Here is a 1,112,861-nt window from a genome sequence, read left to right as displayed (position 1 = left end):
TCTTAATTGAGCTCGTTTTCACTTAGCTAATTTGGAAGACTTCAGCTTCGTAGAGGAGTTTCAGAGCAACTGTATCATAATCCTTTTTATCTATTTAAATGGGGAACAGTAAAATATGTTCAAGAAAATCGGATTTGTCATTTTAGAGATGCCCCCTTTCTGTTTCTTACACTTAATTTAAGTGTGTTGAATACGTTCAGGTCATAGAAAATCCCACATTCTGGGTTTGTCTCATTGTTCATGATTTGATTCAGGTTAAATGGCTTTTGCAAGGATACTACATAAGTGAGGTTACATATGTTCTAGTGCATCACATTAGGTTGTCCCTGTATTGGGATGTTAGGTTTGATTCTCTTTGATTAAGGTGGTGGCCCCCAGTTCTATCCAGTAAACTGTGGGTGGTACTATTGAGTATCTTGGTCTTCAGCCACCTTTTTACCCATTGGTTATAGCACCTGCTGATGATTTTTTGCCTAAATCCGTTATCTCATTAGGAGTCTTTTTTTTTTTTTTTGGAATGTTTGTTTATTTTTGAGAGAGAACACTCGAACACTCGAGGGTCACAAAGAGAGGGAGACAAAAGGATCCAAAGCTCTCTCCGCTGACAGCAGAGAGCCTGATGTGGGGTGGAGCTTTAATCACGAACTGTGAAATCACGACCTGAGCCAAAATCAGATGCTTAACCTACTGAGCCATCCAAGCGCCCCTCATTAGGAGTCTTAAGTGATAATTTTCTTATCCCATCATTCCTCCTGCATTTATTAGCCGGCATTCATCTATAAAAAGGAGTTCTCTTCCTTCTGCTCTTTTTGGGTAGTTGTTTTCACTGTGAATTTTTAGATTCAGAGTGTTACAATCTAATAACTCATTCTTTTTGATGCTCACATTGCCCTAGATTTCATGAGTGGGAGCCCTCTCAACCAACCATCCTTTTCTCTTTTTATTGAGATATAACTCACAACATAAAATTTACCACTTTAATTGTTTTTAATGTTTATTTTTGAGAGAGAGAGCGCAAGCAGGGAAGGAGTAGAGAGAGGGAGACACAGAATCTGAAGCAGGCTCCAGGCTCTGAGCTGTCAGCACAAAGCCCATCACGGGGCTCAAACCCACGAACTGCGAGATCATGACCTGAGCTGAACTTGGATGCTTAACTGACTGAGCTACCCAGGCGCCCCAGGCAAGTACAGTTTGGACAGATGAGGAACTGATTAAGAAGCAGAACCAGAAAGCAGCCCAAACTGGGGAACTTCATCCCTCTTGGGCCTCCTTCCTCTGTAAAAGTGGTATAAAATTTCTTTGCAGTCATTGTGAACAGTAGAGGAGGTACACGTGCACTTGGCATATGGTCGGTCTTCAATGTGATTGTTGGCCCTGAAGATACCTCTTGGAAACTCTGCATTGTTCCAGCAACTCCATTTGTACCTGTGGAGAATCTACCCATTCCATTTGTGGCATTTCACATTTTGTAGTTTAAATGTCTCATCTATAAAGAATACAGGTAGAAGGGATGGACAACCTGTAACCACTCACCTGGTGCAGTTCCCACGGGATGCCACATCTGACCCTGGATCCTGGAGGCAAGGACAGTGCTTGCTATTTACTACTGTATTTCTTACCCTGCAAGGCCTGCAGATAAGCCACAAGGATGCAAAGTGCCATCCTGATGCTCTGCCACTTGAGGCGCAGGTGGTGCGTTCTGACTGGGAGAAACAGCAGGCCTGTAGCAGTGTGGTTGAGAGCAGGAGGAAGGAAGAAGCCAAAACGCTCACCATGGATGGCCAGTGCTGGTACAAAGAGCCAGAACATAGCCGAGATGCAGCCCAGAAGTCTCCCTGGGCTCTGATTCTAAGGGGATCTTGCAGCGTGAGGAGAGGAGACACTGCCGAGGTAGCAGGGGTTTGAGAGGCCAGTAGAGGCGGGACTAGGGTTCTGTGTGGGAAGTTTGAGGTCACGAAGTCCCTTCCCCAACCTTGGGCAACATTTTAGCCAGGAGTTATCTAACCTTTCTAGTGTTTCCAATCTTAGGAAATTCTAATGTGGGTACAGTTAAAATCTTTTTCCAGTACTGTTAACATTTAACTTTGTGTTCGTTCCATCTTTTCATTAAGCAATTCAAATCACAAGACCATTAAGATATCTTCATATGTGAGGTTTTTCTAGAACATTTAATTGAACTTGTTTCTTGGATAGAACTGAATTTACATTTGTAAATGATCATCAGTCTTCTCTGTCTTCCCCCACCCTGCCTCCCCTCCAAACCCATCTCACCCAGTCAGCTTCTTGAAAGAACTCTTTAAAGTTCTAGAAAAGACAAGCAAGATGTGAACTGCAGATTGTAAGCATCTTAATTTTTGTTTGGGGAAGAACTCCCTTTAAAACTGTCCTTTTTTAAGGCAATGATTTAAAGAGTGGCAGTGCTTGTACATCTGCCAGAAGACTGTGGCATGTTACATCTGTCCTTGATATTTAAAATATTTGGCGCCATTTTACTGTGAATCCATTTTTGACTTACTCAGAATCAGCTAACAAATGCTAGCCTGGAATTAAACTTGGGAGTATATAGGAAACTAAACACTCTAGTTGTTTAGACTTTGTATACAAATAATACATACATGTTGAGAAGGTATTTCAGAAGTTCCAATTAATGTTAGGTGGCTTGCACCCTGAAAACCCATCTTAGAGGCATGTTCTCTCTCACAGCAGCACAGGAGGGAACAAACAGCAAGGATTTGCCCTGCACTGCCATAACTGCACAAGAATGCCGCTGGTTCTGGTGTAGGCTCTGCCCCTCACCGGGTAGCCTTGCTCTTGACATTCCTCTCTCCATTTGTAAAAGTTTAAATCTCGGTTTCCCAAGGTGTATTCTGGGCATATCAAATTTTAGGTGGTCAAATGGGATTAGAAGATTCAAGGTTAAACTAAATTAAATAGATTTTTTAAAATTATTTTTTGAACTCATGTATTTTTTTATTTTATTTACTTTCTTTAAAAAATGTTTTTTAATGTTTATTATTTGTTTTTGAGAGAGAGAGAGACGAACACAGCATGAGCAGGGGAGGGATAAAGAGAGAGGGTGACGCAGAATCTGAGGTGGGCTCCAGGCTCTGAACTGCCAGCACAGAGCCCGACGCGGGGCTTGAACCCACGAACCGTGAGATCACGACCTGAGCTGAAGTCAGACGCTTAACCAACTGAGCCACCAGGTGCCCCAACTTTTTTTTTTTAATGTTTATTTATATTAGAGAGCATGAGCCCAGGAGGGGACAGAGGATCCGAAGTGGGCTCTGCCCTGATAGCCAAGAGCCCAGTGTGGGGCTCGAACTCACAAACTGAACTGTGAGATCATGATGTGAGCCAAAGTTGGACACTTAACCGACTGAGCCACTCAGGCACCCCCACAAACTAATTATATTTTTAAAGTGTATTTATTTTGAGAAAGAGTGAGCATGTACATGTGAGCAGAGGAGGGGCAGAGAGAGAATCCCGAGCAGGATCCATGCTGTCAGCACTGAGCCCCCCACGGGGCTCAACATCATGACCTGAGCTGAAATTGAGTTGGGACACTTAACTGACTGAACCACCCAGACACCCCAATAGATTCTTGTTCCGATTTGTTTTATGGGTAACTGGGTAGATATAGCTCTTCAGAAGGGCTCAAGTGTTGGCTTTCCCAGCTAGCTGTGACTATGGACATCTTCCAGGTTCCACAGAATGCCCTTTGAAAACATTCACATGCAGGGCTACTAAGGCTCAGTCAAGATCCCTATTTTTATGACTTGGAATTTGGACTCTGGTGATATTTCTGTGTGGACTCTCAGTTTCCTTTCCCTTGCCCCACCTTCTCTTCCCTCTCACTTTCCCTGCTCCCAGGGAAATCAGCATTTGTAAATTGGTGGGTTTGCCATAATAGGAACACCCCCTGGGAAATTTTGCCCCCGGGAGTGGGTTTCTGTGACTCCCGTGGACGGCATGGTCACAGGCACAAAGGGCAATCCGGCACACATCTCGCTTCTGGCTCGAGTCCTCAAGGGAGGCATCACCAAACAGCCTCAAACCAGCCACTCTGCCAGATGGTTCTCACCCACGCTCAGAACCATAAGTATTTCTGGTACTGAGCTGAACCGGAACTGCTCTGACATAAAAGGAAAACTGTAGCCCACAGTCCGAGCCCTGACACATGGGCTGTCAGGTGGGCTTGTGTTTGAGTCCTGGCTCCAGAACTTAACAGTTGTGTAATTGTGGACAACTGAGACACGTGACCTCTCTGAATCTTAGCATCCTCATATCTCACAGGGAGGCTGGATGCATTGAGGTGAGTGCCTCTTGCAGTGCCAAGTGTGCAGATGGTCCTGAAACAGAACCAGCCCTGAACCGATTGTGTGAGAGAGAGACCTTAGTGCTGGAAATCACCACTTTCAAGATGGAGAAATAAACCCAGGTTGGGAAGTTACTCATCACCGTCACACAGGAAGGGAGCAGAGCTAGGACTGAGAATCCAGGTGTCCTTGCTTCTGTCTCGCTGCCTTCCTCTACCTAATCTGTACACTTTTCCCCAGCAGGGGCAGTGCTAAACACCGGCCTTAAATATGAAGAAATAAATTGCTAGTTTAGACACCAAGGAAGAGAGCTATTTTAGGGCAGACAAGCTTTCAACACACTATAAATTCCATCACCTGGGCAACTGCCTGGTTTCTTGGGCAAGGCAGCTCTCCGCCATCTGCATGTGTAGGCTTCCAAATACGTGGTTGAGGTTTGTGACTTCTTGGGGCCTCCCCCTGCCTCTCCTCAGCAACCATTGCCATCTTCCAAAGAATAGTGGGCATGATTGGGTGACAGGAGATATTGCTGATAATGTAAACAAGGTAGGTTCTGCCCCTCCAGGACTAACAGTCCTCTGGGAGCAACAGCTAAGGCAAGCAATGTGTCTAACACCACAGTCATCTTTGCTCAAAACAAACCCCCAAATCACTGGCACTTTTCCCCGTCCCCACTGATTTGGCCCTAAAGTCTTTTTTTTTTTTTTTTTTTTAGTTTATTTTGAGAGAGTGGGAGGGGCAGAGAGAGAGAGGAGGAGAGACTAAATCCGAAGCAGGCTCCTTGCCCCATGAACCATGAGGTCATGACCTGAGCCGAGATCAAGAGTTGACTGCTTAGCTGACTGAGCCACCCAGGCACCCCTGGCCCTAAAGTCTAGGTGGGCAGAGCATGGTAGGTGTCTGGGGCTGGGGTGGGAAGCTATGGTGACCCAAAGGTGGTTTCTGGAACCTGAGCAGGGTGAAGAGAATGTCCCTTTAGGTGGGGATGAGGGAATGGCCAGGTGTTAAACAAACAAACAAACAAACAAACAAACAAACAAAAACTCTTTTCAGGGTGAAGAGGGCATCTTAGGAGAAGGGCACAGGGCATCAGAGCCCAAGTGGTGTGAAGACAGCAAACCCATGGGAGGCTGGCCTGACTCAGGTATCCATCCAGAAGGAGGAAGGAGGGCATCGCATGGAGTGTCAGAACCTGAGCCCAGTGAAGTGAGTCTCTGTGTGAGACGAGGGGCCCATTATGGGGTCATATGGTAGGAGGGCACCTGTGGAGGGATTGGAGAGATGGAGATTGGAAAGTGGTTACATACAGGGGCATCGGTCATGTAAATTATTGTATGAAAGATGATAACCAGGCTTCTCACTGCCAGAGAAGGGAGTAACAAATAATGGGAAGAGTAACAAATAATGGAAATAGAAAACTAGAGTATTGGAATGGAGCTAGAGACATTAGGGTAAACTCGTGGTTTTCAACACACACACACACAGATGTGTGTATTTATATACATATGTATATTTCCTAGCTATCTGCACTGAGAGGGTCTGGGAGCACCAACAGCCCAAGTGAGCATACTTCATGCCTAGATTTTGGCTCCTAAGTACTATTCTCCAGTAAAGTAAATCAGGGCTCCTTGGAGAAATAGCTGATTCTAGAACTGGGGCAGGGGAAGTGTCAGCTTGGGAGATCTGTGCTGGAAAGCAAGAAAGAGCTCAAAGAATAGGGAGACATCAAAAAAAAAAAAAACACAAAAAAACAAAACCCACATTGATCAGCTTGCTAATCAATTCAAAGGCAATTTGAGCATTTAAAAAAATAATAATGGATTATAACTCATTAAAAGAATAGAAAATCATGAGTCTATATTTGATATAAAGTAATAAATTATACGTCAGAACTGGCATTCCATTTCTCATCAGCATTTCAATTTATATGATTTATTCAGTGGGTTATAATTCATTACAATCAATATTTATTTGGATTCTTAAATTGACTCAGGTGTGTTCATTACAAGGGGTAAAAAGAGTAACTTAATAGTGGAGAAGCCTGGTAGATACAAGCTTCAGCTACTATGAAAGTGAACATCATTAGTAATAGGACAAACCTCAATCATGTGCCTCCCGATAGGCTGTACTGAGAAGCATATAATTTCTAGGGTGCCAAAAATGTATGACCTGAATCTAATCCCAAGGAAACATCAGAGAAACTCAGATTGGAGGATATTTCTGCAAAATAATTGGCTGTAATCTTCCAAAGTGTGAAGGTCGTGAAAGTCAAGACAAGTCTGAGGAACTGTTCCAGTGTGAAGGAGACTAAAAAGATAATAAGGCAACACATGATCCTTACTGGGATCATTTAGCTACAAAGATGTAGGGACATTTGGCAAAACTTGAATGGGATCCAAAGATTAGATGGTAGTAATGTGTCCATAATTTCCTGGCTTTGATGGTTGTATTCTGCTAAAGGAGGAGAATGTCTCTGTAGGACGTATGCACTACTAAAGTATTTGGGTGTGATAGGATACTAGGTTGGCAGCTTACTTTCAAATAGTTCAGAGGAAAAGAAGTTCTTTTTACTGTACTTACAGGCTTTTTTGTTTGTAATTTTGAGATTGTTTCCAAGTAAATACATTGAATTAAAACAAACAGCCTTCAAGTCGGCCCATGTACACAGGCTAAAGATCAAAAGCTGTGTACCATTCAGGCCTCTGACAATAGCTCTTAAAACCTCTCCACCCCCATGACTTCTTTACTAAATATGTCCTTCCGCCACTACTTCATTCCCTCCTCTAATCTCCTGAGCTCCCAGACTCTGCCCTAGGCTTGTCCTACTATCATACTTTCCTGCCCTTTCTGACCACTTACCTAAGGCCTGTCCATCCTTTGAGGCTTAGCTCAGGTGCCCACGAATCCGGGGACCTCCAGTCCCCCCTTCAAGAATCAGACTCCCTGAACTCTTGGGATGTTTCTGGCTGCACCAGGGTTTCCTTGAATGGGTCTGGGGATCCCTAGGCATCCACAGATGTTCTCTTGGGGGCTCTGAGACCTTTTTTCTTTTAAAGGGTTGTATCCATTATTTAACGTAACGGAGACTGCTACCCATTTGATAGAGAAGATAAGACTGAATTATTTATCTGTACTTTTTGTTTTCACTCAAATCTGATCGGGTCAGTCCCCTGCTTAAAGAGCCCAGTTTAACTCTAATGGCTCACCTGAGTGCAGGGGCCTTCCCAATGTGTTCCCAACCTACCCTGCTCATCTATCCCTCCCCTTGCCCTTCACATACTCTTCAACCCTCCCTGTCTGAACACAAACTCAGGCTGCTCACCTTTTTATGAATCCCTTTCTGTCAGGCCTTTGCTCAGGCTAGCTCCTTGTTCCAGAATGCCTTGTCCTGCTTGTTCAGAATAATGACAACAATAATGAGTGAATATTTGCTGAGTGTCTACTTTGTCTCCATCACCATTCTAAACGCTTCACAATTGACAGACGGGGAAACAGCCCACAGATGTTAACATCTTTTCTGAGGTTACACAGCCAGTGACTATAGTTCTGTGTTCCCCCAATGGTTACTGGCATGCCTACCCCGCGTCTGGCCCTGGGCGAGACCCAGAGGACACAGCACAGATCATGGTCTGGAAGAGCTGCAGATGGGTGGGTAAACAGCGAGTTATACATCGTGTAGTACATACTTTGATGCAAGGGGCTGCGGAAGCCAGGGCAGGAGCATCTGACCCAGCCTGGGGGCTCAGGAAGATATTCCTGGATGAGTTGGCATCTAGCCTGAGCCCTACAGGATAACTAGGAGTTGGCCCTCTTCATTGTGCTATTTTGAGTGTTAAATGAGTTAATTTATGACAACCAAGTAGAGCCATGTCTGGTACATGGAATGCATTTTAAAAGTGCCTTCTCCTCCTCCTTGGCCTCAGAAAGGAATGGGTGTTCATATTGCAGGTTTGGGGGGCCAGCAAGTGGCATTATGAATTATGTTTTAGCCTCGTGGAATTCAGGACACCCAAGGGTAATATCTAGTGGGCAACTGGATCTAAGTGACTGGAGCTCAGGAGGATGGTCTCGAGTCATGGGAAAGGTGATGAAGCTAGTACCCTGAGAAACACTGAACTCCAGGGACCAAACCTATACAGATGACTGAAAAGTGCAGCCAGAGAGGTAGGAGGAAAGTCAGGAGAGCCTGGGACCATATAGGTCAGCCAATGAGACTGCTTCCAGAAGGTAGAACAGGTGGCAGCATCACATGCTAATGAGTGAATTCCTATTTCACCTTTAAGACCCACGTTAGCTCCTTGAAGCTTTCCCTGACCTCTCCTACTCCAGGCAATTGCACTGGCCTTGTTGTCCTATAGATATTTGCAGCAGCAGATTCCTGTCCACACCTTAGGCTTAAGCATCAGACCCTTCAGGAGGTCCTGAAAATCTACCCCTAGGGGCGCCTGGGTCGCTCAGTTGGTTAAGCGACTTTTAATTTCCGCTTGGGTCATGATCTCACAGTTTGTGGCTTCAAGCCCTGTGTGGGGCTCTGCGCTTACAGTGCAGAGCCTGCTTGGGATTCTCTCTCTTTCTCTCTCTCTCTCTCTCTCTGCTCCTCCCCTGCTCATGCTCTCTCTCTCTCTCTCTCTCAAAAAAAAAAAAAAAAAAATCTTCTTGAATGATTGCTGTGCTTACTGAAGTTTGTATATACCTCTGTGTTCTACAGAGAAAAAGCCCAGGGTAGGGTTCTCATTGGCTTAACTCACATCCCAGGCCCACCCTGGTAGGAGGGAACCATGACTGATCAATCTTGGGTCAAGTGCCTACTCTTCCTAGGTAAGCATCAGCAGGGAGGTGGGAGGTGGGTGTTGGATTAGAGAAGGAGCAGTCCAGAACAAGGTGGGGGTGCTGTCCTTAGAAGCAGGGGCATAGATGCTAGGCAGATGGAAGCAAGCATACCCACTCTGGTCCCACAATGGCTACCCCCACAATTCTTTTGTGAGAGACTCAAGGCTGCAGCATGTGGCCCAGTGGCCAGCACATGGAAGCGGGCCATCAGCAAATGTCTGGTTTATGTATGTTATCCCCTGGCTACCGCAGTGACTCTCCAAAGTTCCCAGGCTAGTTTAGTCAGCATCCAGCCTGGGATGACCACGGGTGCTGGAGGGAAGGCAGCACCCACGTTTCCTTACAGTCACACTTTCCACCTTCTCTAGCAAACCATTCCCCCTTCTCTGCCACGGGAAGAGAAGGTGGAGAGCAGCCAGGGAGAAGCAAGGCAGCTGCCGAGCAGGCAAATCTTTCCCCAAATCATCACGTGCCCGCAGGGTTTGGTGGCAGCAGGACCTGCAAACTGGCATCCCACGGAGGGTGGGATTCCACCGGAGTCTCCGGGAAGGGGCGCAGATGGATTGGCTTGAGTTGTCCTTGGTCATAGGAACTGAAGGAATGTCAAACTGGAAAATCCCAGCAAGCACTATTTTTAGAGAAGACTTGGAGAGCATTTTTCTGGCTGGAGTGACAAGTTTTTTCAGAAGCAGCAGTTAACTGCAGTTCAGGGCTGCAGCATCTGAACTGCTCCCGGCTGGAATTCGCCCAGGCCCAGCCCTCCCTCCAGGCATGTGGGAATGAATGCACAGCAGCACAGCGCAGCACAGCCAGAGGGGTCCGGTCACTACCCCCCACCCCTGCCTTGGGACAACAGGGGCATCTGCTTCTTTCAGACATAAAAATGGCGTGTTTATTTTTACATCTTTGAGTCTAATCCTTCAGACACAAGGAATTTGTATGGGTACTTTTCCTTGAAAGGCTGTTTAAAAGTGAAATTGTTTCAAACTAAGTTGTTAGTCTTGTGACATTAAACATAAGATTTTCTTGTGCATTTGGTTCATTTTGATATTAACACTGATCGGGCGCCTGGGTGGCTCAGTGGGTTAAGTGACTGGCTCTCGATTTCAGCTCAGGTCATGATCTTGCGGTTCATGGTTTTGAGCCCCACATCGGGCTCTGTGCTGACAGTGTAGAGCCTGCTTGGGATTCTCTGTTTCCCAATCTCTTTCTCTCTCTAAGTAAATAAACTTTAAAAAGGATGATATCAACATTGATAATTGTTCATGATAAACTTAATTTGTCTTCCCACTATATACTTCATGCTTGAGATGTTCTACTTCACCACCAATGTCTATATTTTTGTTTGAGGGAGAAGTCTGTAGGGATCCTGCTAATTACTGAGCTTATTAGAAGTAGATTAGATCTATTGCCTAATTGACATTACAGGAAAAACTATGCCCATCTGCAACACTCACAGAGATGCACTAGGGAGACCTCAGTAAGAAATGAAGTGAAATGTGAACCCCCCCCCCCCCCCCCCGCCCCTCAGCAACACTAGGCACTGCCTCCAGGTATAGAACACCAGGGACCACCATTTGGGAAGGTGTTTTGTTTGCTTCCAGTCCTTAATGGAATTTAGAACTAAAGTCCTTGTAGGACCAATGCTCTTGAGGTTAGAACTTTTTCCATGAGTCCATGGAATCATTGTGCTTGTGGAGGGGGGCTAGAGTGAGGAGGCCTCCAGACTTGGAGGTGGTTGCCCTTGGAGGGAACCAAGCCCAGAGCTAAATGAGAGGCTCAGGGGCTTGGGTGGGGCTGGGCCTGATCAAGGTGAGCCAGGGTAACCTGGGGAATAGCCCGTATCGAAAGATGCTATATACTCTGAGCAGCTCTTTCAGGATGAGTTCAGGGATTGAGATATGAATCAGCAATATGATTGTTGGCAGAGTCTATCCACTGGCAGCAATTAGTAAAGTAACATCTGGTTTATTCATCAGGCTCCCTGAGTCCGGTTGCCTTAAGTCAGCCTTGGATATGTGGACCAGGCCCTGAAACCCAGGGACCTGTCAGAAGGCTGCCTGCTTCTCTATCATTTATCATCTGCATTTTGATCTCAGCACTGATAGACACTTGGAGGCACAGCTACAGCCACAGACTCATGATGTATTACAATTTAAAACTGAGGAAGGTACCATAATACCAAGTTTTACCTACCATTACTATGTGGGATTCCTAACGACATCCTTTGGAAGTCTGTTTAACTTCTGTTAAAAACCAGAAGTAAAAATTTTGAGTCTGTCCCCAGAACTAAAAATAAACTAGGCTAGTGTCCAGGAACAGGGAACAGTTAATAAGTACTGGAGGAAGCCTCTAATCTTGCTTCCGCTCAATCCTTCTCCCTCATGAAGCCAGAGAGAGAGCTCTAAAAGTCAGGCCTCCTGGGCCACTCTCCCCTTTAATACTCTTCTGTTCAGAGTCCACCCTGTCGCATGGCCCACAAGACTGCACAGGGACCAGCCTGAGGCTTCCCTCCAGCTTCAGGTCTTGTCTGCCCTCCTCCTCCCTCTGAATTCTGCATTTGAGCCTCTTCTCTGGGCCTTTTCACATGTTGTTCCCTCTGCCTGGAACACTCTTCCAGCAACCCTTATCATCTCTTTGCTTAGCTAGCTGCCGTTCACATTTCAAATCTCAGCTGAAATTCTGATCCAGAGATTCAGTTAAATCCTTGCTGGAAATTCCCATAGCACCGTGAACAATACTCAGCACATGCTCCGCTATACTTACTGGTTTTAATACTTACTCTCCACGTCCTTGCTGGCAGGGACTCCATCTGCCTTGCTTGCCACTGACTCTCAAGTTCCTTTTTAAAAAATTGTCTTTAACTTAGCTTTTATTTTCATTTTTTTTTTTATTTTTTAAAATATTTTATTTTACTTTTTAAAGTAATCTCTAGGGGCGCCTGGGTGGCTCAGTCGGTTGAGCGGCCGACTTCGGCTCGGGTCATGATCTCACGGTCCGTGAGTTCGAGCCCCGCATTGGGCTCTGTGCTGACAGCTCAGAGCCTGGAGCCTGTTTCAGATTCTGTGTCTCCCTCTCTCTGACCCTCCCCCGTTCATAATCTGTCTCTCTCTGTCTCAAAAATAAATAAACGTTAAAAAAAAATTTTAAAGTAATCTCTATACCCAGCGTGGGGCTTGAACTCATGACCCCAAGATCAAGAGTCACATTCTCCACCGACTGAGCCAGCAAGGTACCCCAACTTAGCTTTTATTTTTGTTAAAGTTATATGTGCACACAGGGTTAAGAGAATCAAATAGTTCTATAAGGCCTATAACCCTCGTTAACTTTCCTGTTCCCCAGAGGCAACGCTTTGAAACTTTTAACATTTTTGTACTTTTCTTTATATTTTTAATTAACAAGCATATACTGCTACCTCTTGATTTTTCAGTTTTAAGCATCTACTGATCTCTCACAATAGATGATGGGTATTTAGAGCTCTTGCACACACTGCCCTTCTCATCACACCTGCACACATCCTGTCCCTCTATCCTTTCCTTTCTACAAGGGTTACTTACTTCTGGCTAGATCAGCATTCATTGTTTACATTATTATAGTTATGCAAATATTATTGACAACTGAGCCATGTGATTTACCATACTTCTTTTCTCTGCATCCTTTTATTTTTCCTGCAGTTAATAAATATATATGAATATTTGCTTAGTTCTCTATACGTTTATCCCTAACTGATCTCAAAACTCTCCCCAAACTATGTATCTTTCTGTCTGTATATTCAACACATTAATTTCATCTTGAAGAAGTGTCTCAAAGCCTCTGGCTCCTCCAGGCTGGGCTGGCTGACTCACAGCCCTGATGCAGAGGGGTCTCTGCCCCACTCACCCTGTGATCCTTACCACCTCTTCCTAGGCTGCACCCACCCTTTGCTAGATCCTGCATCCTTTGCTTCCTTGGTTTAAATCCTTGTTTTGATGGTGTCCTCCAGCAGTCTCCTAAGAAAAGGATAAAGGGAATCTCTGCATGTCTGAAAGAGACATCAATCATACCTGATTGATACTCCAGATGGAATCAGATTTCAAGGTGAGGATCATTTTTCCTCAGGATATGGAAGACTTTGCTTCATTTCCTTGTAGCGCCCAAAGTTGCTGTAGAAAAGTCTGATGCCTTTCTGATTCCTGATATTTTATAATGAAACCTGCTCTGTTCCTCTCTGGAGCTTTGAGCATCTTGTCCTTGCCGGTCCGATGTGCATGGGTGCAAGTCTGTGCTGGGCACTGTGCTGGGCGCTGGTGGGTCCTTTAAATCCAAAACTCATGTCCTATGGTTCAGAATAATGTTACTAAATTATTATTTTATGGTCTCTTCCCTCCAATTTTCTTGATTTTAATTCCATGCAAGTCTTACTATTCTATTATTCTCTCGGTCTATTCCTCTAATTTTCTTATCTTTTCTCTCATTTTCCATCTCTTTGTCTTTCGGCTCTACTTCCTGTAAGATTTCCTTTTCTTTAATTCTAATGAATTTTTAATTTTTTTTTTTTTTGCTTTCATATTAGTTAGCATTAGTTATTAGGACACACACACACACACACACACACACACACACACTTTTCAATATAGTAACCCTGTCCTCAACTGTGCCTCATGATCCCTAGCTAAGAGACTCTGTTTTATCTTCTCCAGAGAATAAAACTCCAGTCTTGGAGGATGGGCATGAGAAGAGATTCAGGGATCCAATTGCTTCTTAAAAAGACTTTCAATTGATTTTTTTCTTTTATTCCTTGCTTCCACCTCCACTTCTACATGTGCTTGGTGCTGCCCATCCCAGAACCTTTTGTTCTGTGATATAATGTAAGTTGCAGTTCAGCCTTTCCCTGTGCATTTTAGGGTTTAGCTTTCTTGGAGCTGCTAAGTCAGTTATCACTTGCCTAGTTGCTATTCTGATTCCAACTTTGTTGCCATTGTCTTCTTTACCATTCTTTGTTGCAGTGGTTTTATGCCCTAAAATCAATCAATCAATCAATCAATCAATCCCTGTAACTGTCATTTCACTGGGATTTTGGGAAACAACAGGGGCCAAGGCCTACATCCAACTTGCTGTCTTTACCTGGCAGTTTATCTCCAGTTCCTATTATATTTCTTAGCACATAGTAAGTGCCCAATACAGATTTGTTGGTTGAATTGAGTATTAGAAATAGTCTTTCCCATCTTTGGTAAGCCAAAGATGAAAACCCTTTAAATGGAAATCTTGTTAGTTATGATGTTTACTGCATCTCAGCTTGGAGTTCACCAATTATATTGTGAACTATCTAAATTATATATTAAGCAATATTGTGTGGTGTACAAAGTTGGAACCTGGGCTCCACTCACCACCAAACTGTGTGGCCTGGGACAAACTACTACCAATCGCCACACTTAGTCTGCCCTTCTGTAAAATGGGAATAATAATACTTTCTTCAAGTGTCTTCCTCAGTGCCTACAGCATGGGAAGCTCTCAATATTTGTGGTGTGTAAGAGTTCAATACCAAAGCGACAATTCTTAGAAGTCAGTGTTTTACTTAAGCTTAAAATTAGCCTTCACACTTGAATTGCAAATTGGTTCTTAATTAATGCCCGTCAGAGCAAAAATCTGTGTTTAACTTGACTTGATGATTAGATAGCGATTACAAAATCTTGTCAGCTGAGAGGCAACTACTGTTGCTTGTCGAGGGTCTACAATGTGCTAGCGCCCCTCCTCGGTCAGGCCGGTGGATGTAGAACTTAAACTGGGAATTATTCGTAAGTATTTACCGTGTATGTCTTGCAGACCCCGTGCTGAGCGACCCCTCACTCACTGTAGTTTCATTACCGCCGCACTCAGTCCCTGGCCTCTCTGTACTGGCTTGTTGCAAGGCGTCCAGGGCGGGAACCCAGACCCTTGGACTCCTCTCGCCAGACCCACCCTGGGCCAATCACGGTTGGCAGCAGGGTTCGCACAGCACATTTTGGTCTTCGCCGGTAAGTCTCCCAGCCTACCTGCAGAGAACCCCACTTCCTCCAGAAAAGAAACTAAGGTAGCGCCCTGGGAAAGCAACTCCGTGTCCTTTAAGTCCACTTAGACCCTCCCCTTAGCCCCCATTCCTCTCGGTCCCCGCGACCCCCGCCCCTCGCAGGCGGGGATGGCAGGGCTTGCAGAGAGCCTCCCGGACCCCTGCGCACAGGCAGGTGAGGGCGGGGTCCGAGGAGACGGCGTCCCGCCCCGCCCCGAGGCCCCGCCTCCCGAGGCCCCTAGGCGCGGGCGGCCGCCTCCGTCTCGCCCTAGCCGCGGAGCGCCGCCGAGCGGCTGGCGGGTGGGCACTCGCTCCGCCCCCTCCCGGCCCGCTCCGCCGGCTCCCGCCTCCTTCTCTCTCCTCCTGCTCCCGCCTCCCTCCCTTTCCGCTGCCGAGGCGGCGGGAGCCGATCCCAAGCTGACCGAATCGCGGCTGCAGCCGGGCGGCGGGCTCAGAGGAGGAGGAGGAGGCGGCGGCGGCGGCGGGGCGGGCCGCGGGCGGTCAGTCCGGCGGCGGCGGCGGCGATGCGGCGGCCCCGCTGAGCCGGCCAGCTCCGGGCGCCGGGGGCCGGCCGCGCGAGGCGGCCCGGGCCGGGCGGCAGCATGCGGAGCAGCGAGGAGCTGGACGGCTTCGAGGGCGAGGCCTCGAGCACCTCCATGATTTCGGGCGCCAGCAGCCCGTACCAGCCCACCACCGAGCCGGTGAGCCAGCGCCGCGGGCTGGCCGGCCTGCGCTGCGACCCCGACTACCTGCGCGGAGCGCTCGGCTGTCTCAAGGTCGCCCAAGTGGTAGGTGCCGGGCGGGGCCCCAGGTGCGGGCTGGCGGCCTAGCCGGGAGTCTTCCCTCCCCTCTCTCGCTTCGGGGGCTCAGGCCCGGCCGGCCGCCGCCGCGCACCCACTTCCCGGGGCCAGACCCCAGTTCCTCGCACCCCCTTCTTCTTCGCGGGGTCCTGGGCCGCCCTTCCACCTTCCTTGGGGACCCTGCCCTCTCCAGACTTGCAGCCTCAGCCGTGCGCCTCCTACCTGAACACCTGCCCCCGGGCCTACCTGTCCACTCCCGCCTTCGCTGTCGCGAGCCTTTTTCATTATTGGGCTTGGTGGTCCGCGGAGCCCGGCGCGAAGGTCATGCTGACCCCCGATTAACTACTGATCACAGCAATTTGTGGCAGGTTTTCGGGGCCCGCACAACCTACACCTCTCCTGAAGGCCCTTCTCTGTGTCTGCTTCCACTTCTGGGGACTGTGGCTTGGCTTCCTCCTCCGCACCTAGCAGAGTGCCGGGCTGAGGGCAGACGCTCAGTAAATGTTTGTTGAATGGAAGCATGTAGCCTAGATGCAGTGGGGGCGCCCAGATCTAACCCCCAAAATCTCCAGTTTATACCGCAGAGGTTTGAATCCGCCTACTTAACCTAGAAGACAGAACCAGCATCCCTGAATCCTCCGCCCCAGCACGGTGGCTGGCATTGCCCAATTGGTACCCAGAGTTAAATCATTCGAGGAGGACAGCCAGTTTTGGAGGCAACAGAGACAACTTTCTGTCGGACTTGTCGATAGTAGAGATCATTTCTCAGAATTGTTTTCAGCTTCCAGGGTATACAGGGCAGTGGCCTGGCACCTCTGCCCCTCTTTCATGGTTTTTGTAACAAGCCTCTCTGGGCAGTTGCCTGGCTCTCTTGTGGACAGAGCATGCTCCAAATTCAGAAGAAAACTGTGTCCCAATATTATACCCTGTCACAGGTAGGCCTTCCTCTGAGGCCCGGCAGCAAAACTTTATAGCCTTCTAGCCCGAGAAGCCATTTGCATGGAGCCGCAGTGTATGCACATTTTGTTTCTTCCAAGCATTGGGCTGGTGCTTACTTGAGTCCATAGATAAACGTCCCTTGGGAGTAATATAAAATGTGGACACCCTTTAAATAAAGGTCTCAGTGTTTGTAAATTGCAGAATCATAGACTATTTTCTCTCTGGTGAAAGGCTTGTTCTGCTGATTGCCAGGGGATATTTTTGAAGGGCTCTAAGGAAAGACAAATGGAATGGGTTATCCCTATCTAGAATTTTAAACTGACCTTATCTGGTAAGCTGGAATGTCCTCAGAGATGTGTTGGTTCTGTTGTTAGGCACTGGTGCTAGCAAAGAGAGTGGAGGAGGTGGGGGAGGGAGAGGGCTGGTGGTAGTGTCTAACTGCCTTTTAAAAGGCAGCTAGCCAATGTTTGAGTATAGCACAATCAGAAATGAGTAAAAAAGATCACGGTGAACTTGGACCCAGGTGGAAAATAGGGCCTTGTGAAGTACCTTGCTTTGTTTAGTCTGTGGACTTTTGAAAGTAAATAGAACTTGCCACTCCAAGGATCTGGTAAAAGAATGAAAATCAGTAGTTGTATAAAATGCTAATTGCCATCTCATTGCCGGAAGTTGGTCACCTAAGGCCAGAAATGGAAGCCAGTGGTATTTGTTACTGCCTTGTGGTAAGGTCCTGTTTTGTTGTAGAAATTTACTTTTCATCTGGAAAAATTTGGGGTCCCAGCCCCTAAAATCTCACCTAACTCTGCCATTTGTCTAATGTGTTGGATTTAAACAGCAAGAGGATGGGTGAGTGAAAAAAGGGACCTGTTTGGAGGTTATGGCAACTTGAAACGGTCTTCCATGTACGTGGCTTCTCAGCCCTGATGTAAGTCAGGGTTTTTAGGGGAGAAAAGCCCCCTCAAAGCTCCAGGAAGTTGAACTATAGATTTAAACAAGAAGTCATTATGAAGATATTTTTAAGATGTTACAAAGCTCAAAATCCCACTACAAATATGGATGTTACAATTCTTTTTTTTTTTTTTTTTTAATCTCACTTATTTTTGAGAGACAGAGCATGAGAAGGGGAGGGGCAGAGGGAGAGGGAGACACAGAATCCGAAGCAGGTTCCAGGCTCTGAGCTGTCAGTGCAGAGCCTGACACGGGGCTCAAACCCACAAACCTCGAGATCATGACCTGAGCTGAAGTCAGACATTTAACCAACTGAGCCACCCAGGTGCCCCTGGATGTTATAATTCTTATATTAGAGTTTATATTATGGTTAACTTACTGTTTTTGAGAAAAATTTGACTGTTTTTCATTTTAGTGTTTAATGGACTTTTTTTTTGTGGTTCGTGGCCTATTGCAACCTGTAGCCATCCTCGCTACTTTGCGTGTGGTCTCCAGAACAGCGGCATTGTCAGCATCAGAGAGCGTGTTAGAAATGCAGAATCAGGGGCACCTGGGTGGCTCAGTCGGTTAAGCGTCCGACTTCACTCAGGTCACAATCTCGCGGTCCGCGGGTTCGAGCCCCTGGGCTGATGGCTCAGAGCCTGGAGCCTGCTTCCGATTCTGTGTTCCCCTCTCTCTCTGCCCCTCCCCCGTTCATGCTGTGTCTCTCTCTGTCTCAAAAATAAATAAACGTTTAAAAAAAAAAAATTTAAAGAAATGCAGAATCAGGGGTGCCTGGAAGCTCAGTCGGTTAAGCGTCCGACTTTTGATTTTGGTTCAGGTCATGATCTATTGGCTTGTGACTTCAAGCCCCACACTGAGCTCTGTGCTGACAGCGCAAAGCCTGCTTGGGATGCTCTCTCTCTCCCTCTCTCTCTAACCCTCCCTCACGCTCTTGCACTTTCTCTCTCTCAAAATAGATAAATAAACTTAAAAAAAAAAAAAGAAAGAAATGCAGAATCGGAGGGCTTACCCTAGACCTTCTGAATCATAATTTGAAGTTTAACAGGATTCCCCCAGTGATTCACGTGCACATTCAAGTTTCAGATTTACCTTTCTATATCATTTTAGTGTTAAAGCCTCACACAGGTGCTAGCAATCAGTTCTCTATCAGAACCATTAATAGTCAACCTCAAGGCTGAGGTTTTTCTGTAAAACGAGCTTGTACCTCCTGAAAGGATTAAGAGAATGAGGTGACATGTAGAATTTAGCGCCTTGTGTGTTAGGCGCTTAGTTAGTGTGCAATAAAAGATAGCTATCATTGTTGCCAATTAATATTTCCTGGCTTTCAAGAAACTTGGTGAAATTGTCACCCCCAAATTACAATTATGTATTTGAATTAAAGACAGTTTGCTTCCTAGTGATTTAAAAGTTAAGTTGATATTTTAAATGGAATGCTTTTGATAGCAAAACTAATCTAAAATATGAAAATTAATCAGTGTATTTCCATAGATTAAATTTTTTAAAATGGAATTTATACCTATCCCTTAGTTGGGGAGAATGTCTCATGTGGTTATATAAAACAATAAAATGTACTTTTTGTGGGAGAAGAGTTGGTTTAAACTCTTGATTTAAATGCTTTCTTCCTTCTTGTGAATGTGGATCCTGTGAGTGCTTATTGGTTTTTAGCTCCTAGACATCATTTAATGAAATAGTTCATTTAGGTCTTTTGCTTTTTTCCATCAGCTTGATTGAAAGCAGAGTTTTGCTCTTGGGTTGGTGGAAGAGGGGAGTGGTGGTGGTTGGGGAAGGGCATATTGGCACATACACCATGATCTAGGACAGTGTAGAAGAGGACCGGTCTTGGATTGGCCAAGACTTTCTGAATAAAAACAACAGCAGGCATCATTTAGTGAGAGCTTACACTCTTGTTGCTACCCCCATTTTATGGATGAGGAAACCGAGGCACACAGGTTGTGACTTCTTCAAGGTCACACGGCTAGTGGGTAGTAGTGCTGGGGTTTGAACCCAAGCAGTCTGATTGGCAGTGTGCTCTTTACTGCCTCCTGAACACATCATTTTGAGTGCCACAGAGAGGGCGACTTTGATTCCAAGGACATTTCTCTGGTCTTTGGCTAGCCTGGTGATGATTTGGGTGACTCTTAGATACTTAAGTGAGACTTAAAAGGATTTCAGTTTCTCATTGGCCATTGTGGAGGTGTGCAGCTCCTCTGTGGTAGCCTGCCCCTCACCCAACAGACCTGTCCACTCACCTCAATGAGGAGATGGGGCTTCTCAAAAGTGCCAAGAGGAGATTCGGCATTTCAGTTCTAAAAAGACCTCTCTGGGGGCACCTGGGTGGTATCTAGGAGTTCCTTACACTATTCTTTCTACTTGTGCAAGTGTTAAAAATTTTTCATAATAAAAAGTTACAGAAAAAAATGGTTATGTGTTGGGGCACCTGGGTGGCTCAGTGGGTTAAACGTCCAGCTTCGGCTCGGGTCACAATCTCACGGTTGGTGAGTTCGAGTCCCATGCTGGGCTCTGTGCTGAAAGCTCAGGAGCCTTCTTCGGATTCTGTGTCTCCCTCTCTCTCCGTCCCTCACCTGCTTGCTTGTTCTGTCTCTGTTTTTCTCTCTCTCAAAAAAATGAATGAAACATTAAAAAAAAAAAAAAAAAAAAAGACCTCCCCAGAAACTCTTTTGCCTCAGATCCTTTTCTTCAGCCCCTCTCATGCCTGATTGACCTTCTGACATTGCATTGCCTGTGTTTAGGACTTTTTGTAACAAGCTGGGTGATAGAAGGTGTTTAAATTCAAATTTTAGCTCTGCTGAACTCGAAATCTCTTAACCCTATCCTTGTCTTGGCTTTCTCAGTAGTATAATGTGGGTAGAAATGACTGAGCATTTTAGGAATTGTAAGAACTAAGAGGTTAAGAGGCGCTTTCTTAGGTAACTCAAAGGCAAATGTGTGTATTTGCATTTCAGGGTTGAGTAATAACATATCTTTTATTTGATGGAAACCTTGTCAGTTTCTTATCTCCAGCCAGTAGGGCAAAGCTCCTCACCATTCCTGCTCTGTGGGGGATGTGACAGGGCATGTAGGTGAAGTAATAGGTTTCACTGCATTGGATTCTCAGATCTACCTTAAAGTGGCTCTTTGTAAAATGGTCATATTTTCACTTAGGGAATTATTGTTATCTTTGGGAATTGTCTTCCTGCTCAAAGACTTAAAATTAATTCTAACAGAAAAGCAAAGTTAATACCACTCTATGATGATGTTAGAAGTAGTAAAATTATCATCCCAGACCTCAGAAAACTGTATAGTACACATCCATTTTTACAACACCAACAAAGACAGTTCAAGAAAAGAATAGTACAGACCAATTGTTCTCATGAACAGGGGCACAAAAATCCTCAAAAAAATACCAGGAAATCAAATCCAGCGATATTATGTAAAAAGAATAGTACACCGGAACCAATTGTGATTTATCTCAGGTGTAAAAGACTGGTTCAGTTTTCCCAAATCAATAGATGTAATCCACCATATGAACAGCTGACTAAAAAAAACCCCACATGATTATGTCATTGGCTGCAGAAAAAACCTTTCACAGAATTCAACATCCATTCATGATAAATGCTGCCAGCAAACTAGGAAGAGAAGGGAACTTCTTCAGCCCAAAAAAGGGCATCTACCAAAAACGTACAGCTAACGTACTTAGTGGTGAAAATGAACGCTTTCCCCCTAAGGGGAACGAAGCAACAATCTCTACTCTCACCACTGATACTCAACATCGTACTGGAAGTGCTAGCCAGTGCAAGAAAAATAAATGGAAGGCATACAGATTGGAAAGAGAGAACAACTGTCCCCATTTGCAGATGGCATGATTGTCTATGCAGATAATCTCATGAGAATCTCTAGAAAAAGCTCCTAGAACTAATAAATGTGTTAGCACAGTTGTAAAATACAAGGTCAACACACAAAAAATCGGTATTTCTGTATCCTAGCAATAAAAGCAATACATCATTGGAAACAGGAAAAAACAAAACCAAAAAAATCCTATCAGTTACAGTAGCTCTGAAAGGAATGGAATACTTGGTATAAATCTAACAAAATATGCAGAGGATGGATCTGCCTGCTGAAAATTACAAAACACCGAAGAAAAATTAAAGACAACCTAAGTGGATTGACATACCATGTTCATGAATTGGAAGACTCAGTATAGTTATAATATTAATTGTCTACAAATTGATTGTGTTTAACACAATCCTAAAATCCCTGCAAAGTTTTTAATTTTTATTTATTATTTTTTTTATTAAAAAAAAATTTTTTTAATGTTTATTTATTTTTGAGACAGAGAGAGACAGAGCATGAACAGGGGAGGGGCAGAGAGAGAGAGGAAGACACAGAATCTGAAACAGGCTGCAGGCTCTGAGCGGTCAGCACAGAGCCCGACGCGGGGCTTGAACTCACAGACCGCGAGATCATGACCTGAGCCGAAGTTGGACGCTTAACCGACCGAGCCACCCAGGCGCCCCCCTGCAAAGTTTCTTAAGACAGAGACAAATGATTCTAAAGTGTATTTTTTTTAAGATTTTATTTTTTTTAATTAAAAAAATGCTTATTTATTTATTTTGATAGTGTGCATGAGCAGGGGAGGGGCAGAGAAAGATGAAGAGAGCGAATCCCAAGCAGAGCAGAGCTTGACATGGGGCCTGAACTCGCAGACTGGGAAATCATGACCTGAGCTGAAATCAAGAGTGGGACGCTTAACCAACAGAGCCGCCTAGGTGCCCCAAGGATTTTATTTTTTTAAGTAACCTCTACATCCATTATGGGGCTCAAACCCACAACTCCCAAATCAAAAGTAGCATGCTCTACTGACTGAGCCAGCCAGGTGCCCCTGATTCTGAAATTTATATGGAAAGTCAAGTTATCCAGGCAAAGGGATGGTGAAGGTTGGTGGGAGAGTGTTCAGGGAAGAGGGAACAACATAACATCAGGTCACCTTTGTTGGGGAGTAGGAAGATGGGGATGGGTTCTGGGAGTATGACACTTTTGGCCAGTTACTAGTTCACTTCATGCCACAAGCAGGTCTCTTCACTTATAAATTGGGGCTGGTGATAGTATTGCTTGCACTGATGAGCCTCCCATACAAAATCCTGAGCAAAGTGTCTCACATACAAAGTGTTACAAACCTGTGGGCACTATAGAATATCCCTGAAATGGTACAAGCTGGGAAACTGAGTGGTGGAGGGCCAGGTGGAAGGGAGACTTAGATTTAGTGTATGACTTTTTGTACTTTTTGAATTGTATGCTGCATGCAAATATCTTCTAGTAAAAAATTATTAAAATGTTACCTGTTAATTAGCTCTATCTTAACATACATTAGCCTGAAAGCAAATATACTGACCATAACCTTTAACCTTTTGCTTACTTTGTAATTTGGAGGGCCTTAGGGAGAATGATTTAGACAATATAGACCTCTTGAAGAAACTTAAAGTTTGAAAATGTTTTCAATACATTTTCCTGTAAAAAACAAGCATTCTGCAAGATTGCAAGCACTTAATTTATCTGTTTAATTTATTTGCTAAAGGTAACATTTCTTTCATTTGCAAGGAATTTACCCTAATTAAACAAATTTTTTTTAATGTTTATTCCTTGAGAGAGAGAGAGACAGAGCATGAGCAGGGGAGAGGCAGGGAGAGAGGGAGACACAGAATCCGAAGCAGGCTCCAGGCTCTGAACTGTCAGAACAGAGCCCGACACAGGGCTTGAACCTGACAAGTCGGAGGTGTAACTGACTGAGCCATCCAGGCGCTCCTACCCTAATTTTATTAGTTAATACGTTATTTGGGGTTGTAAAGTGCTATAGCATGGTGGCCATAGTTAGTACTATATTGCATATTTGAGAGTTGTAAGGGAGTAGGTCTTAAAAGGGCTCATCACAGGAAAATAAATTTTGTAGCTATGTATAGTGACACATATTAAGTAGAGTTATTGTGGTGATCATTTCCCAGTTATACAAATATTCAATCATGTACGTCTGAAGCTAATATAATATGTCCGTTATATCTCCGTTAGAAGAATTGTAACATACAGGAAATGAGGAAAAAAAAAATCTTAGTATGACAGATCAAATGAAAAGATCTTTGGAGTTTCTCTTTTCCAAAGGCTCAACAAGATGGTTTCCTTTTTTTTCCTTTTTTTTTCTTTGCTAATAAGAAGAATGCTTCAGTAAAAGTCTTTCACTCTTCTTTTGATTTGTGGCTATTTTTTGTTAAATTTCATGGAATGCTTTTACTAGATCAAAAGGCAGTATCATTAAATTTCTGAGCATTAAAAAAATGGTGGAATTGGTCAGCATGTCTCTACAATATGCCTGAAGGTCATAGTTTATTCCAGTTTCCAGTGCACTTACCCACAAGTACTTACCAGTGGGAACTGGTGAGCTCAGGAAGACCTTCTGACTCCTTCTGAGTCACGGGGCCAAATCAAATCTTCCTTGACAGCCCTGGAGGACCTTTTTTTTCTTAATTGGAGAGTGGAAAGAGCCTTTCCTGGGGCATGGCACTTGAGAAGGATGCTTAGAGGAGGGAAGACAGGGGTGTACGTGCACTGCCTGGTTCAGGATATTTCCCCCTCCTGGTAAAACGGATACCTACTCGGGTGCTCAAGAGAGTCATATTTCCAGTCTAGAGGTAGTTGTGGAAATACCTGAGCTACAGCGCATTGGTGGTCCACTGCATAAAGGGTCGAGGGATGTATGACAGCCAGGGCTGGGTATTTTGTATGGTGGTCCTGCTAGCTCCGTGCACTGTTGAAATAACCTGGAAATGCCAGCGTTCTGGCCTTCAACCCACAGCTGCTGTCACTGCCTCCTTATCCTTATTGCTGGAAGTAGCTTCAAATCCTTTTGTAGGGTGATGTCAGATTTCTTTGGAAAATCAAGTTGTTTGTTAGAGGACAGAGCTGTAGTCAAAGGCCTGTGACTGTGATCACAGATCCCAAACCTTCCCAGACAGTCCCAATTTCCTGTGCTGTCTCATCAGACTATGTGTAAGTACGTCCTAAGTTTTTTTTTTTCTTAATGATTTTACTTTAAATTATGAAATATTCCAAGCTTTGACATTATAGTGATTCACGTAACAAGTACCCACATACGGACAATGTGTCTTGATATTTTTGTTTGGAAAATAAGAGTATCCCCCAGGGGACAGGCTGTGTGTGCAAGAGAAGTAAAAAGCAGGGTGAGATGAGCTGGAATTTGGATTCATTAGCGAGGTGGGACTTCAGAGAGCCCAGGAGGAGGAAAGCTAGACCGGGAGAGAATAAGAGAATAAGGCACCCCCAGAGAAGGGGATGGCCTCAGCATCTCTTGTGGTGGCAAAAAGCCAACTTAAACTTTCAAAGGCTCCGTTCAAAGTGGTCCAGGCCTGAGAGCAGGCCTGCAGCTGGCTGAGGAAGGGACAGATGAGTGGAAGGATACAGAATTTAGAAGGCAGCACCTCCTTCGGGAGAAGATCTTGCTTTATTTGTAAGCAGTTTAACTTGATGGGGACGATTTTTGTGTGAAAAATTCTCACTTACAGGAGGGCCCAGTGTTCACCTCTGCCTCTCCTGTGTGGTCTTGTCTGCACACATTAGATAGTGGGGTCTGTCACTGGTTTTCAGAGTGAGGTCCCCTGGGAGCCCTAGAACTTACTAATGTAGAAATGGGGGATTGAGAGACCGAGGGACTAGGTATAATTGTATTTCAAAAAGAATACTATAACTGCATTAAATAGTAATCAGGCCAATTTCTTTTTTGATGAGAATTTTATGGTACAGATTATTTTATGTTGATCAGAAGCTTTGATTAACATTTTGGGTATCATACCCCTGCCTCAGAGTCTTTGCATTTGAGATATATTCTTGCACCCTCTGCTCCCTGCCCCCTCCCAAAAATATCATTTGGCTGTGTTCTTCAGCACTGTTGTTCTTCTGTTCTGTTTAAAAGAGACCTTCCGTGACCATGCTGTGTAAAGTAGGACACCCCTGTCCCCACTCTTTTTCCTCTCCCTCTGCTGAATTTTTCTTCATGGCTTTTACCACCTGACTAGACCATGAGACCAGAGGTGTTGTGTGTTAAGTTTCCTTCTATCCCCACGGTCTATAACAGTGCCTGGCGCATAGTAAGGCCCTGATCAACCAGTTGAGTATACATAACTGTTTAATAAAAGAAAAATAATGGAATATTGCTCAGTGTAGTTCATAAGGTCAGATTATTTGACAATATGGGATCCATAAGGGAACATAACCTGTATTGGTGTATTTACCAGTAAACTTCTGGACTCAGTTCTAAGTGGAAAATATTAGGAAGAAAGTATGGAAACAAAATACCACTGTAATTCTTTTTGCTTTTTTTAACTGTGAGTTTTAAAAGGGTATCTACTGCTACTAGGAAACAGAAGCATTTGCTTAGAAGGCAGATTTTTGTAAGAGAAGGGGAAACCATAAGAGGCCCTGCCAAGCTTTTTGCTTAGGAAAGTGTAAGATGAAAACTAGGGATTCTCTAATTATTAACGAAGTTGTCTGCTTCCTGATCAACATGTTGAGAGAGAGGGTTGCTCAGGGTCCACCGAGCCAGCTCTTTGGGAGCCCTTGGAGCACACACTCACACATGTACGTGTAAAGAAAAAGTTGCAACTAGGACTGAAGCTGAGGGTCCTAAGTGGTTGTCTTTATAAAGCTCTCTGATTAAAATAAAAGAACAGCAGTTCCGTGGGGCCCCGAGAAGGGAGGCTTTTATCTTCTTGAGGCTGGAGGGGGCTGTAGGAAATACTGAAGTCCAGAATTTTGTCTATGAGCGTTTCAAATGATTGGTTAAATTTGGGAATTATATGGGTTAATAAACATTTAAAATGTTTAGAGTTCAATCAGATGTGGATAGTTTTGGATGGCTCCTTTCTTACCACTACAATTTGATGACTGGCACTGTGGAAGCCTTCATTTTTGTGGTTTCCCATTTATTCCAGTGCAGCTATGAAAAACAATTTCAGTCTAAAAGATTTTTGTGCCAATAAAAAACAAAAAACAAAAAAACCAACCCAAACCCCAGGAACAATGATTCTCCCAGTGGTAGTTGCTTCTTTAGCTTGCCTGCTTTCTTTCAACCATTTTTGGTCCAAACCTTGTTCATGTGTATGCTTTGAGATTAAGAGTTGGCTGAATGACTGTAGAGTTAGATCAAGATCAGTAGCTAAATGTAAAATTTTAAATGTAGTCTTCCCTTTAAAAAAAAAACAACACAAAAAACCTATACTTTATATATGTTTGAATGCCTCGGCTGGGCCAGCTACTGCTATACATAAACAGGATAAGAATCCTTTTGCCTCCACTGGGCTCACAGTCCACTTGGGGAGTGAGGGTTTGGCATGCGATGGAAAAGCACTCAAATTGTTCTTATCCCCAGAGCGAGGGGATCTCATAGAGGACAGGTTGGCAAAGAAGCCTTTGTGGGAAACGAGCACTTTACATGTGGAGTGTTGAGTAGCCAGTGGCTGACATAAAGGTGTGGTGTGTCCTGTGGGAGAGGAATATACCAGGTGCTGGGAGTGGATAAGGAAGAGGGTTAAGCCCAGGCAAAAGTATGGAAGGGGAGGAGGGCACAGAGAGGGATGAGGAGGACCCTGTTGGAAAGGCCCTGATTTGTTAGGCCAATGAATTTGGATTTTCTGAAAGAGATGGGTAATGGTTGGTGCTGAGGCTCCTGGCAACTTGAAATGTGGCCAGTACAGATTGAGATGTACGTAAGTATAAAACACATGCTGGATTTTAAAGCTGTAATAAGAAAAGAAAGAATGTAAAATATCTCAATTTTTTTATATTGCGTGTTGAAATACTACTTTGGACATAATGGGATAAATACACTACTAAAATAATTCTGTTTCTTTTTACTTAAAAATCTGCCTATTAGAAAATGTAAACTCACTCCCGTGGTTCCCATATTTCTCTTGGCTATCGCTCAGTTAAAGCGGGTGAGGTATAGCTTTGAGAAGGGCCCTGCGCCATAGGAGACCTTGAGTAATTCAGGTGAGAAATGAAGACGCAGGTGGTCTTTTGGCAATGGGAGCGGAAAGAATGTGACAAGTGGGAATTATAGGTGGCAATTGCGTTTAAAATTTTTTTTAATGTTTTATTTATTAGAGAGAGAGAGAGAGAGAGAGACAGAGACAGAGTGCAAGCTGGGGAGGGGCACAGAGAGAGGGAGACACAGAATCCGAAGCAGGCTCCAGGCTCTGAGCTGTCAGCACAGACCCCGACGCGGGGCTCGAACTCACCAACCGTGAGATCACAACCTGAGCCGAAGTCGGACGCTTAACCGACTGGGCCACCCAGGCGCCCCACAATTATGTTTTATTATAGTCCCTGTTTTTTATTTTACGTTATATTCATCTCTCAGTCAAAAAACTGTTGAAGCTAACATTCACTGAACACTGATTGTGTGTCAGACTGCTAAGTGTTTTATGTGTGTTGTCTCATTTACCGCTCAGGGCAATCCTGTGAGGCAGGTGTTTTACAGATGAGGAAACAGCCTTTTTGATATCACTAATTTGCTCACGGTCCCCACTGCTAGTAGGTACAGAGCTATGCAGCCAACCTTCAGAGACCACACCGGGAACACTGCCCCCCTGCCCCTTGCGTGTGTGTTTCTATGACCATTAGGCAGTTTATGAGCTTTGTTCCATCGTCACTCGTCTTCCCCATCCTGCGGGGACTTAGTCCATTTCTGTTTTCCTTCTGCCAGCACTGCTCCTGGTCCTGGTAGGTCTGCTAGCCTGCAGAGCCCCTCTGGCTCCAGATTCTTCCACAATGAATGGGTCACATCTGTCAGAGTCTGGAGAGGTGTTGGTTTCATTAGAAAGGGGAGCCCCTCAGCCCTTCTCTTGGAGCTCCTTGTGTTACCACTGAAATTTAAGAATTTCTGAGATCAGAGCTAATGCAAGTCGTGAGGAAGCTGGAGACCATGTTTGCTGGTGGAGGGGGTGTAGAGAGATAAAAATTGAGGCTTGATTATCTCCTGTTTGCTTGAGCCAGCACCTCAAAGTATTTGGTGTTGGAAGAATTACTGATTCCTGGAACCTTTTTTTCCCTTTGTAGCACACCTGCCATAGAATATTGGCATCTGTTTGGACTTTAGCTTGTTTATGGGTATTATAAAATAATTTTTAAAGATAAAATCACGATTCTTATACAAATATAAAAGATTTTTATTAATTAATGCGGGAACCAGTAAGGTATTATAACCTGTTCAAAGGAAAATTCAAGGAGTTTGCACACAAAGACCATGTGTGTGCATGTTCGCACACGTGCACATCCACACACACACACACACACACACACCATGAAATGGTTTCGAATAGATGCCACTGTAGCTTTGAGGGGAATCACTTGTCTCTCCACTAGACATTTAATTTGCCTGTCTACAGACAAGAATCATTTGTGTTGCATATGGTTGCGTATCAGTTACATACAAGTTAACAGAGTTGCAGAATATCTCCAAGGTCACAAAATGCACACATCCCATAGGATCAGATAACTTGGAAAGTTATGTTCTAACAAGGCCCATTCTTCCATTGAAGATACTCAGTAACCCTTTTGGTCCATTTCAAAATCTTTCACAATTTTTTCTGAGATGGGGAATATCTGGGGAGGGGCCTGTGTGAGCTAGATTTTTATACAACTGATACATATCAGCGCCGCCCCCCCCCCCCCCCCCCCAAGTTTCATTTGTCCCTTTCTCTCTGTGTCCTCTGCTCCTCCAGCTCTGCTGTTGGCTTGCTGGAAGAGCATCTCTTATGGCCTCCTGCACCCCACCCTGGATTTCCCTGTTGTTTTCTTGGTTTTCCTTGGTCACTTTCTTCACAGAAATAGATCTTGATCCCCTACACTTAGGGCCATGCCCTTTAATCCTCAGCCTGGTCTTTAGGGACCTGAGTCAAGCCAGAATGGCAAGGACTGCAGGTAAGAGGATTACCTGCTGCCATAAGGGTTGGTGTGAGGTTGAATGGAAAGTGCCTAGCGTGGAGCTTGGCCGAGAGAAGCACCTGGTGAATGTTAGCCATTATCCTTCATGCTGATGTGTCCTGGCTCATCCAGGCAGGTTCTAGTTGAGTCACTCTCCCATTCAGGCTCTCTTCACCTGGATCTGCCACCTCATCCTGGCCGTAAGCTCCTTAGCTTCTTGTTCCTCCATCGTAACACACTGATGCCGCAAGGGCACAGCCAGAGGATTCCCCGGCAGTGAGTGGGCTGGCGTGAGACCGGGTCCTCTATACCTTTTCCCTGTTTGCTCTCCTCTACCCCTCTTCTTACTGGCCCTGCCATGCCCATCCTGGGTGTTCTTTGTTCTGATTGATGTCCTGTGTCCTGTGATGTCCTATGATGGAGCACTAGCTTACATTACATGTGTCCCTCACTCTCTGGACTCTCTGACTTTCTTTTTAAATGTATTTTTAATTAATTTATTTTAAAGTTGTATTTATTTAAGTAATCTCCACACCCAACATGGGACTCAAACTCTCAACCCGAGATCACAAATCTCACATTCCCTGATTGAGCCAGCCAGGCACCTCTGGACTCTGGCTTTCAGAACAGATTTGGGTATGCTTACAGTCTATTGTAATAAGTCTCTAAACACCTGTGAGGCAGAGCCCCAGTTTTCTTCTGTTTAGTGTTCATAGTGGTGAACACTTGGCTGCTTGGTGAGCACTTGCCAATTCATCCAAGTTCAGTTTGATATATTATCCAGGAAGAAAAGAAAAACAACTTATTAGTATTGAGGGTGTGTCTTCATCTGCCATACAAAATACCATATATTGGGTGGCTTAAACAATAGCAGTTTATTTCTCACAGTTCTGGAGGCTGGGCCAAGGTCAGGGTACCTGCAAGGTAACTTCATCCTGAGGTCTTTTCTCTTGGCTTGTAGGTGACAGCCGTCTTGCTCTGTGCTCACATGGTCTCTCTGTGCATGCATAGAGAGAGAAAGATTCCCCCCCCCCCCCCATTTTTTTAAAGTATATTTTTGAGAGAGGAGCATAGAGAGAGGGAGAGAGAGAGTCCCAAGCAGGATCCTCTCTATCAGTGCAGAGTCTGCTGGGGGGTTTGAACTCATGAACTGCGAGATTGTGACCTGAGCTGAAACCAAGAGTTGGATGTTTAACTCACTGAGCCACTCAGGCGTCCCTCTCTCTTCCCCTTCTTATAAGGGCACTGATCTCATCACGAGGTCTCCATCCTCCTGACTTCATCCAACCCTAATTATCTTCCAAGACCCCATCTCCAGATACCATCACATGTTAGGCTTTAACATATGCATTTGGGAGGAAGGGAGATATGCTTAAGTCCATAGCAAAACGAGAGCATCAAAACGAGAGCATGGTGTAAATCAATAGTGGAGGTTCAAGATGGCTCTAAACACCTTGAAATTCAGAAACTCAGAATTTTAGACTGGAAGGAATCCTGAAGCCAGTCATATGTGCCCCTCCTGTGTTTTACATGTAACAAACCTGACGCCTCGGGAACCTGTGGCTCACCTATGGCTACCCAGTTTGTCGGTTGCCCTGGAACCTGAGCCTAAGGCTGACATTCGTTCCCCATGACTTACCCATTGCTATGGTGGTGATGATTTGCTTCCTTTCTGTGAAGACAGTTGTGGAACAGCTCTCTGAATTCAGATCTTTCTTACCCTTTATATGATTATGGGAAGAGAGGATGAGTAGTAAATGTCCTCGGGCATTTTTTAGGTTAGTAGGTTAGTAAAGACTATATAGGACAAATCAAATCTTTGTGATGATCTGTTCATTTATTTATTTTTAAACTTTTTATTTTGTTTTAGACAGTGCTAGCCAGGGAGAAGGGCAGAGGGAGACAATCTTAAGCAGGCTCTAGACTCAGCGTGGAGCCCGATGTGGGGCTTGAACTCATGACCTTGATATCATGACCTGAGCTGAAATCAAGAGTTGGACACTCAACCAACTGAGCCACCCAGGAACTCCTGTGATATTCTGTTGAAAGTGCAGGTATTTAACCAGTCCTAGCAAACTGCCCAAGTGAATGTCCTGGGACGGGCAGCTGACTTGGAGCCCTAAAGTTTGAATTGTAACAAAACCCCTAATGTTGGTAGATACAGAGTTGCCTTTTAGTTCCTTAATTTCTCTGATGATAAATTGAGATCAGGATAATTTGCCAGCAAATTGGTCTATCTTCTTTTGGAATATGGTTTTGGAGCTGAAACTGGGAAAACAGACCCCCATTTGTCACAGGAGAATACATGCGCATGGCTTTATGCATGGCCTTGAAATATGTGATGGCAGTGGAGGGGTAGTCAGAGTTACTGGCATTGTGGTGCCGTGGTCAAGGTGATTCTGGTGAGGTAGTTGGAGAGACACTGCATACACCTCAACTTCACTAGATGCTTTGGAAAAGCTTCGACTGTTGGTCCGGGACTTTCGGGGGGGACTTAGGGGCTGCCAAGTTACCAGATGAGTGAAGCCCACAAAGAATGATGAATTGCCAGATTGAGGGAAGCCTGGGGGAGCCCAGTAGGGTCAGTAGTTTGTGGAACCCCTCCTCTATGTCTAGCTCCATGGAATTCTTTCTTTTTCATTTTTTTAATATTTCTTTATTTTTGAGAGAGAGAGAGAGAACGTGAGCAGGGAAGGGGCAGAACGAGAGGGAGACACAGAATCTGAAGCAGGCTCCAGGCTCTGAGCTGTCAGCACAGAGCCTGACACGGGGCTTGAACTTGAATTCACGGACCGCGAGATCATGACCTGAGCCGAAGTCAAACGTGGAACCAGCTGAGCCACCCAGGCGCCCCACTCCGCGGAATTCTGTAGGAGGCCTGCAGTTCTTTTTTCCCCCTTTTTTCCCCAGACTATAAAATCTACCATTGTGTCTCAGACCAGATCAATATAAATAAAAACAAAGTTAAAAAAAAAATTTTTTTTAAATTTTACCTGTTTGCAATAGTAAACTTCTTGATACTTAACACAGAGATCATTAAGACTTGCCAGATACAGGATTTAGCCAGATTGATCCAGCAATATTATTGTCACAGAGGAACAGAGAAAGTCCTCAACATCCTGCTCTAAATCTTTATTGTTCAGAGCTACTATATACAGTTGGGTAGGTTGTGTGTGCACAGTAGGTCTTGGAGGGTAAAGGAGGCTGACATTCAGCCTGCACACTCTGCTTGCCAACACACATGCCCTAGCACTGGGCAGTGTCCACTGGGAAGAAAGGTTGCCTGTTTCCAGTTCATCAGCCCTGGGGGTGAGAGTGTGTGTGTGTGTGTGTGTGTGTGTGTGTGTGTGCGCGCCATTTTTAATTTGCTATCCTCTTACCAAGCCAAGCCCCCATCCAGACCAGAATCTGTTTGTAACTGACACAAAGGTGCTATATGGAGCAGCTTATGTCTTGATTATTTAATTGGGAAACCTATTTGAGACATGGCTTAGGTGTGTTATTAAGCTAGATGGGAAAGTGTATTTTTAAAAATTTTATTTATTTTTTTGAGAGAGAGAGAGAGTGCATAGGCACATGAGTGAGCACAAGTGGGGGAGGGCTGGAGAGAAAGGGAGAGAGAGATCTCCCAAGTAGGCTCTGTGCTATCAGCGCGGGGCCCGACACGGGGCTTGAACCCACAAACCGTGAGATCGTGACCTGAGCCGAAATCAAGAGTTGGACGCTTAACTGATTGAGCCACCCAGGTGCTCCGAATATAAACTTTAAATTAAATCTTCCAGATACAGTATTTTAAGCAGATTTATTTTGAATTAATAATCATGTGCATGTGCAGGGCCTTCCAGCATCTTGTGTGGTCCTCTGTGAGGTATACACATGATGATATATTTGGTACTACATGACCGAATGAGTGAAGACAGATAAAAAAAAGTAATTAGCTGACTCATTTTGTCAAGAGCTCCCATATTGTTGAAATTAAAAACCTTCAATCCCGCTCAGAGCATCCGTCAGACAATTGATGGTGTGTGATTATAGTAGAGGTTGGTGCACATAACCCTATACAACTTTCACTCTAGGAGTTCTTGTTTAGATGTGTGCACCGAGGGGCCTTTGTGACCGGCTGGGTGGGCTTCCCCCAAGGCTGAGCCCATCCCTGCAGTGTCGGTCAGCTCGCAGTTGGCCAGGAATAAGCACATGGGTCCTTTTGGGTTTGCTGCAGGACCGGTAAACCAGGCCTTGGAGGGAACCCTGGGAGGGCCAAGCAACAGCGTTTGAGGGTTTTACTGGAGCTGAGTATACGGGACTCAGCTTTTCTTCCTAGCTGCCCAATCAAGGGCATCCCGTGGCTCCTGGGCCACAAAGGGCCATGTCCTCCTTTCATAGACTAGATTGTGACCCAATCGCATCTGAAAGAGGAGTGAGCTCTGCTTTGGCTGGCCCCATTCTAACCTGAGGCCTCCAAGTGCTTCATCCTCTGCCACCTGGGCCAGCTTGGGGACGGGTATCTGTCACTGGGCAAATCTGGCAGGGGCTATGAGCACTAACTTGGCCTGAGAACATGGGGGCCAAAGCATGGTGGGGCCCGGGGACCATGACCCCACTGTGGAGGGCAGCATGTGGCACTGTGTCTGTCTCACATAGCCAAACACCCAAAAGAATTCTGGGAGCAAGTCTGGTCAAGGACCTGAGTGGAAGTAGAAAACCATGGTGAAGGAAGGTAGTTGTCTTAATAAAATGTGAACACTCTTCTTGGTTGCTTCCAGGAAGAGAAAACTGGCTGACAAAAAATACTGCTTTAAAGTACACAGGCTGCAGGGAGGAGTGTTAAAAACAGTGCCGCCTAACTTGTTTGCAGTGAGAGGCACAATCTTGTGCCATAAGGAATGCCATACAAAGAGGCCCTGTGAACAAACCACACTTCACAGTTAAGTAGCTGCATTCAAGAGCAGGACAACGTTCAGACTTTGCAGTGTGTGCACTTAGGTATTTTCTGCAAGTGATCGCATAACCCAAAAAGCAGCTCTTAAAGGCCAGAAGAATCCTAAAAGAATGCTTAGGCAAAGTTGCAGTTGTGTCGTCTTCTCATAGAGAAATATATTATAAATATATTCTGATAGGTTATTTTATTTTTAACTAAAAAAAATTTTTTTTTTTAATTTTGTGAGAGAGAGCGCACATGCATGTGTGTGAGCGGGAGATGGGCAGAGAGAGAAAATCCCAAGCAGGCTCCACACTGTCAGCATGGAGCCCTTTCTGGGGGCTCGATTCCACGGACTGTGAGATCCTGACCTGAGTGGAAATCCAGAGTCGGACCTCAACCGACTGAGCTACCCAGGCACCCCAATAAATAAAATCTTAAAAAACAAAACAAAACAGGGGCACCAGGTGGTTCAGTCGGTTGAGCGTCTGTCTCTGGATTTCAGCTCAGGTCATGATTCCACGGTTGTGAGAGTGAGCCTCGAGTTAGGTTCTGTGCTAACAGAACCGTGGAGTCTACTTAAGTTTCTCCTTCTCCCTGTTTCTCTGCCCCTCCCCCTCCCATCTCTCTCTGTCTCCCTCTCTCAAATTAAAAAAAATAAAATGAAGATTTTATTTTCTTGATATTTATTTTTGAGAGAACACATGCATGCATGTCAGGGGGAGAGGGGCAAAGAGAGAGGGAGGTGAGAATCTGAAGCAGGCTCCAGGCTCTCAGCGCAAAGCCCGACGTGGGGCTTGAACCCACGAACCATGAGATCATGACCTGAGCTGAAGTCCAACACCCACCCAACTGAGCCACCCTGGCGCCCCAAGGTTTTATTTATTTATTTATTTATTTATTTATTTATTTATTTATATATTTTTAATTTTTTTTTTAACGTTTTATTTATTTTTGAGACAGAGAGAGACAGAGCATGAGCAGGGGAGGGTCAGAGAGAGAGGGAGACACAGAATCCGAAACAGGCTCCAGGCTCTGAGCTGTCAGCCCAGAGCCTGATGCGGGGCTCAAACTCACGGACTGCGAGATCATGACCTGAGCCGAAGTCGGACGCCCAACCGACTGAGCCACCCAGGCGCCCCAAGGTTTTATTTATTTTTAAGTAAACTCTATACCCAATGTGGGGCTTGAATTCACACCCCCAAGATCAAGAGTCACATGCTCTACTGACTGAGCCAGCCAGGTGCCCCAGTTCTGATAGGTTATTTAAAATGTTCATCCCAGGTCTGTCTGCTCTCTCTGCTGCTAACTCACTGACTGAAGTCGAATTTCAGAGAGCGTCTGATTGGCCTGATTACCACTGACTTTATTTGGGTGGAGCTTTCCCAGCTAGGCCAAATTAGAGCTGCCTGGCCAGCCTGTGGGCTGGATGCCCGTGGGCCAGGTGCCCACCCCTCTTGTGTACTCAGGGTCCTGAGCATGACACCCCTGTGCAAGGGTCAGCCTGGGGTCACTTCTCCTAGAGGAGGGGAGAGGGATGGAATAGTTAGCTCTCTGAGGCATCAGTGAGCACAGTGACCTTTTCCTATGAAACTGCTGTTACTCTCCATCACAAGCCTTTCTTCAACTCTACCTTCCTTCACACCTCTTCCGAATTTCCTGGTCTCCTCCTTGGTCTGCCTCCCTGCCTTTGTTCCATGTCAGGATCCATTCTGCCTGCTCACCAGCACTCACAGGCCTCCTTCCATCCAAACATCTTTGCCATTGGCTTGATTCCCTCCCCCTTCTTTATTGAGAGACACCAGAGAAGGTACCACTTTTCTTGAGAAACTTCTATATTCCTGGTCTTCTCCAGCCACCCATCTGGTAAAGTGTCTCTTGGGATCTGGTACTATGTGAGGCTTACAAAGCTCCTTTATGTCCAAGAGCACAGTCTTAAGTCATACGTAAATTGATCTGTAATACATATACCACATTTTCACTTGAAAACTGTTTTCGAAAATGGGAAAAACTTATTTTCTGATTATAAAGGTATTTTGTGTCTGTTGTTTAGAGATCAGACAACTATAGAAAAATGAAGAGAAAAAGTAAAAATCACCAGTACAGTTTTTTCAATGTCACAGAGAACTTCCATTAACGGGTATATATCGTTTTAGACTTTGTTCCTGTGTGCATGCTTGTAAAAATGGAGTATTATACATGCTATTCTGTAATTCGATTTTGGGTATATTTTTAACTCCAAAAAACACTCCATCTGAATATTAACACTGTGAACATTGAACATGTGAAAGTTGAACACTGTGCAAAAAAACAGCTAACATCTGAGCATTGCTTCATGATACTTTAGACTGTCTCTGATTGGCTGTGTCCAGTAGACTCTGGCTTGCTTTTGGTTGCCATTTGGAAATTGAACTGTTTCTTTTTTGAAATTTTTTTTTTTAGTGTTTATTTATTTTTGAGAGAGAGAGAGCACAAGCAGAGAGAGAGGGAGACACAGAATCTGAAGCAGTCTCCAGGCTCTGAGCTGTCAGCACAGAGCCCAATGCGCAGCTCGAACTCACGGACTGTGAGATCATGACCTGAGCTGAAGTAGGACACTTAACCTACTGAGCCACCCAGCCTCCCCGATCTATTTCTTTCTTTAGATTACTTTTGTTTCATGACTGAATTGGAAGAATTGAAGGCTTTTATTTTATATTTTGAGTCTGGAAAAACATCATTTAAAAGCTAATTTAGAATTTGTCATATTACGATTTTGAATTAAATCAGCAAGAAAAAAATTTAGGGAGTGCACACCATTTTCTTTCTTAGAACATAAGAAAACTGACAGAAGTTTGAGCTCTAGAGGTTTGGGCACATGCCAAGGATATTGGTGGTCTCCATGTGTTCTAGTTTTTCCAATTAAAATACAGTAAAATGGACTTTTTTTGTGTGTTACAGTTCTATGATTTTTTAACACATATACATTCATGTAACCACTACCACAATTAGGATACAGAACAGTTTCATCAGGCCACAAAACTTTCATTCTTCTTTGAAATCACACCCAACCCTTGACAGCCCGTCGCTATAGTTCTGTCTTTTCCAGAATGTAGAATGCCCTATATGTGGAATCACAGAATATGCAAACTTCCGAGACTTTCACTTGGTATAATGCATTTAAGATTCATTCATGTTGTGTTTTGTTCATAGTTCATCCTTTTTTCTTGCTGAACAGTTTTGCATTGTAGGTAGATTGCAACAGTTTCTTCATTGACCTGTTGAATGACGTTTGGGGTGTTTCCAAGTTTTAGTGATGATGAATGGAGCGCCTATAAACATTCATAGAGAGTTTTTCTGTGCACATAGATTTTTATTTCACTGAGATTAATACCTAGGAGTGGATTTGCTGATCATATTGTAAGTGTATGTTTAACTGTATAAGAAATGGCTACACTCTTTTCCAGAGGAACTGTCGTATTGCATTCTATTCTACTGGCAGTGTCTGAGTGTTGTAGTTGCTCTGTATCTGGGCCAGCACTTGGTATTGTCTTTTTTTGTTTGTGTTTTAATTTTTTTAACGTTTATTTTTGAGAGAGACAGAAACAGCGTGAGCAGGGGAGAGGCAGAAAGAGAGGGAGACACAATCTGAAGCAGGCTCCAGGCCCTGAGCTGTCAGCACAGAGCCCGACGCAGGGCTTGAACTCACGAACCACGAGATCATGACCTGAGCTGAAGTTGGACGCTTAAGTGACTGAGCCACCCAGGCGCCCCCTCCCCGCCTTTTTTTTTTTAAGCCATTGTAATAGGTGTGTGGTGACATCTCATCATGTTTTGTTGTTGTTTGCTCTCATTGTGGTTTTAATTTGCATGTCCCTAAGTGGCTAATGATGTCAAACATCTTGTGTTTATTTGCCATCCGTATATTTCTCTTTGGTGAAGAATCTGTTCAAGTCCTTTACTCATTTTTAATTGGACAATTTATTTTCTTACTGTTTGAATTTGGGGAGTTCTCTATATACTTTGGATATAAGACCTTTGTCAGATACATGACCTGCAAAAATTTTAGCTCATTCTGTGTCTTCTGGTCTTTTCACTCTCTTAACAAAGTCTTTTGTAGAACAAGTTTTTTAGTTTTGATGAAATTTAGCTTGTCAATTTTTTTCTCATGGATTGTGCTTCAGGTGTCATATCTAAGAATCTCAGGTCATGAAAATTTTTTCCCATGTTTTCATCTAGGAGTTATAGTTTCATATTTTACATTTAGATCTATAATCCATTTTGAGTTCATTTTTATATAAGGTGAAAAATTTAGGTTGATGTTTATATATATGCCTATTAACATGAAGCTGTTCCAATACTATTTGTTGAAAGGGCTATTCTTTCTCCATTGAATTGCCTTTCCACCTTTGTCAAAAATCATTTGACCATATTTATGTGTGTCTCTTTCTGGGCTCTTGGTTCAGTTCCATTGATCTCTGTGTCCATCCTTTCATCAATATTACACTGTCTTGATTACTGTAGCTTTATAGTAATTCTTCTTTAAAAAATTTTTTTCTTAACGTTTATTTATTTTTGAGAGAGAGATGGAGCAGGAGTCGGGGAGGGGATGATAGAGAGGGAGACATAGAATCTGAAGCAGGCTCCAGGCTCTGAGCTGTCAGCACAGAGCCCGATGCGGGGCTTGAACCCATGAGCTGTGAGATCATGACCTGAGCCAAAGTCAGACGCTCAGTTGGCTGAGCCACCCAGGTGCCCCGCTTTATAGTAATTCTTAAATCAAGTAGTCTGGATCCTCCACCTTAGTTCTTTTTTCAAAATTATTTTGACTATTTTAGTTCCTTTGATTTTTCCATATAAATTTTATAATCAACTTGTTTCTATAAAAAATCTTGTTGGGATTTTGAGATTGTGTTAAACCTACAGATCATTTTGTGGGGCATTGACATTGTAAGTATACCGAATCTTCCAATCCAGGAACACAGTATGACTGTCCACGTATTTAGGTCATCTCTGTTGGCTTTCTTCTGTGTTTTGTACTTTTCAGTGTGTGGATCCTCCACATATTTTGTTAGATTTATATGTAAGTGTTTTACTCTTTTCAGCTCTTGTAACTGATGTGGGTTTTTGTTGTTGTTTTAACTTTGGTTTCTGATGATTTATTGGTAGGATGTAGAAATAGGATTGATTTTTTGTGTGTTGGCCTTGTATCTTACAACTGTGCTAGCTCACTCAGTTGTAGGAGCGTCTTTAGAGATTCCCATGAGATTATCTGCATAGACAATCATGCCATCTGCAAATAGGGACAGTTGTTCTCTCTTTCCAATCTGTATGCCTTCCATTTATTTTTCTTGCACTGGCTAGCACTTCCAGTACGATGTTGAGTATCAGTGGTGAGAGTAGAGATTGTTGCTTCGTTCCCCTTAGGGGGAAAGCATTCATTTTCACCACTAAGTACGTTAGCTGTACGTTTTTGGTATATGCCCTTTTTTGGGTTGAAGAAGTTCCCTTCTCTTCCTAGTTTGCTGGCAGCATTTGTCACGAATGGATGTTGAATTCTGTGAAAGGTTTTTTTCTGCAGCCATTGACATAATCATGTGTTTTTTTGTTATTTAAGCTGTTAATATGATGGGATATATCTGTTGATTTTCGAAAGTTGAACCAGCCTTTTATTCCTGGATTAAATCATGATTGGTTGTGATCTACTATTCTTTTTACAAATTGCTGGATTTGATTTCCTAGTATTTTGTTGAGGAATTTTGTGTCTATGTTCATGAGGAATATAGATCTAGTTGTCTTTCCTTAACTGTCTTTGGTTGTGTTATCAATGCTGGCCTTATAAAATGGGTTGGAAAGTGTTCTTCCTCTTTTATTTTCTGAGAGATATTTTTATGGAGTTGGTATTATTTCTTTTTTTTAATATTTGCCAGTGAGACCATCTGGGTTTGGAGTTTTATTTTTTTAGAAAGATTTTAAACTACTAATCCAATTTATTTGATAGATCTAAGACTATTTAAGTTCTCTTTTACTTCCTGGGTAAGTTTTGGTAGTTTGTGGCTTTGTTTATTTACTTTTGAGAGAGAGAGAGAGAGAGAGAGACAGAGTGTGAGTGGGGGGAGGGGCAGAGAGAGAGAGAGAGAGAGAGGGAGACACAAAATCTGAAGCAGGCTCCAGGCTCCACGCTGTCAGCACAGAGCCCGGATGTGGGGCTCAAACTCACGAACCATGAGATCATGACCTGAGCCAAAGCCTGCTTTGGATTCTGTGTCTCCCTCTCTCTCTGCCCCTCCTCCCTCACTTGCACTCTGTCTCTCGCCCTCTCAAAAATAAATAAACATTAAAAAAATTAAAAGTGAATAAAATAAATTGTGATAAGATATACATAACGTGAAAGTTACTGTTATAACCTTTTTTTTTTTTTTTTTTTTTAAGTAGGCTTCACGCCCAGCATGGAGCCCAGTGCAGGGCTTGAACTCCCCCTTCTGAGATCAATACCTGTGCTGAGATGGAGAGTCAGGCGCTTAACTGACTGAGCCACCCAAGTGCCCTTGTTATAACCATTTTTAAAAGTACAGTTCAGTAGTGTTAAGTATATTCACATTATTGTACAACCAATCTCCAAAACTTTTTCATTTCACAAAACTGAAGTACTACACCCATTAAATATCTACCCATTTCCCTTTTCCTCTAGCTTCTGGAAGCCACCATTCTACTTTCTGTTCCTAGATATCTCCTGGAAATGGAATCATATAATATTTATCTTTGTGTGACTCACTTATTTCACGTGGCATAATGCCCTCAGGGTTCATCCATATTATAGCATATGTCAGAATTTCCTTCCCTTTTATGGCTGAGTAATATTCTGTTGTATGTATACACTACATTTTATTCATCCATTCATCTTCAGTGGATGCTTGGGTTGCTTCCACCTTTTTGCTATTGTGAATAATGCTGCTGTGAACATCGCTAGACAGTATTTCCTTCAGAATCTGCTTTTATTTATTTTTTTAAGTTTATTTATTTATTTTGAGACAGAGACAGAAAGAGCGAGTGGGGAAGGGTCAGAGAGAGGGACAGAGAGAGAATCCCAAGCAGTCTCTGCACTGTCTGCACGGAGTCCGATGTGGGGCTCCAACTCACACACCACAAGATCATGACCTGAGCCAAAACCAAGCGTCGGACACTTAACTGACTGAGCCACCTGGTACTCCCAGGCCCTGCTTTTAATTTTTTTGGGTATGTATGCAACAGTGGAATTTCTGGGTCATGTGGTAATTCTATTTAAAAATTTTTGAGGAACCACCATACTATTTTCCATAGTGGCTACACTGCTTTACATTCTCAGCAGTGCACAAGAGTTCCCTTTCTCCACATCCTCACCAACACTTGTTATTTTCTCTGTTTTTTGTTTTGTTTTGTTTTATTTTATTTGATAGTAGCCATTCTAATGGCTATGAGGTGATATCTCATTGTGGTTTTGTTTTGCATTTCTTTAATGACCAGTGATGCTGAGCCTCTTTTCATGTGCTTGGTGGCCATTTATATATCTTTGGAGAAATATGTCTATTTAAGCTCTTTGTCCATTTTTTAATCTGGTGGTTGTTGTTGTGAGATGTGGGAGTTCTTTATATGTTCCAGATATTAACCCCTTATCAGATACATAATTTGCAAATATTTTCTCCCATTCTGTAGGTTGTTTTTTTACTCTATTGTGTCTTCTGATGTACAGAAGCTTTAAATTTTGATGTAGTTTAGTTTATCTGTTTTTGCTTTTGTTATCATACCCAAGAAATCATTGCTAAATCCAGTGTCATGAAGCTTTTCCCCTAGGTTTTCTTCTGAGAGTTTTATTGTTTTAGGTCTTATATTTCAGTCTTTGATCCATCATTACTTCTATATTCTTGCTTTTTTTTTTTTTTCCTACTAGTTCTATCAGTTATGGAGAGAGGAATGTTGAAGGATTAAACTATATTTGTTCATTTCTTCTGTCAGTTTGATCAGTTTTTCTTTCATGTATTTTGAGGCTTTGTTATTGTATACACATTTAGGATCATTATGCCTTTTTAGCGAATTGAAGCTTTTATTGTTATATAATCTCCCTTTATATCCCTGGTAATTTTCCATGCTCTGATGTGTCCTTTTTCTGGTATTAATATAGCCATGCCAGCTTTCTTTTAGTGGTGTTTGTATGGTGTATCTTTTTTCCATTATTTTCCTTCTAACCTACCTATATATTTGAAGTGAGTTTCTTAAAGACAGCATACAGATAAGTCCTATATTTTTAATCCTTTCTGACAAAATCCATCTTTTTAAAAAATGTTTATTGGGGCGCCTGGGTGGCTCAGTCGGTTAAGCGGCCGACTTCGGCTCAAGTCATGATCTCGCGGTCCGTGAGTTCGAGCCCCGCATCAGGCTCTGTGCTGACAGCTCAGAGCCTGGAGCCTGTTTCAGATTCTGTGTCTCCCTCTCTCTCTGACCCTCCCCCGTTCATGCTCTGTCTCTGTCTGTCTCAAAAATAAATAAACATTAAAAAAAATTTTTTTTTTTAAGTTTATTTATTTTTTTTTTTATTTAAAAAAATTTTTTTTTTCAACGTTTTTTATTTATTTTTTTTGGGACAGAGAGAGACAGAGCATGAACGGGGGAGGGGCAGAGAAAGAGGGAGACACAGAATCGGAAACAGGCTCCAGGCTCCGAGCCATCAGCCCAGAGCCTGACGCGGGGCTCGAACTCACGGACCGCGAGATCGTGACCTGGCTGAAGTCGGACGCCCAACCGACTGCGCCACCCAGGCGCCCCTTTTAAGTTTATTTTTGAGAGAGAGGGAGAGAGTACTAGCAGGGGAGGTGCAAAGAGAGAGTTGGGGGGGACAGAGAATATAAAGTGGGCTCCACGCTGTCAGCACAGAGCCCGATGTGGGGCCTGGACGAACTGTGAGATCATAACCTGAGCCAAAGTCAGACACTCAACCGACTGAACCACCCAAGCACCCATGGCAATATCTATCTTTAATTGGTGTGCGTTTAGACTATTTACATCTCATGCTATTATTGTGTTTTGATTTAGGCCTACCATTTTATGATTTATTTTCTGTTTGTTCCTTTTGTGCTTTGTTCCTGGGTTTTTTCCCTTTCCTCTTTTCCTTTGGGTTTATTTGAGCATTTGCTAGTATACCATTATAATTGATCTGAAGAGTTTTCCCTGTATATGTCTTTTTGTAGTTTTTTAAAGTGTTTGCTCTAAGAATTATTTTATAACATTTTACAGTTTAATTATAGTTACCGTTTTACTTCTTCAGGTGAAGTATAGAAACTTTACCATCACATAGGTTTATTTACCTCTTTACCCTCCTTCCTCATTTTAGTTGTCATATACATTGCAATCCCATAAAACAATGTTAGAAATTTTGCTCTAAACCATCTTGCATATTTTAAAGAACTTAAGAGGAGAAGAATTATCTGTTGTATTTACCCAGATTTTTACCATTGCTGTTGTTCTTCTTTCATTCCTAATGTTGCAAGTTTCCCTCTGGGATCATTTCCATTCTAGCTGAAGATTTGAAATTTTAGCATTTCATTTAGAGCAGGTCTGCTGGCTGTGAATTCTTTTAATTTTCTTTTTTCTAAGAATGTCTTTATTTCACCTTTATTCATAATGGATAGTTTTGCTGGATATAGAATTCTGGGTTGTCAATTTGTTTCTCTGTACTTTAAAAATGTTATTCCCTTTCCTTCTGGCTTCCATGGTTTCTGATGATAAACCTGTATCATTCAAATCATTGTTTCACTATGTAGAATGCATCATTTTTTCTCTGGCTGTTTTTAGGACTTTTTTTCCCCCTTAGTTTTGAGCAGTTTGATTAGGATGCATCCAGGCACAGCCTTGTTTAATTTTTTGGTTAGGACTTGCTGAGCTTTTGAGTCTTTACATTTATCTTTTGTCAAATACAGGAAGTTGTCTGCCATTATCTCTTCAAAAACTTTTTTCTATTACATGTTTTTTTCTCCTTTTGGGACTCCAGTGACAGAAATAATAGACCTTTTGGTATTATCTCATAGGTCCCTGAGGCTCTGTGCATTATTTTTCTCTTTATTGTTCAGATGTGGTAATTTCTATTGATTTATCTTGAGGTTCATTGATTCTTTTACTTGGTCAGCTCCATTCTGCTTTTTAGTCCATTTATTGAGTTTTTTTATTTTGGATATTATATTTTATAGTTCTAACATTTCCATTTAGTTCCTCTTTGTATCTCAGTTTCTTTGCTGAGATTTTTGCCTTTATATTTGCTTCAGGAGTACTCATCCATCCTTTTCCCTTGGATTATTTTTACTGTAGCTGCTTTGTAATCTGAGAGTTCCAGCACTGTGCCATTTCAACACTAGCATCTATCGATTGTCTTTTCCCATGTGATTTGAGATTTTTCTTGTTCTTTATATGCCAAGTAATTTTGGATTATATCATGGACATTTGATTATTATGTTTTGAGACCCTGGTCTTGTTTAAATCCTGTGAAGAATGTTTATTTTTGTTTAGTTTGGTTTTAGAAGGCAGTCAGCCTGCTTGGATTCAGGTGGCAAGTTCTGACCAATCTTCTGTGGGGTTGAGGATTCAATGTCAGTTCTGTTTCAAAGCCTTTGTGGTGCTATTTTGATCTTTCCTTGTGTGTGCTACCCAAGGGCCAGTCTGTGGCTCAGCTGGTTAATCATCCCACTCTTGATTTTGGCTTAGGTCACGATCTCACAGTGCATGAGATCAAGCCCCGCTTCAGGCTCTGTGCAGGCAGCATAGAGCCTGCTTGGGATTCTCTCTCTTCCTCTCTCTCTGCCCCTCCCCTGCTCACACTATTTTTCTCTTAAAATAAATAAATAAATATTTAACAAAAAAGGGAGTCAGATGCTTAACTGACTGAGCCACCCAGACACCCCACTGTTGCCCTCCTCCTACAACTCAGTCCACACCTAAGGTCAAGCAGTGGGAAGACAGGGAAAGGAAAAAGAAGTGGGACTCACTCCTCTTGGAACTCTGCTTCCTCGGATTGTAAAAGGAGTCCCTTCCTCAGAGTTTCAGGCATCTGCAGGCTTCTGCTGCTGCAGCTGTGTCCACCACTTGAGTCTTGGCTCGGGTCTGGAGTATGAGAATGAAAGACAAAACAAATTAAAAAAAAATTTTTTTAATCTTTTTTAAAATTTTTATTTATTTATTTTGAGAGAGAGAGAGAGAGAGAGAGAGAGAGAGAGAGAGTGAGATCATGACCTGAGCCGAAATCAAGAGTTGGAAACCCACTCAACTGAGCCACCCAGGCGCCCCAGGACAAAAAATTTTTTATTATTTTTTTTATGTTTTATTTACTTATTTTTTATATTTGAGAGGGAGAGAAACAGCATGAGCAGGGGAGGGGCAGAGAGATGGAGACAGAATCTGAAGCAGGCTAGGCTCCAAGCTGTCAGCACAGAGCCCGACGCAGAGCTCGAACTCATAAGCAGTGAGATCATGACCTGAGCTGAAGTCAGATGCTTAACTGACTGGCCACCCAGGTACCCCGGACAAAAAAAAAATTCAGGAAAATAAAAAACAGGCTTTCCCCCCAGCGTCTATGGTATTCAGAATCCCCTTGGCCACCTCTCTAGCCAGAACTGGAGGGATTGGCTTGGAGCTCATTCTGTCCACACGTGGTTCCCTTTTCTGAATTTGAGGTTGCCTTGGGTCCAAGTTGGGCAATACTGGGAGGAAAAATAGGAAACTGACTGCTGGTTGGTTCAATGAACTCTGAATTCTGTCTTTTTCCCTTATCTGCCCACTACTGTTGAGTTTTTAGAGTCCTGAAGTAGCTGCTCCATGCCTTGTTTCCAGATTTTATAGCCACATTTAGTGCGAGAGGGTGCATTGTACTTCTTCCATTAACTAGAACTGGAATTCTCATGTTGTGATGTTTGGAAGCTTTCTAATTTGTTTTTATTTTCTATAGCAAATAGGCTATTCGCTTGCAGGCTACAGGGACCTTGGCCTGCTTAGACTAGAGATAAATCATAATGCTGTGGTGGTTTTGTTTGTTTTTTGTTTATTTTTGTTTTAGAAGTAAGAAAATGTTTAAAATATCACTCTGGATATTCCTGGCATGTGCAAAGAATCACAAAAACACACGTTTAAATGAGTTTGGTCTTAATATTTTTTCAAATGAATGAACAGACTTCAGCCTGTAGTTGTGAAAATGGAATGTCCCAGGTGAAAAAAGGTTTGTGACCACTCAGTTCAGTCCTATCACCAACATTTAAGTCTTTTACTTCATCCTTTATTGACATTTAGCTTCAGTGTGACTGACATCACCTAAAATCACCTAAATTTTCTGTTTTTTCATTTGACTGCTTTTATCAAGTCTGCTCTCCCCCTTGTTCCTGTAGCTGAATCTTTAATCTTAAGTGTGTGCCAGAGTCTACCTTATGGCATTAACCTGGCCCTCTATCCTGTTGGGATAATTTTGAAGCTTATCTTACATACGAACAATCCTGAGTCTCTTATCCACAAATATGGCAGTGGATAGGCCAGCCTTGCACGTTTTCTGCAAATAGAAACTTACATGGGCAGCAGCCATCCCCAAAGCCTTTCACCTGAACCTCTGTTCTAGGTTGACATGAAACATTAATGATCAGCCTTTGGATAGTGTCCAGTTACCTGTGGGTATGGTTTAATGGTCGTTATTAGATGCCTGTGCATTTCTAGTTGGTCAGTCAGTCTTAACCAGCTGTTTATGGAATACCTGCTCGGGGGGATAGAGCAGGGAACTAGATAGACATGATTCCTGAGACAGGTGCCACCATGCAGTAAGGTGCAGTGAACACAGGAACAAGTCACGTTGGAGGCATTTCCTCCTTCAGTCAGCAGGAGAAGCTAAGGCTATGGAGAAAATGAGACTAAGGGTAGCCTGCTTGGAGGACATCAAAAGGAAGCCTGGAGGGGGAGGGCTAAGATCAGGAAAAGCTTCCCAGAGGAACTTGTGTTTATCTTTTTATCTGCTTGTTTCAAAATTCCTTTTTTAAAAAATTGTTTTTAATGTTTATTTTTGAGAGAGAGACAGAGTATAAGTGGGGGAGGGGCAGAGGGAGAGAAGGAGACACAGACTCTAAAGCAAGCTCCAGGCTCCAAGCTGTCAGCACAGAGCCCGATGCGGGGCTCGAACCCATGGATCGGACCGTGAGATCATGACCTGAGCTGAAGTTGGACTCTTAACCGACTGAGCCACACAGGTACCCCTCAAAATTAGTTTTTAAAAAGATGTTTATTTTGAGAGAGAGAGAGAGAGAGCATGAGAGAGGGCAGGGGAGGGTCAGAGAGAGGGAGAGAAAGAATCCAAGTAGGTTCCGTGATGTCAGTGCAGAGCCCGCATGTGGGGCTTGATCCCATGATCCGTGAGATCATGACCTGATCTGAAACCTAGAGTCAGACGCTTAACTGACTGAGCCACCCTGGTGCTCCTCAAAATTACTTTTTATTTAAAAAATTTTTTTGGGGCGCCTGGGTGGCGCAGTCGGTTAAGCGTCCGACTTCAGCCAGGTCACGATCTCGCGGTCCGTGAGTTCGAGCCCCGCGTCAGGCTCTGGGCTGATGGCTCGGAGCCTGGAGCCTGTTTCCGATTCTGTGTCTCCCTCTCTCTCTGTCCCTCCCCTGTTCATGCTCTGTCTCTCTCTGTCCCAAAAATAAATAAAAAACATTGAAAAAAAAAAAAATTAAAAAATTTTTTTTAATGTTTATTTTTGAGAGAGAGAGCACAAGCAGGGGAGGGGCGGAGGGGGGGGGCGGGGCACAGAGGATCCGAAGCAGGCTCTGCACTGACAGCAGCGAGCCCAACGTGGGGCTCGAACTCATGGATTGTGAGATCATGACCTGAGCTGAAGTTGGATGCTCAACCAACTGAGCCACCCAGGCACCCCTCAAAATTACTTTTTAAAGAAATCATACAAGTACTGCTAATTTATTTTAGAAAAAAAGAGAAAGTAGTAGTACCTTAAAAGAAAAAAACAAATTTCCTGGAATCTTACTAATCAGAGATGAGCAGTATTCACGTGTGTATAACACTTCTGTGTGTGTGTTTATTATATATGTATGTATGGATGTGTGCACACACACACACATAAACACACACAAAATACAGGTTCCTTTATAACATGATTGCATACTTCTCTTTATCAATAGGCTTCACAGCGTTTTCTTGTTTTTCATTTTTATCTTAAATTTTTTTGAGTAAAGTTGACATACAGTGGTTTTCATTTTTATTTTTAATTTGAATACGACAAATTTCACTTTTTATGGTATACCGATCTGTGAATTTTGACAAATATGTAGTCATTTGTCTACCTCTACAATCAAAGTTCAGAATGGTTTCATCACCCCTCAGACTTGTCTCATGCTGCCATTTTCTTGTTAATCATTCCCTCTCCTTCTATCCAGTCTGTGGCAACCAGTATATCTTGTTTCTATCCCTATATTTGAGCCTTTTCCAGGATGTCACATAAGTAGAATCATACAGTGTTGTTGTCTTTGAGTCTGGCTTTTTTCACTTAGCATGATGCATTTGAAATATTCTTCTGTGTTGCTGTGTGTATCAGTAGTTTATCTTTTTTTTTTTTTTTTTTTTTTGGCTAAGTAATATTCCATTTTATGGACATACCACTAGTTGCTTATCCATTCATCCAAGGCCACTTAGATTGTTTCCGGTTTGGGGTGATTGTAAGCAGAGCTGTAGTAAACATTATGTAGAGGTATTTGTGTGATCATAATTTTCATTTCTCTAGGGCAGACACCTACGAGTGGGATTACTGGGCCATAGGGCATAAGTGTATGTTTAATTCTAAACTGATTTTTTTTTTTTTTTTTAATTTTTTTTTTCAACTTTTTTTATTTATTTTTGGGACAGAGAGAGACAGAGCATGAACGGGGGAGGGGCAGAGAGAGAGGGAGACACAGCATCGGAAACAGGCTCCAGGCTCCGAGCCATCAGCCCAGAGCCTGACGCGGGGCTCGAACTCACGGACTGCGAGATCGTGACCTGGCTGAAGTCGGACGCTTAACCGACTGCGCCATCCAGGCGCCCAGTGTATGTTTAATTCTATAAGAAACTGCCTCACCATTTCCAGAGTGGCTGTGTACCATTTTGTATTCTCACCAGCAGTGTGTGAGAGTTCTAGTGGCTTTGCATCCTTGCCATCACTGGGTATTGTCTCTTACTCTCTAAATTGTAGCCACTCTGGTGAGTATAAAGTGGTGTATCATTGTGATTTTAATTTGCATTTCTCTAATGGCTGATAATGTTGAGGATCTTTTCATGTGGCTGTTTGCCATCTATATGTCTTCTTTTGTGTGGTGTCTTCTACCCACTTTTTTTTTTTAAATTTTTTTTTTTCAACATTTTTTATTTATTTTTGGGACAGAGAGAGACAGAGCATGAACGGGGGAGGGGCAGAGAGAGAGGGAGACACAGAATCGGAAACAGGCTCCAGGCTCCGAGCCATCGGCCCAGAGCCTGACGCGGGGCTCGAACTCACGGACCGCGAGATCGTGACCTGGCTGAAGTCGGACGCTTAACCGACTGCGCCACCCAGGCGCCCCTTAAAAAATTTTTAATTTGAACTTTAATTAAAAAAATTTTTTTACATTTATTTATTTTTGAGAGACAGAGAAAGAGTGTGAACAGGGAAGGGGCAGAGAGAGAGGGAGACACAGAATCTGAAGCAGGCTCCAGGCTCTGAGCTGTCAGCACAGAGCCCATACGGGGCTCTAACCCATGAACCGTGAGATCATGACCTGAGCCAGAGTCAGACGCCCCACCAACTGAGCCACCCAGACTCCCCCAACTTTTTAAAGTTTATTTTGTGTGTGTGTGTGTGTGCGTGAGAGAGAGAGAGAGAGAGAGAGAGAGCGTGCATGTAGAGCATGAGAGGGAGGGAGAGACAGAGAGTGAGAGAGAGAATCCCAAGCAGGCTCTGCACTGTCAGCACGGAGCCTGATAAAGGGCTCAAACTCACAGACCTGAGCCAAAACCAAGAGCTGGACCTTAACCACTGAGCCACCTAGGGGCCCCCTCTTGTACCTACTTTTAAATTGGATTGTTTTCTTATTGTAAAGATTTGAGTGTTATTTGTATATTCTGGATGTAAGTCCTTCCAACATTCTTTTTAAATTTAGGTTTTTATTATGGAAACTTATAAACATTTACTAGTTGTATTAATCAGGGTTCTCCAGAGAAACAGACTAGTGGGATATAAAAAGAGATTTATTGTGAGAAATTGGCTCCCGTGGTTATGGAGGCAGAGAAGTCCCATGATCTGCTGTCTGCAAGCTGGAGATCCAGGAAAGCCGGTGGTGTAATTCAGTTGGAGGACTATGAGCCTAGCGCTGATGACATAAATTCCAACCCAAGGGCAGGAGAAGATGTGACTCAAGCAGTGAGGCAGGAAAAAAGGGGCAAATTCTTCCTTTCTCTCCCTTTTGTTCTATTCAGGCCCTCAGCCACCCTCACAGACAGACCCAGAAACAATGTTTACTTTGGGCACACTGTGGCCCACTCAAATTGACATAAAACTAACGTTCGTATTAGTACAGAGGATAGTGTTATGTATCCCTGTATACCCTTCACCCATCTTCAGTGGTCATCAACATTTTACTTATCTATCTATCTATCTATCTATCTGTCTATCTATTTAGAGGGTGGGAGGGGCAGAGAGAGAAGGAGAGAGAGAGCATCCCAAGCAGGTTCCGTGCTCAGTGCAGAGCCCGTCACAGGGCTTGATTGCACGACCTCTGGATCACCACCTAAGCCGATACCAAGAGTTGGACGCTTAACTGCTTAACTGACTGAGCCATCTAGGAGCCCCTTATTTTCTTCTTTATCAACTCCTCCCATTTTTCTGGCTGACATATTCTAAAGCTGGTCTCAGATATGATAGCATTTCAACTGTAACTACTTAGTATACATCTCTAACAGTTGAAGACTTTTTCCCCTAAATGACACATGCACAATATTATCACATCTAAATAATTAATAGTTCCTTAATATCATCTAAAATCTAGTATGTGTTTCTTTTTCTCCAGGGATCGCAAAAGTGCCTTTTAGGTTTGTTTGAGTCAGGATCTAAAGAAGATCTGCACGTTGCTTCTGCTTGATACGTTTCTTAGTCTCTCTCTCTCTCTCTTTTTTAATGCTTATTTATTTTGAGAGAGAGAGAGAGGGACAGAGAGTGAATCGGGGAAGGGCAGAGAGAGAGGGAGACACAGAATCTGAAGCAGGCTCCAGGCTCTGAGCTGTTAGCACAGAGCCAGATGTGGGGCTCGAACTCACGGACCGTGGGATCACGACCTGAGCCGAAGTCAGACACTTAACTGACTGAGCCACCCAGCGCCCCTCTTAGTGTCTCTTAGTCTGCAACAGCAGCCCCCCCTCCTTTTATGCTATTGATTGGTTGATGACATTAGGTAGTTTGTTGTGTAGCATTTCTCACATTTTGAATTTGGTTGATGGCCTCCTCTGTGTAATTTTAACATGCTTTTCTTTCTTTTTCTGATTTTAAGTTTACTTATTTTTGAGGGAGAGACAGAGAGAGTGAGTGGGGGAGGGACAGGGAGAGAGGGAGACAGAGAGAATCCCAGGCAGGGTCCACACTGTCAGTATAGAGCCCAACGTGGGGCTCAAACCTATGAACCATGAGACCATGACCTGGGCTGAAACCAAGAGTTGGACGCTCAACCAGCTGAGCCACCCAGGTGCCCCAACATGCTTTTCTAACTTCCATTTCCTGTACACTAGGGTTAGCTCTGGAGGCTCGATTTTAGGGGGTGGCAAGAAAGTTTTCTAGGTCCTGCTGTGTACAACCTATTGCATCGACATCAGAAAGCAATGTCTGATTGTCTCACTTTTAGTGATGCCAGGATTGACTGGTGGGTACAGGTGTTTTGAGCCTGATCCAGCTATTTAAAACTCCTCGTTGACCTTTTACTTAATAGCTTAACAGCCAATGATGATCATAACCTGGGTCAGTGGTTCTCCTTGGAAGTGGGAGATTTTGCCTCTCAGGGAACATGTGACAGTATTTGGAGACATTTTTGGTTGCCACCACAGGGGTGGGTTGAGTACTGGCACCTGGCGGGTAGAGGCCAGGGATGCTGCTAAACATCAGACGATGCACAGGACAACCCCCACAACAAAGAATTCTCCAGTCCGAAGTGTCAATAGTGCCAAGTTTGGGAAACTTTGTTCTGGAGTAGAGTATTGGTTTCAGAATTTTGAAAAGGTCTCCATGTGAACCAAGTATGTGAACCATTGGTTTTAGACCAAGAGCTACAGAAGTCTGAGTGAGGGGAGGGTAATTGAGCTGAAGCGCCATAGAAAGCTTTAGTGGAGGGTGACACAAATGGGGGTTAGAAGGATGATTTTGATAAGTTGGCAGAGGGAAAAAAATATATATATATATATATATATTGAATACAACCAAGTTAACATCTAGCTTTCAGGTGGGTTGAGAAACTGGCCCAGGTCCATTACCAACTGGTAATTTTCTAATTCTGTCAGTCCTTCTGCATTTACTAGCTGGAATTCTGGTAAGGAACTTTCCCTCATCACCCATTTGATTGCCTTCAAATACAGTTTGTACTGGAAAGGCAAGCAAGGTACCTGCTTGGTCTTTGTCCTTTACTTGTTTTCTAATAACAAGCTGATGCTTTAGCAACCCCCAAAGGTAAACAGTGGGGTTTCACTCCCTTGAAATGACCCGTTAAAAACTCATGGATTTTTCTATATTTAATAGATTTCAGTATTTTTGGTCATTTAAAAAGACCTTTGGTTTTGAAATAATTTCAGACTTACACAAAGGTTGCAAGGTTGGTACTGAATAATACATACTTTCTCCTGGATTCTCCAAATGTTAACTTTTTACCACATTTACTTTATCCTTTCTTTCTGTGTGTAGGTGTATGTGTGTATGTGTATATTTATATAATATTTTAACTCTTTTGAGTGTGTAGTGCATACTTGATGCCTATTTATCCTTCAATATGTCAATGTCTTTAAAGGTAAGACTGGTGTTGTTACAAAGGTGTTGTTACAAAACCGCAGGAAGATGATCAAAGTCAGGAAATTAACACTGATAAAATACTGAAGCTAAACTTTAGACCTTATTCATGTTTCTCTGGTTGTCTCAAGACTGCTCTATATAGTACAAGAAAATCCTGGGTCATGTATTGCGTTCAGTCGTCACGTCTTTTTAATTTCCTTGAATCTGGAATAGTTCCACAGCCTTTGTGTTTTGTGACATTGACATTTTAGAGGAATACAGGCCATTTATTTTGTAGAATGCCCCTCAATTTGAGTTTGACGTTTTCTCATGTTTAGATGCTGCTTATTTTGTGGTATTGTCAGGAATACCACAGAAATGATGGGGCATTTTTCTTAGTGCCTCATATCAGAGGCAAATGAGCTAGATTCGTTCCATTACTGGTAATCCGAACTTGGTTAAAGTGATATCTGCCAGGCTTCTCCACTGTCAAGTTACTATTTTTTCCTGTATAATTAGTAAGTATTTTTTGTGGGGAGATACTTTTAGAGCATGTAAATATCCTGTAGCTCCTCAAACTTTTCCTCATGAGTTTTAATATCCATTGATTCTTGCTCGAATTCAGTAGGTTATGATGGTTGCCAAATGGCGATTGTCTGAATCCATCATTCCTTCTGTATTTATTAGCTGGATTTCAACTGTAAGGAAGAGTTTTCTCTTCTCCCCTGTTTATTTATGTCAGTATGGGCTCATGGGTTCATGTTTTATTCACAGTCTTTTAATATTTAACTGTTATTATTTATTTTGGTGCTCAAATTGTCCCAGATTTGGCCAGTGGGAGCCCTTTGGAACTGTCTCCAATGTCCTTTAGACATGTTCCCTTCATCCTCAGACACAAGATATCCAGATTCCTCTTAGATTTCCCTACCTCAGCCCTTGAATTCTCCAAGGGAGCCCTGGTTCCTTTCACTGGAAAATAATAGTATTTAGAAACCAAGATTTGAATGTTATTCAAATATATACATTTATATATATTATCTGTTTTATCTATCTTTCTGTCTACCTATCTCCTGGTCTCTTAGGATATGCATTTCACTATTTTGACCCCAAATTAATCCAAGAGGAGGAAAAAAGCTCCTCTTGGACTGCTAGTTTCTCATTCAATGAGAAAAACAGTGCCCTTCTTGCCATTTGGTTAAGGTGTTTTTCAGAGATGCTACGGTGGGGAGGTGCCCAAGAGTTAAAGCAGAGAGATGAAGGAGAGGGGGCAGGTTTTACTTTTGAATCATGAGGGGTGGGAGGCTACTTCCTGGGATTTCAGCTTTATCCATGAAGCAAGGACATGAGAAAGGAAGGGAGGGGAAAGGCAACCCGAATGCCAGCAGCATTGTTAACCATCTTCACATGTGTGTGGTTTGAAGGCAGCTTGTCTCTTGTGTCCTCCACATCTACATGTGCGTTGTTTTTGCTCCATTACTACTTTAAATGGTCTGAAAATGTAGCTTTTTGGGCAGGGTGGCATTTGCAGGAAAATGTTGTGGGCATTTTTTTGGCAAGAAAGATGCTGACCGTCCTGTGGTTTTCTGAAGTCATGTGCAATTCTATCATCAAACCACATAATAAGATTTTCTAAACTTTTTTAAAAAACAAGATGTTTTGCACTTCATCGGGAATACTGTTATGGGCCGTGCGTAGTTGGACGTCTAAAAATAGACCTGTTTTGATCTAACGCTGTGGTATGCCATGGCCAGCCACTGTGTACAAGTGACCTGTGGGTTTAATGTGTGTGTGATCGAGCTCACTTATGCTATAAGTCTGATAATTTATGTTACAGGTGAGAGTCTTGTCAAAAAAAAAAAAAAAAAAGAAAAGAAAAAAAGAAAAGAAAAGAAAAGAAAAGAAAAAAAGAACTTGAAATGCAATCCCCTGAGTTCAACTCTTATGTGTATGGCTTTAGGATTTCAAAATGGCAAAATTATTTACACAGTAGACCCTGGCTTGGAAAATCTATCAGGAACACCTGTTGGGTTGGCCTTGTAACACCCTTGGCTCAGACCAGACCAGGCCGACAGCAGCTCGAGCCTCTGTCCTTCACAGAAAACAAAGCCTTCGGGGTTTGAAGCGGGCACTGCTCCGAATGTGGTACCCGCGGGGCATGGCTAACAGAGCTGGTGGAGGTGCTGGTCACCTTGCCCTGGTCTCCGGTTTTCTTCTTTCTGCCCTGAGTCCTTGGCAGCCTCCCTTCCCTCTTTTGTCTGTCTCTCCCTTTCTTCTCAACAATAAGGTACTTATTTGCCTCTGCCCCTTGGCTCCTTTGGTTAAACTAATTCTGCCTAAACAGTGCTCCCCGGCCAGCCTTGGTGGCTTTAGCGCCTGAGGGGGTCCTTGCCCTTCCTGAGCAGGTAGTTCTGTTTTAAATCTCCGCCTCTCTCAAATCCATAGCTCAAATCCCTTGACACCATTAGCTCCTTTGTTTGAGAACCACCCCCTTCCCCCAGATTTGCTCAGTGCTCGATTGTCTCAGGGGAGAGAGGAGGGAAATATTTTAAATCTACTTTCCTCAGGGGATGGCCTCCCTTGAGAGTGGCAACTCAGTGGGTTATTCTGTTTAGGCAAATTAAGATGTTACTGTAGTTAGATCCCTTTGAGAATGATCAAAGTTGTGTGCTTTGTCAGGGAGCCTTGTGGCACTGGTTGCCGGGTCTCCTACTGTGTTCCTTGAAGAGGAGTCATACAGTGTTGCTTTTTTCCAAGAGTGTGGGGAGGAACTAGACCCTGGTAAGTAAGTTCTATGTTAGACGTCTGGCCTAGGAGAACGAGGTCTGTGGAACCACACCTTTGGGGCCTGGGACCAATCTTCTGGCCACACGATGGAGATGCCACCTGCTTCCTGAGTGAGTATCAGACAGCGAATGGACCGTGCCCAGCACGGGGCCTGAGAGCATCCTTACCTTACAGATGCTCCTACATGCAAACCATTGTTATTCTGAGGTGGCTGGCAGCACATGGCCAGCCATTGGAGGCCCTCTGCAGAACACGCAGCGTGGCTTCTGGCCTGGCAGCTTCTGTTTTAAGGTGCTCTGTCATTTAAAAGCCTGTACATATGGAGAGCAGCTTACAACCCCTGGCCTCAGGATGCAGAAAGATGGCAGGGGAAAGGCCTCGTGCCCCTTCTGCGCTTCTAGCTCCGGCTCCCGTCTCAGCCTCCGCTGTGAGGTGGTTAAGAATGGAGCTGGTTCTGAGGCGTGGTCACTGCCTTGCACCTCTCCTGCCCTCTCTCGCTTCTCCCTTCTGCTCATCAGGAAGGCTTACAGCAGAAGCAGCGTCAGGTCTTTGAGGCTAAATACAAGCCATGTCTCATCTTTCAAATATTTTTTTCAGTTTTGCTGGGAAGAGGGACATTTGATCCGTTGATTCATTCATAAGATTTATTTATTTTTGAGAGAGAAAGAGAGAGACAGAGAGAGAGAGAGAGAGAGAGAGAGAGAGAGAGAGAGAGAGAGACAGCGTGTACGCCACGCCAGTTGCGGAGGGGCAGAGGGGGACAGAGGATCTGAAGCAATCATGACCTGAGCCGAAGTCAGATGCTTAACCGACTGAGCCACCCAGGCACCCCCAAAATACTGTTTTTTAAAGCACAACAGAAATAATTTCCCAGTGTAGAAACCAGGCTCATGATTTGGATGCTTCCTGGAACATTAGTTGAGAAGGCTATAAAGAGGCGTTCTGTTGTTTGGTCAGCGAAGTTTAGGACCGACTGTTAATGGGAGTATAAACATGAAAACTGAGGTACTTTGGTCAAGGACTGGGTTCTGTCCCTGCCCTCCACTTTACCCCCAACCAAGGGTCTCAGTTTGAAAGTGAGTCACCACCTCACACAAGCTTCCTCTCCTGCTTCTCCTCTGAGACCCCCTGAGTCCAGTTGCTCCTAGGAAGACTTCTCAAGACCTCTGCTGCTGCCCAAGCTCTCGGCGACTGTCAGTTTTCCAAACCTCAGCACTTCTCTGGGCACTGAGCCTTGGCACCTGGACAGTTACCTGTCTTTGTGTGTATAATGAGGTGTGTTGGCTGTGTTGGAACTGAGACCCTAATCCCAGCAAGCCTCTAGGTGCCACAGAGCAGTCAGGGTCACTGGAGAAGTTGTGTGGCCACATAGAAGCCACTGCCGATTCAGATTGTTGGAGATAGTCTTCATTTGGACAGTCATTTTGCATCTGGTGGTTTTGAGACTCCTTAAAACTATTTTTAAATATTGTGATTTTTGTTTGTATGTGTATCTTAAATTTTTGTGTGTGTGTTTATTTTATTTTTGAGAGAGAGAGAGAGAGTGAGCGAGCACAAGTCGGGGAGGGGCAGACAGAGAGGGAGACAGAATCGGAAGCAGGCTCCAGGCCCTGAGCTGTCAGCACAGATCCCGATGCGGGGCTCGAACCCACAAACTGTGAGATCATGACCTGACCCCAAGTCAGATGCTTCACCGACTTGTATGCATGTCTTTAAGTGAGTTTGATTAGATCCTTTGATAAACTAATAATCAAGGAAGGTTAAGATTTCGTCTGATCTTTGAAGATATCTTCATACCTATTAGGGTTACTCTTCCTTCATGGGGTCCCTGCCATCACATTAGAGTAAGGCCGGCCTTTTTATTACGTGCTGGTCTCCAGGTTGTTCTGTGCTCACTCCCTGCACTTATAGTGCAGTGGCTTCCAGGAGAGGGGTTGTGTGCTCTCAGGAAGGGTTTAGGAATGATGAAGTCTTCTGATAAAGAAATGGGACCAACATGGACTTGCAGAGTGACTTTCATTTTCCATTAGAGCTTTTTTTTTTTTTTTTTTTTTTTTTGGGACAGAGAGAGACATAGCATGAACGGGGGAGGGGCAGAGAGAGAGGGAGACACAGAACCGGAAACAGGCTCCAGGCTCCGAGCCATCAGCCCAGAGCCTGACGCGGGGCTCGAACTCACGGACCGCGAGATCGTGACCTGGCTGAAGTCGGACGCTTAACCGACTGCGCCACCCAGGCGCCCCCCATTAGAGCTTTTAATGTCGATTTTAAATATTCATGAATGGTTTCAAAACAAGTAAGGATCGATTCTTAGAGGTCACTAACATTTAACTCATAATAAGCCAGTGTGTTTCAGAAAGTGTTTATACATGGAATATTTAATTTTTTAAAATAAAAGTACACATCCTCATTGTGGAAATTCTGGAAAGTCAAAGAAGCCTACATGGGGTGCCTGGCTGGTTCCATTAGTGCAATGTGCAACTCTTGATCTTGGGGTTGTGAGTTCGAGCCCCATGTTGGGTGTAGAGATTACTTAATAAAATCTTTAAAAAAAAAATCTATCCACAGTCCTACCACATAGACGGATTCCTGAAATTCCAAATATTTTATGCTTTTGTTTTAAAAGTTTAAATACCATAGTCAATATCTCTATATCTTTACCTTGACAATCTGGTAAGAGTTTGTAAAACCATTTGGATCTGGTGTCTTTACGAGTGGTAACGGGCATCTGGGTGGCTTGGTTAAGCATCCAGCTTTGGCTCAGATCATGATCTTAAGGTTTGTGAGTTCAAGCCCCACATTCTGCTTGGGATTCTCCCTCTCCCTCACTCTGTCTGCCCTTCCCTCACTTGTGCGCATGCTCCCTCTCAAAATAAATAACCTTAAAAAAAAAAGAAAAGAAAAAGAGTGAATGACATATTCATCTAGTAAAATAAGCAGTTTTGTACTAGAGACCTAGAACATGTTGTGAAATTTCCTTCCTAGGAGTTCCCTTCCTAGTCCGTATGAGCTGGATTATGCTTCAGCAACAAACAAACTAAAATCTCAATGGCTTAACACAAGGGAGGTTTTCTTTTCACGAATAGTACACATCTCCCATGAGCCTTACTCAGAGGCCACCCCCTCCCGGAACACTGCTGGCTGCTGAGGCAGGGAGAGGGAGCGTCCCCACTGGCCATTGCCAGATCTCTCACCCATTCAAACTTTTGTTATTCAAACCAGAAGTAGTTGCTGGCTGTAAGTGGCTTGAGACTCATGTGACGTTGGAGGCCCACTTTTCCCACAGGAAAAATATATTAAATTAAAAATAGAAAGCTAGGTACAAGAATGAATATTTTTAATGAGAAACACAAAATTATGAATTTAAGAACTGTTTTCTTTCTCTTTTTAGGCCTCCACTAATATAGGTCATATTTGAATTTTTAGTATGATCAGTTTAATATTGAAAAAGTATACAGAATCAGAGTATACAAAAATGTAGGTGTACACTAGAACAATTTAAATTTTATTATTTTTTAAGATTTTCTTTTTAAATAATCTGTATGCCCAGTGTGGGGCTCAAACTCACAACCCCAAGATCAAGAATTGCAGCCTCCACCAACTGAGCCAGACAGGTGCCCCTAGCAACTCACATTTTAAATTGCCACTATTTTGTATTGAGCAGCACCATTACCTGTGCTGTTAGGCTGCTATGCTCTGTACATCCTCGTATGGATGAATGTGTGTAGCAGGTTGTCACTGGCACGTTGGCTTCTTCGGTCGGTTTCAATGCACTGGAGGCCATTTTGAGCGCCATTGTCTTTGGAGCTTTCCGACCACATCATTTCAGGGTTTGTCAGATAGCGTCTTACAAATTGGGATGCATGAATTGTCATCTTCCACACACGTTCTCATTCTTTGTAGCACTGCTGTAGGTTCCTGCCATACACCCTGGAATTCTGATCTATTTTATTTTATTTTAATTAATTAATTAATTAATTTGTTTGTTTCATCCAAGTTAGCATAGAGTGCAGTAATGATTTCTGGAGTAGATTCCAGTGTTTCATCCCCTTACCCACTGAGCCCATACCCCTCTCCCAAACCCCTGCAACCCTCAGTTTGTTCTCAGTATTTAAGAGTCTATGATGTTTTGTGTCTCTCCCTGTTTTTATATTATTTTTGCTTCCCTTTCCTTATGTTCATCTGTTTTGTCTCTTAAAGTCCTCATATGAGTGAAGTCAAATGATTTTTGTCTTTCTCTGACTGACTGACTTCACTTAGCACAATATCCTCCAGTTCCATCCACGTCGTTGCAAATGGCAGGATTTCATTCTTTTTGATTGCCGAGTAATACTCCATTGTATATATACACCACATCTTCTTTATCCATGCATCCATTGATGGACATTTGGGCTCTTTCCATACCTTGGCTATTGTCAGTAGTGCTGCTATAAACATTGGGGTGCATATGCTCGTTCGAAATAGCACACCTGTATCCCTTGGGTATATACCTAGTAGTGCAATATCTGGGTTATAGGGTAGTTCTATTTTTAACTTTCTGAGGAACCTCCTCAAACCACCAGTTTGCATTCCCTGATCAATTCTATTTCATGTGATTCCCACCAAAAAGGGAGAACATATGTATGTGCTTATAATTACATACTCTGCATTATTGAATATAATCTTGGTCTATCTTGTGAATTTTAGGGCCTGTTTCTTCTTCATGATGTCAGCTCAGAGTATATCTGGAAGCCATTCCTGCGGTGGGGGGATTTACAGTAACTATGTGTGGAAGTGACAACTGAACCCAAATGTAACCTGTCTCTCACTCAGCTTCCAATTAGCCAAATCCCCAGAATGCCCATTGATACTCCATTGCCACCTGGTGAGGAGTCATGATAGCAAGCTGGAGCGGCACTTGTGGAGTTCTGAGGCAGAAACTCCATCATCTTGAGAATAAATCTGCATGGGGAACATCTCACACCACAAGACTCCAACCCTACAGTGTGCCTGCAAGGGGGAGAATGGGATGTACTGGTGAACAGTGCCGTTGATTACTGTGGCCTCCAGAAAGGTCCAGACGCTGGACACTTCCACCAACAGTAACATGGGGTCCTGTGAAATCTTTAAAAGTTTGATTTATTTATTTATTTTTAAAGTTTATTTATTTGAGAGAGAGTGTGTGCCAGTTGGGGGAGGGGCAGAGAGAGAGGGGAGGAGAGAGAGAGAATCCCAAGCAGGCTCTGCACTGTCAGCACGGAACCCAATATGGGACTCGAACTCACTAACTGTGAGATCATGACGTGAACCAAAGCCAAGAGCCGGACGCTTAACTGACTGAGCCACCCAGGCGCCCCAAAATTTTGAAAAGTTTTAATAGTAACTTAATCAGTCAACATTTTTTCCCCTTCCTGCTTTTTGAGTTTGCCAGTCATAATTAGCTGCTGACAATCTTTTAGTATAAATTTGTTTGCCAACTATGAAAAAATACTCTTGGTCAGTTGGTAGGTGCTACATGGAAAGGGCCCTGTCAAGGACACACATGATCCCTCAATTAGCAAATACAAGGGCTGTTACTTATTTGCACCTTTTTGAACAACTCCGTACTATTTTACATTGTGATATTTGTCTACTGCAAAACAGTTATAAGTTGAATTACTTCTGACTCTTGGGTTGCCTTGAAGTTGTTGGCTTCCAGCATTAACTTTGAGTTCGTACTTTCTTCTTGTTGGTCAATAGGTAGGTTTTACTTTAGCAGTAGACTTCACTGTGCTGGAGGAAAATTTGACATTTGCTATGCCAAAAGGCAGGCAAAAAAGTGTACTGCTTATTCGAAACAATATTAGAAGCTGCTTAAATACCTATCAAAATGGGATTGATTAATGTATGTGTATAGCTGTGTGTGTGTGTATCTATCTGTATCTCTGTCTACCTATGAATACTCATGACACTGTGATTTATAGCAGGAAATAATATATTTGGTCTTCATCTCATTTCTGGCACAGAGCTCTTAAAACCCTTGAAGTTTCCCAAATGAGAGGTTTCTTTTGCTCTTCTTAACAACTCCCTTTCAACCACACCTGAGTTTGTGTTAACGAGAGGACTGTTGCGGAAGGCACCTAAGGATGGAGGCTGGTTGCCAGGCGAAGCGACCTTGTGATAGAGAGTTCAGCCCCACCCACCGGCCTATAGGAAGGGGCTGCAAACCGAGCTCTAAAAACTCTGAAGGCAAGAGTTGACAGCTTCCAGGCTGGTAAACCAAAATGCGTATGTACGTGCCAGGAGGGCCGTGCATTCCAAACTCTGCAGGACAGAGCTCCTGTGTTAGAGACGCTTTTGGACCTTGCCCTGTGTATCTCTCCATTTGCTGTTTAATTTTATCCTTTTGTAACTGGGGTGCAAGAGCACCTGGCTCCGGGGGTTCCAGACAGACTGGGTTCAGCCACTGGCTGCTGACAAAGTCCAAAGGCAGAGGTGAGTGGCGGGGAAAGAAAAAAGGAATTGATTTCAGGGAGGCGCGCCCTGGGAAGACCAGGAACGACGTCTCAAAGACATCTCCCACGTGCTGAAAATGCTTCCAGGTTTATAGAAGGAAAATGTGGGACAAAAGTCGGTGGGTACTTGCAGCTGGTCAGTAAAGGTCAGGTTGATCATTGTCTTGGGGTCGGCCCCACTGGCTCTTGATGGCTCTTGCTGGCTCAAGGCAGTGCCTGTTGCTTGAGGGGACAGTTTCGGTTTCCATCACAGGATGCTTTGCTCACAGGGTGTTTGGCCCAAGTTAAGAGATAAACTGGAAAGAAGAACTCAATCAGAACAGACTGAGGTCAGAATGGGGGCAGTCGAAATTCTCTTTCATTTGAATATCGTTTGTAATAGACTGTGATAAATGATAAACTTCGTATAAATCTAAAATATTCTCGGTGAGGCTTTCATGTCACTCTGCCTAACATTTCAAGCACCTTTGCCCTAGTTACACTGCACTCTCCTTCCCTTCTTGGATTTTTTCCCCCCTTTGCACTTAACACTGCCTCGTGTACTGTATTTTTAATTTAATTTTTAAAAGCTTCTCCTTCATTAGAATATGGGCTAGAGAGCAGAGATTGTTTGTTTTGTTCACTGCTGTATTGAGTGGCCTATTAGATTTGCATATTCTTGAAACCGTTTTTAATATTTAAGATTGTAGGTGTTACCTTCCCACACAAATATGGTTGAAGTTAGCATACCAGAAACATTTGTAACTCATCAGTACAGTGTGTTATTTCTTGCCCAGGATTACTAGATCCAATTACAGGGGGAAGAAAAAAGTTGAGGAGTTTCCCTTATATGAACTACTTCTTTGTGAACTGATTGCAAGTCAGGCATGAAATTCAGATGGAGAATTCAAGTCTCTGCTTCTGCAGAGAATTGTAACAAGAGCGATCAGGAGACACACAAAATGTGTGCTTAAAGACCCCCGTCTCAGCATGCTCTGACTTAAAATAGAAGCACAAACCATGTATTGATAGAAGTGTCTTTTATGATTGCTGTGTGGAAATATATTTTTTTTAATGTTTATTTTTATTTATTTTGAGAGAGAGAGAGAGAGGGCACAAGCGGGGCAGGAGGGGGTGGGAGCGAAGAGAGAGAATCCCAGGCAGGCTCTGGGCTGTCAGTGCGGAGCCCGACGTGGGGCTCGATTCCATGAACTGTGAGATCATGACCTGAGCCGAAATCAAGAGCCAGAGACTTTTAACTGAATGAGTCACCCAAGCACCCCAGTGTGGAAGTACTGATGTTGATAGTGGATAGAGTGGCGCCACCCTGTCCTGCCTTTCACGTGGAGATCCTGCCAAGCAAGTTAGCAATTGTGGGTGTGGGTTTTTCGTGGCTCCCGAGGCCCTGTTTGCTGGCAGCGTGCAAGTAACTGTGCTTTGGTGCCTCGGGAGGAAAGAGATGGGCTGGCCCCTCCCTGCCTTCAAAAAGCTCACGAGGCAGAGAGAGACATGATAGCAAGTTTAAAAAAGGATAGAATGCAATCACAGATGAACAAGCCTTCCCAGGAGAAGGGGCAATCAAATAATGCCTGGCAGGGAGAGAGACAATCTGGGAAGGCATGGGGAGGAGGTGGCATTGAGTCCCGCCCTGAAAGGCACATGTGGGACTCCAGTAGTCAGAGGTCACAGAGCAGCCCATGCCTTGGGGTTTTCCCAAAGTTTAATTATCTGGGGATCTTGTCAAACAACAGCAACAACATTCTGACTCTGTAGGTCAAGGAGGAGAGGCAGAGATTCTGCACTTCTTGGGCGCCTAGGTGGCTTAGTCAGTTAAGCGTCCGACTTCAGCTCAGGTCATGATCTCACGGTTCCTGAGTTCTAGGCTCGTGTTGGGCTCTGTGCCGACAGCTCAGAGCCTGGAGCCTGCTTCGCATTCTGTGTGTGTCTCTCTCTCTGCCTGTTGCCAGCTCTCTTTCTCTCAAAAATACATAAACATTAAAAAAAAAATTCTGCACTTCTGATGGGCTCTCTCGTGATGCAGCTGTTGGTGGCTCTAAGGACAAATATGGGACCACCGAGTCGCCTGCCTATACCTCCTGGACCTCTGAAGTGGGGGCTCGCCTCAGGTTCTGGCCCAGGCTCGACATGTGGAGGTCTGAGAAGTGCTCTGTTAGAGAAGCGGTAGAGTAGAGGCTGGGAGACTAAGACTGATCTTAGGTTTTAGGTTTTAGGTAAAAGACCACCTGACCTGTCCTGATCATTGGCCCATTAATTCAGCCATTGGAACCCCTCCTCTTCCTTCTCCTGAAATTAAAAAAAAAAATTTTTTTTTAAATATTTGTTTATTTTGGAGAGAGAGAGAGCGACACACACACACACACACACACACACACAATCCAAAGCAGGCTCCAGGCTCTGAGCTGTCAGTACAGAGCCCAACTTGGGGATTGAAATCAACTGTGAAATCCTGACCTGAGCCCAAGTCGGCTGCCCAACCTACTGAGCCATCCAGGCACCTGGTCCTGAAATCTTTTTTTTTTTTTTTTTAAGTTTTGATTTACTTATTTTGAGAGAGAGACAGAGAGAGTGAGTGACGGAGGGGCAGAGAGAGAGGGAGAGAGAGAATCCCAAGCAGACTCCGTGCTGTCTGCGCGAAGCCCGATTCAGGGCTCGAACACATTAACCATCAGATCATGACCTGAGCAGAAACCAAGAATCAGATGCTTCACTGAGCCACCCAGGCACTCCCCATCCTGAAATCTTTTAAAAGCTTACCTGGTAATTTCCACTGATACCTGTTTAACTATGAGCTCTGATCTCCGGGGACATATTGCTGGAATATCACTTTGGTTCTTCAGAAAGAAACCGATGCCATTACTGGTAAAATTTTCAATGTTTTTATAAGCTGCTGTTCCAACTTTTTCTGACCAAGTACAGTGGTAACTTGTATTTTTTTATTTTTTATTAAAAAAGTTTTTTAAAGTTTATTTATTTTGAGAGAGAAGGCAAGCAGAGAGAGGCAGAGAGAGAAGGAGGGAGAGAGAATCCCAAGTAGGCTCTGCACTGTCAGCACGGAGCCCAGTGTGGGGTTCAAACCCAGGAACTGTGAGATCATGACCTGAGCCAAAATCCGGAGTCAGACTCTTGCCTGTCTGAGCCACCCAGGCGCCCCTCCAGTGATAACTTTAAAATTTTTTTTTTCAACATTTTTAAATTTATTTTTGGGACAGAGAGAGACAGAGCATGAACGGGGGAGGGGCAGAGAGAGAGGGAGACCCAGAATCGGAAACAGGCTCCAGGCTCCGAGCCATCAGCCCAGAGCCCGACGCGGGGCTCAGACTCACGGACCGCGAGATCGTGACCTGGCTGAAGTCGGACGCTTAACCGACTGCGCCACCCAGGCGCCCCGAGTGATAACTTTTAAAAAACGTAGCTCATGAATTAATTAGGTAGGCCTCACTTTTAGGGGCTTGTAACTGGGAGAAGGAGGGATTATACTCGTCCCTGTCTTAAAGCCCTCAGGGGTGCCAGTCAGCCTGCGTGACCTCCGCTTGAACCACCAGGGTAGCTGCAGATGGCATAAACGGACACCATTTGGACCCTGCCCTCTCCGTGTTTGGCATAATTGTGGTGGGGACTATAAATTGGAAACGTGTGTAGGCAGAGTCCACTTACTGGTGGCAGAGGCAGAACTGAAAACATCACAGAGATGTTCCTTTCTGTTTCCTCACGAGGGCCACACCCGGACGGTGTCGGGGGGCTGTCGTGCGAGGTGTCCACATCAGGAATCCTATCCTCTATACCTGTTTCGTAAGAATGTCACAGGTTGTGTTCCTGACGGTGATGCTGTCGTCCCCAGAGGAAAACTCTGGCTGCATATGGTGGTGGTGGAGTTTTAGTTAAACGTGGCGGGCACATATGTCCACGGCCATGTACTAAATATACACATACATGTGTGTTTCCAATTTTCTTCCTAGATTTTGGCCCTGATTGCTTTCATCTGCATAGAGACCATCATGGAGTGTTCTCCGTGTGAAGGCCTCTACTTCTTTGAGTTTGTGAGCTGTAGTGCATTTGTGGTGACTGGAGTCTTGCTGATTCTGTTCAGTCTGAACCTTCACATGAGGATCCCCCAGATCAACTGGAACCTGACAGTGAGTATAGGTCACCGCTCTCTGACCCTGGGTGCCGCTCGGCTCCGAGGGAAATTTGGAACCTCTCCGTGTGCTGTTTGGTTCCAGTTCATTTTGATACTTAAATGTTTCATTGTAATTCAACTGTGAAATTTTAAATTTCTTTACTGGGTTGGATAAAACTATAAGGTAATTTGAATCTTCACTAATGGTAAAACCATCATAAAAATTATTTTGACCCCTTTAAAGATGTCATTTCAGTTTTATGATCCCCAGAGAAGATTGGTAATGTTGATATTTACAGAATCTGGAAAGAGAAAATGGAATTAATACCTTTATTTTTTTTTCACACTGGACCCAAAAGCCATTTACAAAAGTATTGATTCAGGAAGAATTGAAATTATGAATGAAAATGACCAATGAGTTGCAAAGCCTAGGATTATCATTAAATTCAAAGCAACTGGTAGGGCGCAGAGGGTCTGGTGGTTTGATCAGAGTCTTGAGTGGAAAAAGCATGCCCTCTCGACGGTTTGGGTTCTTAATGACGGGCTCACCCTCTGATCAGCATGGGAAGCTTAGGGCTGGTCCCTCCTGGGCCCCTGTTCCTTGACGTGTGTTACTTTTCCTTGCCCTGCTGAATGAGAAAGGAAACTTAATAATAGCACTTGGTTTTCTTGATGTTTCTTTGCAAACACTCATGTGCAAGAGCCCAAAGGAAATCGGTCAGAGACACAAGAAAGCACAGTCAGCTGCCTCCCCCTCTGTGCCTCCTGAGAAGCTGCAGGGTAGCAGGAGCAGGGAGGGTGCTGCAGACCGCCCACCCTTGTGTGAGCTCCTGTCTTGCTGCCTAGTGCTGGGTGTGTGCGACAGCATGGAAAGTGTGCCCCGGGTGCAGGAGCCAGGGAGGAGGTGCCCTTGCCTGGGAAGACCACCCCCATGGTGATCCTGTGGGGTACGGAGAGGAGCAGGTCTTCCTGGCAGAATACTCTGTGTGTTGTTCGAACTCCTAGGAGGGAATATAAAAGAAGAGCTGAACTAGAAAAGCTGATTTCAGTCGAAAACTCAGCTGGATTTGTCCTGGTTTTGTGACAGGTTTTAGCATCTCAGGTGGTTTTTATTTTTATTTTTTTAATGTTTGTTTATTTTTGAGAGAGACACAGTATGAGCAGGGGAGGGCCAGAGAGAGGGAGACACAGAATCCGAAGCAGGCTCCAGGCTCTGAGCTGTCAGCACTGAGCCCGACACGGGGATTGAACTCACAAACCGTGAGATCATGACGCGAGCCGAAGTCAGACGCTTAACCGACTGAGCCACCCAGGTGCCCCAGCGTCTCAAGTATTTTTAATTTAAAAAAAAATTTTTTTTTTTTAATGTTTATTTATTTTTGAGACAGAGAGAGACAGAGCATGAATGGGGGAGGGTCAGAGAGAGAGGGAGACACAGAATCCGAAGCAGGCTCCAGGCTCTGAGCCGTCAGCCCAGAGCCCGACGCGGGGCTCAGACCCACGGACTGTGAGATCATGACCTGAGCTGAAGTCGGACGCCCAACCGACTGAGCCACCCAGGCGCCCCTCAAGTATTTTTAAGATAAAGTTTGTGTTCTCCATTAAAAAATGTTCACAGAGTTGTGAGCATTTATCCATTTAAATTGACAGTGTAGTAGACAGAGAGCATAGGACAACCTCATTAGCCTCCTCCAACCAGAATGCAAAGTGCCAGAGGACCCGTTTGACAAAGAAGTGGCTGCCAGGAAGACCAGGGACTTTGAATTAGACATTTTTGGGTTCAAGTGCAAGGTGGTTCTTAAGGTCTGTGTGTGACTCTGGGCAGGTCACTTACAGCCGCATGTTGAAGGCTGCGATTGGTAAGGTGGAGGCGATAGTATTTTACAGGCTTGTTTTAAGAAGGAAATGAAACAATGTGTATAAGGGGACCTCAAGCCAGTGTGTGCTGCTGCCTGCATAAGAAGTATTTTTTTTTTTTTATAATTTAACTTTATTTTTTAAGATTTACATCCAAATTAGTATATAGTGAAGCAATGACTTCAGGAGTAAATTCCTTAATTCCTTACCCATTTAGCCCATCCCCCCTCCCATAACCCTGTATAAGAAGTATTAATATTATCACGAGTGAGAGTGGTTTTCTTTTTTTTTTTTAACTATTAACAAAAATTTTTAAATATTTGTTTATTTATTCATTTATTTAAAAAAATTTTTTTTTAACGTTTTATTCATTTTTGAGACAGAGAGAGACAGAGCATGAACGGGGGAGGGGCAGAGAGAGAGGGAGACACAGAATCGGAAGCAGGCTCCAGGCTCTGAGCCATCAGCCCAGAGCCCGACGCGGGGCTTGAACTCACGGACCGCGAGATCGTGACCTGAGCTGAAGTCGGCCGCTTAACTGACTGAGCCACCCAGGCGCCCCAATATTTGTTTATTTTTGAGAGAGAGAGCAAGCAAGTGGGTGAGTGACAGAGAGAGGGAGACACAGAATCCAAAGCAGGCTCCAGGCTCTGAGCTGTTAGCACAGAACCCAACGCAGGGCTTTAACTCACGAACTGTGAGATCATGACCTGAGCCGAAGTTGGACACTGAACTCACTGAGCCAGCCAGGTACCCCACGAGAGTTGTTTTCTATCAGCCACATCTTTCTCCTGCAGACTTCTGCCAGGATTGACTTTACTCCCTTAATTCAGTCTTATCTTCTGATTTGACAGCTGTGAATCTGTTAAAAGACTTCACACTGCAGCTTTATAACTAATTCATATTGGTCTTTATCCCCAGAAATACCTACTTAGTGAGCTTTCTGGAATTCATATTTTTTCTATTTTTTTTAAAGTTTACTTATTTTTTGAGAGAAAGGGCACAAGCAGGGAGAGGCAGAGAGACAGGGAGACAGAGAATCTCAAGCAGGCTCTGTGCTGTCAGCACAGAGCCCAACGCAGGGCTCGACCTCATGAACCGAGAGATCACGACCCGAGCCCAAATCAAGAGTTGGACACTTACGCAGCTGAGCCACTCAGGCATCCTGGATTTTCCCATTTTAATCATGAAGGGCTTTCTGCTTGGTGACTACCACATTATTCAGTTGTACTGAAGTGCCTCTTTTTCACTGGGAAGTTAACATACATCATTTTCTTCTGGACGGTGTTGGTGGAGCAAACACCTGAGTGAGTGATGTGGTCACTTGAGAATGCTTTCAATTTTTTGGGATCCTTTTTCCAGAATTTCCACACACACACACCCCCCCCATTTTTTTTAAGTTTATTTATTTTGAGGGAGAAAGAGAGGGAGGGAGGGAACCCCTAGCAGGCTCCACATCATCAGTGCAGAGCCCGACGTGGGGCTCAAACTCATGGAACCGTGAGATCATGACCTGAACCGAAACCAAGAGTTGGATGCCCAACCGCCTGAGCCACCCAGACGCGCCGAGAATTTCCACCCTTTTAGAGCAGATGAAGGTGTTTGCTTATCCAACAGAAGAGTATGTGAGTACATGAACTTGAGGAGGTAGTACTTACTGAGGAGAGCTCAGGTCATCTATTCTTTGGGAGGGGAGAAAAAGTGAGCTCTTCAGGGCTGGACACAGCTTATTGGGATTGGGTTTCCCAGTTGGAATCCCTACAGAGGGTTGGCCTTGGCTGTGTTGTGTTTTTCTAACAAGGCGGTAGGAGTTATTGTCATCAACAGAGCTTGCTAGTGAATGAAATAGGGCGTGATTAGTATAGATTTAGCAAAACGGTCGTTCAGGAGCCTACACTGACATAAAAATATTCATGAAAAATGGCACATAAGGAGGAGGTTGCAAAGTGTGTATTTTATACAAGCATTATTTGATGCAAGCAGAAAGATTCTGTTAGCTCTGGGTTTGTTTGTTTGTTTGTTGATGAATCTATGGGACTTACCACGTGGTATTTGTTTTTCTCTATATATTAGGGGCTCATATGCCTGTGCGTCCTGTGTTTACCTTGGTTAGTGTCCCAGGCCTCTGGCCCCACCCCTTCCTTCTCTTCTCTCATCCCTTTCCCACCAGTGAAAGCCCACTAGCGGCTCCCAGTCTCCCTAGCTGGTGCCACGAGCCCGTCAGGGCCTGCTCAGCCTAACTTCGTAACCAGCAGGGAGGTCTGCACGTGCTGTCTCTCCTTCCCTCCTCCCAATCTGTGTTTTCCCACCTTTCACTGTCAAATACAGATCATTCAGAAAAATTCATTAAAATGTACAGTTGAATGAAGAATGATAAAGACGGTGGAGTCACCGCTTGGGTCAAAAGGTAAATTTGACGTTCTTGAGAGTACTCTGCTCGTGATCTCTGGGGCCTCCATGTTCCTGGATCCCCAGGCTGTTCCTCAGTTCTCCCCTCACTGAACATGTTTTAAATACATATTTTTTTCATTTGAGAGAGACAGAAACAGTGCAAGTGGGGGAGGGGCAGAGAGAGAAGGAGAAAAAATCCCAAGCAGGCTCCATGCTGCCAGCACAGAGGCTGATGTACGGCTCCAACCCACGAAACCGCGAGATCGTGACCGAGAGTCAGACACCTAACTGACGGAGCCACCCAGGCGCCCGCCCATCTCCTCACTGAACATTTGAGCGGAATCTGCTACGGAACACTCTGTTCTTGCTGCTGTACTCTCCACTCTTGCCTGCCCTGATACTACCCTGTCCTGGCTTTTCTCCTTCCTCCTTGGTTTCCTTCTCAGTGCCTTAGCGGCCCTCGCGCATCCCACAGACCTCTCCGGATCAAAAACCCAGGTCGGTTGGGTGTTGAGTTGGGACAATCTGAGTCACCCAGAGGAGCCACCTGAAGAGCCCCAAGGACTTGGCCATGACTCATTGTGTGGGGTTTCTGACACAACTTTTTACACCATTAAATGTGTGTCTTTTTTTTTTTTTTCTGACACCAAATCTGTGTAGTTTTTCCAGACCGAGCGGTTCTCTAATTCTCTGACACTAACTAGGTGTCCAAAAACTCAACTCCATTCCGACACTAACGCCCACAGTTGACACAGATCCCCAGGCGAAGGGCTTAGTTCCTTGAGACTGCCCCCACTTCACACACCTGCCACAAATGGAGCTCCCAGGTCACCTGCACCAACTGCAGATTGGGGCGTTCTCACAGCTGCCCCCTCAGGTTCGTAGTTCTCTAGAGTAGCTTACAGAACTTGGGAAAAGTGCTTACTTATGATTACTGGTTTGTTGTAAAGGATACAACGCAGGAACAGCCACGTGGAAGAGATGTGTTATGTGGAGGGCAGGATCCAGAAGTCTCAACGTGCTGGAGCCTCTGTCCTCCTGGAGTTGGGGTACAGCACCCTCCCGGCCTGGGTGTGTGGTCGCCAGCTCGGAAGCTCCCTGAACCCTGTCATTCGGAGGTTTTTAGGGAGGTTTCGTTAGGTAGGCATGATTGGTTAAAATCATTGGTCGTTTGGAGGTTGAACCCAATCTCTAGCCCTTCTCCCCTCCCTGGAGGTTGGTGCAGGTGAGGCAGAAAGTTTTTCTGGTAACCACCTCCCATCCTGAAACTATCCAGGGGCTCCAGAGAGTCACCTCATTAGCACAAACTAATGGTTGTTTATGGTTGAGAGAGGCTCCTTATGAACCACAAAAGATACTCCCGTCACCCCAGAAAATGCCAAGGAACTGGGGACAAAGACCAAATACATATTTTTTTATTTACACTCATCCTTTCTGGTACTCCGTTTCTTTCCCCATTAAAGCAGAACAGAATAACACGTGTCCTACTTTATACATATTTTGGGTCATAATTAGGTTAGGATCTGTGAAGTTACACACACATGCGCGCGTGCACACACACACGCACACAGAGTTGGCACAACAGGGACTCCATGGAGAGTATTTGCCACTATCATCAGTATTAGGATTGTCCCCTTGATACTGGGGCCATTCGGGCACAAGTCCGTGCGTGGTATAGACTGAGTGGCTGTGAACTTGCTCTCTCATCCTTGTGTGGAACCGATGCCAGAGCCAGCCACGGAGCCCTGTGGTTCGGGAGCAATTGCAGTGACAGGCTGGGCCCCAACCTGTTCACAACTATCTCACCTGTTATCAGTCCGGCAAACATGAACCGGATACCTACTTTGTGCCAGGACTTGGAACTGAAAGCACACGGCAGGTGGATGCAAGCTGCTTGCCTGTGGACAGGTGTGCTCCATCAGATCCAGTTTGGTGGGTGGCCTGGCAGGACACAGGCAAGGAGGTGGTGGATTCCCTGGGCAGGAGCCTGGAGTCAGTCAGTCAGGGGGAGTTCAGAGAAAACGCTGGATTCCAGCTGGGCCTTGAGAGATGAGTGGGTGACTCCTGGGCACAGAGTGTGGAAGGGTGGGGCACGTTACAGGACGGCCCGTTCTCGGGGACTGGCTTGGGCTTGTAGACTCGGGGCCTCTGGGGCTGGAGACCGGGGAGGCAGGCAGGTGGTTCTCCTACTCAGCCCCCGCTGACCCTGTGGTTGCCATAGGGCACTTCTGGAACGGTTTTTCAAAGGCAGCTAGAAGGTTGTTTGTTTGTTTTTAAGAACTTAGTTTTTTACGTACAGTCTTCTGGTATTTAAATGTCGGCGTGTTCAAATTTGCTTTGAAAGCCGTGCAAGTCAAACCTGTCTGTGGGCCAGATATGGTCAATAGGTCTCGGGTTCGCACCCTCTAGGCCACACCCTGTCGATCTGTTCTTGGAGTTACAGGGGTTCACATCTGTACCTCCTGGTGTGTCACTGAAGAAGGGACCCAAGTGTGTGTGTATGTGAGGGTGGTTTTCATCCTTTTCATGAGCCTAGGTGGCTCATTTGGTTAAGCATCCTGACTTTGGCTCAGGTCATGATCTCGCAGTTCATGGGCTCGAGCCTGTTGTCGGGGGCTCTGTGCTGACAGCTCAGAGCCTAGAGCCTGCTTCTGATTCTGTCTCCCTCTCTCTCTGCCCCTCCCCCACTCGTTATCTCTGTCTCTGTCTCTCTCTCTCTCTCAAAAATAAACATTAAAAAAAAAAAGCATTAAAGAAAGTTAAACACCACTGTTGACTACTCCCCCCAAAGCCTGTTCTAAGGTCATGTCCATGTGTGCCCCCTAATGTGAAGGATGAACCTACAAGGCCTGATGTTTGTTTCATGGATGAGGAACTCACGTAGTTGATGCCGATGAACGTGCAGTATTCCACTTTTAAGCCTTTTAATAAAGCCGTGCAGGGGAATAAGTGTTTGTTACAGAAAAACGGGAAGATACAGATGAAGGAAAAAAAAAATCATGTGATGATCCAATACAAATGAAAACATATGTCTACACAAAAGCTTGTAAGTTCATAATAGCATTGTTTAAAACAACCGGAAAGTGGAAACAACTCATATGTCCAAAAACTGATGAAAAGATAAATAACATGTGGGGTACCTGTACAATGGAATACCATATAGTAAGAGAAGGGAATGAAGTGTTGATCTGTGCTCCATCCTGAATGAACCTTAGAAATCTTAAACTGAGTGGGAGAAGCCAATCCAAAGAGCACATAATATATAATTCTATTTATATGAAATGTCCAGAATAGGAAGATCCAAAGAGACAGAAAGCAGGTTAGTGGTTGCCTAGGATTAGGAGAGGGATGAAGAATTAACTGCTAATGAGTTTCTTTTTGGTGCTGAAAATGTTCTAAAATTAGATAATGGTAGGTGCGCCTGGGTGGCTCAGTTGGTTAAGTATCTGACTCTTGGTTTCAGCTCAGGTCATGATCTCATGGTTTGTGAGTTCGAGCCCCATGTCTGGCTCTGTGCTGACAGCATGGAGCCTGCTTGGGGTTCTCTCTCCTCTGTCTTTGTCCCTCCCCACCTCTCTCTCTCTCTCTCTCTCTCTCTCTCTTTCTCTCTCTCTCTCACCCTCTCTCAAATAAATAAACATTAAAAAAAATAAAATTAGATCATGGTAATTGAATTGCACATCTTAATTGGGTATATTATATGGCATATGATTTCTATCTCAATAAAGTTATTAAAAAGTCATACGTGATACAAACCATTGGGACAACCACTTGTAAAACTTGATATAAGCTTCCAGACTATGTAGACTATCTTTCACCTAGGCATGTATGTTGTGATATGTGTATGTGGGGGGGTGTGGAATGGAATCATTAGAATTATGCTTTTTCACTTAAACTATTTTAAGTATATTTCATGTTAAATATACAACTTCACCATTATTTTAATGACTGCATAGTGTTCCATTGTGGAGATACCATTTTATTTAACAACTCCTTTATTCTTGAGCATTTTGTTTGTTTCCAGTTTTTGAGGGGTTTTTTTGTTTTTGTTTTTTTGGGTTTTTGTTTTTTTTTTTTTTTTTTTTTTTTTTTTTTTTTTTTGCTATGTTAAGGATTATGACGAACATCCTTATACTGAGACCTTTGCACTAGTGTGATATTTAAGATGAATTTCCAAATGTGGAAATCATAGGCAACATGAACCTTTTTAAAACCTTTGATGCATGTAGGCCCTTGACCACATTTATATTTTTACACTGTCACCAATAATGTACATACTATTTGGTTTGATGTTTGGCCTCAGAATGTATCACAAAACTCCCCCCACTTCTGAATAGTGTTTGTTCTGGAAAGTACATTTTATATTCTTTATTCCTACGGCACCTTACCCAGACCTGAGCATTTTAACTGAATACTTTCTGGTTTGAATTTGTGAAAAACCTGCCCTTGCTTCACATTGGTCACAGCTGAAAACTGTTGTGCTGGCAGACGGTTTCTGAACAGAGTTTTGTAGTTGGCGCTTGCTTCGCTCTGTGAGCCCCTAGGGAAGCCCGCACCAGCAGTGTGCTGGGGTTCCTGCTGCATAGGCTCAGTACCTCTGTGATGAGAACGTTGCTTTTTTGCAACTTTGGAAAGAGATGACGGGGCACCTGGGTGGCTCATTTGGTCGAGCGTCCGACTCTTGATTTCAGCTCAGGTCATGATCCCAGGATTGTGGGATCAAGCCCCATGTTGGGCTCTGTGCTCTCATCACGGAACTTGATTGGGATTCTCTCTCTCTCTCCCTCTCTCTTCCCCTCCCCAACTCCGGCACACATACACACACGTCTGTGTGTGTGTGTGTGTGTGTGTGTGTGTGTGTGTGCGCGCGCGCACGCGTGTTAGCACACGCATTCTATGTCGCTCTCAAAATAAGTAAACATTTTTAAAAAAAGGAGATGGCCCTTGAGGACCCACCTGGTGTTGATGCACTAACAGTCCAACATTTCCCTTGGATTTTGCTTCCCTGTAGAGATTATATGGACTCTGGTATGACCCCGGCTGTCAGCATCCCATTGTCACATTGGCGATTACAGAAGCAGCAATTAATGTGCAGGGAACCGTAGCTGTGAGTGGCTCCACCTGACCCCTAGAATAACTCTGTGAGGTGGGGGTACTGTCCCCACATGAGACACAAGAAGCAAAATGGCTTGTCCCAAGTCATGGTGGGTAAGGACCCACGTCAGGCTGTGACACTTAATCGATGTGCTCCGTTTGTCTTCACAGCTGAGACAGGAGTTAAATCTTGGAAACATTGGGTACCTAACCTCATTTGCTTTGCAAAAAACTTAGGAGAAAATCCTCTAGGTTTTAGCCATAGAGACCCATGAAAGACCATGCATAAGAAAGAGCGTGAGGTCTGGCTAAGTGAGTTCTCTAGGTCTAAAAACCCATGCACTTGCCAAGTCACAAATGAATGGGGGGCGGGGTGGCGATGGAGGGCACTTGGCCAGTTACAGCACATTCTGGACTTCTGGGGAGTGCTGCCCATGCTGAGGTGATTTTAACTTAGTTTGAAAAGATGACAGTAGAACTCAAAATGGTAATTAACGTGCGTGTCCTTAATGGGTTAGCAGTTTGGGTTTCTGTAATAATTCATTAAGAAATGACAACGTGGTTGATTAAAATGTGGATTTTGCTGTGGTGACATATCAAGTAGCATCATCATAAGCTGGTATCATCTTTGCCTTCCTTTGTGGGACCAGTACCCCTGGGCCATTGAGACTAAAATATGGTGTCATCAGAGAGGCTGGGCCTTGTGCTGCTTTTAGGGCAAAGCAGGAAATCATTCTTTCCAAGTGACTTTATCTTCTTCTTTAGGATTTGGTCAACACTGGACTCAGCACTTTCTTTTTCTTTATTGCTTCGATTGTACTGGCTGCTTTAAACCACAAAACCGGAGCAGAAATTGCTGCCGTGGTAAGTGAACTCAGGCTGATTTGTGCACCCTGTGACTTGCTCTCCTCTGTCCCCTAGCCTGCGTCCTGCTCGTTCTTCCCTAGCTTTTTCTTTGCTAACGATGTTCTTACTGAGTCAGTGGAGGTCCCGGTTCCTTCAGTGCTATGGTCCTCAAAGTATGGTCCCCAGAAGAGCAGCCTCAGCATCACCGAGGAACTTGTTAGAAATGCCATTCCCAGGCTCCCCCAGAGCTACTGAATTAGAGATCCCCAGTAATAAGCCCTCCCGGTGCTTCAGGTGCATGCTCAAATTTGAGAATCACTGCTTTAGTCTGTTTCCAGAGCCCTGCGTGTCTGTTAGTGATGTTACTTTTAAGAGCCTTATCTGTCAATGTGTGGGGGAGAATCTTAACGAAGAAGTAGGCCTGACTCCATGTAGCAGTCAGGTGACATGTTTTTTGTTCTTTGAGGTGGAATGCCTTCGGGGGAGGGTGGGAGCCAGATAACCTTAAGACTTTCACGCTCTGTGTTTTGCATTTCTATATTGCTCTGTATTTATAATGAACATGTAGCACTTTTGCCATGGTGGGGGGCTGCTGGTTTGAAACGTTTGTAAAAAATATTAAGCCAGCTACTGTCCCTAGTGTCACTCAGTGGATTCATCAGTCCTTTCGAATCATTAAAATTGTACTGCTTTTTACTCCGGAGCTGACCACCTGGAGCTGCCCAGGGGCGAGGCAGCTGGACAGCAGACAGAGGCTGGGGGGCTGTGATTTGGAAAGTCAGGCATTATGACTTGATTAGGGGCTGACACCTGAGATCCTCATTTTCTGTCTATATGGTATTTTGGTCTACATTTTACTTTCTTACCTGGGACCAGTGGCCATGAAGGTGTTGTAAAAGAGGCACTTCTGTGATTGTTTGTTTTTTAACTTTTTTTAACGTTTATTTATTTTTGAGAGAGAACGTGCACAGGAGGGCCAGAAAGAGGGAGACAGAGGATCCGAAGCAGGCTCTGCGCAGTGAGCATAGAAGAGCCCGACACGGGGCTCAAACCCACAGTCCCTGAGATCACGACCTGAGCCAAAACCAAGAGTTGGCCGCTTAATCGACTGAGCCACCCAGGCCACCCCTGTTTGTTTGTTTTTAATAGATCCAAAATACTTTAAAAGAAGTCTTGGGCTGTCTTCAGGTGATGCAGAACTTTATGTGGGTCATGTTCACTGCGCACTTGGCCACAGTCAGCCAAATATCAGTGGGTCTGGGCACTGTGGGTACAGCTGGGACAGTTGCACACATCTCGAGTGAATGTGAGCTGCTCAGGGCAGATCCTGCCCTCACACCCGGTGCGCGGCTGACGTGTCTGAGGACTGACCGTGCCCGTGTTTTGCAGATATTTGGCTTCTTGGCAACCGCGGTATATGCAGTGAACACGTTCCTGGCGGTGCAGAAATGGAGAGTCAGCATCCACCAGCAGAGTGCCAGTGACTACATCCGAGCCCGCACGGAGTCCAGAGACGTGGACGGTCGCCCTGAGATCCAGCGCCTGGACACATGAGCACCTGCCATCCTCCTCCCTCTTGTCCCCGTGCCCATCCTTTCAGACAAGTTTTCTTTCCCTCATCATGTCAGATTTTCCCGTGATTAAGTTGAATTTTGTCCTCTTTGGTGAAAGTTCATCCTGGGAAAGGGTTTCCAGAGCCCCCGTTGGCAGGTATTTGAGGCAGGGAGCCGCCGCGCCCAGCTGTTCTGACCGAGGTGGGCGGCAGAGGCCTGCCGATCGGTCCAGCGTTGGGTGGCCGTGGTTGCCGCCGACCTTACCGGCTGCCGCATCTGCTTTAGGTCTTCGCTGTCCCCGAGCACAGGCTTCACATCTGACTCCGAGCCACCCTGTCATATATTTTTGTGACAGCTCAAGACTTTGGATTAATGGGGGCTGCTAGGAGGGGGTGGAAATCAAGGAATGAAGGTGTGGGGTTGGCAGCGATCATCGGGCAGCCCCCTCGCGAGCTCCAGGGCACCATTTAGTCTTGCTGCCCGGAGCCTCCCCTGCTCCTCGTCTTCCACTCCTGGGGCGTCGACACACCCAGCACAGGCCCAGAAAGCCACGCGTGACACTGAGGGTCTTGGTGATGGGGGCGCTGGTGGAGCTCTTTGCCGGGCCCAGACTTTACGGGGATGGGAAAAGCTGCTGCCCTCTTGGGGCCGTTCAGTGGGACTGCTGAAATGCGGGAAGGTCACCTTTTGGTTCCCACCCTGCTGAGAACTCACTCAATTAATTCTTCCTGAAATGCGTCACTTCCCTGAATCCCAGATTCTCCTCCGGGAACGTGGGGACCATCTTGTTTTCCAGTTTCAGACCCACCCTTACTGCTGAAGGAGGCTGAATTGCAGGCTTCCTGCAATTTTGCCTTCTCAGGTAAAAGCCACAAAAAAAACCCGCAAAAAACAAAACAAAACAAAACATTCCACCAACCAGAATGCCGGCACCTTTGCTGGCTTCATGGACCACAGGTGGGGACACACCTGTTTTAGGGATGTGTGTCAATTTTTAAATGCCTGAGGACAGTTCTAAAGTGATTCTGAGTAGGTTTGTCTAGGATTTGAAAATACTTGAATTTCCAGCACGACACACCCTTTCACTGATGTTCCAGAAGGCACGGGTTGTGGCTTTTGTGCCTCAGGGTCATGACTATGAACATCGACCTCGGAAGTTGCTGGGGAAAATTCTAGTTATGTAAGGTTTTGGATGGATTCTTGATAAAGTGAAGATGATTGTGGTGAATGTGTTACATGAACCCCTTTGAGGCTGTAGGTTTTTTTTTTGTTTGTTTTTGGTTTTGTTTTTTTTCCTCGTCGGGAAACTATAATTGTATCTTTCATGGAAAAATTGCCCGTAACTTGTTGGGTTTTCACTCTCTGAACTGTTTTGAATGTTTACAAACCTCCGTGTCCCCCTACTATTCTGTGTCTGGCTGTCACCAGGGAGGAAACCCGCCCTGCCCCGGTGGGGATGGGGGTGGGGGGCGGTAGCGGGTTTGCAGCCCGCGGAGGATCCCCAGGATCTTGTCTAGTAGTGAATGACTGCAGCTTTTGCCGCGTGCTGCGTGGGGAGAGAGCGAACACGAGTGTGTGCTCGGAGGTGGGGAGCAGAGCAGGCGCGAGAGGGTGTCATCCGTGCACCCGTGGCATCGCACGCCTCGCAGAAGAGCAGCGTCTCATTTCCCAGCGCAGGGACCACTGCTAGGCAGGAGGTTCTACGGGAAACGGTACCTTCCACGTCTGAAGGGTCGGGGCTAGGTGTCAGCCGCCTGAACCGACCGTCCGGAACTGGCCGAATTCTGCTGCGGTTCCTTGTCCGCGTCAGGGGCGGTGGGCTGTCGGTGCAGACCCCGCTGGCCCGGTGGTCACGCACCTCCCCTGCGCCCACACGGGTCCGATCGAGCCCCCTTCCCATGCGTGTTGTGAGGCGGCACCAGTCACGCCTCACAAACTTTGAACTTCTTATGTGTAGTGTCTTCTGAGGAGATGATGACATCTGGATTTTATCTGTTCATTTGTATGTATTTATTTTGCATTTGTCGACTGTGTCTGCATAGTCTGAAACGGGCTTCTCTCCCTCTGAGATTTCCACTTAGAAACAGGGCCACAAAGACCCAGCCTCGCATTGAGTGGGGCCCACGTGGAAGGACCACCCTGAGCTTTATCAGGAATCTGCTGGGAGTCATGTTACTTGGCCTCAGTAAAAAGCCGCCTTTGAAGTGAGATCAAGAAAAAGAATACCACTCGGGCAGGATTGTTGCCCGAGTTTTTCCAAGTGGCTGCAATAAAAGCAGTTTATCACCTGGTGGAAAAGGGCCTGTTGGCCTCCCGAGGATGTGTTGAAAGCTGCAAGTAGTGGTTCTGAAGCCATTGCAATTGTAAATGCTTATAGGTGATAAAAAGTGACGATCCCTTGTGCCACCGAGGGACGTAGTGGTCACTTTGCATCTTAGTGTTAGAATCTTCGGAATTATTTATGTCCCTGTAACTATTTAATATCCTTTGTGCCATGAGGCTCCACCATGGTTTCTGTAAATATATTTCTTTATATTTAATTAGCTCCCACCACAGCCAGAAGCAGCCAGCTCTCTTATTGGTGTGGCGCAGAGCCCGGGAGCAGACCTCCTCGCGCGGCAGCGCGGCGGGGGCAGTTCTGAGAGGAGAGTGTGGTTGTCTAGGGCGAATGTGACGACACTTGTTTTTCTTATGTTGCCTCTGTGTGCAAACAGGACAATCTAGATTTAGGGGGCGCTTAGCAGGACTTTAGTTTTGTTTTTGCAAGTTGAAGGAAGCCTATTTGTGCATGTAATGGTTCCAGTGTGGACCACATCCATTTGGTTTGGGGTATTTTAAGGCTGAGGCAATCTCAGTGTTTCTCAATTTTCTGGTAGGAGGATGCCGGCTTTCGTAGTTTGTGCCAAACTTGATGGGAACTGCAGTTGCTGTGTAGATTGGACTTTGTGCCTGGAGACCGTGTGGTGGCGACCTTCCAGCCTCCGGTGGAACCCCTGGTGCTTTTAGATAGATGCGCACCGACGTCTTCAGAGAAAGTTGATCTTGGCACTGATTTTGGTTGATGTGGTATTTTCTCCTTCGGATTCTCCTGTATGTTTCTCTACAGGGTTGAAGGCGTGGAGGGAGGGAGAGGTCTTTTTCTTTTCATACAGAAAGATTACAGTCATGGAGGCCGAAAGTCGCTCGTTGGTCCCATATAAAGCCAGGGAAGGACAAAGGTAGTCACAGATTAAAACCTTCTAGGACAAGTTTGATTCAAAGTATTTTATTTTAGATTTTTACTCTGTGCAGAAACACTCATCCCAGAGAGGTTACCTTTGCCCACAAAAAGGCAAGGATGTAGTGGCCTGTCCAGTCCCGGTCTTGGCGGCTGGAACTGAAAAGCCAGCGGGGACAGAGCCTGGCTGGTCACATGGGAGCCAGCGGGACCCACCGGCTCTGAGGGCTTGACTCGGGGGCGGACCACAGCCCCGGCCCTCAGGGCACCACGACTGTCCCCTGGCAGGGAGGCGCACGCCTGTGGGTAGGCATGAAGTGTATCCGACGTGTTAGATGGTGAGAGCTTTTGACTCCATTGAAAACATGTCTACTCTTTTAAAAAGTTTGCCACTTCCTCTGCCTTTCTTTGATGGTTTCTTAGCGATTCAGACTTGGGTTCAGCCACAGGCGGTCTCTTGAGGCGAGGAGGCACTCTTTTGTCTGCGCGTGTGTATGGATTCTTGCTTGCAACGAACGAGCCTAGAATAAGGCCTCCGTGTATTATGTCCTGTGTGCGGTCCAGGCTCACCTCGTCGTGCAGACAATCATGTGTTGTTTGGAAGAAACTCCTCACCTCTCCAAGTGTCTAAGAGGTGGCCCAAGTTCTAATCTCTGGCTGTGCAAGATTTTCTGTGAGTTCTCAGAACCAGCCCTAACGTAAGTAGTGTGTGGAGGCGATGTGTGGCCAATTTAGTGATTCTGGAAGGCAGTGATGACTTCAGTGGTTCCCACTGTGCCATCCGTGTTCAAAACCAGGCAACCGGGAAGTCATCCTGCTACTTCCCGACTGTCATTTTCTCCATATCTTGTTTACAGGAAAATAAGGACATTAAACAGGTAAGGGCAAAAAGCACTTTCTAGGTAAAGGCTACTGCCAGTTGATTCTCTCTAGGAAAATAAAAAGTTGTTCTCTGCCCCAAGGGACTGTCATTAGCTTTTGAGGTCCCCAGATACCTTTTTGGTTCCTAGTGAACTTTGCAGAACCCAGGACTTCTGTCTGCCTCAAATTTTTCTTACCTTATCAGCACCCACTCTCAGGACCAGCTGGGCAACAGACTGGAGAGTGGAGCAGGGGCAAGAATGAGAGGTGATAGGAGAGAGGGGCCCAGCACACCCAGACTGCGTGCCTCCGGGGAACTGGCCATCACCCTGCATGTGGTCACCGACCCAGGCCATTTTGAAAAAATGTGCTTGGTTAACTACCTTCCTTTTCTCTTGTCTTTGGAAAAGTGAGGGCTGAGGTTTGCATTCAGCCTGAGAGCCAAAGCTGGATGTTGGGACCAGTATGCCTTGGAGCTCTGGGTCGGCTCTTGAGGTCTGGACAGGGGACTCAGATTCTGGTTTGGGTCCACCTTAGAGAGGACGCAGACCTAACACAGGCCTCCTTGAGCTTTGTCACCTTTCCTGGCTTTTTATAAAATCTCGTGTTTCCTCCTCTCTCAGCAGATATTATTGAGATCATAAGAACTGTGTGGTTGAAAGGTTATTTGAAACATTTGACCCGGTCCATTGCTTTTATTTAGAAACTGTCCCTGATAGAAAATACCCTTAATCTCTGTTAGATCTAGAAGAATTTTCTTCTGAAAATGAATGTTCCATTTGACTTTCCTTCACACCAGTAAGTGGCATTAGTGGCATTTATACACTCTTAGGCTTGAAACAGAGGAATGGGGCCGATGTGTTCTTCCTTCTTTGGTCTAGATTATATTTCTGTCCCATTTCGGTGCAATTTCTGAACCTTGGGGATTTTTTTCCCCTCTCTGGTTTTTCTTATCCCATAAATGTAACAATAAAGAAAAAAGTTACCTACAAGCCCACTGAGGTTGAAGCAACAGCAACTTGCCTAAAATAAAGTTTAGCTTATAGATCCTTGAATAGTGCATCTTGTTCCTAGGGTCAGTTTGTTGTCCGCATTTTCATGCCAAGACTTTAATTAGGGTGACCTGCTTGCTCATCTAGACACCTTGGAGTGGCAGGTTTTCCTTGGGATGCATTGTACGCAGAGGCCAGAGAGCCTTCATTAAGGAGTTCATAGCCTGGACTCTAGTGGGCTGTCAGAACCTTTCTGGTTCCAATTTCCAGTAGGAACTGGTCTCAAATGACCTTAATCAGCTTTGTTGACGGGATCAGGGTGAGGTGAGGTTTCTTTTCATAATTGTGCCTCAGACCAGAGAAGGTAGGACACAGTTGATTCGGGTACTGGTTTGTATGGGACTCAGTCCAAAACTGTCACGTCGGAGTTGTCTCTGGAGAACGCTGCTGAACCCCAGTAGAAAGCATTTCCTGTTACCAGGAAATGAGGACAGTGTGGGGACCCGGTTGGTGCCTGGATCAAGCAGGGCCAGGTCTAACTGATGCCTGCCTCCTTCAGGGGGCCATTTTGCTTTCCTGCCTTTTCCAGAATTGACTTCACAAGTTTCCCTTTCTGCAGAAGTGAAGGAGGCAAAGAATCAGAGCTTGAAGGGAGAATTGGCTGGTCCAAAGGCTGGGGTTAGGCTGGCTCGTGGGGAAGGACGAGGGCAGGAGGCCCAGGTGGACCCCCAAGCTGGCCTAGACCTGCACGGGGGCTGACTGCTTCCAGCTCCTTCACTCTGTAACCCGTTTAAAAATGAGTTTTCAAATCCTGCCTCATGATGAAACTGACATATGTGGATAAAACCAATGCTTTTGTTAACTTGATTTTGATGTGGTTCCTTCTAAGAGAATGTAGGGATCGAAACTATTTGTATATGTTGAAATCTGTAGGGGTTCGGGAACCCGTGGCAAAAACACTTAACTATTTATTACAGGTATGACTGTATTTTTTTTCCCCCAAAGTAGGTAATTCTGTCTTTGTATATTTTAAGACAAATAATAATCACTTCACCTTCGGTGCCTTCTGTGTGTCAGTCACATAAACACTTGTCAATCATGGAACTGAAAAAAAGATGTACATTTAGTTAAACCAGATGACACTATTTTTGTAGCATGATGTTAGATCGTGTCCTTTTAATATTGCTTTTAGCAATGATGGCTTTGAGGTTTAGCCATTATCCCTTTAAACTTCGTTACGTATTTTAAAAAAGAGAAAAAACCACACCCACCTTGGCTCTTCCTGTCTCCTCTCTGCTGCTTTCTCCCCAATGACTTGTTTCTGCTTATTTCAACAGTCTGAGAGTAAGCGTATATTTCTGTGAAATAATTAATCAGTATAACTGCATTTGGCATTTTTAAACCACTTGTTCAGTACGGGAGAGCCACTGCTCGCCTCAAACGTTAAGAGGAAAGTGGTTCTGTAGAAAGGAAAAGCATGGAACATCCGTGGCGCTCTGATTTTCCCCTTTAGGTCTGACACAGTGAAGATCTCCCTTGCTGGCGGGCTGGTGAAGCAGAGGACCAGCTCGGGCCCACCTCCAGCCCTGCCTGGGAGAGAGGGGCTGCCCAAGGGGCCTCCACTGACTTTGGTTTGTGGACTCCCCCGGGGTGGGCTCAGTGGCCCTTTCTGGTTTTGCACTTGGACAAAATAGACTCCCTGCTATGAGGAGCTTGCTGACATTAGATAACGCTCTAGCTGCTCTGTTGGCTTTCCCACCCCTCCCATATCTATAGGACGCGAGTTCTGTGTGGTGAAGAAAATTCTTTGAGTAAACTAGCTGAGCCACTGCAAAATGAAGGAATGGATTTACTCAAATTGTAGCTTCTTTTTTGTCCTTTGGAAGGGCCAGAAGATGTCATTATTTTAACAAAGGAAATGAAATCAGATGGCTAATAGCTCCAATATGATTATTCATTGGTACTTGGCCGGGTGGCACTTTTGGGGGGCAATGTTAACTTAGTAACGATTACATTTTGCTTCTTAGAAGTTTTTTTCCTTTAATCGTTTAGGCACAGCTGTGGGGCATTCTGAGGTGATGCCCATTTGGCAAACATTGGTTTATGCTGTTGGTGGGTTTCCTGGCTTCTCAAACCCTGGCCTGTAGGTTTGACTCTATCCATTTGGAGTGGTGTTGGGGCCCCAAAGCCTTTGCTCCTGTGGGTTTGTCCCCGACAGCAGACAGAGCCTCACATTGCCCTCAGTTTTGCCCCTTTATTTCTTTTGAAGGACCTATTTTTCATGGTACTCGTCCTGATTGTTTTCATAGTGTTCAAATCTGTATTTTTGTATGTAGAGGGAAATAATTTTCTCAGCACTAATCGTTAATAAATATTGTATTAAATTGTCACGAAGGAGTTCTTGTTTAATAAATGGACATGCAAAAATGGCATTGTCTCCTCGCTCCGACTTCCCTCCCGTCTCTTCAAAGGCCGAGGACCTAGTTCCCCAAACAAGCTTGTGAGGTGGTGGCTGAACACAGCCCGCCTCCGTGGCACAGGCCGGGGTATGGGTGTTGACAGGCAGCCTGGCTGGCTGAGCTGGGCAGGCAAGGTCCCACCGTGTACCCCTCTCGGTTTCTGCACATCAGCTTTCGGATGTATTTTCAGAACGTGTGTCAAAGCTGGGGCAGGATACCTGGGCCAACTGCCGACCCGGCGCTCTCTCAGTCTTCAAGTGTGGGGTCCCTCGTGCGACCAGTTTCCAAACCATGAGAGGCCCAGGTTCTGGCTATCTCAGATATCTCTGGCTATCTCAGAGGTGCTGTGGGTGGTTATCCTGATAGATAAGTGAGAGGCCCTCTTCAAAGGGGCCATGATGGTTTGGGCAAGTTCCTGAACCTTCTGTCAGTTTCCTGGACAGTGAAACAGGATCGTGTGAAGACTAGATGAGAGCACAGGCGTCCGATGCTTAGGTGTGCCTGGTGTGGAGCAAATGTGCGTGTGCTATCGAAGCCTGGCGCTGTCGGGACTCACCGTGTATGTGCCCAGTCTGTGCTGAAGCGTGACCCTGGACCGCATGCTCTGGGGAGTGTGAGGGGTTTTCAAACACATACACTCCAAGCAGGTAGTCTGGTTTAATCCATTATGGCTTTTTTCACATGCAAGAGAAGAACAAAGGTTACAAATGCCCAAGACATGGGTCCACGTCTGGCTCATTCATGAGGCCTCTTGGGTCACAGGAAAGGCCATTTAAAGAAGCTACTGTTGTGTAAAAAAAAAAAAAAAATTACATACAGTTACAAAATCCCATTGAACATACATACACAGCACAGGTCCTCAGGCGAACAAAGAAGGCACATTTCACCTCTGGAGAGGTGGTCAGGAGACCTGCTCTGGGGTCGAGAAACACGTCATGCTGAGTGCCTGGGAGCCTCTCGCCTGCTGGCGGGCAAGAGGGTTTGGCTGGGCCCGCCCAGCTACCCAGGACGCTGTCAGTTACTTCACCGTTAGGTACCCTCGCTCCTTTGGACCTAGTAAGCTAATCTACAACCGGCATGTTGCCCAGAGAAGACGTGCTTTCCGAGGGCGTGAGGTGCCCGTTACGGACCCGATCTCTCCCAGATGAGAGCCAAGGTCAGTTTTCTCCCTGCTTTAAGAATGAAGAGGCAGGGGCGCCTGGGTGGTTCAGTTGGTTAATGGTCCGACTTGGGCTCAGGTCACGATTTCGAGGTTCATGAATTCGAGACCCTCATCGGGCTCTGTACTGACAGCTCAGAGCCTGGAGCCTGCTTTGGATTCTGTCTCCCTCCCTCTCTCTGCCCCTTCCCTGCTCATGCTCTGTCTTTCTCTCTCAAAAATAAACACTAAGAACAAAAACAAAAAGAAACGAAGAGGCAGCTGGTACTCCTTGAACAAAAGAATCTTAGAAGGATTATTCTCCACAAAGTGCCTGTTGTGAGCAAATGCAGACAAACCCCCCTGGGGCCCAGCAGGTTGGCCTTGTGGTGGTTTCTGCCCTACATCTACCCACCCCTCCCTCACCCCCTGCCAGCTTTGCAGCATGAAATGCCTCCCGTAACAAGGCTCCATCAGCTCTGTCCCCTTGTGCTGATTTTTGGCAGGGAGGTTACAAGGCTTAAGGTCTGCGGGGCAGAAATGAGAAGTGGCAGAATATTCACGAAGCCCCTGTGTATGGAGCGGTTGGACAGGGCTAAGCCAAGGGGTGCCGATTTGTATGCTGGGCTTGGGAACGTCACCTTGGGGCTGTGAGGAGGCTGGCTCCGTCAGCAACTCCCACTGCTGCTGAGGTCACAGCCTCTCTCCCAACACACACGGTCCCCTGACCACGTCCCGGCTCTCCTGGTTAGAAGGTGCAGCAGTCAAGGCCCATGAGGCTCGGGTTGCCAGGGCAGGGTAGGCCTTCAGTCAGAGTCAGAGTCGGAATTCTCTTCTGAAAGGAAAGGAAAGCAAAGAGGATGCTTGGTGGGAGCTTCCAGACCAGCGGTGCCTGGAAGCTGTTTCTGGGGAGATTGGCTGGGTTTCTGGATGTTGGCTGGAGCTCTGGACTCAGGCCCCTCCTGCAGCTGACTGTGATGGTGGTATCTACTTGGTGTGAAGGCCACCCTCACCCCAGCACCCGTGCCTGGGACCTGGGACAGGGACCTGGGACAGGCGGTTGCTGTCACCTCCAGGGCAAGGCCACGTGGAGGGGGTGGAGCCCGGATGCCTCTGCTCTAGGCTGTCCCCTGTCATCCTGGGCTATTCTCACTTGGGGTGTCAGGGAGGTATGTCTGCACCCCAAACCCAACCCTACTCTGCAATTCAGCAGGGCAAGGTGGGGACAGCTATTTTCTGGCCCAAGAAACTAAAATATACTAGAAAATCAGGAAGCCTCTTTTTAGCCACCTTATAGTTTCCATCCTCCTTGCCCCAATCCTAATTTTATATAGTAATCAGACACATTTTATAACGTTAAGGGCCTATCTATGAGGTGTAACTCCAAGGTTCCTAGAATCCCAATACTGAAGAGTACTCTATAGAGCCTTCTGGAACCTTCAGGAAGGAAAAGCACCTAAGCCATAAACCTCCCGCACCTCCCCCAGCAGTGCCAATTGCTATTTTCAGGGAGGGACCAATCTCTGTCCCTTAGAACCCCAGTCAGTCCTCATACTGTTCCTGGGTCATGGACAAGCTCAGAGAGCCTCCATAAACCTTAACTCCCTGTGCCAAGGGCTGGAATGGCATGACTTTGTGGTTTTGCTGTATTCATTCTAACACATAAGCTAGGAATAATTTTATAGCAAAAAAAATTACTATATATAACTATGTACCTTCAAATATTTAAAGCTCACAAAATATTCAAACACATGTCTTCACTGCTACTTCCTACTCGTCCACTAGAGTGGTTGTCTAGAAGCATCCATAACAGGCAGGCAACTGGTAAGCAGGTCACAAAGACCTAAGGAAAACATCTAGGAACATTTAACCTAGCTTTAGCCTTAGTATGGGATGGGACGAGATGTGCCTCATATATTTTTAGCAGAAGGGTGGGTTCTGCTGGCTCATAAGCCTGACTGAGCTTGTTTCGGTGCTGCAGGTAAGGAGGAGAGCTTGGTTCTCTGGTCCCTGAGCCACAGGCAGGTGAGACTGGGGTGGGGGGTGGGCAGGTGCATTGGTCCGAGCCGGTGGCAGCTCTGCAGCCCAGTGACTGGCTACCCCTGGGGGCTCATCAGCGAAGGTGTCACAGAAGAGGAGTGCCAGGCCTGCCCTCAGCTCACCATTCCTGCAAGGGCAGGGTCCCTGGAGAGCCAGCTGCATGAAGGAGCAGGAGAACCAGGCTGCGAAGACACTCTCGGCCTGTGGGGATGCTCCTCCTGGAGCCGCAAACTGGCTGGGTATCCCTCAGGGAGAGCAGGGTCCCCGGGGGTGATAAGCCACGTTCCCAGGTAAAAACCCACAGGGTGGCCACCCACCTTCTGCCTTGTCAGCTGTGTTCTCGTCTGTGGAGTCCCCTTGTTTGAGAAATTTGGCCACGTCATTAAAGATCAGATAGAAGTCAATTGCAAACACGATGGTGGCAAAGAAGCCAAACACCTGTGGGATAGGACACAAGGTGGATGGAGTCCGTCATCAGGAGCTGGGAGTCCCTGGTCCAAGAGCCTGGGAATGGGGGGGGGGGGGGCCGGCCCGAGAAGCTATCGCCTGGCTTTATCTGCTTGGAAAAGCAGCTCCGATTGGCAAGCACAGACCCCTCCCGGTACCGACAAGGAGGAAAATGAGCTGTTATCTTGGCTGGGCAAACAGCCTTCAAAACTCAGGGTGGATTTAATCTCCAATAAGAGGACTTTGGAATAGCTGAGATCCACGTGAAGCCCCGAGGGGCCTAAGCTGGGACAGACTGTGCCCCAGCCACGGAGTGTCCAAGGGGCATCTGGGGTGGGGTGAACCCAAGGGGGCGTTGCTGGGCAACCCCTTCCAGGGAGAGGGCGGCTACTCACCCCAGCTGCTTTGGAAGCCCCGTCCGAGTACTTGGCAACAGCTGTGATGGAGATGGCGAAGTAGATGAGGGCTGCTGTGACACAGCGCAGAAAGTCCTGGGGAGCGGTGGGCACAGTCATTGCCCTGGCCTCCCAGGAGTGGAGGACAGCACTGGGGAGGGGCAGCTGGGAGCCCGGGCAGGGGACAGGGGCTCAGAAGGGCACCAGGTGGCAGGAATGGGGCTGGAACCCACTGTTGGCCAGGGGATGATGGGCCCGGCAGCCTGGAAACACAGCTGGCCCCGCAGATCTGGCATCCTCGGGCTCTCTGATTGCACCTGGTCCTCGTCCCACCCCCATTCCTGCCCCTGCCTAGGTGCCCCTGCGGGCTTCGAGCAGCTGAGGCTGCCTTGTCCCCGGTCCAGCTGGCCATCCACTGCCCCGTGGACAACAGGCTGCACCTGCCCTGTGGCTTGGCCCACATGCAGGTCTCCCTGTTCCACAAGAAAGGGGAAGTTGGAAACCTGCTCATCTGCTCCCTGCTTGCTCTCCAACGGGGAGATCTGGCCCTGGGCTTCACTGTGCCACATACTTGCGGCAGATCCATTTATGCATCATGGTTTCTGCTCCCCTGTCTCTACAATGGGGACACAGGTTGTAGCCCATCAGGAAGTATATGGGATACGAAGTCAAGAGACCAGGGTTGAATGGCAGCCTTTCTGCCCCTTTTCAGTATATGTGCTGCCGAAGCGAGCACTTTCTGCCCCTTTTCAAACAGCAAGGTTTGAGGTGGGGCTCTGAGGCCTCCCAAGGTGACAAAAGGAGTTGCCAGATGGCTAAGGCCTGGGCAAGCCCCGCAAGCCCTCAGTTAACCTGCCTTGCCCGTTTGGAAATGGCTTGAATTCCTGCAGCGGAGGCTCATTCCGGCAGGCCCAGCTGGGAACACCAGCGCCACCTGGTGGCCAGGGGCCATGATTCCGGCTAAGGTTCCCTGCCTCAGGGAGGGGCACTGGAGGCCCTGGAGGTTAAGGCAACCTGCTCTGGGTCACGCGGCTGCTGAGTGGTGGGGCCTGGCTCCAACCTACGGCAAACAGCCCCTCCAGCACAGTGAAAGGTGAGGGCCGAAATGCAGTCAAACCCCTCCCTCCTGGGGCCCAGCCCTCACCATCATGGGCCAGCACAATCCCTGCCACTTGTCATTCAGCTGCATGGCATCAGCAAAGAGGAAGTAGAGGGCCAGCAGGAACTCCAGCAGGGGTGCCGCGAGGAAGGCGGATGCAGAGGATGCCACATAGCAGACAAAGGTGATGAACGACAGACCCTGGAGGTGAGGCAAGGGAAAGTCAGTGCCCTTGCACAACCCCTGGCCCAGTGCTCTGCAGTCAGGAACAGGGGAGGTGATCTGCCCACAGTCCCACAGCTGCCAGGATTAGAACCCTGTCGTGGGGCGCTGGCCCACACCCGCGCTGCCCCCTAAGCCCCTGGGCATGGCTCTGCATCTGGACCCTACACCAGCTCCCTGCCAGGACCCAGTCAGGAAGCCCCAGCTTCTCATGTGTGTCCAGCGCCAGCACTCCCCACCCCCACCCGGCCAGGCTGCCTCCTACAGCTGCTCACCCCACCCCCACCCCAGCGGGCTCTAAGGCAGAAACCACCCAACAGGGCACCCAGCTCAGATGGCGTCCAACAGGGCAAATCAAACCTAAGCAGTCACTAAGCAGGAACCAGTTTCAAAAAATTACCCCCAACTCCCCAAAATGTAAATGTTAGCTGAAAAAATATATAAATCTGGAGCTTTAGTTAATGATATGCACGCTGAAGTGTTCAGAGGTGAAATGTACTGATGCGGGCAAAGTATATTTTTACTTTGCATCAAAAACTAAATTCGCTTGGTGGACAGGTAAATGGGTAAGATATGTGATAAAGCAAGCATGGCGGTGGGTATATGGGCATTAACAGTAAAACCGTTCGGGTTTTTTAGAGATTTGCAAATTTTCATAAGAAGAAAAAAACATCCAGGAGGGAGTGTTGACCCTGACACTTGAGGCCCTGCTGCATCACCCCTCCAGCCTTTGTGAAAAGGGCACACTGCATTAAGGAGCAAGAATTGGAGTTCTCCGCAGCCCTGCACATGTGCTGTGGGTGGGAGCTGATGCGGGAAGATGCGGAGGCCCCTAGCTAGTTCTGCTAGTTCTGCAGACCATGTGGTGCGCTGCAGGGCAGACCACGCTGACTGATGGGGCTGTTGTTCCCCAGGCCAGTGCCCGCTGAGGTCTGTGGGATGTTCACAACCACCTATGCACAGGTGCTTGCTCACAGCCCACTTTACAGGTGAGAAAAGAGGTGCAGACAGGTGAAGTGACGTTTGCTCAGTGTCATGCAATAAAAAAGGCACCAGAATTTGAACCCAGGGCTGGCTGACCACACAGCTGTAGTTCTTGCCCCACGGTTGCTGGCCTTTATCTGTCCTGGTTTCTGTCACTATGGCTGGGCTGGGCACAGCATGCCCATGGTTGAGTAGCTTGGAGTGGGGCCTAGGGGCCCCGGAGGGACACCCAGATGCCACACAGGAAACACTGCGGCTGCTTCAGACAAATGCACTTCAGACAAATGAAGAGATCCCGGGGAGTCCCCAGGGCACAAGTCAGCCCTGAACATGGCCATGGAAGTAGCTAAGTTCAAGTGGAACAGATGGGAAATACAGGCATAGAGAGAGGTCTCCCAGGAAAGCAAGTCCATGGGACCCCGACCAAATTCTGTCCCCAGCTGTACTTCCTCAAGAGAGGGCTGTTCTTGTGTCTCTCCCCTTCTGTCCACCGCCCCCAAAGCCAGATTTTGGGGATCCCCCTCTCCATTCTTGTTTCCTCATTCCCTAATTCCTGGTGGCTACTTCCTTGCCTTTCCCGTCCATGTCAGTCTCCCTACTTGCTGGGGCCTGGAGGCAGCCGGAGGTGACCAGAGGGAGCCAAGAGGGACCAGAATGGCTCCCCTGTGTCTTCAGTGATCACCCCTAACCCTTCCTCCCCACTTCTTTATCTTCCTAGGTCTGGATTCCTGACACCCAGCTATGCGTCAAGGGCTTCCTCTATGAGGTGGGCTGAGTGGGTTGGGATTGGGGCCCCTCAGTGGCCTGTGGATTAAAGGCTTCTCTGCAAAAGAGGTTCCCATCAATTTCCAGGGCTGAACTGGCATCTGCCCGCTCAAAGTCTGCCTCCTGCTTGCTGAGTCAAGTGGCTGCGATGCGGGCCGGGGACATCTGCCCCGGGCAGTAGGAAGAAGTGTGGGGGCAGAAGCCTCCTTCCTCTGATCTCCACTCCCATCCTTGGTGTCACCCAGCCCTCAAGTGACCCACCTGTCAAATCCCCTATGCTCTGGCCTCAGCTTTCTTGTCTGCAAAGTGGGAGTAAGGATAGGGGCTGTCAAACTGCTGGGAAATCTAAGGTACAAGAGCTCCTCCCTACCTCGCCTCCTCTGTGCCCGGCCTCTTCCTCCCCGGTACTGCACGGAGGCCAGCACCAACCCCCCACCCCACACACTTGACTGCGCCGGAGTTTTCGGAGTGTCCCGAAGACAAAGGCCTGACGGGCAGGGGTGGGGGTTGCGAAAAGGAGGAAGGACTCGGAGGGGGCGGGGCGGCTGGATCCGAGCGAGGGAGGGGAGGAGGAGGATGAAGTCACCCCGCTGGGTTCCCGCCCCGGCCCCGTGCACCCGGGGGGAGGGGTCTGCCTGCGAGCCTCAGCCTCACCCAGTCCCGGGGGTCCCCTTCCCACTACCCGCTGTTCCCCGTCTCAGCTGGCAGGAGTCCACTCTGGCCTGTGCCCCGCAGCTCGAGGCCCGGCTGGCCCTCCCTGCGCCCAGGAAAGCGGGCAAGAGCGCAGAGAACTGACCCTGGCCCCCCCACACCCGAGCGTCGTGAAGCGCCGAAGGGGCCCAGTTCCTTCCGCGGTGCAGCCAGGGATGGCAGGAGGGTTTGCGGAGCGGAGCGGAGCGCCCGCGACGGAGGCCAGAAGATGCAGGGACGCAACCCGTCTCGGGGGCCCAGCGAGACCGGGGGCGCCCGGAGTCACACAGAGCTGGGTTGGGTTTCCAGTGGCCCGGCCGTCGCGTGGACGGGACCCGGCCCCAGGCTTCTCGACGGGTCCCCCATGTTGGTTTAGGGAGCCGGGAGGGCCTGGATTCAGACCCCATCTCGCCTCGGTCTCGCGCGCTGAGGGTCAGCGCCACCCGACGCCTGGGGAATGCACCCAGATCCGCCCGCTTTCCTCGGCTCCGAGGGGTTGGCGGGGCCGGGAGTCTCGACGGCTCCTCCGCGGACCCCGGCCCCAGCCCGGCCCCGCGTCGCACTCACCGACTCTGCCAGCAGGAGGCGGCCTTTGAGCGAGCAGAGGTAGGCGCGCGCCGGCAGGAGGGCGCGGAGCCCGGGCATCGCCGCGCCCGGCGGGGAGCGTCCGGCGCGCGCCGGGGCCGGGTCGGGGTCCGGGTCGGGTTCCTGGTCTGGGGGCCACATGGCGGCGGCGGCCGGGACCGAGGCGCGGCCCCGCTCCCTCACCCCGCGCCCGGGAGGGAAGCGGAAACCCAGACAGTGCGGAAGGAGAAAAAGGCGAGACCCGAGAGCGGGGAAGCATCCCCCCGCCGCCCCGCCCCCGCCCCGCCCCTCCCCTCCCCTCCTGCTCTGCCCCCTCCTCCCGTCCTCTCAGTCTCCCGCTCCCCCCGCCGTCCCGCTCCCTTCCGCTCCGCCCCCCCTCTTCTCCTACTTCTCTTGGCTCCCGGCTGCCCTTTCTGCGGTTCTTGGTACTGGGCTGGGGCCTCCATAGACGCCCGCACTCTCCCCTCACCCGCGAGACCTTCTTAATTGCCGTCCCTGAACACCCCGTCGGGGCTTCCATTCCCTGCTTCGGGCTGTGTACTCGCGCTGCGCCGTCTAGCTTCCTGCCCGCGTCACTGTTTGTGTCCGGGACCCAGAAACCGAAGCGCCCAAACTGCAAGACCTCTGTCTGGTCTCCCTGCGGCTTTGATCGCGCTGTCAGCTCTCCGACCTCACTCTCTCTTTCTCCCCTAGCCTGCCCTCCCATCCCTGGCCAGCCCATCTCCTGGGCCTCTGCATTGGCTGTCCTGGCCTGCCCTCTGCTCCCTCTCCCCGTTCATCCCTGGAGGACACCCAGATGGCGCCTGAGCCCCGGTGAAGGGCACTGCCATCCATCCTTCCACCCCAAGATCTGAGCCTGGGGCTGTCCTCGTTCTCCCTCACTGTCACCATCAGTCCGTGACCAAGGCCTGCACATCTTCATCTTCTAAAGCTTTGTTTCTGTTCACTTCTCACCGCCACCAAGGCCTCGACTACGTCCCAGAGTACTCCTAGGAGGGTGTCTTTAAGAGGCCTCTCTGCTTCCTTCCTTGGCAGCCAGAAGGATGCTTAAATCTTCAATCAGGATCACCTCCATTTCCCTTATCCCCCAAATCTTGGGAGTTTCCCATCTTGCTCAGAGTCTTGGTAAAGAGCCTAAAACCATTATCTCTTGCTGTCCTCTGCTCCTTGTCTCTCCCACTCATAGACTTCCTTACAGTTTCTTGAACAAGCCATGCTCCCTCCTACCACGGGGCCTTTGTACATGCTGACCCTGCTACCTGGAATGCTCTTCTCCATCTTGTTATATGATGAACTCTTTTTTATTCTGTGGTCATACTGTGGTTTCACTTCCTCAAAGAAGACTTTGCTGATCTCTCCCACCAGGTAAGAGGTATTCATTTGCTCATTTATTTATTAAACAGCAGTGCTAGAAAGATTTCATTTGCAGGATGCAAGGGAGCCTCAACTTATCTGGGGGGAGTGAGTGAACTAAATGTGTCCACAGATCCCTGAATAAAATAATTCCTGGTAATAGATGTCTGGCTGGTTATGGCTGATTCAGAGGGTTGCCAGGAGCCTGTGTAGAAGAAAGAACTAACAAAGGGCTAGGAGAGGAGACAGATTGTGGAGAACCAGGCCCTGGTGTTTGGATCTTACTCTAGATTGCCTGGAAAGAGGCCAGGCGAAGGTTAGAACAGAGGACAACCTGATATCAATCAGTGTTAATTAAATCACAGCTCAAAACTGTAACTCATTATTAAGAAGAAAACACCCCAATAACTTAAATGGGCCAAAGTTTTGAACAGATAATCCAACAGAGATATACGATGTCCAGTAAGCACAGGAAAAGATATTCAATATCATCAGACGTCTAGGAAGGCAAATTAAAGCCACAATGAGATACAATTTTATACCTATTAAAATGGCTTCGTAAAAGGGGCTGCTACTATTGCAGTGCTGGGGAGGCACCGTGGAGCAGCTGGAACTCTCCCTACACCCCTGATGGGGGTGGAAACGATTACCTCCACGTCGGAAGACAGTTTGACAGTTTCCTAAAATGTTAAACAGAGGCCAACCGTATGACTCAGGCATTTTACTTGTAGGTATTTACCCAACGTCAGTGCACAGGCTTGATCGTGAATGTTCACAGCAGCTGTCTTTTTCGTAGCTCAAACTGCACACCGCCTGGTGGTTCATTATAGCAGAGAGAATAAACTGGGGGGTATGCATACACTGGAATCCTTCTCAGCGAGAAAAAAGAATAATTCATTTTTTAAAAATATTAATTTATTTGGAGAGAGACAGAGACAGCAGAGGGGCAGAGAGGGAGGGAGAGAGCAAGAATCTCAAACAGGCTCAGTGCTGCCCACGAGGAGTCAGCTGCCAGCCAGGAGCCTAATGCACTGTTCAAACCCACGAAGCCTCCAGATCATGACCTATGCTAAAACTAGTAAGAGACTCTAAAGTGACTGAGCCACCCAGGCGCCCCAGAAGGAAGAAATCATTGACAAATGCAACAATATAGATGCATTTTGCAGATACTATGTTGAATGAAGGAAGCCAGGCTCAAAAGGGACATATTGCATGACTACATTTTTATGAATTTCTAGAACAGGTGAAACTAAGCTATCGTGACGGAAGTCACATCAGTAGGGGCAGGCGGAAGCTTTCTGGAGTGCTGGAAGTGTTTTTTATTTTGACTAGGGTGGTGACTACACAGGAACATACACTTGTCAAAGCATATCAAATGCACTTAAAATGGTTGCATTTTATGTCATGTAATTCACTTCTCACTTTACTGAAAGGGAACTCATACTCACACAAAATGTGGTGACTCACCCGGGTGGCTGAGAGAGTCCAGGGAGAGGGCAAGTAGAACCCGAGGGGTGCCCCTGCTTGAGGTGACTGGATGCCTGTGACCACTGTCCCTCCCACCATGGGCTGTGAGCTCCATGGGATCCAGTCATATAGCCCAGCGCAGAACCTATCACATAGGATGGCAGCAGGAAGTGTCTGCTCTGGAGTGAAGGAGGGTGGCGCTCTCTATTCCTTTTACATTCCTGTGTAAGGAATATTTTCTGTTTTTCTGATTTATTTTAGTCTTTGGGTTATAATTAAATACTATCATGCTTAATTTTGTTGGTTAAATTGTTTCATCGTTGGCCTTTATTAGCTCCTTCATGTGGGCTCCTGTGTACCCATCCCTCATCTTTTTTCCCTCATTTGCTTATTTTCTGACCCTAGAAGGTGCTTCAGGGTCATATTGTATTCTCCCCATTTCAGCCCTAGAGTCAGGGTTCCTCCAGGAAACTCAGGTTCTTTTATTGGAGAATGGTATTTAGAAACAAAACCCCCTGGGCAGTGTTGATTTGCATTTCTCTAGTTATGAGTGGATCAAGGGTTTTTTTTTGTTTTGTTTTTGCATATGTAACAGCCAGTTGCTTTTGCTCTTCCGAGAACTGCTTTTCACATCCTTTGTATGTTTTTCTATCGTCTGTTTAAAAAAATTGATGCATAAGAACGCCTATATTCAGGAGATTATGAAAGGAGATTTCCTTTTTCTGAAATGTGAGTTATGAATAGTTTTTCCTGGTTTGTCATTTGCCTTTTACTTGGCACTTTTGCCATACAGATTTTTCCTTCTAGAACCTGGTGTTTTTTTCCTTTAATCTAGGAATGTGATGACTGACAATAGCAGTTTTTTCTTTTTTTCTTTTTTCTTAATTTTTTTTTAAATTTTCATTTTTTGAGAGAGATAAGAGCACTCGAGCAGGCCCTGTGTGAGTGTGCGGGAGGGGGGAGGGGTGGTGGTGGGGAGGGGTGCTAGTGGGGAGGGGCAAAAGGAGAGGGAGGGAAATCTCAAGCAGGCTCCGTGCCTAGCACAGAGCCTGCCAGTGGGCTTGATCTCGTGACTCTGAGATCATGACCTGAGCCAAAATCAAGAGTGGGACGCTTGGGGCGCCTGGGTGGCTCAGTCGGTTAAGCGTCCGACTTCAGCTCAGGTCATGATCTCGCGGTCCGTGAGTTCGAGCCCCGCGTCGGGCTCTGTGCCGACAGCTCAGAGCCTGGAGCCTGCTTCCGATTCTGTGTCTCCCTCTCTCTCTGGCCCTCCCCCGTTCATGCTCTGTCTCTCTCTGTCTCAAAAATAAATAAATGTTAAAAAAAAAATTAAAAAAAAAAAAAAAAAAAGAGTGGGACGCTTAACCGACTGAGCCACCCAAGTGCTCCAATAGCAGTTTTCCTGACTCACTATCCTTACATTTGTGGGATGTACCTTTAATACCCATAGTGTTTTGCTCTTTTGATAAACCTCTGGTTTCATTTTGCTAGTATTTTATTTGGGATTTTTGCCTTTATTTTCATAAATAGAATTGACCGCTAGTTTTTATTTCATTGCATTTTATTTCTTGTGTGTTGTGTTGTGCTTTATTTAGGTCTTTCTTTTTTCCTAATGAAGGCATTTAAAGCTATAAATCTTTCTTTGAGGACCACTTAGGACACATCCCCAAAATATTGCTCTAATTTTTATTCACTTCTAATTAGCTTGTAGTTTCCATTTTAATGCCCTCTTTAATCCAAGAATAATTTAAAAGGGTATTTTAAAGTTTTTAGTTAGAGAAATGTTAGACTTTTCTGGTGAATTTCTAATTTTATTATTTATTTTATTTAGAGAATAGGTCTATATGTTCTCCTTTTTTGGAATTTGTTGAGATTTTGTGTCCTGATAGTCAAGTTTGGTAAATGTTCCATGTGTGTTTAAAAAGATTGAATAGTCTCTCCTAGTTGGGTACAAAACTTACCTATGTATCTACTATGTATCTTTTTAATTATGTAATTGAAACTCTCTGTATACTTACCCTTCTTTTGCTTGATGTATTGATTTACTGAAACAGATATATTAAAGCTCCTCACTAAAGTTTTCCATGTATTACTTTTCTTTGGATTTCTAATGTTTTCTTGTTTTTGTTTTTAAGTTATCATGTTGGATGAACAGGAGTTAACATATGTTTTGTTCAGTAGGATAGCAATTAAGAGCATAAGCCAAGTGTTTAAATCCCGGTTGTACGACTTTCTTCTCTGTCCTCAGTTTCTTCATTCACAAAATGGTGACAGTGACATTACTTAAGTCGTATGATTACTATTAAAAAATGTTTATATATTACATATATAATATATTAATATATATATAATATATATATAATATATATAATATATAAATATATATATAAATTTATCTATTATAAATTTAAAATTTATAAATTATTAATTTATGTATTATAATTTATGTATACAATTTAGATTTATTTATATATATATTTATTTATTTATTTAGACAGAGAGCAGGAATGTGTGTGTGTGAACAGGGCAGAGGGGCAGAGAAAGAATCTGAGGCAGACTCCATGCTCAGCACGGAGCCTGACGCAGAGCTAGATCCCACAGACCTGGGATCATGACCTGAGCCTAAATCAAGAGCTGGGACATTGAACCGACTGAACCATCCAGGCACCCCAGTCATATGATTATTGTAAGGATTAAATGAGATAATACATAAAAATATCTCAGAATAGTACCTGGCATTTATTTATTAACTATCATTTTGATATCTCTGTTTTCCCTAGTGAATGCTGTTAGCTTTTGATTCTATTTCATTTAATGTTAATTTCACCACACCTACTTTCTTTTTGTTGGCATTTGTATATCTTGTCTCTGCTTTTCTCATAGAACCATTTAACGCTAAAACTATCTCTCTACTACTTTTGTTTTATGTTACCAACTTTGATATGTTGTATTTTCATTTTTGTTCACTTCAAAATATTTTCTAATTTTTCCCAAGATGTTATCTTTGAACTGCAGATTATTTGGTGGTATATTGTTCAATTTTTAAACATTTGGAGATTTTCTAGTCCTCTTTCTGTTATTGATTTCCAGTTTAGTTTCCATTAATTCCATTATGCCAGAGAATATACTCTGTATGATTTTAATTCTTTTAAGTTTATGGAGATTTGTCTTATAATTCAGGATATGGGCATCTTGGTGAATGCTTGCTGTACACTTGAAAAGAATGTATTATTGAGTGAAGTGATCTATAAATGTCATTTAGATCCAGTTGATTTGTGGTATTTAGTTTTTCTGTATCCTTGCTGGTTTCCTGTGTACTTGTTCTATCAATTACTGGGAGAGAAAAGTTGACATCCTCAACAATATGTGTAGATTTGTCCATTTTTTTGTTCAGTTCTTTCAGTTTTTGCTTTATGCATTTTGAGGCTCTGTTATCAGGAAGATTTAGGATTGTTGTATTTTCATAAAGTGGATTTATCATTTTATCCTTATGTAGTGTCTCTTTTATCCCTGGTGATTTTGTTTTTTTGCTTTTTGCTTTGTATGACGCGAGTACAACCATTACAGTTTTCTTTTGATTGGTGTTCAAATGCAGTATCTATTTCCATTCTTTTATTTTTAATCTACCTGTACCATTATATTTAAAATGAGTTTCCTGGGGCACCTGGTGGTCAGTCGATTAAGTGTCTGACTCTTGATTTCAGTTTAGGTCAGGATCCCACAGTTTGTGAGTTTAAGCACCATGTCGGACTCTGCACTGACAGCCTGGAGCCTGCTTGGGATTCTCTCACTCCCTCTCTCTGTCCCTACCTGCCTGTCTCAAAAATAAATAAATAAGAACTTAAAAAAAGTAGAGTTTCCTGTAGATGGCATATGATTGAGTCTTTAAAAAAATTTATCTGACCATCTATTTTAATTGGTATGTTTAGACCATCTATATTTAATGTAATTATTTATATTTGGATTTAGGTCCACAATTTTGTTTTGTTTGTTCCTTCTTTATTTGTCCATTCTTTCCTGCCTTCTTTTGGATTAAATATTTTTTAGTCTTCTCTTATTACATCTGTTGAGCTTTTTACTTTCTTTGTACTGTTTTTTAGTGTTTTCTATAGGGATTAATATATACATGCTTAACTTTTCACAGTCTGCTTAGAATTAATATTTTACCACTTCAAATGCAATGCAGAAACTTGAACATCATATATGTCATTTTAACCTCCCCTCTTTATGTTGTGGCTGTCGCATGTATTACATGTACCTATACTGGAAATCCCATCAGATGATGTTAAGATTTTTGCTTGTGGGGTTTCTTGGGTGGCCCAGTTGGTTAAGCATCCGACTTTGGCTCATGTCATGATCTCACGGTTCATGGGTTCAAGCCCTGTGTTGGCCTCTGTGCTGACAGCTCAGAGCCTGGAGCCTGCTTTGGATTCTGTGTCTCCCTCTCTCTCTCTTCCCCTCCCCTGCTTACACTCTGTCTGTCTGTCTCTCTCTCAAAAATAAATAAACATTAAGACATTTAAAAAAGAAGATTTTTGCTTTCAAACATCAAACATATTTTAAAGAACTTGAGAAGAATATTCTATTTGTCCAGATATTTACTATTTCTTTTTTACCAGTTGTATATTGATATATATACATACAATAATAATTGACATATAAGTTTAAAGTGCACAACGTAAGAAGTTGATGTATGTGTATGGTTAAGTGACTAACACAGTAAGTTTAGTTAACATCCATCATCAAATATAGATACAAAAAAAGACAAAAGTGTTTTTTAAACTGTGATGAGAACTTTCAGGATTTAGTCTCTTATCAACTTTCAAATATGGCATACAGCGATATTAACTATAGTTATGTTGCACATTACATCTTTAATACTTTAACTGGAAGTTTGTACCTTTTGACTGCCTTCATCTAATTCTCTTTCCCTCCATCACTTGTCTTTGGTGACCACAAATCTGATCTCATTTTCTGAGTTTCATTTTTTTCTTTTTTCTTGTTTTAAATTCTGCATATAAGTGAGATCAGTATTCGTCTTTTTCTAATTTATTTCACTTAGCATAATGTCCTCTATCTTGCCACAAATGGCAGGTTTTCCTTCTTTTTAAAGGCTGAATAATATTCCATTGTGTGTGTATGTGTATATACATATATATGATATATATGTATATATGTATATATATATATATATATATATATATCATATATATATATACGTATATGCCATATTTTCTTTATCCATTTATCCATTGATGGACTCTTAGATTGTTTCCATGTATAAATAATGCTATAATAAACAGGGGCGTGCAGATATTTCTTCAACATAATTTTGTTTTCTTTGGACATATATCCAGGAGTGGGATTGCTGGATCATATGGTAGTTCTGTTTTTAATTTTTAAGATATTTACTATTTTTGTCGCTCATTCTTTATCTTTTAAGTTCCATGTTTCCTTCCGGTATAATTTCCCTACTGTCTAAAGAACTTCCTTTGCCGCTTCTTTCAGAGCAGATCTACTGGCAATGAATGTGTTCTTTCAGTCTTCCTTTTTTTGAGAATGTCTTTTTTTTTTTTTTTTGCCTTCATTGATGAAAGAAGGGTATTTTCACTGGATAAAGCATTCCGGTTTGATGGTTATTTTCCTTTAACACTTGAAAATTGTGCTACTTCTTTCTGGGCTCCATGGTCTCTGATGGCAAATCCTCATTCAAATTGTTGCATCATTTTCCTCTAGGTGCTCTCAATATTTTTTTCTTCATCTTCATTGTTGAGAAATTTGATTAGGATGTACCCGAGTATGATTTCTTTGCTTCTTCTGTTAGAAATTTACTGAATTTCTTGAATCTGTAAATTTGTGTCTTTTGCTTATTTGAGGAAGTTGTCGGCCATCATTTCTTCAAGAAGTTTTTGTGCCACACTCTCACCCCATACTTTGTGGGAATCCAGTGATACAAGTATTCTTTTGGTATTGTCTCTAAAGTTCTGGAGTCTCTGTTCTTCTTCTTCTTCTTCTTTTTTTTTTTTTCTTCAATCTTATTACTCTTTTTTTGTTGAAATTGGATACTTTCTTTTTAAATTTACTTTATTTAAACAATTATTTATATTTAAACAATTTATTTAAATTCAAGTTAATTAACATACAGTGTAGTGTTGGTTTCAGGAGTAGGAACCAGTGATTCATCACGTACATATAACATCCAGTGCTCATCCCTGCAAGTGCCCTCCTTAATGCCCATCACTCATTTAGCCTATCCCCCCACCCATCTCCCTCTAGCAACCCTGAGTTTGTTCTCTGTATCTAAGAGTCTGTTCTCTGTATCTAAGAGTCTGTTATGGTTTGCCTGTCTCTCTGTTTTTATCTTATTTTCCTTCCCTTCCCCTGTGTTCATCTGTTTTGTTTCTTAAATTCCACCTATGAATGAAATCATGTATTTGTCTTTCTCTGACTTATTTTGCTTAGCATAGTATACTCTACTTCCATCCATGTCATTGCAAATGGCAAGAGTTCATTCTTTTTGATCACTGAGTAGTATTCCATTGTATATATATACCACATCGTCTTTATCCATTTATCAGTTGATGGACATTTGGGCTCTTTCCATAATTTGGCTGTTGTTGAGAGTGCTGCTGTAAACATTGGGGTGCATGTGCCCCTGTGAATCAGCATTTTTGTATCCTTTGGGTAAATATCTAGTAGTACAATTGCTGGGTCATAGAACAGTTCTATTTTTAATTTTTTGAGGAACCACCATACTGTTTTCCAGAGTGGCTGCACCAGTTTGTATTCCTTGCAAAGGGGTTCCTGTTTCTCCACATCCTTGCCAACATCTGTTGTTTCATGTGTTGTAATTTTAGCCATTCTGACAGGTGTGAGGTGGTATCTCATTGTGGTTTTGATTTGTATTTCCCTGAGGATGAATGATGTTGAGCATCTTTTCATATGTCTGTTGGCCATTTGGATGTCTTCTTTGGAAAAGTATCTATTCATGTCTTCTGAGACTGGATAATTTCTTTTGATTTGTCTTCAAGTTCACGAACTCCTTTTTCTGTCATTTCCATTCTGTTATTAAGCACATCCAGTGAAATTTTTTATTTTGGTTATTGTATTCAGTTCTAAAATTTCCATCTGATTTTTAAAAATATTTTATATTTCTCCACTGAGACTTTCTATCATTCCAATTATTTCACTTATTCTTAGAGCATGGCTATAATATTCTCTTTAAAGTTTCTGTCTAATCATCTAACATTTGTTGTTATATTTAGGGTTGTTTATTCATTGTCTTTTCTCTCATGAAATTTTGAGATTTTTCTGTTTCTTTTAACATTTTTTTAAAATGTTTGAGAGAGTGAGAGCACATATGAGTCAGGGAGGGGCAGAGAGCAAGGGAGAGAGAGAATCCCAAGCAGATCCTGTGCTATTCAGCACAGAGCCCAACATGGGGCTTGATACCATGAACCACAAGATCATGACCTGAGCTGAAATCAAGAGTTGAATGCTTAACCAGCTGAGCCACCCAGGTGCCCCAGATATTTCTGTCTCTTAATATGTCAAGTAATTATTGTATTTTGGACATTTTGAATATTATGCTATGAACTCTGGATTTACTTAATTCCTATAGAGAACATTGGTTTTTAGTTGTTGTTTGTTTTTTTAAGCAGGCAATCAACTGGTTAGATTCAGGCCACAATATCCTACCTACCATTGGACTGTGACTCCAGTGGCAGTTCAGTTTTCAAAAACTTTGCAGTACTATTCTGGGGTAAATACCACTTGGTCATAGTATATAATAATTTTAATATGTTGTTAGAGTTGGTTTGCTAATATTTTGTCGAGGATTTTTACATCTACAGTCAATGAATGCTGGTATGTAGTTTTCTTGTGATGTCTTCTTCTAGCTTTGTTATTGGCCCCATATAATGACTTAGGAAGTGTTCCCTTGTCTTCTGGTTTTTGGAAGAGTTTGCGAAGGGTTGGTATTCATTCTGCTTTAAGTGTTTGGTAGAGGGGTGTCTGGATGGCTCAGTCTGAAACATTTAACAAAGTCAGTTAAACACCTGACTTTGGCTCAGGTCATGATCTCACAGTTCGTGAGTTTGAGCCCCGCATCAGGCTCTGCACCATCAGTGGGATTCTCTCCTTCTCTCTCTGTCCCTCCCCCACTTGTATACTCTCTCAAAAAAACTTTAAAAAGTATAAATTAAAAATGAATAAATGTTTGGTAGGATTCACCAGTGAAACTATCTGGTACTGGACTTCATTGGGAGGTTTTTGGTTACTATTTTGATCTTTTGTAGAGCTGTTGAGATTTTCTATTTCTTCTTGAATCACTTTAGGTAATTTGTATGTTTCTAGTTTGTCCATTTCATCTAGTTTGTTGGCATACAATTGTTATAATCTTGTATTCGTTTTTATTTTTCTATCATCATTAGTAATGTCTGCACTTTCAATTCTGGTTTTTGTTATGTGTTCTCTCCCTTTTTTTCTTCATCACTACCTAAAGATTTGTTGATCTTTTTTTTTGTTGATATTTTCAAAGAACCAACTTTTTGATTTCTTGATTCTATTATTTTTCTACTCTATGTTTTATTTATCTGTACCCTAATCTCTATTGTTTTCTTTTGCTAGTCTTTTTTTTTTTTTTTTTTTTTTTTGAGAGAGTATACCAGCTGGGGAGGGGCACAGAGAAAGGGAGAGAGAGAATCTTAAGGAGCCTCCACACCCAGCACAACCAGATGCCCCTGTCTGTTCTATTATTCAACCCTTCTGTTAAATTTTAAAATCTTTCTCATAATCTACTCCCTCCCACCTCCCAAGAACTGTTGTTAGCTTATTGTTGTCTTTACAGTCCCTTGTTTTAAGGACATGGTATCTTTACCCTGTAGTTAGGATTTTTCCGAATTTGCATTTTGGCCATTTCCATGGGTGATATGCCCCAGGTCATTCCTTACTCCTGGAAGATACTCACGATGTAGTTTTGGTCCAAAGAGGCATCTTCCTGAAGTCTGTGGTGACCACAACCCTGTCCCAGGTTCTCCTCAGTATGACAGGTGGCTGCATCAAGTCACGCTCCACCCCATTGCACGCCTTCTCTTTCTGGACATGGAAAACCTCTGCCTGCTTCAGAGAGCCGCTTCCAGGGATTGAGAGGAATGGCCACACAAAGGAGTTCAGCAAGGTCTACCCTTTTCTATTAGATTCTGAACACAGTCATGTTTCACTTACATTTTTAGATAAAATTTACATACTATGAAATACACAGGCGTTATGTATATAGTTGAATGTTTTGACACATGTATATACCTATGTGACCACTTCCCTAATGAAAATAAAGAACTTTCTCATGCCCCCCCCCCTTTTTTTTTTTTTTTAATTTTTTTTTTTTCAACGTTTATTTATTTTTGGGACAGAGAGAGACAGAGCATGAACGGGGGAAGGGGCAGAGAGAGAGGGAGACACAGAATCGGAAACAGGCTCCAGGCTCTGAGCCGTCAGCCCAGAGCCCGATGCGGGGCTCGAACTCACGGACTGCGAGATCGTGACCTGGTTGAAGTCGGACGCTTAACCGACTGCGCCACCCAGGCGCCCCTCCCCCCCCCTTTTTTTAAAGTTTATTTATTTTGAGAGAGCTCGAGTGTGAGCAGAGGAGGGGCAGAGAGAGAGACACAGAATCTGAAGCAGGCTCTGTGCTGACAGATGCAGGGCTTGAACCCACCAACTGCGAGATCATGACCTGGGCCAAAGTCGGATGCTTAACTGACTGAGCTACCCAGGCTCCCCCTCCTCGTGCCCCTTTATAATCAGTCCCCAAACTTCACCTCCTGAGGCAACCGCTGTATTTTTCCCTGTCCTTGAGCTTCATGGAAATGAATCATAGGATATGTCTTTTGAGTCTGCCTTCTTTCACTCAATATGTGAGAGTCATTATGAATCTTTTATTTTTATCATTATTACCGTGTTGTATTACTATCCTTTTTTATTGCTGAGTAGATTTCTTTTTTTTTTTTTTTTTAATTTTTTTTTTTCAACGTTTTTTATTTTTATTTTTGGGACAGAGAGAGACAGAGCATGAACGGGGGAGGGGCAGAGAGAGAGGGAGACACAGAATCGGAAACAGGCTCCAGGCTCTGAGCCGTCAGCCCAGAGCCTGACGCGGGGCTCGAACTCACGGACCGCGAGATCGTGACCTGGCTGAAGTCGGACGCTTAACCGACGGCGCCACCCAGGCGCCCCTGAGTAGATTTCTATCTTATGAACGTAGCACAGTTGGGTTTATCTCCTTTTGAAACTGTAGGCTCTTTTTTGTCTTTTGGCTACTATGAAAATTCTAATACACCATTCCTCCTGGCTCAATACCTAGGAGAGGAATTTGGGGTCACATGGCAGGATAGGGTGCATTTTTGAGTTTTGCTTACAATGTAACTCCCTGTAGTTGCTCCCACTTTCAGCAGGGTTGCCTCACCCTGCCTGGCCTGCAGGGGGTGCTGTGGGGGCTACAGAGGGAGTAATGACTGGAATGGTGGAGGCCCTATGGCTGGGCCATCCAAGTTTGGGCTCCGCCTGCTTCCCCACCTGACTGCCAGGCAGCAGCCTCTTTCCAGCCTCGCTTCATTCTCAGCAGCAGCCAAGTATGGGATCTCCTGGTAGAGGTGGGCCGTGCCACTTCAGGGGTTCCCTGTGGCACTTAGGACAAAGGCCCGAGCCACTAGCATGGCTCTCACGGCCCAGTTGACCCTCTCAGCCTGTCTCTCACATTGTTCCTGGCTAGGCTGGGGGGGGGGGGCACCCCATTACTCCCCACCCCCCATCTCTTCCAGCTCCTCATGCATCAGTGTGGGACCTTGCTTTCCTCTCATGAGGATGACCCTTCTCCTGCCTCGTGGTCGGTCTGTCCAGTGAGACTGGGGCCTTGACCGAGGCCTGTGAGTGGGAACTGTGGCTGTGGTGCCCAGCTGAGCCTAGCTCAGGGCTTATGCTCAGGTCCTTATTGAGGGAGACCCTGCAGGTCCCAGAGGGTTGGCTGGTCATCTCTGAGGGAACCTGAGTGCTCCCAGTTACTCCTGTGCCCAGGCTGACTGGCCCAGATGTGAGCCTGACTCTGGCTGATAGAGGCCCTGAGCCCTGAGGGGATGATACCACCCCTGTTGTCCTCTTCCCCAGTACACCTCAAATGAGAACCGGTGCTAAGCTACAAAGTAAAAGTAAGAGAGGCCAGTAACCTGTTTTTCTCATAGCGACTACCTGGATGCTTTTTAAAAATGTAAATATCAATGTGGGAGCACCTGGGTGGCTCAGTCGGTTAAGCACCTGACTCTTGAATTTGGTTCAGGTCATGAGCTCCGACCGGTGCAGAGCCTGCTTGGGACTCTCTCTCTTCCCTCTGCCCCTCCTCTACTCTCTCTCCCCAACCTCAAAAAAAAAAAAAAAAATTTAATGTGAATAAAATGTCCATTTTGTTTTCCAGTCTGTTGTTTTCCTCTGGCCCCTTTGGCTGGTCACTGTTGACAGCCTCTGTCACCCACGCTACGGGTACCCCAAACCTTGTGTGCCCTGTGGCCTACAGGCCTGAGAGGCCCATCTCTGGTCTTGCCCTCTGCACCAAAACTTTCAGTAACTTTTGTTGAATGAACAAAATAGTGTTTAGATCAACATTAAGCTTTAAAATCCATTTAAAGAGGAATTTCTTTTTCAAGCAAAGTTGGTTATTAGGATGGAAAAGAAAACCATTCTAGAGAGAAGACAATAAACTGGAAATATTTGTCGTAAAACGCACTGCCACTTTTGATAACAGGGGCCTCCTTTGCGTCATTTCTTGCCTCTCTTTACTTTTTCCTTTGGCTTTTGTGCTTTTTCTGGTGCCTTTTCTGATGCCTTTTCTGGTGGGTTTTCTGCTTCCTTTGGCTTTTCAACCTTTCGTTCATTTTTTGGAGGAAGCAGCACATTGGTTTTGAGCCTCTTGCCTTTGAAATGTTTTCTTTGAAGACACATATCCATTAAAGCAAACATTCCAGCCATACCAATAAGGATCTGGGGGAAAAAAGGATGCCCATTACTTTTGCTTTTCATACAGATGCTTTGCATTTCATTCCAAAGCTGGCATATTCCCTCCTTGTTTCTAATTCGTCTGCGGGTGCTGATTAACACGTCCTTTCCTCTTCCTAGACTTCTCAACCAGAGACATTCTGAGTTTGCCCCTCCTCCAGCTTCAGCCTCCCTCCACCCCTCTCCACCTGTGCCTGTCTCTTAAAACCCATGGTTAGCGGCCTGGGTGTGACCCTTTGCCTCAGGGATTGGGGCAGCTAGGAGGAGAAAGCCATTAGATTGGCTGGCTCCCTGGACATCATCTTTATTTAAGTGGTTTTTTCATTGGAAGCATTTACCACCTTTAGTTTTAAACTTTGCATGGGTCCCAAGATTTTGTGAAAAGAAGCCCTTTCCTTAAATCAGTGGAAAACACCCATTCTCCAAAAGAGGTGATTTCTTTTTTCTTTCTTTCTTTCTTTCTTTCTTTCTTTCTTTCTTTCTTTCTTTCTTTCTTTCTTTCCTTTTCTTTCTTTCTTTCTTTCTTTCTTTCTTTCTTTCTTTCTTTCTTTCTTTCTTTCTTTCTTTCTTTCTCTTTCTTTCTTTCTTTCTTTCTTTCTTTCTTTCTTTCTTTCTTTCTTTCTTTCTTTCTTTCTTTCTTTCTTTCTTTCTTTCTTTTAATGTTTATTTTTGAGAGTGAGAGTGGGGAAGGGGCAGAGAGAGAGGGAGACAGGATCCCAAATGGCCTCCGCACTGACAGCAGAGAGCCGACCCAGGGCTTGAACTCACAAACTGTAAGATCATGACCTGAGCCAAAATCAGGAGTTGGACGCTTCACTGACTGAGCTACCCAGGCGCCCCTAAAAGAGGTGATTTCTGAGCACATAAACTGCCCAACATGAAAGACTTACCACAGCAATAAAGTAGTGCAGTGGCATGGTTTGTCGACTTTTCACAGCTATGACCACGGCCCCCACAAGGAAAATAATGGCAAACAGGTCGTTGAGAAGGTCCTAGAAGCATGACAGATAGGCAAGTCAGCCTCAAACAGAGCCAAGACCCCCATCAACACCCAGCCTAGCATGGCTTCCTCCAAAGGGGATGGTTTCCAAACTTCTGACTGCTTTTAAAAGTATAGGTGGAGATAAATACACATGGGCTGCATGGACGTGCTGTGGTCCGCAGGGCTGAGCTCTTTGAGTTGAGATGCAAAGCCCAGGGTGTTTAACTGCCTTCATAGGCTCCCCTGCTGCTGCCTCTCACCTGAATTCACACAGTAGCTAGTTATGTTTTGATTTTTTTCCCTTGAATACTCATTTAAGTAACTGCACAACTATACAACTTAACGGTGAGTACAACCCCCCATCATCTTTATGCTCTCAGGACCAGCTCTCCTTTCTGGATCGAGGGTGGGCTGTGTTGCTGGCAGGAGGCTCTGTTGGATTCCGGCCACCCTAAGTTGGGAGCGCAGTGGCTGCCTTTTCAACCCCTGCCTTGCCCCTCCTGCTACTTCCTAGACACTCCCCTCTTTGTATCAGCAGCCTTCCTTCCCATCCCTTGTGGCCTCAGTCTTACCCTTGCCCTGTACACTTGTTTCCCTTACCTTACTGATAAGGTCCAGATGTTCCCAGTCCGCGCAGAAGGGCTACTTTCCCTGCAAGTACCACCTGCTGTCACTCCCTGGCATAGCCAGACTTAGAGTTGGGCAAAGCGTGGCCACAGAGAGCCGGCTTCCTCTCGCGTCACTCATGGGGTGATGCTAACCCAGAGCTGGTGCACCCTCTCGATCCTGTGGGCAGCAGCCAGCTCTGCAGCACTGCGTAAGGCCCACCCTTCCCCTTGGTTTCCATGATGCTATTTTCTGCAGGTTGACCTTCCCTGGCTACTTGTGTTGGGCATTTTCTTTTCCTTTTCAGTTTTTTGAATTTTAATATATTTCAAACATACAGAAAATACTAGAACACTCATCCCCACTCCCACCTCTGGCAGCCATGAACTATTGAGATTCAACAGATGTTAAGATCTTGCAAGATTTGCTTAGATCTCTTAAAAAAGAAAACAAAGCCAGAAGTAAAACTTTGTGGAGTAAGACACAGTGTCATCATTCCGGCCCTTTTATGCCTCTCACTCAGAGGCAACTACACACAGTGGAACTGATGGGTCCTTTTCCCAAGAGTGTATTAGTATTTTCTTCCATATTATATGTTCATAAATAGTATATACTATTTTGTGCATTTCACAAATTTAAATTTAAATAAAAGGTGTCTTCTATCATTGGCTTTTTAAACTTAAAGTTTGTGAGATTGATCAATTTTGAGAACACAGATTGAATTCATTAATTTTAACTGATGAAGTCTGTGAATAAACCAAACTAGAAACATTAGGTTGTTTCTACCTTTTAGGAAATTATTATTACAAACTCTGCTGCAACGAACACTCTGGTCTGTGTCTCCTATGCATATTTCCTCCTGGTGTGAATCAGTAATAGAAAATCTCCCACTGAAGAAAAGCTCAGAACCAGATGGCTTTACTGGTGATTTCTACCAAACATCTCGAGGAGAATTAACACCAATCCTCAAACTCTTCCAAAAAAATTGAAAAGGAGGGAGCCACTCCCAAACTCATTTTATGAAACCAGCATTTTCCTGATACCAAGACTAGCAAAGGACACTACTAGAAAAGAAAATTTCAGACCATCATCCCTGATGAACAGAAATGTAGAAAGCCTCAGTAAAATGCTAGCAAACTCTAAAGGCCTCATCTGTAAGCATAGTCATTCTGGGGGTTAGGATTTCAGCAAATGTACTTTGGGGGTACACATTCAGTCCATAACAATTCCATTAGTCTTTTTGTTGATCCCTGAGCTAGTACCAAAGCTTTATAGTAATTCTGATATCTTGTTGGGTGAGTCTATCCTTGTAAGACTTTTAGAATCACCTTGTAAACGTTCCTGGAAATTCCAGGAAGAACCTCTGTCAGATTGAAGTTCCATTTGATTTATTGATTACTATGGAATTAAATTGCCATCTTTTTTTTAAGTGTATTTATTTGAGAGAGAGGGAGAGAGCGCACGTGTGAGTGCATGAGCTGGGGAGGGGCAGAGATAGAGGGAAAGAGAGAGAATCCCAAGCTGGCTCTGCACTGTCAGCAGAGACTGACATGGGGCTTGATCTCACAAACCGTGAGATCATGACTTGAGCTGAGATCAAGAGTCAGATGCATAACCAATTGAGCCACCCAGGTGCCCCTTAAATTGTCATCTTTATGATAGTAACTCTTCAGACCTGTGAATATGGTGTATATTTCCACTTATGCAGACTTTTATGTCTGTTAATAAAATATAATCTCTACGTAAAGTCTTACACATCTTTGAATGGGTTTATTCTAAGACACCTTGTAGTTTCTGTTGCTGTTTTAAATGGTTTCTTTGAAAAGTCACATTTTCTCAGTGTTCATTGCTGGTATTCAGGAACAGTATTGTTTTGTCTCTGGTTAACTTTCATGGTAATTTCACTGTAGATTCTCATAGATGTAGATTCTCTATGTAAAGAATCTTATTATCTGTGAATAATGCTATTTTTTCAAACTCTTCCCAATTCATACACTTTTTGATTTTCTTGTTACATTGTACTAAGATCTCCAGCACAATGTACAGGCATGGGGATAGTAGGCATCTCCAGTGCTTCTAAAGTTTTACCATGAAATGCAATGTTTATCATAGGTTTGGGTAGATACCTATTACTAAGATAAGTTCTCTTTTAAACTAGTTTGCTGAGAGTTTTCTTCTTTATTAAAAAAATTTTTAATGTTTATTTTTAAGAGGGAGAGAGAGAGAGAGAGAGAGAGCGAGCAAGCATGAATGGGGCAGGGGCAGAGAGAGACACAGAATCCTAAGTAGGCTCCAGGCTCTGAGCTATCTGCACAAAGCCTGACTCGGGGCTTGAACCCATGAACCATAAGATCATGACCTGAGCCGAAGTTGGACACTCAACCGACTGAGCCACCCAGGTGCCCCTCTTTATTTTTTTTTTAGAGAGATAGAGAGGCAGAGGGAGAGAGAAAGTCTTAAGCAGGCTCCATGCCCAGTGCAGAGCCTGAGGTGGGGCTCAATCTCATGATGGTGAGATCATGACCTGAGCCAAAATCAAGAGTTGGACGCTTATTTGACTGAGCCACCCAGGTGCCCCTAGTTTGCTAAGAGTTTTCTTAAAATTAGTATTCCTGAAGTTCATGAGATGAACTAAATAGTTTTTCTGAAGTTCATGAGATGATGAAATAGTTTTCTCCTTTAGATGAGAGATGGCGAATTGTACCGATAGAATTTTGAAGATTAAATCATCTTTGTATTCCTGACACATACCCTGCTTGATCATGATGTATTGCTTGCTTATAGATTGCTTGATTCAGTTTGCCTGTATTTTATTGAGGATTTTTATAGCCATATTTAGGTAACCTAGGTGTATATACTTTACATTCCTTATAATATCTGGTTTTAATATCAAAAGCCTATTAGATAGTACAACATCTTATAAAGCCTTTAAGACAGAAAAGAAAAAAGGGACAGACCAATTAAACTGAATATAAAGTCTGGAAATAAACCCTGCATTTGGGATTTTAACATTTAACAGAAATGCCATTTAAAATCAGTGGGGAAAAATTATACTATTTAATGAATAAATTGAGTGATAGGGTATATCAACTGGATAGCCATCAGGATATAAAATTGGAGCCATGGTTCACACCATATACCAAAATGACTCCAAATGAATCAGAAGATTTAAATGTAAAAAGTGAAACAAGTGCCAGATGAAAACATGGATGAATTTTTTATAACCTGTTTTTCTATTTCTTTTTGAATCAATTTTTATGTGATATTTTTTGTAGGAAATTATTATCTAAATAAACTTTCCAATTTATTGGCATAAAAGTTCATATTTTGCCTGTAATCTTTAAAAATCTCCTGTTGGTATTTTTACTAATATTTTTCCTTGTTCGTTCTTTTTTTCCTTGGGGTCTATCTGCTTTAGTAGTCTTTTTGAAGAACTAGATATTTGGTTTTATTAGTCCTCACTATGGATCTTTGTTTCCTATTTCCTTAATTTTAACTCTTATCTTTGGCATTGCCTTCTTTTTAGTTCCATTTTTTTATTTTGTTTTGGTACCTTCTTGATACTGTTAATTTTCAGTCTTCTAATTATATAGATTTGAATTTGAATAGTTTAGGGACATTCTACAGATAGTATCTGTGAATACTACATAAACATGAAATCCTCATATGTTTGGGGAACACATTAGATTTCCCCCCAAATACTTGGGGATTGAGTTAAATTTTACTGATTGATTTTTAATTATATTATATTGAAGTTAGAGAATGGTCTGTATGGATATCAATTACTTGTTATTTATTTACATTTCCTTTGTGGTCTTATTGAGGATAATTTTTATGATTGTTGCAAATGTACTTGAAAGGAATATATAGCCTGTTCTGTTGGGTGTAGTGTTCAATATGTTCTGTGTATGTCATTAGATCAAGCTATCAATTGCTGAAGGAGGCATGTTAAAAACTCCCACTATGGTTGCTATTTGCCAGTTCTTTCTTATAACTTCTTTTAATTCCTTATAATTCATTTCTGTTTTTTATATTTGGGGGTTATATTGTTAGGTGCATACAAGTTTAGAATTGCTGTAAGTAGTGATCTTCTTCATATACTTAAAAAACACATACAGGGACGCCTGGGTGGCTCAGTCGGTTAAGCGTCCGACTTCAGCTCAGGTCATGATCTCGTGGTCTGTGGGTTCAAGCCCCGCGTTGGGCTCTGTGCTGACAACTCAGAGCCTGGAGCCTGCTTCGGATTCTGTGTCTCCCTCTCTCTCTGCCCCTCCCCTGTTCATTCTCTGCCTCTCTCTCTGTCAAAGGTAGATGAACATTAAAAACAAACAAACAAACAAACAACATAAACCACATACAATTGGCTTAATCTGGTATTAAAGCTATGCCAGCTTTCTTTTGGTTAGTATTTTCCTTTTATTATTTTTTTCCATCTCTCATAACTGTTCTCCACATGCCTTGTAATTTAGTATGTAGCTTGATTTTAAAAATCGATTCTTAGAGTCCTCTGTCTTTTAAATGAAGAATATATTCCATTCATATTTGTCATCTTCTCTGATATAGTATTTGGATCTATTTGTACCATTTAATTTTACTTTTTTCTATTTAACATATACCACACTTATTTCTTTTTATTTTTCCATTTTATTGAGTTAGCTCTCTTTATTCTCTTTTCACTCTTTCTCCTCAACAGGTTTGATTTTATATATCCTGGAATTCTATTCTTTAGTAGAATTCAGTATTAAGTTTTAATATATTAGTGTTAATATTATTGCCAAATCATTCCCCCCAAATCAAGAACTTTTCATTCTTTTTTTTAAATTTTTTTTTTTTAATTTTTTTTTTTTTTAACGTTTATTTATTTTTGAGACAGAGAGAGACAGAGCATGAATGGGGGAGGGTCAGAGAGAGGGAGACACAGAATTGAAACAGGCTCCGGGCTCTGAGCTGTCAGCACAGGGGCCCGATGCGGGGCTCGAACTCACGGACCGTGAGATCGTGACCTGAGCCGAAGTCGGCGCTCAACCGACTGAGCCACCCAGGCGCCCCAAGAACTTTTCATTCTTATCATATACAGTACTGTGGTCTTACGTGTTATTGTGTTGCTGTACCTTTAGTTCTACCTTGTTATAGTGTTCCCTCCCTCCCCTTGCAAAAAAACCCAAAAAACAAAAAACTGTTCATATATTTTTTAAAACCTCAATTCTGTCTTAGTGTTTATTTAGGTCAATCCACAAGGTCACTAGGCTCTTTGCTTACTGTTCCTTTTTCACCTTGCACACTTTTTTTGTTTTGTTTTGGTTTGGTTTGGTTTTGATTTGATTTACTTCTTCCTGAAGTACATCTTTTAGTAGTTCTTTCAGTGAGGGTCAGCAAAAAGAAATTGTTTCATTCTTTGTTTAAAAGTGTCTTTAGTTTACTCTTACCACCTCATTCATCCCTTTAAGGAAATTATTCTAGTGTTTTCTGGCCACTGTCACTGCTGTTGAAAAATATGAAGTTAGTCTAGTAGTTTGAGGATTTTGTTTTTGTTTTTGTTTTTGAGGTAAATTGGCTTTTCTCTTGGTTTGATTTTAAGTTTTCCTTTGTTTCTGGTGATCAGCAGTGCCCCCATGATGACATGCCTAGGTGTGGCTTTGACACTTCATGTCTTTCATTAAATCTGATATTGATATGGCCACCTCAGCTCTTTTTTGGTTACTATTTACATGGAGTATCTTTTTCCATTTTCACTTTCAACCTATTTGTATCTTTGGACTAAAGTGAGTCTCTTTTCTTCATATTATAGGATCATTTAAAAAATCCATTCAGATCATCTCTGCCTTAATTGGAGAGTTTAATCCATGTGCACTTAAAGTAATTGCTGATAAGGACTTATTTCTGTCATTTTGCCGTTTGTTTTTTATATATCATATCTTGTTGTCCTTCAATTCCTCCATTATTGCTTTCTTTTGTGTTTAATTTTTTGTAACGTATCAATATAATTCCCTGCTCATTTCTTTTTCTATATATTATTGAGTTCATTTCTTAGTGGTTACCTTGGGGTTACAATTGATAACTTAAACTTACAATCGTTTAGTTTGAATTGATACCAACTTAGTGTCAGTAGTACACAAAAACTTATTGTTTTTGGCACAAATTATATCTTTATACATACAGGCCCATTAACGTAGATTTATAATTATTGTTTTATGCATTTGTCTTTTAAATTGTATCAGAAAAAAGAAGTTACAAACTGAAAATACAATAATACCGGCTTTTTAAAAAATAATTATTTTAATGTTTATTTATTTTGGGGGCAGGGGGTGAGGGGCAGAGAGAGAAGGAGACACAGAATCCAAAGCAGGCTCCAGGCTCTGAGCTGTCAGCACAGAGTCTGATGTTAGGCTTGAACTCCCAAACTGTGAGATCATGACCTGAGCTGAAGTCAGACGCTCAACCGACTGAGCCACCCAGGTGCCCCAATAATACTGGCTTTTTTAAAAAAAAGTTTTTAATGTTTATTTATTATTGAGAGACAGAGAGACAGAGCATGAGCAGGGGAGGGGCAGAGAGAGGAGGAGACACAGAATCCGAAGCAGGCTCCAGGCTCTGAGCTGTCAGCACAGAGCCCGACCCGGGGCTCGAACTCACAAACCGCAAGATCATGACCTGAGCCGAAGTTGGCTGCTCAACTAACTGAGCCACCCAGATGCCCCAATACTGGCTTTTATATTTACCTATGTAGTTACCTTTACTAGTGTTCCTTATTTCTTTTATGGCTTCAAGTTATTGTCTAGTATCCTATTGTTTGAGCCTGAAGGACTCCTTTTAGCATTTCTTGTAGGGCAGTTCTACTAGCAACAAACTCCCTCAACTTTTGTTTATCTAGGAATGTCTTAATTTCTCCTCGATTTTTGAAGGATAAATTTTGAAGGATATTGTATTCATTTCCTGGAGTTGCCATAAGACGGTACCACCAACTAAGTGGCTTAGAACAACATTAATTTATTGTCTCACAGTTCTGGGGCCAGAAGTCCAAAATCAAGGTGTTGGCAGGGTCATGTTCCCTCTGAAGATGCTAAGAAATGATCTGTTCTGGCCTCTCTTCTAGCTTCTAGTAACTTTAGGTGTTCCTTGGCTTGTCTCACCATCCTATCTTCTTCCCGTGTCACTTCACATCATCTTCCCTCTGGACATGTTTGTCTTCTGTGTCTAAATTTCTCCTTTTTGTAAAGATACTAGTCATATTGGATTAGAACCCACTCTAATATGTCATCTTAACTAGATCATCTGCAAAGGCCTTATCTACAAGTAAGGTCACATTCACAGGTACTGTGAGTTAGGACTTCAACATATTTTTAGGGGACACAATTCAACTCATAACAGATAGCAAATTTGAAAGATAGAATTTTTAGTTGACAGTTTTTATCTTCTTTCTTGCAGGACTTTAAGTACATCATTCCATTGCCTCAGGTCTCCATGGTTTCTGATGAGAAATTGACTGTTAATCTTATTAAAGGCCCCTTATATGACATTAGTTGCTTCGCCCTTGTGACTTTCAAGACTTTGTCTCTATCTTTGGACATTTTGATTATGAGTGTCTCAGTGTGGATTACTTTGACTTTATCCTACTTGGTCCTTTTTGGATGTGTAAATTTGTATTCTTTTATAAACTTTGGAAAGCTTTTGACCATTGCTTCTAATATTCTTTCTTCCTTTTTCTCTTTCTTTTCTTTTGGGATTCAGCATATGTTAGTATGCTTGATGGGTGTCCCATAGGTTTCTCCATTTTTCTTCATTCTTTTTGTTTTTCTGTTCCTCAGACTGGATAATCTCAATTGATCAATCTTCAAGTTCATGGATTCATTCTTCTGTCTGCTCAAATCTGCTGCTAAACCAAACTAGTCAGTTTTTCATTTCATTTATATTACTTTTAGTTCCAGAATTTCCTTTTGGTTCCTTTTTGTAATTTCTCTTTGCTGTTATTTTCTACTTGTTCATAAACTGTTCTCCTGGTTTTAGTTCTTTAAGAATTTTTAAGACAGCTGATTGAAACTCTTTGTCTAGTAAGTCTAATATCTGGGCTTTCTTAGAGGCAGTCTCTATTAATTTTTTTCCCCGTGAATGGGCCATACTTTCTTGTTTCTTTGCATGCCTTATAATTGTGGGCATTTTGAATATTATCATATAGTTACTCTGTAAACCACGTTCTCCTTCCTTCCCAGGATTTGTTGCTGTTGATTGTTGTGAGCTGTACTCATTTGTATGTTTGATGACTTTTTCTAAACTATTTTTTTTAAGACTATTCTTTCCGTACTGCAACTGAAGTCCCTGTTTTGCTAGCAAATCATGTAGTGATTTGAAAGAGATTTCCTTAAATATCTGAAAACAAACAAAAATATTCTACCAGTCTTTTCAAATTGGCTTTGTTTTGAGGTATTCCTTCAACAATTGTCCAGGCTGTTTAGAACTCTCAGTTTTCCCTTGCTGCTTGTACAGAGTGTAAAGGTCAGCAACAGGCAAAAGCTTAGGGTCTTTTCTGAGCATGTGTCCAGTCCTTGGCATGTGTGTAGCCTTCTGGATTCCCTGGTGTATGTGGTAGCTTTTCAGAGTTCTTATTCCCCCATGCATCTCTTTCCCCAGGCTCTTCTTTCCCAAACTTCTGGTCTATTGGTTACCTCATTTGATGTCCCTTGCCCAATCAGATGTGGTTATGGTTAGTAGATAGGCCTTTAAGTGCTTTTGACAAATGCTTTCCAGGAGGCCACTTCAGCCTTGAGAAAGCTCTGAGGCAGGTAAGGGCCCAGCCCTCAAAGAGTCACCAGACAGGTAAAAACACACAACCATAATTCTTTGAGAGCAAGGTCTGTGTTGTTCCTTCTGCTACCAGCAAAGAGTGTGACCAGGAATGTGGGCTGTTATCTTCATGGTAACAGACAAGCTTGGGTATGAAGGATGGCGGGGAGGTATGTTAAAATGGCACAAACACTCTCTTATCACACCCAACAGCTTCTTTCTTTATTAACCATTCCCTCGGTTGTAAGCTTCTAAGATTGGATTCCAGAGTTCTGAAAAAGTTGTTTCTGATGGGTTTTGACAGCCTAATCATTGCTTTAGTGGAGGGACAGAGTTTTGGCATTTCTGACACTGCCATATTTAGTGATGACGCTCATTAAACCTGGAGAGTTCTCAGTCATTATCACTTTATTTCCCCTCCTCCATTCTTTTTTTAAAAAAAATTTTAATATTTATTTATTTATTTTTTTTAGAGAGAGAGAGAAAGAGAGAGAGAGAGAGAGAGCACAAGCAGGTCAGGGGCAGAGAGAGAGGGAAACACAGAATCCGAAGCAGGCTCCAGGCTCTGAGCTGTCAGCACAGAGCCTGACATGGGGCTCGAACTCACAAACTGGGAGATCATGACCTTAGCTGAAGTTGGACGCTTAACTGACTGAGCCTCCCAGGTGCCCCTCCTCTCTTCCCTTCTTTTGAGTCTTTTCTTCTGGAATTCCTATTAGGCTTATGATGGACTTTCTCATTCTATTTTCTCTGTCTCAACTTCTCTTCTATTTTCTGTCCTTATCTCTCAGTGCTATATCCTGGGTCATTTCCCCACATCTTTCAGTTTGCTAATTCTCCAGCTTTGTCTGATATGCTTTATAACCCATCTATTGACATTTTTAATTCAAAAACTAGATGTTTAATTCTAGACATTGTATTTTGTACTTAAAAAAAGATCTTTTTATTCTGTCTTTATAATGTCTTTTCCTGTTCTTAGGTCTTTGTTTATGTCTTTAATTATTTTAAGTATATTTCTTATTATTTTCAGACAGCTCTTCTGTTAATCTCATATTCTCAGGGTTCTAATCCTCCTCTTTTTTTTTATGTTTGCTGATTGTCAATTCTTAGACATGGGGATTTTATTTTATTTTATTTTATTTATTTATTTATTTATTTATTTATTTTTTAACGTTTTATTTATTTTTGAGACAGGGAGAGACAGAGCATGAACAGGGGAGGGTCAGAGAGAGGGAGGCACAGAATCTGAAACAGGCTCCAGGCTCTGAGCTGTCAGCATAGAGCCCGATGCGGGGCTCGAACTCACGGACTGTGAGATCATGACCTGAGCCGAAGTCGGCCGCTTAACCGACTGAGCTACCCAGGCGCCCCAGACATGGGGATTTTAAAATCAGGTGTTTTGTAGTTTTGAACTGTGCATTCATTTTTGACAAGTCTCTCCCCACCCCCACCTGTACTGTGAGAATTTCTTTATGCTTTTTTAAAAATTTTATGTTTATTTATTTTTCAGAGAGAGAGAGAGAGAGAGAGAGAGACAGAGTGTGAATAGGGGAGTGGCAGAGAGAGGGAAACAGAATCTGAGGCAGGCTCCAGGCTCTGAGCTGTCAGCACAGAGCCTGACGCGGGGCTTGAACTCATGGACCACGAGATCGTGACCTGAGCTGAAGCCAGACCCCCAACTGACTGAGCCACCCAAGCACTCCAGTCTTTATTCTTTGATTGTGACTTTGCATTTGTTTCTGTCAGGAGTCCCAAGGACATTATCAGAACGTCATTAAATTGGGATCATTTTATTCTAATTCCAAGGCACAAATTTTCTAGGCTGCATGAAGGTTTCCAGGATGAAGGTGGTAAAAATTCAAACCAAATCTGTACAAGATGCAGGCTCAAGGCTTCTATTTCTCAAAGTGGTCTTTTTTGTTTTTTCCACTCCAAGCTCAGGCAGAGGTGAACAGGCCTCTTTTTCCTCTGTTTGGTGGGGAAAGGAGTCTTCTCCGCCTGTCTTTTCCCTAAGGGTTCAGTCTTTGCAGGGTGCTGGCTTTACACAGGGGTCTCAGTTCTAAATCCCCATTTTGCTTAGGACCAGGGCCTCATCTCCTTTAACTCAAGAGTGTATGAAAATCCATACTCCAGGTTCCTGGGGTAATACTTCGTAGGCCATTGCTACCCACACTTCAGCAGGTTATTTGATCACTGCTCCTGTTTTTCATTTTTGGCACTTGTGTGTTTCCCGTTTTACCAGCTCAGCCATTCGTTTATAGCAGTTGTGTTTGCACTTTCCGTAGTAGTTTTAGGTAAGTGCAGCAGGAGGATTTTCAGGGTTTATTGAGCTTTCATCTTGCTGGAACTAAAAGTATCTTGCAAGTTCCTTGGCTGGGAGCTTGCCCTCTGCTTGTTCCTTTACTTTGTCCTCTGCTTACCCCTTTCCCAAGAGTCGTATTCGGTCCTCCTCTCCTTTCTCCCTATATTGGGGGTTCTCGCCTACCTCCCTGAGACCTATGAATCCCTAGGCCCTAATAACTTTTGACAAGGAAGCAGGACGGAGTGTAGTTAGGAACTCAGACTCCACTGACAAAGCTGGGTTTGAATCCTTTTTCCACCACTTACTACCTGAGTTACCTGGGGGTAAGTTAGGTGGCCATTCTGGGACCATTTCATATGTAAAGTAAGTGAAACTCTTGAGTTTAGGACTCTGGAGGCTTGCTGTGAATGTGCAGTGAGGTGGGAGTTAGGTGGGTGTGCTCTACGATTCAAGTCCAGAAGTCCTCAGGCACAGCATCAAGCACTTTGTATTTACTCCTCAGGCACCATCCCATGAGAGATTATTACTGTCCTCATATTACAGATGAAGGAAACAGGCTATGAGTGATTGGGTAACTTGCCCAGCTCCTGTTCCAATGGATGCCTGCTTTGGGCTGAACATTCTTCTGGGCTTAACATCTTTTACAGGGATAGTCACTAGAGATCTAAGACTGCTTAAAAGTGATTTTTAAAAAATTCTCATTTTATTTTACTGATTTATGGGAAGATGGGTTTTCTTCTTTGAATTCTGAGGATGGGGTACCTTCTGGGGTGATCTCTCCACTCAAGTGTTAGCTGGCACAGAAGTGGGGGGGGGGTGGTGGATAGAGCTAGTTGCTACGCCACCCCTCCTGAGGAGAGTAAAGCCCCAGGAAAGCAGAGACCTCTTCCTTTGAACCACCAGGTAGGTAAGAGGCCTCCCTGCCCCCAAGCTGGGGTTTTTGAGAGCCTTTTGTAACCTAACTTCAGCTTCCCCTACCCTGTCCCCCCTGGAGGTGCTGAACCCAAGGCCAGGGCACAAATATGGAGGGTGCAGGGTGTTTCTCTGTTCAGTCACTGTTCAGGACACACCCATGAATGCACACCAGCCTCAGGCGGTCCCCACCTCCTCTCACTTACAGAAATGGGCCACAGGATGAAGGGTATGTATCTGTTGATGGCGAGGGTGTAGGTGATGAAGAAGAAGCAGAAGATGGACATCTCCATGGTGATGATGAGCATCAGGAGAGGGTGCACGCTGGTCCCCGTGAACAGTACCAGTGCAGCTATCAGGCAGCCCTGCCGGGAGACATACACCTGAGCTACCGCAAAGGGCTCTCCCCTACTCTAGAGCCCTTCTGGAGCCCCTCTGGAGCCTGCTCCTTCACCCTCTTTTCATGGTTGGGCCTCCGCCCTGGTGTACCAGCCCAACTTACCAAGCTCAGGATCTTGACCTCAGCGTGCCCGATCACCCAGAACTCTCTATTGCCTTTCTTGAATTCCCACATGTAGCGGCGACACCCCTTCCTGGTGCGCACTTCATCCTTGGGCTGCACCGACTTTGGCTTCTTCTTGATCTCCTTGTCCTCTTGGTCTTTCTTGTCCCCTGGTTCGTCAGCTGCAGGAGGGGACGGCAGCGCAGCTGCGGGCGCCGATGCAGGTGCCGCCGCCGCCTCCGCCGCCGCCTTCTTGCCCTTTTTTCCTTTGTCAGCCATCTTTGCGTGGGAGTTCTTAACTTCTCACCTCCTGCGCGATCTCTCTCCTGCTGGCGCCGGACAGGCCTGGACTCTGAGCGAGACTGGTGCCCACCCACCCGCTCCCAGGTCCCGCTCAACGGCCGGGACGCGCGAACGCCAACGCCCGGCGCTGCCCCGCGCGCCACATCTCCCTGCGGTCGCACCTCGCTCACACCTAGAGGACCGGAGTGGGCGTCAAGGGCCCGGCCCTAGCCAGGGCCGCCCACCCCCACGCGGGAGCCTCGGCCCCAGCCCGGGCCCCTTGCGAGGGGGGAGGGGGGCTTCCGCCTGCGCGGGAGGTGGCCTCAGGGTTGTACCGCAGTGCTCGCGTTGGCTGGAACCCGGCTGGGGTCAAGACCCTGGCCACGGCGTCCTGGGTCGGATTCGTCCTGCGCCGCGAGGGCGCAGCGGCCGCAGGGAAATGAAACTCGACTTTTACACAAGGCGACGCGAGGCAGCAGAGATGTTCCCGATTTAGCAGCTCTGATTTTATGATCGCCTCTGGGCCAGAATGGGTGACAGCATATGCAAGCGCAGTGGTGGGATCACCGGGAGGGATGCGGCACAGACGCTTATGTCCGCGAGGGTGCCCCCTTTGAAGGTCCAACCTTGGTCTTGAACGGTGCCCACTGAGGATGCCCGAGGATGTCCGGGAGGATGGGCGCCTGGAGGCGGGTCCCGGCGACGGTGCGGACTGGGGTGGTGTGGCTGGCGTGGCCGCAGGTGCTTGTGCCGGTGCCCGTGCCCGCGCGGGTGATTTTGCTGGTGCCCGTGCGGTGGGTTCCACGGCCTGGAAGACATTCAAGTTCGATTCCCAGGACACTTTTCACCGTATTCCTCACCAATTTGGCAACCAGAGTCCCATTGAAGATACACATGATTGCCGATTGCCGCGGTGAGACACAGGGACTGTCAGACACAAGACCATATACGGAAAGGAAAGGCTGCGTTACTTGGCAGCTTAACAGCAATCTGTCTTCCCTATCCCATCCCAGGCGGGGGCTGCAGGTGGCCTCCTATCCCCCTCTGACCCTGCACTACCTTCTTGGTGTCTGCCCAGCTGGCTGCTGCGGCGCGTTCTGCTATTCCCAGAGAAAAGGATTTTGGAAATGGGGGATTTTGCTGCCAGTAACGACCTCACCTGATGCCTGAGGCACCAGGAAAGGACCAGAGAAGATTGCTGGCTTTAGGGAGGCTCCAGACAGGGATGGGGTCCTGAGGAGGACCCTTAGTGGAAAGGACTCCTGGGCTATGTTTGTAAAGGGCAGGAAGGAATTCCCAAGGGGACCAACTGGGAGGAAGAAAACTTCAGACACTGGCCAGAGGTCTCCAAGGATTGTAGTGTACCTGAGACCTCTGGAGCTGGTGAAGGAGGTGGCAGAATTGAGGCTACAAGTGTAGAATATGGGACTTTATCAAGAGGAAAGTTCAGGGGCGCCTGGGTGGCTCAGTCGGTTAAGCGGCCGACTTCGGCTCAGGTCATGATCTCGCGGTCTGTGAGTTCGAGCCCCGCGTCGGGCTCTGTGCTGACAGCTCAGAGCCTGGAGCCTGTTTCCGATTCTGTGTCTCCCTCTCTCTGACCCTCCCCTGTTCATGCTCTGTCTCTCCCTGTCTCAAAAATAAATAAAACTTAAAAAAAAAAAAAAAAAAAAAAAGAGGAAAGTTCAGGTGCCAGAGTCAGAAAGCCCACGTGCAGTAGCCATGAGGTGAATCAGACTGGAGGCAGGGAAACCAGTGAGATGTGGTTGGGGGCTCCTGCTATTCAGGTAGAAATCGATAGAGACCAGAGTGTGGGAGCCCCTGGCAGGTAGGAGAAGGCTTGGTGGCTGAGTTAGCAGATGGGGACCAGCAGCCCATAGCAAGCTCCCAAGATTCTAGGTGCTCCCTAAATCCTGCCCACCTTAGGTGTTTCTCTTCAGCGTCACTTAACATTTTCTAGGTATGTCTTGCCTCAGCTAATCTGTGGGCTCCCACAGGGATAAGGGACTTATCCCTGGCACAATCCAATGGGACTGACAAATATCTACTGATTATGGGATGAATTGAAAGAACTCAAACTTTTTTTTCTGGATTAATTTCTGTTCCCAGTGCTTAACTTCTTAAACCAAAGTCTCACCTCCCCACTTCCCACCCTCCATCTTCAAAGCATTTAATCTGCCATTTCTTGTGCTCTTCATATGATGAAGATTTGAGTCTCAGTTTGTCCCAGCCTTGTGTCCCAGGGTAAGGTATTTAACCCCAGTTCTCATATCTGTAAAAATGAGAATTGTAAAGATTAAGTCAGAACATGCCTGGCCATGTGTGGGGCACATGCTGGGAGCTAGCTTCCTTCCTTCCTGAATAGGCTGGGCCATCCACTTTTAACAATGCACTTTTTTTTTTTCTATTCATGTGTTTTCCTTTTCATGTGCTTAAAAAAATATTTTTTTTAATGCTTGTTTATTTTTTTGAGAGAGAGTGAGAGGGAGTGCAAGCAGGGGAGGGGCAGAGAGAGTGGGAGAGAGAGAATCCCAAGCAGGCTTGCACTGACATTGCAGAGCCTGACATGGGGCTTGATCCCACAAACTGTGAGATCATGACGTGAGTAGAGATCAAGAGTCAGACGCTTAACCCACTAAGCCACCCAGGCCCCCCTCATGTGCTTTTAAAATACAATTCTCTAGTCCAGAAAAGTCAAAGTCCTATTTATAGACAAGAACACCATGTTGCAATATTTCAAAAAATAGTGTGTATGATTCTCAAAAGGGGAGTTTGTACCTATTTGGAGAATGAGTATTAGAATGAAGATTTTCATGAGCTTAGAGTTTATGCCACTTCACACCTTCTGAAGAAGTAAGTGCAAGAAAGAGAAGGGGTGGTGGTGTGAATGTTATTGTGTAAATGAAATACTTATGGTCTGTCAGTTTTCCTTTGCAAAGAGTTTTGAAATACTGGTCTTAACTGGGGTCATGAAGGCTTCAACTTACCCCTCCAACATAGAATAAATGCCTTCTTTCCATTTCTTGCATCACCAAGATGGCAACTATTAGAAGGAACACAGTTGTAATGAAACTGTTGATAAGATCCTGTAATACAGAATTGAAAACTGTCATCTTTAGGGGCGCCTGGGTGGCTCGGTTGGTTAAGCGTCCGACTTCGGCTCAGGTCATGATCTCACGGTCTGTGAGTTTGAGCCCCGCGTCGGGCTCTGTGCTGACAGCTCAGAGCCTGGAGCCTGTTTCGGATTCTGTGTCTCCCACTCTCTCTGCTCCTCCCCTGTTCATGCTCTGTCTCTCTCTGTCTCAAAAATAAATAAACGTTAAAAAAAATTAAAAAAAAGAAAACTGTCAACTTTACAAGAAAATGTGATTTCACAAAATACTTAAGTTGGCCAATTACCTACATAAGGATGGATGCCTTTTTAAGACTTTACCTTTGATTACTATTAAGAGGAACCATTAGCAGCATAGTTCTTGTATCTTCCAAGACATGAGTTTATGTGATTTTAAGGTCCTTTGTCAACAGAAATGGATTTAGTTTCATTAAAGAACGCCATTAAAAAAAAAAGCTGACAACTTCCCCATCATTGTCTTCTTAAAGGGCACAGGCAAATGAGCATGAAAAAAAACCTAGAGGTATGGGGGCCTACCCAAATTGGACTTCCATAAATGTGATTTTTAAAAAACATATATTAACCTAATGTAAATTCTGCATTTCTATTCCATAATACATTTTTAATATAAAAATTAAATTTTAGAGTAGCACTTTACTGATTTAATTGCACTCCCAAATCTGCAGGTAGAATTAATACTCTGGAAGTTGGATCTTATTTATTCTGTAGGTTCACATATTCCAAAAAGGATGGAACTCGTCTGAGGAGCAGACCTGGTATTCTTGAGTGAATGCTTGTGCTGTTGACTTTTGAGCTTTTCCTAAGAAATGGCCAGAATTGAGTGTGCCCTGGCATTTATAGGCTGTCTTTGTCCTTCCTTCTGGATTTCAGTACTGAGTTCTTTCATTGCTAGCCCAGTCTACTGCTTTGTGTGCTAAATAAAGTGTGAGGATGAGTAGATGGAGGCCACTCATGAGGATAAGCAGAGGCTGGACTTTGGTATTAGAGCAATAATGGAAAAGTGGGTGCACAACCTGTCAGTGGCACTAGTGTGGGGAGGGTCAAAAGCCTGGGGAGGTAGAACCGTGGCCCTGATATCTAATTGGAACATTTTAAGTCCTTAAGTCTTGATTTCTTGACTTGGTAGCATCAGCCTGTCTGGTGCACCTGCCCAAATACATCAGGGAGCCCTGCCATCCAGTGTACAGAATCATAAATGGCTCTAACGGAGCTCTTCAATGTGCCAAGTGTTTCCAAGTCATTATCTTATTTAACCCTCACAAACACCTTCCAAAGTCAGCATTGTTATGATCTCTATTTTAAAAGGACATAGCAGAGGCTTAGAGAGGTTTATTAAATTGCCTAAGACTGGATATCTGCCAAGGAGTCAGAACTCCCTAGTGTCTCACTATTGCCTCCCACCAGAGACACTCAAATAAGAAGGAAATGAACTGTCCCCACCCCCCCCCCCCAGGTTGGAAGGCAGCATCCATCTTGGGCATTTTCTGTGGATAGCGGGTCACGGAGGGTGAAAATGGTGTGGGACATGTAAGATGGGAGTGTTTTGTTGATGAACTCTTTTGCTCTGCCAATTCCTAAATGTGTGATCTGGGGCATGTTTTATCATCCCTCTGTGTAAACATGCTCATTTTTAATATGGGGATAATGATTGGGGTTCATTGGGTTGATCTGAGGATTAAATGGTGTAACGAATCTGAAAATACCAGATGATAAATGCCTGGCATCTAGCGGGTCGTGAGAGTTCATCACAATGTGGACTTAGGATATTTGCCTTCAAAATGTACGCAGTTGGTAAACTTTCTGAAAACCTCAGGTGTTCTTCCTGTTGGGATTGATGAGCAAGGAGCCCTACCCCATCATGGAATGTGACTTGCCTCTTGGAGAGGCACTAATTATTTGGGTACCTGGTGGGTAACGCTGAAAGGGGGACAAGGTGCAGGGATGGTGAAAGTTAGAAGTAAGTTCCAGCTGGGTTCTGTGGGCTGAATGAGAGGTCTGCCCACAGTGGGGTAGGTACACTGGTTTACAGTTTTGCAAGGAGCTTAGTGCTTTAGGATTGTGTAAACCAAGATATTAAAAAATGTGAACAAGGGCTCACTCTTACAACTAAGAGGCAGAGTGTAAAATTTTTAAAACTAAACTTTTTATTTTTTTTATTTTTTTTTAACGTTTATTTATTTTTGAGACAGAGAGAGAGCATGAACGGGGGAGGGTCAGAGAGAGGGAGACACACAATCTGAAACAGGCTCCAGGCTCTGAGCTGTCAGCACAGAGCCCGACGCGGGGCTCGAACTCCCGGACCGCAAGATCATGACCTGAGCGGAAGTCGGCCGCTTAACCGACTGAGCCACCCAGGCGCCCCCTAACTAAACTTTTTAAAATTAACTAGCTGTGGCCATAGATCATTGAGAATTTAGATGAAAGCAAATAAATAATAATACTAATGCAGACTAGGCTTCGGTAACCAATCATTGATTACCTGTCATAATTCCAATCTCCTCATTGGAATACTAGACGTTAGTTTAGTCTGTCCTTACCATAGTTTCCTCTGGTCCTTGCTTACAAGGAAGTGCTCCCCTGGACTGTCCTTTGGCGCTAATGTTTGCCTTATTTCTAACATTTCTCTCATAGCTCACATTTTCTTGTGCATTCCCTGTGTGTCACATACTGTGCCAGGGTGTTAATCTCATTTGATTCTCACAACGAACACATTGTCCCCAGTTTACAGATGGCTAAGCAACATGCTTGGGGTTGCTCACCCAGTAAGTGGCTAGGACCCTCTGCAGCCTGACTTGAGTATCTGGGGGCCTTCTCTGGACTAACCCCCCTTCTCCCTTTTGTCTTAAACACATCATTCTTGTTGTTGGCCTCATCTCTGATGGAGAGAGAGAGAGAGACAGAGATAGAGACAGAGACAGAGACAGAGGAATGTTCTTTCTGATGGAATACAAATTGCATCTAAGACTTTTCATGTGCAGGAGGACTCTGGTTTCCCCACGAATGCTGTCTTTACTCATCGTCTTTTCTTTTCCCGTTGACTAAATACCCTATTGACTCAAGTAGCCTTTTCTGACTAAAATGAGAGATGGATTTGTTACTCGACTATTATTTTCCCATAAAGCTCCCAAATTGTTTCCATAAACAAAATTGTGTAGAAGTATAACTGGGCAAGAAAGAGATGCTTTAATGGTGAATGCTTATTTTTAAACATCACTGCACATTAGAAAAAATTTTGAACACTGACAATTTGTTTCATAAAATATGGTATTTGTAACAAGAATTTGTATATAATACACATTATATAGTATTCAACTATCTGCAACTTCCATTGATTCCATTTGTGCCTGGAGTTCTCCAAACACATGGCGTAACCTGATCAGAAATGACCAGAACTGTGCTTTGTCATTAATCTTATTTGAAGGGGACATTCTAAAGCTGATATCTCCTACTTACAAATGTAAAGATATTGCTGGTAGTTTTGGAATCGTCACTTCTACAGAGTTTTATTTTATTTATTATGCTCTTTTTTTAAAAAAATTGTTTTCTAGTGGCAAAAACATCTGCTTGACCAGAACTCAGTTTCTCTGAACGTATTGGATAATATTTTTTTGTAATGTAGAAGTGTTAAAAATACAGACAATTCAGAAGATAGTATAGTTCATACTTTTCTTGGGTACGTTGACAGATGATACTAGAATATAAAATTGGTGATGAAGTCTAAAAATGAAGACAGTGACCCCACCATGGTGGGGTGAGGAAAGCTGTATTCTCGCTAGCTCTGATGAAGACCCATGATAATAAGTCAAGGAGGCTGAGAGGTGAGACCCTTGGTTGTCAGGGTCACTGGCATAGCCTTCACAGAAGCAAGAAGATGCAACCGTCCCCAAGCCCAGGCCACAGAGAAAGAGGCATTGCCAAAATATGGCCCCAGAATCCACAGATCTCAGCCTGTATGTGAGGCCAGTACTCTTGATGCTGCCCTGCTGAGCATCCGAAGTCCTGATTTATCAAACTTTCTGTTTCCCTGCTGGGAATTTTCATCATTAGCCCCTTACCAAACAAGAATGGGAAAGAGGAATAAGGAACTCTGTATTCATGTGAGCCTTTAAGGAAATCGCTACTTAAAATCAGTACTACTTACTCTCATCCTATGCCTTGGGGGCACCAAACCGTCTTGCTAGGAAAGAAGGACTGAAAGAAGTGACAGCTTCTTTCATAGCTGGATCCCTCTGGTGTGTGGGCCGGCCTTTGAACCTATACGGAGCCCTAAAACTGGTACAGCATGAAATAAGGCACGTGTTCTCGGGCTTCCCACACTGCCCTTTCCATAAGGTCCCAAGGGACTTCTACAGCTTGATGCCGACACATCTCCAAGTCCACCTACTCTCTGAAGTGACAAGGAGTTATCTCCTAGGCACCAAGCCAGTGTTTGGTTTGTGCTGTCCCTAAACCAGCACCATGCCTCCCGGGGCCAAGGCCTCCCAGTTACCACCCAGTGGTAACTACCTTTCTGAACAGTCTCATATGTACATGTCCTTCATCTTACAGAATCTGAAAGGGAAGATTAGAAAGGAAGGGACAGGATAGGAGAAGGCAGTTTGGATCCTGTGTTGATAAGTCTTTGAAAAAAACCTTCCAAGTCAATTAGATAGCACACCATCCGACCAACTATGTTGGTTAGCACGTGGTGGCTTAGTATGTGTACTGTTAGTCAATGAACATTAGAATAACTGAGCAACCTACTTAGTTTCCCCAACTGTGAAGCTCCTGGGAGCTTACCAGGCATATTTATGTGCTCTTCCAGACTCTGGCCCATATATTGGAAGATAGTAGTAAGAAAAAGGCAGGGACTCTGAATCACACTTTGGGCTTCCATAGTCATCCAAAGGAAAGAGACTGTTCTGACCCAAGGATAGAGGTAGCAAAAGGGGGCCTGGCTTTATCAAAGTTGACCAAAGGCCTGCAATTCTATACAAGCTGACCTCAGCTATCTGTGACCACTGTAGGAACACCTCCTCTCACAGGACCTTCTTGGCTTATTCTTAGGAGCCCCCAGTTCTTGCCTTTGCTTGAGACACTTCCTAGATACTTCCCCTGGACACTACAGCAAAGCATGGTGCCTTGAGGCTCCCTCCAGCTCTCTAGCTTTACGGCAGTGGACCTTTTCTCAGAGGGCTCTAGTCCTCCTGACCGCAGCTGCTGACCTTGGTGCTGTGGAGCCCTCAGTCACCTACCTTAAGGACCTGTACCCACCCCCTAGGATAATCAATTCACTTCCGGCTCTGCATTTTAAGGAAACCATGAGGAAACAGGAGAAGATACAGAGAACATAACATGTAGAGACTCTGAGGACGACAACCATGAAGGAGGATGGAGATAGAGAAACCTTGTAAGGCAATAGGGCAAAAAGTCTGGTTGAAAGCCGGGCCTGAGTCAGACAGGCTGGGCTCAAATCTGAGTTTCCATGTGAGTGCATATTGCCACGGGCGACTTAATCTAGTTTTCGCATCTGTTAAATAGGGAGTGGGGGCAACTACAACCTCACTGGCTTGTTGTGAGGATTAAATAAGGTAACACATATGAAAAAGTATCTGGCACATGGTATGTGCTTAAAACAGTTCATTTACCTTCCCTTCTTGAAAATCTCTATGGGCAGAGATTTTAGTTTCCCTTCAGAAACCTCTTTATTGTTATGCTCTCCATAGCTAAGAGGATCTTCCGTACGTCCAGAGCTGCTCATATTTTGCTTTGTCTGCTTCCTGTTGCCCTGCACTCTGTGGGATAAAGAGAGCCCGGCAGCCTTTTCAGAAAATCCCTCACACCTTGAAGGAAAGATTTTGAGTTTTAGCTCAATAGCAACCAATCCTACCTTAAGGTTAGAAAAAGGTACTATAAGGAAGTGGGATGTGGGAGAGGCCTGAACTCTGAGTTGGGATTTCACGGTGCAAGATGAAATGGTAAAAGCCATCCAACTACATTATGGGGTCTGATAGACACTTTGTAAGTGAATGTTCACTTTGTGCTGAGCATTGTGCTGTTTGCTTTTTTTTTTTATTTTTATTTTTATTTTTTTAATTTTTTTTTTTCAACGTTTTTTATTTATTTTTGGGACAGAGAGAGACAGAGCATGAACGGGGGAGGGGCAGAGAGAGAGGGAGACACAGAATCGGAAACAGGCTCCAGGTTCCGAGCCATCAGCCCAGAGCCTGACGCGGGGCTCGAACTCACGGACCGCGAGATCGTGACCTGGCTGAAGTCGGACGCTTAACCGACTGCGCCACCCAGGCGCCCCTGTGCTGTTTGCTTTAAACACATTTAAGTGTCACAGAAACCCTGTCAGGGAGTTACTATGATCACCCTTTTCCTTTGCTGAATTTCCTAGATGGGGAAACTGAGGCTAAAGTTCACACAGCTAGGAAGGGGCCCACGTCTGTATCTGGCCACAACTGTAGTTCTCTAGTCTGCGAGGATGCAGAACCTCAGGCTCCACAAGAAATAGGATTTATCAGGGCGCCTGGGTGGCTCAGTCGGTTAAGCGTCTGACTTCAGCTCAGGTCATGATCTCACACACTGTGAGTTCGAGCCCTGCCTCGGGCTCTGTGCTGACAGCTCAGAGCCTGGAGCCCGCTTCAGATTCTGTGTGTCTCTCCCTCTCTCTGCCCCTTCCCTGCTCATGCTCAGTCTCTCTCTGTCTCAAAAATAATAAAAACATTAAAAAAAGTTTTTTTTTAATAAATAAAAAAAGAAATAGGATTTATCTGAGACCTGAGGGGTTAGCTTCAGGAAGCTTTCAGTTGGTAAAGAATAGGAAACTCTGGAAAAAGCTACTGAAGAAGGCAACGCCATCATATGGCACCCTTTTAGGAGTGTGGACCCTTTATACCCATGAAACGATGGACTCCTGCAACCTTTCTGGGTATGTGTGACAATTTTCTACAACTTTGCCGTGCCAGCTCTTGCTTTTGCAGGGGCGAAATGTTTAATAATTTGTTAGAGTAGTTGCTGTTTGAAAAGTAGCAGCATGTACTGTTTTACAAGCAATAGATGAGAAGTGTTTTTACCTACTGAATATACTAATTGAAATTTTCATTAGGACAAGCTGCAGACTATCATGTTCAGTGCATAATGAGACAGAAGCAGGTGTGTGCATTCGTTCTGCCGTAGACAGGTCCAAGGAATCTTTCTGGGTATTAGACTAGTTTCTCCCCTGGGACTAGGGCAACACCCTGTCATAGATGAGTTATGTCCTTGTCCAGAAAGATAGCTCTTTGGTTTTCACTTGAGGAGAGACGCTACTCTGGGACCAAGGGCAGAGCTTATATTTGAATTACGAAAGTGAACACTTACAAGTAAGGACCAATCTAAACAAATCAGCAAGTGGTGAATGTCTAGTATATATATTATAATAAAAAAAAGAACGATGCACATTTCCAGAACTGTGATGGCTATATACAACTCATGGGCTTTGGCAGTGATGAAACAAACTAATGCTCCTGTGATAAGACCCTGCAATGAAAGAAACAGGATTTGTTTTAATTCACATGGGCTATTAAAAAACAAAGCTAACCCATAAACTGTTAGGAAGTAAATCTGACTATATGGCAATTGCCTGTATGATTTTGTACGTACAGTTTGTGTAAAATTTCTCATATTTTCAAGAAATGAAATAATACATGGAAATAATTAAAATGGACATTTAAGTATAGAAGAATAAAAAAAAAATACTGATTTCTTTCTTCTTCCTCAACCCAATGCTAGTCTATTTCCTTAAAAGTAACAGCTGTTCACAATGTTTACTTCATGCTGGAAAGAAGTACATACGAGTAGAGTAAATATATGCTGATTTGATAGAGTGAGGTAGAGCTCCAGTTTTCTTTCCAAACTGTTGATTATCCCAACATCATTTATTGGGAAACACCAGTTATTTTCCCTGCTCATCTGAAATCCTACCTTTATCATGTACTAAATTCTCACATGTATTTGGGTCTATTTGAGACTATCCTCTTGTACTGAGTTGCCGATTCTTTTCTAGTACTTTCGAAATTACAGGAAATTAATTTTATATTATATTATTGTCTGACCTAGTCCCCTTTTCAGCACTCATTCTCAGATTGTTTATAAATCCCATGTTTGTCTTGGTCTAGTTCCCCAAACTAAGCCTGTTGGATTTTTTTTTTGGGGGGGGCTTTTTGTGTGTGTTGAGAGAGAGAGAGAGAGAGAGAGAAAGAGAGAAAGAGAAACATTGAGAGCAAGGGAGAGGGGCAGAGGGAGAGAGAGAGAGAGAGAGAGAGAGAGAGAGAGAGAGAGAGACTCTTAAGCAGGTTCCACATGGAGCTCCATTCCACAGGCTCTCAGCATGGAGCTGGATGCAAGCCTTGATCTCACAACCCTGGGATCATGATCTGAGCCAAAATTAAGAGTTGGTTGCTCAACAGACTGAGCCACTCAGGTGCTCCATAAGCCTGTTAGCATTTTTATTTTTTTGAGAGAGAGAGAAAGAGAACGAGAAAGAGAGAGAGAGAGAGAGCAAGTGAGTGAGGGGGTAGAGAGAGAGAATCCCATGAGGGGCAGAGAGAGAGAGAGAGAGAGCGAGCGCACAAGTGAACAAGGGTCAGAGAGAGAGAGAGAGAGAGGGAAAGAGAGAGAATCCCATAAGGGGTAGAAAGAGAGAGAGAGAAGTGGGCATGTGTTCATTCAAACCTGGGCTCAAGCTTGTGAATCGTGAGATCATAACCTGAGCTGAAGTCAAATGCTTAACTGACTGAGCTACCCAGGCACCCAAGCCTGTTAGTATTTTAACTGGGATTTCATTTAAAAGCCTGTTGGTATTTAATTGGGATTTCATTTAACTTCTAATTTGGAAAGATTAAAAAATTTACTCTTATTATTCCAGAATAAAGTATGTCTTCCCAGCTATTTTAGTGGTTTAAAAATATCTCTGAGTTTTTAAAGTTTTCTTCATATAGGTCTTTCAAATTCATTTAATTTAATCTTAGATATTTTATCATTTTATTGCTCTTGTAAAGAGGAATATTTTCTTCTATTTTAAGTTGTTGTTCTACTAACTCCTAATGAGTTAGTAGAAAGTATCTTGTTCTAAATTGTTTCCCAGTTGATTTTGAGTTCTTTAGATATACAGTGATATCAGCTGAAAAAATGATATATTTTGCCTCTTATTTTCAACTGTTCTTTATTTTTCCTGTCTAATTGTGATGATTAGCTATTCCAGAAAAATACTGAATACTAGTATTGATAAGGGCATCCTCTCTGTTCTTTATTTAATGGGAATACTTCTGATATCTAATCATATATGATGCGGACTTTTGGGTTTATTTTTATAATGTCAACAAAATATCTATGTATTCCTATTTTTTATGGGTCCCTTTCTTCTCTCTCTCTCTTTTTGCTATCAGAAATAAATGTTGAATTTTGTCAAATGTGTTCTTTTCCTTATTTGATGTAATCTAATTTGTTCTCCTTTTACCTATAATATGTTGGGTTAGTTTAATAGAGTCCTAATACTGAACCATTATAGTGTATCTTTTTAAAGTACTGATGAATATTTTCTGCTAATATATTGATACTTAATCCTGTGATACAAGTGAGATTTCTAATTTCCTTTTTCTGACTTGGTCAAGTTTTTATATCAGCGTTCCATTACTTTTTTTTTTTTTCTTTTTTGAGAAAGAGAGAGAGAGAGAGAGAGAGAACAAGCAAGGGAGGGGCAGAGGGAGAGGGAGAGAGAATCTTAAGCAGGCTCCACACCAAGTCTTGAGTCAAAATCAAGAGTCAGACACTTAACCGACTGAGCCACCTAGGTGCCCCAGTGTTATATACAACTTTGAAAAATAATTCAGAAGGGCTTTTTTCCTTTTCCATACTTTGAAAAAGTTTCAGTAGTATCAGAATTACATCCCATGAAAGTTTGAGTTAATTGTGTGAAAAAGTCTGGCCCTGATATACTGTGAAGGATACTCATTTGATTAGTTCTCATTTTCTTCTGTATTTATATTGGTCTGTATTTACATTGGTTTTTCTCTATTCTGGGGTCAGTTTTGGTAATTATGTTTTCCTAGAAAATCAACTATTTCATTCAATTAGTTGTTTATTTGTTTTGCAAGGTAATCTTGGGTATCTTCTCAGTTTCTTCATCCTTTGTGATTATTTTCCCTGTCTGGTTTCTAACTTTAAATATATGTCCTCTCTTCACCCTTTTCCCCCTATTACAGGCCATTTGTTTATCAGTTTTGGTCAATTCTATTAGTTTTGTTTGCTAATTTATACATTTCTGATATTATCTTCACTGCTTCCTCATTCCCTTTGTGAGGGAAAACCTGAGGAATATAAAAGTAAGACAGGAAAAACAGCGCTGATTTAGTATTAAGGGTTGAGTGAGAGGAGGAGCGAGGGGAGAAGGGGAGGAAAGGTAGGGCAAAACAGAGGTGACTGGCAAAGGGAAGTAGGGAAGCTTTCCGGAGGTGGCACCTCCTGGGAATCACTCCCTGAGGCCGCACCCACCCTGCATCACCAGCTCTCTCTGCTCACCAGCCTCAGGATCTTCAACACTCACGTGGGCAAGAAGAAAAACTGCTTGAAGCTGTCCCTGAATTTGAACAGGACTTTGGCCTGTTCTTCAGCACTCTTTTGGATGGCGGCCTTCTCCCCTGCGCTCTGGGTCACCTGCTGTTGCTTTCCTGGGGGCGTCTTTGAGACTGCAGGCTGCGGCGTACTGGGTGCTGGATTCGCCGGGCGTGTGGGCTGCCCTGAGCGTGAGCTCTGCCTTGATCGTGAGCCCTGCCCTGAGCGTGAGGCTTGCACCGCAGCTGCAGATTGCCCTGGGAGTCCTGTAAGCTGCTGTTGTTGCAAGTTCCCTGAGGATGCCCTGGTGTTTGGGGCATTCATGGTGGTCCCCGAGACTGGCTTCGTCAGGCTGGCCCTGCCGCTCTGAGCCTGCATGGCGGTGGCGGCGGCCAGGCTGTCCCCTGGGAACCAGCGTCGTGCCCAACGGCCGCCGTCCGCCTATGCCTCGCGCGCACCCAGCTCTTGCTGCCCGCCGACAGACCAAGCCCTCCAGCCACCCTCCTTGCCACCTGGGACGCCATGCCGCTGCCTAGGCTGGGAACTCACTATCCCTGCAATCCCACGCCTCGGTGCTGCCAGCCAGCCAGCCAGCCAGGAAGAGGGCTCCGGAGACCATTTAAGGCGGCCTAGGCGCGTTCTTCTCTGCCACCCAGGCCCCAGAGCAGGAAAACCCAGTCCGATCAGGTCCTGGTGCTCCCAGCGCTCCCTTGGAAGTTATAGTATGGGTGAGCACTGGGCACAGAATTCCTACATCTCTTCTTCCAGCTCCCATATTGAGATTAAAGTGAGAACAACTGCAGAAAATATGTGAAAGAATAAAGAAATATATTTAATACTTAGCATCAACTAAAAAGTAATATAAAATTACAAAACTTATATTTTGTCATGAATAGGTTTTTTTTGATAAGGACCACTTGGATTAAATAGAAGTTTCCGGTAAATGAGGGCCCCGTCGGCAATACAGCACACTGCTGCCAGGAGTCCAAACACCTGGAAACAAACATACTTTGTCATTGCTGTGACCATGGTCTGGCCTTGGGTCATTCACACAGGTTTTAAGTGTGTGCCCACTGGCTTCCTCTCCTGCTAGGGTACCAAGATTGCTCCCTCTGCTTCCACCTAATACTAAAACGGGAAGAGACTTCAGAGATCATTTTATTCTCATTTCCAAGTTTGCCTAGAGAAAGAGAAAAGATAAGTGAGCAGAAATAATATTGACATGGTGTAGGCTCTGAAATAAATACTTGTCTGGATGTCTTGACTTGCTCTGACATGTATTAGAGCCCTACTGAAGATCATACACTTAATGGATAGGATTCTAAATAGGCCTCAGGAAAAAAAAAATTTACAGTAAAGGGAATAAACTAGAACCAGGTCTTTAGGTACTCTGATGGCTATTTGAGAGCTGGCGCCTGGGCTGGAAAAGAGGGATATCATTTCTTGCATACTATTTGGTCAGTTCCATCCCATGGCCTGGAAGTTGGGCTTCTTGGCTCTAGATAACCACTCCGTTTTCCATCCTGAATCTCAAACTCAGCTTCTTAGGTTCTGACCACACTCAGTACCTCCTACCTATCCTGTGACTCTGGTACCCTGCACGTTGCTGGTTCCTCTGCCTCGAACCATTCCCCTTTCCTCCCCTGTATTCCTGACAAATTGAGATTCCACTGCCAAAGAGAGGTAGTTGCTTCCTTTTTTCTGTACCCCGCAGTACTCTGCCAATAGCTTATACACAGCTGTTTTCATTTCTCTTTCCTGTATTAGGCTCTAAGCAAGGTGAGGATAGGGTGGGCTCACATTCTAGTCCAGTGCTGTCCAAAAGAAATACAATGTGAGTCACCAATGTAAGCCACATAATTTAAAAGTTTCTAATAGCCACATTAGAAAGAAAAAACAAGTGAAATTAATTTTAAGAGAATATTTTGTTTAGCCCAGTGTATCCAAAATATAATTTTGACATGTCATCAATATAATAAAGTTATTATGAAATATTCTATGTTTTTTTTTGTAGTAAGTCTTTGAAATCCAGTGTGTATTTTACCTGTATAGCTCATCTCAATCAGACCAGCCACATTTCCATTGCTTGGTAGCCACATGTGGCTTGTGGCTGCTGCATTGGACAGCAACAGCTCTATACTTTGTCAGCATCCACCAAAGTGCACCATTTTATTCTTTCAATGTTTGTTTATTTTTGAGAGAGAGAGAGACAGCATGAGCTGAGGAGGGGCAGAGGGGGAGACAGAGGATTTGAAGCACGTTCTGTGCTGGGAGTGGAGAGCCTGATGCGGGGCTCAAACTCATGAACCTTGAGATTATGACCTGAGCCCAAGTCGGTCGCTTAACTGACTGAGCCACGCAGGCACCCCCTGCAAAGTGCACCTTTTTAAAGAATGAATCAGTGAATGAATAAAATAAGTGAATGAAAGTACGCTTGACCTTTGAACAACATGGGTTTGAACTGCATAGGTCACTTATGTACGGATTTTTTTTGATGTAGTAGAGTACTATAAATGTAATTTCTCCTATGATTTTCTTAAAAACATTTTCTTTTCTCTAGCTCACTTTATTGTAAGATACAGTATATAATACATATGATACAGAAAATATGTGTTAACTGTTTATGTTATCGGTACTTCTGGCAACAGTAGGCTATTAGTAGTTAAGTTCTTGAGAAGTCAAAGTTTAAAAAGTTTCAACTGTGTGGGAGGTCAACGTTGTAAAGGGTTAACTGTAAATTCTATGCCCTGTCCCTCTTTATCCATAGTAGAGGGATAAGATTAAAGACAACTGGGGAAAATTACTATTACAGCACTATCTCATTTCTAGAATAATTCTTATCCCTATGAAGTTGCTTAGGGCTTAGGAAGGAGATGAAAAACTATGGATTCTGACATACATGGCTGGCTGAGAATGGTTAGTTCTCCCAGTGGCCCATACCATGGAAAGACAAAGAAGTAGGATGGAGGTTTATATAAGGAGTTCCTAATTCACATCTTTAGATCAGAGTCTAGAAAAGCCAAATGATTTTGAACCTCCTATAAGAAATCTCAGAAGAGTATCAGATGGAACTAAAACCATATTATTTTACTCTTTCTTATTTTGGCTTGCCTTCCAGGATCAAGTCTGATTAAGCTGGCTTGCTTCTCTTCAAGCAATGTTCAAAATAATATAAGGCTTCTTCCAACCTTATCATGAGACATTTTGTATTACATTCCATCTGAAGAAGGATCTGGACAAAAAATAACTGAGTTCAGAGCAGTCTGTCTCACCTTAACAAGTGGTATGTATCCTTTTCTTTAAAAGGAAGCGCTGTGAAAGTCATCTGTGGTTTTTTGCTTGACATCAGGTTTCTCAGAGCTAAATGTAATGGATTCCAGTAGCTTTTCTCAGTCTAGTCTAGCCCTACACAGAGGTGGAATATATAGGAACTTCTATTTGGTGAACTTCAGTTTTAGGGTGAAATCATATTCTTCCACGTTAATCAGGGCATATACTCATACAAAAAATATTAAGCCACTAGGTACTATATACTGGCCTAGGAAATCCAAGGATGATTATAATGTAGAGTTCTGTTCATATATATATATTTTTTTTTTCAAGCAAAATTTAATTCTAATCAAACCTAAAGCAAGAAATCAGGAAGACGTCCACTTACCCCTCCAAGGACTATAAATGTTGTAGTTTCTGGTATCAGTGCCAACACAGATATGATTATCATGAATATTGCTGTTACCACTGAGTTGATAATATCCTAAAACACAGAATAGAAAGGTCAGCTCTGCATGAAGATCATCAAAAAAAAAAAAAAAGGGGGGGGCGCCTGGGTGGCGCAGTCGGTTAAGCGTCCGACTTCAGCCAGGTCACGATCTCGCGGTCCGTGAGTTCGAGCCCCGCGTCAGGCTCTGGGCTGATGGCTTTGAGCCTGGAGCCTGTTTCCGATTCTGTGTCTCCCTCTCTCTGCCCCTCCCCCGTTCATGCTCTGTCTCTCTCTGTCCCCAAAATAAATAAAAAACGTTGAAAAAAAAATTAAAAAAAAAAAAAAAGAATCAGCTGCCAACAGATTTTGAAACTTCCATTTTATTAAATAAATTTAGTGGGTTCTTTTTTTAGGAAATCAAACTGCCACTATAGGATGACACCTATATTGAATTTGGTCTATAGTGATGCCTAGTGGTTCTCTTAACCTATGATATACCAATCATTTAACTACTTAGGCTTATTTCTTTGTTCAAGAAACCCAGTACTCATCACACCAAGTGCCCTCCTTAATACCCATCATCCATTTAGCCCATCCTCCATCTCCCTCCCTCCATCAACCCTTAGTTTGTTCTCTAGTTAAGAGTCTCTCTTGTGGTTTGCCTCCCTCTCTTTTTCCCCCCTCTTCCCCTATGTTCATCTACTTTGTTTCTTAAATTCCACATATGAGTGAAATCATATGGTATTTGTCTGTCTCTGACTGACTTATTTTGCCTAGCATAAAACACTCTAGCCCCATCCACATCGTTGCAAATGGTAAGACTTCATTCTTTTCGATGGCTGAGTAATATTCCATTATAGATCTATATATCTATATCTATATCTATATCTATATCTATATCTATATCTATATCTACATGTGTCTATATCTAATCTATCTATACACACATACCACAACTTCTTTATCCATTCATCAGTGATAGACATTTGGGTACTTTCCATAATTTGGCTTTTGTTGATAATGCTGCTATAAACACCCTGCTATAAACAGGGTGCATGTGCCCCTTTGAATCAGTATTTTTGTATCCTTTTGATAAAATACCTAGTAGTGCAACTTCTGGGTCACTGTTTTCCAGACTGGCTATACCAGTTTGCATTCCCACCAACAGTATAAGAGGGTTCCCCTTTCTCCACATCCTTGCCAACATCCATTGTTTCCTGTGTTGTTGATTTTAGCCATTCTGACAGGTGTGAGGTGGTATCTCATTGTGGTTTTGATTTGTATTTCCCTGATGATGAGTGATGTTGACCATCTTTTCATGTATCTGTTAGCCATCTGGATATCTTCTTTGGAAACATGTCTATTCATGTCCTCTGCCCATTTCTTCACTGGATTATTTGTTTTTTGGGTGTTGAGTTTGGTAAGTTCTTTATAGATTTTGGATACTAACCCTTTATCTGATACATCATTTGCAAATATCTTCTATTCTGTGTGCTGCCTTTTAATTTTTTTTAATCACTTCTTTCACTATGTAGAAGCTTTTTATCTTGATTAGGTCCCAATAGTTCATTTTTGCTCTTGTTTCCCTTGCCTCCAGAGACGTTTCTAGTAAGCAGTTGCTCTAGCCAAGGTCAAAGAGGTTGTTGCCTGTGTTCTCCTGTAGGATTTTGATGGTTTCCTGTCTCACATTTAGGTCTTACATCCATTTTGAATTTATTTTTGTGTATGGTGTAAGAAAGTGGTCCAGTTTCATTCTTCTGCATGTTGTTGTCCAGTTTTCCCAACACCATTTGTTGAAGAGACTATCTTTTTTTTTCAGTTGAATGTTCTTTCCTGTTTTCCACATTGATCTATGTGTCTGTTTTTGTGCCAATACCATACTGTCTTGATGACTGCAATTTTATAATATAGCTTGAAATCCAGCATTGTGATGGATTTTTATTTTATTTTATTTTTTATTCTTCAGTTTTATTTTTTATTTTTCAGGATTGCTTTGGCTATTTGGGGTCTTTTGTGGTTCCATACAAATTTATGATTATTTATTCTAGCTCTCTGAAAAATGCTGGTGGTATTTTGATGGGGATTGCATTAAATGTGTAGATTGCTTTGGGTAGTATAGACGTTTTAACAATGTTTGTTCTTCCAACCCATGAGCATGGAATGCTTTTCCATTTCTTTATTTCATAAGTGTTCTATAATTTTCAGAGTACAGATCTTTTTCTTCTTTGGTTAGGTTTATTCCTAGGTATCTAATTGTTTTTGGTGCAACTGCAAATAGGATCAATTCCTTGATTTATTTTTCTCCTGCTTCATTATTGGTTTATAGAAAGCAATAGATTTCTGCATGTTGATTTTATATCCTGCGACTTTGCTGAATATATTAGTTCTAGCAATTATTTTGGTGGAGTCTTCTGGGTTTTCTACATAGAGTATTATGTCATCTGCAAATAGTGAGAGTTTGATTTCTTCCTTGCTGATTTGGATGTCTTTTATTTATTTTTGTTGTCTGATTGCTGAGGCTAAGACTTCCAGTACTAGGTTAAATGGTAATGGTGAGAGTGGACATCCTTGTTTTATTCCTGACTGTAAGGGAAAGGCTTTCCATTTTTCCCTATTGAGGATATTAGTTGTGACTCTTTTGTATATGGCCTTTATGATGTTGAGATATATTCCATCAATCCCTACTTTGTTGAGGGCTTTTATCATGAATGGATGCTGTATTTTGTCAGCTTCTTTTTCTGCATCTACTGAGTGGATCATGATTTCCATCCTTTTTATTAATGTGGTGTATCATGTTGATTGATTTGCAAATATTGAACAAGGCCAAGGATAAATCCCACTTGACCATGGTGAATAATTATTTTAATGTAAGGTTGGATTCAGTTTTCTAGTATCTTGTTGAGAATTTTTGTATCCATGTTCATCAGGGATATTGGCCTGTAATTCTCCTTTTTAGTGGGGTCTTGGTCTGGCTTTGGAATCAAGGCAATTCTGGCCGTATAGAATGAGTTTGGAAGTTTTCCTTCCATTTCTATTTTGTTGGAACAGTTTGAGAATATGTATTAACTCTTATTTTTTATTTAAAAACTTTTTAAATGTTTATTTTTGAGAGAGAGAGAGAAGGAGAGAAAGAGAGAGAGAGAGAGAGAGAGAGGGTGGGGCGGGGAGGGGAGAGAATGAGCAGGGGAGGGGTAGAGAGAGAGGGAGACACAGAATCCAAAGCAGGCTCCAGGCTCTGAGCTGTCAGCACAGAGTCCGATGTGGGGCTTGAACCCACAAACCACGAGATCATGACCTGAGCTAAAGTTGGATGCTCAACCAACTGAGCCACCCAGGCACCCTGTATTAACTCTTTAAATGTCTGGTAGAATTCCCCTGGGAAGCCATCTGGCCCTGGACTTTTTGTTTGTTGGGAGATGTTTTTTTAAAGTTTATTTGCGGGGCAGAGGGTGGGGGTGGGGGGGGGGGGAGAGAGAGAGAGAGAGAGAGAGAGAGAGAGAGAGAGAGAGAGAGAGAGAGAGAATCCCAAGCATGTTCTGCACTGATAGTGCTCAAACTCAGGACTTGAACCCATGATCTGTGAGATCATGACATGAGTAGAAATCAAGATTCAGACACTTAACCAACTGAGCCACCCAAGCACCCCATTTGTTGGAAGATTTTTGATTGCTATTTCAATTTCCTTGCTGGTTATGGGTGTGTTAAAATTTTTTATTTCTTCCTGTTTCAGTTTTCGTAGTTTGCATGTTTCTAGGAATTTATCCATTTCTTCCAGATTGCCCAGTTTGTTGGCATTTAATTTTTCATAGTATTCTAATTGTTTGTATTTCTGAGGTATTTGTTGTGATCTCTCTCCTTTCATTTGTGATTTTATTTATTTAGGTTCTCTTTTATTTTTTATTTTTATTTATTTATTTATTTTTAACGTTTATTTATTTTTGAGACAGAGAGACAGAGCATGAACGGGGGAGGGTCAGAGAGAGGGAGACACAGAATCAGAAGCAGGCTCCAGGCTCTGAGCCATCAACCCAGAGCCTGACGCGGGGCTCGAACTCACGGACCGCGAGATCGTGACCTGAGCCGAAGTCGGATGCTTAACCGACTGAGCCACCCAGGCGCCCCTCTTTTATTTTTGATATAAGTCTAACTAGGGGTTTATCAATTTTATTCTTTCAAAGAACCAACTCTTACTTTTGTTCATCTATTCTATTTGTTGTTGTTGTTGTTGTTGTTTCTATATCATTTATTTCTGGTCTAGTTTTTATTATTTTTCTTCTTCTGTTGGCTTTAGGTTTTATTTGCTCTTCCTTTACTTGCTCTTTTAAGTGTAAGGATGGATTGTGTATTTGAGACCTTTCTTGCTTCTTGAAGTAGACCTGTACTGCAATGTACTTCCCTCTTAGGACTGCCTTTGCTGCATCCCAAAGATTTTGGACTGTCATGTTTTCTTTTCATTTGCTTCAAAATACTTTTTAAATTTCTTCTTTAATTTTCTGGGCTAACCCATTAATTCTTTAGTAGGATGTTCTTTAACCTCCATGTATTTGTGGTCTTTCCAAATTTTTTCTTGTGGTTGTTTAAAGTCCTCTACTATTATTGTTATTATTACCGATGAGTTTATGTTTGTTAGTAATTGATTTATATATTTGGGTGTTCCAAGCTGGGGCGTAAATATTTACAATGGTTAGATCTTTAATTAATTAATTAATTTTGAGACAGTGTGAGTGGGGGAGGGGCAGAAGGGAGACTCTCAAGCAGGCTGAGAGCTATCAATGCAGAGCATGTGTGGGGCTTGAAGTCACAAAACTGTGAGATCATGACCAGAGCTGAAATCAAGAGTCAGACATTCAACCAACTAAGCCACCCAGGTACCCTGATTGTTAGGTCTTCTTGATGGATATACCCCTTAATTATGATATAATGCTCTTCTTCATCTCTTGTTATAGTCTTTGGTTTAAAAATCGAGTTTGTGTGAAATAATTATGGTTACTCCAGCTTTCTTTTGGCATCCCTTAGCCAAAAGATATTAGCCAAAAATAGATAGATGGTTCTCCATCTTCTCACTTTCAATCTGCCTATGTCTTTAGGTCTAAAATGAGTCTACATTTAGGTGTAAATGCAGGCAGCATATAGATAGTGTTTTTTGTTTTTTGTTTTCTTTTAATCCATTCTGATACCCTGTGTCCTTTGATTTGGAGCACTTAGTCCATTTACATTCAGGGTGATTATTAAAAGATAGAGGAGTTTAGTGTCATTGTGTTACCTATAAAGTTGGTGTTTCTGGTGATGTTCTGTGTTCCTTTCTAGTCTTTGTTGCTTTTGGTCTCTCCTCCCCACCCCCAAGGAGTCCCCGTTAGTATTTCTTATAGGGCTGGTTTAGTGATCATGAACTCCTTTAGTTTTTGTCTGGGAAACTCTTTATCTTTTTATTCTGAATGATAGTCTTGCTGTTTAAAGCATTCTTGCCTGCATATTTTTCCCAGTCAGCATATTGACTATATCCTGCCATTCCCTTCTGGCCTGCCAAGTTTCTGTAAACAGATCTGCCTCAAACCTGATCCATCTTCCCCTGTAGGTTGACTTGTTGACTTCAGGATTCTTCTGACTATGATATGCTTTGGCGATGGCCAGCTTTTGAATTTAATGGCAGTTCTCTGTTTCTTGGATTTTGATGTCTTTGCCCTTCTCCAGATTAGGGAAGTTTTCAGCCATAATTTGCCCAAATAAACCTTCAGCCCCTTTTTCTCTGTATTCATTTTCTGGGACTCCTATGAATGTTATTCGATTTTAATAAGTCATTGAGTTCCCTAAGTCTACCTTCATGATCCATTATCTTTGTTTCCCTCTTCAGCTTCACTATTTTCCATAATTTTATCTTCTATATCACTAATTTTTTCCTCTGCTTTGTCCACCCTTGCTGTTATGGCATCCATTCAGGTTTGCATCTTGGGGGTTATCGCATTTTTATTTTCAGCCCGAGTAGACTTTAGCTCTTTTATCTGTGAAGAAATGGATTCTTTAGTCTTCTATGCTTTTTCCAAGCCCAGATAGAATCCTTGTAATTGTTGTTTTAAGTTCTAGTTCCAACATCTTGTTTATATCTGTATGATTAAATCCTTGGCCATTTTTTCTTCCTGTTCTTTTGGTGTGAATTCCTCCATCTCCAACAGGTTGTTTTTTCCATTTGTAGATGTGCAGCTTTGTTCTCTAAAACTTCTGATTGTTTTCTTAGGTGTTCAAATTGATTTCTCTAGCTGTTTGGGGGAGAAGACAAGCTTAGGGTTGCCCTATTCCTCTGCCATCCTAATCTATTTCTTTTTTATTTAAATGTAGGTGGATGGAGAACTCATCTAGTTGGGAGTAGATGATATATTGTGTGGAAGGTTTATAATAGAATGGTACACTGGGAAGCCGAAATGCTAAGAGAAAATGTGGAATAGTTTATACTGTAAATGAAACAACTTTATAACATTAGTAAAATGCAGTTAAGAAAAGCTACACACACTTGGCAGAAAGTGGTGATTTTCAGGAAAAAACTTTCACAGATTTGCATGAAATGGCTGGCTGATTATGCTATTAATTGATGATGTAGCTCATTCATTTATAATTTCTAGAAACAAAGCATTTGCCTTCTGAACAATGGCTTTAAAGGAAGCAACTTATATTTTGAATGGATATATTTTTTGTACAATGTATGTTTTGTATTTTGAATGGAAAAGAAGAATGGTCTATTCTGGATGGTTTACATCTGTTTGCAGGTAACTGTAGGCAGGGAGGTATTGTTAACATAGAAATATCGGACTTTAAACCCGTGGTAACTTAGAAACATAGTTATTAAAAAGAAAATAGGAAGAGGTTCAATGAGGACAGGGCAAGATTAGATGCACAAAAGAAGAAAAAAAGTTCACATTTGCAAGAAATATTAACTGTCCTAGATTAATGCCTCTCTGTGTTGGATACTTTGCTCTGCTTCAAGGCAAGCCACACCTCTACTTCAGGTAGACAACCCTGCCTCCAGTGAGTAATTCAGGTAAGTGTATATGAATGGCCTTGGGTAAAAGTGGTATTGTAGGGAATGTAGAGAACCACAGGATAGAAAAGGATGCACCTGTCTCGAAACATCAATGATCCTTAATAGTCACTTAAAACATTGTGTTTATAATGAAAACCAAACATCAATATACCATGGTGTAGAATGTTAATTACAAAAATGGAGATTTCACAGAAATTTTGAGCCTGCACTTGGATACCACTGCAAAGCCCTTGGCTGGTTCACTTTGTGTTTTCTGTCATTGGAACACTTAAGGTTAATAGTCAGAGAAGGCCAGCTCTACACACTGTGTCGGTTACTGCAACTTTGGGACAATGATAAACATAATAAATGTGAATGCATATGACCAAGCCCTTTCCTAAATTAGTAAAGACAGTGGTCATGAGGCAGAAGTACTTACAAGTTACAACTGCAAGATTAATTGGAATCTTCAGCCACCTTTGTGTCCTTCACTTTTGTTACAGTAAAAGAGTTGCAGGCATCTCCTCCATCTGTGCTCTGGCTCCTATTCTCATCCACCACTCTGCAGGCACCTTATTCTATTCATTACCCTTCTTTGTCCCTGGCCAGGTTTCAACTCAGTAGCCCTGAGTTACAACTCTAGTTACAACTGTAATTATAGTTGTCTCTCTTCTCCTGCTCAATCTATTGCCTCAGCTTTACTATCACCTCTCCACTCAAGGCACACCACTCTGGTAAAGGGGCCTCTATTAACACAGTCAGTGAATATATATATTTTTCCAGGACTTATTTTTATTTCTTTACATGTGGTAATATTCACCACTCCTTTTTGAAATGTTTTCCTCTCTTGCCTTCTGTGACACGGGTCTCCCTTGGGTTCTCTCCTGTCTTTCTCTGGCTACTCTTCCTTTTCACCCCATATGTTCGTCTTTCCCAGTTTTACCTTCAGCTTGCTCTTCCCTCTGTGCCAGTTAGACCAGTCTCAGAGATCATTTACCATCACAAGGTGGTGACTTCCAGGTTTAACTCTTCTCTCTCCTGAGCTTCAGACCTGTTTTGAACATTTCCATCTGAATACTCCATAAGCAACTAGAACCTAGTATTTGTCTAACTAAACTCATTCCATTCGTCTCCCTGGCCCTTCCTTAAACCTATTCTTCTTCCTGTACTTCTTATCTCATTATCATCTCAAGATATTTAAGTGGCAGGTATTCTTAGTTTTTCTTATTTACCTATTCGTATCAATTCTACCCCATTAATCCCTTTCTCTCCAGCTACTGTCATGACCTTAGTCCAGGCCTTCATAATTTTCACGTCAGGGTTATAGAACCAAACTTTTAAGTGGTCTCTGAGACCTGCCTCTAGTTTTGTTGCTCTTTAAGCCATTATTGATACTGCCACCAGCAATCCCCTAAATGGTAAGCTGCTCATGTCATTCTCCTACTTAAAAAACTCTAAAAGCTTCCAACGGCCTTTGGGTTAAAACACAGGGCATATAAAGCCTTGTCTGCTCTGACCTCCTCCTGCCTCTCAAGCTTCCACTCTTGTCCTCTTTTCTCCACAACTCAATATCCCAGCCATTCACAACTACATGCAGCTGCTCGAGGTCATGCTCTTTCCCCCCACTAGACCCTCATATACTGCTTCTTCTACCAGGCAAGCCTATGATGACTTGCTCCCCTTCCCTGGTTTGGTGCCTCCACACTATCCTGAGTATACATCTATTGCAGCACCTGTTACACTGAATGGCTCATCTATCTTGCTTCTCGACTACATTGAAAATCTCACAGGTATGGGGCGCCTGGGTGGCGCAGTCGGTTAAGCGTCCGACTTCAGCCAGGTCACGATCTCGCGGTCCGTGAGTTCGAGCCCCGCGTCAGGCTCTGGGCCGATGGCTCGGAGCCTGGAGCCTGTTTCCGATTCTGTGTCTCCCTCTCTCTCTGCCCCTCCCCCGTTCATGCTCTGTCTCTCTCTGTCCCAAAAATAAATAAAAAACGTTGAAAAAAAAAGAATTTTAGAAAATCTCACAGGTGTAAGATTTGTGTTTTATCAAAGAACCTGTTACAGAAGCTGGGATTAGCAGACACTTAACACTTGTTGAACAAATGATTCCATAGATCAAGAGCAGAGAGGAATCTTTTCATAATGGAATAAATTGTGGTTTATATACACAATGGAATACTACGTGGCAATGAGAAAGAATGAAATATGGCCTTTTGTAGCAACGTGGATGGAACTGGAGAGTGTGATGCTAAGTGAAATAAGCCATACAGAGAAAGACAGATACCATATGGTTTCACTCTTATGTGGATCCTGAGAAACTTAACAGAAACCCATGGGGGAGGGGAAGGAAAAAAAAAAAAAAGAGGTTAGAGTGGGAGAGAGCCAAAGCATAAGAGACTGTTAAAAACTGAGAACAAACTGAGGGTTGATGGTTGATGGGGGGTGGGAGGGAGGGGAGGGTGGGTGATGGGTATTGAGGAGGGCACCTTTTGGGATGAGCACTGGGTATTGTATGAAAACCAATTTGACAATAAACTTCATATACTGAAAAAAAAATTAAAAAAAAAATAATAATCCCGTAGTTGACCATGCAGCACCATTTCTTTTCTTTTTTTTTTTTAAGTAGGTTTCATGCCCAGCGCAGAGCCCAACACAGGGAATGAACACATGAGCCTGAGATCAAAACCTGAGATGAAATCAAGAGTCAGACACAACTGACTGAGCCACCCAGGTGCCCCAGTATAGCACCATTTCTAAGAGATTACAATATCAGCAAAGTTTGATCCTCAGAGATTTGGAGACTAAATTTCAGTGTGGTACACATAGGACACTCTCCCTCCCAGTGTATTCTGTTCAGCTTAGAGCTCCAAGTGTATTACTGGGACATGTAATAGGCTCCAGAGAATTATAGTTTGGAGAAAAATAAATAGTTTTATTAATCTTGGAAAGCAGAATGTGAAGAGCAACTATACCATTTTTTGAGTAAAGAGGATATGGACCATGCTGTTCATGTCCTTGCAGAAATCTCTGGAATAATTTAGCTTAGCCCTTTCTGCTACTATATGACATTATGTACTCTGAGGGTCAACTGATGAAGGCATTGTGATCTCTCTTCCTAGACTTCCCTCTAGTCAGGTCCAGCTCTAAAGTGTGATCAAGTGCTTTGGAGAGATGCTATGAAGATCTTCTCTGTTTCCCAGCTTTCCCCTTTTGGGATCTGTTCAGCTTGTGATTAGCTTGAAACATTCATCACTGGCCTTCAAAAGTGGTTCTAGAAGGTACCACCTGAAGGCATGCTTACGGTTTGAGAATAGCTCTAAAATCCTCTCTCCTTAACAAGGGGTTATCAGCTTGGCTATCAGCATTTTGGAACCCAGGAGGATGAGACAAGTGCAGCAGACGAAGACTTCAGTGCAGCTACCAGTCTAAAGGTGGGAAGGGCAGCAGGAAGTCTTAGAAGGGAGACCTACAGAGACAGGATATTGAGGATAAGACTTGAAAGAGGAGAGAGAGGTAAAGACACTCCGTTTTTCCTAGAACTGGATAACAATCCAGGGACACATTCACCTTAACTAGTATCTTCAAATTGCCTATTTTGACAGTTTCTAGAACCATTTAGGCACTACACTGGGCAGTTATTCTTAATGCTATAAGTATGGCAGGTGAAGTTCATATGCTACTAAATAAGGTTGTACAATATAAGTTCATTATTTAGCATTAGTGTTTCCAGAATTAAGATAACATTGTACTTTATTCAGTCTCCCAAATTATCTCAGTTTTCCATTTGGTGGTCAGAGATGTGCAAGACGTGGATACTTGGGTATCTGCCTCCATCTCTCCCCCCAATTTTGAGGCCATGTCAACATGTATTTAAAAGAGGTGTAGAGATTAAGAATGTGCTATAATTTTATTAACTAGGATCTTAAGTTTAAATTTCTTTAGAAGATCTACAGTTCAGTGAATTCTCCTGACAGAAGGGTCAGTCACATCTAATAGATGGAGCTCAGATTTATGCTCTGTGGTCGCACCAGGGACAATACAGAACACATTAGCAGTGGATAGAATTCCTCCTTCCTAAGCCTATCAGACATTACCTAAAGGCTTAAGAAAACCAAAGCATAGTTTATTAAGATGTCTCACTATGACAGGAAAAAAGTCTAATAAAACTGAACACTTACAAGCAAAGGCCAAAACAAACAGTCTATTAATCGATCCAGTCTCAGCATATATAAAATTATGAAAAAGAAAATAACAGCGACTTCAAATCCAGTGATGACAATGTACGGTTCAGGGGCTTGTGCAATGATAAAAAAAGCCATAGATGTCACAGTTAGTGCCTATAAGGATAAAAACAAACAGACAAACATGATTTATTCAATGATTATTGAATGCCAAGTTTAAATTGTAAAAATGATCATTTCTTTTTTATTAAAAAAATTTTTTTTAACGTTTATTTACTTTTGAGACAGAGAGAGACAGGGCATGAACGGGGGAGGGGCAGAGAGAGAGGGAGACACAGAATCCAAAGCAGGCTCCAGGCTCTGAGCTGTCAGCCCAGAGCCCGACGCGGGGCTCGAACTCACAGACTGTGAGATCATGACCTGAGCTGAAGTCGGAGGCTTAACCGACTGAGCCACCCAGGCGCCCCAAAATGATCATTTCTAAAGTAACTAAATAAATGGGTTTATGCCATATATACACACATCTAAAAGAGGAATGACCAAAATGTATGGATGCTGACTTCTCCTTCTGTTTTAGAGAACTAGGTGTCCCTCTCTGTTATTCCACTTGCACAACTAATACCATCACTTCCCACATTTGTTCCCTTGATCTTTCTTTACTACCTATCTTCTTTTCTGAGACCTTCAATATCTTCTCATTGGTTCCTTTCTTCATCATACTATAAATATATCCAAGTTGTCCTCTCTTAAAAACACACACACACACACACACACACACACACCCCTCCCATTCATCCTGCTCCCCAAAGAAACTCCTGCTTTTTACTTCTCACTATAATGCTTTTCACAAAAGTCTGTACACTGACTCCTAGAATTCCTTATCATCTGCTCATTACTCCTTAACTCTTAGCAGTCTGGAATCTACTATCAAATTTAAACTTAGAATGTTACCATAAAAAATACTGGGGAGAAAATTTTAAAATAAATTGTTAAGAAAAACAATTCTCCGAAGAACCCTATGGGGGGGGGGTTAAAAAAATGCAACAATTCTGATGCTTCACTTTTTTTTTTTACATACTTTCTCTTACCTAGATAGAATGCAATCAGAATGGATGAAAATTTTAAGTGAAAAAAACCTTGATAATTAATCTAATCCAATCACCTCATTTCCAAGTGAAGATACAGAACACAGAAATGTTAAAGTGAACTAAAAGAAAAATAAGCTGATAAGTTCCAGGGAGTCTGTCAACATCATGTTCTTAGGAGCTGTCATGTTACAGCTCTATCCAAAGTCTCTATGTGCTTGGAAAATGGTTTTGTCAAGAGTTTTCCCTGGCTAGACTTTTATGATTAGTCTGTCAGCCAGTACCATCTACATAGTCTTTTTGACCTTAAATCTATTCAGGCTACTTATTTATGATTCTTTCAATTACCGTATTCGTATACAAACAGCCTACCTTTAAGCTTCTAAATTGGTCAGTTTGAGTATGTAGCAAATGTAACCAGTAACTAAATAAGTCATTCTTTGTAATTAACATATTTACTCTTAGCAACATGTCACCTCAAACCACTTCATTTACTCTACTGAACCGTCCCCTTGAGCTCATGGGTTATGATACGTAGGGTCACTTTTTCAGCCCTCATCCCCTTTAAACTTTCCACACCATGGAATTTGACATTGGTGTTTAATCCATTTTCTTACAAGTTCCCATGATTTCAGTTACACTGAGTTCTCCCCCGTTCCATTATTTACAGCTCTTCTATCTTTACTAACTCTTGGCCTTTGTCTCCTGTTCTCTTTTAAATATCCCACTAATATCTCAAACATTTCTTTTACCACTCTATGGAAATTGCTTTTCCTCAGATCATCAGTGATTTCAGAAATACTAAATTTAATGAACATTTTTTACTCCTTATGCTACTGGACCCTCATGACTTGTCATTGGCTGTCTTTTCCTGTTTTTCTACTCCTTGGGCTGGCATGTCACCTCTCCTAGTTCTTATATCTCTGCAACTATTCTCCCTTGGTGGGCTTCTCTGCCTTTACTCATTCTTTTAAAATGCTGGCATTCCTTTAGATTCTGTCTATGACCCACTCAGTGAATGTGGGTCTTTCTCCCAGGTCTGTCCTCAACATCTTACACTTAACTAGCCATCTGCAATCTCTGAGTACCTGCAGGAATCTCAAATTCACCATCACCAAAATTGAACTCACCTTGCCTTTCCCTCCTGTATGCACTATCTTAATTGTTGATACCACCATCTATCTTTTTTTTTTTAAGTTTAATTTATTTATTTTGAGAGAGAGAGAGCAAGAGAGCCAGTGAGGGAGGAGCAGAGAGAGAGGAAGAGAGAGAACCCCAAGCAGGCTCTGCACTGTGAGCACAGAGCCTGATGCAGGGCTCAATCCCATGAACTGTGAGGTCATGACCTGAGTCAAAATCAAGAGTCCGATGCCCAACCGAGCCACCCAGGTGCCCCAGATACCACCATCTATCTTATCACCCACCCTAAAATCCTAATATCAGTGTTCCTAATTACTCCTCACACCTGATCAACCATCAGGTCCTGCTGATTTGATGCCTAATGTCTTGGGAACTCACTCCCTCCTCTTCATCCCTAAACTAATGCCCTTCAATATCTTCCCTGAACTATGATGACAAAGGTAGGTATTACAGTAAAATTTCTAAAATGCAAGTGCATTTCTCAAGGGCTCCCTGTGGTCTTGAGAATAGAGCCTACCTCTCATCATGGTATTCAGTCTTAAAGGATTCAGCTCCTGTCCACTTCCCTAGCAGAGTTTCTTCACAATTTATCCACAGGATAATTCCAGTGTTTAATTCTGAAATTAAACTTCTGATCCTCTGCCTACATTTGCTTCACCTACAAGCTTTCAGTGGATGGCAACTCCACCCTTCCAGTTGCTTAGGCCAAAAACTTGGGAGTTATCTTGACTCCTCTTTTTCTTACACCTCATCTGGTTCATCAGCAAATTGTGTTGGGGCTACTTTCAAAATGCATCCCAAATATGATCATTCTTGCAGCCTGCTGTGCTACACCCTGATCTGAGCTACTATCTCATTGCCCAGATTACTGCAATAGCTCTAACTGGTCTCCTTGGTTCTACCCTTGCCCTTGCTGCAATTCCCACCCCACCCCACCTCCTGGTCCCCCTGACCAAGCTATTGTCAACATAGCAGCTGGCCTATTTTTTTTTTTTTTAATGTCAGCTCATATACAACCTTACTCAAAACCTTCCTCATCTCTCACTGTGTCCCCCTACTGTGTCACTCTACTCCATCTACATTGGTTTCCTTGCTTTTTCTTGAACTTTCGGGTACATTCCTGTCACAGAGCCATGGATGTTCCTTTGCCTTAAACTCTTTTCCTCCAGATATTCTCATAGCTAACACCCTAGCCTCACTCACCTGCTCAGTTGTCATCTCAACAAGGCCTAACCTGATCACTCTATTACTGCAACCTGCAACCTTCCTCCCCTTACACTCCTTTCCCTGGCTTTACTTGTCTCTTGTTTCACAGCACGTACCACTTTTTAGAATACTGCATCATTTATTTATTTATTGTGTTTGCCGTCTGTCTCCCCCCCCCCCCCCACCCCAATATGTAAACTCTGTTAAGGGCTAGGGATCTTTGCTTTGTTCACTGATATCTCAGAGCCTGGAACATGGTAGGCTTTCAATAAATATTTGTTGAATGAAAAAAATAAAACAATGCTCAAGTTGTTAAAATTTGCTGCACAAGGGCACCTGGGTGGCTCAGTCGGTTGAGTGTCTGACTTTGGCTCAGGTCATGATCCTGTGGTTTGTGAGTTTGAGCCTCACATCGGGTGGCTGCTGTCAGCGCGGAGCCTGCTTCAGATCCTCTTTCCCCCACTCTCTCTGCACCTCCCCCACATGTCCTCTCTCTCTCAAAAGTAAAAACATTACACAAGTCAAAAAAAAATTTGCTGCATAAATCATGCTGGGTTTTTTTTGCCTCCATGTATTTGCTCAGGTGGCTGTCCTTCAGACCCCACCCTTTGTTCCTCTAGGAAGTTTCATGATACCTCTCTTTATCTTGTCCTTGGTTATATGTCTCACTCTCTGGCCTATCCCCATCTTCTCACATATTATGGCTCTGCTCATAGGTCTGTCTCTTTGACTACACTGAAGAAACTCCGTGAGTCAGAGACTTTTGTTTTGGTTATCTTTGTTGTTCCAGGGCCCAAGTCAGATCTTTAGAATATAACTAAATACTCCAGATGTTTGTTGCAGGAATTGATATGTCTGAAACTAAACCTTTCTCACAAGATCTTGTTTCTCCTCCAGTGTTCCAGAGCTTTCAGTAGTGGGCATAAAACTCCAGACCCTGAGGCCACTTCTTCCCTGATTATTTACTCCTAACCCAAAGTAATCTCTCTGTTCTTCGAACTCTAAAGTAATTTTCTAAACCTCTCTTACGCGTTCTGACTTGTATTAAGTTATAGTTGTTCCTCAGAATCACAGACTTTTGGTGTGGGAGGGACCTTGTGTGCAATTTGTTCTACCCACTCACCTGAAGGGTGAATCTCCTTTACCGCATCCTCGCTCATCTATGCCTGTTAGCTTTTGCTGTTCAGCAATGTACTCCCTTCCCAAGTGGTGTGGCCACTTAATTTGGGCAACTTTCCCGATAGACAATTCTCCCTCGTATTAAGTGGAACTGTTTCCCTGTAACTTCTATTTCCATTCCCTCCTTTAAAGAGAGGTCACCACTTTAAAATGTAAACATTATTTTTTCCTTCTCCTTTTCTTTTCTTGAGTTCCTTCAACATATTCTCCCGTGACAGTCTCTACTGCTCTAACCAGCCAGGGCACCTTCCTCCAAATCATGGCTCATTCTCTCCAGACCTCTGTTCAGAACTGAGTGCAGGGCGCTCGCCATGCCTGACGCCACGAAGCGGGCAGCCCCACTGTCCTCTGCGGGCTAGAAGCACAGCTGCCTGGCCTGGTAACCTGGGTGGCGGGTGTGCAGGGCCAAGTGGAGGCCACTCGTGCAGACCTGCGCACTTTGCTTTGTGACTGTGTCCGTGAACCCCTGAAGGGCGGACAGTGCCTTCTCTCCTTCTGCCCCCGGGTGCACCGTGAACTGCCTTGCCTCTCGGCAGGCCTAGGGTGAACGACAACGCAGGGGGGGGCGCCTGGGTGGCTCAGTCGGTTGAGCCTCCCACTTCGGCTCTGAGGGCTCGAGCCCCACCTCAAGCTCTGTGCTGTTCAGAGCCTGGAGGCTGCTTCAGATTCTGTGTCTCCTTCTCTCTCTGCCCCTGTCCCACTCGCGCTGTCTCTGTCTCTCAAAAATAAATAAACTTAAAAAAAAATTTTTTTAAAAGAAAGAGAAGGCAGGGGATTCCGCTTTGTACACTTGAGAGCCGTCTCCCGCTGCCCTTGAGCACGCTTCAACACCGCCCCCACCCGGTGGCCTGGCCTCACCAGCCGCAGCATCTTCACTTGGCCTTTCACGCTGAAGCAGAAGGGGCGATGCTTCTGCTTCAGCGTCTGCATCGCGCTCGCAGCCGACCCAGCAACAACGCTTCTTTCCTTCAGACCTTCTCAGCGCACGGCTCCGCCAGTCCTCGCGCGGCGACCGCAACTGTCACAGCCACCGCTCGCGGCCCTTCTAGGATTCGCGCGCGCGCGCGCGCGCGCGCACGTCACCATGGTCTGCACTCGTGCGCATGCGCCCCACGGGAGCGGATTGCTCGCCTCTCTCGCCTTCTCTTCTCTGTCTCTCTCTCCCTCTTTCTCCCTCTCTCCCCGAACTGGTGGGGTTTGCCTGCTACATTTCCACTGACCTATGGGGAACCACGCTGGCTGGTCCCTCTTAATGCCGCCCCATCCCGCACTACCAGGCACCAAAGACAACTGCTCTCCAGCAGTCCATATGGGTTTTCCTGTCTGGGAGTGCTTCCGGAGGTGGGTGCGGGATGGGGGTGGGGGGGTGGAGTTCAGGAATGCCTGCTGGGCAACCCCAGACTTTGGGAATCTCAAATAACACCCCTCAGAGAGGATTTCCCTTGGTCACTCCGTCTAGAGTCGCCACCATCACTTTCTCTTCATAGCACTTATCACTACGTGACATATTTAAGAATATAAATTGCACAAAACGAGGGGCTTGCCTGTGTCTGTTTCTCTCCTTGCAGGGTCCCCAGGGTCTGACACATAATAGATGTAGAATATGTGTAATCTAAACTAATGGCCTGGGCCTCATACCCTGTCCTTGTCCCCAGGGGATCACAGTCTGATCTAACAGCTTCATCCCAAGTCCCAAAAATGTTGCACTTAATCCTGAAGTTTGTGGAGGGCACGTTTGCCCTGTGCTAGGTCTGTGGCAGATATCACAGAAAGCACTAGATGAGGTTGTGGCTTTCGGGTAGCTGATTTAGAGACTGAGTGAAACCTCTCATAAATGACGTCCTCTTCCCTGTCCTAGAGGTGACTGCTAGCACCTTGCACTTCTGGGAGAGGTGGGAAACCCCTCCACTTAAGCACTGGAATGGGTATGCACACACAGTTCTTACTGCAGCAGCTTGGGTTTCAGGGCCTGGGCCTGTTGAATTATATATACCCATCTACCTCACAACCTGGGCTGAATTTTTGCTACCTGACTATGGACGGGATTTACAGGCTTCCTTCCCACCCCCAGTTGTCTGCACAGTTGGCATATTGGTTGTGCCTTTCTTTGTTAAAAGATAAACTGAGGTATATTAAACATTTTAAGAGTTTGAGCAAAAATCGATATGATTCAGGTGGCATCCAGTCTAGCAAATAGAAAGGAGCTCCGAGGAGCTGTACAAAATAAAAAACTTTTATAGGCAAAAGGAAGTGAGAACAAGGAAGTTACACTGGCAAAAAAGCGGGTTGGTTATTGCAAGGTTACTTTGCTGTGGGGGATGGCAGGGGTCTATCTCGCAGATTACATAACTAGTGTTGATCAGGCGATTCCTGAAGGACTGGCTTGAGGGTTCATTTCTGGAAGAGCCCAAACTACAATTAAATCTTGGTTTGGTCGGGGCGCCTGGGTGGCTCAGTCGGTTGGGCGTCCGACTTCGGCTCAGGTCAGGATCTCGCGGTCCGTGAGTTCGAGCCCCGCGTCGGGCTCTGGGCTGATGGCTCAGAGCCTGGAGACTGCTTCCGATTCTGTGTCTCCCTCTCTCTCTGCCCCTCCCCCGTTCATGCTCTGTCTCTCTCTGTCTCAAAAATAAATAAAAAACATTAAAAAAAATAATTAAATCTTGGTTTGGTCAGCTAGGGCTTAGCATAAGCAACTCCCATTTTGGACCTGTTTCCTGGTTTGTTTGTTTTTTTTTTTTAACACTTCCTTGAGGGATCTAGTACATTTACAGTCTAGACCCTGGACATGTCAAAGTTCAGAGGGAAGAGGCTGTGAACCAAGATACATGGCTTGAATTCCAGCTTCATCCCTTTAATGAATGCTTCTGATCATTTTTTTTATTTTTTAAAAAATGTTTATTTTTGAGAGAGGGAGACAGAGCGCGAGTGGGGGAGGGGCAGAGAGAGAGGGAGACACAGAATCTGAAGCAGGCTCCAGGCTCTGAGCTGTCAGCACAGAGCCTGACGCGGGGCTCGAACCCACCAACCGTGAGATCATGACCTGAGCTGAAGTCGGACGCTTAGCCGACTGAGCCACCCAGGCGCCCCTACTTCTGATCATTTTAATCAAGTTACCTAAGTTTTGGAGGATCATCGTTGAGAAGAATGAATGATACCCTAAGTACGTGCCAGGTGCCTGGATAGAACACGTGCTCGATTAAGTAATCTCCAATAATTTATTAACCAACCAGTCGTTGGTATTGTTGGCCATCCGTCCCTCAGGTCTTGCCAAGTCAGGGGTCCCGTTGGCGGGAAGATGTCCTGGCTGCAAACGGCTTTGCCCACACCTTGAAGTACTTTCCGGGTGGGAGAGAGGGTGAAATACGACAGGGTCTCTTTAAGAGCCCGGCGCCAGCAGGCGCCCCGGCAGCCGGCGCGGGGATGGAGGCGGCGCGCTGCGCTGGCGCTGAGTGGCGCAGGAAGGAAACGGAGCCGCCGGATCCGCCCGCCGGGCTATGCTGCTGCGGTCGCTGCGGTGCTGGGCCGCCCAGGCGCTGCGGCGCGGGGGGACAGGGAGTCCCGCCTCGGGCCCCGGGACGCGTGGGGCGCAGCGCCGGGCCTGGCCTCTGGGTAACGCGTGTTTCGGTTCCATGTCTAGCGACCCGCGCCTTGGGTCTCAGCGGCTGCCCGTCTCACTCCCCGCCCTCTGGCCTGAACCCGAAACTACTCCAAGCCTCCGGGATTTCCTGCGGGGGCGTGGAGGGGCGAGGGCAATCGTTGGCAGCTACTCCGGACCCCAGCCGGCCGCCAATGGGTGGCCGCCAGTGGGTGGGGCCGTGGGGCTCCGGCCCCTCTCTGTTCGGAGCTGGGGAGCCCTATAGAGAGCAGAAGGATCCGCTACCCCCGCGAGTGCGCGCTGCCCCAGTCCCCGTCCCACTCCTAGTCCTGATTCTTTTGGCCTTGGGGAAGACGGAGGCTGGCAGCTGCAGTTAACAAGTTCCCGGTGGGTGGTGGGTGGTTTAGGCTCTGAGCCTTTCTGCTTCCCCTGGGACTAGGGACTTCCCCTTTCAGAAATGGGAGTCACCATTATAGCCAAATCCTAGCGTTCTTTGGCCTTGGGTTGTTGGGTGGCGCCTGTGTGGTGGTTGGGCCAAGGTGTCAGCCCTGGGCTGAAACCCATGCCTGCTGCCCACTCTTAACCGTCGCGTCCCACTGGAGGCTACTCTGTTTGAACTTACTGGACCCATCTGTGAGGACCATAAATATGAAATATATGGAAAATGGAAAGTATGATATATGATGTGAAAAAAGCTGAGCACAATTGGGGCCCGGAGGTGCCAACAGGATCCAGGCAGCAGCTGCATAGTGTCCATGTAGGTAGACAGCAGTGGTGGGTCTGCCTCCATCCACCCATGGAGGGACTCAGATGTCATTAGAAAACATTTTTAGGCCAGGGAGTAAGCGTAAACATGACTGTTCTTTGTGGTGGTTTTGAAAACTAGGACAAAGAAGAGTGAATTACTTAAAACTGACTTTAAAAATTGATTTCCTTTCTTTTGTAGATAAAGATAGAGAAAATGAAAAAGAGAAAAAATCAGTGGTAAGTCCCTCATTTATGTGCACTCCCCAATGTAGGATTATATACAGAGAGAGAGCAGGAGGATTGTATATGCACAGGGAGAGAGAGAGGAGAGAGAAGAGGTGAGTGAAGAAATATGTGCACATAGTTAAAAACAAAAATATAAGAGGATCTCCAGGGATGAGGAAGTCTGTCTTCACCCCTGGGCCTCAGACCCCCTTCCCAGAGGCCACCTCTTACGAGGTTCCATATCAAGAGTCTACGCAGGTAGGAGCATACATGTATTCACAGCCTTTAGGTAGATTTGGATTGTCAGCTTGATGAATGATTACAAAGGGATTTGAAAAATGCTCACCTGTCTGGCAAAGATTGATTTCACTTTGGGTTAGTGGTTGGCAGCCTGGCTGTGAGGGAAAATCTGCTGACTGCTGCTCCCTGTCCTCCAGTGCTGAGATGGGTGGGTGGGTGGGGATACCAGAGAGAATCCATATGGGTCCACAGACATGGGTTCAGTCAGTGTAGTGACTTTGAGATGCCAGCTCTGACATGGGACTGGGACTGGTGTGAGGTTGAAGGTCAAAGGAGGGCCAAGCTGGACATGTTCATGGGGATGTTGGAGACTTTAGCTGGCTGGGGTGAGGAACAATATTTTGGTCACCATCAATCCAGAGGCTCAGTTTCTTGAGGGAGCCAGAAGTCGGTAGCTTCTGTGGCTTGGAAGAAAGTGGTTTGGTGAATGGTGGCAGGAATACCTTGGCTGGTATCTGCAGAGGGCAGAAAAGGTGAGCAAGCGCCCTGGGTATTCGGGGTGATGGAGAAGGCCAAGGATGGAATAAAGTCACGTGGAGAGGATTGGTGATTGGGAGCCTTGAGATTTACCAAAGTATGTTGAAATGAGAGGTGGGGTGGGTTCTGACACCACAGAAGGAGAAGGGGGTAGAATGTTGAGCTGAATGAGAATTGATACATTATTGTGCTATTAATTATCGAGCTAGGCACTGATGTGAGCCAGACTTACCCTGGCTGCTTTCTGGGTATGGTTCAACATGCACTCAGGCACACAGTAGGTCCATTAGAAGTGGTATGGAGCCTGCATTTAGGCCCATGGCTATTGTTTATCGTTCAAATCTTCTCCGTTCCTGTGTGGATCTGGGGACCAAGCAGCCCCTGTCACTAGTGAGTCCCTGGTCTGATGGGAGAGACAGCAATAAATAGGGCCATGGTGGACCTGGAACAGCAGTGATTCTGGGGGCTGTGAGTAGAGGGCAGAGCGTCCAGAGGACAGTGACTGAGGGGAGACTTGGGGAGCCTTGAGGCCTCCTGGGAGATGAAGGAAAGGGGGAGGCTGGAGTGTTGGAGCAGAGGGAGCTGCAAGTGTGAGTCATAGAAGGAAGAGACCCTGCAGGCCCAAAGCTTTGGCCGGTCCCCTGAGAGCTGGCATGGGGGCGTGGAGACAGGTCCCAACACCTGGAGCCTCTAAAAGACTTTGCCTCTCAGGAAGAGATGGTGGTGGGCCATGGGTGGACTTGAGGGCCACTGCCGGGCCAGAGTGGAAGGCAGAGAGGCCAGTGGGGAAGCCACTCCAGTCACATAGGGTAGGGGCCAGGGAGACAGGCCAGGTTCTGCAGATGAGTAGGAAGCAGGGTCCAGAGGAGTTGCTGAGTTACTGGGTGAGGACAGAAGACTTACCAGGGTGTTGGGTTGTCTGGGTGGATGGTGCAGCCTTTCCTGAGGACTGGAACAGGAAGAAGAGCCATATGTGGGTAGTGGGAGGTGACAAACTGAGGTGCCCAGGGGACATCCCACCAGACAGGACGCTTCAAGTCCTCATCTTTGCTGACCTGCAACCGTGAAGTTAGTCACCACCACGGAATAGGAACACGCCCTTTTGGAGGAAGGTCTCATCCAAGCAATCTGTTTCCTGCAGTGAACAGGAAAGAAACAATCTGTGCAGAGCAGTGTCTAGGCTGAGCTTGTTCTCATTTTCTGGGAAGAGGATAATTTGTTTCCTTTAAAGAACAGCAATAAAACATCACATCCATTAGTTGCCCTAATGGGATATGCCTTTTGTGCACTCAGTTGAGTTCATTTTGCCGTGTTGAGTTCTACGGGAGTGAGCTGGCATCTGTTAGAAATGTCATTGTCTAGCCTTCCTCGATACCCATTAGGATCAGGGCAGGAGGAAATAGTCACAGCTGACTGGCAGAATTTATAGTGAGGGAACAAGGTGAGATGGCCCACTGTGACCCCGCGTTTTATGTGGGGTGTGATTGAGGCTTCCCTGGGGTCGTGAAAAGGGGTCTGCCAGACCTAGGTGTGATTCCATCTTTTCCCTCCGCCAGGCCTGGTGCCTTGGGCAAGTCACATACGTGGGCCACGTCTCTCTGGGTGCCTCCGGCCTGAGTTTAAAGGTCACTGTGCCCTCATGGCTGTCTGTGAGCCCTCTCTCCCACTGCAGTTAGTGTCAGCAGAGTGTGGGTTCCAGCTGTCCTTTCTGCTTTATGCCCTTCTACAAACCTCATTTTTCACTTCTGTGAAAGTGTTAGGACCCATTGCTTGGGTTCTGGCAAGGTGAAATGTGGTAACGGTGCATGTTACCCATCTTTGGGCCTGGCCTACTGCAAGGTGCTCAACCTTCTCTCCAGTCTGAATACTTTCCAGTCCATAGCTGAGTGTGTTCTTCCATGTAAAGCAGTGAGTTAAGTTCTAGATAACAGGGGCGCCTGGGTGGCTCAGTCGGTTGAGCGTCTGACTTCGGCTCAGGTCATGATCTCGCAGTTTGTGAGTTCGAGCCCCAGGTCAGGCTCTGCTGACAGCTCAGAGCCTGGAGCCTGCTTCAGATTCTGTGTCTCCCTCTCTCTCTGCCCCTTCCCTGCTCATACTCTGTCTCTCTCTGTCTCTCAAAAATGAATAAACGTTAAAAAAAAATTTTTTTTTTTAATTTACAAAAAAAAAAGTTCTAGATAACATATACATGCTTCCCAACCTCAAAGCCATTAGGCTCTTGTTAAGGAGGCTGGACCCTTAGGCCTAAAATCTGATGGTCTGAGGGGTTGAGCAAGGGAAGGGCAGAGCTAGGGTGGCTGTGGCAAGCAATGTATGGCCTAGGAAGTAATGTAAGGGAGGGTCTGTCTTGGAGGGCAGTGGCCCAGTGGCCACCAGCGGCCACCAATCGTGGGCCTGGAGCTGACCACCAGGGGTGGGAATCCGTTTGTTACTACTAATGGTGGGACCTTGGGTATTTCCTGTGGAGGGAATTCTGTGTGCACATTGAACTCTTGGACTGAACCAGTTATGCTGTTCACGTGAGCCGTTCCCTAGAAATTCTTCCCTGATGCTCCCCTAGATGCTCGACTTTCAGTTCTAATCTGTATTTGTCTTTTGTTAGATCTGTGTTGAGGGCAATATTGCAAGTGGGAAGACGACATGCCTCGAGTTCTTCTCCAAAACAACAGGGATTGAGGTACGGCCTCCACACCGGCTCTGAAAGAACCTGTGAAAGCTTGATGGAGTGACTTACAGAGGGTGTAGACCAGCCATATCCAATAGAAATATAATGCAGGCCACATATGTAATGTAAAATTCTAATGGTTTTGCTAAAAAAAAAAAAAAAAAAACCCGAACAAACCCAAATATTTAATTTTACATAATCTAAATGTTATGTCAACATGTAATCAATAGAAAAATCATCAGTGAATTATTTCACGTTCTGTTTTTCATGCCAGGTCTTTGGAATATGGAACATATTTTATAGTTACAGTGTATCTCAATTTGGACTAGTCACATTTGAAGTTTGTAATAGCTCTAAGTGGCTCCTGGCCACCGTGTCAGACAGTGCAGGTATAGACTTTCCTGCATTCTGGTTAAGAGGGGTCTGCATGTGGAGAAGGAAGTCAGACTTGAGAGTGGGGAGCATATTATGGTGTCACATCTGTGATATCCATGTGCACGCTACAGAGTATTGCCATGGGGAGCCAGTTAACCTAATCTCTAGTTCATTTACAGCCAGTCACTCAAAATAACCTCACAGATCTTGAAGAAGTGCCTCTACACTAAGACCCTGACTTTTCTTCCTGGTAGATTCAAATCTACCCGGTGTAATTACCTGCGGTGTAATTTTTTCTGTTTATGGCTCTTTTTTGTCACTATAGATCCTACAATTTTCATACCTTTGGAGTCTTTTCTTTCCTTCTTTCCCTTCTTGCTTTTTACTTCTATTAAACATATATATGGTTTGGTAAAAAGAATAAACATTCTGTAGCCCTTGTCTTGCTTGTGCAGGAAAGAGTTCACAGGCCCAAGACTGGTGTCCTCGGAGAGGCTTGTTTGCGAGGTTGGCCCTTGACTGGCGTGTAGGAACTTTGATTTTGGGAGAATTCCACCATTTCCCAACTGATAGAAGTGGCTCTCTGTGCCTGAACTGTCTGTGCAAGCAATATGGTTTAGTCTGGACACCTGCTTTCTTTCTGGGAGTCTGGAATTTTTGGATGTGCCGGCCAGAGACTGCCTACATGCCTGCGCTCTGATAAAAACCCTGAACTCCCAGGCTCGGGCCAGCTTCCCTGGTGGAACACCACCTCACACATCTTGTCACAGTTTGCTACTGGGGGAGTTAAGTGCTTCCTGGGTGACTCCCCTGGAAGAGGCCCTTTGGACGCTTGTGCCTGGTTTCCTCGTAGACTTTGCTCTGTTCACCCTTTTTCTTTGCTGGTTTTGTTTAGTACCCTTTCTCTGTAACAAATCTCAGCTGTGATTACCACTATATTCTGTGTCCTGTGAGTCCTCCTAGTGAATCATCAAACCTTGGGAGGCAGGGGTCTTAGGGACTCCTGACACACCTGAGTGGTATAACTCCACATGGCACTTTAGGAACACTTAACGTTCTTATGTAGGACCTTGGGGCCAATGGACAACAATAATAAAAATAACAACAATGGGAGTTCACATCTAATGAGGATAATACTATATGCCAGGCACTATATGCCTGTGTTGAGGCTTCAATATATTATCTAATTGATTTCATCCTCATAAGAGTAGTCCCAGTGAGGTCAGTGCAATTATCACCTCATTTGCAGAGGAGGAAACCAAGGCTCAGTGAGGTTACATGAATGGCCAGGGTCACACTGCTAGTGTGTGGCAGAGAGCCAGGTCCCAGCCCAGGCTGTCTGGCTCCAGGGGCCACACCCTTGTTTGGTTTTTCTGTAGCGTGAAGAAGGGCTTTGGTGGCTTTAGGAAGAACTCACTTAGCCTTCAGATCTCAGCTCAGTGCTCTTTGACCTCCCCAGCTAGGTTACCCACCTTGGTGTAGATTTTTCTGGCCCCTCTGTATCTTTGTTTTATACCTCTTCTTAGAGTTTGAAAATACGTGATTTCTGTGATGATCCGATTAAGGTCTGCTTCTCCCAGTAAGTTTAAAGTTCCATAAAAGCAGAGGCGGAGGTGGTTTTTGTTCTTGCCTAGCATGGCACCTGGCACAGTGAGTCCTCAGTAAGTATTGAATGGCAGTGCCATAGATTGAGCACAGGTCAAGGCTGCCTGTGACCAGCCTCTGGTGGGCCTGGGTGGTGCAGCATATGCTACTCAGGACAGCAATGGAGGGCTGAGGGGCAGGCAGTGATTCACAGAGGAAAGGATATTTGAGCTGGATTTTGAAGGATCTATAGGAATTTTCTATGTAATGAAAGTTGATGTGAACTGAGGTGAGATGGGCATATTGGGCAGAAGGAACAGCATGAGCAAAGGCACAGAGGTATAACGTGTCAGAGGACGTTACTCTTCATGGGTTCCATGCATTGCTTTCTTTTGGTCTTTTGTGACCTATAGAACCTGCTTACATGCACTTTCAGGCCTCCAGATAGATCTGGGTACTCTCAAATTCTTGGCCCTGAGAGTACCATTTAAATCCTTTCCAGCACATACCTGTACTCCTAGAAAGGCTCTGGAACAGTTTAGGGAGTAAACTAATGAAACATGACTCTTAGCTGTCAGTGGGCCCAATGCAGAGTTCAAAGGAGGAAATGGAGGCAGAGCAAATTGCTGAGGTCACGCGAGAGCCCCCAAGCTGGCAAGCTGGGCTTTAAACCACAGCCGGAAGTGCCTCAAGTAGCTTCTGTCTTGGCTTCTATCCCCTGTCTGCGCAGCCTGGCATGGGGACGTTAAGGGCTGGGATGGAACACCTGAAGGAGATATTGAGAGAACCTTCCTTGCCCTCAGCTCCCAGGGCACCCAGAAGGGTGGTATGTGTGTACTCAGGGATGCACAGAGTTCTCAGTTCATTTTTGGAAGTCCTGTGAGAAAGCCATGTCTAGATAGAGTTGTGGCTTCGAAGAGAGGATTGCCCCACTATTTTGGTCTACCCTGGGTGCCCAAATCTTGAGGAACAGTAGACTTCTGATATTTTCTTTCCTTGCAGGTGTTACAGGAGCCAGTGCCCAAGTGGAGAAATGTCCGTGGCCATAATCCTCTGGTGGGTGTGTTGTCTTCTGCGTGAACTGCCAGCTTTGGCTTAAGTGGCTGCAGATGGTGTGCCAGTGTTTGAGTTTGCCCCCTCCCTGCCCAGGCGTTTTCCTATCTCTTAGCTGGGGTGGAGGAAAAGAGGGAGGGGCAATTGGAAGATGGCAGCATATTGGTGTTCTGAGGTCAAGGAGCTCTGAGGCCTGGCTGGGCGTTTGCAGATCACAGGGACCTCCTGTCAACTATCCCAAACTGTCCGAGGTGGTCAGCCTCGGCTGCCAGGGGTGTCCATTTCCTGTGGCTCATTCTACCCGTATCCTCTTCTAGAAGGAACCCAGTAGAACCTAGGTCTCCCCTAGGACCTGTCTCTAAGTAACAAAGTTGCTCGGTAAACCTCTGATTTGGGTTTGCACTTGGCAATGCCCAGGGGCTGAATTCGGCTCACCCTGTAGCTACCTCTTGATTTCCCAAGGGTGGACCTAGCAAGCAGGGGCTACAATGTGCTTGAGCTCCTTCCTTCCATCCCCATGAGGGAGGCTCTGCTCTGGCTGCTTGAAAGAGATGGGTGGAGTTTGAGTCTGGTAAGAGGGAGCTTAAGAAAGGGATGATGGTTCTGGGCTCCTGCCCCGTATTGTAGGGATGATTAGTTTCACTTTTCAGGTGAGGAAACTGCAGCTGAAGTAAGTTGCCCAAGGTCATATACCTCTGGTAAATGACAGAGCTAGTAGCTCTGACCCGTGGAGCAGGGGGAGCTTGTTCTGGCTTCTCATTTCTGGCAACACAAGTGACATCTCCTTGTGTGGTTCATTAGACTCTGAGTTGCACTAGCAGCAGGGACTATGTCTAATATGGCCGACTGTGTTTGCTACAACATAGCGCTCTGTCAGGCACTTAGTAGGTGCTCATTCGTTCGTTCATTCAACCAGTATTTATTGAATGCCTGCCATGTGCCAGGCACTGTTTAGACTCTGGAGCAGTGACATCTCAAAGCTCTTGCTCTCTTGGCCTTAATATTCTGGTGTGGGGAGGCAGAAGACAATTCGGTAGTGATTTGGTAGGTGGTGATGGGAGCTGTGAAGATACCCGAAGTAGGCAAAAGGGTATTAATTAAATAAGGCAGAAGTTCTCAGAGCCTTTGAATAAAGCATCCGGAGACGTGAAAAGAGTTTCACCTCTGTGCATGTGGGAGAAGGTAGAATGCCAGTCGTTCTCTTTGGGCATAACAAAGAAGCCTCGGAAACATTCATATTCTTTAGGAACCAGCTAAGATAGGTCATAGATGTTAGGGCTCAGAGGTGACATTGTACAGGACACAGTCCCGGTCTCAAGAGTCTGAGTCTCCTCGGGGCAAAGAGCATCTCCAAAGACAGTTTCATGATACAGAATATGATAGAATTAGGTATTTCTAGACACATTTCTGCTCTGGACAGAAGGGCAAGATTGGTAGTTTTGTGAAGTCTCAATTCATCACTTTATCTGAGTTGGCTTTCTGATGCAGGGAGATGTTTGTTCAGCCTTCAGATGGAGAGTGTTTCTCCTAAGCTTTCTGAGATTTTCTTTCACCTGCAGGTAGGAGTTTGCAGTTTTCTATGCGGAGCACTGGAATTTCATTAGTTAGCACCGAGAGAGAGAGAAAAAAAGGAAAAATGTGGAAACGAGAAGAATTTAAGATTATTAGCAAATGAAAAATGGAACATGGACTGTTTTATATATACTGGCAACAGAGAATGATGGGCATGGGGCTGTTCTTTTGGATAAGATAGTTGGGGAAGGCATCTCTGCCAAAGGGACACTTGAGCACAGACTTAAACATAGGGAGTGAGCAGTACAGCTTTCTGGAGCAAAAGTGTTCAGTTAGAAGGCATAGCAAATGCAAAGGCCCTGAGGTGGGGTCATGCTTGGGTGTTTGGGGGGAACACTCAGGAGGCTTGTGTGGTTGGAAGCACATTGAGTCAGAGGGAGGGTCGTAGGAGACAAGGGAAGATGGAAGTGATTTTCTAGGGCCCTGTGGGCTTTGGTAAGGGGTTTGGTTTTCATTCTGAATTCAATGGGAAGCCCCTGGAAGGTTCTGAGTGGAGGAACATCAAGAGCTGAGTGAGGTTTAACGGGCTCACTTTGAGTGCTGGATAGAGAACTGACTGCAGGGGACTCAGTAAACACTGAATGACTGACTGACTGTTCCCTCCGACTTTATATAGGCTCCTATTACAGCTGTTACTTGGTTGTCCTATAATTGCTCTAGTCTGTCCACACTGTCCTGAGGCCCCTGCAACCATGTTGGCTTCATCCTTGGCCCCATCACAGCCCCATGTGGGTTTCACGAGATGGCCATCAGTGACTGAAGAGACCAGAGTTCTACAGCTCGAGGTTTTTGGGGTAAAGTGCTGCATTCTCCCTTCTGCAGGGTCTGCTGTACCGCGATGCTTGTCGATGGGGCTTCACGCTGCAGACATATGTGCAGCTCACGATGCTGGACCACCACACTCGTCCCCAGGTACATTCAGATGCTCAGCTTTAGCCTTCTGAAAATGTTCTTGCCGTGGTGGGTATATGGTTTCCAGGGAGGGGAACTTTGCAAGGAAGCCTCGCTGGACCTTCAGCACTGCTCAGCCTTCTCTGTCTTTGGGGCCAAGGCTTCCTGTTCCTGGCTCTCTGAGTCCCAGCCTCTAGTGCCCTCCCCCACCAGCCTCAGCTAGCCACTAAGTTGGTAGGGATGTCCCTGTGAGCCTGAGTGTTCACAACCTGACTCCTTCTGGGCTCAACATTATTTAACTCAGTTCTTCTCCAAGTGTGCCTAGACCTGGAGCAGCAGGAACATCTGGGAACGTGTTAGAAATTTTCTGGCCCCATCTCAGACCTGCTGAATCAGAAATTCTAGAGATGAGGCCTAGCAATCTGTGTTTTATCAAGCTCTCCAGGTGATTTTAATGCATGCTTTGTTTGTTTGCATGGTTTGTTTTTTTTTTTTTTGGTATGAAATTTATTGTCAAATTGGTTTCCATACAACACCCAGTGCTCATCCCAACAGGTGCCCTCCTCAATGCCCATCATCCACTTTCCCCTCCCCCGCCACCCGCCCACCCCCTATCAGCCCTCAGTTTGTTCTCAGTATTTAAGAGTCTCTTATGGTTTGCCTCCTTCCCTCTCTGTAACTTTTCTTTTTTTCCCCCTTCCCCTCCCCGCTGGTCTTCTATTGAGTTTCTCAGGATCCAATATGAGTGAAAGCATATGGTATCTGTCTTTCTCTGCCTGACTTATTTCACTTAGCATAACACTCTCCAGTTCCATCCACGTTGCTACAAATGGCCAGATTTCATTCTTTCTCATTATCAAGTAGTGTTCCATTGTATATATAAACCACATCTTCTTTATCCATTCATCAGTTGATGGATATTTAGGCTCTTTCCATAATTTGACTACTGTGGAAAGTGCTGCTATAAACATTGGGGTACAAGTGCCCCTATGCATCAGCACTCCTGTATCCCTTGGGTAAATTCCTAGCAGTGCTATTGCTGGGTCATAGGGTAGATCTATTTTTAATTTTTTGAGGAACTTCCACACTGTTTTCCAGAGCGGCTGCACCAGTTTGCATTCCCACCAACAGTGCAAGATGGTTCCTGTTTCTCAACATCCTCGCCAGCATCTATAGTCTCCTGATTTGTTCATTTTAGCCACTCTTGAGAACCACTGATCTAACCTTCACCTTTGGCTCTTGGTTCAAATTCTTGGGAGAAAGAATTTGATTGGCTCACCTTGGTCCCTGTGTCTCCCTGTGGGTCATTCAGGTGTTGGCACAGATCACAGGGCACAAACATGCCGCTTAGACCCCCTCTATTAGCTGGCATGTGAATAGGGACAGAGTCTCTTAAAAGAGAGCTGACTGAAGAGAGCCTGATCGGCACCTGTGGTTCAAAATTGTAAGCACAACCTGGAAGACCAGCATGGATGCTGTCCATGAAGGAGATGGGAGGTCCCTACAGCCTGTTATGTTGACACAGCCACTCAGCTGAGTGGTTTGATCCAGAGCTGGGCAGTTGTGACTATAGCTATCCTTCCACAAATCTGTATCTTTTAAAGATGGAAAGATATGAGCAGAACTGTATGAGTTTCTGTCTCCCCAAATACCTAAGTGATACAGGTCAGAGCATCTGAGGTTGGCACTTTTCCCCCTTTACTCACCCTATTTTTCCTGAACAGGCACTCAACCGCAAATCTAAATTGTGTCTAATATATCTGAATATAGGGGACATATGTGTGTTTCTCCGTTTAAGGAAGTCTGCCATGGGAGAGGAAGAAAGATAGACAAGGAAGGAGGAACGGAAGGAGAGTTGGATGAGTGGGGTGCTAGCAACATATGGGTAGCAGAGGGTCATAAGTGAGGAGAGGATGGAAAAAAATGGAAAGGAAGATGGATGGACAGATAAACACCCAGGAAATTCCTGGGTTACGGCTTTGAATATGCCTCTGATTTGCTAGTCCAGGTCCCGTGGGTGCTGTGGGCCAGGCTGAGTGAGGCAGTGTTTGCCCACTTGGGCACAGTCCTTCCCAGTTTGCAAAGGTCTGCAGTGATCCCCAGCCAGTCCTGTGCAGAGGCACAAAGGTCTCACATCTTTGTGGGGTTCCGGAAAGCCAGGCCCTCAGTCACTGATGGCAGAGTCCCCAGCATGTCACACACACTCCAGCCCTCTCGGGGCTTTACCTCGGGCATACATTAAGCAAATGCACACTATTTAGTTCCATAATTACCACACTTTCCACTGGACAGCACTTGGTGGTTTTTCTAGCATTTCCCCAAACTGATAATCCATTTGAGCCTCACCTCTCCTATGAAAGAGGCTGCTGCTGCTGAGCCCTCCGTCCCTGCATTGCTGCAGCGGCCACCGAGAGCTTCGGGGCGTGGCGAGGGCGGGGGGGGGGGGGGGGGGCGGAGCACAGCTGAGCCCCATGTTAGACCCACATTTCTGCTCTGGTGACTGCCTCACCATCCCATGGCTTCTCTATTCTTGTGTTCAGCACAGACCGTAGGCGGGGGGAGCAACAAGCATCCTCCAAGCCCTCCTGACCTGAGTCAATGAATCACTTTGTTTTCTTTTAGACATCACCGGTACGATTGATGGAGCGGTCGATTCACAGCGCAAGATATGTTTTTGTAGAAAACCTGTATAGAAGGTACTGTAGTTTACACAGTTGATAAATTATTAAACCCATAATTTTTTAGAAATGAAATTGGAACTTGTTTACTCCTATGACAGATACTGAGTACCTCCTGTACGGTCTCTCGCATGTACTGCCATAGTCCTGCTGTGTAACAACCAACCACAAAGCCTCAGTGGCAGACAGCTTTCTGTGTGGATTTTGCTCAGTCATCTGGGGTGGCTGGCCAGGTGGTGGCTCTGCTGTCCGTGATGTCTGGGGGTCGGCTGGTCTAGGACAGCTCCAGCCAGGGTGACTGGGGTGACTCATCTCTCTTCTCTGTGCCTCTCATCCTCCTTCTGGGACCAGCAAGCTAGCCTGGACATTCACTTCTCATGGTGATGGCGGAGAGCAGAGGCACCAGCAGAAATGCACGAGCACTTTTCAGTCCTCGGCTACAGATTTGCTGTCACCCCATTGGCCAAAACAGGTCACGCCAGCTGACCCTAGTCTGAGAGTTGTGGAGGGCCCATGTGGATCACATGGCAGAGTGGGAGGATATGGGGCAGAGTGAAGACCCAGGGCAATGGCGTGGTCAGGCTATTACCCTTTCACCCAAAACCGTCTTTTGTCCTCATGGGTGTGGACTCTGTCATATAGACACGGTTAGGGGACTTCTGCTGGCCCACAGTGCTGAGGCCTCAGAGGCTTGGGACCCTCCTGATTTCTGTGCTCAGTTTACCGCTGATTTTAGGGATCTTAGGGAGATGGGCTGCAGGCTTTGGCCTGTGTGCTGGCTGTACATGCTGGCTCCCCCGTCCCTCTCCTCTGCAACTGTCCTAAGTGTCACCTCTCCCATCCCTCCCCAACCACCCTGTCTGGATGGGTCGGACTTCTTTCTTTTTTTAATTACTGCTGTTGGGCTTCCTTCATAATGTGTGAGACAACTTCTGATCAGGTTGAACTGTATGAAATTATTAATTTTGACCAAATTTGACCCACAAAATGGCAGTTACACATGGTTCAATTTTGTCTATGTGTATTTGCTCAGTTGTCTGTTGTGGTTCCCCTGCCCACCCCCGCCAGCTGGACCATAAGCTCCTTGGGCCCTGTGGCAGGTATACTTGCCTAGCATGCACACAGCGTGGGGCTGGCACCTGGGCCATATCGTGAGCTCTTGATGGGCAACAGGACTTGCAGCCATTCTTGGGTCTCCTGCCTGGCACATTTCGCAGGCTCTGGCCCCAGCTGTTTCACATCTTCTCCTTTGAGGGGACCACTAAAAAGGCTTCTCTGTTGGTCGCGAGCTGGTGTGTATTGTGCCCGTCTGCCTGTGTGGCCCCCAAAACAACAGCTTCTGCTCCCATCCATTCCGAGCATTAGACTCCTGCCGTGAGTCAGGATAGCAGCCAGGGCAAGTCATGACTATGGCTTTGTCCCCCAGCCTTCCAGCAGGAGTGGTCCTGATGCTAGAGCCCCATCCTCCCCCAGCTGCCTGGGGTTTCAGTGGAGCCCAGGTGTCCACTACACTTTCCTTTGCTCCCTGCTCATCAGTGCCTTAGCCAGAGGGAGGACAGGTAGAGGAGAGAAGAGAAAGAATAGAGAAGCCCTGCTGGTGTTTGTTTATTGCTCTGACGTGTGGATCCTGGGCAGCAGGGTGGGACTTCACCTGACGAGGCTCTCTGTTTCGTAATTGTTGTCAGCTTGGCCATTTCTGTGTGGCAGTCAGTGGCTCTTTTTGAAGTGGGTAACCTGGAATGGAATGACCGGAGGCCCAGGGGAAAGAGTGAGGTGCGGAGTTCGGGGCACCTGCATCCCATCCTGGCTCTGGAATTTGCTGTCTTTGTGCGCACAGCCGAGTTCCTAAACCTCCCTGAGCCTTTCTTATCTCTAAGTCCTGTCGTCCATCTAGAGAGCCTATGGAACAGTTGCCTAGTTTAGGGTTTGTGCCTCTTATGTAGGTCCTTGTCTACCCTGATCTTTGCCAAATTTGCCAGTTAACCCCCCCAGCCCCTACCTGCAGGCTGCAAGGCCTAGTGAGTTTCCCCAGGAGCCATTGTCTCTGCCTGTCCCAGCAGGTGGTTTTAGCTGATGTCATGGGCTTTGGTTACTCATGCCCATAGTTGTTCATTCCAGCACTTCTGATGGGTGGGTCTGATTTCCTAATCTCTGCAGCTGTGGTTGAGGTCATAGGTCCAGAAAATGTGGGCCTTGCCCTGGGCTGTTTTGTGGGTAACGTAGGAAAAGACCATAGCTTTTAGTTTTGTTTTTTTAAAATTCTCTTCCTGCCCTGTTAGCTTCATTTTTATCCCTCCCCTGGCCCTCCCAGAATGCCTGGCATCTGTGGTTAGGATTTCGGTGGGACAGTGAACCACAGGAGAAATTTACTGTGTCCATGTTTCTGTTCTCGGGATCTAATTGTTTCAAGTTCATACAGCCTTCAGAGAACGTGGGTTCCCCTGAAGACCTGGTTGGAACCTCAAGACTGGTTGCTGGTATCACTTGATTCAGTCTAAAAGCTGTTGGTTGAGGGGCGCCTGGGTGGCGCAGTCGGTTAAGCGTCCGACTTCAGCCAGGTCACGATCTCGCGGTCCGTGAGTTCGAGCCCCGCGTCAGGCTCTGGGCTGATGGCTCGGAGCCTGGAGCCTGTTTCCGATTCTGCGTCTCCCTCTCTCTCTGCCCCTCCCCCGTTCATGCTCTGTCTCTCTCTGTACCAAAAATAAATAAAAAAAAAAAACGTTGGAAAAAAAAAAAAAAGTAAAAGCTGTTGGTTGGTGCATGGCATTGGGCACTCCAGAGGCTGCTGGGAACACTGTGGCAGCCTACGGGGCGGTGAGGCCATCTGCCACTTCGGTTTCAGGGAGATTGGAGAAGGTGGTGCTCCTCAAACCCTTTGACTGAAGCCTCCCAGAGGCGGAGGAATGCTCACACAGGTGGCTGCTTCCCCACTTGCCCTCCCAGACCATATAGCCCAAAGAAGCCCACTAACAAACCGGAAGTTGCTTTGAAGTCCCCTCTTTTATCTTAAAAATTCATGTGGATTTTGCATTCTGCTCTATAATGTGTTCTTCTGTTTGTATCTGTAACAAACACTGTATTGAGCATGTGGTTTGGAGTACCTCCTCCCTCAGCCACGTACCCTAGAGTCCCCAGATTCTGGAGGTGGGGAACTCAAGGAGAGGGGCTCTGAGTAGGACCTCCACAGTGCGGGTGATTCAGCTGTGACCCGGACCAGGTTATCTGTGTTCCCTGGAAATGAGGGCATTTGCTCAAGTGGTTGAAGGGCAGGCCAGGAGCCACATTTATTGTCTGGTTCTTCATACTCCTCTTTGAGTCCTCAGGGCAGCCCTGTGGTATAGGTACTGTGGACCCTGTTTGGCAGAGTAGGAACTGAGATGGGCTCAGAAGACCCATGCTCCTTCCTGACCAGGCGGGTGACTGAGCAGGGGGAGCTGCCCTGTGCCCTGCTGTGTGGGGAGCAATTATGAGGGAGCCGTGGGAGACATCGAGATTTTTCTCCTTAAGGCCAGAGGCTTCAGACTGGCTGGAGGCCCTGAGGAGTCTACTTAGGCAAGTCAGGCCTCTGCCTCTTTCCACCCAGGCCTTATGGTGGGCTTCTCCCAGAGATCACCGTACATCTTGTTAACATGTAGATGCTGCTTTGCTGAGTCCAGGGTGGGGCCTGAGAACCTGAATTTCTAACAAGCACCCTAGGTGGCCACCATCCTGGGAGGAGCACGCTTGGAGGCATAAGGCTTTAGAAGAAGCCTGCAGCCAGCCTGCAAAGAGCTCTCCGCTCTAGTGCCCAGCCCTTTTCCTTGAGAGTTTTGTTCCTGTGGCTTCCTTGGGGTGAGGAGAGTAAGAGCCCAGTCCTGCAGGCTTTCTTGGGGGCAGGCATTCCACCCTGGTGAAAGTTCTTCAGTGCAGGGGCTGGGGATCCTGTTTCTTGCATTCCTTGCTGTTTGTCCATTTCACATTTGTTGTTTCAAGTTTTAGTTGTTGGGGGTTTTGTTGTGTTTTCTTTGTTTTAAGGGTCTCCAAGTTTATTCCTGGGCCAGGAAAGGTGCAGCCAGGTGCAGCCATAGGCCAAAGGTTTTCTGTGTGGAGGCACATTGGAGTGTTTGTAGCCGGAGCTAACGAGGTGATGAGAGCAAGGTAGCATGGAATGTGGGCTTTTTTCTCGGTCGCTCTCCTTCCAACCCCAGCTTTCCTTGATGTAGTGGGTCAGCCACAGTGAAGTGTTACTGAGAAAGGAGATGTTTTGAGAGTTTTCTGCTCCCCACAAATACGGATTACTGTCCTTTTGAGCCTAAACCAAATGTATGCTACACCCGAGTTTGGCTGGATCCTTTGCCCTCGCCTATAATAGGATGTTTCAGTTCCCACCTGTGGGGAGTTTGGCTGGGTACTGGGAACCCCAGCATGGCACGTGTAGAGAGTCAGCTCCTGGCTCAGCTCATGCCTCCCTCCATCCTCAGGTGCCCCAGGAAAAAGCTTCCTGATGTGTCCTGATGGGGACGGGTACAAGTTGCTGCTGCCCCTTCGGTGTTGGGGTTGAACCTTTTCTCTTTCTTAAAAGCCATTGCAACCTTGGGGAGGGGGGCTGGGTGGAAGGGAGTACGCCAGGCCACGTACTGGCATTCTGCATCCCCCAAAGCAAAATTTCTTAAAGGTATCCTTGCCTTTTGGACCTTGAACAAGTAAGGAGCTCTCCTAGGGAGAGACCTGCCTCTTCTGCCCCCCCCCCCCCCCCCCCCCCCATTGCAGCGAGTTTGGGGCAGGCAGGATATGAGTGCAATTATGCTGCTAGGGGTGTGAGAGCATGGTGTTAATTGCTGAAGAGGAAGATTCCAGTTACATAGCCTCCTTAACAACCAGGCACTTGTGAGGCCTGGGCACCACGCTGAAGTGAAAAGCTGAAGGTGGTGAGAAGGACTCATGTAGCTAAAGTGGCCACGCAGGCAATTGTGTGGCCCAAACCTTGTGGGCTGAATAATTGAATGCCAAGGTTTTACTAGATTGGTTGGCATTTTCGAAGAACACAAGTAGGGGAACTGAGTGGGGCCCAACTGGAGAAGTGACAGCTGACTCGCCTGGGGTTGCAGATCAGGGACATTGATGAAGACCCTGCATTTGGAACAGTAAGCAGGCCCTCCTACCTCCCTAGCTGGCCTAGGGGCTGGGACTCTTCCCCTGCTCTGGTCCAAAGGGGGACTTAGGCCTGGGTCTTGACTCTGAGAGCCGTGCCTTTCCTCCAGCTGCGGCCACAGAGACACAAGAGTGTCCAGAACAGCCCCCTCACTTGACAGACAGGAAGGGCAAGTGATGTAATGCAGAGCATGTGAGTTTTGGGGCCACAGAGATCCAGGCTTTAATTCCTGCTCAGACTGAGGTGTGTTTCACTGCTCTGGGCCTCAGTTTTCCTCATCTGCAAATTTGGGACTAAAATTGATCATATAAGGTCTTGTGAAAACAAGAGACAATCATGTATACAGGGAGACTGGCATATGAATGAGAGGTTTCTGTTCCAGCCTGTGCTGTGCAAACTGGGGCCTCTGAGGGCCTCAGGAGGAAGATAGCAGCAAACTGTGCCAAGCAAAACAGCCAGCAGATTTGTGTGGATCCAAGACCTCGGTTTTGCCACCCTGGGTAAGGGGATGGCACCACGAAACCCTCTCAGTCCACCCATTCCACTGTTGGGGAGTCAAGTGGTTGAATTTTCTGTAGAGAGGCGCCGCCCACTGTGTGTTCTGTGGAAATAAAAGCAGTGGCTTGGGGGCACCTGAGTGGCTTAGTCGGTTAAGTGTCTGACTTTGGCTCAGGTCATGATCTTGCAGTTCGTGAATTTGAGCCTTACCTCGTGCTCTGTGCTAACACCTCAGAACCTGGAGCCTGCTTTGGATTCTGTGTCTCCTTCTCTCTGCCCCTGCCCCACTCATGCTCTGTCTGTCTCCTTCAAAAATAAATAAACGTTTTTTAAAAATTAAAAAAAAAAAAATTAAAACGGTGGCTTATTGGTGGTGCTGGGTGCCGCAATCTAGAGGCAGACACAGGAGGAGCCAGGCAGAATTTCTAGGAGGAAAACTGCGAATATGGATAAAGCAGCACCTGCTCTCTGACATTCCTCAGAGTCACGGAAACCAGGCCTCCGTTTCCTCACTCAGCTTAGCCAGTGACAGGTTGTCCTGGATCCCCTAGCACAGTGCTCCCAGCAATCTCGGAAGGGTTTCCTGGAGGTCTTCCTGCCAACCTGGCTGGCAGGGAGGCTGCCGCCACGGAGGACCTCTCCAGGAGAGCGCTGGAAAGGGATATCCTTCTTCCTGTCTGTGGGGGAAGCTGCCAGTTTGGGCTGGGTTGGGGTGGGACCAGGAGGCCCCTGTGCCCCTCAGGAAGTGTCCTGAGATCATCTGGAACTGATTTCCAGGGGAATAGTGGCTCTCAGGCAGGCTCCAGAGACCCCCGCAGATGTGAGCCCCATCCCCATGTCTCTGCGTCCTTCCATGCACATCGTGACCCTTTTTTCTGGTAGTGTTGGTCTGGTTTTTCAGTTAACACTGTGCTGCATGTGTTCTGCATGGTGACTAAATTCAGCAGTTCCAGCTTCCGGGATCTTCCCAGCTCTGGGATTTGGCAAAATCTGCCTTGAGCCTTGCAGACACATGTGAAGTTCTGCAGGGCAAAGTATGACACCTGACTGTCCAGCAAGCATCAGTGACTTGGGAGGCACTGGGCAGTTCTGCCTCTGGCCCTGCTCACTAGTCCACAGCCCTAGGTTGCTAGTCTGTTCTGTGCCTTCAGGCTATTTGGTCTGTGTTTTAGTGGAGAAGGGGAGGGGCCGATTAGCAGTTTGCATTCGGGAAACCCTCCTTCCCTCAGTCAGTTTTGTTCTGGACAACGAAACTTTGTTTCCCAGTGAAGGAAAACACATGAAGAGAGAGTGGTTTGGTTTCCTGAAATCAGATACTCTGAGCTGCGACTAACTGAAACCCAGCTCCAAGTAACCCGAAGGATGAGGTCATTAGTGGTTATCTTAATGGCAGGCAGGGTTGGTTTCATTCAGTGGCTCCAGCCTTGTTTTCCTACTCTTGTGTCTCGTTCATATCCTCAATATGATTCCTCCATGGTGACGAAATGGCTGTGGCAGAACCAGGTTTCTCACTTGCTAGCCAGAGTAGGTGCCTTGCCAGTGGCTTTCCTCTGAGTGTGAGAAAGCATGGTTTCTATCAACCCCTGCAGGCCTCCCTCATGTCTCACTGGCCCAGGCTGGGCCGGTGTGGCCAGGGGATGCCTTGTACTGATTGGTGCAGCTTGTGAGAGGACAGTACTTCCCTTAGACCAACTGGGCCTCCCCAGAAGCTTGGGGTGGGGTCAGGTTTCCCTGGAACACTCAGGCCTGAATAAATAATGGGCTACTTTTTTTTTTTTTAAGTTTTTTTTAATGTTTTTTTATTTTTAATTTTATTTTTTAATTTTATTTTTTGTTTTTTCAAATTTACGTCCAAATTAGTTAGTGTATAGTGCAACAATGATTTCAGGAGTAGATTCCTTAGTGTCCTTTACCCATTTAGCCCATACCCCCTCCCACAACCCCTCCAGTAACCCTCAGTTTGTTCTCCATATTTATGAGTCTCTTCTGTTTTGTCCCCCTCCCTGTTTTTATATTATTTTTGCTTTCCTTCCCTTATGTTCATCTGTTTTGTCTCTTAAAGTCCTCATGTGAGTGAAGTCATATGATTTTTGTCTTTGTCTGACTAATTTCACTTAGCATAATACCCTCCAGTCCCATCCACGTAGTTGCAAATGGCAAGATTTGATTCTTTTTGATTGCCGAGTAATACTCCATTGTATACATATACCGCATCTTCTTTATCCATTCATCCATCGATGGACATTTGGGCTCTTCCCATACTTTGGCTATTGTTGATAGTGCTGCTATAAACATGGGGGTGCATGTTCCCCTTTGAAACAGCACACCTGTATCCCTTGGATAAATGCCTAGTAGTGCAATTGCTGGGTCATAGGCTAGTTCTATTTTTAATTTTTTGAGGAACCTCCATACTGTTTTCCAGAGTGGCTGCACCAGCTTGCATTCCCACCAGCAATGCAAAAGAGATCCTCTTTCTCCACATCCACGCCAACATCTGTGGTTGCCTGAGTTGTTCATGTTAGCCGTTCTGACAGGTGTGAGGTGGTATCTCATTGTGGTTTTGATTTGTATTTCCCTGATGATGAGTGATGTTAAGCATTTTCTCATGTGTTGGTTGGCCATCTGGGTGTCTTCTTTGGAGAAGTGTCTACTCATGACTTTTGCCCATTTCTTCCCTGGATTATTTGTTTTTTTGGGTGTTGAGTTTGATAAGTTTTTTATAGACTTTGGATACTAACTCTTTATCTGATATGTCATTTGCAAATATCTTTTCCCATTCCATCGGTTGCCTTTTAGTTTTGCTGATTGTTTCCTTCGCTGTGCAGAAGCTTTTTATTTTGATGAGGTCCCAGTAGTTCATTTTTGTTTAATTTGTTTTTTAAATGTTTACTTAATTTTGAGGGAGACAGAGCATGAGCAGGGGAGGGGCAGAGGAAGAGGGAGACACAGAATCTGAAGCAGGCTCCAGGCTCTGAGCTGTCAGCACAGAGCTTGATGTGGGACTTGAACTCACAGGTGGTGAGATCATGACCCAAGCTGAAGTCGGATGCTTAACCGACTGAGCCACCCAGGCACCCCAATAATGGGCTATAAGGACATAAGAGAAGAGACAGCCACCTGTCCTCACACCATACCAGCCTGTGGTCACAAAGTCGTTACCTTTAGTTCCTGGATTGCATTGGCTCGGGTCCTCTCTGCAGTGTTGTGGGACTTCTTCCAACCACCCTCCTCCACCCACTCATTCCAAGAGCCCTCGCATGTTAATCAGGTCTCTTGGCTGAGATCTGATGCCTGAAGACCTAAGGCATCGGCAGCTGCCCCTCTGTCCCCACTGTTCTCTCAGGCACCGTACACTTTCCTGCTGCTCGGCCCAGGCACAGCTAGCTGTTCTCCCCTGAAGATATCGTGGTGTCTCAGGGACTAGGGGCAGTGTCCCTGTCCAGTTTGTGCCATGCCCTGTCGTTTGGGCCCCAGGCAGGGCTGCTTGTGCCCTTCGTCCCCCAGAGCACCCCCCCTCCAACTGTCTGAGTTCTTATCTCTGTCCATGCCCATCCCTGCATCCCTCTTCCCCATCAGGTGGGAGTCCATTCACAGCGCCTGGCAGGGGGCCAGCTCTAGACCGCCCTTCCACTGGGCTCTTCTCTTACCCCCACTGTTCATGGGCAACGAGAAGCCCCCTGTGCACCCTGGGGCCCAGGCACGACCATTTTCCTGTAGCCAGTCCTTCCAGACCCTGTTCTGAGTGGATCCAAGATGGTAGGTAGGGTGTTACAAGGGAGAATTCCTCTCCTGGGCCTTGGCAGATCACCAGGCCTTTGACAGGCCTGTGCCCTCTAGCTGCCATTCCTCTGTCTCTTCCCGTTGGTTTCCTCTTGGGGCGCGGGAAACCCGCTGGAGCCGGGGAGAGACGCCAGGCCTCGTGGATGCTCAGACTGTTGTCTTGAATTCTTCCTTCCTTCCTTCCTTTTTCAGTTCACATTTTAAATATGTAGTTATTTCCCCTCCACCCAACCCTTGATTTGAGAACGAATATGTTGCTGATTTTGGAAAATACAGAAAGGTAGAAAGAAAACACAGTCCCCTCTGGTCCCACAGCTCAGAGAAAAAAGCACTGTATGCATTTTGCTGTTTTTCTTCACAGTCTTTTTTCATAATGTGTGAACGGATTCTTGTGAAAATACAGTTGGGTCATACTATATACAGTTTTTTGTCCTGCTGTTCTCATGGAACATTCGATTGTGAGCATTTTCCATGTCATTAAGTATTATTTTACAATGTTGTCTTTCAGTCACTGCATGGTTTGCTGTTCTGTCAACGGACCAAGGTTTCGCTTTTCATTGTTTTAGGGGGTGCTGTGGTGGACATCCATGATTATTTCCATGAAATAAACTTCTAGAGGTGGAATTGATTTGCTGCTCCACCTTCCAAACTGAGTGCTATCCCTGTTCTCTGGGGACAGGCTTCAGAGTCCCTTTCTCTGCCTGTAGTTCAGATCCCAAATGAGCTCTCCCATCGAACAGTTCCATGACTCTTGCTGCATTAGACCATAAGCTGTCCCCCAGCGGTGGAGGGTCCAAGGTGCTTCGGGCCCAGTATCACATGGATCGCGCTATACCATTGTGCCCTGGGTCATGCCCTTTATACGGAAGCCATCCACAGGTCCTTCTGATGAATAAAACCCTAATAACTCTCATTATAGTGGGAAGATGCCTGAAGTGGACTATGTGATTCTGGCAGAATGGTTTGATTGGATTGTGAGGAACATCGACGTGTCCATTGATTTGATAGGTGAGAGGCCCCTCCCGACCTTCCTCCCCCAGTGAGGATGTGCTTGGCTGGACCCACTGTGCCAGACCCTGTGCTAAGCTTTGTGTATGCATGGAAGCTCATTCACCCTCAGAACAACCCTGTGGGGCTGGTGACATGGAAGGAAAATTAAAGTTGGGATGAGGGTCAAAATGCCTGTCAGGCCACACAGCTGGTGAGTGGTTGGGCTGTGAGCTGGCTGTGGTCTGTGTCTTCTGCTCAGAGCTGCTGGCAGATGTTTCTCTCCACGTCTTGCCCACACACCTTCCTTCCCCCTCCCCTCGGCTTTGACTTCCAAGCCATGAACCAGAGTAATTAGAACCATGTATGATTTTTTTTAAATTTCAGTTTATCTCCGGACCACCCCTGAGACCTGTTATCAGAGGTTACAGATGAGATGCAGGGAGGAGGAGACAGTCATTTCCCTGGTAAGAGCCCTCTTTAACCTGCTTCAAAATGACCGGGAAACCATGTCCATTGCAGCCTGGCCCTTCCCTCTGTGAGGTCACTGTGCTGTTGTCACAGAGGAAGAAGCAGGAACTGAGCATGCAGGAGGGTAAACTCTGACTTCCTCTGTGGCTGGAGACCCTGTGCAGAGTCCAGACCGACCTCACTTCCTGTGGCTCAGGACTCATTGCTTGGCGCCCTCTGTGCTCAGAGGCGTCCCTTCTCCACTCCCTGTCCAGGTGCCCCCAGGGCTCGTCCTGACCACCTCCTGAAGGTGACCTGCCTCTGTGCCCAGCTCTGGGTCCTCGCTAGAACGTGCCCTCCCACCTGCACTGCATCCCCAGTGCTTAGTGCAGTGCTGGGCTTGGCGGTGGCCTTCTCTACGACTTGCCCAGCATCTTGCCCTTCTGGGTCCTGGCTCAGGGCCACATGGACTGTAGTCAGGACTGTTGTAGCCATTGGACTGCCTTCCTTGTCCTGGTCCTTCACTCCGCACGTTCCCTCCAAAATCTGGTCTCCACATTGCTGCTTGGGTGATGTGTCCAGTATAGAATGCCATTCATGCAGTTTCCCAGCCATAAGCCCTCAGTGCCTTGCCGCTGTCTAGGCTGAAGTCCCAACTGCCCGATTGGTGTTATCTCCCTCCACTTCCTGCTTTTCATGCTCTGGCCATAGAGACTAGTTGTGGCTACACACACACACACACACACACACACACACACACTCACCATGTAGTTACATAAATGTGCCTTTGTATGGTGGTTTCTTTTGCCTTCCAAGTTCAGCTCAGATGTCACTTTCTCCAGGAGACCTTCCCTGACCTTCCCTCCATTGTGCTCCTCTAGCCTCTGGGTGTATTATGATCACAGCCCTAAGGACAAGCATACTGAAACTATTTGTCTGTATGTTTGTTCCCCATCTATCATCAAAATGTGAGCTTTTTAAGATTAGATCTTATTCCCTTTGCATCCCCAGCATGTTTCCCAGGACTTGGCACCTAGGAGTTGCTCAGTTAGTACTGAACTGAATGCCCTACACGAATGCCTCTGGCGGTACACAGACAGAGGCTGGCAGGCATTTACTGGGGTGTCATGGGGGTCTGAGCTCAGGATGGGCTGGACTTGGGGCCCTGGAAGACCTGTCCTGCTCCTGAGGCCTGCCTAGCTTTGTTTTCCTTGGGCACCAGAAAGGTTGATTCCAGCCGTGAAGGCATGGGCCTCTCTCTAGGCAGCTCCTTTGAAATCCAGAGACAGGAGTGAAGGGTGCAGTGGAGTGGGGCTGGGCCATGCCAAGGTAGGGCATGGCCACTCTGTGCAGTGACACAGATGTTCTGAAGAAATGACAAGTCTGGAGTGCCTCTAAGCCATTAGCCAAGCCATTATCCTAACATTTCTGACGTGGCCTATAGGACAAACCTGTTGTTGCCAAGGGAGAACTCAGTGGTGGATGAAAAGCTGTCAGTGCGGTTTCTGTAAGAACTTCCAGGCTGGCAGTAAATTGCTGCTTGGGGAGGTGGTCACGGGCAGCCAAAGCACCTTGGCCTGTGCGTGTGGAAGTGTGTGCTGTCCAGTCCTGCCTGTGCAGAGGCACTGATGGCTTAGGGGCATGTCCGGGCCTCTTTTCCCTTGGGTTCCACCTCGTGGGGCTTTCTGAAGTTGGTCTTCATGGGGCACCTGGGTGGCTCAGTCGGTTGAGCGTCCGACTTGGGCTTAGGTCATGATCTTGCAGTCTGTGAGTTCGAGTCCTGTGTCGGGCTCTGTGCTGACAGCTCAGAGCCTGGAGCCTGCTTCAGATTCTGTGTCTCCCTCTCTCTCTGCCCCTCCCCTGCTCATGCTCTGTGTCTCTCTCTCTCTGTCAAAAATAAATAAACATTAAAAAATTTTTAAATGAAATTGGTCTTCATGGTCTAGAGGGTCCACAGGTTGTAAGTCATCTAGGGAGTAGGAGCAGCAGGAATGGGATTCCCTAGGCCAGTGAGGGTCATCGTCCTCTTGGAGGGAAGGTCAGAGTGGAGGGGTCAGAGGCTGCCCAGGGCTGGGCTGTCCAGCTGTGGGGCAGCTGTGGGCTCCACCATGAAGGAGCTGATGGCCCTGCTGCTGGAGAAGTTGCAGGAACTGTGAGAAGCGAGGTGGGAGGGTGTGCGTAAGGCACCAGTGGAGCAGGGAGGGGTGGAGCCCACGGCCCTAGTGAAGCCTCTGACCGTTGCCCTGCCCGAGCTGGCTGGCAGAGGGAGCCGCTGCATTTACTGCTGTCCGCCTGGACCAGGTCAGTGGTTGTAGGCTCCTTTGTCCAAGCCGCTGCCCTGTGGTCATCAACATTCACCCCCCTGCCTAAGACCCTTGGTGGAGAGGTTTGTCCCCTTCCCTGCTCCTGACAGCCTGTGTCTGTGTGTGTCTGTGTGTGTGTGTTTCCTGGCAGGAATACTTGGATGCTCTTCACCGCCTCTATGAGGAGTGGCTCTTCAAAGGAGGCCTTTTCCCTGTGGCAGCCCCTGTTCTGGTAAGTTCCCCTGGCAGGGCAGGAGACTTTTCTAGAAGGAGGAGTGACCCAGGGAATGTCAGCCACTCTGTAGTCCGGGGAAGCCCGAGTTCCTTCATAGCTGGAGGATCGAGAAGGAGGAAGCAGGGAGGGTGGAAAGGGCTCTTTCTCTGGCCCGGTCCCCATTCTGGACTGAGTCTCAGAGTTAGTTGCTGACAGTCCTGAGAGAAGGTGACCTGTCCCAGTGTCATTACACCGGTGGCCACAGTAGCATCTCACTTATCCAGCCTCACCAGGGAAGGAGTGTCCCCCATGGCTGAAGCCTCTAGACGTACGTTTTGGCTTTAAGCACTCGAGCTGGTGGTCTTTGCGATGCAGCCGTCCCTTCTTCAGTGGATAGCAGGCGCAGAGCCTCACTGCCCCCTTTCTTGGTGACCCAGGGCGTCTGGAGGAGCACCACTTGCTGTCCTGGGCAGTTACCCAGCGATGCCCTTAGGAGGTGCTGAGGTGTGTAGGACTGTTTGCCCCACACCACTCACGTGTTTGAGCTCCCGCGTTGGCTTTGTATAGCCGCCCCCTTTTCTCCTGCTGACACACTCCACTTCTAACTGTGTCGCCGTTTCTGCCCCATCCGTGTTTCCCTGCTTCCCTGTCCCCTCGTTTTCCGATTTGCTGCTGCTGAATTTCTTGAGGCAGGCAGATGGGTGCTAAGACTGTCAGGAATGCGTGCACAGTGTGGGATGCAAGGGAGGGCCGCACACAGACTTTGGTGCATGGCCTGAGGGACATCTGTTTGGGCTTCTCACATACTTCTACTCATGGTGCTCGCGGGCCATGAGGTTGCTGAAAAGTGAGATATTACTGTGCTGGAGTTTTGAAGAAGTAAAATCTATTTTTTCCCCCTCATGATTGGATAATATAACATGATGGGGAAAAAAACCCCATCATTCGTGGGCTGGCCACAGGGACAGCTGTAGTGGATTCTTAAGTGAAAACACAGTTGAGAATATGAATTGACCAAGAACCGGGTGCTGTTTTGCTTTTATGCTTCCATTTCTCTGCCTGTGACCTTGGGCTTCTCTCTGCCTCTCCCGCTTCATCCTGCCTGTCTCTCCCTCTCCCCCTCTTCATCGTGAAGGGAGGAGGATGTTGAGGTCAAGTGCAGCCCGGTGATCCATGTGTTTAATTTCCAGGTGATTGAGGCTGACCACGACAGGAAGAAAATGTTAGAACTCTTTGAACAAAACCGGGACCGCATACTAACTCCAGAGAATCAGAAACATGGCTCATAGGACAGGAAAGATCATGCCAGAAAAATGCCCACTGCTGCCAAGTTAGCTGTTAGGAGCAATTTGGGAAAATCAACTTCCGGGAGGGCTTTATATTTGGCCACATTGTTTTCCTGATGGTCTCTTCCTCTTTGCCAGTGTCTTCATCCTGGGTCTCTGGTCCTTGCAGGTAAATGACAAATGGGACCAGTGGGTTTGTCATGCCCTTTGGTGGTCGTAGCCTTGCATTCATTCCCCCAGTGCCTCTCCTGGTGGTTTCCCACTGCTGGGTCCCTCTGATTAAGGGAAGAGCCTCCTGACCTCATGCTGGGTTTGGAGTCCCTAACCCTTCCCCGCCACGCAGGAGGGTGGGGTAGTCACCCTTACATCCCAGGGAGGAAGTTGAAGCTCAGCGAGGCCAAGGGACTCCCCTGGGTCACACAGCCAGTGACGATGGAGTTGGCACAGTTCAGACTTTAGGTGACTCTGAAACGTTCTCTGCCTGTCATCCTGAGAGCCTGTCTTCCCTTGCTGGAGATCTCACGTCTGTGTGGGGAGAGCCAGCAGTGCGTGGAGCCAGCATCCTCATTTTCTCATTATGTGAGCGGTTCTCGGGGACAGTCAGCATTCCTGGACCTTCACAAAATTGTGCTGTGTTTGGCTTGAGCCCAGCGTCCGGTGCTTTCCCAGCATGAGGCTGCTGCGGCATTTCCCACCTCATCATCTGGACTTCCGTGTCCTTGAGGGAATCGTGCTTTGACTTCTGCACGGTGCTTGGTGTCCTTGGTGACAAAGGCCTGCCTGAGCTGCTGCCAATTCCATGTCAGGGACGTGGCTTTTGGTGCCTGGGTGGTTTGCCCGGTGCCAAGCTGGGGCAAGGGGCACCAGCGCCCTGGCTTCTGAAGCTCTCTTACCTTGTGATGGCCTGTGTGAGGAGCTTTGCCCTTGGAATTACTGAGAGTCTGTGGGCTGTGGGAGAGGTCTGAGTGGCCTTAAGTCTTTTTGAAATGTTTTTCCATGAAGGGGACACCTTGGATCATAGAGCATGAACTCATCTTTATTGGTTCAGAATATATCTTAGCTTCTCTCAGCTGTAACAATACATCACAGCCATAGCTGCCTCTTGAGTCCAGTGGGAAGCAGAGAGAAATAACATTCTCTTAGGAGACAGTCTGGACAAGAAGGTCAGGGCTCGCAAGCAAAGGCTCTTGGAGCACTGGTACTCCTGATATTTTGGAGGTGGGTGGAGATCAGAAGACTGTTGTCGACACAGAGAAGGGCCGGTTGTGAGCTTTGGGGAAGCAGGCCTCAGCTCTCCTGAGCAGCGGTTGGTGTAAACGCAGGTTGGAAGGCCTCGCCATGGCCTCTGCGGGAGTGTGGCACCTGTGCATGCAGCTGTCTGACTCTGCGTGGGTTACAGGTGCTCTGGTGGTCCAGTTCCAGAGGGAGCACTAAGGGGGCAAGACTGTGACTCCTGGACCAAATCTTGGGCTACGCGGGCAGGATGAGGGGCAGCCCCGTGGGGATGAGCCTCTCAGTCCAAATGTCAGTGATTGACTAGATGCCCAGGGGAGGTGAGAGCCTGTGCTACCGGGGATCTTGACGGGCCAGGGAAGTCTCTGGGAATTTGTAGATGAACAGTCCAGTGTTTTCCCCACAGCTTAATTTGAGCATCTGTTTTGGGGGAAATGTAATTTTAAAAAATAAATAAAATCTTGCTCTGTAGTAGCCAATAAATTCTTCACTGAAAACCTGAGGTTAACTTTGGAGTGCTTCCTAGGCCAGTGATTTTAGCTCCCTGCAGCATCCTTTTGCCAGTAGGATAATGTGGTTTCGTTTTCTAAACCCCGTCTTTCCTAACATGGGAGGTTTGGGTCCAAAAAAGCTCGCCATCCTCTTGCTCTGGCACCACGGACAGGATGCCGTGTACCTGCAGCGGCCAGTGGAGGTGGCAAAAATCTCCCAGCCCACGTATGTCACACAAAATGGCTGGTGCTCAGCTTGCACATATGAGGCTTGCCTTCCCCATGTGGCAGGCAGGGCTGGTGACATCAGGAGTCATGGAGCAGGGCAGGAAAAGGGCAGATGGCACACGGTAGGCACGACACCTAGTTTTTAGAGCTGAGGGAGGCACTCCTCAGGGACTCCCAGGAATGGCTCAGAGGGGCATGGCAGGGGCTGGCTCCTTGAATTGCTGACAGGGCAAGCCAGGGCAGTGATGTTCCAGATTTATTGGTGTTGCCCCATTCTTACCCTGAGGTGGGGTTCTGTAGAGCATTGCATGAGTATACCCCAGAGCCACCTCAGCGGCTTTGACCCTTGGTAATTAAAAAAAAAAATGTTTAATAGCATATACATCTTCTTGTACTCAGCATGTTTAGTGAAATAATTCTGATTTATACTTCATATTTTTAATTTTATATGCAAAAGCATGATTAGAATCATTCAGAAATAGTTCATGTACCTGGTGATTAAAAAAAAAATGAGATAGAAGTGTATTTCTGTCGCACGTAAAAGGGCAGAGGTGGGTGATCCAGGACTGGTATGGTGGCTCCGAGGACATGGGATCCCGGGCTCTCTCTGGCTTTCTGTTCCCAGCTCAACTTCCTGGTTTGTGGCTTCCTTCCTCCAGGGACTTCCCTGTCCAAGATGGTGCCAGAGTTCCTACGCTGGCTAATGAAGGCATCAGGACATATTGCCTGTCCCCCATTCATACTTTAATTCTCATGTGGATGAGGACCTTTGCAAGGCACAACTAAGATAAGCCAGAAGGTTCTAACAGGATTTTTCTAGAGGCCTTAGAGGTGGGGGAAAGACAGGAAGGAAGTCAGGACCCACAGGCTGGGCCACAGATGTGGTGTCAGTGCTGTGGTACCCTCTTTCCCTCCTTTGTGCCCTCACATCACCTCACCCTCACTGCCAGGGACCACAGTGTCCTCAGCTCGACCCGCCTCGTGCGCTGGGTGTAGCCCGGGAAGGGCAGAGGCCACCAGTATAATGCACTCCCACAGCTTGGCTCTCAGGAGGCCCTCCCTAAACCGTGGTTCCTGGGAAAGAATGTCCTCTTTCATTTCCACCTGAGCTGCTTACCTAGATAAGTGTACCCGTCCCTGCCTGTGAGATATATCAGTTGGAGACCTTTAGCCGGGACTCCCCCAGACCCCCAACCATCAGACCTGGGGAAGGATTGAAGTGTGTACAACTCTGAGAAAAGGTAGAAGGCGTTTCCAGAACCTACCCACCCCCTGGGTGCTGTTGAATCTGTGCCATCTTGTTTTCCTAGAGCCCTGGGGCCGGATGGGGGCGCTCACATCAAATGCTCACATATCTGTGGAATGAGTAATACTTATCCCTGTGGCCTCTCCACCCAGAAGAATTACAGTTATTAAAGTAATTGACGAGCTTTTGGAAATGTCAGCCCTCCATTGTTGGAAATCTAATAATAATAATACCCCGCCTGGTGCCTCTGGGCTTTGGTGGTGGATTACTCACCCAGGGCCCCAGGGTCACTGGCACAGGGCTTTCTTTTCCTAATAACTCCAACCCCGCAGCTCCTCTAAGAAGGCGGAGTGAACTCTGTGTTCCTTTAGTTTACATAAGATAGTGAGCTTGCCAAAGGCTGTCATTAAACAGAAGCTAAGAGAGAGCTAGTCTTGCGGAATCCAGAGTGGGTATCCACTTTTGCTGCTCTCTTCCCGAATTTCTGCATTTCTTGGCTTGTTGTTCTTCAAGGCTGGGGTCCGTGGAACACAGGTGTTGTAGGAGAGAGTAACAGGTGTTCTGAGAAAAGAGGGTTCCGTAGTCCAGGAAATTTGGGAAGCACCACCTGGGTATTTTCTCTAAGATGCACAAGATACATTAGTTTAGATAAACTCAAGCAGTCCTGTGAGAAAAACACCTTTTCACCCTTATGTAAGCCAGGGACTCTCAGACTCATTGACAGTAGAACCCCTCATTTGGGGGATATCCATTAACAATCTCCAGAAGTGCCAGGGTTCCTCGGGACACACATTGGGAAAAGCACTGTTTTAGGGAGTCTGCAGCTGCTGATGACTCTTGGCTTTTGTGCCCTTTGGGAATCTCTAGCTCTTGGTTCTCCAGGTTCAGTACATCTGAATCCCCAGAGGGCATGTTGAAACATGGATTACCACGTCCACCCACAGAGTTTCCAATTGAGTGGAATCCAGTTCTGGGGTGGGCCTGAGACTGTTTTCTAACACCATTCCCGGGAGTGATGAGTCCAGGGAACTCCCTGGGTTTAAAGTTTCTAGGACTGGACATCCCAGAGTTCCAAGAAAACTTGGCATCTTGGTGGTGGTTGAATGTGTTGTGAGTGTTGGTTATCATATCTATCAAATGGGAGCATTGCTCATTTCTCCGGGCTGTGAGGATAACTGACCCGGCATATGGAAGGGGTCTGGACCAGGGCCTGGTAGGCAGTAAGTGTCCCATAAATGTTAGTTCACCTGATGTTTCCTGGAAAACTGACTGGAATGCAGTTCGTTGGCCGAGTAATGGCAGCAGCTGCAGTGAGTGGCACTTTCTGTCAGAGCAGCGTGGGCACACGCTCTCACCAATTAATTGGGACCACCTTGATGTATCTGTTCAGGTCACAGGCCTGGTTGAGGCTGACCTTCGGGACTTTACCTCTGTAAAGTGCCTCATGACCTTTCTAGAATAGCAGAGTATGGGGCAACCAACTGGCCTTTCTTTTCTTTTTATAAATGCTCCTGTTTCTCGTGGGGACTCTGGGTCTGCACCTGGCATCCTGAGGCCTGAGAGGGAGAGCTGGGAGAGACATAACTGCTCCTCAGGCCGTGAGAAATGACACTGCTTCTTGCACCAGCAAGGCCCTGGAGTTCCTTACACAATAAACGAATGGTTGTCTTGCTTATTTGCCGGCAGACCTCTTTCCCCATGGGCTCAGGTGACCTCTCACTCACCCTTTCCCTAAGGCACAGAGCAGGTTTATTTGTAGCCAGGGATGGGTAGATGTTGGCAACTCCAGGCTCATCTTAGGAAATGCCCAGGAAAATGAACAGTGACCAGTTGTTAAGTGTTCAGTGAATCTTACCTTTTGGGATCCACTTGGCTTTGTGGATGGGACTTGGGCTTTGGGGTCAGAATATGGGCTGGGATCCCAGTTTCCCCGGTTATTGGCTGCAAGACCTGGGGCAGGTCACCTTGCTTCTCTGGTTCTGTTTCTTCCTCCTTTGGACACTGGGATTCTGTTTTCTCCCTCACGAGGAGAGAGGCTGCACAGACTACAAAGGGGTGAGTTAAATGAGTGATGCACACAGAGGGTCTGGAGCGGTGCCAGACCCCAGGTGTTCTTGCTCCTTCAAACCCTTTCCACGTCTCTGTAGTTGGCTGGAGAGGAGACCAGACACTCTTGCACCTTCCTGGAGGGGGGATTGTTTATCAGGGCTATGGGGGAAATATTATTTCAGCATCTTTGCAGTCTGTCCCCAGGCAGTCTGTCAGCAGGCCTCGATTCTCTCCCTGTCTTTTGACAGCACTTGCCCTGAGTCAGCCGTATGCCAGACCCTGTGCTGGCTGACAGGTGCACACTGGTGGCCAGGACAGACACCTCCCTCCACTCATGAAGCGTGTAGTTTAGCTCCTCATAGCTACCCCCCATCCTGAAATAATCCCTGAGAAAACCCACACTAAGGCAGGAAGGCACCTGCAGCCTCAGCACTCCCTTCTGTTGGGGTAGAGAATTAACACCAAAGACTCAGTGATGAAACCAACACCAACTATAGAATTTTACTGAAGTAGCAGGATACAACACTAGCATATGCAAATGATAAACAGGTTATAACGGTAGTGAAAATCCCATTTACAGTGGTAACAAAGAAGATTAAATACTTTGGAATAAATTTAACAAGATACATACAGAAACATACAAGAAATATGCTAAAGCACTCCTCAAAGACACCAAATAAGACGAACAAATGTGAAGGCATCCCATTCTTGGATAGGGGGACTCAACGTAAAGATGTCTGTTCTCCCTTAAATTAAATTACAAATTTAATACAATCTCGGTAGAAACACCACGGTCTATTTTATGGAATTATACACATTATTCTAAATTTTATATAGAAACACAAACATTAAGGAATAACCAGGAAACCACTGGAAAAAGAAAAACTGATGGAGAACTAGCCTTACTAGACAGTAAAACATACTGTAAAACCTGTATCATTAAAACAGTGTGGAACTGATGCATGAATAGATAAGTAGAAGAGTGAAATAAAATAGCCCAGAAATAGACGTAAATACATACAGAAATTTACATGATAAAGATGCCATCTCAAATCATTGGGGTAAAGATGGACTTTTTGACAAAAATGGTGGCTAAGGTCACCATTTGGAAAAAGATAAAAGATCCGTATTTTAATGCCATATAAACTCCCAAGGGGTTAGGGATCTAAATGTAGAAATTGGAATCATTCAAGTACCAGAAGAAAATGTGGATGAATTCATCTCTAAAACCTTGATGTAGGGAAAGCTTCCTAATGATGATTCAAAATCCAGGGGCAACCAAATGTTAATCATTCTGGCTAAGTAAAAATTTTAAAACTTGTGTGATAAAACCTAGCATGAACAAAATCAAAAGACAGTTAACAAACTGGGAGAAAAATGCAACATATGTAACAAAGGGCTAATATTCCTAAATATCCATGAAGAATTCTTTAAAATTGAAGGACAAAGGACCAAAAACCAAATAGAAAACCGAGGAAAAGATGTGAAAGACAATTTACAAAAAAAGATATAAAAATGGCCCTTAAACATGTGAAAAACACTCAGATTCATTCAGAGAAAAGCAGATGCTATGATCTGAATATTTGTAGTCCTCCCACGCCCCATTCATATGTTGAAAACTTAATGCCTAAGGCCATGGTATTAGGAGGGGACCTTCAAGAGGAAGAGATTAGGCGTGAGAATGGAACCTCATGAATAGATTCGGTGCTGTTGTAAAAGAACCCCACAGAGCTCCTGTGCCTCTTCCACCGTGTGGGGACACAGCAAGAAGTCGGCAGTCTGCAGTCTGCAGCCCGGCAGAGGACCTTCGCCAGAACACCACCATACTGGCACCATGATGTTGGACTTGTAGCCTCCAGAACTGTGAGAAATAAATTTCTGTTGTGTATAAGCCACTGGTGTGTAGTATTTTGTTATAAAAGCCCAGACGGACTGAAAGAACACTGACTCACCTACCAGACAGGGGTGTGTGGGGGGAAACAAACCACATTCTTCTGGTGAGGCTGTGGGGAACAAGTACCCACGTACATCGCTGGTGGGAGTGTAACTTCGTACAACCCTTTTGGAGAGAAGTTTGACAACATCCGACAAAGTACGTATGCACTTACACTGCGACCCAGGGATCCCGCTTGTGGTATCGAATATGTACTTTCTACAATATAAAAATATCTATGCACAAGGTTATTTATTGCAGCATTGGTTTTAACTGCAAAATAACTGGAAACAGCCTAAAGACCTGTACGTAACAGAGTGTCAGATAAACTATGGCACAGCCACACGGTGGAGTGAAAAAAAGAATGAAGAAGCTCTTTCTGAACAGTTATGATTTCCAGGACATAAAGCAATCTTGAGTGAAAAACAACGTCCAAATGAGTATCTCTGGTACACTACCCTTTGTATAAGAAGAGACCCAAGAAAATACACAGATGCAGGGGCGCCTGGGTGGCTCAGTCGGTTAGGCATCTGACTCTGGCTCAGGTCACGTCTCACTGTTTGTGAGTTCGAGTTCCATGTTGGGCTTTTTGCTGACAGCTCAGAGCCTGGAGCCTGCTTCGGATTCTGTGTCTCCCTCTCTCTCTGCCCGTCCTCTGCTGGTGCTCTGTCTCTCTCTCAAAAATAAATAAAAACTTTAAAAAAATACACAGATGCAAAGGAAATGAAGGATGATCCAGAAACTAAATAGGTTGGTGGGCAGAGGCTGTAGAGAGGGAAGGATGAGGTGTGGTTGCAGGGAGGAGAAGGGAATGACACTTGTGTGAATGTGTCTTTTTGTATAACTGACTCTTAGAACCATAGAAAAGTGTCCCATTACCCCCGAAATAAACCAACAGGATCAACTAGGATGTAGGGGGAATGGAAAACGGAATACAGACACAGCTGACCCTAAGAGCATCACAAGTGAAAAACGACCACACCAGAGGGGTGGGGAAGTAAGGAAGTCGCCTGAGTAACTGTGGAAAACAGTACCTTGATACGGCGAGAGTGAAGGTGAAAATTAGTCTTCATAAATGCTATGATAGAGTTTTAAAAGTGTTTCTCACGGAGGTGTGGTCAGCAATTCTAAAACTATAGTATTGGACCTGAACAAACAAGTAGACCGTAGATTAAGAGAGCCAGGTTTCATTCTCTTCTACAGAAAGAACTTACAAGTAAAAGGGGTGAGGTAGAAGCAACCCTGTGCCATTGGCTTAAAATCAGAGGAATCCATAAACACTCATGGTTTTAAAATTCTATATAGATTTGGAAATAAACTCACATATGTATATGCCTGGGTTAGTACACATCCATATGTTTCCTGACTGCCCCCCAAGTGGGCTTGGAAGCAATGACACCCAGTAACAGCACACCTGGCACCCGGGTCTTGGTGTCTAAACATCATTCTCCAGTAAGAGGCACCAGGGCTCCTAGGACAAGCGGTTTATTCCAGGGATGCAGCACATTAGTATCACCAGTAATAAGATGAACCCTTTGGTAAGATGCACCGAGGACACAGCATCATTTTTAATAGTATTCTTGCCAAAAATGCATAACCTCACTTCAACTATAAAAGAAAAAAAACAGACAAACTCAAACTGAGGGACATTCAACAAAATCAGTATTAAGTTTTGACCAAAAGCATCAAGATGAGGAAAGACAAAACTAAGGCTAAGGAACTGTAACAGACTGGGGCAGAGACCGGCAGGGATGAAGGAAAAAGGACAAATGCCCTGTGGGGTCCTGGAAAGGTTCCTGGAATGGAGAAAGGATAGTCATGGGAAAACTGGTCACATTTAAAAAAGGTTTGTAGTTTAGTTAATCATACTGTCTTCGTGTTAATTGCCTGTTCTTGATCATCATACTCTAGTTATATAAGATGTCGTTTTCAGGGGACACAAGGTGAGGGTTCCAAAGGAATTCCTTGCCTTATTTCACAACTTTTCTTTAAATCTAAAATTAATTACAATAACTCCCTTCGTGGTAAAGAAAAGCAGAACACAACACTGTAAATACTACAATCCCAAATTTAGAAAAAAAAGACCAGAAGGAATTGCGTTAACATCCTAACATTGGGTGTCTCCCAGTGGTGGATATTATGGTAACTGCTGCATTTGTTTTTATGTCCATCTGTATTTTCTATGTTTTCTACTCATTTGATGGATCCCTGGAAACAGAGGTGAATGAGACAAGATGAAGTTTCTCCAAGAGCTTATATTCTAGGAGGGCCGGGGTGGGGATGGAAAATGAATAAGTACATTTAAAATGTCTGTGCAGAAAACTAAGTTGATGTGATAGATGGGTGGCCATGGAAGGCCTCTCCAGGAGGTGACATTTAAGGTGAGTTGTGAATAACAGGAAAGATAGAGACGGGATGTGAGTGGGGAAAGGGAACAGTTTGCACAGAGGCTGGGAGGTAGGGGTGGGCTTAGCTTGTTTGAGAACCTGTAAGAGGCCAGTTTGTCTTGTCTGCAGTAGGCTGGGGGGAAAGAGGCAGGAAATGAGATCAAAAGGATAGTGAGGGGCCTGTGGGGCTTGGTGTGGCCTTGGGAGCCCCTGGGGAGAATTGAGCAAGAAAGTCACAGGACTTGGTTCAGACAGGATCCTCTCTGGCTTTAGCTCACAAAGAGATGGGGTCATTTGCTTGGAGCGAGCGGGTGGGAATACTGTGGGAAGAGCAGCACCTCTGGATGTGCCCACTTGTGAGGTGCGTGTGCACGTGTGGGGGCAAGAGATGGCTGGGGGAGGGGGTGCCGCAGCCCATATGAGTGGAGCCCCCAACCCATGGATGCAGAGCCCGCGTGTGATCCTGCGCTCCCGGGAATGGTTTTCTTCTCTATTAACCAGAAGTTAGCAGACAGAGCAGGGAGGCTGACAGAGTAGTCTAAGCGCATTAAGGGTGTAGTTATCTACACAGCTTTCTTCACCTGTCCTGTGACAGTTCCCTTGAGGATGCTGGAGGAAACTGCCCCTCAGAGATGCCCAGGGTCACACACTTAGTGAGGATGGGAAGGGACCGGAAGCACCCCCCGCCAAGGGAAGCACCGAGGGGCACTGTGCCCACCTCACCTCACCTCATGGACACTTCCCAGCCTCCTGTGAGCAGGTCCGACCACACAGATGAGGAAACAAGGCTCAGAGAGCCGGAGCGAGTGGCCCAAAGTCTCACAGTCAGTAGGTGGGACTTGAGACCAGATGGATTGCTTAGCAGATTGATCCCTACTCCTGACAAGCTGTGGGTTCCAGATCTGCCACCTCTCCAAGGGGTCGCTTCCCTGGTGGAAGAGCAGTCTGGGTCTCTGTCCCTGTATTATCCAGGGGTGACATTTTTTAGCTATTGCCTGGGTGGTGTTCTTGGGTCAGAACTGGCCCCTCCAGCTCCCCTGGGGGAACATAGTGTCGGGGGCCCTCATACATGAGGGGGTTCTGAGTAGGCCTCCAGAGTTGGGTGATCCTACTGTCTGGGCCACCGGCCTCAGCGGCTGGCTCTGGCCCCGTGAGAGGTTCTGATTGTCTAGTGTCCTCAACCCCAGGGCCTGGGAGGCCCCCAGGATGGTCTGCTAGAGTTGGGGGTCCGAGGAGGTGGGAGAGGTGTGCACAGAGCTCGTCCAACTCAGAGGAAGTATTTGGAGGAACAGTGTCTGTGTCAGGGGTGGCCGGCTCCGGCTGTGCTTCCGGCTTTGGGTCCAAGGATTTCCCTGACAACTGGGGGCCTGGTGTCAGCCGGGGCTGCCTGGGGATGGTGACCACTCTGCTCTCAGGAGCTGCACTGGGGACCAGGGACCACTCACCGCTGCTGCCCAAGGAGGTGACCGCTTCACCTGCAGGTGGGCTGGGAGCCGGGGCTGGGCCCTGGGCTTGGTCTCCCTTCAGGCCGCGCAGGGGAAAGTCCCTGCGGAACAGGGGTGTCCGGTGCAGAACAAGGTCACTGTAGCAGGTCAAGAACTCCTCACTGTCCGAGCGTGTGCTGGCACGGCGCTGGGAGTCCAGGGGGAGCTGGGGGCTGGCACGGAGGGTGCGGGGGGATGTTGAGACCTCGGACAGGCTCGGGGCCGTTGGCACAGTGCTCTGATGGTCAGGGCCCTCAGCCAGGGCCCTCTCAGATCCCAGCCCTTCTTGGGGGTCTGGCTGGGCCCCCTCAGGGCAGTTGTGGGCCTTCGCCAGCTTTCTCTTGGAGCTGCGCCTGCGGTAGGGTTTCTCTCTGCCCAGTCCCAGGACCTGCCTGCTCGAGGTCCCCAGAATGGCCTCACATGTAACTCTCGCCAGGAAGATTTCAAACACCATTTGCTTGGCGTCCTCCTTGCTGATGGCCTGGACCAGCGAAAACTCCGCCTGAGAGGTGGCCACATAGCCCAGCCTGCCCAGAATGGTGTGCAGTGTTTGTTCAGAAAGCACAGGCTGCACCCGGTAGGCAAAGTTTCCAGTGTATGTCTGGAACAAACAGGGATGTTTATTAGAGGTGGGACACAGCCCAGCAAAGTGGCTGTGAATGGCCAGGCAGGACCAAGGGCCGATGCCCAGGGGGGCACTGGAGGCTCCTGAGAAGCCGTTGGGCTGGGGCATTTGGCCAAAGGGACATCTGGTCCATGATCATGTTATCCTCCGTCCCATTTTATAGAAGGGCACACTGAGGCCCAGAGACAGGACAGGACCTGTCGCAAGTCACATAGCAAGAGACTGAGCTGGGGTGAGTCTCCGATATCCTGGCTCCCAACCCAGGAGTCCTGGCCTGGAGTCAGAAGAGATTAAAGCTTTCCAAAGCTAGACTCCTTCTCCTGTTTATTATGAGCTCCTTGGTTCCTTGTCTTTAGAGAGGCAGTAGAGTTTAGCGGTTGGAAGGTGTGCTGCCTGAGTTTGAGGTCTATCTCTTCTACTTACTAGCTGGTGACCATAGGTAAGTTGCATTAACCTCTTTAGCTCTCAGTTTATCCAACTATAAAATGGGACCAAAGTCAGTGGGCATGATGGACACGCTGTTTCCCCCAGAGGCAGAGCTCCGTCTCCAACCCGAGACCCCCTCGCTCAGAGGCATGGTGGTGCCTACCTTCAGGGACCTGATTTCCTTCCTCCAGGGAAACAGGAGTAGGTTGACAGATATTAGCTCCAGGAACTCTAGTGCCTGCACCAGTTCATAGCAGACAGGCTGGGTAGGGCTGGGTGCCCCCTGGGAGTGAGTGGCCCGCAGATTGGAGGCCACAAGTTCAGGCAGATAGAGCTGAAGGGGGGGGCCCATGTCGGAGAACCGCCGGGCCCTGTGGGTGAGGGCTGCTTGCCTGCAGACCCGGAGCCGGCCGGCCCCTGCCTCCTCTTGGTAGTAGCTGATGAGGTCACCCAGGAGGGTCTCTGGAGCAGCCTTACCCGGCCCAGGGTGTTGGGGCTGGCTCATGGTGGCTCCGAGGGGCTGGGTGCCGAGGAGAGCTGTGTGGGTCTTTCTAGGCCAGGCCCAGGCTGGCCCGCCTCCGTCCTGCCCCACTGCTCAGTCAGGAAGCTGAAGAGGAAGTTGTGCTAGCAAAAGAGAAAGCCACACACAGCCCGGCTCTGCCTTTGCTTGTCGCTCTGAGGGGCTCAGACCCGAGGGTTGCTGGGGCTGTGCCACCTCCTTCCAGTGGAGCAGAGCTGAGATCGGGCTCTGTCCTTGCCCCGCCCCCTAAACAAATGGGGAAACAGAGACAGCGGTGCCCACAGCTGTCTACACCCCTCTGCAGCCGACACTGCGTGCCAGCCCATAACCCCCAGCCCACTTTGGATGCCACCAGCTAAGGCTCCTTATCCCTCATGCTTGAGAATGTTCTCGGGCTGCAGGTGTGTGTGGGACAGACTCCAAGTCCCAGGGTGTTAACACCAGCCAAGGAGGGTGGGTGGATAGAACTCCCAGCTTCTTGCCCCAGGCAGGACAGTTCTGGGGTGTGTTCTCCACTCTCTTAGGGGGTCCCCAGTGGGATCATCCCCGGTTGTCCCCTGCAGTAACCTGCTCATGAGTGCCCACCTCCTCATGAGTGGCTCTTCTCCCACCCTTGTTTTAATTCCTGATTCCTGTTGTGCTTCCCAGGGTTGCCTCCCAGATGATCGGTACGCAAATCCTGGTACTGCTTTGGGGGAACAATCTCCCTCCCTCCCTGCTTTTTCCACCTTTTTTTTTTTTTTTTTTTTTTTTGTCTTTTTACAGTTCACTGGCTTATTCTCAGACCTGAGATCCCATTTATGCCCTATGGCCCTGGAGGAGTCGCGATCATGCTAGAATGTCTTTCATCATACCCCAGCCTTGCCTAAGGAGGAAACACATTAAATAAACAACAGGATTTTCCCTTTAAAACAGACCCAGGTATAAATAGGGCAGCACCCATTAGGATCCTGATTCACCCCCACTGTCTGAGCCCCTTACCACCAGGCAGGGCAAAGTGAATTTGGGGAGATAGGAGTAGGGAGCAATATTTAGAGCCAGGCTTCCTCCCTCCCCCCTCCCTACCTGCTTTCCTTCCTTCCTTCCCTTCAGCTTTCTTCCCTCCCTCCCTTCCTTCCTTCCTTCCTTCCTTCCTTCCTTCCTTCCTTCCTTCCTTCCTTCCTTCCTCCCTCCCTCCCTCCCTCCCTTCCTTCCTTCCTTCCTTTCTTCCTTCCTTCCTTCCTTCTTTCCTTCCTGCCATTCATTCACCCAATACTTAATTAAGTCATCATTCACTCACTCAGCCACTCGGTGACTCACTCCTTCCATGTGGGTCAGCATTTCTCAAAGTGTGCTCCATAAGGAGCACTTGGTGGGGTTTGTAATCAGTCTTATGGGAGTAACAGTTTCCTGTGGCCAAATAGATTCTGCTGGTTTAATTACGGTCCCTCGGCTTCTCGGCTTTAGGACTTCTCACAGAGCAGGTGTGAGTTGCTGGGAGGGAGCGGCATGCGTTCTATCTCCCAACTTCTTAGATGCGGGGTTCCTTTCCATGTTCTCCTGTGCTATTTGGGGGAAGTGCTATCCTTGAGCAGCCAGCCCGTGTCCCTGGTCCATGCCAGCCTGGGGGCTTCGGAAGCAAAGGAGATAAAGTCCCTGCCCTTGGGTGGCTCGCAGCCTGGAGAGCCCCACTGAGGGGGTGTTATGACCTTGTAGTAACACCACTGAGCATTCTTTAAAAAATTGTTTTAATGTTCATTCATTTTTGAGAGAGAGAGAGAGACAGAATGTAAGCGGGGGTAGGTACAGAGAGAGAGGAGATACAGAATCTGAAGCAGGCTCCAGGCTCCGAGCTGTCAGCACAGGGGCTCAAACTCAGGAACTGCGTGCGAGATCATGACCTGAGCCGCAGTTGGATTCTCAACCGACTGAGCCACCCACGCTCTCTACACAGCCGAGCATTCTTGATCCTCAGGTTGCTTTGTGACTCTGCTGGCCTCCTGGCCCTCCAGTCACCGGGAAGGGCATCTGCCTTGTTCTTGGCCTTGGACCTGCCTGAGACCTGGGCTCACCACATCTGGGAGCTCTCTGCTTCCTGTCTCTAGCTCCCCTGCCTCCTGCAGTCTTTGCTGAGCTCAGTGGCCAGGGAGATTCCTGTCCCTGTGGTTGGGAAGTCACTTCCCAATTGGAGTACTGCTTGAAAATGGACCCCGCTACATTCCATTCTGGAATGTAGTGGGTGTAAATCTCTCATTTCTCTCTTCCTGCTGCTTCAGTTCATCATATCTTCTCTGACTTTGACCCTGTGGCCTCCCTCTGGTGAGGACCCTTGTGATCACCTTGGGCCCACCTGGATGACCCAGGATACTCGCCTCATTTCAAGGTCCTTAATCACACCTGCGAAGTGTCTTTGCCACAGAAGGTAACGTATTCCCAGGTTCTGGGGATTCAGGCCTGGACACCTTTGGAGGACATAGTTTACCACACCCAAACTATCTGAAACCCAAGGCCATGCTTTTTCCTTGATACCAAAGATTTGTAAGAGCACTGAATGGAAATGGCAGATTTGGGGGAGGGGGATATACAGAGTTGCAGGCCACCGAGTTGTGCTGAAGAGGCAGTCACCAGGCCAAGGAAGGTGGTGGTGGTGGTGGTGGTGGTGTGTGTGTGTGTGTGTGTGTGTGTGTATAAAACAGTTTGTATCTTTTTTCCTATTCATAGCCAAAGTTTAACAACTTGGTACACACAAGTTAATCTCCGCCACCACACCCACACCGTGTGTTAGTTACTTATTGATGTAACGACTTCACACTTTCTGGACATCTTGCTCCTCGGTTCTCAGGGAACCCATCGTGCCTGTGAACTGTCTCTCCAGGGTGGACCGAGATCACGATGGGGAAAGCCGGGCAGGGTGCCCGGAACCATTCCCCTCCCTGTGCTCTCGGTGCTGGGGTCAGCTCAGCTCCTCCAGTGCCTGCTTCCTCCCCACTGGGCCTCTGTAGCCTCTTGAACTGTGGGCTTTGTGTTCACACTTTCTGGGCCCTCGGGAAGTAACTGGCTTAGTGAGAACCTGCTTTCTCTGCTTGCCAGGGTGACTAACTTTGGTGACAATGCCGGGGTCAGAGGGAGGTGAGGGGAGCACTGGGGATATGTTGGGGGGCTGGTCCTGAGGCCCAGAGAAGGAAAGGATCTGGCTGAAGGTCACACAGTGAGCTGATGACAGAAGAGGGGGCAGCCAAGCATCCTGGGTCCTAGCACCTAGCCTTCCCTCAGAGCTGTCCCTGCTGCACAGAGCCTCCCAAATCCCCTGCCAAGCCTAGCAGCTCAGAGGCCACGGGGAGAACAGGGGTGGGCGCTGTCTGGTCTGGGGCTCCCAGGTCTGGACCGCTGTACTTACTGTCCTCAAGGCCGTGAAACACAGGGAGGAATATGTTTCCATCAGAATTGAACTGAATATTCTCACTAGTTGTCCACTCCACAAACCGCCACCTCCCCCCACCTGGGGCCCACCACCCGGAGAAGAACCAGCTTGAATCCTGACCCTGGGCCCCCAGTCTGGCAAGGATGGTTGAGACACGCAGGAACAGTCCAGCAAGGGAAGGGCTGGGGGGAGGGGGAGATGTCGGAGCCCGGCAGTAAGATAACCCTTGAGGCTGGATCATGAGCCTGCCAACATAGACTTGGGGTGCCCACAGCCACTGCTCCTGTGGGAGGATGAAGGTGGGCAGCAGAACCAAGAGAGACCATACACCTGCCCATATTCTTGGACTGCCTGGATCTGGCCATGCCTGAAGTCAGAATTGTCACTTAGACAATTTAGTTCTGTGAGCCAGTAAATATCTTTTCTTGCTTAAGAAGTTTCAAATTGGGTTTCTGTCTCTTGCAGTGAGTCACGGGGGTGGGTGACGGTGCTCAGAGCTTGCCGGGGGGTGGAGTGTTCCCCCAAAGCCGCCTTCTTTTACCCTGTAATCCAAATAGTGCCAGTTTTGTGGTGGGTCATGGATCAGGCAGCCACAAGCTAAGGAGCAGAAGGCTGGGCGGCCCCAGGACCACAGGGGTCAGGCGGGTGGGGAGTCAGTGTGGCATGGCTGGGGCTGTGACCATTGGGCCTGGGCGCCTGGAGCCCCGGGATTCCTAGGAGAGACGCTGAGCAGGCGCAGCTGGGCTGGGACCGTGGGGGCAAGGGCGTGCCCAGCCTGCTGCAGCCCAGAAATACCGGCCTGACCCCGGTAATTGGCTCTGACTGAGAGAGTTCACCTGGCCTGAGAGGTTCAGCGTGAGGTCAAGCAGAGCAGAGCCCATGACAGAAGATTTGCCGTCTCACGCATCGAAGCTGCCTGTCCTTCCACGGTTCGTGGCCCACAACCTGGTCAGTCATCAGGTGGACACCAGCGGTGACGCCTGAATTGAGTGGGTGGCCTTGGAGTGTGCATGTGGGACCCCGGAGGGTGTGAGCTCTGAGTGTGGGGGCACTAGTGTGTGTGCCCCAAAGCCACCTGCGCAAGTGTAGTGGGAGCTGAGTGATGCTCCACGTGGGCGTGTGTCTGAGGGTGTCGCGAGGAACTTGGTGTGAGAGAGCCCTGGGTGTATATGTGCGGGTGGGCTTGGCCAGGTGGAGCCGGTCGGTGTCCCAAGGAGCAGCTGTGGGCAGCCATACGTTGTATCAACGGTCCTTCCTCCGTCTGGTGATTTCTGCTGCGCGTGTGAGGCAGATGTTGTTGACGCCCTGTCTGAGACCCTGGAACGCACCATGTCCATAGGTACTGGCACAGTGGCAGACCATGCTGACAGTGGAGAGGACTTTATCTGCCAGCAGCTGCAACCCCCCTGTCTGAAGACTTTCTCTGGCCAGAGAAGTCCGCTCAGCTGCACAGGGGGGCAGGGCTAATGTTCTCCAAAGGGTGGCCTCCAACAGTGACCCTTGAGAGTCTGAGAGCCAGTGGGAGAAATCCACCCCCTCTTCCTGGCAGGGGGCTGTGAGGTGTGCTCTCCACTTCGTGCCCCTCGGAAGGGGACCCGCGTGACCACAACACCCTGAATTGGCTTCCTTCCCTTCCTTGTTTCACGGCCCCCTCGCTTTTGGTGCTTCCCGGGTCACCTTCCTCATCAATCCCTTGCACCCTCCTCCTGTCCCAGGGTCTGGTCCTGCCCCCTCCTGTTCCTGCCATCCTGAGAATTGTCACCTCCGATCTCACTGGGGCCCTAATGAGCCCCAGGCTGAGCCCACTACCTGGGGTGTGCTCTTTGGCTCCAACTGTCAGGCCCTGGCAGAGAGAGGGGGCTAGTTTCCTTGTAAGAGTGTGCAGAAGGACATTGCATGTGGCACTGTGTGTGACATGGGCTGTGTCATGGATGGGGGAGGCAGGAAATGCCAAGCCCACCCCATCCAGGGGGATCCTGTGTGTTGTTGGAACTGGGTGTTGGCGTGGGGTGGTTCAGGTTGGAGTCAGCACGGGACTGGACACCATCACCATGAGGGCCGCTACATTCGTTCCCAGGGAGAGGGCCCCAGAGCACAGAGGTGGCACCCAAGCCACTCACAGTGGTGTTTCAGATCAAGGAATAATTATTTTGCATACGGGGAGATGGGCTTAGGGCATCAGGCTGTTGTGCCCAGAGAGAGAAACTGACGAGCAGGAGGGACTCCTGAAAATGGAATGCTTGAATGGTTAAACCTCATGGAACATCGCAAAGGTGGCAGACCAGCTCAAAACCCAACCAAGTCCTGTCTCCAACTGCTAATGTCCGCCGTCAGTAGATTTGGAAGTGGGAGAAGGGAAGTGCTCCTCTCCAGGGGCCCAACGTGTTTGCTTTGAGCACTGACAGCAGGCAGCCAGCAGGTGGCAGTGTGGGCTTGGACTGGATGCAGGACGGCTAGGACCTGGTCTTTCCTCAGGACCCACCCGCTTTCAGGGCGTTCAGGGGTCTAGGACTATGCTGGTGGAGGCCGCTTGAGTCTGAGTGGGAGGGCAGGATGACAGTGGAAGGGAACCAGCCTCTGTCAGCCAAGGGACCAACCACCAAAGCTGAGAGCATGGGAAAGAATCTTTTCAAGGAAAAGGAAACAACTCACTTCAGTCCAATTACAAATTCTCCCACCCCCTTTCTCGGAGTTGAAGAAGCCATCAGGGTGCTGAGAGTCAACCGCTGTGAAAGGAAGATGTGCAGTCCCTGGTGTTCCCGGAGTCAAGTCCAAAACTTATGGCCTGTCTTGGTGACGTTTACGCTGGACAAGTCTCTGAGAGAGGATGTCGGGTTTCAGTGAAGTTAAGAAAAAAAAAGGAACTCGTGTAAGGCACCGACTCGCCAAATATCCATGTCAATAGGAAAGTGATGCTTCCAGGGCTGCCCATCTTGGGGGAAATAAGATATTTCAGTTTGCTGCTGTTTGTTTTGTCAGATGGTGCGAGCCCACCGGCTGCCCTGCACCCCCCCCCCCCCCCCCCCCCGCAGTCCATGCACTCTTTGAGAATGTTATTTCTTGCAACATTTTTATTGATACGATATATTTATTTTGAACACAGAAAAGATACATTGTTGCTTATGTAGCGCTTAATCCAGGAACAAGAAAAGCTGTTTAGCTCCACCCCTCAAACACTGATGAGTACTGAGGGATTTTAATCTTTTTCCCCCCCCCAGTACTCTCTAGGGTTGCAGAAGCAGGATGCATTTCTTAAAAGTCTCATCCCTGGAGTGCATTTAAAGGCTATACAGTACAACAGACAGATATTTTTTGCCTAGAAAACAGTACACCACAGAGGCGGACAGAACTGCTTGTAAACAAGGTCCCTTTCCTGGTGGGAGTCGGGCGTGCCAGGATGCCACAGAACCTCTGGACGGATTTCTTTCAGTTCTGCACCAGAAGAAATCCTATTTCTACAGAAAATAAAATTCACGATTGCCATCCTGGATACCCTCCTTCTCAAGAAAGGGATTACTGAAATATCTTAGCCCTTCAATAGAGAAATTGGAATGTGGGTAGGGGATGGATGGGGGTGGGGGGCAGGGTGGGCTCCAGGCTCCACTTCCTGCCGTCGGCAATGCTGGCGGGACATTCCGTGAAGATGTTCGGCTGCCCCTCTCTGGCAGGCTGGGTCTTCAGAAATCAGCTCTGTTACTTGCGTGGTCTCGGATGGGATTTGCTGGGATTTGTGGGCCACTCTATGAGCAGTCATGCCCATATATCTCCTTCTGTGGAGCCCCTGGCAGTGAGGCCCAGATGCGGCCTCTCGTGGTGGCATGCTAGTATTTAGGGGGCCCGCTTCCCCTTTCTTGTACGTCTGCACACACCCTGGAGGGCAGGACCAGAACACATCGGCTCATAATTCTCAACCAGGAGCGGCCACCCAGGAGGACAGCCCACACTTGGGTCATAATGGTCATCTGGGCACGCACACTTCGCAAGGGGCCACTTCTTTGCCTCAGAGCTGTGCCTAGGCCGCCTTCCTCTTCTTCGAAGACCCTCAGCCCTGGGCAGTGTTTGGACTGACATGGGGACAGCTCTGACCCACCACCACCATCGTCACACGCCCACCAAGGACCCTGCTTATCACCTGCCGCTTGGGGTGGGGGCCTCCTAAATAACTCCGCCAGCACAACCAGGCTGTGGGCGCTGGGTTAGGGAGGGGGCAAGGTGGGTGGTGAGGACCTCCAGGTTGTGCCTGAGCCCCCAGACCCATGTCCCTTGCCCCATAAGTGGCAGGGTGGTGATGTTGTGGCTGCCCTGGAATTGAGGGAGAGGTACAGTGTATAGCTGAACCTCACTGAAGCCTGTCTCACCAGCCAGGAGGGCACGCTGCTCCGCGGTGGAGGGGGCGAGCGGCTGACCTGGGATGGTCGAGCAGTTTCTGGAGGCAGAATCAGAATTTGGGCACAGCCTGCCAGGTGAGGGCAGAGGCAAACAGGCCAGGGAGAGGGACGAGCAAGCTCTTGTCCCTTCTCCACCTGTCTTCTCCCAGCATTGTCTGCAGAGGCATGGCCAACAGGCTGGGGAGGAGACGGGAGGTCAAGAAAGCTTCATTTTTAATGAAACCTTAGCAGATGGTTTTGTGTGGATGTGGGGGGGGGGCTGTGTGTATGCACATGTCTGTACATGTGTGGTGCATATCTGGATGTGTGTGTGTGCACATGGGTGTGTCAGTGTGTGTGTGTACGACTGCGTATATGTGTGTGCATGTGGGGGTACTGTGTGTGCATATCAGTGTATGTGTGTGTGTGCATGCCCTTGTGTGTGTGTGTGTGTGTGTGTGTGTGTGTGTGTGCACGCCCTTTGTGGCTCAGCCCGAGGGACCGGGAGGACCTAGCTAGCTGGGTCACTCACAGAATCCTTTCTGGGCCAGAGACCAGGGCCCAGGTTGTGATGGGTGAGCCCTGGGGGCTCCTTGGCCCTGGTTCTGGTCCTGGCAGCGGCAGCAGACCTGATGGGGGGTTGACCCCACACACAGCCTCATAAGGGGGCAGGGTATCCATGGAGACGGTGCGGAGGCCACCCTGGCCCAGGATCCTCTGTGCCTGCTGGTGATGGCCACCGCCCACATCGATGATGCCATCCAGCACGGGGTAGGAGTCGGTCAGCGAGTAGGGTGGTGGTGCATCCGTGGGGATGTACAGCTGGGTGGCACCTGGCCCCATACACTCCTCATAACTACAAGAGAAGAGGTTCCCTCAGGGCCCTGTGGAACCTGGCCTTAGGGGCAGGTGCAGATGTCTTTCCCCAAGGGCCGGGAGCCCATCAGTAGGGACAGCTGCCCTGGTGTGGACCAAGCCAGGCCTCTGCCATGCCAGCTCTAATGAAACCCTCAACTCCCCCAGGAAAGGCACCCCAGAACCACTGAGGCCGGATTCTGGTCCTGAACTTGTGTGGATATGGGGGGGCCTGTCACCGAACCCTGGGTCTCAGACTGCTCAGAACAACCGTGGCCCCTGCTGATGGAGCATCTTCCGGTGTGAGCAGTGCTGGTGGGAGCAACCTCGGGCTGCCTGACCCTCCTGGGTCTCAAGTCACCCCAAAGTGGCCCTTCCGGACCCGTAGCTGCAGGGCTACAAAAGCACCCACTGCCCCCCAAGGGGTAAAGGGTGATGGGGTTATATGGCTGTTTCTGGGGCCTGAGGGGTCTCCTGGTAGGGAGGTGATGGAGGCCCTGACCTCTCTTCTTTTTTCAAATACTAACCTGTGGGTGATCTGCCCAAGGGGGGCAGGGAGAATCCAAAGCCCCCCCCCCCCCCCTGCCAAGAGAAGAATCCCCCAATGGGACAGTCCCACCTCATGGCCACGGGTGCAGTTTGGACATAATGACCCCTGACCCAGTGGGTGTGATTTGGGCTTTGAGTTCATAGTAAGGAGCTGGGGCCTGGACCCTCTACTCTCGACCCCAGTCTGAAGGAGCTGAACTTTTCTCTTCCTTCTCTAGTGTCTTGTGGTGACATCTGTTGAGTCTATCTGCCCCACTGGGACCTGCTTGGTCAGGAGATGGCCACACCCACTGAGAAGATATTTTCTGCATTTACACGATTTGGGGGAAGTGTTGCTATTTCCCCTGGTGGCTGGGGATTCACACCCAATGGCCCTCCCTCTCATGGCCTCCTCCTTCAAGTGGCCTGCTTACCCTGGGGGAGAATCTGGGTACAGGTCTCGAAGCACTGTGACATCCACGTCCCCATCAGAGCTGAGATCTAAGGGCGGGGACCAGTCTTCGACAGGGCTGCAGCTGTAGCGAATCCTGTGGCTCGAGCGGCTGTAGGTCCCATCAGACACTGCAGAGGACAGACAGTCAGCCTGGGCTTCAGGCCGGGGCCAGGGAGGTCCTTACGTGTCTACCTGAGGCTACTGAGACTCTGTTTTCTCCAGCTCACCGCCTGGTCCCTCGCCAAGCACAGCTGCCTACCATCCTCTCAGAGATAGCCCCAGAATGTGAGCACTGATGCTGCACTGGGCATGGGGCAGTGCAGAGAGAAAGTGGGGCTCCCAGGGTGGTAAGCAGCCTGGCCTGGGGACAGCTCCGTACTGAGCAGTGTGTTATGAGATTTGATAGATGCAGTACCAGTCCTGTGTCAGAGATGGGCCGACCCAGCCTGGAGGTCGGGGAGGGCTTCCTGGAGGAGGGGCTCCTAAAGCTGAGTCTTATCTAGGAATTAGCCAAGAGAAGGGGGACAGGCAAGGCAGAGGGAACAGACCAGCTTGAGCCAAGGAAGGAGATTAGAAAGAAGAGTGTGGTGTGAAACGGAAGCTTTGAACTATGGAGAAAGGCTGGGCATGAAACTGGAGAGTTAGGGAGTGAGGGCTACAGAGGTCTCTGGGGTCAGGCCTCCCTACTCCCTGCACACATCATTCACTGCAATTATCCAAGAGAAAAGGTGCTTCTATGAGTTCTAATGACTCCATATACTGCATTCTCTTCTGTGCGTGCGTGCGTGCGTGTGTGTGTACACATCACATATCAGCACATCAAAGGCTCTGAGAAGTCCTGCAGCTGAGAAACACATTTGACTGTGCTTATGCAACATCTGATGACAGAATCTTCTTTTCTTAGATCTAGTAACACTGCTTAGGAAGTGCTGATAGAGCACAATCTTCTCATTCTACCAGTGTGGTTCAGAGAGGCTCAGTGACTTGCCAGAGGCCACACAGCAAATTATTGGTAGGGCCAGAGGGCAGCTGGATATCCTGTCTCCTCACTCTCAGCTCTCCATCGCCCCGTTTCTGACAGTTCTAGTAGGGGCTATGGGACAGTGGGAGCTGCAAAGATGGCTGAGGCATGAAGTCTCCCTGCCCACAGTGGGCTCTCAGATGGCTCCTCCCCTCAGAGAGCAGGACTCAACACCAGGGGCGGGGCTTATCTGTCTGGGGTGGGGCTCATGACCTTTCTTTTAGATTAGCAGCACTGTCCGTCCCCATTCTACAGGCAGACTAAAAAGCTGAGGCTCAGGGTCATGGAGCTGGAATTCCCGCGCAGTCTGTATAACCATAAAGACTGCTCTTTCTTCCCTAATTTCTTTTTCCCACTCATGATACCATGGTGAGTAGAAAAATCTGGATGTGAAACTCTATCTGCAGATGTAATCCCAAGGTTATCTACTGACATCGAGAAAGCTCTCAGAAGAGAATATTCCAAACACATTAACAGTGGCTCTGTCTTGACGACAGGATTGTGACCCTTATTTTCTTCTTTAGATTTTATGTATTTTAAAATTTTCCATGGTGAACACATATTACTTTTGTACTAGGGAAAAGGTACCCAATAACGCATGCTATAAAAAGGAGCTGAAATGAGATTTGTTTCCCTTTAGGGCAGCAGCTGAAGGGTGAGAATTTCTGGAAGAACTTGAGGAAGAAACTCGGGAAAGAAGGAAGCATGAAACAAGGCGAAGACTGAAGTGGAGCCTAGGCCTTGCGGCTCCGGTGCTGGGGAGGGCCCCCTCCACCATGCAGGGGGTTGTGGCTGTCCAAACCTCGGAAGGCAGAGGCCGGTCCCTGGAACCAAGTGGGAGTGGCCCTGGTAGGTAGGCCTAAGAGCTGATGAGGCCAAGCCACACTGCCGTTCGTTCGCCTCTCTCCTTGGCTGCTTTTCTTGGGCATCCTGGGGGCTCAGAACTTAGGGAGACTGGGACTGCTCTGAGGTGCTCACCTAGCTCAGACCCCAAATCCTGAAATGACCCAGCTCACTCCCAAGAGAGCTCCTGAGGAACAGTTGGAAAGACTCCCCTGACCCCTCATTTGAACTCCCCAAATTACTTTCTTAGTAATTTCTCCTTCCCCATCTTCCATGTCAGCACAGATCCAGATGGTCCAGGCCTCCAGAAGCCCCCCTAACCCCCTCATGGAAAGTGACACCCCTTATCCCTTTCTTTACCAAAAGTAAGAAACACCTTGGTGCCTGATTTAGCCCAAACCCCAGTGCACATCCCTTGACAAGCCTGGGAGTGGGGAGCAGGAATTTACATCCATGGGCACCTCCTGTGTGCTATCCTCATGACCACACTCACCCTCACAACCGTGGGGGCACGGTGGCCATCTCCTGCTCTCAGGTGTAGAAACTGAGAGGTGGGGCCACTTTCTCCAAACCCCAGCAAGTAAGAGGAGAGCAGATCTGTCTCCTAAAACGCAAGATCTTTCCATCTTATGGAAATAGGGTTTCTTTCTTTCTTTCTTTCTTTCTTTCTTTCTTTCTTTCTTTCTTTCTTTCTTTCTTTCTTTCTTTCTTTCCTTCCTTCCTTCCCTCCCTCCCTCCCTCCCTCCCTCCCTCCCTCCCTCCCTCCCTCCCTCCCTCCTTTCTTTCTTTCTTTCTTTCTTTCTTTCTTTCTTTCTTTCTTTCTTTCTTTCTTTCTTTCTTTCTTCTTCTTTTCTTTCTTTTCTTTCTTTTCTTTCTTTCTCAGTCATTTATTGGCTCTTCTTTCTGTGCCTGGCCAGACTGCAGGAGGGTCCTGTGGATAGGCGGAGGAGGGCCAGCTTGGTTCTGAGGGCAGTGGGGAGCCACTGAGGGGTGTCGAGCGGAGGCTGGAAGTGTCCACAGTTCAGGATCCCTGTGTACCCACCCATCATATAGATGACTCACCTGTGGTGCACAGTGAGTGGTTGAACAACTTCCCCGAGGTTTTACAGTGGGATGTGGAAGTTGAAGGCCATTTTGGAATCTGGGGTCTGAGGGGCCCATAAGCCCTCAAGGAGAAATACCTGGCGGGGGGCCTGGCCGAGGCTGATGGGTGGTGCTAGAAGCTGGCAGGTGGCTGAGATGGAGCGGGGAGGGCCCTCTCCAGAGGGCCCAGGGCCAAGGGTTGGGCTCTGAGGGACCTTGATATTCCTTTCCTCAGAGAATGGGAATCTACAAAAAAGTCTGAGAAGAAGCAGGCAGCGTGGCAGGAGTGAGACCAGGAGAGCCTCGATCACTAGCACCAGGGGGAGGGGGTGTCTGTAGGACAGAGGGGCCCCCAGTACCAACAGGTGGGTGCTTGTGGGTGCTCTGCTATTTTGTTCTCCCCACAGCTGCGCACCACAGCAGGCTTCCTTCTCCTCCTTGGCATCTTTCCAAGGCTCCTGGCTGCCTCTGGGTTCCCTCCAGAAGGCCGGAGGAAGCTGTGGGGGGCATCAGTGCCTCTGGGCTCCCCACTGGGGCCCCAGGGAGGTGCCAAGGCAAGAGCTGAGAGGAGAAGTGGGGCAGGGAGGCGGGAGCCCCCAAAATGGGTACCCATCGTGACAGGGACGCAGGGCTGCTGTCTGTCTGCACACAGTAGCAGAGGCCTGTCCCCAGACTTGGCCTGGCTCTGACCTGCCGTCAACCCACCTACTCCAGAGATCAGGGCCAGGGCCTTGCTTGTGTGGCACTGGCCCTGTGACCCCCAGGGCCATTTGCCTCCTCGAGGCCAAGGCTGACCTCTCAAACTTCAGCTTGGGATCTACCGTGGGCCCCTCTCCTATGCTCTAAGTATCAGGCCCAGGCCTGATGCTTTCAGGCTGTTCGACAAGCTGCTTTGGTTGCCCAGTCTTTAAAATGGGCTAACACAGCTCTTGCCGTGAGGAGGAAATGAGGTCGTTCCTACCCTTGCCCGTGGAGCATGTTCTCTGGGTCAGATCCTGTGTGGGGCTATGGGCCCAGCTGGGTGAGAGCTACTCACAGGCCCTGCTCTCCTTGATGTAACACAGCCCTGCTTTCCCTGTCATTCCATGACAGGAGCATTGGGAGAAGTGTGGGTAAGTCAAGGAAGTGCAGGGAAGGGTGATTCAACCCTGCCTGGAAGGGATGAGGGGGCCAGAGCAGCTCCCAAAGGGAAATGACATTTGAATTGTGTCTGGAAGGACAAGCAGGCTTTTGTCAGTGGGGGAAGTACAGGGAATGGCATTCTCGGCCTAGGAATGGCATGTGCAAAGGAGTGAAGTTGGGAAGGAGCACAAAAGAAGTGCTTGGGGACAAGCTGGAGGAAGGGACGGCAAGAGTGGGGCCATGGGAGGCCGGCAGGGTGGCCATCCTGGGCCTGACCAGCAGCATAGTGGGAGGCTGAGAGTGGGACCTGGGCTCCTTGCCGGGGGTGGGCATTCTCTGGGCAGGAGTCCTGCCCTCCCTGAGGGTCAGGCTGGTCTGGGAAATGCTCCTGGCTTGGCTTCTTGGGGAGTCCTTGGCTTCTGGGGACTCTAGAGGACACTGGGCTGGCTGAGCTTTCAACATCTGCTTTATTAATGCTGACTTTTCAGTTTAGTCTCCATTGTTGGGCAGTGAGGGTGAACCACTGATCCCTGCCACGGTGATGTCTCTCTGTGTCTTGTCCAGAGGCCCAGCTTCCTGCTCTTGGACTTCTCCTGACGGCATTGCCACAGGAGCAACATCCAGGTCTGAAGGGCCCCTTGGTCTTGAGTGTGTCTGCCAGACAGTGCCCTGAGCTCATGGCAGGGCCCCTGCTGGCATTGCCCCCACACCAGCAACCTCCCTCAGGGGCGTGAGCACCGGCCCCTCCAAGGCAGTGCTGTGCAGTGATTATCCTGCAGGAATCCAGATCAGGCCACCTGGGCTCAAATCTGGGGTCCACCTGGCTGTGTGACCCTAGGTAGGTTACTTAGCCACCCTGCTTTGGTCTGAATGTTTCTTTCCACCCCCTCACCCATTCGTATATTGAAATCTGAACCTCCAAGGTGCTACTAATTGGGGGTGGGGCCTTTGGGAGGTGATTATGTCATGAGGGTGGACCCCTTATAGTTGGGATCGGTGTCCTGAGACCACAGAGAGCTAGCTTGTCCCTTCTGCCATGTGAGGACACAGGGAGAAGGCTCCCCTATGAGCCAGAGGCAGGCTCTCACAAGATACCAAATCTGCAGGTGCTTTGATCTTGGGAGTCCCCAGCCTCCAGAGCTGAGGAATAAATTTCTCTTGTTTACAAGCCTTCCGGTTTACGGTATTTTTGTTACAATAGCCTGAATACCCCAACCTCAACTTCCTTATCTGTGAGTTGGGAAGGCAATAAACAGCAGCTGCCTCCAGGACTGCTGCAAGGATTAAATGAGATTCTGCGTGAGAAGAGCCAGACCTGCAGTGAGCGCCCACCTCCCTGTTCCTACCTGCTTTAGCACACCAACTGTGGGTATCCTTAATCGCTAAAAGGTGTCACCTTCCTCAATCAGTTAACTGTATGGAAAGGGACAGGAAGTGGCCCAAAGCTTCCGGCTAATCAGGGCGTGTTGGGAGGGGGCTGTGGATTTCAGGCCTCCCAAGGTCCAGGCTGATGAGATCCCATCTAACCTGTTTTTAAATTTTTCCTTTCTTTCTTTCTCTGAAGCTTTGTCTGCCCTGTAGGAGGGAAGGCTCTTGGGCCCTGCCACGGCTCTGGAACCTCCAGATTGCCTACTGTATAGTGTGATGGTGGCCTCTGGGGATATGCCACCCCCAAAGTCCGGCAGAGGTCCCATCAGGCCTCAGGGCAGGCTTTTTCCTGCCATTGACCATGGTCTGAGAATTGAATGGATTGAGTTCCTTCCTGCGGCTTTTAGATAACTGGCCCCTTCCAAGTGTAAGGCAGAGTCAGGTGGCTGTAATCTGTAAAAAGTTCAGGCCTTCTAGCCAGATGGACACTTCTGGAACGGGTCGGCCAAAGAATTGCAACCAAATCTGTGTAAGGGTAATTCCCCTAATGGGGAAACTCTCAGACCAGTTCTGTTTGCATTTTGGCAGTTCTCTGGGGATAGATTCATTCACTCGTAATTCATGCCATCACTCATCCATCCACTTATTCATGTACCCATTCAACCCCCCTACTATCCATCCCTCTACCTTCCTATCTACCCATCTTCCGTCCATCCACACCTATTGCCTCTATCCATGCACTCGCACATCCCACCCAGTCCACACCTCTGTCCACCCCCCATCCAACCATCCATCCATCTCTTCATTCATCCACCTTTCACCCTCCCATTTAGCCATCCATCCCCCATCCCACCCACGCATCCGTCTTTCCATCCAGCTTCTGGTCCATCCACTCACTCATCCCACCCAGTGCCCCCACCTATCCATGTCCTTACCCCCTACTGATCTTTCCTGTCATCCTGCTCCCCCATCCCTCTCTCCATCTGTCTCTCCATCCAGACACCAGCTGGACCAGCTGTCAGTAAAGCCTGGACCAACAGTGGCCAAGGCTGGGGAGTAGCACCACATCCTCTCTTTGACCTTCAGCCTCACCCTTGGCAGACTACTGGACTTCTCAGGGCCCCAAGAGCATTCTGGTGAGTGCCTCTGGTCTCTTCCTGACCACCTCCTGGATGCCCTGCCAACCACCCTGCCCGCCCCCACCATGACAGGGCTGCCCCCTCCCCCACGGGTTGTCACAGCTGGATGGGAGGCTGGGCCTGGGGTGGACGGCAGCTCACCGTAGCCTTGCTCATACTCTCGATGGCGGCGGCGGCGGTGGTGATGGTGGTGGTGATGGTGGCGGCGGTGGCGGTGGCGGTGACGCTGGAGCCGGGCCTGCCGGTCCCTGCGGATGCTGCCAACGATGATGGTGATGCAGGAGAGGATGATGACCACACCTATGACTGCACTTGCCACCAGCACAGGAGACACAAGCAGGTGGCTGTGCTCCGAACTTTCTGAGAACGTGGGGTAGAAATAGCTGGTACGGTTGTAGCGAGCTACTGGGAACAAAGAGACAGGACACTGAACTAAGGCACAGAACTGGCCACAATTTCTCCTCCATACATGCTGCCCTGGGAGTTATTTGTCCCTAAATAAATGGAGGACCGTCTGGGGTCCGCCCCATGGACTGTGTCCTAGCTGTTCTCGTGCCAGGGAGGAAGGGAGCAGCGCTGTGTCCTGCGGCCTGCGGGAGCCTCTGCCAATGGTGGCTGACCTCCCCTCCTCTCCTCTCCAGCCTCTGTCCTGAGAGCGCAGCTAACTCACAGATAGCAAAAGAGAAGCTCAGAGAGGGCAATGAACTTGCCCAAGCCACACAGCAAACGAGTGGCAGAGCTGAGGCTGGAACCCAAGACTCAGTACTAGACAGGGACTCCACTCCACCAAGACATGAGGTTGGAAGGTCAGCATGACCTTACCAAGGTCTTGGCAAGGGGTGGGGAATGCACAGAAGGTCAAAGTATGAGGACCAACTCTGTTGGACTCTAACGCTGGCCTCCTGCTCCAGTGAAACCTTACCTGGGGCACTCTAGGGAGATCAAGTGGTAACTGACCCAGACGTGTCAGGGGGTCAGATCAGATCAGATCAGATCAGAGGAGGCCTCCCAGAGTGACTATACTAATATTAGAAAAAAATAGACTTTAATCTAAAACAAAAAATGCCATTAGAGATGAGAGGGACATTTTATGACAAAGGGTCAACCCATCAGAAAGCTATAGCAATTATAAACATATATGCACCTAAGAACACAGTCCTAAGATACATGGAACAAAGGCTGAAGGGAGAAACCCACGATGCAACAGTAACAGTTGGAGACTTCAGTACCCCACTTTCAACAAGCTACAGAATTTGGTTTTGTGTCTGCTCTTGACTGGTTGTGACGGCTTAAGGTTTTGATGAAGTTCCAGCTTCTTATTTTTATTCCCTTGGCTGTCAGCTAGCTACCCTAAGCTAAAGTTTTCCATTTTTATTCAAGACCCAGAGATGAAAGGCGGCAAAATGAGGCTCCCCACCTTGTCCGTGTCTCAGGCAAAAGAGATCTGCTTCAGTCGTCCAGTGTGACCTCAGTTTAGGAGGAATCAGTCTTTGGCTGTGGACATGGAACAAGCCCACCACTCTTCCCTCAAGCTGGGCCAGTGGCAGAAGCTACTGACAGTGGTTCTTTTTCCTGTTTGGTCCAGGAGGCAGCCTCAGCATCTTTTTCAACACAGCACTCCACACAGTGATTATACCTGGGCATGAAATGGAGCTTTTGGCCCCACTCATCTAGTGTGACCTCAGTGCCCCATGCTACCACTCCTGAGCTGGGGGCTAGGGCTTTGGCTTGGACTAGAGCTAAGCCAGTGGCCACCTGCTACCATATTCTCTCCATTAAAGTACAAGCCAGCCAGCTGTCCAACCAATGTCACCCTCTTCCTCCTCACCATGTGGCCTCTCACATCCGAAGCCAAGAGCAGGACTTAGGAATGTCCACAGTATCATCTCTCCTTGGAGAAGGTAGAAGTGTATGGGGTCCACACACTGTCCTGTTCAGTGTGTCCTGTTCAGTGTGTGTATGACTTGGGACACACTGGTCACCCATGACTCAAGGCAGACATGGCACCAGAGAGCTGGCCCATCAAGGCTGCAGGTGCCCAGCATGAACCCCTAGTGTTGGATGTGTGCACACGTGCCTGTCCTCCTCAGCATGCAGCAAGGTGCTGGCCCCTCAGGGTCACCTTGAGGATGCTCCTCCCTCCACGGCCTTGGCATCAGATGAGAGCCTTGACATCCCCCCCCCCCCCCCAGCAGTGCCTGTCTCATTACCAGTTGGGCACAGAGATGGCATCACCCGTGCCTGCAGATGGAGCCAGTTGGCACAGGTGCCTGCCTGCATGGCCAGTTGAGAAATTAATCTTCCAGTCACCGCGACCAGCAGAGGTAGGTGCTGCTTTAAATTATGAGGGAAAGTCTCCCAATTTCTAAACACAGGGTCCATTTTATCAACAAGATATATATGACCTCTCTGACAGCCCTTGTGCCCCACCCCTCTGCCTCTCTGCCCACCGCACACCAGCTGCACAAGGACAGAGGATAAAGCAAGCTTTGCCTCTATCTTGAACTTTCTTCCCAAGCTCCTTCTACAAGTGCCCATGACCAAAAGGAAATTGTACCTCAAAATACCATTTCTTCCCTGAGAGGCTGCCTCCCCCCACCCCGCTCGACATACCAGCAGGAGTAGGTACTGTCTCTGGAACATTTACTGTGTGTCCCCCACCATGCTTGGTAGGTCTCACACACTAGATTACCTCAATTCTCATGATGGACTGTGATGGGATCCCCAATTTAATAGGTGCGGAAACTGAACCCCAGGCAAGTTAAGTAACTTGCCCAAAGTCACATAGCCCACAGAGGACCTGGGGCAGTGGGCAGCCTAAGCCCCATGCTCTTAGCCAAGGTGCTATTCTGTGATTATCAGGCACTAGGCTCTGAGAGCTCATTTCTTTTCTTTTCTTCTTCTTCTTTTTTTTTTTTTTTTTTGATCTTGATAAATGAAAATGTTCCTATCCCTAAAATGATGCTTTGCTGCTTCTGGATCACTTTATTATAGTCAAAGCAGGCTATGACCTATGGCTTATCCAGGGTGAAGGCATATCAACAGCTGAACATAGCTGATAAGACACCGGGATTCCAGAGAAGGGAGCCAGTGCGTGTTGGGAAGAGACAGATCACAGCAAGCAGGTATTCAGGAAGAGGAGCAAACAATTGAGGGCTGGGGGAGGGGCCCCCTATTCTGTATATCTTCTATCTCTGCATCTGTTCCAGAGGTGTGCTTGGGACTGTGATGAGGGGCCCTGGGGCAATTTCCTCACCAAGGAACAATGTGAATGATATGGTAGCTCTCAGTGAGGATCTATCAGGACCGGTCAGGCTCTACACCCTTTATAAGCACCATTATCTCATTTACCATCACAGCAACCTGAGAGGTAGGTGTTGTCTTTCCCCCCAGTTTATAGATGGGGAAGCTGAGGCACAGATCTAGTCAAAGTGGAGCCAGAACTTAGATCCAGCCTGTTCTATGCAATTCCCAAGCCTCCACTCATACTCGCTCTGGTTCCTGGTGGGCTGAGGGCCCCTGGAGGGCAGGACGTGCGTCCTATCTGTCTTGTCACCAGGTTTCTCCAGTGCTTTGGGCAAGGCCAGCACAGAAAGGGAGCCCAGGAGCCATTTGAATGGCATGGAGGGAAGTCAGAGTTGGCTTGCTCTGTGTGCTTGAGTGTGTGGGGGTGGACCACGTGAGCTGCTCTCAGTCATTCTCACCCACTGGCCCTTCCTTCTTCCCATCACTCACCCAATTGTCCAGCCCAGACACGGGATCTACAGCTGTTTACAAGCACTGGAAGATTGTTGGAATGGAGGAGGTGCTATCATATAGGGGAGTAAATCAGGGCTTACCTGAGGAGTCTGGGTCTGGGGTGGGCTCCAGATCAATGGTAAGTCAGTCTGGCAAATTCCACCATAGAAGAACTGTGGGGCCCCCAAGGAGGGCTCGGTGCATTTGAGGAATCATGAGAGAGGTGGAGGCTGAGGTTAGAGGGGCTGACATTGGCCAGACCATGAGGGATCTTGAATGTCGAATCAAGAGTTATCCTTTATCCCAAGGGCAAAGAAGAGACATGGATGAAGGAGCGTGTTCAGAGTGTTTTAGGAGAGCCCTCTGGCTGCAGAAGGGGGGCAGGGTGGGAAGTGGGAGACCAGTGAGGAGGCTGCAGTCAGGGTCCATGTGAGCACAGAGCTGGGGTGGAGGAGGCTGAGGCCCGCGGCCCCATACTGTGCAGAGCTGAGCATGGAGCAGGGCTCAGTTGATCTCACTTGATGGGCATAAGGCCACTGCAGAGAGTTCCTTTGCCTCTCTGAGTTGATGTGCCCAGAGCAGGCCTCAGAGACAGGCCTGATGATTCCCCCTCTCTGCAGATGGGGTCCCAAAGCCCTCTCTGGGACTGGGGTGGTGCCTGGGTCCAATGGCCACTGCTGTGCCAGGCAGAAGCCTCTGCCTCCAGACTTCTGGTCCAGGGCTGGGACTGGGAACCACAACTGAGTCAGAAGGTTCTACATGACCCAGGCCTGGATGTGGAGCTGAGTCTAGGGCTTGCTTCTCCTCTGTGCAGATGCCTTTGTTCCCCTCATTTATAGAGGAGGACACTGGGTCTTGGTGAGCTGAAGATTTGCCCTAGTTTTATGGAAGATCTGGGATTTGAACCCAGGCGTGTGTAAAAATTCATCAAACAGTGGCACAGAGCAGGGGAAGAGAGCAGGACGTGGTAGGGGTAGAGGTGGAAGAACTGGATTCTGTTCCTGGTTCTATCACTCGCTTGCTGTGTGACCTTCGGCATGCCTCTGCCCTCTCTGGACTTGCTTGCCAGCTGTCCAAAGAGACACTTATTCTCAAATGGTCCTCCCTCCAGGGCGGGTGAATGGGTCTGAGAGGGGTGGGGAGGGTGGTGGCAGCCAGGTGAGCACAGAGGGTATGAGGAGGGGCAGGAAGATCCAGTCCTGTGTCAGGGGAATGGGGTCAGGGCTGGCTTCAGTCTGGGGAACATGTAGGGTAAGGAAAATGAGGCTGATGATCATTATCAAGTCCTTGCTGAGTGTAGTGTACAGGCAGCTCTACAGTCCCTCTGTCTGGGGACTGTACAGGGAGCCGGTCTTTGCAGACTGAAGCCACCTGAGGAGCAGTGACAAAGAAAGGGCACTGAGACACTGGAGGTGCTAAGCTAACATCTTTAGATGTAGAGTCCTGCCCGCCCCCTCTGAGAGGCTGGCTAGAAGAGAAAGGGGGGCCACAGACTCAAATCTGACTGATGACTCCTGTCACAGAAAAGTCTGAAGACATTTGTCACAGGTCTACTTCCCTGGCAAGTCTGGCCTTGGCAGTGTACTTCTTCCTATACTGCTAACACCACCAGGGTGAGGCCGTGCGGTCACTGCACAGAATATGGAGAAGAGGATTCAGGCACTATCTTCTCTCTGCTCGCCTTTGGCTGGTCCCAGCCTCCCAGCAGGGATGTGGAGAGGGGCTGGGGCAGGAGACACGGCAAGGGAGGCCCACTTGCTTAGGCATTTCTGGGTCTCCTTCTCTGCTTTTTAGGGTGGCCTCTCAGCCCACTTCCCGATCCCTATCCTCTGGTTGCCAGGCAACTGTGATGGAGAGATGTCAGAGTGCCGGGGATTGGTCAGGGACATCCACGCAGGGGTGCTGGGTCTTGGGGGACAAACCAGCAGGACAACATCAGAGGAGGGAGGAAGGTGCACAGAGGGGTGAGGTGCCAACAGAGCTCAGGAAAAGAGGAGGTGCTCCTGGGGCGAGCCTGTAGGATGTCATCTTGATGGCAGCTGAATGTTGGGATTATGGGGGTGAGGAAAAGGCTACTTGGTGTACAGGATTCTTCTTATAATGAGGATACATCTCTATAAGAAGTCAGCTAATGTCATGTCAGGGTCCTGAAACCTTTTATTTGGCCATTTGTGGCATTACAAGTGGGGCAGATTATAGTAGATAGAAAGATTGGAATATAAAGTCATCTACCATCAATCCTCTATAAATTCACTCAGCCAACCAATCATCCATCCTCCTATGTATTTACCTACCTAGGCATCTACTCACCATTCACTTGATCATCCATCCATCCATCCATCCATCCATCCATCCATCCACTCATCCACTCACCAATACTAAGTGCGTAGTCCATGCCTGGACATGTTCTAGACAGTGGAGACATGATATGAGTCAGATGAAAATGAACCTCTCAAACTGTGGGAGGCAAGAGGTCCCACACAGGTGCCCCAGTGCTGAGGGGGAAAGGCTGGTACAGGATGGAGCTCACTGCTCTCCCTTCACACGGAAGAGCCCTGCTTCCATCTGATTTCCATATCAGGGGTAATAGGAGAGTGCTCCACTGCCTAGAAGATTTTCAACCACTGCATTAAAAAATAACTGGGAAATATAAGTGACTACCCACAGGCCTTTCATGGTTCCATAAATATAAGATGAAAGTGATTTATTCCACTATTAAGAGACCATGTAAGATATTATTAAGATGCCACTTAAATAAACTCACCAAAATTAACTCACATGTACTTCTACATATCTAAATTCTGCAAGTTTACTGTCTTGTCATCATTCACTAAGGTTTTATCTCTGGTTTGATGGATTATTTAATGGCTGGCAAACTCACTGTAACAGCATCACAAACCACTTTTCCCTATTTCTGCAGAGGAAATGGTGAACTGGCCTATGCTACAGAACCAAAGCCATGACAGAATTAGGCTTTCCACTTGAACCCACACCAAACTCTCATTTTCTTGCTAGAATCATCACTGGCCCTGATCTCCTCATTTTCCTTCCTCTTTTGTCCACACCTAGAGTTGGCTCTTAGGCTATTTTCCACAAAGAACACAGGGTTATATAACACCAGGTGAGTCACTGTCATGCTCGATGAGTAGGAAATCGTGGAACTGTGTTGAGAAGCAGATGCTGGGGGGCTGGGTTGGCCCACTCATCAGCTTGCATTACAAGACTCAAAATCATAGCTTGGAAAAACGACCATTTACTACAACATGGACTTTCCAGGAAGTTCAATGAATAATTGATAGATAAAATGTTAAATTTATGAATGCTGCAAATTATCCCCAGTTTTCCCACCATAGCTGGGCCAGGCTAGGGCTGTGTACTTGGGCCACAGTATCATCTTCCTCAAGTTTTGCTTTGGCCTTTTGGTTTTGTGGGTTCTGATCCTGGAAAACGTTACAGGTGATGGGACTTTGTCCCCTGCTCCACAGAGGTTCCCTCACCTCCCAGAATTTACAAGGGCACCTGGGAAACCAGCACGAGGGCAGCAGCATGTGGAAAATAATATCCCAGGGGCACCTGGGTGGCTCAATCAGTTAAGCATCTGACTCTTGATTTTGGCTCAGGTCATAATCTCGTGGTTTGTGAGATCGAGCCCCACGTCAGGCTCTGCACTCACAGTGCTGAGCCTGCTTGGGATTCTCTCTCTCTCTCTCTCTCAAAAAAAAAAAATCTTTAAATGAAAAAAAAATAGTATCCCATATGTAGAGAGGGCTTATTCTAGGAATGCAAGAATGGTTTAAGACCAGGAAATCTATTAATATGTCACTTCAGTAAGTAGGATGAGAAAAACTAACAGACTAGGCAAAGCCAGAGACCTCTTGGCCATGATAAATCCAGTGATCTTAATTGCATGTCAACATCACATTGAACCACAGAGCTTTGGAAGAGTTTCTCAGCAGGTGGTTCATGGAACATGAATTCCTAAGAACATTATGGGATGTTTGCCCCCCAAGCTTGCTTTGCAGCCCTGAGCCGTCTTAGGAGCCAAACCAGCCCCAGTATCAGGCCCTTTATTCACCAGTATTCTGTATCCTGATGTGAGTGGCCTATGGTCCTTTGGGAGAAGGGATGACTCCTCAGCCACCTTCCTTGGGGGGAAACCTAGAGCTCCCCTGCCAGCGCATCTTGTCCTAGGCTCTAGCTAAGTAAGATACATATTCCTGGGTTCAAATCCTGGCCCTGCTTCTTGCAGGCAGTACCCTCTGAGCAGTTCACCCCTTGGAACCTCTATTACTTCAAGATTCAAGATTTTAAACCTTAAAATCTTAAGAATATCCCCTAGACATAGATCTAAATGTGAAAGGCAAAACAGTAAAGCTTCAAGAGGAAAACACTGCAGTGTATCTTCATGACCTTGGGCTTCTTAAATAGATACACAGGTACTAACCATAAAAAAAAAAATGGGTAAGTTGGGCTATATTAAAGATCTTTGGTAGGAGTTTGAGCTTCATGGGAGGTGGGCAGGGGGCCAAGGAGCTGCCCAGGACTGAGATGGGAACAGGATCAAGGCCATGGCTGGAGCAGGAAGAAAGTTGTGAAAGACTTTCTAAATATATTCATCATTTGCAACCTGCGCAGGACACTGGAGAATGCTTCCCATGGAGGTTCCTGTCTGTATGGATGCCTGGAAGTGGTTAATAGATGCCAAGATGCAAGAGTCCTTCTTCACATCTTTGTGGAACAATCCACTATTTCACAATGAGCTGTTTCCCTCTAATGGGTTTGTTCTTTGCGGGATACCCAAGAGAATAGCGACACCGTCAATTACAACAGGTCAGTGTCAAACAGTGTTAACAGAGTGTAGTACGTCTTGTGGTGATACAGGAAAACTAACTTGGGAATCTAGGCTTCATGTTCAATGAAGGGACCTAAGACAGCCTTTCTCCAAACAAGTGATAAGTAAAAAGTCCTGCAGGATTGCTTTTCGGTTGGAAAAATGCAAGTCTTAGCAGCTGACAGGAAACGTGCGATATTTACCCAGGGCTGTCTTTTGATGATGCCTCACGTAACCAGTGCCTTCGGTGCCTCTGATCACCTATGTTTTAGTATTAGTGTCCCTTTGGTACCTCTCTCCTGCAATGGCTTCTGCAGCAGAAGTGAAGTCCTGGGTGACTCAATCAAACCTAGAAACAGACCCTCGTTCTGTTTTTATAATATGTTTTTGCGTTCTGTTCTAAGTCAAAGCTGCTGCTGAACAAGGGGAAAATGCCGTGTGCACCTTTCCCCTCTCACACGCCTTTTGTCAGCTGGCCGTCCCTGTGGCCCTCGTAACAAGACAATGGTGTCTAGCTGGGCCTCTCACTCTTGTGCACTTAAAAATAAATTCTACCATGAGAGAAATGGGTGGATGTGCTAGGACTGAGCCAAAATTGAGACTGAAATGATGGGTAAACATTCATTGAATCATACACCAAACTTCAGCCCCTCTTGTGGTTAAGCTATTTAGTTCAGTGTTTTTAGTTAATACTCAATATAATTTATATTTGAAAAGAATTCAAAGAATACTCCACAGGTTTCTGAATATACAAATCCAGTTATAAATTACATAGTGTCTGAGAATTTGAGAGTCATGTTGTTTTAGATAATTGGATTTTACGCTTGGTAGATACGCCAGTGCACTGGTTTCGTGCAGGTATAATTGATCACCCTGCCCCATTGTGAGGGGAACACAGGAGAGTGCCACGGTGCCATGACTCCCATTGTTTAGGAAGTGTCAGTGACACGCTGCACGCACAATAGCCACATGTATGGTAAGGACAGTACTTAAACTGTTGGGATCACTGTCAATACTTTAAAATGTTGGAGGTCGCTTTTTATCTCAAAGAAATGAGATTTTTGAAAAAAATTAAACTATTTCATGAGCAATCCTTTAAATTTCATTGAATCAAAAACCTGAAATTTCAAAAATAGACAAAAACTCTTAATAAGGCTGCCATCCATCTTAAAAGGGGCCCACCTTGGCTTTTACATTGATAAAATTTTATTCTCGCTGTTTTTCTTGCAACACCCCTTCCCCAATCCTCACCTTTAACCCCATTCCTAGGGGAGACAAGTATCATCCAGGGGATGAAGGGCCCGGGGATGGGCAGAGAATAGCTCTGGAATGACTGTCTCTGGCAAGGCCTAGAGATTACCTACAGACATGGAGTCCAGTTGTGGCACAGGGGCAGAGGGAGCAGCCCCGAGAAGCCGACCGTCAGGGGGCTGATGGGGGATGTGGTGTTGACATGTAGAGAGAAGCGAAGAGAGAGGACTCTGGGAGGTGAAATGTACTCAAGCTCCCAGAGGGATCAGTGTGGCCAGTGCCCTGGGCTTAGATGCAGAAGCCCTGCTTTTGGATCCTATCTCCTCCCCTGGCGGGTCCCTGGGCCTGTGACTTGTCTCTCTTGGGGCCTCTTTCTTCTCTCTGGAAAGCAAGCGGGCCTGCACGCTTCTGCAGTGACATCACAGAGGACAACCAGTTTTTCCCAGTCACCCTGGGCACAGTTCCAGGTGCAGGGAGAGCTGAGTTTCAGGTAGCTAATCTAGGGTAGCTCTTGGCAAAGAAATGGCAGTGTCCTTACACATTTCTCTTTGCAGGAAAATCCATCTCCTCTCTCCCCAGTGCACTTGGCCCTGTGATGCCACAGGTGACGACTCTGAAGACCATGCTTCCCTTGACAAGATTTCTAGATACAGAAGCCATTTTTCCCTCCACCAACCTAGGGCTCAGTTTTTAGATTTTTCCTTTTCCAATACTCCCTGGTTGTGGCAGAAGAGTCTGGACAGTGGTCCAAGTGATGGCAATGGTGCCTGGGTCCAGGGGGAAAGATGGAGTCCAATTTGAAGGTAAAACCATCAGGATCTGCAGATTAAACGGAGTGGTGGTGGATGAGAAAGAGAGCACTAAGAATTGACCAAGTTTGGAGACTGAGCACAAGAAAGGACTAAGCTGCCATTTACGGAGATGGGGAGGATGATGGGCAGGTTTGGTGGGGGACTGGGAGTCAAGATTTAAGGTTTTGACATGTTACATCTGAGATGCTCTGGAGAGACACTGAACAGACATCTGAGTGGAGATACATCTGAGTGGGCCAGACCGTTGGATATATGAGTCTGGAGCTCAGGGAGAGTCTGGAGCCAGAGATGTAAATTTGGGGGCTGTCAGTGTATGGGTGCTGCTCAATGCCATGAGGCTGGATGACATCACCTAGGGAGCTCGCTGCCAAGGGGGGTGGGGGACAGTGAAATGCAAGAACGTTGCCAGCTGTGAGTGCCCTGCAAAGGCTGGGGGTACCGTGTCATCACAGGTTTTCCCCGCTCTCTGAAAGTAAAGGGTTCCCATGAAACCTTTCATAGCCAAAATGGTGTAAAGTGAAGAAGAAATTATCATTAATTTACTTGGAAAAAAAGGTTTTAGGGTCCCCAGGCCCCCAAAATAACCTCTTGTAGGCTTTTCTGATAACTTAGGACACATCTTGCTAACGGATGCACAAAGTCAAGATAGGGCACAGGTGCTCCCAGACAGAGTTCAAAGCTATGGCGGCTGGATGAGGAGATGCTGGGTGTGGTTCTGCGGAAGGAGCTCGGTGGGCCCACTCTTGCTGTTTGGGGTGTGCGCTGCTTCTGCCATGGCTTGCTTTTGAAAGAAATGCTGAACAGTTTTCACTTTTCGCCTTTTTCCACAAAAGCGAAATTGTCTTCCGATTTCTTTCAGTTAGTGAAAACGGGTACTAACTTGGCTCTTTTGTAAAAGTGAAGTGGCATAACTCAAACTTTCAAACACTGGGGAATACCTGTAGTACCGAACACATTAGGTGTTCAAGCTGAAGTTGATGCCTTTCTGCCAGGGATTCTAATATAAAATGTGCATTTCAAATTAAGATTAGCTATCAGAGGCTGAGCACTTGCTGTAGTCAGACCCTGCCAGACCAGAGAACTCTGAGGACAGGTAGCCAGGGCATTCATGGTCCTGCTGCAGAGTGGACTCTCCATCCAAGGGGTGGGGATGAAGGACTGGACTGGACTCTGCCCTTGTCCTTTTGTCCGTCTGTGGTTTAGCTACAGTTGAGCCCTGGAAAGACCCACCTGGGCTGTATCCCTGGCCCCATCGTTTTCTAGCTGTGTCACCTAGCGTAGTCTCCCCCTGTCCTCGAGGCTCAGCTTTTTCATGTGTGGAATGAGCACACACATCCTTCCCTTGCAGGACTGCTTCAAGGAAGCCATGTGAAGAAATGATCATAGGCCTTGTGAGCCCTTTATCTACAATATCTCATTTGATCCTTACAGCAACCCTCTGAGGTGGAGCCTTTAATTAACTTCCATCTTACAGATGAAAAAACTGAGACTCAGAGAGAAATGTCTACCTGAAGTCACTTCTGCTATTCTCTTGCCCACTCCAAAGTCAGGCCACAGCAAGGAACGAATAGGGGTTTCATCCCACAGGCCAATGATCATTGCGTGGTGCTTGTGTGTGTTTAAGGGAGTCTCATGTTGCATCCAGGCTCAGTAGGAAGGAGTGCCGCAATTGATGGGCAATGTCTGCTCTAGGAACAGTAGTGGCAAATTGTGAACGTGTCCTGTCATTTGTGTTCCTTGCCCTCAAGTCCTTCCTTCTTTTGACAGCTAAGTCTCTGCAGAGGTAACTCTTATTATAATGAGCAGAGCAGAAAATAGTAGTATCTGGTCCAAATCCCAAATTTACCTCCAAAATTCCCATGTGTCTCTGTTTTCCCTGCTCTATCACTAAAGGCGTGGGTAACACTAAGCTGTGTAGGGAGGAGGTGGTCAAAAGGACAGGACTTTCAAGCTTCTTGAGCATCTTCTCAGTGTCTGGCATCAAGCTAGATTCTCCTCGTGGAGCAGGTTAAATCTGAACATCAAACCAAAAGGCTGGTATGACTATTTCCATGTTATAGAGGAGCAAATTGGGACTTGTAGTTGTTAAATAGCTTGCTCCAGATGTAATAGCTGGTAAGCGTCAGCACTAGGCTGTACACGAACCCAAGCACTGTCTACCACGTAACACTGATTCTGCGAGAGACCCAAACCCACCCAGAGGCTCTGCCAGACTGCAGTTCCTGCCAGCCTGTCGGCAGCCCAAGAGCTTAGCAGAGACAAGTCCCAGCTGACTTCTCCGTGGATCAGTGGATGCAACCCTAACCCCCTCCTTCCTGCTTTGGTACAGGCTCAGTCTCTCCGGGGTCCCCAAAGCCCCTCCTTCCCCAGATCTATCCCTCAAGGCCAGTGGGAAGCAGGCCACCCCCATGTCACAGGGAGCTCCACAGGACTCTGCCAGGGGCTAAGAAGAGGTTGTGAGGCATCTGTTCTTGGAACCTGGGTCCTGGGTGAATCCTGGGCCACGCTGCCCAGCTGGGGGCAGATGGAGAAGACTCCCATGCCTCCAGTTTTCCTGAGGAGCCAGGCTGGTCCTCCTCCAGCTCACAGAGTGGCTTAAGGCTAGAAAATGGCTCACTGGCCTGGCACTCACAGACAGAAGACCTGACTTCTCTCTCGCAGTGGTCGAAGCCTACTGAGCTTCCCCTTCCTGTTCTTGCCTCCACCCTCTGCCTTAAGTCTTCTTACCTGCAGAACTTGGGGGAGGGGGCTGTCTCTGGAAGCCAGGGATGAGCTGCAGTGCCCACAAGGTGGGTGAGATGGGGTGGAGGGAGTGGGGAGTGTGCAGTGTGGGCAGTGCCTGGGAGGAGTTGACCCAGCCTGGTCTGGTTAACTCCTGCTCATCTCCCAAGAGGCCAATGGATGGTCCTGCTTTGCCCAGTGTCTGAAGCTGTGGAAACTGGGCAGACCCATGTCTGTTGCCTGGCTTTCCCCCAACACTGGTTACCTTTCCCCGCTCACTCTCCTCAGTCTCTGGACCCCCCTGCTAGGAGTGGGGTCTTGCTTAGGAAACTTTAGGGTTTGTTTTTCCTTCTGGGGACTTTTCCCCATTGGCAGGGGATTAGGTGTAGGGAAACCCAAATGGGAACAAGCTATGGCTCCTCCCCTAACTTTTCCAGGTTTTAATGGGCTTTGGTATCTTCACATGTACTGGGAAAGATAATTTTATGAGCTAAGAAAGTTAAATAAATTCCATTAGATGTCTACATTCACAGTACAGGAAAGGAGGTGTTACAAAAGAGTGTGTGTGTTCATGGCAGGGCCCTCCTGGTACTTCCGGTTCCATCCCTTAAAATGTTCCTGTGTCAGGTGTTTTTAGGATGTCTGGAGTTCTGTGGTTCTGCGTCCCTTCCAGAACTTGTGTGAGGGTCTCTTGTCTGAGCTGAGGGGGCTGCCCACAAGGCATATGCTTCTTCTTGATTCGTTTACGTGTCTGGTTGTGCGATGAACATTTACTGAGGCAGCAATTTCCAGGTTGAATCTGAAGTGTGGCCCAGACGGAGGCAGAGTCTGAATGGCAACCTGATGACCCAGTTTGGACCCCCACCCCACCCCCTCCCCGTCTCCTCAGGCAGTTGGTGCTGATGGGTGTGTTGGAGGGGAACTGAAGGTCCCTCACAGATTTCTGGCCTGAGGGACTGAGTACATGGTGGTGCCCTAAACCAACACAGTAACCAAGCAAAGCCAGTTGGAGTGAAGAGCTGTGTCTGGGACAGGCTGAATCCGAGGTGTAGAGGTAGGGGCTGCCCTGGGGCGCCTGGGTGGCTCAGTCGGTTGAGCGTCTGACTTCGGCCCAGGTCATGATCTCACAGTCTGTGAGTTCGAGCCCCAAGTCAGGCTCTGTGCTGACAGCTCAGAGCCTGGAGCCTGCTTCTGATTCTGTGTCTCCCTCTCTCTCTGCCCCTCCCCAGCTCATGCTCGCACTCTGTCTCTGTCAAAAATAAATTAAAAAATAAATAAATAATAAATTTTAAAAAACTTAAAAAAGAGGTATGGGCTGCCCAGGGGAGACAGGCAGCAAAAGGCAGAAGAAGGAATCTGAAGGTGGGCAGAAACCAGGCTGGGAAAGAGCCTTGGAAGCTGCTGGCCTAGAAGCTTCAGCTGAAAGCAGAGAGGGGATGAGAAGGTCTAGAGTGTGTGCAGGGGGAAGGCCAGGGGTGAGGCTTGGGCCCCAGCATCCCGGGGCAGGCACGGCAAGAATCCACCCTTCCCCACTGCCAAAGGACACCACCAGTGGACAGTGAGAGGAGGACCAGATGGCTAGAGGGGCCGGAAGAGAACCCAGAGGGCTCAGGGTCAGGGAATGCAAGGGAGAAGTCTTCAAGAAAGCTAAAGTGACCAACAGGGAGAACTGGAAGCTACAGAATGGGTTTAGTGACCCAGAAGTCAATGGGATGTGTGGTGGGGGTGCAGAAGCCAGACTGAAGTGGGCTGGGGTTGCTGAAAGGAGGGGCAGTGAACACTTTCCAGAGGAAAGGGAAGGAGTCAGACTGGAAGACGTAAGAAAAATCTGGCAGAGAAGGAGAGGGATGATGGAGGAAGGGGCAGGTCCGGACAGCCCCACAGTGCTGAGCCTGCCATTGCCAGGGACCCCTTCTCCATAAAATCTGAACAGATCCCAACCTATATATAGATGTGAGTAGAGCTGCACTGGCTGAAGCAGTGGGGTGGGGTGGGGTGGAGGGGCGAGGGTTCTGCCCGCACATGTGCCCCTTGCTTTCTGTGGAGCCTCACAGCAGCCCCGAGCTCCCAGAGCCCACTGGCCTCAGACCACCCCTTCATCTTACAAAGGAGGACTGGCCAGCCAAAGCCATGGGGAGAATCTGATGGCACAGTCAGGAGCTTCAGCTCCTACCCCATCCACTGCTTTCAGCTCCTCATCCAGAGTGTTTAACTATACATTTATTCATTCAACAGACATTTATTGAGTGCTTACTGCATGCCAGGCACTGGGCCTGTAGGGATGTGTAGGAACTGCTTCTGAACAGCCCCGAATATCGATGACCACACCCTGTTAACCTCAGGAGGTGAGTATGCAGAGGGCTGTCCTGTGCCAATGGTCTCTGTTTATGCAGACAGGCAGGGCTTTGCGGGGTCTGGCTTGACCCCAGAAAGTTCTGGAATGCGCTCTACACTCAGCAACCCAATTTTACTCTTTACCAGCCTTCTGCATTCCCAGCTGCTCAAGGGGGTGAGGATGTGGCCATTCTAGCCCTCTGTGGGGCAGGTGTCCCTGGGTTCCAACGTGTCCCTGAATGGGTAGCCTTCTTACCTGGCCTGAACTTGGGCTCCGATTTCCTGATTATGCCGCAGCAGCAGTGACAACAGTAACAGTAACTTACTGAGCTTGTACTAGTACCGCCCCCCCCCCCCAACACCGCTCCTGAGACAATGAATCCCACCAGTCCCTTCTTCCCCAGAGCATACCTGGTGATGGCCCCACCCCAACGGGATACACCAGCTTCCTGTGCCCGCCCACAGCAGCAGTCCCTTGAGGTTCAAAGGTTTAACAACTGAGGTTTCCACCATTTAGAAGAGAGGACCCCAGCCCCAAGCAGTGACATGTAACCAGTGGTGCACATTTGAACAGACATTGGTGAGTGGGGGTGAGGGATTAGCTAGAGTGAGCACGGTAGAGGGGGAGATGACACATAGATAGAGGAGGGCCTAGGGCAAGGCCCTTGATTGCACACAGACTCACAGTCCTGACTCATCAAGGAGAAGGGATGGGGGGGGTGTTATGCAAGTCCTCCCAAGTGGCACCAAGTGATGACGGTTTTGGGGGGGCACAGGGGACATCACAAGAGAAAGCAGGTGGCTGCCATGGGGACAGGTAAAGGGGACGCCACAGTAAGGGTGGGAGCATGAGTCAGTGAAGGTGGGGCTGGTGGAGACTAAGGGAGCTGCAGCCTTGAGCCCCAGGGGTACACCTGACTGAGCCCATCGCCTGGACTCATGGACATCAGGGAGCCAAGACAAGAATGTTATGGACAAAATCATCTCAAGGCTCCAGCAGATTAAATGAATTAATCAGTAAATGAGGGGCTTCAGGAAGGGTTTCCTTAGGACAGTGAACTCCAAGGAGTGTGTTCTGGAGCACCCATCCTGTGAGACCCTCCTTGTGGTCAAATTTGGGAAGGCCACTGGGCTTTCGCTTTCCTATGGCAGCCTCACAACACACGTCACCACGTTAAAGGCTCTGAAAAGTCCTGTGGTAACAAAAGCTACTTAACTTGTCTCACTCAGCATTTCCCACATTCATTTGGCCACAAAATTAAAAAAAAAAGAACAAAAAACAATCCCGTTAATATCCCTCAGAGGAATCCTGACCCACACTTTGTCAAGTGCTGATACAGAGGGATTGGTAAAAGTGGGATGTCTCTTGCAGAAGTCAGGGGTCTTCTGTGTTGCCCTCCCCCCACCCATCATATCACATCAGCCCCTGATCAGACCCTTGGGGCTCTTTGGCTAAATATCCTAGAAACATTCTCTGCAAACTTGACTCTAAGCCCGGCCCTTGCCTGGCCCCGAGCCATGAAGGATGTGAAGAGAAGACTTACAGGGGCAGGGGCGTTTGAAGGACATGTAATCCTTGGAGCAAAATAGCGGAGCCAGCCTGCCCACTTGTACAGTTCCAACTTCTTGTAGAAAAGGATCCTCCGCTCACCTGCAGAAACACAAACAGACAGGTGATGGGGCGCCCGCATGGTACCCACTGACCCTGCGAGCTTGGCGTTCAGGTCCCTGGGCTGTTAACCTCTGGGGAAAGGGTGGTGACTGTGACAGCATGTGCCCAGTCTGGGCAGGGGTCTGAGGGAGCTCTGGGTGGCGGAGTGTGGGGGTTCTGGGGCAGGGGTGGGGCAAATGCATGCTGGGGTGTCAGTGGTGGGTGGAGGGGGGAATATCTCCTCCGGGTGGACCCTTGAACAGGAATGAGAGATACCCTGGTGTTCTCCTGTCTCATGAACCTGCCTAGGACAATTGCAATAGATCATGGCATTCTGAGCATTTATACCTGGAAGGACCCTTAAAGACCAGCCCAATGTCCTCATATCACAGAAGGGGAACAGACGTAGAAAGGGTAAGGTGCCAGTTCAAGGTCCTAGAGCTGGCTTTGGAAGGGTATTCAGAGTTTGCCTAACTGAAACCTTATTGTTATTACTATTATCCCAACACTTTTAAGGGGATGATGCTCTTTTCATTCCCATTTTATAAACAAGGAAGTTGAAGCTCAGAGGTTATGTAGCTTGTCCAAGGTCACACAACTTCTAATTACAGGCTGGGACTAGAACCCAGGTCTTTTTTACCCCAAAGCCTCCATCCATTGTCAGCAAGCATATCACTTGGAAGGCACCTAATAAAGGCCAAGAGAATGAAAATGTCTCTTCCCCAATCTCCCTGCCTCCCCTCCCCTTCAACCTTAAACTTGGTGTGACACCTGAATGAGCAGCAAGGGTCACTCTAACACCCATTTGCAAGAGAGGAAACATTTTCAAAAAATGCCCCAGCCTCCCGTGCTGGTTCTGTCTCTCCCGAGCTCCAAGTGACATGGGGCTGTGTGAACAGCAGGGAGATACAGTTATTTTGTAGGGAGTGTGGTCACTAGACTTGCAGAAACCAAACTGCACCTTTGGGGGTTGCTGAGCGGGAACTGTGGATGTGGAGTTTGGTGGGTTCCTGTGGGGGAGAGCCAACAGGAACCAACAGGAAACAGCCTGGCCCCTCTGGGTCCCAGGAGGCAGTTGACCTCCCTGATCCTGGGGGTGACACTGTGGACAGAGCTTTTGTCTAGGACTCAGGTCCCAAGATTCCCACCCTTGTTTCCCTCAGGAACCCTTTTCATTATACACAGTTTTTCCTCCAAATGGGTTCCATGTTTTGATGGAGACCATTGGCCAAATTGCACTGATTAATAACACTTTTTCTATTTAATAGATGAATCCAAGATCTATCTTTGGAGAGCCTGAAATCAGAAGTCCAAGTCCTGCCACTTCCTGGAGTGTGCCTTTAGGCACAGTACTTCACCTGTCTGAGCTGCAGTGTCCTCAGGGGGGAATCAGGGTAGGGCACTTCACTGGCTTTGAGGATGGGGGGTACGTATGTCATGTTCATTCTGTTGTCCTAGGGGGTCAGGGGGAGGGAGCCATTGCTGCCACTGACCCTGGGGTCCCTCTCTCCAGATGGCTCCTTGCAGCTCAGTCTTCTGGGTGTGAACCCCATATTCCCCATCCCTACAGAAACCAACAAGAGTTTTGATGCGGGAAGGGAGGGTAGGATGTGATCTCCCTAGGCCCGGTAGAGAAGTCTCTCTGGCATGGCAGGCTGCTTGGGGAACTGTGATTTCACACCAGAAAGTTCTGAAGAGTCTCAGGGCCTGGGATCTATACTTTCTAAAATACATGGGTGTACATGCATCTGTGTTCACGTTTGTGGGTATGCCTGTGTGCACTGTGGCCACGTGTGTGTCTGGAGGGAGACTTAAGCAGGCTGACAGGCCATCTTTCATGCTGCTTCCAGAGAGGTCTTTCTTAAAGGCACAATGGATCATGTCATTCTTTTGCCAAAAACCCTTCCATAAATCCTCAGTGTCCCTAGGAAAAGGAACTGGCTTCTACCACTACCTCCACCGCCCTGGTGCTCTGCCTGCCTCTCTAGTGAACTGGCGTAATGTGAGTGCTTAATAAAAATATGCTGCATGTACACTTCCTATAGGGTCACCGTGGTGGCTCCTGATGCTGTAGAAGGTGCTGCCCACCCTCTAAACTCCAAGGGGTTATCTCCAAGGTCTTGCTTCTCCTAGAGGCCCCCTGTACCCCCTCTTTCCTCCTTGTGGGCCCTGTGATTCTGACGTGAAGGTTGAGACAGCATGGAGTGTGGGGGAGGTGGGAGATGGGCTGCCTAGGGCAGGGGCCAAGAACCCTCGCATTGTATATTTTGTGGTCAGTTTGGATGTTTGGCAGACTGTGTGTAAGTTTCCAAATGGCTCAAGAGGCTGGCAAGGGTCTGGGTCAGATAGACATTTGTGTATATGGAAGCATTCTGGGCACTCCAGCTTTTCAGGTGTGACCCACACTCACCAAACACCTGCTTGCGCCAGATGACATCATCAACATTATTGCAATGTTCCCTGATGTGGGTAATACCATTTTCATTTTGCAGATGAGAAAACTGGGGCTCCCATTGTCACAGGGAAAAGATGGTGGAAGTGCTATGCGGGAGGGATCTTGTCCCCCAGTGTTCCTCAGTTACAGCAGGGACACCCTACAGAGATCTGATACCCTGGGTGTCACCCCACCCAGGGCTCTGGCTGGCCAGCTTCTTGGACACACTGGGTCTCTCATGCCATTTCCTTGGCATGCCTTTCCTTCCTCTCCACCTGGCAAACTCCCATGTGGCTGTCATCACACGGCTGAAGAAACCTCTTCAGTGAAGTCCTCTTTGACTGCTGGAGACAGAATAGCCATTCTGGCTATGCCTCCACAGCACATGGACATCCTTCCAGGATGACTTTGGTTCTAACTTGTTCCAGATTGTTAGCTTCTTGTGGGTATGGAGGGCCAGTGTGGCCTCTGGGAACTCCCTCGGGGCTGAGCACATTTAAAAGTATGTGGATTCTAGAACAAATCCACCTTGGCCTGATGTCAGCATAGGACTGCAGTGTTGAAGCTGCCTTTTAATGATGCTCAACTTCCTGAGGAAAAGGACGCCCATGTAAGGAACTGAGATGCTCCCCGACATCGTGGGTGACAATGATGCTGACGTTAGCTAGGGTACCATTTCCCGCATCATGTAACTCAGTCTGCGCTTCACATACATCTTCTTGCTGCATTCTCCCAGCATTCCTGGATTGCATCAGTTTATTCAAATATTTACCAAGCACCTAGGGTGTGTCCCACAAAACCCTTGGAAAACAAAAGGAGGGGCTTTTAGGGTCCTAAAACAGCAATCTCAACCTTACTGTTTCCTCCTCCCCTCCCCCACTTGTGGATTTCAACATGAGGACCTACAGGAAAACCATTTCATGGTGGCATCAGACCCTCTGCTTGGGTGGAGCTTTGGTTGGGTTATCAAGACAAAGGAACTGGATGTCAGGTATCTATGTGTGCAAGTACCCACCCCGCTCTCCCCACATGTGACCAGAGCTGCTGTGAGGACACAGTGATGGGGGCAGTGGATGGCCAGGTTCGTCACGAATGGTCTGAGATTGTGCTTTGCTGGGCGAGGTGTTCCGGAGCAGGGACTGCAGGAGTGGGGGTTGGGCTTGGACCCACTCTCAGGTCACGTCTCCCCCCTGCCCGCCTGTCTCGGAGCCCAGCATCCGAGGCGAGGCGCGTTCCTGCCTGTGACTCATCTGCGACTGTATTGTCTGGCTAGAAATCGGAGGGCGGGCGGCGGCGGCACTCCAGGCTCTGAAGTGGCTTAATGGTGTGCGGCAAGTCCACGTCACTCCCATTCCGCCTCACGTCCCCACTCCCAGAATACCTCGTCTGGGGCCCACTGCGACACTCAGACCTGGGCAAATGCGTATGTGGTTGAGGGGGGGCGGCGCCGCGCCCCTGGCGGGCAGAGCTGGGCTGGCGGAGCCGGCTGGCGCAGTGTGCAGGGGCGGCACGGCGCATGCGCGGCAGTCGGACCCGGGAGGGTTCTGCGGCACCGCGGTAGACCGCGGACAGCGAGGGGCCGCAGGAGTGGGCTGGCCTGTGGAAGAGGCCACGTGACTCCGTGACGCTGATGCGGCACTGGCTCTACCGCAGTCACGTGTCGTCAGCCCAGGGGATCTCAAAACAAACCCCCCATTTTGCAGATGTCAACACTGAGATTCAGAGAAACGAAGGGGGTTGGGTGAGATCATGAGCTCCCGGCCCCAAGACTACCCTTTGGAAGATTTTAAGCAGGGGAATTGCACGGTCACCTTTTAAGAAGGTCTCCCTGGGCTCAGTGAGGAGGGGGGACCAGGGGTTGGAGGCAGGTGACAGAGGAGCAGGGAAGCTGTGGTAGGAGATGATGGGCTTAAATGAAGGCGATGGTAAATGGAGCAAAGTGAGAGGCTACATTCTTTGGTTTGACAGTATTTATTCAGAGCCCCTTGTGAACCACGTTTTGGGTGCTGAGAATAGAGAAGTGAAGCAAACACTGACTGCCTGTCCTCACCAAGCTTCCTGCTAGTGGAGGAGACACACATATAATGGCGGTGTTTGTTAGATAGCAGTAAGGGAAGGAACAGAGGCAGTGTGTACGTGGAGACTGAACATTTAGATAACGTGGCTGCAGAAGGCCTTGGTGAGAGGGTGATCTGTAAGCGAAGACTGGAGCAAGGGAGCTAGCTGGGTGAATAGGTGGGAGAAGGGTATCCCAGGTGGAGGGGCCAGACAGAAGGTCCCTGGGCAGGAGCATGCTGGGTGGGTTTGAGAAATAGGGCGGTTTGTGTAGGGGATATTTAAGAAGCAGGACAAATGGATCAGATGTAGAGGGTGAGGAAGAGGGAGCTTTAAAGATGGTTCCCTGTGTCTGCTTGGGTGTCTGTAGGTGTGGGGGGAGGGGGGATGGTGGAGAAATGGAGGCCCTTCCAGAAGTGGGTGAGGTGGAGACTCCAGATCTAGACAGGCCAGATAACTACTGGTGCTTTCTATCCTTACCACATTAAATGCTCAGGGACTGTTTACTGAATGAATGAATGAATGATGCCGTAACAGAGATTCCATGAACCTGTGGGTGTGCAGGTGATTGCTCAGAGCCAGAAGAAAGTCAGAGATTCTGGACTGTGGTGAGACACACTGATCTTAAAAGGGTTGCATCTACCTCACCAGGCAGGGGGCTAATTTCTGGGGCTGCGGGGGGAGGGGGTCCCCAGGTGGCAGAAAACCTTCCTCCTCTGCAGGAAGGTCTTTATATGAGGCTGGTACCCAGCTGGTGTCTTTCCCAATGGAGAAGAACATTACTTGGCAAGTAGCCTTCTGTAGAATCAACTGGTACCTCCTTCCTCACTGCCACCAAGGTACAACCTCTAAGGGTTGATTTACTGTCTACCTGCATAAACCAGTCCATCTACAAACTGGCAAATAGGTCTGGCCAAGTGGGTAGAGAAGCATGATTTAAGGCTCAGGAAAAACCACACAGAGGGCACCACAAAGCATTATTTATGGCAGTGAAACACGAGGGATAACCTCACTGTCCAATAAGAGGATAGGCTGAGAAAATTATAATGGAATAATATATAGCCATGAAATGATAGTTTTAAAGACATTTTAATAACATAGGTAAAGACTTTTAGTGGAATGTTAAGAAGGAAAAAAGACCCAGGTTATATATAAAAAGGCAGGTTACAGAACTCTGCATACAACATGATCCTTATTTTGTAAAAGAAAAAAAACCTAGAGAAAATATTCATATATAGAAAAATTTGGGGAGGAAATAGATGCAAATATTCACCGTCATTGGGCTCTCTGGGCAGTGGTGGGGTTGAGGATTTTTGTGTTTTATATTTTTTATGATTTTCCAAATTTTCTACAATGAACATGTGTTTTATAATCTGAAAAATCATTAAAATGAAGATTTGAAAAAACCTTTCATGCTAACAAAGAATAATTAAGTGATAAGTCAGTGATAGTTAATTGAAAATTTTTAAAGCTAACTTAATTGCCTTTGACCGTGCCATTTGTTATTGTAAAGATTAAAAAAAAATAACTTGTCTTTGAACTTACGTAAGGAGCTTTATTAAAATGTTAGGTAAATAATTTCCATTTTTTTTTAACCCTCATCAAAATTTCCCTGGCTCTTGAGCAAGTTCTATTTGCCAAATTTTTGAGGGAATGGTTTCTGCCACAAACCTTAATGTTTTATTTTCAGGCAAGCTATACACTTGGCAAAAATAATAACAATAGACCTTATGTTTGTAAAACACTTTATAATTTGCAAAGCATACTAAGTGCTGGGTACTATTCTAGGCTCTGAATATAGGAGATATCATCATGAACCAAATGGTTAAAAGTCCCTGCCTTTGGGGAATTTATATTGATAAGAGTAGACAATAAACAAATGAATATGATATAGAGGTGTTAGAGGTGATAGTGCTACGGGGAAAAAATGGAGAGAAGAGTGATAGGGAATAAATTGGGGGGGGGTTGCTCTTTTAAATCAGTTTGATTACTGTTTGAATACAAAACATGAAGGTGTCTCTAAAAATTCTCTGGCCCGTGGACAGTTAACATGAGGTATAAAATGATTGATGATATCCCTGGAGGAAGCATTCCAATAACTAATTACACATCATCTAAGATACAATGTGCTAATTATCAATTTTATAAACTCATAAAATTATGATGAGTCATAGGGATGTTTTAAGTATTCTATACTTAGCAACGTTAGATAGCCCTTAACCTTTCCCAGCCTCAGTGTTCTCATCTATAAAATGGGGACAATTTCAGTACCTAAATCAGAGGACTGTTGTCGGAATCCAAAGAGAAGTGCTTAGGCATGGAAAACAGTATGTGTTCAGGATATGTTCATAATGCAGATGCAGCAAGGCCACTGGGAACGGTCCATCTGACACTGCCACATGTTTCCTGTATATTACTTCTTCAGTCCCCACAAATGTAATGGGAGGTACATAATATTTGTTCCCACTTTCAAGAGGAAATTGAGGCTCTGAAAGGTAAATCTTCTGCCCAGAATCCTATGCTCTAAGCCTAGGCAGTTGGGTCCAAGTAGCCATGTTCTCAGCCATAGCTCCATTTTGTGCTCACTTGCCCAGGGGCTCCAGAAGCCCTCCTGGCCTCAGTTTCTACATTTAGGAGGCTGAGAGCAGATTTAGACTTTCCCACCCCTTACCTTGTGCTCTGAGCACTTCCAGGGCAAAGGCTTCAGGTAATAGGCCAGAATGTGTCTGTTTATTCCCAAAGACTTAAGATAATGTCCATATCTCCATCACGTTCCCTGTGGGCTGTGATCCAAAAACTGAGGTGGACCAGGAGATACTCACCTCCTAATCAGTTCCTGATTAACTCTTTTGGGAAGAAGAGGAGTGAGAATTATGGAAGATGCAGGGATGTGACACCCAAGTGGGCGAATGGGGGCGGGGTACATAGGAAGAAGAGCAAGGGGGTTTCTGTATAGAAGGAGCCCATTCTCCCTATATTACCAAGTCCCCATCAGGCAACGTGTGGACAGACTCACCCTCCCCTGCCCTGTTCTGGGCAGATGGGCCACAGGTGGCCAGGACAAGCATGGATGTCCACAAGCTGGACCTTTGTTTTCTTCTCAACAGTGCTCCTGGCACCTACACCCTCCATGCCACCTGAAAGATCCCAGCATCCTCCCCTAGATCCTGGGCCTCGCCTGCTCTACTCTGAACCCGAGACCCCAGCTGCACAGACAGGCAGATCTCTTCCTGGGGACCTTCCAGCTCTGAAGTTCTAACCTCTTGGTCAGCCACTGGCTCCATTTCCTCCCCAAGGTTCATTTCTGGTGCCTCCTGGCTCAATGGGCTGGATGGTCAGCATGGAAACAGGGTTGGGACCCCTCAGACCTGCTGTCTCCTTGCCCTGGCGGCTGCTCCCCCTGCTGCTTTCTGCTGCCTGTCTGAACCATCACTACTGGAACATCCATGCCACCTGACAGCCTGATGGCTCCTCAGGGAAAGCAATCCTCCCTGCCCCACCCCCTCCCAAACCGCAGAGTGGAGAGGTGTGCAGAATTCCCTTGCACCCACTGTGAGAGATGCATGAGAAGCCCTCCACCGGGGCAGCAGACATCAGCCAAGGGCAAAAGAAAAGCCAGTCAGATACAGTCTTTTCCATCCTGGATGGATATGGTGTGGTAGGGAGGAGAAAGACCGGCCAGGCAGTAGAAAGCTTTGGGGAGGAGGGAATGTCTGAGAAAGGGCAGGCCCCAAGTTTTGCATCACAATTAGATGTCAACAAGGCCTTGAGGGGATTCAAAGCCCTCCGCAAAGGGGGGTTGGTAGGGGTCTAGTCCCCGCCATTTCAGGCGAATTCACTGTTTTCAGTATCTACTGGTGCTGGACACTTCATCAAATGACACCTGTAGCCAACCTGACTTGAGTCCTGGCTGTGTGCCAAGCACCATGGTAGCCGCCGCCCCCGCCCCCGCCCGCCCCCCACCCCCCCCGCCAGCAGCATCTCATTTAATCTTTTCAACGCGCATTCCCCGTGTTTCAGATGGGGAAACTAAAGCTCAAGAGAGGTTAAGTGTCTTGTCTCAGGTCACACAGCTAGGAATAGGAAGTCAGTCAAGACCATACTGTAGTACCAAAGCCCTTAAACATTCTGCTCACAACAGAATCTTGCCTACTAGTCAGCGGAGGAAACTGAGGCACAGGAAGTGAAGTCAGGGTGTTTGAGGAGAGGGTCTAGAAGGGCATCCTCAAGACAGGTGCCCATGGGACTGTGTGGGTCTAGACCAAGGATCAGTCTCCTGAAGCCCCTGCCTCTCACACCTGTCACTTATGCCGTCGCCTTCCCTGCCACCCCTGCTTCGCCACCCCCACTGACACCCGCGTGGGATCAAGAGGGCAGCCCCTAGGTCTTCTGCGCCAGCCTCCAGACCGCAGAGTCGATGGGGGGGGGAGTGGGGAGGGGGGGGGAGGAAAGGCTGCGCGAGCCAGCCGGGGGGTGGGGTGGGCACTACCCAGCTTCCGAGGGCTCTTGGGGAGAGGCGACTGTGGCTCTTCGAGCTGCGCAGCCAGCCAGAGCAGCCGCCTCGGACTCAGCCTCGAGTCCCATTTACCGCGCAAGCGAAAGTCTGCCCCAAAGCTAGAGAAGGTGCGGCGGGGACGCCCCCTCTCCCACCTTTGGTGCTGAGATAGGCGTCGAAGCGGGGGCTTGGCCAGGGGGTGACCCGCCCGTCGGAGGGTCAAACTTCCTGGCCCAGGGGTGGGGGTTGGTTCTAGCTTCAAACTCCGCAAAGCCGGGAGCCCCTTCCCTCTTCCACCCCGTCCAAAAGTGCGTCCTAGTTTCCCCTTCTTGGGTGGGTTGCTCAGGGGTCCTGAAACCGAGGGTGCGGGACGGGGGAGGCTCTCTTATGCCCCCCCACAGGAGGTGGATGCTCCGAGAGACCCTCCCTTCCCTGTGGCTATCGGGCGTGCTCAAGGGGTAGCCTTGGCCCGGCCGGAGACGCGCGGGCCGGGGGCGGGAGTCTGGGGATCCCATTCGGAGCGCGCTGCGGTTCGTCTTCGGACCGCCGGTCCGCCCTCCTGGCGCGCCAAGGCTCCGCGCGGGGCGCCCCAGCTGTGTGCGTGCGCCGGGGCCGCCACAGAGCTCGGGGAAGGGGGCCGGGACCCCCTACCCGCCCCTCCCCAGCACCGCCCCCGGCCCAACGCCCCTTACTCGGCTTAGCCGCCTCGCTCCGCTCCGCGCGCCGCAGTGCCGGCTCCAGCTTCGGCTCCAGCTCGGTTTCCCGCTCTGGCTCCGGCTCGGGCTCGGGCTCGGGCTCGGGCTCCGGCTCTGACTCCGGCTCCGGCTCCGGCTCCCGCTCCCGCTCCTGCTCTGGTTCCCGCTCGGATGCCTCTGCGCTCTGGCTCGGGCTCGAGCTCGGGCTCGGGCTCGGGCTCGGGCTCGAGCTCGGGCGTCGCGGGGGGCGCGCCGCTCCGCCTCTGCTTGCTCGTCGCGCAGGGGCGGGGCGGGTGGGGCGGGGCCGGGCCGAGCGGACCTGCTGCCCGCGATCCCCAGCGGAGGCGGCGGCGGCGGCGGCTTCTCAGCCCCAGTCCCAGCCCTGCCCTGCCGCAGCCCCGCCCGCTTGCCCGTCGGCCCTGCGCCGCCGCCCAAGCCACAGCCGTCCGCTCCCGGGCCCTCTAGGCGGCGCGCCTCCCTGGCCTCAGCAGCGCTGTGTGGCGGCTTTGGGGCTTCAGCAGCTCTGGGCCGCGGCCCGGGTCATCCCTGTGATGGGGGGACGCGGGAGGGGGAACGGCCGAGCCGCGCCCCTCTGTGCGCAGCCACCCCGACACCCTCGCAGCTGCAGGCGGGACGGGCGCGGCAGGGAGACCGGCATGTCAGACGGATAGGCGTGTGTAGAGAATGACATACAGACAGGTGGGAGCAGAGAAGGACAGACACACAGACATGTGCAGAGAAGGGTAGACAATGGCATGTGCAGGGAAGGACAGCCAAACAGTTTGGTCAGAGGAGAAACTGGGCACTTGGTGGTGGTGGTGGGGGACCCTGTCACAGCCAGTGGGAGGGGCAGCCTAGACTGGAAGGGCCTCTGCTCCCAGTTGACGGCAGATGAGTTCTGAGGCATGTTGGGATGTCAGGTAGGGCCGGCTGAAGCCTTCTTCTCCTGAGCCACCAGCTTGCCCATTTCCTTCACCCCTCGCCCCACTTCGTGCCCTCTGTACCCTCCTCCCTGCAAACCCAGGCACAGAGCTTGGTCCTGGCAGATGGACCTGCTCTGTCCACACCGTATTCTGGGGCCTTGGACAAGTCCGGGTCATCCTCCTGATTTCATTACAATAGAGCTCCTGTTTACTGCACCCCTGCTACCTTGTGGTGCTTTCTAGTTATTTACATCTCCCCTGCTTGACTGGGAGCCCCAGGAGGGAAACCCTTGGGGTCCTTGCACAGAGCCTGCACTCTGAATTTGATGAATGAATTAATGAAATACCTTGTTGATAACTCTCAACAAACTCCCATTTTGTTGATGGTGGCTTGAAAGTGGTTCTCAAAAGGACAACACGAGGACAAAAGAGCTATACATGTTTATGATCAAACTTGGAGAAGTGAAGGAGCCATGGGATAGCTCTGAAGAGAAGCCAAGCCCCAGTGGTACTGCAGAAGGGTGGGGACAGAGCAGGCTCTGGAGGAGAAAACAAACCTCACTCCCAGTTCTGCTACCCGTCATGTCTTGCGCATCCCTGGGTGGAGGGGCAGAGGGACCTATATGATCTAGTGCCTTCCCTTATAAGGACAGTTCCCAGTCTTCTTTGGTAATTGTTTATTCTGGGCTCTGCCTACTCTACCCCTCCACCCCCGACAAGGAGAGGGTAGGACCCAGGCTGGGGGATTCCAGCTTCTCTGGGGCTGTTATGGGGGCATATGTGCTATGGGAGGGGGATGGAACCAGGATAAAGAGAAACATCTTTGAGAGTATTAAGAAGGGGGAACTGAGGGGCGCCTGGGTGGCGCAGTCGGTTGAGCGTCCGACTTCAGCCAGGTCACGATCTCGCGGTCTGTGAGTTCGAGCCCCGCGTCAGGCTCTGGGCTGATGGCTCGGAGCCTGGAGCCTGTTTCCGATTCTGTGTCTCCCTCTCTCTCTGCCCCTCCCCCGTTCATGCTCAGTCTCTCTCTGTCCCAAAAATAAAAAAAAATAAAAAAAAAATAAAAAAAAAAAAAGAAGGGGGAACTGAGAGTCCCATTGTCCAACCCCCTGCATTTATTTTTATGGATGAATAAATAAAGGACTAGAGAAAGGAGGGGACAGGCCAGGGCCGAGAGCTAGGATTGGAGGTTCTAGGACTTCCAGGCCAGGACTGTGCCCACTGCACAACCTGATAAAGGTGACCTTGACCTTCCTGAGCAGACACCTTGCAGATGATCTTTGCAGGATGGATATTCTGGTTGTTAGTGGTTTTACCTGTGAGCTGTCCAATGGCAAGACTATGTGTATGTGTCTTGTGGGGTGGCACTTTGAATTAGAACTTGTGGAAGGCTCTAACCTTTAAGAGTTCATTCCCCTCCACCCTCCATTTGAACACGTGGTCCGACAAATCTGGCTTATTCTTCACATTGGAATCCAGAACTGGTTTCCCCTGGGCTTAGTGGTGTTGAGTCTAGCTTTGCATCCGCAGATACATGTTAGTGTGGGACATTTGTGAAACATCAAAAGGTAAAGGAAGAACATAAGAAGTGGTCACTGTTAATACTGAGGTTTCTTTTTCTTTCCTTGTCATTGTAGAACTCTAGAAGTGTCTTTAAATGGAGTGAACTTGTTCACTATCTCTCCTCTCTTATCCCATGATCACACATTTAATGGCTCCTTAGCATCAGATGGTTGTATTATACCTTAATTAGCCAATCCTCTATTGCTGGGTGCTTAGTTTGTTTCTAGTTTTTTGCATGTCAAGACAATACTGCGATGAACATCCTCATGGGTAAGTTTGTGCATGTTCATGATTATTCTTTAGTTCAATGGATATATCCATAGATTTTTGAGGCTTTCTCCTAGATGGGGTCAGATTTGCAAGAGGAGCATCTCCTGGGCACCAAAGAAACACAGTGGTGTTTAGAGTCTGCTTGACCAAGGGGGAGGGGTAGGGAGGCTGGAGGGAGGAAGCTTTCAGAAGTCACACAGTGACAATGAAGTACCCAGAGAGTCCTCAAGAGCCAGGCTAAGGAGATTTGCCCTAGAGTGTGCTCTGTATTACCCCTGACACTCATAGACTATGGTCAACTTATTGATTCTATTATTGGGGGAAATCTTTTGATACTAGGGTTGTGCAGGGGAGGGGGAAAATCTGTCAGAATGGTCTGGCTCGTGTGTGGGTATCTGTCTAAAAATCCATTACCCCTTTCGGGAAAGTTCTCTTGCTGGTGTATCCTTTATACAGAATTATGCTGAAAGCATCTTCCCAGCCTTGAATTACATTACAAAGGGCCCTGCTCCCTGGATTGCCTTGGCTATGTGGGGTGGAGAGCACACCATGCTCTAAAATGGAGAGAAGGGGGTGCTTGAGTGGCTCAGTGGATTGGACGTCTGGCTCCGGCTCAGGTCATGATCTCGTGGTTTTTGAGTTCGAGCCCCACGTCGGGCTCTGTGCTGACAGCTCGGAGCCTGGAGCCTGCTTCGGTTACTGTGTCTTCTTCTCTCTCTGCCCCTCCCCCACTTGTGCTCTGTCTCTCTCTGTCTATCAAAAATAAATAAATGTAAAAAAACATTTTTTTTAAATAGAAAGGAGGTAAGGGAGGGAAACCTATCCCACCAGCTTTTCAAAGACTTTTCCTCTTTTCCTTTGACTCTTGGTAAAGGCCCCCTTGACTGTGTCTTGCTGGTGTTAGGAGAGATGAAGGAAGAGGCTTGGGTTCCTGCTCCATGGGGGTGGGTTCCAGGAGCAGGGCCCTTTTAGGGTCCATGAGCCGACAAGTTCAGATTCAGGTGCTGAGGTAGAGGGAGGAAGCTCAGGGGTCAGGGCTATGTGCCAAACCTGAAGCATGTACTTCTGGAGCTGCTCCCTGCTGGGAGCTCAGAGGAGTCTGCACTGTCACCTCACTTTACAGATGAGGAGACTGAGGTCCTCTGAATTCAACTTCCTAGAGTTGGACGGTTCTTTAAGCTGCACCCAGTAAGATGCAAAAATAGGCAAAAAAGATGATCGGGTGTCTTTTAAATTGAACATTAGGTGTTACCTCACACGTGGTTATCTGTTTCTATAGGAGTTTGTGCCTTTCACTGTCTCTGAGCTATTTTCCTATTTCTTAAGTTGAAGAAAACGGATTGTAATGCACAAGATTCTTGTCTATTGAGAGGCACATGAATGTCGTCAGGTAAGGTCAATTGGTATCTTAGGGGTGGGCTAAAAGCTATACATGTGGCCGTGCTTTGGATTGGCCTTTGAATTGTGTATAACATCTTATTGGTTCCCTCATTAACGAATGAGTTAAAGTCTTTGATGAGTGTTCATTTATGTTGGTATAACAGTCATGATTTTATCCTTCAAAAAAATGTATCCTTTATGGATAGCGAGCTTGGAGTTGCTTCCAGATGGGTCTTACACCAGAGCTTTGTCTTTAATTGGAGGCATCAGGGCCTTGGGTCCTCCGAAGAGAAAGAAATTAGTGTGGGCTCAATCAATCCTAGAGGGCTTTCTGGAAGAGGGGAAAGGATTTAGAGAGGAAGGGCAGAGCCCAGGGTAAGGAAGGACTTTGTGGGCTGGTAAAGAGGCCTGTCTGAATGAAGGGTGGGCTCTGGGCGCCAGGTGCCAGCAGGGGAGGGGGGGGATGGCAGGGAGAGGCTAGGTAAAGGAAGCTGCACCTGATGCTGTAGGCAACAGAGCCACCATAGGCTCCTGTGGGAGGAAGGGACTTAATGAAATGGACTGTCAAGAAGGTTGGTTTCTGGGTTCCTAAACTCTTCTGGGCATTTCATAAGCCTTCACCACCCTTTCTCCTGACTGGAGGGGCTGGGACAGGCTGTCCCTCTCTGTCTCCCCTGTAGGATGAAAGCTGCCCTTCCAGAGCCCTGAGAGAGGTCTCCAGGTGATGAAGGATAAAAGGCAGCCAGCCCTTCCTCTGGGGGACTTAATTCTAGGCTTGCTTGAAAGTTTGTATTCATGGTAGAGCTTGATAAGGGCAAACTGGTTGAGGAGCAAGCAGGATCTGCAAAGAGACCTTTCTGCTGCTGCTCCCAATACAGTCATAACATGTCCTCATAGAGACCAGAGCTTCTGTTAGCCACACTACATGCATTATTTAATTTCATCCTCCAGTGTCTTGTAGAGGGGGACAATATTTTCTGATTTTTCATGTACAGCAAAGAGGCTTATGGAGGTCAAGTAACTTGTTCAATGTCACATGGCTAATTAGGGACAGAACTCAGATTTGCACCCAAGCCTGCCTGACCCCCAAAACAAGTAAAGCCAAAATTAACATGGTCCCTCCTCTGTAGGGCTCACTGCCTAGAGGGTGTGGCAGACATTAACCACTGAGTCACAGAGATAGAGGTAAAGTTGCAATGATGGGACATGCCACAAGAAGCCTGTGAGAGAGTGTTATAGGAGGCATGACTCTGTAAGGGTGTGGGATGAGACAGAAGAAATGGGCAGGAGTCAGGATTGCTTTTGGTCCTAAGAGCAATGGAAGGCATTAGAATGTTTTAAACAATATTGGAGGAGTGGTGGTGGCATAATCAGACCTGAGTTTTGAAAAGGCAGCTTTATTGGCAGTGTGGAGATGGTTGAGGGCAAGACAGAATGGAAGCAGGAAGGCTGGTGAGGTGATGGTCACCTTGGCGCAGGAGAGAAGCGATGGTGGCCCTGGAGATGGAAGGAGATGGACCAGTTGGCAAGAGTTGTCAGAGGTAAGGTCAACAGGACTTGGTGATGTCTTGAGTATGGGGGTTGAAGGAGTGGGTAGAGTTAAGGATCATCCCTGGATTTCTAGTTGGTGAAGCTGGATGGATGGTGTTGCCATTCATTGAGGAGCAGAGTGCTGGAAGTTTGGGGAAGATGAATATGGATTTGATTTTATACATGTTGAATTTTAGGAATCATTGGTAGGTAGCAGAACTCTGAGAGCAGTCTAGGCCACAAAGATAACCTGAGGACTGAACCCCAGGCTTAGATACTCAGGCGTGGGATTGACTGATGTACCGTCTATTTACTCATGTATCCATCTATCTTCCCATGAATCCATGTGTCCTTTCTCCCATCCTCGATTATCTACCCATTTATCCACTCATTCACCCCTCTATGCTCTCCTTATCTACATATCCCTTCTTCTACCTTCCCATCCACCCATCCATCCATCATCCATCTAACCTTCCTCTCATTTATCCCCCTGCCTCTATTCTCCCACACATCCACTTATTCTCCCTCCTATTCCTTTAACCATACGTACTTATTGATTCCTACTCTAGGTCCAGCACTCTGCTGTGTACTGGTGAAAGAAAAGAAAAGAAAAGAAAAGAAAAGAAAAGAAAAGAAAAGAAAAGAAAAGAAAAGAAAAGAAAAGAAAAGAAAAGAAAAAGAAAGAGAAAGAAAATGATGTAGAAAACCAAGTCCCTGTTCTTAAGGAGCCTGCAATCTGTTTAGGAGAGGCAGATGTGTGAACCAATGGTCACAGAGCAGTATATTTTCTGTGCCAGATGTGCACAAAGGAAGGATACTTCACCCAATGTGAGGAGGTTATAATAGGTTGTTTTGAGGTTGTGCTCCTGGAGTTGAGTTTAAAGTTCCATTAAACTGTCAGGGATGGAGCAACTTGGAATGTTGGGAGCAAAGTTGAGGGTGAGTGAGTGGCATGTTATGAGAGGACTGAAATGGCAGGTCCATAGTGTTTTCCAACACCAACAACTAATTCTCCAACTTCCTAGATACCAACTGGGCTAGTCCAACAATTCAATTCAATTCTGACACTAACTACCTGGTATTAGCATAGATACTCTATAACTTAATGGCTCAGTAGCACAACACTGCTCACCACTTTAGATCCCAATCACAAGGCTATACTTCTGGCTCTAATTACAGGTTTCCTTTGATTCTCTCCTTGGGTTCAATAATTTGCTAGAATAGCTCGCAGAACTCAGGGAGACATTTTACTTATGTTTATCAGTTTATTATAAAGAATACAACTTAAGAACAGCCTGACGGGAGAGATGCAGAGGGCAAGGTATTTGGGGGATTAGTGTGTGATTTCCATGACCTCTCTGGGAACATCACCTTCCCAGCCAGGACATGTTGACATGTTGACATGTTCACCTACCAGGAAGCTCATCCAATCTCATTGTTCAAGAGTTTTTACATAGCTTAATTTCTAGGTCTTCTTCCTTCCCACCTCCCCACCCCCACCCCACTCCTATTCCCATAGGTCCTTGGGTGGAGCTCAAAGTTCCAATCCTGTAATCATTTGGTCTTTCTGGTGACCATACTCATTCTGAGGCTCTGTAGAGACCTCATTTGAAATCACCTCATTAGCATATACTTAGGTGTGATCAAAAGGGCTTGTAATGAATACTAACAAAAGACACTCCTACCACTTAGGAAATTCCAAGATTCTTGGGAGCTCTGTACAAAACCCAGTATAACAAAAGATGCTCCTATCGCTCTTAACACCCTGAGATTACAAGGATTTTAGGAGCTTTATGCCAGGAACCCAGCCAAAGACCTAATATATTTCTCACTGTACCACAGCAGGTCGTAAAGGCCTTGAATGACAGACTGAGGGCCTTGGGGGCCACATAAGGGTTTTATGGAGGGGATGACCTGATCAGGTTGGTGTTTTAGGAGATCTTTCTGGCTACCTTGTGGAAGATGGGGTGGAATATGTGTGTGCAGAGGGGATCAGATGGTCCAGTCTCTGCAGAATGAGGACTTGGGCCAGTGATGTGCTTTTGGTTCAGCCCCTGGGGTTGGCCAGGCCCCCACATTTGGCCTGGACCCAAGCCCAATTTTCACTTCACCTATTTTGCCAAAGGAGCCAGGCTGAGGGTTGTGGCATGAGGAAGATTTAGGTATTCTCTATTTTTCAGGGTGGCATACCATATCCCCACACCATGGTCTTTAGTTTTGTGGTAGTCCCTCTCCAACTTATGGCTTCTGTGGACTTTCATCAGTTGCTCACTGGCTTATCTGTCAAGGTCATTAGTAAGTATCTCAGTTCCATGCCCCACTTTTCTGCCTCTATAATTTGTATTCACAAAATCCATTAACTTCCCATCCGTCACACCACGATGTTTCCTTTGGCCCCGTGAAATCTCCATCCTGGTGACTGGCCGATGACACCTGACAGTATTCAGTCCAGGTGGAGATGCTACAGGGAGTCAGATGTAGCCCCAGCCTTCCAAAAACTTGCAGCATGACCCCACCCTTGCAACAGGTATTAAAGATTGATCTGGAGGGTCCCAATGATCTGGACCAAGGAACACCAGTGTGTGGAAAGGGAAATAGCTCAGGCTGCACACTTGGGCAGACCTGGGTTCAAATTTTTGCTCTCCGCTCACTGGATTGTGACTCTGGGCAAGTCACTTTACTTCCTCTGAGCTTCAGTTTATTCATATGTGGAAGGAGAAATAATATTTACCTATTTTAGTTTAGAATTTATATTTTAGTAGCAATTAATGGAAGTGAACTTGAACTATTTTAAGCAAAAAAGAGGAACATTTACTAGGATCCAAGTCTGGGCTTTTTGAGGTCCTGGAGTGGAGAATAGAGAAACAGGTGGGAACCCACCTCTCATCTCTGTACCCCTCTCCTCTTTATCCGTTATTCCATAAAAAGTCCACACTGTGGCTTGGGGGTGAGTTCCTAGCACCTCAATTCTGGCCACAAGCAAAACTAACTGACCTTCTTTCAATCACAAGTCCGAATTCCTGAGAGAGAATCTGATTGGCTGAGCTGCATTAGGTGTCTACCTCTGGTCCAATCACCTGTGACCAAAGGGGTGGGGTCATCTAGCACAAACACCCCAGCTTGTGGGCGTATGCATAAGCAGGGGGTAGTTTGCAAAGAAAATGGGGTTTTGTGAGTTGGACAAGACTTCCAAAGGTGTTGCCTATGTTATCTCGGTTTTGGGGGAAGATTTAATAGGATAATGAATGTAAGCTTTTGGCACGATTTCTGGTATAAAGTATAAGCTGTATAAATGGTAGCTGTGATTATTCATTCATTGCCTTGTGGAATAAGCACTTATTGAGTACCTGGTGTGCCCTAGATCCTCCACTAGGTGCTGAGGACAAAGCTTGAAAAATGAGAGTAATAAAAGGAAACTATCTCACAGCATTGTCAGAATTGAAAGGAATAATACAAGAAAAATGTTTAGTATAGTTCCTGACACATAGTGAAGTCTCAATAAATGTTGCCTACAAATGCTAAATGTCTAATTGCAAAAGAGCAAAAAAAAAAAAAAAATATATATATATGGCTTTTCTATATGTTTTTTGGTTCCCTGGCCATCGGACTGAAACATCTTTGGTTACAAAAATAGAATTCAGTGATCAAAATAATGTCAGCTGCCAGACTGACAGTTTTCAGATGGTGCATTTGAGTCTAATTTAAAAGTTTAGAAAAATAACATTGGCATCTTCTGAACTCAAGTACTTAAATTATTAACAGAGTTAACTTAGTTAAAAATACCCATGGACAACCTGTGATTGTCTTTATTTTTCTGACCAAGAATGGATGAACCTGTCCATCTATAGGAGAATAAATTGTGGATAGCCACATACGGACTATAGCAATGAGAATAAACATACTATAGCCACAAGAAATGTATGGGCAACTCACAAACAGGGCTGAGCGAGAGAAGCCAGACACTGAATGATTCTATTTATATAATGTTCCAAAATAAGAAAAGCACATCTACCGTGTTGGAGTCTGGGCAGTTTGCCCTTGGCGAGGTATTGGCTGGGAGGGGGCTTTAGGTGTGCTGGTAATGCTGTTTCTTGATCTGGGTGCTGGGTACACAGGTATATTTTGTTTGTGAAAATTCATGGAACGGTACACTGATGTGTGTTTCAATGTACGTATATTATGCTTTGAGAAAAAGTCTTTAAAAAAGCAAAAGAGTGCCCCATTTTTGTGCATCTGCCCATCTGAGGCGGTCTAGGCTGGTTCCCAGCTGGAAGGTGGAAAAGAAATTGGGATTCCAGGCAGAGGGGCAAAGGGAAGGAGCTAATATTTATTCAGTCCATGAGTGAACTTTCTTTCCATGCTTAGTCACAGAAGTAGTTTCACTTCTAAACGAAATTTTTTTCATTTTGTATATTTTAAAAATAATCTCTTGAATATTGTAAATCTTACAACAGAGGGTGTCTCACTCTACGGTGGCTGTTACTTATAGTCAGTTTTTGGGGTCCACCTCTGGCAAGTGCAGGAATTGTCTTTCAGTGACATCCTCAGTTTTTTCTTTTATTTCTTATCCTTATTTTTCCTTTGTCCCAATTCACTCACCTATTTTAGAAAAATATATTGTAATGCGTGTGTTTCTCTTGTCCTGATTCATTTACATATTTAAAAAAAATTGAGATGTGTGTATGTTTCCTTTACTCCTAGTTACTCAGTTGTTAGAGAAAACATTATACGTAGTATGTGTGTGTGTGTGTTTTAAGTGGCTTTGATTCTCTTTGGGAGAAGATGGTGTATGAATAAACCAGTGGTGCAGAAAACATTTATAGAAAACCTGTGTACGTGTCAGGCATTTCTACCATCCTTTTTAGAGGATAGTGACAGGGAGGAGGCGTGGTTCAGGAGGGGCTGGCCTGGCACTTAGTGGGTGCCCAATGCATTTGTGAGGCATTTGCCAGTGGGAGATAGGGCTGGAACACAGGGGGTTGCGTGAGGTCTTTGCTTTCTCTAAGTTCCGGAAAGCACAGAGAAGTTCACTCTGGACTGGGTTTAGAGCCAGAAAACCTGAGTTCTATTCCTGTTCTGCCCTTTACCTGCTGTGCTTCCTGTGGCAAATCACTTGCTCTTCGGAAACTTGGTCTAGCGGAAGGGTCTTACGCAGGCCCTGCCTGGGACCTGGGTTTCTAGCATCTTCAGCTTATGGCCCCCTCTGCTGGGGCAGCTAGCAAGTGTGAAGGGGATTCTTAACCCTGCCTCTCTTTTCTGTCCTAGTCCTCTCTCCCAGAGTTTCTGGTGACTCTTGGGGACTCAGGAACACCTCCATATCACCCACACACATCCACAAGACTCAGGGAATCCCAGAACCCAATTCGACCACTCTGGGGTTTTTGCTGCCCCCCTGCATCTGCCCCCTCTTAAGCGGGCACAGTAGCTTGGGGACTTAGGATTGCTGAGACAGCTGGAAGCCTGGATGGGCAGAGAGAGGTAGGGCCCCTCTTTCTCCCTCCCTTGGGAGGCATTGTGGCTGCTATTCATTTCGAGCTGACTAGAATGGACTTGAAATGCTGCCGGGAGAACTTGTCCCCTAGCGGTACAGTAACCATGCATCCGAATGCAGCACAGAGCATGAACCGTTCACACCCCAGCCTGGAGCAGCTGAGCCTTTACACATGGGGAAAGGCAGGGCAGCCTGGTGGACAGCAGAGCCTTATGAATTCAGCCCTGTGGGGAAGGAGCTGTTTCTCAGCATCTCTGGACTCTTGCCTCGTTCATTTTCACCCTCACACAGGCATTCCGCCTCCTAAAGCAGGGCACACAGTGGCCTTGATGTAACTTCTCAATTCAGTCTTGAAGGAAGGATGCCCCTCCCCACTGCCACCATGGAGCTTCCTGAAATCAATCCATGGCCTTCCTTCAGACCTTCAATAGCTTCCTGTTATTCAGGGTCAAATCCACACTGGAAATGATGGTGAAGATTCTTTCTGATCTGGTTTCTGCCCACCTTGCTAGGTTCTATTCCAATCACTTTCCACCTCAACTCCTGGGCTCCAGCTGCCTCTAACATCCAAACACCCTCTTCTTCAGTGTCTTCTCTGAGGTTGAATTAATTGCTTTGTGTTAGAGATTTGGGGTTCCCTAACAGGCCCTGTTTGCGAGCCTTTGGAGGGCAGGACCCAGCTTTGTTGACTACTGTGTCCACAGCTCCGGGTCTGTCTCAGGGCTCCATACACACTTGCTGCACAAATGGAGTCAAATCATGAAGACACCAGCCACTGAACTGGGATAAGGAGCTGCCTCCAGAGGTCCTTCAGGTGCACAGGCAGATCTGCCCTGGCGCTAAATGGCTCCAAACGGCATCATTGTAGCTCTTTCTGTCTCCCTGCCTAGTCTCAGTGTGTCATTTCTAGCTTTCCTCCTCCTCCCATTTGATACTTGAAAGCTTCACAGGAGAACTGTAGGTGTCTTAAGAGAGCAATATCGGTGACTGCTAAGTAAATAAGCTATATTCACAGACAATTCAGCAAAACTAGTTTTGGTGAGAATGGCTTATCAGGAGATTGATGCCTGTGTACAAGTCCTTTGGAAAGCAAAACAAAGCACAGTTTTTATTTTAAGATGCTTTTAGACTTATGAAAATGTTGGAAAATAGAATTCATGTATATTCTTCATCCAGTTTCCCCTCATGATAACCATAGTTCAGTGATCAAAACCAGGAAATTAACAGTAGTACAATCCAACAATGCAATTATTGTACCTTATATGAATTGCACCCATTTTTCTCAAATGTTCTTCTGTTTCAGGATCTGCTTTAGAATCCCACCTTGCTCCTGGTTGTTGTGTCTCCTCACATTCCTCCAGTCTGTAAGAATCTCTCCTTTCTTTACTTTCATGACCTTGGCATTTCTGATGAGTACTGATCAGTTACATAGAAGCTTTTTATTTGTTTCTGGTTCCTGGTCGGTTTCCGGAAGATTGAAGTTCCTCAAGGTCTGCTTTTAGGATGAGTTCTGGAGAAGTGCTGCTTTTTCTTTTTCCCCTCTCAGTCTTCTTGGTTCCCTTGGGATCCTCTGGAGCAAGAGTCAGTTAGAGGAGAGCAAGCATTATGTGGAGGTGATCAGTGTTTCCTGACCTTGGGTTTTCACTGTCATATTCAGAGTTCCTGGTCACATCTACAGTCAATCATGCAATTTGCCATGCATATTGACTTCGGAATGCATGCAGATCCCCTCTTGTTCCTCCTTTTCTGAAAGTTGTTCTCCATTCCTCCCCTCTTCCATCTGTCCCCTCTTGGTGACAGATTAGAGGAGGCTCCAGGGCTGGCAGACCTGGTGTACACACTTCCCTGGAGTCACACTCTGGGACGCCTCTGCCAGGTCGCAGGAGGCAGTCAGTGGTGGACTGGAAAATGGGACCGTGTGCTGATCCTTACAGTGTCCTGCACTGATGGGATCGTGTGGCCCATGGGGTTGCGGACAGGAGCAGGGGCCTGGGAGAGCAGTCAGCTAGGATAACAAAGCATCAGTTAACTTAGCCCTCATCGCATTCAGAGTTCTCCTCTAGTTATGAGCCTGGGCTTTCTGAGGGACAATGGGAGAACATGCCTGGACCTATTCATGTTAATTAATTAATTCACTCAAATATTCATTCATCTGTTTATCTGACCAGAATACACCTTGGCTGGTTATCTTTATTATTGTTTTTCATGTCGCTGTCATTGTTACTAAGTCTGTGTAGGTTTGGAGACATAGGGTTGAATCAGACTCAGGCCCTGCCCTCACACCGCTCATAGGGACAGACAGACTGCAGGAGATCTCAGTGCCGTGCGATAAGGGCTCTGTTGAAGGGATGTATTAAGTTTGTGCGAACAAGGGGGAGTGAATGACTTAACTGTGATAGGGATGTGCAATGGATGGGGCAGGTGACCCTAAAGGATTTAGAAGGGTTAGGCTAGCAAATAGGGACGGGACTGATCTTCCAGGAAGGGTAACAGCATGTGCAAAAGTCCTGAAGTGGAGAAAGCCTGTGACTGACTGAAGAAGTAGAAAGCTCCCTACTCCTTTCCTCCTTTCTTCATTCATCCACCCGTTTACTGTGGGACAGGCTGTGTGCTGGGCACAGGGACACCAAAGTGAGGGGTATCTGGCCTTGCTTAAGGGTCTTACATCAGGGCAAGAAGATGGACAGTTATTATGAAAGCAGAAATATACACATATTTCTTAGGGAGGGGAGAGCGATGGGTAGGGAAGTCTTCTTGGAAGAGGGTATCTTTGAGGTTTGACTTGGGGAGGAGTTGGGCAAGTGCAGAAGCAGAGGTGGTCACTCTTTACTGAGAGAGCAACATGTGCAAAGGCCCAGAGGTCATGTGTTCATTCATTCACTGACCATATCCATTCATTCAGCAAATATGTACCAAACGCCAGCCATGTGTCTGTACTATGCATAGGGGTTACAAAATGAACAGTTATGGAGTGCCTCAGCTTAAGCTAAGTTATGTTTTAATGAAGTGCTTTAGTCAGCTTAGGCTAAGTTATGCTGTGGTAACAAATCTCAGCAGCTTGCAAAATGAAGGTTTATTTTTCACTGATGCTATATGTTCATTGCTTATGGCAGAGAGAACAGAATGGTGGAACCATGAACTGGTTCTCAGAGTTGTGCTCCAAAGTGGCAAGGGTCTCCTTCACCCGTATTTTATTTAACAAATTAAATCACCTGGCCATATGGAAACCAATTTGACAATAAATTTCAAAAAAAAAAAAATCACCTGGCCAAGCTTGACATCAATGGGTTAGGGATGTGTAATCCTCCTACAGAGAGGGGCAGTGCATATTTTGACCAATAAAACAGGCTCAGAGCCTGGAGCCTGGAGCCTGCTTCAGATTCTGTGTCTCCCTCTCTCTCCTTCCCTTCCCTGATCACACTCTGATTCTCTCTCTCAATCTCATAAATAAATAAATAAATAAATAAATAAATAAATAAATAAATAACATTATAAAAAAATGACAGTGTTTGGCATGAGGGCAGATATGACAATAAAGAGATTAAAATGTTAAGGAGAAGCTAGATCATTCAGGGCCTTGGGTACCAGGCTGAAGAGTTTGAACTCTGATCTGACAGCAGAGAGCCATGGAAAATTTGAAGAATTCTGTTGAGGAGTTTAAGATAAAGAAGTGCAAGATATTAGTTGCATTTTAGAAAAATAATTTCAGTGATGGCAGGAGAATGGCTGGTAGGGGCTGAGGCTAGAGATAGGGAGAGCAATTGGAAGATTTGGGAGTACTATAGTACAGAATGAAGAGGGCCCCAACTAAGCCTGGGACAGTTTAGAGGAGAGGACTTCAGGAGACATCAGGAATAGAATCAAGGGAATTTGTCCATTAGCACAGTGTTCAACAGATCCTTTTGAAAGAAAGAATGAACAAGTCAGTAAGTACATGCACTTGGGCCTTGTGTACCAATGATGTGACCAATAACCAATCACTTTTAAAATGAGATCCTGATGGAAAATCTCTCCATTTAAAAAAATTGTTAATTTTTTTTTAATGGTTATTTATTTTTGAGAGAGAGAGAGAGAGTAAATGGGGGAGTGGCAGAGAGAGGGAGACACAGAACTTAAAGCATGCTCCAGGTTCTGTGCTGTCAGCACAGAGCCCAACGTGCGGCTTGAACTCACAGACTGCGAGATCGTGACCCAAGCCAAAAGTTGGATGCTTAACCGACTGAGCCACCCAACCTCCCCTGTTTTGTTTTGTTTTTTAATTTCTATTTACGTACAATAACATTCACTTTTTGGGGAGAGTAGAATTCTAAGATTTTGACAGATACATAGACTTGTTTAGCCACTGCCACAAATAAGATACAGTCCCATTACCCCAAAAGTGCCCCTCATGCAACCTCTCTTTGTTAGTCAAATCCTCCTCCCTTGCCAACTCCTGGAAATCCTGATCTGTTCTCTCTTGCTCTAGTTTTGCCTTTGTCAGATGTCGTATAAATGAAATCATACAATATGTAGCTTTGGAGTCTATCCTCTTCTAGTTAGCATAATGCCTCTGAGATCTGTTCAAGTTGTTGTACGTATAAATTTTTCCTTCCTTTTTGTTACTTGATAGTATTCGTTATATGTCTGTACCAGAATTGGTTTGAGAGAGAGAGAGAGAGAGAGAGAGAGAGAGAGAGAGAGAGAGAGAGAGAGAGAAAAGCCCCAGATCACTTTTGATTCTTCTGTGTGCTCTGCAAAATGTTAGCTGCTTTATATGATGGCCCAGGTGGGGCTTTTCTTTCCCCTGCAGAGCACTCTATGCCTGAAGGTCTCCTTATGCTCAGTCAGAAAAAGCCTTCCCTATTTCCTTGAATTCAAAGGTAGACTTCTGTTTTTTTCCCTTTGATAGGAAGACTCACTTCCTGCTCAGAGTCCAATCAGTAAACAAAACTCCCTTGCACAGCTTCCTGCGCAACATCATTAAACATCCCTCCAGCAACCATTACACAGGAGCGCAATAAGTTAAATGCGCCTTAAACACCCCAAGCCAGAAAAGCACATTGCAAAGTCGTGTGAAATTCTTGGGTGTTGGTGCACACTCAGCTCTGCCAGACATCCCCAGGTGGTTTCTGGAGGGGCTGTGGAAAGTTGGTCCCAACTTTTTTTCTTATATCTCTGAGAAAGAGTATTGTAGGGTATTTCTATGCATTGCAGAATCACGAGGATCACCTGACTGGAAAACCAGGTTTTCCTCATTTATGGACTGTAATTGCTCTGATCCAGAAAGTTGCTAGAAATTTGGTGTTAAAAAACTCCAAAAGCTAAGAGGTGCAGGTCCCACATGGCCAAGTTCAAATAAATGCTTCCAAAAAAAAAAAAAAATCCAATAAAATTAATAAACCTTCCAGCAATAGTTTTGTCTGGTTCAAAAGCAATGGTTTTTAAAGCAGTTTGGTTAATTTAAAAAACAAAAAGTGTTGCTTTAATAGTAGTAAACTCAAACATTTTTTTAAAACAAAAACTCAATGGTAAATAATGATATTTGGAGATAAACTGCTTATTATATCTGCAATTAGAAGAAAGTGTTTGCGGGGCGCCTGGGTGGCTCAGTCGGTTAAGCGTTCGACTTCAGCTCAGGTCACGATCTCGCGATCTCACGGTCCATGAGTTCGAGCCCCGCGTCGGGCTCTGGGCTGATGGCTCAGAGCCTGGAGCCTGCTTCTGATTCTGTGCCTCCCTCTCTCTCTGCTCCTCCCCCGTTCATGGTCTGTCTCTCTCTCTGTCTCAAAAATAAATAAACGTTAAAAAAAAAATTAAAAAAAAAAAGAAGAAAGTGTTTGCAAATTAACATTAAAGTAACATCTTTTCTGATTATAAGCATATTGCATGCTGATAGAGAAAATTAGGAAAACAAAGAATTAAGAAGAAAAAAAATTACTCATAATTCCAAAACCTGGAGGTGAATATCTACTAGTAAAAAAAAAAATTGGGACCTGACTATAAATAATGCATTGGATTCTGCCTTTTTGCTTGACTTTGAGTTCAGCTCAAGATCACCATGTGACAACATGACTCTTAATGGCTGTCCAGTATTTTTTTAATACTGGATCTTCCATAATTTACCTAACTAATCTCTTGTTGGATATTTCTATTGTTTCCAATTTTTTGCCTTGTATATAACCAGAAATTAACACTGTGGCACCCTATGTGTGCATCTTGGCTAATATTTGGAAGGGAGATTGCTGGGTGGACTAGGGTTTTGGCTGTGAGGATCAGAGACTCAGTTCAACACCTTGAGGACAGTAGGATTTGTTGTAAGTATTCTTGACCTGGGAGGTATCTGGAACCAGGGCACTCAGGGATGGCCGCTGTTTGTGGCCCAGAGTCTGTGCTCCAGGATTGGTTTAGTGAAAGGCCAGGGCAGAGCAGGAGGGCTGGGTGTGGACCCTGAGGGAGGGGTCCCTGGTGCCCCGGAGGGATTATGCAGTGTACTGTGACCCTTACAAGCCCAAGGCTGTTTCAGCCAGGGCTAGCATCTTCCTGTGGGTTGAGATTCTCCGTGCAATAGGACTGCTGGAAGCTGTACGTGTCCTATTTCCTTGGGAAGGTGGAGAACTAGGTCCTTGACTCTCCCACATCAGAGCCTGGCTTGAGGGGAGGGACGGAGTGGGAGCCTAACATGGGTTGTGGGACTGGACTTTTTGGCTGCCTCTGTGATCCAGGTTCTCTGTCAAGGGCCAGAACTCTCAGAGCCTATGGTTCACATCAGGATACCTGGGTGCACTGTACTGGGGTTGCTGCTGAACATTTGTTTGTGTCGTGTGCCCCTAAGTGGTCATTTTTTTCCATGACCAGCTCAATAGACCTGGATAGTGCTTCCCAGTCCAGCCTTCAGCGCCCAGGACTGGGGAAGTCTCCTGCAGGTTCACAGTTTTGGAGGAATCAGGAGGCAGGTTCTAGCTCTAGTTTCTAACTTTCTGTGTGGCTTTGGTCACATTGCACCCCTTTCTGGGCCTCACTTTAGTCTTCTGTGAAATGAGGAAGGCCATGTCAGCCTCAGATTTGACCTGGGGTAAGGGAAGGGCTCTGAGCCTCTCTTGCTTCTGCCCACTTTTGCCAGTCCGGGGCCTAGGGTTGGCAGGAGCAAGTATGTGTAGTGTGGTTAGCAGAATCCAGGGAGTACTGGGTTTTTGCCCTACTGTGGTGTCCACCAAAGGTTGCAAATTCAGAGGCAAGGCTCCTGCCTTCACAAAGATCACTCCTCCAACCTCAGGGTAAACAGGGACCAAAGAGAGGAGGTGGCTAGAGTGGCTGAGAGCTCAGAGCCAGGCCCCACCACTGGAGGGTTGGAGGAATAGGAACTGCCTGATCTGGAGGTAACTTGAAGCCTGGGAGGCTTCTTAGAGGAAAAGGTAGTGTACAGATCTCATGAGCTCTAGGGGTTGGGCAACTGTGAGTTCAAAGGGCAGGCCCCTGAATTTGGACATCAGACAGGTAAGAAAACTGAGCTCAAAAACCAGCCGGGGTGGTGGTGGTGGTGGGGTGGTTGACACCGACAGCAATGACAGAATAAGGAATCCTGTCTTCATAAAAGTGATGAGAACACTGGAAAAAATTGCCAAAATCAACTTTTTAGGAACTCTGAAAATTAACCAAAGTCTTTCAACAATTCTGGGAGTATTTATTCAAGAGAAGCAGCTCAGTCTTGGTAAAAACAACTATCTTTGTGGTGTTTTAACTTGCCCTAGCTCCATTCCCCTCTCCTCAGCCCTATGGTAGCATTGAAACCCAATAGCCCCACAATCAGAGTGAAAATCAGCAGCATAGCAGCTACTGGAAGGGGCAGAACAGTGTTAGAGCTCCTCCAAAGCCCAATTCTCAGGTAACTGTCATTATTTGACTTGTCTGGTGGTCCCTAGAAGGCCTCATTTGAAAGCTTGCTTTTATTTCACCTGACTTGAAATTTGCTCAGTGCAAACAGCTTTTTTCTTCCTGAGGGCATTTGTCGAAAACAATCAGCGATAATCTTTTTTTTTTTTTTTTTCCAACATTTTTAATTTATTTTGGGACAGAGAGAGACAGAGCATGAACGGGGGAGGGGCAGAGAGAGAGGGAGACACAGAATCGGAAACAGGCTCCAGGCTCCGAGCCATCAGCCCAGAGCCTGACGCGGGGCTCGAACTCACGGACCGTGAGATCGTGACCTGGCTGAAGTCGGACGCTTAACCGACTGCGCCACCCAGGCGCCCCAGCGATAATCTTTTAATCACAGCTGCCTGAGGTGGTGATAACAGCTGGGACAAACAAGCAGCTGACCAAAAATCTTAAAAGGAAAAGTTGGGGAATGAGCTATCCACAGAATGCTCTGAAAAACTTTGGCATGTTCCTAGAAATCTAAAAGGCCACTCACTTGTGTAGGGCTCTGCACATGCCCAGGACAGACGGGGGGAACCCTAAGTTCTCACTTCTGGCTGACTTTAAGGCTCTGTGCAATCAGAAAGGGAAGGCTAAGGCTGAGTTGTAAACTGCCTGCCTGAACTTTGAAGGAGTTTTACAACATAAACACAGAGGCTTTTAGCAAGTGCTGAGAAATTTATTGGTTCCAGGCATTTATTTAAAAAAATTTTTTTTAGCCTTTGTTTATTTTTGAGAGAGAGACAGAGCATGAATGGGGGAGGGTCAGAGAGAGGGAGATACAGAATCTGAAACAGGCTCCAGGCTCCGAGCTGTCAGCACAGAGCCCGATGCGGGGCTCAAACTCAGGGACCGCGAGATCATGACCTGAGCCGAAGTCAGATGCTTAACCAACTGAGCCACCCAGGCGCCCTGGTTCCAGGCATTTAAGGAGGGTATCTGAGCACTCACTGCCTGACTACCATTAAGCAGAGGCTTCAGTGACCACACACAACAAACAGTACAACTTTTAGAGCATTAGTTTAGGAAAGCCACTAAACAAACTGCAGCACCAACAAAAACCAAAAACAAGAAACCTTGGAGGTCAAGGGGGTGTGGTTTCCACAGTTGCCATACTGTATTATTTAAACTATCCAACTTTCTGGGGCACCTGGATGGCTCAGTCACTTAAGCATCCGACTTTGGCTCAGTTCATGATCTTGCAGTTAGTGGGTTTAAGTCCTGCATCGAGCTCTGGGATGACAGCTCAGAGCCTGGAGCCTCCTTCAAGTTCTGTCTCCCTCTCTCTCTGCCCCTCCCCATCTTGCACTCTGTCTCTCAAAAATAAATAAAATAAGTGTTAAAATTAAAAAAAAAATATATCCAACTTTAGAAAAAAAAATTATGAGACATACAAGGAAACCATAAAGTATGGCCCAGTCATAGGAAAAATAGTAATTGATAGAAACTATCCCTGAAGAAACCCAGATGTTGGACTTACTAGAGAGAGTTTAATCCAGTTATTTAAAATATATTCAAAGAACTAAAGGAAACCATGTCTAAAGACTAAAGAAAAATGTGAAGATTAGGTCTCACCAAAGAGAGAATAATCAGTAAAGAGGTAGAAATTATTAAAACAAACAAACAAACAAACAAACAAACAAACAAAAAAAACCAACGGGCACCTGGGTGGCTCAGTCAGTTAAGCGCCTGACTTTGGTTCAGGTCATGATCTCACCTTGGTGAGTTCAAGCCCCACATCGGGCTCTGTGCTGACAGCTCAGAGCCTGGAGCCTGCTTTGGATTCTGTCTCTCTCTCTCTCTGCCCCTCCCCTCCTCTCAAAAATAAATATTAAAAAAAAAAAACACAAATAGAAACTCCGGAGTTGCAAATATAATAAACAAATGAAAAATTGAGAAGAGCTTAAGAGCAGATGTGAGTTAAAGAAAGATCAGTAAACTTGAATATAGGTCAATTGAGATGATCTAGTCTGAGGAACAACAACAACAAAAAGAATGAAGAAAATCAATAGAGCCTTAGATAGCTATTGGACATCAGTAAACATACTCTATATGCATAATGAGAGTCCCAGAGAAGAAAGAAAGAGGCAGAAAGAATATCTGAAGAGATAATGGCCCCAAACTTTCAAATTTGATAAAAATATTAATCTACACATCCAATAAGTTCAAGGAACTCCAAGTAAGATACAGTCCTAGGATTTATCCTAGACATATCATAATGGAACCATGGAAGATTAAAGACAGAGAGACTATTGAAAGCCTTAAGTAAGAGAGAAATGATTTGATTTATCAGATGCAGAGTTTCCTTAATAAGATTAACAGCCAATTTTTCATCAAGCCAGGGAGGCCAGAAGGCAGTGGGGTGGCATTCACAGTGCTGAAAGAAGAAGGCTATCAGTCAAGAATTCTATATTTTGGAAAAATAAAGGACAAGTTAATTCCCAGATAAACAAAATAAGAGAGAATTTCTCACTACCAGACTTTCCCCACAAGAATTACTAAGGAGAGGGGCACCTAGATGACTCAGTCAGTTGAATGTCTGACTCTTGGTTTTGGCTCAGATCATGACCTTGCAGTTTGTGGGATTGAGCCCTGCTCTGAGTGTGGAGCCTGCTTGGGATTCTCTCTCTCTCTCTCTCTCTCTCTCTCTCTCTCTCTCTGCCCCTCCCCTGGTTATGCTGTCTCTCAAAATAAATAAACATTAAAAAATTTATTAAGAAAAAAGTTATTAAGGAGAGTCATTCACACTGAAATGAAAAGACACAGACAGTAACTTGAAACCATATGAAGAAATAAAGATCACCAGTAAAGGTAACTGTATAGGTAGATATAAAAATTTAAATATATATATTTTTGTTTGTAACTTTCCCCCTCCTCTATGATCTAAAAAACAACTGCCTAAAGCAAGAACTATAAATCTATGTTGATGGGCATATGATGCATAAAAATGTAATATGTACAACAATGGGCAGTGCAAAGGAGGGGAGAGGGAGCAGAGCTATATAGGAGCAAAGTTTTGTACAGTATTGAAGTTGGTAAAAATTCTAACTGAATTGTTTTAAGATTTTAAATATAATCCTCAGGGGGAACCACTAAAGAAATTTTTAAAAAGGTAAAAAAATGACAAGAGAATTAAAATGGTACACTAGAAAATACCTCTTTAACATGAAAGAAGGCAGTAATGGGGCAACAGAGAAACAAAAAAGATGTGAGACAGAAAAAAAAAAAAAGGAAATAGCAGGCATATATCCTACCTTATCAGTAATTACATTAAATGTAAAGGATTAAACATGCCAACCAAAAAGCAGAGATTGGTAAGATGGATAAATTGCCATGATCCAATTAAACTTTGTCCACAGAAGACACACTTTGTATTAAAAGACACATATTGGTTGAAAGTAAAAGGATGGAAAAAGATATCCTATGTAAACTAAGCAAAGAGAGCTGGGGTGACTATACTAATATTAGACAAAATAGACTGATAAAAATTGTTACCAGACACAAAAGTACATTTTACAACGCTAAATGCGTCAGTCCTTCAGGATGATATAACAATTAGAAACCTTTACATTCCTAACAATAGAGACTCAAAATACATGGAGCAAAAACTGACAGAATTGAAGGGAGAAACAGACAACTCAACAATAATAGTTGGGCGATTTCAGCACCCCACTTTCTTTTTTTTTAATTTTTTTTTTTCAACATTTTTTATTTATTTTTGGGACAGAGAGAGACAGAGCATGAACGGGGGAGGGGCAGAGAGAGAGGGAGACACAGAATCGGAAACAGGCTCCAGGCTCCGAGCCATCAGCCCAGAGCCTGACGCGGGGCTCGAACTCACGGACCGCGAGATCGTGACCTGGCTGAAGTCGGACGCTTAACCGACTGCGCCACCCAGGCGCCCCTAAGCACCCCACTTTCAATAATGGATAGACTATAACGACAGAAGATCAGTGAGGGGGTAAAAGACTTGAACAACACTATAAACTCGTACATCTAACAGCTACAGAATACTCCACTACCAGCAGCAGAATACACATTCCTCTCAGGTGCACAGAATATTGCACAGGATGAAACATGTTAAGGCATAAAACAAGCCTCAATAAATTTATAAGGACTGAAATCATGAAAATTATGTTCTCTGAACATGAGGGAATGAAATTAGAAACAATAATAGCGGGAAATTTGAAAAATTCACAAATATGTGAAAATTAAATAATGCATTCCAAATAACCAATGGATCAAAAAGGCAATCACAAAGGAAGAGCAAAGTTGGAATTAGGACAACTTGACCCCTGAGAGCTCCAGGAACTAGAGTTTATCCAGAGCACAGTTTACAAAATACCATCCCTGGAAGAAATAATCCCCAGGAATCCCTGCTGGTAGGGGTCAAGGAGCAGAGGCCTTGATGAAGTGAACTTCAACCCCCACTTCCTCAATTCAAGACCTGAGTCTGACAAGGACGTTTCTTCTCATTTTGATCGTGAGGTTTTCAAGGCAGGACCCCAATATTGGGCCCACACACCCCAATAAAGTGCCACCTGTTCACTCCTGTCAATCAGCCAATTAGAGGTTGACTTCCTCCCTCACTGCTGATGACTCTCACTAACCCCATCATGGAAATGGTGTGGCAGCTCCAGCTTCCACAGGCCCTGCCTACTGTGTAGGGTGGAGGTGGGACTGGGGGGCATGTACAGACGCCAAGTGAAGGCATTGGGCTCTGGGAGGAAAGGGGGTTGGATTAGGTGTCTGTTATTATTCTTTGCTGCAATACAGAGTGAGTGTCTCTGAAATCCTAATTGCAAATATCCCCTTGCACCCTGGGTTCCTTTTTTGATGATGGTGGTGGTGGTGATAATGTGTATGTGTGTATGTGTTTCACATGAGCTTATTCAGCTCTAGAAATAAAAGGATTTCAAGAATTTTCTTTATTTAGGTATAAAAAAATACAGTACGTCCCATGCACCAGTGTGGCCAATATATAGTTATTATCACTAGAGCAATAACTACAATGATAGGAAAAAGAAGGTTACAGGAATTTGTTCATCCAGCTAAAAAATCTGAATTAAAATTGTTAACCTAAATAGCAACCCACTTATTATGCAAAAACCTTTATTCTATATGTTTGTGAGAGCTAGAAATATGTAAGTATTATTAGTAAAAAAAAAAAAAAAAAAAAAATATATATATATATATATATATATATATATATATATATATATATATAGTAGTTATTGGTTTAAAAAAAAAGTCAAGTGTTATCTACAGTCTCCTGAAGTGTGAGGGCCCTTGCCCAGAGGGGAACCTCAGTCCATGACCAAGCGTGAATTGGAGAGTTTGCCTCCTTTCCTGCCCTCTCCCGTTGAGTGATGCCACTTCCCCAGGGTGTGTTTGCAGTGGAATGTTCCAGATTTAGCTGAAAGTGGGAGATGCACAGATGACCACAGGGCATGGGCAAGGCAGGGTGTGCCTGAGGGATGAGGCCCTGCCAGGGTTTCCTGAGATGTGGCAACAAACGAGGTGCGTAAAGGCAAATGACACAGTTCTGTTGTGCAGTCATGTTTGGGTTTGGACTTTGACCAGAGTTGCTGAGGGTCACATCTTGAGGGCCTTCAAGTCAAGAGATAAGGAGTAGATGGAGAGAGAGACAGAGAAAGAGCTGAAGGAGTGACTGGGCAAGGAAGATAAGGGGAGAGGTCTTCTGCTCTGGGGAACATCTGCTCCACTTCCCAGGCAAAACTGATGGGGTGTCGATGAGACTCAAATTGGGGTCACAGCTACCCCAGGCCCTCTCCCGAGGGTGTGGGTGTGCAGGTGGCCCTCAGCATATGATCTGTCACACTTGGTCTCCACTGTCCCTCCAGGATGGATTCACAGTTGCTTCAAAGTTCAACAAGCCGTTTTCCTGACTTTGGTTGAATTTTCAGTGCTCAGTACAGCAGTTACAGGTGTGGTAGGCCAGCGAGGTCACCTCAGGACCCAAGTTTGGTAGCTGTCAAGGGACCCACTCATCCTTCTTGACAGACCTGGGGAGAGGCTGGGAGTGGTGGGGACTTGGGAGAGCGTGAGAAAGTTGAAGCAGGGCTGGCATGATGGATGGTTCCAGGCTCTGGTGGGACTGGGCTGCAGAGAGTCTTGCCCCACAGGCCATGCCCTTTGCTCCAGGCAGACAGGCACCAGGATCTCACCAACCTCACCGGGGGAGGGGGGAGGGGGTTGGGGAAGATCTCCCCCTGGCTTTTGAACCATAAGCTGCTTTAAGGAGCCACAGCAAGTGTTTGAGTAGGACCCGTGGTCCCAGGTGACAGGGTTATGGATGTCCAAGCCGAGACAGAACACCAGCCTGGATCTTCCAGAGTTTAGGGGGTAGCTATCACTTGAAGTATGTTCCTGGACATTTCAGGGACTTGGAGTTTGCTACCCGAGGTGGTGAACTCTCTGGGACCCACGAAGAAGGGCTGCTGGGCTAGGGTGTCAGTGCTACAATTTGCGGGCTCAGTGCCTGTTGTCCGACTGGCCCGCGCTGCAGAGGTTTGGGTCCCCAGACCTGGAGGCCCACGTCTCCCTAGTACACCAGCTCCACCTGGGGGTCTGAGCGGTACAGCTCGGCCAGCATCTTGAACCTGGGGCCCCAGTCGTTGAGAAAGTCGTAATCGACGTCCGAGTCGGATGAATCGGTGCCCAGAGAGCTGAGGGACTCGGCGATGGACTCGGAGCCCTCGTAGCCGTAGATGTGCAGCGTGTCATAGGGCGGGCCTGCGCCGTCGTGGTCGGCCTCGTCCTTCTTCACCTCGATCATGGCGGCCATCTCCCCCGGCCCGCCGTGCACCGCGCCGTGCCGCGGAGGCTTCTGCACCTGCGCATAGACGGACGGCCGCGCCTCCAGCGTGGGCCGCGGGGGCTTGGCCCCGCCCTGCCTCACCGAGTTGAGCACCGACACGTCGTAGCTGGTGGTGTCCATCTCGCCTCCGCCCTCCTCGTCATAGGTGACCAGCTGCTCGTGGATCTCGGGCACGCTCTTGCCGTGGGCGCGGGCCTGCTTCCGGAGCCGCCGCCGCAGGAAGATGAGTAGGGTGATCACTGCAGCGAGCCAGAGCTAGTCAGACCCGGCCCAGCTGGCCCTCTGGGGCTCACCTGCGTCCTCCCCTCCTCCCTGGAAATTCCCGGGCCAGCCCAGCATCCCAGCGACACCTGGGCCAAGGCGGAGGTTGGTTTGGTCTAGACACCTTGTGGGTACCCCCCCCCCCCCCCCCCGCAACCTCCGCCCTCCGTGGGTCAGAGTCGTGCCTCCCACCCCCTTGGGACAGACCCTCCTTCCCTGGGGATTTGGTCCTGACTGGCTGTCATAGCCACTGGTGGAGGTGGGGGAAGAGGAACAGAGTGGGACTCCCCTAAGTTCATTCTCTCGTGCCAGTCTCAACCCCATCTACCTACGTCCACATTTCCTGTCTCCCCCTACCACTGTGGCAAATCCTTCTATGTTGTGTGCAAAGGTGGGGAGGCCAGAGGTTGGAGAAGAAATGAGGAAGGGAATGGAGTTGAAATTCGGAGTGTGGAGATTCCGAACCATTGTTTTGTTGATGGCCGTGGTGCTGCTGCTGCTGGATAACGGTGGTGCTGTGCTCACGGCAGCTGTTCTTGGGCACCTATTGGATATGTGCTGACTCCATACTGGACACGTTCTCGTGTTATTTCACTCAGGGCAGGTATTATTCTCCCCATTTTACCCTTAAGCAAACTGACCTCAGGGAGGCTGAGTGGCTTGCCTGGGGTCCCGTGGTTGGGCAGTGGTGTAGATATTGACCCTGCTCAGAGCTCTGAGGGGTGTGACTGCGAGGATCACCAACCCCTGAGGATGGGTGGTCCGTGTGGCACAGAGAGCTCCTAAAATTAGGTCACAGCATCCCCCAGACTCTCTCCTTCTGGCCTTGAGTTACTTAACAAACTGTTACGTATGTAAGATAAGCTGGGACACCCTGTCTAAGCTCTAGTTTCCTTGTCTATAAGATAAAAGTGATGACTTCCCTGCTTTGTTTATATTTGGCAAGGTACTTATGAGAGTAAGTGTATTCTACGTGTGGTGGTGATGTCATTGTCATTATTATTACTAATTATTATTAAAAGGGGTTCTGAGTCTAGACTCTTTGCCAGAGAAGCCTCAGGAAGGTGGCATACCCAGGGGGCCTCTAAGGAGAGCCACTGGCAGGAAAAGCCTGGAGGATATAACGTGGGAACCCCACCTCACCCCCAGGGCCTATCATTTCAGTGACAGGGAGATCTCTAACTTTCCTCTAGAGGGCCGGCCCCTGCCCCATCTCAGGGCTGGTGCAGGAGAATGTATTCCACTGGGAGGAACCCCCCCACCGTTAGCTGAGGGGAACTGGTGGATAAACTCTTGCTGACAGTGCCCCGCTGCTTCTCCATCCCCAGTGACAGGGAGCTCCAGTGACCCTCACTAGTAACTTGTGAGACAATGCTTCCTTCGTCAGCTGCCTCCCTTCCCTGTTTCACTCCCCTCTCTTCCTTCTAGGGCTTCCTGGGAGCACTTCCCAAATAAACCACTTGTACCCCAGTCCTTGTCCCAGGGTCTGCTTCCTGAGTAACCCAAACCAAGGCAAGGCCTAAAATGCTCCTAAAATTTCTGAGGCCCAAACAAGAGGAAAAAAAAAAAAAAAAAAAAAAAAAGGATTCCTCCTCAAGCCTGGAGGAATCCTAAAAAAGGAAAGGAAGCCACTAGCGGCTATCTAAGCTGGAATTTTTAAAATTTTCTATTTTTTTCCCCCCGAAGAGGATTTTTTTTTCAAAATAGGTTTCATGGAAATAAATGCCTAGAACAGTGCCTAGAATGCTGTAAGTGCTCAAAACGTATAAATTGAATGAATGAATGGATGGATGTCATATATGAGGTATTTTAAAGTAAGGGAAAGGCCTTGAACTCTCCCTTTCCCCCCACATCTACCCCCACCTTTTGGCATCCAGGGAGCTAGAGCTTTTATTCCTCTGTCCTGCTACGGAACCCTGAGGCCCAGGGTGGGATATGGGCTGGAAGCAGGCTTGCGCCTGGATCCCTGGTCTCTTCCTCCTCCTGTGAAGCGCTCCCCACCATCGTTCCCTCCCCCATCGTAGGCACTGACCTGTGATGGTGAGGATGCAGAGGAAGATGGCTACCAGCGCCTGGATGCTGACACCTGCCTGGGCAGCCATCTCCTCACAGTAGGTGAACTCGCCATGCTCATTGCACTTGCAGACAGTCACGACCAGTGTGCTGGTGCCTGTGAGGCTCGGCCTCCCGTTGTCTGAGATGAGCACAGGCAGATAGTGGACCTTGGCACGCTCCCGGTCAAACTGTCCGTACTTGACTGTGATGTTGGCCGTGTTATCTGGAAATACCGGGGCTGCAGAGTCAGGCTCTGGCTTCCAGAGTGCCTGTCCCCTCGTGCACACTGATGATGTGGCTTGCCTCCTCCAGGGGACCCTCCGTGACTGCACCAGCCCATGTGCAGTCTGCTTCTCTGCCCTTTGTATCCCCTGCCTCATGTTTCAGCCATTTGAGTGCAGGTCTGTTCCTCCAGAGAGGGGATATTTTGGGCAGCTGCCTTGACATAGCCTTTAAGAATGGCTCGCCCAGGGGGCGCCTGGGTGGCTCAGTTGGTTAAGCATCCGACTTTGGCTCAGGTCACGAACTCACAGTTTGTGAGTTCGAGCCCCGCATCAGGCTCTGTGTTGACAGCTTGGAGCCTGCTTTGGATTCTGTGTCTCCCTCTCTCTCTGCCTCTCCCATGCTCATGCTCTGTCTCTCTCTGTGTCTCAGAAATAAATAAATGTTAAAAAAAATTAAAAAAAAAAAAAAGAATGGCTTGGCCAAAATGTAAAGTCCTTGCCTTCTGTTTCTGTGGGCAACTGATACGTCTGACCCCCACCTCCTCTTTCCTAACTCTACTGCAATAACAGGTGGTTCTCTTTTGGCTCAATTAATGCATTTTTGCAAGCTTTGACAATGGGGAAAAATAAAGTTTTTCAAAGTCTTTCAGCACTGGGCTAGCTTTGAAGCCTGTTTCTGCTATTCCTGAAAATCCACTAGAAAGTGAAAACAATGCACATGTTCCCTGGGGCACCAAAGGAATGATGACACAGTAACTGAGGATGTCCTAGGCAGGCTGGAACTGCACATACGCTTTGGCCCAAATATTGGCTGCCCCTCCCAGCTCCGGTCAGTGGTTCCATGTACTGAAGAATCCCCCAGGGAGATTTTTAAACAGATTTTCAGAGCCCTGCTCCCCCTTCGCTGCCATTTTCCTACCCCTCCCCCCATCTCCCACACCCACATTTCATGATCAGACGCCAGATAATCTGCCTTTTGTAGGCTTCTGGGAGGTTATGATGCTGGTGGCCAGAGGGTCTAGGGATTCCCTGCTCCAGGATTTATCTAGCCCTGCAGGGTCAGCTTCCTCAGGAAGCTGACTCCCTTTGGGTCAGCTCCCAAAGCAAAGGGGTCTGTCTTTTAGATTTCAGATGAAAGCTCATTACACTTTGCTATTAAGTAACCATGTCTATTATAATTAAAAATAATAGCTATATGGCCATTGATACTTTGAGAGAAATTAGAGATTTCTCACTACATTCACTTAATATCATAACAGGACATTCATGCTGTAAGTGAATCTGGCACCAACAGGCTTCCTTCCTGGTTGTACATGGGGTGTCTTTGGGGTGGCACTTAAGTTTTCTATCCCAATGCAGACCCCCTCTGAGGTGGGATTGAGGTGGAGATGGGGGTGGGGTGACAAGTATTTTTGCCACATTGTTTACTACTAAAGACAGCTGAACGTTTGAATGGTTTGTAATTGACCGTCAACACATCGTGGCCACTTTTTCTCTAAGAATGGCTCCTTAAGGATGAGTCTGTGGCTGATCCCCTGGGTCTGCCTTCTGCCTTCAGGGACCCTGACCTTCTTCACAGGTGGCACTGGCTCTTCTATACAGGAATGAATCCTCATCCGCCACAGTTTTGCCATCAGAGAAAGGCAGGAACGCTACTCTGTGCTGGGTGAAGGATTGCTCTATTAGACCCAAGAGGGATTTTCTGTTTTCCTCAGGAAGCCACTGAGGCCACGGAAACATGCCTACTTTTGCCTGGAATTCAGTCAGCTCAGCATCGTCACTCTTGTAAACATATGCTCATCAGAAGCTCTGACTGGCACTGCTGATATCACAGACTCTGGGCTGTGAGGAGTGGACCAGATCCTGTCCTGGGGCCACCTGGTGGTAAGTAGTCATTGTAGCTGAAATAAGACAAAGTTCACTGTATTCTTGGCATTTGGATTTCACGTTTCCAGTTTTGACTCTTTGGTAGTGACCTCAGAATTCATAGAGAATTTGCAGCTGTGCTGAGCATAGAGATCCAGTGTGGGAAGGACTCCACTGGCTAGATCGTGAACTGAGCAAGCGTCTGCACCCCATATCTATTCTATATTCCTTGCTGACCTGAGCATCTTATGGAGAATGTGGACTTGGCAGTTTGGCCACATTAGCTCTGATCATTGCACAGCCCCATAAGGACTTGTACAAAATATCCTGTAACTTGAAGACCCCAGTGAGGGCTTGCCCCCACTTGGTTGGCTTGGTTCTTGACCCTGGTGCTTCAAGACTCAACTAACTGTGCCCCTGCCCTTGCCAGTAGCCAAGCTGACTACTTTGATGCATACCGTGATTATCTGTCAGGGTGAAGTTGCTGTCCTCAGTGCTCAGAGAGAATTTGAATTTCACATCTCGCGGCGTTACGTCCTTATCTATTGCCGAGATTTGCACGACCAGCTGGAATGTGGAAAATGGGGGGCAGTCAGTGGTGGTGTTGGGGTGGCTGGGGGATCAGTGATGGTGACTTTGGTATCAGATCTGATGACCGTGGCTGCATCTTTTCTGCAACACTAACCTAAATAGTCTCCACAAAGCCACCCTTTGGACCAACCTCCCCACCAGTGTATTCTTCATACGTTCTCCCTGAGCCTCAGTTTCTCCGTCTATAAAGTGGGGATAACATCACCTTTCCTCAAGGCTGTTGTGCAGGTTACATTAAGCTCAGTGAAATGCCAGCTGACCGTGGGTGGGAGGTGCTGCCTCTCAGCCCATCTTCAGTGAGCGTGCCTCGCCCTCCCAGCTGAGCCGGACTCACCTTGCCCTGGGCAGCATTCTCACACACTCTGGGCTCGTAGGGCTGGGCGAACTCTGGAGCGTTGTCATTTTCATCCATAACTTCAATGTGGACTTGGACAATGGATTCTTTGCCTGTGGAGTACCCTGCAGGGAGAAAGGGCTCCTGACTGCCATTGACTCAGATTGATGCCAGTCCGAGGGGTAGAAAGTATGTGGATGGGGAGTCCTGGAGGGATGCCCTTTTTGCAGGAAGAGGGGGCTATGGACCTCTGGAAGAGAGGCCAGGGTTGGTGTTCTGGATGAAAGGGCTGGGAGAGGAAGGGAAGGGCGTCCAGCTTCATGCACAGGGATGTTTACTTAACAGTTACTTGTAAGAATCAAGAAGGTAAACAATGCAAGCAAATTAAAGAAAGTTTTAATTAAATTAAATTAAACAAATATAATTTATTTAAATAAATAAAATTAATTTATTACAAAATAATTAAAAGGTAAACAACCTAAGTGAGTTGGGGTTAACATATTAAACCACTTTCAAAGAGTGGAACATGTGGCTATTTACAATGCCCATGTAAATTACACTTAAAAATGTAATAAAGATATTTTAGTATTATATGAAAATGGCTGTGAAATAAGGCTAAGTAAAAATGCAGGATCTGTTTTTTATATAAATATTATGGTCTCACTTACATGAAAATATGTATAGAAAAAAAAAGACCAGAGAAAGTGCACTGAAGTGTCAACAGTAATTATCTCTGTATGGTGGGGTTATAGGGGAATGATTTTCTTCTTTTCAGTTTTTCCCATATTTAAAACATTTTTTAACGTTTATTTTTTAAGGGAGAGAGAGGCAGAATGTGAGCAGTGGGGTGGGGGGTGCAGAGAGAGAGGGAGACACAGAATCCGAAGCAGGCTCTAGGCTCTGAACTGTCAGCATAGAGCCTGACATGGGGCTTGAACTCACTGACCGCGAGATCATGACCTGAGCCGAAGTCAGACGCTTAACTGACTGAGCCACCCAGGCGCCCCATCCCATATTTTAAAATGAACAACAAACCATTACTTTAACGTTTAAAAATGTGCGAATGAGATTAGATGGGGAAGAAAGGGGTAAAGACTGATCTGGAAAACCCGCAAGAGTCCATCACAGTTGGAGCTTGTGTGCCATGGCAGGGGTGATGACCAAGTCTGGGAAGCCCAGAAGGAGGCAGGGAACACTCTAGGGTAGCACCAGTGGGGCCTTGGTCAAGTCACCGCCCCCCCCCCCCCCCCCAGGCCCTGGTGGTCTCCTGGGTAAGGCGAGGATATTAATCTATCTCCTGGAGCTGTGATTTTTCTCATGTAAGTAAAGGATATAAAATCCCAACACTTGGGGTGGCTGGGTGGCTCAGTTGGTTGAGCTTCCAACTTCGGCTCAGGTCATGACCTCATGGTCTGTGAATTCGAGCCCCGTGTCGGGCTCTCTGCTGACAGCTCAGAGCCTGGACCCTGCTTCAGATTCTGTGTCTCCCTCTCTCTCTGACCTTCCCCCATCCATTCTCTGTCTCTCTCTGTCTCAAAAATAAAATAAAACATTAAAAAATTTTTTAAAAATCCCAACACTTGCCTTTCCCTCTGGCAAAAGTTACACTAATCTGGAGAACCTAATAATCTTGAAGTTGGAAGCTGCTTCATATTTTGAATTCAACCCACTGACTGGCATATAAATTGTCCCCCTCCTTTCCCCCCAGACAGTCTTTTCCAAACATCCATGGTAATAAGAATCATGTGGTACTTGTTCGATACACATTCCTTGGCCCCATTTCTGTATAACTGGACCAGAACCTCTAGGAAAGGCTCTGTGTTTAAAAGGTGCCTTAGGTGATTCTCATCACAGGGACATCTAGCAGGCTCTTTTATGACAGTGCTTCTTCAGCTGTAATGTGCAAGAGGTTCTGATTCGGTCTGGGGGTTGCCCAGGATTCTACCCTTCCAACCAGGTTGCAGGTGATGTGGGTGCTGCTGGTCCATCCACACCTTGGGGATAGAGGCTCTATAGTATCCCAGCCAAGTAGTGCTTCAGCGGGAGCTTATGATACCCCCAGAGCCCCAAAATGACAGATTATGCCTCTTTTGAAGGAATGAGGGAAAGGAGAAAAGCCCAGGTCCCCTAGCATCTGGGACCACTCACCGCTGGAATCCAGTTCTTTGGCCTCCACTGTCAGGTTATACCAGGGGTAGACTTCTCTGTCCAGCTCTTTCTCATTGTAAATGTCCCCTTGTTTGGTTATTCGGAAGAACTGGCCCTTGTCACTGGTCGTGCGGATGGAGTATCTGCCAGGGGAGAGAAATTCATGACTTTCTGTTGTTCTTTGCTGGGGAGACCCCTCATGGTCTAACCCTTGTGTCCTCTCCATCCTCCTCTCACTGCTCATTGTGTTCGACCACCTAGAGGGAATCAGGGAGGTGCGATAACCCCTTCGATTTTAGCAGTGCTGCCCTTACTGGACTGGAGGTGGTGCCTTGAGACTCCATCAGTGGCACTCTGAGAGCTGTGGCAGGAGGAGTTTTAATCAGGTGCACCAGAGCTGGGGTTGGTTTTTGTCATTAATGAAAAGGTGGTTGGGCAAGAGCCAGGAAGAAGTAAAAAAGGAGCTGGAATAGATAGGAAATGATTGAAAAGAAATTAAATTTATGAAGTAAAAAATGGAAAAGTTCTTCCAGAAATCAATAAAAAGGTATGAAGAAATGAGATATATATATATATATATATATATATATATATATATATATATGGTATATAGTATATATTTGCTACTACTTAGGAAAATTCCAGAACAAATAGAACAGAAGTAGTAACAAAAGATATAATAAGAGAAAACATTCCTGATCTAAAGAAAGACACAAGTCTAAGATTAAAAGATTAAAAGAGGTCATTAATATGAGGCATAATTTCTAAAAGAGATCAATGTTTATGTATATCCTGATGACACTTTTGAATTTTAAGGCTATATGGAGGAACTAAACAGAGTTCAGACAGAAAAATGTGTTCTTGTGAAGAAAATCAGACTTATCTCAGATATCCTCACAAAATTAAATTCTAGAACACATTGATAGTATTTTTATTTAAAAAAAAATTTTTTTTAACGTTTATTTATTTTTGGGACAGAGAGAGACAGAGCATGAACGGGGGAGGGGCAGAGAGAGAGAGGGAGACACAGAATCGGAAGCAGGCTCCAGGCTCTGAGCCATCAGCCCAGAGCCCGACGCGGGGCTCAAACTCACGAACCGCGAGATCGTGACCTGAGCCGAAGTCAGACGCTCAACCGACTGAGCCACCCAGGCGCCCCCATTGATAGTATTTTTAAAGGAAGTGTCTATAGACTGAAAATTATAGGAGCATATCTGGTATTATTAACATAAGGCAAAAGAACTAAGGTATTTGTAAGTATACAATAACTCAGGAAGTATATCATGCACAGAAATAGGGTCTTGAAAAATTTTTATGAAAACTTAATTTCATCTAACTAAGAAATGTCTCAATATAAAATAAAAGCCTGATGGGGTACCCGGGTAGCTCAGTCAGTTAAGTGTCTGACTCTTGATTTTGGCTCAGGTCATGATCTCATGGTTTGTAGGTTTGAGCCCTGCATCATTCTCTGTGCTGACAGTGCTGAGCCTGCTTGAGATTCTCTTTCTCCCTCTCTCTCTGCTAATCCCCGCCGTCCCCCACCAAAAACAGCCTGCTTTCAGAAGAATTAAATGAAATGATTGATTTCTTTATGGTACATAGGAAAGCAATCATGTGTGTGTGTGTGTGTGTGTGTGTGTGTGTGTGTGTGAGAGAGAGAGAGAGAGAGAGAGAGAGAGAGAGAGAGAGAGAGAGAGAGAGATTTCAAAGTAGAAAATGTCCAGGAAAACACTTTTAATTTTACAGGTAGAAGTAAGTTTCACTGGGAGAAGTAAAAATGGATGTATCACATTCCAATCTCTAGGAGAAAAAAAAGGAAAAAAAAAGACTCTAGCATATATGGGAGGAAAGGAAAAAGCCATTAAGTTTGAGAAAGGAGAAATGTGTAACAAGGTTTAAAACAGGAAGCTCAAACCTATCATTTTTTAAAACTGTTTATTTATTTTTGAGAGAGAATGTGAGTGAGGGAGGGGCAGAGAGAGAGGGAGACACAGAGTCTGAAGCAGGCTGCAGGCTCTGAGCTCTCAGCACAGAGCCCGATGTGGGGTTTGAACCTAGGAACCACAAGGTAATGGCCGGAGCCAAAGTCAGACGATTAACCAACTGAGCCACCCACGCGTCCCCAAACCTATGATTTTTGATGACAAATGTAAATAAGTTAAACCCAAAGCATCTCAGTTTAGATTAAAAAGCAAAGCCAATTACATTCTAATTTTGAGAGACAACTTAATGCCAAGTGAAAAGCAGAAGTTAGAAAAGTTAAAAGCAAAGGTTGGAAGACTTCTATCAGGCAAAGACTAATATGAAAACAGGACTGGCAAACTTAACATCAGGCAACGTGGAACTGAAGGCAAAGTATTTAGCAGAACAAGTTGGGTAATTTCATAAGGATAAAAGTTATAAGTTGTAATGAAGGTAAAATAGTTATGAACCTTTATAAACAGAAAAATTGAAATATATAAAGCAAAATCTTAAATATTCTAGAAAAAATGGATGCAAATACAGTTGTATTATATCACAGAGCAAGTTAAAGCAAAAACAAAAAATACCCTACCACTTGTAAATGAAAAGAAAAAAATCAAATCAATCTCTTAAATAAATTCTTGGATCAGAGTACCTGGGTGGCTCAGTCAGTTAAGTGTCCAGCTCTTGATCTTGGCTCAGGTCATGATCTCACAGGTTCGTGAGTTTGAGCCCCACATTGGGCTATGCACTGTCAGTGCAGAGCCTACTTGAGATTCTCTCTCTCTCTCTCTCTCTCTCTCTCTCTCTCTCTCTCTCTCTTTCTCTCTTTCTCTCTTTTCTGTCCCTCCCCTGCTTGTGCTCTCCCTCTCTCTCAGAATAAATAAATACACTTAAAAAAAATAAATTCTTGGCTCAATAAAGAAATAAAAACTATCATTATAGCTTATTTAGAATAGTGTGGCTATGAAAACAGTAGTCCCAAAACTTGTGCAGTGTGGCCCAAATCTCCATTTTTGGGGACATATTTTTTTTTACCTTAGTAAGAAGACCTGATTTCTTAGAAACATTAATTCTCCCCAAATCGATATAGAACAATTCTCCTTAGAATTCCAATGTTTTTGGGGTGCCTGGGTGGCTCAGTCGGTTAAGTGTCTGATTTTGGCTCAGGTCATGATCTCACTGTTTGTGGGTTCAAGCTCCATGTCAGGCTCTGTCTCATGACAGCTCAGAGCCTGGAGCCTGCTTCAGATTCTGTGTCTCCCTCTCTCTCTGCTCCTCCCCCACTCACACTGTCTGTCTCTCTCTCTCTCAAAAATAAATAAACATTAAAACAATTAAAAAAAAAGAATTCCAATGTTTTTTAAACAACAGATAAATTAATTTTATAGTTCATGTGAAAGAGTGAATGTTTGAGAACACATAAAAGTTACAGGAATTAAAAAAGCAACGAGGGAGGGACTTGGCTTGTATCTACTAGGTTTTTGTAAAGCTGCTACAATAAAACAGAATGGCTTTGCCACAGAAGAGTGGCTAGAACAGAGGATTCAGAAATGGATTCAGGTGTATAACAAAGGTGGGAAAGTGATGACTTATTTAATAAATGGTGCTGCCACAATTGGCTAGCCCTCTGGAATAAAATGAGATTGTGTTAAAATCAAATGTTACATGGCTCTAGAATGCATGGGTTAGAACCATATTTTTGGTCCCAGAGGGTAGAGGCTGGGAGTCTAGTGGAGATGAAGAACAGGTGGTGATGAAATGGGCATGGTATGACCCCCAAAATTTTGAAAACAATCAAAACCCCCGAACAAAGAGACAGACAGACAGACAGACAGACAGGCAACCATCAAATCTACTGTAAACGTAAGTAGATGTTTGTGTGGGCATGAAGAAGAGGGGTGACAGAACAACATCAAGCCACAAACATGAGTGTTACCTGGAAGTGGGGGTTACTGATGTTTTCTTTGCAGATCTTTGTGTTGTTTTACTGTGTGAAATGAACACTTGACCATCAGATCTCCCTAGATGGACCTGTGAGAGCCAGTTATTCCAAAGAATAACCCCTCCAAGGTAGCGCAGCCAGCGGACAGCTCTGATGGCCAGGACTGAGCTGGGCAGAGGTGCCTGGGCAAGACAGGGTCCCGCCTGGTCATGGGGGTCAGTGGAAGAGCTTGGGCTTCTAGTCCTGCCTCTGTCACGTCCCGTGTGTGTGCCAGGAGAAGCCATTCTCCCCATCTGGGCCCTATTGTCAGTCCCGCAGGTGCCAGGATCATCGTGATCATCATTTTCCTTACACCCTCTACCCCCTTACCCAATGCTCCGCCGAGCTGCGTCGGGGTCTTTGGCCCTCACTGAGCCGATCAGAGGTTTCTTCTGGTTCTCCCACAGCTGGAAGTGGTAGAAGGGCTGCTGGAAGCTGGGGGGCTCATCCACATCTGTGACGTTGATGATGACTCGGGCAGTTTTTCTGGTGGAGGCGCTGCTTAGGTGGTGGAGGTTGATGGTGGGATCCGTGGCCTCGATGGTGAAGATGTATTGCTGAATGTATTCATAGTCCAGGGGCTGTGGAAGGGAAAAGTGCAGTGAACGCCTGCTCTGAGCCAAGCACGTGACGTGATCTTCATGGCAACCTTGCAAGGTTGCACTGGGATGACACCAGTTTCATGGATGGGGGAAGTGATGTTTCCATGGTCATCAAGAGAGTGGCTAGGGCTCTCTGTCTGTCCTCGGCTTCCCTCCACTGCATCTCGACAACCTTAGGGCACCCCCAGCCCTAACTCTGTGACTGTCCCTGTTCTGAGCATTGAGGCCACACAGTGGGCGAGCCACAGTCCTGCTCTCTAGGAGATCACAGCTACTAGTTCTAGCCACAGGTCCTTACGTATGTGCCTTTTCTTTGTGGTTTCGCTCAAGATGCTTCTCCTGCCTTTGCCCACTTCACAATCCCTACTCAAGAGGCCAAATGTCTTCTCAGAACCCATCTTGCCTCCCTGACACAGGTAATTGCTCCTTGCGTGGGTTGCTGGAGCACTTACACGCGGCTACCCTGTTCATCTATGCTCGTCTGCTCCACTCACTGACAGCTTTGGTGCCGTGGAGGCCATGGGACTCACCTAGGTGCCTCTGGTCCCCAGTGCGGAGCCGGACCGGGGATAGCCTCAGGAGAGTTCTGCTGCAGGAATGGCCCAGCTCAGTCAGAGGGGTTCTAGAATGTCCCATTTGAGGTGGGTCATCCCTGGCCCAGGGCCCCCAGTCCTCTGCATGACCATTCTAGAGGCATTTTATGTCTCTTGCCTCCTCTTCCAGATTCAGTTGGCCTGACTGCTCTGTCTGTATGCAGCAGCCACTGCCAGTAGCCACTCCCACCCCCACCCCTGTAGTACTCCCTGCTTCCTTACATGCTGTGGCTGTCTGCTCCAAGTGCCTGTATCACTACCAGGGCTCTACTTTGGTGGGTGCCCAGGGCAGGCCAGAAAGTGTGAGAGTGAACGCCCTCTGGGGCCCTCAGACGACCCTGCAGCTCCCTCTCTCAGCCCCTGCAACTCTGAGGCATATTTCACACTGTGCCCTGGGTGTTACCAGTGGGACTGTGCCCCACTTGCCTGCACTATTAACCTGACAGTTAAGGAACCTGTATCATTCCTTTTTTTTTTTTTTTTTAAAGCTTATTTATTTATTTTGACAGAGAGAACGAATAGGGGAGGGACAGAGAGGAGAGCAAAAGTGAGAGTGAGAATCCCAAGCAGGCTCTGCACTGTGAGTGTAGAGCCCCATGTGGGGCTTGATCTCATGAGTGATGAGATCATGACCTGAGCAGAAATTAAGAGTCAGGTGCTCAACCAACTGAACCATCCAGGCGCCCCTGTATCCTTTTTCTTATGTGTCACTGCTCCTGAGACTTCCTGGGATCACTTCCCAAGTAAATTATTTATACTCAAATCCTTGCTTTAAGGTCTGCTTCTGGGATAACTCAGCCTAAGGCACTGACCCTTCTCTCCTGGCTTCCCTTTCCCAGCTCCAGGGTCACAAGCTCATGAGCACATGGCCAGCTCTAAGCTGACCCAGAATGTGCACCTTCAATGGCTTCTGACCTTGGAGCAGCCCCTGGGTGAGTCCTGAAAATGCCAGGAGCCCTCAGCCCCACATCTGATGTCGTTGCTGCATGCCTACAAACCTTCATGGGCTTGATGATGCCCTCGTTGTGGTTGGGGTCCGTCTCGATGGTGAAGGTGTCCCTGTATTCGCCTTGCACGATGCTGTACTTGGTCATCCGGTTCTGGGGCTCATCTGGGTCCTCAACAAACAGAGAGCCCAAGGAGCTGCCCACACGGATGTCTTCAGGCACCGCAAATGTGTACTTGGCTGATGCAAATAAGGTGCCCCCGAGGGCATTGGATTAATGAGATAGACAAGGTGATTGTCCCTCATGCTATCCTAATGCATTTTTATACAGGAAATCAGCATGACAAAATAATAATAATAATAATAATAATAATAATAATAATAATAATAGTAGTAGTAATACCACCACAGGAATTTTCGGTCTCAAGGCAAAGAGATTCTGCTCCATCTATCCTTCCATCCCTCCATCCATTTAACAAATAGTTATTGAACACCTACTGTATGCTGGGTCTTTTGCTAGGGGACCTATCATTTGACAAGAGAGACAAGTCCTGCTGTGAGGGAGCTTCTGCCACATAGAGCGAGGCCACCGTCATTGGGATGGCTGAGCCTCTGAATTACACCTCAGCATCGGAGGGTACAAGTGATGAACCGTCTGACTTTCCTTCCCACCCTTAACCGGGGCGTGTGAAAAACTCTTGTCAGACATTTTTTTGTGGGGAGAGAAGCAGTCTGTGTGTGGGCTCAGGGCTCAGCCTCAGCTCTGGATATGGAACTTTGCTGTATCCCTGTTCACCAGCTCACAGGGATTTTCTAGCTAGGGCCTGGATTTTTCCAAGCCCATAGAAACTGGGTGAAACTGTTCCTATCTGGTAGTGGGACTCTGGGCAAAGTGGTGGCACACAGCAGGGAGTGCGATTTCCCTGTGGCCTGTGAAGGCACCATGGCAGGTGGTATTTGGAAAGCCTTGGGAATGTGTGCAGGGATGGGGAGAAGACCCCCTTCTTGCACCAAAATGACTTTTCTGGGCTTTAGGGAGAGGTAGAGGGACTCTGGGCTTCTCCACAAGATCCTCCAGGCCACTGAGTCTGGAGTATCCCAACCCCCATCCTCCCCAGGGCCCTGGAGGAGGAGCTCACTTTGGGTGAAGATGGGGAAATTGTCATTGACGTCCTGCAGAGTGACCAGCACCGTAGCTGTGCCTGAGTCCCCTCGGAGGCCCTGGGCATCTCGTGCTTCCACCACGATCTCATACTTGGCCTGCGTCTCTCGGTCCAAGTTTTTGGTTGTAGTGAAAATGAGTCCTGCAAAAAGTGTCCAGCAGGAGCCATGTTACTTGGAGGGCTTTTAGAACACACTGGTGCCTGGGCCCTATCCAGAGTTAATGTAAAAGCTGATGCAAATAAGGTGACTTAACATGTGACTTAAAGGCTCCCCAGGTGATTCCACTGTGCAGCCAGAGCTGAGAACCACCGGCCAGCCACCACCCACCTTCACACCCTGCACTGCTAGACCAAAGCTGCCCAAACGGTTTGGTCCAAGATTGGTCCTGGCTGCTGGGAGCATGGTGTTGAGAAAGAGTGCGAGGCCACATCCGGGCTCAGCGTGGAGAGAGTGCTGTGACTCATTAACGATGCCTGCCTTGGCACATCATTGGTTGTGGTGGTACCTGTACTTTGCACCTGCCACCCCCCTGAAAGACAGTGTGTCCCAGGTCTGACCACCTGGACTTCTGTCTTGCTCCCCAGACTCTGTCCTTACAGTTTTTGTGAAGTCACACTGAGTGGATAATTACTGCGGGCCATGTGTTCTCTATACATTATGTAATTCAAACTTCACAGCTGCTATGCAAAACGAACATACATTTTCCTGTTTTCAGGGTGAGAGAACTAAGGCTCGCAGAGGCTAGTTGACTTGCCTCAGGTTGTTAGAGGGAGTGAGTAGCAGAACTGGGTTTGGAGGCTAGATCTGTCCGACTCTACACCCAGAGCTGCTAACCAGCATTCTCTTCTGCCTCTTGGGTCACTGCTTGGGTCCTGATTTTGTTCCCTGGACTGGAGTCCATGTCTTGGCAGCTGTCTGCTTCCTTCTCCCCTCGCCAGCCACCTTGTTTTCATGTGTATAAGAACCATTTCCATGGGATCGTGTGGTTGGATGGTAGCTGACACCTGTCAGACTGGACTTCCCTCAGTGCCTGCACCTTGGATATCTGTCCCTACCCGGCTCCAAGCCAGCGCCTGCCCAAGAGGGTTAGTGACACACACCAGAACCATCAATAGCAAAATATTCTTCTCCCTTCAGGATTTGGTACATGACACTGGCATGGTCTGCCACGGTGGGGTCATCTGCATCAACGGCTGTCACACGGATGACTGAGGTCCCTGAAGAGAGAGAATCCAGGGTTACTGCCTTGTGACTGTCGGCCCTGTGCCCCATTTCCAGATGCAGACAGATGGGGCTCAGGCTGTTCCCTCAACCCACTTTCCTTAGGCCCTGGGGGAGAAAAGACTGCTTTGTTTTCTGAGGAGCCTGCAAGGGGGCAAAGTGCTGAAGGTTCAGCCTGGTCATCTTGGAAGGAGGCAAAAAGAACAGGTGGTTTTTAGTCACAGGAGAAGTGAGGCAGGAGGCAGAAGGCTAGGGTCATGAGGAGAGAGAGAGAGGAGAGGAAAGGGCTGCTTCTTCCTTCTTCTGGAAGATGAGAACAAAAGAATGGGAAGGTGCCCCACAGGGGTGAGTGTCACATCTCTGTTTCTCTTGAACTCTGGGACCCCCATCCCCATACTTAACAGGGAGGTCTTTTAAGATCTCCCAGGTTCTTAGCCAGGAACCCTGGACCAAGGGGTGGGGAAGGGAATCCTTTTCTGTTACCTCCTAGAGGCTGGGGGTAGAACTGAGGAAGTAGTAATTTCAAGAAGCCTGGGCTCCAGGCTGGTGTCACGTCTTGGGGCGAGGGCTCTAGTCTCCTCCCTCCACTCCTGCATGGGTCCTAGAGAGGAGTCTTTTTGCTGTGGTGGCAGAGTTGGTATTCTTCATGTGCAAAGGCACTCTTAGAGTGCCAGTCCTGAGTCAGAGAAGTGGGTGGGGTTTGCTCCAAAGAATAATGAGAACATTATTATGTATATGTTTCTGATGGTTAGTGCTCAGTCCATGATCAGGGTCAGGGCTCAGTCCATGATTGGGGTCAGAACTCAGTCCATGATGAGGATCAGGATTCAGTCCATGACTGGGGTCAGGGCTTAGTCTATGACTAAGTCAGGGCTTGGTGTGGGGCCAGGTCAGAGTTTAGTCTTTAGGGATCAGAGTTTCTTTCAAGTGCCCTGAACTCACTGAATCCTGATCCCCGACAGTGAAGCTGCTGATAGGAGAGGCACCTTCAGGCTGGAGATGAGCAGGGGAGGAGTGAGAGGGACAAGCAGGGCACATACCCACGGCCGACATCTCTGGCACAGAGGCGTTGAACAGCCGGTGCGTGAACACAGGCCAGTTGTCATTCACATCATGAACTTTGATGGTGAAGCTGGAAGGAGACTCTAAGTCATTATTGGTGTCCTTGTCTACCACGAGGGCAGTAAGGTGGTACTCGGGGATCTTCTCCCTGTCCAGCCTCTCAAAGGCATACACGTCCCCTGAGTCCTCATTGACCCGGAAGACCTTGCCGGCAGACTCTCCTCTGAGCAGGTACTTGGCGTTCTTGCGGTTCACACTTGATTTGATCTAGGAAAGAAGAGGTGCCATGAGCTGCGGATGGGCAGGGGTGGCTGTGTGCGTGTGTGAATGTGTGCGCACACATGTGAGCGTGCAAGCGTGTAGGTTATGTCGGTGTGTATGTACACGTGTGTGTGTGTGTGTGTGTGTGTGTGCGTGCACTTACGTGCGGTGCTGGCCAGGGGTCCTGAATGCGACACTGCAGTTTTTACAGGGATCTCTGACTGGTCATCAGCACGTTGTTCTCAGCCAGGTTGCTGCGAACACCACACCAATATGACTTGCTCGGCGCACTGCCCTAATATGCCTCCAACAGTGCTTGGGACATTGTAGGTGCTTATAAAACGTTTTTTGTGTGTGTGTGAAGGAGTGTACTTGGTGCCAGTGGAAGGCAAGGGGCATTTTGCCCCTGGGAAGTCTCTTAACCTCTCTGAGTTGTGGTAACCTCATCTGTAAAATGGAGATAATATTGCTTTGGATGTTGAGCTGCTCTCATGAGCAGAGTGGCGCTTCTGAGAGTGAATTCCAGGACACGCTAGTCTCTTCTGCTGCTCCACATGAAAATCGGGTCCCAGGGAACTGGGAGTTGGCTTCCACTGGCTTGGATCTCTAGAACCAACTTACATGTTTAGGGATGTTTGTGAGCTGGTTGTTAAACACAGCCATTATTAAAAATCCAATTATGTCAACTTATAAATTAAATGAATTCTATAAAAAACAAAGGTAGCATACCCAAAATTCATTGCTTCCTCGTTATCATACTGCATTTTTCTGTGTTCTTGAGGTTATGTTTACCGTGTTGAACGATGGAAATACCACACAGTGCTGGGTTAATGCATATCTTTTCACAACTCTGCCTTCATTGACATCAAATTGGGAGCTTAAAACAGACACGGCGAAAGTATTTACACCATGGAAATGAGCAAATGCTATGAATCAGGAGTTTTTCTCCTGGAGAACAGGTTGATAAACATTTATCAGCACACCACTGGTTCTGGTCAATTTAGTTTTGGAATGACACATAAAATGTTCTCTTCTTGGAGATTTATAGTGTGTAGTCCTGTAGAAAAAAACTCTAATGAGCTTTAACTCAGGATTTCCCATGCTTTTTAGACCACTGACCCCATTTTCTTTGTAACACATACTATTAGTGCCCTAAGGAACAAGATTTAGAAAAAGATTTGGAAACTAGTATACATAAAGCAGCTTGCACAGGCTATTATGATAGATCCATGTTAAAAGATATTAGGTTAAAAGTGCTGAACATTTATTTCATTTATAGAATCTTAGAAGCAGAGACTCTTAGGAACTTCAGAGAATCCTATTTCATGCAGTGGTACTCTCACAGATGGTTAGAATGTTCAAAAAATGTAGTTCAATTCAATTAAAAATATATAAATTGGACACCTATACGGTGCCAAGCAGCACCCTGGAAGCACAGAGGTAACCCAGACCCCATTCTTGCTCTCAGGGCTTGGGCCCAAGCCCCAGAAGCTGAGATTCTTAGGATGGGCAGTATTTAAGGATTCAGGGATAAGAGCCTTGAGTGAAGGTATCCGATGAGGAGAATCAAGAGAGAGCGGTCTCAAGACAGGAGAGGGAGCAGCAAGAAGGGTGTGGTCAAATCCCGTGAGTCTGGGGATGCCTGGGTGGCCCAGTCAGTTCAGTGTCTGACTCTTGATTTCAACTCATGATCTCATGGTTCATGGGTTTGAGCCCTGCGTTGGGCTCTGTGCTGACAGCGAGGAGCTTGGGATTCTCTGTCTCCCTCTCTCTCTGCCCCTCCCCTGCTTGCTGTCTATCTCTCTCTCTCTGAAAAATAAATAAATAAACATTAAAAAAAAAATCCCATGAGTCTGGAAAACATCCCTAGGGTTTAGCAGTAGTGTAGACATTGGAGCCCTTGGTGGGAGCAGCATCCAGGCTGGGGTGGGGGAGTAGGGTGAGAAGCCAGATGACAGAGCTTGGAGAAGAGGCCACAAGGTGAGGAAGTGGAGACAAGGAGTCAGGACCCTCTGCCTTGGGTGGAGCAGAGGTGTGGTGTGCAGGGGCCAGGTGGTTTCATAAGGAGTTCCCAGGACCCATGGGCCAGGATGTATGACGAATAGTGGGTCAGGAGGTGAGAAGCAAATGCCTGAGCTCTGCAGCCTGCGGTGTGGGGTGACAGTGGGGGTTTAAGGAGAAGGGACAGTCTGGGACTCTGTGTGAGTCACTCAGGGTTAGATGGTAGTTCCAAACTTGGTTCTGGGTGGGTGTATTAGGACCCACATGGGCAAGGGTAGTGATGGGGACCAATGGAGCTTTGATCTATTGTATTGGAATTCTGTATACGGTTCCATTTGAGTATAAGCTCCTTCCCTCCAACTTACATTTTTTAGAATAGTTTTAGATTTATAGACAAATTGAGAAGATAGTACAGAGAGTTCTCATATATCCTGTCCCAGTTTCCACTGTTATCACCATCTTACGTTAATGTTATGTTAGTATGGTGCCTTTATTACAATTAGTGGACCAATACTGATACATCAGTAGTCACTGGGGGCCATAGTTCATACCGATGTCCTCAGTGGTTGCTTCATTTCCTTCTTCTGCTCTCGGAGCCTGGCCAGGACACCATATTACATCTAGTCACCACGTTTCTTTGGCTCCTCTTGGCTGTCACAGTTTCTCAGACTTTCAGTGTTTCTCAGACTTGATGACCTTGGCCATTTTGACAAGTACTGGTCAGGTATTTTGTAGGGTGCTTCTCTACTGAAATTTGTCTGATCAGACTGAGATTATGGGTTTTGGGGAGCAGTGTTTTTTGTTTTTTTAAAAAAATTTTTTTTTCAACGTTTTTAATTTATTTTTGGGACAGAGAGAGACAGAGCATGAACAGGGGAGGGGCAGAGAGAGAGGGAGACACAGAATCGGAAACAGGCTCCAGGCTCCGAGCCATCAGCCCAGAGCCTGACGCGGGGCTCGAACTCACGGACTGCGAGATCGTGACCTGGCTGAAGTCGGACGCTTAACCGACTGCGCCACCCAGGCACCCCGGGAGCAGTGTTTTTTTTAAATTATCACTATATTTGGGCATAATGTCTTAATGCCGCAGACCATGGTGACCCATATTTGTGGATTCAAAAGGTTACAAGGGCTCCCTCCCATTGTCCAACCAGTCTGTAAACAAAGGCTCCGGACTGTGGCCTTGATAAACAGGGATTTCCTTCCCTCAGATTACGTCTTTGGGAGTGAGGAGGTAATCCTTGGAGCCCTGTCCTTGGCTCTCCCCAGCACTCTGTTGCTTCTTGGGGTGGGGACTGCGTGTAGCTCCTGTGTCCCCTGGCCCCATGCCAGGTGCAAAGTAAATGCTGTTGGCAGATGATGGCAGGCCTGACGCTCTTCCTGCTGCTCAAAGACCCTTGGGAGAGCCCTCTAAAGGTTTCCGTGTCGGGGCTGCACATGATGCAGGTGGCCTCTGCTTTCTGCTGACTCTTCCTGACTCACCCTGCAGATTTTTCTCGGGGCCGGCCATTCTCATCAGTGGCTGATTCATGGCACAGTTATCCCATTGGGAAAGACGTAGGTGGATTGACGACATTTTCCTCTCTGACACAGTTCACATTTGTGTTGGGAGTCAGGAACCCTATGCCTTCCTAGGACTAGGTTCTCCTCGGGCTCTGTCCCGGTCTCCCTGTGTGACCCTGGTCAAACATCTTTCTCTCTGAGCGGCCATAGTGAGGCATTTAAAGTTCCCAGCCATTCTAGGGAGACGGAGGAGCCTGTGGGCAGAGTCAGTTGTGGGCAGTCTGTGAGTGGAGATTCCCCAGCTGGCCCTGCCCCCAGCTGCTGTGGCTTTTCTGGTGCCAAGGCCAGGCTGCGCCCTCCCCCATCAAAGGGTATTTCCAGCCTGTTTCTCTGTGACCAGAGGGATCCCCCAACCCTGCTTTTTGTGGGGTTCTTTGTCTGACGTATGCTGCCCTTATAAATTAGGGCCAGGAAGTAAACACTTCCAGCTTTGTGGGTCATGTGGTGTTTGTCGCAGCTGTTCAACTCTGCCATCAGAGCAGCCATGGAGATTTGTTGTACATGGCCTTGCCTCTTTTCCAGTGAAACTTTACAAAACCAGGCAGTGAACTGGTTCTGCCAGTTTTGCTTTTAGACCATGAGCTCCACAAAGGTAGGGACCGTATCTGTCTTTGCCCACTGCTGTCTTTCCCATGCTTGACACCATGCTTCCTCTTACTGGCACGTTGATCTATTTTTTTCTTTAGTGGATCGTGTTCAGATTCCAAGAAACTGACACGGTGAGAGTTTATACACCTGTAAGAAGTTTTTCTCCATGTCAAAAACTCTCAAAATACCTGGGCCAGCCATCTGCCACTGTGTGTGGAACTCCTCCAGTAGAGCCACTGGTTTGAATCAGAATGGATGGATTTGACATCAGTAGTACTTTGACCCAGTAAGGCCGTTCAGTGGCCACTCACATTGGCTCCAAGCCCTAGAACAGTGGCTGGAGATTAACAGGTTCTGAAGGGGGAGGAAGTGAGGGTTAGAGGCTTAGGTGCTGCCTTGGAGGGCAGGCTTGGGTCAGGCACCATGTTATGGGTGTCCTAGAATCTGAGGACTTGTGTGGAGTGACAGGGAGCCAGGGAGGGATAGTCGGAGAGAAGGGGGTTTTTCGGGTTTAAAGAGCTAGACCAGGCTGGCCACCTGTGGCCTGGATGATGAATTCTGTCACCAGCACATTTTTGTAGAAGGCTTCTCAGGGCTTCCGGACTTCTCGGATGGGAGAATTTAATGGCAGTCTTGGCTGCTTCTGCCCTAAGCCCTGAACCCCCAGGCCAGGTGGGCCCCCTGTGTGCAGGTGGGCCCTTCCCCTGGTGATTTTTAGTTCACAGACCAAGGCCCGGGAGAAAATGAACCAGAGCATTCACCACCGCCAGCACCTTCCCCTTCCCCTTTGCCATCATGATTGTCCTAATCGTCATGACCTCTACGGCCATCACCACCACGGCCCCCTCACCTTTCCCTTTGCTTTCCCACCGCCTCTCCCTTCGTCACTGTGACCGTGACCACCGCCACCGCCTCTCCCGCGTCTCCCAGCTCCGCCACCGTTCCCCCTCACAGCCGTCGTCCCCGCCCCTGCACCCACCGCAATATCTGCCACCGCCTTTACCACCACTGTCACCGCTGATGCCGCTCCTGCTCGGGGGCCTGAGCCTTACCTTGCCCACATAATGGGGCAGCGAGGTGTTTTTCTCTTCATCGATGTGCATCTGGTTCCAAATCCAGTCCCTCTTCTGGCGCCGGGGGGCGGCTGGTTGGGCGGCCGGTTGGGCAAGGTCAGTGCCTTCCGCGGGTGCCACCAGCAGGCCCAGGCACACGCCTGCCGAGGCGAGCAGCACCGTCAGCACCTGCATCTTCCCGAGAGGCACCAATCTGGGCAAAGAGAGGGGACACCATGAGGGCATGGTGGTCATCACCCTGGGGTCTGAGCAGCTCCCAGGGACGACTGAACTTCCTTCTGTCATCCTTCCCTCTCTGCTGATACCAGCAGAACCAGATATTCTTCCTGCCCCCAGATCGCTTCGGTCTGGAAGAGGAAGGCAGACGCAGAAACTCCTCCCGAAGTGTCGTATGTGCTGGCGTGGAAGCCCCAAGGAGGGCTCCCGACGGGGAAGGTTTTCTAGAGGAGAGGGTGAGGCTGATGCTGATGGTGGCTCCCGAAGTCCTGCGCAGCGGGGACCCCAGTTATCCCCATGTTACACGTGAGGTTAAGTTCGCGTTGGAGCGAGTGGTGGGGCTGGGAATGGAGCCTTGGTGTCTGACCTCAACAGCTATCACTTATCAAGTACTTATGACAAGCATGACACCATTCCAAGCACTTCACGTGTGTTATCTCATTTAATTTTCCTAGTAACCCTTCAGGTGGATATAATTATCATGCTCCTTTTGCCAAGAAGCCGAGGAACAGAAGAGTTCAGTTCACATTCCTGAGATCACCTAGGCAGGGAGCGGCAGAGCCAGACTTGAACCCCGTCTGCCTGGCCCCAAAGTTCAAGCTTTTTCCCACTGGCCTCTCTTGTCCTCGCAGCTGCTGTGGGGTGGGACTTCAAGACGCCTCTGAACAAACATGCCCCCTGGCCAGCACGAGAGCCCCTGTGGCAAGATGCTTTGATGCTGTCTTCAGAAAGTGCTTGGGAAACCCAAATGTCTTAACCCAGAGGGTCAGGCCCTCACTAGGCCCAGAGCTCACAGTTGGTGATCAGCTGAGGAACTATCACAAGAATAGGGGTGGGGGAGGGTGGAGGATTGAAAGGCTGGTCTCACGGGACTGGCTTCATAATTGATGGGGCCCAGTGCAAAATGGAAATGTGGGGCCCTCTGTTCAAAGAGTATTAAGAATTTCAAGATGGGGGCGCCCGGGTGGCTCAATTGGTTAAGCGTCCGACTTCAGCTCAGGTCATGATCTTGTGGTTTGTGAGTTTGAGCCCTGCATCGGGTTCTGCGCTGAAGCTCAGAGCTTAGAGCCTGCTTGGGATTCAGTGTCTCCCTCTCTCTCTGCCCACACTCTGTCTCCCTCTCTCTCAAAAATAAATAAACGTTAAAAAACTAAAAAAAAAAAAAAAAAAGAATTTCAATCAAGGTGGAGACAGAAGACCATGAAAGCAGGCATCATGTGCCAGGCCCAGTGTGCTCGCTCGCTCTGGAAGGGAGCTCTTGGGACAGGGATCAGCCTGGACCAGGATCTTGGGTCACCCGGAAATGAGGGCCTGGCTTCATCCTGAATTCCAGGAAGAGGGATTTTCCTCACTGCCCCATGGTGGGTGCAGGCTGTGACCTTGCTGGCCCTGTGCCCTCTCAACCCTGACCCCATCAGTCTACTCATGCTGGGTCCCTGTGTCACTGATCTGTGGCTCCTGTGTTGGTTCAGGGGCAAAGGGCAGGTGGATGGGAATGGGAACCTGGGCGCCTGCCTAGAGAGAGACAAGGACCATGAGATACTGGATGGGAGGCCACCACCCTGGTCATCCCCCACCTTGGCCCATGGGAGAGCCTGGATTCTGCACGTTACAGGAGGTCTCTAAACTCTAGTAACATTTCTTCTGAGACGTTGGCGCCAGGCTGTCCTCAGTGAGGGCCCAGGGTGTCTGCGCTGGGCTAGCCTGGCCTCTGGGTCTGCTGATCTTAGCGTTTGAGATCCCCACCCTGTGGGCCCTGCTGCTGGTGCGGGAGGAAGTGAGCTCCCAGGGTTGGGTGGGACAGGGCTCCGAGGAAGTCCCCACAATGCACGTGCCATGTGTCTGGAGAGAGGCTCTGGGTCTCAGTTTCCTCAGTTGTGAGGTGGTGGAACTGGAGGAGGCTTGGTGTCCTTTGAGGTAGGACGTGGAGAGGGTGGCCATGGCAGGAGGGAAGGAAGGCAGTGAACAAAGGCTTGGGGAGGTTGGGCATCCTGGCCGGGAAGCTGCTCCTGACTCAGGGGAGGTGGCCGGCATGCCCCTGCTCTAGCCTTGCAGGGCCCAGGCCTGGCGGGTCATTTCCTTCTTTGCCTACAAAGGAACTGCGAATCTTGGTTCTTTCTTCCTCCCAAGTGAGAAGTGACTCAAAAATGAAAAAGTAATACAAACAGAAGTGAAACCAAGAAATAGGGAGAGAGAGAGAGTCCTCAGGCTTTTTGGCAGGATGGAGTGAGAGCCCATGCACTGAGCTAACAGGCACATGGGGCCTGTCCTCAGGGAGTGCACACTGTGGTGGGAACACCATGAAAATAAGTGAATTGGGAAAGTACCAGTTAGTGATACATTGGGTACGACAGAGAGAGGGTGTTGCTGACTGAGACTGTGAGGTCAGGGAGGCCTTTCAGATAGAGGACATTTCAACCAGCATCTGAATGTTAGTCCTAGGAATGCCAGGGGAAAGAAGGGCATTCCAGGCAGAAGGACCAGCATGTGCAAAGGCCCTGGGGTGGAAAAATGGTTGGTGTGCCCCCGGGTCAGGTAGAAATGAGCATTAGGGGGCGGGGGACAGGAAGAGGTGACCAGGTCAGTGTGGTAGTCTGAGTGATGCCCGCCCCCTGCCAAAGATGTCCATGTCTGAATCCCTGGAATGTGCGAATGTTTTACTCTTTATGGCAAAAGGACTTTTAGCAGATAGGATGTCTCCATGCGTGACCCTGGAGTGCTGTCTCAAGACGTTCCTTCTTGCCTGGGGTGGCGGAGGGGGGCTGACATCCCTGAGCACCTCCTCAGTGGCATATGTTATCTCATTTAAACCTTGCAAACTGCAAGGTAGTTGGCAGTAACCCCACTCTACAGGTGAGACTCAGAGAGGTGGAGTGAGTCATCCCAGGTCATATAGCGGCAAGAGATGGAGCCAGCATTTGAACTTAGTCTGCCTTTCACCCCAAATACTGCTTTTCCCTACCATGCCCCCCCTCTCTGTCTCTGTGGGGACATTCACATGCATGATAATAAAATACTGTTCTCCACGTTTGGCTTTCATGTTATCCCCAGGCTATAGGAATTATCGCCCCCATTTCGCAGAGGGAGAAACTGAGGCACAGACCCAAACAATTGATGGATCTAGAACCCTCACCCAGCTCTTTCTCTGAATCCTGGGCTCCTTCTACACCCAAACTCAGAGGGACCTGAGGGACTTTTCCAACTGAAAAGCCACATTTATTTATGTCTTTTGCATTTTGTGTTAGGAATTTGGCCTCCAAAATGGGGGCTGAGAAGAAGGGTTTTATCAGACAATTGTTTCTCTTCCCACTGCTCATGGAGAGGAAGTCAGCTGGCAGGATTTGCCATGCCCGCAGCTGGAAACAGAATTTCCCTTGGCCGCACCTCTGGAGGTGTGGTCAGAGCCACAACTGGGGGCAGGTTTATTTTAGCCCTTTACCTCCCCACAAGCCCTTTACCTTCACTGAGTTTTTGGAGTGGTCATAATGCTGCCAGGTGGATTTGGGGTATGACAGATGAGCAGAGGGTCTGAGGATTTTGGAGGTGATTTCTGTGCTCAGAAATTCCCAGCTGAGCAGCCCCAGGAACTTGCCTGACGACAGCCTTGAGGGGAAAGGGGATCTACTTGGCAGCTCAGATGTGTGTGGTGGGCACACGGAGGCCAGGTGCCTGCCCATGTCCCTGTCATCCAAGATTTGTGACCATGCCCCATTCCTGGAGCTTTTCTAGAGGCTTTTGGGGGCAGCTCCAAATGCACTCCTGGGTATGAGTGGGCCCACTGGACTCTCACTTGGTCTGGGAAGGTCTTAGAGACCCAAAATGAGAGGACAGAGTGTGTGGTCCAAGGTGAACAGTCATGGAACCCAGGAGAAGGGGCAGAGGAGCCTCGGAGAATCTGGGGGGACAGCCGGCTCACCTATGCCCAGATGGGAGGTTGGGGCCTCAGAGAGCTCACGGATCCCGCTTTTTGTCCACAGTGGGTGGGACCGCAGATGTCAGAACCTTGATGCCTGGGCTGAGTCTGAGGACTGAGGGGTGGCTCTGAAGGTTGAGCCAAGTGCGGGTGCCTGTGCCTCTGTCTGCTCCTCTCCAGTTACCTGTCTGGGTCTTGAGGGTACTTGGTGAGCTTCTAGTAGCAGTCCCAGCCTGTAGGACATTAACACCCACCAGGTTTGGGGCACCTGGGTGGGTCAGTCGGTTGGACGTCCAACTTTGGCCAGATCACGATCACGTGGTTTGCAAGTTTGAGCCCTGCATCAGGCTCACTGCTGTCAGCTCAGAGCCTGCTTCAGATCCTCTGTCCATCTCCCCACCCCCCTCTCTTTCTCTCTCTCAAAAATAAACAAACATTTAAAATAACAAACACCCCCTGGGCTTGGTCACACCCTTCCGGCCTCTGCACTTGACATTCTGTCTCCTCTGCCTGGATTTAGTTACATGTCACCGCTTCTCTGAAGCTTTCTCTGGAGCCCTGGGCATACATAGCCACACAACAAACATTTATTGAACACCTACTGTGTGCCAGGCACTGAACTACATGCGGGGAGCAAACACAGGCTGTACTCCCATGGGGGAGTATACTAACCGCTTGATGAAAAACATACAGTTTAAAATTGTGAGGTGTGCTGATGGAGAAGAGTAGGAAGCTGGAGGTGGGGGCCAGCAGGGTTCAGACTGGGCTGAGTGTCTCAGTCCAAGAGTGAGTCCTACCTCTCTCTGAGCTGCTGTGAGACATTAGACAAACATCCCTTTGGTCCCTTTCTGTTTATGGGCCCATCTGTCGCTGGGATTTGGTCTTGAAGGGGCTGTGAAGTCCGCTCAGCTCTGTGATTTTGAAAAGGGCTAGGGGGACACAGAGGGAGACAAAGGGAGGGGAGGGGCTAGAGCTGGTCCTTTTTAAGCGAAATAGATCTTAGGAAGCCTGGATTTAGCTGGGAGCCCCTCAGTGAGCCAGCCTGGCAGGTGTCCCTGGGCTCGTCTTGCCCCCAACCAGTGGCAGAGCCCTGCTTCTTGACCTGACCAGAGCTCTGCTCAAGCTTGAGGCTCAGGGGCTGAGTCTGGGCTTGAGGGGGTAATCAGGCAAGCTGGAGGGCCCTTTGGAGTGGGGTAGAGGAAGCTTGCAGGTCAGGGATACACACATGACATCCTCACGCTGCATGGACACACAACACCCTCACCTACGTCCACATAAGTACACACCCTGTGTCCACTCATCTGCCCACGCCGGCTCCTGAAGAGTCTCTGCTATGCAGAGCGGCCCCTCTGCACCCGTGCAGTATACCCCCATTAGCTGGGACAAGATCTGGCAGCTCAACCCAGCCCCAGGCAAAGCCTCAGGGTGGACAGGACAATCAGTTCCAGCCCAACCTCCCACAGGCTCTGGACTCTAGCCCAGAGGCCTGGGGTCAGGGGTCAGGGGCTGGACTTTGGGAGGAAGGCCCAGAACACGTGGGGGCTGTGCCTGTGGGAGGGGCAAGTGCTGGACCCCCCCCCCCCCGCCCCCCCCCCCCCCCCCCCCCCGCTCCCTGTGTGGCTGTGGATGGCTCTCCTCATTGCCTTCCTACGCCACCACCTTGAGCCTCAGTCTAGAACAGACTCCTTCAGGGACCCCCACATTGTCTGCCTGATCCTCAGCATTCACAGCTGGGTCTTTGCAGCCATGGGCACTGGGAGGATGAAGGGTGAGGCCCTGTGAGCCTTGGGCATGGGGTGTATTGGGGGCAATTAGGCAGCTATGAGCTGGCCTCTTGGGGCTTTCTCCTGGTTTGCAGCCCAATTCGGCCTAGGGACCTGCTCCTGTGGGTCCCAGACCTGAGCCCCTTCCCTGGGGTCCTGCTAATAACTTCCCTGCCTCTACTTCCCTTTGAGGTGACCATGCTGCTCCCCTGCTGACCTCTCTTCCCTGGCTCCCCATCCTTGCAGGATGAAGCCTAGCTCCTGAGCCTGTGTTCAAGGCCCAGCATAGCATGTCCCCTGCCCACCTCTCTGGCTTTTCTCTCCCTCATCTCCCTGCTCCTTCCAACCATGAGGAGAGTAGACATTTCTGGAAGGCACATTGCTCTTCCTCTCTCCAGCAGGCTTTTTGCACAGGCTGTTCCCCTGCGTGGGGACACATGAACACACACCTATCCCTGAGCAGAGGACCTCTTACATATGGCTGGCAAGACAAACTCATCAGTTGCCACTCACCCCTTTCCATACCTGTGAGACATCACTGATCACGGTATTACAGTATTCATCCCCACTGAACTTGAACTCAGCCCCTGAATTCTCAATACAATCTTTCAAGTAGATACTAGCGATTCACCAAAAGTAGTTTGTGATTTGAAACAATTTCCTGCTGGGTTTCTGAGTTCTAGGGCCATCCAGTCTATACCCCTGTCTTCTAATGGGGCAGCTTCAGGCTTCAAGTATAGAACACCCCTTACCCACACCAGGGAGACTTTTCCAGCCTTCTGTGGGCTTTGTGACTTTGGGGCTCTGAGGCTGTCAATGGGAGCAACAGAATGAGGCCCACACACCTGCCTGTTTGTAATGGTCCAGCTTCTCAAAAGCTGCGTGGCCTCAGGCCCATTCCTTGCCCTCTCTGAGCCTCAGCTCACTCAGCTATAATGGAGGCAACAATAGCTGCCTATTGAGGAGGATTAAATGAGGTCATGGGTGAGAAATGTGGTATACAGTAGGTGCTCAGTAAGTATGCAGGTGTCTTGACCTTTATGTGCCCACCCACTCCAGCCTGGTGACTGTGGGCTTGACTGGACAACTCATACCTGACTGCATTTCCTCTTTGTGTCCTGAGCCCACCTCCTACACCCCTCTGTTCTCCAGAAGGAGATCTTTTTCTCTGCCTACCTGTCCCTGGGGTCCCTTTTTTCCCTTCCTGCCAGGATCTGACTGTTACTGTGTCCCAAGACAGATAATCTGGAGGTCTCTGAATGAGTTTAGGGACCATTTGATCCATCCCCTGCCCAGAGAGATTAGAAGACTGAAGCCCAGAAATACCTCTTAATATCCTCTGGGCTCCTGCTCTTCCTCCAAGAAGCCTGCTGGGATTTTTCCACCCAGTATCTGCTTGGGCTTGTGTCAGGATGGGCTTTTTAGTATTTCTAGCCAGAAACCAAGCTCCTCAGGGTAGGACCTGTCTCCTACAACATTCCTCCCAGGATCATTGGGTTCCTAGCTTGTCTTCGTGCCTGCTTCTGTGGCTTGAACTGTCAGGTTCAATCCTCTCTGACTTTTCTCCTCTCCAGGCTTCACGGTGGAGTGTGGTGGGGCTGTGGGGTCAGAAGGGGCTGGCCTCACTCATATTTTTGCTTCCATCTCATGCTTGCTGTGTAGCCTGGGACTGGCTGCTTGGTCTCTCTCAGCATCTATGGTCTCCTCTGTCAAATGAGATTTCTTTTAGTAGCTTCAAGGATGCCGAGGGGGTGCAGAGACAGCCAGAAGTAGCAGGGATGGATCCCCATAGGGGAGGGGCCCAAGATTTTTCCAGAGCGAGTGGCCACTGTGTTCACCTCTTGTCCCCGAGGCAGCAGCAGAACTGTGAGTCAGCCAACTTTGGAAGAAAATAAGTGTGGCCCCTCTGGTTTCCTGCCCTCATGTCCGGCCCTTGTTTAGCAGCACAATTGGTCAGGTTGAGACTGCAGGGTGGGCAGCTTAACCCCTGCGAGGCCAGTGCACGCCTTCCCTACTGCCTTGCAACAGTCAGTGGGAATTGGTAGGGCTGCCTGGGGGCTCAGCAGCTCCTGGGCCCCTTGGAGGCCACCTGCTGCCCTCTGGGCTGGGCTCCCAAGGTGGCCAGACTCTGCTGCTCCCTACCACCTAACGGGGAGCCAGAGCTCCTGGTCCTGGCACTCATGGCCTCCAGTGTCACTAGCCTTTCTGGTACTACCTGCTCTAAAAACCCTGTGGCCAGTCAGCCTCCCCAAATCCTCCAAGCTGCCTAGGCTTCCTGCCTCCCCCAGCAGACCCTTCACATCTTGGGGGATCCTGTCTGCCCCCTTCACACAGCAGCACCGTCCTTGGGGTGGGGAGTGAGCCCGGGGCCCAGAGTGCTTGCCAGAGGAATTGCTGAGTCAACATCTTCTCACCTGCGCCCTCTTTGCTCCCACCTGCCATGGAATGGCTGACCTTGGGGGGGTCAAAACCTTGAGGACATTCACAGCTCTGGTGTGGCGGGTAAATTCAGCTGTGATTTCTTGAAGGCACCCCTCCCCTGAGCCGTTCCTGGAGCCAGTGTTGGGTGTGTACATTGCCTTCTTCACTAGGTTCACCAGAAGACTGCTTCCTCCATTGTACAGATGAGAAAGCTGAGGCATGGTGCTGGAAAGAGTCTGGGCTTTGGGGTGCAGATCTTGCTTCTCATCCCCACTCCCGCTCTTACTTTGCCCAGTCTCACCCATCTCAGTCGCACCCCCTGCGGAATGGAGAAAGGGCTCATCTAACTCTCGCAATAGTAGAATCGAGAGCTCCGTCAGTTAGAACCTTTTATCCTGGGGCATGTGGGTGGCTCATTTGCTTGAGCATCTGACTTTCGATCTCAGCTCAGGACATGATCTCATGGTTTGTGAGATTGAGCCCCGTGTCAGTACGGAGCCTGCTTGGGATTCTCCCTCTCCCTCTCTTCCTGTCCCTCCCCCACTCACTCTCACTCTCTCTCTCTCTCTCTCAAAATAAAAATAAACATAAAAAAAGAGAACCTTTTGTCTGTATCACCTGCAGTTCCCACAACGGCTTGTAGAGTCACTGTCTCTTGTTCAGACAAACACACAGAGGTTTGGAGAACATGGAGGTTTGGAGGTGCTGAGTAATTTTCCCGGAGTAACATGGGAAGGAGTGATAGAGCTGGGCATCCCACCCTAAACTGCCTGCCTTCGATTCGTTTTGGGGGAACTTCCGCAAAACATGGGGGCTGTGGGGTCCCAAACTTGGGGCGTCTGGGGAGAAAGGGTGGGCCGCTTTGCTGACCACAGCTCCCGTGGCTTGTACCTGGTCCCTGCAGTGTCCGGGGCAGGGAGGGGAGGGATCCATAGGCAGGGCCTCAGGTGCCCAGAGCCAAGCCTCAGCTTGCCTTTTCTAAAAATGGCGGCGCTGGCTGGCAGAGAGGGGCCGTGGCTCAGAGCTCTGCTTCCAGGGCCCCTCTCCCAATGCCATAACAGAACGTTGGCAGGAGGGATGATGTGAAGCTTTGGTAAATCCTCTCCCGTGGGGGAGGGCCACCCAAGAGGAGACTAGGCCCGGGTGCCACTCTTCTGCCTCTGAGTGCTGGCAACTCAGACCCCTGTGCTCTCTGAAACGTGGCGTGGATGGAAGCCAGTGGGCCTTCGAGGCTCATGGAGCTGGAGGGTCTACACATGGAAGAACTTCCCCCACCAAGTCCTGAGAATGCCGGCTTGTGCCCACGACACCGCCACTAGCTCACCGCTCTGAGCCGGGAGGAGACTCGGTCCGCCCCCAAGGAATGGCTCTTCCCCGGGACCCCAACAACGACCGCTCTACAGATGGGGCAGCCAAGCGCCCTCTCGGCTCGGGCGCTTGGCGAGGCGTCTGGGGTGGAGTAGGGGCGGGGATTCCTCACTCACCGAGCTCGCGGACCGGGAGGTGTCTTGGTTCCGTCTGTCCGTTTGGCCGAGCTGCTGTGGAGCTCCGTGGAGCTCAGCCGATAGCCTCTCGAGGGGAGCCACACCCGGCCGATGAGGGAGGCCTGGCTGCCGCCCCTTCAGGTTTTCCAGCTGGCCCTGGCCCACTTCCCCCTGGGATGGTTTCCTGTTATTGTTCCTTTGTGAGGGCCGGGCTGGCTGCAGATAGGCAGGCTCTGTGGTGGGCGGCTGCCTCGGCCCAGCCGGGCTGTGCTCGTGGAGGCCTGGGCCTGGACCGGGCCTGGCACGCTCAGGTCGGATCCCAGTCCCAGGCCTCAGCTCTGCTCCTGATGGGACCTGGAGCCAGACACATCTCCCTCCCTGGCCCGATGCTCAGTTTCCTCATCTGTAAATGGGGATAATCAGACCTCAAACTCACATGGGTGTTGGGATCAGCGAGAGTCAAAATGAAACTGTAGGCGGGATCCGGTCCATCAGAACCAAGCAGCTGGGGGCGGGAGGGGCACAGATTCTGTGAACCTGGAGAGTCCTAGGAGGAGCTTTTATAAACTGAACAGACCTGATCAGCTCAACTGACTGGGAATCTTCCAGGGTGGTGGGAGTGTGTCCTTTGAATGGTTGCTCTCGTTTTCCCCTGAGCGAGCGGTTGGGAAGTCCCAAATGTGCTCCTTTACAGGACGGGGGAGACAGAGACCTGAGAGGGAGAACGTCTTGCCCAGAAGCACTCAGTAAGTCTGCGGACACGGGCATGGAGCTGGGGAACGGGGTGGGAAAATGATTTTTGGGAAGGTGAGATAAAGATCTGTCTCTTTGGGGCATGTTGAGTTGGAGATGGCTTTTGGACACCCAGGTGGTGATGCCGGGTTTGCAGTTGGAGACGGGTGCATACAGGTGGCTTAGAGATGAGGTTTAGAAGCTCTGATCTTACTTATGGCTTATTTCTGTGAGGCTGTGGGAGTGGATGAGCTTAGAGGGAGGGAGGCCCCTGGCATCTGAGATTTGTATATCTTCTAGGAGAGCCTGGCAGGGAAAAGGGAAAGCCGGGAGAGGGCAGGGCTGTGGAGAGCAGGCAAAGATGAGGACAGGGTGTCAGCTGGGTAAGGGGAGGGCAGATTTGGAAGCTGGAAGTCACAGACAGCTGTGGACAGAGCAGGTTAAATGGAATGGGATAGACAAGGCAGATTAGAGGGGCTGGTGAACAGGGATGAAGAGGGGGAGATGAGTGTGATCACAGCTTCGCAGTGAACAGGAGCAAGAAATGGGAGAGAGATTCTGTGTGTGTGTGTGTGTGTGTGTGTGTGTGTGTGTGTGTGTGTGTGTGTGTTTAAAGCTGTGTTTGTGTGGAAGGGACTTCTAGATGATGCTGGAGGGAGAAGAGCGACCTGTGGAGGGAGGACGGTCCTTAAGGCGGGCCTCTGCACAGGATCCAGCACATTCCATCACTTTTGGTGGAATGAACAAACAAAGGCGCAGCGTTTTCTTATTTTCTTCCCCAACAGGCTTAACTCTGTCTTCCCCAGCCAGAGGGTGGATGTGGCCCCAGGCCAGCTGGTCCCTCAGCCCCATGCTCCTGGCTCTGCACGCCCCAGCCTGGGCTCTCTGCCTGCTTTGTGGCGTACGTGCCTGTGGGACCGAGCTGGGCCTGGCCTCACTTCCCGTGGGGTCTCAGACTTGTCGCTGGTGGCAGATGGGGACAGGGTCTGTGTTGGCACTATCTGCTGATTCCCTTTGTACTCCCAGTCCACAGGAAAGTTGACTCTGCCCCGAAGCCTGCTGTTCCTGTCATCTGTAAACAAAGGGATGGCTATCCAGGCATGTGCCCTGGGGCAGGGATGTGGTCACCCCGAAGAGGTAGTCCAGGCCATGGGAGGAAGGCTAGTGCCCTTGGGGCTCCTGGGGAGCTCATGTCCGATTTCTGCCACCACCCAGCCCCTGCTCCAACCCCTCTGGAGGCACAAGAGGCACTGGGAAGGCACAAGGCCAGGAAGTGCCATCAGGAGCAAAGGAGGCAGCCGGTGGGCCGGCAGGAAACGGGATGGTCTGTGAGACCTGATTAGCAGTGGAGGAGGAAGCGACAATCAGGATGGTGGGGTGGACTGGGAGTGTGGCAGTGAGGCCTGGGGACACCCACCTAGCCTCTGCCAGGACGAAAGCTGACTGGAGACTCAGCCCTGTGGTGTTCTGCTTGGAGAGGTTCAGACTTGGGTGTCGGCCGACCCGGTTCAGATCCTACCCTGGCCTCTCACTGGCTGTGTGACCCGGGGTGGTTGACATGCCGCTCTGAGTTTGTTTCTTTACCTGTGAAATGGGTTGCAGTCCACACTTGGCAGGGCCGTCCAGAGGATCAAATAAGACAGCATAAATAAATGACTGCAGGGACAAGCATTTTACCAAGCGGGTAAAATTTCTTACAGTGTGGTCCTCAGGCCAGCTGCCTCCCAGCCACCTGGGGTGGGGGTGGGGGGTCGGTGCTTGTTGAAAATGCAGATTCCTGGCCCTCACATGCAGACTGATGGAGTCAGAATGGCTGGCAGTGGAGCCCTGAGGCCTGCGATGCATTTGTAGCTCTCTGGATGCTCAGGTATGGGAGTCACGGCATGCGTGTCCTCAGAGCCCTGAGCTCTCTTTCCAGGGACTCCTCTTTCAGTCCTCAGAGCAACCCTGAGGGGCAGGACTGTCATCATCCCCGTTACGCAGAGGGGGAAACAGAGACTGGGAATGAACTGCTTTCCACGATCAGAGTTTGTCAGTGGTAGAATGGAAATTCTGACCCAGGGCCTCTGTTTCCAGAGGTCATGTCCTCGCTGCCCACCCCTCCCCCATGCCCAGGCTTTCCTGCCCATTTCATTGAATGAAAGAATACATGAGTGAGGGACAGAATGGGTCAACGACCACTGGCATGTTGAGGCAGACACAAGGCGCGGGGTTGGGTATACACCTGTGTTCTGTGGTATATCCCGGCACACGGTGGGGCCTCTTCTTGAAGCCTTCAAAGAGGCACTGACTCAATCCATCCATCCAACTCTCAACCCTGCTGGGCGCACAGCTCTGTATCTGGCTCCGGGTGGGCACCCAGGGAAGAAAAGAGGCCAGCCCGTGATAAACTCTGAGTCTGGGGTGGAGCCATTGCGGTCACTGACACTGCTGTGAATTCAGCACCAGTTATGTGCCACCTCCGCTCCAGGCCCTGTGCTTTCTTTTCAGTATTCCCGGTGGCCCTGTGAGGGGGGTATGGCTCTGCCCCTGCTGCAGCATCATGTACGTGGCCCAGCATGGCAGCGCCTGGCTCAGACCAGGGCTCCCGTGAGCGTGCCAGCCCTGCCCCACTGCCTCCATCCCATCTCAGGCTGAGCTGCTCCAGCCACTGCCTCCGAGGATACTCTTCGCTTCCTAGCTCTGCCTGCCCAAACCTCCCGCCCAGCGCTTCAGTGTCCAGCTCAGACATACTGCCCCTCCATCCAGCCTGCCTAGATTCCCATTCTGGGAGCGTCATGCCCCCTGGGAAGCTTCCACTCCACCTGCCCCCCACTTGTTCCGTTCCAAAACCTATAGGGCCCCTTGCCTGTTTTCTTGTGTAATGATTCCTCACTATAGCCCTGAGAGGTGTCAATGCTGTTCATATGCCCATTTTTCTTAAGAGGGAGCCAAGGCTCAGAGAGGCTGAGGAACTTGCCCAAGGTCACACAGCTCTCAAGTAGCAGAGCCAGGATTCCAGTGCTCATCTTCTGGTTCCCAGTTTAGTGCTCACTTTATACCATCCCACTCCTGACGAATTGTCATTGGGTAACAATGTTTTATGCTCATCTGTTATTAAAATATACTGTTAATGGTGTCCAGTCTTTGCCTAGCTTTGTGCTGGGCATGGGAGATGCAGACATGACCCAGGCTTGGTCCCTGCCTTTGATGTTTCACATTAGTGTGAGCTGCATTGGGTGGGGCCGGGGTGGGAACAGAGGTGTGTGCCCCATGCTGAGGGTGCCTGGAGGTGGCCCTGGGGAGTTGCGGAGGATGGGAGTGCCCAAGATGAAAGGATAGGCACGAGCTGCCCAAGCACAGAGCAGGAGGAAGGACTGGCCAGGCAGAGGGCATGGTTAAGGTCGAAGGTGCGGAGGCCTCCTTGGCAAGAAGCCATCCCGTGGAGGGAAGCACTGAGGTTCTGTGAGGGTGAATCGGGGACTGGCTGGATGAGGCCAGTGGCAGAGAGCTGCTCCTGCCTCCCTGAGGAGCTTGGGCAGGGGCACACCTGAGGCCTCTCACTTGTCAGGGACCTGCAGAGCCCTGAATTTTAGGAGAATTGCCCGGTCCAGGGTAGCATCCTGCGGTCAGGCCAGGGAGAGGCTGCAGGCTGGGGAACCTCAGGCCACCGCTGCTGTGCAGGTGCCATTGCTGGAGCCCGACTGAGGCCTCTCCTCAGCCAGGAAAGGACTAGCTGAGCAGGAATTGAATTCCCGACAGTGAGAACAATACCTTATCCGCCGAGCACTTTCCCAGATGTTTCTCACTTTTCTCCCACAACATCCGGGGGACGCTGGTAGGAAGCCACGCTCCAGTGCTTTGGGGCTGAGGGGACCAAGGAGCAGTCGGTGAGGGTTCCGAAGGGTCCCCGTGGTTATGTCCTGAGAATGCCTGCCACTTACTGTCCTGCCGATCCCGGCTGAGCCATACAGCCTTTGGTGCCTCAGTTTCTCCTTCTGTAAAATGAGGGTGATTGCATGCCTTTCTCATGGGGTTGGTGGAAAGTGCATGGAGCAGTCCCTGGCATCAGTAAGTGCTTGATAAACATTAGTCGTGACAAAGATGTCCATAGAAGTTGATAGTGGGACACACGTGAGGGTGTGGGCGGGGCACCGCATGAGCATAGCGTTTGCTGGGCAGCCGGGTGGCTGCATGTGTATGTGTAAGAGCGCACATAGAGCATGTAAGGCACCCATCTGGATTGACTGTGTACGTGTTTATGGGTGCGTGAGTGGGTACGGCTGCCCAAGGGAGGGCCAGGCCTTGGGGCAGCACCTTCCTCCCCCGTCATCTGGAATCATCTGCCACGTTATCCCATTGACCAGTCCTTCTGCACCCTTATCTCCTGCGGAGGCCAGAGAAGTCAAAGCCTGGCTCAAAGGTGGAGACTAAAGCCCCCGCTTCCCTGTGTGGGGGGCAGGCCTGAGTATGGCAGAACACTGGCCCTTTGAAAGCCAGGACTTCCTGTCTCCAGGCCACACATTCCTTGTGTCCTCCGTCAAAGTGTCTTGGAGAACAATGGGTCAGAGTCTTTGCCATCTGTGGGGCAGGAAGGTGGGTCAGGGGCAGGTCAGTCCTGCCTCTCGATGGGGCCAACAGGGCTCCGGCCCCAGTTCTGGGCCCAGCAGTGTGGCAGCGGAGCCGGAACCTGGCCGACCTGGGATGTCTGCCTCCTGCCCGTGCAGGTCCATCCCTTATTCAGACCACCTCCACACCCCTCAGCACACACTGCCCCCTGCTCCCCTCCCCATCCCCTATGGCCTGAGTCAGGTCTTCTGGGCACAGTCCAGCTGATCCTGGAGAAGGAGGCTGCTGGAGAGAACTCAGGGCGGATTGGACGGGACTAATCACTCAGGCTGGCAGAGATCTTGGAGATCCCCTGGCTTTGCCCACCTGTCATGCCACTGAGAACCAGGAGGGAAACAAGAGAGACTAACCAGCCGAAAGAAATCCTCCCCAGCCCCTGCGCTGAAGCTCATACTCACAGGGTGTCTCTGACCCATTGCCTCTGTGTTTATGTACTGTTTTCACAAGCCTGGTGGCATGGAAGGGACAGGATGGGGCTGTGGCACTCAAACTGGGCCTCTCTGGGGGGCGGGGGCAGCCAAACCTATGGAGATGAGGAACCCGGGGGTCTTTTGTCTATGTGGACAGCTCTTCAAAACCTTTGGCTGTTTTTGCACCTCCTTGCGTCTGAGAATCTGGTTGCCGTTAGGGGTTCCTCTGCCTCTGCCTCGGGCTGAGGGATCATCCTGAGAACAGCTCCCTCAGGACTGTTTGTGCTTCTGGGAAAGTTTCTTTCCAGTTCTGAGTCCTGGCTGGGGGCACTTGTGGGGAAACATGGTGGTCCTTAGCCTGGGTGAGGGAGGCTGGGGTCAGGGCAGTGGGTTGGGGGGGGGCAGTATCTAGACTCCTGGGGACTAGGAAGGCTTGATGGGGGATGCTTTGTCTCCACTTCTGCCCCAAAGACCAGCCCTGAAATGCCTTCATATCTGGGACCCCTACTGTCCCTCACCCTATCCCTCCAACCCATTCCCCCTCTATTCCCATTGGTCTGCTGTTTGGTGCCAGTTCCTGCATGACAGCCACCATCTTTTGCTCCTTGGGACAAAGTCCAAGCTCCTGGGCCTGGAATTCAGTACCCTGATGCCCCTGTAGCCCCACTCCCTACTTCTCAGCTCCAACCATGCTGGAAGATTGAGTTCTCTACAAGCACAGTGCTTTGTTGGGCCACAGGACCTTTGCACATGACATCTCCACTGCCTGGATTCCATCTCCCCAAGAACCTCCAGGCCCTCCAACTCCCTGAAATTCAATCCAAATGTCATTCTCTACATGACAAACAATACCAGTAAAGAATATAGATACTTCCCATTTATTTATGTATTTTATTTATTTATTTATTTATTTATTTATTTATTTATTTATTAATTAATTATTTTAGAGAGAGAGAGTGTGTGAGTGCACGAGTGGGGGAAAGGGACAGTGGGAGAGAGAGAGGATCTTAAGCAGGCTCCATGGTCAGTTCAGAGCTCAGTGTGGAGCTTGATCTCACAACTCTGGGATCATGACCTGAGCTGAAATCAAGAGTAGGATGCTCAACGAACTTAGCACCCAGGTACCCATAGATACTTCCCTTTTAAAAATAAGAGCTTTAGGGGCACCTAGGTGGCTCAGTCGGTTGGGCAACCGACTTCAGCTCAGGTCACGATCTTGTGGTCTGTGGGTTCGAGCCCTGTGTCGGGCTCTGTGCTGGCAGCTTAGAGCCTGGAGCCTGCTTCTGATTCTGTGTCTCCCCCTCTCTCTGCCCCTCTCCTGCTTGCTCTCTGTCTCTCTCTCAAATAATAAAAACATTTAAAATAATAAAAAAATAAGAGCTTTATTGAGATATAATTAATAGATTATAAAGTCATCTTGTAAATTGAACTGTAAACAATTCAATGTGTTTTTTTGGTCTTTTTTGTATATTCACAGAGTTGTACATCAGTCACTATCATCTAATTCTAGAACATTTGCATCACCCCAGAAGAAACCCGGTGCCCATTAGCAGTGTCTCCCCATTCCTCTTCCCCACAGCTTCTGGCCTCCACTAATCTACTTTTCTGTCTCTGTGGGTTTGCCTATTCTGGACATTTCATACAGATGGAATCATACAACATGTGACCTTTTGTGACTGGCTTCTTTCACTTAACATGTATCAGAACTGCCATTTGTTTTCACGGCTGAATCATATTCTCATGTGTGGATAGTCCATGTCTGTTTATTCTTTCATCACTTGGTGGACATCTGGGATGCTGCCCCTTTTTGGTTGTTATGAATAAGACTGCTATGAACACTTGTGTGCAGGTTTTTGCATGAGGATTTTTTTTAATTCTCTTGGAGCATATATTTAGGAGTGGGATTGCTGGGTCATACGGTAATCTCTAAATTTAGTCGTCGAGGTATTTCTGCTTTACGCTTGCACCAGAAATATATAGGGTCTCCAGTTTCTCCACACCCTCACCAACATTTGTTAATATCTGTCCCGGTGGGTATGAAGTGCTATCTCAACACGGTTTTAATTCACATTTCCCAAATGACTAATGCCGTTAAGCATCTTTTCATACTTATTGCTGTTTGTGTATCTTTTGTTCTTGAAGAATGTCTGTTCAAATCACTTGCCCATTTTTAATTGGGTTGTCTTTTTTTGTTGTTGTATTGGAAGTTTTTTTCCATGTGAAGAAATAAGTCCCTTAGCAAATATGTGGCTTGCAAATGTTTCCTCCTATTCTTTGAGTTGTCGTTACTTTCTTGATTGTGTGCTTTGAAACACAAAAGCTTTTTATTTTAGTGAAGTCCAGTTTATATACGTTTTTTTCTTTTGTCTTTTGTACCTGTGGTATCAAACTGAAGAAACTATTCCCTAATCCATGGTCATGAATATTAGCTATCACTTCTTAAGACCTATCCTGTGTCAGGTACTTTACATATATTATTTCCTCACATCACATCCTGACAAGATAGTTTTCACTCCCATTTTACAGATGTGAAATTGAGGCATATAGCTAGTATATGGCAGAGTGTCTAGTGTCAAGCTGGGCTTAGGTGGGTGCCAAGGTGACCCACACACACCATTGGAACCCCAGCAGTGGGTTAAGGAAAAGAGTAAACTGACATTCATGGAGGACTTGCTTTGTGCCAGGTGCAGGGCTCAGTGCTGTATATGCATTATCTCACTTTCTCCCTCCGTGGCCGTGGTTCTCAAAGGGTGGCCCTGACCAGCAGCATCGGCCAGTTCTCGGGCCCTACCCTACTCGTGCTACATCAGAAACTTGGGTGGGGCCAGCAATCTGTGTTATTTAAGAGCTTCAAGTGATTTTGATGTGCTCAAGCTTAGAGAACTACTGCCCTAAAGGCCTTCACTGCATTTGTCTGGGGAGGCTTTCCTTGTTTGTTTGTTTTTCTAAGTACCACATGGGGGGGTTGCGGGGAAGGCACACCTAGAGATTCTGATTTAAATGGACTTGGTAGAGGCTGGACTTCACAGTTTTTTTTTTTTTTTAAGTTTTTTTTTTTTTTTTTAACATTTTTAAAATTTATTTTTGAGACAGAGAGAGACAGAGCATGAACGGGGGAGGAGCAGAGAGAGAGGGAGACACAGAATCGGAAGCAGGCTCCAGGCTCTGGGCCATCAGCCCAGAGCCCGACACGGGGCCCGAACCCACGGACCGCGAGATCGTGACCTGAGCTGAAGTCGGATGCCTAACCCACTGAGCCACCCAGGCGCCCCTGGACTTCACAGTTTTTAAAAGTTCCCCAGAAGGTCCTAAGATGCACCTAAAGGGGCATTAATCACTTCCTTAGGAGTAGGTGCCCCCACAACTCCATTTTATAGGTGCAGAAGCTCTGGGAGGATAAAGGACATGTCCAAGGTTATGTAGCCATGTGGAAGGAGGGGGAGCTGGAATTTAAAGTCCCCGTTTTCCACTTCCCCTTCTAACTCCCATTCATTACTTTTTGCTGAATTTAGAGCCTCTGTTGGTTTCTCTAGCTGTGCGCTTTGGGAAATTTTAACTGGTGCATAATGTTGCCATCTAGTGGCCATTGATGAGAACTAGTGAGCATCTTCAGGACTTCTAACAGTTCTCAGGGGACACATAGGGAAGAGGAAAGGCTGCCATTTACAGTTACTTAAGACAGATGTGTTTGGGAGACTTGGGCCCATCTTTCTAAAAGACATATTTTGAGAAAAGAATAGTGGAATGATGGCAGGCTTCGTGTTTAAACACTGTTGATGAAAGTCTATTCACAAAGCCGGAGAGAGGCTGGGGAGGAGACTGTCTTCTTGATTGCACTGTGGGCAGGTTCCATGACTTTCTCCCAGGCCCATCTGTGTACTTCTCTGTGAAATCTAGTTTTAGCAAGAGCCCTGCCAATTCAGCTTAGCCAGACCCCTGACCCTGGATATCCGGTCAGGTCCCTCCCCCTCCTCCCCCTCAATCCCCCCTCTCCCTGGCCTGCCTTCAGCAAGAGTCCTGTTTAGATCATTTTAGCCAGAATCCCCATTACCCCTGATGTTTCTCTTAGCAAGTTCCCATCCATTGCCTCCCACTCAGCTTGCTCCTTGGCTGTAAGTTCTCTCTCGTCCTTGCTGTGTTTGAATTTGAGCCTGCTATCCTCCAGAACCCCACTGCAGCGGTCCCTATAACTATCATGATGGTCCTACATAGAGTCTGTTTTACCATTTTTAGCAAGTGTCAGAAAAACACACACACACACACACACACACACACACACACACATACAGTGTTTATTATGTGTCTGAGAGAGAGAGTGCACGTGCAGGGGAGAGACAGAGAGGGAGAGAGAGAATCCCAAGCAGGCTCTATGCTGTCAGCACAGAGCCCCACACAGGGCTCAAACCCACAAACCGTGAGACCGTTACCTGAGCTGAAATCAAGAGTCAGACGCTTAATCAACTGAGCCACTCAGACGCCCCCTGTATATATATTTAATACTGGGGAATCTGGGTCCCAGGCAGGACTGGAAGGGGAAGCAGAGAGGAATCTGAAATGATGGAGATGCACTGGGGCAAGAAAGCTGAGCCACCCTCGGGGCTGTCAGACCTGTGTTTGGTCACTGGTTCATTTGACAGGTATCTCTAGTGGGTCAGGTCTGAAAGGGGTACTGGGTCTCAGGCATCAGCGGGAGAAGCATATTTGGGGTACTCAGTTTCTTTTGGTCTAAGCAGTTCTGTTGTCAGCCCTGGGAGAGGCTTTAGCAGAGGCAGGTGAGGTGGGGAGGGGGTGGTGCCCCCAGTTGGGGGAGCTGAAGTGGCTGGGGAGGGGGAAGCCTCTTGGAGTTGGTGTCCAGGATCTGAAGAGGTGAGCACAGAGGTGAGTCAGAATCGTTGGCTGCTGCCTGTCCTGCTGGCTCCAGTGGGATCATCCCAGAAAATGCTTGGAACCTCTCAGGTGCTGGAGTGGCAGGGCTTTTCACCAGGCGTAGGGGCATTGAGAGAAATAAAGCATCTGAGGAAGGTGGGGGTGACTGGATACAGGCAGAGCATTTGGAAGTGTGTAGTTTGGTGGCATTAAGTACATTCACAATTGTTGGACAACCATTACCATCATCCATCTCCAGAACTCTTTCCATCTTGCAAAATGGAAAGTCTATACCAATTAAACACTAACTTCCCTTTCTTCCTTCCCCTCACCTCAGCCCCTGGCAACCACCATTCTGCTTTCTGTCTCTAGGAATCTGACTACTCTAGGTACCTTCTAGAAGTGGAATCATACAGTGTTCATCCTTTTGTGTCTGGCTTATTTTGCCCAGCAGAATGACCTCGGGGTTCATCCATGTTATAGCATGGGTCAGAACTTCCTGCCTTTTGAAGACTGAGTAATGTTCCGTTGTATATATGTATACCACATCTGGCTTATCCATTCATCTGTCCGTAGACACTTGGGTTGCTTCTACCTTTTGGCTGTTGTGAATAATGCTGCTACAAATACCGTGTATAACATATCTGTTTGAGTCTCTACCCTCAGTTCTTTGGGTATATACTCAGAAGTGGAATTGCTGGATCATATGGTAATCATATTTGTACTTTTTTAAAGGAACCACCATACTATTTTCCTTTTTCCATTCCTGCCAGCAGTGCACCTGGCTTCTAGTTTCTCCATGTCTTCACCAACATTTGTTATTTCCTGTGTTTTTTTTAATTTTAATTTTAATTTCTTAGTAGTCATCTTGATGGGTGCGAAATGGGATTTCACTGCGGTTTTGATTTAGATATATGTAATGATTAGTGATGTTGAACATCTTTTCATGTCATGTACAACTCATGTAAAATTAAATCTTAGTGGAAAAATGAGATCTAAGGGTTCATGCTGTTGTAAGATAAACCATCTAGCCTCGAAACGGTAGATATCATGCCAGAGGCAGATCTCCAGTGGTCAGAGGGCTCCATCGCAAGTCCATCTAGATCAGCATTTTTCATCAGTGACTTAGAGGAAAACATTGATTGTCTGCTAATCAACCCAATGAATGATTCCAACTTGGAAAGACTGGGGAGTGCATTGGGTGGCAGGGTCAGGATGTCTTGACAGGGTGAAGAAGCATTTCTGAATAACACTATGTAACATTACAAGTATGCGTTGAAGGCCTTGCTTGCACTGACATTTATTTTATTTTATTTAAAAAATTTTTTTTTAATGTTTATTGATTTTTGAGGCAGAGAGAGACAGAGCATGAACAGGGGAGGGGCAGAGAGAGAGGGAGACGCAGAATCTGAAACAGCCTCCAGGCTCTGAGCAGTCAGCACAGAGCCTGACGTGGGGCTCGAACTCACGGACCACGAGATCATGACCTGAGCCGAAGTCGGACGCTTAACCGACTGAGCCACCCAGGCGCCCCGCACTGACATTTAAAAAACAGATCAGGAGCCATTGCCCAAAGATAGGGAGACATATGAGAGAAATTGAGGGCTCTTGGTCAATGTTTGGGATAATAATAAAAATATTAAAAATAATGATAGCTAACATGGATGATCTTATTGTGCCCTTACAACAAAGTATGATGTAGATACTACTATCAGTGCCCATTCAACAGATGGAGAAATTGAGGCTCATAGAGGTGAAGTAACTTACCTAGGGTCACATAGCTAGTAGGTGACAGAGCTTTAATCAAGGACAGGACCTCCCCCTGAGGTCTGCTGGCTCCACCCTGGCCAGACTCTGATTGGAGTGTGCTGTGTTCATTCCTTTCAAGTAACTGTAGGATGTATGGGGGATGGCTACAGGGAAGTTTAACCTAAAGTGGACTAGGAACCCATGGAAGTAGTGGGTTTCCTGTACCTGGGATGTTCACGCAGAGGCCAGAAGACCCTGGCAGTGCTGTTGTGGTGAGGATCTCAGCATCAGATGAGGACTAGGATAAATACAATTCAAGGTTTCCCCTTCCTCTGCAATTCTATAATTCTGCCAAAGCAACTTATTACTTTAAGACCAAGTGTATGATATGGGAGAACTCTGTTTTTTACGCACTGCCTGTATGCATTATTTATAATCCTTCAGGGTTTCTCCTATGACAAACATGTACACTGTGTTTATTTCCAAGTTTTAGGGCTTGTGACAAATTTTACATGACCATTTAGGTTTTACATTTCAGTTGATTATTGAGACATTTATAGTTATTGTACATTTATATTTATGATACAGGTTTTGTCATATTTATGAAGCACTGGATGGCCAGTCATTGATCAGAAACCCAAACTGAATATCTTACAGCATTTCTGTGGGAAAGCATGTCCTGCTTTATGACAATTCATTTTATGATGTGGTTTCAGAAACTCAGAGAATTTACTTTGGGGGAAACTTCTCTCAGTCACCAGGTTCAGAAAAGGACCATATATTTAGACGTAGCGCTAGGTGGCTTGGTTGAGTTTCTCCACTTTTCTGTGCCTCTGTTTCCTCATTTAGGAATTGGAGGGGAGGAGGCACGCCCTTCCCGGCATTCTGAGGTGGTGCGTGTGGTAGTGTCCTCCTCAGTGGCCCTGGTTCCTGCTCTTTGGTCCTTCTTGGCATTGATGGTGTTGCCTTGGAAAACACTAGCCTTGAAGGCTGGCAGCTTTCCCAGGGGGGCACCAGGTTTGGGGTTCCTTCCAGGAATCCTCTTGCCAAACAGCTTCTTTTCAGCAGACTTAGGATTTTGCTGGGGCCTCCACACCAAACTAGTTTCACCCTACATAAAAGAAATCAATCTTTGCAGCTGAGCTGTTGCTACGACATTGATTTGGCATAAATTTTGAGACAGCCTGGCTAATAAATAAGGGAAAGGCAATAAACATCAGAGAAAATTATCTGTGAGGGGTTTGGGGCAGGCATCTGGGAGGGGGGAGATTCCTGCCTCCCTCCCCTGCCTCCCTTCTGTTCCTTGCCTGAGTCCCTTGTCAGCAGTCGGGTGACGGCAGCAACAGGACCTAGGCTGGGCTGCCTGATGTGTGTGGTTGGTTTGGAGAAGTGGGGAGGGTGTGGGGCCTCCTTGAGACTCTCGGGTGCTCAGAGCAGCCGGGCAGAGCAGGGAGAGGCCTGCCCCTCTTGCCTTTGGTGCCCACCCACTTAAGTATGAATCTCAGCCCCTGAGCTTGGCAGCGTGGGCAGGTGAATTAATTTCTCTGCACCTTGGTTTTCTCACCTGGAAAATTGGGGAAGCTTCTGGCAGGCATCATATGAGACACAGGGATGGGACCACCACAGTTAGCACACCAGTACCTGTCAGCTATGGCAATCACACTGTGGAGGTTCAAGTGGCTGTCTGCCGTTTTTTTTTGAAGTTTATTTATTTCTGACAGAGAAAGAGTGTGAGTGTGAGTGAGGGAGGGGCAGAGAGAGAGGGAGACACAGAATCCGAAGCAGGCTCCAGGCTCCGAGCTGTCAGCACAGAGCCCGACGCGGGGCTCGACCTCACGAACTGCGAGATCATGACCTGGGCCGAAGTGGGACGCCTAACCGATTGAGCCACCCAGGCGCCCTGCGGCCATCTGCCAAATACCCAACACACAGTAGGCACTCTGTGAACAGCAGGTGTTACTATTCTGGGGTGTGCACTAATGGGCTTTTTGGCACCCCACCCTCATGTCCTGGACCCCTTCTTCTTCACCACACTTGTGTCCTGCTTCCAGCCCTGCTGTGGCCCCAGGATGATCCAGCATTTCTCAGTTCCTTCTCGGAGCTCAGGGTCCTTGACTTCCGCTGGACAACTCCCCACCTGCTGCTGGCCTCTCTGGGCTCACTGGGTCACAGTCCCCATGTTGCAGGAATGTGGCAGGGTCTCCATCCAGTTCTGCAGCCTGGCTTGTCTGTCCTGAAGAGGATGCTCTCACCTGCACAACTGCATTTTTCGTAGTGTGTTAGTAACTATAATACCGGTTAATAGGAACCTCAAATAAATAACTCTTACCCACACCTGCTTACTGCTAGGTGATGAGGAAAAAACAAACGTGTATTTGAAAAGTAATACATTTCCCCCAACATGATTTCTGTCTCTGGTCATAAATGTCAGAGATAAATGAATCTGTTTTATTAAGAATCAGCACATTGGTACAGGGAGGCATCTGCTGGACCGTGAATCATGGAGCCCCTGGTACCCCCGTCCCCCGCCCCCCACTCCCCCACATTGTCAGTGCCTGCAGGCATTGCCTTCCTGCTTCAGAACTGGGAGCTTCAAAGAGTTAGGTCTGCCTTCGTATCCAGGCCCCTTCCCCACCGAAGCCAGGCCCTTCCAGGTGCTGTTGGTACAGACGACTTTAGTGGCCCAGCATGGACTTCCCCCAGATCCTGACCCCATTCCCAGACTCAGAGGCAGGCATGTCTGAGCTGGCCTCTCAGCTCTACACTGTGCGACTGCTAGTGAATTGCTTGTGCTCTCTGAGCTTCAGCTTTCTCAGCTACAGAGTGGGAACACTGATGCTCAGGGCCGATTTTCCCATTAGGCTTAGTAGGGACAGCGGCTAGAGCCCAAGATACTAAAGCAGGGGCTGTAGGCAGAAAAATGGCCTTCCAAAGAGTCTCATGTCTTAATCCCTGGAAACTGTGATTATACTACGTGGCAAAGGGAAACTAACGTTGCAGAGGAATTAGGGTTGCTGGTCAGCTGACCTCGAAGTAGAGAGATTAGTTTAGATTATCCTGGGGGGCCCAGTGTCATCCCAAGGGTCCTTAGATGGGCGGGAGTGTAGGTGGACTTGAAGATGGGGGAGAGGCCGTAGCCAGGAGTGTGGCTGCCTCTAGAGGCTGGGAGAGGCAGGGGAGGGTATTATCCCCTAGACCCCCTGGCAAAGATTGCAGCCCGACCACACCTTGATTTTAGCCCACTGAGACCCATTTTGGTCTTCTGACCTCCAGCACTGTAAAATAATAAATCTGTGTTGTTTTAAACCACTACGTTTGTGGTAGCCGGTTATAGCAGCAATAGGAAATGAATACATGAGCCCACAGACATGTTCTAATTTCTTTTTAAAAATTAAAAAAAAATGTTTATTGATTTATTTTGAGAGAGAGAGAGAGAGAGAGAGAGAGAGAGAGAGAGAGAATGAGAATGAGTGAGGGAGGGGCATAAAGGGAGGGAAAGAGAATCCCAAGCAGGTTCTATGCTGTCAGCACAGAGCCTGATGACGCAGGGCTCAGTCTCATCAATGATGAGATTGCGACCTGAGCCTAAATCAAGAGTCAAATGCTCAACTGACTGAACCACCCATGTGCCCCTCTAATTTCTTTTTAAATCAGAAGAAAAGTAAATGTAACCCAGACTGGATTATATTCATCTTTGTACCAAGGCAGTTGTAAACTATGGTTTTAACAATTTGTTTTCTGGAGGAAGGTACCCACAGAAGAAAAAGCCCTGAGGACCCGTGGAGGTCAGAATGCAGCCCTGATGCTTATTGCCTCACAGCGTGCAATGGGCTTAAAGTCAGAGGATGTGGGCAAGCATCCCCTAGAGTCAGCAGCTCACTTAGGGGGAGTCAGAAATGGTGAGGGTGGTTTTTCTGGTCATGGTCAGTTTCCTCTCCTAGCGTCCAGGATCCCCACTGGGGGACTGTACTGTCTTGCACCTTTGCATCCTGCTGCTGGGCCCCCTCATCTTCTGTCTGGCACCTCACTGACCCGAAGAGGTCTGTTGGGGCCCAACCCTGGCTTGCCATATAGCTAATGGGGGACCCTTTCTCCTGGTCCCCCAGTGCCTAGATCCATTGCTGGGTCTTCAGCAACAGTACAGTTGACCTTGAGCCCCTGCTCTGTGCTTGCATTTGAGGTTGGGGGTCTGAAAACTCATTAGCACACCCCTCAGAATAGTAACATCTTCGAGTCCTTGAAACCACCAGGTAAGATAGGTACAGTCATACCAATCCAGCATTCTGTCCCGAGTCTCGTCACTCTGTCCTGCCCAGCAGAGTTTCCCGGATGTTTCCAATGTGAGAGTCACCAGGGAACTCATGAAAAACACAGTTCCCTAGTTCCACGGAGCCCCAACCTCTTGGGAGGGCCTGGGAGGCCACTTCGTGGGTAATATGGATCCAGGTGATTCTGTTCTCAGCCGAGGAGACCCTGTCACACTGGTCAGTTTGCAAGGGAAGGGGAAAGACCGAAGGGGACAGACATGTGGACTGGGCATGTTCTGTGTGCCAGGTGCTGGGCCATACTGTGTCCTCACAGCCATTTTTCAAGGGAGTAAGGACCCCATTTTAGAGATGGGAAAAGCTGAGGCCCCAAGAGGCAGCAGGAGAACTGAAGCCCTGGAGGCTGAGGCAGAGCAGGTAGAGTACAGGGTCCTGGAGCTGAGAGCTGCTCCAGGAAGTGGGGCCGCACTGTAGGGACCCTGCCTTGAGGTGGAGGCAGAGGCTCGGTTTCTCTTCCTGACCCTGATGCCCTGAAGTTCCGTGTGACTGAACCCACTCTGTCCCTCCTCAAGACTGCATTCCCCTATGTGGGCCGTATGTGGGCCCTGCAGTTCAGCCCCAGCAGGGTGCTGTGTGTGTGTGTGTGTGTGTGTGTGTGTGTGTGTGTGTGTGAGAACACCTCTGGGCTGGGGTGGGGTCCATCCTCGCTTGGAATAGTTCCTACAAGACCCCCTTTGTGAGTTCTGCTGGGGCTAAGGTTCACATGCCTCTGGGGATGAGGGCATGGCAGGATCAAGTGGGCAGGAAGAGCACCCCCTGAAGGGGTCCGTCCAACAGGTGTAACAGCCCTCACTTGTGGGGACGACCCAGGGCCTTGGCTCTGACACACTCACCGGCTGGCCAGCATGTTCCTTCCCTCTCCCTTAGAAAAACTGTTGAAGTATATACCATGTATACTTATGGCTACATATCTGAAATGAACAGCTCAGTGGGAAAAAAGAAAGAAAATTCCAGCAGCCCGGAAATTTCTTTCATGATCCTTCTAAGTGTGTATCTAACTCCTTCCCCACCAGAGGCCACCACGCTTTTGGCTTTTAATAGCACAGGTTAGTGTTGCTGTCCATAAAATTATGGACTTTTATAAAAGGGAGTCATGCAGTCTGCTTCCCTCTCTGGCTAGCTTCTCTGCCTCTGTGTTGTGCCTGTGAGCTTCGTTCATGTTGTTGTGTGTGTCAGTACTTGCTTATTTAATCACTGAGTAACATTCCATTGTATTCCACATGGAATATACCACGTCCATTCTTTCATGGATGGATACTTTGGGTCTTTCCTGTTTGGGACTATTATGGAAGGTCACAGCATTTCCTTGGTCTGGGTATTTTTGGAACCGTTCATCAGCTTTGGAAACTTCCTGTTGCACACCCAACCTGACCAACTCCCCCTCTTTGCCCTGTGGCCCCTGTTTGGCTGCTGTCGTTTAGGAGGCTTTAATCGGGCTCATAACCATGCCGTGGGGACTGGCGCCTAACCCAGGGAAGCCTAGAGGGGGCTCTGGCATCTGCTTTGTGGCCAGAACACTGGACAGACTGGTGTGTTTGCTTCCCTGTGTGCTGTCATTGCCGTTCCCCACCCAGACTGTCACCTGTGGGCCCCCTTTCAGCACCAGGGTGTTCCTGCCCTGTCACTGTCACTGTACCCTGCATTTCTGGCTGTCAGTCAATCTTTATGGCCGTTTGTGTGCTTCTGAACAGCCTTTGCAGGTGCTTGTCTCTGGAGCATGGAGATTCATCAGAGACAAAACTGGAAGGCCACTGCTTCAGAGACACAGCTCAGCATTAAGTTGGGGCACACTTTCCCGGCTGTCTTTCTGAACTGCTTCAGGTGTGGACCCTGCCTTCTGTATTAAGAAGCTCATGCATCCTTGGATATGCTCATCTGTGTACGCATGTGAGAGTGTGCCAGCTGGTGTGTGTGTGTACGTGTGTGAGTTTGTGCCGACCACAGTGTGTGTTCCTGCCTGTGAACATGTGCTTACATGTATTGTCATCGGGAAATGTCTTCAAAGCTGTTTTCTTGTCTGAAAAGAATTCCCCCTGTCACTCCTCTGTCCACTCTGGGCTCTTGGCCAATAAAAGCCAGGAACTAGGGCAAATCTCTTGTTGGCTACACCCTGGATATTCTGCCTTTGACCTTGGCGCGGTCACAGGCAGAATCTCAGCTCCTGCCATGTAGAGGCTGTTGGGACAGGAGCCTGAAGGGGGTCGAGCTGTGCTTGGAAGGGCAGAATGAAGGGCTCTTCCTTATCTTGTGGGGTGATAAGGAACCTGAGAGACGGTGAAGGCTTATGGGCCGGACACGGTTTCAAGTCTGGACTTGAAGCATTTATTAGCTGCGCTGATTTTGGGAATATCACTGAACCTGTCTGAGCTTCACTTTCTCATCTGCCAAATGGAGGTAATGAGACGTACATCATTAGGCAGAGAGTGAAAGAGGCAGACAGTGGCCCAAGATGAAGCTGGAGAGAAAGGTACCTGTAGGCCACTGTGGGAGAAGGAATTTCATCTCAGGTACATCAGTGGGGAGCTGCTGGAGCAGCACTAACAGAAATTTCTGTGATGATGGAAACATTGTATATCTGAGCTGTCCAATACAGTGGGCACTTATTTGTTTTATTAAAAAAAATTTTAAATGTTTATCTATTTTTGAGAGAGAGGAAGACAGAGCACGAGTCGGGGAGGGGCAGAGAGAGAGGGAGACACAGAATCGGAAGCAGGCTCCAGGCTCTGAGCCATCAGCCCAGAGCCCCACTTGGGGCTCGGACCCATGAACCTTGAGATCATGACCTGAGCCAAAGTCAGATGCTCCACTGACTGAGCCACCCAGGCGCCGTATGGTAGCCACTTCTGTATGTGCTCACTGAGCACTTGGAATGTGGTTAATGCAACGGAGGAACTGAAATTTTAGTTTTATTTTAATTAAATTTGAATTCAGATCGCCACCTGCGACTAATGGCCACCGCATTGGATCTACCACTAGAGGGCAGCACTAGAGGATTTCAAGCAGTGGAAGTAGTACAATCCTGTTTCTTCCAAATAATAAAGCATTAGCAGCTCTTCTTTGGCTCTCCCTTCATTTTTTATTTTCTCTTTTGGCCCATGACCACCAAGCCTGGAAGCTACTAACCTTCTTCACAAGGACACTAGAGGGCAGCAATGTGTACAAAATGCCCAGAACTTCCTAAATGCTCCCTGCGTGGTGACTTCCTGAATCTCTTACCAAAGTTCCGCTTGTGGCCCATGCCCAGCCAGCCTCGGGCTGGGGGGGGGGGGTGGGGGTGAGGGGGGTGGAGGCGTGGGGGTGGGGGAGTGTGTGGGGGGGTGGGGGTGAGCAGAAGAACCATCTCTACTGAGCTTTGCCTGAGCTGAGGGGAAGGGGAGCACATAGCTGTTCTGTAGCCAAATCCAAGTCCAAGACATTTGAAAATCCCTGTTTGTTGTCTCTGCAGAAGTTGGGCTCTGGGTACTCAGCCTGCTTTGTTCTGAAACCATGCTCAGTGAGAAAATGAGGAAGAACAGCCCTGAATCTGGAGTCAGGAGACTCAAGGCTGCCACCCTGCTCAGATGCTTGCTATCTTTCCTCGTATTTTAGGCAAATGGCTTGGCATCTCTGGGCCTCCCTTTCCTCACCTGTGGCATGCCGTCCCAGTGGTGATGACAAAATGCCTTCTTTACCAGTCCCGGCAAGGAGCTTGTCCACACAGCCTCATCTTCTCCTTTTGGCGACCTGATGGGACTGGGATGACAGGATCCCAGTTTGCAGTTAAGACTTCTGAGTCCCTGGCAGATGGGGCAAGTTACCCAGATCACAGAGCTGGTGCGCGGCAGAGGCAGGAGTCGAACCCAGGTCTAACTCCAAAGTCTGTACGTTTTCTCTTTAGCACGCCAGCCTGCGTGGGCTCTTTCCTGCTCAGACGGTGGGGATGGCAATTCTGGTGACAGTGAGGAGGAACACACAGCCCGAGTCTCTTCTAGCCACCATGAACTGCTTGCTGTTGCCACCTTGCGTCTCGGTGTCCTTATCTGAAAAGTGGGACTAATGGTGCAGTCAGCCTCAAAACCTTGCTATGATGATTAAAACAGGATTTTCATTGTGCACATGTCTTACAAAGGGAACAATTGGTAAATGTCTAAAAAGCAATAAGCATTCAGATAAAGGAGTCCTGTGAGCTGGGGGAAGCACCGTGGGAAAGGTGGTCCAGCCGCCTGTGAAAGCCTCGAAGACCCCCGGGGAATGTAGCAGAGAGGCCAGTGGAGGAGACTGCAGGCCCGGGAGCCATCTCTGGAATATGGCAGAGGACCCTCCTAGAGGAGGCCGGGTGGGGCACACACAGGAAGCGGTCAGTAAATATTTTGGTGTGTGTTCTCTAGGCCTGTCTCTTATTGTGGAAGGGAAAAAAAAAGTCGCAGAAAATGAACATCACTTTTATCCAGTCCAGTTTCATGGGTCACCACCTGAAGATCACACATGCTGCTAGGGTGACTTCTCTGGTCCCTTCAGCATCTCCCAGGCTCTGGTGTTGGGTGTGGGGCTTCCGTCCTCTTCTAAGTGTGGGCACGATGTTTCTGGCCTCCTCTGTCCGTCCGTCATATTTTCCCTTTCATCCCCTCTTCCTAAGATCCCATTTTCTCCTGAGTTGAGCCCCACGTAGGGTTTCTTGTTGTCCCCCTGCTGGATGGCAGTGTTGTGGGGGGGGGGCTGGATTCTGAAGGTGGAGGTGGGATGGTGGTGGGGAGAACCCCTCAACGGGTACCCACTTCATGGCATAGTATCTGAAAACCAACAGAGCTCTCACGCCGTTGCTGGCATTTCCCACAGACCTTGTTATGTGGAGGAGGGTCTGCTCCCCCTTGCCCTTGAGTTATAGTAAAAAGTGTCCTGCCTGCTGTTAAGCGAAGCTCATGGGTGGAGGGTAGGGTGGGCAGTGCCGGGCTGCAGGAAGTGGAATGGAGACAAACTCCTGCCACCAGACCTGGCTGTCAACCACTTAATGGAGGATGGGGCGGAGGCCTTGTCTGACTGCCTGTGGGAAGTGGGGTCCCTCTGGGCCTCCAGAGGAGCCCGTGTCCCCTCCAGGAGAGGCAGCTACGGCTCGCTGGTCTCTCCTGGGCTTCAGATGTCTGGCACTCACAGAGATCTTGGTGCCTGCTCAGCCTCGCTAGGGACTTAGGGACAATCCCAGTCACCCCCTCCTTCTGGGGAAAATGTGGCCCAGTGAGTCGGGGGCCCACACAGCTGCACATCTGAGCTAGGATAGAGCCAGGGCTTCTGTCTGCCATCCCTGTGCCCACTGCCTTGCCATCAGTGCATTTATGGGCTCTAGTGACTTCTGTCAGAGCAGCCTCAGTGCTGCCACCTGTGCTAAGGCAACTCCCCTGGAGAGCAAGGCAAGCCCAGAGAGGTTGTGCAGACTTGCCCAGGGTCACACAGCCTAGAAAGTATCTGCTCTGGGCTTGGTGTTAGGGTCCTGGGACAGTGCTCTACCCCATCCCTGGCGTCACCCTCAGGTAGCATCTGTTCCCCCCCCCCCCCCAACCCTGGCTGGGGGGCCCTTCCCTCTCCCTGTGTCTCTCCAGTTACCCATTCCCCGGCTGCTGGAGATTCCGGCTGCCCACACTATCCTCTCTCTTCCCTGTGTACAGAAAAGAAGCAAATTGTTTAGGGGACTTGGAGGCTGGGTTTTATGCCTTTTATCTCTCTCTCTGAATAATATATTCTCGCTTTAGAATTTGAAGAAGGAAAACAGCCACAGAGAGGTTTTTCTTTCCAAGAAACGATATTCTTCTTTACTCTCCTCTTTTTTCATGTAGGAGTGTGGGAGCTGGGAATTAATTTGTATTCGGAGAAGGTAGGAAAAAGGCTCCATCCACTACCTGCTTGATCTTGAATTAGGGAATAGCATACCAAAGGTATCGATTGGTCAATTGATTCATTCAGGAATTTATTTGGTGTCACCCATGTGCTAGGTGGCATGAGGGATGCAATGGGGGAGCAAAATGCAGTCATAGAATCTGCTGGGGCATCTTCTATGTAAGAGCCAGACTTGTCTTTTTCTAATCCACTTTTCACTCTGTTGCCAGAGGGATTGTCCTAAAACACAAATCCAATTACATCAGGCACTTCAACCCTTCGGGGCCTCCCTGTTCACTTAGGTCACAGGGAATACAAACTTCTCATCAGAGTCTGCCTTACCTTGTGTGACCTACTCTCTCGTGACCTCCTTATGTCATCTCCGTACATCTCTTCCTCCTCCCCTGCCCCTCTCCCCATTCAGGATGGTCTGCATCGTCCTACCCAGAGCAAATCCATGTTAATAAATTCAGGGTGGTCTGTTCTGTCCAACCCAGGGCCATCTGTTCTAGAGAATTCAAGATGTTGTATTCCCACTCTGTCCGATAGAAATACAATGTGTGCACATACTCACAATTTTCTAGTAGCCATATTCAAAAAGGTAAAAAGAAACAGGTGAAATCAATTTTAATAATATTTATTTAACTGAGTAGATCAAAACTATTATCAACATATAATCAATATAAAATTATCAGTGAGATAATGTTACCTTTTTTTTTGGATTGTATCTTTGAAATTTGGTGCGTATTTCATATTTATAGCCCATCTTAATTCAGGTGTTCATGTTTCATTGGAAATCCTTGATTAGTATTGAGATTTTATAAAATATAAATTGAATTAAAATAAAATGAGCATTGACTTCCTTAGTTTCACTAGCTACATTGCAAATGATCAATTGTCATATGTGACTATGGCTACCATTTTGGATTGCATGGTTCCACACTGTTCTACCCAGCACTATCCATGCTTTTATCCAGGATGGTCTGATTGTCTGTTTCTCAATGGTGGCACTGTTGACTTTTTTTTTTCTTTTAAATTTTTAACATTTATTATTGAGAGAGAGAGAGAGAGAGAGCGCGCGCGCATGAGTCGGGGAGGGGCAGAGAGAGAGGGAGACACAGAATCGGAAGCAGTCTCCAGGCTCCGAGCTGTCAGCACAGAGCGCGATGTGGGGCTTGAGCCCACAAACCACGAGATCATGACTTGAGCCGAAGTCGGACGCTTAACCAACTGAGCCACCCAGGAGCCCCTGGAACTGTTGACGTTTTGAATGGATACTTCTTTGCTGGGGTTGAGGGTGGCTGTTCCATACATTGCAGGATATTTATCAGCATCTTTGCCTTCTACCCACTAGATGCCCACGTGCCTCTCCCCACTGAGTTGTGACAGTGAAAATGTCTTCAGACATTGACAGTATCCCCTGCAGGATAAAATAACCCCCGTTTGAGAACCACTGGTCTATATTGTCTAACTTAGGGCTGTCCCTGCTGTCAAATCCAAGATAGTCTACACTCTCCAATCCAGTACTACTGTGTTTTCACGTTCATTGGTCTGCACAGTTTAATCCAAAACTACCCTCGCTGTCAAATCCAGGATAGCTAGCCTGTCTGGTTCATGACTGTCCATATTGGTCACCCCCTGGTCTATACTGTTCTATATATAGGACTCCTCACCCTGCTTGATCTGGGAAGATCTACAGCAGAAATCATGAACTGGTGCCCCAAGAACAAAACCAGACCTACAGATTGGTATTATGTGGCTTACAAAATGTTTAAGAATATTTGAGCTAATTGCTAGCATTTTAAAATCAGAAGATTTTCATAAAAATCTGGATTTATTTTATTATTATTTTTTTAATCTGGAAGGCGCATGGCCTTCGTGAGACTCCATTCCCATTTAGCAACTATCAGTTGGGACTGGGTCCTGATTTCCTCTTGTGTGGGGCATGTGGTCTCTCCACTTTGCATTTATGATGGCTTCATTCAGCTCCTTTCACACAATAGGGATACCTGCGCATGCCCTCTGGGGGGGCAGATTTTGAGTCTGTGACCCCAGGTTGACACAGGTCTGTGCACGAGGCGGTCCAGGTTGGTCTAGGAGAGAGGTATCAAAGAGGCCTGCACGTTAGAATCAACCATGCGCTTCTGAGATGTATGGGTTCCTGGGCTCATCCCAGACTCAGACTTTCTGAAGCAGGAACAGGGTGGGGGAGCATGTGCATATTTAAAAAGTTTCACACTTGAGTCTGGTGGTACCCTGATAGACATGTAATCAGTATCGGAAACTTGGTGACATTTGTCTAGACCCACTACCCCATGTGGATTGTTCACAGTAGGACTGGCTCTTGGGAATAATCTTGGATGTTCAGCCTGGCTTTGTGGCTGCCCATAGGTTCCTGGCATCAGTGCCCAACAGGGCAGCCCCTGAGTCTGGATGTCACTTTGTTGACCCAGAGGACTGCAGAGGCCATAGTTTGTGGATTGAATTGGGCAAAGGGTCCCCTCTTTTGAATGTGGCTTGTTCCTGAATCCAGCTCTAGCTGCACAATCTGTCGTTTGGAGGCTTATGGGCTGGGAGGCTGACTTAGATCCCCCCGTGCAGGGTATTGGAGTGCTTGGCCCAGTTCCCCACTTCAGGGCCCATACCCCCATCCCTCAGCTGCTGAGTACATCACTTAATAGCTCTATCAGTCACTGAGACTTACCCTTGGCTTGTGGAAACTTCGTACACAACATTATGCTCCTCTTAGATAAAAGCCTGTGGCAGTGAAATCAAGTCCTGCCTCCTTGCCTCACCTCGGGGCCCTCTCAGCCCCAGAGCTCTCACAAGATTGGCTGAGGCCACCACTGCTGCTGCATTGCAAGTGGGGCTCTCCCTGCACTCAACCTTGCCTTCCTAAAGGGTGTATCTCCCCAAAACGCTCCCCACTAAACCTCTTGTACGCAAGTATCCATCCGAGAAATTGTTTCCAGGGAACCGACTCTAAGACACCCATCTTCTTGGCAGGTCTTTGCTAAGACCTGGCATCTTTTCAGCACCAAGATAATCATCTTAGAACATCTGGGTCTTTTTTATGACTGGAAATTCCATAGAAAGATGGGCTCTCCAGCTGTGGCTTGTGGCTGAGCGTCTGCTATGTGCTGAGCAAGTCCCCGGATCATTTGGATACTGTTGCGGCCACCTCAGATGTTGATATAAAACAAGGAGAGGCAGTGAGAAGTACATTCCATTTAAATAATCAAGCCAAATCCAAACGCTTGTACACCACAGCTGTTTAGAAGGAAACTGCTCCAGCTCCCTGGTTGTCTCCAACTGTGGGCCTTCTGTCTTTTCCAGACCCGTGTGTGTCTTCTGGTTTTCACTTGCAAATGCAAAACCCAGGTTGCTTCCTCCTGCTTGAGCGGTGCAAACTGGAAAGATGTGCCCTGTGGCCGGGTGCACCCTTCATTCCATTTCCCTAGGCTAACCACAAGAATTATATTTCCAGAAACCATGTCTGGGCTGGAAAGTCCCCTGCTCAGGAGCTGCTGTGGGTGCCTCACCGTATTCAGAATAAAATCCAAGTTCTCTGATCTGGGATCCCGGGCCAGCCATGATCCTGTGATTCCTCAGCTTCCTGTATGATTCCTTAATCTCCACTCCAGCCAGTTCTTCCCAAGCATTCCAAGTTCCAGCCAAACCAGATCACCTAAACCTTTCTTGAGCATTCCTTGCTTGTTTGTGCTGTTTCCTTCTACCTAGAAACCCCTCTGCACTTTGTGTGATTGGAGAGCTTCTGTTCATCTCTCAAAATCCACTTCAAACATCACCTCCTTTAGGAAGCCCACCTTTCCTGCTCTAGACAGAATTAATCTCTGTCTTCCACTGGGCTTCCACTGCATGTGAAGCCCTTTCTTGGCATAGCACCTGTCTCATGCCCTTGATATCTGCTTTCAGTGGAGGTTAATGGACATTTGTCTAAGTCAACCAGTGGTTAAGAGGGTCTACACGGTCATCCGTTTATTCCTTGGCAGGATTTGGCCCTATATCCCAGTGGAGAGAGATGCTCCCTTTCAAAGCTGGGCATTTCTAACTTTTAAATGAAAAATTCACACTGTCCCAGGCATCTTTGGCTAACGGCCATCCCAGATGTCTGTTCTGCTCTGGTCTGAATTCTGCTCTTCTGGTTGTCCCAGATGTTCTTGCTCTGGGACAATATTGAGCTACAATATTGTATAAATAGTAGAAAGCATCCGGAGATCTTGTATTAAAATAGAATTTGAAAAGTTCAGGAAGAAAGTTCCACATCTCTCACCTTTCTGGCAGACAGCATCAAGGCAGGGAGATATAGAGCATCCTCAAATCTTACCTACCTTCTCTTCTTCCCAGGCTATTGTGTCAAAGCCTCCATGCCCCCACCTCCCCTGGCCCAGAGGTGTGCAGTCCGATGATGTCCCCTGTATCCCATTACAAGGTCATCCCCAGACCTCTGCCTCTAAGGCAGATTTGGATCCAGATACCACTTGACTTCCGAGGCATGGGGAACAACTTCTGGTCACTATGTTCTTCTAGCTTTTTATTTGACAGGCCCTTAGGTCATGCTTACTATGTGCCAGGAACTTTTCTGAGCGCCTCACATATGGTCACATACTGTTCTTATTGGGGAAGCAGACTCTGAGTCAAAGATTAGAGCTCAGGATGTTTATGAAGTTGGAGGGAGGGTCTTGGGGTCAACACCGGGACAGGGAAGGGAGGGGACAGAATGCAGGGTTGGGCAGGGTCAGGCAGCTCCATGGGAAGCCCTGGAACTGGGATGGTGCTGCAGAGTTGCCTGAGTGGAGACAAGGATGCCGAGTCTTGACAGCCCTACATCGATCAGTTATTCACGCAGGTCGCCCCTGGAAGGAGATGTGACCTCGGGCAGTTTTCTGCAGCTGAGGCAACCCCCCCAAGAGGGCTGACAGCTGAAGGCTGTGTTCTGGCAGTGTGCCTGGCAGCTGGGGAATGAGGCTTGTGTTTCTGAGCAGAGGCACACCACAGCAGCCACCGCCCATATGTGATCTCGTTCAGTTCTCACAGTGACTGGGAGAACTTGGTATTATTTTCCCAGTTTTACAAATGGAAAGCAAGGCTCAGAGAAGTTAACACTTTGCTCAAGGCCATGTGGCTAGTGCATGGCAGAGCTGGGAGTCCAGCCCAAGCAGACCAGCCCCAAAGTCTTTGCTCATGAACCAGGCATTGTCTTACTTACGTTGCCCCCAAGACCACTTCAAGGTCATGATTTTTGAAAAAGGGGCCCTGAAAGTGTTTCCTAGGAGCTATACAGAGTTAAAAATTATAAACTCCAAACACTTTAAAATCAGACTTGATTAAAATTAAGTTGAGGGGCGCCTGAGTGGCTGAGTTGGTTAAGCATCCGACTCTTGAATTCGGCTCAGGTTGTGGTGTCGCGGTTCCTGGGGTCGAGTCCTGCATCGAGCTCCACGCTGTGAACATGGAACCTGCTTGGGATTCTCTGTCTCTTTCCCCCTCTGTCTGCCTCTGCCCCGTTCATGCTCTCCCTCTCAAAATAAACAAATAAACTTAAAAAAAAATTAACTTGAGGCCAGAGGCTTCAAGCTTCCGTAGCAGGTGCCCTGAGAGGGTAGAGCACTTTTGAGAATGCCAGACCCTGGATTAAGCATTAGCCTGTTTTGAAATAGAGAAGTCCAACAAATATTTACATCCAGTTACTATGAAATTCAAGTGAAATCTGTATTTGTCCAGTATCTTGTCATCATAAAGTTGATTTTCTGTCCAAGTGTGTTTCCTAAGGGGACAAAGAGTGTTCCTGAAACACTGAGAGGTTTGTTTTAATAGTTTCAAGGGCTGTGGACTGTTAACATTTGAGACTGAATATTTATTATAGAAAACGAAACTTGTTAGAATGCTTATAGAAAACCGTGTTTATTTACTTATTTACTTTTACGTAGTTGTAAACTATGATTTTGGTAAGAGGATGCTTTACTCACCAACTTTGTGAAGATGAGCCCATATGTGGACCTTGCACATCCACTTCTAATGAGCCCAGTTGCAAACACAGATAAAGCCATTCATTCTCGTAGAAAGGTTATTCTGCAAGAAAAATAAGGAAGTGACTGAAAGCAGTCTTTGAAACATGGTGCGGAGTCCTGGCTTTCTGCCATTAGAGGTCCCCTATAATTGGGGTCCATGTTTCTGATTGCCGACCCACTCAGTCGTGACCCTCAGTGTTAAGTTGAACCCCAGGGTCTTTGTTAGTTCGGTTATTATGGTGGTTCAGTCTCAACTTGATATTGGCTGAATTGTGTCCCACCTACCCCAAAGATAAGTTAGTGTCCTAACCAGCTCCTCCCCCACGACCCTGTCTGTCAGAAGAATGTGATCGCAGAGGAAGTGAGGTTAAAGTGAGGCTATTTAGGGTGGGCCCCCTCCGGTGTGCCCAGATTACTTATAAGAAGGGGAAATTTGGACACAGAGACACATGGAAAGAAAACGGTGTGAAGAGGCAGGGAGGAGATGGTGGTGTACAGGTCAAGGAGAGAGGTCTGGGACAGGTCCTTCCTTCCCAGCCCTCAGAAGGAATCAGCCCTGCCAGCACCTTGATCTCCAGCTTCCAGCCTCCCGAGCTGTGAGACAGTCCACTTCTGTTGGATAAGCCTCCCAGTGTGGGGTGATTCTGTTCGGCAGCCCTAGAACGCTAATACTTTATCAGGACGTTGTTTGCTCTCATTTCAGTGCTCTGAGTTTGGGCAAGCCATGTCATTCTTTTCATCCTGCCTGCACTGCCACACAGGGGTAGAAGTTACTTCTTGATTTGAGTCCAGCCTGTCACACTACTTTCTGGAAAACTGTTCGGCATCCCCCCCGCGCGCCCCCCCCCCCCCCCCCCGGCCCCGCTGTCTTAAGTAGTTCAACAGTGGCACCACCTGTGTGGCTGTGCTCAAGTTAGCCTTGTGCTTGTTCACGGGCTCTCCTGCCACCCTGCCCTCTTCCTTCTCCTCCCTCTACCCTGCTGGCTTTACTGCCCCGATACCGCCTCCTGTCAGCCCTCACCCCTTTCATTTCCGCTGGTGACTGGCCTCAGCAGCAGTTTGGTACTCCCGTTCAGATATTCCCCTTGGCCGGTGCCCTTTAGTCTCAGCCACAAAGAGGGGCTGTAACAGCATCAGCCGCATTGTCAGGAAGCCAGCACCTGTTGGGCTCAGATTCATTTCCCTTTCTAGGTTCTTGGTCTTTCTTGGGTGTCATCTCACAAATGGAAATTGGCACCAGGTTGAGGATTGAAAATCTGGAAAGTGAGAAAAGAAATGTATTTTCCACTGGTGAGCCAAGGAAATGCTTTAAATATACGCCGTGGGTGTGGTTGTGAAGTTGGGCATGGTGTGAGAGCCCCGTGTGTGTGTGTGTGTGTGTGTGTATGTGTGTGTGTGTAAATCCGTAGTTTGGAGCCCATAGCTTCCAACTATGGTAGTGGGCTAGGGTGTGCACGCACATGTGCCTGCATCTATCTGTGGCAAGTGTGTGTGTGTGCCTCAGTGTGGATCTGTGCGTGCGCGCACAGATAGGTGGGACGGCGTACGTGAGTGTGTGTGCGTGTGTGGGTCCGTGGCCCATGACGCTGGGTCTTTGGCGGGCGGGGGAAGCGGTCAGAGTGTGCCTGGTTGGATGCAAGACCCTGGGGGAGGTACGCTGCAGGATGAACAGTCAGCTCTTTCTGCTACAGGCTGCCAGGTCCATGTTTAGAGGCAGAAGTGCCAACTTCCCGCGTCTGTCCTGCTTGTCTGGTCTCAAGCACGCTGTCTTTACCCAGAGCTTGGAAACACAAGCAGCGTCCCTCTGCCAAGGAGCCTGGCTGCAAAGGCCCCCGCTGCTCTGCACATTCCATTCTGAGAGGTGGGGGGCACTGGAGCCCCACTCACACCATCCAGGCCGTGCCCACCTGTCACCTGGGTCTATTCTGGACATGGCTCAAGACCGGCCCCATGTTACCTGGTCACTCTGATAATTGCCCTTTAATGTAGCAAAGCAATATTCTGGGCACTCCTGACTCTCCCAGCTCTTCCAGTTTAGAGGGAGAGGGAATGCTCAGAGTTATCATGGCGCCAACCTGCTTATTGGGTCCCTAATAAAGGTTGTTGGTGCGGGAGGTCAGCGAGCTTACTGCTTTCCTTTATAGCTTTCAGCTCTTCGTTCTGGGCCCAGGGCTCTACTCTTCCCACTGGCTTCAGTTTCACCTCCTGAGTAGATGAGAAACTGCAGCCAGCCCCCAAGACTCCTGCCGGCAAGGTCAGCCTTACCCTCACCTAGAGTGGGGTGGCTCAGGCAGGTTTTAATCAACTTGAATCATGTGCTGAGTCTTGCATCACTTAGAAGTGTCCATCGTCCAAGGTAGGGATCCAGGTCTGTCCCCCCTGCTGTCTGCCAGTCCTCACTCCTCACAGAGACCCAAAGGGGAGACCTAGGCAGGTTCCAGCCTAATGAGTGTGGCTCAATGATCCTGCTCAGCTGGATTTGAGGACCACATGGAACTGAGGACTTCTGGGTGCGTTTTCCAGGACATGCATCACAGTGAGAAAGGCACAGACTGAGGAACAGGGCTCAGGGATGTTCTATCGGGGCAGAGTTGAGGGTCTAAGGTGTTAACGACCCCGATGTCAGGACTGGAGATGCTCTGTCCAAGCACTGCTCAGGTCCCAGGCCGGTGCAGTGCCTGGAGCACCCTTCTGATTCTGCATGGCCTCTGGCCATTTGAGACCCAGTGCCCACCCTGCCCTGCTCCCCCATCTTTGTCTTGAGCACCCAGCACAGATCTGGGATGTGGAGCAGGCGTGAATATCTGCCCCCCACCCCTGCTTCCACCTCTGGTGGAAGCATTTTTAAGTGATTTTGGACACTAACCTTTTGTTCATGAAAAAGTTGGACACTAACCTTTTGTTCATCCCCATTCCTCCCTATTTTATAGTAGTTTACTTTCTAGAGGGCAGAACCAGGACCAGGTTGTGGGAATTTGGGCAAGATCATAGGACTCAGGTATAAGGTTGCCAGATTAAATATAGGATGCTGTGTTACATTTGAATTTCAGATAAATTACAAATAGGTTTTTAGTTGCTACAATAGACTGAATATTTGTGTCTTCCCCCCACCCCAGTTCTTTGAAATCTGAACTCCCAAGATGATAGTATTTGGAGGTGGGTCCTTTGGGAGGTGATTAGGTCATGAGGGTGGAGCCCTCCTGAATGGGTCTAGCGCCCTTATAACAGGGAGCGACCTTGCCACTTCTGCCACATGAGGACCCAGTGAGAGCCATCTGTGAACCAGGAAACAGGCTCTCACCAGAGAGATCTGCTGGCACCTTGGCCTTGGACTTCCCAGCCTCCACAGCTGTGAGAAATAAACATTTGTTGTGTAAGCCCACCAGTCTATGGTATTTTGTCACGGCAGCCCGGAATGGACTGCAACAGAAATAAGTATGTCCCGTGCGGTATTTGAGGCAAACTTACTGTTGTGGGTTGAATTGTGTATCCTAAAAAGATAGGTTCCTGTCCTACCCTTTGATAACTATGAAGGTGACCTTATTTGGAAATAGGATCTTTGCAGGAGTGATGAAGTCAAGGTGAGATCATGCTGGAGTAGGGTGGGCCCTAAATCCAATATGACTGTTCTTATACTAAGAGGCAAAGAGCCACAGAAAGGGAAGATGGCCACAGGAAAACACACACGGGCAGAATGTCATGTGATGACAGAGGCAGAGGTTGGAGTGATGTGTCTATAAGCCAGGGATCGATGGTAGCACCAGAAGCTACAAGAAAGGCATGGAATAGATTCTCCCCTAGAGCCTTCTGAGGGAGCGTGACACCTTGATTTCAGACTTTCAGCCTCAAGAACTATAAGAGAATAAATAAAGCCACCCGGTTTGTGCTTTTTGTCACAACAGTCCTAGGAAGCTAATACATTTATAAAAATTACTCATTGTTTATCTGAAGTTCAAATGTAATGGGGCATCCTATATTTTTATATACTGAATCTGACACCCCTACTCAGGTAATGCCACTTTTTTTCCTCTATGAGATTGTCAAAGACGTGCTGCCTGCCTCCCTTAGGATTGGTGTGAGCATCACTGAGGCCCCGGGAGTGACTGGCGCCTGGCTGTGAGGCAGAGCGCTGCCTGTCCTTTTTTCGGAACCCTCGCTGAGTTCTGTAGCCTGGCCTAGCACCTCAATTTCTTTCTTCATTAAAGATGAAAGAAAAAGAAGGAAACCTTGCCATTGGCAACAACACAGATGGCCCTTGAAGGCATTTGCTAAGTGAAATAAGACCGAGAAAGACAAGTGCTATATGACCTCACTTATACGTGGAATCTAAAAAATGAACAAACCTCAAACTCATAGATGCAGAAAACAGAGGTGGGGGTGGGTGAAATGGGTGAAGGGGGTGAGAAGGTACAAACTCCCAATTATAAGGTGAATAAGTCCTGGGGATGTCATGTACAGTGTGGTGACTATAGTTAATAACATAATAATAGTTTCAAATACATAATACAGCATGGTTAATAATGCTGTATTGTATATTTGAAACTTGCTAAGAGAGTAGATTTTTAAAAGTTCTTATCGCAAGAAAAAATTTGTTACTGTGTGGTCATGGATGTCACCTAGACTTATTGTGGTGATCATTTTGCCATACATACAAATGTTGAATCATTACATTGAACTCCTGAAACAAATCTAATGTTATATGTCAGTTCTATCTCAATTTAAAAAGATGAAAGTACTCATCTTTAACATTTTTTAATACTTATTATTTTTGAAAGACAGAGAGAGAACATGAGTGCCAGAGGGGCAGAGAGAGAGGGAGATCCAGAATCCAAAGAAGGCTCTAAGCTGTCAGCACAGAGCCCGATGTGGGGCTTGAACTCATGGACTGTGAGATCATGACTTGAGCTGAGGTCAGATGCTTAGCCAACTGAACCACCCAGGTGCCCTGAAAGTACTTATCTTAAAACCCCTTAGTAACTCTGGGAGAGCCAGAGCTGGCTGCAGCCCGGGCCTTGTGGGCTGGGGTGGGCGGTAGAGCCCAGGCCCCCTATTCAGAGCCAGTCGGTGGGATAGTGTGTGGGTGCTTGTGAGCTGTGCCTCAGTGTGCTGTTTGTAGTTCTGCCAGGGCCACTAAATTACTGTGTGACTTTGGATGGGCCCTCTTCCTCCCTTTCTCTCCTTAGTTTCCCAGTCTGTAAAAGAGAGAGCTGGCTCCACTCTAGGGGTTCTAGAGGTCTCCAACACCGCCTGCACCCCATATAGCCCCCAGAAATCGATGGGACCTAGAGACATACCCTTCCTTGTCCATCTGTGCTGGAGTGTCCCAGGCCTGCTTCATGCCTGATCCCGGTCCATGGGGTTCTCCTCTCTCCTTCAGAATGGAGCCGAGGGACAGGCCACATCTCCGGGCAGACCGAGGGCTGTTGTCCCTGAATGAGGTCTCAGAAGGACCATCTGGTGGCCATCTGGCAGGAGATCCAGATGTGGGCAACATCCTCCCAGCCAGTTGCTGCCTTTGCCTGTGGGACAGCATCTGGCTAAGGTCTGTGGCTGTAGGTCAAGGCTTGGGTGAGGGGTGACAAGGCAGGTGGGTGGGGTGGATGGGTTTGTCACTGTGGAATCTGAGCAGATGAGGAATAAAAGCCTGCACAAATGGGGCTGGTTTCTGATGGTTGGTTTAAAAAGGGACTACGCCTCTATATGAAAGGAATGGAAGCTGTCCTCTGCTGAAATCTTAAAGACAAAATGCCTGAATGAGCCCTTGGTGGTGAGATGAGGCCAGACTCCCTGGTGGGAAGAACCTTGTGGTGGGTGAAACGACACCTGGCTTCTAGTCCTGTTGTCCGGGGGTTGCTGCATGCTCCTGGGGTGCCCTTGGGTGTCCTGGGGATTCTGCTTGGTCCTGGGGTGCCCCCAGGGTTTCCTGGGGGTGCTGCATGCTTCTGGGGTGCCCCTGGGTGTCCTGGGGTGCTGCATGCTCCTGGGGTGCCCCTGGGTGTCCTGGGGGTGTTGCATACTCCTGGGGTGCCCCTGGGTGTCCTGGGGGGTATTGCCTACTCCTGGGGTGCCCTGGGGTGTCCTGGGGGTGCTGCTTGCTTCTGGGGTATCCTGGGGTATCCTGTGTATGCCATGTGTATGTGGTGTGTGACTTCAGTGAGTCTCCTAGGCCCCCATGACCTCAGTTTTGCTGATAAAGTGGTCATGCTGGGGAGCTCCTGTCCAGGTCAGTGTAGCATCTAAAGAGCTCAGCAGAGGTAAAGCACCCAGCCTGATCCCTGCCACGCAATTGGTGCCTTTTCCTGCCTTCATTCAGGAGAGACTTGGCTGGGGTTAGGCCTAGGGATGCGTTGTGGGGGTAGGAGGGACATTCCATCCTCCTTTCAGGAAGTTCTAATCTAAACAGAGAGGCAACCCCATGCCGGGCTGTGAGGTCAGGGCTGCAGGAGGAGGTGGGACTGGGGCTGGGGGGAGGCTGCAGGGGATGTTGGAGTCCTTAGGGCAGAGGTGGGACTGGGATGGGGGTGGCTCCCTGACACCTTCAGTAACTGATGCTGAGTCTGCAGAGTGGGGTTGTCTAAGGGGAGCCTCTCAGGAGGGTTTGGGTCATTTATAAACAGTCATTAAGAGCTCTGATGGTTTACTTTGAAGCAAGGCTTTTCCCTTGAAGCCTTTCTGCACGGCCTAGAGAGCACAGGCCCCTACTGACCTGGAGTGGGGTGGAGAGGGCTAATACCTCCCTGCCTTTGGGCTATAGGCTTGCCCAGTTAAGCCTTGGGTAGGCCTTGTTCCACCCTGCCCGCCCCCAGAGCCTCCCCCCCTCTCCCCCACACCAGCCTGTCCTCTTCCCTGCCTGTGTCACCACCCAGATCTCCCCTGACAGATGCCCCTCAGCCCAGGCTGAGAGGTGTGGGGATGGGGCTGAAGGGCCTGTGGGGTCAGCAGATTACCAAGCCCAAGGGGGAGCCAGCACTAGCGGGAACAGCTGGGCCGTGAGGTCAGCGTCCCTCAGCTGTCCCCCACCCCCAACAGTCCTGGTCTCCGGCTGTGGAATGATTGGGCTTGACATGTTCATTTGCTGCGTGTTCAAAGTCCATTTTCTGGCCCGAGCAGGCGCCGGCGGGGCGGGTTTGAAGGCCTCGCTGTGGACCAGCTGCCGCAGCTGCTTAACATGCAGCATAAATACCGGTCTCTCCGACAAAGAGGCTCTGCTGCAATTGTCTTTGGCCAATGGACGTGACCGGGCTGTTTGCCCACATTCCTCTCCACCCCGCCCCAGCTCAGCAGACCCTTCAGGACCCTGCAAGGCTAGGTGTTGGCTGACCTCTGTCCAACTTGGGATTGGGCCCCCAAAACCCCCCTGGAGGAGCACTCTGCCCCCAGGCAGAAGAGAGAGGAGGACAGTGTGTGGGGGGTAGGGGGGCATGCCTGATGAGATTGTGCTGGGAAGCCCTGGGTCCCTCACTTCACCTTCTAGTATCAGGCTCCTCATCTGCATACCAGGAGCTGACCCTACCCTTCTTTGTGCTTTTAAACCTGCTTCTTGACTGGCAGCACCATGAAGGTAGAGGAGATGCCTGCTGACTTGTGCCTGGCTCAGAGTAGGGTCTGGGTGCCTGCCCTGCTGCCCCTCCCCCCACGCCATTCTACCCATGACCTTGCTCTGGGCCACCATCTCAGGATGCCTCTGGAGTCATCAAACCTGGGCGTGACCCCTGACCTCTTTGCCTCCATCATCCAGTGCATGTCAACTGGTTGCCAGGCTTGGTGCTGGGTACTGGGGTCGTAATGACAAACACTATTGTCAAGGTCACTGTAGGCACAGACACACTGCCAAACAAAATAATTTTGAACAGTTTAAAGTGTTGTGGTCAAATCTGGTGAGAGGGAATGACTGGGGGCTATGCTAACCTGGGAGGTCACGGCCTCTGGAAGGAAGTGACACCTTTGAGCTGAGACCTGAACCTTTGTGACAGTCAGTTTCCTAGTCTGTAAAATGGTGATGGAGCCCCCTCCTCCATGTTGTATGTGCATAAGCAAGACTATGTATGTAAAGGGGCTGGCACGTTGCAGCAGCTTGGGCCCTGGGCCTCGGACAAGTCTCCTCTCAGCATCTGCTTGTCCTCACTGGTGACCAACCCTGTGGCCTGTTACCACATCCTCAGTTTAGGGCTTCCCAAATCTCTGTGTGAATCAAAATCATCTGGGGAACTTGCTAAAAATACAGATTCCCAGGCCCTCCCAAGTATTTCAGCAGGGCTCGACCCCAGAATCTGCCTGATGACAGGCACCGTGGGTGACATGGGTGGCTCATGGAAGATACTTTGAGAATCATGGCTTAGACACACCCAAGGGAGACCCAGGATCCTCTCTCAACCTCTGGGGCTCAACTCTACTAACTGGTGGAGTGGTAGCTTTGAGAAAGAGCCTGCCCCAGCCCAGTAGACCAGGAGAAGTTGCTCCGATGCCCAGACCCGTCTGGTCTCAGCTCTGGGCAGGGTTTGCCATTAGACCGTGTTTAGTGCTGCTTTGAAATAACCAGCTGCTCAGAATCCCAAAGTGTCCTGAATTTATTAACACGCGGAACGTCTTGCGAGAGCTTGATGGGGAATATTAAGTGTCCTTGTCGGCCCCACAGTGATGCTCTGGGGGGAAGCGGATGTCGATCTGCCAGGCTGAGGGGCAGGAGGGCACGCTTCATCCTCGCGGAGAAAGATCAGTCCCCAGAGGCGGAGGCCAGCGGGAGGGGGTGGGCGGGATGTCCCGGGTGTGATTTGGCCACTGTGAGAGGCCTGGAGGCCGAGCCAGGAGGATCCTCCAACCCACCCCCCATCTTCCGACCGCCTTCCTGGCCTGAAGCCCCCTCCCGGATGAGGCATCTCATCAGCATGCATCCCACAAGCTAATGTAATAACAGCTGCTAATTCTATATCCCTGCTATTGCCATGCTGCTGGTTGTGGGGACTGAAGCAGGATGGTTTTGGGGCCGGGAAAACTACCACCTCCCCCCGTCGCCCCAGTCCCCAAATGTTATTTTATTCACAGGGCTGCTTTCTTTTTTGGTTATTGCAAAATTCACTCCTATCTGAAATTTCTTCTTCTTTTCCGCCTCAGTCAGCCCCACCCAGCCAGCTGTGATCTCTTGTGGTAGCCTGGCCCTGGGGGAAGGAGAGGAACCCACTTGGTCCTTGTCTGGGGGGACTTCCAGTCATTCCCATGGGGAGATTGATGCATAAGCAGTCAGTAGCACCTGTCTAGGCTTCCTGCTTTCTTGCTGGCTGGAGCCCATTTCCCCTACCTGCAGCCACCTACTACTGACTTGCTGTGAGTGGTCCAAGGGCATCCTCACCCTCAGACAGGATCTGCTTAGACAGTGCCAGAGTGGGGGCAGAGCTCCCCCCTGCCTGGCCCCAACCCCCACCACCGGACCAGTTACCCAGTCTGTTACCCCCTGGCTCCGTATCCCTTCCTGCCACCTCCAGCTCTTCCTAAGACCTCAGTTTCTCCATCTGCATAATGGAGACACCACCAACAAGGGCCCTGGCCAGAATCAAGCCAGTGGTCCTCAATCCTTCTTGTGTATTTAGAATCACCAGGGCGATTAAAACAAGGACCAAATGCCGGGGTCCACCCTGAGTCCCACCTGGACCAATTTCATCAGGATTTCTGGGAATGGGATCTGGACAGAAGCATTTAAAAAAAAACTTCCAGGTGATTCCACTGTGCAGCTAAGAACAAGCACTAGTCCTTCCTTCCTATGGGAGCTTCTATTACAGAGTTTGGCACATGGCAGACCTTCCACAAATGAGAGTCCTTGTTTCATCATTGCTTATTGTGTTAAGAGTGTTCAGTGGCATTGCATTTTTTAAATTTATTTTAAATTTATTTTTTTAATTTACATCCAAGTTAGCATATAGTGCAACAGTGATTTCAGGAGTAGATTCCTTAATGCCCCTTACCCATTTAGCCCATCCCCCCTCCCACAACCCCTCCAGAAGCCCTGTTTGTTCTCCGTATTTAAGAGTCTCTTATGTTTTATCCCCCTCCCTGTTTTTATATTATTTTTGCTTCCCTTCCCTTGTGTTCATCTGTTTTGTCTCTTAAAGTCCTCATATGAGGACTCATATGAGTGAAGTCATATTTGTCTTTCTCTGAGTGACTAATTTCGCTTAGCATAATACCCTCTAGTTCCATCCATGTAGTTGCAATGGCAAGATTTCATTCTTCTTCATTGCCAAGTAATACTCCATTGTATATATACTCCACATCTTCTTTAACCATTCATCCATCGGTGGACATTTAGGCTCTTTCCATACTTTGGCTATTGTGGGTAGTGCTGCTATAAATCTTGGGGTGCATGTGCCCATTCGAAACAGCATACCTGTGTCCTTTGGATAAATACCTAGTAGTGCAGTTGCTGGGTAGTTCTATTTTTAATTTTTTGAAGAGCCTCTATACTGTTTTCCAGAGTGACCGCACCAGTTTGCAATCCCACCAGCAGTGCAAAAGAGATCCTCTTTCTCCGCATCCTCACCAACATCTATTGTTGCCTGAGTTGTTAATGTGTGCCATTCTGACAGGTGTGAGGTGGTATCTCAGTCTGGTTTTGATTTGTATTTCCCTGGGATGAGTGATGTTGAACATCTTCTCATGTGTCGATTGGACATCTGGATATCTTCTTTGGAAAAGTGTCTATTCATGTCTTTTGCCCATTTCTTCACTGGATTATTTGTTTTTTGGGTGTTGAGTTGGATAAGTTCTTTACAGATTTTGGATACTAACCTTTTATCTGATATGTTGTTTTCAAGTATCTTCTTCCATTCCATCGGTTGCCTTTTAGTTTTGCTGATTGTTTCCTTTGCTTTGCAGAAGCTTTTTATTTTGATGAGGTCCCAATAGTTCATTTTTGCTTTTGTTTCCGTTGCCTCCAGAGACGTGTTGAGTAACAAGTTGCTGCGGCCAAGGTCAAAGAGGTTTTTGCTTGCTTTCTCCTCGAGGATTTTGATGGCTTCCTGTCTTACATTTAGGTCTTTCATCCATTTTTTAATTTTTGTGTATGGTGTAAGAAAGTGGTCCAGGTTCATTTTTCCAATGGTATTGAATTTTAAGTCACTCACTTGAAACTGGTGGATTAAGAAGAGCTTCATTAATAATAAAAGAAATCCTTAATAAGAAGAAAGAAATAGAAACGTGCCCATGTAAAAGGTAAGTCAGTAAGGAAAAATTGGCCAGTTTTGGTGTCTTCTTTGCCCACCCCTGTGTCTAGGAAAGAGGAGGAGAAGATGGAGGGAAGAATATTCTGGCAGGTAGAAGTGGAGTAGACTGGTGTAGCCCATGGGAGGAGATTTCTTGGACTGGGCAGGGCATCGAGTTTTTAGTGCACCGCTCATAGAATTTTGGGGGAAGGGAGAGGTAGCTGGACCTAAGAGAAATGGGTTTTGTGGGATACCTGAGGCAGCTTACCCCCACTTCCCCGTGTTGAACAACAGGCCGTGAACTCAAGGTAGTAAGAATGCTCTGAGGGCCAGGAGGCTCTTGCCACCCAGCCTACACAAGGCTACTCCCATCTCCACCCTAAGAAACAGAGATGGAATTTTCCATAACCTTGTGGGGCAGGATCTCATCCCTAGAGCAGGGCTTTCAGCATAAGGCATTGGGGGCTATAGTTAGGGACCCCCAGGGGCCCCGGAAGTGGCCCAGGGAGGAAGGAGAAAGCAAAACCTGATTGGGAGGCAGGGCTGGAGTGTGCTTCCCAAATCGATATGGGCATTCAGGATGAACTGGGGAATTTGTTAAAAATACAGTTCTCAGGCCCCACCTCAGATTTGGATAGAGGAGGTCTGGGAACCTGGGAATATGCGTTGTCAATAAGCTGCCCAGGCGATTGTGAGGGTCACTGAAATCTGAGAGTCAGGGGGTTGAGAAGGCAGGAGCCAGGCTGTGCCCAGTAAATGTGGAGCATCCCAGACTCCCTCACTGTGTCTCCTAACTACCAGCCCCCCCCCACCCCAGTCTCTGGCCACGGAGCCCACCTTGTTCCCCTAGAGCACTTTCTATACCCCTTCTTACTCTCTGAGCCTCCTGTTGGCCCCTCTTGGACACCCCTATTTTCCCAGGGGAGGAATGCGGCTCTGCAAACAGGGAGTGTGTGTGCTCGTGCTGGCTTCAAAACAGCTTTTCTTTGTGCGTCAGTTTTATTCTTGTAATGCTCAAATATGATATGCTGCTGTGCCATTCTGTTTGCAGATTCTTTTTCTCTCCATTGAACAGGTGTCAGAGACATCAAGTAAATGAGTGGAGAGAAAAAAAATCGATAATTTACAGGAATTAAGAAGTGAAGACTTCAAACCTGGTGTAGGCCACGGGACTGTGGCTTATAGGCCATCCCATTGCCTCGAGGGCCGGGCCGCTGCCTGGGAGTAGTCAAGGAGAAGGGGGTGCTCACAGGCTGATGGGGTGCAGGATGACAAGCTCAGCTTCACCCTAACTAGACCAGTCCTCTGCGCCCTCCAGCAGCTTCTCTAACCACCTGTCTTGTCCTTGTATGCAACATCTACACGGTCCTAGTCGCCTGCTCAGTACCCTTCTGTACTCTGCATGGCCCCGGGGCCAGATTGCATGTGGCCTGGCATTCACTCTCCCTTCACGTGCCCTCAGTTTCCTGGGTCAGTTATTTGTTGACCATGTGAGTGAATCATTCCTGCACTTGTGTGGAATAGACCCATCTTCTTTGGACCTTTGCTCCTGCTCTTTGCCCTGCCCTGATTACGTGCTTCCTCCCTGTCCTAGGTGCACAGTGCACCTGCTTCAGCCGTCAGCTTCCCGAGCTGGAAGAAACCCCTTCTCCTTTCATGCTCCCACTATAGTTTGTCCTGAATCCTGAGCAACTTTTCAGTCTACCCTCTTTTACCTTTGTGCATTCCCACGTTTGTTTTTCCATACTGTTCGCTTCCATGAGTCTGCGTGGTGCCTGGCACCCGGAGGCTGACCGGTGCACACTAGGTGCTTAGTTACTCACAGCTGCACAGATCATGGTGTAGAACACACGTAACTTTCAAGACCTGGCATTTGGCTGCAGGACAGAGGCCTCATGGCCTCAGCCAGTGAAATAAAATGTTCTCCGTGGTGCTGATCCCAAATCTTGTCTCTAGGAAGTGGACTCTTACTGAGTTGCCACTGGGGCCCATCTGGCCATTGATATGGAAGGTAAACCAGGCTGTGTTTCTGCAGCTGGGGCTGAGGGACCAGGCTCAACCCCGTGTACTTGTGGGGAGACTGAAGCCCCCCCCCCCCCCCCCCGCCCCCAGCAATAGGGGAAGGGACTCCTCGGGAGGTCTGCTGCCCTGTAAGAACAAGAGCTCTGGAGTAAGACATCCTTGCGTTCAAATCTTAGGTCTGGTGCTAACTGGCTTTGTGAACTCGGACAAATTCCGTAGCCTTTCTGAATCTTAGTTTCTGGGTTTGGAAAACAACGCTGATGATACCTTTAGGGTCACTGGGAATATTGGGGATAATATCTGTAAAGTACAGGGCACCTAACAGGCGCTTGATAAACAAGTTAGTATGATGATCGTTATCATCATTAGCAGCCCTGATTTTTAATCCTTTCTTTTCGTAGTCATTGTTGTTCCCTCCAGCTGTTGGTGCCTGTGCTGGAATCACCCGGGGCCGTGAGCCAGCCTGGAAGAGCTATCTTATAATTAGGTTGGCAGATGCAGGATGCGGCGGACCCCTGCCGGGGATCACACATTAATTAGTGTCCTTTGTGGAGAGGGACCCTTCGACAGGCTTGATGAGGACAAGCCAGGCCCACGGGCATCTGACCTTAGCACTCATAGCTGTGCAGAGGGGTGAGCTCCATTAATATCAGCAGGAGGTGGGTGCTCTTAGGGTCACACAGGGTGCCCCTGCATGTTCGGCAGGTGGGTCTGGGCTCAATCACACCCCATGGGCTCAGGGAAGCCGAGGCAAGAAAACTTCCCTGCCCTCACCCTGATGTATAGGCAGTGCATCTGCCTCAGTTTCCCTACACTGCATTCCAATCTGCTTTCCGAGTCTGTGTGTCCCGTGGCCTAGTCCATTTTCAGGGCTGGGCTGCCTGCTCTTCCTGCCAAGAGCTCCCACAACAAATCATTGGAAAGCACCTATCTGTCTTCTCCTTGCAGCTTCCAACAACCCAGAAATCACGACCCACTCACAGACAATAATGCCAACCTCTATTTATGTCTGGGGCCATGGTGCCCATAGGGCTCCCGGCACTGTGTGTTTTCCCCCAAAGTTTCTGGCCTCACCTCACCCTCCTGAGGCAATGCATGGGCTGGGGGCAACCTACCTGGCTTATTCCTTGTCCTCGTCCCTGCGACTGTCCCCCCCCCCCCCCCCCGACAACCCCATCAGGGTCATCCTCACCTGTGCGTCTGTTTGCACCACTGCAGGACCTTGTGCAAGCCGCTTTCACTCACTTCCCATGTATTGCATGCTTTTCCAAGTCCCAGGGCGCTGAGGCAGACCCTTCACACACATTCATTATCTCAATAGCTGAGATGCGCCCAGGTAAGAGCTATTACCATCCCCATTTTATAGACGAGAAATGGAGTCTCAGAGATTAGCCTGGGTCACAAAGCTTGTAAGGGTTGGAATTAGGATCTGAACCTAGATGGTCTGACTACACAGTCTTTTTTTTTTTTTTAATGGAGGGATACTTACAATACAACACAATGCATAGATCTCAGGCATTCAGCTCAATGATTGTTGACCAATGTATTCACCCATGTAACTAGTTCTCTAAGAGAGAGATACAATACTTCCGTCACTCTTCATGCCTCTTCTCTGTCAATCCCTGCCCACCCCCGTGTGGAGGCACCCACTGTTCTGGGTGGTAAACTTTGTCAAGGCCAACTTTGTTCTTGGATTTTGTAGGAATGGAATTATACACCACACACTCATATTTACTGTCTATACTTTTATATAACTGCTTCTTTCAGTCAGCTCAAGGTTTTTGAGATTTATCCATATTGTCGCACATGTCAAAAGTCACTTGCTTCTATTGCCAAGTAGCATTGCATTTGTATTGACACACCACAAGATGTTTAGTCCTTTCCCTTACTGATGAACATTTGGGGGTTATTTCCAGTTTGGAGCTATGATGACCAAAGCTGCTGAGAACATTCACACACAAAGCTTTGTATGGACGTCTGTCTTCATTTCTCTTGAGTAGATACTGGGGTAGCATTGCTGGGTTACAGGTACGTGTATGTTTAACTTTTTAATCGCCAGGCACGTTCTAAAGGGGCTGGACCATTTTAACTCCTGCTCACAATGCCAGGGAGTTCTCGTTGCTCCGCATTCTCGCCAACATTTGGTGATGCTGGTTTTTTATTTTAGCCACTTTAGTGGACGTGTGGTGGCATCTCATCTGGTTCTAATCTCCATTTCCGTGATGGATAATAATCCTCATTATTCATGTGCCTCTTGGCCATTCCTGTATTTTGTTTTGTGATGTGTCTGTTCCAGTCATTTGCCCACTGAAAACATTGGGTTGGTTGTCTTTTTATGGTTGATGTGTAGGAGTTCTTTTATATATTCTGCATATGGATATTTTTTCCCAGTTGGTGGCTGGTTTATTCATTCATTGTAAAGGCAGCATTGGTGACCAGAAATTGACTGCCTTCGATTGTAGATGAATCTGGGGAGTGTGAAATAAGAATGTAATGAACCAGGAATATAGTAGGTGCTCAGAAGGGCCTTACTTCCTTTTTTCCCCTTCTCCTTCCTGCCACGGTCTCCCTAGATTACTTGCCCTAACTAGAACAGATTTCTTCTCCTCTCCATCCATCTTCCCACCTTTTACTCATCCTTGAAAGCCTAGTTTAACACGGGCCTCTGGCACCAAGCTCCTTAGAATGCCTCCATCCACAGAAGCAACCCCAAAGCTGGATCTAGTAGCAGTGAGTCCTATTAAGGGCTGCGTGTTTCTCATCAGCTTCTGGGAGGATGTGAGAGATTGGCACTGTGTTGTTAGAGCCTGTTTTGCTGATGAAGACACTGAGGGCTAGAAGAAGAAAGGTCGTGTGGTTCATCTGTAGTTACTAGTACAGCCACGATGGTGAGGGAGTCTTCAAGTGCCCGGGCACTCTCACCTGCTCCCCCCACCCCACGGACTCCATCCTGGGCCTCCTCACACCCTGCGTGGACCTTGGTGGTGCCATCTCCCTACCTGCTAACTCACCACAGATTCTTCGAGTGTCAAGCACTCGGGTGTTATCCTGAAAGCAATGGGGAGCTTTTGGAGGATTTGAAGATGTGGGGGGGCATAGGATTAAATGCCGGGAGCCCATCGGTGGTGGTTGGTGGTGGTCGTTAAGCCAGTGGACGGGGCAGACTGCTTTAACATGAGGCCTGTGGGACACTTCCCACAGCTGGTGCAGGCAGAGGTGACAAGGGCTGACCCAGGGCAGAGAGCATGGGTGAGCTCTCCCCCACCCTGGTGAGCTGCTGGCATGATGTAAGCAGGACACAGTTATAGTCACCATAACACAATACGATCACCATCCACAGAGGGCAGGTTGTTAAGTTTAATGATGAGAAACATCATGCCCTTTTGATGGTGACAAGTAGGACCGTGGGTATCTGATTAGGAACAGGTGTGTCTGTATGTTGGCCCCAGAGGTGTCTTTGGATGAGCCAGTGGTGAGTTTGGGTGCAGAGGCATGAGACGTGTGTGTGTGTGTGTGTGTGTGTGTGTGTGTGTGTGTGTGTGTAGTGTGTCAGAGAGCCTGGGGGTGGGGGAGGAGTGGGTGGGGCCTGGTTGGCATCTGGAAGCTTTTTATTTTTAAAGTTTATTTATTTTTTTAAAATTTATTTTTTTTTTTTTTTTATTTTTTTATTTTTTTTAAATTTTTTTTTTCAACGTTTTTTTTTTTTTTTTATTTATTTTTGGGACAGAGAGAGACAGAGCATGAACGGGGGAGGGGCAGAGAGAGAGGGAGACACAGAATCGGAAACAGGCTCCAGGCTCCGAGCCATCAGCCCAGAGCCTGACGCGGGGCTCGAACTCACGGACTGCGAGATCGTGACCTGGCTGAAGTCGGACGCTTAACCGACTGCGCCACCCAGGCGCCCCTAAAATTTATTTTTTTTAAACGTTTATTTAGTTTTGAGACAGAGAGAGACAGAGCATGAACAGGGGAGGGGCAGAGAGAGAGGGAGACACAGAGTCTGAAGCGGGCTCCAGGCTCTGAGGGTCAGCACAGAGCCCGACACAGGGCTCGAACTCACGGACTGCGAGATCATGACCTGAGCCGAAGTTGGACGCTTAACTGACCGAGCCACCCAGGCGCCCCTAAAGTTTATTTTTTTAAAAAAAATTTTTTTTTTCAACGTTTTTTATTTATTTTTGGGACAGAGAGAGACAGGGCATGAACGGGGGAGGGGCAGAGAAAGAGGGAGACACAGAATCGGAAACAGGCTCCAGGCTCCGAGCCATCAGCCCAGAGCCTGACGCGGGGCTCGAACTCACGGACCGCGAGATCGTGACCTGGCTGAAGTCGGATGCTTAACCGACTGTGCCACCCAGGCGCCCCTAAAGTTTATTTATTTTGAGAGAGACAGTGCACGTGAGCCGGGAGGGGGAGGGGGAGAGAGAAAAATCCCAAGAATCTCTGCGCTGTCAGCACAGAGACCGACGTGGGGCTCCATCTCACAACTGTGAGATAATGATCTGAGCCGAAACCAAGAGTCAGATGCTAAACTGACTGAGCCTCCCAGGCACCTGACATCTGGAAGTTTTGTGTGGTCAGACGTGGGTTTGCCTCCCGCCTCTGGAACCGTGCTCTTTGAATAAATCCCTTAACCTCTAAGTCACAGTCTCCTCATCTCTGAAAGAGGATTAGTAACAGCCTCTGCTTTGGATTTGGGATTAAGTGCGAAAATGCACGTTAAGGCGTAAGGAAAGCATCTGGCCTGCAGTTACTCTCTGTGTGCGCCAGGCTCCGGGACGTCTTCAGAGGGCATCGCTACAGCTGCCCTGTGCTGCTGCCTGCCCTGCTGGCTCTCCGGTGCCCAGCTGGTGCAAGGCATAGGCGTGGGAGCAGTTTCCCAGGAAAATGTATCACCAGGGCGCCGGCCCCTCCTCCCTCAACCCACAGCCGTAACCTGTAGGGCCTTGGCAAGAGTTGTTTGCACCTCTTTAGATGAAGGCCTCTCTGTCCCTGTTCAAGTTAAATAAACATCACCCCCTGGCAGGTTTTCCGGGCTGTGCCCACTAGGCAGTTAAGGAACTGAAATTCTAAAAGCAGTTTCTCCCTGAGGGCTGTTTTATGGGTCATTTGTGCTGCCTCCCTGCCAGGAGGTGCCCTTCCTGCCCCTCCCTGTGCGATGTCTGCAGTCACCAGGACCTGACTGACTGGGCCACCCTCGTGGCTCTCTTGACCAGGGATGATGGAGCCGGCTTGCCTCGGTGGACGATGGGGAAGGTCTGTGCCAGGTTGTGATTGTCTCTCCCCGCCTGCGGGGTGGTGGGAGGCTCAGGCCCACGAATAGTGCAAAGACTGCCTGGAAAAACACTGTTATTAGGGAAAACCAGAAAACTTTCTCCCTTACCTCCAGGGCAAAAGGAGGCAGAATCTAACTCTGATAAGTGCCTTAATAAGTGGCTGCCATTGGTTCAACAATAGCTGCTAAAAACTTTCAGTTATTTAGATATGGGAAACTGGGGGAAAAGCTCTTGGAGGCATTTTGAAAGCCCGCTTAGTGTCAATAGTAGTGTTATTAATATCCTGCTCAAAGATAGTATTCAAACCATGGGTTATGAAAGCCCTTTGGACGAGGGGAACCTTCACAACTTGCAGAAGCTGAGCTAATGAAACTTCCGTGGGCATCCAGGGCGCTGTTCAGTCCCTGACTCCTGCACCCTCTGGTGTGAGGTGTCTCAGGCTGGGCCTGACCTTCTGTTTTCTCAGGCCAGAGGTCTCAGATCCTAGTTCAGCCGCGCCCTCCCCGGCGCCACTGCCGCACATGGCCACTAGAGGGAGCCCAGGTTCTCTGCAAAGGGCCGCTCTCCCCCACCGCGAAGCCAGAGGAGGCGTTCTGCGTCAGTGGCTTTTCCATGCGGGATTCCCAAAGCGGGGATGGAATGGGGACCGTGTGGCTGCTGACCTGCCTGGCAGAGGTGGACAATATTTGGCAGTATTTGAAGGAGCCCCTGTGGTCTCTAAGCCATGTCCCCATCCATCGTCACCAATCTGCCTCCGCCTTAAATGTGAAAAGCACAGTTATGTTTTTGGACGGCCCCCGGCCAATTTCAAAATGACCTTTCTGGGGAGGCCTTCCAGAGGCACCTGCCTTGTGAACTGCTCCGGGTCCCTGGGCATTGTGTTCCACGGCAAGAAGGAAGCCACGGACCGTGCTCTGTTGCTTCCTCCTCTTCTCTTCCTGTTCTTAGCACTCCCCACTCCCACTTGATAGAGCACCTCTGATCTGCAGGGAACTAGCTGTGTGCTTGGTGCTGTGAGGACACCATTGGGAACTGGAGGATGGTGGAGGAGACAGAGTGTAAGGAGTGGCTCTCGTATTCAGGGGCTTGCCACTCGGTTTGGAGATGCAGGAATTGGATTCGAATCACTGAATGTTTCCTGAGTGCCCATTTGAGAAACAGTGGAGTCTGGGGAAGAGAGACCAGGTTGGTGGCTGACTTTCAGTCAGGGGCATGACACTGTTACTTAAGCCTGCTGGGTCTTTATTTAGTCGTCTATAAAACTACCCACTGCCACAGCCCTATTCTGAGAATCACATACGGTGATAGAAAAGAGAGGCTTTCTTTCTTTCTTTCTTTCTTTCTTTCTTTCTTTCTTTCTTTCTTTCTTTCTTTCTTTCTTTCTTTCATGGTTTTGTTTTGTTTTTTGTTTTTTTTTAGAGAGAGAGAGAGGGTGTGAGCAGGGAAGGGGCAGAGGAGAGAGGGACACAGAGGATCTGAAGCAGGCTCTGGGCCGATGGCAGTGAGCCCAGCAGCGAGCCCGATATGGGGCTTGAACTCATGAACTTTGAGATTATGATCTGAGCCAAAGTTGGTGCTCAACTGACTGAGCCACCCAGGCACTCCAAGGGAGGCTTTCTTAACTGCTAAGTGAGCATCACCTCTTTTGTGAGCTTCCTCAACCCCCTCCCCACCTCCGCCCAAGTTAAACAATGATTCTCTTGTCTGTCTTCCCAAACCTCCTCCTTGCCCAGTTAGAGCTGTCTGGGATGCACTGCTCTTACTTACCTGTCACTGAACGGAGAACCCCATCCAAGCAGGGATGGGTATGTCTAACCCATCCCCACCCAGCTCACAACAGCCTGGCACTCTGTAGGGACAGGACAGATGTTGGGGGTAAGATGTTGGGGTGAGCAAGGAGGTGAACATTACCCCCCCTCCTTTCTAGTTTGGGCCTCTGGGCTGAGGGTGATGTCATCTGGGTGTGTGGGTGGTCAGGTACGTGTCAGTACTCACTGTCTGTGGGCTTGGTTCTCAGGTGCTCCCTGGGAGGGTTCAGAACCTGACTGTTGAGAAGTTGGCCACAGGAGTCTGAGTCTGGGCTGTCCACACGTGTTGGGGGTCAGAGCCATGGGAATCGGTGGGTTCTAGGACAGGAGGGAAGAGCTTTTACCACAGGTGGGTCCTAGGGGTCCTAGGGGGATGTCATCAGGGCCCAGACACAGTATTTACAGTGCTGGGTCACAGGATGAGAAGGAGACCCCTTTGATCTCTGTCCATCTCGTCTCGGTGAAGGAGACAGTTTGGTGCCGGTGAATCCTGAGTTTTGCTGAATCTCCCTTTTGAATGAAGAGTGAGAGGGCTGAGGTGGGTGTTTTCAGAGGCCACAGGATCCAGCGGCCATTCATACCCACTGTCTTCTTTCCCGATCATTTTTGATGAGGGATACTATTTTTACACATATCACAGTGATATGTTGTTTTCCTTGAATATGTTCATTTCAGTTAAACATAAAGGGAGTCTGTTTAAAGAAAAATGTTAAGTAAACAATAGTGCAGGTGGTGCGTGAATACAGCAAACATCCCGATGCTTGTACACGAACCACTTCATGGGGTTGGGAGCACTGGCTCAGACTCTTGCAGTGGTGTGAACTTGGACCTCTGCGCCTCAGTTTCCTTATCTGTAAAACAGGCCTCAAAATACCTCGTTGGGAGGGTTGCTCTGAGGAGCAAATGAGATAATGCACGGAAAGTACTTAGCACAGGGCTAGGCACACAGTAGAAACTTGGTAACTGCATTCCTCAATGATTTGTCTTCCAGCGGGGCGGGGGGTGGGGTGGGGTGGTGGTGGTGGGGTGGGGACCGTAGAGTTCAAGCCAGAGCCCAGGGGAGCATGCCCCTTGGGGGTGGAGGGAGAAGGCAGTGGGATGCCTTAGGAATGGTCATGGAGGGACCAGGGAAACCAGACAGCATGTCCCAACCCATAGATCAAGGCAGGTGGCGAGTGCATTGTACTCTGAGCTGGTTTTGAACAGGGAGCTGGGGGCTCCATACTGGTTCTCCTCCCGGCTGGAGAGCCTTTCTACCCCTGCCCTGCCACTCCAGTTTCCCTTCTTTCAAGATTTTTTTTTTTTAATTTTTTTTTTCAACGTTTTTTATTTATTTTTGGGACAGAGAGAGACAGAGCATGAACGGGGGAGGGGCAGAGAGAGGGAGACACAGAATTGGAAACAGGCTCCACGGAAACAGGCTCCAGGCTCCGAGCCATCAGCCCAGAGCCTGACGTGGGGCTCGAACTCACGGACCGTGAGATCGTGACCTGGCTGAAGTTGGACGCTCAACCGACTGCGCCACCCAGGCGCCCCCCTTCTTTCAAGATTTTAATTCACAATTACAAGTGTTCCTAATAAGATCCTGGCAATGTTAACCTTGGAGGTTCCTAGCCTGGGAGGCCCCATTTTATGCTGAAGTTCAATATTAACACACCAGTGAGAACAGTCTCAGTCTCCGCTGGGAGCCAGGGGGCTCCAGCTGATGAGAATTACAGTTGGTTTCCAACTTGCAGGCAGGAGGGGGGCACCTGAAAAATTTTAATGAGCTTTCAGTTCCTTCCTTCCTGCCCCTCCCCCCCACCCTCTCCCCATCCTTCTCTTCCTTCCACAAGTATTTATTGAGGGCATACTGAGTACTAATATTTTCATCTTTGCCAAAACCAGGAGTGCCTCCTTCTCTGGCAAAGGCCTAATTTCAGTTCTTTATACACAAGCAAAAGGCAGAAATTCTAGAATCCGTGTCAGCTGGATCAATCAAAGAATTCTTCTCTTGTTCATCTTCTTCCAGTATTCACACAACATTCAGGTCACACACACACACACACACACACACACACACACACACTGCTTTGAGTTGTCTGCCTGTGTGAATTAATCTTGTTGGTCTGTTTGCTTAGTTTTCAACCTTCAGGCAGGATAGCCAGCTTCCCACCTTCCCCTGGGCAGCCTTGAGCCTGACCGCCCAGCCAGGCTGGCTCCTTACTGCCTTCTACGCCTACTCTGCCCTCTGGTTTCCAAGCCTTTGTGCATGCTCTGGGGTGCTGCTTTCCTCCTCTTCACTTTCTGAAACACCCTGGGCCCTCCTATCTCTGTGAAACCCTCCTGAGACTTTCCAGACCTTTCCTGCTCTGAGACCCCACCGAACCTAGCGTCCAGGCCCCACCACGGGCCTGGTGGCCCTGAGTCATCTGAGTTCCCCCACTGTCTCAGGCTGTGAACAGCTTTATTCCCCAGTGGGGACACTGACTCCCAGCAGCCAGGCCTTGGTCTTAGAACTGAGATTTGTTGGGGTGCCCGGGTGGCTCAGTCGGTTGAGCGTCTGACTTCAGCTCAGGTCATGATCTCGCGGTTTGTGGGTTCCAGCCCCACGTCGGGCTCTGTGCTGACAGCTCGGAGCCTAGAGCCTGCTTCGGGTTCTGTGTCTCCCTCTCTGTCTGCCCCTCCCCCACTTGGACTCTGTCTCTCTCTCTCTCTCTCAAAAATAAATAAACATAAAAAAATTAAAAAAAAACCCTGAGATTTGTCGAGCACTCATTATACGTCCAGCTCCACGCTTTCTGTGTACGAGCTCAAAACCCTCCTGTTGAGACAGGTGCTCTACTGACCCCATTTCAGGAGCAGAAGGGTAAGAGGTGTGTTCAAAGTCATGGAGCCTGGAAGAAATAGAGCCAGGGTTGAGACAGAGGGCTCCAGGGCCCCACCCCATGCTCCAAAACGCTCCTCTACCCTCCTGGCCCTCCTTCTGCATGGTGCAGGCCTGGAGGGAGCTGAGGACGGACGGAGGGGGTGTCTGTACGCCCAGGCTGCCTGGATGTTGGGTTTCGGTGCTGGGGACGGACTTAATGTGGAAATGCCTGGTAGGCTTAAGCAAGTATTACCTCATCTAGACTAGCTGCTCCTGCCTGTTTCGGGGGCCGGTGTCTCCACGCGAAGCCCCTCCCTGATTACCTAAACACCCGCTTCTGTCACTGGAATGCTGTCTTGCCTACACTTTAATTTAAAGTATTTATTTATGTTTGCTTTGCTTTATTCCCCGAAGGATTTGGGGTGAGCTGTAAGAAAACATTCCGTGAAGTCATAATAAAATATAATTAAGAACAACATGCGCTGTCCACATCGCAACATGATATTTCTTGCATCTGATCGGCCTTCATGGACCAGACTGGCCTCACTTCCCCACTCTTTCTGTTCAGAAAGGCCATGCCCCTTACATAATTTGAGTAAAAACACACCGTGCTTTGTGACCTCTGGGTTTAAATGTAAAGATTCAAGACTTTTCCCAGGCTCCCCCCAGGTTATGACTGTTAGCAGATTTCAGTTCCCAGAGTTAGCTAATTTGAAAGACGTGGGTCACCATCAGCCTTCGTAGTGCTCATCTCTTGTTCTCGATCGGCCTTCTTAGGCCAATGAGGTGGCCTTGCCCTCTGGCTGTAACCCAGTGGCTTTCCAGGCATGAGGAAAATGTTATAGAAAGGGGCAATGTCTCTCCTCTTGCAGAGAATTCGCTTGGGCCCAGAGGCTGCCCCAAGGAGGGCCCTGGCCCAGGTGCAGCTGTACTGGTCTGCTGAGTCACGTGGGTGCTGGTCCATCCTGGGTCCCACAGACCAACGGAGAACTATCCAGTGCTCCATTTGCTTTCCGTGTCTTTTTTTTTTTTTTAATGTTTATTTATTATTTTTTGAGAGAGAGAGAGAGAGAGAGAGAAAGTAGGGAAAGGGCAGAGAGAGAAGGAGACTCAGAATCTGAAGCAGGCTCTAGGCTCCCAACTGTCAGCACAGAGCCCAACGCGGGGCTTGAACTCACAAACCCTGAGATCATGACCTGAGCCGAAGTTGGAATCTCAACTGACTGAGCCACCCAGGCGCCCCGCTTTCCTTGTTTTGAGGAAACATTGTCATGGGGTTGGGTTTGTGAGCCTCAGGCCTTGAAGGATAGGGGAAGGTTTTTGTGAGGATGCTGAGTTCTCCTTGCTGGGAGGCCATGAGGCGTGTGCGCTCCCAGGACACCACAGTCATGGCCCAAGGGAGGGTTTTCCTTTCTTTCCCGAATCAGTCGCATTGAAAGATCTGTAGCCCTGTTCAGGCCGTGGGACCAGTCTATGTGAATACACAGAAGGCTACTTGCTGGATATGTGGCCCGCCATTCCATGAGAACTGGGTTGGACAGTGATGAAGGACGGGATTTGCAAAGGGCCAAGTGTGACTGGTCTGTTCTTGACCAGCTCTGTGGCTTCGGCTGGTACCTGTCCCCTGAGCACCCGGAGCAGGACTCATAGCACCTGCTGGCAGACATATTTGAGGATGACAAGAGATGGTGTCCACAAGAGGCCTGGCACCAGTAGGAACCCAGCACCACTGTTCTCTTCCTATGTCTGCTCACTTGGAAGGGTGGTGTGGACAAGACGTTCTTGGATGCTTCCTCCTGTTCCAGGGCTGCAAGGACCAGGCAGAGCTGGGCCTGGTGTGTCTCAGGGGGTCTGCACTGATGACGTCCCTGCCCTTGGGGAGTTCAGCTCTTACAGGAAGATACACAGGTAGACCCGTAGACTCACAGACATGTAAACAGGTGGCTGTAGCAGGGAATTGTGCCCGGGGACACACTGGGCCTGGGTGGGCTCTGAGAGGAAGGGTCTGGCCTACCTGTGGCAGGTGGTGAAGGACATGGAGGAGTCAGCCAGGGGAGGCAGGTCGGGAGAGGGGGTCTGAGGCAGAGCAAAGGCCTGGAGGAGTAGAACAGTAGTAGAACAACACGGTTTGAGGGGGGGTTCGAGCACTTAGGTATGTGGAGCATGACATTTTTTAAATCAGGGAGCTGTGTGAGAGGGGCTGGATTTGTAGAAAAGGGCAAGATTATAAAGGGCTTCGATCCATATCCTCTGAGCTCCCACTGCCCCCATGAGTCCAGGCCTCTCCAATCCTGGGTCAGAGCTATGGGTTGTGGACCCAGAGGTGTCTTGAGGGGCTGGCAGGGCTGTTTTCATTGCCTTAATCCCAGATGGAATCCTGTCACTGCTGCTGAAGGCCCTTCCATGGCTCCTCACTGCCCTCTTGAAAAGTCCACACTTTTTGTCTGTTCTTCATGGCCTTGTGTGTTCTGATCACACACCCCCCCACCCCCACCTCAGCCGCACGTCTCTTTCAGACCTTCCTTCCTCACTTCTACTCTCTTCTCCCCACTGCCCTTCACCTGATTCACTCTTATGCATCCTTTAGGGCTCCACTCAGGCTTTGCCGCCTCCTGGAAGCCCTCCCTGATTCCTTTGGAGTCCCATGGCCCCTGTGCTTCCCCATCTCAGCATACTTCACACTTGACTGGCTGGCTGGCTCCCCCACTAGGCTGTCAGCAATTTGGGGGCAGGGGCAGGTCTCTACAATTCCTTCTGTACCCCTAGGCCCTAGCATAGTGCCTGGCACTTAGTAGGTGCTCATTAATCATTTCTGCATGAATGAATGATTGAGTGAATTAATACAGGGCTTTGCTTCTTTCCTGGCAAGGTGCTCACTTTCCCGACCTGGGGTCCTGCCAGCTTAGATCACTGCTTTAGAGATTTTGGAACTCAGACTTTATTGCTTAGGTTCTCCACATATTCTTATTCTGGCTTTTCTGTTCCACTGTCTGGTGCACAAAGCACTCTATATCCGTGAGCCCACCCACCCACTCTGTTCTGATGCTAGAGACCCTCTGATTCTTCAACAGGAAGACTTTTAATCTTCCTGGGCACAGCCATTTCAGAAGTGTTGTTCAAAGCTTCTTGAAAATGAAATGCTGCAGCTTTGATGTCTCTGTTAGCACCTCCGTGGGGGAGACAGACTGGCTCGCTGGGGTTGCCTGGGACTGAGGACAGGGGAGGCGGCACCCCTGTGGGATCCTGGGAGGAGTGGAGGGCTGTGGGGCCCTCTGCCAGGAGTGGAGGTGACAAGGGGACACCCCTTCCATCCAGGCCCCATCCACTGCCTGCCTTGGCCAGCGTGCTGTCTCCTCTCAAGTGGATGCTGGGTCTTCTGCACAGACCCCTGCATCTTCGGCGCCCTCACACCCATTCCCCAGATGCTGGGATTATCTTCCAGCTGCACCCTTCACTGGAAATTGCCCTCGGTCATGGGAAGCTGCCTCACCCCAGGTGCTCATCCCATTAGCTAATGCCTGGCTGACGGAGGAAGGGGTGCAATTCTGAAGGGCTGGTCCCTCTGGCCTCTCACTGGGCTATCCCATCCAAGCGTCCATTCTGGCTCTAAGGTTCCCCTGGAATCAGCTGAGGCCTCAGTGGCCACAGTGTAACCCCCCACATTGCGGTCACCTTCTCCCTCTGCCCAGCCCCACCTTTCTAGCTACCCTCGCGTGTCTCCCAGGCCCACTTGGCAATAAACATTCTTTCCCGTGTCCGGGAAATCCAGTCTTAAATACTCCCTCATCTGTCAGTTAAGAGTGGCCTCCTGGCTGCCAGCTAGGGAGGAGCAATCAAGAGGGTGTGGATCATGAGACGGCACAGAAAGGACATCTCTGGCAAGCTGTTAATAGAGTCTTGCCTCCCTCTCCTTGCCCTGGACCTGGTTCCTGTAGGCTCCACCGCAGCCTGGCCACAGGCCTGACCCCCCGAGCTCTGGGTTTGTCTCTGGCTTGGGATTTTGCCTGAGAGAGGGTCACACGCAAGGCTTGTTAATGAGCTGGGTGAGCATGTGACGGCCTTCAGTAAAAGCTGGTTGGGGGACTCAGCTTGGCCATCAGGCCTGCAGGAAGTTTCTAGATCCCACCAATGAATCCAGGATGGCCACATAGACGGGAATGGCCGTCCCGTGTCTTCCTGTTCTCACAATGCCACAGACTGAATGTTTGTGTCCTCTCCAGAGTCCTGTGTTGAACCTAATCCCCAAGGTGGGGGGTGGGTATTTGGAGGTGGGGACTTTGGGAGGTGACTGGGTTGTGAGGGTAGAGCTCATGCATGGGATTGGTGTCCTTACCAAAGAGACCCCCCAGAACTCCCTCACCCCTTCCCCCCACACGAGGACACAGAGAGAACCGTCTAAGGACCAAGAAGCGGGTCTTAGCAGACACTGAGTCTTCTAGTGCCTTGATCTTGGACTTCAGCACCATGAGGAAGAAATTCCAATTACGTTTATGAGCCACCCGGTCCCCGGTACCTTTGTTGTAGCAGCCTGATCTTACTAGGACACTCGCGGATACAGGAAGCACAGGAGGGTTTCCTAACGTCACTTGTGTTTGCCACTGCTGCTGTAACAAATCATGACAAACTTAGTGGCTTAACCACACAGATTTACTATCTTGAGACCAGAAATATGAAATCGGTCTTGCTGGGTCAAAATCGTGGTGCCGGCAGGACCTTTCAGGAGGCACTGGGGTTGGGTGGGGAATCCATTTCCTTGTCTTTTCTGGCTTTTGGAGCCTCCTGCATTCCTTGTTTGGTGGCCTCCCTTTCCATCTTCAAGGCCGGCAACGGTCAGTTGCGTCTTGCTCACATCAAGTGGCTCCTCAGCTAACCATTCTCCTTCCACGTTGTAAGGACGCTTATGATTCCGTTGGTCCCACCTGGCTGCTCCAGGCTAACTTCCCTGTCTCAACATCAAGCTCATGAGCAGCCTAATCCACCTGCGATCTGACTTTAAATGTCTGTTCCCAGGAAGCGTAGTATATTCTCAGGTTCTGTGGATTAGGAGGCGGGCATCTTTGGGGGCCATTACCCTGCCTCCCATGTCGTCATCCCTGTGGTCACTGGTTACTGGCACATCCTTTACTGGGCTCTCTTCTTTTCTCTCAGTGTCACCTTCCCACCATGCACACACCATTTGCACCTGAAACCTTGTCTCAGGGTCTTCTTCTGGGATGGGGGAATCAAACTAATACACTCTGCAAAGCTTTCAGATTAAAAGCCCAGTGCAAGGGTAAAGTGACCAGGGGCTCTAAAGAGGCAAGACTGAGAGCAGTGAGTTGTGACGGGCCTGGTCCCCGTCAGTGCCCCTGGGTATGGTCCTGCAGAAGGAAACACTGAGGTCCATGCAGCCTCCAACCTCCACCCATTCGTCTCTTTCGGCTCCCAGGGCTCCCTGCTCCTGCCGCGTAACAGGTGTCACGGTGCTAATGAATGACTCATTCTCCTCACTTAGCAAATTTCAATTTTAAGTAATTGCTTGAATCAAGATTATTTATTGGATCCTTAATACACTTCAGACTTGAAGCTGGTTTTGATTAGTCTCCATCACTACGAGAACTGAAAATTCTTTTTCCTTTTGGTGGAGGTTTTCCTCAATAGTGACGTGGTTGCTAACAAATAGTCTTATAGTCCTCACCGACATGGAGCACATTCTGGACCTTTCCCTCAGGATCACTCCTTTTCTGTCTTAAGGGAGACTTTCCTTATCACAGCCCTTGCTATGGCTAGGCACTCGCTAGCTGATTAAATGCTTTCTCTACAGCAAAACAGGCCCCTCGTTCTCTCTAGTGGGTGTGCAGGCAGCCTGGGACAGGAAACCTGTGTCCGGCTGCATCAGGAGGTCAAGCCCACGTCCCGCAACCAGCGCGGCTTCCTGTTCGGGGCTGTGAGATCCTGGACACTGGTCCCCAGAGCCTCCTCGTGCGAATGAGCTGGCCTGTTGACACCGGATGAGCGGGAGCGTGGTGCGGGGCCTTCAGGAGGACTGTCCCCAGGACTGTGTCCTTTATGAAGTGCTCTGCCAGTCAGCTGCTGTGGCTCCTGCTCAAACACCGCTCTGAGTCAATCAGTCGAGAGGGGATTATATTTTTCATACCCGCGGGATGTTGGAGTATTTTGAAAAGAACAAGCCCTCATATTCGCGACAAGCCTCAGTGGGGTGGAACAGCTCATTTTATAGATGTCTGCCTCTGAGATATTATTTACCTAGTTAAAGAAGAATCACAACAAACACTGGGTGCAGCCCTGGCCCCATTGTTTGCAAGTCTCGGAGGCACCAGGGGAGAAGTGGAGGCCGGAGAGTGCCAAGGACACAGATGATGGAGGGGCCCTTGGTGACCCACCAGGGCCGTGGACATGGCTTTGAGGAAGCCACTGTGGATGCCGTCAGTTGGAGGTGGGTCTGGGTCATCTGGCCAGGTGTGAGGCACTCTAGGGTGGCGTGGGGTGGGGGTCACTTCATTCCCCCCACCCCGTCCATCAGCCCTGCATCGGGAGGGACTGTTCCGTCCTCTGGGTGATGGCAGAGGCCCTTAAAATGTGTGGATTTTTGTTTTCGAAAACACACCATGGAATCGTGCTGAAGAAGATTTTTGTTTAACATGAGGCTGGGGAGATGGTTTCTATTTATTAAAACATACATACACGACAGAACCCACTTAGTATTACCAGCATCCGCCTGGAGGCAAGGGTGAGGCGAAGGAGATTTTATTTTATTTATTAAAGGAAACACGTTTTCCACCTGTTTCTCAGCTTCAGGAGCAGATATCCCGAAGAATGACTGAGTCCCAGGAGATGAGAATGTGGTCTTGTGGGGAGGGGGAGGAAACCAGCCTACTCTATTCCTGATCGTTCCATCCCCCGAGGGCCGGGCCATGTGTGTGCTGTGCTCTGTGTCTGGCACTTTGCAGGTGCTCAGTAGCTATTTTGTGAACAGACGAATGAATGCTCTCGTTCAGTCCCCCAACTGGCTTCTCTGGCAGCCACTAATAGGACTGTCTCGTCTCGTCCCAGCCTCCTGGGCGTGTCTGTTTGTGTGATTGCAGCCACCTTCTATTTCTCTGAGTTTTTGGCTCCATCCGCTATAGTAGGACCTTCAAACCTCACCTGGGGATTCTCAGTGCCCCGATATGTCGTGTGAGTCCCTCTCTGCCCTGTCACGGCACTCTTTAATTTCTTCCTGCTCCTGCCCACCTTGTTGGCATCTACGGATCGTAACATCTTGGGGGAATCACCCAGGAATGTGGTGTCGTGCTCACAGCTCTCTGCTGAGGCTTATCAGTCTGTCTCCCCTCAAGGTCTCCATTCCCTGAGTCCTCCATGCGCTATGCTGTGAAGCATGCAGAAATCAGCAGTGTGCCTCTCTTACCTGGTGTTGGAATTTGTTCCCTGGGGGGCTCCCGTGCCGGCTCACCTCTCCTACCTGGACTTGGGATTCCACGTGGTGGGCGCCCCCTGCGGCAGGAATAAAGACAGGCTCCAAGCATTCTGCCAGGTCCATTCCAAGGGCTGGGACCTTCTCTCCCTCCCCAGTTTGAGACACCGGCCATGCTATTTTCAAAGTCTCAGGATTCCAGCAGCCCCTTTGCTGAACCGCGACACCAGTTCAGTTGCCATTTTGGAAAAATTGTATTAGAGAGTTTATCTCATGATTGCTTCTTCATCTTATTTGTGCACAGTTTTTCTGTATTTTGACAGTGAATTTCTCCACGCATTAAAAAAAATTTCCAGCAGAATTAAAGCAGAACGCATACAGGAGATAAATTAAATCTCACTGATTTTTGCCATGAGGGCAATGCCCCGGGTTCTTCATTTCGTCTGAGAAGCCATGGAATCTTGATTACCCACAGAACTGGGTCAATTCAGTGTAAATGTCAGAACAGGCTCTGTCACCCACAAATTGATGTTGAGTGTCCTAATCTAAACAGCCCTCACATCTGCACTGGCTCCACATCCCTCAGAGTTCACGGGGATAATTTTCACAGCTACTTAAATCCTAACAACAAGGACGGTGCTGTTCCCACTTGACAGAGGAGGAAACCAGGGCAGGGAGGTAAAGCAACTGGCCTGAGTGAACTTAAATTTGAGCGTAGGTGTGATTGTTCTGATAGCAAGGGTTTTTTCCAGCCTCTTGATTTACGTGGCACATCCCCGGACCTAACCTGTTCCAGTCAGTATTGCTGTGTGACAAATCACAGCAACACAAAGCAGTGGAAAACAGTACTTCGATTTCATTCATAGCTTCCCTGGGTTGGAGCTGAGATAGAGTAACGGGGCTTGCTCTTCAGCTGGGGACACTCCCAAGTGGAGGGTGACTTGATGGCAGGGTCTGGAATGACCTGGAGGATCATTCACTCACTCACTCACTCACTCACTCACTCACTCACTCACTCATTTGTCCACTAGGCGGGACGGCATGAGCAGAAGACTAGGATTGGCACCCAGACCGCCTGGCTCTGGCCTCTCCGTGTAGCTTGGCTGCCTTCCAGCCATGCAGCGTCAGAGTAGCAAAACTCCTCACATGGTGGCTCAGAGCTCCAAGGCTCTAAGGTGGATGTCTTAGGGAATATGGGGAAAGCCTGCTGGCCATAGTGACTCAGCCTTGGAAGTCGCACAGCATCCTTTCCGTGTATTCCACTGTTGACATTGTTGCCTGCCAACCTCCTTCCAAGAGGGGTGAAGTCGACCCCACTTCCCAGTGGCGGAACTGCCAAGGCCACGTTGCAGAAGAGGGATATTGCTGTGGCCGTTGGGAAACAGGCTGTCTCTCTACTAAGCCCAGTGAGAATGAGCCAGCCCCCTGTCTATCAATAGAAGTATAAACGCGGCCCCTGTAGTGGAGTCTTACCTGGGGACAAGAAGGGTGAGACGCTTCGTTGCCAGTCTTTTCCGCAAGCGGCTCCAGCATACGCAGAGCCCAGAGGAGCACAGAATTGTTCCGTCCTTGTTCCCCATCTGCCGGTGTGGGTCTTCCGGTCTCGGCTCTTGGGCCACCTCCACATGTGACCACGGCACCCTTTTCCTTTTGGTTTTCTTCCTTGTCTCTCATGCTCTGTGGTTCCTTGACCGTCTGTCCCTCGTGTTCTTCTCTTTGTGAACCCAGTCTCTGCTGTGGGCCTGAAACTTGCAGCCGTCTCTGGTTCTTCTGTGCAGGGAGCAGGGGCTCAGTTGGCCAACACTGGCCTTCCCTTATATCTCCATGTGATGATACTGAAGGCACATGGGTTCCCTTTGCTGCCTTGATCAAATGCCTCCTTCTGTTACTTCAGCCCTGGGGAGGGGCCACATCCTAAGAAGGGGATGGCTGTGGGGGAGAGAGGGAAAAAAAATCCTACCTCATAAGGAAAAGGTCTTTTATATGCTTTTAAGATTTATTATAATATTTTTTTAGCTATCGCCAACGTCCTGATTCATGCCCAGAAGAGGCAGGAAGGTATTTCCTTATCAGATCAGATCAGAGGGGAAGAAATGCACCAGTTTGCTTGCTTTGACACCTGTTGGTGCCAGATATCTACTTGGAAACTCCTTCCACTGAGCCAGAAAATGACCCTTCTTGGCCTGTAGCATGGGTGGCCCCACATGGTCGGAACCCATGAGGACGCCTTTCATCTGACAGCCACTTGTGTGTTCCTGGGGGGCTTCCTCCCTGCCCCACACTTCCCTTGGCTTTCACGGTGCTGCCGGGCTCTTTGTTGGTTTCAGTGGAGTCCACCCAGGGGAGGTTATGGAGTAGGGGGAGTGGGGGGAGGAGCAGGGCCTGCCCGGCCCTCACCTGGGGCCAGGAGGGGACAGCCCACAGGCCGTCTGAGGAGGGGGAGGCGAGGTCTTTGATGGAGCCGCTGGGGGTGTGGAGGAGGGGCACTTGCCTGCCTGGAGCTCAGAGGGACCCCCTGAGCTGGAAGCAGCAACAGCGAGGGCTTGTGGGTTGACGTTGGTGAAATAGGGTGGGATGGATGGTGTGAGCTTGCCTCCTCCCTGCTAGAGAGACCTCACCCTGTCCCTGTGGCATGTGCTCCAAGGACAGGTGGGCCTTTCCCGTGGGTCCTCGGCTTTTATTATGAAGACCAGACAGAACAGAAAGAAAAATGGACGGAGGCCTTACAAGATCTGGCATGACCAGGGCCCCAGGGCGTCGGGGAGAGCTGAGGGTCCGGGGTCACAAGTCCTGAGCAGCTGCAGGCTTGGAGAGAAGGGGGAAAGCAGAAAGAAGAGCTGAGGAAGCCTCAGGAGGGCCAGTTGTGACTTCGAGCCTCTTCTGGGTCTTTGGAAGGGGCAGGTGAAGATTTGAATTACCATTAAATCCATTTTGCTTGCAGGACTGTGGCTCCGTGCATGCGGCACAGCCCCGTTGCTTTGCAGCCGCACTGGGGGTGTCGGGGGGAAGGTGGAGCATGTTGGGGAGCTGCCGGGAGCTCAGTGCGGTGGAGGTAGGGGCTGAGCTGTGGAGCACAGGACAAGCTGAGGCTAGAAGATAGTCAGGAGCCACCGAGACATTGAGGGGGACAGTGACATGGTCAAAGGAGAGATGGGGGAGGGGAGGAGTGGGAGCCAAACCAGCAGGACAGTTGACTTGGTGGAGGGGAAGGAGCTGAGGGCGGCACCTTGGTCTACCTGGCTCATTGACGAGGTTGAACGGGATAGTAACTCACCTGGCACAGTTCTGGGCACAGAGCAGCTGCCCACTGGCAGGTGGCGGCTACTGTTAGGACGACGATAGTGACATTTTCGTGTGTGTGGCCAGTTGTGAAGTTCTGTCCCCATCATGAGGCGTGCGCCCCCGAGAGCAGGGACAGTCTCTGCCTTGTTCACTGCACTGTGCTTGACATGAGGCAGGAGCTCAGTAAGTATTTCTCAAAGGAAGGAAGGAACTGGGTGCATCAGTAGCTGGGGCCAGTCATGCCCTCAGCCTGCTGTGGCCACAGATGGAGCTTTGCCCGGAAAGCACTGGGGTCTTGGGGAGAGGGGGTCGGTCTGAGAAGCTTGGTACCAGCGTCCCTTTTCCCACCTGGACAAATTTCACAGCTTAGAATGGTGCAGGAAGGTAATTCCTTTGGGTCTCCGTTCCCTTCATAAAAATAGTGCGGGGAGCTGCGGCCTGCCCCTGGAGACCGCGTATGCCTGCGTGTGCCCGTGCGCTTGTGACCGTACGGGTGTAGGCGTGTGGGTGTGACGCTCTCCCTGCTTTAACCAGGTCAACGATCACATGGGCGTGAATATTTTGGCTCCTTAGGGCTTCGCACTTTGGGATCCTGTGGGGAGACGGGTCCCGGACGGTGGCTTTTAAGGGCCTTATGGGCAGTACCCCCAGGAACCCGTCCTTACGGCCGCCTTCATCTCCTGGCATAGGGTCATTCCCCTCATTTCTGAGGGAAAGGTGAAGGGTGAAGAGGTACAGACTTCCAGTTAGGAAATAAATAAGTCACAAGGATGAAAGGCAGAGCATAGGGAACATAGTCAGCCATATTGTGATAACATTATATGGTGACAGATGGTGCCCACACGGCGAGCGCTGTATAATGGACAGAATTGTCAAATCACCTATGTCGCACACCTGGAACCAGTATAACCTTGTGTGTCAACCATACTTCAGTGAGAAGAATTAAAAATAAAAAGTTGTGTTGGGGGCTCTGCAGGGCTGCCTGCCCACAGAAACTTCCCTCCATACCAGGTGGCCGGCCGAGCCTGATGGCGGCTTTGGTTGTGTTTGGACAGATCTCATTGTACACCAGCCACAGTGTCTTTCCCACACCTGGTCACAGCCTTTTTTTATAAAATAATTTTTTTAATGTTTATTTATTTTTGAGAGAGAGAGAGAGAGACACAGACAGAGCACGAGCCGGGGAGGAGCAGAGAGAGAGGGAGACACAGAATCAGAAGCAGGCTCCAGGCTCCGAGCTGTCAGCACAGAGCCCGACGCGGGGCTCGAACTCACAGACTGTGAGATCATGACCTGAGCCGAAGCTGGATGCTCAACCGACTGAGCCACCCAGGCGCCTCTATTTATAAGCAGGGTTAGTGAGGGGTTCTGAATCTTGGCCCATTTTAGGCCAGATAGTTCTTCGTTGTGGGGGCTGTCCTGTGCTTTACAGACTGTTCAGTAGCATTCCTGGCCTCTACCCGCTAGATTCCAGTAGAACCTCCCCTTCCCACAAGCTGTGACACAGATGTCTCCAGACATTGCTAAATGCCCCCTGGGGGACAAAACTTTTCCCAGCTGAGAACCACTGGGTTAGAGGAATAAAAAGACTTTGAGATGTGGTCTCTGCCCCTGGGTGGTCCCACATGCTGTGTCCCATGTGACCAAATAGTGGACTATGGGCTGTATTTCTGCATAATTCTGGAATGAGAAGCAGGACAGTTTAGGTGCTCACCTCCATTTTTCTTGTCTCAGGGCTCCTGGCCCACGATGTCTCTCCTGATTTCTCCTGACAACCCCCAAATATTGGGCAGATTCTCCCCAACAAGACACATGCCCCAGAGGCAGACAATGGGCCTGGGGAAGACCCATGCTGTGGACCCATGACCCGCAGCCTTCCTAGACAGGCAGGCCTGGGAGGGGCCTCTTCTCCTGCTCTGCCCTGCTGTTGTGGTAGCCTGTCTCCAAGGTGGCCCCAGTGTCCTCCGGGCATCCATGTCCCGCGTAGTCTCCTCCACACTGAGTCTGGGCTGGTCTGCATGACTGGTAGGTTATGGGGCAGGTGACGACGTATGACTTCTGATGTTAGGCTCAAATGGGTGTTGCAGCATCTGCTGTCTTCTCTTGGGTGCCTTGTGTAGGGGTGGGGACATGCATGGCTCGCTCTGGGGGAAGCCCCGAGAAGCCCTGTGGAGGAGCCCACAGGGCAAGGTGCTGAGGCCTCCCACCAGCAGCCAATACCAGCCTGTCAGGCATATGAATGGCTCTTCTAGGCCTTCAGACGGGGGAGGCCCTGATGAAATCCTGACCGCAACCTTGCAGAGACCTCTTGCCAGAACTCCCAGCTTAGCCGCTCCTGAATTCCTGACTCACAAACTGTGAGAGGTAATGAATGTTGATTGTTCTTGTAAGTCATTGAGTTTGGGGGTAATTTGTTATGTAGCAGTGGCTAACTAATACACCTGCCATCATCACAGTATCCAAAGGGGCCTTCTGAACTCGGGTTCTGACAAAGATGACAGGAAGATTTATTAGTAATGTGTGGACCTGCCTGAAAGACTGGGGACTGAGTATAGGAGCGATTCTCTACAGTCCTGAGTTTTGTCTCTCATCTTCCTCTCAGGGACCTGTGGGGAGGCCAAGGGAGATGTTTTTCTTGGTTCCTCACACCATTTGCCTCCCCTCATCGCCTAGATGAACAGAGCCTGGAAATGGAGCCTGTACAGGTATCTCGGGAGCCACGTCTGGGTGGCTGTTACAGCCGGGGTCACACAAGAAACGCTCTGGCAACTGAAACTTGGAGTTATTCAGAATCAGTGGACAGGAAAGGTCAGAGTGAAGGGGTGGTGATGGAAATGAGAGGGGCTTGGGGGCGGGTCCCAGGGGCAGAGCTGAGGCACGAAGGAAGGGATGCTGGGTGGAGTACACGTGAGCTGGAGCCTTTGAAAGAGTCGGGTTGGTTGGTCACCATCCATTTCCCGCACTCAGGTGCATTGCAGTGCTGGCTCTCCTGAGTCCGAGCCTTTGCTGTCAACTACAAGGGATGCTCAGTCTCTCCATCTGCAATTTCTTGATGGAAAACCCTTCAAGTACAGAGCGTGTAGCAACAGTATCCTCATAGGTCTGGCGACTGCTGTTCCTAATTGGTTACTGCAATAGTCAGTGCACACCTTGCAAATTGTCCATTGCCTGATTTGTCAACTCCCCTCCCACTTCTCTCTCTCAGGGCAAAATAGCCTCTAGAATTGAGTGGTACCCAAAAAAGCCTTCTCTGCTATGCAGGAGTCCTTGACTCCATGGCTATTCTCATGTGATGTCCCCTTTTCCCACCTTATCTGGGGGTTTGGCTGTGTAGCCTTCCATGCCCATCACATACAATGATGTGAGTGATATTGCTGTGTGTGTGTTGGGGGGGCTCAGGGTTAGAGGGAGAGGCCCAGATACAAAGTCGGGGTTTGAGTGATTTGTCCACCCTCTGCTTATCACATGGGGCAAGGCTGGGGTGACTAGTCCAGCTAGTGAGTGAGACACCAAAAGTTGAGCTTGCGTGCTGTCTTCAATTTCTGTGTTCCCCAAATGAGATGAGCAGGGGGCGGTGCTCACCTAAACATACATTTCTTTGTTTCACACGCCAGGGTCCAAACCTGCGATGGCTACCTCACCCACCCCTTAGCCTGATGCTCATGTCTTTCTCCACCTGACCCTCACCCTCCTTTCCAGCAGCATCTCCCCTGGTGCCCTTGAGGTGCTGCCACATGGCGCGGGGCGGGGGGGCAGACTGCCTGGCGTTGAACATGTCCCATGCTTCCCCACCTTGGCCCCTTTACTCGGTGTCTGCCAGCCCCTCAAGCCGAGCCGCCCTCCTCACACAGTCCCTGTGTCCACCCCCACCCCACACCCCCCCACTAGATGCCATCCCCATGTCTATCTCACACCCTCCCCGGTCCCCCACACCCCCATCGCACCCACACCCTCAGCCCGGCACCGTCTGCCGTGGTGGCCCTTTTGGCTCTTATTCTCTTCTCCATTTGTTGGTTGGTCACTGAACTTTCAAAAAAAAAATGTCCTTAAGGGACCAAAACAAATACAAATACTTTGATGTTTGTGTAATGCGGGGGATTCTATAAAGCTGATCTGAGTCAGGAACCCCTCTCACCTGGGTCTATGGATAATAATTCAAGGGTCCCTTTCTCTTGTTAAGTTGTGGTAAAAAACGCATAACAGAAAATTTAACATCTTAAGCATTCTCAAGTATCAGTTCGGGAGTGTAACATACATTCACATTGTTGTGTAATAGGCCTCCGGAACTCTTTCATCTTGCAAAACTGAAACTTTACACTCATGAAACAACACCTCCCCACTTCCCCCCTCCCCCCAGTTCCTGGCAACCACCCTTGTACTTTGGTCTCTATGAATTTGACAATATTAGATACCTCGTTATAAGTGGAGTCGTATAGCATGTGACCTTTTGTGACTGGTTTATTTCACTTAGCATAATGTCCTAAGGTCCACCCATGTTTTAGCCAATGGCACGATTTCCTGCCTTTTTAAGATTGAATATACCCCTGTGTGTGTGTGTGTGTGTGTGTGTGTGTGTGTGTGTGTGTGTTTATCTCACTTTATTTATCCACTTATATGTCAGTGGGCTCCTTCCAACCCTTGGCTATTGTGAATGGTGGTGCTATGAACACGAGGGTGCAAATATCTCTTCAACACCTTGCTTTCATTTGTTTTTGAAAATTTACCCTGAAATGGGTTTTCTGGTAATCATATGGCAATATCTATTTTTTTTTTTTTGAAGAACTGTCATACTGTTTCCCATAATGGTTGCACCATTTTACATTCCAGTTTGTACAAGGGTTTCCATTTCTCAGTATCCTTGATATTTTGTTGTTGTTGTTTTTTTTTTTTTCTGATAGTAGCTAGCCATCCTAATAAGTGTGAGGTGATATCTCAGTGTGTTTTTTTTTAATGTTTAATGTTTGTTTATTTTTGAGAGTGAGAGAAACAGAGCACAAGCGGGGGAAGGGCAGAAAGAGACAGGGAGACATAGAATCCGAAGCAGGCTCCAAGCTCCGAGTTGTCAGCACAGAGTCTGACATGGGTCTCGAACTTATGAATCATGAGATCATAACCTGAGCTAAAGTCAGACGTTCAACCGACTAAGCCACCAGGTGCCCACTCAGTGTGGTTTTTGATTTGCATTTCTGTAATGATTAGTAACATTGAGCATCTTTTCATATGCTTGTTGGTGGTTTGTATGTCATCTTTGGAAAAATCTCTATTCAAGTCCTTTGCCCATTTTTTTTTTTAAAAATTTTTTTTTCAACGTTTTTTATTTATTTTTGGGACAGAGAGAGACAGAGCATGAACGGGGGAGGGGCAGAGAGAGAGGGAGACACAGAATCGGAAACAGGCTCCAGGCTCCGAGCCATCAGCCCAGATCCTGACGCGGGGCTCGAACTCATGGACCGCGAGATCGTGACCTGGCTGAAGCCGGACGCTTAACCGACTGCGCCACCCAGGCGCCCCCTTTGCCCATTTTTAAAACAGGTTATTTGATTTTTGTTTGTTGGGGTATAGGGGTTCTTCCTATATTCTGGGTAACAACCCCGCCACAGACACATGATTTACAAATATTTTCTCTCATTATGTTGGTTGCCTTTCACTCTGTTGATAGTATCCTCTGATGTACTGACTGGGAGCCTTGGAATGACTTATATTGGACTGTTAGTCTTTCTCTTTTGGGGTTCAGTCTTACAGCGTTCATTCATCCAGTCACCCAGTCCGTTAATTCAGAAGGTAATCATTACATCTGCACACGATGCCAGCATTCCGCTAGCCCCTGGGGGTTCAGTGGCGAGGAAAATAAGCAGATAGGCACAAGGCATGGTACCTGCTCCTCACATTCCTTGGCCAGCTAGGAGTTCAGCTCCGTGACGGTGGCTGGCGGCCATTTCCCTGTCACTTTGCTCTTACAGCATCCACTTCATGAGTGCAGCAGAGGATAAATGCGCCTGTCCTTCATGGGGCAATTCTGGGGTCTCCTTACTGCTTCTCTGGAGGTCCCAACAGAGCCCCTGTTGGTCTTTTCCTTCTTCTTGGTGTCACTCTTCACCCTCCCTCCCTCCCACCCACTCCTTAGGGACTTCTTCCAAATAAACTACCTGAATCCCAGTCCTGGTCTTAGGCTGTGCCTTCTGGAAACCCCCATAAGCCACCTGACTTCTGCTGCCCAGAGGGTTTACACTGCACTCAGGGGGGACACGTATCAGGAAAGCTTCTTTGAGAAAGTGACATTTTTCCTACAGGTGAAGAAAAACTCATCATTTAATGGGTGAGAAGGGTGGGTGGAAAGCAGTCTAGGCAGAGGAAAGCTGCATGTGCAGAGGTTCTGAGGCTGGCAGGGGGAGTATGGCCTGTTCTAAGAAGACATCAAAGGGGCCCCCTGGCCTCTAGTCCTTCTGGTTCCACATTGTTTGTCCCCACTGCTCCACAGAATCAAGATCCCAGCATGCCTTGCACCAAGGTTTAGCTATTTAGAACAAAGGGGAGAGTATATCTGAGTGTGACACATTCCTGCTTCGATTTTGGGGTGTTCTGGGGGGAATTGCTGGGTGAGTTCCCATAAGGGAGAGGGCCAGAGAAAGGTGAATAGTTTGAATAAGCAGTGCAATTTGGCCTCTTTCTCCAGGGTAGTGTTAATAGTAGGGAACCATCAGACAGATGGTATGGATAAGTGGTACTCTACTCCCACCCCCTCGGCTTGTCTTCCTCCCTTCCAGAACTTCCCATCTCTTGCTCCTGGGGCTGAGGAGCCCAGCTGGCACCATGAGGTCTTGCTTGGTTTCCAACTCACCCACAAAGGGGAAAGTGGGTCCTGTGTTAGTTTTTCAACCTCAGAGATGGTTCTGGTTAGTTTAGCAGATCCAGTCTTGTACTGGCCCCTTCTTCCTTGTTCTAGCTCCCCCTTCCTCCCCTGCTGGCCTGTCTATTCCACTGGGCTCAGCTCTGCAGCCTGCCGACAACAGGCCATGGGGAGAGGCGTGCGGAGACCTGAGTGGGTTTACAGCAGCTGGATGGGGAAACTTTGAGACTTCAGATCTCAGTCAGGGAGGAAGCAGCTCTGGAAGTTATAGACCTCAGGCCTCTGTGCTTGAGGCCAGACAGAGAAATCAGGCGCCTAGTGAGAATTCTGTTCCAGCATCTCTAGCCTGGGCCTGGGGAAGGGGAGAGGAGGCCTATGGCTGAATGTGAAGCCACAGTGAGCCATTGTGTTGCAGGCATTTGAAAGAGCTCAGAGAAACTGTTTTGACAGGCAAAATCTCCTTGTCACCTTCTTCCCCGCAGCCTCTTTCCTTCTCCATCCTCAGGCACCATCCCCAGCTAGTGGAGATGGACAGAGAGGCCTGGGGGTGGGCGGGGGAGGGGGGGTGAGGCAGAACTCCACTCCCTCTCCTTGTCTCCATCTAGCTGTCCGGAACTTGGGCTGGGCAGTTCACTGTGGGTGAGCCCACTCCGGGGGCATCCCTGAAGACAGAGAACTTTCAATGAGGCACCCTGGACTCACACACAAAACGGAGGCCCCAAGCATTCGTGCATTGCCCTGTCTTAGAAGTGACTTTTTTCTCACCCCCACGCACCGCCCCCACCTAATATTTCCCTTTCTCTTTTGGAATCAAGACTGCTGGAGTTAAAAATCCTATCTTCCCCTCTGCCTGTGTGACTTCTGGCAAGTTTCTTAACCTCTCTGTGCCTCAGCTGCCTCATCCATATGGGAATAATAATAGGTTGATGTGAAAAAGCATACCTGGAAAGTGCTTACATAGCCCTGGCACTTGAGGAAGTATGAGGTGTTTGCTGTGTGTTTCTCGTGTGTGTGTGTGTGTGTGTGTGTGTGTGTGTGTGTTAGCAGTGGGCATCTTCTTTCCCTTAAAAAAATATGTGTACAGAGAGGAGAGGACTTTGTTTTCCCCGGGGCTGATGCCAGAAGGCAGCCACTTCAGTGCTCATGGGGTGGGTGGGGTATCTGTGGGCACAGGCGGCGGGCGACCTTCTGTCCCCAAGCGGCGGCACGGAGACCGGGCTGCCGCTTGCTCCCCATGGCCGCCAGGGGGCGCTGTGTCCACATGGCTGCCCGGCCACCCACCTCCCCGTGGTGCTGCCGCCGAGCCCTTACGAACCGCAGCCCAGCGGAGCGCAGCCTCCTCGGCTCTACGCGAGCCGCCCGCTGCAGCCCCGTGTCCACAACGCCGTCACCCCCGTCAGCCGCTGGCCCCAAGTGGGGCCCGCGGGAGAGCCTCCGCTCTTCCTGCGGCCTCAGTTTGCTCATCTTGGAGGTGGCGCCGCTTGCTCCCCTGGCGGCCCCTGCTCCGCTCAAGGCCTTCTCTGGTTTGTGTTCTGAGGGTCACTGCGCCCTGGCACTGGCTGCGCTCACCATACACTGGTCCCTTCCCTCGCCCTGTCAGAGCTAGCTTCTTCTTCCTCCCTGCAGTTGGCCTCCCTCCCTTTTCTTCTTTCTTTCTTGCTGTGGGTTCCGCAGAAGAATATGGATTTGATTTGAAATTTCTTCTCTTTAGAGGAGATGCTCACCTGTGCCCTGGAGCATCCGTCCTGCTGCCCCCATACCCTCTCCCTGGCGCCCCCATACCCTCTCCCTGGCGCCCCCATACCCTCTCCCTGGCTGCCCCCATACCCTCTCCCCACAGGCGCCTTTGATTTGGTGGGTCCAGAGCCGGACTTGGCACTCTTCCCCAGAAGGCTGCCCCTCTTCCAGGGACTGTTTCAGCCCCACAGCCCTGAGAAGGGACAGAGCCTTGGGGCTTCTGAGAGCCAACGGGGTGGAGCTGCCCTGTCGTGAAGCCCATGGACCACCTGCATCAGAATGGGGGGGCGTTGTTAAAATGTGAACTTTGGGGGCCCCGCTCCAGACCGCTGGTTGAAGCTGAGTCTCCCTGGTGGGTCCTGAATGTGCAGTTTGAACAAGGGCCCCCGTGACACTGAGCTGTGAGAGCTGCTGCTCAAAGTTCCCTGTGGCCACTCAGAGTATGAGCCTCTGAAACAGGTGTATGAATGTACTGTTGAAGGGTTAGGCTGAAAATATGTACTGGGCTACTTGTAACCACATCTAAATGGAAGCCCATCAGGTGTGAGTCTGTGTGGACCCCAGTAAGTGCTTGTGGGGGTCTGGGGCCGGCAGGGGGGCACTGGAGTCCTTGGGCCTTAATGTCTTTACAGCTGGGAGGGAGCTCTCATCCTAGGCTGTCATCACTCTGTTGGTGGGGACGCTGGCCCAGAGGGGAAAACTGTCCTGTGAAGGTCAACAGTGAGGAAGGGCAGGCAGCCCCTGGTCAGAGGTCTTCCCACTGCCCACTTGTATGGGAAAGGCAATAGTGAGCCACAGAAAGTTCTAGAGTACTCTCCAGGATGAAGAAGTCATTTCTCCAACTGGAGAGTCTGTGGGCCTCTCTCTGTAATCTGAGTCCTGGGCTGGAGCAGAGGTAACAGGGAAGGACCCTGGAGCCGTGCTTAGTCTTATTTGGAGGCTGTGGACACGGATGTGAATGTGCCACACCTTCACTGCTCATCTTTGTGGGGGCCTCCAGTCAGGGGCGTCACCTCTGTCCCTGCCTTGGGCTCCTTCCCAAGCCACCTTGAGGTACATGCTAACACCATGTTTCCATTAAGCTAAGTAATAAAAAAATTTTTTTCTGAACGGGGGAATGACACGTTCATACTCTTAAAGGCATCTATAAAAATGTAGAGGGTACAAAAGTGTGAATCTCCCCCATCCTCGACACCAGCTTCCTGGTTCCTCTTTCTGGAGGCAACAATTGTGGCCAGCTTCCTACAAGGCTTCCCAGATACTCTGCACAGATGAAAGTGTCTACGTCCTTCTGTCGCCTTTTAAACATACAGCACGTTAGACAGGCTGTTCTGCACCGTGCTTTTGACTTAAAATATATTTAAAAAAAGGTTTTAGAGACTTTTCTGTATCACTAGGTGAGGTTGATCTGTGTCCAGCTGAGTAGTTAGGAGCTCATCTCTGGGGACCCTGCTTGTACTTGAATCGGGGTCCTCACTTACTAGCTGGTGACCCTGGGCAAATTATTTAACCATTCTGGGCTCCAGTTTCCTCATTTAAAAAATAAGCATAATAATACTTATTTCATGAGGTCATTGTGAAGATTCAAGGGCAAAAACATTCCACATAGGCTTCTGTGTGCAGTAAATGCTCAATAAATGTTAGGTATCAAATCATTCCTTTATTATTTATTTATTTATTTATTTATTTATTGTTTAATGTTTATTTATTTTTGAGAGAGACAAGGAGCACAAGCAGGGGAGGTGCAGAGAGAGAGGGAGACACAGAATCTGAAGCAGGCTCCAGGTTCTGAGCTGTCAGCATAGATCCTGATGTGGGGCCTGAACCAATGAACCACAAGATCATGACCTGAGCCAAAGTCAGATGCTCAACTGACTGAACCACCCAGGAGCCCCTCCTTAAAAAACTTTTTTTTTTTTTTTAAATCAGAGCTTTTATTTTTTAAAAATGTTTACTTATTCTTGAGAGAGAAAGAGAGGGAGAGAGAGAGACAGTGTATGAACAGGGGAGGGGCAGAGAGAGACACACACACACATACAGAATCCAAAGCAGGCTCCAGGCTCTGAGCTGTCAGCACAGAGCCCGACGTGAGGCTTGAACTCACAAACCACAAGATAATGACCTTAGCTGAAGTCGGATGCTTAGCCTACTGAGCCACCCCGGTGCTCCTACTTTAAATTTTTAAAAGCACAATTTAAACTCACGATGTCCTGCCCCGTGGTGGTGTTGTGGAAGAGAGACAGGGTCCAGGGCCCTCCTTACGTCCTGGCTTTGTTACTTGCCAGCTAGCAATGTGTCCTTGAACAAAGGATTTTTCAACCTTTTTGGGCCTCTGCCTAACCCATCTGCAACACAGGGATGATGATATAATACCTTGCAAGGTTGTTGGAGGGTCAGTTGAGATAATGGCTACAAAGGCACCTGGAACAGTGCCTGGCATGTGATAAAGGTGATGATAATATAGAAACAACAACAGTTAATATCCTCTGAGCAGTGAGCATGTTCCTGGCATGGGACGTGTATGGCCTCACTGCACTTCTAGGAACCATGTCTGGTCTTTCTTTCAACTTCATGAAGTACCTTCTACGTGCCTGGCACTGTTCTGTGTTCTGTGCTGTTCTCTGATACAGCTACTGTATTATCCTCATTTTACAGAAAAACAAGCTGAGACTCAAAGATGTTAAGTAAGTTGCATAAGATCACACAGCTAAAAAAAAAAATGTGATTTATTGTATATCTGATTCCAGACCTCAAGGTTAATGGGGTACACCCTGTGTACTCCCTGGGGCACAAAAGGGGGCCTGCTCCAGCACTCTGTCTCCTCCCTCTCCCTCTTTCCTTCTTCCCTCCCTGCCCTCTCCTCCTTCCTTTTTTTTCTTCTCCTTTTCCTTTTGTTCCCTTCTAAGTCTCTTTCCTTATGTCCCCCCTCCCTTTATCTAGACCTTATACTTTTGGACTGATGTCTGGTGCCTTCCAGGGGGCACAGACTGAACTACCCCCAGGTGTAGGAGGGTGGCCCTGCAGGGGAGAATGTGTGTGTCTGTGGGTCCACCTGTGTGAGAACTGTATGTGTGCGATTGTGTCCTTCCTGCATCTGGGTCTCCATATACGTGCTGCCTGGGGGTATGAATACATGTTAGTAGTCATCATTTATGTGCTGTCCAGTTCCAGAAAGGCTGAGAGTCCTTTAGAGTAAAGGAGCAGGCAGGAAGTTTCAAAAGCATCCACGGGACGCTTTGAAGGACGGGAAGCAGAAGAGGGTGGGAGGATGTTTGTGCACGTGTGTGGTCGTGTGTGCGTGGGGGTGGTAGGTCCCTGAGTCCTGACCTCCCTCAGCCACGGCCCCAGCTGTGTGCGTGGGAGGGGCCTTCGGCACGCAGGCTCCCTCTCTGCCCGCCCCATAGGTGGCCGGCTAGCCTTGCTCCGCCCCAGCATCTGCCTGCAGGACGTGTGCCTTTGAGGGAGATATAGCTGAGGGACTTAGCTGGGGGACACAGACTTGGGTCGCCCCCCGGCTCTCTTGCCTTCTAGCCCCTTCATATTTCTGAGCTCCCCGGGCTTATCTGGAAGTGGTCTAAAAATGTCTGAGTGGGACAGTTGTAAGGTTCCAAGGAGAGAAGGCGGGTAAGGGGCTCTGTGCCAGGCTGCCTTGTGGGGATCGGGAGGCCTTAGTGGCCTCCGTCTGGACAGACCCACAGTCCTCGCTTCGCCATGAAGTGGACACGCACACGACGTGGATGCACGTGCTTCCCGACAGATCAGGGGAGCAGGCCTGCAGCTGGCTGGAGTCCTCCCTGTGGGGATCAGATCCAGCGTGCCTGGGGCAGGGTGCCGGATGGGGCGTGGGCTCCGGGGCGGCGCGGCACAGTCTGGGGTCAATACCCTGATCTTTCTGGAGGTTTCCTGACAGGGTTTGAGAGGAATGTCTCAGGGAGGCAGGCGGGTGGGGGCCCCCACCCCTAGACTCTCCAGCCTGCGTGGGGCAGCTGCTGGCCCACACACAACATCTGGAAGCAGTTGGTCTCCAGCTGCCGGGCGGGGCTCGGGCTGTGGGCGGGACTGGACACCCCAGCTTTGGAGACCTCCCCGGGGCCCTCAGACACCCCCTCAGAGCAGGGAAGGCCAGGAGAAAGAGAAGAATGGGATATGGGCTGAAGGAGGGGGGCAAAGCCTGTCTTTTTGTTCTGAAGAACCTTTTCCCAACAAATCAGAAAACGCGGCGGGGGAAGCTGTTTTTACTCCGGTCACGCCCATGTCCAAATCAGACAAAACCGACACACGTGTTTTTGGTTCTAAACTAATCAAAGGGACTTCAGGCCTGTTCAGGGTCCTAAAAATACATATTGAAAACGGCTCGTGTTCCACCCTCTCCCAGAAATATTTGTTTCCATGACTTAAAAATTTCCAGCAACTAGACATCTCTTGCACTGCCCTCAAGCAGCAAAGGGCCTCATTCAGTGGTGCCAGGGTGTCCACGTTTACTGGGGACCGGGAGGTGTGGGACGGCAGGGGACAGGGGTCTGGGATTGAGATGGTTGGTTGTTAGGTCACAGAGAGTGACAGAGCCATCTAGTTCTGCCCCCTCACCTTGTAGCTGGAGAACCAGCCTGGAGAGGTGCGGTCACACAGCCAGGATTCTCCCTGAAATGACACCGTGCAGGAGGGCTCTGGGCTCAGCTGTGTCCAGTAAGCTGTTTGACAGCTTCCCCAGAATGACCGGAAATGCATCTTCTTTGTGACTGAGCTGCGTCTGTGCAGAGTGCAGAGGCCTTATCGTGGGAGGCACCGGCTGAGGCCAGCAGGGAGTGGTCTTGGCTCTGCACCCTGGGTTGGGGTCCGCACCTCACTTCCCTGCTGTGTGTTGTTGGCTATCGCTCGCCTGGCTCCCCGTTTGAAAGTCATAAAACAGTAGTAACGATACTACCATTTGCCATTTAATTAACACCTACTGTGTGCCCTTCCCGCAGCTCATCTCCCTTTACCCCCCATCTCTTTCAGGTGGGTCCTATTGGCTGCCCTTCTCTGCAGATAAGGCAACTGAGGCTCAGACAGGTTAGGTGACCTGTCCAAGACATGGAGTCAGGAGTGGGACCCAGGCCACCAGAGGTGGCCACCCTCTTGCTGGCAGCTCTTTCCTGTGTCCCCGAGCCTGAGGGGAAGGTTTACAGGGACCTTGGATAGGCTGCGTGTAAAGGCCCACGCTCACCATTTGAGCAGCAGAGCTCTGGTGGTGATGGGGGCCCAGAATGGACTCGGGGCAGAAGCCCCCAAGCTTGCGGTCCTTCTGGCAGGCCTCCCTGCACTCCCGGAGTCCCCGCCCTCACAGAAGGGCTCAGGAGGTGCCTCGGAGCAGGCGCCTGCAGGATGGGCGCGTGCTCACTGGCCACCTTTTCTCCCGTTCCCCCCTTGGTGGCTGGCTCTGTGCTTCCGTCCCTCTTGGTGGCCAGGCCTGTTGGCTGCCCCCATCTCTGCCAAGGCGAAATTAGACTGTGCAGCTCCCGCAGAGAGGGTGGATTTAGCCAAGCTTCCTGCTGGCCGGCCTGCCCGCGCCCTTCCAAGCCACTGACAGGAGGTCGGGGAGAGAGAGTGCAGGGTCTGTGCCCACGACATTCGGGGCGACAAGGACATCTTCTGTGGGCTGGCTGATTGCAGCTCAGACACAGTCTTCCCCCGTACTGTGAGCTGCGGGCAGACAGCAGGCATGGCACTCGCTTCTCCTTCGGCCTGGCTGGGAGTGAGCTCTTCCTGGTGAGCAGGGGGCCTCCAGAGTGCACTCTCCCTGGGCCAGGGGCTTGGTGGAGGCCGTAAAGACTGCTCTGAGCCCACTGACGGGCACTGCTTTCTGCCGGTGACAGCTGGCACTTTTCCGGTTTAGTATCCTCAGCTTTTAAAAATATTTGCCTTCCCTGGGGCTGGGCATTTATCTATTATAGATAAGATAAGGGAGATCAAGTTGGAGAAGGTTATGTGACAGTAATTGGAGGGCTGTTCGGCCCCTCCACAGAGCCTCCCTGTGATTTCTGCAGTGTATTTTGTTCATGGCGCTTGATGAAATAGCAGCGGAGGTGATTTGCAGGGTTGAGTTTTGCTCAGCGGAGCAGGGCCCAGCGGCCCAGGGGCTAGGATTCTGTGCCTCCGCATCGGGTGAGAAGGTGGCACTTCTGGCGGATCCTGGGCCGTTGACTTCATCTTTGGCAGCCCCTCGCTGCCCTGGCACCTGAGCTGGGCAGAGATGGGCTTGGTGCGTGGCCTCCTTGCTCTGTCTGTGATGCAGAACGTATCTCCGGCTCCACCCCAACTCAGTCCTAGGACCACAGACTCTCCTGTCCTCCCCTCAGTATTACTCATTTGGTCTCCCTGTCTGGTGTGGCAGGGATGTGGGTGGGGCCTGCCCTCGCCCGGAGAGGTCCTCAGTCTGGGACATCATGGACTTAGGACAGGCATGGGAAGGGGTTTCAGGAGTTTGGCACAAGAGGGTAACGTCTGGAGCAACTTGAAGAAAATGCAAATTCAACAGATACCCAGTTTTTATGTTTCTCCTGTAATGAGACGCTCATTCAGGAGCCTTTGCACCAGAGGACTTTGAAGCAAGAGACTGGGGTGTGCAAGATATTCACATTTGCCTTTCTAGAGAATTCTTCACGCTGCCATGTGCCGGGGATCTGCCTGCCGTGACTGCATCCCTTGGGCTCCCCCGCCCTCTGGCTTCAGGCTCAGTGTGGCCAGTGGGGGCAGCTGCAGGGGGCCAGGGGCACAAGGGAGAACCCTGGCTTCTCCCTGCTGAGCTGAGGGTTAGCGGTGCCTGAGCCAGGCAGCCAGCTCACATGCTTTCCACAGCCCTGTCCTTTCCCCTCCCCTCCCCCTCTAGGGCTGCTACCAAGTCTGCCCTCTCTTGTTGGTCCGCCTTCAGGCTGCCTACACCTCTATAAATTGTCCTGTAACGGATTGACTAGTGGCCCCCAAAAGATATGCCTGTGTCCTAAGCCCTGGAACTTAAGAATGTGACCTGATTTGGAAAAGGGGTCTTCATAAATGTAATTAAGTTAAAGATCTCAAGGTGAGATCATCGTGGATGGTCCAGGTGAGCCCCCAGTGACAAGACCCCTTATAAGAAACAGATGAGGAGGAGACACAGAGACACAGGGAGAGGCCGTGTGAAGGTGGCAGTGGAGGCTGAGCGGAGCACCTGGTGCTCCAGAAGCTGGAGAGGCATACAGGCTTCAACCTGGAGCCTTCAGAGGGATTGCGGTCCTGCCCACACCTCGATTTTGGAGTTTTGGCCTCTGTCCAGAGCTGTGGGCTAATGAATTGCTGCTGTTTTAGCGGCAGCCCTAGGAAATGAATACACACAAGGCCCTTCATTAAACATTCCTCAGTCTCCCCATTCAGGTGTCAGGACCCAGGCTGATAGAGAGGGGCATCCCTGAGAAGATATCTGAAGGCCGGCGGAGTGCCTAGCTCCATAACCCCAGGTCTCCCAGCTCTGCACTTAATCCTCTTGGCCCGCTGGATGTCACCTGCAGCCTCGGTGGACAGTTCCTGAACACAGCGGGGACCTCCCACCTGGAGCACCGGGCTCTCTGTTCTTGAGATTGTCTGTTCTCCAGCTGTTAGAGGTGCTGGGACTACTGTCTCCAGGAGCAACCAAGCCTTAGTAATAAGTGAGGGAATCTCTCCAGGGGGCAATGCTGAGGTGCGGTGACAGTTTCCTAGAGGCACTTATGTTGGAGCTTCTGTTCTCTCCATCCCTGCCACAGCAGACAGGAAGAGACCAGATGAATAATACTGAGGGGAGGACAGGAGAGTCTGTGGTCCTGGCACACTGGGGTGGACCCGGAGGCATGTTCTGCATCACAGACAGAGCATCTCTCCTGGGATCCCAGGCATGATAGGGCAAAGTGACTTGTCCAGGGGCAGAGCCAAGCTCCCAGCCCAGAGAGTGTCTGACTTCAGAGCTGGCCTTTACTCCAGCCCTGTACCAGGACTGGCTGGTAAGTGCTCAGAGGAGAGGAGAGGAGAGGGTCTCCCCTTTACGTGCACCCACTGCGTGCCAGACCCTGTGCTGGTGCTTTGTGTAGGGCACGTCATCATGTCCTCTCAAGACCCTGTGAGGTAGGAACGGGTGGTGTTCCCATTTAGTAGATGAGAAAGCCAGATACACTGAGAGTGCAAAAAACTTGTTTAAGGCCACTCACTTGGCAGGTGGGTGGCAGATCTGGGCTCTGAACTCAGATCCATCTGCCTCCGCCCCCAGCTCCTTCCAGGAGCCAGGGATGTCTTCCTAGTGCTCTAGGGGTTGGTTGTAGAACATTTATTTTAAGCGCCATCATGGTACTGCATCTCAGGAGGGTGCATGGCTTCAGAATTTCACCTCATTGGCAGATAGGTCTTGCATGGTTTAACTTAAAAATACAAGTTTCTGTGTATGTCCGGAATTTGTATTGGCGGGTCCTGGAAACAAGTGCTGCAAAGTGGCGACAGTCAACCCCAGAGTGGCTGAAACCAGGGCAGTGAAAGGGCTCTTTGATAAGTCTTTAGAACTGCCCAGGAAATGCTCAGCTCTGGAAAAGCTGACCAGATGCAGGATTAAATTCAGCCATCACTCTTACTTCTGCTGCATCCACACCTTTCCCGGGACCTCCTCCACCTGCTTTTTGGCATTTTCTGTCCTGCTCTCTGGACTCCAGTGGATCTCTGCCTCATCCCTCCTCTCCATCCTGAGGGGAGGGATCTTTATCTCCAAGTCACAGAAGGGAAACCAAGGACCCTGGGGCATCTGTGCCCATAGTCGCGGCTGGAGAGAGAGCGGTGGACCCCCTCCTGGCCGTGGTGCGTACAGCCCTCTGTTCCTCGTGCTGCTGAAGAAGGAAAAAACCTGCTGTACTAGAGAATGGCTCAGAGAGATGGTGTCGGGCCCAGGAGAGCCCCATTTGGGGTAAGCGGGGTGCGTGTAAGGCCAGGTGACTAATCTTGTGATTTCTCCAAGATCAGATGCACGTCCCACAGAAATAGACAGCTTGACGGCAGCATCAGAGGGGAATCGATGGGTGGGGAGGCCGGATTAAATGATGTTAAGCCGAGGATTTTATGAGTCTGTCTTTCTGCCAGGAGAGTGAGCAATGGGCCAGGGTTGTTTCATCTTCCTGAATAAACAAGCAAGTGAGTATCAGGAAGAGCAGCTGTGGCCCCACTGTGTATGTGCGTGCTTGTGTTGGGGAGTGTGCGTGTGCAGCATGAGTGTGCACATGTGTGTGTCTGTGTGTCTGTGAGTGGGAGAACGTATGCATGTGTCTCTGTGTTTACACATATGTGTCATTTATGAATGTACAGGTGCATGTGTGCATGTGGTGTTTTGAATGTAGGCATGTAGGTGTGTGCAGGTGTACATGTGTATGTGTACATGAGTATATGTGTAATACACATATGTGTACATGTATGCAGGTGTACATGAGTGTATGTGTATGTGTGTGCACATGTACGTGTGTGTACGTGTACGTGTGTGCAGGTGTTCGTGGGTGTATGTGCACGTGTGTGCAGGTGTACGTGGGTGTACGTGTACGTGTGTGCAGGTGTTCGTGGGTGTACATGTACGTGTGTGCAGGTGTACGTGTGTGCAGGTGTTCGTGGGTGTATGTGTACGTGTGTGCAGGTGTTCGTGCGTGCAGGTGTACGTGGGTGTACGTGTACTTGTGTGCAGGTGTTCGTGTGTGCAGGTGTACATGGGTGTATGTGTACGTGTGTGCAGGTGTACGTGGGTGTACGTGTATGTGTGCGCATGTGTATGTGTACGTGTGTGCAGGTGTATGTGTGTTTATGCGTGTGCATATGGTTATCTTGGTAAGTGTATGTATGGACATGTCTGTGTAAGTGGGTGTGTATGTGTCTGTGAGTGTAAATATGTGTTAGGGTGTATATATGTGTGTATATAAGTGTGCATTTGTGTGTGGGTAAGTGTGTGTGTGTGTGTGTGTGTGAGAGAGAGAGAGAGAAAGAGAGAGAGAGAGAGATGGTGGGTGTATGAAGCTGGGATTGTTTCTTTCCAGGGCTCTTTTTTTTTTTAAGTTTTTATTTATTTTATTGAGAGAGCGAGAGAGCATGTGTGCACAAGCAAGGAAGAGGCAGAGAGAGAGGGAGAGAGAGAATTCCAAGCAGGCTCCACACTGTCCGTACAGAGCCCAGTGTGGGGCTCAATCTCATGAACCATGACATCATGACCTGAGCTGAAATCAGGAGTCGGATGCTTAACCGACCGAACCAGCCAGGTCCCCCAAAACTCTCTTATTTCTAAGAGAGTTACTCAGGCTCTGGAGGCAAAGCCTGAGTGACCTTGGGCAGATTAGCAGTCTCCTCAAGCTTCTGTTTCCTGATCTGTAAAATGGGGTAATAAGAACCCCTGCAGGTTGTTGTGAGACCCAGAGGAGCTGTGGGCAGGAGGATGCTCTGTGGTGCATGAGCCCTGGGGGCTTCCTGTCGTTCCCTCCCTGTTCTAGCCCCTCCCGGGCTCCAGGGTGTTCTTGGAGGCTGGCTCTGTGGAGTGTCACATGTGAAGACACTGGGCACATCCCACCAGCTGCTCTCCTTGCTCCCTGAACAATCAGGCTATAGCCTGGACTGCACGGTGACCAGATGTGTCCACAAATACACTCAAAATGTGTCTCTGCCAGGAAGAGCCATTTAGAAACAGAACCCTCCTCACATGGCTGTCTCTAAGTGGACCACGGGGTGGCTGTTGGGAGCTGGGGCAGGGCCGAGAGGCCACGGGAAACTGCAGATCCGTGCATACCCTCTGCACTGGTGCTGAGGCAAAAGCAAGGACTTCAGAGGCAGATAAACTGGACTCAAATCCTGGGTTGGCCACTCCCCAGCTGTGTGACCTGGGGCAAGCTCCTTGACCTTTCTGGGCCTCCGTTCTTCACCTGCAGATCCTTGCTGACTGGCTGACCTGCGTGGCTCAAGAGGAGCTGTTCTGGGGAGTTAGGACAAGGTGTCAGTATTAGTTTCCTCTTGCTGCTGTAACAACTCAGCACACACTGAGTGGCTTAAAACAATAGAAAATTACTACTTTCTCATAGGTCTAGAGGTCAGAAGTCTGACACGGCTCTCCCTGGGCTAAAAATTGAGATTTTGGCAGAGCTGTGTTCTTTCTGGAGGCTCCAGGGGAGAATCTGTTTTCTTTGCTTTTTGTAACTTGTAGAGGGGCCTGCATTCCTTGGCTTGTGAGCCCTTCCTCCATCCTCAAAGCATATGACTCCAACCTGTGTCTCCCCTGTCATGTCTCCTCTGTCCCTGGCCCTCACAGCTCCCCTTTCTACAGACTCTTGTGAGCCTGATAATCCAGGACAATCTCCCATCGCTAGCATTAATTTAATTACATCTGCAAAGTCCTTTTTCCAGGACTTCACAGGTTCTGGGGATTAGGATGTGGACATCTTTGGGGGGACATTACCCAGCTTGAAATGAAGACTCTTTGGGGTACCTGGGTGGCTCAGTTGGTTAAGCATCTGACTCTTGATCTTGGCTCAGGTCATAATCTCACCCTTCGTGAGTTCAAGCCCCGCATCAGGCTCTGCACTGACAGCGCAGAGCATGCTTCAGGTTCTCTGTCTCCCCCTCTCTTCTCTTCTCCCCCAAACCTCAAAATAAATAAATAAACTTTAAAAACAAATGAAGAGTCTTTGGCCATAGCATGGGTGTCCCCCAGTGTCCCAGCAGAGCGACTAAACAGCCATCACTCACTGTCTGAGTCATTCCAGAAACATTTATTGAGTGCCAACTATATGCTAGACTAAACCCGACTCTCAGGGAGCTTGCATCCTAGTGGGAGAGACCAACAACACACATTAAAATATGTACAGAAAAGAAAGTGACAAGTTCTATGGAGGAAAGTGAAGCAGAGCAGGGCGTGGGGAGGGCTGCCTCAGCTAAGGTGGCTCCAGAAGCCTCTGTGAGGGGGTGACGTTTGAGCAGATCCTGGAATGAAGCAAAAGAGTGAGTGAACCACGCAGATGCCACAGGAAGGGGTGTTCCTAGTTGTTGTTGTTTGCTTCCCCCCCAAAGATACATTCAAATCCCGTCCCTTGGCACTAAGACCTTACTGGAGGTAGGATCTTTGCAGATGAGAGTGAAATGAAAGACAAGAGGATGGGCCCTAAGTGCAGTCACTGATCTGGTGGACAGAGCAGAGCAGTAGCCCCTTCTCTTCCTTCTTCATAAAAGTGGAATAACAGCACCTGACATTTGCTGTGTGTTCACTGCCAGGCTCCTTGATCTCACATGGCCCTGTAAGGTGGTTATTGTTAGCGCCCCACTTCACAGATGAGAAAGCTGAGGCTTACAGACTTCAGTCAGTACCCCCAAAGCCACTGAGTTGGGGAGCTGAGACTCCAACCCAAGGACACGTTGTTACCACAACCCTGTCCAGGAGCAGTTATGAGGGCCGGACCCACTTCTTTTCTTTGTTGTGTCTGTGTCTTGAGTGCCTTGCACGGAACAGCCAGTGAAAACGTAATGATTTTTGCATCCGTTAATGATCTCTTAAGTCTTGACAAGAGAGTTCAGTTCAATCAGAACTTTTGACAAATCCCAAACCAATTTTCCCTAGTCTGTTGATTTATTTATTCTGTAAACATTTGCTGAGAGTCCCTGTTACCTAGGACATGCAGCAGGGTTATTTTCTCAGTCTTATCAGGAATACCTCTAATTATATCCATGGTTTTGAAAAGGTAGTTTTTTATTGGTGTTTGGGTAAAAATAGAGTAGCCTCTGAAGTGGCTTCAAGGGAGCCCAGCAGCCACAGCTGGAAACCTCCCCTCTCGGCCAGGAGTCACGCCCCTAATTCCTGTTCTCCTGTGGCCTTTGAGCCCCCTGGAGGGGGCTGCCTGTCCACCCATATCTTCCTGGTGACATTTGCCCCTTTCCTGAGTGAAAGCACATGCCTCATGGCTACTGGTCCTGATTTATCACGAGCTTTGATCCCAGGAGATTCTCTTCCAGGTACTTTAGAAAGTTGTTCGTCGTCTTCTTTCTGATTTCTGCCACTCTTGTTGACCAATCCCAGGAGCAACCAGGATGGTCGTCTTCAGTGACCTCGGGCCCCTGGGAGCAGCTGTTCTTAAACATGTCAGCCGATGAGTGGGAGACCAATGTTTTGTTTGTGCTGGGTGTGTGGGAAGAAAAGACACGGGTAGTGGTGGGGGTGCCGAGAAATGGGGCAGAAGGGCTTCACTGAGGTAGCCGAGGCGAAGACATAGCAACTAAGATGACAGCATATCATTTGTTGCCCATCTGGTTGGCACCGATTCAAAACTAACAACAATGAAACAAGTACTTGATAATGCCCAGGCTGCATGGTCTCACCCCACCACCGCGGAATAAAAATGGCACAATTTCTCTAAAGAGTAATTCAGCATCGTGCATTGAGATTTCAGCAAGCTCCTACCCTTTGATCTGGCGATTTTTCTTCTAGGGTGGAAGTCAGCTAAATCAACAGATGCAAAAAGATTTATGTGTGAGTTTAAGATTGGGGAGAGTAGCAGAACTTTGGAAAGACCCTAAGTATCCAACAACAGAGAAGTAGTTACGTAACTTACGTCACCCATCCGTGCATCCGTTTAATGGAATGGTATGCATCTATTAAAACAATGCTCAGGTGCATTTTTGCTGCTATGGAAACATAATAATCATCATAATTTACAATGGGCCTGGTACTGCTCTAAGGCTTTGCAGGGAGTGACTCAATCCTTGCAGCAACTCTGGAACGCAGGCGCAATATCAGAATAATGACCACGTTACAGATAGGGACGTAGCAGCCCTGTAAGATGGAAAGCCAAACTTACCTGCCCATGTGCACTGAGGGGTTTTGAACCTCAACTGCTTCTCACCGTGTGCCACTCTGCCAATCACTTTAACCGTGGAGATGGAAAAATCAAGACCCGGAACTACAAGTCCAGCCCAATCCCACGTTCACAGGGGAAGATGGCTATTATGTATCGAAAAAAGACATGAAAGGAAAAAGTCTGTAGCCCTGATTGTCTCTGCGTGGTAGGATTAGAAGGAATTCTGTTTGGGGATTTTCTAAATTCTTTGTGATAATTGCCATGTTACTTTATAATAAATCGGAGAAAGCGAGAATGGGAGGGCACAGGGAAGTGTCTGGCTGGGCCTCCAGGGTCTTGACCATCCTTCTTCTGGGTTGGGAGATGTGTGGGGATCCAGGGTGTGACCTGGTTTCTCTGTCTCTCCCTCTGCCCCTCTACCCCACTCACACACACTCTCTCTCTAAAATAAAAGTAAAAAAAAAACCCACAGAAAAGAAAAACTGTAGAGTATAAAGAAAAAGCAAAAGGTGAGGCAGCCCTCAAAGATCTGGCTTCTCCCCCGACTTCTGCTGGGAGGGAGCACTTAGTTAATACCACAGATGTGAGCTAAGAGGTCACAGGGCCACCTGACCTCCAATAGTCCGAGGAATTGTTGTTGCTAATGTTCAAAATGTGACTACAAAAACAGAAATGAGAAAATTGTAAAATAATGGATTTTTATTTTTTAAATGTTTATTTATTTTGAGGTGGGGGTGGGGGGAAGAAAGAGAGAATCAATCCCAAGCAGGCTCTGCTGTTCTACTGTCAGTGCAGAGCCCGACATGGGGCTTGATCCCACGACCATGACATCATGACCCGAGCCGAAATCAAGGGTCGGATGCTTAACTGATTGAGCCACACAGGTGCTCCTGTAAAATAGTGAATTTTTAAAATAAGATGCCAGATTGTTCTTTTATCCCAGAAGTAAGTTCCATGATGGTGTCATTTGGCCTCAGCAGGGACTAGGTGCTAGTTTTGACATCCAGCCGTTCGGCCAAAGTCACGGGCTTTGCAGCATGCGTGACTTGTGCAATTGCTGGCTTGCTTCTTTGTAGCCCCACTGGACCCCGACATGCATGGGGCCGGGACTGTGGTGCCGCATCACTGCTCTGCGTTCCGGTGCATGTAATAAGCCCTCAACCAATTCTTGTTGAACGAACAAAGTAGAGCGTGAGGCATTATTATTCTTGTTAGGACCCAAGGGCGAGTGAGGAAGCTGTTGGGTCCAGTCAGGGCCTGCATAGAGCATGCTCCCACAGCTCTTGTACCAGTGAGAAGGTTTTTAGTTGCAGGTTGTGAGGAATAGAAAAAAACCAACATAAAATGGCTTAAGTGATACGGGGAATTAAGGGGGTTCATTGGCTCACGTGTCCAGAGAGACCAAAGTTGGGGGGGTTTACATGCAGTGTGCGTCCAAGTCTGGGAGGTGATGTGGTCGCCCTCCCCACATGCCTGCTTCTATCCCAGCCCGCTTCCTCATGGGCCGTAGCTGTTCATTCCCTCCCACTCTACCACTCAGAGCCAGGAGAGAGATTCTCTTCCTCCAGCCACCAAACTGATGTCCTGGGCTGCACAGGGATCCCGTTGGGTCCTGCTCCCAGGATGGGATTCAGCTGAGTGGTTTAGGCAAATCAGGTTGACCAAACGGGTTCTCTGTGACCCAAGAGGGATAGGTGGAATGGAGTCCAGCATGGGCTGGTTGGGAGTATTCATCTTCTATTTCTTCGTAACAAATCATCACGGTTAGTGGCTTGAAACAGCACACATTTACTATCTCACAGTTTCCATGGGTCAGGGCTCTGGGTTTGGGTTAGGTGGGTTTTCTGCTCAGGGACTCACAGAGCCGAACCCAAGGTGTCAGCGGGGGATATATTCTCATCTAAGCCTTGTGGACCTTTTGCAAGTGTACTGGTGGTTGGCAGAATCCATTTCCTCGTGCCGTAGGACCGAGGTCCCTGCTACCTTGCTGGCTGTGGCAAGAGACTGCTCTTGTCTCCGAGAGACTGTCCTCGAGTCCTTGCACCATAACAGAAGCATAGCTGTGTGCTTCCTCCAGGCCAGCAGGGTACAGCCTTCGGACTTCTCCCATCTCTGACTCTACACCCTCACCACTCACCTGATTAGGTCATGCCCACCAAAAAAAAAAATCTCTCTTGTGATTAACTCCAAAGTCAACATATTAGGGACTTTATTTATTTATTAAAACTTTTTAAAAATATTTATTCATTTTTTGAGACAGAGAGAGAGAGAGAGAGCGAGCACAAGTGGGAGAGGGGCAGAGAGTGAGACGGAGAGACAGAATCTGAAGCAGGCTGCAGACTCTGAGGTGTCAGCACAGGGCCCATGTGGGGCTTGAACTCTTGAACTGTGAGGTCATGACCTGAGCCGAAGTTGGCCACTTAACTGAGCCACCCAGGCGCCCTAGGGAACCTATTTATATCTGCAACATCTCTTCACCTTTGCCATATAATGTAATGTAGTCAGGGGAGTGATACCCCACCATATTCACAGATTCTGCCCATATTTAAGAAGGGGGAGTACGCACAGCGGGGTGGGAATCGTAGAGCCCCCTGGATTCTGCCTACCACAGTGAATGAGCAACAGCGCCCCCTACATCTTGATCGTACTTCATATCTTATCCAGATTTCCTGATCTCCAGCCCCAGTTGTGCCTGCCCGGGACAGCGGTTTCCAAAGAGAGTCACTTTTACCTGTTCTGCCCCTGCCTCTACTGGGTGCAGACCCTTTGTACTGGAAGAAGCATCAGAATCCCTCTGCTGAGTTAGCAGTTGGAAGAGATGTCAAACTCCGGTGCTGACCAAGGCCTCCTGAGGCCTGGACTAATGTTTCCACAGCAAACTGTGTGGTCTGTTTCCTAGATGACTTTATTTGGTGCTTCCTAGGTGCCAATTATTGCACTGTGCATCTTTCCCCCATCCCTAATTTAACCATCCCGACAACCCATGAGGTCGCCACTATACATATCCCTGTTTTACAAAACAGAAACAAGAGGCTCAGGCTGGCTAAGTAATTTTCCCCAGACAGTACGCCCCCCCGCAGGTGTCAGGGCAGGTGCTTAAACGGAGACCTGCCCACTGCAAAGCACAGGTACTTAACCACTGTGGTGGCAGGCCCTCCCTCCTCCACCCCTTCCTTTGTCTCCCCTCCCAAATGTTCTAGACCATGCAATCCAGCTTCCAGATTTTGCTGAGGGAGAAAAGTGGAGGCATAGGTTCAAAGTCCCCACCCAGAAGGTCAGTGGCATTATTGGTTTAATTTTACGTCTGAGCCTGGAGCTTACAGACCAAGGCCGAATGCAGGGCAGCAATACCTACTTTGTCCATTCTCTGTCCCTGGGAGCACCGTGCATGGGATCTGTTGGGATAAATCTTGCAGGTTTTGGAGATCTCTCCACAAGAGGAATACTCTCAGAAAAACACTCCACTTTGTGCCAGTTAGGAAAATGCTGGTTGCTTTTTAATTTACCTGTGAAACGGCTGCTTCTGGGTATGAGCTCTGGCCACCAGATCACCGGGGCTGAGAGCCCGGCACTTTGGCACCTGATCCCTGCTCCAGATAATGTGGGGTGTTTGAGAACACTGCTCGGATGTTCCCTGCCGAAACAGCTTTGCAAAACTCTGAGCATTGTCAAGCACACTCAAGGGCTGGGCTCTTTGCTTCAAGGCATTTTAATTACTCCATGAACTGGCAGCTGGAGAGGCAGGGCCAGGCTGAGAGGACATCAGCACTTTGGCTGGAATGAAATGGCCCAGATGTTGCTGCCTCCAGCTGCTTTTTGCTCTGATACGTCCGGCAAATGCTCCTGGGCAGTGCTGTCCAATAGAAACATAATATGAGTCATGTATACAGTCTTAAATTTTCTAGTAGCCACAAAGGAAGTTGGTAAACTCTATTTTAATAACATTTCATTTAACCTACCATATTCAAAATACTATCATTTCAACGAGTAATCCATATGAAAAGTATTAATGAGTAATTTTATATTCTTTTCATTGTATCAAGTGGAAATCCAGGGTGTATTTTACACATGGGGCACATCTCAGTTCAGGCGAGCCATATTTCAAGTGCTCAGTAGCCATTGGTTCTCTGTCTAGTACAGCTCTGATCACCTTCCTGTACTCCAAGAACTTCAGTGGCTCCCCATTGCCCAACCTGTTGGAGCCATCCCTGTATTACAGTGATTTCTGTTTCTGCCTCTCTCCCCAACGCTGAGTTTTTATGGGGTCCGACAGGGCACTTGTGTGTCCTGATGAGAAGTTCCCTGAGCTATGATAATTGTATTTTCCATTGGCCCTCAGCAAATCTTCCTGGGACACATGAATGCATCAGGCATTGTGTAAAATGCTTTGTGTAATTTTCCGACTTAGTTCTCAGTATAACCCATGAGGTAGGCATTTAATCCCCACTTATGGATGGAAAATGGGAACTCAGACTGACCTGCTCCCAGATCTGTTGGATTCCAGATCGCCCCTTCAGCCATACTGCGTCCAGCCCCTTAGCTGGGCGTGCTCTACGTTCTCAGAGAACACGAGTTAACTGTGTTGAACTGAGACCTCAGTTTCCCGGCTCTTTCTTGGGATGAACAGCGGCACGGGGCAGCGCTAGGAGGTGCCAGCTGTCTACACACTCACATGTCCTTCCTGGTCATCGGGGTGCGATACCAGGTTGGAGCCCAGGAAGGCTGACGGCGGCCCCTTTGGGAGCTGGGTCGGGCAGAACCAGCGCCCTCGGCAGCCAGGCAGCAAATTGGCAGGGCTCCCGCCGGGCGCGATAATCAGCGCACTGCCCTCTCCTCCCTGCAGCAGGCTGATAGCTGGTGCTCCGTGCGCCTCTTCAGCTCCCTCACCCCTGCTGTTTATGTGGTGCATGATTCACACTCGCTCACTGCCAGAGTATGACGCTTCACCTTGGTACCTTATCGAGAGCGCAATAAAAATAAAGATGAGCTAGTAGTAAAATGTCAAAAGAAAATGTCAATTAGTATTACTAAAAAAAAGCTGATGTTATCGTACATCCTTTCAGTGAATTCCCTCTAATTAGTCAAATAAATATGCTGTTCTCCCACTTGGGTGTGTATTTGTTTGCTTTGAAACATTGTAATTACATCCCCCCCCCCCCCGCCCCCGCTTTGGAAACTTCTGGGAACCGGAACCTCCACACGTAGGTTTTGGCTAAGAGTGAGCCAGTGCTTTGGCTGGCACGAAACTACCGGCCTGTGGAAGTTCCTGGGGTAAGCATTCAGAAGCAGGATGTGTCTTGCTCTCCCCTCACTCAGACACCTTCAGTGGCTCCCCTGGGGCTTGCTGGCATCAGTACCAACTGCACTGTCTTCAGTGGAAAGGGGACTGGGCAGGGAGCCTGGAGAGGTGAGATCTGTGTGACCTTGAGCGAACCCTTAATAAATCTCCACAGCCCTGCTTCCTCTTTGTTGCAGCAAGGAGGCAGGACTAGCTATCCCCAGCCCCGAGGCAGTGCCACTTTTCATGACCTTAGACTGGCTGTCTTCTTCCCTCCAGCTTATGCACAGCTCCCTCTTGTTGAAAACCGACCTCTGTTCTTCAGAGGCGAAATGTAATGCAAAGACAGAGTTTGGGATAAAGAGGAACAATAGCTTCATTGCTTTGCAGAGCAAAGGAGGCTGCAGCAGGGTAAGGTCTTCAAAACCTGCAAACCCTCCTGGAGGAAGGGGCTGGGGGGTTTTATAGGGACATACAGGATTTAACTGGCTTTGACTGAAATTGTGTATGTGGTACCAGCTGCCTTCATTCTGTCCTTAGGGTGGTGCCAGGTTCCTGAAACAAAAGTGTAAGAAGGGAGGAGGGAAGTTTGTGGAAGGGAGGAAAAAGGTTCCTTTAAAATCAAGCTTCCCTGAAGCTTTAGTGCAGCCATTTTGATTTTTGTTCAACTTTATCCTTTTCAGTGGTTTCACTCTCCTGCAAGAACACACTAGACCTTCAGTTCATAGTTGGTGTCTTTTTCTTCTACTTTTGTGTGTGCTTGCCTATACATAGGTGTGTGTGTGTGTGTGTGTGTGTGTGTGTGTGTATACGTAAAATTTTAATAGAGTAGAACAGAGTATTCTAGAATGGAGGAGTGTGTGTGATATCAATAGAGTAGAACATGTATACACCTAATAAATAAATACTGGTTGGTGCTGTGTCCTGAAAAAAATTTTTACTAAGAAATCTGCATGATTAAAAAAAATGGAGATGACTAGTTGGTAGACTGAGAACCACATAGAGGACATAAGCTGGAATCAGAAGACTTGCCTTAGGATCCTGATCCTCCCTCTGGCAATGTTGGACCTTCCTTGTCCTGAAATGAGGTTCATTGTGTCGGGATGGCCCATTTTTTTCTGAAGGCTGAACTACAGAATGCATACGAAATGGTTTTGTAAACTACATTCTCTACCCGCTGGCAGATACAGTGGTGTTGTTCACACCGGGCACTGTGCTGGGCTTTACACACTTTACACAGTGTGTAATGATCACGAAGGCCCGGAAGGTGGGGATTATTGTCCCCAGGAACAGCTGAGAGAGCTTCAGAGAGGTGGGGGCAGTCACACAGCTAGTATGGGTTGGCGTCCAGTTTTGTGTCTGAAGCTCGTGCTCTGACTGCTGCATCAGATTCTCTTCCAGAGCTCACGCCCTCCCCTGTAAGTCAGCTTGACAATTTTCTCTGTATCTTGTTGCCAGCCTAGGATAGATTTGCTCATTTAAGATGCCATTGACCTTATCTAATAAAAGGAATCGGGATCCAAGGAGTCTGTTTAATTCATTATTAAAGATCATTTCCTGTTATTATCTTCCCTGTAGCAAAATTAGCTGTTAACTCTCCTGTTAGCATAATCCAGCCAGTATTACTGGGAAATTAAGAAAAAAAATCAGTTCGGTGATATGTGAGCTGAGCTCAGGGAATTCCCCATCTTTGGCGCATATTAACATTATGCCTCAGAAGTTGAGGAAATGTTCTGTTAAGTGGAAAAAGAGTTGCAGAAATTTTACTTTCAAAAGTCAAGTAAAAAGTTACCTTTTTTTTTCCCAAGTCAAATTAATTTTTGTCTCAGGGCAAGAAAAAGTAAATTAAAAATCACACACTGCTGCCTTCTCCCAGGCCCGGCTCCTCCTGGGTCTCCATCCCTCTTGGCTGGGATTGCAGGTTTCTCTAGCCCAGTTGGGCCTCAGCGGATGCGTAGCTGCAGCGGTTCTGCTCCTGGAGCCCCTGTCTATGGCAGGGTGTTGCTTGCCCTGCCCTCTGCCTGCCTACCCTTCCAGGCCCTTCCCTTTCTCTGGGGTGGTTTTTGGGGGGTGATGAGTGGGGAGCGAGAACTGAGTTCCTGGTGACATAAGGAGGGCCTGGATTTCCTGCTGTGGGATGAGGCTGATCCCTGGACACAGGGCTGCTGGGACTCTGACCACCCCTCCCTCCACTGGGTAACAAGGTGCCCGTGTGGTTGCGAGTGGGCACAGAGGAAGTGGGGTGCTCTGGAGGAAAGAAGCAGGCAGTAAGCAGGTGCTTCTAGGTAGGGGGAAACCCAGACACAATAGAGGCAAGGGCTCACCAGTCTGCGGCCCCCTGGGCTCACACCTGAGTGTGTGTGTTGGGGGGGGGCACACAGCAGCCTGGTTTGGCCAAGGGGCCACTGGGCTTAGAATACAGGACATGGGATGGAGTCAGAGTTCATTTGGCTTCGAGCAAATCACACACCTGCTTTGGGCACCTGTTTCTTCACCTGGAACAGAGACATTTGCCAGCCTTTGGGGTTGGGGTGAGGGTTGCAGGTGGTAACATTCTGGAGACTTTACCATCACAGGACTCCAAGGTTTCAGAATAGCCAGAGGCCACTGTGCTTGGCCAGGAACACAGGAGGGGACAGCACTTGAGAGTCCCTGCTGTGTACTGGAAACTCTACTGGGCTCATGACACATTTGTTATAGGCTCAAGGGTTCTTACAGATCTGTAATGTAAGGATATTAGAGTCAGTCATAATATAATAATCCCAGAATGTCGACACAGTCAGGGATTGTGGGAGGCCCAATAGGGTGGCCAACTTGTCCTATTTTGTCCAGAAGTTTCCTGATTCTTGCAATGGAATCCTGTGCCCCAGAACCAATCCTCCTCATCCCCCAAGGGCTAGGCAAAATGGGACATTGGTCACCCTACAAACTTTCCATCTTTTAAAGATGAGAGGCAGGGTCAGAGACTGGCTCAGAGTCAGAGATGGCTATGGTCAAAGGCAGCTGGCACCAGAGTTGCTTTTAATGGGTGCCTGTGATTTTGGACAAAGATAGAATCCCGCCTGGCTCCTGTCTGAGCAGGACCCACATTCCACATGTGAGCATCCAAAGAGATGAAGCTGCCTTGGGCTCATTTCACATGTTGGTATCTGACTTCCAGTTGTTCTTTGTTAACTCCATTATCTTTAATTTGCAAGAACGCAGCCACGGGAAACCTCTGGATACTTTCTCTTTAATAAAACACAATTTGATTACAAATCATCAGAGTCCCCTGGTGGACAGTCTTTTCTGGAGGGTTTCAGCCTGCCATGGCCACTTCAGCATGATCTGTGTCCTAAGGCCCCCGCCAGGGGAAGGGACCCTCAGTCCCCAGCCAGCCCATGTGCTAATGCCAGCTGTTAAAAACACCCTCTGTCATGGACCTGTGGATGAAGGGTATTCCTTGCAGGTCCCTGGACCCAGCATGCCAGAAATGCTTTGTGGGTTCACCACAAAATTTCAGTTGATGTAGAAAATATATTTCTTATTGCAATTGCCAGTAGACATTATTATGGCCAGTGTCCAGCAGACCAGAAGTGGGGCTGGGGTGGTTCCGTTGGTTGAAGGTAAAAGGTGAGAGCCATGAAGCCGGGTCACAAGAACACATATGTTTATACGACATCGGGGAGCTCTGGTTTATGAAAGCATAGGTGGCCTGGGCAGCGCCAGCCCTCCTCCAAACAGTCTTACAGGGCAGGGTGAGGTCCAGTGGGCAGTGTCTCCATTGCGGCACTTTAACGGACACAGTGAGACCCAGTTATACATTACACGGGACATGGTGGTAGTTACTTCGTGGGCGTCATTTAGAGTCTTGTCACCCTGTCGTATGTGCCAACCAGACTTTTATCGCTTAATACCATGTCTGCTGCAAAACCAGGAAGTCGAGAGCTGCAGTCCCCAAATCCTTGTTTTCTTCTGCCCGCTTCTGCCGGGCAGATCCTACACTCACCTCCAGCTTCAGACTTTTACTGACCCATTCCCCCCGCCTCCCCCCGCTCCCCGTAGCCAGAAGTAAGCCACAGCATCAAAACACATTGGGATTGGCAGCCGTCTTCAAAATAAGGACGCAGAGTCATACCTATGGATTCCTGGACCCAACTGTGCCTGACATGAGCTTCCTGTTCTTGAGTGAGTTACTCAATCTTTCTGAGGCTGGTTTCTGTGACTGGAAAATGGGGTCAGTAACCACCCAGGTGGGTCATGGTGATGAATGGATGGGACATGGTATAAGGGAGAGGATTAGGAGTTTGTCAATAGCAAGTATGCACGCGAGACTAGGGTTAAGTGTGGGTCTGCCCTTTGCCAGCTGCGTGGTCTTGGGAAGACTTTTTGGCTTCTCTGGGTCTCAGTTTCTTTAACTGTACAATGGGGGTCAGAGAAGCACCAGCTGCATAGTGTTGTACCAAGGATGGAAAGACATGCAAGTTCAAGCATTGAGAATAGTGCGCAATACACAGTAAAATCAAGTCCGTGCCTCGGATTGGAAAATGAGTGGTGGGTGCTAGCTCTTGTTAGACTGCCCATGTTGTGGTCCAAGTGGCCATCTCCTAGGTGTCCAGTTGCAGAAACAGAGACCAGGGGAGGCAGAGTGAGTAGCCCAGGGTTTTTTAGCTCACTGTGACAGACAAGGACAAACCCACATGCAAGTTCTGGTTCTTTCTGATTGAGCGGTGGTCTGGGCTCAGGAGGAGAGTCTTATCTGCACAAGAAGATGGATGAAACCCCCTCTAGTCCTTTTAGTCACCAATGAGAACAAGCTGGGTGAGGCACGCAGGTTCTAGTCTCCATTATATCACAGACTAGCTGCGTGACCTTGGGAAAGTCACTTCTCCTCTCTGGTCCACTAAGTGTCTGTTGTAATATTGGAGAATTGGATTGAATTATTCCTAAGATATCTCCTTTTCCCCTCATTCTGTGATTTTCTAGGTATCATCTCTTTCTTATTCATAAACAATCTTATTCCAAATCTCATCGTTGCCTTCCAGCTAAAATGTACCTTCTGTGAGGCCAAGCATCCTCCCTGGAAGGGTCTAGTAGATACCTCACACATGTGGAATCAGGGTCTGGGTTGCATGAAATAATAGAAAATAGACATATTGGTCTCTGCACTGATTCCTGACACAGAGCTCTTAAAAGCCTTATAATTTCCTAAGTGATAAGAGCACCAGGAACATCTTTGGATCTAATATCTTATATCTGCCCCTGATTCCTGGCACAGAGTTCTTAAATCCTTTGGCATTTCCTAGGTGATAAGAGTATTCTTTTTTTAATGTTTATTTTGAGAGAGAGAGAGGAAGAGAGAGAGAGAGAGAGGGAAAGAGAGCACATACAAGTGGGAAGGTCAGAGAGAGAGGGAGAGAGAGAATCCCTAGCAGGTTCTGCGCATCAGGCTCGGTCTTATGAACCTGTGAGATCATGACCTGAGCTGAAATCAAGAGTCAGATGCTTAACCAACTGAGCCACCCAGGCACCCCGAGAGTGTCTTTTATCTAATGAGGAAACTCTCGGTGGGCTCTAGGATAGCTTCAGGATGGGGCCTGGTTTCGAGAAAGACTAAGCATGATTAGAAACTTAGAACTTTCAGCTTTACCTCCCATCCTCTAGGGAGGGGAGAGGGGCTGGAGATTGAGTTAATGACTGATCGTGTGTATGTGATGAAGCTGTCATAAAAATCCCAAGAAAGGGGTTCAGAGAGCTTCTGGGTTGGTGACCACATCCATATGCTGAGAGGGAGGCACACCCCAACTCCATGGGGACAGAAGCTCCCGTGCTCAGGACCCTCTGGACCCAGAAAGGGTCAAAAAGGTACCTCAGATACATCTTTTCATCTGGATGTTCATCTGTATCCTTTATCGTGTCCTTTATAATAAACATAGGTGAGTGTTTCTCTGAGTTCTGCAAGCTGTTCTAATAAACGATGGAACCCAAGGTGGGGGAGGGGTGTCACAGAAAGCCCCATTTATAGCCAGTTGGTCAGAAGTCTAGGAGGCAACCTGGACTTGGAAGTTGGCATCTGAAGTGGGGTCGGTCTTGTGGGACTGAGTCCTTAATCTGTGGGACCTGATGCTGTCTCTGGGGAGACACACAGGACACGTGAATTGCAGGATACACAGCTGGGGTCGGAGAAGTGCTCGATTGGGGGGTGGGGCATAGGCTCTACTTACATAAATGGGTTAGAAAAAACTTAGGGTGGGAAGCCACCATCACGGGGTGAAAACGCCCGAGGTTAGCTGGTGAGATATTTAATGGGATCATGAGTAAAATTTCTTTCGATCTGATGCCAATATACTATTATACTTTGGATCACAAACTCCACTGTCCCCCCAGACCCTTTGATTCTTTTTAAAAAAATTTTTTTAGGTTTATTTATTGTGAGAGAGAAAGAGACAGAGAGAGAGAGCAAGCAAGCAGGGTGGGGACAGAGAGAGAATCCCAAGCAGGCTCCGCACTGTCAGTGTGGAGCCGGATGCGGGACTTGAACTCCTGAACTTGGAGATCATGGCCTGAGCTGAAGTCAGGTGCTCAACCCATTGAGCCACCCAGGTGTCCCGACCCTTTGCTTCTTCTTCCTCTTCTTCTTTTTTTCTTTTTTAACATTTATTCATTTTTGAAAGGCAGAGACAGACAGAGAGCAAATGGGGGAGGGGCAGAGAGAGAGGGAGACACAGAAGCAGACTCCAGGCTCCGAGCTGTCAGCACAGAGCCTGACGCGGGGCTCGAACCCACAAACTGCGAGATCATGACCTGAGCCGAAGTCGGCCGCCTAACCGACTGAGTCACCTAGGCGCCCCCCGACCCTTTGCTTCTTATACACACAAGTTGATGATGACCGATTGTCTTCTCCATGTTCGCATGTGTGAGATCTTGTTTTCTTCACATTCACCACATGGATAATATCTTGTGAGCTCTGTAAATATGTAGACAAAACCCTTGTTCAGGGTTTTTGTCTCCTCCCAGACATTAGCCTCTCTCATATTCAGTTCTGCCTCTGTTGTCTTGCTGGACAAGAGAGAACTCCAGACTCATAGTCTGTGACACTTGATGTATGGAAAAGCCCCACGTGGTGTCAGACGTGTCATGAATGTGGTAATAGAGAGTAGTTGAGGACACACGTGGGAGTGTTTTGCCAACTTAGGTTGCAGGGCAGTAAAATCGGGGTGTGGGTGGGTGGTGGGCACATGCCTCCACTCCATCCCTCAGCTTCTTAGAGGAGAGAATGTTTTAGTTATCGGAAATACCCCCAATGCTACACAAAAATGTGTGGAAAGAGCTAAATTCTACTTGTATATGAGAGTGCAAAGATCAGAACATTTCCAACAAGACAGAGGACAGAAAGAAACAAAAGCAAGAGCTCTTTGCCTTACTCAACTCCAGATAATGCCTCCACCGTGACGTCACTCACTGTCGGAAGCCTGGCCGGGCCTCCAATCCCTTTGTACGTCAGCAAGCACCGTTTGCTCACAGGGACTCCTCTCCGAAGATATGTGTTCTCAGTTCAGGGGCATTTGTACTCTCCCTCATTGGTTCTGCGTATCTGGCCATTGCTGTCTGTGGTTCTCTCCCCTGCACTCATTTGAAAACAATGTCAGAGCGAATCTTCATCTCACGAGAATCCCTCTGGCGCTCCCCGCTGTTCGTTGTCTCTCCTCCCTCTGCCCCTCTGTCTCTTTTCCTTCTATGCCTCCTCTCACTGGACTCAGATTTCTCGGAGGCGGTCACACAGGGATCGCTTGGGTTGCAGGGTTAACTATCAGCCTTGCCTTAGAAAGCAGTTGCTGAAGATAGACGGCAGTGGCACCCAGCCACCTGTCTTCCCCTCCCTCCTGCTGACTATTTAAGAGATGGTGAACTTCTGGGGAGAAGCAGGGAGGGGGTAGTTTGAGAGGAGGTGTTTCTTGATGCGGGAGAATCAGAAGAATTGACTTCGATTCTGCCTGGAGCTTGCTGAGGGCCATGGGTAAGTCACTTCACATCTGGGACTCAGTTTCCCCGTATGAAAAATGAACGCATTGAGATAAGCACATCATAAAGGCCATTTCAAGCTCTAAAAGGAGAGGAGGCACCACCAGCTCATGAGGTGGGCTCCCATTCCAGGTGCTTTGTAACACAGTCCATTTACTCCTCAATACAACCCTTGGAGGAAAGTGCTATTAGCCTCATTTTACAAATGGGGCAACCAAGGTTTCAAAGGGTTGTTCCCTGCCCAGTAAACAAATGTGTGAGGCCAGAGACCAAATCCAGAGTTTTCTAGTGTTGAGAGCCCATTTTTCTCACTCCAGGCATTTTTCTGACTCTGCCCTCTCAAATAATGAGGACACATTGGCGTGACTCTCAGAAAAACTTTCTTTTCCTTCCTCCATTTGCACAGTGTGTTCCATGTCGTGGAGAACTTTTCTTTCGAAAAATTTCCGAAGGACAAGGGATGCGTCATGGTTTCAATTTTTGGCAACTTCACACAATACCCTTAACAGCCTCTTGGCTTCCGTCTCCCAGGGACGGCATTTCAAGTGTGCGTGGTCATGAAGTGCCTGTGGCTTAAAATTTTAATGGAGGACCCTTACCCTGATCTGTTTTAATGGGCTGCTGCCCTGTCCCTGGCTTCCTGGAGGCCACCTGCTCTGCAGTCCCCACCCCCCGCCCCTCACTCGTGCTCATCTCCCCTTGAAGCTGAGGGATGCTTCCCCTCCTCCCTAGCTGCAAGCCTCATTCTATCAGCACAGCCAGCAGCCTCCACCGGGACTTTCAAGCTCACTGGCAATTTGGATGTCAGTAGCTGGGAAATCAAGCTTAATATTTGACGACATTACAAAGTCAACCTGTTCTCTTTTCGTCCCAGATAGAATTAAAAACAAACAAACAAACAAACAAAAAACCCCCAGAGTTCTTACCAGGAGAGTCCCTCAAGAAAGTGGGAGACAGTTGGTCTGGGAGCCACAGCGGGTTGTGGAGTGGCACTGGCCTGGGAATCAGCAGGCTTGGGCTCTGATTCTGGCTTGGAAGCCAACAAGATTTTGACCTTGGGCAAGGCTCACTCTCTCTGAAGCTTTAACTTTCTTCTGCACTAATAAATGATCACTCGGGCTAGGAGTACTCTCATTTAGGAACTGTGCTATCCTAACCACAAGATCAATTGTGGGGATGTTTCTATATCCCATGAAAACTTGAGAAATGGCCAGGGTTTTTTGAGGAGAGGGCTCAGAAGAGCAAGGAGGTGTCCTGGAGACCCCAGCGAGGAAGTCTGAGCAAACAGACCAGCTCTGTTTGCAGGACCTTGAAAGGGTTCAGGATACCCAGTCACATGCTTGGGTCCCAGGTTGAAGTCCAGAGGCTTTGGGGACTTGGAAGGGAAAACAGGGCTGTGATGAGGGTAAAGCCAGGTTTCCATTCCTAGGAGTCTCTGTTTTAATGCTGAAGAGAGGCTCTAGGCTCCCTTACCACCAGGAGATTCATACCTGTCCTGTGCCTCAGTTTCCCCAGCATCTGCATGACACTGTAAGAATCAGTTGGGCAAAGCCTGTCCCCACATGTGGGTGTTTCTTCACGTGCCTCCAGGAGGGGTTCTTTGACCCAGAGTCTCGACTGGCTGGAGGGAGAAGGCAGGACTGACAGGGTGGCGTGGGCTGGGGCAGGTTGACGTCAGACCACCAGCTGCCGTGCCGATGCTCAGGGCAGGCATCCATGTCCAGGGGTGTATTTGAAGACCAAATAGGCAACTGAGGCAGAAGCCCCATTGAAGGGTTCGGTGACTCAGGAGAGCAGTGGAATCCCTAGAAACAGATGAGCACATCTAAATGCCTACAGAAGAAGTCTCCCTGGTATGTATGTTGGCCCCGTCCCACTTGTGGCATTCAGTTATTACCATTGGATGTCTTCTGGGAGACCCCAACTGACATGGCAGTTGTGGGTTTGATAGAAAGAGACCCCCCTAATCTTAGAAGAATTTCTAGAATGGCTTACAAATAAATAAGAGTAATGTAACCAGGACCTCGGTATGGAGGGGCCCAGGAGCTGGGAATTCTAGGTCATGCTATCTCATGGGAAATAGTCCCTCAGATGGGAAGCTCCACCGTGGACCAAATCTGATAACAGATGATGTATTTTGTCGGCTTTCTCTTTGGATGCCATGATCTTGACACACAGAAAGAGTGACATTTGGTCATGATTTTCTTTGAATATTTTTCAACTGAATGCTTTCGGGCCTGGCTTAGTCCCATCAAAATCTCATACTAAAGAAACAATGAAAGTTGTTTTCCTTATAAGACTTTCTAAAGTTTCAAAACCCAGAAACCACAAAGGAAAATAATACATTCAGTTACATTAAAATGGACTCAGCTATTTGGACCGTAAATAAAATCAAAATAAGACATCAAACCGCAAAGTTGTTTGCATACTGCAGAGGAAGGGCTGGTTTCTCTCATATAGAAAGAGAGTCTACAAATAAATAAGCAAGAATTATGAGCCCAGTAGAAAAGTGGGCAAAGGATATAAATGGAGTCCACGGAGAAGGAAGTAAAACTGTTTCTTAGGCATGTGAAAAGTTACTCAGTCTCGCTAATAAGAGAGTTATAATGACGTGGAGGTAATCGTTTTCATTTTCCAGATTGGCAAAGATCAGAAAGTTTGAAAATCACAAGACAGGTGTGTGTGTGTGTGTGTGTGTGTGTGTGTGTGTGTGTGTGTGTGAGATAAATTGTTTTACTTTTATGGGGAAGTAATTTGGTAACGTTTCTCACTCCTGAGTCAAAATTGTGAGTGTTACATCCATGAATGACAAAGGTTTCCCATATACTCTGAAGCTTCCCAAATAGTATTTCATGCACACAACCTCCTAATACACTCTCAGAGAGTTTGTTAGGGATACAGTCTGAAAAACGCTGAGAAGTGTAATGTGTTATGTAGCTGGAATGTATCCGTCCGGGTCTAGCTGCAGTGATGTTTGCTGCCCCTCTTTAGAAAGAGGAAATCTCTCAAACCTCCCCTGTTATGTTCTGCTCTTGGAAATGTCTTGTAGTCCGGAATGCAAATGCCAGAGCTGTAAAAATGATTCAAAACCCAGGGGAGCCGCCTGAGGACAGACTCTGCTCTCTGTGGCGGGGACAAGGAGAGGGCAGCCCTTTTCTCTCCAAGAACCTCCCTGGAGTTGGATGAGGGGCCAGAGACTTGCCTGGCAGCCTTAATTAGGATAGATGCAGTTTTGGAGACAATCTGTTCTGGAGACCCTGTGCAGGACACATTTGTACCCTGGGCTCTGGTGCTGCTCTTGCCAGTAGTAGCCTGACTTCACATGCCTCGATGGAATTCTCTGGCAGAACCTCTCCAAAATGTGTGGAAAATCTGTCTCTCCAGGTTCTCCTTCTTCACTTCAAGGTGATACCAGTGACTTCCCGCATTGCCTCTGTGGGAGCCGGGTGAGCACTAATGATCTGCTGGTGCCCAACAGGAACCGCCACAGAGCTTCCGATCTTTCCAGAAGTAGGCAGGTAAGTAAATTCAATCAGGCAGATGAACAGCAGGTGTAGCCTGATTGGGGTCAGCTGGACCCAGCCACGTGCTCCCTGCTCGGCTGCCCGATTCTCCCGTGGGCAGAGCAGCTCCGAGCTCCTTGGGGTCCCACCTGTGAACTGCCATCGTTGCACCTGAGTCCCTTTGGAAAAGAAGGGAGTCGTTTCTTCTACCCGGGACAGCGGCCTTCAGTCTTAGCAGCACAATTAAAATCGCTGGGAAAAGCTTAAAAAGAATGACCAATGACTGGATCTCACCTCCATAGGTTTTGACTTAATCTTGTTTACAAAGCTCCCCAGGTGATTGTAATGTGTCACCAAGGTTGAGAACCACAGATGTGGGATGATCTTATATATCTGGATACTCTTGAGAGCAAGTGGGGCAACAGTAAACCGTTATTTTGCATAAACTGGGACTGTTCTAGTTTAACCTTGAGACACCCTTGAGAATTGTCTTCTATGAGTGCATGAAGATACTCGAATTTTGCTTTTTTTTCCTATGTGGATTCAAACACTGGCACTTCTACAGTATTGCAGAGGATTATAGGAGAGAGTCATGAATCCGATCTTGAGTCCTGCTGTTTGCAAAAGCCCCGCTTTTCTCCTTGCGTGCATCTCCCCTCCCCCCTCTGAAAGTGGAGGGAGGTGGGTGCTCCAGGAACTCCTGTCCTTCCATATCCCTTGTGTGGCGCTGGAGAATCTCACGTGCTTCCACCTTCTCTACAGCACAGCTATCCCTCCGCAGTGGCTCCGACAGAGGTGAGCCGAGAGCTCTGAGCCTGAACCCAGCAAACCTTTCTGAGCCTCGGTTTCCTCATCTGTAAAATGGAGTATGCAACCAGCCTCAAATGCTGTGGTGGGGATTATGTGAGACCCTTTTACACACACAGCTGGGGGGACCCCTGGGCAGCAGAAGGAGTGTGGGCCCCTCCTCCTCCCACACCCAGGAACCAGGCCTCTTCCAGGGGCCTTGCTTTTCCCTGCTAACAGCGTGTCCTTAATGGGTGACGATCTCTTAATCCTCTTAGAAATGACAGCCGGTAATTCCTGCGTTGTTTAGGAAGAATGGATGACTATTTCACACTGACATGATAGTGTGAATAAATGGAATATTCAGTAAATATTGGAATAAATGAAGTCCATTATAATTTTTTTTTTTTTTACATAAGCTTCTCTCTTGAGCAGTGAAATAAGAAGCTGAGAGCATGCCTGCCTTTTCTACAGATGATAAGATTGAGGTACCGTGTGATCTAAAATCGCACAGTAGCTAGCTCTGCACGAAGGGGAAGACAATGGCATTTATTGAGAACCGTGCTGCTGGGTGCTCCTGCCGATTTTATTTCATTACGACCTTTCAGCAACTCAGTGGAGGAACTGTTATCACTGTGTCTCAGCTGAGGGAATTGAGACTCGGAGATCACACAGCAGGGTGCCCACTGGGCTGTGATTGTGACCCTGCCTGACTCCAGAGCACAGGCCCAGGTCCTTGCCTTCCAGGCCATGAGCATAGTATCCACGTCTCTGCAAGTTTTGGAAAATGGCTGGATTGCTTGGGCATATCTTTTAATAGCCTCATCCCAGTGGGAACCCTCAGGAAGGGGCGGGCAGAGGACAAATTTGGAGGCTCCTAAGTCCCCAGCAGGCAGTGTTCAACATTACACAGCAAATCATGGAAGACGACACGGAGGAGGTGATGTTTGAAACTGCGTTTGGAGCAAGGCCGAGGTAGATAAGAAGAGAAGGCGCGACAGCGGGGAAGTACAGAAAGATGTGTGTGTTTGAGAAAGGCGGGGTAGGCGGTGCAGGGCATGGGGGAGGCTGATGTGGGCAGCAGGCGGCCAGCGTCTGTGCTGCGGGACCCCGCATGTGTGCTCTGACCCTGTGATGGGGACAGCCAGAACACCCCTTCCCGTGCTGCTGTGAGCGCTCAGTGTGCAAAGCGGGAGTGAGGTCCCCGCGGCCCTGTCTCTTCAAATTAGGCTGAAAGGTGTAGTGGCTTCATCACCATGTTTTGCCAGTTGCCTCTTCTCTCAGGACCCCTCCTGCTAGATCCCCTGAAGGGGGGTCTTCCATCCCACCCGCGGGCCTCTTGGGTCATCCCCTCTGCCATTCACTGTGGACTCCACCTCATCTCAGTCTTGAGGAGACCTTTGCTCTTTTGTAATCATCTTATAAGAAAGTTGGCACTCATTAAAAAGGCCATGTTTGGAAATACATTCTCTCTATTTCTTTGGAAAAATAGGCCATATTTAAATTGTTATGCTGTTGTTGCAGGCTGAGTTTTATTAGCATTTCACCTGTGGTTTGGTGACAGACACAAGCTGGCTTGAAAACCACTGAAAAGGAATTCTTTGTGGATTAATTTGTTTTTCTTTCTCCTGGTTCTGACACTTAGAAGATATTTAAATTGTATTTTACCACTTTGTGCAAAACCAGTCTCAGTATCAGAGAGCTGTGTGGGCAGAATTGGGATGTTTTTAATGATGCATTGGCAGAAGTCAAATTTGAAATTCACAGAATCAAACACACCTGGAGTCAGAAGGACTCCACTGGTTAAGAGGTCTAATGCTTTAGCTGGTGGCTGCCGGCATTCCGGATCTATGGTAGATCGATTATTGCTTGGATACCTCCGGTGACAGGGAACTCACTACCATAACATTAGCCCTGAGTTATTGCTAGTGGGTATGTTTAATGGTGTCACACGGGAAGTATCACAGCCTCCGTGTGTTTCAGTTTGGGATCCAGGGTTAAGATGACACAGCCCTGAGCCATGGCACCCAGGAAGCTGTTGATTGTGCCGAGAGAATACAGATCAGATGCAGGGAAACGTGGCTGCCCCCAAGCACCTGAATAGTGACTAGAAGGTCTCTGCAGTCTGCCCTAAGCAATAGATGTGTAAACGCACAGGATCCGGGGGTCCAGGGACAAGAAGCAAGTGTCCCAGCTCAGGGTTTGTTGCAAGAACAATGTGGTTCTTGCAGACATTTGCAGACCAGATCACGGTGGAGGCTAACTCCCCTGCTGTGTTGGTTAAGGTCATTACCAGTCCTTAGAAGGGAAGAGCTGGAGCTTGGAAATCACTGAGTCCCCGGTCCTATTCACTCATCAGATATTTGCCTGTAAATCTGAGAGAGTAAATTACAGCAAAGAGTTCTTAGAGAATGTGGCCTCGATCTTGCTCACCAGAACTTTTTGCTGTCATTTTAAAGTCAGGAGAGAAAGCTGCCCTTGGAAGGTATTACAAAGGCTTTCTGCATCAAGGGGACTAGGAATTTGCTTGGGGCCTGGGGTCCTGGGTCCTGAGCCAGCCATAAGGGATAAAGAGCTGTTTTCTCATCAGGGTCCCCAGAGCCACCTGTGATGCCTGTTAATGCAGCAGAGATTCAGAAGGTGTTGGGTGGGGCCTGGGCCTCTGTGGTTTTAACAGGTTCCCCAGGAGATGCATGTTTGAGAAAGCCTGCCTTGTGGAGTGCTAACAAGGCATAGGTGTGCGCAGGTCACAAAAGCGCTGTGAAACGGGAAAACTGTCTCACGTGTGCGGAGAGGCGTGGGAGCTGTGAGGGCTTGCAGCCTCTGTCTTGTCTCTGGTCTACCGAGAACCGTAGAGTCTGAGAATCCTCTCTAAAGGGCTTGACGCGCTGTTCACAGTCACCGTGAGTAAATGCATCCCTCCTCTCCACTTTGACCCGCTCTGTGCTTAGAGAAACCTCTGGTCTTGCTCACTGTGCCTTAGGAACACATGCTGGTCCACAGCCGAGAACAGCTTCCTTGCACCCAACAGGCGTGTGGCCATTTTCTCTGTAGTGCAATCTGCTCCCGGCTGTGGGTCATATGGTTGTGGTGGCCAGTGTGTCGGACACAGCTGTCAGGCAGAACTTTGATTAGCAAGAAACGTGTCCCACTTCCGTGGAGTGCAGGGATGGTGTGAACTCAGGGGGGCTCTGAAGATATGCCTGTGAGCTCTGCCTTTCTCACGCTTTTACCACGTCTGGCAGAGAGCAGCGCCAAAGCCCCCAGCTGAGGTGGGAGCTGTAGGTACTGACGTGTGGGCTAACGCCCGCTGCAGTGGCAGTGGTGAAGGGTAGTGTCACAGGGAACCCTGCTTCAGCTCTGCCCCCGGCCACCCTTTCAACTTGCTTTTGCCTTTGCTTCCCTGGGAACCCGAGCTTGACATTCCTAGTGAACGTTAAAGAGTTTCTGCCTGTCCCTTTGAACTTGCATCGTCACTCTGGCCTTGGTCAGGTGTTCTGGACTGAATGTTTACATTCTCCCCAAGATATGTATGTTGAAATCCCAACCCCACTGAGATGGCGTTTGAGGTGAGGCCTTTGGAAGGTGGTTAGGTCCAAAGGGTGACGCTCTCATGAATGGGATTAGTGTCCTTATAAAAAAGACATCCTGGAGAGTTCCCTTGTTTCTTCTGCCAAGTAAGGACACAGAGTGCGGATGGCTGTCTGTCAACCAGGGATGGGCTCTCACCAGACCCTGAACCTGCCAGTGCCTTGATCTTGGACTTCTCAGCTTCCTGAACTGTGAGAAGTAGATTTCTTTTGTGATAAGCCACCAAGTCTGTACTATTCTGTTAGAGTTTCCCAAATGGGCTAAGACACCTGGCAGTCTGTGCTGTTCTGTTAGAGCTGCGCAAATGGACCTAAGCCAGTGGCTTCACTCTTCTGAGCTATAGTACCCGGATATAGTACCTGCACGATTGTGGCCTCCTTCCAGCCAGCCGTCTTGGAATCCTGGGGTCCACTGGCTACCTGTAGCTTGGAGTCTACAGGACATTTTCATTGTGAAGTCCTAGCTTTTTCCAGCATTGAGCAAATACAATTAAAACCCACTGGGTAATAATACAACAATGACTAGAGCCTTCAAAGACATTTGGGGAACTGACTTGGTATTTTAACCAATATTCTTTTTTTTTGGTAATGAGCCCAACTTGCTGGTTAAATTAAAATGCTATTTTCTGATGCTGCATAAATGCAGTATATATGCAATTGAGCCCAAATAAAATTACCATTTACATTTTCATCAAATGGGGAACAAGCTGATGAGGACAGTTGAAATGCAGTTTATGATTATGTAAATTAAGCTAGCTTCAGGACACTAATATGTAGATAAACAAGACTTTCATTATTGTGAATCAAGATGCCATTAACCTTGAAAATTACATACAGTTGTCACAGATATTTCTTTTAAAAAAAGGATGATCTCCAGTTTTGTGTTTCCTCTATTTTTTTGTTTGTTTTTTTTAATATTGTCCTAATTTGTTTTTTCTGCTTTATTGAGGTATAATTGACCTATAACATTGTGTAAGTTCAAGGGATACAATGTAATGATTTGATACGTACACCTATATTGCAAAATGATTGCCAGGGTTCGTTAATACTTCCATCACCTCACAAATTTACCATTTCTTTTTTTGTGGTGGGAACATTTAAGATCTACTCTCTTAGTAACTTTCAAGTATATAATACAATATTGTTAACTATAATCACCATGTTGTACCTTAGATCCCCAGACCTTATTCATCTTACAGCTGAAAGTTTGTACCCTTTTACTAACCTCTCTCCATTTCCTGTCTTCCCCAGCACGTGGAAAACCACCATTCTCCTCTGTTTCTATGTGTTTTATGTTTTTAGATTCCACATATAAGTAGTAATACAGTATTTGTCTTTCTCTGACTTATTTCACCTAGCATAATGCCCTCAGAGTCCATCTATGTTGTTGCAAATGGCAGGATTCCTTTCTTTCTCATGGCTGAATAATACTTCTTTTCTTTTTTAATGTTTATTCATTTTGAGAAAGAGAGTGAGCAAGCAGGGGAGGGGCAGTGAGAGAGGGAGAGAGAGAGAATCCCAAGAAGGCTCAACACTGTCAGCATGGAGCTTGACAAAGGGCTCAAACTCATGAATCGTAAGATCATGATCTGAGCTGAAATCAAGAGTCAGATGCTTAACTGACTGATGCACTGAGGCGCCCCTGAATAATATTTCCATGTATTTATGTGCGTGCATGTGTGTGTGTGAAGCCATTCATCTGCAGAAGGATGCCTAGGCCGTCTCCATACCTTGGCTATTGTGACTAATGCTGCAATGAACAAGGCAGTGCATGTATCTCTTTGAGATCCTGATTTTGTTTCCTTTGGATATATTCCCAGAAGTGGGATTGCTGGATCATAGGGTAGTTCTATTTTTAATTTTTTGAAGAACCTCCATACTGTTTTCCACAGTGGCTGCACCAGTTTACATTCCCACCAGCTGTGCACAAGGGTTCTCTTTTCTCCACATCCTTGCCAACACTTGTTTCTTGTCTGATGTTCCCTTGATGTTATTTGATGATAGCCATCCTAACCTGAGGAACTTCCCTGAAAGGACAGAAGCTGTGGCACCCCGGATTTAGCCAGCAGACCTCTGCTGGAAGGAACAGGCAGAGTAATTTGTCTTAAATGATTGGGTCACTCTGCCCAAGATATACATTCTTGGGAGAGAGAGTCTGATTGGCCTCGTTTGGGTCAAGGGTCCACCTCCTGCCTGGGGAGGGGGCTCATTGACCTGTAGTCCCACCAAGACCATATGGGATGCTGCCCAGGCAAAAGCAACAGCTGTCTCACACCATCTTCTTACCCATTGTTGAGTGTCCATGGTAAGTGGCAGGGCCAGGAGCTTGAATGTAGAGCTTCTGTCCCAACCCTCTGGGTTCTTCCATCCACACTCAGTGGCTACTCCAGAAGGAAGTACCCAGGGCAGGGGATCCAGTGACCAGAGTTGGGGCAGAGCAGGGGCTGAGCCTCAGGGTCCCGGTAGAACCAGTGACCAGAATAGACTAGCTGCCTGAGAACATCCAGAACCCCGACTGCTTCTTGGTCTGCTGACTTTGGATGACCTCTGACCCAGTGTGGATGGGGCTTGGCTGCTCAGTGCAGCTAAGTAGATCCAATTGTGCTGGGAGGAAAGGGTAGGCAGGAGGGCATAGACTCAGAACGCCTCCAATGCGGCCCTTGGATCAGCATCGCTTAACTTCAGCTGCACTTGAGTATCACCTGGGGGACTTTTCAGACTCCCCCATCCCTGGGTTCCACCCAACAGAGTTAGGGTACCTGGTGGAGGTGGATGTTTGAAAGCTCCCTGGTGACGTGCACATACAGCCAGGGCTGGGAATTCTGTCTCCAGGGTGCAATAATGCAGCTGTAAATGTTGGCTGAGAATCTTAGGTTGCTCAAGATTTTCTTTGCGGGTGGCTGCCAGAGTCCCTGAATCTTAGCCTGATTAATGGGACCTGAGTTTAGTGAGCATAAGTGTCAGGCACATGGAGCAGGTGGGGGCAGAACATAGGCCTCCCTGCCCCTGTTCCCTCCTTCTCTTCTTAACTCTCTGCAACCCTCATCTTTGGCTTTGGAATTAAAAGCCAGTGCTCTCCATCCGAACGGGAGTAGGAAAGGGGAAAACTTCAGGATAAAACATCTCAAGGAGTTGTTCTGATGCATGGGATTCTAGATGAAGATTACTGGGACCAGAATGGATTCTTCTACCCAACACGGGCCACTCTTGACCTGTGACAATCTTGCCATCCTAGCTAAGGGGTCATCTACTGGGCTCTTGGGGCAGGGCCACAAAGGGGTGAGGAGGGCTGGGGGAGTGTGGAGTGTGGGGGCACAATGCTCACCCTCCCTAGTGCTTTGGGCCAGGGGTCAGCATGTCCGTTAGATCACTTGGGGGAGTGTCTGGCAAGGTATCATGTGTTATCAGGATCAGCTGGCTAATTTGGGGGGCCCAGTGCAAAATGGAAATGGGAAACCCCTATAAAAATTAACACTTGCAAGATGGAGACAGCAGGGCATCCAACCCAAAATGCAGGGACCCGTGTGACCAGACAGGTCAGTTCTGCACCCATGAGCCAGACCTGCCTGTTGCTTTGGAGTTTCATAGGCCCCCAGGACTTAGAAGGGATGTGGGGCCACGTCCAGATGGGGCTGAGATTAGGGAAGCAACCTAGTGGTAAGCTTTCTCCTGGGTGGAAGGAAGTGTCATGGCCACGGTCATGCTCAGGGAATAGAGCATCAGTGTCTGCTGGGGAGCAAGTGGGGCAGGTAGCAGGGTATTTCAGACCATGTTCTTCTGTGGAGGAAAGCTCTGACCAGCGTGTGTGTCTGGAGAACAGAATCCAGCCCAGAGTGGGCAGGGGGTGGTTAGGAGAACCAGGCAGACTGTATTTAGGTCCTGAGTCAGTAGACTGAGCTTCACACCGGGGCGACATGGTGTGAAAGAAAGGGAAACTGAGGTAGGAGTGAAGGCAAGAGGCCCTGGCAAGCCCGGTGAGAGGGAGAAGCAGGTGACTTGTCTCATGGCCATGTGACTGGAGCCAGTGCCACCTGCTGGAAGGAGCTGAAGGGTGCCTGCTCCAAGCCCCTGAGACTGCAAGTGTGGGCTGAGGGCTGGGTGCCATCAGCAGAGGCAGTTGAGGAGGGTGATAAGACCCCAAACCAAATGGATGATCCCTAAACAGAGGTCCACTTTGCCCTCACTTGCCAAGCCCAGTCGTGGTCCTTTCTCCCATAGGGAGGAAGCCAGGACAAATAGGTACTCGGTATGGCTCTGTCTGACCCACTGGGTGCTCATGGCCTGAAAAGAAGGAGAGAAGGCATCAAGGAACCGGGAAACAAAGGGCAGGGAACAGATGTGAGGTGAAGTCCTAAAGGATTCATTGCTCTCTTTAGTGGTCACCTATGGCAGGTGTTGTCAGTGTCCCACTTTGTCCCCTCTGGTTCACAGTGGCTGTTTCTATGCCCTTGCTCCTCTGCTTTCACTTCCAGCACCTGCATCCCTGTCCTCAGAGGGCTGCCCAGGGGCTGCCAGGGTGGGAGGTGCCCAGGGGGCTGCGTGAGGTTCCTGCCACTCCCCCACCCCCAGCCTCAGGGTAGCCCTTCCTCAAGGACGGCTCTTCCCTGCTGGGGCATCTCTGGTCTTGTCCTCTACCAATGCTCTTCATAATCCCTGGGGATCTTGTTAATGCAGATTCTGATTTAGTAGTTCTAGAGTGGACCTTGAAATTCTGCATTTCTAACAAACTCCAGGTGTGATTATTGCTGCAGATCCCTGGGCCGAACTTCAGGTAGCAAAGACCTTGCTACGGCATCCTTGCTTCACCTTTCTTTCAGATTCCCCTTTCCCTCTCTCTTTCTTTTTCCTGAGGACGTTCTCTGCAAAATCACTGATCCATAGCCTCAACTCATGGTCTGCTTTTCGGGAACCTGATCTAAGCCATTCACAGATCCTGTGAGGTAGGTAATGCCATTCCCAGTTTACAGAAGAGGAAACTGAAGCTCAGAGAAGGAAAGTAACTGGTACAAGGTCACACAGCCAGTAAGTGGCAGAGAGGGGCCTCCGTGTGGATCTGCTCGTCCCCCAGACCCCAGCTCCCCTCATTCCACCATTTGTCAGGTGGTCCTCCACCTGTGCTCAGTCACCTTGGCTGGGCCCAGCGCCGTGTTTCATTGTGTTCTCTCCTTCCCAGCCAATTTTGAGGCCCACTCTAGAACTACTGAGTCAGAATCTGCATTTTAACCAGATCCTCAGGGAGATGCCCCAGCAGGCAAGAGCCGTCCTTGAGGAAGGGCTGCCCTGAAGCTGGGGTGGGGGAGTGGCAGGATCCTCAGGCAGCCCCAGCCCCTTCAAGTGCGGGAACCAGCTGGGGGCAGTTCTAGACCACCCCACCTACCCCTTCTCAGTCAAAGTCTCTAGGCCTGGAGCCCTTTGTTTGTGCAGCAAAATGCTCGAGGATCTAATTGCCACGCCAGCCCCAGGGTTCCAGTCCTTCACCTGACACCTAAGCACCTCTCAGGACACTGTTTCTTTTTTATTTTGGTCATAAGACAGTTAAGCAGTGGGTTCTATGGAAGCCATTAAATAGGGCAGAATGTCAGAACCTCCTCTCTCCTTTTATCCACGTGAAGCTAGAGCAGAGGTCACGCGTTGTGCTGAAGGAATGTTCGGGTTCTCGAAGAGCTCCCGCAGTCCCCACCACCCAGTGGCTGGGGAACCACACGGGGCTGTGTGACATCCTGTCACCCCCGAAACCGCTCTTTTCTGTTTCCCGATGTGCTCCCTCAGTGGATGAACAGCATCAACCTGCTTATAATTGTAAATGCCACCCCAATTGCCTTCACAGCCATTACCGTCTCAAAGATACAAAAAGAAGGAGGGGGGGGGGACAAATGTTTAGTTTCTGGTTTGGAGTAAACACCCATTTCCTAAAAGCTACTTTTAAGTTTATACATTGAAAGAGAATTTGTGGGGAGTTTGGCTGCCCCCCACCCCAAGCCAGATTTCAGCACCAGATTTCATAAAGCTGGTTGCTCAGGGAGGGGTCCTTCTGCAGGGCGGGGGCTGTTTTGGGGTCAACTTAGTTGTTTAGACAAACTGAACATATATTTTGCCGGCAAGAACAGGTAGGACGGCATTGGGTGCAGTGAAAGGGGAAGGGGACCCAGCAGGGTGGGGGAGGGGGAGGCAGCCTGTGCATCAATCACCTTTTTATGTGAGGAGCAGGGGCTCTAAGGAAACGGCTTTCATTCCAGTCTCATGTCTGCCCCTGAGGGCCAGGTGACCTCACATCCGCAAGTCACTGTTTCCTCGCCTACAGGGGCTCAGCTCACACAGGCAAAGGAGAAAATGCGTACGCTTCATGTTGGATAGAAGAATAAGACCTGAGTAATTTTATGTTACTCTTGCAATCAGTTGTGACTATCACTGTCTAGTTTCCAGGTCAGGATGGCCTCGGGGAGGAGAGAGTTGGCAGAGCTGGGCGGGTGGTGGGTCAGAGCCCCCCAGGGAATGGGGTGGGAGCACTTCCTTCTGTAAAGCACATCCGTCCGTCACCGGGCGTCCACCATTCCACCACGTTTGTATTCTCAGTATGTATTTTTTTCAAAGTTTTAAATGTTTGTATTTATTTTTGAGAGAGGGCGCTACAGGGGAGGGGCAGAGAGAGAGGGAGAGAGAGAATCCCAAGCTGATTCGACACTGTCAGCACAGAGCCCGATGCGGGGCCTGAGCCCACAAACCGTGAGATCATGACCTGAGCTGAAATCAAGTTGGATGCCTGACCGACTGGGCCACCTAGGTGCCCCCAGCGTGTATTTTATTTAAGGCATCAAACACTGCTTTGGATCAGATGGCAGCTCAGGCTGTTGACTCCCTCCCCGAACCCAATCCATGGCATGCTAACAGAAGAAGGTGGGGGTTGACGGATCATGGAACTGCTCTCAGTCACTGACACAAAGCCTGTGAGATCCACCAGTAAGTAGAGGGTGGCTGGGTTGCAGCTGGGGATGATATGGCTTCTTGGATTGGGGACAGGAGGTGGAAGCAGGGGTGGATTCTTTCCCCATCACTCCCAGTGGGCCGTCTGGGGATTGTGCGCTTTCCATCCCTGCAACTTAATGCCCTCCTGGACTCAGGGCACAGTGAGGACTCCCCTAAAGTGACAGCCTTTGCCTGGTCACACTGGGCTCACATAGGTACCCCAGCTGCCAGAGAAAGGAGTTGTAATCCCGGCAGGGGAATGACTGGTTACCACAGGGAGGTGGGGTTGTTGCTATATAATGGGGGCAGGAAAGAGTATAACTGGAATTCAGGGGATGCGCTGGGGCACCTCTTGGAGCTTCCAAACCTAGAGATAACCACAATCAACAGTGGGTGTGGCACCGGGGTTCGACAAGAGAAGTTCGTTCTCACAGTTCTGGAGGCAAGATGAAGGTATCTGCAGGTTGGCTTTCTTTTAAGGGCTTCTCGGTGGCCGTCTTTTCTCTGTTTCTTCACCTGGTCTTTCTGCTGTAGCTGTCTGTGCCAGGCTGTTCACATCCTCACCTCTTCTCATCCTGTGAGGCTGACTTTAGCATTCCCCTTTGACCGTGTGAGGGAATGAAGGCCAGACCACCTGCTAAGGGCCCCCTCCTTCTCCCATTAAGTGGTGGAGCCAGGACTTATGATTTGGGGCCAATCCCAGTACCCAAAGGCCAGGTTGCTGAATGTGCCAGGAGGAGCCTCAGACTGGGAGTCAGGAGACCTGGGTGCAAGTTTCAGGCATAGCAGTTAATTGGACAAGTTACTTCCCCTCCCTGAGTCCCAATTTCCCTATCTGTGAAGTGTATAGAAATGGATTAGAACAGGCGCACGTTAAGTGTCCAACTCTTGGTGTTGGCTCAGGTCATGATCTTGTGGCTTCATGGGTCTGAGCCCTGCACTGGGCTCTGTGCTGGCAGTGCGGAGCCTGCTTGCGATTCTCTGTCTCTCTCCCCACCCCCCTCTCCGCCCCTCCCCTGCTGGCGCTGTCCCTGTCTCACTCAAAATAAATAGTAAAATTAAAAACAGAAAAACAAAAGAATGGGTTAGAACATCTCTGAGAGCCCCTCTGGCTCTCAAACCGAGGCTGAGAATTCATTGGTGACAGTCCTCATGGGTCCCTCCTACACTCTCCCTTCCACAGTACAGCCAGGTCTCCGGTGCGATTTCTAGACAAGGCTTTGGGGGCTGTTTTGGAGGGTTTCCCTTTCACTTGGTTTCTTCCTGAGGTTTATTGACTATCAGACGTTGAAGGGTTAGATGGATTATCTCCCTGCGATAAGACAGAAAACATAATTCTCTAAATGTCATTTGACTCTCTAGGAAAAGCAAATTTCTTGCCTGCTCTGAAATGTCATGGGGGGAAATCATTGGAATTCATTGATGAGACTGTAATCCTTCCCCATGTATTTTCCCCGAATGCCATATAACTCTTTCTGCGAGACAGTTTCTATAGATTTAATGAAGAGGATGAAGCAGGTAAGGAGGAAAACGGAAGCATATTAATGGTCTCTTGGAAGATGATGCGCAGATGGCAGCTGATGATGGACGGAGAGCTGGCACATAGAGGCCAAGGGCTTACCCTGCACCAGACACCGTCCTGGACGTGACCTACACGGGGCGCGAATGAATCCTTTCATTTCTGAAATAATTCTGTGAATTCTCTCCATCTCCGAGACGAAGAAATTGAGGTTCAGAGAAGCCAAGCAATCAAACAAGGTCACACAGCCACTCGGTGATAGAGCTAGAAGTTAACTCAAGTCCAGTTGTGAGCAGTGAAATCTTTGGAGCGGGGGGACACCTTGGATTTGAACCTGTCACCAACTGAGTTTTCATCATATGACCCTTGGCAGGTCACTTGGCTTCTTTGAGTCTTATTTCTTCAGCTTAAATGTGAGGATGACATCATTAAGGATGTTCCTTGGGATCTGGATGAGTAGCTGTTAACATAGGGTTAGGCAGGTAGAGAATGCTCCGTGTATCCCTGTAATGATATGCTACTTTCCAGGCCCTCCTCCCCCAGGGCCTCTCCACTCTCAACCTTCCCACCCTCACCCCTGCCCTCCAGGAAGGGAATTCTGGCTGCCTTTTATTTCCCTGTGAGTCAGTCACAGCCGGGAACGGACCTTTGCCTTGCCTCTGCTGGCCAGTCTCCTGCAGCTGGTTACGGAAGAGTGTGGACATAGCTCCCTGTGCTGGCTTCTGGTTTTACTTTATGACATTTTCCAAATTTTTCCATCTTTAAGGCATCTCTGTCCTGGTCTGGAAGGTCAGAGATGGTCTGCTTGTCTCTATAGTTGAGGATCCGGGACTCTTCACCCCCACCCAAGTCCTCCGTCCTCGCTGCTCCCAACGTGCAACCTCCACCCTCTTTCTGTGGGGGTTCCTGCCCAGACCAGCCCCCACCCCCTCATCTGGCTTGGATACCTGGGCTTTAGTCAGTGAGTGTCAGAAGATGGCAGACGTGGCATCCATCTCTTTATTGACCTGCCATGGTGCCTGAGACCCTGCTGTTAGAAAGTCACTTGTTTGGTTGAAGGTGTGGTGTTTCCTAATATGCAAACCAAGTTCTTTATTTAAAATTTTTTATTAAAAAGTTTTTTAATGTTTAGTTTTGAGACAGAATGAATGAATGAATGAATGTGAGTTGGGGAGGGGCAGAGAGAGGGAGACACAGAAACCAAAGCAGGCTCCAGGCTCTGAGCACAGATGCGGGGCTCAAAGCCACGAACTGTGAGATCATGACCAGAGCCGAAGTCGGATGCTCAACTGACTGAGCCACCCAGTCACCCCATGAGCCACCCAGGTGCCCTCAGAATGTGCAAACCGATTTATGTCAGCCATCTGCACCTTACCAAGGGATGCCATTAAGTAATGAGCTGCAGAGCCGATAAGATGCTGGTGGCCCTGTGGTTTTCCCTAGTGAGTGATGAGATCTCAGCTGTCTTCATGGTCTCACTGCTGACCCTTCCTGACAAAGTTGCCAGGCAAATCTTGAGACTCAGAACAACAGCAGGGATTATATGCATAGAGGATACAGTTAAAGAGGGGGAAATAAGCCAAACATAGCTAAAACCTCAGAAGACTCTGGGTTGCTACTCCTTTCTCCTGTATTGACTGGAGAACACAGCAGACAGATTCGAGAACCCAGCTGCGGTGCAAAGATGATGCTCAATCCAAAAGTGGGAGAGTGCAAGGGAAGCCCTAAGGATTAGATTTCTATCCCTCTTAACACTACCCATCCAACACTCTTTTCCAGAACAGGACCCATGCCCTTGAGAAGGTGTTGATTATGGAATCAAAATTGAGCAAGATGGGGACAGTAAAGACAGAGACAGAGAAAGTCTGGATGACTGTGGCAGGAGAGAATGGGCCAGGAGATGTCAGAAAGCAAGCCACAAACACTGCAGAAACAATAGAAGGAGGATCCCTGGGAGGTTAATGTTTCTAACTTGTGAACGATGCCTCTGAAAAGTTTGGGGAGATTACTTTCACATACGAATGGGCCACAGAAAAAAAATCAAGACCAAATCCAATGTCAAGTTGTAAGAACGTAAGAGAATAAGGAACAGAAGGACATTTATGCATAACCAAGAGATGTACCACAAAACAGAAGCATAACTCTGTATTTCAAATGGGTAGAAGACATTATGCTACAGGCTACGAAAGAATTCTAGGGGCGCCTGGGTGGCTCGTTCGGTTGAACATCTGACTCTTGATTTTGGCTCAGGTGGTGATCCCAGCGTCGTGGGATTGAGCCCTGTGTCGGGCTCCTCTCTGAGCCTGGAGCTCTCTCTACCCTCCCCCACGCACTCTCTCTCTCCCTCTCTCAAAATTAAAAAAAAAAAATCTATACATCAGAATTAGAAAAACGGAAACACAGCAATGGAGCTAGGAAAGGATGAGAAATGGAAATAAAGACTAAACTGTAAGGAGCAGAAGAGAATAAAAACACCACACGTATCTAAATTAGAAATAGAGGGTGAAAAGAAGAAATTAAAAATCAAAGACAAATGGAAACATAAAAAGCGTTCAGGAGAGAGAGGCAGATGTGAAGATAAGAAAGACAATCCAACATAGGGGCAATAGGAGGCCCTGGAGCTGAAAAACAAAGAAAGAGAACAGAATGAAAGAACAGAACAAACACCCCAGCTATAATTCAATACAACTTTTCTGAAATAAACTATGATTTAAGACTACAAATTGAAAGAGCACACCCTGTTCCTGAGAATATCGGCACAAAACAACCAACCACAAGACACATTCTAATAAAATTACTGTGTCATAAAAGGAGAAAAATCCTTTGGGTAGCTAGGTCCAAAGGGCTAATAACTTTAAAAGGAAATACAATTAGATCATCGTCAGAGTTCTAGAAAGTGCTACTTCATTCCAGGACAAAATGGAGTAGTGTGTTTAGTATACTTGAGGAAACACATGTGAGCCAAGGGTTTTATGTCCGTCAACAGTGACGTTCAAAGTATAAAAGAGAATGGACTGTTATGTGTGTAAGATCTCAGAGAATATAGCTCCTTTGAGACCGTAGAGAGGACTCTACTGACAAATGAGCTTCAGGCTGCCCACATCACATGCAAGACATTAACATAAGAAACGGTGGTAGGCGTGAAGTATATAGTTACTTGCGGAACTAACAAAAATAACAAAATTAATGGGAAAGAGAATAGTCTGTAGCAGCTACATCCTCTGACAGCGTAAATAAAAGTCCAGCTATAAAAATGGGAGAAGAATGAGTAGCTAAACTACAAAAAACCAGTTTCTTTTTAACTTTCAATATCGATGATGGCAGTATTGATACTGATACCCTGAAATTGTTATGTATGTCACATGCAACAATGCAAATGAATACTTAGGAGTTGCTCGTGTTTTATCACCTCCCGGGTCTTGAGAATTATTCTTCGCATGGAAGAGAGAAGACACAGATGTAATTTAAAAGTGGTTGTGTGCAAATCCCAGTCTTGAGTTCAAATTGGAAGTGTCAGTCAGTGTACATGCATATATACGCATGCCCATGGGATACACATGGTTTATGCCCATACCATACACATGATGTATATATGTGTGTGTGTGTGTGTGTGTGTGTGTGTGTATAAATTTTTACTTAGATGTAACTAATGCTTTCTGTTGGCTGAAGAATAGTCCATGATATGGTTCTACCACAATTTGTTCATGTGTATATAATATATATAATTTAATATTTAATATTTATAATATTGTTTGTGGAACTATGTGTAATTTAATATTTAATATATATTATATTTTTCATGTACATAAATATATATTTGCTCCCAAAATTTCACTATTACAAATCATGTGGCAGCATATCCCTGAGTATATGAGGAAATATTTTTGAATGGGAAATTCCTAGAAATAAAATGCAGGCTCAAGGATATGCTTTTCAATAGATATTAGATAATTGCCTTCCAAAAAGGTTTCATCAGTTTCAATTTCTACCATGAAAGGATGAGAGCACTGTTTTTCCACAAACACACCAACCTATTTTCAGTGAAAATATTGTTTTGATATATATTTATTGTTTTGATATATATTTATTCTACCATAAAAAGATTTGGCCAAAAAAGAGAATCTTTTTTACAAGTTTATAGGCCATTTCTATTTTTTCTTTTGCGAATTGCCTACTTAAAATTTGACTCCTTTAAAGTTGAGTGCTTATCTTTTTATTGTTTATCTGTAGACACTTTCAGTGTATTACGGATGTTTATCCTTTTCCAGTTATACATTTTATAAATATTTTTCATTAATCTGGCACTTATTTTAACATGGAGAAGCTTTACATTTCTATATAGCCAGATTTGTCAATTCTCGCTCTCCTTTTAATGGCTCTTGGGTTTTCTGTAACATTTTTTAAAAAAAGGTCTTCTTTACCTCCAAGTCATTATCATTCTCTTATATTTCCTTCTGGTGGTTTTAGAGTTCTTTATTTTACATTTAGATGTTTAACCCACTGAACATTTATGTGTGAAGTAAAATAGGAATGTACGTATATATGTATGTATGAACCCTATCTATGAATTGTTTCTATCTTTCATCAGTCTTTCCAACCAATAGCCAATTTTTCTAACACCCTGTGTTAGTCTATTCCTCATTGATTTGAACAGCCACTTTGCACTCAAAAAAATTAAATTATCATATGTAATAAGTGTTCTTTGTATTACATTCTGTTACACTGATCTATGCCTGTCTCCTTGCTGTTACCATCTTCCCGCCCCCCCCCCTCAAAAAAAAAAAGGGACAAGGAGAGTTTGTGAATTTCTTTTCTTCTTTCTTCCTTCCTTCCTTCCTTCCTTTCCTTCCTTCCTTCTCTCTCTCTCTCTCTTTCTCTCTCTCTCTTTCTTCCTTCCTTTCTTTCTCTTTCTTTCTCTCCCTTTCTCTTTCCTTTCCTTTCCTTTCCTTTCCTTTCCTTTCCTTTCCTTTCCTTTCCTTTCCTTTCCTTTTCTTTTCTTTTCTTTTCTTTTCTTTTCTTTTCTTTCTCCATTACACATGTAAATAGGATGAGAGACCTGTGAAAAGACTCAGCAAATGGACCTTACTGTAAGGGCAATCTTCTCTGTAAATCCTAGGCTGCCATTTCGGCTCATCCTTCTGACTTCCTGGGTCCTCCTCCTGGCTCCCTGGGTCCCTGTGGTCTCTGGTATGGCTACCCTCTGACTGGATCCATACTGGACTCTTTGAGTTGTTTTAGATTAATATAAATTTCAGCATTTGGAACTTGTTTTCAAGTTCTCCTCAGTATTATTCTTTTACATATGTCTTCGCTATGCTTGCGTATTTGTTTTCTAGGTGACTTTAATTACCAATTTGTTAAATTAAAATAGCTATTAGGATTCTCATCAAAATAGCATTGTATTAATGAATTGATATGGGAAAAGGTAAAGAAATGTACATTGTGTATCTTCACAAACAAGCGTATCTCTCATCCTAGGTCTTTCAAAAATGCCATTTGGTACATTTTCGTGGGAAGTGCTTGCATGTTTCTTGTTAAACACATTTTTAGATGCGTTGTAATTGCTATAGATATTTTGAATGTGGTTCTGCTTTTCACTGTGTTTTTCCCACTATATTTTACAACTGATTTGTGCGTATATGAAGTTAAGCTATAACACTTAAAAATATTTACCTCCAGAAGGCAGGAGGGAGAGTCCATTCTCACGGAGACCTTGATGGGGGAGACAGTTGGAGTTGGTGGGGGAGCAGCTTTGTTGGGAGGGTGACTTTTTGCTCTTCTCCCACATTTGAGGGCTGGCTCTGTGACAAGGTGAGCCTCATTCCAAGATGAATTTTTACCTCGTTGGTGCTTGGATACCACGAAGTCAGCACACCAGTTTGCTCAGGGGCCTTCTGGAATCTTCAGGCACCTGTGAGATTTTTACCAAAATGCTACACCTCCCTTTCCCAAACCTCTCCTCCCATACTCAGAGATGGGGTCTCCATGACATTACCGGTGGCCCAGAATTAGCAGTGTCTATATGCATCACACAACTCGACATTTAATATGTGTTATATAGTCTCTCTTGTTGTGATAAAACTTCTAAATCTACTTATGGCAAGAAAGTTTAGACAGTCCCTGTAACATTAGATATTACCAGGAGTTCTGGGTCAGAGAATTTGCCAGCTGATTATATTCCATGTTGCTAATTCCCTGTGGAAATTGTTGCAAAATTATACTGACATGGGTGGGACAAGACCATAGGTGGTAAGAGAAGCCATGGGCTCAGTATTTTACAGGGCACATAGTCTATATTGCTCTCTCTCTCTCTCTCCACACATATGTATACACATATGTATATATATAGTTTGTGTATGTATGTGTATATATGTGTGTGTGTGTGTGTGAGAGAGAGAGAGAGAGAGAGAGAGAGAGAGGGAGGGAGGAGGCAGGGCGAGTGTATATACACACATACATACACACCATCATCCCTGCTTTGCGGGAGGCCCTGCACCCAGCAGGATTAAAATCACATACAGAGCCTTCACAGCTAATATAGGAAACTGTCTAACAAGTTGTACAATTTGGTTTAATGGGATATCTGATGAGTGACACATGGTTGTTTGTCAACTAAAAATATCTTGAAGACCTTTGAGTAAACCAAGGGAGACCTTTGTCGTGTCATGCCTCACAAACAGCTGTGCCCTGCCCCGGGTACACATAATTGCTGAAACTGATTGGGGATGGCTGGAAGTGTTGATGCTGTTGTATTAATTTGCTTCATAAATCAACAGATGAACTTGACAGCCCTTTAAAATCTTTATCATCAGGCGTTTATCCTTTGTGTTCCGAAGGAGACTCATCTGACTTCAATCCAGAGCAACTCACATTCATTAAATAAATATGAGCATTGATAGGTGCTAAAAATGTAGCGCCCAGAACCCGTCTTCAAGGAGCTCACAGTCTGATAGGGAAGGAGACATCTAAGCAAAAAGTTGCAATTTAATGTGACCAGGACAGTGATAGAGTTAAGCAAGCATTGATGTAGTATTGCCACTAAGATTCATTCATTCTCTCATTCAACGAAGACTTGAGATTTGCGAAGATAAAGGTATGGCCTCTGCAGATACAGGACACAGTGCCTACTTTAGGGAGCTAAGTCTAGGAGCAGAAAACAGACATATGAAACAGATTATAATTAAATATAAGCTATGACAATCTGTAGGGGGTATGGTGAGTCAGGCCAGAGCAGGGAGAGGTCACCTCATGTAGCAGAATCAGGAAAGTCTTCATTGGTGAAGGGGTGCTTGAGCTGAGTCTTAAAAGATGGGCACATATCATCCTGGACAGGAGGTGGGAAAGAACATTCAACGGTGGGAATAGAGCGCAAAGGCCCATGTGGGGGTGGGGAATTGAGAGAACAGATTGTTCAGGACTAGAAAGTAGTATAGCATAGACTGAACATGGTGGGAGGGGCCTGTGGTGAGAAGGGAGGCCAGAGAATCAGGTGGGGTCGTATTACGGATGGTCTTAAATGCCCAGACAAGGAGCTTAATGTTTTCCCAAAAGCTCAATCCAGGTCCAGCTTTGCTCTTCTTCCCCTTTTAGAAATTTCAGCCTTGTTTACATACTATAAAACACAATGCAAAGTCTCAGGCTTGAGAATGACATACACGTGAAATAAAAACTTTGAATTAAGTTTGATTGCTTGTTGATGCGTTTTTCGGCTTACTTATCTGTTCACGTGTTTGCTATATTTTAGTGTAGACAACATCTACTATTGAACATAAAACAGTTAAGAGAGGCCCTGAATGGAAATAATGTCATTTACGCAAAGGAAACTCCTTGCTGCCTTCAGATAGTGTGGGCTTCCAGGAGGTGGACCAGTTACCTGCACCAGAGCTCCATCTATTTCATCACTTTATAAAATGGTGAGGAAATAGAGTCCCCCATGGGTTCCTTTCCAGAATTTATGAACCTGAGCCCTCACCCCACCAAAGTGGAGGGAGAGGAAATTAGGGCGGTGTTCACAATTGATCACAATGCCATTTCACAACAGCCTCTTAACATAGATGGGTTACCAATACCATCTTAGAGGTGAGGACTTTGAGGTTTGGGTCCATTAAGCACTAGATTTTAGATTCTTGCTACTTAAAGAGTGATACACGGTCAGCATCATTAGCATCACATTGGAGCTTGTTGCAAATGCAGATTCCCAGGCCCCACCTTAGAACTAGGGAACCAGCCTGCACATTAACAAGATATTCTTCTCCCGGGGTGATTCCATGATTAATAAAAATATGAGAAGCTTTGGCCCCTTAAAAAGCCAGATCAAGTTTCTTCTCTTTCTAAGACCCCATGTTGCCTCCACTCTTTGGCTACTGGGTTTATTCCCAAATGTCATGAGCAGTTTTGGCCAAGGATATTAAGTGGGTGCATATTTCTACTTATGATGTAGGTTCTGGGTTTAATGTGCTGATATGCTTTGTGACCGATTGGAATGGAAAATAGCATATGAGGCTCCCAAACTTGTAAGGGTATGAGAAAGTCCTCACAGCAAGTAGGATAGAAAATTCTTCATTCTAACATGTTTTCTAGTGGTCTCTTATTACCGAAAATTCTAATGTCGAAAAGCAGCCCAAATTACCAAGCCAATTTATTGGGCAATGTTTGCTGGCGTTGCAAAGTATTTTCTTTTTTAACTACTGGGTGTGCTTATTCATTCAGCAATGTGCTCTTTCCACAATCATTTGTTGCCTATGTTATGTCCTGAGAGCACAGAAGAGTAAGGCATGGTCACTATCAGGAGTCAGGAGTTCTGAAGGAGGTCTGAAAGAGGAGACAAATAAACCCAACTTACTATGAGGTAAATTATAACCCAACTTATAACCCAATTTAGTATGTGGTAAATTACAGTCCTTCTGTGACACAGAATTTTCTGCTGATCCCAGGCTTTTCTGCTGGTCCCAGTTTCAAGCATTTTGTTCAGTGCACAGACCATGTATCATGCGAGTGTCAAGTTTTTTTAATCTGAAGTGTATTATCATGTTCATCATATTCTAGTTATCAACAAAGTGCTTAGGGATAGGAGAGTGTTACAAAGGAAGGGATGGCTCTGTTTGGCAGGGGGACAATTCATGGGGATGATAACCTTCGTTCATTCATCTGACAGATATTTATTGAGCTCACCACATGCCAGGCACAGGATGAGGGGGATTACAGAATTGGGGATTAGGAATCAACAAGACATCCTTGGTTCCTGCCCTTTGTGTACAAGGGAAGATGCTGTTAAATATATAATCACGCAAGTCAACCAGTTTCATTCGTGACAAATGTTTGGAGAGGTGAAGAGTTTTATGAGAGTAAGTGATGAGAGGGGTGACTCTGCCTGAAACATCAAGAAATGCTTCTCTTATAACTGAAAATTTGTACCTTTTGACCCATATTACTTATTTTCCCTCCCCCCAACCCCCGGCAACCACCATTGTATTCTCTATTTCTGTGAAATCAGTGTTTTGTTTTTGGATTCCACATATAAATGATACCATACAGTATTTATCTTTCACTGTCTAGCTTACTCAGCATAAATGTCCTCCAGATTCATCCATGTTGTCACAGATACCATGGTTTCCTTATCTTTTTATGGATGAATAATATTCCATTGTATATATGTACACCCACCACATTTTCTTTATCCATTCAGCCATAGGTCAAAGGGCATACACATTTTTAGTTATAAGAAGAAAAAGTTCTGAGGATCTCATGTATAGCATGGTGAGTGTAATTGATAATATGGTACTACATCCTTGAAAGCTGCTGGTGGTAGATATTAGGCATTCTCACCAGACATACACAAAAAGACATAACTATATTAGTCATTTGAGGTCATGGTTGTGCCCATAACCTTGATCTTGGTAATTATTCTATATATATGTGTGTATCAAATCATAACATTGTATACTTTAAATATATGTGATTATATTTGTCAGTCATTCCTCAATAAAGTTAAAAAGGAAGAAATGCTTCTGTTAGGCTATGACTCATGAGCTGACCCTCGAAGGAGTAGTACTGGAGGGAAAAGCATTCCAGGTAGCAGCAACAGCAAGTGCAATGGCCCAGGGGCACAATGGAACTTAGTGAATTCCTCCAAGTGAAAGCTTAGTGTAGCTAGAAGAGCCTGGGCCTTCTTGGAAATCAGATGTCATCCTCACTCAGTGTTTGTTTAAATAATGGATTTTTTATCAGCTTTGTGGACAGGAGAGATGTGGCAAAATAGAATGAGGCCTGGCCCAAGAGACCACCTGCCGGTTATTTAACCAGAGATGGACCTCCATTAGTGCATCTGCCCAGTGGGGATTCCTGCCCTCCTGCTTCTCTCCAAGACATTGTGGGTGGGAAAGTGCTTAGAAAAAATAGTACAGTACGGCCTCTACCATATTGTCATTACCTCAGGAATACATCTGTGGGGTGAAGTGAGGTAAAGTGGATATGCTTTTGGCTTCCATGTTGAAAGATGGTGGTTAATGAAAAAGACTTAAGTTTTTCTTCCTAAGCACACAATAGTGTTTGGGGAAACAGCTGACTGTCCCCAGCTGCATGTAAATACCCCACCGGAAGCAGCAAAGAGCTGATTATGACAGAGTGGCACCGGGCCGTTAGCACTGAGCTGCCAGATGCTGTTAGCAACTGGAAACAAAAGTGAAATTAGTGAGTTGCCAGAAAAAAAGAGCCTCTTTGCACCTCATAGAAATCCTGGGGGGAAGCTCAAGAGAGACGGAGCTTGGATGGGGTGGGGTGTCTTGACCGTAGATGATCTCCAGCACTGTGGGGGGGGCTGGAGGACATCATCATGTCAGGTTGGGCACAGGTGGGAGCCAGTGGCAGGCAGTTAAACGAATCAGTTCAACTCTGAGGATTAGCAGTTGAGGCATGTTATGGGTTGACTTAGGTTCCCCAAAGAGAGGTGTTGAAGTCCTACCTCTCAGTACTTCAGGATGTGATCTTATTTGGGGATGGGGTCTTTCCAGAGGGGATCAAGTTAAAGTGAGATCATTAGAGTGGATCCTAATCCAGTATGACTGCTGTCCCCATAAAAAGGAGAACTTTGAACACAGAGACGCGCACAGAGGGAAATGGTGTGAAGACACAGATGGGGAAGACGGTCCCCTATATGACCGGGGTGATGCGTCTATAAGCCAGGGGACCCCACCAGGCTTGCTGGCAAACAGCAGAAGCTAGAAGAGACAAGGAGGGATTCTTCCCCAGATTTGTCAGAGAGAGAGAGAGAGCATTGCTTTGCACATCGCCCTGCAACAATGCAAGTTTGGACTTCTTGGTTCTTAGCCTCCAGAGCCACAAGATAGTGAGTTTCTGTTGTTTAAAGCCAGCAGTTTTTGGTACTTTGTTACAACAGCCTTAGGAAACTAATTGAGGGTGCTTTCAATGAGGAGCATTTGGCTTCTCAAATCTCCCCACTAAGACAAAGGCGTGCTATTTTTTTTTTAAATTTTTTAAAATGTTTATTTACTTTTGAGAGAGACAGAGACAGAATGCAAGTGGGTTAGGGGCAGAGAGAGAGGAAGACACAGAATGCAAAGCAGGCTCCAGGCTCCGAGCGGTCAGCACAGAGCCCGACGTGGGGCTCACGAGCTCACAAGCTGTGAGATTGTGACATGAGCTGAAGTCGGACGCCCAACCGACTGAGCCACCCAGGCGCTCCTTATCTTTGGCACACACATGGGGGAGGCAGTCACCCTCTCAAGAGTGATGCCTACTTGGGGCGCCTGGGTGGCGCAGTCGGTTAAGCGTCCGACTTCAGCCAGGTCATGATCTCGCGGTCCGTGAGTTCGAGCCCCGCGTCGGGCCCTGGGCTGATGGCTCGGAGTCTGGAGCCTGTTTCTGATTCTGTGTCTCCCTCTCTCTCTGCCCCTCCCCCGTTCATGCTCTGTCTCTCTCTGTCCTAAAAATAAATAAAAAACGTTGAAAAAAAAAAAAGAGTGATGCCTACTCATTCCGATATTTAGCATATAGCAGTTAGGCCAGCCTGCATATGTGCCTGCTCCATCCAGGTCCTGGGAAAAGTGGCACACTCCCCACCGGTGAGGAAGAGCAGATTCCTCACAGAAAAGCAGGCCTGGACTGAATGCCGGCTCTGCAAGCTATGTGAGCCAGGATGGGCAACATCCTTGATTTCCATGTCTGTAAAGTGAGGATTAGAACACCTCCCTCCCGGGACGCTGTGGAGACATGAGAACATGCATCTGAAGTGCTTAGCACTGATCAGCCGTGATCGATTATGATTAATATTATCCTATCCAACAGCTGTCTTCTTCAGCTGCAGGCATTTAATGGCTTGCTGATGACAGATTGTGGGAGAAGATACTCAGTGGCACCAAAGTTGATCTCCCGTGGCTGAAACTTAGCACGTGGAGAATGGACAAGCTTGCCATTGGCCTGCTCCATCATCTTCTTGCCTGACCCAAGGGCTGGCTATCTTTCACAGATTCCGGGCTTTTCCTAACCTCTGCACTCTGAACTGTGCTTGCTCTGTGCTGAGGACCTCTTTCTCATAATTGTCTTCCCCTCTTTTCCTACAGACACGCTCAGGTTTCTAGTTCATCTACAAGGGATGCCTATGCTAGGAAAGCGATATGATTTTATTTATTTATTAAACATTTTTTTAACGTTTTTATTCATTTTTGAAATAGAGTGTGAGGGGAGGAGGAGCAGAGAGAGGGAGACACAGAATCCGAAGCAGACTCCAGGCTCTGAGCTGTCAGCACAGAGCCCGACGTGGGGCTCGAACCCAAACCGTGAGATCATGACCTGAGCCGAAGTCGGGTGCTTAACCGACTGAGCCACCCAGGTGCCCCAGAAAGCAATATGATTTAAAAATTTACCCAAAGGTGCAACCAGATGATAGTTCATGATGTTCCCTGAGGTCTTAACATTTTTAAAAATAGAGTGTGTTAACTTTAGAGAAGTTCCGCTTGATGGTGTGGATGTGGGAAGTACTTTCTGTGGTCTGGATCTGGGGGACAGTACCTGCTATGGCTGAATGTTTGTGTCCCCCACCCCAAATTCATATGTTGAAACCTAATTTCATGGTAGTTGGCGATGGGGCTGTTGGGAGGGGATTGTGAACCCTCATGGACAGGATTGGTGCCCTGATTAAAGACCCACGACTGAGCTCCGTCATCCCTTCTGCCACATGAGGACACAGAGGAAGGATGGCCATCTGTGCACCAGGAGGCAGGCTCTCGCAAGACACTGAATCTGCTGGCACCTCCATCGTGGATTCTCCAGCCTCCACAACTGTGCAAAAATAGTTTTCTGTTGTTTATAAGGCACTCAGTCTATGGTATTTTGTTATTGCAGCCCAAACAGACTAAGACAGTATCCCTTTCTTCTAAGTGAACCCCAGAAAGAGGGATAATGTGTCAGTAATGTAACACTTTAATTTTGAAAGGCTGCCACTGTGGTCCCTCCCATGCCAAGCCACTGACTTGACAAAGTTTCCCATCTTCTTTACAGGACAGGAGGGTCAGTTGAATTAACCAAAGCAACTTGGCTTGCTCATTCAGTATTCCTGGAACTTGATCTCCTCATTCCTACCTCTGTGGCGTTGTTCCCTATGCCTTTTCTTTCTCCTAGTATTACCATTTTAACTTTAACTGACCACAATCCAAACAGGACCCATGACTGGAAAATGAGGGAAACTTTATTTCAGTTATTGGCTCAAACCAGCAATAAAAGAGAATTCTTCCTAAGGTTAACCCTGCATTTGGCCCTGATAGTCCCAGACTCTCTGACTTTTCGCCTGTTGTTTTCTCTATCTGGAATGTCTTTTGATTTCCTTGACCTCCTGGCCGACTCCTACTTGTCGTTGAGGGCCCTGCTCACCTGTAGCCTCCTCTTAGAAGCCTTCCGTGCTGCTCCTTATCCCTACTGTGTGCTTGTCATGTTGTATTGCTCATGTATCTGTCTCTCCCTGTAGATTGTCCAGTTCTTGGGAAAGAGTACTGATCTGACTCAACTGCCCTGGCATGTAGTGGGGATGATTGATAATTGGCAGACAAGTGAGTGGACAAATGGATGGAGAAAGGCAGGGAGAGATGGATGGATGGATGAGTTTGTAGAATAATTGAGCATCTCTGCCTCTTGCTTTAGTCAGAGATGCTGTCCACCTCCGGGTTTGTGTTGTCTTTGAATGCTCAACACCTGTGGATACAGGGCTTACATGTGGCATGAATGAGGTAGATGATAGATAGACAGATAGATAGAAAAGAAAAGAAAGAAAGAAAGGGAGAGAGAGACAGAGACAGAGAAGGAGATACTAATGGGTTAGCAACTGGGAGCCCATAATCTTCTGTGATACATTTCATAAATAGAATTTATTAACCCCGACTAGGTGGACTGTCTGGGAAATATTTTTGAGGACCACATGTAGAGGACAGTGCCCCTTTGTCCTGCTTCTTTCAGAGCTTCAGAGTTCACTCACCTGCCTCCACTTCCTGCTCTGGGGCTGGACTGCTCACCTCCTGTGGCCTCATCTCTCTTCCCTGCTGTGGTCTCCTGATAGGATCTGAGTGTTTTTGTTTTTGTTTTTGTTTTTGTTTTTTTTCTGATTTGACCTGGATGAGCCTCTGCAGGACCTCCCAGGTTTGGGTGAGCTCGGGAATGGCAGCATCAGAGGAGGGCACAGCCCTGTGGACAGTTCCTACTCGTGCAGGGCCAGAGAAGGGGCGTGAGTTCAGAGCCAGACAGCCTGCCTTGCCCACCGGCTGGGATGCTTGGAAGGTATTGATCGGTTGCTGCTAAGCGCACACCGGCTTTCAGACGGACACCCCTGTGTGACGTGCTTTACGTATTCCTCCTCTCTTCCATCTATTGAGGCTGGATTGAGGCTGAAGAGGAAGGCTGAATTTTACTCTATTGTCTGGAAAGAGAGCTGACCATCAACAGGTTTTATAGAATCCATGGCCCTTAAAGGAGAGAGCTCTGTTGATTCAGGGGTCCTGAAGATCCATTTTATGCAAGACACATATGTACTTTTGTCTGAAGGGCAAGGAGGTGGCCTTTTTCCCAAGGAGTAATTGTAAATTGGAGGCAACTCTCACCCTCCATGCATAAAAGACACCCAAAGAAAACCTCATGTTAGTCAATCTGATCTCTCAAACCTGGGAGGTTTTTATTCATATTAGAGAGACTGAGATAACTTTTTAGACATTAAAATACTTACAAACTTGGCAATCTTTGGCCAGGCCATCACTTTACTTGCCTGGGTCTGAGTTTTCTTGTCTGTACACATGTTAGAATTATACTGTCCTACTTGCTTCGTGGAGCTGTGGGGATCAAATAAGTTCATATAAATTGTAAAATGTTAAGCAAATGCTAAGGTTTGATGGTCATTATTATGAACACAGCACCAACCATCCATTTCAGAACAGAGGAGATCTGCAGAGTGACCTGGAGAATTAATGGGACCAATGACATTTATCCCCAGACGTCTATCTCTTCACAATTACCTGTGTCTGAGTCTCTCAGATGTAAGGAGGGGTGGGCAGGTGCAAAATTGACATGGTTTTAGCATTTCTGGCTGGGTGTGTGTGTATAGATTGCTAAGGGGCTCTGTTAGACTATGAAGCTCATTAGTCCTGTGAGGAGAGAATTACTGGCATTCAAAGCCTTCTAGCAGCACCCCTTCTCCACTTTCCATTTTTACAACCACATTTTTGTCTTCTCTAGACTTACCCATCCACAGTATCGAGATAAGGTCTCATCCTTCCAGGAACCCATTTAGTCTGATCCTTTCCCTCTATCTTGGATCACACTCTTCTTTTATCCGAGAGAGAAGTTGTGCCAAGTCTAAGATTTTACCACAGCTAGAGGACCCAGGGGTCCCTAAATCCTGTTCTCCATCTCTTCTCCCTTCTACAATGTCCAGGAGAGGAATCTATTCCCAGGACAATGAAAAAAATGTTGTTAATATGGGTTGAACCCCAAGAACTAAAGTGGGTTTCTGGTGCACCAGGCTAGGCACTGTGAAGGACTCTTCTTCAATGGTCCAAGTGGACATCAGAGTAGTATGTCCATCCATATGCCTTAAGACCAGACCCAGGCTTAGCTGGCCCCTTGTCGAGGGAAAGGAATCCACCCACGGGCCCTCAAGGGATGGTCTGAGAGCATCAGCACCAGAAGGAGGGCCCCATTCCTGGGGCAGAGCTGTCCCAGGTTGTCAACACCTGGCTTGTTGGTCTAGGGTGGCACCTGAGCCGGGGCTCTGATGGAGAAGGGAAAACAGACAAAAGGGACAGCCAGCCATGGCTCTGCTGGAGGTCTTGCCACTGTGGTTGCATGGAAGGAAGAGAGAGAGAAGGGGCCATATGCATAGGGAGGTGATGCCACTCCCAGCCCAGAGAGACTAGACTCTTCACCCCCAGCCTCCTTTTTTAGGTACAAAAGTTTTTTATTTAGGAAAAGAAGAGATGTAACAAATCACTCATTTAAACAACTTCCAAATGCAAAAAAAACCGTGATGGAAACTCAGAAAAATAAGATAATTTTATTATTTTTTGACAATCTCTAATATTTTTCTCCTATAATCTTTGACTGCATCCTGTCATTGCCTCTTCATATGACAAGGAATTTCTAATAATTTCCCTAGAGAGGATGATAATCCAGTCCTTCCTCTAGCATGACTGATCGAAATGTATTTATTATTAATGCTTTAGAAGAGGTTTATTTTTTGCCTTACTACTTTTTATTGGTAATAGTATGTGCATTTTTAGGAAGGTCACCAAATTTAGGAAAGCGTCTATCAAGTTTCTTACACATGGGATCACTTAACAATTGAGGGGCATTCACATTTTTTATGCACTTGCTAATCGTTCAAAAATATTTATTTTTTATTGAGATATAATTCACATATCGTAAAATTCATCCCTTTAAAGTGTCTGATTGGCAAAATTGTATAAGCACCGATACTGTGTAATTCCAGACCATTTACATCACCCCCAAAAGAAGCTCTGTACTCATTAGCAGTTGCTTCTCATTTTTCTGTGTCTCAGTCCCTGGCAACCACTGCTCTACTTTCTGTCCCTATGGATCTACCTGTTCTAAACATTTTGGTTAAAAGGAGTCATACAGTATGTGACCTTTGTTGGTTGACTTCTTCCATTTAGTGTAATGATGCCAAGTTTCATCCATTTTGAAGCATGTTTTAGTCTATATCCCTTTATAGAGCTAGTTCTCCATCGTATGGATAGACCACATTTTGTTAATCCATAAATGGATGGACATTTGGGTTATTTCCATATTTTGGCCATTGTGAGTAATGCTGCTATAAACATTAATGTAAAATTTTTTTTTGTGGGCAGGTGTTTTCATCTCTCTTGGGAAGATGCATTGCAGTGCAATTGCTGTGTTATAGGGTAACTCTATATTTAATTATCTTAAAAATTTTTTAAATGTTTATTTTTGAGACAGAGAGAGAGAGAGAGAGAGAGAGAGAAAGCAGGGGAGGGGCAGGGAGAGAGGGAGACACAGAATCTAAGGCAGGCTCCAGGCTCTGAACTGTCAGCACAGAGCCCAGAGTGCGACTTGAACCCACAAGCCATGAGATCATGACCTGAGCCGAGGCTGGACGTTTAACCGACTGAGCCACCCAGGCACTTCTATACTTAATTTTTGACCACAACTTTCTTAAACATGATGGGCATTAATACTTCTTCCCCTCGAAGGCAGGCTAAGGTTGGGGGTGGGGGTGTGGTGTGTTGGGGACCCTGCGGAGGCCTTTAGATGCCCACTTCTCTTCTTGGATTGCCTCGAGCAGTGGAGGCTTGGCATTAGGGACACATCAGGAAAAATAAACAAATCTGTGAGTTGAATTTCTAAAAGGTAGGAAATAAAAGTAAATGAGTTTAGTCCCATGAGAGAAAATGCATTCTTACTACCTCAATTACTCAGTGTAGTGCTTAAGAGCAGACCGTAGGCTGGGCCTGTATAGGTTGGCATCCCAGCCTCACTGCTAACTAGTTGTGGACCTTGACTAAATTACTTAACCTCTCATGCTTTGGTGTCATCATCAGTAAAATGGGGAGATACTAACACCTAGTATCTTCCTTGTGATGCTGTTGTGCTCACATGACAGCACATGAAACAGGGTCCCTGGCTCAGTCTGTTATCAATAGCAGTAACTTTATTGGCCTCCTGTAGGAATGGAAACCTGTCAATGAGGACATCTGCATAGCCTTTGGCCACTGAAATGTCCACTTCTGGGGTATGATTGAGAAGTAGCGGGTGAAGAATGGCACACAGATGTAGGAGACTGACTCAGTTTGCAGCCCAGACTTCAACGCAGAGCTTGGCCAGAGCTGGGGACACTGAGTGTGGCTCGACTATTCAAAGACTCTTGATGGATTTGTCCCTGAGATGCATTATGTGGGAGTGTGAGAGACGTTTCTAAGGCAATGCTGGCTTCCATCATAAAATCCTTTTGTGTTTCTCCAGGCCTAGGCCTGGCTTCTTCTGAGGTCCTTCTGTCTTCTGGAGCTTCCCTGCAAACTGAAATTTGCCCAAAGTAGGTTTCACTCAGAGAAAAGGAATTAGGTCAGCTATCTGTGCCCCATTTCTTTTGCCAAAAAAATCCTACCAATTTTTACCTGAGACAAAAATAACATTTTTTTCCCTTTCTAGATAATAGAATATATGAATCATTTGGAGATCAGAGGAGGAGTAGCAAAGGCCTAGGAAATCTGCGTTATCTATTTATTCTGTTCTGTCTGTCTTGTCTGTCTATCTACCAACCTACTTATCCATCCATCCATCCATCCATCCGTCCATCCGTCTATTGATCTATCTCTGTCTTTTTCTATCATTAGCTAGACCTTCTCTGTTTGCTATTCATTCAACTCTCCATCTCATCTACCCACCCACCAGTGTTTACTAGCACTTACTCTAGGCTCTTTTCAGGGAGATGGAATAAAGAAAAACAGGAAGCACAGGAGGACAAGGAATTGTAACACAATGTGAGAAATACAGGAACAAACTCTGAAAGGCATAGTAGAAGAATCAAGGGATGGGGTGACATTGGGATTAAGTGATAGGTAGACAAGACAGGTGGGTGAACTTGCTTTTCAGAGACACAGAGGTATCTTTGGGGCAGCTAGGGCAGAGGGTGTAAGGCAGGGATTCCTGGGAGAGAGATTGGACTGGTAGTGTCTTGAATTGTGTGCCTCAGACATTTGGAGTTTACCCTGTAGTCCTGAGAAACTAGAGAAGTCGTTCGAGCAGGTGAGTGACTATATTTTTAAAAGGTCACTCTGACAGTGGGTGTAGAGGACAAGTTGGTGAGGGTGGTGGAGGAGGAGATGGGGATATTGCTTAAAAGACTTTTAATCGTTCAGCTTCTTTTTTTTTTTTTTTTTTAATTTATTTTTGGGACAGAGAGAGACAGAGCATGAACGGGGGAGGGGCAGAGAGAGAGGGAGACACAGAATTGGAAACAGGCTCCAGGCTCCGAGCCATCGGCCCAGAGCCTGACGCGGGGCTCGAACTCACGGACCGCGAGATCGTGACCTGGCTGAAGTCGGACGCTTAACCGACTGCGCCACCCAGGCGCCCCTAATCGTTCAGCTTCTAATTAATAAGCAATTCACTTGTGTTTCATGAGCCTTTAGCCAGATAATCTGGGCCATGATCCAGGTTTGATGTCATGTGAAACACCTGAGAACGTATTTTGTTTTGTTTAATTTAATTCAATTTAATTTTAACTTGTTTATGTTGCCTGGCGGGCTTTATTTTATCTTATTTTCTTCCTAGTACAATCAAGGACCTACATGGTTAATGTATTTTTCTAGGCCCCTTCCCCCATCATGCACATGTCATGGAGATAGCCTTGAAACACATGTCATGGAGATAGCCTATTGAAATGTGACTGAATTTTATGGGCATCAAATATGAAAAAACACCACATTTTGTTTTCTGTGAGCTCTACAATCAAAATGTAGCTCTGTTCCTGTGGCCTGTAGGCCCCAGGCATGGGCAGAAAGCCATATCCCAGGGTGCAGATATGCTTTTCCTTCAGTGGACCTGGCCCCTCCCTGCCATCGGGGAAGGATTAGATGCTAGAAGAGCGCGAACCTGGGTGTAATCACCAGGCTGGGTCCAATATCATCCAAGAGCAGCCATCATCCTTTGTTGAGATCCCACACTTTACTTGCTGGCCACAAGCTGGGCTTCCCTGGTCCCTTGATAGTGGGACCAAAGCTCTCTGGGAATAGGCACGAGTGTTGCAATTGTGGGGATAGTCCGCTCCACAGTGGGGATCAGGGAAATGTGAGCGGGATCTGTTTGAGGAGCTTCATGGGATCTGGTCGCCTCAGGGCACCTGGACAAACCTGAATGTCCAGCCCTGTGCAGCCACAGCTCTTTCCCTGCACCCCATTGCTGATAGCTCGTCTACCCCTCTCACCGAGGGGCATCAGGCACCAGGCTCATGTCAACAACCAGCAGTCCAGTTGACTACCTGGCCTGATATTTCTGTCCCCAAGCTAAGGGACATTTAATTTTCAGCCAAAAGCATCATTAGGAGCCTTTAGTAAATCAAAGCCAAGTTTATTTGTTTGTTTGACCCTGGAAGGAGATAAAATGGGCTTGTATATGGTTGCTCTTCCCAAATACAAATATTGACTTGACTTAGGGCTTTTTTTTTTTTTTTTCAAATAGATAAAATCTACAATTGAGTTAATAAACAGAGTTGAAACCCCCCAAATTGACAATACAGGCACCTCTACTGAATGGCAGCCCCTAGTGGATGTGGCCCAATGGGGGGCTCTTGGCTTCATCACGTAGGGAAGGGACTCTGCATCCCCCCCCCCCCCGCCCCCGCTTTTAGTCCAGAGTCTGGGCCCTGTGGCACAGCGAGTGCTCAGTCAGTGTAGGTAATGTGAATCATGCACTTTCTCCTGACGCTCCAGGTCACCTGCACACTGAGCCATCTGCTAGCCTCAGGTGCCACGTTGTTCACCTGGGCACATGTGCCTCATGAAGGCCACAGTTACAGCTGCACCCTGGGGGGAGGCAGGGCCACTGCTTGGGTGAGCCGCCAACTCGGAGTGGCTCCATACTCTTCAACTGTTCAGAGCCACTCAGCTGTAGGAAGAGATAAGACTGCATCGTTCACCATGGAGGGGACAGGTCTTCCAAGGGTGCCTATCCATTTCTTTCTGCATTCTGGAAGATTTGCATGGCCTTCCAAGAATTCAGTATCATCAACAGGCCTGGCGGGAACTTAGCTTTCTTCTGAATTTTGGAAGGTTTGCATGCCAACCACATCATTTATACTTCTGCCTAAACCTGGCTCCTTCATGTTTGTATTGTATTTTAATATTCAATAATTGTGTTGAAAGCTTACCCTGCCATATACATTGTTCTAATGTGCCCTTGAGATGGATAGTCTATTTGTCCCCATTTTACAGGCAAGAGAAAACAGACATCCAGAGAAGTTAAGCAAATTGCCCAATAATTTCTAACACTTTCTTAAAAAAGTTTTTTAATGTTTACTTCTTTTTGAGAGATAGAGTGTGAACAGGGAAGAGAGAGAGAGACAGGATCTGAAGCAGGCTCCAGGCTCTGAGCTGTGAGCACAGAGCCCAACTCAAACTCACGAACCATGAGATTATGACCTGAGCTGAAGTCGGATGCTTAACTGACTAAGTCACCCAGGCACCCCAATAACTAACACTTCTAAAGCTCATTCCATGTATTAGACATTTTCCACTCTCCATGTACGGGGTTCTTCATATTATATGGGCACTATTATTATTTACATTTCTGTTTATGAGGAAACTCAGGTGCGAACAGGTCAAGTAACTTATTCAAGGTCATGGAAATGATGTATGACAGGTTTGGACAGTTCCTTAGCTAAGGTTGACTCAGTTCTCAACCATCATGCTATCCTACCTCTCATGATGTAGTAACAAAATATTTTTTTCATGTTTATTCATTTTTTGAGAGTGAGAGACAGAAGGTGGGGGCGGGGGGAAGGGCAGAGAGAGAGGGAGACACAGAATCTGAAGCAGGCCCCAGGCTCTGAGCTGACTGTCAGCACAGAGCCTGATGTGAAGCTTGAAGCCACGAACCATGAGATCATGACCTGAGTCAAAGTCGGACGCTAACCGACTGAGCCACCCAGGCACCCTGTCCCAGAATGTATTTTGATAGAATAACTCGGTTATTTGTGGACTTATATATGTTGCTGAATTTTTCCCCTTCAAAGCATAGATGGGTTGCCTACAATGATTATTGTGCCATGTACATAATTTATTTCCATTTCTGGAGCCAGTCTGCAGAAACTTAAAATATATCAGACTGAACGCTGAATGAGGTTTCTACAACCCTTTGCACAATGTAATCTGCAGTATCTATTAAGGCAAATAACCCACTTGTCTTTTTCATTCACCAGTCCCACTTTAGGAAATTCTCCTATAGAAACAAAAGCACCAGGGAGATTAGGTATATGATTGGGGAAGTTTTTGCAACATTGCTTATTATGACCAAAAGTGGGGTGAGCCTGACAGCCCATCCCTGGGATGGAGGGAGTAGAGATAAGTGAAAAGATCGAGAAATTGTGGTTTGCCCAGACAATAGAATGTTGTGTAGCTCTGGCCTGCAGTATGGTGAGTGACAGGAGCAGGTAGCAGAAACCCATGCATAGGGAACACTCATTACACAAACAAAACCCAAAGAAGCGCCAGCACCCTTTCCTACCTAATGTGGATTTGACTCTGAGTCTTAGAAGCAAGAAGAGTGTGGAAGAACTCACTCCAGGCTGTTAATGTTGATTACACGGGAGGTGAGGGTAATGCAGGGGGAAGAATGAAGTTGGAACGCACTATTAATTCTCTGTGTTGTTCGCACATGTAGTACTTTTGAAGCTTTTAAAGAAACTTAAAGCGATTGAAGTGTAGTTCAATGAGTGCTCAGTTCAGTATGGGCGTGTGCAATATCATCTTAACTGGATAGTTCCATTGGTTTTGACAAATGCTTACATCCACGTAACCCACATCCCTATCAAGACATAGAACACTTCCAACACCCCAGAAAGGTGCTTTGCGCCCCTCTCAGGCAGTCCCTGTCACTCCTTCTACCAGAAGCAACCACTGCTCTGATTTCTTTCACTATAGGTTAGCTTTTCCTGTTTTAGAAGTTCATGTAAATGGTATGATACGGTGCGTACTTTTTTGTGTGTGGTTTCTTTTGCTCAACACAATGTTTCTGAGATTCATCCACTTTGCAACATGCATCAGTAGGCCATTCTTTCTTAATGCTGAGTACATTCCGTTGTATGAATATTCCAAAATCTGTTTATCCATTATCCTGTTGACGGACATTTGGGTTGTTACCAGTTTTTGGCTCTTATGAGCAAGTTTTTATGAAGATTCTTATACAAGTTTTTTTCTTTTTTCTTTTCTTTTTTTTTTTTTTTGTACACGTACTTCTATTTCTTTCGGATAAATACCTAGAAGTAGAAGCAGAATTGCTGGGTTGAAGAGTAGACATAGGCTTAGTTCTCTAAGTTTCCCAAACTGGTTGTAACATTTTACAACCAGTTTAGTTTCTAAACTCTAGATTGTGCCACATCCTTGCCTGGCACTTTGACACGATTAGCTTCATATTAGCCAGTCTATTGGGTATATAATAGTATTTTATTATAGCTTTAGCTTATCTATTTATTTGAAGTTTTCAGGCAGTTTATTTTTTGGTATTTAAAAATATTTCCAGAGGTATTTTATTCATACATATATACAAAATATACATATTCTTTATCCCCACGTTCTTTAAAAAATTTTTTTTATGTTTAATTTTGAGAGAAAGAGAGAGCATGGCTGGGGGAGGGGCAGAGAGAGAGGGAGACACAGAATCGGAAACAGGCTCCAGGCTCTGAGCTGTCAGCACAGCGCTCAGCGTTGTACTTGAACTCATGAACCGTGAGATCATGATGTGAGCCAAAGTTGGATGCTTAACCAACTGAGCCACCCAGGCGCCCCATCCCCACATCCTTTTTTAAAAATTTAAATCCAAATTACTTAACATAGAGTGTAATAATGGTTTCAAGAGTAGAATTTAGTGATTCATCACTTACATGTAACACTCAGTGTTCATTCTAGCAAGTGCCTTCCTTAATACCCATTGCCCATTTAGCCATCCTCCCCACCTCCCCCCTCAGCAACTTTCAGTTTGTTCTCTCTGTATTTAAGAGTCTCTTGTGGTTTGCCTTTCTCTCTGTTTCTTATTTTTCCTTCCCTCCCCCTATGTTCATCTGTTGTGTTTCTTCAATTTCACATATGAGTGAAATCATATGATATTTGTCTTTCTCTGCCTGACTTATTTCGCTTAGCATCATACACTCTAGTTCCATCCACATTGTTACAAATGGCAAGATTTCATCTTTTTGATCGCTGAGTAATTTTCCATTGTATATATACACCATGTCTTCTTTACCTGTTCGTCAGTCGACGGACATTTGGGCTCTTTCCGTAATTTGGCTATTGTTGATAGTGCTGCTGTAAACATTGATGTGCTTGTGCCCCTTCGAATCAGCACTTTTGTATCTCTTGGGTAAATACCTAGTAGTACAATTGCTGGGTTGTAGGGTAGTTCTATTTTTAATTTTCTGAGGAACCGTCATACTATTCTCCAGAGTGGCTGCACCAGTTTGCATCCACACCAGCAGTGCAAAAGGGTTTCCCTTTCTCTGCATCCTAGCCAACATATGTTGTTTCCTGAGTTGTCCATTTTAGCCATTCTGACAGGCATGATGTGGTATCTCACTGTGGTTTTGATTTGTATTTCCCTGATGGTGAGTGATGTTGAACATCTTTTCATGTGTCTGTTAGCCATCTGATGTCTTCTTTGGAAAAGTTTCTGTTCATGTCTTTTGCCCATTTCTTCACTGGATTATTTGTTTTTGGGTGTTGAGTTTGATCAGCTCTTTATAGATTTTGGATATTAACCCTTTATCTGATACGTCATTTGCAAATATCTTCTCCCATTCCATTGGTTGTCTTTTAGTTTTGTTCATTGTTTCCTTCATTGTGCAGAAGCTTTGTGTCTTGATGAGATCCCAATAGTTCATTTTTGCTTTTGCTTCCCTTGTCTCTGGAGACAAATCTAGTAAGAAGTTGCTGCAGCCAAGGTCAAAGAGGTTGTTGCCTGTTTTCTCCTCTAGGATTTTGATGGTTTCCTGTCTTACATTTAGGTCTTTCATCCATTTTGTGTTTGTTTTTGTGTATGGTGTAAGAAAGTGGTCCAGGTTCATTCTTCTGCATGTCGCTGTCCAGTTTTCCCAATACCTTTTGGTGAAGAGACTTTTTGCCTTTGGATATTCTTTCTTCTTTGTTGATTAGTTGGCCATGCATTTTTGGGTCCATTTCTGGGCTCTCTATTCTGTTCCATTGATCTGTGTGTCTGTTATTGTGCCAGTTCCATACTGTCATGATGATTACAGCTTTGTAATACAGCTTGAAGTCCAGACTTGTGATGCCTCCAGCTTTGGTTTTCTTTTTCAACATTAATTTGGTTATTTGGGGTTAACTTACTGTTTCATCGTGATTCATCATGTCTAGCACTTTTTCATGTCCTTATTTAAAGCCAGATTACATGATTCCAGCTATGGGTTTAATTTTACATCAATATCACACTTTCTTGATTACTGTAGCCTTGTAAGTTTTAAAATCAGGTAGTGTAAGTCCTTCAGTTTTTTTCTTCTTTTTCAAAGTTGTTCTGCTCTGGGTCTTTTGAGTGTCTACATAAAGTTTAGAATTAGCCTTGTAATTTCTACAAAAAGCCCGTTGTATGCCCTAAAACCATGGATCAGTGCTCTTCACTAGAAACGTAATGTGAGCCACATATATAATTTTAAAATTTCCTGTAATCACTTTAAAAGAAGTAAAAAAAATACAAGTTGAGATTTATTTTAATGCTAATTTTATCTAACCAATATATCCAGATTATTGTCATTTCAATGTACAGTGTAGATATTAAAAATGTTTTAAGAGGTATTTTGCATTATTGTTTATATTGGCTTTGAAATATGGTATGCATTTTATACTTATAGCACATCTCAAAGTATCCATATTTCAAGTGCCCAATCCCCTTGTGCCTACTGTATTGGACAGTGCAGCTCTAGGTAAAATTGCCAGCTTTACAATAGTGAGTTTGCAATCCATGTGCATGGTGTATCTCTCCCTTTATTTAGGTGTTAACCTTATATTTTTGAAGTTTTGTTTGTAATTCTTGCATATATTTTGTTAAATTTATCCCTAAATATTTCATGTTTTCATGAAAATATATTTCATAAATATTTCGTGCTATCATAAACATGGTTAAAATTACAATTTCCAATTGTTTGTTGCTAGAGTATGGAAACACAATTAATTATTGTAAGTTGAGCCTGTATCCTGCAGCTGTACTAAACTCACTTTGTAGCTCTACTGCTTTTTTTTTTTTTTTTTTGTAGCTTTCTTAGGATTTTCTGCATAAAGGAGTATGTTACCTGCAAATAAAGACCATTTTACTTCTTCCTTTCCAGTCTGTCTACCTTTTATTTCTTTTCCTTGCTCTGATGCACTGGCTAATACATCTAGTAAAATGCTGAAGTATTGAGAGTAGGAATCTCTGCCTTGTTCTCTGTCTTAGGGAGAAAGAATTCAGTATTCATTTCATCATCTGTAAGTTTTCTATTGATGACATCAGCTGTAAATTTTCTATTGATAACCTTTATCAGGTTGACGAAGGTTCATTTCTTTCTTTCTTCTTTTTTTTTTTTTTTGCTTAATTTTGTCAAGTACTTTTTTTTGCATCTATTGAGATGCTCATATACATTTTCTTGTTAATCTATTAATATGTTAAATTACATTGGTTAGTATTTGAATGTTATACTAATCTTGGAATCCTGAAATAAACTCTACTTTGTCATGATATATTATATATATTTATATAATTATTATAAATATATATTAGTATATACTTATGTAATTTGTTAACATTTTATTAAGGATTTTATATCTATATTCATGAGGGATGTTGGTCTGTGGTTTTCTTTTCTTATAATTCCCCTTTGGTATGGTTTTGTTTCAGTCATGTTGGTCTCATAAAAGGAGTTTGGAAGTGTTTTTTTACTCCTATTTTCTGGAAGAGTTTATGTAGAATTGGCATTATTTTTTCCTAAATGTTTTATAAAATTGAATAGTAAAGCATTCGGGACCTGACGTTTTCTTGGTGGGAAGGTTTTCTATACTAAATTAAATTTTTAAATAGATATAGGGCTGTTTATATTTCCTGTTTCTTCTTGTATCCATTTTGGTAATTTGTGTTTTGCAAGAAATTTGTCAGTTTCATCAGATTACCAAATTTTGTGGCATAAAATCATTTAGAATATTCTCTCCTTTTCCTTTCAACGTCTGGAGTATAGTTAGGGATGGCCTCTCTTTTGTTTCTGATACTGGGAGATTTATGTTGTTGCATGGCATACATTTTCCTCATCTTTTTTGTCACTTTATATTTAAAGTGAATCCCTTGTAAGCAGCATATGTTTGGAGTTTGCTTTTAAAAATTTAATCTGGGGGCGCCTGGGTGGCTCAAACATTCCAACTCTTGATTTCGGCTCGGGTCATGATCCCAGGGGCGTGGGATCGAGTCCCATGTCGGGCTCTGTGCTGAGAGTAGAGCCTGCTTAAGATTCTTTCTCTCTTCCACTGCCCCCTCCCCTGCTCATGCTCTCTCTAAAATCAATCAATCAATCAAAAATTTAATCTGAAAAACTCTGCCTTTACATTTAACATAATTATTTGTATGACTATATTTAACCTTACCATCTTTCCATTTATTTTTTCTTTGTCTTCCTGTTTTTTTTCCTCCTTTCTTGCTTCTTTTGAATTAATTGGGCATTTGTTTTTGATGTTACATTTTGTGTATTGGATTGGATTTTTACCTAGACTTATTTGTTAATGTCATATGGAACAATTACTGAATGATTTAATAACCTTGCAGTGGTATAGTCATATGCCCCTCCTGTTCTTTATGCTACTGTGCACATACATTTTACTTTTATATAAGTTATGTTTCCTGAAATACACTGTTGTTAGTTTTATAAATAGTCAAATGAATTTTAAAGAAATTAAGAAGTGAGAAAAAAGTCTTTTCTATTTAACCACATATTTACTGTTTGCAGTGCATACTTTCTTCCTGCAGTGCAGATGTGAGTTTTCATCTGGTATCATTTTCCTTCAGTCTGAATAACTTCCTAAACAAAAAAAAATCTTTTTGGAGTTCAGTCTGCTAGTGACAAAGTTTCTTAGTTTTTATTTTAAAATGCTTATTTTACTTTCATTGTGAAAGATGTTTTTACTGGATTTAGAATTTGCAATTGGCAGGGCTTTACAATTTTTTTTTTCTACTTTAAAAATGTTCCATTATTTTCTGGTTTGCATTGTTGCTGATTAGGAGTCAATGATTGGTCCTGTTTCCTTCACCATCATGTGACCCTCCCCCACACCTGACTCCTTTGAAGATTTTCTCTTTATCTTTGGTTTTCACCTATTTGATTATGATGTGTTTAGGTATGGTTTTCTTTAAGTTTATCCTGCTTGAATTTTGTTGAACATCTTGTATCTGTGGGTTGGTATTTTTCATCAATTTTGGACAATCTTCGGCGTTAATGTTTTGTTAGTTTCTTTCCCTCCCTCCCCCTTCCTTCCTTCCTTCCTTCCTTCCTTCCTTCCTTCCTTCCTTCCTTCCTTCCTTCCTTCCTCTCTTTCTTTTCTTTCCTTCCTTCCTTCCCTTCCTTCCTTCCTTCCTTCCTTCCTTCCTTCCTTCCTTCCTTCCTTCCTTGTATCCAACTCTCTCTCTTATTTTGGCCCTCTAGTTTTTTACCCCATAGGACACTGAAGCTTTGTCCATTTAAAAAATTAATAGACTTTTTTGGGGAGCAGTTTTGGATTTGTTTATTTGTTTTTAAATGCTTATTTTATTTTTGAGAGAGAGAGAGGGAGAGAGCGAGTATGCAAGCATGCAGGGGAGGGGCAGAGAGAGAAGAAGATAGAGGATCTGAAGTGGGCTCTGCTCTGACAGCAGAGGGCCCGAAGCAGGGCTCGAACTCATGAACTGCGAGATCATGACCTGAGCTAAAGTCAGACATTTAACCAAATGAGCCACCCAGGTGCCCCTGGAGCAGTTTTAGATTTAAAGAAATATTGAATGGAAAGTACAGAGAGCTGTCATATGGCCCACCACATTTGCCTGTTTCTGCTCTTTTTAACATCTTGCATTAGAATGGTACATTTGTTACAACTGATGACTCTACGTTGATGTGCCGATGTCATCCTAAGTCCATAGTTTACATTAGGAAATACTCTGGGTTGTACATTCTATGGGTTTTGACAAATGTATAATAATGTGTCCACCATTATAGTGTCGTACGGAATAGTTTCACCATCCTAGAAATTCCTGTGTTCCACCTAGTCATCTCTCCCCCTCTCCCCACAAACTATGGCAAACACTGATCTTTTTACTGTCTCTATGGTTTTGCCCTTTGAGAATGTTTTGAAGTTGGAATCATACAGTATGTAACTTTTTCAGATTGGCTTCTTTCACCTGGCAATACGTATTTAAGTTTCTTCCATGTGGCTTGATAGTTTGTCTCTTTTCAGCACTAATAATATTCCATTGTGTGGATGTACAATGATTTATCCATTCACCTATTGAAGGACATTTTTGTTGCCTTCAGGTTTCGACAATTATGAATAAAGCTGCTGTAGACATTAAAGTGTAGCCTTTTTGTGAACGTAAGTTTTCAACTCTTTTGGGTAAACACCAGTGAGTCTGGTTGGTAGAGCCTATGGTAAAAGCATGTTTAGTTTTGTAAGAAACTGCCAAACTGTCTTCCAGAGTGGTTGTACCATTTTGCATTCCTACCAGCAATGATTAGGTGTTCCTTTTGGTCTAGAACCTTGGCATTATCAGTGTTTCATATTTTAGCCATTCTAATAGGTATGATGTGGTATCTCGTTGTTTTAATTTGTAATTCTTCAATGGCCTGATGTTGAGCATCTTTCCATATGTTTATACATCATCTGTATCTCTTGGTTGGTGAAGTGTCTGTTCAGATCTTTTACCCATTTATAAGTTGGGTTGTTTCCTTATTGTTGAGTTGTAAGAGTTTTTTGTATATTTTAGAAACAGATTCTTTATTAGATATGTGTTTTGCAGTGATTTTCTCCTAGTTTGTGTTTTGTATTTTCATACTCTTAACAGTATCTTTCACGGAGCAGAAGTTTTTAATTGTGATGAAATCCAACTTAGCAATTTTTTCTTTCACAGATCATGCTTTTGGTATTATATTTAAAAAGTCATTGCCAAACCTAAGGTTGCCAACATTTTCTCCTCCGGTCGTTGGTCTAGGACTTTTATGGTTTCGAGTTTATTTTTGTGAAAGATGTAACGTGTGCGTCTAGATTAAATCTTTGCATGTAGATGTCCAGTTGTTTTAAGCTACATTTGTTGAGAAGAGTACTTCTTCTCCATTGAATTGCCTTTGTTCCCTTGTTGAAGATTAGTTGATTGTATTTGTGTCTGCCATTTTGTTTTGTTTTGTTTTGTTTTTAGGTCTCTGTGTTTCGTTTGGATAGTTTTCTGTTACTCTGTCTCTTACACTGATCTTTTCTGCTATAGTGTTTGATCCATTTTTATGCCAATCTACTGAATTTTTCCATTCAGATATTTTATTTTGGGGTTCTTAAATTTCTCTTTGGTTCTTTTTTATAGTCTCCATATCTCTATTAAAATTCTGCATTTCTCTTGCCTCATTGTATTTTCCTTTAAATCTTTGCAAGTATTTATGATAGTTATTTTAAAACCCTTGTGTGCTAATTTCAACATATCTATTATTTCTTGGTCTGTTTTCTTTTTTTAAAATTGAAGTACAGTTTACATACAATGTTACATGAGTTCCAGGTGTATAACATAGTGATTCGATAGCTCTGTGTCATGCTGTGTGTACCACAAGTGTAGCTGCCACCTGTCACCATACAATGCCATTACAATACCATTAATTATATTCCCTGTGCTGCACCTTTTATCCCTGTGACTTACTCATTCTGTAACTGGAAGCCTGTACCTCCTTCTCCCCTTCGTCCATTTTGCCCACCTCCCTACTCCCATTGGTCTGTTTCTTTTGACTTCTTTTTCTCTTGATTATGGGTCACATGTTACATCACATGGCTAGTGATTTTTGATCATATGCTGGAGATTACAGATAGCACATTGTTGAGCTTTTGGATCTTGTTATTATCCTTTAAGGAATGTAGGTTTGTTTTCTGGTAGTCAATTAATTTATGTTTAAAAATAACTTAATCATCTTAGGTTAAAAAAAAAAACTCTTTTGAGGTGGTTTTAAAGTAGGACACTGAGTTAGAGCGTGAGGTGTGTTCTCTCTGGAGTCTCTGCTGGATGGCGAGGGTGTTCAGGGATTTATCTCAACTCTTGGTGGTTGGAACCACTGTGTCTCCCAGTACTGTGGGATCAGCATTCAGCTCACAACTACTCAGTAGTTGTTTTTGGCCAAGCCCCTTGGTGTCTTACCCTGTGCACATGTAGGTTAGTATTTGACCAAAGACTTAAGGGGACCTTTATACTTATTTCTGAAGCTTCATTTTTGGTTCTGCTCCTTTCTGTCCAGGATTTCACCCACAGATTCCAGCTGCCTCAACAGAACTCTGATCTTTGCCTTCTCAGCTTGCAGAAACCACTCTGGTCTATAAGGGCTCCATCACCTTGCGTGGTCTGGACAGAAAGTTCAAACAGAAAGCCAGAGCAATGTGAAGCTCGTGTTTCCCTCTCTCATGGATCACAGACCTGCATTGCCTCTTATCTAATAATGGAGAAACAGTTGTTTCATATGTTTTGTCCATTTACTTAGTTATGGCTGGCAGAAGAACTCTAATTTTTAAACTCTTTGAAGAACGATTTAAGAAAATATTTTTTTTTTCAAAAGAGAAATACATCTCAACACATTATCTAGCCAAAAGCACGCTGCATAGGTTCACTGAATGGGATAAGGTTTGCAGACAGAACTTGTTGGTTTGGGGCACACTACAGGAAAATGCCTTCTTTTTTTTTTTAGTGTTTATTTATTTTTGAGACAGAGAGAGACAGAGCATGGACGGGGGAGGGTCAGAGAGAGAGGGAGACACAGAATCCGAAGCAGGTTCCAGGCTCTGAGCTGTCAGCACAGAGCCCGACGTGGGGCTCGAACTCACGGACCGTGAGATCATGACCTGAGCCAAAGTCGGACGCTTAACTGACTGAGCCACCCAGGCGCCCCAGAAAATGCCTTCTTTCTCCTGCTCTCCTTGATCTCCCTTTTCCCAGCCACGGAGACATAGGGGGCTGATATGTGAGCAGGGAAGGGGAAAGGGAAAAGTGACTACCCTTGCTGCCTCTCACAATTCACATAGTAGAACTGCTATCCTCGTGGCTCAGCCTGGTTCATCAGGAGTCTGTAGTGAGCATACATCATCTTTGTGATCTCTGACCACTGAGCACACATCTCCCTCAGGGGACCTCAGTGAGGTGGGTGGGGGCTGTGACTATAGAGGATTTATGATTTATTTTTAAATTTTTGTTTATTTATTTTATAGAGAGAAAGTGTGAGAGTATGAGCAGGGGAGAGGGGCCGAGGTGGGGAGGGAGAGAGAATCTTAAGCAGGCTCCGTGCTCAGTGTGGAGCCCAACACAGGGCTCGACCCCACAACCCTGGCATCATGACCTGAGCTGAAATCAAGAGTCAGACACTCAACTGACTGAGTCACCCAGGTGTCCCAACTGTAGAGGATTTAGAGGTCAGGTTTCTAGACCCTAGCCATCACACACAACTGCTTGTAACCCACAGACATAGGCAAAAAATCCAGAGGGTCGGGGCTTGATAGATGAAGAAACTGGATCGGTGAGGGGCGAGGTGACAGCCGATGGTGGGCGCCCAAGGCTCTTATGAGAAGAGGTTTGGGACTCTGACACTTACTGCTAGTAGCTGAACATGACTGTGGAACACAGGCCCACAGCAGACTTTCTACCTGGGAATTCTGCTTCGGGATAGGGTATTAATTACATTGAAACTGACTCCTCCCAATTCTAATATAGGAAGTTAAATTTGTTCAAACTTCCCGGGACAGGCTGTGGACAGATCAGAATCTCCCCTTCTGGGTGGGGTGTGCCACCCTACAGAGTTCCCAGCCTTACCCTGAGAGAAGTCTCTGTCTTGGTGGGAGGAGCCTACCCAGTGTCAGGAGAGGCTCAGTCTGGGCTGTGAGTCACTTCCCACTGGGCTTGCATTGAGAAGGGTTAGGACTGCATTGAGAAGACGGTTCTTTGAGGCTCTCTTGCCTCCCAAGGTTCTGGGCCCCTGCTTCTCCAGATCACTGGCACTTCCCCCAGGGGAGGGAATACTTTCTTTGACTGAAAACCTTCTTCATAATATTCCTCCCTCTCAGACACAGCTCTGAAATTTCTGGCAAATTATTTTCAGGAAGCAAAAAGTAGGCAGATGGAGGCCACCAAGTTCATCACTGAATGGTTTCTTCAGATTTCTTGGTTAAGAATATTAGGTGGTTCAACTGGAAAGAGCTCTTGGGGATTTCCTACCCTGGATCTCTGATTAAAAAAAAAATTCTTAAATAATGTTCTTATTTATTTTTGAGGGAGAGAGAGAGAGAGAGAGCGAGCGAGCATGAGTCAGGGAGGGGCAGAGAGAGAGAAGGAGACAGAGAATCTGAAGCAGGCTCCAGGCTCCCAGCTGTCAGCACAGAGCCTGACGTGGGGCTCAAACCCATGAACTGTGAGATCATGACCCGTGCTGAAGTTGGACGCTTCACCCACTGAGCCACCCCGGCGCCCCAAGGGTCTCTGATTTTTAAAGGTGGTGATAAATGCAGACCTTGCGTCCAGACCTTGAGGTTCAGCGGAACTCTTCCAACTACGACAGACTGCCTCTTGCTAAAGTTTAAAACCAAAAAGGGCCTCTCTCAAAACAGCAGAAAACCCGGGGTGCAGAAGTAAGGAATAATTGTAGCTGCGTGACTCTGTGCTACAGAAATAGAGAGGAGAGCCACAGTCAGAGACGGTTACCACCCACCCAGCGCTGCAGCAGGCACTGGTGGATTTTGCCAGACGAGAAGTCTTAAATAGCGGGTTTTAGGGATGTCCAAACTCGAGTGTCTCACCGTGACATTTTGTTTGCTTGGAGAGACTGCTCTGGTGGTTTGGTAAGTTTTCAAGATAAAGCTACACTTGGATTATCACACTCCTAAATCATGACTAAGAAGATTCAGGCTGTCTAAATAAAGGGAAACAGTCCTATTCAGTGGCCTCCAAATGTAATTAAACTGCCGAATCAGTAATTTTCTAAATGTAGACACCTCATGCGTGACTAACACCTTCGCTCCCCAATCAAAACACACTAAAGGAAAGAAGAAAACAAACAAAACAGAGCGAAGCAACAGGGATATTTCAAAACGCACCCTTAAGATTTAGCCTCAAACTCTGCACATTTTATTATAAACTTGTAGCTGAGTTAGAAAGTGCGGAGAAAGTCGCCCATTGCATTTTATGAGGTTGGCAGAATGCGGATCAGAATCCTGGCAAAGATAGCAGGCAGTGCTCACTCATGAAGGGAGGTGGGAGAGTCCTAGAAAAACGCCCTGAGCTTAGAAGTTGACAAGTGGAAGGGCCAGGAGTGACCTCGCTGTCTCGCCCCTGGGCCTGCGCCACACCACACTTTCCTGCTGGGACCAAGGTCTCTTGCCCTGTGGACATCTGGCATGAATTGGTTTTCCCAGAGCCATGGAGGCTTGCAGCCACAGAGCTGGGAAGTTGTGTGTTTATGTTTCCTTGTTGTGGGGGTCAAGGAAATGGGGGGATGGAGTTTAAGCGGCAGAACTTCCCGTTCTGTGGCTATGGCTCTGAGATAATTTGAGAAATAGCAGAGCGTGGGAAGAGGGGGTGTCCGGCCCACTGGGCTCGAAGTGGCTCCGAGTGGGCTCTGCTTGGTGCTGGCCTCCCCCGGAGAGACAGCGGAGCTGGAGGGTTTAATTTCAGCAGGAAGTGAAAGGAAGGGCCAGGCTGTTTACCCGGCTAGACTCTTGAAGGGAGTCGGATATTGGCAGAAATTTCAAATTCTGACTGTGGGACCGAGCTATTTATATTGAAAACATTTGAATGACTTGCCCTCCTCTTTTCCACAATGTACGACGGGCACACTTCCAGGCCTGCCCCCGCACCCAGCCAGCCTCCAAAAGCCGCCCGGTGCTCTCTCTCTGCCTAAACTGTAAGGAGTCTGGCTAAATAAATGCCCCGGCAGAGCTCAGTGGGTGCTCAAATTTAATATGCTCTTGACCTCTTTGTCTTTCAGAAATGAAATTTATTGAGTTTGGATTCCAGCGTCCCCAGGCCCCCACTAACATCTAATTAACCAGACCACACTTTGACTTCAAAAGTGCAGAAGAAAATGAGGAGATGTATTATGATGTTCTCGCTGCAGGAACCTCAAGGGAGGGGCTGGGGAGCTGAGCCAGGGGTCTTTTGAAGTATCTGAGCCGGTGGTCTGCGGTTCTGCCAGAATGCAAGATAAGCAGGGCTGCCCTCTTTTGCTTTTTTTCCCCAGTAGAGAGTGATTATCTTTCCTTTCGTTGTCATTGACTCTTCTTGGCCTGAATTTCCCAGGCTCTGACTTTGAGCTCTTTTGCTGCACCAGCAGACAAGGGGACACCCAACTATACCCCCCGTTCCCACCCCCCTTCCTGATAGTCTCCTAACTACCTTGCCACTGTGCCTGGATCCCTACCACGAAAACCATCATAAGGGCACCGTGTCTAGAAAGCACCATGAAAATGCATCATCGGGGACAAGGTAATGCATTAATCCATGAGAAGTGGAATCATGTCGTATGGGAGTAGGGTCTGAGAATTACTGATTTAGTCAAGTCCCCCATTTTCAGTCTGCAAAGATAGAAGCATAGAGGAGAGGGAGGCAAAATGTGACATCTGCCTAAAGCAACTAAGAAGGACTGCAGAAGCCATTTTGTCCATTCTCCTGCCTCTGGAGTTCCTAACACGGGGAATACGGGGCATGGTCTACCCTTGGGAGGTGGGGAGTCACTGGAAAGGAGCAGAAGGTCCCTTATGGAGGATGCAGGGCATGCTGGGACTCCAGCTGCATGAGACCAAGAGACAGTGCTTGGCAGGCCCTGCCCGGCTCGCCCATGTAAGGGAGTGACCAGTTGGCCTGGGGCACCTTGCACTTAATTTGGGACATGGCTGTTTTCCAACAAGGTCCCATCTAGCAGGTGGAATAAGATAGGAGCAGGGTTGGGAGCATCAGCATGAGGCTCTGGTTGTTTAGGGGATTTAAATGAGATAATAACCATAGGTTAACCCATTAAGTAGTATATAGCATGTGCTCAATAAATGGTATCATTCATCACTGTTCTTTATTTATCAATTTGTTTTAAATTAAACAAACAAACAAACAAACAAACTTAAAACAGTTCACCCATTTCTCTCACCTCTCTACCCCCACCTCTGGCAACTGCCTTTGTGTCTATGAGCTTTTTTTTTTTTTTTTAAATTTTTAAAATTTTATTTTAAACCCCATATGAGACAAATCACATGGTATTTGTCTTTCTCTGTTTGACTTATTTCACTTAGCATAATGCCCCTGAGATCCATCTGTGTTCTTGCAAATAGCAAGATTTCATTCTTTTTTATGACTGAATAATATTCCATTATATATATATGTCACAATTTCTTTATCTGTTCATCCATTGATGGACACTTGGGTTGTTTCCATATCTTGGCTACTGTAAATAATGCTACAATGAATATTAGGGTACATATGCCATTTTGAGTTAGTGTTTTTGTTTTCTTTGGCTAAATACCCAGAAGTGGAATTACTGTATCATATGGTAGCTCTATTTTTACTTTGGTGAAGAATCTCCACACTGTTCTCCATAGTGGTTGCACCAATTTATATTCTCATGAACAGTGCATGAGGGTTTCCCTTTCTCTGCATCCTTGCCAACACTTGTTATTTCTAGTTTTTTTTGTTTGTTTGTTTTTTTGATAATAGCCATTCTAACAGGGATATCTCATTGTAGTTTTGCTTTGCCTTTCCCTGATGATTATGATGTAGAGCATCTTTCCATGTACTTTATGTCTTCTTTGAAAAGAATGTCTATTTAGAGCTTCTGCCCATTTTTAATTGAAATTTTTTTGCTATTGAGTTATATAAGTTCTTAATACATTTTGCGTATTAGCCCCTTATTAGATATATGATTTGCAAATATTTTCTCCTATTCAATAGGTTGTCTTTTCATTTTGTTAGTGGATTCCTTTGCTGTGCAGAAACTTTTTAGTTTGTTGTAGTCCTCCATATTTATTTTTGCTTCTGTTGCTTTTGCTTTTGGTGTAAGATTCAAAACACCATCACTCAAGGGACATCTGGGTGGCTCAGTTGGTTAAGCATCTGACTTTGGCTCAGGTCATGATCTTGCATTTGTGAGTTTGAGCCCCTCATTGGGCTCTGTGCTGACAGCTCAGAGCCTGGACCCTGCTTTGGATTCTGTGTCTCCCCTTCTCTGTACCCCTCCCCTGCTCATACTCTATCTCTGTCTCTCTCTCAAAAATAATAAATAAAACATTTTTAAAAATTTAAAAAAGTGCCATCACCAAGACCAATGTTAAAGAGCTTACTGCCTGTGTTCTTCTAGAAGTTTAACACTTTCAGGTCTCACAATTATGTCCTTAATCCATTTTCAGTTAATTGCTGTGTATGGTGTAAGAGAGTGGTCCAATTTCATTCTTTTGCATGTGTTTTTCCAGTTTTCCCAGTACTATTTATTGAAGAGACTGACCTTTCTCCTTTGTATATTCTTGCTCGTTTGTCATAAATTAAAATTGATCTTCTTTATGTGGGTTTATTTCTGGGTTCTCTATTCTCTTGCACTGATCTATGTGTTTTCATGCCAATACCATTCTGTCTTATTCACTATAGCTTTTTAATATTGTTTGAAAGCAGGGAGTATGATGCCTCCAGCTTTGTTCTTCTTTCACAGGATTGCTTTGGCTGTTAATGGTCTTTTATGGTTTTATACGAATCTTAGGATTTTTCGTTCTATATCTGTGGAAAATGCCATTGGAATTTTGATAAGGATTGCATTGAGTCGGTAGACTGCTTTGGGTAGTATGTTCATTTCAACAGTATTAATTCTTCCAGTTCATGAGCATGGAGTATCTTTCCATTTATTTGTATAGTTTTCAATATACAGGCCTTTCATCTTCTTGGTTAAATTTATTCCTAGGTATTTTATTATTATTATTATTATTATTATTATTATTAAAGTTTATTTATTTTGAGAGAGAGAGAGAATGAGAGAATGAGAGAATGAGCAGGGGACGGGCAGAGAAAGAAGGGGAGAGAAAGAGAATCCCAAGCAGGCTCTGCACTGCCAGCACAGAATCTTGACACAGTGCTTGATCTCACAAACCGTGGGATCATGACCTGAGCTGAAATCAAGGGTCAGAGCTTAACTGAGTGAGCCACCCACGTGCCCTGGTATTTTGTTATTTTTGGCGTAACCATAACATCACTGTTATTATCAGATAATGTGGATGAAGGGAAAGGAGACATTTCAGAGCCTCAGTTAGAGGGACTGAGACAGGGAGGGATGGAGATGAAGACATAGGACGGGGCAGAAGTAAAAGACTCAGGCAATTTAGAGATGACCGTAGAGCACACACAAGGCACAGGTTTGTGGCAGCCTCCTGTCTGCCCTGGGAAGAGGAAAGAAGAGGTGCAGCGACACATAACCTGCTCTCTGTCTCCAGCAAGCTCCACATGATCAGAGACCATTTCTCACTTGCTCATGGGTATAGCCAGGGCATGTAGCACGGTTCTTGGGAATAGTAGGATCTGGTAGCAGACCTTGATGCCCTGTCCATATCTCCTAACCCTTACCATTTTATGGTTCCTCGGCCTGTTTTCCAACTGCCAGTTTCGATGCTTCTTTGCCGGCGGATTCTCTTAGGTTACTGAAGCCTGCTCCGCCCCGCTGAAGGCGTGAGGCAGAGTAGACTTTTGTGTGGAAGACCAGAAATGGGGAAATTAACACCCCTGGCAAAGCAGCCTTCAGCTAATGCCAGAGTGTGTAAATACCCCAGCTCTCTCCCCTCCCCGAAGGGGTAAGTCTAAGACACAGGCCACACACTGGATCTCAAAGGTCACCATAGGAGGAACTTGATAATGCATCCTTATTGGCCACATTCCTTTTTCTTTTTTTGTGTGTTTATTTATTTTGAGAGAGAGAGAGAGAGAGAGCGAGAGCGAGCAGGGGAGGGGCAGAGAGAGAGGGAGAGAGAGAGAATCCCACGCAGGCTCTGTACTGTCAGTGCGAAACTGAATGTGGGGCTTGGACCCACAAACCAGGAGCCAAACCGAGTTGGACACTTAACCAGCTGAGCCACCCAGATGCCCCCGTATTACTTTCTTTTTCTTACTAACTGTCACACTCCTCTTCTGATGTTTTTTGTTTGTTTGTTTTGTTTTTTGTTTTTTGTCTCCCAAACAGACTGCTAGCACTTGAATTCTTACCTGAGGGTCTGCTCCTGGGAGAATCCAAACCAGCCAGTGCTCAATGGTCCATTTTTGGGTAGTGAATAAATGTATGAGTTGGACCCAGCCAATGTCACTGCCCTTATCACTTGTCCTGTCATTCCTGAAGCCTTTTGTGCATAGGTAGTAAGTGGGGAGTCTACAGACTCAGAAACATACTCCAAGTCCTAGAACTCCAGGCCTCATTCTCAGCCTTTGATTGTCTTTGTGTTCCTTTGTTTTTCTGTCATGATAAAGAGGGCAAGAAGAGGTTTTCTTCTGCAGAGTCCCCATACTTGGTGATTGTGCTTGGTGAATCACCTCTTGCATCAAGGAAGACCTTCCCCTCACTACTTTTTTAGAGCCTGCCTCTCTCCATCTCTCATCCTTAATGATTCCTTAATGGAATCAGTCAAGAAACACATCAGATCTTTGTAACTGTATCTCCATAAAAGGCTGAGAAGAGAGGATAACGGTGCCTGTCATGCAAACCAAAAAGAACCACGTGCAGAGAGACGACCAAAGTAGAAAGATAGAATCTGGGTGTCCAGGGAATCCGAGCTGCTGTGAGCCCTTCCTCAGAGAAATTTGTTAAACAATCTCCAAGTCTTGTACAATTAGATGACAACATTTATTTGCAAATAGGAAGGGAGATGGTGACAGCACTATAATTTATGTCTTCAATAAGTGGCTCATGCCCAGCGTCAGAATGGATCCATTGCCATTCAATCTCGCCCTTGGTTTTCACATTTTTGCATTTATATTGGGCATGTAAGTGACAAAATAGAGCATGTGACAAGCCAGGTTGTTGTCAGCTTCATTCTCAGATTGCCGATCGTGCTGGTTTTTTGATAAGATAATCACTCCATTTTGTGTGTGTTTCTTGCTTCTCTTATGGCAACCTGGGCAATACTGGGGCTGTCTCCAGAGCATTTCTCCTGATGAATTTGCACAGGGAAGGAATAGGTAGTTACTGCTTTGTTACTTGAGGTTGGAAATTTCCCAGTTAGGCAGAAAACATGCTGGAGCCTCTAGGCTGACAAAAACCTCCAAGGTCCTCTCATTCATCTCATAATCATAGATCACATTGCCTCACTATCATCGCCATGTAACATTACCCTTCTATTAGAGGGAACATGTAATTTATTGTCCAAACTAAAACCCTTCAGAGAATGAAAGGAGCGCTGTTAATAATTATCGTGGGATGACAGGTATAAATTTGGCAAATTGGGACATATAGGCATGCTACCTTCTGTACTTGTACAATCCTTGTGATGGGAAACTTCCTTAACCTGACAAAGTATATGTGTCAAACATCTATTAAAAACCCCTCACACTCAGGGAGGAAATATACATTTCTCTTTAAGTTGAGAAAGAGACAAGGATGTCTATTCTTACCTTTTCTTTTCAATATTACATTGACAGTGTTGGCCAGCATAGTACAAGAAGTGTATAAAACGGGAGGGTAAGAACTGTAAAGAAGAAGTAAGGCTTCTGTTCTTCATGGACAACTATGATTATCTACAGAGAAGATCCAAGAGACTCAAACATCTATTAAAAACCCCTCACAGGGGCGCCTGGGTGGCGCAGTCGGTTAAGCGTCCGACTTCAGCCAGGTCACGATCTCGCGGTCCGTGAGTTCGAGCCCCGCGTCAGGCTCTGGGCTGATGGCTCGGAACCTGGAGACTGTTTCCGATTCTGTGTCTCCCTCTCTCTCTGCCCCTCCCCCGTTCATGCTCTGTCTCTCTCTGTCCCAAAAATAAATAAAAAACGTTGAAAAAAAAATTAAAAAAAAAAAAAAACCCTCACACTCAGGGAGGAAATATACATTTCTCTTTAAGTTGAGAAGGAGACAAAGATGTCTATTCTTACCTTTTCTTTTCAATATTACATTGGCAGTGTTGTCCAGCATAGTACAAGAAGTGTATAAAACGGGAGGTTAAGAACTGTAAAGAAGAAGTAAGGCTTCTGTTCTTCATGGACAACTATGATTATCTACAGAGAAGATCCAAGAGACTCTAAAAATAATAATTAGGGTTACTAAGAGCTCATTAAGTTAGCTAGATATAAGATCTATCTACATAAATCAGTTGTATTCTGTACATCAGCATTAAGCCATTAAAACCACTATTTATGATAGCAGCACAAAAGTAACTTGCTTAGGAATAAATATAATGCAGGCTGTATATGATTTCTTTGAAAGAAAATTATAATACTAAAAGAAAACCTAAATAAACACAGAGATATACCATGTTCAAGGATATGTAGACCTTATATTTAAAAGATGTTGGTTCTTCCCAAATTAATTTAATACAATTTCAATAAAAATCCTAACAGGTTATTGGTAGAGAATGATAGGCTTATTCTAAATATAGATATGGATATAGAATATAGGATATATCCTAATATAGGATATAGAATAACAAAGGGCTAAGAATAGCTAGGGCACTTTTGGAGATGAATAAGGTGTAGATTCACTCAGTCAGGCATCAAGACTTGTTATAAAGCTATAGTTATTAAGAAGCTGTAATACTATTGTGGGGCTAGACAAATAGGTGAACAGAACAGAATTGAGAAGCCAGACACACACCTGTGCAAGCCTCCTAGTGACAGAGATGATATAAGAGATTAATGAATGGTTTGGGGACAATTAATTATTTGTATGGAAAACAATCAGCTCGCTCACTCACACACAAAAATAAATTCCATGTGATTTAAACACCTAAAAGGCAAAACTAAGAGAATCTTTAGATGAAGATTTATAAGGATATTGTCACAACTTCAGTGTAGGAAATATTTATTTATTTATTTATTTATTTATTTATTTATTTATTTTTGAGAGAGAGAGAGAGAGAGAGAGAGAGAGCAAGTAAGGGAGGAGCAGAAAGAAGGAGACAGAGGATCCAAAGCAGGCTCTGTGCTGACAACAGAGAGCCCAATGCAGGGCTTGAACTCCTGAACCGTGAGATCATGACTTCAGCCAAAGTCGGGTGCTTAACCAGCTGAGCCACCCAGCCACCCCCATAGTTATTTATTTTTTTTAATTTTAGGTACACAGAATTGGATTAATTATAATCATAGGTTTGTGGAACACTCTCACCATAATTTTGGCTTGCTTTTGTTATATTCAGCTATTATTAATAATGCAGCAAGCACTTATGAACATACCACCTAAAATAAAAACTAGGACCTTGATATAATAGCCTATATCTAACAGTGTGGTCTCCCTACATCCCATCCCTTTGTCTCTGCAGCACAAGGAAACCATCTCCCTGTACTAAATGCTCATTATTCTGGTTTATTTTGTATACAGTTTTATTCTACTTAAAATTTCCTAAAACTGTATGTTTTTAATGGAATTGTTCTTAACTTTTTTTTTCAACGTTTTTTTATTTTTTTATTTTTTATTTATTTTTGGGACAGAGAGAGACAGAGCATGAACGGGGGAGGGGCAGAGAGAGGGGGAGACACAGAATCGGAAACAGGCTCTAGGCTCCGAGCCATCAGCCCAGAGCCTGACGCGGGGCTCGAACTCACGGACCGCGAGATCGTGACCTGGCTGAAGTCGGACGCTTAACCGACTGCGCCACCCAGGCGCCCCTGTTCTTAACTTTTTAAAAAGGGTGTCATGGTGTTTTTGATCTTCTGAGAATTACTTTATTCACTTTATATTGCTAAGGTTTTTCTGTATTATTATGTCTCACTGTGGTTAATTTGTTTGACTGTTTTATAATATTCCATGTGTGAGTATACCGGTTTGTTTATTCACTGTCCCGGTGATGGGCATTTGGTTGTTTCCAGGATGTTTGCTTCTTTGAACCATGCTGTTAAGAACAGTTTTGTACAGTCTCCTGCTGTACATTTGCAAGAGTTTATCTTGGGTAACCTTAGGCGCAGGAAAAGATTTCTTAAAGATATAAAATGTATTCATTATAACAAAGATTGGTAAATTTGGCTTTATTAAAATTAAGAACTTTTGTTATTCAACAGACAAGTTATGAACTGGGGGGGGAGATATTTACAATATGCACAGCCTGAAATGGATTACTATTAAGAATATAAAATAGCTCTTACAGATCAAAAGAAAACTCCAAAAACAAAATTAAAAATGGGTAAAAGATGTGAATCAACATTTGGCATTCAATACTGTATAGAAGGCCAATAAACACACAAAGAGATATTTAACATTTCTTTAACATCTGTGGTCTGGGAAATGCAAATTAAGGTCACAGTGAGATCATTTTCATCCACTCAATTGGCACAAATTAAAAGGATGAAAATACCTAGCATTGGATGAATCTGGGGCCACAAGTTTTCTGAGACACTGCCCTATTGGTGTAAGACTGGAAAACATTTCATCTTTATTGCCTGAAGTTAAACTTCATATATACTTACTCCCTGAGACAAAGAAGCACAAACCATAAAAAAGCTCAGTAATTTCTACTCCTAACTATTTATTTTAAACCTCTGTTAACCAAAGACACCATTGAAAGTGAAGAGCAAACTTCCTGGGAGAAGATATTAGCAATATTACCAACAAAAGATCAGTATCCAGAACATGGAAAGAACTGACATAAATCAACGAGAAGAAGACAAACACCATCATGGAAAGGGGGGCCCAAGGTGTGAATGGGCAAACGATGGAAGAGCACAAATGGCTAATAAGCAAATATAATTCTACCTTACATGTAACCCGGAAGAATGCAAATGAAAACCTATGATAAGATATTTCATACTGATCAGACTAACGACAACAACAAAATGTGCCACAGTACTATTCTCACATGTTGGTGAGAATTTGGTGCCACAAAACTATTTTACATTCTTTTTGGGAATGTAAATTAGTAAAATCAATTAGGAAAACATTTTTTGAATTTCCATAGAAGTTTAACAGGCATAAACCCTAAGGCCCAGTGCTTCCGCCAATAGACATAAACCCTAGAGAAACTCTCACGTGACTTCACAAACAGATGTGTATGAGGAAGTTTGCAACCACAGTTTGTAATCCCATCAAATAGAAACAACCTAAATATCCATCAAGAGAAGAATGAATGAATTAGCTGGATAATAGTAATAATGGAATACTCTATGGTAAGGCATCAAGAAAGGGCCAGATAGAAAATATTTTAGGCTTTGCAGGCCATGCAGTCTCTAACATAACTATTCAGTTTTACCATTTTAATGGTAATGAAGTCATAGACAATACTTAAATGAACAAGTGTGGATGTGTTCTAATAACTTTGCTTACAAAAAACAGGTGGCCAGCTGGATTTGGCCAGAGAGAAGAGAGAAGAATGAATCCACTAGAGTGACATATATCAAGATGGATGAATCCTGTTAATTTGAGGTTAAGTGGCAAAAAAAAGTTGCAGAATAAAATATATGTATGATACCGCTTAATAAAGTTCTTTAAAAACATGCAAAAACTACCAAATAGTGTCTGATGGTTAATTTTATGTGTCAACCCGACTGGACTCAGGGATGCCCAACTAGCTGGTATAAAATTACTGGGTGTGACGGTGGGGATGTTTCCAGAAAAGCATTTGAATGGGTAGATGTAGTAAAAAAAGACCCTCATCAGTGTGGATGGGCATCATCTAATCCATTGAGGGTCTGAATAGAACAAATAGAACAGGGTAATTTGCTGTCTTGGTTAGAGCTGAGACATCCATTTTCTCCTGCCCTTGGACAGCAACACTCCTGGTTCTTGGACCTTTGGACTTGGACTGGGAATACCATTGGCTTCCCTAGTTCTTAGGCCTTCAGGTTTGGACTGGAACTATATACCACTGGCTTTCTAGGGCCTCCAGCTTGCATGACCACATGAGCCAATTCTTCAAAATAAGTCTCTTTCTGTATGTCTATTGGTTTTGTTTCTCTGGAGAACCCCAAGAAATACATATTGCTTGGGGCACAAGTGTATATAGTACAAGATGAAAAAACGCATGGGAATGATAAACACTCAAATTCAAGATAGTTCCATCTTGGGGGGTGGGGTAAGGTCAGCGTGATGCAGCTGGGAGGGTGTTCTGGGGACTTCAGCTCTATTAATAAGGTTTTATTTATTTTTTACAATGTTCATTTATTTTTGAGAGAGAATTAGAGCACAAGCAGGGGAGGGGCAGAGAAAGAGGGAGACACAGAATCGTAAGCAGGCTCGAGGCTCTGCGTTGTCAGCACAGAGCCCGATGCAGGGCTCGAACTCATAACCCATGAGATTATGATCTGAGCTGAAGTTGGACACCTAACCCACTGAGCCACCCAGGCGCCCCAATAAGGTTTCATTTTTTAAGCAGAATAGTAGGTACCTGAGTGACTATGGTAGTATTTCATATACCTTTTAGTGTATCTAAATATTTCATAATATACTTGAAACTAACACAAAATAAAAGAGACTTCAAGAGAGGAGAGGGCCGGGGTGCCTGGGAGGCTCGGTTGAGTGTCCAACTTCGGGTCGGGTCATGATCTCATGATTCGTGGGTTCGAGCCCCATGTCGGGCTCTGTGATGAGTGCTCAGAGCCTGGGGCCTGCTTAGGATTCTGTGTCTCCCTCTTTCTCTGCCCCTCCCCCGCTCATGCTCTGTCTCTCTCTGTCTCTCAAAAATGAATAAAGATTAAAAAATTTTTTTTAAAAAGGAGAGGGCCTCTTGTGTGATTCCGTGAAATTTGATGATGCATCTAGGTGTCCACCTAAAATCACTACACTGTTCACACTCATGAAACCCTGCTCCAGGCCTCCAGGACTGAGAGCCTCTTTCTAAAATGGTCCTTCTTTTCTTGTCTCTTTTGCTCCCAGAAGACCAGGAGGCAGGAAGCAGAGAAAGAGCTTGCCGTAGATGGTTTCTGTTGTAATTTCCTGGGACCAGATGCTCCCATTTGCCCATACAAGTGTCAGTGGGATAAGGTGGGCTTGGAAAGCCAAGGCACATTCGAGGATGACCGGATTTGAGAGGTGTCTGGCCTCTCTGAGGTGAAGGGGCACATCCCTGGATGCTGTGTCTCAGCCCTCTGGCTGCCCCTTCACATTGCCGTGGAGTGGACCGCATGGTAACTGGAGATCCAAATCCTTTTGACTTGAGGCGAGTCGTTTGACCTCTCTGAGCTCCTTTCCTCATCTGAAAATTACGAATGCTAAAGCTCCGCTTACATTGCTTTTTGTGGCCATGAAGAGGGACCCTCCATGTAAAAAGCCGGCAGCCGTTCCTGCCCCCAAGGTTCTGAAGAGATGAGGGTGCAACTTAAATTTCCTTATAAAACACGCACACCAATAGCAATGCAGGGACATTTATGTAGTTTCCACATCTTGCCTATTGTGAACAGTGCTGTTTCAGTCAAGCGAGGTCAATAAGCTCTCGAGATCTGCTGTACAACATTGTACCTATAGTCAACAACAGTATATTGTACACTTAAAAATTTGTTGAGAGGGTAGATCTCATGTTAAGTATTCTTTACACACACACACACACATACACACACACACACAATGAAGGAAAGAGGGTGAGGCAGGAAGCACAAAATTTAATCACGTTTCTTTCTGAGCTTTTCATATTGGGAAGTTTTGTTTATCTCTGCCAGTATTACAGTTCTGTCCTTTTTCCCTCCACTGTAAATGAGATCTTTTTCTTCTCTTCTGAACTTCTACTCTTTTGTCAGAAGGCATTGTCCTCATGATTGGCTTTTTAAAGTTTGGTCTGTCTAGAATTCTATTACAGAATCACAGTACTAGAGAAATCTTTAGTGGTCACTTCACTCAGGTGGAAGGAATCTTTCCTGTAGCTGTTCTCAGAGATGAGCATTCGTCTCTGACAGGTGATGGGGATCTCACCACCTATAGAGGAAGCAGATCTTTGATTTCATTGTTCACAGAGCTGGGGAGTCAGGAGTCCTGGTTTCAGTGCTGGCTCCATCACTCATTGGCTGAGTAACCTTGGGCCAAAATTGTCGCTTTTCTGCCTTCCAGTTTTCTCATCTGCAAAATAGGATCATTCCAACTGAGATATCAAAGTGCCCAAGTCACAAATTGAGCACCAGCCCTCCCCTAAGACCAGGCAAGCTTGGGAGCTTTCCTCTGGGAAATAACTTGCTTTCTACTTCTGGTTAAAATTCATTTTTTTCCTGGTTATAGAAGTAAATGTGTTCCTTGTAAAATAAAAAAGTTACAAAATTACCGAGGAGTGTGAGGCAGAAAGTGAAAATTGTCCTGATTCTTATAAACCAGAGAGAACATCTATTCACAGCATAGGCTGTAAAGGATCTAGTTATCTTAATAAAAGCAATCAAGGCAGGATAATAACAATAATAATGCCACAAGGAAGCATTAATAGCAGCAGAAACCAAGCCTTTGCCTAAACATTTTAAATATCTTTATCTCATTTAATGCTCACAATGGCCCTGCTTACATGAGCTCCGTTTTGTAGATGAGGGGACCTGAGACGCCATGCTCTCTGGCCACATGGTCAGTAGTTTGTGCCCTTGATCATCATGTCAACTTTCAGATGGAATTTTGAGCCTATCTTTTCAAAACATCATGCCCCTGCGTTTTACCTTGTGAAACAAACATTGGTAAGCAAGGTGCTCACAGGCTCTTGGATTCTGTCACTGGCAGTGTGAATGGGTGTGCACACGGCTTGCACCCTATGTGACTGTGCTGTAGTCCAGTGAATGCCTGCACCAATGATGCTCTTAAGTGATCCCCTGATTTTGAATGTTTATAGGTTCTTTTTGGATTTGGTATTATTGTCAAAACCTTGCAGTGACTCTTTGTGCTTGAAGATTTGTCTGCATCTGGTCACTTCCCTAGGAGAGTCCCAGATGGATAGTAATTGGGTTCATGCTTTTGGTGCTTTTAAGGCTCTACCAACTTGGGCTCCTACCAGCCAGGCAGCTGAATGTTCGGGAAACTTAGTGAGGTTGCAGACAAAGGCACCCAAAGGTTGAAGTCTGTGGTCAGATGTGGGGTTCTAGACTCCCTACACGTTGCCTTTAGCTCTCACATTGGGAAGGAGCCCTTTCCTGTCCTACGTTTCCTGGGAAGGCCGCACCCAGTGGACAACAGGTGACTTCACCGTGTGCCATTTACATTTCAGGCTGGTGTACCCCACGTCATGGAGAACTTTGAGGCCATTTAGAGAAGCCAGCTTCGTGGTTTTACCTATACGTGGTTATCAGACCTGTACTTCCTAACATTTGTTGGCTTGAAGATTTTCTTCACAATGGTGTACTTAAAGCAGAAAACCCCTGGGGTGCCTGGGTGGCTCAGTCGGTTAAGTGTTCGACTTCGGCTCAGGTTATGATCTCACGGTTTGTGAGTTCGAGCCCTGCACTGGGTTCTGTGCTGACAGCTCAGAGCCTGGAGCCTGCTGCAGATTCCGCATCTCCCTCTCTTTCTGCCCTTGCCCCACTTGTGCTCTCTCAAAACTGAATAAACATTAAAAAAAATTTAAATCAGAAAACCCCTTAAGAATTTTTAAAAACAATATTTTCATGTGGTAAAAGCTAAAAGCATGATTTTCAGTAAGAAATGATATTAAATCAGTATATTATTGATGTTGGACTTAAAATCCATTTTAAATAAAATTATAAATATTTATTATATTGAAACAGGCAAATGTTGACCTTTCTCCAATTAATAAGTGACAAATGATGCTTCCTGAAGTAGGAAAAAGCGTGATTTGTTGGCATGTAGATTAAAAATTGACATTTGACATCATGTTTGGATTTCGGACCAAATGTATATTTAATGGGATCCAGAATTCGACTATATATTACAGCAGCAGAAACAGATGTGCGTTGTTTTCATGACCTGACATTTGTCATGTCTGAAACTTGACTTAAAATGAAAACTGCTCTTTTAAAAGTACATTTAGTGTTTTGCTTCCAAATGACATAAGAGAGAGGGTTTCAGGTCACGGTGAGCCGGTCCCCACTAATAACACATCATGGGCCGTAGGTGTCTTCCATTTATAATAAAGTGTCAATCAGACAGAATGGTTGCTCTTTTCTCTTTAGAAAGTGACTTGATGCTCTGGAGGCATCTCGAGGTGCTCCTTTAGAATTCTGTGCAGCCGAATGCAGTTTCTAGGTCTGGTTGAGATCGTCTGCTGAGGAATTTGCAGGATCATCATCACTGTACCTTCCCTGTGAATTCCCTCTTCCCATGGCGAAAGGACCCAGTGTTTGAGCTTTGAGTCCCTTGGCCAGCTGACCCCCACTGACCCTGGCGTGGGCTCCCTTGGCCAGCCCTGGAAGACTCATGAACCATTCTGCTGAGAAAGAAAACAGGACACTGATAATCTCTTTATTGTTTTTTTAAGAATAAAATCAAAACAGGCGGTTTTACTGTTATGATGACAGGAAACCCTGGAATGCTTTGTGAACCCTGGGGGACTTTGAATCCCTGATTATAAAATGGTCATCTGGACAAATGCTCCCTCTAGCTTTTGCTTGGCCCTTTCTGTTTCACTTTGGACAGAGTACGCTGTGGATGGAGGCCTGATTTATTTCAAGGTCCATTTAGAAAGTTTTCTGAAGTGGGAGGTAGCAGGGTTTTGGGGGTCTAGCATGGGATTGAGGGTCAGGAATCTTGATCTGTTCCAGTACAATGACTCTCTCTGACTGCCTCAGTTTCCTCATCTGTACAACAGAGGTAGAGAATTATATGACCTTGAATCATGGTCCAGGATTTGGATTCTTTCTCAAGGACAAGTTCCCTTTTCTATCTATCCCATGGCAGAATAATTTTAGTCAGTGATCAGTTTACCTGAAAAACATCCCCCCGGGACACTTCTATTAGAGCAGCATTGCTTTCTTGGAGAAGAGGTGAGAGAGATGCTGGGCCACCAGCGCCACTCTCAGTCTCCCTAATGAACAAGGAGCTTCTTCTGGGCTGTGATTTTCGGGGCATCAAGAGCTCCAGAAAATCCTTTTTACCTTCTTTCTAGTTTGATGGACCTTCCCTTTCTTTCCATGGGGAGGAGCGTGACACAGGGAGAGAGCTTTGCATCTTTTGAGCAGCGATGAATTGATGGAGGCAGAAAGAATCAAAATGCAACACAGATTCTGGGCTCTGCTTCCTTAGGAACCAGAGATGGGCCAACTCTCTGGGGTGAAGGATTTATCCTGGAATCTACCAGAGTCGGAAAAACTGGCCAGCTTCTCCATTGGTTCCACACCTGCAACTCCAGTTCTGGCCTCTAGAGGGTGTGGGACCCAAACTCCAGGGCCCCTGGACCAGAATCCTGCAGATTTGTGGGGAGTTCTGGAATTCTTGAAAGTTCCTGTAGAAGAGGGCCCCAGGAGGCATCATTAGGTCTCTTGCCCTGAGGTCACAGCTGGGGAAATTGAGGCTTAGAGAAGGGAACTGACCAAGGTCACATGGAGACTTAGAAGGCAGGGATGCCAGGGATGGAGCCCAAGTCAGAAGGCCCCCAGTTCAGGCCTTTTGCAAACCCTGGGTGACAGGGAGACGTGGCTCTGGGGAGGAGGTCTCCCCCACCTGTCTACCCTTTTGGCTCATCCACCTTGTTTATCATGAAGTGTTCTAGCCTTTTGAGTCATTCTGAGTAAGTAAATTCCCTCGGGATGCAAGCTCCCAAGACGGAGACACAGGCTCTTAGGCCTGCAGGAAACATAGGAGGTCTTTCAGCCCAAGCTCTCTTGATTTTGAAAAGCTTGGGGAGCATGGGGGAGACAAGGCCTTCTGCTGCAGATGGGTTCTGCCTGGAAGGGGACTGGTTCGAGGAGGGCTCCCCAGACAGCGCGTGAGCCTGAATCAAGAGATGAGAACAGGGGGGTGCCTGGGTGGCTCAGTCGGTTAAGCGTTCGACTTAGGCTCAGGTCATGATCTCATAGCTCATGAGTTCGAGCCCCGCGTCAGGCTCTGTGCTGACAGGTCAGAGCCTGGAGCCTGCCTTGGATTCTGTGTCTCCTTCTCTCTCTGCCCCTCCCCTGCTCTCTCTCTCTCTCTCAAAAATAAACATACATTAAAAGAGAGAGAGAGAGATAAAGAGATGAGAACAGAAGAGCATTTGGGGCAGAGGGAGGGCTTGAGGGAGGGGCGGTTTTGTGCAACTGGTGACAGAGTGCTGGGGGGTGGTGAGGGAACAGTTACGAGAAGGTGGCCCTGCCATTGTGGGCACTGTACCCCATACCAAAGGTGGGGTGTTTTTCCTTATGGCCACCAGGAGCCACAGAACAGCAGGGCTTAGACAGATGAACTCCCTCTGTGCCTGTCCCCACGGGAATGTCCCTGCTGGCATTTGGAAAGCAACTGGTTAACAGCATGAGCACTGCCTCCCCACCCTCACAAACTTCTTCACGACACGTTGGGCCATAATTCTCCCTAATAAAATAATATGAAGCTCAATTATGCTCCTGTTCCCATGTTCCTGGACTTCATTAAGCACAGAGGGATTAAAAACTTGTATAAATTAATCAATGTACCATAATCCTAAAAATTAGAGGATGAGCCCTTGAGGAAGTAATGTAATACGGGCTTTTTAATTAGCAGGGCCCCCGAGATTCATTGCCCTCCCCTGCAAGTCTTGTGTTTATGAATTGCTTTATCATTTGATGGGAAGGCTGGGAAGACTCCTGCCTGTCGCAACGAAGGGCTAAGCGCTGCCCTCGCTCCCCGGGCTCATACCCTCCTCAGCGCCAGAGCAAAATGACAAAGCCAGCCTTGCTCTCTTTTCTTCTTCTTCTCCCCCAGCAAGAGCTAACTTTTAGAAGGAAACTCAGAAAAGGGACCCAGAGGGGAAATTAAGCTACTTTTATCCTCTCACTGGGCCTGTGGGATTAAGAGTGTAGATTTTGGAGACACCTGGATCTGAGTTTGAGTCCTGACTCTGTGGCTCACTAGCTCTGCGAATGTGGGCAGGTCACCTGCCCTCCTAAAGACCTTTCCTTCCAGTTGCTCCTCTGTCCTAGGTCTTCTGATAAATGCTTCCTGACCACAGGCGAGACCTGCCTGCACATCTGGAAGCTTTCCCAGTGGTCCCTCCCTTCCTCCTTTCCTGTATGGGCCAAGCAGCATCTTTTCCTGCCATGGGCCAGTCTCCCTGGGCTCGACTTCGTGTTCCTGCCTGCCTGGGCTTCGTAATCATTTTCCTGCTAGACCCTCTTGCTTCTTAACTTGCTCTCTCCTTCTCAACAGCCTTGAACCGTGCTAAGTCCTTCCATCCTAACAGAACCAAATCATAAACCTCGCTTGACCCCACTTTCCCCTCCAGCCACTCTCTGTTGCCTCTCCTCACTGTTGTAGCTTACACGGCCTCCCCTAGTCACAGCTCAGTCCACCAGAACACGGCCATGTCCCTGGCCTGACACTCACATTCTTCTCATTAGGATCTCCAGTGAGTCTATCTTATTTGCCCTCTTGGTACTGATGGACTCAGATGCCCCTTTCCTCCCGCTCTGAACCCTCTCTCGTTTCCTCTTGGCCTTTGGACACTCCTTCTCAGACTCTTTTCTACCCCTTTTATCCCGTGAGTGTTGGTGTTTACCTCTGTTCCCCCTAGGGATGTTCACCCACCTCAGAGACTCCACCAGCCTCGCTCATGACTTCCATAGGCCTTGCTGGCTCAGTCCTTCCCGCCCTGCTCCAGACCACAAATCCTAACGGTTTACTAGTCTTGACATCGTACAAGCCCTTCGAACTCAGAGTGTCCATGATGAGACCCAACCTCTCCCCTCCCAAGATGGCTTCTTCTTTAGAAGAATAATGGTACCAATATCCACCAAGGATCTAGACTCCTGCCCCTTCTCCCCAGGGGCAAGGACCCAGGCCTGGCACAGAACCTGGGGTAGAGCAGACCTTCAGTAAATGTATTTCATAGGTGGATGGATGACTCCCTCTACTTCCTTTCCCAAGAGGACCTGTTGTCTCACTTAATGAATGAGAGCATGTTTGCTGCAGACCATTTTTCCTAATGATCTCAGCGAGGATTGAGGCTGACGCTGACCCACTGACCTCGATTCAGGTAGTAGCTCTTCAGGACTCCTGTTTGGGAAAGAGTCCACATTTCCAAGCAGAAACACTCCATTCCATGACTATTTCCATAGTCTCAGATTTAGCAAAGGGCTTCTGCTCTAGACTAGGAACCAAAAAGGCCACTTCACCAGTTCATGGAGGAAAAGGAGATGCCAGCCTGCACTGGGGAATTGCAGAATCCAGCCTATGCTGCCTGGTGTCAGGCCCCAGGTGGGGACAGATTTCTTGGTGACCAAGGGCATGGCCACTCTTGTCTTGCATCCACCCTGGCCCCATTCCTCCACCTAGAGGGGCTTCCCTAGAGTCAGAGGCTGGGTGTGGCAGTGCTGTTCCCTCCTGGGAAGTGTTGTGTTCTGTTTTCTGAGAAGGAACCTGCACGATAGTCACTTGCACCTGTAAGCGAGGCTGCATCATTCCTGTTTCTTTGCTGCCATCTATTTTTATCCTGGCTCATTTACCCTGTGTGTTTTGGAGAACAACAGATACATATACACACAACAACAGTGTTGCCAAAATTCACACCTCCTGTCTTTTGCAGGATTTTCCCTTGAAGGCTGATGCTCTTGGAGAGCCAGCGCCTGCCTCTGGGTTGGACTTTGGGGCAGGGAGCCTGGGCCAAGGGATCTGTGCTGAGCAGTCTCCTCAACACTGGGTTCAAGACAGCATGGGGGGAAGCTCTATCTGCTTGCATCCCCTCTGTTTCTTGGGGGAGGCTAGCCCCAGCTCTCTTGTCTGCAGGAGCCTGAGCTGGAGAGTCAGACCTCCCTATGCTCTGAAAAAGACACGAGTCCCCTCAAACCCATCCCTTCACTAAACTGTCAGCAGTGTGCCCTGAGCCTGGTCTCTGCCTCCAGCCAGGCACGGAGGATGGAGTAGAGCCCTGGGTCAACAGCAGAGAGTAATCGAGTCCTCTGACCTCTGCAAATGAACCTTGCTTGCCTTTGTTTCCCTAACAACTCCCATCGTCACAGGGTCTTGCTTCCATTGACACTCAGTGGATCCCTCCATAAGCTTCTAGATGGCCCTAGTTCTGTCTTGTGGGCCCTCAAGGACAATGGACAGGGGACCCTCACCATACTTTCCCAAACCAGGACTGGCTCCGTGAATTGTGAAGGCAGATTTCCTGAAATGCAGAGAGCTGGAGCTCAGGAACAGCCCAGAGACGTGCAGGGGAGACATCCAAGTCGATGCCCCCACAGTACTGACTCCCTGCCTCCGCTGTGCACATATGTGTGCCTGCATGCATGCACACACAGGTACACACACACACACACACGTGGTTAGAGATGTCTCCCAGTCTGCACAGCCCTGGCGCCTGGAGAGCTGAGCCACTACAGCTCAGTGCTGGTGTTCTGTTACAAGTAACCACGAGACCATAAATCAGCCTGTGGAGTCTAGTCCTGCGTTTGGAACAGTCTGCAGAGCCTGGCCTGATGGCCCAGCTTTCATAAAATCTTGTTTCATACTTAGAAAAATGACAGTGCGATTATAAAACGTGAATGCGTAAGGAACAGACAGAGCCAGCTCATTGTTTTGCCTTGAAAATCTAAGAGTGGTCTCCAAACTTTCTTTAAGGCAGTAGAACCCAGTTTTGAAACAAAAACCTTCTGTAGACACATTCATGTTTGTAATTGTGTAAAATGCAGAAAAGTGAGGAGACCAGTGGAAGGGGGATGGGGGCTGTCAGTTCTGCTCACCCAGCCCTTCTCCCCACTTCAGCGTGTCTGGGTGAGGGGCTTTAGGAAATCTTGAGAGCACAATCTGAAAACTGTTGACCTGAGGATAAAGTCAGCCTCCTTTCCCCAGGAGCCCACCTCGAGGCCCTGAATCCTCAACCAGGGCAACTTTTCAGTAGCACAGCAGTTGAAGTGACCCTAGGTCCCGTCTTGGATGGAAAGAGAAGAGGTGACCTGGCCCCTGATCCCTGAGTAGTCCTCTGTGATGTTCTCTGTCACTGGTGCCTGAGGGAGCAGTGGCCTGCAGAGGCTCACTCTAGCAGAAATGCAGAGGCCGCACCGAGCACCTGCTTAAGAGTGGGGTCTGACCCCCCGGCCGATCTCATGACCCCCTGCCCTGCCACCGGCCTTTGTTCTCCAGGTCAGGCACGGACCTGCTTCCTTGCTGCTGCCACGGCCTGCCACAATCGCCTAAAGCCCAGTTTGTCTTAGAAATTTTGCAGCCATGGAACAGGCTTCCTGCAGTTTTTTCTAAATCTTCGAGGATACTTCCAGAATCTTGGTATTTGTCTTATCTACTGATGCCTGTCAAAGAGACCCACTGTGGATCTTGCACGTGTGCCAGAGCCCCTTTTATAGTGAGACAATGTCTTCTGTAGGCTTTGAGTGAAATGCAGAAGAAAGAGCCCCGGGAGGGGTGGTCTCACAGCGCCAGGAGAAAGGCTGTCTCAGGCTCTTGCAGCAGCATAAAAGGTCAGCTGTGGATGTCTTGCTCAAGTTTATCCCAGAAACCTCTTGAGCCATTGCAGTATATCCTGGACCTGGACCTGGTCCTGTGTGGGTCCTTCACATCACCAGGGCAGCCCAGGGCAAACCCAGGTCGGTTTATCACTGGGACAGACTTGTCATCTTCTGATGCCGAGCCTCGGAATTTGCCTCCTGGTGTGAATTTGTCATTTGAGGCGCCCCTTGAAAGCATCCGGGTTTTTCCTAAAATCTCAGCAGAGGATTACTTGTAGGGAATTTCTCCGTGTCCAGGGTCAATAAGTCAGAGATATACTGGAACTATGCGGACGCTCCACGCCAACCAGGGAATGTGTTCTAAGATACCGTGGGAGAGTTGGTTATCATCTGGTCTCACTGCTTGATGCATCAGGGAGTACATTTGGCAGAGAGGTGAAGCCTTGATTTATGGGACAGGAGAGACGGAGAAGAAGTATTAATTAGAGAAAGTTTAATTCCAGATTTCTAGTACGTCTTTATGCAGGGGGTCCTGAACAGCATACTGTGGTCCAGTAAAATCACACTCAACAGATGATTTGCGGATAAGGAGTGGGGATGTTTTCTCAGTTCCTGGGGTGGCTGCTATGTGGTCCAAGGTGCCAAGAACTCACGGGGGTTGTCCAGATCCCCAGGGGGGGTCCTCTGAATGGACACGAGCACTGCTTGCGGAGGCTACATGTTCTCCCCATCCCATCACCCCTACTTACGCCCTTGAACCTTGTCAGGGAGGTGGGTTGCTCTGCTGATGGAAAGGGGCCTAATCTGGGAGAAAACCTAGGGATTAAAGTTACAACAGGGATATAGAATTTTGACATAATGCAGCCATTGCCCCAGTTTCTCTTAGAGCTGGGCTTTAGGCAACACCTTGGTGATCCTGGTTTGACAGGTGGTCAGTGTGGGACTAAGAGAGGCTTCCCAGTGCTGGGAGCCTGACATGTCTTTGTTTCATTACATTATCCTGGTGACCTCAGGGACCACAGATGAAGGAGGAGATCCCCTATCATAGTGATATTGGGCCCTGGCCTCAAAGTCTTGGAGGTGGGACCTGCGTGAGTGTGGTGGAGTTGTTTTGCTGAGAACAGAGGCAGCTGGGGGTGGCCTGTTCTGTTCAATGCCCCCCCCCCCTGCTTTCTAAGGGGCAAGAGGAGCCTCCTCCAAGGGCTTAGCTTCTCTCCTTGTACTCAGACAACCTCTCTGCCAACACTACAGAGATCTTGGCCTTCACCAGGGCCCATGCTCTTGGGAAGTAGCTGTCAGGGGAACCCTTGGGTGTCTATTAGATGCTGAAGAGCCAGGTCAGCAGTGATGGGGATATTACTTCCTATGAAATATTAACAAGGGGTCAAAGCTGCAGAACTCCTATTCTTCCTCATCCACAAGCTCATGTGCCTTTCCTTTACAAGTACAGATATTCATCATTTGAATGCATCTATCATCCCTCCCTCCCTGCTCCTGCCCCTCTCCATCTACCTACCTGCCTTTGTTTCCCTTTCTTTCCTTCCTTCCTTCCTTCCTTCCTTCCTTCCTTCCTTCCTTCCTCCCTCCCTCCCTCCCTCCCTCCCTCCCTCCCTCCCTCCCTCCCTCCCTCCCTTCCTTCCTTCCTTCCTTCCTTCCTTCCTTCCTTCCTTCCTTCCTTCCTTCCTTCCTTCCCCCAGATTTGCTGAGCACCTACTAAGGGCAAGATTCCCTGACAAATCTCAGGTATGCAACAGTGAGTAAGTCGAGTAAGTCTTGGGCCCTGTAGGAAGGAGTCTACAGCCTTGAGCACAGGGGGTGAAAGTCAGATACATGAATGATGTTGTCTCCTATAGAGGAGGCTGTGTGTGGGGTGTGAATGCAGAGGAGGGGACAGATAACTGGGTCTGGGGGAGTAAAGACAGCTTCTTAGAGGACCCATGAAGCTGCAACTTGATGGGAGAGGTTTTCAAGTAGAGAGGGTATAGAGTGCTGGGCAGAGGGTCTGGAATGTGCAAAGGGAGAGGACAGACTGGATGAATAAGACCATTTTCTGTGTTCCTCACCAAGGCTGGTCGTGGTGACAGAATTGGGGCATCCTCGTCATCCTTTTTTTCCTGTTCTGGTGCAACTTTAACCTGCCTCTAGGAGCCCTGCCTTTTCTGTGGCTCCCCCTCCATCCAGAAGACCCCCAAGCCCCGCATTTCAGGCCCGGTGAGTGACTGACTTGTACATCAATAGTTCAGGCTTGTCTTCAAGGTCTGGAGCTGAACTGAGTCCTGGAGCTTAGAGCGAATGATGCCATGTAGGAGCAAACCTCAGACAAGGATCAGGTAGCTGGGGTATGGCATGATTGATCTCAAGCAAGCATAGCGTTAAAAAGAACCTGGGCAGAAGGCTTCCAGATTTTTCTTCACGTTCCTTTTATCTCTCCAGGTGCTGCTGTTTTCTTAGGGTAGGTGGGATCTTCCTTTCCTAGCTAATCTTACAGCCTCCAAGAAAACAGGCCTCAGGCCTTGGAGATGTAAGTCTGGGAGCAGAAGTCAAGGTGGGGAAGGCAGGCAGAGAAGCCTGTTGGACTTCAGGTGTGGGAATTCAGTGCAGAATTCAGAATTCTTGAGGTTTGTGTCACGCACCAAAAACTCTGGTGATGGTCAAGACGTGAAATAAGAATGGGCAGAATCAGAGTGAGGCTTCCAGCAACTTCTCTCCCCGTCCTCTCTGCCTTCCATCCTGCAAGTGGGTGCTCACAGTGTTGGGTTGGGAGACACACGGACCCAGCGAGAAGCACTTGGGAAGCCATGTCGGGGCTTCTGTTTTCTGAAGTTGTCTTTCTCAGGCTCAGGTTTGAACCAAGGAATCAGTTACCTGGCTCTTACATGGTGTGCCACACCACTTAGTGTCATCTCCTTACAGCCTCTAGCTGAGTCCACATCCCGCTAGGACTTAGGACTCCAGGGGCAGGGCTGAACAAGGCATGCGTGGGTCCTGGTTACTGTCACTCTCCACCACCTATTTCCCCGGGCATCCAGTCTGTGATGATGCTTCTACCAAGCTTCCGGCCCACTATGGTCTCTTGCTCTGCTCCTGAGCGTTCACACCCTCTGCTGTGAGAACACGCTGTTCTGGGACACCGGGTTCGTCTGCCCTGCCGTGTCTGAGCACAAGCTGTTCCTTCTGCCAGGACTGCCCTGCCCTCGCTGCCCGCCACGTGTACTCCCAGACCTGTCCACCCCAGCTCAGGTGCCGGCTCCGCGAGAAGCCTTACTCTCCCTCCTGGGCTGCCCTCCACCGACCCCTATGCTCAGTGGTCCCGTGTGTCTCTGCTGCTGGGGACCTTAGGTCCCGGGAGGGCAGGAACCACGTCCCAGCGCCAGCCCACGCACACACGCTGGGGGCTGAGTGGAAGGATAGATACGTGTGCGTGTGGCCGAGGGCCTGTCCGTACCATGGAGGCGCTGGGGCGCTCCTCCCCTGGAGAGCAGGCAGGTTTTTCCTGTGACTCCTCCAGCTGGTCCACTAGACCGTTCTTGGATTTGGGGACCCCAGGCCCTGTTGTAAGCTTTCATCTTGGTTTCCATTTTCCTTAGAAATGAGAGAGCTAATAGGTAAGCCTCCATTTCTTTTTCTTTTTTTTAATTTACATCCAAGTTAGTTAACATATAATGTAACAGTGATTTCGGGAATAGAATTTAGTGATTCATCACTTACATACAACACCTGGTTGTAAGCCTCCATTTCTGCCCTTTGCAAACCTGGGTTGGAGAGGCCTGGCTTGGACCCCCACCTTCTCAAGTAAAATGGGCAGGAGGGAAAACCTGGGGTGGGATTACATCCCTAGTACCTCAGGCTTGTGTTGGCTGAAGACAAAACCTGGAGCCTGGAGCACACCTCAGGAGCGGACACAGGCCGGCCTGGTGAGGGCGGAGCTCCTCTGGCAATGTCCCTACAGGCCGCTGCTCCAGGAACAATGAGGGGCCTGTTGTAGGCAGGACAGCATTCCCCCAAATTCGTGTCCACCCAGAACCTCCAAATGTGACCTTATTTGGAAATAGGATCTTTGCAATTACAATTAGTTAAGGATCTTAAGGTGAAGTCATCCTGGGTTTAAGGTGGGTGCCAACCCCAATCACTGGTGCCCTTCTAAGACCAAGAGCCGACCCACAGAAGCACAGGAGGAAGGCCATGTGAAGACAGAGGTGGAGTGATGCGATTATAAGCCAAAGAGCGCCGAGGATGGCCAGATGCCTCCAGAAGCCAGGAAGAGGCATGGAAGAGGTCCTCCTGCAAAGTCTCTAGAAGGAACCGCTCCCATAGACACCTTGATTTCAGATGTCTGGCCTCAGAAGTGTGAGAGTGCATATTTATGTTTTAAGCCAGCAATCTTGTGGTAATTTGTTACAGCGGCCGCAGGATACACGTGTGGGGTGTTTGGGGTCACTGACCTTCCTTGTCCTCCTCCCTGTGCTCCCAAAGCTTCCCCACACAGCGTCTTCTCTCATACGCATATGCTACAAAAAGCCAATGTTTCACACATGAAAAAAAACTGTTACACACAATGTGACATGTGTGGGTGTTACAGGGGTTGGGACACTCAACTCACTGAATCCGCTGATAGATCTTTGCCTCTGCTCTCTGCCTCCCAGTCTGCAATATTTTCTTTCCTTCACATTATATCCAGTAAGGGAGGAGGCAGCAAAGAAACAAACAACAGGCAAAGGGCAAACCTGGTTGTCCAGAAATATCCTTGCTTTAGCAGCCTGGATGGATTCTGGCAGGTCCTGGGGCATCAGGGCTGTTCCAGGCCGTGACCACACTTCACGTGGCTTCTCAGCTAACAGATGAGCAATGTATCAGTTAGCATTTGCTGCATAACAAGCCACCCCCAGACCTGGATCCCTTAAACAGCAACATTTACAAACCTCATGATTCTGCAGTCAGCACTTTGGGGCCCGTCAGGCAGTTCCGGTGTTGTCTGGGCTCACTCACCCGTGTGTGGCCGTGTGCCAGCTTGCCTGGAGGTGGACTGATCTACTGTGGCCTCCTTGGGTGGTGGTTGGCTGGCTGTGGCTTAGGGTCATTGGGCTGACTGAGAGACGTGATTAGATGTCTCTAATCCTATAGTAGGCCAGTGAAGGGGGGCTGTCACATGACAATGGCAGGGCTCCAAAGCCGAAGCCACAGGCCTTTTGAGGCCATCACTTCCTTTGCATTCTTTTGACCAGAGCAAGGCCCTAGAGCAGCCCGGATTCGAGGGATGGGCCAGTAGACAGTGTCAGGATGGGGAGCTGCAAGGTCACATTGCATGGGGCGTGGTCACAGGAGAGGCAGAGAACTGGGGCCACTTGTGCTGACAGCCTATCCACGGCCCACCCGTCTCTTGGCCTGGGCGGAGAAGTTCCCCGCTGTTCTTTGCTGTCCTCTCTGTCCGGGGGTAGTCTTGCTGTGAGAGGTGAAGGCAGAACCCAGCTTTTAGTACTTACACGTTCAGGGTAGACCTGTAATCTGTCATTCCAGAAACATTACTTGCATCAAACATTTATTCTAGCACCCAGCCCAACGCCAGGCATAGAGACCCACGCAGGGAGCCTGGATACGGTACCAGTTAACAGCCTGGACTTTGAAATCAGACGGGCCTGGCTTTGAATCTCTACTCTTACAGGCTACAGGCTTTGGGGCGAGTCACTGTCCTTTCCTGAGCCTGCTTTATTATTGACAACATGGGGACGATAATGTCTGTCTTACGGGGAAGCTGTGAGGCCTGAATCAGATACCAAAGGTAAAGTGCTTAGTGCAGCACCTGGCCCGCAATGGATGTCACTGAATGGTAGCTATTATTATTAATAATAAATGTAGGCTGAGGGGTTGCCTAGATGAGTGAGTGTCTGGGCAACTTTCAGCCAAACGTGCGTAATGAATGCTCACTCCCTCCCCATCCTGGCCCCAATAAAATATACAAAGGATCTAAGAAAACCCATTAACTGTGGCTAACTTTCATAACAAGAAACCTCCCAGCCACAGCCCCCTTGTGACTGGGGCATGTGGATGCATTAGTAACACCCCACCCTGCTTCTGGGCTCCGGGAAGCCGCACCCCTCACTGCGCCCACAAACAACTCCTCCGATCGATCGCTTCTCGTGCACCAGTGGCAGCCCAGAGGCATTTTCCCCCAGGTTGCCCGGACAATTTTGTCTCTACACCTGCACACAGTCTTCTTTTTTCCCTCCTTGCCAAATCAAAGCATGCCTTTGCTCTCTGCCGCCTGCCTCAGAGCAGAGTTGGCAGGGAGGGCAAGGAGAAAGCTGAGCGATTAGACAACTCACTGGCCCCTCCTGGAGGCTGTAGCTGTTTTTAGCTCTGCCTCTCCTGCAGGCAGGCCTGGCCTTGGGGTCTGGGCCCAGCCTGGTAAATTAGTAACAGCAGAAGACTGTCAGGGCCCCTCCAGCTCCAGGAGAGGGGAGAGGAGCCGCTGCCTCTGAGCACTGAGCAGTTGGAGGTGCTGTCTTACTTTTTCCCTTTATTCTGTTGTAAATGACAGAGTTTCCCCCTTTAAGTGTGCACGCATTGCCTTTGTCCAGATGCTCTTTGTCAAATAGCCCAGTGTAATTACGAACAACAATAAACTCCCCCTTCTATATATTTTTAGTGGAAAATAAAAACACATTTTCTCATCCGGAACTGCATGCCACAGGAGAATTCAGAGGACGCGGCTGATGCAGGGTTTTGGGGGCAGTGGAGGAATCCTGGAGCTTCTAGGAGGAGAGAAAAAGCTTCCAGGTTTTCTTAAATGACATTCAGAAGTTGAGGCCACTCCCAGGGGCCAGGGACGGGCAGGAATTGGGGTACCTGGGAGTGTAGGGGGTAAGCTGTAAGAGGGTCAGTTCCTGGAGGCATATGGGCCCCATCCAGGCTGATACAATCTGCTGGCGAGACTAACTCTGGACTTGGATCTAACAAAGACTATAAACGAGAAGTTCAGAGACTTTTTTTCGGCCTTTCAGGAGTCGGGTAGTTTTAAATGAAGGCAGATGTAGCCTGAGGCCTCAATTTGCCTGCCCCCCCCCCCCCCCCATCCTGCTGTAACCTTATTAAAGGATAAAAAGAAAGGCAGGACTTTTATGGTAAGAAAGGACCGGCAAGGCGAGGTGCCTTCCTGGAGCCAAGAGGGGTTCTAGGAACATGGGCAGAAGGTGGGATCCCCCGCTTCCCACAAAAGGCCCCTGGGGGAGGGGGAGGGGGAGGGGAGGCGAGGCCCTGGGCAGGGGCAGGGGCAGTAGGGAGAGCAGGAGGGGACTCCCAGCTGGTGCGGCATGTTAGGTCTTTGCTAGGTCAGCCCCCCGCGAGGGCAGCCCCTCACCCCACAACTCTGGGCGTCCACGCAAGATGCGTTGTGACTCCATGTAACAGGGCACGGAAGTGGGAGCCCTGACTTTCCAAGGTAGCACAGCACCTGGCTTCCTGGGAGGGGCGGTGTAGGGAGAGAGGGGCCGAGGAGGCCTTCCTTCAGGTTTGGAGGGTGGTCAGTAGGGGACACGTGCTGTCCCCTCTGGCTTCAAGTCTTCCAGTTCTCTCTTCTCTCCCCTACCTGGTCTCGTGTCTCTAGTCTTTTTGGCCGCAGTCTCTTTTCCAGAAGGCAGCCAGAGTGGCCCATGTAATCACAGATCTGACCGTGCCACTGACTCTCCCCTGAATCTCTCCCATGGTTCCCAGTTACTTCTGGGAAAGAGTTCTGTAAACTCTGTAAGGTGTTATATAGACCTTCTGCAGCCCCTCTTGTACTCTCTGTTCCCTCACCCCTTCCACCCTGGGGTGCGGGGTACACAGCTTGCGGGCACACAATACCATACACTGCCTGTTTGCATGTTGTTACAGCCACTGTCAATGCCCCGCCCTGATTGCCTCCATTTACCCCAAGATACCCCCATCCGTGATGGATGGTTCTGTGTCTCAGATGGCTTCAGACCTCAAGAACTTGCAAGTCTCTGCCTGATGACTTGGTCCGGTCTCGGGAAGATGCCCTGCCTGCTTACCAAGTAGGATAGCCGTGGGAGGGTGTGGGGGGAGTGATTGGGATGACTCAGGAGCCACCCGCAATCAGTGAATGAGGAGCAGGAATTGGAGGCGAAATATCCAGTTTTCGAGGGCCTCGATGGGACGACTCTGAGGCACATCCTTCACAGCCTCTCAGAGCGTTCCCGGGGGGATTGGGCCCCAGTTACCTTTACAGTGTCCCATTTGTTCATAAACGCATGCTTTCCTCTTCTCCCTGTTGGTTTGGGCTGAATGTTTGTGTCTCCCAGAATTCATATGGTGAACCTCTAACCTGCCACGCGATGAGACCGGGAGGCAGAGTGTTTGGGAGGTGATCGAGTGAGCAGGGTGGCCCCCTCATGATGAGATTGGTGCCCTTTTAAGGTTTCTGAAGGAGCTTGCTTCCCCTTTCTGTTCTCTGCAGCAGTGGGCCACCTGGAGGAGGCTCCCACCACTACCGGCTCTGTTGACCCCGATCTCGGACCTCCAGCCCCCAGAGCTGTGAGGACTCCATTTCTGTTGTTTTTAAGTCACTCAGCCTATGCTATTTTGTTATAGCAGCCTGAGCTCACATCTGTAGAACATCTGTCTTACTGCCCCAACCGCCCACCAGCTTCCTGGGATCACCCCCTAAGTGCTCCTTAGCACCCACATTCTACTCTCGGGTCTGCTCTGGGGGGATCCCAAACCATGCCACATCTGCTCCTTCCTTCTGTCTGGAGCGCTAACTTCTCCCACCTGGTTCTCAGCTCAGGCTTTCCTGCCCAGCCTTCCCCGACAGAGGCTGCCTTGCTCTGTGCTCCCATGGCGTCTGGCTCTGTCCTCTGGCGGACTTGCTGCTTGGTATAATCTCTCAGCTTGTCAGTGTGGTTCCGGGGAGTGGGTCCCCTCGGCATCTGAGGGCGGTTCGTTCACGTCTGCGTGTCCGGTGGCTGGCACAGCGCCGGTCCATAGTAGGGGTTCAACAGACACTCATTTAGGGTGCCGACACGATGGACCCTTGTAAGCATTAGTGTTTGGGGCTTAGAAACAGCAGCAAATAGTGTTTTCTGTGTTTTACAGATTTGTCCTTCCTTGGCCAAACAAAATACATAAAAGAATTTCTCGAATAATATCTTGCCTTCGCATAGGGTGAGCGCTTCCCAAAGCGCTTTTGTGTGGATCTGGGTCTCACCTAAACTCTGCAATGGGCAGACAGCACGGCCCCATTTTACAGACAAGATCACTGAGGCAAGTTGGCTGGCCTGAGACAATAACCATGAAGGTGGAGATTGTAGTACAGAGAAGTTAGGTAAATGGCCCAGAGGCGCATGGCACAGAGCCAGCAGGAGAGAGTCAGCCAGACCCCAGGCTTATCTTTCTGTTGAATCCATGTTCTCTCCCCTGGCCAACTACCTGGAGTGGGTGCCTGCTGTTGTCAGGCTCTGTGTGCAGTGGTGGTGGTGTTGGTAGTGGCAGTGGGGCATCCCTTCCCTCCCCTCCCCTTCCATCCCTTCCCCTCCCCTCCCCTTCCCTCTGCATTTTGTTCTCACAAAGATCCTCTAAGCTGGAGAATGCAGTTTCCCTTTTTCAGATGAGGAGATTGAGGTTCTGAGAGGTTCCAGGGACAGATCCAAGCTCAGGCCCTAGGTCGCTGTGACTCTGTATCCAGTCTATCTGGATAGCCAGCGTATTCCCTTTTCCTAAACTTTCCTCTTTTATGTCCCAAAGCAGACAGCACAGGGAGAGGAGTATTTCAGGAATGTATTTTTAATGGCAGGCACTGATCGTAAACCTTGGGTGTTTGTGTCTGAGACTCAGGGTTTCCAGCGGAGACGCAAATGGTGGGGGTGGACCACAAGAGCTAAGGCAGCTGCGATATTTATCCTTCAGATGAGAGGGCTTTGTTAGCGGAGTAGGAGTAGGGAGGAAGTGGAGGAGGAGGGAGGAAAAGAGGAGATAGAGGGGGGTTGCTTCCTTTCTCTTGCTAGCCCGCACGGGACCAGCCCCTCTGGGCTTTCTAGAACCCATTCTACATGTCTCCTTTCTTCTTTGGGTAGACGGGAGATCAGATAGAGGAGGTCAGACGTTTGCCAAGTTGAGAAAGGCTTTTTATCCTTTAAAAGCTCAAATAGCCTTTGCTCTTCCCTTTTCCCCTCCCCCATGCCCCTCCAGTCTCCAAGGCATCAATCCTCCTTCTTCAATAGAATCTATCCCTTGGCTCCTTTCTGCATCACTCGCCTGGATAACGGGAGGAGACTTCTGGCTGTTTCTCTGCTTCTCCTCCTGTCCCCAACTGTCCCTCCCACGCTGGCCCTGGAGTGACCCTTCCACAAATGCAAACCTGACCTGAGTCATCCTCCCACTTAAACCCTCTTGTGCTTCCCCATAATAATAGTGTACATCTATCTATAAACTGTCATATGCTGGCAAACCAGCGGAAAAAGAAAAGTCCCGATTTTATTGTATTTGCTGATTGCTGTGGTGTAAAGATTCCCACTGTTTCAGGCTGCAGCCTTCTGCTGGCGGCACTCGGAATACTTAGCAATGGCTGTCGATGAGTGGCAGCAGTGACTCTGGCCCATCGCTGCGTAGCTCTCACAGGGCTCCTGGCACCGCTTGAAGACTTCTGTCTTTGTCTGCGTCCTCCCCTGCCTGGCGTGCTCTCTCCTCTGGTCTGTGTTTATTCAAATCTTCTCCCTTCCCCAGTCTCACCTCCGGTCTCACTTGTTCCAGAATTCCTCCCCAGACCGCTCCAACAGTGGGAAGTTCTCCCATCAACCCCCGATTTGCTCTCTCTGTCTAGCAAGATCCCATGTCCCTTCCTTGGGGAGAGTGGTCCATTTCAGGGGCCCAGCCGCCATTTGTGAATTTGAGGTGTTAGTAACGCTTGCCAGGAACCGGGCTGTTCCAACGAGTATTGATTGAGCACCAACAGTGTGGTCCGTCTCAGGGTAATGGCTCGTGGGGGCAACACACATGCCAGCCTTGAGCCTTGCCCTCAGGGACCCAGGAGCTGGCTTTGGGTGTCATGAGCCTCAGGAGGTGGGGCCCCCAGGTCAGCAGCTCTAGCACTTTGTGGTGAGGAGCCCCTGTCGTTTGTCTTGCACCTCAGCCTGATTCTCCTTCCAGTTATGCTTTCCTCATCATTGCGATGGATGGAGGCCATTAATCCTGATTAGCAGATGATGTGTCCCTTAATGGGAAAGCAGAAAGGGGGATTTGCAAGGTCAATATGTGCCCTTTCCATTAAGAGTTCAGTTCTGTAGAGAAGGAAAGAGAGAACCACAGCTGCTTTTCCTGCCTAGTACACAGAGGGGTAGGGTGTCCCCCAAATCCTGCCTGGAACCTGTCATCCTCACCACAAACCTTCACCACATCCTGCTTCTCTCTATGAAAGGACTGAGTTTGGTATTAAGGAACCCTTAACATTAAAACAAAAATGAGATTTGTTTTTTCCCCTAAATGATTGGCAAAATCCAAAAAATTAATAAAACCCAGTGCTGTCAAGGCTGCTACAAAATGACATTCTTGTCTACTATCTGTGGGAGAGTGCATTGGGCCACACTTCTTTTTGGAAAGGAGGCTGGCATTGTCTGGATAAAATAAAAATTTACATCTGAGGAATCTGTAAAATTTATGTAAATACTAGCACGTGTGCATTAAAGATGCACTCTTTTTTGGTAAGAGCAAAAAATTGGAAATAACCATTCATCAGTAGGGGATTGGTTGAATCAAAGGCGAAATACTTACAAAATACAACAAAACTTTCCATTTTAGAAAAGCGTAGTGGATTTATCGGTGATGATTTGGGTGATAGTCCGTGATGTGTTCATAGGCGGGGGGTGAAGTGAGTTCCAGAGTGTTGCTGATGTCCCAGCAGAGCAGGGGCCATGCCCCTTGTTCACAGCTGTCCCCAGCACCTGGGACGGAACCTGGTCCCAGGAAGTGCTCTATAAATGTGGCTACTCTTACTGTTGTCAGCAGGCCATAAAGAAGTGATGAATGAATCCTACTTTGTAAGATATCACATAGAAGCATAGAGAATATTTGGAAGGAACTTCATGAAAATGTTAACAGAGTGACTGCCTGTTTGGGGTAGAAGTGGCTGAGAATGGATGAGACACCCAGTGGTATCTTGTACGTTTCTGTATTGTTTGAATTTGTCATGGGTTTCAATTATTTTTGTGATCAGACTAAAAACCAAAATAATTGGGAAAAAATATCCCTTCATACTCTTCCCCTACAATCACACTTTTTTTTAAGTGTATTTATTTATTTTGAGAGAGACAGAGACAGCATGAGTGGTGGAGGGTCAAAGAGAGAGGAGACAGAGAATTCCAAGCAGGCTTCTCTCTGCCAGCGCAGAGCTCGACACGGGGCTCAAACCCACCAAATCGTGAGATTATGACCTGAGCTGAAACCAAAAGCCAGACACTCAACCAACTGAGCCACCCAGGCGCCCCTGCAATCACACTCTCATACGCGCCGTTAATACCCCCAACACACACACTCTGGCCTTTGCAGGTCTGGGGACTCGTCCTGCTTCTAGTGATTCCTGCCTGGCACGCTGGATCACAAGAGCTCTTCTCACAGGGTGGTAGAGAGAGTCGTAGGTGCTAATGAGGGGAGTGCGCTCAGGGCCACCCCTTGCACGCTGAAGTGGCTCATAAGCGTTAGCTACCTCCCACCATCCCGTGGAGTTCCATTCACTGACTCTCCCACTTACCTTTTGTTGCCCCAGGGCCTTTGCTTGAGTTCATCAGAGAATAGTTAGTTCCTGAAACAAGACCAAGGATGAAACCCTCAGGAAGATCCTGCCCCACTCTGTTGTTTTGTGGAAACCAGGGCTCAGAGAGGTTAAGTGACTTTCCCGGAGCCACACAGCTTTCAAGCGGTAGAGATGGTATCTGCTCTGGACTCCAAAGCCATCTGCTTTCATTGCACTGAACTGCCCGGCAGGGACTTCCTGTTTGCCTTCCCAGGAGGACTCCCAGAGGCACAGGTGCCTTTCACTAAGAGGAAGGTGTCTCCAGTGGGGGCTTACCAATCACTCAGAGGCTGCCCTGTCCAGGGCCACCTTCTTCCTCAGGCCTTCCTCCGAGCCTGAGAAAGGAAGGGGCTGGCTTGGAGAAGCATACCCACATTTGTATGGACTCAGGGACTCCTTCCCTGAGCTGGTCCTCTCCAGCCACACACACCCCTGGGCTGGCCTCCCCACGAAAAGATCTTCCTTGGTCATCACAAGCCTTAGAGCCAGCAGATCTGGGTCCACGGCCCTGTTCTGATTAGCTGTGGGCCTTGGATTTCTCAGTTGCAAAATGGGGCCAGTGAGACTTACCTGTCAGAGGCACGAGAATTCGATGAGCGAGGAGTCACATAGCTGCCGGGTGTGGGTCCTGGCACGCCATGGCAAGCTGATTGGATGATCAGCAAATCTGAACTGCTTTGATTCAAGAAAGGTGCTTTCCTCCTGGGCCTTGAAGCCACCTGCTGCATGTGACAGGGCTCCGTGGCTTGAGAGTAAGATGAAAAAGCAGTGTTTCTGACTATTCCCTCAAAGTCAGCGTGGTTGTCTTTTGCCCATTCCAAGTGTCCCTAAATATGGGTGGCAGAGAGATTAACATCGTGGTCTTAGCGCCTTAGGGTCCTGGGTTTAAGTCCCAGGCCATCACGTGCCAGCTGACCTTGGGCAAGTCCCTTGGAGTCACGAGCCTCCATTTCTTCACCTATAAATTCAGGCTTTATATTAACATCCACCTTGTTGTAAATATTAAATGAAATAAAGGATACAAAGCACTTAGCCCAATGCCTGGTGTATGGTAAATACCAATAAATGTCAGCTTCTTTTAATATTTTATCATTGTTATTGTTTCTGCTATCACGGTGTGGTAGTCCTTCATGCTGTTCACCCGATATTTGCCGTTCGCCTCTGGGCAAGTGGTAGAACCATACTTCTGATCCATTAAAATTAGGCATCGCCTCCGGCTTGCTTGGAGCCAATGAAACATAAGGAAAAACGTGTGTATCACCCTGGACAGAAGTTCTCAGGGCTGGAGTATGATTTGCTACGTTTGCTTCTCCTGCCACGGGAGGGGTGAGGACAAACTCTGCCCTGCACATACGTGCAAGTGACAAACCGTGCGTGGGGAGAAGCCACTGAGTGGGGTTCAGTTGTCGCAGTGACACAACCTGGCTTCTCCTGACTGCTACGTGTGGGCCGGCCCCGGCGTGGCGACACCGTGGGTGGTAAATGGCCTTCTGCCTTTGTCACCTGGAGAGGGAGAAGAGAGGGCAAAGGAGGAGGATTTTGTCCAGTGGAGTGATGAGAGCAGGCAGACCCAGCACCCTCCTCCCTCCGACTGGAAGGATTGGGATGTGTGGGAGGCTGCACAGACCAGGGCCCGGATTGCAGCTGTGCACTGCCTCTTTGGAACCAGTTGGTCCTCTGCCTGAACTGCCCCCACCTAGTTCTCTGCAAAGAGTGGGCTGTTCATGCATCTTGCAGTGTGAACTTCCAAGTGACTCCCGAGGATCAGTGCTCATGAGGAATTTGAAACTGCACTCCCTCGAGGTGACCTGGCAGAAACTCCTCTGCACCTGCTCCCTGCCAAATCCACAGGTGTGCTTCCGGGGCAGGGCCGCCAGAGAAGGGCCCTGACCCGAACACCCCTCCCTGGAGACTCTCTGGTTCCCTATGCAAGGGATCACCGGAGAAGACGGTAGAAAACCCTGGTCCTCCTGAAGGAGCTGATGTGTGACCCACAGTCGTTTCTCTTAAGGTATAGGTGACAAATATAGAGTTATTCAACACCCCACTATGTCAGTGGAGGTGAGCCACAAGATACAAATGCCGAAAATCTGAGAGACGGATCCTCAGGAGTCAAAAGGGACACCGAAAGAGGAGATTGGTGGCCGGGATGGGCAATAAGTCAAGCCTCCTCTGGGAGGTGATGCAGGGACTTTGTGGTCGGGCAGCTTGGGTTCAAAACTTGCTCTTGCCCCCTGGCAGCCGTGTGATCCCCAGGGGGAGGGTGGATCGTTCTGGGCCACGAGAGTGCATTGGCTCAGTTCATGAGATGTGTGAATGTCTCTGCTGGGTCGTGAGTGGGGCACTCAGGATGCACCCCCACCATCTGAACACCTTATCCTGTGCTCCCTAAAATAGATCCACACCAACACCAAGAGCCATCTTTTCGTTGTTTCAGTGCAGAAATACAATTAAACTGAAAACACTTACTGATCTCTTACTCTGTGCTGCAGAGATGGTGAAGGCACCATAAGGAGACCTTGGAGTTAGAAATCAGGAAACAGTCTGGGAAAGTCCCTTCCCTTCTCTGGGACTTGGGCTCTGTATGTGCAACAGGGAGAGACCAATGGCATCTTCTCTGAACATTCTGGGGCCGCTGAATGAAAGGGGGTGTGCACAAGCCATTTGCAAATAACAAAGCTCTGTACAAGCATGGGGGGTTTGAAATATTATTGAGTCCGATGCTGTCCGCTTGAGGGTCACCCCTGATTGTGCCCATGTGTTCCCATGAGAGCTTACTGGGCTATTCCATGGGATGACTTGGTCAGAGACATTGAATTGGAATTGGCTAATGTCAGGGCCCTGGGTGGCTCTCCATGCACAATTGCTTGGAAGAGAGGGGACTGTTGCTTCCGTCCGTCAGTGGGTTCCACCAAGAGCCAGCCCCCACATTCCCGTTGTGAGGAAGGAATGGAACTGTATCCTGCCTGAAGAAGTGCTAACCATCTGGCCCATACGGCCATGTGCCAGAGGATTGTCTTCAGTGTTGAAACAGCAGAGATGCAGAGGGAGGCTGGGGAGATGTGTCTTAATCTCCATGAGGGAGGAGGTGCAAATGGTTGGACACCGATGAACCTTGGTGTGTCCCTTGAGAATCGGGAAAGCCTTCTTATTTGTAAAATACCACTGACTTTTATGATTTCTGAGCCCAGATGTCCCTAATTGAGCTCCTTGATTATTTCTTCCTTGAGCTTTTTAATTTTTTTAAATAAAATTGTTGTGGTCTCAGCTTCAAAGATGACCTGATTAGCTACCCAGCCGCAGGCTTCCCGGCAGAGCAGGGCCGGCTTTCACTCTGAGTTCAGAGCTTTCAGGAGCAGCGCTGTGGGCGTGCTGGCTTTTCTCTCCAGGAAGACGGGAAGGCAGCAAGCCTGGCTTCGGGGTGCAAACCATAAGCCAGTTACTGTCATGCAAAAACATTAATAGAGGCCGACTCAGAGTTAGGCGTGGTGGTAGGTAATGGGAGCAAAGTTATTGCTGTTGGATGACCACCAGAGAGGTGGGGAAGGAGGCAAATAGGAAGTTGATTGCACGGGAGCGTAGACATCGTGTCCCCGGACCTGCTTGCGGCGTGGCTGGCCAAGGAGCGGTGTTTGAGCAGACCCATAAAAACTGTGGAGTCTGGAGGTGTTGGAAGGGCTCATGGATGTTTCAGCAGAGGGGCAGTGTGGTAGAAGGCTGAGAGGCCTGAACTTGGTAAGAGGTTCCAGTGTGTAGAGAATAGGCTGGTGGCAAAGGGGTGTGTGTGAGACCGGGAAGAGCCTCTAACACTGAGGATGAGGCAGATAGTGTCAAGTCTGTGTTTTGGAAAGGTTTTCTTTAAAAAAAGGTTTTTTTTTTTTAATGTTTATTTTTGGGAGAGAGAGAGAGAGACAGAGAGGGAGAGAGAGAGAGAGCAAGCTGGGGAGGGGCAGAGAGAGAGGGAGACATAGAATCTGAAGGAGGCTCCAGGCTCTGAGCTGTCAGCACAGAGGCCGATGCGGGGCTGGAACTCATGACCTGAGCCGAAGTCGGACGCTTACCCGACTGAGCCACCCGGGCACCCCGGAAAGGTTTTCTGTGAACATCCCTTGTGATGGGAAGCTCACTACCTCTGGGGGCCCATTCCACCTTCAGCTCTGACCCATAGTAAAGTCCTTTCTGAGAGCAAGCCAGTGCCCGCTGTTGGCCTCGGGGGTTCCTGAAGGACAATCCCATACCATGCTCAGTCCTTTCGTCCTTGTTTCTGTCCTTGATAGAGTGATGGACATTTGTTTATTGGACAAGCGTGATCACTTCCTTTTACCATGACCACTCCAAAGCTTAGGCATGTGCTGTAACCTCCAGAACTTTCTGTTAGTGACCCGGCATGGTGTACTATGGGAAACATTGTCTTACTTCATCTCTGTAGTTTGCCTAGTGGCCAAAAGCTTTGGGGTTTGGGGTTCAACAGCCGTGGTGTTGAATCCTATTTCAGCCACTTTGTAGCCTTCTGACCTTGAGCAGGTGCCTTTCCTCTCCAAGTTCAGCTCCCTAGCTGGCCACAGTGGATTACCATAAATGCAAATAACACACCAGCTCACTCCGTGCTGGTTAAGAGGCCTCTCTCTTCCCAGGCAGTTGAGAGGGAGTCTTGGAAGATTCTCGGTCAGTGCTGTCACTGAGAAGACCCCAGAGCCCTGGGCCCCTTTTCAGCCACCTTTCTCTCCTAGGAACCAGTTCACGTGTTTTCTGCCCACAGTGGGCCGCTCCGGTTTCTGTACACTTATCTGGCATGCTCCGTTCAGTCTCTGTTGGTTTAGGATCCATGTACAATAGGCATTTTGCAGGCTGCGTCAGCCCGTTTTTAGACAAAACATTTTGACGGTGCATTCCTGGCATTGCCTCTTTCACCTGGCTTTTGCAGGTCCTGGGATGTGCTCTCCCCGAGCCTTTGACTCTGTGAACCTCCAAGTGCTGAGTGTCCACTGGGGTCAGCCTGGCTGGAGTCTGGGGCTACCCAGCATCAGAGCGGGCTGGCTCCTTGGGCGTCACCCAGCTCACACGCTGCCCACAGACTGGGAGATGGGGGCCCAGCGAGCAGGGTCGGGGGAGACTTGTCTGAAGTCACAGGGCACATCGGTGGCAGAGGTGGGTGGACAGCTCCCCTCCTTCGGCTCCGGCTCCGTGTCCTGCTCTCAGCCGGGTCTCTGAGGGCCCTGAGGGAGCCTGAGTGTTGCTGGCCTTGTTCATTGGGGCTGCGCTCATTCATTCTGCAGGCCTTCACGCCTTTCTGTAGGTGCACAACTCCTGCTGCCGGTCCAGCTCGAACCTGGCCTTATTCGTGCCCAGGCCGCCTGAGCTGCAAACACCCAGAACTCAGTCACTCAGCAGACGTGCCCTAAAGTCCTTCTCCTGCCCGGCTCCTGGCTGAGGGGAGGCTGTGCGGTGGGAACACTCAGGGAGCCCCCAAGCGAGGCAGGGGAGTCCAGCAGCTGTGGATCAGGGGAACTGGATCTACAACCCCTTTCCCCGTCTCCCCCTGGCCCTGCCCCAGGCCTTGAGAGCACTAGTCTGTGAGCCAGGTGCATGATTTTCCTAAGAGTGAACTGACATCCAGTGTATTTGTTTTCTTCTTGCTGCTGTTACAGATGATCACAGACTCAGTGGCTTGGAATAATTCAGATTTATTCTCAATTCTGGAAGTCAGAAGTTCAAAGAGAGTCTTACGGGGCTAAAATAAAAGTATTGGCTAGTTCCTTCTGGAGGCTCCAGGAGAGTCCCATTTCCTTACGTTTGTTGCTTCTAGAGTATTCCTTGGCTCGCGGGCCCCTTCTTCATCTTCAAAGCCAGAGGCTTGGCATCTTCTTTCTCTGAATCTGCTTCTGTTGTCACATGGCCTTCTTCTTTTCTGTTGCCAGTCTCTCTCTGCTTCTCTCTCTAAGGACATTTGTGACTACATTTAGAATTCACCAGATAATCCAGGATAATTTCCACCTCAAGACCCTTACTTTAATCACATCTGTAAAATCCCCTGTGCCATGTAAGGTAACATTCACAGGTTCCCAAAAGTAGGCTGTAGGAATCTTTGGAGACAATTACTCAGCCTACCACAGTCCATTAATGCCATGCCCATTTGACAGACTTGGAACTTGGGGCCTGCAAAATTTAAGCAGTATAGGAAATCGATGTCTGAAGCCTTCTCCCTAATCCTAGAATTGAGGTTTTGAGGTCCTTCTGGGACCTGTGGGCTGGTCTTTGAAAGTGAATAATTTGACACTTTCTCACATTGGTTGGTTGTTTTCTGGGGGTGGGGGGTCACTTCATTGTTCCTTCGAAATTTTGGACAAATGCTCCCTTTTTCCTCATCAATAAGCTGGAATTAGTAACGCCTACCCACTGACCTTGTTGGGTTTTTAGGAAGATGGCAGTCATGAGAATGAAGCCTCTAGGGCACTTCTCCCATGATCGGTGAATACAGCAGTCCTTCCTTCCGCCCTCCCTGTCTCCGTGGTGGGCATAATGGGGTCTCTACCCAGATCCCCTTTCTGGGGAGCAGGTGCACCCACCTTCTAGCTGCTGTGAGTGTTGGAGGCTAATTCACAGCCGCCCCCTTGCTGCAGAATTGCCCTCAGTGAGACAGGGGCTGCCTATGAACAACCCGCCCTGGAATGCGCCCTCGCTGCCCTGACTGCCCATTCCATTGACTGACCAATGCGAGCACGTGCAGCTGCTCTCCTTCCGCCAGGTGGGACCCACTTTTGGTGCATTTCCTGCTCTGGAGCTGCCCGGGAGACGAGGCTCGTCTCCACTTGAGGTCACATCCTTCTTGGTACCCACCCTGCCCCTTGGTGCTTCCTTCACTGACTCAGGACCCTATAATCCTGTCATGGGCTCTGCTTGCCTTTCACTTTGCCAGTCACTTTCCCTTTTGCCTTTTAATGTTTCCTCTTTCCCTCCCTTTCTCTTCAGGAAATCGAGAGAGCATCATTTCATGGAAACCAAGTTAGGAGACTGGCCAGCAGCATTGGATGAAGAAGGAGTCACAAAATCAGGACTAAAGAGTGCTCTTTGGCGTTGGCATTTCCAAGGTTTATTGGTACCCTTCTGTCTAATTGAATATCAAGGTACAGTTAAACTTCACCTTCCTCCTTTATGGCTGGGTCTGTAAATCTTAAAAAAAACAATCGTTAATGGTAGAAAAATGCCAGGCAAGTCAATAATCTTGGCTTAGCTTAGTTTCCCTAGCTACAAATTAAGGTTTTTGAGCTAGAGAATCTATCCAAAATTCTGTGATTCCAAGAGCATATCCTTGTGTGATCTTCTGCAGGTAACAGTCCCATTTACCAAGCTTTCATACGTGTCCTACCACAGTGCTAAGCAGGCCATGTGAAGTATCTATTTCAGTCCTCACAGCCACCTGTGAGGTAGGAAGTGTATTACCCCCCTTTTGTTGTACTAACTTGTCCGTGTGCTGAGGCCTCCTGGGTTTGTATCTCCAGCCTGGACCTCGCCCTTGAATCAACCGGCTTCGGTGTCTGTCAGTTCTAATCATATAACGCCTGTATGAGTCCAGGCTCCCATAATAAAATGCCACAGATGGCGGGGGCGGGGAGGGGGAAGCTTGCTCATCAGTCATTTATTTCTCGTAGTTCTGGGGGCTGGACACCTGAGATCAAGGGGCCAGCACGAGCAGGTTATGGTGGAGCTCCTCTTCCTGTGTTGCAGATGACTGTCTCCTTGCTGTGGCCTCACCTAGTGGGGGCTGGGGAGAGTGAAAGAGAGTGAGAGAGGATTAGGGCTTTGGCATAGGAATTTTGGGAGGGCACAATTCAGTCCATAGCAACCTCTGACCAATAATCAATCACACTGGGGCTCAACCTAGCCTGGAAATTCTAGTAGATACTGTAAAATATGCCTCAAGGTTATCCCCCACAAAAGGTGAGGGAGCTGGGCTATTTATCCCCTGGATCCTGGCAGTCATGGGTGAAGGGCTGCTTCGAGGAAGTGCTAACTCCCCGGGGCTTCTGGTCTCCTGTGTGAGCTGAGCATGCTCCAGTGACCAGAAAAGGCCATCACGCAGCATAGCAGGTGCTTGTAGTTGAAGCCATTGGGTCTGCTTGCTCAGGTGTGGTACGTGCTGAGGGAATAGGGAGAGAGGGCGTGACCCCGGGGCATGCCAGCTCTCAGATCTGAGTGGAGGGGAGGAGGTCCGGGTGACTTCAGAGGGGGCAGTTTCCGTGGAGGGGTGGGCGCAGAAGCCCCAGTGGAGGGAGTTGCTGACAGACAAGCAATAGGAGCGGAACTGACATGAGGACATCTCCTGAGTGAAGCAGGTGGGAGCCTGGGGTCAGGAGACAGCGTTCTTGTCCCCAGATGGGAGACTTAGGAGCGTGCTTTTGCACTGATGGGAATGCTCAGGGGGTGAGGCGGTGGTGGGTGGTGCAGAATGGATGATCCAGGGAGGGAAGATTGGACGTGTCAAAATTTGAAGACAGATTAGAGGCTAGAGTCCAGACACACACGGAGTGACTGGTCTGTGGGAAGTTGAGAGCCTCTTTTGAGCTGTGAAATGAGGGAGGGAGGGGAGGTGGGACCAGCTCAAGGGGATGGTAAGGGATGATTCATGAGCTTGGTTAATGCCTTTAGTTTTTCAGGGAGATATAGGCAAGGTCAGGACAAAGGAGTGAATGGAGAGAGGTGGGGGGGGGCATTGGCATTGTCACCCCATTTATTCTATGTTTTTGAGTTATGTGAGCAAGAATAGTTTATTTCCATTTATACAGAAACATCTCTCTTAGCTATCAAGATGACTATTTTCTTTGATCGAAAATAAATACACCTCGGAAGCTTCTACACACTTAGTAACTTTCTCATGGTCTTGAAATTACTTATTGGTTTCTCTTGTCAGCATTGTGTGAATGCCAAATGCAAAATATACTAGTGTTTTTGAAGGGGCAATTTGGAACCGTGAGTGAAATCAACAAGGCATGTAGATTTCGACCCAACAATTTCATGAAATTCGGGTACTTTCATGCTTGGAAGGCAAAAGGAGAAGGTATTAAAGAGAGATTAAGAGACATAAGGAAAGAATTTCTCAGGTGTTAGCAAGGGATGAACAGCTAACATTTATTGAGCACTTACTATGATCCCGGCTGTCGATGAAGGTTTTCCAGTCATTTACTTCCGCACTGCTATGAAGGAGGTGATGTGATTATCCTGGGTTTACAAATGAGGAATAAGAGGCTCAGGAAGGTATTAGGTAAGCTACCACAAGTTATAGGACTGTGGTGGAACTAGTAGAAGTAAGTTCTCTAAGGTCAGTGCCTACCTCGACCTCATTTCTTCACTTAGCCTTGTCATGTAACTCTCACCTCTGTATATTCTTAAAAAAACAACCTACCCCCCCCACCCCAGCTTTACTGAGATATAATTGGCATGCAACATGGTGTAAATTTAAGGTGTACATAATGATTTGATACATGTTTATGTTGTGAAGTCATCACCACAATAGGATTAGTTAACACCTCCATCACCTCACATAATTTCCATTTCTTTTTGTGATGAAAGCATTTAAAAGCTACTCTCTTAGAAACTTTCAAGTGTACAATACAGTATTGCGAACTCTAATCATTATGCTGTACGATAGATCCCCAGAACCGACTCATCTTATAACTGAAGTTTGTACCTTTGGACTGACATTTCCCCACTTCCCCCAACTCTGCAGCCCCTGGAAACCACCATTCTAGTCTCTGTTTCTATGAGTTCGGCTTTTTAAGATTCCACATGTGGGTGACAACATACAGTGTTTGTCTTTCTCTTATTTCCTCATTACCCCATTTCTCTGGTCCTGATGCACCACCAAAGCCCAAATCCAGAAGACCCGCAGGGCACCAGGAACTTGGGTGGGGCTGGTATATTTCTTTGCAAATTCCATGACAGAAAAAAAAAGTCTCACCTCCCACTAACGGATAATTACATGTTAATGAAGCTGATCACCAAATGACAGTGATGAAAAGGAGATTTCTACACTTTAGGAAGTGACTTATAATGATACACACTCCCTTTTTCTCTCCTTCTGTCTTATCTAAAAAAAATGGCAGAGGGAGTTGCATGTGTCATGTAATGTTCTTCATTTACTGCTGTGCTGTGGTTTTCAAAACTAGCATTCTGCACAAGTGTATTAATTTGAGTATAAAGTCCTTTTGTGCTAAAATGATGGGTACAGGAACATATAAAATTACATATTTTTGTTGTCTTTGATATAAAATGGATACTCAGGCGGTCCAGTATGACAAATGATAACTTCCCCGACAAGAAATAAAGATGTCTAAGGAGTCTGAGAGTTAACATTATGAGTTGTAGTTAGATGCTATGACACTCAATTTGGAGCATGATAATAACTTTTCAGAGTTCCTGACTTATCCCCTCTGCCTGCCATCATATGTACTTCTATATAGTTTATGGTTTTAATATTATTCCACGGGTTTGTCCAATCGTATTACAATGAAATTCCTCTCAAAGAAGAGCCAGCTGAGTAATGACGAACAATGTTTGCATTTAACTTAAGGATAGATTCTGTGCTGAAACTGAGCGCTCGGACCCCTTGCATTTCCTTAGGTGAGGATGTAGAGAAGCTAATCAATTTGGCCATGAAAAGCAGTTTGTGACTTTGCACATTCTGTACTTAAGCCCAGGGAGAAATTGAAATTCCATGTACTCTCCTCTGGAACACCAGAGATTTTAGTCCAGAGGGGGCTTAGAAACTGCTATACATAATCAAATGTGCAAACGCCTTGTTCACAATTGCTAGTGTTTTCCATCGCACACATGGGACTGGATTCTTAACGAGCTGCTGGGAATTTCATGTAGTTTATTTAGGGTGTTAAATCCCAGGAAGATGAATTGGGGTGAGGAGGTGGACACGGCTGAATGGGGAGTAGCAGTGTGCTTTGGTCAGAGTGATCTAGTAATGGCCAAGAGCGGTGTTCCTGCCCCAGGCCTGACATTCTTGTGTGTGTGACATTCCTCTGTGGATGGAGGCGCTGTCCTTCTCTGGACAAGGGAAAAAAAAAAATCAAGGGTTAGGATGGGAATAGCCCCAAGGTTCCTCTCCGTTCAGATAGGCTAGGAGTCTACAACCCTAGGTCTGATCTCTGTTCCTTCTTGCAGAGTCCACTGTATCATCCGGGACTCATCAAGCAGGCAAGGGATCCTTAATGGAAAATTCATTCCCATACTTTAGTGAGGGCCCCAGACAAGACAAGGAGAGTCAGGGGACGGAGCGAAATGGTAGCTCTGCTGGGTTTTTAATTACAACTGGTGGTTCAGGTTGGAGAAAGGCCTTTTCCTTTAAAGACAGGGTGCTTGTAATGGAAAAAAGCATGCAGGTCAGTCTGTGGGCAGATCTGATCATTGGCTAAATAGGCGGGGCATTGAGGGGATGACTGAAGGGGGGGTGTCCTGCTACACTGCTTTCTTGAACTGCAACGTGGTATTGGGATGTTAATACGGAGCAAGCAGTTGTCAAGAAATTATTAAAAATTAGCAATGGACCGAGGAAACGCAGGATGACAGATTGGTGCCCAGGGTGCTGGGGGAAAGAATAATTTACAGCCTTCAAGTGAAATCTCAGGTTGTTTGTTCTGCACTTCTGGAAGCACAACACAACATTTGCAGCACGTGTTGGATAAATTAACCTTTTGTTAATGTTGGAAGCTGCTGTCAGCCCCTCCCCCTCCCTTTCTCAGCTTCAGCCATGAGAGGGGTGTGCAAGGGGGTGTGGAACGACACTGTCCCCGCCTGCCTCAGAGCTGTCTCAAGGGGTCCCCGGGTATTGCAATACTGCTGTCTCACTGCCTTCTGGACTGGAAGCCCCATGAGAGCAGGGACTGTGTCTGTTTTGTGTTTCTGGTGCCTGGCACATCGTGGGTGCTCAGTAAATAATCGTAGCACGCCCAGCTCCTGGGAGCAAGCTCTTCGTGAAGAGCAGACCAGACCAGAGTAGGAGGAGATGAGTGGGTGAGACAGCTTGTGACCCCCATTTCCCCCACTGCAGACTCCCTCCTGGAGGCAGAGGAGAGCAGAGCTCATCTCTGGAGCTTCTCTTTGTTCTCGCTCATCTGCCTGCGGTGCTGGGGGTCAGTGGCTGAGCAGTGTGATTTTTCTGCAGCTCCTGTGTGGAGGAAATTCAACGGCACGGGGTGCCCCTCCCTTGTGCATCCCAGAATGAGCTCTCGGACTGGGCGTCATCAAGGCCAACCCAAGGGCACTGGGGGGGGGGGGAGGGGCCACCGTGCCTGCAGGGCTACTGCCTCCCAGAGGAAGGCAGGGAATGTCTGTGGCTCTGCATTTGGAAGCCAAGTAACTGGTGTTTCTGTGCTCACATTCTCATATGGACGTTATTCAGCTTTTACTAATTGGCTTTACAATTTTCTCAGTAGTTAATATTCATCTGTCAAAGATGGAAGCATAAATAAATAACTTTGGTTCAAGCACACCTTCTTATTAGACCATACATCATGTGAGAAAGTTCGCATTCTTTAACCAGGAAGATGAAATTAGAAACATCTTGAAAAAGCCTTCTTGTTATCAATCATGTCATCTTGAACATGTTTCGAAGCCTGCTGCTGGCATCAAGAATAGATGTTTTATTCAAAAGAATGTATTTAAGGAAAATGACAGCACTTTTCGATTTGAGTTTTTTAAAAACAGGAAATCTTTCAAGTCCTCCTGACTTGAGCATTCTAACGCCTCAGAGGATGTGTGGAATGGTTCTAGCCTTTTCTGGATGTACCCATAAGGGTGGAGAATTTTCTGACCCTTTAGCAAGGGTGTGGGGCAAAAAGACAAACGTGTGGTTTGGCTGAATGTCCTGGGTCTTGTGTGCCTTTGAAAAAGTCACTTACCCTGTCTGGCTTCGGTCTATTCATTTATAAAATGAAGAGGTTGTATGAGATTAGTGTTTCAGCTCAGGCTTCTATAACAAGTTACCATATCCTGGGTGGCTTAAATAGCAAATATTGACTGCTCACAGTTCTGGCAGCTGGAAGGGCCCTCAATCAGGGCCCTAGCAGATCAAGGACCTGGAGAGAGTACTTTTCTTGGCCTGCGGATGGCTGTCTTCCTGTTGTGTCCTCATATGGTAGAGAGCATTGAGCAACATTCCATGTCTCCTCCTCTTTTTATCCAGGCGTGGCTCTCATCCTGAGGATCCTACCTCGTGACCTCATCTGACCCTAATTACTTCCCAAAGGCTCCCCCCCCCCCAAAATGTCATTAGCACCTTCAACATTATTGGGCTTGGGATTTTCTTGCTCCTGGCTCACTGCCTCCTCCTTCCAGCCTGGGAACACACACACAGGGCTAGACATTCTCCACTGCCCCTCCAGCTCTGACCTGCTTGACCCAGGAGAGATGGGACGAAGGGTTCATGTGGCTCTGTATCCAAACCCCTCCTCCCAAGATGGCTCAGGGTCTTTCCCAACCCCAGCCATGCCTACATTCAGTTACACAGCACAGTGTGTGCAGGGAGGTAGTCCCTGAACTAAGAGAAGAGGATCCTTGCCCCAGCTCTACCCACCTTGGGTAGTGACCTTGGGTAAGTCACTGCCCTTCCTGGGCTCACTCTCCCAATCCATAGAACAAGGCAGTTGTTGTATAGGCTGATCTCCAAAAGCCAAGATTTAATAATCCCTCTTGGAGTTACAAGGTAGCTGAGGTCTGGATGTATTTCTGTAAAACAAATGGAATCTAATCTTTTCCTCCCAAAGCCCAAATCCTATGGGGCAATGTGTTCCTTATTGGAAAGAGTTTAGAATCTGTCTGTCAAATGAATCCAGAAAATATAGGGACTCAGTCAATCAGGTAGGCCCCTTATCAGCACCAGAGGTCATTCTAGGGCAAGAACATTCAAAGCTTTTCCCCTCCACGATGGTCCCAGAGAGCGATCCTGTCTGTATCCCTAAACTTGCTTCTCATTTAAAAGCATGAACACAACTCCTCAAAATGCACAACTTAATTTTGAATTCTTTCCCTTCTTTACGCTTAAATATAAAGTCATAGTTTGTAAAAATGCATAAACACCGAACCTACACTCAGCCATATGCTGCCAACCACACCCATCTGCCGCCCCGAATTCCCAGCATGACTGGCTGTCAAATACTCATCATGGACAGTTTGCCAAATGCCTCACAGCCAAACCTCACGGAAAATTAATAGTGTTAAGTATGTCTGTGACATCTCTTGTGAATCAGATGGGTCAGTTTATGACAACATGTTTCCCTCAACCCCCATTCGAAAACCGAAGGCATTAGGTTGGATTACTGGAGGCAGCGGCCAGAACAGAAATAAGGACAAATTCTAGTCCTGAGAGCCCACAGTCCAGCAGGACAGATATGCCTGTAAGCGACATGCAATGTATCCGAAACACTAAAATAATTGACAAGGGACCTCAGCGGAGGGAGAAGCACATGCTGGCAGGCAGATCATTGGGGGGCAGGCGTCTGGACCAGGCTCTGGAAGAGGCATGCACAGAAGTAGGACTTGAGGCCCCAGGGCGATGGTGCGCAGTGCACATTCCAGGAACAGCGGATGTGAGTACAGGTAGGATTGGGAAGGCTGGTTGGAGCCCAACCTCAAAGGCCTCGAATGCCAGCCTGAGGGCTGAAGCTCTTGTGCAAGAAGCGACCAACCCACTGTAAGAGCGGAGATTGACAAGGAGGGGAAATGTAGACTTTGGAGAAAAGACAGTCTGAGGTTCAAATCTTGGGTGTTCTGTTTCTCAGTTGGTGACCTTTGGCCAGTCCCTCAACCCAGCATCTCCATAATGGGGCACTTCCAGGTGGTACATCACCTTTTGCAACAGTGAGAGCCAACGCGTGTTGGTGCACACTGGGCCGTGCGTGTCTTAAACTTTCCATAACTCGTGTCACCTAATCTTCAGAATGACTTTCTGGGGGTTATTACCCCATTTCACAGGTGAGGACACTGGGACTCAGGCATGGGCCCCCGCTTTCCACTGCTGAGCTTGAGAGAGCTTCCCACCTATGTGATGATGTCAAGGTGTTGCACACAGCCCAGTATTAGCACTCATCCCCCTCACGGTCTTGGGAAGAGCTGGGCGCATGCTATTAAGCATTTCCCACGAGCTGACTTATTTAATCTTTGCAATGGCCCTATGAGATTGGCACATTGCTTCCCCTGTTATATGGGTAGGGAAGGCTGTAACTGTTCCTGTCACCTGATACCGGGAGAACCAGGGTTTGGTTGATTTACCTGCCCTCCATCACATGCCCAGAGATTCCAATTTCATTGCCTGGCATGGAGTCAGGCATTGGTATTTCTTAAGGCTGCCCAGGTGATTCTGACGTGATCCTGGGGCTGTGAGCCCCCTGGCCTGGTAGCAAAGCTCCCAAGACTTTAAAAAACCAAAAACTCCAGGGGCACCTGGGTGACTCATTCGGTTAAGTGTCTGATTCTTGATTTTGGCTCAGGTCATGATCTCACGGTTCATGAGTTCAAGCCCCGAGTCAGGCTCTGTGCTGATATCTTGGAGCCTGCTTGGGATTCTCTCTCTCCCTCTCTTTCAGCCCCTCCCCTGCTTTTGAGCTATCTCTCACTCTCTGTCTGTCTAAATAAGTAAATAAATAAAAGCCCACAGAACTCCACATCCTTCTTTATCCACAGTGCCCAGGTATTCCCAAACCTAGACCTTTGTTCAGTAAACAGACTGACCTCCAACAAAACAAAGTTTGGATTGTGCTGTTACTGTTATTGTCTTTAAGAAAAGGGCAGAGGGAGAGAAGCTCTTGCAAACATGGAGATACCTGGTTGGGTCACAAAGTGCCCGGGTGAAGTAGCCTTGACCTCACCTGCCAGGTGTCCGTCATCGCCTGCTGGCACAGCAGACTTGATTTTCTAAGGGTATTTGGGGGAATATGGTCAGCGGGGCTCCTGAATGGAAGAAAGTATGGGCTTTGGCAGGAGAAGGCAAGGTTTTAATTTTATTTCTCCCCTTTGAGGAAAGAACCCCCGTCCGAGGGCTCTCAGAGACACTGGAAAAGGAGATTTGACTTTCAATCCTTCTGAATTAAGGAGATGAGTTTTGAAGATAATGTGTAACGTGGAAATTCACCTTGCTACTGCATTCTGTCTCTTGGGGCAAGTGCTCTTCTGAGTTCGTACAGGGCCCCGGTATCCATGTGGTGGCCCAGCCTCTGTGGCACCCGGTGCGGCACAGCTAACACCTGCCCTGATTTCCCACACCCCCCGGGCTTCTCTGCCTCAGTAGCTCAGGACACAGCCGGCCACCATGCGTGGAGACCTTTCCCTGTTTTTCAGAGAGGGTCGTGTTGTCTCCGTGTGGACACCCTCAAGGAGGGAAGGCCATTGACGGCCCCCAGGATCAGGCGATTCCTTCAAGTTGTGGTTCTGAAAAGTGGGTGAGCGCCTTGGGTGACTTACTTGACTTAAGCCTCAAGGTGGGTCTGGCCTTTGGCATTAAGGTCTGCCCATGCTGGCAGATACCTTTCGTGGTCTGTCCGGAGGTGGTTTCATCACCAAAGAGGCTTTGCGTGGGCAGAGGCACCCTCCCACTGACCCCTGACCTGGTCGTTCTGCTAAAAGTGACAGTGATAATGATAATGGTAATAACTGCAGCTACGTACACAGGCCAGTGCTGCTCCAAGCACTTTACAAACACCGTGTGCTTCATTTCTCACTGCAATCCTCTGTGGTTGTTTACTTTATCTCCATTTTCCAGGGGGAGCCTGAGGCCCAGAAAACTCAAGAAGGTGGTCGTCATAGGTGGCAGAGCCATTTTTCAACCTGGGTCTTCTTATTTCTAAGGCCTGTGCCCTTTCATCGCTCAGGAGTGCAGACCTAGGAAATTATTTTGTAAATTCAGTTGCAACACGCCCCTCGAAGAGGTTCTGTGTTTAGTTCAAATCTGCTTTCTGGAGGCCCTGCTGGCATGCATCATGGAGTCCATTTGATCAATGTTCCCCTTAAAACATTCACAGTTCCAAATATAAAACTGAAAACACCAGCCCACTACAGGGATTTTTTTTTAAGGAAGAAACTGAAGTATCCAGTTTTAGACCTATAAGCAGTCTTAAAGACAGTGTCATGTAAGCTCCCCATTTATACATGAGAAAACTGAGGCCAAGGAGGGAGGGAGCAAACTGCCCAAGGTCACAGAACAAGTTAGTGGTGGATCCGCACACTCACAGTTTGCCCGTATCTCGGGTGGGTGCCACAAGGCTGCTGAGGGATGAAGTGTTTGTGACATACCTGGTCCAGTACTTGGTACTTAGAGGCAGGCCGTGTTGGGGGACAGGTGCTGAGGCCTGTCGGCAGTGCGGTGAGGGTGGAAGGGAGGGGAGCGATCCCCGAGGTAGAGGCAGTGGGAACTGGTTGTAGGCTCAGAAGGAGAGCTGTCAGAAACGGATGATTCCCAGGTTTCTCAGTTTCAACGCCTTTGAAAAGGGTTTCAAAAGATGAATAGGAGTTTACACAATGGACAGGACAGAGACAGGTCTTCTGCCCAGAAGGAATGGCCGTGCGAAGGCACATTGTACTGGTTTGTGCTGGATGTACTGGATGTACTGGGGCGTGCAGCACAAGGCCTCTCTTGGACTCTAGTTACCCTGGTGAGGCACGGACCATAACGAAACAGGCATCTTAGCAGCAGTGACGACTATAAATGCAGCAGGGAGAGAAAATGATCATCAGTGCTTGAAACAATGAAAGGTTTCAACGCTTCGTTCACAGACATCTTACGAGCTCCATCCAGAGGCTCTGAGTTAATGAAATTTAGGCAGCTCTCCACCCTCCTGACTTGCTTGTCCCCTTGTCACCCGAGCTGTGGGCCTGGGGGCTTCCTGGAGAACAGGGAAGCCCCAGGCCCTCGGTTCTCCCTCTGAGCTGCCTCTTGTACAGCTCTTAGGTGCCGCTGGATCAGAACTGGGGATGATGGGAGCGGTAGGTCTTCTCATCAGACCTGCAGAGTGGTTCCAGCCATTCTTTCATTCCCTTCCCCAAATCTTATTGTAACCAGCCTGCAAACATCTTCATTTCTGACCAGATCACAGCAGCATGCAGAATGCCACGTACTTCGGAAGGCTAAACCAAGACCTGTCTTCTTTATTTTCTTTTGTTTTTGGGCTTTTATTTGTTCCATTTCCAGAGCTGATCCCAGGTCTTGAGGTCCTGGATCTGGGAGTTGCCTGCTGAAAAGGGTGTGTGTGTGTGTGTGTGTGTGTGTGTGTGTGTGTGTGTGTGTGTCTGGTCAGCATCTCAGCAGCAGAGCTGAGCAGGTGACCTGAAACCAGCCATGCCTGAAGCCTCCCTACTTACTGGGCATGTCTGACTTACAGCCCCTGTGTCCCTGTCAGGGATGCTCCAGATAAACAGGTCCAAGCACACCGGTAGTGTCTGGTGAGCTCCTCATCACGCTCTTCCCCACCATATGGCAACCTGTGGGCACACTGGAAACCCTGGGTGCTTCGTTCCACTGGGACCAGAGAGTTTGTCCCTGTAGGATCTAAGGGGGCATTGAATGGCATGTGTCTTCTGTGTCGTCTTGCAGTTGCCGGGTGGAGAATTCGCTGCTGGAATCCGACCACCGGGGTGGTCTAGCAGCACCTAGGGCAGACCCTGTGCTGCCCCCTGTGAGTTCTGCACGTGTGTCATCTCACCTCATTCCTCCTACAACATAGGTGGCCCAGAGAAGTTCAGGAACGTGCTCAAAGTCACACAGCCACTGAGGGCTGGAGCAGGGCCAAGGACCAGGATGGTCGGGCTGCAAAGGTGGCAGGTGAGCTCAACCCTGATGCAACAGCTGTCCCCAGGGTGTAGCTGTGGTACATCTACACCTTATCAGTTAGAGTGCATTCAAGATTTATTCTCCTAAATACATATGAATTGCAGAATGCCTGCAAAGGCTAGGAGGGATGAAGGCACCAGGGGGGATCCAGAGGAAAGAGCCCATGATGGGGAGGGGTTTCCCCCACCCTTCCTCAGAAGAAGAAAACTCTTAAATTCTTTGTTTTCTGAGAAAGGGAGAGTGGGGGAGGGCCAGAGAGAGAGGAAGAGAGAGACAGGGAGAGGGAGAATCCCACGCAGGCTCCATGTCCAGAGCAGAGCCCAACAGGGGGCTTGATCTCACGACTGTGAGATCATGACCCGAGTCAAGGTCAAGAGTCAGATGCTCAAAAAACTGAGCCACCCAGGTGCCCCCAGAAGGAAACTCTAATGACTCAAGTTCATTAGAATGGAGGAGGAAGGCGTAGAGACATGTCTGACTATGTGAAGAACCCATGGGAAAGAACTAACTAGTTCTCCATGTCCCTGATTTGTAGCACTAAATTCTGTTTTGATCAAAGGAAGGACCTTGTTTGTGATGCCCAAATGTGAGCAGTTGGTAGTGAGCGCTCTGTCACTGGAAGCATCCTGTCAAAACAGAAACCCCTTGTCACTTCAGTGAGAATTTCAGTATCCACTAAGTGGGCTGGGGGCGGGCAGCAGTGACAGCCTTTTAGCCTAACATAGAACTGAGCCAAAGTTTTAATTAATTTCCCAAAGATTCCAGAAAACATTAGAGACAAACATAAAGTTTCATGGGGCAAGATGTTCTTTGCGGCACTATTTATCATACTAGACATTAGAAACAACCCAGTGTCCCCAAATTGGGTATTGGAGAGGCAAAATAGGGTACCATCGTATAATGTAATATTTGTTTGTCATTCAGGTGAGGTTTAAAAACAGAATTTAAGAGGTGCCTGGGTGGCTTAGTTGGTTAAGCATCTGGCTCTTGGTTTTGGCTCAGGTCACAATCTCATGGATCGTGAGTTCTAGCCCTGCATGGGGCTCTGCACTGACGGTGTGGAGCCTGAGTGGGATTCTCTCTCTCTCTCTCTCTCTCTCTCTCCCTCTCTCTCTCTGTCCCTCCCCCACTCGTACGCACTCTCTCTTAAAAGAAAGAAACTAAAAAAAAAAAAAAAACTCACCACATGAGTAATGTGAGGAAATGGGAGTACGAAAAGTATAAATGCACAGAAGTAAAAATGCAGAAATATGCACACACACGTGGAAGTTGACTCAGGAACAGGAAAAAGTGAAGTGGAGACACAAGGACAAGGTGTAAGCCATGATTAGGGTCTAATGGTGAGCTAACCAGGGCCACGTACCGTGATGTGTGCCGCAGAGGTCCTCACCAAGGGCCTGCGTCATGTTTAAAACCAAAGCACATGTTATCACAATGTTATTTAAACTTTTTAAATGTTTATTTATTCTGAGAGAGAAAGAGAGAGAGCAAGCACAAGTGGGGAAGGGGCAGAGAGAGAGAGAGAGAGAGAGAGAGAGGGAGAGAGAGAAACCCAAGCAGGCTCTGCACTGTCAGCACAGAGCCAGATGCAGGGCTTGAACTCACGAACTGTGAGATTATGAGCAAAAACCAAGAGTCAGATGCTTAACAGACTGAGCCACCCAGGCGCCCCAAAATGTTATTTTTGAAGACTAGAATGGCACAGGGAAAACACAATATCCGGTTAAGTGAAAAATGCAGGATGTGAAAATAGGCATATATTATGACCCTAATTATGCACATATGTTTAGTTATTTATTCCCTATTTGTTTCCTTGAAAGCACTGACAACAGCATAGGTGAACACATATGAGCATGCCCTCCCCCGTGTCCTCAGGGGAAGCCTAAAGCCAGGGTCTGAAAATGCTGTTGGTGGTCCTGGGCTGTAAGGTTGTGGGTAATTTCATTTTTTGGCTTTGCTTCAGTATTCTTCAGTATTTTCTTCAGTATTTTCCTAATTTTTGTTTTGTTGTTTCTTAGTAATGTTTATATAATCAAGAGGGAAGTCCCAGAAAAACCAAAAACAATTCCTAGAGCCTGTTAGGACCCTAAGGACTGATAATTCCCCTTCCTGCTGCTCTGAACTTTCTAATCCTCACTGAAGGGACAGATGGCCAGAGACCTTCCAGACAAAGTGAGGCCTTCGACACTGTGTGCTCTGCAAAGGGTCAGCTGCATGCCCGGACCAGCTAGGCAGGAGGACAGGCACCGTCCCCAAGTTCAGCTGGGGTTCCTGCTAGGTGTGACCCTAACAAGTCTTTGGTTGTCACTTTGGAAACTGGCTTGGGCTATCCCAGGTCTCTCAAGATGCTTTGTTAAACACGTCCTACCGAATTCATCAGCTTAAACCAAGCCTTGTCATAATCCCCAGAATCACAGCAAATGTAGACAGGGGGTGATGACACCCCCGGGGTGCACATCAGGTTTACTCATACTTTTATAAAGAGGTAATTTGCAAAAGTGCAGTTAATCCCACCGCGCTTTATAATTTAAATGTCGCTGGAAATGATTGCTGACATATAACTGATTAACAGCAGCCCTTAGTGCCAAATAAATCAGCATCTAATCCAGAGTATGTATTAAGATGGAAGGAGATAAAAAGAACCTTCTCCTCCACCCCCTCCGCTGTTATTTTGATAGAGTGCCCAACTTTTCTCACTGGTTTGGGAGTTTGACTAAAAGCTATTTTCTCACAAGAAAAAGACACATAAACGATAAATTGTCAAAACCAAAGTGTGATTTTTCCCATGGGGGAATTGAATTACACCCTCTTCCTTTGATATGGTTGGGAGAACCTGTCAATCACTCTGCCCAAAGCTGGGGCAGGAGAAGGTGAGGGAGGCCACCTCCATCTCCCCACATTCTAGAAAGATAAGCCACCAGTTAGCATTTCCAGGAGCCACCTAGTTCCGTCCTTCCCAAGGCATAATACATTTTGGTTTTTGCCTTTGATTCAGTGAGCGACCCTGTATCCTTCCAACAAATTCGTTTTTAAAAAAAAATTTTTTTTTTACATTTATTCATTTTTGAGAGACAGAGAGAGACAGAGCACAAGCAGGGGAGGGGCAGAGAGAGAAGGAGACACAGAATCCAAAGCAGGCTCCAGGCTCTGACCTGTCAGCACAGAGCCTGACGCGGGGCTCGAACTCATGAGCTATGAGATCATGACCTGAGCCGGAGTCGGATGCACAACCGACTGAGCCACCCAGGTGCCCCAATAAATTCCTTTAAAAAAAAAAGTTAGCCCTCTGGCTGGATGGCAAGCCTAGCCCCTAAGTGGAGATTGTAATTTTCTTAAGGAAGATTTCTTCTTTTGCTTCTTACTGACTGGCCTCTCCAACCCCTCCTCACTCCCTCGCCCGAGGAGGGGGCTGCTTACTCTTGCAAGTAAGTTGTCACCTGTCAGGGCTCCAGGGTGCCAGGGCCAGGGCGGAGGAGGGCAGAGGGTGACCCTTGCCTCTTACCTGCGACAGACTACCGGCTGACCTGAGTGAACCTTGTCTTGGGAAGGCCCTCTGGCAGGGTCACCTTTCCTACACCTCACTGGGTCTCTGGCTATTCACATCTAAAAAAAACTTTACTCTCTTTTAAATGCATTTTCAAAGGTTGTAGTCCTTGAAGTGGAAGAGGCCCTCTTCTCTCCATGAACTCAATTTTGGCTTTGTTAAATTGACAGCAATGCCTCAGTGGTAGGAAAGGAGTGTCTCTTAAAACAAAAGAAAAAGTTACATCATACAGTCAGTGTTTACTGCCAACACATATCCGAAGCGGGGCTTGGGTTTCTTTAGCGATAATTCCCTGGGTTTGGTCTCAACCCACTGGACGCTCAGGACTCTCAAAGAGGCGTCTCCTCCGGAGACAAATGACTTGAAGTAGGTCTCAGAGGTGCAGACCTGTATCTGGAGGTGCTCTTATTTAGGATGGTGGATTTCAAACTTTTTTCTTTTTTAAAGCAGCAGAACCTTTTTTTTTTTTTCAAATGATATATATATAACGCAGGCACAGATCCCCTTTACAGAAGACGCAAGCCCGAGGAAAAACTAGGACAAATTTAACACTGATTTCCAATGGTTTAAGGTTAGCCAACCTAGATATCTGCATATCTTTAAGTAATATTCTAATTATTTATCACTTCGGCAATAGCAGGTGAAATGTTGATGCTGCGCTTTTGTCTGCCTTTCTAGAGCTCTGGATTTCATAGGTCAAGGTAGAGGGGTCATCTGTGACTCAGGTAAGCCTGCCTATTCAAAACCCATCTGTTGAGATCAGCAGAAAGACCAGAACCCAGGCTTTGCCACCTACCTGTAACCAAATTTCACAGAAGTTCTGGCAGAATGATAATCGTGTCCGGATTGGATGGAGTGTTTGCTGTGTACCAGGTGCTGGGCTAAGGGTCGCTTGTCATCTCACTCAGTGCCCCTGACAGTCCCAGGAAGTAGGTACTGTTTTGCTGAGAGGCAAACTCAAGTTCAGAGAGTTTGCCCATTCACACATGGTCACACAGTAAGTAGAGGGCACAACTGAGGTTTGTACCCTGGCGGTGACACTCAGGAGCCCATCACCTGGAGCTAGCTTTGCGCGCTGTAATTTGATAGAGCAGTAGCAAATCCCATTTCCCCTTTCCACTTCCCTCCCTTGCTGTTCATTCCATACCATCCGGATTCTGCCCTTCTCTCCTCCTTTGCCTGGAGACAGCCTGCTCCATTTCTTCATCTTCCTCGGCGCCCCTGGGGCAGCTGACACCCAATCTCACTGTTGTTCAAATGCAAACATCACTAGGGCCAGCTCCTGGCGTCCACCCTAGGAAAGATAAGATGGAAAGTTAATGCCCCCAAACTTCCAAGGAATGTGCAGAGGAAATGATTTGTGATGTGTGGTTTGAAACACTAAACTCCTCCTGGGCTGGAAGCTATGTCCTGCTTGTTGGTAGCTGCTGGCTCGTTCTCCACCCCCACGGCTGTGTCCCGTGTGACTGTTTGAGGAGGAGCTCTCCTTTTAAGGAGAACAGGGTTGGTAGATGTTCTTCCCCAGCGTCTTGCAGGCCGAGACCCTGGGCTTCTGCCAACATCAGCCTGAGATGCAAGCCGTGTTGGCAAATAGCTTGCCCAGACCCGCATGCGTCCACAATAATCTGTTTGGTGGCCAGGCAGGCCTGCTTCCCCCACTGCGCCCATGGCTGCCACCACACGCCTTCTATCTCATCTCGTCTCAGTCTGGTCCGATGGAAGCGACAGCAGGAAATCTGCTCTCATGTCCCTTCCCTAACCTCTAATCCTGATGCAGACAAGGCAGGGTGGGGTCTGCTCAGTTGAGTGACGGCTCAGGGCCGCTGCAGCTGGGCTCATAGCAAGACTAGATCTGGAGATGAGGCTGTGGGCATTGGGCATCCTGGCAGGATCCTGAGCTGGCAGGAGCTTGCCAGAGGAAGGAAGACCAGCGTCCATTGGATCCGGGCAGACAGGAGAAGAGACCATGATGTTTTGGAATGTGGGATCTGGGAGGACTGGCAGAGGTCTTGAGTTTACCGGTCATGACAGAATGAAGCCTGGAGCCTTGCCTCCTGGTTCTTAGTGCCTTCTACCTCATTGTCCTTTCTGTGGCATTTCTGATCTCTCGGAAGGAGTCACACCATGCCCCTGTTCAGACAGCATTCAGCTTATTCCACCGTTCCAGCACAGTCTACCCTGCCCTGTTAGCTGAGACACATGTTCCTTCCTGAACTCTCCTGTTCTTTCTAGCTTAACTCAGCTTGGCCACCCAGCCCCTGGGTGATGGGGGCTGGGCACTGAGCTTTTGGGAGGCTCTACCCAGCAGCTCTGGAGAGCCTGGTAGAGATGGGTGTTGGAGGAGGGGACACTGGCCCTACAACATGGGAGAAAGCCTGGTGCCTTGGCCAGGCAAGAGAGAGGACAGTTGAGTCACAAAGCAGAGGCAGATGTGGGGGGATGGGCACAGCAAGGTCTCATAATTCAAACTCTCTGGTGGCAAGTGACAGAAACTCTGCTGCCTCTGGTTTAAGTGATAGAGGGGACATATTGGAAAGCATTGACGTGGCCACGGATTTGATCTCTCCTTGCGTTCCGTGCCAGGCGTCTCCCTCACTGTGTGGTGGTCCCAGCCTGGCTGGAAAGCCCCAGCTACACAGCCTTTTCCTCCAGCTCCAGCTTGAGAAGTCTCAGGAAAGGACCCTGTTGGCTTGAATCATATGAACATCTCGGGTCAATCTGTCATCTCTGGGTCTCCGTTTTCTCCTATCTTGAATGAATAAGAGGGACTGAATGATCTCTAAAGACTCACTGGGTCATGAGAGAGACGTGTCTTTTCCTTTCTGTATCCCCAGAACCTAGCACAGGGTGGGCGCCTACCACCCAGTGGCTTTCCTTCACTGTATGCAAATGAGTCTGCTTCTTCCCCAATATCTCTTTTTGCTGGGACCCTCCAAGAACCGACTTCTGGGGCATTTCTCAGAATCATTAAGTCCTGGGCCAAGCCCTGGGTTGGGAAAGGCATGTTTATGATGCAGACCAGGTCGGGGAGATCTGTCTCCAAAGGAGCAGTAGCTTGGGAACGGCTGACTATGTTGGATGGCCTGGTGAGAGCATTTCCAGCCTGGCTCTGCTTTCTGGGGTGGGTGGAGGGAGGGGTGCCCAGAGAGCTGGATGAGTGAGTTGAGCCCCCGTGGAGACTAGCAGCTGTAGCCTGAGGGCCTCTGCCTGGGTTGGGGCCGAGGGCCCCCCGGGGAGGTTCTGTGTGCCTAGCATGCCAGGCCTCCTGTGGGCTCCAGTCTCCAGTGCTGAAGGAGACCAGGTGGTGGCGTCAGTTGGAGGCGAAGGGGTCGGGGAGCCTGGAAGAAGGGCCACTCTGTTGTCTCAGCTCCACTTTGTCTTCAGGCTAAGGAGGACTAATAAGGAATTTTGCCATCAGAGAGAATAAATAGTAGATTCACAGTGCGGGCATCTGAGGCCGAATCCCGGTCCTGTCACCCATCACGTGACAGGATGAGCTGATTAGCTGCTTTGAGCCTCAGTCTTGCCGTCTGTAAGATGGACCTGACAGTATAACCGACCTGACAATGTTGTGTCTGAAAAGTAACCACACACGTTATTGAAGTCGTGGTCATTTTTGGTGGAGCCATTCCTTTGTGAAAAGTTATATCTTAAATTCATAGTTCCCAAGCTGGGCATGTGGAGCCCTGGACTCTCTGAGTGCCTGCCCTGCCTGGGGTCGGGATGGGGGATGGGGAGGGCTTCAGTGAGAGGCTGAGCTCAGTCTTCTGATTTCAGCCAGTGGAGCTCTGCTCACAGGGGTTTTCTCATCGGGGTTCCATATCATGTTTTAAAACACTTTATTTTAACGTTTATTTTTGAGAGAGAGAGAGAGAGAGAGAGAGAGAGAGAGAGAGAGAGAGAAGGGGAGGGGCAGAGAGAGAGGGAGACACAGAATCCGAGGAAGCAGGCTCCAGGCTCTGAGCTGTCAGCACAGAGCCTGACGCAGAGCTCAAACCCACAAACCACGAGATCATGACCTGAGCGGAAGTCAGACACTTAACCGCCTGAGCCACCCAGGCGTCCCAAGGGTTCCATACCATATTTAACCTGACAAAAGGGGTTGCTGCTCTAGAGCATATCAGCAGCTGGTGGCAAAGCGGAAGGAATGCGAGAGCTGTGGAGCCAGGTCAGGCGCTTCCCCAGCAACTCCACTGTGCAGGGTCATGGTGAGGATCAGGGATGCCTGTCGTGTCTCGGGACCCACGCATGGCGGGTGCTTTCCTGTGTGAGCCCACGATACGCACAGGGACCCTGGGAGGTGGATGAGGTGTCTGGAGCTCAGCCAGGGTCCCACGGATAGGAAGTGAGGGGATCTGGGATCAAGGATGGGAAATTCCCGTCCCTGGGATGCATGTCACCGAGCAGCCCTGCGTGCCCTACCTGACCTTATGCCCACAATGTCTTTCCCTTTAGTTGACAAGGCCATGCTGCACCATGTTGGTTTTGCGAAGGGGTCTTCCCTGCTCTGGTGCTTCCAGTCTCCTCCCGCACACTCCACCTCTTGCTTCTGTTCTCTCTGATCAGTCTTCTTTCTGATTCACCCGTGACCTCCCAGGAGACTCCCAGTCTGTTACCTTAGAATTGCCGAGGGAGAAGATGTCTGCTTGATAAAATGCTAGGGTTTCCATTAGCTTTGAGCTCGAGTCTTGTGTATTGTCTTTGGTGGGTTTTCTCGCCTCCATGCAAATCTCCTCGAGACCCTGGTCATGTGCTCCTGTTCATGTCTGAGTCCCACTCAGTGCATAGGATGCTGCTGCTTTGGTGACCCGCCCACACCAGCACAGGGGCCTGGCCTGTGTCCTCAAGGCTGCTGCGTGTTCAGTCACCACATTAATCTTTCTAACTAAGCCGACTCATTGTGTGGCATACACGTGACTAATTTTATCTAGAAAATTCTCACATTGTCAGTTTTTGTATGTTTAGAAGAAGATGACATTTCCCCCCCTCTCCTCCCCATGGTGCCTTCCCTGACGTGGTGCCTATCGTCCTGCATACGGGTGGCGGTGACATGGAAGGGAAATAAGTGCAAACAGAGGGAGGGACGTGTGAGCGCAGCATTTGGAACATCACCAAAATATAAGCAACAGTGCCTCACTTTATCAGAGCTGGAAAAAGGGGAGGGGAATCTTTACACATAGGAGAAACTCAATGGCCACGGGAAAGGGAGAAAGGAAAACACCCACACTCTTGGCTCTTCTCTGGGACACACGTGCCCAGAGTCTGTTCCCGAGTTCCTGACGTGGGGGTAACGGATTTTTGGTGGTCTGTGAGTTTTATGGTCTGTGACTGGGTCTTTCCCCAACGTGTTCCGAAATGGAGCGAAAGACCGTATTCAGAGTTAGAAGCCCTGAATTTCAGTCCTGGACCATCTAGAGGTTTTTCTAACCTCGGATGGGTCAATTAAGCCCACCGAGACTTGGATGTTCTATCTGAAGAAGGGACTAGACAGTAGTAGACTTTCTGAACTTGGACATTTCCTATGAGACCAAACAGAAGTGGTGAGAAGGTCCACTGCCTGCCTCTCAAGGGCGTTATGGGCTTACCAGGTATGGTGAGCGTGACCACATCCTAAAGTAAAGAAGAAGTCCGTGCACACCTGTGTATCTTCACGGCGGTTCTGTGTGATGCGCTGTGACCCCTCCAGCTGGCTGGCCAGTGATGGGGTTGCTGCCGCTTCCTGGGACTTGGACTCTGGCTGGACAGAGGCTGACCCCATTTCCACACTGATGGGCACCGTCCAGGGCAAGTCCGTCCCGGGAGATCTGTTTTGGGCCATCCGATCATGTGCTGAGTAAGTCTGGCCTCGGCCACTGGCTCTCTTTGCCTGGCTGGGCCTGAGTAAGGCTACTTCTAAATTCGGCTTCCTCAGGTTTTATCCCACAAGCATATCTTGATCTAAAAGAGAGAAAGGAACCCTCTCTCTTGCCTCCATCCGATGCCTTTCTCCCAGGTTCCTGCCCCCAACCCCAGGAGGGTTTTCTAGCTCCTCTCTAATTTCCAGGAAGCCAAGCTAAAACGAATACTGGATTGTTTTTTCTTTTTAATAACCAGAAGGAAGAAATCTCATACGAAGGGAGTGATAGTTGTCAAAATCCATGCCAAGGGTCAAAATGTGGCTGAGCATTTTGTTCACAGAACTGTATAATTTGTAGATTTTTTGTGTGTGTTTGGGGTGGAAGCTGGACTATCCACACACAAACAGTTCATCAAAATGAGCCATTCCAGGAAAATGAGACACGTTAAGCTTTCTCCTTTAATATCCAAAATGGAAAAAAACAATTCTTCCAGCAACCACAAGAATGTTTTATTGCAACAGGGCTACGGCTTCCAATGGTCACGTGCTGACTCGGAGGCTTAGCATGAGAACCTCTGTAACGGTCAGGAGGGCCTGCCATCCTGGGCAGGAAGGAAGGCGTCCCTGTCAGGGTAGGATATCTAAACCAGACTGCTCAGCAGTCCAGAGTAGAAGCTGTGTTCAAACGCAGCTGCAGTGGAGAATTCTGTCTGAGAAGTGGTGCTCAAGAAAGCACTAAGGAGAGGCCCCAGGTGTCAGGTTTCTGTCCTTGTTCTGGCTAGGTGGAATAGGTAAACTGAGGCTCGGGTTATGTGCGTGACTTCCCCCATTTCCTCCGGCTGCTCAGCGGTGGGGCCTTGTGCTCGGGCACTCTGCCTGCTGTCTGCAAGTGCAGGGCCCCCTAAGGGACCTCAGAGAAGTCAGCTAATGTCTGCTGCTCCTTGCTTCCTGGATGTTTAGTCAAGACAAGACCTGCTGGGCCCTTTGAGGACTCAAGGAGACCCCCACTTGGAGTTCAGCCAGACCTGCACTTTCCAGCCATCCTGGGGGACTGCCTTCAGCAACCCCAGCCCACCTGAGGCCTTTGGGCCGGACACTTTCTTCTTCTTTTTACAGACACGAACAATTTCCCATGCAACTGAACAACTTAGCTGTGAAAATTTGATAAGACTACTCAGTTGTCGGCTTTTACATGTCTGCTCGATAGAGCTGGGTTTCTGGAAGGTGAGCTGAAGTGTGAGCAGAGCCACTTGATCAGAGAGCTAGAAGAATGGAGCTAGATTAGAGAGCTCCAGCAGAGGCCCCCGGACCTACTTCTCTGCATCCCCCTTTCAGATGGCGCCCTCTCTCAAACTTTGCCAGGGCTGTCTTCTGGATGGTAACAGAGACGCAGGTCCCAGATGCTTGATGTGCAGTGGGGTAGTTGGCTTTGCTTGGGGACAGCTCTCGACTCTTTCCAAGGAGATTGTTTTCCGGGCAGAAGTGGGTGGGTTTGTGGCCGGCTCTGTGGTCACAGCCCAAGGGCTTGGTACCAAACATCCTCTTCATTGGCAGAGGAGGATGGGGGCTGGTCCTCAGGAGAGCATTTGCAGGGCTTTGTGAGTTACTCATGACTCTTCAGTGGATTTTTGTCTCTTCCTGTGTCTTCGTGGTAATTTTATTGCAATTGGTGTGACGCTGCATCCCAGAGCAGCCATGCTGATTTTAGACCGTGCGTGCTCATTGTATTGAATCGAATCCCCATGGTAACTCTGTGAGAGAGGAAATAGAATCTTTTTTCCTATTTCATGGATGTAGATCTGGGACTCAGAGAGGTCAAGCAACTTTCCTGAAGCAGCACAGTTAGAAGCCTCAAGATTCAGATAGATTGTAGTGGATGGGGCTTGCCCAGAGCCCCTCAGATCCCCCTTACCGAGGTGGGGGGGGATCTGCCTGTCTGGTACCCAGCTCCACGTGTTGTGTCTCTAACCGTTGTATCGGTGACTGTCCCAGGAGGTCTTCCCCTGGACTACAGGGGCCTGGAAATCCCACTGCCTCCTGGGCAGCCTGCAGTCGATGGGCAACCAGGGCTGGAGTCTGAAGGGCCAGCTCCCTGCCTGGAGGCAGGACAGACCCTGAGGTGTGATTTGTGCTCCAGAGAACCCTGAACTCATACCTTTGCTTGGCTTCTTCCCTTTCTCTGTTCTTCTTTCTCCTCTGGCTCAGCCGTTTCTTTTCCTTTTCCTTTAATAAATCTCTTGCACACAAATTCCCATCTCCGGGTCTGCTTGTGGGCACCCTGACCTGAGATATGGAGGTGTGTTTGACCCCTGCCTGCCCTTTTCTGGAGCCCGAGAGCCTCATCCCTCATCTCACGCGACTAGCTCAGCTCCCTGCGTGGACTGCCAGCGTGTGAAACGTCTGCTTGGGATTTCTGCGTGGCCCCAGATTCACAGCACAGTAGAACATGTGCCAGAAAGATCTCCTAGGGGTGGGTTCCTTAGCCTCTGCAGGGCACAGTTTCATTGTCTGTAAAATGGGAGCGATAATCATGTTGATAGTAAAGGACTGGTTGAGCAGCCAGTGAATTTGCATATGCAGATCAGCACTGGGCACATGGTGAGCGCCATCAGCGTTAGTGATTATTATTGGCATTCAGATATTTATCATCTCATCAGACCTCGGGTTCCTAGTTGGGGTTCAGACACGAGGTCACGGTGCTGGGCGTCCTTGGAACCGAGCTGGGTGTTCAGTGAACATCTTCAACTTTTTTGGTAGGGCATGTGAAAAAGTCTGCTGTTGGAAAGACCACTTGCCTGCCCCTGGTGGAAGACGACGATAGGATTCTGCCGTCCTGTGTCCTTTCAACGGTTCCCTTCTCCCTCAGTCTCCCTTTCATTTGAGAGACAAGTTTGCCAAGCATTTCACAGACACCCTGGGGGGAAGGGAGAGGAGGGAAAGACGGGGGCCCAGTGTGGCAAACGGGAGGAGGAACAGGTCTGCAGCATTCCCCAGGGGCCCGCATTAAGGGCCTGATTAACTTAAAATATTTCCCAGCTTCTGAAGCTCTTGATTAAAGTCAATTGGGGGGAAAGAAGATAAGCTCTTACAAGGGCTAATTGAGGCTTACAAAACTTGAATATGCCTAAATCTCCAATTGTTGGGTCTGCGGTGGTGGTGGTGGGGGCGAACATTTAACATTCTGGTGGCGGTCCTTGGGGTCCCCTGACCCACATCCCCGGTCCCACGCTTCCTCTTTGCGGCTGCCTGGCTGCGCAGACTTTCATTCCATCCATCTTCTCTTTTCTTCCCCTTGTGAGGGCTCAGATGATTTTCCCTTTTGAAGGCATAGAAATAGATGGCTTTGGATTCAGAACACAGCCTCTGTTGCCGGCTTCCACCCCCTCATGCCTGGAAAAATCAAAGTGGGGCTTTAGTGATGCTGTCCCCTGGCATCCTCTTGATGTGTTAATGGGTCACGCTTGCTGCCCTGCTGTCCCTGCTGCCAGGGACACTATTATATGGGCAGATCTTTCTCCCTTTCCCCTCAGATCGAGGGGCACAGAGCCAGGCAGGGAGCAATTGGTTTTCCTTTCATGAACCCTGCTGAGCCAACTTTTGATCTTTGACAGGGAATTTCCTGCAAAGATGCATACAGGGTGGGGCTCTAATCCTGGCTGCCCAGCTTAGCACAGCGAGGGCTGGGGTGGGAGGTGCATTTTATTGCCACTGGATGCTGTATTAGTTTTCTGTGGCTTCACAGTGGCTTGAAATGACACCCATTTATTAGCTCATGGTCTGGAGGTTAAAAGTTTGGCCCAGTGTGGCTGGCTCTCTGCTCAGGGTTCTACAAGGCTGATTTCAAGGTGATGGCTGGGTGGAGCCCAGGATCTCTGGGGAGAAAGCTGCTGGCAAGTGCAAATAGGGTATTGGCAGAACTCGGTTCCTTGTGGGTGGGGATTGGGGTCCTGTTTCCATGCCGGCCATCACTCGAGGGCCCTCTCAGAACAACTTCGGGCTGTTGGCATTTCTTCTCATGTGCCCACCTCCTTCTTCGAACCAGCAAAGGCACATCAAATCCTGCTTTGTGCTTTGAACCGATTTGACTTCTTCTTGTGTCACCAGCCAGAGAAAACTCCCTGCCTTTAAATGCTCAGCTATTTGGGTCAGGCTCACTTGGATAATCTCTGTTTTGTAAGGTCAGTTGACTTGAGACTTTAATTACAGCTGCCAAATGCTTCACAGAAAGAAGTTTCTAGGTTAGTGTTTAAATAACTAAGGGAATGGGATTTGGGGGGGGGGCTGGGCGGGAGATCCTGCCTATGATTGTCATGTGGTTATGGCCAGAGGACCCCGGATAGTCATGAAGAGCCTCCCTAATCCCCGTGAGGTCCCCACGGGAGGGAGGAAGGCTCCCAGGGAAGCCTGGCGAATGGGAACAAAACTACCAGCTTCTTATTCTCAGCAGGGCCTCTGTGGTCACCCCCCAGGGAGACCTCTGGGGACCAGGTGATGTGGCTTTGAGATCATGGGCTACAGAATCTATCCTAAGCCTCATAGCCACTGCCATCCCCTCTTTCTCTCTTCCGTGGGTTTTGTAGCACCAAGCAAGAGCTTTCAACAGCACACAGAGAAAATTGTGGCTATCTAATAAAACTCAGTGTCAAAAGATAGTATTTTATATTTATTACATTTACCTATTAAACGAATACTTGGTGACTTCTCATCCCAAGTGGATCTTGCAAGCAGTTCTCACTCGTGTCTTCCGAGGTCCTTCAGAAATACGTCTGAAGTAGTAGAGGGAGCAAAGTGGTGCATCCGGACCGGGAGCCCGGGCTGGCTGGCGGCCACTGTCTGAGGCATCTGGGGGTGGTCCCCACAGGGGCAGCGTGCAGCTTGCTGTGAGAGGCCCAAGTGTGTCCTGCCTTTCTAATCTGAATATATTCATCAGTTTAAAGGAAGGGAGGTAGATCTGGGGTCTCTCCTCTGCAGGATTCTTGAAGAGGGCCAGGGTCCCAGCGACCCCAAGAACTGGACATCCGACTCACTACACAGGGCTTCTGCATTTGAGGCCTCAGAGCACCTTTCTGCTCACTCCGTTCTCTCGGCCATGCCCCCGGCACTTCCCCCGGCTGCTGTCTGGGGCCTGATGGAGGGGCTCCTGTCCTGGTAAACGTGGCCCCCAATCACAGATCACAGTGTAGTAGGAGGCGGGGGATCCAGCAGAGGCCTGGAGTAGCGCATTTCGGGAACTGTAGTTTTCACCGAGCTCCTGTGGTTCGGGGAGGTGAGCAGTCAGGATACAGGCGTTCCTTCTCAGCTCTTCCATTTCGGCCCAGGTAGCGTGCCCTCAGCATGGAATTAATTCTCATGTGAGCATATCAGCCAACACGTACCGGCTTCTTGCTCTTCATTTGAGGCTGCTTCTTATTCTGGTTCAGAAGTAGAGCATTTTAAAAAAAGGGAGAACAACAAGGGGATTCTTACCTTGGGGTGGTGGGAATGCATTATGAAACTAGTGATTGAAGAGTTGGGCCCTGGTGTAAGAATCAGCTGGCAGATCACTGCAGTAGAATAGATAGTCCTATGTAAACCAGAACCGGGTGCAGACCGAGGCCATAGAATGAAGACCATAAGAGCACACAGTTCAACACATTCAATTGGCTATTTGGAAGGAAAATCAAGTTAGATAGCTCCTCGTCTTTTACCAAGTCCCCCAAATATTAAAGAAGTTCAACCCTCCCCCCATTCAATATTCTATACAATTAAAAAGCCAACGACAAACTAAGTAGACTTATCATACCTTTGGCAGACAAATCTTTTATTATAAAAAAATGTCTTCCATGTCAGAGGAAAAGCTAGCAAAGGATGTGACCCCACAGGGCAAGTCAGAGAAACCATCTTTAAGAAATAACCAGGAGAGGGGCGCCTGGGACACTTAGTCTAAGTGTCCAACTTTGGCACAGGTTCATGATCTTGTGGCTCATGAGTTCGAACCCCACGTCGGGCTCTGTGCTGACAGCTCAGACCCTGGAGCCTGCTTGGGATTCTGTGTCTCCCCCTCTCACTGCCCCTCCCCCGCTCACACTCTGTTTCTCTCTCAAAAATAAACATTAAAAAAGAAAAGAAACAACGTGAACAAATACCTCTTTAAAAGTGTGTTTGTTCATTGTAGTGTGTTTGTTCATTTAGTGCCACTTAGAAGAAAATGTTACCAAAAAAAAAAAAAAAAGAAAAAGAAAAATTCCTGAAATGTTTAACATTTGAAGACTGGTTGAATGAATTGTAGTACGTTTATGTAGTATAATGTTGGCAGTTATCATTGTACTTTAGAGAATTTCTACTATCATGGGATGACATGTGAAGCTTCATTTGTAAACAATGTAACACTAAATATGCTGCAGAGTAATGGCCAGCACACATGTCAACGTGTGCCCGGCACACACAACAGACTGTTACAGTGGATTCTATGTGAGATGCAATTATATGGGATTTTTATTTGCCTCTGTATTTTCTTTCGTGTTTCTGTTTTCCAAATTTCTTTAATGAGTTTTTTGGCAAGCAAATTATAGAAGTTATTTTAATTAATCAATAGCTGTTAAATTGGTGTATAAAAAGCTGAAAACACTATGGGAACAAGTAGATATACATTATGTTTATTAGAAAATTGCAATATTGGAAAGATGTAACTTCTCTTTAATATAATTAATAAGTTAATCCACAAGCCTAATGAATCTCAATTAAGACACTAAGAGGGTTGCGGTTTCACAATTTGACAAAAGGATTCAAAAGTCACCTAGGAAAAAAGAAGTGTGCAAAAATAGGGAAATTCTGTAAAAAAAATACAGGGAGTATTCAATAAAAAGTAATACAGGGAGACTAATACCAGCAGATCTTAAAATGTATCATGAAGCTACAAAATTCAAAATGTTTGGTTTCAGGAAACAAATGAACAGAATGAAGTGCCCTCCACCCCAAATATCCAAGGGAGTTTTAGTATATGTTAAAAGAAGCATTTTAATTTATTTTATTTATTTATTTTTATTATTTTTTTTAACATTTATTTATTTTTGAGACAGAGAGAGAGAGAGAGAGAGAGAGAGAGAGAGAGCGAGAGCATGAACAGGGAGGGTCAGAGAAAGAGGGAGACACAGAATCCGAAACAGGCTCCAGGCTCTGAGCTGTCAGCACAGAGCCCGACGCGGGGCTCGAACCCACGGACTGTGAGATCATGACCTGAGCCGAAGTCGGACGCTTAACTGACTGAGCCACCCAGGCGCCCCAGAAGCATTTTAATTTAAATTTTAGGGAAGGGAGGGTGGATCGTTTAATAAATGAGACAACTGACCGGTCATTTTGAAAAAAAAAAAAAAGTTACAAAGCGATGTTCCTGTTTCTTTGTTTCCTTCACTAAAAAAGCTTCTAGATGGATCAGAGGGTAGTCTTTCAGACACTGAAGTGAGATGGTGCCGCTCCCTGGTTTAGAGCCGGACAGTGGCTGCCCTTCTCAGGAAGAGCGCCCCATGCTGTACCGCGGATACCCTGCAGGGGGGGCCCGCCCACTTCTAGGATGCGCCCCACCGGCAAGGCCCTGCCCACTTCTCTCAGGAGGCCCTGATCGAATCTCCGAATCTCCCCGTGCTGGGGGCTCAGAAGCTCCTTCCTGCTCAGAGACCGCACCTGCTGTCCTCCTGCCTGCACACTCTTCTCCGGCTTCCACCTTTCTCACGAGACACCCCTCCCCCCACCTCCCATCCTCTTTACATAATCCTGCTTTTTTTTCCTGCTTACCTCTTGCCATCTTCTAACATCATTTATTCCTCTGAGTTTTGGGATGGGCCCATCAGTCCCACACTGGGATTTGAGCTCTTGGAAGAGTTGCTGTCTTGTCGTCTTGTTCTCGTTCACTGTACCTACAGACAGGGCCCGGAACAGAGAAGGTCCTCGATATATATGAGTCTCAAGAACGACTTTAACCTTGAAAATGAAACAATAGTTAAGTACCTTTCCAAGCTGCCCAGAAAAATGAAAACCTGTTCAAGAAGGGAATGATAAATCTGAGTACACATTAATTCATGCATTAAATAAATATCTGGTGAGGACCCACAGTGTTTCAGGCACTGATGGAGACGCTCGGCATGCAATGGTGAATAAGACAGACAAGGTCCTGCCTTCATGGAGCTTGTGGGGAGAACAGATGGAAGCTGATACATACGTACCGATACATTGTGCTAGATACTACCGCAGAGGCAGACAAGAAGCTGAGATCTAGAATAGCAGAGGAAGGGCCCCCCTTCAGTCAGGGGTCACAGAAGTCTTTCCGAGCATGTGATGTTTAAACTGTGGCCTTGGAGAATGGGAATGACTTCCTCAGCTAGCTAGCTGGAGACAGGAGGAAAGAACATCCCAGAAGGCAAGGAAGCTTAATGGAAGGAGCTCAGGTGTGCTTGGAGTGAGGGGGAGGGTGTGGTGTGAGGCAGGAGCAGCAGGCAGCTTCCAGATGGGCAATGGTGCCTTAGGTCACCACAAACTGTGGATGTGTTCTAAGGACGATGGAAAACACCAAGAGGGTTTCAAGCAAGGAAGCGACGTACTCACTTCAGTTTTTTAAAAGGTCACAGCTGCGGCAAGAGTAGAAATGGGAGGATCAGTTAGAAGGTTATTTTATAGATTAAAAAAAATCCATAGCAAAACACAACCAAGGAATAAAATGAAAAGTGAATCAGAACAACAACAAAAAAAGTTTGTGGCATTCCACCCAAGATGGCTTTTCTGAATTTATAATAGGGTTGTGAGATTGATATGGAATTTTAAAAAGTTTAAAATATGGGTAGGGGTTCTAAACACACAGTTAATGAGGGAACTTCTGGTTCATCTCAGTCTCTATCTCTATCCAGCAAGTGTGCACGATTTCATCTTCTTCTTCTTTTTAAGGTTTATTACTTTATTTTGAGAGAGAGACAGAGACAGAGAACGAGAGGGGTGGAGGTGGGGGAGGCAGAGGATCTGAAGCCGGCTCTGTGCTGACAGCAGAGAGCCCGATGTGGGGTTCAAACCCATGAACCGCGAGATCATGACCTGAGCCAAAGTCGGACACTTAACCCACTGAGCCACCTGGGCGTCCCTCCCCCCATCTTCTTCTAAAGAAAACAATCACGCAATAAATTGCCAATGAACATGTGAGAAGACATCAACCATCAGTCATAATAAATGAGATACAAGTCAAAATAGTAACAAGATCCCATTTTTCCCTTTTCTGATTGGCAAATACTAAAAAAGTTTTCTCTTTTCCAGGGTTGACTAGAGCCTGGGACAAAGGGCCGCTGGGATATAAGTGAATGAGAGGAAGGCATGTGGGGGGGCTCCCAGGGGGACCTCCAGCCACATCGTTAAAGCCTTCCGATGCACGTGGCATCTGATCCAGCAATTTCAGGTCTAAGAGCACGTCCTGGGGCGGTTCTCCCGGCCATGCTGTTAACAGCTTGAATGAGGTACTTACTTCTGGCCATTCTGTTGTAACAGGAGAGAATCCCCAACAGGACCACAAATGACCATCAACAGAGGTCTGGTTAAATAATTTCTGGTGTATCCGTTAATGGAACTCTTTCCACCTAGAAAAAGAATGAATTAAATCTACACATACTGCTGTATGACCCTGTCTGAGGTGTATGTTACATGAAGATAAAAAAGCAAGGTGCGGGACAATGGAAAACACACATACACACCTCCCCCCCCCCCACTTATATGCAGAAATAGACATCTGGAAGGGTCTATAAGAAGCTGTTTTATTAACAGAGGTTGCTTTGGGGGATCTTTTACTTTTCATTTTATACTCTCTGTGGTGTTTGAATTTTTAAAATATACTTTATTAAGTAGAACAAAAGTTTGTTAAATGTTACTAAATTTAACAAAAATGTTACAAACAGGAAACAAGTTAGCTGTCACCGTTCCAGGCACAATAAACAAGGATATCCCCGAATAATGAATAGTAAACATGATTAATCACCCTGCATCTGTAGGACTGTGTACCACTTACTAAGCTGACGTCTTCAGACAGCAGCTCATGTAATTGTCAGGGGGTGGTCGCAATGACCCAGTGTGGGGGGGAACTCAAGAGTGTAGGTCAGGTTCTCTGAGTCCCTGTCCAAGGCTTTTCTGTACTCTGTTCTGATAGAGATGGAGGGCATCCATTGGAAAGGCGGTGTTCTGTTTCCCAACAATGCCAATACGGGCAAAAGTTATGGCTTGCTGATCTATCTCAGTGGACCCTAGCGTCTGCAGTGTGACCTTGGGCAAGTCGCTTCCAATCTGTGGATAATCTCTAATGCTTCACCAAGCTATATATATCTTTGATTTATGCCAAATGCCTTGCTGAGGTAATTGAATTTTCAGGGTGGTATGTCATAACTCATTCCTAAAAGTTTGAAACATAAGTTCATGGACAACATTTAAAGAATTGGGGTCTTGAGCAACTCTGTAAATCACCTGTTCTACAAAGCACATTTGTTGTACCCTTGGAATTGCTGTTCAGAGGGAGGTGCACGGGCATGAGCCGGCTTTGCGGTTTCTAGCTCAGGCTGTGCACGCTAATGTGGGAGGTCTCCCACTTCCCGCCCCCGAAGGCCACGTGGTCCCCCAGCCTCCAGCACCCTCTTAGCACTGCTCTCATGTACTGGGATTACTCCATCTTCTCTGTGCAGTGTTCCTCAGCATGTATCCTTTGAGCCCAGTGGGGAATCTGGAACATCGTGTGCACTTGACCAGTGCCCGTGGAACTTCCATGGCCAACTGGCTCGTCTTTTCCTGCTGTTGAAGACATTTTTTTCTTTGAGTTGTAGCTTTTGGAGTTGAAGACTTCTGGAATCTTAGAAGCATAGGACTGTGTAATTCAGGGAAATGCTGAAGTCTTAGAAATTGAGTGGAGGCAGCGTGTGGGTTAGATACAGGAGCTGGAGAGACAGACTGCCTGGCTTTGAATCCTGTTTGTATCCTGGTTCTCCAGGTCAGTACGGCATGGGCTATCGGACCCACTCAGGGGCCAACAGTGTTCAGTGTGTTCCCTCCCCACTTCCAGTAACTGCATCTCTCGGCCCAACAGATTTCCCCCAGAGCTTGGGAAAGCTGCTGTGGGGTGTAGGGAAGGACGGAAGTGCCACGAGACGCATACTTCCCTTCCCCTGTCTGGCAGCCTTCAACCAACAACTCTTGGAATTAATGTTATGTTGAACCAATGACATTGCCATTTCTCCAGGTCAAAAATGATTGAATGGTGTCAATTTCATACAGTTCAATCGAATCTAGTCTCTCAGGTGGGCTCATTTGCCAGGGACGGTCTGCCCACTTCCCAGAGTTTTCCTGTCGGATTGATCCAGTCACCACTGTGGAGTCGGCTTAACCGCACACCCTTTATCACCGCCGGCCCATTTCCTGTGTCACCTCCCCACTGTCTGACTCATATTTCCTAGGATCACCTCCCAAGCCAACTATGGCCCTTCAACTTTTGTCTCAGGATCTGCCCCTGGGGCAACCGCAGCCTGATCCACTCAGGGGTTCCCATTTGTAGGACGGCCTCGTTGTCGTGGTCAAGTGAGATAATACGCATGAAGCAGCAAGCGCACAGCAAGTGCAAATCGATATCAGCCGTTACTGCTTTCAAGTCCAACACACTCCTTTTAGAGACATGGTAACCGGAGCCCAGAATGGAGAGGAGGCTTTCTCAGTGCCACTTCATGGCTTAGCGTGGGCTTCTCATTTTTGGCGAAGTCCGGGGAAGGCGATGCCAAAGGCAGGCAGAGCACGATCTGGCTCCTTCCTCACTTACCTCAAGTGGTTTCATGATAGGATGTGGTAGGAAAAATAGTCGGGACTTGCCTTTGTACACACATGTGGGAATGCACCCAGGTGTTCATGTGCTTGTGCACAAATCTTGACTATCCTGTGGGGGCATTGCATACGCAAGAGTGGGGGTGCTGCCCAGAGCACTGGCCAGAGAGAAGACTGGGCAGGGAGTCAGGGGTATGGGCCCCAATGCCACATTTCCTGCCAAGATTCTGTCCAGACTGGGCAGCTTTGCCCAAATGGCAGGATTCTTGGGTGGAATCCTCATCAAAATGTCAGCTCCAGACAGACCCAGGGATGAGACAGATGAGCATTTTGGACCGATCTCTGATTGAGCTGAACGTTGGATTCAAGTCTGTAATGGAAAGACATCTCATTGTTCAACAGTCTGGGGTTCTGGATCTAGATGTGAGGTTCTCCCGAGGGTCCAAACTGGTGCCTTCTGTCTCTACCCTCCCACCCGGTTATGGTGTAGGTGGGCCAGGTGGGAGAAAGGACATGGTGACAAATGGTGACCTCCTGAGAAAGTCCTCGTAAAGGAGTCTGCCTTGCTCTGTTGGACAGCATCTGGGACCAATGCCGAGAGACTTGGATTCTGGCCCTGGCTGTGCCACTAAGTTGATGGCAAATCCTAAATACACGAATCCAACTTTCTCCTCTGTCAGGTGGGAATTCTAATTCCTTAATAATTGCCCCTGAGACAGTCCTGCAACCATCTTTCAGGAAAGATGGCTCAGGAGGATAGGAACCAAATTTATCCTATCAGTCCCTCTCCCACCTCCTCCTCATTGCTAGGCAAGAGCCAGAGCCAGAATTCATATTCGAGGGATTTTTACAAGCTTGGATCTGATCTGGGCCAGAAGAGGCAATGTTTCCCAAAGTTTGTTCTGGAGAGCAGTATTTTTTTGTGAGCTATTATTAAGTATTTAATCATTAAACGGGTTTTGTGGTGATTAGGTTAGCCTGCCAGTTAACAAAAGAAATGTTGACTCACTTTCAGCTCAATTAGATTGAAACGAATGTCGTTTATCACACGAAAGCCCAGTCCTAGGCACGTGCATGCAGAAGGGAGTGCTGCTCGGCCCAGAGGGGCTCAGCATCGGTTGCAGAGACAGACTGGCGAGCTCATTATTACCGTCAGTGTGCTAAGGGTAAGAGCAAAGGTGGGTACAGGGCATGGGGCTGGCCTGGGGAAGAAGTGATTAAATCGGAATGGGAGTGGGGGCAGAAGGTCTCACCCATGTCAGTTGTTTTCAGGTTAGATAAATTTGCCTGGTGGCAAGATGACCCACAAGAGTCTTGTAGCAAGCACGGTACCATATATAAGACACAAAGACTTGGAGCAGCATGGGGCATTTGGGGAGTTCTGAGACATTTGACAAGTTTAAATGGATAGTTCCTGAGAGCAGAGGTATATCACCTGCTATGGCTCCACAGCCACATCCTCTCCATGTATTATTATGAAAAATAGAAACTCAGTGTGTGGTTCCACTGACCCTTTGGAAACACCATAATCAAACCCAGACAGCTGCTCAGGTTGTCTGAATCACCAAGGAGAAGAAGCTACAGAAATGTGGCAGCTGGGAGACAGCCGGGCTGATAGAGGTGACAGGCAAAGGAGACGCTGACAGCGATGGGAACCCTCCACCTTGGTTCTGTGATGCTGGCGGGGCTGGATTCACAAAGTGTCGCCTCCGGAGTGGTGCCTCACAAACTTGAACGTGCATCCACATCACCAGAGGGATCTTGTTGAGGCCTGGGCTTTTGCATTTCTTCTTCTTTTTTTAATATTTATTTATGTTTGAGAGAGAGATAGAGCACAATCAGGGGAGGGGCAGAGAGAGAGGGAGACACAGAATCTGAAGCAGGCTCCAGGCTCTGAACTGCCAGCACAGAGCCCAACTTGGGGCTCGAACCCACGAACTGTGAGATCATGACCTGAGCCGAGGTCAGATGCTTAACTGACTGAGCCACCCAAGGTGCCCTGCTTCTGCATTTCTAATAAGTTCCCAGGTACTGTCCGTGCTTCCGGTCCTCAGACCTCACTTTATGTAACAAATCTCTAGAATAAGAGTTGGCAAACTATGGTCTGCTACTTATTTTCTAAGTAAAGATTTTTGGAACACAGCCATGCCCATTTGTTTATATATTGTCTCTGGTGCTCTCAAGCTAAAAGAGTGCAGCAGTTGAGTAGTTGTGACAGAGACCACCATATGACCTGAAAAGCCTTAAAAATTTATTATCTGGTTCTTTACAGAAGAATTTTGCTTATGTCTGCTCTAGAGCGGTGGTTCTTGAACCTGACTATATGAAGCTTTTCAACATTCCAATGGCCAAGAGACACCAAACTGATTAGATAGTGATCTCTGGAGGTGGATTTAAGGCATCCATAATTTTTAAGATTTGCAGGTGATCCCAGCATGCAGCTAAGATTCAGAAGCACTGCTTGTGAGGCTGCCATGGCTGATTCACGTTATGCCTGCAATTCAGGAACATGTCACTAGGAAGTGCTAGTGAGGAGAAGCACAAGAGGCAGAATAATTGGGGATGGCTCTCTGGAGAGCTCCCACTGGCTCTAGCTACAGAGATCTCCTAGCATAATTAGAACTTGCATTAAAACTGAGAAATCACTCTTAGTTGGTCAGCTCATGTAAACCACTTGCCCTATTCAGCTAAGGCAAGCTTATGGGTGGGCTTGTAGGCTTAAGAATTGGAAACAAGACTAACCGCTTTAGGCCTTTTACAAATGGCTCTTTAATGGAAATTGCTTTTTGACTGGACCTTATCTTTTCTAGTCTTGGCTATTCTGATCTGAATTTTGCCCTTGGACTCTTTGTCAGGATTTCCCTTTCATGTGTGGTATACTCTGGCTCAGATTAAACCAGTGTTAAATATGGGGCACCTGGGTGGCTTAGATGGTTAAGCGTCTGGCTCTTGATTTTGGCTCAGGTCATGATCTCATGGTCCGTGAGTTCAAGCCCCGCATCGGGCTCTGTGCTGACAGTGCAGAGCCTGTTTGGGATTCTCTGTCTCTCCCTTTCTCTCTGTCCCTCACCTGCTTGTGCTCTCTCTCTCTCAAAATAAATAAATAAACTTAAAAAAAAATTAAACCATTTGTAAGTACAACTAGCATCTGTGTGGCTTTCAACAGCTTATAAAGGACTTCCACATCTATTACAGCATTAGAGTCCTTACAAAACCCTGTATATGGAATTTATTTCCGTTTCATAGGTAAGAAAACTGAGGTTCACAGAGTGGAAGTGACATTTTCTAGAACTAGCTAGTGGTGGACGTGGGATTCTCACCCAAATCTTCTGTCCAGGACATGAACGATGGCAATGGGAACTTCCTCCCAATTTTAGGAAAAGCTTTTTTGCCAACATCACAAAGTTGTCTCTGCTGGCTCCCCATTCTGCCACGCTGCTGCTTGGCCTCTCCTGCCTACTTCCTGTGTCTCTTTCCAACTCCTTTCAAATGAATAAAAGATTTTACAGCTTCTTTATAAATACTCTGCAGGTTTCAGTCCAGCCTTTTTGTAGATTCAAACAAAATCCCTAAAGGGGCTTGGTTCCCTCTTCTTTTTCTTTCTGTTCGATATATTTGAGCCGTTTTAAACTTAACACATCAGAACAGTTTTTAAACGCAAGTACCCAGTAATTGACTCACACATGTGAGTTTGAGCATTGCCACTTGGGCTATCACTTGAGACCATTGCAGGTCACAGGGAAGACAAATAACCTCCAACTTGAATTCAATTTCATTTCCTCTGCCCCTGGTGCAACTTTTTTTTTTTTTTTTTTTTTTTACCCGTCAGCCTCACGCTCATTGGGAACAAAGAGAACTAGCCTCCTTGAATCTGACCTGGGTGGGCTGTAGCATTTGGGAGGTACTGAGAGATGGATGGTGGCCACTTTGGACTGGTCCTTTGCCCTGGGACATGGCCGTTGATTGGATTCCAGCAACCCAATTGGTTTTCTGTCTTAAAGCCCTTACCTTTCACTTTGGGGAATGAAGTGTCCAAACCACAAAGGCGACAGGACAGGAGAACTCCAAATGCTTGTAGTTGAATTTGTGCTTCATCCCCTACCTCGTTCTATCAGGGAATCAATTTCTGATGTGCTCCTCTGAACAGGGAAAATGCTTAACAAAGCAATCTGTGATTAAATGTGCAATGGGAAATGTCAATTTTAGAATGGACAATAAATACAAGTGTAGAATATTCGATGTTTATCAACCTCTGGAGATTTACTGCACCTAAGTGGGTTGATCAACAGGGAGGAGGGGGGTTCTGACAATGTGTCCTGAGTTTCCTGGGACAGAGTTAATTTTGTGTCATGTTAGTCTTTTTAATAAAGGTGGTTCACTAAATGTACAATGAAACTTGACTTTTTAAAATATGTTTTTGTCTTTATAGATTAATGTACCCCAAATCATGAAGAAACAAAATATTTGTTGGAGATGGGTTGGGGAAAAATTTGGGTAATTCCAGAGCTCTAAGAGAATGTGCTGAAGCCAAGATCAGTCAATGGTCACATTAAATCAGGGGGCTTGGTAACACATCATGGATGCCATACTTGAACTGGCTTAGGCAAAAAATAGTGTTTTTTGGAAGATGTTTGTTGGAAGGCAAATTAAGATAGCTCATAGAATCAAGAACAAGATGAAGAATCAGACTACACAAAGCCAGGACAAGTCCATGGAGCCCAGGAATGGGCAATAGGTTTTCAGACGCCCCAAGGACTATCCCTCTATATCTCATCTTTGTTTTTAGCCTAATTCTCTCCCTGTAAATTCCCTCCATACCTACAGGGTCACCTGCAGATTCCAGACGCATATCTCAACAGTTTCAGTAGTGAGAAGAAAAGGGGATCTTCTGTCAGCATCAGTTTACTTTTCCTGGGGACAGGACTCTGATTGGTCAGACTTGGGTCACATGCTCAAGCTCCAGACCAATCACTGCCTAGAGAGGTAGGGTTGGGAAGACAACAGTTTCCACTCAGAACACAGAGCTAAACTGTAGGCAGGGGAGTGGCTTCCAAAAGAAGTGTGACTAACACAGTTTTGGCCTTGGGGACAGTGGTTGAGAGGCAGCCTCTCCCAGTTTCTGTTTCTACATGTATGACTTAGAAGAAAACACAGAAAATTATAGGGGCCATTTATTAAAGACACACACACACACACACACACACACACACACACACACACACACACATTACAGGTCTTTAAACAGATTGTCCCACTTAGTTCAAGCCACTGAGACAGGTATAGTGTTGATATGCTCATTTCACTTATGAGCCCCAAAGGTCTAGAGAGGTTAAATAACTTGCCCAGAGTCATAGCACTGATGCATGCTGGGTCTGACCTCAAAGCCAGTGTTCTTAACCATTGGGCTATTTTGTCCCTGTATACACTCCACATTGCAATCCTTCCAAAACACGTTTGCCCATGACGTTCCCTTGGTTAAACAGTCATCTCCTGCCTTTGCTTTCAGGATGAAGTTCAAATTCCTTGTCCTCCTGGCCAAAAGCCCTCCCTCCATCTGTCTCTGATCCTGCATTTCTCCCCAAGAAGACTAGCACTGAAGTAGCACTCAGCGATTGAATCCTTGACGCTAGATCCTTCCTTTCACCTATCGTGTGTACAGCTCACCATCCAATGCTGCCCCATTGTGGAGAGCCATCGAAATTCAGTCTTTCCACCCCCTATAGAACCCATTGCAACAAGTCTAGGGGAAAGTAACCCCAGAACTCTTCAAAGTCTCCAATCCCCTGGTTAGCATCAAAGAAAAAAAGTTAATTGGTGCATAGCATTTAGATTCCAAAAATATCCTTAAAACCATTTTGTCATTAAGATTTTAAAAATCAACAGATCTTGAGCAAAACTCCCTTCTGTTCTCTTCCCACCCTTCCTTGCCCTGCCCTTCCTTTCCCGCTGACTACCCCCATCAACTGAGTGTTGAAGGTTTGTTCTTATTTTAAGAGAACCTCTGGTGAGCTTGGATGGTCTCTCATTCCAGAGGACAGGCGAGGCCACCACAGATCTGCCTTTTATCAAATGGCCCAGGTGTATTCCAGAGTCGTCACAGCAGAGTCCTAGAAAGTGACACATCTCACAAGTGGCTTCTTATGCATACATTGCCCCCCGTCAGTCTGTCTCATAGGTGTGAGAATTGTTTGGCCCATGAAGTGAGATTGTTGGCCAGGCCACTGAGAGGGTCTGGATGCCATGTATGCTTGATGGGCATTAGTTTTCCTGGTTGTCACTGAACAGGATGAGACCCACCCATGAGCCAAATCAAGGGATAGTCTGCATTAGGGGCTGCCTGGGAGGCCTGGAGACGAGAGGGTATCTGTGGGTCAGACAGAGAGAGGGGAAGCAAGTCTGAAGGATGGGTCAGAGCAGCACATTTGGAAGTAGACATGACGAGGCAGCTGTCAAGAGCTACCTGAGGTGGCCCAGATCCTGGTTTCAGAAAGAGCACTGTAGTGGGAGTCAGCGGGCCTGAGTACCTTCTGGGCTCTGTCATTGACTCAATGTGAGGCTGTAGGCAGATCGTATCCACTTGGTGACCTACAGTTTTCCCCTCTCTCAAATAAGAGGATTGATTGACCTCAATATTTCCCCAATTTAAAATACTTTCATATGATTGTCACCCGGAGTGAGAAAGACAGACGCTTGAACAGTAATGGCAGCCCTGTGTGATGTCTACTTTAAGGCTCGATGATCATCTGGACCTAACTAAGTCCAGTTCTGGTTCCATAGGAACTCTACATGAGTTTTACAGCTTATTTATAATTTGCCCACTGGTAACCTCTTCAAAGGATGTGCCTTTTGGAGGCCAGCACAAAGGAGATGCTCCGTACATATTTCTAGCCTGAAGGAGGCAGTTAGGGCTAACACCAGGACAGCTCCTTATAAATGAGGAATAATGTGTATGGTTGAGAGGGGGCACTTTGGATGGACTCCCATGGGTCTCGGCTCACATCACAACTCCACAGCTAGCTGATGAGTCACATTGTTTTTCAAATACACACTGTATATTTTTCAAATACACATTGTTTTCAAATACAGACAGCATTTTCTTCTTTCCAGGGCTTTCATCACGGCTGAGCAGCATAACACTTGAAGTGCCCAGCACGTGCTAGGTGTGCAGTGACGGGTGGAAGAGGCTGTGAGGAACCAGGTGGGTTGTGGGCTTGACTTCCAGATGGATCCCAAGCCATCCCAGGAACACTATACTCTGTCAAGAAGTGGAGTGAGTGGTCCTCCCTCTCTTCCGATCTCCACGACATTGAGGTGCTTGGTACTGTGACATTTGTCATTAGTGTAGGTTTGTGGACCTCGCAACAGAGAGGTTGTTTCTTCTCCACCTGTGATTCGTTGTTTTTGTTGTTGGTAGTGGTGGTGGTGACTGTGGTGTGTGTGTTATACAGAAAGAATCCTCCCGTGGGAAATGTGTTTCATAGCATCCCATCCAACTGAGTTTTTCTATAAAAAACAGGAGTATTAGCTCTTATAATGGGTACGACCTTTGTGGAGTCATTTACCTGCTCCAGGTTTCCATGTGCACATGTATCACGTGGTACATAAATGACACTCTTGAACTTGAGTCTTTTCCTCAAGATCTGCTTCTGGAGGAACCCAAACTAAGGCCCTTTGGGAAGAGGACAAGACACATTCTGGCCACCTTGGCCTTTTGATTAACAGAGGGAGACACTGGGGAGCCATGCAAGTGACATTTCGTCTTCTGTGGTGAGTGACAAATGTCATCAGATGAGGTAACAAGAAAGGGAAACTACTTCCAGTAATTCTGTTGGGTTAGAGATTGATGATTTTGAAAATTAGTCCCAAGCCCCAGTCACCTGAGGAAGACGGGGGAGCCCCTGGATTTGTTCCAGGCCTCGTTTGGTGCAGCCCAGAGACTTTGCTCCTCTCCGTGGGATGAACAGAAAGCCGCTTGTTCGTTTCCCCAGGACAAGAGCCACATCTTCCCCTTCTTTTTTATCCCCTCGTTGGAAAAACACAGCTTTTCATGTGTTTGTAATTGTTCTGAAGATTCTGAAGAAAAAGGTGACCTGACTCTTTTAAGAACAAAGCAGGCCCATCAATGAGGAACATTTTCTGTGGTTGGAAAAGTACGCAGGAAAATCAGAAGGTGTGCGACGAAAGGTCGTTCGTTTGTCTTCAGCTTGTGACCTGGGAGGAAAGGAAGCAGGGAGCTTGCCGGGATGCAGGGGAAGGATTCTACACTTTTCTTGAGGTTCCCGGGAAGTCAGTGCCCAGAGGTCTGCAGGGAACTGGAAATCCATCACGGAATGGGTTGGAGGATTCCTCTGCTCCCGATGCTTTCCGGAAGCTCCCTGGAGCACGGCTCTTCCTCTCCAGCTGCAGAGCCCTCACCTCCTGCCTCTCACCCTCCCGCCCACACCTCCCACGGATGCCAGGGCTGACCTCTCCCTTCTCCCCATCCCTCCTGCCCCTCCAGCCCCACTGCCCTCCTACTCCAGCCTTTCCCCCACAGCTCTGCAGGGGACTCCGCAGTCGCTGTGCCCTTGCGTATGTGGTTCCCTGTGCCTGGAATGTGGTTTCCTGTTCCTTACTTTGCCTCCCTGGCTAAGTCCTACTTATTCTACAGGGCGGAACGTGAATGTTTCCTGCACACAGCCACACATAAATTAGAGCTCACGTCTCCATGCTTCTGCAGACTCTCGATACACCTCTCTTATTCCCCGTTACTTCGCGTTGTGCCTTGTTTAATCATCCACGTCCTCTGTTGGGATGTGGCTCCCTGCAGGTGTCCCTTTATCAGACTCATTCTGATTCTCCGGAGGGTCCTCCATGCCTGGTCCATGATGGACACCTAGTGTAGGCTTGTGGAAAATAATTAGATGGCCTTGAACTTTACTTTGTCATGTTCACATTTTCCTTCTTTTCACCTAGGCCTTAAACACCTAGAGAATAGGTGTGATTTATTTCAGATTCTTTTTTATAATCATTATTACTTTCTGATTCTCCCAGCTGTCTGCCAGCCTGGGTGTGTGATCGGGCGTGATAAGTGGCCATTGGGTAAGAGAATGGATGGCATTCATTCTCCCAGCTCCACAGCTCACCTCAGAGTCTTCTCTCTCACCTGGCTACGCTGTCAGAGCTTATTTTTATCATTCTGTCCTGCTTAGAAACCTGGGTCCTTGATCCAGGTCATTTCTAAGTCAAAAGTGATACGGTTTCCGGATCCTCGTGCTTAGAGAAAATCCCCGGCAGAGCCACCTGCCTCGGGAGATGTGACAGGTGCTTTTGCAGCACATCTCCCACACCTGTGGGGTGACGAAAGGTAATTTAACACCTGTCTGGACCTCCCTTGAGGCTCTCCAAGTGGGTTAATGGGATGTCGGGCACAGCTTAAGAGCAGAGTCAGAACCCACCAGTTTTACCAAGTACAAGCACTTTCGGCACCAGGCCCTGCCCCCTACTTGCTTCTTATTCATAGGGCAGCCTGCGCCGGAGGCACTCCAGAGCCAGATTTCTCCGGTAATCACGCTCCTTCTCTCTAGTTCCCTTTGGGCTCTGTCGTGTAGGGCAGTGCTCAAGGGCGTGGTGGTGGGCAGCTGTTTACCGGGTCTGTCTGCTGCGAGCGCTGGAATCCGAGATGCATTTGTCAGCGTGGTTGCTCAGATTTAGGCATCGATTATTATAAAGGGGTATCCGAGACTTTGTAAAGCTTGTAAGATGATTCATTATTATACTATTATACTTGCAAGTAACATAATACACAGGTGGTTTTGATGTTAACTTCCTGTCTCTTCCCATTTGGGGACGGGTGAGACCCCTTGAGCCAGACAGAACATTCAGTGCTTCAGTATTACGGAGATACAGTACAGTGAAGTTGCATTTATGCTTGCTTAGCTAATGCAAATTCAGGGAGTGAGAGAAAGAGACATAGGGAGACAGACACAAACACACAGACAGAGAGACAGAGGACAGAGAAGAGTGATTAACAGTTTGCTTGGTCTGGTGATTACACCTGCCATTCTCGATGAGCCCATTTCTAGGCACGAGCAAGAGGTGGTGATGATGCTGCCATTGGTCTTGATGCCTGTGCGTCTCTTACAGGTCGGGCCCCTGGTTGTGATCCTGCTGTCTACAGAGGTGTGCTTCTTATACCCAGCCCCCTTTGTTGCCGCCCTCCCATTACCGAATCCATTATACACAGTAACATCTTTGACCGAGCAGGGCTGTTTGTACCAAATGAGGCAAGCTGTAGTTTATGGACAATTTATAGGATTCTCAGGGGACAATTTTAATAGATTTTTTTTGCCTTATGTGCTGAACTTTAGACCCCAATTTCTGGGTCAGATGTAACTTCGCCAAAATGCTAACACTAATGATGAGAACAACATAAACAGTAGTCGTCATTCGTTACTTAACTCAGCCACGGCGATGGCTACATTTCATGGACTCTCTGTGTTTTCCCTTCCCCCAAATTCTGTACATCCCACATTATGATGGTTTTGGTGCAGTCTTTTACATGAGGTATACATTTCATGGAGTATATTTTGTTTACTCTTTTCACATGTACCTTCTCGTGTAACCAGTGCCCTGATCAGGATACAGGGCATCGCCGTATCCCCTCAGCAGTTTCTCCCACACCCCTTGCTGGCCAACACTGTTCTCCTGATGAGGTGGCCATTATTCTGACTTCTTAGACTGTAGTTTTTGACCTTCTATTCTAGGACTTCATATAAGTAGAATACTACAGTATATACTTTTCAGTGTCTGGCTTCTTTCTCACAACATAATGTTTTTTTAAAAGTTTATTTATTTATTTTTGAGAGAGCAAGAGAGAGAGAGCAAGCACACGAGCGGGGGGGGACAGAGAGAGGGGGACAGAGAGAGGGGGAGAGAGAGAGAGGATCCCAAGCAGCCTCTTTGCCTGACACGGGGCTCGATCTCGTGAACTGTGGATGCAGAGATCATGACCTGAGCCGAAATCAAGAGTCGGACACTCCACCGACTGAGCCACCCAGGCGCCCCACAACATAATGTTTTTGACATTCATTTCCTTTGTTGTATTTAGCAATATTTCATTTCTTGTTGCTGTGAATTATCCCACTGTATGAACATATCATAATGCGCATATATATGTATATATATATATATATATATATATATATATATATACTGTGCATCAGATATTTTTTTCATTTTATAGATGAGAAAATGTGAAGAAATGGTGGTCTGGGCAGGGGGGCAAGTATAGATTTGAACGAAGCTTTGTCCTACTCCAAAGGCTCTCAGCTGCTACCTCTGTTTTCTGGTCCCAGACGAGAAGCGTACGCAGGAGCAGATGAAGGTATACACACTGATACATGCACGCTGACTACAGGAGGCAATAAATGTACCTGTACCACCAAGTGCTCTCTTTCAGCCAGTTTTTGGCAGAGGGAGTAAGCCTTGGAAATTCAGGCACTTCCCAGCATAGTAGGCTAGGTGATCATAAAGCCCGAGTCTCCATTCCTTTATTCAGAGTCTCGATTCCTGAATTTAACAGAAGAGGTATTACTTTGATGTTCGCATCGTGCCTTTGATCAAAAGCTTGCTGGCTCCCTCGTGTCTCTTAGAACAAGACAGTAGTTCTATTGTGCTGGCGTGTGTTGTAACATTTTGGACAGCAGAAATGACATTTACATGAAACAGCCATCCTTGGAATGCATGAGATAAGACAATTTCAACAGCTCCTCGAAGAAGAGTCCCCAGCGTTGACTTTAAATCAAACAGAAGTAATAACATGTCATCTGGCTTCCCCTTCTCAACCTGGTGTTAATTAAAATCCTGATAACAGAACTCAGTCAACATCCATATGAGGAAGACCAAAGCACAGCTTAAAAATGTTCAGATGAAAGTACAGTTAATCAGAATTAAAACAAAGACACCCCCACACAGTCTTCTTTCTCATTTGGCTTCTACCGGACGAGATGATTAATAAGCAAAAGTAATTTCTAAGGACCACCCCCCCCACCCCCGCTGTACTTTCCGAACTGAACCATTTGAAATAATTGAACAATTACTTTGTGCAATGTTATCAAAGTTTATTAAATTGCTCCTGTCAGCTTTGTCCAATTACCAAATTCAGCTGATTTGCATATTGCGAAACAAAGCGGTGAAAGGGGTTCCCAAGGTAGAACCTGGTGATTTCTGAGCAGAGAGAAGTTGTAAAGTTCATTTGGTTTGAATTCTTTCCCCTTACAGATTAGGAAGCCGGGGCTCAGAGAGGAGAATTGACCTGGCCAAGGTTCAGCCAAACTACAGATAGGGCAGGGCTGTGCCCCCTGTTCCCCAGGACCCTCCATCTGTCTGCAGGGCTCTAAATGGGCAAGCCCCACGTCAGCCCCAGTGAGGCCAGAGTGCACTTCCACGTTCCTGCCTGTCTCAATTAGTTCCAATTTAGACATAACATTGAGCATGCACTTAAAATGCAAATCCATTCTGACAGGACAGGAAATAATACAGGCAGATTATTCCAGTGCAATTTAGTAGCTCAAGGACCTTGGAATTTTGAAGTGACAGACTGAATGGTCCTGAATGAAACACTATTCTTTCTGGTGTGTGTGGAGGGCGAGGGGGGGCGGTGAAAAACTAACTTCCAGTACTTTCTATCCCGGTCTCAGAATCCTCTTTCTAGACCATCTAGATTTTGTTTTTATTTTTAAACTTTTATTATGGGAAGTTACCAACAAACGGAAATGTTAGAGTCCTATAATGCACCCCACATACAGCCGGTGCGAGTTCAACAGGGACCAACACAGGGACTGTCCTGTTCTGCCTGCTGGCTCACACTTCCTCATTCACTAAACCATTTTAAAGCAGATGTAACGTTTTGTTCATAAATTCTACAGTAGGGACCTCGATTTTTTTAAGGTCACTATATTTTATATGTCAGTGACATGCGGACTCTATGAAGCTTTTAAATATTGAAACATTAAGCAACCATTAAAAGGATATTTTTGACATGGGAAAACATTCTTCATAATTTAAGAAAATGAAGATACCAACAGAACATGGAGTATGTTTTTATTCTGTGACACGCACACAGAGTCTGAAGGGTTGTGTATCATATTGTGGTTTCTTGCTCTTTTTGCTGACCTTTTACCCCTATTTTTTTCAATGAACATGCATAATTTGTGTAATAAAAAGAAAAGATCCTGAGGGTTGAAAGCCACTCAGAGATGGTGTGAGAGAGGATAGGGAAGCTGAATTCTACTTCTAGGTTGTGGGCAGTTGTACTGAGGGGGAAGATCTGGTCCCTGCCAGGTGTATACAGGTCTCCTTAATCGGACTCAGTGATAACAGCAGAGAAAATGATGAAACTTTTCTGATTCAACAAATGTGTTATGAAGCATCCACTCTGGACCAGGGATTTGCTGCTTGCCGCGATAACAATTATTTGACCAGAAAGAACACAAACACGTTAGACCCTCACTACTCAAAGTGTGGCCCAAGGATCCGCATCACCTGGGAGCTTGTTAGAAATTCAGACTCTCAGGTCCCCCCCCCCCCCCACCCCAGACTTACTGAATCAGAAACTGTTTGTAATAAGCCCTCTAGGTGATTCTAAGGCATGTTAAACTCTAAGAGGCACTGGGCTTGACCACTGGGAATGTGGCTCATTTGTTTCTGCTTTCCCAGCCTCGCTCAGAGCATGTTCAGAGAAGGGGTTGGTGGCAATGGTCAGGGTGAAAACTGGCACTTGATGTGAGTTTCTGATGCAGCCTTGTTGATCAGGTAAATAGATGAAGGTCTTTACACACTGCTTCTGCTCCTGCTCCCCAGCCTTTCTGACTCACCACTGCCAAGGAAGCATCTTCAGACACCTTGACCAGGCATTCAAGGCGCAGTGCAGAATGCACCTTTGCAATTGGTCTCTTTATTCTTGAGCACCCAAACATCCTCTCCACATTATGCCTTTATCTCCTCCCTTAGGAACTCTGAAAAGATTGACTCATGTTTTCCCTATTCTTTAAAGCCCAGATGCCATGCTCTGTCCTCCAGGAAGCCTTCCGAGAATATACCAGCCAGCAGAATTTCTTCCTTCTGCACACTTTGGCGGGGCCTATTGTCTCTGCAATTCACTGGTCCCTTATGGTGTGAATAACCCAAACTCCCAAAGCCTCAGTTTTCTCACCTGTAAAATGGAAATCATAGTTCCTTCTTCACAGGGAATCTTGAGGCTAAATTGAGAAATATATATAAAGTACTTAGGGGGATATCTGCATAGTATATTCTAGGAACTTTTCTGGCCTATTAATATCAGAAAAACGTTGAGCCTCATGATAATTCTATGAGGTAAGTACTATATTATTCTCCTTATTTTATAGATGAGGAGACAGATACAGAGAGGTCAACTGACTTGCCCAAGGCCATAGTAGTAAGTGATGAGGAAACCAGAGGTAAGCTCTGGTATTTAACTTGTACCTACAGGCTCGTGTGTGTGTGTGTGTGTGTGTGTGTGTGTGTGTGATAAGAACGCTTAACATGAGATCTACCCTCAATACATTTTTTAAGTGTACGATACAGTATTAACTATAGGCCCCGTGTTGTATGGCAGATCTCTAGGATTTACTCATCTTGTTTAACCAAAACCTTATGCCTGATGAATAGCAACTCCGCACCCTGTTAATCCCCCTGTCCCCAGAAACCACCTTCTACTCTCTGCTTCTATGAGTTTGGCTATGTGACCTACCTCATGTAAGTGGAGTCACACAATATTTGTCCACCTGTGACTGGCTTATTTCACTTAGCACAGTATCCTCAGGGTTCATCTCTGTTGTCACCTATGGCAGGATTTCCTTTGTTTTCAAGGCTGAATAGTATTCCATTCTATGTGGTTGGAAATTGGAACCCTTGAAGGCTGTTGGTCAGAGTGTCGAATGGTGCAGACACTATGGGAACCAATATGGAGTTTTCTCAAAAAGTTAAAAATAGAAATACCGTATGATCTAGCAATCTCACTTCTGGGTATTTAACTACAAGAATTGAAGTCAGGATCTCAAGAGGTATTTGCACTCTTCTGTCCATCGCAGCATTATTCACAATAGCCAAGATGGAGAAACAACTCAACAGATGAATGGATGGGTACATGCATGGACAAGTAAATGCCCACATTTGGTGGTCCCTTAGCAGTGGGGCAGTAAGGTGGTTATTTCCGTCCCCCGTTTCCCGCTTACCAGTGCCCAGCCCAATTATAGGGTTGCATGAATCGACACATGTTAGTTTCATATTTTTTCCTGCTGGTAGGCTTGCTTTTAGGTGCTGTGATTTGACTGGAACAGGGCGCCCTTTTCATCCCTGCTGGCTGGCTTGGATGTCTTGGAACAAAGATGCACCCAGGTTTTCTGTGAGGAATTGTGGCCTTCTTCATGGAAAGGCAGTAGCAGACCGATGGTCCAAGCATCTTGCTGCCCACCCACGGTGCTTCTGGCACTTCTCCGTGGTCACTGCACCTGGTTAGCTGGTGAACGTAAAGAAAGAACTCTGGGTTGGGAGTTGGGAGACCTGGGTCAGAGCGCCTGCTCCTTGACGTACATGTTATATGCATGTCATTCAATCTCTCTGAGCCTCACTTACCTCATCTGTAAAATGGGGACCATAATATCAACCTCACAGGGTTGTCCTGAGAGGTGAATGGGAGCAGAGAGAGGAAGACCTTCCAGCCTGTTGATGTTCCAAGCATAAGCCACTAGAAGATGAGGACGTTGAGTGCAGGGACCATATGCAGTTACTGAACATAGCATTGTGTGTTCTTTCTTCTACCTAAAATTAGATCCCAAATCAAGTTCAAATTACTTGTCTCCATAATTATTTTAAATAACTGCACACTATATCGTTGGGCTGATGTGTTTCAATTACTGGAGCCATTTCTATTAGAAAATGATATACTGAACATGCTTACACATCTCTGCTCCTCTGACTCATAACTTCGGATAAATTTCTAGCAGAGTAATTGTCGGGGGAAGAGGGAATATGTGCGCACTGTCCTGATCCTTTGAGTGCATTTTCATACTGCCCTCTTGTAACATTGTGCAACATTTACCGTAACTTCACTAGCATTGGGTTTTTTCATTTAAAGATTAAAAACAACACCTACCTTGGCAAGCAAAAAACCCACGGCTCAGCCGAGGACCTTTCACACCTTCACAGTATTGCACCGATCACATCAGATGGTAAGCGGTTTCATTTTCAATATTTCTCCCAGCCCCCCACCCCACCCAGATGCGAGCCACACGAAGACAGTTGATGGTCGTCTTTCACAGCCAGAACATAGTAGGTTTGCAATAATTGTTTGGTGGAATCATCTCTTTTACCTTGCTAAACACAGTGGTCAGCCTACAGCATCTGAAATAAAACTTAGATTTGGTTTTGCCCTGGGATGGTGTGCGTTGGATTTGAACCAAGGCTCTGTTGGGTTCTGCCGAATTCTAGGAAACGGCATCTCTGGGTTTGTCAAAGTGCAGCTCTTTTCCTAGAGGAGGGGCAGGTGAAGCCTCTTAAGCTGATGTTTTGCAGAGGGAATTTGGGCCCATAACCCAGTAAACTGATTACAGCTAAGATAGGTCCCTTCAAGGGGCACCTGGGTGGCTCAGTTGGTTGAGCGTCTGATTCTTGATCTCAGCTGAGATCTTGATATCAGGGTCGTGAGTTCGGGCTCTGAGTTGGGCTCCGCGCAGGTCAAGAAACCTACTTAAAGAAAAAAAAAAAGATAGTTGCCATCAAAGGCACACCAATGTGGGCTGGAGGTGTTGGCTACACATGCACCACCTGCGTTAGTCCAAGGCAGTCCCTGGTTTAAAGAGACAATGGCTGAAAATACAACCTGGATATAATTGCAGTGAGGGAGGTTGTTTTCACAGGAGGATTTTTAGAAACTTATTTGAAGCTGAAAACCAGACTGAGATATGCACTCTGTTGATGAGGAAGGTGTGTGTAAATGATGCAGGTGCCGTGGCTCCGGGAGGGCATCGGAGGAGCTGGGGAAGCTGGTAAGGAGGGGGAGGCTGGTGGGAGGATGGGTGGGGTCGGTCAGGGCTCTGCTGGAGAATATTCGGAAATGACAAAGGAGAGGTGATTGGGAAGTCCCAGGGAAAGAAAAACAATAAAGCTAGGGAAGACCAGCTGCCTGACAGCAGGAAACGGGAGGAGAGGAAGGTGCTTAAGGCGCATCTCCTGCTGGGTGGGGAAGTCGGCTACAGTCTTCTCTTGGAGACATTTTGTCTGAGGTCACCCCTGGGGGGCTGTGCAGAGGGAGAGGCGGCCTGGCAGGGGGTCGGGGCAGTGCCTCCTAGCACCATCCGTCGCCTTCGCCGTTACCAGCTCTCGTCGCCATTTTCCATCCTTCAGTCCAAAGCCCCGGGCTCTTCGTGGACCAGCTGGACTTCTGCCAAGACCTCTTAAGCAGTTGCTTCACCTCCTTCTCCCTTCCCAACACTCCATCTTTCCAGCTGCTGCCCAGGTGAGTGGCCTTTCAAAGAAATTCCTGTGACTTCATCCTTTCTCCATTGGAACACCTTCAATTGTTCCCTATCCCTTCCAGGAAGTCTCTTCGGTGTGGCCTTCAAGGCCTTCCACAGCCGTTCTGCAGACACCTTGCTTTTTCTCACCCTCAGCCCCATTACTCCGCCACTGCCTCCTCCCCTTCAGGCTCCTGCGAAGGTTTCCTTTTCTCAGATTTACACGCTTTTGTAGAAGTGAGTCTATCATTCTGGAACCCCCCTTCCTCATTCTCCTGCCCCCCACCCCTCAGCCTACCTGGAAAATTCGCAACCATCCATCAAGGCCTGGTTCAAATGCCCCCTGCTTAAGGAACACTTCTTTGTTCCTATTTTAATAAGAATGGAAATAGTTATTTAAAGAGATGAAGATCTAACTGCCAGTGGGATAAAAGTTTGGAGAGAACTTTGTTGAGGAAGATAAAAAACCCCGAAGTGGACATAGATGTCCATTATGTGCTAGGCAATTCAGAGACCTGATCATATTTGGACATTTAAAGGATGCTAAGAAACAGAGGAAACTATGGGCCCAGAGTGGTAAAGTGACCTGATTGAGGTCACCCAGCTAGCATGGGGCAGAGCCGGGACTGGAGCACAGCTTCCTGACTCCGAGGCACATCCTCAGCCATGAAACTATGGTTTGGAGGCACTGTTTATTCCTCTGGGGAGGATGGTCCTGTCTGCCACGGCCTGGAGATGAGGAGCCTGAGCCCCTAAAAAGTCCTGAATCACCCTCAGTATCGTGAGAAGCTGTTAGTCTACTTAAAAGGCAGAGCTATTTTAGCAAAACATTCCTACTTTTCGGGTTGGGAGAGGACACGTTTCTAGATCGGATGTCAGGCAGCCAGAAGCTTCTGACACCGGAGCCATGTGGTTGCTCTGGGTAAAGGTGGCCTCCTGGACCTTCAGCCCAGGAATGAAACAGCATGTCCTGTCCTTGGAGGTCGTCACACTTCCTCTCCTATTCTTGCCTGGATGGCTCTCACCTCTTCTTCAGGCATGAGCTTGGGGAAGACTTTTGTGACCTTGGACCCCCCTCGTACACCCTGTTGGTCTCCTCCATGGCAGAATCGGGAGTTCCATTTGGAAGCGAATTGGAGGAGTGCTTTGTTCAATCCCGGTCCTCCTGCTGAGCAGCGAGTGCTGCTATCTTGAGCTTTACCGGTAGGCCCTCCTCTGTGCCTGGCACAGGACAGCCAGCAAATCCTTCAGACTCCATGTTTATGACAGAACCAAGCTGTTTGGCCTCATCCTTGTGGGGTACATAGTAGATACTCAGTGCCTTCCCAGGGAGTGAAAATGGCAGAGTGTGTGGGTCTGCTGGGCTCTGCCGCTAGGGGGCAGAATCGGGAGAGCTGTGGAAGGTCCATTCCTGGGATGCTGATGTCCTGGGGTGTGGGGGTAGGGGTGGGGTGAGGGCATCTGTTTTCTCTTGAGGAGGTCCTATAAAAAGAGGAGCAAGGAAAAGGAGGGCACAGAAAAGGGGCTGCAGGAGAAGGTGTGTAGACCTAGGCCCTGGACTCTGATGTTTGCTTGTACCTTTCAGCCTCTCTCCTCCACTGAAAAACAGGCATTTGGACAAGACAACACTTAAGGCTCTTTCTCACATCTATGGTTGGCGATTGGGTTGGCAGAATGTGGTAGAAAAGGGCCTTAACTGAGGGCTGGGGTTGGGGGTCTAGTCTTAGTCTTCCAACTCGCTCCCTGTGTGACCTTCTGAACTCTCGTGTGCCTATTGAAAATGGGGCGCTTGGGTGAGATAGACGCTAAGGCATTTTCTGTAGTAGAGATATTGGGCTTCAAGGCAACCCAGACACTCCAGAAAGCCTTGCTCTAATCCACCTGATTTCTTCTGGTCTACAGAAAGCCGGGTGGATGACCGGTCATTTTCTTCCTCAGAATTAGATTCTTCAGCTTTGAAATGCAGGTAGATAGCTTAGCATTGAAAAAAACACTCTCTAGTGGGAATGAGAAGGCTTTGGTTTCTGTCCCGACTCTACTGCAACCTGCTGTGTGACCGTGGGTTAAATACCTTCCCTCTCTGAGTTTTAGGAGCTCCATTGCCAATGAAGAGGAAGTAGATACTTTGGAAGGGCTCTTTCAGTTAAACTGGTGTGTGATTTTCGATAGCATATAGAGATTCTACCACAACGTGGCCGAACACAAATAAACCCTGCAGAGCCAGCCTTGTGAGAAGAGAGACCCATGCCTGATTGTGCCCATTCTGGACAGCTGGGTCCAGACTTGAATCATTCAGGATCTACCCAAACGTGGCTTGGTTCTGTTACAGCGTCTGCAGAGAGATCTTTCCTTCAGACTTAGTGAAGGCTTTGACATGCTATGTTGAGGGTGCCCAAGTCCACACAGACATGAGAACCGGATGCAAACTTGAGCGTGAAGAACCCATTCCTTCTCACCAAGGATTTGAGAGACCTATAAATGTGCACCTGGGGTAGAGAAAGAAGCGATCACTCCGACAACATTCCTCTTCTTCAAAGTTCCACAGATTATCTTCTTTATGTTGAACATAGTTCTTGGCACACTTAAATCATTTATTTATTCCGCAAATATTTGTTAAGCACCTACTGTGTTTGCTAAGCACTGTTTAGGCTGTGAGGCTACAGCAGAGGACAAAGCAGACAGAGATGTCTGCCTTTCAGGCCTTGCTTACTCATGGGGGAGAGACCGAAAGGAAGCCAGTAGATGGATCTATCAGTTGATGGGTGGTGATAGGTGCCACGGAGGACAATACAGCAGGGGAGGACAGCAGAAGTGCTCATGGGAGCACCTCTGGGGTGGGGGTGGCCAGGCAAGGGGGGTGAATGAAGCAAGATCTGGGCATGTATCTGGAAGGGACATCTGTCTGCCTCTGGTTTTGAGGGGTCCCTGCTTCCAAGTTGCTGGTCTCTGTGTCTCAAGTGCTCAAGAAGCCTTTAGCACTGAGGCTGCATCCTTTGTGTTTCTCTACTCTCCAAATGCAGTGTGGCAGCTTTCTGCATCCCTCCAATGGGATCCTTTTTGTTTTCTTTGGGGATTGTGGTTGGCCTGAGAGATAGGTATCCTCTCTTGGCCTGGAGGGAATGGCCACATCTTGTTTATAGTCTGGACTGAAGCAGGTTCTCCTTGGGGCAGAGACACGGATGCCATGACGGACTTGAGCAACACCGTCTTCCTCTCCCCAGGAGCAGTGCTGTAGAACTTGATGGCTGGTCTCTTCATGCCTGAAGTCATCAGGGTTTCAAAGTGATCTTTCAGAGTTAACTCATTAACAGTCATTAAATTTTTTTGGGGGGGGGGGTGGGATTCAATGCCTGACAAAATGGCCAGCATGGAATTACTGAGGCAGGAGACTTTGGCACATGAATGAGGACTTTTCTAGTCTGCACACCTGTTCGCTGAGACGGGGACACCCCAAATCATGGCGGGAATGCTCATCAGGAGAGGCAGCATCACAAGTGCTAGATATTTGGCTCTCGTGTTTGTCAGTGATTCATGAAGTGATTATCAACATTTGAAACCACTTCATGAATCAACCAGGAGCTGGAAAAGATTTAACCATAATGAGCTCATTTCCATAGAAATAGGACCAGACCCACTGGTGGGTCAAATAGTTGCTGTGGCTTAGGCTTCACGCCCTCCCATCCTGCCACCTCCTCATTTCTGACAGGCTCATTTCAGGCCTCATTATCTTTTATCACTTTGCTCCCTAACCAAGAGCAGCCACATCCAGGAACCTTGCAAATGGCGGAATTAGAGTCTTCCTTTGTTCAGGTTGGAGGTGGGCATCTCTTGGGGTCTGCTATGGGCTGAACTGTGTCCCCTTCCATGTAGAGTTCATATGTTAAAGTCCTAACCCTTGGTAACTCAGAGTGTGCTGTGTTTGAGATGGGGCCTCTTAAGAGGTAATTAAGGTAAAACAAAGCCATATGGGTGGGCCCTAATCCAATATGACTGGTGTCCTTAGAAGAAGAGGGTGTTAGAACGCGGACACATCAAGAGGAAAGACCATGTGAAGACACAGAGAGAGGTCTCAGAAGAAATCAACTCTACCAGCACTTTGACCTCGGACTTCTTATGTCCAGAACTGTGAGAAAATACATTTCTGTTGTTTAAGCCTCTTAGTTGCGCTTTGTTATGGTGGCTGTAGCAGAGCAACACGTGGTTCTCAAATGCCTGGGACGCTTTTGTACATCCAGACTTTTTGGTGAGGTTACACTGGCAAGGCACCTTCCCAGGGGGTCGCTGAATTCTTTCTCCTAAAGGCCTGTTATGTCTGCCCCACAGCCCGGCAATGGCTGTGCTTTGATTTTGACACCTGCCAGAAACACGACCGTTTGAACGCCTCAGACTGTCGGGGGCCACCTTACATATGGGCCAGTTTCCCCATCGTCTTAGCTTGCTTCCTCCAAAAAGCAGATCCCAAGTCAAAGACTGGGTACATGAGGTTCATTGGGACTGTGATCCCCAAGAAGCCATGTGAGGGGCACAGCTGATAAGCAGGGTGATAAGTACCTTACAGCTGGGGCTGTTGCCAACGGGGACCCAACATAGAGTATTTGGGATACACCTGGATTGTCCCCCAAGGGGCAAGGAAGCTGAGGCATTTATGCACCAACTCCTGTGCTCCTTTGGCGGAAGGTCTTGTTGGAGGCAATGGCTCCTCTGCCCTGGGGCCTGTCATATGGGCCAAGCATGCTCTTCCAGCCAATGAAGACCCTCAGACAGAGGCAGGAAGATGTTGGTGTGTATGGGAACAAAAGCCAGTGACCTCTAGGGTGGGCTCTGGGGCGGCACCATCCTGCCAGCTACCCCAGGCCCCTTCCTCTCCAGACCGCTCCCTCCATGGGCTCCTGCATTTCTGCACTGAGCCCACCCAAAATGCAAAGCACTTTTCCTCTCTTCTCTGGCTGAGTTTTCAACTCCTTTCCAAGAGGCATTTGCTCCGCTAACACCCAGCACCTGTTTCAGACATGACACTTCAAAAGAGCCACTTCTGTTTCTTCGGACTCACCACTCAGCTAGATGAAAGGCAGAGTCTCGCAGAAACCAGGATGAAAGGATTCTTCTGCTAGTTTTCCTTTCTATGGAAAGGAGGGCTTCATCCAGCGGATCTCTGCATCCCGTTGCTTCAGCGAATCCTGGGTTAGCCAGGCAGCACAGCAGCAGGGTGGGGAAGTTTTTCTGGAGCTACAGCTATCATTTCTCAAATGGCTACATTTGAAAGTGGCACCCTTCTGGGTTCTATTCCGCTGGTCCCTTTAAAAAGAGATTGTGGGGGCGCCTGGGTGGCGCAGTCGGTTAAGCGTCCGACTTCAGCCAGGTCACGATCTCGCGGTCCGTGAGTTCGAGCCCCGCGTCAGGCTCTGGGCTGATGGCTCGGAGCCTGGAGCCTGTTTCCGATTCTGTGTCTCCCTCTCTCTCTGCCCCTCCCCCGTTCATGCTCTGTCTCTCTCTGTCCCAAAAATAAATAAAAAAATGTTGAAAAAAAAAAAAAAAAAAAAAAAAAAAAATAAAAAGAGATTGTGGGGGTGCCTGGGTGGCTCAGTCGGTTAAGCGTCCGACTTCGGCTCAGGTCACGATCTCGCGGTATGTGAGTTCGAGCCCCGCGTCGGGCTCTGTGCTGACTGCTCAGAGCCTGGAGCCTGTTTCAGATTCTGTGTCTCCCTCTCTCTCTGACCCTCCCCCATTCATGCTCTGTCTCTCTCTGTCTCAAAAATAAATAAATGTTAAAAAAAATTTTAAAAAGAGATTGTGATATAATTTCAAGAAGATAGTGCTCCCTGAACGGCTCAATAAATGTTTTGATATGGCCTCTAAACTTCCAGATTTGGGGCGTGAGGGAAGTACCCAAATGCCATTTGTGTCAAGTATTAAGTCCTTTCAGTCTTCAACATGTCAGAGATGATGGTCAAAGTTCTGATGCGGAGGGCCAGCCTTCAGGGGCACTGTTCAGGGGACCGCTGGATGGTGGGGAAGAGAGATTCCTAGTTGGGAGTTTTCAGAGGTGGGGCCAAATACCAGAACAAAAAAGCAAACTCTGACCACTAGGGGGTTGAACAGGGCCTCCAAGTAGAGCCCCTGTCAGACCCTTAATTCAGGTTTCCCTAAATCAGAGATGGAGACAAGAATCTGGGTGCAGGTGGTTTATGTGTGAGGTGATTCTAGGAAGCATGGTGAGGGAGCAGAGAAAGCAAGATGGGGTGGGAGGGAAGGGTACATTAATTCACAGGTTATTGGTGAGTGTGCTGGGCCCAGTCCCACTGGGGACTTGATGAAGAGCAGTGTAGAACACACTTTAGAATTGTTCCACAGAGGGGGATGGGGAGGCTGAGAATTTATCCAACAACTCCTGTCCTCTAGTAATTGACATGTGTCCCTGGGACATTGACTCCCCTTCACTTCTCGTCGCCTGTAGGGCAGCTAAGTGGCCTTCTTTGGGGCCCGCTTGATGTGGGACACTGGTCCCTGTAGGGAACTGTCCACTGCTACTGTGCTGAACCAGGAAGCTAAGCACATCACACGCCCTCGCTACAGACTCTTAGTGTGGAGAATTACAGTTCATGCTTCTCATCCATCATATGCATATTTGAGCATCTACATTGTGCCATCAATGCTGAAAGTTGGGGAGAGAGTGGGGAATTCTCATACTCCTGTCTCTCTGGCCGCTCAGAGTTAGAGGGGAAGGCAAAGAAATGCACATAATTTCAAAGTACCTAGAACCACAAACCCCGCTCCTGTGGGGAGGGAATCCGGCTGGTGAGATCAGGCCACAGGGCCCTCCATCGTCACCACACACACTTGGAAAAGTGATTTAGAGATGGCTCTCTGGACAGGGCTCTGCTGTCCCATCTTGGTGTAGGAAGGGTGGTGTATGTGTGGATGAGAGAAGTCTTCCCCCTCGTGAGATTATTTGCTCATTGGCAATCAATTCCTCTGCAGCAGCTCCCGGAGAATGGGCTTAGTGTTCCTCAAGGAAGGCTGTTTTCCCCAAGGGAAGACTTGCTTGCAGGTCAAGCTGTTCACACTCACATGTGCTCTCAAGAAAGTCCTGAGGGTGTGACAAGTGAAGAGCAGGGAACTGGGGGGGGTGGCGGGGGGGGAGATGTGGTAAGTCACACTTGAGTGACTAGGCAGGTGTTGGGTGCCATCCATGGAGCTGGGGAAGTCGGGTAGAGGCGGTGGCTCTGGGGCCGGGAGAAGGAGTTCAGCTCTGACTTGCTGCGTGTGAGTTGCGAGGGGCATGCCGGCTGGGCTGATGGGGTCCAGAACAACTGCCCATCTTCTTTGTACCGTGTCTGCCTGGCCCTGATGGAGTTTCTTTCATTCAGTCCTAGCAGCTCTCTCCTCCAGAACTGGCATTAACCCCAGCTTCCTGCCTTTCCCTGATAATTCTGTTCGATTTCTTGTGAGGCTGTGTGATGTGGAAGGGGCATGCATTCTGGAATCAGATAAAGCTAGACTCAAAGCCTGGCTCTATCACTCAAGAGTTCAGTCACTGGCTTCCAGCTTCTTCTCTTCCTGAGGGGGAGAGGTGCAGAGAGAGGGAGACAGGCTCCGGGCTCTGAGCTGTCAGCACAGAGCCCGATGCGGGGCTCGAACTCATGAACCATGACATCATGACCTGAACCAATGTCAGACGCTCAACCGACTGAGCCACCCAGGCTCCCTGCCACCTGACATTTAAATGTGTTTATTTGTTTATTGTGTAGATATGTCTCATCAGGTCGTAGCCCTTATGATGACAGAAACCTCACTGTTTTGTTCACTGTTGTATCACTCAGTGCACAGAACAGTGCCTGGCACATAGTAGGCTCGTGATAAATATTTTTTGAATGAATGAATGAATGAAATAAATCAACCTCTCAACAATATGGACATGAAGAGCCCAAGCATGTGCCCCAGAATACAAAGGAGTTACTTGAGCCCACCCACCAGCAATAGGAAGACCAATCCCCTTCTAGCTTTTGTTTGAAACAGAAAAAGGCCCACACAAAACACACACCAGACATTCATTAGATCAGCTGGACTTACTACACCAGTGTGTCTAAGGTAATATTTCGTTGGATTTCACCCTGAATTTGAAAGCAAAGCAATTCGCATTTGAAAATCTCATTACCAGCATCTTCCCTCCAAATCCATTAACAGCGTGAGTGTTTCTGGCAACCGAGATCACCTCGGATTATAGTATGAAATGCAGCTCTGGGGAAAACTGTATGTTTCAAGATGTTTGTACCATTCAATTGTCAAATATTCACACGGTTATGATTCTCAAAGAAAGCACACAATGTAGGGAAATTGGTAACAAAATAAAAGCTCCGGGATGTATTGAGAGAAGGCGGCCAAAGGATTCCTCCCTGACATACCTAATCCCAGGGATGGGAAATTAAAAACCACGCCAGAATATCAATGCCTCACACAGAGGAAGGCTCGCTTTTCTTGAGCGAGATTCCAGGTTCCATCTTGAATAGCAATCACAGACTTTTCTACCGGACCTTCAAGTCTCCCTATGATACCCTTTGTCCCTTTTCACAAGACCCTCCTCTCTGCACCATCTAAACCCTAGTCACGGATGCCAAAATCCACATGGCCATCTTTGTCTCTGTGAACTTGGGTGACCTCACAGACAACTAGTGCTGGAGAGGTTCTGAAAAAAAAAAGGGTCAGGGTTGGGGTTCTGCAGTCAAATAGGTTTGGGAACTGCAGCATACACTACCTTCCTCTTCCTCTGTGTGGGCTTCCTAGTTGACAAAGGCATGTTCAGGACTCAGATGTCCTACAGTCAAGAGACCTGAATTATGGTCAAGAGACCAAAATTAGCTGACCATGCAGCCTTTAATTTGACCATATAAATTATTCAGATTCTATGGAAAATTAGAGTACAAATTGAAATCTATCCCCTTTCAATAGATGAGGAAACAAAGAGCAGAGAAGCTACTCAAAGTGCTCGATCACTTGGCTGGTTAATGGCAGAGCCAGGAAGGACTGGATACTGGGGACCATGATCAGTTCTGGTCTCTGCCACTGTCCTCCCTCAATTCACTTCAATTCAGTAAAATTCCACCGCCCCACCCCATGCCATCCTACTCCATCCCATCCTACCTGTCCTAGCCCATCCTATTCCATCCCATCCCATCTGTCCCATGAGTATTTCTCGAGCACCTGCCATACTCAGGAGCTGTTCTGGGTGCTGTGGGGACACTGGCAAACCAGACAGACACAAGCCTGAGCGATACAGATTATGATTTTGCCCTCCCACAGCTGAGCCTAAGTTATAGTTCTTATCATTTTCTTCTTCTCTCTCTCTTCTCTCTCTCCCTCCTCTCTTTCCTCTTCCTCTCTCTCACTCCAGATCATCCTTCACTCTGAGCAAGATGAATGGCCCTCAAACTCCCCTTAATTGTATCACTCCCTGGGTGAGGACCCTAACTGATTCCCTTTTGTCTCTCAGAACAGGTATAGTCTGTGGGACTGTGAGGTCCATGACAGTAGGTCCTGTGCTGGTCTCATTCACTGTGCTGAGCGGACACCTGACTCCTAGTAGATGCTCAGTAGATAGCCATCCCTTGGCTGAATGCTTGTCTGTTTGTCAGACATCCCTAGCCCTTACACTCTTAACTCCTCTGCTCAGCCTGAAAACTTCCCTCCAGGCCAGGTGGTAGCATCTGTGGGCTCTCCACATAACCCCGCACTCCTTTCCTTGAACTGATTCCCCAGCAAGGAAATCCAAGCATTCAACACTCCCATGTTGATTCAGATCTCATATCCAGCTCAATTTCTCACCTCTTGTAGGAAGACTTCACTGAAATCGTTTTTCCTCCCTCCCTCCCTTCTTTCCTTCCCTCTCTCCCCATTCTTCATTAGGCATTATGCCAGGTCCTATGAATACAAGAATCATGAGTAACCCCTGTCTTTGAGGATCTCATGGTCCAGTGGAGAAGACAGGCAAGTAAATAATTACAATGCAATAAAACTTTGCCGTGGCAGAAGTATGCATGAGCTGCCAAGGTCTCTGAATAGTCAACTCATGTTGGTCAGGAAAGGCCTCGAGAAGGAAAGTTATGAGGTGATCCTTGAAGCATAAGAGGAAGTAAGACAGGAGAAAACATGCTGGGGTTGGCACAGAGGAGAGGAGTATCAGACACGAGTAAGATCTGCAAACCGAGGATTTCATGTCTTTTAAATCCCCCGGCTATGGGGGCCCCTGGGTGGCTTAGTCAGGTAAGTGCCCCACATTGGGCTCTGATTCTTGGTTTGGGCTCAGGTCATGATCACAGTGTTCATGGGATTGAATCTCATGTCAGGCTCTGTGCTGACAGCATGGAGCCTGCTTGGGATTCTCTTTCTGCCTCTCTCTCTCAAAATAAATAAATAAACATTTAAAAAATAAATACTCCCCAGCTATGAGTGGGACCTTATCATCAGTAAATGTTATTTGGGTCACACCTCAGATCAAGTCCCAGCTCTGTGATTCACCCTCAGGCACATGACTTAGCTTCAGTGCACAAGTCGTGAAATCAGGGATTGGCACATAGTAGATCCTCCGTAAATACATGTGGAACAAATGAATGAATACCGAGCTAACAGTGTTTCCTATCGAAAAGTGTTCAAAGTGATGAAGTTGCTTGTCATGTGTTAGTCCCCCCATCTTGCTGTTATGTTTTTTTCTTCTTCCCTAAGAGATGTAGAGCGAGGACAGGACGTTGGCTCAAACTTGAGAGGAACTATGGTTCATCTGGTCCCTCCCAAGAAGACTCTCTGACTTGCATTAGTTCCTCTTTCTTGCCCTGGACTTCAGCCTTGACCTTTCTAGTTAAATATAGATTATAAGCGAAATGGAGCCTGTTGGTCACCTCCTGTCCCCTCACATTTTTCTGAGGAGGACGTACTCCATGCAGCAGCACACTTGTGGGCGATAACCCTTTTTAAAATGGCTAGGTGATCAGATTTTACTGAATCTGACTTTTTCTTCATTCTCCTGACCTCTCGCCCTGCATTAAAACAAAATCTTTCTGTGGCACGGTCCCCTGTCAGTGGCTGGCTACTCCTCTGCGTGCTCTCATTTTCTCTCCTAATGAGTGTCTCCCGTGAGCTCCGCTGCCCCTGGCAGCCACCGAAGCAGAACCATATTTCAGGCCTTGCCTTCGCCTCAGCGGGAACTGGGAGGGCACAGGTGGCAGAGGACGATCGGCATTTATCAATAAATGGCTGTGCCAATCACTGTGGCCGGAGTCCCACCCGAGGCATCGCATTTAATCCTCATGGTGACTGTGGGTGTTAAAGAAATTCAAAGTTCAGTCTTCACGGTGGGCCCATTAAATCAGAATCTCAGGCCTGGGGTCTAGATATTGGTATTTTCAAAAAGGGCTCCAAGCCATTTTTTTTAATAAAATTTTTTTAAGTATTTATTTTGCAAAGAGAGGTGCAAAGAGAGGTGCAAAGAGAGAGAGGGAGAGAGAGAATCTGAAGCTGGGTCTGTGCTGTCAGCACAGAGCCGACGTGGGGCTCAGACTCACAGACCGTGAGATTGTGACCTGAGCCGAAATCAAGAGTCAGACAGTTAACCGACTGTGCCACCCAGGTGCCCCTAAAAAGTGCTCCAAGCCATTCTAATATGCAGACAACGTTTGAAGTCACTGCCTTAAACCCGGCTGCCTCTCAGAAAGCATGTTTCAGAGAACATTAGGAGCCATCAATACAAATACCGATTTGAGGATGGGTGGGGTACTTGGAGTGAGGCCACTGATTGTGGGCATAGCTTTGTTCGAGAACAAACAGATTCTCTAGGGACTAATCTAGTCGGTCAAAAATAGTATCTGAGCCTTTTGCCCAAACGTAAGGAATGTGAAGTGCTAACAGCGGCAATACCCAGGGGACATTGCATATGGTGGCACAGGAGGGAAGTCTGACAGGAATGGCTTTCCCACATCAGGGAGAGTTCTTCCTATGGCGGATGTCCTAAGAGTTGTGTTCACTGGTGCCCCAAAGTCGGCGTGGCCTCTGAAGATCTGCACATAAGACCCACCACTGCAGAGGTGGAAAATTCAATCCAGGAAGACGTTGTGTACATTTGCAGGTCCTACACTATAACGTTTAACAAATTCCTGTACTGACATGACTAGAACGACCTTCTTATAAGAAGTAATTGGTCTATTACGCACTCCTGTGAGACACGGACAATCTTGACTTTGTTTCAGGATCATTTCCCTGAGCCACACGTGCCTGCGGGTCCTACTAGTTCTTTGGTAGGGGAAGAATGGGAATTAATGCCAGAAATGTGTGATAGTGATGGTGGCTATTAGTTGTAGTTTGGTTGATGCATATTTGTTTACTTAAATCATAGATGGAACTATTTTAATGCTTTCCATATTGTGGATTCAGCCGTTTCCTGTCATTATGTTACTGAAGGATTTCCTCCAGGTTTGTAAAGATGGATGGTTAAGAACAGTAAGCCCAGCTACATATACGTTCAAGTTCTCCAACCCTCAGTGGAAAAACTAGGCAAACAGGGCCATTTTACAGAATAGAGGAGGGATATGTTTAGGTTCTCTTGTGGAGAACCCCTAAAATAAGTGTACCCCAATCTGTCAGCCGTTAGGGTGGAAAAACCAGTGTGTCAAAGTCCATTATTAAGTCACAAAAGAATTAACTGGCCAGACATACAAATTGCTCCCAGAAATATGTAAAAATACCCTTGATTTCTCCTTGGAGGCATTTCAACCATCACGGCGTGGTTAAGAGCATGGACACCGGAGGCAGGTTTCTAGAGTTTAAATTCCAGCTTCCCCACTTACTTCCTGGCTGACGTTGGTCAAGTCACTTAACTTCTCTCTGCCCCATATTCGTGTATACTGCAATGGAGATGACAGCGGTGCCTACAACCAGAATGTTGCTCTGAGATTTAGATCCATTAGTATTTGTAAAACACATAGAACGGTGCCCGGCACATAATAAATGCTATATGTGTGTTTGTTAAATAAAAACAAATGAAGTTCCCTCCAGTATTTCTCAAATTTCAGTGTGCATATGAATCACATGGGGATCCTGTGGAAAGGCAGACTCTACTTCAGTAGGTCTGGGGTGGGACCCAAGCTTCTGTATTTCTAACAAGCTCCTGGGAATGCTGCTGCTGCTGCTGCCTCATTGCCCTGCTTTGGGTACTGAGGGGTCTATAGCCTTTGCTGGAGGAGTGTGGGAAGGGTTCAGGAGTGATTCATCCGCCTTGCCTAACTTGCCTCAGCTCCCTCACAGCTGTGAGTGTTCGAAGGTTAAACTCTCGGGACCAACCTCTTGCAGTTGGTATGAGACTATCTAGGCCTTAATGCTCACTTAATGCTCTTCCTAACCCCTTAACGCTCCTGCTGGTTACTCCAGGACCCGGGGACTGCTAATCACCAATGGCATCCAATCAACTGGCTTCTCTTACTCTGAATAAGAGAGTAGGGTGAGGGGTGGGGGTTTAGGACCCACTAATGGAGCGTCTTACAGACTAGTCTCTCCCACTGCGGATATGGGCCTTTCTAGGGTAAATTCCCCCCCCCCCCCCCCCCCCCGCCCCGTTGCTTTGCAAAAATGGTGTGTCTCAGCATTGGCCTGACTGCTAAAGCAAAAGCTCCTTTTATGATCCTCCTTTGATAATATGCAAGCCCTCAGGGAAGGGACGTGGGGGAAAGGCGAAGCCCCTGCTCTCGCCATTGAGAAAAAATGTTTACTCCCTGATGCCGGACTAAACATGCCTGATGTCCCAGTTATTATTTTTTTTTTTATTAAAAAAAAGTATTTATTTTTGAGGGAGACACAGACAGTGGGGGAGGGGCAGAGAGAGAGAGAGAGAGAGAGAGAAAGAGAATCCCAAGCAGGCTCCTCACTGCCAGCACAGAGCTGGATGTGGGGCTCAAACCCACGAAACTGTGGCATCATGACCTGAGCCAAAACCAAGAGTCAGACGCTCCACCAACTGAGCCAACCTGGCACCCCACCGGTTATTTTTTGAAAGCGTGTTCTACAGTTATTTTAGTTTGCCGTCTACCAAATAAGTTGGTAAGTTTCCTTAATTGCCTCTTTGTACATTACATCTATTTAAAGCGTCTGAAAATGGTTTCAGGAAAACGAGAGCCCAAAGCCTACAAAAGGCCAGGTTTTTGAGATAAAGAATGTAAGGGCTCAGGGTGAATCAGAGGATGATTCTGTGCTATGGTTGCTTATTGCTTCCTGTCACATGTGCTAGCTCAGTGTTCCGGTGTTGTCCCGTCTGTTCTCGGTTACCTGGGCCTCAGGTAGGTGACTGTGCCTACTCGGTAGGTGGGAAAGACAGATTATAGCCTGAGGGTTTGACCAACCAGTTGTACCTACTTAAGAGTGTTGTAAACCTACTAAAAAATGAGTGTGTTTCTCCACATGAGCATGCTTAAAAAGGAGGAATTAGTTAAAGCAATCATAAATAACACTAAACCCCCACAATCATTAGCAAAACAGATTTTTCAGAAAACAAATTATTTCACTGTGATTTGGTGCTTTTCACTGATGCCTACCTGTGACCCATCACTGCTTTAGTTGGGCCCTGATATTTTCTCAGGCTCTTCTATATGCCTTTTTCCTGTTTCTTCTCCTCATTTAGAAAAAAGCATTAGCTCCTTATCTTTTTAATTGACATACAATTAATATACAGTGTAATGCACAAATCTTAAGATACACTTTTAATGAGTTTTCGAAAATGCATATGGCCACGTAACCCACATCTCTGTCAAGACACAGAATGTTTCCATCACCCTAAAACATTCCTCCTGCTCTTTCCAGCTCATCCTCCCCCTTCCCTCTCCCCATGGCCCTCAGGAAAACACTGCTCTGATTTCCTTCAACAGAGGTTAATTTTGCCTGTTCTAGAACTTCAGATAAATCGAATTGTGCGGGTTGTATTCTTTGGTATCTGGCTTTCTTATAGCAGAATGTCTTTGAGGCTCATTTGTATTGCTGGGTGTGTCAGTAATTCATTCTTCTCTTTTGCTGAGTAGCATTCTGTTGTAGGATTAGAACTTAATTTTTATCCATTCACTTGTTGAAGGACATTTTGGGTCATTTCCAGTTTGGAGCTATTGTGAATAAAGCTTTGGGCTCTTCTCCTTTTGTGATCCTGCGCTGATAATTGCCAACCCCCCCAGAAAGGGGGATGGCGGGAGATGAAACCAAGCCTGTCACTGCTGAGAAAATAGGCTAGGAATATTCTCATACAAGTCTTGCTGTGCACATGTTTTCATTTCTTTTGGGCAAATACATAGAAGTGGACTTTCTGAATGTTTGACTTTATGGGAAACTGCCAGACAGACTTCCAAAGTGTCCATCCCGTTTTGCAGTCCTGAGACTATGATGTGTGAGATTTCCCGTTGCTCCACATCTTTATCAGCATTTGGTGTTGTCTGCCTTTCAAATGTCTGCTTAATTATAGTCAGATCAGTTACAGTGTGTGTATATAATTATATCTTGTGTTGGTTTTCATTTGCATTTCCCTGATGACTAATATTATCGAACCCCTTTTCCATGTGCTTATCAGCCATTCACATGTACTCTTTTGTGAACTGCCTGTTCAAGTCTTTTTACTCATTTTAGAAATGGGGTTGTCTTTTTACGATTGAGGTTTGAGGAGTTTTTGATACATTGTGGATCCAGAGGATTGTCAGATACGTTCTGTGAATGTTTTCACTTAGTCGGAGTCTGACTTATTATTTTTTTTCTAATGATGGCTTTTTATAAATTGTTTTTAAAAATTTTGACAGTCTAATGTAGCAAATTTTCCCCTTATGATTAGTTCTATCTCATTCCTGTTTAAGAAATCTGTCTTCTTCAAGGTTGCAAAGAGATAATCTCCTGTGGTTTCTTATGACAGCTTTATTGTTAACAAGCTTTTATGTGGATCTGTATGATCCACGTTGACTTGATTTTTGTGTGTGGTGTGAGGCATGAGGTGAAGTTCATTTCTTCCCTTTCTAGAGAGCTATTTATTCCAGTACAACTTACTGAACCAACTATCCTTTCCCTTATTGAATTGCTTAGGTACTTTGACCAAAAAAATCAATTGGTTATATAAGCATGGATCTTTCTGGATTCTTCTGTTCTACTGATGTATGTGCCTTTCCTTACTAATACCACAGTGTCTTGGTTACCCTAGCTTTATAGTCAGTCTTGAAAGCTGGTGGCGTAAGTCCTTGCTGTCTTTATCTTTTTCACGATTGTTGGGCTTTTCTTTGTTTTCTGCATTTCCATTTTAACATTTTCTTACCAATTGCTGCCAATAAAACCTAAGATTTTCTAAAATCAAGCTTTAAATACAGTGAAGTGGGGCGCCTGGGTGGCGCAGTCGGTTAAGCGTCCGACTTCAGCCAGGTCACGATCTCGCGGTCCGTGAGTTCGAGCCCCGCGTCAGGCTCTGGCCTGATGGCTTGGAGCCTGGAGCCTGTTTCCGATTCTGTGTCTCCCTCTCTCTCTGCCCCTCCCCCATTCATGCTCTGTCTCTCTCTGTCCCAAAAATAAATAAAAAACGTTGAAAAAAAAATATAAAAAAAAAAAAATAAATAAATACAGTGAAGTGCACAGATCTTGAGGAGATAGTTCACCAAGTTTTGACAAATGTATATACTCGTATAAATAACGTTCTTTTCAAGACATTTCAGTAACCCCAGAAAGTGTCATTGTGCCCCTTCCCAGGCATTCTGCCCCCCCCCCCCGAAAGAACTACCATCCCAATTTCTGTCCCCTAAGATTCATTTGGCCTGTTCTGTTCTAGAACTTCACGTAAATGAAACCAAGCTGGGTCTACTCTTGTGTGAATGGCTTTTCTGTCAGCATAATACTTGGGCTCGATCTGCCAGTCAGTGGTTTGTTCATTGTTAATTGTGGAGCATTATTCCGTTGTATAAAAACACCGCAGTTTGTTCATCCTTTTACCTCCTGATAGACACCCGGGCTGCTACCAGGTTTGGGCTGTTATGAATGGAGCGGCTATGAACATCTTTGTAAAAGACCTTGTGTGGATAACGTGCTTTCATCTTAGGTAAATATCTCGGAGTGCAACTGCTGGTTCTAAGCGAAATGTATGTTTAACTCTTGAGTAAACTGCCACAACTTTCCCCAGAGTGGTTGTAATGCCTACCAATCCCACCAGCAAGGTACAGGAATTGTGTGTTCTTCATCCTCATCGTGGTCATCGTGTGGGCACGTCCTGGTATTTCGTTGCAGATTCATCACACTGTTCTCCCATGGCTGAAGATGTGAAGTAAATGTTCATACGCTTATGTCTTTTGTGAAAGATCTGTTCAAATCTTTTGTTCATTTATTGGGTTGTTTATAGAAGTTATACATATATTATTAGATATATTTATATATTTTAGGTATTATGTGTTCCTCTAGATATAAAAAAATACATACAAGTACAAGTACATTTTTATTACGAATATTTTTTCCCGGTTTGTGGCTTGCTTACTCATTTCCTTAAGTCTTTTGATAAGCGGAAAGCTCTCTTTCTTTTTAGGCATTTTGATGAAGTTCAACTTTCCAATTTTCTTATGGTTCCCGATTTCTGTATCCTATCTAAGAAATTTGATCTGGCCCACGTACACAAAAATACTCTATTTTTTTCCTAGACCTTAGGTAGTTGTAGCTCCTGTTACATTGATACATTCACTTATTAGCTGTGGTTTTTCTTGTTTTTAGATTATTTAGGATTTTCTGTGTGTATGATTGTGTTGTTTGAAAATAAAGGAAGCTTTACTTCAAGTCCATCCTCCGTGCCTTTCATTTGTTTTTCTTGTGCATTGAGTAGAGCCTCTAGTACAATGGTGACTAGAGCTGGTGAGAGTGGACTTGAGCTACGTGGAAAGCATTATGAATCATGTTCGCTGATAGCTCCTCATAAATAATATAGATGATGTTGAAGGAGATTTCTTCTCTTCCTAGTTTGTGATGGTTTGTTCCCCCCTCCAATCATGAATGGTCAAGAGCTGTTTTCCTGTACCTGTTGAGCTTATCTTAGTCTCCCCACTCCCTTAATCTATTAATGTGACACATTTTATTGTTCTTTGAATGTTAGCCAACATTTGTGTTCCTGTGATAAATCCCACTTGGCCATGTCATGTCGTGTTTCATAATACAGTGTTGGGTTTGATTTGCTAGTATTACGTTAAAGATGCTCATGAGGATTGTTCTTAAATGTAAATTTGTGAGATATCCTGGCCTGAAGTTTTCTTGTGATGTTTTTATCTGGTCGTGGCATTAAGTTTATGCCAGCCTCACACAGTGAGCTGGAATTCTATTCCCGTCCTCCAGGTGTTAGAAAGATTTTGTGTGGGATTGGTATCACATCTTCCTTAATTATCTGCTGAAACTCTCTAGGAAAATCCTCTAGGCCTGGAGTGTTCTCTGTGGGAATCTCGTTAATTACAAATTCACTTCCTTTAATAGATGTGTGGCCATTGAGATTTTCTACTTTTTGAGTTAATATTGATAATTTGTGTGTTCTAAGGAATTTGTTCATTTCACCTAAGTTTTCAAATTATGGAAATAGAGTTGTTTTGTCATTATTTTAATATATGTAGGATCTGTGGAAATTGCATTCTTGATAGTGATCTCTTGTGTTTCTTTCTTATTTCTTGACCAGTCTAGCCTGGGCTTTATCAATTTTACTAAACTTTTCAAAGAAACTAACTTTGTCATTTTTTGAAATGATTTTTATGTTTTTATTTTATTTTTATTTATTTATTTTTTTTTTTTTTCTTAATGTTTTTATTTATTTTTGAGACAGAGAGAGACAGAGCATGAGCAGGGAAGGGGCAGAGAGAGAGGGAGACACAGAATTGGAAGCAGGCTCCAGGCTCCGAGCCATCAGCACAGAGCTCGATATGGGGCTCGAACTCACAGACTGTGAGATCATGACCTGAGCCGAAGTCGGCCGCTTAACTGACCAAGCCACCCAGGTGCCCCAGAGTCAAATTCTTTTAAAGTTGATATTTCTTTCATGACCCAGAATATGGTGTATCTTGGGCAACATTCCATGTGTGCTTGGTGGACTATCAGTCAGGCTGAGTTGATAGTGGAATCTTCCACACTGTATAGTCTTGATTTTTTTTTTTTTATTGATTTATTTGTTGCTATAGACGAAATGTTTGTGTCCTCCCCCCACCAAATTCATATGTTGAAACCTTAATCCTCCGTATGCTGGGATTAGGAGGTAGGGCCTTTGGGCGGTGATTAGGTCAGGAGCCTGGGGCCTTGTGATGGCATTAGTGCCCTTATTAAAAAACACAAAAAAAGACTTCAGAGAATTCCCTTTCCCTTCTGCCGGGTGAAGACACAGCAAAAAGACTGATCTCCGCAAACCAGGAAGTGATCCTCATCATACACCAAACCTTTGGGCGCTTTTAATGTGTCTTCGTAGCCTCAAACTGCGAGAAATAAATTTCTGTTGTTTCCAAGTCTCGAAGTTTAGGTCTGTTACAGCTGCCTAATTGGGCTAAAGAGCTCGGTCTGTCAAGAACTGAGACAAGCATTAACATCCGCAACTCTAATTGTGAATTGATGGGTTTTCCTAGTCTGTCAGTTTCTGCCTCAGTTACATGCAAGTATTATTATGTCCTGGTGATGAATTGACACTTTGTCATGGAATGTTCCTCTTTATATTTGGGAATACTTATCCTGAAGTCTACATTGTCTGAGACTAACATAGCTACCCCGTATTTCTTATAATCAATGTTTGCATGGTATATCTTTATTCATCTTTTTATTTCCAGTCTGTTTGTGCACTTGTGCACATGATAAAGTTGGGGCTTGATGTTTTTAATGCAGTCTAACAAGTAGCGTCTTTTAAGTGGCATGTTTAGTTCATTTACATTTAACTATTAATGTAGTTGGATTGAGGTCTATCTTGTTAATTTTCTTGCCTCCCTTTGTATTAACTGAACATATTTCAGTAATCCATTATATCTTCTCAGTTGGCTGAGTAGCTACAGCTCTGTGTCCTGTGTTTTTAGTGGTTTCTCTGGGTTTTACAATAAACATCCTTATAAGAACGTACTCTTAATATTTCACAACTTCACATTTAATGTAAGAACCATGTAGCAGTGTAGAGCTATTATGCCCTTGTGTTCCTGTGTTCCCACGGTTTACTTCTATGTGTTAGCAACATTGTTACTATTTTTACCAAAATAGTCTCTACAAAGTAAGAAATGAGGGATGCCTGGGTGGCTCAGTTGGTTAAGCCTCTGTCTTTGGCTCGGGTCTTAATCCCACAGTTTTGTGGGTTTGAGCCCTGCAGCTGGCTCTGTGCTGACACCTCAGAGCCTGCTTGGGATTCTCTCTCTCCCTTTCTCTCTGCCCCTCCCCTGATCATGCTGTCTCTGTCTCAAAAATAATAAATAAACTTTAAAAAATAAAATAAAAATTAAGAAATGAGAGGAAAATCTTTATTTACTCAGAACTCTGCTGTTATGATACTCTTCATTCCTTTGTGGAAATGTGAATTTCTGTCTGGTATCGTGTGCCTTCTCTCTGAAAAACTTCCTTCAACATTGCTTGTGGTACAGGTTTTCTAGGATTTTTTTTTCAGTTTTGTCTGTCTTAAAATCTCTTTGTTTTGCCTTAATCAAAAAGGGTATTTGTCCTCAATATAGAATTATAGGTAGACAGTATTTTATTTTCAGCACTTTAAAGATATTGTTCTATTTTCTGGGTGGCATTATTTCTGGGGAAAAGTCCAGGGAAATGATTACTGTTTTTTTCCCCCCTGTATGTTATATTCCCTTTTCTGGCTGCTTTGAAGATTTTTGTCTTTAGTTTATCACAATTTAATTATCATAAATCTTACTGTGTTTTTCTCTATCATTGTTGGGGTTGATGTGCTTCCTGCAATCTGAGTTCTTGTGTAACATCAAATCTGGGAAATTTCCATCCCATTTTTTTTTTCCTCCAAATTTTTCCCCTACCCCAGTCTCTCTCTTCTCCTTTTGGGTCCCTTAATTTCACCTGTGTTAGACTATTGGCTACTGTCTCATGGTTGAGACTCTTGTCATCTGCTTTAGCCTTTTTATCCCTTTGTGCTCCGGTTTGGATACTTTACACTGCCTCAGCTACAGTTTTATTTATCTCTGCTTCTGCAAGATCTAATCTGCTGCTTAGCCCATTCCGTGGATTTTAAAATTTTCAGATTTTAAAACTGTAATTTTTAGTTTTAGCATTTCCATTTGATTTTTAAAAAATATTTTTGTGGAGAAGTTCAACAGAAGAAGGATATAGAAAGTATAGAGTTCTCATATACCCCTTCTCCCCCCCGCCAATATCTTTTACCTTGCATTAATGTGGTACAATTGTTAAAGTTGATGCATCAGTATTGATAATTTATTATCAAGTCCACAATTTATGCCGTTCTGTGGTTTGTAACAAATGCATAATGGTATATATCCACTACTATAGTATACAGAGTAGTTTCACCACCCTAAGATCTCTGTGCCTCACATACTCATCGTTTCCTTTCTCCCATCCTCCAAACACTTGACAACCATTGATCTTTTCACTGTCTCTGTAGTTTTATTGTTTCCAGAATGTCAGCTAGTTGGCATCATACAGATGTAGCCTTTTCAGACTGGTTACTTTCACTTAGACATGGAGGAATCTTAAATGCATGTTGCTTTTTGTGGCTGGTAGCTGATACCTGCTTACTGATGAAAGATACTCCGTTATATGGATGTATCACAATTGGCTTATTCATTCATCAATTGAAGGACATCTTGGTTGCTTCCGAGTTTGGGCAACTATGAATAAAGCTACCATAAACACGCAGGGGCGCCTGGGTGGCTCCGTTGGTTAAGCATCCGACTTCAGCTCAGGTCATGATTTCACGGTTCATGGGTTTGAGCCCTGTGTCGGGCTCTGTGCTGACAGGTCAGAGCCTGGAGCCTGCTTCAGATTCTGTATCTCCCTCTCTCTCTGACCCTCCCCTGCTTATGCTCTCTCTGTCCCCAAAATAAATAAACGTTAAAAAAAAAAAGACTCAGGTGCACGTTTTGATGTAGACCTGTTTTCAACTCCTTTGGGTAAATACCACGGAACCTGACTTCTGGATCCTATGGGAAGCCTATGTTTAGCTCTGTGAGAAAACACCCAACTGTTTCTTAAGGTGTCTGTACCATTTTGCATTCCCACCAGTAATGAATGAAAGTTCCTGCTGCTCTAACCTCTTCATTAGCATTTGGTATTCTCAATGTTCGAACCCTCGCCATGCTAATAAATGTGCGGTGTTATTTTCTTCACAGCTTTCGTTATCCAGTTGAAACTTTCTACTTGTTCTATGTTCTTATTCTCTTTGAGTTCTTGAACTTGAGGTTTTTTAAAAGCCTTGCCTGCTAATTTTATCCCATCTTTTCTGAGTCTGTTTCTCCTGGCTTTTTTTCTCCTGCTGTGCATCTCATTGTCTCCTTTGCATGTCTAGACGTATACCTTTTTATTGTATGCTGAATTTATAGGTGTGGACTTCTTGGATATCCAGATTTTGAGGTCTTCTTTCTTCACAGTGTTCTCTCTTGCTCCGGCAGAAAGTTAATTGAGTTGTGGATCTCTTAACTCATTGAAGCTTTTTAAAAAGCTTTATTTGGTGGGTCTAGGACTAGATGAGCCCATTTGTAAGGCGTGGCCCTTCTAGTCTCTCTATTGAACGCCCATGGTGTTCAACAAAGTCTCTCCGCCCTCACTGGTTGGGACTCGGCCTCTCTTGGCCCTGGGAGAGCTCTGGGAGTTCAGCTCACAGTTGCCCAGAAATTATTTTCTTCCCACTGTTTGTGCATTTCCCGGCTTCCGGGAGTCTTGCCCTGTTCAGTTAGAGCTTAGTACTAAGCTGAAGACTAGAGAGGACTCACATGCAAATTTCTGGAGCTCCTATCTTTAGATACTTTGTCTCCAGTACCTGCCCCTCAAATTCCAGATACCTGAATAATATCTTGGTACTTAATTCTTTAGTCTAAAATTATAAACTAGCACTTGTTAGCTAGCATTAACTATCACACACCCAGGGCTCTGTTTGGAATTTCTGTCCCCCATTGTGGGGTAGGCCTTGCCATTATCCCACTGGGAAGTGAGGAAAGGGTGGCTGAGATTGGAGAAGGGAGTTGCCTGGCACCTCCCTGTTGGCAGGGGGTGACTTTCTGACTGTGAGGCTCTGCTAAGGTTGACTGTAGTTTCTGTTGTACGTTTCCAAGCCAACTTCTCAGGGCTCTTAAGAGTGAGAGAGGGAGAGGGGCGCCTGGGTGGCTCATTTGGTTGAGCATCTGACTTCGGCTCAGGTCATGATCTTGCAGTTCACGAGTTCGAGGCCCGCGTCGGGCTCTGAGCTGTCGGTTCGGAGCCTGGAGGCTGGAGCCTGCTTCGGATTCTATGTCTCCCTCTCTGTCTGTGCCCCTCCCCCGTTCATGCTCGCTCTCTCTCTCTCTCTCTCTCTCTCTCTCAAAAATAAGACATTAAAAAAAAAGAGCGAGGGAGGGAGGTTGGGTGGATGGAGACCTGTCCCATCCTCACCTGACCTCACCTGCCCATCTGTGATGTTTGAAGAAGAGAGAAGATACTTTTAAAGGTTGACATTATGAGAGTCCCATCCAAAATATCTTTTTTTTTCCCATCCAAAATATCTTAAAAGAATTTTTGCAGCAAGCTAAACACACAAACAAATCTCTGGGAAACTATTAGGCCACTCTAGGCATGAATTTACTCTTGTCAAATACTAGTTTCTTTTAAGATGAGGAGGAAACTAAGGAGGAGAAGGTAAGACTGTCCCCCTCTGTAGTTTTCTGCTTCCCATTCTGTGATGTCGCGGAAAGTATGTTCAGTCAGTTTGAATCCTGTCTCACAAAGCCTAACATCGATGGCCTCAGCTGCAAAGTCTGTACAATTAGGAAAAGAATAGTTTCCACCGTTGTGTTTCCAAGAAGCAAATGTAAAAGGCCTGGGCCTGTGTGATTGGCAACCTCTAAATGGCCCCAACCATCCCCCCTCCTTCTGCTGTTTGTGCCCTGGTGTGATCCCCTCATTTTGGACTTGGGCCGGACATACAGATTTGCTTCAAATGAATATGGCAAATGTGATGGAATGTCACTTCAGGATAAGGTTACAGAAAGACTATGGCTTCCGTCTCGGGGACCCTCTTATGCTCTCTGACTTGGTGGCTCTAAGGGAAGCCAACCACCATGTTATAATCTGTCCTATGAAGAGGCCCATGTGGCAAGAGACTGATGTCTCCAGCAGACAGCCAGGGAGCACTGGAGGCTGGCCAACAGCCATGATAGTGACCTTGGAACCAGATCTTGCACCCCCTCCCATCCCCATTTGAGCCTTGCAATGACTGAGACCTCACCCATGCTTGATGGCAGTTTGTAAGAGATCCTGAGCCAGAGGCACCCAGTGAAGCCACACCTGGTTTCCCGAGCTTCAGAAACTGAAACCTAAATGTGACTAAGCTGATGAACTTGGGGTAATTTGTTATTAGCAATAGACAAAAATAACAGGAAGCATCTGGGACATAGCTAAAGCTCTGTCAGTAACCATTCACTCTCTCCCTTGCTCTCCTCCACTTGGATCCTCCAGGAATGGTGACTTTTGTGGTGGCCGGACTGTTGCTCTGCAGGGATGGTGCCCGCCCTGGACTCTGGCCTGACCCGAAGCAGGACTCTCCCCTGCAAGCTTTCCTAGTTCTCCTTTCTTTTCTCTGAGAAGTATTTGGTTTGGGTGTGGTGAGAAGTGAAATGTACATCCTCATTTCTCTTAGCCTCAAGTTCTGCCCAGAATCAGACAAGGCAACTACTTGGAGTTGCGAGAAAGGGAGTCACTGAGAAGTCATGGTTCGTATCGCAGCCTACCGCTGGAAGGTGATCCTGCATGGCTACCAGTGAAAGGATGTTAGGAATGTGGTGTGTGTGTGTGTGTGTGTGTGTGTGCGCGCGCATGTGTGTTTGCTTTTCCTTCTCTTACATTCTCTGGCTGACTGTGAAACTAAGTCTCTTCCCTTGGGGTCACTTGGAACTTTTATCCCTTCTCAGATAGAAGGTCTCAGCTTTCAAATTTCCCCCGCTTTTCCAAGTTATGAATCAACAGCTCGCAAACAGATGCCTCAGGTCTTCAGGGTATTGTTCATTTGATATAATGTCCATCCCTTGGTGATGCAGACACTTGTGGAATTTCTGGGGTCTGCCTGCCAGAATGAATTTCATTTGCTTTCTCTGGGAATTGAAGAAAGTCAGTCTTAGATCTAAAGAAAGTCAGTCTTAGATCTAAAGTGAGATGACCGGGGATTGGTCACCTACTTTCTTTTTTTTTTTCCCCCTTATGAAATCTCAAATGGGGGGAAAAAAACCTCCACTAGGTATTTGCTGGTCCCTGGCACCTCTTCCAAGGGCTGAGGAGCAATTTCACCCTTAAAAAAATGCCCTTTATATAACGTGATCAAGGTTGCAGAATATATTACATTGTGGTAGGAAATTGCTTGAAGGACATGGTCCATCTGTACATTCCTCTAAGTCAGCACTGAGAACCATGCAGGGACCAACAGGCTTATAAATGTTCCAGGAAGGCTTGGTGAAAGGCAGTAGGGAGAGGGGCAGGTTTTTGGTGTGTGTGTCCAAGTGTATGTATGTGTGTGTGTCCGAGTGTGTATGTATGTGTGTGTGTTTCTGTGTATACACATATTTTTATATACTGGACACTGAGGCTGTAAGCCAGATGTGGCCCAGAGACTTCTCTCTAGCGTTTCACATCCAATGTCATTACATCTTTGAAAGCTGGATATCTGGAAAGTGATGTTTACATCTTCGCCACCTCCCGCCCCCCTACCAGTTTACATGCCGTTAGCGGATCTTTGGTTTGATGCCATCTGGCTGTACCACCATCCACCTCATGGGACCAGGTCCACGCCTGTCTTGTTCATCAGTGTGCCCTTGGTGCTTAGAATAGTGGCCGACTCATAGTAGACACGCAATAGATAATTGTTAAATGTTGAATAGAAAATAAAGGGCCTGGGGTGCCTGGGTGGCTCAGTCAGTCAAATGTCCAACCTCGGCTCGGGTCATGATCTCACGGTCTGTGAGTTCTAGCCCCACGTCGGGCTCTGTGCTGACAGCTTAGAACCTAGAGCCTTCTTTGGATTCTGTGCCTCCCTCTCTCTTTGCCTCTCCCTCGCTTACGCTCTGTCTCTCAAAAATAAATAAGCATTAAAAAAAAGGGGGGGGGCCTGAAGAATTATCAGAGGATTTTACTCTAAAATATTGCTGAAGAGCATGTATACAACATACCATGGTGTCCCTTAAGAAGGACTCTTTGGAGCATGAACTTTTTTATTTTAGAATGAAGAATGCCTTCCCGGGTTGGGGAGTAGGCTCACTTTGCTTCAGTTGTGTGGACACAGGTTTCCTCCTTGGGCGGCCTGCTGGGAAACTCAGACTCTTTGTTGGATTGACCTCTTGTGATTGCCTAAGATTTTAGGGAATGCTTTCTTTTATCAGTGCCAGGCCTGTGTGCCTTTAGAAGCATACATTCCTCACTGGCTCCTGACTGTCGTGACTGCAGTGGGGCATGTGTCTTTGTACGTGCTGGTCCGTTCTGGGGAGTGCATAAAGAATGCCATGTGGGCGGGTGGGAGTTCAAGGAGCAGTTGGACAGGGAGCATGGGTGTGGTGAAGGAGCGGAGGGGTTCCATGAAAAAGGGGGGATATGGGGGGAGGGGGAAGGCTCAGATGGTGACGAGCAGAGCTGGGATCCCCTGTAAAGCCTTCAGGACCTCTCAGGAGGTAGCCTGTGGGGACTGTTTGGCTTTGACAACAGGATGGGCCTGTGGCTGGCATGTCTGGGTGAACTGGTGGCCTGGGGCCCTCTGAGAATGCGCAAGGAGGCAAAACCCTGGGAGTGTCTTCTAGAATCAAGTTTGCATCTCCACTTTGGCACTCCGAATGGCCACCTGCCCTCTCTGAGCCTGAGTTTCCTGTCTGTAAAATGAGGCTAATAACGACGCGCCCTTCCAGGGTTCCCTTCAAGGGCCAGTGAGGTAGTGAATAGGAAGTGTCCAATGACTTGTCCAGTGCCCAGATGTCAGTCATTGTTGTCACTGCACTGAGCTCACCATGGATTCCTCCTGCATCTATGGTCATCTCCTGGCCAGGCTGCAGTGGCTTTGGAAAGTGAGAAAGGGGGATAAAGTCTCAATTTTCCTGCATTTGCTATCAGGCCTTTGTGGAAAGTTTTTTTTTTTTGTTTTGTTTTGTTTTTTTTTGTTTTTTTTGTTTTTGTTATAACCCCAAACATAACTGGCTTTCCTCAGGTTGTCCCTGCCTTCACCCACCATCTTCTGTCTGTAGGTGAATCTCATAGAACTTGCCATCAGTGATAGTCAAAGATAACTTGCCAAAAGAAAAAAAAAAAGGAAAAATAATGCCTTTTTAATTTTATTTTTTTAAGAAAAATTTTTTAGTGTTTGTTTATTTTTGAAAAAGAGAGAGTATGCAAGTGAGGAAGGGCAGAGAGAGAGAGGGAGACACAGAATCTGAGGCAGGCTCCAGGCTCTTAGCTGTTAGCACAGAGGCCGATGTGGGGCTTGAACCCGTGAACTGCGAGATCATGACCTGAGCTGAAGTCAGAAGCTCAACGGACTGAGCCACCCCCCAATGATGCCTTTGTTTTTTTAAAAATGGAAACTCTTCTTCTTAAGGGACCAGGGGGATTCATTTTATGCACATTGATGCACAGAAAAAGTACAAATCTATCTTTGGAAAATAAGATCTCTAAGTTTATCTTCACAGCAGTTGCCAAATCACCCCACCCCCATTTCCGTCTCTCCCCCAAGTTTCTTCTCCCTCCCCTCTCAGGCTGTGTTGCTCCAGCTTCCATCCCTTTCCTGGGATCTTCTGATTTCTGTAGACTTGTATTTAGACGAGGGATAGTCAAACTTTTTCTGAAAAGGGCCAGATAGCAAATATTTGAGGTTGTGTGAGCTCTGTGTTCTCTGTTACAAGGGCAGAGTTGAATAGCTCTAACTTGGAAGCAGCCACAGGCAGTAAGGAAAGGAATGGGCATGACTGTGTTCCAATAAAACTTTGTTTACAGAAACAGGAAGTGGACCAGATTTGGTCTCAGGCTTTAATTTGCAGACTGCTGATTTCAAGCAATTTAAGAATTTTGTTTTTAATCTTTATCAATTGGTATTTCTTTGTATTACTCCACCCAGCGAAACTGAGGGTTTTGTCATGGATGTATCTATATTTGGAGGACCAGGAAGGTTAGTGGGGTTTTGTAAATAACCATTAATATTTTCTCCATCACCTGTTGGTTTAAACAGGTCAAAGGGATTCTTGGGCCACACTGCCTATAAGACACATGTTTTGGGTACCACTGAGCCCTAGATTTAGTGTGACTGGTTTTCCAGGTTCCTAGGTAAGGGATTGTGTGTGGGCATGAGTGAGTGTATTTAATTCTTGGGACCAGAATTCTCTTGGCCAATAATGGGAAAAACTAAGGTTCAGGTTTTTTTTGGCTTTTTTTCACTTGCTCACTAAATTCTGGAAAGATCCTCATATCAAATTGTGTAATGGAAAAAGTACTGGACCAGAGCCAGGGGATCTGATTGCTATTTTGGTTGTATTCCTACTTTTGTGTTTGACCTTGGCGAGTCCTTTCATTCCCTAGTTCAGGTCTGTCAAATAATAAACAAAAATCTTTGGTCACCACATCTTTCAGTTACTGGCTCCTATGCAGATGAAGTCTTACCTGGAATCCAAATACATATTGAATGAAGGGGGCTGATGCACCAGAGCCCCTTTGTCCTAGCACTCAACCTCACCCACACTGGGGGGTCCTAGAAGCATCTCTGCTGGAATTTAGGGCTCCAGGCAGCATAGGGGAAAGACCGCTGAAGTGTATATGGCTCTTTGGTCTTACCTACTCTTCTGCCATCAGACACCCCCAAAATTATTGACGCTTCTTTTGAAAAAAAAAAAAGTTTACTTAGAGAAAGGGAAAGTGGGTGGCAGAGAGAGAGGGAGAGAGAATTCCAAGCAGGCTCCAAAGAGCCCGATGCAGGGTTCAAACCCGTGAATTATGAGATCATGACCTGAGCTGAAATCACGAGTGGGATGCTAAGCCAACTGAGCCACGAGGCACCCCTGGAAGAGACTTTTCTTGAATTGGTTCTTACACACTCCTCTTGAGTCTCTTTTCCTCATTGATTTTGCACTTTTTGTAATCTTCATGCCTACCTCCTGGACTCATTACTTACCCTCCATGGCTCCACTCCAGATGTCTCCTTCTAGGGTTCGTCTAACTAAGTGACGTCTTATAGAAAAATTACGGGTCCTCCACTGATTTCCGAAGCATCTCACTATGGCTTTCAGATACCCTTGTTTAAATGAACCTTTCCTCCCTACACGTAAGACCATAGGAAGATCCACATTCCAACCAGCAAAAGTCAGTGTGTTTTTGGTGGGGCTCTCCCTGGAGGAAGCATCATCCCCAGTGCTGGGAACACTCCTGGCACTTTTTGAATCACTGAACTCACCCTTTAAGGAAGTGGCTACAATGTTACTGAGCTCCTTGGCTTTAGGTTTCCTTTTCTCTATCGATAAGCACCCTCCCATCCCCTGCTCCTCACAAGGTGAGGATTGTGGGGGAAAGAGAACAGAATCTTGTCCATCAGTGGAAGGGGGTTCCTGGGATAGAAAGACCTGCAGGTTGAAAAGCTGTCCTGTGGGAAATCAGGGGAGGATGTTAGGAACTCAGACTTCCCAGCACCATGCCTGAATATTCCATGCCACGGAAGAACTCCTTGTGTAGGGTTCTGTACCAGTGTACTCTTTCCAGCTCTGGATGGCTGACAGGTTTCTCAGTGTAGCCTTGTCTGGATCCTTTTGCTGTACTGTCCACCTGGACCCTTCTTAGCCTCAGAGGGAGGGGGTTGGAGCTGTGAATCGGCCAAACCTGACATAAATGAGGACGAGGGGGATTCAAAGACAAAAAGGAAAATGATTTAGCAAGGACACCAAAAGAAATTACAATTAGCTGCAGGTTGCTAAATCTCCATTAGCCTCCCACTGTGCTGTTGTTCTGTAGCCAACTTAGATTATCCAAAGACAATGTTTAAAAGCCATTTTAACTAAATTAGCAATCATGTAAAACCTTCCCTCAGAATATATGTTTATCTGCACTTTCCCCTGAACAATTTCTGTCAAGGAATTACATGAAAAATTGAGGTCAAAAAAGACTGGTACAGAGGGAAGATGTTTTGAGCAAGATATCCAACATTTGATATTAGCTCTGTGTGACTGACTAATTTTCGATTGTTTCTTCTAACTAGGCTGGCTGTCTTGGGCTTACTCAAGACAGTCCTGGTTTATCTCTGTGGTCATGGCATAATGATGAGTACCTCCCACCCCCCTTCCCCCACACCTTGATTCTTGAAGGTGTTCCAATATGGACAGTAAATTATATGGTCACTGTCTACATATGCAGAGAAAACTCCAATCTCCCAGAACGTGCGGAACGTGGTGTAGACAAATCCTTTTCATATATGACGTCTTAAAACTTAGAGCTCAGGATCCTGAGTCTAGCCCTTCTCATCAATGACAGACGGATTTGCCATAATTTTTATGTCTTGGTATGACATACTAGAATCTTAAGTTCTTTGCTACAATGTGAGGTGTAATGTAGACCAAGAATTTTTCATCTTCAAAATCATACCTGGGTTGATACGTTGGTCGATACTTGGTGATCCATTTTGTGCTTTCGGCTGTGTGGGGGATGGAAATAGCGTGTGCCTTTACACGGGTTCTGCCTCTACTCCACATGAGGCTGAAGGAAGATTCCCAAGCTGGAGGGGGGTTTGCCTACTGACCTTCAAGATCAATCCCGTGCTCAGAGTCCATGTCTAAATTGAAACTAATGGCTCATATCAATATATAATAAGTATCAATATGTAATTAAAGGATTGTAGTCATTACTGTTCTACTTGTCCTCTGTGAGACTGAGCTGAGTTGGACCCTGGATCTGGCCATTAGATGGTTATGCGGCCATAAGCGAGTGACTTAAACGTTCTGAGTTTATTTCCCGTCTTGAAAAGCACTGCTGGTGCCTGCCTCCTCTGCCTTAGGATGCTCAGGTGAGGCTCCGGTCAAGCGCTGGAAGAGACGTAATCTCCATGCAGATAAAAGGCCGTTTTGTCTTCCTGCTGGTGTGTGGGAGAGCAGTAATTAGCTAATTCCTGGCAGCTGAACCATCCTTCAAGATGGGCCCCCGTTCTAGCATTTACCTCCCCTATTTGTGGTCAGGGCAATCCCATTTCCTCTTGGGAAATTTTGTTCTCCTATGACCTTCAGTTCTTCATCTCTAAAATGGGGAAAGTTTAGTATCAAAGTTCTCTACTTGGCCAGTTGGACTCTTTCTATCCTAGAGTTATAATCTATGCCGCTATCTATTTTTAGAAAGGAAAAAAAAAAAAACATTCTGCTGCTTAGCAGTGGAAGTAGGACAATCCAGCCAGGTCGTCTCTGACCTGTGAAGTTCAAATTAATTAATTCACGCATTGAGTAAATGTTTATGGACGTCTTTCTATCAGACGTGTGCCAAGTCTGTCACATGTTTTTCTCCTTTAATCCTCAGTACATAGTGTGTGTTGGGTCTTGCTGCTTGCTTTGCGAATGAAGAAGTGGAGCTTATGGAATTTAAGTAACTTGCCCAAGATTATATAGCAAGCATGTTCTGAGGCCAAGGTTTCAACTTGTGTCTATCCAGCTCCAAAACCTACATTTGCATTTGGCCTCCCTGCTAGGGGAAGAAGAGCTGGAAGCAAATTTTATCTAAGATGCCAATGAGTGATGGTCCCTTTTTTACTCCATCCAAATGTCTGCAGCAGTAACGAAGCATTTCATGAGCATGGAGGTTGTGGGTGGGGATATGGGGTTATGGGTTTGGTCTTATCTGTCTAGCGTGCCTTTCTTCTTTCTCCTCTTCTGTGTTCTGGTGGTGATGGTGGCAGACTTTTTGCTTTGGAAGGCACGTGCCATTAGCCCATTCTAAAATTCTTGTGGGGATGTCAGTTACGGAAGCAGGTCCTTGGTCCTTGGGCCACGGGGGCTTTCTGCTGACCCAAGCCTCGCCAATCAGAGTGCGCTTACTTCCTCTGGCCACAAAGGCTTGGACCAAGGAGTGGACATGTGACCGAAACCAGCCACTCAGCTTCTTCCCTAGGTCTTAGCTATACTGGGGAAGGAAGAGCTTTTCTTTTCTGCCTCTGGGATGTTAAATAAAGGTCTTGGATACAGCCATCCTCCCTTCCAGGCAGGTGGCATCATGGGAAGCCAGAGAGAATGGGAAGAGGGAAGCTGAGGAGTGAGAGAGCCTAGAAATACTACTCAACAAATCACCCCCATCCCCACTGTTTTGTTTTTGAGTTTTGTCTGTCATTTGTAATTGACTAACACAAGATGCTTCCTAGCATATGTTGGCAGAAGCCCAGAGTCTGGGAAGCAGTTTCCTCTACCTGTGAGTGACAGGCTGGGGAGGAGTCTGTGGTGCAAAAGTAGACAGGATTCTGGTTGTGTGTGATGGTCGGTTTGGCTTTGGTATGTGTGTGCTTTTTCCCCAAGGAGAAGTCACTTGGTCATCTGTCTGTCCCCTTAGGTGTTCACTCCAATAAGCCCTGAGGACCTGGTAAGGCACAGGGACTCTGCGGGTGCTGGAGGTCTGGTGGAGGCCAGTAGCCGTAACCCCTGCCCTTGTGTGGCTCACGGTCTAGAGCCCTCTTTTTGTCCGAGCCTCCACGGCCCTCCTCTTAGCAGGCTGCATTGGCCGTTTACAATCTGTCTCTTGGGTGCTAAATTATTTACAGTCTCTTTTTACCAGAGCATCCAAAGGCTTAAAGACAGATTCTGTTTCTGAGGCCTGGGGTCAAAGCTCCTTTCAAGAGACTCCTCTTATCTTCATTCTCTCTCCTCTTTGCCCCTAGCACACCATGGATCCAGAACAGATCGCTTGCCAGAGCTATTCCTAGAGGAATGTTTAAGCCAGAGCTCAAGCCATTTGAGTATGTTCTTCTCTGTTCACTTGAGTGTAAACCCACTTGGGGGTCCTGATGGATCCTGAGGAAGAATGTCATCCTACCCGTGAGAACAGAGGGGTATGGAGGGTCTTGGTGCAGGTACTGTGCCTGGTGGTGGGTCTGCTCACCCCTCCCTGTGGTGCCAGGCTGCCCTTCTCCCGTGTCTCCTCTGGCCCTCTGAACAGCCCGTCTGGCTGGAGTCCTCCCCCTCTGTAACCCCAACCTGCTCCACTGCCCCTTTGTCACTAAGTCATCGTGACACTAAGTTGAGCCTTTCTGCAAGATCTTTCTAGAGATGAATGGGTTCCTTTGGGCACTACCCAGCTCCAACCCCTCCTCCCTCCCAATGCCTGGGGCGGTGCTCCTGGGAGAAGATTGGGAATAGAGGATCTGGGGCCAGGGACACTGGGTGGGGATGTTTGGAATATCAACAATTCTATGATCAGCAGAATCGCAACGGGGAAGTGGTGGTGGGAGTGGAGGGCGGGGGATGGCTAGAAGGATTTGAAGACCTAATGGGGTGCAGCCGAGGAGGAAGAAGGGTGTGCAATCATTCAGCTAGAAGTTGCCGGACCTGGGCTTGGAGACTGGGTCCTCTTGACTCTGGCCAGTGCCCATTCAACTACACTCATCTGTCTCCCAGCCACCAACCTCTCCCCAGCTGCTGCTTCCCTAGAGTAGATGTCTCCACCCCACCAGCTTGGAACTGGTTCCTTGCACCATGTTCTTTGTCACATGACCTTCATGAGACCAGTGATGACCCCTCAGTGAGTGCTTGGGTGAGGACACAGATAATTGGCCTCATGTCTGCCTTCCTGGTGGGGACCACTTTGGTCTTGTTCACCTCGGGATCTTCGTGAAATGTCTGGAACATATTAGCTTATTAGAAGTTGGTGGAATGATCTATAGATTTCTGATCTTCTTTATAAGCTTTTGGTCCTAAATACTCATCTACCTACCTCAGGACCTCCTGGCAAAGAGAGAGAGACTTGATAATCATTGTGATTCAGTACCTTTTATCCCAAGCCAGCTTTATTTTACTCCACAAAAAATACAAGTGAAAAATACTTAGGTACAATTTTTGTGTATCAAGAAAGCTACAGGGGAAATGGAGACACCAGTTCCAGGTGCAGTGAGGGACTGCATTCATGATCAGGAGGGAACCGAATGAGAGGGAGTTCTCCCAGGTGCGGGGAGGGCAACAGTCTGGAATCTCGAGGAAAGGCTCGAATCTCCACCTTCCTTGAGTGGCCGCCCTGCAACTCCCCACCTTGTTTCTGCCTCAGCTCTCACCACTGGAAGTGATGCACGTTTTGAATTGACAGATCTCATTTAAATTGCAGGGTTTCCTCTGAGGGCTTGCATTCTGAAGTGTTGGGGGACTCTGAGCTCTCAGAGTAGTGGGGGGGGGTGCCCAAGAACAGATGGGGAGAGAGCAGAGGCAGAGTCCCCAAATGGGGTGACAGGACAGCACTAGGGAGAGATTTAAAAAAAAAAAAAAAGGAGGGGGTTGCAGAGTTGGGCTCTAAACATAAAGCCCTGGATTCTTTTTAAAAAATCTTTTCTTGTTAATGGAGGGAGCCCAGGCTGGGTAATAGAAGACATCAAATTACACGTACTGAGTGCTCGTTAAATTCCAGGCAGTGTGCTGGGTGCTGGAGTTACAGGGGAGAGATAATAAGAAAACCTTCTTTTCATGGCCTCACGAAGCTCACTGCTCAGTGTGGGGGTTCAGATGATAAATGTGCAGAGAGAGGAGTCAGCAAAGGTCGTGTGGGTTCATCACCTTGAATGCTAGGAAAGAGCTCTTCAAAGCAGCACAGTTGAAGCTGAGGATTGAAAGAAGAACTGTGCACAGGAGGGAAGAAGGGACCACACATGCAAAGGTCCTGGGGCAGAAATGAGCTTTGTGGTCTCCAGGGGCTGGAAGGCAGTAATGTGGGTGGAGCAGGGCGACCAGGGTGCTCTTGGAGCTGGGCAGGTGTGGGCAGATGAGTAGGGGCAGTCGCCCCAGGCAAGAGGGGCGGTAGGTTGGATAATCAGGGTGCTGAGTGGTTTTGAGCAGGGAGGGGCTATGACCTGAGTTCAGTTTTACAGAAGCCCCTGCCCCACCGTTGCTGCGTCTGGGTGTCCAGGATGTGTGGGAATGGGAGGAGGCTGTGGGGAGGTTCAGGAAGGAGCAATGATGAAGAAAAGGCTGGAGGAAAAGAAGGGAACAATTTGGGAGCTTCTAGGATTTGTCTCTGGCGCCGGGATCTGGTCCTCAGTTTCCCTATTTGTAAAATGAGAGTTACTCTCCCATGTCCTCCCAGCTCCGTGTGTCTGGGAGAGCCTGACTCTAGCCCTGAGAGCTTTTCCAAGGTCTGTGTCGGTTTGCTTTTTCTCTCAAGGCTGACAAAGTCTCCCTGGGGAGAATTTTGATGTACGACTTAAAGATAAACTTTCCAGTTTTTTAAAGTTGTGTTCATATTTTAAGTGCCTGACTATCTCGTGTCCTGCTTCTTGGTGGGAGCTGGTGGGTGACAGTGTTACATTATTAATAAAATATGAATACATGAAAACACTCATTTTAATGTAACTTATGTGGGAAACATGATCTTTGGGGACTTTTGGCAAGCAGTTGGAAACGCATATTTGCCCCCCCCAACCTTTGAAAGCCCTTGATCAGGCTGGGGTCTTTGTTTCCAACAAAGCCCTTGACCCCTCGTGGTTTCAGTTCTGTTTACTCTTGGCAAGCATTTCTGGTTCAAAGGGAGAATCTTGAAAAGCTGGATTGGGAAAGTCTATAAAATCTTAACGCATCTTTGACATCAAATGGCTCTTTCAAAGCAGTGATTTGATGAAGTAAATAGAAATATGCAGCAGCACAAACCATATGGAACGCATTTTCCGTAACTGCTCCGCACTTGAATAACAAAGGAGAAAAGTTCTTGGCGCGGGGAGTTTGGGATTTTAATGACCCTTAAATATTTGGCTCAGTTGCCAGATGCGTTTTACCAGGCTGAAAACCCCAAGGAGAGGCCCTGCCTTTCTCTTTGGCAAAACATAAGCTAACGTGATGTTGCCGTTCATGAAAAGATGTTTGTGCCTCGTTGCAGAAAGCTTAATTCACTGTGATTTCCTTAATTATCCGACCCTCCCCCAAACTGGCATGCCTCCCAGCCGCCTTTCTGATGGAGACGCTAAGCCATTTAGGGCGATGCCACAGAAACCTCCTTAATTATTTGAGACTGGGATCAAAGCACCGAAACGTGGTTCATTGTGAGCGAGAGCTGTGGTCGGAACCCAGGCAGGGCAGAGGCTGGGCTCTTCCTGGCATGGGTGGCTCTGCGCTAACCCGCCGCGTGAGCCGTGCAGGCCCCTTGGTGTCTGTTCGTGCTGTTCCTGTCGAGTTCTGGTTTGAATTCTGAACGAGCCTGCCTGTGGTAAAAACGCAGCCTCGTGTGTGTGCTGCCCCTCTGGGCCCTCGCCCCTAGTCCGCTGAAACATCTGTGAGCAGGTAAGTGGGGCGATTCTCATCTCAAGGTAACCTCAAAACTAGTTTGTCCAAATTCTGTGCACTTAAGAGCAGATAATGGGGGCGCCTGGGTGGCGCAGTCGGTTAAGCGTCCGACTTCAGCTCAGGTCACGATCTCGCGGTCCGTGAGTTCGAGCCCCGCGTCGGGCTCTGGGCTGATGGCTTGGAGCCTGGAGCCTGTTTCCGATTCTGTGTCTCCCTCTCTCTCTGCCCCTCCCCCGTTCATGCTCTGTCTCTCTCTGTCCCAAAAATTAAAAAAAAAAAAAAAAAAAAAAGCAGATAATGGATCCCTAATAACCTCCCCCCCCCCCAAAGAGACATAAAATCACAATTTCTTCTTTTTGTTCTTAATCTTTATTTTTGAGAGAGAGAGAGAGAGAGAGAGACAGAGTACGAGCAGGGGAGGGGCAGAGAGAGAGGGAGACACAGAATCCGAAGCAGGCTCCAGGCTCTGAGCTGTCAGCACAGAGCCCGACATGGGGCTTGAACTCAGGAAAGTGAATTCATGACCTGAGCCAAAGTTAGACACTGAACCAACTGAGCCACCCAGTCACCCCTAAAATCACAATTTCAAATGGAAGGAGCCTTCAAAGAGATGAAACCAAGCACCCCCATTTCACAGATGTGGAAACTGAGGCCCACAGAGTGGAAGTAGCTTGACAATCTAGTATCAGAACCAATGTCAGACTCTCCTTAATTCATCATCAAATAAGTGACCTTTATTTACCAAGATAAAATGCATCTGCAGGGGGTGAAGAGTCCGCAACACTGAAGATGTTTCGAATACGCCCTTCAGGAGCAGGTCGGCAAAGGGACAGAGAATCACACATCAAGAACTGGACCCTGCCCTCAGGCAGTGTTGCTTGGCCTTCCATTAAAAACATACAGAATGTTTTATAGAAGAAACAGGAGTGAAGTGACGTGACCATATCACACAGCCAGAGTGGGCAAAGTGTAGGATTGGTTCTGAAGTCTTTGTTCCCCTCGAGATGTGAAGGCCGGGCCGTGAACTTAGCCTGAGTGGCTCTAGAGGCCTGGACATGGGAAGCTGGGGCTCTGTCTCTCCCCCGGATCCGGAGCTTGGGCCACTGCCTTTCAGCTCGGCATGTACCGCGGAGGAGACTGCCTGCTCCTCTCAGCCTGGCAGGAGACCAGAGAACGAGTGTGCTTTTCTGTCCTTGCCAATAGATGGAAATGGGCAGAAGCCCACATCCTCTGTGCAGCTGGGATAAGGTCCAGAGGATCCCAGATCCCAGTCGCACCAGAGACTAGAGCATACTTTCTCCCTTAAAAAAATTAGATGCCATTCTGCTTTACAAAACAAAAAACAAAAAACAAAACTCCACAAAATCCAAACACTGAATCTAAGTTTCTCTGCCTTACAGAGAACTGTGCAGAGAACTGTGGTTGGGGCTGGTGACGATCACCAGAGGGGACATTCAGGTGCCTTGCTAGTTCTCTCCACGTCTTCCCCACTGTCTTCCCCTTGTTTTTCCTCCCGGCCCTTGTTCCTAACCTGCCATGTTCCTGTAGGAATCTGCTTCTGGTTGACCAGTGACCCCCACCTTCCACCCTCTCAGTCATACCCTGGGATGTGCAATGGAGAGCATGATGTTCCATCTGTGACCAGATGTCCCTTCAGTGACCAGACACCATTAAGGGCAAAGAGATCCAACCAGAGGGCTGCAGAGGCCTGGAGCAAGGCAGTGAGAAGAAAAGTAGAAGGGCTCAGGGCTGGTCTCCAACCAACCCCAAGGGGAGCTCCAGTCTGCCTCCCCTGCTCGGCATCTCCTTCCTCTCTGGGGGGCAGGGGTGGGGCCCTGCATTGAGAGAACCAGGAAAACCAGAACTTCTATGGCTTAAGAGCAGATAATGGATCCCTAATAACCTTCTCCCAAAGAGACGTAAACTCACAATTTCAAATGGAGGGGGCCTTCAAAGAGATGAAGCCAAGCATCCTCAGAACTCTGCCTTGGTTTGGGGGACATGCAGCGTCCAGGTTTTCATTCTTCGGTGCCAAGGCTCCTAAGTCTTGGGACTTTGCATGGCCTAAACCTAGAGTGGGCAGAGGGCAGTTGCTGCTGGCTTCTCTTCCTGGACCTGCTGTCTGAAAGCGCTGGGGGTGGGCTGTGAGCAGAGAGAGGGATGGGGTGGACTTGAGCGGAACTGGGTTAAAACCAGGTGGCTTTGCACTGTGTCAGGCATGTTAAATAAATAGAGGGATTCTATACTCCCGATCTTCACAGAAAGCAGATTTATCGTACCTCATTACCATTTTACGGCATTCCACTTGGGCGAGACTGATGTTGTGCATTGTAAAAGAATGCTGGATTTTATGGTCTAAAACCTTCATTTATTAGGAGAAACATTCAGAAGTGACAATGGTGAGATCCGAAGGGGCTCTTGTAGGCTCCCGAGGAGATACTGAAGCCAGATAAGAGTTGAATCTCCCAGGGCTTCTCTGGCTAGATCATTGGCAAAGGACCACCAAGCTTTAAAAAAAAAAAAAAATTGGTTTTAACGTTTATTTACTTTTGAGAGAGAGAGAGAGAGAGAGAGAGAGAGAGAGCACATGAGCATGAGCAGGGGAAGGGCAGAGAGAGAGGGAGACAGAATCCAAAGCAGGCCCCAGGCTCTGAGTGTCAGCACAGTGCCAGACGCGGGGCTTGAACTCACAAATGGTAAGATCATGACCTGAGCCAAAGTCAGATGCTCAACTGACTGAGCCACCCAGGTGCCCAAAGGACCAGCCAAGATTTTGTTCCTGAAAGCCTGTGGACTTCCTTTTCCTTCTTCCAAGACCCTTGCCTCTGATTTTCCTGGGATTCACTCCTTACAATTTCACCGTATTCAGGACTAGTCCTAGCCCTTCACACAGTGGGGAAGTGTGTGTAGATGCAGGGAGATTCACCCGTGGGGGGTGGGGGGTGGGGAGTGGAGGTGGAGGTAGGTGGGAGTGTGCATGTGAAACTTAAGTATAATGTAATTTTGTATCAAAGGCGTAGATTAAAATGTCAAAGCGTGCTACTAGGATCTCAATGAAAAACAGCAAATTCCTGCCCAGTCCCTCCTCACCTGCTTCCTGTTCCTCAGAGGCGGTGGCAGTTTTCAACTCCGAGCTGTGTCTTAGACTCATTGTAACAATATACGGGGGATCTTCAGAAATGTCATCTTGAATGCTTTCCTGTTGGATGTTATCTATCGACTCTGTGCCGAGGAAGAGGAGGGTTTAACACTGCTTTGCTGTCCCCCCCCCACCACATGCGTGCCCTCCCCTTCTCCAAGTGTATTTATCACCCGTTTTAGTTACATCAACACTCAGTGTTGTTGTTATGAACGTGTAAATAGTATTCACAGTTGAGACATGTGGTGTCTCATGATTATGTCTCCTCTTTCTTCTATGACAATTATTTTGTCCAGAGCTAAAATGATGGCTTTGTTCATCTACTGGGTGTCTGTGCATCCCAGACTGGCCAGGCCCATCAGGGAGGCTGAACCCCCAGATGGTCTCTCAGCTCTGGGAGCCACTGCCCTGTAGCTCAATCTATAGGAATTGTTCTCTGGGGTTGCTGTGTCTTTCTTACCCTGGGATTTCCTTTCCATCTGCCTGGGAGATCTCCTCCCTCCTCCCTCCCAGTCGACTGTGCTGTATCTTCTGTTTCCTTTTGCTTTTTAAAAATTTTTTTTCATGTATATTTTGGAGGGAGGGAGGGAGGAAGAGAACACACACACACACACACACACACACACACACACACATACACACACACAGAATTGGAAACAGGTTCTAGGCCCTGCACTGTCAGCACAGAGCCCGATGTGGGGCTTGAACCCATGAACCATGAGATCATGACCTGAGCCAAAGTCAGACGCTTAATCGACTGAGCCACCCAGGTGCCCCTGTATCTTCTGTTTCTTGAATTCCACCCTCTTCCTAAGTTTTGATTACTTCCTCAAGAGGATAGATGGCTTCCTTTCAAAGTGCACAGAGGATGCATTTTGAAAGACCATACAAGATCTTTCCTACCTGAGCATTGGATTGATGATTAGTTGGGTATAGAATTCTAGGCTGCAAGTACATATTTTTGTTCACAATTTTGAATTATCTTCCAGGTTCCAGCATTGCTGTTAATGGCACTTTAATTATCTTTTGTCTATAATCTGCTTTTTCTTTTTGGAAGCTTTTGATATTTTCTGTTTCTCTCTCTGGTGTTGTGATATTTCACAATGATGTGACTTGTATTGATCTTTTTGTTAGCTCTGAGCTCTCAATGGACTCTTTCAATCTGGAGATGCATGTTCTTTGGGGGAATTCTGTTATTCCTGTGATAGTTTTCTCTCGTTTTCTTCTATTGTTACTTCTTAGAACTTCTGGCTTTCAAATATTTTCCTGGATTAATTCCCTAAAGTTGTACTTTTTCTCCTTCATTTTCATTTTTTTTCTTTTTTACAAGTTTATTTTTGTTACTAGTTTTTAACAAAGTGAAACTTCTGTCTTAAGGATCTCCTACTTGGTTACCTCTCTAAGGATATTAACATTGTGATGGTTTTTCTTGTATCGGTGTTTTAGTTCCTTTAGTATGTCTGTTCGCTTTGTTGTTGGAGACTTTTCTTAAATGGTTGGCCGTTCTTGGCTGTCCACACATGGCTGAGGGAAATGTCAAACTGTTGATGGGGAATATTGGCGTGGGGGACAGAGCTTGTCAGCTGGGAGCATCATTGTCCAGACACAGAGTCCCAACCTGGCAATTTTGTCACCTGTCCACACACTTCTGCTATTACCTGGGGGCCCAAATGTCCATGTCTGGTCATCCTGCTCCTGGAGGAGTTGGCTACGGCCCAGGGGGTTGGTTCAGGCTGGGCTGGACGTGGTCCTGGTCTCCTTGCTTCCCATGCCAACTTTTGTTCCTTCCTTCTGCTCTCAATGTGGTGCCTCTGTACAGCCCTCTGTTGTCCCGGTCAATGGTGAGTTGACCTCTGTCTGACTATCCCCAGAGAGCAGTAATACCAGAGTTTTCTGCCAGATGGGGGAAAGGACCACTGCCTGACTGCACGGGGGACACAGCGACACTTTGTACACATTTCCAGCTTGTTCTTTCTTTCCTCATCACGTTCTAGCTTGAGTGCTTCCTGTTGACTCCAACTCTGGAAACTCTCCTGGGCTCTATGGTTGCTTCAAGTGAATCTAATGTGCCTCCTCCAATTCTTCCAGCCTTCCCTGCCTGCAGGGACCTTGGCCACACCCTGGGCCTCTGTTATGGTGGCAGTGACTTAGTGACTTACCCTGTTGATCCTGGGCAGTTGGGCTGCCAGAGGCTGGCCAGCTGAATGCCCTACGTTTTTCTATTACTTCCTCACTTCAGAGGGGTTCTTGTACCCCCACCTGGCCCCTGAAATGATGCAGCCAGGAGAGAAAGACATGGGTTTCCATATAAAGAAATGATACCAGCTTCCTCTTGATTTCATCTGCCGGGTTGAATGTAAGATAAATGAATCCACTGCAGAATGTCAGGTGGATGGGAACTCACTGACACCTACTGACATGCACACCTTGTCCCTGGGTCCCCCTCAAGCCCCTGGCGGCTCATCCTTTCTCTAGCTTGGTGAAAAGCCTCCCATCCTCCCTCTTGCCTTCAGACATTATGTGGACATTGATGACTTAAGGATAATTTATTTTGCAAGAAATCGTAGGAAAACTAGGAGGAGCTTCAGGGAAAAATCTCTGGGCATTATTCTTGTTTCTGAGGTTAAAAACCTCTTAGTATACAGATCAGGTGGTGCTGTGAGTGCATGCTATTTCCCTGAACTGCATTTCTGTGTCTCATTGTGATCTCAGGCCCAACGACAGGACCCTTGTCAGTGGGGTGGGCGGCTTTTTTCCCACGTGGGCTCCTTCTCCTCTTCTTCCTTCCCTGGGAGGTGTGATAAAGGACAAAGATGTTCTCTGGCTTATCTCCTAGCCCCAGCACCCACAGAAGTGCTTGGGATGGGTGCAGAGTCCCAAATATTTGTAGAATTGGGTGACTGGAAGTCCGTCCTATATTCCTCCAGGGATTTGTATACCTGGAGGCACCGCCCTTCGAAGCAGTCAGGGTGGAGGGTCTCTGCAAACAGATATGGCTCATAAATCTGAAGTAGGTCATCCAACCGTGAACGCAGCCTGGCTGCCACGAGCAGGGAGGCTGTTTGCTTCTCAAAGGTGGCCCAGTGCTTTAGGAGTGAATGCAAACTTGATCTCTGTTATTTCCCTTTGCTCAGGGAAAATTCTTCCTCCTTAATCTTGCATGTTTGGGAAGGTCTGTTGGTCTCGGCAAGACGCACGTGATATGCTGGTGCTTCGGTCGTACTGCCGGCCCTAGAAAAGGCCTCCCAGAGCCGGTTCTGTCTCTTCTGTGCAGAAACCAGACCCAGGTCAGTCCCGTGCCGGCCTCACCCTTTCAACTAGACCATTTCTTCAAAAATTGGGGCGCCTGGGTGGCGCAGTCGGTTAAGCATCCGACTTCAGCCAGGTCACGATCTCGCGGTCCGTGAGTTCCAGCCCCACGTCGGGCTCTGGGCTGATGGCTCGGAGCCTGGAGCCTGTTTCCGATTCTGTGTCTCCCTCTCTCTCTGCCCCTCCCCCGTTCATGCTCTGTCTCTCTCTGTCCCAAAAATAAATAAAAAACGTTGAAAAAAAAATTAAAAAAAAAATAAATGTATAAAATGTGTGAGTTCCATAATGAAACATCTGTGAGCCCAAAACTTGATTTGAAAAATGTTAAAAGATCAACACTGCCGAAGCTTGGCTTCCCTCCCATGTACATAATCACCTTTCTGGATTTGGTATTGATCACTCACCTGCCTTTCTTTAGAATGTCACTCTATGGGTATATACCCCTAAACGATACATTACTGCGGTTTCTTTTTTAGTTGAGATGTATAAAAAGTGTGTCATGCCAGAAGTATCCTTAGGCGACTTGCCTTTTTCTCTTGCCATTAGGGTCGCGAAGTTCATTCATCGTGAACTGTATACTTGTTCTTGGTTAATTCTCACTGCCATATATGGTCTCATTGTGTGGCCACACTGCAACTTACTTCTCTAATGAATATTTGGAATGTTTTTAGTCTTTTCTAGAAAATGCCGTAAACATTATTGTAAGTATATAGGGTGCACCTGTGGTTTATACCTAAGAACAGAATTAGTAACCCATATGGAATGCTCAAACTAAATTCTAGCTGATGTCAAATTGCTTTGAAAACTGCTGGAGTCCATACTACTCTCTGGTAGCATAGGAAATATTTCATTAACGTCCTTCTTTTTTTTTTTTTTAATTTTTAACGTTTATTCATATTTCGAGAGACAGAGCGTAAGTGGGGGAGGGGCAGGGAGAGAGAGGGAGACACAGAATCCAAAGCAGGCTCCAGGCTCTGAACTGACAGCACAGAGCTGGACGCGGGGCTTGAACTCACAGACCGTGAGATCATGACCTGAGCTGAAGTCGGACGCTTGACCGGCTGAGCCACCCAGGCGCCCCATCATTAATGTACTTCTTTACCAGCCCTTTCTATTGTCAGGTTCCTGAATCGGGTATGGAAATAGACTCTTGTTTTCTAAAAGTGTAAATTTTCTTGATTATATAATGAAGTATCTTGCCAAAGTTTATGGGCTACTCTAGTTTCCTTTTTTGAGAATACCTGTTTAAGTCTTTTCCATAGTTTTAAATTGGATTGTGAGTCTCTCTGATTTTTAGGAGTTAAATATCTATTCTGAATTCTAATCACTTGGCATCATATATATGTGGTCAATGTCATTCCCAGTTGGAGCCGTCTTTTCACTTCCTTTGAGGTGTCTCTTGATAAAGAGAAGTTTTAAATTTTAGTGTATCTTTCATTATCATTCTTTTCTAAATTGCTTCTTTTCCATGTGGATCATCAATGCAGCTGTCCAAATACCAGTTACTAATGAGTTTTGCCATTTCCCATTCACCTGAAAAATGAGCTATGTAAACAAAATAAAATATACATGTAAAAATTAATTTTTGTATCTCTATTCTGCTCCCTGAGTCATTTTGTCTATCCCTGCATGAATGTCATAGTATCTACCTTGGTCATATAGCTTTCTCATAATTCTTGATGGCTGGTGGGGCAAAGGCTCCTGTGGTGTCGCCACCGTTTTTGTTCTTGTGTGTGTGTTTAAGGACTCTTGACAAACGTGCATGATACCATTATCACATCTACAACTTAAAACCTCACATATTCAGTTAACAAAGCAAATTTCCCAAACTCTCCAACATTTTTAAAAACTGTTGTTTTGAATCAGGGTTCAAAAAAGTCCATCCCAAGAGTTGACCATGGTCTCGACTTGGTTATTACATCACTGTAGAGGCCTTTGAACATCTGTTCTCTGTATGTCGTGTATAATAGGTGATTTGAAACTTGATCAGCTTCAAGTTCATTTTTTAGAGTGGGAAAGGCAAGGCTACCTCATAGGTGGTGGCATGCACTTCCATCAGGAGACACATAATATTTAGTTGACTTTTCTGTGTTAATAGTAGCCACTGATCGTTATGGTCTAGATTCATGAATTCACTAGGGACTACAAAATGGCGGCATGCTAATTCTATAATTCCTTCCCACTTACTGGCTGGAATTATTTTATAAAGATGAATTACCCCTAATTAGCTATTAATTACCTCAAGGTACACTTTATGGAGGAAAAACGGGACAAATTGGATAATGCCACAATCAGTTATCTATACTGAGCAGTGTCAGGTGGTTCTTTAATTTAACAGTTTTCAAAATAATGACTTGGAGCCCAAGTATTCTTCAAAGATAACAAATACCTTTTAAAAATATCATCATGAATTCATGGATTAAATCCATATGCTTTAATTCATTCTAGTCATCATCCTCGTTGATGTCCAGATTGCCCCGTCTGTGGTCACTGGGAGCTTCTTCAGGTTAGCTGGAGAATTCTGAAATTTTGAAATGTAAAATTACAAGATGTTCTAGGCTCATTTTGGGCATTTTCTGCCCCACACCCAGAATGAGCATGTATCCAAGAAGGCTTGGTTCCTATTAGTGCAAAATGCTATTGAAGAAAATTACAGTGTGAGCATTAGGAGTCGTTACTGCTGTTGGCTTAGTCGTTGTTTCTAGGCTGTTTCAGTGGACAGAGTTAGCAAATACTTACATTAGATGCACATGTGTTAAAGATACAGCATGGGTTCTCGAGTTTGTGATTACATAGTCTCTATTTAATTTCATCAACCTTAATGTCTGTAAGATTTCCCCTACATGGTGTTAACACCATTTTCAGTTCTTCGCCAACAGTGTACAAGGGCACTTTTTTCCCATGTATTTTCGGAAAACTTTTAGATGAGAATTGGTATCACAGTGCAGTTTCAATTTACATTTGTGGTCTTTTGAGCAAGCTAAAAATTAGATATGAATGCATGTGTTTGTGTGTTTGTACATACACAAACTGCACACACATATATACATTTTACCTGTTTGCTTATAAATAAGTTACTTGTCAAGTTCCACATAAAACCTTGTTGGGAATTTTTTCTCCGAGCTTCATGGAATCTGTAGGCCAATTCCCTTCAAGTTGCTATTTTTATGATATCGAATCTTTCTGCCCATGAACTCAGTCTGTTTCTTCACGTATTATGGTCTTCTTCAGTGTCTTCCAATAAATTTTTCTAATCTCTTCCTCAAAGGTCTCGAGCATCTGTTGTTAGAATCTTAGACCCTTCATGCATTTTGTTGCTTTTATAAGTGGTGTCTTTAAAATTGCATTTATATCTACTTGACGGTGAAATAAATATAATAGATTTTTGTACATTGCTCTTATTTCCAAGTGATTTCACTAGCTTTTCTAAAAATTCTAATTGTTGATGCTTTTAGATTTTCCACGAAGCCCATTATCTGGGAATGCCGATAGTTTTGTTGTTCTATTTCAGTCCTCCTACATTTGACCTCTTGATGTCTTATCGGCTGCTGAATGCCATCAGGGTAATAGTGGACGACACCAGAATCTTCGGTTATCCACTCTGAGGACTGTCCCCCATGTGGCCAGGGAGTTTAACTTAGAAGAAAAGGTTTATTCTTTTCAACTTGTCCGTACCCCATCTGTATTGGGATTTGACTTCTATGCATTGAAGAACTTCACCTGAGGTTCTGCTGGTTGACTTTTACCATGAAGTTTCTGGTAGCTTTGCTTAGTCAGCCTGCATGGGCAGAGGGAAATGTGGCTTCTTGGACCTCCTGTCATTCGGAGCAGGATGGGCTGGGCTGAGACCCCAGGGAGTCAGGAAAGCCCTGGGATGGGGATTCCTAAACCACAGCTGAGACGAGTGAGGGGGGTGAGCCTGAGGAGCAGGGAGTCAACATCTCGAAGGTCTTGAGGGTCAGATGTAAGAGGCCATTCCACTGCCATCAAGATAAAGGAAGCTGTAAACTAGAAGCCCAAGCCAAAGTATGGGGAGACCCAGTGGGCCCCAGACTATGGTGGGAGCAGGAACAAATGCCCAGACCTGTGTTGCCTGGATGTTATTTGGCCAACCTTTGGTCGTGCATGGACCTGTGGGTCCGTGCGATTACAGTCAGGTGTAGCACTTGGAGGGCTCAGTGAGATCATAAATGCAAAGCCCCCAGCTCATGTCCTGGCATGCAATAGAGCTCAACAAACAGCAGTTCTTGGTGGGTGCACCTCTAGGTGTTTAGTGCTGTACCTGCCAATAACTGCTGTTTATTGAGCTCTGTTGCATTCCAGGACATGAGCTAGGGGACTGGCTGTCTGTTAGATGTGGGCTTTCCTGCCAACTGGGTCTTTCCCCACCCCACACCCCACACCCACGTGCCATGGCCCTGAGGTGCTCACGGAAAGCCCATCATAGCACCCATTGAAGCAAACAGTCCTTTAGAGCATACTCTTGTTTCCCTGGTCTGCAGATTCTCAATGATGACCTCTGCTGTTAATACCCACCTTGTTGGCATGCTCTAGAGTCCTTGTCCAGTTTTGGAGCAGAGCTCAGGCTGTAAGTTCTACTAACAGACCAATCTCTGGCTCCCACAAAGGCTGGAGGAGCTATGTAGCCAGGGCCAAATTGTATCAGTCACGAGCTTATTTGGTATAGACTAGTTTTTATCTCCATCACCCAGAGGATAAATGAACAATGCAAATTCCTAGGACCCATTCCATCTGGGCCACACAGAATCTTGGCAGATTTGATGGGAGTCTGCTGTTTGCTGTATGACCTTAGGCAAGTCTCCTCCTGTCTTTGGCCCTCAGCTTTTCCAGTTCAACTGTCTGGGATTCTCTGACAGGAGTCTGGATGTCCTCTCCCCAGTTTGCCTCCTCTGGGCATGCTTCTGACTCGGGACAGTATCTTTCTGCTGTGAAACCCAGCCAGGGAGGGGTTAGGAAATTCACTGCTCTCCAACCTTGCACTATTATCATGACCAATCTCCTTTCACACATTTTATCCTTCATTTTATGATAGCTATTAAAGACTGTTAGGAGCTCTCTCGGTTCCTTGAGGAATATTTATGCATTTTATAGGACTCTCATGAAGGAGAGCAGCCCTTATTAGGTGCAGGCAGGGAGATTCTGCATTAAGGGGCGTTAGGAGGCCTGGATAATGATGCTGAGGCTCCCTGTTCGACTCGCTAGTTTATTCACCTGTTTGAACTGTTTTCTTTGGGAGGATTAAGGGATCTTTGAGAATTTCAAACACCACAGAGAGACTGCTCTCTTGTTGAGATCTTGATGCCCTTTGCAATATCCCCCTCTCTGGCAGGAAGGGTGGGAAGAGAGGGACCCTGTACTTCCTGTCCTGATTTTACAGCCCCAACCCCCACCCATTCAGGAATTGGCCCCTGGCTGGCAGGCTGGATTTACTCCTGCCATGTCCCCGGTGGCTCCAGTCCCCGTTGCATGCTTCACTACTCTGCCTTCCCATGTCATCTCGTATTTCATGGAACCAGAGGCAATCTCTAGTCCTGTGTATTTTTTTAATAGAATTTACTCTTTAGAGCAGTTTTAGGTTCACAGTAAAATTGGACAGAAAGGAGAGTTATTGTATACCCCTGGCCCCCCACATGCACAGCCATCCCGACTATCACACTCCCCACCAGAGTGGTCTGTTCATTACAATCCATGTACCTACACTGATACGTCATTCTCCCCCCTCCGCCCCACGCCATCCGTGGTTTACTGTTCATTCTGAGTGTGGCACATTCTGTGGGTTTGGACACATGTATGAGGGCAAGTATCAAGCATTGCAGCATCGTATAGGATAGTTCCCCTGTCCTAAAAATCCTCTGTGCTCTGCCCAGTCCTTCCTCTCCCTGCCATCCTCCTTGTAGCCACTCAGCTTTTGACGGTCACCGAAGCTTTTTCTTTTCCAGAATATCATACAGTTGGAATCATATAGCATGTAGGCTTTTCAGATTGGCTTCTGTCACTTAGAAATGTGCATTTAAGTTTCCTCCATGTCTTTCCATGGCTTGATAGCTCATTTCTTTTCAGCACCGAGTAATATTTCATTGTCTGGATCTATCATAGTTGGTCCATTAACCTACTAAAGGACATTTTGGTTGCTTCAAAGTTTGGGCAGTTGTGAATAAAACTGTACAGGCTTCTGCATGGACCTAAGTTTTGAATTCTTGAGGTAAATGCTAAAAGGAGCATCACTACTGGACCATAAGGTAAGAGTATGTTTATTTTGTTTTTAAAAAAAGACAGTTGCCAAACTGTCTTCCAGAGTGGTCCAGCACTATTCTTGGGTCCTGTCTAGTCCTCTCTGAGGTGGGCTGTCCAAGCCAGGATCTGGACAGGTTTTCTTTGTCCCACTGTCCACACCTTCCAAGTACTGTATTTCCAAAGTCTTCATCTTCTCTGGACGGGCTAACGTGGGGGTCTTTCCACAGTCTTTCTCGAGGCTTTGTGCAGCAGTCCTAGAGATAAGCAACACGTGTGGTCATTGCTGTTACTATGGTGACCAGAGAAGAGGGGCACATCATGAAATCTCTAGTCTAGGCCTTGCTCCTCAGAGTGTGGTCCGAGGGCACCTGTCCAGGAGACGGGTTCTGGTAGGTAGATTGCCAGCTCCTGCACGGACCTAATGAATCAGAACCTCGGGAGGTGGCCTCAGGACTGGACATGTGTAAGCCCTACCTGCTTTCATCAAAAGTTGTTTCTGATGCTTACTGGGTTTTGAGAACCCCCGACTCATATTGTGGGTCTGCTGCTTACCGGTTGCCCAGGACTGGAAAAGAAAATGCCTCACAGCCCCCAGACTTCCCCTCCTACCCGAGAGGGGTTTCCTTGGATTGGGCTTTTTCTGCTCTGCTTTCCAGGAAGCCTTCTCCCCCACCCCCTCCTTTTTTCCAATTGGGCTTTCTGTCATTCTCTATTTCTCTGTGCCTTTTTCTCCATCTCATTTTAATTGATTCCGAAGTGGTAAGGCAGTTAGTGAGTATGAATTTGTATTTCGCTGAAATCAATCTCTTTCTGCAAGCTTGCTTCCCCCTTCTTTCAAGTCAGCTAAATCTTGCCTCCCCAAAATTAAATGGCTCCGGGCGGAACCAGCCTTGAGTTGATTGCCTAATGCCGTAGCAGTTCCAGCGCCACTGATCGGCCTTGACCTAATTTGACCCAGAAATGCTGTCCCACTCACAGGCATGGTCCTCATTGTGGAAACAGGTAGGGTTTAACCTGTCCAGGGGACAGCAGGGGACAGGGATGCTTGGAAGTGGTGAGGGCAGTTGCCAAATGGGTGTGGGGACGAACCAGGGGAGGGGATGTCAGTTACTTGCCTCTGAAGCTTGGGGTGACCCCAAAAAGATAAGCAAATGCTTTCCTCTCTCAATTACTGTTTGTTTGTTTATTTATTTATTTATTTTTTAGTGTTTATTTATTTTTGAGACAGAGAGAGACAGAGCATGAATGGGGGAGGGTCAGAGAGAGAGGGAGACACAGAATCTGAAACAGGCTCCAGGCTCTGAGCTGTCAGCACAGAGCCCGACTCGGGGCTCGAACTCACGGACCGTGAGATCATGACCTGAGCCAAAGTCGGATGCTCAACTGACTGAGGCACCCAGGCGCCCCTCTCAATTACTGTTTAAAGCTCATTGCTGTCATCGTAGGCCAAGAAATCTGGTGCTCCTGGGTTGTGAGAAGCCAGGAGGTGTCAGGGAAACAGATGGGTATCTCTGCATGACCATGTCACCCTGAACCTGTTATCTCATCTACAAAAACAGGGACTGTCCTGTTAGGCGCTCACCCAGTGATGGATTTGTTGTCATTACGGCTCTGATGGACGGGCATGATCCCACTCATTTTACAAGTGCAAAGGCTGACCCTTGGTGTGCTTAGCTGGCTTATCTGGGGTCCTATCTCTGTCTCACACAGTAAGTGGCAGAGCAGGATCTGAACCCAGCCCTGTCTGATGGGGTCTTTGGTTCTCCCTCCTCCCGTCTTCCTGTGCCCTGGGAGCCCAGGAGGCAGGGGGCCTGGTGGACTCGGTTCACTGCTCTCTGACCCCTTTTCCCTTAGGGATGGTTGTGGCTTATTCTCGGGCTCTAGCTTACTCACTGTTGTTCGCACTTCTCTTTCCTGGAGTCTGAGAAAGTGTGAGATGTTCAGACAACCAGTGAGGTCCAGCTGTGCCGTGTCAGTGCCTGCATGTGACTGTACTAACAGAAACTGAGCTGCGGGCACTAGTGATCTCTTGAGACACATCTACAGGGTGGGAAGAAAGCGCTCATTAGAGCAAGGTCTTACGTGGTAGTTGACCCCCAGGGTCCAGGTTTCCATCCTGAGTCTAGCTCTTGTGCCATCTTTCACCTCTGTCCTCCTAGCTGTCAAACGGGAGAGAGTCACCCTGCTCTCTACCCTCTCTGCTTCCATGGGGTTGTTGTAAAGAGTGGACAGGTGAACGGATGGGAGCATACTTAACATGGTCCTTGGCACACAGTGGGTGCTCAGAAATGTCTTTTTATATTTATACTTATGGAGACAGTGCAATAAAAATCTGTTAACACGCCCGCACACACACACACACACACCTGTTAAAATATCTATGAGAGCTGTGTATCAGTCTGCAGACACGGACAGGACACAGTTCAGCTGGTCTGCCTGCCACAGGCATGCCTTGAGCTCTGTAGCCCAAGGGACAGAACATGATTCCAAATCACAAGGATACCTATCTTTGTTTTTTTTTAAATAATAGATAAGATATATATATATATATATATACACACACACACACACACACACACACATATACATACACACAGAGGGCAATTAGGGGATGCACTAATTACATGCACATGAGAAAGTTCAGCCCCTATTGGTTAGATCAGCAATTCTTCCTCCCAGTTTCCTATCACCCCGGGGTGTCTCCAATTATCTCAAGAAGGGTCAGGAACTACTCAAGATGTTATTAATTTTAATCCATTCTAATTAAATATATAAGTGGGCCATGTACCACTTTGTGGAAGGAGAAAAGGGGGAAACAATATCTTTAAATCAAATACGTAATTTTTGAGTGCAAGCAGCCAGCTTCTCCGGGGCGTGGGAAGTACGGGTTACTCCTCTCTCCTCCTCTTTGTCTCTTGTGCCCCGCTGGGTGCTCAGATTGGCCCATGCAAAGAATGATGATATTTAGACTGCCAGAAGCATGATAGAAAAGGTGAGGCTGGCATGGTGGGGGGTGTGAGGGTCCAGAGGCCTGGACTCATGTCCTGCTTTTGCCTTTCGGGGCCGTGTGGACCAATCCACTTTGGATAAATCTCTGATGAGGCTCGTCACACTGCCCTTTGTGTCTTACCAGGTCGAGGTGAGCTTCAAAGGAATAATGAATGGGCCAGTGCTTAGTAACCAAGGCATCTACAAGCATATCTTCACTACATTTATTAAGCACCATCTTGTACCAGGCAGTGGGCCACATGCAGACAACCTTTAGCAAAGGGGACTGGTCCCTGCTCTTGAGCAGCTCATAGTGGGGCGGGTTGAATCGGGATCTGAAAGTTGCATGGCAAATGGGGTCCATGAAGGAGAGATCGGCATCTGCTGCTTTTGTACTAGGACATGCCTGGACCTCTAGATGCTGCTTCTGGGGACGGCAAGGGAATGGGTCCTATCTTCAGTGAAGACTGATCAGGGAGGGCCCTGGTCCCCAAGCCTCTGCCTGCCCCTTGAGCAGTTCCTGAACGTTCTATGCTCAGCCTATCTTCTCATTGTTCTGTCTGGTGGGTTAGACAGAGGAAGGATCCCAACTTAGCATAAATCTGTAAGACAGGGAGGTAGAGAAGATGGATGGAGCCTGCCAATGGGCCTGGCTTTGACTAAGGAGAAGGGATATGCCAGCCTGGGGAGGTGATTGGTCACTGGGTGAGGCCAGGTTGCTTGGGAGAGGATTTTCCCTGTATGCTGAGTTTCCACATCAATCCCAGAATGCTATATCTTTTGGGGCCTCCTTGCAAGCTGCCTGGCTGTCCTCCCCCAGTGAGGGCTGGGCTGGGCTGGGCAGGGCCAGTGAAATTCTGGGGGAGAAGGAGCCTCTCCTTTAAAAATTCAAGGGATTCTGAAGACACTGGATGAACAGAGCCGGCGGCCTGCCGGGAATGGAGTCTAGTGGCTGTGGAGGGGAGACTGAGCAGGTGGTCCTGGTGGAGGGCCCACAAGCAGCTGGGATGCACTTTTGTTCTTAAACATCCTGAGCCTCTGGCACCTTACAGTTACCATTCTGCCCCTTCCTTTCTGAATTTCTCTCCGTCTCTGCATTCTCTACATTTGGTCAATGCTGGCTCACCTTTTCGGTCTCATCTTAGATTTTCTTTCCCTGAGAAGCTCCCCTGGTCCCCCGCTGGATGGGGCTGCCCCAGTGGGTATTCACAACCCCCACCCTATAGCTTTCCTGTCCTGGTTCTCAACCCTTGAACCGTAATGGTCTGTTTTCACATCTGCGGCTGCGTGAAGCCTTGTGCTGTGTATCCCCTGGCTGTGAGCACAGGGCTTGGCGCCTGGTCGGTGCTCAGTAAATGTTCCTGGAATGAATGATGTGTTCAGGTTACTGGTGCTGAGCCAAGACCACTGGGTGTTAGGGAGATCAGGGCTGTGTCAGCAGAAATTGACACCGCTGATGGCTGTCATGGCTGTGGGGTTGGGCGTTACTGGCCCGAGTCACAGATGGTCTTGAGGGTTCTGGGTTGACTTTTTACTCTCTTGCCTAGACTGCTCACCCCCAGGACAGAGGCTGCAGCTACATTGCCTGTTCTTTAAATGTCTTGGATGATTTTTCAAACGTTTTATCTCCAACGTGTTTTGCATACTGCCACACATTTTAAAACCCACCCATAATTTAAGGAACATTTAATCAATAGAGTCTTGATTCATTTTTCCCTTAAATCATCAGTATTATTGTTGTGAAGAGCCCATTTGAAGTTCAGGAAGGCTCTTAAGCATTTTTAATAACCATTTTCTTCCCTTGTGTCCTATTTTTTTTAACTATCTTTTTTGAAAGACACTTTTTCCAGTGGTTGAACAAGCTCAAATTGCCAGATTCCCAGTTGCTTAAATTGGGTGCAATGTGCAATTCTGTAAGGAAAATGGACTCTTCCAGAATACTGTCCCATACATCTATATTTAACCAAAGCTGCTTTTGCTGGTGTTTGTTCAAGAGTTACCCGAGAAGGGCTTTTAGCTCCCAGTGGTGAGTTGAGATGGCCACTGGGGCAGAGGAGTCGGGCTTTTGCCCAGAACACCTTGCACCTCACGGCAGGGGGTATCCTGGCTTATGTACCAGAGGCATACAAGGCAGGCCGGTATTTCCATCTTCTTGGGTCTTATGGGATTCTCTGTCCCTTCTGCAGTTCGTCTATTACATCTTACATTTATTGAGTGCTTAGTGTATACTAGGTGTTGTGTGAAACCCCTCATAGGCATCTTCTCGGGAGGTTAGGAGCCCATTTTACAGTTGAAAGACCTGAGGCAGAGGGTTCCTGTAGTAGTTCCCTGGGGTGGCTGTGACAAAGGACCTCAAACTTTGTAATTTAATAGAAATGTATCCTATCACAGGTCCGGAGGCCAGAAGTCTGAAACCAAGGTGGTGGCGGCACTGTGCTTCGTAGGACTCTGGGGGAGAATCTATTCCCTGCTTCTTCAAGCTTCTGGTGGCTCCAGCATTCTTTGGCTGTGGTCACGTCACTCCAGTCTCTGCCTCTGTGGTCACATCATCTCCCCCTCTTCCTGCGTGGGGTCTTCTCTGTCTGTCTCCTATAAGGACATTTGTCGCCAGATTTCTGGCCTTCTGGATAATCCAGTATAAACGCCTCCTCTAAAGGTCCTTATCTTAACTGAGATGTTCTCCTATGAGGTATACTTTTCACTCTGTTGCCTTTTAAGGTAATGTTCACAGGTTCGGGGAGTGAAGACACAAGCCTGTCTTTTCTGGGGGCCACCCTTCAGTCCACTACAGCTCATAAGGAGCCCAGCAGGACTCGAGCCCAGCAGTGTGGCTGCAGAACTGGGACTCTCTGGCCCTGCTCTGTGCTCTCTGCTCCTCTGCTAATGTGCTGGTGCAACGGCAGCACGGATGTCAGTGATGCCAGCCTCAGCTTGGCTGGGGTTTTAATTGGTCTGTCTCCTGAGGGTCCTCAGAGCCTGAGTCCATTTGGGCAGCTTTAACAAAACGCCACTCACTGGGTGCTTTATAAACAACAGAAACTTATCGTTTAGTTCTGGAGGCTGGGAAGACCAATGTCAAGGTGTCAGCATGGTAGCCTTGTAGGGAAGGGCCCTCTTCCAGGCTTATGGCCGGCACCTTCTCTCTGTGTCCTCACAGTGCGGAAGGAGCGAGGGAACATTCTGGGGTCTCTTTTATTTTATTTTATTATTTTTATTTTTTTTTATTTTTAAAACATTTTTTTAAGTATCTATTTTTTTCCTTTGTGTTCTTTTTTTTTTTTTCCAAAGTATGGAAAGAGCCCAAATGTCCATCGATGGATGAATGGATAAAGAACATGTGGTATGTGTATATATATATATATATATATATATATATATATATATATGTATATATATGTATATACATATATATGTATACACACACACACACACAATGGAGTATTACTTGGCAATCAAAAAGAATGAAATCTTGCCATTTGCAACTACGTCAATGCAATTGGAGGGTATTATGCTAAGTGGAATTAGTCAGTCAGAGAAAGACAAAAATCATATGACTTCACTCACATGAGGACTTTAAGAGACAAACCAGATGAACATAAGGGAAGGGAAACAAAAATAATATAAAAACAGGGAGGGGGACAAAACAGAAGAGACTCTTAAATATGGAGAACAAACAAAGGGTTACTGAGGGGTTGTGGGAGGGGGGATGGGCTAAATGGGTAAGGAATCTACTCCTGAAATCATTGTGGCACTATATGCTAACTAATTTGGATGTAAATTTAAAAAAATAAAAAATAAAACAAGTTAATAAAAAAATATCTCTTTTTGAGAGAGAGAGAGACAGAGACAGAGACAGAGCGTGAGTGGGGGAGGGACAGAGAGAGGGGGAGACACAGAATCCGAAGCAGGCTCCAGCATCCGAGCTGTCAGCACAGAGCCCAACGCAGAGCTCGAACCCACAAACTGTGAGATCATGACCTGAGCCAAAGTTGGATGCTCAACCAACTGAATCACCCAGGCGCCCCTCTGGGGTCTCTTTTATAAGGGCACTAATTAATTCATTCACGAAAGTTCCATTCCCATGACCTAAGCACCTCTCAAAAACACCACCTCCTAATACTATCACATCTGAGATTTAGGATTTCAACATAGGAATTTTGGGGGACATGACATTCAGATCATAGCGTATCCTGTGTTGTTTTTTTTTACCCTCCATTCTTGGTAGAAACCTCGTGCTTGGCCCTCCGCCACATAAACTCCAGAGGTGACATGGCTGGTGTTCTTTGCTGTGGACTTTGTCTTGCTTTGTGGATGGTTACATGACTGCTGTCCCACCCTTGATGTGGTGGTGCTGCTTGGGATGCATGGTTAGGATAGTATGTTAATAGATAATAATATATCTTTTATTAGATTAGTCTAAACACAGTGCCATATTTTTGGTCAACCGCCATCAAATATTGGCAATTTCATATGGTTCAATCTCCTATTTATTTAAAGCAGAGTATTCTCCTCCCCCCTACTCACCCCTCCCCGCAGCTTGCCTTCATCCTCCGCTTCCTCCAAATGCCAAGTTCATATTCCAGTTTCCTGCATGTGCCTTTGATTTTAGCCCATGGCCAATCTGACCCACCTCCATTCTTCAGTTAGTTAGGCACACCTTTGGCAGATTTTGGCCCTTGGTCATGCCCCAAATCCTATCCTAATTTCCACTGTCTCCGAAGAAGCCACAAAGCAACCAGTGCATCTTGGAGTCATCAACTTCCATTAAGGGTTTGGGAGCATCTGTTTGAAAGCAACATGTTATTTTCCTGCCTGGCAAACCAGGAGCAGGGCCGAGTACTGTGCTCTTTGACACAAAGTACTTAGGGGCAGTGTCAAGTTGTACCCAACTTCCCTTCAGCATCTTGTCTTCTCTGCACAGTGGCCTGGCTCACAACTGGCACCTTGCTTCACTATAAACGTTTACACATTTAATGCGTCCTGAAATATTAACCTGTATTATGCATAAGCAATAGTGCAAATGTTTCCTTTCCTGGCAAGGACTGTGTTATTGGAAAGCATTTATTGAGATTTAGGTCTTAACAGAGCTGAAGGGCTGTTTGTAGTAAGGTTCCCACAAGCCAAGCTGGCAGTTGTGGGGCGGGGCTTACGTGGACATTTGGAGTCACCAGGAATGCCCCTCCAGGGAATGGAGCCATCAGTCTATTCACATTTATCACGTGGGCATTATTGTGGGCCTTCAGGAATACGGTCGTAGCTCACTGGTTGTGTGACCTCGGGAAATTGCTTCATCTCTCGAGCCCCACTTTCCTATCTTGAGAATGGGGTGATGATGATGGCACATGCTTTGCAGAATTGCCTGAAGGGCTCATGGACCGGGCCTGGAGCCAAACCCACCTCTTGCAATTCTAGACATAGAAGAACATTTTGCGGGCGGGAGTTCTCTGTTGGTGCAAGTGTTCCGGCAGAGATGGAGGGGTTGATGAACAAGGATCTTGCTGAAGGGGTTGCACTACCGAAGGGAGAAGGGGAATTGCTTATGGAGCCCCGAGAGTCCAGGATCGTGTGCTCTCTTGATGTAGGAAGGAAGAAATGTGTGTATCCCGGAAGGTGGTGGCCACAGGTGTTATCAGAGACCTTGGGCTCTGCCACCTGGTGCAGTGTAAGAAACCTGTTCAGGGCTTACCAGTTGGGTCGAGGTGCTCACTTACATGTACTTAGAACTTGCTTTGTTGTCCACCCAGTACACTGTGCCAGGGAAACAAAGATGGGCCTTGTCTGAAATCTGCCCTAAGGAACTGGCTCCCAAAATGTCTAATCCCCATCATGAAGGATTTGGGGTAAAACGGTGCAGAGACAAGAAAGCGAGAGTTACTATTTGTCAGAGACCTGCTGTGTACCAAGCAGAATATGTATTATCACCCCAAAACTCAGTGAGTGAGATACTATCTACATTCTACAGGTGGTAAAATGAAATCTCAAGGAGGCTGTGATTCAACAATTTTTCTGTATCAGTCAGAACGGATGAACTGTGTTATGGTGCAGCAACAAACAGCTCCAGGAGCTTCACAGCTGAAAGCAAAGCTTTATTTCTTTTCTTTCTTCCTTCCTTTCTTTCTTTCTTTCTTTCTTTCTTTCTTTCTTTCTTTCTTTCTTTCTTTCTTTCTTTCTTTCTTTCTTTCTCTTTCCTTCCTTCCTTCCTTCCTTCCTTCCTTCCTTCCTTCCTTCCTTCCTTCCTTCCTTCTTTCTTTCTTTCTTTCTTTCTTTCTTTCTTTCTTTCTTTCTTTCTTTCTTTCTTTCATGTTTTATTCTGAGAGAGAGAGAGAGAGCACTCATGAATGTAGGTGGGGAAGGGGCAGAGAGAGAAGGAGAGAGAAAATCCCAAGTGGGCTCCACCCTGAGAGTGCTGCTTGGTCTCATTAAACGCGAGCTCAGGACCTGAGCTGAGATCGAGAGTCAGAAGCTTACCCGACTGAGCCTCCTAGATATTCTCCCCTCTTTTACTAATCTTTAAAAGTAGGCTTCACACCCAGTGTGAGGCTTGAACACATGATGAGATCGGGAGTCGAATGCTCTCCCGACTGAGCCAGCCCCACCAAGGTTTATTTCTCGCTCACTCTCCACATCCACCATGAGACGCTGTGGGTTCTGTTCCTCGTTGCCTCCCTTGTTTAGGAACACAGTCTGCTGGAGCAGGCACCGCCTGGAACCTTCCTTTTGACAATGCCAGAGGGAGAAGAAAATGTGGAGGAGCAAGCCTGGGCCCTGGAAGTTCTCGCGCATTGGCCAAAGCAGGCCGCACGGCGCATCCAACTTCCAGGAGGTGGGAAAACCACATGCCCAGAAGGAGGGTGCTGGCATGCTGGTGACTAGCTCTACTCACCACCAGCCTCTCTGCAAGTGACAAGTTCAAATTCAAACACAGGCCAGGCTCCCAAGTCTGTGCTGTTTCCACTGTATCATGTGGCCTGAGAGGTGGCAGGAGGCTCAGCGTTCCAGGGTCTGGTGACTCTGACTCTTGGAGTGGGGGTGGTCCCACCTTGGTGACGGTGACACCAACCTCTGTGACCAGGGTCCTTTCAACCACTCTAGCCCCAATACCCTTGGTCCCATTTAACGTGTGTGCTCTTCGCGAGGGGTTTGCCCGCTTGCCAGAGGCTTCCGTCAGCGTCCTTCCCTCAGCCCCAGGAATAGGGAAGGTGCTTATGGGCATGTGCAGATCTGATATTAGGAATGGCCTCATCAGCAAGATGGAGCCCCATAAGCCAGCCCTGATCTGAGGGTAAAAAGAGGATGTGAGGCGTATCAAAGAACCTAACAGGCCAAAGAAAGATCCATCCTTGAATGTAGCTTTATCAGTTGAGGCTGCCATAACAGGCTCTGATAGACTGGGAGGCTTAAACGACAGAAATCGATTTTCTTACAGCTCTGGAGGCTGGAAGTTAGACATCACGGTGCCAGTAGGTACGGTGTCTGTGAGGTCTCTCTTCCTGGCTCGCAGACGGCCATCTTCTTGCTGTGTCCTCACGTGGCCTTTCTCTGTGTGCTTATATGGAGAGGGAGCACACACTGTGCTGTCTCTTTATAAGGACACCAGTCCTGCTGGATCAGGGCCCTGCTCTTTGGGCCTCAGTTAACTTTATTTACCTTCTCAAAAGCCCTGCCTCTAAACGCAGTCGTGCTGGAGGTTAGGGCCTCTGTATGTGAATGTGGGCAGGGGTACCACTGAGTCCACAGCGGTAAATAAAAATATGCCACATTGGAGTGATGGTGGAGGAGGCAGGAAAGCAGGTTTGAAGCCTCAGTTGGGCAGTTCCTGTCGTTCATGCCACCTTGAGGGCTCCAGGGCTCCACCCACTTGCTACATGGGCGTGAGTTCTGTGCACCAGGCAGGCGTGAGGGGAGCACAGAGCTGTTCCCCTCTCCTCTAGGATCTTCTGCTTCTCAGTTGGCAACACGCATGTGGCCATCTTCACCTTAAAGAGCTGCTGTGCTAATCAGAGGAGAGAAGGTGCACGAACACTTAAAGCAAGCCGGAGTTGCCTTGGGGTTGCCCTCATTGTGTGTCCCCTACCCCCTGCCCCGCACAGAGGTTGGGACATCGTGGGGCAGCAGATACGTGTCCGGTTTAACAACTGAGCGAAGAATAGGAGGGCGAGTCAGGTGCTGGTGGATGGGAGGCACTCCCCACCCTGAGCCAGGTTTAGCCTCTCCCTCTGGAGCACAAGGCTGATGAGAGCTAACACCCAAGGTGGGCAGGGGGGAGACCGTGAGCTTTGGGCACAGACACGTGGGTTCAATCCCGGACCCCAGCAGTTCCTAGAGGTGTGATTAGCCAACTTGTGCTCCAGTGTCTTAGTCTGTGTAAAGTGGAAGTACTAGCCTCTTCCTTGTGTGAAGATAGGATGGGGGTCCAGAACGTTTCAAAGTTTTTCAGAGTGACTGAATACACAGTAGCTCGTGCTACGGAGATCTGGATCAGTCCCTGGGGCCGGCAGGCATTCAGAGCATTTGAGAATTAATAAGTCCTGCTTTTTCGTTGCCTTTCCCTGGCATGGGCTGTAACCCAGTGGCGCCTGATGATGGGACAGCAGGTGCTCCCATCACCATCCCTCCCCAAATCCTACATTTCGCGGGAGCACCTCCACCATCGTCCTTCCCCTGGGCATTGCCTCCTGGGCTACTTAAGCTGCGGATGATGTAGAATCACAGTCCTTTATCCTCAACGAGGCTCCTGATGAAAGAGTGTTTAAATTTGACCGATGGCTCAATATTTTGTCCTCAAGAGGAGGCAGTGTTCCCGAGGGCCCCTCTGGCTATGCATCATTGTAATAGCCCTTCTCAGGAGCACCTGGAAGTCATCAGGAGAAAACCCGCCCCTTCTTCCAAACTTGGACTTCTCCATGTGTCCGTGGCTTCTGACAAGCCCTTGTGATTTCTGCAGACGCTTTTCTCCTGGCTCTGTCTGAAGGGCCAAGGCCTCCCTGTGGCCCTGGTAATGGCCTGATGGCTGCTCAATTATTCCACCGTCTGCTCCCGATGGCTCTTCATCCCCCATCATTATTCTGCAGGACCATGAGCTCTGCTAGTAGGTGCATGAACTCCTGTGGGTGGAGGCCCAGACAAGCGGCTGGATTAATGAATGTGCTTAACGGTGTTCACAGTCCAGATGGCCAGAGGTGCCATCAGGATGTCCTCTGCCATCTGGGGGTCTCGGATGGCCTTTTAGTTGGACTCAAACTAAGTTTCAAACTACACCCACTGCTGGCTGTAGCTATTCTCGACAGTAGGTCTGCACTTTACAACGTACCAAATCTGTTCTTTATTGTATGTGTAACGAACATTTCCTGTTCGCTCATTCAACACATTTATTGAGCACCTACTATACAGCATGGAATGCACAAAGGGCTATGTGCTTCATAAAATATAAGACAGTTCTTGCCTCTTAACGGCTTATGGGGGAAAAGACATGGATGCATTATCTCTGTGAATGAGAAATGAAGGCATTTGGGAAGTCCATAAGGAGAGACATTTAGTTTGGCAGGGCAGGAGCTGGAGGGTAAGGCCAGGATATCAGGTAGGCTTTGCAGAGGGGGTCCTTCCTAGGCTGAGGCTTGAAGGATGCAGAGATCTAGTCCGGCAGAGGATGGCAAAGGAAGGGAGGATGGCAGGAGGCGTGAGTAGGGGGAGGGGGCAGCACACGCAGAGGCATGGAGGTGTGGGACATGGTGGGGGCGGCACACGGGGCGTCTGATTTCTCTGGGGGCAGCAGGTATATCCAGGGTGTGTCAGGAGAGGACAGTAGGCTGGCTCCCCTTGACAGGAGGCTCCTTCTCTTACCTGCCAATAAGAACACATGCATTTTCAGAAGGCTGTGGGTGGGTTCTTGGGTATAAAACCTAGAACACATCTGTGGGATGGGGTGGCCTTTTCATCCAAAGGACTGAGCAGGACCCTCAGTTGACAGTGGCCAATATATTGGTGCTCATTTCTGCCCTTTCTCCTTCCCAGCCCTGTTCCTGAGCTGCTCAAGGGCTTGGGCTCCAGAGACTGTTGTCCTGCCCTGCCCCCTCACCCCCACCACCTTTCTGCGTTCTGCCCTGTCTCTTGTCAGAGCACAAAGCTGGGGGTGGGTGGGCATCTGTGTTTGCATTTGGCCTGGTGAGATGAGGGCCACTGGCCTGAGTACCAAGACCTGGGCTCCAGGGTTGGCTCAGCCTCTGCTGTCAGGTGAGACCTTAGGGAAATCACTTCACTTGCCGAGGTGGGAGATGAACCTAGATAGAATGCCTCCCCTGGATCCGCCCACCCATGATGTTACGCTTCTAAACAGATAACTCGATCTTCATTATTACACTAGTTTAATGCATTGTTAATTCCCAGGAACCCACATTTTGGCAAGTAAAATGACAAGCCAATAAAATATTTGACCACCCTGAAAGCAAAACTAGGGCAAGGGAGGTAATGACTGTGTCTTGTCTTCTAAGACCCCAAACTGCATAGACTTCGGTGTTATTAGTTACACAAAATTGGGCAAGTTACTCACTTTCTCTAACCTTAATTTTTCCTGGTAATTGATGCTACAAATAACATCTGCCTTGTGGCTAGTGCTGAGCAGGGCTTCCGTGTGTGGTTGTGCTCATTGCACACTGCTTGAGAGCACCTGGCTGGGGGGGAAATGGAGGCTGACACTGAACACATGCTCAACTCCCCAGACCCTGAGATCTGCCTCATGTTTGCATGTATCTGATCCCTTCTGCTCTTACAAAGGTACAGTAGGGGCCGGCAGCTGCTCTGGTCTTTAATTAGTCTTCATTGATTTGCTCTTCTTCTTCTTCTTTTTAAAAATTTGTTTAATGTTTATTTATTTTTGAGAGAGAGAGAGAGAGAGAGAGAGAGAGAGAATCGAAAGAGGGTCCAGGCTCCAAGCTGTCAGCACAGAGCCTGATGCGGGGCTTGAACTCACAAACCGCAAGATCATGACCTGAGCCGACGTCGGATGCTTAACCCACTGAGCCACCCAGGTGCCCCTGTTTGCTCTTCTTAGGAGGAAAGCTAATGTTTGAGGACCTCCTTAAACCCCAAGTTTCAGTTTCTCTGTCTGTAAAGTTATGAAAGTAAACTTGTATATCTCTGCTATTCTCATAGCAGACCATCTATGTGATCCAGGGCAGAGAACCTCAGCTCATCTTTGAAATCTATTATGCATTTTTTCCCCGAGCATGTGCTCAAGCTGAATTGAGTGCTGAAGCTTGAGGTTGGTGGCCTATCCTGGTTGCATAGGCCAGTTGGGTGGAGAGAAGCATCTTGTCCACCCCAGGTTTGTCCCCACGGCCCCAAATGAAGCATGTGGATGTGTCTTGGCTGCTGATGGGACATAATTCACTTCTTGTTGGTCAGTGTCACCAAAGAAGTCTGGATGGTGCTACAAAAGCTCCTGGCAGGCTTCTCCAAGGAGCTGGAGTTGGGGGTGGACAGAGAGGATGGTAGGCTGCCTGTCTAGCCCAGGAGAACCATGCCCACCAAGGGTTCCAACCCCTTAAAGACCCAATCTTTGTTAAAATAATTTCCATTCACCGTGTTTTCTTTCTTCCTCTTCCTTCTCCTACAAATTTTCTCAAACCTGAGGCTTGAAGTGGGTTAAAGCAGAATTTTCAGAGCCTCAGTGACTCAGGCAGAATCTGGTGTGGCTAGCCACCCAGTGCTTGCCTGCCTCTGAGCCCTGACCTGCAGGCTGTGGGACCCTCGCCGGGCTTGGGATCCGGTCCTGTGTTTGGTGAGGCATTGGCCGAAGCAGGCCAATTAGTGAGAACTGCCTCTGGTGGAGTGGCCGTGCCTGCCCACCGGGACCCATTTCTCAGACCTCCTCCTCGTCAGCCTTGACTTGTTCTCGCGTAGTGGGAGATGTGGCACTTTGACGCTCTGACATTTGCCTCTGGCCGCGGGTTGCAGGACCACCGAGCCCAGCTGTTCTCCCTCTCTTCCGAAGCCCAAGCGTGTGATCTGCCCCACTCCGCCCGGTGCCTTTTCTGCTGCAGCTTCACATTCTCTAACTCTGAGCAGGTGGTTTTGCTTTAGTGCAAAGACAAACTCCCACGTACCCCACTGCTTCTCCACCTGCCTTTCCCACAGGGCCCAGCAGAGTAGCAGATCATGACTTATAACACCGGTCCATAATGAGTATAGCAGACTGACTATTGCCAAGTCTTCATGCCCTCCTTGTCCTAGGATGGTACATCTCCACCCCTCGCCATAGGATCTTGTGGAGTCTTTCTATGGAAAAGCTAGAATATTTATCTGTGCTCCATCGGCTTTGGGTATGGCCACGGGACTGCCATTAGCCACTAAAAAGCTAGTGATGTGACAAAAGCAGACTCTTTAATTGTACTTGTATCATTTTGCTGAGGCTCTTGCCCTTCTGCCATTTGCTATGAGGAGAGAAAGCTCAGAGTAGCTGCTTGCTGGTCCTGGAGAGAGATGGAGCAGACCCAAACTTTCCCCGCTCCCCAAAGCCAGGAGTAGGGCTTCCCCAGTAATCTACGGACCTAAGAGCAGAAGACGTTGCACAACTGAGGGCTTGGAGTTCTTCGTTACACAGCAGTATTGGAAAGAATCCAAACCCAAACCCAAAAGCTGTGACTGCGAGGGATCAATTTGGTGTGGGGCCTGTGTCATTTTCTTTACCAGCTTCATTGGATGCTTGGTGGGAGCACAGTAGGCACACTAGCAACAGTTTGCTTAATGGAAATGGGAACAGAGAAGGTAAACTCCAGTGGACTCGCCATGCCTGGCTGGCCCTCCATTCCCAATGTGGAGACCAGACTCCCACTAATCCGTTCCCAATCCAGCAGAATCTACTGGCAAGTTGTAGCCTAGAATTGTGTGTGCCATCTCTCAATTTGAAAGTAGTGAATCAAGTTTGTATACCGCTCCACAGGCAAAACAAAACCACATACTCTGACTAGCCCACGGATCACCAGTTTGCAGCCTCTGGTTGGTCCACCTTGAATGGACCCCTTCTCCACGCCCTTGGCATTGACTAAAATTCTCATCGGAGGATCTAAGAATGCAGAACAGCAGTCAGTCTAATGGCGTCTCCTGTTCGTTCCCTGGCCAGTGGTCCTTTGGTGCTGTTGAAGTAGTTGAGATCTAACCAAGAGCACTAGATGGAGAATCGGAGTTGTGAGTTTGACTTTGAATCCTGTTCCTTGCTTGACTTCCTGTGTGACGTTGAGTGAGTCACTTTCTCTCTCTGGCCCTTGGTTTGCCCACCTGTATAATGACTCTATCACTTATACATTGAGAAGCTGGGAATAAATTTCCTCCCCTCTCTGTGCATTAGCATCCTCATCTAAAATGGGACATCGCTGCTCACCTGACGGAGTTTACCTAGGATTCAATGGTAACAACCGAAGCCGTTAGCACGCTGCCTGGCACACAGAGTCCACTGGATGTTCCCTGTGGCTCCTGCCGTTGATAAGTATTAACAACAACAATAATAAATGAAAAATGTGGCCTGGGATTCTCTACCAGGATCTGGGGACAAGAATTGGCATATAGAGATCTGGGGCCACCGTCCTAATTCTAGCACAAATGCACGGTGCTCGGATTTCCTCCGTGTGCTACCTGGCATCCCACTACATCCTTTCATTCCCCGCCCAACCCCGCGTGCCCCCCACTAGATTCGTACTCGTGATTTCTTTGTTCACGGCCACTTTGCACGCTTGTTTTCCACACCCAGCCTGGAGCTTGTGCCTTTGACAGTTTGTCTGATGGCAGAAGGTTCTCCTTGATCTCCCACCCGCAGGATGCTCTTCTGTAGGGGGTTTCCTGCTGAAACAGAGGAGGGACCCCTCCCTCTGCCAGTGTGGTGCTCATGTAAGCTTCTAAACTCTGTAGCACCCCACCCGTGTCTCCCTTCCTAGGCCAGGACAGGTAGTACGTATTTGGAAGGTCAAGGGTTGAGCCAGGGCCTCGTAGACATCCCCGTCTGTGTCCCTCCCTGTTCTTCCATCCCCATCCCCTCTTGGTGTCTGAAGGACATCCTCCATGCCTTTGCGGAATGAGGTTGGCAGTGACCAAAGCTGGAACAACACAGCCCTTCCCTTCCAAGGAAGGACTCTGATTGGCTGCCCTTACACGGGTCACTTTTGCTGGAGGGACGAAGAGCCGGGTGGGACTGGGCCTGGCTGTAAGCCCATCGCTGCGACATGTGTGTGTGTGAGGCGTATTGTCCCCAGCATTTCCTCTAGAACCCTACAGCAGGGTAGGGGTGGGGCTCTCTGAAGACGAGCTGGGCTGCCCACGAATGCTCTGCCTGTCCCGTCCAGGTCATTGTGCAAATGCCTCAAGTCACTCATCTTGGTTCTTCATAGAGTCCATAGGACAACTCTGGGTGAGGGGAGATGCCGGTGGGGCTCTTTACTGCAGGGATGGCTAACATACATTGCCACAGGGTTCACAGCACCAGTGACCTCTGGGATGACGAGAGAATTATGCACGTTTTTGCACGAATGCAGAATAATCTGGCACACACGTATAGAAAGCAGAGGCCTGGGTAGTGTGTAACATAAAGGCCCCCTATGTTCAGGTGGTAGGGAAAGCCTCCCCCCCACCCCCAAATGGGAGTCATCTGGCAGCACGTTCCTTGCCTCTGGTCTGTCCCTACTCCACCCCCTCTGTGACTCCTCTGGCTTAGGTCACATCTTCACCTGTCTGGACTATCTGGGCCTACCACCACCTGCTGCCTCTGTCCTGCCCACAGACCCGCAGGTGCAGATCTTAGGTCCGCTGCCTACAAACTTCTGCCTGTTCTTGTTACCCAACACAAAGTCTCAGCAACTTAGTTTGGTTATGCACGACCCCTAATGAGCTCACTTTTGCTGTCTGTTCCAGACAGAAATGGCACAAGTAGGAGTGCAATTGGCCTGGATTTGAGTCTTTTTTTTTTTTTTATTGGTTATTTATTTTTGAGAGAGACAGAGACAGAATGTAAGTGGGTTAGGGGCAGAGAGCGAGGGAGACACAGAATCCAAAGCAGGTTCCAGGCTCCGAGCTGTCAACAGAGCCTGACGCGGGGCTTGAACTCACAAGCTGTGAGATTGTGACCTGAGCTACGTCACACGCTCAACCAACTGAGCCACCCAGGTGCCCGGGGTCTTTTCTTTTTTTTAATGTTTATCTTAGAGAGAGAGAGAGAGAGAGAGAGAGAGAGAGAGAGAGAGAGAGCACACGAGTCAAAGAGGGGCAGAGACAGAGAGGGAGACACAGAATCTGAAACTGTCAGCACAGAGCCCGACGTGGGGCTCAAACTCAGGAACAGTGAGATCATGACCCGAGCCAAAGTCGGACACTCAACCAACTGAGCCACCCAGGTGCCCCTGGATTTGGGTCTTTTTGATGCCTTTATTACCCGTGTGATTTTGGACTTGACGTTCATCATGCCTGAGGCTCAGCCTCTTGTAAAATGGAGTTAAAATCTTTGTCCTTCCCTCTTTCTCTTCTCTCTCTCGTCTCTCCCTCCCTCTGTCCTCCGTCTCTCCCTGCCCTGCACACACACCTTGCAGTGAACAGGGGGCAGCGTCTAGTGCAGATCAGAGCACCGGCAGCAGCAAGGGTGTTGCAGGGAGCTCCATGAGTGCCCATTGCCGTGGGGACTTCACTGCCCTGTCCCCTTGTTGTATGATAAAGAATTTGGTCATCGTTGTGGGTTGTCGGCACAGAGCTTCTAGAACCCTTGGAGTTGCCCAAGTGATAGAGTATCCTAGTAATTCTTGAGCCCCTTGGATCACACCTGAATTTATGCTAACGTGATTAGATGACTCAGGGTGGGGGCCGATGGCCAGAAAGAACAACTGTGATTGGATGTTTGGGGCTTTGAACCTGCCTGACCCTTGGGGAGTGAAGAAAGCTTGGAGGCTGAGTTACCCAACTCAGAGCAGATACCCACCTATCAGAGGCTTTTTCCCTCCATTTCTTATTATGGAAAATTCCAAATACATGCAATTAGAATAATATGACCAACTCACATTCATCACCGGCTTCAAAAGGCACCAACTTCCTGTTGTTCTCACTTTGTCATTTACTGCCTCTGCCACACAACTTTCAAAGGCTCTCTACGGTCTCTGCAGAGGGGACCAAGGTGCCCACTGAGGTCAAGAACCTGGAGACTTGACCAAGGTCATCCTTCAGAGAGCGCGGCAGCCCTGGGGTGTAGCTGCCTGGCATCAGTGACTTGTATGCAGACGAAAATGAAATGAGAAATGCACTCACATAAAAGCTGAATTGGCACGACATACAAATTTACAGAGAGAACTGTGTGTCATTGGAAGTAATAAGACCGGCGTTGTTTGGGAGATGGCAGATGGGAAGGAGCTCACGTCCCCTCAGCCAGTACTTGGGTTTATCCAGTAGCCCGGTGTTAGTTCCCCAACTGTGTCTCCGTGAGTGTTGGCTGGGCTTGACTCCACGCCTCCATGGGGAGCTGGATATTAGCAAGGAAGAGGTCATGGGTGGGTGTGTGAGGGCAGGGTAGGAAAGAAAGTGGTTCTAACATTTTCTGATATATCTTCTCTTAAAAATTTTGACTCCACCCTTCTTCGCTTCCTCCCTTCCCCCATTACTTCCTTCCTAACTGTCTGTGGAGCTCTGGCTCTGTGCCAAAGGCTGGGCTGGATGGCGTGTGCGGGCAGTGAGGATGACGAGTAGAACGATAGGAAGTAATAACAGGCAGTTACGTGGCCGATTATGTGGCAGGCACAGTTGCACGTGTTCCGCATGCATTCGCTCGTTAATCTTTATACCAAAACTGTTGCCGTCAATTAAGTTTTCTGTTTTATAGGTGAAAAAACTGAGAAACAGAGAGGTTGGGTCATTTGTCCAAAGTCACACAGCTACCGGTCATGTCGAAAGGAATTAGACACCTGGATCCAGCTTACGTGGCCGCGTGCAGGGATAATCTGAGCATCAAACAGTACATTGTGAGTTCGTGATTGATGGTAGTCCAGGAGCGAGGAGAGAGACGTTCTTCTTTACAGAAGAATGCCTGCTAGGGACCACAGGGTGCCAAAACCATTGGGCCAAAGGTGTGGAACGGGATATTAACAGGATTCCAAAGAATCATCCCAGAGATGAACTACATATGCAGTGGGGAAGTGGACCTTCATGGTGGAGATATCTGGTAGTCATCGCAATAACTCAGTAATCCAACTTAGCATCACCAAGAATGCGCAGACATGACATTATGTGCCTCCTGTGTGAGGCAGTAAGAAGTGCCATGTGTGATGCCATCCGTGTGATGTTCTTGCCAACAAAGTTTACTCCGCATTGAATTGTGAAAAAAAACAAGTAGACAAATATGTAATGTGGGGCCTTCTGCAAGATTGCTGGCCTGGATTTTACAAACACAAAGAAAGTCATTGTCCATGCGAAAGAAACGAAAAAGCTATTGGTGGGAGAGAGTGTGTGCATAGTGTGTATACTCGTATGTGTATGTGTGTGAGTGTGTGTATATAGATACATATGTCTGTATGTATGGTTATGTGTATTTAGGTGTATTTATATATGTATGTGCATATGTGTATGTGTGTATAAGCATGTGTCTGTGTATACATGCATGTATGTATAAATAGGCATATGTGTATATATGTGTGTGTATATAGGCATGTGTGGGTGTATATACAGGCATGTCTGTATGTATGTGTAGAGAATATACAAGTATGTGTATACGTAGATTGAGGCATGTATCGCCCAGATATGCATACGTGTGGACATGTGTATATACATGCATGTGTGTGAATGTGTGTGTTTATATATGTACGTACTCGTGTATGTATTTCAGGGAAGTGCTTTTCAAACTTAAACATGGCCACAAAGTACCTGGAGACCTTGTTAAAGTGCAGATTCTGATTCGGAATGTCGGGGGGAGGCCTGAGACTCTGTATTTCTAACACTACCTAAGGTGATGCCACACCAGCTGGTCTCACGACTGCACGCTAAGTAGAAGAAGTCGAGATTAAGAGAGATTCAAGAACATGACCGCCACATATGATGCATGAACCTTCAACGGTCTTAGACGCAAACACTGCAAATGATACTTCGTAGTTTTTCAAAAGGAATATTTGGGGAAATTTGCAGGCTATTTCTTAGATGAAATTATAAATTGAGTGTTAAATTTCTTAAATTCTTTTATAGGAGAACGTCCTAATTCTTAGGAGATGCAGGCTTAAATACTTACTTTCAAATGGTTTACACCACACATACACACACGTGAGCAAAGAAGAGGTATAAAACATTGAGTGCTCATGATCAAATGAAGGGGCTGTGAGAGTTCATTGTACTATTCAATTTTTCAGTAGGATTGAATATTTTCAAAGAAAAGCTTGGAGAAAATGAAGTGGGGGTAAGGCGACCGGTCGTTCGCGCTGTGTGAGGAGAGCAGATGGGTCTTGCCAGTTCAGGGGGTGAACCTGGGGCGGGCGGGATGGCACTCTGAGTGCGGGGCCCCTCCTTTTCCTCCTCCCTCCCCTCTTCGTTCTTCCTTATTCCACCAGCCAGGGAGGGAGCTTATGAAATGCTCCTGAGGCTCCTGGTTTAGAGACTTCGGGGACCTCGTTTCATAAGTGGGTTTGCTTCTCCTTTTTCTGCAGGCTTAGGAGTTCGTGTCCAGGGCTCTACGTCAGCCAGTTCCCATCCACTTGTTTTCTTCCTTCCGATGTTGCCATTCCTTTCTCCTTGCTCCTTCTCCTCATGTTTGCTGTTTTTTAATTCTTCAAAAAGATTTGCTTTTTGAGCAGTTGTAGGTTTGCGGGAAAAGTAGGGTTCCATGGGCCCCCTGCTGTACCCCGCCTGCTGTCAATGCCCCAGTCCGTGGTTTGTTTGTGACAACTGATGATCCTGCATCAACGCATCATTATAGCTTATATCAGCATTCCCTCTTGGGGTGGCGCTTTTATTTTTAAAATCCTTAAATCCTTATTTTTAAAATCCCCCACCTGCAGAGGGAGTGAGCCCGCCTCACACCCAGGAACTCCCCCCCCTCCTTGGTCCCCATCACCAGCTCTTCCGCTCCTGTGCTCGGAGCGTGTCTTCGTCTCTCCCCACTTCAGCCCGCACCCTGCCTCCTTTGCCCCACTTGAATGGATCCTCACTTGTGAGTCACGCGTCTGTTTTGAAATTAACTGGCATGGCCAGGGGGTGACACGAAGCCGGAGTGGAGAGCCTCTGATGCGGTGCCTTGCTCCGTCTCTGACAGGGAACTCCATCTGTGGCTGGCTGCGGAGGCTTTCCTCTTTTGAAGTGGGCTTTCTGCTCTGTGAAATATTTAATGAAGGTGTGTTGCAGATGGGGCTTGAGGAGGGCTCAGCGTCTACTGGCCTCCCTTCTCAAGTGTCCTGCTCCCTGGTTCCGTAACAAAGAGCCCAGATGCGCCGGGAGCGCTGGCTGGCGCTTCAGGGCCCCGAGGCGGTGTGTTCTCTCCTTCTCGGTCAGGTGGACGCTGACCTTTCCAGAACCCGCGGCCCAGTGCTGCGCTGACCCCGCTCGCAGGCATCCACATCCTCTCTGCGGAAGCATCTCTGGGTTTGTGATCTCCAGAATGAAACCTTCCTTCCTGCTGTCTGCTCTGGATTTACCCAGCTTTGCACTCGAGAACCTTTGTGCTTTCACCCTCAGAGGGCAGAACAGAGGGGCTCCCTGCGATGGGAACTTTCTTTTACCATTTTCCCCTATTCCATTTAATTGCTTCTTACCCAATTTGGTTCTGACATACATAGAGCAGCCCTCATCCTTTTTTCTACAGGCCCCTTTGTGTTGTTTCTTAGCTAGTTTCTCTTCAAAGGGATGTGTTCGTGTTCACCATCCTCCCAAGCTTCATTTTGCAGGAGGACCCAGCCCCCTTCCTGATCCAGCCTGCTAGGAGGTGGATAAGGGGCCCTTTTCTCAAACAGGATCAGCCATGTCCCTTCCTAGCTTAAAACGCTTCACTGGTTCTACCACAAGGAATAGAATCAGGTCCAGCTTAACCCACGCCAGGTGTTCAGGAGACATTGGTTCCCTGTGCGAATCCATGTTGCGTCCACTGCCTGCCTTTCCCAGCTGACAGCCCGTGCCTCGCTGACTCATACTATACGTTTGCAAGTGCCAGACTCTGTTCTGTTCCCCAACATCTCATGCTGTTCCACCCCTCTGTTCACTGGCATATATCGGGTGACTGCCGTGCATCAAGTATTCTAGGTCAGGACCGTCCAGCGGAGATAGGAGAGCTGGACACAGCATGTGATTTTAAATTTTCTGATAGCTACGTTAAAACAGGTAAAAAGAAAAAGGTGAAATTAAGGTGGGGGGCCGTATCGTTGACCCACAATATTACATTAGTTTCAGGTGGACACCATAGTGACTGCACAAGTTTATGCCTTATGCTGTGCTCACCAGTGTAGCTGACTGTGTCCCCACCCACGGCATCACGATATTCTTGACTGTATTTCTTATGCTGTCTTTTCATTCTGTGACTTATTCTTTCTGCATGCCTGTCCCTCCCTCTCCTTTCCACCCATTGTGCCCATGCTCCATCCCCCTCTTCTCCAGCAGCCATCAGTTTGTTGTCATTATTTATAGGTCTGATTCTGCTTTCTGTTTATTCGGTTCTGTTTTTGTTTTTGTTTTTGTTTTAGATTCCACTTATGAGTGAAATCATATCATATTTGTCTTTCTCAGCCTGACTTGCATCACTTAGCATAATACCTTCTAGGTCCATCCATGTATTCTCAAATGGGCTTGTCTCATCCTTTTTATTTTATTTTTTTAATTTTTTTTTAGCGTTTATTTATTTTTGAGACAGAGAGAGACAGAGCATGAACGGGGGAGGGTCAGAGAGAGAGGGAGACACAGAATCTGAAACAGGCTCCAGGCTCTGAGCGGTCAGCACAGAGCCCGACGCGGGGCTCGAACTCATGGACCGTGAGATCATGACCTGAGCCGAAGTCGGATGCTTAACCGACTGAGCCACCCAGGCGCCCCTGTCTCATCCTTTTTAATGGGTGTGTAATATTCCAATTAATGGTGTGTGTGTGTGTGTGTGTGTGTGTGTGTGTGTGTGTATGCACGCACCTGTGCACATGGATGTGTGTCTATCACATCTTCTTTATCCATTTTTCTAATGATGGACGTGGAAGTTGCTTCCATTTCTTGGCTATTAGAAATAATGCTGCAGTAAACATGGGGATGCATCCGTCTTTTTGAATTAATGGTTTTTTCCCTTTGGGTAAATACCCCATAGTGGAATTTTTGGATCATATGGTATTTCTGCTTTTTGAGGAACCTCCATACTGTTTTCCACAGTGGCTGCACCAGTTTATGTTCCCAACGGTGCCTGAGAGTTCCTTTTTCTCCACATCCTCATCAGGACTTGTTATTTCTTATCTTTATTTTAGCCATTCGGACATGTAGAGGGCAATATCTCATTATGAGAGTAATTTTAATTTATTTTAACTTGATATGTCTAAATGATTTCTACATTTTTTTTTAAGTTTATTTATTTTGAGATAGTGCAAACAGGGGAGGGGCAGAGAGAGAGGGAGAGAGAATCCCAAGCAGGCTCTGCACTGTCACTAAGGAGCCTGATGCCAGGCTTCAACTCACAAACCGTGAGATCATGACCTGAGCTGAAACCAAGAGTCGGACGCTTAATCGACTGAGCCACCCAGGCACCCCTCCATGTATTAATACAAAAATATTAATGATATTTAAAAATCTGTTGTTCATATTAAGTCTTGGAAATCCAGGGTATAGATTGTACAAAGAGGACATCTCAGCTAGGATTGGCCACATTTCCAGTGCTGTGTATAGTGCCTGCTGTATAGTACAGCTCTAGGAGGTGAGATCCAGCAGTTAGCAGGGTATTAGAGTCCCTGCCTTCACAGACTTGACATTCTAGTTGGGGAAAGAAACAATAGAAAACAAAGCAATATGGCCTATGATTTGGGGTGGGTCTGTTTTCTGTGTCACTCTACCCACCATTCACTAAGCTCTAAGCCCCTGGGACTCTGCCTCTGTATCAGGTGCTGGCTAAGACCACATGATGAAGGACTGAAGCTCATCAGCCCCTTACTATCTGTGATAGACAGAGTGACAGCCCAGTGGTGTCCCTGTCCTAGTCCCCGGGACCTTAAGTGAGAAAAGGGCCTTGGAAGATGTAATTAAGGCTAAAGACTGTGAGAGGGGGGAGATTATTCTGGATTATCCAGGATGGCCCAATCTAATCACACGACTATTTAAAGCAGAACACTTCTCCTGGGTGCAGAGGACCAGAGAGCTGGCATCGTGGAAAAGACAGGGTATGTATTGCTGGCTTTCGTGATGGAGGACGAAGCCATGAGCCAAAGAACATGGTGGCCTCCGTAAACTGGCAAAAGCGAGGAGACAGAATTTCCCTTAGAGCTACCAGAAAGGAATGCGGCCTGACTTTAGCCCACTGAGACTCACGTTGGACTTCTGACCTACAGAACTATAAGATAATAAATGTGTGTTTTAAGCCACTAAATTTGTGATAATTTGTTATGGCAGCAATAGAAAACTAATACAGTAGCTTTGGGATTAAGTGATGAATAATTCACCTCCCTGAGATTCAGAAATCAGTTATATCTACCTCATGGGATTTTTCAGTGGATAAAAAATGAGAGAACAGCCGTAAAGCACTTAGTCCAGTGCCCAGCCCATCATAAGTGCTCGCTTACTGTCCGCTGAAGCTACAGGTACTGCTGTAGTTTCTTAAAGTGGTCGGCCTGGAGCAGGGACACCATCAATGTCTGCTGGATGAACGCCGAGTGGACCTTCCATGACACCGTCGTTGGCTTCTTAGCGATCATCTGCTCTGTTCTTTTCCAGGGTGTGGAACCCAGGGGGATTTGAGTGGTACACAGTCAAACATGTTTTACGTGAGTAGTTATGCATTTTAATGTGTGCTGGGAAAATAGGGCTGGATAATCAGATCTGTTATTCACAGATAAAGGACAATAAAATCGAGCCTCTTTCTAAAAAGTGTTGGGGGTGGGCTGGGTGTGGCTCTGAGGCAGATTCAGCTCTCTACTCCCTGCCCAGCGCCCCTGCTCACTTACTGCGCTGTTTTGAGTTGGGGCCGGCCGTTTGGGTTCTTTAGGAACCAATACTCAATCTTCAGGCATGGAAAGCTTTTCAGTTGGATCTCACTCATGTTAGAGAATTAAAGAACATCCTTGGCTCAGCCTCAGCCCAGCCTTACTTATCTGGTCTCCAACCAAGAAATAGGAAATGTGCACTCAGGACCTTTGTATTAGGCTGAACTCTTTTTGGTTGTTCAAGACTAAAATCTCTCTAGAGCCAGCAGAGGCAGAGGGATATTTGTTGGCTTATGGGTGACAAGGTAGGATTGGACAACCAAACCATAGGAAGGACAAAGATGGAGCTAGGCTTTGGGCACTACGTATGTCAGGGGCTCTGCCATTTCTCTGTTCCTCTCTCAGCTCCGCTTTCTCCTGTGAATGGTTTCCCACTGCTGCTGGTTTTCATGACTTAGTCTCTTTTCTTCTGTCACCAGATAGCAGAGAGAATTTGGCTCTGATTTCCAGTTCCAGTGTGGAAAAAAAGTCCCAGAGAGGGACTGTGATTGGTTGGCCTTGGGTTGAATGTTCAACCATGGACCGGTTTTATTGGTCAGACTTGGTTTGAATGTCTAACTCTGGACCAATCAACTGTTTCCAATGGAGATGGGATGGGGCTGAGGCCAAGGAAGAGCATGGCTGCCTTCTCTGAAGCCACAGGATGCTGTTGTGCAGAGAAGGTGGTGGTCGGATGTGGTAGTCCCACCTAGGTAGAGGCAACTTCTGGACCACCTTGTGGACCTGCCAAGCTTGCTTGCATAGCTCAGACTTCTGCTTTCATATGTACTTGTCTTTTTTAATCTCAAGAATATTTCTAACTCCTCTAAACCTCAGTTCCCCCATCTATAAAAGAGGAAATTTTGATACTTATTTTGTAAGAGGTTATATGGATTGTGGGAAATAACAGGTGAAAATATCTAGTGCACAATAGGGGATCAAGAAATTTTTGCTTCTTTTCTTTCCCAAGTGGCCAATTTTTCTCCTGGATTTTTGCTTAAGAAGCAGATTTCTCTGCTCATGATTGAAATCCTTCTCTTATTATTTCCTCCTGTTGATTGGAAAGAAGCAAAACTAGTTCCCTGCTATAATTACTTCTAAGACTGGTTTTAAAACATACTGGGTTAATGATAATTGGAGAACACCTAGGACATCAAAAAAATATGTAGGTCACACTAATAGTGACTGCTGAAGTTCCTGAAATAAACATGATGGAAACTGTCTAGGGAAATGAACATTATACAAACTGCTGAACGGAATTTGGAGGGGATGGTGAAGGGAGGAATCTGTATCTTCTGGGGAAAGTGCCTCAGGAGGCTGGCCTCTGACCATGGGTCTCAAGCACTGAAGGGCTTGTATGTGGTCCGGAGTGGAGGTCTGTATTCAGAAGGGTCTCTGGTCTGGTGTCTTGCAGGATATCTAGGCGAAGGCCTTCAACACTTGATGGACTTGTGCAGACTGGTCAGGCTGAGTAATAATGATATGAAGAAAGGTCTTTGAGAATGGAAGAAACTCCTCTTTCAAGGAGATGAGAGTTTGGGAAACTTTGGGGTCACATAGACACTACATGCTGGGGAAATAATCAGATCGTCTTTAAAGTAGGCTTTAAAAAAGGCAAGGTAATGGGTTTAGAGTGCTAAGACAGAAAAGAGGTCATGAAAGAGCTGGGTAGGGAGGGAAGCACTAAAGAGAGAGCCCATTCCTTCACCCCGCACATTCCTCTGTCCCTTCATCTGTCAACCATCCATTCATCGATCCTCTTGTCCACCCGGCTTACCTCCTCCATAATTCGCTTCTATTGGTCTAAGGTGAGGAAAGGGTTAACTAGTCCATGCTGGAGAAATGGAAATGAATTGGACAGGGCCTTTTCTACTTCGCCCAGTTCACAATCAGATATTTTGCACAATATGCAGTGGAGAAAAGACCATACTTAAATAAGAAAACAAGGAAAAATATTTAGAATACACAGCACATACTAGAAAACCTGATCCATCAACTCAATTACCTTTGCTTAATTTTTTCTTTTCCATGAGCTTTGCTCTACAAATAGTGTTTGATTTTTCTGGGGAAGTTTGCCAGATTTACCTTGAATTGGGGAGTTCAGAACAGTTATTCTCCCTGAAGTATTGCTTCCCTGCTACTTCCTTACCCTTCAAAAAATACTGCATCTGGACCTGCTAAAAAAGACTAAGACCCGGCCAGGCTGGTCCTGACTCACCATTGATGAGAGGTGACGTGAGTAAATGGATAAATGCTTGCCTGGGACTTTGGAGCCTGGGCTTTGAGTCCTTACACTGTCTCTTTGAGCAGTCACTTTCTCTCTCTGTGCTGGGCTATACCGTTCTCAGCTTCGCCCATCCTGAGATTCTTCCCCTTGGTGTCTCTGTTTTCCTTGGCCTTGTGTTGATACCTATGGAGCATCAATCTCCACACCCCTCCCTCCAGGAGACAGAGTTTTGCGTGGTAGATAAGTCGGCAAATATTTGAATGAGTTGCTTCATGCTACTTCCTTATAAAATATATGTCCCTTTGCTGCCCACATAAAAGGCCAGTGGTACCCAGCATGCTTAGAGGACACCAAATCTAGCTGAGAACAGAAGGAAAAGCCATATGGCCCTTTAAAAGCATCTAAGTGTTCCTACAGTATGCCAACCTTGGTATGAGGCCCTGGCCTCTACTGACCGGGTAAGACCCAGTCCTGCCCTTGAGGAACACACATTCTACCACGGAGTCGGGCACAAGTACCAATGCTGTGGAAGAGGCTCCATGGAAATGCATCCAGATGCAGGAGACAGAGCAGGGAAGGGCTCCCAGCTGAGACACCGTTAAGCAGGAGTTTGAGACATGGCTAGTAAGATCAGTACAAGGAAATAGGGAAGTGTGGACTCTGCACAGAGGAAGATAGGAAAACTATGGAGTGGAGGTTTTCTTTGCAGGTAGGTGGGTGCTGTTGGCCTTTGGGGCTCAAATGAAGACCTAGCAGTCAAGTGCCAATTTCATAAAGGCCTTGAACATGAAGCGAAGGGACTTCAGTTTTGTCTTGAATGTAAAGAGATTTTGAGGGGTTTTAAGAAGGGGATGCGATGGTGTCTTAGTTTGGGTTCCCCTGAAAGCAGAGCCTAAGATGACCTGGAGGCATGTGGTTTGTTGGGAAGGCGAACCCAGGAACCAGAAGGAGTGTGGAAAAGGGATGCGGGGAAGGAAGAATGCAGAAACCACGCGTGCGATTGAGCCGGTAACCACAATGGGCAAGGCAGACCTCAACCTTGCCGGGGCTCTTGTAAAGAACCACGTAGGGGTGCTGGGGTTGATTAGTCGGTTGGGCGTCTGACTTCGGCTCAGGTCATGATCTCACGGTTCGTGGGTTCGAGCCCCTCGTTGGGCTCTGTGCTGACAGCTAGGAGCCTGGAACCTGCTTCACATTCTGTGTCTCCCCGTCTCTCGGCCCCTCCCCTGCCCACACTCTCTCTCTCTCTCTCTCTCTCTCTCACACACACACACACACACAAATAAATAGTTAAAAATATCTTAAAAAAAAAAAAAAAGAACCATGTAGAATTTCTTCAGTTGTTCTACTGAAGAATGGGAGCCGGGGGCCTCGATGCGCTGATTGCCATCCTCCATTGGTTGAAGGTTGCCCTCAGTGGCAATGGTTCTTTGCGCTTCAGGCTGCTTACACAGAAATAGGTCTGTCTGCATTTCGTGCCCAGCCCTCACTGTGTCTGTCAGAGCACTCCCCCCTTGTGGCCACGCGGAGCAGATCACCATAGACCCCAAAGGACCGTGCCTGATCTTCCTCTGCCTCACCTCTGCCTTTTGCGGTACTCTTTTTTAGAGTCAAATGAGTTTTAGTTGACGATGGGTTCCACTAGTTTTGCAACTTCAGAGCAAGCCCAGAGGTAAGAAAACAGTGCACTTGGGGCGCCTGGGTGGCTCAGTCGGTTGAGTGTCCAACTTTGGCTCAGGTCATGATCTCACACTTTGTGGGTTCGAGCCCCACATCAGGCTCTGTACTGACTGCTTGCTCAGAGCCTGGAGCCTGCTTCAGATTCTGTGTCTCCTTTTCTCTCTGCCCCTCCCCCGCTCACGCTTTGTCTCACTCTGTTTCTCAAAAATGAATAAATGTAAGAAAAAAAAACAGTACACTTGAGTTGGGATATTGAATCTGTGCATGAGACTGTGCATCATAGCTACCCTTAACTCAGGTGAGCTTCAGGGATGGGGGATATCTACTATGTACATGGTGTGATCTGCTTTTTAGAACGTCACTTTGGTCTCAGTAAGGAGTATGGATTGGAGGGAGAAAGACTGGCAGTAGCAGACATATTTTATGGGAGAAAATTCTGTAGTAGTTACCTCAAGTTCAGTCAAAGCCATGTGACTTGAATGTTGTCAGTGTTGAGTTTCTTCTCTAGGAGAAACCCTGGGGAAATGGTGGGAGTGGTTCCCTGCAAGGGGAGTATTGACAACTTGAATGTTGTCAGTGTTGAGTTTCTTCTCTAGGAGAAACCCTGGGGAAATGGTGGGAGTGGTTCCCTGCAAGGGGAGTATTGAAGGTGAGGAGGCAAAGTTATCCTGGTCTATATTAAAGGTTATTTGTTGTCTCTCAACTCACTGGGTCTTGAAACTTTTATCCCTGGAGGTGATCAGCAGAAAGATAAATGGTCAGATACCAAGGAGACACTTGAAGTTTTGACCATTCCCCATTTCCAGAACCCCTAGAAGGCAGGTAAATATTTATGGACCTAGGGCAACTCCCAGTTATAGAATTGAAACTTTTATCTTATTGCAGTGGTTCAATTCAGGCACTCACCTTGTTGGGGAGAAATTAAAGATTAAATCAGAGTTTTCAAATATCCTGTGGGGTATATTGCTATAAATGCAGAACACCCATATCAGATGCCTTTGGTCCAGAAAAAGAAAGGTTACATTATTTTTTTTTCCTTGTGGAGAAATAACATTTAGATCATACAGAGCTTTGGCTTTTCCTTTTCCAGGGTCTACCATGTAATTGGGGTAATTCTTATCTTTCTTTTATATTTTCTACCTGCTGCTTGGAGGAAAAAGCTCGTCTCTTCTTTGAAAAGTATCTTTCCTTTGACTTCAGGGCAGAGATTTCTTGCCATGCTCCGCACCCACCCCCCCGCCCCCAAATGCTAGGAAACTTAGGACACAGCAGGGTCTGCAGAGCAATCACTAAATGTATGCTTCTCACTGGAAGCTCTTGGGCCATGACTATGGAGTTGACCTCTGTGGGAACTGAAGAGAGTTTAGTCCTAGTCCTGCAACTAGGTTGTAAAAGGATCTACAATTATAGGTGTGCTGCCCGAGTTATCAGTTGCATGTAACTAATGCCTGTCTGTCTTCAGTGCCTCTATCAGAGCACTTCATCCGTGTAGACCTGCAGAGTATATGGCCACAGATGCCTAAGGACCATGACCTTTCTTCTGCCTATTCTCTCCCTTATTTTTTTTTTTAGAGTCCTATGAGCTTTAGTTAGTCTTTTCCCTATGGACAGCCAGTTGAATCTCCTTAGAGAAACAGTTCCAGCACATTAGTTTCTGTTCATGGAATATAGCCATCAAGGAAGGCTTCCTTTCAATGGTCTTTTCATAGGATTCTATATTTTGCACTGTAGTAGGTGCTCAATAAACATTTGCGAAATGAACAAATGAATGAAAGAGCAAATGAATGGGCTAAAACAAGGTGCTAGGTGCTGGAGAGGAAGGCACTAAAATATTAATGGCAGTTAGGACCAGCGACATCATTAATGAGGCACAGCGCAAAATGAAAATTCATGGCTCCTTATTAGTAAATTATTAAGAGATTCAGAACGGCAACAGCAGAGCGTTAAATCAAGCACAGGACCCTTCTCAACATGAAGCCCTTTGTGACTGCACAGGTTGACTATCCATTCAACTGGTCTTGATGGTGATTATCTTTGAGGAGTGGGATAATGGAGTAACATATTCCATATGTAGAAAGATCTCTATAATAAACGCTGGAGAGCGTGCGGAGAAACAGGAACCCTCTTGCACTGTTGGTGGGAATGCAGACTGCTGCAGCTGCCCTGGAAAACCGTGTGGAGGTTCCTCAAAACATTAAAATTAGATCTACCCTATGACCCTGCAATAGCACTGCTAGGAATTTACCCAAGGGATACAGGAGTCCTGATGCATAGGGGCACTTGGACCCCAATGTTTATAGCAACACTTTCAACAATAGCCAAATTATGGAAAAAGTCCAAATGTCCATCAACTGACATGGATAAAGAAGATGTGGTTTATATATACAATGGAATACTACTTGGTAATGAGAAAGAATGAAATCTGGCCATTTGTAGCAACATGGATGGAACTGGAGGGTATTATGCTAAGTGAAATAAGTCATACATAGAAAGACACATACCATATGTTTTCACTCATATGTGGGTCTTGAGAAACTTAACAGAAGACCATGGGGGAGGGGAAGGGGAAAAAAAGAGAGAGAGAGAGAGACAAACCATAAGAGACTCTTAAATACTAAGAACAAACTGAGGATTGATGGGGGGGGTGGGGGAGAGGGGAAAGTGGGTGATGGGCATTGAGGAGGGCACCTGTTGGGATGAGCACTGGGTGTTGTATGGAAACCAATTTGACAATAAATTATATTAAAAAAATAATGATCTACATATGCCTATCCATACAGGAAGATACCTTAAAACAAAACAAAACAAAACAAAACAAAACAAAACAAAACAAAACACCCCCCAAAAAGAAACAGGAAAGAGAGTTACTCTAAAACAAAGCCTATAGAATTAAGAGCAGCTATGTGTACTCTGGACCATGAAGCAAGAGATCTGGATTCTCATCTGGATTCTCTTACCTCATGGCCCTTGATCAGTCTTGTCTACTATTTCTCGACTGCCCCTCACTCCCTGCAGCACAATTACTGGAATGGCAAGGAAGAGGTCGGAGGCTGCCTCCTGCCCCGTTGTTCTTGGATGCTAAGATTATCAACAAGAAAACGCACCTTGAGAGTTGCTTGGGCACAAAGGTTAGAAAGCTGTGTGAGGACAAGATCTGCCAAGATTTCCTCCGAATTGCCCTTGGAAACGTTCCTGGCCAGGCTGCCAGGACCATAACCCTCTCCACGAAAATAGTTCCTTGCCAGAAGCTGCTGGTCTCCAGAGAGATGAATGCTTTGTGCGGTTGGAAGTCAGCATAGCAGAAGAGGACGCGCCCGGCAGCCGCCGCCTGTCATTCCAGCGGCACGGTGGCCGGGGAGGGGTGATCCGGGACGTGCGGCCCCGTTTCCGTACAGCAATTGCATGAAGACTACAAACATCTGAGCTGATTGTACTCACTTACACACAGCAATGAATCATCCTATGATGAGAGGCCTGAAATATGCTGGGATGAAATTAACGTCAGTTGAAACAGAAAATGGATTCTAGCCCCGAAACAACGAGCTTCAGGAGTCAGGTCCAGAGCGCCTGGGGCCCACTGCTGCTATTCTTAGTGGCAAAAATGCCCGTATTGCTTTTTCTATTTTTATTTTCTTAAAAAGCTTCTTTTCAGCCCTTCCTGTGGGGGCACCTTCTAATCAGAATTTGTCTGCTTTGGGTTTCTTCTTGACTCCTTAGATCTCTGGGGGAAAAAAAATAAGAAAAAGGAAACTAGCACAAACCTTTAAAGTCTAAAGGAAAGGAAAAGTGAGGAATGTATAAAAAAAAAAAGAAAGAAAGAAAGAAAGAAAGAAAGAAAGAAAGAAAGAAAGAAAGAAAGAAAAAAAAAATTGAAGTTCGGACTTCTCCTAAATGCTGGATGAAGTGACATTTCACACCTGAGGTAATATATTTTTGGGAGCAATATAGTTTTGGAGCATTCATCAGTGCTCCCAGCCTTTCCTTTCCTGCTGTGTCTCCTGGCATCCATTTCCCTGCTGGCTTTTGTATTTAAAACATGCAGGCCCTGCAGGAAGCAGAGGAACTCACACCCGGCCATAGATTTGAGAGAATTCATGGTGACCCCCGAGAAGGGATTCCTGTTCTAGAATTGGAAGGGCCAGGAGGCCAGACGTGGTAGGGATGTGGTGTGGACAGAGATGCTGATGGGTCTCTGAGAAAAGTCTCGGGTCTCCATGCAAGCGGGGGCTCTCACACCTGTCTGCCTTGGGCCTGGGCCCAGTGTCCTTCCAGTGCTGATGGCTGGCCACCAACCACCACTGTCTGGAGAGCCCTTGCCCACATGGCCTGGCTACTTGATAGGTCACCTTGGGCTACTGGAGCCAGGCCAGTGTCCATCCAGATTCCTCTGGGCAAGGACACCAGCTTCAGGAGCCCCAAAGACCTGGGGGCTCCAGGAAGCTCTAATTCCTGTCTAAACTTGGATTTCCTCAGATGCTAAATCCGGATGGTACCACATACTCAATGGGAGTAGAGACCAGATTAAATCCTTAAGCTGATAAAGCTCCCAGCTCTGCGCTCAGCATGTGGACCTTGCCTTCTTCAGGCCCCAGCATAGCTTGGGACTAAATCCTCGTAAGAAACGATGAGGTCCAGAACCAGAAGCTTTTGGAGGTTATAATAACATTTTATATGAGAAATAGGCTCTGGAAATGTGAAAACCCGTCCTCTAGAAGGAGGGCAGTGCCACAGTAAGTGGCGTACGGACCAGTCCCCACGTGGTGTTTAGGGGATAAACCATGTGAGTTCCAGCCCACAGCTGATCCTGTGGCAAATCACACACCTTAGCCTCTCTGTGACTCACTTTCCTTGTCATTTCTTGGTTCATTCCTGATGGTAATGCTGATGATGGGGTTTTGGAGTGGTGGGGGTCCAGAGCTGATGGCCAAGAAAGAATTCTTGAAATGTCTTTGGTGCAAAAAAGGTGATTTATTAAAGCACAGGGACAGGATCCTTGGGCAGAAAGAGCTGCCCTGGGGTTGTGAAGAGTGGCTCCATATATACTATGGACTTGGGGGAGGCAAAGTCAAAGGGAGGCCTCCAGAGGGACTTTGATAGGCTCAAGAAGACTCCTCTGTCACTTGAGGCCTTGCTATTGTCTGGCTAAGGTTGTTTGCCCTCGAGTAAGGCATTACCATTAGGACGGTAGGGGGTTCCTGGAGAAATGGTATACTCTGAATTTGCCTCAAGTATTTGTCAATGGGCTGCAGGTTATAAGGAAATTTAATTTGTTTACCATTTTCTTCTTGCCTTACATCCCCATGTCACGAGGGGGTGGAGGGTGATGTTGGGGCTCCAGGAAACTGAGTCTGTGGGTTTCTGGAGATTAGGCTATTGATAAGATTGCTTCTTGTAATTTACAGACTTGAGTCTCCATCAGTTAACCATTCATTTTCCCCTTTCTTTCATTCTTGGGCGGCCAGGAGAGCCTGAGGGTGGGGGGTTTTTGTGGGCCTCGGCTTCTTATGCTCCCTCATCACTATCACTTACCTTATAGGGTTGTTGTGAGGGTTGGTAAGTCAACACACATGGCGTACTTAAGGCAGCGCCGGGAACACAGGAAGTGTCACTGTTGTCCTAATCACATCATCTGCCTGTGCCTCTTCGTCTTCATTTGGCCTGTGGATCTACCTAGGCTGTCCGGGGGTCAAGGGTTGAGTCTTCCCTCCAGCCTCTGTAAAGAAGAGGACTTTCTCTGGGCCTGAGTCGGCTCCAGGGCCCACTGTCGAGGCCTCGGCCTCTTTCAGACCTCGGTTTCCCTGTCTCTCCGTGACCTCTTCCTTCAGCTTGGAGAGTTCCTTGAGATGGATTTCAAAAGCCGATCCTGAAATGAAAATTCAAATAGGAGTGGTGATTTGGGAAGTGATTCCAGGAAAATGGCGGAAAGAGTGGGGGTCTGGGGGGGGATGTGAGGGAGGGACAAGCGAGGCAGGAAAGGCTGTGTGATCAAGCGAGTTACCACTTTGGGCATCTGCGCCTCATCCTTTGGGGAACTCGGGTCATCAGTGCTGAACATACACCTCCAGGGCAAGTCTACACGAGGGGCCAGAGAGTTGGGGTATTTATATACCAAGTGTCACCAGTCATTTTTCTGGGCCGCTGTGGTATCAACTCATCATCACTCCCAGCTTCCTCTAGGTGTTGGCCGAGCTTTTGTCTTTGCAGAGAGAGGCAGGTGTATGCGGGAAATGGCTTTCAGCCTGTAGACATGGGCGGCTGGAGGGCATGGGAGGGGGGCATCCACGGCACCTGCTGTGAGCCCTCACTGCTAACGGACAACTTCTGTGTTTCATGATTCCAGCTATGGGGTGTGGGAGGGGAGAAACAGTAAGGAGTACTTGGAGAATAAAGGAGGGGTGGGTAGGAAAAGCTTGAGGGAAGGAGAGAAGGTCAGGGGAGAGAAGAAGAACGGGAATGAATATACGAGTCTGGGAGGGCCGTGTCGTCTCTGCTCATCCTTGGTCCCATTGGCTCTGGCCGGGAGGGAGGGACCAGAGGAGTTCCTCTGGGGCTGAAGGAGGGGCGTGATCATCTGAATGGCCTCCTGACTCTTCCTTTTAGACATCTTTGCTATAATTTCCTGTGAGCTCTGATAATAACAGTGGGTTTGTTCTGACAACTTGAGGAGAAGGGAGGTGGAAGCAGGTGGTCTTAGTCCTGTGCCTGCTTTTCCTAGCATCTGCATCCTGAGCTTCCACGGAGTTCCTCCCTGCCCACGAGGTGTGGTGATGAAAACTCACATCAATCCAGATGAAGCCCTGGGGACAATGGCTAGTCCAGACCCATTGTTTCACCTTATAACAGGCCTCATCTTGGCTGTGTTGTCACCATGAGAGAAGTCACATGTGGCTGTGCTGTTTTCTCTCTCCTTTGCAAAGAAATGGAAGACGAGGTAACAGCTTCCATTTGCCGCAGGGTAAATTTCAGCTAAGAATGGCAGAATATTTCGGCCAAACTCCACTGGAAGAAAAATGAATCAAGATGTAACACTCTGGAAGCAGAAGCGTTTTGAAGGATTCTTGGAAGGGGCTCTTCTACAACAAAGGTGTTCAAATGTAAATGAGCACACGGGTCAGCTGGTGATCCTGCTAAGGTGCAGATTCTGATGTGGCCAGTCTTAGATGCAGCAAGGGAGTCGGACATTTCTAATAAACTCCAAGGTAGTGCCCATGCTGCCGCTCCAAAGACTGAGTAGCAAGGGCCTCACCTGTAGCTTTAGACATAACTGGATTCTGATTCGAGCTCTGCTTCTTTCTAGCTGGAGGAAGTTGGGCAAGTTACTTGTGTGCATTTCATTTCTTGGGCATTGAGAATGTGGAGCAAAATTCTTAGCCCTCAGGGTTTCTGTGAGTTTGTGCCAGTGACCACACGTGTGACATTCTACACCATAATTACATTGTCATCCTCTCATCCGACATTCGTTCCCTTCTTCCTGTGGTCACCTCTCCACCCTGGCCAGTGATATCTGCCAAGTGCAGTGAATATCCAGGAGGGTACTGATTGCAGCCTAGCCTGGGGCACGGGTCATCCTGTAACTTTGATAAAAAGCAGACTTTTAGGGGGCTCTTGTGCAGGCTGTGATTGTCCCTGTGGGCAAGAAGGCAAGTGTGGCTGCATTTAAGAAACAGGAAAGTGATCAAGTGGAGATCTGGTCATCTCCCCCTCCACCCGCCCCCTGCCCCTTGTCCTGCTCAGGCGACATCCTCTGGAACCCATTTCCTGTCTCTCACCTGACTGCTGATTCTGTACCTGGTCCCATACCCCATGCCTACTGACTCACTTAGTTTACGACACTCCCGGGCTTAAGTTGCAAGGATCGCTTATCCTCCAGAGGCTCTAACTCAAGCAACAACCTTCTTTCTGTCAATCCTCTCATTTTCTGGGAAATGAGCACTACCCTCTCTTTGTCTCAGTTTCCCCATCTGTACAATGCTAGTGTACTTCAAGCAAGACCTACATACATAATAGCTCTTTCCCCATCAATAGCTATGGCAGTTTTGTTTTGTTTTGTTTTGTTTTGTTCTCTGAACTACTTTCATCAGTTTTCCTTGTTCTTCATCCCTGACAGTGAAGATCCTGGTTCTTGCTCCAGATCCTGCCTCACTTCCAGGTCCTATAGATGCAGAATTGCCATATTCACATAAAATGGTGACCCTTGGAGTTGTGCAGTGCACAGCCTACACAGATGTATTTTGAAACCTAGCTTGAACTTACTGCTCCAAAACACGGTACCCCATGCTCTAGGTTCCAAATGCAGCCCTCACTTACTCCCAGATCCTATCCCCTGCCCCCCTACCTCCCCCGTATGGACTAAGCTCCTGGCTTTCCCTCAACCTAGAGACTTGAGCTGCAGAGTAAACCTGGGGGAGGCTGGGCTAAAGAGGTAGGGTGCAATTTTCGTGTGCATTAAGCCCAGTGACAAAACCAGCACTCAGTACTGTAACCTTTCTTGGGCCCCACACCTCAGGCTTAATGTTAGGACTCAGTATTTTCGTAAATATTAGGATTTGATGCTCTTCAGAAAGCTGTCTTACTCAGCCTAGAAATACCATCTTGAATGAACTTATTTTGGTCACTAGATAAGCTCTGGTTGTTGTATTTGCCTGTGTTGTATCCATAGCAAGGGTGCAAACAGCAGTGAGGCTTCCATTAGCCACAGTGCCTAATGTCAGGTCCCCTTGATGGAGTTCACTTCTGTAGCTGTGCTTCAAGGACACTTTTCATATTTTGATGTTCATGTTTCAGTATTCACATTTCAATGTCGTTGTTTTTGCCAGCAAGGAGTACAACAAGATCACCCATTTTATTATTTGCTTTTCCTCCTCTTCTTCCTCTTCATCTTCCTCCTCTTTCTCTTCTTCCTCCTCCTCCTCCTCTTCTTGTTTTTATTTTAGAGAGAGAGAGAGAGTGGGAGTGGGCAAGAGGGGCCGAGGGAGAGAGAATCTTAAGCACGCTGTATGCTCAGCATGGAGCCTCATGTGGGGCGATCCCACAACCCTGGGTCATGACCTGAGCCGAAATCGAGAGTTGGGCGCTCAACCGACTGAGCTACCCAGGTGCCCCAGTCACTGGTGTCATTTCATGCTGGAGCCACATAAGTGACAAATGACAAATTCGCCACATTTAGTATAAGAAACAGCAATGTACGAATCTTTTCAAGCCAAAGGACTATCTTCCTTTCAGCGAATAGGGGAAGAAGAGCTGTGGTCGGGAGTGAAACGCTGAACCACACAGGAGCAATGGCTTCCTGCCGTGTAGAGCTGCAAAAGCAAACACGGGGCTAGTGCGGCATGACGCCCTGAAGCCAGCTCGTCCCATCTCCCGATGGCTGTGTGTGCTCCTTCCCCACTCTGCTTTCAGTGACGTCGTGTCAGCGGCTGGAAATTGGCCATGGTGGGAGCACTGCTACATGGACACTGGTCAATGACACAGATGGGGCTTTTCTTCCTGTTAGAGAACAGTTGTTAAATATTTAGTAGCACCGCACCATGAATGGATCACCGCCCCCCCCCGCCCCCCTCCCCCCCCCCCCCCCCCCCCATCCATGGCAGGTCTTACTGATGCATTCTAGAACATCTTCCCCTTTTGAGCACCGATGAGGCTCAGAATCTTTTCCAGTACATTTTCCAGGCCACAATTATCGATGAGTTGGTGTCTTCTCAGGGGATAAAACTCACTCAGTAATATCTACTAAACCTCAGTTCAGTGTGCCCCGCAACAGGGCCTCTAAATTGTGTGGAATAGTAGACCCCAAACTTGGAGATTTTAATTTTTTTTTTAACATTTATTTATTGTGGAGAGGTAGAGACAGAGCATGAGCAGGGGAGGGGCAGAGAGAGAGGGAGACACAGAATCCGAAGCAGGTTCCAGGCTCTGAGCTGTCAGCACAGAGCACAACGCGGGGCTCGAACTCACTGACCGCGAGATCGTGACCTGAGCTGAAGTCAGACACTCAACTGACTGAGTCATCCAGGCTCCCCTAGATTTTTTAAACCTTTAAAATGTCCAAGAATATTTTTTGAGCACATGGTAATAACCACCTTCTTATTTGGCTAAGTAAAGATATAAGACAAAGCAAAACAATAAAGAAATATCTTCCACCTTGTAACATCATAATCATTTCATTAAAGGACGTTTTGATATCACCCTGTAAATACCAAATATATAATCTCAGAATAAAGGCAACTCCATTAAAGTGAATTAATAACTCCTCATTTTTTTCTCATTTGTGTATCCCAATGCAAATTTTGTCTTAGACCAGCCTACAGTCCATAGACTTGTTCGGCAACAAGCTTTCAGCATTCTGGGGCCGTTGGCTATGGCCAGCGATTCCAAATCCATGTTTCCTACTTCGCAAGGCTGCATAGATGATCAAGTAAGGGGTGCCTTGGTGGGTGCTTTCAGTGGGGTAAAGAGTTTTACAAAGTTTGACGATGTTGCCATTTGTAGCCATTTTTTTTTCACTGTTGCTGATTTCTATCCAGCTAGACCAGCCAAATTCAAGAACCCTGCCCCATGTTAGTAGAAATTTAGACTATAACTGAATCTTGGTATTTTTACAGTTTGCTTGTTGAGACCTGGAGCAGTAAGATGGGCTTACTTCTATTATTGAATTATTTATAACATTAGGAACAAAGCCTGTGAATCCAAAAAAGGGGATGACTAAATCACGCATTCACTTGTTTATTCAACTAACGTTTCTGAGGCATATGACAAGCCCCTTTCTGCAACAAACCTTCCCTACCTCGTTTCCCTCAGTCTGACTCCCACCACGTGGCCACTCAGGATGTCAAACCAGCAGGTAGATCTGCCCAGGTCACTCCCCTGCTTTAAGTTCCCTGTGGCTCCACCTTGTCCTCTGGGGGAACTCCAGACTCCACATCTGACCTAGAAGCACGCCTGACATGACTTAGTCATCACTCCTTTTCCAGACCCACTTCTCCCGACCCTCAGACCAGCACCCTATCCTGAGGATGTCTCCAGTTTACTGTACCCTTACCCCCATTCTCTCTTTTCCCTGGAGAGATTACTCTTTCCACCCAGCTTACTTGACCTTTTACTGACTCCTGTTTTTGTTTTTGTTTTTTTTTAATTTTAACGTTTATTTATTTTTGAGAGAGCATGAGCAGGGGACAGGCAGAGAGCGAAGGAGACACTCCGAAGCAGGCTCCAGGCTCTGAGCTGTCCGCATAGGGCCCGATGCAGGGCTTGAACTCACAAATGCGAGATCATGTCCTGAGCCGAAGTTGGAAGCTTAACCGACTGAGCCACCCAGATGCCCCTCACTCCTATTTTTATAATGTTCAAATTGGGAACAGCGTTCTTGAGAAAGTCTTTTGAGCACTTCCTGGGGCAATATCCCCATAATAGCACATATCTAGCTCTACCCCATTTGTCCAAATACTCGTCTCTCCCACTCACCTCGAAGTTGGTCAGGAACAATTCATTGAATGATCAGCACCTGCCAGTTATCAAATCAGTATAGAAGAACTGAGGCTCACACAAGTTAAGTGACTTGCCCAACCGCCCCCGGCTAGAAAGAAGTGGAGCTGGAATTTGAACCCAGTTGTGTCTAAATCTACAGGTGATGCCCTGGCTACTCAAAGGCCTTGGACCAGCAGAATGGGTGGCTTGTTAGAAATTTCAGGTTCTCGGACTCCATCGAAGCCCTGCTGAATCAGAAAGTGCATCTTAGCAGGATCACCAGGTGTCCCGTGCACTTGCTTGCGTCTCAACTCCTTTGTTCTAGAAGAGCCCTTCCCAAGCATCCTTCAGAATGCTGCTGCTTCCAGAGTATTCCATTTTGATTCATCTTTCTTCTGGTAGAGTTTGACCTGAATACTCTGCCATTCCTAGCCATATGATAGACGCTCAAACATTTATTGAATTAATAAGCAGGTTTACACCAAGCTGAGAAAGAGAAACCACATTCCAGAGGAAGGCAATACTATAAGGAAAAATAAGCCGGTTTGGAGAATGATGTCATGACGTGAGGAAAGCAAAACCATCAATGTGTCTGGGAGAGGGTGCACAGAGCCAAGTCTGGGCAGGCAAGACTGCAAACATGGCTTGGAGTAGATTCCAGAAGGACTTGGAATGTCTTCTCTGGGGGTTTGGGCTTCATCTTGGACCAAGGGGATGAGAAAGACAGGCTTCCCTATTATAGAGAACATACTGGAAGGCTCAGTCCGTTAAGCGTTCGACTCCTGATTTCAGCTCAGATCGTGATCTCATGGTTTGTGGGTTTGGGCCCCACGATGGGCTCCGTGCTGCTGGTGCAGAGCCTGCTTGGGATCCTGTTTCTCCCTCTCTGTCTGCCCCTCTCCTGCTTGAGCTCTCTTTCTCTCTCTCAAAATAAGTTAATAAACTTAAAAAAAAAAACATACTGGAGGCTGACACAGAACATGGATGCAGCTGGAATCAGGTAGCCCGGCTGCTCTCCTGTTGCTGCGGTCTGCACAAGTGGATGGGGATGATCTAATCTAAAGTAAGATATTGGCAGCAAAAGTAGAAGGTGGGGGGTAGGCATTTGAATCCACAGCTCTGTGCACAGGGTACAAGCGTATTCATGGAAACAGCTCTGAGACATTAAGAGCAGATGTTCCTTTGCACGATGCGGCAGAGGGGGCATTCAGGTGTGCTGTGCCAGGGAGGCCCGAGATATAAATCGGCACTACTCCGAAAAATCACCTGAGGAGTCCGACTGTGCAGGTAACGTGTAGTTAATTTTACTGGGAACATGCAGCGATGTTTAAGTGTTGTGTCTTCTCGGGGTTTGCAGATTTGGAACATATTTTGATGTTTCCCTTTGGCTGGTGCCCATTAGGAAAATGTAACTCTTATAAAAACGATGTTGTTGCTTGGAACATTTTTCATTAGAGCAAATTTGTTTCAAAATTGATGGTAAATTATATTGTGTTTTGTTTGAAAGAACTGTGAGTTAAAGTCAGGATCCAAGTGTGCAATACTCAGTGTGAGACAGAAGTTCAGTTACCTGCAGTTATGAGTATGTTCTTCTCCATGTGTGTATACAGGGTGTCCCAAATGGAAAGAATTTTAGTGCTCGAAGTTGCTTTACAGATTACTTATTTCAGTGTTCCCAAAATTGAAATAAAAGCACAGAGAGGGAGGAAAATTGCCTGAGGTCACACTGTAAGTTAGTGGCAAAGTTGGAAGTGGTTTAGGTATCCTGATGTAGAGTTTGATGAAAGGAAAGGGAAAAAAATGTTTCTGAATTTCTGTTTCACAGAATATTCAACAGTTCTTTCTCTATAGACTAACATTAGGATAACTGCCTCAAAAAGATTCTAGAACAGATCTAAAGAGAAAATATGTCTGATCACGTCAAGAACAGTGCTCCAGTCCATGACAATGAAAATTCTAGAAAGAGCAGTATGGCTACCGTGCACTGTATTTCTCAATATTGTTCAAGTGAGCAGCCTACCACGTGACTTTTGACCAACTCTAATTTGATGAAAGCTGTTTTATTGGCTTCAAATGACCTTGCATGGGGGAGGGGGCGGGGAGCCCTTGGACGAACACTAACACCAAACCTGGTCCCAGTCTTTCTTACCCCCCACAGACCAGCTGTTGCCAAATTGTGCTGACTTTACCTCCTAGATCTCTCTGGGCTATCTCCTCCCCACTCCACCTCCAGCAGCTGCCCTGCCCCAAGCCCAGTTCTTTACCCTTATGGGGACAATTGTAATCACCCCTTATTCAATCTCCCTTTCTCCCTCCTCCTCCTCCTCTTTCTTCTTCTTTTTACAACTCTTTAAAGTTTATTTATTTTAAGAGAGAGAGAGTGAGCTTGCAAGCAGGGGAAGGGCAGAGAGGGGGAGGAGAGAGAGAGAGAGAGAGAGAGAGAGAGAGAGAGAGAGAGAGAGAGAGAATCCTAAGCAGGCTCTGCACTGTTACCATAGAGCCTGATACGGGGCTCGATCCCATGAACCGTGAGATCATGATCTGACCTGAAATCAAGAGTCAGATGCTTAACTTTCTGAGCCACCCAGATGCCCCTCCCTCCCTCCCTTCTTGATAAAACCTACAGTCCAGTCCCCATATAGCAGACCGATTAAAAAATTTTTCTCCAAAATTCAAATCTAATCTAGTTGACCTATTACTGCAATCAAAATCCTCACCATGGACTGGGCCCTCTGTGTCTGTGCCACCCCAATCTCTGCCCCCCTAACCCTCCAGTCCCCACCCTATTGTCCATTCCAGCCCATGGTGTCCTTCTGTCCTCCATATTTGCCAGGGTCTATCCTGCTAGACAGCTTTGTCACAAGCCGCTGTCCTGCCCCCAGCCCTCCAACCTCCCTTTGGCTATTTCATGCCAACTCATTTTTCAGACCTCAATAATTATTTTCTTTCTTATGTAAATCTTTTACTGATCCTCAGATTAGATCAGTTTCCCTTATTGTTCACTGGCACAGTGCCCTGTGTTCATGCTGTCAGTAGATGAGCCTGGGGCACTATCTCAGTCAGAGCCCTGGTGATGGGATAGGGAACGCTGAATCTGGAAGGGTCAAGGCCTTAACTGATGTGAGGGTTTCAACATCTGAGATTCAGGTCACCAGGTACCCAGGACTTTGCTTATAAAGGCAGAACCCCTTTCAGATCTCTGTGTTGGGTTTTTCAAGATGTTCCTGTTACGTTACCAGCACACCTGGCTTGCTGTCTCCAAGTCTGGGAGGGTTAGAGATTCTATCCCAGCAGCTGGGGTAGGAACGGGAGGGAGGATGAAGTGGACGGTCCCAAATTGCATTCGCCTTTTAATCCATGTACTCGCTGATATTTGATGGCGAAAAGAAGGAGGCATCCTGGGGTCCTTATAATTTGCTGTCCGTGGTTTGACCTCCGAAAGCTTCAAGGCTGAGCCGCCCTCACCTCCCTCTGATCCTCAGCGAATCACAGCACATCAGCAGTACGTGCTCACTCCTGCTTTCACGGGGAAGACTGACAAGGATGTGTCATAACTCAGTGTCTTCCTTGTGCTGTGGCCAACGCTCCCTGCTGGGAGTTTTGAGTGTCTTAGCAGTTGAAAGAGCGAAATGAAATGGTGTAAATGAATGTGCCATTGCAAACGCCCTACTCCTTTAATGTATGATTCGGGATCACATTTCACTCAATTCTGCCAAGTCACAGAATGATTTGTGATAACACATTCTGGTGATAATTTAGCAGAACCCAAACCATAGCTGAATGGAGCTGCAGACCCTCTAGCTCCAGAGAGCCCCCACAGGGGATCCATTCAATACAACTGTTTGTTTACCAATTACCTTTTGCGAAGGTGGGGAGAAGGGGCTAATCTCACCTCTGCTGGGTCCCTCAGGTCGGCCGGCAGGACCCTCCTTAATCTCCTGTTCTCCACTGCCTCCTGTCCCCCAGTGCTCTCCTGCTTCCCTCTGAAGTAATCACAGTAATGATGGCAGGGAAGAGCATTTATTGAGTGCTTATATAGAGCAGGTAATGTGCTTAGATATTTCATCTCATTTAATACAGCTCTACAATAGGTAGCTGGTATGGCTTTTACTTTCTAGAAGAGGAAACTAAAGTTCTGAGAGGTTAATTGGCTTCCTTGAGGTTAGCTGTGGTGGTGGAGCTCGAATTTAACCCCACATCTGTCAAAACCCAGGAGACTATGGGAAGCCTTGTTGAGACGACGGGGCGTGTAGAAAGTGCGCCCCGAGGAGGATGGGTGGAGCCCGGGGTGGGCCGCCTTGGGAAAGAGGCAGTGTGAGGGCTGCCCCAGCAGTGCTGTGTGTCTGCTTGGCCCCAGGGGACTGAAGATCAGATTTCAGTTCAATGTAATGAAGGAATTTTCTGATGAAATGAATGGGCCCCTTTCATGGGGGTGAACAAGGGGCTGTGCCACCTCGTGCCAGAGATGCCAAGGAGGTCGGCTAACAAAGAAGCTAGGATTCCTTCTCTTTTCTTGTTAATGTTTATTCATTTATTTTGAGAGGGAGAGAGAGCGCAAGCAGAGGAGGGGCGGAGAGAGAGGGAATCCCAAGCAGGCTCCGTGCTGTCAACGCAGAGCCTGATGTGGGGCTCGGTCCCAAGAACCATGAGGTCATGACCTGAGCAGAAATCCAGAGTTGGATGTTCAACCGACTGAGCCACCCGGTGCCCCAGGATTCCTTCTAAGTCTTAAATTCTGTGAGTCTCTTACATGCTGTGGTTCTATTCTCAAGCTCTCCAGGTACCTAGGTGCAATTGTACCATCATGTGGGAACAGAGTTTTTCATATCTTATACATCATTTCCATCACGATGAGGTTACACTACTCTTGTTGCTGATGGTGTTACCGCGTCCCATTAGTTGAGTTTGTGATGGTGGCAGAGGGGATTGGGTGTTGTATTTAAAATCTGTAGGGCTTTCCTTAAGAATTTGCCAACCATGGGTATGTCCCCAAATTTGAGCTCCATTTTCTTAAGAAAGAAAAGAGCTTGAATATCAGAAATTGATGGAAATGGTTCAAATCCTCCCTTTGCCACTTACCAGCTATGTGAACTTGGGCAAGTCATTTCATTTCTCTGAGCCCATCTCCTCACCTGTAAAAGGAAGTGTGTGATGGGTTGCCAGGCAGATAGAATGACATAATGCAGTGAAGCATTTAGCCTAGTTCTCGACACATCATTATTATGCTTTACTCCACGTCAGTCACTATGCAACACACTTCTGGATATTTTCCCTGGTGCTCACAGTTATGTAAATATTACCTTCATTTAAAGAAATGATTCACAGGCTCAGAGAGGTGAAGCCACTAGCCCAAGGTCACTCAGCTCAGAGAATGGCCTTTAATCTCTATTTCCTCAGGGTCAGCTCTCTTGCTCTGCCCTACCCAGTGTGCCTTGTGTGGTAACATTGCCCATTTGAGGCTGGTGATCTCCTCCACATGCCACACGCAGAGAGATGCCCGGCAAATGCTTCTTGGCTGAATGGCCAAGGACAAGGACCTTGTCATCTCCATCTTTCTTTTCTTTGTAGCAGATTGAGAATTTTCCTTCCTCTCCTTTGGTCCCCAGTCTCCTTACAGGTAACGTTAGAGGGTTTGGACCCAATAGACCCTACAGTCCGTTTCTCATTGTTACCTGGCTCCTGAATGGCACTGAGCACGTGGTGGGTACCCTGTGACTCTTCCTAAAGAGGCTGGGACTGGCACGAGGCAAGGGAGGCCCCCGGGTCACAAAATTTAAGGAGGCACACACTCTGCGGGCTGTGCAAGCACAGGGCCGGCATGGGGGAGTGCATGCCTCCTTCAATCTTGTGCCCTTGGCACCTCTTCTCTCACCCTGGCCCCGGTCCTGCTGGGTGGGAGAAAGTATGAATGCCTTGGAGCCAAAACAGATTTTTTTCTGTCTTTTTAAACACTGGTGATGTGTACAGTGATATTTTTAATAAGAATGGGCTGGTGCTTTGAATAGCTCCACTCAAAAAGACATTCTTGAAAAAGACTATTATTCATCTAGTTACATATATTAGGCTTCTGGGGAAAACAGTAGGGGTATGGGGTTATAAGAAATAGAAGGGATGTAATAGGGAAAATATGAAATTACTATAACAGCCATTAGACTAGCCAAGGAAATAATTTCCAGTGATAGAGTCATTATTTGTACAAGCATTCCCCCCCCCCCCCAAAACAGACCAACAGAATTTTCACACTTACTTCTTTGGTTTAATTGTCTATTTGTTTCGAAATGAAAGCTAATTAAAAGATTATTTTCATATGCTTTAATCACACTACAGCTAACTGTTAGAAAATGTGCAATTAATTGATGCAGCAGTTGACATAAGAATGCATTTTTTAAAAAAAATAACCACTATTTGAATACACAGAGTGAAGCAATTAGTCCTTCATTAGTTCTGAGTTATTTCAAATGCTTTGAAATACTTGTGTGTTTAATGTTTAATGTCAAGGAAATCTATCTGGCAATGGTGCCAGCTCCAGCATCATGAATTTTATACACACACACACACACACACACACACACACACACACACAGACGGCCCTTTGGGAATGGGGAGAGTTCAGGAAGAAAAATGGCAGCCTCCCCAGGCCTGGCCTCAGGCAAATTCCTTCTTTCTCTGAGCACGGGAACAGTGAAGGTTCTTCTCAACATGTCAGTGCTTCTTGCTTACCTGTCACTTCCCAAGGGTGGCTGTGTATGCAGCATTTGGTTGCCTTGGAGTGGAGCTGACTGAGAGGGACTACCCCTGAATCTAGAGACCCTTACTGGAGTGGGGGTGTTAGAGCAGGTGTTTGTAGCTGCAGGGGCCGGGGACGGAGGGGCTACTGTCGGCAGGTTGACCGCACGGTATCTGGAGCGTGGTGACCGGCACTATGGGTGGAAGGATGCCACTGAAACCTTAGGTGGGAGCACAGGGGATGAGTAAGGGGCCTGCGTCCAACAACAACTTGGAGCTTAGCAAGGGGGGTACTACCTGCAAGAAAGCTTCTGAGGTACACAGACAGCAAGGGACTCATTGACAGACAATGAGAGTGACTTTAGTGCATAGGTAAGGATCAGAGTGATCTGTTCAAATTCGCAGTGAGATTCCTTCCCAGGAATATCCTTATAGCCAGCAGGCACGACACATATCAGAGCCATAGGTGATATTCTCCCTGAATTGGTAGAAAATCATCAAAAGACTGAACATTTTCATACTCTGGGGATGTGGCCATAGACAATAAACAAACGTTCATATCTAGACTTTGTACAGAGTTCTATACGTGCATTTTCTTAACCGATTCTCCTAGTAGCTCAGTGAAGTAGGCATATCCCTGCTCTGTAGAGAAGGAAACTGAGGCATGCAGAGATTAAGTGACTTAATAAACTGGAGCTATTCCTCATACCTGTCATTGGCTTGCCATCTCATTGGCTTGTAGGGGAAATAAAATAATACATGATATCCCTACCGTACTGAGAAAAGTGTGGTTTGTACAGGTTCGACCTGCCCAAGGACACACACACACTGGGTAAGTAGCTGAACCAGTATTTTGACTCCAGTCTTTCTCACTTGACATTCAATCTCAGCATGGGGTGGGGTAGGGTTCTGGGCATTTGTGGGGTGGGTGAGGGTGCCATGGGCGGGCAAACCCAACAAAGGCACAGTTGGTCTGCCATGCTGTCGTGGGAGGCTCACTGTGCATCATCAGTCAGGATAGCAGAATCATGGAAGCAAATGCGGCTTCCATGGGGACTCAGATTATGTTCTTCTCTTCTTAGCAAAACCAACAAGGATGCTTCATGTCAGGAATTCAGAATATCAGAAGCCTGAGATGAAGTCAGTGGTCATTGCTGGCACCTGCAGGTGTATTGAGATTAGAGGTGAAGATCTCAGGGAGTGCAGGGGAAGGCAGGATTGGGGGAGACTGAGTGACCATGGCCATCCACATTTATAAAACCTTTGTTGGTAGTGAGCAATGGAATGATGCCTGGGAGGTCTGTCTGCCTGTCTGTCATGGCATAAAGAGACTACCTAACTCTTCTACGCCAAGCCCTCTTTGAGGTCTATCCCCGGTGTAGACTCTCTGGTTAAGTGGGCCCCCCGTGACTAGAGAGCTTGGAGTGCAGTGGGAGAGACTAACAGACAGAAGCCTGGCAATGCAGTACTGTGAGTGACCAACAGAGACGTGACTCAGACTGAAAAACTTGGGAGTAGGTGCGGAAGTCTGCACCAGGAGCCAGAGAAGGCATGACCAAGGATGGAAACACTCCTGGTCTTGAACTTTCGGAGGGGAAAATGGGGAAAGACATTACAAGCTTAGGAACCATGTGTGCCAAATACTGGGGTAGGAAAAGGCTGCATGGATTTGGGGACTGGTGAGCACTTCAGCCTCATAGGGGTGTGGAAAGCAGGGGCAGGACAGGGCTGAGCTGGTGGACCAGAACTGAGAACGCCTTAGAATTCCATCCATCCACGGGAGTCTGGATGTCCTCCTATAGCCAGCAGGCTGGGAGCCAATAGATTTGTAAGCAGAGAATAGGAAAAGCAGTATATTTCCTAGGATATCAGAATGAGAACATGTCTGTGAGGTGGCAGAAGCCCTACCAGTGAACTGGGTTTCTGCTTTTCTCTTTAAGGGCCATGTACTTTTATTTCTTTATACAGTCTATTCTCCCTCTTTTTTCACAAGGGAAGGAGGATACTGACACATAGTCCACATTAACTCACACAAACAAATGATCAAATAACTCACCGAGGAAGCTGGGGCAGGGATTAGAATCTCTAAAAGCAAAGGTCCTGCACATTTGGAAGTGGGCCGCAGGGATAGCTCTGAGATTCCCAGAGGCCAAGGCTGAGATGGAAACAGAGTCAAATTCCCAGCGCATAGAGGTTGCGTGACACATGAAACTGGAATCACATTCCAGCATCAAACCAGAATAGAATCAACTTGTCCTGATACAAAAGAGGCAGGGCTCTCATGAATTCACCAAAATAAGTCCTTCAAGAGACATTTCAGGAATTTCAATAAGCTGTTTTTTATGGGCTCCCACAAAGTGGGCTGATGGGATTCCTCTGAAGCTCAATTTCGCACCAGAAATTCTAAGGGCAGAGGAGCAAAGGAACACGACCCAGGCTTCATCTGGCTTGATCACAGAATAAGATTCAGGCTAATGTGATGGCTTCTGCTCTTTTAAGGCCTTGGCATGCGTTTTTAAAAAGGCGATTTCTTTTTTTTTTAATTTTTTTTTTAACGTTTATTTATTTTTGAGACAGAGAGAGACAGAGCATGAACGGGGGAGAGTCAGAGAGAGGGAGACACAGAATCTGAAGCAGGCTCCAGGCTCTGAGCTGTCAGCACAGAGCCCGACGCGGGGCTCGAACTCACGGACCGTGAGATCATGACCTGAGCCGAAGTCGGCTGCTTAACCGACTGAGCCACCCAGGCGCCCCTAAAAAGGCGATTTCTTATCTGCAACCCCAGTATCCCAAGCGTAACAGACAAAACCTGGCAATCTCTGGATCGGGGCAGGTTTCTAGGAAGCCTCAGGGACACCCCCCAGGAATTCCAGGGCTCTGGGGAAGATAATCAGAAAAACTTGATCTAGAGGAGTGACGGATGGAACTTCCTGCAGGCAATACCCTGTAAGTGTTATTCCTCACAGTCGGGGTTTTGGCAAGGTTTGGAGGGTGGTGTGCTGGGGTGGAGACTTGCCGGGACAGGTGTTCTGTGCTGCTCATTGCAGGTGACTTCTTGAACAGTGGGAAGCAATAGAGGGTCAGATTCTCCAGGCTCACTTACCCTCCAGCCCCAGGTCTCGGAGGATCCTGCCTTTGAGAATTCAAGGCCCTGAACATATGCTCGTGGGCCGTGTCACCCCCACATTGCAGGATGGGAAGCAGTCTCATCTGACAAAAGTCTCTCAGGACCCGGTTGCGCGAGATCTCTTTAACTGTTCCTTGACATGCCTTTTAAGCTGTCACGCTGAAATGTGATTCCCGTCTCTGTTTATCTAATGTCGCCAGGGGAGGCCCGTGGAGAACTGCTATCGTTAGACCTCCACCTGCCACCCCTCTCTCCCCTCATCCGTGTCTCCCCACCTTCCAAAGTGTCTCTGTAGCTGCCGGGCAGCTGGCAGGGCTCTTGGGCGGCAACGACAACACAAAAAGGACAGACCTTGGGGAACGGCACCTGGCTGGCTCTCCATGATGCTTGCTGGCCCCAGGGATGCTGTCACACTTACCATGCAGCTACTCGATGCCGGGCACTGAGATGGTTGGTGGGGAGGTGCCCATGGCGGGGAGGGGATATTTGCTCTTAGGGGGCTCATGGTCAGGAGGGTGGGGTCAGCACACCCACATGCATGATTTTCTGATATAAAAGAGAACCCATCGAGGGCGCCCGGGTGGCTCAGTCGGTTAAGCATCTGACTTCAGCTCAGGTCATGATCTCACAGTTCATGGGTTCAAGGCCTGCGTCGGACCCTGTGCTCAGAGCCTGGAGCCTGCTTCCGATTCTGTGTCTCCCTCTCTCTCTCTCTCTGCACCTCCCTCACTCACTCTTTCTCCTTCAAAAATAAATAAACATTAAAATGAAAATGAAAAAAAAAAAAAAGAACTCAGTAGCTGTGATGCACGGACACAGCTTCCCGCTGGAGGAACAAGCAGGAGACTGCTCTCTGCCCGTTTCCAGCCTGCACTCCACCCCCGAGTCTGAACTACATGCGTTCAGACTACATGACTTCCTCTGCCTGTTACTTCCCATGGGGCCCAGCCAAGGAGGAGTCCCCAAAAGTGTTTGGAGGGAGGTCAGAGTGCAAATCATCCAAGTCACCATTGCCAGAAAACCACGCTGACAAGCTGGTGTAAACCAGCCCCAAATGCCTTGTCCCCACAGTTAAAAGCAACACTGTTAATCAGTACATTTCTTGCTCTGACCGAGGGTCAGTGCTGTGTTGGACAGGTGTTTTTGCAAAATAGCTCAGGCCAATGATATGTTTCTGGAATGAACTCTCAGAGCCAAGAGTGAGGTTGGAGGATTTATCCTCTAAGTGCCTCCCTCTGAGGTTACCTCTTGGCTGGCTTTTTCCTTGGACTAGAGATTGCTCCTCCCAAGAAAGATGATTGTACCTTCCTCTCTCTTTCTCTTTCTCTCTCTGTCTCTGAAACTACTCCCCTCACCTCAGCCTTCTGGTCCTGGGGGTGGTGACATTCTACCAGGACTCAGGGTACTGTCCTGTCACTTTAGCGCCCTTCACCCACACCTTTGTTCATCGCCCCTTCAGCAGGAAGCTCACCTGAGTCACTGTTTTCAGTATGCAATCTCTTCCTTGTCGGGACCTGGATTGATTCAAGGAGGGGTGGATCTCTTCCAAAAATAGAAAAGCAGCTTTTCAAGGGTCGTGTCTTAAAGGAACGGGGGTGGGGGTGGGGTAGGGTCCTGGCTCCGTGGTGTGTCACCAGCTGTCCTTGGAGTGTAATCTATAGAATCCCACTTGACTTTCCCAAGAGCCTCATTGGCAGGAGTGCTCCAGAGGAGGACCACAGGTTTGGGCGGGTCCTCGGAGAGCACACTTTCCTGCCTGGCAGACAAGGGACTCCTGCTCAGCCCACCTCCAAGATCTCCGAACCATTTGTTACCCCCCTACCTCCTCTCCCCTGCATCAAAGACCTGAGTCAAAGCCCAGACTAGGGGGAAGGGGGGCAGGAAGACTTGCTGAACAAAGGCAGATGCCTTCGAGACCCCAGGGAAGATAAGAGGTGACCTTGGTAAGTTCTGTATCTTGCAAGCCTAGGTCATAGGGTTGAGAAGCAGTGCAGCAATGTGGAGGATGCATCTCAAGCCCCAGAAATGTTTCTTAAGTAAGAAGTGTTTCAACATTTCACAGCCCTGGGTTCCTTAACTATCAGCTAGGATGATGACAGCATCTGCTTCAGAGGGTTGGGTGAGACTAGGATAAGGCACCTGGCACAGTCTGACCCATAATTGGTTATTGTTGACAAGCAAGAGGTAGCAGGTGTGGTTGTTAAGGCAGCTGGGAGAGAAGAACAGTTAGATTTTATGCCACAGAAGGTCTTAGGACAGAGTGTGACCAAGGGCCCGAGTTGGAAGGACATTGAATGGATCCTTTGGTCTAAATCTCCCCATTCTCGATGAGCGGAAGGAGGCCAGCATGGAGAGGGGGCTTCTTGAAGGTCCCCCAGATCTTGACGGTAGGACAAGGACTTGAACTTGAATCTCCTCCTTTTCTGCCTTAAGCCTCTTTCTTCAGAGCCTCCCATGGAAATACACCCACTGATTTCCTCCCCCGAAGGGTCACGATGACTCTGACTTGTTAATGTCATTGTGAGGAATAGGTAAGGAAATCATGTCCATAAATCATGCCAAATTCATTCTTGTAAGGGCAAGAACAATAGTTGGTTTTTGCACTGGTTTAGAAACATACCCAGTGTCATGTCGCTTATAGGAGGTAGAGGGAGAAAGCAGGATTAATTAAGACACTGCCTTTCCTGACCTTCAAGTTTATGTTCTCTCCTCTATATCACACTCCTTCAGCCGTTTCTTAGCCGAAATTAAGAACTGTGTCTTCAAATAGAGCCACTGGCTTCACACACTCTCACTTCCTTGCTCCAAGAAACCCTATCTTTGTGGTTAACTCATACAGTGTTGGTTGTTAAAAAATGCCAAGGGACAAGAAAATAGAGTCTGAAACGTTTCATCTGGAAAAACAAACTCACACACAGACAAACAAGGGGACAATTAGTTTTTTGTTTGGGCTGAAGCCGGTGGGATATTTGTCATGTAAGTCAAAGTCTGTAGAATTTAATAGGATTATTGTAGGGTGAGGAAGTCCATTTAGAGAGAAGGGGAAAAAAACAGAGGAGCAAACCATGCCTACACCCATTTTTATGGATTCCCCCGCCCAGAAAAAAAATCTGACCTAGAAGCAACACACCTGATGGTCGAAATAACACCACCACCACCAATGGTGATTGTGATGTTAACAAAATGCCATTAACTCTGAACGGGTCTTATTTTAACCCGTCTACATTTGTGATCTCATTTAATCCTTACACAGCTACAAGGCACATATTATTTCTGCTTTGGTGGTTAAAGATACCAGAGCCAAGAATGGCTGAATAACTTAAGGGTAGGGTGGAATCTGAGCTTGTTCCCAAGTCCTCTTCCTCATTTCTGTCTCTTATGAGATGCCCGGGGAGCACAGGTAGGATCCATGAACCCAGCTGATACATAAGGAGTAATGTTGTTGCCAGTGTGGACACCTGAGTAGGGCAAAGGTATAAGTCAAAGTCTGTGGACTGACCCAGGGTTAAAATCAAACATATTTATAAGACGGGACAAATGGGAAGGTGGGACGTGCTGACACAACATGAGTCTTTTTTTCTTTTTAAAAATATTTTTAAGTTTATTTTTTAAGTGAGGGAGGGAGGGAAGGAGGGAGAGAGAGACAGAGAGGATGAATATGAGAATTCCATCCCAAGCAGGCTCTGCACTGTCAGTGCACAGCCTGATGCAGGGCTTGAACCCACAACCACGAGTTCATGACCTGAGCTGAAATCAGGAGTTAGACGCTTAACTGACTGAGCCACCCAGGCACCCCTGACCCAGCGTAATTGTAATAGAAAGAGGTTTGCTGTTGCCTTTAAAGTTGGACTTAATGTCTTCTGAATCAGGGCTTCCTTCATCTAGCATCTGCAGGGGTAGCTTTTCTAATTCTTTTCCCTGCCCCAGATGCCCAGCAAGAATTAATTGATCTTCAGTACAGTCTTGCTGATCTATTGACTGACTGATTGATTGATTAATTGATATATTTGCAGCTGTATGGTTTGGAGCTTCCAGCTCTAGCTGGGAATTGATTTTAATCTTCACAGGTTAAACACAAAAGCCATCAAATCCCTTACAGGAGATGGCGATGCGACACAATCTTATTAAAGAGAAACTGACAATTTGTCACCTCTCAACAGCTCGAGGCCCGATTTTTTGTGTGCATCTTGCCAGGATCTCAGTGTCTTGTTCAATATCTAATTTATTTGGAGTTTTATTGAGGGAGGAACATCTTCTGCAATTCTTGTCTGCAATTTGCAAAGAGTAGTTAAGGAGCAAACATCACAGGGAAGAACTTGGTGGCCATCCAGGGTTTAGTCCTTGTAAGGGGCCCCATACCTGTTTTCTCTGAACCTTGTGCTGTGACGATTTTCTCCAGAACCTAACTTTTTATGATCTTATTTTTTTTCCTAACGAAATTACCTTATTTTTGTATTGTCACCTTGATTTTAAAGTTTTTCTCTTCCCCTACGCCCTTCTGCTAAGTATTGGAATGCTGCTTAGCAAAACTTACTTATCATTTAATGCATTTCACGAGCTAATTAAACTTTCTAACAGCACACGTAAATTGGACCCTCTGGCCAGTGGAAACGCTCACCTCATCTGTCTTAGTCAGGAGTTTGCCTGGTTCAGCATTCATGACAAGAGAGGTGTGTCCCCAGGAAGAAGGCCGCTGGGCACAGAGGTGGGCACATGGGATTGGCTGGGCCCATCCTACTCCCTATTACCTGGTCACAGTGATTCGTTCTGAGAAAGGGGGTGTGGCCACGGGATTCAAGCGTGGTTTATCAGAATCACCCTTGGGCTTAATATGTGGGCTCAGAGAGAGGTTTTATTCCCATCAGGGTTGCCAATCTGGGAAAATAGCAACAAGCCTGCTGGTGCCCATGTTTCCAGTCACATGGGGAGAGTGTGCTTAAGAGCTGAGGATGGGAAGGCAGAGTTCACAGATGGAACGAGAGCCATTTCTACAATGAGATTCCTTAGTTCCTCATTTATGGAACTCAGCGAATTCCTTCCGCACTCTAAGCTAGTTTAAATTGTGTTTCTGTGACTTCTGATCAAGGCCCTTGACCAATATAGGTCAGTTGGTTTATTTCCTCCATTCCTCCAGAGACTTGAGACTCACACAAATGGTAATTGGTGAAGCAGGTCTGTCTGTCTCAGAAGCTAAAGAGTTGGTTTAACCCAGTATCACGTCACTGCCCACTTCCTTGCTTGAATAACATCTGCTTTTATCATCAAGGCTCAGAGCCATTTCCAAATAGTCACCTCCCTCGCCCTCCCAAGGTGGGTTAGAGACCTTCCTCTGTTTACCCACTGATCTACTTCAAATTAATACTTCTTTATTTTCTACTGTTTCTAAATATGAAATTAATGCAAGTACATTGTAGAAGTTACAGAGAAGCACAAAAAAGACAGTAAATTTACTCGTAATCTTTCCACCTAACCTTGCCACATCTAAAATGGTACACTACTTTCTCTGTACATAAGAAACCTAAATGTTCAGTGAAGTCATCTCCTTAATGAATGAATAAGCCCATAAAATGGGATCAAATCACTATTCCATGGCTTATATAAAGGCCAGTGTCCTGGACTGGAGTCCAAGTTCTTTCCTGTACCAGATCTGCGATCTGGGGTGAGTTACCTAAGCTCCTTGAGCCATTTTCTGATCTATCCACTGGAGTAAATAATCTCCTTCTAGTTTGGTGGGTTTACAGGAAACTGAATGGAAAAAAAAATCAAATATTTTGAAAACTATGAAGTGTGGCACAAATAACATAAGTCATACCTTTTATAAATTTTTCTTTCTGGGCACAAAAACATTTAAGAAAAAGTTCCTATGTGAAATCGCAGTACCTAAAATTGATAAAGAGGGGCTTTGGCTAATGCAGAGCCACCTCCGACCCCAAGTGGCCTATGACGTGCCTTCACGTAAGCCCCCTGGCACAGAATACTATTTAAAGACTCTGGTCTATTATTAGATAATTTCCAAAGTGCTTTCATCTAAGAAACTGAAGGGAAAATGGCCAAGGAACCTTTACAGGGCTGGAAATGGAAAGAGGGTAGGCCAATGGTAAAAACTCCCGCAGCTCATCACTTTCTCTCCTATGAATACTAAATTAATGAGAACCCCGCCCCATGCCTGTCTTTAGAAGATGGCACCCAGGAAGGTGAAGTTCTCATTCTGGAGTTTCCTTGGCCATTGCTGAGTGCAATCAAGTCCGTGTCATTATACCCCTCCCCCCTTTCTCTAACTGCGTGGCTAGAAGGGGTGGGACAAAGCCAACTACTGAGATCACTCACCTTATCCACAAAGATGCCCAAAGGCAGTCTGTTAGGCTTTGGGAGTCATCCCAACATACTTGTTAAGCACTTGCTCTCTGCCAGGTGTTGTATTAGATGCTGAGGATACAGCGGTGGGCACACCCAGCCATAACTAGCCTGGCCTCTGAGGCCTTACTAACTAGCTTGGGAGTTAGGCATACACGATACAGTTCTAAAAATTAATGGGAAATTGCAAGTGTATGTGCTGGACAAACCCAGTTCTGGGAGATCAGAGAGAACAGGATGAGGACATGACATTTAGCTATTATCTAAAATCAACAGGCATCCCAAGCCAAGGGAGAAGGTTGTGCAAAGGCGCTGTGGTGGATAGGGGGTCAGTACCCTCCACGAATTCAAAGAAGGCCAGTGCGTGTCTGGGTACAAGATCAGCCTGGGAAGGGAGGCAGGGACCAGGTCAAACAAGTTAGTAGGGGGCCGTGCCAGTGATTCTGCTTTTTGTCAAAGGATCCACGGGAAGCCAGAGGCTGTGGCATCTGCACACAGATTGAGAGATGATAGAAGATGGTCCCAGGGAAGGGGCTGTGGAGATGGGGAAAAGTAGATGCATTTGAGAATTATTTTGACAGCAAAATAAAGGCAATTTGGTAGCATATATGTTACAGTAGGGTGTAGTAGTTTCCCATTGCTGCTGTAACAAATATCAGAAGCTTATGGCTTAAAACAACAGCAGTTTATTCTCTTACAATCCTGGTGGCCAGAAGTCAGAAAGGAGTCTTAAAGGGTTAAAAGTCAAAGTATTCGCAGTGCTGGGTTTTCCTTGAGGCCCCAGGGAGGTGATTCCGTTCCCTTGCCTCTTGCATATTCTAGCAGCTGCTGGCACTCGTTGGTTTATGGCTGCATGACTTCACTCTCTGCTTCCATTATCTCATTGCCCTCTGCCTCCCTCTCCTAAGGACCCCTGTGATTACATTTAGGGCCCAGCCTGATAATCCAGGATGATCCCTCCACTCTGAGGCTGAAGATATTTAAAATCCCTTAATTTAATCATGTCTTCAATGTCCCTTTTGCCAATAAGGTTCCAGGGATAAGGACCTGGATGTCTTTGGGAGCTATTGTTCAGGATATCACATAGGCAAGGGGAAAAAGAGATCACACGTGTTGCTTGGGGTCTGTCTTGTCAGTGGGATAGATGGCTCTGAGATAGAGTCAGAGTCACAAGACAAACTCAGTTTTAGTCATACTGAATTTGAGGTGCCTGTGAGACCTCCAAAAGCAGCTGTCCATCGGGCAATTGGGAAATACAGACCTGGAGTCCAGAAGAAAGGTCTGGGCTGGAGATACAAATGGGGGAATCACCACAGTGGAATGCTCAATAATGCTGTTGGAAGGAATGAAGTTGTCCAGGGAAAGGATATAAGAACACTTACAGAATGATGATGTGGCAATTTTCAGAGAGGATCCATAGAGGCAAGAGGAAAACAAGTAAATTTCTGGCTCATAAGTCAAGGGGGGGGGGATGATTTCAAGGAGAAGGGAGTGATCAACTCTGTCCAAAATGCCTGAAGGCTCAAGTAAACAGAAGATTGAAAATGTCCATGAGATTCATCACATGAACTCCTGAGGCGAAGTGACGGGAATGCCGAAGGCACATTAGTTTGGAGCAAGTGGAGGGTGAATGGGTGGCAAGAAAACAGAGCAAGTATAGAAAACTCTATATTCATACATATTCTTCTGTATGTTATACATTCATATTCATCTTTCACACTTCAAGCATTACTTTTTCAGGGGAGATTTTCCAGACCACTCGGCCCTTACTTTTACAAGTTCTCGTAGCCCCTCTTCTCTCCCCTATGAAGCCCTGACCAAAGGCTGTTGAAATAAATGTATTTGTGTGATTATTTAATCTGTGGCATCCTCTCCTGCTTCCCACGTAAGCTCCTTGAAAGTGGGTTCTGGGTCAGTTTTTGCTCACCATCGTATTTCCAGAACATAGTCTAAAGCTGGCACATTGTAGGTCTATGACTGACTTTAGTGAATGAGAAGATGATTGAATGAATGCTGTAGCTGCATTTGGATTTCTAGAAAGAGGCTGGTGTATTGAAATGTGCACAGACTTTGAGCCCAGACACCCAGAGTTCTGAATCCAGAACCTTCTGTTTTCTAAAACTTTTAAAAATGTTTATTTTTGAGAGAGAGAGAGAGAGAGAGAGAGAGAGCTTGAGCAGAGGAGGAACAGAGAGAAAAAGGGAGACACAGCATCCAAAGCAGGCTCCAGTCTCTGAACTGTCAGCACAGAGCTCGACATGGGGCACAAACCCACGAACCACGGGATCATGAGTGAGTTCGGAGCTGAAGTCGGACGCTTAACCGACTGAGCCTCCCAGGTGTCCCAGAACCCTTTGTTTTCTAGTGATCTGGCTTTGGCAAAATCAGATCAGCTGACCTCTGGAGCCTCAGTTTTCAAGGCAGTATAATGGGATGATTACTCCCATGTAGATGACACCACCTACAAGACGAGGTCTGATATGCATTTTGCTGTCACAGCATCCTGCCTTGTCAAGAGCTGACAATCAGGCATGCGAAACAAGTGATGTGTATGAATTTTTCCAAAGTATTACTTTGGGAAATCAAAAACCAAAATAAAGTGAGAGAGAGAGAGAGACAGAGAGAGACAGAGAGAGACAGAGTGCCTGACGTATATAGTAGCTACTTAATAAATCCTGCAGCTTGGTTGTGTTGGGCTTCATTTTGTCCTGAGCATGGGGTGGTGGGGACCTCGAAGCTGTGTGAGGAGTGATTTCCTAATTAGGGAGGGTACCATGGCGGAAGGTTGCATCTGCTGGTGTCCCTGAGGCCTCAACGTGTCTGACAGAGAGGCGGGGCTAGGAGGATCTGGTCTTTTGCAGAGGGGCTTCACCTTCCCCGTTCCTGATGCCATTCCAGCTGGGCACCTGGCAAAGGAAAGCTAAGCATTTGTCTCCCTGTGCCCACACCTCCGAGATCACATGCAGAGATGGGATGCCTGCTGGAAATCTGGAGTAATTCCGGTTTATTAATTTGTGCCCCTGTAATTGAACAGTCATATTAATTAGCATTTATGCCCGCGTGCCTTCCTTTTTCATGTTGGAGTTGAAGCTCAGAGTAATTATTTATATGATTTCTCAATTTGTTTTGGTTCTGTTTTCCCAAGGTGATACTTGTGCAAGATTCATGCATAGCACTGGCTTCGCTTGTCTGATCGTCAACCTTTGACAAGGCAGGATGCTGTGGGAACAAAATGTATTAGACGGCGTCTGTGTCCTGGGTGGGAGAGAATTCCAAGCACCCATTCTTTCCGATGAATTGGTAGGAAACTTGCGATCTCCATGCACACTGCCAGTGATTCGTGCGTTGTTTTATTGTGTCTATGTGTGTTATTTTGTTGGGCATATGGAAATATTAAAACACTTTGTTGGACGGTTAATCAGCTTTGTTTGGCATCATCCTCACAGCGAGACACTGTTTTGTTTTCCTAGTATTGGCTTAGAATAATGGATTTAACTATGTAGCCTGGAGGGAGATTGAGAGCATTACAGCTTGGTTTGGGGGGGGGGCCCTCCTTATTGCCAAATGTCCCCTTTCCTGGTTGATGAGAATAATCCCTTCCATGGATGTTTGTGGAACATGTCTCAGTAGCTCCTGTCACTCAAGGTAAGGCCGACTTCGATCCTTGTCTCTGAAGCATTTATTGCGGCCCTGGGGAGTTGAGGTCAAAATGATTGGTGGGTGAACACAAGATACCCCAAATGCGGAGGAGCAGGCTTCCAGTGGAATAGAGTGCCCTATTGATGATGTACGTAACGGATGGTGCAGAGGCAGAAGACCAGCAGGTAGGGAGTTGGGAGAGGAGAGAGGACAAGCAAGAGGCAAAGGTGGAAGGGAAGAAGGAAGTGAGTTTTTACGGTATCTTGGTCAAATGCGCTGTAGACCACATTCTCTTTCCAGCTACGGTGACCCTGCAGCTTTGGCATCTAGCTCTGTCTCCCAGCCCCACTGTAGAGATGTGGAAGCAGAGGCTGGGGGAGGACCGAGTGACTCATCCGGAACTGTCCACCAGAAGGTGTCACAGCAAGCTTCCTGCCCCAGCCTGATTCCAGAGCCTGTGCGCCCCCTGCTGTCCCAGGAGGCTGTACCTGGAGCTGATTGGCATAGGCTTTGGAGAACGTGAAAGAGTTTACTAGCAGTTCACAGCCGGTTGACCAGGCACCCTCTGCCAGGCTCCTGCTGTGGGGACGCATGTGCTCAGGGCAGCATGGGGAAGGCATGGATTTGAAGTCAGAAGGAAATAGTCAGGGGCACCTGGGTGGCTCAGTCAGTTAAGTATCTGACTTCTGCTCAGGTCATGATCTCACATGGGTTCAAGCCCCGCGTCGGGCTCTGTGCTGACAGCTCAGAGCCTGGACCCTGCTTTGGATTCTGTGTCTCCCTCTCTCTCTGTTCCTCTTCCATTCGTGCTCTGTCTCCGTCTCTCAAAAATAAGTAAATGTTAAAGGGGCGCCTGGGTGGCTCATTCGGTTGAGCATCCGGCTTCAGCTCAGGTCATAATTTTGCTGTTCCTGAGTTCAGGCCCTGCATTGGACCCTGTGCCGACAGCTCGGAGCCTGGAGCCTGCTTCAGATTCTGCGTCTCCCTCTTTCTCTCCTCCTCCCCCGCTCACACTCTGTCTTTCTCTCAATAATAAATAAACATAAAAACATTTTTTTTAGTATTAAAAAAATTAAAAAAGAAGGAAGTAGTCAGAAACCTTCAAGATAATAGTAGCTGGTCTCGTTGAGCTCTGACTGTGTGCCAGGCTTGTCAACATCCTCTGCTTTCCTGATCCCATCTAATCTTCACAGCTGCTGCCTGGGAGAAGTACCATTGTTCATTACCATTTTCTAGTTGGGGAAACTGAGGGACAGAATGGTGAATGGAGAGGGAAGAGAAAGAGTGGCCATTACCGTCATCATCCCGGGCTGGGCCGGGGGAGGCCTTCGGAGACTCTGGACCATGAGCAGAGCAGGCCTGGGCGAGCTGGGATGCGGGCAGCTGGGGCTGTAGTGTCCGTGATGAGCTCTAGGCCTAGTGCTCCCGGAGGCCCTGAGGGCTCCGTGTGGGGGACTGAATGATTCTCTGGGGATAGAGGCCCGTTCCCAGCAAAACCCAGGCACACTCAGCAGAATAAGTGAAGCCCTGATAGGAAGCCCTGAACTATGAGTCCAGCAGCAGGACTGGGAGTAGAAAAGAAAGAGCATGGGCTTTGGTATCAGGCCAAAGCTGGTCGGAGGACCAACCTCCTCACTTACTCAGTGTGTGATTTGAGCAACATGCTGAACCTCCCTGAGCCTGACTCCTTCTTCTACAAAATACGGACCACAGGGCTTACCTTGCAGTGAAGGCTGTGATGAAGATGGCATAAGACGTTTCCTGAAAAGCTACCAGATCAACGCTTGGCGGAGGATGGATGGACTTGAGAAAGGACGAAAGGGTGAGAAAAAATCCAAGGGAAGAAGAAATCGTGGAATTCTTTGAGGAGGACACGGCATTGGAATTGGGTCTTAAAAGATGGGTAGGGATTATCTGGCTTTTGTGTGAACAAAGGCCAGAGATGGGTGCAGGAAGGGCCCTCTCACTTACCCTCTGGGGCAGGAGGAACTGCCCAGGACACTCTAGGAGGCTCCGGGACACTGGGAAAGGACCAGATGCGGCACGCCCCACGGGGTGTGTGCCATGGCCGTCTACCTGCTTAGCACTGACTGAGAAGGCACAAGGAACCCGACTCCGTGCCCAGTGGGTGCGCATATTATTCCCTTTCCCCACCGTGTGAAGACTCCGACGTACAGAGGTTAAGTCACATGTCCAGGGTCAGGGTCAACCTGAGTGGCAGAGAAGGTTTGGGCTCCAAGCTGGTTCATGACATTCCCTGCTTCATCTTGCAGCTCAAACGTTGTCAAGACGAGCACTCAGAACTCGTTTCCGGGGCTGGACCCACTGCCCTCCTCCAAAGAAGGGGGCTTGGCGGCCCGTGGTGCTGAGCTCCTCCATGAAGACATACGCATCACTTATAGAAGCCGTGCCTCTCGACACCTCTGGCACAAACATTTTGAATTCTAATCGTGGAAATAATTCGGAAGAAGGAGATGAGGGTTATCATTTATTTAGGGGGCTTTATCAACAGAGGCCCTCTCTGGCTTTAATAAATGAAATGTGTTGCACAGAATGGGGATCACTGAGGCATGAGATACTGTGTCTGCCCACGGAGGGCTTTGAATAATTTACATCCTGGAAAGATATTTTATGACAGTGCTTATAATCTTCTTATTGGTTTAAAATCAACATTTACAGCAGACGTCTTTGAACTGATGCAGCTGATAAGCTTATCTCTTTATTATGTGACACGAATCCAGCCTGCTCAGGAGAGGGAGTTTTCATCAAAATTGATTCCTCTTTGGATCTCAATATTTTATTCTCCAAAAACAGCCAATAAATAATAGAGGTCGGCTATTAATATTTCATTTTAATTAATATATTAGTAGAGGGAACTCTTTTAATTTGAAAGGGCATGACGGGAAGGAGGCTTTGGGGTTTTGTGAAGGTGATTTGTCTGGAGGATCCATTTCCAGTTAAACCCACCGGCCGCAGCGAGGTCCCTGCTCTTACCAGTGTCAGCCTTCCAGCAGAGCTGACAGGGCTGTCGCTCTTTGCACAGAAGGCGCTTCCAGGTGATGCTGGAACCCGGGCGGTCTGGAGGAGGGGGGCCTGGGGTTCCGGCCCCCTGTGAGGGGTGAAGAGGTTGCTCCCCAGGTTCTGCAGTGTTTGGAGCCTGTGGAGCAAAGGACATGGAGGGAAATGGATTATGGCCCCTAGGAGTCCAAAAGGCTGTCTGTGTGTCTGTCTGGGCACGAACCTGTAGCACTCACGGGGTGCTGGTGGCCAGTACAGTTCTGGAGGCAGAGCCTGGGGCGGGAGAAAGGACCCCAGCTTTAGAGTCCCGTACCAGTGCTCAAACCGGATTCTGTGTTTCAACAGGAAAATGAATCCACTGCTCTGAGCCTCCGTTTCCTCACCTATAGACCAGGTGAGGGCCATTCACCTCACAGGGGCACACCGGAGAGTGAAATGTGGTAATTTATGCAAATGACACCCTGTCACTGTAAGCAGAGGTTACTCTTAATATTCTAAACTGAGAGGCCCTGGTGCCCATAGGAGGAATCATGGGAGGGAACACAAGCGTGGATTTTAGAAATCAGAAACTTAAAACACGTCCTGGACATTTTGGGTTCTTTGTGTTGCTAAACCACAGGCAAAGAAGGGGGGGTGGAGGTCGCTGAACTGACCCAAGGAAAATGATCCCAATTGCCACTGCTATCCCACAGGCGGTGCATGGGGAGGATTATGCTTGAAACCCACAGGAGGCTCGGCTGGGTCACCTCTTAATGCTCCCTTCTCAAAGTCCTGGCCAATCCAGCCATGGCAACCCAATAAAAAGATGAGACCACTGGGGACTCGGACCGCAAAGAAATGAGGCCTGATTCACCGCCAGGGGCCAGGGTTCTTCCTGGCAGAGCATGAGGGGATGCTGAATGGGCAGTGGAAGGAGAAACGATGATTATAAACTGGCACTTGATGATCCGAGGGCTTGGTTGGGAGGACCACGAAATTGGCGTCAGCCTGGAGTGATGTAGTAGCCGATGAGACTCTGTGCATCTCAGAGACTGGGGACAGGAACTCTCCCCCGGAAAGCGGTGGGTGTCCCTGGCTTTTTGTTGATTGTTTTGAAACATCATTTGCCCTCTTGGCCTCTGGCTTCCTGTCGGTTTGGGTCAGTGGTGAGTGTCCCAAGGGAATGCGGAGTGGTGGTGTGGGGAGGGGTGGGGTCCTTCCGTGGGTGCTCAAGGGCTGGATGCATCTAATGACCTAAAGTCACAGACCCCTTAGCACACGACTGTCTGTCTAGTTCTGGCTTTGGGTTCTGGGAGTTCTCCCCACACCCTCCTCTCTTCAGGCCTGTGGTGGGGATAGCTCCCTGCTGTCATGACCCTTGGGTCCTGCTCTGAACCATTTCTGGTGGCTTTCCCTGTATCCTGCCCACACCTATAGGAATAGACCCTTCATCATACTCTCCCTAAATAACCCACTTGAACATGCCATCATCTTTTTTCCCCACTCAGGCCTTAAGGCATATAGCAACCTCACAGATGTGGGGTCCGACCTGGATGGGCAGAATTTGGACAGGTGGGCAGGGGACTGGAGGCTGTAGTAGAAAGGTGGGACAGCAGGTCGTGCTGACCACCACGTATCTGTGGGCTCTTGGCTCAGTCTGTAAACTGTAAAATGGCAGTCCTTATAATATCTACGAGGGACACAGGTTCAAAGTGGGGGGAGTCTAAAGGCCTGGCCTATGGTGGTACTCAAGAAAACTATTGATCCCCTTCCCCTGGCACATGGTAGGCATTCAACTGATGCTGGATAAACCTGGATATGAGAGAGGTGGGGGGTGGGGGCGGGGGTGGGGAGGAAAATGAGAAATGCTTATGTGTGTGTAAGTGTGCATATGGGCCCAGGGTGTGGATGAGGTTCAGAAAAGAGACAGGTCTGCTTGCACGTGCCCTTGAATCTATGCAGAGGTTTCTATTTGGGGGACGGTTCGGAAACACAGCTGTCCGGGAGGTGGGGGAATGAGATTGGGGAAGGTCTCCCAAACCAAGGTCAGCCAATGTGTAAAGGTGGGTCTTGGAAGTGCGTGGCAAAGGCTGAGCTGTGGAAAGGAAATTGTGCGGACTCGAGTTGGGAGGCCAGGGAGGAGGCCAGTGGGAGAAAGAAATGGGTGCCATGCCCTGAGCATATGATAATCCAGTGGCCTGGGCCACTACCCCCTTGGACCTCCGTTGTGAGATCAGTGACTTTGTGGGCTTGAGGCCCCCTGCACTTGTCTAGGGGCTCCCTGGTGTCGCCTGGCCCCTCCTGGGCTGATCCATAATTTGGCTGCATACAGGGTTGTCCAGGTGAACCCTGTCTACAGATTTGTATGAGGGATCTGGGGACGGGAGTGTATGTTAGGAATTGATGCCACAGAGAATCACGCACAATCCCACTGTCCCAAGCAGATGGTCTTAGAGGTCCTTTTTTTTTTTTTTAATATAATTTATTGTCAAATTGGCTTACATACAACACCCAGGTCCTTTTGCTGATTCTTCCAGCAGGCCTTGGCTTTTCACCTGTCTGTGCTGGTCAGCAGGCGGGATAGGAGGAGGGCTGGGGTCAGAGACAGAAACAGGCTTCCACGGCTTTGCTTGAGGCGGTGTTGGCCTCACGTGATTAAGGAGAGTGGTTCGCTGCGAGGTCTTTCCCCACTTTCCAATCAAAAACGTGACATTAGTCGTGCTGCCGTTGAAACCTTTCAACAGCCTGTGGATCGCTGGCTCAAGAATGTGTACCGATTAGAGCTATAGGACACACTCCTGCCCAGGCCTGTTGATGCTGCCTCTTGGGTGAACAGGCAGCTCTGTCCGCCGCTCACGTCCCAAATGGGAATGTGGGCCAAGACAACAATGGCCGCAGGGCATGGCGCGCGGCCACAAGGCCCAGACACACCACCTGAAACACCAAAGCAAGATAAACACCAGTCTGGTCTCTCAGTCCCGTTTTTATTGAGCGCCTCTTCTAGGCCATGGCCTGTTATGTCCTGGGGATTTAGATGGAAAAAAGGCTTCGAGAAGCTCCAGTCGAGTTGGGGAGAATTGTACCAGTGAAGTTCAGTGTGAGACCATTCTCACACCGGAGTGTGGGAGAGACCACATGGCATAGGGACAATAGACTCGGGTCCCAACCATGTCTCTTTGTTCCCCACTGGACCCTCAGAGCCTCTTGCTGTGCTGGGCTGAATAAATTCAGCAGGTATTTATGGAACGAATGAATGAGTTAGCGGATGAATAAATGCAGGAGAGGTGTTGCGAGCGGCTTCTGCAAAGGGCTGATGTGTGAACTGAGTCTTGAAATTCATGCAGAATTGGCCAGGGTTGTGGGGAGGGAGAGTGATTGTTCCATAGAGGAGGGGGAGGGTGACACATTTGACACAGAGGGCACCAAGCCCCAACCTTCAGGTTCAGGCGGTCACCTGTAGGGCCTGATTTGATCCGATGTGGAACTCACGTGGAGCAATGTGTTCTTCCGAAAAGCTGCCTGCCTGTAACCGAGGTGCTGTTTGGTTTCTACCAAACCCCTGAAATTTCTCACCCAAGTGACAATTATGGTGACTAACCTGTTATTTCAGAAGCTCTGCGCACCTGGTGTGGGAAGAAGTGGGTTGACAAGTTAGCAGAGGCATATTCGGGTCACTTGTCTCTTTTTGCAACACCAGGAATGGGGTTCAGATGCAAATGTGCCTGTACTCTGGTAACTGGCCAGCTGTTGGCCCGGGTCCCATCTTGTACTCACGTGGTCACATGTGACGATTCACCAAACCTCTTTCAATGTCAGCTTCCTCATCTCCAAAGTGGACCCAGACCATTCACCTGATTTACCGGGAAAAATCGTGTTCAGTGCTGTTTCTGGGACGGGCCCCTAAATCCAGGGAGGACGAGCTTAGCCCCTCCCAGGAGGTTGACAGCATCACCCACGAAATGCTTTTGAAATCTGTTTTTTTTACCTTGAAAATCCCTAGGTCTTGTATTCCACTCGGCATTTTAACTCTGCTTGCTTGATCTTTGTATAGTTTAAGTGACTTACAGCAAGTGGGCTGGGACCGGAGGAGAGTGACGTGCTTGCTTTAGGCCCCCAATTTAAGAAGACAGCAAACAACTCTAGTCCTCAAGATGAATAACATTTTAATGCAATGTTGAAAAAAACTCAGTCTGCACAACTGACCACCCCTTTTGGTGAATACAGTTTTATCAGAACCGGTTACGGGATTAGGGTGGGGCAGGCGGGTGGGATTATCCACATGCAGAATTGGGGTCTATCTTTACTTAAAATTGTGATACTTTGTTTGGCATGGATCTTGTGGCATTAATTTTGAGTTAAAAGATGTTGCATTAAAATATTATTTTAATATTTTGTTTACTGAGTTTTTTGGTGCCCTCTTCAATTTTCCGCACCCCCCCCCCACCCCGCTCTCCAAAAAGCAAATGCCTCACTTGCCTTACCCTAGTCCTGGCCCTGAGTGTACTTAACCTGCTTCACTCTCCTCCCCTGAAACTCAAAAGAGAAGAAACCTCCAAGAAGAGGCAGCGTGTTATTCCTCAGGCTTCCCGAAACCCCGGAGCACATTTCTGTCTGCTCCTGTGGGTATGGGAACCTTCAGTAAAGAAGCCCGGAGATACGTGAGGTTGTCTATACAAGGCCAGGTGCACAGGGGTCCGGGAAGGCAATGGGCTGGGAGGTCTTCCTCCCGTTACAGGCTCATCTGTGGCTTAAGCAGCCTGGGCTCCACTTCCCCATCAGCACAATGAGGGGATGGGGACAGATGATCTTTATGAAGGCTTGGTAGTCTGTGGGTCTCTGAAGGCCAGTGGGGGATGGAGACTGTGGGAGGCACTTTTCCAAGCGAGCCCTTCTATGAGTCATGGACTGAGAAAAGGTCAGTGTGAAAAATCGTTGGTGTTTAAACCAGAAGCGCTGAAGCGATGCTCCCTGGGTGTGAATGAGGGAGGAAATGTTTCCTAAAACCTCTCAGAGAACATCCTGCTTGGGCTGGGTGCAGTGGGAAATGTGGAGGGGCTAAGGAGAGCCCGTGCCACTCTGGGCTGGTGGGCAGGTTGTGGGTGTGGAGTGCACTCTGACAAGGAGACACAGGCTAAATGGTGGGCGGAAAGTCTGCTCGAGATCTACTTTCGACTGATCTGGGGAGTTTCTTGGAAAAGATAGGACTTGAAGAACGTGCCTCAAGTGATGGTGAACATTATGGACCCAAAGAGGGGCCTGGGCTTTCTGGGTCCCGGGAGGAGACAGATGATGCTCTCAAATGGAGTTGAGTTCAATAGATGGACTATTTATAATGGCTCAGGAGGATGAAGGGAAAATCAGCAAGGGGCAGGGAAGCACTTTTGGGCTAGGAATGCTGGCGAGCCTTTACCTACCACCCTAGACCTCCAGGGGAAGGGGCGGGGTCGGGAGGGCTCGCTGGAACCCAGCTGTCACTGTAGAGGGGACTAGGACAGGAACTGCGGCTTTCAGGACCAGAGTGCAGCCATTCACAAATGTACCCGCAAGGGTGAGCCAGAGTCCACATCCTCACCCTACTTTCCTTCCATCCTCCAATCTCTAGTCAGCACCTTCTTCCAGATGGACCTGAGAGTTGTCATTCACACAGGTCAGCATCCCAGTGCCCAGAGCAGGGTGGAGGGAGGGGCTGGAGGGCGAATGAGCACAGGTAGCTCATTGGGTAAGACTGGTGCGGTAATGGAGTGAAGCCATGTCTGTGCAGGTGCTGGTGTGGTTAAGGAATGGGGGTAGGGCTCCATTTTACTGCATTTCCATATATCTGTTCACTTCTCAGGGCACCTGGTGGGGTAGCCTTTATAACCTGTGTTTCACGAGAGGAAACTGAGGCTGGAGAGATTGACAGCTGGATGGAATCAGCCTTGTTGGCCAGTTGCAGAGTCTGTCAGTGTCTCCAGTGGGGACGGGGGTCTGACCCTCCCCTGGAGCGCCTACAGGATGATTTGCCTCAGTGCTGTGATCTCAGTGTTCTGGGTAGGAAGCAGCAGCTCCTTGAGGACTCCTGATTGAGAGGAAAACCTTTCCCTGAGGGCAGGGCGAGCATTAACATGGGTCTCTCATGTTCAGACTGGGGACCCCCAAGTAGGGAAGGCTGGGGCTGACTCAGGGCTGGGCAGACCTTCAGACCCACATTCCCGCGTGCATGCCTTCCCATCACGCACACCTTCTGAATGCCAGCAAGTGCCAAGTCTGGCTGGATGTTCAGGCTTCGAAGGTCCCTACGCTGCCTCCCTCCTCCTTCCCCTCCTCCTCCTCCTCCTCCTCCTCCTATCATCATCATCATCATCATCATCATCATCATCATCATCTGCCTTCTCATCATGACCACCATTTATCGAGCTTTTGTTAGGTTTCAGGCTTTGCATTAAGTTCTACATGTCAATTAATGCATTTAATCCTTGTAACAACATAGCAGGGTGGGTGTTATCACTACCATTTTCCTCAGAGGGACATGGGCACAGAGGGACTTGCAGTGTGGTCCAGATACTAGAGAAGGGGGGAGCACAGTCCGGGGTAGGAGCAGTGCCAGGCACAGGGCTACACACAGACGTTCCTGTATGATGTGAGTCTTTGGTCAAATTTCTTTACGCCCCAGCTCCCCGCTATTAGCACACCCCCATGAGGCCGTTTGGGGGTGAATGAGATGGTCCACGAGAAGCCTGTAGTCTAGGGCATGCACATAGCAGCCCTGGACAAACGTAAGCTGTTGTATGTTGTTGCTTTAATTACCTTGTCACTCCATCTTTTTGTCTTTTTTCTTCTTCTTCTTCCTCTCCTTGTCTTCTCCTTACTCTTTACCAGCCCGAGGGCCTCTATCACCAGCTTGGGAGCTCCCCCCAAGCACAAGTGTCTTGAAACGACTCCCCGGGTCACACCAGGTCTGTTAGGTGTGTATCCTGCTCACATTCTTCCTGACCAGCCCACACCAGGCTTCGAATAAGATCCCAGGAGATGGGTGGAGAAATGTGTGTGCACTTGATTAATGTCAAGGGGTGGCCTCCCTTCCTCCTCCCTTCCCCCTCCTCCCTTCCCCTCCTCCCTTCCCCTCCTCCCTTCCCCTCCTCCCTTCCCCTCCTCCCTTCCCCTCCTTCCTTCCTGGTAGGTGTTGTGCAAGGGCCTGGGAAAACAACAGCATACCATCAGATATTTTCACAGATCACTGAGCACTTCCCCAGTGGGCTGATGGTTCTTTTCCCCAGTTGTACTGATGTGCAAACTGCATCACAGATACAGAATGTGATTAGGTCATTTGGCTCATCAGAGTGGAGTGGGGGCTGGCAGCGGTCTGACCCTGAAACTCCACTTCCTCCTTCTCTCCAGATTGGTAAATTACGTCTCCTCTGGCTGGTCCTGCTTTCCTGTTTGGTCTTTCTGAAGGGGCCCTGCTCTCCCCTTTGTCCTTACTGTAAGTCCTTGAACAATCTTGGGGCTTCTGCCTGAGATGGAGCAGGTGGGATCTTGTCCCTTTGTGAGGGCTGGTCTTTGGAAAGTTCCACGCGAAGGCTGCATGAGCCTGAGTCTTGCTGGAGGAGTGGGGGAAACCATGAATGAAGAGGACAAGTGAAGCAGGCAGGACCCCTGAGAATGAGGGAGGAGACCAGAGAGCCAATGGAAGATGATGGAGGCTGCACAGGATGTCCTGATGGGCTCAGGGCAGGAGGAGACAGGAGCCAGGTTATCTACCTGCCCTTGGTGAAGTCGGCTGGCTGGAGAAAGCTGGGAAGAATCGGGGCACGTGACAGTGCATAATAAAGCTCTCGACCCTGTGGCGAAGACGTTTTTATTAGCTCGTGCATGTACAGATGTAGCAATTTTTAGAACAGGAGAACGGTGACATATGCCCTGGAGCTGCTGCGGCTCCTGCCGTCCTGAGTGGTAGATTGTGTATCTCAGGCTCTGAGCCCCAGGAAGGAGTCTTACCCCGTCTCTCCACACTGGAGCTTGGACCTGCAGGGAACGAGCATTTGGCCTCCATTGGTACAGTTCGGTGGTACATTCTAGTGCAACAGACTGACCTGAAGGGCTTGTAAAATCAAAACACCATTGCCGCCACTGATTTTTTTTTTTTTAACCTCCTCCCAGGAAATCTGGAAAGGGACCAAATAGTCACATTTCAGTAAGCATTCAGGTGGTGCTGAGGCTATCCTTTTTTTTTTTTTAATTAAAAAAAATTTTTTTTAACATTTATTTTTGAGAGAGCATGAGCAGGGGAGGGGCAGAGAGAGGGAGAGAAGGAGACACAGAATCCAAAGTAGGCTCCAGGCCCCGAGCTGTCAGCACAGAGCCAGATGCGAGGCTCGAACCCATAAACCATGAGATCACGACCTGAGCCAAAGTCGGGTGCTTAACCGACTAAGCCACCCAGGCGCCCCAGTGAGGCTCTTCATTTGAGGAGCCACACTTTGAGAACCACTGCTATAGATTTCTCCCCCTCTCCTATCGGAATTGTAAGAATCACCAAAACGTCTTTAGAACATACTGAAGCCAGAGGCTTGTCCCAGACCAAACGAAGTGTGGCATCAGACATCGGTACGTGTTCAAAGCTCTATGGCTGATTCCGCTGTATGAACCACAAACACCCCAACTCGGCGTCCCCACTCATCAAATAACCTGACTGTGATCTTGATGTCAGAATTGAGAATTATTGTCTTAGACCATAGCGTGTGTGTTGAGAGGAGAACCCAACAAAATAAACCCACAAAACCGACAGAGATCTCCCAATCCTTTTGTCCGATTCGTTGAGTCGGCCAACAAATACTTATCGAATGTGTGCTACCTGCCAGGAATTGGCTGAGCAGGGGTGGTAAAAAACCAAGTCTGCTGTGGTGGTAAACAAGAGACAACAGAGGTCTGTTGTGCTCAGCTGGGGTGCCGTTTTCAGATGCAGGAGACACAGAGTTAGGTTCAGTGTCTCATATGCTTGTGTAGATTGTCACATAATGTGATTCCATCCACTCTCAACTCACCTTTCTGCTCTTTGCATAATGTCCTAGGTGCACAGGGTCTTTTGGGGTCTCGAGAACCAGCAGTATGGAGCTGGCTCTGCAGGCTAGGTGTGGATGCCTGGGAAGGCCGATGAGGTCCACAATTGTCCTTCAAGCTGGGAGAACCCACCTCTTCTCAGTACGTACCTGAGACTTGTAAATTGCCCTAGCCACCACCCTCACTGCTTTGCTAAGGCTTTCCAGAAAGGAAAGGAGGGCAGTTTGGGGATTTGTCATCCATGGAAATACAGCCAGGTAAGATTAGTGCTGTTTTTGACTTTTCCTAGAGGGTGCATCATATGTCAATAGGAGGCCCAAATCGCTAGGTGAAGTTTTCACATGGCTCAAATGCACTGTCTAACATGCACATAGTTCGGAAACTGCAAGTCCCGGATTTTATTATTGTTACCGGTCAAAAGCAGATGGTTCCGTGAATGTAACCTTTGTGGAACAACCTAACCCACCCAGTGTGTAGACCCAGCAGAAGACACAGGTGGCTCGGGTAAGGCAGTGATTCTTCCACAGGGTTGCCTGGAGGACTGAGTACAAGTAGATACCTGGCATAGCTTTTGGTGTGAAATAGAGTCTCCATACGGGCCAGCAGCCATTTCTCCCCATCCCAACATGGTGATTCCTGTTAGTGACTACCCCTGAGAAATAAGCCATGATGATAAAAAAATTTTGCTCTTTTAAGAGGAAACCTTAGCAAATCTGGAGCCAAACGAGGTGGTGTGGGCCTGGGGGAAGCAGGAAAGGCCGTATCAAGGTTGTGCATGCATACTTATGACCTCACGTTCTCTCACTACTCTCAGACGGTGGAGGAACTCAGCTGTCTGTCACTTGGCATATGGTTCCTGTAGATCAATCACTCGAAACAAACATGTTGGTTTTCAGAGTTTCCTTGGGTACAGATTTCTCTACCCACACAGCACTATGAATACAGACTAATTACAAGCAAACTCTAAAAATGCATGATTATGTGGTGGCTGATTTACAGCATTCTTCTTTACCCCTTCCTCTGTCTGTGGCTGGGGAATGAAAGGGCCAGGCTGTGTCTGTTAGTCTGCTGCGGGTCCCTTTGCCTGCCTTGGGGGAGCTGAGATTCCTGTTACCTGGGTGAAGCTTTCTAGAGGTTCCCTGCCACCCCCTCCCCCAGCCCTTCCCCAAAGAAGAGAGCATGCTTAGCACCCAAGCTTGAAGGGGAAGACAGAGTCGCTTTTTCCTTTGGTGTTTCTTAGCAATAAAAAACAACTATGACGAAGGACATTATTTGAGTTCTTTAGATGTATGTATATGTCTGTGTTTAAAAATGGCAAAATCCCAGGGGCGCCTGGGTGGCGCAGTCGGCTAAGCGTCCGATTTCAGCCAGGTCACGATCTCACGCACGGTCCGTGAGTTCGAGCCCCGCGTCAGGCTCTGGGCTGATGGCTCAGAGCCTGGAGCCTGTTTCCGATTCTGTGTCTCCCTCTCTCTCTGTCCCTCCCCCGTTCATGCTCTGTCTCTCTCTGTCCCAAAAAATAAAATAAACGTTGAAAAAAAAAAAATTAAAAAAAAAAAAAAAAAAAAGGCAAAATCCCAAACATTAGGAGAGCTGGCCTCCAAGTCTTTGCTCTGTCATTGTGCTGTGTGACCTCAGGCAGTTCCCTTCTCCTCTCTGGGTCTCAGATGACAGGATTGGATAAATTAGCTTTAACGTGCGATGGGCTATGAATGGGTATGTATTTGCTTTGAACCCCAGGGTGTGATCCAGCTAGAAGCAGAGATGGAGACAGAGGGGACCCAAGAGCTTATTTCTTCACGTCATTTGTCTTTCTGAAGGTTGGAAAGGAGGGATTTGCCCCCATCCCCTGGTATACATGGAACTAGCCTTGTCATTGGAGACACAAAATCTTGAGTTCAAATCCCAGCTACCACTTAATCATCAAAGTTTTTTTTTTCTAAGTTTTAGTTTTCTTATCTGTAAAATGGGAAAGACCTGTGCAAGGAATGGTGTCATTGATATGGGAGCAGTTGTCTCTAGCGGTCTAGTCTGTGACCTCCTTGAGGGTGGGATGGGGTATATCTCCCCCCCCCCCTCCCCCCAGTTATCTGTCTTTGCTCCTCGGTATTCAGCACAGTGCTTGGCACACAAGGACCACTTATGAATCATTGAATAAAGAATCACTGGATAAAACTGGGGAAGCTTCTACCCCTGCCTGGCGTGTGGAGTGCACTCACTGAGTCTTACTTTCCCAAGGTACGTGATCAGTTAATGGTGGAGCTGGGACTATGTTCACATTCCATTGAAACGTGCGTGCCTGCTGCGTGTGCTCATTTTCAAAGCCAGACTGTGCCCTTTGAGTCCTGAAATGAAGGCAGAGGGCTTTTGGTGGCTTCCGTATGCTTTTAAGTTAATTTCTTTAGGTGGAGTTCTTTCTCTTTTGTATCTTTTTTTGAAAACAATCCTCCAATACCTTCTGACTCTCTCACCATCTCAGGGCTGGTGGCAGTGGCTCCGGGCCAGGATAGGGGCCCGAAGGGCTACGGAGCAGGTGTGATGCCCTCATCCCTCCTGGCCAGCACTCCCTCCTCTCCAGGTGGTGGGTGTGGATTAGCCCGGGGACCCAACAACCTGGTATTGCAAGGCTTCTAGGATGAAACACCTTTCACCTGCGTTCCTCACTGAAGGGCTACTTCCTCCTTGTGATTTAGTGAGTTGCTCTCCAGTTCCCTTTCCTGTGTGCCAAGCACGGTGAGTTTGAGCTGTTTCTCCTCATCTGGAGCATTGATGGCAGCTATCGTGCTTGAGCAGCACTCACCTTCCAGGCGCTGTGCTGGCTGCTAATGTAACTTTAGAACTTTGTAACAACTTTGGTAAGTAGCTATGGTGTGCGTGTCAGAGATGATGACCCTTAAGTCCAGGGGGCTTCAGTACCTTCTTTCACGGGCTCCTGGCTACTATGCTGCAAAGCCAGGAGTTTAGGGGTCTCCAAGGCCTTATGTTTTCCAGGACCCCGTGGTGGTTGTCTGCTTCACCTGCCTGCAGAATTTCACCTACAGCATTCTCGCGAGGATCGAGGGGGCTACCCTTGTCCTGCATGCTTGGCGATGGCCTCCTGCTCTCCAGTGAGATGTCTGTTGTCCCCAACCCCTTCTCTCTTAGATGAACAGGTAACTGCCATCCCTGAGTCTGCTATCAGGGTCTCAGTGACTTCTCCATTCTCTCTCCACCCGTCCTTTCACACATCCTCCATTCTAATGGGGCTGGACTCTCCCTTTTCCCCACAAGCCCTCAACTCCTCCCAGTTATTACCCATCACCTCCTTTCTGGGCAGTGTGTCATTATTTGTTTCTAGACTCTAATTTTAGTTTTATGTTTCTAACTAAATCTTTTCATCCATTTCTCCGTTCCTCTATTCTAGAAGTCCTCAGTGCCAGCATATGTCCAGATCTAATAGAGTTCTCGTTGGCTTGCTAAAACACAGATTGATGGGTTCCCCCTCCGGGTCTCTGAATCACTGCATGTGGGATGGGACCTAGAGTTTTGCATTTCTAACATGTTTCCAAGTGACGCTGGTCTGAGATTTTTAGAAAGCGCTGGCCTAGTCTTTCGCTCAACATGTATTTGCTAAGAATCTCCCAGGGCCTTGCTACTAAGGGAACAGTGCATTCTCATGCTCGTTGATGTTTGAGAGTCATTGTCCTAGGGAAGAAACATTCTGCTTTTGAGAACCCCACAGTCTAGGTAGCAGTCCTCAAGCTCAACTACACTTTAGAATTACCTGGGGAGCTTTAAAAATATTCCGTGCCTGGACTCCACCCAGAGCAATTGAATCAAAATCTCTGAAGTGGGGCCCGCTGTCATTACATTTGTTAGCTCTCCAGAGGATTCTAAAGTGTAGCCAGCCAGGGTTGAGAACCACTGGTCCAGGGAGGTGCAGTCTTGTAAACAGAAAACCTGTCTGCTGGGATCGGGTGCATATTTCAATCAGCTGCCTCAGGCAAGCTGCCCGGCTGAGCTAGAGGGAAGGGTTTGAAGTGGGTGTCAGCAACCCTGGGTTTTAGTTCCATCTCTGCTTTGTGGCTTCTGGCAAGTGTCTTGGCCTCTCTGATCTCAGTTTCCCCTGGGACCCAGTGCTGTTGGGGTTTAGAGGATCCCTGAGTGCCTTTCCCCTTCCTACGTTAATGATCCTAAGCTTTCCCTTCCTCTGTTGAGGACATGAGGGTGAATCTCTGTCTCACTCTCGCTGTCTTAAGTTGAAGGGCTAGCATAGTACTGCAGATTAACAGAGAAGTTAAAAAAAAATACAGCCAATAGGTCTCTTCAGAGGCACTAAAACAAGATGAGAACATAGGTCCGAAGGCTGGTGAATTTCATCTCTTCCATCTTGCCTTGTAGAAAGTGGCGGGGTTTTGCTGATGAGACTTTGCTTACGGGGCTGGTTCTCAAACTGTGGCTCCTGCGCTAGCTAGTAACAGCAGCATCCCCCGAGAAGTTGCCAGAAATGCAAATTCCTGGGCCCCACCCCACACTTGCTGAGTTGGAAAGTCTTGGGGTGGGGTTCCACAGTGTGTGGTTTAACAAGCCCTCCCCGTGGCTGTGATGCACCCTTCGGATTGAGAGCCACTGACCCAGGGAAATGTGGCTGTGGCTTGTAGCTACTTTCTAGCCCCAATCCGGAGGGGCACAAGGAGCAGCTATCGATCTTGAATGCCTATGTCCCACAGAACAAACACCTAGTTCTCTGGTGTTCTTAAAAAGAGACAGAGGAGAGGTTGGCAGCATGTGTCTGTTGCACTCATTGGTGGCTTTTGCCTTCCTCAAATCGGGTGCATGTTCTCCATGCTTTTGGTTTTAGAACTGAATGTCCTTTGCTTAACATAGATAAAAGGGAGAAGCCTCTGCCACTGCATATGATGACCCAGGTGGTTATTTTTGGTAGATGTGTCAATGTTCAAGTTTATCCCTGGGATCGTCCTACTTACGGCCATCTAATCAGATTACAGCGGAGAAAAGCTGTTATTTAGATGTGTGTTGTTCTGTGCGAAGAAAGTACCAGAACGTTCCTGGGGCATGTAACTCAGTGGCTGGACCATGATTCTGGCTGGCGAAGGGGTGGGTCTGAGAGGCTTTGAAGGAGAATGGCCACGTTGTGTCAAAGCAGTTAAAAAGGAAGGTCTCCTTTACACAAAAGCGCCAGAGCGCTGCCTATAAGGATTCCAGGTCTGCTTTTATGAAGAGGAGACTCTAAGAAGTGTGGCAATTGTGAGCTGTGGGGGACCATGTCACCTTGATCCACCAATTTACTGCCGACAGCAGTCAAAAGAGCTAAACATCTTCACATGCCTCTCAATCCACTTTTATTGGATCATCCAAAAGAGGTGCCTGGGACAATAGTCGTGGATGTGACACTGATGTGATATATATTTGCTTCAACTAAAAGAAGCAGGTGTCTTTGAAGATCCTGGAAATGGGAGAGGATTCTGATTCCCCTCCAGCTCCCTGGCACCCTCAGGAAGTAAAAATAGGGTTTTGCATTAGTCTGACTTTTGTTTCACTGGCGTTTCCCTTGATGACAGTCAACTCCGCAACCCCAAACAGTCACCACCTCTGGATCCATCACAACATCTGCCAGCTGCCAGGCAGACCCCTGAAGCCTTCAGTGTTGCATCCTGCTTCCGTATCTGTTCATTTGCCAAGGTTTCTTTGAACTTTCTTTCAAGACGATAGCGCAAAACCCAGACATTGGGTAATGGTATTTTGCTGCCTGTTCCCTTTAATTGATGTCTGGCTGGTTTCTCCCTCCCTCATCCCTCCTCCAATTTAGCTCTGGAAACATCTGTCTTTTTATTCACCAATAGAGTCTCGAAAGGGTAACAAACCTGTTAGATAAAATATCAAAGTTATGAATTCTGATTTAATAAATGTGCATTCGAGAGATGATTCATGGCATGTATGATGGCTTTCAATTGCTTTCTCAAACAGTTCATGCCTCATTTCATTAAGAGCTTCAGTCAATGCCAACTGATTAATGATCACAGCACCAGTCATCTTTTGTTTAGTAAACATGAACATGAGACCCGTCTGGGCTTGGCCATATAGAACTTCATTTTAAATGCAAATAAAAATGTTTTAAAATAGATGCTTTTGTAAGTGTTCTTAGAATTCCGCTAAAATGATATTAGAAATCATTCATTTCTTTGCGTAAAAAATGCCTGCTGGATACCTATAAGTGCCATCTGCTGGCTAAGCCCCCGGATGAGGCACAGTGCCTGCCCTCGGTGAGCTTGTAGGCTAGTGGCTGCAAACCCTTTAATGTAGATAATTTCCGTCTGAGACATTCTGAATACTGATTGTTCGGGGCTCATGACTTAGAATCCCAGCTGGACCACAGAGTGGCTATGTGACACTGAGTGAGGTGCATCCACTGTGTAGGACTTGGTTTCTCCTTTTTCAAATGACCTTGTTGGATTCTGCTGCCTTTCATGTCCCCAGAAGTGCCGATGTTATCTGATTCTAATTCTTGCAGTATTTTTGTTTGCCTCTCACATCAATTTTAAGAGAAGACACAATAGAATAAAAACAGCCGAGGCTCAGCTAGGACAGTCACGCTCTGAAGTAGAATCCTTCATTTTAGAAGACCTATTGATCTTTTGCATATACTTTGGGTCTTCACAATATTTCCACAGTTGCAAAAGTCAAAGGGAAGATCTCCTCCTGGAAGAAATTAAGCAGCTTAACAGGTGGAAACAAATGGCTTTTCATTTCGTGTATAGTCTCTGAAGGTTTGTTTGTAGAAATAAGGACAATTAAAAACATCAAATAAGATAAGGAAACTATGGAGTCAGTGGTCCCCGGGAATAACCTGTGTGTTGCCGGTCCCGAAAGAAGTGACCACTCACACACCTGGCTTCCCGGACGCAACGTGACTTCCTCCATGTGACCCAGGAGTTATCAGGTGGGATGCCAGACTCCGGGAACTGTCACTGGGATGTTTCCTCATCCGCTTCAGTATTTCTTTTTAGTTAATTGTGGGTTGTCATGACCAAGAAAGGCAGCTTTGAAGTGGAGGGGCCTTTACTAAACGCCACTGTTGGACCCGGAACAGCATGCTGGAACACATGGAGGGCATATAAAGAGGTGCCCAGAAGCTGTCTTCCTGGTGAGAGAAAAGCCTGGTATGGCAACTGTCACCAAGACTGGAGAGTTTCAGAAATATCCAATCTACTTAAAGTTGCTTTCTGTTTTTCTGCCTCGTGGGCATCTTAGGGTTAGGTGACCGTTCTTGTGCCAAGGGAAGGCAGGCATCGTGGGGGTAGTGGAGGTGGATGGCTCGTGTGTTTTACGGTCAGCGCCAAGTATGAATCCTGATTCTGTCACTTGCAAGGATGACGTTGGACAAATGAGTGTTAATGTTTTTGTGCATTCGTTTCTTCATCTGTAGAATGGGATGCTTACTGATAGTGGTATTGAGAATGAAGTTAAAGGTGGGAGAGGGCTTGCCCCAGTGACGGTAGTAATTAACTACTAGAGTGATGATCTCTTTACCTGTGTCTTCATATTACCTCCCATGCATAAGCACCTTATGGGTGAAAAATGTCAACATCTCAAGTCTCTGAGTCTTGATGATGCTTCAAGGGATAGACCATGAATCCTATTACCCAGATGAGGGAGGCCTGACCGATGGGCAGGACCACAGCACAGTCCAGAGATGCCAGACTTCTTTTTTGTGCTCTTTCTGCCTCACTCAACCCCAGGGTGTTCACTGAGCAGCCTCCAGGTAGTTCCGCGAGTGGCTGACTGGGTGGCCAGTGTTGAGTGGAGGAAAAATGTCCTCAGAAATCAAGTTCGTTATTTCTTTTTGTCAAATTATTTGATGACACACACAATGCTATTTTCCAATTGTAAAGCAGTAGACAATGTATGTTCACAGGAGAAATTTTGGACCATATGGAGAGACATTTAAAAAAGATAAAAATTTCTGACAATTTAATCATTCAGAGATAACCATCAGTAACATATTTGTACATTTCCTTCATATTTTTCATATGTGTGTGTGCATGGTGGGTTGCATGTATATTATGTGAATATCCTACTGTATGACTATAATTTTGTAATTGGCACAATAGTTTATATAGTACGCATATAGCAATATATGTAAACAATAGTTTACATATTTTTATATTCTTTTTAAAAATAATTTTGAATTCCCTATAAGTCATGAATTTTTAACCTTTTTACCTCATTTGTTCCATTCCTCACCTTTTCTCTCTCTTGCTGTTGTTCTCCCTCTGTATTTGTGTACATGTATGTGCATATTTAATACCAACTTATTCATTTCTGAGTCATTTGAGAGCAATATACAATTGTATATACCATTGTCCACCTTCCTCCAAAACGCCAGTATACGTTTCCTTAAAACAAGAAAACTGTCTAATCACCCCGGGACAACCATTTAATTCAGGAAATCAACACTGAAAGAGGGCTGTTACCCACCTCTATTCAGATTTCCCCAACTTCCCCATCAGTATATCATCCTCCTTTCTGGTTCAGTCCACCGTGGTGAATTGTTCGTATACGTTAGTCTTCTTCAATCTGGAACCATTCCATATCTTGTCCTTAATGCCATGGAAATGATGCTGTGTTTTCTCAACGGACCACACCGATGCCAATCTATCCTGTCCTTTCATGCCAATTTTGATCACCTGGTCAAGTTGGTATATGCCAAGTTTCTCTACCATAAAGTCACCAGTTTCTATGTATGATTTAAAGGCATTTTTGTGGGGAGATTCTCTGAAAGGCTGTCAATATTCTTTACCTCATCAAACCTCTGCCTGCTAGCCTTGGCTTCTATTGATGCTTCCTGCTGAGTTAGCCACCACTATGATGGTTGTCAAATGGTGGTTTTCTATTTTCACAATTTTCCTACATTTTTTAGTTATTCTACTGTAAGGAAGAGTTTCCCTTTCTCCCTCATTTATTTGTTCTTTAACTAGTTATTCATATGAATGCATAGATTCATATTTTATTCATATTTTATTCTGATTTATTCTGATGTTCACATTGTCTCAGGTTTAGCTGGTGGGAGGTTCTTGAATCTGGCTCCTTTTGCCCTTTTGAACATATTCCCATAATTCTTTGGGCACTTCTCTACTTTCTGGCACAGAAACATTTTCCAAGCTCCCGTTATACTTTTTCTGTGCCAGCTCTGAAATTAGTTATTTCTCCAGGGGAAATTTGGTTCCTTTTAGTAGACAATGGTATTTAGAAACCAAGCTCTGGGTAATGGATGTGTTCATAGCCACTGGAGTGTCATTGCTCCTGGTCCACTTAGGCAACTTAGCTAGGAAATCTATGTATGCATATATGTGTGTGATATATATTATATTATTATATACATATATATAATACATACACATACAAACAAATACATCTATTTTTATCTGTCTCGAACTATCTATCCATCCATTCATCCATCCACATGTGCGTACATGCACACACACACATCTATATTAGGGTTTCTGGGCCACAGCACTATTGAAATTTGGTGTTGGAGAATTCTTGGTTGGGGACAGTGTTCTGTGTATTGTAGGATGTCTGTGCCTATTACATGCCAGTAGGCACCCCTTCCTCCAGCTGTTACAACCCCAAGTGTCTCCTGACATTGCCATTGTCCATAAGGGACAAAATCACTCCTGGTTGATAGTCGCTTATCTATATAGATTTTCATATCTATTTCCATATATAATTTTTAAAATTCAGTTCATACCAATACCTTTATTTCTTTTTTTTAAAATTTTTTTTAATATTCATTTATTTTTGAGAAACAGAGTGAGACAAAGTGTGAGCGGGGAAGGGGCAGAAAGAGTAGGAGACATAGAATCTGAGGCAGGCTCCAGGCTCTGAGCAAGCAGTGAGCACAGAGCCTGATGCAGGGTTCGAACCCACGAACTGTGAGATCATGACCTGAGCCGAAGTTGGACGCTCAACCGACTGAGCCACCCAGGCGCCCCCAGTACCTTTGTTTCTAATCCACTGCCTCAATGTCTCCCATTCTAACCTCCATTTCCATCTTTATAAATCCTTCTCTGACCATCAGAGATCTGGCTCCCATTAGCCTCAGTTTAGTTATTTATTTGTCTAACTCCTCTGTATGTAATCAGTTTCCCTACCGTGCTAGTCACTTCTCCAGCCCCTTCGACCCTCCACCGCCATCTCCACAGCTCCCCACTCCCTCCTTCCTTGGCCTCTTGGGCACACAGGCCACCACTAACATCCCTCATGTAATTGCATTTTCCTGTGTTTGTTTTCCTTGCTAAATTTTAAATTCCATAAAGGTGGAGAGGAAGACTGATAGCTGAGTCCCCAGAGCCTGGCATGGTGCTGGTATGCAGTTTGTGTTCGACAGTTGCCTGATAGATGAATAGACATAAAAATGCTGGATTTTTCAATTGTATGGCAGCATGGAAACATCACCTCTAAGCACTTGGGTGTTTGCTTTCTGCCCACTTTCTAGGTAGGAAAGGCTGAGCCTCATCGGAATGGCTCAGTGGCTCTTGGTCTGAATCCCACTCTGTGCTGTCTCACCCCATCAGACAATATACCCTTTCTGACCGTGACTGGTTTTTCTCATTTTGCAGGGTTTAAGAGCTGAATTTCCAGCTGCCAGCAAGTGTTTATTTGTGACTCTGTCTGACAACAGGGGGGCTGTTCTTTGCCGTCCTTTCCTGGCTGACCTCATCCTTACTAATCCCACCACCACTCTGCCCCCCGCCCCGCCCCTCTGCAGCAGACGGTCATATTTGTTCTTCTTTGCCGAGCCTGCCTTGGGTAGACTACTGATGTGGAAAAAGACTGTTGCTCTGGCACCCTGAAGAGTTTTCAAATAAAACTCCTTTCAGTTCAAAGATACCTGACCATCTAGTACCAATGGTATGACTTAACCAGAGACAGAGGAGCAGGGATGCTAGGATGCTGTTTCATTCCGCCCCTTATTCTCAGCCCGACAGGGTGGTTTCTCTTGCAGGCTATGTAAATATTTGTGAATGGTTCATGCGCACAGAGACCCTCTCCTTCTGCCCACCTCCCAGGGTCCATGGCACACTGTGGACTGCTGGCTTCCTACAGGCAGGAAGTGCTGCATTCTAGGAAACGGGCAGCTGATGAAGAGGGGAGCCCTGACGCGGAGTTGCAACCAGTCTCATTTCAAGATCACAGCTCCTCTCCCCCTCGCTGTGTGGCCTTGGAAAACACGACCTCGTTTGTAAAGCTGGCTGGGGAGTCGGGACAAATGTCAAGGACGCTTTGAGCTGGGGCACACAGTGATCCTCTGAGGAGTCCCTTCTAGTGGGAGAAATGGCAGGGGACAGAGAAGGACCCCGCACTTGATGGCAGGAGACCTTGATTCTAGCCTGGGCTTTGCCGACGCCTGACCTCAGAGCAGCCTCTGTCTCGCTCAGCGTCATCACCGGGTCCCCTGGAGGCTGCCTGGTGCAGAGTAGGCCCTTAGTAATCACATCCTCAACATTTGCTCTTGTTGGATGAACTGACCTCCTGAAACTCCTTGGGCCCCAGTGTCCTTATCTATAAAATGGGGACAAAGAAGGGTCAAGGTGATGTACAGCAAGCGCTGGTTCCAGTGTTTACATGTGGTCAGTACTTGGGATCACGTTACCTTTTTTATTGTGTGATTCCGGTCCATCCACTTCCAGGGGAGAGCTCCACCTGCTCCTCGAGTTTTGGGTTCAGCACTGGATGGTGAGCAGAGCTGAGAAGCACTGAGTGCCTGCTCTGTGCCCTGCATGTGGCCTGTGCTGTCACATTTTATTCTCCGAGCAGGCCTGGCAGACAGACTAAGTATCATCCCCAAGTTATACTTGGCCTGGCCCCGGGCAGGAAAGGGGTTTCCCTGAGGTCACTTGGTTGGTTAATCGCATGGCCAGGTTTCACTCTCCACCTTTGCCTGATTCCACAGTGGGTGCTTTTCCCACTGCCCCCGCTGCCTGCCAGGATGGGGGTTGTTTGGTTTACCTGCCAAGGTCTATCCACTCACTTGTGACCCAGAGCCATCCTTGTCATGACCAGGCCTGTGCTGCAGAGAAAGTAGGCACACCGGGACCCTGGGGCTCCCAAGTCCCAAACCGGGGGTCCCGTTGCCCCCTCTGGCACCCCTGGAAGGACAGTATGCATCAGGCCAATGGGTATTGGCAGAAAAATAACCCCAGCGTCATCACAGCCTCTAACTGTGTTTGATCCAATGGCTAATGGGGTCATTAGCAAAGGAGAGTAATTGTAGGTATGCCTCACCCCCCTGGTTGCCTCCAGATCAATGGCCGTTTATCATCTTCTGGCTTCTCCACCTGGGATACAGGCAGTGGCATGACTGGTCTGGCATCAATTCTTGGGAAGGTAAACACAGTTCATAACTATCCCTGGTGCTGGTCGATGCCCTCCAGGGTCTTCCTGTGGTTGGAACTCACAGCTCCCTGGGGCCTCTGCCAGGAAATGGGCCCTAGTATCTCTGTATTCACAGCATGTGACACGCTACACCCCAGAGCACATGGGAGATGGCACGTTTGGTCCCAAAGGCACCCAGCAAGCCTCCTCCTTGAAACAGCACCAGCTAGACAGAATCAATTTCCCATTGACTTTCAGCCCCATCTCAGACACAGTGTAATTCTTGTCTGAGGGTTTATAAAGGCCATTGACTGTCTTATAAAAGATTTAAACACTTACCTTGTGGCATGTGGGAGCTCTATCTATCACGGTGCCTTTTTGACAACTTGTGGGGGTGGGGATGGGTTGGGGGAGGGGCAGCTGGCGTTCCCACGGCAGGTGTGGTTCAGACAGTCAATGCCTGCTGGACCTGCTGAACAGGGTGTGGATGGATCATTCGGAGGACCCTCCTAATTCATTACCCGGGAGGCTCTTCTCCACAGGGAGTCAGGCTCCCTGTGCCCCATTTTGCAAAGAAATCACATGTGACACAAGATAATCTTTACTCCAACATTGCCTCTCCTGGAACCAAAGCACATAACTGGGACATGTTTGGAACCAGAGGCATCTTTTTATCTAGCACAAAGGATTTGCTAGGTAACAGCAATGGAACAATAATGATAACCCTTTGCAGTTGGTTAGCCCCTCTCCATAAGCTGTGTCCCTATCTAGTCTCCTTTTACCTATAGAATAACTCTGGAAGGTAGGTGGAGCCACAATTGTTATGTTCATTTTACAGACAGGGAAACTGAGTTTCAATGAGGTTAGGTGTGTGTTTGACCAAGATAATCTCAATCCTCAGCACTATTTTGCAACTTCCCTTTCTCCTATGCTTTACTGCCTGTTCTCTTTTTATCCAGCGTCTCTGTAGCCATGTGATTCTTAGGGAAAAAGAGAGGACAGGGATGATGGGATTCATTTCCTGAAGTAGCTCAGTCCAGGGGGTGATAGAGACCAGGAGCTGGGTAACTGCATTTCAGTTTTTAATGCTATAATAGCTTTATGGTCAAGGAAAATGGGAGGATTGGGAAACGGATGGTCAGAGCTCTGTGGTGGGCAGAAGAGTTGGTGATCAGGCAACATGGTGTCAGAACATAAGCACAGGTGCTGGGGCATGAGGACACCCAACCTGCTGGGGAATTGCAACAGTGACAAGTGTTAGGGGGGAGACTCATGAGTCGCAGGGTAGGGAGTGAGAGAGGAGCATGATCTGGCCTCCTTATCCCCTCTGATGGCATTTCTCATGCCTCTCCCTCTTGTTAACTTTCTTTTGTCCACACTGGCCTCCATGCTATTTCCCAGGAACCTCAGGGCCTTTGCACTGGCTCCTCCCATTGCCTAGAATAATCTTTCCTAGAATAGAATAGACTTACAACACCGAATAGTCTTTCCTAGAATAGAATAGATTTACAACACCACCTCCTTCAAGTCTTTACTCCAATGTCATTTTCTCAGGATGATTCTGACCACCAAGTTTATACTTAAAAGCCTTCCACCCTACCCCCAGCATGCCCGACCTCCTCTCTCTGTCTTCCATCTTATTTTTTCCATAGCATTTACCACCTTCTAACATACTATGTAATTTACATACTTATTATGGATATTACTTACTGCTTTCTTCATCAATTAGAATGTAAGCTCTGTGAAGACAGGAGTCATTGCTTTGGATTTATCCAAAGTGCCTAGAACAATGCCTGGCATGGCGTAGATACTCAATAAATAGTTGTTGAGTAGATGAATTAATGAATGATTGGTGTTCAATGCTTAGCAAGGTGAAGGGCTGGGATTCATTGTTGTGAACAATGGGGAGGTTGAACTTTATTAGGGACAATGGAACTGAAGGAAGTTAATCAGAGGAGTTATGTGTTTCTATTTTATGTAGGTTATGTGGAAGGGAAGATAAGGATTAGGGAGACCTAATCCAAGTTTAGGATCAAGAGGTTTGGAGCCAGGTGAGGAGTGTGGGGACTAGGAAGAGGGAGACATATCATGGAGATTAGACAGACTTGGCTCCATGGGCTGCTTTGAAAGCAGGACTGACGCTGATTCCTTGGTTTGAAGTTGGCCAGCTGGGCGGAGAAGCTGGTCATTCACTGACTCTGAGACCAATGCTTGTGTATTTGTGCGTGCATGTATGTGTGTGTGTGTGCGTGCGTGCGTGCGTGCGTGTGTGTGCATACTCAAGGGAGGCTGGTCTATGCTGGGTTGCAGGCTGTACCAGCCATGTCAATGGCACTGTGCATCTGACTTGGATGTTGGGAGCCATTTAGTGTGGAACTGACTGTGCTACCAGAAGCCTGGAGTGATGCATAATTGTCTACTGGTGGGAGGGAAAAAAATCAAACAGCAGAGTGATTATCTGACTGTCTTTTGCTTGGTGTTCTAGGGCTGGACTGAAGGCCTTGATGAAAATACGGTCTGACTCAGAGAGGCTACTCAGTGCTTCTCAAGTCAGAGCAGGCAACACAGTACTCAGTCTCCAGAGGGGGTCTCCTGTGGGGCCAAGCTCAGGCTCAGTGTGTCCTCTTTCCCCTTCATCTCATGCTTCATCCATTGTGGCTGCGTGTATGCCATCCCTACTCCTCCCCTTGGAGTCCTCCCCTCTTCCTTTCCCTCCTCTTCCTCCTCCTCCTCTGACTGTGTGGTTGCTTGTGGCCCCTAGACCTTCTTACTGATCACAGCCTCTGTGCTAACAACACACTGTTAACAACTAAGGGGCCTCTCACACTGGACCATGTGGACTTTCGGCACCTGTGGGCAGACACCCCCACACCACAGTGGCAAGAGACCACCAGGTTTTTGTCCCGACTCAGCTATGGACACTGGAAGTGGGACTTGAAGAGAGTTCCCTTTCATTTTGGAATTTCAGGGTCCTCATCTGGGAAGAAGCATAGAAATAGCTGCCTCAGTCAGAATGCTGGAATCTTAGGTTGACGGTTGGAATGAATAGTTGGATTTGCTGTGGTCAGGAGGAAGGACGTTTTGATCTTGCATTTGCAGATGTCACGTGAGATAACATCTGTGTCATATGAAAGTCCCCTCTCACAGCATCTTTGTTGAGTGGTACCTTCTGCATTGAGAAACATCTCAAGAAATAACCATATAAAATCTGTTCCTAAGGACATTAGGTCATAAAAGCATTCCAGTATTTGATGAATTTTCTGTGAAATGCCAACATTTAATGAGTTTCCTCTGAAAGTTTTGAAACTTTCAATGTTTTTAATGCTTTTAATGTCCTACTGAAAGCATTTTGTAAAAGAAGTACACTTAGATCTGTAGTCTCCATACTTCAGTTAGCCCTTATGGTGGCCACATGCACTACACCCAGATCTTAAGAACCTTCCTTGTACATCATGCAGAAGGGAGCAGATCTGCCTGCAATATAGTGGGAACCACTTCAGGACGCTGAGCAAGGAGAGAAACATTCCTCCTTTCCCTCTTTTCCCTCTTTGGCATGGAGTAGAGGCCAGATCGCAGAGAAGTGTGATTTAGATGTCTTTGGATGAGTTTGGAAGGTTGGGATACGTTGAATGGAGAGATGGAACAGAATTAAAAGCTGCTATGCATGGAGCATCAGAGTTGATGGAACTTTTAGATTCTTAGATAGGAGAAGTGAGGAAGAGAAGGGAGTCAAGTGAAGCTCCGTGTTTGTTATTGACCTTCTTAGAGAAATATCTTGGAAGATTGGTCTGTACAGCTAGTGGAAGGTAAAGGAGCAGAGACTACAAGTATAGACAGTGCTTTGAAGGAGCATGTCTGTGTGAGGGAGCTGGAGGGAGGTAGAGGGTCAAGGGAGATTTTCCTTTTGTTTTTGAGGTATGGGAAGTCCAAGCATATTTATATGCTGATGGAAGGAGTCTTTGCTGGGGGGTCACCTGGCAGGGCAGAATACAGAAGTGATAACTGATGGACAAGACTCCTGAGCGGTACACGGTACAGAGGAAGGAAGAAGCACACTCATCTTCCTCTGAGGAGGAGGATGTGGTAGGAAGAAATAGAAAGCATTCCAAATTTGCGGGTAATGAAACAAAACAGAGAGTTTATATGTAATCCCTCTCTGATCAACCTGAAGTAGGAAGCAAGGTGCTCTTCTGTGAGACAGGGGAACGAAGTGGGGCTGGGGCTTGGGAGAATGTAGCAGGTCAACTTAGAACAATGGAGGTGAGTTGCCTGAGGCCCAAGGGGTGTTAAGGCTGCAGCTGGGATGGGACCCGGCATAGGGCGTCACTGGGTCATTATCCCCGGCATAAAATGGGAACTGATCGGGCAGCAGCAGAAGCAGATGGCTGCTTTGCCCCGTGGTTCTACTTATGGGAAGTATGGCTGGGGAGCTATAGAGCAAGGAGCCAGAGAATTAATGAAATGATGGTTTAGAGCCGTGGGATTAAGAGAAGCCCGGAACAGGGAGCTGATATGCATAGAGAACTCAAAGAGTGGGATACCATGATAAGGTCAGACAAAAGATGGTAGATGGTTAAAAGAGCTGAGAATACCTAGGCTGTGGTCAGATGTTAGATTTTTAGGATTTCTGGGTGGTGACCATAAGATCCAGGGTCTGGCGGCTGATGGGGAGGTAAAAATGGTCACTAACATTACACTAAATACAACCCTAAATGCTTTAGGTGGCTTTTCCCATTTAATCTCATGGAAATTCTTACTTTACAGGGAAGAGACTGAGGCAGAGAGGGAAGAAACAGATTGATGAAGGAGCCACAAGTGAGCCATTGTTCGAGGCTGGGACGTGAAGGTAGGGGGTCTTTTCCATTCTCAGCCGCTTTTCACACCACCATGATAGCAGTTGGCTGAGTCAGCTCTGCACGTTAATGTCCCTCAGGATGACGGCGGTGGTTGGGTGGAGAGGAAGGGGGTAAAACAGGAATTGAACCTTCCATGAAACATTGGCCTACACCCACACGACAGCTGTAGTATCTCTCTGCCCTCGTTGGATCCACCACCTTCCCATATGGGCCAAGTCAGCTAGCTCTGTGCCTCAAAGGCTGATAAGCTTCATCCTGGGCACATTTGTCATGTTTGTGGCCGATGCTCAGGTTCCTGATGCACTGGCTCCGTGGCTGGCTACTGGAAGCTGATCTTGGCAGTGGATTCAAGTCCCAGCCATTAGTGGTGGAAACTGGAGAATTGGAGGGATCAACCTTGGAACGTCACTACTGTCCCAGGAGGGAGAGTCACCCACAAGAAAAGTGCTGTTAAGCAGGATTGTGCATTGATGGGGGAGAGTGAGTGGCCTCTGTGTTCCTCACCACATTCCTTCATCAGACCCTGACGTATAGTGTCCGTGGGGCCACGTTTTCAAGGGGGTGTTAGTGCCGCAGGCACCTTTCAAATTGTGTGGTTGCTTTCCTCAGAATAACCATCCTAGATGCGCTCGCGGTCTGGATCCAGGCGAGTGTTCTTTGTGAATACTCTGGTTGTTCACTGCGTTTGTCCATTTATGCCTCTTGGTTGCTTTAAAAATCTTGTAATTTACATCCTTTTTCCTCTCTGTTTATCCCATCACAAAGAGGATAGCATGGCATGGTAGAAATGTCTGGATTTGCCTGTTTATTCAGCCCCTGTTAATTGGATTCTTCAACAGACACAGAAACGTGTTTGGGAGACAGGTGGGCTTGGATTTAATCCTCGTCGTGTGCTATCTGTGCAGGCAGGTGGCACATCAGATCATATTTTGGATGTCACCAATGAGTGGTTTTTAACCTGTAAATGATAGGGGCATTCTGTGACCATGAGGGAATGTATTATACTCTTGGATCCAATGCTCGTTTTGTTTTTCTGTACAATGGGGCTTTTGTATCAACTTGGCCCATTGTTTATGAGAAATCAGTAAGAGAATATTGTTGAGAGTCCAGTGCAGTGCCTGGCATATGGCTTCATCCCAATCTGTTGATTCCTCCTCCTTCAAATCACATACTTATTTTAAGTGACAGTGAAATGCCATTTCCCTGGATATAAAAAAAATAAAACAAAACAAAACAAACCCCGCATTCCCTACTGGCCACTGCTCTGCAACCAGTATGTCTGAATCATCCAGGCCTGTTCTGCGCTGACAGCTTCCATTTCAGGACTTCTGGACCTGGAATAAGGTCATCGGGTCTGGCAGGGCCCATTCTCGCTTTGGCTTTGTGGGAAGTCACTGTTCTGCCTTAGCCTTGCTGGGTGTTTCAGCTTGGATATTCTGTCATCCGGCTTCACGTCCTGTCTCTTCTCACACATGTTGTGCCATTTGTTCAAACATAAGAAACGCTGTGATTCTGTGAAAAGAGCAAAGCATTTCGAGCTTTGCCACCTGGGGTCGGCTCCTGGCTTTCAACCTTTCTAAGTGTCTATTAAGAGCAACTCCACACAGTGCTTATGAAGTCCAGTGACATAAGGCATGTGAAAATTCCATGAAAAATGTGAGAAGCTAGATGGATATTCGTTACAGTTTTATTTATTATTATCCTTTAATTTATATACCAACACCTACCTTTTGAGGCTGGGCTGCAAGAATGTCACAGATGGTTTGTTAAAATATCATTAATATGTCAGGCAATTAATAGAGAACGGGAGTACAGTTTACTCCATGTTTATGCATTAGTTATTTACCTTTAATGTTAAGCAGTATTTGTTGGTCTGGCCTGTTGGGCTATGGATAGGGAAGTTTTGAGAATCTATTTTCAGGGTTTTTTTTTTCTTTTTTTTTAGTAGCTTAAAAGGTCCATGCATCATCCTCAATGACTTTAATGGAGATTAAGTGAACGAAGTTCACAATATTGTCAATGGTAATTAAAAAAACAACTTCAGATCTGTCAGACTCATTGTGTTAGGAATGGTAAGAAAAGTCAGTGATCTGGCTTCGGAGCTGAACATGATAATCACTCCAGGTTCCCCTTCTGCTTTGTGTCTGTGCCACCCACAATGCTTATCCTGCGCACTCTACCCTTACTGTATCCTCTTCTCCAGAATCTGTCATGGCTCCCTATTGCCTGATGGGTCTTTCAGAGTCCTGATTGTGCCATCTCTGACAATACTGTCCTGCTTTTTCCCATTTGTAATCTGTGTTCTGGTGTTTCCAAGATTTACTGTCACCTTGATTGCTAATTTTTGTAAGAGCACACCTGAGGGTGGAGAGGGGGCAGAGTGGTACCATTGTGATGTTCCGTGACCGTTCTCCTGGAACCTTAGTGCTAGCCCCACTTTCTGCCCCTCTTATGAACCTGCTTTTGGTCACTGCACGTGTCACCGTATCTATCCTGTAGTCTGTGAGCAAGCTGGAGCAGATTTGACCCCGTATAATCACATAGCTCCTACCATGGTGTCCACACAGAACATACCTTCACAGAGTTCACCAAATGCATTAATATCGGGCTCTCCTGGGTCTTCAGAAGCCCTGGTGTTGAGTCAGGAAAATTCCCCAGTGTTGGTCACCTAGATTACCCTCCCCAGCATACATGGAGTAGGTCTAGAGCATGAGGGCAAGGGTGGGAAAGGCCTGTTTGGAATGGTGTGCCAGTGTTCCCCTGTTGTACCAAGTTACTACAAAGTGAGTGGCTCAAAACAACACATTTATTATCTTACAGTTCAGGAGGCAAGAAGGCCCACTGGGCTAAAATCAGGAGGGCTGCATTCATTTCTGGAAGCTCTAGTGGGTAGCCCTTTTCCCTGCTTTTTCCGGCTTCTAGAGACTATCCACTTTCCTCAGCCCACGGTCCCCTTCCTCCAGCTTCAGAGTCAGCAACGTTGCACCCTCTGACCATTCTTCTGTCTTCCTCCACACCCACACTGGTGTCTGATCTACTGAGAAAAATAGAAGCCATGGTCATTACACAATCCTTGCCAAATCACTCAACGCACCAACTATCAGCCAAATACTCAAACGACACACATTTACAGATGCATGCTACACACCCACTAGAGATCCTGAGACAAGTGTCTCTCATCACGGGGCAAGGGAGATAATGTCCTAATGAGGCAGGTCACTGTGAGGAAGGCTTCAGAGAGGGGTGAGCACATTAGCTGACTCTTGAAGGAGACACGGGTCATATAAAGGTGCCCATGGGGCAAAGTAGGGAGAGCTTTTCTGGCAGAAGGCACAGCCTGTGCAAAGCATAGAGGTTTAGACCAGCATGGCATGTTCCAGAGTCAGCCAGTAGCTCTTTTTATAAAAAAATGTTTTTTTCATCTTGGAGCTCGTGGAGGCCTACTGGGATCATGACTTCTAAAATGCCAATTTTGTCTCCAAGGCTGTGGCCCAAGGCCATTTTTTTTTTTTTTTCTGATTGTAAGCAAGGTCTTCTAAACCAGAGGGAGCATGTAGCTCTTCTCAAAAATGAAAGTGTTTATGCCTGAGATAAAACTGAATTTTATGTAGGCAAGACATGTATTTCCATGTACAGGAAAAGTGACCCCTGGCAGCAAACTAACGTCCAAGCAATCCAGGGAAAGGTAACTTGCTTCCATGGAACAGCAGCATGGTTTCTGCTGAATTCTGAAGCATCCTTCCCGCTGAGGCCATTAGACACCGAATCCATATGATGTTGTATCTCTTAGGGATTTAACTTGTTTGAAAGTAAGTGAGTAAGATTCAGGGGAAAAAAAAGCAGCTGTTTGATGTGACTTGACTAGAGATGGTGGGGAGAATGGCTGATAGTGGGGAAATGATAAGAGGCAGGTAGGTGTTACAGGCACATTGTGTCTCCTCAAAATTCATGTCAAAGTCGTAACTCCCAGTATCTCAGAATGTGACTGTATTTGAAGATAAGTTTTTGGAAGAGATAATGAAGTTAAAATAAGGTCATTAGGGGGGCACCTGGGTGACTGAGTCAGTTGATTTTGGCTCAGATCATGATCTTATGGTTTGTGAGTTTGAGCCCCGCACTGTCAGCGTGGAACCTACTTGGGATGCTCTCTCTCTTCCTCTCTCTCTCTCAGCCCCTTCCACACACATTCTCTCTCTCTCAAAATAAAATAAACTTAAAACAATAATAAATAAGGTCATTTAGGATATGCCCTAAATCCAACGTGACTCCTGTCCTTGTAAGAGGAGTGTAGGACACAGACACCGGCACACAAGGAAGACCATGTGAGGATAGGGAGAAGATGACCATCTACAAACTAAAAAAGGACACCAGTCCTTCTGGCACCTTGATCTCAGACTTTCAAGCCTCCAGAACTGTGAGAAAATACATTTCTATTGTTTAGGACACCAGTCTGTGGTGCTTTGTTATGGCAGCCCTAGAAAACTAATATAGTAGGTCATAAAAGAATATAAAAATCATTGGATGCCATACGTACTGGATGCTGTGATGTATCACTTAGATCTCCTTTCAAGTCCAATGGCCTTATTCCTCCAGTTGCTGCAAATGCTGTGGGCAAGACGGCCCTCAGCTATCAGCTTGTTTTAGGAATGTGCCTTGGATTGAGTTGCCTTGTCCGAGGACATGACCCTTTCCCCAGGGTAGTCTGCATCCAAGACTTGTTGACGTGTGTGTTTTAAGGCTTGGTCACTTTGCCCTACTTGGTTCACCTCTGAAAGGTCCTCTGGGTTCAGAACTTCTCTTGGGGTCGAATGAAGGGCTGAATTAGAGGCTTCTTTTCAGTCTCGCTCCCTTTCCATCCCTTCCCTTCCGTATGGATTGATCCCAAGACTGCTTCTTAATACATTCCTGTATGCTAACCTTTGTCTCAGGGTCTTCTTCTTGAAGAATTCAACCTGTGACATCATAATAAAGAAATTGGACTTTCTCCTGAAAGCATTGGGGAGTTATTGAGGCATTACATTTGGATTTGCGGTGTGGCTGGTGTGAAGGCTAAAGTAATGAGGGTCAAACTGATGCAGGTAGACCAGTTAGACAGATAGAAGCTTCTCCTGGGAGTGGGGAGGCTCAAAGCCATTCCAGTATATGGATTGCATTGTCCTGGCTTGACTGGCATTTATTTCTTGCTCAGAACTTTGAAGGAAGCTCAAGTCTGGTCTGTTTTCCAAGATGTGAGAGTCAATCAAGATGGGCATAATGTTTTGGCATGTCCTCAGGGATGTAGAGATGAATCGGAGGATAAGATATGCACGTTCTCCTTACAAGCTGCAAGGGTCTCATGAGCTCAGTCTGACTGGACGTAAGCTCTCACACACCAGTGCTAGCTACCTGTGGCTCTTGCCTCACACCATGCCACGACCTGACCCCGAACAGTTGCTAATGCAGTTTCTTCTGACTGAACTAGATTCGCTCTTGCTCCGTGACCTTTATTTACTTTATTCATCACTAAAGTCTCTGTTCTGCATCTATTCTGAAAGGAACCTTTACCGATGACTCCCTTAGGCTGGGTTAGGTATCTTTTTACTGTATTTTTCTAATATTTCTTTTTATTCAACCACTAGATAGTCAACTCCAGGACAATAGAAACTATGTCTTCTTAGGGATTTGGAGCAAAAGAAGCCCTGCACTCTTCTTCCCAAAATTTGACCATTAAAAATATATACACAAGGTACTGATTGCTGAATGGGGATCCCTTTATCTACTTTAATAGCGGTTGTACAACACCCAGTAGTCATCAAACCTAGAGACTCTAGTAAACTATGTAGGAGCTTGTGGCTTAAACCTGGGGCCAAGTGGTATCTCCTACTTGCTACCCTATGTTTAAACTTGAGGATCTGAAAACTTGAACAAATCCCAAGAAAAAAAAAGCATGACTTGTAGACTCCAAACTCTCAACTTTGTGAAATAGAACTATATGCCTGCCTGCATCAACCATAAAAGTTAAGAGTGGGGTAAAGGAGAGAGAGAAGGAAAATGGTGAGTCTGTCCCCTGAGAGGGGTCCTGCCCTGCTGGGTTCACAACAGAGTGGTAGGAAGGAGAAGGAGAATGTATGGCACTAGAGCCTGGATGGCAAAGGGAAATGAAAGAAGGGTTGCCTGCCTTTGGGACAGTATCCCTACCCACTAGGCAAATGCAGCTCATTGAATCTACGCTGGCCAATTGGATTAGACATTCTCCTTGCACAAGAAGGGAGGAGTGAGAAGGTAGGAGGACCAGAGTTCCCTCTAAGGCATTTCCCTACGTGAGGAAGGTGGATGGAAATGTAGCCTTTAGGAGGTGAAGTGGAAACATGGGGGAAAGTATACATAAGACTTTCCTCCAAGCATCTTGACCTTTGTGTCCCCAGAAACCAGTACGAGTATGGCCCAAAGTAGATATCTGTTAATGCTTATGGACAGAATGGGAGAATGCCTAAGAAGTGACCGTCGCTGACAGATTTGTGGCTATGCATCTTTCCCCATTTCTCTAAGTCCCTAATTAATGTCCTTGGCCTGAGTGGTATTATAAATGTAGCTCATTCTTAACTTTGCAGGCTTGTCTCTGAGTTCCCCCTCAGAATCTCTTGCAACCTCATCTTTAGTCACGTATGTCATGAAGATGTTTGTTACTTAAAATGAGCTCCTGCCATGTGGGCAGTTGGAAATGGCCAGAAGTGGGAACTAGAAGCCTGACCCTGCTGCTATCACAGGCAGTTAGGAGCTCCTTGTCAGTGTGATGGAGGGAACTCTCTTTGGGGCCAAGAAGTCCTTGTTATCTGACAAGGATTGACACGGTAGAGAAGGTGAATATAGGGAATAGATGGAAATCAATGGTAGGTGGGTGCAGAGGCATGGCTGCCTGTGTTCCATCCACTTATGGCAGAATGGAAACAGAATGAATCTCCTGAGTAAGGACTGGGAAGAGACTGACCAGGGATTATGGCCCCCTAGAAGCAGATGAGGATTCAGGACCGAACTCTAGTCTCAGTTGAGACCTAGAAGTGCTGGACAGGGAAGTGGGGGCAGTGCCCCACATGCTCCTGACACGGGAGGAGTTGACCCATGCACACAGTGATGAGGAGGGGGCTGTTGGCAGGCAGTGTCCCTTCTTGGAATCCACATTATGTGGCCAGTTCATAGGTTGGTTACTCTGAGTTGCTGACTTGGGTGTGAAGCATGTGCTGGTTCTACACCTTGGCGGAGCTAGACTAGCTCTTCACTACACTGTGGTAGGTGCTATCATGTGCTTCTGAAGTTCCCTTCAATGAGGGTTTACTTCCCTGGGTGCTGGAGGACTGTTGGCAGACAACCTTGACATCTGTCCCCTCTTCTGGTGCAGAAAGCCACCCACCTAAGATCGATCCCCCTCTGTCAGGTGGCCAATCTAATTAAATAGTTGATGTGGAAGTGTGAAGTATTTTAGCTCCACTAGAAACAATGCTGAAGGGTCAATTCTAACTCTAGAGCTTTCTGCAAGGTTAGTCAAAACTACCATTGGGTTTGCAGTACGACTGAATGTCTCGCTCTGCTACTGACCTCGGTTCTCATCCCTTCCCCAGGTTTTGATCTGCAGGGCACTCCTAATAAATATCTGACATGCTCAACATCTCAACACTTTATTCCTGGGCAATTAGGCCTGTGACTCTTCCCTCTGTATTTTTCTCTCTGATCTGGTTTGGGAAGAGCCAGGAGTGAGTTTAGGTTGAGCACAAAAGGGCAGGTGTGGGAGTGGTAGGAGAAAAGGGCCCAGGTTTACACAACATTGGATCTAGAGACCCTCAACAGAATTTATTCAAGGCCTGGTTGATGGGGCCAGTGACATCTTATACTGGTAATGTTCACAAGAGATGCTCTTATGTGGAAAAGGGCGATGGTGGTTACCCAGAAGCAGATGGCTGATGTTATCTGGACAGAGAGAACTGGGGGACCCTGGGCTTGATCTCAGGAAACAATAAGATTGCCCATGAGTTAACAGATATTTTTAGAATGCTTCTTTGTTGAAGTTTGGAAAGTTTTACAACTGATTCTGAAAATTGAAAATGTAATTGTCATGGTTATACCCATTATGTAGCCTCAAATGTGCCAGTGTGGATTTGAGTCAAAGAGTCCCTGGAAAGGAGGGAGGCAGACTGGAGAAAATTCTATGAGTCCTACTTGAAGTCTCATTGCCTGGCTCTGTCTTGGGTAAATTCCTCTCCTCTGAGTTCACGCATCTGTGTAATGGAAAGAAAAATCCCTATTTCTCATATTTGTCATGGAAACTGAAAAAAAAAAATCTCCCTTCTCCTGCCTCTATCCCACACAGCCTCTGGAAAGTTATATTCCTTATGTATTAATTTCTTATGAATAAGTAATTCTTTGAGCATGTCCTTTTTGCCACGTACTCTGCTGAGAAGTGGAAACATAGAAAACAGAAAAACATGGGCCAACCCTTGAATAGCTCTCAGTTTCCCGTGGGGGGCAGACCCAGAAATGGTTTATGATTGGAAGGCTTAGGCACACAGCCACCCCTTCCCCATGAAGGTCCCGGTAAGGGGTGTGCATAGCATACATACAAGGGAAGCAAACAAAAGGCCCCAGATAACACAGTTATGTTCACTGGGCAGAGAAGACCTAGGAAGGCAGACTGAGCCCTGTTGACTTCCCCCATTTCCTCACATACCAAGGATTCACATAAAAGCAAGTCTGGAAGTCTCCATTGTCCCAGGGTCTCCCATGCCCAAAGCCAAGTTCTCAGATTTCTCCCTCTCTGGACATAAGGTGCATAGAGAGAATTACAAACCAGTTATGGCTGCCAGAAGTTGAAGAAAGCAGAGCCTTGGGACAGGCGACTGAAATCCTGGGTAGGTCCCAGGTCACTAAGGACGACAGTGATATCTGTAGTTTCTTACTTGTCCTGAGAACGAGTGGTCTGAACTTGCACGTTCATCAAAATGACCAGGGGAGCTTTAAAGGAGGTGGCTCCATGGTCTAGTGTCTGGACAGTGGTTCTCAGTTGGGTAGGGGGCAGTAAGAAATGGTTGGCAGGGCCACAGGAGAGTCAGGGCTCTGGGCTTTTCAATTCTAGTGTGCAGACTCCGGAGAATGTTGGGTTTGGATGTCACACACTAGCCTGCCGAGTCCGTTGGAATCAGGTAGACTAAGGTTGCTGGTGATGGAGACTCCTGGAAGCCAAGAAGGAATACAGACTTTTCGTGAGAGGCCAGCATCATTCCCAAGTCCTTACATTGCCTTGGCTCTGGGGGTACTAGGCCAAACGAGAAGAACATTCAAATTTTTAAACAGACCTAGTAACGAGGAATCACTTTCTCCAGAAATCACTGGTCCCATTCTGGGGTCATTCTGACTGTTAGAAAGTCGTTCCCCATCCCATGCCTTCCACTCATTGGTTCCTGTTCTATCCCTCAGCATTGGTGGAATGAGCCAGAATCTGTGATGCTTGAGGCCTATTTTAGCTGAAATTAGTAATCAATAAAATCTACGGTCAATAGGCACAAGGCAAAATAAATAGTCACATGAAGGTGACCAATCCTAATTTAATGAGAGTGATCCATCACTTCAAGCAAAATGCCATTGGCCCCAGATATTGGAATCAGATCCTTCAACAGAGGGATGCGGTTGCCTGGGGAGGGGGAGAATGGGAATGAATGTGGGACTTCAGCTTAGTTCTTCCGCTGCCCCTGCACATGAAAATTGGGCCACTCAGCAGCGAAGCTGTCACTGAGCAACATTTATAGGTTATACTTGTGTGGAAAAATGATTGACATAAATATATTTAATGTCTAAAAACACAAGCACTGATTATTCCGTGAAGAAAGTATTAGGAAACTCATTCAGAACTGTGTTTTTGTGCCTCTATTGGCCTAAGCATCACAATTAGCCTCCACACCCACACAAAATGCAGATACAGTTGTAAAATGAATTTTGAAAATTGGGTCCCTCAAGCTTTCTGGTTCCCATGCCAACTGTGTATGTTTGGTGTCACTTGGATCTTGATTGCATGAAAAATACTTCTTGTTCTAGCACTTCCATCACTTCCTGAGACATGTGGCTGACACTTTGTACTTTATATGTGAAAAATAAGGCTGTATTGTTTCAGCCACTTTTGCGGGGCGTTTTGTCACTTATAGCAGAGAGCATCCGTGCCTTTCCAGGCAGTTCCTGCCTTTTGTGGGACCTTCTTCTCAGCAGATCTTGCCTGTCTTGTTCAAGGTCTCAGCCTGAGAGCCCACTTAAACTCTTTGTCATCCCACCTCCTCCCAAGCCACCACACCTCCCCTTTCCCCCCCAAACTTGTCAAGTTGACCTGCATGCTTGTATCCCTGACTTCCTAATACCTTGTCCTCTCTTCTTGTGGAATGGGACTCCCATCCCACCACTGGAACCTCTCTTGAAAGTCATTAGAAAGGTCCAAGTTGCCAAGCCCCATGAACCCATTTCAGCCCCCCTAACCTGGGGCCCTTCACTTTCCCTCTGTCCCCCAAACTTTCTCCTCTGCGGTACTCATGAATGCTTCCGATGGTGCACCACACCTGAGCTCTGGCTGCCTTGCTCCTTCACTAACTTAAAAGTTCATTCCCTCCGAGCATCTTTGGTCCTCTTCTTCTCTTTCTCTGCGGCGTTTCCTTGGGTGATCACATCTCTGGGTTTCAAGGAAGACCTCCATGCGGCTGGTCCTGCCATCTCCATGGCGGGCCCTCACCTTTAGAACCAGGGGTCTCACAGTCCACCAAGCATCCTGACCTACACGTCCAGATGCACCTCGACTACAGTATGTTTGAAACAAAACTCTTTGAATTCTCTCATGAGGCTACTTTTGTTAGGGCATGAAATGTGGCTTTCACCTGGTTTCTGGGGCCAGGTCTATGACATGTATCTCCGTTTTACTACCAAATCCCTTCACCATGCCAGAGCCGTGTTACTGCCCCCACCGTGTCAGAGCAAGGCAGATGGTAGGCTGCCTCCGTGCAGAAATAGAGCTTCACGTGGGGTAGACAGAGCCTGTGGTGACTCCCATGGCCCCGAGGAGTTGGAGCTGCAGGCCACCGGGCAGGGAGAAGAGGTGGAGGGAGAGCTTGCAAACCAGCAAGCTCTGAACCTTGACTTCTTCACTGTATGTGTCCCCTCTCAGAGTGCAGAGTCTATGCAGACAAGGAAGTTTTCTTTGCTTCACTGCTTGTTCTGGGGCACCCGGAACAGTGCCTGATGAGGACACAATAAGCATTTGCAGAATCAATGTATTGAATTGATAAAATATATTCCCAGCAGATTCAAATATAGAAGTGAATGCCCACAACTTGAACTTTTTGGATGGTTAATTTCTATCTAGTTGAAGGTGTTCTATTTGAGCCCTTTGATCCTGGAAAGTCACTGAAGTAAGTACCAGGAATGAAGGCGAGGCTCATGGCTTCTTCAACGAGGACATTCCTGAACAGTCTCTGGCCAGATAATAATAGAAAACCCTCCAAATAATGCATGTTGAGTGTGAATACTAACTAGGCAGCCATCATCAGGAACTTTGTTTATAAATCTGAACAACTTCTTTTTTTTTTTTTAATACAAAGAGAAGGTGAGAAAGCCTTGCAACCTGTAGAGACACAGGACCAGAGACTTACACAGCCACATGAGTCACTTGACATCCTGAAATCACTCCTGGCTTGCCTTCCCTTTCCAGAATTGCATTTGTGTCTGTTTTGGAGAAGACGGTTTTTGTGGGAAAAGTGTAAGTCCAGTGGCACATGAGATACCTCGATGTTGCTCATCCTTGCTGGTGGGGAGCAGTGTTGAGAACACAGGCAGCAGGAAAGGCATTCAATGGCCATGAGCAAGGAGCTGCTGTCCATCTCAGATAGAAATGAGCCCCCTTGGGTTTGGGGCTCTTCAAGAGCTTTCGGGGAATGCTATCTTGTTTTTCCCACTCAGGCCCCAGAGTCTCCATGGAACCAGCCTCACTTGGTGCTTTATAGTATTCTCTGAAGATTTTCCTTTTCTTGTGAAAACACAGGGACTGGCTGAGGTTGCCTGGACCGCCCCCTGCCCCAGCCCCAGGCATGTTCTTAATAGAGGTTTCTAGGTCACCGTAAGCCCACAGTGACAGGTGACTGCAGAGTAGTTCTGATCTCCCTTCTGATCCTTCTTCACAGGGCAATTGGTAAAACCTTTAGGCAGTTATGGTTCTGGAGGAAAGCTCTTGTCTGGACTGCTCACGTCCGTTTCCTTGTTCAAGCCTCTTTTCATCCCATGATTCTCCTCTTCCCTACGTTCATGTTGGAACATCACTTTTCTTGTCTTGGCTAGATTTTCTGTTTGTGATTACACAAACAAAAGAAAAAAACCCCACCAAAAACCAAAACAAACAGAACGTCTATCTTTACTGTGTCCAATAAACAATTTCAAGGCTGTTTGTTAGTAGACACCTCAAAAGGCAGTGTTGTACCTACTTCCATGTCTATTTGCCTCACTGATGAATGGGAGTAACTGTCTTCCCACAGCCTTGCTGGCTTTGAATATTAGTATTTTTAATTAGTTTTTGCCAAATTAAAAGATAATCATTACTGGTTCTGTTCTGTTTCTTCTGTTGTCTGAAGGACTGAGCAACTTTTTATATGTTGATTGGTGGTTTGCATTCCTGCCTTTGGGATTTGTCTTTAACCTCTTTGAATTGATGGCTTTTGTTTTCCTAGACGATTTCATAAGCCTAACTGGCCAACAGTCAGACTTGTGTTTGTGTATTTGTGCTGCATGGCAACTGCATACTGTTCTCTTCTCATTCAGCATGTACAGAATTCATCCCGCACTGAGAGCTCACCAGGAGTGTGCAGATGGGGTACCGTCTATTATTTCATTCATGCATATGCATGTATTCCTATACACATATATCTACATGTATATATTCAATTTAAAGTGTGTGTCAAACTTTAATGGGGAAGATTAGGAGCTATAGCTTTAGCACGAGTATTCTCAAATTGAGCCAGTATGAGAGCTATTTTTACAGTTGCTTTATAAACCTCTGAAAATTAGCCTCCGGATTCAGGATCACAAAATGCACGGGTCTTTAGTGGTAGCCCGTGGTGTCCTTCTAATTGTGTGCTGGAAACCCTTCGGTATCTGTGCCCTCAGGCAGCCACTCCCTGTCCGATGAAAGGGCAAGAACCAGGGCTGTGCTGTTTAACTGATGTGCTCTTGCCTGTTTGTTCGAAATCCACAAAGCTGTATTTCTGTCACTTCCGGAAGCGGTGGGTTTTCTCAGCTAAAAACCGAACACGTGACAGGCGCTCTTTTCTTCCAGGGACGTTTGCGTCGAGCTCCCAGCTACAGGCCTCCTGGAAGTGCTACCTGGGTTTCCTAGGAAGCCAGCGGAGCCAGCGGAGCCAGCGGGCTTACAAGGTGCGTGACGTGTGGTGGTAACACTGCTGTGCATCTCCTGCCGCGGAGGCGGGACACTGGGGGTGGAGGGAAACGCAAGTCTCTTTTACGGTGAAGATGCCTTGTTCGCTCAGCCAAGTTTGTGAAGTGCTCACGGGGTTGGGGTTTAATGTTGGAATACGCCATGGATCTCCTCCTTCTGGCCGACCCTCTCACCCACCCACTTCCGTCCACTCTCACCCTTCTGCTCGCTCTCTTGCTCTTCCTCTTCCTTCCCTCACTTGTTCTTCTCTCCTGCTGCTCCCTCTTTTGTCTCAGGAAGCAGTGGTGCTGGCTGCCACAGACCAAGCTTATGTGCCTCTGGCTGATGTCTGGCCGCAGGGTCACACACGTCCGTCAGAAGCCCTGTCCCCATTATGGGTTTAGAATTTCTCTCTAGCCAGCACACTTGACTTTCACTGTCTGCTCTCTGTTCTACCTCTTTGGGCCTGTCCCTAACTTAATCCGCGGGCATGCCACCCCCCAAGCCCCTCCATCCTAGGATTCTGGCATCCGCCCGCTGGTGAGGGACTTTGTCTCAAGCTGTCCTTCTAGGCGAGACACCTGTCGGTCCTCTCTCTGGCTAGCAGAGCTCGCTGTTGCTCTCTTGTGTTCTGTGCACACCAGTAGATCCAGCTTATTCACTGGTCCAGATGCTCAAACTCTTGGCTTCTGTCCTATGGGACCCATGCCGGGTCGGCCTCTCCCTTAGCTTTCCCTACAAGACAAGGAGGTTAGTAACCGTGTACCTTTAGAAGGAGGAAGGTGATATCCAGGTGGGGAACATTGACTGAACATGCCTTCCTGGGTATTTACTACATGCCGGTGCTGGGCTAGGGGCCGGGGTGTCTCTCTGAACTGGTCAAACTGTGCCTGGAGTTGGGCTCGGCTTGAGGGCCTGAGCGGAGCGGCCGAGAGGGTGGCCACGTCATGGGAGACACTTGTAAGCAGAGGCAGGCAGCTGTTTCCCGTGGCTGTGTTCTAGATGACAGCGCAGGCCTGTTGAGCTGCACGTGCAGTCGGTGCTTGCTGGGCTGGGAAGCGAAAGAGCCATGTCATGAGATAAACGGTGGAAGGACTGGTATCACTCAGCCTGTGAGAAAGAAGGGCTGAGGGCATGTTACGTAGTACTGGGAGCACTGTCCTATCGATGTGTTTCCTGTGATCCCAAGGGCATGAGCCGGGATAAGGGGGAGGGGCAGCAACGGGGCTGTAGATTTCCGTTCCGTATTAGGAAGCTACAGTTATTTGATGGGGAAATGGACCGAGTCTTGGGATGATGAACTCCTTGAGACTAGACATGTTCAAGTGAAAGATACCACGTGACTTCCTGACAGTGATATGTGGCAGAGAATTCTTTTGCAGCCAGAGTGATGCAATCATTACTAATTGGACACCTATTGTATGCAGGGACTGTATCAGGCTCTGTGAATGGAGAGACGGTGAAGCCCTTCTAGAGCCCAAGAAGCTCTAGCAGGTTCCTTAGTCTGGGCATCACTGTTAAATAGAAAAGATATCCATGATGCCTGTTGTGTAGCTGGGGAAACTGAGGTCAGGAAGGTGAAGAGTCTTTCTCTGGGGACACCCGGCATTGAATGCCCTTGGTGGCCAGGCCCATGCGAAGGGCTTACTTGCCTCTTCTCCTTCTGTCTACACATCATACTGGGACGAGGATACAAGCACGAGGGCTTCCATCTGGTATCAACCCCGCCCACCGGCCTCCTGATCTAGTCTCTTCCCGTTATCCCAGTTCACAGACTCCAACTGCGGATGTGTGGGCGTAGAGTGCTGGAGACTCGGAAGCTCAGGACAGGGAGAAAACAAGAGATAAGGGGTAGGTGGAGGCTGATCGGGAAGGAAACAAAAGCTTTCTGAGCCGCTGTAGGCCAGGCAGAGCTTTCTGCATGACATCGGATTCGGTATGGACAAGATCTGTGAGAGTGAGGTGTTTTCACTGCCGTTTTATAAACGTTAAGACTTTGGCTCAGAGAGGTTAAGTGACTGGGTTACCGTCACACAGGGAGCGAGCGCTGGGGCCTGGACACTTCTTCACCACCGTTACCACAACCACTGCTGGTCTCACTGTTGCCACCAGTACGGGTGCTACTGCCATGACCACTGTTGTCCTGTTTGCTGCTGCAGTCCCTGCGACTCTGCTAGGCTTACTGCCATGGTTACTAGGCCCACTGCTGTGATTACTGGTATTACCCGTGCCTCAGGCTATTTGCTTCTCCCCCTTCCCGTGATAAAGTCTTCAGTTACTGGGTGTGTACTCAGTGTAAGATCCTGGACTAAGCCTCTTCCGTTCTATCTTGTTTAATTCTTCACAACAATTCACTGAGATTGAAGATGGCCTTTACCTGAGAGCTAATGGTTTGCCCCTCGTTGTGGGCTAAATACAGGCATCCCTGATCCCCAAGATAAGAACAGGAGGTGGAAACCGGTGAACTAGGAACTAGCTTCCGTGGGTCATAAAGCACACTCCTGTGTTTCTCTTAAGTTTGGGATTAAAAAAAAAAGTTCATCCTGTTTTTACTGGATTTTCCACTTAGATTGGTCTCTCCAGAATTCAAGTCAGGTGGGATCTCCTAAAAGAAGAAACAATGCTCCCATCAGGTAGCAGGACTTTGCTGAGTTTTGTGTGCCTGCCCCCTAGGACAGATGCTCCGGGATCCCCTCTCCCTAGTTCTCACGCTGGGAGGGAAATGCTGCGGCCCTCCTCCTACAGATCTGGAAGGATTCCTATAGGCTCCGGAGGCTTGGAGGTTTGTCTGAGGTCCTGCCTCTGCAGGAAGGGGGCTGGTGTGGGATGGGAACCGGGTCCTTCCAGATCTGCATCTCTGGCCCCTCCCATTCCCACTTGGGGCTTCTGCCGCAGAATTAAAATGTAAATCAAAAGATAATTGGCTTTGTGTGCACAGTTTAGATAAGATTTACTTTTGAAGAATGACTTTGTGTTCTAACCCAGCAGGCCCAGCTCCGTGCACTTAATAACGGCCGGGGAGCGGGGCCATAAATATTGCAAACGATGCGGCTTGAACGAAACGCCCTATGAACCGTAATAAAACCCCCCGTGATTAATTCCCGAACGCGCTCTGTTCATATTAGACCTGCAGTGGCTTCCCTGATGAGATCAATACAGCGTGGCGGAGTGATCCTAATAGAAGTGTTATAATCTTTTAATCTTCGGGAAAATGCCAAGTTCTCGAATCAGTCACCAGGCCGCCTGCTTTATTTTCTTGGTGCAACCTTGAAGGCAGTTGTTTTCCCTGAAATGAAGATACATTAGAGTCTTTTCAAGGATTTATCAATAATAGGACTGGGTCCCTCTTTGCAGGGCCCACAGCTAAAAGGCACATTTGTATGCGGCGAGCCAGAACTGGCCGCCGTGACCTTTGCTGCCAACTGCTATTTTCCCAGCAGACAAATGCCTCTGGAGAGTGACTGGTGAGGACAGATATTCACGGGAGGGAGATGGAGAAGCGAGACGGGGAGAGAAATAACACTGCCAGCAAATAACCTAGGGAGGGTTTTAGGAAGCCAGGCATGTCCCCTGTTTAGGACTCTGGTGGCAGAAATGGCCTTCATGGCCCTGAGCAGGCAGCTGTCGCCTTCTCTGCAGGTCTCCCGGGACCAAGCACGGTGGAGCCGGCTGCGAGCCTCCGTGGAAAATGAAATGTCACTGCCCTGTAGGGAGTGTCCAGGCAAGAAGGAAGGAAGACAAGTATCCCTTAGGCTTGTGCCTCTGGGAGGTGCTGGACCTTCAGACCAAAGGGGACAGGGCGGCTTGAATAGGGGTTGATGTCATCGTAGTGACCGCTCCCCGGGGAGGTGGCCGTAAGTAGGTCACACCTGTCGTGGGTGAAAATGAACCGATGCATCAGTGACAATGCCGGGAAGGGTGTCAAGGGTACGGGCGCCACCCTTGCACGTGTCCTGCGTTCTAATGGAGGTGCTGCACAGGCCCCACAGATGGCCCCAAAGAAAGGCCGCAGAGCTGCTGGGAAGGAGGAGGAGTCCTCGCTATCTTTCTTCTTCCTCCCCTTAAAGAAGCATACACATCTCCTTGTCGCAGTCTTCGAGGAGCCTTGGGCATCACCCCGTCTCATCCTTATCTTGTGCAGAAAGGGACACCAAGGTCACAGTGATGAAATGACAGAGCAGTGGGGCTCACGACTGGTTATCTAGAGGGCTGCATCTCCCGGGCTTTTGCTGAAGGCTCTACCTCAGCTTGTTCCAAGCTGTCACTCAGGGACCCGGGCTCCTTCTTTTGGGGGCTTCTGAGTCCAGCCAACAGACAAGTGAAGGGGGGTGTGGAGGACCTTGTGGGGAAATATGAGGACCAAGCAGTATGTATGAGACCTATATGCGTCTTTCCCAATTTCATCGGACTGCGTTCTGGAGCCACATAAAAGCCATGTGCTGGGAAGTGTCATCCACCTGTGTGCCACAGAAGGAGGGGACATGGAGCTTGTAAACCACTAGCTTATCATGGCTGCAGCATCCTCATTTATTAAAATAGGTGTACAGACTAATCCCTTATTGGGGCACGGTGGGGACTATAAGGAAATGAAAGGTATAAGAGCTTCTGATGAATAATGGGTGATAAATTAATGTCATTGCTACTCCTTTGGTTTTGCCAGTCCCTGATCTCATGGACTGGAGACTTGAACCCAAGTCTGAGCCTCCTCCCCTCCCCCCTAATTGCAAGGTGCTAGACTCCTGGTGGCTGGGCTGTGTCCTTTGGTGGGATAAAGATGAGATACTTTCTAAATTCTGACCTGGCATTGAAGATCGCCTTGTCTCGTTTGCCCAGCTCACTGGACGCTGTCAGTGAGACTTTCCACCTGCCTGCTGGCCCTTCTCTCCTGTCCCTGCCTCCTTCCATTTACTTCCCTCATTACCCTGAGGTGGGCCTGTGATTTGAGCCCAACAGGTAATACATGGTTCCTTCGCTTCAGCTTTGCCACATCTGGTATATTTCAGGAGCACCCCTGAGCTGTCTGGTGTCCCATGCCCCTAAACAAAAAGGATTGATAGCATTGTGAGTGAAGTTGTATAGCTCTTGACTTACTTTACTTATTACTTTGGGACCTTGGGCAAATGACCTTGCCTCTTTGAGCCTCACTTGAGCTATAGGAAGCCTATAAAAAGAATACCAACACACAGACTGTTGGGGAAAAGCGAAGTCATCGTTGAGTCATGCTTGTGAAATTGATGAGCCCAAAGCCCAGTTCAGAGCAGATTAGAGGGAGGGCTTGTCCCAGAAAGTGGCAGCCCGTGCCGATGCCCCTCATGCAGATATCCCTCGTTTCCTCCACCTTGGAGGTCAGGGTGCTGTGTGAAGGAGATCACAGTGGCAGAATTGATAAGGTAGGAGTAGGGAACCATGCCCATAGTCCAGTGTTCTCCAGAGTGGTGCTGAAGGATGCAAGATCCCAGCATCTTCTCCTACCTCTTCCCCCTGGATTCAGCTGGATCCTTCACTCCTTCACCACTGTCCAGATTCTAGGGATGCCATAAAGGTCCTGGGCTGAGGATACCTGGGCTGAGCACAGAACTGAGGGGAGCTTTGAGCTTTCCAGGATGCTACTTCTCCAAACCAGTCCTCTGCACCCTACAGAGCTTTTAGCACCAGACAGATGGGCTCTGAATAAACTCATGTGAGATAAAGGCAAGCAGGAGGGGGAGAACAGTGGTGGGGTAAAGAGATAATGTAGATTCTTGCTTTATGATATCACTCCTTTTGTATCTTCAGCCACCTGTTCTTCCTTTATTGGTGTGCTTTAACTTTTATGGCACCAAGAATTTAGGATGGCACTCTCAAAGGAGGCCAGAGCTGTGTGGACACAGGAATTCCAGCATGTTTCACATTCCCTGCCATTTAAGTGCTTGTCTACCTTGGTGCCTTGGCTCTGCTGTTCACCAGGCCAGTCATACCTTGCTCATCTACCCTCATTCTACCTTTTTCAAGGTCCTACAGAAATGTCACATTTCTCAGGAATCCTCTGACGGTCCTTGAGTCAGGGGAGACCGCTCCTTTCTTTAAACACAACGTATCTTCCTTTTGTCTACCTTGTGGCAGTTCTTAGATACTCTGGTAGATATGTTAACGCACATATTCTTAGTAGTAATGAGAATTATAACGTCAATAGCAGCCACCTTTTACTGACTGAACTGTAGGTGCCAGGAAATTTGTGGTTTGTAAATTTCGCGGTTTGTCACGGTTAATCCTCGTAATGACCTTTGGTGGAAGCACCATCACCACCACCATGTCATAGATGAGGAAGCTGAGACCTGCAGAGGTTAAGAATTTGTTCAAAGCCCTCAAGCCAGTGATTAGTGGCTCCAAGATTTATTCCAAGCTCTTATGACCTCCAAGTCCATTGGCCGCTACAATTTGCCTTCAGTTTTACTATAAAGTTAACTACTTTGGCCATTCCATGCAGGCAGAGCATACAGAACAGAGGTTGGGCTTTGGAGTAGGAAGGATCCAACTGGACCAGTGTCTTGATTTGAGGATCTTGGACAATCTAGGTGAACTCTGTTCCTCAATGTCTTTTATAAAATATAGAGAACTGTGTGCACCACAGGGTTGGATGTGGCAAGACTTACCTGAGCTCAGGCATGTAAGGCCACTGCAACAGTGTCACATGGGTAACAGTATTAGCTAGTGTTTATCAAACATTTGCCCTGTGCCACATGCTTTTCTATGTGATTTATATGGATTAGCTCTTTTAATCCCTCACAAAACCCCGGTGACTGTGGTCAGGATACTAATCTCAGATGAAGTATACTTGAACAACAAAAAACATGTTACTAAAATTAAAGAGGAACATTTTTTGATGAGAAAGTATCAATCCATCAGAAAGCCACAACTATAAACATGTATGCATCTAACAACAGAGCCCCAAAATACGTGAAGCAAAGGCTTAGAGAATTGAGGGGAGAAACAGACATTTCAAAAATTAAAGTTGTAGATGGCAATAATCCACTAAGGAAAAATCAGAACTATTCAAATTACTAAAATCAGAAATGAAAAAGGGGATATTACTACTGACCCTACAGAAATTTTTAAAAAATGTATCAAGGAATACTATGAACAACTCTATGCCAACAAAGCAGGAAACTGAAGATTTGAAAAATACTGTATGTAAATTAGATCTAACATTTATAGAACACTCCATCCAACAACAGCAGAGTAGTCTTCTCAAGAATGCATTGATATCCAGGATGTACCATATTATAAACCATAAATGATCTTCAATAGTGTAAAAGGGATTAATATTGTACAAAGTATGGTCTTTGGCCACAATGAAATGAAACTGGAAATTAATTAATAGAAAGCAATTTGGAAAAGTCACAAACATGTAGAAATTAAACAACAGACTACTAAATAACCAATAGCTCAAAGAAGTCACAGGGGGAATTAGAAAATACTTTGAAATAAATGAAAACGAAGATACACCATACCAAAACTTATGCAAAACAGCTATCTCAGTGCTTAGAGCAAAATTTATAGTTGTTAGTGCCTATAATTTAAGGGAAAGATCTCAAATTAAAAATTTAACCTTCCATCTTAAAATACTGAAAATAGAAAAGGAAACTAAACTCAACACAAGCAGAAAGACAGGATTCATAAGGATTAGAGTAGAAATTAATTGAACAGAGAATAGAAAAAGCAGTTGAGAAAATCAGTGAAACCAAACATTGGCTTTTCAAAAAGATCAACAAAATTGACAAGTTGATTTAACTAGGCTATCTAAGAAAAAACTACTGAAAATACTAAAATAAAAAATAAATGAAGGGATATTACTACTGACCTTATGGAAATATAAAAATAAAGTATAAGGCAATACTATGAACAATTGCATGCCAATAAATTAGATTACTTAGATTAAAAGGAAAATTCTTATAGAGACACAAACTATTGAAACTGACTCAAGAAGAAATAGAAACGTCAGAATTGACCTTTAAGAGATAAAGAGATTTAATTAGTAATCAAAAACTTTCCCAAAAAGATAAAGCTCAGCATTAGATGGTAAATCCTTCACTGGTAAATTCTATCATACATTTATAGAAGATTAATACCAGTTATTCACAAAATTTTTCAAATATTAGAAGAGGGAACACTTTCCAATTCATTCTGGAGGCCAGTATTACCTGGATAGTGAAACTAAGCAAAGATATTACAGGAAAAGAAAACTATAAACTAATATCCTTTATGAGTATAGATGCAAAAATCTTTATCAAAATAGTATCATAACAAATCTAACAATATAAAAAGGATTATACACTGTGGCCAAGTTGGATTTCTCCCAGGAATGCAAGGTTGCTTTAACATCCAAAGTCAATTACCTTAATACACCAGATCAGTAGAATAAGGAACAAAAACCAAACAATCATCTTAAAGGATGCAGAAAAAAGCATTTGATAAAATTCAACACCCTTTCATGATAAAAATACTCAACAAACTAGGAATAGAAGGGAACCTATTCAACCTAATAAAGGGCATTTATAAAAAACCCACAGCTAACACTATACCTAGTGGTAAAAGACTTAATGCTTGCCCACAAGAGCAGAAATAAGACAAGGATGTCTGCTCTTACCACTGTAACATTGTGCTTAAGCAACAGAGCCCATTTAATATAACATCAAAAAGAATAAAATAGTAATAGATTGAACAAAAGAAATGCAAGACTAGTGAAAACTGGAAAACACTGTGGGAAGAAATTACAGACCTAAATAAATGGAAAGACCTCCTGTGTTCAAAGATCAGAAGACCTATTATTTTTAAGGCGGCAGTACTACTCAAAGTAATCTACAGATTCAGTGCACTTTCTATCAAAATCCCAGCTGACTCCTCTGCAGAAAGTGGCAAATTGATCTAAAGTTCATATGGAAATTCAAGACATACAGAGTAGCCAAAAGGATCTTAAAAAAAAAAAACAAAAAGAAAAGTTAAAAGGACTTGTACTTCCTGAGTTCAAATCTTACTACAAAGCTATGGTAATTAAGACCCTGCAGAACTAGCGTTTTTAAGAGTGGACATATAGATCAATGGTATAAGAATTAAAATTACAGAAATTGAATTGAAATTCTCACATTTTGGTCACTTGATATTTAAAAGGGATTCCAAGACCGTTCTGTGAGGGAAAGAATAGTCTTTTCAACAAATGGTTCAGGGAAAACTGGACATCCACATGCAAAAGAATGAAGGTGGACACCACTAGTTTATATCATATACACAAATGAGCTCCAATTAAGTATGCAAATGTAGGGGCACCTGGGTGGCTCAGTTGGTTACAGGTCCAGCTTCAGCTCAGGTCATGATCTCATGGTTTGTGAGTTCAGGCCCTGCACCGGGCTCTTTGCTGACAGCTCAGAGCCTTACAACCTGCTTCGGATTCTGTGTCTCTATTTCTCTCTGTCCCTTCCCCACTTGTACTCTCTCTCTCAAAAAATAAATAAACATTTAACAAATTTGTAAAAAGTATGCAAATGTAAGAATAAAAACTAAAAATTCTGTGGTGAATACATAGGTACAAATCTTTGTGACCTTGGATTCAGCAATGGCTTCTTAGATATGACACACAAAATATAAGCAACAAAAGAAAAAATATGTGTATAAACTGACATCGAAACAAAAAAGGACTTTATTTGGAATATATAAAATATATTTCAACTCAATAATAAAAAGGCAAACCAATTGAAAATGAGTAAAGGATCTGAATAGAGATTCTCCAAAGAAGGTCTATGTATGGCCAAAAAGTATATGAAAAAAATACCAAGTATCCATCAACTAATGAACATATAAACAAAATGTGACATATCTATTTAATGGAATATATTTGGTAATAAAAAGGAATGAAATACTAATGCGTGATTCAACATGGGTGAAAGAAGTCTGTCACAAAGAACAATGTATGTGTGTGTGTGTGTGTGTGTGTAACATGATTCCACTGATAAGAAATGTCCAGATTAGGGAAATCTATAGTGAAAAAAGTAGATTAATGGTTGCTTAGGACTGGGGGGGGGGATGAGAGGGGGTTGAGTTTCTTTTGGGGGAAATGAAAATACTCTAAAATTGATTGTGGAATGGATGCCCGATATGTTAAAAGCCATTGAACTGTACATTTTAAATAGATGGATTGTAGGGCATCTGAATTACGTCTCAAAAAAGCTGCTAAAGTTCCCTATTAATTTGCCTATTTTGTGGAAGAGTAAACTAAGGTTCCAGAAAGACCAAGAATCCTGTTCATGGTCATGTAGCACTGGTAAGTAGTGGAGCCAGTGTCTGTGCAGCATCAGACAGTATTACCCCGAGAAGCCACAGTTCTTGTCGTTGCTGTAAACTCATAGAAATTATTGAGCACCTACTCTCTGAATGCATGCTTAGACTTCATCTACGAGGTTCTGGTTCAACACAGCAGGAGTGGCATCTAGGTATCCACTTCTATCTATCGTCTCCTTGCTAGGTGATGCTGGTTCAGCCAGGATGTAGGAACAGTGGTTGTGGCAGGTGTTTAATAAGTGTGTGTTCGTTAAAGGGTAAACAATGCACAGTTTAGGGTTCTTTTGGGATGCGTGGTAAATCTTAAAGACCGTGCTTTGATCATCAACCATCCTGGCCAGCAAAACTTGAGTCTTTGCTGGCAGGCTGAGCTGATGTGTCACGGTAGAGAAAGTCTGCTCATGAGCCACGAGCAAGGGACCACATTCCTAGGCCCAGCTCTTTTGATTGCTGGTTGTTTTCCCTTTAGAGAGAATTTTTTTTTTTTTTAACGTTTTATTTATTTTTGAGACAGAGACAGAGCATGAATGGGGGAGGGGCAGAGAGAGAGGGAGACACAGAATCGGAAGCAGGCTCCAGGCTCTGAGCCATCAGCCCAGAGCCCAACGCGGGGCTCGAACTCACGGACCGTGAGATCGTGACCTGAGCTGAAGTCGGCCGCTTAACCGACTGAGCCACCCAGGCGCCCCTGGTTGTTTTCCCTTTAGGAAGCCACCCCCAGATAGAAGTACAAGTATTAGCTGGTGCTCAGTGGTGAGAGGTATTGATGAAAGTGTTTCAGTGGCAGCTGAATTATTTACAAGAGTCCGCCTTACCCTAACACCCAGCATTAATCAGAGATTGGCCAGAAAATACTCCTTCACATGCCCTGTACCCTGTGATCCAGAAAAAAACAAACTCTAAAGTAGGACTTGCATTACCTAATAGCTGTGATGCTATTAAATTACTACTGTAAAACGCAGACCCAAAGCCCCTCAGGGTTTCTGGGATTCAGTAAGTGGTCTAGATTAATGGTGTCAGGATGGGATGGGGTTGGAGACACGGGCTGTGGAGTCAGAGGGATAGGTGCACATTTTGTCTTGAGCATTTAAGAAGTGGTGTGACCATTGGCGAGTCGTTAATCCCGAGTTTCAATCACCCTGCTGTCATGAGGGGTATAATAAGAACATCCCTGTCCATTATTTTGAGAGTATATGAACTAATGAATGGTAAGCCCCCAAGATCGGTGGACCCCACATTTGAAAAATGAAAGCTGTCTTTATGGGGATGACGATAAAACCTTCTGCAGGTCACTGTCACCAATGATGGCCAGTGTCCCTCATCAGTGATCTTGGGCTTCCGAGGGCTTTTTCGAGGGCTGCACACATTTCTTCCCTCATGGGAAGCAGTAGTATTCTCATTTGTTAGAGAAGGCACATGGAACTCAAAGAGATCAGATCCCCTCTCCAGGCTCCCACAGTGGAGCAGTTGTTAGAACATGGTTGTTCTGACCCTTTCTGCCCTCTTTCCACCTCTACCAGAAAGGGGAAAGGCATCATGAGGGGAGAACAGCTTGGTGTTGGTCAAGGACTTAATTAGCCAGCCTTCCATCCCCGTGAACCATTCTGCTTCCCAGGGCCCTCCATTTGCTGGGTGAGACTTCCCGTCTGAGGGTGAGCCGAGAGGCATCTCGGACGAGTTGCTGGGTAATGGAATTCAAAATTCCTTGTGGCTTACTGTGTGGGTGGATGATCCTCCATTAGTCAATGTCATCCCTTCTAGCAGGAAGAAGGTGAGCTGGAAACGCCAGTGCCAGTGCTGCTCTGGATGCCAGCTTTGTGTACAGCATGGCAGCCTTGGTTTCCTTCTGGTTTACTGCCCGGCTCTTGCAGGCCAGGGGCCTGAGTTCTTCACTCCCGTCACCGTGAAGCTCCTGCTGCACTTACTGGTTCGTGTCCCGATTTTCGAACGAGAACAGCTTTTACTCCTGGCCCTGCGATTCAGACTTGGACAGCAGGCTGTTCCCTGGAAATACCAAATCATCATTACTCATTTTTGCAAAGAATGAAATGTAGCTTCAAGAAGTAACTTGTGCAAGGTCACACAGTTAGTGAGAGGCAGGACTTGGGCACAGTCTGTACCTCTAGCCCCCGTGCCGCGTGGCCTTTGGGAGGAGGGATAACAGGAGCTTGTTTGACAAATGTCCAGCACTTCTCCCCTCTGGACTAGCTCTCAGCTCCTCCTGACAATGTAGGGGTGGGTGGATGCACAGAGAGACCAAGAGACTCTTTCCCATGTATACTCTGGGTCCTTGGACTTGAAGCCAGAAGTGTGGGTTTCTGCAAGGCACAGAGGAGAAGGGCCCTCTAGGCAGAGGGAACAGCTCAGTTTGTTCTAGCTGTTCCAGCGGGATTTCCCCAGCCAGCCAGCGATCTGGTGCCCACTCTGCATGGTCATCCTGGGGGTCAGACCTCAGAGATGAGCAGAGCCCAGTCCCTGTTCCGGAAGATCTCAGATCTCAGACTTAGCAAGTCCTGACTCTCCTTTTCTCACAGTCCCTGCCTTTATTGTTGCCTTGGGCTATCAGCCCTATGAACCTCAGCTCCTGGAATCTTTCCAGCTCCTAAAGGACCTACGAAGATCTTGTGCTGAGGGTCAAGGGAGAGTCTTGACTCTCCCGGTTGGCAGGAATGCAGAAGAGAAGGGGCTGATGGACCCTGGAAGACATCATGGAGAAGGTGGCGAACGTGAAATGCCCTGTAGGGCTATAAGTAGGATGTGATTCTGACTGATAGCTGCCTGTGGACCTGATGAGCGGCAGTTTCTAGACTACGCCAGGGCAGAAAGATGCTTAATGAGTATTAGTAAAATGAACAAATTGGATAGAGAGAATGGCAAGGAAAGGGGAGAAGACTTTGTGAATGAGTGAAAAATCTCAAGAGTGACAGTGAGACTCAGCGTTAGCTGGGCACTTAACTACTGTTATTTCATTTAACCTTCATATTAACCATGTGTTGGTTTGATAGCTGAAGAAAGTAAAGCCAGAGAGGCTAAGACTTCTTCAAGGTAACACAGCCCTGACATGGGAGAACCAGGATCCATTCCTTCTATCCAGCACCATCGCCTGTGTTCTTTTGAGATACAAGTTTTCTTCCCTGTCCACGGTGACTCAGGGGAAAAGTCAGTTTCAGTAGTTGTGGCTGTTTGCTGAAAGGAGCAATTCCTTTTTCTCCATCTCCAATTTTCCTCCAACTAATTGCAAATTAGTGGTAATCTTCAATTGAAAAGAGGGATCCTGCATGCCATCCATTTGTGCTTACCCAGCAAGGCCCTGGGCCTGTGACAGCTCTGTCGCCATGGCAACCCTGCATCAAGGCCTTCCCTGGATCCCAGGCAGCAGCTGCTCTGGACTCTGGAGGTGGGGCCGCTTACCCTCTGGGTTAGCCAATTTCTTTGCTTGACGATTCCCAGCACAGGCCCAGAATTTCAGTGCATAACAAGACTATCCTTTTCCTACTGGTCACTTAGATCCCCTCTATGTTGAGGAGTTTAGAATTAATAATAGTAATTAAAAGAAGGAAAAGAAAAAGGCCTGAACGCATATGTCAACTGCAGACTGGAGACAAATGGCCTTTTCTCCCCTCACACACGGGGAAATCATTATCCTTTTCAATTCTGTTTTTGTGGTTGATACAAGAGGCTCCCCTGCTCCAGACCCTGTGGGTGCAGGAAGTCCTGCCTTCAGCAGAACACGGAAGACCTGGGCCATGGAAGACGTGCGGTGGGAGAATGTCCACTGGTCCCACTGCGGCCCTGAGGCATATCCCTAGCAGGCGGCCCTGGACCCAGAAGAAGGAAGATCTTGGCAGAGTGCTGTTCTCTTTATTGTGTGTGTGTTCTCGATCCATAACGAGCATTTGCCCATTACGTGGTACCATGCTGGGAGGATAGAACAATGGAGTCCTAGCCCCCCCTGGTAAGTAGCTGTTGGGTCTTGAGGGAGACCAGGCGCCAGCGGGGTGCCGTAAACACTGTGAACACAGGGGTAGGAGCAGAGTCAGCAGCACTGGGCATGTTTGCAGACATCGGGACATGAGCTGGGTCTTGAGAGGAATTAGCAAACTGCTAGAAAGATGACGTAGGAAGAAACGTTCTAGGCAGAGGGAGGTGCAGATGTGGAAGCGTGAATGGAGGGGAGACAGAGCTTCATGCACGTTGCCAACTCCCAGGGGCAAGTGGTGCCAGGACACAGGTGGCTGGGGGTCTGGTTTGGAGGGTAGAGAATAATACAGATCAAATCATTTTTTTCAAATTACAATGAGAATACGTTGAGCGTTCAAGATCATGGCCTTGGCAAAGAATGGGGGTCAGGCCTCTGTGAGACCTTTTCATTGCTCAAATAATGATGGAGGACACGAACTGATTTCCACATCACCTTATCCCAGTGTGGCCAAGGCACCCACCCAGGAGGGAGGACTTCTTGGTTCCTGGGCTGCACCCTGCCTTGGCTCCCGGGGAGATGGGGCAGCAGCTAACAGGTGGAGACATTTGCAGGGAGTCCACATGCTGGGCCTCTTTCGTGGGGGCTAAGAAAGCATTTGTACTTATCGGTGTCTCCCTTCACCTTCTGCCGATGTGTTGTGCATGGAGCCTGGACCACGGAGCAGAAGGTGGGGTGCTGACAAGGTAGCATGAGCGACGGAGGGCCCCCAAGGCTCAGATCAGGCCCACAGGAGGGACAGTCAGCGAGGCTGAGTAGCTGTGACTCCAGGTCTGTGACTCAGGTAGCCCCTCCTATGCCCCCAGCATGCCTCCGCCCTGTGCCCTAGAGTGTCACTCCTGTGGCCTCCGGCCATCCCATCTCCTGTTCTGCCCCACCCTTCTCAGCTCTGTGTCGTTTACAAACTTAGTACCAATTGAGGATAAACTTCACACTCACTGAAATGCAATGCTGTTATTTTTGACAACTGTATCACCACGTAGCCCAAACCCCAATTAGATATACGTTTCTCTCCATCCCTTTCCATTCAGTCCATGTTCCCCACTGGCTCCCACTGTTCTGATGATGTTTGCTCTGCTTGTGAACCTCTTATAATTGAGTCACCCAGTATGTCTCTTTGGGGTCTCACCCTTTGGTTTTGTTACCATCTCCTATCCTTTGTTCCTCCTTTGCCCTGGAGGAAGCAGGGAGGCCCTCCAGGATTGTTTTCCAATTCCTAGAGGTTTCCTTGGGATCTGTCATGCCCAGTGGGAGCATGTCACTTCTCTAAGGTTCCCCCTTACATCAGCATCCTGCCTGACCCAGGTCAGAGGGCTACTGGATGTGACAGGTCAGAGACTGCAGGGCCCGAGCCCAAATGGCTCAGGCTCTGGACCTACCTCATCACTGTCACCTCTCTGTGCCCTGCCCCCCTTCACCCCGCATATAAAGGGAATCACAAGTTGTGCTTCCTTCTAGGAGCTATAGTGAAATGATGCTTGCAAAATCCCTGGCAGGGTGGCTGGCACTTAGCAAGTGCTTGGCCTTCATTGTAGTGTAACAGGCAGAGAGAACGTGGAGGTGAGCCCTGGAGTAAGAAATCTCACCTGGAGATGAGAGCACTTGAGCTGCCCTCTCCCCTTCTGCAAGGACAATAGTCATTCTAGCTAAAGTCTGCTGGGGATTAATATGTGTCAGAAACATTTTTATCAATGTTTGTTTATTTTTGAGAGAGAGAGAGGGAGACACAGAATCGGAAACAGGCTCCAGGGTCTGAGCTATCAGCACAGAGCCCAACGCAGGGCTCGAACTCACAGACTGTGAGATCATGACCTGAGCCAAAGTTGGATGCTCACTTTACTGAGCCACCCAGGTGCCCCTGTGTCAGGGGCATTAAAAAATTTTTTTTTAGGGGCGCCTGGGTGGCGCAGTCGGTTAAGCGTCCGACTTCAGCCAGGTCACGATCTTGCGGTCTGTGAGTTCGAGCCCCGCGTCGGGCTCTGGGCTGATGGCTCGGAGCCTGGAGCCTGTTTCCGATTCTGTGTCTCCCTCTCTCTCTGCCCCTCCCCCGTTCATGCTCTGTCTCTCTCTGTCCCAAAAATAAATAAAAAACGTTGAAAAAAAATTAAAAAAAAAAAAAATTTTTTTTTTAATGTTTATTTATTTTTGAAGGAGAGAGAGACAGAGTGTGAGTGGGGGGGCGGGCAGAGAGAGGGAGACAGAATCTGAAGCAGGATCCAGGCTCTGAGCTGTCAGCACAGAGCCCGACGCGGGGCTCAAACCCACAAACCTCGAGATCATGACCTGAGCCGAAGTTGGACTCTCAACCGACTGAGTCACCCAGAGGAACCTGTGTCAGGCGCATTTTTAAGTACTTTGTGTAAGTATTTTAAATCCTGTCTAGGGTTCTATCTCAGGAGGTTTGCCTCACAAACTTGACTTTTTACCACTGGGCTCAGCTGGGAGACATTTCCTTTAAAGCACCCCCACATCTGGGTAGTTTGAAATAGGGTATGGGTTACCCAGGACCTGGATCAACTAATCAAAGCCTAGGTTCTCTACTCCCAAATACTCTTAAAAAATCAGAGGTCTGAAGTTGATTCTTTTAGTAACGAAGGAGAAAAAAAAAAGATGTCAGTGCTGAGATTTGTAGTCAAGCAATCAGTTGGAACAAATCTTTCTTCACAAATGGGCTTTATACTTAAGGAAAAGAAAAGTGCACACATCGAACGGTCACATTTAGGATTAATCAGAGACAGTGCTTTCTGAGTGTGGCATTCAGGGCACTTGTCTTGCATTTGCATTTGTTTTAATAGGATCAAGTTTTGCTAAAAGCAGACAGCAATGGCAGCCCGTGAAATGTTAGATGAGACCATCATTTTCCTGAATATTCCCATTCACCGTGTAGGATGACATCTGAATGCATGGCTGGAGGGAGAAACAGGCAGGTGGCACTTGTGTGTTTCCTGTCTGTCTCCCATTTCACGAGCTGCCTAGGGGAGGTTGGCAGGTGCTGGCTCTTTCCTGCTCCCTGAATGGGGATATCCTTCCCCGGGCTGGGTAACCATTTTCTCCCAGGACTCTGGGAGTCATTTGTCCTCACAGGTTCCTCCCAAATTCGTTAGTCTATAATCAAAGGTCTTTGTCACTTACTTCTCTTTCTCTGGGATTCACCTCCTGAAATCTCAATTATTTTATAGTTCAGTGGGGATAGCAATAGCGAACTCAACAGAATTACCATAAGGAGTGAATGATGTGTCTCAGGCACAACCCCAGGTCATGTCAGTCTCCTCTCCTTTAACAGTTCTGTCTGTGTGATGCAAGAGAGAAGTTTCCTTCATTTTTCCCCTTGCTTAAACCCCAACACCAGTCTCCGAGGGGCTTGGAAGAGTTACTAGTAACCTGGTAGCTTTTCCCAGTTTCCTATTTTTCTTCTAGTCCTCTAACTTCCCAAGGAGTAAATTTGTTACATCATCATAATAAAATGCCTAAGGAATAAACTTCCAACAGTAATGATGCTGGTTATTATGATAAACATGTCATAGCCACCATTTCTTTCATATCTGCCAAGAGCCAGGAACTGTGTCATCACTAGATTTCTGGAATATAGAAGATAATTAGGAAGTACTTATCAAATGAATGGATGAAGTGATCGTGTTCACAACTACTGTGCAAGGAAGCCCATCGTCACCTACCCATTTCACAGATGAGGAAGTAAAGGCTCATAAAAGTTCACTGGCTTCTAAGTGAAGAATATCACAGGGTTAGCATTCAGGATCTGGCACATATATGTCTGGATCCCTTAAGGGGTCCTGACAGGCCACAAAGCCCCCAGCCCCCCATCGCCTGGAAAAGGTATGCTCTTGAAAGGATTTGCCTTGACTTATAATTGATCTGCAGATCCCAGCCTGCGGGACTGATCTGAATTTATGATGCACATTCAGGTCTTTTGTGACTTGTGCCCCTGGAATTTCATTAGGCCAGCCTGTAATTGTTGTGGTAAATGTTTACACATCTATAAATTATTATTGGGCAAGTGGGGCAAGGTCAACTTTTATCTTTTAAGGTGCTTGGAACAGGCTCGGGAGATTTCCCAGCAGACAGAGGGACTGGGATCTGATTAATTATGGTCTGTGTTGCTGTCATATTGACAACATATTTCTTGCTGTTAATTTTGAAGCCGCGAATGGGTCATCTTTCCTGAGCATGAAAAATTATCACCCTTTTACTAGTTGTTTTGCAAGTGATTCAATTTTAAATCACTAATGACTATTGATAGCTGATCTCTTTACCCACAAAACAGAGACCAAGATGCCTTTGGGGTTTCAGGATGAACCTTACTTTTCTATGTTTTCTGCTGTCTGTTTAGGCAAATGCCTTTTATTTCCAACTCATTTACATTTTTGGCATCAGATACTCAATGTAAAAAAAAAATTGTGGTAATAACATCAAAGAAACATTTATAAATGGGAAATAATGAATTAACATGACGAGATACCCACTGTGCCTCAGGCACGTTCACATGTTTGCCATCAAATGCAACAGCCACATGAGGTGGGTATTTTCGGGTTGTTGACACGGAGATTCAGGTTCAAGTTACTCTGCTGAAGTCCCATGGCTAGAATCACATGAAGGAAAGTCCATGTGGCTACAAACCTAGTTCTTTCCTCTACACATGTACCAAGAGTCCTCTAACCAGGTTCTAGAACTAAGTTGAAAGATAAAAAACAAAAAAGCAAAAAACCTAGTATTTCTATTGAGTTTTAGGTTATATAGCACCCTGGGTACTCGCAAAATTGCCAGAAGGAGAACAACCTCACCCTTATGACAACATTCCTTAGCTCTTGGAACATAGGAAAGAGTGAGCTTTGTGACCTCTGGAAATACTTAAGGATTTTCTTCCCAGTATTAACCTCCACACATTGTCATTTTTTCCAGTCTGCCATTTTATTTTCACTTCTAATATGAAACTTCCTGTGGGTAAGGTACTGTGTCCTTTTCATGTCTGAAGCCCTAACAGATAATGTAACATCTGACATATAGTAGATGCCTAACAAAATCTACCGAAGTGCTACATGAATGCAAAAATCCCTATCCCCACCCTAAGGAATATTATAAATATAGCCATTGCCAGAATGCAGTGAATAAGTATAAGCTTTTCCCTCCTAAAACACTAAGGCAAGCTCTTTTCACTACTCTGCCTGCTTCCTGGGGCCTCTGCCTTAGTAAGGAGAGAATAACAAAGTTGGGCACATCATTTTTTTTTTTTAAGATCTTATTTTATTTTTTGAGAGACAGAGAGAGACAGGGTATGAGCAAGGGAGGAGGGGCAGAGAGAGGGGGAGACACAGAATCCAAAGCAGGCTCCAGGCTCTGAGCTGTCAGCACAGAGCCCAATGTGAGGATTGAGCCCATGAACACAAGATCATGACCTGAGCTGGTTGGATGCTCAACCAACTGAGCCACCCAGGCACCCCCAAGGTTGGGCACATCATTCTGACCTCTTCTGGCCCACCCCATTTTTGTCCACGTTCTCCCTTAAAGTATAAATGCCTCTTATAATTCAAAATTCAAGGATTCCATCAGCAAATGAACACTACTCAAGTTCAACCCCCAGTCACTGATGACCCATGCTGTATGCCAGGACTTTTTGCATTTAGTCACCCAGCAAAGGAATTTTATTCAATCCAGCTCCTTTGTCAGGCACTGTGGAGAATAGCAATGAATGAATGGCCTGGAATCAGCCCTTAAGAAAGGCAGTAGGTAGGGTCTTCTTGGAATGGTGAAGGCCAAGGAGATGTTGCAAGAGTGTTAAACGTGTAATGCCCTCTTATATAACTTTTAGAATGAGCCAGGATCCTCACCTTTAAGGAAGATGAAACCTCACTGTGTTTGTAAGAACTAACAACACCAAATTGTTTATAAAGACTTTCCTTGGCCCCTCTTTTGTTTGTGGTATTTAGGAATAACCCACTTGAACAAGGAAAGGTCCTAAATAGGACCCATCTAGGATACCTTGCTTTGATTGCAAACCAACGTCACCAGCATCTTGGCTTCAAATGTCCAAGCAGTCTGCCTCCTTCAGCAATATCTAGAGGGGTTACTTATTTATTCATTTATTTATTTATAAACAAATTTTAACTTTTTAATTTATTTTTGAGAGAGAGAGAATGAATGGGGGCGGAGTAGAGAGAGAGGGAACACAGAATCTGAAGCAGGCTTCAGGCTCTGAGCTGTCAGCAGAGAGCCCGATGTGGGACTTGAACACACAAACCGTGAGATCATGACCTGAGCCGACGTCTGACACTTAACCGACTAAGCCACCCAGCTGCCCCTAGAGGAGTTTATTAATTAGAATCTTCTAAAAGAAATACAGATGTCAGTTGAATACATTCAATTCACTTATGAAATGTACCCTAAATTAACTTAAACATATCTCTAGGTCTGTCTGATCAGGTCACTACACACAGCCTGAATGTGGGTCTGGATTCACGAGAAATCCCTTCTCTTCAGACCCTGGGTCATGTTACACAAGGCAACGATGAAAATGTCCACGTCTCAAGATCATCCACATCCTTATCTCATCACATGGTTCTTTGTTGTCTGTTGGCCCTTGACTGTATCCTACAACTAATGGCAAGAAATAGTTGGAAAGGTAGAACGAAAAGCAAACTGGGGTTTATATTTTATCTGTGAGTTTCAGGTACCCAGTTTCTCCTTAGTATCATCACTGTTTGAAAACCCAAGTGTGCCATCATCTATGGGGTAAGCCAGTTCTTTTTTCTTGGCTTCAATATCCCCACCCATGTCACAGTGTGCTCCATTCTTCAACTCCCTCCCATGGCCTTAGAGCCCTCGTCTCTAAAGTGTAGGGGTAGAAGTTCCCTGAACATCCTCTGAGTTCTTAAATGCCACACCATTTTGGAAGATTCAGCCAACGCTACCTCAGATTATTGAATTTCTTTGAGAGATATCTAGAACATCCCCTCTATGTAGGTTTTACTTTATTTTATTTTATTTTATTTTATTTTATTTTATTTTATTTTATTTTATTTTATTTTATTTTATTTTATCTTATTTTACTTTACTTTACTTTACTTTACTTTATTTTATTTTTTTATGTAGGCTCCAGGCCCAGCATGGGGCTTGAATTCATGACTTTAAGATCAAGAGTCGTGTGCTCTACTGACTGAGCCAGCTAGGTGCTCCCCCCCGCCCCACCATATAGGTTTTAAAACATGGACGAAAGTTCTTTAACATTTCTCCCATCCAGAGATGGGGTCTTTGTCCTTGACCCTTGAACCTAGATGAGTTTGTGACTCCTTCAACCAATAAACATGGCAGAAGTGATACTATGTGACTTTTGAAACTAGATCATAATGGCCATATGGCTTCCCTTTTCTTTTCTCGAACACCAGATCTGGGAACTCTGGCACCACCATGCTGGAAATGCCATCAACCCAGTAGACCATCCCAGCTGAGCCTAGCCTTCTGATCATCCCTGTTAAGGTGCAGACATGTGAACACAGAAGCCTCAGATGATTCTGAGTCATTCCTTGCAATTTGAGTCTTCCAGCCGAAGTCGCAGACCTTGTGGCACAGAGATAAGCCTTCCCCTCTGTGCCCTGCCTGAACTCCTTCCTACCCCCTGCCCAGAACCTTAGTTATGCTACTAAGTTTGGGGATGACTTATGATACAGCAGTAGATAAACAGACACCCTCAGAATGACATCTGGCTGGCCTTTTGAGATGAAGCTTTCTTTCAAGGGTTGTTGGTAGAGCCCGGCCTCTAATCTGCCCATGTGTCTGTATCAAAGTGCATAGGGAGCCTATGCCTTTCCTTCCCTGGAAGGGTTAGTGTCTGAAGAGATCCAACAAGTCACTAATTAAAAATGGAGTACTCTTCCTTCTTTTGCTGACACCTTCTCTTCTCTGCCGTATTTCTCCTTGTGCATAAATTCACCCAGGCCCCTGTGCATGTGGTGCTCAGCAGATCACAGTAGTCTCTGTAAAGGAGGTCCCTTCAAGCAGAGACCCTCCTTGCCCATCCTGTCAAAACTATGTTCATCATGAACAAAGGCTGGGCTTTCCATCAGCCTTCATTCATGATGGACATGGTTGTGTCCATCACAACTGTGATGGGGGGGGGGCGCTGGAAATGACGAGAGGCAACACACACTGTGTTTTACTACATTTGAGATGCTGTAGAAAGTGCTTCACCTCACTGACTTGCCACAGCCCACCTGCGAAAGAGGCAGGTGCTGCTGTGTTCCCATTTAACAGATGTGGAAGGGGAGGCTTAGAATATCGAGTGCCTGCTATCTGCTACAGAGGGTGTATCTGGATGTTTAATTTTGAACAAAGTGTGCAAGGCTGTGAAGAAGAACCCTTCAGACTGGGGTTGCAGGAGGTGAATCCATAGGAGATGGACCCTCCCTTTAGGTCCAAACTGGGAGAAACAGGCTAGACACAGACCTCTCAGAGTCATCCAGGTGTCGCTTTCAACTCACATAGGTCTCCTACTTGGCCTCTCTGCTATCCTGTTTTTCAGAAAGACTCCGACTGGGAGTCTGTCTCCAGCAGTGAGGAATGAGAACTTGAGCAGCCCTTGCCATCTGGACCTTAGTTTCCCCGTCTGTCACTGCTGGGTATAAATTTCTCTCTTGCAAGCTTTTGAAGTTCCTCATGATGCTCCATTTGTGCAAAAGCATTGGTAACTTCTTGGCCTCTGTGCACTTTGGGGAGGTTCTCTTCCTTAGATGCCATTATATTTTGAGATGCATAGCTTTCATGTTTAAAAGAGAAGTTTAAGAAAATTCTGGTTAAACACTCTTCTTTGTCTTTGACAAAAGCCCAGAGCATTCAGATCAGATGAATCTTAATTCTAGAGTAACCTCCACCTCCTCCCTTGCAATGGCGATGTCTTACATCTCAGAGGTCAGGCCAATCAGAGCAATGAGCCCCGGATATATTCAACTGCAGCTTGGTGGTAATTAGTCCTTTTTCTTTTCAGTAGATTCCTCTTAGCTGGTTACAGACGTGCATTTGCACAGGTCTCTGCTCTCAGCATTTAATTCAGCTCACCTTCCATGCCCCCAGGCCAGACCTGAGTGCAGCCACTAAGCCTGTCACCCCCACAGATCCTTCTGTACCTTCTCACCCCTGCCAACCAGTCACCAAGTGCTATTCACCCGTCACACGAGCTTCTGACTTACTTCTGCCTCCATTGTCCCCACTCTGTCATTGCTGTGCCTCCTTTGTTAGGTCCCTCATCCGCTTTCAGCTGGCACATTCTCTCAGCATCCTAACTGGCCTGGCAGCCGGACACTTCCTGTGTCTGCTCTAATCCATTGTTTACGGTGCTGGCAGCAAGATTTTTTGTATGTGCAAACATCACACCTCTTCAGGGATTCCTTGAAGTGGCAGAAGAAGTGTGGGGAGGCGATCAGTTGGAGCCCATTGCCCTGCAGTCATCTCCCCATGCTTTTGCCTCTCCATAGAATACAAACTCATTGAGGGCAGGGATTCTGTGTTATTTATTTTTGTGTGCCCAGCAACCTACATGGTGTCTGCTATGGAGATTGTATCTGGACCTGTAATTGTGAATGAATGAGGGGCAATGTGTGAAGCCTGTGAAGAGGAACCTATCAGATTGGGATCATAGGAGGCAGACAAAAGATGTCACCTCCTCTTAGGTCTGAACCTGGGGAAACAGACTAGAGAGAGGCTGTCAGAGCCCAGGAGGCTAAGGGTCTAGGCGAGTGACAGGAATGCTGAGGGAGGTAACATGGCGAAGATCTGTCCGACTTGGCAACATGATGGACAGACAGATGGGCAGAGAGGCAGCTGGGAGCTTCCCTGAGGACCAACTTGAAGATCTGGGTGTATGGGGGCCCTTTGACCCATATCCCAGTCATGTCTCTCCTCCTATAGCTCTGTGAGCTGGGAACCTCACTTCATCTTTATGAGCCTCAGTTTCCCAATCTGTTAAAAGAGAGTTGACGCACATCAAAGAGTAAAGATGCTTCCTCCTCTGACACTGTGGATTTCTCCAGCGAAGAGAGATCTGGGAGAAAAGCCTTGATGCCTGGCATCAGGCAGATCCACATGTGAATCCCCACTCTGCCCCATGCTGCCCGGGTGAACTTTGGACCAGTGGCCTGACGTCTGTGAGTTTCAGTTCTGTGTTCTGTAAAACGGGTGATACCGACTTTACATGGGGTTTGAGGGATTCGAGAGGACTAAATGGGGTGTGTATACAGAAGGCAGCTCCTAGTAGGCGGGTTCTGAAAAATAGCTGCTGCCACCCTCATTGTGCAAATCCAAGCCTCCCCCTTGGCAGCCCCACCCCTACCTCCCACCCTGGGCTCTGTTTTCAGGTTACCTCCAGTCCCCAGTTTCACCCTACTTGCTCACAAGTCTTTGCCTCCTGCCTCTCCCCTGCCTCCCTGAACCGCCCTCGCTCTTTCTTCTCCTGAAGAGCCATTTTACATCCTTGGCTTTGTGTGAGCTCTTGACATATGTTAATGTTTGGAAAATCAGCCTGGGACAGAACAGGGAGCCCTTCTAAACATGAGCCTGGAGGCAACAAAGAAATTACTTTGCAGCAAGGGTTCTGTCAGTTGCAAGTTAAAACTTAACAAAGAAAACAGTCCCCTTCTGTTGGGAACACCCTGGAAGCTGTGGGCATCCTTGCCTCTGGTCAAGACTCCACTCGCGCCACAGCCAGGGATGGCGCCATCATCATCAAAGGCCTCTTGCACCATGTGCCTGGCGTTGTGCAAGACTCTTAACACACGTTTTACAGATGAGACATGGTGGCTTAGTGAGGTTAATTAACTTGTCCAAACTCAAGCATAAAGTACATGGTTGAAGCTAGTGTTGAAAGCAGGCATGTTAGATTCCAAGGCCTATGTATTAGCCACCTTCAACAAAATTGTTTAGTCGACAATTACAAAAAAAAGCACATGAAATAATGAATACACAAATTTCCAGCAAAGAAATATCAGTGATTACCTTATGTGTCAATTTTGTAAATATACCAATTAAAAGAGATTGGTAGAGTGGATTAAAAGTCATGTCTCAGCTACATGTTGTCTATAAGAAACTCAATTCAAATATAACGGTATAGCCAGGCTGAGAGTCAAAGACAGGAAAAAAAAAATGTATCATTAATCAAAGAAAAGCAGGCGTGGCTATGTTAATATCAGCTACAGGAGACTTCAAAGAAACTTACTAGAGACCTAAAGTATCCTCCATTGAAGGGTTTTAAACGCAAGGATGGGGGGGGTGGGTACCTGGGTTGCTCAGTTGGATAAGCAGACTCCTGATTTCGGCTCAGGTCATGATCTCATGGTTTGTGAGTTTGAGCCCTGCATTGGGCTGTGTGCTGACAGTGTGGAGCCTGCTTCAGATTGTCTCTCCCTCTCTCTGACCCCCCTCCTTTCTCTCTCTCTCTCTCAAAAACAAAACAAAATGAAACAAACAAAAAACCCATACACAGAAGAATGGTGTTTGAGGCTCATTCAATACCAGAGTTTGAGAGGACATCCGGGAAATTGTTTGGCTGTGTAATTCCTGGGTTCATCTCTTGAGGCATCTTCAATCTCTGGGCTCTTCAAGCTCTGTTACAATGTGTGATGTCCTGTACTGTGCTTGTTTCTCTGTACATCACCCCCCCTTACTGCCGGTGGGCATCCAGAATGAGGCTGTGTCTGATTCATTTCTTCTTCCCCCAGCAGGTTGCGGGATAGAATGGAGGAGATGGTGTCAGTCTCTCAGGCTTCAAGAAGGAGATACGGGATCTGGGCTTTGAAAGCTTTGTAAGGAGAGAGGAAAGTGGGAAAGGGATCCTGGTGACCTCAGTAGCTGACTATGTCCCTGCCTTATGTATGAGCTCACTGGCCTGGACAGCACCTAACCTCAACCCAACAGAAATGTATGAATATTCCTGCCTCCTTCTGTAGGTAGATGGGACCCTTGCCCTCACTTCTCTAGTCAGGGCAATTAATTCCCTCCTTGGATACAATATCTCCCTCAGCTTGTCTACTTGGATTTTGGAATCTCAGACCACCAGTCTGGTCCCCTTCAAGGGCTGTTCCCATCTAGTTTATCCAGCCTCAGAGGCTAGATCCAGAAACTCTGTGCTGGAATCAGAAAGCCTTATTCTTTCCATCAGTAATTTGCTGTGCAACCTTAAACGAGTCTCCTATCTTATCTTTTCTGAGTCTTAGTTGCCAGATTTGTGAAAAAAAGAAAATGGTTTTAAATAAGCCATGGGAAGGTTTTTCAGAGGCAATCCTATGAAGTCTTGCATGTAAAAGAGAAAAATTAAATCTGGAGGAACCCCACGCCTTGCCCTGTAGGCACCCTCCCTGCAACGCCCACACAATTTGATGACTGTCTTTCTGGATGGACTTCTTCACAGCCCTGGCATTCTCCAGCTTTGTTTCTCAGTGCCTTCTGTTTGCAGCATTTCCAGAAAGATAATAGGGTTCTTCTCAGGGATATTTTCCCCCTCTGCTACTATGTCCTTCCCTACGTTGGGCAAGAAACACTGAGAAACTCCAAAGAGTGACTTTCTCCTCTCCCTGTGCCTCCTATTTTTGAATGACGAGTAAACTGTTATCCCTCAGGGTTATGACAGAATGTGCCTTCATCCTCACTGAGATGTGGGGTTGGCATTCATGTGGCACAGACTTGTTCTGGGCCTGACAGTGGTCCTGGCCAGCCTGATGCTTTGTGGCAGTTGGTATCCATGGTTAACTGTGGCTGGAAGACCACACTCAGAGCTATAGCAGGTAGGGCTCTGGGAGCCCACACTGTAGGGAGGGCTCTCTGGCCAGGGGAAGAAGCTCATCTTCACCCAGGGGGCTCCCCTGGTGAGCCTCCACCAGAGGGGTACGTCACTGCTCCTGTCTTTACTTCCAGGGGCCAAAATTCCCCCATCGGAGCAGCTCTGCTGTTACCAGTCACCTCGCCATGGGATCATGAGCCTGGTGAAGGCAGGGACAATGCCTTATCCCTGTTATTGTCCCTTCTTTCCAGCACAGGATCTGGCTCTGAGCAGGAGACCTACAGGGGCTTGGGAGTTGAAAGGCACAGACTCCGTCTGCAGTTTCTTCCCAGCCATAATCAGCAGACGGTACAAGTCCTCTCCAGGTGGTTCCTGACCTGACAGGTGCACACGTGGACGGCCTTCCCCTTTGCAAAGCATTTGCATGTCTGATTGATTATTAACAGGAAGCGGTGGGTCTGGAGCAGATCCAGAAAACAGTCAGACATGACTAAAGAGTCAACAGCTCCTAGGAGGAAAGTTAAAGTAAATATAGTCCCTCAGCCTGGGGCAGAAAAAACAGACCATAATATATGAGGTGTCAAACCTGTGAAGAATCTGTGGGGAAAAGGCCTGTCTCCCTTCTCTCCTTCCCCACCAGCCTTTCTGCCTCCTACCTGCCTGCCTGGAGCCATATTGATCGAGGTCCTATCATGCGCTCAGCGCTGTGTTAGGGGATGGGAAGGATAAAGAGGTTTACAATGCATATTCTATGCCTTCTAGACACTGACAATATGGTAGGAGACAGAAAATGAATAGCTGTGGGGCGCCTGGGTGGCGCAGTCGGTTAAGCGTCCGACTTCAGCCAGGTCACGATCTCGCGGTCCGTGAGTTCGAGCCCCGCGTCAGGCTCTGGGCTGATGGCTCGGAGCCTGGAGCCTGTTTCCGATTCTGTGTCTCCCTCTCTCTCTGCCCCTCCCCCGTTCATGCTCTGTCTCTCTCTGTCCCAAAAAAAATAAATAAAAAACGTTGGAAAAAAAAATTAAAAAAAAAAAAAAAAAAAAGAAAATGAATAGCTGTAATAAAAAAATCAGGATTAGGTTATAGGAGAGGTCAGGGGAGGAAGCAGAGATCACTTCTGGCTTGGATATTTGAAGAGAGCTACATGAAGGAAGAGGTGAACTTGAACTTGAAGTGGGGGAGGATTTGAATCAAAAAGGGGAAATCATTAAGAATGCAGCCTTTATCCAGGCAGATCTGCTCTAAATGCTGAGCCATAGCCAACTAGCTGTGTGGCCTTCGTGAAATCACTTCACCTCTCTGAACCTTAACTTCTTCCCCTGTAAAATTGGTTAAAATATTCTCCTGTAATTGTTCTTCCTCCTCTAATTAGCTGGCTATTTTAACACACATACAGTATAATGTCTCCAATTAAAACAAAAGAAAAGCCTCCTCTTGAAACCACATTCCCCTTTCAGCTACCACCCAATTCACTGCCTTTCTTTAGAACAGTCTCCACCTACAATTTGTCTCCTTGTCTCTTTGTCCTCTGCTCCCATGCTTCCTTGCACCGACTCCAGCCAGGCTGCTGTCCCTGTCATCCCCGTGTAATTGCTTGGGTCGCGGTCACCAGTTGCATACATGATGCCAAACCCAAAGGTCAGTTCTTTGCCCAGATCTTACTTAGCATCGTTGACACAAGTGATCAGTTTCGCCTCCTTCACGTGCCTTCCAGGATGCCACACTGTTGGTTTCCTCCCCGCTGCCAGGTTATGCCTTCTGAGCCTGCCTTGCTGTCTCCTCATCATTTCCCTGATCTCTTTTTAGATGCAGGACCAGCCCAGAGGTCAACTCTGAAACCTCCTCACAATTGGTCCTCTTTGTGATCTCATTTGAAAACCCCCTTGATGTTTTCCCAGCTTCCATCTCTGTCCCCAGTGCTCCCCTGAACTCCAGACTCAGACACTCAGCCGTCTCCTGGCGGTCCCATGCAGGCAGCCTCACAAGCCTCCGACGTCTCCCAAACTGAAGCCCCCACCTCCCCACCTGCTCACATGCCTTCAGAAGTTTCTCTCATCTCAGTTTTGGACAATTCCATCTTATGTGTTAAAGATGAGGGAAGACTTTGCAGTTGTTCTCGACTCTTCTGTCTTTCTCAGCCCACAGGAAATCCGCAGCCCGTTTCACAGGCTCTGCATTTGAAATACAGGCAGAGCATGGCCGTTTCGCCTTACCACCCCTGCTCCCGCCCTGGTCTAAGCTACCACCTTTCCCCACGTGGACTGTGGAAGTTTCCTGAATGCCACCCTTCTCCCACAACTGCCTCCCCGGCCACAACCATCCTCCATAACACGTGCTTCCCCCGGCTTCTCAGTGCTCTCGGAGTAAAAAGCCAAAGTCTTGCCATGGCTGATGAGACCCCACCATCTGCCCCCTCCCCTTCCCCTCCTCCCTCCTTCTGACCTTCTTCCTCATCTCCTTCCCCCACTTGCTCTGTTCTGGCCACGTTGGCTTCTTTGGAGTTCCTCAGCTCCACCCACCGAGCACACCCCACCTCAAGGGGTTTGTACTTGCAGTAGCTGTGACTCCTCCCCCCAGAAATATGCAAGCTCTGGTCCTTCACTTCTCTTGGGTCTCTGCCCGTGTGTGACCTCAGCAAAGAACCTTCTGTGACCACCCTACCCTGTCTCACCCCATCACCCTTCCAGGGTTCCCTAGAGCACTTACAAGCCCCTGACACATTGATACGTATTTTATTTGATTTCTATACATTTATTATTTTTATGTATTTATTTGACTAGTCAGCTGATACATATTCTATAATTATAAATAGATACATATTCTAATTATACATATATGTGTGTACATATATTTTTAATTTTTTAAATGTATTTTATTTTTTAGTCTGCTGGGGCTGCCATAATAGAATGCCGTAGACTGGGTGACTTACATAACAGAAATTTATTTCTTACAGTTCTGGGGGCTGGGGTGTCCAAGGTCAAGGAGGTTTAGTTTCTGTTTCCTTGGCTTGTGGACAGCTGTCTTCTCCCTAAGTCATCACATGGCCTTTTCTCTGTGTGTCCATATGGAGGGAAAGGGAGAGGGAGAGAGAAAGAAAGATCTCCCCTTCTCTTTTTATAAGGCCACTAATATCCCATTAGGGCCACATCCTTATTACCCCATTTAACCTTAACAGTCTTCTAAAGGTCCTGTTTCTACATGGGGATATAAGTCACGCTGGGGATTATTAGGCTTTCAATATATGAATTATATATATAATGTATATACTTAATATATATAATTATATATAAATTTGCTGTTATTTATGCACTGTCCCCTCTTAGAAGAGAGTTGTTCTATTTTATTCCCTGCTATTTCATGAGTACTTAGACAAATGTCCCAACATGTTAGGTGTTCTGCATATTACTGATGGTTTTTCTTTTGTTTTATATATGGAAGTGCTGTGTGTAGCGACACTTACCTACTTACAGTACTTAGTAAATACCTGGACCATGAAATGCTCACTGAATGTCCTAATTATTAGATGGTGAAGAGAGGGAAGAACTTTCTTTTTTTTTTAATTTTTTTTAAATCTTTACTTATTTTGAGAGAGAGAGGGAGAGAGAGAGAGAGAGAGAGAGAGAGAGAGAGACGGAGTGCGAGTGGGGGAGGAACAGAGAGAGGGAGACACAGAATCCGAAGCAGGCTTCAGGCTCTGAGCTGTCAGCACAGAGCCCGATGTGGGGCTCAAACTTGCAAACTGTGAGATCATGACCTGAGCTGAAGTTGGACGCTTAACCGACTGAGCCACCCAGGCTCCCCGAGAGGGAAGAACTTTCTTATGGGGAAGCACCAGTATAAGCCAATTCACAGAGATCGGGAAATAGGGCTTAGTTATAGGAAAGAGGAAGTTCTGTTGACTTTTGAGCATGCTTTACTAAGTTGTGCTAGGATGCTTGTGAGTGTCACCTACAGGTGTTAGGACCTCGATGGCTTTTGGGAGGCAATTAGTATTTTCAAGCAGGAGAGTGGCTTGGCTAGAGCTGGGTTTAGTCCGATTAATCAAATTTGTTACAGGGGGTAGATTGACGGGGGAAGGGCAGAAAGCTCCAAAGATCATGTCTCACGTGGGTAAATTTGACCAATGGAATCTTCAGCATTTACAGTCTCCTATCTGCTGCAAATCTTTTATATTTTATTTCAAAAATGTGTTTTCACATAAAAGCAGTCCTTTTTTGTCCTTTTTCACATGAGCTATGGAATTGCTAATGAACTTATTGAGGATATAAATTAGAGGATTTCTTGAATTCTCTCTTGATACTCTGTGCTCTTGTGATTATGTCTCAGAATGATCCTTGCCTTGTAAACTACTGAGTATTCTCAGAAGTCCAGTGATTATGCTCTTACTTCTGATTCTTGGAGAGAAGGTTCTATTTGCCCATTGTTGGGGGAAGAATGGATTCTGGCAGAGTTTGGATAGGTCCTTGTTCAAATACTTAGGTCCCAGAAAAATGGAAACCTGCATCTCTTGAGGGTAATTTTGACTTGTGTGGGAACCTGCCCTCTGCACCCATGACGGGACCAGCAGCATCTTGGGATGGAGGTGCTGGTGGCTTCCCCGGGCTTGTGAAGGTGGCCTGGGGCACTGCTCTCCTCTCTTGTCCTTCCCACTCTACATAGACAGACCCCTCCCCATTCCCCTGAATGTCTCCACTTACCCTGTAACTCCCTCTGAGTCAAGGAAGCCTGACCCTTCCCGCTCACGCTTGGCCACCAACACCTTTAACCCCCTCTAATGATCTCCACCCATCTCTCTGGTTTTCACATTCCATGCACTTACATCAATAGCACTGTTCCTGAGTCGGCATTGACCTCCCCGACTAATTTCTTCTTCCGTCTCAGTGTCTTCCAAAACTGTGCTCTGAATCAGAATCACCTGGCATAGACATGCAGCTCCCTCCACCCTGAGCCTGAAAACTTCAAACCCACATTTTTAATCCTGTCGGCAGGATTTCTTGCAGAAATGGCACTTAATTTGGGTTCATTCAGGTACTCTTGCCTGTATTATTTAGGTATTCTTATTTTAATGATATGTATGTATATATATTCTAATTTTATATATATTCTAGTTATATATTTGTTGGTCATTTTGCAGGGAAAGTTTAAAGGGTGAGGGATTAAATCTTTTGAAACATTCTAACACTTGCCATCCTTAGATGAAACAGGTTTTTGTATTTTTTATACATCTTTATTAGGACAATAAAATCACATTGCAGAAAGCTTGGAAAACCAGGGAGAAAAGTATAATTTCCCCAATTTGATGCAACGACTATTTTCATGTCAGTATGGTCCCCTTGGGCCTCTGCACGGAAGTATTCATAAACATGAACATCATCAGTGTTAGTCTGCACACCATTTGGCGTGATGTACGGTTAGAAGAGGCCAGGGACACAGACGCTGCTCTGGGCCGCCTCCTCTTTGGAGGACATATAGCCCACCGGACTTGGGGAGAGGCACCCTTAAGAGAGACCCAGAGCAGTCTCCCAGAGGAGGAGATGCCGAATCACCCAGGACCGGGCTCCACCAGGGGCTCCCAGGCTCAGGGAGGGGTCGGCCGAGCCATAAACAGCAGTTACCACATCGTGAAATACCTGTCACTCTGGAGTGCACCAGTCTGGTGGTGCAAAGTGGGACCCTGGAGACAGAAGCACAGCCATGGGCTGACCAGGCCAGAGAAGGGGGATGGGAGGTTAATGGCAGGTGGGCACTCCTAAGCACACCTCGACAGTGCCTCCACGGGGCTGTGTTTCAGGAACAGCTGACAACAGTGCGGGCTGGGTGTGGGTATAGACCCATATGGGGGGCCTTGCTTGCCCCAGACTTGTTCCCAGTGGAGCCAAGGGACTTTACAAAAATAAAATAGTGAACCTCTGATGTGTGTAAGATGTTGTTTGGGGCTGTGTCATTGCTCTGCAGGGAATGATGTAATTTTCCCTTTTTTATTTTATTGTATTTTCACTGGAATTCTGAAATATTTAAAATATACAGATATTGAAAGAAGCTGAAAAAAAAACCTCCTACACACATATACACAAGACAGATTTAAACAAAGAAATTATTGTGCCACATTTGGTTCGTATTTTCTTTAAAGGAAATAAAACATTACACTGTGAAGTCATCTTTGTAACTCTTATGGATCACATTTCCCTCCCTCTCTCCTTAAAGTATGTATGTGTATGTATGCATATCTATATCTGTCTATCTATCTATCTATCTATCTATCTATCTATCTATCTATCTATCATCTCTGTTTCTCATCTACCTATCCATCCATCCACCCAACCACCTACCTGTCATATGATACATGTTTTTGCAACTTACTTTTTCCCTATCTCTCAGTACTAAGTTTTTGAGATTTATCCATATGGATCATGTGGAATCTGGTTGTTTCATTGGAACTGCTATAGAGTGTATTCCATTGTTTGAAAATACCATGATGTATCCATTCTCCTTTGAATGGATACTTTTGAGTTGTTGCAGAAAACATCCTTCTGTATATTTCCTTCCACATTTGTGGGAGAACTTTTCTTCCTCATCTTTCAGAGACAGATTACTTGGGTCTTTGGAAGTTTGGAGTTTCATTGTGAGTTTCATGACATATTTCCAAATTGCTCTCCCAAGAGTTAGTATGTATTTTCACGTAAATCAGCAACATAACAGACTCCCTTTTCCAACATTAGTATTATTGCACATTGCAGTTTTCTGACAATTTTCTGAGCATGAAGCAATATCTCATTGAGATTTTTATTTACGTCTCTGATTAATAGAGAAGATTATTTCCTTTTCATATGTTAATATGTCTAAGTTTTTCATATTTTCTGCATCCTAGCCTTTTGTTGCCTATATGTATTGAAAATATTTTCTCCCAGAGAAATCTCTGGTTTATCATTTAATACTGTTTTCAGAGACTTCTCCCTTACAGATATTTGTAAATCTTTCCTTTCGTGGTGGTGTGCATTTATATTTTAAGGAATCCTCCCTGTCCAGGGGCCATAAATATATTCTCCGATATTTTCCTGCAGAAGATTTAAGATTTTATTTCTACACTTAAATCCCTAACTCAAATGGAGTAAAAACTCCAAGCTTTTTTTTTAACTGTGAAAAGTTCATGAAATTAAATTGTATGGCTTAATTATTATAAAGCAAACACTATGTGGGGCGCCTGGGTGGCTCAGTCGGTTGAGCTTCTGACTTCGGCTCAGGTCATGATCTCATGGCTCATGGGTTTGAGCCCCGCATAGGGCTCTGTGCTGACAGCTCAGAGCCTGGAGCCTGCTTCCGATCCTGTGTCTCCCTCTCTCTCTGCACCTCTCCCGCTCACACTCTGTCTCTCTTTCTCGCTCAAAAATAAATAAACATTAAAAAAATTTTATAAGGCAAACATGACGTAACCATGGTTTAAGTCAAGAAATAAAACATCAGGGTCAGAGAAACCCTTCATAAGCCCCCTGTTCATTACACCACCTTCACCTTGCCCAAAGTAATCAGCATCCTAACTGTGATAGCAGTCATACTGTTGCTTTTCGTTAAAGTTTCACGGTCTAAGTGTGCACCTTAAACTTCGCAGTTTTGCTTGTATTTTCAAAGCTCCATCTCAATGGAATGGTATGGCATGCAACCTTTCATGTGTGGCTTCTCTTCTTCAATAGCCAGGCTGTGAGTCTAGTCCACACGAGGTATGCTCCAGTTCATGCATTTTCCTGATGGTGTGTCAGGCCGTCGGGTGCATAAACCACAATGCATTTATCCATTCTGCTCTTGTGGGGCACTTGGATTGTTTCCAGTTTGAGATATGGTGTAAGATGGGGCTCAGCCTCATTTCTTTCCCAGGGGGTGTCCGCTTCTCCCACAACCATTAATTGAAAAGATTGGCCCTTCCCCAGTACCCCCGGTAGCATCTTTATCATAAACCAAGTGCGTGGATACACACGGGCCCTGTTCCGGTTTTTTGTTTTGTTACACTGGTCTCTTCTTACGTCATTACCATACCGCCTGAATTCGTTAAGCTTGCGGTCAGTCTTGAGACCTAGCAGAGCAAGTTCTACCTTGTGTTCTTCTTCAGAGGTGTCTTCCTTCTTTCTGGATCTCTGTACTTCCAGTTTATAATAAACTTATCAAGACACACACACATACACACACATGCATACCTTTTGGGTTTTTGATTGGAAACCATCCGGATTTGGTTTCGTGTGTGTAGTAAATTGGTTTCTAATTTTGTTTGATTCTAATTTTATTCTTGCAGGGATGGCCAACGGTCCCAGCCTCATTTGTTGGTCGTCACCCTTTCCTCGTTGGCATGTCGGTATAGTTACACCACCTTTCTTTTTACCGATGCAGTTGATTCCCATTATACATGGGTTCTATATCTGGGAGTATGCCCATTCTTCAAAAGTTGTCACCCCCAAATCAGTACGCATGGTGTTTTCATGGTCACACAGAGACATTCACAGAGTGCCGAAGGAGTTGGCTCATCCAACGTGTGTGATCCCAGCTGAGGTCAAACAAGGCAATGCTCAGCTTTCTTTCTGCCTTTCTTATACTATAAACAGCTATCTTTCTGTCTTTGTTGTGCCACATTTTTTTGATTTTTGTGATTTTTGTTAGCGATTTTGCTGTTTGAATGGCCCCCAGGCATAGTTTTGAAGTACTGGCTAGTGTTCTTGGGTTCACAAGGCTGTGATGTGCTTTATGGGGAAAATATGCATGTTAGATGAACTTCCTTCAAGCCTGAAATTTTAGTGCTGGTGGTCATGGGTTCAATGTTAATGAATCAACAACATACATATTAAATAAGGTATTGTAAGCCAACACACACACACAAAACAAGTTTATAGATGGATCAGTTGATGGAAATGTTGGGACTAGATGCTTGCAGAAACTTGATTCTGCATGTCCCCTGGGACCAGCTTCAGTATTCGCTAATTCAGTGTTCACTGAATTTATCAAACATAAACATAGTTACCAAACATAACTACTGGGAATAATGAGATGTGACAGTATTTGATTGGCATGCCTTTTCCTGTCTCTTTACTTTTAAATTTTTTCAGTGACTCAGAAAAATGTAGAGCTGGATTTTTTCCAACTGAATCTGACAACATCTGCCTTTTTAAATAAGAGTAAATCTATTCTGAGCGCTGTTATATATTGACTTATTTCCACCATTTAATTTCAAATTTTACATCTACCCCGCTTTTTTGGTTTGGTTTTTTTTTTCTCCCTTTTCCTGGTTCATATTGAACTGCTCAAATTCTGTTTATTTTTACCCTTTGGGATTATAAGTTATATATTCTATTTTATTCCTTTGGTGGATACATTCTCCTTAAATGTTTAATACGTGTGCTTAATCAACAAAGACTAAGGCTGAGCTATATTTTTTTCCTTTCCTTCCCAAATATAAGAACTGCAGCATGGCTTCCCTTTAAAAAGGTTTAAATTGTATTATAGCTGTGATGTAATATCTTAGTCCCTCAGATTGAATGGTCTTTCTAGCTTTGAATCAGGTCTCAATTGCCAGTTATGAAGATTGGGGAAGAGAGTTGGGTTAGAGGTGGGATTTTATCTGTCCTTCCTGCCTCTCAGGTTGAAAATATGAAGCCTGAGCTAACTACAAAGTTCCCTGCGGTATCCCACTAGGGAGACAGACGAGGCAAGCCTCCCTTGTCACTGCCCAAAATTGAACATGGTGCTGAGAGATCATTGATCCTCTGATGGTTTCCGCATCAGCAAATGATCTTATTGTTTAGGGACTTTGAACCGGCAACATTTAAAACAATTATTTAAATGTGGAAAAGAAGAAAAAACTATGGCAGTTAAACCTGGGAGTCGCGTTGGCCCTTACCTTCAGACCAATGTTGCTATTTAGAAATAATTGATCATTACTACAGAATGTTCTGGGGTTTTTTTCTCTCGCTCACTGTGGAATATTTGTTAAATTGGCTTTTGAGCCCCTGCTAGATACTGCCTAGAGATTTAAGTTGAAGGCTAGCTCCCGTGTCTTTAAGAGTGGCTCATATTAGTTGGAAATCTGTTTGTGCCAGGCCTAGGGGTCACCGATTTTACATCTGCTGACTTACTTAAGAGCATGAATGGAGTAGCCCTGTAAGTAAATTCATTGTTTGCACTTTGTAGATTAGGAGACAGAAGCTCAGTAGGGACCAAGGCCAAGAACTAGAAAGACATTGGTATGCTTTTAAGCCCAGGCGATCAATTCTTGGTCCTGTGCAATTTCTCCTATGGAACAGGAGTCTTATCCCTGAGGGTATCTCAGAATCCTCCGAGGAGCTCATGAGACGGCATCTTCCTGGACCTCACCTTCCATACATATGTTCAGTGGTTCCATCATGGTATGCAGAAACATGCATGCTTATCAAGCTCCCTGGATGATGTAAGGAAATCGAAGACCCTGTAAAACCCTCCTGAAGAGGGGAGCCCAGAGAGGATCAAAGGTCACTCCAGATAGAAAGTAACCATTAAATAGCTATCCCTGAATATCATACTTAATTCTACCCTCTCTGCCCTGGTCTCCCTGTCTCAGGATTTCATCTCTACCCTGGTCCTCCCGGGATCTCCATGCCTCACTTCTGCCTCTGGACCTCACGCTTACCTGATGTGAGACCCACTCCTGGAGGAGGGTACTGAGCTTGGGCTGGAGGGAAGAGCAGGTCCCGGAGAAGAGTGTTCAGACCCAGGGGGTGAGGGAGCAGGAAGATCAGCCATTGTGAGGTTGGGGACTGAGTCCTTTGTTCTAAGAAGCTGGAACAGGTAGCATTTGTGTGAAACCAGGAATGTTTTGTGCTTCCCTTTCTCCTGAACCAGCAAGAGACCAAGCGCATTGCCCTTGCATTGAACAGAGACAGAATTTGCTCCCCCTAATGCTTTAGGGATAAAGAGACAGAGAAAGGGCAAGAAAATTGCACAGAATACAGAGACAGATGGGCTGGCAGAGAGCAGATGTTTTGCTTTAAGATAACTCCCATCTGACTAAAAACAGCTGGTGCTTCCTGAGCCACCCTGTCCCCTTTCTCCATCAGCCACCTTAGTTCTTCCTCTCTTACTCTTCATTCGCCCCTTCTCACCTTCATGGGCAGTGTCCGGACGGCCCATTCTGCATTCAGAATGATGTCACCCAGAAGGTGTTGGGTCCTTGCAGATCCAATCTTGATTGCTCTGGAAGATGTTAAGGAGTTGCTCTTGGACACTGATGATTGGGTCTGGAGGCACAGACCCCCGACTCGCTGTCTCACCCTGCTCTGGTTCATGCTCATAATGACCCAAGACTTAATGGAACCCAAGTCTGTCTTCTCTGTGGAAAAGGAGTGGGGAAATGTAGTGAAAACAGGCAGAGGTGCGAGGAAGAAGTAATTCAGACTGAAATCCTGGAGGAGATGTAGAAAGCAACCTTTGCCAGGCCCTACTCTGGGTGCTGGGAGACCCAGGGCCGGCTGGTTTTCCAAAGCAGACAGGAATGTTACCATGTCTCCTTTGCTTTAGAACTCACTGTTTTTTAGAGATTTAAAGCCCATTAGGGAATGGCTTAAGAAGTTAATAACCTGTTACCATTCTGGAGAATTACATTTGATGTTGTTTATAGCTATTTGGCTTATGAAAATAAATACATTAAGATACGGAGCCAATTCTTATTCATGCCACTTATTGAAGGCAGATCATCCAATAATAAACAAATATCATTAATCTTAAACCCACGTGGGGAGAATTTCATTTTTTAAGACTAATTGTACTTGTGGGATTGTATTCTTTTTAAACTAGAATCTAAAAAAAAGCGGGCAGCAATACAATAAACTTTGCATCTCTGGTACAGAATTCGATTTGTGTGGGAAAAACAAATTAACTGTGAAATGTAACCAGGAAAAGTAATGTTGATTACAAGGAACACATAATTAGGGCAACTCCAATATGCATGGAGTTTCCTCTTTGTTCCCACTAAGCCGGAGCACTAGTGAATAGGTATTCAGTTTGGTTTTAATTATCACAGTAGTGTCGGTCATAATTTCCATAAACGACTCTTAAGCCACAAGAATGGATACTAGAGTTGGAAGACTTTTTTTTTTTTTTTTTCCTTTTAAGCATTTGAACATTTATTTCCCCAAATATCAGGGCAATCTGTGCAGGGAGGAAAAAGCCACACAAAGATGGTCATTTGTTAATATGCTAATTCCAGATGCTTTGTAAAGCCAGGTCATTTGCTTCATTTTGTTGGCTACAGTTTATTCATTCACCATTAATTAGGGACACTTCCTTAAGTGTGAGTGTGTTAGGAACTCAGAAATTTAAAAGTCTTTGTCTTTGGATTAAAATGAAGCAAGGGAAATATATATGAAAACTATTTAAAAAATTTTTTTAATGTTTATTTAGTCTTAGGAGAGAGAGACAGAGCCTGAGCAGGGCGGGGGCAGAGGGAGAGGGAGACACAGGATTTGAAGCAGGCTCCAGGGTCCAACCTGTCAGCACAGAACTGGACACAGGGCTCGAACTCACAAACTGTGACATCATGACCTGAGCAAAGTCGGACGCTTAACTGACTGAGCCACCCAGGTGCCCCAAAAATGATTTTAAGTAATTAAACTGTCTGGAGATATCTGACAACCTCGTATATTAAGGTCAGTGATGATATATGGTAATAGGAACACACAGAGGAGGGAAAGTAAGCCCTTCCAGGGGTGAAGGCATGGAAAGGGAAACTTTGCATAGGGTTTTTTTTTTTTTTTTTTTTTTTTTTTTTTTTTAATTTATTTATTTTTGGGACAGAGAGAGACAGAGCATGAACGGGGGAGGGGCAGAGAGAGAGGGAGACACAGAATCGGAAACAGGCTCCAGGCTCCGAGCCATCAGCCCAGAGCCTGACGCGGGGCTCGAACTCACGGACCGCGAGATCGTGACCTGGCTGAAGTCGGACGCTTAACCGACTGCGCCACCCAGGCGCCCCTGCATAGGGTTTTGACAGATAAATAGAAGTTCACTAGATGGAGAAGGGAGAAATGGCTTGAGTCAGAAAAGGGTGTAAGGCATTCAGAGGGCAGAGTGAAGCTCAGAAGGTTGGAGTGCAAGGTTAGCAGGGGAGTAAGGCTGGAGAGGCAAAATTCTTGTCTGCTCCTTCACCCACCCATCTTGATTACCTCCTCTGTTCCCCATTATCTTTTCTCATCTTAACCAGAACAGAAGCCTCAGCAAGGCTCTCCCTTCTACTTGTCCTTTCTCTCATCTCTCTGCCATGTTGCATCTTTGTTTTAAAAAACTGTATTTATTTTGAGAGAGAGAGAGAGAGAGAGAGAGAGAGATAGGGCCAGAGAGAGAAGGAGAGAGAGAATCCCAAGCAGGCTCTGCACCATCAGTACAGAGCCCTATTCAAGGCTTGAACTCATGACCTGAGCCAAAATCAAGAATCAGAGGCTTTACCTTTACAGACTGAGCCACCCAAGTGCTCCTTAAGGATGCACATTTGAAATGTAAATCGTAGGTCATTCTCTTTTGCCCCTGGGACGAAGTCCAGATCTGCTGGCCTCTGCCAACCCCTCAGACCTCAGGTCCTGTCAATCACCTTCTCTCTCCATAAGCTCCCACCACAGGGTCCTCTTTGTCTGTAAACCTGCCAGCTTTGTTCTCTCCTCTGAGCCTTTGCACATGCTGTTCCCACTGCCTGTCAAACTCACCATTTTCTACAATAAGCATCTCTCCTTTCCTTCTCCCATCCTCCTCCAACCTATTCTCTGAGTCCGTTGTTTCTTTTATTGTAGAGCTTGTATACAGTCTGTAATTAGTTCTTTCATTTAGATGCCTATAGTGTTTTGGACTGTCCTCCTCATTAGAATACCAACCCGGGACCGGAGGATTGCTCTGTGTTGGTCACAGCTCTACACCCAGTGCCTGGCGTTGTGACACGCTCCTCCTGTGTCCTAAAAAAATTACTTCTTGAGCAAAGAGATGAAGGGGCCAGATTCCAGAGGGCCTCGTGTGCCAGGCTATGAGCTCCAGACCTTACCCTGTGAACGGCAGGAAGCCAAGAGAGACATTTAACCAGGCCTGCAACAACCATGGTATGGGTCTGCCTGACACAGAAAATTAAGTTTAAAATATTTTCAGTCATTTTACTCATTCCATGACTTCACTGGCATCCCTCCGTGGTGATGTGATGATGGGAACAAAAAGCGATTTTCATTTCTCGAGTAAAACATAAAACCTATTCCTGCAGGGCCTTGCGCGCTCAGAATGAAAACTAAACCGACTGCTCTGTGCAGACGGACGGGAGAGCTGGTTAGCGGGAGGGGTGGTGGGTCATTGACAGCAGAGGGGCCTTTCGTTTGCAGTTTTAAGGGGACATAAAATGCTGGCTGGCTTTCACAGGACACTGGGCTGAGCTGCAGAAAACTGTAAAATCTCCCCATTGCAATATAAATACGGGATGAAAGTTGATTAACAAATTTTATGTTGTTATCTGAGCCTTCAGTCCATTTGCACTTGAATTAAAAAGACAAGACGCTGAGTTTGGGCTGGACAGGCTCCTTTTCACCAGGCGACACAGGCAGAAAAGAGGTTTAAATTCTTTTTTGACCTGAAGTCTTTATCTGGCTAAGGATTTTCTAGGATGTGGCTCTGTGTGACTTCTGTGGAATGACTACCAGAGTTTAATATGTGGGCCCAGAATATATAGACAACAACAAGAAAGGGCGTCTCCTGAATTTTCTTCTAGGGCTGGGCCATTCTTGTTGTTGTGGGCACTTTGTTAATTAGGTGATTGCAGCAGCACCCCCTGCCCCCCACCCACTGGACAACACACGGCCTTGAGGGCTACTTCTGGTCCATCTCTTCCCAGCCCCCATGACCTCTCAGCAAACTCCCTCAGGACTGCTCTTCCAGTGCAAATGGCGACCTGCCCTGCCCGGCACCCCCGCCCATGGATGCCTCATTACGCACATAATTCAATTCTTTGATGTAATCCTCAAGGCCTTCAGCAATCTGTCCACACATGCCTACCTCTCTAAGTCATGTTCTTCTTTGTCATCGTCCCACATGGATGTGCCCCACCAGGCTTCCTTTTCCAGGCTCACCTGTCAGTGTCCTTGTCCCACAAGCCATCAGGTGTTTTCTCATCACCTTGCTTTGCTTCTGCTTTTTCTCCAGCCTCCCTCAGCCCCATTCCTGCCATCAATGCTCTACTGTTCTGATTCTCCACATCCTTCAAAGCCCGGTCAGGAGGCATGGGCAGCCTCTAGGAAGCCTCTAGAACTTTCCAGAAGCAACAGGGGAGGCTGCAACATTCCCTAGATTGTCTGGTGGTAAGATGCACCGGGCAGATGCCAGATCAGGAAGAGCCACGTTTGCAGGTGAAGAAAGAGAAATTTCACCCAGAAAGAGGTGTGCTTATCTAAGGACATATGGTCATGGTTCTAGATAACACCCATGCCCACTCCAGCTTGAGTCCTGCCTTAGGCTTTGAGTATTGTGCCACTGAGAAGTCTCAAGCTGGTTTACCCCATCCATGTATCCACACAGATACATGACCTGTTGGGGCTTAGGCCATACCAGGTTCCCATTCTGAGTCCTGCGTGCACACTTTTGACAACCTGTGCTGAATTTCCTTGCCCGCGTTTCCACACTTTCCTATATTCATAGCCCTCTGACCATGTGACTCCTACAGAAAAAACCATAAATAGCAGAGAAACCACTCTTGGCTTATGTACCTCCAGTCCAATCTGGGTCTCTTGGCCAGTGAATCTGGCCTCATAACTGTGTCCAATAGCCAACAAAAAGAGGCTGGTCACATCCTTGGCTCGCTGACGGCCAACATCCTCAACTTTCATTTCCATTCCCCCTTTTCCCACTTTGCACCTCATTTTCACGATGTCCCTGCCCCTCTGTCCCTGTGTGTTCTCTAGTCTTGTCTTCTGTCTGTGGTCTGGCATCTATCCTTCACCCTCAAATCCTGATTTGAGTCTCTGGTTCTAACTTTTGGCTCTTGGCTTTGACCTCCTAGAACCTGGGTTCTCCAGAGTAATTCTCTCTGCTCTGCCTGCCTTGAATACTATCTGTTAATCAGTGACAGGCATAGGCTCTGGGTTTGCTTCAGCTCAGAGAAGGGACTCACTCTCTGTCAGGCTATGACTCCCTGTTGCTCACTGAACCAACACAAAACCTATTAGTCTGGCCCTCAGCGCTCTTCACCTCCTGCCCTCCCACTAATCCGGGCCATCCTTGCCCTGTGCCCTTCTGTATCACTTGCAGTTCTTGAGCACACCATGAACTTGACATGTCTTCGCCTTACTGTGGTATTCCAGTGATTTTTAGCAGGCTTCTGTGGAGTAGGAGAATCCTCAAATTCAGATTGCACAACCAGAATTGGGTTCAAAGGCCAGCACTACTACCAGTCTATGTGACCTTGGGCATATCAGTGAACCACACCGAGCCTCAGCAGTGGACTCATTTGAAAATGAGAATAATACCCCCACTTTGTTGTAGCAGGTTCTGGGTGACACCGTGCCCGGTATGTGCCTCCAGCCCCGCAGCGTGAGAGCATAAGGCTCCTTCTCTGCCCCATCACAGGCTTGCTGACAGTTAGGAAAAGTTGCTTATGGTGCCTCAGTCACAGTGTAGGCGTGATTCCCCCGAGGTGGATGGGCCCAAGGCTTCACTGCTCCTTGAAGTAAGTCACACTCCTCTGCGGCCACATGGTGGCTGCTGATCCGGAGATACATTCTGATGGTCCTGGGGCCCCACTGTATCCATTCCTTTTACATGTTGTGGTTCCAGCTTCAAAATTTCTCCCAATGCTGCCCTGTCACCTAGGGGCACTGTCACCTAGCAACCTCCTAAGCTGAGTTGATGCCAGGGCCCTGGAGGAAGGGGGTCAGGGGCCTCTGGGGAGCACACGTGCAGTTTTTCCACATCTTTCTATTGACGGCGCTTCTGGCCAGGAGGCCACGCTGGCCACAGTGGACAGGGACCTCCAGAGACCAAGAGATCTCTAAGGTCCCCTGAAACACTTACACCTTGTCATGATGCTGATGTCAGATTCAGTGTACCCCGGCGGACCCACTTCACAGGGTTCTCAGTGATTGTCATGCCCTGTAAGTGTTCACAGAAAGATATAGAACATATGTGGTTATCCTTTTTTGTGCCTAGCCTATACTAGCTGTTTTGCTTATATTGTAGCATGAATCCCACCTTCTATTAGTGTGAATTCCCCCACAGCAGACTCTGGAACAAGAATTTTGGTGCGAGTTGTGTAGTTGGGGAGTGATCACAGGAAGCGTGAGGGCATGAGCGGGGAGGTGAAACGGGGAAGGAGGAAAACCATTTAGGGTACATTAACGAATCGCTGCTGCTGTGGGCACGTGAGCACTATCCCCGGGGGGCTCTGAGAACCCAGGTGCGTATGTCAAAATTGTACTATTGCTGGGGAGAAGCTGGGTGTTTATGCATCACCCTCATTCCTGGCCGGTGGACAGCCTCTTCTGGGTACGAATTCTCTGGCACTTCGTGCCTCTGGACTGGGCCAATCATGCTGCCTTTGCCAGGGAAAACCCTTCTGGGAGAGACACAGAAGGCCACTGGAAGACCAGGAACTACCTGCCAGGGACCTCTGGGGAGGGTGGGGATCCCTGACCTGCTGGAGTCAGCTTATGCCACTGTCTGAGAGCCCAGTGTCGAGTCTTTAAGAATTTTTGCTAGCTGGTTGTGAAACACAGCCATTATTAAAAATTGCATTTTACAAACCCATAATTAAATAAATTATATGAAAGGCAAAGGTAACAAATACATCTTATCTAATTATTTAACTACATTTTTCAATTCTCTATGCTCTTGAGGTTATCATATTCATATGGTGAAAATAGAGTACTATGATATGTACGTACATCAGCCACTCAGGGAATATTCGCACCGTGGAAATTGGTCAGTGATCTCAGGACTTTTTTTCCCTCCAAAGAACAGGTGCTCAAGCATTTACCAACATCCCTGGTTGGGTTGCTATTGGTAGGGACACTGACTGTGTCTTCTATGTACTTCATTGTAGCTTATTATATACCTTAGAAGTCAGGGTATGTTTTTAAAGTTTATTTATTTATTTTGGGAGAGACAGAGACCCTGCAAGCAGAGGAGGGGCAGAGAGAGAGAATCCCGAGCAGGCTCTATACTAGAGTCCAATACAGGGCTTGAACTCACGAACTGTGAGATCATGACCTGAGCTGAAACCAAGAGTCAGACGCTCAACCGACTAAGCCACCCACGCGCCCCAGCAGTCAGGTATTAAATTCCCTACAAAATCATTAATAGGTCTGAAGAAACAGACGACAGACTGGGCTTCTGGGGGCCGTTCCCAAAGCATCACGGCAGAGTTGGGGCCGCAAGGCCACTGCCACCTCTGTCACGGGCAGGAAATGGTCAGCTTGGGGAGCTGCAGAGGGACTTGGGAAGCCACCTTTTGATGGATGCCCCGCAGCCACCCCACTGCCCTGATCCACACCAGCAAAATGCCCGCAGCCTGTCTGTTCTTGATGTGACTTAATTCTGATGCGTGGGACGAACAAGGGAAAAAGAAGCCACATCTGGATCTCCAGCTGTGAGGAAGTCTGGAAAAGATGTTAGACTTCTGGCTTCTGCCTGACAGCAAGAGTTACAGTGCAGGCGGGCGGTGCTCCAGGCAGCTGCATGGTGGCCCTGACCCTCATCGGCCCAAGCCCAGAGTCTGCCATGGGGCCTGCCCTGCAGGGGGAGTTCAGTAGGTAGGTAGTAAATAAGTCAGTGACTCTGGAAAAGGAGATTTCATCTTCTATGGTTGTTCCATATCTTTGTCAGGAAGTAAAAGTCTGAAAGGGGACTGGGGCTCAGGAAGAAATTTGTCACCTGAAAGCTTCTTCCTTCCCTTTGGTCCCCTGTCCTGCCCTCCTGTCCCCCTCTCCTCTCTCTCTCTCCCTCCTCCTCCTACTTCTCTCTCTCTCTCTCTCCCTCTCTTCCTGCCTCCCTCCCTCCCTCTCTCACTTTCCATCACCAGGACACCTGCTGCTTCTGCGGACACAGGGGGACCGTTCAGACCCACAGCCTCTTGTATTCTATGCACTGCCTCTGTTAAACAGTAAACCCCCTTCTTCAGGCAGTCCCTTAATGCTGTAGGAGTATCAGGTCTGGGGGAATGCCTCATCAAAGCTCAGCTCTGGGAGAAACATGGTCCAGGAAATGGCCTTCCCTTCATGGAGGGCCAGGCTCCTGTGGCTGGGATGCTGCCTTCTCCCGGCTGGGAGGACACGTGTGTTCCAGGCAGGCTGGAAGAGTTCACACACCCTTTTCAAAATATGAAATATATGCCTATCTGCAACATCATTGTGTCCCATTTCCCTAATAGCACCTTAATAGTAGCTTTTAATAACAGAGTTCAGCTGGGGTGGGGTGGGGGGCCCCTGGGTGGTTCAGATGGTTGAGCATCCAGCTTCTGCCCAGGTCATGATCTCTCAGTTTGTGAGTTCGAGCCCCTCATCAGCCTCTCTGTTGTCAGTACAGAGCCCACTTTGGATCCTCTGTCCCCACGTCTCTGTACCTCCCCCGCTTGCATGCGCCCCCTCTTTCTCTCTTTCCCTCTCCAATAAATAAACATCAAAAAGATAACAATGTTCGGTAGAAAGAGACACTGGCACTGTACTGCTGGCCCTGTGAGGTCAGGTGGGGGCCGTGGGCCCTTGGGGAGACCCCCTTACCTCTCTATGCAGGTTGTCCCTCCTCAAAGCAATGTTCTGTAAGTGCTTTGGGTTCTATCCAGAATCCCTTTGATGAGTGCTAAGTACCAACCTTACTGGGTCTGGGAAGAGGCTACCGACTTTGGTGTAGGGTATGGGGTGGCCATAGGAGCCGGGCCATGTTGAGGTAGAGCCCTGGGCTCTCCAGTGCCACTAGGGCTGCTGTGCTGGGGAAGAACTGACCTGCCTCTCTTTCAATGCCAAGCCCACCTCTATGAGTCCTGAACACCACGCCTGAGGCAGGAACGTGGCTCCACCTTCTCTCCACCTCTGGGCAGCAGAGGCAGGATCTGGACCTTTCACGCTCTTGTCTTCCTGTCCACACTGGGGCAGTAAGGAAGTGGGAGTGGGGGGATCCTCTACAGGAACAGCCTCATCCTTCTCTCTCCCCTGGCCTGCAGGCATCCCTAAGTTCTTCCACTGGGATTAGGTTCCGTGTCAAACACAAACCCATTTATTTATTTTTATTTTTATTTAAAAAAAAATTTTTTTTTCAACGTTTTTTATTTTTATTTTTGGGACAGAGAGAGACAGAGCATGAACGGGGGAGGGGCAGAGAGAGAGGGAGACACAGAATCGGAAACAGGCTCCAGGCTCTGAGCCATCAGCCCAGAGCCTGACGCGGGGCTCGAACTCACGGACCGGACCGCGAGATCGTGACCTGGCTGAAGTTGGACGCTTAACCGACTGCGCCACCCAGGCGCCCCAACACAAACCCATTTATAATAAACTTTATTAAAAAAAAAAAAAAAGCCACACGTGCAAAAACCCAGTAAAAACAAAACAAAATCTGAAGCCAGAATCAGGGTCCTTGAGCAGTAGCTCAGTTCCTGATTACATGTCAGAGCACACCCAGTGCCCCGGTCAGTTCTGTCGGAGCCCCTTTGAAGCCCAGGGACGGCGGTGGTGATGTGAAGGGCAGCACGTAGCCCTCACAGGGTCTTACTTCCGGCAGTTGAGACTGGCGTCACACGGAGGCAAGGCAGAAGAAGGGGACTTCCTGGCCACGTCAATGTGCAGAATGCCTCCAAGCCACACAGGTGTCTGGTTGGGAGAGAAACATTGACGCCAACCCTTGGAACTGATGGAAGATTCTCCCGGCACGGGATTTGGCGAGTACTGCTGATGGGGAGGGACTACCGGGTTGCTTTAGCTGACAGTATTAAATTTTTTTTTTTAACGTTTATTTATTTTTGAGACAGAGAGAGACAGAGCATGAACGGGGGAGGGTCAGAGAGAGAGGGAGACACAGAATCTGAAACAGGGTCCAGGCTCTGAGCGGTCAGCACAGAGCCCGACGCGGGGCTCGAACTCACGGACCGCGAGATCATGACCTGAGCTGAAGTCGGACGCTCAACTGACTGAGCCACCCAGGCGCCCCTAGCTGACAGTATTAGAGAATGAAGCCCACCTATTGAGTACCTGTTGAGTGTCCATGATAGGCCTGGAATTATTTTACCTGCTGGGGACACGGTGGTTATCAAAACCGATGGAAATCCCAGTCATGGCAAAGCTCAGAGTCTAGTGGACCTTAAATAATCAAACCATGGAAGGGTCAGCTGGCTTTGGAGCCCCTCAGAATGAGAGCCTTGAGTGCTTGGCAACATTTCTGGGATCCGGCTTCTCTCAGAGCCACTCCCTCCAAACAGCTTCTTCCCGCCTCCGCCACCATCAAGAGGGGGACAAAATAGCCCCCATCCTATTCCCATCTGAGGATCCCAGGCTGACAGAGAAGATGCCATAGTGAGGAAACTTCTATCAGTCAGCAGATAGGTGCCATGTAAGTGACAGCATCGTGTCTGATATGAGATCACCTGAGCAAGAAATTTCCAGGTCAGGTGGATGGAGTCCCGAGGAAGCTGAAAGGTGGCCATCTGTTAGGGGCCCAGACATACCAAACTGTGTGCTACAGTGCTCCCTTGGGCTGCCACTGAGCCTGAAGAATGACACTCAGCTCAAGAAGGGTGAATTAATGTGACCAACGTGAACTGAAACCAGGAAGGTGAAGGTAATCTTGTGTGCAGCCAGGCACACGGCTTTCTTGTTCTGATCTCGGCTGCCCGGAGATACTAGCTGCATGTAGGGGAAGCTTCCCGCTGTGGGGTCCTCAGCGTGTCTGCACATGTGCAGTGCAGGTCTTGGCAAGACCCAGTGTAACACGACTGTTTTCTAGTCTCCTCTTCTCTCCCTCCCTGTCCCATGGCTGGAATGTCCTGTGCTCACTTCTGATCCTGATCTTCCGCTTCTGTTCCAGCTCTCTACACCCCCATTCCCAGAATGCCCCATGAACTCCCCTTTTCTTATTAATTAGACCCCTTAAGTCTATCTCAGGCCCCCTCTTTGAGGAAGCTCTGACCATTCTGCTCATGCCTTCTGGTACCCGAGTGCCTGGCATGGCATCAGACCTTAAACAGCCGTCATTTCATTCTGCATCCCAGCAACCCTGTGAGGTCGGGATCATTTCGTCCCTTTTACAGATGGAGAAACTGAGGCTCAGAGAGGCCTGACATTGCCCCAGGGAGAAAGAGTTAGGGCCCCTTTGACTGTGTCCACTGTGCTTTGCTTTGATGTCCTCACTTTTCTGGAAGATCACTGGGCATTCAGAGCGGTAGCTGCCAAACTTCGGGAGGCATGACCACTGGCACGGGAACTCACGGTATGATGGCGGAGCTGCAGAAGCAGACATTCTGGGGTGAAGAGCGAGCGTTTGTGCTTGGTTTGCCAGGGCCCTTGGTCCTTGTGGCTTTGAGAACTGCTACCTTAAGAGATGCATATCGTGGTGTCAGTGCAGATGTGGGTCATGGGGTCCCCTGGGATTCTGCTCCCTCCCCAGACCCACCAAATCGAAGTCTCTATGGTGAGTGGGCCGAGGACCCACGGAGCGCCCCAGTTGGTTGTATCGTCTGGCAGGTGTGGGAAAGCTCATGGAGAGCCAAGCGTGCGAAACTAGCAGGAAATTGTATCCTGCTTTGTCTTCTCCGAATTGTTCTACAGCAGCTCGGCTTGGAGGAGGTCCAGACCACAGCCCTTAACTCAGAATTGCCCCTGAATGGGTGTGGTCCTGGTCCAGTGACTGGTGTCACCCCGTGTGCATTCAGAGGAGAGGCATTTCAGGAATGGAAGGGGGAAAAGCTTCCTGCCAAGCTGATGTGTGAGCGCCTACCCCTCCCTGGCTTGCCTCTTGCTCTTGCCTCTCACCCCTGCAAGGCTGAGTCCTTTCTGTCACTTAAGGACGTGCTCAGGCCCTTTCATTCCACAACAGATTTGATTACCTCCAGCAAAGGGCCAACCTCATGCCCCTGAGCCTTTTAATCCTTCTTACGTGAATTTTCATGGGATTAGCGCTGTCTCCGGGAGAGCTTCAGGACAGTTCCTGACCTGACACTGTGTTAGGCACGTAGTAGGTGCCCCTAACATCTGCACTTCCCTTCCACATCCTCTTCCAGGGAAGGCATCTCACCCACCTTGAACATCCCCAGCACGGGGAGCCTTGGCTTGCACATGGCATGTGTTCGATTAATATTTTGGATTCCTACATGAGTCTCAGAAATTACTATTTCTGGGGGCGCCTGGGTAACTCAGTCGGTTAACCGTCCGACTTTGGCTCAGGTCACGATCTCGGTTTGTGAGTTCGAGCCCTGCACTGGGCTCTGTGCTGACAGCTCAGAGCCTGGAGCCTGCTTGGGAGTCTGTGTCTCCCTCTCTCTGCCCCTCCTCTGCTCATGCTGTGTCCCTGTCTGTCTCAACAATAAATTAAAAAAAAAACATTAAAAAAGAGAAATTACGGTTTCTGAGTGTTGTTGCAATGCACATGAACAAAGGTGGGTTGCACGTGTATAGTATTGTCACTTCCTGCTGCCAGCTCCCTCCAGCATCCAGTCCAGTACGTTCACATGATTGCCTTCTATTAAGCATTTGTTTTCTTCTGAATGAATGGTCATTTACTTCTCAGGGTGAAAACTGATGAAGGAGAAAATGTGTGCTTCTCTATTAAAAAAAAAAAAATCAGTAAAGCTACTCCAGACTTGACCAGACTCTTTCAGTACTCAAAGTGTCTGAATCAGTTTCTTTTTCATTAAAAAAATGGAAGTAATAATAGTTACTTCATACATCTTTAAAAAATCTCTGAAAGAATTTCACAGTACACACATTAGCACACTCTCATATTGTAACTGCACAATATGACAGAGACACCCTGAGATTGGGACAGAAGGTAGAGCATATACTTTATCTCTGTCAAACAAGAATCAAAACAGAATAAAACAAAGGAAATTATAAAAGCCCACGGTTGATGACATTGTGTTGGTACAGGCACACCCGCTTTGGAGGACTATTTAGCAGGGCATATCAAACTCTAAATATTTTCACATGTTTTTTTTACCTTAGAATATGAGTTCTAAGAATTACTACAAGAGAATAATCTCTTTTTTAAAGTTTTATTTATTGATTTTGGTAGGGAGCATGAGCAGGGGAGGGGCAGAGAGAGAATCCCAAGCAGGCTCCGTGCTGTCAGCGTGGAGCCTGATGTGCGACTCCCAACTCACGAGCCGTGAGATCATGACCTGAGCTGAAATCAAGAGTCAGATGCTACCGACTGAGCCACCCAGGCACCCCAAGAGAATAATCTTCAAAGAGGAAGAGTTTAAACAGGGATTCATTCGTGTAATATACAGGAGTGAAAACAAGAAGTGACACAAATGCACAAATATAGGAGATGGGTTACGCTATCGTACGTCGACATACAGAATACTTCGCAGCAACTAAAAAGGCTAAACACAAAGCCGATGTAGAAACACGGACTGATCTAAAATACGTATAATATCGAAATACAATTTTGTGCACACTTTGATTAAAATGATGCAGATTGATATATTTACATGGAGGCATAAAGGTTCAAAAGGAACAAAAGGACATGAATATGTCTGCTTTGTTACACTGGTGACACTAAATGTATTTTACGTACAGACGTATCGCTATTTTAAATTCCCCTGATCGCCCTGCGAGGCAGCTTTTACGACTTCCACTTCTCAGATGAGGAATCGGGCACAAATAGCTTAGTAAAACACACATCTAAGAAAAGATGAAACAGGCCTTGGAATGAACCTTGCCCCACTGCCCCCCAAATCTCTGCTTTTTAAATTAATTACTCACAAATTATTTTTCTATATCTGTGCATTTGGTGTTGGTTTCTCTTGAGAACTCTTTTTTCGTTAGACCTTATTTCATCCTAAAATAATGTAGACAGATACAGGAATTCATCCTAGGGTTTCTAATATGTACCGTGTATAATTTGTAAAGTGTGGTATATTTTTACTTATACTACGTATTATACATGTTGTTAGGAACCATTTCCCAGTGTTCATGGTCCCTCTCACATAGATACTAGACTTGGCTATGGGACATGTCTTGGCCAATGGGCCTTTGGCATGTGTGACAGGAGATCTTGGTAACCACATGTGAGTTGGGGCTTGGAACCCATCCACCATGTTTTGAGGAAGTCCAGGCCTAGCCACGGGAGAGGCTGTGTAGAAGAGAATGCAAATATCCTAGAAAAGAGCCCCAGCTGAACTCCCAGCTCACAGCCAGCACCACCTGCCAGTGACATGGCTACGTGGAGAGACCGTCGTGGCTGGTCTAGCCCCCATTAAGCCTCCAGATGACAGTGACTCTTGTTGATATCACATGGATAGAAGAACCACCTGGTGAGTCCAGCTAACCCGTATAATCACTAGCGATAATAAATCTTTGTTGTTTGAAGCTACTAAGTTTGAGGACAGCTTGTAATCTAGCGACATCTGACGGACACACCGAAAAAGAAAATTTCAAAGTGTCTGGATAAACTTAGCACATAATAAGTGCTTAATTAAAATGTGCATGAGGAAGAAGGGGTAAATTCTGCAGCCTGCCATTCAGTTTCTCTTTTGGTTGTCCACTGCAGACTTGCTCTTTGACGAGCAAACCTCTGTTGAACTGGATCGGTCTGTAAACCAGGCCAGCAGTCAGGACTGCTCGGGGCGGTCCTTCCTAGAGGGCAGACTGTACAGTTCCACAGCAGAGGGACATTGTCCTTTTTGAAATGTCAGATCCTTTATAAGCTGGAGAGTTACGGTCACTGCTTGGTAATTGTCCTGCCCCCTGCTAGTGCTTCCATTCTTGGCTCCCATAATAAAGTTCCGTCTCGTGCTCATTTTTTATTTTCCTAAATGTAGCCTGTCACGGAGCAGCCATTTGCTTTAGGATCTTAGACAACCATGATTGTTCCCAGCTATAGCACCTCTACTGCCCCTGCCTCAGTTTAGGTCCCCATCCTGTCTCCATTAGATCATTAGAGCAGCCCCTAACAAGTCTCCCAGCATCTTGGCTTACACTCCTTGGTTCCGTTCTCTGCAGCAGGCTGTAGGCCATTTCTAAAGCATAGAGGTATCATTTCACTCTGCTTTTTAAAACCCTCCAGGAGACTCCCCATTGCCTCAGAGCTGCCTCTCTCCAACTGGATTCATGAGTGTTTCACAGGGGATGAGCTAGGAATGACATTCATAGTCTGATACATTTGGGAAACCCTGGGTTAAACAAAGTTAACCCGGTGCTTTTGTTGTGTGTTTGTTACAAGGTTTCTCAGAGCCTTTAACATGCCGATGTGAATTGTGACTCTCCAAAAGGAACTTATAAAGGGCAACATTTACTAAATTTACCTTCTTGGCAGGCTGTCTTTGGTTCTATTAAGTTAATGTCTAGAACTGTTGAAACATTTGCAAGGTCTGTAGTTTGGCACGCAAGTTTCTTCATGTGCTGACCTCATTTTAGCTTTCCAGCCCGAATCCCTAGATTTCTCCCAACTTCTTGCTTCCTGACAACTTGGCATCTCTACCTCCACATTCCTTTTATCCAGAATCACCCGCTCTGTTCTTTTATAGCCTCGTTAATTTTTATTCATCTTCCAAATGTCAGGTCATTCTTTCCTCCTCTGGGAGACATCCTATCCCTGCTCGACCCTCACCCACCACCCCACTCACCCACCCTCCCCATCTTGGGCTGAATTATATATGTTTGCCCATTATATCCCATGATTTGTCCGATTATATTAACTTCCACACAGCCTTAAAATGCCTGATAGTGTTTCCTTCCAGATTGCACGCCCTTTGGGTAGGGCTGATTGCTTGGCACTTAGTGGGCATTTAATAAGTGTTTATTGAGTAAGTGAGTACTGGGAAGAAGAAGCAATTTTGAGAAAATTACTGTTGACTAAGAACTTCCTGAGACTAGTCACACTGGTGGGTGATAACTTTTCAGGGGTTCATCTACCCAGAGTCCAAACATGTCTCTCATATTGACCTTACCCCACAGATATTCTCTAGGGTGTGATCTCCTGGGACCATGGAAGATCATATGAACAAAACTGGTTCTTCTCAATGTATTCTCTGAAGATTTGTACTTAGCAGTTGTTAGAATGTTGTTCAAACTGCAGGCACATAAACCCTGGAGCCCTGGTGGCCGTTCTGTGCATGAACAGATGGGCGCTGCCCTGTAAAGGGAGAGGGAGGGGAAAGAGAAGGTATAGGGATTATCTGGAAAGAAGCGAAGGCGGGGAGATACAGTGGCCTGTGTTGCTGACTGGTCTTCTGTTTCTCCTTCCAGCACTCCTTGAGGCCTGCCTTTGTTGTCTGTTTTTGAGTTACGAGGGTATCATGCCTATGTATTTCCTTTTTTCTGCTTAAGCTTGTTTGCAGGGGGCTTTTGTTGTGTTACCAATAGGGTCTTAGCAACAGCCTGTTCTTTTTCCTTGAAAAACTCAAAATGTGAATAGCCCTGTGAACGTGCTTCTGTTTGTCACAGCCACGTTGTGAATATTAATGGCGACACTCACGCAGGTCGATCGTGCATTGAGAATATGAAATATGTGTGTCACTTAAAAACAAATGATCGTCAACATAGCGCCTGGGCTGAATTAGTCTCGCCCTGGTTGTCACTGCTGATGCGAAGGGAAGCTAAGGCAATGTGTTTGTGCCAGACTCTGTGGATCCCAAGGTCGGGACCTAAATGTGCAGATTCAGGAAGGTGTTGTCTTACTAATGATTTCTTATCGCTGTTGTGACGCATTGGTAGATTTATAGAGAGAAACATATTAATAAAAGGGTCTTTGAGCTGCATTTCTGCTTTGCTGAGTTGTCATTCATTAAGCAAATTTGAAGCAACATAATTGCTACAAGATTCTACATATTTGCAAATGAATTTGTGAATTTATCTGGGAAATGAATGGGTCTTAAGTTGGCTTGTTGGACTAATTCTGTCTTATTTCCAGAAGTTTTGATTATGGGTTTCTCAGAGCTCTCAGGGTAGTGAAACAGTTTGCTATGGACACAATAACAGACAGATAGGTTTACATTTAAATTCTGACTCCATCACTTCCTAATAGTGGGACCATGATGCAGTTACTTCCCTGAGCTTCAGTTTCCTCATCTGCCAAATGGGCATGACGGTGCGTATGGGGTTATTAGGGGACCACATCTGATCATGTGTGTTAAAAAATTAGCATCTGATACTTGGTAGTTATTTCATTGTAAGCTGTGTTTTGATTGTTCCTGTTGGAAACGATATTGCTCCTAAAGGAAATTTGCCATCCACATAAATATTTACAAATGTAACTGTGTGACTTCAAGTTTGAGATTTGGGCTAGACGTGGTTGAAAGGAAGGGCGGAGGGGCCAGTTACCTACCACCACATCTGTTACAGGTAGCATCCACTAGAGGCAGTGGTGGGCATGTGTCAATTTCATCCAAAGGGAAGCTGTCTCAGATTTCACTTGTGACAGCACAGTGCATGTTTGGAATGTACAAAACAAAGGGAATGGATTTGGCCCACGTGTGGGTATCTTACAGTTATTAATTGGCTTGTTGACCTGCTCTTTGAAGGATTTGTATTTCTCAAGTGTTCTATAAGATTCTAATCCCCTTTCTGAAGGTATCTGACAAGCAGCAATTTTTAAAGGCAGCTTGAATGATGGGAATGACATGGAATTTGGAGTAAAACCTGCATTATAGTTATTTTGACCGTTTTATGTTTGGGCTCATCATTGTGACATCTGGATCCTGTTTCTGTATCTGTAAAATGGAGATAATAATGTCACCAGGTGACATAAATGTATGTTTATACATTTCTTTCCTTCCTTCCTTCCACAAATGAAGTCCTAAGGGCTAGGGATCCAGCAGTGAACAAAACAGACAAAATGTTACCCTCATAGAGCTGACATTCTATTGGGCGAGGAGGTAAGATAATAAACATCTCAAAAAAGTAAAATACAGAGTTTGTCACCTAACTGACTGCCAAGGAGTAAGATGTCCAGGGAAGAAGGAACTGAACCATCAGTAGGGGTGGAGTCATCACTTCAGAACAGACTGGCCAGGCAAGGACTTCCCGAGAAGGTGGCTTTTGAAGAGCGATCAGAAGGGAGTGACGGTAGCTCAGGATGCTACTGGGGAAGGGCGTGGGAGCATCATGGCGGAGGGCCTGAACTGAGAGGAGGTCTGGGGAGTGTGAGGAACCGTGAGGAGGTGAGGTGGGGGTGTAGAGTCCTCAAAGGGGAGAGAAGCAAGAATGGGGATGGACGCGTAGGTGGTGCAGCTGGCGGCCTTGAGGGCCATTGTCAGGATTTTGACTGTTACCCCAGATGTGACGGGCACTACTGGAGAATGATAATCACAGCAACAACACAATTCAGCTCAGTCTTTGCGGTACCGTTTAGGCCTCTGCTTCCCCACGTGGAAGCCATGGATCCCTGGAACTGTGAATGAGGAGACAGAGGGACTGGATTTTCCATTTTATTTCATTCGAATTGATTTAAATTTAAATTCAAAAATCATTACTTGATTCAGTGATTGGAAAACTTTGAAGTGTGTTTGGAACAACTTGGGTGTATGAATCTGCTTTTTCAACTGCACAGTTATGAGATCTAAATATAGATCAGGTATCGCCAACCAAAATTCGTTGTAAAAGACACCGTGGATTTCCAAAACATAGGATGAAAAAGTTAAGGCTAAAAAAATTCAACCGTATGATTTATATTCATTTTGCGTTATAATAATAGTTTGAATATATCGGGTTAAATAAAATATAGTATCATTAATTTCACCTGCTTGTTTTTACATTTTTGAAATGTAACTACTGCAAAGTTTAAAGTGACAAGCATTGGGACGCCTGGGTGATTCAGTCGGTTAAGCGTTCGACTTCGGCTCAGGCCATGATCTCGTGGTTTGTGAGTTCGGGCCCCACACTGGGGTCCCTGCTGTCAGCACAGAGTCTGCTTCAGATCCTCTGTCTGCTCCTCCCCCCCCACGCGCTCTCTCTCTCTCAAAAATCAACGTTAAAAAAATTATAAAATAAAATGACAAACATGGCTCACGTTCTATTTCTATTGGAGAAAGCTGATGTCGAGAAAGCCTTATGCGAAGCTTGTCACACATTAATGAGCTCATTCATTCATTCACCACAAACGTAGGGGGTGCTCTCTAGGGATGAAGCATAGTGCTGGCAGAGGGAGATACAAGTGCTTCCTGCCCTTGTGGGACTTCTATTCTAGTAGGGGAGAGAGACAAAAGAAAAAATAAAGTAATGCCAAATCGTGGCATGGGGTGTGGAGAAAAGAAGTAGGGGGTCTTAGAAAGAGCCTGTTGGGAAGGGGATGTTGGGCGAGTTTCAGAGGCAAGGAGTTAGAACTGTTTGAGGATTATTATCAAAGTGTCACACAGAGGTGCCTTTTAAGCCTTTGAGTGTTCACCAAGTGAGTTACTGCTAATATCTGTGTTCTTAGGAGCAAGGCGTTGGGCTGGAACATGATCCCCTTGAGAACAGAGACTGAGCTCCGTCAACATTTCATACCATGAGTTGTCTGCCGCATCAGGTGTTGGCGAGGATGGGAGACGTGGGAGGGCCTCTTGGGACATGAAGCCCTCAATGGGTTCCAGCTTTCATCCGGTTTAACTGGAAAGGGAAAAATACAGTGGTGCAAATAAAAGGCATGGTGTTTCCAGGGATGGACAAAGGACACGTGTTGGAACACGGTTGGCATTCTGGACACGTGAAGACCAAATGACTGGAAAAGACCATGTAGTGCTTGGGTGTGAAGCACGTTTGAACTCGAAGTAGGTGGAGACGAACGGGGAAGGGCGTTCCGGGCAGGAGGCAAGGGACGAGCAAAAGTTCTGAGATGGGACCTGGTGGCCAAGGCTAAGGATGCTCCTGGAAAGACAGGAATCTGTGCTGTTCCACTGTGTCCTCTGCAACCCAGGCAGCAGCTCTGATCTTCTGAGTCCTGAGAAGTCACTAAATAAACAGACTCAGAGAGAAAGGAGGGCTAAGTACAGATTGAGCATTGCTAAGAAAAATTTACCATCTGAATTGAGATATTCTGTAATTACACAAGGATTCCAGAGTTTGCAAGTTGAGGGTGAGAAAATGAGGCACAAAACTCAAATTAGTATTTCTTATAGTCATTAAATGTTGAAGTTATATTTTGGATACATTGGGTTGAATAGGTTGTATTAACATTAATTTCACTAGTTTCTTTTTACTTTTTACAAAAATGTAACTACTGGAAAATTTTATTTTTAACTTTTTCTTTTAAGTAGGCTTTCCATCCAGCATAGATCCCCGTGCAGGGCTTGAACTCATTACCCTGAGATCAAGACCTGAGCTGAGATCAAGAGTCAGATGCTTAACTGACGGAGCCACTCAGGTACCCCACTACTAGAAAAATTTAAATTGCAAACAATGGCTGCCCTACTTAGGGCCTCGCCCACATCTCCTCTCAGTGAGGGTCTTCATGTGGGCCCAAAGGTCAAGGCTTCCACAAACCCCCATGACTTGTTACAAGTAGATGTAAGCTGTTGGAATCACAGTTTCAGTGTGACAGGAACAGCTCAAGCCCTCTCAGAAGAGAGAAAGTGGTTCCTTGGTCAGATGTGTCCATATTTCTCTTCACTGAGAGCCTTTCTTCAGTATCACGTTGCTCTGGTGAAGTCGAAACTCTTGTCCTAATTTTGTACATTACATGCATGTGGGAAGTGAGATCTTGGCCTCTAGTCATACCGGGCAGCCAGGATTCGAACCTGATCATGAGCAAATCCTCATCCCTTATGCAGTCATTGAACCCTTGATAATAGTGCTAAAGATACCTTGCTCACTAGCATAGCAGCCCCTCCCTATTTCCCGGATGGGAAACTGAGACAGAGAGAGAGACAGAAACTAGTCCAGGGTCCTGATGCCCACTGTCTTTATCTGCCGCAGGTCCCTTGTAAATGGAATTCCATGGAAAGGAACATAGTCTACACCCCTGGGGGCCCAGGGGAAGTGCACCACTCTTCTCCCAGCCCACTAGTGTGGAACAATAAAACCAAGATTTATTGAGCATTGATGTCAATTGGGACAGTGCTATTAAGGTGATGATGGCCCAGTTAGGAGTGAGCTTCTCATTCCTGAACTTCCTGGAGGTGGGGGCTGCATACTTGGCTTTTTCCTCCTACCAGGGAGACTGGCAGCTGCTGCTGACGGTGAACGAGGGCTAAGTGGGGATAGCGCTGGCTCTCGGTGACACACAGAGAGAGGTACTGGCCACTGGTGATCTTGCCCAGGATTCAGGGCTGTGAGCCAATCAGGAAGAGATAAGACTTGCCCTGGTGACAAGACCTCCCATGTGCTGTTTATATACATATCTCCCTGCCATCTGGGCCCTGTCCCATGCTTGGCCTCCATCCTGGGAAGCCAAGCTGTGTCACACACTTCACATTGATGCATTCCAGGCCCGAATGTTTAGGCAGAAATGTGAGGTGGAGGAAAGGCTCAGCCCTGTTGCAGGATCTGAGAAGTCAGAGAGCCCCAGCAAGCAACAGGCCAGAGCTCCTCCAAGCCCACAGATGTCTGGGAAACTAATCCTGGGGGGCTTGCTAGAGGCTGTACCTCAGGGGCTTGAGGGGTGGGACTAGGCTCCCCAGCTGGCACACCCCCCACCTAGGGGATGAGAAGGACTTTAGTGTGAAGGCAGTTAGGAAGCAGCATGGACTGTTCTCCCTTATGTCCCCTGTGGCCACAGCTCTCTGTTGATTGACAGTCTTTCACATCCCTAAAAATTACATTTTTTATCTGAAAAGAAACACCCTGAAATGTTACCAACAGTAAAGTCTTTGGGTGCTGAGTCTATGGATGATTTTTCTATCTCTAATTTTCTTTTCTTTACTCTGAACATTGTCTCCACTGAGCCTATATTACTTTATAACAATAATATTTGAACAAAGTTTTTGGTTGTTTTTTTTTTTTCTTTCCTTCTGCCCAGAAGGCAAGATATGACTTCCATGGAGCAAATTATCTCCTTGAGCAAAGATGACCGTTTCTGAATCTGCCACAGACCCATATCCCTAAGTACTTCATTCTACTTTTTGCTCTCTGTTTCTTCTTCCTCAGGGGGGAAAATGCTGTTCTCTTGAAACTGGCGGCTTTACATACTTTATTTCATTTAATAATAAAAACTAAAGCAAGAAATAAGTAGGTAATAAAAGGGAAGAAGAGAACCCTGTGATCCTGGGTCTTTGGACCCAACATCAATAAAGAGATACTTGGCCAGTGTTTGTTCTGCCGCCATATTGCTCTCATCTCCCACCTGTTCTGTCACTGCTGTTCCTCCACCGCACCACAACCCCAAGCCTCCACTGGACATTTCCTGTGACGACTGTCTGTCCTCTCCTCTTACAGCTTGTATTAGTCCAAATCCTCATTTGGGTGGCACTCAAGCTGGGAATTCGAATCTCTGAACTCATCTTTTTTCTTTCTCCACTTTGTCCAGTGACATTAGGAGCAACCAGCCGATCTCATTATATTCATTATTGTGCCCAAAACTTTTGAAAGTATCATATACACAGCCATCCAGCCCTGTGCTTCTTATAAGTGGTTCATTAGGAATATGCATGGCTTGGGGCGCCTGGGTGGCGCAGTCGGTTAAGCATCCGACTTCAGCCAGGTCACGATCTCGCGGTCCGTGAGTTCGAGCCCCGCGTCAGGCTCTGGGCTGATGGCTCGGAGCCTGGAGCCTGTTTCCGATTCTGTGTCTCCCTCTCTCTCTGCCCCTCCCCCGTTCATGCTCTGTCTCTCTCTGTCCCAAAAATAAATAAAAAACGTTGAAAAAAAAATTAAAAAAAAAAAAAAAGGAATATGCATGGCTGCTAATGTTGTGTTTCTCTGCTGCCAGATCAGGCTGTGGACTACCAGTGCTCTCTTTACTACTGGAAATAGTCATTCTTGTCCTTAAATCTAATCAGATGGACTGTCAATTCCAGAAATCCCACAAAAAAAACCCAGAAAACTCATCTTTGGGGTTCCTGGATGGCTCACTTGGTTAAGTGTCTGACTCTTGGTTTTGACTCAGGTCATCATCTTGTGGTTCATAAGATGGAGACCCTGCATGGGGCTCTGTGCTGACAGCACAGAGCCTGCTTGGGATTCTCTCTTTCTGTTTCAAAGTAAGTAAATAAACTTAAAAAAAAAAGAAAACTCATCCTTAAAATTCTATTCCTCTAGTACCACTCTTAGTACCAAAATCTATATTAGTCAGTGTTCTCCAGAAAAACAAAACCAGTAGGCTCTGTCTACTTGTCTCTATTTATCAAGAGATTTTTTTAAGTTTATTTTTATTTATTTTGGGAGACAGCGAGCATGTGTGGGAGAGGCAGAGAGAGAGAGAGAGAGAGAGAGAGAGAGAGAGAGAGAGAGAATCCCAAGCAAGGTCTGCGCTGTCAGAGCAGAGCCTGATGTGGGGCTCGAACTCATGAACTGTGAGATCATGACCTGAACCGAAATCAAAAGTCAGACGCTTGACCGACTGAGCCACCCAGGCGCCCCCTCAAGAGATTTATTATGAGGAATCGATTCATGTGATTATGGAATCTGAGGAGTCCCAAGATCTCATTGGGCAAGTTGGAGACCCAGGAGGCTGGTGGTTAGTTCCAGTCTAAGTCCAAAGGCCTGACAACCGGGTGAGCTGACAGTGTAAGTCCCAGGCCAAGAGCAGGAGAAGACTGATGTCCCAGCTCAAGTATCGCACAGGCAGTTTGCTTTCACTCAGCCTTTTTGTTCTATTCAGGTCTTCAATGATTGGATGAGACCTACCCACATTAGATACAACAGTCTGCTTTACTCAGTCTACTGATTTCCCTCACTTTTTTATGAAGTTATCTATCCACTAAAAAACGTCTTTGTTCTACATATTTGGTAATGAGAGGGTTTCTCAGGATATCTGTTTGCCAAATTGTCTGGAGCAGAAGTTACCCATGTATATCTAGCGTGTGTCACTGTGGGTGTGGGTGTACACATTCATATGTGACATTTATAAATTTTATTAAATTAGTAAATTTCACATAATGAAAATGTATCTTTGCCCGAAAATTATTATATTCAGGATAGAGTTTATCTCTGGAAGGCAGAAAAGGAAATGGGATTAGAGAGGGATGCACAGAGGCTTCAAGTTTATCTGCAATATTTTAGTGCTTAGAAAAATGCCAAGATTTTATCAAGCTTGTGGTTGTGAAACAGGTGTCTCTCATATTATCTCAATATTTTATGGTGTGTTGAAAATAACTTTATAAGTGGAAAAAGGAAGGAAGGGTGGAAGTAAGGAAGGAACTAAGAACGGGATAAGAACAGCGGCTGCCAGGCAACTCCTAGAATGATGGCCAAAATCGAGACCACAGAGCCAGTTGGGAGGATGCCCTGCCACAACTGGGTGACTGGACCCTTTGGTTCTCCCTCTGCTGCCACTCTCCCTGGAGGCTCAGTGTTGGCCCCAATACTATGGCCGCCCCTTGCCAGAATAGAATCTCTGCAGTTCTGAATCTTTGAATTACCACATCCCGAGTCTGTTCAGGCACAACCTAGGTTCCATATATCACTCTAGATGCAAGAGGATGGTGGTGGTAAAAAAAAAAAAAAAAAAAAAAAAGTATCTTGCATTTTTGCCCTTTATATTGAGAGGCTGTCCCTGACTCATAAAGTGGAGAGCTTCTCAAGCACAGTAAGGAGACAGAAGTTCAAATAACAGACAAAAATCAAGAGCCTGGTGCCAAACACACCTACGAAGATCGAGCTTCTTTTGCAAGATCCTGGGCCTGACCCTGGCCTGGGTCCTGTACCTATAACACTTCCCTCCATCCCAGCCTCACCCCCAGGTGAATTTCCTTACGCCAGTCTTTGTGGACCACAAAGAATTGGACTTGCTCCATGTCCCAAGGTAAGGCAGAGGCAAAGCAAAGACCAAAATTCAGGTCTCCTTGACTCTAAGTTCTTGTTTCTGACATTTTCAGGCAAAATAAAGAGAGACATTTTCCTTATAAGCTTCTACCTCCTCCCTGTTGTTTTATCACGATCAACAGATTATGGCTCCTTCTAGTGTGTGCTTTATCCTTGCCGTGAGGGAAAGGTCAATGGAAAGGTGATCTTTTTCTTTGTTGTGCTACAGCAAAATAATTTGATAGAGAATTTGATTTTGATAAAGTGGTAACAGACAACCCCAGATATTGCATTGGATAGAGACCTGTGGAGGGGCAGACATTTTCCCGGAGCCAGCTATGATGGGGGTTTCCAGGAGCTGTACCAGTGAGGGGAAATGTCTTATTTGAGACTTCAGGGGCTCTTCAGATTCATTAGGGGCAAACATCTGCCTCAAGAGTCTACAAATAAGAAAGACTAAAGATCTTCAGTATAAATATGAAACAGGGTGGGGCCAGGGTGCAGATGTGCCTAAACAGAACGTGTTTGGGTACCTTAGATGTGGATTGTATGCTGAACACTGAGCCTTCTTCAAACCATCTGGCTGGCCGTGTGTGCAAAACCCAGAAATTGGTCACATTTTCTCGAAATTAAAATTCAATAAGAGGCATCTTTCATTTCAATCTCCTGCCTTTGTGTAGCAAACACAATACTCTGGTGACAAATGCAGGTGAATTGAATTTTGTTTTCCCCATAATAGTTGCATCTAGCAGCAGACTAATGTATTAGTTATCAGAGATGAAAATAAGCATAATGCCTGATTCTGAACTTGAAATTGCATAACTGCAGCAAAATGGCTTTCGATTGAAGAGCACATTTGTTTTCCTTTCCTTTTTTTCTTCTTCTTTTTGTTAAATCTCCATTTATCTGTTATGGTCATGGTTTATTAGAGGGTTGCTTTGGAGCTTTAATGTGAGAGGGCCCTCATTTAATGCCAAACAGCTCTCACTCTGAGCTCCTGCTCACCTACCCAAAGCCATTATCATTTGCCCCTCCAAGCCTGGACTCTAGGACATACCTTCTTCCCTTTCATTTTGTAATGCACGTTTTCAGAGCCTATGTGAATACGTAGGAGCGTGGGGGCTTTTGTTCAGTGAATGGGGGCACAGTAATGAAAATAGGTATCATTTGAGCACTTTCTGTGTGCCTGGAGCTTTATGTACATTGCATCTAATCCTCATATCATCTGAGGAAGGGAGAGATTATCCCCACTTAACTGGTTATGGAACAACATCTTTTTTAAAAAATTGTTTATTTATATTGAGAGAGAGAGAAGAGAGAGCGAGCGAGCAGGGGAGGGGCAGAAAGAGAGGGAGAGAGAATCCCAGGCAGGCTCCATGCTCAGCACAGAGCCTGACTTGGGGCTCAGTCTCACGAATCTTGAGATCATGACCTGAGCCAAACACAAGAGTTGGATGCTTAACTGACTGCACCATCTAGGGGCCCCTGGAGTAACATCTTAAAGAGGAAGGTGGATTGGTTGGAAGGGTGAGAGCAAGAGAAAGAGAAACATTAAACCCTGGGATTGGACCTGGGTATAAGGTGGGTGATGTTACTCTGTAGTGTGCGGTCAAGGGTTTTGCTTCGGGGTAAGGATCACAAGGTTGGTATAGGAATTATTTAATTTGAGACAACTATTTGAATTTCAAGTGGAGGGGCACCTGAGTGGCTCAGTCGGTTAACCATTGGACTCTTGGTTTCGGCTCAGATCATGATTTCACGGTTTGTGGGAACCAGCCCCATGTCCGGCTCTGTGCTGACAGTGCAGAGCCTGCTTGGGATTCCACCCCCCCTCTTTCAGAATAAATAAATAAACTTTGAAAGTCATGTGGAAACGTCAGTTACGGAGTTGGTGAATTGAAGGGTAGAACAGTTCAGGGAAAGAGAACGATGAACATTTGGGCTAGCCTCGGAATCAGCGTCCTTCAGTAACTCACTCATCGTCAACTGGCTGGCATGAGGCTGAGTCCACATTATCACCACTGCTGAGCCTGGGGCAGGGGTGACATTCAGAGCAAGTCACCCATGCTGGGGTCTTTAAGCTGGATATAACTGTGGGTTTTATAACTGAATTATAAATTCATTTATAATTTATAAAGGCTACATCCATCAAAACAACGTACACTCTTCTGTGCCTCATTTTGTCCCCAGCTGAAGACAGTAGAAGATTTCGAATGGGAACTTACCCCGTGTGAGTAGGTCTCTGTTCCTTGCCTTAAATAAGAATTATCATAAGAATCGCCATCACCATGCATGCCCCCAGATCTCTCCGATTCTTCTCAGGGTTCCCACACGCCTTCCCACTCTTCTGCCTACAGGATGCGACTCTGAAATGTGGTGCTCAGAATGCTGTTTAATTCCCTCTTCTTTGACTTCTGTCCAGACCAGCTCGATTTGGAAAACATTTATAAAACTGTACCTGTGCCCAGCCTGATAGAGAGAAATGGGAGTGTACGCTTTCTTTCCTAAAACCAAGATCAAGACACATGATCTGCCCAAGAACCTAATTTCGGGGTGAGATTTTAATTATATGATAAGTGAAAGAAGGCTACGTTAAATCACTTGCAGCTAGATATTAGAGAAACTACCTTTAAGGAAATCACCTGTGTCATGAGCCTGGCAGTAAATGTGGATTTTGGTCCCACCTGTGGTTTCTGGTTACCCTTGGTGTCTGTTGTGGCCCATGAGCAGTCATGGGACTTACATTTAGAAGACAGACTAGGTGTCCCACTATAAGACACTGTAGGAGAACAGAGTTAGGAGCGAAACGAAGCTGAAGCCTGAATGTGTAGCACTCAAAGAAGGCCCGTTTATTAAAAATCTTGTATGCAAAAGGCTCCGTTCCGGAAGCAGGAATGATAAGGTTGGCTTATTGTCCACTAGACATTCACAGGCTAATAGTGAACTGATAACCAGTTAATCAGCAATTAAAATTTTTTTTTAATGTTTATTTTTGATAGAGACAGAGAGAGAACAGGGGAGGAACAGAGAGAGAGGGAGACACAGAATCCGAAGCAGGCTCCAGGCTCTGAGCCGTCAGCACAGAGCCTGATGCAGGGCCTGAACTCATGAACCATGAGATCATGACCCAAGCCAAAGTCGGACACTTCACCGACTGAGCCACCCAGGCATCCCATCATCAGCAATTTTAATATAATATAGTAATTTTAAGGAGGGGTGGAGGCTGGACGACCTCACCATTTGACTGGGAGGATCGGAACAGACTTCCTGGAAGGGGTGTCATTTGAGCCAAGCCTAGGGTGCTGGAATTTGGATGTGAGCAGAAGGTGGGTTTGGAAGGAAAGGCTCACAGGCAGAGGGAAGGGTGCTAAACAGGCTTGAGACATGAGAACCCAGGGCCAGGTCATGGGAAGAGTGAGGAACATATTTTGACCACATGGATGGAGGTTCTCTGACCAAGACTGAAAAGGAAGTAGGGAATCAGGTCAGGGGAACTTGTGAGAATTTGGCAGAGATGGAGGCTGGAATTTTTTCTTTAGGCGATGGAAAACCATAGAGGCTCCTTGAGGAGGGAGAGAAGTGGTGTGGTAAGAGCCGCACTCCAGGCTGCTAGAGTAGAATGGACCACAGACCGGGGCATGTTAGGCCACCATCCAGCCCAGAGGACATTTGTCTGCATAAAGGTAACAGGGTATCACAAGCACAGGGGTGCATATAAACATGTAAAAAAAACTCAGGGATTTACACTTAGTAGTAAAAACACTGGTCCTTCCAATACCTTCTCTGGAATTCTTGCCCTGTCTTCAAACCAAATAACCTGTCAGATTGTCAAAAGAATCCAATCATGTCATTGTTGGGTCCAGTTTCTTCGGTGGCTATTGCCTTTAGAACAAAAGCCAAGTTTAAGTGTGGAATGGTGGGTTCCTACCAATTTGGCCTCACGTCCCATAACTCAGGGCTCCCACCAAGCCATGCTGGCTGTTCTACATCAGCTTATGTCCCCACCACACCATCTCTCCTTACTCTGTCAGGGGCTTTTTGTTCTCAATTCTCTCCATGTCCAACCCAGAGCGCCTCATTCTGCTGCTCAGCTGGCTCTTCGTTGCATTTGCTCAGCAGCCCCACGGCTCTGGAGGCAGGAAGCTTATCTGTCATCTTGAACTACCAGAGGTCAGCACAATGACCATGTGAGCAAATGGTAGCCTTACCTTCAGTTTTCCCAACAGGAGCCATACCTTCCCCCAGGCCATCAAAAGAGTCCCTCAGACCTCTGGCTTCTCTCAGCACCACTGTGCCACGAGGCAGGGATTAGGGGAGACTCTGGGCTTTTCAGTTGCATCTCTAGGAATGAGGGGTCTAAAGGAAACTTACTTTGAAGGATTGAGATAATAGACGATTCTTGGCCAATTCTAGTTGAGAAGGTGACTCTTGGCCTCTGGTTGCCAGATCTTCCAGGGAAGAGTTTCATGAGCATAAAGATTCTGGGTGCTTGGCTCATATGACTATGCAGGTAGGGGAAGCCTGCCAAGAGAGGTGAGTGCATCCAATGAAATACTAACCAGGCTCCAACATCAGTTCTAGATCCTTCACTAAAAAGTCATGGCAAAGAGAGACAGAACAGCCCAGATAGCTGTCTTCTTAGAAACATAGGCTCACACCAGTCCTTGGTTTACTTGTATTTTCATGCCATTTGTATCATACACCTGCTAGGTGCCAGCCATTTCCTAGGTTCTGTCCCTTCATAACCTCTTTGCAACCACATAATGCACCAGTGAGTCCTGAATCTACCCCAGACACAAGGTCCTCCCTGAGGACTTGAAATTTCAGTCCATTTCTACCTTGTGGAGAACAGGGATGTCCACTGAGTGCTGTGATGCCCAGGAAGGGAATGTAGGTTTGGACTGCAGACAGGCAAGAATGAAGGGTCACATGCCCATTATACCTACAAAGATGGGACTCTTCTACAAGATCCTTCTATGGCCAGATCACATCCTGGTCTGGGTCCTTTCCATATATATCCATATTATATATATTAATATATTAAATTATATTAATTAGTATTATTAATCATTAATATTATTAATTATTATTAATTATTAATTATTATATTATATTATATTATTAAATTAGATTAAATATATATTTCCATATATATATACATATATATATTTTCCATATATATATATACATATATATATTTTCCATATATATATATATATCCTTCTGCCCCAATCCTCACTACCACCTTGCCATCATTTTAAAAGAGCAAAATCTTTATGCCCATTTACGGAGCAAGAGGAGTAGAAAATTAGGGCAACTTGCCCCAAATTCCATGGTTAGTAGGTACCAGAGCTGGCATTTGGCCTGAATCTTCCTGGTCAGAGTTCAAGTCCAGCCACCATGATAAGAGGGTTGCCTTTAGTGGCTGGGGGACCTGAGTTTCCTTTCTCATCCCGTTCTCACAAATTATATGGCCTTGCATGAGGTCCTCAACCTCTCCCAGCCTCAGTCCTCAAACTCCAAAGGCAAATGGATCCAAGAGCCCTGCTCACACTATTGTGGGCATTTGGGTGAGGACTAAGGCATAGCCCGTGCACAGCACGTAGTAAGACCTCAAGGAAGCTTACCCACTGTTATTACTGTTTTCATTTTAAGAAGACTGTTCAAACCCTCACCCCTGGGCCTTGCTTAGATTCTGGGATATAGGAGGAGCAGGAACATCTTGTTCTTGTCCTAAGAAGATGCTGTGATAGCAGTTTTCTTTGATCCCTGATGAGCAGAGGTGCCAGCAACACTGGCAGCCCAGTCAGCTGCTGGCGACCCTCAGGCTTCCCAGATGCCTCAGGGCAGGCAGGCAGCCCTGAAGGCCTGGTCTGTGGAGTCTCCTAGGCTTGTGCTTCCCGAAAGGTCCCTAGCATGGAAGGGCTCACAGGTACTTCTGCCTAACTTCCCATTGAACATTGAGTTGGAGGAAAGTTTCCACCAAAGTTTGGGATACGGTCTCTAATGAACATCTCTGGACTTTCTTTGTCTTCAGTGGCTAACAAATGCCATTCTGTGTACACAAATTATCCTGCTTCATCAACATTTAATACTTGGGAGAATGAATTATTTTCTTTCTCTTGCTAAGTATGGACTGGAAAAGCCCATATTAGATTTGATCAAAAAGACAGGATGCCGCCACAGGATCTGGTACCATGTGGATGGACAAGTTGTCATCAGAGCCCTCTGCTTTGAGGCAGGGGACTTGACATTGCCCTAGAACCTGCCTCAGAGCCTTCCCCAGGAAGGGGGTGGGGGTGACCTAATCCATGCAGATGTCAGCGACATGGAGCCTTATAGGTTTGGAGTCGGAAAGAGACGGATTCTTTCTGAGTTCATTGTCTTACTTGATGTGTGACTTTGGCAAATTACTACATACTTGCTTGTCCCCTTCTCCTCATCTGTAAGTCGGGATAATGACGCCTCTGTCATAGGGCAGTCACACGTGCGTAAGCACTAGGTAAAGGGTGGCTGGACTGTAATTGTTACCTCCAGAAAAATGTTTCACTTAGTTTTTTTCTTTTATTGTGTTAAGGTATACATACTGTAAAATTTACCATTTTAACCGTTTTTAAATGGCATTTTAAGGTTCAGCGACATTAAGTGTTCTGCATTTTTGTGCAATCACTACCACCAGGACGTTTTCGTCTTCCCGGACTGAACTCTGTACCCACTAAACGTGAACTCCCCTCTCAGCCCCTGGTAATCACTGTTCTACTTTCTGTCCTATATATTTGACTTTTCTAGGTACCTTTTATAAGTGGAATCATACAATCTTTTGTCTTTTTCTGTCTGGGTTATTTCACTTAGGTTAATGTCTTCAAGATTCATTCGTGTTGAAGCATGTGTCAGAATGTCATTCCTTCTTTTTTTTATAGAAAAAAATGTTTAATGTTTATTTATTTTGAGATAGAGAGAGAGAGAGAGAGATCATAAGTGAGGGAGGGACAGAGAGAGAGGGAGACACAGAATCCGAAGCAGGCTCCAGGCTCTGAGCTGTCAGCACAGAGCCCGATGTGGGACTCGAACTCACAAACCATGAAATTGTGACTGGAACCGAAGTCAGAAGTTTAACCAACTGAGCCACCCAGGTGCCCCTGAATGCTTCGTTCTTAAGGTTCAGTGATATTCCATTATCTGTGTAGGCTACATTTTGTTTATCTGTTCATCCATCAGTGGATGTTTGGGTTGTGTCTACCTTTTGGCTGTTGTAAATAATACTGCTATAACATGGGTGTACAAATAACTGTTTGAATCCCTGATTTCAATTATTTGGGATATATATCCAGACGTAGAACTTCTAGATCCAATGATAATTCTGTGTTTAATTTTTTGAGGAGCCGCCATATTGTTTTCTGTAACAGCTGCCTTATTTTATATCCCCACCAACAGTGCCCAAGGGTTCCAGTTTCTCCACATCCTCACCAACATTTATTGTTTTTTCTTTTTCTTTCTTTCTTTCTTTCTTTCTTTCTTTCTTTCTTTCTTTCTTTCTTTCTTTCTTTCAGTGGCCATCCCAATGGATGTGAAGTAGTAACTCATTTTGGTTTTGATTTGCATTTCCCTAATGATTAGCATAGGTGAGCATCTTTTCAAGTGCTTACTGACCATCTGTATATCTTCTTTGAAGAAGTGTCTGTTCAAATTGCCTCATTCAGTCTCACAAAGGAAAATATGTTCACCCAACATAGCAGTTACAGATTTCTAGCTATTAGTGTTTCCCTGATCCCAGTGTTGGTCCATTGATTCATTAAGCAAATTCTTCTTGAATGTTTGTTCTACTGCAGGCTGTGAATGGAGTGTCGGGAACACTGATTGGAGGCTGATGTCGTGCCAGTCCTCAGGGAAACCTCAGGATGGTGGGGAAAGCAGGAGGGGCGTTCTGTGAGAAAGCTGTATGTGGTTCCAATGGGCACAGAAGAGGAACCATCTGATTGCCTTTGAGTGGTCGGGGAATCACCCTGGGGGAGATGCTGAGGCTGGATCTTGAAGAATAAGGACAGTAAAAGAGAAGAAGGGAGAGTAGGCATTCCAGGCAGAGGAACAGCATGTGCAAAAGGTTGGAGGCAAGGAAAACACATTTTAGCATGAGAATCCATGCCTGGAGATGTCCAGCAACTTTCCCACATGAGTGAATGCCACTGTTTGGCCTGAACTCAGGACTCCTGAGCTTTGGATCAAAGCTAATACAGTGTGGATTTCTATGCCAGTGAATACTCATTAAGAGAGTCATGTTCCATGCCCACTTGTGCCTCCTCCAGCAGGCCTGGCTTAGATTTCCTGCTGTTGCTGAGAGGCCCCCAAGCATGGGCTCCCGGCCCAGCTGGGTTGGGGGTCTTCCCAGAGATACTAAGGTGAGGAGCTGTGTGCTTAGGTGTGCCCTATTACTGAAAGCCATTGCTCTGCACAGTGGCAGCAAACTGTGAAATGGATTCATCACCAAGGTGTGGTTAGAGATGTGCTCATCTCAGAAACCTGACTCTGGGGAAAGAAAACCCAGACCAGATCCTGATTAGTGCTTCTGTCTATCTCTCCACCTCCAGCTCCTGGGATCCTACCACTCTAGGAAATTAAACAACAGAGTAGAGCTTCTGAGAGCAGGCACACATCTGATGGTAGAATTGAAATTTAGTGTCTAATCAGGCACTGGTCTGGGCACGGGATCAAGAGGAAATGGATGGCTGAAGGTGCCCTCGGATGGATGGCCTTGACATAATCCAGGGATGGATTCTGGAAAAACGTTGTGCGACCTAGACTTTGTGTGTCCGTGGAAGACTGTCTCCTGTACCACGCAGAGCTCCCTGCCCCAGGGATTTCCTCAGCTGAAGAAACATCTCTCCCCAAGGCTTGCCCTCTTTCTGGGGTGGCCCACCTCCTGTGGCTGACTGCTGTGGGGGTCTAAGGGCCTGGCCCTCTCACTGTCCCAACTCAGGAAAGCTCTGAAGGATCCTCTTATCTTTGGCATTCCTCGCGGAGTTGGCTGAGTCTCCCGCTGAGACCCCTGGAAGGAGGGTGTGGGGATTGCATGCACCCCTCACTCCCTGATTGCCAGTTTCCTAGAAGCAGTGGGAGCTCTGGTCACTGACATCTAAAAGCACATTGCCATGACACTCTCGGTGCCCTTTTCGGTGGCTTTGTCAATCTCCTTGTAATTCACTTGTTGGAAACCTCCTCTGCCTCTTCATATGGTCTTTCTCTCTTGTTTGAGTTTCGAAGAGTCTTACTTCCCCTCTCCCTCAACTTCTAACTTAAGATGATGCGTATATCCACCCCCCCGCCCCCCCTCCACTGCTAATCAGTGGCGCTCTTGTAAGCCAGGTTCCTGTCACGCATTTTTTGAACTTCTTGATTCTTCTCTGCAAGTTTCCTCATCTTTGAAATGAATAACAGGAAAAAGTAAATGTTCCATTTGATCCAAGCACATTTACTCTTTTATTAAAAAGTCAATTCATTTTCATCGATCACCCACTATATGCCAGGCACTTTACTGTGTCACTTGTGGCTTTTAAAGGAATTGGAAGTGGTTTACCCCTATCTTCTTATCTGACTGTGTTATTTGTTTATGTCAACCCCACATGTACTTGCATAGCATCCCCCCTTTCCACTAGGTCAGACCCTGGGATTGGCAGCTGGAGAAACTTGGCTCGAGTTCCAGTTGTGCCATTTGCTACGTGGGTAACTTTCGGAAACATGTGTCAAGTGTCTTTATTTTATTCTTCATATGTCACATGAGAAGCATAATAATTAGGTCTTCCCTAGGAAATGGGGAAAATAATGAAATAAAGCTTGTGAAATTGCCTAACAAAATGCTAGACACCAGTAGATACTCAAGAAAATATTACGAAACATGATTTTTAGTCAATGGAATCCAGTTTTTTGTGACCTCAGACCCAGGACAACCAATGAGCCTGCTTCCAGGTGCTGTGACTCCTGAGGGTCTATATAGATCTTGAGATCACAGAGCTACATGGAAGGTGTCACCACTGGCAGGGGGTTCGGGAGACAGCTATAGTTAACAGCTCTTGCTGCATAGATCATCCCACCAACGGGGGCAAAAATCACTTGGCCTTTTCTCACTGGAGGTGGTGAACACCGTTCTCCTCCTTATCCGTGTGTATTAGCTTCCAGTTGCTGCTGTAACAACTTACCACAGACTCAGTGGCTTGAAGTAATGCAAGTTTGTTATCCAACGGTTCCGTAGGTTTGAGGTCTGACATGGATCTCACTGGGCTGACATCATGGTGTTGGCAGAGCAGTGTCCCCTCTGGAGGGTCCAGGGGAGAGTCTGTTTTCTCGCCTTTTCCAGCTTCTGGAGACAGCTCATACCCTTTCACTCACAGGTCCTTCCTCCATCTTACAGTCAGCAACTCTTGACTGAGATCTCATGCTGCTGCCGTCTTTAAGGTTCTGTTTCCTGCTCCCTTGTGATTATATTGAGCCTGTCCAGGTAACCCAGGATAATCTCCTGACCTCAAAGATTCTAACTTAACCGCATCTGCAGAGTCGTTTTAGATGTGTAAATTGACACATTCATAGGTTTTGAGGATTAGGATGTGGACATCTTTGGGAGACCATTATTCAGCCTACAACAAGTGAGGACACAGGCTCAGAGAAGGCAGAGATTTGACCAGGACCACACAGCAGCTGGTGGAGGTGTCAGAACTTGACGCTCAGCTCTGATCTGGGGTGTGAGGTGGTCGAGGCAGGGGGAAGGAATCAAAGATGAAGATAATGCCAACCGGCTCCGCACACTCATTTCCGGGATAGAAGGTTCCAGAGTTTGCTTCATAAGTAGAGAAAAAGGAGGGAGCAGGAGAATGTGAAATGATAAAGTCCAAGGAAAATAAACCCACATTACTTTCCACTGTTCTGTTGATGGATAGCAGCTCGGCTTTCTTGGTTTTACATTTGTGGACATAATCAGTTATCTGATAACTGCGACTGAGCCCCAGGATCCCACCAGAGCCCGCCTGCAGGCCTAACAGCCTCCACGGAAGCGAGACACCCAGCGATACAACTATGCAATGTCAAACCCGCTGGCTTTGCAGATCCATCTACCCCCAAGCCCACCTGATCTGCTGAGATGCAGTCAGCTGGTGGCCAGAGAGACAGTGGCTGCTGGAGTTTGAGTTCTGGCTTTCTGCTACACAGCTCTACCTTCTACACCCCACATTTTCTCTTCTCCTCCACTTCAGAGAAGCCGTGAGCATTTATCCTTGCATCTCTCCTCGTCACAGGGTTGAAATGCCCACCCAGTTAGGTGTGATCCAACTCCCAGCTCTTCCTGTGGGACCTTGGCAGGATTCCTACTGTCCCCGGGTTGTCTGTCTTGGTTTCCTCTTTTATAAAATGGCATTGACAGTAGCTACCTTATACGGTTAACATGAAAATGAGTTCCAGGAGAATTAAATAAGGAAGCAGAGGGCTGGGCACAGGCCCAGCTGTCATGCACATCAGCCCCCTAGGGGCATCCAGGCAGCTAGGATCAGGTGGGCGAGGGGGGCAGACAGGAGGAAGCCGAGGCTCGTGCCACCTCCTGAGCACAGGTGTATGCACCTGCCAGGATGGCCACTGGTCACAGGAAGCTACATTACTCTATATTGCAATCTCTGTCCATCCTAAAAAGCTCTGTGGATCCCCAGGGCAGCAAAACTGTTCAAGGGCCTCTTAGAAAAAATGGGGCCGGGGCACAATGGTGGTATGAACTTGACAGCCCCACGTGCTCTTTCCTCCGCTGCAGGTTCTTAGTGTGTTATCAGCATCTCGCCCTCTCTGAAGACCCAGTGCCACAAAGAAGGTGTGACCGAGCCCTTTGCAAAGACTTCTGACCTCAGAGACCTTTTTTCCTACACCATGTTGGTATTCTGAGGCTTTCTTGGCACTTGTTGGGGACACTGAGCCAGGTGTGCACCTGTCACTACATCCTCCTGGGCCATAGGCGCCTTTTCATGCAAAGGCTGAGGCAATTCATCTTAGAAAATATTGAACAACCCCAGACTATATCAAAACCCATTCTTCATGCCCCTAGAGTTTCCCTTTCCATAAGCAGATAAATATAGCATAGGTGGCATAAAAACAGAATGACTGATGTGTCCGGCTGATTGGCCAGCTCCCTCTCTGCTGGTGTTTTCCTGCCAGGTGTTGGTAAAGCTCCCATTTGTCTGGGCCATACTCATTGCCTTGGGCAGTTCCTGGGTGCTCTGAGCCTCCTTGTCATGGCCTTTTCTGTGTCTAGATTCTGGGGTGTCTCCCCCTGGCTTCTTGCGGAGAGGGCACAGAGGTTGGAGCTCTTCAATTCCCAGCTGACCTTGGGGATAAAATCTCCTTCGGCCCCTTCCCCGTCCCCCAGCATGAGGGGGGAGGGGAACAAATGCACCCTGGGGGGCCACTTGCCCCATCACACGGTCTCCGCATTTATTGCTGAAAGCGCGGGGCCCGTACAGGCGGTCAGTCCATGCCCGCGGCTGCCCCTGTGCACCTCTGCCGTCCCTCTGCCAGGCTGGCCTTTTCTCCCCAGTCTTAAATATTGCAACCCAGCCAAATGGCCCTCTCAGACCAAGATCAAAGACTTCCTTTATCCTGAAGTCTCCCTTCCTGCTTCTGCTTACCTTCCCCACCATCTTGTGGCTCCCCCCGCCTTTGGTCATGAGCTCTATGCATGATGTTTTCTCTCCTACTGGGCCTTTTGGGTTTTCTAAGTGTCTTTGGAGGACCACCTGGCCCCGGGAATTGATACCAGTGTTTTGTCTTCCAACTACTCTGGGGGAGACGAAGGTCACTGTCTTCATTTGATTAATGAAGATGCTGGGGTTGGAGATACTGAAGGATATGTCGAAGATAGTGATATTTTGGACGTGTCACGGTCTGAGTTGGACCCTCAATCTAACTGCAAGCTTCGAATCATCAGTTCTTCTTTTCTGAAACAGAACTTCACCAAAAAAACCATCACTGCTTTTCCACATCATTCCTTTGCAGTAAGGAAAATTCAACTTCATTTCCTGGTTAAATGTCGTTATCAGGCTTGGGGCACCTGGGAGGCTTGGTCAGTTAAGCATCCGACTCTTGATTTCGGTTCCGGTCTTGATCTCACGATGGTGAGATGTAGCCCTGTGTTGGGCTCTGAGCTGGTGGTGCGGAGCCTGCTTGGGATTCTCTCTCTGCCTCTCCCCTGCTCACACACATGCATGCTCTCTCTCCCTCTCTCTCTCTCTCTCTCTCTCAAAATAACTAGACATTAAAAACATAAATATCATTATCAGTCTCCTTGCAGTTGCTGTAGATGCAGGTGCTAAATAACAACACCCTGTGTGGATGGAGAGATCCTTAGGAAGTTCTCCCTTTCATATGTGCAACCAACGTGCTCCAACTTTTCTGACTAGAGGAGATTTCCAATCAGTACCTTCCTGGCCCGAGAGGTGTGTGACAAGCTGATGTCTGTTGGAAAGAGGACACCAGCAGCACTAAGGGGCCCTTCTGTGCAAACCAGAGTTCGCAAAACCATCCTCAGTTCTCCGGGAATGTTCTGAGACATAACGCACCAGGACACCAGTCCTTAGGCCACACTGCACACTGGTCCTAGTGGGACTTTAACAGACCCTGAGCTCCGCGGAAGACCTGGTGTGTTTGGACACCTGGAGAGTCTGCTCCGAGCAGACTCTCGATTGTGTTTGGACAAAGCTCTGAAGGCTTTGAAGGCAGCTGGAGTCGGGAGTCACTGGATTCAGCTGGGAGGACCCACGTGTGGCCACCTTATCCTACCTTATCCTATGAGGGCAGTGGAAACACGTGGGCAAGCTCAGCCCAGGGGTCCTCGAAGGGTCTAGGAGACCAACAGATTAGGGGGTGCTCTGGACACGCTGGGCATTCCGGAGGGGGGGATAACTTCTTAGGTCCTCAGGCACTTTTGAAATTCTGAAATTCTAAAACTGAGACAACGTTGCCCCATTCTCCATACACTGTGGGAAGGAGACTTAAAAAGAGTCAAACCTTTGCAAACGTAGTCAAGCATCTGCTATTCACCAGGCTCTGCAAATTTATGATGTCAGGTGACAAATTGCTCCGTATGATACTGAATCTTATTATAAGTCTGGCAGACACAAACCACTAAGTGTTCACAGAGACGGGGAGAAGAAGGGACACAAATCCTTTCCAGATTTCAGAACACCTGTGAGACTCCTGACCCTCCTACCACCCGGGGGCTTCTGGTTATTCCTTAATCAGTGCCCCAGCCCCCGCCCCGGCCCTGCCTGGTCCTCCTGTGGACCACGGCTTCAACGTGTTCCTTGTCTTGGATTCACTTTCAAAGGCAGTCCTGGGTTTCAGTCCTTGTTCTCTTACTCACAAACTGTGTGTCCCAGAGATAAGTGCTTAACCTCTTTGAATTCCTTTATTTTTATGTGAGATACACTTTATTGAGTTGTCTTACAAAGAAAACTTTTACTTGCAACAAATAAGGAGGTCACAGGGAGTGGCTTCCCAAGCTGTGACTCCTCCGAGAGAGGATGGGTGGGTTCCTTCCGTTTAGAGTTAGGATGAATATTTAGGTAGGGGAGCCTTATCATCCTGTGTCGAGGCAGGTGCGCCTTAAGGAAACATACCTAGACATACGTTGTGTTAAGTTACGTAAAGGAGGCTGAGGTTCCTCCTTGGGCAGAGGTTTTAGGATTATAATGAGGTAAAGGTAATTGCAGGTCATTCCAGAGGGTCACTCCATGGTCCATCTATGCAGGCGCGAGTCTGGTTTGGCTCAAAGGTCTGGGTGGTCTGGGCTGGCAGGAGACTTTGTCAGGGAAGACCCCATCATCTGGGGGTGTATTCCAGTTTCATCTGAGTTAAAAGGAAAGCGGGAAAGAAGAGTTTAGGGGAAAATGTAAGACAAAAGTTAGTGAGGACAAGCAGGTGGGCCTTAAAGGCCAGGTCTTGGGGACTAGCTGGTGACAAATGCGTCCTCTGGTTCTATTCTGCTCCTCGTTCTTGAGGGGGGTGGGGTGAAGGTCCATCTTCTGTAGCTACTTCCTGCCGGATGTGGGTGTCTGGGCACAGTCATAGGGACTGTTAGAGGAGCAGATTCTCTCTCTCAGCTCGTTTTAGATGTGTGTGGAGGTCACCAGACTTAACCCCAAGCTGTTCTTATCCTTGTGTTACTGCCGTTTCTAACTTTGTGGCCTCCGTTTATTTGGATACGAATTGTAGCAAACAGTTAGCGTGTGAGGTCCTGTCAGTAGGAAGGGCAGTCCTTCCCTTGCTTCCCATCACTGTGATCCTGCTGACGTGTGCTGGCGGATTCGCTTTCCAAGGATGCTTTAGTGTCTTTATAACTTTTTGCACTTCTAGGGTCATTGTGACCAGGACTAACTAACCTCAGGAGGGTGTTCACTTTAAAACCAGACCAGGGTAGACAGAACTAGAACATTATCTATACTGCCACATACTGACAATAAGCTGTGACATTTATTACCGGACAGTCACAGAGAGGATGACTTGTAAATTTGAGAACCCTTATTTAATGAGGCTTCACTTGCCTGTGTCTCTAGAACAGAAGTTTCCCATCAGTGAGTGACCCACAGAAATATTTGTTGTCATCTGGTGCTGGTAGCATTTCCTCCTAAGCCTCTGGCATAGATGCCTTTTTACTCTGTTCTGTTGGACCTAAGGAATGAGTCTCTCTCTCTGTAGATTTGGGCAAATTCCTCTTCTCAAGGTCCCCCAATACCCTGGGGTTTCAACACCTGTTCCTGATGCATGCTTCCAGGACCCAAAGTGCTGTTACTTCCTTTGCCTCTGTGTGAAATACTTTTACAATCATGATTGTAAATCAAGATGAATGAATGGATGGGTTGGCAACGCTTTTTCATCAAGGGCTAGGAGGGACATATTTTAGGCTTTGAGGGCCATGCGGTCTCAGTCTCAATTACTCACCTCTGCCATCGCATTGCTAATGCAGCCACAGACCTTATATAAATAAATGGGTGTGGCTGTTCCAGTAAAACTTTATTCACATTAGCATGTGGGAAAGGGGGTGTGGATTCAGCCTCAGTCTGTCATTTGCTAATCCCTAAATTGGTGCATGTAAAGCACTTAGCATAGGGCCTGGCACAGTATAAGCCATGAGAAGTAGTATATTGGTTGTTAGTATCATTAATATTATTTTTTACTATCAGTCATATTTGGGCAGAACAGAGCACGGTATCCAGGTCCCAGCAGGAATGGTGTGCATGAGAGTGGTAGAAATCCAGGAGAGTCTGTCAGATGATACAGAGACCATCCCACAACCGTTATGTGACATTATAGAGCGCTCTGATGTTCTACGATTACTGGGCGAGATAGAAGGGAGTGTTGGTGCAAAGCAAGGTAAACCTGTGTGTGCGTGTGTGTGTGTGTGTGTGTGTGTGTGTGTGTGTGTGTAATGGGGAGGGCACGAGAGAAGCAGAGTAAAATTCTCTGGCAGACAGATCTGTGTCCAGGTATAATGGAACTCCCTATCACCAGTCATCACCTGCATTTTTTACGTGTAACTGGCAGGCACAGGAAACCTACCACCACTAGAAGGGCCCTGACTGGAAGCACTTCCCTGAGATAATTACCGTCTCTTTGGTTTGAGCGTCACTGACAACCTTCCTGCAATGTCTCAGAGACCCCAGTTGGGGAGAGAGCAGAACGCCTCTGTGACTGGCCCATAGTGTAACTCTGGTCCTCTGGATCCCTCTTATCCAAGTTCTAGAACACTCTCTGGGAACTTTTCTCCTTGGCTTTCAGATGCACTGTATACCTATTTTTGCCAGAATCCTAGAGCTGGGGACTTCCCTGTGGAGGAGCTCAGAAAATGCACACAAGATGCTTGCATGATGATGTCATTAGCGGGGAGCAGAGATGCTGCTGTCCCCGGTACATGTGAGGGGCCTTCCTTGGGGCCACGTGCAGGTTCCAAACAGAAGGCCTGGAAGAGGAAAAATAGAGACCTTTCCTGACAGCCACAGATGCTGATCTGTATAGATAAAGCCTTGGGAAAGAACATTATCATCCAACAGTGATGCTGGAAAATTGCCCAGATATCAATTCCTGGATGAGTAAGCACAGATTCTCCGAGAATGATTGAGCCAGCTTCTTGAAGATTCTAAAGCATTCAGCGTATTTTCAGCCAGGGTCTGAATTCGTTCCCTTTGCAGCGGCAGAGGCTGAGGGTCATGCCAAATGGTGTGCGGCTTTCTATCCCGGGCCCAGAACCAGAAGCCACCCACCTAGTCCTGTGCTGTGACAGTGGCTTCTCCCTGCCCCTGAGGCATGCCCTGGGTGTCTGTCTGCTCAGCGTTCCAAGTGATGTCTGACTGTGCTTCTTATAGCCGTCCCTCCAGCCCTTAGACAGGTCTTGGCATGTGGGACTCTCAGCAAATAATTACTCAATGACTGAACAGCCATAAAGGCAAGTTCTCCTGGGCGATACAACCAGTGGAATGGATGGGCCCACTGTCCTTGAAGAGGGTTAAATCTCAGTGGCTTCTATGACCAAGGACTACAGAGTAGCTGAAGGGAAAGAGGCAGAACATTTGAATATAACTCACAAAAGCTGTTCAAAGAACAAGTCTCAGGCAGGGGTCTCCTAGCAGCAGATTCTGGTTGCAAGTGGTTGACCTTGGAGGTGATCAGGGAAGCACCAGAAGGCGAGAGAAGCATGACAGGGCAAGAAGGAAGACAATTCCTGTCGTGAAGAGCGAGCAGGCTCTGAGCCCGGGCACTCCACCCCAATGGGGTCTCTGGGAGACGCTGGAGTTGTCCTATCCAGGGTTCAGAGCTGAGGTATGGATTCACTCACCCACACTCACGTGGGTGGAGAGCTCTCCCCCAGGGGTCAACTCCCCAATGCACTGGCCTGACCAGAGCAGAGCCACACTCCTGCAGCATGAGAAAGTTCTGCTGTAGTGTCTGCAGAAGTGAGTGCTTAGAGGGGGTGCAGGTGGGCACTGACCTCTGTTCTCTTCCTCCTCCTCTTAATAAGTTAAGAAACTGAGGCTCAAAGTAGTTCAGGGACTTGCTGATAAGCAGCCATGCTGGGATGGATTTTTGCTGGTAAGTGGCCAGCCTGGGACTCAAGTGCAGCTCCGTGTGACTGCAGAACAGGGCACACAGCACTTCTGGCATCTCACCGCTTTCCCCGAGGACAGCACGGGGTGACAGGGTCCCACAGCAGGATCCTCTTGGCATTTTTCTAGGATATTACTGCGCTGGTCTATTCCATTATAATATTCTCCCTTCTTCTGTTCAGAGCAGTTAACTTTGCCTCATTATTATTTCATTGGGCTGAGCTTTAGTGAAACATAGCCTTTAATTTGTTTATTTAACATTCCTGGTCTGCACTTGCTGATAGAGTATGACTGATTAATTAATTAATTGTAGACTGCTGTGGAGCATCCTGGATTGTGACACTATTTCAGACCCTAATGGGAACTCCGGCAGAGGCAGGTGGTGGTGGACATGGGTCACGGGGCCCTGGCCTGAAGGAAAAGTGGGGTGAGGGGCAGGCTGGCCTCCCTCAGCCCTGCCGTGCCAAGTTCTGAGGCCACCCAGGCCTGGCGGAGGCGAGGAGCAGGCCGGCAGCCTCAGCCCCTGACATCCACCACACAGACCCACCATGTTTCTCTGTACGACATTTCTGGTTGTATTTGGGGGACATGGGATTGGCTTTGGATGCCTCTGTCTTTCTGCTAAATTGGCCCAGAAGTTCCGGAGGAATGGTTCCAAACGTGGGGCATGTCGGAAATGGTGCTAGTTCTAATGGGCTTGGCTGGGACAGGGAGGAGCCCCAGGGGGCCTCGTCTACTCGTCGCAGCAGTCTTGCCAAGTCAAGTGCTCCAGAGCTAGATCTCAGGCACTCTCCTCCTGTTTGAGATCAAGGCTCTGCCGACCTCCTAGAATTGGTCTCAAAGGATGCTGGCCTTTCTCTCATTCGGTCACCATGTCTTGGCCCTAGACCCATGGTCTTAGGATTTAAGTTTTGCCCACCAGGGTGTGCATTATTGGCTTTTTCTTGTACCACCATGACAGCAATTAACTTCCATTCATTCTAAATTCACAGTGTTGTTTTGTTTTGTTTTGTTTTGTTTTTAATGCTTGTTGTATTCCAGACTGTCTTCTAGACACTGGGGCACAGATGTGGCTCCTGGCTTCATGGGCCTTTCTGTCTTCCACCTGGGAGCTCTGCTTAGGTTTGACTCCCTCTACAGCCTTCCTACATTGCCCGGCCAAACTGGGTGGGTTTTTTTCTCTCTCATGTTTGTTTAAGGTGTCTCCCATGTGCTAAATATGTTACCTCCTTCGATTTCCACCATAGTCTGCAAGAAGGACTTACTATTTATTTGACTGTATGGGAAATGGAGGCACCAAGAGGCAGAGTGACATCTGCAGAGCTAGGAGGTGTCTGGGTTGGTGCCCAAGCCCAGTAATTGCACTTCAAGTCCAGGGCCCAGCCTACCCAGCTTGGCCACTCACTTCCTGCCGCCTCTCTCTGGTCTGCCCTGCTGCTGGTGAAATGGCTGTGAACCACTGGGTTGTGCTGGGGGTGTTTCTCCCAGGATTGGGAAAAACAGAAGCTCTTGTAAAACTGCATTTAGTGATCCCATAATTACCTTTGCCCTGGGAAGGAAGATAATGCCAAACGAGACAGATTTTTCTAGGACACAAATTCTCCCTTGGACCTGCCCCAGCTACTCAGCATGTCCTGCCTATTGGGATATGCCAGGCCAGTTTCAGATTAAAGCGCAGCCCTGCAGGGACTCTGGCTTCTCCCGCTGGCCTGGTTTGTCTATGGATGCAGTGCCCATAATGCTACAATAAATACTTGTCCAAGAAGAAATCAAAATGAATGGATAAACTGCATTCAGGATTTGGGTTTGTCTCTCTTGCAACCGGGGGCCAGGGCCAGGGGGCTTGGGCAAGTCACTTCACTTCCTTGAGTGAAGTGATTTGTCAGCTATCAAATGGAATTTGTAACGTATACAGGGTTGTTATAAAGGTTAGGTGAAATAATATAGAAATGTCTGGCTCAGTTTTTGGTGGAGAGTAGGTGCTTCCCCAAAGTTAGCCCACCCCTCCCCCCACAGTGAGGTTCAAAGATGGACAGGCTTTCAGATTAGTTGTGTGATCATCAGTCCTCGGGCATCTTATCCCCTTAGTTTTTTGTTTTGTTTTGTTTTTTTTAATTTTTTTTAACATTTATTTATTTTTGAGAGAGAGAGACAGAGAGAAAGAACATGAGTAGGGGAGGGGCAGAGAGAGAGGGAGACACAGAATCCAAAGCAGGCTCCAGGCTCTAAGCTGTCAGCATAGAGCCGGACACGGGGCTCTATCTCACAAACTGAGATATCGTGACCTGAGCCAAAGTCGGATGCTTAACTGACTGAGTCACCCAGGAGCCCCAATTTTTTAAAAATATTTGTTTATTTTTGAGAGAGACAGAGACAGAGAGTGTGAGTGTGGGAGGGGCAGAGAGAGAGAGAGAGAGAGAGAGAGAGAGAGAAAGAGAAAGAGAGATAGTGCGAGCAAGGGAGGGGCAGCAAGAGAGAGGGAGACACAGAATCTGAAGCAGGCTCCAGGCTCTGAGCTGTCAGCACAGAGCCTGACGCAGGGCTTGAACTCACAAACCGTGAGACCATGACCTGAGCTGAAGTCAGACGCTTAACCGACTGAGCCAGCCAGGTGCCCCTAACTGAACCCTCCTGGAAATGGAGAGATGCCGTTTCAGATGTTTCCACCACCCCAGCAATTCCAGAAACCATGTGCCTTATGTATTCTCAGCTTTCTTATCCGTGAAATGGGGACACAGGTCTTTCACCTAGAGAGTTCCACAGGCAGCATGGAAGCTTTCACCCACCTCTCAGGACCCTGGAAAGAATGAGTGAGGATTTGTTTCCAGTGTGCCGGGCAGAAGGAGGATGGCAATTAGGAGGGATTACTTGTGATTACGTGTTTATCCGTGAGATCTGACCTAGGAGTGTGTCTCTTCAAACAGTAGTGTTTAGCAGTGCTCAGTTAGGCAAAAAACCACCATCTGCTTCTTGGGTTTCAACGGACTAAGGCTGGGGGAGGGGCCGCTGCTCTCTCAGCCTCACAAATGGACTTTGCTATGTTGTCACCTTGTTTCACTTTGCAGAAACTTCAAGGTGGCTCAAGGACCAAATAGTCTGTCTTCTGCTTTTTGGGTGAAGAGTGGGGAGGAATTTCTTCCAAAGCATGGACAGGGACTTATGTGGAGGACCCAGTAGGTCCTAAGAAAATGTTAAGGCTTTTCTTTCTTTTTTTTTTTTGTTTTGTCGTTGAAGTTTAGAGAAAAGGTAGCTGATTTGCTTTGAGGCTTCTGTGTTAAGGTGAAAAAGTACAAGGAAAATATTTGTTGACTAGAGTCGATTCAAAGCATCCAATTGTCTTTTAAGCAGCGAAGATTTAGAGATGGTCAGTGGTGGGAAAGGTGTGGCAGGAGCCAAGGTGGTGGGGAACTAATGGAACCCAAGGGCAAGTGAGAGGGACCCATCTTGGACGTAACAGAGATGTCAGACATGGACAAAGGAAGGACCAGAAGCCAAATGGCCTACTTTGGCAGGGTGGTGGGAGGTTACTTTCTGGAAGCAGCATGGATTCTGATAGAAAGCTATAAGCACATAGGCACATAGAGAGGTTGTTCTGCCATCAAAGGCTCTGGGCTCAGAGATCCAAGGAATGGTCTGGCTGTGGGGACTGGTGGATACACAGGCTGGCTCAGAGACAGGCTGGACAGAAGGCCCCGCATCCCAGTTTCTGCCTTGTCATTTTGTACTTGGGCCACCTGGAGCTGGTTGCTCTCCCTCCTAAGGCCTTAGTGTCTTACACTGAAGCCTAAATCTTGAAAATGAACATGAAGAGATTGACCCTGGCTCCATTGTAATTTCAGTGTCTCCCTTTTTCCTGATTTCTTGAAAATCATCTCACATGGCCAGTGGCCTCTGGATATAAAATAAGGAAGCCCTGTGGCCCACAGGTGTGAGTGGCTGCTGTTGTCCTTACCCTCCGCACGGAGGACTGACTGCGAGTCTGCATCAGAAGGTGACAGCATGAGACTGTCTGCCGGGAAAAATGAGCCAAACAGCTTTCGTCTTCCTGTAATCTTTAAACTGAGATCTGACATCCTGCCACAAAGGTAGTACAAGCCTCAGCTGCTCCCGTCGCAAACGGTTCCTTATAAACAAGGAGAAAGCCTCTGAAAACCCTACTGTCATAGGCAGAATAATGGTCCCTGAAGAGGTCCGTCTATGTCCTCATCCTTGGGAATGGTAGATATGCTGCCTTATGTGGCAAAGGGGAATTCGAGTTGCAGACGGCATTAGGGTTGCTAGTCAGCTCTTTGACAGGGAGATGATGTTGGATCATCTAGGTGGGCCCAGTGTAAGCACCAGGGTCCCTAAAACAGCAGAGGGAACAGAGATCACTATGTAGCACACGAGAAGAACTTGACCCAATTTTGCTGGCTTTGAAGATGGAAGAAGGGAGCCATGATCCATTTGTGTGACTTCTAGAAGCTGGAAAAGGTGAGGAAACAGCGTCTGCCCTAGAGCCTCCAGAAAGGAACATAGCCCTGCTGACACCTTGATGTCAGCCCGGTGAGACCTGTGTTAGACTAATCCACAGAACTGTAAAAGGATACATTTGCGTTGTTTGAAACTACCACATTTGTGACAACGTGTTGCAGCAGCAATAGAAAACTCAACCTACCTACCACCTCTAATTTTCCTGCCTGAACTCCAGCGGGCCTGTCACTCATGTGTTTCCACTTTCATGCAAACATTCGTTCACTCCTGCCTACACGTATTTACTCATGTATGCCTAAACCTTAAGTTCCTAATTTTTGTAAATGGTTGTTAATAGTAGAAAGTATTTTATAGAGTCTTTTTAAAGATGACATTAAATGAAACAAATACAAGGCTTGGCACATGGATGGGCGTAGTGCAGCACTCATAATGTCAGCTGTCTCTGTCATCGTTATTATTTCTTTTCCTGCCGTGCAGTCAGATAGCGTAACCTGGGCACCAGGTAAACCGCGCCAGGTTCCTGGATGGTGTCTGGGTGGGAGAAAGGGTTGGACAAGTGTTGAAGGGGGTTCCCTCGAAGCGCCACTCAGTGACTGCTGCCATCTCTACCTACAAGACAGCTGCCAGATGTGGTCTTTTACTTAGGCTCATGGCTGCCCTTACGTGGAATCAGGGTCCGGTTATTAGGGAGATGGGACATTGGATTTTAGTAGGAAATTACCCACAGTTGGTCAAGGCTTTGGAAGCAAAGGAAGGAAGGATACACATGGGAGGATCATATGTACCATATCTTTTATATGTGTTCTTCCATGTAACCCCATGGCCGCCCTACGACGTCCTAGTCTTATCCCTATTTCAATTTGGTAAAACAGAGACCCAAGATCAAATTACTTACAGGAGGCAAAGAAAAAGTGAACCAGTGGACATTGGATTTCAAGTCCATACCCCTTCCATCTTCCACGGCCTTGTCTTCAATATGGGGTGTTGCAGATTGAAACCCAGAAGACTGAAAACCTCACTTCTCCCCATGTGTTCATTCTCTGGCTTGACTGAGAAAGGAGATATTTCCCTCGACAAGACACTGGCTGGTTTCATCTGGCCTTTCCAACACCTCCCTTTCAGTGCTATGGGAATAGTGTTTCCTTTAGCCCCCACATCATCCCGGTCCCTGGGCTGGTGCAGCCAATGGGAGGCTTCATGTGCAGAGCTAACGCAAACACAGCAGTCCCATTGGAGCAAGTCTTTGAAAAAACACATTTTTCTTCATCTGTGTCTCTTGAGAAACTGCATGTCCTGCTAACCTTTCCTTTGCTGCTTCTCTGGGCTGCAGGGGACTGCCCACAGCACCACCTCGCTCAACCTGTTTCCTCTTGCCAAAGCGTTTCTTGCATCACTGATGCCCGTTGAGCTTTTCTGTTCACACGTCACACTTCAAGACAACTTGTTGCTTCCTCGGTGCCCCATGGACAGCTAACCCCATCCTGTACGAGTAAACTGTCACAGAAAAACGCTTGGGGTGGCTGAGACATAGACAGGGGGTCCTCACTGGAAAGTCTACCTGTCTCAGCCTAGACCTGTCATCAGTTGACCTAATTGAAATTGAGGCACATTAATAATAAGATAAACAATGGGCCAGCACATAAAAGAGAGACTTTAGCTATCATTTAGAAATAATTAAATAAACACTAGCTTAATGATTAGGCTCAGTATCTGAAGCAAAATCTCTTAGAAATAGTTGTGCTTATAGATGCCCAAGGGTGACTGGCGACAGAAGAGAGCCACTGTGTGTCTCTGGGATCGCACAAGGAGGCATAGCAAGGGCTTTGTGATGCCCTCTCCTTTCCTAGGTCACTGTGGGAAAGCCATTTGGAGCTGACCGATAGCACTTTAACCAAAGCTCTAGAAATATACCTGTGACTTCACCACTGCAGGAACTCTCATCCAAGTAGAGGTTTCCCCGGCACGGGCTTGGGGAAGTCCACTCCTAAGTTAGGATGGCATCCTGAATCGATGCCTCTAATGAGCCTTTGTTCACACCGGCAGGGTGGCCGTGATGATTACATAAGATGGGGTGTGTGCGCCCACTTTGGAAGTTTCTCCATACCCTCACCCTCCATTGCATGCCTTGTCAGCGTCTCCTCCACGAGGACAGTTAGGTGTTCGGTAGTTTTCCCTGGATCCTTCTCTGCGTGTTTATTTTTCACGCGGCTGAGACCGACTTCCAAAGAACAGAATGGGCAAAATAAAGTTGACTTGACTAAGCGCTTGCTATCAGTGAGGCATTGCACCAAGGGCTCTATCATCATCTGATTGTTTCCTGCAGGCAATGCCATTATATCAAGTTTACAGATAGGAGACTAAAGCTTGTGGAGATTACCCTGCTTGAGTAGAGGCAGCTAGTAAATCTAGAGCCAGGATTCAACCCCGATCAGTTTGACTTTGAAAGAAATCCATGTCATTTTCACTGTATAAAGGAGAAACCTCCAATAATGCACATTTTTACCCTTATAAGATAAGACTTAGAAAATGGATGTTTCCTATTATGCCCTGGAGGCAGTATAAAATCCTGCTGTGCTTTACAAGTCCTCAGATGAATATTAAATTGAGTTTGATTAAAACTTTGTTCAAAAAGAAAAAAAAACCCATTGCCATGTTCCAACATTGAAAGCTAGAATTCCTAGAATAGCTGGTGCCTTCCCATCAAATAAGAGCATTCAGTGGAGACGAGCATTAGGGTCCTGGGCATTCCAGACAAAAGAGTTTTCTCTGTGATGAATATGGGGAACATGAGACGGAGAAGAGCTCACAGACTGTGTTTTGAGAGCCGCTGGGAACGCAGTGATGACTAGTTCCTGATGATGGGTGACGGTTGACTTCCGGTCTTCTGTTCGCACTGATGCATGAGTCACGGTGGCAGTAGAAGGAGCCCTAACCCACTGGTAGCCTCCTCTCCTACACTGGGCTTCTTGCTTGATAAGGAGGAGGCTTGAGTTCATCCGTGCATGAGTCGAAAGACCTTCTCTTGTTTGTGTCTGTTACGTCCACTGCCAGTTCCCTCCTTTCCCAGGAAGGATCAGCGAAGGGATTATATGCCCATGTATCACTTCATTTACTCAACACAGATCCCCCAGGCTAGGAGTTATTTCACCCAACGTCTAGATAAGGAAACTGGGGCTCTGGAAATTTAAATGACTCATCAAAAGCCAGGAATCCTGTGGGTGGTGAGGCCAAGCCTGAAGTCCAGGCATCTCATACCCTGGCAGAAGCTGGGGTTTTGCAAAGGCCCCGGCTCTCAGCGTGGAGCGCCAGCCTCCAGGGAACTCCGCCTGGTGGGCACGGCCTCCGATGGCATGTCCTTGCTCCGCCTCCAGCCCCTGACTTCTGCATCCTTGCGAGAAGGAGGCTGTTACTTGTACCATTCAGAATTTTACTTATTAAAAAAAAAATAGTGTTCTTTCCCTCAAACTTTATAAATAAGGCAAAGAGGGTTGAAAGATGGAACGTTAACCAAATAAACACCTCAGAAATAAATTAACATTTTATATTGCGCTTCATTTCAGTTTCATGAGCTCCAACATAGCCCTTCAAGTGATTAATGTTTTCTTCATGAACCGTAACTAAACCCAAGTAGGACCTCGCTCTTTTCTCTAAAACGTCTTCTTAGGAGATTGAGGGTCGTTCATTTCTAAAAGTAACCCTTTGAAACCTGCAGTGGGCAGCTCAGGGTTGTGGGGATAGTGTGGGCTTTGGTGTCAGGCACTTCTAGGGCTTGGGTCTCAGTGCTGTGATTTTCTAACTGTGCGGTTCTGAAAGAATGAGCCTTGGTTTCACATTATAATATGGGGATATTAATGGTAACAAAGAATTATCCAGGGGCACTTGGTGGCTCAGTTGGTTAAGTGTCCAGCTCTTGATTTCAGCTCAGGTCATGATCTCATGGTTTGTGAGTTCAAGCCCTGCATCAGGCTCTGTGCTGTCAGCACAGAGGGGGATTCTCTCTCTCTCCCTCTCTCCCTGCCCGTCCCCCAGTCTTTCTCTCTCTCTCTTTCTCTCTCTCTCAAAACAAATAAATAAGCATTGAAAAAAAAAAAAAGAATGATCCAACCCCAAGTGTCAACAGCATGGAGATTGGGAAACTCAACTGGGAATTGGCTCTAAGTCTCCATCTAAGAAAAGCAGTTATCTTGCTGCAATGACTATGAAAAGAGGCTATCTGGAGGTGACTTGAGAAGACCACATTGAGAAGAAGCCTTAAAATCCCTGGAGAGAGCCAGAAAAGCCCAGTCAACCTATCACCCCAGCTGAGCCCAGCCCACAACTCCCAATGAGCAAATCACTATCAAGATTGGCAGAAAGAATGCCCAGCTGAACCCAACCCAAGTTATAAAACCATGAGCAAAATTAAAATGTTTTTGTTTGTTCTGGGGTCACTAAGTTTTAGAATGGTTTGTTATATGTCAGTAGATAAGGGAAACGTCAGAATCCATTAGAGAAACTATAGCATCTCAACCAACATCACATCAGTAGGGGATGCCGCGGTGCCTCTTCAGGACTCGGGCTCTCACCCCCCAGCTGCTGGTAGCCTTGCTGGCTGACAGTTCTCTGCTGAGCACCTCTCCAGAACTTGCCTTCCCCTGCAGAGTCACCTCACCTGAACTCACAGTCCCTTCCCTGGGGCAGCCCGCAGGACATGGCTAGTCCATGCACAGGAAGAAAGTCCTGGTGCCTCTGCCTTACAGCAGAACAACAACGAAGGGTCATCCCGGCTCTAGAGGTCCCCAGGGCTGCTGCGAGACTCTGCCTGTTAAACACGTCCCTCCGCCAGCCCCAGCTTCCTTCACCCCCTGCAGGTCTTCACCTTGAGGAAACTGGTCAAGAATCTTCCGCATGCAAATCTCCGTCTCAGAGGCTGTTTCCTGGGGAACCTGACCTGGAATGCCTTCCTTCCTCCCTTCTCGAAGTTTTTGTCTTCAGACTTGCAGGACACAGGGTAATTTAGCCGAGAGCACCACCCTTGGACGCAGACTCAAGCCATGGCTTCGTCTCAATTACTGGTTTGTGCACTCTCTTAAGGCTCAGTTGCCTCAACGATAAATAAGCAAGAATCCTTGCCCTGAACCCAAAGAGAGATTCAAAAGTTTAACTGTAACTCTGGGAAACATATAAATAGCAGAGAAATACAGGGAAACATATTAATCTTTACTAGAAATGCAAGAAGTGCAAATTAAATCCACCTTGAGATACCATTTTACACTGACTAAATTAGCAGAACAAAGTAAAAATAAATTCAAATACACATTGCTGGTGACATTATGGTGAATATGGGGTTCTCTTAATCTGCCAGTTGAAACAGAAGTTTCTTAATGCTGGAAGAAAGCACTACGGCAACACATAGTCGAAGCTGTAAATGTGTCTCTGCCCTCTGGCCCGTTAATATGGATGTGTCTGCTCAAATTTGTGTAACAGAAGATTTGGGATTTAAACTCTGATCTCCTAAATTTTTACTAGCCTGAAAAACATACCTGTGAGTAAATAAATATGTAGTGGATAACCGGAAGCTAGAATGTAGAGTTGGAGTATTGGGAGGGTGTATGTTGTATAAGAAAAAAGAGCAGTCTTGAATATTTACAGTATTTCTCAAAGCTTGCTCTTCTGACTATCAATAATCCAAAGCGCCTAGGACATTACTGATAGGTGCAGTCCTGAGCCTGACCCCAAATCTCAACAAGCAGAGTTGATGTGAGTTGGGCCTGGGGTCATACATTTTGAGTAGATTCTGCAGGTGTCCTTGTATCTCCCAAGCGTGATGGTCCTATATCAAGACCGTTCCCTTATGCCATTTTGAGGGGCATAGAATTAGGAGAGATATTATCTTTTTCAAATTTTCTCTAAGTTTTTTTGTGTTTTCATAATTTTTAGGTGAAAAAAATTATAATTTTCCTTGAACGCTCCAGAGAAAAGTCATTTTAATTTCAGGTGTCTTAAGTACATTAAGTACATAGCTTAACCTCATCTATGCAGGTGGGTTAAATATCAAGAGAGAAAAGCCTTACACTAAGGAAAGGTCATTCTTATCATTATTAATCGTCCTGGTAATAGATATTTATGATGTGTATAAGAATCGCCCATTATTAGCCATCCCAAAATCGCCTTGGGTTCTGCATGGAGCACGCTTCTGGTTCCCGGCTTGGGAGGTTGGGATGGCTGATAGGTGGTTGGAGATCTGTCCCTGGCTTTAGGGAGAGCTTTTCTGCGTGTCGAAACAGAGACATTCATTCCCAAAGTTTAAAAACACTGTGGCCTTAATCTGCAGAGGGGAACCACACGTGCGAGACAGGCATACTTCAGAGTGGAATAGGGAAGACAGGCGGAAACATTATCTTTTGACCATGTCACCCCCTCCTTGCCTTGTGGAGTCATTAGCACAGCTAAAATAACTGTCATAAAACTAATATATATTTCTGCCTCAAGAGCTGACTTCTGTGACTATTTAACCATGAGCTAACCCAGCAGACTTTCTGATCTCTTGAAGAACATGTTTTTCTGGCTCTATCAGAAACAGTTTGAACTTCAAGTTCTATATTAGAAGGATATTGGTTAGGGAGATTTTTCAAAGGTGAGCCCTCAACGCCAGTGTTTGTGCACCTCATTTCCAGGCCAGTTATCGATTGGAAGGAGCGAAAGAGGATTAGAAGGCAGACACGCATGCACATACTCACACGTACACACACACACACACACACACACACACACACACACGCATGCACACACACACGCACGCGCACACCGTGAGAGATCCTCACAATGGCAAATAATTAATACAGTGAAGAAATACTACCAGGTTACAGAAGGCAAATATTGATGCTGATGAAGTCCAATGAGAGAGGCAGGGACTTCCTCTTCGGTCTCTTGTGTCTGCAGAAGATGAAACAAAAATCTGTCCTTGTTTTCATGTGAGCTGGGGCCAGGTCACGGGGGAGCTGAATGGCTATAGGGACTGTGAGTTCAAATGAAGTTGTGTAAACCTTGGAGTCCAGAGAAGTCTGCAAGGTTTTAGTTCTCCTAACAAAAGCTAGAGTGGCTATAAAAGGACATTCTGATTAAGAGTGATACCTAAGATTGAGATCTCACCAAGTGGATTAAGATAAGGAAATGAAAAAGATGGAAAAGGGTCTTCAACACGATCTCAGGCTTTATTTCCTTTAAATCTTGCCCTATTTGTACGAGCATTTAAACACTGCCTCTAACGCTGCTGGTTAAGATAGCTCTGATGACGTGTCATGAGCAAAATCACAATTTGCCTTTCATATTAAACTATATACTTGATTGACAAAAGTCCTCAGGATTATTTTTTGAATTTCTGGTAAAATGTCAATCTAGTGATTTAGACCATGGATCTCGTAAGTAAGACCCTGCTGCTCATCTGAAAACCTCCCCCTTCCAAACTGGCAGTAATCATGGTAGAGTAGGGCTGAACCCTTTGGGTCATTTAGCTCTACGTACATGTGTGTATGTCTTCTCCTCCTTCTCAGAGAATTCGGTGTTATTTATAAATGTAGATTACTATGATACAGAATTCTGAAAACATAAATTCTAACTGAATACAAACATCTGTTAAAATGAGGGGGATATGAGGATCACTTATTGACTTTTTTTCTGTGCGTGGGTATATATTTGAAATGTTTTCCCACCAGAAACACATAGCAGAGAAATTATCTGGACCAAGACATACGTAAATGTATGGTAGGCGTGTGTGTGTATGTGTGGGTATCTCTCAGGTAACAGATGATAGATGTTGTATAAGGATCAGCAAACTTTTCTGTAAAGGGCCAGCTGGTAAATATCTTCAGCTTGGCAGGCCATATGGTGGTCTCCGTTGTATCTACTCAAGTCTGCCACGATAGCAGAAAAGCATCCATAGACAATACATTAACGATCGGATGTGGTTGTATTCTAATAAAACTTTATTCACAAAAACAGGTGGTGGGCCAGAACTGGCCAAAGTTTGCCAATCCCTGGAGAATAGATGAAGCGGTGTATCGTTCACATTGTCTTTTCACACTCATGTTGCTAAAGGAGAACCTGAGACCCAGAGAAGTGAAGTGATTTACTCTAAGACACACAGCAAAGCCAGAACCAGAATCCAGATGCCCACGATGTTCTCTTGATCCCTATAACACAGAGTGGAAGCCAAAGTGGCAGCTTAACTCCACAGGCAGAGGAGAGGATAGAAAAGTAGAACAGAGAGTGACAATGCATGCAGTGACCCACCCCCACCCCCACCCCAAATCTCTTCTTCCTGACAGTAATTGGAGCTTGTCTGTGTTTTGACCATGTTTTCATGTTTGCTTGGTTTTTAATGGGGGCAGAATCACTGGGAAGGAAGGCTTAGATCTTCCACTCCCCCAGCTCTGTGGCCTTGAAGCAAGTCACTGCCCCTCTCTGGGCTTCATTTTCTTTCAACTGTAAAATGAGGGGTTTGGTGTCATGAATTTGGACTCCCATTTCATTCTCAAATGTTACGGTCCTTCAAACGCATTCCTTCCAGTTCAGCCTTTCCCCCATCGATCCGCAACGATTCACAAGTTGCCTAAAACTTGCTCAGGCCTTGGCTGCAGAGAGGCCCTAAGTTGGTCGCCCCAGCAGGATGACATCCAGTTACATATTTCTGTGTTCGCCAGGCCCACTCACTTCCTTCAGAGCATCCCGGGAACCTGATGACCTCATTGCTTCTTGGGCCCAGAGTTGATTACCATAATAAAGGTACCCACCTGCTCACAAAGCCTTTCTGTTTCTGGCTCCGAACTGCTGAGCTGGGCATTTTACCAACTCAGTAATCTTGCTTATAGATTTATCTATCCCTTTAGAACCTCTACCCCTCACTGAACTTCTTCACAGTAAGCAGTTTTATAACAAACCGTGCCCTGATTTCGGCACATGCGAGGCACGACGAGGCCCTCCTGTGGACTTGTTCTAGGTGAGTGTGTTATTGCCACTCGTTTGTATATTTTTGCCAAGGACTCCACTTGTCCTTTCTCCACTCCAGGACTTCCATCCATTTCAATTCCTTTTAGCCAAAGTCTAGTTACATTTTCTTCCTTGAAAATATCGTGTAGGAAACAGAGTCCTGGACTGAATCTGGAGACCTGGGTTAAAACACCAATGGCGTCACAACCTATGATCCTCTAGGTCAAGTCCTGTAAGTTCTCTCCAAGCTCCCCAACTAAATCGTAGAGAAGGTAGCCTCTGTCTAATTCTTCACTGTCCACGCAATGGGTCTGTACTCTGGTTCTGCGTTGACATCACCTGGGAAGTAAAAATAAAACAAAACAAAAGAAACCAAACAGAACAAAACCAAACAAAACCAAACAAAAAAAACCCTCCAAATTTCTGAGCCCTCCTGGTCCTGCATCCTGCTGGATCCTCAATCAGGATCCCTGAGGCTGGGGCTCAAGCACTGAGCGTGACTGAATTCTCTCCAGGTCATACTAATGAGCAACCAGGCTCTCAAGTCACAGGTTTTAATGGCCTAAATCATATTGATATGAAATCCCCTTTTAAAAGGGGCTTGTTGGGATCCCTGGGTGGCTCAGTAGGTTAAGCATCCGACTTCAGCTCAGGTCATGATCTCACGGTTTGTGGGTTCGAGCCCTGCGTCGGGCTCTGTGCTGACAGCTCAGACAGAGCCTGGAACCTGCTTCAGATTCTGTGTCTCCCTCTGTCTGCCCCTCCGCCACTTGCACTTGTCTCTTGCATTGTCTCAAAAATAAATAAAGCGTTCAAAAATTTTTTTAAAAAATAATAAAAAGGCCTTATCGGTGTGGGGTACTGTTATTTTTGTCATTATTTCACTTAGTACTGAATGTTGTATACTAACATTCTGTACAAATCAAGTGAAATAAAGTGAGTAGATGAATAAAATATGATACTGTGATTTATAATAAGAAATAGGTATTTGGTTTCGTCCTGTTTCTGGCTCACAGCTCCTCTAGCCCTTTAAATTTCCAGAGCCATAAGAGCAGGGGAATATCTTTTGTTTAATTTGGTCTCTTGTCCTTTTTTCTTGAAATCTCCTCAGAGCTATGAAATGGGTGTCTTGTTGTTTATATCGAGCCTTTTCAACAATAACTGAGTTAGGTTAATGAGGTGACTTTAGGAATCCCTGAAGCTGGGGATGGGGGTGATGACTGGCCACCCAAAGCTTGTTGCTGGGGGACCAGCCATATGATTAGAGAGTTGGACTTTTCAGTCCCACCTCCCTGGAGGAGACTGAGTTCAAGTACCTATCGTCAATGATTTAATCAATCATGCCTGTGGAATGAAACCTCTATAAAAACCCCAAAGGACAGGATTCATAGAGCTTCCAGGCTGGTGAACAAGTGGACATTTGGGGAAGGGGGCCTGCCATAGAGTGGATGGAGGCTCGGAGCCCCTTCCCACATACCTTGCCTTGTGCACTTCTTCTATCTAGCTGTTCCTAAGTTGTATCTTTTTACAATAAACTGGTAATCTGGTGAATAACATATTTCTCTGAGTTCTGTGAACCACTCTAGCAAATTAATCAAACCCTAGGAGGGGATCATTGGCATGTCTCATTTATAGCTAGTAGATCGGAAGTACAGGTGACAATCTGGATTTGTGACTGGTGTCTAAAGGGGATAGGAGGAGTCCTGTAGGACTAACCCTTAACCTGGGGGATCTGATGCTATCTCTAGGTCGATAGTGTCAGAATTTAGTTACATTGCAGGACACCCAGGTGGTGTCTGAGAATTGGTTGGTGCAGGAAAGCCCCCCACCCCCATTGGAGTTGCTCTCAGAATCATATGTGGCCTATCCTGCTGCATATTTTAGTTCTTGGAGGTTTCCCTTGAGATACACAGACTTTCTAGATTAAAATTAGGGTCAGGTAATTTAACCACCCAACAGCCCCACAGGACCAGGTTAAATGTGCTGCCAATTTGTTTAATCCTATGGAAACCCTGAGAGATGAGGTTGGTGGCCCCATTTTTTTAAAAAAATTTTTTTTTTCAACGTTTTTAATTTATTTTTGGGACAGAGAGAGACAGAGCATGAACGGGGGAGGGGCAGAGAGAGAGGGAGACACAGAATCGGAAACAGGCTCCAGGCTCCGAGCCGTCAGCCCAGAGCCCGACGCGGGGCTCGAACTCACGGACCGCGAGATCGTGACCTGGCTGAAGTCGGACGCTTAACCGACTGTGCCACCCGGGCGCCCCAAGTGGCCCCATTTTTTAAGCGAAGCAATTAAAGCTTGGGAAGGCACATCACTGTGGGGAAGGTCCCGTAACTGGGAAGTGGGAGTGTTGAGACCAAACATCGGAGTCAAGGGTTCATTGCATTAGATTTTAGCTGCTTCCTGATCCTACCATGGAGCTTAAAACCCCACCGTTTCAAATCGCAGACGACAAATGGGTAACACTAATGACGGCAGTAATATCGTATTATCAACTCTTCAAGACGCTTTCACTTGTTTCGGAGAATCCTCTGATTGAAATAGCAATCTCAGGTGGCCGCTACAAGGTCGTCCTCCATTTAAAGCTGGGTACGGTTTCAAACACTTCAAAATCTCCCAGGAAATGAATGCTATCAACTCATAGTAGCTAGGTTCTCAGGCTATCCCATTATGAGCCTGCACCACGCTGAGGAGGAGGCTGGGTCAGGGGCTGCTCAAGATCCCACCGTGGGAAACATAAATTTACGAAGTGACCTAGCTTTTCCACTCCTGGGTACCTACCCAAAAGAAAGAAATGGAAACATCCATCCAAACAAAAGCTTGTACCCAAAACTTCATAGCTGCCCCAAGCAAAAAATGAAAATGAAAACCAAACCAACTTCATAGCCACGTTATTCACTATAGCTAACAAGTAGAAACAACACAAACGTCCTTCAACAGATGGACAGGTAAACAAAATGGGGTGTACCCACACAATCAAACACCGTTTTTAGACTTAAGGAGTGGAGTAGCATACATGCTGTAGCACGGACACATCTCAGGGGACGTTGTGCTAAGCAGATACAGCCAGATGCAGAGAAGTGCCTGATGTATCATTCTGTTTATGTGAGATGCCCCTAAAAGGCAAGTCCTGGGGGTCAAAAAAATGGACCCGTGGTCATTTGAGACTAGAAGGTGGGAATGGGTTAATTACAAAAGAGTACAAGGAGGATCTTTGCGAGCCGTTAGAAATGTTCTAAAATGCAATTGTGGTCATGGTTGCACCTCGGTGAAAGTTTACCATGAAAGAAATCATTGAATTTCTCACTTCAAATGGGTAAATGTTATGGTGTGTAGATTTTGTCTAAGTGTGAGCACGCGTGTGTGCGTGCACGCATTGGGAGCCTGCCGGAAGTAAGACAGCAAGGTTATGGTGGTTCAAAATTTAACTTTTCCTTTACTCACTAAAACTTGCTGGCAGAACGTCAGACCTCTAGCCCATGGAATTGCACGGGAATCCAGATTGGGGAGACATGTTGGAACCAAAGTCCATTCTGAATTTCTAATGAAGAAACTGACCTTCCCAGGAACAAGAAGGTTTACATCGCCCTATGAGAGCTCACACCTTCTGCACTGAATATCTGGCAGGTTGTTGGCCATCTGGAGCCCACTCTCTGGGCATGGTGTAAGAACCTGGGGTGATCAACAGTGTCAAGGATGGCTCACACTGGCCACTGAAGGGGCCCACATACCAAACCAGCCACTTATTGCAGATGCCCATTTATGGTCCAGTTTGCTACTGTTTCCCAGATTCAGTGACTCTCAGCCAGGACATTGCAGGTGAATCATTGTCAAGTCTCTTTCTTTCTTTTTCTTTCCTTTTCTTTCTTTCTTTCTTTCTTTCTTTCTTTCTTTCTTTCTTTCTTTCTTTCTTTCTTTCTTTCTTTCTTTCTTTCTTTCTTTCTTTTTTTCTTTCTTTCTTTCTTTTTCTTTCTTTCAGAGAGAGGGCGCAAGTGAGTGAGGGGCAGAGAGAGAGAGAGAGAGAGAAAGAGAGAGAGAGAGAGAGAGAGAGAGAGAGAGAGAGAAAAGCAGGGCTTATGTTCACCCGAAGTGGGGCTCAAGCTCACCCAATGTGGGACTCGAACTCACGAACTGTGAGATCATGACCTGACCCAAAGTCCGATGCTTAACCTACTGAGCCACCCAAGTGCTCCAGTCTATTTTTTTTCTCCCCTTTAGCCTGCTCCACTCAGAAAACTCACTTCTGTTCAAGCAGACTTTCTCCAGCCAGAACACTGTTTCTTTGTTCATATGTATGATGACGTTACAGATTTATCTTCTCACACTGTGGTGTGATTATGCTGACCCACTTTCCTGACAGGAAGATGTGAAGGTGTGACTGCAGGTGGCCAGCCCTCCTATTATCTCACAAAGGCCCTGCTCTCCTAGATTCTGGAGGTGCCCAATACTCCTGCAGATTGAACAGGTATAGACATTGGCTTGAACCTCATACACTTCTTATTCTCTTAAATATGAGTTGAACAAACAGTTGCCTTTTCTCAAAGTGGGTTTAATATTGGCGTGTTCCTAGCATCTCCTCTTAACATGAAATCCCGATCTCTTAAGCCACTGCTGCTCCTTCCTCATGGAGTTGGATACAAAGACTGGGATAGAACTGGGTCATCACAATACTCCAGATAATCTTAATACCATTGCCTGAGAAAGTGGGCAATATGGGGCGGGCCGCCCTGACATGTATAGGCCACATCGGGTCTGCCCCTCTCCTATGGAACTGCAGGGACTCCCAATAGGGACTGAGATGCTTGGCACTGGAGAGACTGTCTGCATGTTGCCAAAATAATTAGCGAGCTTTGGCTGCTTGTTGGGAAGGGTCTGCCAGCCCTGATCCCAACCTTCCCTGGACCCGTAGCTCTAACACGAACCCCAGCCCTAGACTCAGATGACCCCCTTCTTAAATGTGACAAAAATACCAAGCACCCGGCACGATGGTGGCATTTTTCCATCAGTAACATTACTGTTTCATGCTTAGCACCATCTGTAACCTCATCCCAACCATGATGTTGTTAATCTTCTCTTCGGATTTAATAAAAACTTATTTACATTTGTTGAATGTCTAGAGTATCCCATGTCAGAATATTTCTCATCATTGTATTCATTGATCTACCTGTAAATTTATAGATGATCTATACATTCCTCCCCAAAGGCTAAAAAATTAGCTTTTTATCTGTGTTCTGTCATCTGCCTATTTATATCTAATTCAGGGTTTTTTAGTATCAGCACTACTGGCATTTTGGGAAAGATAATTCTTGGGGGTCTGTCCTATTGTTGTGGGGTATATAGCATAATACTGAACCTCTGTCCACTAGATTTTAGTAGCACTCACTACCCAAGCCTCTGGTATCAAAAATTTCCCCAAACAATGCCACACGTCCCCTAGGAGGAAGGGAGAACAAGATTGACCTATTATCTATTCATTTCTCTCTATTGCTTTTTTCAAGAAGGTATGGAGTAGACATTATCACTCCCATTTTACAGCTGAAGAAACTGAGGTTGAGGGTTTAGGTGACTTATACAAAGTTACATAAGCAGTAAATGGTGGTGCTGGGTTACAAAGTAAAGTTGCCTTATTAGAAAAGGCCATTTTTTTTCTAGGATGCTAGGCCATTTTAAATTAAATGCAGTGTTATGCGTTTTATCCTCAATGCCATTTTTCTCCTTTATTCTCAACCTAAAATCATTTCCAAAGTTAACTCTGACTCTCAACACAGAGGTCTTCCAGCCCAAACCTATGTGAATGTATTTATGCTCCAAACCTTCATTCTAATCCTGTCTTCAAGTCAAGATGAAACCTTATTTCCAACCTCAGTTCTCCAACCAGTGCTTTCTAAAGTCTGTTTTCGTGTCATCCCACACGACGTGGGCTGGATCTCAGCCTGGAAGAGAGCCCTGCAGTGCCGGTTAACCGAGCAGAAGTGAATAAGCCCATTTACGGCCGGGACATGTATATTGTTCCATCCTAAAGAAAAAGAAAGCGTCAGGTTCCTTCTCTGGTGAGCCAGCAAGTAAGTGGGCATACAGGCCCTTGGCTGCCACAAATCCCCGAAGTTGGGATGTATGGAAATTCCAATAAAAGAAGGCTTCTATTTGTACTTTCCAGTGACAGGCTGGAACTTATAAATGTAACTTCTGGAAAACTGAGCAAATGGAAAAAGGGGCTTTAACCGATCTGTTGACTTCTCGGGGCCTGATGTTTTGGTTCAGCTCTTACAGAGTGGTTTTGATTTCTGCCACAATACTCTGATGCTCATTAGATGGCTGACGGCTTCTGGCCTCCATGTCCAGAATTTAAACAGGGAGAGGTATTGTTTTATGGCAATTAACAGTGATGCTTGGAAGAGATGGCAACAAGCTGAAAAAAATTAATTGAAAATTTAACCTTCAAATAAAAATACTTGGACCTTAGGCTTCCATTTGTAAGTAGCTTATGCTGTCTGTGCATATTCTGTTATATTATTTAAGTATTTCCTACACCATTTCTGATTAATACAGCAGTGCTATTTTCCAGTCCAGTCTCCTTAATAAATATATGTGTCAAATATCTATTTCCTCCCCTGAATGCAAAGACTTTTAATTTCCCTTGTTTGCATGTGCTAACTGGTTGTGTAACGAGATTAGCAGCTCTGTCTTCTTTTTTCTTCAGCAGATTTTATAAGAAAAGCCGGTGGGCTCCCAGACAAAGTTAAAAAGGTATCTTCTTTAATTTTGCATATTGTTAGCTGCAGTCCGGTTGCTAATGTTTGTTTTGTTTCCATCTGTCAAAAGCAATGCCAAAATACGTTGTGTTTGTCTTGAGTTGGCTCAGTTAGCCCTCCGCTGGAAACAGTTCTGTCATTTCGTGTTTGGTTAAGGCCCCGATTCACCAGCGCCCATACGAGGGCCCATCTCTGCCAAAGGCTGCCAGTGCACGTTTAATCCAACTTCCTGGGAAACGTCGGCCTGACACAGAAAAAAAGAGAAAGGTGGGGTCGTGCCCTAGCAGAAATGTTAATTTGGAGCCAGTCCCGTCTCTGCAGTGGGTCCTGGCCTGATCCTGGAACCCTGTTCCTGCGGAGGTAGCAGGGCCCCGCTAACAGGTCACGTGGGGAGAGTGGCTTTGTCAGTGTCAGCATGGGACAGCCCCCCAGACGTGCTGCCTCCATGTGAGTCTGACAGAGTGTGCGTGTGCTGGGGCTGCCATAACAGAATACCACAGGCCGTGTGGCTCGAAGAACAGACACTTCTTTTCTCCTGGAGGCAGACTGTCCAGGAGCTTGGTGACGTCTGGAGCAGTTTCTCCTGAGGTCTCTCTCCTTGGATCTCAGGTGGTCGATGATCATCTTCTCCCTGGGTCTGCACATCATCTTCCCTCGGTGCCTGTATCTTCTCTGTGTCAGAATTTCCTCTTTACAAGATCCCTGGTCACATTGGATTAGGGCCCACCATAATCACCTCATTTTAACTTCGTGATGTCTTTAAAGACCCCGTGTCCAAATACAGTCACATCCTGACGCACTAGGGGTAGGACTTCAACATAACACTTCTGGCTTAAAATTTATTTCTTTTTAATTTTTTTTTAAATGTTTATTTATTTTTGAGACAGAGAGAGACAGAGCATGAACAGGGGAGGGTCAGAGAGAGGGAGACACAGAATCTGAAACGGGCTCTAGGCTCTGAGCTGTCAGCACAGAGCCCGACACGGGGCTTGAACTCACGGACTGTGAGATCATGACCTGAGCCGAAGTGGGACGCTTAACCAACTGAGCCACCCAGGTGCCCCTAAAATTTTTTTTTAAATATTATCAGGCAAGAAGGGAAAGATCTTAGGCCCAAAACTGTAAAAATGGCCAGTCTGTAACTTCTCTCTCTCACTCTTGCTGTGTGTGTGTTTCTCTCTTTTTCCCCTCTTACTCTTCTTGCTTTTCCCCTTTCTCTCTCTGTGAATAAAAGCTCTAGCCACCATAAATGTGCAGTCAGCGTGTCTCACAGGATGTAGTCTTCTGACTCCGAATGTATGCAGTTCAAATCCTGAGTTGGCCTCTTATGAGCCACATGGCCGGGGGCAGGTTGCTTCAGTTCCTTGAGTCTTAGGTTCCTCGTCTTTAAAGTGGAATTATAACCACTACCCCAGCTGATTTTGTTTTGTAAGGGTGATAAGGTGCTTCTGAGGGGACCGGTGGCACATCAGGTTTGGCAAGTGCGAATGTTCTGTCCCGAGTACAGACAGTGGTGTGTGTGTTGCAATAGAGCTTTAAAAGTAATAACACAACTGACTTTTCTTTTTAATGTCTATTTATTTATTTTGAGAGAGAGAGCACAAGAGAGCACACAGGCAGAGACAGAGGGAGAAAGAGAGAGAGTCCCAAGCAGCCTCCGTGATGCGGGGTTCAAACCCATGAACCGTGAGATCACAGCCTGAGCCAAGATCAAGAGTTGGACACTTAACTGACTGAGCTGCCCAGGGGCCCCAACACAACCGACTTCTTAAACAATGTCACTGGTAAAATACCCTTCATTGGGGACAGATGGCTTCCACTTCCAATCCATCCTCCCTTGTATGGAACAGAAGGGCATTATCTTTATTTCTACCTATTTCATATTAAATACATGTGTTTTTTTTCTCTCTGTCTCCCACAAACACTCACTGTCTCACACATACACACACTCTCTCTCTCTCTCTGTCTCTCTCTCACACACACACACACACACATACATACACACTCACATCTGTGTCTTGAATTTAGTCATTCACAGGACAGTTTAACCAAAGGTATTTCACATGGCTGCACATCTTATTTTGAATTTATTTTACTCAGAAATTACCAAGCCTTATATATATATGAGAGAGAAGAGTCATCATTTATTGTTGTTTTAAAAAGAGAAGGCGTTCTGGGCTCTGGTTACAGCCTTCCTCCTCTTTCTTAAATCCCCTCAATTCTGTCAGTCAGCTTCCAGGACTGGGCCCTGCCAGAGGACCTCTTGCTATGAATTAAAATCAAAATATCCAACAACTGACCCCAGAAGAAGTGTGTGTGGCTGGGCTCATAGTTTTTATTATTCCATGCCCCTTTCTGAAGTGATACCCCGAACCCCTGGCAGCTTTATATAAAGTAGCTACTTACTTAATTACTATATTACTTAAGGAGCTGTTGTCTATAAACAGAAAGACAGAGAGTTTGTTAGTAGTGCTAAAAACCAAAAAAAAAGCGACAATAAAACACAGGACTCTGAATGGTACATTTCCTGGTTTGGGTGGGAGACATCTGTCTTCACAAAGTATCAAAACGTCTGAACCCTTGGTGTAAATCATTAAGTCCTTCCAGTGAATAGTCCACATTGGGATTTTACAAAGTAACTTCTTCCGTGTAGATCTTTGACCCTGGGAGAAATAGACGGTGGTGTGCATAGTGCCCGGGGCATCAGGCAGTTCTTAAAATGGTAGTTACAACAGCCATTTAATAAAATGGAGATACTTGATTATATCATTGTAAGTGAAAATAAGAAGCAAAGTATGTTATATAACGCATGTTAAAATGCTTAATGGTAAAAAAGGAACCCATCTAATAAATATCCAATAACGTCTGAAACTTAGCACAGTCACACAGGAATGCATCTGGAAAGAGCCCTCTTCCGTGAGGTGGGGAGTCGGCCTTTCCTCTGCTCTGTCCTCATTGAGTATCAGAATCTGTCTCCCATTAGTCTGAGCCTGATTTGGATTTCTGTGATGGACAGAGCGTGTTGTACGGGACTTGGAGGGTAAAGGGTGTGGTTGAACTGAGGATATCATAAAGGAGTCAGAGGGCGGGTCAGCATGGTTGAACTCAATCTGAAATGAAAATTTTATGGAGATATTTAGACGGTTGGCATACCCATGATTCACATAACCTTTGAATGTTACAAAGCAGGGCCTGGATAAAAACTTCCAATTTCCTCCAAGACATTTATCGGTTTTTTCTCACTTTGTTCATTTTCGCTATCCAAGCTCTCTTCTTCCCATGCCATTCTGGACACATGTAGACTTGTCCCAAGGTCACACTTCTGTGGGGCAGGCCGAGGACTATGGGATGCAGGATTTCCTAGGTTCCTGCAACTAGAAATAGTTAAATTCATAGAATGTGAACAACACAACTTATTATAAGTCATGTTCTAAGGGCATTCTGCTTTCCTCCATTGTGTTCCACCATATCCAGCTACTTCTCTGGTTTGTCTGTGCACCCCCTCTGTTTTCTGCACCCAGATATGGTTCGGTTCCTTTGATCGCCATGGGGTGTAGTGCTGGGGAGGGTGTTTGGCAGCAGCAATTATTTTTTCAAAATGGGAAAATACAAATAATAAAAGGAGTGTCTCAGCTACAGGGGTATAGATTTCACACCTCTTCCTAAATACCACGATTTGACCCTCCCGGTAGGATTTGGCTGATGAATCCTTTCCACCCACAGCCACAAGACTCAACATTGAGAAGACGGCCTGGAAGGAAACATATGGAGATGTTAAATAATGGCTGCGTTCGGTCCTGGGATTTGGGGGCTTTTTTGTTCCGTTGTTCTCCAGCTGTCTTTTAGGGACTTTGACCAAACAAAACAAAACAAAAAAACCTGTAACAGTCATGGTAATTTTTCATGTGCATACCAAACTCCTTGACATTATATGAACTAAATTTTGTTAATTTCAACACTTCTCACATATAAGAAATTGAAATAATTGAAATTGAAATTTACAAAGAGGACTAATAAAAAATTCCCCTTACAATCATTACCATATGCTGGATGCTGGTAGGAATAATTTTCTAATCTAATAATTTGAAAAATATATTTGTAAACCAATATAAATAGAAAGACATGGAGAAGATTGTCCATAATAAAAAAAATGTGGGGCTGTTTCAGTCCATCCCAGCCTTTATTTAATCCCTCATTTATTCATTCAGTCTTATATATGGGCTAGGCCATGGGATTCACTGGGGGAAGTAAGTACATAGTCCCTGTCCTCAGGGGGTTTGTCGTCTATGTTAATTTCCTATCTGAAAAAATATATCCTTGGATTTAACAGATACTAAATTAAAGTGAGTGGAGAGAAAAAGCAGTAGTTTGCAGAAGTGTATTTTGCATGTATAAAGTATGGAGGATGAAATTTTATTCTCCACCTGCTGCACACACATACACCCTCCCCCCCCACCCCCCACACACACTTTCACACTCTCTCTATCTGGCTCAGAGACTCAGGATTTATACCAATCATAAAAATAGTCATTTATTTAAAGCACTTATTCTTCTGGAAGGGTCAGTTGGCTCCCCCATATCTTGCTCCATCCTACTGGTGCCTAGTCAAAGGAAATTCAGACAAGCAGTGAGGGTGAACAGGGCCCCCTTACATCTCAGGGACCATAATTCCTATATGGAAAGGGCTGGGTGGGGGCAGAGAAAGGAAAGTCCCTGGCAGCAGTGCTGACAATAAACGTGACTTCTGTGTTTCATTGATTCGTTGGTTTCACATGTCAGAGAACCAAACAGATGGATTAGGAGAGGATCTCACCTTGGTCCCGCAGTACCTGAATGGAAGAACACTCCTGCGGACGAACAAATCCGTGTGGCATCATTCAAGAACGTTTATCACAAAACAAGTCAGTGGTAGTGAATGGGAAGTACTACAGTACGAAAGAAAAATAACATCACCCCGAAAATCATTTGTTGTAAAAGTTAGGTGTGGAGGAAACATAGAGAATGTTTGGTAAAATACGGGAAGACGGGTCCTAAAACGGTCTTTGGAAGCCATTTCAAAAATAACACAAACATATGAAAATATGAAGCTCAGGATACAAGAAAAGATTGCGAGACTAATAGGAGGTAAATGGCTCCCTACCCACAATTAAGACAGAAATGATCAGAAAGTCAAATCCAAGCTGATTAGGATAAATTCAAAACATGTCCGCTAAATAGATCCCTCCTTCCCGTTTTCCCTCCCTGCTCTCTTTCTTTCTTACGTATTTACTGAGCATTCAATATGTGTCACAGGAATACAAATAAAAAGATGAGAAAAAGATAGAGAGGCAGAGAATGGTTATAATACACATAAATTTTTGATATTTCTGAAGATTAAAAGAGCAATGGAAAGAAAACAATCATCAAGGGTATAATTAGATACAATTTTCTAAAGCTGAAAGGATCCAAATACGGAGATCAAACATCCCCACTGTATTATAAGAAGAGATAATGAAAAGAAGATTTACACCTAGAATACCATAGCAAATTCCAGAAAATAGAGTGACTGGTACAGTGTTTTCAGAGAAAAACATGTGACTCAAGAATGGGAAAACCAGCCAAATGCCTATTTGCCGGTAAGGGCCAAAAGCAAAACACAAACAGAACAAAAATCTCCAGAAAACCTACACAAACACAAAATGAACAAACAAAAAACAGGTTGAAAAACTTTTAAAATAAATTTCCCCTAAAATCTTATTCAGTGGGGGGAAAGAATGTGAATATGAGTTACACACACTGATACTGACTTGAAATTAGAGACTCAAGAATGGGAAGCCATGGTATGAAAAGGATGGTTACAAGCAAAGAAAAGAATGAATTTGAAGTCAAAAACTGTAAATATCCTTCTAATTTGAATGCAAATATAATTCTTCAAAGAGATGATTCTCAGTCGTCCAGTACTAATCTAATAGGAAATGGGTTTATGAAAGGGAGGTGAAAAACACAAACTCACTACGTTGCTCATCTTACAAGGAGGTGAGAGTTGATGTGAAATCTTGTGAATCAGAGAAAAAAATGACTCAAATATATAAAAGCAATGCAGAGCAAAGCAAAATTTGTAAAACAGCTCCTTCCAAACTGCTGGGAAAAAAATAAGCAAAAACAAAATGTAGACCAAAAAACTAAAAATGTGGTTAAAGAAGGAAATGGTCAAGCAATATGAAAAGCTGATATAAAACAAGATGATCAAGTCAGTCAATAATAACATTAACTGATTCTCGTCTTAGTTATTATATGCCAAGAATCTGCTGTCAGCACTTTTTATGCACCTCATTGAATCCTTTTTAATAGATGAGTAAACTGAGGCACAGGTGTTTAAGTACATTGACAGTGCTTACAGCAGATCTCTTGGCAGTTAGTATTGACCCTGACATCTGGCATTGCAGACAGGCAACGTTTTTATCTAAGCCTGCCTTGGGCAGAGAGGATGCTCCCTAAAATCTATAAGATCTTATAGGTAGTTTCCTGTGATCTTATCCCCCTGCCAACTCAACACTGTTACAGCTCCACTGTTATATTGAGAGCACAGGAGAAGAGGGCAGTGGGAAGAAGAATACACGAAGAAGTACCTGATTGATAATATTGTTATTGTAAACACTGGGATTTTCCCTAGGAGTCACGTCTTACATACCTCTCTCATTTTGCCTATGTTTTCAGAGTGCCCCATGGCTTCTATAGCCTACAGGCGTGCTTGCTTAAGCAGCACATTCTCACCAGCAGGCAGGAGTAAAATGATGTGAAGGGCTGGTAGTTCACAGCTCTGCATCCCAGAGGAAACCGCACAGAGAGAGGTTCCTGGACTGCCCGGGAGAGGCTTCTGTTGATGTTTTTAGACCCTTTTAAAAGGTTCTATATAATTAACAATATTCTCCAACAATGAGAAGACCAAACTTCTCTTATTATGTTCAACAGTAAATTCCCACCTGGTGTTACATACAACTAAAAGACCAAGGACGTTGGAAAAATTGGATAAAACACATTATCGAGGAAATGCAAAAACAGAGAAACCAGCGCTGACAACATTGGTTTCCAACAAACTTTATTCCAGGCCGAATAATATTAAAGGAGACAAAGAATGTCATTTTACAATCCACAGTGAAGATAAAATAGTCATGAAAATTTATTTGCTGAATTACATAACATCAAAATATATAAGGCTAAAAATGTTCGAAATAAAATGGGAAATTTACAGACACGTGTTTGTTTTGGGAGGCTGAGACATACCGCTCTTATCCTTGGCAGGGAAGAGATTCAAAATACATAAGTACATAGACAAATTTAAATAAAATAATAACATTCATATTTTAAAATAAAAATGTTTCCTTAGGCTTTCATGGAAGATTGATCACATTTGCTCTTATGCTAAGCCATAAGAATAAGCATGACACATTCCTTATAGGGGATATTTTATAAGATCAACTCTCCAAATTTAATGTCAGATAAATACAGATGAAAAATAAAAGTCAAAACAATAATAACAATTAAAATTCCCCTCTAACTAATTTTTGGTTAAAGAGTAATGGGACCTAAGTTAGTAATTATTTAGAAATAATATTAAAGTAAGAATATTTTATTGTGAACACAAGTTATAGTTCCAAAGCTTTACTCCAAGGCAAAGTCATAACAGAAGTCAATTCCTTAGTCAATAAGAAGTAATAAAAGTAAATTAATCAGTCTCTTTCAGATGTTAGACTGAGAACCCAAAACCCCTGGGGATACTAGGCAAATACAAATGATGAAGATAAGAATAGAAATAAACTGAAATAGGAAATAATTAGAAAATAAAAGAACTAAGTTAGCCCAGTGTCTAGGTCTGTCTGTCTCTCTGCCCTCTATCAAAAATAAATAAACCAATCAACTAGATCAATTTCTTATCATCTTATTAAAAAATAAGAATCACCATTTATCCTTAAGGAAAATTAGAGACTAGATCACTCCAAATATAGAGAAGGCTTAAAAATAAGAGAATGCAATTAAAATGTACACACTCTAGGTCAGTACATTAATAAAATTATTGATAAAATTTATTAGGGAAGAAATAGAAATAACTGAAATTGGCTAAAAAAACCCCACAACCCAATAATTAATTGAAGAGACCAATTACCATGGAAGAAAATGAAAACATCCTGTCTAACGTGGCAGGCAATTCCATTGATGGCTTCTGTCATACCATTGAAGATCAGATCGTTTCTGTGAGTCATAAATCATCTTAAAGCACAGGCAAAATATGAATATGTACTTCTAAGTTAGTAATATCACAGGCTATGTATATTTGATATAACTTTCTTTTTTAAAAATTTTTAACGTTTATTCATTTTTGAAAGATGAAGGGAGACAGAGCATGAGTGGGGGGAGGGGGAGAGAGAGAGGGAGACACAGAGCCCTGTGGGACCACCTCCTCCAGCCAGGCCGCCGGACTCTGTTTGCATGCAGGGCTTCCTAACTGCACGCTTCCATCGTCTTCTCTCTCCAACTGCACAGGATGGGCTGAGAATCTGCTTGCGGGGTAATCAGTCATTTGTCGCTCTGACCACTCAAGGACAAGAAGAGACTTCTATGGACAGTTTTTGTAGTTATACTGAGATATGTGAGAGCCCTAAATTTGAAATAAAAGAGCCACACCTGATGGACGGCGGGAGGGCTCTAGTTGTTCTGGGAGCCATACGTCTTGGCTCTTCTGTTGAGCGCTTTACTGGGTGTTGTTGTGGGGGTGGTATCATGGACTTTCTTTGCAAAATGAATAAGAAAGAAAAGGAAGGAGAAGGGGTGGGGGGAGGGTCAGGAGAAGGATCAGGACCCAAATAGGTGGGCTACTTTTCTCTTGAGGGAAATTTGGATAAAGGAGCCACCACGGTTCAGCATTCACCCTGAGTAAGAGAGAAGGAACTTTTATTTTCATGCTCCAGCGAAAGACGGAAGAGAAAATAAAACAGAACAGACTGACGAACAAACAGAACTAGTTAGTTTTTCTCCCTCCAGACTGTGAGGAGTGGAAAGTCACCTTAAACCCTGAGCCGTGAATCCTGACTCAAGGAATGTGATACATGGAGCTAGGGTTTTAAGAGGGATTTTGGAAAACTTTGAGTTGACCTCCTCACTCAGGAGAAAGATGCATCCAAACCCCTTGACAAGCAAGTCTGTCTGCCTCTGGGTGAATTTATCTCAATTTGACCCCACGTGTGCACGGAGTCAGAATTCACTGCCTGCCTCTGGCCTCCAGGATGGGGGGAGGGGGTTCTGACTCCTCCACCCCCAAAGTGAGCGATAGTGGTTAGTTATGCTCTAGCTTACTTCTGGTTCTAGCTTCCGGTTCTCCCTGCCACTCCCGGGGGCTGGGACAGACTTTAAATCCTGTGTGGTCCTGAGAGCACTTTGGGTGTAGACAGATTCATGAAGAGAAATTGCTTGCGAGGCCCTGGAAGGTTATAGAAAAGCAAATGCCCCAGCTGAGGTCAGGTTGAGAGAGACATGAGAAGGTCAGTCCAGAGCAGGAAAGGAGAGCATACTCAAGTCGTGCATCTGGAGGGGGGTTTGATAGAGGCCTTCTTTATAAGCATGTGCCTGGGTGTACAGAAACCCCAAGGGGGAGTGCAGTGCCCCGGGACTAGTAATGGTGTGGGGAGGGGTTGTTATCCTTGTCACCCTGGGCCTATAAAGGCAAAGAGAGGGAAGGTGGACAGCATCTGGAAGGAGAGGTTGGCAAGAAGAGGGGTGCCAAGACAGGAGCCGTGGCAGTTGGAGCCAACCTGAGGCAGATCTGCACAAGGGGGACGGAGAAGGGGGGTGAATGGTAGAAGAAAAGGTACCGTGACCTCACTCGCCTACCCCTGCCAAGTCTTTCCTGCGGGGCTCCTCGCTGGCCACACCCAAAGGGATTGCCAGAAACCAAGTGAGTCCCTTGGTGCAGTCCAAACAGGTCAGCCCCACAGGACGCCAGAAGAAGAGAGGAGGGCGAGGGCAGTACAGCACTGTGTGGGTGGGGGTTCAGAGTTGCTCACAAGTGGAGGCATGGGGAAATCTGCAGAAGTTCTGTGACTTTGACCTGACTGCTCCCTCCCAGCTTCATTGCCCTTATACATCACAGTGATCATCAGTGTGAGAGGGAAGAGGTGGGAACCCATTTCCCATCTCTGCTCTGCCCATTAGATGAGGAAAAGCAAGGCTTGGCCGCAACACCACGCTGCCTCCCATGGGACAAGACACCGATTTCCAAGAGCAGGCTCCCTCTGGATACACACCAGTCAGTGGACTGACAGGTGTCTCAGACTCAGGAATCACAGAAACACGTCTTGCAGGACCAATGATGCGGGTTCCCCTCACTGGGCTAAAACACTAACAGCAGCTCGTGAAACCCCATCTGGTTATGGTGCACGTACCAGAAAATGTGGCCATCTCTTCCATCATTTGGTTTTAGTGGAGACTGTTTTCAAATGGAAGCAATCTGTCTTTCTCATGTCTGGGAAGAGTGGTTATTAACTATGAGGAAACTGTCTCCAGCAGTAGGTCAATTAATTACTGCATTTTAAAGCTGCTTCGTGAAAAACAGCAATTAATTTCACTACATTTCTGGGTAGTTCTTCTGCAAACCTTATCCATTTGAAATCACGTTATCATGGGCGGATGTGGAGACTTGATTATTTCTGAGAGCTTTGTAGGAGATCATATTCTTTTTTTATTTTTTTAAGGACTGTGGGGATAGAATTAGGTTTTAATTATCACTGGCACCTTTTCACTACTGGAAATGACTTGAAAACAAGACGGGAAGAATTTACACCAAAAGGAGAGTTGATAAATACTCTGAAAGCCTATTTATCTAAACACATCTTCAAGTTGAAATGCCATCTGATAAGAAAAAAAAAATCCAAATATAAAATGGGACATTTCTGTTTACTTACTAATATTCTTTGTACTTTTCTGGTCTAATTGGTTACGAATTCCATAAGCTTTTTTTCTGGGTGAGAAATATCAAAGGGACTATTTTCACCTGTTCCGTGACCTTTTACCTCAGCCTCAGCTGCATTATCTTTCACTGGGTTGGACCCTGCTGCCCTCCTATTTGGTTTCACAGGAAGCCACAGAGAACTTGACTGGCTTTGGTCCAGAGGGCAGTGAGCAATAGTTTTTCATTGCCGTATATTATCTGGCCGTGGGAACTGGCCAAACCTGGGTTTAGGGACTAAATATAAGTTGGGCATTTCATGCTGACCTTGCCAGACTTTTCTGAGGGTGTCTGATTTCAAGCAATTCTTATAGGTAAAGACCACGGTTTCTCAACCTCAGCACTTTTAACATTTGGGGCTGGGTAATTCTTTGTTGTGAGAGCTGTATTATACATCGTAGAATGTTTAACTGCATCCCTGGCCTCTACCCACCAGATGCCAGGAGGAGCCCTCTCCCCTCAGTTGTGATGATCAAAAATGTCTCCAGATAGTGCGAAGTGTCCCCTGAGGGGCAAAATCATCCTTAATTGAGAACCACTGGTATAAATACAACTATTTATGATTATAGAGATAGAGAGATTGAAAGACTATAGGAAAATATACATGGACATATGTATACATAGCTCAATAATAAAGGTTGTTTTTGGAAAGACTGTGAATCAGTGTTCTCCAGAGGAACAGAACCAGTAGGAAATATATACATATGTACACAATACATATATAAACCTACATACACATCCATCCATACACACACACACACACACACAGTTGCCCTTTGCACAATACAGGGATTAGGGGCCCTGTCACGCTGCACAGTCGAGAATCCTCATGTACTTTTGGCTCCCCCCAAACTTTTAATACCTACTGTTGAGCCAGAAGCTTTACTGATAACATAAATTGTCAATTAACACATATTTTGTATGTCATATGCATACTATATTCTTACAATAAAGTAAGCTGGAGAAAAAAAGTTAAGGAAATCATAAGGAAGAGAAAATAGATTTATTGTACTGTATTTATCAAAAAACAATCCACTTGTAAGTGGATCTATACAGTTCTGGCCCTTGTGCTGTTCAAGGGTCAACTGTATATGGAGATTATAGGAATTGGCTCATGTGACTTTGGAAGCCGAGAAGTCCCACAGTCTGACATCTAGTTCTCCAGAAGCCTGAGAAAGAGGACCACCAGTGTCTGAGGGCAAGAAGAGAGGGATGTCCCAGTTCAAGCAGAGAGTAGATTCTCCCTTCTTCTACCTATTTCTTTGACTCAGGCCCTCAGCAGATTGGATGAAGCCCACCCACTTCTGTGGGGAGTTCTTTACTTAGTCTGCTGATTCATACGCCAATCTCTTTTGGGAAGCTCACAGACACACCCAGGAATAGCGTTTCACCTACTCCCGGCATCCCTGAGCCCAGCTGCGTTGACCCATAAGATGAACCATCACACCTTGTGATGTGTCTTCAGGCGCATCTGGATTTCATTCGAGGCTTTGTCAAGACAACCTCCGGGGTACTTCCTCCTCTCTAGAGGCTGCCCTCATAAGGTTTTGGTAACAATAGATGAGCGAGTGTGTACAGAGTGGCGAGCACTGGGTCTGGTACCCAGGAGGTGCTCCAGGAAAGCTATTTCCTCCCCACGTGCAGAAGCCATCAGTACTAAATGGACTGATAGCTGCTGGAAGCAGAAGAGTCATTGCATTCACTGATAGATGTTTCTATTCTCTGCTCTGTGTCCCCTGCAAGAGATGTCTGTCCTTGTTTCATGTCATATACTAGTTTTTCATTTCCCATAAACTTGCTTTTCTTCAAAAAGTATGTAAGCAACACGCAAACACACTGTCATTGCAAAACTTCAGACACCACAGATAAAGGAGGCCGAAGCCTCCTTTGCCCTTTGTACCCCAAGGCCTCCCCCCATCTCCAGAGGCAGCCACTGGCATCAGATTGAGATGTGTCCTTCCAGGCCTTTTCTCGAATTTTTATACCATTATCATTTTGCGTGTGTAAATGTGCACATCTTTATCTTATACAGACTGAGGTGTTACCTTTTCAATGCATATGTCGGTATATTCAGACCTGGCTCCCTTTGGCATTGTATGTTGGCATGGTGTGAGACCTTGGGCTGTTTCAGGTTTGTGGCTCTCACTAACAACGCTGCAGTGAACGGACTCACAACTCCTTGTGCATTTATCTATAGTAGATGCTAAGAAGTGAAATTGCTGAGACAGAGTATGAGCATTTTAAATTTTAACAGAAAATGCCAGGTTGCCCTCCCAAATGGCCCGACCATTTTGTATTACCAACATGCTCAGTAGTAGCAAATCTAATTTTTTCCCAATCTGATGGAAAAAAAAAATCACCAAACAGATGTCTTGTTTTAATTTGCATTCCACTGATTACTGTCAAAATGAGTATATTTTCTTATGTTTGTGGGCCATTCTTTTTTTTTTTTTTTCTTTTGATAACTTCTGTCTTCCTTTCTTGTGCTTACTCTGTATTGGGGTGTTTGTCTTTTTCTTATAGGTTTGTTATGTTTTTTTTTTTTTATATGTTCTGTGTGTTAATTCTTTGTTATACACGTTGCACAGGAAGAGACTGAGATGCTCCACAGTAAGTGTTTCAAAGGGCATTAGGTTTTAGCTGCGGTCTGAGATGATCAGCGCATTTTCCGAGCAGTGATGTATCCCCATCTCTGGTCCTGGGGCATCCGCTCTCAGTTACACTCCTGATTTTGTCTCTCCTCAGCTGCAAGTGTCCCCCACGAACTTCTGGATCTCCTGTATCCCCAGCAGACCCTCACCTCCCTGCCTCTGAGGTCAGAGGCCACCTTGAACGGGGGGTCCAAGGTAAGTACACACCCGTGCCCCTTGCAAGCCTGCCTCCCTCGAATTAAGCATTGCCAGGCATGCAAGGCAAAACACCGTCCGTGGGACATTAATAAATGTGTGGGCAAACAAGATTCATATTCATATAATCTTGCAAAACACTTGAAATTTCTTACTGTAGGCCTTTTTTTCCCCCTCTGAGTCTTTGCTCTGTCACCATGCATGATGACCCTCCAAGAGGGGTTCTATTTCCCAAATGTATCTGGCAAGATGGGACTTTTTTCCTAGAGCATCTCTTAAGCTCACCTCGGCTTGGAAGAGACTTTAGGGCATTTGGTTTTGATGCGTGCAATCAAGCTGCCGTTTGACAGCTGTCACATGCTTTTTTTTCCAGACTGTTCCGCGTCTCATGTCCTTATGCTCTGTGTGTATCTAGCACATACAGGGCACTGCGTATAGTAGAAGTCCTATGATCCCTGCTAAATGTTGGGGACTGTCAGAATAAATGTGTGGAATTGGGATAGGGCCTCCCGGGAGAGCGCTGTTTGCAAGTTTTCAGGCCTGGGATTGATGAGCTGTGTGGCTCTGGAGAATCTTCTCAGCTTCCCTGGGTGGCATTCTGCTTACCCTGCAGTGGGCATGATGATATCTGATTCCCAGGAACTTGGAGGAAAGGTGAACGAGATAACAGACGCACTGGCCTAGAGCCACTGCTGGGTGTGTCAGGACAATAGCGTGTGCGGTTTGAGTCTTGGCACGGTGGGCAAAGTATGGGAAACCCCAAATTCCCTGATGCCCCAAATCCTTTCCTCTTTCAGAGAGCCAGACAGCAGGCAGTGTGGAAGTACTTTTGGGGCGGGGATACAGCGGCTCCTGTCCTCCCCCCTGGCTCTTCCCTCCGAGGCCTGCCCTCAGGTTCCTGACCCTGCGGTGCTGCCACAGCCTGGCTTGTGCACCGGGCAGCAGCAGGGCCTCCCGGGGGCAGCAGCTGACCACACTTGGCAGTTTTTGCAACAGTTGTAGCGCTGGTCTCGATGCGCCCCTTGGCGATACCTGCCCTGGCCTGCGGGCATCCCCCTGCAGGGGCCTGAGTCCCTGTCCATGGTCCCCGGAGCCTCCTAATTCCAACTGTCTTCATCTTCCCAGCCCTAGTGGTGGCTCTGTCTCCTGCAGTGGGTTGAACCGTGACGCCCGGGGGTTTTCTTACCCTTTCGGCTGCCTAGTTATCAACTAGATTCCCAGTGAACAATTCTTTTTTTTTTTTTTTTTTTTTTTTTTTTTTTTTTTTTTATTTTTGGGACAGAGAGAGACAGAGCATGAACGGGGGAGGGGCAGAGAGAGAGGGAGACACAGAATCGGAAACAGGCTCCAGGCTCCGAGCCATCAGCCCAGAGCCTGACGCGGGGCTCGAACTCACGGACCGCGAGATCGTGACCTGGCTGAAGTCGGACGCTTAACTGACTGCGCCACCCAGGCGCCCCCCCAGTGAACAATTCTTAACGTTAAATGGTTTCCGTTCCCATAACTGGGTTGACTTCTGTCTCCTGACGGGACCCTGGCTGATAGTGGACAGAAGGAAGAATGGCAGGAAGGAAGGAAGGAAGGAAGGAAGGAAGGAAGGAAGGAAGGAAGGAAGGAAGGAGCTAGAAGGAAGGACAGAGCCATCTGTCTTCTAAATCCACATCTTGTGCTCACCCCCAGAACCCTCAGCTGCCAGTCAAGTCCAGGGCTGGCTGGCTTGCACCCTGCCTCTGACCAGAAACCAGAACCCTCCGTGCATGGGGCTGCCCCCAAGCAGGATAACCCGTTTCCACAGATTAGCTGGTTAAGCATGATGGGTCTCTTGTTTTCTTGTGGAAATGGCTGCTCAAATGTGTTTTTCTTTAAGGTGATGGAAAGTCATCCGTGATTCATTAAAGTGTTTGGCGATGTTGATTGCTGTTATAATGATTATTACATTGTCGTATTAGGTTATAGCTATTAACATTGTCGCTTTTATGGGAAACTGCTAATGAACCAGTCACAAGAACAGAAGATACTAAGCCCATGAACTTGGTGTTTGGGGCGTGCTTGCTTCATGAGCTCAAAGGGAGACTGGGGGCTTTTCCAATGTTGGGCTCAAGAGTGTGTTCTCTGAAATCAGATAGCTCGATTCCACCTCCCGTTCACGGTGGGCTCACTCAGCTTTCCTGTTCTCTGAGTTCCCAGCTCTGAACGAGGGAGAAGCATAATAATAACACCTCCTCAGAGATTATTGGCAGATTAGATAACAGAACTTTCTCCAGAGCTATCTCTAATAGCCGTCACTGCTTCTGTAAACAGATCCGGACCCAACAATTTCTTCAGCCCTGAGACCCCTCTTTCTGCCCCAACCCCAACTTTTAAGCTTATTTCTTCCAGCAACTACCCAGTGAAACAAGGAAGTGGTTGGATGCCATCTTTGTGTGTCAGTGTGATCAGCGACAGTGGCTGGCCCTTTGGTGGGGCTTTGTACATGCTCACTTAACCAACGAGTCTCTTGGTAGGCCCCAGGCTTTAGGTGTCATGAAGAGTAGAGACTGGACCCACAATCTAACACTCCATGGACTTGACACGATTCTGGATAACCAGAGACAATACACACTGATCTTACTAAAGTGGTTCTCCAATGAGAATCCCTGGGAAGCTCATCAAATAAGATGCAGATCCTCAGCCCTGTCCCGAGAGATGCTGAATCGCTAGGTCTGGGATGGGCTCTGATGGTTATATCACAACAAGCTCCTGGGGAAACTGGGGTGCCATGTGGGTGCCCTGAGGACGACACTCGAGGAATATTGCATTGTGGGGTCATTGTGAGGTCTCAGTGCAGCTGTAAATAGACTTGCACCTGGTTGGTGCACATCATCTCCCTTTGTTGATTAGGAGATCCTTGCTGGTAGGATGTCTGCTGGGTTTTAGGTCATGATGTTTGGGCTTAAACTTCAGACCCGCCAAAAACAGCTGTGAAAGCTGAGACCCATTGCTGACTTTCGGGGGTGTCATTTTTCTTCTCACCTGCCCGTACAGATTTAAAGGGAACCTTTTAAGGGTATCACGTGAGCTATTATATGAGAAAAGTGCTTCGTAAACCATAAAATACCTTTCAAATGTTAATTATTTTTAAATTTATGGGTTCATTTTATTTTATGATGAGTCTCCAAATCCATATTCTTAATCCTAAATAAGAAATTATTTTTCAAAAATAAAGAATCGTTTACAAGGTGAATTGCAATGAAGTCAGCCCAGGGGACCACTTGTAATCCACAAAGGCAGTGCTGAAAGGGGACAGGGACCACCAGCCTGATCCGTCAGGTGTAGGTTCTGAGTGGGGACAGAGCGGTGTGACCTGCCCCCATGTCCCCAGAACAGGGTAGGCCGAAGTGAGGTCCTGCTTGTGGCACTGCCCAGGCCTCCTTCTCCTGTCTCTGCTGAGGCCTCGGGTCTGGTTCCCTCCCCTGTCCCCCACACTCCACTCTCCATCCACACACCTCTCTTGTCCTCTCCTGTACTCCACAGGTGGGGTCAAGGAGCAGGCCACACCTTTCCTGTTGCCACCTGCACGTTTCTCATAATGAGGATAACCCATATTTCCACAACTCTGACCCTGGCTACTGTCTTTGACTTGCAAAGAGCTGGTGAAGGGAAAGCCAACACAGCTCTGAGCCAGACAGACTTAAGGGCACACTGTGCCCAGTAAGCTTCTGTCCTTGATGCGTCTTCTAGCCTCTGCCCCTCACTCTCATCCTTGTCTAGGAGATGGTGTTAAAGATAAGCTCCTGTCTTCATCAAAGTGATCAATAAATGAGAGTAAGGAATGAAAGGAACAGGCATTAATAAAGCACCTACTGTGTGCCTGGCCCTTCGGCCACATGATTCCATATGATCTTCTCCCAGGCCAGTGCTGTTGGGTTGTTACTGTCCTCGTTCCACCAATTGGGACGTCCCGCCAACATCCCACCAACAGTGCTGTTGGGTTGTTACTTGTCCTCTTCAAGAATGCAAGAATGGTTGACGCTTGCATTCGCTAGCACCCGGGACATGGCCAAGAGACAGCCATGCCCTCTCCATTTGCAAGGGAGTACATTCTACCAGAAATGGGAATATGTGCAATCTGCCAAAGGCCGCATGGCCTGCACATGGCTTAGCAAGAATTGAAACCCAGCCTGCCTGGTTCAGAGCAACCCTTTCATGCTCATGCAGTGGGTGAGCCAGCTCTCCTGCCGGGGACACACGGGGTGTCACTTCCATGCCCTGGACCTACGCAGATCTGTGGGGACCTGTGTGCTCAGGGATGGCTCCCGTCTCCCTTGGCTCTTCTCTTCTCCTTCCCCCTCACTGTCTCTCAGATTTTGCAATTGCCTCATTAAAATGCAATTGTGTGATTCATCAACATTATAGGAGAAAGCAGTTAGATAAAATACAGGGAAAAAATGAGTATTTGCAGAGACAAGTAGTATCGAGCTTTCTACCTCATCAAGGGGCTAAATGCATGCATGTTAGCCCTATCACCCTGACGTCCAGAAATCCCCGGAGCGTGGAGGGGTTTTTTTCCTCTTCAGTCTCTTATATGATCCATGATCTTTACGTTTCGCCCACCCTTGTGAAAGCTAATGGCATCATTTTCATGCATGGACACGGGCCTGCCAGCTGACAGTGGTTAGCAATTCTTATTACAAATATATCTTCCAATTCCCGAGCTAGAATTGTAAAGCTTTTCTATAGTGACACTGAACCAAAATATCGAAATTGCTCAAGCCTTTAAAGAAAGCAGCAGCAAAAGGTTGCAGAACGCCTTTTAAGTAATGCTGCAGCAAGGCTCTCTGGAATACAGATACATGCCTGCCTGGGCCTTCCTGTCACCTCAGATCACCCTGGAATTCAGACTGCAAACTTCCAGTGCCTTTGGCAGGAATTGCAGACAGGCAGAGAGAGAGAGAGAGAGAGAGAAAGAGAGAGAGAGAGAGAGAGGTGGGGAGGGTCTCTTTGAAAAGTAACTTCTACACAGTTTTGATCATTACCACTGTCTGAACATGGAGAAGCCTCTTTGCAGTTTGGAATGGAAATGATAAAACAGGATGTGCATGTCAGTTACAACCTGTAGGCTTATCCTTTGAAGGCATTCCCCTCCCTGTTCAGGGGCCACATCCACTTTGGCTTTTCCTTCAAGATGTAATTCCCTGTCCATATTCATAATGAAGGCATCCTTCACTTCCTCCTTCCTGTCCCAGGCTCCCTCTGGGCTCACCACCCTCTTCCTTCTCCCCATCACAGCTAAGCAAGTGTGGACAAGGGAAACATTCTGGCTTTGAAGTCAGTCTGGACTCCCGTCTTGGACTTAAGATTTAGGGCAAGACGTTTAACCTCTCAAAGCCTTCCTTACTTCACCAAATGCACTTAATGATATTTGTTTCGTGGAAGTGTTTTGTGGATTGAAGGAGATCAAGTTTGCATCAGCATGAAAGACGGATATCATTTGTATTTGTATGGCTTTCGTCATGGGTGATTTTTGGTGGCTGTCTTCCTCAGAAGATGGGGCTCCTTGAGGAACCAAGGGGGGGGGGTCCACGGCACTCACGGTGCTGCTAGGCCCCCACTTTCTTCTGATTGTGTGGTGCCACCGACATCTGTGCGTTGGCTTCTCTCTGCAGGCAGGCTGTCTGTCTCTGTGGGTTGGGAAGATGGAAGGAGACAAGCCTGAAGCAGAGTCATGCCCTCATGGGTTAGCATTCCGTGGGGACACGCTGGGTGGGATGCAGGGCCCTTCCTCCCCTGAGATCCATCTGTTAGTCTCCAGGAGGGCTGGCTGGCGTGCTTGGGTCCCATTTCTACCCCTGGATCGCATGGGGGAGAGTGGATAGTACATGCCAGACTCTTAACTCCTGCTGCCCCAGCAGTATGTAGTGGAGTGAGAAGTATGGAGGCCAGTTCCCCCAAGCCCATGGGACCAAGGGCAAGGGCAGTCATCCAACAGAAAGGAACCGGGGGCACCAGGAAAAGGGAAGGATCCTTGGGAAGTCCAAACCAACAGATGTACATTGCATGACCAAACACTGCTTAATAACTGAATTAATAGACAAACAAATGAAAGGTGGGTTTTTTTTTTTTTTTTTTTTTACAAAGAGCCCTGGCCTGGGAATAGGGCAAATGGAGTTAAGTCTGCACGCCTCAGTTAATTTGAGTGACTTGGTACGTTTAGAGCTGCTCTCAGGGCCTGGTGTCCTGGACTGTAGAATTTTCTGGTTGGATTAGGAGATCTCCAAGGCCCCTTCCAAATTTACATGTCTATTATCTCATGCTCCTCATTAAGAAAGAATTTTAAGTTAATTGAAACAGGGCTTTTGCAGCAGGCTCTGGAGAAAACCGTATAGATATCTATAGGTTAAGTAGAAGAGAGGGTAATGACACGCTTTCCCTGGCTTAGGGGGAAGAGTAATTTGGAAGATGAAAAATAAGTAAGACTAGCCGCCTTATTTGGGACAGTGCTGTGCTCTCTTCGGGGAAGACCACAGACAGGAAGAGATGTTCTGCCCAATGACCAAGGGAGGGTCAGCTTGTCAGCAGGAAGGATGGGCTGAGCCGTAGGAACAGGGAAAGCCCGCGTTTGCTACCGTTCTTAGGAATAGACACAGTTTGTGGGTGATTACTCAGTATTCCATTGAATGGAGGGGAAACAGTCTCAGAGAAGTGAAGGAACTTGGCCTTGTCGCCCGCCCAGGACTGGGGTCAGGGAGTCCTTGGGCTCCACGGAGGATCTGAGCAGTACATGCCGTGTGCTGGCTTTAGGTCAGGGACAAGGTGACCCTCACATGGAGAGCCCTGCCAGCCAGTCAGTGTTCAAGGCCAGACAAGGGTGAACAGAGGGCCGGGCGGCCCGCCCTCACCAGCCTCCAGGGGTGGGTTGTTGTCTGAGGTGCAGAGAGCTGGAGCCCCACCTCTCCTTCCCTCACCCCTCCTTCTTCCTGCCGTCCCACCACCTAGCACACCAGACACGGGACTCATAATGCCACAGGAGAGCCATACCCTCCGGGGGAGGCAGTGGAACAGAGCCGTGGCCCAGGTGGGAACAGGAGGCCCCGGGCCCTGGCCTGCAGGTCTGGAGACCCGGATTGGCTTTCTCCAGCCAGCCTTCCTAGCTCTTGTCATTGTCTTTTGTCTTTGCCTCTGGTTGTCTTCAAATCTTTGTCTGCCGCTCTGACATGCTTCCCTTGGGTTCTTTCGTCCCTTGTGATGCCATGTGCTCTGCCGTTCCACTCTGCCTGCCGCTGCTTATTCCGCTCCCACCTGCCCCCACCCCGTTTCCTTTTCTTGGCTCGCTCTCTCTCCTTCTACACGTATGCAGCTCTCTCCCTCCCTCTGCTGCCAGCACTGGCTCCTGCCCCCACCCCACTGGTGTCTTCTCTTGCATGGCTGGGCCTCTCCAGACAGAGCCCAGCTGCTGCCCCCACACACCACCCCCCGCCCCCACTCTGGCCTGTCTCACCCTCCATTGCTAAGCACTCCATCAGCTGGTGGCCCAGGCCTGGCCCTGATGGAGAACTGCCCCCTCTGGGCCTGACTACTTGTCCCTAACCCTCTGAGCCTGGCCTCTCTCAGCCTGGCCATGTGGATGAAGAGCCCCCCTGCTCCTAGACAGGCCTGGCTTTCTGGAGAATAGGGAGGCTAAAGAAGTAAGTAGCTAAGATGTGAGGGCTCAAGGGGCTCCTGGGTGGCTCAGTCAGTTAAGCATCTGACTCTTGATTTTGGCTCAGGTCGTGATCTTGTGGTTGGTGAATTCGAGCCCTGCTTCACGGTGCACGCTGATAGTGTGGAGCCTGCTTGGGATTCTCTGTCTCTCTCTCTGTGCCATTTCCCTGTTCATGTTCTCCCTTTCTCTCTCAAAATAAATAAATAAACTTAAAAAAAAAAAAAAAGATGTGAGGGCTCAAGCCTGACTCTGCCCTCCACCTGGGCCAGTACAGCTGCCTTGGGCCTGCAGGCCTCCCCTTCTGGAGGACTCCACCTGTTCTACGTCTCACAGTGTATGTGAGGGGCGGTGGCAGCCAGTGATCTGCTCCGAGGGTCCTGAACAGATGCCACTCCCCTGTGTCTCCTGCTACCTCCTGAGACGGTCCACCCACTCTGCACACGGTAAGCATTTTTTGAGCACCTACTATGCTCAAACACTTAGTATTGTGCCGGTTCTGTTCTAGCACATATAAAGTGGGGAACAAGCTAGGCATGACCCCTTCCATCACAGGGCTCGTGCTCCATGGGCGTATCAGAGAGGCAAGTAAGAACTGATGATGCCGAGGGCCGAGGGCTCTGATGGGGGCCGCACGAGGCCCTTGAGCGCCCTGGGGTGCAGTCACGGTGCCCAGCCAAGTCAGTAGGGTTTCAGGAAGCCTGCCCTGAGCAGATGCTCCCCTAAGCCGAGACTGAAGGATGTATTCACTTTCACTGGTAAAGGGGTTGGTGTTTGTGGCAGGGTTTGGCAATTGGCAGTTGTCCAGGTAGAAGGGACAGCTGCTGTGAAGGCTTGGGTGTCGAGAACATTTCTCACCTCACCTTGGTCCCCAGGAGAATGCACCTTATGCTCCAGGATTCAGCCCAGCCTAGAATCTCCTTGCTCTGACTTCCCATAGCCCCTTCCCCATACCTTCCAGAGAACCCGTGTCACCACCCAACAGTGAGCCCAATGGCCTCAATGGACAGATGTCTTCTCTGACATCCCGGATCCTGGTACCAGACCTGCGATAGAGTCAATTCTCAGCATTGCTGAGGTCAGACATGTGAATGGATAGATGGGTAGATGAATTTAAAACAACAAAACAAAACAAAACAAAAAACCAACCAAAACGAAGGAGCCTGATCTGATATGAGATTGCCAAGCTTCCCCCATCTGCCTGGGCTCCTTCAAAAAACACCATTTCCTTCCAGTGTCCTGGGAATTTTGAAAAGGCTGATCCATCAGTATCTCAGGCTGCCAAGAACTCCTTTTTCTCCAAGAAATCAAACTAACCCCCAAATGTTGGGTGTGTTTGTGTGTGTGTTTCCTGCAAGCTGAGGCCTGGCTTTCGAGAAGTAATCAATTCCAATTGATTGGCAAAATCCGACTTGTGTTCCCTCGGCCAATTTTGGATGGTAAAGTTCATTAAAAGCAGGCCTCTGGCAAGCCGACACCCCTCAGTGCTACGGTAATAAGGGCTTATTATGCCAAGCAGCGGGATCTGCCCTAAAGAGTCCTTGGCATGGTTTCGTGGGGACTTGCCCATCTGCAGCAGTGTTTTTTGTAAATGAGTAATTTGACCATGATAAAAATCCAGGAGGAGTTTTTCCAAGCTTGGCCGGGGAAGGACTTGGAGAGAACCCTGTGGTGAAGAGTGGAGCTCCTGGCCCGTAGTGAGGTGCAGACCCCTTCCAGCCCTCCTCCTCCTTCCTGCTCTGACCCCCGGATTTATCCTGGCACCACTGTCAGGAAAGCGGTTTGGCCCCGGGCTGGCAGAGGCACTGCTTTCGAGCCCTGTGGCCCCTCCAAGAGGTGGGGCACACATCTCTGCCACAGTTGTTTGCTTTTAGAGGCTCCAGGGGCTGGAGCTAGGAAGGGATACATTTCTTCCTGAGTATGCACAGGGCAGCAACTTCTGGAAGTCATCAAGCCTGACAGCAACTGGCATAGGATCCGCTGAGCGAGTGTTTGGATCCAGAAGTAGGAGTTTGCTTTTAGCTAATATTTCTGATGTGCCCGTCCTATGCCAAGCTCTGTGTTGGGCTCATTCATACGCAGGGCCAACTTCACGTTTTTTACAGCAGTCACCAGAGCTGGAGATCATGGGCACTCTGGTTTGAAAATAAAGCTTTTCTTTCGCATTTTAAAGTGTTCACATGGAGGTTCTAAAAGGTTATGCAAACAAGGTGCTAATTTTTTTTTTCTTTTTGAGGTATGGGACTAGTGGGTTGGGAGAAGGCCTTGAGTTTTCACTTCACATGCTACTCATATTATTCTAAGTTTAAGAAGTAGCTACTCTAAATGCCTCTTATGGAAAATTTGGAAAATACAGAAATGTAGGACAGAATTATATGCTGCCTGTTAGATATGGTTCATGTTTCCATTTTCATCCAAGTAAACTAAGCCTCAAATGTACCCAAGTTCACACAAATAAATGATGAGGAAGATTTGGTTCAAATTTGATAGTGGTTTTCATCTTCCTAGGATTTCTGAGACCCAGAAAGTTGTTTCTTGAAAGTGATTTTTACCTGATTCTTGGTCCTAGGAGAGTGTCTGCTAGAGGAAAGACAGGCTCCATGCTCAGACCAGACTGGGATATGGTGGGTTCTGCGTCTAATAAGTGATGGCTCACAGTCAATTTTCTTAGTGTTTATTTGCTTATTAAAGGCTCTGAGAAGTCCTGCAAACTTATGAACAAAGAACCCTCACCCCTCCCAACCCCTGTACACCTCCCACAGAATCTACAGGTCAGCAGACCAGTTTTGGAAAATGCGTGCTCCTTCTTGCCTCTGCCCATCCAATCTCCTCCTTCCACTCAAGTCTTTGCAGTCTGTGTGGGCAGATAGGGACCCCACCGAGGCCTCAAGGGAGAAGTGACCCCCTACAGTCACTGCTAGGAGGAACAGTGGGAATCCTAGTGGCTGAGCCATTTGTCTTTAACAAAAGAGGAAACTGAGGAAGGGAAAGGGGAGTGGCTCATCCAGTGTAAGGCAGAAGGATTGGCATTTGAACCCGGGCCCCACGAGCAGGACCCGGCTCCTAGTAGATGCCTGTGCTCAGGCTGGGTTCTGATGGAGGCCGGGCCCGTGTGGCTTGTGTCTCCAGCAGAATGTATTCACAGACTCTCACTTCGGCACCAGAAGTTCACCTCACTGCCTGGCTGGGTTTTGCTTTTTGCCACGTAGCAGAAATCCCTTCGCGCCCTGCAGCATGGGGTGCTGCTTCTGCCCCGCACTCCTGGCAGCCCCCACGTTCTCCGCAGCACTGCAGGTTGGGTCACGGCAGAGACTCAGCTTGTTCTGGGGGCTCCTGGGAGGCCTGGCTCTGTGCCCTGTGCTTTGTCGGGGCTCCCTCAGTCTGCCTGAGGTCCTGGGGGCAGGCAGTTGCCCCCAGATCTTCCTCCCTCCAGAGATGACCGGGTGGTGTTTTCACAGGCCGAGAGCCCAGGCCCCAGAACCTACTCCCCATCTTCCGTGAAACCATCAGTGACCACTAACTTTGGATTCTCAACCCTCATAGCTGCCTGCGGGGATTAGAAATCCCCAAACCACACACTCATTGATTTTTTTTATTTTTGCCTTTCAGTGAGCATGAACCCAGAGGCCAGGAGCCATCCAGACAGGAATTCAAACGTAGTAAGACATCTAGCTGGGGATGGACATATAAACAGTTCCCAGAAGTTGGGGCACTGGTAATGCTAAGTCCCAGGTGCAGGGCAGCTGGGATGCATATTGAAGGATGACACAGGCTTAATACCATGGAGGCAAGAGGTTTGCCTCTTTTTCCACTGGGAACAGCTTGGCTGAAGCGATGGGGCTGCTACACAGCATATGTGGAGCGTAGCAGAACAGCATCCCGGGATCAGGGTGGATTTGTGCAGCCTGTGTGGTGGACAAGGGTAGATGGAGACTCCTCGCAAGTCACGGAATGACACGAGTAATGCACATTCAGGAAAGTTCCCCTCTGCATCCCCAGGGAATGAGTGAGAACCAGGTGATGCCTGGACAGTGGAGTGGCCCAGAGGCTATCATGGGAGGGAGGGTCTGCTCACATGCGAGGGTGAGGCAGGAGGGTCCAGGTCAACTTCCGAGTCTGTCACCGGCTCGACTGCAGAAGCAGACCATAGTCTCAAGTCTGCGTGATTTTATTCTTTCTAGTAAGAATGAATGAATCATTAATTACCTACGAAATATGAATTGATAGCTTGACCTTTGAAGTCTTTTCCCATATAGAAGTCACCGTTCGGTCATTGCTTTGGGCCAGGTCTCACACAGTAGCACACCAAGGGCAGGATGGTGGGACAGTCCACACTGGGTGTAGGCAAGAAGGGAGGGCCTTGTCGGCAGAGAGTTCAATAAAAATCAGTCAACTTTCTGTTATCGCCTTGCACTGGCAATTCTGAACAATGTCAGGGATGAGCTACACCTCTCTGCCTGGTGGACTTCTCCCAGCACTGATTGGCCTCAAGTTTGGGGTTTGAACACTCAGCCACCAAACTTATTGGCTAATTTAAGCTAATGTCATTTTTTAAATATAATTTATTATCAAGTTAGTTAACATTCAGTGTATACCGTGTGCTCTTGGCTTAGGGAGTAGATTCCCGTGATTCATCATTTACACACAACACCCAGTGCATATCCCAACAAGTGCCCTCCTCAGTGCCCGTCACCCATTTTCTCCACCTCCTGTCTCCCCACCCCCTTCCACCCTCAGTTTGTTTTCTGTATTTAAGAGTCTCTTATGATTTGCCTCCCTCTCTATTTGTAACTATTTTTCCCCCTTCCCTTTCCCCATGGTCTTCTGTTGAGTTTCTCAAATTCCACATATGAGTGAAAACATAGGATATCTGTCTTTCTCTGACTGGCTTATTTCACTTAGCATAATACCATCCCGTTCCATCATTGTTGTCGCAAATGGCAAGATTTCATTCTTTTTCACTGCCGAGTAGTATTCCATTGTGTAAACACACACACACACACACACACACACACACACACACACACACACACACACATCACATCTTCTTTATCCATTCATCAGTTGATGCAGCTGATGGACATTTGGGCTCTTTCCATAATTTGGCTATTGTTGAAAGTGCTGCTGTAAACATTGGGGTACAAGTGCCCCTATGCATCAGCACTCCTGTATTCTTTGGATAAATTCCTAGCAGTGCTATTGCTGGGTTGTAGGGTACTTCTGTTTTTACTTTTTTGAGGAACCTCCACACTGTTTTCCAGAATGGCTGCACCAGTTTGCATTCCCACCAAAATGTAGCAGGGTTCCCCTTTCTCCACATCCTTGCCAACATCTGTTATTTCCTGAGCTGTTCATTTTGAGGCTGATGTCATTCAGAGGGCCTCACACTTTACCAGTGGAAGCCCTGGAAATGGCTCCATTTGGCAGGCTACTGAATCTGGATTTGAGGGCTTTTGAGCTCCTTCCTCAGTATTTTTGAAGTTTTCACTATCCTCTTATAATACTCCCCCTCTCCAGTCGCTAGACTCCAGAACAAATTGCCTGGCAGTGCGGGGAGAGCTTCAGAGCTTCCTGCCAGCAAATCTTCGGGCATATTACTGACCGGGGCCTCCAGCCAGGAGGAGGCCCAGCCCTGCCCTTCCTCTGGGAAGGCACTCCTAAGGCCCTAAATAAACCTCGTAAGTCATGCAAATGTTCCCCGAAGGAGCCTGAAATGTTTGGCCTTTCTCTGTGGGCAGCAACAATGGTTCATAGGGAACATACAAAATATTACTCATGGTGGGTGCTGGGTCAGGGCCTCTTGGTATTAAGGCTCTAAATAAAGCTCTGTAACGAATGGCGTGGGACTAGGAGAGCCACTGTAGGCAATCCTCATAGGACGGATCTTCAGAACCACCTCCTGGGACGGCAGAACCTGGCAGCTGGCCCCGGGGAGGCCAGGGATCAAGGCTCTTCTCAGACAGGGCTCTAAGGCCCGGCTATAAATTGCCCAAGCTCAGGACGATCTGAGCAGCCAGCAGCGTGCCCAGCAGTTCTTGCTGCTGTGGTTCTCTTGCCTTTCTGCCTTCAGCGTTCATGAGCAGACACTGGGGATCTGAGTTTGGGGCGGGGTTGGTGGTGGGCTGAGGATGGGCCAGGGACACCTGGATCCAGCACCTGATGCAGGGACACAGCCGCACCTGGGACACAGCCCCACCTACAGCAGTATTTTGTACATTCGTCCTGAACCAACATTACTGCCCCAGAGAAAGGTCAAACTGCCCCAAAGCCTTGATGCTAGGGCCTGGTGCACTGGCCTGAGACTTCAGTCCTGGTTCACACCCCTCTCTCAGGTGCGGGACTCTTGGTTAAGCTGCCCGGGCCCAGGTTAGAAGCTGTAAAGGCAACAGTTGTTGCAGGTGTGGAATTTGCGTTAGACGGTTAATGACAACGGGTAAGGTGCCTCACAGCCACAGCCCTCTGCCAGTTCAGCTAAAGCCAGGCTTGTTCCCCTTACCGTCACCCAACCCCCCAGACTGATGCACATTTGCTTAACCCGTGGTAACCTTTGGGTGAAAGGGTCATCTTGTTGCTTTCATGTTTGCTTCCCAGTTTCCAGGGAGGGTGGCTCTTCTTGGTTGTGCTTTGGGGGTTTATCCTTCCATTTCTGGGAATTGCCAGTTCAAATGTAGGTCATTTTCTGTCGGTTTCTTTAATCTTTTACCTATTGATCTGTAGACATTTTTATATGTTCTCACCTTAATCTTTCTCTCCTCATTAGTGTTTTCTGTTATATATTTTGTGATATATTTAATTCAGCGTTCGTTTTATTCTTTCCCTTCACAGCATTTGCGTTTAGAAGGCCAGCCTCACCTCAATAGTTTTTTCCTCTAATTATTTGATATTTTTACTTGTTCAATATTTGACACTTTAATCATTCTCTAACTTGTTTTTATGAATGGTATTACATAAGGGGTAGGTGGGAATCTACTCACACATGAATATGCTTATGAATAGCCAAGAGTTCCATGAACAATTGGTTAATTGTTCTCACGCCATTTCTCAGTGGATTTGAAATGTGTCTTTTGTGGAGCATGTTCCTATGCATTTGTGTTTCTATATACACACGTGTGGGTGTGCATAGCATACACACATAGGTCTATGTACCCTAATTCCCTACATTCATATTTTTAATGGCAATATGGAGGAGAGTGAAGGAGGCATTGTGGTCCTGGGGTCATTTTTGAGGTCTTTGCATTGATCAACAGCCAGTATAACAAATCTTTGTTAAGTCTGCATTGCTTAGTATACATTTAACAAATGCATATCTTGTGGCTGCACACTAAGAACTACATTTCCTGGGGCCCTTGCTTTCTGGAAACTCCATGGCCTACTGGGTGGGCAGATATTGGACATGTTTTCAAGGCTGAGAGACTTATAAATAATTAAACTGGCGTTTAAAATCCTGGATTGGATCCTGGAATAGAAATAGACATTAGTAAAAAATTGCTGATATCCAAATGAATCCTTTGGCTAGTTACGGTATATGCCAATGTTAATTTCCTAATGTTGACAAAGGGACCACAATCATGGAGGATATTAACATTAGGGGAAGCTGGGTAAAGGGTATATGGGAACTCCCCAGATCACCTTTGTAACTTTTCTGTAAGTCTAAAGTTATTCAAGAGTAAAAGGCTTACTTAAACTTTAAAAAAAAAATTAGCAGGCAAAGTTAATGCAATAATGGATATGCACTTATGAGCTCTTCTCTGGCAATCAGTGGATGTGATCCAGAAGGGGGCGCCTTTGATGTTGTGTGGCTTCTGAAAGATGCTTCACTGATTTCAGATTTGGTTCTCATTGTTGCCACTTGTAGAACAGGAGAAAGGTGTGAGATGATCTCTGGACCCCCTTCCACATTTTGGAAGTAGGGTTGTTTGCTCTATTTGGAAGTCTGTCACCCACAATTCTTGACCCGTCTGCAAATTTCACACTCAAGAGATGCCTAATGAGATTTGTGTCCAAGCAGGCATAAGACATCATCTTGTCATGCTGAAAGAAGCACGAAGCTCTCGTGGGAAGAAAATCATTTGGATTGAAGGTCAACAAACTGACCAGCTCTTGTCCTTTGGCATGGCAGTTAAATTCTCAGAGCCTCGGCTTGCTCATCTGTAAAATGGGAATTACAACCCCACTGCCTGCCAGGACGTCCGTGACAACTGCTTGTGGTCATGCATATGGGAAACATACCTGGTGTGTCGTGGGGCCCCAGGAATGAGGTTCCCTTGCTTCCTTCTCTCACCCTTGCAGCATTTTCTCTCCCTTCAGGTAAGACAGCTCTGAAAGAACCCTGGTTAACAGCTGAAATCTCATTTAGAGATCCTCACGTTCCCTTCTAGGCTGTCTTATCTCTCAGCGGTGGCATTTCTTCCTGGGTGTCGGGGACAATCAAGCGGGCGAGACGCTTTCTCCGTAACGCAAAATGTGATTTTTTTCCGGGATTATATAGCATGGGGAGGACATTGGAGTTGAAAGGAATTTTTAGTAGGCTCACTGTCACAAATCGGATAACAGGAAATAAAACAAATAAGACTCAGTCAGTACACTGGCAGTGTGAAATTTCCTAAAAAGCAGGCATGTCGTCCTGGCAGAGGTTTGACTAAAAGCCCCATTCTGGGTGCAAAGCAAAGAGATGGAAGTAGGAGCTTTGGCAGGGCCCCCATCATGCATCCCAGGAGAAGGAAGGCACCGTTACCAGACCCTGCTGGCAAACTGGAGTTGGTGCTGTGTGTCATCTCCAGGGGGCACTAGGCAGTCCCAGGGCCAAGTCCTGGCTCCCTGAGGCCCCTGGGGAGGTGAAATGACCCGATCCCCCTAGACTCGACATCTGTCTATAAAATGGGGACAGGATGAAATAAATCACTGGGATCCGTAACACCCACTGCAATACCCTCTCTTTTTTTTTTTTTTTTTTCATGAACTCTTAGTAAAATTAGTTGTATAGAATTTACTGCTAGGTCAAATTCCCCTTTTACTGAGACTTTGAGAAACAGGGCATAATGTGAGAAAAGAGAGATGCAGCTGTCCACATACTATGATGCCATTTTTGTAGAGCTCACCAACAAGAAAATCTAAACAATGGACCATGAAGGGATGTGTATATATGATAGGTGTATCTGTACATATATATGTAGTATATATAGATATATATTAATATATAAGCAATCTGATGATGGATGAGTACACAATGCAGGTCAAACCTTGTTTCTGACAGGCCGAAGGTGGAGACAGAATAAGAAAAGGACCCTCAGAAGCCTCAGTGCTTTAGTAACATTATTTCTCAGGTCAACAGTGCTTAGTCTGTGGGGGTGGGCTTTATGATTTTGCTTTATATCTTGCACAAACCTGATGTACGTTTCATTATGTATCAAATATTACATAACCTAAAGAAACCCAGAGCAACCACCCTGAAAGCAAGTTTATGTGAAGAGGTTTATCAAATGGAAAAACGAAATCAAAAACACATTATTTGTCACCAGATGTAGAGACAGGAGCAACAACACACTGAAACTCCATGTGACCCTAAGCTTCCAGATGCATTGTTTACCCTCAGCAGGTGTGGCTTTCTTCCTCTGGTTGTTTTTTTTTTTCCCTCAGGCAACGCAGGCCACGGGCTGGAAGGCCTGTGTCCACACCTCCTCGCTTTGCAACAGGCTGCTGTTCTGTTTTCTGCTCTGTTCTCTGTGTGCTGCCTGTAACTCTTGCCCTGGGGCAGGAGGTGAAGGGTGCTATTTGATCACAGGAAGTACATAGCTAGCTTTTTATCCCCCTCTCACTTTTTCTACCTTGTCCTTGAGGAGCGTTTTGCACTTGGAACTCTGGTGCCATCCCTCTATTACCTGTTCCTATTTTATATGGTCTCATAGCCCGTACAACACCGCCAGCATTAGGCGTTCAACAGATACTCGTTGCCTTCTCCCATTCCTTGATGTGCTCAATTTCTCCATCCCTAAAATGGAGATAGCAATACCTACTTCAGTTGGACATTGTGACAGTGCTAGGAGAAAGCCCATTTTGGTCGCCCCCTCCCCACCCTCCCCCAGTGTGGGAACTAGAATAGAGGTGACAGTTCAGAAACAGGTTCTTTGCCAAGCTGTTTGGCTCTCCTGCCTGAGCAGGCCACTTTGCCTTTTGGGGCCTCAGTATTCCTATCTGTCAAGTGGGGCTGTCCATGTCTGCCTGTTTGCGTGGCTCAGAGACAGTGATGGAAGGAAAAGCACCCAGACAGATCAGAAGCATCCTCCGGAAGTTCCAGTACAAGAGTGTAAGTGTCTCCAGAGACTCGAGGCATCTGTCCATGCGGTTGTCTGACAGCCCAGTGGAGATGCTCTTGGAAATGGCAGCACTTTCACGCAGCTCTCCCACAGTCCAGCCACATTCATTTGCCTTCTGCTCAGCTGCTTGGCTTCAGGGTGAAGGCCAGACTCACAGGCGTGGAATCTGACAAGACTAAGTCGCTCTGCGGGAATCTGTCATCCTTGGGCCACGTGTCACGGGGAGGTCATGGCTCTTTCTCCTGTTTCCCCTGGGAAACAGCTCCTCCGCCTTCCACTCCTGTCCCTGGTCGACTGCAGGCAGGGAGCTCTCCCTGCTCCACAGCTGCGACACTTGACGCGATTTGCAAAGTATGGAAATCAGCCTCCGTCCGCGTGTGCGGTGGTTTTCAGTTTTCAGGCTCCAGCCAGAAGGTGTTGGGACGCAGACCCGTCTCTCTCCTGCCCCAAGGAGCAGATGGTGTTCGCGAAACAGATTTCGAATAGCTTGTTAAATTAGGAAAGGGGGGAGGGCAAGGAGCCACACTGGAGCCTGTGGTCTCGGGATTCAGGGATCCACAACGTGCACTGGCCTCTGGGGTGAGAGAGCCACGCACCCCTGCCACCCTCCGATCACTGTGCATAGGACACCTCGCTAATTAGGCCGCATACCCTGTGGCCTGTCATGGTCCTTTTGCCTTTTCGTTCCACCTTGGCTACATTGTAGCTGCATGATCTGGTGTCCTAACCACCCTGAAGCACCGTGTGAAGGACAGATGGGAGAAGGAGAAGGTGAGAAGGAGAGATGCTCTTCTGCTGAGGGACCGCCAAGTTTAGAGCTGATGCAGGTGGACTTCCCAGCAGCCTGCCGCGGGCCCAGAACATTCAGGTTGCTCCTGATGTTCGCGATGTTCTGTATGTAGCATTTGTTGTCATGGGCACACAAAGCCTAGCTTTTGGGTCACAATGTGGGTATCTGATGCCTGTTTGCTTATTCTCTGTATAAACTCTAAAACCTCAAAATGGGAAGCCGGAAGGGGTAGAAATTTTGAGCTAAAATCCCTTTGTTCTTTTTCAATTTGAGAACTATTTTCTCATTTTAAGATTTGTGGCATTAAAGTTATTTCTTCCCTCTCTTCTCAGTGAGGTACATCTGTGTGCTATGCAGGCTTCTCCCTCAGGCTGTAACTCCTTTCTTGGTCCAACTCCTCATGGTGGTTCGTGGCCGACTCACCGGCTGGCTTCTTAGGCCCCGGTGCTTTGGACAAGCTAGACGCAGAAAGCCTGATAAACCAGTCAAGGCCATGCTCTTGCTTCTGATAGATGAGGTCAGGCTCCACTTGGCATATTTAAAATGTGGTTTTCTTAACTTGCTACCTCATAACAAAGAAAGAGCCAAATCACACCCTCATTAGCTTCAAAGAGAAATACTGATGTTTTTTTTTTTTCTTTTTCTTGCATTGGCAAGAGATTTAGTTTTTGCTTAAAGGAAACACAGATGACGCTAATGAGACCGCAGTGTCTTAATTTGCATATTAGATGAGATAAATATTGAGCTAATTAACACCTAGGATAAATTTTCATTGCCTGGGACAATGGTTCTACAGTGATAGTAGTTCTCTGCTGCTTACCCAGGAGCAAAACAATTTGAAGGAAGACTCACTTCCCCACAAAGACTTCAGGCCAACCAAAAATCCTCCCAGGAACTGCCATCTAGGAGTCTTATTTTAATTTGTAATACACCGTGGATCCTCTTTCAAGTTAACCGTGATCCTGTTGGCAAATGAGGCCAACAGGTGTGCGGACAGACCAGACAAGTGCAGTGTGGGGCTGGGAGGGGCTGGGCCCGTCCCACCCAGGGTTCTGGAAAAGGGTTTGGAAACAACAATCTGGGTTGGACAGTCATTTATTCCAGCGGCAGAATTGGCTACATAATTTGCCGGGCCCAGGGCCAAATGAACAGGCAGGATCCCTTGTTCAGAAGTGAGTCCGTGCAAGGTGGCCCCTCAAAGCAGGGTGCAGCTTATGTGTCCATGAAGCCTGCTTCCATGTCTGCTGAACATGAGCTTTCTAGACAAAAAGGAAGGGGCCTTATTTTTTTAAGGAAATTAGATTTCATGCCAAGCTCATTTTAGTGAATTAAATGAATTTAAATGAGTATAAAAGAAATGGAAAAAAGGAAAAGAATGCTCAGCTCTAGGCCTGCCACAGCCTGTGGCTCTGCACTCCACCCTGCATCTGTCCGCATTTGCGGTGTCACTGACTAGGGCCCTCGATTCTCTCTCCTGCTGCCCTCCAAAATTGCTTCCCCACCTTCTGACAATGCTTGCTCAACTTCCAAGTGTTAAGCTTTGCTCTGTCTTTTGTATTTTAATTGCTTTCTCTTGCTTTTAATGAGCAATCAGGGCTATTTCTTCATTGAGGACTTGCAAATTTCAAGCAGCATGTGGGCCTATGAAAGGAACAGGTGAAATCTGCAATCCCGGGCAGGCGTTATTAGCTGTGGGGAGGTCTGGAGTTGCCATCTATCTACTGGAAAATGTCCACTTAACTTGCAGCCTTAATTCAAAGGAAATGTCAAGCACTCCGCTATCTGCTTTGTGGCAATTGTAGAGAGGATGGGAAGGAGGAATGGAGAAGCCATCTGAGACCGCAGCCTCTGCGGGAAGCGAGCTTAGGTAGGTGCAGGCTCCTGCATGGGGTGGTGGGAGCCTGTGCTGAACGCCCGGTATTGCCCGCCAGAATGAACTTACTAGCAGCGAGTGGGCAGGAAATGGAGGCCAAAGTATTACAGTCTAAATTAAGAGAAGTCATCAACCCATCACGGAGTGAGGAGCTCTATCTACGCAGGCTGAGCTGCGTCTTAAAATTGCCTGGAAGGGGTGGTCATTGTTTGCCCTGATCTTTCCATTGGTGATTCATGATGTTGCCAGTGGGATATTTGTTTCCTCAAATTTCTCTATTTTTCCACACCCACTTTGGTGCCCTGCACTCAGCGAGCTGCCAATACTTGCCTGTTGATTGACTGACAGAGAGGTAGGAAGCCATCAAATGAGTTTCCTCCCTGAAGGAGTGGAAACCACCTGCCTTCAATTAGCTCCTTTCCTCCAGGCTGGAGCCCTTCAGTCTGACAAAGGCATCAGGTTACAAAGGGATGTGGGGAATTGTCCTAGCAGTATCACAGATGTCACACATGTCCCAAGCTCTCAGAGACAGCTGAGCTCAATGATAGGAAATGTGGCTTTGAGGCGGTGTCATGTTTACGGGGCTCCCCCGTGCCCTGAAGAGCAAACTTTCCAGCTTAGAGCTGCAACAGCCATTGCCCCCAAAAGGAATGAGGCCTTCAGACCCACCAGTGTGACTAGTTAGGTCAAATGGGGAGAGGATTTTTGTAGGAGTTAAATTTTGTTTTTAATACTAAGCCATCCAAATGAACTAGAGAAAGGCACGCTCCCCCCACCACACCACAGTTACTGAAAAATGAATTGTTTCTTTCAAAAGGAAGGACTGGACATTTGGAAGCTCTCAGTATTCCATCATGTCAACCACAGACGTGGATGAGTAAATATTGTCACATGGCTGTGTGTGCGCATGTGCGTGTTGGTGGGCTCGGCGGGTTCGCTTGGTACATATCTTGCTGTCTGAGTGCTCTGTGCTTCGGATATGCTGCCTCACGGGGAACTGTGGGCCAGGGCTGCCTTCCCCAAATACAGACCGGGGGGTCTTAAGCAATAGAAATATACTTTCTCACTGTTCTGGAGGCTGGAAATAGGACACCAATGAGCAGGGTTGATTTGTGAGGCCTCTCCCTTTGATTTGCAGATGGCTGCCTTCTTGCTGTGTCCTCACATGGCCCTGTGTGTGTGTGTGTGTGTGTGTGTGTGCGCATGCATCTCTGGTGTCTGTTCTGTGTCATTATCTCTTGTAAGAATACCAGTCATCTTGTTTAGGGCCCACCCAAGTGGTCTTATGTGGACTTGCTTGCCTTTGAAAGCCCTGTCTTGTGCTTCAACATCTAAATTTGGGGGGACGTATTTCAGCTCATAACAATGATCATGTCACTCCCTCCATATTAACAAGTGCAGATTGTTCGAGGTTGGAGATTAATTGAAGGCAGTTGAAGAGCCTGGGGCAAAGATGCTCTTGGGGAGAAGGATGGAGATAGGATCCTTTCTTTCCCAGATCACTGCGGCCCCTCATCGTTTCTCCTGTGGGTGCAGTGCCCTCATGGCCTGTCGTGAGAAGGCTGCAGCCTCCACGAGCCTGGGCTTTTTCCTGCTCCTCTCCTGCCGGAACACATGCTCCCGGACAACAGAGGGCCTCTCTCTGTTGCTGAATTTTACTCTTTGGTTGATTTTATTATCAAGATTTTATTGCTGATGATAGATACATGGAGATGGAGGTGAAAAATGCAGAGACTCCAGGAGAAAGTTGGAGCTCACCAGCATCTCATTTTGTGATTTTGATCCTTGATCCATCACCCCTTCTGTCTGTGCCCTGTCCTCTCGTAAAGGTGAACTGCTGGAAGCCGAAAGGCTTCTGACAAGTAGAGAAGGGTAGAAAGGCAGCAGGCCTTTCTCGGCCTGGACCCACGTCCCTTGCTCTTCTCTGCTCAGCTCAGCACTGCCCTTGGCTCTTGCCAGGCAGCTTGTAATTCGTGGGCTCTGTTTGAGAAGGAAGGGCCAGGACCCAACGCCTGGATCCCCTACCAGCTCCGGACCCACGCCACGGCCTATCCCTTCTCTGCTGGGAAGGCCTGGGGACGGCCAACCTCCCACATAGCCTGCTTCTCCAGCATCCTGAGACCAGTCTGTCTGGCGTCTGGTTCTGGCTGGTATTAAGCAATGTCCTGCTTCTGAAGGCCACTCAGCATGTGCCTCCTCACCCTTTGAGGCCCCAAATAGCTGTTCTCAGTGGTAACTTCCCTCTTTGGTTCTGTTCTTCCACAGATGTGATGTTTCCCGTGTGAGGTTATGCCTAAGAGAAAAAGTCTAGGCCAAGGAAAGTAGGAAACGCAACCCTCTTGCCGTGTGTTTCCCTCTCACCTGGCTTCAATATGGCTCTCCCCTTAAGATCCGCATCTCCCTCTTCCAAGAGGCCCTCCTTGACTACTCTAGGCACACCACTTTCTGAGCACTACAGAGTTCCTCACAGCCCTCTGGGAAAGACCTGTTTATCCTATGCACTCTTTGGGACAGAGCCTCTGACTTTGAACCTGACCTTCAGAACCCAGCATGGAGCTGGACACACACTGAGCACGTAAAATGAGCAGATTGAAAGGAACATCCAAAACCAAAGCTCCTCCCTCTGTCACACCCACTCAGGTGTGACTGCTTTGGAGGGGGGCCACCTCTAACTTGGGAGAGTTCACTCCTTCCTCTGCAGAGTCTTGCACATTTGTCTAACTTTATGTTCATTTCCATATGGTAATTATATTGAGCTGTTTACATCTCATTCTCCCCCCAGCCTAGCAGAATATGATCCATTTTGCTAGGTATTCCCTGAAACTTGAGCTAAGTGCAGCCCCATGACAAGATAGTTGACCTGAATGACACTTAACTAGGCAGAGAAATGATCATGTTGCTTAAAGTATGCTGGATCTGGCTCTGGCTAATTTAGAAGCAATTACTTACTTTATTCTCTCATTATTTATAGAGCAAGTGTTATATGTCAAGGCATGGTCCTGGGCTTTACAAATGAAATAACTGTGTATTTGTTGAGTTACTTGCATGGACCAGCATGGAAATTTATTTATTTAACTTCAAGTTAGTTAACATACAGTGTAATATTGGTTTCTGGAGTAGAACCCAGTGATTCCTCTCTTACATATAATACCTAGTGCTCATCCCAACAAGTGCCCTCCTTAATGCCCATCACCTGTTTCATTTAGCCTATCCCCCTACCTACCTCCCCTCCAGGAACCCTCAGTGTATTTTCTGTATGTCAGCACCTCTTACAGTTTGCCTCCCTCACTGTTGTTATCTTTCCTACCCTTCCCCTATGTTCATCTTTTTTTTTCTTAAGTTCCATATATGGGTGAAATCATATGATATTTGTCTTTCTTTGACTGACTTATTTCACCTAGCATAATACATTCTAGTTCCAACTGTGTTGGTGCAAATGGCAAGATTTCATTCTTTTTTGATTGCCAAGTAATACTCCATTGTATATATATACCACGTCTTTATCCATTCATCAGTTGATGGACATTTGGGCTCTTTCCATACTTTGGCTATTGTGGATAGTGCTGCTATCAACATGGGGGTGCATGTGCCCCTTCGAATCAGCATTTTTGTATCTTTTGGATAAATACCTAGTAGTATAATTGCTGGGTTATAGAGTAGTTCTATTTTTAATGTTTTGAGGAACCTTATGGACTAGCAACTTCCAAAGAGGCTATGTCTACACCTCACTCAACAGGATCAGAGACCATGTCTGTCTTGTTCACTGCTCAATCCCCAGTGCTTAGATCCGTGGCTGGTAAATGAAGCACTCCAGAGTATTTGTAGAAAAAAATGAATGGGGGGCGCCTGGGTGGCTCAGTCGGTTGAGCGTCCGACTTCGGCTCAGGTCACGATCTCACGGTCTGTGAGTTCGAGCCCCGCGTCGGGCTCTGTGCTGACAGCTCAGAGCCTGGAGCCTGTTTCAGATTCTGTGTCTCCCTCTCTCTGACCCTCCCCCGTTCATGCTCTCTCTCTGTCTCAAAAATAAATAAACGTTAAAAAAAATTAAAAAAAGAAAAAAATGAATGGGTAAACTGTGAGATAAATAGTATTGCACCATTACCTGGCAGAGCCATGATTCAGATCTGGTCTGTTTGACTCCAGTGGATGTGGCATCTCCATGTCCTCATCTTCCCCCAGTCTTGTATGATGACTCCATTGTCCTCAAGTAAGGGCAAAGATGCTGTCATATGCAATGGGCCACGAGTGTGAGCCAGAAGGAGTTCTAGGTGGACTGGAAGAAGTGTGGGTTATTACTATTATAATTACTGTTATGTTTTTCAGCAAAATATCAGAGGAGGACTCAAAGAGAAGGTGGTAAATAGCTGGGCCTGGTAGAATTAGAGGTTCATAACCACTGAGCTGGGTGGCTCAGTCCATTGAGCATCTGAATCTTGATTTTTGGCTCAGGTCATGATCCCAGGGTTGTGGGATTGAGCGCCTCATTGGGCTCTGCACTGAGCATGGAGCCTGCTTTGGCTTCTCTCTCTCTCTCTCTCTCTCTCTCTCTCTCTCTCTCTCTCTCTCTCTATCTCTCCCCCCTTTCCCTTTGTCTCTCTCTTCCTCAGCTCCTCCCTACTCCTGCATTCTCTTTCTCTTAAAAAAAAATCAGCAAAGGAACTTGAACAGTCCTGCAAGAGAGGCAAAGTTTGGCTTGACCACCACTTGTTTGCCTGAGGAAATTAATTGAGCAAACTTGGTTGGGTCTGGATCCAGTGGTAGAGCAAGCATGTCCTGTAACCTCAGATGACCCATGATCTACTCAGGGAAACAGAATCAGCTTCACAACTCGGCTATGTGGTAGGATGATGGTCAGTCTACAGCCCTGTTCTGTGGGGGTCATTTAGCAGTTCTGTGGTGTTGTCTATTTTCTGGATCTTTCTCTGGGAGCCGGTCCCAACTTTGGAGGTGTTTATTGGCCAAGTTCTGATGAATGGAGCCTTTGTTTTTCACGAAAGTAATCATCTCTAAATGAGTGGGAACTCAGCTCCTGCTGTCAACCCAGTGCTAAGGAGAAATTAAAGCTCTTGATCTGCAATTGATCAACTATTAAAGTCACAGCGTGGGGTGTTTCTGTGCTTTGTCTGTTTTTTGTTTTGTTTACTATTTGCTTTATTGGTTGGAATGGCACTCCTTCATTTAAGACACATGGGAAGTGCTTCTTGATGATTTATGCCGTGGAAGGCCCAATTTGTGGGATAGATAACAGGTGCTCTTTTGGGAGCATTAAAATGACATTGTTGTGGAATATTTATGCTAATGAATAGCTCAAGTGATCACTCCTGTGCTGATGGCTCACGAGGCGCTGTCACTTCTTGAGGAGCAGGTTGTGATGTCAGCCTCCTCAATGTCAATGTTCCCTGACCTTTGATGAAAAGGCAAGAGAGACGACAGACTCTCACTTGTTTATCCCCAATTATGGATCTGCTGTTTTAGATGTTTAAACACATTTATTTAATCCCACCTTGCAACCTCTGCAAGGAGCCGTGGTTATCTCCGTTCTACAAATGAGGAAATGGAAGCTCAGAGAGCTCAAGTGACTTGCCTGAGGCCACACAGCTTGTCTGGTTTCGATTTGTCTGGTTGGAAAATTGGCGTCTCTTTTCCTGTAATACATTTCCCCTCTTAGGCCTTAGGATTCCACTTACTGATTTTCAAGATGGCTCTGGCTTTTGTGTATTTTCTGTGACAGTTGGGGAAGATCAAGCGTTGAGAAGGAGCTGGGTCTGATCTCACATATGAGGTGAAGTGGGTTTCCATAAGCCTCTCCTCCCCGTCTCTAGGCAGACCTGATTTAGAGCATCCTCAGGAACCCCGGTAGCAGAGGCTGGTGGGTAGTATGGTAGTATGGTCAGTAGTACGTATTGACCATTAACCTATGTACCTGATATAGGCTCACTTTTTTAATTGGCAGAACAACCCTATGTGGTATATACTATTACTTCTGTTCTACAGAGGATGAAACAGACGTAAAGGTGATAAATGAGTTGCCAGGGTCATTTGACAACGAGGAGACAGGACAGGGATTTTAAGGCATGGGCATCTAACCCCAAAATCCATAGGTCACTGTGTCTCCCACTTGGGGGTGAATGGGAAAGTAAAGAAACATTCCCAGGGAATGTGAATAAGTGAAAGTGACAGTATACGAGCAGCTCTATTTGGGCGGAGAGCAGCAGGTGGAAGAGGCCATCTTGTGGGAGGGGAGTGGGCACAGGAAGTGGCCTTCAGGGAGGGCAGAGCTGGCTGTGGCTGAGCCAGTCTGTGGTAAAGCAAACCCTCTCAGTGGCTCAGTGTGCAGGGCAGGCCAAGTCCAGACTTGAAGAGAATGTAATGAGGGCTTCTCACCTTCTGTGTGTGAGGTTAGAAAAGATGGAACTGAAGGTAATGGGTGTCCTTTTTCAGATTCTCACGTACCCCATCCGTGAAATAAGAAAAGATGAGACAACCGCCATATCTGCCCTAGATACTCTCCTTATTTCACCTTCTCTGCCTCCCTTCCAATATCTTGAGACAGGTGGTGCTATTTATTTTTGTTTTGTTTCGTTTGTGATGGCCAGCCGTAAAGCCAAGTCTGGTTAGAAAGAGGCACAGCCACTACACTTTGAAAAGAGAGACTGAGGACATAGGAGAGTCTGCTTTTTGTTCTCTTATAGTTGATATTTGGGACAAAATGATCGCAGTCTAGATTGCAGTCAGTAAAGGAACAGGGAAGTTTAATGGTGTTGCACAGGCCGGGTCAGAGCTCTGCTGGGGGAAGTTTCATAGTGTTGCACAGGATGTGCCCGGGCTCTGCCCTCTGGGCTTTCCCCAGCAACCAGAAAGTGATTGCTGCTCGTAGAAGAGATTGAAACATTCCCAGGCTGAGGTGAAAGTGGAAGTTTTGTCCCAGGGCTCACATTGGAGGTATGGTTGCTGCACAATGCTGCTAATCATGGGGTTAGCTTACAAACACTAGGACCTCACAGGTTGGGCTTAGAACAAGCTGACAACTCATAAGCAAACTCTAAAACTTAGGAACATGGTTCCTGAAGCCGGGAGTGGCCAGTCCAGTGCATACAGAGCACAGAGAACAAGAGTCATTCATTTAGTGGGGGCCTTCTAGGGAGGGGGTAGATGAACCATTGCCCTTAGAGCCCACATTCTAGGGGCTGGTGATCTGGGCTGGAAATGAACTGCAAAACCCACACACACTGGTTGCAGATTATCAGAAACTCTCTAGAGCAGCACTCTCCAAATGGGGGGCTTCTGAGAATGCAGATTTTGATTCAGAAAGTCTGGGCCGGGGGCCCGAGAATCTGCATGTCTACCAAGTCCCAGGTGCCGCTGCCGCTTTCCCATCTCAGTGTTAATAGTGAAGCCTGGGCTCAAAGCCCACTGTGTTCTATGTGGTCTATTTATTTCAGTGTGTGGGCTCACATGAATCAAGTTCTCCTTCCAGAGCATGAACTTCAGCATACTCAATAAATCCATTTATCATCTTGAGGAAGAGGCTGGAGATAAAGATCCCCTCTTAGCTCAGATAGAGACCTCGAGGAGGTACAGTCATCCGAGTCTTGGAGTTGAGACTCTTCTGCCTGGATGGCACAGACTGCAGGAACAGGTCTTATTGCAGTTTGATATCCCACTTTTGCTAGATTTCCAGGGCTGCCCCTAATTGTGTGGAACTTGAACTTGGTCCAAATTTATGACACTCCTATTACTTTGTGCTTTTAGGAGCAGCCCTCAATTTGTAATTTGCTTTCCTCTCTCTCTCTCTCTCTCTCTCTGTGCATCTATCTGTCTCCCTCCCTCCCACCCACCCAGGTCATGAGTGTCTCTTTTATTACAGACATACATATACACTCTTCATTGTTTCTGGTTAAAATTGTCAGATTGGTTCACATCACAGCAACACGTGGGCCACAGTTAGTTCCTAGCCCCCCAAACTCCCACTTAGATGCTGGGGGTTTAAGCAATTCCCAGACGTCCAGCTTAGGGAGGCTCAGCTTCACAAACGTGCTCCGTTGATACTTCATCAAAACTAACACACAGAGGCTGCGGGCATCAGGGTGGGGGCCTGAATAACGAACGGCCCCTGGAAGTCAGAAATCCATTGAAAATGGGAGGCCGTGTCTCTGGCATCCTTGGTAAACACTATTGAGAGAAGGAGTTATAACCTCTGAATTAGTGTGCAGAGAGAAGCAATGGAGTGCAGCCGGCTATCAGGGAAACGATATCGTGTTTGGAAATTAGAGCCTGATGCGGGATGAGGAGCAGAAAGCACAGGCCTTTTTCATTTGGCCAGAGATCAGCCAACTCTGCTTTTCTGCTCACAAAAGAGTTCCTGGAGGGATAAAATTTCATCGGGGAGAAAGGGGACCCACGGATGGTCGGCAGAGGCAGATGAGTTTCTGAGACAAAAAAATTTAAAAAAAGTGCAGTCTAGGGTAAATGCTATTTACTCTAAAATATGAACCACAAAGAGAGTAATTGTTTAATCGCCTGGGGCCTTTAAACAATTTACTTTTTGCTGTTCTCTTCATTCTAGTACGGTTACCTCTGTACTGCCCACCTGTTCCCCTGCCAAATGGGTATGTAACCAAGTTAATGGTGCCATTATCCAAAGCTCACTGGAAAAGAGGGGAAATTCAACTTGGGACAAGGAGCAAAAAAAGATGAAAAAAAAGGACTGTTTCAGGAACTTATTTTGCTCAAAACCTTGGAGAAAATGAGTTGGCCATAACAAATGGCCACGGAGTGCAAAGCACCGTTTCCTGCTTCTCTCCAACGGACGTGATAACAGTGGTGCATGCTTGCCAGAGACCATTGGACTCTTAATTAGAGGGCCACAGATCTTTAGATTTCTACATAATTGAGGATTAATAATTGCCATGCATCGTGCCACTAGCACAAAGTAGTATTTAACTTACTCTCCATGTTTCTTTTAAAACTCACCCAACACTTCCTGTTTCTTCCCATTTCAGCCTTTTGCTTTTTGTGGTTGCTGGAAACCATAAATGCAAAATGAGTTCCTTCCTTCCTTCCTCTCTCTCTCTTTCTTCCTTTCTCTCTCTCTCTCTCTCTCTCTCTCTCTCTCTCTCTCTTTCTCTCTTTCTCTTTAAAAGCAAATCATATAAACTCGCTCTGTGTTTCAGGATGCCTGCACAATATGTTTCAGTGGTTAGTAGATAAGGAAAGATTCCATGGCCCCCCCCAAATGGATTAAATAGCGGCCACCTTCATTAACCTGCTCAATCTCAGGAAGAGATAATGGTCTCGGAGAGAGGCATACTGTAGGTTATCAAGCCTGAGGACACCTTTGTAACGACGCAGTGGCAGTGATTGAGGGCCGTTTGCTGCAGTTTCTGTCCAACGCCATGGAACTTGTGCTCATTCATTTGTTTGGTCATGTGATGTCTATCAAGACCTGGACCAGGAGGCCACAGTAAGAACAAAGAGTGGCCGTCACAGAAGACACGGCTCCTTGCCTGCTTGGCGTTTACATTCTCACGTGCGAGCAAACACTAAAGAATCAGAAAAATGTGAGATGACAACCATGAGAAGTGTTTTTCCGGAGGGTGACATGGTACTATGAGAGCTAATGGCAAAATTGATTGGATCAGGGAGGACCTGGGAATCTTCCAGAAGAAATGATACTAAAACGTTCATCTGCGGAGAGCAATTCCTAGTCCTTTAATGTTTGAGGATTTATCTCATCTTTTCTGAATCCTCCTCTGCTCTGATCCTGACAATAGATAGGCCAAGCAGGGTTATTGTCCCCATGTCCCAGATGGGGACAGCGAGGCACAGAGGGGGCCAGAGCAGATCTCCCCCTCCCTAGAGCCCAGTGCAACCCGGGGTTTTGCATCATCCCTGGTATCAGTCAGCCTTGTGAAGATGGTGTCTGTTTTTGTCTGCCAGTTTCTGGGTTATGTTTTACATATTAAGTCTGATCAGACGTAGCTGTGCCTGGCCTCTCAGAAGTGGTAAAATTCTGAGTCACTGAAATAAAGTATTTCACAGCTGCTCCTGTCAGCTGGCCTCTTCGAATGGCCATTCCTGTGTCTGTGGATTAGTGTCTGCTGCAGCCTTCTGCTTCCTCCTCCCAAATCGTTAGCTCCCCTCTGCTTGGAGGCCTCCTGTGACGGTTCCTTGTCTTTGGACAGAAAGCTGCACATCTTAGCAAGATCTTCAGAGCAAGCTGCTAAAGTTCTTACAGTGTTTTCTGCTTGTCCCATGTATTCTGGAGCAAGACTTAACAGAGATGAGGTGGAGAAGCATGCAAGGACAGAGGTCCGCCTCTCCTCAGGTCCTTGGTGGGGGCCGAGAGGAAGGAATTGGGACCATCTGAAACCCAGCACGGTAATAGAACCAGCACGTGAAATCTGCTCTAACACCTGCATTGTTAGATGGTTCATTCAGGGCTAGGATATCATTGTCCCCTGTTCTCCGTCAAGATTGGAACTATGAACCAAGGGACCTTGTGTGTGCCATCCTGGATGGCCTTCCAGTAAAGGAAACGGGTGTACCCTCAGCCCATCTGCCAGTACTATTTCCCCTTGTGGTGTTTCTGCATGAACTTCGTAAAACAGTGGGCTGTGAACGAGGTGAAGGAGGCCCCGGGGATGGGGGCAAGTGGCTGGATCTGTGTCCCTGACTCTGTCGGGCTTGCCTCAGTGGCTGGAGGTGAATAGTGTCTGGCCTGCTAAAATGAGCCACCGGTCCCTCCTTTGACATTCTCCTTCTAGAATCACTGTGTGTCCTGGAAATAGTGTCCGGGAATCCAAGAGCTGTGAGTCCCTTTGTTTTTTTAGGAAGTGGTTATTATAGACACTCCTGGCCCCCAGAACGCACCATTTTGGGCAGCTACAGATGAAGCACACACCTGGCAATGACGGTGTCCCCACATAGCCTCCTGCTCATCACAGGTGGCCGGCTCATACTCGGGAGGGGAGACGGGATCAGGAGAGCTGGGGAATCCATGCTGCCAGACCTCTGCTACAGAAAGGAGAGCCCTTTTGGCCTCGTGTAGGGAGAGCAATGGAATGGAAAGATATCCCAGAAGGAAAATGTGCTCTCCCAAGTACACACCTTGAAGCCTGATGCCTTCCTATCCTACCTGGCAATATGCTTGACTCTCAAGGAATTAGAAACCAAAAACCATTCCGTTCAAGAGAGTGATTTAACAGTCAGGACTTTACCAAGCTCTGCATCTGAAAAATTAAAAAAAGGCTTTTTACTGCCGACATGCAGCATGTCACATGCAGTGTCTCAAATGCTCAGGGGGAGCCTGATACTTGGATTTGCTTGTGCCCATTTTGCAAGTGAGAAGGGCCAGACAGGAAGAAACCACATAATTAGGAGTCTGGATTTGCTTACCTGGGAAGCCCTCTCCTTTTTCATGAATCAAGTTCTCTCCTTAGGAGGCAGTGCTTTATGCGAAGGCCCAAGGATGGCTGGAGGAAGTGCTGGTGTGGAGCCAGAAAGCCTCAGCTGCAGGCAGACTGAAATTTGTGCTGCTGGAGACGTTCAGTGCAGCAGGAACAAACAGGACTGGCAGCCAAGAGACCAGGTGGAGGCTTCTTGGTGGGCAGATTTGAATTTAGATATGAAAGAAGGACCTTAATAGCAATAGCAGTTAGAAGACAGGTGCTCTAGACTGAGTGTCTGCACCCCCACTGCCCCTGCCCATTTCATGCATTGGAAATACCCACTATGGTGGTATTTGGAGGTGAGGCTTTGGGGAGGTGATTAGGTCATGCGGGTAGAGCCCTTGTGATGGCATTAGTGTCCCTTATGAAAGGGACCCCAGAGAGCATTCCCATCCCCTCCACCCCATGGTGGGACACAGCGAAAAGACGGCCGTCCGTGCACCAGGGAGTAGGCTCTCACCAGATACGAATCTGCTGGTGCCTTGATCTTGGACGTCCCAGCTTCCAGAAGTGTGAGAAAGAAGTGTTTGTGCTTAAGCCACCCCGTTTATGATATCCCGCTATGGCAGCTCAGACAGACTAAGGCAACAGTGTTCCTGGTGAGACTCTCATGCAGAGATGGCTGGGGGAGGAGCTCTCGGGGCGGATTCACACAAGGCTGGTCAGGCCCCTCACGAGTGTCTGCAGGCGGCCCCAGTCGTGGAAAAGGGGTTGGGGTATGAATACTCTTCCTGTAGCTGCAACCTGTCGGACTCAGTGTTGCTGGCCCTCGGCACTGCCGACGTTTGGGGCTAATTCTTTGTTGTGGGGGCTGTCTTGTGCTTTGTCAGATGTTTAACAGTATCCCGAGCTGCTACCCCTATTGTGACAACCAGAGATGTCTTCAGACATTTGCCAAATGTCCCGAGGGGCAAAAATCACCCTTGGTTGAAACACTGCTCTAACTCAATCTTCATGGCAACCCCGGCAGAGGACTTAACTCTCTTTTATGCTGACGGAGAAAAACTGAGGCTACTGGTTACAACATTTATACCTGGGACTGTGTGGTTTTGAAACCACATTCGTTCCGATCTTTTGCAAGACTCTGACTGACTGCTGAGGGGAAGAAGGGTCAGGGCAAACTTTTGGACTTGACTGCAGTGAGCTTTGATCTGTTTTTTCATGCTTTGGTACTTGCCCCTGGCCCGGTTTTGCTTATCCAAATAGGCGGAAGCGCCCTGTGCAGCTTGAGAGCAAATTGTTGGATTTTAATCCCTTTAGATACGCCTTATTAATGCTCTTGCGTAACACGCTGTGAGCTGATTCATTCATTCTCAAACATTTAGTGAGGTCTGGCCATGTCCTAGGCGTGATGCCGGCTGCTGGGGAGAGAAGGGTGAATAGATCCGGCCTGATCCCTGCTATCACAGACTTGCATTACCGCTGGAGAAAGACACCGAGACAGTAACAACCACACGGGCAACAGCAAACCCAGACAGCCCACTCAGATGGAAATACTGGGATGAGAGAGCCAACCAGATAACCGGAGGTCTAGGGTGGGCAGGCACCAGCCCTGACTAGAGAGGGGGTGGGCGGTGCTGGAGATGGAGGCACGGCCAGTGCCAAGACCCACAAGGAAGAAAGAGCCTGGTCTGCTTTAGAAACGGGGAGAGAGGTTTGTGGGGGATGCATTTGCTCTGAGACCCACCACCGTAACACTAGCTCTTGACCACCGAAAGTTGGAATTGCTCCATGGACAAGATTCCCGGAACAAGGAAGACTTTGGCGTGGAAAGGGAAGTGGGCCTGGGCACGTCTGGAGATCCTCATGAACTCCAGCCTTATAGACAATCAGGAGACACATCAGTGTCTCTATGTGTGTCTGTTACTTCCCACGACTTTCAGACTCACTTGGGTCATGTCCACGAGCAGGGGCAGTGGGTCTTCAGTGGCAGCCAGGGATTTCCTGTTTGTGGGCTTCCTCGACCTAAAAGCCCTGCCTTTTTTCCCTGAAGCTTGGCCTTAAGGTTCTGCCTCTGCCTTATGGGAGGGACCCACCTGTGCCTATGGCACTCCTTCATTCCCTGTTCCGTTCTCTGCCGTTCATCCGCTCAGTGCTCTGAATATGTGTTCGTCTTAAGAGACCCCCTGTGTTGTGCCCACCGCACTGCTCTCCAGGGGCAAGGCCAAGGGCACTCCCTGCTCCCTTTCTTTGCTCTGCTCCCCTGACTGTCCCGCTGCCCTTTTGCCTCAGAGTTTGCTTGAAGCCGGGGCCTCTCTTTCTTGCTGGGTACATTTAAAGTGTGTGTGGGAGCCTGCCTGCCCTCTGAGCTTGCCTGGAGCTATGCCAGCCCTGGGGATCCAAGTAAAATGAAGCCACAATCCCTGCCCCCAGGAGTTTATGGCCTCCTGGCTGAGGGACTTGAAGTGTCCAGCATTTTCCCTGACTAGGAGGCAGCCAATGGCTTAGTGAGACGAAGCTGGGATTTGTGGTGTGGAAGATCTGAGCCACAGTGCTGGTACCAGAAGGCAGGGGTTATGGAATCTCAGCAAGTTCCTCAACCTCCCGAGACGTGTGCTTGCCCAAACGTGGCGCCCAGGTGCCCAACGCCGTTTCTAGCCCTGAGTCTCTTCAAGTCTTTTCTCACCCAGTGGCCGCCTGTGCTCCCCTCACCCCTTGCCTCTTGATGGGTTGTAGAAGTAGAGTCATCCTTGGCTTCAGTTCTCATAGTCTGGGGCTGGAGAAGAACAGAAGCTTGGGTACGTCAGAGTGGATTCAAACCCAGGCTTCACAACTCATAGGTTACGTGATTTCAGGCAAGTGGCCCAGCCTTGCTGGACCTCTGTGTCCTCATATGTAAATGGAGATAATGGCTCCTTCGTGGGAATAAGGGAGAAACAATGTGGGATGCCCTATAGCCCAAGGCCTGGCACTCAAGGAGGCTAGTCTCCAAACATCCCTTTCAGTCCCCTTCTTTCCCTCCTTCCCTCCCTCCTTCTTCCTTCCCTCCTTCTCATCCTTCCCTCCCTCCGTCCCTCCTCACCCCTACCCTCCTGAATGAATTCAGGACAAGATCACTTGAGGACATATATCCTTTGTCTCCTGTGAGAACTGCCCCCCCCCCATGTAATTGTCAGCAACAAAGTTGGAAAATAAGGATGTCTGAAGCAGCTCTCAGCACCGCAACATCTGCACCAGACAAAACTCGAAAAGCCCTCAATCCCCAGTCATGAATGCACGATAAAAACAATGTGGCAGAAATGAAAATTGTTCCATCATAATATTTCACAGTTCTTTTTGACAAAAGCCAAGCCGCCCTCATGAATACACATTTCCCAGCATCTTATGCATTATGCATCAGCCTATAGCAGGGGACCTGGGAATTGCCAGTCCCTAGTAAAGGGCCTTTGAAAGTGCCTATTTTGTAAACAAATGGAGCCCAGGCCCGGCACTGTGGCTCTTTAGGTAATTTAGGACTGACTCCAGCTGCCCAAGTGGGGACCAGCTCTTCTCGGGGCTGTAAATGGCAGAAGCATCTCCAACGGGCACTGGATAGAGTGGGGTGTGCTTCAGCGTTCGGTGGTCTAATCTTTAATTTCATAGTCTCCGAGATGGCCATTTGGTGGGACAGGGACAATTCCTGCTGGAGCCAGAGCCAAATGTCTCTGGAATGCCAAATGAGCCCACCAAGGCTGGCTTGCTGGCTGAGCAGGCAGGCAAATTAGTCAGGACTTCTGACTCCCAAGAGCCTCAAACAAGATCAAGCCTTGTGACAGGGGATGCTGTGAAGGGGTGGAGGGGACAAGGACACCCAGGCAGAGACAGGTTGGCCTGTCTCAGAGGGCTTGCAGAGGGTGTTTTTGTTTGTCCCAAGCAGGCAAATTGGAAGTGCGTGAGAAGTGTGTATTATTGTCAATGAGAAGGCCTTTGAAGACCATTAACTAACCCCTGCGTTTCAAAGACGGGGAGACTGAGGCCAGGCGTTTGAAGTGACTTGTTCAAGGTCACACTGATTAGTGAGCAGCAGGTCCGGGACTGCTTGAAGCCAGTAGTCTTTTCCCGGCACCTCCCACTGCCTCAATCATGAATTGGCCGTGTCTCAAAGCACCAGGGGCAAAATGGTTCCTGATTGCTCCAATTTGAGCAAAGGGCAGACTGGGAGCCAGTACAAAAGGCCTGGAAAAGAGTGTAGTTCAGGGCCAGTTGGTATAATTTGCAAGCTGTCCTCTATGGTAGCCTTATTTTAAATGGTGACCAGTCTATGATAGATATCTACTCATCTACATTATATCTGTTGCGATAACAAGATGATGATTGATTCATTGCTACATGTATTTATTTCATGAAAATCTTCATCTCCCATTATCGTGTCCTGCAGACGGATTTAAGGTGAGGAAGGGAACTCTTGAAAGCCACTGTTGGTTATACCCTATGCTTATCTTCATTGCACCTCAGATTCTTATCTGCAAAATGAGGGACTTGGGAGGGGTGATCTCGGGGTCGTTTCACAGCTGAGCCATCCCACCTGCCCCGGGTGGGTTCAAGTGCCCGGATGAAGTCAGGGAGGAGGGGGCCCACCTCAGGCTACGCAGCCATCTGCAGGGGCTGGGCTCCCTGATCGGGGGGCGGGCTGGGGAATCGACCCCAGTTAGGGGAAGCCCCTCATTACCTCCCCGGGTGCCTGATGTTCTCCAGCTGTAGGACCCGCTCGCTGATTGGTGCGGTTTGACTAACGAAAGCGGCAGCAGCTGAAGGCTGATTAAGGCGATGAGGCAGCTTGTTGCTCCTCACAGACACCTGGAAGAATCTTCTAGGCCAGGGCTGTCCCCACCCCCGTGCTGCAGACCCGGGGAACAAGCTGGCGGGGAGGAGGTGGCTGGAAGGGGGAAGTCAGGATCAAGTCAGCTCCAACACTGACAGCCCATCCACGACTCTCTGAGCCTAGGAGAGAGAGTGCTCAAACTACTGTTTGGTTTTGTGAAAACACACACCCCGTCCCTGGAGCTTCTGATTCAGTGGAGATATATGTACTTGCGGTGGTGGGAGTTTTGCATTTTTAAATTCCCAGGCGATGCCGCAGGTCGAGGAATCACACTTTGAGAACCAGTGACATAGAAAAAATTAAAAAAAGAGTATCTCCAGGTCCTCCATTTCCATAGCCCCGCGTCTTCAAGCTCCTCTACGATACTCCCCAATCGTTGTACGAATAAACAATTGTAACTTGTACAACTGGCCAGGCAGTAAGTAAAAAGTGCCCCTGGGTGCCATAAATAGTCATTTACTTGATTTCAAGCCAAAAAATAATTTCCCCGAATTCTGAAGGTAAAATATTCAGTTTAGAAGCTTTGAAATTCAGAAAAGTATAAAAATAAAAATACAATTAGATGGCAAGGCATCACACAGAGATAACAGCTGTGAACGTGCTATCCTCCTTCCCTTTTTGCCCAGCGAATGTGTGTATGCGGGTCTTTGCACCGGTCTGGTGCAGTTTTCCCAAATGGGGATCCTTGAGATGGATGTTAAGTAGGGTTAGGAGCAAAATAGCAAAACAAACCCAAGTAAACCCGAAATGACAACAACAACACAAAGGTGGATGGTGGAGGCTGATACAGGGTCATAATCTTTGGAAAATACTAACAGTGACCAAAATTAAAAAGTTGAACAGTTTTGAACTGGAGGCCTTACACTCATGGACACTCAATATACTAAAAGCCCTTGGACGAGGGGTGTCTCTCAAGTAGGCTTCCCTATGGAATTCTTCATCTTCTCCACAAGTCCCCACAACCCACCAACCAAACTTTTTAGGGGATCAAAGTTCTTAGCCTTCCTACAAGATTGCCTGGAGAATTGTAAGAAATGCACCCTGGGCATAAAATACAGAGTTGAAATCTCGTATCACATCATTGTCTATCATTGGTCATCTTGGGGTTTCCAGAAAGAGCTGCCTCATTTTGTTGAAAATTCAATAAACAAGAAACTGTCATTTAACCCCTATTATCCCTCTCTAGACAGTCAAGTGTTAGGATTCACTGCCCATACTTTCTATGACTGTGACCACAGCTTCCTAAAAGTCGTCTTCCTCTTATAATTCCATCATGAGGGTCCCACCTCATGACCTCATCTAAACCAAATTGTCTCCCAAAGTCTGCACCTAAAATACTATTGCATTGAGGCTTATAGCTTCAGCATATGAATCTGGAAGGACATAAACATTTAGCCCATAAAAGCATCTTTACTTGTGAGCCAGACAACTAACCTGAGACTGTTCACATTTCTAAAAGAGGGGTGGGCATTCCTGTGTGATCTACAATCTCTCTTCTGCCCATTGTGAAATAGGTGTGGCCCATGAGACGTGTATTGTTGCCTGCCTCCCTGCTCTGGCACAAACCATTCCCTCCGCCTGGAGAGCTTCTATCTACTCCCTTTTCTCCCATCTAATTTCTAATGGCCCTTCAAGACTCCACGTTGTTTCCTTCTGGCACCCTGTCTCCACCAAAGCTCTATGATGGGTTCATTCATTCCCTCTCTGTCCCACCTGGTTATGAGGAATTCTTTGAGGATGGAGACCACATGTCCCACTTATACTTTTATTCTTTAGTGCAGTTTGCCCGTCTCACTGTAGGTGCTCAATAAGGGTTTGGATCAATGAACATAATGATGTGCACCACACAGAATGAAAGAGATACAGTGGATGTATTCCTACAACCAGTGGTGAAAAAGATGGAAACTTACCAGCAGAGAATATAAGGAAGCAATTATAATAGCAATAGGATTCCCCACAAATGTTTAAACAAAAGTTCCCACTGCAATGGCTTAATGGACCAAACCAGGAGAAAAGCACCCTGCTGGATGAGCAGCATCAGGACTGATGTTCAGAAACCAGCCAGGTTTTCTGCAAGGGTCTTGTGTTGGCTTGAACATTACACACACACACACACACACACACACACACACACACACACACACACGTTGATCCCAGTGAAGCAGCTGTGTCTGATAGAAGTAATCTCTCTACCTACAAATCATGATGCTAAGAGTGAGCTCTATCAGCTAATGATCATCTTAATTAACCCACAAAACTTTATGCATGGCCAGTATTCAGCCAACCTTTTGATCCTAGACAGAAATCTATTAAAGCCTGTTGAGAGAATGAAAAGACAAAATCTGATGAACGTTTTTTACCTTGGTGGATATAAAAGTTGGCAGTTCGATGACTCTAAGAGTGATCTATTTGCCAATAGCAATATTACATTAAGTTGAAGAAACATCATTCCCTTAAATGCAAGCTGAATGAGCGCCCTGAATAATGGCTTAAAATCACACATGTCCAGGGCCTATCGAGGCTGGAAAGGACCGTATTAACATTCCTGCTTGAGGGGCAACCCATTTTCTCCAAAGGAGTGCTTTCTAAACTTTTTTGAGTCGGTAACTAGTTTGAGAATCTGGTAAAAATTAGGGCATCTCTCCAAGAACAATGTGTGTGGTACATGCACAGACCACTTCGTGTTTCTCAGGGGCTCGCAGATTTCTGAGATTACCTTCTCTGGATTCTAGTCATGATAGGATGCCCTACAGTCTGGTGCACAGGTTTCCAACTTGCAAATATGAGGCATCTTAGCAGAACCATCTTTGAAACTTTTCATAATACACGTTTTCCCCATGTGGTATGACAGTGGATTTTTGCAACTTTCCCGGAAGAGAGATCTGAAGTGGGGAATGAGACATGGACATTTTGAAAAACATCCTTGTGGTTCTCTTGTTCCCCCATCCCTCATTCCATCGTGAGCAGGAGTGAATAGGCCAAGAGGAAAGAGAGCAGTGGGGTTGGAACCAAGATTTGGGCTCAAATCATGGCTTCTTTCCTTACTAGCCTTGTGACCTTGTTCAAGGAACTGCTCCTCTCTCAAGCTCCATTTCCTCATCTGTAAATGGTTGTTAGAAAGGCTGAGCTGAAGGGCATGGAGTTTATAGGAGAGCTTAAGTTTCCTTTCTTTACTTAAAGGAAAACTAAAGGTACAACTAGCAGATTCATTACTGGGTCTGCTCAAGAAGGAAATCCCAGACACTAGGTGCACTGTGTTACATTTAATGCCTGGTGACAAAGCATAGTTGATGATGAGAATTCTCCATGTTTCTAAGGGTCTGAGGTGTTGGGAAAGTGTTGCATTTCTCAAAATCTGCTGTAAGGGAATATATCACTTATAAAGGCCTCAAGGAGATTTTTCACAGTGAAGGTTATAAGCCAGTGAATATTACCACTATAGATGGGAATATTTCACCATATGGTGGCTTTCCCTGGTTTAGCTTCCAAGGGCATTTTGAGTCATCAGAGAAACATACAAGTGTGGGTGATGCTGCAAAATGCCTTTTTTTTATTGGAGTGGGAGAATGAGCTAGGTGGGCAGGTGCTGCAGGGTTCCAAGGTCTGGTGTAACGGGGGCATCCTACTTGCAAGCAGATCTGGAGGAGAGTCTCTTGGGCACTCAGTTGCCCTGAGTCTCAATTTCCAGTCTCTACCACGAGAATAATTCTTATCTCGCGGATATGAAGATTCATTACATACATTGTGCAAAACACCTACCCACCAGATATTAGGTGTCCAATGAATGGGAGTTACTTTGATGTCAGTGGTAGTGGTAGTACCACTTAAGACTCAGAGTCTTAAGCTGGGCAAACCAGTTCATGGCACATGGTGAAGCCTCAAGACCTAAAATGGAACAGAGCTGGGGTGGGGCATGTGAAACTGGAAAGAGGGAAGGAGAACCAAGTAGGAGTGAAGCAGAGTCCAGGCTGGCCTCAGGATTGCAGCTTTCCTCCACCCTATCCCTGCTCAGCTGCAAGAGATGGCATCTCCCATCTGCGGTGACCAGTTCATCATAGGACCTTCCCCAAACCAAACAGAAATTCCATTGTGCCGCAAACCCCTCAGTTTCTGGGAAACGAGGATGGTCGGTCACCTCCTCTTACCTAAATTCTCCAGCCCAGGAACACTAGGCCAATCCTGTCCAGGTGGCTGTGGAATGATTCTTACTGCCCCCTCACTTGCCACCATGACATCATCTTTTCCTTGTTCCCACCACAATGTCTGGGAGGTGTCCAAAAGGGCCACAACTTTAGCTTTAGCTTAATACTTGGGTTCCTGCTGAGAATGTAATGGATGTGGTCTAGTTCACTGTATATCATGGAGAAAAATCCTGGTACATAGTAAGATGCACAGTAGTTTGTATTGAATGGAGATCTTGCCCGGAGTTTAGTATGCATGGTTAGGGCCCTGTGGTTCTGCTTAAATCCAACTAGCTTCCCCTTCACAAGATCAAGTCACACTACTTGGGTCATACTCCAGTATGGACGGGCCATTCACAACTGCAGAATCCTCTTGCTAATCTTTTCTGCTTCTTTGAGACTCTTTAAGGATGCTCAGTCTACTTTGTTGGTGAATATCACACAACACGAGAAATTTCATCTTCCCCTTTGAGTAATTGGAAATTCCTCTCCCCACCTGCAAGTTGAGCAAACCTTGAGTCAGAGCCCATTCCAAGTCGTGAGAGGAACAATGGTCAATGGACCGATACCATGTTTTAAGTATTCTCTACTGTTGTCCCCATACGTCTTTATTAATTGAGATGTTCCAATATGTCCAATACGTAGGCACCCACACTCTATCTTCTACCCTGATCCTCATACTTGTAGGGGGCACACTCATTCTTTGTTGAGCCGTGGCAGCAAACCATGATTTGTTCTTTGGAATACAGGGTTGCTGTAGTCCTATTTGGCTTCAGAACTACTGAAAGAAGACAAGGCAATGCCCCCTTTGCCTCTATTTCCCATTTTTAGAGAGATCTTTTACATCGATGACTCCCACATCGAAAGTTGCAGGAAAAAGAGGAAATCGGTTGGCCATGGTTGCTGCGTCTCCAGCATGAGTGATGGGCAGACACATACTCTGTCAAGATCTACTAGAGGCTGTCATCCTGGTGGCAAGGGACAGGGTTTTGACTCGGATACACCTGAATTTAGCTCTCAGCTGTATATTGATTAGATCTGTGATTTTATTGTTTTAGTGTCATCATCATCACAGCTGGTCCAACTCAAAGGGGGACTGTTGCCGAGTTAGTCAAGACAACTCTTCACTGAACGGTGGAGGGCATTTTGTATTCTTTCCCTCCACCCTAAAGGCCAGTCATATCTCCCAGTCCTAGTGGTGATCCAGTGCTCTACATACATTTCCAAATGCTCTGTTGATGGGTACTGTCCCCAGCTGAAAACTTGAGGTAATTCAGAGAAGAAAGATAGGGAAGGTTAGATGTAATAGCAACTTGAGAATTCTGCGCACTGGGAGTTCTGAGCCAGTTAAGAGGAGATCTTGCTCATCCCCTTTCATGTAAAAATACACTCACACTCGATGTTTTGAACAACCTCACAGCCCATTGGTTTGTGTCTAAGCTCTTAAAGACTCAATCTGTTTTACTCACTCTCCCCTGGGGCCAACGTTGCATTTCTCTTTTTGTAAACTTCCTCTATTTGCTCAAATTTTCTTCTCTACCTGCAACGTGCCCTTCCCAACTCAACTCCTCATTCAAGATTTGGCACACAGGCTCTCTCTCCAGGGATCTTTTCATTTTGTGCCCATCACGTAGTTTTCTTTTCTGTATTTTTGTCGTCTCTCTTTTCAGACTGTAAGGTATTTATGGACCGCAACTGTATATTACCTGCTCTGGCCCCTCTTCTGCACTGAGTCTGGAGTGATGTTTGCTTCTGATCCTTGGCACTTTTGCTGGTTTGCTAGACAGAAAGACCCACTCCCTGGTGTGGGTGTGTCTTGTCTTTCTACACAGTTTTGTTGAAATTTCAGACACATATCGGATCCTGAGAAAAGGTACTTGTTTTAACACAAGCTGCTGGGCAGAGGTCACTGCTTTAGATGAGGTTTCTTTTCTTTCTTTTTTAATGAACTCAATCATTTTTAAATATCTTTTCTAGAGCAGAATACATTAAGTGACCCTGACTTGGCGGAAAGCCTTCTCTTGAGTGCTTTGGGAGGATTCGAGGAAGTCCTTTTATAGCCTCTTAGCATGACTGGCTGCCTTTTCCTTTCTCTGGGTTATCAGAGAGTGAGATTTGATCCTAATTAACAAAAGGGGAGCCATGAGCCTTGCAGTTTCTGTTCACTGGGAGATAGGCAAGGGCTGGACACTTTGGAGGAGTGAGGTTGGAATTTTCAATGATTTCAGCTAGAGTCTGAATGTGGGGGCTGATACAGATGTGGATAAGGCAGCTTTGGGAGAGCAGAGAAGGTCTCAGAGAAAGGGAGGAAGCATAAGAGGCAGTAGAAAGAGCAGCTGCCTTCAGGAGAGCATCGACTCTGAGAGCGGGGACCGTCTCCAGCACCGACAGAGTGAGGATTCATGCTGGACGATACAGATGAAAAGCCAGTGAAAACATTTTTTTTTTTTTATTGCACAAAGATCATAAAAGAACAAGAAGTGTGACAAATGAATCAGCAGTGTAATGAGAATGGAAAATAGTATAAAATAAGTTGTTTTCCACATGGCATTCAAATTCCTGGCTTGTTGTCTTCTGGGAACAGGAGGAATTGGTTTCTATGCAGAGAAGGTCATGGAGTAAGACGGAACCATTTCAGATGGTTTCCACTGGATTCAACAGAGATACCCTTTGGCTTAGAGTTGTTCCCTCATTAGTTCTGTCCTGGGCCTGTGATTTAATCTCCCCACTAAGAGCAAGGAACAAGAAGGGGGCAAACTCGTGCTCTTCTTTTTTTTTATGGCCCCTAATTACGTGCTGGCCATGCAGTACTGTTTGAGAATTGCAGAGGAGGAAGCATCCATCAGAGACACCCCCACCCCCTGCCACGCACCTATTAATGTCAGAACTAATTGATTGAGAGGCTGCGGATGAGTGAGATTTCCTTGGAGTTGGGTGATTGGTAAATTCTTTTAACCAGGCCGTGTGGACTCAGGCAAACCCCTCTTCTCCTCTCCTTGGCCTCAGACAGGGATAGTATGCCATTCAGAGACCTCAGAGAAGGAAGAAGAAGGAGAGTTTGTGCAAATATCACAGGCAACTGTATTCTCGAGGTTTGCCGATTGCATCACTGGTCTAAACCCGCGTCGTTGTGAGAGCTGCTCAGAATTAAAATATTCTGCTCAGCTGCTCTGTGCTCCAGAAATACAATAAATAGCAGCACTATTTTTAAAGGATCATTGGGCTTCATTAAGTAAAGAGAGGCTTCTCTTTAGCATGGTTTTGAGGATTCACTGTCTAAACAGTAGGCTGGAGTGTTGACATCCTGGCACAGGTTTTTCAAGTGCGCATTAATAGGCCTGGCTATTTCTGGCGCTGCTGTTCCCTTCCTGGGCCTTCTTGAGCCAGTTATTCCTGTCTCTGGTCCTCACCTTCTCATCTGTATGTACAGCGGGGATAAAAAACCGTTGCAGTACTTATGGTGAGGGTGAGCTACGGTGAGAGAGCTGCACGGCCACGGCCATGTGCTCTCCTCGTTCTGTTCGCGGACTCGCGGAGGCACGCTGCTGTCAGGGGATACGTTGATCGGGTGTTGTCACCTGAATCTCTCTCTTGGTTTCTCTACATCATCGGGATCTAACAAGAGGTTTGGTCATGAAAAACCAGTCAGGCAGAGGTTAAGGCACTCTGGTTCGATTTCACCCACACAGTTCGCTTTCATCCTAACCATTCACCTCTTGCCCGGCATCGGGAGGTCGGCACAATTCTCTTTCCACGTAGAGGAGGAACAGGGCCTGGGTCAACGGACAGTTCTTGCAGCCAGACATGCAGATTCAAATTCCAGATCTGCGGCTTGCTGGCTACATTTAGGCAAGCAACTTACTTGCATAAAGCCTTATTTCTGCCATCTGTAAGGAGGGACAATAAAACCCATCTCAGAAAGCCCTTGTGAGACCCAGTAACGTGATGCCTGTCCTATGCCCTGCAGTGATAGGCATGTGGTGGACACGTGCATTAGAGCAGCTCCCTCAAGGGGAATGGATGTGTTTGAGATGGTCACCGGCCTATCTTTCAGTGCTTTTCTTCTCTCCCAGGTGCTCCCTACCTGCACTCCATGCCCCAAGATTGCCTTCTTATATGTCTGCCATCAAAATCTCTCAGGAGGGCCGTGGGTCTGTCCTTTGTCCTTCTTAGCGGGTTGGACTGGGTGGTCTCTCTCTTCCCAGGTGGGTATGCCTTATGCCTCTTTTGGCTTTGTGGGATCAAAGACTTTGTTCTTTATAAGAGGAGTTTTTTTTTTTTAATGTTTATTTATTTTTAAGAGAGAGAGAGAGAGAGAGAGAGCCAGTGGATGAGGAGCAGAGAGAGAGGGAGACAGAGAATCCCAAGCAGGCTCTGCACTGTCAGCACAAAGCCTGACACAGGGCTGGAACTCACAAACCATGAGACCATGACCTGAGCTGAAATCAAGAGTCAAGTGCTTAACTGACTGTGCCACCCAGGTGCCTTTAAAAAGAGGAGTTTTAAACCACTGGAGTCCTTAAATTTTTATAATTAGAGCATATAGAAAAGTGGATACAAGGGCACCTGGGTGGCTCAGTTGGTTAAATGTCCGACTTCAGCTCAGGTCATGATCTTATGTTTCATGAGTTTGAGCCCTGTATTGGGCTCTGTGCTGACAGCTCAGAGCCCGGATCCTGCTTTGGATTCTGTGTCTCTCTCTTTCTCTGCCGCTCCCTCACTCATGCTCTGTCTCTCTCTCTCTCTCTCTCAAAAATAAATTTTAAAAAACATTAAAAAAACACAAAAGTACATATAATAGTGCACATGACCTGTTGCATTTTTGCAAAATTAACAGATCTATGCCAGTAGTACCCAGATTACCAAGCAGATTGTTACCTGTACCCCAGAAATCACCTTCCCCGTTGTCCTTTCTGGTAACTCCCTCCCCAATCTGGGTAACCTCTGTAGGCTACTTTTGCCTACCTATGTTCTCTATGTAAATGGGATCCTGCCACAGGGACTCTTTGTCTGGCTTCTTTCACCTGACATCACATTTGTGGAAATCATCATTCTATTGTGTGTAATTGTAACTTGTCAATTCTCGTTGCTATATAATATTCCATTAAATATGTGAATATACCACAAATTACATGTCCTTTCTATTGTGGATGGACATTTGGGTTGTTTCCTTTACAATCCAGTAGTGCCCACTTTTTTGATAGTCATGGAGCCTTTGATCTAAAAGCCACCTGCTTCACTTCCCCAGTAGCTCCTGGCAGCCATGGGGTGGGACTTCAGGGCAATTGCCTACATGAGACTTATTGCATGGACTTTAATTCAGGACTGCAGGTGCCCCCATTGACAACCCTGTGCGATAGTAAGAGTCTCCCAATTGCATGCATGACCACACCATGGCTGAGAAAGTTTTGATATATGCCCAAGGCAGCAGATCTAACAAATGCCAAAGCCGAGATTCTAATCCTGCTTTTAGCTTCTGTAAAGATTCTGTTCCTTTCACAAAATCGTACCACCTCCTTAGAAGATTCGATGAAAAGCTCACATTTACTGGGAGTTAAGGAAAAACAGTTTTATTCCACAGTGTTTCTAAAAGGCTTGGCCCTCCTGGGCTGGCCTTCACGTCCCCGCCTTTAAGGATCAAGCAGTAGAATTCATTGCTGTAAGGAGTGCAGGGCAGTGGGTGAGACTTGAGCCAGACTCTAAGGTTAGAATCCCTACTCCTCCACTCATGAGCTGTGTGACCTTGGGTAAGTTCCTCGCCCTTTCTGTGCCTCAGTTTACCCACCTATAAAATGAGAGTAATAAAAGTGGCTACCTCGCAAAGCTGCTGCAAGGATTTCATGGAAAATGAACGTAAAGCATTTCGCATGGTGCCGGGCACCGAGTTGATATTTCTTGGGCCCTTACCGTTAGAATAAAATTCAAACCCTCTGGCAGTTCTGACATTCTAAGAGCCGGGTACTGTCACTGCAGCCAGCACTTTGAATCAGAGATCTTCACCAGCTCCTAAATAAACATTACATGGCTGCTACCACTGCTTCTCTTTTTGGAGATGTCTATTAAAATTATGATTCAATTGTCAGAAACAAAATATTCTTAAGATGTCTTCAACCATACCCTCAAATTATATGACAGTGTCTGGCTTTAATACCCATCTAAATAGTTATACTGTTGACAGGTTTCAGGAGCGGCGTTTCCTCTTCTATTCCTCTCATTAACTTATGTAGCAACATCATAACTCTCTGGAAGGATTAAAAAAAAGATGCTGGCACATTCCATCTGAATTCATTTCCTAGAGCGTCTGTGTCAGAGCATTTGCATATGAATGAGATGCCTTGACGTTCCCTCATTAACATGGGAGCATTGCAGTGACACGTTTTAGAGCTTGGGTTCAAGAGTTTGAGGCAAGAGAGGGAATAAAGGTTGGAGACTCAGCCCATTCCAGATTTTGCTGTAGAGCCTGACGTGTAATCTCCATCCCCGTCAGGCGGGGGGCTGAACCGCCATTCCCTCTGTCACCTTTAGGACTGTAAGCCCTTCATCCCGCGCATCGTCTCCGTACACTCAGTGATAGGGCTGCACTTCCGTGGTCCTTCATTAGTATCTTAAGTCTTTGTACATATAAGCTGCTCTCCCTGCTTGGCAGGGCTCCCCTCTCTGCTGAGCAAGCAGTACGATCACACTGAATGGCGCTGTTTTTCTCAACACTTCCCAGTGCCTCCAGGCAAACTGAGCCACTTAGTTTCTGGGCCCCAGCACCACATCCTCATGCCTGGAACGGTCTGTGTCCCACCTTGTGTGTGTCTTTAATGCTGGACTCTGAGGTTTAAGAAGCCATCGAGTGGACTACCTCCTTTATTCTTCCAGCTCAGTATATTGGTCACTGCCTGGCCCTGAGGGCCGCTCATAGTAAGTGCTCAAGAAATGGCCACCATGATGGTAGAGGGCTAATGAAAACTTCTCCTTGACCTCTTCCAGAATGGCCAGTGCCAGCACTTTGTCTTTTCCTGCTGCATGATGTGGAGGGATCCAGACTGCTGGATGTGCTGGTTCTAAGTTTTTGTACTTGGACCTTCCCTCTCAATAGAGAGTAGTAGGTGCTCAAAAACGTTTCCTAAATCGATTAATACAGAAAACCAGAGTAAGACATGGTGAAGCATGTTCTGAGCTTCTCTCCCCAAGGGGCCTCGTGTTTAAACTGCTAGTAAATGTCAGTCACAGGCGGCCAGTAACTTTTCACCAGAAAACATCAGCTCCAGTCAACAAGACTGAGGCTCAGAGCAGGCCCTGGGGTGCCATCTGAACTGTATCTTCGCAATCACGAGCTTTGGAAAGGGGCTGCGCATGTCTTCACAGCCTCCAAGCAGCCCGTGGCTTGTTGGGTGATCTCCTTGTGGAGCATAGAGGCTTGGAGGCAATTAGCATCAGCACTGAGCCGTGGCTCCAGTTAACGTCTCTTGAATCAGAAAGACATGGGTGTCGCCGGGTGAAGGCACACCAGACAGGGATGACCACCAGCACTGTTGGGTTCCCAGGGGCCTGTGATGACCTTGTAGTGAGCCTACACCTACATCCACTGCCCTGGCCGGAGGTGGTTAAAGGCAAAGACTCTGAAGTCACACTTCATAGGTTTCACTCCCGACTTGCCCTCCCCACGGCTCTGTGACCTTGTGCAAGGTCCCCAACCTTTCTAAAACTCGCTTTTCTCAGCTATGAAGTGGGCACAGGAAGAGTATCTGTGGCATCGGGCACTCCTTAGAGTGAACCTTACATTGTGTCATAGAGTCTGTGACATACAGAAAACTGGGGTCCAGCAGTTAATAACCATTGCTAGTTATTAATACAGATAATTCACACACAATATTCCATTTGATTCTCACAGGTCCTGTAAAGTTATTGTCATCCTTACTGAGAAAATGGAAAGTGCCTGCAGTTCAAAATCGGAATGTCAAGTAAAAGCTTAGGCCGATCTTGTAGTCTGTGCCCAAAGTGATTAAATGTCATGGCCGAGGCCACAGAGCTCTTGTCTGCCATGACTTGGATACTTCTAGGCAGCTCAACACCACCTCCACCTGGTCTATGAGGGTATGCTGCCCAAGTCAGTGTCCCCTTTTTGCTCTCTCCACCCCCACCCCATTGTCATCTCTTACTCTGTTGATTATAGGCCTGCATGAGGTTCCTTAACCCTGAACTTACTTCCAGCCCATGGGACTTTTTGTTTGAACTGAGGCTTCTCCTTGACTTATTCACTTGTTCTTTCACCTCTGGCTCTGTTTTATGTCTTATGCATCTTCTTAAAGGAAGCTCTCTCTCCAGTTCCCTTCCCCTTTTGGGAAGGCAAAGGTCATGGACTCTTGTTACAGAACCAGGCTGGAACGCTGGCAGAAAAACCAAACGGCACTCAGAGATCTTGGTGGATCGGAGATTTATTTAACATCTGGCGGGCTTAGAGGAGACCATTTCTCCAAAGATCTGAGCGCCGAATGCAAATGGGGAGGGTTATTTATGGTCATCACCTTCCATATCTGTGGGGGTTTTCGCGCACACAGCAAACAAAGGAAGAACCCGGAGGAGGGAGCTCTAAGCTAGAGACCAGAGTTTGTTTTAGCCCCATCAGCCATCTTTGGCATATTTATTCACTTCTCCAACATTGCCCCCCCCCTTTTTTTTTTTTATTTATTTTTGGGACAGAGAGAGACAGAGCATGAACGGGGGAGGGGCAGAGAGAGAGGGAGACACAGAATCGGAAACAGGCTCCAGGCTCTGAGCCATCAGCCCAGAGCCTGACGCGGGGCTCGAACTCACGGACCGTGAGATGGTGACCTGGCTGAAGTCGGACGCTTAACCGACTGCGCCACCCAGGCGCCCCAACATTGCCCCCCTTTTATGCCTTTAAAAAAAAAACTTTCAGTAGGCATCACCTTTCAGTTTTATAGGTTGGTACTCTCGGAAGGCTAAGATAGGTGCTGTAGTTTGGAGAGCAACAGTGTTTTTTTTTTTTTTAATTTTTTTTTAACGTTTATTTATTTTTGAGACAGAGAGAGACAGAGCATGAACAGGGGAGGGGCAGAGAGAGAGGGAGACACAGAATCTGAAACAGGCTCCAGGCTCTGAGCTGTCAGCACAGAGCCCGACGCGGGGCTCGAAGTCACGGACCGTGAGATCATGACCTGAGCCGAAGTCGGATGCTTAACCGACCGAGCCACCCAGGTGCCCCAACAGTGTTTTCAATAAAATGTACCACAGCATTCATTATACAGGGGCCTATGGATACAAGTAAAATTATGGAGAGGAGGGGCCCCCCCAGGGCAGGAAGCCAGGATGCCCAATCCGTAAGATCCCATCCTTTCCGTTGATTGATACTTTCCTGTTGTCTATGTTGAATTCTTTCCTTGAGTTCCCTAACCTTAGTTGTAACTATTCCTGACTGGTTTATGAAACAGAGATGTTCCTTCCCCAGAAAGATGCAAGTCTCTCCTTTTTCTGAAGTGAGGAGGCCAAGGGCTCACCTGTTTCGGAGGGTCACTGCTGCCAGAGAGTTTATTTGGCTTTGTAAGGTTACCAGAGAATCTGCCGTCTGTTCCATGTCTTCATTTAGCTCTTGATAATAGTCTATGGTACAGTCCTACGGATGAACCTATGCCCCCTATTCCGGTTCCTATTCCTGTCACAATTCCTGCTCCTATCAGAACGGGTAGCAGGATTGCCTGTTTAGTCCGGGACTTGGGGCTAAAGGCTGTTAGGAGCTGATCTTCAGTGTATACAGATATCTCTGGGGTTAGGAAGATTGAATAACATATCTGAGTCCACTTGGCCTCTAAGCATCGTAGGCCGAATCAGAACACAGATGGAACACCCCAGGGGTTGAACACAGGGTTGCATTCCTCTCTAAGGTTATATTTCTTCCGTATAGAGAGGTACCATTCATATCTTCAGGGGTTGTACAGATTAGATTGTCAGCATTTGTGAGACAGATCCCAGTGGCCAGGGTCCAATTAAGACAGAGGTGTTGGTTTTGAGATTTTCAGGAACTTCCCAGGTCAAAGGGATAGGAGTGGCCAAGTAAGCCCTCCGGCTGAGGGGCAAACACATCCAGCAGGTTTGGGTGTGATTATCTACAAGTGGAGGACTTGTAGAGGAGTGTTAGTCCACCGTTGGAGTAGGGAATTGTTAAGCATCTGATTGAGGGCTGAAAGGCTCAAACCCTGGTAGGCTGCCAGGGGAGTGGTCGCCTTTATGGCTTATATTACCCTGTCCTGAGTATCCTTTGTAACCTTTTGAAGGGCCCTGTCTTGCATCTCTTCCCTGTCCGATATCCCCCGAGATACCCCGAGATCCCCCACTGAGGAAGGTAAGTGTAGCAAGCTCGCTTCCCTCTCTGGAGGCCCTTGTTGTGACATGGGTTCTTTACATTTTGGGTTATCTCTATGATCGAATACTTAGTCCTTGGGGCACCGGGTGACTGACAGAGAGTGGGTGTTTTTCCTTTGTAGCAATCTTTGTGGAAGGAGGTGAAGGTGCTGGATGCCCTTGCCCCTTATTGTCATATATTGACATATATGCCCCTTATTGTCATATCCCCAATCCTGGGGGCAAAATGGGTAAGTAGCAGTTTTGAGAGTGAGAGAGGTTATCATAATATGCAGGCAATACTTAATAATCCTCCCATCCAGAGGAGGTATGTGAGACCCAGCATGCATCTTTTGTCCCATGTCCAGCTTGTTGGTGCAGTCTCTGTCAACCCAACAGTAAAAAAGTAAGATCAGGGCTATGACACCAGTAAGGGGCAAGGGCTGGCAGAGTTGCATCCAAACCCCTGGGCTAGGTTCACACGTTGATTCCTCAAGCTTCTGCCGTTCGCAGGCCAGCCAGCTTCTGGGGTGTGGCTGGAGCAGGGCTGGAGGTCTCAGGGGCCAGTTTCCCTTTTGAGGGTCAGTTTAAGTGGGTTGACTGGATCTGGATCACTTTGCCAGGTTGTGGGTTCTTCTGAGTTGGGCTTCTTAACTCTGGAGTGATGGACCCACAGAATGATACCTGAGACTTTAAGGGCTGTAGGAGTTGTTAGAATAACAGTATGAGGCCCAGTCCACCGTGGATTAAGAGGTTCCCTCTTCCAATCTTTGACCAACGCAGTCTCCTGGCTGAAAGGGGTGAACAGGAGTCCTTAAGGAAATTGGGGCCCTCTCTATGATGTATCTCTGTAACTTGTTTAGGGCTGCCCCCAAGGTCTGGAGCTATTCTCTTATTCCCTTGTCTCCAATCTGGTGTAGGTCTCCTTGGAGTTTTCCTAAACATGATGGGAGGGGGGGGTCGTGCATACAATAACTCAAAAGGGGAGAATCCTAGTGCCCCAGGCATGCATCGGGCATGCAAGAGGGCCAGCGGTAGTAAATCTGGCCATGGGCAATTAGTCTCTTGGTGGAACTTAGCCAGGGTTTCCTTGAGGGTGCGATTCATCCGCTCTACTTTCCCTGAGCTCTGGGGTCGGTGAGCAGTGTGCAGTTTCCAGGGAATGTTGAGGGACTTTGTCAGGGTTTGTATAATGTCCACCACAAATGCAGGTCCGTTATCACCGTGTATGGTTAAGGGTAGACGAAACCGAGGCACAATCTCCCATACAGGAGCTTTGGCCACCTCGTGACTTCGTTCCGTTCTGGTCGGGAACGCTTTGACCCATCCCGAGTATGTGCAGATTATTACAAGAAGGTACCTGAACCCTTTATTTGGCTTTATGTCGGTAAAGTCCACCTCTAAGTTTTCGAAAGGGACGGCCCCCATCCTTTGTGTGCCAGGCAGGGGCTGTGGGGCAGACCAAGCATTGCTTTTGGCACATGCTACACATTGTTCACTGACAGCTCAGCATAATGCCAGCAGCTGACTGATATAGTAGTTCTTTTTGAGGAGGGCCTCTAGTGCAGTTTTCCCTAGGTGCGTGAGTTGGTGATATTCCTTCACTAGGTGTTTTCCTATTGACGACGGGACAAAGATGTGTCCATTTGGCATGACCCACTATCCTTCTTTGCTTAGTGTGCCCCCTTCTGTCGAGGCCCAGCTTCTTTCTTTGTTTGTGTACTGGGGTGGGGAGGCTTGCCTCTGGGGCGCAAGAGTCATAGTGTGGTAGGAGCTTCGCCTGGGTCACCATTGGCGGCCACTCTGGCTGTTTGTCTGCCAGGCGATTTCCTCGAGTTATGGGGTCGTCTCCTTTCTGATGTCCCTTACAGTGTAGGATAGCTACCTTGTCTGGCAGCCATATGGCCTCAAGAAGCTTTAGTATTTCTTCCTTGTTTTTGATAGTTTTGCCTGCAGCAGTAAGGAGGCCTCTTTCTTTTATAGATGGCCTCGTGTACATGCACAGTAGCAAAGGCATACCTGGAATCAGTGTAGATGTTAACTCCTTTACCTTTGCTAAGGATGAGGGCTTGGGTTAAGGTGTGCAGTTCAGCTCGTTGTGCCGACCATCCTTCCGGCAAGGCCTTGGCTTCCAGAACTTCGGTGGTTGTGGTTACCGCATACCCTGCTCTTCGGCTGCCCTCTTGTAAATAGCTGCTCCCATCGCTGAACAGGGTGAACTCTGGGCTTGTTATAGCCTGGTCTTGGAGGTCCGGGCGGCTGGTGTAGACTTCATTCACTACTTCGGAACAGTCATGGTCAGCTTCTCCCTCCTCCGTGGGAAGGAAGGTGGCCGGGTTTAGTGTTCTTACTGTTATGAGAGTGACCCATGAGTTTTCATAGCCTTGGTATTGTGTCAGCCGGGAATTGAAGAGGAAATGATATACTTGGGTGCTCGTGAGGGACATGACCGCGTGTGGGACCTTAGCATTAAGTCTTTGTCCCAGTGTGAGTTTGTCTGCCTCCTTAACGAGCAGGACTGTGGCTGCCAGCGCTCTGAGGCACGGTGGCCATCCTGCTGCCACAGGATCAAGTTGTTTTGACAGTTAGGCCACTGGCCGTTGCCAAGGCCCCATGCTCTGAGTGAGCACTCCAAGGGCTATTTTGTCCTTTTCATGTACAAAGAGGTTAGAGGGCCTTTCTGTGTCAGGCAAACCCAGGGCTGGGGCTCGTCCCAAAGCCTACTTTATTTCTGTGAAAGCGGCCCTTGCCACCTCAGCCCATGTGAGGGGCTCCCGGTCCTGCCCTCCCAACAGGTCAGAGAGGGGCCTCGCTATGGCTGAGAATACAGGAATCCAAATGCAACAGAACGCCTCGGCCCCTAAAAATTCACAAAAGCCTCGTTTTGTTTGGGGCTGTGGCAGCGTGGTGATAACTTTCTTCCTTTCCAGTCCTGAAGCCGAAGTATCAGACCTGCTGCTGACAAACCTGTGCCTTTTTCCAAGAGGCCCGGGACCCCGAGTAGGATAGGAGCTGCAGGAAGGCCTTGATACCTTTCATACAGTCTCCTTGGGTGTCGCTGGCAAGGAGGAGGTTGCCTACATATTGGAGGAGGACACACCATGTCGTTTTCCCTCGGAAAGTCGGCGAGGTCTGCAGCTAGTGCTTCCCCAAAAAGAGTGGGCGAGTTCTTAAAACCTTGGAGAAGTCGGGTCCAGGTCAGCTGCACCTGGAGCCCTGTAATGGGCTCAATCCATTCAAAGGCAAACAGTGGTTGACTTTGAGGAGCCAGGCGGAGGCAGAAGGAAGCATCCTTTAGGTCGAGGCTAAACCATCTGGCTGACCCCGGAATTTGGCTGAGGGGAGTATATGGGTTTGGAACCACTGGGTATAAGGAAACAGTTACTTTGTTAATGGCCCTCAAATCCTGTACTGGTCGGTATTTTCCTCCTGACTTCTTGACTGGCAAGAGTGGGGTATTCCAAGCCGATTGGCACTCAATTAGAATACCTGCTTCTCTGATCTTGGTCAGGTGCTCCTGTATACCCATTCTAGCCTCGAGTGGAAGGGGGTACTGCCTTTGTCTCTGAGGTTGGGCTCCACGGATCAGGTCAACAATGATGGAGGCCTGACTCCAAGCTAGTCCAGGTGGGTTATCTTCAGCCCATACAGAGGGGAATGTAAGCCTGAATTCTGAGGGGCTACAGGGTAGGGCCTGGGCACAGAATAGTCTCCATTCTTCTTCCCTTGGCAGGGTAATCGCCAAGACCAGGGTTTCCTTCTGCCTTGGGTTTAATTGGAGGCTAGCGTGTCCAGCGGGTTCAAAAGTTATCTGGGCCCCAAGTTTGGAGAGCAGATCCTGGCTCAGGAGAGGAATCGGGAAGTCAGGTAAGTAAAGGAACTCATTCCGGACCTTGTGACCCCCAAGTTCACATTGTTGAGCTTGACAGAAGGGCTGTTGTATCGCCCATGTCCCAGTAGCCCCAAGTATGGTTGCCATCTTTTGGCTTAAGAGCGCCATTGGGGAAGTAACAATGGAGTATTCAGCCCCAGTGTCAACCATGAAAGTTCTTGTTCAGCCCCCTACCTTCATTTCGACCGTGGGTTCATGGGGGCTAAGAGAGAAAGAGTCTGGTTCCCCTCAGTCCAAATCCATCCAGGCCAGACCAATGAGGTTCTCACCTCGAGGTTCTTCCCGATGTCGGCTGGATTTTGAGGGCCCCTTCCGATTCGGACATTCATTCTTCCAGTGTCCCTTCTCTTTGCAGTATGCACATTGGTCCTTTGCTAAGGGGGCTCTGGGATTCCCCCCTTTTGGTGGTTGGGTTCTTCCCATCTTTGTAGCGTCTGTTTCTTTTAGTGCTGCTGAGAGAAAGGTGGCCTTCTTTTTTAGTCTTCTCTCCGCTTCTCTGTTGGCTGCGACTTCTCTGTTCATGAAAACTTTATTGGCAACCTCTACCAGCTGAGTGATATTCATCCCAGCAAAGCCCTCCAACTTTTGGAGTTTTCTTCTGATATCTGGGGCAGCCTGTCCCACAAAAGAGGTATTTACCATTTGTTGACTTTCTGGTGCCTCGGGGTCAAACATGGTGTATGCATGGTGTGCTTCACATAATCTTTCATAGCAGTCTCTGGGAGACTACCCAGGGTGCTGTGTAACTGACGATATTTTAGTCATGTTCATGGGCTTTTTGGCTCCAGCTCAGATTTCCCGAAGGAGGGCTTCCTAGTATCATAGGATGTGGGCTTGTCCTTCTATGGTGAAATCCCATGTTGGGCATTCTTCAGGCACAGCAGCTTGAGCCCAGACAGCAGGGTCATTAATCCCCGGAGGTGAGTGATCTTCTAGGTACCGTCATGTTTCTCTCATTCTTATTCTTCTTTCTTCTGTATTAAACAGAGTATGGAGTAACTGTTGACAGTCTTCCCAAGTCGGTCAGTGGATCTGGAAGAGGGACTCCATCAAGCTGACCATTGCTTGTGGCTTTTCAGAGTATGATGGAGTGTTTTGTTTCCAGCTGAGGAGGTCGGTTGTAGAGAAAGGTGATAATACATCATGGGACGGCTGGGCTGGACTCTTCCGTCCTCATTCTGTCTTTCAGACTCTTTCGTCTCCCTTACAGGCATTTGGAGAGTGTTAGGTCTGGGTCTGGGGTGCAGTCTGGCTGCTGGCCCCTGTGGGGGGAGGGTTCTCCAGGTCCGGGAGGGGCAGGGAGATGGGTGGCAGTGACCGCAGCAGCAGAGGCAGCGCTGGAGAGACAGACAGGGGAGGAGGGAGCTGGATGAGTCATAAGGAGGTGGAAAGACAATATCTTCCTCTGTGTCTCCTTTAAATATTAGAGGAGCAGTGGGTCGCTTCTTTGGCTCCCTGGGTGAGCCTCCAGATAAAGTGGATAAAACTTTTGCCTGGCTCTGTTTGCTAAGGATGAATCGCACCCAAGGCGGGGGATTTAGGGCAATTTCAAGCCAGGAGTCGATGTATGGAAATTGATCAGGGTGGCCTGGGTACCCAGTGACTATTAGCCAAACCCACTGCACTATTTGAGCATCTAACGTCCCTTCTGGGGCCCATCCTGCATTGAATATGGGCCATTCCAGTTCACAAAAGGTCCTTAACTTCCTGGGTGTCATTTTCACCCTGTAATCGCCTGAAAATCCCCTTTTAAAATTTTTGAGCATGACCTCTAAAATTGTAGGCTTACTCTGTTTTGATCCCATTATTAATTTATTTCTCGTGTTTGGTGTTGCAAAGACACACAAAAGGAGGGTATCCCCTCAGATGAGAGGACCAATCAGATACTCCACTGGTTACATTCCTGAGGGAAACTTTAGGTGAGTTTGGCTGTTACTGACTCAGCTTTGTGACTTGTGATCAGAATCTAATCCAATACCACCCTAGACCTTATACTCTCACCATGACACAGGAGAGCCCATTCAGACTCCATAGACTTTGGGGACCCTAAGAGTGCCTGTCCATGGAGCCACAAACTCGAACTCGATTGGCAAGCCTGGCTGAGCCACACATTCACACACACACACACACACACACACACACACACAAACAAACACACACACACACACCAGAGTCGTTTACATTCCTTCCCGGAAAATTTTCTACCTGTGAGACTATTGAGGCCTTCGGGGATTGATCAGGTCCCCCTTCTACTCTTTTGGGTGGGCCTGACTACTTTGGGGCCCCAGCCTTACTGGTTCCAACGTCACATTCAGGTCCTTACCTACCAGGTCTCTTTGAGTCCAGTGGGAACAACCAAGTGGGGCCGGCCAAAGGCAACCGAGTAGGAGACTGCCGAAATTCAGGCAGGGCGCACCTTCTCCCTCGCAATCTCTTGCTCCGTCACCATCTCGCCGTTCTTCCAAACTGGTGGCCACAAAGGGCCAGCACGGTTGGGTTTCCAGGTCAGGGAAGCAAACATGTTAGGGAATGAGGCTGGAACACTGGCGGAAAAACCAAGCAGCACTCGGAAATCTTGGTGGATTGGAGATTTATTTAACACTGGTGGGCTCAGAGGAGACTGTTTCTCCAAAGATCTGAGCACAGAATGCAAGTGGGGAGGGTAATTTATAGTTGTCACCTTCCATATCTGTGGGGGTTTTCGCACGCGAAGCAAACAAAGGAAGAAGAACCCGGAGGAGGGGTCTCTAAGCTAGAAACCAGAGTTTGTTTTAGCCCCATCGGCCATCTTTGGCCTACTTTATTCACTTCTCCAACACTCTGAATTCCAACAGGCCTGAATTTGAATTCAGAATCTTTCCCATTGTGCTTACCAGTCATATGCATAACTGGCCAGTGCCTCCATCTGTCTGCTGGAGAAATCTGTTCACTCAACATGAACTTCATCAAAGTACCTACTATGTGCCAGGTCCTCTCGTTTGCCCTGGATTGAAAGCGTGAGCAAAAACAGACAAAAAGCCCTGCACTTATGGAGTTTACCTTCTGGTAATGGAGAGAGACGGGTAATAACACAAGAGAAATAAGTGAATTTAAGTAGTATGTATAAGTGATAAATGTTATTGGGGGAAAAATAAAGGCTGGCCAAGGGAGTGATGATGTCCTCCTTATAAGATCATTATGAGTTTTGTGAGAATTGGTTACTGCCTGGCCCTGGGGGCCACCCATGGTAAGTGCTCAAGAAATGGCCGCCATGATGGTAGAGGGCTAATGAAAACTTCTCCCTGACCTCTTCTAGAATGGCCAGTGCTAGCACTTTCTGTTTTCCTGGGGCATGATGTGGGGAAGGATCCAGACTGCTGGGTGTGCTGGTTCCAGATTTCTGTACTTGGACCTTCCCTGTCCTTCCCATTCCTTCCCATGACTTGAGCTGAGCATGGACACTCACAGTACACATTTGTCTGTTTTGGCTTCCCAGCATCTGATATACATTCTGTTGCAGAGGACCCTGAACTGGGGGGTGGCCTGCCTGTAGCTTCTTGCTTCTGTCACCATGTGGCCTGCCTCTTCTGTCTATGCTGTCACATTTCCTGTGCCCTCCTCTTATAGGAACACTTGTGACTGTTTTGGGCCCAGCTGGATAATTCAAGTTGGTCTTCCTATAGCAAGAGCTTTCATTTAATCCCATCATCCCCCCTTCACCATTTAAGGTAATACTTGCAAGTGCCAGGGATAAGAGCCTGGATATCTTTGGGGGCCACCATTCAGCTGGAATGTGGGAGTCTGGCACAAAGAGATGAGCCTCCCCTTCCAGATGCTGGCAAAACCTCATTCTCCCAAACCCCGGAGCAGAGAACCTAAAACAGCACTTAGATGGATTCACCAAGAAAAGGACAACTGAGGCTGGCTGGAGACACCTTGACCTGACCACGTGTTTTCTTGGAAATAGCACTGAAAACACCAGTTATTCCACTGGCATTTGAAAGTGGGATTGGAACCCGTAGTGGCTTTGCACTATTTTGCTATGCAGTTCTCACTCAGGGGCTGGTGCGTCTGTTGGCCTCTCCCCTTTTAACCTTGACACGGCAGCCTCACCTTCAGTCCTCTGTGCACTGGGGGCCACAGTCTGCCTTTCACGCCTTGTTCAGGAAGCCCAGCTGGCTTCCTGTAGGAGGCACCTCGCTCCTCATAGAGGCTGCAGCAATATGACATCAGACGTGTCTGGTCATTGGTTTGATTTTTACGAAATCACACAGAGGTCTGAACTGGCTCACAGAGAGGTTCAGACACCCAGCCCATGGATGGAAAGTGCTTGCAGCTAAACTCAACCTCAAGTTCTCCCTGTTCGGTGCTTCCCCTGAGCAGAGTCCTTGGGGAGTCAGGCCTGATGCATCTACTATGAATGTTCACAAGATGAGGAAAGTCACCACATTGCTTTACTTTTATTTTTTCTGTTTCAAGTCAGAAATGTTTGGGAATCTATCTGTTCTGCCAACCTGAGCTGGCCGCTCCTTCTTGAGGTTGCCTTTGGAGAATCCCTCAGAAATCCCACCAGCTTTAGCTCTTAGCTGCAAAAGAGAGGAGACCCTTTCGGTAGGAGGGTCTTGCCCATGAAAGGAGAGATCCCTGGCAGTGCAGGCCAAAACATAAATGTCAGCAACCTGGACATGGCCAAGTTGAACAGCCATGCCACCCCGTGCCCCTGCCACGTGCCCCTGCCACGGCGGGGGGGGGGGGGTGGTGGGCTGCAGATCATGGATGCTCAAGTCTTGGGGTCCATGTTTCTGCCCTTGGGACTTCCGGCAGGAAGACATTTATTTTGCTCTTTGAGGTTAAAATCATTCCTTTCACTGATACCAGTTGCAGGCAAAAGCTAAGCTCGTGGAAAGGACAGATGGAGTCTAGGTCAGAGAGGCAGGTTAGGCAGGGTGGGGTGGCTTTTAAACTAACTTATTACAGAACTTGATATGAGGTTGTGTAATATTATTTCCAACAACTCAGTGAGGAGCGGTCTATTTACCTCATTCTCCAGGGGGCAGAGAGAGGCTAATGGAGTTTAGGTGACTTATCCATGATCACCCAGCTACTAAGTAGATTTGCAGAACCCAGAGAGTCTGCCTTAGCAACCTCCTCTCCCACTGCTCTGCCACCATGCACCCCAGTTGGCTTTTCACAACAGCGTTAGTGCATCTCTGTGATTTGCATCAAGGGTTTTAGAGTAGGACACACAGGCTTCCACCTTGACCAAACCACCCCAGGGCAAACACAAGAGAACAGAGGCCCAACCTGGGCGCTGACTGTGCATTCAGCTTGGTAGCTTATGAGGTCTCCAGATCCTTAGGGAGAAGCAACCAGAAACCGTGAGCAGGGACCATAGCAGCCCCCGTACACTTTACTGTGTATCAGCCAGGAGGGAGTTGTACAGGGCAGCACTCTCAAAGGCAGATCCCTGAACCAGCAGCATCTGGGACCTGTTAGAAATGCAAATTCTCACGCCCTGCCCAGATCAGAACTCGGAGCCTGGGGCCCAATGATCTATATTTTAACAAGCCCTAGAGGTGGTTCTGATTCATGCTAAACAGCTCTCTTTCCAGAGTTTATGCTTTGTCATTCTCCGCAAACCTGTGGCCATTGTATGCACAGACTGAGACTAAACAGCACTTTCAGGTGCTGTGCCCTAGAGGACCTAACTACGGGATGGAGCCAGCCTGATTTCTGGAGGGCTGAGGGCCCAGTGAGCAACCCCAGGGGAGGGCAGGCTTCCTGGAGGAGCCACACTTTTGCCTGGGAGTGCTGTGCATTCCAATAGGCAAATCCAGAGTGCTTTTGGTTGCAGACTCCCAGCTCCTGGCTCCTCCCTGCTCCCTATGGCTCCTCCCCCTCCCGGAAGCCTTCTGATTTAGGAAAACTAGTCCGGATCTGGACGCATGTGATTCAGATCATTAGCACCTTGTAGTTGGGATCCTTGCCTTGTAAATCTCTTTGTTCTCTCAAAGTTCAGGGGAAGGGAGGGACAGGAAGCCTGGAGGAGTTCTCCTTTCAGCCTGTTCCTCTGCTCCAAACAGAACAAAGCCAGCGTGTGGGGAAGGCGCTTTGATCCCAGACAATGAGAGCCACTGGATTAAGTGTTTGGAGAGACCAGACAGCTCTGGCACAAAACAGATCAGTTTCTTTTCTTTTCTTTTCTTTTCTTTTCTTTTCTTTTCTTTTCTTTTCTTTTCTTTCTTTCTTTCTTTTTTTTTTTCTATTTTTTTAAAGACCTAATTCATGTCCTGGAAACAAAAAAGTAAAATGTTTTGAAGGATATATTTCCATAGCAATATAAGTCTCAGGCATAACCCAGGACATCTGTGTCCTGGGTGCCCCTCTCAGGCTTGGATGCTGTACCCCTGCGGTGGCTTCCCCCCACCTCCTGCACCGTGATGTGTTGGGATAAGATGGTCTTCCCAGGGGTTATGCTCTACCCTAACACCAATAAGTGGCAGCTGGGACTGGGAGGGACTTTAGAAAATTTGCTCATGTGTTCAGCAGAGTTGCTAGATGTAGAGAAGGCTGAGTTTAAAAATACACATAATAAAATAAACATTCCTAAACAGAGCTCCTCCTGTGCACTCAGCACTAAGTACGGTACACATCCTGACTCACTGAATGTCCGCCACAGCCTCCAGGGCCATGGTTTTCTTATGCGACTCATGGCGATTTTCATAGTGCTTATGAGCTGGTATTCTTGTTATCCCCATATTTCAGATGAGGCACATAGAGGCACATAGAGGCTGGTAGCTCACCCAAGGTCGCACAGCTACTTAAGTGGCAGAACCAGGATGTAAATAAACCCCAGCAGTCTGGCTCCAGCGTCCCTGCTCTTTACTGTAGGATAAGGTCCCTGTCCTTGTGGTGAATTCCAGTCCGTGGGAGTAAGTGATGTGACGATCTGTCCTCACCCCTGCTGTTGTTGCTTACACAGATAAACTCAGCACAGTGGGACGAGGGCTCAAGGGATGGGCAGAGGGTCCTGGGAAAGCAGAAGAGAGCCTGAAGTTCAGAGTTGCCAGGTGACTGGGAAGAGGGCGGCCTTTATTCACAGAAGAGGCAGTATTTGAGCTGAGTGTCTAGAACCACTTCAGGTGGAGAAAGGAGAAAGTCATGTCAGACTGGGAAACACCATGTGCAAAGGCCCAGGATTAGACTAGAAATATTTGTGAGATTTAAGGATGCTCTTGCTTGCCTGGGTTTTAGCTCGTGCCTCTCTGCATTCCCCTTACCTTTATAGAAACCCCAAGGTTTCTGCTGTTTCAGGAAAGTGGTGTTAGAAATGATCAGTGCTGGCAGGGACCTCCACATGCATATGCACCAGGTTAATGAGTAAACTTACATCCAGATAGTAGAGGCCCGTTACTGGGGTTTGACCTTTTTTGCCATTCATGGCCTCTACATACCTTTACCTTCGGGCCTCTACGTACCTTCACCTTACCTGGACTTGTAAGTATACCCCTTGTCCAGCCACAGCCCTGGTCTTTCATCCTCTTAACTTGCGCCTCCAAACTCTATCCTATCTCTGATGCCCAGGTCTCACCTATACTCAAAGCCTGGCTTTGATGTCGCTTCCTCCGGGAAGCATTCCATGCTTCCTCTAGCTGTGAATAATTCCTTCCTCTTTTCAATTTCCTTGTGGCAATGATGGCTTCCTAATCTCCCCATTATGTGGCAAGCCCCTTGCAGCTGAGATCTCTGTTTAATTCAGAGTCCCCAGCACCTAGCAGACCTAACCCATGATGTTATGCAAGAAGCAGTTAAAAATATAATAATGCACATATTTGGAGTTACTTATTTAGGCCCTATTCTGACTTTTTTGTTGATCAGGCATTTGAGTCCAAGAAAATGAAGCCCTGGGAAGAAACCTCTCTGGGAGCTCACAGAAACTTTTAACTCATGGGCCGGAGGGGTCCCACATCCCAGGACACCAGCGAAAGCATTTCCGATTTCTCTGCCTCAGGCATGATGGATAGAGAGAAGATATCCAATTCTTTCATGTTGACAGTTCAGTATTGTTTGGATTAGTACATTCCTCCATATCTGATGAGGCAAGACTTAGGATATGGTCCTAAGACAATTAAAAAGGGCCTAGATTCAGCTGTATTCTTGAATTCCAAAGGCCTGATAGGCCTATGATTTTTTTTCCTCTTGGTGCCAAATCAGTTCTGCTTATCGACTGCTATTTTAATGAAACCTCCTGGTACCAGCTCTGGAAGGATATTTTTATTAGATACGACTGGGCGGATTCTCATGTTGAAAGCATTTGGTGTAAAATGTGGTCCTCAGATATCTTTCCAAATATTTCCTTTGAAATCGGAAAATTACCAAAGAGCTTGAGATAAGAAGATGAAAAGAGGAATTAAAAAGCAAGGATGACGTGTTTGTCTTTCCCCCACAATCCTGCATGGGTGGGGCTTTGGGCATTTGCAAATCAAGGCAAGCAGATCAGATGGGCCAAAGCCTGAACTGTTCTGTGCTGACTTGGTCATATGGCCTTCCCTTCTCCTGTAACTTAGGGGCTGGAATCCTATGGAGAAGATAACAACAGGTCTGACTCACATATAGTCCACACTATTAATTCATGGTGTCCCCTGCATGACGGTGCCGAAATCTCAGCATCAAGGAGAACACTGTGACCAGTGTTTATAGAAAACAGCCCTCCCCTTCTCTACTGGAAAGCTCAAAATCATTCACTTATCCTAACTCTGAATATGGTATACACTGAGACTTAAAGCTTTGGTTCTGGAGTCACTGCCTGAATTCGGATACAGATCTTACTTGACTTAAGATGGGGTTACATCCTGAAAACCCACTGTAAAGTTGAAAATACCTTAAATTGAAAATTAATTTGATACACCTAACCTATTGAACATCATAGCTTAGCCTCACCTACCTTAAACGTGCTCAGAACACTTGGGTTAGCTCAGTTGAGCAAATCATCTAACATAAAGCCTGTTTTATAACAAAGTGTTGAATATCTCATGAACTTTATTGAATACTGTACCAAAGGTGAGAAACAGAATGGCTGTGTGGGTACAGAACGGTTGTGAGTGTCTCAGTTGTTTACCTTTGTGATTGTGTGGCTGACTCGGAGCTCTGGCTCACTGCCACTGTCCAGTGTCACGACAGAGTATTGTCCCACATGCTGTTAGCCCGGGAAAAGATCAAAATACGAAGTATGGTTTCTACTGAATGCATGTTGCTGTCACACCATCATAAAGTTAAAAAAAAAAAAAAGTCCTAAGTTGAAACTATTGTAAGTCAGGGAACCTCTGTACTGGCTTTACCACTTTATAGTTGGGTGACTTTGGCCAAGTTACTTTACTGCCATCTCTCAGTATCCTTATTGTTAAATGAGGCTTAGCAGTAGTACTCATATCATAGGGTTGTTATAAGGAGATAATTTATCTAGCACTTTTTATTTTTTTAACCATGCCTACCATATAGGAAATGCTCAAGTCCAAGAGAGAACTCAGATCATCCAAGGGTGGCCTTATTTTCTAGACAAAACTGCTTCAGAGTTGAATTTCAGAGGTCCTGAAACAGGGGCCAAAATAGGGAGTCCAATTTAACTCCAGAATTCAGATTGCTTAACCAGAGAGCCGGGACAATTCCCCATTCCTGCTGAAATTCTGTCTCAAGACATGCCGCCACGTCAACATTATTCACACCACTTGGTAGATGGAAAACTGAAGGTCTGAGAAATCAGTGTTGGTCGGAGGACTTCAGAAGCAATTCAGGGAAGAGATACTGGTGTATTTTAGCAAGAGAAAAAATGTACTTGCATTGGATTTATTCATTGGGCTTGCAAGAATTTGTGGTTCATTCCCACCAAGAGAAAGATCAAAGGGACCTCCACGCATTTGATTTAGAAGTATGGCTTTTACTTGTCCTTGTGATGTTCCTGGGTAGGTACACAATCTAAGACATTCTTTGAAAATGAAAACTACTCGGAGGTGCAGCTATTTCATGAGTCCCATGGGCCTTTACCCCTAGGTGGGCTCCCAGTGCTGGCTGTTCATGCCTATGGTTGCTTCACAGATTTTAGATTCCCATCTTTCCCTTACTTGTCCTACACTGGATGTCTTCCTCTCAATCCCCTTCTTGGGCTAAGTCCTCAAGACATGAGAAATGTTCCATGTCCTGGCCTGGTGCCCCTACCAGGCCCTTTCTGGGCTCACTGTTCTGTTTCACTCCATTAGTTCTTCTTGACCTGACCCATTACTTGGCTCTGTGGTCTCTTTTTCTTGTTGTCAGCTCTTCTCTTGGATCTCAGCACAGGTGGTCCTTATCTCCTACAACTCTAGACTAAATTTCTGATTTTTATGGTCTGGACAAGATTTTTCATAGAAGTCTCCCTGCCCAGTGACCCTCGGTATTTTCCTCTTCTCACTGGCAGGGTCGATCAGAGTGGTCAACCTCAGGCAAGATACCAAGGAAGTCCCCCTTCTACTGAAACGCATGAATAATGGGAAATTTGTTTAATCTCTCATGTCAAGTCCAGTTCTTTGGCCATGTGAAGTTCTGGAGTCGTGGGCAGTTTTGTCTTTGGCCAGCAATGTCTTTCCTGGCCACAGGGTAGGGTGTCATAACTGTGTGTCACATACTTTTTGTCCCATTTGGATGTATCCTCTTCCTTCTAGAATTCTAGTCACTTGTCTGGAGCCCACCATTAAGTGGAGAGTAAAGATTTTCTCTTTGCTGCTGGACTGCAGAGATTTGGTACTCCAAAAGAAGATAGGGAATTTCTTGGTACTTCTAGAAAACTGGGATGTCACAGCACAGGAACAATGCCTATACAAGAGAAAGAAAGAAATGTTTCTTGATCATCTATGGCATACCAAGCTCTGAGATGATTTCTGTACAGTCTGTATAGAGTCTTTCTCGATTCCTAAATTCTGGATTTGACAAACTTACTCACCTCCTTTATCTATGCCTTGTGGAAGTCCAGAGTTCTGCAAGATTTCTGTGGTTTTCAAGAGATTTTGGTCTCATGGCAGAGCAAAAATATTTTTTTTTTTTTAACTTAGGAGCAAACAAATACAAAAGGCAGTTTTTATTTAAAAAAAGGAAAAAAAAGTTGTAGGGACGCCTGGGTGGCTCTGTCAGTTGAGTGTCTGACTTTGGGTCATGTCATGATTTCACGGTTCGTGGGTTTGAGCCCCGCGTCAAGCTCTGTGCTCACAACTCTGAGCCTGGAGTCTGCTTCGGGTTCTGTGTCTCCCTCTCTCTCTCTGCCCCTCCCCTGCTTGTGCTCTGTCTCTTTCTCAAAAATAAATCAACATTAAAAAATAGTTAAAAATAATAATAAATAAAGGATCATAAAGATGTCTTTTCTCCAATGCAAATACATTTTTGGTTCTAATTCTCATTAAAAGAAAAAAAAAAACCCTGAGGGTGGACATTTTTAATCCCAGATTACACATTAAAAAATTGAATAACATTAGGGATTATAACTATGTTTTCTTCTCTCAAGTAGCAAATAGCTGGCAGATTCATTATTCAAGTCCAGGTCTGTATGCCTCCAACACCATGTTCTTCCCACTAATTTCAAGTGGAATTGGGCTTTCAGATTGAAAGACCAGTTTAATTGTATAACGGACATAGGTTTTATAATGTCATCTTTATATCACTGCTATCCATGAAGTCCTTTTCTGGGAGGTAGTTTAATTTGTACAAGACAGCTAGAATTTCCACCCCTTTAGTCTAAATTTTGACCCTGAAATTTTGACAGTGCAGGAGTGATGGGACAATAACCAAGCAATATATTAAAGTTTTTTTGCAAAATTCAAGTGAGTCGATGTCGATACAAGGGTTTGCAAGAAGCCTCATCTCCTGGAAATAGATGATCTGGTATCTTAGTTGAAAATTGCTCGATTCTAGAACTTATTAGGAATCTGCTTGAAATTCTGTACTGTCCCAATTTTATCTTCAGAATTGAATTAATTAGCCAAAAAACATTTGCATGTGTAATTTGTTTTTTCTTCAGAAGCTCGGTGATAACAAGCTATTCTTTTACATCATTAAGATGGAAACATATTATATTTTCATGCAAAGCAGAATCTGTTATTTTTGAAGTGCCTAATCCCTTTGTCTTTAAAATATTCAAAAAGTAAGTGTGTGTCAGACAGTGGGTGCCCTGGGCCTTTGGAATCAAACTTCAGCCCCTGTGGCTATGGATGGTTTCATGTGCAACATAAGGAAGTTGTTCCAGACACAGAATTCACAGGAGTTACAACTTCATTAATGTGCTCACAGAAAGCCAGTTCCTAATTTGGAAGGGTGTTGGGGCAAAATAATTGAAGAGAGAAAACCTGGAAATTGTAACTGGCATTGGCATTTATGGTACCATTTAAAACCAAAACTGTATATAGTTGGTGTCTGTCTTTCGACCTTGGAGGCTTGAGAACTCCTAGCCATTTGTGCAAACATATCCACCTTGATTAATCTCCTTGTCTGTAAAGTTATAGTCCATGAAACAGCCTCTTCTGACACTTTTTATTAAAGGAGATTATCATGAAAATACATTTTAAAGATGTTATTGATTTTCAAATGACAAAGAGAAGAAGTTTATCTAATTATGAAATATGTATTCCCAACTGTTTGATAAATGTAAGAAAATATGACTTTATTGACTCTTCCTAGGAAACTGGTGATTTTCTGACTTGAATTTACAGAGACACGTACCACTGGTTTTTATTTTAAAAGTCAGAAGCAACCTAAAACGGTATTTTATAAGAAGACATTCTTCAACTGGTCAATTGTCTTTCTTATAGAGCTCTGACTGTATTCTACTTATCACCTACTTTTTCTCCTCCATGTCAATATAATGAAGAAAAAAAAAATAGACAAAAACATACCCACCTATACTATTCTACTTTTTAAAGTCCTGAGTGAAGTTACCATAATGCTGAGAGAGCTCAAAATCATCATGTTAGGAAGTGCGTGGGATTTAAAGAATGACTTGTGTTGGAAATCTGTCTCTCGTACCCCCTAGTGACGTTATCATGGGGAACTTACTTCTGTGGTCTGAGCCTCTGTTTTCTCTCCTGTAACAGTAGTCATAAAAACTTCTGTTGGATGTAACATATAAAGCTTCTGGTGAGGGATCTATACATAGAAGGCCTCTGCATAGAAGGCACGTGTATCTACATAGAAGGCATCCATATATGATGATTTTTGTGTTTATCTTGGGAAGACAACCATAAGGGTACCTGCTGTGTTTGTATACTTCAAGAAGTTTTACATGACGGGCATACCTGGGTGGATCAGTCAGTTGAGGTTCCGACTCTTGCTTTCAGCTCAGGTCATGATCCCAGGGTCGTGGGACTGAGCCTCACATCAGGCTCCATGCTGAGTGTGGAGCCTACTTAAGATTCTTTCTCCCCTTGCCCCTTTCCCATGCATATTCTCTCTCTCTCTCTCTCTCTCTCTCTCTCTCTCTCTCTCTCAAGATATTTTTTAAGTTTATTTTTTATTTTGAAAGAGAGAGAGAGAGGAAAAGGAAAAGGGGCAGAGAGAGAGAGAGAGAGAGAGAGAGAGAGAGAGAGAGAATCCCAAGCAGGCTGCTCACCGTCAGTGCAGAGCCTGATGTGGGGCTCCTCGAACCCACGAACCATGAGATCATGACCTGAGCCGAAACCAAGAGTCGGATGCTTAACTGAATGAGTCACCTATGTGCCCCATCTCTAAAAATAATTATTTAAAAAAATTTTTTTAAGTAATTTTACATGAGAAAGATGTTACATGTGTCCTGATCGTCTCCTGGGGGGAGAACTGGGATTGATGAGCATATGTAAATTGATTGGCAGGGAAATCATCTGTCTTACTAGGTTTCTCTGGTGCTGTGGGTATTAGGTTCCTTGTCACTAGGGATAATCACGTGGGGTCTGGGCATCCATACTACCGGGTGTTGCAGAGAGGTGTCAGGATGGGTGGAAGAACCAACCGGATGACCCATAACTCCTTTCTTTGCCTGGTGTTTTAAAATTCCTTGATTAATCAGACCCTTTATCTAGAGGGATCACATCTCACATGAGATCCCCAAGGTCATATGTGTTGCTCTTTCAAAGCCTTGTAGACTTGGCCTCCATGGGTAGAGCTCATTTGGTCTCTCCTGAGTCTCCTCCTAGATTTGACTGGATCCTACAGGTCTCCCAGTCCAGAGAGCTTCCACTTAAAGTTTTCTTTTTCCATTTCCTTTCCCCTCCATACTTCCCTCCCCAGACCCTGTCTCTGCTACACCCCTCTTTTCTCTCATCTCCAGATTTCTAGTTGCCATCAGGACCAGAAATATCTACTTTGGTTGGTTTCTGTTCACTTAAGCTCACTTCATCTTTAAGAAAAGTTAACCCTGAGAAAATGTGAACACTACCTTTGGGATTAATTCTGGAAGTTGCTTCTTTAACTGGCTAGCTTCATTTAAGAAGTGGTATGTGGGAAACCCAAGTGGGCTTTGCATCGAGACCCCAAATTCAAATCCTGTCTTGCTAACCATGTGATCCTAGGTGAGTCCCTTCACATTTTAGGATTACCCCTTTCCTCATCTCAAAAAAATTTATGTTGTTTTTCAAAGGTGGTGCAGACTGGAAGAACTTGACATAAATGTCATGCCCTGTGATACATGTTCAGGACATGGCTGCTCCTGACAGTTTCATCTTTGTCCGCCTGCCTCAGCACCACCTTTCTGAATGGCTGGTAATCTTCAAAATTATTTTTTACCTCTTCTCACTTCCTGCTGCTTGAGAAACTTCCAAGAAGCTGCTTGAGAAACTTACAAGACCTGTGACATGAAAAACTTGTATCAAATTCTACCTCTTCCAGGAAGCCTTCCCTAATAAACACAGTTATGAAGGATAGCAATATTCTCATTAAGTGACATTAAAGTAATATCCATTCTTCTTTCCTTTGCAAAACAGGAAAGGAAACCCACTATGGGATGAAGGGTAAGGAAGAACTGAATCCCTATTTATCAAATGCCTTCCAAACATGTATACCCTTACTGCTGCCTGAATTTGCTGCAGGAAGCCTTACTGGTTTGTGAGTGGGTGGGTGGGTGTGGTTTCGGATGAGGCCACCTAAATTGGTCTGTCCTCCATGTGGTGGACATTGTGAACAGGAAAGCAGTGACATGGAAGAAAGAGTGTTTGGAGTCAGACAGAAACAGGTGGTTTATCTGTGACCAGAGCCATTATCTACACCAGGTGTTAGCAAACTTTTCCTGTAAATGGCCAGACGGTAAATATTTTAGGCTTTGTGGGCTGAATGGTCTTGGTTACAGCCACTCCCCTCTGACATTGTGGCTTGAAAGCAGCCGTAGACAATACATAAATCAATGAACGATTATGGTTGTGTTCCAAGAAAACTTTATTTGCAAAAACAGAAGGTGGACTTCATTCGGGCCACAGGCAGCAGCTGCCTACCTGTGGTCTAATTCTCCAAGCCTCAATGTACTCATCTTCAGCACGAGGGAAAAAAAAGTTTCAGGAAGATAAAATAGGCTAATATAAGTGAAGCATCTGTGCATACAGCCCGACCTGTGAAAGATCTCAAAAAAGTTACTTCTTTCTGTCTCTTATTTTCTCCCAAATGCTTCTGTACAGTGAGGAGTTAGGAAAAAATGCACATAAAGGTCCTTCCCGGCCCTGTGATTTTATGAAATTGCCCGTCAAAAAAAGAGCAAGAAAGAGCGCATGCCAGAGAGAGAAATTGTATGCGTGTTCTTTTTCTCTGCAAAGTCTGACCACAAGAAGCATTAAATCAATCAGATGACAAAGCAGAATATGAAAAATTGAGTTGGTTTGGTCCCAAGTATGCAGGAGGCCTGTGCTGTTGGGATCAGAAGCAGGGAAAAAAAAAGAAAAGAAAAGAAAGGAAAATTTTTCTACACATTACGTGCATTGGCTATTCTGTGACTCCCACATAATTTATCATAGCAAAACTTTGAGTGCAATAAACATTTCCCCTAGTTTAGTAGCTGCTCTGATCAAGAACAAAACCATTAACATAAATGCAGATAAATACAAGGCGAATAATGATATTCCCAATTGCTTCGGTGTCAACAAGCTCAGCCCATCAATCTTGCCTGACTGGGTAAGAAGGAACCCAGAGAATTTATAACTGTAGATTTCTTTCTAAAGCATTTCCACCTCACAGAGGAGGGGAAGGACAAACTCTCCAGAAGGTCCCAGGAAACCCAGTGAACACTCTCCAGGGCCATCCATCTCAGGTACACTTTTGGTCACTGCTGCCCTAATCACCTGCCTTTCTGGGGCTGGGACTCCCCCCAATGGAACTTTTCTTCTGGCAAAGCCAGTGGCTGCTTTTGTAATTGCGCAGAGCCCTCTCTCTCCAGCCCTGGAGAAGGGTGTGTTCCATGGAGCTACTGGTGTGCCCACCCTGCCTATTGTGGGTGAAAGGAAGAGGATGTGTCATGGGTCTCTGCCCTTGGTCCTGATGCGGACAATGCTTCACGTTTGGTGGACCAGTTCGGTTCCAGAGTTACTCAGCCTCCGGCTCTGCTTCCCTCTCTGTATTCACTTCCTTGACTTTACTTCCACGTTCGAGTTTATACAGCAACCTCCCTGTGCTTCTTCCCTCAATGCCGTCCTCTCACTCTGCTGACTCCCCTCAAATCATCTCATTTACTCTCATGGCAACAGATGCTGCCCACATTCCGATGACTCCCACATCTGCATCTCCTGCCCAGGCGTCCATAAAGTGCAGAGTCTTCTATGTAGCTCCCAGTTGCTATCACCCAACTGCCCGTTAGACACGTCAAATTGAACAAAGCCGCAGCTCGTAACTCTGCCTCCCTTCTGTTGGGTCTTTCTAGGTAGCACTGTTCTCTACCCTGTAGCCCAGATCAGCAACTGGACAATGTTGGGGCTTCCCTGTTTCTGAGCCCTAATGTCTCGACATGACTTATAGGTAAGAACTTCCTAAAGTTCTCCCCAAAGCATTTCCTCCTGCTCTACTGGATCATACACCCAGTGAAGGGAACGATGCTCATCATTGTCTCTGACTGGAGAAATACCTTATTTTGGTCTCTTTGCCTCTGCCTCCCCTCTTCCTTTGTCCCTGTTTTCCACACTTAACTATTTGGGGTTTTCTATATGCTATGATAGTATAACATAAGTAACGCTTCCAACTTATGCAGATGTCCACAGTACACAGGAGCTGCTGTGCGGACAGTTATAACTAAAAGTATATAACTAAAAGCTATAACTAAAAGCAGGGATGTGTGCTTAACAGTTTGATACAACAACTCAGCCCTGGGGAGAGAGAGGTCTCGACTTGGGAATAGAAACTTCTGTTTTCAGTGTCTATGTGTCAGGCTAGATGATGTGAGCATACTCAAATCAAGTCTCCTAAAATCCCTTCGAGGAAAAGATTATTGTCACCAGTATTACAAGGGAGAAAAAGCCTTTGCAACATGTTGTTTTAGAGGATCTCTTAGTTAGGATGTGACAATCCAGGACTAAAATTGAAGGCTTCCTGTGTATAATAACCCTACTCTCAATCCCCAACACCCACTTCTCTGAGGAGGGAAGTACAAGGACTGTTGCAATAGACCCATGGAGAAGAAATGTGGTAAGACTGGATATAGACAGAATACACTTTCCTAGAATACAGGCAAAGGAGACCAGAGACTTTCTCGTCTGTTTTTTTCACTCATCCACCCCTAGAACCAACAATGGTCTGTCCCAAGGGAGCCATTCAATAGATGTTTATCGACTGAATGAATTAATTCACAAAATCGTACAAACTTAGTCTGGGAAGTACATTTCCCTAAAGACAGCATCACCGTATGACCTTGTCTTCCCTTGTGTCTGCCCTCCTCCTGGATTCTGACAGCTGTATGGGCAGGACTTGCCCCCCCCCCCCCCCCCCCCGCCATGGGCTTTTGTAGCCTGGGATGAGGGCAGCTAATGCAACACTCAGCAATGTTTGTTGAATGAATCCTGGGTAACCGAGTCCTTTACCATTTTTCTCCTCACTCAGCACATCGTATCAGTTTTCCATGTTCCTGTACATAACCTATTTTACCTTCCCAGCGACACTGTAGAGTGTGCTCTGGGATCCTGTTTCTGCCAGACATGATGCCTCCCTCTCAGCCTCCGTCTTACCTATCATGGCATTCGGGGCTGGAATACAAGCCCGATGCAGAAATAATACTTCTTTCTCTTCTTGCTACTTTTGCATACCATCTTATTCTCCATCTGCCTCATGAATTATTTCTCTTGCAGTTGCAGAATGGCAACAGCAATATGCAGAAAAACATTTTTAAAATCCCTCTACCTCTGCCTCTTTGCCTTGGAAAACATTTCACCTTGCAGATATCCGTGCCTCTCGGTGCCAATGTCAAAAGTGTAGAGTTAGTAGAAAGAACAAGACTTCCATGGCTCAGACAACCGAGATTTGATCCTGGGTCTGTCTCTGATCACCTGTGGGAATTTGTAAAGACCACTGCCTTTATTGGAGCCTGAGGTTCTTTATCAGAAAAATAGAGCTGAGGGCGCCTGGGTGGCGCAGTCGGTTAAGCGTCCGACTTCAGCCAGGTCACGATCTTGTGGTCTGTGAGTTCGAGCCCCGCGTCAGGCTCTGGGCTGATGGCTCGGAGCCTGTTTCTGATTCTGTGTCTCCCTCTCTCTCTGACCCTCCCCCGCTCATGCTCTGTCTCTCTCTGTCCCAAAAATAAATAAAAAACGTTGAAAAAAAAAAATTAAAAAAAAAAAAAGAAAAATAGAGCTGATAACCACCACCATTCAGCAAGCTGGTGTTAAGCCCTTAGTGGAAAGACTGGCACTAAGTAAGTGGTCTCCACATATTAGTTGCCTTTCCCTGGGTTCCCGCACCTTTATAACCTCATATACACCAATGCACATATGTCTCCTGGTCAAATGAACCGGCCACTGGAGGTGAATTTCAAACCACTCCTCAGGGTGACTGCATTGGTCTGACTGTCACCTCCCCTGTCTGAGTGGCCCCAGCTAGCCTGCCAGGTGCTCTGGCCTTTGGCTGGTGACATTTGGACCTGTCTGCCTGAATGTCAATCTTCTCATAGGTGCCGGGCCCACAGATGCCAATCACCGCTCGCTGTGACTGATTGGCATGCCGTACTGTGTGCCTGCGGAGTTTCTCCAGACAGCAGGGGAAGGGTTGAGTTGACCCAACATCATCTGTCTGGCTGGATGCTCATTTTTCTTCTCCTGCCTGTCTAGCTCCTGCTCACTGCTTAAGATGTGTCTCGGGGCACTTTGCCCTGGTGTGCTCCTTCCACCCACCCTGCCTCCTCAAGGCGACTCTAAATGTCAGTCCTGGCCTTAACTTCCATCCCAGGGATGCGTGCATGCCATCCATTCATCCATTCGTTCTTCCTTTTCTCTTTTTTCCCCTTTCAACAATTGTCAAGTACCTACCATGTGCCTTGTTCTCGGGGATTTTTAGGCACAATTCCCCACAATCAGTGTCTTTCTACTTCAGAGAGAGGATAGCACGACCAGAGTGTCCACGGATGTCTAATGCGATCTTTTGCAGTCTGCCCCAGTGGTGGGGGATGGCTGAGGGCTTGGAGCCGGGTGGATCGCGGGCTGTCCATGGCTACGGGTTTGTCCAGACCAGTTACCTAGTTTTGTCTCCAGGTTTCTAACCACTCCTACATCTTTCCCTCCTCTGTGACAGCTCATATATATTCTTGCTTCTGTGCTTCTTGCTGCTTCTGCAGCCAGGCATCGGCAGGTGCTCTGCCAAATACTGATCCAGGCTCTCGTTGCTCAGCCTTTCACACCAGAGCTGCATTTCATTCAACCCAGGAGTGTCCAGCCATTAGAGGTAGCACCAGGAGGCCTTCTTCCTCTCCCTGAGCTCGTAGCCTTCTCCAAGGAGATGTGGAATGTTGGACGGAGGCAATGCTTTGCCAGGTAGAATTCACAGTATTACATTCCAGCTGTGTTTTGCCCAGTGTCTTATGCCTTCAAACTGCCTCCAAGGGACTTCCTTCCTCCCTGTCGCTGCTGTAAGGAAGTAGTCAACCTTCCTCTCCCTTCTTTGCCTAGGAATTGTGATTCCTTATGCTGAATGTTCCAGGGGCTTTTTCAGGATTCTTCCCATGAGACATCAGAATCCTTTTGCAAAAGGGACCTCTGCAGCCCCTCCTTAGACATTCCAGGAGTCCAGAGATGCTTATGCAAATGAGGTTCCCTCTGTGGTCCACTTCTCTGTGCTATTGGGGAGCTTTTCTCCACACTAATCAACATCTCATCTTAATTGCTTTTGTTTATGGTTCAATAAGTGCATCTCTTTTTTGGCAACACCAGCTCACAGCAATATCTTAAATTACCCAAGCCTGCCCGCTTTCATTTATGAACTCTGGCTTGTGTCTGATGAGCACTTAGATTTTTAACCATTTATTTCCTCTGCATGACAGGGAATGAGGAACATAAAGCTGATGGGAACAGTAAAGAAGGGGGAACACCGGAGACTAGGGAACCATAAAAGTAGCATACAGTGTGCGAGGCCAATATAAAAGCAATGAGTTTTTAATATACAGCATGTGTAATACATTCATATTCCTAATAAAGTCAATTATTGTTGAATCTGTTATTTCTCAATTTTCCACCTCGGCTCAGACAAAAACAAATCTGGAGCTATTCAGAAGAAAAAAATTATACCACAGTAATTGCAAAGGCAGCAACTCTCAAAAAATTGTCTAATAAGGACCTGTTTCACACATTTACCTTTCCAGGAACTGAGGGTAATGTTGGGAACAGAGCTCACCATGAATATAATCGAAGGCAAAACTGAAGCTTTGCCCTTGATTTGAGCAATTATCTTACTCTTTGCTCCTTCGCCATCCTCCGACTGTATTCTAGCTGTCGTTCTGCAGGCAGAAGCAAGATGGAACGTGCAGAATCGGAGGGGACACATGTGCTTCAGTGACATCTCAGTTTATTAATGGCCTGGGTGAATCTGTCCATGCCACTCCATCTCTCTGTGCTTTGGTTTCCTTTTTTGTTTCGTGAGGGCATTGTTCCCAAACCTGACTGATCATCCAAATAATTTGTCTTACATTTATTTTTAATTGTAGCAAACCATTGCTAGTTTAAAAAACCTTAACGTATTAGTATTACTATTTTTATTTATAGGAGAATATTAGTTATCTATTGATGCATAACAATATCACCACAAATCTAATGGCTTAAAAAAACATGCCTTTATTACCTTTATGATATCAGTTTCTGTGGGTAAGGAGTTTACACACAGCTTGGTTGAGTCCCCAGCCTCACAAGGCAACAATGGAGGGGTTCGACAGGGCAGTGGTCTCTGCTGAGGCTGGACTGGGGAAGGCTACGGTTCCAAACTCATGTGATTGTTGGTAGAATTCAGTTTCTTTCAGCCCATTGGACTGGAGACCTCAGTTTCTTGTTGGCTGTGGGTGAGAGGCCAGCACTCTCAGTTCCTAGATAGTTGTTGGCTGGAGATTTGCCCCTGTTCCTTTTTACGTGGGTCTCCTCAACACAACCATCTGCTCCATCAAAGCCAGCAAGGGAGAGAATCTACCAGACTGACATGACAGTCTTAAATAGTACTATCATGGAGGTGGCATCCTGTATTTGCTGTATTCTAGTGGTTAGAAGCAAGTCACAGGTTCCACTTACACTCAGGAGGAGGGGGTTACACAGTCATGTGACTACCAGGAACCTGGGTCGTGGAGTCCACCTTCGAGTCTGCCTACCACAAAGAGTAGCACATGAGAGTTCTTTAAAAAGCAAAAAGTAAAGAAAGCTGTAGGGTCCAATTCTCCTTTTTTCCATCGATTTTGACCGTTTGTACTTGAAGGTTCTGGTTGGTTGTCTCAGTCTCCCAAGGCTGCCATAACAAATTATCATAAACCAGGTGGCCATGAAACAACAGCAATTTACTCTTTCACAGTTCTGGGGGCTGTGAGTATGAAACCAAGGTGTCAGCACGGCCACACTCCCTCTGAGGCTCTAGGGAAGAATACTTCCTTGCCTCTTCCTAGCTTCTGGCGGCTCTTGACCACCGCTGCTCCTCGGTCTTTGGCTGTTCCACTCCAGTCTCTGCCTGTGTTGTCACATGAACTTCTTCCCTGTGTTTTCGTGTCCCCTTCTTACAAGCAAACCAGTCCTTGGACTTAGGACCTATCCATCTCCAGTATCACCTCATCTTAATTACCTCTGTAGAGACCCTACTTCCAAATAAGGCCACTCTGGGAGGTCTTGGGTAGACCTGACATTTTCCTGGTACACCATTCATGCCGCTGCAGAGGTTCATTTTTTCTTTGCCACCCTAACACTCAATCCTATCTGTAAACCACTCTTACTCCCTCCCCACTGTGGAGGAGGATTTGCTCTCTTAGAAGTGGTAAAAGGCAGAGGCTAAGGACTGCTCTTCTCTTACTAGTCCTGAGATCCCGGCAAGGTACCTAGTCTCTCTCCGCCTCAAATTCCTGTGAAACGGTCATCATCATAAGAATGGTGTTTAACTGGTAGGGTTGTTAGAGGATTAATTGAAATAATATATGTAGAGCAATTAGCACAGTGACTCTGCAAAGGTCAATGGTCATTACTTACCTCTCACTTCACCTTCCTTCTCTACCACCTGCTTTTCTGAATTTCTAAACATCACGTTTAGTGTTTGCTTTGTTACTTTAAATTTCATTTAAATTAATGGATTAATTATGTATTATAATTAACCATAAGTATGATATAAATTATATAAAATATATAGCATGTAGATAAAATGTATAATTATAATCAATGAGGAATTAATAAATTTATGAGAATTAAAATGAACTTATTAATTAAGTGATTTTAAATTATATATTTATGCTTAAAACTCCTTATGGATTCATCCGCTCAGTTTGTACAGTCTAGATCCTTCCATCTTAAGTAAAGGAATTAACACCCTTCCTCCTCCTGCAACTTCTGTCTCTTGCCTCCTGCTGTGTCAACTGTATCTTTATTCTCCCTTCTCAATTTTTATATTTATTTTATGATATTTAATTCTGTTTTTGTTTTCTATGTTTTGTTGAGGCTCCTTTTAATAATAGCTTTTACATCAAAACTCAACATTCTTTATAAATGTTTTTAAGTTTATTTGTTTATTTTGAGAGAGTGGGGAAGGGGTGGAGAGAGAAGTAGAGTGAGAGAATCCCAAGCAGGCTCTACACTGCCAGCGCAGAGCCTGACATGGGGCTAGAACCCACAAACTGTGAGATCGCGACCTGAGCCAAAACCAAGAGTCGGACGTTTAAATGACTGAGCCACCAGGCACCCCTCTATATTTTAATACTGTGAGAATAATAATGCAGCTACTATTTGCATGCTGATGAGAAGGGAGTTACCATGCCAAATATATTACATATATTAGCTTATTTTGCCTCTTTATCAGCCCTATGAGGTAGGTGTCATTGATAGATGAGAGAACTAAGACACAGAGAGGTTAAGTAACTTTTCTAAGGTCACAGAAGTAGTAAGTGGCAGAGGCAAGAGTTTGAGCCCAGGCTGTCACCTCAGACCTCTTGCTCAGGGCCAGTATGTTCTGTGGCCTCTCAGTACCCCTCGTGGCACTCACCATGATCCTGTGGGCCAGCTGGGCTCAGGAAGGGAGCGCAAGACTGTGCCCGTAAACTCACACCACTTGAAGGGATGTGGGAAAATGTAACTTTCTTTCTTTGCTTATACCAAGTGAATTCCTCAAAATGATATCCTGCATTTTAGTTTTTCACAGTCATCCCAGGCTTTTCATGTACAATTGGACCTTGAACAACATGGGTTTGAACTGCGCGGGTTGGGTCCACTTCTATGCAGACATTTTTTTATTAAGTACCGAACAGTACTAGATATATATTCTCTCTTCCTTAAGGTTTTCTTAATAACCTTTCCTTTCCTCTAACTTACTTGATTAAGAATACAGTATATAATACATATAACACATAGAGTATGTGTTAATGGACTGTTTATATTATTGGTAGGGCTTCCGGTCAACAGTAAGCTATTAGAGGTTATGCTTTGGGGGAGTCAAAAGTTATATGGGGACTTTCATCTGCATGGTGCGTTGTTGGCACTCCTAATCCCCATGTTGTTCAAGGGCCAACTGTATGTTCTTGTTTTTCCGGGGGTTCCTTTAGTTTTTCTTATTGACAGGGAAAACTCTGCCTTCGTGTTCCCATTAAGGACTTGCAGCTTCTTTGTTATACCAATGAAAGGACAGAATCTACTTCCCTCTTGCAGATGTTACTTCCGGCACCTGCCAACTTCCTGTTTCCATTTGCACTGATTGCTTTTTGCTGTGCACTTGTCATCCTGAGATTTCATTTTATTCCCCTCTGGGATTAGTTTCTATTTTTCCTTGGATTTCCTGGACTCTTTCTATTTTTCTTGGATTTCTTTTTCATTTGGCTGAAGTATATTCTCAATTTCATTCTTGTTTTGTAGAAAATATTCTTTGCAGAAATGTTAGTATCTTCGTATGTATGTTGTCTGGGTGTATAATTGAAATCCATTTTCCCTCGAAGGGTGAGAACTGATGTGAATCTGATTACTGTCCCATTGAAGATAACGCTTTTCTTCTCTTTGAGCTTTCAGGATTTTCTCTTTATCTTTGATAGTTTGGATACTCACAGGGATGCAATGTGAGAGTTTACGGTTTATTCGTCTTCTTGGCAATAGTCCAAAGGAATCTATCATTCGGAAGACCCAAGTTCTTTTGTTCCTATGATGATTTCTTTGGGACAGTTTATTCTTTGAATTATAAGTTCTTGAGTTCCCCTCAGTTCTGGAACAGGGCTCAGGAGTTTTGTGATCCTTCACAAAATTCCCCCGAAGCTTTATTAGTCAGTAATGCCTGTGAACCACCCAATAAGATGGCGCTTGGGATCACTTTCCTGCCCTGGTGCTTTTACCTGATAGCGTGGCCAGTGTGTTTTTTTTTGTGATGTTGCCACATGGTGTTGTGCTCCTGTATTTCAGTGCTTTTACTAGTGCGGTCAGGGTGGAGATGTGAAGTTAGGCCACCCCTGTCTACTTCACAGCATTCTTGCAAAGGTCACATGCAATCTTGTTTGTAGAACTGCTTTGAAAACTCTCCAGGGTCATTGACATGTCTGAAGCTAATTCATTCAAGGTACTATGGCTTTTGGCTAGGCTCTGTGAATTTCAACAGAAAGCATCTCTTGTGGTGGTGACCTAGTGGAGAAAATATTTGTCCTTGGGTTCCATTTCTGCTGAATTTTTCTTTCATATTACCTGCTTCTTGGTTCCTGAAGGAAGGTAGATGTCTCAAGATAGAGGCGTCTGTTTTAATTTCGCCTCTTGCCTCTTTTCTTCCTATTTGCTGACTTAAGTATCAAATCAGGCTTGGTGTTCCTGGTTTATAAATAGCAATGCCTCCTCAAACTGCTCTATAAATCATTATTATTAATAACAGGGATAATAATGATAATACTAAATAGCACTCAGGTACAATCTTCTGTTACAAAATGCTTTCAGAAATAGTACCTCTGGGCTGCTGGTTTATATGGGAAACACAAAAACTGATTAAAAATGATGACTGTTCTATCCAAAATGTGTTTGCTTTTCTGGGTTGAATTCGTTTGTTTGATTGAAAATTTCAAAAAGAAGGTGTATGCTGGAGAGAGCTGAGGTTGTGGAAGTAAGCACAATGCAGAGCACTGAAATAGTTCATTGATAACCCAAATATTTGGAAGTACGTGGGTGACAGGTCTAGCTTATGCTGGAAAAGTAAAGTCATGTAGACATAGCAGATTCAATGCCTAAAATAGAATAATCACGGCCACATTTCTAGAAACACTTGTGGAATCATGACAGCACAAGGTAAGGGGCTATCTCTAGAGAAAAATGGTGGATTTAGGCATTATTTAGCATCTCAGTGCCTCCATTTTCTTATCTTTAAATAGGAGTTTAAATCTGATCTCCCCAGGTTGCTGTCAGCACCTACCAGTCTCTAGCACATAGGATTAACATTCCCAAATCGAAGGTGCTGTTATTGTAACTGAAATTGCTGTAATGTTGTACTGAAATTTAATCTTGTCCGGGAGGCGCTGCAAATAAAAATCATTTCATTTTTTTGTACATTTTTAATTTGAGTATAATATATTTGCATAAAAGTACACACAGATAATATGTATACAGTTGGGTGGATATTCACATGGCAAACACACCTATATAACCAGAGCTTGGAACTGGAACACCAGAACTCACCCAATGGATACCCATGTTCCCTCGATTAGTACCTGCCATGAACTCCTACCAAAGTGTAAGCCATATCATAACTTTGGACACCATACAGTCATTTTGCCTGGTTTTGAACTTATCACCAATGGAATTATACAGTATACACTCTGGTTCTTCTGTTTGGTGAGTGTATGCGCAGTCTGGTTTGTGCATTCACCCATGTTGATCGTTCTGTTGGAGATCTTTCTGTCTCACAGCCACATGGTATGGTGTTTCATGGGTGTTAGGTAACTTCCAAGTGGCCACCATGGAGAGTGCTGCTGTGAGTGTTCTAGGACATTCCTTTTGGTGAACATAAGAGGGTAACGGTCTTCATGCTAATAATCTAGCAGGCCAGGGTGGTTTTCCTCAACCTCTTCCTCTTTATCCAGTTGATCTCCGAGGCCCAGGCATCCATCTCCCCAGTCTCTGAGGTCTGACCCTGCCACCCATTGCCTGAATTACTGCAATAACTGTGTTTCCTTCCAATGTTTTCCCATCTCTCCCAGCTGAACTTCAGCACTGCCAGAATAGTCTTCCTGAAATGCACAACCGATTGTGTCACTGTCCTCAAAATTTTCATCCTCAATACAATTGAAACAAAGCAAAGCAAAACAACACAACTCTGAGCTTCTTGTAGAATCAGGATCCACTTTGAATGAGCTCCTGCCTGCTTCTCCCTCTTCATCACCTTCATCTCTGTGTACTGGTGCCATATTGGATTAGCTCCTTTGCTGCTCCAGTGCTATCTCAGGCTGGCAAGGCCTTTCTTCCTTTCTGCCAATGTTGAATTTCTTCTCATGGTCAAAGACTAATGCAGTGCCATCGTGTTCCAATGACGCTTCCAGCCCCAGTCTCCACGAAGAGACATGTTCTAGTCTGACATCCTAGAACTCATCGTGTCCATCTGATCAATCCAGCCCTAATCTATTGAGGGCTGGGCTTACAGCTTTTTCCATCAGTCAGTTCCTTTTGTTTCCTTGTTCAGATAGTGTGGCTATTCCCTGGGCTCTCTAAGGAATTGTCCTCATCCTCATTAAAGAAGAGAACCACCCTGGAACAGGCTCTTGTCAAACAAGTTCCTCATGATTGGGTAAGAGGACCCAATTTCCTGTTTATATTAATTATTAGAGAATTACGGTTTCATGGTAAGTTAAAAGTAACTTTTCTTTGTGTAATTACCTCATTTGCAAGGCAAGTGAGTAAACTTTACTTCCTCTCAGTAAGAAACCATTTCATTTTCAATAAGACCCTAGAATATCCCTTGGAGTCTGACAGGTCCCGGGACCTGGGATTTGGTTTCTGCAGCAGGGAATCTGAAAGGGATGGAGGGATGCAGAATTGGTGATGGAAGTTCCTTCTACTTCCAGGCCATCTGATGGGACTGACATTCTCTCCTCTTCAAAATCATTCCTGTTCTAAATTCGGCAGCACATACACTAAAATAGGAATGACACAGAGAAGATTAGCACGGCCCCTGTGCGAGGATAACCCGCAAATTCCTGAGCATTCCATATTTTTAATCTACTCCTGAAGTCAAGACTACTCTGTATGTTAGCTAATTTGAGAATTAAAAAAAAAAAAAAAAAAGAATCACTCCTGCCCCTTACCCTGGGCCCTACAGCCCTGAGACAGTGCTGCTTTCTCCCTGACATGGAACAATGGCCTGTATATGTGGGTGTCGCCTTCATTTGTCTTCTCTGTCCATACTATCCCAGAAGGCTTCTCACCCCCAGCACGTGGCACACCCAGCACATAGAAGGGCCTCAATAAACACTTGCTGATTGACTGAATGAATGTTTTTATTTCTGAATGTGCAATTAAAAGTCACTTGCCCTGGGGAGATTACTTCAATGTTTATTATTCTTTTTTGGAAATTGAAAGGGGAAATTTTAGTTGATTCCATAAATTGATATTTATCAATGTCTAATGCATATCTGCAGAAACTAAAGACATTCAAACTGGCAGCGTATTTTAGGCTGACTGGAACCTATACCCTACCATTGCTTTGTGTTGAATTTCTTCAATTAATTAATTTTAATTTAATTTTTTTTCTTTTGAGAGAGACAGAGCAAGCATGCACACATGAAAGCGGGGAAGGGGCAGGCGGAGGATCCTGTTTTTAAATTTATTTTTTGAGAGAGAGAGAGAGAGAGAGAGAGCGAGTGAGCCAGTTGGGGAGGAGCACAGAGAGAGAGGGAGAGAGAGAATCCCAAGCAAGCTCTGTGGCGCCAGCTCAGAGCCCATGATCTCACGAACCTTGAGATCATAACCTGAGGCGAAATCAAGAGTCTGTCACTTAACCGACTGAGACACCCAGGAGCAGAGAGAGAGAGGGAGAGGGAGAGAGAGAATGAATCTTAAGCAGATGCTGTGCCTGGCACTGAGCCTGATCTCAAGACCATTAGACCATGACCTGAGTTGAAATCAAGTGTTGGTCACTTAACCGGACTGAGCCACCCAGGTGCCCCAACTTTGTGTTCAATTTCAAGTGCGAGTTATGACTCCCACCTCTGTGTCAGGGTGATGATGGTGGACGCTGTGCACTTGTCTGTTTTCATCCTCATTCCTTGCATGTATAGTTCAAGGAAAATGCCAGTTTTTAACAAATATACGTTCAGACAAACAAACCTTTCTCCCAAGGAACTAAGTTGAATGGATTTCAAAGATATGAGGAAAAGTTTCATTATATGAAGCAATGACATTTAGTGGGGCCTTAATCCATAGCCCCTCATATTAAGGTAACATTAAATCATCTCGTCAAACAAATATTTTTTCGACACCTGTGCTGGACACTGGGAGCATAGTGTCGAACATGGATTTATTTCTTCTTTCTCGTGAAACTTCTGTGTCTCCTGAGGGGAAGCCAGACCAAACAGGAAAAAGGCAAGTAAACAAGCAAATGACTTAAAATGGTTCCAAAATGTGACAATAATAAGGCCACATTTCATTGATTTTTAAGACGCATTTCTTTTCACCTTTTAATATTGTTGAAATTGTGATGTCTTAAAATGGGAATGTGTGTTTAATATATTGCTTTCCCCCCTGAGAAGTTATTAAATTGATGCTTTGACTTCCGATCGATGGTGTCTCAGAATGGAGGAAATATGGTAATGATAAAAGCTCACATTTATTGAACACTAACTATGAGTCAGGTGCAGAGCGGGACATGCTGCAGCATTGTCTCTTTTATTCTGGATAACAACCAGATGAGTCATGTAGAAGCCCCTGTGCTTTACAGGTGAGAGAAATGCCTCTCAGGGCCGTGAGGCACCTGGCTTAATGGCGAACGCCTGCAGGGGCCAGTATTTGAACCCCGGCATGCCTGACTCTGCTGTCTTAGTTGCCAGTGTTATTCCCTCCCCCTGCCGCCGATCCCTTTTGGAAATACTTGGTGCAAAGCGATCAATGCTATTAGGATTTCCCCAAGTACTCCTAGGTTGGCTATGTGGTTTCTGTATAACGAGGAGGTACCCCTGAAAGGTAATTTATGTGTAAATGGGCTCCCCAGAAACGCACTGCAGAGACTACACCCGCAGAGCTCGTATCCACTAGTGAATCTTGGGACAAGGACTGGGGCCCATCTTGATCAGTATTCTTGCAGTCCTTGACCTGCTCTGGTGAGCACTTAGAAAAAGGTACAAAGCAACCTTTGTATTACCTGGGAGTAGAAAGATGTTCTGCTATGAAGAGAGAAAACTCTCGATTTTACTGTGGGGAGGATAGGGTCTGCAGTGGGAGGATGCTAGAGATACTTTGTATACCAAGCCAACCCCGGAGAGGTTAAGCGGCTTGCTTGGCATGCCTGAGGCTGCTTGGAGAATCAGAAGCAAGGCCCTGACCTTTCAGACCCACGAGGGGTTTATGTCGCTCACTGGTTCACCTCTTTGTCCTCTGTCCTTTCTCCTTCTTCCCCCATTTCCTTCTCTCTCTCTCTCCCTCCTTGCCTTTCTCTTCCTTTTTATTTAAAGAAGGGCATGCTAGATTGAAAAGGTATGAAATGACTGTGGTGGCCAAAGCAGTGAAGAGTGACAGCTAAAATAGAAAGTTCTGGAACTTGAAAAAGTATGAAGGACCACTAAGATTAGTTGAGGATTGATTTATGTGGCTAAATAGTTAATATGCTCAAAGAGGTTTTAAAATATGAGGCTTGTGATTAATATTTATAGCTCTAAGTGAAGAGAAATGACCAGAAAAGAAGCCTGTTGGGTTGACTTAAAGATTCGAAAAATCTCCTGAGATCATACAGGCTCAGGAAGGGGGAAGGCGGCTGTGCTATCGTGTTGGAAGAAGCTGGCTAATGCATGAGGAATCCAAAACAGGAGCTCTGGGAGAGGCTGTGTATGCACTGGAGGCAGGAGGGACTTGGAGGCAATTTCCACCTTCATTGAATTCATCTCACACAGACTGGCCTGATTTGGTTTATACTGAGCTTGTAAATCGAAGACTGTACAAAAAACCAGCACATGAACTAGTAACCTATTTAGAAAATTCGCGAAAGAATTGGAAACGGAACACTTTGAATCCATCCAGTTAGCCACCGGAAAGAAACATTGAGGGAGAGAAGGACTTCTGGAAAAATGGGTGCTTATCTGCCCTGCCTGCCTGTGGCTGTTGCCACGGGGAGTCAGCTCACTGGCTGTCCCAAGAGAAGAAATGTTTGTGGCTACAAATCTGCACTCTGTAGTTTAGTGTTCCCGGAGATGTCCTCTCCCTTTGGCTTGTGAGCAGTTTATATATATTTGGCTAAGCTGAATTCTTCTAACTAGAATATAGCACGCTGTCTTGGAAATTTCTCACTGCTAAATGAATGTTTAAGAGCCTGTCATTAGTTGATAAACATAGATACAGAAGAAGAAACTCATTTTAAGAAACTCTGGCATTCTGGCCTTAAAAAGAATAAATTACAGTATGATTAGTCACTTCAAAAAGGGTTTCTTCATTTAAAAAAAAAAGCTTCACCAATGAGTATCTTTGAAAAAAAAAAAAGAAACCCAAATCAAAAAAAAAAAAAAAAAAAGAGAGAGAACTTTCCAACTTTATATTCTTACAAATATCTTTAGTATATAAATGTAGGTTACTCCACCTAAATATATACACAATGAACTTTGCACTACTGTGAGCTCATTCATGCATTCGTTCATTCAATCACATAAGAGATATTCAGGCAGATCGTATGAGGAAGACAGAAATAAAATAGTGTCTTAATCTTCAAGTGGAAGGAATTGTCCCTTCCTGTTTTTGGTGATATTGACTACGTTTTATGAAAATAAAGTGTTTGCTGTAAAAGATTTAGTAAATACAAAAGGAATCACAAGGAAGGAAGAAGTAGGCCTGAAATCTCCATACTCAGAAGAATTCACTGTGGGAAAGTTTATCCATTTCCTTCCTGTTACTTCTGGGAGTGGTGCAGGCACGTGTACAGGGCTGGCTGAAAACAGGGTTTGAGGTGGGGCGGGGGGTGGAGACACTGAACCAAATGAAAGCAGGGCGAGAGCTTTGCAACTCCTAATGAGTTTGGACTTTTCCCTTTGGTGATGGGACAGATGGATGAATTAATGGCAAGGGAGTGGTGCACTTTAAATGCCTGGAATCTCTTTTCTCCTGCCTCCTAGAGGAAAGAGGAGCTCTACCTGGCTGGAAGGGTGTGTCAAAGAAGATACAAACAATATTTGGTGTCCCTAGCCAGGCTCTGTGCTAAGTGCTTGACATGGATTTCACTTCCTCCCCTAACGACGCTTTGGGTGGGAGATCCCACCATGCCCCTTTGGCAGAGGATTCAGCTACTGATGCTTCAGGAAAATCCATATGCAGGAGGTCAGCCAGCTAGCTCACAATTGATGCGATTAGGATTTGAACCCAAACCATCTGGCTACAAGAGTCCCACTGCAATTATCTATTGTTGTATAACAAACCAAGCTGAAATTTAGCAGCCCAAAGCCACACCCATTTTATCGCAGTTGGAAATCCAGGCAGGGCCCAGCTTGGCTGGGTGTTTCTTCTCCTTATGGCGCTGGCTAAGGTCACCTACTGATATTCACCTGGTGGCTGGGCTTTTTGGGGGGAGGGAGGTCCGAAATGACTTCACTCACTTACTTTGTGCCTTGTCCGGGATCGCTGGGAGGGCGGGTGTAGCTGGGACTATTTATTGACTGAAGCAATGGCCTCTTCAGGATGGTGGTCATCTCAGGGTATCTGGACTATTTACATGGCAGTTCAGGGCTCCCCAAGGCACTCGCAAATAGAAGCTGCCTTCGGGGTGCCTGGGTGGCTCAGTCGGTTAAGCCTCCAACTGCAGCTCAGGTGATGATCTCGCAGTTCGTGGGTTTCAGCCCTGCTTGGGATTCTCTCTTTCTCCCTCTCTTTCTGCACCCCCCCCCCACTTGTGTTCTCAATCTCTCTCTCAAAATGCATACATAAACTTAAAAAAAAAAAATAAAAATCTTCCAGTGTCTTAAAGCTTGGAAAGTGGCACAGGCCACTGCTGACATTCTTCTATTGACCAAACAGTCACAGTCCACCTGGAATCAAGGGGATGGACGTAGATCATCGCTCTTCAACACCATCTGTGGCCATCCTTAATCTCCACACATCTCAATACTTAATCACTGAGGAGACAGTGAGAGCCTGTCTGAATTGCTGGATTGTCTAGCTGGCTGGTTGATTAATCTGTTAATCAAACGCACATTGGACAACTATCATGTGTTGGACACCAGGATATAACAGCACAACAGACAAGGTGTCCACCCTCAGGCACTTAGACTCGAACAAAGTGGCTAATCGTCACTGAGTAACAAACAGGGAAGATCGTGGGGCATCAGGTGCCAGGATGGACATGAGCCAGCTGAGGACTTCTAGGGGGGTGACTCTGGACAGCTTCTTCAGGGAGGCCTTGCTGACAGGTGGGGTTTCACCTACCAGTTGACAGAGGAACAGAGGGCTCATCCTCTAGAAAGAAGAAATAGCAAGTCCCCAAACTCTCAAGTGGGAAAGGACTTCGTGAATCTATGGAACCAAGAAGAAACTAATATGCCAGAAGGATGGTGGAAAAGGTGGGGTGTGGTCCCAGCAAACAGAGCGGTGGGTAGGAGCCAGACCACCCAAAGCTTCATAGACCAGAGAAATTTCATTTCATCTTCCTGGCAAGCAGAAGCCACTGGGTTTTGGGCAGGGGGTGTAGCATGATCTAACAATGTTCACCTTTTCAGTGCATAGCTACAGAGTGCTGTGTGACTTTGAGCTGGACATTAACCTCTCTGGGCCTATTTTCACACTTGTAGTAAGTGGGTTTGAGTGAATTGCAATGATCTTTTCAGCTTCGTTATCTTGACTCTGCATGTCCCTTGTTACATTCGCACCTGGGATTGGCCCATCTTCACTTTGCAAGGAAATAAGCTATCTCTCGGACATCCTCCCCAGTCCTTCCTTCACGAATGTACCTGCCTGAGCCCATGTGTCAACACCAGCCCGACCAAGACATTTTATCCACAATTGTGCAGATTAGAGGAGGAGGCAGAGATTAGAAACGGCAGGGCTTGCACATTCCGACGGTTCTTAACTTGATTTAAACTTTTGACCTGTAATGCTTCCCAGCTGTTTTGGAGTCACACATCCCATCTTGATTAGACTCGCCCCCAAAAGGGATCCAAACAGAGGGGGTTGTTTCAGGGACCCATCACCCTGCCTGGCCCTGGGGTTTGCAATTCCTGGCTGAAGGTGGTCATGGCCCCCAAGCCTTTTGCTTCACACAGCCCAGCAGCAAGGGCTCACTCTCTTCCCCTCTCACTCTGTGCACACGGGGGCCACCTTTTTAACAATCTGTTTTTACAATGTGGAGAAAGAGGTGGGAGCAGGGGACGAGCCAGAGTCCCTGCCCCCCCACACTTAATGTACCCCAGGTGGCGGGAGTTAACTGGGAAAGCTTGGGGCTCGGATTCCAAAGTACACATTGAAATAAATGAAAACCAACTGGAGTTGCAATGGGCAGAGGCACAAGAAGAAATTTCATCTTTGAGGTTATTTTTTCTTTTTTTCTTTTTTTTTTTTTTTTGTTCAGAATGCTAATCACGGGGTGAACTCAGAAGGAATGTGCTTTCTCAAGATGAATTTCCTAACATGGTAGAAAATGGACAGAATCCAGGAAGCAGCTCTGTCTATTGCCTGGGGATGGATGTCTGCGTGCTGGCCACGAAGGGTGACCTCTCCATCCATCACCGGGGATGGAGCCCTGGCGCCTGCGGCCCCCAGGATTCGGGGAGAGAGCTAAAAGTCCTCAAGTTTCTCCTGATTCTCTAGGAGCCAGAAATTCAGAGCCCTGGGTCCCACATTTGGTTTCTCTGAAAATAAGCTTTCAGGTGATTCTTTTTGTACATGATGAGAAAACGCCCCAGGAACTCATATTTTTGTTCTGTGTGTTTCCTAGCATCTACTCAACTAAAGCACAACAACATATTTATGTAAATTTGTGCAAATCAGCTGACAAAGATTTCCCATTATTTATTTCATGGACTCCATTCACTGGGCCACCCTGGAAATTTACGGCCGTACAATTGTTTGGAGACAGTGTATGTGGCAGGTTATGGAAACCAAACCTCCAGTCAGAACAAACCACCTTCACCATTTGGAAGCGTTGACAGGTCCCCGCTCACCTGGGCTCTCCTACTGAGCCTGGTTCCTGAGGGCTTTCCTTCAGCTCCTGACTCAGCCAACTTTCTCATCTTGGTTACCACAGACTCTCTTCTTGCATGGTTGATTCCAGTCCCCCTGATTCTGTGGCTCTTCCCCAAATGTACCGGGCAAGTTCTTAATCCCTTTGCATGCTCTGTTCCCTCTGGCTGTGAGAGTTTCCTCATGTGCCCTCAAGTCCCTCACTCCATCCGCCCTTGAAAGCTACATGCTCCCTGGAAAGCCTTCTCAGTGGTTTCACGTACAATTACTTCCTGTTATTTCTCACTGCGAATATGACATTAGGCCCATTGTAAGAGGATCCCATTTTGTGAGCCTTTTGAGGGTAGGCGCCCTGGTTCATCTCTGTTTCTCACAGTCCTTGCCCAATGCCTGCACAAAGTAAATGCAAAATAAATGTTTTCTGATTGAATTGGAGCACTTAATAAATATAAAACTTTATATAAAGATCCAGTTTATAAATAACAGTAATTTCTTTTTTTTTTCCAGCATATGAAATTTATTGTCAAATTGGTTTCCATACAACACCCAGTGCTCATCCCAAAAGGTGCCCTCCTCAATACCCATCACCCACCCTCCCCGCCCTCCCACCCCCCATCAACCCTCAGTTTGTTCTCAGTTTTTAAGAGTCTCTTATGCTTTGGCTCTCTCCCACTCTAACCTCTTTTTTTTTTTTTTTCCTTCCCCTCCTCCATGGGTTTCTGTTAAGTTAAATAACAGTAATTTCTAATGAACTCTACAAGCATTTTTTGAGCGTCTGCACATCCAGGCATTGGGTGACAGCTTCTGCTATCAGGGCACAGCGTGGGTTGGTGTTTTATGTTGCCATAACACAGGTGCAGACATCACCATAGCTGGGACCCACCAGTTCCTCTCTTCTCCGTGACATTTTCCTCAGCTCTTTCCTGACTCCTGAGCATGCCCAGTGAGCCACACTGGGGAAAGATTTCACAGGGCTGGGACTGTCAGCCCCAGGGGCAAGGTGACCAGTGTTTTATTACATGATTACCATGGACAAGGTCCCATGCCTCAGTCACTTCATTCTTAAACCTCATACCATTCCAGAAAGAATCCAAAGAAGGAGACTGTTATAAGTTCTGTTTTACATATGAAGAAATGGAAGCTTAGAGAGGTTGTCATTGGCCTGAGATCATTCATCTACTGATTATATGTCTAGAAATCTCTAAAGACCCAGAACTCGACTTTGAAGCCTAGACTTCTTTCACTGATCCCTGACGACCTTGTGTTCACTATGCCACCCCTGCCTCAAGCAAAGTTCCTTATAATAAACAAATATATTTAATTGACCCTACAGGTGCATAACTATGTATATCTTGTCGGTGAAAGGGCATCATCAGGTTCAACTCTATTTTTTATGCCATATTTCTTTTTTATGATGCACTCTGGGACTTCCAGATGCATTCAAAACTTCCCTAGGCGTTCATTCATAAGGCAGATTCTACCTGCAGAGGAGGGTTCAGGGGACACAGAAGTGTTGGCATCAGACTCTGGTCCTCCAAGGAAAAGCTTCTGCAAGGAAAACTGGACGTGGCTTGATGCTGTGGCTATGAGACACTCACCATCAAGAGGGAAGCCAAGGATTCAGCCAATGTGTGCAGGACTCTTGGGACATCATATCCATCACCCCTCTGTTCTATCTACTGTGTGGGTGGAGGGAGGTTTTATTTTATAGTATTTTATTTTATTATTATTTTTTTTTTACTTTTCATTTGGATGTGACCCATCATGTCAGCCCATTCTTTTATGCCCATGCATACAAATTAATTCTGTGGGTAATTCTGATAGAAAATTTGATGAGTTGGCCAGAGAAACTTCAGTAAGAGAGATTAAATTAAAAGTAGTAATTTTAAGAGAGGAGAAAAATAAAATGACAGTTTTGATCATTTCAGGCCCAGGGCATTGGATGGAGACGACATTTCAGCCTTCTAATTCATTTCCTCATTTTCATTCTTTATTTAAATTGCCACTGCATCTGGAAGGAGGCTTTTCAGCCCATCCTGAACTTGCAGGAAGTGGAGGAGGTTTTGCTGCCCGGGTTTGTTCACTAGATGGCGTGGCTCAGACTACTTATCTGCGTTGCCCGGATTCAGCTGGCTCAGGAAGCCATCACTGGACTCCTGTCAAATTTCTGTTAATTTCATTTGGGACAAACAGCATGCCCCTAAGAGTACAAGAAGTCGGGGGATTCTTTGATTCTCGAAGCAGGAGTTATTGCTGGAGAAGTGCCTGCTACTGGATTAGGAAAGATTCATAGAGCCCGACAGTACCCTGTAGATCATCGTGTCTATCTGTGGTTTCCAGACTTATTCGTTAGAGTAAAACACTTTCCTCAGCAAAATGCTATGCAGGACCAAATACGTAACACAGGAAATAGCATAGCTCCTGTGGTTGCTTTCTGGAACCCTTGGGATTCGAGAACTATTGATCTTATACCCTCCCTCCCTCCCGCCCTTCTCTTCCTTCTTCTCTCCCTTTCATTTTCCAGAGTTGGAAATGGAGGATGAGAGAGGACAAGATGTTCATGGCAGATCTTGGCCCCAAACCAGTCACTGAATAATCTTTCTGTGAAGCCACTGCCTTGTTTATTTAAATCCCGCCGAGTTCCCATTAAAGGAGTCTCCAAAGAAAATGGTTCTAAATTCCCTGGGAGATACTCTTGTGGATGGAGACACACAGTTATTGAATCAGTGTGTTGACACTGATCATAAATTCAAACAGGACAAGTGTGACAATGACGAGTATGTGGATTCTGGGCCAGACACTGGACAAACTCTTTCATGCCTTATTTTATTTTTCTTCACAAGAAAAATGTGAGGTTTGTTTTTCTAGTCCTACTTTACAGATGAAGAAAATTAGATTCAGAGGTTAAACTTTTTGTATCAACTAATGTATTAAGGTAGGGGTGAAGCTCTTATGACAAAGAGACCCTAAAACACAGTGTCTTAAGTACAGTAGAATTTACTTCTTCCTCACATGACAGTTCACGGGAACGTGACCCAGGGCAGCTGCGTGTGGCTGGGCTCATTCCAAACTATGGCTTCTATCTCTGTATCTAATATGGCTTTACCAGATCCTTTCACCTCCCAAACATCAGAGAAGCCATATAGCCAGTAAATGATGGGGCCCAGATTTGAACCAAGGCTTATGTGATTTGAAAGGCTGGTGTTAACTGACCACTGGACAAACTTCCCACATTACTGGGGCACCTGGGTGGCTCAGTCAGTTGAATGTCCCACTTCAGCTCAGGTCATGACCTCACAGTTTGTGGGTTTGAGCCCCGTGTCAGGCTCTTTACTGACAGCTTGGAACCTGGAGCCTGCTTTGGATTGTGTGTCTCCTTCTCTCTCTCTGCCCCTCCCCAGCTCATGCTCGCTCTCTCTCTCTCTCACTTTCTCTCTCTCTCTCTCAAAACTAAACTAAAAACAAAACAAAACAAAACTCCCAACTTCCTCCATTACTTCCATCTCCAATCATTGCAGACCAAATATAACAACAAACTGCCACCATCTAAGGCATCATGGTTAGTTGTGGTAGCCAGCCTGCAAGATGGCTTCCAATCATTCCTACCTGTGGTATCCATGCCCTTGTGTAGTTCCCTCTCACAAGAATGGGGCCAGCCTGTGTGGTCAACAGAATATCATGGATATCATCGACAATACCTTTTGAGGAGGCTAAGTCCCCAAAGATACTGAACTTTCTGCTTAGCTCTTTCTTGGATCCCTAGCTCTGGGGAAGCCAGTATCATGCTGGAGGACACTCAAGCAGCCTTATGGAGAGGTCCACATGATAAGGAACTGAGGCCTTCCAACAGTACCCAGCACCAGCTGGCCAGCCGTGTGAGTGCACCGCCTTGGAAGCAGATCCTGCAGTCTCAGACAAGCCCGTGGAGAGCTGCACCCTGGCCCAATCCTGAGTGTAACGTCCTCAAACTTCCCGCACCAGAATCAATCAGTAAAGCTGCACCCAGATCCCTTGCCTCATGGAAAATATGTGAGATAATAAATGTTTATTTTTATTTTATGCCACTAAATTTCATGGTAATTTGTTATGCAGCTATAAATAGCTAATATATTAGTATAGATGGGAGGTTAAGAGGATGCATTTTTTTTCTAGCCCAAACTCCAACCACCTTCTCAGGAGAGCCTTAATTGATCCCATCAGGGAAGTAGCTACTTTTCTTTCCTCTGAGTCATGGTTCCTTTACCCCATCTCCTGTCACTCAAAGCTGAACTACGTATGTTTACAAGTCAGTTTCCTTCTCCAGACTGCTCTCGTTCCTCAGTGACAATGGCTTGTGTTCAGATTCTTCTTCCCTGTGGCCTAAGAGCGCCAGATTACATGTGTATTGAAGTGACTGCCTGAAACCTTCTACCTATCCTTTAGCTCATTTGTTTTATAATATTATACACATATTTGCTTCAGATGTAGGCTCTAGAAACATTGTGTTGCCTTTTACATGAAGCCTCTCAGTTGCTTCTTTGTTACAATAACAGGTTTTTAAAAATACTCTGTATAAATAAAAGATAAATCTCCTAAGGGCCAGAGATCATGCTGTTTTAGGAGCTTTTACAAATAGTTAGCACCTCCTATTCTTGAAAATCAGGCCTGAAATCTCATCAAAACAAATGTCCCCTTGAGATCCCCAGGGCTGAGATTTTTTTTATTTTATTATTTTTTTTAATCACATTCCCTCTTTTCCCATTTAGAAGAGGAGAGAGGAGGCCTGTCATGAGCTTGCTTGGCTCAGGTCTCCCCTGTTCCCCTGACCTGGGGGTTTCTACCTTCTGATGGACCTATCTGCTGCATTTCTGAAGCCACCTCATTCCCAGTCATGCATACAGCCTTGTGGGTAACCTTTTTGCAAAAGCACCCAAGAAGTTTCATCTAAATTTCCTTCCACGGCGCTTAGTTTAGAACTGTATCAGACGGAAGTTGGAACACACTCTGCGTCCTTTTGAAACCTAGATATTGTTCTCGGTCTTCAGACTCTAGGAAGTTAGGGAAATTTGTGTAAGTTACACGGATTTGACTTTTGGTTTAACAAAGGAAGAAGTTGAAATGTTTTCAGTGTGATTGTGGCTTAACAAATGAAAAGGGAAAAACAGGGTATTTTGTGATGGTCTCCATTTTTTTCTTGTTGAAAATGCCATAGACGCAGTTCCTCATGGGTATCCACATTCCCATCTTTACTGGGCCTTTGGTCAGAGACTTGAGTCTAGGTTGATCTACAACCTTCCTCCTCCAAGAGTTATGTGTTCATATTAAAGAACATTAAGGAGCAGATTTTCTTTTTTGCTTGTTTTTCATGATGACCTTAATTAACTCACATGGGACAGTGATTAAGATCATGTTTATGAAAACAGTCATGCATCAATGCATCATCAGAGAGAGGGGTTGTAAATTTTATCCCCCAAAACTTCCCCCACCCCAAACACATCTCAGTTATAAACATTTTCCATGCTTACCCAGATTTAAGGCTCTATCGATCCACATCATTGATTAACATTGTATTCTTTGTTTTTGCTGTTAATGAAAAAATCAGCTACGTGAATTCCTGTGTCACTTGTAAGATGCATCCGTATTTTTAAGACATAATGAAAAAGGAAAAGAAATATTTATCATATGTTTAAGGGTGTTTGATAAGTTTCTTGAGAGGTAAAGTCTCTTGTTTCCTGGAGGTGATCAGGCAGAAACGTGAATGGAGGTTAACGCACTGGGAAAAGGGCTCTAAAGTCCTGTCAATATGCCTGTTTCCAACACGAGACGGAAAGATCTTTGAGGAAAGGGATGATGTCATGTGCACTGCTGGGTCCCTAGCACCTCGGTCGATGCCCAGCACCCAGAGTCACTTGATAATTATTTGCTGAACGAATCAAATATCGGAGATCACAGGGCCTCCCTGATCTCTTCCGAGTTCCACCCATGCCCTCATTATCTCCCCACCTCAGAAGGCTGTTGCAAGCATCGAATGAGGTTACCATGCACCCAGAAAGTCCTGGTATAAGTTAAATTCTCAGCAAACAGATGTCTGCTCCTTCCGCTCCTCTTCACGCTCCCCCTCCTTCCATATTCTTTGCCTACTCAGGATCCTTCAACAGAAATTAAACTTTGCAGACGTATTCCCCAGGGCCTTCCCGAAGACATACTCTTTCTGGGAGAAACTGAGTTTATTGACTCTTCAGCCTTGAGAGAGCAGCACGGGGGGTGGGGGTAGGGGGTTTGGATCGGGGCTGGTAGAGGCCCTGCTCCATCAGGCTGGGCAGGAGGCAGCAGCCCGTGCCACAGGGTGCTCCTTTCTCCCCGCGCAGACCAAGCTTCCAGATCGGGGGAGGTTTTCCTTCCCACAGTGGGGCTCATGTCACCTGCGCCCTGAATGAAGCCTAGGCTGTTGGGTATGGCACTCAAGGCCTAGTTCTTTGACCTAAGTTGTACTTCTGTCTTTGTCCTCGTATTGTATCTATCACAGGCCTGGAATGTGAGAGGGGCTGGGCACATTCACGTGGGAGATGTGAAGAAGGAATTTTTTTTCCTCCCCATCCATTTTCTTATTGAAGGGTGCTAGAACCCGGGGGACTGTGGTTTGAAGTCCAGCCCCAACCTCGTGTGCTCTCCCTCTCTGCCCATGATCATCTTCTTCCAGAACGGCCTCCGTTCATGTCGTCCGTCATCACTTCAGGCCCATGTGGCTCACGGCCTGCCACCTCCTTCCTGCAGCCCAACATACTTGCCTTTGCAGAGTGAGAACTTCAGTAGCTTTGGTCTGCTTTTATTAAATGCATCCAGGTGGAGATGAACCTTGTATGCTGGGCTGGAGGTGAGGGTCATTTCCCCAAAATGCAGTAGAAGCCAAAGAAGAATTTAAAGTGAGGTTGACAATGTCAGGCTTGCGTGTTCGATCACTCAGGCAGTGTTGTGGTGGACAGATTCTGCAAGGGAGAGATGAGAGGCAGTGAAATAATTTAGGAGTTGAATCAGGCTTGGTTGGGTCTGTTGGACTAAACCCATCCCTTACCTGTCTTTTTATTCCTGTTCCCTAGCTTCAGAGGGAAGCCGGGATACTCTGTGTCTTTGTTCCTTTCCTTCCTCCTCCTCCTTCCCTCTCTCCCTCTCCCTCAGTCTCCCTCTGTTCCTGTCTCTCTCTCTCTCTCCTTGATTTCAGCTTCCCCCACATGATTCCAGACTCGGGACTCCAGTGATGTTATCTCCCCCCTTTGCCCCTGAAATCTAAGGAAGGTAGCAACTTCCTGCTGCTGTGAATCTCTGTCACCTCTGTGGATTCTCAGCTCTTCCAACACCGGTATAACCAAATTCCTGCTTTTAGTTCCTCTTGTTCAGATACTTTCTGTGGTTTCTGTTTTTCTGTTTGGACCCCAAGATAGCAGGCTATTGAAGTCATACATGTAAAATATGTGAAGGCCTAAATAAGAGTGGCTGGAGGAGAGGAGAAGGTTGAGAGATGGCCTTAATTAAAATCCTACATAGAGTTGTAATTCCTTGTCTTCTTGACCTAAAGAGTATCCTTTGTGGGGCGCGCCTGGGTGGCTCAGTTGGTTGAGCGTCTGACGTCAGCTCAGGTCATGATCCAGCAGTTCATGGTTTTGAGCCCCGCATAGGGCTCTGTGCTGACAGCTCAGAGCCTGAAGCCTGCTTTGGACTCTGTGTCTCCCTTGCTCTCTGCCCCTCCTACGCTCATTCTCTCTCTCTTTCTAGATCTCAAATAGCATTGGTCTTTTAAGACCCCCTTGTTATGTAACTCTGCCAGTAAAGAATGATGCTTGGTCAGGCATGGATGCTTTAATTTATCACCAGTTTTCACGTTTCCATGAAATGAAACAGATAAGGAGAACAAAAGACTACAACAGAAATGAGAAGAGAGACAAAGCATTAATCTACAAGTTAATAGACCAGGTATTTCTGGTTATTTGTTTGCTTCGGCTAAGTGTCTAACTACCTGGGTGATCTCAGGTGAGTCACTTTCCTTCTTTGGGGCTTACTTTCTCCATCTTAAAGAATATGATCCTAATGTGCCTTCCAGTCTTGGCCAAAATTCACCATACTCTCTACTGTCCTGAGAGCTTATCATGGGATCCACCCCATTGACTTGATGACTTCTCACGCTCTCAGTGACTGATCCGTGATATTAAAGCCCGCATAAATGCTAATAACCTTGTTTCCCTTTGAAAAGCTATGAGAGTACAGATGGATTTTCCAGGCCCCATCTGAGCTTTGCACCCAGCAAATCAAATATCACACATTTAAATGTCCTTGGCACTCAGTGTAGACAGAAGCCTTAGCCAGACATTGCAAGGAAGGTTGGTTCATTCACCACAAAGTAGTTCAAAGTCAGACCCTCTGTTTTTGAAATGAACCAACTTGCCTCTCACCGTCTGTTTTGTAGGACCTGGAATGATACACACTCTTATTTCCATTTGCAGCCTAATCTGTTCCCAGAAATATGTACTAGAAACCAGGAGAGAAATGTCATCCTTTGGCTGGTTACCCTAAGATACCACAAGCTACCTTCTTTTTATTTTCTTATCTTTTCTGTATTTTAAATTATCATTCTTTTCTAGAAATACCTTTATTTAAACATATTTCTCTGTCTGGGAGAATGGAAAAATGCACTTCTTCCTTGACTGGCACTAAGGTCCATGCTGGAGATGGTGTCTCCTTTTTGATTAAGCAGAATCTCTCATGGGGACCTTGGCGTCCTTGCTATGTGAATTGTATGGAGGTGTTTGTTTAGATGTTGATGGCAGCTTTCCAACCCATAACATACATGTGTAGTCTGTGGCAAACACTTTGCTTATGTTGGGGATTTCTGAGATTAAAGACACGTGGCCCCTTCCATTCAGGATTTCAAATCTGACGGGGAGAAACAGAATTGTGAATAATATATGCTATAATATTGGTGGATTTATAGTATTGGTTACCTCTGTGATCTTGCAAGTTTTACCCTCATCCTCCGAAGCCAAAGAGTGGCCATTAGTGGCCAATTACTGAATTGCCAGTGTAGAACCACTGAGTGAGCTATAAGGCGTCAGGACTAGAATTAGATCTTAATTTGCTAAATCTTTTTTCTTTTTTTCTTATTTAAGTGAGAGCTGCATGCACATGAGTAGGGGAGAGGGGCAGAGGGAGAGAGAGAGAGAGAGAGAGAGAGAGAGAGAGAGAGAGAGAGAATCTTAAGCAGGCTGTATGCTTAGCACAGAGCCCGATACAGGACTCAATCCCACGACCCCGGGATCATGACCTGAGCCGAAACCAAGAGTCAGATACTCAACCGACTGAGCCATCTGGGTGCCCCCTAACTTCCCAAATCTTGGCAAAAAGGGTTATTCTCATCATTTTTCCAGTATGGGAGTTTATATACCTGCATGTTTGAAACAAAAGTTTCCAATATATTCAAAAGTATGACCTGTCAATTTGAAGGTATGCCTCAAAAGTCATAAAAATGGTATATGGATCTCGTGCCAACACTTTCTCTTAAAGGAACACACCCTAGGAAGCTATAGATGCTCTCAAATGTGTATTGTATGTTCATTACAGAATTATTTGCAGTAGCCACAGGAGAAAAATACCACCTAATTATAAAGTGTGAGTTCAGTCAATTATGGTAGGGTGATACGATAGAATGCCATGCAGTGGTGATGTAGAAAAGGACTTAATGGCAGGGAAAGAAACTTATGATACATAATTTGATAACATAGCAGGTGATGAAATTCTGCAGGCAGTGAGATTAAATTTAAATATTTGCGTGTGTTTGTGTATGTAATATAGTGATAGATATAGTGATGTAGGCACACACACATATTGGAAGAAGTGTAGAAGGGTATGCATACTATCCACCACTGGTTATTTCTTGATGAGGCTATGTGAAGTGACATTTTGTTTTGTGCATGTATGCTGTCATGTATGTGGATTGCTTTTAAAATCAGAAAATGTGTTGATTAAAAAAAAAATGGGACTGGTTTCCAGATATGCTGAAGCCAGGACAATTAGTGGGGGCTAGCTGTCAGAGCCACTGGAGAGATTTTGGGTCTACAGGCTTCAAAAAGCCCTTCCAGAATGAACTCCAACTTTGACATTTGGAAATGGGCCACTTGAAAATGGACATTCCAAGCACATCTGTGTATGTAAGCCTGAGGGTAGTTGTAATAAACAGATCTCTGGATGACATGGGATAGTTGGTTGGGTTGGACAGACTGACAGTGGAGAGTCTTAACCAGATGGAGTTCACGGGATGGGGGCTCATGTCAATGCTCCCATCTGCTTCAACTCCTTCTCAAGGCACTGCTGTCACAATAGGGGAGTAATTAGAATAACTCTGAAGCAAGACAACCAAGCAGTTGCTCTGACATAGTCTGACTCAGACTTCAATATTGAATCAGGATCATGGGTATGGGATGGCTCTCCTCTTACCTGATTCACGATGGGGATTTTACATTGGAGGCACAGAATGATAGTGGAACTTACTCCCTGAGACTAGTGATATGCCTGAATGCATCTCAAAACAGTGCCCTACGAACCGCTTTCTAGAGGGAAAAATTGGAGGCTTCCTCTGCAAATAACTAAGACAACAAATTACCTATTGTTTGGGTATTTTGTGGCCCACAGTGTGCATCGATTAGATGTAGTTTCCTTGGCTCCCTTCCACCACACTCATGCCTTCTTCCCATTCCTTTTTAATTCCCAATAAGGAGGAAGGATTGGCTAATCTGAATGAGTCCAGGAGAGCCACTGACATTTTGCTGCTGGGTGTGGTGATCATATGTTAAGGCTCATCATTCCCATAACCATTCTTTTTCTTCTTCCTTCTCTACAAGTCTGGGCAGGGCCTATCCTCAGGGCCGGTTTTCTTCTTCACTCTCCAGGTTCCCTGAGTTTGCAGCTGGGCAGACAAGGGGACCAGAGCCCCTGTTTTAGTTCCACTACTAGCTTGCCATCCGGAGCAAGTATGCATTCCTCTGTGGCCTGCAGTTGTCCCATCTGTGAACCAGAGGGATAGGCTTGGTAGTCCCCAAGTTGTCTTACAGCAGGATTTCTCAACCCTATTGACATTGGTGCTGGATAATGTCTTTGTTGTGGTGGGCTTTCTGTGCATCACAGAATGTTTACCAGCACCCCCGGACAGTAACACTGCCCTCTCCCCTTATGACAACCCCAAATGTCTCCAGACATTGCCAGATGCCCCCAGAGGAGCAAGATTGCCCCTAGTTGAAAGCCACTGCATTTCTCCTAAGACTTTTTAGGTGCACTTTCACCCCCCATTTGCAGTGTTGGAAAGTAGCATGTGGTTTTCCTGATATATGTGGGCAGGTATCTCTAGAAAAGCCACATCAGGGAGAGTTCAATTTAAAACTCTTGCCCTGGGGCGCCTGGGTGGCGCAGTCGGTTAAGCGTCCGACTTCAGCCAGGTCACGATCTCGCGGTCCGTGAGTTCGAGCCCCGCGTCAGGCTCTGGGCTGATGGCTCGGAGCCTGGAGCCTGTTTCCGATTCTGTGTCTCCCTCTCTCTCTGCCCCTCCCCCGTTCATGCTCTGTCTCTCTCTGTCCCAAAAAATAAATAAAAAATGTTGAAAAAAAAAAAAAATTTAAAACTCTTGCCCTGACACACAGCCACGTTGAGAGATCTGGCTCACCTCCAGCAGACCTCAGACACCCTGAAGGGTGGGTGTTCCCCTTAGGGACCTTTAGCACAGCCCTTCCTCCGCTTCCAGAGGAGTCAGGGAGTGAGGCCTTGTTCTGCTTCCTGGCCCCTGAGAGCCCATGGGGATTTGGGGCTGGGCTCAGAGCCCACACAGGGGAGAGGCTGGTGTGGAGGCGAGACCAGGGCAATGATGAGAGAAGGCAGGAGTGGGGTTAGGCATTTCCTTAGCTTCATTGGAAACAGATGCCTAGCGGAGGTGGAGGGCTGGGGCCTGCTTCAGACCAGCGTGCTTGGCAGCTCTCCTCCCCGTATCCCTCAACCCCTGCTGTCTTCCCCCCCACCCCCACAGGCACCACCAGGTGATTATTTAAGAGGAGGGCTCTGGTTTTAAGGGAAGCTATGTTTGTGTGACACAGGAATGAAATCTGTTTTCGTGAGAGCATGAGCATATGTGATAGGACTCTATACATGTGATCATAGATCACTGGGATTAAAGAACATCAGGGCAATAAGGTCCTTCACTGATCTGAGTTCAGCATCTCCATCTGAGGTCTGAAATCAAAAATAGAATCCAGGTCAGTTAATTCCCATGGTCTTTACCCATAAACACCCAAACCTCAAGTCCTCTTTTAAGGTGTAACTCATTAAAATATAACTGACTACACCTGCCATTCGTGGCCTGTGCCTATGGCAGACATTACTAACTGATCACAGAACTCTTTCTTCCCGGGTCTTAATCCTGCCTCATGATCTTTTATCTACACCACAGTCTAGGCAGCTAGTACCAATCAGAGACGACATATTTGTCAGTGATTTGGTCTGTCAGGGTCTTTTTAGAGATACAGTTGACCCTTGAACTACTCTGGTCCTCTTATATGAGCATTTTTTTCCATAAATACAGCAGAGTACTGCAAATGTGTTTTCTTCTCATGATTTCCTTAATTATGTTTTTGTTTTTGTTTTTTCTTTTTTTCCTCTGGGGAACCTGGGTGGCTCAGTCAGTTAAACGTTCGACTTCGGCTCAGGTCATGATCTCACAGTTCATGGGTTTGAGCTCCGTGTCGGGCTCTGTGCTGACAGCTCAGAGCCTGGAGTCTGCTTCTGATTCTGTGTCTCCCTCTCTCTCTGCCCTTCCCTGACTCTCTTTCTCTCTCTTTCAAAAATAAATAAACATTAAAAAAAATAATGTATTCTTATCTCTAGCTTACTTTATTGTAAGAATATAGTATAAAATATCAGTTAATGAACTGTTATGTTATCAATATGGCTTCTGGTCATAGCCAGCTATTAGTAGTTAAGTTTTGAAGGGGGGGCCTGAGTGGGTCAGTGGGTTAAGCCTCTGACTCTTGATTTCAGCTCAGGTCATGATCTTGTGGTTCATGGGTACGAGCCCTGCGCCGGGCTCTGCTCTGACTGTGTGGAAACTGCTTGGGATTCTCTCTCTCTCTCTCTCTCTCTCCCACCCCCATCCGCTTGTGCATGCACACTCTATTTCTTCCTCTCAAGATAAATAAATGAATAAACCTTAAAAATATATATATAGTAGTTAAGTTTTGGAGAATCAAAAGTTATACACTGATTTTTGACTGCAGGAGGGTGTCAGAACCCCTAGCTCAGTGTTGTTCAAGGGTTGACTGTATGTGGAAGCAAGGACCTGTGGATATGTGTTCATTTGAGATTGTCTTTTTGAGAAATGATCAAAGGAAGTACGTCAGAAGTATTTGCTATTCCAGGGCTTCTCAAACTTTACTGTGTGCATGAATTACCTAGGCTATCTTTCTAAAATGCCGTTAAACCTGGGGAGAGTCCTGGGATTTCTGCAGCTCTAACAAGCCCCCAGGTGACGCCAATGCAGCTGGTCCACAGACCACACATTGAATAGCAAGCTGTTCACCCAATGGGTTATTTTACCACTTAGGAAACCGATTCAAGAGGCTGAAGAGAGGAGTCAAGGCTGCTTCACCATCAACATGACAAGTTGCTTGGTGCAGGAATTCCAATAACCTTTTGCTCATCGTTCTGTATTTCTACTGACTTTTTTCTGTCTCTCTACCCCTGCACCCATCTTGTGGTTACCAACCTGGTCAACTAGGGGCATCTCAGAACTGATGTCCACCTCCACTGTGGTGTGTTCAGACCCTGACCACAAGAAAGCACTGTTTGTCTTCACATTTCTGATCCTTCTGGAACATTCTTAAAGATCCTGCAGGAAGCCACACCCTGCTGAGAATTGAACCTTAACCTAGAGCAATGGAGTGGTTGGGTAGTCACTGAAAGGTCTACTTCCTTTGAGCAAACCTCATTTATTTATAGAAGTCCTGCTGTGCGTAGGGGGGACTCATCAGACCTTACATGTGCTGTGATGGCTTAAGAGAAAGGGGTGGGGCCTCATTTTTTGGTAAATCACCTCTGAGTTGAGAGAGAGTTTTTAAAATCCAGCCTGAGTAACAGAAAAGCGAAGAGTAGTGGGGAGGGGGCATTCCTTTCTTTTTATTCAGTAATTGAGACATCTCACCTTACACTGGCATAATTATATTGTCAAATGGAAGATGCTTCAAGTAATTAGCGACATAATTAGTCAAGCTTTTCTGCTCCTCATGTCCTCAACTAGAACAATCTTTGTATCCAGTGCCCTTTGTAGCACAGGACAGTCCTCGACAAGGAACACGTTCTTCTTCCTTTTCTTTTAATGAACAAAGAGAGAAAAGGACAACGTATGCAGGGTCTTCTGGGGTGCCTCAGAAAGGCTGCCTATTTGGTATTGGTTACCAAATAAAAACTGAATTTGGGGGAAGATACCATTAAAAAGCACATAACATGGCTTTGGTCAGGTTGTTGTTGCTGCCCTTGTTATTATTATTAATAATAGTAACACTTTCTTAGAACTTGTTGTTCTTTCCTTAGGGTTTATGAACTTGCTCTCTGACAATCTTTTCATCAAACACAAACACTTGGAAATTTTAGCTGATTTTGCAGAGCTTGTAAAGAAGTCTCTTGATGTACCAACCCTCCCTGCCCAGAAAAGCAGAGATGTGAAGGAGGTCAAACAGGCTCTGGTCTCCTCCAAGGGATGAATCTGGGTTTTGTCCTTGCCCTTGTCCTTTGCACTTGACATATGGTGGGCATCCAGTAAATGGTGACTCCATGAGTGGTACCCAGGCCATATCAACTGGGGATAAAATGAGGCCAGGTGCTATTCACCATGTACTTGGCCAAGAGCTTCAGTGCCTTTATACACATTAGCTCATTGGCTTCTTGTAGCCTTCCCACAAGACAGGTAGCATCATACTCTATTGAGAAGAAAGCCGAGGCTCAGTGAGGGTGTATTGCTAGTAAACTTGGATCATGGATTCTAACTGAAATGCCATTGGCCCCCAAGTCCACAATCTGATTATTACCCCAGTACACCAGAATGACGAAGACCATTTCTCACCCATTCCAACTCCCTTCCCCTCACCAGATTCCTCTCTACTACTCCACGACTCATTGGTGCTCTTGGATGTCAGTCTTGATGGGGCTTCCTGACTATCTGGGCTGTGGGGCCTCTGGGAGTAGTGGGGAGCTGGGGGGCTGCCATACTTTCTAGTCGACCTCAGAAACACATATATTTAGATTTGAATCTAAACGCTACATATCTGAGACAAATTACGTCATCTTTCTGAGTTTCTGATTTTCAGTCTGTTAAATGGGAATGAATATACAGACAGACATGGATTGATGGGTGGTTGAAAGAATGGAGGAATCAATGGATTGGTTAATCCAGAACAAATAATTAATAAGAAGGTGATGGGTGAGAGGGTAGGCTGTGTTGGCATTAACGTGTATAAATGGGTAAGAGAGAGATTTCCTTTCCAGAGTTGAGATGCCGCTACATCTTAGGGTCGGGATGAAAGGACTCAGGAGTAAAATGCAGCCAAGATACAAGGTTAGAACCCAGCTGGGGCCTTTGTAGTTCATTTTGTCTCAGGTCAACCTCTGCCAGGTTTGTGTCAGGGAGCATAAGCTAGATGCTGCATAAAATCAGAATTCCATGGTCAAAGGTCTTTAGGAAATTTAACCTGCTCTTGGAGATTCACATGGACAAGAGCATATTAAAGCCTTTGAGAAGTCTTACAGAAACCTGTTCTATTATAAGTGTCATTACTGTTTAAAATCCAGTGATTCTGCAAACTTTGCTCACAGAGCCTATGTTTCACATATTGCTTGTTAACTTCAAAGAGGAACTATGTCCTGTAGAGTGTGAACTTTACACACGATGGCCCAGATTACAGAGCACTCTCGGTGTTACATCCACTTGCATGTGTTGGTGGTCACGGAGAATCACACGCATGCTTGGGAGGCAGCCTCCCGATGATCACGTGATAGAATTAGGACTGGTATTACTGTCTCCATTTCACAGGTGAGTGACTGGGACTCAGGCAGGTGGAGCGAGTTGTCTCAGTTCGCGTGGCTTACAATGGACAAGTTGGACTCCGGTCTAGGTCTGCCGGTGCCAAGTTGGTCCTCTTAGAACCACATATACTCCCACCGGGCAGCCACGGAGGCCTTTGGGGTCTGCTTGGTTATCTCTGGATGCCAGATCTGTCGAAATAGGTCCAGGCAGCCGCATGCACTTCACTTTGTGTAATGCGGAAATGCTGAGTGCACTTCACAGCCCGACAAGCAGCTCTCCAGCAAAGGATAATGGAGCAGGAGAGAATGATCGCACTAACGAAGGCAATAATTACCCTGTCCAGGACTTGTACAGCACTTGGCCGTTTTACGAGCCCCTTCACGCTTGGCGTCCTTTCTGATCATCGCAGCTACCCCATGCATAAGCGAGCCTGGCCATTTTTCCTCATCTGACACGGAAGAAAGTGGCAGTGCAGAGAGAGGTTAAGGACAGAGTAAAAACTCACACAGCATGTCAGCAGCAAGACGGTGATCCAGTGCTACCTCCTCTCTCCCGACTATTTCTAACATTCGGATTGACATCCAATAGGGAACATGGTAGAAACAAAGCTTTCTCTTGCTCTTCCTTTCCTCCTTCCCACTCTGTTCTTTCCTCCTTCCTTCCTTCAAAATGAAAATTTCAAAATACAGAAATACTTAAGGAGAACCATCATCCTTTATCCTACCATCCAGAGATAACCACCGTGTATTTGCTTCTGGTAATTGTTTTCTGCACATTTTCTCTTATTTAATTTTCTCCAAAGCATAATTTTAAATGTCTGCAAAGAATTACATTTTATCTTAGTTTTACATAGCCCATCTTTTGTTGTTGGAAATGTAGAATGTTTTCACATTTTCTATAATTTAAATAATGTGCTAAATATCACTACACATAAATCTCTGTGCACTTGAAAAACTATTGTCCTCGAGGGACACCTGGGTGGCTCAGTCGGTGGGGGATCTGACTCTTGGTTTCGGCTCAGGTCAGGATCTCATGGTTTGTGAGCTTGAGCCCTGCCTGGGGCTGTGCTGGCAGTGAGGAGCCTGCTTGGGATTCTGTCTCTCCCTCTCTCTCTGCCCCTTCCCTGCTTGTGCTCTCTCACTCTCAAAATAAATAAACTTAAAGAAAAAACCCAAAAACTTTTGTCCTTGAGATGAATTTCCTGAAATTTTAGAGTCAGAAGGGTTCCAGATATTTGATACCTTTGCTAGATATTTCTAACTTCCATCTAGAAAAGTTTCAATAGTTCCACAGCTCCATGAGCAACTGGTTTTCAACACTTAGTATTATAATTCTTTTTGACCTTTTAAAAATTCACAGGTGTTGTTTTGATTTCTATTTCCTTAATTAACCAGTTTGGATGATTTTTATTTAATTTTTTTTGGCGAATTTCCTGCACATGTCCTTTTCCTGTTATTTCTATTTTTGTTTTACCTGGGTTATGCTTTTCTTATTAATTTCTTAGAAATGTTTATATATTAAGGGAACTAACATTTATGTTGCAAATGTTTTTCTCTAGGTTGAAGTCACAGAGAGTTGAACACAGTGAGCCATGTTTTTAAAGTTTATTTATTTTGAGAGAGAGAGAGTGAGAGTGCATGCATGTGTGAGTGCGGGAGAGGCAGAGAGAGGGAGAGACAGAGAGACAGAGAGAGAGAGGGAGAGAATCTCCAGCAGGTTCTGTGCTGACTGCATGATGTGGGGCTTGATCTCATGTGAGATCATGACCTGAGCCGAAATCAAGAGTCCAATGTCTAGCCGACTGATTCACCCAGGCGCCCCTGTGAGTCGTGTTTTTAATTGATGAGGGAACCTTTTTTGGGGGCAGGGGACAGACTTCAGTCCAGTGTTAAGAAACAGTTTCTAGTGATGATGAAAGTTATGCAAAGAAGGGATTGGTGGGTTTGTGACAACCCCATTTCATGAAGGGGTAAATCAAGACTCAGAGAGGTCCGGTAACTTGCCACAGGTCATGCAGCAGAAAGTCTCAGAAATGAGATTTGAACCCAACTTCTGTGTTCTGTCTACTGTGTGGCATCGTGGCATCCAAAGCAATGTTGCAGATATAAATGGGTCACAGTCCAGAGAAAACATCAGACAAGGAAAGAGGCAGGAGAATGGAGAAAACTAGTAAGAAATTGCGATTGGAGTCCTCAAATAAATGCATTCAAAGAAGCAAGGGCAAAGATGCCCATTCAAAAAGAGATGGGGTTACATGGCCAAACCACTGTCCTCGTCCCCACCTTCCCTCACTCCCTGGGGACCCAACCTTGGGTACTTTTAAAGCCACTCTTGGCTTGCTCAGGTTCAGACTCATTCTCTTAAGAAGATAGACATGGTGTCACCTTTTGAGTGGTACCATTTCCAGTATTTCAGATTCTCTCTCTCTCATTTCTATTTCTTTTTATTTATTTTTCTTAAACCGCTGAGCCTGATAAATTAGGGCTATTAAGAGACTCTTTGTTATTCTGTCCTGGGTTACTATTTTAAGGGCTAAAAAACACTCATAAATATATGGATGCTCCGACTGTAAATGGATACGTTTTCGCCAGTGAAAAATTCATTTTCTCTAATATACGTTTTTAAAGTGTCCTGCTGAAATTCTGCACAATATCTCACCATGATCTTTCACTGTTCCTCCCATTTTTATCCAATAAAAGCAGATCCATCATCAATGCGGTGCCTTTTCTCTGCACCATAAATAACAGTTGGGGAAGGGGAGCCTCTCCCACAACGCAGCAGCATCGGATTTTAACCAGTTTTGGAATTTATTGTTAAGCCTTCTTGGGATGGGAGCCAAAAGTACTTGCATGCCCATCAATTACCTCACGGCCTTCCTGGTTTTGGACAAAGGCATCCAAAGCCCGAGCATGGAGAAATTTCCATCTGATTTTAGCCTTCCTTTCTGGATGGAAGATGGGATATAGTAGGTTGTTATACATCCCAGCACTTCTGGGTCAGCCCCAGTTTATGCTTATGGTCTCAGTGAAATTATCACGAATGACCTCTTCCACTCTCAGAAGTGTCTTCGTTTAGATGATACATTATATGGTCGCTACAGATGTAGGCTTAGAAACACCGTGCCCCATATTGCCTCTCATATTTTCCCCATCCCCCATCAGATACTCATTCTGTGTATTAAAACTAGTTCCCCATCCATCAACCCCTCATCGTAGTCAGGAGACCTATAGTCACAGGGAACATCTCTGGGCTGGAAAAAGTGAAGAAAGGAACATGGTGTTCAGTCCCACCATGTGCAAGGCTCTATGCTAGAGGCTTTTCAGAAAGGTCATGCTTTCATTGTGAGATCAATCCCACGAAGTACTATAATTCATCAGTTTCAAGATGCATGTGTTTTTTATTCATTAATAACTCAAAATTGGGCTGTGCCTTATAACCGATGTCACCTTATCACTGCTGTTGGCCATGTAGCATCGTGACATACACAGTGTTGCCTTTGCACGTACCAGTATCACAACTCCCAGGATGGGTGTCAGTGGGAAGAAAATCCTAGAAGCGGAGATCATTTTTTTGAGTCCCCAGGAATCAAATGGTTGTGCACAAAGGGTGACAGAATTGCCAAATCAGAGGTATTTAGTAATACTCTGAAAGCAGGCATCAACAGGAGGCCAGCGCTGCATCACCGCAAAGGCAGAAGGAACATTCAGCAAACACGTCTCTTGGTTCTTTTTAAGGATTCTTTTAAGAACTGCTGCATCACCTATAATCTTGATGACACGGAGGGCAGTGCTCTTTGAAAAATTACCTACCTGATGATTTTGAATCACAAAGTGACTCTGAATCTGAAGAAGGCTTAGGGATACTTTCACCCATTTAATCCACTCATAATTTTCCCTTTATACATAAGCCCAAGAGTGATAAAATACCTGCCAATTAAATAGAAAAGAGCATTTAAACTAGCAACAAAAAATAACTTTTAAGAGACTTAAAACATCAGGTCCAAGTGATTTGGAAGTCTCCTTTCTTTCTCAGTGACGTAGAAGACAACACACATCCTACAATTGATGGTGCCTGATGGTGATTCAATACGTGGGCACTGGGTACAGGTGGGGCCATTTCACAGGTGAGCCTAGAAAGGTAATGTGGTTTGCTTGGCATAAAATCACACAGTTAGCCAGTGGCGGTCCTGGAGGTGGGTTGGAAGGATTCTAAAATTGATTTAAGTAACAGTCATGGAGTTGTGACAAAGTGCCAGACGATGTCTGTTGAAACATATTTGGACCTTGTCTTCACAGAGCTTCCTGTCCTGGGAGGAGAGGGCCAGTGGGGGGACAAAGAGATAGTTGCTTGTGATGCACCCTGAAGGCTCTGATGGTAGCAGGACAATCAGCCTTGAAGTTGGGGCTCTGGGGCAGCATCCAAAAGGAAGGCTCCACCACAGCGGGGCCGGAAATGGAAGAAGGGGTTGCTCCTAAGACAAGCTTAGTGCTCGGAGGAAGAGAGTTCCACACAGGACCACAAGTACCCACACCTGGCGGTCCCATGCCCACCCTTTCTGCAAGGCACCACTCTGCCTCTGAGCGAGCGTCGTCGGTAGTGGTTGACTTGGGCAGTACCCTGTGGTAGACATCAGCCGTCCCGTGCAGTAACAAGGTTTCCCTGGGCACTGATGCTTTGGACCTTGTTCCCATACTTCTCCCAGAAGTCGGAGGCAGGCAGTAAAAACCCCAATTTTAGGGTGAAAAGAAACACCATTCCAAGTCCTAACCTGCTGTGCCTAACATCACGCGGGTGGTACATAATGGAGATTCCACGGGAACCCCAAAGGGCTCTCAAAGCGAGAGTTTGTGCCCCTGTATCAAACCGCACCGGCTACTTCCAGAACGAGAGAGGACTCGGGATCCCTTTATTCATTCCCTCCGTGCCCTGGCGGTGTGGGGCGGGGAGGCAGACAGAGGCCCCGCGCGGGCTGGCAGCGTCCAGGTCCCGCACAGCGAGGGCCAAGCCAGGACCTGGGCCGTCAGGGGACAGGCAGCCTGCTCTCCACTCACTCTACCTTCCTTACTTTTATCCACATGTATTTAAGGATCGCCCAAGCAGAGCAAACCACAGCTTTAAAGCAATTACTTGGTGATGATCGGGAAGGGCTGAGGGGATTCTGTTTGCTTATTTGTGTGAACCTAAAATGCCTGCTTTCTTAATTAAGACTTAACTCTGGGTTTTGCCTCAAGCTTTTCATTTTTTCCTCGTTAACAGGTCCCAGCTTTCCGCCCTCACTGCAGGCCTTGGGTTTTGCCCAGGGGCTTTCTCTCCCTCCTAAGAAGCATCTGCTCCCGCCCCACCACTGAGGATACCTCCCTTTTTATCCCCACTCCCCAGCTGCTTTTAATTTCATAATTACAGCCACGAGCAATATATAATCCTTGGCGACTCCAGAGCAAGGGCAGAAGGGGTTTTTCTCCCTGGCGTGCTTTCCTCCCGCCAGGTGCTTGCAAGGGGACAGACAGCCTTCCCCGATCAGCACCGAGTCTGTGCGGGGCTCTCATGGTCCCACAACATGTGCTTTTTGCTGTTTTACAGTTCCAGTGACTGACAGAGCGTCCCATATACAGGAGACCCTTGATAAATGCTTCTTGAACAAATGAATGCATGGGAATGAATGAACGCATAAACTAGGTCTGGGATTCAGCTGAGTGCAAGGGTCTGGGGTGGGGACTTGTCAACTGTCTTATCACATAATATTGTTAGCAATTGCTTTTCACATATGGAGACATTTAATGGCCACATAGTAGCTCATTATATTTTTGTTGGAATATCTATCTACCCAACTGCCTGGGGCTGGACATAATTTATACATTACTTCCTTCACAGTCTTGATAGAGTCATTTAACCCTGCTTGCTGGGACTACTTGACAAGTTTGTTTTGGGGTGCCTGGGTGGCTCAGTTGGTTAAGCATCCAACTCTTGCTTTCAGCTCAGGTCATGATCTCACGGTTTGTAACTTCGAGCCCTATGTCGGGCTTTGTGCTGACAGCACGGAGCCTGCTTGGGATTCTCTCCTCCTCTCTCTCTGCCCCTCCCTCATCTGTTCATGCTCTTTCTCTCTCTCTCTCCCCTCCCCCCCCCCAAAAAAGGAAAAAAACATGAATGAAGAAACATTTCAAAACAATTAAAAAAATTGGTTCTGTCTGTAGCTCACCTCTCACCACTAATTAGGAACTTCCTAGCTATCTCAGGTGACTCCATTTATTTGTTCATTAACTCACTCGTGAAATCTTTGTTGAGCAGCTACTGGGCTCCCTGCTGGAGATACAGTGCTGAGGCAGGCAAGCAGGGGATCCTCGCCTCCTGGGGCCTTGTAAGGTAGGGGGAGTGGGAAGCCAGCAACTCTGCGTGTTCTGATGGGGGTGGGTTTCTATGGGAACACCCACCTAAAGTAGAGGCACCTAAAACAGATTCATCGTCAGAGAAAGCTTTCCAGAGGAAGGGACATCTGAGCTAGAGGATACATGCAGATTAGTCAACAAAAGGAAGGGAGAGAAAATGTCTGGGCTATCTGTTACTGCATGATGAACTGCCCCAACACCTTAGTGGCTTCACACAACCACCATTTTCCTCTGTTTCCCCATTCTGTGAGTCAAGAGTTTGGAGAAGGCTTGTTTGGGTGGTTGTTCTCCATGGGGTCCTGAGGCCGTTTGATAACACTCAGCTGGAAATTAGTCAGGTTTGGTGGGTCTGAGAGGGCTTCCCTTACGTGCTTAGTGCCTTGGTGGGGACAGCAGGGAGCCGGCCTCTCTATATGGTCTCAAGGACTCTCCACGTGTCCTCTCTTGTCTCTCTAGAAAAGTAGTTAGTCTTCTTACAAGGCACCTCAGGGCTCCACGAAAGAGGACTTGGCAAGTGCCAGTCTCTGAAGGCCGGGGGCCACGAGCTGGCAGGGTGTCGCTTCCCCTGAGCCCCACTGGTCAAGGTGGTCACAAAGGCTTCCCAGATTCAGGGGAAGAGGACAGAGATCTCCCCCTCCACTTGCTGATGAAGAAGCATCCAAGAATATGTGGCCGTCTTTAATCTGTCATCTTGGTGAGCTGGAAGGAGGGTTCCAGCACAGGGAGCCTGACCACCTGGGGAAAGCGAACAGGACCCCTGACTGCCGGACCTGAGCACACCAAGGCCACGGTCATGGGCAGGGCTCCCCCACAGGCAGAAGTCCGGGGGAACAGACCTTGTTGCCACACGTCGCTGAGTCTGGACTTTATCCTGGACCAGTGGGAAGGCACTGAAGGATTTGGAGCAGGGGTGTGACATCAGAGGGGCAGCTGAGAAAAATCTCACTGTGGGAAAAGGCTTGCAGAGGACCTGGTTGGAGCCACCGACACCGGCAGGAAGGAAGGACTGCAGAACTCCGGTGAGAGGTAGGTGGTGTTGCCTCAAAAGAGGTGGGCGGGGGCAGGGCGGCCGGCCAGCTGTGCGCACCAGGGGGCATGGACGCACCTGAGGACTCGCCCCTCCCTCCTGTCGCTCTCCCTGGCTTCCCAGCCTCGCTGCGGTGCCCAGTGGGTCAGAGGGCCCCGTGCTCCGTCACCCCACAGTGCGGGCGGTGTGCACGCTGCCCCCTCACACGCGGTTGCACAGACCGCTGACTCCATCCCCGCGATTCCAGCAAGCGTCAGTCTGCTTCTCTTGGGTGAAAAATGGGGCAATAATACTCCACGTGACAGACATCTGATGGTCTCTGAAGCTGTGACCTCAATAGTAGCTGGGAGGAAATGATAAGTGGCAACAGGGACGGAAATCAGATTGTCTGTCGAAGAAGTTGATAAAACATTTCATTTCTCTTAACAAAGGGAGTTTGAGATGGACCTGATAGATTCCAAGCCTTTGGGGGCCCATTTAGGGATCCTTGAGTCCCGAACTGGGAGGCCTGAGGGTGTCCTTGTCCCCAGTGTGTTTCTTACATTCCTGAGAGGCAAGTGAGGAGCCCCACAGAACCCCGAGTTTATGGCAGGTGTGCTTGGATTTGAAGCCCTCCCCCGCCTCCACACCCCTCAGTGCACCCTTCTGAGCTTCAACTTCCTTATTTTTATTATTTATTTCTTAAATATTTATTTTTGAGAGACAGCATGAGTGGGGGAGGGGCAGAGAGCGAGTGAGGGAGAGAGAGAATCTGAAGCAGGCTCTGCATGTTAGCACAGAGCCCAACATGGGGCTTGAACTCCCAAACCGTGAGATCATGACCTAAGCCACAGTCAGACACTTGAGGGACTGAGCCACCCAGGCTTCCCTGCTTTCTTATTTTCAAAATGAGCGTGAGGAATCTCCCTGTCACACGGCTGGTGTGAACATCAAGACATAATGCGGATGAAGGCCTCACAAGCACTGGCCCACCGACCCTCACACACATTCTGCCTGTTTGGTTAGGTCCTCCCCCTTTTGAAACGCAAGGGAATGAGGCTCGCTGTGGCAAAGGGACTTCTTGGAGATCATCTAGGAGAAGACTTAACGATAGTCGGTGGGTTCCACGTGGAAGCAGGTATGAACTTGGCTAACATAACTCTCCTGAAAATGTGCGGTAATGAGCTCCCCACCATCAGAAGTGTTCAAGCAGAGGCTGGAGTCCCCTGGTCAGAACCTTGAACTCCTGTGTGGGATCAGAGCAGAGGACCTTGAGACACAGCTTGGCTCTAAGAGTCTGTGGGACCATAAAATGTTTCAGGAACAGGGGCTGACTCAGTTATTTATGGTCAGCCTTTTAACAGTGGATCCTCTGCTTGGTGGCCCAGCTTCAGATGAACGGGCCCCCTGAGGGATGGTTGGCCACGTCTCGGGACACAACCCGGGCCAGCTGAGCTCCTCTAGAATACCTTGGACCCTGCACACTTGTCAGCTTCTGCCAGCTGCATGAGGCCTCAGGGATGGGGGCCGGGGGGTCTCTTCCCCCAGCAGGGAAACCCAGGGAGACCTGATCTACAGTCCTCCTGTGGAGAGGGATTGGCAAAAACTTTCCTCAAGTGATTCAGCAGGCCTGGCCCCAGGGCAAAAAATCCCACATAAAGAAATGTGTTTGATTTTAAGTTGAGTGTATCTCTTTTCCAGTACAGCGGGCTATGTGGTCTTTGCCACAACTACTCTGTTGCTTTCCTGCAAAAACAGCCTTCTACAATCTGCGAATAAATAGGTGTAGCTGTGTTATACATAGTGTAGGCAATAGGTAAATAAGTGGATGTGGTTACTATTTTATTTACAAAAGAGGCACCCGGGCTGGATTTGACCTATAGGTGTTGGTTTGATGCCCCTTCATTTTTTAGCTAGTCTTCAAGAAAAGTCCATCCCTTACACTATTTACACTAAGGCCGGGTGCTCCTCGAAGGGTGGTCAGCGAAACAGCATCAGCCTCACCACAATGAGGTCCCCTTGGACTGTCGGAAATACAAAAGCTGAGTACCTCCTCCCCTTCTTCCCCCTAAACCTCCTACCTCCCCCATCAGAATCTGCCTTTTAACAGAATTTTCCAAATGATTGACCTACACATTTCAAGTTTGCAAAGTACTGTGTTAGGAGAGAGCGTGATCTTGGGGGTAGTGATGGACACTTGTGTTTAAATAGTGTGCATATTGCTGCTGCTGTCACACTGATAGTAAAGTCAAGGGAAAAAAAGTTCAGTAAAACCTTGTTTTGCGGGCATAATTCGTTCCGGAAACATGCTTGTAATCCAAAGCACTTGCTTCTCCAAGGAAATGTCAGGAACCATTGGCTCAGTTGTGATCACGTGACCTACTACTCATGTTGCAAGACATTGCTCATCTATCAAGTTAAAATGTATTAGAAATGTCTGCTCGTCTTGCAGAGGACCCACAGAACAAGTTTCTTGCAATTCAAGGTTTTACTGTACCACAAAAGTTTAGAGTCTGCAGAGAATCAGTGAAGAGAGGATAACTGTAAACCTAATTGTGGCAACAGTTTTCATGATGGCTAATCTTCACACAGTCTTTGGCATTTTCCAAACTGATCTCACAAAATTTCATGAAATTCTCACAAACCTCTCTATGTGAAGATTACAGCTCTGCAGGAAGCGTGTCCTGGAATTGTACAGTGCACTGCCTGAGCATTTGTCCACAGCAGCCCTGCCTGGAAGGCAGATCTGCTGTCTCAGGTTTTGTGATGTGGAAACTGAGACCAGAAGCAGACAGACACATGAAAATCACTAATCAGGGAAATGCAAACCCAAACCACAACGAGATACCTCCTTACACCTGTCAGAATGGATAGAATTCAAAAGACAAATAACAGATGTTGATCAGGATGTGGACAAAAAGGAAGCCCCATGCACTGTTGGTGGGAATGTAAATTGGTGCAGCCACTGTGAAAAACAGTATGGAGGTCCTTCAAAAAATTAAAAATACCCCATGATCCAGTAATCCCTCTCTTAGGTATTTACCCAAAGAAAACAATACACGAATTCAAAAAGATAGATGTACCCTAAGTTTATTGCAGCATTATTTACAATAGGTAAGATACTGAAGCAAGACAAGTGTCCATCAACAGGTGAATGGTAAAGATGTGGTATATATGTAAATGGAATATTCCTCGGTCATAGAAAAGGATGAGACCTTGCCATTTGCAACAACATGGATGGACCTAGAGGGTATTATACTAAGTGAAAAGAGAGGAAGACAAGTGCCGTATGATTTCACATATATGTGGAATCTAAAAACACAAAAAAAGCAGGAACAACCCATAAACATAGAAACAAACTGATGGTTGCCAGAGGTGAGGGGGCATTGGGCAACATGGGTGAAGAGGAGTGGGAGATCTAGGTTTCCAGTCATGGAATGAATAAGTCAGGGGGATAAATGGTACAGCATATGGAATATAGTCAATGTTATTATAATGGCGATATATGGTAACAGATGGCAGCTGTACTTGTGAACACAGCAAAATGATAGAGAAGTTGGAATTAGTCTGTTCTACACCTGAAACTAATGCAACATTGTGTGTCTACTATACTCCAATTATAAAAAATCACACAGGGACGCCTGGGTGGCTTAGGTGGTTGAGCGTCCCACTCTTGGTTTCAGTTCGGGTCATGATCTCACTGTTTTGTGAGCTCGAGCACCTACAGCGGGCTCTGAGCTGACAGTGCTGAGCCTGCCTGGGATTCTCGTTCTCTCTCTGCCCCTCCCCTGCCCATGATCTCTCTCTCTCTCTCTCTCTCTCTCTCTCTCTCAGAAATAAATAAAACGTTAAAAAAAAAAATCACACTCACGCCAAGGCACTGAGGCCAGAAGCTTTTGAGAAGAGGGAAACCCCAAGGTCTGTTGTGGAGAGTGATCCTGAACTTGTGTAAGGGAGGGAAAGAGGAGAACAACATTTGTACACCATTTGCTACATCACAAGCGTTTTGGCATTTTGATCCTCCGAGTCCTGTGACGTGGATGGGTAGGACTGTGGCTCCCATCTTGGGCTTGAGAAGGTGAGGCAGAAGGAGCAGTCGGGATTCCCAGCCAGCTGGGCCTGACTCCTCAGCCTGCCCTTCCCTTCGTCCTGTTCTGGATAGGTTGTCCTCCCGAGCCTCCCCAGGTGCCCGTCTTTTCCTCCCAGGTGCACTCCCCACTCGCTCACTTTGTGCCAGCAGGAAGGGTAGATGGTGAAGAGCTGTCTGGTGTCCCAGGTTGGGGTCTTTTGATCTCGCTGAGCTGCTGGCTGCCTTGGACAGGTGGCCCCATAGAACACCTAAGGGGTCTTTGGAGCCCGGTGCGTGGGGCTCTGGCTCACTAGTGTCACTCAGGAGCCAAGTGACCCCGATGACGGGCTTCGGCTTTCTCAACCCGCTTTGTCTCTGAAGGGTGGAGCCATTGTAGGCGAAAGGCCTCAGGAGAGCAGATGTTGGGTGGATGTGGGTGGTTTCTCTCTTGCTTCCCGTGCCGGTGGCCGTGCTTGCCATCTCGTGTCTCCCTCCGGAATGGGCAGACTGCCACGGCTTTTAGAGACCGCCGCTGAGTCCTCTTGCTGTTCACGTCAGTGCTCAGAGCGGGTTACACCGCGGGTCTAAGAAAAGCGGCCTTCCGTTCCTTTGCAACTTTACAAGGTAGGGGATGGTCTCCCCAGACCGTGCAAGAAGTGCAAGGAGTAAGTGCAGTTCCCCGTCGACCAGCGGCCTGGCCCTGCTGGAGAGGCCCGCGTGCGGCCCAGGACAGCAGGCAACGGGAGTTCGGAGCCCCGCGCCGAGGGCCCAGCGCGCTGCGCTGCGTGAGGGTGGATACCTCGCTGCTCTTCTGGTATCCTTGACCCCAAGCAGCCAAGACGAGGAGCCCCTAGGGACGAGGGTCTGGGGCTGGCTTGTCCCCACATACCACACACCTGGGCCCGTGCTGGTCCCGTCACACGGTGTACCTGTTGACCTTCACCGCCACCCTCAAGTCCCCCTGGTTCACAGCCGTCACAATCAAATTCCAGAAGGTCCGTCCTGTGCGCGGGGTCACACAGTGGCTCCTGGATGAGCCTTTCTAGGTAGGAAAAGCTGTGTAGCCTTGGGATTTGCAGACGTGGCTCGATGGTGAAGGGGTGGCTAATGTAGAGCTTCGGTCACGATACCAACGTGTGGGTGCTGGTGACCCGTGGCTGACGCGTGTGGCAAAGCCGGTGTCCGACACCTGGACTGTTTGCTTAGGGTTTTGCTGACCTTCCTGCCAAAGGTGAGGCTATAAGGACTCAGAGTGACAATACCATTATTCGGGATATTGACGTTCTTTATGATCCTTCCAAAGCTCACTGGTGTTTTACGGCATTAAAATATAGTTGATTCATATTTGAGCATCCATGCACACACATAGCCTGTATTCACCAAATCCCACGTTTCTCTTCCATTTCTGCCCCCTGCTGCTCTCCAGTTTCCCTCTGGATTTCTTTTTACCTGCCCTTCGTCCTTCCCCGTCTGGTCCCCATACCCCCAGTTAAAAGAGGCCCAGATTGCTCCCCACAGTCTGTATAAACCTCAAGGCCAGGATGAATGGAGATGAAACAGTGTCCAGCTTATCCCCTGCAGGCGTGACCCTCACTGACTCTGATTGCGCTCTGGAGTGTTCCTCCTGAGATAAGCTGGCCTCAGGCTCACTCTCTGCTTTTCCCTGCTTTGCATTCTGTCCACGCGGTGGTCTTTTGGAGCCGCTCCTTGCTATTTTATAAGGCTACTTGCCTGACAGGTCCGCCGAGAGATGCCTCTGCCTGAGCTGGGGGTTCGCTCCTCAGACCTCTCCTTAGGTTAAATTTCCTTTTGGTCACAAGAGGCAGGAACCTGAGCTCCAGAATCCCTCCCCGAGTAACCTCAGGTGAGTCTCTCAACCTCCCTGACCTTCTGCTTTTTGTCTGTAAAGATGGGGGTGATAACAGTACCTACCTTCAGGGAATTATTATGAGGATTGGCTGAGATGGTGATTTTTTTGTTTTATAAGATGGTGACTCTTAAATAAAAAGTGTCCCAAAACCTTTAGCGTAATTTTAAGCTTTAATAACATCAGAGGCATAAATGCTATAAGCTTAGGAAACACATCATTCAAAAGTTGATGTATTTCCATTTTTTTAAGATACTAATTTTATGAATTTATATGTGTTTAATTTTAATTTTTTGTTTCGGTCAATATTTGCCATGTTCAGCCAGAGGGGCTGGAAAGAAAAAAAAAAAAAAAACTCAGAGACTTTTTTTTTAAATGTACAGAAGTGAATGAATGCAAAAGAAACTTAGACAAATTTGCAAGTGAGTGTGTATTTATAGCATTTATATCTGAAGTTATTAAAGCTTAAATGGTACTAAGTGCTGCACAGAGAGAGGCTCTCCTTTCATTATTCCTACATAGTCCTCATTCTCCCCATCATCGTTTGGTCAAAGTAGTCATAGAGGAAGTTCTCTGATATTCATTATGGGAGGCCAGGAAATCAAGCCTGGTTTCTGTCACTTCTTTGGTGCTGGTCGGGGGCCAGAGGCCTCCCTGCCCATATTCCACCTGCCCTCCACGGAGCTTGCTCCTATGGGCTTGTATCCCTTACCAAGTTTCTTCTCCTCACCTCAAACTAGCTCCCCTACCAAGAGCAGGTGAAACATGCCAGACCCCAGACTCTGGCAGGAAACGGGGTGAGAGCAGAGCTACAGAAAACTTGTGCCCATAGTCCATTTTGAACCTAAATGTTCCTTCCCTCCATCCATAGCCTTCCCCTGAATCCCACTCTGCCCTTGACCCTACTTACCACTTAAAGGGCACATCATCTTGGACTGAATGTTGTCACCTTCTTTCTTATGGCCTCTACACCCCGAGCTCAGCCCTGCCCATCTTCTCACACCTGCCAATTCTGAGGTGGCGTTCTGGAACTTCCACTCCAAGGTAGAGCCCCCCTCAAAGCATTAGCCTCTCCTTGGGAACCTTGGCCCTCACAATCCCCCTGATGGAATGTCCCCCACCCCCACCAAAGACCTCCACTCAGCAGGAAATCTTACACGTCCCAGAATTTGGTGTCCACAGAACATCAGGTTTGGAAGATGCAGGAAGTTGAGGAGAAATTTTTCTGCTTATAGCAACTGAGTTTGTCATGATCTCATCTCTGTGAAATGGGTGGGAAATGAATGAGTTTGTTCTTGAATGTTGAATGTCTGGGGTCTCTGGAATCCAGGAGAGGATATAGGGGTCTGAATCTTCAAGAAGAAGTTCAGGTGGCATTAGATCTGGGCATCCCAGTGTAGAAGTGCTGATGGGGTGGGGGGTACTCTCTGGTAGGCTGTGCAGCACGGTTGGGGAAGGAATGAGGTTGGAGCCCAGGAGAAATACCTGATGTGCTTGCCTGGCAAAGATTCTAGAAGCACAGCATCTGGGGTCACAGATGCCAGAAGGGGACAGAGATTCAGTGAAGGGGCAAAGATTCAGTGAAGGGGCAAGACGATGCTTGAAAGATGGCAGGAGGGACAGGGACTAATGGGGTGGCTCTCTAGGAGACCATGGCGACCCTGGAAGAGCGGTTTCAGGGAACGGGGGTGACAGCAGGACATTGAGGAGTGGGGAAGTAGCATGGCAGCCACGGCCCACTGTTGCAGCAAGATGGGTCATAGCAGGGCACAGTAAAGCGTGAAGGTGCTGGTGAGATGGGAAAGTGTTGGAGCAGTGGATGCAAGGATGGTGAGAGGAGTAATTTGTGGTGGTTTGGCCTCCACACACCTTTGGAAGATTCGATGGAAGCCACAAGAGACCCAGTCTTCTGCAAACTTGACCATGTGCAGGTGCTACATACAGCTCACGGAACAGAGTTCACAGATCCTCTGAAGCCTATCCAGGACCCCCCTCCCCCACCCCAGAAGCCAAAGGGGTCAGGGCAGGTGCTAGGGAGCCCTCACCTCTTTCTCTGCTTACCCAGTGCCCTCTGCCCCCTCTTTTTCACAAGGACTGTCCCCATTTTACAGGTGGGGAAACTAAGGCACGGGGGCTGGGGTTACGGGTTGCTCTGCTTCACTGTCTTGAGCAGAGGCAGAAAGGCAACCCAGGCCTGGTGAGTAATCTGGTCTAATTAGCCTCTAATTGAGTTTCCTCTCCTTCCTCTTGGGCGTCACGGTGACATTAAATTACAGGATTCAAACATATAATTTCCTAAACTTAAATGTGATTTATCTTAATAGGACTTTGCACTGGGTCACTTTATCATGCACAGTGTCAGAGACCAGATCTATTATTCACAGGGACTATTACTGAATCAGAGAATCTGGAGCTAGGAGCGACCTTGAGAGGTCAGCTCATGCTCAGCTCAGCTGCCCCCGAATCTGTGCAGTCCCTCGCCCTGTGCTGGCTGCCTGTGGATGGCTGGCTGGGCTTAACCGTGGGCAGAAAGGAGAGGCCCTGCATTCAGAAGCCCCACATCATGCTTCGGGGCCAGCTTAAAGGCCTGTTGCTTTAGGGACTATGAGTATAAGGCTCACTTGGACATGTGAGGTGGTTCTGTCTCTGATTGCCTGGATTCTGGTTTGGCCAATAACCAAGCTGGGCTGTTCTTTAGAAAAATGCTTTAGAGTCTAGTATCTTTGAGCAGGAAGATGGTGGGTATCTTACCTAATTCATTAATTCATCAGTTCATTTATTGAGTCATTTACTAATCTACAGGGTCCAGACTTGCTGGACAGATGCAGAAAGAAGTGAGTTGCCCAAGGTCACACTGGTGCATGCATAGTAACAGAGCTTGGGTTCCAACTAGGATCTTCCCAGGACCAGGTCTTCTGGTCCTTCCACCAGCTGACATGTGCTCTTTGAAGGTGGCAGCCTGTGTGTGGAAGGGTAGGCGGCTGATGTTTATCTCCATGATGAATGGGATTCCAGTCGGCAACTTGATCTTCAGCCTTTGCAACTTTGGGGAGACAGAGGGTGATCAAAAGAATGTATTTTTCTAATGAAAGACTCCTTTGGAAATCCAATACACCACTCTGTCAGCCTCATGAGCCAGGGGAGGAGGGATGAAAAAGATCTGTTGTGAGCAAGCCTGCCATTGACAAGTTGATCTAAATGTGCGCAAGCTGTACAGCCTCTCCCAGCACCAGGCAGAATCCAAGTATGTGCTGAAGAAATCCGCATGCAAAGATAGGGACAGCATGGCGGCTCTGGCTCTGGAGCCAAGCCACTGGAGCCGAAACCCTGAATGCCAGTTTGACCATGGATTTCTGCGTGACCTGGCCAGGTGGAGACTTAAATACTTATGTGTGTCGGTTTCCAGTTCTGTGCAATGGGGGTGGTTGGACTTAACTCATCAGGTGGTTGAGAGGGTAGGAGGAGATCGGGAATAGAAAACACTTAGCGTGGGGCCAGGCAAATGCACTGTGAATCCTCCACAATGCCAGCTTTTATTACAAATACTGTACTTTCTTTTTCCAAGTCCAGAATGGACAGAACTGGTTGTACCATGGTCCTGAGACAGCATTTGCTTTGCTGTGGGGTACTCACAGACATGTGCTTCTGAGCAGAGCTGGGGGTGAGAGTGGAGACTATGCACCTTTCCTCCCAGATAGCCCCTTCGTCTTACAACTCAGGTTACTAGCTCATACAATGAGGAAAGCAAACCCCTGTATTTTATTTTTCCTATTCCAGGTTTCATGGTGAGGTAGGTTCTTGTGAGTAGGAGCTGTGTGGATCGCAGGGATATGGAAGGTGACTTAGACCCGCGCATTAAGCTCTGGACTCAGCTGAGACGAATGCTCCTTTTCCACACGTGTGGGCAAACTGCTGGGAGCAGGAGAGGATGTGGATTGTACCTGGGGCTGAGGGGCTCCCCTCTGAGGGCAGGTCTATAGGTTCTGGTTGGAGTAAAGGGGCTTCAGAGAGGAGGTAACATTTGAGTTGATCCTTGAAGGATGAGGAGGAGGTTCTGAGGTTTTAATTCAGTTTGACAACCATGGGAAAATCCCTGGGGAAATTGCATGGACGGTGGCTCAGATGTGAGCAGGATTTGGCAGGCTCAGGGAAGGCAGGGACTCAAAGTACTGTGTGTGCACGCATGTGTATAGCTTGGCTAATGCAGCAAGATGAGGAGGAAGCCTGGGTGGGGCTGGGGCTTGGGCGAGGTGGCATTAAGCATGTGACAGGCTTGGTATTTACTGCCTCAAATCAACAAGTCACTGCAGAAGAGGCAGCTGGCTAATCCACTCTGGGGTCTGGAGGGCTTCCAGAGTGTGTGATGTTTAAGCTGGGAGCTGAAGTCTTGGGGAATGGCTGCCCCACGTGGAAAGGAGAGTGGGGACAGAACCCTGGGGATTGCAGGAGGCAGGGAGGAGGACAGCCAGCCAGCCAGCCTTGTCTCTTTCAGCTGCGTGTCGAGAATTATGCTGGAAGTGGGGAACGATGGGAGATAATGTGTGGCCAGAAGTTGGGGCCACACCACTCGGTGCCTTGTAAGCCCTGAAGTCGCTGGGATGCCAGGCTAGTCACAGGGGCCGATGTGATTGGGATTCAGGCCTGAAGGCCCCTGTCTCAGCTGACCTGCTGCCTAAGCCCGGGGCCCGAGGTGTCCTCTTTTCACATCTCAGCAGCACATTGCCATTTGGTTGATTGACCCTTGACTGGGCATCTATTTACCTGGACACAGAGGGTGCCAGCCATTGCCAGCCACAGGATTTTTAAATGCTGGTGGACCACCCCCCTCCCCTTGCTGGGCCTAATGCAGATTTGTGGCTCGTTCCCTGGAATTCATTCTGCACTACAAGACTATGATATTACCCAATGTTTATGGATGGCTGAGTCTAAAATATCCATTCTAAAGCCCACTGAAGGATGAAATTCCTTGTTACTTTCATAGATTCTCTTGTCTTATTTTTTCCCCCTGTGGAGGAACATAAAGCATTTGTATTTTTAGCTCAAGCCTGGTCATTTTTCTAATCACACCTGAGTTAGAAGGAAGGGCATTTGGGCGAGTGGGGAGGTGGGTGGTTCGACGAGGACAGTTGCAGCCTGGAAGGGGTCCTGTAAAGTCACCCCCTCCCGGCTAAAGTCTCTATTTGTCATATTTCAGCCACGTCTGGAAGTTGAGGGCTGCAGCCCACAATGTCTCAGCAACTATTATTGTTAATATTGACTGTTATTGTTAATAACAATATTGACTGTCCCCAGGGCTCAGGACTCAAATATTAGGCAGAGGATACTGTGCAGTGCAGCCTAGACACCCAGTCAAGAAGGAAATAGGGCCAGCTGGTTCATCCAGCTGAAGCCTTGAATCCTTGTTCCGCTCTCTCTCTCTGTGGTCAGCATGCCTGTATTCTTGGGGATTTTGTAAAACATCCCAACGTTCCATGGTTCTGAACTGAACTGCTTTTAATTCCACTAACGACAACTGTCCCACGTCCATCAGGGCTCCTGGCTGCTCAGCAGGTCTTGCCTTCTTGTTTGCCAAACAAGCTTTTCCTGCTGGTCTCAGGTAGAATTTTCTGCCCCCTGTCTTTGATCCCCCAGCACGGCACCTGCCCCTTGTTCACCTGCCGGATGCTGTCATCACCTTCTGTCTTATCAGCTTTGGGATCTTCCATTTGTGGTATTATCTGCCACCCAAAACACATGCTGAGTGAATGAGCACATGAATGAATCGGCTTGGAAGCATTGCCATGAATAGCCCTGAGCCTCCTGCACGGTCCAGACTGTAGCCGGCCCATGGCGACCGGCGCCCCTTGCCCCCGGGTGCATCCCTGTGGGGTGAAGTCAGAATTCCACCTACGTCCTTTCAGTAAGGCTGTCATTGGTAATGACATGCATGTGCCCTCCTGTGTGTGGTGGGGTTTGGAACTGTGTGCAGCAGGGTAGTGAGACACAGTCCTCGCAGAGACGTGTTGCATGCTTCAGACCATATGCAGGAAGGTTGGAACCCTGGGTGTGACTCTGGAGGAGGCCACAGCTGGAGGGTGCAGGGTCCTTTGAGCTGGATGGTTACAGCAGACCTGGGTGCACCTGCTCTTCCTCCAGAAGCCTTCTGTTGCCTTAGTCTGGTGCCAAAGAGCCAGTGGAAGCCCATCTGCTCTGGGGGATGGGGTGCTGACCACAGTCAGCACTCTGCCTGCCTGCTCATGCAGCTTCGGGGTATCCTGGAGGGATGGCCATCCTACTCAGTCAGGCCCACTTGCCCGTTCCCTGTCTCCTCCTCCAGTGTGGTCCAGACAGCAGCCCAGAGCACCTGTGAATTGCTAACCCTCCTGGACCCCCCAGGCATCCCGGCACTGTGGGGTGCTTAGGAAGCAGGCACATGTGGCTGAGCATCCCCGAGCTAGTGGTGCAGACGTCAATCTGTCACTTAACCTCTCCAGGCTTTCCAGCTTCTGCCTTAGAATGGGAATAGTGTACCCCCTTCCTAGGCTTGTTTTGAGGATTAAACACCTATGTACTAGGAGCACAGAGTAGGTACTTTGCACCGCCATTGCTTTACCTTCCTTTCCATTACAGAACACCTAGAACTCAGATGCTGCTCATCGAGCTCCAGCTAATTATAGTACCAACACTTAGAGAACATCAGCACTGTGCCCTTGACTTTGCCACACTGCATCCTCTGGCTGTGTTATAATGCCCATTTCACAGGTGAAGAGACAGAGGCTCAAAGAGGTGATGTTACTTGCCCACATTCCTAAGCTAGTAAGCTGGGTTTCAACCCTGGCAATTTGACCTCAATGTGCTTGCTTCTGGACACCTCCCTGAACGGCCCAGGACCTCCTCAGCTGGCTCAGTGGCCGGGGTGATCGAGGCCTGTTCCTGCACCTCCCAGTCCTATTATGGGATGCTGTTATCAGATGAAAGGTTGTGCTGGGAGAAACACACAGGTGTGTACAATAACCATTGTAGGAGAACGGGATTCCTTCTTGACCCCGAATCCTGACAAAGGTCACTCTCTCCCCAGGCTTGCATTTACTTTGGTGGAATCTACGTGGGCACCTGGGATGCAGGCCTCGCCAGACGCAGCAGACAGGCAGGGGCAGTCGTTGGTTACATCAAACACATCTCATGCTTGCAGGGGAAGTGACACTGGTCCTTCAGGGAAAGGATCCAGGGCTCATCCGAGGGAAATCCCGAGGTGTTCGGGATCAAAGTCTGGGAGGCCCTCCTGCATTTTCCAAAGACGGGACGCCAGGCAGGAGTGTGGTATCTATTTCAGGTCCCTGGATAACCAGGTGTGTTCCAGGCCACCACGCTTCGTCCTTCCCAAAAGCTGCGAGGGAGGGTTTAGAGATGAACAAGCCGCTGCTTGGGGTGGGGGGTGTTGATGATTTTGCTCTGAGCTGCACAGGTAGTAAGTACAGGAGTCTAGATTCAAACCTCGGTCTGTCTGGACTCCAGTCCATGCTTGTCTGCCTGGTTCCAGCTGGGTAACTTCTTAGTGGGCACGTTGTGTGTGCTGGGATTGAAGCGGTCACTGCGGGCTAGGGATAGAGCTCAGCAGTAGGGGGTGATCACACACCGGGGGTCTGAGGCGTGCCATCCCTCCCTGTCTCACTGAAGCCTCCCCTGACCCTGGGCAGGGGGTGCTATCATCCCATCCGTTATACAAAGCAGGAGACTGAGGCCAGCATGGAATTAAACAGGCTGGTCAGTGAGTAATTCAGGGGTTCAGGCGAGCAGTCCGTGCTGGGAGGGCTCCCCCAAGGTGTCCTGGCGGGTTGCAGGGCGAGGCAAATGCAGGCGGCAACTGCCCTCTGCGAGTTGGATGGGGTCGCGAGTTGGATGGGACACAGGACTTGGCTGGTGTGTGGGAGCGGAATGTACTTCCTATAAAGGGCACAGTGATGGGGAGGAAATGCCAGCTGCAGCCCCGGGTACCAGTTACCCAAGGCCTCAGTCTGGGACACAGGGTGGGGCTGCCTTGGGAAGGAGGCAGGCGCTGTGTTCTTAGGAGGAGGCCTGGGGTCAGGGCCCATCCACAGGAAGTGAAGCCAGGTGTGGATAAGTAGGAAAGTCGACCCTCTGTGAGCAGCCAGCTCTTCTTCTGTGGGCTGGGCCGAGCCTCTCTGTTGGGTCCTTCAGCCCAGCAGTGGGGAGGGGTGGCGGGCAGTGCCGCCCACCATCTCTCTATGGAGAGTTCGATGTCTTCCCCTCTCCTGCAGAGCAGATGGCTGCCGACTTCTTTGTAGACGCAGCCCTCACTTCACTGTTAGGCACTGCATGAACTTAGCACCATTAGTGCTTCTAGGTAAGCGCCCCACGGGAGGAGGGAAGGGGCAGGATGAGCTAGCCCTTCCCCTTCCCTGTGGATGCAGGGCTGAGCACTGCTCAGATTTCCTGCTGTGAACAAGAAAGCCTCTGCCTGCCTTTTCATAAAAGGCTCTGGATTTTCCCAGCACATTACAGCATGACCCAGTGTCTCTGTCATTAGGAAGAGAAATGCACCCGAAATAAAAACATCGAGGGTTAAACGAGAAGGAGAGACGCAGGGAAGAAGAAGGGAAGTGAGTGGCGGATATTGATGGAGCCAGAGCACCTGCTGCCCACGCCATAGGGGCTGCTCAACACCCAGGGTTCCACATTGAATCTATTTCTGAGCCATGTCTCTGTCCTCATTCACTACAAATAATTGCTCTGTGCCCAACCCACACATGGCCCTGCCGTGGTCAGCAAGGGAGGTTGGCATTAGGTGAGCCGGGGGTCTGGATGAGAGGCTCTATGGAAGAGGTACCATTGAGCCTCGTTGGCTTTTCTTTTCTAAAAGTGTTTTCCCTTCCCTCTAGGGCATGCCCTGTTGCCTGATTCAGGCTCCTATCTATCACCACTCTAGGATTTTCCTGACCTGCCCACCCTTCTACTTCTTGAGTCTTGAATCTCTCTCTCTCTCTTTCCCTCTCTCTCTCCCTCCCTGTCTCTCTCTCTCTCTCTCAAAATCATTTCCAGTACAACCTGCAAAAGCGCTCAACAACAGATACCACCACCTCCCAGCCTTGGATCCACCTGTCTCCCTTTGAGACTCCTCTCTGATGCTTCCTTAACTTCCTGGTCAATGGCTGTATAAGAACAATTTGCAATTATTTGCCCTGTTGTGTTACATTTTACCACTGCTTTTGCCACCCCAAGTCTGTGGAAAGGATTTTCTAAAAATACCAGGAACCTCCTAAGTGTCACATCCTAATGACCCCTCACTTCCTATCCTATTTGACAAGGTAAGATTCTGTTGACCATTACTTTCTGCTGAAGACTCCTCTTCCTTTGGATTTGGTGACACCTCTCTGTTCTGGTCATTTTACTTGTCTGCTCATTGCTTGGATGTTGATGGTCTCCAAGATTTCTTCCTCATTCCTCTTGTCTCGCCGTCTAAGTTCTGCTCGAGTCATCTCGTGAAGTCTCGTGGCTTCACCCACCATCTACTTACCTGCTGATGACCCCAGAACCTTACTCTGGAGCTCCACATGGAACTTCACAATGATGTGCGGCTGCAACGAAGCAGGAGTAAGGTCTTGGTGAGCCAGGATTAGGGACCATCCATTGCGATGCTTCAGGAAGATAGACTGCCACAGGAATTCAATGAATTGCTCAGAGTGTAGGCAAAACAGTAGCCTTGTGATTCGGTTTAGATAGGAAGCAGGATTAAATTAGAACCTCGTGGCCATACAATTTTATTTGCCTACTTCCTAGCCTATTGTGGGAGCTTCATAAATGTCAGCTGAATCTGGTGTTGATTAGTTAGTTATGAATATGGCCCTTTTCCCCCTCCTCCTAGAGGAAGGGATGAGAGCACAGCTCTAACTGTCCTAAGATTTTGAAAAAGGTTGATGAGCAAAATATTATGTATTAAATGATGAGGTGAAGAAATGGATGAGGTAATTAGCAGAGAGGAATTGAGGTCATGGGATCTGTAAGTGTGTTACGTTGGAACTTTACAGTTAGTTGGGGAAAAAAAACCTGTTTAATATAGAATGCCATTTGTTTCCAACAAAGTCAAGAACATTTCTTGGAGCTTATTAGCACAGTTGGTGGAGTCTAACGATTCCAAGGTTTGTGAAGGTCGCAGAACCAGGCCGAAAAGGCACAATCATTGTGGAAGTGCCCCCAGGTTTTAACATGTTCACAAAATGTTTCATTGTGGTAAAGTACATATAAAATTTACTATCTTAACCATTTTTAACCGTAAACTTCATTGGATTAAGTGTGTTCAAGTTGTGTAATGAACGCTACCATCCATCTCCAGAAATCTTTCATCTTGCAAAGCTGGAATTCTGTATCCACCAACTTCCCGCGCTTCCTTCCCCCAGCCCCTGGCATCTGCCAGTCTACCTTCTGTGCCTATGAATCTGACCACTCTAGGTAACTCCCGAGAAGTGGAATCAGGCCGTATTTGTCTTTTTACGATTGGCGCTTTCACTTAGCATAATGCCCTCAAGGTTTATCTGTGCTGTAGCGTGTGTTGGAATCTCTTTCCTCTTTAGGCTGATTAATAGTCCATGATACACGTATACCCGGCACCCAGGAGTTTACTGATGAGCTTCAAGCAGGGATTGGTTTGAGGCTTCTTTTGTGTTCAAATGGGAGTGCCACCTCTTCAAGGAGTTTTACAGGAGGGAACATGTGGGTTTGAGTAGATTTCCCCCTCAAAAAAACCACACCCATCTTTATAGCCTTTATGTTGCCTGAGTTGATCTTCAATTCTTTTTCCCTTTCGGTTCAGTAAAGTCTTCTCTTTTAATTATGCTAAAGGGAACAAAGGAAGGGATGGGTGCTGGACTCACTAAGGTCTTGGGTTCAAAGCAGGATACATGCCCAGGGTCTGCTGTGATGGGAAACAATTTCAGTTACCCCAAGGGAAAAACGGAAAAATGGAGTCAGAGCATGGGGCCAAGGCCCCCAACATCCCACCCACCCACAGGGACGACTCTGGTAGTTATAGCTTGGTCTTCCTTTCACGTGCAGAGTGCTGGACACTGCTCCACTCAGGGCATGTAGGTGGGAAGGGAAACGCAAAGCAAACCTTACCTTGGGATCCCTTTTCCACCTAGATCAGAACCGTGCCTTTGATAGATTGCTGTTTGGAAGAGAATGTGTTGTGTCCCAATTTCTATTTTATGATGCCTCTTTGTTCTTACAGTGCTACTTTTCTACAAAGGAATATTTGTAGAAATGCTGGATGCAATAGGAGGCTTTGAAATGAGAAAAATGGAGATTCTGTAAGCCTATTTGGAAACCAAGATTCTGCCCAAAAGTTAAATTTATTTTGAAAGAATCTAAACTGATTTTCCTTGCCACTGGTATAATCTCTCATTCTCTCTTCTCCCCTTATCTCCCTCCCACTCCTTCTCTGTAACTCTCTTCCTCCTTCCCCCCTGCCCTCTCTCAGGCACATACTCACATATGTGCCACATAGGGAAAATGACTCCTGCTTTTTTGCCCTTGTCCATTGAAAACGTGACCTGTGCCTGCTGGCTATCTGGAAACCTTTCAGGCTTGCCTCCCAGTAGCCCCTGTGAGTAGTTGAATTACCATTTCTCACCCTAACCTCAAAGAGGGTTTGTTAACGAAGCCTAAGGTGCAGAAGAGGCCAAGAAAGCCAGCTCAGAGGCAGGTAGAGCCATGAGGATTGCAGCAGGAATATAAATGGGTATTTTTTTTTCCTCCTCCGAAGGATTTTAAAGGTTGTCAAGTTATTCCCTTTCAAATAGAGGGCAGAAATACCGGAGACTACAGTTGTTGAAGGGAACTTGACTGAAAGTTTTAAGTTGGTCAGGAGGTTTGGGAGAGGAAGACTTTCTCTGAAAGGGCATAATCTGAACTCAGAAAAATAAGGTTTTTGGTTCAAACTCCAACCCTCCTTCAGGACCTTTCAATGAACTTGAGCAAATCGTGTCCTGTCTCTGGGCTTTAGCAGAACAACGCTCCATTGGGTTTCAGGGAAGCCTGAATTTATCAAGGTGCTATAGCTCTCTAGCTGTGGAGCCTCTGGGATGGTGTTTAGCCATCTCTTTCTCTCTCTATTTATCTCAAAGTGGAGATTGCGAGAGCCTCCCTCACTTTGGGGAGACTTTTGGAAGACAGCTCTTAGTTCACTCAAGGCAGGTGAATGTCATTCCAGAAAATGCCCACGATGATGATAGGGATGACTAGTGCTTGCTGAATATCAGGGTGCCCTCCCAGTGCTTTTCTCGCAGAGCGCAACGGGCTCTTCTAGAAGGAGGCTTCTAACAATACGTATTTGGGCTAGGCTCCCTTTAGCATAATGGGCTGTGCCATTTTGAAACTGGAGAAAACCTGTTCTGTTCTGATTTCTTCGAGAGAGTGTTTATTTACCCAACCTGTGTTGTTATATTTTCTTGTAGCGTACGTCCTTCTCCTGCATTTCAAGGTAGAAGAGCCATTACACCTAATGAGAGCTCCTTTCTAGCCGGCGTGCCACTTAGAATGTTCAAGAGTGTGTTAGAATTTTAACCTTTCAATGCATCTTTGTAATGGCATGTCACCCTTAAAAAATGAGATGTCAGCTTCCTGCTGAAAGGAACAGACACTGATTTTCAACCCGAAAACCACCACTCGTCCTTCTCTAGGAGCCTCATTTAGGTTGAGGATGTTATAAAATACCATGAGATGGAAAGGCAGTATAAATGCTGCTTGTGGGATGTGTCCATTCTCATGGGACCCGTGTTGTGAATGAGGCAAATACCTCGTGGGGTGACACATTCTCATTTAAGCAGTGCTCTAGGATCCTGCATCACATCGCCTTGAAATGCATTGCTAGCAACCCTATTTTTAAAGAGGTTTCAATATCACCTAAGTGAATTAATGTTGCCAGGAAAGGCATTTTGAGAATTGATGCATTAGAAATAATTGTCTTCTCGGTGCTCACAAACGTGATGGATTCCTCCTGTTCTTTCATCCCCATTGCTGTGGAAGCGGTCCTTCTACCTCTTGTCATTATCATTTACCATCCTGGAACTTTCTCTTGTCCAAATGGAGCCTCTCACTGCTCCCTAAACACACCAGGCTCTTCACCTGAATGGTGAAACCCTACCCATCTTTCAAGACCTGGTTCGGAAGTCCCTTCATCTCTAACTTTTCCCAGAATCCCTCACATAGGGCTTCTTGCCCCCTCGTCCTCAGACATCCTCTGGTACTTTCTTTGTCACTCGACAATGGCACTTCCCACACTGAATGGCAGTTAGCTGTTAGCTTGTCTGTTTCCAGGACTGTGAGCTCAAGGGTAGCTTGGGGTTGGGGGCACATTTTATTCGTCTTTTGTCAGTATCTGCCTGATAGTGTCCGGGAAATATTTGACACTCATTTGAACTCTGATGGGGAAACAAATGGAAAAAAAAAAAAAAAAAAAAAAAGAAAGAGTGATCTCTAAGAGATGCCAAAGCTGGTTTAGGATGAGAGAAGCCAGGGGAGATTTCTGGTAAAAAATAAATAAAATAAAATAAAATAAAATAAAATAAAATAAAATAAAACAAAACAATACAGTGAGAAAGGACTTTTCCTTCTTTACAGTATATACCCCGCCCCTTTTACAGCAGAGGACATTGCCTGTCTGAGGGCAGCACTCATGATACAGAGCTGGGTCTATGCCTCAGCCCTGCAGCACGTCTCCTTACTCATGCAGGGTAGTTTTCTTTCCACAGCATGACCTCTGAGGTGTGGTCTTGAAGGAAGTGATGAACATGAAGTAGTAGCTACTGAAGGACATGGCAAAAATAAAGAGTAAAGCAGGCTGCAGGTTGCCTCCCTTTATGCAACCAGCTCCCTCCATCCTCCATAGCTGTGGCAGACTGGGTCCTAAGAACGTGTGTGCTTGACTGGGACTAGAAAAGGGGGTGTCAGCCGTGCGACTGTGCCATAATGATAGTAATGGAGCTGACAGTGCGGGTTGCTCCTCTGCCTCCCATCTCCCTTCCCTATGGCTCAGAGGCCCCGCTCAGTACCCACAGTGGTGTGTTTCTGGAGGCCCGTTGGAATTATCCATAATGATCGAAATCCTGTATGGAGGTTCTACCCCCTTGCTAAGAGTCCATGTAAACATGGACATGGGTCATAATTCTGGCCAATGACACAGGCAGGACCAGTCTTCTGGTAGTGTCCTCACTATCAAAAAGAGACCCATGTCAGGTTGCCAGATTTGGCAAATAAAAACACGGCACACCTAGTTACATCTGAATTTCTAATAAATGACATTTTTTTTTTTTAGTGAAAGTATGTTCCATGCAATATTTAGATGCCCATGAGACATTCGTGAGGTATCTTCCTCCAAAATCATCCACAGTCTCAGGATGTTTGCTAATGAGATGTATGATCTCGGAGCAGAGTCACAGACAACAGATTCAAACTTCCTGGGGCTCAGACATTTTGGAAAATGACAGAGTCCTGTTCATGAAACAGGCTTGGTTCAGTGCCCCTTCTATCTCGAAGAGCTGTTTGGTCTTCAAGAACCATAGTGTGTGTGTGTGTGTGTGTGTGTGTGTGTGCGCGCGCGCGCGCGCGCGTGCACGTGTGTGTGTTGGTTGGTTTTTTCTAATAGCATTCTCCTCTTTTTCCAGCCTCCAGTAAAGTTGGCTATGTTAGTAGATGTCATAGATTTTTATTTTACCTTCGGGTAGGGCTGTGAGCAACTTTTTGGAGCTACGTAGAAACATTTGTAGAACATCTGGGATGGCAAGTTGGCTTGAAGGGTGGTGAGTGGTCAGTTACTTAATCACTGCCTTGCCTAGAAAATTAACTGTCACTCAGCTTCCTCATCTGTAATATTATTACTGACCTCACAGCCTTGTCATGAGAATTAAGAAGAGGGGAAACATGCAAATCAGTGCAGCCACTTCAGAAGACAGTGAGACAGTTTCTTACAAAACTAAGAATACTTTTACCATATGATCAACAATTGCACTCTTGGTATTTACCCAAAGGAGTAAAGAACTTAGATCCATCCAAAACCTGAACACAGATGTTTACAGTTACTTTATTCATAATTGCCAAAACTCGGAAGCAACCAAGATGTTCTTCAATACATGAATGGATAAGTAAACTGTCGTACATCTAGACAGTGGGCTACTATTCAGTGCTAAAAAGAAATGAGCTATGAGTCCATGAAAAGGCATGGGGGATCCTTAAATGCATGTTCTGAAGTAAAGGAAGGGGATCTGAAAAGGCTACATGCTGTAGGATTCCAACAAAGGACATTCTGGGAAAGGCAAAACTAGGAACAGTGAAAAGATGAGTGGTTCCAATGGGTAGGGAGGGAGGGGATGAGTAGGCAGAGCATAGTGGATTTTTAGGGCAATGACACAACTCTGTATGATGCTATAATGGTAGATACATGTCATTACACATTTGATCAACCCCCCAGGATATAAAATGCCAAGAGTTAACCCTAATGTAAACTATGGACTTTGGGTGATGATGATGTGTCATTGTAGATCTGTCAGTTATAACAAGTGGACCACTGTGGTGGGGGATGTTAATAGTGGGGGAGGTTAGTCATATATGGGGCCACGGGATATATGGGAAATCTCTGTACCTTCCTCTTAATTTTGCCATGAACTTAAAACTTCTCCAAAAACCCAAGTCTGTTTTTTTAATTTATTTTTATTTTCTGTAATGTTCATTATATATATATGTATGTATGTGTATAAATATGTATATATATATTGTCAAATTGGTTTCCATATAACACCCAGTGCTCATCCCAACAGGTGCCCTCCTCAATGCTTATCACCCACTTTCCCCTCTCCCCCACCCCCCATCAACCCTCAGTTTGTTCTCAGTATTTAAGAGTCTCTTATGGTTTGCCTCCCTCCCTCTCTGTAACTTTTTTTCCCCTTTCCCCTCCCCCCTGGTCTTCTGTTAAGTTTCTTAGGGTCCCCGTAAGTGTGAAAACATATGGTATCTGTCTTTGTCTGCCTGACTTATTTCACTTAACATAATATTCTCCAGTTCCATCCACGTTGCTACAAATGGCCAGATTCCATTCTTTCTCATTGCCAAGTAGTATTCCATTGTATATACTGGTACCGAGAAGATGTGTTTTTTGTGGGGTTTTTTTGTGTGTTTTTTTTAAAATAAGAGGTGAAACATAGAATGACAAGCACAGTGACAGGGCACAGTTATTATTTTCTGAATGGTAACTTTCTTCCCTCTTGTTTGTTGGGCCAGTGGCTCCAATGTGCTGTTCCAGACTTCTCTCTGCCACTCTTGCTATGTTGACCTCTCTGGGTTTCCATCAGACTAATGATAATCATGTTGTGAGGAAAGATGGACTGACTCAGAGCCAGGAGGCCTGGAGTTTTGCCCAGCCTCCCACTGCTTACTAGATAATAAAGTTTGGGGAAACAAATGAAGTCTAGGGAACACAGCTACTGAAATGAAATGAGTGATGATGATGATGATGATGATGATGATGATGATGGTAATGAACACTGGGATAGTTTTCATCAGCTCCCAGCCTTCTTGGGGGAGATCTGTACTTGACAACAAAATGTGAGGCTATTTACTTCATTAAATCAATAAACCTATTTGGGGCACCAACATTGTCCCAAATCCCATGCTGGGCACAAGGCATCCAGATATAAATAAGACAGTGTTTGAGCTCAAGGACTATCTAGTCTAGTAGGGCAGATGGCTAACAAACTCATAATGGTGATGCCATGCATTAAGAGCTAACCAGATGTAATAAAGTAAAGTGTGAGGCCCTAGTTGAGAACAGTGTAAATGAGGCTGGGTGGGAGGAGCTCAGGCAGGGGATCTCATGGGCCTGGCTCCCAATGTGTGATCAGAGTGTACTAGAATAGAGCCAAGCAAATGAGAAGACAGAAAAGGAGTAGAAGTAGTTATCTTTAGGGGTTACTGGGTCCTGTGGAATCTTTTAGTTTACTACAGCAATCTGATCAGACTGCTGATTCATTAGTAATATTTTGTGAAGTCAAATGTAACTGCTCGGGGTCAGGACTTGGGACCTATGTAGTTGCTAAGTTGTTGGAGCATCTTTCTCACAGATCAAATCCAAAACTGGTAGACCCCACTAGCTTCCTAAGACAGTTTATGGAGGAATTTGAGAAATATAACAAATTTTGAAACCATATTTGCATTCAACTGAGAGTCAAAAATTAAGGTTTTAATAATTCAAGATAGTTTGATTCAATTTCACAAGTTAATCAATACAAAATAGAGGTGTGTTCACCATGTAAACCACACTAATTAGATTTAAAATCCAGGGGATATCACTTGGCATTAAATAAAAAGAAACAGAGGACACATTGTGTATTGTGTAGACCTGTCTCTCCCTTGTCTGCAGTTCAGAGAGAAGGGAGTGTGTATTGACTCAGGGGTCTCAAACTGGAGACCGTGTGTAAAAATCTCAGAGATATTTGGAAGAAGCTGTCCTAAAGTGAAAACTTTCCTCAGTGAGGAAATTGACGAAGTTTAAGAAACGATATTCAAAGAAATAAGGGCAAATGACCGGACCAGCTCCCAATTCATGTATTTAAAGAATTAAGTAATTATTTTTCTTCAAGAGTGACTCTTTCTGCTTAAAATCACACATACTTTCTAGAACAAGGTATTCTGAAGTTTTTCATCAAGAAAAGAGAAAACATCTTAAATCTTAATGGCTTAAGAAAATGACCTTTTACTGGTCTCATAATTCTGTGGGTTGACTGGGCCAACTCACCTGATCTCCTCAGCCCACACGCATATCTGTCATTAGCTGGTTTCTTGCCTGGTGACTTGCTGATGACCTAGGATGGCCTTACTCAGATGTCTTGCAGTTGATGGGATGTCACCTGCAGGGCCTTGGTTCTCTTCTCCACAGCCTCTCATCCCCCAGCTGACCAACTTGGGCTTGTTCACAAGGTGTAAGCAATTTTTGGTGAGACTGGGGGTGTTGGTACACAGCCAGGAGTGTGACTTTGGATGTTGTATGATTGGAATGTCTATTAGACCTTCAAGTACAGATATACAGTTGGAGTCCAGAGTTCAGGGGCATGGTCTAGGCTAAAGATATGTATTTGGAAGTCATCTGTAAAGATATTATTTAAAGCCATGAGACTAGATACGAGCTCAGCATGCGAGTGTGAACAGAAAAGAAATCTAAGGAATAAATTCTTTGGCTCACTGTTGCTCAGATGTTGGGGAGGTGAGAAGAAAATGTGAAGAAACTGACAAGAGGAAGCCAGTGACCTATGAGGAAAACTAGGGAAGACTGATCTCCCAGAAGCCGAGTTGGGGGAAGAGAATCGGAAGAAGGAAGGGGTCAAGTGCTGTACATAGATCAAGTAAGTGGATTGGGAGGAACCACCACATTTAGGCATGTAAATGTCATTGGTGACTTTGACAAGAACTGGTGGACAGTGGTGGTGAAAGCCTTATTGGAGTGACCTTAGGAGGAGCAGAAGAGGAGGTGAAGAGAAATAGAGACAACTTCCCCCCCCAATATTGTACTTTGAAAATTCTCAAATATGCAGAAGAGTTGAAAGAAGTGTACAGTGGGTGCCCATATAAACCCCCCCAGATTCATAATCAACCTGTTATAGATTTGCCTTCTCATGTCTATCCATCTCTCTAACCCTACATCCATTTAGCAATCTGCCTTTTTTTATGTCAAAGGGATAGAGAAATGATGCAGAATTGGAGTGAGATGGGGTCAGAAATTGTGTGTGTGTACATACGTGAGCGATTGTACACAATGCAGCATATATTCTTATGCTGATGAGGATGATCGAGGATCAAAGTCACAACTGATGATGCTAGAGGAGTTAATATATGGAATGATGTATTTGGGTAGGCAAAGGAGTATGGGCTTTGGGGCATCACATGTACCAATGGGTGGGTTCATTACAGTAATGAAAGGCTGGTTAAAAAATATGGACAATTTGATGCATGAGAATGTCCTTTAATAGCGTGAGATCCAGCACCTCCAGCACTCACTCTGGACCTGCCTTCTGTTTCCAGCTCTCCTGTGAATGTACTGTGAAACTCTGGGAGAGTAGCATCACCAACCCCTCGGGTCTTCTGGGACCTCTGCTGTAAAATGAGCATAATTATGAATATCATACTTACACTACAGGGAGCTTTGGAAATTATACACTAGGGATGTATGTTGTGTTGTTATTTTTATTAACATTGAGCCATGAGAACAGCTTTGCAGGCTGCTGCAGCTCTGTCCCCTACTCTGTGCAACCCTTTCTCCCTGTCTGGGGACTTTCAGATACTGAATGAACAGCTCAGGACTTCACAGACTTTGTCCCCCATTACAGTACCTTAATGTTTATCTGATGGACCAACAGTATCCTGGAGGGCAAGAGCTTTAGAGTGTCCTAGAGGACTTGAGTCCATTTCCACCTCAGAGTGGTGCCTACTCATTATACCTAAGGACTATGGTATTGGACAAAAACTGTCCCTCATTCCCCTTGTCTGAGCCTCTCTTTGTTTTGGGTCACTAGCGCAGAGTCTAAGGCCTGCAACTCATTGTCAACCATGTTTATTCTACCAAATGTGACATTTTTACACCAAAGTTCTTTTGTTCTTTGTCTTTCCACATCTCCTTCCACACACTCCTTCCTTGGAGTTATTTATGTCTGCAAAGAATACAGGTGGGTGACCTGTCACAAGTAACCACACAGAGCAGAGAGAGCCTTGCTGCAAAAACATACTAGATATATTTAGCACTGCTTAATTAGAATTAGCTATTTTGGATTCATTTTCCTTTCTTTATGGTGAAGTTTAAAATTAAAACCCAAACACTCTATGTTTTCACTTTCTGTGATGGAGAAGCTGAAGGCTTGGAATCAAGATGAATTAGGTTGAAACCCAGATTCTCTCACCCTGGGCAAGATATTGTATCACTCAGCCTCAGTTTCCCCATCTGTAATCTCGAGTTAATTATATTTTTTCTCATATGTGTGCTGGAAATGTTGAATGAGATTGTGTTAGTGAAAAACCCCAGTAAGGTGCCTGGAAAATAACAAGGTTCAATAGACATGATCACGATGTAATAATGAGCACACCACCAGCAACAATGAAAATAATCTAACAACCATAGTTGGCACTGACTCTTTGTTGTGTACCAGACTCTTGCTGTTCTGTGGTCTTCATGAGCCACATTTACCGTGACAGAAAAACGGGTTGCACAGATAGTGCTTTCTTCTTTGAAAGTTAACTCGTGTGTGTGTGTGTGTGTGTGTGTGTGTGTGTGTGTGTGTGTGTTTAATAATCAGTGGAATTTAGGTCTCCTACCTCTATTTCAATAAAATCTACATTTTTTTCAATTTAACTTTAAAGTTGTTGAATATTTTTTTTAGTAAGTTGGAGAGAGAAAATACAGGACACCTACTTAATTTTGAATTTCACATAAACAAAGAGAACTATTTTAGTATTTTAGTATTAGTATGTTCCAGTTGACAGTTGAGCCATACTTATGTTAGAAAAGTGGATCATCTGAAATTCAAATTCAACTGGGAATCCTGTGTTTTAATTTACTAAATATGACAACCCTAGGCCCTGGGAAATTCAATATTTGAAGTATGTGTGTGTTCCGAAGCAACAGAATCTTGATCATAGCATTTGAGGTATGTGGGGGTAACAGAGGTCATGATGACCTTCTGAGAGAGAGGATTTCACTACCCTGATATCTGATGTGAGGGTACCCACCTCTTTTCCCATTCCTGAATTCATCTCCTTCACAGTCATCTTTTCCATTCTTCCTTAGCCTTTCACTAAGTAATTCTTAGTTGTATTCTTAGTTGTTATTCATCCCAGTAGATGGTCAGGAACTATTTCTGTTCCATTCATTCCTTTATTACTCTGCCTAACAAAGGGTGTGGCACATAGTAGGTGGTCAATGAATTTTCAACAAGTAAATGAACAATTTGTGCTGGGGCACCTGGGTGGCTCATTCGGCTAAGCTTCTGACTCTTGATTTCGACTCAGGTCACGATTTCATGGTTTGTGGGATCGAACCCGATGCTGTGCTCTGCACTGACAGCATGGAGCCTATTTGGGATTCTCTCTCCCTCTGTCTCTGCCCCTCCCCCATATGTGTGCATGTGCTCTCTCTCTCAATAAATAAATAAACTTAAAAAAAAAAAGAGTTGGTGCTGATAAGACAATAATACAAGTTGTAATGAAGAATGATAGACTTTGTAGACAGGGGGTCAGAGTTCACTGACTACCTACCATGTTCCAGACTCTGGCAGAGGGATCCTGGGATGAATGTAACAGAGGTCCTGACCATCAAATGGGAAAAATAACAATTGAGAATACATTACTACCTAGCCAAGGGCTAAGGATGAATGCAGGGGGTTTTAGGGTTTAATCACTCTGTACCTCAGTTTGCACATCTAGCTAGTAATGATGTAACTCAGTCTACCTCAAAGGATTATGTTGAGGGGGAAATGTATATCCATATCTATGCCTTTGTCTACGTCTTTGTATATCTGTCTATTACTATATTGTGTGGGTGAACCCCCTGGTAAACATTTCATTTTCTAAATTAATACCAGTTCCTTTCCCTTCTTCTATGTTAGGAAACTATGTCTGTTGGTGCTTTTTTTTGTTGCTGTTGTTGTTGTTACATTTCTCTGTTTTGTCAGTGGAAGAGTAATGCCTTGACTGGAAAGGATTATGAAGGCCAGAACTATAACGCATGGAAATTTTTTTAAAGACTAAACTTTCCATGATGCATGTTTTTGATAGCTGAGGGACTTGATCACAGACTCAGGAAAATATTGCCACTACCAGGTGCAGAGAGGGCCTCTGAAAATAGGGTGCTAATGATGTGACAATATCCCCACCTTTCCTTAAGAATCTGGAGTTTCAGACAGTTTGTGGGGAGCGTGGGGATGAGATCTTGAAGAGTATTGTCTTTCATGGGATACATGGTGTGTGAGTCTGTAGTCGATTAAAACTCTGAAACTGAATGTCAAGACTCAGGGAATTTGTACCAATATTAGACTTCCTGCTCCATGAGAGGGTGATTTTTGACACTCTGAAGGATGGCTGGGGAGTTAATAATAACATCTTCAACACATTGCTTTTGTTATTTGGAGCTCATTGCTTTTTCAACCAGTTCAAAGTCATTCACCAGCGACATGTCTTCAGTATGAGACTAGGTATTAAATGCAAACCCTAGGACAATATAACAGTTTAGTTGAGAATGTAAATACTCCAAGGTCACAGAATAGCAAAAGCGAAGATGTATTTATTTGTGTTCTCCCTGGTTCATATGCATCACATGGCCCTAGGAAGTGCTGTTTCCAGGTAAATGTATGTAGTGTGGATGCATTAAGGTTGCTATGGGGACATTGTCTTTTTTGGCTTGTTAGGGTGTGTTGAAGTCATTCACTTGTCTCAGAGGTTTGTGTACCGATGCCAGGGCTGGTGGGGCATGGGTGCCTTGATTTCAAAGATGTGATTAGGGCAGAGTCTTTGAAAGACCAGCAATCAGGACATGGTCAGACATTCATCCGGAGCTATGATTTCCTCACCTTTTCCTGCTCTGAGGACGTAAAATCCTGAATTGTCCAGGCCTTTCACAAACTTCTGTAATGAAAACTATATATTTTTTAATTGGGCATTTTTGTTTCAAACTGACTCACTCCAGATAACAGCTCAGTTTAGCATAATTATCCTACTTAATGAGAATACTTTTTGAGCTCAGTTTAGTAAGGTCTTAATAATTCCAGATAGAAGAAGTAGATATTAGAGAAGAATCAGATATTAAAGATTGTTGAAAGAAGAAAGAGTTGAATGGCAGAATGAACCCAGCAATAATTCAAACACAATAAAAGATGATTTCATAGGATTAAAGAATCCAATAAGTTCTTAGATTGAAAGGCATTCTTAGATGTCAAACAGAATAAATAAATGAAAAATTAAATCCATACAGGACACTCTGTGGTGAAATGTTAGATCATTAAAAGAAATTCCAAAAGCATCTGGAGTGAGGTACACTGGGCTTGGGTGAACTGATTACTCATAAAGGGGTGTGAATCAGGGTTGACACCAGAATTCTTAGCAGCAATGGGTGCAATAGATAATAGAGCGATATTTTCAAATGTCAGGGAGACAATTAACTTTGAATCTGGATAGCTATATCCAATAAAGTTTAATTCAAGTTTGAGGATAAAAATCCATAGATTTTCTGATATGCAAAGAACTGGGAAAATTTGCCATATGCAGATCCCTTGAAAAGAATTATAAGCCAGGGGAAAATAAATCCAAGATGAAGTAGGATGAAAGAAACAGTTGTGAGCAAATAAACCAGAAAAAAACTAATTTTGATGTTTAAAAATTAATTTTCCAACTAAAATATTTCGCCTAATTTCAAATGCAATGTACTTGGGCTGTAGAGAGAGGAGGCAGATGGAATTTAGAGCATGCTGGGATTCTTGTTATGTGGAGAATATAGATGCTGATTATCTCTAAAATTGTTCAGAGTAACCTATGTTCAAGTATGTTTATCTAAAGCATGAGGTAACAATTCAAAAAAATAGACCTGGAGTACAATCCTTCAAAGCACTAAATATTCAGGTCAGGGGAAACAGAGCAGAGGAAACTCAACCCAACAGACATCAGAGAAGGAACAAAAGGTAAGGAAAATAACAAAAACCAGAAAGAGCAGCAAATAGGGAACAAATTAATTCATTCATAGTATTGTGATTACTAATATACTTAGACATAAGTCCAAGTATATTAGTAATCATTAGTAATCACAATACTATGAATGAATTAGTGTCACTTGTTAAAAGACAGTGATTCCAGATTGAGAGATAAAACCCAATCATCCTCTATGCCATTTGCCACAAGAACACTAAATCATTATAAAAGAAGTTGATGATGAAGGGATATAAATGTTCCCACAGATAGAGAATAGAGTGCATGTAGAGAAGGGGCTGAGAGTAGGACCACACGCAGATTATGGAGGGCTCTTCAGGGAGTGTAAGAAGCTTGGAATTTATCCTGAAGGGAAATGAGCAGTAATGTAAAGAATTTAGTGACTTAGTGACATTTACCCTGGAGAAAGATTACTATGGCAGCTGGGAAAGCTTGGGAGACAGCTCAAGTGTGTGTGGGCGGCACTGAGGAGATATTTGTCTTCATGCATGAGGTGATGTGCAGATGGACCACGTTGTATAGTGGGGTGGGGAAAGAATAGTAGGTAATATGGAAGATAAACTCTATAAGACTTGGTGGTACAAGGGAGGAGAACAGCAAGATGGCACACAGGTTTCTCAAGTGAATGGGTGGCATCCTTCACCAATGTAGGAAAACCCAGAGAGGGAGATACAGGGAGAGGAGAGACAATAAGCTTGGGCTTTGGTGCACGTTCAGTGACAATCAGATCTCGGGATACAGATTTTGGTTGGACAGGCAAATCTTGGAGCCCACTGTCTTGCTGTTGGAAGGAGTCATCATGAGTTCATAATAGAGCTTGCATTTTAGAACTGGACATGCCCATAAGCGGAAAAATTCTTTAGATCTATCATGTGAGAAGCTCGAACTCTGGCACGAGTCCTAATTCTCTCCTTTTACATTCAGTAGAGAGAACACTGAATGAAAATAATCATGTCTTCCTAAATCCAGTTAGGACTGTCCGAAGCTTGACTAAGCAAAGATCAGTGTCTTGCTTCATCCCGGTCTGAATTCTTGTGCCTGTGCAGTCATGGGAATGGTGTAGGTGAGAATAGGAATGGGATTGTTCTTTTTTTTTTTTTAATTTTTTTTCTTAATGTTTTTATTTATTTTTGAGACAGAGAGAGACCACAAATGGGGGAGGGTCAGAGAGAGAGGGAGACACAGAATCTGAAACAGGCTCCAGGCTCTGAGCTGTCAGCACAGAGCCTGACGCGGGGCTTGAACTCATGGACCGCGAGATCATGACCTGAGCCGAAGTCAGACGTCCAACCAACTGAGCCACCCAGGTGCCCCAGGAATGGGATTGCTCTTGATGCCTTCTGGCATCAAATGAAACACGAATAGCAAAACATATAGAAAAGTTAAGAAGCACTTGTTGCTCACAGAAGAAAAGTAGCCCCTTGGGCCAAATGGTTGCTAATTATTCTTATATCCACTCATGAGTTGAATGTGATAATTGATTTCATACCTTACAAATGACAAGCCTTTCTTGAGCTGAAGAACCCCACTGCCCGCCCCACCTCCCACATACAAGCTGAAGACACCCAATGTAGAAGTGGGGGTGTGTCACAGTGTTATATGCTTGGAAATTCCCAAAATTATTGGGCTAAAATCCCCACAGGGTGGAGAAGTTTCTCATTTACATTCCTTCGGAAGAGTTTCCTAGATTCCTCCTTTTCTTCATCCTCTGAAGAACTTCGGGGAAACACCCGTATTTGCATGGCTCACCAAATTCCAAATCCAGTTACTTCCCAGGTCAAACTGTGTTCCCAGACCTATTGAGGGGAAGTCCGAATGGAACCAAGTAACCCTGTTTTCAGTCTTTGAAATTCACTGAACTTTGCTGAAACTTTAAGTTGCTCATTGGAAAGGCTTTCCTAAGGAGGTAAAGTTTGAACAATAACTTGAAGGAAGAAGGCATTTTCCGAGAGTAGAATGGCATCAGGTTACTCTTCTTTCAGGTCGAACTGAGCTCACCCTCCCCCGTGCTTCCACTGCACCCTGAAAATATTTCCATTACAATTCTGGGATCTGCACGGGATTTATTTGTACCAGTGTTTGTATCCCTGGCACCTAGCAGAGTGCCTGGCATATAGTAGGACCTTGGTAGATTTTTATGGCCTAGAGAAATAAAAAGAATGCAGCCAAGATAGAAAAATCAGCTTTTATCAAAATATCTATCAGACTGGTAACATTACTCTTTATTCTGAAGTTTTAGCTTTAAAAAGTAAGAGTCCTAACATACCTCAGAATTTGGATCTTCTGGACAGAGCTAAATAATCTGTTGATAAGTATGGATGAAAGAATGGATGCAGCTGGCCATGGTCGAGGAAGTAGGAAGGGAGGAAGACCTGGTCAGTAGAGCAGTGGCCCTAATTCTGTCTCTACTTTCTTTGAGAAAAAAGGTTTTCCCAGTGAATCCAAACATCTGCAGGGCCAGAGGGATGGATCATCATGAGAGCGTCTACATGAGAAGTGGGCATTCCCCAGAAAGATTTAAACCCCAAAGGAAGAGCTTTGGGTACATTAATCTTCAGGGTAAATGGATTGAAGTCAGTTGATAGGGCACTTCTGAGAGCAGCAGTGAGTTAGCCAGCTGATGTTGAGTCCTTTCTTTGGTCCAGGAGAGAATGAAATCACAACTTCTGAGAGAGATGGGGAAAACCCTGGGCTACTCTGTTCCGTGTAAGCCCCCTCCTCAACCACCCTTTAGTGTCCGCAGTAACAAGGGTTGGGGCATGCTGGTCCTGTCAACATTGGTGACTTGGGACTAGGTAGAGTGGTTGATGAAGAGGATGGGGCTAACATGTATTGGGCTTTCATTCTGTGCTGGCTACCACTTTAAGCGCCTGATATACACAGGACAGGACCAACATTTTATCTCCCAAGGAGAGAGACATAAATATTATTCCTTTGACATGCAAGGAAACGGAGGTTCACTACTGTGCTTAAGTAGAAGTGTCCCTTAGCTAGGGTGTATGGATCCCATTTAAAAGTTTTACTTGAGCAATAATATTTGAAGCTCAGAAGATGAAGCTTTTTTTCCCCAATAGCTCATCAGACCAAGGGCTCTGGGGGCCAGGTTTAGGAGCTAAGGTGGGTAGGGGAAGGGCGACCAGTATAGCGTAAGGCAAAGACCACGAACTGTCTGGGTCTAATGGGAAGTGCTCTGGAGAAATACTGAAACCAGAGACCAACATCATAGCCGTGTTTATAAAAATCTTAGCAGGTGTTTCTGGGAAGCCGTAAAGTCTGTTGAAAGGTCCTAGCATGGAATGCATAATTTCATTGTGAGAATAAAGAATGCACACGTTAGATGAAGGATGCTGCTTTTTACGTTTCAGGGAGGCACTCGTGGACCAGAAGAGGGCTTTGGAGGCAGCGAGAATATGGGTGTTGTGTGATGGATTAAAAATTATTTTAATCAGGAAGACTAAACCTTGTGTCCCAACTTGACCTTGTATTAGCTATTTGACCTTGGATAAGTAACTGTCCTTGCAGGCCCTCTCTTTGTCCATTTGTACAATGGGGATCATAATGCTGACGTTACATGGTTGTAGGGAGACTTCTGTGGGATAATGCAGATAAAATGGACACACTATTTGCCTCCCTCCTCATCCTCCCCTCTTCTGGATGCAGTCATCTTGGCTGACAGAGCATTAACAAGGAGCATCGTGCATACTCCAGTGGAGCCAAGAGAACTCTTTTCAGGAATACATGAGTGACACCCTCAGCTCCTCCCAGGACCATCTGGGAGGTAAAGGGCAGGGTTCCGGGACTTGGGCAATTTTAACTTGCTGCACACCCAGCAGAAATCCCTTTTTAAAGGGTTACTGTGGACTTATTATTCTGCAGGTTAGCATGACCCTGGTACACCCAGGTTCTGTTTAAATTGGAAAATAAAATACAAGGAACCATGTTAAACACTTAGGCCCCCTTGACTGGGAAAGGATGTTTAGATCACTCCCTGGGAAAAAGGAGGGAATATCTGTTGGCCCTTTCCTGGGTCAGAGCCCAGCCTTGCTGAGTGCCTCACAGCTGCTGCCTCGGGGAGAAGCAATTTGTCAACTTTATACCTTTCTGCTTTATGGTCTGGTGACTTAATAGGATTCGACCTTCCCTAGATTCCATTTCAGTTGGGTCAGACACTGCACTTTAAATTAAAACTTGGGCTCTGAGACAGGTGATGAGCTGGTAAGGTGTGTGGGCACATGACTGAAGCTGGAGCTTCAGATGCCCAGAGCCAGCATAGTCAATCCCTGTGCTCGCACCACAACCCAGCCTGACCCCCACACTTTGCATGATACCGTGGCCATTCTGTCTTCACCCGGGCGCTGTGGTGGACCCCAGACTGCAGTGAGTCTGTCCATCCACCTGCCCATTGAGAGGAAGCCTTGATTTTTATGCAGGGATGGAATGGAATTCAAAGATGGGCAGAGGCATTGTCACTGCAGAGCATTCTTAAGATGACACTCTTGGGCAGTAAGTATTTAGTATCACTATGTGTCAGTCACTGTAGATAGTGAAGGGGACAGAAGGAATTTATCCATGTTGTCAAGGAGCTTGTGGTCTGAATGAGAGAAAGTCAAGGGCATACCTGACTGTAATGCAAGGAAGGAAGGACTGAACTAAGGAGAGCAGGGGTGCTATAAAACAAGGTGAGAGAGAGAGCTTTGGAGGTGGCGGAATATAGATGAGAATCCTGGAAGGCTTTATAAGGGGGTACCATTGAACTGAGCTTTTGAAGATTAGGACTTGGGAAAGCAGACCCTGGATTAGGGAGAAGTCCATCTGAGGGAGGGAGGGGCATGGGCAAAGGTGTAGGGGTTTGGCCTCATACCCTGTGCAGGGAACAGAGTTGGTGTGATACAGGAAGACCTGGCCTCACACTGGGTATGTGTCCAAGAGTAAAAGCTAAGTAATGTTCCTGGGAGATTACTGTGGGCCACTTTTCTAAGCAATTTATATGTATATATAAATATAAATATACATATAAGTATAACCATAAATATGTACATGTAATGTAATATATATATACATATGTAATATAAATATAAATATATATAATGTATTGCATATATATTACATATATTATATATGTATATATAATATATATTACACATTATGTATATACAAATACACATGTATACATATATACATATATATAATATATGTATTATATATACATATACATAATGTACCTATATATCTGGGCAATGATTTGAATGGAAATAATTTTATACTTATTAAATCTTCAAATCCCTATGTGTTGTTACTATTATTCCCATTTTATGGATAATGAAACTGAGGCCAAAAGAACAAAATGTTTAAGTAACTTGCCTGATCATACAGCTAGCAAGGAACAGAGCTAAGAGCTAGGCTTTGAGCCTGGCGGCTTAGTTCCGGAGTCTGGGCTTACACCCTCTCTGTTATTTTGATTCTGATGAAAGTTAAATCTGTAGGGTCACTTGCAGGTTGTTCAGCAGAAAGGGTTTCAAAGGGGAGAGGCAGTAAAGGAGCAGGGAGGAAAGTTTGATATCTCCCAGAACGGACTGTGTCCATGAGTAGAGCCTACTGGGAGCCAGTTTGTGGGCAGAGTCTGCTTGTGCACTGAGTAGTCACTCTGCAGGATGAGAGAGAGTGGGGTATCTCCTGTCCCTATGTCAGCCCTGCTCCTGTGTCTTTATCATGAGCCTCTGTGGTCATAGTAGTCTCTGAGTCACGTGTTCTTTGCGTTATTTCCTGCTTCTGTCACATGGCTGCTACTTTTTGGCTTTTCTTTAAATGAAGATGTCATTGAGACCCACCTCAGGAGGGATCATCAGCATGCAGCAGGAGTAAAGACAGGAAGGGGATGGCTAGGGACAAGAGAGGCATCCTAAGGGTTGACTTCAAAAGGGCAGAAGGTCATTTTAACCTATTTGTTTAGAATTCCTGCCAGGGGGTTGGCATCTACACTTGACCATTCAGTAGGTGTTTGTCTCACCCAAGAGCTAGTAAAAGTAAATAATTTGAGTTTCTGGTAAAAATGGGCTTGGTCAACTTTTGAGACTAGGCTTCAGAAATTAAAAACGAATGGATTTCGCTATAAATGGTTATTATAGCATTGCATGTATTAAACACACACACACACACACACACACACACATTCTGAAAACAACTAGAATGCCATCAATCCATCAATAGGAGAAATAATTGAATAAATTGTGGTATTTTGGTGCATCTGCCCTGTCACACATCAGGAAGCTACTTAAGTGAATGAGAAAGATCAGTGTGCATTAATCTGGAGAGATGTCCAAAACACTGTCAGTGAAATAAAAAGCTGCAGACTAAAGTATGTAGTGTTCTGATTGTGTGTGTGTGTGTGTGTGTGTGTGTGTGTGTGTGAGAGAGAGAGAGAGAGAAAAGAAGAGGAAGATGAGAAAGAATAAGGAAGCCTGTATTTGCATTTTGTGTAACTATAAGCATAGCAAGAGAGAAATAGAATGATAAAAATGGTAGAATTTGTTATCTTTGGGCAGTGGCTTAAAGGAAAATAAATGTTAAATTCTTTATAAAGACTCTTATTTAACTTCGTAAAAATTATGCATTTTATAATTGGAACCCAATAAACTAAGCATTGCTCGTGGATAAAATTGGAAGAGGAAACAACAGTGGAGTTAAATTATGGAGTACATTAAATAGGAGAATATAGACTTTGGGTTTTATATTACAAAACCAAATTTTTAAAGGCACTTTCCATGTGACATGAGTACCATATCATACCGTTAAAATAGTTTTTTGATAAAATAATTTTTGGAAAAAAATAATTTTTGGAATTCTGCCTAATATATTACACCATGGGACTTCAATACACTTGCTTATCTATATCTTATCAAAGGCACTGAGAAGTCCTGAAGTTACAATTTTTTTCAAAGTATTAATCTAGTTTCCCAGGTATATTTTTCAGAAAATCTCTTTTTGTATTACATGTAGCCCATGGGACACTTAGTAAAACCCTTGAGAATAAAATATTTGATTTTTTTTTTTTTATGTCAATGAGAAGCTTCTAGCAGTTTTAAGGCAATAAGACCTGAGGTGATTTTTCAGGGAACTGTGTAGCAAGAGCCTGATGGTTGGGAAAGGAGTGATCTGGGGCAAAGAGGAACAGCTAGGAAGATGTTCCAGAAGTTCAGGGAACAGGTGGGAGTGTCTGAAAGGACAAAGCTGGGGAGGTAGAGAGCAAAGATGGCTGTAACTTACAAGGATAATATTACCAGGGCTTGGCAAGAGAGGGAGCAAAGAAAGATTGAGGAAAAGGATGCAAAGAGCTTGTATGTTTGGCTATGGGGTACCTGGTGCTGCTTTGAAATGAGGCATGCTAGGGGCGTCTGGGTGGCTCAGTCAGTTTTGCACCCAACTTTGGCTCAGGTCATGATCTCATGGTTTGTGGGTTTGAGCCTCAAGTCAGGCTCTGTGCTGACAGCTCAGAGCCTGGAGCCTGCTTCAGATTCTGTGACTCCTTCTCTCTTGTCCCTCCCCGCTTGCGTGTTCTCTCTCTCTCAGAAATAAACATTACAAAAAAGAAACGAGGCATGCTAGAGAGGATTCCAGGTGTGGCGTCTGGGAGGAGGGTGATCGTGAGTTGAGTTTGGGGATCTGGAAGAAACATCCGCCCATTAAGCAGTCACATGTGCAAAACTGCAAAACACAAGTCTTCTGATACTACACTAATCTGTCACTTGTCACAAAGGGGGGTATTGGCTTTATTGGACTAAATTTTCATCTGATCAACCTTTTCAGTCCATAAAGTACGATCGAGGTCCCTTCTAGAGGAGACTGATCCCCAGTGGGAAATTGTGTCCCTCGGAAAAAAAAAAAAAGAAAAAGAAACTGGATCTTACAAAGTGAGCCTTTAATAGCACAGGGAAGGGAAACTCTTGTCTTTTTCAGAGACTCACTCCCGGCATCTGGACTCCTGAGTGGGCAAGCATCAAACTGTGGGCTCCTGGGGGTGTGATTTCATGGAGGCAAACCCAGAGCTAGAATGGAGATGTAGTAAAAAGTCCAGAGATCAAGTCAAAATTTCTAAGTCGGATGATCTGATTTTCAGCTTTAACATGATACTCTGCGATGATTTCCCTCTTGTTATTCCTAGGTTTTTAATTCTGTCTCAGTTGGAGTTCCCAGCTCTATTTCAGTTGTGCCCCAAAGGATTAAGGGAAACAGCAAGTTGCCAGGGGAACCAGCACCTCCCGAGGCCACTGAAGAGTGGGTAGGGGGAGTTGGTTAGAAGTCTCTTGAGGAAGGTGGGTGTCAGGGGCTTAAATTTGGGCTGGGAGGTCCAGACTCTCTCCCCATGCGGGCCTCTTCCTCTTTTCAACGTTTAAAGAAGTTTTCTATTCAAATACCTAAGGGATGGTGGTGTTTGATGAAATGGTTCTATTCCTCTGGTCATTAACCATCTTTAGGTCATAATCCATCAACATATCTAGGTGATGAAAAAAGAATCCTCAGGGGTTCTCCCATCCTGTTCATAATATCCTCCAAGAAGCCCTTGTCTCCCCTAATTCATGAGAGAGATGGCCATGCATCTGCACGATGTATTGGTGAGATTTCAGGTTTTCCTTCACACCCTGGATAGAATTACTTTGTGGCAGGAAGAAAGGCCACTATCTCAACATGAACACAAAAAGGGTCAAACCTTTGTGACTAAGGCATGCCTCACACATCCTCGGTCTCTACATAGAAATAAAGTCATGGCCACACAGGATGGCGGGAAATCCCAGCAAGCCCCTCTGCCAAGCTGTAGTCTGTCGGGAAGTGGCTTTGTTACAGAGCAAGATCAATGGGATTGATCTGAAGATGGGCTATCAGGTTGCCAGTGGGCCCCGGGCTTAGGATCAGAAGGAACTGGCTGAGACATAGGGACTTCCTGGTAACTGAGTCCAAATCCAGTTAGGATCTACCCAGAGCTTTTAATTTTTTTTTCCTCCTGTGAAAAATATACTGTGAATTACATAGTTCATTTGAAGCATATGGAAGCTACGTCTGAGAGTGGGAACTGGCTTTGGTCTTAGATCATACAGGTTGTTTGTGCAGAGCCAGGTATCCTGGACTCCTGGTGAGTGTCACTCAGTCTTGACATATGTCTTCCCCAATCTAATATAAAAAAATGATGGAGTGTCTGCCATCAAATCTACTCAATTTTTCCTTGAGAAACAAAGATGAGAGTTAAGTGTTCTTTGCTGGAGGCACTGACAATGCTGGAGGGGCCAAGCCTCACATGACTGGGCACTCCATGTACCAAAACATAAATCCCGGGAAGGAAGGCATTTAGTTCCTTTGGTCCACTGCTGTATCCCCAGTGGGGATTAAGTCCCTTAACCTTGCAAAGGGGACTTTACTTTTTGGCAGTGGGCAACCAGAAGGAGATTTCTTGCTATAGTTAACCACTTTTGACCTGTGGAAAAGTATAAAAAAATAAAAATCCTCACTGCTGGCTGTGATGTTTCTCTGAGACTATAACTGTTCCAGATGAGATCTTCGAGCAAGTGAAGACTAAAATGTCTCCTCACACGCGTGGCAGATGTAGTCTGTTCTGGTGCCTCTGGTCCAATCTGGTCGCTTGGAATCAAAACAGTCCCTGCGTTCCCATCGTGTTTGCAGGAGGCTTAGCGAGCTCACTCCCATTAAATGCCAGATTTCAGTGAAGGGCTGGAGGAGAGAGGTGTGGGTACAAATGATCTTTGCAGTAAATGCAGGAGAAGAGTTGGTTGCAGAAGGGAAAAGGAGGCAAATATTCTTAAAAAGTTACGTAGTTTTGTTTGGGGTAGCCTTGAGTGGGGGCTGAGTGGAATCAGTATTAGAGATAGATGGGCTTGGAGTTAAATTCAGACTTTGTTACTTAATACTTAGGTGATTGGGGGTTTTGCTTAACTTCTACAAGCCTTTTTTCTCATCTGATAGAATCATATAGAGTCAGTGTGAAAGTCAACTGAGATGTTACTGGGTCTTACTCTATGACTCTTTTCCCTCCATTCTTCAATAATGGGGCTTGACCCTCAGGGCATTCAGAGAGGGAGAGTTGCTATTCCTTCCTCTTAAAAGAGCTGATCTCCTTGGTGGTATGTAATTAACGGTATCATTAGGTGGTTAACAACCAAAGTGTGAAGAAGGTTTAGGTACAGGGCAGTTGGGTGCTTGGTGTGGGGGGGAGGGCGCTGTCCAACCTTCCCACTCATGCATAGGAAGGGTGAGGCAGGGCCAGAAGACCGTGGGGTTTTGAGGGGGTACTAAGACTTTTGACTTTTGGAAGCTGAAAAAAAAAGGGAAGGAACTTTTTGAGCAAAATGTATTCAAGTCTGACTGCGGTGTAAGGTATTTTGGAGGTGAAGTGGATTGGGGAAAAGAAGGGAAACAGTAGGCTATAAAACTCCAAGGATATTGAGGGTAATTTTGGAGACCCTAGAGTCCTGAGATAAGGGATAAAAACTTGACTGAGGTCCGGAAAAATCCCAGCCAAGAAAGAAAAAGGAAGAGACTCCCCGAATCCCTTCTGGTTTTTTTTTTCCCTCTAGTCTTGAGAATTATGGGTAACTATGGGTTAGCCATTTTCTTGGTAACTATGGGTTAGATCTTCAACAGAAGATGCCTGTAAGATCTTCATTGGTGGGTCTTCACTGGATGAAGAGAGTGGACTGAGGAAGGCATCATTCTCCCCTCCCTCCCTTTCTTCTAGACAGTAGAAACGTATCCCTCTGTTTCCTGCTGGACACACACAGACACAGACAGACACAGGCAGACACAGACACAGACACACACACACACACACACACACACACGTAGACATGCACACTTTCCTGGAATGGGTCGCTATGCCCCAGGATCAGCATACTGGGAGGGGTACTCTGTCATCCCCCCACATCTCAGTTTCTCTTTGTGTCCCATCCTGAGGTTGGGCCTGTGTTGTTGATCATATTTTGCCTTTCAGAAGCTTGGGCCAGTTTCCCAGTGGAAAACCAGTGCTGACATTTAATTTAAAAGCTAAGATGCTACTTGGTAAAGTTTGCTAACTTATATCTCAGCTCTTGTAGACCAAAGCTCCTTCCAAAAAAGATGGGTGTCTGAGTATTTGAAATACCTTTCTGATAACTTTCCTAACAGTTGGGACATGTAAATAATGGGATGCCATCTTGCCTGGATGAAAAACTGTCAGGATGGATGTTCTACTGGTCCTGTTACAGATGAGAAAAGCAAGGGTCAAATAAGGGAACAGACTAATTGATTCAAAACATATTTATTGAGTGCACTCAGTGTGAACATTGGGGGTTCAGAGATGTAAGAGGCTCACAGCAGGAAGTGTGATCTTTCTAACACATTAATCAGATGGTGACACTTCAACAATTTCCCACTTTACTTCAAATAAGCTCCTTCACATGGTTGGTAAGGTCCTGAATGATCTGTCGCCTACATATGGCATCATACTTCTTCATGCTTCCTGTTCCTCTTGTCTACTCCTTTCTTCTAATGGGTTCAAACATGACAAGTTTTTCTGGTCTCAGGCCCTCCTCACAGGCTGTTCTTTCTTATACAACTGGTTACTTTTATCCTTCAGTTTCTAGTTAAAAAGGCTACCTCTACAAAAGATCTTCCACGACCACTCTAGCTATTACTCATCTATATATTTTTTAAATCTTTTTTATAAAAATATAATCGACACATAATATTATATTAGTTTCATTAAAGTACCTTGTTTCTTTCTTCTATAGAACTGAACATAATTTAAAATCATTTATTTATTCCAACACCTAAGTGGTAAGCCCTATTGTGGCAGGCAACATGCTTGTTTTATTTAATGATATGTGGACCCTATGCCCCACATAGGATAGACACAGTGAAGATGCTAAGTACGTATTGAATGAATAAATATATGTATGTGTGCATGAATAACTGTGTGAATGGGGCACAGAGCCCTCCTGCTGTCCCATGTGGTTCCCAGGAACCCAGTGCTAAAGCCATTCCTGATAACATATTATAACGTTGTAACAGTGCTACCCTAGCTGAGCAAAGCCCAGGGCACTCTGCCCCTGAGATAAGAGGGATTATTTCAGAATTTAGAGAAAGCTATTTATCAATAATTCAAGTTGAGCTGTTTTGGAGGATGAGGAGGAGTTTGCTAAGACTGTTAGGGTGAGAATTACAGGCAGAGAGAATGAATATTATGCCAGATTAGGTAAACGAGAAATACTTTTTAGGCATAAATATGTTCCGTGCAGTATGTGGGACATGCTTACTATGCTTAAATGTATTTGTTGTTTACTTGAATTTCATATTTAATTGAAATGTATTTGATCTAGTAACTCTACAGATATCTAGCATGGACCAGTAAGAGCACAGCATGCTTAGGCTTAGGGAAAGATGAGAGGTACATGGAATTTGGGGTGTCTTGGGGAGCATGGATGTCAAGTGCTAAGGCTCCAGGGCATTGCCATGTGAAAGTACCTAAGTGTTGGGCTGGGGAGCATGGTACTAATTCTGTGAGCAGTGGTTTATAAGTAGGAGAGTGGTCAGATCAAAACTTGTCAAGTTTTGAGTCGAGGTCTGAGTATAAACTCTGTCTTGTTCTACCACAGAGAAGTCCTCCCACCTATACTGGAGCAGATCATAAACATTCCACAGTAGGAATGGGAATGTGCTTTATCTTTGGTCTCAATGTATAATTTGTAGGAATAGATCTTGGTTCTAATTCTGTGTGAGCTGGGTCAGTTGCTTCCCCTCAGTGGGCGTTGGCCATCCCACCACTAAAAAGGAGGGGGTGACCAGATGTCACTAAAGCCCATTTGAGTTTAAAAAATATTTAGCTCTTATTTTGGGAACCTATAAAAAGTTCCAGTAGTATCCAGGGAATGAGTACAAGGCAAAGACTTCGGTGTCTACTCTTAATGGCTTTAGCCTGTGTGCTGTACCCCCTCCTTCCTTAGATGGTATCTTGGGATGTGTTCTCTAGAAGTGGAGCCTGAGACAGGGATGATTCTTATGCAAGTGACTTATTGAAGGAGTGTTTATATGAAGAGGAGACTGAGGGAAGTAGAATAAGGCAAAAGAAAATAAGCTAAGGAAGGATGCTTTCTCACCTGGAGACTCGTTTTAGCTTGATCTCATGGGGAGCTCTGGAAAGTTGTCCTGTCGTGACTTTAGGGGTCCAATAAATCAGTCATTCATTGACTCTGTGCTGTTCCTGTGGGGAGTCCCAGCATGGAAATAACCTCTTAGCCTACTCTGGTCATTCGAGGGCAATTCTCCAGAGAAAGTTACATCTGTGGGCTATCAGCAACCAACATACACTGCAGGTAGGGAATGGGTACACCCTCTTGGAAAGAAGGATGAGGCAGAATACTGAAGGAGTCTGCTACAGGTAGGTGGTTTTCAGAGTGCTTGAGAAGAGATGTGTAATTGGAAGTATGAGTAAATAAGAGCCTAACTGTCTAAGTACAAAGACTCTTAACATACTATGTAAACTATTATAGGGCACATACATTTGTCTGTGACTCAGTTTCTGTATCTGTGAAGTGGAAAAATTGGATACATTTTCTATTTCATTGCTCCAACATTCACAGACTCTGGAGTTCAAGTGCCTTAGTTCAAACTCTAGCTCTCCCACTAATGTGCCTGTGTTTGGTTGAGCCTCATCTGTAAAATGGGAGCAAGAACAGCCTGTCTCCTTGATGGTTAGTATGAAGATTAATGGGGAAATGTACATAAAATGCTAAACATGCATCATCCTCTTCTTCCTAATGTCAGCCATATGTACCTTTGTAGGAAATTTAGAGTGTCGTCCTGGGGAATTTGTTTGAACAAGTTCCATTTTTCTCATTAAAGAATGAAAGCACGTTTTCTTATTAAATGAAGCAGAGATATCTGCAATCAGGCTGGGTATTTAGTGGTGAAGCTCAAGGTCTTGCCAGGGCTTATGAAATCCACCACAAGGCAGTCACCATTTTTCCAACCCTTGTGTTCCCTATGCTTCTTCAGATAGTGTCATGGGAGGTTTAAGGGTGTGGAACAGACCTGGATGGAACTTGTTCTCAACATATTGCCTTAGGAAAACCACATGCAGATGGGCTTGTGCTGATTTGAGGAAACAGAAGGAAAATAATTCATGGTTTCAAAACTTGACATTTTTTAGCTTCCCACCAGATATGTCATGTGTACTATATTTGCTGCACTTCTTGGCCTGACTTTCCAAGCTCAAGATTCAGGAATTATACTTGACATTTCCTCCCAATATGGACGAGAGAGGCAAAGGGGGAGGGCACTGTGTAGGGGTAGTGAAAGAATGTGGGCTTTGAAGATGGATGTCCAGCCCAAGGTCCAAATACTGGCTCTGGTGTTGAGTTACCATGTGATCTTGCTCAGGTCTTCTTCCTCAGAATCTGACTCCCCTCATCTTTGAAATGGAAATAATCCCTAGTCCCTGGGGATGACACAAGGATAGAGGGGGAGTCAAGTCTATACAGTGTTCACATCAGGCTATATGCACAGTAGGTCACTGCGTATCACAAGGACTTGTTTAAGTAGCTCTCCTGAGGTTATCATCCCTAGGAAAACCGTTCACTCTTACAACAGTACCTGTTAGAGGCAGAATTCAAACCAGTGTCTTGCTCTGAAGAGGGGTGGGGTACTTTCCATTCTCTTTTCTCCAACCCTCTGTTAGCTCCTTCTCTTCACATCAAGCTTTGTGAAACAGCTGCATAGTGTTGGTTTCCAGGTCTCATGAAGTACCTTCTATGCAGAGAACCACAGTGTGTGAGATGGACGCCATCTCTAAAATGGCCACATGGAAAGTGAACCTGACCTCTGTTAGCATGGACAGATTAATAGTTCTAAGGGTGGTGAGGATGAGAACACAGAAGGTGCAAGCTTTCGTCTATGAGTGACGTACCATTGACAGAAGTAGGAGAACCCAAGTGGGGTGGTGGACAGATTTGGACTATTCACACCTTGTACATCACTGTGAGAGCCTCTGGGGGCCTCCACAGAGGCTGGTGGGGGAAGGAGGGGAGGAGGTTTGGTCAGGACTAGGATCTGGGGAAGCTCTCTCCCCCCTCAATGGTATGACTGGGTGCTAGTTTGGGGTCCCAGGTAGGATATGGGGGCGGCCACCACGGTATACATCCTGCTGACCGTGGGAGAGATTGGCTCCATCTAGACCAGCATTCACATGCAGGGTGGGCTCAGCATCAGGGGAGTTGAGTCAGCACAAAATGGCTTCAGGTGCACATTGATATTGCCCGGTCATGTTTCCTTATCCCTCTCACCCTGGACCAGCACGAGACTCAGGATACTGGGATGCAGAGTACAGTCTTGCTATCCTGGGAGAGGTGGGATTGACAGGGTTCAGTGTTGTCAGAGCCCACCTCTGGGCTCCAGGTTCCCTAAGTGGAAATGCACAAATGTGGGGGGCCCCCAGCAAGAGTAGGACGGGGTTCACTCCAGGTATGGTGGGTGCTGGCTTACTTACCCAAAGCCTTCCCGGCAGAGAGGAGGAGGCTGAGTTCCCTGCTCTCCCATTATTGCCTCTTTCTCTTGTCACCATCTTCCCTGCATCCTGAAGGGAAAGGTCTGGTCTTGGTCCCGGTGGGGACGAAGGGGGTGGGGACCCCCCTTCCCCAGCCCTCCTCAGGACCCTACTTCCTTCTCAGTCTTCCTGTGTAACACTGCCTGCGTCTACCCTCGGGGATGGCACCTGTGACCCAAAACTGTCAGCTTACTCTTTCACGCTCACTCAGAGCATGTTACAGACATATTGTGCAAAGAGCTTCCATTTACGGAAGGCTCAGGGCGCAGTGTTTGGTCTGTGAGAGAAAAGTGCACTCCTGTCTTTATTTGACCAGGAGAAGGCAGGCTTCAGATGTCCCCTAGCTCCACAGAATGCTGCGTGCTGAACCCCATGAGGTGTGTGCCCCACTCATGACTGCTGGAGCCAAGTCCCCTCTCAGGACCAGGTGGCAGGATCCACCTGTTTAACACCTTCTCATCATCCCCCCGTGCCCCCACACCCACTGGACATTGAGAGCTCGGATTCAGCCTGATACCGCAGAGGAGTTTCTTCCTCTTGGTCCTCATGCCTCCCTGAACTGTTCTTTCTGAGCCTTTTAGCTCCTTTAAAATGAAAAATTCTCCCACCCTGTGAAGTTCCCCTTGAAACTATGCCCTGTGCACCATCTCTCTTATGGTCTGTCCTGCGACCATGTGGCTCTGCTTGGGTCTCCAGCCCTCCATGACTGCCTGCTCAGGGTATGTACTGTGTGTGTGGCAGGGTAGTGGGGTCATGTTACATCAGAATACTGGAAGGGGCCCCACATTTCTCTCCTGAGGGATCTTGTCCCATATCCCTGCCTTCTATAGCTGAGAAAATCCCTGAGACTGCTGCGTCTTCTCTTGCTCCCCTCCTTCCCTTCCCTTCCCTCCGCATCCACTGTCTCTCCAGCCACAGTAAAACTCTGAAGATGTATCCCATCGCTACCTTGCCATGCCATAGCCCGGCCTCTGCTCCTTTCTGTACTGTGATGCTGTTTGCACCGTCCTTTCCTTGAGTAATTCCTGCTCGCTTTTCATTGCTGACCTCAGGCGTCACCTTTGGGGAAGAGCCTACTCAGGGTCTACTTCACCTCTACCCATCTCGGTTTGGGGACCTCCTCGTGTCCTGTAAACTCTGGGGTGATGTCTACGTATAGTAAGATTTGGGATGGGCTTCACGGAACATGGGCCACTGTTTTTGTCCTTTCAGACAACTTTAAAAATCTCCACTGATGGGGTAGCTTATAAACAACTGAAATTTAATGCTCATAGTTCTGGAGGCTGAGAAGTTTAAGGTGCCAGCGTGGTCACCTTGTGGTGGGTGTCCTCTTCGTGGTCCATAACCGGTGCCTTCTTGCTCGTGTGATGAAAGGGACTAGGGATCTCTCTGGAGCCTCCTTTATAATCCCATTCATGCAGACTCTATCCTCATGACTTAAGCATTTCCCAAAAGCCCCACCTTCCCATACCATCATATTGGCATTGGGATTTCAACGTATTAATTTTATGAGGACATAGAGAGTCCATAGCAGCCATTCTAGCTATGCTTGAGCAAAGTCCATAAACACCTTTAAGAGCCCATTTCTTCATCTGTGAGGCAAAGATGACATCAGCCTATTTCTTGGTGGGGGTGTGGCCTTGACTAGGTGAGGCACGTGAATGATAGATGGGCTTGACATGGTACCCAACCCCCCAATAAGCTGGACCACCCACCCCCAGATATTATTTTTTGCATCTTCTACAAGAAATTTATTTGTCTGTATTTCAGAGAAGGGGCTGGTCATGCTCATCTCTATAACCCCAGTGGCCAGTACAGGGCTTAGTGGAAACTAAGTGCTCAAAGGAAAGGACATGAATAAAGAAGGGGACAGTAAGGAGGCATAAGGTCTCTAACCATCACTATGAAAATTACAGTAATTGGCTGAAAGCAGTGGGGCAAACAGGTTTATATTTTTAATTTTTTTAAATGTTTATTTTTGAGAGAGAGTACAAGCAGGGGAGGGGCAGAGAGAGAGGGAGACACAGAATCCCAAGTAGGCTCCAAGCTCTGAGCTGTCAGCACAGAGCCTGATGTGGGGCTTAAACTCATGAACTGTGAGATCATGATCTGAGCTGAAGTTGGATGCTTAACCAACCGAGCCACCCAGACCCCTATCTTTTTAGTTACATAGTATTGGTATGAATAGCAGCTTAAGGATCTTCATTCTTAGTCTGCTTCTTTCTTTTTTTTTAATCTTTATGTAAAGATTAAAGAGAGAGAGAGAGAGAGAGAGAGAGAGAGAGAGAGAGAGTGTGTGTGTGTGTGTGTGTGTGTGTGTATGTGTATGACTGGGAGAGGGGCAGAGAGAGAGGGAGACACAGAATCCGAAGCAGGCTGCAGGCTCTGAGCTGTCAGCACAGAGCCTGACACGGGGCTTGAACTCACGAACTGCGAGATCATGACCTGAGCTGAAGTCAGACACTTAACTGACTGAGCCACCAGTCGCCCCTAGTCTGCTTCTTAAACAGATGGATTTGCACTATCAGGATGAGTGTGTCTGTGTCGGGGGTGTTCCCTTTGCCTCATAGCACTAATGGAAAGAAAACCCTGGTCTTTGCAACATGCAACAGACAGAGGGACACAACCCTGAGGGGTGAGTTTTGCCCTGGGTCGGGGGCTAAGGAAGCCTGGACATTTGCTGCTATTCTTGTCCAAGTGGCTATGGTTTGGAAGTAAATGCCTGAGCCCCTGATGGGGTCCCAGGGTGACTCAGACCTGGGGATTGATGATGGGTTTTGTCATCTTTATGAATAATTAAAGAGCAATTTCCAGTTGTGGGGGCTTGCTTTGAAACTATCACAGTGTGTTAGTGGTCAAAAAGACTGTGTGTGTGTGTGTGTGCGAGCGAGCGAGCTTAAAAGGCAAGAGAGAAACCCACAGGCAAGAAAATAAAGTTGAGTAGTATAAACAGTCATGTTCCATGTATGGTGTTGATAGCACAAGAAACACCATTTACTGACATCTGCCTTCTTGGCCCATATGTATACACACAGCATCTCATTTCTCCAGTAAGGCCAGTCTGGAATGAGCTGGAACACAGGTTCATAGGGGCTTGATATGCTTCTTAGGGTCAGACATTTTTCCAACCATAGAACATTCAAACTGGAGCTTCTCAGTAGGCACTGAGAGTGTGCCATATGGGCAAAAAGTCTCTTTCTCTCTGCACCCATGTAAAATGAAATAAAAGGTGTTGGACCTGGCCACCTCCTGGAGTTGTGGTGGTCAAATTGGGCAATGCATGTACTGTAAAAACTGAACATTTGGGTTGTTACAAGGAGGTGTCACTTTTATTAGGATGTGTGACTTCACTTCTTTGATTTGTAGACTTTTTCTCTGTGTGATCCTAGGCATTTCCTTCTTCCCTTGTAACCTGGCAAACAGCAAGAGAGAGGTTTCTGTCTCAGAAACAAAGGGTGACTTAGAAGAGTCGGGCAAACCAACTCCAGAAGTCTATAGGATAATTCCCGGGGCCTCTGCAGACTGAACTAGAGGTTCTCCCCTCGCTGAACCCAAAGGAACTCTGGGTCAGAAACAGAAGTCACTCAGGATTCAGAGAAAAGCTACCAAATGTTGCCCAGTGGTCTTCATATATGATTCCAGGTGACTCAAAGAAGGAACGCCGGTTAAAACTCAAGGGAATGAATAATCCCCAGGGCTGTGATGTGCAGAGCCAAACGTCCACTAGCTGTTACAGGATTTACATGTAGAGTCATAGTAATAGACCCGTCCCTTGCTGAGTGTATCTGAGTTTGCTCAAATGAATATTTTTTGGTTTTAAACGGTCGCTGATTAGATAGGTAGGTAGGCAGATATGGTAGAGGCAGGGAGAGGTGAATAGGACTAGAATGCAACTGTTTTTCTCAACTTCCAGTCTTCCTTTGGATCAAATGAATGCTCAGATATTTTTGGAAAAGACATCAGAAGACCCTTGTGGCCAGGGCTGAGGAGATTGTAATAGAATTCCAGCTTGGGTAATTCCTTGAGGCCTCTGTGTGCGTGCTCAGGCCTGCTAGTGCACATGCGTGTGCGTCTTCTGTAAAATAAAGGAGTTGCTCCAGATTCATGTGTAAGGCTTAGCGCAGCTTCAACAACCTCAGATCTACTCATGACACGGTGGGGGGCGGGGGGTGAGCTGGGAGATTCTCTGTGCCTGTGCCAGTGCCATGACATGGTTGCTGGAGCAGAGTTCATATATTTTAATTATGGCAAGAAAGCAACTTTTTGATAGAATGGGTGAGTGCAAACATTTGGCAACTTCCTGCATGAGCACAAATGAAAAGCGATTATATTAGGACTGTTATTTTTTTATTTTTTTTTTTCCCTCAAGAATGACTTCCTTTGTGTGGCAATAGGAAGCTTTCAGGAAATTATTCTTTCTGGCACTGCTGGTGTTTAAGCACCAGAATGAACCTGCATTCGGTAATTTAAAGTAGCTTTGTTTTCCAAGTTAATTAATTGAATGATTCTTGATATTTGACAATGAAATATAACGAACGGCATGAGGCAGTTTTCCCTTTTATCGAAAGACGACTCTGGTCTACTCCATTACATATTAGAGCGGCCATCAATATCTGAAATGAAGGGTGATCTCAGAGGGTCGGTGGGCTTCTTTGGGTCATTTTTCCTATGCGTAAAATAATCTAGACCAGTGCTTCTCAAATTGTAGTGTTCATTTGAATAATCTGAAGATCTTCTTTAAAATGCAGAATATGAGCCAGTAGGTCTAGGATGAGTTCTGAGATCCTACCTTTCTATCTCTCAGGTTAAACTTACGAGGCTGCTTACCCACGTTCATTTCTCTGTATGGCCATGTGTATATTTCTGTCTACATGGGAGGAGGGACAGGAAGGAAAGAAAGGAGAGGGAGATACACAGATAGAGTAAGAACCATGCTGCTGTGCAATGCTAGGGCTATGCTGAGCTATTCTTACCCATCAGCAAAGACCCTCTGCTCTGTGGGAATAGAACTTTCCACCACAGCTGTGGCTCAAATCAGAGGTAGGTCAGGCACCGAAAGCATTTAACTGCATTAGGACACAGGAGTGTGAGGAGATGGCATCCACAGTGGCTAGACATGAATGTTAACTTTTGGATGCATCAAGAATCCATGGACCTATCCCTTGAAAAAGATCTAGCTCCAGAAATTAAACCCAAGAACAGATGCTTAGAAGTAGACACCATGAAAGCTGGGTGAAGATGACCAGTGAAGGTGTTCAGAGCAGCACCGGGTGTTGGTTTGGTGTCTGTACCCTTGTCACTGAGTCATCTGCATGTGCACGGGCTTTTACCTACAAGGTCAACGTGGAGCTGGAGCGTGGGAGTGGTGGATTTTGCAAACTCAGGACTCCTCATAGAATTGTATTGAAATAACCCTCATTCCTATACATTGAGCTAACTGGCCAGGGTTTCAAGCATAATCCCGGCTTCGGGGCTGCCTTGCTATCTTTTAGGCTGTTAAAGGAACACTCTAAAGGCATCTTTTTTCATTATTCATTTATGAACAGCTGTTGACCAAAGAGATCCCTTTTGGGATCACAGTAAAAGGAAAGGAAGTAGGGTTATGAAATATTCTTTGACATTCCAAATATAAGTAACAAAGAACATCCAAATCAGGAAGGGGGGGTTCCCCTGACACGGGGCTGTGGGGCTCAGGCACTGCCAACTCCCTTATCAATTTTAGGACTCATAATGTGAGAGCTCTGGCATTCCCCACTCTTTGGTAAGGCTATCTTGTTTATGGGCAAGCAACCATAGGGGCTCGGATGATTAAACATCTGTAATGAACCTAATGGAAGACAATAGCATCTGTTATTTACCTAGGGGGAAGTTAGAGGGGAAATGTGTGTGGGCTGGGGATCGTTTATGGAGCATTTAACTAGGATTGGGGATGGAAGAGAGCCGAAGGTAGAACATCAGTCAGGCCTAAGCATTTGGGAATATTTCCCAATCATACATTGGACAGGATCTGTGTTGTTCAGACAGGGTGGAAAAGAGTGATGGCAGCTCACATATTGTAGGAGGGAAGGGAACCAGCATTTACAGAACATATGCCAGGAACTAACCCCCTTTACTTCCACATATTGTTTTTCCTAGTATGATGAAACAAATTCCTAAAAGTCATTTTTTCAAACATTCTATTTTATATGAAGAAATGGGTGCTCAGTAACCTTAAGACTTACATATTCTTTCAAAGCTTCAAAGTGCTGGAACTTCCAAATCTAGGCCTGGTTGAACCCAAGATCAAGAATTTCCCATTGGGGATAATTTTTAAAATGTTGTCATTATAATGTTAAGCTGTGGATAAAGGAGGCAAATCATTACATCTGAAACTTATGCAGATATGTTTTCTCTAAGTGGCTATTAATTCTGGCCCTGTGTTTTCTAGAAGGGACGTCAAGGAGGGAAATGAGAAATGAAAATATTTTAAAGAATTAAGGAAGCATATAAACTCCAAGACAAGGTGTTTAAAGCTGGTCCGGTATTATCATCATCATACTTTGTGCATCTAGCTCTTCTAAAAAAACAAACTGACAAAATTACATATAATATATATATAATGTGTATAATTCTATATATAATATATATAATTCTATATATAATTCTATATATAATATATATAATACTATATATAATATATATTATATATAACATAATTTAATATATAGTGTGTATATATGTGTGTGTGTATGTATATATATATATATACACACATTATATATATATATATATAAAATTATATGTATATATATGTATATATATATACACACATTATATATATATATATATATATATATATATATATATATATATATATAATTACCCCAGCCCTAATCCTCCTTTAAGGGTTACCTGAAACTCTTCCTCTTCCAGGTAGCTTTCTTTGATTGCTTAAGACTTTGGACTATCCCCTAGTCATGCACCTCACAACTTTTTTCCAGTTTTATCAAGATATAATTGACATACAGCACTGTGTATGTTTAAGGTGTACAGCATAAGGACTTGACTTACATACATTGTGAAATGATTACCACAATAAGTTTAGTTAACATCTGTCACCTCATATGGATACATAAAAATTTGTTTTTCCTTGTGATGAGAACTTTTAGAATATACTCTTAGCAACTTCAAAATATAACATACAGCAGTGTTAACTACAGTAATCATGTTACACATGACATCCCCAGTACTTATTTATCTTATAAATGGAGTTTGTATCTTTTGACCACTTGTATCCAATTCCCACCCCACTCCCTGTTCTGGTAACCAGAATTCTGATCTCTGGTTCTATGAATTTTAAGATTCCGTATGTGAGATCATATGGAATTTTCTTTCTCTAATTTACTTCACTTGGTTTAATACCCTCGGATTCCATCCATCGTTGTTGCAAATAGCAGGACTTCCTTATTTTTAAATCGTGAACACACACACACACACACACACACACACTCTTTATCCATTCATCGATCAATGGACACTTACATTTTTCCCATGTGCTGGCTATTGTATAGCTGCAAAAAGCATGGGGTTCCAGATGTATCTTTGATATAATGTTTTTATTTCCTTTGGATATATATCCAGAAGTGGGATTTCAGGGTCATATGGTAGTTCTATTTTTTACTTTTTGAAGGACATCCATACTCTGGTCCATTGTGACTGTACCAATTTACATTCCCACCAACAGTACAAAATAGTTCCTCTTTTTCCATAGCCTTGCCAGCATTGTTAGCTCTTGTCTTTTTATGATAGCCATTCTAACAGGGGTGAGGTGATATGTCATTGTGCTTTGATGTACACGTCCCTAATGATTCTTGAGAGGGTGAGCACCTTTTCATGTACCTCTCGGCCATCCGATTATTTTCTTTGGAAAAATGACTATTTTGGTCCTTCACCCATTATTTATTTGGGTTGGGTTTTTTGCTATTGATTTGTAGTAGTTCTTTATATATTTTGGGTATTAACTCATTATCAGATGCATAATTTGCAAATACTCTTTCCCATTCTGTAAGTTATCCTTTCATATTGTTGGTTGTTTTCCTGTGCAGAAGTTTTAAGTTTGATATAGTCCAATTTGTTTATTTTTGAATATCCAAGAAAATCAATTTTAAGACCCATCTCCAGGAGCTTTTTCTTTTTTCTTCTAGGAGTTTTATGATTTCAGGTCTTACATTTAAGTTCTTAATCCATTTTAAGTTGATTTTTGTGAGTGGTCAATTTCCCTAGAACCTTTTATTGAAGAAACTGTCTTTTCTCTGTTGAGTATCCCTGGCTCACTGGTCAATATTAGTTGACCATATAGACATGAGTTTATTTCTGGGCTCTCATATTTATTCCGTTGTTCTGTGTGTCTGTTTTTATTCATGCACCATACTGTTCTGATTATAAGCTTAAAACCAGAAAATGATACCTCCCACTTTGTTCTTTTTTAGGATTGCTTTGACTATTCATTGTCCTTTGTGGTTTCATTTATCTTAGGGCTGTTTTTTCTACTTCTGTATGAAATGTCACTTGGAATACTGTTAGGGGTTGCTTTAGCTGTATAGATAGGTTTGGGTAGTAAGGACATTTTAACAATACTAATTTTTTCTAATCCATGAATGCACAGTACCTTTCTATTTGTGTTCTCTTCAATTTCTTACGTTAATGTCTTATAGTTTTTAGTGTAGAGATCTTTCACTTCCTTAGTATCTTATTCTTTTTGATGATATTATAAATGAGAATGTTTATTTTTTAGATACTTTGTTGTCAGTGCATAGAAACACTACTGAGGTTTCTATGTTAATTTTGTAAATCCTGCAAACTTAACTGAATTCCTTGATTAGATCTGATTGTATTTGGGGACAGTTTGCTCTCTTTGTTTCCAATTTTGATGCTTTTAATTTCTTTCACTTGCCTGACAGTGGTGGAAGTCCTACCCAGAGCAATGTTGAATAGGGGTGGTGAGACCAGACACACTTTTTCCTGATCTCAGAGGAAACGTTTTAAATCTTTCACCACTGAGTGTGATGTTAACTGTGGGCTTGTCATGTATGGCCTTTATTATGTTGCATTACATTCCTTCTATACTTAATTTGTTGAGTTTTTATCAAAAAATATTGTGTTCTGTCAAATGCTTTTTCTGTATCTATTAAGGTGATAATATGATTTTTATCTTTCATTATATTAATGTGACATCACAATTACTCATGTGCCTGTGTTGAACCATCCTTGCCTCCCAGGGATAAGTCCCACTTGATCATGGTAAAGGATCCTATTATGTGCTGCTGAATTCACTCCTCTAGTATTTTATTGAGAATTTTCCACCTATATTCATAAGGGATATTGGCCTGCAGTTTTCTTGTGGTACCTTTACTGGCTTTCATAGCAGAATACAGCTGGACTTGTAAAATGAGTTTGGGAGGGTCCCCCCCTATTCAATTTGTTTGAAAAGTAGAACACGTAGCATTAATTTTTAAAATTTAAGTTGGCCTATAACATTATATTAGTTTTGGGTGTATAAGATAGTGATTCTACGTTTAGATACATTTTGAAAAGATTACCTCAGTAAGTATAGCTATCATCTGTCAGCATACAAAGTAAATAGAATATTATTGACTATATTCCCTAGGTTGTACTTTATATTCCCATGACTTATTTACTTTATAACTGGAAGTTTGTACCTCTTGCTTCCTTTTACCTATTTTGTCCCTCCCTTCTCTCCTCCCCACTGGCAACCATCAGCTTATTATTTGAATTTATGAGTTTGTTTCTGTTTTGTTCTTTTTTTTCCCCTGTAGATTCCACATACAAATGAAATTACATGGTATTTGTTTTTCTCTGACTTCTTTTCTTTTTTTTTTTTAACGTTTATTTATTTTTGAGACAGAGAGAGACAGAGCATGAGTGGGGGAGGGTCAGAGAGAGGGAGATACAGAATCCGAAACAGGCTCTAGGCTCTGAGCTGTCAGCACAGAGCCCGACGTGGGGCTCGAACCCACGGACCGCGAAATCATGACCTGAGCCGAAGTCAGCCGCTTAACCGACTGAGCCACCCCAGGCGCCCCTCTGACTTATTTTCTTACCATAATACCCTTTAGGTCCATCCATGTTGTTACAAATGGCAAGATTTCTTTCTTATTTATGACTGAGTAATATTTCATTGCATACACACACACACACACACACACACACACACCCCACATCTTCTTTATCAATTTATCTGTCAATAGATAGGTTGCTTACTTATCTTGGCTATTGTAAAGTTGCAGTGAACAGAGAGGTGCGTATATTTTTTCAAATTAATGTTTTCATTTCCTTCGGATAAAAACCTAGAAGTGGATTTGCTGGATCATGTGATATTTTTATTTTTAATATTTTGAAGAACCTCCGTACTGTTGTCCACAGTGGCTGCACCAATTTACATTCCCACCAATAGCACAAGGGTTCCCTTTTCTCCACATCCTCACCAAAACCTGTTTTTTCTTGTCTTTTTGATACTAGCCATTCTGACTGGTGTAAGGTGACATCTGATTGTGATTTTGATTTGCAATTCCCTAATGAGTAGTAGTGTTGAGCATCTTTCACGTGGTCATCCATATGTGTTCTTTGGAAAAAAATGTCTTATCAGGTCCTCTGTGCACTTTTTAATTGAATTGCTTTTTAATTTAATTTTTATAGGTTATATATATATATATATATATATATATATATGATAATAACTACTTATTGGATCTATCGTTTGCAAATATTTTCTCCCATTCCGTAGGTTGCCTTTTTTGCTTTATTAATGATCTCCTTAGCTGTGCAAAAGCTGTTTGGTGTATTCCATTTGTTTATTTTGCTTTAGTTGTCCTTGACTGAGAAGAAGGATAAAAAAATAATGCTAAGGCTGATGTCCAAGAGTTTACAGTCGATGTCTTCTTTTAGGAGTTGTATGGTTTCAGGTATTACATTTAGGTCTTTCATCCATTTTGAGTTTTTATTTGTGTATGGTATAACAAAATGGTCCAGTTTCCCAGCACCATTTATTGAAAAATGTCTTTAAATCATTGTGTTCTCTTGCCTCCTTTGTCATAGATTAGCTGACCATATAAATATGGGTTTATTATAAATATGGGTTTATTTTGTGCTCTACATTTTTACCATTCATCTGTGTCTGTTTCTATGCAAGTATTATACTGTTTTGATTACTGTATATTTGTATTACAGTTTGAAATCAGGGATTATAACACCTCCAGATTTGTTCTTCTTAAGATTTCTTTGGACAATCTTGTCCATTAATATGGACATATTAATAGTATTCTTCCAATCCTGAGCACTGTATATCTTTCCATTTATTTGTGTTATCTTCAATTTCTTTCACCAATGTCTTATAGGTTTCAGACTACAGGTCTTTAATGAGAATGTAAATGGGATTGCTTTCTTAATTTTTCTGAGAAATTTGTCTAGTTTGTTTACACAACCAATTTCTATATATTGATTTTATATCCTACAGCTGAATGGAATTAATTTATTCTATTAGTCTTTTGGTGGAGTCTTTAGGATTTTCTCTGTATGGTGTCATGTCATCTTCAAAAAGTGGCAGTTTTACTTTTTTACCAATTTCTATGCCTTTTATTTATCTTGTCTGATTCCGTGGTTAGAACTTCCAGTACTATGCTGAATAAAAGTGGGGAGAGTGTGCATCCTTGTCTTGTTCCTTAGAGGAAAAGCTTTAAGTTTTTCACCATTAAGTATGTTAGCTGTGAGTTCGTCAAAAATGGCCTTTATTATGTTGAGGTATGCTGTCTCTACCCACTTGAGAGTTTTTTTTAATATAAATGAATGTTTAATTTTATCCAATTTTTTTTGTATCTGTTTGAAATGATCATAGGATTCTTATCCTTCATTTTGTTAATGTGGTATATCATACTGATTAATTTGTGGATATTGAGCCATCCTTGCATCCTTGGAACAAATCCAACTTTATCATGGTCTTGGATATTGTGAATGTATGGTTGAATTTGGTTTGCTAATATTTTGTTGAGGATTTTTGCATCTATGTTTCTTTCGAGGAGAATTGTTCCATTTCGTCTTTTTTTTTTTTTAATTTTTAATTTATTTTTGAGACAGAGAAAGAGCATGAACGGGGGAAGGTCAGAGAGAGGGAGACACAGAATCTGAAACAGGCTCCAAGCTGTCAGCACAGAGCCCGATGCGGGGCTTGAACTCACAAACCGTGAGATCATGACCTGAGCTGAAGTCAGATGCTCAACCGACTGAGCCACCCAGGCACCCCCCCATTTCGTCTTTTTGGCTAGTGCCTGCGGTAGCTCCAAACTGCAGGGCACTTCCTCCGTGCTGTCCGGAGAAACTTGTGTTGGTGGGTGGGGCCGCAATCAGACCAGATGTCTGCCCCCAGTTCACTACTGGGGCCCCAGTCAGACTGGTGTGTACCTTATCTTCCCCTCTCCCAGAAGCAGGACTCACTGTGGAGTGGTGTGGCCCCTGTCTGGGCTACTTGCACTATGCCAGGCTTGTGGTGCTGCTTCACTGGGATCTGGCCAAGGGCGTATTAAACGGGGTGGATCCACAAGGTGCACAGGGGCGGGAGGGGCAGGCTTAGCTAGCTTTGTGTTGGTGGTCCCCTGTGGGAGGGGCCCTGCAGCACCAGGAGGGAGGCCGCCCGTCGGAGGGATGTTGGTAGGGTCTGTGGTTTTGGTATCAGGGTAATGCTGACCTCAGAGAATGGATTTGGAAGTATTCATTCCTCTTCAGTTTTTTGGAATGGCTTGAGGAGAATAGGTATTAACCCTTAAAATATTTGGTGGGATTCACCTAGGAAACATTTAGTCCTGGACCTTTGTTTATTGGTAGTTTTTATTAATGATTCAGTTTAGTTACTAGCGATCAGTCTATTTGGATTTTGTATTTTTTTCTGATTCAGTCTTGGAAGATTATGGGTTTCTAGGAATTTATTTCTTCTAGCCAATTTGTTAGTGCATAATTGTTCATAATACCCAGAAGCCTTTGTATTTGTGTGTGATTGGTTGTAACTTCCCTTTGTGATTTTATTTGGGCCTTGTTTTTTTTTTTTTTTTTTTTCTTGGTGAGTCAGGATCAAGTTTATCAATTTTGTTTACCTTTCAAAGAAACAGTTCCATGTTTCATTGATCTTCTCTATTGCTTATTTTTTTAAGGCTCTTTCATTTATTTCCACTCTCATCTTTATTATTTCTTTACTTCTACTAAGTTTGGACCTTTTCTTTTTCTAGTCCACTTAGGTACAAGGTTAAATAGTTTGATTTTTTTCTTTTCTTTTTTTTTAATGTTTGTTTATTTTTGAGACAGAGACAGAGCATGAACCGGGGAGGGTCAGAGACAGAGGGAGACAGAGAATCTGAAACAGGCTCCAGGCTCTGAGCTGTCAGCACACAGCCCGATGTGGGGCTCGAACTCACAGACTGCGAGATCATGACCTGAGCCGAAGTCGGCCACTTAACCGACTGAGCCACCCAGGCACCCCTATTTTTTTGTTTCTTGAGATAAAACTGTGTTTCTATAGACTTCTCTTTTAGAGCTGCCTTGGCTGCTTCCCATATATTTTTGGATTGTTGTGTTTTCACTTTCGTTTGTCTCCAGGTATTTTTTTTTACTTGCTTTGTGATTTATTCAGCAACTTGTTTAGTTAGCATGTTGCTTAGCTTCCATGTGTTCAAGTTTTTCTCCAGTTTATTTTTTCTTATTGATTTCTAGTTTCATACCATGGTGGGCAAAAAAAAATACTTAATGTCAGTCTTCTTAAATTATTGAGATTTGTTTTGTGGCCTAACATGTGACCTATCCTGGAGAATGTTCAATGTGCCCTTGTCAAGAATGTTTATTCTACTGTTTGGGGATGGGATGTTTTATAAATATCTATTAACTTCAGTGGGTCTAATGTGTCATTTAGCGCCACTGTTTTCTTCATGATTTTCTATCTGGATGACCTACTCATTGATTTAAGTACGGTGTTATGGGGCGCCTGGGTGGCGCAGTCGGTTAAGCGTCCGACTTCAGCCAGGTCACGATCTCGCGGTCCGTGAGTTCGAGCCCCGCGTCAGGCTCTGGGCTGATGGCTCGGAGCCTGGAGCCTGTTTCCGATTCTGTGTCTCCCTCTCTCTCTGCCCCTCCCCCGTTCATGCTCTGTCTCTCTCTGTCCCAAAAATAAATTAAAAAGTTGAAAAAAAAATTAAAAAAAAAATAAAGTTGCCTACTATTAGTGTGTTATTGTCAATTCCTCCTTTTATGTCAGTTAATGTTTACTTTATATGTTAAGGTGCTTTTATGTTTGGCACATAGATATTTGCAGTTAGATTTTCTTCTTGATTTCTTAATAATTATGTAATGCCTTTCTTTGTCTCCTGTTCAAATTTTTATAATACCTCTGTTTTGTCTTAAGTATTGCTACCTCAGCTTTCTGTTTCCATTTGCATGGAGTATCTTCTTCTATCCCTTCACTTTCAGTCTGTATGTGTCTTTATGTCTGAAGTCAGTCTCTTGTCGCAGCCTCTAAATGGGTCTCTTTCCTTTCTTAATTGATTTAGCCACCCTTTGTCTTTTGATTGGAACATTTAGTCCATTACGTTTTAAGTAATTATTGACAGGTATAAAATTATTGCCATTTTGGGAATTGTTTTCTCGTTGCTTTGGTAATTCTCTGTTCCTCTCTTCTCTTGTGATTAGATTGGGGTTAGACTTTTAGTGTTTTGTTTGGATTTAAGTGAATCTATTATAGGTTTTTGGTTTGTGGTTACCATCAGGTTCATATAGATCATCCTATGTATAGAACAGTCTATTTTAAGTTAATGGTGACTTAAAATACATTGTAAAAGCATTATATTTTTTTGGGGGGGCGCCTGGGTGGCTCAGTCAGTTGAGCGGCCGACTTCAGCTCAGGTCATGATCTCACGGTCCGTGAGTTCTAGCCCCGTGTCGGGCTCTGTGCTGACAGCTCAGAGCCTGGAGCCTGTTTCAGATTCTGTATCTCCCTCTCTCTGGCCCTCCCCTGTTCATGCTCTGTCTCTCCCTGTCTCAAAAATAAATAAACGTTAAAAAAAAAAAAAAAGCATTATATTTTTATTCCTTAGCTTCATGTTTTGTTTTTGATGTCCTATTTTCTATATTTTTATTTTGTGTATCCCTTAACTACTGCAAATATAGTTGATTTTAGTAGTTTTGTCTTTTAACCTTCATACTAGCTTGGCAAGTGGCTGATTCACTGCCTTTATTATAGGTTTGTTTTTACCAGTGATTTTTTTTTTCTTTCATAATTTTCTTCTACTTGTGGTCTTTTATTTTCCATTTAAAAGAAATGCTCAAGGGACCACTTTTAAGGCCGGGTTAGTGGTGATGAGCTCCTTTAACTCCTGTTTATATGGAAAACAACTTCTCTTTCCTTCAATTTTGAAGGATAACCTTACTGGGTAGAATGTTTTTAATTGTAGGATTTTCCTTATCAGCATTTTGATTTTTTTTTTAATATTCTGAGACACAAAGGCAGAGTGTGAGCAGGGGAGGGGCAGAGAGAGAGACACACACACACAGAAGCGAGCTGCAGGCTCCATGCTGTTAACACAGAGTCCAACGCGGGGCTCAAACCCACAGACCACAAGATCAGGACTTTAGAGAAAGTCGGACGCCTAACTGACAGAGCCACCCAGGCACCCCTCCTGTCAGCACTTTGAATCTATTGTGTCATTACCTCTGGCCTATAGGTTTCTGCTGATCCACACACAAAAAAGAAACTTTCCAGAAATGGGGCCCATTCTGCAACCCAACCAGGCAGGGAAGCTAATTTATAGTCACACATGCTGTCTCAGTGCATGGGATGGTGCCTGGGGTGCGGGTTGGTTCTAGGAGAAATGTGACTAGTTGCTTTCTTCTTGCTGATTTTAAGATTCTCTCTTTATCTCTCAGTTTTCACATTTTAATTATATATCTTGGTGCAGACCTCTTTGTGGTTCTCCTTGCTTTCTGGACCTGAATGTTTCCTTCCCCAGGTTAGGGAAATTTTCAGCTATTTCTTCAAATAAATTTTCTGCCTCCTTTTCAGTCTCTTCTGCTTCTAGTACTCCTGTAATATGAATGTTAGTATGCTAGATGCTATCCCAGAAGTCCCTTAAACTATCCTTACTATATTAAATTCTTTTTTCTTTTTGTTGATCAGCTTGAGTGATCTCCAGCTACCATCTTCCAGATAGCTAATCTGTTCTGCATCCTCTAATCTGATTCCCTTTAGTGTATTTTTCATTTTATTTAATCTTTAGTTCTGATTGGTTCTTTATATTTTCTATCTCTTTTTCAAAGTTGTCACTGTGTTCACCCACTCTTCTTTTGGGTTTGGTGAGCATCTTTACGATCATTACTTAGAAATTTTTATCAGGTAGATTGCATATGTCTCTTTGATTTCGTCCTTTTTCTTCGTTCTTTTGTTTGGGACACTTTCCTCTCTCTCCTCAGTTTGCCTGACTCTCTGTGTGTGTTTCTATGTATTAGGTAGATCAGCTACATCTCTTAGTCTTGGAAGAGTGGCCTTATATAGAGAGTGTCCTGTGGGGCAAAGAAGCACAATCCCTTCCTCACCCAGCCATCAGAAGTAGGCACTCCAGGGCTGGTCCCTGTGTGGCTCAGCCATGACTGCTGCAGGCACACTGGTGGACAGCGCTGGCCTCTGCTATGGCTATGGGGGCACCAGTCCTGGCTGAGGTCACTCAGTAGGCGTGGTCAACAGGACCTGCTTTGGAGAGGCAACTGCCAGGGATGGTAGGTCAAGTGGTGCTAGCAAAGTAGATGGATAATGTCAGAAATAGCACCCCCTAGTGCTGGGCTAGATAAGAAGGGAAGTAGGAAAAAAGGCACCCAGCAGGCCTTCCCTTCCTGGAGACATTTCCTTCACATACTACGCAGGTGATTTCCAAACTGCTGCCTCTGTGCTGGGTCTCAGAGTGACTTTGGGCTCTTTAAGAGAAAAATCTTGTGGGCACCTGTGTGGCTCAGTTGGTTAAGCCTCCATCTTCAACTCAGGTCACCATCTCACAGTCTGAGTTTGAGCCTCACGTTGGCTCTGTGCTGACAGCTCAGAGCCTGACCCCTGCTTTGGATTCTGTGTGTGTGTCTCTCTCTCTCTCTCTGCCCCTCTCCTACTGGCACTATGTCTCTCTCTCAAATATAAATATGTTAAAAAAAAAAAAAAGAGCAAAATCTTGATATCCTATAGCCCTGTGACTCTCCTAGAGTTTTAAGTCTAACAGATTTTCAAAGCCAGACATTATGGGAGTTTGTCTTCCGAGGGAAGGTGTTCCTCATGTGAATCTTGAATGATCTGCTCCTCAGGCAGGATCACTGCATTTTTCACATCTGTCCTACTCCTGGGCTGCTGCACTAGGGGTGTAAGGTCCTGCCTAGATTGCATCTCTACCCCCCCCCCCCCGCCGCCTTGATGTGGCTTTTCTCTATATCTTTAGTTGTGTAAGAGCTGTTCTGCTAGCTTTCAGTTAATTCTCAAAGAGAGTTGTGCTCTATGTATAGTTTTGGTGTGTCCAATGGGTAAAGTGAGATCAGGATAATTCTTCCTCTACTATCTTGATTGTAACTCTTACAATCCTTCTTTAATGCGAGGCAAAATTTACCAGCTTTTCTTTGTTGGGAGATTTTTTATTACTAACTCAATCTCCTTAGTAATAATGGGTCTGTTCTTATTTTCTATCTTTTCCTGATTCAGTCTTGGTAGGTTATGATTCTAATAATTTTAGTTTGTCCAGTTTGTCGGCAGATAGTTTGTCTCCTTTTCCATTCACAATTTTGACTTGACTCCTTTTGTTCCCTTCCTTAGTCTAGCTAAAGGTTTACCTTTTTGTTTAATAAAACTAAGAGTTGGTTCTTTGAAAAGGTAATCTTTTCTCTTGTTTTCCTGTTTTCTATTTCATTTAATTCATTTTTTCCTTCTGCTAACTTTGGGCTTAGTTTATTTTACATTTTCTAATTCATTGAGGTATATATAGAGTTAGCTTGTGGAGTTGATGTCTTTGTTTATTAATGTGGGCATTTATTGTTATGAACTTCTTAGAAGTTCTTCTTTTGGCTGCATCCCCTAAGTTTTGCTATGTTGTGCTTCCTGTTTTGTGTTTCTCAGTATACTTTTCTGTCTCCTTTTAATTTCTTCTTTGATCCATTGGTGGTTCAGGAGAGTGCTGTTTAACTTACAAATACATGGAAATACTCCACTTGTTCTCCTATTGTTAATTTCTAGCATGTATACCATTTTTCAAATTTATTTTTTATTTTTTTTAACATGCATACCATTTTGATCAGAGAGATACTCAGTGTGATTTCTATCTTCCTGAAGTTGCTAAGACTTTGTTTCTATTGCCTAACATATAATCTGTCTCAGAAGATGTTCTCTATGTATACTTGAGAAGAATGTGTATTCTACTATTGTCAGAGAAAATGTTCTGCATATGTCTGTTAGGTCCATTTGGTCTATAGTGTTGCCCACATTGACTCTTTCCTTATTGATTCTCTGGATTATCTAATTATTAAGAATAAGATATTAATCATTTTTATATTATTTTTTGATTCTTTCAGTTCTGCTTTTGCTTTATATATTGAGATGCTCTAATACAGGGTAAATACATATTACAATTGTAACATCCTCCTGTAGGCCTTTATATAATGACATTCTTTAAAAATGGCAAAAGAGGAAGGCTTTCTTATCTCATAGATTTATAGCTACCCCTGCTTTTTAAAAAAATTATCTTTTGCTTGAAATATCTTTTTCCATCCTTTCACTCAGTCTGCTCTGCATGTCTTTAAGGTTACAGTAAGTCTTTGTAGGCAGAATACTGTTAAATCTTGATTTTTTTTAATTCATTCAGCCATTGTATGTCTTTTGGAGAACTTAATCCATTTACATTTAAAGTAATTATTAATAGGTAAGGACTTAGTATTGCTGTTTTGGTAATAGTTTTCTTTTTTGTAGATCCATTGTTCTTGCTTCTTATCCTACCCACTTTTGTGTGTTTGATGCCTTTTGGTATCAGTTTGCTTTGACTTGATTATCTTTTCTGTAATCACTACAGGATTTTTCCTGGGGTTACTATGAGGCCTGTATGAAATATCTTAAGTTGTTTTCAATTTATTCTCATTTTAATTTTGAGAGCACTCCCTATGTTTTCAACTTATACTTTTCACCACATGTAGGTTGATGTTATAATTTATATATTTTTAATCTCCTATCCAAAATAATTCAAGATATTATCATACTTATTTTCATTGCCTTTGTTTTTAAGTTTTAAACTAGTGTTGTAAGTGAATTATGTACAGTTACCATATTACAGAATATATATTTGATCATATATTTACCATTACCAGGGAGTTTTATACTACCTTATGCTTTTATGATATAAACCATCCTTTTTCTTCACTGAAAAAATTCCCTTTAACATTTAAGACCTGTCTAGTCTTAGAACTCTCTCAGCTTTTGTTTAAGAAAGCTCTCTCTCCTCCATTTTTGAGTAATTTCTTGGCCTGGTATAGAATTCCTGGTTTATAATTTCTTTCGAGATTTTGAATATATTGTTCCATTCTCTCTTAGCCTGAAACTTTCTGTTGAGTAGTCTTATGGGGGTTCTCTTTAGGTAAATTCTCTTTTCTCTTGCTGCTTCCAAAATTCTTTCTTGGTCTTTGACTTTTGCCAACTTAATTAGAATGTGACTTATTGGCGCCCTAGTTGGCTTCAGTCTATTTTGGATCCTTTCAGCCTCATGGATTTGGATGTCCATTTCTCTCCCCAAATTTGGGAATTTTCAGCCATTAGTGCCTTAAATATACTTTATCCCTTTCTTGCTCCTGGGATTCCTATGTGGGTATTTTTCTTTTGATTGTGCCCTATTGGCCCTGTATACCTTTTTTTTTTTTTTTTTTTTTTTTTTTTTTTTGCATGGTCAAGTCTGCTGGTGAAGCTATTTAATTGTTCAGTTCATTCAGTGTATTTTTCACTTCTAGGATTTAATTTTTTATGATTTTTATTTGTTGAACTTGTTCATGCATTGTTTTCCTAATTTTGTTGTCGTCTTCTGTGTTCTGTTAACTGTCAGACACTTCAGAATAATCCTCTTAAGTTTAGTGAACTACAAGATCTCCTTTTTTTAGTGTCATTTATTAGTGCTTCATTAGTTGCCCCTAGTGGTATCGTGTTTACATTTTTTAGTGATTTATGTCAGTATCTGCACATTTGAGTAAGTGGTCTCCTCTTCTAGACTGGGCCAGACCACTTGATTTTCTGCACTTATCAGTTTGTAACATCTTTGAGCAGGTGGCACTTGCTATCAGGGTCTGTTTAGGTGAGGCTTCGAATTAGTGTTTCTGCTTAGATGAGGCCCTTCACAGGTCACAAGTTGGAAAGAGCTCTGGTTAGGGTTGTGTCAGTCTGGAGGCAGCTCTATATTCCTTTGCCTGGGCAGGCTGCAGACTAGTCTTTTGAGGGTGGGAGGAATCAAGTCAGACCTGCACACTCAGCTGTCTGGACAAATGGCTCCACGGATACAAAGCTGCTGGTGATGTTCTCTGTTCAAGTACCATTATAATCAGGGCTGGCGGGCACACTACCAAGATTAGGGGTTTCAGCTAGCAGGACTGGAGGCTCTCTTCAGCAGTGGGCAGAGCTGCAGCTGAGCTTTCCTGCACAAGGAGGTGTAGGCAGCCAAAGAAAAGGTCCCAAGTCTGCTTAGCTCCCCAAGTGAGAGTCTTACCAGGCATACCTGTGCATCAAACTCTCTGGCCAGATAAGCTCACTAGTCTGTCTCCACAGATGGGCAGAGCCACTGGCTGGGCTGTTTGAGCGCTGCTGTGCCGAGACATTTCCCAGTTATCAGAACAGGCTTGCTGGTTGGGCAGGGCCAGGAACTGCATTCAGTATTGGTCTGGGCTAAGAATTAGCTGCCTGGCCAGGGTGAGGAGACCAGACTCAGAGTACAGCAAGGATCTTCATCTGAGTTCCCAGATCAGGCAGACCTGCATCCTGCCTCATTCCCTGGTCAAACTGCGCCACTGTCTTGGCCGTGCAGATGAGTGAGGCTGCTCCTTGGGACTTCCATCTGGGCATTGCTGGTAGGAACCATTTGGCCAAGATCTGAATGCTGGTTGTTGCAAGCCCTGCAGATTCTCCCATGATCTCCTTGAGGTGAGACCAAAGTATAAACTCCCCAAAAGGGACCCACTGTCCATGATGGGGTGTCTTTTCTTACTGGACAGCTGTAGGCTTTGGGGAGACCTCCCAGTGTGTCCCTCCCTCGGCTGGCATAATACCAATGTGTAACTGCTCCTCTTATCCTTCCAGTGAGGTCTGTCTCCAGGTCTTTGGTGCAGAGGTGCTTCACATTCTAGAATGTTTTCATTGATGTCTCATCATGAATGGTTTTCAGTTCTTGTACAGTCAGGAGCTACCTATGTTACCTTCCTGGTGACATCACTCCTACCCCATAATTCATACCTATGCAGCCATTTCTGCTCTTTTACATATTCACTATTTCTTCCTGTCATTTGCCATCCTGTGTGGCTAGGAGTTTCCTGATGGCAGTCCAGTCTTCTCATTCTTCATGTCTCCTATTACAAGGTTCCGGAAAGATAGATGGCTCACTCACTGTTGTTAGAAAGTTGTTTTCTTTCTCCCTCAGAGACCAGGTGTCAGTAAGCAAGTGTAACTTCATTAAGAACTTAGTTAATGCTCTGTTCACACTGAAGTTTTAATCTTCCAAAGAATGTTACCAGGGAAGCTTGATGAGTAAACAGGCCACGAAAGGAGGGTAGCATTCCCAACATCATTTAGCAGGAAGGTTGTAGATCTGAGAAATAAAGAGGAAAATCTCACTTTTTTGGTCTTGGAGTTTACTAAACCCACCTTGGCGTAGGGCACTTAGGGTTCCTTTTCCTTCTGCCTCGAAGCCAGTTTCTCCTGTTCGATAACGTGCTTTTAAAACCTTCATCCATCAGATCTTTGCTCAAATGCAAGTCCTTCCCTGACCATTTAATCTAAACTGGCATCTTCTAGTCACCCCGGATCTTATTCAGTATATTTTTTTCATAAAAAACTTAACATAATCTGTAACACTTGTTTCTAGATTTCGTTTGCTTATTTATTGTCTGAACCTCCTCTAGAATTAAAGTTCCATGAGGCACGGATTATCTCTTTGTTCACTGCAAAATCCCCTGTGCCTCAAGATTATTGGCAGAATAAATGAACTGGGGGAGAGAGTTAATAAATGAATTAGGGAGGAGTGTGTCTGAAACTGTGGTTCCTGCATGGTGTCAGCATCAATGGGGATCACGAGCATTTCATCATTCTTAGAAAGGCAAAGCCTTACCCTAGACCTTATGAACCAGGAACACTGGGGGTGAGGCCCAGCAGTCTGCATTTTAAGATTCTCCAGGTGCTTCTGATACCTGTTCAAACTGGTTGGGCTCTGTATCTCAATCTTCAATATACAATTAAGTCACCTGGGGTGTCTTCTCAGAATGCAGATTCTTGTTCAGGAGGGGTGGCTGGGGGTCAGGGAGCCTCCATTTCTCACGAACTCCAGGTGGCGCTCGTGCTGCTATCCACTGGCTTGCCAAGAATCTTTGCTGTCATCTGGGGAGCTATAAAATGTACTGATGCTGGTGCTGCCCTTCCTTCCACATTCTACTTTAATTGGTCTGGAGTACAGCTGGACTGAGTCCTTTGAAAAGCTCCTCTGGCGATGCCCATGTGCAGGCGAGGCTAAGAACTGGTGCCTTCAAGGAACGGCACGCGCCTCTTCAGAGTGTCACTGCCTGCGGCAGGTGAGAGGCATTCTGATTCCTGGTCTGAAGGCAAGTTTGGGCCAGGGTATTCCTATGGTTTAGGTACCGTGAGACACAAGACCTGAGTGTTTTTGAGAACACCCAGAAAATGAAGGCTACAGGAAAGCAAACTCAAGAAGCTAGAAGCTGTGGGGGAAGTCAAAACCCTCCGCTTACTTACCCACCCTAGATGCACAAACCCATCCACTTGGTATCAGGATTTGATGATGCTCACTCGATGCAGATCCAGGAATACAAAAACCAGTGATGTTTTGTCCTGAAGATAAAATGTTTCAGGGATTACGTTAGCCGGCCAGGTTAATTAAAAATGACTCCGATAATTAGTTTCGTGTGTTTAGTTTCTTTGTTATTAGCTCAGGCGCTTTTCATAGAAGGGACAGAAGATTGTAAATGAAACCTCTTTTGGCTTCTCTGTCCCTCCTCTGAACTTGTGTTCTAAAAAAGTGCATCATGCATTCAGAAGGTTGTCTAGATTTGAAATAAATCATCCTTTCAGCATACACAGCTCCAGATATGTTGGGTTATACCTTGAGAATGAAGAGACATAAAAGTGCTGTTTTGTTTTGTCTCTTTTTCCTATTAACATGCCCAGTGGGACTTCAAGAGGTTGATATTTATTAGGATGTTCCAAGAATGCTATCCAAAATGAACAATGAGAAAATAAATATAAATACCTCTCCTAATAAGATTTTAAAGAAGTCTTCCAAACAAGACACGGGAAGTGGGCTGTAACCCTGAATCACTTGTTCTGAGGTCTTGGGTGGAGCTTTTTCTCTGCTTTCTAGGCTGCAGTGAAGGTTATAAGGGTTCAGCAGGAAAAAAGCTCTGGGAGGCAAAACCATACCCTTTTTCTGGGACTGATCCCCCACCCTAGTCAAGGAGGTCAGCAAAGCGAGGACTATATTAAAGGATACTGTCCAACTTGGTCATAGTTGTTCCACAATGTAGATACCATATAAACCTGGCTAATTCCCTCTCCAAAAAATTAGAAAATTGGAATAAGGGGACACAAAGTCTGGGAGTTTTAAAGGTACTTAAATGACATCAGTGTAGAGCAGCGCTCTGCTATTGAAACTTCTCAGGTAATAGAAATGTTCCATACCTTGTATTATCCAATAGAGTAGTGCCATGTGGATAATGAGTATATGAAAGGCAGCTACAATGACTGAGAAACTGAATTTTTAGTTTTACTTAATTTTAATTTAAATTAGCAATTAAAGTTAAATTTAAAATTACATTTAGTGTATGGGGCTCTGTGCTGATAGCTCAGAGCCTGGAGCCTGCTTCAGATTCTGTGTCTCCCTCTCTCTCAAAATATAAACAAACATTTACAAAAATTAAAAAAAATAAAAAAAATATATATATTGTATTGGACAGCATAGCACTAGAGTTCAATTTTATGGCCTTTGGCTTCCAAGGAAATCTCCAGAGCCTCTTTGGGTATCTCCTTTGTCAACTTATGGTTCTTTAGCTGTTGCATCAATTTTATGAGATACCCCAGGAGCTTTTTGATAAATCCCCAATTTATTTCAACTAGCCAAAGGAGCCCTAATTAAGAGATTACATTAATGGAAAGCTTAAATACTGTTCTTTTGTAGAGGGAGTTCTGTCCATCACATTAAAACCATACAGATGTGAAGATTCTGGACCTATTCTTCTCCATGGGTATTCCCCCAAAGTAGGAAGTAAAGGTGGAATAACTCTTTACTTAACATGTCACAGGGCTACTTGCATAGGTGGAAGTGCCTGACATGGTGCATGACCTTGAGCATTTTTTTTCCACAACATGAGCTTTGGTTCCCCCAATCATAAGGTGGGGGGGAGCTTTTTAATTTCAACATTGTAACTGTTACCACATAATAGCTCATCCAATCCTCTCAACAAGCTTGTGAGGTAGATGCCCTTACTGTCATCATCACCATCATGACATCACTGCTATTCCTTAGCGTTTAGCGATACCAAGAATCAGAGGTGAAGTCAGCTGATTCAGATCCCACTGCTAATATGCAGAGGAGGCAGAATTCACAACCCGGTCTTCTGACTCCGAATTTGACTCTTAGTCGAGAAGAACATCTGTATCTGTTTTAAAATTTTATGGACACAGAAGAAATACCATATGTTTTAATACTTTGGGGAAACAATGTGAAGCAAATAAAGTTCTCATTTTAAGAGAGAAGAGCAAGGGTATCACTTTTTTGGGTCTGGATTTTGAGGTGTGTTCTTCAAAGTTCTGTGCTTGGAATGATGCTTGTAGTATAAAAATGGACTAAAAATTATGGGGAAATCTAGAGAATGTGCCTTAAAGGTAAGCCAGATTACTGTTCTATGTTTAATTATAGCCAATTCTTTTGGCATCTAGTATGTTCTATTCTCACTAAATCCTTACCACAGGCCAATGGGGTTAATACTAAAATTCTTAGTTTCAATATGAAGTTTTGATAAAGCTTGACTGACTTGTGCACAATCACAGAAGTTGGCCAAGATCTGCCTGACTATACAGCTCAAGTTCTAAGCGATGATTTCTTCCATGTGAATTATGAATCTTTGATAAAATTTCACCATAATGGTTCACCTTGTTTTACTGGCACTGCATACATAAAAGGAGCCAGTGTCCACAATGGGCATATCATGACTCCTAGGGGATTAATGTGATGGTGACAAAAACACTGGCATGAGATAGCTCAAGGTGATGTGACCCTCAACCACACCAGCCTCTCCTAGATATTTCTTCTCTGATGTTAACATTGAAATGCTATGGCTTTTCTTAAACAGGGGACAGATAACTGCCATTACACTCTTACTAGATCCCATCTGATAGAATGTACCTTATCCTTCGTGGTAATACATAATCAAACTCACAACCAGAAAGAATAGAACTTGTGGGATGCTGAATTATTCTGACTCCTAATATTGCTATTAGATAAGATAAAGGCTGAAGAACAGGCTGTATGTGCTTATCTCCTCTAAGCATCGTTGATGTATTGCATGTGCAGAATTCAAGAGGATGGATGAGAGGTTAAGTATTACATTTTCTCATTAAAGGTTACAGTAACCTATTACAAGAAGACTGTAACTTAAAGTGTGTGGCTGAGGAAGAGCCTGTATTTGGACCAAAACGAGATCCCCTCCAGAAGGTTCTGATTTATCAGAGGCCTTGTGGGGCACTGTGAACATTTTTCAAACAGCCCAAGCCAGATGAGCATATGTGAAACTCATGTTGAGGATGCATATGGGAGACCTAGGTTTCAGGTCAAGAATGACTGAAGGTTGCTCTCAGCAACAGGCTATCTTGAATATGGTTAGCCACCCACTATGGAAGTGGGATTTCAGAGGTTAATGATGACTTTATTGGTAGTCCAGTGCTGGGGATTATTGATCTGGCTCTGGTTCTATTCATCGAACCTACCATATGATCTATAATAAGGAAGTATTGGACTGAAGAGTTTCCGTCAATATTAAGAGCTGAGTTCATATGGCTTTTTTCATTTGTAACTCATTACCAAGAGGGAGAGGCGGTCACAGGTGGGGTGACCAGGAATGTGGACGAACTCAGATAATGACATATTGGCAAGAATTAGAGGGCACTGCGATGATTAGCTAGAAGGAGAGATACTGAGGGGGAAGAAAATAATTATTTTTCAGATTCAAACAATTTAATATTCCTACAGAGCTGATTATTCACTAATTAAAATGTTCAGCTTGACACAAGATTAATGGGAGAAGAGGATTAAATGGAGATTTTACCTAGATTGAAAGTGATTTGAGGACAAAGAGCCATGTCTTTGTCATAATTGCCACGTGTAGCATTATGGCAACTACTTCATCCAATGTCAACAACTGTTTGTTGACAGGAACTATACAAAGTGACTATTAGGTAAGAGACTTAATAGGAATCAGAATTGTCTGAAAATTAGAGCTGATAACCAACCGAAGAAGTCCTTATGTCACTAGATATTTATTATCAGAGTCTGGATAGCCACCTGTCAGGTGATCTGTCCACATGAAAGATGCCTAGATAGGTACTTTTCTGAGTTTCCACAGTGATATTGTTAGTAACTAACGGATACATCAGAATATAAATCACTCATTGTATATCATCCTTGAAGCTGATTATATTATTGAAGTAAGTTTAGTATCTGAGTAGCAAGGACCCTGAAGAATGAAGGAAAACATTGGCTGGGGAGGACATAGTAGGGAAGTCTAGATCCCTGATGAAAAAATGTACCTTTATAACAAGTTGGTTCTAATATTTCCCAGAGACTTGATATCTTCCCGCTGCCCCAGCCCCCTGCAGGACCTGTTTGGCTACTCAGCCAAGGTCTTGGTGGGTTATCTTTCACTGAGTCTGGTAGGACTGAAGGACTCCCATCTCTACCAACTAGACATGATAGTTGTCATTTCTCTCATCAGGCTTTTTTCCTTCCTTGAATCGAGAGTTGAATAGGTATCTACTTACACTACACACACATATATATCCACCTACCTGCTTGTCCATGTATCCCTTTCTCCCTCGTTCCTTGAAAGTGCATTATAGTGGGCTTCAGGTGATCTCCCATAAATTCCATGTGGCCATGGCCAAGTCATTTAACCTCTCTAAAACAAAGGTCTGATGAGTTTCCACCTGGAGTCCTTTCCATTCCAAATGTAACATTTGCATCATAGGCACAGCACAGGAAAAGTGAACATATAAAACCTATTTTCTAATTCAAGGGAACATTATATCTGGATTTGGAGAGTCACACAAGTGATAAGTCAACAACCAAAGCCACATGACTAGGCAGAATATGATTGGGTTGGAAGAAAAGGGGGCAGTAAGTTCTGCTAAGGGTTATGAGAGGGAGGAGTTCCTGGAAAAGTTGTGTAAAAAAACAGGCTTCCTATTGATAAGAGTTAAATTGACAGAAAGAATCAAGGCAGAGGGTTTCCCTAAAATGGTGGAGGCAGCATACTGTGTATAAAGCCATGGGTATGCATGAAGGTGAAGAACAAATAGGTGTTTTATTTTACATAAACAAAAGTTATAAAGATACTAGACATTTTCAAACCCTTTAAAAATGATTTTTTTTCATCTTCGAGAGAGAGACAGAGACAGAGCACAAGTGGGGGAGGGGCAGAGAGAGAGGGAGACACAGAGTCCCAAACAGGCTCTGAGCTGTCAGCACAGACCACGAGATCATGACCCCAGCTGAAGTCGTACACTTAACTGACCAAGCCACCCAGGAGCCTCAAAGATACTAGACATCTTTAAAGTGCTAGGTTCAGGATGTAGGGCCTCCCAATCAACATACTGGGGGGGGGGGGGGGGTTGAAGGTTGAACAGAGCAATGCTTTACAAATAGCTTTTTGGAAAAAATAGCCTGAAAGCCTGGAGGAACATGGACTGATTGCATGGGACAGAGTTAGAAGAAAGAAACTAGACAGAGATGTCTCATTCTAAGTTCGCTATTTTTCTGCTGGAAAAAAACCCCATCAGCTTCCAATGAACTGCCTTTTATTATGACACAAAAGCCATAAAAGTAGTGATGTATATAAAAGCAGTGCAGGATGTTTTTAGTGGCTTTATGAAATAAAAACAGCAGTAGATAGTTAAAATTGGAATGCCCTGCATCAGGTTATAACCATCTGAGTTTGGAAACTTGGAACAGCAATGTAATCATATTTTTATAGCTCTAGCGTGGTCTTTTCCCTCAGATAACTGAACTATGAGTGGGTGAGAAGGGAAAACCCAGCAAATCAATGCCGTTAAATAGCAAAAGAAGAGAGCCTTTGAATTTCAGTGGCCATGCCCATTATGAGTTTGATAAAATAATCAGTTTCCTGAAACCAGAAATATGTATACTATGAATAAAGTTAAGATTGATACTTGGGAAATCAAGTTCTTTAACAAAATAATGTCATTGGTAGGAAGCTACCATACCAAGTGCTGTGACATCTGTGACTTCATTGTGTACCTATCACAATTCTGAGAAGGATGGTTTCCACAAATTCATAGATGTGAACGCTGAGGTTCAGAAGAGCTGACACATTTGCCCATGGTCCCACAGTTGAGGCAGGGTATCCCTGGATCGATCCCAAGATGGATTGTAAGCCTCATGTCTGCCGATGCCATGTGAAAATTTTCACAAACTTCACTCATCTGTGAAGATTCAGTGTCTTTCTGAAGTTGCCACTGTGGCTTTTAGACTGGAATGTTTCATTTGGTCACTGTGGCTGTGAAAATCCTGCTCAGGTCTTTTAGAAAAGAATCCTTCTTATTCATTAGCCAAGTTATCTGTCTAGAGTCTTTTGTTTGCTAGGGATGGAAGCAGATCTCTCTAGAGGTTATACAATCAACAGAAGAGTTGTTTGCTCAAGACAAATGATTTGCTTGGTGTAGTATGTTGTTATGGCAGAAATGTGGACATTAATGGATAATACACTGAATGATTTAGGTGATCAAGATTTTCTTTGATTTTGCCCCCGAGTCCACCCCAGCGTGGGGTTAGTAAAATGGTATACTAAGTTAAAAAAAAAAAAGTATCATTTTAAGGAATGAAGGAAAGATGAGGCATCTGAATATTTAAGATACTTTCACAACTAACTTGTATTACCCTCATGGCCCAAGGGAGAATATGAGGTCTGGAGTGGTCATGCCATGGTCCATGAAAAGCAGCTCACATACTGAAAACTAGGTCAGGCTAACTGTTAAATCTATACTTAAATGGCCTCATTAAACCCTTTCTGTTGTAAGTTATTCTAGTTGCACATATTACAAAGAAGGTTTTGACTCAGTAGCATTCAATGCTATTTCTTCATGTGTTATGTAAATAGAGAAAATAACATTTCATGTCAATCACCATTTTGGAGTAACTTCAGGAAGCTATAAGAAATACAGAGGGAAATATGAGAATAGAAGGGTTGAGATTGAAATTATAGGCTCTATGGTCAGTCAGGGTTTGCCTCTTTCCTCCTTGATTTCTGTTTGAATGATAATTTCATCTACTTGTAAGAGGACTGTGAGAATAGAATGACATTATGTGTGTGAGCTGCTCAGCTCTGCGCTTGGTGCCTACCAGAGGTCAAATCACAATAGGTGTAACAGTAATCCCTGTATTGTGTTATGTATTGAATACTTATGTTCCAGGAATTGTCCTAAGTGACTTATGCACATTAATTCATTCAGTCCTCACTATCACCCCTTGAGGTGTAGGTATTATCATCTCTTGCGTGAGGGTGAAGTAATGGAGGTACACAGATGGTCTCACAGCCATTAAGTGGTGGATCCAGTGGTAGGACTCCACAGCCCATAATCATAACTACTATGCTGTATGGACCCTCTAGTAGTTACAGAAGACCACAGTGGGAGAGGAAGTGCCCAGTTCCACAGTGAGAGTCCAAATCTGGAAGCCACTGGAAGCCAAGCCAGGGAATGCTTTGGGGCATACAGGAGGGGCTGCATCCCAATGAAAGCATCAAGCACAGTTTTTAGATGTAGGGTTTAAGATAGGTATAGGGGAAAAGACAGGAAAACATTCAGGTAACAGGCCTATAAAAAGAATAACTTAAACTCTATTACAGATATTTGTTGAGTAACCTCTCAATCATTGGGTTGTGGCCAACCTGACTTCCCATCAACTACACAGCATGATGCTAGTGTAGAGTTCAGATGGATCTGCCTCAGGTTCAGCTCTGCTGCTCATGAGCTGTGGATTCCACTTCTCTGACAGGCAGTCAGTCAGTAAATGCAGTTATCCTACCTCACAATTTTGCCTTGATTCTAAATGAGACGCCATAAATAACATGACAACATAGTGACTGTCTATAGGAGGGTTTCAGTAAGTGTTGGCTGCCAGAAAAGGTCTGTGCCTTGGGTTACAAGTGAGACCTGAGTTTACTCAGCCAAGAAGGTCTGCCCAGAATGCATGCCACTATCAATCATGATTTGCAATTCTTGCTCTGCACAGCTTTTAAGTATCTAGACCCATGTTAAGTTCATCTAGAAGACACATCCTACATTACCTTTGGAGATTTCCTGTATCTCTGTTTTTCTAAAATTCTTACAATTTCTATCATGGAAGAGTGTGTTTAGTTTTTTGGAAGGGCACGTTTTCATGAGAACTGCCTTTAGGTACCTTTGGAAAGGCTCTACGATACCACTTCTCACCTGCTTATGTGACACGAGGCACCCCAGTAGAGTTGCTAGATAAATGCATATGTATTAAATGCATATGTAACTGGGCATCTTGCATGTTAAATATAAATAACATATTTTGGATATACTTCCAAAATTTGTTGTTTATCTGTAATGCAAATATAACTGGGTATCATATTTTCATTTGCTATGTCTGCTAGCCCTACTCTTAAGGTTCAGGGAGCTCCTTAGGGGTGGAATATCAGTTTTAAAATCAGATCTGGGGGTTCAAATCCTCATTCGGTCACTTATTGGTTGTATAACCTTTCCCTCTGAGGTAAAAAGTCCTTATGTTAACCAGGATAATTACAGATGAAGACACTCAGAGTCACTAAAAAGGTAGTGTGAAATAACATAGGCCAATATGCTTAGTACACCTCCCAGAGCATAATACAAGTGCCACATCTGTTAAAGTAACTTTCTGTGCTGTTAAAGCACTTTACAAACAGTGCTATTCCCTAAAACTGTACAGACTCATTTTTACTATTTTTTCTCCAGGGCCATACAATGGATAGGTGGCAAATTTGAGATCGTAACTCAAGTGTTCTAATTCCTACTCCAGAGTTTTCTCTGATGTCCCACTCTCTCTCTGGAAGGCTCTCTCACATGAATAATTGTCCCCAGTTAATGGGAGGAAGATTCAAAATGAAATTTATACCCACAGTTTGCAGTGTGGTCCATTGCCATGGCTTAGAGTCCTTAAGAGCAGGATTCTTCAGGAAAGCATTTTTAGCTTTTAGGATTTTGTTTCTAAGGATGGAAAATTCATTTTAGGAGAAGGAATGCAGGGTATAGTGGTGTTGGAGCCAGGATCAGTCTCACCCAGCATGTGATCTACAATAGCACCAGTCACTACTCATGAACCATGGATACTCTCATGCTTGGTATTTTTTTTTTAATGTTTTTGTAATGTTTATTTTTGAGACAGAGAGGGACAGAGCATGAACGGGGGAGGGGCAGAGAGAGAGGGAGACACAGAATCGGAAGCAGGCTCCAGGCTCTGAGCCATCAGCCCAGAGCCCGACGTGGGGCTCGAACCCACGGACCGCGAGATCGTGACCTGAGCTGAAGTCGGACGCTTAACAGACTGAGCCACCCAGGCGCCCCTCATGCTTGGTATTTAATATACGAACTCAAGGTATGTTATGCCTGGTTACAAAGGAGGACGTTGAAGGTTGGTGGAGTTATGTGATCTTTTCCCCAATCACACAGCTTGTAAGTAGCAGAACTAGGATTCAAACTCAAGCATGACTTACACCAAAAGCCATTTTTTAATACTGCCCAAGGCTACTTCTGCTTGCTTTTCTAGTTTTTCTGAGCAACGATAAAGAAACAAAGCATCTGGTTCATGAACCAAGAACATGCCTCTATGGACCTCCCTCCTTACCCTTACCTCCAACCCTTAAAAGGGGAGAAACAGGGACTTGTGAAATTTCCACAGTTCCCTTAGGGACAGCAGCCAGGAATGCTTCATGGCTAGATGCACAATGCCTCAAGTACTCAGAATTTCATTTCCTCAGCCACAAAAGCCATTCATTGCCACCACGGGCCCAATATAGCTGGTCCCTTGTTCTAAGCCTGAGAAATTCTCTCGGTATCTTACTTCTCAGGGAGAAGGGCCATGCCAGGCCCTGGAGGTACTAATGATGGAGAGCAGCAGATTTGAGATGTGCCAGTCTCATTTATAACCATGTTGTGGGCTGGAGAAAGCCGGTCATGCTGATGAATAGTGATTTACCTGCCCAGCTAATAGCTACTTGTTGTAACATGACCTAACCCATGCTCAGAGCACAGGGTGTTCCGATGCAGTCGACAGCAACAGCAGAAAGACCACTTTGCATATAGTCTGAGAGTTAAGTTTCTGGGTCTACCAGTTAAGTGCATCTAGATAACTATCACCATAGATCCTATCATTGTTAACACTTACCCATTACACAGCAAGTTCCGGGCACTAAAGAACAGCTTAAACATCAACAAAATGTAGCCCTGTGTCTCATATACGCCCCCCTCCCAAAACAAAATTGGCAAGAGATAGACTGTTAGTGTGAGAAGTGCTCAGAACACAGGGCACACACCAAGAAGGAGATAACTAAGTCTTAATGAGAAATAATGCTTTACTAGACTAGATTCGTTTACTAGACTAGAGGACATGTTCTGCAGAAAGAGAATACCTGTAGAGAGTAATAGCATCAAGATGGTGACATAGGTTGTTCCTGACTTTAGGCCCCCTCATGAGACAACAATCCATGGCCAAGACCCTACCGCAAAGATCTTAGAACACAGGGTAAGACTGAAGCACTCACCAGCAACACAGAGACTGAGACAGACAACATTAAAAGAATAAGAGAAGAGGCTACACTGCCCTTCCCACTGAGAGGGCCCCTCTGAGCCTACAGCTCCTCCAGTGACAAGACAGCCTAAGCTGGACATCCAGCTCCCCGAGCATTGTGGGTTGCTTTTCAGGAAGCCCACTGTGGTCTCACTTTATATGAACTGTGGGGTAATATGTAGGACTTGAGCACTGGGTATCAGAGAGCACTGGAAAAGGATGGTAAGGCTTACAGCAACCATGCTCAGATCCTGGCCGACTGAGCCCCAACTGCAGTGGCACCCGACTGTAAATCCCAGCCTAAGGCATTGCTCATCTACAGGGCCAACAGTGGCCCAGTCAGATGAGAGAACTCAGAAGGGCACAGGTCTGCCAGATTGAGGACCCCAGTTAACAAGCAATGCTGGCCTTGAAGCCAGTTGATTCTGCCTGGGCAGGGAGGCTAATTCATAGCTGCAGCTACTTCTGAGTTTAGATCCCTTCCCTGCCTTACCAGGAAACATCTGCCTATATGTAGAGCTCTGCCAGTGCCCCTATCTGCCCAGGGAGCTTGGTACACAGTTTGGCCTGATTTTTGTCTCCAAAGAGCCTTGCCAGTGCAGGGGCCTATTCTGAGGCCCCACTTGGGTGGGAAATCTAATTTATAGCCTTTCCCACTCTTGAGTACTGCCTCCACCCTGCCTGACCAGGAAGTCTATTCAGAGTTCCAGGGAATCCATGTAGTCTGTCCTGCAATGCTGATTTATAGTGGCACCTGAATAGAGAATCCAGCTGTCTGCCCAGGTAATGTGGTGCATATTTCTGCCCAGTTTTGTCCACAGATAAGAGCTTTGGTGTTTGAATGATCCAGGCAGACTAATCTGAAGTCCCAACATTGCAGAGTAAAACATTCAGCCTTCCCAATCAGTAAACCTAACGAGAACCTGTGGGAAGTGGTATAGCCAATCCTCAGCCCTCTACCCAATAGCACTTGAACAAAGAACACAGCCAGTAGTTGTCCCTGTCTGCAGATCAAAGCCAGTGGCCCATTAGGACCAGGGAATTAGGTGCATAGTCCTGCCTAACACAAGCTATTCTAACCTTAGTTCCCCTTCTGCTGCCCTACCCAAGCATCAAAGCTAATTCAAAGCTCTTCTTCCTGTCAGGTATCATGCCCAATCCTGACCATCTAGAAAGCCTGACAGCAGAATCTAGGCAACTGTGGAACCTATGCTCTAGCTGCACTAGGACGTGGAACTATGCCAATAGCCCTATCCAAATGTTCTTAGCCAGTGGCACCCCCATCTCAACCTAGATCTTCAGCAGTGGCTTGCCCAAAAAGACCTGATAGCAACTCCACTGCTTAAGGATGCTACCAGATTACATGTCCAGAAGCCCAAGCTGAGCTGAGTAGCAAAGGGCTATCTCTGTCAAAGCAAACCTGTAAAGTTTGGAGGGGAAGAAAACTTACTCAAATGAACAGATACCAATGTAGGGAATCAAGCATTGTGAAAAACCAGGTTAGCATGATACCAACAAAGGAAATTAATAAAACTGCAATAACTGACCCTAAAAAAAAAAATGAAGCTCTGTGAATTGTCAAAGAATTTTGAAAATCTCTTTGAAAACCTCTTTAAGAAGTTTAAGGTCTAAGAAAACACAGACCTTAAGAAGTTTAGGTCTAAGAAACAATTCCTAAAAGAATTGAGGAAAACAATGAATGAACAAGAAGCTCAACAAAGAGATAGAAACCATTAGAAAAAAACCAAATCCCTAGAGCTGCAGAATGCAATGGTTGAACTGAAGAATTCATCGGAGAGCTTCAACATCAGACTTAACTATATAGAAGAAGAAAATCAAAGATCTAGAAGACAGGGCATTTGAAATTTTTCAGAGGCACCAAAAGAAAATAGTATAAAAAAAAGCACATGCGAGAGAAGAAAAACTACAGACTTACAAAAAAACAAAAACAAAACAAACAAAACAATGGGACTTCCAGAAGTTAAAGAAAAAATGAACAGAATGTATATTTAAAGCAATAATGACTAAAAATTTTCAGAGCACAGAGAGAGAAATAGACCTGCAGATCCATGAGGCCCAAGAGATCCCAAATAGGTTTAATCTGGATAGGGCAACACTGAGACACACTATAATTAAAGTGCCAAAAGTCAAAGACAAAGAAAGAATTTTGAAAGCCACAAGAAAAAAAGACAAGTTAGATAGAAGGTAACCTCAGAAGATCATCATATTTCTCAATAGAATTTTTCATGCCAGAAGCCAATGGGATGACATATTGAATATATTGAAAGAAAACAAGTTGTCAACCGAAATTATATATCTGGCGAAGCTGTCCTTCAAAAATGGAGGACAGAAAATCCTGGACAAACAAAAGCAGAGGGAATTCATCACCACTAGACCAGCCTTAGAAGAAATGCTGAAGGGAGTACTTTGAGTCAAAAGGATGCTAAGTAACATAGTAAAAACATGAAGGTAGTGTAAAAGTCACTGATAATGGTAAATATATAGTCAAACTGAGAATCTTTGTTATGGTAATATTAGTGCATAATTCACTTTAAAAGTTAAAAAAAAACACTAAAAATAACCATAACTGCAATCTGTTATTGGATACACAATATAAAAATATGTTAATTGCAGTATCAGTAAATTTAAATATGTGGGAGGGAGTGAAATATAAATTTCACAACACTGTTAAAGTTGTTACCAGTTTAAAATGGGGTGTTACAATTTAAGATATTGTATATATCCTCGTGATAACCTCAAAGCAGAAACCTGTAGTAGTCACATAAAAGATCGTGATCAAGAAGGCAAAGCACACCAATTACAAAAATGATCAAATCACAAAACAAAACAGGATAAGAAGCAAGGAAGAAAAGGATGTAGAAACAGAAAACACTTAACAAAATGGTAATAGTGAGTCCTTGCCTATCAATAATTACTTTAAACACAAATGGATTAAATTCTCCATCAAAAGACACAGAATGGGTTAATGGATTAAAAAACACGATGTGATTATATGCTGCCAACAAGAGACTTACTTTAAAGACACACATAAACAGTGAAGGAATCAAAAAAGACATTTCAAGCAAAGGGTAACCAAAAACAAGCAGCGATGGCTATCCTTGTATCAGACATAATAGACTTTAAGCCAAAATGGTAAAAAAAGAGACAAAGTGGGTCACTATTTAATGATGAAATGGTCAATCCTTCAAAAATATTTGTTATTGTTGGGGCACCTGTGTGGCGCAGTTGGTGAAGGGTCAGACTTTGGCTAAGGTCATGATCTCCTAATTTGTGGGTTCAAGCCCTGCATTGGGCTCTCTGCTGTCAGCACAGAGTCTGTTTGGATCCTCTGTCTCCCTCTCTCTCTGTCACTCGCCTGCTTATGCACTCTTGTGCTCTATCTAAATAATAAACATTAAAAAAAGTACTATTGTTTTATCTTCATGAATCCAACATTCAAGCACCAAAATATATGAAGTACTAATAAAACTAGATGAAATAAACACCAATACAGCAATAGTTGGATATGCTAATATCCTACTCTCAAAAATGGATAAATCATCTAGAAAAAAAGTCAGTAAAGAAACAGTAAATTTGGACAACACTATGGACAGAATTTTCTCTGTGTAATTGTTAGGTCCCTTTTATCTAACAAGTGCAGAATACACATTCTTAAGCATACACAGAACATTTTCTAGGGTAGATCATATGTTAGACTACAAACAAGTCATAGCAAATGAAAGACAGTAGAAACCATACTAACCATACCATCTTCTCTGAACACAATGGCAAGAAACTAGAAATCAGTAACTGGAGGGAAACTGGAAAATTTATAAATACATGGCAGTTAAACTATATTGTTTCTGAACCAACACATCAAAGAATTAAAAGAAATTAAAAAGTATTTTAAGACAAATGAAAACAGGAACACAGCATACCAAAACTTATGGGATGCAGCAAAACATTCTAAGAAAGATATTTTTAGCTCTAAATACTACTGTCAAATGAATAGATTTCAAATAACCTAACTTTACGTATCCAGGAACTAGAAAAGAACAAAGTAAATCCAAGCAGAAGGAAAAAAATACGTAAAGATTAAAGCAGAAATAAATGGAGAGAACAGGAAAATAATAGATAAGACTAACAAAACTAAGAGTTGGTTCTTTGAGAAGATAAATAAAATTGACAAATATTTAACTAGACTTACCAAGGAAAAAAGAATGAGGACAAAATTAACAGCAAAAAAAATTGTAAATGATAAGAGGAGCCATTACAAATGATACCTCACAAACACAAAACATCCTAAGAGGCTACTATGAACATCTATACAACAAACTAGACATCCTAGAAAAAAATGCATCAATTCCTAGAGATTACAAAATAATGAAGACTGAATCAGAAAGAAATAACAAAGCTTAACAGACCCATTAGTAGCAAGGAGATTGAATCAGTGAGATTATATACATACATTTAAAAAAATACTTTGGGTGCCTGGGTTGCTCAGTCAGTTAAGCATCCAACTCTTGAGTTTGGCTCAGGTCACCGTCTCACAGTTCATGAGATCAAGCCCCGTATCAGGTTCTGTGCTGACATGTGGAGCCTGCTTGGATTCTTTCTCTCCATTTCTGCCCCTCCCCTGTTCATGCTCTTCTTCTTCTTCTCAAAATAAACATTAAAAAAAAAAAAAAAAGCTTAACAAAATTTTAGGACTAGATGGCTTCATAGGTGAATTTTGTTTGGAACCACAAAAGACCCCCAAATGCCAAAGCAATATTGATAAAGAATAAAACTGGAGGTAATCATAATCTTAGATTACAAGATATACTACAGAGCTGTATTAATCAAAACAGTATGATCCTAGTATAGAAATAGACACATAGATCAGTGGAACATTATAGAGAGCCCACGAATAAACCCACCATTATATGGTCAATTAATCTTCAACAAAAGAAGCAAGAATATGCAATAGGAAAAAGACAGTTGGTTCAACAAATGGTGTCGGGAAGACTTAGCAAAATGCAAAAGAATGAAATTGGACCACTTTCTCATACCATACACAATAATAAATTCAAAATGTATGAAGGACCTAAATGTGAGACCTGAAACTATATACATCCTGAAAAAAAGCACAGGCAGTAATTTCTCTGAAATCAGCCATAGGAATGTTTTTCTAGATGTGTCTCCAGAAGCAAGTGAAACAAAAGCAAAAAGAAACTATTGGCACTAAATCAAAATAGAATTCTGTGCAGCAAAGGAAAAATCAACAGATCCAAAAGACAACCTATTGAAGAGGAGAAGATATTTGTAAATGACATATCTGGTAAACGTTAGTATCCAAAATACATAAAGAACTTATAAAACTCAACACAAAAACCCCCAAAATAATCAAATTAAAAATGGGGAGAAGATATGAACAGACATTTCTCCAAAAAAAAAAAAAAAGACATTCAGATGGCCAACAGATACCTGAAAAGATGCTCAATATCATTCATCATCAGGGAAATGCAAATAAAAACTACAATGGAGCTATCACTTTGCATCTGTCAGAATGGCTAAAATTAAAAATGATAAACAAGTGTTGGTGAGGATGTGGAGAAAAAGGAAACCTTATGCACTGTTGGTGAGAAAGCATACTGGTGCAGTCACTGTGGTAAGCAGTATGGAAGTTCCTCAACAAGTTAAAAATAGAATTACCATATCCAGTCATTTCACTATTGGGCATTTATCCAAAGAATACACAAACACCAGTTCAAAAAGATATATACATCCCTATGTTGATTGCAGCATTATTTACAATAGCCAAATTATGAAAGCAGCCCAAGTGTCCATCAACAGATGAATGGATAAAGAAGATATGGTGTGTATGTGTGTACACACACACACACACACACACACAATGGATTATTCAGCCATAAGGGATGACATCTTGCCATTTACAACAACATAGATGGACTTAGAGAATATGCTAACTGAAATAAGTCAATTAGAGAAAGACAAATACCATATGATTTCACTTATGGGTGCAATGTAAGGAACAAAACAAATGAATAAAAAAAGAGACAAACCAAAAAAGAGACTGATGGTTACCAGCAGGGAGGTGGGTGGGGGCATGGGTAAAGTAAGTGAAGGGGATTAAGCATACAATTAATATGATGAGCGCTGGGTAATATATAGAAATGTTGAATCATTATATTGTCCACCCAAAACCAATAAAACATTGTATGCTAACTATACTGGAAGTAAAATAAAACTTAAAAATAAGTAAAAGGATTATACCCCATGATCAAGTAGGATTCATCCCTGGGAATAAAGGATGTTTCAACATATGGGAATAAATGGAATAACTAACATTAATAGAATTGAAGACAAAAAAATCATAGGATCAAGTCAATAGGTGAAGAAAAAGCATTTCACAAAATACAACATTCTTTCGTGATAAACTCTAAACAAATTAGGCATAGAAATAACATACTTCTACATAATAAAGGCCATACATGACAAGCCCACAACTAAAATCTACTCAGTGGGCAAAGTTTTAAAGCCTTCCCTTTATTTACTCAATGTTGAAAATTTTTTATTTCATTTGTTTTAATCTGTATTTATTTATTTATTTATTTATTTATTTATTTTTTTTAAATTTTTTTTTTCAATGTTTTTTATTTATTTTTGGGACAGAGAGAGACAGAGCATGAACGGGGAAGGGGCAGAGAGAGAGGGAGACACACAGAATTGGAAACAGGCTCCAGGCTCCGAGCCATCGGCCCAGAGCCTGACGTGGGGCTCGAACTCACAGACCGCGAGATCGTGACCTGGCTGAAGTCGGACGCTTAACCGACTGCGCCACCCAGGCGCCCCTGTATTTATTTTTGAGAGAGATAAAGAGGAGAGATAGAGTGTGTGCACGAGTGGGGGAGGGGCAGAGAGAGAGGGAGACACAGAATTCAAAGCAGGCTCCAGGCTACAAGATGCCAACACAGAGCCCAATGTGGGGCTCAAACTCATGGACAGCAAGATCATGATCTGAGCCCAAGTCGGACACTCAACCAACTGATGAGCCACTCAGGCACACCTCAGTGGTGGAAGTTTTAGAGTTTTTCCTCTATTATCAAGAACAAGACTACACTAAAAAACAAAACAATGACAACCAAAGAAACAAAACAAGGGTGCCCACTTCTATTCAACACAGTACTAAAGAAATAATGACATCAGAATTAAAAAGAAGTAAAATTGTATCCATTATATAGTTTTATATATAGAAAATACCACTGTTAAATAATGAACAAATTCAGTAAATTTTCAGGATACAAAGTTAACATACAGAAATCAGTGTTTTTACACATTTATAGTGAACTACCTGAAGGAGAAATACATCTCTTTTACAATAGTATCTAAAACAGTAAAATACTTAGAAATTATCTTGAAGTGAAAGATCTCTACACTGAAAACTATGAAGCAGTGATTAATGAAATTGAAAATGACATGAATACATGCAAAGAGATGGTGTTCATGGATTGGAAAAATTATATTGTTAAAATGTCCATACTACCCAAATCCATCTATACATTCAGTGTAATCCTTAACAAGATTCCACTGTTTGTTATTTTTCGCACAGAAATGGAAAAAATAAAAATTTGAACCACCACACAAAGGACCTTTAACAGCCACATCCATCTTGAGAAAGAAGTCAAAATTGTGGATGCTGGAGGCATCACACTTTTGATTTAAAGCTGTATTATAAAGCTAAGCAATCAAAACAGCATGGTGCTGGCATAAAAATCAACACATAGACCAATGGAGCAGAATCAAGAGCCTAGATATAAACCTTTGCCTATACAGTTAGTTACTATTTGACAAGGGAGTCACAAGTATTCTAAATAGAAAAGACCATCTCTGCATTAAATGGTGCTGGGAAAGTTGTATATTCACATGTAGAATAATGAAACTATATCCTCATCTTCCACCACTCACAAACAGTAGCTCAAAATAGAGTGAAGACTTAAATGTAAGAAGTGAAACCATAAAACTCTTAAAAGAAAATGTAGGGGAAAATTCTTGACATGGATCTTGGCAACGATTTTTGGATAGATTACTAAAAGCACAAGAAACAACAGAAAATAAAACTTGCATCAAACTTGAGAGCTTCTCCCCAGCAAAAGAAAGAGTCAACAAAATGAAAAGGAAATGTGAGAAAATATTTGCAATCATCTGTCACGGTAAGAGGTTAGTATCCAAAATATATAAAGAATTACAGCTCAGTAGTAAAAACAACAACAGCAGCAACAACAACAGCAAAAATCCAATTTAAAACCAGGCAAGGGATCTGAACAGATCTTTTCCCAATGAAGATATCTGAATAGCCAAAAGGTACCTGAAAAGTTATCAGTCATCATTAGGGAAAGGCAAAACAAAACCTCAATGAGATATAACCTCATGCCTGTTAGAATGGCTATCATTAAAAAGACAACAGGTAACAAATGCTGGTGAGGCTCTGGAGAAAAGGAAACCATTGTGCACTGTTGGTGAGAATGTAAATTGATATAGCCTCTAAGGAAAATAGTATGAAGGCTCCTCCAATAGTTAAAAATATAAAAATAGTGTCAGCAATTCCACTCCTGGGTATATAGCCAAAGGGAACAAAATCACTATGTTGAAGAGATATTTGCACTGCTGTATCTATTGCAACATTATTTACAATAGTCAAGACATGGAAATAACCTAAGTGTCCACTGACAGGTGAATGGATAAAATATATATGGCATATATATGCAATGGAATACCATTCAGCCATAAAAAAGGAAATCCTGCTGAGCAAATCAAATTGAATAGAATCCAATTCAATCCAGTCCAATCTGGATAGATTTTGAGGGCATTGTGTTAAGTTAAATAAGTCACACAGAGAAAAACATACTGTATGGCCTCATTATAAGTGGAATGTTAAAAAAATCATAGAAAAAAAGATCACATCTGTGGTTACAGACAGGGGGTCAGGATGGAGGAATTGGGTACATATGTTCAAAACATACAAATTTCTACTTACAAGATGAGTAAGTGTTGGTGATGTACCATAAAATAACTATAGTTCACAAAGCTGTATGGTCTATTTGAAAGTTACTAAGAATAATCCTTAAAGTTCTCATCACAATGAAAAAAATCATTTTGTAAGTATATGAGGTAATAAATGTTAACTTATTCTGGTAATCACTTCACAATATGTATGTATGTCAAGTCATTAGGCTATACACCTTAAACTTACATGGTACTGAATGTAAATTATACATAAAACGGTGGGGGGGATACATGCAAATATCCCTGGTTGAAAGAAACATTTTCAAACCTTTTCACATTCAAGCCTCTCCTGATGGCAGGAGCCCCAACCTTTTTTGTATCAGACATAAATACATATGCACAGTTCACATTATACATCTAATTTTTCAGTTTTGGCACAATAACTTATTTGTGTAATTTAATCCATATTTATATAAGATTGTATGAATTGAGTTATGGATTGTTTTATGGATTGAGTTTGTGGATTTTAATTAAGTGTTTATTCATTTTGCATTCTCACTTTTCTTTTCAAAAATATAATCTGATACATCTGTTTTCCAGGCCTCAAACACTTTTGCTGGCTCTTGACAATATCATTGGTCCTGAGCATCCCGTCTATAGTGCTGAGAAGACATATCTGCTCTAGAGAGAAATAGGACATTTTCAGGGAGTTGCATGGAGTTCTTTGCCCAAAGAACAGACAGCTAATGAGGGCAAGGAAAAGAGCAATTTCTTGAAAGATGAAGGGAGGTAGGCAAGGATCAGGACAGTCAGGGGATTGTATGTCAAGCTGAGACCTTTGGTCCAAAAGAAAAGGACAGCCATGGAAGATTTTTGAAGCAGAGAGCGATAAATATAGTTGTAGTTTAGAAAAATAATACTGGTTGGAGGCTTGGAGATAGGGGGTGCACTGGAGATAGGGGGTGGTGAAGAGGCTGCTGTAAGTCTCCAATTCAGGGAGTGACAGGGAGATGGAAATCAAGGGAAGTCCTGAGGACAAGAGAAGAGGCAGGTCCACAGAGCAGGATTTGGGCCATGCTGGGTAGGGGACTGTTGGTATCAGCATTTATGTGAGGTGTGGAAACCTCTGTAACAGCCACATTGCAGGGATTCCTTCTCCTTCCCAGGCTGTAACCAGAGGCTGAAGGTATCTATTAGCACCATGGACCTTTTCTTTTGGAGGAAGGAAAATGGGAGAGCCAGGAATCTGACCTATGGCCCTGGCTGGTCAGAGGCCTGCAGAATGTGTTTGTTAAAATGTCAGCATCCATTTCGTCCGTGGGAAACATCTTTCTTTCTCAGCCCCTGGCATGTGTGTACCCCAGGAGGGAGCCCAAGGGTCATGGTGATGCCAGAGTCCTTGTTGTTCCTGAGTCTGAAATATGGAGGTGGGAAACTCTAGAACTGATGAACACAAACAGCATGAAATGAGCGCAGCAGATGCATGAACAGAGAGAGCATCATGTTCTCAGACAAGAGGTCTGTCATCCATGTTAAATGGCAGAGGTAACCACGAGGGATGATATTGACACCAGCTAATATATATTCCCCTTTTGCTACGTACGTGGCATTGTGCTAAGCACTTTATATGTGATTTCTCATTAAGTTGCCACGACTTCATAAAGTGGGTTCAGGGAGGGTGGGGAATAGGTCAGGGATAGACAGAGCTAGGGTTCTTACCCAGCGGCCAGTTCTAGCACTCACTCTCATGAACTTTTCCACAACTCTTGTTCTTTTGATTCATCTAACTCAGTGGTTCTCAACCAGTGACGATTTTTCACGCTGCCCCCCCCCTTCCCAACAGTGGAAATTTGGAAAGATCAGAGACATTTTTGATTGCCACAACTAGGGGAAGGGTGTTGCTACTGCTATCTAGTAGGTAGAGGCAGTGATGCTACTCCGCGCCTTACAATGCACAGAACAGCCCCTAAAAGAAAGAATTATTCAGCCTAAAATTCACTAGTTGAGATACCCTGACCCCGTGACTGGGGCAAGATAAATATCCCAACAATATGTACACAGTTTTGGAATGAAAAAAGTTTATTCCAACCCCTTCCTTTCTTCATTCAGTGTTTATTCATTTGTTTCCTCATTCAAGAAATTGCAACCCTCTCCTCAAGGTTTTAATACCTTCCCTGATACAAACAGGTGGCTCTTCTTGGCTTAGTGTACCTTCTAATTGGAAAGAAAAAAATCACACCCCGTTGTTTTCACCTGGTTGATAACCAAACAGGAAGAGATGATGTTCTCTCTGAAAATAATTGTGTATATGTTGGTACTTTAAAATACATTACAGTTTGGGGTGTTAGTTGGGAAGTGTAAGGACAGTGTTGATCCCAAAGCACCATGTGTGAGTTTGTGTGTGAATGTGTGTGTGAGTGAGTGTGTGTGTGTGTGTGGTAGACACCCTAAGGAAATCAGTCTGATCCCAGAGAAAACAATTAGAACCATGTGGTTTTTCATTCACCACTGTTTTCAGAAGCACTGCCAAAACATTTGTGATAAAGACAAAGGGGTCATTCATGGCTAGCAGCCCACACTGGAGGAAAGCTGAGTCCCCTGGATGGAGAAAGGCAGGCAGCCTTCTGGCTCCCACTGTTAGGGCTTTATTAGCAGGGCAAACAAAATTTAGAGAATCAATGAGGAGGCCAAACACTGCTGCTGGTCAAAGAGGATTCCCTCAAGATAGACCCCCTCCATGCCTCAGGAGAGCTTGGCATACAAGGATCTCCTACCTAATTAGTGTCCTTCTAAATGTGTAAAGACAGAAACCCACGAAGAATTTCTGTGACTATTTAATTATGGTTGGGTCTCTTTTGTCTTAAAGCAGACTACAGTCTGCTAGTCCAATGCAGTACCAAGGGGAAGCTTTACAAAGTCTCCTAATGAGTTGGCCTCCCTGTGTTTCTGTCATTCCCCGAGGGTGAGAGAATTATCTGTCCCAAAACTGACCAAAGCAACCTATTCAACTGTAGGAACCTCTAGAGGTAATGAGACTCACATCAGCAGAGCAATTCAAACCTGGGCAGGCAGAAAGCCTGTTGGCATGGAAATACAGAATTCAAGAATGAAATTCAGAAAGAGAGAAGAGGATTCCACTAGATTTAATGTGCTTTCAAGATTGGGGTTTTAAGCTTATAAACAAACAAATCCTATGTATAAACAATGCCTGGTAGAGTGTAGGAGCTTAATGTTTACCAAATGATCAATTAATTAAAGGGACCAATGAAAGAATAATTTTGTAGTCCCTAGGCCCAGGGATACTTGATGGTTAAGCATAAATTCCCTATACTAATGCAAAGATTCTTCCATGAATTTAAGTTAAGGATCAAATCTTCATTTTAAGTTGGTCTTTGGTCATAAAAAGAATCCTTGGCTTCATGGGACCAATGGCCTTTCTTTCATCTCTTTTATATACTCTTGTTTTATACACTTTAAACTTCAGGGAAGATATTTGGGAAACAGTAATTTTGAGATCTTAGGAAAAAACAACCCAAACCCAAGAAAACTATTCTTTCCCTTGGAGAAGATTACTGGGTAAGTGCTGAGTTGTAACAACTTGCATAGAAAGCTGAATATAAAATCCTAAACAAAGGGCAGTCAAACCCAGGGCAGCATTTAAGGCAAGGAAATTTCCTTCCCTTTTTATTTAAGGCAAAGTGGCTCAGCAGGATGTATGGAAAGTGAAGTTGAATGATGTGAGGTTCAGAGGTTTGCATATGTTCTCCTGTTCTGCCAATGACTTGGAAGGTGGCCTTGAGGAATGACTTCCTCTCTGAACCTCCATTTCCTCTTCTGCAGAATGGAAATGGTACTATCTGCCTAACATAACATTTTTGAATACCACATAAGAGATTACCCATGAATGCTATTTAAGGATTATATAACTCTATAAACTATTTTATTGTGTTCTTTTTATGCTTATTTCAACATCCAACAACCAACAGCTTTTCAGCTTGCAAAGTACCTCTGCTATAACACCTCACTATAGAAATCCTGTCACTTTTCTATTAACTTCTTGAATTTGAATAAAATTATATAGTAATAAAATTTTCATTAACTATCAAAATATCTGTATGGTAATGTTTCATTTATAGCTATAGTCAAAATAGCAACGAAATGGGTGAAAAGGCTATGGACCAAGAGAGAGGGAACATGAGAATTGACATATTCTTTTTTTCTTCTTTTTTTTTCCCTTCACTTTTTTCTCTCTCCCTCACTTCCTTTCTTTCTGTGTTTACATGACCACCATATGTCTCATGATACAAAGTAAATGAGACTGATTCCCTCATGTCAAGGACTTCAAAATTTACTGGTGGTCAAAGTCATCAAGATGAAATGGAATTCAAACAGAGTATCAAATACATCCCCAAGATGCTGGGGTGAAGTGAGATGTCTAGGGAGGCTTCTTGGAGAAAGAAATGCCTACTTTTGATTTTAAAGGGTAAGTAGGAATTTTGGAGGAAAGAAAGGGTGAGAATTCAGGCCAACAAAACCTCTCATGTTTCCATAAAATTAAAGGGAAAAGTGTTTGTAAGCATTTGCTAGGAAATAAGACAAAAAATACAGAGAGAGATGCCTCATTTGGAAGGGTTTTCCCAGTCATGAGGTGTTTTAATTTCATTCTAAGGAACCACACAAGACCTTAAAATCAGGGGAGTGATGTGATTCAATTGTTATTTTGATATGAAAAATCATTCTGTCATCTACTGGAGATAGGATAGGAAGGGAGAGACTAGAGGCAGGAAGAGTAATTTGGGGGCTGTTGCAATGTCCTTAGTGAAGGTCACTGGCCAAGATGCAGACCAAGAAAGGGAGGAAAGAGACAAAGAGGGCATCTGAGTACTTCAGTGGTGGCACATTAGACAAGACCAAATGAAGGGCTATATACAGGGTCAAGGGAGAGCAGAGGGCTTCTTTGTTCTGCTATACATCAAGCTTTGACCTCAAGCAAATCATTCTGCCTCTTTTAACATTATTTTGCTAAAGTAGAAAACAACATGTTTACGCAGTTCACTTTAGACAGCAATTTTGTTTAGGGACCATATGTCTCCATCTGTGGGAGAACATTCCAGGTAAAGGGATAATTAGTTTGTTGGTTTGTTTTTACAGATGAGACATTTTAAGAAGATGAACTTGGGTATCTTCCTTTTCTTGCTTTCTATGTACAGAAGCAAGCATTTCCATCATCTTATGTAGATCACAGCCAGTCAAATAAAAAAGGGTTTTAATGGGCCAGTCAGCCTGAAAGCTTGTACACTTACTACAGTAAAAATTTTGTCATTCCTCACTGGATTCCACATTGGACAATTCACATAATGTGCAATAATATCTTGGTTGGAACCCACAATATTATGATGTGGCTTTTCAACACCTAACTTACCAGAATTGATACCTTGAATTCTTTCCTTTTCCTTTCTTTTCCCGCCCCCCTACCCCCAACCTCATGCACACTTACCTGCATGACTTCATCCACTACTGTGATGTTTTATCTCCTATACTTTGAACAGGTATCGTTTCAGACAGATTAGAAACAGCTGTAGCTTACTGGAGTATATTTGCATCTTCCGGTGGGTCTTGATTCCAGAGAAGACCTTTCTTTTGAATGTACAATTCATTGTCATTTTTCTATATAATCCCTTCCCCGCCACCTGCGTCTACCATAGTCACTTTCATTTGACCTCATCCAAGAACCCATCTTGGGGATGTTCGGTGTGGAGTTAGTTCCATATTCTTCTGGTCTTATCTTTACAAAAATTAATGTTGTTAAGAGAAGGGACTATCAAAGCTTATGGAAAGGTCTCCCTTTGGAGAAACCAAATGATTCTTTCCAGCGTCAAACCCAAAGCCTTATCTTACCTTAGAAATATGGGCCACTGTCTCTCCCAACTCTTTGGACTCTCACTGTGTGATTTAGAGCATGTTAATAACTGAACCAAAATTTCCTCATTTAGGAAATGGAAATAATGTCTATCTTGCAGACATGTTTGCAGATTCAATCCCTAATATAGGGCCTGGCAGTCACATGTAAAAGATTAGGATCTGCTGTAGTAACAATTAAATCCTGCTTCTCAGTGGCTTAAAACAACAAAGAACTATTTCTTGTGCATACTACATGGCTAATTAAGTGTGAGAGGGGGCTCTGCTATCTGTAGTCCTGCAAGGATCTGATCCAGTGGGGACTCCACCATCTTAGGATATTAACATCTCAATACCAGGCTTCAGGATGACTCTTAATTCATAGTCCCATTTCATTAGATAAAGCAAGTCACATGGCCATATTGAACTTAAAAGGTATGGGCAAGTATAATCCTTACATGTCTTTGGATGGATAGGAGAACTAGAAACTCTGGTGTGTGAGGAGTGACATCACCATCACTGGCTTCCTTCTCATTCACAAGAAGAGTAACAACTATTCATGGACAAGGCACCACTGTGAAAACTCTAGAACACAGGGTGAGGCAGAAGCAGATCTCCTGTTCCACTGACACTGAGATGAACTGAGATGAACTGCATTGGAAGGGTAAAGGACTCCCCCTGACTCTACACTTTCTTCAGGAGGAAAAAGAGAGCCCAGGTAGACATCCAGCCCCACCCCCAACATTGTGAGTTGCTTTTCGGTAGGCCTACTTGGGTCTCCATGGGTATTATGGAGGAAATATCAAGGGTCTGACCACTGAGAATTGGATTGTGAGGAAGAGGAGGGAGGGGCTTGTAGCAACCAGTGTTCACATGTTGGCAGAATGAGTTCCTACTCGCAGCACCCAAGTAGAAATTCTAATTAGTCATTTTGCTTATCTACAGAGCCAAGCTGGTGGCATAGACTGACCAGGGAACTTGGCAGGGCACACATTTGGGATCTCCAACAAAGATCTTTGCCATCACTGCAGCCTGGTCTATCCCTCTGCCCAGGCAGGGGAGCTAAGTCATAACCCTATCTATTGTTGAGTATAGCTCCTAGACCCACCCAACCAGGAAGTCTGGCTCGAGCAATTAGGAAGCTACTTAGCCCAGCAACACTAGAGCTAAGAGCTTGGCGAGAAGCACTGACCATCTGTAGAGCAAAGTCAGTGACCCTGTTTGACAGGGAACTTAAGGCATGGCTCAGCTTAAGTCCCCAAAGAGCACTGCCAGCTTTGGAGGAGGTTCTGCCAGTCTGCCTAGGCAGGGGAGCTAATTTATAGTCCCACTCCCTGCTGGGTATAGCTCCTGACCCTGCCTGGCCAGAAAGCCTGACCTGAGACCTGGGAAACTGCTTGGTCCAGTAACACTCGAGCTATCACCTTGGCCAGCAGGTCTGCCTGTCTGCACACCAACCCAGTGACCCAGTTTGGCCAGAGAGCCTGATACACAGCTCTGCCTGACTTGCTTCCCAGACAAGATTCTTGCCAAACTTGGGGCCTTCTCTGTGGCTCTCCTCCCCACAGCTGGAAAGGTAATCTGTAGTCCCATCCACTGCTAAATCCAGCCTTCCACACTGCCAACCAGGAACCAAAGCTCCTGGGAATCTTGGTAGTCCACCCTCTAGTCCTGGTTACAGCAGCACTTGAATGGGGATCCTGGCCAGTGACTCAGTATCTGGAGAGCCAAGACAGTGGCCCCTTCTGTTCAGAGACTTTAGCACACATTTCTAATTTGATCCACACACAAAAAAGAAACTTTCCAGAAATGGGGCCCATTCTGCAACCCAACCAGGCAGGGAAGCTAATTTATAGTCACACATGCTGCTGAATACAGCCTATATAGCCAGCCTAAGCAGAAATCTAAGAAAAATCCCCAGGGATCTGTGTAGCTCATCATGAAACTCAGATTACAAAGACACTTGAGTAGACCTAGGTAGGTGGATCTATTCACCTACAGAGCTAAGACGGGAAATTTACTGTATACATTGGTCTAATTTGATCCCCAAAAAGGAGGCTTGCCAACCTTAGGGGCTGGCCTGTATAGGAACATTAATTCATAGCCCGCCCTCTGTTGAATGCAGCTTTCAGCTCTCCTGAATGGTAAATCTAACCAAAGTAGATGGGAAGCTGCATAGCCCATCCTCCAGCCCTACTTAGAGTGTCAATTGAATGGAGAGCAGAGCTCATGGCTTTCCCCATCTGCAAAGAAAACCAGTGGCTCCATCTGGCCAGGTTATTCAGTACAGTCTGGCCTGATCTGAGGGTCCTCATGGAATGAGCTGAGGACTTGGGGCCTGTTTTGCTGCCCTTCTAGGGCAAGGACACTAATTCATAGCCCTACCACCTGCTGAGTATGGTATCTAATTCCAACTGTCTCAGAAACCTAACCAGAGATTCCAGGCAACTTAGGAGTCCATCCTATGGACATTATCACTGACACATCGAGAAATCAAAACTAAGCTGACTAGTGAAGAAGCATTTCTGCCAATGTGAACCTGAAGAAACTGGAAGAGAGGAGACCACTCACTGAAATGCACAGATACCAATGTAAGGAATCAAGGATTGACCGATCTCTCTCTCTCTCTCTCTCTCTCTCTCTCTCTCTCTCTCTCTCTCTTTCACACACACACACACACACACACACACACGAGGTTAACATGACATTACCCAAAGGAACTAATAATAAAGCCCCAATAAATGACCCTAAGACATGTAGATTTATGAACTTTCAGACAAAAATTCAGAAAAATTCTTTTAAAGAAGTTTGGTGAACTTTAAGAACATACGGACAGACAATAAAATTAGGACAACAATGCATAAACAACAACAAAAAAAAGTTAAAAGAAACACAAACCATCAAAAACACAAAACACAATTCCTAGACCTGAAGAATACAATAATTGAATTGAATTCAAGAGAACTTCAACATCAGTTTTGATCCTGCAAAACAAAGAACCACTCAAAAAGAAGACAGTCCATTTGAAATTATCCAGAGGGACAAAAGGAAGAAAACAAGAGTAAAGAAAGCTAAAGGAAATATAGAACACCATCAGATGAGAATGGCCTAAGGGGAAGAGAAAGGGAAAGGGACAGTAAGTATATTCAAAACAGTAATGGACAAAACACTTCCCAAGCCTAGGGAGAGAAATGGACATCCAGATGCATGAGGCCCAAAAGACCCCAAATAGGCTGAATCTGAATAGGGAAACACTGAGACACATTATAATTAAATTATCAAAACTCAAAAGAATTTTGAAACCAGCAAGAGAAAAGAAAACAGGTTACATACAAGGAAACCTAGTAAGGCTATGTGCAGATTTCTCAACAGAAACTTTATAGTCCAGGAGAGAATGGGGTGATAAATGCAAAATATTGAAAGCAAGAAAATGTTAACCAAGAATTCTATATCTGCCAAAGCTCATGAAAAAAGAAGAGATAACAACTTCCCTGAACAAACTGAGGCAGTTCATTACTATTAAACCTACTTTATAAGCAATACTAAAGGGAGTTCTTTCAGTGAAGGAAAGGATGCTAACTGACATAAAAACCAGGATGGTTTCATTAAACTCACTGGTAATGGTAAACATATAATCAAAGTTTGATTCTGCAGCATGGTAATACTGATGTGTGATTTACTTTTAAACTATAGTTATAATCCAAACAAATCAAGTAAAATTAACCATGACTACAATAATCTGCTATTGGATACACAGTATAAAAATACATAAACTGTAATGTCAGTAACCTAATATGTGAGGAGGAGGAAGAGGAGAAATAAAATAGTATAAAGTTTAGGAATGCTATGAAGTGAAGTTGTTATCAGTTTGAAACAGAGTGTTCTAATTTTTGAAATGAGGTGTTTTAATTCAAGATATTTTATGTAAGCCTAATGGTAACCACAAGGGAAAACCCAGTGGTAAATATACAAAAAGACAGAATAAGATGCCCAAGCATACGGATACTGAAAGCCATCATCAAATCACACAAATAAGACAGAAGGATAAGGAAAGTACAATGGATCTATAAAACAGAAAATATTTTTTAATGGCAACAGTCTTTATCAATAGTAACTTTAAATGTAGGTGGATTAAACTCTCTAGTCTGATTAAAGATATAGAATGCCTGATGGATAAGAAGATACAATGATATGCCGCCTACCAGAGACTTATTTTAACTTTAAAAAACACATATACTGAGTGAAGATATGGAAAACGTATTTCATGCAAAGAGTAACTCCTCCCACCCAAAACTAGGAGATACATATATCATACAAAACAGAAGTTAAAAACAGTTAAAAGAGAGAAGGAAGGTCATTATATGATAATGAAGGGGTCAATCCAATCTACCAAGAAGATATAACAGTTGTAAATACTTATAAGCCCAACATTGAGGCACCCAAATATATAAACAACAACAACAACAAAACAGAACTAAAAAAGGTGAAATGAATAGCAAATACTATGGTTGAAGACTTAATTACTGTAGTCTCAATAATGGATGTATTCCAGATAGAGAATCAGTAAGGAAACAGGATTTGAACAATACCATAGACCAAAGGGACTGGACATAAATATATAGAGTACTGTATCTAAACAACAGCAAAATATACAGTCTTTTCAAGCACACATAAAACATTTTCTAGGATAGACATTATATTAGTCCATAAAACGAGGGTTAGCAAATTGAAGAAGAAGATTAAAATCATACCAGGTGTTTTCTCTGACCACAATGATATGAAAAGAGAAATCATTAATAGGAGAAAAACTGGAAAACTCATGAATAAGTGGAAATTAAGGCATATGCTTCTGAACAAAGAAGAAATTAAAGGGAAAATTAAACAGCTTGTCAAAATGAATGAAAAGGGAGACACAACTTACCAGAAATCATGGGATGCAGCAAAAGCAGTTCTAAGAGGGAAGCTCATAGCAATAAATGCCTACATTAAGAAACAAGATCAGATAAGCAACTTAACTCTATAGCTCAACAAACTGGAAAAAGAGGAGTAGACTGAGCCAAATGTTACCAAATGGAAAGAAATAATAAAGATTAGTAAAGAAATAAGTGAAATAGAAAACAAGAAAATAGTAAAGATTGATAAAAAAAAAATTGGTTCATTGAAAAGAACAAAGCTGACAAACCTTTGGCTAGCCTAGTCAAGGAAAAATGAGATAGGACCCATATCAAAAGTGCAAATGAAAGAGAAACAGTACAACTGATACCACAGTAATACCAAGAACCATAGGAGGCTACAATGAATAACTATATGCCATCACATTGGATGAACTAAAAGAAATGGATCATCTAGAAGACATGAATAAAGTCTTAGAAACATACAACTTACCAAGACTGAATCGGAAAGATGCAGAAAATCTGAACAGACCAATTATTAGTAAGGAGATATAATTGGTTATCAAAAATCTTCTAAGGAAGAAAAGTTCAGTGGCTTACAAGTGGCTTCACTTCTTTTACCAAACATTTAAAGAAGAATTCATGCCAAGCCTTTTCAAACTCTTCCCAAAAATTTGAACAGGAGGGAACTCTCTGAAATTCACTTAAGCAATACCCTCATACCAAAGCCAGAAAAGGACACTGCAAGAAGAGAAAACTATAGGTCAACATCTCTGAAATATATACATGCAAACATTATCAATAAAATACTAATAAACCAAATTCACCAGCACATTAAAAGGATCATTTACCATGATCAAGTAAGATTCATCCCTAGGATGCAAGGATGGTTCAATATATGCAAATAAATGTGATATACCATATTAACAGAATAAAAGATAAAAATCCTATCATCATCTCAACAGATACAGAAAATGATTTGATAAAATTCAATATCCATTCACGAAAAAAATAACTGCTAACAAGCTAGGTATAGAAGGACTGTACCTCAACATAACAAAGGCCATATATGATGAGCCCCCATCTAACATACTCAGTGGTGAAAGGTTGAAACCTTTTCTTCTAAGATCATGAACAAGACAAGGGTACCCATTCTCACTACTCCTTTTTTTTTTTTAAATATGAAATGTATTGTCAAATCGGTTTCCATGCAACACAACACCCAGGGCTCATCCCAACAGGTGCCCTCCCCTATACCCATCACCCCCCCACACACCCCCCATCAACCCTCAGTTCAACATAATACTAGAATTTCTAGCCAAAGCAATCAGGCAAGAAATAAAGGGCAATGGAATTAGAAAGGAAGAAATAAAATTGTCCCTATTTGCAGATGACATGATTTTATATATAGAAAATCCAAAGAACTCAACAAAATACTGTTTAATCTGTTAGAGCAAATTCAGTAAATTTGCAGGATACAAAAATAACATTCAGAAACCAGAAGCTTTTCTACATACAAAGATTATAAGAAAAACAAAGAGAACAATCCCATTTACAACAGTATCAAAACCAATACAATGCTTAGGAATAAATTTAACCAAGAGAGTCAAAGTCTCCACACAGAAAACTATAAGACTTTGATGAAAGAAATTGAGGAGATCACAAATAAATGCGAAGATATCCTATGTTCTGGACTGGAATAGTTTACTGTTAAAATATCCTTAGCAAGAGCCATCTATGGATTCAGTGTAATCCCTATCAAGATTCCACTAGCATTTTTTTTTACAGAAGTAGAAAAAACAACCCTAAAATTTGCATGAAACTACAAAAGACCCCAAATAACCAAAACAATTATGAGAAAGAAAAAGCTGGAGGCATCACACTTCCTGATTCCAAGCAATATTGTAATGCTATGGCAATCAAAACAGACACATTGGGGTGCCTGTGTGGGCTGGTGGGTTAAGTGACTGACTCCTGATCTTGACTCAGATCATGATCTCATGGTTCATGAATTCAAGCCCCACGTAGGGCTCTACACTGACAGAGCAGAGTCTGCTTGCAATACTCTCTCCTTCTCTCTCTGCCCCTACCCCCTCATGCTTTCGCTCCCCCTCTCTCAAAATAATTAAAGTTAAAAAGATTTTTAAAAAGACAGAAACATTTACAAATGGAACAGAATGGAGAGCCCAGAAGTAAACCCATGCTTATATGGTATACAGATATTTGACAAGGGAGCCAAGATTACTCAAATGGAGAAAAGACTGTTTCTTCAATAAATAGTGCTGGAAAAATGGATTTTGACACATAAAAGAACAAAACTAGACCCTTACCTAATACCACTCACAAATTAAACTCAAAATGGAGCAAAGACTTAAATGTAAGACCTGAAACCACAAATCTCTTGGAAGAAACAGAAAATAAGCTCCTTGAGATGGATCTTTGCAATGGACTTTTGGATCATTGCATAAGCAACAAAATAAAAATAAAAAAGTGAGTATATATACACTAAATAGCTTTTGTACAGCAAAAGAAGCAATCAAGAAACTAAAAAGACAACCGACAATATGGGAGAAAATATTTGCTAATCATATATCTGATACAGAGTTAATATGCAAAATTTATAAAGTCGTAATTCAATAGCAATACAAGAAATTATACAATTAAAATGGACAAAGGGCCTAATAGACATTTTCCCAAAGAAGATTTTCAAACAGCCAACAGCTACCTGAAAAGGTACTCATCACCACTCATTGTTAGGTAAATGCAAATCAAAATCTCAGTGAGACATGACCTCATGCCTGTTAGCATAGATATCATCAAAAAGGCAAGAGATTACAAATGCCCATAAGGATGTGGAGAAAAGGGAACCTTGTGTTGTGGAATTATAAATTGGGGCAGTCACATGGAAGACAGTATGGGAGTTCCTTCAAAAATTAAAACTAGAATTACCTTATGATCCAGGAATTTGAATTCTCGGTATATATTCGTAGGAAATGTTATTACTGTGTCTAAAAGATGTCTGCATCCCCATCCATGTTCACTACAGCATTATTTATAATAGCCAAGGCATGGAAAAAACTTAAGTGTCCACTGATGGGTGAACAAAGAATAAAAAAAAATGTCATATATGTATTACACATACACACCCAAGAATACTATTCAGCCATAAAAATGGAAACACTGCCATTTGTAACAAGAATGAATTGTTGAAGGCATTATGGCCAGTGAATTAAGTTCATAGAGAAAGACAAATTTTGTACGATCTCACTTACAGGTAGAATCCTAATAAAAATTCATAGAAAAAGGGGTCGGAATTGTTACCAGAGGTGAGGGCTGAAGTTAGGGGAATTGGATGAAGTTGTTCAAAAAGGTACAAACTTCCAGTTACAAGAGTAAGTAAGACTGGGACTATAATGTAAAACATGACGACTATGGTTAAGACTGCTGTATAGTATGTTTAAAGGTTGCTAAGATAGTAGATCCTCAAAGTTCTCATTATAAGGAAAAACCATTTTTTTTTGTTATCTATATCAGATGATGGATGTTAACTAAACTTACTGTTTCACAATATATGTAAGTCATTATGTTGTATACCTTAAAATTATACAGTGCTGTATGTCAAGTATATCTCAATACTGGGAAAAAACATTTTGTTTTGTACATAGATAGCAAAGTATATAAACAATGTAGCTACCTTCTACTTTAAAAAAATGCATCAGTTGAATGGATAAAGAACATATTATATAGTGTAATATCATTCAGCGACCAAAAAGAATGAAATCTTGCCATTTGCAACAATGTGGATGGAACTAGAGTGTATTATGCTAAGTTAATAAGTCAGACAGAGAAAGATAAATATCATATGATTTCACTCATATATGTAATTTAAGAAACACAATAGATGAACATAGGAGAAAGGAAGGAAAAAGAAGATAAAAAAAGAAGGAGGCAAACCATGAAAGACACTTAATACAGAGAACAAACTGAGGGTTGCTGGAGGGGTATGAGGGGGGTGGGTGTGCTAAATGGGTGATGGGAATTAAGGAGGGTGCTTGTTGGGATGAGCATTGGGTGTTATATGTAAGTGATGAATCACTAAATTCTACTCCTGAAACCATTATTACATGATATGTTAAGTAACTTGGACTTAAGTTTTTAAAAATGCATCAGTACACACGATGAGAAATGTTTAAAATCAAACACACATGCTTACGAAAATATGTGCAGTGTGTTATATGTGTATGTGTGTGTGTGTATAAGCATATTGTATACCTGTATGTTGTGTGTGGCTGGGGGTGGTAAGGTAAGAGGAGCATAAGAAATATACTGACAACAGTTACTGCCTTTGGGTTATGTATTGTTATGCCAGTTTTCTATACATTTTTTAGAGGTTAATGGGATAAATAATTGGTCTGAATATCATGTAATGATGCACTTCGAATATATACAAGTAAGGCTCACATAAGCTGATATACAGAAAGAACTTGGCTCCCAAGAAGAGCTGAAACTCTTAGAAACAAAGAAAAAAATCTAATAGTTTTACTCGTTGTTCTGTTGGGTTACCAGCAAACTGCAGAGCAACTTTTTGTTATTAGATGCAATTAGACAGCGCCACTGTTAGCTGTGTGAGGATAAGCAAGTTTTATCACCTCTCTGACAATTATTTTCCTCAAATGCAAAACAAAAACAATAATGCTCGATTTGGTTTCACAATCTTGTACTTAGTACATAAATCCCATTGAGGATCATTTAGGCTCCCAGTGACAGGGAACTTACTACATTGACAAAGAGGCTTGTTTCATTCTTGCATAGTGTTATTAGAAACTTATTTCTTATGCTAAGCTGAACTCAGTCCTCCATTGGTCATTAATGACAGGGCTATCCTTCTGGCTATGCCAATCCTGCAAGAAGGCAGTGTACCCGTATACTATCTGAACATTTTCATTTCATTTACTTTGCCCTGGTACCCGTGGTGAAACCATGTTAAGAACATTTTTCTTTAAATCTAATGACAGCACTGAATGCCACCTATGCTCTCAACCACTGCTAATAAGTTTTATATAAAATAAAGGAAAAGGAAGAGGATTTATTAAAAAGTAAAAAAAAAAAAAAAAGAAAATCATGGTGTGTATGTGTGCATGTAGCTGCTCATAAGGTAGTGGCTGCTATTGTTAACTTACCCCTTATCCACTATCTCTACTTCTTTATGGATTCATTCCTATATGCTCTAAATCCTTTGTTTGTTTGTTTTTTTGCCTTCTATTTAGATTATTTCAGCTTTCTGGGTACTTTTAGTATTGTACATGGGGATTCTAAAACCTGCCCAAGAGAATCCACTAGGTTCCAGACATAGTCCTTTCTGACCCATTGTGCATCAGCAGCTCAAATTTCTTCTTCGTGATTAAGAACAAACATGTAGCTAGGATAGTAACTTCCCCTCTTACTCGTTTAGTGGTGTAACAAGCCTGAAATGGGCAGATGGCCATTGAGACTGCCAGTTCAGTGGAACATTGTGTCTCCTGGAAAAAAACATTTCCCCATCAAGAACTAAAACATTCAGATCACCAGAGCTCAGAGTTGTAGGGACAAGGAACAAATATCCTATGAATGGGTATAGAAATGAGAGTTGTTCCTGCTTTTACCTCTTGATTCTTACACCCATATTTCTGACTGTGGGCAAAATAAACCATGTATCAGTTGCTTGTTTAAAGCAGATACTGCATATTTTAAGCTCTAACTCCAAACTCTTAGGGTACTGTTTCCTAATAGGCACTATAACCAACTTTTCAGTAGGTCATTCCACCATTCCAGGATACTAGATGCTTTTGAAGGAAACGCGGCATATTGTAAGAACATTTAATTCCATTAGTACAAAACAATCACCACAGTTATTTTAGTGTAAGATAAGTTCTGTATTCAGAAGCAATTTTGTGTGTTCTTTCATGATGAAAAATAAAATGTTCTGCTATTCTATGGATGGTGGTTCTGATATATCATATAATGTGGGTAGGAAAGCCAGATCTATATCCAGAATATGTATCTATTACGGTGAAAACAAATCACTAGCTCTTACATGATCAAAGAAACCTGATGTAATCAACCTGGCATAAGACTGTTTCCCTAAAGAAATGATATAATTATAATGTTATGGCATATCCATTTGTTGCCATCTGAATCTTAGTATGATCATATATCTTAGCCCAATGAATTCTTTGGTGGGAATTTATTCTAAATAAATAATCAGCGATAGAGAATGTTATTTATGCCCGAAGATATCAACCAGAATTATATAGATTAGCAAAGCTTGGAGGACAGCTTGTGCATCCCACAGTGGGGACCAGGGGATTCGATTATGGTGCGTAAACTCAATGGGTTATTATATATCACTAATGACAGTATGTAATAACGACATTAATGAGAGAATCAGAGTATAATATTTCTGTACAGAAGACAACACTATTAAGGGGAAACATGTATATGAGAAGGAAAAGCTTGGAACAAATTCCATGCCCAACCACCAAGCCTGTTCATTTGGTCTTCCTAGAGATCTAAATCTATGAACACCGCTCCTTCTCCATCACTACCATCTTCCTCCTGGCCACCGGCGACTCTCATCAGGATGAGATCAACAACCTCCCAGCAGCCTCTCCTCATGCACCTTTGCCTCATTCAGATACATTCTCTACACTGCAGTCAGAGGGATATATGAATAATGATATAGAATTTTCTTAAAACCCTTCAACGACTTTTCATTCAAGAATAAGTACTAAAATATTTAATGTATCTCAAAAGGCTATATATATGATTTGGTCAAAGGAAACCTTTCCTGCCTCATCATTTTTGCCTTATCTATGCAGCCACTTTGGGACCCACAGAGAGTCCTGCCTTTGGTTCAGATGTTTCTGTTAACAGGCACAAAGCACTTAAAGCTCATTGCTGCCAACATCCAAGGCTAGGTAATAGGATATGCATATTTTTAAGTCTTTCTTCCTACCATTCTGTTTTGCTTTCTTACATATTCTTCATAGCATCAGAACCTCTATTAATGAAAATTCAATTGATACTGAAAGAATGAATGCCTTGTAACAGTTATTTTTAATGTTTAAAAATAACTAGAACTAGGAAAATTTACAAAGATTTACAAGGGTTAGCTAATCAGAATAGAATTTCAGGCAGAATGTCCACCACTGCACAGAAAGAAAGAGAAGAATTAAGTATCTTGTGTCACCCATTTATAATTACTTCATAATTATAAAATAAGTTGAGGAAACATTACCATAAGGCTGACGGGACTCAGAATAAATCTTAATAAAAGAACATTAAGCAGTTGCTATGACAGGAGTGAAGGAGTGCCTTCCCCTTTTCTTGCTTTATGGGGGAAGTGCTCACCCCCTGCTCCCCAAGGCTCATTCTGTAGCCCCCTGCCTTCCATTCCTCAGGTTGTGACAACATGAATCCATAGGGGTAGATTCCCAGGCTTCCAATGAAGTGACAAAGTCCTGGCTGTCTCCCAGTTCCCTTCCACCAACAGAATTTTTATTCCATGAAGAAAATTTTATTTTCTGGTTCTTTTATAATTCAGTAAAGAAAGTAATTCTCAGATCCTACCCCATCTGTGTCATTGAAATCTATTCACAGTTATTCAGAAGTGCTGGAAGTGGCCATTTATTTTCACACATGTCCCTCCACTGGAGCGATAGGTCTGCTGGGGCTTCCTTTTTCTCTTCCTACTCCCATCACACATTTCCTGATCCATGGGTCTATCACAGATGCTTTCTCACACAAGTGGTATCCAGGATAAATCCATGGATCTAGTATCCAGCACATCATGGACTCCTCTGCTGGTAATGCATGGTTGACTGGACAACTGATATCAAGGTTATGGCCACCCATCTCAGCAAAGGGAATTCAGCTTCTATAATCACATGAATACTTCTCAGGTGCCAACAGCAAATTTAGATGGTAGCTCCATTATTACTTCCCCAGAGACATCTTCCTGAATCTCCTTGATGAATTCAAATTGCCCTATTATAGGCTCTCATAATCACATACTACCATTATACATATATTTGTGTGATTTCTTTGTGTGTGTTGCTGTCAAACTGTAAGTTTCATAAAGATGGGAATTATAGCCTTTTTAATTATCTCACTCACTCCCTTTATGTTTTTATTCACCATTATATCTCCCATGTCTAACCCCAGTGTAAGTCACATGGTAGGGGTTCAGCAAACACTTACTGAATTAATGAATAGGTTAAGATTACTCAAAGAGTTTTAATTTAGGCAATAGGGCAGCTTGCAACGAACCAGTTATTCCAGAGGAAAGGACTGAAAAGTTATGGATAGAATTAAACAACAACAACAACAACAAAACTAGAGTACTCAAATAGTGACCAAATGTAGGCTTAAACCAGTAAGGACTTGATCCTTGGGAAAACAAAAAGGAGCCACACTGCAGGAGAGCCACATTTATTTTTCCCTTGAGGATACTCTAATAGTCATGGCATATGATAGGGAGAGCTGACAATAAGTCTTTTGGCCCCATGGAATCAGAATACAATTTTTGGATTTCCAGAAATCCTTGAATATTGAGAAAAAAAAGTTTTGAGAAGTTTTATCCTGAATCCTTAACTATGCATGCTCAGATGACACAGTCTGGGGCAATATTAGAAACTTGAAAGATGAAAGAGCTAAGCAGAGAGATTTAATCTGCCACCTACCATAAAGGAGGAAGAGTTTGGAGTTAGAATCCCTCTATGGGAGAGGTGCTTGGTGAGTCTCTGGGCTTTCACTTCCCTATCTTGGAAGTAAAGACTCTAAGAACTAAGCGATTTGTCCTAGGACTAAGTGCAAAGCTAACATAGCAATCGGCCTAACAAAGCCTAAAACTAAGCAGCAACAGGATCAAGGTGAACTGTAAATAATATACTCAACTGATAGAAGAAAAAAATCATCCCATTTCCAAATGAGCTAGCAAGATTCAGTCTCTACAACACATTACCAAAGATGCCCAACACACAATAAAAAATAGGTATATGCAAGAACAAGACAATGTGACCCTTGTTCTTGGGGAAACCAGTCAGTAAAAGTAACTCCCCCTCCCAAATGACCATGAGTTGGCATTAGCAGGCAATCACTTTAAGATGACCAAAGCATTTTAGGAAAAAATGGTGATATAGAAGATTCCAGCTTCCCTATACCCTCACAAAAACCAATCATTAGCTATCCATGAACAAACACCGCTCCAGGAAAGCTCTAGATTCCACTTTGGAAATTTTAGTAACAACATGAAACAAAAAACCTGAGAATAATCACACAAGAAGAGAAGAAAGACAACTTTATTTTCATCACATCATCCCATCCCCCAAGCCAGCATTGTTCAGTCCAAGAAGTTTCACAGCTAGTGAGAGTTCCTCTCACTGGGAAAGAGAACAGTGTGAGTGAATGATGAGCTTCTCTAGCCTCTTCAGGCACTATGTGAAGGTCAAGCTTCAGTTTTTACCCCACCAAAACTGGCAAAGAGAGCTAGGTAGGAACAGGAAGAAAAACAGAGGCTATTGTTAGCAAACACATAGCAGGAGTGATTGTGGTTCACAGAAACATGCTCCGCAGAAAAACTCAGCAGCTTTGCCACAGGTATTTACTATTGCTAATATTAGCTATTCTTCAGTCCCTCCCTTCTCCCTTCCTGTTACCTCCCTTAAAAGCCCCTTCGGCGAAAGCCTGGATCCACACCGGTAGCCATTCAAGATCTTTGTGGCAGTTCAAGTATAATAAATCAGCACCTTGGTCCCTTCCCAATTCCACCAGGGCCTGGAATCTATGCTCACAGCCAGTCCAGAATTCTACAGCTATGTGAGTTCAGGATACCAGTGGAGGCATCCTGGACTGACCCCCACTAGCATGCTTGCACTTGTGGTTAGCCCTTCCAGAAATGCATCTGCATGCTACTGGCATGATGCCCATCATTGACTCCTACTGCAGCACTTATGCATGGGGGTGGGAGGGAGAGTGTGCAGCCACCAATAAACACACTAATATACAGGGTTTCCCACAGATACTTGTGGGTATGGATCAAGTTTTGCCTTCTGTCACCAGTCAGCAACACCATTTCTAGCTGTAAGACAGCTTTGTTCTGGCATGCCCCTCACCCTTAGCCCTACCCCTGTCACTGACTCTTACTACAGTGTGCATACCTAGGGAAAGAGACTGTAGCCATTAGGTGAGCACATGAATATCCAGGCTCCCCACAGCTGCTTGAAAATCCATGTCAGATCTTGCCTTTTGTCAAAGGCCAGCACCATCATGCCCACCTACAGCAAGTCCCTCCAGTTTGGGGCTATATGTGCCCGGGTCCATCCCTGTCACTGGCCTCCAAGACAGTATGCATACCTGGGAGTACAGTGTAAAATCATAAAAGGGCACGTTGATACCTAGGCCATCTGCAGACACCAATGAGTCTATGATTGGCCCTGGTCTCCTTCACTTCAAGTATGTCTGTGGTTACCTCTACCACTATATAGGCACCTGCAGCTGAATGTGTGCATACCACTGGCTCCAGCCACCACTGCCTGCACTGGTCCTTAGTTACCAGTCATGGAGGGTGCTGCTTAGGAGCCCAATAGCCCATGCAGCCATTGCAGACACCCTTGCAGTGCTTGCCAAGGACCATGTAGTTGTCAATATTGTAGACCTCACTGGCCTGAGCCAACGAAACATCACACCCCAGTTGGGGATGGTACTACCAAGTGCCCCAGCACTTGCCACCATACAACGCTAGACCCAGGGTCATAGCACAATCCAGTGTGCCCCATCTGAGATGAAGGGTTTCCCTAAAATTAGTACATAAATCTGTATTTCTTCAAATGCATAACTATTCAAGGCTGTATGGATCATGAAGAATCAAGGAAATATGTCTGCAGCAAAAAAAGTATGAATATGAATATAAATATAAATAATATATATATAAATTAATTAAACTCCAGGACCTAGCCAGAAATGGATATCCGGTAATTACCTGATAAAGATTTCAAAATAATTTTTCTACAGAATCTCAGCTAAAATAAAACACAGAAAAGCAATTTAACAATACAAGGAAAACAATACTAAAACAAAATGAGAAGTTCTAAGATTAAAAAAACATTGAAAAAAACCAAAACAAAATTTGAAGCTGAAGATACAATGACTGAACTGAAAAATTCAATAGATGATTTCAGCAGCAGACTTGAAGAAGGAGAAGAGAGAATCCATAAGCTGGAAGACAGATCAATTGAAATTAGAAAATTAGAAGAACAAAAAGAAAAAAGAATGAAAGGGTATGAGGAGAGCCCACAGGAGGTATGGGACACCATCAGCAAAAATAATGTCTGCATTACTGGTGTCCCAGAAGGAGAAAAGAAGGAGAAAACAGAAACCTTATTAAAATAAATAACCACAGAAAACTTCCTAAAGATGAGGAGAGCTTTGGGCATCCAAGTTCATGAAGCTAATAGGTCACCTGAAAATTTCAATCTGAAATCTTATTCTCCATGACACAGAATAATAAAATTGTATAAAACCAAAGATGAATTGTAAAAGTAAAAGAGAAAAACAAAAACAAAAACAAAAAAGAAAAAAAAACCTCTATAAGGGAACCTCCCTAAGGCCATCAGCAGATCCTTTCAGCAGAGATCTTACAGGCCAGGAGAAAATGGGAGAATACATTTAAAGTGCTAAAAGAAGGAAACTGCCAGCCAGAACACCTTACCTAGCAAAAGTATTCCTCAGACTGAAGGCAAAGTAACAACTTTCCCTAATAAACAAAAGCTGAGCAAATTCATCAATACTAAACCCACCTTACAAGGAAAGCTGAAAGGAGTCCTTCAAGCTGAAACAAAAAGATGCTAATTAGTAACATGAAAACATATGAAAATATACACCATACCAGTAAAAGTAAATGTAAGTCAGATAGGTAAACATATAGTTAGGATACCCTAATGCTCTAAGATGTGTTAAGTAAACTCTAGAATAAAGGTCAAAGAATGAAAGCACTAATAAAAAAGGTTATAATTTCAACAATTTATTTTTAAACTTTTTAATGTTTATTTATATTTTAGAGAGAGACAGAGACAGAGACAGAGACAGAGAGTGTGTGTGAGCGACGGAATGGCAGAGAGAGAGGCAGACCAGAATCCAAAGCAGGCTCTAGGCTCCAAGCTGTCAGCACAGAGCCCGATGTGGGACTCAAACCCACAAACTGTGGAGATCATGACCTGAGCTGAAGTCAGACACTCAACCGACTAGCCACCCAGGCGCCCCATATAACTTCAACAATTAAAAAAAAAAAAATCAATGTTTATTTTTGAAAGAGAGAGAGAGAGAGAGAGCGCATGTACGTATGTGTGCCTGAGATGGCAAGGGGCAGAGAGAGACTGAGACACAGAATCTGAAGTAGGCTCCTGGCTCTGAGCTATCAGCACAGACATGGGGCTGGAACTCATAAGTTGCGAGATCATGACCTGAGCCAAAGTCAGACACTTAATAAGCCACCCAGGCACCCCAACAAATTTTTAATAATATACACAAAAATGTAAATGCACATTAAAAACATAATGGGGGGATAAAGAGAGGTATATGATCAAAGTTAAATTGTGATTGGTGTAAAATAGACTTTTATATCTTTACAGTGTTTTATGTAAACTTCATGGGAGCCACAAAGCAAAAATCAACTTTAGGTACACAAAAATAAAGAGAAGGGAAATTATCAATATACAAAAGAAGTTAATAGAAAAGGAAGAAAAATGCGACTACAAAATAGCCAGAAAACAATAGGATGGCACTGATAAGTCCTTAGCTATGGATAATTACTCTCAATGTTACTGGATTTAATTTTCCACTCAAAAGACAAACAGTGGCTGGATATATATAAAAAACAAAAACAACAATGGAAAACCCAACTGTATGCCACTTACCAGAGAGACTTAGTTCAGCTCTAAGGATGGAAACAGATTTAAAATGAGCGGATGGTAAAAAATATTCCATACAAGTGGACACCAAACAAACACACAAACAAAAGCAGGAGTAGCTACATTAATATCAGATAAAATAATCTTAAATCAAAAATGGTAACAAGAGACAAAAGTGGTTGTTATATAATAAGGTGGTCAAATCATCAAGAAGATAGAAAATAAATATATATGCAGCATCTTAATATATTAAGTAAATATTAACAGATCTGAAAGGAGAAACAGACACCAATAAGAATAGGGAACTTTGATGCCCCACTTTTAACAATGGACAGATTATTCAGACAGAAAAACTCAACATTGCAACGTTAGACTTGTACCATAGTTTAGACCAAAAGGACCTAACAAACATAAAGAACACTTCCTCCAACAACAGCAAAATGCATTCTCTTCATGTGCACAAAAACTATTCTCCAGGATAGAGCACATGCTAGGTCACAAAACAAGTCTCAGTAAATTTAAGAAGGTTGCAGTCATACCAAGTATCTTTTCCAATCACAAGGTTATGAAAGTAGAAATCAGTAACATGAGGAAAGCAATAAAATTAAAAAATGTGTGGGGATTAAACAACATTCTCAAGAATAACCAATTAGTCAAAGAAGAAATCAAAAGGGCAAGCAAGAAATCTTCTGAAATGAAAATGGAAGCACAACATATCAAAACCTATGGGATGCTGCAAAAGCAGTTCCAATAGGCATATTTATAGCAATAAATCCTATGTTAAAAAATAAGATCTCAACCTCTTATTGCATCTCAAGAAACTAGAAAAAACAAAACAAAAAAAAAACACCAAAAAAACCAACAACCCCTAACCCCTGTTAACAGAATAAAGCGAATAAACACCAGAGTAGAACTACCTGACAGAGACCAGAAACATAATAGCAAAGAGCAATGAAACTAAGAGCTGTTTATTTGGGGGAATAAAAGAGAAACCTTTAGCCAGACTGAGAAAAACAGAGGAATCAAAATATAAATCAGAAAATAAAGACATTACAACTGATATCAAAGCAATACAAAAGGTTTGTGTGAGACTAATATGAGCAATTATATGCCAACAAACTGGATAACCATAGAAGAAATAAATAAACGCTTAAGAACATCCAACCTGCCAAGATTGGATGATGAAGACATAGAACATCTGAAAAGACAAATATTGGAGTAAGGAGATGGAGGTAGTAATCAAAAAACTCACAAAATGGAAAAGATCAAAACCAGTTAATTTCACTGGGGAATTCTGTCAAACACTTGAAGAATTAATGCCAATCCTTTTCAAACTCTCCCCAAAACTGAAGGGGCTAGGGAACACTCCCCAACTCATTTTATAAGGCAATACCCTGATGGCAAAGCCAGATAAGGATACTACAAGAAAAGAAAAACTACAGGCCAATATTCCTGATGTATATACATTAAAACATTCTCAAAAAAATATTAGCAAACTGAATCCAACAACAATTTCCAAGGATCATTTACTATGATCAAGTGAGATTTATCCCTGGGATGCAAAGAAGGCTCAACATATACAAATCAAGAAATGTGAAAAAAAAAAAAATCAAGGAATGTGATAACCATAATAGAATGAAAAATAAAAATACTGTATTCATCCCAATAAATGCATAAAAAGCATGTGACAAAGTACAACATTCTTTTATGATGCTCAAATGCACAATGAATTGAGTATAAGAGGAACATAACTAACACAATAAGGACCATACAAGTTCACAGATATCATACTTGCTCCAAGATCAAAAGCTTTCTAATATCAGGAGCTAGGCAAAGATGCCCATTCTCATCACTTCTACTCCACATAGTAATGGAAATCCTAGGCAGAGCAATCAGACAAGATGAAATCCTAGGCAGAGCAATCAGACAAGACAAAAAAATAAAAGGTATCCAAATAAAAAAGGAAGAAGTAAAATCGTGTCTATTTGCAGATGACATGATTGTATAGAGAAAATCCTACAAACGCCACAAAAACTGCTAGAACCAACCAACCAATTCAGTAAAGTTGCAGGATACAAAAATCAAAATACAGAAAACAGTTGCATTTCTATAGTATAACAAAACATCTTAAAGAAATAAAAAAATCCCATTCACAATAGCATCAAAAGTAATAAAATACTTAATAAGTTAACCAAGAAGGTGAAAGTTCTGTACACTTAAAACTACAAGATTTTACATGGTCTTACATTGAGGTCAGGAAGCCATCAAAATCCTTGAGGAGAAAGCAGGCAAAAACCTCTTTGATCTTGGCCACAGCAACTTCTTACTCAACACATCTCTAGAGGCAAGGGCAACAAAAGCAAAAATGAACTACTGGGACCTCATCAAAATAAAAAGCTTCTGCACAGCAAAGGAAACAATCAGCAAAACTAAAAGGCAACCAACAGAATGGGAGAAGATATTTGCAAATGACATATCAGATAAAGGGTTAGTATCCAAAATCTACAAAGAACTTATCAAACTCAACACCCAAAAAACAAATAATCCAGTGAATAAATGGGTGAAAGACATGAAAGAATCTTTGCCAAGGAAGACATCCAGATGGCCGACTGACACATGAAAAAATGCTCAACATCACTCATTATCAGGGAAATACAGATCAAAACCACAATGAGATACCACCTCACACCTATCAGAATGACTAACATTAACAACTCAGGCAACAACAGATGTTGGTGAGGATGTGGAGAAAAAGGATCTCTTTTGCATTGTTGGTGGCAATGCAAGCTGGTGCAGTCACTCTGGAAAACAGTATGGAGGTTCCTCAAAAAACTAAAAATAGAACTACCCTACGACCCAGCAATTGCACTACTAGGCATTTATCCATGGGATACAGGTGTGCTGTTTCGAAGGGACACATGCACCCCATGTTTATAGCAGCACTATCGACAATAGCCAAAGTATGGAAAAAGCCCAAATGTCCATCGATGGATGAATGGATAAAGAAGAAGTGGCATATATATACAATGGAGTATTATTCAGCAATGAAAGTGAAATTAGTCAGAGAAAGACAAAAATCATATGACTTCACTCATCTGAGGACTTTAAGAGACAAAACAGATGAACATAAGGGAAGGGAAACAAAAATAATATAAAAACAGAGATGGGGACAAAACAGAAGAGACTCATAAATATGGAGAATAAACTGAGGGTTGCTGGAGGGGTTGTGGAGGGGGGATGGTCTAAATGGGTAAGGGGCATTAAGGAATCTACTCCTGAAATCATTGTTTCACTATATGCTAACTAATTTGGATGTAAATCTTAAAAAATAAAAAATAAAAGTAAAAAATATATTTTCAATACAGCTGTAACTCAGGCCCACTAGTACCAGGAAACCAATTTTTCAGTCAATAAAACAATTGCTAGTAAATACTTTTAAAAGTTCAAAAAAAAAAAAAAACCCTACAAGATTTGGATGAAAAACATGAGGATACAAATGGGAATATAGCCTGTGTTCATGTACTAGAAAAATTAATACTGTTAAGAATGCTCGTATTACCCAAATCCATCTATTGATTAAATGCAGTCCCCATCAAAATCACAACTGTATTTTTCACAGAAATAGAAAAAGCCATGCTAGAATTCCTATGGGGCCTACTTTTAAAGATCCCAAGCAGCCAAAAGCAATCCTGAGAAAGAAGAACAAAGCCAGAGGCACCACATTTCCAGATGTCAAAGTGTAATACAAAGCTGTAGTAATGTAAATAGTGTGGTACTGGCTTACAAATAAACATACAGACCTATGAAACAGGACTGAGAGTCCAGAAATAAACTCTCACATATATGGTCAGTTAATATTTGACAAAGAATCCAATAATACTCATTGGGGATACTCAAACGATAATCTCTTTAATAAATGTTGGTGGGAAAACTATAGAGTCACATGCAGAAGAAAAAAACACTAAAAAAAAAAAAAAAAAAAAAAAAAAAAAGAACTTGAAACGGAAGACCTGAAACCATAAAACCCCTAGAAGAAAACATAGGAAACAAACTGCTTGACAATGATTTCTTGCATGTGGGAGCAAAAGCACGTGCAACAAAAGCAAAAATAGAATCCTATCAAACAAAAGGCTGTGCACAGCAAAGGAATCAACAAGGTGAAAAGACAACATAAGGAATGGGAGAAGTATTTGTAAATTCTGTATCTGATGAAAGGTTAATATACAAAATATATAAAGAAGTCTTACAATTCAATAGCAGAAAAAACTACAAACTCAATTAAAAAATGGGCAGAGGAACTAAATAGACAGTTTTCCAGAGAAAACATATACATGGTCAACAGGTATATGAAAAAGTGCTCAACATCACTCATCATCGGGAAAATGCAAATCAAAACCACAATAAAACATCACTCCACATAGGTTAAAATGGCTGTCATCAAAATGACAAGAGGTAAGTATTGGCAAGGCTGTGGAGAAAAGGGAATCCTTATGCACTGTTGGTGGGAATACAAACTGATACAGCCAGTATAGAAAACAATATGAAGTTAAAAAAATTTAAAAACTACCGTATGATCCAGCAATCCTACTTCTGGGTATTTATCAAAACGAATTGAAGTGAGGATCCTCTAGAGATATCTGCCCTCCCACATTAAGCTGCAAAATAATAATAATAATAATAATAATAATGATAATAATAATAATAAAATAAATCTTGATGAATTCAAGAAGACTGAAATTCTATCAAGCATCATTTCCAACCACAATGGTATAAACCTAGATATCATCTATGAGAAAAAAATCTGGAAAGAATACAAATACATGGAAGTGAAATAGCATGCTACTAAAGAATGGGTCAAACAAGACATCAAAGAGGAAATAAATACATGGAGACAAATGAAAATGAAAACACACTGGCCCAAAATCTTTGGGATGCAGCAAACATACTTTTGGAAGTTTACAGCAATACAGGCATACTTCAAGAAGCAAGAAAAATCTCACAGAAATGACCTAACTTTACATCTAAAAGGGCTACAAAAAGAAAAATAATCAAAGCCCAAAAGCTAGTAGAAGGAAGGAAATAATAAAGATTAGAGCAGAAATAGTGAAATAGAGACTTAAAAACCTAATAGAAAAGATTAATGAAGCCAAAAGATGGTTTTTAGAAAAGATAAAATAAAAAAAATGATAAACCTTTAGTCAGACATCAAGAAAAGGAGAGAAGACTCTAAGCCTGAAAGGAGATTAACAAATAACAGCACAGAAATACAATGGATTTTAAGAGAATATTATGGAAAAATTTCATACAAAATAGGAGAATAAGAAATGGCTAAATTCCTAGAAACATATATTCTTTCAAAAGTGAATCAAGAGGAAATACAAAATGTGAAGAGACCAGTTACTAGTAATGAAGTTGAATCAGTAATATTAAAAACAACAACAACAACAACAACAACAACAAACCCCAAGCCAACCCAAAGCAACACAACAACAACAACAACCAAAAACAACCTCCCAAAGTCTAGGACCAGATGGATTCACAGGTGGATTCTACCAAAAACAGTTAAAGATGACTTAATACCTATTCTTTTCAAACCATTCCAAAGAAATAGAAAAGGAAGAAAAGCTTCTAAATTCATTCTATGAGGCCAGCATTATCCTGGTACCAAAACCAGATAAAGATGCTACCAAACATAATGAAAACTACAGGCCAATGTCCCTGATGAACATAGATGCAGAAATCCACGATGAAATATTACCAAAACAAATTCAACAATACAGAAAAAAAATTCAATCTAGTAGGATTTATTAGAGGAATGTAAGTGATTCAACAGTTGCAAAATCAACAACATGATATATCATGTTAACAAGAGAAAGGATAAAAGGCACATAGTCATCTCAGTAGATGCAGAAAAATAATTTGGATAAATACAACATCCATTCATGATCAAAATTCTCAACAAAGTGGGCTTAGAAGGAATAGATCTCAACAAAATAAATGCCATCTATGAAAAACCCACAGCTAACAACAAACTCAATGGTGAAAAATTGAGAGCTTTTCCTCTAAGGTCAAGAACAAGCCAAGCATTTCCACTCTGGCCATTTTTATTCAATATAGTCCTGCAAGTTCTAGCCACAGCAATCATACAAAAGAAATAAAAAGCACCCAAACTGGTAAGGAAGAAGTTAAAGTATCATTATTTGCAGATGACATGATATTCTACATAGAAAACCCTAAAGACTCCACCAAAACCTATCAAAACTGATAAATGAATTCAGTGGGGTTGCACGATACAAAATTAATATACAAAAAAATCCACTGCATTTCTATACACTAATATCAAAGTAAGAGAAATTAAGAAGAAAATTCCTTTTAGAATGAATCCCATTTATAATTGCACCAAAAACAATAAGATACCTTAGGATAAACCTAACTAAAGAGTTGAAAGACCTGTACTATGAAAACTATAACACCATTGATGAAAGAAATTAAAAGTGACACAAAGAAACAGAAGAAACATTCCATGTTCATGGATCAAAAGAACAAATATTGCTAAATGTCTATACTATCCAAAGCAAGCTATCAAAATACCAACAGCATTTTTCATAGAGCTAGAACAAATAATCCTAAAATTTTTATGGAACCGCAAAAGACCCCAAATAGCCAAAGCAATCTTGGAAAAGCAAAGCAAAGCTGGAAGCATCACAGTTCTAGACTTCAAGTTATATTAGAAAGCTGTAGTAATCAAGAGAGTATGGTACTGGCACAAAAACAGACACATAGATGAATAGAACAGAATAGAAAACCCAGAAATGTGATGCCTCCTGCTTTGGTTTTCTTTTTCAAGATTGCTTTGGCTATTCAGGGTCTTTTCTGGTTCCATACAAGTTTTAGGATTATTTGTTCTAGCTCTGTGAAGAATGCTGGTGTTATTTTGATAGGGATTGCATTGAATATGTAGATTGCTTCGGGTAGTACTGACACTTTAACGATATAGAGGGTATTATGCTAAGCGAAATTAGCCAGTCACAGAAAGACAAATATCATATGACTTCACTCATATGAGGACTTTAAGATACAAAACAGATGAACCTACAGGAAGGGAAACAAAAAATAGTATGAAAACAGGGAGGGGGACAAAACATAAGAGACTCTTAAATATGGAGAACAAACAGAGGGTTATTGGAGGGGTTGTGGGAGGGGGGATGGGCTAAATGGGTAAGGGGAATTAAGGAATCTACTCCTGAAATCATTGTTCCACTATATGCTAATTTGAATGTAAATTTAAAAAAAAAAGAAAAGAAAACCCAGAAATTAACCCACAATTATGTGGTCAATTAATCTTTGACAATGTAGAAAGGAATATCCATTGTGGAAAAGAGGGTCTCTCCAACCAATAGTGTTGGTAACACTGGACAGTAGCATGCAAATAAGAAGAAACTGGACCACTTTCTTACACCATACACAAAAATGAATTTAAAAATGGATTAAAGACCTAAATGTGAGACCTGAAACCATAAAAATCCTAGAAGAGAACGCAGCCAGTAACTTCTTTGACATAGGCCAAAGCGACCTATTTGTAGATAGGTCTCCTGAGGCAAAGTACAGCAAAGGAAACAACAAAACTAAAAGGCAACCTACTGATTGGGACAAAGTATTTGCAAGTGACTTATCTGATAAAGGGTTAGTATCCACAGTATATAAAGAACTTATGAAACTCAACACCCAAAACATGAATAATCCAGTTAAAAAATTTGAACACATCAATAGACAGTTTTCCAAAAAAAGACACACAGATGGTTGACACATGAAAAAATTCTCAACATCACTTATCAGGGAAATGCAAATCAAAACTATAATGTGATATCACTTTAACACCTATCAGAATGACAAAATAACACAAGAAACATCAGGTGTTGGCAAAGAAGTAGAGGAAGGGGAACCCTTGTGCATTGTTGATGGGAATCCCAACTGGTGCAGCTACTCTTAAAAACAGCATGGAGTTTCCTCAAAAAGTTAAAAAGAGAACTTACTATGATCCACCCATTGTACTACCAGGTATTTACCCAAAGAATACAAAAATGCTAATTCAAAGGGATACATGCATCCTGATGTTTATAGCAGCATTGTTTACAATAGCCAAGATATGGAAGCAGCCCAAGTGTCCCTTAATTGATGGATAAAGAAGATGTGGTACATATACACATAACTTAGCCATAAAATAGTTATTTAGCCATAAAATAAAGAATGAAATCTTGACATTTGCAATGACATGGATGAAATTAGAGAGTATTATGCTAAGGAAAGTAAGAAAGAAAAAGGGAAATACCATATGATTTCACTCATACGTGGAATTTAAGAAACAAATGAGTAAAGGGACAAAAAAAAAGAAAGAGGCAAACCAAGAAACAGAGTCTTAACTACAGAGAACAAACTGATATTTACCAGAGGGGAAGAGAGCGGGGGGGGGGGGGGGAAGGGGAGGGGGGCAGGAATGGGTAAATTGGTGGAAAAGATTAAGGAGTACACTTTTGATTAGCACTGGGTTATATATGGAAGTTTTGAATTACTATATTGTACCCCTGAAAATAATGATGAAAAAAATGATGAAAGACATTAAAGATGACAGAAATGGAAAGATAATCCATGCTTATGGGTCAGAAGAATATTGTTAAAATGTCCATAGTACCCAAAGCATTCTAGAGACTCAATGCAATCCCTATCAAAATACCAACAACGTTTTTCACAAAACTACAACAAGCGATCCTAAAATTTGTATGGAACTACAAAAGACCACCAAATGCCAAAAGAATCTTGATAAAGAAGAACAAAGCTAGAAGTATCACAATTCCAGATTAAAAGATATATTACAAAGCTATATCAGTCAAACAGTACGGTATTGGTACAAAGATGGACACAGAACAATAGGACAGAATAGATGACCTGGAAATAAACTCATGCTTATGTGGTCAATTAATCTATGACAAAGGAGGCAAGAATATACAATGGGGAAAAGACATACTCTTTAAAAAATGATGCTGGCAAAACTAGACAGCCATGTGCAAAAGAATGAATCTGGACCACTTTCTTACATTGCACAGAAAAATAAACTCAAAATGGGTTAAAGATCTAAATGTGAGACATTAAAACATAAAACTAGAAGAAAACATAGGCAGTAATATCTTTGACATTGACCTTAGCAACATTTTTCTAGATATGTCTCCTGAAGCAAGGGAAACAAAAGCAAAAATATTGAGACTATACCGCGATAAAAAACTTTTGCACAAGGAAGGAAACTATCAACAAAACAAGGAGAATGAGCAGAATACATAAATAGACATTTTTCCAAAGAATACATACAGATGGCAAACAGACACATGAAAAGATGCTCAACATCACTCATCATTAGGGAAATGCAAATCCAAACCACAATGACTTATCACCTTACGCCTCTCAGAATTGCTAGACTCAAACAACAACAACAACAACAACAAAAACAAAACAAGAAATAAACATTGGCAAGATGTAGAGTAAAAGGAACTCTCCTGCACTGTTGGTGAGAATGTAAATTGGTGTAGCTCCTGTGGAAAACAGTATGGAGGTTCCTCAAAAAATTAAAAATAAAGTGCCATATAAGCCAGTAGTTCCACTACCAGATCACCCAGAGAAAGTGAAAATACTAATTTAAAAAGATATTTACACCTCTATATTCATTGCAGCATTATTTACATTGGCCAAGATATGGAAACAAGTCAAATGTCCAGTGATAGATAAAGGGATAAAGAAGATACACACACACACACACACACACACACACACACACACACAATGGAATATTGCTCATCTGTAAAAAAAAAAAAAGAATGGCATCTTGCTCTTTGTAACAACACAGATGGACCTAGAGGATATTATGCTCAGTGAAATAAATCAGAAAGAAAGACTATATCATTTCATATATATACATATGAAACACACACACATATATATGAAACACACACACATATGAAACACACACACATATGAAACACACACATATGAAACACACATATATGAAACACACATATATGAAACACACATATATGAAACACACATGTGAAACACACATGCGAAACACACATGTATGTGAAACATATATGAAACATACATCTATGAAACATACATCTATGAAACATACATCTATGAAACATACATCTATGAAACATACATCTATGAAACATACATCTATGAAACATACATCTATGAAAAATATATCTATGAAAAATATATCTATGAAACATATATCTATGTAACATATATATGAGACATATATATGAAACATATATATATGAAACATATATATATGTGTGTGTGTGTGTGTGTGTTTTAGTACAGATACTAAAACAAATGAACAAATAATAGACTTTTAAATACAGAGAACAAACTGATGTTTGCCAGAGGGGAAGTGAGTGTAAGGATAGGTGAAATACATAAAGGGGATTAAGGGGTACAAACTTACAGTTGTAAAATAAATAGGTTATGCAGTTGGAAGATACAGCATAGAGAACATAGTAATATTCTAATAATGATGTTTGGTGACAGATGGTGACTACACTTACCAAAGCACTGAGTAATGCACACAACTGTTGATAAAAAAATAAAAACAGAACTACCATATGACCCATCAATCCCACTTCTGGGTATATATCCAAAGAAATTGAAATCAGAATCTTCCAGAGATATCTACACTCCCATGTTGGTTGCAGCATTATTCACAATATCTAAGACATGGAAACAACCTAACTATCCATCAACAGGTGAATAAATAAGATATATACAAATGGAATAGTAATATATCTTTAGAGAAATTGACTTAGGGAAAAAATCTTGTAAGAAACATTTAAGAAAGAGGTAACACTAATCTCACAAAAATTCTTTTAGAAAACAGAAAATTGGGTAACACTTCTGACCTGTTTAAGGTCAATATTACTCTGATAATCAAAATGTAACAAGCATATTACTAGTAAATAAAATCATAGTCCGAATGCAAAAGTCCTTAAAAGTGTGTTAGGAAAATTAATCCAGAAATACAAAAAAGGGGTAATGCATCATTGGGATTTACTCCAAAATGCAAAATTGATTGATTTGGGCATGCTAACCTAGTGTAATTTACCACATTAACAAAATAAAACAGAAAAAAATTATGTAATTACTTTAATAGATGCAGGAAAAAAGCATTTGACAAAATTCAGTCTCATGGTATTATAGAGGGGGGGAAAGCTCTCAGGAATCTAGGAATAGAAGGAAAAATTTTCAAGCTAATAAAGGACATCCATGAAAAAAAATACAGACAACATTTCGCTTTAGGTTAAGTATTAAATGTGTTCTACCTGAGACGGAGAAGACAAGGATGTCTACTCTTACCATTTCTATTCAACATTGTACTGCACATTTTAGCCAATGCATTCAAGTAGAAGGCATGAGATTAGGAAGAGATAACTGTATTCACAGATGACATGATTGTTTACATAGGATTAATGCACCTAATAAAACCTACTAAAATTATTGTCAATTTAGCATGGCATACAAATCAACTTACAGAAATCAATTCTATTTCTATAGACTAGATTAGTAGTCAGTCTCCAAAATGGTCCCCAGTGATCCTTGCCTCCCACTATTTATTCCCCCCCAGACAATGAATCAGGGCTGCATTAAATGACCAATAGAATAAGTCAAAAGTAACAAGGCATTACATAAAAGGCATTTCAGCTTTTCCTTAGACCTTTTGGATGTGTGGAGGAAGCCAGTGACCCTGATATAAAGATATTCAAGCAACCCCATGGGGAGGCTCATAGAGTGAATATGATCAACACCAAATTGTCAACCCCGTGAGAGCTAATTTGTGATGGGATCATCTAGTCACAGGTCAAACCTTCAGATGGTTGCAGTTTTGTTTGATATTTCACTGCAGCCTTAGGAGACCTGGAATTTGCCATCTAATTGGCTCCAAACAGAGAAGGAACAATAGAGAAGGAATATAAAATACTGTCATATTAAGCCACTGAATTGTTGAGTGGTTTATTATACAGCAGTTGATAACTAATATAGTGATTGGAAACTGAACTTTAAAGTAGTATCATCTACAACAACATTAACAGACATCAACAAAATATTTGAGGATACAGATTTTTTTTTTAAATATAAGCCAGGCTTCTACACAGCAAACTATAAAACACTGTCCTGATGAAAATTAAAAAGACATCAACAAAAGGTTTACCATGTTCAGGGATTGGAAAATTCAATACTGTTAAGATATAATTCCTCCCCAAATTGTTCTACAGATTCATTGTGTTTCTAATTAAAATCCTAGCTGGTCCATTTGTGCTAATAGATACGTGCATTCTAAAATGTATGTGCAAATTCAAAGGCCCTAGAATAGTCAAAACCTATCTTAATAAAAACGATAGAAGACTTATAGTGCCTGATTTTGAAAAGCTTCAGCAAATGAAAATTTTGTGCAGCTGTATTGTGAGGACAAATAATTCAATTAGAACAAAAATCAGAGTCCATAAATAAACTCACATCTATAGGTATCAAGGCAATTCAGTGGGGAAAGGAAAGTCCTTAAGAAATAGTGTTGGATCAACTGGACAGGTAGATTAAAAAAATCAGGAGAGACCTCAATCCTTACCCATATCATTCACAAAAGTTAATTTTAAATGGATCATTTAGCTCAGCATAAAAGCTACAACTAGACAACTCCTATAAAAATATGAAAGAATATCTTCATGCCAATAACATAGATGAAAATTTCTTAGATGAGACTCCAATAGCACTAATAATAAAATACAAAAAAATAGACTTTAACATCTTCTGCTCTTGAAGAAAATCACCTTCAGAAAAGCAGCAGACTGGAAAAAAAAATATTTGCAAAGGACTTTTATCTAGAATCTACAAAGAACTCATACAGTTCAATAATAAAACAAATAATCCAAGAAGAAAATGGAGAAATCACTGGCAAAAGAAGAGATATACTCAGCCAACAAGTTTGTAAGAAGTGGCATCACACAGTCCTCAGAGAAGGGAAATCAAATCACAGGAGACACCACTTTACAGACAGACATCAGTACAGCTAAATTTTAAAAGACAGACAATATTAAAGGTTAGTAAGGATGTGGAACATGCTGGAATGCTCTTACATTGCTTTTGGAAATGTAAAACGGTTCAACTATGTTGAGAAACAATTTGATAGATTCTTATAAAGCTAAAAATATATCTACCCTGTAACTCAGAAATCCCACTCTTGGGTATTTACCCAAGTAAATGAGTACCTATCTCCAGAAAAATTCCTGTGCAGGAATGTTCTTCATAGCTTTATTCTTAATAGCCAAAACTGTTATCACCCTCAGAGTCCATCTACAGGTGAACAGGTAAACAGACAGTGATATAATCTTATAATTGAATACTGCTAGGCAATCAAATGGAACGAACTTCTTTTTTTTTTTTTTTAATAGTTTATTTATTTATTTTGAGAAAGAGAGAAGGAGAGAGCACGAGCAGTAGAGGGACAGAGTGAGGATCCCAAGCAGGCTCCATGCTGTCAGCGTGGAGCCCAACACAAGGCCCTGTGCCACAGACTCCAAGATCATGGCCTGAGCTGAAATTAAGAGTCAGACGCTTCCACTTGTTGGGATGAGCACTGGGTGTTGTATGGAAACCAGTTTGACAATAAATTATATTTAAAAAAAATAAAAATAAACTGAAATTTGCCACATGAAAAAACAAAAAGACACTTCACCGACTGAGCCACCCAGGCACCCCAGAACCAACTTCTACACGCAACAGCAGAGACAAACAAATCTTAAAAGCATTCTTTGGGGTGAAATAAGCCAAACCTAAAAGGATACATACTAGTGACTTTTATTTATATGAAGCTCTAAAACAAGCAAAACTAAACCTGTGACGACAGAGTTCAGAACAGTGATTGCCCATGGAAGGAAAGGAGGTGGGGTGGGGTGCGTATTGGCTGAAAAGAGAAGGAAGAAACATTTTGGGGTGATGGAAATGTTTTATATTTTAACTGGCTTGGTAGGAGCACGGGTAATACATTTATCAAAACTCAGCTGCACACTTAAAATCTGAGAATCCTGTTGCATATAAATGATAACTTAATTAGAAACGCTAAAAACCAAAAGCCATGTTTATCCCTCTAGGGTCAGACTGGCTAAGAGATAAGATGGGTCAGGTTCTCCAAGCCAGGAGTCTTGGTTCGAAATCCCAAGCTCATATCCCCCCCTCAACCGCCGCCTGTCCGTGGTCTCCTGAGAAGCTCTCACCTTGGGAAGGGTCACCTCTGGCTTTGTACCCGTGTCTTCTCCGTCCTCTCTCTAACTGGAGGGCTCCAGCAGCCTATCCCACTGACATGTAGTGAGTGCCTTTCTCTACTTCTGAGTTTACACCCGGTTCTTTGATAAAAGCCTCCCTGCTGGAACAATTTCCTTCCTTATGCCCATGAGCGCTCGGAAAATTTGAGGCTGATTTCTCTCAGGGGAACAATCTCCACTTAAAGTCAAAGCCACCAAGGGGCTCCTCTAATCTCAAAAGCATTTGTAGAGCTAAAAGCTGTGTTTTTATTCCCAGGTAACTTTCCCACAATCACTAAGCCTGCCTCAACATCCTTTTACAATGAGTACAGTCAAACAGGCACCATTTTCCTTAAATATTTCTGTACCTGTTAAGTGGTCTGGAATCTTAGTAACAGGATGGCTTTGTCGTCCTGAGGTCGTTGCTTTCCAACACAGAGATGGGATCCGCCCCACTGAGGACTCTATATTTTGATCATAGACCGCTACGGCAGTCACTTGCCTTCCCAGCCACTCCGTGAGCGTTTCCTCCTTCACAAACAATCACTAATGATATTTTCTCTCTCCATTGACACCTGCCTTATTAAGAACCTGCTCCACTAAGCAGCCTCACCTGAGCAGGGCCCATGGCCTCCAGCCTGCCTGGGGGCAATCTGAACCCAAGAGAGTGATCATTCAGAGAGGCAGTTGAGAAAATCAGAATTGAGACTTTGGGACTTCTGAATGGTTGTGTCCCTGAGGGGTACGTTATGATCCATATATATTTTCAGTCACCTGATTTGATTGTATTTTTGGATTTTGCTAGTTTTTGTATAATAAAATACAAGGAGCTGTCTTGCTTCAGGCACATGTGGTTTGCATTTTGGAGAGCTCCCTCCTACAGGCAGATGCATTCACACACAGGCTGGGGGAGTAGGGAACTCAGAAAACAAAGTTGTGAGAAGGTCCACTGGCATCCCCTTTGTCAGCTCTGCAGAACAGTGTAGAGGGCAGGGATTCGCAGCTGCCTGCATTTGAAGCAAGAGTTGTGAGGACAGGAAATGCCACCTGGAGTTTGCATGGGAAGAACAGTGAGCAGGGGGAGTTGAAAGATGTCTTGTTATAATTAGAGAAACAGTGGAGCAGACGTGTCCCCCAGACATTCTGCTACCAGGAAACTCAGAGACATTCTGGGAACCTGATTTCCTTGAACTTTTCCCAGGCTGGCAGCTCCAGGGGGTCCAGCCTGTGGCCACGGGAAGACATTAACTGTGTAGCTCAGGCATAAAGAACACAAATTGCTATTTCTGCCCCCACAGTCAAATTCCAAATGCTCAGCTGGTCTGTAGTTCTCGTGCTCAGTGTTATTGACCAGCATGTGCACAGACCTGTCCTCAACATGTGGCTTGGTGGTTCTTGCCTGCTGGCCACAGGCCTCACTGCCGTGGCCGGTTGTAACCAGAGAGGGGAAAAGAATAGGGGAACAGATTTTCCATCTACAGAATTGCAGCATGAAGTCATTGTGGCCAGCCATTGGGCAATACAGAACAATATCAAAAGTAAAGTGCAGGTGTAGAGGTTAGACAGTGTGCATCTGAATCCCAGCTCTCCTTCTTGCTAGCTGTGAGAAACATTGTTGACCTCTCTGAATTAACTAGTTCTTGCCCTGTGAATTGGAGAAAGTATATCTTGGTGGTTGTGAGAATCCAAGTAGATAATGGATATAATAAAGTACTCGATGAGGTTTTGGGGTGATAGTGGGGGGGTCTGGAGCTGACAACCAAGAAAGTGTTCTTGAAGTCATCATTAGTGCAAAAAGATGATTTTATTAAAGCACAGGACAGGCCCTATGGGCAGAAAAAGCTGCACTGGGGTTGTAAAGAGTGGTTCTTATATAGTATGGACTTGGGGGAGGTAAAGTCAAAGGGAGGCCTCCAGAGGGACTTTGATATGCTAAAGAAGACTCCTATGACACCTGAGGCCTTGCTATTGTCAAGCTAAGGTTGTTTCCCTCTAGTAAGACATTAGGACTGTAGGGAGTTCCTGGAGAAATGGTATACTCTGTATTTGCCTCAAGTATTTGCCAATGAGCTACAGGTTATGAGGAAACTTAATTTTACCTGCCATTTCCGTCTTGCCTTTGTTCCCCATATCACTGTGGAGGGGTGATGTTAGGGCTCCAGGAAACTGAGTCTATAGGTTTCTGGAGATTCGGCTATTGATAAGATTGACTTTTTCTTGGGGCGCCTGGGTGGCTCAGTTTGTTAAGCATCCGACTTCGGCTCAGGTCATGATCTCGTGGTTCTTGAGTTTGAGCCCCGCGTCGGGCTCTGTGCTGACAGCTCAGAGCCTGGAGCCTGCTTTGGATTCTGTGTCTCCCTCTCATTCTGCCCCTCCCCCACTCACACTCTGTCTCTCTCTGTCTCTCAAAAATAAATATTAAAAAAAAAAGATTGGCTTTTTCTTGTAATTTACTAAGGTATTTGTAAACTGATGGAGACCTATGTCCTGTATGACTGTGATCTCTATCAGTCATCTGTTTTCTTTCCTTTCCTTTGTCCTTGGGCAGCCAGGAGAGCCTGAGGAATATCACATATATCCAACTTGGAGGAGGGGAGGGTTGTGCTAGCTTGCACTCTGTCCTCAGCTTGCCCCACGCTCCCTCATCATACTCAGCTCTGGGCTTGGCACAGAGTAGCCATGAATAAGTGGTACTCTTAGTTTAACAAATTTAATTTTGAGTCATTACACCCAAGTTTGAGGACCAACCTTTATTTTTTTTTTTTTAAATTTTTTTTTTTTTGTCAACATTTTTTATTTATTTTTGGGACAGAGAGAGACAGAGCATGAACGGGGGAGGGGCAGAGAGAGAGGGAGACACAGAATCGGAAACAGGCTCCAGGCTCCGAGCCATCAGCCCAGAGCCCGACGCGGGGCTCGAACTCACGGACCGCGAGATCGTGACCTGGCTGAAGTCGGACGCTTAACCGACTGCGCCACCCAGGCGCCCCGGACCAACCTTTATTTAATAGCTATGCTACCTTGGGCTACTAATACAGAATCTCTCAAACTTCATTTCCTCACTTGCATGACAAAGAGAGTAATGCCCAACTCATGAAATTGCCAGCCCTTTGAGAAGCCTTCCCTGATCTCCTGCCTGGTATGGGACTGCTTCCCAGACTTTGGTGTGCTCTCCTTAAAGCACAGATTCTGATTCAGTATATCCTTGTTGGGGCACGAGAGCCTGCACTTTGAGCAGCAAGGATATAAAGTTAACATTCCTTTCTGGGGGGTGGGTGGGGGATGTGTGTTTTTGCCCGTCCTGTGTACCTGCACATACCTATAAGACAGGCATCACATCTGACTCTCTTCTTCTTGTTCCCCACAAATGGATCCACCTTGTCCAGAACTGGAAACAACTTTCACAGGCAGAAGGTTCTAGCTGCTTCCCTCCTTCCACCTCGAGAGGCTTTGAATCAGGTCACCTGCTGTGACCTGGGAGAGAGAGGCCCAGCTGCATTTGCTGGGAAACCCCACTTTCTACCTTGGATCTCCTCCACTTCCATTCATTCTCCTTGCCAGCAGACTGAGCTTTCTCTTCACCCGCCCCCCTCCCCCAGCCTATATTGGCCTCCAGAATTCCATCATGGTCTTTGTGCCCTGGAGCGGGTGTCCATCCATCCGGGTGCCTGCAACACTCCATTAATGCACCCACAGCCGGCCTCCTGGACAGAGAGTAGTCACCCGCCTGACTGCTCAGGAATGACCCTTGTGCCTGCCTTCCTGCATCAGACCTTTGAGCTAGCATGTGGCTTAGCCCTCAGTGCCCCGCAAGAAGCGGGTCTCACCCCTCCATCGGACCGCTCTCACACCTGTGGGGCCCAGCTCCCTTCCCCACACCACTTTCAGACCCCAAGACTCCCCCTCCAGGTGACCTCCTCCTACAACTCAGTGTGTGCAGTTATAAACCAGAGTCACCAGGTTGTCCACAGAATGACTGGAATGGGGGAAGAACTGACTCTTTCTAAGGAAGAGAGGAAGAACAAAAAGAAGAGTTCTGAAACTTACAGAGGTGCCGGAAGGATCTAGGGGTAGATGTGGCAGAGTGAACTGGAAAAGTCCGAGAAAGCTTTCAAACCCAGGCCTGTCAAGGCCCCTCCGGCTCTGACTGCCCCACCACACACTCACATCCTCACACGCATCCATCCACCGTGGGCACACGCTTGGCCCCCAGCGCCTGGCACAGGTCAATCGGCTTCACAGCCCCCTCAGGCCCTGGGGAGCTCCACAGAGCTCCTGTTGGTTTCTATTGTATTCAGGCTTCTTCCTTGCAATCTAGTCCTTCTTACCTGTTTCTCTTTCTCTCTCCATCCCTGTCCCCATGTTCTTCCCCTGGGTCCCAGCTCGCCCCTGTCCCCTGTGCCTGTCTCTCCCATCCCCTGTTCCCTCCTCTGTGCCTTCCTCTTCACTCCCTTCACTTTCTAGACTTTTTTCCTCAGGCTCACTCTGTCTCGTTCTGACTTTCCCCTCTGTCTCCAGGGTGTGGGCATATTTCCCAGCTGCCCGTACCCAAACCAGGCTGGAGAGTGAGCGCGGGGAACGGGCCGCTCCTTCCCTCTTTCAGAGCCTGACCATCTGGCCCGACGCCCTGGAGCCAGCCTGCCGAGCTGACCCAGCAGCCTCTGCTTTTTTGGCAGGAGAGGCACCCGAGGCCCTGCCGAGCAGCACCCCTCTGCCTCACCCAGTAGGCAGAAAGCGAGGGTGAGACGGAGCCCATGGGTGACATCAACAGCTGAGAGGGACAGACGCAGGCTCTTTTCAGGTATGGCTTTCCGAACCTCACTGTAAGCACAAGCCCCACCTTTGCTGCTGTCTCTCCTGACACAGAACGGCGTGCTTCACCCTCACGGCCTGCACCCAGGGCTTCTCTGGAGGGGGCCCTGTTTCTGCTGTCTTCCCTCTTTCCGAATAATTGACAACGACTGTGTGTTGCCTGTGTAATAAGAAACCGTGTTACGATACCAGTTAAGTGAGTGGGTTGAGCATAGTCCTCCTGGGACCCACCTTTCATGCTAGTTCCTGATTTGGCCAACTCAGAAACAAGAGAACGCAGCACCCGGCGGGCGGATGAAGGCTGTCACCCTGAGGAAAGCCGCACTATACAGAAACAGGCTGTGCCTCTCTTTTGGGCTTAGAGGTTTGTGACCAACATATTAGAAATATGTTAAAACAAGATTAACTACTAAATGGGTGATCGTCACCTGCCCAGCAATCACGTGGCTACTCTGCTTCCTCCCAGGAAGCTTCTCCATCAGGTATGGGAGAGCCTGTGCCCAGAACACCTGTGCCCAGTAAAACACCAAAATCCTGTGGGCTTTGCAGGTGACATCAAGCATATCAAGGCTGTCCTGCACACGAGGAGCCTTACCTTTGTTTCTTTCATGAGTCAGTTGAGAGGGGGGCAGTGTCTATGGCATTCCCTCCCACTTTCTCTTCCATCGTCCTTCACAGCATCACAAAAACAGAATGCCCAAGTCCCATTCCATTCTCGTGCCTTAGCTGTCTCTTCCATTATCCCACAATTAGCGCAGCGATGGGCGATTGGGGCGAGTGGAGTGATATTGCTGTGAGTGACCTATTATTATCTGCAGATTACATTTTACAAGGAAATTAAACGAATTCTGTCAGTGCCCCGGGGCCGGGGAGGAAAGAAAATGCCTCATTGTTCAGTTCTGCGAGCTGGAGAGACTGCGCCGGGCGATAAAGAGACCTGTGTTTGTGCACACAAGGCGTGGGCTTCCAGTTTGAAAGATGCATTTGTTACACCAAAGCTCGAAATAGGAAATATGTGTGGGCAGGCACAATGGAGATGAAAGGGGAGAAAACTAATTATTACTACCACTGCGTATGTGTGTTGGGGTATTTATATAATGTGTTAAACTTCCTTTGCTGGGAAAATGGCTGTCATGTCAGCAGGAATGAAACTTTACCCTAAAAGGGGGTATTCTAAGGCCTCAGCGCTGCCAGCTCAGTGGGATTGTGTTTTTGAAATTATCTTCTGCACCTTCCTCTCCTTTTCTTGTGTCTGGTAATGAGTAGCATCTTCGGAGTATCATCTTCTCTTTCTTGTTCATTTTATTCTCTCAATAAGTGTGCCTTTTATTTGTCTTTGTCAGGCAGAGGGCAGGCATCGGTATTACATAAAGAAGGAGTGGGAAAATAACACTGTCTGAAGTCACAGTGGTTTGGGCAAACAAAATACAACCGAGAAATCTATAAAAGTCAGAGACTCACAGAGCCTGGCACATAGATGGCACAATCTACTCTAAACCAAGTGCCCCACACTCTGGAGAAGCAGATGGAGATGGAGGGACCTGATCCTCTGGGGAAAGGATCTGAGTCTTGACCAGGGATCATGGGTTTTTTCTTTTCTTTTCTTTTTCTTTCATTTTTTTAATGTTAATTTTGAGAGAGAGTGAGCTCGTGTGAGTGGGGGAGGGGCAGAGAAAGAGAGACAGAATATGAAACAAACTCCAGGCTGGAAGCTATCAGCACAAAGCCCAATGCAAGGCTCAAACTCGGGAACGGCGAGATCATGACCTGAGCTGAAGTGAGACACCTAATCTACTGAGCCACCCAAGCGCCCCAGTGATCATGTTTTCTTAATTGTGAAAAGAGATGCACACATCCAAAGCAGCCCCATGAAAGGTCTCTTCAGGTTCTGATATTCACCCTCAGTTAGTACCTTGACGCATTCATCTGGTCCAACTTTGTGATGCAATTTGCCATTAATGAGGCATTGTGTTGGGTGTTGGAGAGGATTTCTATTTACATTTGTGGACAATGCATAGAACCAGTTGTCTAAATCCTAAACAAAACTTTTCTACCAAGCATCCAATAAAAACCCTTCCCCCTGCCATTGTGAGGGCCATGTTCTCAAGAGTATGAAGTCTATTAACATCTCTCCATGCCTGTGATCTTGTGTCTGAAATAGGAGCAGACTGACTGTGTTTGGAAACTCAACTTTAAGTCATAAGCAAGAGGGTTTAGTAACTCTGGAACAAGCCTGCAGCTGAGCCGTGAGAGTTGTGTGGTGGGGGTCCTCTACATATGTTTGAATAATGACAGTAAAAACCAGGTTCATGAGCTTATCTTTTTAGTCAAGGGGTGCCACAGACACAATGAATAATTTGTTGTGTGTGTTTTTTTTTTCCTTTTGGATTTTCTGGTACATACTGAATCACGAACAGTATAACAAATGGGGATTGTAAAGAGAAGAAAATCCTTTTCTATACACTGTAGAAATGATGGTGCTCATGTGTACTTCAGCCATGAGGGAACTGAGTCTTCATAGGAAATTGCTGAAATGTTGCAGGAATTAAATGCTCAAGGAAGAATGTAGTCCCTTTTCACATTTGCATGTATCACAGTCTCCAATGGAAATTGTGAAGTATTAACATGTCCACCCATCCCTCCTATCCACCCAGTCTGATTCAGGGTGTTGGGCTGGGCCCAGAGAATCTGTGTGCTTAACAAACAACCAGGTGACCTTAACACCTGTTCTTAGGCCAAGCTGAGGGAAACACTGGCGCTGGACTAAATACTCGGATTCTGACCCTATTAAATAGTTGCTTAAGTGTATTAAAGTTCCTGAAACACTTAACGCATTTCCCACTGAAATCCAATGGCAGACAATGGCCATGAAGATTGAAAGGTACAAAGCACCTGTGTCAAAATTGATTTATATTGTGTGCTTCATAATAATTACTTTTATCACCTCCACTTCAGTGAGAAGGGTGGAGGTTCTGGGGTATAGATAGTGCTCATTGACCGTTTGGAAACTCTCATACTCTGTAACAGCAGAAATGCATGGGGTTCTGAGTCTCCCCTCAAAATGTTAAAAAACCAAGACATGGAACTGGAATGGAGCTTCTAACTTAGTAAAGCTGAAAGCGAGGATCAGGACACACTGACAGAGGATGGTGAGAAAACTCTTCAAAAGCAAGAAATTCTAGCAGCCTTTTACGAGATTTTGGGTGGCCCATTGTGCCTATTTAAAGAGGCTAAAGGAGGGTAACCACAAGTTTTGTGGAGGCTGCGAAGACTCTAGATGACTACACATACAGACCATCATGAACTCCAGAAAGATCTTACTTGTGAATCAGCCCTGATACATGCCTTTTTTTCCCGGTATTAGTCATACTTAATTATTAGTTAACTTTCCTAGAATACTTCTAGAAACGTCTATATATGTTAAGTTTGAGTCAATAATTTGTTCCCAAATGAGTGCTAATGAAAAAAATACTATGAGTTGACATTTACCTTTGCAACTAGCACATTCCAGAATAAAAACTTGCAGTTTTGATATGTGAAGAAACTAAGAGATGAAAATTATATTTATGGTTTTATAGCATATATTATATTGATGGTTTTAAGACTCTTTCATTGGTCCAACCCCTTCAAATCACTTTATAATTAATTTGCCCAGTTTGGCATTAAAGTTGTTGATGTTATAAATATGTCTTTTCATTAACTTCACTGTTTCCAAAATTTCACAACATGCTTTTCAGCTGCTTCTAGCTATCCATTTGGGATAGGCATACCATTTACAATGAGATATTTCTTTACATTCTGGAACAGAATGGCAATTTTCATGTAATATAAATTTCCACGGAAGAATAAAAGGCTTAATACTTTATTTCATTTTAAAATAGACATTGGAATAGGTAAAGAACCTGGAGTCTCCCAGGTGATAAGAGACATTTCATAATACAAGGCCCCAAATGTAGGCCAGTCTGATTCATCTCTGGACTCTCGATCCATTCTTTCATTTTTTAAGGCTTTATTTAGACATAATTTACATACTATATAGTTCACCCATTTAAAGTGCACAATTCAATAAGTTTTAGTACAGAACTGTGCACCATTAGTACAGTCTAATTTTAGAACATAGTTATCACCTTCCTAAAGAAACCCCATGCCCATTAGCAGTCTCTCCCCATTATCTCTCCAAGCCTACGACAACCATTCATCTATTTTCTGTCTCCGTGGGTTCACCATTGTGGACATTTTGTATAAACGGAACCATACAATGGGTGGGCTATTCTGAGTTTACTCTTAGCATAATGTTTTTATGTTCATGCAGACTGTAGCACGCATCAGAACTTCCTTGTTACTGCTTTTTATCAAATGAGTTGACCACATTTCATTTATTCATTCGTGTTTGAACCTTTGGTTGTTTCCACTTATTGGCTTTGTGAATATGTTATTATGAACATTTGTGTGCACATTTTTGTCCGGGTATATGTATTCACCTACGTGTACATCTAGGGATGAATTTGTTGGGTCATAGGACAACTCTACGTTTACCGGTGTAAGGGATATGACAAAACTGTTTTCTAAAGCAGCCGCATCACTTCACCCTCCACCAGCATTGGGTAAGAGTTCCAATTTCTCCACCTGTGTGCCAACACTTCTTATGAGCTTTTCTATGATAATCATTCTACTGGGTAGGAAGCAGAATCTCATTGTGGTTTTGATTTGCATTTCCCTAGTGACTAACAATATTGCATACCTTTTCATGTGATTACTGATCATTTCTGCATCTCCTCTGGAGACCTATATCTTCAGACACTTGGCACATTTTTTCTTTGGGTTATCTTTTTATTGTTGAATTGTAAGAGTTATTTAAATATTCTGGCTACAAGTCCTTTATCAAATATACGATTTGCAAATATTTTCTCACATTCTGCATTTGTCATTTTACTTTCTTGATAGTATCCTTTGATACACAAAAGATTTTTTAAATTTTTTAAATTTTATTATTTTTTAAATTTTTTTCTTTTAATGTTTATTTATTTTTGAGAGACACACAGAGTGTGGGCAGGGTGGGGCAGACAGAGGGAGGCACAAAATCCGGAAGAAGGCTCCAGTCTCTGAGCTGTCAGCACAGAGCCTGAGGTGGGGCTCGAACTCAAAAACCATGAGATCATGACTTGAGCCGTAGTCAGACGCTTAACCAACTGAGCTACCCAGGTGCCCTCATAAACAAAAGTTTTTAAATTTTGATGAAGTCCAATCTACATAGTTGTTCTTTTATTGCTTATGCTTTTGGTCCTATATCACCAAGACCATGGCTTAGCCTGAGGTCATGAATTTTTACTCCTACATTTTCTTGTGAGAATTTTATAACTTAGCTTCTAAGGCTAGGTCCATGATCCACTGTGGTTGTCTTGTATGGTGTAAGGAAGTGGCCCAACTTCATTCCCTGGTCTGTGGCTCTCGAGTTGTCCCAGCACTATTTATAGAAAAGACTCTTCCTTCCCCCCTTATTGTCTTGACAACCTTGCCAAAAATCAATTGATTGTAAATGTAAGGGTTTAGGTATGGATTCTCAATTCTATACCACAGATGGCTATTTTACTACCAATACCATACTGTCTTGGTTTCTGTTCCTTTGTAGTAAGTATTGAAATTGGACAAGGGTTGAGTCCTCCAACTTGATTCTCCCCCCATCTCAAGATTGTTTTGGTCACTTTGTGTCCCTTGCATTCTGTATACATTTTGAGATTACCTTGACAATTTCTGCAACAACAACAAAAGCCAGCTAAAATTTGGATAGAGACTTTGTTGAATTTATAGATCAATTTGGAGAGTACTGCCATCTTAACAATACTAAGGGTTTCCAATTCATAATCATGGGATAACTCTTCATTTATTTTGGTATGTTTTTCTATTTCTATCCATAATGTTTGTAATTTTCAGAGTATAAGCTTTGTACTTTTTTCTGGTTAAATTTGTTCCTATTTTATTCCTTATAATGCTATAATTGGAATTGTTATCTTAACTTCATTTTTAGATATTTCATTCCTAGTGTATAGAAATATAATTGATCTTGGCACCTGGGTGGCTCAGTAGGTTAAGTGTCTGACTTCAGCTCAGGCGATGATCTCATAGGTCATGAGTTCAAGCCCCACATCAGGCTGCTATCAGTGCAGAGCCTGCTTCAGATCCTCTGTCTTCCTCACTCTGCCCCTCCCCCACTCATGCTGTCTCTCAAAAATAAACATTTATTTATATATATATGGAAATAATTTATCTATATCTATATCTATATCTATATCTATATAAAATTGATCTTTTGTATATTGCTCTTGTGTCCTGTAATCTTGCTAAACTCTTATTAGTTCTAACAGGTTTTTACCTAAAGTGAATTCCTCAGGATTTTCTATGTACAAGGTCATGATACCTTCAAAAATAAGTACTTTTACTTCTTCCTACCCAATCCTGATGCTTTTTATTTCTTTTTCTTATGTAAATACCCTAGCTAGAACTCTGACTAGAACTAGAAATGTTGAACAGAAGTGATGAGAGGAATCATCCTTGCCTTCTTTTTGGTCTTAGGAGACAAAGCATCCTGTCTTTCACCATGAAGTATAATGTTAGCTGTGTGTTCTTTTGTAAATATTTAGCCTGATAAGGTTGAGGAAATTATCTCCTGTTCCTAGTTTGTTCAGGGTTTTCATCATTAAAGCATGTAAGATTTTGTTAAGTGCTTTCTCTGCATCTATTGTGATGATCATATTTTTTATCCTTTATTCCATTAATATAGTGTATTGCATTAATTTGTGTTCAAATGTTAAATCAAACTTGGGGATAAATTCCACTTGGTCATGGTGTATAATTCTTTATATACGTTGGTAGGTTTGGTCTGGTAGCGTTTTGTTGAGGAGTTTTTCACCTATGTTCACCAGAGATATTGGTCTATAATTTTTTTTATGAAGTCTTTGCCTGATTTTGGTATCAGGGTAATACTGGACTCAGAATTTTTTGGGAAGCATTCACCCCTTTTCCATTTTTTTGAAGAGTTGATGCAGATTAACATTCATTCTTCTTTAAATGTTTACCAGTGAAGTCACCCAAGTCTGTAGGAATGTTTGACTAAATTATCTTACCACATCAAAAAATAATCTGCATAATTAACAAGAATTAGTTAGAGGCATACCTTTTGACTTGACAGGATATCCATGAGCTACTGTTGAACTAGAAAAGCACACTGCAGAAAAATATGTACTATATGATTGCCTTTCTGGAGATAATTATATAATTTTAATATGTGTATATGCATTTATATATGTGTGTCCATCTATTCACTTTTATTTCAAATATATTAACATTCATTCTGATTCCAAAAATACAGATATAATATTCAAAACAGTACCCAAATAGCCTCCCACACTGGAGCTCTATTTCTATGGAACAGAGTCCCAAGATTGGTATTGCTGGGTTGTGGGTTAGGTGTATTTCTAGGTTTAACAAATGTTGTCAGGTTGTTCATAATACAAGTTAAAAATTCTGATTTCTATGATTAATCTATGGGAGTACCCGTTTTCCTATATCCCTGACAACAATGGCTGTTTTTAAATTTAAAAAGTTACCTTTCGTGGGTATAAATTATTATTTGACTGTTACTTTAATTTGTATGCCTCTGATTCTGACTTTGGACATGTTTAAATGTTTGTGAGCCATTCTAATTTTTCTCGTGTGTTACTATTCATATCCTCACAGATTTTTCCTTTAGAGTTTCTTTCCTTTGTCAATATGTATGGTTACTTTAAATACTATAATAATTAATATTATATGTGTTGTATGCAATTGTGTCATGTAATGCAAAGACATTTGGGTTCCCAGATTTCGTCAAGAAGTGCATATTTTGTATGTACGTTTATTGGTTTTTATAGAGGATTTTATTTTTACTTTTAAGACTTTAAGGTATATATTTTTGTATATGGTCTTGGACGTTTTTCTTCCAGATGGATAGTCAGTTTTGCCAGTGCCATTTTGAAATAATCCATCCTTTCCCTAGGAGTTGAAATGAGACTTTGCACCTTTGCTGCTTCTCACAGGGGTTACTCTTTGGTGTATCACTGTTTCAATTTGTTGACATTTTATATAATATTTGTGTTTATATATTCCTAAGTGAAAGTGATTGGTATTTTTTATACTATCTTCATCAGATTTTAGTGTTTTTCTGGCTGCATGTAAAACTGGCCAATTTCTCATTTTTTTCTATGGTCAGAACTAGCTTCTATAACATTTGAGTTGGCGACTTTAAACATGATGGATGAAAGTCAACATTGAACTAGTCTGTCTTGTTGCCTTTTTCAGTGATAAATTTTAATTATTTAGTATTATTTAGAGTAATATAGTATTCTATTTTTTCCCTTCCTGAGTCAATGTATATTTTTCTAAGAAATCATGAATTTCCAGTAAGTTTTCCAACTGATTCCATAAAATTATAGGTATGATTCCTTTTCATTATTTTAATCTGCTGTTTGCAGTCATATCTTCTTTTTTATAATCTTGCCTATTTCTTCTCTCTCTCTCTCTCCTCAACAAAACTCCTGATATGTTTCATTGGTCTTTTAAGGACACAGATTTTGGGTTTCCTTGTCATTGCTACTTCTAAAATTTTATTAACTATAGACTTTATTAATTCTTCCTTCCTTTTGTTTCTTACTTTCTGGTTTACTGAGTACCACATTTCTTAATTTGTTCTTATTCTTTGGTTCTGAAAAGAATGCATTTTAAAATTTATGAATTTAATATGTGGCTCTATATTTCCCACTGAGTACAGTTTTGTGTTACCTTCTGTAGGTTTTCGTATGCAACAATTTACCTCATCACTTGCTTCCAAGGTTCATAATTCAATTATCCTGTATTTTTTCCAATTTTCAAGTGATTTTGGCTTTTGCCTTTTACTGTGATTATTTCTAATTTTATTAGATTGGAGAGTAGGAAATGTGACCTATATAATCTCTCCTAATTTTATGTTTTTGAGATCAAGTATATGATTCCATATATTAATGGTGTTAATAAATTGGCATAGCAATTTGGGGGAACAATTTTTCAATATCCAATAATGCTGTTAGGTGTGCATGTTCTATGACAGCCTATTCTATGCCACTGGTAATTTATATGAAATTCATACACACACAACCAGGCACATATACAAGGGGAGAGTATGTGTGTGGGTCTCTGTGCTTACACACACACACACACACACACACACACACACGGGTGTATATATATATATAAGAGGAGATTGTGTATGTATATATGTGCATATCTATGTATATATTTAGATACATGTATATATACATATATGTGTGTGTGTGTGTGTGTGTGTGTGTGTATTTTTTAAAAAAATGAAATCAACCTAATTAACCTACAGGTAATTGTCCTATATAATGGGATTGAATAAACTGTGGCTAACTCACACAGTAGATCACTATACAACAGCAAGAAAGAATTAAAATGAAAAATTGTAATATGGAAGCGTTGCCTACATTCTATACCACTGGTAAGGACCTTCCGCCTTGGTTAAGTGTCTGACTCTTGATCTTGGCTCAGGTCATGATCTCACAGTTTGTGAGATTGAGCTCCACGTTGGGCTTGGTACTATATGAGCACAGAGCCTGCCTGGGATTCTGTCTCTCCCTCTCTCCCTGCCCCTCCCCTGCTCTCTCCTCTCTCTCCCTCAAAATAAATACATAAACTTAAAAAAAAAACCAAATATTTAAAAAATGTGTATAACTGGAGTACAAACAGTAAGGTATCAAATGATAGGCACAGCATGGAAGCATTTATTTAAATTTAAAATTTTCACAACACTACATATTATTTGTGGAAACATCCAGTTGTATCCACATAGAAAAAGTTACAAATCAACTTCCAACTTGGTCACTTCCGGGGAGGGAGAGACAGGTGGAGGAATGTGTAGTGAGGTTTTAGCCATACTGTATTATTTCTTCCTTAAAAGAAAGTTGAAGCGAATATGGCAAAATGATAGCATCTGTTTAATCCTTGAGGAAAGTCCCTGGGTGCCTGTTTAGTACCTATTTCCTCTCTTGCTTAAGTAGAGAAGTCATTTGGCTCATTGACCACTGTTCTTCAGCATGAAGCACCGCGAGGTGGAGGATGGTTGGTTTTAAATGTTAAGTTAAGAAGTGAAGCTCGAGTCATAGAAGGGCCAGTGGAAAGAAATGACTTTTTTTAGGCCTAGCTAATATAATACTTAACAAGATTAGGATTACTTTTTAAATTATTCTAGGGATATTTTCTTAATGGAAAGAACTGGACTTCTTCTATTTAGGTAGGAGGCAAATATACAAACAGTAGATGGGACCTGGGAAGATGCAGACTCTGTCTAGCCCAAGTCACGACAGTTCAACCCAATGGACAGAAGGGTCTAGAATTGAGATAGAGTGTTCAGAAACAATTTTCTTGTCAGAAGATGTTCAAATGGAGATAAAGCTGCCCTGTTTGTGGAATGTTTAGCAGGGATCTGTAATGCTAATGAATATCATTTCCTGAGTACTTACCATGCTTTAAGTATTTTATGTGTATTAATTTTTAAGTTCCCGTAACAATCCTATGAAGTTGTGGCAGTTTGTAAAAATAATTGCTATGATGCTTGCAAAGCACATGCCACAGTCTCTGGTACCTGATCATCTCTCAGGGAATTAGGTAGCTATTAGTTTTATTAACAAGCTTGATTTAGGGCTCCATTTCTTACAAAAAAATGTTCTAGTCAACTGAGAGGTTATCACCCAGAGAACAGACTCAGAGTCAGAACACATTTACAACTCACAGTTCATTATTTAATCCAAGTCACTCCTGTGTGAGGCACTGAAAGACAGAATGAAGAAGCGAGGGCAGAATGCAAGTGACTGAAGAAGCGAGGGCAGAATGCAAGCTCACATAGGACTCAGTGGCAACCGTCAAATGTGGGTGTTGGGGAAAGGGCACTGCACTCAGAAGTATGTAAGCTCATAGTAGAAATGTCTCTGGCTTTGTGTCCCCAAGCTAGGACTTTTGTATCATGGAGTCTGCATCTCCCTATCCTAGGTACCCCTTGAGTCTCCAAACTGTTTAGTTCCCACATGGGAATGTGGGTGAGTTCTCAGAAAACAGATGACCCAAACATGTACAAGGGAGATCGCTCATTCCTTAATTTAACCATGTTCAAAAGGGAATCCATTGTATTAGACACCAGTGCTATCTGCAGATGTTTACAGATTGCATCCTGTGTGGTTGCCTCTTCCCAATGACAGACATCATTTTAGGCTTTCAAATCCTGGGAATGATTTGGGTGGATAATGTCAACCGATTATGAATTTCTGGTGTGTGGCCCATAGCTATTGGTGATGAATCAGGCTGCTACACAAGGGGACTTTTGATCAGGAGCACATTTCTGCATAATGAGGAGTAAAGTAGTGCAGATTAATGGTGTCAGCATTTTAATGGGACCTGGGGAAATGGCTGGGTGATGGATTCTTTTTACAGAGAGCAGCCCCATCTTATGCCTCCCAGATTTGCATCAAGGAGAGCCCAAGGGGAGCCATTGAAAGGTCATTGCATCTCTCTTTGACAGGTGTTGGCACAAGAGTTTCCTCATTGTGTCCACCTCCTCTTTGTTGCTGACCTTTCCCCCACTGAGTGTGACACTCAGAGCAAGACACGGAAAATTGTCAAGGGTCCGGGATGTCTGAAGCACCATCATTAAACAACTTACAAAGGAAGCATGCGGTCATCAGGTAGTGTTGGGCTCACTAACATGGTCCTTGCCAAGCATGGGTGGCCCATCTTTATGTCTGGGTGAGGGACACCTGACCTATCCTCTGCATGAGCTTCAGTGCTTTAGAAAAACCTGGAGGAGGAAGACCTATAAGGATATACACAGGAAGACAGCCTGTCAACAGCAGCCAGGGCCAAGGTCAAGGCCAAGGCATTCCACGAAGTTTGGGCTATTACTATGAAACCAAAGGGCATCTGCTAAACATCTACAAGATGTCTAGCAGATACACATGCTCTGCATTTAACATTTCAGTTAATAATGCCCCCTGCAGTGAAGATATTAATATCCCCATTTTGTGGATCCAGGGCATGAGGTTCCAGGTGCTTATTTGCCTCTTCTGAAATTGCAGAGTTTGTAACAGTAGAATAATCATGATCATAATCGTTAACACTTATGTAGCTCTCACTATGAGCCTTGCAGTCTTTTAAGAGCTTTTTATATATCAAGTTGAGTATCAAAACAATGCCACAAGATTGAGCATTGCATTTTTACACTTTACAATAAGGAAATTGAGGCATAGTAAGGTTGTGTAACCTACCCAGAGTCACATAGTAAGTTGCAGAGGTAGGATTTGAACCCTAGTATCCGGTATTCACCGCTATCCTTTCATTGCCAGACTTAAAATACCAACTTGTTGTGCTAACTAGAGCATGGTTCTCTGTCCCTACTACCTCCTAGCCTAACCCTACTTGTGCCTTTGAATTACTTAAGATTACACACTCATAAATATTTATTAAATGTCACTGACCCCTACACTGAGTTAGGTCTCTGCCATTTGTCTGCATATTCCTCTATTCTTTCCCTACTTTAACACTCATCAGATTTTACTGTGTTTTTTTGCACAACATTTGTCTTCCCTTACAGAGTTTAAGCCCGAGGCGGGCAGGTGCTGGGCCTTCCTTGTTTAGGATTACACGCTTAAGGTCCAGTATGGTGTCCATATAAATAAAACCACATTTCTGATTGCTTCTTACCACACTCCACAAATATTTGTGGATGTAATACCAGCAATTTAGAATGTATATTTGGGATGGTCTAAGATAAAATATAAACTATTTGTCAAAGTTAAAATTCCCACTGGGTGGCTCCAGGAGGCAACGTAAAAAAAAAAAATAGACAGTTGCATTTCTGAGTTGAAGACACTGAGATACGACAAGATGCCCCAGGACAGCCAAATGGAAAAAGAAAATTCCTTCATGCAAGGTCATATGAAATAGCAAATAAACTGCAATTTCAAATACAGGCTCTAAATCAAAAGACTATATGCTTTGACTTGCAATCAAAGTTTCTCATCTTGCCAACTCTAGATAGTATGTTTAGTGGTAAGTAGCAAATATGGCATATTATTGACAGATTTTCTAAGTCATGGAATAAACATTTGCTGATGAAGGAACACATGATTGAATATATGAATGAATATACATGAAGGGAAGTCTGCCAAATTGATCTGTGTAAAGACGGATGCTTTCCTATCATGACATGATGCTTCCTTTTACTTCCAGTGACTTTATGTGTCCTCACCACAGTTTAAGCCCCTTCCTGATGACGCCCTCAGACTTAAGGATGAATGTTATGATCCGCATTTCAGAAAGGGAAAAAGGGCAGCTCACAGAGGTGAAGAGAGTTTTCGTATATTACAGCATCATTATTGTTGTTGCTGTTGTTGTTTTTATTGTTATCATAATGATGCCACACATGCCTCTGTGCACTTGTCACATGCTAGAGACTATAAGCCCAAAGAAAAACAAGTGTGGAAGGGACTGTGGGGGTAGGCTACCTCCTGAAAGAAGAACACAGGGCCTCAGAGACCAGGACAGCTGAAGAGGTACAAGCTGGGTCTGAGGACCAAGCAGGGAATTCAATGATCCTGAGTCCTCCACTCAGAAACACTTAGAATATTCTCAGACATTCTGGTGCTGACCTGATTTTTGTGGCCACATCTTACTGTGACAGGTTTTCCTACTCACAATATCCATGACTCTATGATGTTTATAAACCCAGTGTTAGTCCCTTGGCTCCTAAGTTGCCTTTAATATCACAGAAATGTTTCATTAGATTTGGCTTTGTTTATTCAAAGTTCACTCCTCCCTCATATCTCCTTAATGATTTTTAAGCTCAGAGTATTAATCTTCTTACCCAAATTAAACCTTTCTCCCAATCTGTTCTTTTATAGATATTTCCAAACTCAGAAGCTTATATTCATTGCCCTCTGTGGGCTTTCTTGAAGCAATAATTAGCTAGAAAGCCTGTTGTCAGTTAGAAATGCTGAAGAAAGTGTTTCAGTATTAGGTGGAACCATGAACTAGATGCTTTCTGGGGGGGGTGGTATTCTCTCCGCTGAATGTGGCTGAATCAAACAATATAATTCATTTTGGTAAAGGCACTGAGTTTCTCTCTGCACTGGCCACAGTGTAAGTCCCGGGAATAAGGTGTATAGAGGCCACCACCAGGTAGAGGAGGACATAGTGACATGGCAGAATCGTGAATAAATGAGCACCATGGAAGAAGTTTGAATACAGAGTTGTCAGGGAAGAAGTGATTCCATCAGGGGAGATATTCGGCAAACTTTTAGAACAATAATATTGAACCAAGTATGCACAAGATTGAGAAGGGGGATAAAAGATGAAGGGAATGCAAGAGTGAGGAAGATAGAGGGACACCAAATTATATGTATGTTGTAGTAGAAGAACTCTCCCTCTCCTGCCAGTGTTCTGGCTTCTTTCATTTTCTTGAACACAGCATATTCTTTCTCAAAACTGGGTCTTCTTAACCACTCTTTCTTCTGCCTGTAACAGAGTCCCCAGCCCAGTTCTGGTCCCTGATTAAATCCTACCCATTCCTTCAATTCTCCTCTTAAATGTCACGTTCTCAAGTTGGCCTGTCCTGACACACGAGACTCTGTTAAATTCTTAGATTTATGCTCTCATCACACTTCTTAAATCCTCTTTGTTAACTTGCATTATTCTCAGCATACTTGCTTAATGCCTACGTTCCCCAATCCAGTGTGTTAAATTAATTAAATGATGAGGCCATGAAACTGACGAGTCCCTAATCCATGGAGGACTAAGTAAGCAAACCAAAATTTAAGCCTGTAAATGCCTCAAACGTACAAAATTGAAATGCTAAGGACAACCAATCACAAACAGCCAACTAGGCTTTACGGTGTGGCCAATGACATAATTTCCTTTCTTTGCTTCTGTACTTTCTCTGTATAAGTCTTTGCCCTGACTCCTGTCAGCACAGGGCTCCTAAACTCTTCTAGTTTGAGGCTGCCTGATTTGAAATGGTTTTTGCTCAAATAAACTCTTGAAATTTCTAATATGCCTCAGTCTGTCTTTTAACAAGTGTAAATTCATGAGGGCTGAGACCATGTCTGTCTGGTTCTCCATGTATTCTCAGTACTTTCCTCACGACCTGATACCTAGTTACCATTTCTCTATATGCATCTCTATGCTGTGGTGGGCTGGGGCACTCAGGGCATGGTGGAAAGTGGCTAGGAATGAGAACAAATTAAAAGATGTAGATAAAATTATAGAGCGCCTTGAGTAACGTCTTTAATTTATATATGCTCCCAGACGTCTCCATTTTGAAAAACCAAAAGCCCATGTGGAAGTAACAAACACACCAGATTTTCTTCAAGCTTTGAAGTAACTTGTAGGAAAGGAAGATAAAAGATGGGTAGTTGGCAAACACTGACACACTGATATTGGTTTTCCAAGAATTAATCCATGGGGAGTGGTGGTAGCAGAAAACGGGGGCAGCCTCAAATATGTGGTGGCCTCTAAATATCCCTTAAAGTATGCAGTTATCCATGTCTATACCTCAAGAGAAGAAAGGAAAAAGAGAGGGAAAACTAAAGTTTTGTGTCTATGGTAACTGGAAGTAGATAGGACCATGTGAATAAAAATACCTGCTTAATCACACTTGAAGAATGTAGTACTTTGGCTACTGGTTAGTTGGTCAATATATTTATTCATTTGATGAGTGTTCCTCAAGCTATAGTTTACCCAGTGTTATGTCAATCATTACACTAGGCTCAGATCCTTGCCCTTACAGAATTCACCATCCAGCAGAGGAGAAAGACCATCAAATAAACAACCGACCCAGCAATTTATTCACCATGATGGCAAGGAGTGCTACAAAGGGAGAAGCACAGACTTGGCCAGTCATGCCTATCAGAAGGCATCTGAAAAGTCTCATGTTTTTGGCATTGGCTAAGGAAAGTTAGAATTTGGTCATACTTTTAAGGAAGGCCTCATAGGTCTATAGTATGCCATTCCTGTGAGGCCTGTGCATAAAAATTTACTGTGACACCAGGATAATCATATGACCCTTTCAACCTGCAAAGGTCCTTAACCTGCCTACGAGCACCCAAAACTTCAAGTGGTCTTTGTTTTTTGTTAATGTTTATTTATTTTTGAGAGAGAAAAAGACAGAGTGTGAGTGGGAGAGGGGCAGAGAGAAAGGGAGACAAAGAATCTGAAGCAGGCTCCACGCTGTCAACACAGAGCCTGATGCAGGGCTTGAACACACGAACTGTGAGATCATGACCTGAGCCAAAGTCAGACTCTTCACCAACTGAGCTGCCCAGGCACCCCCAAAACTTCAGGTGGTCTTATTTTTATTTATCATCATATAATAATTAGTGATTCTTATTAAAGATTGAGTTGTATCACTCCAAGTTTTTAGCTGTGCTTTACTGGATTATGTGGGGGTTAATTGGTGCTACTGAGGCATTCATGAATGACTTTTTAAAGGAGCTTCTTAGGATATACCCCTTACCTAAATCAAAGACCTATACCACGACTTTCCACCTGTATTTATAAATATGACCCCTTATTATGCAGAGAGAAAAATAGTGGGGCTTCTCAGAATATGTTCACTTAAAGTCTGGAAAACCCCAGTATAAATCTTTATTCCCAATCTAAGGAGTCGGTTTCCCCTCCTTGTACATAAACTGACCTTCAGGCCAAAAGCAGTATAAAGAAACAATATGAGACAGTGATACGTTTTTTTTTTTTTTTTAGAATAAAAGAGTAATATTTTAGCTCTAACTTTTTGATTTTTATTTTAAATTTGTGTCTCCCAGACCTTTTCTCCCCTTGTGTTGTCTCTTGTGTTTTTTTAAAGAATAAAGAATATAAAGAGCAAAAAACCTCAAGAAAAATGTTAAGTTCATTAAAAAGAAACTCCCAACAAACAAAAGTCAGGACCAGATGGCTTCACAAGTGAATTCTGCCAAAAATTTAAAGAAGAGTTCACACCTATTCTCCTCATACTATTCCAAAAAATAGAGGAGGAAGAAAAGTTTCCAAATACATTCTACAAGACCAGCATTACTTTGACAGCAAAACCAAACAAAGACACTACAAAAAAAGGAAAACTATGGCCAGTTTCCCTGCTGAGCACAGATGCAAAATACCTCAGCAAATACAAGCAAACCAAATGTAATGATACATTAAAAGGATCACTCACCACAATCAAGTGGGATTTATCCTGGGAATACAAGGGTGGTTCAATATTCACAAATGAATCAATGTGATACACCACATCAAAAAAGAATAAAAACTCTATGAACATCTCAAATAGATGCAGAATAAATGCAAAATTCAACATACATTCATAATAAAAATTCTCTACTAAGTGGGTTTAGAAACAACATACCTCAACACAATAAAGACTATATATGAAAAACCCACAGCTAGCATCGTACTCAATGGTGAAAAAGTGAGAACTTTTCCATTACGATCTGGAATAAGACAAGAATGTCCACTCTCACTGCTTTTATTCAACATGGTACTGGAAGTTGTAGCCACAACAATCAGACAAGAAAAAGAAATAAAAGGCATCCAAACTGGTAAGGAAGAATTAAAACTATTATTATTTGCAGATAACATGACACTATATATAGAAAACCCTAACGACTCCACCCAAAATGATTAGAAGTAATAAATGAATTCAGTAAAGTTTCAGGATACAAAATTAATACACAGAAATTTGTTGAATTTCCATACACTAATAAAAATTAGCAGAAAGACAAATTAAGCAAACAGTCCCACTTACAATTGCACCAAAAAGAATAAAATATCTAGGAATACACTTAACCTAGGAGGTGAAAGACCTGTACTCTGAAAACTATAAACCATTGTTGAAAGAAATTGAAGATGACACAAACAAATAGAAAGATAGTCCATTCTCATGAATTGGAAAAATATTGTTAAAATGTCCACACTACCCAAAAGCATTCTACATAGTCAATGCAATCCTGATGAAAATTCCAACAGCATTTTTCAGAGACCTAGAACAAAATAATACTAAAATTTGTACTGAACTACAAAAGAGCCCAGAAAGCAAAAGTAATCTTGAGAAAGAACAACAAATCTGGAGGTTTCACAACCCCAAATTTCAAGATACACTACAAAGCTGTGGCAGTCAAAATAGTATGGTACTGGTACAAAAGCAGACACATAGAGTAGACAGCAGAAATAAAACCATGTTTATATGGTCAATTAATCTATGACAACAGAGGCAAGAATATACAATGGGGAAAAGACAGTCTCTTCAATAAGTGGTGCTGGGAAAACCAGACCACTTTCTTACAGCATACACAAAAATAAATTCAAAATGGGTTAAGGACCTAAATGTGAAACATGAAATCATAAAACTCCTAGAAAAAAACACAGGCAATAACTTATTTGACACTGACCTCAGCAACACTTTTTCCAGATTCGTCTCTCCAGGCAAGGGAAATGAAAGCAAAAATAAACTATGGAACTACATGAAAATATAAAGCTTTTTCATAGTAAAAGAAACCATCAACAAAATGAAAGGCATTCTGATGAATGGAAGAAATAGTCATAAATGATATATTCAACAAGGAGTTAATATCCAAAATATGTAAAGAACTTACACAACTCAACACCAAAAACTCTAAACAATCTAATTTAAAAATGGGCAGAGGACCTGAACAGACATTTTTCCCCCCACAAAAGACATGCAGATGTGCAACACATATGAAAAGATGCTCAACATTACTAATCATCAGGGAATCCTAAATCTAAATCACAATGAGTTATCAGGTTACACCCATCAAAGTGGCTAAGATTAAAAAGGCGTGAAATAACAGGCATTAATGAAGATGTGGAGAAAAAGGAACACTCATGCACTTTTGGTGGGAATGCAAACTGGTGTAGCCACTATGGAAATCAGAATGTTGGTTTCCTCGAAAAATTAGAAATAGAAATACCATATGACCCAGTAATTCCAGTACTGGGCATTTACCAGTCAAGTCAAGATATGGAAGACCATACCAGTCAAGATATGGAAGGAACCCAAGTGTCCACTGATAAATGAATAAAGAAGATGTGATGTATATATACAATGAAGTGTTAGCCATGAAAAGGATGAGATCTTGCCATTTGCAACAACATGGATGGACCCAGAAGGTATTACGCTACATGAAATAAGCCAAAGACAAATGCCATATGATTTCACTTATACGTGGAATCTAAAAAACAAATGAATAAACAAACAAAAAGCAGAAACAGACCCATAAATACAGAGAAGAAACTGATGGCCGCTACAGGGGAGGGGTGGGGAAGGCTGCATACCATGGGTGAACGGGAGTGGGAGATAAAAGGCTTCCAGTTATGGAATGAGTAAGTCATGGAGATAAAAGGCACCAAATAACCTTAGGGTTTCTCGATTCCTCAACAGTCCCCTGCCAAGGGCTCATGCCAGTTATGAGATCTATGATCTAGAAGCAGAGTCCTGGCTTTGCTCATCTTATTATTTACGTTTACTTTTGGAATGAGGAAATGCTACGATTAGGGATGAAGAGATGGGTGGGGGTGCTGGAAGATCTAAAATGGCATGTGTTAAACTCTTGTCAGGGGAGGAAGGATGAAAATCCCTAGACAGGGACTTCATCCCCAGGATCTCCCAATAGAGACTACTGACACATTTTGGACACTGTTGGAATTCCTTCTGTGATGGTTAATTTTATGGGTCAACTTAGCTAGGTTGTGGTCCTCAGTTGTTTTGTCAAACACAAATATATTGTTTTGTTTTGTTTTTTTTATTTTTTTTTAATGTTTATTTCTTTACTTTGAGAGAGGGAGAGTATGTGTGAGCAGGGGAGGGACAGAGACAGAGAGGAGAGAGAGAATCCCAGGCGGGCTCTGAGCTGTCCACACAGAGCCCAATGTGGCGCTCGAATTCACGAAACTGTGAGACAGAGATCAAGAGTTGGATTGACGCTTCACCTAAGCCCCCAGGTGCCCCAGGTATGTTTTTAAAGAGTAACATTTAAATCAGTGGGGTTCGCATAAAGCAAATCACCATCCCTAATGTAAGTGGGCCCCATCCAATCAGTTGAAGACCTGAAGACCAAAGAGAGGTTTCCTGATGATGAAAGAATTCTCCTCAAGACCACAACATCAACTCTGACCTGAACCTCCAGCCCTTGAGCCTGCTCTATTTCAGGTTTGCCAGCGCCTACAATCCCATCAGCTAATTCCTCAAAATAAATCTCCACTTACCTATTTATCTATCTTTGCAGAGTCCTGACTAATCGAATGCACTTTCTTCTCAGGAAAGACTGGTTTTATTTTGCTGTAAAAGAATGGGAGCATAAAAGGGCTGTAGTAGAAGTGGCCTTAGCCCATCTGGCCAGTGTAAGCAAATCTGGGCCTAAATGATGGGAACGCTCCACTTCCTACAATGAAGGCAGATCTTCTTGCTGAGTGACAGTCAGGATCTCCTAGAATACCCTCCCGGCATGAGGGCCCCACCTTGCTCATGGACCACCCACAGACCCCCAGGCCTCCCATGCTGGCTTTGCCTTTCTCCCTGCTTTGTCTGACCCAGGACTCCTGCCACTATAAAAATTAGGAACTTAGAACAGAAGAAGTAAGGTTTCTTCTAGCTCTGCAGTTGTAGGAGTTTCACTTTGTTGAATGTTGGAATTAAAAGGGCAAAACCTCCACCCCAAACCTCTGCAGCCACCCCACGGACTGGCTGCAGAAGGGGAGCCTGGCGAGAGGTAATTAACCGCAGATCACTAACGGCTCAACGGGAAGGCCTGTGTCCAGGAATTCCTTTTGCCAGAGGTCCTGGGAGCATTTGCTACAGAGAAGCAAGTTTGCAAATAAGCACTTTCCTTTGTAAAGGCCCCCTTCCCCAGCTCCATTAGCTCCCAGCTCCTTTTTCAACTGCAAGGGCTGTCTTTTCATCTTGAACTTGACATATTCTTCTAGTTTAGCCCAGTCACACGGAGCCCTCTGGCAAGCCACTCTCTCTCCCACTGTGAATTGTTGCGAACCTCCTCGCAGAGAATAAAAATTCGGAGTCCGCCAACTTTTCCCCCACAACCCCCGACTTCGCCTCTCTTTGTGCTTAACAATGGACTGAGAGATCTTTGGTTTTCTTTGTCATCTGGAAAGATGTTGGAGTCAAACAAAGAACAAAAATTCCAGACGTGCTGAGAAAATGAAACTCTGTGTGTGTGTGTGTGTGTGTGTGTGTGTGTGTGTGTGTGTGTTGTTGGCATGGTCTCACCCACCACCGCCAAATGCCACTGATTAGCATTGTAACCCTCAGGAATGTATGTCATTTGGGGTTGAGTTAGTGGTTGGAGCAATGTTCCTTCCAACTTCCTGCTGGAAAATTTAACCTCTTTTTAGTCTTGAGTGAGGCAAGGAGGCTGAACACCATTTTATTTGTTCTTACCTGCGATGCATCTGTTCGATCCAGTTCCCGCTGCCCATTTCCACTGTCCTGGCACCATTCTCCTCTTCCTGGATCATCACAGTACATCCTAACTCTTCTCACCTCCTCTGCTTTACTCCCTCCAAAACATCTTCCTACCGCAGCTGGAGTGTTCCTTCTGAAATGCACATCTGACCACCTTGTTGCTCGTATCCTGGAGAATCAACTCTAAGTTCCTGGCTGGGCAGCCAAGATGCTTCCGGGTTCTGGTTGTATCCCTCGGCCCCCTCAATAATCCTCTGGTTAAATCGGCCTGTCTGCACTGTTCCTTATTTTTTTATTTTTTATTTTTTTTTTGCAGCTGGGTTTCCTTCTTGAAGTTAGTGGGGTTTTTTGTTGTTTTGTTTTGTTTTGTTATATAGTAAACTCTGCCCCTTCCCTAAATTCCTCTGGGTCCTCATCTACTCTCTCCACCCTGAAAAGTCTCTGTACTTTTTACTGATTTTCTTTGTTTGCAGTGCATCACCTGTATTCACTCACCTTTCTGGCCAGCCTGAGAGTCCTCTGTGTGGAAACTTTCTTTCTCTAATAGTGCAGCACCACAGTGCAAAGCACTGAGCATCTTCAGCTAACACCTCTGGAATAATGGGAGACTTAATACAATATAACGTAGGAATTAAGCACTCTGGCTCTATAACTGGATTCATGTGGATTTGAATCCCAGTATTCATTGCCTGAGCCTCCATTTATTCACCTGTGCAATGGGCACAACTATATCAACATCAGAGCACTTTTGGTCAAAATTCACTGAAATAATACCTACAAAGTGCTCAGCACACCCGTAAGAGATCATAATACCTCAATATTTACCATCGTTAGGTGGAACCGTTTGCTCCACTTGTGAGCTGCAACCCTCCATCTATTTCCACCCTCTTTGTTAAAGACCCTCTCCATCTCGAATCCCACTGAAGCCATCAACTCCAGGGAGAACAAAGAGTTAAGCCTGACTCTGTTCACCGCAAATCCACAGGCACTAAATAAGGCTCCAGCGTTCAGGCTTTAAGTATGGGCTGCCGTTAACTATAAACAGCTGTTGCAAGATAATAGCCTTCTACTGGTAAAATAAGGCCAGCCCCCCTCCTTCACAATGAAACCTTTCTTGCAAAGAGCATTGAGAACTGATAGATAGATCTCAGTCTGGCAGTAATCAGAATTAAAAGATGAGGAAAGGGGGGAGATTGTCAGGCTTCCCAGATCAAGCTGTCATGTATACAGCTATTCTGTTTCCATTTCCAGAAATGTTTCTTATCTGCAGTACATTCCCCCTGTTGTTCTCCTGGGGAAAAACAACTCTGCTCCCTTCCTGTGATGGCATTAACTCTAATAACTGGAAAAAGAGCAGACATTAGCCAAGAAGACATATGTATTGCTCTTTATACCACAGCCCTTTATTGAACTAATCCTCCCTTCTCATTTTAGGAAATTAAGTATGAATCAAAGCTCAGCAACGTGCATCCATATGGAATTTCGGAGCCTTTAGGTCCACCGCAGAATTTAACAAAGGTGAGATTCATGTGAGTTGCTTCTACTGCGTTGGAGACAGATGAAAGTCTTGGTTTGGGGAACTGATATGGAAGACACTGTTTCAGAAAACATCCAGACTTTATTAAGTACGTATCTGGTGTCAGGCACATAGTAGGTGCTTGATATTTGTGTGTTCTTTTGAGTCTGTTGAACACTTTCTACGTGTGAAGGGTGATAAAGGAACTCCAGGAATAAGTGAATTTACTTTCAGAGAATGGTTGATGGAATCACAGAATTTTTGAAATGGAAATTGAGTGGGTTTACTAGTGTAAATTCGATCTATCTATATATCTATCTACATATCTATATATCTTATCTATCTATCGAGTTTGATGAGACCTAGAAAATTAGGTGGTTTATACAGGGTCAACTAGCAAATTAGCAGAAACAGGAGATGTGCCGATCTGACTGCCAAGCGAGTGAGTTCAATCAGCTTACACGGAAAATCACGAGACTAAAGCAAAGTATCTTTGATAAACAAAATCCAGGAGGAACACTAGAAGCAGGCAGCACTCAGGAGTTTAATTCTGTTTATGACCTATGGTCTCAAGAGTGGTAGATGTTAACTGTTGATGTTTGTCTCCAGCGAGATAAGGCATCCTCAAGAATACCAGGGCACCGTGAGTGCTGTTTCATTAAAGAATGACCTGGACTATGGACTTGACCATTGCTTTGAAGGCATCCTTTGCATCTAGGATGAGGCGGTAATAACTAACACCCATAGTTACTGTTACTGTCTATTATGAACAGGTAAAGAATGGCCCGTGAGCTGGGTGCTCTAGTTAGTACTGTTTTATAAATTAGAAAACTAAGGTTTAGAAAGATTATGGAATTTGCTCATTGTCACCCAGCTAGGAAGTTCCCGAGCCCAGGTTTGAATTCTTTATCAACCTAGAGGTTGATTTTTTAAACTACTATAATGCCTCACTAAAATGTAATATGAAAAATCATATCCCTCTCGTGTGTGATATAACCACATTTTTGTTGTTCAGAATTGTACCATCCTGAGAAATAACTTCATATTCCTATTTCACACCAGTGAGATCTGTTGGTTTGTAAGCCTCCCAGAACTTCCCAGGTGTAATCTGAAACCAGCCCCCACTATTGGAGTGCAGGGAGAGGCCAAAGAAAGAGGAAACTTCAAGTTGGTAGATGGTGGACTTAATAGGCAATGGGAACTTACATGCAAGCTTGTCTTAGGCAGCAGCAAGATGAATGGATCCCTGTACCTTACCTGCCAAATCTTAAAAGTTTATAAAGAGGCCTTCAATGTTCTCAGTCACGTATACCATGCAAGTGTTTTCAATACCATGTCACAATCTCAAGGCTATGTCCTCGGAGCAGCCTCTGGGAACAGAAAAGGCACATTCCAAGGACAAGGAAAGGGGTGAGGGACCTCTGAGTGCCCAGGTCTAGCTCACGGGTCAAGTGACAGTCACATCTTTTTGGTGACATTCCCTGAGAAGATCTGAGACTCTGATAAGGCACATGGCTTGCCCAAGGTCACCCAGTTTGTAAGATATGAAAATTTCTAAAACCAAGTCCATTGCTACTTTCATGACAACATTACGGTCTCCTGGATTTTTTTTTTTTTTTTGAGAGTCAGAGTCAGAGAGTGAGAGAGTAAGAGTGGGGGGTGGGCAGGGAGGGGCAGAGGAAGAAGGAGAGGGAGAATCTTCAGCAGGCTCCATGCCCAGCATGGAACCCAATACCAGGCTTGATCTCATGACCTGAGCCAAAATCATAATCTGAGCCAAAATCAGGAGTTGGACACTTAACCAACTGAGCCACTCAGGCACTCCTCCCTGGATATTTTAAATCCATAAAGTGTTACCTATGCTGGGTTTCTAGCTAATCACACAAAAAAATTATAAGCCATTACTGGTATCAAAATGATCAAACCAATCAAAGAAAAATAAGGGACAAGTTAAGGCTGGGATTAGGGTGAAGACGGCAAATGTATCCCAACCTCTATGCCACTTCTAATCAATTACTCTTAGCTCCTGGAAAGCTGTACTAAAAAAGAGCATAAGTATATATGCTCCCAAAGCAAGCACAGATCATGAGATTTCTTCTGATCCCGATGGAAAAACATGTTTTGATGCTAAGTTTATTCCATGTTGGAAAGCATCGGTGGGGTTGGGGGGGGGGTGTATTATTTCCTTCCCCAGATGTACTTTCCCCTTTTCATTCCGCTCTGTGCTTGGCTTCATGGGGTCCCTCACCTCCCAGCTTCCAGATGGATTGGGCCAATGGGGAATCCATCAGGAGATTGAAAGGAGGGAGAAAAAAAAAAAAGACTGAGATGGTATCACTTATTCCCCTGGTTCCCTCACTGTGGGTACCATGGATGACTTCACCCCCCTCAAAAGGAAGGGCACAGCTCCTGTTAGAAGTCCTTCTGCTCTCAGGTCTCCCTCTCCAGATCCCAGTCACTGTTTCCCTCCCCTTGCTTCTTGACTCAGCTTGGGCTACTATACACATGTCCTGTGGGTTTGCTACATGGCACTATGTCTTAATAAATATTCTTTTTATTAAACTCTCAAGCCACCCAACTGGAATGCACTATAACCCTCACTGATGGAGTGGCCATGTTACAAGGGGATGGATTAGATACTCAGTCATGGATGAATGAGGAGTTAGCACTTGCCTCTCTTGTGAAGGGAATCCTAAGGATGCATTTTCTTTTCTTTTTTTCTTTTCGTAGCACATCATTGTAGACACTTCCCTCATCAGTCCAACCTCCTATGGCTGAAGGTGATGTTGCCTAGTGAAGAGGGCTGAGATTTCACACCAAATGGGACAGGCCTGGATTCGCATCCAGCCCTAACCATGACTGGCTACCCTAGCCTAAGCTTGGGTAGGATGGTCCGACTCTTGAGGCCTCAGTTTTGTACCCCCTTGAAAGTGGGAAAAAAACACCTACATTGCTAACTTAACAAATCATGGAGGGGATGGTGTTTGTAAAATTACCCTTTTACTTATGGCATTTGGCTAAATTGATATGGATCCACAGAGTGGAAATTTTTGGATAAGACTTTTTTTTCCATCTGCCCAAATTCAGTAAGGTAAAAGTGTTCTTTTTTTTTTTTTCCCAACGTTTTTTATTTATTTTTGGGACAGAGAGAGACAGAGCATGAACGGGGGAGGGGCAGAGAGAGAGGGAGACACAGAATCGGAAACAGGCTCCAGGCTCCGAGCCATCGGCCCAGAGCCTGACGCGGGGCTCGAACTCACGGACCGCGAGATCGTGACCTGGGTGAAGTCGGACGCTTAACCGACTGTGCCACCCAGGCGCCCCAAGGTAACAGTGTTCTTTCCCTCTTTCCATCCTTCCTTGTTGCTTCTTCTCAAACTTTAAGTGTTTGATTCAGTGGTTCTCACCTCCAAGAGTCCTCAAGACTCATAGAGCGGAAAGGTTTAACCATCAGCATTTTATGCCCCAAAACATCAGCAATCCAGACCCCTGGGGACAGATTCTCAAATTAGATGTTGAGCTTCCTGAAGACAGGGATCAATATTATTTATTTCTCTATCCCCAATTCCTGTTGCACAGTTTATACACAGTAAATGTTGATTGAGTTTATGCGTAATACTGGGTAATCTTGATTTCCACAGATTTAAGGCTTACCTAGTTTAAATACAGAAATGTTTACTTATTTTACTCATTTTGAATAACATTTTTTTAATTGTCACCATTTAAAATATTTGTACCTAAAAAAATATTTTGGAAACATTTTTCTGAGCACAGATTAGAGCACTGTGCTTCAATGAACCAGTGCTCTCAGGAGAAATGGAGGTGCCGAGACACTGTGCCCCCAAACTAAGCATTCCCTGACAGTTTCCTATTTTAAATACTTCATGCCTAGTCCTTCTAATACCTGCTTGCCTCTCTTCCAGTTTCTGTTTTGAATATTCTGTAAGCCTAGGTATCAAGTAATTACTGACATTTGAACTCTGTGTGTAAAATCAGAGTGAAAAATCTCTGAATATGTGTGTGCAAACAGAATGGGAATGGAATGAACACAACCTTCTCCGACTGTTCACAAGTTTTCATTCTTCTTTGTTTCTGAGTATTTAAAAAAATGATGTGAGATATGAGAAAATATTGGTACCTAAGAAGGACCTGGAAAGACAAAAGGGAACATCTGCTTTCTTTGTCAAAGGCGGCCATGGACCGCTTTACAGTGCTGTGATACAACATCTGGGCCTGGCATGCCTGTGGGGAGTTGTAAAGTCCATATATATGAAATCTCAGTCCCTCTAATATAGATTCTCACAGGAATCACAAATGAGGATGCAGTCTCAGGGTCAGATGACCTTTTTCTGGGGTTCTGTCCCCAAGTCATTAAGGGTGATGGAAATAGAAACACTCTGGGGAGTCAGGAGAAAGCTGGATCCTGGGGTTGAGTACCTTGTCCTCACTGTGGGCCACCAGAAAATCAAGCCCTCTCTGACCTTGCACTTATCTGTAAGATGGGGATAACCAGGTACCAGGTAAGACTTCCGAGGTGGGCATGAACATATGAAGAGGAAGAACAAATACAAGCATTTTGTAAAGACAGGGGTAACATGTCTCTTCAAATGTTCCTCCTGATGATGGTAATGATGAAGGCTCTTAACCAGTGGTGGCAGCAAATCTCACGTGCTCTCCTGAGCTTCTAGGGGAGAGATCCCTGGAGCAACCAGAAGGAATTTGAAACGCAAGCTTCTCTGGCCTTAGGGCAAGCTTCTCTTGCCACCTGGGAGTCTGCATGTAGATCGAAAGTGAACCCTAGTCCACTAGTCCATATATATGGACTTTACAACTCCCCACAGGCATGCCAGGCCCAGATGTTGTATCACAGCACTGTAAAGTGAGCCCTTACAGCTACCACTCAGTGTTCCGGACCAGGAGAGGATCTGTCTGTCCTCGGACCCTGCTATGTTTCTTTTCATCAGTGTGGCAGCCAGGAGACTCCTAGCCAGCTTTAATTCTCTACTGCAGGAATTTTTTCATGCTACGCTCTGGTAGAGTTTATTCTATTCCTCTCTGTAGATTCTAATCTTTCTCTTCTACTTTAAAGGCCAGTAGAGACATTTTCTAAATGTCAGTTAATTCAACTTATTTTTGAGCATGTGATAGGAGTGCTGTAAACAATGAATGACTAGGGAATGAATAGATGATGAAGAGTGAATGAATAATTGAAGTGTACAGCACAAAAGGATAAGCCTTAATGCATGAACATAAAAAAATCATTTAGGAAATCAGGGGAACCCCAGAAAGAAATGTAGACCGTGACAAGAGACTCCAACTGTATTTCAAATGTGTAAGACAATCTCACTGAAGCAGGCAGCGGGAGAAGGTGCTGAGAGCGGTAACTTTGGAAGTAAGTGGTCTGTAAGATTAACGGCAAAAAGAACCACACATAAGCACTGTACTCAGGTTGATAATGCTGTTTCTCCAAGGGCTACAGGTTAATAATTCTGATGCAGTTAGACATGCATACTGGAACTAAACAATTCAGTAAATGGATGGCAGGTGATGGGAGCTGGGTTTCTCACTGTTTAAGTAGGAATTTACAGATAAGCAAGGTAAGGAGGATAGAGTGATTAATGCAATGGATTAAAGCTGGAGATAGGAGTATGAACTCATGTTTAGCTGGATATAGATACAGATGGTTATGGCAGAAATATTCATGTGTGTATATACGTAAGTGTGTGTGCATATAGACAGATAGATAGATAGATAGATGCATATATACAGGAGTTGGTATACAGATACATACATAATACTCATAATTTTTTTTTTCTCAGCTGAGAAGACCAAGAAGAAACAACACCCCAATAGCAATGTGCACAGCTAGAACCAAGATCTTGGTTAGTGAACTGGGCTTCTAGAAGAAATTGCTGACTTCAGTGCCACAGCAGGAAGTAAGCAAGATGAGCCTGGATCAGAAAGACTCATCAGACTCTTGGTTTCAGCTCAGGTCACAATCCCACGGGTTGTGAGATCAAGCCCCACGTCAGGCACTGCAGTTATAGCACGGAGCCTGCTTGGGATTCTCTCTCTCCCTCTCTCTCTCTGCCCTTTCCCAGCTCTCATCCCACTCTTTCTCTCAAAGTAAATAAATAAACTTTAAAAAGAAAAGGAAGAAAGTACTCAAAAAATTAAAGAGTTTACATTGATTGGGGTGGGGGGAGTCAAAGAGGCACAGAAATCAGCTGAAAGAACTTTTTCAATGGCCAAAGCTGGTATAATTTAAACAACAAAATTAAGTAGTACTGTATTAAAACCAAAATAGAGAATAAATATTTATGAGTCTATACTTGTCTGAATAAGTGATTAAATAAATGTAATTGAGAAAAGAGACATACATCCTGTGTGGAGTTCCAAATAATTATGTAGACACCTTGCCCTTAAGAAGGGGGAGGCATAACTCCAGACTCCTCAAGTTTGGTCTCTGCACAGTGACTTTGTTCCAAAAAAATATGAAAAAGGGAGAAACATGAGTAATTTAACAGTAGAGAAACTTGACGAACACTACCTCAGCCAGGGGATGAAAGTCAAACATCCATAGACGTAAGTCATGTGGATACTAAGAATCCTTGATATGATAGGAGAGAAGTGAAACTTGACCACTGTGGTCTTACTCTCAAAACTCCCCAACATTAACTCTGAAAACTATACAACAACGATGAAAGAAATTAAAGATGACACAAAGAAATGGAAAGATATTCCATGTTCATGGATTATAAGGACAAATATTGTTAAAATGTCTATACTCCCCAAAGCAATCTACACATGTAATGCAATCCCTATCAAAGTACCACCAGCATTCTTCACAGAGCTACAACAAAAAATCCTAAAATTTATATAGAACCACAAAAGACCCCGCAGAAGCAGAGAAACCTTGAAAAAGAAAAGCAAAGCTGGAAGCATCACAATTCCAGGCTTCAAGTTATATTACAAAGCTGTAGCGATCAAGAGTATGGTGCTGGCACAAAAATAGACACACAGATCAATAGGACAGAATAGAAAACCCAGAAACGAATCCATAATTATATGGTCAATTAATCTTTGACAAAGCAGGAAAGAATGTCCAATGGAAAAAAGACGGTCTCTTCAACAAATGGTGTGGAAAAACTGAATAGCAACATGTAAAAGAATGAAACTGGACCACTTTCTCATATCATATACAAAAATAAATTCAAAATGGATTAAAAACCTAAATATGAGACCTGAAACCACGAAAATCCTAGAAGAGAGCACAGGCAGTAACTTCTCTGACATCAGCAGTAGCAACTTTTTCCTAGATAGGTCTCCTGAGACAAGGGAGACAAAAGCAGAAATAAACTATTGGGACTACACCAAAACAATAATGGAGCCAACAGTCAACAAAAATAAAAGGCAACCTACAGAAGGGGGAGGATATTTGCAAACGACATAACTCTGATAAAGGATTAGTATCCAAAATATATAAAGAACTTATAAAATTTAAAATAATCCAATTAAAAAAAGGTAGAAGGCAGAACAGACATTTCTTCAAAGAAGATATACAAATGGGCAACAGACACATGAAAAGATGCTCAACATCACTCATCATCAGGGAAATGCAAATTGGAACTACAATGAGATATCACACTTACCGGAATGTCTAAAATCAACACAAGAAGCAACACGTGTTGGTGATGATATGGAGAAAAAGGAACCCTCTTGCACTGTTGGTGGGAAAGCACATTGATGCAGCCACTGTGGAAAACAGTATGGAGCTTCCTCCAAAAGTTAAAAATAGAACTACCTTATGACCCAATAATTGCACTACTAGGTATTTACCCAAAGAATACAAGGGGCTCAGTAAGTTAAGCATCTGACTCTTGGTTTCACCTCAGGTCATGATCTCCCAGTTCATGAGGTTGAGCCCCATGTCAGGCTCAGTGCTGACAGCCTGGAGCCTGCTTGGGATTCTCTCTCTCTCCCCTTTCTCTGCCCCTCTCCCACACGTGGGTGTGTGCACACGCTCTCTCTCTCTCTCTCTCTCTCTCTCTCTCTCTCTCTCTCTCAAAATAAATAAATTAAAAAAGAAACCAAAAACACAATTCAAAGGGTACATGTTTATAGCAGCGTTGTTTACAACAGTCAAGATATGGAAGCTTCACATGTGTCTATTGATAGATGAATGGGTAACGATGATGTGGTACATATATACATATGCATTGGAATATTACTCAGCCATAAAAAAATGAAATCTTGCCATTTGCAACAACACGGATGGAGCTAGAGAGTACATTGCTAAATGAAGTCAGTCAGAGAAAGATAAATACTATATGATTTCACTCATAAGTGGAATTTAAGAAACAAAAGGGAAAAAGAGACAAAGCAAGAAAGAGACTCTTAACTATAGAGAACTGATGGTAACGGAGGAGAGGGGGATGGGTTGAACAAGTGATGAGGATTAAGGAGTGTGCTTACCGTGATGAGCAGTGGGTGTTGTATGGAATTGTTGAATCACTATATTGTATACCTGAAACTAATATTACACTGGAAGTTAACTAAGTGGAATTAAAATAAAAACTTAAAAAAAAAAAACCCACGACTCTAGACTAGTCATGAGTAAAACATCAAATTCCTATAGAGGGGCATCCTATGAAATACTTGAGTAGTACTCCTCAAAGCTGCCCAGGTCATCAAAAAACAAGGCAAGTCTGACAAACTGTCACAGCTAAGAGGAGCCCAAGGAGACGTGAGAACAAAATGTACTGTGGTGTCTTGCACAGGATCCTGGAGAAGAAAGGACAATAGGTAAAAACTAAGGTAATCTGAATAGGCTATAAACTTTAGTTAATATTCATATACAAATATTGGTTCATTTATTGTAGTAATGCATGATGTCAATAATAGGGAAAACTGGATACAGAGTATATGGTAGCTTTCTGCACTGTATTTTCAGTGTTTTTGTAAACCCACGACTGCTCTAAAAATAAAGCCTATTTTTAAAAATGAATAAGTAGTTATCCGTTCAGCTGTACAAATTACTGCGCAATACTATGCTTACTGTATTCCAGGCACTGTTACATTTGGGAAGCTCCAGGTTTTGTTTGTGTTTGTGTTTGTGTTTGGTTACTTTCAAATCCCGTAGAGCTGGATGAATATTTAAAATAAGAATACATGTAAAGTGATTAGAACAGTGGCTAGAACCTAGTAGAGCCTCAATGATTGCTTGGAGGAGGGGCGACCACGATGGTGAATGGGTTTGCTTTAAAAACAAAATGAAACAAAACAAAAAAAACCCCAACTCACAGATATGGCATAGTCTGATAGAATTATGCCCGAGGTGGCCCCTCTGCTGAGATTGGTCCAAGATGGGTTTTTGGAGAAGGTGAGTCCTTAAGGATGTGAGCCAGTGTGCCGGGTGAGGAAAGCAGAGACAGCCTTCCTGCCGCGGAACCAGCATAATCAAAGGCATAGGAGCATCACGCTGTGAGTTTAATAAGCAGGGCCGCAGCTACATGTGATTTGCTTTTGCTGAAGCACATTATGGAAGGCTGGAAGGTGGGAAGGACAAAAAGGCTGGAGCGGTCAGCAATGGCCACGTCACAAAAGGCATTGCGTGCTAAGCTAAGGAGCCTGAATTTCTTCCGCAGATGAGGGAGCCATTGAGAATGTTCAGCCCCCCAGAGAGGCAATCACATTTGCATTTTGGATAGACTCGCTCTGGCTGTGGGGTGGGTGGGACTGGAACACAACCAGACGGTGTGTGTGCTGCAAGGCCAGCAAGATTGAAGCCGTTTGAAAAGCACGGCATTTTCTTGGGGGGCAGTTATAGCCCTCTGACTTCCTGAGCTAACCGCACTTTTGTGAAGTGCCTGTCTAAATATTCTCTTTTTATGTGTATTAGCTGTAAAGGTGGAAGCTAACTTTGGCACAGAAATGCATCTGTGAGGCAGAGAGAAACGTTTCCTTTACGACCGATGTTTGTTCCAGACTTCCTTGCCAGGAGAGAAGAATGTGAGCTGGAAATGAAAAATCAGTGAGACTTCCGGAGCTGCCTTTGTGAAACTCTCCTTCTCTTGTACATGAAGCCATAATATTGTGAGGATCCTAGAGTTTTAGTTCATCTGCCCTCGTGCTTCTTGCCTGGCCCTCCCTAAAGCTAAACTTCAGCAACTGACTCATGTTCGAGTTCCTCAGCATGGCTGAAGGGACAGCAAGCCGCAGTTGGAGTTTGGACATCCGGATTCTTACCCCAGCCTGGCTATCTATGCACCAGCTGTGGGGCTTTCTATAATCCTTTGTCATTTTGGAGCTCATTTAAAAATTTTCTTTAACTAGGAAATGCATCGCAACACCACCACTATCACCTGATCACTACCATCAACATCAGCAGCAATATCAACAGCATCATCAGCCTGACCCCTCCATCCCGGTCTTAGTAAGGATTAAATGTAATCATGTATAGACAAACAGCTTGCACTTGCCATTAAAGGCTAATAGCATTGGAATAACCTTCAAAATGCATGACACTTTGATCAAATTTAGTGCCTGGCGCACAGGAGGCACTCTGGGAATATTTGCTGAATGAAAATCAGGCTATTTATTATGGCCTTTCTCCATCTACTATTTAGATGCCCACTCTATGATATGGAAACGAGGCATCACAACTTGTGGCATTCCGGGCTTTCTGGCACAAAGTAGCTTACTGAGAAGTGAGCAGACTTACACCATAAGCCTTGGAACGACTTTAGTTCTGTTGTTACTAGGGACTCTCACTATGCCCCACAACATCTTAATGATCTCTTAGAGTGGCCTTGGCTCCTTAATCATTGAATCCACTGGAAAACAAGAAGGTTCTTCAATGGAGCATTTATGTATGTACCCATCTATGTAACATCACACAGATCATTTTCTTATTCCCCAGCATTAGCTTCCATATTTTCCATTGTTGCCCAGGGCCAAGCTTCTCTCTCCATCACAGACTCCATGGTTTGCTCATATTACCCTCAACTACTAGATGTTAACGCCTCTCTTCCTTCTGTATCAAATGATCTTAGCCCCAGACTTGAACTGGCTTTTCTCTTTCAGGGAAGCCAGTTGACTTTTCAACGAGGTCATTTTCTTGAAAACAAAAACAAAGCAAACAAAAATCCCTGATAATCAGACTTCCAACAAAGACAAGGTGGTATACATAGTATGTTTTCTCTAGCCACTCTCAAGCTATGGGGCTACATGTGAACCACCCCCTCTGGGCTAGAACTTAGATTTCTGTGCCCTAGCATTGAGCACAAGGGTCCAGTACAGAGCAGAAAATAAATATTTGTGGAGTAAATATTCTTTCTTAAAGTCTTGGGGCTGCGCTAGAACTCAGGGATAATTTAGTGCTTTGCCGCTCTAAGTACAATCTATGGACAAGCTTTACTGACAATACTGGGGAGCTTTTTAGCCCTGCAAAACCCCACTGCCTCACTTTGAGCCCATTAGATCACAATATTCATTTTCACTAGATTCTCATTTGAGAGTTACTTTTCTTGTCCAATGGTTATGAACCTTAGCTGAAATTGGAATTATCTAAAGAACATTTAAAACAATTGATATTCAGATCCCATAGAGATTCTGATTTATTTGGTCTGGGAATGCTGCCTAAATATTGAGATTTTTAAAACCTCCCATGGTATTCATATGATGAGCCAGGGCTGATAACCCATCGATCTATTTCAACTTTCTCATGGAAAAATAGATACTTCTCCAAAGCCGGATATACACATCTAGGTATTCAAGTGAGGACCGAGCAACATTTAATCTACTACTTTTTTCTAAACCTCTCTCCTTTTCCTCTCTTGCTAGAACCAACCATGTGTCCCTCTATGATAGACGGCCTCCCATCTTCTATCCATGATGTCCAAGAGCTCCCCATAGCCGTTAGTTATTTCATGACTCACCACCCAGAGCTAATTAGAGCAAGTATAGGCTACAGGCAGAAGAATCAGATTCTGTCTTGTAGCAATTTGAAACTGAGACCGGGAATAGTATTGATGGTCTCTGTTCCTGATCAGTCCTCAGGTAAACAGAGGATCTGTGGGGCCATATATTTCTACCATGGAAATGGGCGCAGAGAGAGGCTATAAGTAAACAGAAGAAACAATGAATCGAGCACCTGAAGGGAAGCGGGAATAGCAAATGGAGGGAGCTAATTATCAGATTTACTTACATCTTCCAGTCCCGGTTTTGAGACCCTTCCCTAGTCAGTCTCCGTTGCCATTTCCATCCCACCATTTCATGAAACGTCGCTATTGCTAATATGCCATCTGTGTTTTTCTTAAGCCAGCTCAAGTTGGGTTTAGTCTTGGCAAGCACAAAAAGTCCTAACTAATTCATTTCATTTTCCCTAACTCTTATTAGCACACATGTGAGATCACCAATGAAACCTATAGTTAAGGGATGCGCTAATAGGCCATCCAACTTAAAAGGGGGATAAGGAATATCCATATGTGATAGCAATCCTCTTTTTCAGTGCCATAGAGGGCACTGCAAAAAACGAGTGCGTGTGATTGAAGCTTTGAGCTGGACCCTTCCAAAAATGGTTACTGTTTAATCCTCCCAACATTATCGCCATGATACAGATAGGGACACTGTGGAGTTCAGAGTGGTTAGCAGACTTTCTTTGGCTTGTGTAGCTGCAAAGCAGCATTGCCTGATTCAAGTCAGTCTGTCAGACTTAACGCCTATGCAGGGCTGGCTGGCAGGGAAGCATGGCAGACATAAAGCTGGTGAAGTGAGCAGGGACCAGGGGTGAAGACCTTACTTGTCAATCAGGGGTCTGATAATGGGGCAGGTTAATCAGAGCACCTCAAAGATCTTCTTCTACCTTTTTGGAAGAGATGATGGCCTCAGAATATTTGGGGGTTGACCTGAAGACTGCATCGGCTGCTTTTATTCCATGACAGTGGACCATGTTGTCTTACCCACTGCAGTCACAGTGTCCTTGTCCAGCACCACCTGCAGACTGTAAAAATGAAATGCACCTTTCTGATGTATGCTTTCCAATTCATCTTGGGACATATTTGAAGAGCAGCCTGGACCAGAACACTGTCCCTTGAAGCAACGATAGCAAATGTCTCCTACAGTTCTGATTCATGTCCTTTTTTCCTTTACCATTTGGGTTAGAAGTTTGCAAAATCCAAAGTGTTGTAACTACAAGGTTGCATGTATGTCCACTGTTTCAGCCGATTGTGTCAGGAGACTGTCTCGGCTGGCAACAGATCCAGAGCAATGTCCACTGGTCATCTACCAGGGAATGGAATCTCTGTGGAAGGAAGGGACGAGGACCAGTCAACACTCAGTCCTAGGACTTTGAGCCAGAGTGTAGGTATTGCCGGCAAGGTCGGGACTCATCTGAAGATTATTTAAATACTTATATTCCAACCTGGTCATTAGAGGTATAAAAGGGCAGATATTGTCTCGATCGTGAGAATTCATTAGGAATTCACTAAGCTAGTCACGAAGCTAAAATTACATTTAGAATGTAGCAGACCTGTACACTGTATACCCCAGGAGGGCTGAGACTGTGTTCAACTAACAGTCCTTGAGCACCTAGTGTACCTCAGGTAAGGTGCTACCCAACCTCTGGGCTCTCACACATACCAAGTTTAATCTTGGAACTGCCTTTCCCTCCTGCCCACTCTCTCTCATTTTGAAAAAACTCTACCTTATCCTCCTGAACCTTTTCCTGATCCCTTTAGCCTACCTGATTCACTGGTCATGCAATCTTTGATCTGTACACATTATGCTCTCAATGCATTTCTCATGCCAGTCTATGATGCAACTGTTTTCTTAAGGGTTCACCCTCCCGGAGCAGGACTCCTTGAACATAGAGATATGCTTTAACCAATTCTGGATCCTCAGGTTCTTGATCTGTGCTAGACAAAGAGCTCAGAGTGAACCGACTCTCCATATGCAACGTCACTTGGTTTCCCATTCTCATTTTGAAGATGAACACCACACAGTACGTAGAGAGGTGTTAACACCACTTACCATCCGGTTCCATCAGGGCTTCTGGCAGACCTATGCTTAGAAACAAATGTAGTCTTGCCAAGAATGTGTATTTTTATTTCCAACTACCAAAAGGTGAAGTGCACATTCACTTTGGCCTAGGAAACCCCTTCTAGGAATCGACTCCATGAACATGCTCACAAAATGTGTGCCATGACATGTACAAGAATGTCCCTTGCTGCAAGGTTGATATTAGCTGGTACCCGGAAACAACTGGTGTGGTCACTTCCAGGGGACTAGTAGATCCTCTAGAATGTACATCCATGACTTTATGTGAAGATAATTCAAAAGAACTAAACATATCTGTATATAAGTATGTGAAAAATATTATGAATAAAGCATAGCACTGAGGTGTATATAGAATTATTCCTTTTGTTAGCATTACAAAGCCATAGATGATAGTGGGACACATTTACAGGCTGGTAGATGCAGAATAGTAGCAAAATTACATCATTCTTAATATAGAGGAGTTTTTTAATAGTTTGATCCATTTAATCCTCGTATCAGCTCTATGAGCCCCATTTTACAGAAGAAGAACCTGAGGCAAAAAGAGGCGATCTTTAAAATCATAGCTGGAAATGGCCCAAGACATAGCATCATCCTATAACAACTTTTAAATAAGGAAGTCTGGGGGCCCCTCCCCAGACCTGCTGGGCCTAGAATCTCTCTAAGGTTGGGGTCCAGCGACCTATGACAGAATGAGCTTTCCAGGTGATTCAATGTCCACGCAGGTCAGAGAGCCACCGCTCTGTAAGCCGGGATACTCCACCAGTTAATGTTATTTCTAAAGGCACCACAAAACTCTATTAGCTATTGAGAGGCTGAACTTGGAAAGGTGGCCGAAGACCTTGACTTTAACTTTGTTACTTACTGAAGTCCTTGAATTGTCTAGACCTACCTATATTGTATTACTTTCATTTTGATTGGTTTTAAAGGTCAACAGATATCACTGGGTAGGTGGATTATGGACCATTTTTATATGTTTGGGGTTTTTTTTTCCTCTTTACTTCTATTAAGTCAATGAGGAAACAAGATTAACCAGTACATGGTATTAAAACAAAGTCCCCTCCAGAAATGTGCAGCCTACAGAAAGGTGCCGGGAGAGCCATACTTGGGGTCTGCCATGGCAAAGCTTCTTCTGGCAAAACAAAGGATTCTCTCACCACCTAAGGAGCTGCCTCTCCTCTCCTTAAATTGGTAGCATCCATCTCTGTCTGCCCAGCCTTGGTGGCTTTTCGATCCTGAGCCCCAGTGTGATAATGGCCGTAATTTCCCTGAGATAATGTAGAGGTTAATGAGGTACAGGGAGCTTTGGGCCACCCACATTCATCTCCAGCTCTGGGAACTCAGGCTCTGATGAGTTGGAGAAAAATCAACCCAAAACAAGACTGAAAAGGGTCACAAGAGAATGTGGGTGCAGACCTGAGGCCAGAGGGAAAGAAGAATCATCCCAGTCCTCAGGTGATGGCATCTCCAGTACTGGAAGGAAGTATTCTGCTCCCAGATGCTGAGGAAGAGGAGTCTTTCTCCAGGAAGGCCAACGTGCCCTCCTGGGTTTTGTAGGATGGTTAGTATTCTGTGAGACTTTTCAAAAAATAAAAACCAGTTTTATTGGTTAAAAAAGAATCCTCAATATCTAGAAGACTATCTGAAATTCCAAAAGCACCTGAGAGGATTGTGATGTCGAGCAGTAAGGAAACATGTATAGTGTTGGTTTCTCTAGAGTTACCCAGGCTAATTTGATTACAGAACAACCTTTCTGTTTTAGTTATAATTTGATTCACTTTCTGGTGGCTTCTAAGAAAGCCGCAGTGTTGTAGTGTCTTCATGGCAGTGTAACTTGGGGATTTCTGGTAGAAACAAAGGGAATGTCTTCAGACTTGACTGTTGAAGCGTGAATGCATTCATTGATTCAGCCAGCATGGCCTGGTTGTGTGTGCCCCGCCCTGGGGTAGGTACTGAGATGAAATAAACATTGTATCCACCCTGAAAGCCCTCATTGTCTGGAAGGGAGAGAGGAATATAAACAAACAAGAAGGAAGCTAAGAGAACAGGGCTGTGGCAGAGGCAAATTTCTTACATCAGGAGGGGACAGGGAGGAGCTGTAGCCAGGAAAGTGCCCAAGAGAACCAGGACCCAAGGAAGGGAGGCCAAAACTCCCTAGAACAGGGGTTACGTGTGGGCTGTTGAATCAGATGACCAAACTCTGTCACTTACCAGCTCTGTCATCTTGGGAACCTAGTTTATCCTTCTGAACCCTGGTTGCCTTTTCTGTCAACAGGGGCAGTAGGAATGCCTTGCTTATGGGATTGGTGCTCCTCGTGTAGAGGACATTTCTAACACAGAGGCAGTTTCCTCAGGTAAAGAACTGACAACGTACAAGTGACAGAGTGGTGGTTGGGGGCGGGGGCTACGGAGAGAAGGCCAAGAAGCCCACCAGGCATCTGGCTGAGTGAGTGCAAACCCTCAGGGGAATGGGGGAAAGGAGGAGGAAGAAGACAGGTTTCCTTTCCCTGCTGTTTCTTTTTTGAGGGGAGAGGGGTAAGAAAGATTAACTTTCTGTTAAACCAAGGTGTCGTGGGTTGAATTGCATCTTCTAAAAAGAGATGTTCATGGGGGCGCCTAGGTGGCTCAGTCAGTTGAGTGTTTGACTTCAGCTCAGGATCTCTGAGTTCGAGCCCTGCATCGGGCTTGCTGCTGTCAGTGCAGAGCCCGCTTCAGATCCTCTGTCTCCCTCTCTCTCTGCCCCTCCCCAGCTCATTCTCTCTCTCTCTCTCTCTCAAAAATAAGCATTAAAAAAATTAAAAAAAAATGTTCACATTCTACTCCAGTACCTGTGAATGTAACCTTATTTGGAAATAGGGTCTTTGTGGTGTAATTAGTTGAGGTCATTAGGGTGGGACCTAAATCCAATGACTGATATCCTTATAAGAAGTGGAGAAGATGTAAACAGATACATAGGGAAGGTGACAGGGGCAGAGACTGGAGGGAGGCGGCTGGGAGGGAGCCAGGAAGACAGAGGACGGCCAACAACCAACACATGCTAGCAGAGAGGCGTGGGGCGTCTTTCCTCAGAGCCTCCACGAAGAACCAACCTTACCAACACCCTGATTTTGGACTTCTGGCTTCTAGAACTAAAATCAAATACATTTCTGCTGTTTGAAGCCACCCAATGTGTGCGGTTTTGTTACATAGCCCTAGGGAATAAAATCTCAGGGTTCCTCACCCTCAGGACTGTTGACATGTAGGGCAAGATCAGTTCTTTGCTGGGAGGTGGGAAGGACTATTCTGTGCACTGTTGGATGCTGACAGCACCCCTGGTTTCTATCCTGTCCCCGTAGAACCACCACCGTGCCCAGTTGGGACAAACGGGTTGCTCACTTGTTCGCTCATGTATTTATTCATCTATGTATTGAGTCACTGGTCCATTTGTTTATACTCAGGACCTATTTACTTAGAACTGAGTATGGACCAAGTATCTTTTTAGGCTCTGGGAATGCAACAGAAGCACTACAGTGGAGTGGGGAACGCAGATTCTAATAAAATATTCATACACAGCCTTACAAACTGGGGTACGTGCTCAGAATAAAAGGACTATGGTTCCAGGCATTGTTATCACAAAGGGGTGAAACCCCGATGGTAGGCTCAGGGAGGTATGACTGGAGGTCAGAACTAAAGGGTAGTAGGCACAGATGAGCATTCCAGGTAGAATAAGAGCACCTGCAAAGACCCTGGGGTAGCGAGAGAGAGAGAGAGAGAGAGAGAGAGAGAGAGAGAGAGAGAGAACAGCACTGGGAACATGGGAAGGCAGATAGAGGCTGAGGGAGGTTGAGCACAGGACTCAGGATTGGTTCTGCATCCCAGGATTTGACCTTGTTATAGGGCAGGAGGAAAGAGATGTCACAGCAGGAGAGACAGAGGGGGCCCTCTGGTGACTACTTCATTCATCTGTAAGGTTGTACTGACACAAACAGCCACTGATTTTTTTTTTTCCCCACAAAGGGGGTCCCTTTCTGCCATGTGGCTGTAGGCTCCCAGCTCTACCTGGGACACAGGTAGATGTGCAGTTTCTGGAAAGGGCTGTCTGGCTTTCTCTGGTTTAGTGAAGAGATGACCAGAGGCCATGATGTCAGCTCATAAAAAAGGTTCTGAAATCTATATTTATGCCTTGTGGCTTTCTCATGAAAATAGCATATTGTCCTACAAGATGGATGCATCCAGCCCCTTCCAGGGAGTACGATTTTTCCCTGGAAGGGCCTTCGGAGATGGATGGGCAGCCTCACTGCCCATTGATCCGGGCTCCGTGGGCAACAGTCCTTCTCAGCAGGCATGAGGTCTGGAGCAAACCTCACCCACTTCCTGCCCTACTCTTGTCTCCACTGCCCGCATCTTGCATTTTTGTATCAACACAACTGATCACAAGCCACCCCAGAAATGGACTTTAAGCACGAGGCACTGATGTCCTTCATCCTGGGTCTGCAGCTCCTCTGATGCAGCTCACTGGCAAAGACACCTCCATTCCTTGAATTGTCAGCTTTCTCTTCTGTAAAATGGGGTGAATAATCCCTGCCCTAGGCTGTCCCAAACTTCTGCTTTCAGCTCAAAGGAGAGCCCCGTGTGTGAACTCCTCCAGAAATCCTGGCACCATTTGCAGTAAGGGAGGAGTACAGGCCCTGGTGAACGCACATGCCTGTCACCAGGAGGCAGGAGACACGGGGTTGAATGTTGAACCCCAAAATTTCCAGCTCCAAGGCCATTTTACCACTCCAGGCCTCAATGTTGCCCATCTGCAGAAAGGGCATAATCATGCTATCATATGAATGTTTCGAAAGGATTAAAACTCTACCTATGGAAGCTTCTGGACTCAAGGAGCAGTTGCAGTTCCTAACGTAACAACTGTGAGCTTTGGGAAGGACGGAAGACAGACAGACTAACCTCCTGGAGGTGGGGGAGCTGGTGTCCAGGGACAGGGGCAGTAGGGCAGGCTCCTGGTTTGAAGCCCCTCTGGGCCTTTCATCCCTGGACACACAACACCATGTCTTCCTGGTCCCACCGGGCCTTCTCTGCAGGGCCTCTCCCCACTGCCTCCTCATCTCTGTTTTCCCTTACTGCCTGTCGCAAAGGCGGTGGCATGGAGAAGGCCTTGTCTCTTGGGTTCAGGGGATTCTGTCACAGCTGTGAGACTCCCCAGATGCTGAGTCTCCCCATCCCTGTCTTCCTCCTGGAGCACTGTCTGCCCCCCTCTTACAACTTCTGTTTCCTTCTTTCCCTTCTGTCCTTGTGATATAGCGCCCCCAACCCCCCCACACACCATTTGCTGGCCCTAACCTTCCTCAACTGTGAGCTCAGTGACAGAGCTCTCCACCTCCCTCTGAGCTCTATGCCCTGCTAATCCCAGGGTCCTGATCAGAGTGCCCTCCCTTCTCTCCTCCTTCCTCAAAGATCACCTCGTCACCTGGGCACCCTTATGTGCCCAGCACTCTTCCAGGGGTAGATTCCGAGGGAAGCCAAATGACAGCCCCGCCCTCAGGAAGCACACATTCCCTGGGGAGACAGTTACTATGCAAAATTAAATCAAACAAATAGATAAGAGTAACAGGTCATGAGAGGCCCCAAGCAGAGAAAATTTGGCGGAAGAAGCCAATAGAGTCAGAAGAAGGGGCAGGGCCACAGAGGGTATTAGGGGCTTGACATGGTGTCCTGGGTGAGGTACAGAGGGCTGCCTGTTCTCTTCCCAAACCTCGGAGTCTGCCCCTTGCGCTGGGAAGTCGATCCAAGGCCACCCTTGTCTCTTCAGCAAGTATATTAGTCCCCTAAGGGCTGCTACACTAAATTATTACCATATCAGTGGCTACAGCAATGGAAATTTATTCTTTCACAGTTTGAGAGGCCAGAAGTCTGAAATCAAGGTGTCGGCAGAGTCCTGCTCCCTCTGAAGGCCCCAGGGAAAAACCTTCCAAGCCTCCCCAGCTCCTGGTGGCTCCGGGTGTGCCTCAGCTAGTCTGCATCATTTCAATCTCTGCCTTCACTTTCATATGGCTTTCTTCCCATGTCCTCGTGTCTTTTCTTCTGTCTCGTCCAAGTGCCTAACAAGAACACTTGTCATTGGATTTAAGGCCCATCTAAATACTCCCGGATTATCTCCTCTCAGGATCCTTAATTTATTACCTCTGCAAAGACCTCTTCCCAAGTACGTTTGCGTTCACAGATTCTGGGGTAAACCAGACACGTGGGGTATGGACAGGACTTTTTGGGGTCCCAGTCAAAAATAGAGCCAGTGAGGGGAAGGACCAACCCCAAAGCTGGTATCTGTTCACCCGGAGGATTCCAGCATCCATGCATGGATTATCAGCATTTTCCTCTGAATTAAATTTACTTCCAGTTTTATTTTAAAGCATTTAAAACTTTGGTGCCACACCACATGGCTTTCCTTATTCGGCACTGTCAGTTCTTCCCTCTGCTCTGAAGGCTTGTCCAGCTCCTCCCCACCCCTCCCCAAACATGCCCACCCCTACACCCCCTGCACGCTCACACATACGAACAACAGCACCTGCCGCGGGAGGGGGTGGCTGGCCTCCCTCAGCCAGGCCTCGGTCAGCCTCCTGCTAGACCCGGGCTCATCCAGGATTTGAGGCAAGAAAATGAAATGATTCCCGGCTGGAAAAATAACCAGGTCTGCCGGGCTGGCCCAGAACACAGGGAAGGAGCTCAAGGCCCAAGGTTAGACCTGTCTTTGTTTTCTTTCATGTTTTAATGCAAATCCCTTTTGTTTCTGTTACTGAAACAGACACAGACACACACACTGTAAACATACAAACCATTCATGTGAGCATGAAATAAGGTGCAAAGTATAAAATCAAATGGAGAATTCCCTTTCTCTTTTCCCTTTGCCAAAGTCTACTCTTACAGGTACTTTCTCCAGAAAGCACACCCATCCTTTCGAGGAGATGCACATTTATAAGCACAACAAGAATCTGTTGGTGGTTTTGTTTTACATTTGTATACAAGCACACATGTATACGTAAATGCCTTTCATCAAGGAAAATGAGTATCCTTTCTGAAGGCCTTGCACACTGCTTTTTCCTCCTCCTGACCTTCTTGCACAGCTCTCCTTACTGGGATATATGGACAGATCTTATTTTCAACACCTACAAAGAACTCCATTCAATGGATGTACCATCATTTGTATAACGATGCCAACTGGCTACTGAACGGAATCAGCACTGATTTAGCGCGACATGCTGTTCCCTGTGGCTGTGCCTAGAGCAAATACACATATAAATAATATAACAGTTATCTATAATACTATTTATACATTTAACAACACATTATATAACATGTAATACATATATATAATACATATATGTAATATATAATCACATTTCATTATCACAACTCTGAGTGATTGTAATCCTTACTTTATAGAGAAGGACCTGAATTTTTAATCTCTGATAGGAAGATAAGGAAATCAAAGTTCCTGGAGGTGATGAGATTTATGCAAAATCTAGGGAAGTGATATTCGAAGTCCTTTATCCTTTAGGCGCCCCCCCCCCCTTTTTTCTTTTTTACACCTTCTTTCAACAACTTGGTACAAACCACACCCTTTTGGTTTCCAGCCCTAGCATCCTTTCTGGCCACATTTTTCTTTTCCAAGTCAAGTCTCTGTTCCTGAATACCAGTGGGAGTGCAGACATCCTTGTGTCTGAGGAAGTGCAGAGGGAGGGATGATGCGTCAAGCCTGGCTGGCTCCTGATGGACTGTGAACCCCACACCCCCAGGGGCCCACATGTGTCTGCATTACTTCCCCTGCAGTCTTCTCCTCTGGCTATCACTCTCGAAGGGAAAAGAAAAATAAACTTTGCCTAGTGTTAGCCCGTCTTGATTCCTGGGTGGGCCTAATAGCTGTGGGGTTCAAGTCACTTAGCTCATGGGCCTGCTTACAACTTCCTGCCCTTTGAAAGGAGCCCAGAAGAGCACACTGAGTGAGCATTACGGCTGCAGTAAGACGCCAACTCATTCAAGCCCAGTACTGGCCTCATGTGAGTCAGTGTGATACAACTGGCAGTGGAAGCATGTTCTAGTCTCTACAGCTGTGTGGGCTTGGGAACGCCCCTAACTCCCTGAGCCTCTGTTTCTTCAACTGCCAAAAGAAGCTGTCATGAGCGTCCCCATCGGAGGATTGTTGGTGAGGAAATGGGAGTGATAGAAGCTTCCAGACCAGTGGTTCTCAAGCTTCATTGCACATTTGACTCACCTAGGGGCTTCCCAAACTCAGATGCCCAGGCTACATTCCAGATCAATTAAATCCGAATATCCAGGAATGGGACCCGGGAATCACTATTTATAAACCAGCCAACCACCCAAGGATCCCCATGTGTAGCCAAGTCTGTGAACCGGAGATTTAACCCAGTGTCTTCCCCAGGCATAGTCATCACTCAGTGAATGCTAATACCTGCCTCCTCTTCCCTAAATCCTAGAGAAAATGTGTGTCTCCAAACGCTTTTTTGAGAAACCACCGGCACATAATGCCAGTCAAGGAGGCACCAAGGCTGCAATCCGAGGCAAGCTCCCTGACTCTCCACTCACTAAAAGCAAGGGTAGTATGAGCTCAGGGTTTGATCTTTGGAAGCTCATCTTTGGAAATGAGGCAATGGCATTTCTGAAATTCCTGCCCTTCCTTCTTATCACAATCCCTTTATCAGCTCAGCCCAGAGCCAGTCTGTGTCAGGGAGGGTGTTGAATGAGAACCTCCTCCAACAGAGAGCCTCTCGGGTGGGGGCAGGGCACCTCTGTGTGCAGACCTCACGCAAGACACAGAACCCAGCTACTCCAGACGCCCCTAAAGTCAATATTTGATCTTACCTCAACTTTAGATGGTTGCTTGAAGTTAAAAATGAGCCTGTGCATTAAGATACTGAGAATAATCACGAATATAGGGACACTTGTATGGATCTGTGACCAACCACCCCTCTTAGGGAAATGACCTAGACCACCAAATCGTTGAGGACCATCCCAGTCATACCCAAGTCAGTGGCCACTGTCTACCCAGAGCAAGCCATCCCCTGCCAACAGCTCTGTGCCACCACAGCTTCCACAGAGCTTCCACAAGGGTTTCCCAAATGGTGACCTTTTGGGGTACAATCACTTTAGGTTCAGCCTAGGAACCTGGGCTTCACATGCTACCCCCCCTACTAGGTAACACCTCCGCTCACACACTTGAAAATCCCTTTTCTAAGGCTTTCCCAGAGAATGGTGTGTGTAGTTGATGTGGGTGCGGAAGAAAAGACCAGGAAAGGAAGCCAGAATGTGTCCTCGGTGTTACCGCTCCCTTCTCCATCTTGCTCAGGATGCCCTACGGTCTGCTCTGCAAAGCCTGGAAGGCCCGCCCTCAAGGCTCAGCACAGACCTACCTGCACGGAGCACGTGAGGCCACAAGCCTGCTGAGGAGGAAATCGAAAACGGAGCTGCCATTGAAAAGGAGACTCTCCCCAGCCTGAGGCCTTTTATGCTGACCTGACTTGAATCACCTGGAATTGCTTCCATCTGTGTAAAAATTGCGTAAAAGGCCAGGCTCCAATTCCTCTTTTTCTGTGGAAGTTCTTTTTCCCAAAGTGTGGTCCAGAACATTAGTTTCCTGGGATGTTTTTAGGGAGGAAATGATTCTGTTGTCAGAAGAGCATGTTAATTATAAGATACCATATTTCTCTTGTGCACTCATAATGCATATTAACCTCTTAAAGATGCTGAGAAATCCTGCATTAAAAAAAAAGGATGCTTAAGTTTGCTTAATCCAAATTTCCCAAAATTATTTGACTAAGGAATGTTCCATCTCTTTCTTTGCCCTCCCTCCCTCTTTGGGTCTCTATTAAGTCTAACTTAATAGCAGAACACAGAAACAATGTTCCTCAGAAGAAACGCCGAACTCTGTCCTGGGAGGAATAGTCCGTCAGTCAATGAACGAATGAATCAAACAGCTCATAGCAATGCCCCTTCGATATGTACACACAGCCTCGCATGTCCCCGTGTTTGCTGCCTCTGCAGAGAAGCCTAACCTGGTTTCCCACGGTTGGTGTCAAAAGCCTTCACATGACCACCACTAGTCAGGGTGAGAAGCCCTTAAATTGAACCCAAAGAGCTGGATTCCCATGCTTTTTCTGACACACAGCACTCTGAGTGCTAATGGGATTAACGTGGTGAGTGTCAGCGATGGTGAGAAAAGCTGGGGCGTGAGGCATGCTGTTCTGTAGACCTGGTAAATTGAGAATATTTGACTTGGGGGCACCGGTCCCGGTGACCAGGTGCCAGCTCTGCGTTCATATCAGTAGGAATTAACTGGTTCCCTTTCAGAGACGGAGACCAGCTCCAGGATGCTCAGTGGTCTCTGCAACATTTGGAAAACCAGGCAGGATGGGAATGTCTCTGTGCTGCCAGGTCCCTCAGAGAACTGCTCCCTCTCATGCTCTTTGAGATCTCTCCTCAACTTACCGATGAGGAACAGGGGACCCAGACAGGACAGATAACATGCCCAAGGTCACGTCGCTCCTCAGTGATGGACTGATGTACCCCCCGCTTTGGGGCGAGATCCCATTGTGATTGGCAGTTGCCAAAACCACGGGGACCCTCCACTTCTCTTCTCCATGGCCACTGAAGCCTGGTTTGAAGCCATATGTATCTTGTTACAATAAAACAACAACACAATCTGTGTGTTTGTGAGTGTGTGTGTGCGTGCTTGTGCCTGTTTGTTTCTGCAGGCATCCAACAAATGTTTGCAAATGCTGAACAAATATGTGCCAGAGACTGGAAATACAAGAGAGAGCAAGGCCGACACCCCTCTTGTCCTTAAGGAGAGGCATCTTGGTACAAAGCTAATAAACCACAACACAGGGTTTGAAACCAGATATGGGGCGCCTGGATGGCTCCTTTGCTTACGCGTCCCACTCTTGATCTCAGCTTGGGTCATGGTCTTAATGGTTTTGTGGGTTCGAGCCCCACATCGGGCTCTGTGCTGGCAGCGTGGAGCCTGCCTGAGATTTCCTCTCTCCTCGCTCTCTGCCCCTCCCCACTCAGGCTGTGTCTGTCTGTCTCTCTCTGAAAATAAATAAACATTAAAAAGTTGAAATCAGATGGGCCTGCTTTCCATTATCAGCCTTGTTTCGTTACCTTCCTGAACAACGCTGATCCTGAACAACTCTGGATCCCTGATCCAACATCCTCCCTGTGACTCAACTAAAAAATGGGAACAAATTTCAGGGTTGTTCAAAAGATTGGCTTAACATAAGCAAAGTTCCCAAAACATAACAAGTGCTCATTCAATGGGGTGCATTCAGCATTATTGTCTCGGCTGTCAGTTAGCATTAACCAGAGTAGGAACTTTTGGAGGGCCTCACGTCTAGCAAGTGGAGGAATCTCTTTTCAAGATGAGCAAGGACTGGATGTGAGAAAGGGGATGCTTACAAAGTGCCATCAGGATGGTGTAGATGTGTGTGATGGCGCACACGCCAGTGTTGTTTACGGAAGAAAAAAGAGCTAAAAATGCACAGGCTAAAAATGCACAAAGCGATGCCTTCCAATTTGTCACATCCTTACAGCTTTACATTAACCTGAACTGCCTTGAGTGTAAGATTCCATTGGGAAAGAAGGAAAAAATTAAAAGAATCTTCTGAGAAAAGGATCAAAAACTCATTGGCAACTTCTGCGGAACACCACGAGCAGGGTTTTAACAAAATCGCACGGCCGCTGGGTGAAAATGGCCATGTGGTTTTCGCACGTGCACACAGTACTCACACACTCACGCACAATCTCTTGGTCAGCACTAAACGTGTCCCGGGTGGCTCCCAAAGTTCTCCATATGGTTCATCCCATTTAACCCTCACATCAACTCAACATGCACTGTTAACATCCCCATTTCGCAAACCAGGAAAACTGAGGTTTGCTCAGTCAGGGCTCCAACCCTTCCAGCAGTTTGGGGCAAGCTGGGGCTCATGGCGCCTGGTTCCGACGCCATCAGGTGTGGCGGCGGGGGGGGGGGGTGGTGGGACGGCAGCAACTACAATCTGCGAAGGAGGCAGAGGTGAAACGTGGGAGCAAAGGTGGCCCGCGTGTCTGAAAGCCCGGCTTCAATTCTGGCCGAGCCTCTTGCCAGCCTCTTGCCAGCTGTGCAACAACCAGGGCGAGTCAGAGGTTCCCCGCAGGAAAGTTAACTCAAGGACCCTAAAGGTCTTGGCCTCGCATGTGAAAGTGGCGGGTGACAGCCAGATCCAGACTGTAGACATTTCCCTCTTGTCCTTTCTTTCCAACTGAAGCGCCCCATCCTTGAGCACGAGGACTTGGTTTTACTTTCTTTGGCTTGAGAGCTGCGTTTGAGTGAAGTCAACAATCCGGAGACAGGGGAGACAGCCAGGCAGAGGAAGACAAACAAAACCGACACCCAGAAAAAATGCAGAGGTATTCAAAATGCAAGCGTTAATTTCCACCCCCCTGCCCGAAGCCTGCCAGACACAAGGCTTTGAGAAAGAAAAAAAAAATCTGATTTGTACTGAAAGGGGCCAAAAATAACCTTGCTTTCTCCTGCAGAAGAAAACAGAAAACTCTGCGGTTTCCCCTCATTTGGATGTCCTTTTTCCTTGGCTGCAGTCGGCAGGGTGAACTTCGAGCTCGAGGCCTGGAAGGAGACCATAGGCCAAACCCTGGGGCAGGACAAGCGGGGGACAGTGGGGACGTGGCGAGAGAAGGCCAATGTGATGTGAAAGCCCTGGGATTTGCCAGGGGCACAGCGTGGCTTGAATGGGAGGCAGGCCCTGGGAGGGAGGTCTTCATTTGCATATGCTAATTTCAAGCTATTTCTAATCAGTCAATAGGCCTGTTTTTTTAGCCTTCCAAAAAATCTTGTGTGTCCCTACTTTCTATCCCCGCTGCCTCTGTACTGTTTTGACTCTTTTTTTTTTTTTTTTTGGCCAGAGCCTCCTCCCTGGACTCCACTTCCAGCCTATTCCTATCTTCCCCACACTTTCTAAAATACAACTCTGATGTCCCTCCTTGTTTAAAAGCTTCCAGTGACACCCCATCAGCCACAGAAAACTGTTTTCTATCGGATCCCAAGCTGCATTTTATCTCTGTTTCCCTCCGCCCTGCACCAGCTCTGGGTATGCCTCATTTTCCCCAGCCTCTTGCTTTGTTTAGGTCGGCAAAACCCACTCACCCCTCCTTTCTGGGTGCCCGCCTCTTGCGCATGCTTGCCAGCATTGCTCCTCTCTCCCCGTGGGATGTCCTCCTCAGCCGTCAGTGGTACTTGTCTCTGAAGGGAGGACTCTTCTCAGAAATGCTCTTGCGGTGTCGCCACATTGGTCCTGAGAACAAAGCTCAATTTCCCCCAACTTACTGGTGAGGAAGCTGGGGCCCAGTGAGGAGACGACATGCCCAAGGTCACATCACTCTTAAATGATGGACCGAAAGCACCCCCAGCTCTGGGGCTGGATCCCGCTGTGATTGGCAGCTGCCAAGACCACACGTGAGGTTCCTGAAACCTCTAAATTGCCTGTCGTTGCTTCGGAAATAATTAAGCAGCCATTCCAGGTGTTGCTGCTTCTGGAGGGAGGGTTGATGTCGCCTTGTACTTTTTTGGCCTCTAAGTTTCTCCACAACACAGAGAAACTATTTTTAGTTAGGAAATCAAGCAGGGTGTGATTATTCCTGCCAAGAAAATTTTTTTTTTCACGTGCATGCCCCTTTGCCACACACAGAGGAAAACCCTGACCTGGCCAAGGAGAGCTCAAACACAAACACGGACAGCCCAGGACAGAGAAAGGGGCCCTGTGGTGAGCAGGTCCCTAGATCACGCCAGAGAAGCTGAATTGTGTTGAAAAGCTCTTACTGATAAAGACTCCGTGTGGAGTGACTGTGGCAACAAGGACCTTTTGCGGAAGTCGCCGGGTTGGAAGTGAGCAGCGCCAGTTCTGAGTGTCCCCTGGCCCCCATGTGGGCGCACTGCAGCCCTGGGCTCACAGAGGGCTCACTGCCTCGTCGTGGGTCAGGGTTTTCTCGCCAGCCCCACTCCTGGGGGAGCACTGGCCCCGAGAGTCCCCCTCTGTCCCTAGACTCCGATGTCTACCCCGGGGACTCGGCAAAGCTACTGCCTCCTTTCAGACACACTGTGGGCCGACTCCGTCCTCCACAACAACCCCATGAAGTGTCTGTGAATTCCCGAGATAAGGAACGAACTCCTCCAGGACAGGCTGTGGAGTGCTTGTCACAGTGTCTGGTCAACAGCCATTATCCTCACCTGGGAACTTGTTAGAGATGCAAGTTCTCAGGCCCCCATCCTGGACCTGCTTCATCAGGAGAGAGGGGCAGTCTGTCTTAACAAGCCTTCCAGGCGATTCTGGTGTTTCAGAACCGCTGCTACAGAAAGGTGTGAACAGGGGGGAGGCACTCTGCTGCACCCCCTGCCTGCACTGCGGTCCCCTCAGACAGGCAGGGCCACCCGAGCCTCACACAATCCTATTTGCACAAGGCTCACCTCATCACTGAAGTGCTGAGCCTCAGCTCCCTCAGCCTGCGGGGGTTACCCCTCCTGTCAAGGCTCTGATATAGAAGACCCAAGAATCCATCGTTAACTGGACACCGAGTCCCTTGTATGGGCCAGGTGTTGTGTTAAACCTCTAGAGAAGTAGAGGAAAGACAGCAGTGCCCGCCTTTGTGGAACTAAGCGCCTAGCTGGAATAATAGATACTATTGGAAGTGATAGATAGTAAACCTGTGCTATGTCAGGCTGTCATCTTAGTGGAGAAGGAGAGGGAGCAAGGTGACCGCACAGCAACAAGACCAGACCTGACTTAGCTCACCGTGACGAAGTTCACCTTATATAGAGGAAAGGGAGAGAATGGGAAAGAGGGAGGGAGGGAAGAAGGAAGGGAGGAAGGGGGGATGGAGGAAAGGAAGGAAGAGAGGAAGGAAAGAGGGAGGAAGGGAGGGAGGAAAGAAGGGAGGAAGGAAGGAAGGAAAACACTTGGCTAAACGGCTAAACTTTGGTTCCTAAAAGAATTTATCTGCATCTTTTACATTTGCCTTAAATCAACACCTCAGAAAGGGTTCAGAAGCAAAGCCAGTTGGTGACTCTTCTTTGATGGAAAATCCATCATTCTCATGCCACCCAGCAAATTTCTCTACAACAGGATTTCCTATGATTCATAAAAGCATTCACAAGCACCTCCTTGCTAGCACGGAACCCAGGATCCTGAGGTTTGTGATGGAAAGAGGACTTTTGCCAAGAGCAGGTAGCCACTGGGAATCCTCAGTTCAAGTTCAACCTCACTGCATGTAGATCACTGCCTCTCCCCATGCTGGCTGTGGGAGACTGGGGGAGAGGACTGTTAATACCCACTCCCTTCTTTTTCAACATGATCCCAGTTGGTCAGTGTATGGTAGTTTGTGTCTCAGGGGAGTCTGTACCCCTTTGAGACTGAACGAGTGATTCTACCATAGTCTTGACCATCCACTCTTGGAAATCATTTGAGGAGCTTTTATAATATGTCCCCACTGGGATTATTTGTTTGAGTTCCACTTTTGGTCAATAAGCTATGATGGCAGATGTACTGAAGGGCTTTCTCATTCTTAATAAGAGACCCATGGAGTGAAGACAAAGCCCCTTTCTGCCTCAAGAGACGCTGTCAGCTTTGAATGGCTGGGACTTCAGTAGCCAACTGCAGACCAACTGACTTACTGAAGACGGTGGAAAAAAAAGGTGGAAAGAACCTGGGTCACTGAGGATGTCAGTAAACCCCTATTAACCAACTCTGAACCCCCCTACTTCTCCACCCAGTAGCCAAGGGGCTTTGGGCATATCGACTAAGTCTCCTTTTCTTTCTTTATAAAGTGAAGATAAAATCACCCATCTCATAGTGTTGCTTGGAGATTGATGAATTATGAATTAAACCATCTGAAATGCTTAGCAGAGTGCTTGACACTAAAAAAATGGCAGATGATTATAATAATAATGTTATTATTAATATTAATGATAATGCTGCTGCTGATAGTTTATCCACATATCCACACTTTGGATATTCTGCTTTTCTTAATGTACTTTAAAATTATGTTAGGGTATTACTTGTTTGTGGATTTGCCCTTTCAAATTTTAACAATTTGAATTATAATATGATTATGCATGTTTCCCCCCATGGATCATGCCATTGATTTGTTTTCAGATAGAGTCAAATCAGGTCTTTATCATATGAACTCTTGCTGGATCAGCTCTCCTCTGCTTCCTGCTTTCTCAGTGAATGTGTGAACAGCGCCAGGACTGGGGTCTACATGCCAGGGGTGCAGGGCTAGACTGGACCACACTGGGTGCTGGAACTAATGCTGCCCCAGGAGGTTGGCTGCCTAGTCACCTGCCCAGGCCATCTTCGTCAGACACACCAATGTTCATTTATAATGAGCATGACAATTAGGTATCAACTCTCACAAGGTGTTCCCGGGACAACCTCATATCAGGTGTTCTTCCCAACTCCTTCTGGCCCCCTCTTTGGTGTGGGCTCAGCCAGTGAGGGTTCTCATGCTTCCTCTTTTCTAATGTGCTTCGAGCATGAAGAGCTGACTTTGTGTCATGGCCTGGAAGGTGATGGTTAACACCATGTTGTGGATGTGAAAGGAAACTCTGGGGTCAAACTCTCTGGATTTTAATTTGCCCATTTGTGTTTGGTGACCTCGAGTGAGTCATGTCTCCTTCCGGGTCATCAGTTTCTGCACTGTTAAAATGAGGTGGTTGGACTTTCTAGCTTCAAGATTTGAAATTGCCAGATATATGTATGGAGGCATGTATTTATTTATTTTCACAGAAAAAGGTTTCTCTCAAGGTGAAGGTTCTCGGTGTTTGGATAAAATAAGTTTTCCTCGAGTGGGTTGTGCATTTTTGTAATATTCAACTGTCTTCACATCTGGATGAAAAGACCCCAAATTTTACACAGTAAAGTTAGCATCAATCTTTTATTTCTACCAGATAGCTCAAGGTTATGATGTTCTCTTGTCTTCAAAAGACAACAAGGCCAGACGAAGCAGGATATATGAATCAGACTCAGCTTTCCCCTTCGGAGGAGAAGGAGGGTGGTGGGGAGGGGGATGTTGCAGCATGTTTTTTGTTGTTCATAATTCATTATTATAAAGATTTATAAAGGGCCTTTTCACAAGTGCTTCACAAAGCAGATTGGAACAGGAATGTCTTATAATTTAGTTAAATCTACCGGATTGCTGATGCAGGGGAAAAGTTGCTTTGGGTTTGAGGAACCGAGGGTGATCGATAATATTTTCCTCGGAGATACTGAGACACTGTCCTTGGTGAGGCCTCACTGGCTCCATTCTGGGAAGCAGAAGCAGAGACTGCAGAGAGCTGGTCTCTCTGAACCTGGCATTGCTGCCTCTTGCCTCGGCTCCCCTGGCTAAGTTGCTCAGCATACTCCTCAAATCTCATTTAGACTCTTCCAGTGCCATTCTCTCCATGTTGCACTTCTTCCAGAAATCTTCCCTTGACTAGGCTCCTCTCATAAGTCAGGAGCCCCTCCTCTGGGTCCCCACCCAAGGCTGAACTTGCCCTGCTATTAGAATCACCTGTTGACTTGCTGATTCCCTTAGTAGCTTGGGAGCTCCTTGAGGAAGAAGGCTTGCCCACCCTGCTTACCAATGTGTGCCCAGCACCTGGCATAAGGCCCCAAATGCTTTGCAGATCCTAAACAAATATCTCTCAAATAAATGAATGAATTTATACACTCATACCTTCACTTTTACTGGAGACCCATTCTAGAATGGCTGGCCTTTCTCCTCCACGTGCGGACTTAACTCAAGTCCCTACTTTCCATGAGACATCGCCAGACACCTCCACACACCCAGCTCTGCCAGCCTCACCCCACACGGATCTAGAAAGAGTAGATCACTCGGAGCTGAGTTAGGTAGAGTTTACCATTATGGATTACGGATTTTCAAATCCAGGATTCCCCAAATACTATTTGTGGGATCTTGGGCAAATGACTTAACCCCTGAATACCTCTACAATAGTAATGCTAGTATCTATTCCTCAGAATCACTGTGACAATCAAGTGTATTAACCTTTGTGAAGCCCTTTGCATAGTGCCTGACCCTATCTAAGTGCTTACTGAAATGAAGTAACCGATACCTTAAGCATAATTTGGGGTGTCTCGAATGTTCAAGTCCTGCTGTGGAGGAGAACTTGGGCTCTCTGAACCCCTCCTCAAAATGTGATATCCAGAGCACCACCCTAGAGGCAGTCAGGCTGAAACTCTGCAAACACCATTCTTAAAGCCTATGTTGGCTCACCGTGTAACGATGTTTGAAGGCCTTTCCCTCACTAGGGCACAAGTTCTTCCAAGCCAGATATCATGACATTTTACTACTGTGTCCCAAAGTTTCACATGATATTTGGACTAAAGCCAGTGTCCAAAAATGTCTGTTGGATGAATAAGTGAGAAGGAGAGAAACAAATTCCACTTCAGATGGGTACCCATTGCTCCTTGAGTGAGATCTGAGCATCATGTACTTTCCCCATCCTAGGAGGCCTTTTACTCTAGGACTAGTCCACACACCTGGATTTTTTCTTAGGGCTCTGCCCTAGGTGTCCAACAATGTACTAAATCCCAGCCCACAAGTCTCATATTCTGTCTGAGCCTTGACAATGGCCACGTTCTCCTTCTATCTATAATTCAGCAAATATTTCTAGAAAACAAGTGTGCTGACCATATACCGGATGCTATGGATATAACCATGAATGAAAAAGCTGTGGGCCTTGTCCTCATAGAGATTACCCCCTATCATGGGTTATTCTCTGCCATAATTCCTGGGAGGGATGCATGCTCTCCCTCCTGTCCTCTCTGAGTTAGGCTTTAAGCCACTTTGGCACTAACCACATTTCAAGTGCATCTGAAGCATTCTGTTATGTTATTGTGAATATTAGCATTGGGCCAAGATCAAATTTAAGTCTATCATGCCTCCTTGGACATGGACGCTCTTCATAGACTAGTTCCCTAAACTTGACCCAATCCAGTCCCACCTCCATTCATCTTCTTCTAGGTAGCAGGCAGCTAAAACTCACTCATCATGCCTTGTGCTCTGAATCTCCTGCCATGTCCCAGAAAATGCATCAAAGTAGCATCCAAGTTAGCTCTCCCAAAGCTTCAGCTTACGTGGAACTTGGTCACATCCTAGGCTAAAAGAAATTTCTGGATTTAAATATCCATCTTTCCTCTACTATTCTATAATAATTTCCTCTTACATTCAAACAGGACAGTGTGATGACTATATCCCTCCAAAAAAAATTAATATGGTCCAACTGGTCATAAATTTTGTACTCATTTCCTCCATATTTACAGACATTCATAAAAAATTGAGAAATCTCATGAGCTATATGGATGGGTCACTGTATAACTGCCTACAAAGAAAGAGAAAAAAAAAGTATTTAGGATATAGAAGTGAAAGAATAATATATAATTCATAATATGGAGATGAAAGTTGGGTGAACATGAAGTGGCTCTTCCCTGGAAAATGTTTAATCATTTTTAATATCAACTTACCTTATTATAAAGACAACATGGCTTATCCAAATACAATCAGTAAAGTACTACAGTCTTTAATCAAAAGATTATGGAATTCTCAAATAGTCACTAGGATAGAGCATTTTAAGAACATGGTTTGAATATTAGTTAAATACAGATTTCTTAATAGTTGAGCCATTATGTAATTAAATAATATTTATATAATGGCAATTGCATACTCCGTAAGTGAAAGTTAGATTTAATGAGACATTTATTGGCACAAATGATTAATAATAAAACCTCCCTGCTGAAGGTAATTTATACACATATGATATGGCCCAAATGAAAAGCTCCTTTGAATGCTTACCTTGTTTGCCATGTTGCCTACTCCTACCCAGTTCAAATCAATTCCTTGTTAAAAAACATCAGCCCAGG

General features: G+C 46.1%; 7 protein-coding genes, 6 long non-coding RNA genes and 1 other non-coding gene across 33 annotated transcripts; 6 read left to right on the top strand and 8 right to left on the bottom strand.

Moving 5' to 3' along the window:
• The first annotated feature begins 15,443 nt into the window (after positions 1-15,443).
• CMTM4 (CKLF like MARVEL transmembrane domain containing 4) lies at positions 15,444-86,397 on the top strand. Of its 2 annotated transcripts, XM_058706910.1 has the most exons (4): positions 15,464-15,962; positions 66,997-67,173; positions 77,265-77,363; positions 78,735-86,397. In XM_058706910.1, exons 1-4 carry the CDS (start codon positions 15,777-15,779, stop codon positions 78,897-78,899), a joined length of 627 nt encoding a protein of 208 aa, XP_058562893.1. In that variant the 5' UTR covers positions 15,464-15,776; the 3' UTR covers positions 78,900-86,397. The 2 variants fall into 2 exon arrangements, with proteins under 2 accessions (XP_058562894.1, XP_058562893.1); XM_058706911.1 differs by lacking the exon at positions 77,265-77,363 and having other exon boundaries at positions 15,444-15,962.
• Positions 86,398-87,065: 668 nt separating this feature from the next.
• CMTM3 (CKLF like MARVEL transmembrane domain containing 3) lies at positions 87,066-95,040 on the bottom strand. Of its 2 annotated transcripts, XM_058706912.1 has the most exons (5): positions 94,775-95,033; positions 91,592-91,747; positions 90,448-90,543; positions 89,923-90,043; positions 87,066-88,400 (listed from the first exon to the last, which is right to left on the bottom strand). In XM_058706912.1, exons 1-5 carry the CDS (start codon positions 94,931-94,933, stop codon positions 88,372-88,374), a joined length of 561 nt encoding a protein of 186 aa, XP_058562895.1. In that variant the 5' UTR covers positions 94,934-95,033; the 3' UTR covers positions 87,066-88,371. The 2 variants fall into 2 exon arrangements, with proteins under 2 accessions (XP_058562895.1, XP_058562896.1); XM_058706913.1 differs by lacking the exon at positions 89,923-90,043 and having other exon boundaries at positions 94,775-95,040.
• A 14,223-nt stretch (positions 95,041-109,263) lies between these two features.
• On the bottom strand, positions 109,264-158,309 carry LOC131499131 (chemokine-like factor). 8 transcript variants are annotated; one of them, XM_058706903.1, is made up of 6 exons: positions 158,091-158,277; positions 152,620-152,778; positions 141,385-141,480; positions 127,003-127,101; positions 110,545-110,646; positions 109,264-109,639 (listed from the first exon to the last, which is right to left on the bottom strand). In XM_058706903.1, exons 1-6 carry the CDS (start codon positions 158,160-158,162, stop codon positions 109,418-109,420), a joined length of 750 nt encoding a protein of 249 aa, XP_058562886.1. In that variant the 5' UTR covers positions 158,163-158,277; the 3' UTR covers positions 109,264-109,417. The 8 variants fall into 8 exon arrangements, 7 of the variants coding, with proteins under 7 accessions (XP_058562886.1, XP_058562885.1, XP_058562887.1 ...); XR_009255734.1 differs by lacking the exons at positions 109,264-109,639; positions 110,545-110,646 and adding exons at positions 126,273-126,287; positions 137,694-138,523 and having other exon boundaries at positions 158,091-158,307; XM_058706905.1 differs by lacking the exons at positions 109,264-109,639; positions 110,545-110,646 and adding an exon at positions 124,503-124,945 and having other exon boundaries at positions 158,091-158,309.
• Positions 148,482-150,834, top strand: LOC131499135 (uncharacterized). The gene is made up of 2 exons (XR_009255736.1): positions 148,482-150,228; positions 150,469-150,834. It is a non-coding gene; the product is annotated as an uncharacterized LOC131499135 (long non-coding RNA).
• A 2,343-nt stretch (positions 158,310-160,652) lies between the features above and the next one.
• Positions 160,653-192,914, top strand: TK2 (thymidine kinase 2). 7 transcript variants are annotated; one of them, XM_058706894.1, is made up of 11 exons: positions 160,850-161,039; positions 161,774-161,811; positions 165,179-165,253; positions 168,203-168,256; positions 170,648-170,737; positions 173,339-173,412; positions 183,723-183,811; positions 184,178-184,257; positions 186,695-186,775; positions 187,195-187,261; positions 187,948-192,914. In XM_058706894.1, the coding sequence occupies exons 1-10, from the start codon at positions 160,862-160,864 to the stop codon at positions 187,258-187,260; spliced, it is 825 nt and encodes a 274-aa protein (XP_058562877.1). In that variant the 5' UTR covers positions 160,850-160,861; the 3' UTR covers position 187,261; positions 187,948-192,914. The 7 variants fall into 7 exon arrangements, with proteins under 7 accessions (XP_058562881.1, XP_058562878.1, XP_058562877.1 ...); XM_058706895.1 differs by lacking the exons at positions 160,850-161,039; positions 187,195-187,261 and adding an exon at positions 160,655-160,841; XM_058706893.1 differs by lacking the exon at positions 187,195-187,261 and having other exon boundaries at positions 160,850-161,023; positions 161,776-161,811.
• An 854-nt stretch (positions 192,915-193,768) lies between these two features.
• Positions 193,769-200,705, bottom strand: LOC131499127 (spermatogenesis-associated protein 2-like protein). The gene is made up of 2 exons (XM_058706891.1): positions 200,309-200,705; positions 193,769-199,695 (listed from the first exon to the last, which is right to left on the bottom strand). Exons 1-2 carry the CDS (start codon positions 200,648-200,650, stop codon positions 198,595-198,597), a joined length of 1,443 nt encoding a protein of 480 aa, XP_058562874.1. The 5' UTR covers positions 200,651-200,705; the 3' UTR covers positions 193,769-198,594.
• A 6,413-nt stretch (positions 200,706-207,118) lies between these two features.
• On the bottom strand, positions 207,119-244,062 carry BEAN1 (brain expressed associated with NEDD4 1). 2 transcript variants are annotated; one of them, XM_058706899.1, is made up of 5 exons: positions 243,860-244,062; positions 234,077-234,183; positions 216,987-217,250; positions 210,250-210,397; positions 207,119-209,288 (listed from the first exon to the last, which is right to left on the bottom strand). In XM_058706899.1, exons 2-5 carry the CDS (start codon positions 234,099-234,101, stop codon positions 208,961-208,963), a joined length of 765 nt encoding a protein of 254 aa, XP_058562882.1. In that variant the 5' UTR covers positions 234,102-234,183; positions 243,860-244,062; the 3' UTR covers positions 207,119-208,960. The 2 variants fall into 2 exon arrangements, with proteins under 2 accessions (XP_058562882.1, XP_058562884.1); XM_058706901.1 differs by having other exon boundaries at positions 216,987-217,247; positions 243,860-244,060.
• Positions 219,788-227,346, top strand: LOC131499134 (uncharacterized). Its single transcript, XR_009255735.1, has 3 exons — positions 219,788-219,970; positions 225,219-225,413; positions 227,220-227,346. It is a non-coding gene; the product is annotated as an uncharacterized LOC131499134 (long non-coding RNA).
• A 23,763-nt stretch (positions 244,063-267,825) lies between the features above and the next one.
• Positions 267,826-302,195, bottom strand: CDH5 (cadherin 5). 2 transcript variants are annotated; one of them, XM_058707649.1, is made up of 12 exons: positions 302,050-302,195; positions 292,232-292,445; positions 286,745-287,033; positions 285,584-285,700; positions 284,459-284,623; positions 283,372-283,559; positions 281,509-281,759; positions 277,233-277,375; positions 275,085-275,209; positions 274,618-274,726; positions 272,047-272,292; positions 267,826-269,992 (listed from the first exon to the last, which is right to left on the bottom strand). In XM_058707649.1, exons 2-12 carry the CDS (start codon positions 292,424-292,426, stop codon positions 269,478-269,480), a joined length of 2,343 nt encoding a protein of 780 aa, XP_058563632.1. In that variant the 5' UTR covers positions 292,427-292,445; positions 302,050-302,195; the 3' UTR covers positions 267,826-269,477. The 2 variants fall into 2 exon arrangements, with proteins under 2 accessions (XP_058563632.1, XP_058563631.1); XM_058707648.1 differs by lacking the exon at positions 302,050-302,195 and having other exon boundaries at positions 292,232-292,464.
• LOC131499573 (uncharacterized) lies at positions 269,989-1,085,224 on the top strand. 2 transcript variants are annotated; one of them, XR_009255960.1, is made up of 8 exons: positions 269,989-270,119; positions 274,009-274,177; positions 492,355-492,509; positions 682,753-682,834; positions 797,640-797,683; positions 811,412-811,512; positions 1,078,764-1,078,847; positions 1,084,665-1,085,224. It is a non-coding gene; the product is annotated as an uncharacterized LOC131499573 (long non-coding RNA). The 2 variants fall into 2 exon arrangements; XR_009255961.1 differs by lacking the exons at positions 269,989-270,119; positions 274,009-274,177 and adding an exon at positions 403,523-403,676.
• On the bottom strand, positions 492,453-510,138 carry LOC131499572 (uncharacterized). Of its 2 annotated transcripts, XR_009255959.1 has the most exons (5): positions 509,772-510,138; positions 502,675-509,046; positions 502,050-502,263; positions 492,846-493,147; positions 492,453-492,555 (listed from the first exon to the last, which is right to left on the bottom strand). It is a non-coding gene; the product is annotated as an uncharacterized LOC131499572 (long non-coding RNA). The 2 variants fall into 2 exon arrangements; XR_009255958.1 differs by lacking the exon at positions 502,050-502,263 and adding an exon at positions 494,527-494,601 and having other exon boundaries at positions 492,453-493,147; positions 508,549-509,046.
• Positions 722,045-725,164, bottom strand: LOC131499575 (uncharacterized). The gene is made up of 2 exons (XR_009255963.1): positions 724,995-725,164; positions 722,045-722,261 (listed from the first exon to the last, which is right to left on the bottom strand). It is a non-coding gene; the product is annotated as an uncharacterized LOC131499575 (long non-coding RNA).
• Positions 894,544-894,649, top strand: LOC131500553 (U6 spliceosomal RNA). The gene has a single exon (XR_009256357.1). It is a non-coding gene; the product is annotated as a U6 spliceosomal RNA (small nuclear RNA).
• On the bottom strand, positions 990,681-998,028 carry LOC131499574 (uncharacterized). Its single transcript, XR_009255962.1, has 2 exons — positions 997,864-998,028; positions 990,681-992,383 (listed from the first exon to the last, which is right to left on the bottom strand). It is a non-coding gene; the product is annotated as an uncharacterized LOC131499574 (long non-coding RNA).
• Positions 1,085,225-1,112,861: the final 27,637 nt, after the last annotated feature.

This window comes from Neofelis nebulosa, chromosome 17, assembly GCF_028018385.1.
Source record: "Neofelis nebulosa isolate mNeoNeb1 chromosome 17, mNeoNeb1.pri, whole genome shotgun sequence".
NCBI classification, from domain to species: domain Eukaryota; kingdom Metazoa; phylum Chordata; class Mammalia; order Carnivora; family Felidae; genus Neofelis; species Neofelis nebulosa.
The sequence above is the reverse complement of the archived record's forward strand: the minus strand, read 5'-3'. Positions and strand labels throughout refer to the sequence as shown.

Excerpts from the sequence above, each read along its gene's own strand:
- CMTM4 (XM_058706910.1), top strand. The coding sequence starts at position 15,777 with ATGCGGAGCAGCGAGGAGCTGGACGGCTTCGAGGGCGAGGCCTCGAGC. Across the intron at positions 15,963-66,996 it reads GTCTCAAGGTCGCCCAAGTG|ATTTTGGCCCTGATTGCTTT; the intron begins GTAGGTGCCGGG and ends TTTTCTTCCTAG. Across the intron at positions 67,174-77,264 it reads AGATCAACTGGAACCTGACA|GATTTGGTCAACACTGGACT; the intron begins GTGAGTATAGGT and ends CTTCTTCTTTAG.
- CMTM3 (XM_058706912.1), bottom strand. The coding sequence starts at position 94,933 with ATGTGGCCCCCAGACCAGGAACCCGACCCGGACCCCGACCCGGCCCCG. Across the intron at positions 90,044-90,447 it reads GGGCTTCCAAAGCAGCTGGG|GTGTTTGGCTTCTTTGCCAC; the intron begins GTGAGTAGCCGC and ends CCTATCCCACAG. Across the intron at positions 88,401-89,922 it reads CACAGCTGACAAGGCAGAAG|AAGAGAATTCCGACTCTGAC; the intron begins GTGGGTGGCCAC and ends CTTTCCTTTCAG.
- LOC131499127 (XM_058706891.1), bottom strand. The coding sequence starts at position 200,650 with ATGAGCCAGCCCCAACACCCTGGGCCGGGTAAGGCTGCTCCAGAGACC. Across the intron at positions 199,696-200,308 it reads AGGAAATCAGGTCCCTGAAG|ACATACACTGGAAACTTTGC; the intron begins GTAGGCACCACC and ends TGTTTGTTCCAG.
- BEAN1 (XM_058706899.1), bottom strand. The coding sequence starts at position 234,101 with ATGTCCTTCAAACGCCCCTGCCCCT. Across the intron at positions 217,251-234,076 it reads CTTCAAACGCCCCTGCCCCT|TAGCTCGCTACAACCGTACC; the intron begins GTAAGTCTTCTC and ends CTTTGTTCCCAG. Across the intron at positions 209,289-210,249 it reads TACCCAGATTCTCCCCCAGG|TTATGAGGAGTGTATGGGGC; the intron begins GTAAGCAGGCCA and ends CTTCTCTTGTAG.
- CDH5 (XM_058707649.1), bottom strand. The coding sequence starts at position 292,426 with ATGCAGGTGCTGACGGTGCTGCTCGCCTCGGCAGGCGTGTGCCTGGGC. Across the intron at positions 274,727-275,084 it reads AGAATGCTGCCCAGGGCAAG|CTGGTCGTGCAAATCTCGGC; the intron begins GTGAGTCCGGCT and ends TCCACATTCCAG. Across the intron at positions 269,993-272,046 it reads CTGCATCCTCACCATCACAG|TGATCACCCTACTCATCTTC; the intron begins GTCAGTGCCTAC and ends GGCTCGCTGCAG.
- TK2 (XM_058706892.1), top strand. The coding sequence starts at position 160,862 with ATGTCTAGCGACCCGCGCCTTGGGTCTCAGCGGCTGCCCGTCTCACTC. Across the intron at positions 161,812-165,178 it reads AAAAAGAGAAAAAATCAGTG|ATCTGTGTTGAGGGCAATAT; the intron begins GTAAGTCCCTCA and ends GTCTTTTGTTAG. Across the intron at positions 173,413-183,722 it reads GTAGAAAACCTGTATAGAAG|TGGGAAGATGCCTGAAGTGG; the intron begins GTACTGTAGTTT and ends CTCTCATTATAG.
- LOC131499131 (XM_058706902.1), bottom strand. The coding sequence starts at position 124,015 with ATGGCTGACAAAGGAAAAAAGGGCAAGAAGGCGGCGGCGGAGGCGGCG. Across the intron at positions 123,600-123,736 it reads AGGTCAAGATCCTGAGCTTG|GGCTGCCTGATAGCTGCACT; the intron begins GTAAGTTGGGCT and ends GTCTCCCGGCAG. Across the intron at positions 110,647-123,440 it reads TCATCCTGTGGCCCATTTCT|GACCTTCTCAACGACCTGTT; the intron begins GTAAGTGAGAGG and ends TCATGCTTCTAG.